The sequence below is a fragment of the Prionailurus viverrinus genome, chromosome A1, assembly GCF_022837055.1.
Source record: "Prionailurus viverrinus isolate Anna chromosome A1, UM_Priviv_1.0, whole genome shotgun sequence".
NCBI classification, from domain to species: Eukaryota; Metazoa; Chordata; class Mammalia; order Carnivora; family Felidae; genus Prionailurus; species Prionailurus viverrinus.
The window spans coordinates 110,464,862-111,587,937 of NC_062561.1; the positions used below are offsets into that span (position 1 = coordinate 110,464,862).

Genomic DNA, 1,123,076 nt, shown 5'->3' on the forward strand with positions numbered 1-1,123,076 from the left:
CAGTGCCAGTAGCTCCCTGGAATCCGGTGAGAGCTGCCTTCCTCAGTTATTCCCAGTTTCCAAGATGGCTTGAAAACTAAATACAGTACTCAAAAGTTGTGTCACATTCTCTTATCTTCAGACAGAGATGCTTGGGCTCCTCACAGTCTTTGGGCCTTGATATAATACTCTGCTGTGACATGGCTTCATGGAGTGCTCATAAAGCTGTGTGATTGTGAGTCCAGGATTTGCTGGTTCCTTCTCTTGTAATTTATTTATTTATTTATTAAAAAAAAATTTTTTTGATGTTTATTTTTGAGAGAGAGAGAGACAGAGAGAGAGAGAGAGAGAGAGAGAGACAGCGTGAGCGGGGGAGGGGCAGAGAGAGACGCAATATCGGACACAAGCTCCAGGCTCTGAGCTGTCAGCATAGAGCCCGATGCTCAGCTGAAACACTGGGACCTGAGATAATGATCTGATGCCCAACCCACTGAGTCACCCAGGCACTCCCTTTCTCTTGTAATTTAAATTTATCTGCTGTAGGGGAAAAGGAAGGTGAGTGACGTGCTGAGAGGAGCAGAGAGGAGAGACAGAAGAATAACTACGCAGACTTTATTGTTTTCTCTTTGGGTTATCAGAGCTTCTATTTAGTAAATCCCTTTTGTGATTAAGAGGCACCATTGATCTCAGGGTCATGAATTTAATCCCCATGTTGGGCGTGGAGCCTACTTAAAAAAAAAAAAAGATTGTTCAAGTTGGGTTTTTGTGTTTTTCCCCCATAGAGTTACTTGACTTTATCACCAGAGTTTGGGTTTATCCCCACTTTACATATGAAGGGACTGAGAGACCCAGGCATCTTCATTTCAAGTCTTGAAGGCAGGGTATTGGGGAAATTTTTCAGTTAGAAACAATTGTGCCTGGGTGGCTCATTTGATTAATTGCCTGACTTCAGGTGGTGATCTTGCTGTTCATGAGTTCGAGCCCTAGTTCCCTCTCTCTGCCCCTCCCTGCTCATGCTGTGTTTTTCTATCTCAAAAATAAATAAACATTAAAAAAAAAAAAGAAATAATTATGCCCCTGTTAAATCTCATTGACTCAATACCGACACTGTGCTAAGCTTCACATGTTTTTGTTAAGTGATTTATCCAAAGCCCCTGGCCCTGAACTTTTTCCATTACATACCTCTCCCGCCCCTCTAGCCAGTTTGGTTTATTTTGGTTTATTCCCTTATATCATTGAGGATTCAACTGTGAGAAATAAAACAAAACTTTGGCTTAATACACAAATAATTTATTGACAGTGTGTTATTAGCTAGATCATAGTATAGAAGGAGAAATTGCACCCCCAGCCTTGAAAGGGTCTTGAACCAAAAAAGTCCAGATCTTGCTAGAGGGAAACTTGTGTTCTACTTCTTTAGCTCATTGCCAGCAAATGATTGGATTCAATCCCCTACAGTGTCTGTGTGCCTCCCGTCTTAGGTCAATAGTAAAGTTCCCTGTAAGAGGTTGCCTGGCTTCTTACTGACATGTGTCCATCCTTCTAGTCAGGGGTGGGGTCCCACAATTAGCAGCCCACCAGAAGGAAGAAGATCAGAGGAACACCTTAAGGAATGAATCCTGAGCAGAAAAAAACCAAAAGATGTACTTTTCCTGTAATAGGACCTTTCGACAAGATCTTTTCTGTAAATTGTTCACAGCTAGACAGAGTGGGAGAGGTCACAGTGTTTTGTGAAGGCCTACAGTGACCTAACATGTAGAGATGACATATAGCAAACCAAAAGGAAATTAGCTGAAATGAAACTCATCATCTCAGCTCTCTTTCTGTCTCCCTTTTCTGGTGATGGTGATAAACTTCTGTACTCTAAATCCAGTCATTTTGATTGACAAGTCAAATATATGGTGAATGTTTTATTAAAGTTCATATGAAATTCAGAATGATGATGCTCTAATATTTCTTCTTGACGTATCCCTATTCACTGAACTTCTCTGGCTTCCCACCCCCTCCACTGCACCTTCCTGACAATGTGGGTCCTGAGACTAAAATGACTTTATTCTAGTTTGAATTTACGAGTCTTGAAACCACTCTTTTTAAAAAATATATATATTTATTTATTTTGAGAGAGAGAGTGAGCTGGAGAGAGGTCCAGAGAGAGAGGGAGAGAGGAAATCCCAAGCAGGCTTCACGCTCAACGTGGATGTGGAGCCCGATGTGGGGCTTGTCAGTGCAGAGCCCAGTGTGAGGCTCGAACCCAGGAACTGTAAGATCATGACCTGATCTGAAATCAAGAGTCAGATGCTTAAATGACTGAGCCACCCCGACACCACCACTCCTTTTTAAACACAAGTAATCCATTGTCATTATGGAAAAACTTGGACAGAGAGATTAAGAAAAAATAATGTGTATTACCTTCCACTATATACAGAAAGAGATGTTTGCAGTTTTCTTTTGGGAAATATAGCTATTTCCTATATCCATAACTGACCCTTAACTAATTGTAACACATTTTATTATTTAAAAAAAATTTTTTTTAATGTTTATTTCTGAGACAGAGAGACAGAGCATGAGTGGGGGAGGGGCAGAGAGAGAGGGACACAGAATCCGAAGCAGGCTCCAGGCTCCGGGCCGTCAGCACAGAGCCTGACGAGGGGCTCGAACTCACAGACTGCGAGATCATGACCTGAGCCGAAGTCGGAAGCTCAACCGACTGAGCCACCCAGGCGCCCCTGTAACACATTTTAAATTGTCACAGACAATATATGTTTGGGGAATTTCAATTTTTTTTAATGTTTATTTATTTTTGAGAGAGAGAGGCAGAGCATGAGCAGGGGAGGGGCAGAAAGAGGAGGATAGAGGATGTGAAGTGGGCTCCGACCTATTAGCAGCAAGACCATTGTGAGGTGGAACTCAGGAACTTGAAGATCATGACCTGAGCTGAAGTCAGATGCTTAACCAACCCACTGAGCCACCCAGGCATTAGCATCTCCAAAAAGTGTCACTTTCCCTGAAGAATGTATTTACTTTTTGAAAAGTTGAGTTTCACATTAGACCTACTTTCTCTATTCAGTGTAGACAAAATTATTTTTTTTAATTAAAAAAATGTATTGATTTATTTTTCGGGGGAGAGACAAAGAGAGCGTGGAGGGGCAGAGAGAGAGGGGGACAGAGGATCCCAAGTGGGCTCTGTGCTGACAGCAGAGAGAAAGCCCCATGTGGGGCTCGAACTCACCAACTGTGAGATTATGGCCTGAGTTGAAGTCAGATGCTTAACCGACTGAGCCACCCAGGTGCCCCTAGACAAAATTATTTCTTAAGTTTTTTACCTTTACAAAGCTTACTTTTGGTGAATGCAAAACAGATAGGAAAACACAGAATTTACCTACAGGTCCTTAGGCATATATGGATTGAACATTTGAAAAATTTATTAATGTTTTTGAATGTAATCTTAAGTTTTAAAAAATGTGAAGCAAGTAATATTTTATTGTATTAAATGCTCTTCTGTGTGATAGATAAAACTTCTGAAATAAGATTTATTTTTTCAAGTTACCAGTGTTAGTAAAAAAACTCACTCTCAAAAATACTTGAAAATAAATGCCTCTAATTCACTTTTCACTCCAATGCTAATCAGAAAAATATCAAATCAAGATTCATTTTATGTGGCATGTCAAGCAGAAAGAAAATAGTAATTATACTTTGTGCTATGAATAAGAATTGTAAGATAGCTTTTCTCCTCAAAAAGCAAATACAACCTAAAAGTCCTTTTTTAATATTGAGAAGCGTTTTGTATAATGTCACTTTAGATTGAGTGCAGAGTCTGGAGTTGTCAGCAGACCCTTGTACTTGCTGTCAGTAAATTTGCTATGAAGACTTTCTTTTTGCACTATCTAGTTTTTATCAGCCTTTTGAGACTTTGGTAAATTGTGAATGATCTTTGGAGATTAAGATTTGCTTCAAATTTCCAAGTATTACCATTTGTAAGTCTTGCCCATTTTAGGTAAGATATCTTTCTGTTCATTGTTAAACCAGGATGATTTTTGTGATAAAACATTCATGCTCTATCTCTGCATTTAAAAAATACTAACTGGGGCGCCTGGATGGCTCAGTTGGTTGAGCGTCCAGCTTCAGCTCAGGTGATGATCTTAGCGGTCGTGAGTTGGAGCCCTGCGTCGGCTCTGTGCTGACAGCTCAGAGCCTGGAGCCTGCTTCAGCTTCTGTGTCCCCCTCTCTCTCTGCCCCACCCCTGCTTGTGCTCTGTCTCTCTCTGTCTTTCAAAAATGAATAAACATAGGGGCGCCTGGGTGGCTCAGTCGGTTAAGCGCCCGACTTCGGCTCAGGTCATGATCTCACACTCCGTGAGTTCAAGCCCCATGTCGGGCTCTGTGCTGAAAGCTCAGAGCCTGGAGCCTGTTTCAGATTCTGTGTCTCCCTCTTTCTCTGACCCTCCTCTTTATGCTCTCTCTCTCTCTCTCTCTCTCTCTCTCTCTCTCTCTCTGTCTCAAAAATAAATAAATGTTAAAATTAAAAAAAAAAGAAAAAAAATGAATAAACATAAAAAAAATTTTTAAAAAGTACTAACCTGTTTCTTTTCCATTCCTTCAGTGAAGTTTCATGAAGCCATTTAAAAATGGATGTCAGGTGCGCCTGGGTGGCTCAGTTGGTTAAGCAGCCAACTCTTGATTTGGGCTCAGGTTATGATCTCCTGGTTTGTGAGTTCAAGACCCACATAGGGCTATGCACTAAGAGTTGGAACATGCTTGGGATTCTCTCTCCCTGTCTTTCCTCTTCCTCCACTCACTCTCTCTCTCTCTCTCTCAAAAGAAATGAATAAACTTAAAAAAATAATAATAAAAATAAAGAATAAAAATGGATATCAGGGGTACCTGGGTGGCTCAGTCAGTTAAGCACCCAACTGTTGATTGCGGCTCAGGTCATGATCTCTCGGTAATGAGGTTGTGAGATTGAGCCTCTAGTTGGGCTCTGCACTGGGTATGGAGGCTGTTTGAGATTCTTTCTCTCCCTGTCCTTCTGCCCCTCCACATGCATGCTTGCTGTCTCTCTCTCTCTCAATCAATCAATCAATCAATAAAATTAAAATAGATGTCAAGCAAGACTTTTTTTATAGTGGAGAGGTATGATTGACATATAACATTTCTTTTAGGTATACAGCATAATGATTCCATATTTATATATACAGAACGTCTCTGACTTACTGTGGTTTGACTTACAATTTTTCAGATTAATGATGGTGTGCAAGAGGTATGCATTCCATAGAAACTGTATTTCAGATTTTGAATTTTGATCTTTTCCCACTTTAGCAATGTACATTATGATATTCTGTCTTAATACTGGGCAGTGACAGTGAGCCACAGCTTCTGGTCAGCCATGTGATCATGTGGGTAACTGACTGATAGGCTTACAATCATTCATACCCATAGAACCGTTGTTTTTCACTTTCAGTACAGTATTCGATAAATTCCGTGATTCATTCAATACTTTATTTTAAATTGTCTCTATATGCTTCGGATTCTTTGTCTCCCTCTCTCTGCCCCTCCCCCACTCGTGCTCTGTCTCTCTCTCTCTCTCTCTCTCTCTCTCTCTGAAAAATAAACATTAAAAAAGTAAAAAAAAAAAAATAGGCTTTATATTAGATGATCTTGTCCAACTCTAGGATAATGTAAGTGTTCTGAACACATTTAAGGTCTGCAAGGCCCAGGTATGATGTTCTGTAGGTTAGGTGTATTCAGTAAATGTTTGACTTACAATATTGTTAACTTACAATGGGTTTATTGGGATGTAGTCTTATAGACGTAACGCTATGATGAGTTGAGGAAGATAGGTATTGCCAAAAGACCACAGTAAGTCTAGTTAACATTCATGTGAAGGGCTTTTTATCACTGATAAATCTTCAAATGAATTTTAATCTCCATTATTCTTATATGAATATACTTACTGCACTTGCAAGGTGAATTTTGAATGTGGTGGATTTATCAGTCAGGGCTATTCAGGTTGGAAGGGACAGAAACAAGAATAAAAAAAAAGAACATTGTAAAAAAGAGGACTTAAGGAATAAATACTGGTAGATGCCAAAGCAGGGAAGCTCTAGGCAGCTAGGCCTTGAACCAGGGATGGGATGCCTTTTATGAGACAAGCTAGTGTCTACCTTTTTTGTTTGTTTGTTTTATTTATTTTGAAGAGAGAGACACAGAGTGAGTGGGGGAGGGGCAGAGTGAGAGGGAGACACAGAATCTGAAGCAGGCTCCAGGCTCTGAGCTGTCAGCACGGAGCCTGATGTGAGGCTCGAACCCACAAACCACGAGATCATGTCCTGAGCCAAAGTCAGATGCTTGACCAGCTGAGCCACCCAGGTGCCCCAAGCTAGTGTCTGCTTTCATCTGAGTAATAGCCTCATTCCCTCAGACCCCTCTCTATGGGTGGGAATGTGGCCACTGGAACTTTGGGAACTTCCTTACAATTCCACAGGCTGTCAAAGACAAATACTGAACAATAAGAAAACTGGATTTATTTAGGCTATTACAATAGGGAGAGCATCCCAGGTCTGAAAATCAGTGCCTCAGCAGGGTAGTTTTGTCTGGAGACTTTTCTAGGGAGGAGTAGGCAACTTCCCAGTGGGGTGATTTTATAGTTGGAATTGTTTTTGTAATCAAGGGGTCTCAGGGAGCTCAACAGGAAATGTTTGTGTCTAGTTAGTTTCAGGGGAACAGACAATTCACATGATCGTTTATGAGACAATGTGAATAGGAATTTGGAGAGTTTTAGTCTGGCCTTATCATAGGTAAACAGGGGGACCACCTGGGGGGCTTATCTAAGTCACATGAGGAAGAGTGGTTCTTTGCCATAAGTTGGAACATGAATCAGGGGAATTTCTTAACCGTTTCTATTTTCTAGGAACACAGGGCTTAGGTAAAGTTCAACATTATCAAGATGGAGAAGAGAGAAACAAAGTTCCCCACCAAGTCTCACACTCATCTGCCTCTCTCTGGTTCAATCTTTGTGGCCCCGTGGGAGGAAGTGCTGTGAATGATTCATCTTGGGTTAGGCCCACCCCTGTTGTCAGAGTGGTAAAGAGAAGGGGTACTGGGCAGAGCAAAAAAATGGCTCCACAGTGGGCAAACGGTGACAGTTTAACTCCAGTGGAACTAAATTTGAGAATTTTTCCTCAAAGCCAAAGAAAACACAACCTTTGTTCAAAATTAAATAGTGGCGCTATAGTAATAGTATTGGTAAATTACCATGAATCCTTTTTCTAGAACTGGAAACAGTTTGTGGCGTCTCAAATGATATCCTATGTTTCCATCCTCAGAAAAATCACCCTTCCCTCTTTTCAATCGATGCTTTAAAACTGAAACCACAAATAGTAAGGAGACTTTAGTAAGATTTCAAGTTACTCATTCTGTGTTTCCTTTTAAAGATTTTATTTTTAAGTAAATTCTGCACCCAATTTGGGGCTCGGACCCACAACCCTGAGATCAGCAGTACCGGCATGGTCCATTGACTGAACCAGCCAGGCGCCTCTACTTACTATTTTCGTTTTTTGCCAATTTTTTCCAAGGTACTTGCCGCTTTCCTATTCTACTTCAAGGCCAAATTGGGCTTAATGTGATTTAGGAATCACAGAATGCTCTGTTTCTACCATTGAGGAGCTGTAAGGCCTCAAGGGTTATGAATGAGCGTAGGGAGAAAACAGCTCACTCTAACAAGGTCCCAGGGAAATTTGACTCCTTGGACCAGCTGTTGCCCAAAGAAGCAAATAGGGACCGGAAATCTTAGAGTCTAAACTACACAAAAGGGTTTTAAAATGCCTCACCTTTCCATTTGACCAGACCAATTGCAGATAGGGAAACCTAGCAGAGAAAAACCCCCTCGTGTGAAGGATCATAATCCCAGCATGTAGTTAGTTGGATTTAATTTAGTCACAAGTGATTTAATCATGCTGCTGTTAGTGAAATCTTCATGGTTTCATTTATTTACTTACTTGCCAGTAAAACTATAACCTTCAGTGCCCTCAGATTGTTTAGTAAACTTGGCTCCAGTATCCTGGCTCTGGGGTAACTCACAGATTACCCTCTGTATTTAACGGTTTGATTCCTCTTAGGCGTCTCTGTCTCTGTTCCTACCCCAGGTCATATTTGGATGTGTGAAGCTGCATTCCCGTTGCAGGTGCCCACCAGAAATCCCATCACACCAAGCATCTTGTGATTTATGGTTGATTTATGGGCTTCAATGGAAGGTGACCCCACTCTCTCTCTCTCTCTGGCAATCACTGACCTCTCTGACTTCATCTCAGATCAAGACCCCTCTGCCCCTTCCAAAACCCACAGTTCTTACACATCACCTTGTGAAACTCCAGAAACTGATGAATAGTAAATGCCCATTCCCCTCTCCACCAATGTAATGTTGGTTTCAAAGCCTACTCAAGCCTGTCTGGATTCCTCAGCTCTCTAGTATTCTGGGGCACAACATTTTCTTACGCTACATCGACACTGTGAGACATCTTTTGGGGTGTCTTTCTACCTCATGGTGATGGTCCTCTGAGACTAGGTGTTAGTGACCCTGTATTCTCAGTTATACTTGACTGAACTAGCTGGACTGATCCAGGCTGAAGCAATTAGGATCTCTCACCTGGAAATTTTATATTAGAACTGAAGGTCTACGGGGCACCTGGCTGGCTCAGTCGGTGGAGCGTGCCACTCTTGATTTCAGGGTTGTGAGTTCAAGCCCCAGTTTGGGTGTGGAGATTACTTAAAAATAAAATATTGGAGGGGTGCCTGGGTGGGTCAGTCAGTTAAGTGTCCAACTCTTGATTTTGGCTCAGGTCATGATCTCATGGTTCCTGAGTTCAAGCCCCTAGTCAGGCTCTGTGCTGTCAGCTTGGGATTCTCCCTCTCCCTCTCTCTGCCCTTCCCATGCTCGCGCTCTCTCTCTCTCTCTCTCTCTCTGAAAATAAATGAACTTAAAAAAATAAAATCTTTAAAAAAAAAAAGAATAGGCGCCTGGGTGGCTCAGTGAGTTAAGCATCTGACTTCAGCTCAGGTCATGATCTCATGGTTTGTGAGTTCAAGCCCTTCATTGGGCTCTCTGCTGTCAGCACAGAGCCTGCTTCAGATCCTATGTCGTCCTCTCTCTCTACCCCTCCCCCACTTGCTTTCTCTCAAAATAAATAAATAAACTTAAAACAAAAATAAAAAGAACTGGGGCACTGGGGTGGTTCAGTCGGTTACGCATTCATCTTCAGCTTAGGTTATGATCTCACAGATCGTGGGTTTGAGCCCTGCGTCGGGCTCTGTGCTGACAGCTTATAGCCTGGAGCCTGCTTTGGATTCTGTATTTTCCTCTTTCTCTGCCCCTCCTTTGCTCACAGTCTGTCTCTCAAATAAGTAAATTAAATAAATAAATAAACATTGAAAAAAAAAAAGAATTGAAGGTCTACAGTTTTCATCCTTGTGTAGGGCTGAGCTTGAAATATGTAAGTTGCAAGTTGAGGGCACCCAGTACATGCTCTGCAGAGGAAGAAGTATATCAAGATACGTTTAGCTGAAAGTCATAGAAATCTCTTCTCAAAAGCTTTCATACTTGCCTGAGTATGTAGTGCTCTTTGTTCACTGTCACTGCTTCTCTAGCGTATGCTGATAAGTGTCTGTGTTAATGCCCAGTGGGTGGCAGGTGTCCAGTATGGGTGTCCTCAGAGGCACCTCCTACTCCAAAGTTCCCCAGTGAGAGAGATCCTAGCTCCAGCCTGACCATTCCTTCTCAACTGTTGCCTCTTGCTTCACGGGTCCCCTCTTGTAGCTAGCCGTCTTCTTGGGTGGGGTCTAATGAGATAGGTCAGGTTCAGCCACCTATTCCATTGTGCAGTAGATCCGGGGAAAATATACATTCCCTTATCATGACACACTGCTTTACTCTCCTGGTACCTTCTGGTAGCTAGCTCTCCCCAGTTTTCTTCTCTTTTGTTCTATTTGTCCCTCCCTTGTTCACAGAAGGAAATTGGCTAGTGCACTGTGTTGGCAGATGGCCAACAGAGGCGTAGAATGGAGATCTCCCTTCTTCACATGCACTTCTCTGTCTCACTTGTCTTTTTCTGAGAGACAGCACATTCCACTTCTCTCCTACTGGCAGGAAATCTCTTCTCACCTTGAAGTGATTCTGTACTCTCCACAAAGCAAATTCCTCATCTCCCTTTCACTCCTCCCCACTTCTACAGAGACTGGAGGGTTGGGGTAGTTGGAATGGGAAGCAGGCTGGCTGTTTCTGCCTACTCTCTTGGGGGAATTGACTGGCTCCATCTTGGCTGGCAATTTTCTTAAGGGTGTGGATTAGTGAGCACTTTGGTTTTCGTCTGTGGGCCCTAATCACCATTTCTGGGACAAGTGAGAAAAATCTCATGCAATATCCTGTTAGAATAACTATCATAACAACAATCCCTAACATTTCTTTTTTATTTCTTAAAGCTTTTTGTTAAAGTTAGTGTTCTTTTTAATTTTTTTAATGCTTTATTTTTGAGAGAGAGAGACAGTGCACAAGTAGGGGGAGAGTCAGAAAGAGAGAGGGAGACACAGAATCCCAAGTAGGCTCCAGGCTCTGAGCTGTGAGCATAGAGCCCCACATGGGGCTCAAACCCACACACTGTGAGATCATGACCTGAGCCAAAGTTGGATGCTTAACCAGCTGAGCCACCCAGGAACCCCCCCCCCACATTTTTTTTTAAAGGAGGTTCCACACCCACTGTGGAGCCCAACATGGGACTTGAACTCACAACCCTGCTGACATCAAGACCCTGAGATGAAGACTCGATGTTTAACTTACATGCTCTTTGTTCATTGTCTCTGCTTCTCTAGCATATGTTGATAAGTGTCTGTGTTAATGCCCAGTGGGTGGCAGGTGTCCAGTATGGGTGTCCTCAGAGGTACCTCCTACTCCAAAGTTCCCCAGTGAGAGAGATCCTAGCTCCAGCTAGGTGGCTAGGGCCACCCAGGTGCTCCTTAAAGATTTTACTTTTAAGTAATCTCTACACCCAACGTGCGGCTCAAACTTACAACTCTGAGATCAAGAGCTGCATGCTATAGGGACTGAGCAAGCCAGGAACCCCTCTAACATTTCTTGATAAATTGCTATGTGTCAGGTAATGCACATTTTATTTATTTATTTATTTATTTATTTATTTATTTATTTATTTATTTATTTTTAAACTTTATTTATTTTGAGAGAGAGTGAGTGAGTGCATGCTCCAAGTGGGAGAGGGGCAGAGAGAGGGAGAGAGAGAGAATCCTAAGTAGGCTCCACCTTGGCAGTGTATAGCCTGATGCAGGGCTTGAACCCATGAAGCTGTGAGATCATGACCTGAGTCGAAATCAAGAATTGGACCCTTGGGGCGCCTGGGTGGCTCAGTCAGTTCAGCATCTCTCTCTTGGTTTCAGATCAGGTAATGATCTCATGGTTCGTGAGTTTGAACCCTGTGTCAGGCTCTGTGCTGACAGTGTAAAGCCTGCTTGGGATCCTGTCTTCCTCTCTCTCTGCCCCTCCTCCACTCACTCTCTCTACCTCTCCCTCTTTCAAAATAAATAAATTTTTAAAAAGCATTTAAAAAAAAAAAGGGTCGAACTCTTAACCAACTGAGCCACTCAGGTGCCCCGAGCAATGCTCATTTTATATTAACTGTCTTGTTTAATCATCACATCAACCCTATGAGGTAGGGCCTATTATTTCCCCCATTTTTCAGGGGAGGAAACTGAGGCTTAGAGACTGTTAAGCTACTTGCCTAAATGTACTCAGGCGATTATGGTGTAAGTGGTACTCAAGCCAAGGTGATAGGGCTGCAGAATCTAAAACAGTCTATTGTACTCCTTCTCTTTCCCTCTACTTTACAAACGTTTATTTATTTTTGAGAGAGAGAGCATGCCAGAGAGGGGCAGAGGGAGAGGGAGAGAGGATCTGAAGGGAGCTCTGCACTGACAGCACGGAACCTGCTTGGGATTCTCTCTCTCCTTCTCTCTCTGACCCTCCCTTGTTCATACACGCACATTCTTTCAAAATAAATAAATAAACATTAAAAAAAAATTATGGATTTGCTTCTCTTCACAGCCCTTGGTAGTCCCTATTTTACTTTTGTGAATTTGCTTCTTTCAGGTACCCTATATATGTGGAATCAGACAATATTTGTTCTTTTGTGTCTGGGTCATTTCCCTTAGCATAAAGCTTTCAAGGTTTATTCATAATGTAGTGTGTCTCAGCATTTCATCCCTGGTTTATGGCTGAATAATATTCCATTATATGTATAGCCTATATTTTGTTTATCTATTCACCTGTTGATGGACACTTGGCTTGTTGCCACATTTTGCTATTGTAAATAATACTGCTATAAAGATTGCTCTACAAATATCTGTTTGATATCCTTGCTTTTAATTCCTTTATGTGTATAAGTAGGAATAGAATTGCTTGATCATTTGGCAGTTTTATGTTTAGCTTTTTCTGGACAAAGTATAGTTTTTGAAAATTTAAGGGGCGCCTGGGTGGCTTGGTCGGTTAAGCGTCCGACTTCGGCTCAGGTCATGATCTCATGGTTCGTGAGTTCGAGCCCCGCGTCGGGCTCTGTGCTTGCTGACAGCTCAGAGCCTGGAGCCTGTTTCAGATTCTGTGTCTCCCTCTCTCTCTGCCCCTCCCCTGCTCACGCTCTGTCTCTCTCTGTCTCAAAAATAAATAAACGTTAAAAAAAATTTAAAAAAAAAATCTTAAAAAAAAAAAAAAGAAAATTTAAAAATGTGTCAATGATATATAGCTCATAAATGAGGGGACCAGTAGGATCGGAAAGCTGATTCATTGAAGAACTCACGAGACTGAAGTGAAGGCAAAAATACTGAGGTCGCATTGCTAAATTAAATACAAAACTTGTCATTATTCCACAGGGAAATAAAAGCATTATCTTTGGAGATATCTTTTCCACTAAACAGAAATCATTTGCCTACCCCCCCCCCCCCCCCCCAAAACACCATTTGCACTTTATCAATCTCCTTTTAAGTTAATGTCTCATTTTACAGTCTGGGCCCTAATCAACAAAAAATGGCAAGTCAAACAAAGTTACATTTTCTCTAGAGAATCATAGATCCCTTAGGTAGGCTCGGTAAACATTGTTTTAAAATGTTACTGAAAGTGCAAGCAGTAATCTTTTGGCCTTATCTCTAAATCTGGGTAACCTTTCTTAATTTTGTATTTATTCACTTTACTTTTGTTTATGGTCTTTTTTGCATTGTGTTTTCTATCTTTGCTTTCACTGTTTTTGTCTTTTGGTGTTCTGCTTACAAAAGTTCACTATATGCGCCTGTGTTTGCGTAAGTGTATATGTTATATAATCACCTTTATTTTCTGGTAAATACATGTTTTTATTTTGAAATTTAACTTATAAACCTTTAAATATTTGACTTATCAGGAATTTGTTCTTATATGTGGTTTGAGGTAGGGATCTAAAATTTTGGGGGCACATGGGTGGCTCAGTCAATTGAGCATCTGACTTTGGCTCAGATCATGATCCCACGGTTTGTGGGTTCGGGTCCCGTGACCAGCTCTGTGCTGACAGTTCGGAGCATGGAGCCTGCTTCGTATTCTATGTCTCCCTCCTCTCTCTGCCCCTTCCCAGCTCACATTCTGTCTCTGTCTCTGTCTCTCAAAAATAAACACTTAAAAAAATAAAATAAAATAAAATTTTGTCCCAAACGGTTAGCTAATGTCTGCAAATCACCTTCCTCACAACTAGTTTGAAATACCATGTGTCTTGTGCTAAATTTTCATACATGGGTTTGTTTCTGGACTTTTATTTCGGTTTATCTTTGTCTTTTCTGGTACAAATATCAGAGTTTTTACTGCTTCATTATATTGTGTTCCCTCTTGCTGTAAAGGTTGCTCTACAAATATCTGTTTGAGTCCTTGCTTTTAATTCCAGTTCTGACAAGATGGATTTGCTACCCAGTAATCACACCTTTAGTGAAGACAGCTACTCTTCACAGATGAGGAGCATGTGGCTACCCCTGCTTCTCACATAGCAGCCACTTTGAAATGTTGCAGTGAAAATGTGTTGCATGCTTTAGAAAATTCCATTGAAAATTCTAGGGCAAGACTCTCACCTAAGCAGTCAGAGTAAATGTGGAATGTTGTGTGTGTGTGTGTGTGTGTGTGTGTGTGTGTGTCCATGTACACATGTGTTTCTGTACACAGGTGCATGTGCATGGGCACACTTGCCTGCCAAGATGGAGGGTGGGGGTGGTGAAGACATTCATGAACTTACCCTCATTTGCGTGGTTATACTTCATGTTCATTTATGTATGGATGCCAGATTGTCACTGTGTTCCCTTGACTTTGGAAGGGCATTTCACTTTTAGAGAAGAAGCTCTAAGCCACTGCTCTTTCTTTAAAAATAAACTTCTGCCTTTAGTGGAAATGACACAAAATATAGCTGTATTTCAGGACTAAATAGTATTCTAAAAGGGCTGGTCATCCAGTTTGAAGAATGACTGGTTAATCACATTTCTATTCTCTGGTGTGTACCTTATTCTTTCAAAGTATTTCAAGAATACACAATTGTCCTTATTATGCTTTTTATTTCATAATATCTCCATAATGGAAGCTTCTTCTGGTCACCTTTCCCAGACTTGTCTTCGTCTTATCTGGAAAGGAAACTCTGATGCTTCTAGTGAGCTCATATCATCTCCACTCTTGTTTTAGCCTGCTGCTGCTGCCTTTGACCATAGGATGGAAGCCTGTGCTGTCGCCAGGAAAACATGTTAGTCATTCTCCTCTGAGTTAGGGCTTGCGCTGCTGGCGTTTAGTGTCAAACTGTAATCGCCTGTGATATATTTAGATTTTGAACTCACATTGCATTGGAACATTAACTACACGTCAACAAGAAAATAAATGGTCCCCCTCTGGTTATGAAGCAATGTATGGGCAGACTGCCACATGAGCTTGTTCCTAGTAACTAATGGTGTTCATAGTAACAGTGATTCCTTTTTTGTTGTTGTTTTTAGTTTTCTTAATGTTTATTTCTTTACTTTTGAGAGAGAGAGAGAGAGAGCACAAGTGAGGGCAGGGTAGAGAGAGGGAGACACAGAATCTGAAGCAGGCTCCAGGCTCTGAGCTGTCAGCACAGAGCCTGACACGGGGCTTGAACTCATGAACCGTGACATCATGACCTGAGCTCAAGTAAGACACTTATCCAACTGAGCCACCCAGGCGCCCCGTAACAGTGATTCTTAATCAAATTATAAGTATTCACACTCTATGCTCCAGATTCCTCTTAAATCAGGAAACCTGAAGAGTGAATTATTATCAGAGGCCACAGGGCCTTTAAAAATCATTTTCTCTGAGTCTTAGTGCAAGAAGCAAAGGGCATCTGTCTTGACAAATGGGTTGTATTCAGCTGAAGGGACACTAGCATAGTATACACTGTGTCCTGATGAATTTGATTGTTAAAATGAAAGATCTTGTTAAGAAAGATTTGTAATTTGTGGAAATGAGATGGTGGCTCTTACTATGGCAAGATAGCTCCCTGGGGTGGGGGTTTGGGGGGGGGGTCCCTCTATGCTCAGGAACAGGAAGGCCCCGTACAGTTGGGCTGTGTGGTCAGAGTCATGTTTCTGCTCTCAGCAGACCAGTTCAACAGGGAGCACTTTGGGGTGGAGCTGGAATGTCAGCTACTAGAAGTGGAAGAAGACTGAATCTGCACTGGTTGAGGAGAGGCTTGAGTCAATGGATAAGGAAGTTGTGAGCCAAGCCAGAAAAATTACTGTTGATTACGGGATCTAGATAAAGGAGTTAAATTTTCATGATCATATCAGCTTGTGTAGCCTGCAGAAATCTGTGCAAAGTTCATCCAGCATTTTGAGTTTATACAGAGGGAAAGGACTGGGATTGATAATGACACTGCAAGCCATATAATAACTGTAATCAGACCAAATAAGGGCAAAAAAGTGGGGATTTGGGGAAGGACTTCGGAATGAGATCATGGTGCTACTATATAAGCAGATGGTTTGATAGAGTGAGGAAGGACCCTAAAATTTCAGACAATTTGGACTTACAAGTGAATTTTAATGGTAGTTTTTATATCAAAAGCACATTAAGATTAGAAAAATGCTTGAGGGGCTGCTTGGGTGGCTCAGTCAGTTGAGCGTCCAACTCTTGGTTTTGGCTCAGGTCATGGTCTTACAGCTCATGAGTCTATGAGTTCATGAGTTTACAGTTCATGAGCCCCTTGTTGGGCTCTGCACTGGCAGCATGGAGCCTGCTTGGGATTTCTCTCTCCTTCTCTGCCCCTCCCTGGCTTGCTCTTTCTTTCTTTAAAAAATATAACTATATATAATTTGTTTATGTATAATATAACAAAAATTTTTTTAAAAAGGGAAAATTCTTGAGGATAAAAGGAGACTAAATTGTGCTCTACTATTCTTTAAATAGTATTTCTTTTTTTTTATTAAAAAATTTTTTTAACGTTTATTTATTTTTGAGACAGAGAGAGACAGAGCATGAACGGGGGAGGGTCAGAGAGAGGGAAGCACAGAATCTGAAACAGGTTCCAGGCTCTGAGCTGTCAGCACAGAGCCTGATTCGGGGCTCAAGCTCACGGACTGCGAGATCACGACCTGAGCTGAAGTCGGCCGCTTAACCAACTGAGCCACCCAGGTGCCCCTAAATAGTATTTCTTATATTTATACTGTATTTGTGATTAAACAAAGTTAAACAGATTTTCTATAGGACTTTCATTGTCTTTAAAGTGGTAATATTTGATGAGGGAGCATAAGGCACGCTGAGAACAAAGCACAAGCTAGCACTTTCACCCACCTCCCCCCACCCCCCCATAACCAGGTGGGATGTGTCTGATATTCCTCAGGCACTCCTGGCTCCCCAAGAACAAAGAAAGGAAAGAAAACAAATGGTTAATTGATAGAGATCACAGTCATGTAGGGCATGAGTCTCCATCAGTTTACAAATATCTGTAAATTACAAGAAAAAGGTAATCTTATCAATAGCCTTATCTCCAGAAACCTATAGACTCAGTTTCCTGGATCCCCAACATCACCCTCCCACATAGTGATATGGAGAACAAAGGCAAGAAGGAAATGGCAGGTAACATTGAATTTCTTTTTTATTTTATTATTTATTTTTGACACAGGGAGAGACAGAGCATGAGCGGGGGAGGGGCAGAGAGAGAGGGAGACACAGAATCTGAAGCAGGATCCAGGCTCCGAGCTCTCAGCACAGAGCCCGATGCGGGGCTCGAATTCACAGACTGTGAGATCATGACCTGAGCCCAAGTCGGGACGCTCAACCGACTGAGCCACCCAGGCGCCCCTGAATTTCTGTATAACCTGCAGTCCATTGACAAATTACAGAGTATAACATTTCTCAAGGAAACCCCTACTGTCCTAATGTTAATGCCTTACTAGAGGAAAAACCACCTTAGCTTGAAAATAGCAAGGCCTCAGGGATCTTAGGAGTCCTCTTTAGCATATCAAAGTCCTTCTGGAGGCCTTCCCTTTGCCTTTTACCTCCCCCAACTCCATAGTATATAACCAGTCATCCCAATGCAGCTCTTTCTGCCCATGGGTCCTGTCCCCGTGCTATAATAAAATCACCTTTTTGCACCAAAGACTTCTTCAAGAATTCTTTCTTGACCGTCAGCCCTGAACCCCCACCACCCCAAAACCCTATCAATATTAATCTATTATCTGATGGAACACTATCCCATGGAACACAGTTTGGGAGAGGCTGGTTAACCTAATGTTAAAAAGGCACAACCCAATTCAACCATCGTATGTAACAAAAATACTGAAAGGAAGAAATGTGTTCTAAAATGTAAACAGTGAATGATACTTGTTGAATCATTTCTCTTACTCTTTTATCTTTTTTCTTACTCTTTTGTGTTTCCATGTTGACTTTAATAAGACTTTACAAAGAACATGTACTGAAAGAAAAGAGTGATATAGTTGTAGGAGACCAATGTTGATGTCAGGAGTTTTGAAAGCTGTGTCACCAGTTCCTTAACCTGGTCTCAGGTCTCAGTTTTCTCATCTATTAAACAGGAAAGTAACATCTACCTAATGGGTAGATCTACCCATCTACCTAACATCCCAGAATAGCCTCTATTCATCTACTATGAAGATTAATTGAATTATGATATCCAAATCACTCAGCACAATGTCTGGCACATGGTGTAGGATCTAGAGATGATGTAATTACCACTATTAGGGAGTTACTAGAATTTTAGAGTTTAAGAAAGGAGTACTGGTTTGGTTAAGGCACTGGTCCACTCACTGTGATATAAAGGGGGCTGGAAAATACCATTATCAGAGCTTGTAGGTTCCTCCTGAAGGAAAGAATTCCAGAAGCTCCCCCAGAGTGTAGGACAGGATTCCGTTAGACACTTGGCAGGGGAGATGATGAATTCCCAACTGAGAACTTCTTGTGTCATGGTGGGCAGTTAATGAACACTGTATATTTAAAACAAACATCTTCTTGATTGCTTAGAACCAAAGTTGATCATCGTACCAGAGAAAAGAATGCAACAACTTCCTTCTTTTAAAATTCTCAAGATGCTTTGCTGAATCAAAGTAACTTGTGCTTCAACCACAATGCCTCCAACAAGAAATGTTTTGGCAACTTCATTCCTTCACAATTGTGATTCTTGGAAACTTGTCATTTTAGATTCTTTGGAATTCTTAAATACCTTTTTTCTGACTTCATTTACTTAAATATCCCAGAATAGCCTCTTGAACTATAAGTTGGATGATCCAGGAAACTATTTATAGCAGGATGAGTACTCTCTGTGACTGATGTTATGTTTTATTTTGAGAAGGACAAATCATTAAAAAGATAGATAGGGCCCATGGTATTTTAAACTGAAAGCAGGGCCAAGGCAAATAAGGTAGGTAGATATGAAGGTGGAACATAAAAAGTTATGGGTGTAGTACTTTTTTGCCAGTTTAGTTAAAGCCCGGGGAGGTCTCCCACAGGAAGGAAGTCAGAGACAGTCCATAACCCAGACCTAGTGATAGTTTAGGTAGAAAATCACTTCAGCCTATGGCAGTCTGGCCTCTGTTTGCCCAGTGCTTACAATCCAGAGCAGACAGGCAGAAGACTTTTTGTCATTACAAAGGCCAATACTGTTCTTGGTGTCACTGATATCCTCCTAGGTAGGAGAAAAATAGAAGAAAAAGGAAGGTCAAAGTCAACCTTTAAAAAAAATTTTTTTTTAAAGGTTTATTCATTTTTTGAGAGATAGCAAGTGGGGGAGGGGCAGAGAGAGAGAGAGAGAGAGAGAGAGAGAGAGAGAGAGACAGAATCTGAGGCAGGCTCCAGGCTCTGAGCTGTCAGCACAGAGCCTGATGCTTGGGCTCAGACTTACAAACTGTGAGATCATGACCTGAGCCAAAGTCAGATGCTTAACTGAGTGAGCCACCCAACCTCCCCAAGGTCAACCTTTTTTTGTTGTTTTTACTTTTTATGGTGGTAAAATACACAAAACATAAAACTAACATTTTAACCATCTTAAAGTATACAAAGTATACAAATATACAAATGCCAAAAAGTAGCATTAAGTATATTTGCATTGTTGTGTGGCTACATCCATCAACAGAACTTTTCACCATCCCAAACTGAAACTTTGTACCCATTAAACAGTAACTCTCCATTTCCCCCCTCATCACAAGCCCTTGCTAACCATTATTCTATTTTGTTTCTATGAATTTGCCTATTTTGGTTTTTGAGGGGTGTCCTGATTGGATTGGGGCCACCAAATGTGGGGCAACCTACTCAGGAAGAGGCCTGTGGCATGGTCGGTGAAAGAATTCACCCAAGGCAGAGCAAAGGAGATAGAAGTTTATTGAATACACTGCAAGGGAAGTGGTGGGCAGGACAGCAAAGCAGAGACTGTCTGCCAAAAGGCAGTGGGGGTGGAGGGCGATAGTTAAAATGGGAAGATAAGGAGGCATGAGAACATGTAGAATTTTCCTTTTCTGGTACTTGTGCCCGGGTATAAGTAACCTATTGGTCAACTAGGGCTTATGGATATTTTGATGTGGGTCCGCTAAAGGACATGTTTGTATTCAGCCCAGGGTCACCGTGGGCCCTTTTACCTTAAGCAGGTTTCCATTGTTCAAGTTGTTTTTCTGAATGCAGCCTCTAGTTTTCTCATATAAATTGAATCATACAAAATTTGTCCTTTACTGTCTGGCTTCTTTTACTTGGCATATCTTTTATTCTATTTTACTTTTCATGGTTATAAAGGGCTGTTTTTATTTTGGAAAATGTTAAAAAAAAAAAGAAGAAAACCATTTACCTATGTATTTTAAGTATACACACAAAAAACTACAGAATGGTTCTTAGATATATAGGAGTTAAACACAAATTCTGACTGAGTAACAACTATGAAGATTTCACCCAACATTTAGAAAACGTGTTCTCTAATGCAGGGGAATAGTAAGTATACCAGTCTCAAGGATTCTTCTCTGATGAAGGAAGCAACTACTGAAAGCTTTTATTCAAAGTACCAGTGGTATAGATGCAAAAAAATCAACAACTCCCCCAATACTACTTCAAAATAAACATACCAAACTTGATTTTCACTAGAATGTTATTTCAACATTCATTCCAATATAAATACATATGAGAAGCAACACAAACAATTATTGAGCTTCATCATCTGGACAAGAATGCCAAGGTAGTCTCTCTTCATAAAAGGCAATTATAATGTGAGGATGCTTCATATTTACCTCTTTTGGCATGTTTATTTTTTTTTTAATTTTTTTCAACGTTTTTATTTTATTTTTGGGACAGAGAGAGAAAGAGCATGAACGGGGAGGGGCAGAGAGAGAGGGAGACACAGAATCGGAAACAGGCTCCAGGCTCCGAGCCATCAGCCCAGAGCCTGACACGGGGCTCGAACTCACGGACCGCGAGATCGTGACCTGGCTGAAGTCGGACGCTTAACCGACTGCGCCACCCAGGTGCCCCGTTTGGCATAATGTTTAAAAAAATTTTTTTTGTTTAACATTTTTATTCTTGAGAGAGAGCACGAGTTGGGGAGGGGCAGAGAGAGAGGGAGACAGAATCTTAAGCAGGCTCCAGGCTCTGAGGTGTCAGCATGGAGCCCGATGCAGGGCTCAAATCCACAAACTGTGAGATCATGACCTGAGCCGAAGTCAGATCCTCAACCGAATGAGCCACCCAGGTGCCCCTGGCATAATGTTTTTTTCAAGTTCATTCATGTTGTAACATGTAATACAGTTTTGTTCCTTTTTACGGCTAAATAATATTCCATTGCATGCATACACCATGTTAAAAATCCATTGTTCCATCAGTGGTTATTTGGTTTGTTTTCACCTTTTGGCTTATTGTGAATAATGCTATGAACGTGGGTGTAGAGTATCTGTTCATCTCTGCTCTTTGTTGAAAGGCTCTTTCTGGGCTGCCTGGGTGGCTCAGGTCATGATCTCACCTTTTGTGGGATCCAGCCATTGGGTTCTGTGCTGACAGTACAGAGCCTGCTTGGGATCCTGTCTCTCCTCTCTGACCCTCCCCTGCTCTCTCTCTCTCTCTCTCTCAAAATAAATAAATAAACTTAAAAAAAAAAAAAAACTTGCTGCTTCTGCTCCCATTACCCACTACTTCAACCTCCCACCCCAGGTAGCACCCAGTACTTTTTATTTTTTAAATTTTTTTTAATGCTCATTTATTTTTGAGAGATAGACTGAGTGTGAGCTGGGGAAGGGGCAGAGAGAGAGGGAAACACAGAATCCGAAGCAGGCTCCAGGTTTCAAGCTGTCAACACAGAGCCCGACGCCAGGCTGGAAGCCACAGGCAGCGAGACCATGACGGGAGCCGAAGTCGGACTCAACCGAGGGAGCCACCCAGGCGCTCCCACAGTACTAGTTTTTAAAGACAAAGCCCATTTGGTTTAGCCAAAACGTAAGAACTGTGCGGCAATTTGCAAGTGTAAAGGCAAACAATCTGGCCTTTGGGCATGGCTCCAGGAGACTGAGGTGTGCGTGTGTGTGGGGTGCAGATTTGAGAAAATGTACTTTCTTCTTGGCTCATTCATTAAATGGTCCAATTGTTCTAGCTTTGAGATTGAGATCTTCTACTCAGGCTAGGTTCCAACAATACAGAAGTTCTTGTAGTTCTCAGCAACCCAGACTCTATTGCTGTTTTTGTTAACAACTTGAAAGCAGACTTTTGCTTTTCTGCAAAGTCCTAGTCTCCACCACTTTGTGCATAACAATTTCCACTTCCATCCCTTTTACTTTTTTTGGTTATCCTTGTGACCAGTTTTGGAGTCAGGTTTGCGGGGGGGCGGTTTGAAAGATTACACACTTAACACCCTTAAGGAAAAGACATGAAATAAATATTGACCAAAAAAAATCACAACACATTACTGAAGACTTGGAGGTCCAGATTCCACTGCTGAGATCTCTTCAATCAATTCATCAGAAATGCTTATTGTACAGGGCTGGTTTCCGATGGCACGCTGGCTTCCCGTCCTCAATCTGATACACTGCGGAAATGAGGGGCTCTAAAGTGAGATTCCTTAGCCTCGACTAATCCTGTCATTTAGTAGCTGGTCTGAACGGACCTAGGTAGCGTGTCATTCATCCGTGTCCCTCGCATTTAGCTCAGGACAGGTGCTTGGAATGTGCTGGAGATTTCAAGATTTAAGTCACGTAGGTTCCTACAGAATGGTGAGGCACGGCTGAGCGAAAAAACCACCGCGGTGGGACTGAGAAGATTCCTGCCCTTCGCCGGACAGGGCGCGGTCCTGGACTTCAACAGAGCCCCTGCCCAAGGCCCTGCTCAGGGCCGCATTTCAAGGGCGTCCGTGTCCTCTATCGACTGACCTACACCGAGGGGAGCTCTCTGGATTTCGAAGATTAGTTTGCGCTCCCATTTGGGGGCGCAACACGTCCCACAACCGGAAGCTTCTTTGATAAAGAAAAACGGCGGAAGTAGACCAACGGCGCCTCCTCTGTATTTTGCCCTATGCTGGCCCTCCTACTTTCTTTTGGAAGGGGAGGTGCCCCAGTGCTCTTTGCCGCCGTGGGGAGTCGCTGCGGCGGGTTCCGTGCGCAGTCTCAATTGGCTTCCCAAGCATCTTTCCGCCGCTCTGTCCCTTCCGAGGTTCTCGTGCCTGGACGTGACGTCCGCTTGTCGCAATTGGGGGCGGAACCTCAGAAGGAAAGGCGTCTGAGCCGGTGTCTCGCGAGAACATTCCTTTCCTTCGCAGTTCTCGCGCTACAGCTTCACTCTCGTCGCGACGAGATCTTTCGAGATCTTCTCCGCCCCCGCTACCGGCGCCCTCCTCTGCGGCCACTGAGCCGGAGCCGGCCTGAGCAGCGCTCTCCGCTGCGGCTTCCTTCCCACATCTAGGCGCTCGCGAGGACACCCTCCCGTCTCCCGCGAGTCCCCATCCCCTGGCCCACGCGGCTCGCTCTCCACGCGCCAGCCCCGCCGGGGTCCGTGTCCTGTTTCGCTGGCCGGACCTGGGCTCGAGCCCGAACTGTAGCCGGCGCCATGTCGGTGGTGGGCATAGACCTGGGCTTCCAGAGCTGCTACGTCGCTGTGGCCCGCGCCGGCGGCATCGAGACGATCGCTAACGAGTACAGCGACCGCTGCACGCCGTGAGTGTGGGCCGGTCCGGCCGCGTGCACGGGGAGGGGGTGGGTGGGAGGTAGCGCCTGCTCTGGTCGGAGACCCTCGCGCCTTGGGAAACGCGGGCCGGGGAATCACCTCCGTTTCGAACCGAGGCCCCGGTGGGTAAGGAACTCCCACTGGGTGTCAGGTCACAGTGGCCGCGGCTCGCCGTGAGTGTCTGCGCCAGCGGCGAGGCCTTTTTCCACTGGCCTGCCGGTTGAGCGAAGGCTGTGAGTGGGTACTCGTACCAGCGGAGGGTATGGGTAGGACCTGGAGGGGAGGCAGGCTTGGGATGTATAGTGGACCGAGTTCTTCCTTTAGAGGGCAGAGGCAGGCCCAGGGCGTAGTAGCGTATCTTGAGCCCACCACAGAGTTCGGAGCTTGGCAAACAGCAGGCGCCTAATAAAAGTTAGTTGAATTGTACGGGATCCGGTGTCTGCCGGCCGTCTGAAGATGGAGTGGCCAGAATCCCACGTGAGTGGGGGCGGGGCAGCACCCGGAAGAGAGGGAGCCGGGGCACCAGAGGCTCGGGCTCTGGTTGGAGCCGCCAGCCGCCAGAAAGTACTTAAAATCAGTGTCTTTTGATGCTTCTACATTCGCAGTGGTTTTTCACTTCGTTTTAGTATATGGAACTATGTTGGGTCATTCTCTTTCATTCTGTGCGCATCCACACCTAACAGCGTTCCACTTTCACAGTTAATGCATTCCAACCAGGGTGTTGGCCGCAATTGTTAATGAATGACTCAGGGGTTCACTTTGACTTTTAGAATCTATAGTAAGTTATGGGACCAGTATAGACACAGCTCTAAAAAATCCTGACTCACTCAGGTCTTTCCTTGGTTAAAGAGCCTGCTTGTTGACCGTAGAGATACTTTTCAATCCATTGTTTTCTTCTGGGACAAAATCTTTTAAGAAGCCTATTATTTTCTAGGTTATCTTATTTGCCAGGTGGCCCTTCGAGGGCTTCTGTTCCAAGGCCGATTTTTCACCCTAACTTTTGTCACCTTTCAGCAGATTGGTAGCCAAACTAGATTGCTCTGTCCACTAGTCTGATCTTTGCTGCCCAGGGGCTCACACTTCCACTTGACCAGTTTCTACCCCTTGTTTTATCTAGACCAGGCACTTGCCTGAAAACCCGTCCCAGGTCCTAAAATGTGGTTTGATGGCCTTTTCTCGATTTGTTGATAGTTTATAACAGCTTTATTGAGATATAACCCACGTATGGTACAGTCAACTCACTTAAAGTGTACAGTTTGATCGTTTTTAGTGTAGTCCCAAAACTGCCGTTGTCCCCACAATCAATTTTAAAACATTTTCATCCCTCCAAAAAGAAATCCTGTATTCATTAGTTGTCAGACTCCTTCCTATTTTTACAGTTTTTAACAGTGGTTTTTATGTTTTAATTTGTCATTCCAGGAAAGATACCGTGTAGTTTTCTTCCCAAGGCATTGAAGTTTTTGTTTTTGACTATTTAAGCATCAGTTTTCTATTTGATACTGTCTTCTCTAGATCCAAGTGTTCTTCATTTGTAAAGATAGTGCACTGAGTCACATTTTTAACTTTTTGGTCCTTTCTTGCCTAGTTTTGAACATGATTTCTCTCCAGGGAGAATTCCCTATATTGGAACGAATAGTGTTCCTGAATTTTCTTTCAGACTGTTATCTTAGGCTTTTTTTTTTTTTTTAATTAAAAAAAAAAAGACAACAGCTACAGCAGTTTTACCATGAATTCCATTGTTTGGAATGAAAAGGGTTGCTTTAAGAAAAAAAAAGATTAAACAAACCGAGGGCTGATGTGGTGTGGATGGGGGGATGGGTTAAATGGGTGATGGGCATTAAGGAGGGCCCTTTTTGGGGTGAGCACTGGGTTATGTGTAAGAGATGAATTCCTGGGTTCTACTCCTGAAGCCAAGACTATAGTGTATGTTAATGAAATTGAGAATAAAAAAACAAAGAAAAAAGATTAGTCTTTCCAAATTGGAATTAATTTTGCCTCAAAGACTAGGTGATGGGTGACCAGATACATCATGTAACTATGATAAAATACTGTGTAGATACTTTTGAGCAATTGAAAAAAAATTTTTTTTTAAAGTTTATTTTTGAGAGTGAGAGAGAGAGTGCAAGCAGGGAGGGGCAGAGAGAGAAGGAGACACAGAATCCAAAGCAGGTTCCAGGCTCTGAACTGTCACTACAGAGCCCGACACGGGGCTCGAACCACAAACTGTGAGATTGTGACCTGAGCCGAAGTTGGATGATTAACAGACTGAGCCACCCAGGCACCCCTTGAGTGATTTTTTTTAAATCTGTTTTCCCCATATTTTATATTTTCCAGGAACTTCTAGGGATATCATACGTTTTGAACTAGGATTTTGCTTAGCTTAAAGTTCTTTCTTGGTGTCCCAAAGTAGAAGGTGGGAGTGGAAAGGTTGATTTTTTTTTTTTTTTTATAGTAGTTATGGAAAAATGGATTTTTGTCTCAGGCACACAGAGAGTATGATGTAGGTTTGCTTTAATGTGATAGTGGAAATGAGATGCAATTTTTGGAGAGTTGGCTATTTTGGAATTACCTCATTTCAAATTGTAGGTGTAACAGTATTTGGAATCAGTTTTGGAGGATCCAGTTAACTTTTGTCCAGAAGAGACTCTTGCTTTTCCACCAAATACAGGCTTTCTAAATTAAAAAAAAAAAAATTGTTTTTTAACATTTATTCATTATTGAGAGACAGAGCACGAGCATGGGAGGGGCAGAGACAGGGGAAGACACAGAATCTGAAGCAGGCTTCAGGCTCCAAGCGGTCAGCACAGAACCTGACGTGGGGCTCGAACCCATGAGCAGTGAGATCATGACCTGAGCCAAAGTCGGACACCCAACCGACTGAGCCACCCAGGTGCCCCAGGTGTTAGCTATTGTGCTAAGCCCTGGAGGTACTCTGGACAAATAAATAGGATCCTGCCGTCTTGGGCATGGGTGATGGGGAAAAAAACAGATGCTAAACAAACAAGTCACTACTAACTGTGGTAAAGGTCTAGATAGGAAAGTATAGAATATGATGATGAGGCCTGGGTGGGGACACCTAATTTAAATTGGATGTGTGGTGGGGATGGAAGATACTCTTAAAGAAGTGCAATGTAAGTTAGGCCCTGGAGGATGAGTAGAAATTTACATGGAGGTGGTGGGTGGGTCTAAGGAAGAACTGATCCAGGAGCTGATCCAGAACAAGTGATGAAGACCTGAAACATTTACAAGAGCTTGGTACACTTGCCTGAGAAGATCATAACTCCTCTTGAGCCGTTTGAGAGAATGTTGTGAGATAGATGGACTGGAGTGAGGCAGGACTTTGTAAATCATGTTAAAGGGTTTTTATTTAGGTGCAGTAGGAGTTGATAGAATTTAAATTTTAAAAGTATGGTTTCCTTTTTTTGTGGAGAATGGATTTATCTGAGAAGGGGAAGAGAAGAAGCAGGGTGTTACTTAGGTTATTGCAATATTATTCCGTGGGGGAGTTGATGTTGCTCTCCACTAGTGTCGTATCATGCGGGGGCAGTGTGGGTGGCTTTGAGATAAATTTTGGAGTTTTAAATTAGGAGCATCCAAGTTGATGTTGATCATAGGCTTTGGAATAAGATGAAAAGCTTATTTTTATATTTAGTGGGATTATTACAGTAGAAAGGGTACAACCTTAAAGCTCTGGAAAGAAAATGTTACTGGAGTGCCAAACATGAAAGAATTGGGCTATACTTTCCAAAAAGAACAGTGTATAGGATAGAAAAATGAATTACTTATGAAATAATTTCTTTGTGTGAATTGTTTATGTGACCCTTTTTGTGGCCCTAGTTCCTAATAAAACATTAGAAATATTAGAAATTTGAAGAGACCAAATTGTCTATTATTAGCTGCCTTTGAGAGAGCAAAAGCTGAAAGTATGTACTTTCTGGTTAACTGGGAGATCAATAATTGATACTTGTGCGAGGAAAGTATTCCTATGAAGTTCTTGTTTTTGCATGTTATGTAGAGCTAATTATAGCAGGTGGATCTTGGATCTTTTGGATTCAAAGAAAAGGCAAGTTATTTTGTTAACTAAAGTTCAGACTGCTTATCCCATTTACCCTCTTATGTTGAATTGCAGAAATCATGAAAATAGTTCCTTAGAATCACTAATGAGCTAAAATACAATTTTGTATACAAAGTGGGTAGACTATTTGACAGGAACTTTATGCCATTAGGTTCTAAATTAAAAAAAAATTTTTTTTTAATGTTTATTTTTGAGAGAGAGGAGCGAGTGGGGGAGGGGCAGAGGGAGACACAGAATCTGAAACAGGCTCCAGGCTCTGAGCTGTCAGCACAGAGCCCAAGGTGGGGCTCGAACCCATGAATTGTGAGATCATGACCTGAGTCGAAGTCAGCACTTAACCAACTGAGCTACCCAGGCACCCCTGAATTGGGTTTTCTACATTAAAACATTTTTTTTCTTTTTTTCTTTTTTTTTTTTTTTTTTTTTTTTTTAATGTTTATTTATTTTTGAGACAGAGAGAGACAGAGCATGAACGGGGGAGGGTCAGAGAGAGGGAGACACAGAATCTGAAACAGGCTCCAGGCTCTGAGCTGTCAGCACAGAGCCCGACGCGGGGCTCGAACTCACGGACCGCGAGATCATGACCTGAGCCGAAGTCGGACGCTTAACCGACCGAGCCACCCAGGCGCCCCTTTTTTTCTTGACTTAACAAGATGCATGTTTGTTGTAACAAAAAAACACTATGTTGCTAAAGTTTCTTGTCCTTCTCATTATTTGTTATTTGTTGTATATCCTTGTATACCTTTTTTCCAGACTTCTGCAAATATACATAGGGGAGTGGGTGTGTTTAAACAAATAGGATCATACTATATTTTGTAAAATTTCTACACATATATTTTAGACATCCATAGATAGGAATCTACCTTCTTAAATGTGTAATTATAAAAAAAAATATTTATTTTGAGAGGGAGAGAGAGAGAGAGAGAGGGTGCTAGTGGGGTAGGGGCAAAGAGAGGGGAGAGAGAATCCCAAGCAGTCTTTGTGTTCTGCGCTGACCTGGACTTTGGGCTCAATGTAACCACCCTCAGATCATGACCTGAGCTGAAATCAACAGTCAGACGCTTAACCAATTGACCCACCCAGGCGCTCCTGTACTTCTATTTCTGTTGGATAGAGTTCCAGATGTGAAATTGCTGGGGCATAGAATATGCAATTGACCCTGTATATCAGTGTGGGGTTCAGGGGTGCTGACTTCTGTGCAGTCGAATATCTGTATGTCAAAAAAGATTCCAATAACTTCACTACTAGTAGCCTACTGTTGACCAGAAGCCTTACTGATAACGTAAATGGTCGATTAACACTTAATTTTGTATATATGTTCTATTTAAAGTAAGTTAGGCAAAAGAAAATCTTACTAAGATCATAGAGGAAATACATTTATACCACTGTATTGTATCAAAAAATCCATGCATAACTGGACCCACACATTTCAAACCTGTGTTCAGGGGTCAGCTGTATATGCTTAAAGTACTGCTGCCAGGATACTTTACACAAATATAAAGGATTAATTTGTAACAGGAAGATAAGTGATATCTCTCACTGGAATTGTGAGGATTGTAATGAGTTAAAACTATGCAACGTTTTTAAGATAAAGCCAGACACAGTAAATATTGCCAAGTATTTTCTAGTATTGCTGTTACTACCTTTTTGTATTTTTTTTATTAATCCTGTTCATTAGTGGATTATGTTAGGATAATAAAATGAAGCTATTGAAGTTTGCCTTAAGGGTTCATAATTTGCAGCTTTTAATGTGCAAATCTTAATGCCTCAAGAATTTGCTGTGTTGGGGGCTCCTGGGTAGCTCAGTAGGTTACTTGTCTGACTCTTGATCTTGCTCAGGTCTTAATCTCAGGCTCATGAGGTTAAGCTCCACTTTGGGCTTCACACTGGGTATGGACTTTACTTAAAAAAGAAAAGGGGTGCCTGGGTGGCTCAGTTGGTTGACTGTTCGACTTCAGCTCAGGTCATAATCTTGCTCAGGTCATGATCTCATGGTGAGTTTGAGCCCTGTATGGGCTCTCTGTCAGCACAGAGCCTCCTTTGGATCCTCTGTCCTTCCTCTCTGCTCCTCCCCTGCTTGAGTTTTCTCTGTCTCTGTCTCTGTCTCTTTCTCTTTCAAAAATAAACTTTAAAAAGTACATTAAGAAAAAGAATTTGATGTGCTTTGAGAGTAGTGTATCGTTTAAGTGTGAGCTGTTTGGTCTGTTAGATGTTAATTTTGGAGGTACTTCCTAGTTCAGGGGTAAGAGGATAAGCAGTAGCAGAGGATAGAAGGATAGTAGCAGAGGATAGATAAGTAAGCAGAGGATAGTCTGATTAATCTCTTCCATGATGCTTTTGCTTAAATCTATTATTTGATAGTCTAAAGACTATTATGGATTCTGTGATAAATTCATTTTCTTATATTGGTTAAGAAAGCGAATTAGAGCAACAGCTGTTTTAATATCCTGAGCAGTTCTACACATTGTTACAAATATGAAACTGCCTTTTAAGGATCTGTGTTGATTGCAGCTGTTCATAACATCCCATTAGAATGTGCATAAATATTTGGTCAGTAGTGTTTCTTACCCAGGAAGGGGAGAATGATGTTATTCTCTGGCCTAAAAAAAGATGATTATTTCTAGGACTTAACTATTAGAACAGGGGAGTCTTGAACTTAATTTGAATTAATTTCATGTAAAGCAACCTGTAATTGGGAGTGGAGGAAAAGTAATGTCAGTCAAGTAGCCAAGTCTCTGTTTTTAGCAGCATTGACTTGGAGTTGTGTGGCATAGAGAGGAAGTACAAGATAAAGATTCCTGCTGCCTAGAGGTGTAACCATTCTAGGTGGAAACACGAATGAGATAAAGCAGTAGTAAATAGCATAAGAGAGTAAGAACAGTTGTGGACAGATTATTAAGTACAGACTTAAGCTATCAATGCAGAGGAGAGGTTGCATGCCTGGGGGATGGAGTGATGAGGAAAGGCAGGGAAGGGGCTTGAGCACATAGGATTAAAAGACATGGAGGAAAGGATTGGGATGGTCTAAGTGAAGGTTTAGAAGTGGGAATAAATTTAAGGGTTTTGGTAGGCAGTATGAGAAGCAGATATATATGGGACTTGGAGCTTGGTGGTACTGATTTTGAATCTTAGATGCTGATATTTACCAGTTATGTTTCAGGGCTCATTAACTTCTTTTATAAAATTGGATCCATAATAGTTCTTTTCTCTGAGTACCTGGGAAAATCAAGTGTAGAATGCTTACTTAGTATACTGCCTGGCATATGAAAGGTGTGGGAGCTTGACCTGTTCGGCTGAAGGAGAGGCTTCCTGCCATAGATAAAGATTGGGTGCAGGCTCTGTGCAAATTTTGGAAGTTCCTGGTGAGTGGGGAGTGGTAGATATGTTTCTTTTTAATAGCTTGTTCTATCCTTGTTCCATGTAAAAATCCTAGTGGGGTGATTCGGCCCCTGAATGTTGTTCAGATGGTGTGTTGAGGAGAAACAAACTGAATTTCAGCTTATGTGTTTTTTAGGACCTATTATATTTATTAGAATTCCGTAGGAGTATTTGATTAAATGCTAATAGTGGCCATTCCTGGTGGGGATGGTGGTTGTGGATTTACAGATGTTTATTTTCTTTGCCATACTTTGTTTTCTAATTTTCTGCAATAAGCTTACACTAATTAGAAAGTAGTGGACTAGGTTCTCGAACAGGCCCTAATATTTGACTTAGTCTCTTGGGGCTTTCTTCACATGTGAATATTAGGTTACTTGGCATAAGCTTTTATTTTTAAAATCCTTCGATTTGTGCTGTTTGGCATATTGACCCCCATTCATTTGTTCTTTTTGAATGGAAGTAGGGCTTTTTATTCCTCCTAGGTAGATGATTTTGAAGATGGCTGACTGGATTTTAATGGATAGCTTGAGAAGGTGAAGCAGAACTTTTATAGCAAATTAGTTTGTATATTTTTAAATGAGACTCAAACCAGGGCTTCACTGGAGTTATAATAATAGCTAATATTATTTATAATGTACCAGCCTCTGATATAAGCCCTTTAAAAGTGGATCACCACATTTAATCTTGGTAACAGGTATGAGGTAGGTGCTGTAATTTTCCCCATTTTATTCATTTTTTTTCCGATCTGCATTCTAATCCCAGGTTTATTCAACACATTCCTTTCACTGTACACAGTAAAGTATAAACACCACAGTGCCCCAAATGCTACAAGTTATAAAACTCAAAAACAAAATTTACAGTACTGGCTGTATAATAAAAGCCAAAAAGTACTGTATATATTGCCAAGGTAACCTGCAAAAGACCCCCCCATGAATAACAGCTGCAATAGAGGGGTCCGTGCAGTTATGACTCTGCAGAGCTGGCTCTCAACTTGTTCACCAATTTCAGAGAGAAATGCAGACCTGGGATGTGGGTGTGTGTGCATGAGTACATGTAAAAATAGAACCATTTTCAGGAACTAACACGGAGTGTTTGACCCTAGACATTGGAAGAGGACTGGAGCAGGGGAGCAGGGCCAGGCTAGCAGGAACAGCAGCTGCTCAAAAGTGCGTTCCTTCCTGAGAGATCCTGCAGACCAATAAGCAAGGGCATGACCAGGCCACCAGATTAGACCTCCGTCATTTGTGGATATGAAAATCATACCCCCAGGCTGGGGCCGCACTGCTACCCTGCTTGTCCTTGATGGCTTTGCCACTGAAGTGACTCTCTCATGAGCTCCTCAAAACTGGAGATCATCTTTATGGGCACAACCCCAAACCAGTAATACTCCTGCAACTGGAACTCTGCTGTCAGAGGAAATGTCTCAGTTGCTGTTGTTTGGGCCAACCTTGAATAAGGAATTTCTTTCCTCCCTACCAATCCTGTTTTGCTTAGAAAATTGACAGAACTGAAGTGGATGGGATAGAAGTCACGGCGCAGAGGTTCGGTGGCCCTATTTATCGGGAGGAGTTGGAGCTGGAGCAGCTCCTGTGGCCACAGCAGCCACGAGGGGAGTGACATCCCTGGCACACGGGGAGGCCTGCGCCTCAGGGAACTCTGTCTTTTTATCTGTGGGGGTGACTGGCACCACATGGTCGGGGGTGGCTGCATTCTTCTGGGAGGGCTGAATCACCTGGGGGCGGCCTAGGCCAGGGAGCCAGCACAGCTGTGCCAGTGATCTCTTGACCATTGATTTGTCCTTTGTCCAACACCTCGTTCGTCTGCATTCTCAGACTCCATAGACGCTTAGCCTGTAGACAGATGGGGGTGCATCCTAGAAAGGATGTAGAGGTTGTAGAAACAAGCACGTTAATCATTTAAGTTTTCCCAGAGGTGGACAATGTCTCCATGATGTGGTCCATGCTCACGTTCCTAGTGAGCCTTCTGATGTGCACTTGGGTTGGTTTAGGGGAAGGACTCTGCTTTTTCCTTTCCTTTGCACCTCTTTTGGGTGGTTTGGATTTCAAGTGGGAGCACCGTCTATTGTCGTGTCGATGCCTAGGACTCTGTGAGCCAGAGGAGCTGCTGGAGCTGGAGCTGGAGCTGCAGGGCACGCTGCAGGGCACTTCCCCAGCAGCTAGATGCTAAAGAGGAGCAAGGGCCTCTGCTCACACCTGTGCTGGTGGTAGAGCTGGACCACGACCTGGTGTTGCTGCCACCAGAGGAAGCATGGAAGCACTGCATCTCTTCCAAGCTTTATTCCTGCGGTGATCATTCTCACTAGACTACTTGGTGGCCCCTTTATCTTTAGAATGATCCTGGGACTTCTCGGCAGAGTGGTCTTTGCTTTTGGTAGGAGAAGGAGTCGTCTTCTGCCACCGTGACCTTCTCCTGCTCTCCTCAGCTGTTAAAGCTGATGCCCTAACTTCCCCATTTTGGAGACGAGCAGATAGAATTTCAGATGTTAAGCGGCAGAGAGGTCATGCAGCTAGAACGGCCGAGAAGGGATTTGGACAGATCCATAATGATTATACGGATTCTAGAGTCTGAACTCTTCTTACTGCGCTTGTATTCAAACCAGTAAAGTTGATGGCAAGGTGGAAAACCTAAGGATTTCTTTCTTTAGTGCAATGGGCTTACTATTAAAGAACTTTGTGGAGTGTAATTTGCTTTGTAGTGATAGGATATTGATTTTCTATGATATGCTAAGGAAAATGTGGACTTTCCACATACTTGCAGGAGTTATGCCTTGTTTGAGGTGTTAGTGCTGTATCATGTGGTGAAGATTGACATTCCAGTAGTGACATTTGATTGTTCTGTAAGAAGTTGTAACAGTAGTGTGTGTATGTATGAGCCAAAAAAGGATGAATACAGCTGACTCTTGAACAGTTTTAGGGGTTAGGGGTGACAATCCTTTGCATAGTCAAAAATCTCCTTGTAACTTGACTAATCAAAAACTTAACTATTAATAGTCTACTGTTGATTGGCAGCATTACTGAAAAACAGTCAACACATTTTATGCATTATATGTCTTATATTCTGTATTCTTAGAACAAAGTAAGCTAGAGAAAAGAATTGTCAGTAAGAAGATAATGAAGAGAAAATACATTTATAGTACTGTACTGTATCACAAAATACCTGTAGTTCAAACCATTGTTGTTCAAGGGTCAGCTGTAATTTGAACTGAGACCAACTTTTATTTAGCTTTTCAAGATGTGCAAAACAGTTTTTTTTCTTTAATTTTCTTTAACATTTATTTTTGAAAGAGAGAGAGAGAGAGAGACCAAGCACAAGCAGAGGAGGGGCAGAGAGAGAGGGAGACACAGAATCCAAAGCAGGCTCCAGGCTCTGAGTTGTCAGCATAGAGCCCTATGCGGGGCTTGAACCCACAAACTGTGAGATCATGACCTGAGGCAAAGTTGGACGCTTAACTGACTGAGCCACCCAGGCACCCCAAAAATTTTAGATCCCTGCCTCAAACCACATACAAGAAAAATTCCTGATTAGTCAAATATTTAAAGGTTTATAAGTTAAATTTCAAAATAAAACCATATATTTACTGTTAAAGCAGATGTAGATTTTAAAAGTAGGTAAAAATGTTAACTGACTTCGAGAACATTACCTACGGCAGCTCTGTATAATAGGACATTCTTTGAGGTGGAGGTGTTCTGTATTGCATAGCCCAAAGTCCAGCAAGTTTTAACCCAATTCTGGTAAGTTTTAAGAGGTAGAAATAAGATTAAGTTTTACTTGAAGGACATTGGGAAGGATTCACAGACAGAGTGGGTGATGCTTCTGGAGAATGAGTGAGATGCATATAGAAGGGCCAAGGCATTGCAGGTGGCAAAAGTGGTATGAGCAAAGCAGAAGGATTGGATGACTAACTTGTGTTGGGTCACTTTGCCTGAGATGCGGGTGGAAAATGGGGTTGGGGTTGGGTTGGTGAGAGGTCTTAAGTTCCACAGTTAAGGAACCTGGGCTTTATTTGTTGGTTATTGATTTTGTTTGGAAGGTAATCACAAGCAAGACCACTTCAGAGTTCTCCAGGTAGAAGGGAAAATTAACCTTCAACAGGATATATAATGAAGTTGAGAAAATTAATGTTTTTTATTGTAAGACCCAGTGCTTGTTTTGAGGAGATGAAGGTTTGAAGAAAGGGCTGCAGGAAACAATGGAAGATAAATAATGTTGCCCTATAATTATGTTGGGATTGAGGTGTTGGTGTGATACACCTTAGAAATTCAGCTCTGGTGACATTTAGAAAAGATGTGAGTTTACCATTGTTAGGCTTAGGCTAGAAGGCCTTTTTGGAGTGGAGAGGGTGAATGGAGTGGATAAGATTATCATTAGCATTTTCTAAAGGGCAATATGGGCTGTGATAGAGATATTTATGTAGTAATGAGGACATTTAAAAAGAAATTTTAGTGGCTAGTGTTATATATATGCAGAAAAGCTAAGCTTGTTTCTAGGAGGCTACATCCAGCACATTGTAGTCCTGCAGAGTTTAGAGTTCAGAGCATATCTGAGGAGATCCTAGGCAATGCCATACTCCTACAGGGCACAGCTACCTTCAACTGCTCTGGGAGATCGGTTCACAGGGGTTCTTAACCTATAGGGTGGAAAGGGCCACCGAGGCACAGAAAGGCCCAGCCTCCTGGCAGATTGCACAGGGCTAGTAAGTTTATTAAAGTAAAAGAATTCTCAATAGGTCATTTAATATAGTCAGATTTGGACCAAGGCAATATGACTCCAGAGCTTAGTTAACTCTAAATTGGAAGAACTAGGGGTCTAGGGCAGATAGAGAGGGTCCAAGGTAGGGTGTAAGGTATGGAGAAAGGATCTAGAGTCTCACTTCATTGCTTTTAAGTTGTGTGACCCCGGATAAGTTTACTTCACCTTTTTGGACTCAGTTTCTTTTCCTATAAGAGAGGGATAAGATGGAACTCTTGAGAATTTAATGAGGTAATAAATGTAAACAGTTTGTATAATCATTGCTACTAAAGTTAACTTTTACTATATATAGGTGGACAGAAGTTCTCCAGGTTTATAGGCTACTTGGTGAGGTTGTAAGCTGTTTGAAAAGGCAAGATGTATTAGTAAGGGGGTACATTACTTTGTGTTGGCATTTTGAGCCCCAGACTTGAAGAATAAGAGAATAGTGGAGATGGGCTGGTCCACCTCTTGGTAGTATTGTGAGACAGATGGTTATCTCATCAGATTTGTGCTTCAAAGTCTAAATGACAGGGCTCCAGATGCCGCCCATTCTCATGGATAGTTGTACTCAATGGAGAGGGCAAAATCAGATTTACTGTGTGCTTTTACAAATGTGGCTTTTTAACCTCACACTCAGAAAACTTGCCTGCTCTGGTGATGTAATCCTGCCTGGACGTAATGTTGCAGTAAGGTTTGATGCTTAAATGTTTTTTCTTCTAGGGCTTGCATTTCTTTTGGTCCTAAGAATCGTTCAATTGGAGCAGCAGCTAAAAGCCAGGTAGAGTTTGTTTTTTTTTTTTTTTTCCTAAAATGACTGACTTCTCTGTTTTGTCCATCTTTTCATTCAGCAGTTATTGGAGTGCCCTTTACGTGCCTAGTATGGCAGTCCCTAAGTGGACAGCTGAGAAAGACAGGTCTGATCTTAGTCTCCTGTGCTTGAGTGAGAAGCAAATAGCTTTTTAAAATGACATAAACGGTATAATCTGTTTAACGTAAGACACTAGGAGGTATTTTGCCCAGATCTTGTTTAAGCAAAGCTCACTTATTCCCATTTATTTTACGTGTTCCTTAAAGTCTGTCTTTTTGGGTCTTCATCTTACTCCTGCTTGGAGTCATTGTTGTTTGTAGATTTGATCTTGTTAATCAGGGTTCTTAAAGAAGGAAAGCATACTTGTAGAAGCACACTTGACATTAGTTTACTTTATTTACTTTACACCTGACATTCTTTGTTGGTTTCTGAGTAACCAGAGTGTCACAACTCCCAGGAGTTCTGTGTTTGAGGGCCTGAAATGACTGTAAAAGAGTTGCATATTTGATCTTTTTTCTGGTTCAGCCTGGAGCACCCTGTCTTTTTTCTGGACTGGGCAGGGCTTCCGATTTAAAAGCCCCTAGCTGGCTTAGTTGGAAGACCATGCAACTCTTGATCTTGGGGTCTTGAGTTTGCGTGCCATGTTGAGTGTAGAGGTTACAAAAAAAAAAAAAAAAAAAAAAAAAAAAAACCACAAACAACAAAAAAAGCCTGAGACAATGGAAATGGTGCTTAGCCAATAGATTTTTAGTCACATATTTAGTCACATTGGGTGTTTTATAATCTGATTTTCAAAAAGTTGAATATATGTTAGGAAGCAGTAGATACCAAGTAGAGAACTAGTTTGGGATGTCTTGCCTTCTGAAATTCCAGTGAGTTCTTTTGTTTTGAAACTTGCTTTCATTATTGAGAATAGTTAACTTGTACTCAACTGCCTGTCTACTTCTAGGATGACATAGTTATTGTGATACTGAGTTTCTGCTTGGCAGCCTACTGAAGTAGGGCCTGGTTTTGGAGGCCTCCTATTGTTTTGTAAAAGGACTTCTGTCTGCCTTTTAACATAGCTGACAAGAGGAGCTCTGCGGTTCTTACAAAAGTAAAAGAAATTTGGAAGTGAAACATAGTATCGTTATCCAGAAATCACTGTTAGTATCTTAATGTATAACCTTTTTTGCTAAGGGTTTAAATGATTCCTTCACTCTAAAAGTGAGATCATACCATATAGATACTTACTTCCAACTTTATAAAATAATGTTACCCACTGTATATGGATACATTTTATTTTTTTAACCCATTGTCCTGTTAATTGACCATCCATGCTGTTTCCAGTTTTCTCCTATTATGAATAATACTTGGTCACTGTCTTGCATTTATTTTTGTGTACTTAATGTTATCTTTTTTTTGTAATCTTAAGTTTCCTTCACTAGAATTTCTGAATTGATATTGCCAAATTGACTCCTGAAAAGTTTGAATCACAGACTATGGTAATTTTTAAAAATTAAAGGTCATTTTATGTAAATGTTGATTAGAAGTTTAAGAATCACAGATACCTTTGTACATGTCTTCATGGAGAAGTAGGACAAGCTGGGCTCTAGTGCCATCCCTGCCACTATGGTCTGTACAGGTCCCTTATTCCTCACTTCACATGTGAGCAGATCATACAGAAAGGTGTAATGCCGAAGAAAATGGAACTCAGAAGGAAACTTTGTGGAGTTAAAATGTTGCTAATTGAGTCTGAGGCTGCTGAATTTTATTTTCAAACTGTATTTTGAGAGAGAGCACAGCACACATTAGTGGGAGCAGAGGAGGGGCAAAGAGAGATGAGAGAGAATCCCAAGCGGTCTCCAAACTGTTAGCACACAGCCTTATGTGGGGCTCGATCCCATGAACTGTGAGATCATGACCTGAGCTGAAATCAAGAGTCAGACTCTTAACTGACAGAGACACCCTGGTATCCCTGAATTTTTTTTTTTTTTTAATTTAATTGCTCCTAGTCTTTTTACGTTTTGACTCTGATATTCCTTCTCTTAGGTGATCTCCAATGCAAAGAACACAGTCCAGGGGTTTAAAAGATTCCATGGCCGAGCATTCTCTGATCCATTTGTGGAGGCAGAAAAATCTAACCTTGCATATGATATTGTGCAGCTGCCCACTGGATTAACTGGTATAAAGGTAAGGTTCTCAAAGTGATGCCTTATGAATACAGTGTTTTATTTGTATCTTTTATTCTGAGTTCAAGTTGTAGTGAAAACGTTAACAAATGTTTAGGAGAAGCTTTTGCTAGTAAAGACCATTTGGCATTTGGCATTTTTTGAATGACCTGGAATTTGATTGGGAGTGATAGGTGGCATTGTTACTATGGGTTGGACTGATGGGTGGTAGTGGTTTGAAGTTAACACTGCCATTGCTGCTTGTCTTGTTTACTGATGGAGCAGTCTTTCCAGTGTGATTTTAGTGAATGACTTTCTGCAATACCAGCAAAGAAATTTACACTTTAAAGTCACTAATGAAATGTATGGTCATACTCTTGACAATAGGACTTAGATTGGAAAGAGGTATTGTTCTTTTAGGGAAAAGGGAGATTAGTTTTTGGTATCTCTGTGACATCCAGAAGACTTTGTGAAGTATTAAGTGAGCTGATCATACAAAAGAGGTGAGAGGCTCAGGGATGGATAGGATGGGCACACTCTTCCCTCTACTCAGAGGTGGTAAGAGGAATCCAGAAGGGTGGATCGACCTTTCCACGCAACTCAGTTTAGCAAGAGGAGATTTGGTGTTTGAGACACCCCAGTTGGAGAAATCATGATCACGGGAATAGGCTCAAATGTAAGAGATGATGAGGATGATATGAAAAAGGTAGTTGTGCTGTTGTAGCTGAGAATTAGGTTGAATTTGGAAGTGAAGAATTCTGATAACCAAAGACTAATCTTAGGACATCTGTGGCAATAATCTCAGAACAGTTTGAATGGGCTGGTAGTGGATAAATCTGGAGCACAGGGGAGGGGAAAAAGGGAAAAAAAGGAGGTGAATAAATGGAGGGTGCTTATGGTTAGGAAAGAAATAGGGATAGGTATTGGCACATTTGGTAATAAATGTTGTAAGAGCCAAAGGAGGAGGAGACTAGGGAAAAGACCTGGGGGACAAGTGGATCCAAGTACAAGAGTGGAGGAATTGACTAAGAATTAAGCAAATGGGGAAGAAGAGGCAGCTTAGAAAGAGGCTTATGGGGAGGGAGGGGTACTTTCCCATCTTTATATGCAATAAAGTGAGATACTCCTAGATGGTGAGCCAGAATATATGAGGAGTGGGTTGGGGAGTGAAGAGGTAAGGAGAAGGTGGGGTGCAGGTTCACTTGGAGCAGTGGAAAGAAGAGAGGTCTGTTTTGTGGTATGGATTGTATTTGGGGGAATATGGGCCTGTGGGATGGGGCTTATCCCAGGCAGTCTTTCGGCATTTAAAGTTTGCAAATCTTATCCAAGTTGCACATTTTTTGCAGCGTAGCGTATCTTGAATTAAATGAATAAATTCTTTAAATTCTTTAATTCAGAAGTACTTATGGGGGTCAGGTCTGTCCTGGGTGTTGGCTATAGCAATGAACAAATGGGACAAAAACTGTGTCCTCCAGTTAGATTGGATCCTAATTTTGGAAATGACCGTAAAGTCACCACAGTAAACAAAGTAAAAAACACGTATTAGTCCATGTGGCAAGAGTTTCCACCACCAGACCCCTTTACAGAGGTGCAATGTGGGTCATGTGATTTATACCAGTTTACGTGTGCACAGGTAATTGTCTTAGGTTTTGTTGGTGGTCACTGTATATTGTTTATGTAATGGTACTTGTCTGCAGGTATTCATGTTTGACAAGCATGTTAAAAAGCTAAAAGTGACTTTAAAGTTATTTTTGCTTCCCTAAATAGTGTTTTGTTCCCTCTTGAGATAATGTTTCTTTGATGATGTGTTAGATATTGCTCATTTTAAGGCTTTTAGGACATGAGAAACTTTAATAAGCCTAGATCCTTTTGTTGTTTTATTGCAGGTAAAATATATGGAGGAAGAGCGAAATTTTACTACAGAGCAAGTGACTGCCATGCTTTTGTCCAAATTGAAGGAGACAGCAGAAAGTGTTCTTAAGAAGCCTGTTGTGGACTGTGTTGTTTCGGTGAGTTTGATCCCGTTGTTTTACTGGGGACTTGAGTGAAGAAGCACAGAAAAGAAACTTGTTAATTGCAAATAAAATTGCTTTTTGCCTTAGGTTGTGATTATTTTAAGAATTTATCAAACTAGGCTACATTTTCTTGATGTTCTTTTCTGTCACATAGTTTTTATTCAGGTCTTCTCTATTCTTTTTTTTTTTTTCTATTATTCTTATTTGAAGGCTTATCTTAAAGCCCACTTCCTCCTGGATTCCTTTTAGCACACAGCATAGTGCCTGGCACACAATAGCTACTCATTTGTTGAATTAGTTGAATACTCTCAGTTATGTTGTCATTTTCTTCATTTCCATTTTGGTATTTTTGCTATTTTGATCTTGTCTTTTCCATATCCCTCTTAGGATGGCAGCCTGGCTCTGTGTAGCTTTGTGCTTGTAGGACAGTGGAGTCCTTAGGAACTGTTGGATTTGGGTGGATGTCTTGGCTTTGCAACTGAATCTCCTTACTCTGCATTTGTTATCTTGGTATCTTAGCTCTGTAGCCTCTTTTGTCTTCATGTTGGTGTATTGGTCCGCAGAGCAAGGACTCTCTTGGGTGACTGTTTTGTCCTGCAGTCTGTTGTCTGGTAGATTCCTTGGTTCTTAGCTATCTAGTAAAGTAGAACTGACATTCGTCAGGAAGAAATAGTTTATTGTTGTGTGCCATATTTTGGTGATGCAAAGAATAAAAGTGCTTCTTCTCATAAGAGCTCAGATTCAGTCCAGGCACTGTGTTTGTGCTTCCTAGATGCTTTCTGCCTTTCACTAACTGTTGTATTTCCACATTTGTCCCTGTTTCCCCCACCTAGTGCCCTAACTTTGGTCTTGAAATATGGTCAGTGTAGAAGTGAAATTTATGTACAGTGGCAGAATGCCTGAGTGGCTTTTCCAGGTTTTGAGATCAAGTTAAGAGGTGATGTATTAAGTCATGTGTTAGGGGTCCTCTAGACTACACTGAGTTTCAGTGACTTGCCAGGAGAATTTGTAGAACTTACCACGTAGCCATACTCAAGCATAGATTTATTACAGTGAAAAGATAACAAAGCACAATCAACAGAGGGGAAAAGTACATGGGCATTGTTTGGAGGAAACCAGGTACAGACTTCCAAGAGTCCGCTTGCAAGGTTCTTGATGTGCTTGATTCTTCCAGCAACATGTTGTGTTAACATGTGACATACTCAACACTAGGGAAGTTCTGCCTGAGCTTAGGAGTTGCGGATTTCCAACTGGAGGTCAGTTATGTAGGTAGTACCTTGTGCCTAACCTGTACCAAAGGTCTAGACTCCCAGAAGGAAGGTAGCTATTTAGCATAAATAATGTTGTATAAGCAGTTTAGGTGTAGTGAGCCACTGTTGTTATTTAGGGAGATTTTTCTTTGAATTTAGTGACCTGTTTCTCAGTTAAGTTACTCTGTGCCAGGACAGGGCTAACCTTTTCATCAGGCCTTTCTAAGGCCTTTCAAAGACAGCAGTCTTTGGCCCCTCTGTGAACCCTTCTGCACAGGTACTGCCCCAGCTCTTGGTATCATGTTATATCTGATAGCTATATAAATAGAGCCTGGGTGTATTTTGCTTTATTTATCAATTGATTATTATTAAAACATAAACTTTAATTTTTTGGAAAGGTAATAGTAGCCCCATTGTTCAGAAATCAAATTGGCCCTTCTGCACCCTCTGCTTACCTAGTAGGAAGTTTTTTCTTCCTAGATGTTATGAGTTTTATTACTTGGTTACAGATCTTTCCAGAGGTTTTTGTGTACCCAAGTAAATAATCCTTTTTCTTAAATGTTTATTTTGAGAGAGCACAAGTTGGGGAGAGGGGCAGAGGGAGAGAGAGAGAGAGAGAGAGAGAGAGAGAGAATCCCAAGCAAGCTCCATGTTCAGCGTGGAACCCGAAACGGGGGTCAGTCCCACAGCCCTGGGATCCTGACATGAGTCAACATCAAGAATCAGACCCAACTGACTGAGCCACCCAGGCGCCCTTGTATATATCTTTTTTTACTTTAATTTTTCTCCCCCCCCACCCCCTTAAAAAAATTTTTTTTTTGATGTTTGTTTGTTTTTGAGAGAGAGACAGAGCGTGAGCAGAGAGGAACAGAGAGAAAGGGAGACACAATCTGAAGCAGCCTCCAGGCTCTGAGGTATCCGCACAGAGCCTGATGTGGGGCTTGAACTCACGGAGTGTGAGATCATGACCTCAGCCGAGAGCAAGAGTCAGATGCCTAACTGACTGAGCCACCCAGGCACATCCAGGTTTTTTTTTAATTGTAAAGAATTTTAAAAAAAGTTACATTGTAGTGAGTAAATTTGAACAGATAGATATTTTTCATGTGTGATGTTTGTTTCTAGGGCTAAATTCCTAGAAGTAAAATTGTTACGACAGAGAGTTTCTCTGTATTTGTAATTTCAACAGCTGTTGTTTCATTGCCCTTTAAAGAATTTTACTAATTTAAACTTCTGCCAGTAGTGTGTGATAGAGCTTGTTTGATATTAGGTGTGCAGTAAGGATGCAACTTGATTTTTTTCTTTCTGTATGACTATCCATTTGTTCTAACAGTACTTACTGAATATTCGAACTTTACTGGTTTGAAATACTTCCTTGATCATATACAGAAAAAATCGCTGTATGTATTTGAGGGCATTTCTGGATTTTACTGTTTGTCTATTTGTTTTTTATTTATTTCTTTTGAGAGAGAACACAGGTGAGCTGAGGTGGGGCAGAAGGAGGGAAAGAGAGAGAATCCCAAGCAGGCTCTGCCCCGTGCAGGACTTGAGCCCAGGTACTGTGAGATGATGACCTGAGCTGAAATCAAGAGTCTGGAAGCTTAACCGACTCAGCCATCCAGACACCCCAGGATTGTACTGTTTTTTTGGCAGGTGTATTTTAAATTTTTTTTTTTTCAACGTTTTTATTTTATTTTTGGGACAGTGAGAGACAGAGCACGAACGGGTGAGGGGCAGAGAGAGAGGGAGACACAGAATCGGAAACAGGCTCCAGGCTCTGAGCCATCAGCCCAGAGCCCGACGCGGGGCTCGAACTCACGGACCACAAGATCGTGACCTGGCTGAAGTCGGACGCTTAACCGACTGCGCCGCCCAGGCGCCCCGTGGCAGGTGTATTTTAAATGAGGACTCTCTCATATAGTAAACTGGCACATTTTTTTTGTAGGTTCCTTGTTTCTATACCGATGCAGAAAGACGATCAGTGATGGATGCAACACAAATTGCTGGTCTTAATTGCTTACGATTAATGAATGAAACTACTGCAGGTAACAGGGACTGTTAACATTCTTGACTTGCTGAATCTGGATGGTTCTGCAATCTTAAAACCCTGGGGTTTCTTGTTCTTCATTTTGCTTGGAGCACTTACTACCTGTGTGCCACAGTGTTTTTGGTTACTGTGTCACGCGTGAAGAATTCATCTGACCGGTGCTTTTTCTTTATCTGCCTAGCACTTACTTTGATATTTAATCACGTTTGTTTGGAAGGCTAGCAGATATTGTGTGTTCAGAGCAGTGCCTAGATTCAAAATCGACCTTTTCTCCACTTCTATTATGAGGTGTGTAAAGCAGCATCCAGAAGGAGATAACGTGGAAATGTTGAGATGGCACAAAGGTAGAAGAAATCCCAGAAAATATGTTTGGAAAACTGGGGGAAGTGGTTTTGGAAAAATTGGCAAAGTCATTGGAATTGGAAATTGGAAACATTAAGGAAGTCTAAGGGAATGTCAGCATTTTATTCTTTGAAGTTAATGTTCCTCATGAATAAATTATACAAAGTATATGAAGAATTTGATTCTTTCTAAAATAGTATGTGTAGTCCTACTATTTACTATACAATTTTTTTTTTTTACTTAATTGAATTTTAAATGTACTACTTAAATGATACATTGAATTTTTTTCTTATGTAGTTGCTCTTGCATATGGAATCTATAAGCAAGATCTTCCTGCCCTAGAAGAGAAACCAAGAAATGTAGTTTTCGTAGACATGGGGCATTCTTCTTATCAAGTTTCTGTATGTGCATTTAATAGAGGGAAACTTAAAGTAAGTATATTATTTTTGGAAAATGTGATTTCAAGTGTGTGGTAATTAGGAATTTATGGGAGACAATTGAAAAAATATATTAAAGCGTTTTGTTTCATCAATGGAAGCTTAGTATGAATGATTTAAACTAGAAACTAGGTACGTAGGGATAGTGTAGAAGTTGTAATTTTTCAGGAGTTGGCGTAGTGTGAAGCAGAGAGTGTGGACCTTGAGGAAGAAGCTCTTAAGATTTCTGATCCTTACTTATCTACAATGTGTGGAAAATAATACTTACCTTAGAGGCTTACTAGGATTCTTTAACATTGAGTCCCTTTGTGTATTTTACACTGAGGATTGAAGAGATGACAAAGGTATCCTCTTCTTGCTCTTAAGGTTTTGAATGTTCTGGGAAAAGAGTATAGGGACTGGAACTTGGATGGCCAAAAAGAAACCAGACTGAGAGAGATAGTCCAGATTTCTGGAAACCTTAGAGCTCTGGAGAGAGTTTTGTACACTGAGAAGTCTAGCAGTATCAAAGACAAAGAGGGCCAGAGAGTATCTGGTCAACATTTGAATTTGCTGGTATATGCTGCTTCCACAGTGGGATATAAAATCAGTTCTGCAGGTGATTTTATCTAGAATTTGCTTAAGAACCAAGGAGTTTTTGAGTGCATTATTTTTTTTTTTTTTTTTTTTTTTTTTAACATTTTTTATTTATTTTTGGGACAGAGAGAGACAGAGCATGAACGGGGGAGGGGCAGAGAGAGAGGGAGACACAGAATCAGAAACAGGCTCCAGGCTCCGAGCCATCAGCCCAGAGCCTGACGCGGGGCTCGAACTCACTGACAGCGAGATCGTGACCTGGCTGATGTCGGACGCTTAACCGACTGCGCCACCCAGGTGCCCCTTGAGTGCATTATTTAATTATTAGGGTTGTGTATCAGGGTTGTTTGTGTCAAGGCCTAAATTGCATTTCTCCCCCAAATTTGTGGATTGTTGGGGAGGGACTGACTGAAAATAAATGTTAAATTTGGGGCGTGTTGAGACTCTGTTACAGTCCTGTTATTTTGAAAACTAGACTTGGTTTCACTTAACATTCTGATTTATATTGTTTTTAGGCCCTCCCCCCCTTTTTTTTTTGTTAAATAAAAAGCAAAATCTTTGGGGTGGTTGGGAAATAACAGGTTCATGATTTTTACAGATATAAATAATGAACCAAGTGTAATTATTAGTACTTAAACTTTTACTCACTAATAAATGGCTTTATTTCTAAAATACATTGTATACTTTCACCTTTTTGAACAGAAGCTACTGGCCATAATTTAGCTTTGGCTTTGGGTCATAGTGATGTGTATTAGTGCCCTTTTTCCCCCCTCCCTAATTATCCTTTATTGCTATTTGTCAGTTTTGGAGTTACAATTAAAATTTACTCATCATGAAAACATCCCCAAACTTGGAAAACATTACATGAAAAGAAAAACATTCACAATTGTACTACTCTGAACAGGTTGTTGTATTTCATTTTAGTTTTTAGAAGAAAACAAAATTGTAATTAGACTATATTCAGTTCTGTGTCCTGTTTTTCTTTTTCTTCACAACATTTCCCCACAACATTTATCATTGAATAGATTGTTTTTATTGATTTTATTTTTTCGTCAAGGCTGTCATCTCTTATTTGGTCTGTCTTCTATTAGTGAATCTAACTAGATTTAGTTTGCTTCTAATCTGCTAAAGATTTGGATAATGGATAACCAAAGCTAATGAAATTTCTACAAGTTGCTGTGAATTAAGCCTTTAGCATGTTTTTTGATAGTAAACTGCATAGAGCTAGGCCTTTGATATTAATCATAGTTCTGTGATGGCAAGAAGACCAGAATTGCAGTGACATGTTACTGCATTTGGCTTTGGATATGTAATTTTAGTTTGCAGTCAGATTGGCCTAGTGGAAAGAGCTTGAATTTTGGAATTGAGGGAATTGAGGGGATTGGGTTTTGGGTTGTACTTCTGCCACTTACTAGCTTTGTGACCTGCAGATGATCTGATTCATCTGGGCCTGTAGCATCATCTGTAAATTGGGGATTACAGTGTCTTTTTTCACAATGTTTGTAACCGTGATTAAATGACATGTGCACATTACTTTGTTTCAAACTTAATGTGTCCCCTTGTTAATTTACCAGTTAAATATATACCATAATAAAAATTTCAATTGATTGGTTAATTTTTGAATTATCTTTTTTTCCTAAGGTTCTGGCCACTGCATTTGACACAACACTGGGAGGCAGAAAATTTGATGAGGTGTTAGTAAATCACTTCTGTGAAGAATTTGGGAAGAAATACAAGCTAGACATAAAATCCAAAATTCGTGCATTATTACGACTGTCTCAGGAGTGTGAGAAACTGAAGAAATTGATGAGTGCAAATGCTTCAGACCTCCCTTTGAGCATCGAATGTTTTATGAATGATGTTGATGTATCTGGGACTATGAATAGGTAATCAGATCACTATTTTAATGTTAAACTCAACTGTGATTTTTTTTTCTCCACTTATATTAGCATTTATTTAGCTAATTGTTGAAATTACCGTGATTGTTGTAAGCTAACTTCTGTAGGTAAAAAGTAGAGACCATTCAGCATCCTGCATTTCCTGAAGTTTGGATTTGATTATTCTAATAATTTAGACTAATCTCTTTTACCTCATTGTTTCAGTCAGTTGGTAGCTCTTGACAGGTGCTGCTGCATGTATTATATGTGAGTTGCCAGTTTTCAAAAAATCAGGGCAAGGTGCTTTAATGCTGAATAATTCTGAATTTGATGTAGTCATTGATTCAGAAATTGGTGTTCTTGAGTAGTTGAGGGTCACTTGTGGGCAGCACCTCTTTTTATACAATGCTGCAAGAATTCTGTGTTACTGATGTTTCATGGCTATCGTCAGAAATACCCAGAATGTTACCGTTGTCTAGTTGGGTTGCTTGGATGATGAGTGGTAAGTTCTTTAGGACGTGAACTCTACTGATAGAAGTCAGGCATGGTTGATGGCTTGTTTGGGGAAAGTGTGGCCTCAATTATCCTCAAAAAATTGAGATCGAATTTGAATTAGATTTACTGTGCCTAGTAACCACATTTGTAATCACCTTTCCTCTCTACTTGAAAGTGATGGTTTTCATTTTTATTAAGCAGCATTGTGTGTATATGTGTTGGGTGGTCTGGGGGGCAAAGGAGTACCAGGGTATCTTTCAGAAATTGTTAGTAGAACGTTTTGTGGTAATTAGAGCCAAGTAGACATTTGTAAGTGGTTTATACTTTCTAAAAACTAAAAACAGTTAATTAACCTATGTGCTTTTTTTTTCAACAGTTGTATTTTATGGACATCGAGTGCAAAGCTGTCATATTCTCTAGTTTATGGTCTTCATTTAGTCTGTAGTGCTCACCAGCAGTCTTTTTTCTTTTTTAACTAATGAAACCAGATAATTTCCGCCATCTAGCATTTCTTCTGATTAACTTTTCAACGTTTATTTATTTTTGGGACAGAGAGAGACAGAGCATGAACGGGGGAGGGGCAGAGAGAGAGGGAGACACAGAATTGGAAACAGGCTCCAGGCTCTGAGCCATCAGCCCAGAGCCTGACGCGGGGCTCGAACTCACGGACCGCGAGATCGTGACCTGGCTGAAGTCGGACGCTTAACCGACTGTGCCACCCAGGCGCCCCTTCTGATTAACTTTTGATGGGGTAAAATCCACGTAACGCTTTAAAATGAACAACTCTGTGCCATTTAGTACATTCACATTGTTGTGCGGTGACCACCTCTGTCTAGTGACAGAATGTTCTCATCGCCCCAAAATAAAACCTCATAGCCATTAAGCAGTTACTTCCCATCTTCCCTTGCCTCTCTTGTGTGGCAAACACTACTTACTTTTTTTTTTTTTTTTTTTTTTTTTTTTTTTAAATCTATGGGTTTACCTATTCTGGGTGTTTCATGTAAATAGAAGTGTGCACTATGTGTTTTGCCATTTTTGTGCCTGACTTTAACACCGTGTTATCTGTGTTCATCATTCATGTTGTAACATGTATTGTTCTTCTATGCTTTTTATGGCAAATAGTATTTTGTTTGTATAGATAACATCACTTTTTTATCCTTTCATCACCTAATGGACCTTTGGGTTGTTTCTACCTTTTAGTTATCGTGAGTGGTGCTTTTGTGACTATTCATGAATACGTGTTTGACTATCGTGTTTTCTGTTCTTTTGGGAATAAATGTAGGAGTGGAATTGCTGAGTCATATGGTAATTCTATGTTTAGTTTTTTGAGGAATTGCCAAACTGTTTTCCTCAGCAGTTGGACCATTTTACATTCTCGCCAGCAGTGTACAAGGGTTTCAGTTTCACCACCTTCTTGCTGACGCTTGTTACTACTACTTTATGTTAATGTCTCTCCATCATTTGAGTTGTTGGAAGGATATTTCCCTGATGAGTTTCTTTTTTTTTTTTAATTTTTTTTTTTTTTAATGTTTACTTATTTTTGAGACACAGAGAGACAGAGCATAAACGGGGGAGGGGCATAGAGAGAGGGAGACACAGAATCGGAAGCAATCTCCAGGCTCTGAGCCATCAGCCCAGAGCTCGACGCGGGGCTTGAACTCATGGACCGCGAGATCATGACCTGAGCTGAAGTCAGACGCTTAACCGACTGAGCCACCCAGGCGCCCCTCCCTGATGAGTTTCTAAAAAATAGCACATGTGAACTCTGATAAGTTCTTGACTGTTGATGACAGTTTTCCATGTCCACCGTTTGGTTGGACAAGTACTTTTCAGTTACTTGTTCTTTTTGTTAGATGCCCCCCACCCCCCATTTAATTGATAATTTACAAATAATTTGGTTTTGTTGCTGGTGGGTTTTGATCTGTTTTTCCCAGGTATGCAGTGTGCATTTTCGGTATATAGTTTCATAGCTATTTAAATATGAGGGTTTTTTTCCTTGAATTACATCATTCAATACTTGTTCTGTTCTTGTGCTTTGATTTTATTCTTTCAGAATTTAATTTTTTTTAGAATGAGAGTGTTGCGTGAGCGGGGAGAAAGGCAGAGGAGGAGAGAGTCGTAAGCAGGCTCCATGCCAGCACGGAGCCTGATGTGGGGCTCAGTATGACCCTGAGATCATGATCTGAGCAGAAATCAAGAGATGAATGCTTAACCGACCGAGCCACCCTGGTGCTCTGGGTGAATTCTATAGTTGTGTGAATTATTTTTCCAAACAAATTTTAAAAAGAATCAAAAAGCCTCTACTGTTGCTTTTGACATCTTTCTAGACTTCTCTCTGCACTTTTTTTTTCATTGTTTTTATGTTGGATATTTTCAAGTATTCAACACAGCAAGAATTTTATAGTGAACATTCTTAAGCTGCCACTTGGGTTCTATTTATAACATTAACAGTGCTTGTTTTGTCATGTACCTATTCATCCTTTTGTCTATCCACCAATTTGTTTTGGTGCATCTCAAAATAGTGCACATCTATCTATATACTTATCCCCAAATACTAAAGTATGCATATTAATCAGAATTCAGTGTTTTATAGTTTTTGGTTTTTTATTTAATGACACACTCAATTTTTAAATGTTCATTTGCTGAGTTTTGACAAGTGCACACATCTTTGTAACTAGTACCCTTATCATGAAATAGACCATCTTGGAAAAGCTTCCTCAGGCCTTCATCCCCAGGGGCAGCCACTTAGGGGATTTTTCATTTTAGGGGCTCATAGATTACAATTCCCTGTTCTAGGACTTTCAAAGTTGTTTTTTTTTTTTTTTTTTTTTTAAGATTTTTGAGTTTATTTATTTTGAGAGAGAGAGAGTGCCCATGTGTGAGCTGGGAAGGGACCTAGAGAGTGAAAGAGAGAGAATGAGAGAAAAGAATCCCAACCAGTCTCTGCACTTTCAGGCAGGAGCTATACCTTACGATTGTGACATCGTGACCTGAACTGAAACCAAGAGTTGGACGCTTAACTCACTGAGCTATGCAGGCGCCCCTAGAACTTCTTATAAATGCAGTCATATAGTATGTAGTTTTGTGTAAGACTTGCTTTGCATAAAACTTGAGTTTGACTTAGTTGTTGCATGTGTCATTTGTTCCTCGTGTGTGCTGACTAGTGTGCCATTATAGGGTTATTGTTTTCTTGATGGACACTGGCTTTTTCCAGTTTTATTGCTATTAGGGAAAAAAAACTCATACAATTTTTTTTGGCGGGGCGTGGCACGCCTGGGTGGCTCAGTTGGTTGAGTGTCTGACTTTGGCTCAGGTCATGTTCTCACAGTTCATGAGTTCAAGCCCCATACTGGGCTCACTGCTGTTAGAGTGGAGCCTGCTTTGGATCTTCTGTCTCCCTCTCTCTTTGCCTCTCCCCTGCTCATGCTCTCTCTCTCAGAGATAAATACCATATTAAAAACATAAAAAATATGGCAGAGAGAGAGGGAAGAGAGAGAATCCTATGCAGGCTCTGCACTGACAGTGAGGCTTCAACTCATGAACCATGACCTTAACCAGAATCAAGAGTTGGACTCTCAACTGCCTGAGCCACCCAGGCGCTCAGGAAAAAACTCATTTTAAACGGTCACCAACACGTAAGGGATTCAGTTGTTTTATGTCCTCATCAGTATTGGCATAGGTGGTCTTAAATTTTGGCTCTTCTGGTGTGTTGTGTATTCTGTACCTCAGAGATACAATTCATAAAAGTCATACTCTTAAAGTGTGTAATCAGTGGGTTTTAATACATTCACAAAATTTGTAGCCATTACCGCAAGGAAGTCGTAGAATATTTTCATCATCTCATAAACCCTGGATGAGCTGTCAAGCTATAAAAAAAACCTGGAGAAACCCTAAATGCATATTTCTAAACAAAAGAAGCCAGTTTGAGAAGGTTCCATGCTGTTTGATTTCAGGGGGAGTGAGCGATGAATAGGTGGAGCATAGGATTTTTAGGGCAGTGAAGCTATTCCATACGCCTTTATCAAGCTGGATACTTACCATCATACATTTGTCAAAGCCTATAGAACCCTAGTTTATATTACTGTATGTGTCTGTATTGGGAAGGTATCACGCTAATGCAAGATGTTAATAGGAGAATTGTGGGGGGCTGGTGAGGGGTATGTGGGAATTCTCTGTACTTTCTGTATATTTCTCTGTAAACCTAAAACTGAAAGTGTTTGAAGGAAAAAAAAAAAAAGGAAAAAAAGAAATTGTACCCATTTTCTGTCTTTCATCATCTGTTTCTCCTACTATAGCCCTAGGCAGCTATTCTTCTGCTTTTTGGATTTGCCCACTCTGAACATTGCATACAAATGGAGTCCTATAATATGTTTTCTTCTTTTTTAAAAAAATTTTTTTTAAGGGCGCTGGGGTGGCTCACTTAAGCGTTTGACTTCTGCTCAGGTCATGATCTCACAGTTTGTGGGTTTGAGCCCCACGTTGGGCTCTTCGCTGACAGCTGAGAGCCTGGAATCTGCTTCAGATTCTGTGTCTCCCTTTCTCTGTCCCTCTCTCTCTCAAAAATAAAAAAATTTTAAATGTTTTTTATTTTTGAGAGAGCACGAGAGAGTGCTCAAGCAGGAGAGAGGCAGAGAGAGAGGGAGACAGAGGATCTGAAGCTGGCTCCGCGCAGTGAGTACAGAGCCCCATGTGGAGCTTGAACTCATGAAACGAACCGTGAGATCATGAACTGAGCCGAAATCAAGAGTAGGCTCTTAATCCACTGAGTCACCTGGGCGCCCCTAATATGTGTTCTTTTTTGATTGGCTTCTTTCACCTCACATAATTTTTTAAAAGTTTAATAACCATCTTTTAACTAATATTAGTCTCTGTTACTGTATTCATTCCTTTTTATTCCTGAATACTGCTTGATGGACATTAGGTTTTTTTCTACTTTTTTGACTGTTGTGAAGAATATTTATGTGCAATTTTTTGTGTGGACTTGTGTTTTCAGTTAGTTTGGTTGTATACCTGGAGTGGAATTGTTGGGTCATACGGTAACACTGTGTTTAATATTTTGAGGAATTGACAAATCCTTTGCCAAAGTAGCTATACCATTTTGCATTCTCACCAGGAATATGTGAAGGGTCCAGTTTCTTTACATTCTTGCCAATACTTGTTATTACCTACCTTTTGATTATAGCCATGTATTCCCCACATAAAAGTGGAATGTGATTTGAACCTATTGCTGTTTTTTTCATAGAGGCAAATTTCTGGAGATGTGCGATGATCTCTTAGCTAGAGTGGAGCCACCACTTCGTAGTGTTTTGGAACAGGCCAGTAAGTATTATTGTGACTGAGTTGTTTGTATAATTCAGGCTCTTTGGAAAATGTCATTTATAACTTTTTGTTGAAGTTATATACATTTTCATTGTATGAACTGCTTTATTGCTGCATGAAGCCTCTTGTTATCTGTATTTTTCCTCTGGAGCACCCCAGCCCCCACCCTTTTGATCATATTGTCCAGTGAAATCTAATACTTTTCTCGAGTTAATTCAGACTCAGGTGGATATAAGCATCTCATTTATTGGTAAAAATTGTCTTTTGCATTGCTGCTTATTCTAGTCTTAAAGCCTTTTCTGTCAGTGAATCTTTTGCTGACTGAGAAATACAGCAAAGGGAGGATGTGATAACCACAAAGCTATTTTAACAGGATGCTTTAATTTTATCTCTAGCTAAAAGTAGAAGTTTGATTTAGGAATGTATCCTTAATTTTTCTAAAACCTTCAACATACTTTTATTTGGAATCCACTGTTGTGTTGGTTGCTGAGTATTTCAGTGTGTTGAGATATACTGTCATCTTGACAAAGGCCCAGCTCTTAAATCAGAGTGACTATGGCACACTGGCATGTACTTTTCCATACTGGGATATCCATTTCTTTAAATAGCCCTTCTCAACATAGTATTTATTGCATAAAATGTGGTGTTAGTATTTTATGAATGACTGAAGACGTTTGATGTGCACCTTCTTTACTTCTTTTATAAGGAGGCCGTACCTGTATTATTAACGTTCTAGATGGAATATTCAGGTGGCTAGACGTGCTTTGAATGCTTTTTTCTTTCATGTCACATCAGGATCACTCAGTATTTCAAGGCTCTCTTATTTTTCCTTTGGCTAGCTTAAGTATTGGTGTTTAAACAATTCTTTGGTACTGTTTCAGAGATTACAGGGCCTGTACACTGCAGGGCATTGAGTATTCCTGGCATTCACGTCTTAAGTTCCAGTATTGTGCCACACTGTCCTTGTTATTTTGTGCATTAAAACATAACATACTTGGGTCACCTGGGTGGCTCAGGAGGTTAAGCGCCCGACTTCGGCTCAGGTCATGATCTCACAGTTCACAGGTTCCAGCCCCACATCAGGCTTTGTGCTGGCTGGCTGTGCAGGCTGAGCCTGCTTGGAATCCCCCCCCCCCCCCCACTGCCCCCCAGAGCGCGCGTGCGTGTGTGTGTGTGTGTGTGTGTGTGTGTGTGTATGTATATGTATGTATGTATGTATGGGTAGTGGTGGTGGTGGCTGTGGGGTGAAGGAGTGGTGCAGTTTTGTTACATTTTAAGTTACTTTGTGTTAAGATGTTACATTGCTCTTTTATTTCAATGCAAAGTACTAATTTATTTTTTTTTTTTTTAATTAAAAAAATTTTTTAAAGATTTTATTTGAGAGAAAGAGAGAACGCATGTGATGCATATATGTGTGTGGGAGGGGCAGAAGGAGGGAGAGAGAGAATCCCAAGCAGGCTCTATGCTGTCAGTGCAGAGGCTGTCATGGGGCTTAGTCTCACAAATTGTGCGATCATGACCTGAGCTGAAATCAAGAGTCAGACACTTAACTGACTGAGCCACCCTGCTGCCCCATAAAGTACTAAAGATTGTTTTAATCTATATCTTCTAATCATCTTAAAATAGAGTTAAAGAAAGAAGATATTTATGCAGTGGAGATAGTTGGTGGTGCGACACGAATCCCTGCAGTGAAAGAGAAGATCAGCAAATTTTTTGGAAAAGAACTTAGTACAACATTAAATGCTGATGAAGCGGTCACTCGAGGCTGTGCGTTGCAGGTGAGCTTTCTTTCATAGGTAGCCAGCCATTTATAGGTTATTGTTCCCAGATGGCTTTGCTTTTCTGTATTCACTAATAATCTGAGGTCACCTCAGGATGATCTGTAGGTGTAAGGTTCTGAAATTTTAGTTTTTAAAATGGATATCACAGGTGGTATTGATAAATGGAATTGTACCCTGTAATACACAGTAAGATAAATTAATTTATTAGAAGCATATGTAAGCCTGAGATATTATGAGAATTTGGCATACTAATCGTCTGTATATGAAGTAATTTTCTACATCAGTTAAATAAAGGTTTAAGTTAATGGGAAAATGGTAAGTAATGGCTGGAAGATAATTTGACAAATGATAACAAGTTTTTAAAACCACTTACTCAGACATCATTAAATAATTAATGTAAATACTTAAAAACCATTGATGGTTTTTTGAAGTTATTATTTATACATCTCATAATAGTTCATAATGTCTGTACTTGTCATATGGAATTTTTAAAAATTATTATTCTAGTGTGCAATCTTATCGCCTGCTTTCAAAGTCAGAGAATTTTCTATAACTGATGTAGTACCATATCCAATATCTCTGAGATGGAATTCTCCAGCTGAAGAAGGGTCAAGGTAATAACATTTATTAATTATTTTTATATTTAAAGTTAACTTAGTGTTAGGTCTGAGTAAAATATTGCCCTCTGTTTCACCTTTTACAAATCCGTAACGTTTTGTCACAGTGCATGAAGCAGAGTCATGCCTTGCTTTAGTCTTGAGAATAAATTTGTGTCCTTATTTAGTTTCCTGTTGATCCGACTGAAATAATTGAAGACTTTTATGTGCTTATTGAAGTATATTCCTTTTCTTAAAATTGATTTTATACGTATGTATAGATAGACATGTCGGTTTTTTATTTTCCTTGGAAGCTCTTCTATCCTGGAAATGATGCCAGATGAGAGCAAGAGAAGAGTAACTAGAGCCATGCTATAATTACTAACATAGCATACATTGGTAAAAGTATTCAGGAATATCTTAAATTGGTGTGTTTTTGTCTTTTTCCTTTATCTAGTGACTGTGAAGTCTTTACAAAAAATCATGCTGCTCCTTTCTCTAAAGTACTCACCTTTTATAGAAAGGAACCTTTCACTCTTGAGGCCTATTATAGCTCTCCGCAGGATTTGCCCTATCCAGATCCTGCTATAGGTAAGTAGAGTTGGGAATTAAAAAAAAAAAGTACTTGGGAGAACTGGGATAGCAGGGCAAATACAATATTCTGAAGTTTAGTTCATACACAAAAAACCTCTGCCAGTCTTTTTACCAGTTCAGTACTAGCAGGATGGTTATTATTTCATTTGGTCTCCTATTATGTGGGCAGTTATTTCTTGGTTAATGAACATAGTGGGTATACCTTGCACATAATATTCCTAGATACTGAAAAAGAGTTAAATTCAGTTTTGACCATAACACAGAGTTATACACAGAAAATCATTAGGAAATTGTTACATCAGTACCCTAGGTCATGGATCCATGTTGGTTAGAGTCTTCAGAGACTCTCAGAAACTCTTACAATCTGGAAATAATACCAGGTAAAGAGAGAGAAATTAGAGTTACATGATAATTACAGAATTAGAATGCATGAGTCAAGTATAGGAATACCGTGAATGATACTTAGAAGCTATGGGAAAGGTAATCTCTGTTTTCCTCATTTATAAACTGAAATAAGAACGATCATTCATATTTTGCAGAGGTTTGTGAATTATAAAACTTAAGTAAAACTCTGGTATACTAACTGACTCCGTATATGGCAGTTTTTTTGGTAAATGCCAGAAGCAGTATGGAATCCCTGGGTTTTTTTTTTTTTTTTTTTAATTTTTTTTTTTTTCAACGTTTATTTATTTTTGGGACAGAGAGAGACAGAGCATGAACGGGGGAGGGGCAGAGAGAGGGAGACACAGAATCGGAAACAGGCTCCAGGCTCCGAGCCATCAGCCCAGAGCCTGACGCGGGGCTCGAACTCCCGGACCACGAGATCATGACCTGGCTGAAGTCGGACGCTTAACCGACTGGGCCACCCAGGCGCCCCCCCTGGATTTGTTTTTTGTTTCAGTAGTGGAGAAGGTGACATCGGTTTAGGAACTTATCTGGCAGTGGCATATAAAGATGAATTGTAGTAAGGGACCAATGGTAAGGGAATGTTTGGAGGGTTAGGAGACGTTTGAATCCTTAATTGGGACAAGGTACTAAGAGTTTGACTATTTGTGAAAGAAGAAGGAGAAATCTGATGATCATGTAAGCTTGTAAGAGTATTTGAAGCATCATGTTACTGACTTATCACTGGGAAATGGGCATAACCTGGCGATATAGGCATATATTCATGTTTGAATTCGTCCTCTCAGGTCATATTTTCTCTTTTGTCTCATATGTCCCTAGCTCAGTTTTTAGTTCAGAAAGTCACTCCTCAGTCTGATGGCTCCAGTTCGAAAGTGAAAGTCAAGGTGCGAGTAAATGTCCATGGCATCTTCAGTGTGTCTAGTGCATCTCTAGTGGAAGTGCTCAAGTTTGAGGAAAATGAGGAACCGATGGAAACAGATCAGAATGCAAAGGAGGAAGAGGTAATTTGGATGTTTTATACTAGAGGTGACTTGGCTAGAAATTCTAGCAAATTTACTGGGTGGCAAAGGAGGAACTTTGTGACAGAGTGCTGAGGGTGAGTTTACAGGTGTTCCCTTATTCAAGCAGATACGTCTTTATACAATCTTTCAGTTGAGTTATTTTTTTTTTTAAATTTTTTTTTCAACATTTATTTATTTTTGGGACAGAGAGAGACAGAGCATGAACGGGGGAGGGGCAGAGAGAGAGGGAGACACAGAATCGGAAACAGGCTCCAGGCTCTGAGCCATCAGCCCAGAGCCCGACGCGGGGCTCAAACTCACGGGCCGCGAGATCGTGACCTGGCTGAAGTCGGACGCTTAACCGACTGCGCCACCCAGGCGCCCCTCAGTTGAGTTATTTTTGATTCTGATTACTGAAGAATGCTTGGAGTCTCAGTTATTTTCACAAGTAGATTGTATTCTCATTGGAATCATGCACTGGGCCTCATCCTTCTTGTGCATCAAAATCAAGGCTTTATGAAACTACTGAGTCTCCAGAGATTTTATTGAGTTGGTCTGGATTAAGGCCCAGGTATCAGTTTTAGAAGCCTCCGAGGTCATTCTAATGTGCTGAAGGCATTGAGAGCCAAGAATTGAGGTCTCCACAAACTTTGTTTTATCATTATTGTCAGCCTTTGTTCTTTTAACAGAATTCTGAAGGTGTTCAGCTCCCCTAATACATGCAGTGGTTGTACTTGGGAGGATGAAAAGACTAATTTAAAAACTTGAAAGTCTCCAGACTTTTGAGAGAAATTTACTCATGAGGAAGCTGGGAGAAACTCCTTTCTCTTCAGAAACATCTGTTAAATATTGCCACACTGCATCAGATGAGTTTACAAAGTAGTAAAGTACACTGCTGTGGTTTACATAGTAGTTCCACAGCCACCCTGGTTTACATAACAACTGTTAACTCCCTTGTGCAGATGTATGAACTGAGATCCAGAGAGGAAGACTTCCCTATTAGAGATAACATATGTCATAGCTGGAATTGGAGTCTAGGTATTCTGAGTGCTGATAATTGAGCAGGAATTACCTACCATGTGATTTTGCCTCTGTGTTAGGAGGGTTGCTTACTCTTTCATTAGTGTTTCCTAGTTTCGGGATTTGATACGACCTGTTTTTCAGAAGATGCAAGTGGATCAGGAGGAACCACATGCTGAAGAGCAGCAGCAGCAGCACACGCCAGCAGAGAATAAGGCAGAGTCTGAAGAAATGGAGGTATAAGTTGTGTGTGTGTGTGTGTGTGTGTGTGTGTGTGTGTGTGTGTGTAATTATTTTTTTTTTGAGATTCGGAGGGCATGAGTGGGGGAGGGGCAGAGAAAGGGTGAGAGAATCCCAAGCAGGTTCCATGGTGTCGGCATGGAGCCCAGCATGGGACTTGTTCCCACAAACTGCAAGATAATGACCTGAGCCGAAATCAAGAGTCAGGTGCTCAACCTACCCAGGTGCCCCATAGTTGTGTTTGTGAATGTGATTTGTAATCTCTTCACATCGATGGTTTGGCTGAGATAGTGCATCTTCGAAGGTAGTTATGCATTTGACCCTTGAATAATGCGCAGGTTAAGGATCCTGACCCCTATGCAGTAAAAAGCCTGTGTATAACGTCTGGCTCCCCCAAAAGTTGACTGGTGGCCTACTGTTGACCAGAAGCCCTACTAGTCACAAAGTAAGTAGTTGATTAACTCCTTTTGTATGTTACATGTATTAAATATTGTATTCTTACAAGAAGATAAGCTAGAGAAAAAATGTTACTAAGAAAGTCATAAAGCAGAGACCATGCACTTGGAGTACTGTACTGTTTCAAAAAGAAATCCATATATGCATGGACCTGTGCGGTTCAAACCTGTATTATTCAAGGGTCAGCTGTGTTAGGAATTCTCCATGTATTTGAAACTTTTAAGCAAGATTTTGTAGTGTGTTTGGAAAGTGTTTGGCTAGAACATTGAACTGTAGTCCATTTGGTATGTGGGAAGAATGTACTCAGAAACTAGTTTTGCTAGGTTGTGATTGGTTCTTGTTGGTTTCTGAATGGCTGTTGCTGTTAGTCATCCTACCTATAATTTATTTTTTACTGATAAATGGGACATAATTTTTTCAAATTTTGTTATCTGACACTTGTCTTTTGTCTAAAGATAGTGTTTTAAATAATAAGGTATATCCTAACTACTTATTTGAAAATATATATGTAACACTGTTGAATCCTTCACGATCCTATTTTTTTAATTTATTTTTTAAAATTATTCTTGAGAGTGAGAATGCGCCCATGTGCGTGGTGGGGGTGGGTGTGGTGCAGGCAGAGAGAGAGGGAGAGAGAGGATCCCACAACAGCTGTCAGCATGGAGCCTGACTTGAGGCTTGATCTCATGAACCACAAGATCATGACCTGAGTGAGCCCAAATCCAGAGTTGAACACTTAACTGACTGAGCCACCCAGGTGCCCCTGTAATCCTGTTCTTTAACTTGGTGACGTCCAAGTTTTCGTGTTTAAATTTGTTGTCAGTATTGAAAACGTGTTTTCTTTCAACTTAGGATATTGCAATGTGTAGTCTAACCTTTATAACCTATTTCTGATTGTTTGGCAGAACCTGTAGATGGCTTAAGTCTGTAAACTCTTTTTTTTTTTTTTAAGTTTTTGTTTTTAAGTTTATTTCTGAGAGAGAGAGAGCAGGGGAGGGGCAGAGAGAGAGGGAGACAGAATTCCAAGCAGGCTCTGTACTGTCAGCACAGAGCCTGATGTGGAGCTCAGACTCACAGAACTGTGAGATCATGACTGGAGCTGAAACCAAGAGTCAGATGCTGAATTGACTGGGCCCCCAGGCGGTGCTGTTAACTCATTTTCACATCAGCTTATTAGTATATTTGAAATTATTGTGAGTGTGCAAATCATAAAAAAGAATAATGGTCAGAGGAAGTGGAAAAGCCTACTTATAGGCCTTTTCCAAGGTAGAAAACCATTCATGGTGAGTGGTTGAGGGCAACAGTCTGAGGGAGTAGTACTTTGTGTGTATATGGAGAACTGTCGAGGAGAAAGGAAAGGTGCTCTGTCCCTTCCCCTCCTAGTGCTGTGGAGCTGTGGGAAATTTCAGTGGGCTGGTTAGGCTTCTTCATTGACGTGGCTTGAGAACTGACACCTTTCCTAGTACGAAATTAAATGCAAATGATAAATTTTAGAAACTGACTTAACTTGGATAGGAGGTGGGGGAAATGGCTTTGAAATTGTGCCTTGTATCATACAGCAAATTGAATTCCAGATAAGTTAGGTAGTTAAAAAAAACAACAACAAAATAACATGAATATTTTTCCAGTCTTTGGATCAGGGAGGGCTTTGAAAGCATGAAAGCAATGAAAGTTATCCCAAAGGAAAAAAAGGGATACATTTAACAATAAAGACTTGTATAGATATATGGACAAATAATACAAAGTTAAAAAAAAGCGGAAAAAGTCAGTTGAGGGAAAAAAAATCACTAAAATGCTAAGAGATGTTGGTTGATAAATGCCAAGGGAATATGAAGAAATAGGTAAGTGTGTGAGATAAGGTGATTTTTTTTTAATAAAGTGTATTTATTTTGAGAGAGAGAGAGAGCAAGAGTGCTCATGTGCAAGTGGGAGAGGAGCAGAGAAAGAGGGAGCAAGAGAGAATCCCAAGCAGGCTCTGCATTGACAGCATGGAGATTTGAGGTTTGAATTCACAAGCCAGGAGTGAGATCATGACCTGAGCTGAAATCAAGACTCGGATACCTAACTGAGCCATCCAGGCACACCAAGGTTATTGACCCAAAGAAAATCATAGATGATGGTGAACAAATTCTTGTTTGTGGCCAGGGTGTGGTGGGTGGATTGTCTGATTCTTTGTGAGAATGTAAATTGGTATAGACGATCTGGAAATCATATTGGTAATAGGTTTCTGAACCGTAAATTCATATCTTTCCCTAATATCATATCCAAATCTGTATGTTTAGATAAGATTGGAAGAAAATTGGAGAAGATTTAATAGTGATTATGTGTTGGGACGTCTGGCTGGCCCAGTCAGTTAAGTGTCCGACTTTGACTCAAGTCATTATCTCACAGCTACAGCTCTTGGGTTTGAGCCTTGCGTCGGGCTGTATGCTGACAGCTCTGAGCCTGGAGCCTGCTTAGGAGACTGTGTCTCCCTTGCCCTCCGCCCCCCCCCCCCCCCCCGGCTTGTGCTCTGTCTCTCTGTCTCTCAAAAATAAAGAAAATGTTAAAACATTAAAAAAAATTGTGATTATGTGTTGATTGTGGGATTATGGGAGGTTTTGTGTGTGTTTATGCAGTTTGGCAGTATTCGGTATATTTACACTGTGATGTAGCCAGTCTTCTAAACGTTTTCATCTTGCCGTTTGGAAACTCTGTGCATATTAAACAGCAACACCCCATTCCCCCATGTCCCTTACCCCCAGCCCCTGGCACCCACCATTACTTCTGTGGCTGTGGATTTGACTACTCACAGTATTTATATTTTTAACTTTGCAGATACTATAAGAAGTAGCCCCAGGTTATTGAGATTAGAATACAAAGTGATTAAAAAGCAAAAAGAACTCTTGAAATGGAAGTTTAAGGTGGCCCATATATGTTTGTTAATAGTGATTTCTTGTTATTTTAGACCTCTCAAGCTGGATCAAAAGACAAAAAGATGGACCAACCACCCCAAGCCAAGAAGGCAAAAGTGAAGACCAGTACTGTGGACCTGCCCATTGAGAATCAGCTGTTATGGCAGATAGACAGAGAGATGCTCAACTTGTACATTGAAAATGAGGTGGTTATTTCCAGCCTCTTAGAACATTCAGCTAACTGATGAATATGGCCATAGAGCTCAAACTCTTTGTCTAGTGACCTTTATGGGGCTTGAGGCAGCAATTTTAGGTTTTTGGGTAATGCAAGGGCAAATCCCATGTAATGTCAAAATTCTTTTACGATTATATGTCTATATTTCTAGAAGCTGTGTTATGAGATCTTTAACATTACGTCTTTGATTTAATGGTGGTATTGTTCATGTTCAGGTGTGTGGGTGTGTTTGTTCACTTGGGAGCTTGGCATGTTTGATGAGGTGGGTCATGGAAGTTGATGGTAGTAGAACTCAAAGCATCAGTGGTAGTGCTATTTTGTTCATTAGTTCCTTTCCCTACTGCTAGTCAATACTGAACTCTTGTTATGGTGAGTGATGCAAGGTTTGGGACCCTGCAGCACAAATTATTGAATTGAATTGTCTGCTGTTAGTTTTTTTTTTGGTTTTTAAATATCGTGTATCCCTTGGATCTTAGGTTTGTTTTATAGAATTATAGCATTTACACTGTGTGAATGATTTGATGTTTTTCTTTGGTATTGTGTAGTAATACTGCAGAGTATACCACCTTGTGACATTGAGCTGATAGTTTCTTAAAGTTCACTTGTCTTAAATTCTCTTCCTTATTTTTGCTTTTGAGTTTCTAAATATTGATAATTTCTATTTTTTATTATAAAAAATTTTTTTTTAACTTTTACTCAGTTTTGAGAGATAAGAATGTGAGCAGGTTAAGGGCAGAGAGGGAGAAGGAGACACAATCTGAATGAAGCAGGTTCCAGACTCCGAGCTGTCAGCACAGAGCCCGACACAGGGCTCGAACTCAGGAGCTGGGAGATCATGACCTGAGCTGAAGTCAGATGCTTAACTGACTGAGCCACGCAGGCGCCCCTATTTTTTTTCTAAGCACACCTACAAAAGTCAGAGTTGATCTTCATAATTTATTGAGGACTCATATTTCCACTTCTCATTCATGGATGATTTGCAGAGCTAAGAGGATTTGGGGAAGAAGGATTCTCTCCTTGTAGGACGACATTAGTTAACATTAAAGAGGACCTAGTCTCAGCTGTCTGAATATCTAATGTGTACTGTTCTCAGGGTAAGATGATCATGCAGGATAAACTGGAGAAAGAGAGGAATGATGCCAAGAATGCTGTGGAAGAGTACGTGTACGAGATGAGGGACAAGCTTAGCGGCGAGTATGAGAAGTTTGTGAGTGAAGCTGTAAGTATGTGCCTGCCTATTCCATGTTTTCTGGGAGTGGCCTCAGCTGTATTAGGTAGAAAGGGAGCTGGCATCTGTAGGTATATGTTCAAATGATTAAAATGTGCTTTTCTGGGGGAAAAGTGTTGTATTTTTTTAGTGCAATGATTCCCAAAGGCTAGTCTTCATCATTTTTTTTTTTGTTGTTTTTGTTGCATCACTTTTTGATACATTTGCATGCTATTATTTACCTTGTATTTAAAAAAAATCAGCTCACTTTTCTTTGAGGCTTACTGTTATTTTATTTCACTTTTAAAAAATTGAGGTGTAATTGATACATAAACATTATGTTAGTTTCAGGAGTACAACATAGTGACATGTGCAAACCTGAAATGATGACCATAAGTCTAGTTAAACATCTGTCACTACACATAGTTACAAAAGTTTTTTTAAGATTTTATTTTTTTATAGCTTACATATTTTCAAATGCTTTTTGTATTTCTGAAAATTTCAAACATCCAAATGTGTCCAAATTTTTAAACCTATCCCTTACGTACCAGAGAGAATTATAAAACTGTCTGCAGGTAACAAGTAAAATAATACTGCCAGTCTTGTCTGTGTCTCCCTACTCCCCCCATATTTTAGAGGGAATTCAGATGCTGTAGTCTGTGCTTCTGACTTCACTGGCCAATTGACTAATTTTTGTCATCACTAATTATATTTTATTCATCTTTAGGATCGTAACAGTTTTACCTTGAAATTAGAAGATACTGAAAACTGGTTGTATGAGGATGGAGAAGACCAGCCAAAGCAAGTTTATGTTGATAAATTGGCAGAATTAAAAGTAAGTGATTTTGGGGGGGCTGGGGAGAGAGAGACAGAGACAGACAGACAGACACCCAGGTGCTCCAGAGCATGCGACTCTTGATCTTGGGAGTTGTGAGTTCATCCCCCATGTTGGACCTAGTGCTTCCTTTTTTTTTCTTTCATTTTTAAATTAAAAAAAAAAAAAAAAAATTTTTTTTTTTTTTAGCATTCATTTTTGAGGGACAAAGTATGAGTGGGGGAGGGGCAGAGAGAGAGAGGGAGATACAGACTCTGCTGCATGCTCCAGGCCCTGAGCTGTCAGCACAGATATCGATGCGGGGCTTAAAGTCAAGAACCATGAGATAGTGACCTGAGCCGAAGTTGGATGCCTAACCGACTGAGCCACCTAGGTGCCCCCATTATCTTTGTTTTAGAACCTTGTAGTAACAAAATTATTTTTCTGAAAATGGAGTTTAGCCTTAAAATGTTTCACTGAAGGAGATTGCATTCTTGATACAGAGGTGGAAAACCTAGCAAAACCTGTCCTAAAGGCAACTGTAATGCAATTGGGGGAGGGTTGTTATGTAACTTTTTTTTTTTTTTTAAGTTTTATTTGTATTTATTTTGAGAGAGAGCGCGAGTCGGATGGGGGGACAGAGAGAAAGAGGGAGAGAGAGAATCTTAAGGAGGCCCCATGCTGCCAGCACAGAGTCCGATGTGGGGCTTGAACTCATGAAGCTGCGAGATCATGATTTGAGCTGAAACCAAGAATCGGATGCTTAACCGACTGAGCCACCCGGGAGCCCCATATAGCTTTGATTTTCAGTAAAGCAAAAACATCTGGTTTTGTATTAAAGAATCTGATCATTAAACTTAGGGTTGAAAGCACAAAAAAATGAAGGGGCTGAAAAAGTTCAGTTGGGAGAATGTTAGGGTGAAGATCTAAAGGCCCTTGGATCATTCCTGGTACACTGAATGTTTTAGTGCATATCCAGGGTCATTGCCTTTTCTGTGAGTTAAGGGCTGCAAATGAATGAGGTGACTGTGTTTGAATAAAACTTTATTTAAAAAAAAATAACAAAAAATGATCTAAGGTTGAGGCCTTTGTTTGCAAAAGGATGCAAATGCACAAGAAGAACTTTTCACCTTTCTGTGGATTACTTTGTTGTCAAACTGGGCCATTGTGACTCCCTTCTGAAATGGAATTGCTCAAGGACCGTGCCTTCAAATTTCCTGTCATTCTGGAAGGATCCTAAGAGCTTCCAGAGAGATCCTTCAGATTGAGTTTTTTGTTTTAGTTTTTATTATGGGCGATGTTCAAACGCAGTAAAGTAGAACAGTAGTTTCAACTTTTGTCAGTTGATGACCAATTTTGTTTCATTTTTGCTCCCTTCCACTCCTAGGTATTTGATGAAAGTCTTTTGTGTTGTATTTAATCTGAAAATATTTCAGTATGTATTTAAAAGAAAATGCAACATTAAACTATATATCATTATTACATTAAAAAATTCTTTCGTATCCCCCCCTACCACCCCCACCCCCCTTTTTAATGTTTATTTAGTTTGAGAGAGAGTGAGCAGGGTAGGGGGAGAGAGGGAGAGGGAGACAGAGAATCCTAAGCAGGTTCCATCCTGGCAGTGCAGAGCCTGAAGTGGGGGCTTGAACTCAAAAACTGTGAGATCATGACCTTAGCCGAAACCAAGAGTCAGATGCTTAACTGGCTGAGCCGCTCAGGCTCCCCTTTATTTTTTTATTTTTTAATTAAAAATTTTTTTTAAATGTTTATTTTTGAGAGGAGGTGGGTAGGGGAGGGACAGAGAGAGAGAGGGAGACACAGAATACGAATCAGGCTCCAGGCTCTGGGCTGTCAGCACAGAGCCCAATGTGGGGCTCAAACCCACAAACTCTGGGACCATAATCTGAGCCGAAGTCGGATGCTTAACCAACTGAGCCACCCAGGCGCTCCTTTAATACCACTTTAATGTTACTGTGTATTTAGTTTTCAAGTTCCAGTTGTTTTATAAAGTATTTTTTAGTTAGTTTGACTCAGGAACCCCATAAGGACCATACATGCTCCTTTGTCTCCTCAATCTGTGTAGTTCTCTTTCTGCCCTCTTAGTTATTAAACACAAAACAAGACAAAAAAACTAGAAAATCTGATCTAGTTTTTTTTGTTTGTTTTTGTGCTTATTACTGTCTAATTTACTTCTGTGGTGTTTATTGCCATCTAATAAATTCATGGTTAGAACTAGAGACTTCAGATTTAATTTACAAACTGTTTTTTTGGCACATGTGCTTCATACTTAGGATTGTGTATCACTATCGGGAGGCACCTATTTTTGGGTTGTCTCCCCACTGTGTTTTGAAAATTAGGACTCCAGTGACAAGTTGAACTGTGGCTCCACATGGAACCAGTATAGAGGTATATTCTCATATTTAGCCTAAGGATATATTTCACTGGGCTGGGGAGCATTATTGGGCTTTTTATATATAGCACATGGAAATGAAATGTATTCCATAGTAGATCTCGGTAATAGTAGAGACAATACTACTTTGATAGTTTAAGCATTCTTTCATCTGTTAAGAATCTAGGTCACCCTATTAAGATGCGATTCCAGGAATCTGAAGAAAGACCAAAATTATTTGAAGAACTAGGGAAACAAATCCAACAGTATATGAAAGTAATCAGCTCTTTCAAAAACAAGGTATCTATTTTTTTGTTGTTGTTGTTGTTCCTTTCCCTACTTTTACTTTGGTAGAGTTAAGTTTTGAGGCATAACAGCTCTTTTCTTTTCTTTTCTTTTCTTTTCTTTTCTTTTCTTTTCTTTTCTTCGTTTCAACTATTGTTCAATAATACTGCTCGGTTTTTTGTTTTGTTTTTTGGATGTTAGTGTAATGTGTATGATATTTTATTGACTCTTACTAAGAACGCTGTGATTTGCTGCTCTGTTTTAACAGGTAGAATCTGGAAGTGAGCAGTATTGTTCAGTTTCCTTTTCTTGCTCTGAAATGCTTATCATTTACTTAATCTGCTCTATCCTGGTCTTTCTGAGAACGATTAGGCATACAGTTTGGTTTGTTATGGAAAATTTTTTAAATGTTTATTTTTGAGAGAGAGACACAGAGTGCAGGTGTGAGAGGGGCAGAGAGAGACAGACACAGAATCCGAAGCAGGCTCCTGGCTTTGAGCTGTCAGCACAGAGCCTGATGTAGGGCTTGAACTCATAAAAGGTTAGATCATGACTTGAGCCGAAGTCGGACACTTAACCAACTGAGCTACCCAGGCACCCCTCCCAAATTATTATTGAAGGGGCTGGGGTTTGGCCTGACGTCTGGCCCCACAAAGTATGGGTTCTTAACCACTCACTATAGTCCAGGTTCTTGATGGTCTGTCAGTGTAAGAAGCTTTGAGTGATAAATTGGGCTTATTTATTGAAAAAGAATTTGCTTCTGAAAGGTCTCCTTTATAAAATTGTTTTTGTTATTGTTCTGGTTCCTCACTAGTATGCCTAAACTTCAGTTCTCCTATCTAATGGCCTGTAATGTCATGTTTGTGAAATTATCTTCATAAGATTGTGTGTCAGGCCTGTGCTTTTTATGCTGTTGAAGTCTTTTAATTGCTATCTTATGTGTATATTTGGCCCTTAAGTCTGTTTCCTTAGTATTTTAAAAATTGGGGTTACTCTTTCTTGAAATTTTTTTTAAGGAATTGAATTTCTATTGAGATTGTGAGGCTAAATATGCTTCATTTTTGAAAAGCCTGTAACTTTCTGAAAGATGGCAGACAACTGGATATTTGGGTGGGTAGAGTATCATCCTTTGACCCTTGTCTGGTTGTCTCCTGGTTGCAGGAGGACCAGTATGACCATTTGGATGCTGCAGACATGATGAAGGTGGAGAAAAGCACAAATGAAGCCATGGAGTGGATGAATAACAAACTGAATCTGCAGAACAAGCAGAGTCTGACCGTGGATCCAGTTGTCAAGGCAAGAGAGATTGAAGCTAAAATTAAGGTAATTTATAGCCTTGATATTTAATTATCTTTTCTTGTCAGCCTTGTTATTAATTGTTAACAATCTTTAAAGTGACACTTAGCTGGGAACTTCGTTACTACATCTTAGTTTCTGGCTTCTGGTTGGGAGACGGTGGGCTTGGGTTCATTTGAGTGGGTCACGTCAAATTTGTTATTTTGTAAGAACCCACGATTTTCTCTTCTGTCGTTCTAGGAGCTGATGAGTATCTGTAGCCCTATAATTTCAAAGCCCAAACCCAAAGTGGAACCTCCAAAAGAGGAGCAAAAAAATGCAGAGCAGAATGGACCAGTGGATGGACAAGGAGACAGCCCAGGCCCTCAGGCTGCCGAGCAGGGTACAGACACAGCTGTGCCTTCGGATTCAGACAAGAAGCTTCCTGAAATGGACATTGATTGATTCCAACAATTGTTTATATTAAAACAGACTATTATAAAGCTTTAAGTTGTCAACTTTGTTCTAAATATCAACTAGAGCAATCAAATACTGGAGATTTCTTAGTCAGTTTTTAGGGGATTTCGGGGGAGGGGATATAGGTAATGTATGGAGCATTTTGACTTCTAAATAGTTAGATACAGAAATTAAGTGCATTGTATCTTTTTCATAATGGTACTATTTAGAAGCCCAGTTAGTCTTACTTACCGAGCTTCTGCTTCACTCCTCTTATGTTTAATCATGCTTACACAAAGATAAGTTTGTTTTGGAAGGCTGAGCTATAGCAAAAGCTCTAACTACCTGTCAAGCAGACTTTTCATTGTGACCTGTGTGGCAGGAACTCTGGAAACTGTGCTTCAGAAATCTGTTGGAGAGATTGCCATGAAGGCTCCCTGCCTGGTGTGGGGATGGGGCTGGGGTCCCCCTCTTTCTGAGGGCTAGAGCATGGCATGGCATGGGTTAATTAACATAGCAGAACATGAGAAGTGTGCTCTCTGAGCTCCTTCCCTGCTGCTTCACTCCACTGGGACACCTCCCCCTCCCCCTCCCCCCGCCCCCAGGAGAGGAGCTCCTCTTACAAATGCTTGTGCTGCTCTTGGGGAAATGGACCCCTTCACCTGCAGCAAGTGGATAACTGAGGATTTTGGACCTGGAAGCTCTTCCTGAGAAAGAATATTCCTGAAAGTACATTCACTATAATGCCCCAAGCATCAAGTCTAAATCATTTTCTCGTTGGGAAGTTAGAATTGGATAGATGTATTGTTGGATATAGGCATGGTAAATTGAACTGAGGAATTGATTCTTGTTAATTATGGTGTAAAGATTTGTATCCTGGCCTGCTCATTCAGGTGAGAGATGTTCTGTGTAAATTTGAAGTATAGCTTGAAGTCCTAGGACAAGAGTTAAAAGTGCTTTTTAGCTCATTCACAGTCACTGTGTGTTAAGTGTTAATACCTGCCACGAACCTGCCAATTTATGTGTTAAACAGCTGACAGATCATACAAAAAAACCCCTAAGATACACTGGATTGTACTGGGTGAGTCTGAAATTAGTGTTAAGTGCGGTGCCTGATTTCACCATCACCGCATTCTTTCTGTGCGGCCAATGTCAGGTGCACCAAAGCATTCCCTGTGACTGCCCTATAGGGCAGTGTTGATAGGGAAGCATTTGGAAACTCCAAGGGAAGCCTGTATTAGAGGCTACAGCTGGTACCTGCCTTAGAAGCTATATTACAAGCTTCATCGGTTACATTTTGGATCTTTGTAATTGTTATCTGTGTGACAGAGTGCCTCTCTGTTAATTTTGGCCTATGCTGTTAGAAATAAGATGCTTTGCCTATTTAGAATAAGTTTCTGTCCCTGTCTGCACTAAAAACTTTCAGAGTGTTGTAAGTTTCTGAAGTGCTCTAGAGAAACAGTGCATAGAGGAGGAAGGTGGAAGTGTATTTATGTTGGTGTGTAAGCACACATGGAAGCCTCTGGCACCAGGACTTGGCCCTGTTCTTAGAGTGTCCTCTATTCATTCTCTACCCGTCATGCTTTGAGTTCCAGCTGGCCTGCGCTGAGGCCAATAGCTAACTTTGGCTTGCTGGCTGCAGGATTAAGCCAATTCTTATGCAACTGACTCGTCCTTTAATGGCCATTTCTTCTAAAAAACCTTTTTGTGTGGGGGAGGGTGCGGGTGTTGGGATGGGGGTAAAACTGAAGTTTAAAGTTTAAACTAGAAATAAGATGATGTGGTCTGCTTGCTCTCTGTTTAGACAGGCCTTAAAACCAATTGGATTAACTTGGAGGCCAGGCCAGAGAGTGTATGGTAATTGAGGACTTGTTTGCAGACAAGCATTTATCCAGGTTGCATTATCCAAATTGGTTTGTTAAAGCTCCGGGTCACGTTCTTACACTAAGATAAACATTAAATAAACAGACAAGTTTAGGAAAAATTAATAAAAGAAACCTGTCTTACACTCAGAGGAATGGTTTCCTTAATTTCCTAATGAAAGGTGTGTGTGTGTGTGCACGCGCACGTGTGTACATTTGTGTGTATGTGTGTTTTCAATAAAAACTCCAGTGGTAGGAGTCCTCTTAACTAAATTCTACTTGTTAACATTGGCCAGAGACCCCATCTGAAGAAAAATTGAGGCACAGTATACTGAGTGGCAAGAAGTTACTCTATTTCTGTACTCCTGTTCTCCCATGTTGAGTCTTGGCCCAGTTCTCTGGTATGTGGGGATCCATCCCTTGTGTTGTCCTTCCTTTGAGGGTTTGGACAGGAGCAGAAGGTGGGTTATGGCCCCGTGGAGGACTGATGCCCTCACCTTTAGTTAACGCTGTGGCCTGGAGTGTGAGAGTGTAACCCTTGCCACCATTGGATATATAGTGTGTGTGAGTACACAGATGTGTGTGTGTGTGAATGTGGGGTGGTAGTGAGTGTGGAAAGGGGATGAAGCCATCTGAAGAGCCCGGACTACATGGTGGGGGGATGGGAGGCCTCACTTCCAGAGTCTTGCTCTGGTTGTGTTAGGAGGAGCTGACCTGCCACAGCCTACCAGTAGGGCCTGTGTCAGCCCCCTTCAGCAGGTGTGTCTGAGGTCAGACTTCAGGACTTCAGCAGAGGTCCGCTTTCCCATGGGTCTCTTGACCTTGGGAAAGGAGTAGGCACGTGATGAAGTGAGTGGGAAGCCTGGAACCAGCTAGCGGTCATCAGAGCAACAGAGGTGTTGGGGTCATGTGGAAAGAGTAACAGTCCTGTGTACCCAGGAGAGGAACCAGTGCCCTGCATGTCACTGAGGAAGAGTGGGTTGGAGGTGAGGCCAAAGCTAGCGTGAAGGTTATGCAGTGTGGCAGCTTCAGCTCAGCGCGAACTTACAAAGCTCCCACCGCATTGGTGAGGATTCTTGCAGAGGCATTAGATCAGTGGCCTTTGAGAATTTTTTAAGCACCTGAAGCGTTTTCATAGAGCTGTTGGAGGTGGCGGGGTTGATTAGGGGGATCTAGTGTGGTTGATTAGGGGGATCTAGTGTGGAGCACTGGGGGCTATTTAGATCTTTTAGCCTGAGAGTGACAGTGTTTTAGGGATGGTCAACTGTGCAGAATGAGATGGGCCTGGGAGAGGTTGGAGCTAGTGGGACTTTAAACATGACGCATGTTTGGGGTGCCTGGGTGACTCAGTCTGGTAAGCGTCTGACTCTTGATCTCAGCCCAGGTCTTGATCTCAGGGTCCTGAGTTCAAGCGCTGCATTGGGCTCTGCACTGGATGTGAAGCCTATTTAAAAAAAAAATCCATGTTTGAAGGAAGGAGCCAAATGAGAAATGGGAAATGGTAGGTCCTAGTACTGAAGAAACAGGAAAGATTGGAAAGTAAGATGGAACTCTGATGTTAGAAGCTGGAAATGTATTTAAGCTTTGTGGCATAATCACATGGCAAAACAATGCAGGTTTCAGGGGCTTCAGGTTTTGTTGATCCGGCTTTTAATGATATTCTTCTCTGTACATTTGATACATTTCAATCATTACTTTTAAAAGTGGCTTTAACAATATTGTATTTTTAAGAATTTTTTAATGTTTATTTTTGAGAAAGAGAGAAAGTGAACGGGGAGGGGCAGAGAGAAAGAGGGAGTACACAATCCAAAGCAGGCTCCAGGCTCTGCACAGAGCCTGACTTGGGGCTCAAACTCACAAAATGTGAGATCATGACCTGAGCCGAAGTCGGATGCTTAACTGACTGAGCCACCTAGTGCCCTCAGAATATTCTATTTTTACTTGAGAAATGTAGGTTATAGAATATGCACACAGCTTCCCATGTTTGAAAAGAACATGAAATGTGTTTGCATAAAATGAGATGGATGTTTCAAAATGAAACAGTTTCTTTCCAAGGTAGAATTGTGGGTGGCTGCTGTTTGTCAGTGTTTGCTTGTTTATATTTTCTAAGATTGGTGTAATGAGCATTTTGGAATTTTGTGATGTTGAGAAAAATTTTAAAGGAATGACTCCACGCTTTCGAACCTAGAGTAGCAGATGTATGTGGTGGAGAAGTGGAGCTTCAAGTCTGTTGGAGTCAGTGGAGATGCTGGTGTCAGTCTGGGGCTTGGGGCGCGTTCTTGGTTTAGGGAATGAAGGCTTGTGTCAGGGAGAGCAATTGGGAGCTCGGGAGGAAACCACCTGCTAGAGGAGAGTGAGGGTGCCTGAGGCAGGCTAGGGAGGAGAGGGGAGTTTGAAAAGTGAGAGGTGGCTATGGCCAGCAGGGTTGGATGCTGTTGGGGGTACTTCCAAAGCGTGGGAGCCAGGCTTCAGGGGCATGCAGTGAGGTTGCAGGTGGAGAGTATTTGGAAGCGTGGCCTACTTGGAATGACATCAGATTGGAGACGACGGAGATGGGGCAGCATCCTGGGTCCACTGTTGGGTGCAAGTGGGGCCTCTTCCCTCCACTTTTCTGCAGACCATGGCTGTCTTGGTGTGGCCAGTGCATTCCTTCTGTGGTGCTTCTCCTTTGCTTCTGACTGGAGCAGACTGGGACATGACCATCAGTGCCTTTGTCCTCTGTGAGCTGGTCACTGCTATCTGGAGTAGGTGTCATATGTGGAGAAGTGAAGGAGGGGACTTCGTTAGCAGGCTTGGAGGCAAAATGGAAACATGGCCATGCTGTCTGTGGGAGGAGTAACTATTGGAGGAGAAAGGATGGAGTAAATTTCTGAGGGCTCAGGGAAGGGGAGCCCTCAGAGGACTGGGAAAGACAGACTGCTTTCCAGATTTGTCCAACAGCCATGGGCAAGTGCCAGGCTAATCCTGACCCTGTCATTCCACTTTTGGCACCTGCTAGAAGGATAGAGAAGGAAAATGGGCGGGTATGTACTTCCAAGTCCTCGGTGGGATTTCCTAGGATCAAGCACAACAAGCAGAAAAATTAAGGATATATAGCGTTGTGTTTGGACATTTTTACTGGATGTGTTGGGATTTATATTCTCCAAAGTCCAGGTGTGCTGTTGGATATGGAGTCCTGGATCAATGGAGGGAGAGAGAGCACCTAAAATCCTTTTCTTACCACAAGTTAGCCGGCCTGTACTCACTACTTCCGTCGTTTTTTTCTACTTGCACTTGAAAATTTTAAATAAATCGGTCTATTCAGTTAAGACTTGGCTAATGCTTGGGGGAAGAGAAAACTGCAAACACTTGGAAAACCATCTCAATGACTCAGCTTCCAAGATGTGAATCTCAGCAGAGCAATTTTGAGGGCAAGCGGCGGAAGTGGGGAGACTTGTAGGACTCAGCTGAGATGGCCGTGAGGACCTGGAGGGCTGTGTGGGCCAGGACTCAGAAGATGTACGGCGCCCCACAGTAGTAAAGGCAGCCCCAGACCAGGCAGGTGGCCTTCCCTTGGACTGGTCCTATTCTGGTCTACTCGACCTCTTGCAACTGAAGGGTGGACCCCGCCTGGGTCACAATGGCCCCCCAGGTGGTATGGGCGCTCGGGGAATGCTTGAACACGGAAGGGTAATATTTCCAGTGAATAACAAGCCCAAAGCATTAGAACTAGACTTCAAACCGTATCCCAAGCCCAAGTCTCCACTTTCTGGATGAGGAAAGGGCTCAAGCAGGAGAAGTGCACAGAGCCGGGAATTCCAACTCCAGCTATTTTGACGAATGTTAATCTTCTGGAAAGTTGTTTAACAAGAATATGGGGCTCTCGCACTCCAAAAATAAATGGCTCCGAATAGAGCATTATTTGGGGTAGCACTGGCTCGCTGAGACTCTGGAGGGCCCCCTGCATCTAGTGCTGATCGATGGAGCTGCAGTGTCGAGGCTGCCACACGGGGGCGGCATCCCTCTTCCTTTGCCTTGGGTCAGCCTCCTTAACGCCATCAGTCCTGAAGTAGTCCCAGAACTTGGAGAACACAGTCAGCCATCTCCTGTCCTTCACAGTAGCTAAAAGCACAATAGGTGTGGTTTAACAGAGGCCTCCGGCCAGAAAGCAGGGGATCTTTTATGGGCTTCTGCTAGTAAGCCCTTCGATTCTTATCACTCAGAGTGCGGCATCGCTAGTTGCAAACGAATGTTGGACGGACCCCAGACCTTGGAGAATTACCCAGCCCAGTACTTGTCACACTCGGCTGGGGATCTTGCTAGAAGGCAGGTTCTGGTTGAGTGGGGCTGGAATGGGGCTTGAGAGCCCACAGGTGTAGCAATCTCCCAGGTGATGCCCATCGTGTAGCTCATATTGACCCTGAAAGACTTAAAGCCTAGGAGCCTCAGTTTCTTCTTCGGTAAAATGGGGACCACACCAGTCCTGTCCGTCACATGAGATGATGGTTGTGGAAGACGTTCATGACAAACAAGAGGGGTAAAAGTGTGATGAACGCCAGGCATGTCATTTGCCTTTTGAAGTCCCACTGGCAGTGCAAAGAATAAGTATTCGCGGGCTGTGGAAGAATCTCCTTTCTTGTCCTTCCTTACCTGCCAAGAACCCAGGCTCCTGAGGAAAATGCTGAAGGGAGGCCAAGGAGCAGAGAGACAATGACCGCCTCCTGGGGGCGGGGCCTCTAGCCCCCGGTTGGGGAGAGAGTGTTGCCTCCCCCACCCCTGAATCCTTCCTACCTGGTGCCAGATGCCCTACCATTCATTTTGACTTGAGCCACTCCTCTTGGCTCTGTGTGATCCCATTATTGGCCCCAGAAGGGGATGAAGCGGGACGAAGAGAGTAGGGGGTCTCCAGAGCTATGGACAGAGATTCCCAGGAAGCAGCTGCGTGATTATCTGAATCCTGGGCATCTGCTGCCAAGGAGCAACGACTGGAGTAAAAAAGGTGAGACACTGGATACCTAATTCAGTCTCTTCTCCTTGCCTCATGGTAGAGACCCCAGTCCTGAGTGGTAGATAAGACGCAAGTCTCCCTTCTATCCCTTGAAAGAGGATTGTTTCCTGTCCTTGACCAGCCTCTATGAGTTCTGTGTTCGTCAGCTTGTTTTCCGGATTTCTCTAATGCCTAATCAGGAGAATGGGTGTGAGAGACTGAACTGAAGTGGCAGGGGAGGGATGGGGTGGGGGACCCTTGCTGTGGATCAGCTTCTGGGCTCCCCCTTGAGGTAAAGAAGTGACTCAAATGTGCCTCTGAATCCCGTGGCAGCTTGTTGAAATACGGGTCATTGGGCCCCATGCTCAGAGGTTTTGATGCAGCACATCTGCAATGGGGGTCCACGCTTTTGCATTTCTTTTTTTTTTTTTTAATTTTTTTTTTTAACGTTTTTATTTATTTTTGGGACAGAGAGAGACAGAGCATGAACGGGGTAGGGGCACAGAGAGAGGGAGACACAGAATCGGAAACAGGCTCCAGGCTCCGAGCCATCAGCCCAGAGCCTGAGGCGGGGCTCGAACTCACGGACCTCGAGATCGTGACCTGGCTGAAGTCGGAAGCTCAACCGACTGCGCCACCCAGGCGCCCCCACGCTTTTGCATTTCTAACAGTTCCCAGGTGATGCTGATGCTTTGTTCTGGGGAAGGAGAGCCTGGGTAATGGGTAAAGGGGAAATAAATGAGGCTGTTGATGGACATAATAAACAGCTGAGGGTGAAGGCCATTGTGGGCAGGAGGTGGAAAGGGAGAGATTCGGGTACAGTTGCAGGAGTAGTAAGAGAGGAAAATGCAAAGTGTTCCTTAAGAAATGCCAAGTCAAAGTTGAAATTCCTTTGAGACTGCGTCTGGTGGCAGGATTTTCTGTCTCTTTGAATATGACATCCAGTTTACACTGGCCCTGGGGGTGATTTGGGCTAAATGATTTGCCCTCACTTGTGATCACTGATGTGCAGGGCCTCCCTTCTCCGGCGGGGGGGGGGGAGGGGGCTGGCCTTTGGCTTGTCTCCTTGGTGCGTCCCCTTGCCCAGGCTTTCACAGAGTCGGTAAGTCTCATTTGTTTCTCTGAGTGTGTCTTTGTCCTGGCTACGTTGAGAGCTTCTCCAGGGTGGAGAAGCGTTTGCTGAGTTGAGTTCCCTTCTCTAATTGGGACCTCGGTCCCCAAAGCCCCTTTTCAGGTATGCACATGTTCTGTCCATCCTCTCCTCAAACTGGAGGGGAGCTCTGTGGCTTGGAAGCGTCCTCACAGTTGAGGGATAAGGCTTTGGTGTATGGATATTCCCAGGTGAGACACACAGTGTCACGCAGTTTCCATTATATCAGACTCAGCTCTTCAGCCTGCTCTGCACAGCTTTTGAGGACCCTTTAAAAATAAGCCCTGAATTGGAATGCACTCATCAACAGCACTGTTAATGAAATTGCTTCCTGTTAATTTGAGTTTACAAACTAAATGGCTCCTGACAAGCTGGCGTCACTATGATGGTGCCCGCTTCTCAGGAAGGGCCAGTAGTGGCCACTGGAGGGCTTTACCTGGGAACCATGGCAAACCATCTGAGGGGCTCTGGTGCTTGCGGGACTTCAGTGGCGGTGGGGGTGGGGGGGAGTCAGAACTTCATTTGTTGGCTTAGTTTCTCCTTCACCTTCTCTGAGCAGTCATGGGACTGTGCCTTGGTCTGGGGATGCACCCATCAGCAGGGCCCACATCTGTCTTTAGGTGGCCCTTAGTCTAGTGGGGCCTGTAGATAAGCACATAATTCACCACGGAGGCGGGGTTGGATGGAGCTATGGAGCGGCTTGAGGGGGTGAGTCAGGGGCTGGGAAGCAAAGATGAGTAGGTGGTGGTTACATAAGCAGTGAAGAGAGAGGGGATGGCTTGACCCCGGGTGAGCAGGGATCGACAGACAGCTCAGGATGGAAAGATCAGGGCAGAGAATCCCCAGAGATAAGGAAAAGCTCAGTGGGTGAAGTTGCATAAAATGTCTCCACACTCCCCTTTGCAGGCTTTATTTATTTATTTTTCAAAGTTTATTTACTTAGAGCACAAGTCGGGGAGGAACAGAGGAAGACAGAATCTAAAGCAGGCTCCACAGGCAGCGCAGAGCCCGATGTGGGGCTCGAACCCACGAACTGTGAGATCATCCCCTGAGCTGAAATCAAGAGTCAGACACTTAACAGACTGAGCCACCTAGGCGCCCTGCAGCCTTTATTTTATAGAGAGGTTTGGGGCCCTTTGAAATTGAGCATGATAAATGCCATCGGAGATGGAGGTCATGGTGAGCAAGGTCACTTTATAAGAAAGACCACGGGCCCCCTGAGAGAGTTAATAAACCCAGGTGGAGTCGGGCTGGGTGATACAGGAGGATGGAGGAATGCATCCTCACCCCTGCCCATGCACCTGGGGGTGTGGGTGGAGGTGGTTGGCCCCCTGCACCTCTGCTGGGGTTCGCTGCTGCCTGACTGTGGCACACTTGAATAGGCATGACAGAGGGTCAGCTAGTGCAGTAGGGGTCTCACGTCTGTGGGGGCCACATGTGGCTACCGGGACCTGTACTGATGGCTGACCCCCTGCAGGACATAGCAGGTAAGTCACCCATGCAAACAGCCCGCTGTACTGGAGGAGAGAATTCCTGGGGCTTGGAACCCTTGTATCTTTGACACAGAGAAAAGGGGGTCTTGCTTTTTTCCCAAGGGTGTTGATAAACCCTGGTAAAAGTTTAAGCTAACACACCACTGGGTCTGATTTGCATTGTAGACAGATCGCGCTGTTTGTGTGGAGGGGAGAGGGGGGCAGGCTGGCTGCAGAGATGGTGGTGTGAAGCTGTGGCAGGCTGGGCTGGCTGTGGGACCCCCTCCCCTCCACAAGTAGAGGCCTGTATCCCTGGGAGATTGTGATCCTGGGGTAGGAGGTTTGCTGTGAAGAATGGTGGTCCGGGATTATGGCCAGGTTTCTGTGGTTAAGTGGGGATCACATTGTTTTGAGTATAATCCAAGGGAATCTGCTTCTGGGAACACACAGTTTTCATGTATTAAAAAAAAGTATGGCAGGGCATCTGGCTGGCTCAGTTGGTGGAGCCTGCGACTCTTGATGTCGGAGTTGTGAGTTCAAGACCCATGCTGGGTGTAGAAGTTACTTTAAAAAAATCTCAAAAAAAAAAAGTGCCTGGGTGTTTCAGTCAGTGAAGCGTCCGACCCTTGATTTCAGCTCAGGTCATGATCTCAGGGTCATGAGATTGAGCCACACTTTGGGCTTTGTGCTGGGCATGGAGTCTACTTGAGATTCTTCCTCTCCTTCTGTCTCTGCCTCACTCGCATGCTATCTCAAAAAAAAAAAAAAATGGCACATATTCAGAGTGGGAATCTTGTGAGCCACAAGCAGAGTAGTAATCCATTTGGGGGACGTCTTTTCTCCACAGCCCCCACCTCCTCCAATTCCTGGCCCTTAGAACAGGGCGAGTTGACAGTGACCAGATAAGGAAGGGGGTGGGGAGTGGTTTGCAGGAGGGACTTTGGTGAGGATGCAGGTGGTTTGGCGTGACCACGGTGCCACGGGGGGCTCCAGCCCCCGTGGTCTCTGTGATCACTCGCTGGAAGACAAGTTGGCCATTTGTTGTCCTTGTTCAACCAGGCTCCCTGATTTCTGACATCCAGCTATAAAACCGTTTTGGCTGAGGTTTCTGTGGAAATACTGGCCCCCACCCATAATTGCAGTGACCAGGCTGTTTGTGGGGTTCCCTGACAAGTGAGTGACCTCCTCTTTGTCTGTCAAGCTGGTGGGAAAGAGGAATATACCTGTTTTGGATCTCCCAGAAGACAGTCCAGTGCTGTGGTGTCAGAGATCACAGGTTTGCCGTTCCTGGTATGAGGACCTGGTATGTCCTGGTATGGACAGTTGTCTTCAGCCACTTGTTTGTGTCTCTTCTGCGTGGCCCTCTCCCTCTCCCTTCCCTTGTGGACCTGTGTTTGCTCTCAGGGGCAGTTTTCTCCTCCTGGTGCAAATGGATGCCCTTACCTTCTCCTCATACTGGGCTCTGGGGCAACATGAAGGAGCCTCTGTGGAGGCTCTGGTGATGCACCCTGCATGCTGTTTTGGGGCCTTTTCCTTCTTAATTCATAGTGTAAATTGGTGGTAATTAAATGTTCTTTTCTTTTCTTTTCAGCCCTGATTGTGGTAAAATAGCCCGGTTCATAATCCCCCCCCTCCCCGCCCCCGCCCCACACACCAAACATGGGACCACGGGGGTGCCCGGGTGGGTCAGTCGGTTAGGTGTCAGACTTCGGCTCAGGTCACGATCTCATGATTCATGGGTTCAAGCCCTGGTTCGGGCTCCGCTGACACCTCAGAGCCTGGAGCCTGCTTCGGTTTCTGTGTGTGTCTCTCTCTCTCTCCCCTTTCCCACTTGTGCTGTCTCTCTCTCTCTCTCTCTCAAAAATAAATAAACATACACACAAAATGAAAAAAACAAAAACATGAGACTATGTGAACACCTTGCTAGTGTCCTTCCTGAGGCCTGGAGGAGGCTTATGTTAGGGTGGCCTGCTTGCGCCCTGAATCTTTGAAGGGCCTTCAGCAAAGCTCTGCACCCTAAAAATGCGAATGGCCCATTTCTGGCTGTGTTGTGTAATGTGGTGTCACAGGGACCGTGGGTGTACGTGTTTTCTGGGGCTGCTATAACACAGTACCTCACGCCAGGGGACTCAAAGCCCTGAATTTCTTCTCTGACAGTTCTGGAGGCCTGTACTCTGAAGTCAGGGTGTTCACAGGGCTGGTCCCTTCTGAGGTCTGTGAGGGAGAAGGCCCCTCTCCTGGCTTCTGGTAGTCCCAAGTGTTCCTTAGCTTGTGGATGGGGTTTTCTCTGTGTCTTCACGTTGTCTTCCCTATGTGTGTGTGTGTTTCTGTGTCCAAACTTCCCCTTTTTATTTTTTAAAAAATGTTTATTTTTGAGAGAGAGAGAGAGCACAAGTTGGGGAGGGACAGAGAGAGAGAGAGAGAGAGAGAGAGAGAGAGAGAATCTGAAGCAGGCTCCAGGCTCCAAGCTGTCAGTGCAGAGCCCGACTTGGGGCTTGAACTCATGAACCACAAGATCATGACCTGAGCCCAAGTCTGACTGCTGCTTAACCGACTGAACCACCCAGGCGCCCCCAAATTTCACCTTGTTATAAAGACAACAGTTCTATTGGATTAAGCACCATTCTCATGACTTCATTGTACCTTGATTAACTCTATAAAATGCTGTTTGCAAATAAGGTCCCATTCTGAGGTACTGGGGGCAAGGACTTGAACATAACTTTTTTCAGGGGAACACAACTCAGCCCATAAAAGGCGCCTTCTTGTGCGGGATTCTCAGGGCCTTCCAGCACACACACCTGCTCAGAGATGGGGCTGGGTTGGCTGAGGGTTTCTGGGATTGTCCTGTGAGCAGGCCCAGGGGCTGGTCTGTTGGGAACGGCTTCTGGCCTTAAGCAAAGATAGCAAGAAACCTTGTCGTTGAGAATTCTGCACAGGGGTGTTCCACCTTCCCAGACTCCCTTTGCTTCATCTTTCCTGCTACCCCTCCCCCCTCCTGTGTGGGCAGTTGTGTGAGAAGGTATGTGAGCAGAGATGGTGGCACAGTTGGCTTCCCGGGGTCCCTGCTGCGGTGGTTCAGGGCGATTCCAGAGAATCAGGTATAACTGTATGTAAATCACACCCAAATGTGTGAGAGCTCCCCTTCCTCTTTGGCCAGTATAAATGTGCCAAGGGCCTGGCCGATTTGGGTTCTGGAAGGGTGGGAGGGGCCCGATCTGCTAGTCCAGGTATGAGTCAACCAAAGTGTAAACTTGGGAGGGCAGGGGCTGGTGACCCCTATTACGTGTCTCCAGGAACAAGGTGGTCAGCGGTGAGCCCTGCATGGCGTGTCCTTGGCTGCCCTTTGTGCCAGTTCTTTCCTGCGTGTTTCTCTTGGAGTTGCAGAGTAATCACCAGGACACCGACTCCATATGTAGCCTTGGCTTCACAAACCTGGGACAAAATGGCAACAACTGAATTTCCAATGTAGATCTCGCCACATTTAATATTTATGAATGGCAATAAAAGGGAAGGTTGGAATTGTATCTGCGGTTCCCAACCACAAGCCATCATTTTGCACACTGAAACATCTGTTTTAAGGTCATAGCAGAGAGTGTCGGGTAATTGGCTCCCTTTTGTCCTGGGCCCATCAGTTAGACCCCATCAACTTGATTATAAATCCTCAGGGATTTATTAGTAAACAACATTTGGGGAGACTGACGCTGTCACACTGCAGCCAGGGAGCTTGGAGTGTCTGAACTTGGGCCCATCACTGCTTCCTGGACAGCCACAGAGTTGATAGTCCCAGGCCGCCCTGCAAGGAGTCCCCTGGGGGGAAGGAGGTAGGGGAGAGAAGGTACGGTTCCTTGGGAAGGAGGCAGTGAGAGGTTCCTGCCACCTGATGGCCCTTGGGCTCTTGGTGCCCCAGAGATGAGGGTGCAGAGATGTTTGGTGCTGCCTGGAGGACTGAGGGAAAAGGGGGAAGGTGTGGAACCGGACAGGCCTGGCTCAGTCCCAGCTGCAGCACACATGAGCTGGGTGACTATGGGCAAGGCACTGGGGTTTTCTGTGCCTCAGTTTCCTCACCTGTCAAATGGAGGTGATAATAATAGTCCTATCTGCTGGGTCTAGTATGAGGATTAACAGGAATGTGTGGGAAGGTCCAGTACCATTCTGGACACCCAGAGAGGTCCCACAAGTAGTCCGTTACTGCTAGGGATGGAGGGGAGAGAACAGAACCAAACGGTTGGGGGCCAGGCGGCTTTCCATAGGAGCACTTGAGGGCCCTGGCATTAGCGAGTAGAAAGAGCTGCTTCACCGAAGTTTCTGTATGGCTTCCTTCCTTACGTGGGCCTGCACGGGAGAGAGGAAGTTGGTGATGACACATTGCTATCGGGGCTGGGAGAGTGGGCAGTGTCCCTATGTTGCATGGCCCCTCACATTGCTGTCGTGTTGTACCCCCAGGCCTCTGGGTCCAACTGCCCTCCCTCAACTCCTATAGGAGCAGAGGTGCTGAGCAAGACCCAGTGTGGGCTGTGGTTGGGCAACGAGGACCCATGGAGGCCCTTTGTTCAGGGGTGAGGTTCTGGCTGAATTTCATCTCTCTGTTTATATGGTGGGGTGTTCCCAGGACACAGGGGTAAATGGGGACCCAGCAGGTCTACAGCCTGCACTCCAGGGTTTGACATACTCTGGAGGAGAGGGGTGCCCTGGCATGGAGCCTCTCTTTTGGGTCCACTGGCCTTGGCATGACTCTTCTGGCTGACTGGCCTGAAAAGCAGAAGGTAGAACCATTCCTTTGGGGAGTTCATATACCAAGTCACCTGCTTTCAGTCTGGCCAGGAGACAGGCTCAGCTTTCCTCATCTTCATGGAAAGCTCCAGGCTGGCCTCCCTGAGGAGTTGGATGAGGTATCCTTGACTCCAATCTGCCCCAGAGCACTCCAGGGTTAAGGGTTTTCAGCAACAAACACATGGCTGATCATGTCGCTCAGACAGCCCTGAGCCCAAAGGCCCGTTCCTGTGTGACCCAGCACTAGAGCCTTTAATTAGCTGCTCTGAGCTCTGCTTCTTGATTTGTAAAATCGAGGTAACTGTAGGACCTCCCTTTGAAGAGGAGACAAGATGGTGTATGTTGAGTGTTTGGCACTGCACCTGGCCCCCAGCAAGCCCTCAGTAAATGTTAACTGTTCTTAGCCATCAGGTTAAATGAGGCCTATTGGCTCAGTGTCAGATAACCCCATCCTGAGTCTCTGCCGTAAGAAGATCGTCTTGGTGAGGCAAAAACAATACAGACTGTGCAGTCAGAAAGGTATAGGTTAAAATCCTGTCTTTGTCACCTTTGTCACCTTGGGAATGTCACTTACCCTCTCTGGGGCTCCATTTTCTTGTCCACAAAATGGGCATAAGAACATTGCCTACCTCCTAGGGATTATTGTGCAGGTTACAGGTAAATGTCTGGCTCAGTGAATGGAAGTTCTTTGGTTATTAATAGGATTATTCACACTCCAGGGAACACAAGTTTCTTCTGAGCCCTGCTCCTCCACCCTTATAGCCTCCTGGCAGTGCACATGGAGGGGGCGAGTGAGGAAAAAAATCTTGGCAGCGTGTGGCACAGGCCATGGGGATGAGTTGAGGCCAAACATTTGCTGCTAGTTTCCCAGTGATCAGTGTAGATCCATATTGGTCATCCTAACACTAAAATGCCATAGAAAACCTTGGCTCTCGGGCAACAGAACTGTGGCAGATCTGGGAGGGAAAAGACTTTTTTTTTTTTTTTTTTTTTGCCTGGAGTGGCAGAGGCTGACCTGGTAAGGAAGGAACTTGGGCTGAACTGTCTGCCAGCTGGATGCAGAGTTGCTGCTAGGGCTGTGACCTCACTCAGGAACTGGGTCTGTACTTCCCATCCCTCACCATGGGGCCCACTGCCTGTGACCCTCCACGTGTTTGGTACCTTCAGAGAGTGCACAAGAACTCTGTTTTCCATCAGGAGTAAGGCTTTATCTTACTGGATGTCCCCAAAGGCCTTAGAATGTGCAAAGACCTCGCTTGTAGATGAGGAAATGGAGGGTCAGTGTCCAAGGTCCTGGCCCCACCCACCTTCCACCAGAGTGAATCAGAGCTTCTCATTCTCTCTGCTCAGGTATCCTCAGGGTTTTTCGTGTACTTTGAATCAAACATTTGCTTTGTTTGTTTGTTTGTTTAATTCCAGGATAGTTAACATACAATATTACATTAGTTTAATGTGTATAATGTAGTGAATCAACAGTTGCATGTATTACTGAATGCTTATCAAGATAATCAAACACTCCCTCTTTGCCAGAAAGATCGGGTCTGGCCTCCTCTCCAGCCTGATTCCCTTCCACTTCTTCCTGCCCTGGACTCCAGCCTCACCAGCCTGGGTTGCATTTCTGGATGACACTCATGCTTGGCTTTGCACCAGGGGCTTTGTGTTGCAGTTTCTGCGGTCTGAAAGGCTGTTCCTCAGGGGTTCCCATGGCTCCATTGCTTGTTTACTTGTGGTCTCTGTCCCTCCTCAGAGATTGTGCCCTCAGTTTCCCTATGTAAAAAGGCTTCTGCCAATTGGTCTTTGCCATCACCCTGTTGTTGTTTCCTTCATAGGTTTTATCACAAGAGGTGCAGTGTGAGGGGGTTGAGAGAGAGAGAGCTTAGAACCACCTGTGCTTGTTCTTGATTTCCCCATTTAGCTGGGTGACCTTGGATGAGTCGGTTAGTCCTTCTATGCCTCATGTGTAAAATGGAGATGATAATCGAACTTTCCTCTTAGGATTAGATGAGTTAATACGTGTAAAATACTGAGAATTATTCCTGTCATAGAGATGAGCTACTTTATTGTATTTATCTTGTTGATTGGTGTCCTTAGCCCCTAGACTATAAATTCCAGGAGGGCAAGGACCATGTGTCACCTGATCATTGATGTAATCCAATGCCTCTGACAAACCCAGGGTGTCATGGGTGCTCAGTAAATGCTTGTTGAATAAACCAGTGGTCCCAAGGCCATTACATGAATGGTAGAGCTGGGCCTCAGTTGAGAGAGAACCATTCTAAGGCCTGAGCTTTGTTCATGCCACACTGACCCTCCTAGGTAAAAGACTTTCCTAGGTAAAAATTACACGAATTATGTTAACTCATCTGTTACATTTCAATTTTATGCCTTCCCTCAGGAAAGTAGTTTATTTATTCATTATTTTAAAAATCTTTTAGGGGCGCCTGGGTGGCGCAGTCGGTTAAGCGTCCGACTTCAGCCAGGTCACGATCTCGCGGTCCGGGAGTTCGAGCCCCGTGTCGGGCTCTGGGCTGATGGCTCGGAGCCTGGAGCCTGTTTCCGATTCTGTGTCTCCCTCTCCCTCTGCCCCTCCCCCGTTCATGCTCTGTCTCTCTCTGTCCCAAAAATAAATAAAAACGTTGAAAAAAAAATTTAAAAAAAAAAAAAAAAAAAAAAAAAATCTTTTAAAAAAAGGTTTGTTTATTTTGAAAGAGAGAGAGCTTAAGAACAGGGGAGGGGCAGAGAGAGAGGGAGAGAGAGAGAATCCCAATCAGGCTCTGCAATGTCAGCACAGAGCCCGACTTGGGGCTTGAACCCATGAACCCCGAGATCATGACCTGAGCTGATATCAAGAGGTAGCCGCTCAACTGACTGAGCCACCCAGGTGCCCGTCTTTAATTTTTTTTTAAGTTTATTTTTTGGGGGACAGAGAAAGAGAGGGAGAGAGGGAGAGAGAGAGCATGTGTGCGTGCACGTGTGAGGGAGGGGCAGAGAGAGAGGGAGAGAGAATCCCAAGCAGGCTCCACACTGTCAGTGCAGAGCCTGTTATGAGGCTTGAACTCATAAACCATGAGACCATGACCTGAGCCAAAGTCAGACGCTTAACCGACTGGAACCCAAAGGCAGTTTATAAAGTGAAATAAAAGGAAACACTCTGGCTTAGCGTTGGCTTTGTTGCAGCAGAAGACTGTCTCCGGCACCCCTGGCACAGATAAGAGGGAGGGTGGGGGCAGAAGACAGGCTTGTCCTTCCCTTCCTGTGATCGGTCCTCACGAGCCCCCTGCAGTGATGCTGGGGAGGAGGCATGGGTGGCCATCGGGCCACTCTACCTTGCTCTTGCCCCTCTGGTGCTAGGATTCCCATGGGGTCCGACAGAGGCCTGGCCTTTTCCTGGCATCCGCTCCAGTGCAAGATGAGTGGGGAGGGGGCGCTTGGGCCAAGAGGGAGGACTCTGGGGAGGTGTTTGTCTGGGAAGTGCCCTCAGGGAGTATCCGGTCCAGGTGGGGGAACATCAGCAGATGTTGGCACCTGCACACTTCCCCCACCCTCCACCCCGCTTCACCCCCAAAGCAGGTGAGACAGGTGGCTCAGCCTTCCCGGCTGCCTTATCTGGGACAGTTCATGAACACTCTGAGAGCCTTAGTGTCAAGTGTAAAATGGATATCGGGATTTTCTTGTCTTCTCCCTTCTCCCCCAACTGCACTTCTAGGCCTGTGGTGGCACTAGGTCCTGTGATTCCACAGTTCAGGAAAAGTCTAGGGGGGTGAGCTGGAGTCTCCCTCTTGGAGGTGCCTCCGTTCCTCATCAGAGCACCCTCTCTCCTCTTCATGTAGGAGGGGATACTCCACAGTCCTTGACCCCTTCGGAGAAACCCCTTTCTGTAACATCCCTGGCCTCCCTTCTCCAGGCAGGAGGGCTGTCAGGATGGACAGGTGAATGGCTTCCTTGGCTGTGTTGTGTTTGGGGTCAGCCCCAACTCCCACACAGGCACTTTCCATCTTCCATCACTCGCTCCTCTTCCCCGGGAGACGGGCCTCCTCTTTTGGGGCTTGATCCCCTCTGTCCCTGGCCTTCCTGGTGCCTTTGTCAGAGCACGCAAGCATGAGACACCTGCCTGTGGTAGCACATCCTGTACCCACAGCATTCACACAGCACCTCCTGTGAGCCAGACTCTGGTTCTGCCTTCCTAAGCCGGAAGCCCAGCGGCAGAGTGTTGGAGCTGGGGCTGGTTGGGGTTGAGTGGCATGAGGCTCAGGATTTCCCCCTTGCCTGTCCCCTGCTCACTCTGTACCAAGTGGCCATGAGACTCAGATGCCGCTCATCTGTGCCTGAGTCTCCCCATTACTAATGGGGCTGCAGCCTCATTCGTCTGATTTATGTCTAATATTCTCCTGGTTTATACCTTTTCTCAGCAGTTTAATAATGACCCATAAACCTGTCTCTCTGGACTTAGCTTTGGAAGGTCTGAGACCTTTTCGATTTTACAAATTCCATACACTAACTGGGGCAGTGAAACAGCCCTCGCTGGCACATACTCACACACATTCCTTAGAAGCTTGGCTTATCAGGAGCCAGTCCCCAGCGTGATTTCCCTAAATCCTTTGTGATTGCTCTGCATGTCCATGAACAAGGGAGCGCAGTGGCATCTGGGGGCCTATTCTCTTCTCCTCCAGGTTTATCTTCAGGGCCCTTGGGCCCAGATGATTCTGGCCCGGCCTCTTGGTTCTGAAGGCAACTGCCCTCTTTACCTGGAGCCACTTTCTTGAGTACTTTGGGTTTGTGTATGTGGCCTTGAGCTCATGCAGAGGCAAAGAGAAGGCACCTGTTCCTTTTTCATGTTTTCTTCATTTGGGGGTACTGCAGCCTGACTTCTGACATCTCAGAGCCCTGCAGTGTTTGTAGGAGAGGGGCCCTTTGGTTTTGATTGACGACTCTCTTCTCGCTTGAACTCAGGTTGAATGCTTGGGGACAGAACGGGTCACATCACCAGGCTTGGTCTCTGGGTCACGTTCACAGTGCTTCTCCTTTTTTCTTTCAGGGCAAGTCCTCTCCTGGGAGATGCCTCAGTGTCTGGGCAGAATGACATCTGGGAGGGAGCAGCAACCTACCATGTTCTTGAGTTTGCAGATCGTGAGCCCAGCGAAGCTCAGCCTGGAATATCTCCCTGTACATGTTTTTCTTGGGGTTTGTTAAGGGTGATGTTTTTCTCTGAAAGATGTTGAGGATATTGAAGATGGGGTGCTGCATGTGTGTGTGTGGGGCACACGATACTGTTCACGGGTGAGTAGAGTGCTTCTCGTTGTGGTGACCCCACATTCTGAGAGAGAAGCGTCTTGCTGCTTGTCTTCTGGTGTCACTGGTGTTCCTCAGAAGGACCTCAAGAGTGTGCCTGGGAAAGCCCCGTTATGTATTTGTCCAAGTGTATAGACAAGTGGCCCTGAACCAACCATATTTTCTCACTCAAGGGAAGAATAAATGAAGGGCCAATGTTAAGAATCAGTTTGCAGTTGTGCTCAAAGGTTGGTCTAGGGCCACAGGGGGCTGACATTTGGGCTGAGTCATATGGAGAGTGTGTCCTTCCTTTAGGAAAAAAAAGATGCTTGGCCCGTGGCATTGAAACCCTGATCTTGTCCTTATTTATTATTCATTGATACAATAACTACTCACTGGAGGTGTGGTGATGAGCCAAATAGACTCTATGGTCTGTGCCCTCATGGAGCTTGGTTTCTACTGGAGCCAGACATTTAACAAGCACATGAGTGAAAGTGAGTGCTGTAAGGAAGAAGTCCATGGTAGGGAAGTCCTATCATGGGGATGTGTGTTTAAGCTGAGACCTGAAGGATAACTGCCAAAACAGGTGAGGTGGGCATGGAGGGCAAAGACCCTGTGATGGGGGGGTGGGTATCTAGGAGAGTGCAAGGGACTGGATGAAGGCTAGTGGCTGGAGCGCAGAGAGAAGGGGCCATGGTGGGAAGGGGGGCACAGACCGCAGCCAGACCACACAGAGCCATGGAGCCATGGAGCCATGAAGGCCTGGGGAGGAAAGATGGCGTTCATCGTAAGAGCAATGGGTAGTGTTGAAGGGTTTAAGCAGAGTGACTTACCTGGCTCCTAGTTGAGAATGGAATGCTCCAGAGCCAGAATGAAAGGAAGCCAACCCCAGCTGGGAGATGGTGGCCTGGGCCAGGGTGGTGGGGGTTGGTGCGCAGAAAAGTGCTCTTACTTGAGAGACACATAAGAAGTGGAATCGCCTGGATTCGGTGAGGGAGCAGGCATGTGCTCCCAGGGAAGGGGAGGTGTGGTGCACACAGGTGTCTGGCTTGCCCAGTGGGATGGCTGGATGGATGTAGGTGCCACTCCCTTATGCGGGAGCATCGGGTTTAGTGCAGAAAATCACTAGCCAGATTTGGATGGTTGAATTGTAAAAGTCTGTAACTTTGCAGTGGTGTTGAAATGTCTGACAGGAACTATCTAGGTGCCAGTTGGCTGCTTTAGTCTGGCACTGGGAGTAGAGAGCTGGCTGGACACAGATACTTGGGAGTCGCATGGTAATATGATCTACAGGGGTGAGAGAGATGGCCCAGGGGGTATCTAAGTGAGGAGAAATCAACCAGCTGAGCAGGTGCCTCGTGTCCAGCTTCCTTCCTGTCTGTCCATCCCAGGCTGTACAGGGTTGCTCAGCTTGGGGTTCTGGAATCCAGACACATAGGTACTGGACCCTGGGGGTTTTCTGGGCCCCAGGAGACAGGTTACTTCAAAGTGGGGACTGTGGAAGAAGATCACTCAGTGGTCTTACCTCTCTCCCTCAGTGACTGGCCAGCCTCTGTATGGCTTGATATCTAGACAGTGTCAGATCCCATTTCTCCCTTGGAACTGGCTCCCTGCCCCATCCAGGAGCCTTTTAGCATAAACACCCCTGGACTCTGAAGGCCAAAGAAGATGACTGGCCCAGTCTGGGGCTCTCTGGCAGTCTATACCAGGAGCAGTGCCATGGGGACTCATCTGGGCTCTTCTGATGAGGGCCATCTAGGCTTTAGCACCAGCAAGTGGACTTGGTGGCTTTCTCTGGGGAGGAGGGAGGATGAAGCAGTTTTCTCATGCACTGTGACCATGGTAACTCCCACTCTTCATTTTAGGTGGGCTGTGTCTACTCTGGAAACGATGTCCAATGTTTTTGCTTATAGGGAAAATCATTAGTGCTTAGAATAAATTTCTTGGCTGGACTAAAGATCTCCTTTTTCCTTTTCTTTATTCATTGTTATGAATTGCAATCAAAGACAGTTTAATGGTGAAATTGCTATAAAACGGTGGAGAAAACATTTCTTTGGGTATTAGTTTTGTTTTAGTGAATTACAAAGTAGTGTTTTAATTTGCTACCTTCAAGATTATTTCTGCCTCTCGGTGGGGTAATATAATCAGCAAGATCTACTATGGCCTTTATTTTCTAGAGAACACAGATAAATAATCTCCCATTATGCTCTTGAGCAAATTAATTACCTGTGACTTTTGACATCTCTCATTGAGAGCCAAGAAGATGTCACTTTGAGTGTATGAGTAGGGAGGGGAGAATTGTACAGTTCCAAAGGGGACAGAGAGGTAATGTGGAAATTGGGAACCCCTGCATCGTCACTCCAGGAGGGACTCCCTGTGTTCACATGTGTGCAGGGGTTTTCCAGTGTCCATGCTGCACTGGGACTGGGGGTTTGACAGGGACCTGGGGTTCCGGAGAAATGGGAGGGGGATGCAACTGAGTGGGGACCCCTGCCTACACATTGGTGACACAGGCTCTCAGTGAGCCATAAGTTTCCCACCTGCTTCTTTAATATACATTTTCTGATTCCTTCCTGTGTGCCGGCTGATGTGCTCATTGGTTGGTGTTTTGGTTACAGGTTCCATATCTGCCCTTCGGGGAGTACAGAGTATGAACAGGCACTGGAACACAAGCACGGACAAGTTATTGCTCATTGGAAAAACTGCATGCAGAGTAGTCATTCTGCCTGGGGCTGTCAGGGAAGGCTTCCTTGAGCTGAGGTATGGCTGAACTTTGAAGGCCGCAAGGACTTTGCCTAGCAGGGAAAGGAAGAGAAGGAAGAACATGGCAGGCAGAAGGAGCGGTGTGGGCAGAGGCACAGAGGTGAGAAGTCCTGCAGCTCGTTGAAGGGAACTTGCAGGCGGGGCTCTCCAGCTGTGCTCTTTCTGGGTGACAGTGTCAGGGGAAGGTGGAACTAGACAGTGAGGCCTCGTCTTCATGGGCCTGCCCTGGGGATGGAATGGCTCCATCGCCTTAGAGGTAACCTTTTGAGACCCTCTCCTTAGCCTAGTCTCCGTGTCTAGAGGGGCTTTCTGTGGGTAAGGATGAGGGGGAAGGGGACAATTGGGGATTGAGTTTGCTACTTCACTTTTACTGATAAACTCTGTGACTTTGTTAGTCACTCAGCCCCTTCGCACCTCAGTTTCTTTATGTCTAGAATGAGGTCATCTTTCCACCTCATTGGTTGCTGGGTAGTCTTCCTGAAGTCACAAGAGCCCAAGTATGCAAGAATTGGGAAGTCTGTGTCCAGTGGATCAATATCTCTATATTTTCCCAGCTTTATCTTCTGTCCTGGGGAAGAAGGAAGATTTAACCTGAGTTGTGATAAAGCTGGTGGAGAGATGAGTTGGCTGGATAGCATCCTGGAGTTCCATCTCCAAGAGGAGCTTACATAGCCCTGAACTTGGAAGAGTTGGGGAAAACCCACATGTCACAATAACCCTTTCTATAGGGGCGCCTGAGTGGGTCAGTCAGTTAAGCGTCGGGGTCTGTGGGCTTAGGTCAAGATTTCTTGAGTTCAGGTCTCACTGTTGGGCTCTGCCCTAACAGCACAGAGCCTGCTTGGGATTCTCTCTCTCTTCCTGTCTTTCTGCACCTCTCCCACTCGCTCTCTCTTTCTCTCAAAATAAATAAATAAACTTAAAAAAAAAGAATAACGCTTCTTGTATATAGTTGGGAGGAATTACCCTTAGGGGCTTGTTTTTTTAAATGTTTGTTTATTTTTGGGAGAGAGAGAGAGAGAAAGTGTGTGTGTGTGTGTGTGTGTGTGTGTGTGTGTGTGTGTGTGTGTGTGTAGGGACAGAGAGAGGAGACACAGAATCTGAAGCTGGCTCCAGGTTCTGAGCTGTCAGCACGGAGACTGACGTGGGGCTGAAACTCACTAACTGAACAGTGAGATCATGACCTGAGATAGGGTTGGAAGTTTAACTGACTGAGCCACCCAGGCGCCCTGGGGGACTTTAAATTTCCTAGGGCAGAGTTAAGCAACCACCAAGGGTGGCTGGCCTTGGTTGGGAGGAGGCCAGTCTGGTGACTGCAGGACCTGGGTTTTGCTGAGAGCTTGTGAAGGTTTGTGGCTGGGCCTTACTTGTTGGGGGCAATGCAGGAGATTTGAGTGTCGTGCAGGGTCCTTTGTCTTCCTGTCTTTCCCGTCCCACTGCTCAGCTGGTCCTCTCATGAACTGCTTAGCAAACACTTGGCAAGTAACTGTCATTTTAAAGAGGCCCCGGATTATTCCGGTGGCCTCATGTCTTGGTCTGGCCTTAAAATGGTGGTCGTGGGCTCTCAAACTGAGCTGTTCTGTATGGTGGGTGCTTGTCATCTGTAGCTATTGAGTTCTTGAAGCGGCTGGTCCGAATTGAGGTGTCCTGTAAATAGAAAATACAAGCTGGATTTTGAACTTTATACAAAAAGTATAAAATACTTTCTTGTTAATTTTTATTCTGAGTACATGTTGAAATGATGATATTTTAGATATATTGAGTTAAGTAAAATATATTAAAGTTAATTTCACCTTAAAAAAATTCTTGTTTAATGTGGTCACCACAAAACCTTAAGTATTTAACTTGCTCGCTTTCTCTCTTTCTTTTCTTTGTTTTCTTTCTTCCTTTTCTTCCTTTCTTTCTTGATTCAACTCCTTGGATTATTTATTCAATCATCCTACAAACACTTTTGAGCCCTTGAATATTTCAGATGTCTCTCTAGATTGAAGACTTGGTTGTGATCAGTACATTCAAAGTCCCTGTCCTCAAAGAGCTTCTATCCAGGTAGGAGAAACCAATATTATACAAGTAAACAAACGACAACAACTAAGAATTGTAAAGATATTTAAGAGAATACTCTGCCAAAGCAACGGGGTAGTGGTTGCTATTTCAGGAGCAGCAATAAAGAAAGGCATATCTGGTGAAGTGAATTTGAACTTAGATCTTAATAATAAGAAATTGGGCTGAGATTTATTTTTTCTGAAGTTGATTTAAGAAATCTCTTTGTTGCCAATTTTTTATTGCCCTTGATGAGATTATTAACATCATGCCAAGGATGCCACCTTTATATATTGTTTTTCCACTTTTTTTTAATTAAAAATTTTTTTAATGTTTATTATTTATTTTTGAGAAAGAGACAGAGCATGAGCAAGGGAGGGACAGAAAGAGAGAGAGTAACACAGCATCCAAAGTGGGATTCTAGGCTCTGAGCTGTCAGCACAGAGCCTGATGCGGGGCCTGAACTCAGGAACTGTGAGATCATGACCTGAGCTGAAGTCAGATGTTCAACTGACTGACCCACCCAGGTGTCCCATCTACATTATTTTATTTTTTTTTTGGTTTAATTCTTTTTTTAAAATTAATTTATTTTAAAATTTACATCCAAGTTAGCATATAGTGCAACAATGATTTCAGGAGTAGATTCCTTAGTGCCCCTTACCCATTTAGCCCATGCCTCCTCCCACAACCCCTCCAGGAACCCTCTGTTTGTTTTCTATATTTAAGAGTCTCTTAGGTTTTTGTCCCCCTCCCTGTTTTTATATTATTTTTGCTTCCCTTCCCTTATGTTCATCTGTTTTGTATCTTAAATTCTTCATATGACTGAAGTCATATGATATTTGTCTTTCTCTGACTAATTTCACTTAGCATAATATCCTCTAGTTCCATCCACGTAGTTGCAAATGGCAAGATGTCATTCTTTTTGATTGCCGAGTAATACTCCTTTGTGTGTGTGTATATATACATACGTGTATATACATACATATATATGTATATATATGTATATATATGTGTGTATATGTATGTATATATATGTATGTATATATATACATATGTATATATATGTATATATGTGTATATATATGTATATACACGTATGTATATATACACACCACATATTCTTTATCCATTCATCCATCGAGGGACATTTGGGCTCTTTCCATACTTTGGCTATTGTTGATAGCCCTGCTATAAACATGGGGGTGCATGTGTCCCTTCGAAACAGCACACCTGTATCCCTTGGATAGATACCTAGTAGTGCAATTGCTGGGTCATAGGGTAGTTCTATTTTTAATTTTTTGAGGAACCTCCATATTGTTTTCCAGAGTGGCTGCACCAGTTTGCATTCCTACCAGCAGTGCAAAAGAGGTCTTCTGTCTCTGAATCCTCTCCAACATCCATTGTTGCGTGAGTTGTTAATGTCAGCCATTCTGACAGGTGTAAGGTGGTATCTCATTGTGGTTTTAATTTGTATTTCCCTGATGATGAGTGATGTTGAGCATTTTTTTATGTGTCGGTTGGCCATCTGGATGTCTTCTTTGGAGAAGTGTCTATTCATGTCTTTTGCCCCTTTCTTCACTGGATTATTTGTTTTTTTGGATGTTGAGTTTGATACCTTCTTCTAGATTTTGGATACTAACCCTTTATCTGATAAGTCATTTTCAAATATCTTCTCCCATTCTGTCGGTTGTCTTTCAGTTTTGCTGATTGTTTCCTTGGCTCTGCAGAAGCTTTTTATTTTTATGAGGTCCCAGTCGTTCATTTTTGCTTTTGTTTCCCTTGCCTCTGGAGACATGTTGAGTAAGAAATTGCAGTGGGCAAGATCAAAGAGGATTTTGATGGCTTCCTGTCTTACATTGAGGTCTTTAATCCATTTTGAGTTTATTTTTGTGTATGGGATAAGAAAGTGGTCCAGGTTCATTCTTGTGCATGTTCCTGTCCAGTTTTCCCAGCACCACTTGCTGAAGAGACCATCTGTATTCCATTGGGTATTCTTTTGTTAGCCTCTTATTTTTAAAATTATTTTAAAAATTATTTTTAATATAATTTATTGTCAAATTGACTACCATACAACACCCAGTGCTCATCCCAGCAAATGCCTTCCTCAATACCCATCACCCACCTTCCCCTCTCCCCGCCGCCATCAACCCTCAGTTTGTTCTCTGTATTTATGAGTCTCTTATGGTTTGTCTCCCTCCCTCTCTGTTTGTAACTCACCCCCCCTTTCCTTCCCCTGTGGTCCTCTGTTAAGTTTTCATTGGATAGTCTTTGTCAAAGATTAGTTAGCCATACATTTGTGGATCCATTTCTGGGTTCTCTATTCTGTTCCATTGATCTGAGTGTCTGTTTTTGTGCCAGTACCATACTGTCTTGATGATTACAGCTTTGTAATACAGCTTGAAGTCCAGGACTGTGATGCCTCGAGCTTTGGTTTTCTTTTTCCAGATTGCTTTGGTTATTCGGGGTCTTTTCTGGTTCCATACAAATTTTGGGATAGTTTTTCTAGCTCTATGAAGAATGCTGGTGTTATTTTGATAGGGATTGTGACTTGCTCTATAATTCTATTGATTGGTGCTGGTCTGGAGGCTGATGAGAAGAAGCCATGTAGATGAGGGGCCCTTTGCAACTATGAAGAACCCTCTCTCCTGCCTGGTCTGGGCACTTGAGTGGCACTGCTCTGGAAAGTGGGTGCTCCTGTCTTGGCAGTGCTGCATGTGATGTTGTCCCTGTCTTCTGTGCCTGCTAGGAGACAGTCCCTGGGTCAGGCTGTGATGGGGCTGGCCAGGTGGAGCTGCTTCAGGATCCCAGACAGAGCACACACTTAGGTCTTCAGAGAAGCTCACTGTATGGGCTTTATTCATAAAGACCTCTTCATTGGGCCGCACTGGACCAAGAGATCTTTATAGAGGGCAGGGAGTAGCTCATACTCATATCTGTAGCCACAGAACTTGGCCATAGGTGTAGCATGCAGTCTGCTGGTTGGATGAATACATGGGTGAATAGATAGGTGACAGAATGGCTTCGTGGAGACATAAATGAACCAAGAGATTGAAAACACGGATGATGGAGGAATGGATGGTTTGATGGAGCTCAGACTAATGTGCAGAGGAGTGTTTGGGTGAAAAAAATGGGTGAATGAAAGTGTGGATGAAAAGAGTGGGTGGTGAATCTCTGGATAAATAGGCAAGAGGAGGTTGTGTGGATGGATGGATGAATGCATAAATAATGGGGCAGGAAAAGGAAGATGGGTGATTAGGTGAAAGGAACATTAGAATGGTGGGTTGATGGAGGATCAAGAAGGGATGAATGAAGGGGGCTCATTCCAACATAAGCATTGGCCAGGGCCAGTTGAGGACATCACTTCTTAGGGTCAGCATGTATCATGTTTCTCTGCCTTTACTCTTGTGCTTTGTCCAGACATGTCTGAGCTTCTCCAGGCTTTCATTGCCTTCCCCAGAGAGGTCTCATTTCTTTGGCTGTGCTAATCAAGTCTCTCCCTCATTAGAGCTGTCAGCTCCCTGGTGGGCCACTTCTGTCATTTTTTTGGGGGCAGGCTGGGACATGTGTATGGGGGTACAGATGATTTTTTTGTTGGAATGTGTATGGGGAATTTGTTATGAAAAGTCAATCATCTTTCTATACAAACCTTGTAGGATTTTGCTAATAATGAAGAAACCAAGAGTGTTACTGAGAGGAAGAGGGAAGAGAAAGTGTCTTAAAGAGATATTAATCAGGACAGAAAATTATTTCTTTTTAAGACACCATTCCTGTGTGTGATAACGACCCTCCTACATGCAGATGTGGACCTGTCAGAAGGTGCTTCCTTGGACCTGGAAGGACCTTCTCCTCTGGGGAAGATAAATTTCAGAGAGAAGAAAGGATGGCATCATACCTCTAGATATGAATCTTCTCTGTGGAGGTGGCAGGAATGGATACTGGGGTGGCAAGTCATTTGTCTCTCTAGTGACAGGTGCCCAGAAGGTGTGGAGCGGAGAATGGAGTTCTACATTCCGATTAGGCTGCGTCACTGCTGGGGGCAGTCAGAGTGGGGGAAGCATGGTAGGTCTGGCCATTTCGAGGTTCTGGGTTTTCTGCATCAGCAAAGGCTTTAATCATGATGATCAGCAGTCATCTCATCACCATTAATTCAGTTACATGTCAAACAGGATTCCTGGAGAGGTTCCATTGCACATGGCACAGACGGATGATGGGAGCCTTTCTATACACTGTAGCCCACTTGGACTCTGGGCACCTGTCAGAAGTACCGTCACCAGCAGCCCTCTCCTTAGAAAATGCATGAACATTTCTGTGGCTCCCTTTCCTCTGATTTTTAGGATTCCAACCACCAAATCCCATCCTCTGTACTCTGAGTAGTCCATGGATTGGTTTTTCTGCTGCACCCCTGCTGCAGTGTGAAATCAGAAAAAACCCTGGACCTTCTTTCATTAAGGCAACCTCAGTACCATTAAACATCTGAAAGAGATGCCTGAGGCTCCAAAAGCCTTGATGAGGGTAATGAACAGCTTTGCTGAAGGTTTTCTTAATGGGACCACCAACCAGGAATTACACAGCAAACTTTGTAAGTATTCTCTTCAACTCATTTTTGTTCTCGTGGGCTGGATCTTTTAGGCACTGTTCACATTGGATTTCTTTTCAAAATGCCCTATCTCTGGACTAGTTTCCTTTCTCCACTGCTCCTTTTGGCTCTGGGCTAGACCTTTAAAGCAACTCCAAGCTCCAAAATTTTTGTTTTTCTTCCAGTAAAGACAAGGCCATTCTTCTTTTTAAAAAAATTTAAAGAAATTTTATTTTAAATGTTTATTTTTGAGAGAGAGAGAGAGACAGAGAATCAGAAGCAGGCTCTGTGCTGACAGTGCAGAGCCTGATGCTGGGTTCAAACCCACGGACCTGAGCCAAAATCAAGAGTCAGACCCTTAACTGACTGAGCCACCCACGTGCCCCAAGTCTGTTCTTAGTAAATGGCTGTGTACTCTATTGCTCATTCTCCCCCTCGTCTGGTCCCCCACCCTGACCGATCCCATGAGTGGAGCTGGGAGCTTGGTGTCACCAGGTTGCTTTGGCTAGACTTGCTTGGGGTGACTTTAGTTTGGCTGTGCAGGCTGAGGTGCAAGGTTTGGCCCCTGGGAAGTTGAGGGTGGGTAGAAAAGAAGTCAGCGGTGCTGAGGGTGAGATGCCCTCAGATTGCCCATGGCATCCTGAGGTTTTACCTTTAGAAATCAAGTAAAATCATCCTTGGTTCTGAGTCACAGAAACCTTCTCAAATTAGTTATTAGCAATAAATTATTTTGAGGGCATAGGAATTTCTCTTGGAACCCAAGGGCAGGAAGGAATCCCAGACTCAGGAACAGGCTAGGAGTAGAACCTAGAGAGATGCTTGCTCCCCCTCTAACCCCCTGCCATCTCCTCTTGTCTCCCCCTCTTTATCCTCCCTGTCTGTTCTTCCTCTCCCAGTCTCTCCCCACCTCCTTTCTCCCAGCCCCTTGCTCTCTCCACCTTTGACTCTCCTTCCTGTCTCCTCCTTGTGTGCCCTGTGTCTTCCTCTCTTTCTCCTTCCTCCTGTCTCCTCCCATCACCCCCCGTCTTTTTTTCCTCCCCTGACTCCACCTCCCCATCTCCCCTTTCCCACCCTCCACTCGTGCTATGCAGGGCAGCGTTTCTCCTTTCTCTGGACGTAAGAAGATGACCATCCTGACCACCTGAGTTCTTACTGGCATTCAGTTCCAGTCACATGAGGAAACTGGGTTATTCTGAATTCAATATCTAGAGAAATTCTCACTGACCCAGCTTGGGTGAGGTAGTCTCCCGAGGTCCAATCAGCTGTGGTCAGGGAGGGAGGACAGTCATGAGGCAAACATGGCTGCTAGGATCCACACTTGTGCTATGAGAAGGCAACTTCTCAGGGAAGATGGAATGAATCATGGACTTTGCAGACACCCCCAAGTTGTTCACCATAGGATGGACTTGTTAGACCAATGAAAGGAATCCTTGACCCAAATGGGAAAATGGTTATGGCACTCTCATCACTATTCATATGGCTATAACCAACTATGTGTAATTTTGTAGTATTGCATTATTTTAGTTTTCCATGTTATTACAAAAATTTTATAGACTTCAAGTGGTTTCATAACACATTTCTTAATAATTTTCTCATTGTGGGACATCTAACTTGTTAAAAAAATTTCCCCACCGTTACAGATAATACAACAGTAGTTACCTTTATGTATAAGGCTCTTTCTGGGTTTTGGATTTTTTTTTTTGGAATAGACTGTGAGAGGTGTAATTATAGGTTCAGGTTCTTGCTTGCAAATGAGAGAATCCACTATTGATATTTAAGGAGAAAGGAATCTTTACACAAGGTATTAAATAGCTCTGGCAGTTGGGGTGGTGATGGAGAGAACTAGGCTTGGATATGACAGCCAGGAACAATGGAGCCAAGATCAGTGCTCCATCCCATCGTGGAACTTGGTAGTGAAACACCGTGGCTGCTTGCTAATGCTTTGTGCTAATGATGCCAGGTTTTGAACTCTAGAAGCTCTGCCACAGATTGTCTAGAAGGACCAGCTGCCATGTACAGCACACTACTAGACAACCGAGCTCCTTGCAGATGGCTTTCATTTCACCTCTCCCTTCTGAGTCCCAGTCCAAGGCTGGGGGGGTGGGGGAAGGGGTCGTCAGATTAGCAGAACCTGGACCCATGTCCTCAATCTAGTGATAAGGAAGTCTGACAAGTGCATGTTCGGATTCCTAGTGCAAGAAGGTAACATTCATATGAAACCAACAAAATATCATGGGATTATTAAAAAGATGTCAGACAGCCATGATGGATGGAGGCCCACTGTGTATTCAGATGCACACTGAGAGAAAAGACTACATGGGCTGGAGCAGTGGCTCAGTGATATCAACCTCTCTCCAGCTCTTTTCTATTTTTCAGGGACAGTGTGTCTCCTCATGGCCCCAAATAGCTGCCACGTCTCTAAGCATCAGGTTGTTGTTTGTTGGAATCCCAAGGAGGAAGGAAAAGGGTAGGAGCAAAAGGTATTTCTCCTTAAGATCTTTCTTTTTAGAGATTGAAGTCTCTAGTACTTTGCTTTACATGGTGTATGTCAAATGCCTAGTCCAAGATCTATTCTTGGCAAAAGGTGACATGACATTGTCATGACATTGTTCCCCAAAGTTGGGATTCTGTTAGGAGGAAAGAAACACGATTAGCTTTTTGGAAAGCAATAGTATCTGCCCTAATAGGTCTTAACTTTAGTTTGTTTCTTTATGAATATTTTAAGATTTCTGATAGAGGCTGCCACATTGTTACCAAAAGGATTTACCAACTTAAATTCTTAGGAATAGCATAGGAATATGTTTATTTCATTATACTACACCTTGCCAGCTAGTGACTACCATGATATGGAACTCTCTTATTCTGATAGGTTTTTAGATGAAATTATCTTGACTTGTGTAGGAATGTAATGTTACCATGAGTGATTGAATGAAAATAATAGTATAGTGTCATTTTTAATAGTTATATTTTTACATGCTGTTTCTTTTTGTATTGCTCAGGCCCTTCTGAACAGTCTTAGCTAACAATGGTGATAATGAGCATCCCTGTCTTATTCCTGACTTTAATGTCAAAACTTAAGTGTCACACTGGTAGGTATGTAAGAGTTATTCATTTGAGATCTATCTTATTTCCTCAAATTAAGATAGTGGTTCTAAGATGCACCAACGTGATGATTGTGTGGAAAAGAGAGGGTAGGAATTACTTAATATTAACTTTGTGCATTGTTTGAAAGACATTATTCAACAATGTGAAAGAAACATGCCTTATAATAACCAAGGATGGTATATGTCTGTTTTCTTGTCATTGATAGTGTCACATAATGAAATAATCATTTGATAGAACCAGTATTCTCATGGAAGAGAAATTCTTTTTTTAAAAAAAAAGGAAACATTTTTTTATAGAGAACTTTCACGGGGGGAGGGGCAGAAAGAGAAGGAGACACAGAATCGGAAACAGGCTCCAGGCTCTGAGCTGTCATCGCAGAGCCCGATGCAGGGCTCATACTCGCAAACCATGAGATCATGACCTCAGCCCGAGTCAGATGCTTTGCTGACTGAGCCACCCAGGTGCCACTCTACTTTTTAAAAAAAGTTTATTTATTTAGGGGCGCCTGGGTGGCTCAGTCGGTTAAGTGTCTGACTTCAGCTCAGGTCATGATTTCCCAGTCTGTGAGTTCGAGCCCCGCGTGGAGCTCTGTGCTGACAGCTCAGAGCCTATAGCCTGTTTCCAATTCTGTGTTTCCCCTCTCTCTGCCCCTCCACCACTCGTGCCCTGCTCTCTCAAAAACTAAATAAACATTAAAAAAAAAGTTTATTTATTTTGAGAGAGAGAGCACACACGTGTGTGTGAATGGGGGGAGGGGCAGAGAGAGAGGGAGAAAGATTCCCAAGCAGGCTCCCTGCTCAGGGCAGAGCCTGACACGGGGCTCCTTCTTATGAACCGTGAGATCATGACCTGATCTGAAACCAAGAATCGGATGTGTGACCGACTGAGCCACTCAGGCATCCCCTCTGCGCGCCCCCCAATGACATCTCTCTTGATGTCTGGCACCTCTCGTCCCCTGGAGAGTGAATAAACTCTGTTCCTATTTCTTGTTCCATTCTTGGTGCATTCTTGGTGCGTCACTGGCCATCCTAACACTTATTTTCACAAGTGAGGATAATGCATGGTTTTTTTGTTTTGTTTTATTTTTTGTACTCTTTTGTCAGATTTTGATGTCTGCATTATGATAGTTTCTTAAATTACATTGCTGGTCAACTTTGTTTTTTGTGGCTGAACAGTTCGTATGACCAGAATTAGCAGTTTCTTGAAAGTTAAATTCAGCATGTGACCTGGAGCCTTTGTGCAAGTAAATATTTGGTGACTTTTTCCTTCATGATTGGTCTTAAAAAATTCTTATCAGGGTTCATTTTGATAATTTACATATTCCTTAGAAAATCTTCCATGTCATTGAGATCTCCAAATTCGTTAGCCAAATTATTTTGCCAGAAATTTGATTGTTTTAATCTGATTTTCCCCAAAGAACAACCTTCAGTGTATTTGTTAACGTTCTTGTATCATTCTTGGATTATTTTGGTTCTTCTCTCTTTCTCTTGGGAACAATAGAATGTTTTCAATCCAAGGCAGTGTTACCTACCTTTAACACAGGTGGTGAAAGTTTGGTTTCCGGTTTGATCTGTGACTGCTTTGCTCCTGAATTTTGGAGTTTTTGAATTACTCCATGAATAAATGATAGAAGGCAGGAATCTCTCCTGTTTTTTTTCTCTAATGTATCCCAAGCATCTAGATCAGTTCCTGGAACGTAGTAGGGGTGTAATATGTATGTGTTAGTCAAATGAAATAATGAATCTGGGGAACTGGGGGGAAGCTGTTGGAAGCCTCCTTTTCTGGGGACAGGAAGCAGGAGGGGACAGGATACAAGGTTGGCTGTAGCTGTGAGCTTTTGCTACCGCTTCTCCCTGCCCACCACCAATCAGCTCCCCATGCTGTACAGAGGAGGTTCCTCTTGGACTGTGTGGTGGCCAGCGTTAGGGACCATCTCTGTCCCCCTTGCCCTTGCCTGTGACCTTTTGAACTCTGTCCCCCAGGCCCTTGCCTGTGACCTTAGGCAGTGAAGTCTCTTGTGGCCACAGCTCGAGATGCTGACAGGAGTGAGAAGGTTGGGAGTGAAGGCTGTCTTCTGGAAGGTGAAGAAGGTGAACACTAGGCAGGAGACAAGTTACCCGGACAGAGGGGCAGGGGCTGAGGCAGTATGACGTGGTTTTTATTTTTTAATGTTTATTTATTTTGACAGAAAGAGCACAATTGGGGGAGGGGCAGAGAGAGAGAGAGAGAGAGAGAGAGAGAGAGAGAGAGAAAGAGAGAATCCCAAGCAGACTCTGTGTTGACAGTGCAGAGTCTGACACGGGGTTCGATCCCATGTGGAGCTCCATCCCACGAACTGTGTGATCTCGAGTCAAGCCAAAGTCAAGAGTTGGACACTTAGTTGGACACTTAGCCTTCCAGGCACCCCATGACATGGTTCTTGGGATGAAAAAGACCTGCCGTAAGGTTTCATTTCTGCCCCTGCACAGCTCTGAGTTTCGAGTCCAGAACACCTGAGCTGTGGCTGCTGAGGAGCTGGATGGCCTTGCTGGCCTCTGCCTTAGCAACGAGGGAGACCACCTGGGCTCGTTGGGCAGGTGCCCTGCAGGGGGACACCTGCCTCCATCTCCATCGCCACTTGCCAGATAACTAGCCAGGTGCCCCTTTAAATTAGGATTTCCGATAAATGGTGAATACTATTTTTAGTACAAGTTGGTTCCATGCATTTAGGGCCTCTTGATGTACCCAAATCCAAGGCAGGAGACTCCCAGAACCTTGGAGGGACAGCCTATAGGGAAAGCTCTAAGGTTCCCTACCCCCCCCCCCCCCACCTCCGATCTTAAGCACACCCTAAGGTACTCCCAACAGAAAGTAAAGTCCTGAGACAGGAAAAAGAAAGGCCCCACATCTCCCACCCGGTCTTGCTGCTTAGATGCAAGCAGGAACGAAGGATGCTCTCTGAACTTTCCTCCACTTGGTAATGGCCTTTTGGACAAGGCAAGTTCTGTCTCACAGGCTTTACTGGACACAGGGATGCGTGGGATGAGGTCTTGCCCTCCAGTAGGTCCCAGTCAGTCAAAGGAAGTGAGGAGTGGGCACAGGAAATAGTTCGGTCAGGCTGGTGGCTTAAATTGGGTGTTGGGGGCTCGGTCAGGAAGGTGGACTGCAGAGGTGAGGTGGGCATGGGGGCCATGCCAAGATGAGGGATGCTAAGGGTAAGCAGCCTGACAGTCACAGAGATGGAGATGTGAGGCTGGTAAGATAAGGAAGATGTCCCCTGCCACGCACTTTCTCAGTGCCATTTGCTTCCAGGCATTCTGAAAAGGCTCAAGGAAGAATCCTAAATTTCTGGACTACAAAACAAGCTTTGGGCAAGAAGTGTCACAGAGGTGATAACCTCTAGGTTTTGTCACAAAGTTTGTGTTAGCCGTAGACTAGCCTCATTTATTTCTGGCAGAAGGTTAAAAAGTATGCAAATAATTTTAATGGGCAGAATTATGTTCTCATCACAAAATAATGTGGCACAGTTCCATAATTACTCAAAAGTGATCATTGTGTGAACAGCTATTAATTAGCGAATAGCTTTGGAAAAAAATTCCCATAGATTTGGGAAGCATTGTTAATAACCCATTATGATATGTCTTGGGGTCAAATCACCATGTTGTGTCAAAGCATAGATTTATGGCTCTGTTTTTAATCATTTCAGAATAATTAAGAATGTGCCGTGCATCTGACTGGGCAGATTTTAGGCGCAAAAACCATATATCTGCATTAGGAAGGGAACGGGTCATTTCCGGCCAAAATGGAGATCAAAGCTCTTTTGACATCCATTTGGCAAGAGCATGCACATTTTATAGCTTCTCAGAAAGCATTAGTGATTTTAGATAAATAGCATCCAGCTTTTCTTTCCCTCCCCTCCATAGTCTTCTCTCAAGCAAGGGAGGAAAATCACAATTATCAGGAACTTCTGACCTTGACTTAGACTTTTGGGGAACCCAGCTATACACTGAGGTTAGGGTGGGGATATTTCTATATTGCTCTCTGCCTTTCTCCAGAGCGGGTCTGAGTGAAGCACTTGGCTCTTACCTCTGAGGGAGACCCTCTTTGTTATGGGAGATGGGGTGCTGCAACCTCATTTAGAACAGCACCCTTCCTGGAACTGGAATACTAGAGCATTTTTAGACTTTGGGAGCAGCCCCACCTCTGGACTTGCCTGGAATCCTGGCTGGGCAGGGGACGGAGGTTGCTGTTTACTGAGCGTCTGTGTGTCCCAGGCGATTTGCTAGTCACTTGGCATAGGTCCGTTATCTTGGCTTTCCAGCGACACAGGTGGTGTTACCCCTGTCTTACCAGCGAGGAAACTGGAGCTCAAAGAAGTGAGGGGACCCTGCAATATTGTTTACCGTGAGAAAGAAGCTAATGGCTGGTCGCAATTTTTAGGTCTAGTATGTCATTTGATGTGTGACTCTCCTTGGGGACTTACTTCTGAAGAGGTCATCTGGCTCAGGGTTCACTTGGTCATGTGGAGGGGTGCTCACCACCCCTCCTGTCTCCTTCAGCATGTGTAATGAGTATAAATGCCCACTGTTTAATCCAAAAATGTATTGAAGAGAGGAGAGCTCCCCCTATGCCCCTTCTAATCCTATTTACTAGAGGAAACCACTCTTAGCAGTGGAGTGTGTATCATTCCAGATATCTTCCTATGAATGTATAAGTATGTAATTTTTTATTGTGAGTAGAATCACATGTACTTCTCTGTGATGTGCTTCTTACTCAACAGTAACTTGTAGGTTTTTTTACATGTGCATGTGCACCTCCTTCATTTTGTTGATTTCCTACCTAGCAGCTCTCCAGCTATCACCTTTTGCCTATTTTTATTTATGTGTCTAGTTGTTTTTATCTTCAAAATAGATCTGACCATTTTTGACTCCTTCTAACTCCCTGTCCATCTCTTGATTGGATTGCTGTCATAGCCTGCCACCAAGAATCCCTGCTTTCACCCTTGGCCAGCCCTGTAGTCTATTATTATTATTTTTTTAAATTTGTTTAAATGTCTTTTTTAAAAAATTGTTTAAATGTTTGTTTATTTTTGAGAGAGGTGGGTGGGAAGGGGCAGAGAAAGAGGGAGACAAAGGGTCTGAAGCCGGCTCCATGCTGTCAGCACAGAGCTTGATGTGGGACTCAAACCCACGAACTGTCAGGTCATGACCTGAGCCAAAATCAAGAGTCAAATGCTTAACTGACTGAGTCACCCAGGTGTCCCCTACCCACCGGAGTCTATTCTTAACCCAGCAGCCAGAACATGACCTTCAAACTGCAGGTTAGGTCATGTCACTAGTTTGCTTACAACCCTACCATTGGGGTAAAAGCCACTACCCTCACATGGCCTTGGGAACTCTTGGTGGTTCACCTCCTCCTTCCAGCCTGCTCCATGTATTTGATTTCATCTCCTATCACTCTGTCACCCTTGTTGGATCTGCTGCTGCTGCTCTGCTGGACTCCCTGCTGTTCTTTGGACTCACCAAATGTCCTACTACCTCAAGGACTTTGGATTTAGTGTTTGTACTGCTTGGAATGTTCTACCCAGGAAGCCATGTGGCTCCCTCTGTTCCTTCCTTTCAGATTTGTGCCTAAGTGCAGCAAAGGCCTTCCTTGACCACCCCTTGATAGATTGACATAATATCTTAAAGTAATATTTAAAAACCACATACATAAACACCCCAAGTCAAAGACAGCATTATACTGACCAATGGAATAATAGAAGCGTTCCAATTTACATGAATAAAAAGACAAACTTGTTTAATTTATTAATCTCTTCAGCTGGTTTTTCTATTCATGCACCTGCACCGCACTGATGGATTGGGCAGAAAGAGAAGGGATGAAGAAATGGAGGTCCTGGAGCTGCCAAAGAATGTGGAGAGGCAGCAAGCTGCAAGGAGAGGGTGTGGTCAGAAGGTGATGTTTGAATTAATGACGTTGATAGCCGAATGCTCTTGGTAGATGACAAGGTTCTGGGTGTGACTCTGGATGGCCAAAAGGGGGTGGAGGGAGGAGGATACTGGAATAAGGTGGTCCAGGAAGTGGAGGTCAGCGTGCAGGATGGGTCCTTTATGTGGACACTGGTCACCTAGGAGCTGAGAAGCAATGAGGGCGGAGGAGAAGATGGTTGCCCTGAGCCTAAGTCTTAGATGAATGAGTTGGTCATCATTGATGGGAGTATTGATGTGACAGCAGAGAGGACTGGAGCTCTACCTCCCATCCCTGAGCATCTGGGGTGTGGGTTGTGGGGTGGCATCTCCACGGAAAGCTAGGTTTGAGAGAAGGCAGAGAGGCTTTTGAGTAGAGGATGATGATCTCAGAGAATTTTTAAATTACGGAGCTATAGTTCTAGAAGACCCTGTGGAGAAGGCTGGAACATGAGGGGAGCTCTGTTTTAGAGAGCTACAAATATTAAAATTGCTTTTTTAATGTTTATTTTATTTTTGGGGGTGGGGAGAGCATGAGTGGGGGAAGGGCAGAGAGAGAGCGAGACACAGAATCTGAAACAGGCTCCAGGCTCTGAGCTGTCAGCACAGATCTCGATGCGGGGCTCAAAGTCAGTAACCATGAGGTCATGACCTGAGCTGAAATTGGATCCTTGACCAACTGAACTACCCAGGTATCCCCAAATTCCTTTTTTCAAAGATTGTATTTTTAAGTAATCTCTACATCTAACCTGGGGCTTGAATTCACAATCCTGAGATCAAGAGTCGTACTTGCCACTGACTGAGCCAGCCAGGTGCCCCCAAATATTAAAATTCCTAATTGAAGATTTCACACATCCTTAATAACATGGTATATTTCTAGCATTTTATGCCCATTTCCCTTCACAGTTTACCAATTTAAATATAATTAGCATCTGACTCAGGCCAAAGAAATTGCTGCTTGCTTTCTATATGCTTAATGATCCCATCATTGTCTCAGCTTGTACATTACATCCCAACTCTGAATGAAAAACACTTTTGGCTTTGTTGGCATCCCCTCTCTCCCTAAGTTCAGACCCAAGTCCATGAGCCCAGCTGGCTAGTTTCCAGCTGGACTCCCCCTGAATTGTATCCTCTGAATACAAGAGCCTTGACATAGACATCAACACTGTCACGGGGCACAACTAAGACTGGGTCAGGGGTCACCTTCCATGGCTTCTTGACTGTGGACATGAATGAGGCTTTCTGAGTCATGAGGTTGCCCTCATGAAACCCCGTTTTTACTCCTAGTTCTGGGGTAATGCCTCTTCCTCTAGGATTACGTGAGAGGAAGCCTGTAAAAATGTCCAGCAGGTTTTTTGGAGCATAGTAGGTTGTTTTTCTGTTAGTCAAAAGGCATTCTGGTGGCAGTGGGGTGTCCATGCCTCTTGTGTAGCTCCCATGTTTTGCTAACGCTCCTGGCTGCGGGCTCCATCCTTCAGTCCGTCACCATCGTGGAGGAAGATGCTGTGGCATAGCCATGAATCACAGTGTGAGAGTTGCTCATAATTGCCTTATATGTGTTTTCACTTCTCAAATTAAAACCATTTACTGCTGGGAACAGATGTTAAATTCAGGACGCTTGTCAACTGTTGGCGCTATACACAAAAAAGATGCTTAAAATTAGCAGCCTGATTGAATTTTAAGTACAGTGATCACAGTGGTTGGAACTAAAATAATAGCAACGGTAAACAGCTTATGGTGGGAGATGGGAGTAAGCTGAGCTTGAATGTGAAAACGTATGATGTCAGCCATTGGGATTCTGCAGTGATTGTAGCGTTAATTAATATTTAATTGTGATAGAAACTCTCTTGTGGTAGTTGAGAAACATTCTCTCATTCATTCATAACTTAGGTGGTCACAGACAACCCATGTGGTTGATAATGGTAAGAATGATAGTTATTATATATTGGGCATCCACTCTGTTCCAGACTCACCTCTAGACCATTGGTTATTCTCCAGGGCTAGGAAGGACTGGCAATTGAGGTGATTCCCTGCTTTGGCCAATAAAAAAAAATTGTAAAATGATGTAACATAAAACTGCCCATTTAAACCATTTTTGTATGCACAACTCAGTGACCTTAAGTACATTCATGATGTTGTGCAACCATTGCTGCCTTCCATTTCTAGCACTTGTTCATCCCAAACAGATACTCTGTACCTATTAAATAGTAACTCACCTTGCCTCCCCAACGTGGGTCCCTGGTAACCCTCTTCTCCTTCCCTGTCTCCATGAATTTGCCTTGGCCAAATTTGTTAAGGCTGATGTCACTTCTGGCTGCCAGCCCCAGGAGGAGGTCTTCAGTTCTCATGGTGGTGACCATGAGGTGGTGATGGGATGCATGGCCATGGGACCCCTGGAGCATCACAAGGCTCAGAGGAGGCTGGGTGTTAACGGTGTTCATCACAGCGGGCTGGGAGCATCTGTTTTGCTGGCCTGTCTGCCCCGCCTGCTGGTTGCTTGTGTGATCATGGGCCCGAGTCTCTCCCCTGCTGCCCCGGGATCAGCCCTTTGCCTAGACACTTGGTAAATAAGCATGGGATGGATGCTCAACACAACTTCCATCCTTGGAGAGAGTGGCAGCATGTGGGCCCTTCTATGCCTGCATGTACCAGCGTCTGTCCTGTGTTTGCCCTGGTTCCTGTGCCCACAGGGCTGCCCCTGGACCCAGGCTGCAGGGGACAGGTGTGTGTGGAGGGCATGAGGAGAAGCGAGAAGCCTGGCCCAGACTCAGCTGCCAGTGTCCTCTGCTCAGGGAACACACCCTGACCCACTCGAGGGAGGAGATGTGTTGTGTGGAAATGGGTGTGTGTTGAAATTCAAGTGAGTCCAGGTCAGGACTCCCTGTTGTGTTGTGAGGTTTGTTCTTCGTCAGGAATTCCTGGCTGCACGTGAGGGCCGTGTGCGTCGCAGGTCTGGTTATTTCCTCTTACCATGCTGGTGGGCTGTAAGCAAAGTAGACGGGTGATTTTCCAAACCCCACAAGTGTTTGAGTTAGAGACAAAATCGAGATAGCTTAGTTCTGTCTGGTTGAGTCCTTTGTGTCAAGATAATATCGTATGGAGTGCCTGGGTGGTTCAGTCTGTTGAACATCCGACTCTCAATCTCAGCTCAGGTCATGATCTCAGGGTGGTGCCATCAAGCCCTGTGTTGGGTTCTGTGCAGAGTGTGGAGCCTGCTTGATACTCTCTTTCTGTCTCTCTCTGCCCCTTTCCCCTGCTTGCTGTCTCTCTCTCTTCAAAAAATATCATTGTGTAAATGCTGGGTTTTAGCCTTGGTTCCTGTATGCACAGCGCTGAGAGTGCCAGTAGTCCTGGGGAAGTCCCTGGGGATGTTGTGTGGTCAGAGATCAAGTCTTAAGCATACGGGCCTTGACGTGCAAGAAGTGTGGCCGACAGTGTCCATCGGTATTAACAGAGGAATAACCTCTAGCTCAGGAAGTTCACGGCCCCCACATCTACTTTCATTTAATGTGTCCTTTCTGTCACCACAGCACATCTTACAGGTGTGTGTATGTAATGTTTTAATTGCTAGAAGGTGCTTAGTGATTCAGACATGGATTTGAATCTAGATTCCTTCATATATTAGCCCTGTGAACTTAGGTATGTCCCTTTCCTTTTTGGGGCTGGGTTTTCTCATCTGTGAATGGGGGTGACAACCCCAGCCTCCCGGGGTGGTGGTGAGAATGAATGACATGGAGCAGGTGCTCACCGCTGGGCTTGGTGCTTCACACACGTTAAATACTGGGTCGCTACGGTATTGGGTCAGTTACTATGTGGAATCCCAAACTTCTCCTGAGTTGGGATTGTGGTCTCTCACATGCTACCAGACAGACTTGGTTTCTATGGTCTCTCTTCTTCGCACAATAGAATCATGAGTGATTCTGATTCTGAGAGTAATTTACTCTGTGGCTCGATAAAAAGACTTGGGGGGGGGGTGTCCCAACCAACTCTGTGCCTCCCTTGCTTCTGATTTCGGGATGTCCCTGCCCAAACTGTGTGACACCATGGCCACGAGAGAGAGACAGATGTTTGCTGTGGCTTAGGGTTCTCTAGGTAGTGGGGGCAGGTGAGGAAGGACTATCTTGTGGCAAGTCTGGATGACCCTGTGCTCTCCTCAGCAGGAAAGGGCCGCTTGTGTTGTGTATCCATGGTGTGTGTGCGAGTGTGCATGTACCTGTGTGCTTCCAAGGAGGCTTCTCTGTGCTTGGTAGGGACCTGGGATTGGCCCCAGCTGTCTAATGTTGACTAGAGCTGTGACAGATGTTCTTTTGTTTAGCGATTCACTTCAGGGTGTGTAGCACAAAAACTTGAGGTAAACAGTTACTGTGCTAAGATTCATACTCCCCATTAAAACCTCTTTATTAGCAATCTGATTTAATGGGCAGATAAGCTGGAGTCCTGGAGATAGTCATCTGCCACCTATTGAACACACTTCATCAGGTAATGGTGTGAGAACTGTTGGGAGGCAGCCCTGCGAGTCTCTCTGAGCTCTGAGGATCCATGTCAGGCTGTTTGTTACCGTGTCTCCCAGTGCCCCCGTCCTGCCCGCCGTCTCAGTCCTGCTGGCCTCGATGGCACCCGAGACAGATGAGAAGAGGCAGAGGCAGAGAGCCGAGGGTGGAAGTTAAGCTCTGCTGTTGGCTTGCAATGTGGCTGCTCCCCCCGTTTTCCTGGTCTCAGGGTCTTGCGAGTACCCCTCGCTGCACGTTATCCAAAGTTCCCTCACCGCCCCTTTGGATGCAGAGAAGTTCTGTGTTCAGGGAGAGAAAGGGTGACCTGCACCATTCTGAATTGCCCACAGTGAAAGTGCTTTTAGCTCCAGAAGCATCTCCCAAAGACCCGGGTTATGGGTCCTGGGAGGAGGCCCCTGCACAAGTGTATCCCCTCTGGGCTCAGGCAACAGTTAGGGGAGGGAAGAGGCAGAGTTGGTCTCACCTCACTCCTGTTTTGTGTTCCAGGGCCTCTTTCACTCTCTGGTGTTGTGTCCTTGGCACGTTCTGGAGAAGTCTGAGGATGGCTGGCTAGTGCAGCTGGAATGCCCATCATTTCCACAAATGTATTCCCTCCTCAGCATGATGGAAACTTTTTTTTTTGTTACTCGTAGAATTATTTTTCTTTTTTAATTTTTGCATCCTCTCAAAAGCTTCAATAGCTAGTTTTCTTAGAACAAGTGAGAAAAAGAAAGATAAAGTGAGCCAAGGTAGGAAAAGTATTGAAGGGTGAGATCTCCACCTGGTTTATCCAGCTCTGTGAAATTATATTTACTTTGACTAATATTTCACCTCATTATTCTTTATGTATTCATACATCAAATCAACACGGTGTGACTTGATCTAGTAAAGTAAAACTGAAGGTCAAGACATTCAGTTGCCCGGTAGCCACAGGGACATTTTTTGTGTAACACCTGACTGGTTAACAAATGGTATTCTGGTTATGGACCCGATCAGGGCCCACAGCGGGCTTCACAATAACTCACAACAGGAGCATGGTTGCTCATCTGTAAAACTCATACCTGCCTTCAGTGGCTCCCTCGGGCATACCCCTAGACTTGAGGAGCTGGTAGCAGATGTGTGTGTCTGGCTTTCTGTTCCCTCGAGTCAGAATCTTCTTCTTGGTGTGAGGAGCTGAGTCTGGGTCCTCAGTGGGAGGAGTGGGGGTGTAGCGTGTAGGGCAGGCTCATTGCGGGTCGTGTTGCCCAAACTCAGAGAGTGCTCTTGGCTTGGAAAGAAGTGTACCCAGTTGTTGGCTTTACCTTTTCACCTGAGCCCGAGTCTGTAGAGATGCTCAGCCCCTCGTGGGGTTTGTAAGGACCCCAGAAAAGTCTTTGGTTGCTAGAAACACTAGCCCCACCAACTTGGATTCATGTTAAATTTCTTAGACCTCTGCCTTTTTTTTGTTGCTGTTAAGTCCAACCCCCCTCCCCCCCACACTGCCTCTTTATCTGTAAAGCTTTGATCACAGCCCTGGAGGGCATTGATGGTCCAGTTTCTTCCTCTATGGTCAGGGCTGGGAGCTGGGGCCAGAAAGGGAGAGGCTCCAAAGCAATACAGAACCTGGGAGCTTTGTTTGGTGTCATACCCTTCATCCTGTCTCCGAGTGAGGCAGGCCTACTGAGCTTGTAAAGAAGGATTGGCCACTGGGGTAAAGGCCTTTCACGGGGCCCTGCCCTCTGAGCCTCTTGACTTGGGCCCTGTGATTGAGTACATTCTGGAATTATAAGAGCTGAAAAGAAAAGTGACAGAAATTTGCCTCTGAACGGTGGCTCTGAGAACTTCTCTTGCACTTCTGGATTCTCCATAGGGTCTTTTCATTTTTTAAAAAGTATATCATTTATTGTCAAATTGGTTTCCCTACAACACCCAGTGCTCATCCCAACAGGTGCCCTCCTCAATGCCTATCACCCACCCTCCCCTCCCTCCCAACCCCCCGGCCTCCTTCAACCCTCAGTTTGTTCTCAGTATTTAAGAATCTCTTATGGTTTGTCTCCTTCCCTCTCTGTAACTCCCCCCCCCTTCCCTTCTCCCCTGGTCTTCTGTTGAATTTCTCAGAATCCACATATGAGTGGAAACATATGGTATCTGTCTTTCTCTGCCTGACTTATTTCACCTAGCATAACACTCACCAGTTCCATCCACATTGCTACAAAAGGCCATATTTCATTCTTTCTCATTGCCAAGTAGTATTCCATTGTATATATAAATCACATCTTCTTTATTCGTCAGTTGATGGACATTTAGGCTCTTTCCATAATTTGGCTATTGTTGAAAGTGCTGCTATCAACATTGGGGCACAAGTGCCCCTATGCATCAGCATCCATAGAGTCTTTTCAGATTGGCTCTGGACTTAGTTGATTTTAGGTATATAAGTCTCAAGTCTGGGAAAACCCTAACTCCAAGGCAAACCAGCATGGTGGTTCAGCCTATCTTGGGGTGACCAGAGAGGGCTGGTCCTCCCTTTCTTAGAAGCCATGTCTGACCCTAGGTTAGGAGATGTGTGCAGACAGCTCTGCTCCCTGTCCCCTTTCTGAGTTTGCTATGCCACTGTCTTTCCCAGTTTCCCTTGAGAAGATAAACCCACTGCCTTGGCCCCTCTCAGTTCGGTGCTCCTATCTTCTTTCTTGCTCTGTACTGGCCTTTGCCAACCTCTTTCCAGTTTCTCTCACTGAAAAAATTGTCACAGGTACATCCGTTTGCCTGTTGTAGGCCCCATTTTTTTTTCTCCTGGGGTTTTCCGGTGGACATCTGGAGCTTCAGGTGTGGCATTTGTATGCAAAGGGGCCAAGCTTTAGGCAGGAGATTGGCTCAGCTGGGAAGGCCTGGTTTTCCCCAGAGTGTCTGTCCTGCTTCAGTGATTAGAGGGGCACCAGTCCTGGGCTCATGAGCCCTGACATAAAGTTGGCACTTCCCGAGCAGGGTTGCTTATGGGGTTGGATTTTTAAAAAAATTTTTAAATGTTTGTTTATTTTTGAGAGAGGGAGAGAGAAAGCATGAGCAGGGTAGGGGAAGAGAAAGAGGGGGACAGAGGGCCTGTGCTGCCAGCACAGAGTCCAATGCAGGGCTGGAACCCAAAAACTGTGAGATCACTATCTGAGCCGAAGTCGAATGCTGAACCGACTGAGCTACCCAGGCACCCCAAAGTTGGATCTTTTTCACCCCAAGCAGCTCTTCTGTGTTGGAGCTCCTAGAGCCCATTCTCATGTTGGTTGTGCAGTGAGCCCCTGCCCTGAGACTACTCCACCTCACACCTCTGTGTTTTACCTCTTTCCAGACTGAGCTCTTCCTGCCTCCCCAGTTTCATGATCCAATCTGGGGCCTGTACTTCCTGCTAGTACTTGGCCACTGACCAGGAGTACACGAAGGTGCCCGGATGGATGGATGATATTTGAGGATAAGGGGAGGGGGACATTTTTTTTAAGAGATAATAAAACTTGATGCGTAGGGAGAAGATTTTCCCATAGCTCCAGAAGCTGAAGACAAGAGGAGCATAAATAATCAGGACATATTCCTTTGGGGCTCATGTCTGAAGTGGGAAATGCAGATTTTTTAATCACATTCCATCAGCATGCCAGCCAGGTCAGCCTCGTGAGCTCCAGAACCAAGACATTGCTCCAGCCTGGAGCCAAACAAGGAAGCATGGAGATTGAGCAAATACCTGTAATGTCCAGAAAAATCAATTTGTGTCACAATCGGAGCGTGGAATTGGAATGAAGGAAGCACCCAAGGAGCTGATGAGTGTCTTCAAAGGGAGCTGGCCTTTTAGGCATGCATTTTTACATTTACCAAAGATGAGCAAAGGAACCCAAGAAATTGGATGTCTCTGGTACTCCTTAAATGTTGCTTCCTGGACTGGGCCCTTGACCTTGGCTGGAAGAGCATGTGTGCAGTGTCATCACTGATGGCTCACATTTGTGGTCAGGCTCCTGGCACCAGGCACTGGCTTGGATGGAGGCCAAGTTCCTTAGGGAAGAAACCTGTTCCTCTGTGTGAGGAATGAGGCTCTCTTTTGACTACCTTCGGGTGGAGTACAGCCATCTTGGAAGGCTCTTTCTTGCCCTTTCTGCCTTGATTCTCAGGCAGGATTGGTGCAAGGTAGTGATTGTTGTGCCTGGGGTGGGGCCACCAGAGTGGGCTGGAAGGCACCACTAGTAGAAGAGGGTGTGAATCTTGTGATTTGGACTGGAGTTCATGGCCTGGGATTTCAGCAAAGACGACAGGAAATGGGCAAGGTGCTGCCGGGTGTTAGTTCCACCTTCAAAACCTCATCTAATTATGTATTTATATTTTTAAATGGGCTACTTTTCTTTTAATATAGGGAGCTGCAGGAAAGAAAAACAATAGGTTATACTCTTTGTATCTGGAAAAATGCCAGCAATATCATAAAAACAAAAACAAAAACCCAAATGAAACAGAGCACCTGGGTGGCTCAGTTGGTTAAGCATCCAGCTTCAGCTCAGGTCATGATCTTGTGATTCGTGGGTTCGAACCCCGCATTGGACTCTGTGCTTGACAGCTCAGAGCCTGGAACCTGCTTTAGATTCTGTATCTCCTCTCTCTGTCTCTTGCTCATGCTCTGGCTCTCTCTCTCTCAAAAATAAACGTTAAAAAAACTAACCAAATGAAACAAATTTTTTTTTTGAGAGTGAGACAATGTGCCCATGTGGGGCAGGGGGTGGGATGGGGGGGGGGAGGCCTAGGGAGAGGGGCAGAGAGAGAGAAAACCCCAAGCAGACTCCATGCTCAGCACAGAGCCCCGCTCAGTGCACCATCCCATGGCCCTGGGGTCAGGACCTGAACTGAATTCAAGAATCTGATACTTAACCAACCGAGCCACCGAGGCTCGGTAGGCTCCCCTACCCTCTCCTCATAGACAGCTATTGTTAGAGTTTCTCATGGATTCCCTCTGGGGAAAATCAGGCATATAGTTGCATATATGAATCCGTACTCAAACAGAGGATTACATTTTTCCACACTTTACTTTTTTTCCCTCTTCGGATAATAATAATTTAGCCTGGAGATTGTTTTTCGTCAGCACATACAGATCTTGCCCATCAGTTTTCATAGCTGCATAGTGGTTCTGGCCTGAATATACTACAGTTTTATCTAATTATTCTCATTGATGGTCACTTTGGTTGGTTCTGTTCTTTTTTTCTTTGCTCTTATTAGCAAAACTGTAATTATTATATATATATTTCTTGGGGAGCCTTTGCAAATAAGTTCAGAGAGTATATCCCTGCAGTGGACATACTATATCAAAGGGAATATGATTTTTAAAAAATTTTTGTAGATACGATCTTGCTGAAACCAGTACAGGCAAAGAGGTAGGAATATAGGCTTGGAAATTGGCCTGTTGTATGTTTTTTTTCACTTAATCTATTCATGTTTACTGTTCTTTTTCCTCTTGAGTTTTTCTCATTGGTTTCTGTGAGTCTTGATAAATGAGTCCTTTGTTGGGTGTGTTGCTGTATACGTTTTCCAGCTTTCTTTTTTCAGGGGCATAGGCAAGTTTTAATGCTTCTGTAGTCAAATTCTTCACTCTTTGTGAAAAATTGTAACATTTGGGTTTTGTGCCACACTTTGAAAAACTTACAGTCAGAATTCTGCTCAGCCTCTGACCAGCTCCATGACCTACAAACCTTGCTATGTAGTGCTCTTGGTGGAAAGAATTCTAGGAAGATGTGTGTATAGGGTGCAGGGGCTTAATACCTGGTTGAGTTAATGCTAGATCCTTACACTGGCCTATTAAAGTGTTCTTTCTCAGGGTTCTGGGGGCTCAGTTGGTTGAGCGTCCAACATCAGCTCAGGTCGTGATCTTGAGGTTTGTGAGTTTAAGCCCTGCATCGGGGCTCTCTGCTGTCAGCTCAGAGCCTGCTTCTGATCCTCTCTTTCCCTCTCTCTCTGCCCCTCCCTCACTCATATTCTCCCTCCCTCTCTCTCTCAAAAATAAATAAACATTAAAAAAATAAAGTGTACTTTCTCATTGAACAGCCTCTTAAGGAAGGCTTTTTGCTTCATCTGTAACTCTGTTGATCTGGAAGGGTGTGAGATTTCCCTTATAAGTGTGTGAGGCTGAGTATAAATGGTCCAAATCAATCTCCTGGGTTGGTGAGGTTGAGAGACAGCAGGGCATTAGGGGTCTGGGATGAGAGGGTGGGGCAAATGGGATACCTTTTGCTGTCACCTTTGTGGTCTGGTATCGCTGACCTTACCTGGTCCTGGGCGTTGTCTTGACTCTTGATCTGCAGCTGCCTTAGTAGAAACCTGTGGGTTATGCTCGGGACCAAGGTCTGGAATTGGAGTCTGTGCAGTAAATGATAATGTGGACTCTTCCTTCTCATGGGTATTAAAGACAATGGGATTTACTGTGGGTCCAGGACCTGGGGAAAATGAAGCTTTCTCTTAACCCTTGTGTGTGTGTGTGTGTGTGTGTGTGTGTGTGTGTGTGTACACGAGGGCCTGGGGTACAGCAACTAACCAGGTGCTCTTGAGCTCCTCCTTAGCCTCTGTGAGTCCATTCTGTACTTGTGATCTCCTCTCTCTGGAGTGGCGTTGGGCTTTCCTTGGCCCATACCCCCTTGGAGTCGTCAGCAGGCCTATGGGCTCATGTGTACTTGTCTCTTCTGGTGGGAAGGTGGCTTTGAGGCAGAGAACTGTAGGTGCTCCTAACATGGCTGTGTTTGACCATGTGGGGGTACAGCCTTGAAAATGAAAGGAGTTTTTCCCTTGGCAGAGGACAGCAGAGGACTTGATCTCATGGCTGATCATTCAGGTCCACTCTTTTTTTTTTTAAATTAAAATTTATTTATTTATTTACTATTTATTTATTTATTATTAAAAAAAATTTTTTTTATTTACTTTTGAGACGGAGAGAGACAGAACATGAGCAGGGGAGGAGCAGAGAGAGAAGGAGACACAGAATCCGAAGCAGGCTCCAGACTCCGAGCTGTCAGCACAGAGCCTGACGCGGGGCTTGAATTCACGGACTGTGAGATCATGACCTGAGCCGAAGTCGGACTCCCAACTGACTGAGCCACCCAGGTCCCTCTAAAATTGTTTAAAAATATATTTATTTTTTGACGGAGAGAGAGAGTGGGTGCGGGAGGGGTAGAGAGAGAGGGAGACACAGAATCCAAGGAAGTCTCTAGGCTCTGAGTTGTCACCACAGAGCCTGATGTGGGACTTGAACTGATGAGCCATGAAATTCTGACCTGAGATGCTTAACCAACTGTGCCACCCAGGTGCCCCATTCAGGCCCACTCTTGAGGTGTCAGGAGGGACCAGAACCACTAAATACCTAGTTTTGGCTGACACCCGTCGGGCAGGGGAGGGCCAAATGTGTTTTTGGAGCTATTTTCCTGGGTTCTTTTTTTCTTTTTTATATGAAATAAAATTTACAAAATTCTCTCTTTAATGAAGAATACAATAAGGAGTCATTCTATGCTTGACTCCTCAGAATAATTGAGTAGCTTGTTAAAAATTTTTGTGTTACTTTTTTTTTAATGCTTGTATTTTTAATTTTTTTTTAAATTTTAGAGAGGTGGGGAGGGGCAGAGAGAGAGGGAGAGAATCCTAAGCAGATTTCCTGCTGAGCATGGAGTACAATGTAGGGCTGGGTCGTGAGATCGTGACCTGAGCTGAAATCAAGAATCAGATGCCTAACTGACTGAGCCACCTGGTTCTCCATAAATTTTTTTTCCATAAACTTTTGTATTATGTTTAAATTATAATTTTAATTACTCCAATAAGGTGTGCATAAATATATTCTCATTTTTGAAAAGGAAAACTATCCTAAATAAGGCTGTAGCTTCCTTTGAGCAGCTCAATCTTGGTTCCATTCCTACCTTCCTAGAGGTTGCTATGGTTCTTCATTTGGTATATATCTTCTAGATCTTTATTCTGTCTGTCTGTCTGTCTGTCTGTCTGTGTATCTATCAATCTATCTATCTATATTTCTGTGCCCATGGAAAATCTGTATTGTTTATTTGTAGGTGTCTATGTGTGTAGTATTGTATGTCTATGTGTTTATATAAAGACACAAGAGGTCATATACCGTATGTCATTCTACGGCTTGCTTCAAAAACATTCATTAACAAATATCTCCATGATCTAGCCCTATCAGTACCGACAGGTCTACCTCATTTTGAAAATTGCTTCATGGTTGTAGCCAGAATAATATCCCTCTATCCCCAAGATGTCAACACCCTAACTCCTGGACCCTCTGAATATGTTCCCTCCCATGGCAAAGGGACTTTGCAGATGTGATTAAGGATAGGGACCTTGAGATGGGGAGATTATTTTGGATCATCCAGGTGGGACCCGTCTCATCACTAGTCCTTAACAGAGGGAGAGGAAGGCAGGATAGGTAAGAGAGATGTGATGTGTCAAGGTCTGCTGTTGCTGGCTTTGAAGATGGAGGAAGGGGGTCATAAACCAAAGGAGGCAGTGATCTCTACAAACTGGGAATGACCCTCAGTCTAGAGCCAGCAAGAAATGGAACCTCTGTGAACAACTTCAAGATCAGGAGATGGGTTCTTCCTGAGAGCCTCCAGAATGGAACCTAGCCTGCAGATGCTTGAGTTTAGTCTGCTGAGACCTGTGTTAGACTTCTGACTTCTGGAAAATACTGTAAAAGAATACATTTGTGTTGTCTCAAGTCACCAAGTTTGTAATAATTTGTGAACGCACCGTGAAAGGATTTTAATCTAAAATAGCACCAGTGGATGGGACATGTGGGTGGCTCAGTCAGTGGAGCATCCAACTTTTGATTTTGGCTCAGGTCATAATCTCCTGGTGTTTGAGTTTGAGCCCCCCATTGGGCTCTGGGCTGACAGTGTGGACCCTGCTTGGGATTCTTTATCTCTTCCTCTCTCTGCCCCTCCTCTGCTCGCTCACACGTGCACGTGCACGCACACACACACACACACACACACACTCTCTCTCTCTCTCTCTGTCTCTCTCTCTTTCTCTCTCTCTGTCTCTCTCTCTCTTAAAATAAATAAATAAACTTAAAGTATACATATAAAAAATAAAATAGACCCAGTGGATAGAAATGGAGAATTTCACACATGTGCCCTCAGAAGAACAGAACTTAACCAAGAGACTGAGTCGTGTAAATGCCTGACCAAAAAACATTTGACAATAATCTCTCCCCATCCTCAAGCCAGTGAACTTACTGCTTGGACTCCAGCTGCACTTTCCCCCATTGGCACTGCTTGCCATAAACACAACGTGCCCCGAACCCTCGGTGGACTGCCTTGACTGCCTGTAGCTTGCCATAGTGTGTGTTTCCCACATTGCAGTTCCTTTGCTATTCTTCTTGAATAGATTCAATTTATGGTAATTCAAGCCTGCCTTGGTTTACCTCTTTATTTACGTTGACAGCAGCCCTAGAAAACAAATCCAGTGGTGTTCTCTGGTGTGACCACACCACATCTCTTTAGCCATTCCCCAGTTGATGATGGATGCTTAAGTTCCCAGTTTCCTCTGTTACCCATGGTCCAGCTGAGAATTCCTTATATATACTTCTTTGTGCCCAATGGAAGATACTATTCTAAGATAGTGTGTTCTCAGTGTATCTTTAGTAATCCCCAGTAAGAAATACATTTTATGTACAGACTCAGTGTACACATCCACATACAAAACTTAAATGAAAATCTCAAGAAATTGTACTTGTTCCTACTACCTGTTTTGCATTCTGATATTTTTTAGGCTACTCTATTCTATTCCATTCATAGCCAGTGCTGGTTGCCAGCCTCTGTCGTTCTCTGTTCACAAATAGATCTCGACCTCTGGTTTGACAAACACTGATCTAGAGGCTGCTAGGTGACTTATGATAACATTCTCCAGTTTCACAGTCAGAAAATCTAGAAATCAGCTCTTCTCTCATTTATGTAAGTTTTATGTTATGGTTTAGTGTTTTTAAAATTATTTTTTATTTTTAATGCTTTTTATTTTGAAAGAGTTAGGGATTCACAGGAAGTTGCTAAGATGGTACCTGAGAGGTCCTGTGTACACCTCTCCCAGTTTCCCTAAGGATTACATCACACATAATTATGGTACAGTGTTAAAATCAGGAAACTGATATTGATACATTAGGTCTCTGTAGTTCTGTCATTTTATCACGTGCAGATTTGTGTCAATACCACTGCATTTGGGATACAGAACTATTCTATTGCTGTAAAAATTTCCCTCTTGCTACTTCTTTGTAGTCAAACCCATTTCCCCTTTCCTCAACCATCCCTAACCTTGGTAATTACTAATCTGTTTCACATCTCCATAATTTGCCATTTTGCGAATGTAATGTCAATGGAATCTCCTAGTAAGTGACATTTTGAGACTGGCTTTTTTTATGCTGTGTCAAGTCCCTGAGATGCATCCAAGTTGTGTGTATCAATAGTTCCTTTATCTTCATGGATGAGTGGTGTTCTATGCTGTGGATGTATCATGGTTTAATTATTTACCTATCGAGGGAGGTCTTGGTTGTTTCCATTTTTTCGTTTTTATAATCTGCTCTGAGCAATCAGATATAAGTGTTGCTTAGATCTCAGTCTTTATCTAGGATTTCTGGGTCGAATGTAATTGCTGGGTCATAGGATTGGTATATTTCTTGTTTGTAGATAGTTGACCCTCAGTGTTAAATTAGTTTCAGGTGTACAACATAGTAATTCGACAACTCCGTGATGCTCACCCCAATGTAGCTAGTATATTTTTAGTTTTTTTTTTTAAAAAAGTAAGTGCCAAACTGCTTTCCAGAGTGTCTGTACCATTTCATGTTCCCACCAGCAATGTGTGAGAGATTGAATTTCTCTCCCTACTGATCAGCATTTGGCAATGTTACTATTTATGTTACTGTTCTAGTAGGTGTAGTGAGCTTATTGTGGTCTTGATATGCGTCTCCCTCATGGCCGATGATGGTGAACATTTTTTTCCTATGCTTCTGTGCCATCTGTATATCCTTCTTGGTAGAATGTCTCTTCACATATTTTTTTTTTTTATTTCAAGAGTTACATATTAGTCTGTGGGGAAGTGTGGTAGGGAGGCACAATATTTTTTGGTGCTTTTTGCTTCTGAATGGATGTTTAGGGTTGAAATTTCTGATCTTAGGCTATTCAGACATGGACCATTTTAACTCTTTAATCACAAAAATAATCTATATCTTATTATTTGTTATCTTTCTTAAAAAAGGAAAGTTACAAGTATGGCTAAAGTCCTTTGCATACCACATATTCCTTGACATGTCATTCCAAAACTTAGCCATTTGCAGCAACCACTATTATCCACGAGTCTACAGATTGGTAGTTCATCTGATAGGGGCTAATCTTGTGATCACCTAGCAGATGGCTGCGGTCTGCTTGATTTGAATGGCCTGCGCTGGACCGACTTTGCTCTCCTCCACTTATTCTTCCATGAGGGTATTCTGGCTATGTTTTCATTGTGAGAGTCCAAGAAAGGAAATGGAAACATGTAAGCCCTTTTTGAAGACTCTGCTTGTAATGTATCCAGCTTGCTGCTGTCTCATTGGCTAAAGCAAATCACATGGATAAGTCCAGACATCATGTGAGAGGGCACTACTAAAAGGTACAGATACAGGGAGACCTGAAGCCCTGGGGCCATTAATGCCATCATTCTACCATCATGCACACTATGGACAGGATTAATCACATGCCTCCCATGTACAAAAGATGATCTCCCCCAGTCCAGTATCCCTAAAAGATTTTCCAATTATGTCATTATGCTTGGAGTCTAGTATCTCATGATCCACATCACATCTTCATGTGGCTTCCTGAATGCAGCATCTCTAGATGTTGGGACCTCTGAACTAAAAATACAAATTACTGCTCCCCCCCTCCCACCACCCTGCAAGAATACCATGGTGAGGCAGGAACAGGACAGCTGCAGTGGACATTCCCATTTAGAAGGGGAAGAACGGGAGGCATATTGCATCACTGTCCACAGCACTACTAAAATCAAGCCAGAAAAATGTTGCTAGGTTTCCCTATTTTTGTCAGGACTTCACTTCTAGGTACCTGCTACTTCAGAGGTGGTGAGTGTCCCTTGGTTAGCACCTAATGCTGCTCGTTTGGAGGGGCCTGCTATTCCATTTTTTTTTCCAAGGCCCTTGACATCACCTTTCTCTCCACTGCCTTCGGCCACTCCTAAAGAAGAAATACGTCCTTTGAGTCATTTCTCAGTCTTTTTCCTGTCCACAGGCCATTTTACATTTTGAATACTTTAAACCCAGTCTGGAGGCACTTAGGACAAAACAACATCCTCAAGAACTTTGTGGCTTGTGTATGCATCTGATGCCATTTAACTCCATTTTCCAAAAGGCACACCCATAATTTTTTAAGAGCTTCTTTTTTTTCTAGGCTTACTTATTGCTACTCATGGCATGTCAGACAATGTTGTTAAGATTCCTAGATTTCCTTCTGTGTAGCTGAGAGGGTCTATAAGGCAACTCCTTAAGTATTCATTCAAGCTTTTGCTTATGTCAAGTTTCTTCCTGCCCCATTGGCCAAAGCAAGCCTCATAGCTAAGACCAAAGTCAGTATGGGCAGGCACTACAAAAGGGTGTGGATTCAGGGAAGTAGGAAAAATTGTATTTATGCAATCCTTCTACCAGAAATGGTAATTTAAAAAAATTTGGGTGTAATTTTGTGTGAGTGAGTGAGTGAGTGTGTGTGTGTGTGTGTGTGTGTGTGTATGCACGCATACATGTGAACATAAACGTTATACTCTATGAGATGATTCTGCAGCTTGCCATTGTCATTTAGTAATACCTGATTTTGTGATCTCTTCTTTTAGCTGCAATACGAGTTTCGTTGTATGAATGTATAGTGTGCATTTTGTTGAGCCATTTTGTGATGGATAAACTTCAGGCTATTTCCAGTTTTTTTTTTTTTTTGCTATTATATTTCATACAGTCTCAGGTATACTTTTTTCCCCTCATTTTAACATCTCTGAAATTCATGATGTCTTACAATTATTTCACATTGCCATTCTTTTATTGGTACACAAAATAATGATTCATCGTGTAATCAGTGTTGTTTTAGATTTGATGAAATGTGGTATCAACACTAATGAACATCCTGCTTGGAATGCTCTCTATCCTTGTCAGTAATTGCTACTTTGTTAGGTTTTCACCAACCAGTAGAAGTGAATGGTATTTCACTGCAATTTTAAATGCCCTTCCCTGATTACTAGTTAGGTTAAATATCATTTCTTGTTTTCATGTCATGTATGTTTCCTTTCTGTGAATTGCCTGTTTCTATCTGTTGCCTATTTTTTATGGTGTTGTCTTTTTCTTCATGATTTTCCGGAAGTTCTTTATACATTGTAGATTCTCATCTTTCATTGGTGCTTTGCAAATACCTTCTTCCAGTCTGAAGTTTATAGCTTCGTTTTGTTGGTAGAGTTCTTTATTGTATAGATAACTTAAATGTTAATGGAGTTGAGTTTATAAAATTATTCTTTTCTTTTTTTTATAGGTTGAGCTTTTTTCATCTTGCTTGAAAAGGTCCTTCAGTATTTTTCTAAATATATATTTTTGTTTGTTTGTTTGTTTGTTTGTTTATTTATTTATTTATTTATTTATTTATTTATTTATATTTTTATTTAAGAGAGAGACAGAGTGCAAGCAGGGGAGAAGGGCAGAGGGAGAGGAAGAGGAAAGAATCCAAAGCAGGCTCCAGGCTCTGAGCTGTCAGCACAGAGCCTGATGTGCAGCCTGAACTCACGGACTGTGAGATCATGACCTGAGCCGAAGATGGAGGCTTAACCAACTGAGCCACCCAGGCACCCCTTCAAGTATTATTTCTGGAGCCGTGCATTGTTCTAAGTGCTTCACATTTATAAATTCATTCAATTATCACAACAACCCTACTGGATAGTTAGGACTAACCTCATTCAACACCAAGGGAACTGGAGTCAGCTGGCCTGTGGTACGTTGTATAATGCCCACTTCCTCCCACAAGACAAGGAATGCCAATAGCCAACATAAGCTGGAACGAGTGTCGGTAACATATTTTCATCCTATTGTCTATGTGGTTTTGCTCTTCAGTCAATTACCTGTCTATCCATTTTTTTCTGTTGGGTTATCTTTTTCCTAGGAGATCTTTACGTAGGCTGGATACTTAGTTAGCTATGTGACAGTTGTACTTTTTAGTACACAGCATGATGCTTCATGCTCTTTTGTTGTTTTTTGCCATTCCTACTTGCAATTTTTATTTAGCCACATGTATCATTTTTTAAAGTTTTTTTATTAAAATTAAAAAATGTTTATTTATTTTTTTGAGAGAGAGAGAGAGAGAGAGAGAGAGAGAGAGACAGAGCACAAGCAGGGGAGAGGCAGAAAGAGCAGGGGACACAGAATCCGAAGCAGTCTCCAGGCTCTGAGCTGTAGCACAGAGCCTGATGTAGGGCTTGAACTCAAGAACCATGAGATCATGGCCTGAGCTGAAGTCGGAAGCTTAACCAACTGAGCCACCTAAGTGCCCCTAAAGTTGATTTATTTTGAGACAGGGTGCTTGCGATCACACATGAGCATGAGGGGGAGGGGCAGAGAGATGGGCATGGGGAGAGGAGAGAATCCCAAGCAGGCTCTGTGCTGTTAGTGCAAAGCCTGACACGGGGCTTGATCCCACGAACAGCGAGATCATGACCTGAGTGGAAACCAAGAGTCAGATGCTTAACCGACTGAGCCACCCACGTGCCCCCAAATGTATCATTTTTAATTTAGGTATATACCTTTTATTTAAGAAGAACTTTCTCTTACTTCAGTTTCTTCCAAAACTTTGACTTTTTAAAAGTACTGTTAAAGTCTTTCATCAAATTTATTTCTGAGAACAGTATATGGGATATGTTTTTATTTTTCCACTAATGGAGAATTACTTGCCTAAATACCATTATGAGGTCCAATTTCCTACCTCTGATTTGAGATGCCTCTTATACACACATAGATCCACTTCTGGACTTGGCTATATTTGCCTGGTCTTACTCTCATACAAACAGTAGTCATTCCTGTAGATATATATGTTGATATTTTTATTAAGAATTTTTAAATGTTTTTTCTTTATTTATTTTTAATTTTTTCAATGTTTATTTATTTTTGAGAGACAGAGGCAGAATATGAGTTGGGGAAGGGCAGAGAGAGAGGGAAACACAGAATCCCGAAGCAGGCTCCAGGCTCTGAGCTGTCAGCACAGAGTCTGACGCGGGGCTCGAACTCACAAACTGTGTGTGAGATCATGACCTGAGCTGAAGTCAATGCTTAACCAACAGAGCCACCCAGGTGCCTCATACATACGTTGATATTTTGATAATCGGTAAGACAAGCTTTTCCTTTGTTCTTTTTCAAATGTGTTTTTGCTGTGCTTGTACACTTAAATTTTTAGCAACTTAAAAATGTTTATTTAGACAATTTTTTATAGCTGTTTAAGTTTCCTAACGAAATTGAGGGGGAGGCGCAGAGATTTCCCACGCACTCCCTGCCCCCACACACGCACAGCCTCCCACCTCATCGGCCTCCCCCAGCAGAGTGGTGCATTTGTAACAGTCAGCACTCGGGTTCACTTTTGGGGTTGTTCATTCTGTGCGTTTGGACAAATGTGTAATGACATACGTCCATCGTGACAGTATCACACTGAGGAGTTGCACTGCCCTAAAAATCCTTTGTGTTCTACATATTTCTCCCACCTTCCCTCCCTAAATCCTGGCAGCCACTGATCTTTGTATTGTCTGCATAGTTTTGCCTTTTCCCGAATGTCACATAGTTTGGAATTACACACTAGGTAACCTTTTCAGATTGGCTTCTTTCACTTAGTGACATGCATTTAAGGTTCCTATTCGTCTTTTCATAGCTTGATAGCTCATTTATTTTTAGCACTAAATAATATTCCATCACCTGGATATATGGCAGTTTATATATCTATATTCCTGCTGAAGGACATCTCGGTTCTTTCCAAGTTTTGGCACTTATGAATGAAGCTGCTATAAACATCCATGGGCAGGTTTTCATGTGAACATAAGTTTTCATCTCCAAAGGGTAAATATCAAGGAACACAATTGCTAAGTCATATGGTAGGAGTATGTTTACTTTTGCAAGAAACCACCAAACTTTCTTCCAAAGTGCTGTCCCTTTTCATATATGTTTTTAAATTTTTTTTTAACATTTATTTGTCTTTGAGAGAGAGAGCGATAGAGTGAGAGTGGGAGAGGGGCACAGAGAGAGGCAGACACGGAATCTGAAGCAGGCTCCAGGCTCTGAGCTGTCGGCACAGAGCCTGATGTGGGGCTCAAACTCAGGAACCATGAGATCCTGACCTGAGCCGAAGTTGGATGCTTAATCAACTGAGCCACCCAGGTGCCCCCTTCATATACACGTTAGAATCATCTTGTGTAATTCCTTGAAAAATCTTGTGGCTGTTAGAAATGGGATTGCTTTGACTTTATAGTTTGTTTGAGAGGACTGATAATTAGAATAAACCTTCTTGTTCTCAAAAACAGTTTCTCTCTCCAGTTAGATCATTTTTGATTATCCTTCAGTTAGTCTTCTAGTTGTACTGTTTCTTGCATGTTCCTTATTAGGTATATCCCAAGATACATTATGGTACTGATGTTTCTTTTCCCTCTCTGTATTGTAATCAGCGCTAGTACACAAGAACTACTGATTTTTTATCCTGTAGAAGTTTGAGTTGGTTGTAGTCACATTCTTTTTTTCTTTAATTGCTTCTGGATTTTGAGTCGGAGTAAGGGCAGTCTTCCCCACTTTATTTCGATTATGCTGGATATTTGCCCTTCTTTTTGTTTTGTTTTGTATTTTTTTGCTGATGATTTGTATCAGTTTTTCCACTGATGATTTGTATGGTTTCAGTTTTTACTTTTAGACCTTTGATCAGCTTGGAATTTATTCGGAGCTTTGGTGTAAGGAGCTGGTCCAGTTTTATATTCTTTTATTTGAGCATCTAGTATACCAACAGCATTTTTAGTGAAGGCCTACCTTATCGCCATCGATTTGAGGCACTGCCTGCAAGCAAGCTAAATTTTCATATTTCTGGATTTTTCTCTTCTATTCCATTGGTCTCTTTAGTCACGCACAGTACCACACTGCTATAATCACAGAGGCTTTATACTGTATTTTCTTATCTGGTAGTGTTGGTGTGTGTGTGAGATTTATTTATTTTAACATTTAGATTTTATTTATTTTAGGTCCTTTCCTTCTGCAGACACATATTTAACTTCACGTTGTGGCAGATGGTTAATGTTTCTTCTTTTTTTCCCCCCTCCTTTCCCTCACCAGTTTTCCTGTGTAGTTTCTATCTTTCTATTCCTTGGTGCCCTGTTCTAGAAGAGTTTCTGGCCCCTGATTCATGCTTTAGATGTGCTTGTTCTCCGACTTAGTTATGGAATCTATTTTATTTTATTAAAAAAAGTTTATTTATTTTGTTAGAGTGTGTGTACAAGTGGAGGAGGGGCAGAAAGAGGAAGAGAGAGAGAATCCCTAGCAGGCTTTGTATTCAGTGCTGAACCTAATGCAGGGCTCAAACCCAAGAACCGTGAGGTCATGGCTTGAGCTGAAACCAAGGGTCAGATGCTTAACTGACTGAGCCACCCAGGCGCCCCTATGGAGTCTTTTTTAATATCAACATGTAAATTTTAATTTTAGTTTTGTGTTTTTACTTTTTTATTTTAGATGGCGCAAGCGGGGGAAGAGGGGCAAAAGGAGAAATGGGAGAGAGAGGGGAAATTTTAAGCAGGCTCCACAGTCAGCACAGAGTCTGATGTGGGGCTCAATCCCCTGACCTTGGGATCATGACCTGAGCCGAAATCAAGAGTCAGAGGCTCAACTGACTGAGCCACTCATGTGCCCTGGGTTTTGCCAATATTTTTATGGATTGGTTGCAAGAGAAGACTGTAGCCTTGATTTAGTTTATCATCTTGAAACTGAAACTTCATTGCTTTTTTTTTTTAATGTTTGTTTATTTTTGAGGAGGTGGGGAGGGAGAACAAGGAAGGGAGGAGCAGAGAGAGAGAGAGGGAGACAGAGGATTCAAAGCAGGCTCTGCGCTGGGAGTAGAGAGCCTGATGTGGGGCTTGAACTCATGAACCATGAGATCGTGACCTGAGCTGAAGTTGGACACTTAACTGAGCCACACAGGTGCCCCCGAAAGTTCATTCTTTTTTATCTTTTCTTGCCTTTTTGGAATTTTGAAATGAATTGTTGATTATTGGAAACAAAAGAGTAGAAAATTATACCTGCCATCCAGAGCCATATTTGTATTAAAGAGCAGATTATTATGACTTATGGTATATATGGGTTTATTTGTGCTTGACATGATAACAAGTATGCAGGTGAATTAATGTTTTAAAAGTGGGAAATACAGTAAAGCATAAAGGATGGCATTCCCTTAAGACTCTCAAATTATTTATAGTCTGGGTCTAACTTTAAAAATGTGTCCATTATATGGGTGCTTGGGTGACTCAGCCAGTTAAAGTGTCTGACTGTTGATTTTAGCTCAGGTCATGATCTCACGGTTCATGGGTTTGAGCCTTGCATTGTGCTCTGTGCTGACAGTGCAGAGCCTGCTTGGGATTCTCTCTCTCTCTCTGCCCCTCCCCTGCGTGTTCTCTCCTCTCTCTCTCAAAATAAGAAAATAAACTTAAAAAAAATGTGTCCATTATATAGAGAAATATGGACAGGGGTGACTGGCTGGCTCAGTTGGTAGAGCACGTGACTCTTGATCTTAGGGTTGTGAGTTAGAGCCTCATGTTGGGTGTAAAGATAAAAAATAAGTAAAAAAAATCCTAAAAAAGGAAAGTATGGACAAGCATACAACAGACACTGATGTACTCTCTTATCCACTACTCTGCTCTGTGAAACATCTGTATCTTGCTCATTTTCTTCAGATTAAACAAATAGGAGAGTACATATGCAGGGATAAGATCTCACCGTTCTCTTCTCCCACTCCTTAGTTAACCACTGCCAGGGATTTTTTTGGTTGTCTTCATCATGTTTTGGTACTATCATTACATATGACTATACAAGCAGCCATTGTGTAGTATATGTTCCACGTTTCTAAAACTTTATATAAATGACATCATCTGTGCATATTTTTACGTGATTTGCTTTTTAATGTTTATTTATTTTTGAGAGACAGAGAGAGACAGATAATGAGCAGGGGAGGGAAGAGAGAGACACACAGAATCCAAAGCAGATTCCAGGCTCCGTGCTGTCAGCACAGAGCCTGACCGGGAGCTGCAACCCCCGAACCCTGAGATCATGACCTGAGCCAAAGTCTGACGGTCAACCGACTGAGCCACCCAGGCGCCCTGTATGTGATTTGCTTTTTAAAGTCAACGTTGTGTTTTTAAGATTCATCCATGTTAGTACTCGCAGCTATGTTTGATTCATGCTCCATTCCCTTCTGTGAGTATCCCACAATTATTTATATGTTCTTTCGCTGATGGTCATTTACATTGTTGCCAGTTTTTCTTTATTACCAACAGCAGTACTGGGAACATTCTTTAAATGTTTCCTTGTGCATATGCATTAGAATTTCTAGACTTCCACATGTAACTGCTGGATTAAAGGATACACACGTCTTTAACTTAATTAGATTTTGCCAACTGCTCTCCAAAGTGGTGGTGCCAATTTGCACTTGGACTAGGAGTGTCTAAAAGGCCCTATTTCCCCTGGAGCTCGTCAGCACTTGGTATTACTGGATTGGTTAATTACTGCCACTCTGATGAGGGTGAAATTGTCTTGCAGTGTAAACTTAAATAGCATTTCCTGATTATTAACAAAATTGAGTAGGCTTTCATTTTTTTATTGGCCTTCATGTTTCACTTCTGTAATTTGCATGTTCAGGTCTTTGCCTACTTTTTACTGGATTGTTTTTCTATTAAGAATTTCTTTATGTAGTCTGGGTACCAATACTTTACTATATGACTATGAACATCTTGCCTCAGATGATGGCTTGTCTTTTCACTTCACTTATGGTCTCTTTTGGGGTTAGTCATTTAAAAAATTTATTTTTTAAATATGTAGTATAGTCATATGGTGAACAATACTATAAATATAAATGAAATGATGGCTTTTACTCCTGTCCCCATCTGTCCAGCCCTTCAGCACTGTTATTCATTTCTTACACATGCTTCCTGAATTTCTTTATGCACATGCAGGCGTGTTCAGATATATATCCCCCTGCGTATAAAATGAAGTCACATGTATTTATCTTTCCCTTTATGGTTTGCATTTTAGTCCTTGTTTAAGCAATCTTTTTACCCAGAGTGTTGAAGATGTTTTATGTTCTCTTTTAAAGGTTTTATAGTTTTGCTCTATCTTCTTTTAATAGGGATAGTTAATTGTCTTAGGACTACTGACTGAATCATGCAGGTTTCCTCCCTGGTTTGTTACCCATGCTGCCTCTTTTGGCAAAGTGTCTCGCTCCCGTGTACACGTGGGTTTGTTTTTGGGCTTCCTGCTCAGTTCCGCCGGTGTATTTGTTCATCCCTGAAGCAATACGAATGCTGTAATTACTATAGCTTTATGAGAAATCTTATTTTAAGATCAACTCTGCCGTTCCTTACTCTCCAGATTGTCTTGGCTATGTTTGTCTTCATTGGAATTGGATTAGATTTGATTGGAATTGCATGAAATGTACAGATTAACTTGGGGGAAAACTTTTATTTTTAGAATATTGGGCCTTCCTAGTCATGGACATAGCATATATCATCATTTATATAAGTCTTTTAAGTGTCTTCTTAAAAAAAAAACATTTTTTTAATGTTTATTTACTTTTGAGAGAGAGACAGAGTGTGAGTGGGGAGGGGCAGAGAGAGAGGGAGACACAGGATCCAAACAGGATTCAGGCTCTGAGCTGTCAGCACAAAGCCTGATGTGGGACTCGACCCCACGAATTGCGAGATCATGACCTGAGTTGAAATCGGGTGCTTAACCAACTGAGCCACCCAGGTGCTCGAGTGTCTTTTATAAACAAAAACTTTTTTTTGGAGAGCGAGAACACGAGAGCCCAAGTGGGGAAGGGCAGAGGAAGAGGGTGAGAAAGAATCTCAAGTAGGCTCCCCACCCAGTGCAGAGCCCAATTCGGGGCTTCATCTCATGCCTGTGAGATCGTGACCTGAACTGAAATCAAGAGTTGAGTGTTAATCAACTGAGCCATCCAGGCACTGCCCACCCCCCCATTGTTTTTTCTAGAAAACACTTACATACATTTTGGTTAGATTTATTCTTTGGTACCTTGGTTTTTTTTGTTTTTTGTTTTTTGTTTTTTTTTGCTATTAGAAATGATGCATTCTTGAAAAATTACATTATCCATTGTTGCTTTTATAGACAATCACAAGTAACTTTTTTATATTGATTGGTAACATCAAACTCTCTTACTTGTGTCTTCAGAAACTCTTGGATTTTCAGCTTATTTACATCTACTGTAAATGATGATATTTTTGTTTTTCCTTCTCAATCTTATGCCTGTTTGCAACGCATTTATTCACCTACCAGCCCATATTTACCAGTCAATCAGACTACTGTACTTGCTAGGGCCTCCAGAAAAGTAGAGGTGACCGTGAACATCTTTGATTCTTTGCTGACTCTAAAGGGAAGGACTGTAACATTTCACCTTAAGTATGATGTGGCTTTTATTTATTTCCATTAGTTAAGATAATATTTGCTGCTCTAACAGGTTTGAAAATCTCAGCATCTGTGGCAAAAGGTAGGTTGATTTCTTGCTCACTTAAATTTCAAATTCCGTGTTTCTCATGGGTGGCCAGTTCTTTAACTGATCACACAAAGGACTCGGGTTCTTTCCAGCATGGCCTCTAGGGCACCTGGAAGAGTGGAGGGAACATGGAGGGTCACACATGCAAGAGTTTTATGGGTCAGGTCTGGAAGTGGTGCACATCACCTTGGCTTTCTTTCCAGTGGCCCAGACTCTGTCATCTGGCTGCACATATAACTTCAGGGGCTGGGTTCTGTGTACCTATGTGTCTGGAAAGAAGAGGAAGTGAGTTTTGTGACCAGCGGGCTAGTTTTTGCCACGGTCAGCCCCCATACTTGCTGAGCGGCTACTTCAGTCTTCCTCACACACATATAACCTCTCCCCAAGGGATACCCACCAGGTCACACCTAGTCACTATCGCAGATTGAATTCCAGGGGATCTTTAGGTGATGTGCAGGCTCTCTCTGACATCCTTGTGTCCTCTGGTGACCTATGAACTCAAAGACAGGTCCCAGCCTTCCTTCCCCCAGCAAATGACTGGTGGTGAAGCAAGTGCAGGATGAAGCCCAATAAGGCTTGCTATTCAGAAAGGGGAAGGAGAACAGATATCCCACTGTCCCTGGTCACCAGCAATGATTAAATGCTGCCTGGCCGACATTTGGAGGTCCCTCTGCCTGCTCACTTTCAAGTACTAATGTTCGAACCCAAAGGGAATTACTGGAGAGAATTCACAAACCTGATTATCCCCAAGAGAGCCTCCTCCTCTTTCTAAATGGCTAGGAGTTTTGTTTTTTTTTTTAAATGTTTATTTTTTTATTTGAGAGAGAGAAAGAGAGAGCGAGCGAGCGAGAGTGAGGGCAAGCAGGGGAGGGGCAGAGAGAGAGGGAGACCAAGAATCCACAGTAGGCTCCATGCTGTCAGCATGAAGCCTGACATGGGGCTCGAACTCACAAACTGTGAGATCATGAACTGAGCTGAAGTCAGACTCTCAACCGACTGAGCCACCCAGGCCCCTCTTATTTATTTATTTTTAAATCATGAATGGGTACTGAATTTTATCAAGTGCTTTTTCAGTATCTACTGAGATGATCAGAGATTTTTCTTTTTTAATGACTTAATGTAGTGAATTACAGGAATAAATTAGAATTTGTCTATGCTTACATTACTGGGATATGCTCTTCTGGGTCACGAGGCATTATCTTTGAAAGTCTGATCTGCTAGCGTTTTATTTAGAATTTTTCTGTTGTTCATAAGTGAAATTGGCCCATAATTTTCATTTCTTTCACTGTTATCATCTGGCATTTGTTTTAAGAGTTTACTAGCCTCATAAAGCGAATGGAGAAGCTTTTCCTTCTCTATTTTCTGAAACATTTTGTAGAAGATAGAATTGCCTCTTTAAACTGTCTGTGCCTCGTGTTTTTGGTTTTGTCTCTGTGAGCAGATTAACTATCGATTTGCTTTCTTTTATAGGTTTGTTCAGGGTTTCCATTTCTTTTTGACTTTGTGTTGGTAATCCATTTTTCTGGGAAATGGTCCATTTCATATCAGTTTTCATATAGATTTCTTAAAGTTGTTCATAGTAATTCATTATGGTTTTTTTTTAATATCTCTGCTGGATCTGTGGTAACTTCATCTTCTTTTCCATTCCTTGTATTGTTTATACTCTGTCCTGATCAGTGTTCCTGTGGGTTTGCTATTTTATTAGTTTTTGGAAAAAAACAAGTTTTTGGTTTTATTAATCCCTTTTTATAATTTCTTTCTCTTAAAAGCGTCTCTGCTCTTCTCTCTTTTTTGCCTCCTATTTTCTTCATGTTTACTGTTCTCTTTGTGATTCCTTGAGTTGAATGCTCACATCTCTGATGTTGAGGCTTTTATTCTTTGCTAATGTAGACATTTATTTTGGACGTTCATATTTCCCTCTCTCTGTTGCTTCTGTGCATCATACAAGTTCTGAGATATCTATATCTATATCTATATCTATATCTATATCTATATCTATATCTATATCTATATCTATATCTATATATATCTTTAAACTATCTCAAGTAATATTTATAGCTATATCTCTAATAACTCAACCTGAAATATTTTCTGATTTCCATTGGGATTTCTTCTTTGACATATGAATTATTTACAAATTTACATTTAACTCTCCAAATGTGTAGAGGTTCTTGTTACTGATTACTGTTTTATTACATGCTGCTCAGAGAACATGTTTTGTGATTTTGGTCCTGTGGTATTGAACATTTTTTGTGGCATTGTATATTGTACATGGTTAGTTTTTCGTATAGTTTGCCGTAAGCTTGAAAAGATTGAATTTTTCTCTAATTGCAGGGTTCTGTATATATCTGTGAATCAAGCGTATTTATTGTATGGTTCAAATCTTAAATATCTTTATCCATTTTTATTTGCTCAAGACAGTTATTGAAAGAGCTATGTCAAAATCTCCTGAAATGATGGTAAATGTGTCTGTTCCTCCTTATAACACTATTACATTTGCTTTATATATTTTGAAGCTATGTTTTAAAAATTTGTTTTATCTGCCTTGTGAATGGCCACTTTTATCATGCAGTAATTGTCTTTATCCTTGATGTTTGTCTTAAGGTCTACTGTCAGGAATTAATATGACCAGAAGAGTTGTAGAACAATTTTTTTTGTGTCTGACTTGTATTCTAATCCATTGTTTAACCTTTTTAAATGTATGTCTTTTTTTATTGAGATGGAATTCATACCATAAAAATCATTTTTAAAGTATATAGTTAAGTGGCTTATAGTATATTCACAGAGTTGTGCAATGACCATCACTACCTATGTCCGGAACATTTTCATCTTCTCCAAAGGAAACACTCCCCATTAGCTGTCAGTCTCCATTTTCCTCCCTCTTAGCCCTTGGAAACCACACATTTACTTTCTATCTTGATGGATTTGCTTTTTCTGGGCATTTCCTGTAAACGGAATCATACAGGATGTACCCTGGTGTGTCTGGTTTCTTTCACTTGGCATGATGTTGTCAAGGTTCATCCAGTACTTCATTCTTTTTTCTAGCTGAATAACGTTCCACCTGTGTGGGGATACTATATATTGTTGGCCCCTTCATCAGCTAATGGACATTTGCTGATGAAGGGGTCAACACTATATAGTGTTTTCCAATCCATTATTTTTATCTCTGTGTATGCTTGTGTCGTACAGGTTTCTCTTACAAACAATGTAAAACAATTATATTCCTAAAACGTAATCTAGTAATCACGTTCAACTGGCAAGCTTCTTCCGTTGTGATTACAGCCTTTAGGATTTATTTTTAGCCTCTTATTTTGTCATTTCTATTTATTATGCTAGTTCTTTGCCACTTGGATCTCCTCCTTTTTTGCTTTCTGTTGGATTGATAGATTTATTTTTTGTGTGACATTAATTCCCTTTGACTCCATCTATTGGTTTGGAAATCTTACAATTCAGTTTCAAAGCAAAAAAAAATCTTTCCTTCTTCTCCTTCTTGTTCTCCTCCTCCTCTTCCTCCTCCTCCTCCTCCTGCTGCTGCTGCTGCTGCTGCTGCTGCTGCTGCTGCTTCTTCTTCTTCTTCTTCTTCTTCTTCTTCTTCTTCTTTTAATGTTTGTTTCTTTTTGACAGAGCTGGAGAGAGACTATGAGAGTTGAAAGGAGCAGAGAGAGAGGGAGACACACCATCCAAAGCAGGTTCCAGGCTCTGAGCTGTCAGCACAGAGCCCGCCCTGGGGCTCAGACTCACAAACTGGGAGATTATGACCTGCCCTGAAGTCAGAGGCTTAGCCGACTTAGCCACTCAGGCACTCCTCTTTCCTTCCTCTGAACAGTGCAAAGACTTCAGGATGTTTAACTTTGGTGACTTCCCTCTATGTTATGTATCATTCCTGTCCAGTGTTTTAATTTCACTTTGCTTTTCTATCTCTCAGGTTGATAATTCTTACTCTTGGACTTCTCTCCATGTATATATCCTCATTGATTAGTTTCTCAAATTTCTTTCCTTCTCAGTGTTATTTCAGTCTTCTGAAAGTAGACACTTGATGGTTGTTCTGGTGATAATTCTAGATTAACCTTTTCCTTTCAGGCATGTTAAGACCTCATCCTGTGATCTTTTGCATTTTCCTATTGCTGTTAAATCTGTCAGTATGGGGGCGCCTGGGTGGCGCAGTCGGTTAAGCGTCCGACTTCAGCCAGGTCACGATCTCGCGGTCCGTGAGTTCGAGCCCCGCGTCGGGCTCTGGGCTGATGGCTCAGAGCCTGGAGCCTGTTTCCGATTCTGTGTCTCCCTCTCTCTCTGCCCCTCCCCCATTCATGCTCTGTCTCTCTCTGTCCCAAAAATAAATAAAAACGTTGAAAAAAAATTAAAAAATAATCTGTCAGTATGACTGCAGTTCTTTCACAGGTGGACTGTCTTCTTTCCTGGGTTGCTTTGAAATTCTTCTCTTTGGTGATCTGTCTTACTACAAGTATGGATTTACTTTCTAAAAATTAAAAAATAATTCATTTACTTAATTTTTTAAACGTTTATTTATTTATTTATTCTTTTTTTTCAACGTTTATTTATTTTTGGGACAGAGAGAGACAGAGCATGAACGGGGGAGGGGCAGAGAGAGAGGGAGACACAGAATCGGAAACAGGCTCCAGGCTCTGAGCCATCAGCCCAGAGCCCGATGCGGGGCTCGAACTCACGGACCGCGAGATCGTGACCTGCCTGAAGTCGGACGCTTAACCGACTGCGCCATCCAGGCGCCCCAACGTTTATTTATTTTTGAGAGAGAGAGCGTGAGTGGCGGAGGAGCAGAGAGAGACACAGAGTCCAAAGCAGGCTTCAGACTCTAAGCTGTCAGCACAGAGCCCGACACAGGGCTCAAACCCATGCACTGGGGGATCATGACCTGAGCCGAAGTCAGATGCCTAACTGACTCAATCATCCAGGTGTCCCTCTGTTTATTTAGATCCAGGATAGTTCCCATCCAGTGTTATATTAGTTTCCGGTGTGCACTGTAGTGATTTCAGCAATCGGGGGATGGCGGAAATAGGTGAAGGGGGTCAAGAGTTTGCTTGTTTTGATAAGCGCTGAATGTGGATTTACCTTTACTTTTCCAGCTCCGCGGAGATTTTCTGAGTTTTTTGGCTCATGGATTCCATCGCCTCTCAGCCATAATTGCTGAACATCACCTATGTCCAAACTCCTAGGTCCTAAGTTGGACTTCTCCATTAGATGGGAGTTGCTATTTTTATTTTGTCTGCTCTATTTTTAACCTCTGTCCTAGACCTGCCATCTCTTGATCTCTTTGTGTTCCATTTGGAGCATTTCTGCTGCTCTTGGTCCCAGCGCTAATGTGCTCTTGACTGTATTTATTGAACTTTGCGTTTCTCTTTCTCTCTTTTTCATTTATAGAAGTTCCCTTTGGCTCTTTTTCATCTGGGCCTGTTCTCCTTTTGCAGCTTTTTATTTTTCTTTTGTGATTTTCAATTCCTTCTTTTGATTTTAATCATTTTAAACATGTTTTCTCTCCAACTATTTTAGTATCTGAAGTTCTTGTGGGTTTTATCCTGCTGTTTCTTATGTCTTTTGCACCTGGTGGGTTTTCCCTCATGTGGTTGAGTCATTTTTTATTTTGAGCTCATATTCAACACAGGTTTATCTTTGAGAATCCTGGATGGCCTGGGTGGAAGGCATGTCCCTTCAGAGTGGTTTTCTATTAGTTTCCATTGTGTGCCTCGCTGGGGCTGCTGGTCCAGCACTAATTGTTAGGCCCGTTTCTCACTTTGGAGATTCCTGAACCACAAGGATGGTATAAATTCGAACTCCAAATCTACATGTTGAGTAGGGCCATGACTACTCATTTTCAAGAGAGGTTTTTTCTCTCACCCAGATGCAGAGTCCGATGTTTTTCCTTGTTTCTCTGAACCAATGGTAAAATTTTCTCTAGGATCCTCTTTCCTTGAGAATGTGTCCTGTTGAATATCTCATATTTATTCCAGAGTTTCAGTTTATAGTTTCTCACTTTGCTTGGTTCCCAGGTTTTATTTCTCTTCCTACTTATGTATCCAAACCCAAACCCCAATTTGCTCATAATTTATCTTCCGATTTATCTTTCTCTGTGTGGTAGCTTTGGTTTCTTTCAGCTCTGCATTTGAGAACATTTGATGTATTTTTTCCAGCATTCCCCAGGTGGGAATAGATTTTTTGTGTTGGGGGAACGTGGTTCCCTGTATTGCTGGGAACAGAAGTCTTTTAAGAAATATTTTAATTTGGGGCGCCTGGGTGGCGCAGTCGGTTAAGCGTCCGACTTCAGCCAGGTCACGATCTCACGGTCCAGGAGTTCGAGCCCCACGTCAGGCTCTGGGCTGATGGCTCAGAGCCTGGACCCTGTTTCCGATGCTGTGTCTCCCTCTCTCTCTGCCCCTCCCCCGTTCATGCTCTGTCTCTCTCTGTCCCAAAAAAAAAAAACGTTGAAAGAAATATTTTAATTTAAGATATAATACAGAAAACTACATATAACACATACTCAATTATTAAAAATAATAATCAGGGTGCCTGGGTGGCTTAGTTACTTGAGTGTCTGAACTCAGGTCATGATCTTGCAGTTCATGGGTTCGAGGCCCTCGTCCGGCTCTGTGCTGACGTCTCAGAGCCTGGAGCCTGCTTCGGATTCTGTGTCTCACTCTCTCTGCCCCTCCCCCACTCATGTGTGCTCTCTCTCTCAAAAATAAATACACATTAAAAAAAAATAATCATCATCACCAGGTCAGGGAATAGAATATTGTCTTTGTGTATCTTCTCAGCAGTAATCTCTTCTCTTCTCTCATTATTCTGACTTTTGTGAAAGTCTTTTTCTATTTGCTTCTCTTCCTAGTTTTGTTACTTCTATGTGTCTCTGACAAAGTACAGTTTAGTTGAGATTTGACTGTTTTTGGACTATACCTATTCTTGTTCAGTGTTAGTTTTCTGACACCTCTAATATTGTGTGTAGCTGCACTTAATTCATTTTCATTGCGGTATTCTCTTACGTGAGTATATCATAATACGTTTGTCATTCTGCCTGTTGAAAGACATTGCAGTTGTTTCCAGTGTTTGCCATTACAGCAAATGCTATGGTGACTCTTGATGAACATGTGTCTTTTTTAAAAAAAAAAACCTTTTTTAACGTTTATTTGTTATTGAGAAACAGAGAGAGAGAGAACATGAGCAGGGAAGGGGCAGAGAGAGGGAGACACAGAATCTAAAGCAGGATCCAGGCTCTGAGCTGTCAGCACAGAGCCCGATGTGGGGCTCCAGCTCACAAACTGTGAGATCATGACCTGAGCCGAAGTCAGATGCTTAACTGACTGGGCTACCCAGGCGCCACTTCATGAACATGTATCTTGCTGCACATGCATGTGGGTCTTTACCGTGCATTTATGTACGAGTGGAATTGCTGGGACATGGGTTACACACATCTAAAACTTGTTAGGATAATGCCTAAAAGTTTTCCAATGCGGATGTGCTGGCATGGGCTCTGCCAGCCATGGGTGAGTGGTCTTGTTGCTCTCTGTGGTCACCATCATTTGTTATTATTAGTCATTTTAATTTTTTCCAGACTAGAATGTATTTGTATCTGAAATACACTGACATTGCTTGATTTTATTTCATTTACTTGATTGCTGATGTGACTGAACATCTTTTTATATGTTGGTTGGCTCACTGGGTTTACTTTTTGTTGTGGAAATGAAGGAATATATATATTCTCCTATAACTTAAAAAAAAAGCTTATTTGTTTTGAGAGGGAGAGAGGGAGCATGAGTAGGGGAGGATCAGAGAGAGAGAGGGAAAGAGAGGATTCCAAGTGCAGAGCCCAATGAGGGGCTTGAGCTCACGAACCATGAGATCGTGATCTGACCTGAAACCAAGGGTCAGATGCTTAACCGCTGAGCCAGCCATGCGTCCCAAGAGCATACCTTTTAAATTTTAATGTCGGTAGGCTTATTCATCTTTTTTTGGGGTATCTTTTCAAAAAATATTTTTCCAACTTTAAAGTCCTAAAGATGTTCTTTATTTTCTTCTAAATGTTACTTTGTAAAATGTACCCAGAAATGATTTTTTTTTTTTTGTATAGGGTGAGACAGGGTCCACTTCTTTCCCCTTAAGGATACCCATTTTCCTTAGTACCATTTATTGAAAGAAGTTCATCTTTTTCTCACCAATATACAATTCTACCCCTGCTATATATAAAATTTCCATGTATTTATATATCTCTTTCTGATTTCTCTATTCACTTCCATTGATCTTTCAAAAAAAATTTTTTAAAAAAAAATTTTTTTTTCAACGTTTTTTATTTATTTTTGGGACAGAGAGAGACAGAGCATGAATGGGGGAGGGACAGAGAGAGAGGGAGACACAGAATCGGAAACAGGCTCCAGGCTCCGAGCCATCAGCCCAGAGCCTGACACGGGGCTCGAACTCACGAACCGCGAGATCGTGACCTGGCTGAAGTCGGACGCTTAACCGACTGCGCCACCCAGGCGCCCCTCAAAAAAATTTTTTTAATGTTTATTTATTTTGAGAGAAAGAGAGTGTGAGGGGGAGAGGGACAGAGAGAGAGGGAGACACAGAATCTGAAGCAGGCTCCAGGCTCTGAGCTGTCAGCACAGAGCCCAATGCGGGGCTCGAACTCAAAAACTGTGAGACCATGACCTGAGCTGAAGTCGGATGCTCAACCGACAGAGCCATGCAGGTGCCCCTACTTCCATTGATCTTTGAGTAATGCTGATCAATTTCACATTGTCTTAATTATCATACTTTTATATTAAGTCTTTTATTTGATAAGGCCAGTCCCTCCAAGCCTTTTTTTAAAAAAAGAATTTCTTAGTTATTTGTGGCCTTTCAGACTTCTTTATAAATTTTAGGATTAGCTTGTCACAATTACCTCTTGAAATTATGATTGAGATTGTAATTATTCTTTAAATCATTTGGGGAAAATTGAACATCATTATATTATTAAATCTTCCAGTTCATCAGCATGGTCTATCTCTCCACTTACTGTCTTCACTGTCTCTCATTTCAAGTTCTCTTCAAAGAGATCTTGTAGATTTTATTGATTTTATTCTTGGGTACTTTTGGAAAAATGCCATTGTAAAGGGTATCTTTCAAAAGAATAATTTTTATTTTAACTCTTTGTCCTGGTATATAGAAATGTAATTGATTTTGTTGTACTCTTGTTTTAATCCAGTAACCTTACTAAACCCTCATAAATTTTAATCATGTATCATATATATATATATATATATATATATATATATTCATTTGAATTTGCTACCCATTTAATCATATAATCTTGTTTCTTTCTTTCAAATCTTTACACCTTCTAATTAATTTCTTGTCTTATTAATCTGGCTAGGACCACAGTGTTCGGGGCTGAATTGGAGTGGCAATAGTGGGATCTTTGTCTTGTTCCCTGTCTGAAAGGGAGCACTTTTTTTTTTCCTGTCACAGGTTTGTTTGTCCAAACAGCACAGGAGGACCCCAGCCCCATGCAGACAGAAGACCCAGGGTCACACCGGTCCTTCTTCCTCAGATTGGTAGATAGAGCCTCTGCATTGGAGCCTTTGTGGTGGCTTGGGCACTTGGGGGAGTCTGAGCTGCAGAAGGAGCTGGAACCTGGGTCTCGGTTTGAGCCTTGGCCTTGGCCTTTGACCCGCAGAGCCTGAGACCTTGACATTGTGGGCATGAACCCATTTCTTGAGCTTGGGGAAAGCAGCATAGGTAGGTCGACTGAGGTTGCAGCTGTCACCCTTTGGGATCTTGGGCTTGGTTCCTTGGGCTTGACGAGGGCCTAGACAGTTTCGGCACGTGCGTGCTCATGGCCTTGGCATTGTTGGTCTGCATCCTCTTCAGGCCTTTTTGGTTGTGCTTCTTGGCAAAGAGTATGTTTCTTAAGAATTTGGGGTCTCCTCATTCTGTCTCCCTCTCTCTCTGCCCCTCCCCCGTTCATGCTCTCTCTCTGTCCCAAAAAAATAAATAAACGTTGAAAAAAAAATTAAAAAAAAGAATTTGGGGTCTCCTCCCTTAAGGGATTCATATCTTTATGACCAGGTTTTCTTGATGCCATTTCTGTGTCATTTTCACGACTGATTGTGTGTGGTGTGGTTTGTGGAACTGGCTGTGCCTGTACTGAAGCCCACCGTTCCTGAAGCACCTCAGTTTGGAAAGCAAAGAAAGGGAACACTTCAAGTGTTTTACCATGAAGAGGGTTTTCTATAGATTTTCATGTCAGTTAAGAAAGATTCTTCATCATCAGGGAAATACAAATCAAAACCACAATGAGATACCACCTCACACCTGTCAGAATGGCTAACACTAACAACTCAGGCAACAACAGATGTTGACGAGGATGCGGAGAAAGAGGCTCTCTTTTGCACTGCTGGTAGGAATGCAAACTGGTGCAGCTGCTCTGGAAAACAATATGGAGTTTCCTCAAAAAGTTAAAAATAGAGCTACCCTATGACCCAGCAATTGCACTACTAGGTATTTATCCATGGGTACAAAAATACAGATTTAAAGGGACACATGCCTGTTTCAAAGGGACATATACACCCCCATGTTTATAGCAGCACTATCAACAATAGCCAAAGTATGGAAAGAGCCCAAATGTCCATCAATGGATGAATGCATAAAGAAGATGTGTGTATGTGTGTGTCTATCTATCTATCTATCTATCTATCTATTTATCTAGATATATACACACACACATACACACACACATACACACACATACATACAAACGTACATACATACATACATACATACATACAATGGAGTATTATTCAGCAATCAAAAAGAATGAAATCTTGCCATTTACAATTACGTGGATGAAACTGGAGTGTATTATGCTAAGTGAAATTAGAGAAAGACAAATATCATATGACTTCACTCATATGAGGACTTTAAGAGACAAAACAGATGAACATAAGGGAAGGGAAACAAAAATAATATAAAAACAGGGAGGGGGACAAAACAGAAGAGACTCATAAATATGGAGAACAAACTGAGGGTTACTGGAGGGGTTGTGGGATGGGGGATGGGCTAAATGGGTAAGGGGCACTAAGGAATCTACTCCTGAAATCGTTGTTGCACTATATGCTAACTAATTTGGATGTAAATTTGAAGAAATAAAAAATAAAACAAGTAAAAAAAAAATAAAGGGGCACATGCACGTTGATAGCAACACTATCAACAATAGCCAAATTATGGAAAGAGCCAAATGTCCATCAACTGATGATACACACACACAAATGCAGATATATACAATAGAATATTACATGATGATCAAAAAGAATGAAATCTTGCCCTTTGCAACAACGTAGATAGAACTAGAGTGTATTATGCTAAGCGAAATAAGTCATTCAAAGAAAGACAAATATCATGTGATTTCACTCATGTGGAATTTAAGAAACAATACAGATGAGCATAGGGGAAGGGAAGGAGAAATGAGATAAAAACGGAGAGGGAGGCAACCCATAAGACTCTCTTAAATACAGAGAACAAACTGAGGATTGCTGGATGGTGTTGGGCGGGGCATGGGCTGAATGGGTGATGGGCATTAAGGAGGGCACTTGTTGGGAGGAGCACTGGGTGTTTTATTTAAGTGATGAATCACTAAATTCTACTCCTGAAACCAATACTACACGATATGTTAACTAACTTGAATGTAAATTAAAAAAAAATTAAGTATCTATAACAAAAGAAAATTTCTTTGTGTTTCTCCTTTGCAAAGAGGAGACCAAGAATGTGAATGAATTTAGTATTTTTTCATTGCTTTTACTACATCTCTTGAAATGCTCATGTTTTTCCTCCTTAAATTGATATTGTAGTAAATTACATCAATCATTTTTTCCTTGTGTTAAATCAACTTTGCATTTCCAGGATTAATCCAACTTGGTCATAATGTGCTATTCTTTTTTTTAAGTGGCTGTATTCCTTTGCTGATATTTTGCTTAGGATTTTGGAATCTATATTATGAGTAACTAGGCTAGTAATTTTCCCACTCTTGGGTTGATCCTGTCGATTTTCATATAAAAAAGTTATTCTAGGATAACAACATGAATAGGGAATTATTTTGATTGCTTTCTTTTCTCAGGATGAGTTTGTATAAATTGGTGTTATATGTTCCTTAAATGTTTGATAGAATTTACTAGTGACACCATCTGGGCTTAGAAGTTTTGAAATTTAAAAAAAATTTTGGGGTAATTGTAGGTTCACATGTAGTTGTAAGAAAGAAATTGTGGTTTATATACACAATGGAATACTACGTGGCAATGAGAAAGAATGAAATATGGCCTTTTGTAGCAACGTGGATGGAACTGGAGAGTGTGATGCTAAGTGAAATAAGTCCTACAGAGAAAGACAGATACCATATGTTTTCACTCTTAGGTGGATCCTGACAAACTTAACAGAAGACCATGGGGGAGGGGAAGGAAAAAAAAAAGAGATTAGCATGGGAGAGAGCCAAAGCATAAGACTCTTAAACACTGAGAACAAACTGAGGGTTGATGGGGGGTGGGAGGGAGGGGAGGGTTGGTGATGGGTATTGAGGAGGGCACCTGTCGGAATGAGCCCTGGGTGTTGTATGGAAACCAATTTGACAATACATTTCTTATTTAAATAAAAAAAAAAGAAATAATACAGAGAGATCCCATGGACTCTTGATCCAGATTGATCCAAAGGTAATATGTTGTAAAACCGCAGTACAATACCATGACTGTGGTATTGACATCGACACAATCAAGACACAGTATTTATATCACCACCAAGATTTCATGTTTTCCTTTAAAAAAAAAACTTTTTTTTTAACATTCATTTTTGGGAGACAGAGACAGAGCATGAGTAGGGGAGGGGCAGAAAGAGAGGGAGACAAATAATCTGAAACAGGCTCCAGGCTCTGAGCTGTCAGCATAGAGACTGACATGGGGCTTGAACTCACAAACCAGGAGACCATGACCTGAGCTGAAGTTGGATGCTTAACTGACTGAGCCACCCAGGTGTCCCTCATGTTTTACTTTTATTATTATTATTATATAAACTCAGAGCACACAAGTGGGAGAGAAGGGCAGAGAGAGAGAGAGAGAGAGAGAGAGAGAGAGAGAGAGAGAGAATCTTAAGCAGGCCCCACTGCAAGGCTCCATCACATGACCCTGGGCTCATGACCTGAGCCAAAATCAAGAATCAGATGCTCAACCGACTGAACCACTCAGGTGCCCTGCACATTGTCCTTTTAAAACTGTTCCCACTTTGCTCCAACCTTCGTACCATTTTTATATCTCTGACAACCATTAATCTTTTCTCCATTTTTGTAATTTTGCCTTTTCAGCAATGTTATATGAATGGAATCATATATGCAGTGCGCAGCCTTTTGATAGTGACCTTTGCACTCAGCATCATTCTCTGGAGACTCCTTCACAGTTGTTGCATGTGTCTGCATGTGTCAGAACTTTCTCCACTATACCACTGGGTAGAGTTCCTGGGTCTGGATGTGTCACAGTTTGTTGAATTGTTCACCCGTTGAAGAACATCTGGGCTACTTCCAGTTTGAAGCTGTTATGAATTAAGGTGCCATTTGTAAATGGGTTTTTGTGTGAAGATCAGTTCTCATTTCTGTGGGATAGATGGCCAGGAGTGTAATCAGTGGGTCATATGGTAGTATGTACTACTGATTGAAAACAGCTGAACTGCTCGGTGGTTTTCCAGAGTAGCTGCACCGTGGTACGTTCCCATCTGCAGTGTGGGAGCTGTCCAGTTCTGTATTCTCAGTAGCATTTGGTGCTGTCACTATTTTTTATTTTAGGAGAGTAGTATTTTAGCAATCCTGGTAGGCATATAGTGAGACTTCACTGTGGCTTCCACTGGCATTTCCCTTTTGGGTAATGATGTTGCACACTTTTTCATGTGTTACTTACCCTGTGTATATCCTCTTTGATGAAATGTTTTTGAATTTTGGAATTCATGACCTCTGTGCATTTTCTAATTGGATTGCTTGCTAGTTTACTGTTGATGTTGAGTGTTCTTTGTGTATTGTAGATACTAGTCTTTTGTTGGGTAGATGGTTTGCAAGTGTCTTCTCCCTCTTTATAGCTTGTGTTTTCATTCTTTTAACAGGATCTTTCACACAGCAAAAGTTTGTAATTTCGATGAATTCTAGTTTGTCAGATTTACCTTTATGGATCATGTTTTTGGCATCAAAAGGTCCTGAAGGGGCCCTAGGTCCTGATGAGTTTCTGCTGTTTTTTTTTTTAAACTTTGTAGTTTTATCTTTTACATTTAAGTTCATGATCTGTTTCGACTTAACCTGAAACTGTTCTACTTCCTCTTCCTCCTCCTCCTCCTTCTCCTCCTCTTTCTTCCTGTAGGAGTCTAATGGCTTTAGGGCCATTTATTGGAAAGGCTGTCTTTCCTCAGTTGAATTGCTTTTCCACCTTTGCAAAATTCAGCAATGAGAGCATTCCCACTCATGTTGCCTCATTCCCAATTACATCATCCAGGGTCCAATCAGGAGGTCAAATCCATACTGTTTGAAGAGCAGAATGTAATATAAATAATTCTTTTTTTTTCAATATATGAAATTTATCGTCAAAGTGGTTTCCATACAACTACCAGTGCTCATCCCAAAAGGTGCCCTCCTCGATACCCATCACCCACCCTCCCCTCCCTCCCATCCCCCATCAACCCTCAGTTTGCTCTCAGTTATTAAGAGTCTCTTATGCTTTGGCTCTCTCCCACTCTGACCTCTTTTTTTTTTCCTTCCCCTCCCCAATGGGTTTCTGTTAAGTTTGTCAGGATCCATCTAAGAGTGAAAACATATGGTATCTGTCTTTCTCTGTAGGACTTATTTCACTTAGCATCACACTCTCCAGTTCCATCCACGTTGCTACAAAGGGCCATATTTCCTTCTTTCTCATTGCCACGTAGTATTCCATTGTGTATATAAACCACAATTTCTTTATCCATTCATCAGTTGATGGACATTTAGGCTCTTTCCATAATTTGGCTATTGTTGAGAGTACTGCTATAAACATTGGGGTACAAGTGCCCCTATGCATCAGTAGCCCTGTATCCCTTGGGTAAATTCCTAGCAGTGCTACTGCTGGGTCATAGGGTAAGTCTATTTTTAATTTTTTGAGGAAACTCCACACTGTTTTCCAGAGTGGCTGCACCAATTTGCATTCCCACCAAGAGTGCAAGAGGGTTCCCATTTCTCCACATCATATCCAGCATCTATAGTCTCCTGATTTGTTCATTTTGGCCAGTCTGACTGGTGTGAGGTGATACTTGAGTGTGGTTTTGATTTGTATTTCCTTGATGAGGAGTGACGTTGAGCATCTTTTCATGTGCCTGTTGGCCATTTGGATGTCTTCTTTAGAGAAGAGTCTACTCATGTTTTCTGCCCATTTCTTCACTGGGTTATTTGTTTTTCGGGTGTGGAGTTTGGTGAGCTCTTTATAGATTTTGGATACTAGCCCTTTGTCCGATATGTCATTTGCAAATATCTTTTCCCATTCTGTTGGTTGCCTTTTAGTTTTGTTGGTTGTTTCCTTTGCTGTGCAGAAGCTTTTTATCTTCATAAGGTCCCAGTAGTTCATTTTTTCTTTTAATTCCCTTGCCTTTGGGGATGTGTCAGGTAAGAAATTGCTATGACTGAGGTCAGAGAGGTCTTTTCCTTCTTTCTCCTCTAGGGTTTTGATGGTTTTCTGTCTCACATTCAGGTCCTTTATCCATTTTGAGTTTATTTTTGTGAATGGTGTGAGAAAGTGGTCTAGTTTCATCCTTCTGCATGTTGCTGTCCAGTTCTCCCAGCACCATTTGTTAAAGAGACTGTCTTTTTTCCATTGGATGTTCTTTCCTGCTTTGTCAAAGATGAGTTGGCCATATGTTTGTGGGTCTAGTTCTGGGGATTCTATTCTATTCCATTGGTCTATGTGTCTGTTTTTGTGCCAATACCATGCTGTCTTGATGATGACAGCTTTGTAGTAGAGGCTAAAGTCTGGGATTGTGATGTCTCCTGCTTTGGTCTTCTTCAAAATTACTTTGGCTATTCGGGGCCTTTTGTGGTACCATATGAATTTTAGGATTGCTTCTTCTAGCTTTGAGAAGAATGCTGGTGCAATTTTGATTGGGATTGCATTGAATGTGTAGATAGCTTTGTGTAGTATTGACATTTTGACAATGTTTCTTTTTCCAATCCATGAGCACGGAATGTTTTTCCATTTCTTTATATCTTCTTCAATTTCCTTCATAAAGTTTCTATAGTTTTCAGCATACAGATCTTTTACATCTTTGGTTAGATTTATCCCTAGGTATTTTATGCTTGTTAGTGCAATTGTGAATGGGATCAGTTTCTTTATTTGTCTTTCTGTTGCTTCATTATTAGTTTATAAGAATGCAACTGATTTCTGTACATTGATTTTGTATTCTGCAATTTTGCTAAATTCATGTATCAGTTCTAGCAGACTTTTGGTGGAGTCTATCGGATTTTCCATGTATAATATCATGTCATCTGCAAAAAGTGAAAGCTTGACTTCCTCTTTGCCAATTTTGATGCCTTTGATTTGATGCCTTGATTTTGTTGTCTGATTGCTGATGCTAGAACTTCCAACACCATGTTAAACAACAGCGGTGAGAGTGGGCATCCCTGTCATGTTCCTGATCTCAGGGAAAAAGCTCTCAGTTTTTCCCCATTGAGGATGGTGTTAGCTGTGGGCTTTTCATAAATGGCTTTTATGATGTTTAAGTATGTTCCTTCTATCCCGACTTTCTCGAGGGTTTTTATTAAAAAACGTTGCTGAATTTTGTCAAATGCCTTTTCTGCATCGATTGACAGGATCATATGGTTCTTATCTTTTCTTTTATTAATGTGATGTATCACGTTGATTGATTTGTGAATGTTGAACCAGACTGCAGCCCAGGAATGAATCCCACTGGATCATGGTGAATAATTCTTTTTATAAGCTGTTGAATTCGATTTGCTAGTATCTTATTGAGAATTTTTGCATCCATATTCATCAGGGATATTGGCCTGTAGTTCTTTTTTTTTACTGGGTCTCTGTCTGGTTTAGGAATCAAAGTAATACTGGCTTCATAGAATGAGTCTGGAAGTTTTCCTTCCCTTTCTATTTTTTGGAATAGCTTGAGAAGGATAGGTATTATCTCTGCTTTAAACATCTGGTAGAACTCCCCTGGGAAGCCATCTGGTCCTGGACTGTTATTTGTTGGGAGATTTTTGATAACTGATTCAATTTCTTCGCTGGTTATGGGTCTGTTCAAGCTTTCTATTTCCTCCTGATTGAGTTTTGGAAGCGTGTGGGTGTTTAGGAATTTGTCCATTTCTTCCAGGTTGTTCAATTTGTTGGCATATAATTTTTCATAGTATTACCTGATAATTGCTTGTATTTCTGAGGGATTGGTTGTAGTAACTCCATTTTCATTCATGATTTTATCCATTTGGGTCTTCTCCCTTTTCTTTTTGAGAAGCCTGGCTACTGGTTTATCAATTTTGTTTATTTTTTAAAAAAAAACAACTCTTGGTTTCATTGATCTGCTCTACAGTTTTTGTAGATTCTATATTGTTTATTTCTGCTCTGATCTTTATTATTTCTCTTCTTCTGCTGGGTTTAGGCTGTCTTTGCTGTTCTGCTTCTATTTCCTTTAGGTGTGCTGTTAGATACTGTATTTGGGATTTTTCTTGTTTCTTGAGATAGGCTTGGATTGCAATGTATTTTCCTCTCAGGACTGCCTTCGCTGCATCCCAAAGTGTTTGGATTGTTGTATTTTCATTTTCGTTTGTTTCCATATATTTTTTAATTTCTTCTCTAATTGCCTGGTTGACCCACTCATTCTCTAGTAGGGTGTTCTTTAACCTCCATGCTTGTGGAGGTTTTCCAGACTTTTTCCTGTGGTTGATTTCAAGCTTCATAGCATTGTGGTCTGAAAGTATGCATGGTATGATCTCAATTCTTGTATACTTATGAAGGGATGTTTTGTGACCCAGTATATGATCTATCTTGGAGAATGTTCCATGTGCACTCAAGAAGAAAGTATATTCTGTTGTTTGGGATGCAGAGTTCTAAATATATCTGTCAGGTCCATCTGATCCAATGTCTCATTCAGGACCCTTGTTTCTTTATTGACCGTGTGTCTAGATGATCTATCCATTTCTGTAAGTGGGGTGTTAAAGTCCCCTGCAATTACCACATTCTTATCAATAAGGTTGCTTGTGTTTGTGAGTAATTGTTTTATATATTTGGGGGCTCCCGTATTCGGCACATAGACATTTAAATTGTTAGCTCTTCCTGATGGATAGACCCTGTAATTATTATATAATGCCCTCTTCATCTCTTGTTACAGCCTTTAATTTAAAGTCTAGTTTGTCTGATATAAGTATGGCTACTCCAGCTTTCTTTTGACTTCCAGTAGCATGATAAATAGTTCTCCATCCCCTCACTCTCAATCTGAAGGTGTCCTCAGGTCTAAAATGAGTCTCTTGTAGGCAGCAAATAGATGGGTCTTGTTTTTTTTATCCATTCTGATACCCTATGTCTTTTGGTTGACACATTTAGTCCATTTACATTCAGTGTTATTATAGAAAGATATGGGTTTAGAGTCATTGTGATGTCTGTATGTTTTATGCTTGTAGCGATGTCTCTGGTACTTTGTCTCACAGGATCCCCCTTAGGATCTTTTGTAGGGCTGGTTTAGTGGTGATGAATTCCTTCAGTTTTTGTTTGTTTGGGAAGACCTTTATCTCTCCTTCTATTCTGAACGACAGACTTGCTGGATAAAGGATTCTCGGCTGCATATTTTTTTCTCTTCATCACATTGAAGATCTCCTGCCATTCCTTTCTGGCCTGCCAAGTTTCAGAAGAGAGATTGGTCACGAGTCTTATAGGTCTCCCTTTATATGTTAGAGCGTGTTTATCTGTAGCTGCTTTCAGAATTTTGTCTTTATCCTTGTATTTTGCCAGTTTGACCATGATATGTCATGCAGAAGATCGATTCAAGTTACGTCTGAAGGGAGTTCTCTGTGCCTCTTGGATTTCAATCCCTTTTTCCTTCTCCAGATCAGGGAAGTTCTCAGCTATGATTTCTTCAAGTACACCTTCAGCACCTTTCCCTCTCTCTTCCTCCTCTGGAATACCAATTATGCATAGATTATTTCTCTTTAGTGCATCATTTAGTTCTCTAATTTTCCCCTCATACTCCTGGATTTTTTTTATCTCTCTTTTTCTCAGCTTCCTCTTTTTCCATAATTTTATCCTCTAGTTCACCTATTCTGTCCTCTGCCTCTTCAATCCGAGCCATGGCCGTTTCCATTTTATTTTGCAGCTCATTTATAGCAGTTTTTAGCTCCTCCTGACTGTTCCTTAGTCCCTTGATCTCTGTAGCAATAGATTCTCTGCTGTCCTCTATACTGTTTTCAAGCCCAGTGATTAATTTTATGACTATTATTCTAAATTCACTTTCTGTTATATTTTTTAAATCCTTTTTGATCAGTTTGTTAGCTGTTGTTATTTCGTGGAGATTCTTTTGAGGGGAATTCTTCTGTTTGGTCATTTTGGATAGTCCCTGGAGTGGTGCAGGACTGCGGGGCACTTCCCCTGTGCTGTCTTGAATAACTTGTGTTGGTGGGCGGGGTCACAGTCAGACCTGATGTCTGCCCCCAGCCCACTGCTGGGGCCACAGTCAGACTGGTGTGTACGTTCTCTTCCCCTCTCCTAGGGGCAAAGAAGTTGTTCACACCCTCGTACAGAGGAAGAGTGGACAGTGAAGGAACAGGGGACCTAGGAAGCCGTGCCCCATCCCTCCATGGAGGCTAGCATTCAAATGCCTTTGAGGAGGGCACGGGTACTCTAGGGACACAGGGCCTTCCTAGTGCTGAAGAAACTTGTCAGAGGCAGTGAGCCACAGCTGGTTTGCCAGGTGGGGAGACAGCTGCCTGAGGGTGTGTCTGGAGCTATAGCAGAAGGGGCTCCTAGGCTGTGGCTGTGTGGGCTGGGACTCCTGCATTCCAGGTGAGAACATGGTGTCCTGCCGTGTCCCTGCCAGTGCAAGGGGGCCTATGTGTGAGGGCTGCTGATGTGAGCACTGATGAGTTGTTCCCACACCAGTCCTCTACTTAGTGAAAATGAAGGGGAAACTGGACTCTGAAGGCAAAGTGCCATCTTGCCACTCCTGACCCCCACTGTCTCCAGAGCTCTGTGGAGATAAATCCTAACGCTGAGGCGGGTGGCACGGAGTTCACTCCGGGATCACAATGCAGGCGAAGAAGGGGGTGGGAAATAATAAACTCTTCACTCTCATACAGTCTTAAGGGAAGGTGTATTACAGTTCTCCAGAGAAACAGAACCACCAGAAGAATGTATGTGTGAATGTGGGTCAGTGGCTATCTCTGTTTTTGTCTGTCTGTCTGAGAGAATTGGCTCACGTGATGGTGGAGGCTGGTGAGTCGAAAATCCGTGGGCAGGTAGGCTGGCAGGCTGGAGAGTGGGAGGCATTTATGCCACAGTTCGAGTCCAAAGGCCGTTTGCTGGCAGAATTCCCTCTCTTTCTAAGGAGGTCACTTCTTTATCTTCCATCCATCCTGCCTTCCTGCCTTCATTAATTAATTAATTAATTAATTCATTATTTTAGAGATAGAGCACAAGTAGAGGAGAGGGGGAGAGAGAGAATCTCAAGCAGACTCCACACTGAGCATGGAGCCTGATGTGGGACCTCCATCCCATGACCTGAGCCAAAATCAAGAGTCAGACCCTCAAGGGACTGAGCCACCCAGGCGCCCCATAAAGAGGTCACTCTTTTTCTATCAAAGCTTTCGGCTGATTGTATGAAGACCACCTACACTGTGAGTAATCTGCTTGTTTCATTCAAGTGATTTAAATGTTAATGTCATGAAAAATAGCTTCATAGAAACATCTAGGATAATGTTTGGGTACCATGACCTAGTCAGGTTGACAATAAAATGAACAGTCACAGAAGGCTCTCAGTCTTTCACCATTAAATGTGGTGTTAGCTGTAAGGTTTTAGCAGGTGCCCTTTATCAGGCTGAGGATGCTTCTTTCTCTTCCTTCTTTGCTAAGAGTTTTTTTGTTTTTGTCATGGTCAAGTGTGGAATTTTATCAAGTTCTTTTTCTGCTTCTTTTGACATGATCACATGCTTTTTCTGTTTTTACTCTGTTAGTATGGTAAATTACATTGATTTTCAAATGAAAATCCAATCTTGCTTTTTGGGATAAGTTCTACTTGCTCATGATATATTATTCTATTTATATATTATTGGATTAAGATTGTTAAAATGTTTGTAAGGAAATTTGTATCTGTATTCTTGTTCTTGAGAGATACTGCTGTGTGTGTGTGTGTGTGTGTGTGTGTGTGTGTGTGTGTGTGTGTTTTCCTTGTAATTTTTTTGGTCTTATTTGGTATCTCGATAATGTTTGCCTCACAGAATCAGTCAGGAAGTGTTGTCCCCTCCCCCGTATTTTTCTGGAAGAATTTTTGTAGAATTGGTACCATTTCTTAAATATTTGGCAGAATGTACCAGTGAAATGATTTGGCCTAGGATTTTCTTTGTGGAATGTTTCCATTTGTGAATTTATTTTCTTCAATAGATGTAGAGTTCTACAGGTAGTCTGTTTCTTCTTGAGTGACCTTTGGTAGTTTGTCCTTTTCAACTTTGATAATTGGAATACTAGAGACGTAAATGTGACTTTATATCAATATTTCCAATCCATATTTATATTATAGGGTTTTTCATGAACTTTTTTGAGATTACATTTGTATCTCTTTTCTTGTGTGTTAACATAAATCCTGTGGTAGTTTTTAACATTGTTCACTGATAAGTTTTCAGCTGCGTGTGGATGTGTGAGACACTGAACTTCCTGACCCTTTTAGTGGGATATGCCCCCTTGACGTAGTTCTGGCCAATGAAGTGTAAGGAGAAACAGCGTATTTTCACTTCCAGGCTAGATCACTTAATGCATGAGTCTGGCTTCCATTCTCTTTTCCCAGCCTCAGCAAGTGTAGAAATGTATTGAGATGGAGTATTTATCAGTCTTGGTCCTTGAGAAACTATAACGAGCAGAGCATTCTGACAGTGTCTCCTTGAATGTATGGCATGTGCAAGAAATAAATCTTGTTGTTTGAGGCCGCTGAGGTGTGAAGTTGATAGTTAGTGCAGCAAAATCTCCTGTCCTGATTGATACTGTTTCTTCTTAGCTTTATCCTGCTTACTACATAACATAGCTTCAGAATAACACTACAAATAACATTAATAATAATATATCATTATTAAATTATATATGATCCACATAGTATTCTAATATTATTAGTGATAACACTACTGGGTGAGGCTTAATATTTTTTTTGCAGTTCATGTAGCTCTTAATATGACCTACTACTACCGAGCCTCGCGAAATGACTGTGTCCCAAGTACCTTGAAATGATCATTGTCTTTCTGGAATTATGTTACCCATTTTGTATATTGCTAAGACATCCTTAAACTGAATTTGAGGCTTAAGGTTTTTTTGAGCCACATGGGTGATTTGAGTTTGGTGTGCAGACTTGATTACCAGCTCTTAGCCCTTCTGCCCACCACCCCAAGCACTAAGGTAACTTCCTCAGAATTCTCTGGGGCTTGGGCAGGAACCAGCCAGTAGACTTCTAGTTCACCCTTAGCTGAGGGTTTAGCCCTTTGAGGCCCTGGCCCCCTGTGAGAGAGTGTTCCCACCAGACTCTCACCTTGGGTAGGTCCTGCCCATGTGCCCCCAAGGCTGTCAGAGTGAAATCTTGACTTGGCTCTGGGAGACCAGTGCTCTCATGACACTGGTAGCCTCAAGGCCCTGCTTCCATCAGTGGGTTCTCACTCTCTTCTCACCTCCTTGGTGTTCAAGAAGGTATTCTCTTGAAAAATTTCTTTCTTTGTATTTTTTTTTAAACAGTGTTTTTAACATTTTTTTAAAAAATTAAATTTATTGTCAGATTGGTTTCCATACAACACCCAGTGCTCATCCCAAAGGTGCCCTCCTCAGTGCCCATCACCCACCCTCCCTTCCCTCCCTCCCACCCCCCATCAACCCTCAGTTTATTCTCAGTTTTTAAGACTCTCTCATAGTTTGGCTCCCTCCCTCTCTAATTGTTTTTTTCCTTCCTTCCCCTCCCCCATGGTCTTCTGTTAAGTTTGTCAGGATCCACATAAAAGTGAAAACATATGGTATCTGTCTTTCTCTGTATGACTTATTTCACTTACCATAACACTCTCCAGTTCCATCCACATTGCTATAAAAGGCCATATTTCCTTCTTTCTCATTGCCACGTAGTACTCCATTGTGTATACAAACCACAATTTCTTTATCCATTCATTAGTTGATAGACATTTAGGCTGTTTCCATAATTTGGCTATTGTTGAGAGTACTGCTATAAACATTGGGGTACAAGTGCCCCTAGGCATCAGCACTCCCATATCCCTTGGGTAAATTCCTAGCAGTGCTATTGCTGGGTCATAGGGTAGGTCTATTTTTAATTTTTTGAGGAAACTCCACACTGTTTCCCAGAGTGGCTGCACCATTTTGCATTCCCACCAAGAGTGCAAGAGGGTTCCCGTTTCTCCACATCCTCACCAGCATCTATAGTCTCCTGATTTGTTCATTTTAGCCACTTTGGCGTGAGGTGGTATCTGAGTGTGGTTTTGATTTGTATTTCCCTGATGAGGAGTGAAGTTGAGGACCTTTTCATGTGCCTGTTGGCCATCTGGATGTCTTCTTTAGAGAAATGTCTATTCGTGTTTTCTGCCTGTTTCCTCACTGGATTATTTGTTTTTTGGGTGTGGAGTTTGGTGGGTTCTTTATAGATTTTGGATACTAGCCCTTTGTCCAGTATGTCATTTGCAAATCTCTTTTCGCATTTTGTTGGTTGCCTTTTAGTTTTGCTGATTGTTTCCATTGCAGTGCAGAAGCTTTTTATCTTCATGAGGTCCCAATAGTTCATTTTTGCTTTTAATTCCCTTGCCTTTGGGGATGTGTCAAGTAGGAAATTGCTGTGGCTGAGGTCAGAGAGGTGTTTTTCCTGCTTTCTCCTCTAGGGTTTTGATGGTTTCCTGTCTCACATTCAGGTCCTTTATCCATTTTGCGTTTATTTTTGTGAATGGTGTAAGAAAGTGGTCTAGTTTCATCCTTCTGCATGTTGCTGTCCAGTTCTCCCAGCACCATTTGTTAAAGAGACTGTCTTTTTTCCATTGGATGTTCTTTCCTGCTTTGTCAAAGATTAGTTAGCCATACTTTTGTGGGTCCAATTCTGGGGTCTCTATTATATCCATTGGTCTATGTGTCTGTTTTTGTGCCAGTACCATGCTGTTATTTATTTTTGAGAGGGAGAGACAGAGTGTGAGTGGGGGTGGGGCAGAGAGAGAGGGAGACACAGAATCTGGAGGCTCCAGGCTTTGAGCTGTCAGCACAGAGCCCGATGTGGGGCTCAAACTTACAAACTGTGAGATCATGACCTGAGATGAAGTCAGTCGCTTAACCAACTGAGCCACCCAGATGCCCTTAAAAAATGTTTTTAATGTTTATTTATTTTGAGAGAGAGAGAGAGAGAAAGAGAGAGAGCGAGCGCATGAGATGGGGAGGGGCAGAGAGAGAGAGAGGGAGACACAGAATCCAAAGCAGGCTCCAGGCTCTGAGCTGTCAGCACAGAGCCTGACTTGGGGCTTGAACTCATGAACCATGAGATCATGACCTGAGCTGAAGTCAGACACTCAACTGACTGAGCTGGCCAGGCGCCCCTATTTTTTTTTGTTGTTGTTGAGAAAGACAGAGTGTGAGCAGGGGAGGGGGCAAGGAGAGAGGGAGAATCTCAAGCAGTCTCTTCACTGTCAGCACAGAGCCTGACGTGGGGCTTGGACTCAAAAACCAAGAGATCACAACCTGAGCCGAAATCAAGACTGGCATGCTTAACTGAATGAGCCACCCAGGCACCCTGCCCCCTCTGTATTTTTAATGTTAGAATTGTTTGGGGTCATTGGCTCCACCATATTCCCAGGGAGGGAAGCCTGACCATTGTTTCTGAGGTAGGGGCTGAGGAGGCATTCCTCTGTGATTCTGTCATCTTCCTGTCACTGTTCTGTGTGGCTTCCTTCCTTCAGGTACTTGGGAAGGAATAGGCACATTCAGCCCTGTCATCATTGCCTATGCCTGGGCGATGAGAGTCTCCTTCACGGGGCCCCTAGTTGCTGAACACATGTGTGCTTCTTGGCCTTGCCTGTCCCCGTACCACCGCCTCTTCCTTGCACATTTGCAGCTCATGAGTGGGTGTCACCATCAGCTTTTTCTTCTCTTTTTTAAAATATTTATTTGTTTTCAGAGAGAGAGCACGCAAGGGAGGGGAGGAAAGAGAGGGAGAGAGAATCCCAAGCAGGCTCTGCACTCTCAGAGTAGTTACCTAGCAGTACGTGAGCAAGGGTTGATTGAGGTCACCCTGGGGCTTTCAGAAAGCTTGATCAGTGGGGCTGTGCCTCCTTTTGAGGTTTCCCCAGGCTCTCTGTGAGTCAGGTTCTCTTTCTTGTGCCCCAGGGTTACTGAAAGTTTCCTCGTTGTAGGTCTGCCTGGGGTGGTGCGTTCTACCCACTGGACACGGTGTGAGTCCTATTGGTTGTCACCTCTCATCTCTTCTTCCTGGGCTGCTCCCAGCTGGTCACTGTGCTGACCAACACCTCTTGTCTGGTAACCGGACTTCACTTGGGCAGGAACCTCTGGCTGGAGAAGATGGGCTTAAGTGGCCAGCGGCCTTGGAGAAGTGGGAACTGAGGATACAAACATGTTTTCTTGGGGCAGATAAGATAACTTTGTGCACATAAAGATGTTATCTGTCTAGACTCGAATATAATGCAGTGTACTATTGATTGCATAAAAAACATTAGTTTTTACAACTTTGTAATGATTTTAGATTCAGGCATAGCCAGGCCAGGCTCTTAGAATTGTGGCTCTGGGATCTTCTGTTAGCTAGCCTCCTTTTTTCTTTCCTGGCCCACCGGCCCCTGCATATTGGGGTATTTGGACCCAAGTCTTCTGAGTGTTCCTTCTCAGCCCCCTGGGGTCTGGGAATGCCCTTTTTCTCAGATCCCTCTCTCATGTATGGATATTCCCCTTCCTCTCAGAAACTCATTCTCCATCCTTGACTGGGTATGTCACCACCCCGCTTTATGCAGACCCAACTTTTTTGGACACCCCTCTTTTACTTGTCTCTGTAGCCCATTATAGAAGCTTATCTCTGGTCCTCAGAATCTCAGGGCTCTGTGCTCATAGGAAAGGATCCGTATGACAGCGATGTTATCAGCCTTTGCCTCCTCTAGGGGCGTCTGCTTTGTCTCTCTCTGCGCTGACAGTCCTTTGTGACTCCCTGTGGACAGCCTTCCCTGGAGCACGGTGATCCCATCTTCGGGCCTCTGGTCCTAGACGCCCCATCACTGTTACTGGTAGCATCTCTCTTTCCTTCTTCCTCTTTAGCCTCGACATTGAGCACCCAGGAGCCCGGCTGGAAAGATGATTTCCGGAGCCCCAAGGATGCTCTCTAAAGGGTGCTCTCTATCTCCGTAACAACACAGTGCCCTCCCAGGCCTCTCCTTCACCTCCGCCTTCTGCGTTCAGTGGCCTCCCTTCATGTGGCTGTCCTGCCCATGCTGCCACTGTGCTGCTCTCTCCTGGGTCAGCGGGCAGGCTCTCACTCCACTGGTCCTCACTCAGACCCCCCACTTGAACCCGTGGCTTCCAATGCAGTGCCTCCAGAAAGCCTCTCTGAACCAAGGCCCCCTGCATGTCCCCTCAAGGATCCCGAGTGCCAGTGTTTATTACTGGATCCATTTGATCGTCCTTACTGTGGGCTCCATGTCGGTCGGCCCTGGGTTCAGAGACAGTTTTGGGAAAATGGTGGTTGAACAGGAGAGTGGATACGTGGTGAAGCTTGGGAAGGTGTGCTAGTTGTGGGCAGAGCTAAGGACCCTGTCCCCCTCCTGTGCCTCCCAAAGCTGGCTGCATGGGGCTGGCCCCACACGTCATGTGTCTCTTGAAGTAGCCTCTGTTCAGGCTGCTGAGGAGGGAACGGGCAGGACACAGTAGAGATGAAAACTTCTGCCACCACCTGTCTGGGGTAGGTCTTGTTGCCGGCTACATCTTTGCTACCCCCCTCTCCTCCAATCCCAGCTCCTGCTATCTTGGGGCTTGTGAGGACAAAAGAGATGACCACAGTGTGTGTGGGGACGAGCCCAGCCACTGCAGGCAGCAAGCAAGCTGACAATTGCAATCTGCTCTCTACCCAGAGTTTTTGGGTTCCAGTGCATTTTCTCTTTCCTGAGGGGACAGGGCAGACCCCAAATATTGAGGGCTCTTCTGGGCAGCTGTCTTTCCTATGGTGGAGGTTAAAGCAGAGCAAACCCCCTACCATATGTGGGCTGTGCCATCAGGGGGTTTGCGAGGTCATGGGCCTGGAGCACCTGTGGCTCTGACTTTTGTGGAGATGGGTACCACAGGTATCCTCGGGTTCAGTGGTTTAGTGGTTGAGAGAGTGTATTTTGGCTTTATAGACTTGAATTTGAATCTGGCTCTTTTGCTCTGAGCTTTCATTTCCTCTTCTATGAGTTGGGGATAACACCAACCCTTGCCTTGTGTGGATAATGGTAACTTTTATAAGTGGTTCTCGGGCACCTGGGTGACTCAGTTGGTTGAGCATCCGAATTTGGCTCAGGTCATGATCTCACGGTTCATGAGTTGGAGCCCCACATTGGGCTCTGTCTGACAGCTCGGAGCCTGGAGTCTGTTCTGGGTTCTGTGTCTCCTGCTCTTCCTTCCCCTCCTGTACTCACTCACTCACTCACCTCTCTCTTTCAAAAATAAAAAAAAAAATTTTAAATTTATAAACAAAACAAAAACTGGTTCTTATTATTGTTTATTGCAGTGTCTGGCACATAGCAAGTTATTCTTCCAAGAGAGAAGATGAGCATCATCACATCGTCTTGTTTATGTCATTGTGATGATTAACTTTATGTGTCAACTTGGCTGGATCATGGTGCCCAGATAGATACTTGGTCAGACACTCTTCTAGGTCCTTCTGTGAAAGTATTTTTTGTCACTAGGTTATCATTTAAAGCAGTATACTTTGAATAAAGCAGGTATCCTCTGTTGTGTGGGTGGGCCTCATGTAATCAGTGAAAGGCCTTAAGGTAGGAGACTGACCTCCCCAGAAGAATTCAGCCAACAAATGGCCTTTGGACTCAAACTACAAGCCTTCCCTGGGTCTCCAGCTGACAGCCTACCCTGCAGATAGATAGATAGATAGATAGATAGATAGATAAATAAAGCTCTCTCTCCTTCTTTCCCCCACCTACATGCATGCGTGCACGTGCGCACACACACACACACACACACACACACACACAAACACACCCCTTATTGGTTCTATTTCTCTGGAGAATCTGTACTAATAGTCATGGGGCAGTGGACACGGAACTCACCAAGGGCAAGAATCATGTCTTCTTTGTCAAGCCCTCTTTCCCCCATACCTAGCACAGTGTTAGCCCATGGCAGGTGCTCTGCCCTGGTAACTTGGTGATTACTGAGCACTTTATATGTTCTACCTCCTAGCTGCAAAGTCTACCTCAATGAGAACCAAGAGTTACTGGAGTCAAGTGTGTGAGTTAGAGGTGGAGACTGTGGCAAGTTGTGCAAGTCTCCCAGGGCAGGTGAAGAGAAGTTTTGATCCAGATGTTGGTTGTACATTTGGAGACCCGAAATTTGAACATGGGGGAAGGGACTACCATGTTCAAGGGCCTGCCTTTGCTCAGCAGCACTTGGGAGCAGGCCAGAGGAGAGGCCGTTTCCCTTGGCCCTTCCAGAACCTGCTGTGGTAATGGGGAATGGGGAGAACCATGTGCGTGGTCCTGCCTTAGCCCCTTCTCGCTTCACCAACTGCACAGAGACTGGCAGCAACAGACGTTAACTTTTCTCAAGTTTTATTGTAAAATCCTCCGAAAAGGAGCGTTTACATTGACAATACTTGATGATAATTTGTGAATCGTCTTTATATCAAGTGGTACTGCAGTTACACGGTGTGTTCAATACTGTGCAATACGTTAAAGTAAACACAAACTTATTTCAAATGCCAGGTACGGTTACTGTGTTGGTACAAAGTTCTAAAGTTGATGTATTAAAAATAATTTATATATATCGTATAAACAAGGAAAAATTCACATGTATTGTAAGTACAGGAGGCCTTTTGAGAAATACTGGTGATTACAGAAAATAGATTTTGGTGTCTACACAACTGCTCAAAATAATATATCTGCCTTGACATAAGAGCTCTGAAAGTTTTCTGAGGCGGGGGAGGAGGAGAATCTTAATGGGACAAAGGGTGTGCATGTGACTTCGTATCTTGAGGGCCATTCAGCTACACTATAGCATGAAACACTGTGTGTGTGACCACTGCAGCAACACTCCATGGCCACTTCTGTTTTGAGGCCATCTCACAGGGCCTTCAGAAAGTGTGAGCAGGAAGGGGAACCGTGGGGGGGTGACGGGGCCAGGCCAGAAATGGGGGCTGCCCAGCCACAGGGGCTGCTGTGGGATATGGGGTGGTGGCTTATGGACCTGTCGTCCTGCACCTCTCTGAAGCAGCTGAAGTATCTTAGCTGACTCTTAAACAGATGGCAGATGTCACGCTGGGCAGAGGACAAGGGTTTGGATTTAGGGAATTTTCTCTAAAAGAGAAAGCACTTGGGCCCCATGATCAGCAGAGACTAGTTGTGCTTCTTTACAAATGAAGCTCTCATCTTGGCAGGCAGCTGTGTTCACTACTGTACCACCAACGACCGCCGTGAAGCTCTGATCTTGGCAGGCGAATGTGGTAACTATGGAAACTCGCTAGGAAGCTCTGATCTTGAAGAGTGTGTCCCCAAAGGGCAGCATTCTCTGATCCTGCCCTGGTGATATGTAGAGAGGCCACCATGCTTGGGGTGGGGGCGAATCAACAGTTTGTGCTTTGTGCAGAGCAGGCTAAGCCTTCTAGAGCCCTCTGGGGCATGGTCCACCTTCTCTAGGGTCACAGGGGAAACAGATGGTCCCATATTGGTCAAGATAAGCTTGGGAAGGGTGTGCGTGTGTGTGTGTGCGTGTGTGTGTGTGTGTGTGTGTGTGTGTGTGTGTGAATTGTGGGTTTGTCCAAGAACAACAAAAAGTACAGGTTCAACACTTTGGTGTCGGCTCAGGAAGCCTCACTCTCAGTTTTGGAGGCCAATTCCTGCTCTTCCCATACTTTCCATAATTTCACACACTGTGTTTGGTTTAATCCCCACTGCTGCCTACAGCTCCAGAGAATGTGTGAGACCATGTTTGCTGGGCTCCTGCTGCTGGCTGTGTGGCTGTGCCTAAAGCCTGCAGTCCTGCATAAGATGCTCAGATTCTCAAGTAACTTGGCAGGTAATCTGGTGAAGAGAGAAGCAGGAAGTGGCCTGTGCTGCATGAGGGATTTGGGGTCCTGTAGTCAGACCTCGAGAATAGGCACCATGTATTTTCTCCTTTGAATCTTTTAAGCCGCTCTCTATTCTGTAATCTCTATGATTTTGGACAGAAGCCATGGCAGCTAGTGACTTTGTGAAACAAAACTCCTCTGCCTCTGTACTCCTGTGGGAGCAAATAGTAGTATGTGGCCCTGGGAGTGACTTCTTACTTGGACTTCCAAAGCTAGCTAGCAGCATGGGCAAAGGCCGTTGTGGGGAGCTGGTGTGACAGTAAGGTCAGTTGTCCCTTGAACTGTAGGAGCTGTGGCACAGCACACGTGCAGGAGACCTGAAGCATAGGAGGGGAGCCAGAAAGGCTGAGAGTAAAGTGGGAAGGAGGGAGGTGTGGCTTGGGCCCTCTAAGGGACGAAGCTTGGCCGAGACATCATGGTCTCTATTCCTGTCTGACAGTTTCTGTTTGACAACAGTTGACTTCTCTGACACCTGTGAGCTTGCTCTGGTCTTGGTTACCTCGTTTGGAAGGTCTGCGAGCTAGGGTGTGGAGGTTGTGATTCTGGGCGGCCAAGGGCTGTGTCCCAGTGGGTTCTGACTGCATGTGGAACAGAACCTGGGGTTCTGGGTGGGCAAGGACAGCAAAGGATTTCATGTCATTGTTGTTGGCCCACGTCACCGTCCAGCTTCCCGGGTGGGGGCAGCTGTCAGAGGAGCTGGGTACAGGGAGGAGAAGGTGAGGTAGACCAGTAGTGCACGGGAGGGAGGGGAAGTGGCCTCAGCAATCCAAGGGGCTTGGTTTTGGAGAGAAGGGCCCAGGACAGGGCTGTGGGATTTGGTGATGAGGGTGGTTCAGCATCCACGGTGTCTGAATGAAACACACAGTGAGAAATGAATTGATGATGTTGCAAGCCCCTGGTAGAAAAATATAGCCAGAATGGATCTGTTGCACATCTCTGTTCTGGATTTTCCTTTAGTTCACAGGTTATTGGTCAACAGAAAAGAAGATGTGGCCACACAAAGCCAACTTCAGGCTGCTCTCCTAAATAGAGCCTCAGCAATTAGGTTCCCTAGGGCAACAGGCAGTTCTCTGCTTTTTTCAGGGTTAAGAGCTGTCCTCGGGAGCCCTCCCTGGAGCTGGAAGCCCTTTTCTGCACAGAGCAGTGGGAAAGACAGCAGGTGGCAGGGGTGAGGTGGGAGGGGGCATGCAGGGGCTGAGCTTCTGTCTCTGTTCATGATGCATCTAGATTCAAGTTCCTGCATCTTGTGGTTGGGGATTAGTGGTTGGCCCCACCCACACTTCACAGGGTCCTTCCAGATACTTCCAGGGGCTTGGGGAAGGTATAGTGAGACGCTTGAATTGACTGGGAGACCTAGGGAAGAAGCCTGGGCCAGCCCCAGGCAGAGTTTGTTGGGCAGGATTGCCGGGGTGGGGATGGTGGCATTTGCCACACAGCACGTGCTCCACACCCAGGCCTCCTGTGCAGATGGTCCGTGTGGCCACCTGCAAGCAGACACTTCCCTCTTACTACTATCCCTCGGTAGAAGGCTGGGTAGGCTTTCAGACCCACTGCCTCCATGCACGGTTTTGCTCACTGGGGCGGAAGGAACACCAGCCCCTCCCTTTCAAATCCTTAATATCAGCAAAGGTGTAGGTTATTTGTGAGTTGTTATGAGAAAACTGTTGAATTTTTGTGAAATTAAATTTTATTTCAAAATTCAGTAAATTTTGAAATAGTTCATTGTGAATATGTCATTGTTAAGATGAAGTGCTTCTTTAATGTGAAGTATTGGTTGGTTGTTAGGCGATCTTGTGTGTTTGTCAGAGGGCTGCAGCTGGGTCGGCAGCAGGGCTCACCTGCTGTGGTAACTTCTTACACCAGTGACTTTGGGACTGTGTTCCTCTGAGCTTCTGGGGCTGGAAGGGGGGTGGGGGGCAGCCTGGCCAGCCTTTCCTCTGCCTCCCACCCAGCAGTTCGGCTAGTTGCTGTGATGAAAAAGCATTTACTCTCTTGCCTTTGTGAATGTGCAGATTGCACTGTTTTCAGGCCTACAAATCCCTGCTCTGATTCAACAGTGTGTGGAACGCTGGCCCCGAGCCCTAAGCTGGCATCTCCAGTTAATTGCACGGTGAGTTAGCCAGAGGCAGAAATGCTTTTCAGACACACTTAGAAACAGAAGGAATGAGGCAAAGGAACGGATGCTGCAGTCTCCCAGATCACAAGGCCTGCTGGGATTGGACTGGTCTTTGACTTAGGAACCCATGACCCTGAGGGGCTGATGTCCTGACCTGGTAGGTGGTAGGCTCTTCCTCAGGTAGGCTCAGACTTTGTCTGCCAGGGGTTGCCATCATCTGGAAGATTTTTCCAAAGGGAGAAGTTGGTGAAAGTGGAGAACTGCAGTGATAAATGTGGAAGTCTGGAAGTGAATGTGTCAAGAGATTGGGGCAGGAAGAAGAAAGGGTGAGAGGTGTCACCCATCCATCCCAGCTCTTGGGAAACTGAGTATGCGGCTTTTGAAGTCCATCCTTTCAACCTGTAGCTACAGCTCAAGTACATGTAACGAAATCTAAAGTATGCATGTACATATCTAGGCACACTCTTGGGAGTTGGAGGGGACAGGCGTTGGATGGACCAAGATACGTGAGACAACAGGACTGGCTGATTTCAGGAAATCAAGTTGGGGTCAGGTAGGTTGGGCATTCGGGTGAGTGTGCAAGGGAGCTGTATTTACAGCAAGGCAGGGTCTGTGTCTTCCTTTCCCTGAAAGCGGCCAGTGATCAGAGCAGGAAAAGCATGGCCATGTTGGTGGGTGAAGCGGTCTGCCCTAGGTGAGGTGTCCATGATGAGACCATCTCTTCCAACTTCACGTGACTTGAAAACCCATCATTCAGGCCAGAAAGCATACAAGTGTGTTTTGGTGAATGAGGCAAGGGAGAAGGAAAGGGGTGTGCTGGGAGCCCCAAAACTGACATTCTCCAACATGAGCTGTCTTCCCGGGGCCAGCTGGATTGTACTTCCTCGATGCCCCCCTGACAGCCCAGCATTGTCTGAGATATTTGGGAATCATGAAGCATTGGCAGCCCACACCCTCCCGCCACTGGCCCCCCCCTTCCCTCCGCCTTCTGATTGTGGGTTTTGCAGTGTATATTATTGGGGACAGAAGGGTCCACGTGTAAGAAAAGACTGAAATGTGCTGTGCAGTGATGATGCAATGACGGGCGTGCTAGAGCTGAGTGCAAGGGCCACGGGCAGAAAAGAAATTGATTTTTGAAAGGGATCGCCTACAGAAGCCACTTGGACCCCACACGTGTCTTTGTGTTGCACCAGGAGGTCACTCTTCTGTAGGCTGCCCCCGTGGCAAGCCCAGTCTGCCCTGAATCTGGGGAACTGGGCCCGGCTCATAAAACATCCCCGTTCAGTGGCAAAAAGCAGGCACACAGGGTTTGTCCTGGTCTCTTTGCATCCCGGCCCAGAACAAAGTCTTTGCCACTGTGGTGGCTAGATCTGTACTCGGGGTGTCTGTGGTATAGAGGACGGTTACTCCTGGATGATCGCTGTTCTTTCTGGGTGTGGGGTGGTGACTCTCAGAGACTTGGCCTAAGGCAGGGACGAACAGAGCGGACCTCGGAGAGCATCTTTCTGCTTACTAGCATTTGAGATTATAAAAAATTATCTTTTAATCAAAATTTCCAAAATAAAGTAAGTGATTTCCCCATCCCCCAAGACGCAAGAAGTCTGGCTGGATCTCCCTCAGGCTTACACCAAGTCACATGGAAAAAAAGCATGAAGCGGCTGCGCAGGAGAAAAGAAGGTCCGGAATGAGGGCAGACGTGGCTCTCATGCCTGGAGCGAAAGCCAGGGCTCGCACTGAGTTTCCAGGCCTGGCTTCGGGGCCGCTCCATCGGGGGGAGGTCGGCTGGACCCGGCTGTGACGGACAATGAGTACATGAAGGCAACCGACACAAGTGTCAGCCTGCAAAGCAGGAGCTCTTGGTTCCGCAGCGTTCCCCAGGAAACATGGCGTGTAGCTGGGCACAGAAATGATTCCTTTACACAGCAGCGTGTGTTCTCACCGTAGCTCAAGGCATAAATCATACTTCCCAACGAAAAACCCCAATCTGGTTAGCAGCGCATACCTTATACTAGGAAACTTGCAAGGAGGCCAGTGTTGAACCACAAAGCAGATACAGGTTTTGTCCGTGAAAATGTACAGGGCGCCTGCTTGGGGCTGCGGTGTGAGGACTCGGCCGTGCTCGGTGGCCCAGGGCTCTGCCCCGGGCTCCTTCATACCTCGCCCACCCACACCACTGTGGTCCCCCGCTTTATGCCCGACACCTCACACCGCAGCGCGTTTTGTCTCCCGTTGACGAGAAACAGCGACTCTTGGGCTGGGATGAGCAGGTACTGTCCGAAGAGCCCGCTGTCCCTCACGATCCTGCGGGGCCCTCCCCAAGGCCATGCGGGCACCGTGGGCGGCTCTTTCAAGTTCTTGAGCATGCCTGTCTTCCCCGTGGACAGCTCCAGGAACAGCAGGTCTGGCTCTGTCTCCAGGGGGGCGTAGATGTAGTACTGATCCCCGTGGGTGAAGGAGTGCTGGAAGGCCACGTCGGAGATGCCCTGGCTTATTTTCAGGCTAGAGAGAGTCTGGATCTCTCCCTGCAGTGTGATCTCCTGCACGTGCAACTGGGGGCTGGTGGCAGCAGTGCTGACCACAAAGCGCCCGTCGGGGGACACGTGTGGGGTGCCAGTCACGTCCCCATTGGGGCCGAGCACGGAGTCCGTGACGCTGTCGAGCAGCAACTGGGGGGCGGCAGAAGCGGGGCCATCCTGTTGGCACTGGATGAAGAAGTAGCCGCCCAGGTGGGTGTGGGCCATGGCCTGTGGCACGCAGCCGTGGCTCTGCAGGCTGATGGTCTTGAGCAGCACCAGTGTTTCCAGGTCAACTTTGTGAACTGCGGGCTCAGACTTGTTGAAGATGAAGCCGAACCTGCGAAGGGAAGAACTGAGGTCAGGAGGGGCTCTGTCATTCCTCTAAAGGATTGCATCCATTCTCTTCCCTTTATCCTAATCCTTCAGTGCGCTAACAGCTTCTTAATTAGATGTACCATCCTGCAGGGCCTGGCTTCTTCAGTCATTCATCTACGAGGTGAAAATGAAGGCAGCCGCATTACAAATGCTCCTCGATTTCTGCTCTCATAACACGCACTCATCTCTAGAAATGGTAAAGGAGGAGCATAAAAGTGCCGTCAATAGCTTCTCCCTTTGGGATGCCTTCACATCAGCTCCCCTGAGGCCTGCTGCCAGCTGGGAAGTGGGGGCCTGTGCCTGGAGGGAAAAGAGCCCCGATCACCTGCCAGGAGGAGGACGGCAGAGGTGGGCTTGCTGCTACTGTCCTCTGGACTAATCAGATTCTGAGCAGACACTGCAAGCCAACTCGCTTCCTCCAGCGCTCCTTCCCCCGGGGGAGAGGAAGGTGGAGGGGCAGCCTCTCCTGTGTCAGTTATGATCCCTGATCCCCTGGGGGAGGAAGCTTGGGCAAGGGGGCTGAGGACAGCTTTTACCTTTGCAGCCAGATGGCCTTGCCGTGGCCCTGCTGCCCTGCCCACTGCAGAGCCTGGTGTGTGGACGGCCTCTTAGAGCCTCTGCTATGCTGAAGAGGGCGGTTCCTTCTGAGGGCTTTTGGGAGGACTGGATCAAAGACGGAGCTTGAGGGGAAGGGCCCAGCAGGCAGTAGCCGCTCACATCTGGGCTTGGTGAAATTCCCCTCTGGGGGTGGGTGGCAAGCTGCCAGAAGGCCTGACCCCAGGCAGGACTTGGCTTTGACGTGAGAGCCTCTGCCTCATTCGCTGACTGAGAGAGGCCTTTTGGTGCCGTGGATGCCTATGGGAAGAAGAGAAACATCTCCTCCACACTTCTCTTTTGAATACCTGAGTCTCTGAGTGGGGGAAATGCCCACTTAAAAGCATCTTTAAAGCATTCTTAAAGAGATCAAGCATGGAAAGAGTATGAAACTCTGGTAAAGAACTTGAATGTAAAACGCCACATCCAGGTGCCTCAGAGCCTCTAAATGTGCTAGACTCCCGCCTGAATTCAGCTTCTTTGGGGGTTTTTCACCCTTGAGCAACCCCCAGAATCTTAGAGGCTTCTCCCAGGTGCTGTCTACAAGGTAGGGTTCATAAAGGAGCTGTTTTCTTTCTTGGGCTTGAATCAGTGGGTGGGCCTAGTTTTACAAGTCCAGCTTCAATATGTAACAATGAGTCCTTTCTTCCTGGAGAAAGGGACTTGATGTCAGACAAAAGAAAGGCATGACCTTCTGGTCTCCGTGACTTTATAAAGGGGCAGGCTGAGTCTTCTGCAGTGGTGACTTTACAGTAGGTGTTAGGGGTTGTCTGAAATGAACAGGCAAGGGGAACAGCCAGGTTGAGCTGAGGTTTGCAGTTGAGACCATAGGCCACCATTTTTAGGCTGTTCTGGATGGTGAAAACCAGACAAGCAGAGGCCTTGTTCCCTGGCTGGCCCTCTCCATGGCTGCTCTGGGGGCTTCTGGAAAACCCATGGGCAGTGGGCAGCAGAGAATAAGGAACTAAAAAGAGACTTGGCCTCGTATTTCAACTGACTCTTCCTGGATGTGTAAACTTGGCCCGTGTTTTAACTTCTCTAATCCTTGGTTTCCACATGTGTAAAAAGGGGTCAAGACCACTTCTACTAGTTTCTTTGTGTCTAACAAGGAGAGGGTGACCCATTAACCACTATTGTTTCCTTTTCTCTATAGTCCTCACCTTGAGGATGAGACTTTCTGTCCTCAGTGGGCCTCTGAGGGCCATAGGAGCTGGGTGCCTTCCTTAACTAAGACACTTAAGGACTATTGATGGGTCCGTTTCTGTCCCCTCATGATGGAGCCCAAGGCCAGCTCAGGATGACTGACAGAGACACAGAAGGAGCAGGTCTCACAGTAGGCAAATGCACCACATGCCCGGCTGAGTTGGATTATGGGGGTTCCTTAGGGCATCGTGGGCCTGTCTCACCTGATATGGTTGATGATGAGGTTTGTTGGAGGAATGAAGAAATCATCCACTCCTGCAAACGGTGTGCGGATAAGGTGCTGGCCCTGGCCGGTGCTGGCTTCTGTGATCACCTATAACACAGAGGGAGGGTCCTTGTGAGGGCCCACCCAGGTAGGGGTGGGAAACCTGGAACCACCCGCACATGCTGATAAGGCCCCTCATCAGACAGGCTACTTCAGAGAGAGATGCCCCCAGTGTGAGAGAGGGGGGCAGGAGCAGAGCAGGGACTCCCCCTTTGGGGGAGAGGGGCAGTACACATATGAATGCTTGAATCACTCCCTCCTGTGCAGGCAGGTCTGACCCAAAACTGGGCCCGCACATCACCAGCCCCTGATGGCACAGTGGGGACCACGTTGGAGCTTCTGAGAGAGGCCCCCAGAAGAGAAAGATCACTCTGCTCAGAGACCACCTCCCCTACAACTGAGAATCCCACCTTCTCAGCACCCAGGGCACCCTGGGAAGACAGGAAGTGAGCTTTTCAGTCATGAAAATGTTAAATGGTGCACGTATTTACTGCTTCCTTATTTTCCTTTGATGCCAGGTGCCTGGGCCCATTTGTTGGGCATCTCTATCATAGACTGCTCACAGAGGTGTTCTATGGGAATTGTGACTCCATGGTTTATTGGAGAAAGCAGGAATCCTGCATAAATGCCATTCAAAGATGCTGCTCAAGCCATTTAGATGCCTTGCAGTTAGAATGCTGGGTATCGGGTGTAGTTGCACAATGGACCTGCTGTGAGAAATCAAGAATCAGGCCCCGTGTTTTGTACACATTGGTAGTGACAGAGCATAGCTGCCTCTGTTTCCCTTTCTTCTTTTGTACCACTTTCTCTGTGGGGTTGGCAGGAGGCAGCCGCAGCCATTCTCTGCTGTGGACAGTTCCTGCTGGGCCTGTGTCAGGGAAGGGCACAGTGGCAGTGCAGAACAGAGCCGAGTGATGCTGGAGATTAGGTGGGAAGAGAGCAGTGTGGAGGTCCGCCGGAAAGCCTGCTGTGGTCAGGCTGAGCACGTGTCTATCAGCTAACACAGCCTTGGGCATGGCCAGGCCAGAGACACCATGCCCAACAGCCTGTGTCCCCTTTCCTTCTTCATGTGCTTGTCAGCCTCCAATTTCTAGGCCATTGCCCTGAAACGTGGGTGGCCCACAGCCAGATGAGGCTGAAGGCCCACAAGGTCAAGCCTAGACCCTCTGAGCAGGGGAGTGTGGGGGGGAGGCTAGACTGTGAACACAGAGCTGAGACACTTTCCCTGATCTTGATAGTATGGCTGTGCTTACATGGTCCAGACTTCTGCAGCCTGAGGCTGAGGACAGTCTCTGTTGTGGCTTCAGTAACTCAGGTGGCTTGGAGTTCTGGATGCTTTTATCTTTTAAGAATAGGACTGCCTTCTGGCTCTTGCTTTTATGGGGAAACAAACAACACCTGGCCTGCCTCCTCAGGCAGGGTTGAAGTTTGAGTCTTTTCTGGATCATGCTTCCTGGGGGGTGGAGGTGGGAGGGGGTAAGCAGAGAGGATGCCCGACAGGAATGAGGAGGGCTGTGATTTTCAGCCTTGGGGCAGCTCTAAAGTTGTCACACTGCATTAGGTTATTTTTCTGTGATTTTTTAAAATGGCCAAATGATACTTCCATGGCAAGTCCATGGGAAAACACTCTTGGTACTGGGTATGAAAATGTCAGCATTAGGAAACTGGATCATGGGAGTGTCTAGGGGAAAATGCCAGAGAATTCCAAGAAGCCATACAATCACTGCTTGATCACAGGCCTGTCATTTTAGCTTCTAATAGAGATGGAAAATTACAGGCTGTCAGCGGTCAGTGTCATTCACGCTTCACCACTCTGACACCCTATATTCAGAGGTTACTTCATCAAAACGCAGTACCACGGGCCATTGAACTGATGTGGGTGTGACTGCCTCATTTGTCTGACGAGTCGTGAGTTCCTTCTTGGCCTTGCATCCTGGCACGTTCCCCTGCATGTTAGTGTCCAAAAGATAATCGTCCAACTCCTTAATTTTGCTGGCTCTGTGGGCTTGCTTCAGGAGCCCACATATGGAGACGTACATATGTGGCTAGATATCAGGAAATGTCACTTGATAGTTCACGCGGAGTCCTGAAGGCTGAGCATCTCTCTAAGAGGGTAGACAAAACCAGCTGAGAAGGGAGGCTCAGCTGGGGGGTCTGGGGGTCTGGGACTGGTGTGCCAAGGAGTGATACGGAGGATTCAAGAAGGTGCCAGCCAACACTGGCTGCTGAGGGAAGGGCTTCATTTATAGAAACACCTTCATGTAGTCCAAACAAAGTTCTGTTTAACCAGTTACTTAGTGTTGGATATTGAGAAACAAAGTTTTTGTCCATACCCATGATCATAGCCTTTGGAAGTCAAGTTGCTGGATTCAAAAAAGCATTGTTTTGAGGCTTTTGGTTCTCCTTTTGTAATTGTGCACCCCAAGGGCTGGGCCAGTTGACATTTCCAGGAGTTTTTGCAAGTAGTGGTTTCTTTAACCCTAGCCCATAGTGACCTAATTCCTGATTGTAATAGTTGTGTTTGGCCATTTAGGCAAACTTTGCTCTTGGTTTTTGGGAAATAGGGTTCATTATATTTAAGAAATTGCCTTTTTGTTCATGTTTTTAAGTATTTCATTGAGAATGTCTGCTGTATTTAATTCAGTGCCTTTTCAGGATTTAGTGAAAATAGTTTTTTTTCCCCCTTTGTGTTAAGAGAATGTTGACTGATTTCCTGAGAGTGAACCATCATCGTATTCTGGGACTTTGTTCCCTGCATTTAGATGCACTGCTGGACTCTGTTTTTAATACCATGTTTAGAATTTTGCTTCTGTATTCCTAAGTGACATTAGCCTACAGCTTTGTTTTTTTTACACAATTTTTAGTCAATTTTCATAATTAAAATTATGCTGGCTATTTAAAACAAAGAAGCTGCACATTATCCTCCCTGTGGTCCGAGATAGTTAAATAATATTAAAAATATATTTTGAAGGTTTGATAAAATTCAACTGTTTTTCTGTGGTAGCTCTTCAATCTTAAAAAAAACCCCTGTAATTATTATTCTATTATGGGCTTCTGTTAGGTCAGTGTTTACTCCTAGCGTGGGGCTTACACTCATGACTCCAAAATCAAGAGTTGCACGCTCTACTGATGGAGCTGGCCAGGTGGCTACATTTTGTAAGCTATCACCCACTTATTTCAGGTTTTAAAATTTGCTGCCCCGGAGTTTCCATGTATTAATTTCCAGTTATTTTTATCCTCCTGTATCTGCAGTAATACTCCTTTTCTCATGCCTCATTTTATATATTCGTTTTTGTTCCTTTACCAGGCTTGTGAAGGATTTCTCTGTTTCTCTTTGTTCTTTGGTTTTGTTTATATTAATTTCATTCTTCTTCTCCTTGTCACTACTCTGTTCTTGTTCTCATTTCTTAACACAAGTACTTCTTCAGGCTTTTAAGACCCAGACACTCCATGTCTACAGCCTTCTCTGTCTCCTGTTGGTCTTGATGTAGAATGATCGCTTTACTATTGCTTTTGAGAGTGTTTCTAATTTCCCTTTTAGCTTCCTTTTTGATCCAGTAGTTATATAGGAGTGTCTTCTTATTAGGTTCTATTTTAATTGTTTCTAATTCATCACCTAATGTTGCCTATAACATCTACTTTTACAAGATTGGTTAATATCCTTTGTGGTTACAGATAAACCTATTCGTATGTGGACGTGTGAAAAAACTGTTCTGCAGATGAAAGGTGTATATTAAACCAAGTTGCATTGTTAATCAGTTTTCCCATGTCATTCATTCATATCCTTTGGACAATTTAAGTGCATGTTAAATTAAGTTCTCCTTGTATTATTTTTTCAAGTAGGTTTCATGTCCAGGGCAGAGCCCAATGTGGGGCTTGAACTCACAACCCTGAGCTTAAGACCTGAGCTGAGATCAAGAATCAGACTCTTAACTGACAAATCTACCCAGGTGCTCCAAGTTCTCCTTGTATTTTTAATTGCTCTTGTTTGAGGCCATTTAGTTAATGTTGCTTGATAACTATAGGCTACTGGAGGCATAGTAGAGACATAGTATCTCTCTGTTTGCTGTTTTTAGTGCTGGTGACCTTAAACCCTACCTTGCCTGATATGCACGAGTGGAAATATTAATATATTCTTGTTCACCTGTCCTCATTCAACCTTTTGTTCTGTTTCATGTGTGTTTTTTAATTTTTTTAAAAATTTATTTATTTTTGAGACCGAGAGAGAGCAGGAACAGGGGAGGGTCAGAGAAAGAGGGAGACCTAGAATCTGAAACAGGCTCCAGGCTCTGAGCTGTCAGCACAGAGCCCGATGCGGGGCTTGAACCCACGGACCGCAAGATCATGACCTGAGCCGAAGTCAGATGCCTAACCGACTGAGCCACCCAGGCGCCCCCATGTGTGTTTCTTATAAACAAGTTAGAGTTTCCTTTGTTCCTAACAAAGTCTGATCATCACAGCTTTTAGGAGAATTCAGTTGATCACATTCGGAATAATGAGATGCTCACTTCCCAACTACTACTTCCAAACAGCATTCTCCACACCTTCTCTTACCCCAATAAGATATTTCTAAGTATTTTTACTCCCTCCACTTTCCTCCACTCCATGCAATTATTTTTACTGAATTAATTTATCTTCGGTTATAGCCTGGCATCAGGATTTCTCTTCCAGCCTGTCTATCCTAATTCAAACATACTTATTTAGAACTTATTGCACATTTGCAGAGAGCCTGTCTTCGTCCATCTTAGTTCCTCCGTGGGTTCGTTCTTTACATCAGTCTCCTCTTGATCTTTCTTCATCTGGTGTTTGTCTGGGATCCTTTCCTCAAATCTGTTGCTTAGAGGGTGCAGGTGAGTGATGCACTCTCTGAATTCTTGCACATACTGTATCTTTCTTTTGTCCTGCCAGGTAAAGGATATCTTAGCTGGGAATAGGATTCTTGGATCTCAGCCATGTAGATGCCATAGTCTGCCAGCTCCTGTTACAGGTGAGAAATCCACTGCCACTCTCATGTTTTCTCTTTTACAGATAACCCGTGAAGCCATGTGTTTTTCAACTCCTCTGCCTTGTTAAATTAGGCAGTCATTTTTGGTTTCAGCAAAAAAAAAGTTTTGGTGACCCCTCCCCCTTGAATTACCTTAGAGGCTTTGTTGGAGCTGCCAGAGGGAGGGCCAGTAAAAATTACAATTTCCCTGGGCTTAGGCTCTGCTCTGAATGACCTTTATTCAGGCTTCTAGACACTGTAATGGATTTTTTTGTCATCTCACTGGGGCCCACGTTGATGGCATCCATCAAATGACAATAGCTTCAATTTATAGGAGATGAAGTAGTGTCTTCCCCCTGGCCCAACCGTACAGAGGTAGGCAGGCAGGTATTCCCCTGGACGAAGCCTCTGTAGACCCAGCTGTCCCTTTGCTCTTACCAGTCTTGAGAACAGGGTGAACTTGACTCCATCTGCAGCCCTTGTCAGCTGGGGTTCTGAGAGAGAATGAAACCCTAATGTGCTGAGGCATCCACTGTATGAAATGAATTAACTTCTGTGCATCTAGAATGGTTCTATGTAGATCTTTGGGACAATGCAGGCATTCAACTCACTTTTTTTTTTTTTTTTTTTTTTTTTTTTAGGGTTTAATTCTGTAATGCATCCCTGGATGAGAAAGGCAGAGCCAGGCACGCTCAACACAGGGGTGATGTTGACCTTCTCTGATGGGTGGAGAGGGGGATCCCACAGAGGTCCTGTGACCAAACTCTTTCAAAGAGGAAGCACAGTGCAGTGGCTGAGTGTTGGGCTGCAGAGCCACACTGTCTGGGTTGGGACATGGGCAAATTAGTGAACTTTGCTGTGTCCTAGCATACTGTAAGCACTTAGTAAATGTGCTTCCACTTATGGACATAACTACTGCTCCTACTTTTCCTTCCTTACAGGCTCACATCTAGCACGTGCTTTGACACTGTTTTCCAGCCTGCCCAGCCGAAGGTGAAGAAAGTCCTGGATCAGGAGAGGTGGGGCCTGGAAGCCACATTCTGGTTGTCCTGACATCAGAATCTTATCCATCATCAGTATTATCTTTTAAAGGTAGGCCTGGCTGAAGACACCTTGTGAATTGCCTGTGAGGGGCTTTGGCCCAAGGTTGTTTCCTACTTCCTACTCTCTCCTCAAACCTTGATGGATAGGTTTTGGATAAATGTGATCAGCTACCTAGGGAAGCAAAAGACATTTATTAGACAGGATAACATCCTCTGTTCCTGTGGGGTGTCAGTCTCTACATGTTCAACATACCTGGAGGCTTGGTTGGGACTTGTGCACATCCCCCCAGCTCAGGACCCACACTTGGTCATGAGACTTGTCATAGGACAGCTTAGCTGGCAGAGGGTCCACACCTATGGACTTGAAAAAAAAATAGGCACAAGTGGGTCATCATTCTTATCAGCTGACACAGTGGTCATTTCTTGGCTTTGTGTAAATGGCCTTCCTGCCCAGGTGAGTGGATAGCTAACCTAGCATCGTTGGCAGTGAGCCTGCTTGGGAAGCCAGGGCACAAAGCCTCTTTCTGGGTTTGTCTTTAGAGGCATAAAACCGTTGTCAGTAATTTAATTCCTTTTATAAACTTTGTGCATGTTTTACTTAAAGGGGACCAAGACATCTTGGCAAAAGTCTAAACCCAGAGGCTTTACGTTTACCACTCAGGAATCAGCTGCAGGACCCTCCGGCCACGGCTCCTAGAAACGTTTTGGAGCCTCTAGAACCTGCAGTGTCTTTGACTGTTCTGTTCTTTGGCTGAGATTCTGGTGAGTTGGCCCTTCCTTCTGTGTCATCTGAGACTGACTTAGAGATCATCCATTATCACCTGTCTTGTCTCTTTGCACAGCCTCTATCTGTACATCCTTTAGCTGGAGGCTCTGGGACCCAGACTGTAGGATTCAGGCAGACATTTTTTTTTTTTAACTGCTGTAACTGAAACTCTATTATCCTTGGAGAACAGAGCTTCCCCCGTGGCCCTCTAAAATGGAGACTGTTTTCTGCTTTTTATAATGTAGTTGTCTAAGTTCCAGAACTCTCCTCCAGGATGCTCATACCGCTAGACTATGACCCCTGCTCTTCTTGTCATTGGTCTCCATCCTGGCCACTCCCTGTTTTCATTAAAGATGTCACCCTTTCGGGGGGAGAAACCCACCTCTACCCCCATTGGTCAAAGCTTCTCTGAAGTACTGGCTGTGGAGTCCATGATCCATTTCTCTTTAATATTCCCATCAAGTTTCTGTCTTCATCACTCCACTGACCTGTTTGAAGACCTTTGTGTCAGATAGATCACTTTGTGATCCTCCTCTTTTTTGACATGTCAGCAAGATTCCACATGGTTAACTACTCCTTTCTAGGAAGCTTCTCTTCTCTCAGCTTCCCATCTCCCTAGCTTCCCTTCCTCATTCTGATTTCAAAATGTTGGCATGTTTCAGGTCTTCATCTTTGACCACCTTCTCTGTGTCTACATCCTTTCTCTGGGTGAGTTCATCTGGTTCTATGGCTTCAGATAACCTGCTGTACTCTGATGACTTTAGAACTCATTCCTCTGTTGATGACATCAACTTAACAACTACAAAACCGAACTCTTAATTTTGTCACTCCATGCTGACCTCAATTTCTTCTCCATTCGTTATCATCTGTGGCGTCCCCTTTCACTCTTTTGGCTCTAATTTAAAGCCCTTGGCCCCTGAAGCCTCTTCCTACATTCAAGTACTGCAGGTCCTTTGTTCATATCTCCACCTGCTCCTTTTTGTTCCCAGAATCTGCTAGCTTCCTGGTTGCTTCTCTTCATTTGCTAAAGGCTCCAGGATCTGGCAGTCTTCCTGTACCCAGAGCTGCTTAACCCACCACCAATAATACCATCTTGACATTGTCTCTAGTTTCTTCAACTCTTTTAAAAACTCTCTTGATTATGCATTCTATTCGAGTTACCCCATTTGTCTGCCTTCTTCACAGCAAAACTTCCCTAGTGTTTGGACTGTAGCTGCCTCTCTCCTTTCTATTTACACTTCTCCAATCACATTCTCATTCTGAGGTGGTGTGGAGTAGCAAGTGGACTAAAGAGCTAAACCAATAATCTCCTAAATTCACAACAGTGTTCTGAAGTCTTAATATGCTGAGGAGCAAAGGTATAGAAGGGAAAAGATACTGAAGAACATACCAGGCTCTTAGTTAAAAATCCTGAAGGGCTAACTTCTAGGTCTAGGAATAAATCAGAAGCAGAGTAAGCCTTAAAAAATTCAGTTCAGGCTTGATTCAACTTAGCACTTGATTAGACTAAAATGATTCATTCTCTACTCTCTCTGCCTAGCAGAGGAAGATGACAACCATCTCAAGTCTTTTTTTTTTTTATATGGAGTGTCTGGCATTTAAAAAATTACTAGACATGACTACACAGACTATGTGATTAAAAACTACATATGAAAGACAATAGAAAGACCCATGGGTGACCCATAGAAATATAATTACAATTTTATATACTTAAGTAGAAATTACAAAAGTGAAAAATGCAATACCTGGAATTAAGATTTCAATAATTAGGTTCTGTTAAATCCGTATTAGACATAGCAGAAGATAGGACTAGTGAATTGAAAGACAAATTGATAGAACATACTCGAAGCACAAAGAGACTAACAAGAATGGAAAAGAGTGAATGAAACAGACATGTGGCATACAGTGGAAAGATCTAACTTTTTTTTTTTTTAACAGTTTCTAAAGAAGAGGTAAGAAAGAATTCCAATCTGATGAAAGGTATCAATCCACACAGTCAAGAACCACTAGAACTCCCAAATCAGAATAAATACAAAGAATACCGTACGTGGGCACATCACAGTGAAACTGCTGAAGACCAAAGAGAAAATCTGAAAAGCAGTCAAAACAAGTGATACACGACCTTCAGAAGGGTGACAATAAGACTGACAGGTGACCTATTAACAAAAACAGTGGAAGACAAAGTAACAGCATCTTAAAATGCTGAGTATAATTTACCAAGGTAGAATTCTATATCCAGTGAAAATAGTTTTTAAAAATAAAAGGCAAAGTTATTTTTAAACAAACAGAAACTCAGGATGTGTTGCCAGCAGATCTGCACTAAAAGAACTATTAAAGAAACTTCTTCATTTACAATGAAAATGATCCCAGACAGAACTGTGTACTTCAGGAATGAATAAGGAGTAGTGAGAAAGTAAATATGGAGGTGAATATAAATGACTATCAACTATACAAAATAATACCAACTCATGTCTTGTGGGGTTAAATTATATACAGAGTTAAAATTCATTCCCACAATAATGCAAAAGGCAGGAGAGGAGTTTAAGGGGTTAGTGTTGTATGGTTCTATCATTATTAGGGAAGTGAAGTAATAGGGAAGGACTATATTGAGGCAAGGATGCATGTTATAATCTCTATGGTGGTAATAATATAACAGAACGAAAATGTTTGACTAATCCAAAAGAAAGTAAAAAGGAGAAAAAAGCAGAACAGTTAGGTCAAATGAGAAAACCAGAAAATGGTAGATTTAACTATATAATTGCATTAAATATAAATGGATCAAATGATCCAAGTCAAAGATGAAGATTGTTATACTACATAAAGGCCGAAACCCAAATACATGGAGTTTGGAAAATTATACCATGTTAACACTAATCAAAGGAAATATGATCTGTCTATACTAGAATTAGGCAAAAATAGACTTTCAGGCAAGAAGTATTGCCAGAGATAGAGATATTTTCTAAGAACAAAGAAGTCTTTGTCCCAGGAAGTTATTACAATTTTAAAGCAAAAGTGGTAGAATTTTACATAAATCTACAATCACAGTGCTGGACTTCAACAACACCTTTCAGCAGCTGACAGACTCCGTGAACAATGAAAAAAATCACTTAGAAGATCTGAACAATGCAATGAAGATACTTGACATAATTGACATATATACAGAAAACTATACCTCCCGTTAGAATACACATTCTTGTAAAGTACATATGCAACATTGACCCCATTGACCATCAGCTGGGTCATAAAGCAAGCCTCAATGAATTTTCAAGGATTGAAATGATTGCGAGTATGCTCTCTGGCCAGAAAAATCAGTAACAGAAAGTCTTCTCCTGTACTGCCTAGGAGAAACCACAACCCTGCTTATATCCAAATTTCTCCCTACAAAGACCCTGCACCTGGGCATTGCTGGAAAGTAAAACACAATCCTGCTCACATTTCGTCCAGCAGTCCTCTAACAGTTCCCTGGTCAGTTCAATCTCACGTGCAACCTTCACCTTTCTCTCCAAACCTCCAGGCTTAGTGATAATTTTCAACCAGAAGAGATGTTCATCCAACTACAACCAAATGTAACTGTCACCTATTTGTAAGCATACCTGAATATTCTCTATTTTTCTCCTGTTACATCAAAGAATGTGCTTTTATCTAAAGCTAGCATCTCTACTTCTCTGCCCTGGATTCCAATGGCTCCTGCGTACTTTAATGATGCAGAACAAAGCCAAGATGTGTGGGAGTTTTTTTTTTTTAATATATTTTTTTAGCATTACATACATACATATATACATAGATACATACATATGCTGTAATGTCAACTAGTCTAAAAAAGTTTCTTTGGCATGTTCTAGCTACTGCCTCATTTGACTCCTTTTACTCATATTTACATCAAAACTCCCCCAAATGGTTGGCTGTATTCACTATCTCTAATACCTCAAGCTTGTATTCCATTTCATTTTATCTGCTCTTGCCAAGGTGATCCACGTGATATCAAATTGAATGGTCAGTGACATGCAAATGGTCTCTGCTATATCTGACACCACTGACCACAAACTTTTCCTTAAGGCATTCTTCTTTTGGGGTGCCTGGGTGGCTCAGTCGGTGAAGCATCTGACTTTGGCTCAGGTCATGATCTCAGAGTTTGTGAGTTTGAGCCCCAAGTCAGGCTTCCTACAGAGCCTGCTTTGGATCCTCTGGCTACTCTCTCTCTGCCCCTCTCCTGCTCGCACAGCTTTCTAACCCTCTCTCTGTCTGAAAAATAAATAAACATTTAAAAAAATTATTCTTTTGGTTTCTGGCATCCTCCCCTTGTCCCCTGCAGCCCCCAATTTTCTTCGTACCTTTCAGGCTACTCCTGCTTGGTTTCCTTGTTGGCTTCTTCTCTCCTTCCTGATCCTTAAGTGTTGGAGTGCTTCAGGGCTCCAACCTTTACCTCTTCTGTATGGATTTAGCAGTTTGTATGGTGATGATACCCACACTGACATCTCTGGCCTAGACCTCACCTTGGACTCCAGACCTGTTTATCCAATCACTTGACATCTCTGCTTACATTTATAACAGAACTCTAAACTTAACAGACCTAAATCCAAATGCCTAATTTTCCTGTCTACCTCTTCCAGGGCATGCACCTCCTACCTGGCCCTAAATCTCTATATGGTGCATTCATTTCCTATTGCTGTGGTAACACCTTACTACAAACTCAGTAGCTTAAAACAACACATATTTGTTTTCTTACAGTTTTGGAGGCAGAAAGTCTGAAATTAATTTCACTGGGCTGAACAAGTATGTCGGCAAGGCAGTGCTCCTTCTAGAGGCTCTGGGAGAGAAAGTGTTTTCTGGAATTTTCCAGCCTTGAGAGTTGCATTTCTTAGCTCACGGCCCCTTCTCTTCAGAGCCAGCAGTGTGCTTTAGTCCTCACATTGCCTTTCTCTGATAAGGATACTTCCACTTGGATTCAGGGCTCCACTGGAGAAATCCATAATGTAATTATATCTGCCAACTACCATTTGCCATATAAGGCGATGTTCCTAGGTTCTGGGGTTTAGGAAGTGGACATCTTGGGGCCATTAGTCATTCCACCACACACCATCCATGGCATCATTGTTCTACAATGTTTTTTTTTTTTTTTTTTACTTTTTAAATATTTATTTTTGAGAGAGGCACAGAGTATGAGTGGGGGAGGGGCAGAGAGAGAGAGAGACGAAGTCACAGAATCGAAGCAGGCTCCAGACTCAGAACTGTCAGAACAGAACCCAAAGCAAGGCTCGAACTCATGAGCTGTGAGATCATGACCTGAGCAGAGGTTGGATGTTTAACCGAGTGAGCCACCCAGGGCCCGTTTACAGTTTCTCAATTAAAAAAACAAAAAACAAAAACCCCAAACAGCCTGCCTCCTGTCTCTGAAAATTTATATTCAACTCAGAAGAAATCTTTCCACATTGAAAATCTATCAAGAATCTGATCATATCTCACCATCTCCAATGCTGTCTGCACCTCTTGCCTGGGTTATTTTAGTAGCCACAACTCTGCTCTGCTTTGCAGTCTGTTCTAACAGAGACTGACTATTTTAAAATCTAAGTTTAAAATTTAAAAATCTCTTTAAAAGACTGACTCTTTAGGGGTGCCTGGGTGGCTCAGTCAGTTAAGCATCTGACTCCTCATTGTGGCTCAGGTAATGATCTCACAGTTGGTGAGATTAAGCCCTGTGTCTGGCTCTGTGCCAACAGCACGGAGCCTGCTTGGGATTCTCTCTCTCTTTCTGTCCCTCCCCTGCTCATGCGGGCTCTCTAAATAAATAAACATTTAAAAAAAGAAAGGACTGATTCTTTAAAAATATAAATCAGAGTAGGTCATTCCCCAGATGAAAACTCTTCATGGCTTGGGCCTTGGTTTACTCCTTATCTTCATAGCACCCCAGTCTCCACCTTCTCACTATACTCTAGCCCCACTGGCCTTCCTTCCCCTCCCAGAATGGAAGTCCCACTTGACATTTATATCAGAATCTATTCATCTCCAGAGTGAGGAGCAGTTTAAAAGAGTCTTGTAGGGTGTATGGGTGACTCAGTCAGTTAAACGTCTGACTTGGGCTCAGGTCATGATCTCACAGCCCCCCAGGATTTTGTGAGTTTGAGCCCCTCGTTGGGCTCTGTGCTGACAACCTGGAGCCTGGAACCTGCTTTGGATTCTGTGTCTCCCTCTCTTTCTGCCCCTCCCCCACTGGTGCTTTGTCTCTCAGAAATAAATGGTAATAAAATTTTAAAAGAGTCGTCCAGTTCCTCTGTCACATTTGACCTGTAAATAGCTTTTAGAATTTATAGCTCTCTAAAATTATGATTTATGGTCTGACAGACTAGAATATAAGTTCTAGGACTTCACTGCTCATTCATGGCTATTTTTCAAGAAACTAGAACAGTGCTTGGTCCATAGTAGGCAATAAATACTGATGAGTAACTGTACAGGAACCTTCTTTGCTCCCCCCTGCCCCTTGCCCCTAGTCTGACTGCCTCTTGTAGGAGCTGGGGAATGTGCAAAAAGCCAAGAGGAATGTGGCCGCTGTGCCCCAGAACCGGAAGCCCCCCTCACTCCCTTAGAGAGACGTACCTGTAGGACTTTCTGGGCTTGCACATCAACCACGAGGACTCTGTTCAGTGCTGGCTGGGCCACGTATATGTACCGGTGCCTGATGTTCACTGCCGATGCCCACTGGCATGACTGGGTGCCATTTCCTTCCACTTGAGGACAGATTTCTTCCTGTGAAGGAGATAGGTTGCCATATATCTTCTTAATCCCTCATTCCCCCCTGCCAGGTGTGGGTTCCCTCTCCCTTAACCCTCCTCTGTCCCTCTCTTAGAATCCACAGACATGGCACATGAGTCCTCTCATGTCACCAGCTTCACTTAACCTTCGATTTTCATCCCCTCCCACATGTGAGGCTGTAACTCCATTTGTTGGGTTTTTCATCCACAGCCTCCAGGCCTGTCTTCTTCTCTCTTGCATGTGAACCTCTCCCTCTCTGCACTCCCATCACAGAGAAAACTTCTTTCAGTGGCCAGACTTCCAAAAGAGTGACCTACTCTTTCTTCTTCCTTAGCACAAAGCCAGCAGGGCTCCCACAGAGCTCTGTACTGACTTCTTGGTTATTAAATTAAGCCTGTGCCATCTTTTTATTTGAAGTTGGGACATCATCTGACAGTGTGCTATTCTGTGCTTCCTTCTCCTCCATCCCACCCCAGTGGGGGATCCTTCTCTGTTGCTGGATCCTGCTCAGTTTGCCCATCCTGAATGTCAGAATGTACAGGGGCCACTGCACCACTTTCCCTCTCTAAAATCCACTCCCTTTGCCAATCTCATCCAAACCTATAGCATCAAATACCATCTACATGCTTACAACTCCCAAATTTCTATATTTAGTTCAACCCTCTTCTCTGAACTCCAGAATTATGCAGGCACCCACCTAGCTCTATTTGGCTGTTTGATGCATACCTCAAACTCATGAGTCCAAAATCAACTCCCAGGTTTACCTCCCAATCCTGCTCATCCCATTAACAAAATGGCAGCTCCACTGTTTTTCTTCCAGAGACCAAAACCCTTGAGGCCACTTCTGACTCCTCTTTTTCTCCGTATACCTCCAGCCCTCATCCAGGTCATACACATTCAGAATTTGACTTTGTCTCATGGATTCCATCTCCATCACCTTGCCTCAAGCCACATTATCTGTTGCCTGAGTAACTGCTGTCACATCCAGGTTGTGTTTCTCGATTCCACTCTTGGTTCCTCCCCCAAATGTTGTCAACACAGAAACTGGGGGGATCACTGTAAGTCCGCCCATCTCACTCTTCCTCTTAACACCCTCTACTCTATTAATATTTCTTCTTGCTCAGAATAAGATCCAAGTCTTTCCTGAAGCCTACAGGGCCCTGCCCACTCTGGCTCCTGCGACTCTCTGAACTTCAGCCTTTCCCTCCCTTACCCACTGTGTGCGCACATGGCACGCTTTTCTTCCCTTGTGTCACCCTCCTGCTCTGGGCCTTGGGCGTTCATTGGCTGTTACCTTTGCTGGGAATGCCTTTCCCCAGATATATGCACACTTTATCCCCTCATATCCTCCAGGTCTCTGTCTATGGGCCACCTTATGGAGAAGTCCTCTCTGACCCTCTAACCTGGTACCACCAGGTTCTTTGCTGCGTTTATCATTTGCTACCTTCATGCATTGATTTGTCTACATCTGTTTGGTCTCTCTTCTTTCACTAGATTGCTCCTTGATAGCAGGCGATTTGTTTGGTTCACTGCTATGTCCTTAGCACCTAGTCAGTGCCTGTCACAGAATGGGTGCCTCAAATACACTTGTTGAATGAATACATGAGTGAAAAGGGGGACCTTGTTTTATATTTCATGATACACATTCTCCTGTTTTTCATCATGACTCTGGTTCTATTCTGTCTCAGTCTTCCTCATGGTCCCTCTTGATCTGCCTGTCCCTTAACTATGACCCTCAGGGTGTTGTTCAGGTGCCCAACTCACACCACTCATACATACCTTTGGTGGTCTGTCTTATCTCCCGCCCTGGCTTTAGCCAGTACCCATATGCCAATGGCTCCAGGTCTGTGTCTTTAGCTCAGAGCCACCTTCTCCAGTTCTGGCTTGGTTCTCCCATGGTCCCCCTCATACTTGGCCATCCACCCCTGAGCAGTTCCTCTACTCCCTACCTGCTCCTCTGCCAGGTCTTTAGCACCAGCTGGCCAGCCAAGACCAAGCATGCTCACTTCTCCTGTGTAGTCTGCCACAAATGAGTCACTAAGAACTATGGGGACGACCTCCTAAATCCTTGAGCTTATCTCCTTTCCAGTTGTTTCCTAAGTGACTGCAATAGCTTTGGAGCAGAGCTCTTTTTGCCTTCTACCCTTGCCACTGCCTGTCATCATGGTCACATTTCATCCTCACAATGATCCCAGTTTACATATGAGAAAACAGAAGCTGGGGAGGTGAGGTAACTTTCCTAAAGCCACTGAGGCCTCCAGTGACACAGGTGGGATCTGAGCCCAAGTGTACCTGGTTCAGAAGTCTCTGTCCTTACCTATTCCACATGCTGCTGCCCACTGGGCAATGGGGACACCTAATCCAACAGAGGGGCCCCAAAGAGGAAGCACCAACCTCCTATTCACTTGGCATTTGTACAAGAGATTTGCTTTACTGCAACCCTCTTGGGAGGTGTTGGGCATTTTCTAGAAGAGCATACTATTATTTGGGACTGTTCCACGGCTTACTGTGGTCTTGTGCTGCCTGATACACCTGAGGACCTCTCTTACCGTGTCTTATCCTAGTTTTTTTGGAAATTTGAGTCATGGTTGGGATCTGAGCAATTTCCGTCAAGCTACAGGTTATATTATTGCAAATATATGAGAAATTAGTGCCAATGTGGCAGGGCGCAATTATTTAAACTTAACTGCCAGAAGTTAACTAGGACCACTCTTTCTAGATGGTTTCATGACCATTACATACAAGGAAAATTCATCAGGGGTAACACTTCTAAAAAATGATTAATTTAAGTGAAATAGCCTGGAAAACAGCTGTTCCAAAGCTACAAATGTGAGAAATGCAACAGCCTGAGACATGCCAACAGCCAGCACAGCAATGCGACAAGGTGGCTGCAGGAACTTGCCTGGGCCCCGCCCACTTACTCCAGGAGCTCCAACCCCATCATGGTCACCAGTTCATTCACTGTAGGTCTTCAAGGGGAGGGCATGGGGGGCTTTAGAAGACTCTTTTTCATTAATGGCATTGTTTTAACCTCAAGTAGCTAGGGTTTGGTGAAAGAGGTCATACCTTACACAAGAAACCACCAACCCAAGGCCAAGTGGGATACCAGTGGGAGAGGCAGAGCTGTGGGGTCAGGTGGGGTGGGGTGAGGTGGGGAAGGACCATCTAGGGGACGCCTGTGGACAGGGTCTTGAGGGCTAGAAGGGCTTTCCTAGACCTGCTGCTGGCAATGATCTCTTGAGCCTCTGTCCATGTTGTACTGCCACTTTGCATTTGGCCTCAAACTTTGTAGTGCCTCTGACACTTGGGGCATTCACATGTTTCTCTCTCTCCCCTGGTTCCTTGGGGGCCACTGAGAACCTCCAAGCTAACCTCCTCTATTGACTCATTGAAGACCCCTTCCTTTTGTAAACTTAGCCTTCCTTAGGTTCTGTGACCCATGTTTTCCCGGCTTTCTTAAAGCTACTTCTTTTGCCTACGAGAGAGCCGAGGGCTCTCCAACTCACCGACGCCATTCCACTCTCCATACCTATCCCTCTGGATGTTTCTATGCTTGTGTCCTGTGGGCATCTCAAATTTAGTGCATCACAGGCCACTGTCATCTGCTTGGCGGGGAGCCTATGTGCCCTGCTTGTGGGGTACCCAGTAGCAGACTGGGAATGTGGCACATGTCTCAGAGAGTGTTAGAGAATAAACTGTATCCCCCCAACCCGCCTCTCCTCCTGAATGAAGAGTACTCTCCTCCTCCCAGCAAGACCCCAGGTTTCCCTCACGGTCTTTGTTGATCTGACCTGTGATAGCATTGAAATCAACTCAATTCCTCCCATTGCCACTGGCACTGGCTCGACTACGTCACCACTGTCTCTCACCTGGATAATCACAACAGCCTCCTCACCTGCTTCTGTGCATCTAGTCCAGTCCTTTCGATCACTACCCTCACTGGGGCTCTGCACCTGCTCTAAAGCAACCTGATCAGGGCCATGCTTCATATCAGGTCCTCCAGAGGTCCCCAGACCTTTGAGGATCCCATTAAAACTCTTCAGCTTTGACCCTTGGCTACTGTCATCCTGATCTTGGGCCTTTCTCACATTCATGCTTCTCTCTAGGCATACGGAGAATTTGCAATTCCCCAGATGTGACCTAACATTTTATGCCTCTATGTGCCGTATACATGACATTTCCTTTAGAAATCACCAGTTCCTGCTTGTTCTTCAAACCTGAGTCCAGGTATCACCTGCTCAGCAGGCTTCTCTAACTTTGCCCTCCCCAGGTCAGGAGAGGCCTCGCTCAAGGTTCCAGTGCACCTGGTACATCTTTCCAGCAGCACCTGTTTGGCTGGCTGTTCACACCACTGTGTCCATCCTTTCCCTTTGAACTTGGGACCAGAAACCCATTTGTATGCCCTGGGCATCACCTCAGGCTCTGTGCACAGAAGGTGCTGCCTGACGAGGGAGTGAGACCTTAAACCCTCCGCCACGTGTTCCTTCCCGAGCCCTGGAACGCGTGTGGAGCCACACCACATCTAGCAAATGGAATTTCAGAAATCAAGGGGCACACTGGTCAAAGACTAGTGTTCAGCATTTGTTTGTGTATGACCTGGAAGTGCCCCCGGCACAGAAACTTACGTAGCTCATGAAGATCTTCTCAGTGGGTTTGAGGTGCCTCTGGATCTCACAGTCCGCGGGGTGCAGGATGATAATGCCATCGTCAGAGAAGACATAGAACATGTTTCCCACACTGAGGCCTGGGAGGAGCAAACACAGCCATGGTTATGCTACCCCACAGCAACTAGCCCCTCGACAGGGTCACATGCCACATTATGCACACATGAAACCTGCGGTTTGGGTGCCTGTGGTAAAGGCATGAAATGCACGTCCTGGGCAAGGTGATGTAAGATAAGCAAGTGGTGTGTGGGGAGCAAGGAGAGAAAGTGCCAGAGGGCTTAAAATCACTACAGCCTATCAAGGGCTCTGCAGGCCCCAGGCTGTCCTTCCGGACACACACCTCTGCCCTAGGGCACCGAGGGTTGGCCACCAGCACAAATTTTCCAATAAATGACAGCTTTGGCTTTGACATGCATTTGCCCTTTCCTTCTGAAATTCAGAGTGTTCCTTGTTTGCTTGTCATCCTCTAGTCAAATCAGGATGGATCAGATCACGCCAGAAAAACAAAAGGCTCCTTATTTTTAAACACATTTACATAGAGCACCACTCCCGGAATGTGGGGTCCTGAGAGTGCTGTGGCTGGTACCCCCTTGTGCCAACTTAGTCCTGCCCTGCCTGTGCCAGAAAACCCCTCCTTCAAGACAGCTTGCTCCCACCTCTCCGCCCCCACCCCCGCCCTTTTTTTTTTTTAATGTTAATTTTGAGAGAGAGAGACAGGGTGAATGGGAGAGGGACAGAGAGAGAGGGAGACACAGAATCCAAAGTAGGCTTCAGGGTCTGAGCTGTCAGTACAGAGCATGATACGGGGCTCGAACCCATGAGCTGTGAGATCATGAATTGAGCCCAAGTCAGATGCTTAACTGAATGAGCCACCCAGGCACTCCTGCCTTACTGGTTTTTTTGTGGCAGCCCTGTGTCGGGCAACAGAGCCTGCCTGGTTGCACCCACCTGCGTGCTCCCATCACCGCCCAGGGCTGTGGTCACTTGGGGAGAAACCCCCTCAGAGCAGCAGAGAAGGGGCCTTGGGAGGAGCTAGTTCAGTCCCCTTATTAAAGACAAAATACCTGAGGTCCAAGGAAGGCAAGGTGCTTGGTTGAGGTTACTTGCATTTATGCCAGAGCTGGGGTTGGATCCTGAGTCCCTGACCTGGGCTCTGTCTCCTCACCGTTCCTCTCCATAAAAGGTAAACAGGGCACAAAGATAGGTGAGGTTTGAATCCCCCTCCCTATCTCTTTCTCCCTTACTTCATTTCTCATGAAGGTAGAATATTAAACAGACTTTCACAAACGCTAAGAAAATTAAATCTATGAAAAACAGGCTTTTTCCTAGCATGCTGAGAAAACCAATGTACTGACTTAATTGAATATCTGGGTAAATTTTTTAGTGTTAGATAACAGTAAATCAGGGGCGCCTGGGTGGCTCAGTCAGTTGAGTGTCTGACTCCCGGTTTTGGCTCAGGTCGTGGTTTCATGGTTTGTGGGTTTGAGCCCCATGTCAGGTTCTGCACTGACAGTGTGTAGCCTGCTTGCAATTCTCTCTCTCTGTCTCTCTCTGCACCTCCCCTGCTCATGCACTCTCTCTCAACAATATAAACATTAAAAAATTTTTCTAAACAAGAAAGAAAACAATATAACAGGCAAATAGGAGCCACCATTCCACTTGCTTCCAGTGGCTCTGTAGGCAGTTTTCTGGGCCTTGAGCTGTTGGTGACCAGGAAGCATCAGAGCCTGTGGTTCCCAGTGTGGACAGAGGTCCCTGACTCCATGGCACAGTCTTAACTGTGCTGAGAGGGGTTCTGGGCAGGAGGGCTCCTGCTACTGGGAGCAGCATTACCCCAGCCTCTCAGAAGCTAGTAGTGCCTGGGAGCACCCTGCACAGGTCCCAGTGGGGAGTCCTGGGGAGCTGGGCAGCCTGTCCCTGAGAGCCAGACCAAGTGGCCCCCATGAGCACCCCATCTCTGCTCTCAGGGCACCCCAGCTTTTGGCACATATTTGCTCTGTTCCCATTTATCTTGCCTCAGCAGGGCCTTCTCTTCTGGACATTCTCACCTGGCAAAATTCTCTTGGTCACACCTAGGGGTCAAAGTCCCTGCAAAAGCACAAACCCCAGAAACAGCCTCCTGGGGCCTCTTGGAAAATCGACAGCTCTCTGACACAGCATCACACTGAAAGTTCAGTGGACTCCATGTGAAGTTTGCAGGTGTAGCTACGTGTGAGGCCAAGCACAGTGCCTTCCTCCCAGTAGGCAATGGAGTGTGGGACTCAACAAACACCTGACTTCCCAGAAGACCAGGCCTCATGACCCAGTCCCCTGAAAGGGTCTGTGTGAGTTTAGCTTGTACTTCGGGGGCTTTCTTTGCTTTTGTGGGCCCTCATCATCCCACATCTTGTGGTGAGACTGGACAGTTCCCCGCAGCCTGTGACCTGTTTGGTTTTGTTTCTGTATGTCCGTCTCCAGCTCTGAACTGTCCAGCCTGGTTGTGCAGGTGGGATGGAATGGATTCAGCACTGCATTGTCTACTAGGAGGGCGGCACCTGCCAGCCCGAAGCCCGAAGGCAGCCGTGGGTCTTAAGTTGGCCTTGAGTGGGGGCCACTAATGGCTGCCTTGCACACATCTTAGGGCCTCCTGCATGCTTTGCCGGTCTCCACTTTTGAAACTTGAGCCCCTTTGTATGAAGCCACCTTAGAAAAATACCACCTCTTAAAGACACACGATTAAAGCTCTCTGTGCATATCGCAGCCTACTAGCTAGGTTCAGGCAGCAGCAAGGGACAACTGTCCATGGTGAGTGGCCTTCGCTACGACTTATTCTTCCAAGGAATCCTAAAGCCTATTGGCAGCAAGTCCTCATTTTCCAGGCCCTGCTTCTGATTTGCTCTCAAGACATACCATGAGCTGCGGTGCCTGACGTTTGGGAAACCGTTCTGAGCATGGGTATGCATGCACACGCTAGAGTCTACCTAACACCATGTGATGTTCATGAGGGAAAAATGAGATGGTAAATATGCTGGTTTTGCAGGAGGGAGATTTAGCGTTTAGCACTGAAATCACACGTTCTGCGTACGTTCTGCGGCTTCTCATACTCCTCCCCCATGCCCTGTCTGCTGAAGTGGAGAATAAGTTACCTCAAGGTGATCTGCACTCTGCTCTGGTGGACGGGCTGCATTGGGCTGAGGTCCACAAATGCACATACACCCCAAGCTGTGACTCAGGCTCTATAGCCCAGCTCTGACACGGGCCTATTTTTTGAAGCACGTGAACTGTCAGTGTTAGACCATTTTCGATGTATAAAAACGACAATATTTTTATGGTCCGATCTATTACCTGAAGATGGTTTAATCAATATAAAATTAAAAAGTCTGTTCATTGGGTGTTGTATGGAAACCAATTTGACAATAAACTTCATATATTGAAAAAGTCTATTCATGTCAAAACTATGCATGTAAACATACATTGACAGAAATCGTGGTGGGTTTTTTCTTTGCCATTGCCTCAAAGTGTGCACTAACTCCCAACACTGGTACTAGCTCCTGGAAAAAAGTTGAAGGCCCATTCTGACCAGGAGCCCCTGCCAAGTAGTCCGCTTCAGTGAGGAGTTTCAAATAGCTTTAGATGGCAACTCTCCACTTTTAAGTTCTAATGGACCGGGGTCCACTAAAGAGACTAGCAGGTTTTGAATCTGCTTCTCAGTGTGTGCCATTTGAGTTCGACATTGACCTCCGCCCCTCCCAGCTAATCTGGCCCGTGGACTCGACTTGTGAGGACTGCTTGGTGTCTGGAAAAGCAGATGGTGGCTCGCGGAAAGATGGCCCATGATGGAAGGCTGAGCACAGGTGATCACAAGCACAACACAGAACAAGTAAGCTTGGTACCTTCCTCTCGCCACAGAATGTTTGCAACTACAGCATCAGAGAATAGGGAAGCAGGAACGTGATTGAGGGAAGGAAAAAAGAAGAAAGAAATGTCAGAGTCTTGACTGTAAGGGTTCTATTCATGGACATACTGCTACCTACTCTGCCACATAGAGAGTCTGCACCGCTTACTGCCCCAGCAACAGCACGCTGACAGGACTCTGAGCCTGGACACACGTTTCCAGGTCTTGGGACTCTTGCAATTTCTACTCAATCTTTGAAATCAGGTCCCAGGATCACAGAAACGAACGGGATCCTCCACTTCTGTGGTTGACAGGAGTGAACAACATCTCTGCCAGAGCTCCTGGATTACTTCCAGAAGCCATGCTGATTTTCAACTAGGATTTTCACAGGAAGACCATCTGAAACACTTGTGATTATCTCGTTAGATGATGAAGACTCAGCTTGGAGTCTCTGAACAAGGGAAAGAGACTAAGTCTATCACCCATGTCTATGAAATCAACCTGCAGAGCCACTTGGTGGCAGTGGCTACAAGGGGGGGCACGGGGGGCATGCTGGGTAGGCTCTATCCCTGGAGTATAAAGGTTATTTGTACATGTGTGCCCAGGCCAGTTCCTGGGCCATGGTGGCATGGCAGCACGTGATACAATTCATGAATTGGTATCTATGTAGTCTATCATGTATGGAGTCTGCACCACTGGCCAGTGGGTGGATAGTATGAAGAATTCTATTGGGGGAGAGGCAGAGGTTCCAGTCATACAGCAAGCGGGAGGCAGAACTGGGACTAGGATATGCGAGCTTCTTTGTGGTCCTGGGCTCTGTCTGCTGTCCAGGGAGTTTCCCTCTCTGGGTTTTGTTTAGGTTTCCAGGGAAGGTCTGCTCACCTTTGGGCACCTCTGCTCCCAGCTTTAAGCACAGAAACATATGGGGCTTCCCCCTGTCTTCAGGGGCTCATGTTGGTGGCTTTGGCTCTGGTCAGTTGGTACCCCTGCACCAGACACCCCCCAACCAGCTCAGTGAGGAGCTTAAAGACGAGAGTGGACTCACGGGTCTTTCTAGCAGAGTCTTCGATGAAAAGTGAGGAGATATCCTCGTCCACACCCACTTCATTTTTGGCAATGCAGGTATACGCCCCCGTGTCTTCATACCGAACACTGCCGATGTGGAGTTCGCTCCCGTTGGCTGGAGGAAGGACAGTGCTCAATGTGGCCTGCTCAGCTGGGTCCCCCCACTCTCCGCGGTGCCCCCCTCCCGTCTCCCTTCTATTCAGTGTTGAGGTTAGAAACACAACCCCTGGGCAGGGCTGAGGGCAGCCAACATCTGTGATACACACCCAGGAAGGGCTGGAAGAGCTGAATAAATTGAAGGTGGCATGAGACCTGACTGCCAGTTTGTCATCATTGTGCTCAAAAAGCCCGCAAGACCTGCGTTGGCCCAGATAGCCGGAAAATTTGGGGAGACATTTGTTCGCTCTCAACACGTCTGGCTTATCTGACTTAGAAACAAATCATGCGTCTCATTTCCATTCCTGGGGAAAGTGTCAGCTGGAACTTGACAGGAATAGCACGGCGACACTGAGGGCAGTTCTTACCTAAAAGGGAGAGTTGTTTCGACATCTGGGTTGAGACGTCCATGCCGTTTTTCAGCCAAGTGATTCTGGGCATAGGAATGCCCTCCGCGTGGCACTTCAGACTGGCTGCCACCCCGGGCTCCTGCGCCTGGGTCTCCGGGTACACACGGATGACTGGCGGGACTGTGGATCAAGTTGGTGCTGGTCAGAGAGAGCCCCGCCTGGCCTCAGGCCTGTGCTCTGGCCCCGAGACCTGCTCCAGAGGGGTGAACCGACAGACAAGTCTGGAGTTGTCTTTGTAACCCGCTTACAATCACCCTGTTCAGCAACGCAAGCCCTAGAAGAAAGGGCTATAAAATGGATTGTAAGCAATAAACATGTCAGCCTTTGTACCCTGTAATTCATGGCTTTCATCATTATTCTAAATATGATCAGAAAGACATCCAACTATTTAATGCTATTCAGCCACTACATGTAAAGAGCAACAGCCGCTGCAAATTTATTTCTAAATGAATAAAATTCAGATATATTATTTCTGTTATGGGAAAGCCATTGGACAGGGGCTTAATTTTTTTGCAGGAAGAGCTTCGCAAAGCACTTCTGGTCACTGACTGGCAGGGCTGCTAATTACATTACCACTCCGGGGAAGTCCATTGATCATTCCACTGGATCACTCTTATTTCTCCACTTCTTACCCCCTGCACTGTGGATGGAAGGCAAGTGTGGCCTGCATAGCTCAGCCATGGGCCCTGGCAGTCAAGTTCGGGGCCAAGGGTGTGACTGTCTCACTCATCAGAAAAATGTGGGTGGGCAAGGTGTCAGCACCCTCCACAGCTTGCTGGCTTTTCTTACTTGAGCCGTCTGTGGGAGAGGCGCCTGGAGGAAATGAAGACTGTTTGGAGGATCCTCCCTCCTACCCGTAGCTTTGGGCCCAGGAAATGAAATAATTATCATTTTAAGTGGACTCGAGGGCTCTTACTTATCCATATACTTTACATACTTCCAAAATGGGTCTGTGAGAGTGTATGTAAAGGCACCTGGATATTAAATTCAACACACACCTTGTGGAAAGGTGGAAGATGGATTCTTCCTGAAGCAGGCCACTACATTTTCCCAGAAGTATTGTCTGAGAAAAGAAAGCATCTCAGTACTTTAGGAGAGAGATTTTTCTTGGGACCAGAGGTAGAACAAGTTGATGCTTATGGAGAAGGAGGCTGCTGGTGACCCCAGAATGTGAGCAAGGTGTCCAGTGACCTGTGCTTGGCTGGGCTGAGGACAAAGGAAAGTCTCCATTGCCCCATGAGACATGGACTGTGCAATTCCCCCTCAAAACTCTTTGGGAGGCTGTTAATAATCTCATTAACTCAGTCTGAGTTTCACGTCTTTTCTCTGGTTCACCTGTGGGGAAAAGCTGGGGGGCTGAGGAGAAAGCCAAATGGACAACCAGCAAAGGGCATGAATCCAGCTTCAGAATATCCCAGAGCTGTTTTCATAACAAGAGCTCAGAGGCACCCTGTGACAACCACATAGAGACTTAACAACAATACAATCTGAGTCATTTCCCAGTTTCTCTTTGTTGGAGGTTCTGGGGGAGAGCTCCAGGATGTGCAGATCAGGCTACTGGGCTGGAGGAGGTAAATGGGGCTCTAGCAAAGGCCTATCTGGAGGGCTGCTTACAGCATGAAAGTGCATCTCCCTTCTCTCTCTCTTGTTCAATGAGGAAAGAAACAGTAATTTATCTAGACAATTTCCTTATGCTGTGAATTTGGGAGAGGGAGGAACAGTGTTCAAGTTGGATATATCATAGAGTTTTGGTCAGGAGGGTGTAATTCAAGAGCATAGAGATAGAACTGGGGGGCTTAGGAGCACTAGACTGGTGGGGAGTTGGAGAAGGTGAGAGAACACCCAGAGTACTACAATGTGTGTGGCCGTGACCTGGGAGTTAATAAACTTGGGCTCTTGCTAGATCACCATTTATTTATACAAGCCTGCCTAGCAGACATAAAGTAAATTTAAAGAAGGCGAGAGAAGAATCAATAGAGAAAGAAGCAGAAATGACTGAATCAATTAGTCAAAAAAGAATAGAACTGATAAATAAATCTAAGACTTGGATGTCTATAAAAATTAGTAAGCCAAATTTCTGGCAAGTTAGATCAGTGAAAAAAATAGAGAAAGAACACAGAGAATTAAAAAATATGAAAATATAGGGGCGCCTGGGTGGCTCAGTCAGTTAAGCATCTTACTTCAGCTCAGGTCATGATCTCACTGTGAGTTCAACCTCCGTGTTGGGCTTGACAGTTCAGAGCCTGGAACCTGCTTCAGATTCTGTGTCTCTGTCTCTCTGTCTCTCTCTGCCCCCTCGCCCAGTTGTGCTCATTCTCTCTCTCTAAAATAAACATTAAAAAATAAAAATAAAAAATATGAAAATACTGTAATCAATTATAGGTAATAAATATGAAAAGCTCAATGAAATGGATCACTTAAAAGGAAGCCTTAATGATAAAAACTCTCAACAAAGTGGGTATACAAAGAATGAACCACAATGTAATAAAGGGTGTATATGACAAGCCCACAGCTAGCATCAGACTCAATGGTGACAAGCTGAGAGCTTTTCCTGTAAGATCAGGAACAAGACAAGTATGTCCACTCTCGCCACTTTTACGCAACATGGTACTGGAAGTTCTAGCCATGGCAGTTAGGCAAGAAAAATAAAATGCAGCCAAATTGGAAAGGAAGAAGAAAACTGTCACTATCTGCAGATGCCATGACACTAAATATGGAAAATCCTAAAGACTCTACAAAAAAACCTGCCAGAACTAATAAATGAATTCAGTAACACTGGAGGATACAAAATCAACAAAAAGAAATTGGTTGCATTTCTATACACTAATAACAAGCTATCATAAAGAGAAATTTAGAAAACAATCCCAGAGTGCCTGGGTGGCTCAGTCAGTTGAGTGCCCGACTCTTGATTTTGGCTCAGGCCATGATCTCATGGTTGTGAGATCAAGCCCCGTGTTGGGCTCTGCGCTGACAGTACAGAGCCTGCTTGAGATTCTTTCTCTCCCTCTCTCTCTCTGCATCTCCCCCTGCTCACACTTTCTCTGTTTCTCAAAAGAAATAAACTTAAAAAAATAACAATCCCATTTACTATTGTATCAAAAAGAATACAATATCTAAGAATAAACTCAACCAAGTAAAAGACTTGGTTTTTTTTTTTAACATTTTTTAAATGTTTCTATTTATTTTTGAGACAGAGCATGAGCAGGGGAGGGGCATAGAGAGAGAGAGACACAGAATCTGAAGCAGGCTCCAGGCTCCAAGCTGTCAGCACAGAGCCCGACACGGGGCTCTAACTCATGGACTGTGAGATCATGACCTGAGCTGAAGTCAAACACTTAACTGACTGAGCCACCCAGGTGCCCCTCAAGTAAAAGACTTGTAGTCTGAAAACCATAAGACTTTGATGAAAGAAACTGAAGATGACATCAACAAATGCAAAGACATTCCATGCTCATGGATTGGAAGAATTTATCACTGTTAAAATGTCCATACTACCTAATCTACAGATTCAGTGCAATCCCCATCAAAATGACAAAGGCATTATTCACAAAATCATGAATAATAAGACCTGAGAGTCCTAAAATCGTATGGGATCACAAAAGACCCAAATAGACAAAGCAATGTTGATAAAGAAGAAGAAAACTGAAGGTTTCACACTCCCTGATTTCAAACTATACTATAAAACTATAGCAATTAAAATAGTCTGCTACTGGCAAAGAAAGAAACAAAGAAAGGAAGGAAGGGAGAAAGGATGGAAGGAAGAAAGAAAGAAAAAAAGAAACACAGATCAAAGGAACAGTACAGAGAGCCCAGGAAAAAAACCCCATGTACATATGGCCACTACAGCTAAGCCAAAGAAGGCAATAATATACAACGGGGAAAAGACAGAATGTTCAATAAATAGTGTTGGGAAAACTGGACAACTACATACCAAAGAACCAAATCGGGCCACTATCTTACACCATATACAAAAATAAGTCCACAATGTATTACACACTTGAATGTAAGACCTGAAACCCAAAACCTCCTAGTAGAAAACATAGGTGGTCAAGCTCTCTGACATCAATATTAGCAATCATTTTTGGACCAGTCTCTTCAGGCAAGGGCAAAAGTTAAAATAAACAAATGGGATTATATCCAACTAAAAAGCTTTTGCACAACAAAGGAAACCATCAATAAATGAAAAGGCAACCTACAGAATGGGAGAAGATATCTGCAAATCCCACATCCGATAAGGAGTTAGTATTCAAAATATATAAAGCACCTATACAACTTAATATAAAAAAATCCACAAACAACCCAATTAAAAATTGGGCAGAGGACTTGATTAGACATTTTTTACGAAGAAGACATCCAGATGGCCGACAGGCATACGAAAAGATGCTCATCATCACTCATCATCAGGGAAGTGCAAATGAAAACCGCAATGAGCTAACACCTCATACCTGTCAGAATGGCTAAGCTCAAAAACTCAATAAACAACAAGTGTTGGCGAGGATGTGGAGAAACAACAACCCCCTGTACACTGTTGGTAGGAATATAAATTCAGGCAGCCACTATGGAAAATAGAATGGAGGTTCGTCAAAAAGTTACAAGTTACCATACGATTCAGCAATTTCACTTCTGGGTATTTATCTGAACAGAACAAACACACCAATGTGAGGAGATACATGCACACTGATGTTCACTGCAGCATTATTTATAATAGCCAAGATAGGGAAGCAACATAAGTGTCCGAATGGATAAGGCAGATGAGGCATATATACAATACAACATTACTCGGCCCTAAAAAAGAATAAAATATTACCATCTGTGACATCAATGAAGGACCTGAAGGGTATTCTAAGTGAAAGGACAGAGTGAAATCTGACAGAGAAAGACACATACCATATGATTTCACTTATACCTAGAATTTAAGAAACAAAACATACCAACAAACAAATCAGAAACAGATTCACAGATACAGGAAAAACTGCTGGTTACCAGAGCAGAGACAGGTTGGGGAGTAGGCAAAATCGGTGAAGGGGATGAAGAGGTGCAAACTTCCAGTTATAAAATAAGTCGAGGGATGTAAGAGACAGCATAGGGAATACAGTCAATAATATTGTAACCACCATTCCTGGTTATTAAGTAGATTAATCATGGGGATCATTTCATAACATACCAAAATATTGAATTCCTATGATGTACTAGTGAAACTAATAGGCTATTGTATGTCAATTATACTTCAAGAAAGAAAAAGAATCTTAAAAGTACCAACACGAATTAGTCAAGAAGAGATTATTTAAAAAACTTTCAAGTGCTACTTTTCACTTATTCTAGATGAATGGGCCCTGGAGACCTTCTGCATACCAAATGGCCTACAAGTCAACAATATTGTACTGTATATTTAAAAATCCATTGAGAGGATAGATCTCAAGTTACACATTTTTACCAGAAACAAAAAACTAAAAAACAAAAACAAAGGGACACAAGGAAACTTTTGGAGGTGATGGCTATGTGTATTACCGGGATCGTGGTGACAGTACCGTGGGTACACACGTATGTGCAAGCTCATCCAACTGTATACATTCAGTACGTGTAGCTTTTTGTATATCAATTATACATCAGTAATGTGGTTGGAAAAAAGTGCTACTAACCCAGAGTCACCCTGACTAGTTTCATAGGAAGGTTCTTTCGTATGTTGAAGGAATGGATCATTCCTATAGCCTATGACAGAGAGGATGTTGCAAATTAGGTCATGAAGCTAGTATAACCTGGACACTAAAACCTGCCAAAGAGCACAAAAAGGATGACTACAGACCTAACTCACTTAGGACTAGATGAACCAAAATCCCAAGGGACATATTAGCAAATCAAGTCTAGCATGGTAATAAAAGCGCATACCATGACCAAGTATAATATGTTTCAGTGGCTAACTATCAGGAAATCTATAATTAATCACCTCCAAAATCACAGGCAGTCAAAATTTGATTCTCTTGCTAGGCACTGAAAGGGCTTTTGAAAAAAATGCAAAATCAATTTCTTGGAGGAAAAAAACCTCAATAAAATAGGAACAGAATCATACTCGCTTCCTACAATGAGGAATATCTCTATAAAAAGAAGAAACAGCACCATTCTTTTCAGATTGGTGAAATATTAAGTTGGAAAAAAAAGAAAAAATGAAAAGGCAGGAAGGCAATATCAGACTCACCATTATAGCAGGTGTGACAGTCAACTGAAGGCAAGAAATGAGAAGCACAAATATTAAAAGGATGGAGAAAAAAATGTATTTTACCTGGATATGCTCCCGATGATGAACCCAAAAGTAGTAAGGTTTAATAAGTGAATGCAATACGGGGGCCAGTACCAAAACATACATAACTAATAGCTTACTTACTGACAGCAACCAGACAGAAAATACGGTGGACCTAAGTGAAAAAAAAAATGGTAAAATCTCACTGAGGACATAAAAAAAGACTTGAGTAATTGTAGAGAGACTTTCTGGGATAGGAAGATGTACTAGGGTTAAGAAAGGAGATACCCCATATTAAACCATACCTTTAATCTAATTGCAATTCAAATCAGTTGGTGAGGTCTTGACAAAAGAATTCTAAAACTTACCCAGAAGAAAAAATGTGCAAGAACAGCTGAGTAAATTTTGAAAAACAACAGCGATGACAGGCACTTTTTCACACCAGATATTACCAAGTAGGACAAGAGCAAACGTTGCAAGGGTGGGGGGCAGGGGACTGTTGAGGGAATCCCCACCTCTGGGTCAGGCACCACATTAATGGTTTGGATTGGTTTTACAAAGCTCGGTCAATTTATTATACGCAGCCAACATTTATTAAATACCACGCAGTGGCCGGCATTAGGACAGAAGAATGAATGAAGATGGGACTGGTCCATATCCCCACAGAGCCTTCTGTCCCGGGGAAGGTGATTAAACAATGAACTCCAAATGTGATAAGCATTACAGGGTGGTGGGGGCTGGGGGAGCTTTTGGGGCACGGGGACAGGGGTCTGGGAAAACTTAAAGAACCCAGTAGGAGCCACTCTCCACCTCACAAAGGAAATACTGACCTTCCATACACCCATGGTGCCCATCCCTCAATTGATGGGAGGTTTGTCTATTGATCTGGTAAATCTAAACCAGTGGTGTGTGGACTGGCTTCTTCAGATAGATGGCCAGTGGTCAGTACCAGCCTTGAAGACAGTCCTTGGCCTCAGCCCTGACCTTTGATACCATCTGTGGACCCATGAAGTTCTGAAACTCAAGCGTGCATCTACATCCCCTGGGGGCCTTGTTAAAACTACACCGGGACCACCGCGCAGGGTCTGGTCTCGGAGGTCTGGGATGGGGCTGGAGGATTTGCTTCTACCTATCAGGTTCCAGGTGAGATCCTGAGTCAGTTCTGACTTGGAAGACGACAATTCAGGGCTGTCAACTGAAATGCATAGCAACATTCTAGAAAAAAGTGAAACGTGACTCAAAGTCAAGGATGTGGAATGAGTCATTCACTTAAAAATACATGACTGTCTACTGCGCAAAGACACCTGCACTGGCAGCGGTTGAAATACTGCTCAGATGTTCTCATGGTGAGAGGCGCCCCCTGCTGGCCATGGGTCTCTGTGAGCCACAATGATCCTGGGGCTAAGACCACGCCTCCTGTGGCCTCCAACCTCTCAGAACTCTGCATGTTCCATCTTCCAAGGCCCACCATTCCCAGTTTGGCCCCAACTATGCAAATAGAGGTGGTTAGGACACTCTTCATCCTGCCCCTTATTCAGGAGCATGTCAGTATTCACAAGAAGTCTGGGCTTCTGGGGCATCCCTCATCCCCAAAACCTTCGGTTGTATCTTCTGGAACTCATGTTCAGCCATCAGCAAAATGTCCTATATCCTCAAACTCTTGTATGAACGTCCTTTCACCTTCTTGCTCAAATGGAAACCTGGCGACTTGGCTTCTCCTGCAGCCTCTTAAGGGGACTTGGCTCTCTCTCTCACCTCTTCCTCCTCTGAAGTGGGCTGGTCCGTGGGGTAGGCATACCCCTTGGTTCTCAGCACCACTGCCAGCCTTCTTCTTCCTTCGTCCCATTCTGAGTCTTACGTCCCCAGACAGCATGCCTCCTCACCCGCTGCAGGACACATTGCTCCAGCACATCCCTCCTACTCCTGCAGCCTTCTCCCCCTTTCTAATGATTCTTCTCATCAGCCCATGAGAAGCATTTAATTTCCACCTTGGGAAAACAAACCCCAAACCTCTTTCCCCCACCTTCACTCCCTGATACTGTCCAATTTTTCTCCTTGGAAGCACCCTGCAGAGATGTCCATATTTGGGGGCTCTAATTTCTCTCCTCCACGGCCTCTTGAGCCAGTCCCATCAGATTTTCCCCACCATGCCACAGAAACGGCTCTTCTCCAACGGCCCCCACATGCCAACCCTGCCCCCAGTGTCCAGTTCTCTGTCCTCATCTGTACTATTTGGCACAGCTGACCGCACCTCCTTGGTCCCGGATGTCCCTTCACCCTCAAGCTCAGAAACCCAACCGGGTGCACAACACCTTAGCATTTATCATGTCTGCATGAGCTCCTGAACTTTCTTCCCCAAACCTGTTCCTCCAACCTTCTCTTGTCTCAGAAAATGGGCACTCCACCCTGCGGCTGCTCAGACCAAGATCCTGTGGAGGGACTGGTGACTTTCCCAGCAAGTTGACAGAGATGTCAGAGATGTCAATTTTTCAGTAAGGCTTTCACTTGCCATCCCCTCTCCCATTTCTACCTTTCATCTGACTTTCCTTATCCTATATGTTTTTCCATTCTCCTCCTGAGTATTTAGCACCCTCTGACTTGCCCCAAGAGGACAGAGATTTTGGCCTGCTCACTGCTGGGTTTCCAACCCACGGCCTGTGAATGGCCTGCAGGAGACTCGTACGTATCTGTGGGATACAGATTATGCTGACACCTGGAGGATCACGAGGGGCTGGCAGCAAAGGAGGGAGAAGCATTGTCAGCCAAGGGAACAATCAGTGCAAATTCATGGGGTGTAGCAGTTGGGGCGGGGTGGGGGCCAAGAGGTAAGGACAGTGGGTGGCAGGACCCAGGTCACCGTGAACACAGACTGCAGGCTCTCGGGGCCAGGAAGCTGCTGGCTCAGGCCTCCCCTCCTTTGTCCTACTGGACTGGCATGGAGGAGACAACAGCAGGACAGCTAGGGACCCTGTGCACAGTCCTAGGCCCCTTGGGTCTTCCTCGCTCACTGCCTTGCACAAGCTCCACTGAGAAGCTCATCGTGCCCTGACCCGACCACTTGCTAACTGGAAAAATGACAGGACAATGTTTAAGAAAAAAAAATATCATCTCATCAGTGGGGTGGGAGCTTACTCACTGCCCTCAGAACCAAACTGTCCTCCTTGTGTGTGGTGACACAGCCATCAATCCTACAGCTGGTGTGGAACAGGCCCAGGGTCTGGATGAAGCCCCTGATCACCTTGGGCAGAACATGCGAATCCTACTAGAGTCAGGGCTCTGGACCCAGCCTCCTACCAGGACAGGAGAGCCCGAGAAGCTGACTGGGCATGGAGGTGTCAAAGACCCTGGTGGCCCTGGCCCCCACTTGGATGGGGCCCAGTCAGAAAAAGTCCTGCATTTTCATTGTGAGAGACTGAGCGGGTGGTGGGGACACACAAATTCCTGCCGGCAACAAAGACCCACCTGTTTTCCGTTGGCCCTCATCTCCCCTCTTCCTTTGTATTAATTCACACACCAAAAAATCATTTGAAATTAATATATTCTGGGTAAACACATTCACTTTCTTTTAAATTTGCAAAACCCTCCAGTGAAAACATTTGAATATGTAACACAAAGGCCCGTTTTCTTTGGGAAGCATGGATCATTTCCAAGGTGAAAGGCAGCATAAACATGTCCTAAGTAAGAGGCACATTCACAAAAGTACCAAGCTGGAGTAATAAACAGATTTGGGAGATTATTATTGTGTTTTGAGAAAGAATCCTTACTTGTCTGAACCGTGGGGGAGTTCGAGTGTGTTTTTATTTTAATGGATTAATCATTTATGTCTGAAGGTCTCCCTCCTTCCTATGAAGGCAATGCAGGAGGTTTGCATGAAGTTATAAATCATGTCAGTGTTTGGGCCTCATCTCTGGGAGGACTGGTCTATGGGGAAGTCATACTAATAATTTGAGAGAGGCCAACCAGGTCAAGGCAGAGCTGTGGATGGAGAAGCCCCAGGAGGTGGTGGCCCAGCCTGTATATGGGGTCCTGCCCCTGCCATCAGGGAGTGGGGCAGCTCCAGAAAGAAGTATTTTATCCCTGGTTTGGCAAGTTTCTCTGGGCCTTGATTTTCCCCTCTGTATAATGGATTGGAGGCTCTCTGAGGGGCCATCAGCTCAGACCATCTGTGTCCAGACCATACAGTGTCCAACTGTAGTGAATTATGGCTGAGACAACCCCTAAATCTCTCCCCTACCTGTGCCACCCTGGACCGTAAACAGGCATTTTCTGAGCATTTTAGATATAGCAGATCTCATCAGGCTGATAAGGCAAGAGGTACTACTGTTATTCCCATTTTACAAGTATGTTCACTTGCCTTCTTTGTATGCCAAAAGCACTTGAACCCAGGTCTCTCTGGCTCAGAGTTCAGCTCTTGACTCTGTGACAGAGTTGTCACCCGATGGGAGCTGCACCGTGCCTAGGGTGGAAAGCCCTACCCAGCTCCTGCCCCCTGGAGTGGGATCTCTGTGCCTTTGCCCCCCAGCCACATGCGAACTCCCCAGCACCTCTGCCCATTGGCTTGGAGTCTTCTGAGCACTCAGAGAAGCAGTTAACTAGGCAGGGCCCTCTGTCCTCCCTTCTTCATCCCCCCAACCCCTTCCCTCTGGTTGAAGAGAAACTATCTGGAGGAATGGACACAGAACATCGCTCCCTGACTGTGTGTCCACACACAGCCTCCACTCAGTAAGCCAAAGACCAGCTTCCGGGCCAAGTGGGGACCGAACCAGACCTCCAGGAGCACTGCTGGGCAACAGCACCAAATCCTACCTAGGCAGCTCAGGATCTTCCGGGTTTTCAATCATGCTTGGGATGAATGACAAAAGGGAACCAATCCCAGGGATGAATTTCCTCCTGCCTTCTCTCCCGCTTCCTCAAGACACTCCTGAGCAAGGCAGCATTCCTGCTGTCGTGAGCACCAAGGGTGCCTCCTCAGCTTCCCAGGGGCTCTGCCAGGAAGCCTCTTGCACCAAGCTGCAGCCTGCAAAGCTCTCTGCGTCTGCTGCCGCTGTGAGCCTTGTACGGCACCCCAGCCTTCTTGGGACCTGAAGCAGCATCGGGAGTCTACACTGTGATGGGCCGAGCCCCAGCTGAGCTGGACAAGCGAGCCACATGGCTTGCCAACCTCAGTCCTGCTGAGGCCCGGCTGGCCCTACATTCCCTGCCATAGCTCCTTCATCACATGCTCAGGCTGCCAGCTGTTTTTGGCCAGGCCTGAGCTCAGCACGAGGGGCAGAGGGACATGAGGCAGGGTGCCTGTCCCCTGTCCTCCACAGTGTGTGGCCCACACCTGCATCCACCATCTGGATTCTTTAATAGCAAGAACATGATGCCCTGGTAAGGAGGAGTAGGGTAAGGCAGGGCAGGGCAGGTGTTAAGAGTCTGGGCTTTGGAGTCAAGATGTGCTTTGCAGTTCCTAACTGCAGGGCTGGGATCCTGAGATCACCGAATCCCTCTGAGCTCCAGTCACCTCCTCTATGAAACGGGGATGGCACACCACAGGTATTCAGCATTTGCTTTCCTAACTGTGTCTTTCACACCATTCTATTTTCAACATCTTCCCGTCTTCCCAGACAAATACAACTTTTTTCCCCCCTCTCAGTCGACACAAAGCTTAACTTCTCTAACACGCGGAAAACCTTGCTTATTTCCAGGTCAGCAGGCAGTGGACTTAGGTCTCTGGGAGGCAACTCCACCTACTTTAGCATGGTGCTTCCATAAGGGAGCTGGCTAGTGGACCCACACGACACCCCCAAGTGCTGGGAGTCAGCCCAACCCAGGAACTTCATGGGCTCCTGCAGCTAGAGGCGCGCCCCCCCCCCCCCCCCAGTGGCCTCACCTGGCTGTCATGGGGCCAAGCACAAAGGGCCAATTTAATGACAAAAAAACCCTGATCACCAAGTACAAGATCCCAGCATGCTCCTGACTACTGATCATGTTTTCGCTGGAAGAGAAGCCTTAAATCTTTCCGCAGTTAGGAAATAGATCTCAAGTGGCCTCTTTTTGTTCTCAGCGGTTGGTTTTGCTTTAAGTAGACTCCCCTGGGCCAAAAGCAGCCTCTTCGGTGGAGACTAGGTCATGGTAGGGCCGGTGGGTGTGGGTGGGAGGTGTTCAGGGAGGGACTGAACAGCTGCATAGCCTACTTCCCACCTGGAGGGAGGGGCTCATTCTCTAGCTGGAGCCGAGGGATACCTCATGGTGCTTGTGGGTTTGGGCTTTGCTCTTGGATTCAGCACTGGGCATGACTAACGGACTCAACCGCATCATGACCTCAGACTCACAAGTCTGGGGAGACGTGGGGCAGAAGGGCATGGACTTGCCCTTAGCACCATGGACGTGGCAGTTAGCATATGAAGTCATCTAAGACCACACAGTCTCTTCCAGAGGCCCAGGGCAAGTTCAGGCTCTCACCTGTGAGGCACTCAGTTTCCCTGGCAGGTGGCTCCCCTCCCCCTCCTCTGAGATTCTTTTGTAAAAAATCAAGGAGAAGAGGTTCAAGCTCTCTAAGCCCCTCGTTCTTGTGAAGTGGGGTCAGGATATAAAAGGCTAATGAATACTGCTTCATTTGCCTTGTCCAGGTTTATCCGAGGACCCGAGGGACCCGGGGTGAGCCATGTCGAGTTGTTTCACAACCAAGCGGTCACCGACATTGTACCACGCCGGGCACTCCTTGCCAGGTTTAGAGGGAAAAGCCCTCTTTCTGTTACAGAGCGCGTGCTCTGCCCTTGGAGCAGCCCCTGGTGCCAGGGAGCCCCAGACACTGCCTGCTGGCTACACTGGACAGTGGCCTCTGAACCTAGTCTGGGTTAACTCACCTAGTTGCAACTAGGAACCCCTGGGTTATTTCTGGAGAAATCCAGTGACTTCATTGTAGGCCTGGATTTAAGCCAGCAAGCACAGCTGCAAACCCCTAAAGAATTAAGTATGTCCCAGGGTAAGGGAAATACTAAGATATGGCCTAGGCATGTATGGCTATAAAAATCCTACAACATCCTGCAGGGTAAATGTAGACACCAGCTGAGCTCACCCCAGTTGTCCTTAAATGGCTTGTTACCCTGATTCCAGAGGTAAGTGAAATGGAGCCTCATTACGTAATCATTCTTAACACCTTGCTCACTTTATCTCAGAGCAGAAGCCCTGGCCACCAGCTGGCACAAAAGATCTAGGGCAGACTTGGAGTTTCCACACCGCCGTGATACTTGAACGCCCTGCTCAGTGGTCGAAGTGGAGCCCCGCTGGGCTTGGCTGGATGTATCTAACTTCTGTGGGGTGCTGACCACGGCATTGTGATGGCCTGCTTGTGTTGATGGCTGAAATGGCCAGGTTGGGGCATCCAGTGGTGTGACACAGAGGTCACTAGGTAAGTGACCTTACCTAGAGATTCATCCATAACGTGGGTTAAAATACACTGACTGGCTAAGTCCACATAACGTGTTAGCACAGGGCTCGGCCAGCTTAAGTGCTCAGAAAACACTGGCTATTTCAGTGGCTTGTGTTGTCATCGGGAGGGGCTTATTCTTCTCAGTTTCTAGGAGTCTTGGCAACATGGGGGGTCTGTGAGAAGCAATAAAAATGTCCCAAGCCTGCTCAGGTTCTTAGCTTGGTCCCAACTGAGGCTTGTTGAGCCTCTTAGGGAGGCATATGGGAAGCAGGCCTTGTTGGAAGAGGTAATGCCTCTCCACTTGACAGGTGATTTGGGTGAACACCACCTGGGAGAGGAATGTTGCGTTGTAGACAGTGTCAGCTACTCAGTGGGTCCAAGAGCACAGCAGCTGGCTGTCGCTGAGGCACCGGTACATTCTATGGGGACCCCACTAGAGCCCCGGCTGCTGAGTGTGACTTGCCTGAGTAGCTCACCCCCTTGCACTGGGATCATCTCATCAAAGAAGGCTTCGGGTGAAGCCATACGGAGAAACTAGTCGGCCGACCGCCCTTTCTCCACTGCTGCCCTTTACTTACTACAGGGACGAGATACTTGGGGCTCAGACAATCTTTAAGATAGAGTACAGGACGGGGAGGAGTGCTGTGAGCAGCATTTAGGGAACGCTTTGAAGGGACGACATGCATGGAGCCATTTACTAACCATTCACCTGCAGGACGTGGGTCTGGAAGAGCTCCTCATGGCCGGAGGCGTGGCAGGTGTAGTTGCCCATGTGGATGGTGGTCACCTTGGTGATGTAGAGGGAGTCATCCTCTCCGAAGTCCTGCACAGGGCGAGGAAGACAAGGAGGTCGGCCTTTGCACTGAGTAGGCCGGGAAGGATAGACAGGTCTCCTACTTTTCCAAGAAAACAGAAACCCTGCTGCGGTAGAGCCCCTCCCTCAAGAATGTGGTGGAGGCCTCCTGAAAACAAAGGCAGGCAACGTGGCCCAATCAACATGACTCTGGAACTTGCGCTGTGTCCAATCAGACGATATGTCACCAAATATGGGACACAAAGAAGTAGAAATTGCATAAAAGGCTACACCCCGATCACTTGAGACTCGGTTTTTTTGGTACGAACCCACTGAGCTCGTGCCGGCAGGACGAATCAAGTTGCTTCCTGGACAGACAAGCCTCGGCATCCCGTCGCTCTGTGTGAGAATCCTGCTACACTGTAGCCGAGCTGCCTGCGAGGCTGTGACGGCCCGGGCAGCAGGGACCCCGTCACTCTTACGTGTTGCTTGCCTCGACCTGATATACTCACTTAACGCCTTATTCAGCCTGTGAGGCCAGGCTTGAATACCTTCCCCACACACCCCCTCAATTTCTAATCACTGGGCTCGTTTGCCCCTCCTACTAATCCTGGGCCTGCTCGGCTGGTTTCCTGGGCTTCTCACCCACCTGCTGAGAAGCTCTGGTGGGCAGCCTTGTTTAGGGCTGGCAAGTATTTCTTACAAAACTCGACACCCCCGAAACAAATAATCCAATTAAAACGGGCAGAGGACACGAACAGACATTTCTCCAGAGAAGACATCCAGATGGCCAACAGGCACATGAAAAGATGCTCAGCATCACTTATCAGGGAAATGTGAACCAAAACTACAATGAGGTATCATCTCACACCCGTGAGGAAAGCTAAAATCAACAACCTAAAAAACAACAGGTGCTGCTGAGGGTGTGGAGGAAAAGGCGCCCTCTTGCACTGCCGATGGGAATGCAACGTGGTACAGCCACGGTGGGCAGTAGCATGGAGCTTCCTCAAAAAGTTCAAAGTACAAGTAGTTTATGATCCAGCAATCGCACGGCGAGGTATTCAGCCAAAGAATACAAGAAGACCGATTCAAAGGGATACACGCACCCTGATATTTAGAGCAGCATTATTTACAACAGCCAAGATAGGGAAACAGCTCCAGTGTTCATCACCTGATGAGTGGATAAAGCAGATGTGGTACACGCGTCTCCAGTGGGATATTATTCAGTCATAAAGAATGAAATCTTGTCATTAGCAAAACTATGGGTAGAGCTAGAGACTATATATACTAAGTGAAACAAGTCAGCGAGAGACAAATACCATATGCTTTCCCTCATATGGGGAATTTAAGAAACAAAATGAACAAGCAAAGGGAAAAAATAAGAGAGAGAGGCAAACCAACAAACAGACTCTTAACCATAGAGAACAAACGGCTGGTTACCAGTGGGGAGGTGGGCAGGGGATGGGTGAAATAGGTGATGGGGGTTAAGGAGGGCACTTGTGATGAGCACTGGTGTGATGTATGGAAGGTTGAATCGCTCTACTATACACCTGAAAGTAATATTACACTGTGCGTTAACTGGAATTAAAAAAAAGAGAAAGTTTTTCTTAAAGGGACAGATAGCAAATCTTTTCGCCCTTGTGGGCCATACTCAACTCTGCCTTGTAGCACAAAGATAATCATGACAGTACATACATTAATGAGCACCACTAAGCTCCAGTGAAATTTTATTTAAAAAAGTAGGGGGGAGGACAGATTTGGCTTGCAGGGAGACTTGGCCTACCCCTGGTTCAAATCCACCTTCCCCAAAGACTTCCAGGCAGCTTACAGAGACCTAGATAACCTGAGAAGGGGAATAGAACCCTGAGGAAAATGAGGGCAGACAAAAAACTAGGGAAGGGACATAAAAGAGAACCAGGAGGGGCTGATGCCAGGGGTTCAGTAAGAAAAAACTCAGTAAGCCCAGACTCTATGACCTCTGCAGCCACACAGCGTGGGATCCTCTAGGCCAGTGTAGAGGGGAGGATGGGCAGGAGGCGGCCTTGGCAGGTCGGAGTCCCTGAGGAGCATCCGATGGGCAAGGAGGGCCTGCCCCAGGGCCTGTCGGGTCAGATGCACTCGCTCTTGCAGGACCAGGCACCGTGTGGGCCTTGGCCAGACACCAAATACAGATACAAGTGGTACTGCCGGGTGTTTCTGGGACACCCCTCATCAGGTCTAGACTTAGCTACTCCGCATCTTTGAGGGGTGGGGCTCAGAAATGACAGGACGGAGGAGGTCCTGGCTTACTGGCGAGAACACGGGGCTGTGCAGTGATCGAAGTCCGGCACCGGGGCTCAGGAGACTCGGATTTTAGTTGAATTCTGTCACTGACCAAATGTCCCCTCATCCCTCTGGGCTCTGGTTTCTCCACCTGCGTGTGCCCTGCCCACCTCCTGGGGTGTTGGGGAGATCTGTCAAGAGAACACACGTGAATACTTCTCCCAGTGTGAGAAGTGTGACGTACGTGGGTTCTTCTTCTTTTTTTAAAGTTTATTGATTTATTTTGAGAGAGAGGGTGAGCACACATGTGGGAGGGGCAGAGAGAGAGGGAGAGAGAGAATTCCATGCAGCCTGTGCACTGTCAGCACAGAGCCCGATGCGGGGCTCGAAATCACAAACTGTGAGATCAAGACCTGAACCGAAATCAAGACTTGAATGTTTAACCGACTGAGCCACCTAGGCGCCTTCTTCATCTTATTAACAGCATATGCAAAACTCCCCTTGACCTCCTAGAGCCAACACCAAACCATCCCTCTTGCCATTCCCTGTGCCCTTTTCCATAGAAGCAATCTGGTGGCAGGAGGGAGGGAAGGCTATCAATCACCGTGGCACAAAGGGTTGTCAGAGGGCAGCCGCAGAGCAGCTCCTGGAAACGCTGACCCTCTGCCTTGCTCACCATCCAGGACGCCCCACCACAACCATCATGAGACCCATCAAGATGTTTTTTGGCTAATTAGCCCAGTGAGGGAGTGCAGGCCCAGAGAGAGGCTTGGGGTAGGGCACAGCAGGGAAGGTGGGTCATGGATGCAGGCAGCCTGCTTTCATTTTCAGGGGGGAAAAAAAAGTACACAACAGCATTCCCGATGGAGTAAAATATTGGAGAGCGCTGCTAGAGCCCAGTGAGTTTTCTCTGAAGCATTGCTCTGCTTAAAAAAGCCCCATTCCTATCACTTCCATAATAAAAATAAAACACCAGATAGCTGATTTGTCCTGTGTCATAACAGAGTCATAAAGGGTTCATACCTGAGTTGCTTATGAAAAGTTAATGGTTAGTCAGTTCTGGGGCTGACATATTTCTAGTCTAAGCTGTTTGTGTGTCAAAACCTAAGTCTGGAGGAAAATAGATTTTGCTTGGAGGCTTGGTGGCAAGATGGCATCTTGAAAAGAGGGCAGGGAAGTAGGGTGTGGTCCCAACCTCAAGAGCCCCTCAATATCTCACCTGCTTGGGTCTAGGGCAGACTCCATCCCAAAGAACAACACCAGAGCTTCTAGCAGGGGGTCTGGTGCTGGGGATCCCCTGGCACTTTCCTTCTCCTGCTTCCCTGAGCCTTTGTACTCACAGCCCTTCCTCACTGGAGGGCCCTTGAAGCCGGGCTCGGGTTGTGGTGCCCCCTTGATGAGGCTGTGTAGTCAATGGGGACGACAGGTTGCTCAGGCTGAGAAGCGCGCCAAGGCCAAGGTTTCCACAGATCAACCGCAAAGTGATGGATTGGTCATAACATCAGCTCACAGTCTTCAAGACCTAGCTCTGTGCTGGGAAGCTTCATACACATTGCCTTGTATAATCCTCAGAAATAAAACTCCCAAACTAAAAATGAAACAAGGGGCATCTGGGTGGCTCAGTCGGATAAGCATCCAACTTCGGCTCAGGTCATGATCTCGGGGTTCTTGGACTCGAGCCCTGCGTTGGGCTCTGTGCTGACAGCTCAGAGCCTGGAGCCTGCTTTGGATCCTCTGTCTCTCTCTCTCTCTCTGACCCTCCCCCATTCATGCTCTGTCTCTCTCTGTCTCAAAAATAAATATTAAATTTTTTTTTTAAATAGAGAATGAAACAAAAGCCCAGTCCCCATAGGGCGAGGAAGCAAGCTCTCCTTCACAAGGTCTGCAGACTCTGATTTTCTCTCACCACCTCCACTGCACCCAGTGGCCCAATGCACCATCTTCTCACCTGGGGGACAGCAGGGACCCCCACTTCTTCCCTTCTGCTCTGTCCTCCACACGTCAGCCAGACCCTCCCCCCTCTCTCCAAGTCACAGCCCTAGAGGGTCTGCAGGGATGGCCTGCCATCCCCACCTTCTTCCACTCCCCCCTGCTCCTTCCACACTGGCACTGTGGCCTCCTGCTCGCACTCCGGGCATCCTGCCCCCTCCTCCCTAAGGCGGTCAGTCTGGTTGGCACCCCCTCCTTGAAGTCTGCTCTAATGTTAACTGCTGAGATAGGGTTGAGAGCCCTCCCTGTAACCCTCACCCCCATCCCTCACTTGCCATTTTCTCTCCCTCTCTCTCTCTCTCTTTCTGGCACTTACTACCACTTAGCATACCATTTGTATGTCTCCCTCCGACTGGGATGTGAGCTCCCCAGGGAGGGCAGGGACTCTGGTGCTGCACGGTGCTCCCTGCTGTGCCCCCAGTGCTTGGCACGGGGCCTGGCGTCTGTTGGGCCCTCAATAGTGATTCAGCAACTGGATTGCACAAGTCGCTGAGCGAGGCTTTCCGCAGGGACTGTATTCTGGTTCTCTGGGTTTGCAAACTGGGGCACCCACCTCTTGCCTTCCCATCCACCTGAGTGTTCAGAGACATGGGGTCAAAATGAGGTGGCTGGCAGGAAGGCAGAGAACTGATCCCAAGCATGGGGGATCAGCATGGGGTGGCCTCTGATTCCCCACCCCATCTCCTTCTCCATGCTGTGTTCCTCAGGCCAGCCACAGAGGCTGGGATTGACCAAAGAGAAGGCTCTACCCAGAGCAGCAGGCAGACACGGAAAAGCCCATGCATGCCATCTCAGGCTTGGCTGATGACCTCTGGTGAGCCCCTAACGACGTCATTTAACCTCTCTGTTTTTCCTCATTTCTGCTGGTAGCAGGGGCACAACTCCTGAGCGATCACTCAGGTGCTGAGGGGTGTGCATCAGTTCTTCAAGGGCATGATGGGATGCTGGATACGTTACGGTTCTCCTTCAAGCACCTAAGTCGTTACCAGCCTGTGACTTAGGCCCTGGGGAGAAGCTGACTGGGCAATAAATAAAATAATGTCTCAGGGCTAAAACAATAGGCATCATATAATCATAGAACGAAATGCATATTGTTTTCTGGAACATGAATACTGGCTACTGAAATCAAATTTACCTCATTGGATGCAAAGAAATTACTTTAAAAATTGATTTATAACAAGCTACATAATACTAAACCTGCAATCCTTCCTCTCCTGAATGTTCTTTGAGATGTGTCTGAATGCTGCTATCAATGCTTGATTGCATCTCTGTAATTGTCTTTTTATGGATGGCTTTTTTTGTTGTTGTTCTGAAGCACAAAAATGTATTAGCAAAATCAAGGTTCCTTCCAGAAATAAACAGATGACAGATTAGACCATTCTTTGTACTGATGCACATCTGTCTTTGGGAAAGAGACAATTTTACTAAAAGGCATAGTTTTTGTCTTTTAAAAAGCTATTTTGTAAGTATCTGCCCTTAATAAAGAAAGTAATTAAATGAGACTTAAGTATTAAACAATATTTAAGCAGAGGGTAGATGGGGCAGGTTGTCATAGTGATACATGTGACTCAGGTCTAAGTAATATGAAAATGAGCCATCAGTACTGAATATTTAGCGACTAGATGTGAAACACAAGGACTCCAGGGTGATTTCAGAGTTTAGGTTAATGATACTGTCAACGCTACAAGTTAAGACTCACTTTAGAACCATTTATTCAGAGCTTTTCCGACCCTGCCTTTCTCAGTAGTGGAGTCCTTCTCAGGAGCCCTCTGCCCTGGCTCTCTTTGGGGAGGAAAGAGTCAAGGAGAGGATCTTTGTCCCATGTTGGTTCGATTTGGCCCCAGAACCACTCACCCCAGTGTCCCTCCTGCATGAACGTTTCAACACAAAGGACGCAAACACTGAACAATACGCAGCCCCTTGGTGGTGACCAGGCTTCAGACATGTCCATTACCCAGACCAAGCAAGGACCAGATGCATCACAGTGGGCACACAGAAACATCCACGTCAACACACAGTACAGATGAGCATGTGCATGTGCCCTCATGTGCCCTCCCACCCCCATGCCTCTGTAGTTGACTTGACCACCCTGACCCACACTGGGGTCTCCGTGCTGGTCACTTCCTTCCAGACCCTTATAGAACATTCTTGCCACTCTGCACGCACCTGCTCAGAGTTCTCTTAAGAAGTCCCTGCATGGGGCGCCTGGGTGGCTCAGTCGGTTGAGCGTCCGACTTCAGCTCAGGTCACGATCTCACGGTTCGTGAGTTCGAGCCCCGCGTCAGGCTCTGGGCTGGTGGCTCAGAGCCTGGAGCCTGCTTCCGATTCTGTGTCTCCCTCTCTCTCTGACCCTCCCCCATTCATGCTCTGTCTCTCTCTGTCTCAAAAATAAATAAACATTAAAAAAAAATTAAAAAAAAAAAAAAGAAGTCCCTGCAACTTAGAGCAATCCCTAAGTAGCTGCTGAACATCTAGGGTAGGGTGCAGCTGCTATGGACAGTCACGTTCAGTGTGAGCAACCCAAAGTTGGTCAGTTCTCTTGCTTATTCCCAGCTCCAGGCCAGTGAGCCACAGGGGTGAGAGGAATCACCGTGGGGAGAGCTCCTGGCTTCCCCGGGATTGCAGGGAGTACGTGGTCACTGGCTGACCTGGCTTTTATTTTCAGGATCCCCCGTGATTGTGACTGCCAAAGCAGAAGCACCTTATCTCTCCGTGTACCACCGTATTGTCCCCAACGTGTGGCTCAGCTGGTGTTTGCTGAACGAATGGAGGTGTGTTAACCACTTGTGCTGGCTCTCAGGGAGCCCTGAGGGGAAGGGTAGTCAAGAAGTAATGTTATCCAGGGGTGCCTGGGTGGCGCAGTCGGTTAAGCGTCCGACTTCAGCCAGGTCACGATCTCGCGGTCCGTGAGTTCGAGCCCCGGGTCACGATCTCGCGGTCCGTGAGTTCGAGCCCCGCGTCAGGCTCTGGGCTGATGGCTTGGAGCCTGGAGCCTGTTTCCGATTCTGTGTCTCCCTCTCTCTCTGCCCCTCCCCCGTTCATGCTCTGTCTCTCTCTGTCCCAAAAATAAATTAAAAAAAAAAATGTTGAAAAAAAGAAGTAATGTTATCCAGAGAGCGGTCTGGCTTTTGTTCGCCTAGGGGCTTTGGCCACTAGACTGCCTACCGATGTGATTTCTGATGGGGGCTCTGGCCATGCAGTACCATCTCTGTCTCCCAGGGGCTAGGAGGTAGAGGTCAGCCACGTGAGCAACACGTGGTCAAGCTCTCACAGAAGCTCTGGACACCAGGCTTGGGTGAGCTTCCCTGGCTGGCGATACCTTGTGCATGCTGTTACATGGCAACGCTGGGAAAAGGACACGTTCGTGACTGCACCGATGGACAATGGAAGCACCGCGTTTGGACCCTCCTGGATTCTGCCTCATGGGCGGTGTTGGCGGAGGGAGGCTTCTTCTCTTCGCTGATTTTTTTTTTTTCTTATAAACCCCAGAAATTCAGGAGTTCAAGACCAAGGTGTTGGCAGATTTGGTGTTTGTTGAGAGCCTGTTTCCTGGCTCTTGGAAGGTTGTTTTTTTCTTTTTTTGCTGTAACCACAGATGGTGGGAGGGGTCAGAACTCTCCCTTTTAATAAGGGCACTAATCCCATTCATGAGGGTCTACCTTCACGACCTATTCACCTCCCACAGGTCCCACCACCAAATACCATTACAGTGGGGAGTAGGTGTGAACACATGAATTTTGCTGGGATATAAACATTCAGTCTATGGTACAGACGAATGCTTCCACACAAGAAACGATGAACAGAGGATAAAGGAGTTCAAATTCTGAGAAACAGATATCAGACTTACACCCAACATAACTCCACAAATAGATTAAATACATGAAGCAACATTTTAACACGCGGTCTCTGATCTTTAAGAAAGGAAAACATGAGATGATGTCCACACTGTCTCCAGCTCTCTGTTTGAGGGCATTTTCCAAACCGTAGCACAGACAACCAGCACTCACAGAACGGCAGCAATGGAAAAAGAGGTCAGAACACAGGTCTCTTGAGATACCTAGAATTTGTGAGCTGGGGTAGCAGAGAGGATGGGGCTTTGAAGGGAATTTCTTAGGGGGGCCCTTGAATCACTGGCTGGACACTAACTTATAGATGCTCAGGGTGAGACTCTGCCAAGCCTTGCAGATCTCATATCCTGGGAGTCTGTGAGGAGTGGAGATCCCAGAAATGGCACACTGTTTAGAACAGTTGGGGTTTGGACCATCCAGAATGGAGACACCTTGCTGAACATGCCAGGTATCCCCGTGGCTGATTTTAATCTATGCTCTTCCACTGTAATAAACCATAACTGCGAGTATAATAGCTCTCAGCGAGTTCTGTGAGAACTTCTGGCAAATTATTCAGCCTGAAGGTCGTTTTGTGTACTCCCCAAACTTGTAATTGAGGTCACAGTGAGGGAGGGCTTGTGTGGATTGCTACCTCTCACTTTGCAGTCGGTTCCAAAATTCAATCAGGGGGATCCTGACCCAGTTGTGTGCATGTCGAGCATTTGGCCTGGGGGCAAACCTGAATGTCCAAGCGCACATGGGTGTCTAGGCACTTGGAACAGGAAGCTCGTGTCAGAGCCTGTGCTCTAAGTATCCAGTGTGTCCATCCCCAGAGCCCAGACGGCAGACACTTGTTGACTCCAGGACTCCAGGGTATCATGTGGATAAGTGGCAGCTTACGGGACCTTCTGGTGGGTTGCAGGCTTTGGGTCCTCACCTGATCAGCCTGGTGTGCCCGGCTGGGGCAGGAGGGGACTCTGGTGATATACCGTACTGCAGCCACGAAGTACTGAAGTTCCACACTGCCTCGAAACTGCACCTGGGAAACCTACAACCCTTCAAGGGAGATGCTCCGTCATGAATCCCCGGTCTGAGAAGGCCTTATCAGCTCCTCTGACCCGAACCACACTCAGAGCCCAGACAGCCGATCGGCATTCTTGCTGTCCTTGAAACACTCCAGGGAGTATTTGATTAAATTTCCTTCCATGGTTCATTTCAGGGACCAGGAAGGCCTGCAATCAGGAATTTTCTCCGGATACACTGTTTTAAAACCGTATACAGGCATATCTCGTTTTATTGCCCTTCACAGATGTTGTATTTCTTTACCAATTGAAGGTTTGTGGCAACTCTGTGTAGAACAAGTCAGTTAGGGCCCTTTTTTTCAATAGTACTCACTCATTTAGTATCTCTGTGTCACATGTAATTCTTCCAGTCTTTCAAACTTTTTCAATATTATATATGTTATGGTGATCCGTGATCAGGGATTGCCAGTCACTGAAAGCTCAGATGATGGTCTGCATTCTTTCAGCAATAAAGTATTTTTAAATTAAGTATATTCTTTTTTTAGACACATGTTATTGCTTACTTAATAGACTGTAGTATAGCGTAAACATAACTTTTATATGTACCGAGACCAAAAAATTCATTTGACTCATTTTACTGTAGTATCTGCTTCATTGGATATTCATGTCATTGCAGTAGTTGGAGCCAAACTCGCCGTATCTGCCTCCAAGGTATGCCTGGAGCAGAGTGTAAACTGGTACAGCTTTTTTGGAGGAAGATTTGGTGAAATCCATCAAACTGAAAACGTGCTCACCCTCAGATATAGTCATTCCACTTCCTTTACTTTTATTTCTTTATATTTTATTATTATTATTATTATTATTATTATTTTATAAAATTTATTGTCACATTGGTTTCCCTACAACACCCAGTGCTCATGCCAACAGGTGCCCTCAATGCCCATCACCCACTTTCCCCTCTCCCTCACCCCCCATCAACCCTCAGTTTGTTCTCAGTATTTAAGAGTCTCTTATGGTTTGCCTCCTTCCCTCTCTGTAACTTTTTCCCTCACCTTACTCTTGCTCATGGTCTTCTGTTAAGTTTCTCAAGATCCACATATAAGTGAAAACATGGTATCTGTCTTTCTCTGCCTGACTTATTTCACTTAGCATAATACCTCCAGTTCTATCCACGTTGCTGCAAATGGCCGGATTTCATTCTTTGTCATTGCCAAGTAGTATTCCATTGTATATATAAACCACATCTTCTTTATCAGTTCATCGGTTGATGGACATTTAGGATCTCTCCATAATTTGGCTGTTGTTATAATGCTGATAATGCTGCTGTTAAACATTGGGGTGCATGTGCCCCTATAAATCAGCACTTCTGTATCCCTTGGGTAAATTCCTAGCAGTGCTATTGCTGGGTCATAGGGTAGGTCTATTTTTAATTTTTTGAGGAGCCTCCACACTGTTTTTCAGAGCGGCCGCACCACTTTGCATTCCCACCAGCAGTGCAAGGGGGTAGTCATTCCACTTCTGAGAACTTATCTTACAGACCTACTTACACCATGTGCAAAGAGGTGTGTAAAAGCTGCTTACTGCAGTACTGCTTGCCCTTAACAAGGCCTGCAAACAGTCTGAGCGTGAGCTCCCCTGAGTAGGGCTGGGGAGGAGAGCCCACATAGGGTAGGTGCTCGGGGCTCTGCACCCAGGGTCCAGAAGCTAGATCAGAACCTCCCTGAGGGACCCGTACCTTTGACATGGAGCCGCGAGTGGTCACTGAACACAAGTGAGGCTCTGAAGTCAGTACTGTGAAGGAAGAGAGGTGACCCTGAAGAGGCCACTGAGACGTCAAAGGCCCAGTAGAGGGAATTGGTGGGGCAGAGGCCCCAGCAAGTTGTACAAGCTGGTGTATCCTGGGTCGGGACCCATCTCTTCAGGAGCCCTAGCCAATACTCCCAGTGGCTTGAGCTCACCCAAAGCTCAAAAGAGCCAGATGATCATTTGCAACTGGGGTTTCTGATACAAGCCAGGAAGAATTGGCCAAATCCTTCGAGGGCTTCAAGTATACTGTTTTCCAAGATTTTAAAACAAAATGTACCCAAGCGTTTAATGAGATTATTTTAATGCAGAACCTATAACCACTGTCTTTCGTGTTGCAAACAGCTCTCCATGCTAATCAAACGCCTCTCATCTTTTTACAATGGATTCATGACTGGTTCATATAAAGACAATAAAAATTAAATGAGTCATGAGCTCCTAAATCATTCTCTTTTGGTCTTTTTAATAACTTACTTCCAAAGCAGATCTGGCTGAGAGCATATGCTTCATTAGAGTTATTTGTTCCTGGTTTTACACCATTTAGGCATGGGAAAAAAAGCGAACCTTTTAACACATCCTTCAAACACTGCCACAAATACTTTCTTCTAATGGGTTTTGTTTTTTTGCTTTTATCACTGTACTCCGCCTACCGACATTTGAAAGCCCCAAATAGCAAGATTCAGTGAAAGAAAAGAGTGGCTCTTTCAAGTCGTTTGAGATATACTGGGTCTGTTATAGCCCCCAACCCCCCCCCCCCCCCCACTGCTTTTTAAAAAGCTGAATACAAGAGAAACATGTTTGCTCCTCCTGAGAGTCTCCTGGCCAAGTAGTTCCGAGTGCCGCACTCAGAGCCTTCCAGCCCCTGCTCTTGCGGGGGCAGAGCCCAGTGGGCTAATGAAACCCTGCAGTGTCGTCCATGTGGGCTCACATCTAGGATGGACACATGCCGCTGGGGCCCCGGGCACCACAGTGGGTACTGCTGGACAGGAGGCAAGGCCAGCCAGCCCCAGAGGGAGGCCTTGGCAAGGCTGGGTGCTGGGTTTGTGTCCCCAGAGCAAGGCTGACTACCAGCCCTGCAAGTGCAGAGCCCTGTTGAGTTGCTTCACCCCATTTCCTTCATGGACTTGGGGCAAAGAGTCAATGAGACCATACTTGTGAAAGGGCCGGCATTAAACCTGGGTCTCCCTGGAAATGGGTCAGGACTCCAGCACTGACCCTAGGAAGGATTCAGCAGTGTGACTTTGCCGATGTCATCTTCCTGCTTCTGCTCCCCTCACCGGCAGGTCTCCTGTCCCTCAGTATCATAAGGGATACTGGGGGGACAGGGAGGAAGACAGTTATGAGGGGAGGACAGGTGATATTGTTGAGGCAGGACATGCAGACTAGCTTTGGGGACATTCACTTCACTTCATGCTGAGCGGTTTGCTGTACAGTCTGGGCAGAAGGCCGAGGCCCGGAATGGCTTTGCACATTCAGTTCTTGCAGAAAGTGAGTCAGCCTTTCCCTCTCCACCCCCAGAATACCTAGGATGGAGGTCAGGGTGGGGGAGCGAGTGCATGGATATGCCTCTGAGATGGGCCCCCAGAGCCTGGCAGTGAGCCCTGAGGAGACAGGGGCTGGGGGGTGGCTCACTGGGGATGGCCTAGGCTCTGTGGCCCAGGTGCAAAAGCCAGGAGCTAGGTGTGGTCAGGGGTGCCCCTGGCTTCTCTGTGGGATTCCCATGACCCACAGATCCCTGTCTTATCACAGGACTGTATGACCACACGCGTCTCCTTGGTCCCATCTGTTTGGATAGCTGCCGTGACAGGCATCTTACCGCTTGAGGACAAGCTTCCCCTGTGGGCTCAGGGTACGGCGCCGGACGAAGGGAGTGCCCTTCCCCTATGTGACAATGTGTTACCTGGGCAGAGCAGAGCCACAGGCCAGGGTGGGCTGACCACAGGCTCACACTGGAAGAGCCTGCGGGATGAGGGCTTGTCCTCTATCACAGCAGCACGGGCACACTCCTGGACGGCGGCTCGGAGTTCAAGCTGGGGCCCAAAGCCAGGACAGGCAGAGCTACTGTGCCTGGACCCACCCCCAAGTCCCTGGTACTGCTGAGGTGGGGCAGTGGGCCATGGATCCTTGAGGGTTGGGACCCAGGTGGGAGACCACAGGGCCAGGTCTGAAGGCACCGGGACTCACAGCTGCCTTACTACACAAACCAGCGGTTGGCCAGGAAGTAAATTTCAGGTGGTTTTTCGTTAGCTCTAGGGAATATGCGCTTCAATAGAAACTAATGATTTCTCATTTGACAAGCAGGAGGAGGCATAAGCCAGAGGCCCCCTTGCCTGGAGGTGCAGCAGAATTCCTGGTGCTGCTGCTCATCTTTGGGGACTTTGCGCCCTTGGTCCCTGTGCTGCCCTCTCCTCGGAGGCGGGGTGGTGGGGAGGTTGTTTTGCCAGGTGCAGCTGAGACAGGATCCTTCATGCCCTGGGCTGCAGTGAAGCTGAGGCCTCCTGCAAAGGGGTGGCTCAGGCAGGGCCAGGGGCGCACCAGGTCCACGCTGACCTTCCCAGCAGCCTTGAGAAGTAGAGGGGACGGCGCTCAGCTGGGAGCCCTGCACAGCCAGGGGTGCTGCTCCCCTAGGGAGGTTACCGAGGAGGAAGACTCCTCCCCGACACCAGCAAGTGGGCTCCTTTTGTTTCTGGGTCCGATGTATTGGGGGTCCTCCTTGGTTGCCTATGTAGTCCGGTCTGCTGCAGGACAGACGTCTGACCATGTCAATACCCGAGTAAAAACCTGTTGTTCCCACAGGCCATGATCCTTTATGTTAATATTCCAAACCTGTCAGGTTCTGGCCCTATCCTGCCACTCTAGACCTCTCCCTTGCTTATCCCTGTCCCCTGAAGCCAGAAATTCTCCTTCCTCGGGCCCCCAGCACTGGCTCCCTCCTCCTAATATAGAACAGGCCATGCTGTGTTGTAATTCTGTGCTTGTGGATACAGCATCCCCCTGGAGGCTGCGGAGAGTGTCCTTGCTCTACACCCTGGTACAGGGCTTGCGAATCGCCAGCGCTTAGTGAATCCAGGGGATGATTCCCCACGTACGCCATCTGGACGGCCATGCACACATCGGGTGACTCGTGAGTGCTCCTGACAGTGACAGTGCTCACGGGGGAATCCAAGAGGCTCCTTCTCACTTGGCTCCAGGCTAGAGGGGTACATTTACTTTCTGATCAAATATTATTCTGATGCTCGAGGCATCCTTGATGTTTGCAAGTCAGAAAAGTTTAATTACATGTGTCATTAGGATGGCATTCTGTAATAGCTCTGTGACTGAATTCATTAACAGAATTCTTAACAGATAAGACAAGACAAATTAATATTTTGTTGCCCATGAAAGGTTCTCATTAAGAGAGTAGTGAAAAAGTGATTAATATTTTGTTGCCAATCAAGATGTCTCATACAAATGACAAAGAAAGGAGGCCCACACCCCTCGGTGCTCTCTCATCTGCCTGCCTTGGGTTTCGCAGGTGCGGCGCTCCGTGCCAGGCGCTAATTACAGCCGGCGATGGCGTTTCATCTCTGGCTGCAGTGGACGGGGGTGGGTGTGGGCATGCCACAGGCTGAGAACTCTAGAATACCTCAATCCCCAATCTTTGTTCCAACGGGGCCGCCCGGCCCCACCCGCCTACCCCAGTGTGTTCTTCCCTGACCAATTCTTGCTTTAAAAATGCCCCGTGAATCCTGATGCCCTGGCTCTATCCATCCCTGGCTTGATTTCCTCGGAGGGCTGCTGTCATCACTGTCCCCAGGTGGGGCTGCCACTTATGAACACCTGCTGTGTACCGGGCACTGGGCTAGGCACTTCACACATACGTTCAGCCTGAAAATGCCCGTCTCAGGCAGACATTGTCATCCTCATTTCTCCACAGGCTCAGAGAAGTTCAACAGCTCACCCAGGGCTGCTCCGGATGTACTGGAGGCAAATGTCACTGTGTCCCAGGCTGACGTGGACACCTCAGGGTCGTATCTCCCTGCCTGGGGAGACTCATTGGGCTACCGTGGGCTGACGTCAGGGACTCGGGCTGCAAGGTGCTGAGAATGTTGTTTGGCAGCAGCAGCAATAATAATAACGATGGTAGCAATATCAGTAATAGTAATAATGGTAAGGACAGTGATCATAGTTAGCATGGGATGCTGCATACGAACACATCACATGTGTCTTTTCATCCTCACTATAACCCTATGAGGCAGGAGCTATTAATTATCCCCATTTAACAGAGGAAGAAACTGAGGCTTTGAGAAGTCAAGTGCCCTTTCCAAGGTCACTCAACTAGTATGTGGTGGAGCTGAGGCTTAAACTGGGGTCCCTTTGACCTTACTGCCTGTGCTATTCACTAGCAGGGCCTGTGCCTCCCTTCCCTCCTGATGTGAAGGGAAGTGTGTGTGTGTGTGTGTGTGTGTGTGTGTGTGTGTGTGTGTGTGGTGGTGTGGCTGCATGCATCGGGTGGGCATCCTTGTGGGGCTGATGTGCCCTGGACCCTCCCGTGGGGGTTTCTGGGCAGCACAGGGCCTTGCCTGTTTGTGGGCTGCTGACTTGACCACAAGCAGCAAGTGTTTCCAGGGAGGTAATAAGAGGCCATTAATCTCCAGTTGCACCCACAATTAACCCAAATTGCTAACCTCACTGTGAAAAGTAGAAATGCAATTGAGTTGATGCTGGAGGCATGTTCGAGGGAGGGGAAAAACACTCAAAGTAATTTAATTAACCGATGGCAAGTGCATTAAGAGGAGTTCTGCCTCCACCTTTATTTCTGGTGTCTTTAAATAGATCATCAAGTAATGCACATGGATGTTCAGACAGACACGGGCAGGCCCGTCCTACTTTGGAATTAATCAACACTGGCCAAACTCAGTTTAAAGCTGATGCCCCACCTTGAGAGATTTTGCACACACAGACCTGTGAACCCCAAAACACCCCCCCCAAATCTTTGTAAACAAGACAGTACCTCTCCTTGCTAAGATCTCAGACAAGGCCTGGGCATCTCAGGCTCGGACGACAAAGGACTCTGCCCACTCAGCCTCTGTCTATCAAGCACCCAGCAGGGTGGTGTTGGTAGCACCGCGGGGAAGCTGCAAGGAAATAATCCTGCCCCATACGACAAGAGTGGGAGAAGGGTGTTCCATGCCAGGCTGTGCCCAAGACAGGACCTCCACGGTGACCGGCCCTCGGCCCATCTGCTTCCCCGTGATCTTCAGGGTGCAGCTAAAGGGCCTAGTGAGTAGCAGAGTCCCAACCTAGTTTCTACAGAATTCTAGGCTGGGCTCTCTCCCCACAAAGCAGTCTCAGAGTTGCAAAGAATCTTCATGGTCATGGGGTTTAGCTGCCCTTGTGTGGCTACCAGCATTGCTGAACACGGCCCTGCTTGAGTTTGCATGCCTCTGGTAATGGGGACCTCACTGCTTCCTTGACGGCTCACTACGTTTTGGGGCCGCTAGGATGGCCGTAATGGTGTTCCATCTCAGCAGTCCAAACTGGTCTCTTTTAGGGGAGCACCCTGGCCCTTTGTGCTTGTTGAGCTCATGGGGTCACACGGCCCAGCCTGGCTCCTGCTGTGTTAGTACCTCCCTCACCACCTCAGCGAAGTTACCCAGAACTCACCACTCAAGACCACAAGGTCTTCCTTCTCTGGGCCAAGCATCCCATTCTGGGCCAGCTCGCCTGTCCTGAGCCTGTCCTGACTGCCCCCTCTTCTGCCTGAAACTTGTATTCCTGTTACTGTAGCTGTCCTGGCAGTGCCCTCCATGGATGACGTCACTGTCTTCTCAATGAACTTCTGGGAAGCCGCCTCACTCCTGGGGCCAAACCTGGGCCCATAAATATACTTGAATTACTCCCTTTGTTCTTCACGTCCAATGGAAGGGAGGTGCTGCTAAGGCTGTTTTTCTAAGAGATAGGATTGGTGTAAGAAGTTGCTCAAAGTCATGAGGCTGGTTTGGGGGTGACACCAGGAGCCCGGCCCAGGTGCATGGGCCCTCACAGTACAGAAGCATCCCTGCAGGTCACGGTAGGCTGTGTGTGCTCAGCTGCTCTCTCTTCTGCTCACCTCATCAAATCCACACACCCACATCCAGCCAATGAGGCCCCCAGGACAGGCCACTCTGGCCTGATGGGGTCCCTGCCCTCCAGCCAACCCAGCCTGGCGGTTCACCTCTGCCCTCCAGAGGGAATCCCCGTTCCCTCTTGCCCCCACCATCTGCATCCTGCTCAGCTGTGGGGTCTCCAGTGTTCCCTGGCTCTTCCAGCCAATTGCCCTCCCCGCACCCTGGCCAAGTGCTTGCTCTGTGGGCCCGTGGTCCTTCCACGCGGTGGGCTCCCTCAGGCAGTCTGCACCTCTCCCCTCCCAATCCCACGCCCGCCGCCCAATTTCGCTGCTGCTGCCTGCACCAAGGCCTCCTGCCCTGCCCACCGTGCCTCCCCAGTCAGTACGCCCCTTTCCTATTGTGGATCTGGCGAGCAGGCTTGTAGTTAACATGCAGTCTATTCTCTGCACGGTGGGACTTGGATTTTTTTGGTCCCTCTGGCTATCAGACAACAGGCTTGAAAGGCATCAAACGTGGGACGTTAAGGAAACCCTCTGGCCGTGCCACTGCCACAGGAAGTTTGCAGGTTACGTCCCTGGGGCAGGTCTGCGTTCAGGGTCGGAGCCTAGCAACTTACATTGATGTCTTCCAAGGCCATGAAGTTGAGGGTAAGCCCATTGCGCTTCCAGACGATAGGTGGTCGCAGGTCTCCGCGGATGGCGCAGGTCAGCACCGTGCTCAGCCCCACGGTCACTGTGGCCACGCTGACCCTATCCTCAGGGGCGAGGGTAAGCTGAACCACCTCTGCAGGGGAAAAGGAGAAAGTCATCAGACGCACAGCCAGTGGGCGGAATTCTCACTCAAGGCAAATGGTTACAGGGATTTCCTGCAGGGCAGCAGCCCGGAGGCTTTGTGGCTCCCTGGAAACTGTCTACATTGTGCTAAGTGTACAGATGGACGCTCCTCGTGGGAGAGAGGCCGTGACTTCTGTGAAATGTTCAAAGGGCTCTGTGAATCAGAAGAAGTCAGGAGCCATAGCTGGTGCAGGGAAACCATTTGGACAACGGATTTGTGAGCTGAGCTGAGCCGAGAACGTGGGCTGTCACGCAGAGACCAGAGAGCCAGATGTGCCGCGGACACCCTGCTCTGTGCTCCTGGGCCTCATGAAGTCTGGGCCTTGCTTAGTGCAGTCAAGGTCTGCTGGCTGAGCTGACAGGTTTCTCATCCATCTGGGGGCAATTTAAAGGTTGCAGTGTCTGAAGTCTGGGGAACGAACTGGCTGACCTTTGAAGGTTTGTTTCTGTCTGAGGATTCTTTGAACTTGGATTTGGATTTCTGTTCAGCAACCATGCACTGTAGTCTTTAATTTTTCGAAGCGCACTTCAGGCCGTACAAATTATTAATCCGTGCCATTTTATACTTGATAACTGGCATTAAGACTGACCATTCTTTAGGCAAATGGGAAGGGCCTAAAATATTTGCTTGCAATCACAGGCTTTTAGAAATTTTCAGGATTTATGAGAAAATTCATCAGACTCAGGCTGTTCACATACCAAAATGGGATCAGGCTTGGAGGGAGAGTCAGCAGCCCACTGACGGGACTGCCTCCTCCCTACTGCTCCCCCAGATCTACAACTCAGGGCACTTGGGGCATCAGCCAGAGGGGGCATGAGCTGAGGGAGGCAGGCTGGCTGGCTCTGGAGAGCCATCTGTGTTTATTCTGGGATGCCAGCAAAAATGTTGGGGCCCTTTGCCAGGTGTGGAGCAAGGCACAGAGCTGGGAGCTGACTCGGTGGGACCCTTTTGAGCTGTGACCAGGCAGCATGTCTGTGCTAGTGCCCTCTTGCCAATGTGTGTGTGGAGGAGAAGGTGGGGCGGTGGGAGTGAAACCCGGGACAGGTGTGATGTCCTGCAAAGCAGGTGAACCGACAGCAAGTGCAGTCAGGGTAGATCGTGAGTAGCAAAGCCCTTTCCCTGCCACAAGCAAGCAGTGGCCCGGCCCTGAGCCCATGAAGATGAGCAAGATATACACTAGGTGCTTAATCAGTGCTTGTTGGATGGATGGATGGATGAAAAATGGAGAAAATGGAAATGGGAAGGAAAGGAGTCAACAGGCCAGTGGAGAGGGGACACCCATGCACAGGAAAAATGTGACTCCCAGGGAAGGAGCTGCACGGGGAAAGATAAGCACCGAGTGATTGATGTAGATGCAACCGGCATAATATTTTACAAACATTAAAGTGATGCATTTCAAGTCCCCTCTTAAATCACGTCCTGTTTGCTGCCCTCCCACCTCGGAGTCATGAGGCTCATTGCTCAGGGCAGGAGAGAGAAGGCACTCGTACTCTATAGCAAGACCCAGACTCTGGAGATTCAGAGGGGACAGAGGGAGAGAGAGGGAAAACTTGCTACACTGGTTTGGCTCCTTCTGGGCTGTGCTGGCCCTCAGGACTCAGAACCCAGAGTTGCCTTGAGTGTAGAAGGAGGTACCTCTCCTCATCGTGTGACCCACGAAGCTCCCTGGCCACGAGGCTCTGTGGAAACAGGAAGGGGTATGGAACGTCCCCTCCTTGTCCCAGGGCATTGTGAGAATAGGGAGCTGGTGAGAAGGGTGTGCCTGTTGGCATGTAGGTGAGGGGGCTCTGGAAGGGGGCTAAAGCCTCCTCCTTTCTACCCCCCACCTCGGGGTGAGCACAACATATGGCACAGAGCCAGAGCCCGGTTTATCTGCCAAAGCCCCTTTGGCTCTCTAGTGGTGTGGAGAGGTCCAAAGGTTCCTGGCCGCATGCTGGCTGGGCCATAAGGAGCTGTGTACCTCTGTGCCTGAAGATTGTGCTGGACTGCCAGACTGAGGCCCTAAGGAAATGTCCCTGGAACCTCCAAGGGTGCGTAGTGCCAGCGGGGCTGCTGGAGGCCAAGCTCTGGGGGGACATCAGACCCCAGACCACGAGGAGAACCTGGGCTGACCTCAGCCAAGAGAACCTGAGACAGGGCAATTGGGAGTCTGCATGGGGGACCGAAGGTGGCCTAGGACAGCGGCATGTTTCTGTCCACAGTCAGAAAGTCAGCTTGGGGTTCAGAAGCAGCTAAGGATGCCGGCTGGGGACTGGAGGCCGGAGGCATTTTTCTTAGAGCATTACTTAATGTGGACTGTTAGAATGGCCCGCTCAGACTAAGCTTTACGACACATTGAACATTCAGTTCTATTTCCTGCCCAATGGCGGTGGGTGGGGCTTGTGAACAAGCTGGGTACGTTACCCAAGGAACCTACAGCTTCTCTGTATGTTGGAATGCTAGTCAAATTACAAGGGAAAGACGAACTGGGCACTCAGGCATCATCCCGTGGAGGAAGCAGGGCCGCCCTGGGCTTCAGGGCTCCTCTTCTCCAGGTGTGGTTCCCCTACCATCGGCATCACATCTGGGGTGCAAATGATAGAAACGCAGATTCCTGCCCCTCCACCCCAGGCTGACAAGACTCTCTGTTGGCAGGTGGGCATTCTGGTTTTAGCAAGCACCCCTGGGGTGTCCGTGGTACCCTGAGGCCTGACAACTGCTGCCTTAAAAGATGGGGGGACTGTCTGGGTGGATGGAAAGGGAGAGTCTGGGGGGGGATGGGGAGGTGAGGTATTCTGGTTGGCTGGGGTCTCATTTGGAATGTAAGACCTATGTGCAATGTAGGATCCTCCGCGTGGCCCCAAAGTCATAGATTTTTTTTTTAAGTTTATTTATTTGTTTTGAGAGAGACAGAGACGGCACAAGGGAGGGACAGAGAGACAGGGAGAGAGAGAATCCCAAGTGGGCCTCATGCTGACAGGCAGAGCTCGACGTGGGGCTCGAACCCACAAAACCGTGAGATCATGATCTGAGCTGAAACCAAGAGTCGGACGCTTAACTGACTGAGCCACCCAGGCGCCCCCAAAAGTCAGACGTCAAACAGTTTAGCACAGGGCTAAAACCAAACAAACAAAAAGCAAAACCCCAAGTGGGACGGCCGCTGGTATGATTGGTTCCGGCATCCTTCCGGAGTGATTTCGCTGATCACTTGTGTGTGTGAAGATGTGTACTTTGTGTAGGAATGGCTCATGCAAAATTAGAATGCGTGAGTACTGACAGAACCATCATAATTCTGCTCCTGTCAGCTACACAAATATTAACCAAACAGCAAATATTTGGATCACTTAAAGTTTAATTAAATGAATGTTTTATTGGATTTAATTCATGTCAATATTCCCTGACTGGTTTAAAAATCCTGAAAAGATTTATTGCAACCAAAGCTCTCCTTCTGCCCTTACTCCCAATTATTTACTGTTCAACACACCCTCCCCGGGCAGGCCCCACGTCCCTGCTAAGCGACCTCCCATGGTCGTTTCCCAGGGGGAAAAATGAGGCATCAATCACGGGCTGGGGCTCGAGTGAGCAGAGCAGATTCTGGACTGTGGCTCTGGACATCTGGCCTTCAGGCCTGGCTCTGCTGGTGACATGCCAAGTAGCCTTGGGCAGGTCCCTTCCTGTCAGTCAGACTCAGATCAGACATCACTAAAATGAGGGCTGGGGCTGGGAGGGTTCTGTGGACCCATCTTGCTTTGAGGTCTGGGGCGCTGAGTACATTGTTCTAAGTGGACGTCCCCCTTCTGTTCTGCCAGGCGCTGTCCGGCTGTGTCTTCCTTGCCCCCCAGGGCCATCTGCCTCTGCTCTTGGCCTACGTGCCCGCAGGGGTACAAGTAACACGAACGGTTGCCAAGCCCAAAGTGGCTTCCCTCAGGATGTCCCCTGAATCCTTGCCTTCCTCTCCACCCCAGATGCCAACAGCCTCCTGTGTGCTCACCCCTCCAGATCTTCCCTGTTCTCATGAGCACAAGGTAGGTCATAGCCCTGCTCAAAAGCCGCCCACAGCCTCCACCACCACAGAAGTCAGAACAGTCCCTGACCCGCCCCCTCCATTCTCTTCCCACGTTACCTACCATGGTGCCCACTGGTGCCTATCCCATTTGTCTATTCTGAGACCCTTGCCCTCTCAGCCCCTAGAGATGACCTTATGGGATGTTTCTGGGATCTTGAGGTTTTATTTATATATTTATTTAGTGTTTATTTATTACTTTTGAGAGAGAGAGAAAGGGTGTGAGCGGGGGTGGAGCATAGAGAGAGGGAGACACAGAATCCGAAGCAGGCTCCAGGCTCTGAGCTGTCAGCACAGAGCCCGATGTGGGGCTTGAATTCATGAACTGTGAGATCATGACCTGAGCCGAAGTCGGACGCTTAACTGACTGAGACACCCAGGTGCCACTTGAAGTTTAATATAAATGGACATTTAGGTATTTGTTGAAGATTGGAAGACACCATCCTGCTGAAATTTATCAGGAAAAAGAAAGGAGGGTGGTCTTGGTTCTCATAACTGGGAAATCTAAGGCAGATGGAGGAGGCAGTAGATATCTGGGGTTCCCAACAAGGCACTCTCCACTTGGCTGCAAGATGCCCAGTGGTGGCCCCACACTCACAGTGTCCCTGTGCATGGGATCCCGGAGAAAGGGACCCAATATTTCCTGAGAGGCCTGGAAACAGGCATCGGAGAGAACTGTGATCGTCAGACTTGCCTCCTGGGTTCTTGCACAAAGTGATCCCCGGGGCCAGGTGGGTGGAGTACTATGCAGTCACAGGACTGACCGACATGCGAGGCCTGCACCCTGTGGCCACCGCAGGACCGGTTGCTGGGTGTGCTGAGGTGGGAACACATGTCCCGACAGAAAGGACATGTGTGTGTTGGGCAGATCGATATCCTATGACCGCTAGAGAGATGCAGAGAGGGCCTCGTCTTGCCTCTACCCCTTCCCGGCCCCCCCCGGAGTCTCGTCATGGTGCACGGTGATGACATTGTGGAGACAGAATCAGCAGAATTCTGCTGCAGCCTGTCCGTGACCCTGCCCTTCTCTGGGAGAGCTATGGGGGGACAGGTTGCTAGTGGTGCCACGGCCCAGCACAGGGGACTCCATGGTCCTCTTGAGCCTCACATTGCGATGGGGACGAGAGGAGGACCAGGCAGCCTGCAATTTGTGGAGCTGGCTCTCGTCTGTGTTCAGTGACCACATACCTACCACTCCTGCCCGGGCACACGTGTACAGGAGGGGACCCAGCTACGCTCAGCCCTGCACTCTGCTCTGTGGAGCCAAGAGTTACGTGAGAGGGAAGTGAAGGAGCCCTCCGGGGCAGCGGCCCGCACGGGGGCCGCCCAGGGATCTTCCCGGCTGCTGGCTGTGGCTCTGCCGCTCCCACACGCCTCACCACCTGCGGTCCCAAGGGCTACTCTTTGGGAAGGTTGCCAAGGTTTCTGGGGGCCCAGGCAACAAGATCTGCCCCGTGCCCAGAGTGTGTGGAGGCAGTGAAGGAGGGCTGGGCTGCGGGTCCGAGGGGCCCAGGGGGAGCTCGTCTGGCACAGCTGGGGAAAGGCACCCAGATGATGTCCCTGCTGTAAGAACTGGCACCCAACAGGCGCCTGAGTGGCTCAGGCGGTTGAGCGTCTGACCCTTGATTTTGGCTTAGGTCACAATCCCAGGGTCATGAGATTGAGCCCTGTGTTAGGCTCTGCGCAGGGCATAGAGGCTGCTTCGGATTCTCTCTCTCTGCTCCTCCCCCACTTGCGCGGGTGCATGTGTGCACTCTCTCTCTCAAAATAAATAAACAGACATAAAAAAAAAAAAAGAGCTGGCCCTGGAGGGCTGGCTGGTAGGGAATCACGGGAGGGGAAGGCAGTGGGGGGTTCCTCACACCCTGGGACATCTACCTCCCTATGGGCCAGGCCTTCTGCTATCCGTGGCTTCCCCTTGTTTTCCCATGGATGAGGTGGCACAGGTCGCGTTGAAATCACCGTCGACACCATCATGGCTTGCTTAGCATAGGACAGACCTTCCCGGTGTACTAACTAGGCGTGTGTCCGGCAGTGTGAACCCAGGGCTGTTTGGTGCCCTGGTGCCTAGCACAGTGCCTGGCACACAGTAGGTGGGCTCGAGGCCAAGTCTGGCTGACAGCAGTCTTCTGGGGAAACACCTGCCTGGCTCTCTAGGTCGTTCCAACCAGAGCAGTAAAACACCTGGCTGCCCAGACACAAGGCGTTGTGGACACCAGCCCTCAGCCTCCTCCCTGCACACAGGCTCTCCCTGTTCCTTGGAGCCTGGAGAGAAGAGAAGGCCGCAGGGGATTAATGGGCCCACCATAAGCAAGGCTAACACCCTTCCCGAAGGCAGGCGGCCATAAAATTTCAGTCTCTGGAGAATTGGGTTTTAGTTCCTATTACAGCTTTTCCTTAATCTCAGGCGCTATTTCTCACACTGACTTGAACTCGATGAGACACTCATAAAACCATCAGCACCCTCTCAAGCAGGATTCTGGTGCTTCACAGCAACAGAAATTAAATTTCTCGAATTATTGTCAAGTCCGTGTTCGTTTTCTTATGTTAGAAATGCACTAATGGAACACATTCCTACCTGGACTTTTGCCATTTTTCAAATAATGCTCTTGGTGGAAAGACTCTGTCAAAAGCTCAATCAACCTGCCTGCATGTCGAAATACCCTCGAAAGGCCAACCCAGGCTCAGGAGCCTACTTGGGAATCAGGATAACCTGGAGAGACCCCCGGCCGGGCGCTTAGACACATCTCTGTAGCTGCAGCTTCTTCTCATCCTGTTCTCCTCGTAAATTAATGTGCTTCTGGTAGGAGCCCCTCAGGTGACCTGGGAGCCACCACAGTAGGTGTGGCACCTGTTTGGCAAACTCTCTTGACCTGGTCTCATTCCTGAGACCAGGGTCACACTGTGAAGTGGGGGGGGGAGGGGGTGGAACAGAAACAAAGGGAGAGCGTGCATACCCCATGTCTCCTGACCGCGTAGGGGAGAGGCAACATCTCAGCACCTCCTGGACCGGATAGCTTCACCAGGCGTGTACAGGGTAGGGCTGTTTTGGCTTGCCCTGTGGGAAGGTGCTCTGGGGTGCTGTGTCCTCCTCTGTTTCCCTCCACCAGAGCCTGCCGCTCGGAGCTCTCTGCCCGAATCTGCTGAAACTGTGCGGCCAGGGGGGCTGGGAGCTGGTTGCCTATTTAGGGCCTTTCATTCTGACATGCACATTTTGAGCAGTGGAGCATGTCTGGCCTGCACAGGTGGCTCTGGACCGACCAGACCTGCATGCGTCCAAAATATCCTGTTTCTTCAGGCATAATCTGATTCAATTTTTCTGTCATTGTCATATTCCCTCCTGCTTGCTTAATTTTGGGGATGGCAATAAACTTGTTAATTACTGGCAGATCTGTGGGTAATTTACTTTTCAATTGACTTACATTGCTTGGTGTTGCTGCAACCACTGTTTACGGTTTAGTTATTAACTCTGCTCTTGGGTGTAAACAAACACCTTTGTAAGCTGCAGACAAAGATCATACCTCTATTATCTCTTGGATCCTCAGAGTGCCTAATATAATCCCTGGCACAAAGAAGGGACTTGATAAGTAGTTTTAAGCAAGTGAACCATTCAGGTGGTGTTTATTGAGCACCTACTATGTGCCAGGATATAGTGGGAACATACCGGCAAGCAGAATAGGCTCAGTGCCCACTAACCTGGAGCTTGTGGTGTAGCAGGGAGCACAAGTGTTAGGAGTGGGGTGGGGAGAGAAGGTACCTGAAGCCTGCCCACAGACACCCATGAAGAGACCTTGGCTCCTGCACAGCGTGACTGCCGTCTCTTGGTAGAGCCCTTCCTGTGTGCCCAGTGCAGGAGACAGACCCATGACTCACTCCCAAGGAGCCCCTGTGTGATGTGACCTTCTCCTTTTGTTTCTTTTTAATTAATGTTTATTTATTTTTGAGAGAGAGGGAGACAGAGTAGAGTGGGGGAGGGGCAGAGAGAGAGGGAGACACAGAATCTGAAGCAGGCCCCAGGCTCTGAGCTGTTAGCACAGAGCCCGACATGGGGCTTGAACTCACGAACTATGAGATCATGACCTGAGCCGAAGTCGGATGCTCAACCAACTGAGCCACCCAGGTGCCCCAAAATGTTTATTTATTTTTGAAGGAGAGAGAGACAGAGCATGAGTGGGGGTGGGGCAGAGAGAGAGGGAGACACAGAATGTGAAGCAGGCTCTAGGCTCCGAGCTGTCAGCACAGAGCCCGACACGAGGCTCGCACTCATGAGGTATGAGCTTATGTGAAGTTGGACACTTAACTGAGCCACCCAGGCACCCCATGGTTCTGACCAGAGGGATGTGAACATGCTTGATCAAGCAACCCCCCAAATCACTGTGATGGCTAACTGTATCACCTGAGTGGGCCATGGGAAACCCAGAGAGTTGGTTAAACATTCTGGGTGTGTCTGTGAGAATGTTTCTGGTTGAAATTAGCATTTGAATCAGTTGACTGACTAAAGCAGACTGCCCTTCCTAAGGTCCATGGGCCTCATCCAATCAAATGAAGACCTAAGTAGAACAAAAAGACTGAGTATTCTTATATTCATTTACTATTACTAGTATTAGTGTTTAGTGTTTTGAGTTCCTTCTCCCTGACTGCCTTCAAGATGGGACATGGGTCTTTTCCTGCCTTTGGACTTGAACTGAAGTATTGTCTTTTCCTGGGTCTCGAGCCTTGTGGCTTTTAGACTGGGCCTTAACGCACCGGCTCTCCTGGGTCTCCAGTTCACCAATTGCAGACGCTGGGATGTTAGCCTCCACAATCTTGTGAGCCAATTCTTTATAATACTGTCTTTCTCCATGCATCCATGCATCCATCCATGCATCCTGTTGGTTTCTGGTTCTCTGGAGCGCTCTGATTCATGCAGTCATTACCCACACTCTCTTCTCTTCTCTCATGGAGATCATGTGGTCGTGCATTTTGTGAAAGCAAATAACACAGCCTCTTTGTTGCTGCCTGAGCCCACCAGATCTGCTGAGCATGAGAAATCGGTCTTCACTCCATCATGCTACTAAGATGTTGGGTCTCTACAGCATTTGGTGTTGAGGACCTAACACACCCCTTCAGAAGACAAAGAAATGTAAGTTAATGTATTTCCACAGAAGAAATTGTCATGAGATCCGGAAGGGGCCTTGGAGAGGTTATCATTCAGGTCAGGAACCCTCAAAATCCTCTGACAGGAGGAGATCTGACTCGTGTTCCAATCCTCGAAACAGCTTCTGTCCAGAGACCTTATTCTCTCCTCCCACAGCTGTTTCTACTGCTTTCGCTATTAGTGTCCAAGGGAGAGGGGTTTCGCGGTAGGCTGGGAGAGAATGTGTAAATAAATGACCCAGGATAATATGTGCTGTGCCTGGGAAGGAAGGATGCCAAGAGAGAGAAGAGCAAGGAGGCCTAATAAGATGTGAGTGGGAGTGGTGGGAGAAGTCTGGGTGGGAGCCATTTCAGTGGATATCCCTGAGAGGAGAAACCAGAGAGACCAAGAATAGGAGAAAGGGCAATGTAGTCGGAGACACAGCTCATGCAAAGGCCCTGAGGTAGGACGGGGCTTACAGTGCTCTGGGAACTGAAGAAGGCCAGTGTGTCTGAAGCACAGGGAACAATGTGGGGGTGTGTGGCACCCCTGCAGTGAGAGAGGCGCTGTGCAGCCAGGCAGAACAGGCAGGGCCATGGTTTCTTAGCGGGAGACCTGAGGATTTTCATTTAAGGCAATGGAAGGTAATTCGAGGACTCTGAGTCAGGGAGGGATGTGATCTGCTTTGCATACTAGAAGGATCACTCCAGGCCAATGGACCGCTTCGGGGGAGGAAAGGATGCAGAGACCCCATTTAGGAAGTTGGGGCTGTAGTTGAGGGAGAGGCAGGTGGTGAGTGTGGGGAAGGAGGGTAGAGGAAGGGACGGGGCTCGGACACCATTCACACGAAGAGCCCCGCGAAAGGGGTGTCACCATTCAGATGAAGAACCCTGCAAAAGGGGTGTCGGCACTGACTCCCTCCTGTGCTTCTCGTTTGACCTCTTGCATAATACAATGATATTTCCTGAGGTGGGGTGGGCTGGAGCCTTGATGTGCTGTTTCTGTCTTGACTGATAACCCTCTAACCCTTCCTCAGGCATTTGCTCTGAAATGTAGATTATGATCATATCCTTGGCCCCTTCAGTGAAAAAGACTTGAAGGGGATTTCTTAACAATTGCATTCCTGTTACTAAAAAGCCTCAGGAAGAGGGACAGACAGGAGTCTCCATCGTCCAGGCTGCTCTCCCTACGGCCCTGAGGGCCGAGGAGTGTTCAGCAGGCAGTCCAAGCGGCTGAAGCCAGACAGAGGTGGGGGGGTGCCCAACCCTGATGTGTGCCTTACCCACCTCCACCCTGCGGTGTGGGCCACGGCCTCTGAGCATAAACCCGGCTTCACATGTGCAACAGGGAGAAGCCATCGGGTCTTGTGAGAGCGTAAATAAGTATAGTGCGTTTTCTGTTTAATTATCCAGTCTCCGGAGAACGCTAAGTCATGGCTGCGTTGGGTAAACAGGCACGGGCAAGCCATTTTGGAGAACAGCTTACATCAGTGTATTTGTTTTGTTTCAATTCCAATCTTGCTGAGTGTGCCACAGCTCTGATGAATTCCTGATTGGGGGGGGGGGGGGGGGGCGGTCCCTGAGCCTGGCCGAGGGCTCTACCGCTCCCAGCACCCATGGAGCTCCTGGCAGTTTCTGCCTTTAAAGGAAATATGACTCGGGGCACCTGGGTGGCTCAGTCGGTTAAGCGTTCGACTTCGGCTCAGGTCAGGATCTCGTGGTTCATGGGTTTGAGCCCTGCGTCAGGTTCTGTGCTGACAGCTCAGAGCCTGGTACCTGCTTCCGATTCTTTGTCTCCCTCTCTCTCTGCCCCTTTCCCACTCATGCATGCTCTCGCTCAAAAATAAATAAAAACATTAACAAAAATTTTTTTTAAAGGAAACATGGCTCACAGCCTCTGTTCCTGACCAGCAGGCCTCCTGAGGACCTTGGCCCACCACTTCCTGGTCCAGGGTGAGCTATAGACAGACTCTGTCCTCCCCCTGGGTAACCCCCTGTGTTCTAGTTTTAAGGCCCATCTGAGAAGCAGCAGCCATAGTTTTGGTCACTGAGTATTAACATGCCAGAGAGCTCAGTGAATCCATCTGTTGGAAGGAAAGGAGGTCAGTGGGGTGGGGGCGTGTTGGCCCCTAGCAGCCTGGTTTGGGCCTTGGCACAGGGGGTGCAGGGCTAGAATTTGGAGGAGCCCTGCCCCTCACTGGATGGTGATGCTACGGGCACAAGCAGGGAAAGGGAAGCACAGAGAGAGGAGGCCTCAGGGGGCAGTGGTATGAGGTGAGGCTGAAGGTCAGGAGCCAGGCCGGCAGGACCTCATGGCAATGGTGGGGACTTTGGGTTTTATTGCACGAGAAGCCCTTGGAGCATCTTAAGCAGGAGACTCAACTGGTCTGATTTATGCTTTCTTTCTTTTTTTTTTTAAGTTTATTTATTTTGAGAGAGAGAGAGAGAGAGAGAGAGAGAGAGAGAAAATGATGCGGGGAGGGGCAGAGAGAGAGGGAGACAGAGGATCTGAAGCAGGCTCTGTGCCCTCAGCACAGAGCCCTATGTGGGGCTCAAACTCACCAACTGTGAGATAGTGACCTAAGCCAAAGTCAGCCACTCAACGGACTGAGCCACCCAGGGCCCTGATGTATGCTTTTAAAGACAATCTGTGCATAGGCTGAGACATCTTCAACTACGTTAACCCTGAGTGGAAATGGGGCTGACTGATAAGGAAAGGCTGTCATCTCCCTAAGGGGGAGGCCCTGGGTAGGTTCATTCGTGTGTCCAGGATGTCATCAGGCCCTCGGGCTCTCTTTCTTCTGCCCCTCAGCCCACAGTGTGCGGCCATACTGGACAGTTCTAGGCATCGCAGGCAGGCACTACATCGTACAGTGGGAGGAGGGCCTCTTCCTGGTGTGTGAGCCGTAAGGACAAGGAAGGCCCCGTGCGGAACTTCCCCTCAGGTTTCATTAGCCAGATTTGAGTCTCGTGCTCACCCCTAGAGCACATACTGGCAAGAAACTGCTGTGACTGGCTGGGGAGGCCTGGTGCTGGGGGAGGAGGTGGGCCAGCTGGGACTCAGGAAGGGGTGGAAGGAGGACAGAACAGGCAGCAGAGGAAGCAGGGAGATCTGTTAGGGGCCTGTGGTCTGGGGGGTTGGTGGCTTGGGTCACAGCAGTGGCCGCAGAGGTGCTGAGAGACAGACGGATTTGGGACACATGTTGGGGGGCAGGGCCAACGGATCTGCCAACTGACTGCATGGAGGGATCGAGGATGATTATTACTGGGGTTTTGGCCTGAAAAACTGGGCGGCTGTTGGTTCCATTTGCTGAAAGGCTGAGGGAGAAAGAGCAGACCTTTTAGGTACAACCCAGGTTCTGTTTTATGGCAGTTGGTAGACGGAGGGGTGGGCAGTTGGCTGCATGAGTCTGGGGCTCAGGAGAGTGGTCTAGCCCAGGGATAAGATGTTGGGATCCATCGATGTCTAAGTGATATTTAAAACCACGGGACCAAGAGAGATCACAGGGGACTATGCGGAGAGAGGAGGGGCCTGAGAAGTAAGGCCTGGGACCCACCAAGGTTTCATGGAGGAGGATGAGCAGAGTCACACAGACCCTGAGCAGGAACCTGTGGGTTCCCTGTGTCTGGTGCTGTCAGGAGCTCTGGTCAGACCAGGACTCAGGTTTGATCACTGGCTGTGGTGACAGGGAGGGCCTTTGGGACCTGGACATTTGGAATCACTAACATTTCATTAGAGCACTAGGGAATAAAGTCATCTCTGGAATGGACTGGGAGCGAACAGGAGTTCTTTACAAGAGTTCTGCCAAGAAGGGGAGCAGAGAAATGGAAAGAATTTTTTTTTTTTCCAGGTGTCTTGTTTGTGAGCCCAGGGGAAGATACAAATGGAGAGGGAGAAATGCATGATGCAGAAGAGAGGAGGGGTGCTTTTAGAAGAAAAGCCTCTGAGTGAGAGCAGGGAGCCCCCAGAGAGTAAGTGGGGGGCCTGGCTTCTGAAAAGGCAGAGACTTTGTGCTTCTGAACAGAAGGGGGATGCAGAAGGAGATGAGAGGAAGTGCTCTTCATGGCAGAAGGACAAGAGAAAGCCCATTTGGCACAGGTTTGCAGTTCTCAACCTAAGGCGATTTTGCAAACCCCGCCCCGGGACATTTGGTAATGTCTGGAGATAATTTTGGTTGTTAGGACTGAGGGAGGTGGTGTTTCTCTGCTGGCGTCTAGTGTGGTTACTAGCTAGGGATGCTACTAAATAAACATCCTACAATGCACAGAATAGTCCCCACAATAAAAAATTATCCGGCCCCATATGTCAAAAGTGGCCCCACATGTCAAAAGTTACGTTAGCAATAACGACGGGATTGGTACAGCCCTCAAATATTTTATCTATTGACAACGCGTGTCTTCCCACTGGCCCGTCCTAGGTAGGGCCTGTAGGCACGTGAGGATACAGCCTTGTCTGAACCCGCACCTGAGTGGTTATACCACGGGATTAGAGGAAGCCCTTCTTCCCTTGCCCTGGCCCGACAAGGCCAAACCTTACACAGGGCCTCGGCCATCATGCTCTCCTGCCAACGCCAGCCTTGGTGGACCTGCCTGCTGCGCCCGGTGGTGGTGGTGGGGTCTTGATGCAGGCAGGTGAGGGGGGAGGGGAAAACCTCAAAAGAGTGGCTGTTATGATCATTGTAGTTGTGACACAGAAACCAACTCATTTGCCTTTGCTGGAACCTTCCTTGTGTCAGGCAAGATGCATGGCACCAAAATATCTGGATGTGAGAAATCTCTTTTCCTTGCATAGGATATTTATCTCTCTCTTTGTCTTGGGTAGGTTCTTTAAATTATCTTTCAGAGAGAACCCTATAATATATGCTTTGTCCAAGGACAGATCTCGGTAAGAAAAATGCTTCTGGTTTCCCCTCCAAAGACTCCTCTGCCATCTGTCAGTTTGGAAATCTCCACATCTTGACCCACGGCAAATTGCTTCTCGCCGCGCCCGACATCGCGCCTGCCTTGCCAGGCACACGCGGAGGCTGCAGGCTGGCTGAGTGAACGGTCCATTTTAGGGATGAATGAGCCAAAATCTCATCCACCTCTCCTCGTCTTTACAGTTACAGCCAAACTGCTCCCGGAGCCCCTCTGCGTCCCCTGCTTTGTCTTTGTCTCCTTCGGGACTGCTTCCACGTAGGACCTCATTGTTGGTGAAAACAGCAGCCTCTTCCCGGGAAAGGTCTCCACGTGCAGGCCCCCTTCCCTCCCACCTGCCTGGCATTTAAGCCCCACCGGCACCTGACTTCCAGCCTTCTCTTCCAGAGCCCACACTTAGCTTGAGCCCAAAGGAACTCCTTGCCGTGCTCCACCAGCGTCCTGGCTTTCTCATGCTTGCCGGCCGTGTTGGCACCACCTCACGGGGGAGCTCAGCCTTAGGCAAATACATCTCTGGCTCCTGAGGGTGAAATGGGTGTGGTCGTTGCCCGGGACCCAGAGGAGGTCCCTGAGAGCCTCGGAGGCAGAGCTGCCTCAGCACACAAACCCTCGAAAATGGAGAGGTTCCAACAAGGAATCACAAGGATAGCAAAGAAACGAAAGGTTTAACATATTACCTTCTTCAACTTAAGGAAAAGCATCGTTCGCTGGGCTGAAATCGGAGAACTGGCCTGCAGTCCCCACGTAGGGGAGCCGTCCCCTGGCAGAAGATGCCTGGAGGGTAAACCACCCAGCATTTCTGCAGGGTGGGCAGCCCTGGGTCTCAGGCCCCTGGCAGAGCTGTCCTCGTGTAAAGGACAGGGAAACCGAGGCCCAGAGACTTAACGGTGGCAGGAATGACACCCCGTAGTTCAGCACACTGCTTTTTACTTCCTGGTGCCCCGTTTTAGTGCACTGGGGTTAGAGAGAGAGAGGGGAGCAGTTATAAATACAAGAAGAAAATCTAGCAGCTAACAGGTCAGAGAAAGGTAATTTAAGAGTTAAAGGTGGGGCCCAAGGGTGGCTCAGTTGGGTTAGCATCTGACTTCGGCTCAGGTCATGATGTTACTCATGGTTCGTGAGTTCGAGCCCGGCTTCAGGCTCTGTGCTGACAGCTCAGAGCCTGGGGCCTGCTTCGGTTCCTCTGCGTCCTCTCTCTCTCTGCTGCCTCCCCTCTAGAGCTCTATCTCTCTCTCTCAAAAATAAATAAACATTAAGAGTTAGTGTCTCTGCACCCTTCTGCGGAGCCCTTCAGCCAGGCTGGGGGAGGTGGGCAAAAGAAGCCTCTGGGATTCGGTCCTGGCACCAGTGTTCCTAGCAGCGGTAGGGACCCCTTGATGTCCGTCTCATGTGTGTTCTGATTGTGGCTACAGCTCCGAATGACTTTACACTTACAACTGAACAGTTTCATGCAGGCTGCAGCTGCTGCAGTGGTCCCTGCACCCCTGGCTCAGGGGTGGGGGGACACTACAGTGGAAGCCAGCATGCTGACACTTGGCTCCCATGTCAGGAGGCCTGCAAGCCCAGTGTGGAGACGTGTTTGGGTTGTCCCTGGGATGCAGCCCATGTCAGGAACCTGCAGCCAAAGCTGTGCAAGGCCAGGCAAGCTTTCTTTTTTGTGCATTGCGAAAACAGGCTCAGGTTCAGGTTCAAAGGTGGAAGTCTTTGGGATAAAATAATCATCTGGGTTCTAGGGAGTCGAGACTGTGTCTCTTATGCCAAACAGATGAACAAACCATGCAGATACCCCAGGACCAGCACTGCCTCGTTGCCACTTCTCCATCTCCAGACACCCCAGTTTCACCCCCCAGGTGTCTTGCTTTATGCTGACATCGGCTGCCTGAAGCACCCCTGTGAGGCAGCCCTTCCTGCCCACTATAACCCCATCTGTAGCAAGATGACCCTGCACAGCCTCACCTCCCACCTCCCCTTCAGCCCATGAGGAAGGGGAGGGTTTGGAGAAACTAGTTCATGCCAAGCAGCTGACAGCAGGTCCTGGTCCCAGCTGTTTCTGGTTGCACCCCTGCTGGTGTGCACCAGAGCCCTCATCTGCAGGGGTCTCGGGAAGGCCGGAGGTGGGGATGTGACCCTGACACCAGGAGGCCTCCACCTGCCCTCAGGCCCACGGACGCCGCACACCACGGTTTCCCTGCAGACCACAGGGACAGCACAGCAGTCCCTGAGAAGCACTGGGAGTCATCGATGGCCACGAGTTCCTTTTGGTAAGCCCACGGTGCTTCAGGAGAGTAGAATTTCTGCCTCAGAACCCAGCTAAGTGCTCAGCTACACCGATATGGTGTGGCTGGAAAGCAAACCTGAATATGGAAATCCATCCACCTCTTCTTATGGTGGCTCACACTAGCCCGCAGCCTCAGTGCCTGTGGGGAGCCAGACCCTGTGCAGCCCCAGGTTGTGGCCTGACCCCTGGCTCTTCCCGGCTGGGGCTAGCCTGAGCTCTTGTGGCCCTGGTACAATGATCACTATGGGACCTCCAGCCTAGATGGCCTAGACCGTCCCTCACCTTCCCTGGCCAGTCCCCCATCCTGGGCCCAACCCTCACTGTCCTTTCTCATTCCTTCAGCCTCTTGTCCCCAGGGTGTGGTCACCTCCTTTTCCTCAAGCCTTTTAGCTCGGCTGTCCCTCCACTCCCCTAGCCACAGGCCAGAGCCATGCCAGAAGCCTGCTCCAGACCCGCGTTGTGGGCACTCACCGACACCTGGGGACAGTCTGGAGCCCCCAGGGGAGCTGACACAGCCCCTTGCCCTTCTGCCTGCCGCACCTGCCTGAAGCTTCCCAGGCTGCCCATGTGGTCATATCCTCTTGCAGCTCATGTTCGAAACAAAGCACGATCGCAAGCCCCATGCCACGTTCTGTGGAGACCAGGTCAACGGGCCCCCACATGCGCCGATGTCAGCTGAGAAGGAGGCACCAATTGGGGTGCGGTGGCGTAGGGGTGAGGGTAGGCAGGTCAGGAGCGGTGGGAACTCTGTCTGCCTGGTTTTCACCTGCATCCCACACAGACCCATCCATCCCAGTAAACTTCAGCTGAGTCAAGAGGTAATGAGCTTGCTGACCAAAGCGGGGCGAAGAGGCAGCCTAGATGCAGAGAGACAGGAGAAGGCTGTGGACCGTGGCCGCCTGGATTTTCCAGGCCCCTGTGCATGGGCCCCACAGGAGGGAGCCCATCCTCAGCTACACACCTGGTAGGGTAGGAGCCTGATCCTGTGGCTCAGAGACCTGAAGGGAATGGCTCAGGGCTGCAGGGCAGCCGAGCTCTGGTTTATCCATGGCAGGACCATGCTGCCCCCGACAGTGAGGTGGAGACACGCTGAGCGGCCTCATTTTGCTGTAGCTCCCTCCCCCTTCATGTTCACTCCTGCAAGGGGGATTGTTGAATGACTCCAGCCAAAATGTGCTCTCCCCAGAGGCTGCCAGCAGCCCTGCCAATCCTGGTCATGCGGCCCCCACCCAGGCCCACAATGAGGCACGTGACCTCTTGTTAAGGGTGTGACTACATAGCACCATGGGCCTGCCGGATGCTGGATGGAACTGTCTGAGCATGTGGCTGGGGGAGGGAGCTTCTGCATGCAAACACAGATTTCACAGACCACAGCGCGTGCGGTCAATGTGGCTGCTGAGCATGGTTTCCAGGGCACTGACTGTGGGGGCTGAAGATGAGTTTCCTTTGTCACGGCAGTACTGCAGATAGGCTGGGAGTCGTGGGCTGAACGGCTTTGTCTTATCCTGAAATAACCCGGTCTAATGAGCTCCTACACACGAGGGGTGGGAACCAGGGAAATGTGCCCATTAAATGTATGTGGTTCAGGAGGAGGCCTGGCCTGCTCCTGGCTAAAGAGCAGCCGAGGCAGCTGCCTGGTGGGCCACGGGCCTGGCTGGCTTGGACAGGGTCCACTTAGCAGCCCGGCCTCAGCCCCCTCCCCCAGAGCTACCCTCCACACTGGCTCCCCTCACAGAGAAGGCAGTGGGCCGGCAATGGTGTCAGCAGAGCCCGGGAAATTCAGTAGGGCCAGGGCTTCAGGACTGTCCTTCTGTGAGAAGGGGGGGTGGGGCCCATCTCTTCTTGGCCCCTCACTGACCAAGAAGTAGGGGGTCCCCGGTGACGGAAAGCAAAGCACACCATCTATCCCTGCCCTTTGCTTGCCTGGGAGCTGGGCATGTTCCCTTCTGGAGCAGGCCCAGGACCCTCGCATGGTCAGCCTGTGGCAGCCGAAGTCGTAGTGGTGGTGGTGGTGGGGGGTCGCTGGTGCAGAGTAATGGCTAGAGGAAGGCCATGACCTTGCTCACCCCCGTAGGAATGAGAAAGGGGTGGGCGTGTCACCTCCCCCAGTGCCCTTGGAGAGCATGGAAGCTGCCATAAGTCCCAAAGGTGAAGGGTCTGATCCGCTGGCTGGGCAGGGTGAGTTCCTGTCCTTGCATTGGCTCTAGCCCTGGGGTCTCTGTGACCCCATTGCAGGACCACTGTCCTTGGAATATGGACAGTAGTAGCAGGAAACCCGGTGATTCTGGTTCAACAGGTCCTGCTAGGGAGGGGCGGGAAAGGAGTGAAAGGCAAGGGGGCAGGTGTGGAGGAGAACAGGCTTAGGTACCCCAGAGCTTAACGGGGTGGCTGACAGGGCCTCTCCCAGGCCAGGCTCCAGAGGGCCACAGGCCAGGTGATAATGCTGCACCGCAGAGCATCTCCACACCCACAGCCACGTCAGCCCCATGAAGGGGCTGGTAGGGAGCACATGCTTATCTCACAGGGGAGGTAGCTCAGGCCAAAAGAGGAGCTGCTACTTGGAAAAGGTTTTAGAGTGGATCCTCTCCCAGATGCTTCAGCCACTCAGCACAAGGGAGGCAGCAGGGCCGCAGCGAGGCCTCGGGCACCTGTGGTCGGGCAGGGCTCTCCTGCCAACAGATGTCTGAGTCTATCACTGAAGGCTCGCTTCATAGTTGAAGTGAGCCTGGGAAAGTAAAGCCTACCATGGCTATCAGTCATTAACACTCAGGATGCTGCTAGATTACTTCTAGCTGGTGGGGGCATGGTTTGCTTGGGGCAGGGGAGGGGGTCCAGAGAACAGAATGGAAGCTTCCAGGAAGGTCACTAGACACAAGAGATGCCTTCCCAAACCTTCAAACTTCACTGGCTTGGCTGGGGTGCGAAGGGCTGGGGCTCCTTAGGGCAAGCACGTGCAACCACGACTCCTGGGGAGGGTAGCTCACACCCCACACTTGTGCCAATGGGCACCTCAAGCCCCGTGAGCCAGGTGTTCCGGGCTGTGGAACCCCAAACGCAGCTCCAAATGATGTCAGGGGTATTTGCTTTTCTAGATTAGGTCCCGGCCTCTCGAAGCTTTGCCTGTATTTCTAAAAGCTATCTTTGTTTGCTGACTGTTGTAAACCACCCAATAGAATGTTTGAATTCAATCAAAACATGCTCTAACCCTCCAGAAAGCACCTGCATGGCTCCAACATGTGTGTCTCAGAGGCTCTCCTTACTGTTGTAAAGGTCACGGTGCACAGTCCTAACTCACTGGCCAGCTCACCTGCCCTCTCTGCAGCCACCCGCAGCTGTGCAAACTGACGGGGCCACACTGAGAGGCCAGGCACTCGAGGCAGGAGACAAAGCTGGCTGGGCCAGGCGAGGCCTTCCCCTCCACTAACCAAACCAGCAGGCCCAACGGTGTGTGTGTGTGTGTGTGTGTGTGTGTGTGTGTGTGTGCGCGCGCGCGTGCGCGTGCTTTTCCTTTAGTCTGAAATTATTTCCTTTCTAACTTACACCGTTTTATGAGGTTTTGGTAATAGTAAAAGCTACTTGTCCTTACTTGGCCAAATGAAAAAGTGGCAACCCTAAAGTAGGTCTCAGGGTTATTTTTTTAATTAAAATAATTGAGAATACATTATTATTTTTTTAATTAAGAAAGTTGGTTTGTGAAACCTGGACTGTAGGTGTTGGTATGACACTGGGACACCAGCATTCACCTCTTGGTCAGCTCACTGTGCCTTCGGTGGCAGGGATGTCCAGTGGTTCAACGTGTGCACCAAACTGCATTGTGTTGAGAAGGCGTCTGGACCACACCCAGGCCCAGAACAAAAGAACAGTGTCAGTGATGTGCTGTGTCTGCCAGCTATGTGGGCGGGGGTGGGGGGGGTGGGGGGGGGGTGGGGAGTGGGGGAGGGGGACTTTTCACTAGGACCAACTGTCTAGTTGAGAGTGAACAAGTTTGCATTAAAAAAAAAAAGCACCAAAATCAGTTCAGTGGACTCAAATCAAATCTTAGTCAATACGCAGCAGTTTCTGACAAATCCAGTTGGTCTTAAGTCAAGTTTTTAAAAAAATTTTTTTTTTTCAACGTTTATTTATTTTTGGGACAGAGAGAGACAGAGCATGAATGGGGGAGGGGCAGAGAGAGGGAGACACAGAATCGGAAACAGGCTCCAGGCTCTGAGCCATCAGCCCAGAGCCTGACGCGGGGCTCGAACTCACGGACCTCGAGATCGTGACCTGGCTGAAGTCGGACGCCTAACCGACTGCGCCACCCAAGCGCCCCTTAAGTCAAGTTTTTTAAAGGGGGCTTTGCTTTGGGAACAGATGCCAGAGACACTGGTATTGATAATCAGGTGATCGGAACAAAAGGGTATTTCAGGAAAAATCCACTCAGTGGGCCTTAGAATGAGCACAGTTTACCAAGAATGGAGGCTGGTTTCACTGTTCCTGGGAGTTTCATCTGCTGTGGCCTGAGCTCTGGGCTGTGAGATCATCAAGCTACAGTGCAGAAAATGGATTTTAAACACAGAGCCGGTCAAAGCTGTGCCTTCCCTACACCACATGGGGGTTTACAATCAGCTGGATGCCCTGGTCCAAGCCGTCCCTAGAAGTCAGGCCTTTGCCCTGATGGACCTCATAACACCATTTGCCTGAGAGCTGCCTTTGGGGTCTGCAGAGTTCTATAAGGCACAGTGGTTCCTCTCCCATCTTGCTAGGCTGCTGGCTGCAGAGGGGGAGTGCAGCTTGGATGTTTATAAATAGTGGCTTGGTGAACACTGTGCTTGTAAAGCTGATGGAGAAAGGAGGCTGCATTTGATGCCATCAGTCACTCACTAGCGACTTCGGGACAGAAATCTCACTGCCCACACACCTGGTCTTCTTCTCTCTCTCCTTCCCTCTCCAAGTCTTTAAATCAGGTCAACCTTCCTTGCAAGCGCCCAACTCAACAGAGCGTGCACGCCTCACATGGCCCTTCCTGCAGGGTTCCACTTCATTATCTCCGTGATCCAACATGGATGTGGGGAGGAAGAACGCGGACACTCTCTGAGTGATTTAACAGGATGCTTTAATGATGTATTGAAAATGAACATTGACCCCAGGTAAGAGGTGCTAAACGGATACTTTAAAAGCCCACCATCCATTTCACTCTGATGGGCTCTCCTCCTTAAATCACTGTGTTGTCATTTTTACGACGCAGACCTAGCTGTGGAGGCTACGGGACTGTGAAATGTCATATAAAAAGCCAATAAGAAAAAAATAAAATTAAGTTGCGGGGAGCGTGCATTAGCATTTCAAAAATGTTCTGTTGCATTATGCTACATTCTTCTCTCTCTGTCAAGGGGCACCAGGATCCTGTCCTCCCCATAAAGAGACTATGCTGCAGAATGTATTAGTGCTCCATTCCTGAAACCGTGTGGCAGCTGAAGGGCATAGTTACGATAATGGCGAAATACATTCTGGACTAAATTTGATAGGACACTGGGGCCGTCTGCCTCCTCTGATGAGAAAGTCTTGATTGCTTCTCTCCTTGTTGGCTCAGGTCCGTAGCTTTCAGAGTTTTGACAAATTAATGTTTTCAGCATTTCTGCCCCGGAGAAAAGTAAGGAATGAAATCTGTTGAGGTGAGGGTGTGACTCTTGCACTTAAGGTGATGATGGGGTCGCCTGGCATTCTGTGAGGCAAGGGCACCACCACCCCAAACTCCCCTGCCTGGCAGCCCGTAAAATACCCCAAATTACCCAATGCCCAGACTACCTGAATGGCTGGATCTGGGATTGGGTAGGTGTGGCCCGCTGTGCCATCTGGAAAGTATGAGTTTAGGAATACACCCTGGGCCTGGGTCTTCAGGGAGCCTCTGGAGAAACTGAAACCCTTAGCACTCTGAGGGGTGTCTTAAATTCTAACTTGGAGTCTGGTTGGCGCTGTTTTGTGAACTGGGCTTTCAGATCTGAGCTGGGCCAGATGGAGGGATGGTGGCTGCAGAGGGAGGAAGCCTTGCCAGTATTGGCCTCGATGAGCCCCCTGGTCTCCCGGGTCGTTATGGGAATGCGATTCCTTTCTAGGGCTCGGAATTTGCCAAATTGGGGAAGATAAATCCAGCGCCCCTAATAGTCGATGACGCTAAAGCCATTGAAACAATTGCAGTGCTTTATCTGGAACTTTTCAGAAAGCTGACTTGTTCGTTAGGAGCCATCCACTTGATAGAATTCCACTGTATTGTTTTCTAGCGCGATGTGCTGCAGAACGGGTTTGGTCAGCACTTTGGTTTGGGGAATATATTTTCATTTGAGAAGATGCTTCTGCTGGGCTTCTTGCAACATTGCATTAGGAAGTACTGGACTCTGAGCCCCACTGAGGGAAGGAGCCTGGGGGATGCTGCCACGGCATTGCAGGGTGTGGGCAAGCACAGAGTGGTATGTTTTCTTCTTTTTTTTTTTTAAAATTTTTTTTTTCAACATTTATTTATTTTTGGGACAGAGAGAGACAGAGCATGAACGGGGGAGGGGCAGAGAGAGAGGGAGACACAGTATCGGAAACAGGCTCCAGGCTCTGAGCCATCAGCCCAGAGCCCGACGCGGGGCTCGAACTCACGGACCGCGAGATCGTGACCTGGCTGAGGTCGGACGCTTAACCGACTGCGCCACCCAGGCGCCCCTATGTTTTCTTCTTCTTCTTCTTCTTCTTCTTCTTCTCCTTCTCCTTCTCCTCCTCCTCCTCCTCCTCCTCCTCCTCCTCCTCCTCCCCCTCCCCCTCCTCTTCCCCCTCCCCCTCCTTCTTCTTTTTTAAAATATATTCATCATCAAGTCCAGCCCATGAGAACCTGATCTGAATTGAATTTTACCCCTAATGAGATGCCATGTCCCTTCTGTTCTCTCAAAAAGAGACCTTGAGAGTTTGTATTAGAGAGCGAAACAAAACTTTTCACTGTTTTCATGTTTCCTAATAACAGCCTGAGTCATAACCTGAATTTTTATGCAACTAATTATGAGTGCGACTCGGGCATGAAAGATTTATATGATCAGAAAAGAAATTACCTGCGTTATCTCTGGGCAGGCGGGGGATGAGTCGAGGAGGTGAGTTAATCAGTTTTCTAGGTCATGCCGAAGGCACCTGCACGGTGCTGGCTGGCCGGTCTGTCCTTTCACCAAGCTGAGTGAGGGAAGGACTGGGAGACATCCTCCTGGGACACTCCCAGAGCTTCCCATTCCCCCTCCAGCCTGGGAACATCCAGCTTTGGCCATGGGGCCTCTGCAATCAGCATTTTCTCCCAATATGACATTTCTATCCTCTGCTTCCTAAGACCAACGTGCCCAACTAACCTAACAGTCCCGGGGAAACAAAATCAAAGCCCAAGAGGGGACTGGCTTAACAGGAAATGAGAGACACGTACAACAGGGAGACGGTCCGGGAGGTTGATTCCTATTATCAGAATGGAAGCTGGAATTCTATCCGTTGTTTGCTCCTTAAAGTTTCATTTCAGTTACAGAGACTGAAAATTAATTACAGGTCCGTACCTTGAAGCATGCGACCAAAGGAATAAGTATTTGCCAAGAAGCAATAGCTCTTACAGCCATCATGCTCACTAAATTACCCACATATTGTTTATCTGTGAAAGGAGCGGCTGGCCCAGCGTGGCGGTAAGGAGTGCATGATGGAGAGCCAGTGCGGGGCGAGCGGGAAGTCATGCGTGTTTAGGGCTGTAATGCGCATTTAGTTACACGGCCATTTGCTGAGGCCCACCACTGATTAATATACACAGGCTTGTTCATTTACTTAGCATTACGTTTAATCATTTAATTTTCGTGAGAGTTTTCGGATCTTTTAATCATCCTAATATTCTTATTGCAACATATTACTAAGCTGTTAGTTCAATTCAATTAAAAAGTGTCATCTCCAAAAGTAATTTATTCCATGTGCATCGTTAAGCGGATACCCCAGATATGTCTGCATTTTAAAGGAATAATAACTCTTCCGATTTATTAGTCTGCAAACCACTGCGCTGCGTTAGCACTAAAGACGATGCCGCGAGTGGTCAATGTCTGTGGGTGCTGGTGGGGTGGTGGCAGATCTGTGACTGTTTCTCCAGATTTTGTACTAAGGCTCAAAAGCGAGTATGAAAGTGTGGGCCACCTGTTAGTAGTCGGGTGGCCCCCGAAAACCCAGTGTGACTTTCTGATACTGATAGTATTTGTAATAGTGTGGCCTCGGAGTTCCCCCTTTGGGGGCCCCTTGGCAGAAGTTTCTATCTCCACCGCCTTTTACTTCAAGCAGGTGCTAAAGGAAGCACCTGCTGTGGGTCTGCTAGGGGAGAGTTTAGTGTCTTCTCTCCTTGTCAGGATTCTGGACCTTCCTGGTTGACTTTTGAGTTACTTCCTCTGTTCTCTCTGGAGCAGCGCTATCCAGGAGAAATGTGAGGCAAGGAAACGCCAGTGTGATACAATGTAATACAAGCCACATACCTGGTTTAAATTTCCTAATAGTCACAGAAAGTAAAAAGAAACAGGTGACACTGATTCTAATAATATACTTTAACTCCACAGATCCAAAATATCATTTCAGCATGTAATCAATGTAAAAGTCAGTCAATGAGATATTTGTACTTTCTTTTATTTTTCCATTGAAGGCGTCCAAATCTAGTGTGCGCATCTCACTCCAGAGTAGCCTCATTTCAGGGGCTCCGTTGCCACACACAGCTACTGGCTACCGCCTTGGATGGGGGCAGCTCCAGTACCCTGAAGCCCGGGCCCTGTGCAACCAGGTTGTAGCTTCCCTGTGCCTGTGGCTCCCCTAAACTGAGGACAGAACTGCTTGGGGTCAGGATTAGCTGGGGGTCTGTCTGCAGAAGTTGGTGATGCTCCCACAGGGGACAGATGCTCTCATAGGGGACAGTAGCCACTGATGACCTCTGAGGCTCATCTTACCCTGAGGTTGCAGGAATCCAGCAGGCCCAGGAAGGGGTGACTGGTGGGAAGAAACAGCTTCCCCTGACCACATGAACTTGTCCCTGGGCCTTTGTGTGGCCAAAGGGAAACCCAGGTTTGTGGGTGGAAGGAAGAGAACCACGTTAGGGCTTGTGGACAGGGAAGGATCCACATCGACTTTTTATCCCCTGTGCCTGGCCAAGCATGAGCCCAGGTGCATACAAGGGGAGCCCCTCCCAGGGGAGTCCCCCTGCCGAAGGAGCAAGCCTTGTCCTCAGCCTGCTGTGTCCCACAGGAGAGATTTACTTTCCCTGGGGAACAAAGTCCTCCATGATGATGCCACTTAGGATATTAATGCCTGCGCTTCAAGGCCTAAGTGTTCCTCTTTCTTTGGCAGACTCCTCACGGCCAGGGCGGTGAACAGGTGCTGATAGAGTGTTGTTTTTGGAGATGTGCTCTGGACAGGCGGGATGTTACTTGAGTCTTGTGACAGCGGTCAAGTGCCATTTCCACATGGTAGAACCTTGAGCAGTTAATCCCCTGGGTCTGTCCCTTATATGAGCCAGCCAAGGAGCCTTGAGAAGTCAGGTACAAATAGAGAGACGGTGCAACATCTTAATGCCCTTTCCTGTTCTTGCAGAATGCTGTGATTATTAATATCTCTCTCTCAGAAAAGGGCTATGTGTGCTGTTTTTTTAGGAGAACAGCAATAAAAAAGGGAAATTAAATTAGCAACTCAGTGTGAACCTCTAATCCATTAAAGTGTCTTCAGCTCCATAACCTGTTACCTTAAACTCTGGCTCCATCCTTAAGTGGTTGCAGGGAAATAGCAGTGTGCTGCCTGGCCCCGTTTTGTACCCGTTATGATAGAAGTGATTGAATGTCAGCAAAGCCTGGGCTTCTGTTCCTGGGCGAGAGGGCTCTGCACGGGGTTGGTATGCTCAGACTGCACGTGACCAAGGATGCAAATGCTCCCTGTCGAGACACCCGTGCCCTCACCCCAGCATGCACACGGAGCTCTGAGAATTAACCAAACACACATACCCCCTGTCTCCAATCTGTACTAAATAATGTGAAGATGAAACTGGCTTTGGAGGAAAATGTCACGAAGAAACTGAACACAGTAACAAGCTCAGGGCACCGATAATAGCAGCTAGCGGGTACTGAGTGCCAACAGTGTGCCTCGTTCTATGCTGTGACGAGGTCCTGCTACATCATTTGGGGGCCCCGTGCGAAATGAAGACGCAGCCCCTTGTTCACAAAAGCACTAAGGATTCCAAGATGGTGATGGCAGGGCATGAAACCAATGCAGCCCTACCGAGCACAGAGGCCTGCCTAGGTCATCTGCCCCCGCGGCCGGACCCGGGCCGTGTGCTGTCTGTATACGAACCGGCAGTAACCTCTCAACAAACACTACTGCTCTCTCCATGCTACAGATGAGCAGACAGAGGCTCAAAGAGGTTTGGAGACTACCAGGACTGACACAGGTTTCGAGGTGGTCTGAAGGGAGGGCTCAGTCATGACCCAGCACATGGTGAAGCAGCAGAAAACACCAGAGAAGGGCAGCAGGCTACCCCAGAATCATGCTGTGAGCGCTGATGTGGTTTCAGGAACACAATGTCATTTGTGCCATTAAATTAATGTAGTTAATTTGAAGTGTATTGGCTTTGCAGTTTGTTTTTATTTCATTTATAAATTTGTTTTGGCTTTATGGTTGTAAAAGAGCCCTACACATAAGGGACGTGTACCTAGTTTTATGTTTGTATGTATTTAACTAACGTTATACTAAACGTAATTTAAGTCAGCAGAGAGAAACCACAACATCTCCCCTCGAAGTGGGGTCTGTGCATCCCTCCAGCAGGGAAACGCATCTCTTGTCCCCCGAGGGAGGAGGCACAGAAGGTGTTCCCAGCCCTGCCCCTTCAGTGCTGCCAACAAAGCCCGTCCAAGATGGATGCTGGACCCCAGGGGACAGGGAGGGGAGGGAAGGCAGGTACAGGGGACAGGAGGGCAGGTGGCACCCACAAGCAGGTAGCTGACTAAAGGCTGGCAGTTGAAGGCCCCAGAGCTCAGTCTGAGCCTGGCTCCCCTCCTGGCTCCTGCTCCACATCCCTTTGCCTGGTTCCCAGAGAACTGTCACATTTAAGATACAGATTCCAGGAGAGTGGCCCTGGCCCCAAGGCAGGGAGAGGCCTGTAGGAACACCAAGGGTCTCCTCAGGGGCCATTGTGTGGGGGTGTGGGAACAGTAATGACCCCTTCAGGCTGTGTCCTGGCTGACCCTGAACAGGTGCCTTGGGCTAAAGCCAGCCTCCCCGCATCTAAGTCCCTAATGTCACAGCAGGAGCACATTTCAGCAGGTCCTTTTAGTTTATGCAGGCAGCAACTTTACACCACGATGTATTTCCAACAGAAGGCATGTCAAAGACTTACACAAGAATGCTCACAGAAGCAGTCTTCCTAATTATCCCAAACCAGAAGCAACCCAGGTATGTCAGCTGTGGCATATTCGTACAATGGAATATTAGATGCCAGTGAAAGGGTAAGATCTCTGTTGTAGGTGAAATTACAATGGAGGAAACTCACCAACAGAGTTTGGAGGAAGTAGACCATTACAAAAGGGTCATGCTAGATGCGTCTACTGATAAAAAGTTAAAAAACAGGCAAAATGGCTTAGGGTGTTAGAAAGACAGGTTAATAGTTACACGTCGGGGGAAGATGTCCGGGCTGTGATGCTCCTTTTGTTTCTGGGAATAGTAGTCAATTGGGCTGTCCATGGCTACTGCACCAAACTTGTGCACTTAGGATTTGTGCACATTCTGTGTGGAGCATGCCAATTACAGTGGGAAAAAAAACCCCGACAGAAACTTTACCACATGAATCAGTAAATATAATATATAAAGAGGAAAAAAATATACTGTTACTCTCTGCCAGCTGCCACCTACCTTCCCCTGGGAAAGTCCTGAGAGGAGCCTGCATGGAGGTGAGGACCCTCCGGTGCCTGACTTGTCCCTTGGGGTGAACTCCAGTGTTCTGGGTAAAGCAGCCCATGAACATGGCTGAGTCCCTGGAGGGTTCTAGAGACTGTGACTGGAGTGAAGCCCTGTTATGAACTGTTACTTGTGGTTTGTACCAAGGACGCTTGGTGCTCTGTGAAGCAAAAGATGGACAGCTAGCCTGGGTAAGGCAGGGCCCTCTTTGCGAAGATGCCAATGTGACAAGAGATTTCATCACCCCCCACTCATCCCCGTGACCAGACCTGTGCACCCCCCTGAGCTCAGTCCCATGGCCAAGACCACATGGCCCTCCACAACAGTGGGAAGGTGTGTCTATTTTACAGACGGGAAAATTCTTTCCAGGGACCTTAAGAGATTTGCGTGGCTCCCCCGGGGCATCCCAGCATATGGGAGGAGACCTGGTCTCACAATCTGTCCAAAGTGCCGCTGGGCTGATGCCATTAGTGCAGTGATGTCCAGAAGCATTGAGAGGTCTCCATCTGCTGGCTACAAGGTGGCAGTCCACCGGAAGGTCGGGCGCACACACCCTGTCCAAAGGTCTTGCCCCCCTGAGCTCCGGGGTCTGACATGTCATGTGTGTTTGGAGCAAAAGGGATTTTGTAACTCTGTGTAACTCTTGCACTGGTTCCCGCCCCCCACCCCGGCTCACCAGGACTTCTGCGATGCCTCAGCAGTAATCTTGGCTCTAGTTCCCAGCCCCACCTGCCTGCCAGCCACATGGGCAGTCTCTCTGTTCGCAGGTGTTCCAGGAGGGCTCTGCCTCTACTGGAACCTTCTTCCCCACATTCCATCAAGGCTGGCACAAGCTTATCCTCCCTGCGTTGTCACAATTCACATGTGTTTTAATGACGCCTTGCCTCCAATACAGTCTAAGGGAAGCCCGGACCTGTTCTCCTGTCTGTCCTAGGAGGCCTTCCAGCAGAGGTGGCATCAGGAGCTGCCTGGGGAACATCAGAAATATGAGGAAGTTCTTAGGAAAAGACTGGGTCCTAAGTGTGGGGCTCAGAGGGGCATGCTGCAGAGGAGTGGCCCTCCCTGGCAGGTGGTTCTGACAGGTCTGTGGGTCACTCTGACCTTGAAAACACAAATGATCCCCTGACAGCTGGGCAAGGGCACTGCTACACTGTAGACCCAGGACCATGAGGGAGGGAAATGCCCTTGAATGCCACCTGGTCCCCTGCTCTTCTGATGGATAAGTAAAACAAGGGATCCTCAGGTATACAGGGCACCAACAGCCTTGCTGAGCCTGAGATTCAGGTCTCTGGGCTCCCAGACCAGGGAGGAGGTGCCGGGCACTGTCTCCTGAAGATGTAGCCATACAAGGGTCTGACCCCCATGGGCCACGAGGCCCTTCAGCAGCTCTGGCCAACCCACTCATACTGTGTGGGTGTAATTCAAGTGCTGCCGTGATCCTGGGGGTTCATGCAGAAAGGTGCTAACTTCTGTGGAGATGTTCTTTAGGGCTGTGTGTTCTCTGGACTTCCAGTATCCTAAACTGTAACCACCACTTGGCTTCCTAAGAGCCTGGTGAGGAGGTGTAGACTGAATGTGGGTAGGTGGCCACATCACACTTCTCCTAGGAAGTCTGGGGGGCCCCTGCATGGACCCAATATGGAGGCAGAGTGGGAGCCACAGAGCATAGGAGTGGTCAGCGGTGAGGCTAGCCTGTATGGCTAGCATGGCTAGCATGTATCTGTGAGGGCCAAACTGGCCCACGGCACGCATCCCACACCAGCTCTCTGCCACGGGCATCGTCCTTGGGGCCAGAGTGGGATGATAGTGTCCTCCCCAAATTCACATCCACTGGAACCTCAGAAGATAACCTTATTTGAGAATTGGATCTTTGCAGATATAATTATACTTGATGATCTCGAGATGACATCATCCTGGATTTAGGGTGGGCTCTAAATCAAGTGACTGGTGTCCTTATAAGAAGAGGACGTGGAAAAAGTAGGAAAAAGGCCGTGCAAAGATGGAGGTAGAGACTGGAGTTCTACTGCTATGATCCAAGGAGCGGCAGGAGGCAGCAGAAGCTGGAAGAGGCAAGAGAGGGTCCTGTCTTCGAGCCTTTACAGAGAGTATGGCCCTCCAGACACCTCGAATGCTGACTTCTGGTCTCCTGGACTATGAGAAAGTAAATTTATATCATCTCGAGCCACATTGCAGGAGTTTGTCATGAGAGTCCTATGAGACTTCTACAGGGCCTGTGTTGAGTTCAGGGGGCAAATCAAGCCGCAACACCTTCCAGGCCTGTATGTAGCCACAGGCTCTGAGCCTTGGCCAATCATTTCCTTGCCCTCTCAGCCTCCGGCGGCCACATGACCTACAGTGGCACAGGTGGGAAGTGGCAAGCGTGCCTGGGGAGAACGCACAGGAAGGAGACCTTGAACTCTCAAGCCACTGGCTCAGTCCAGCCACTCAGTGCAGATGCAGTTAGCTCACAGGTCTCTAGGTTGGAGCCCAGACATGACTATTCATGAGCCACGTTCCTGAAAGCACCCCAAACTCCCAGCCATGGCCCATGCCACTCAGAAGGTGAACTGAGTCCAGTGGTACAAACAAGACATGAAAGTCATCCTCCACCTGCTGTGAAAACTCCAGAAACATTAAAACACATGTGAATTGTGATAAAGCAGGGAGGATAAGCTTGTGCCAGCCTTGATGGTATGTGGGGAAGAAGGTTCCAGTAGAGGCAGAGCCCTCCTGGAACACCTGCGAACAGAAAGACTGCCCATGTGGCTGGCAGGCAGGTGGGGCTGGGAACTAGAGCCAAGATTACAGCCGAGCCCCCAGCCCCCAAGGAGAACTTCAAGACAGTCCCCATTAGGTGGGAGGCTCCCCAGGGCAGGGACCTCAGCTGCCTGGTCTCACAGGGCCTGGCATCTTACACTTCCACTTAATAAGCAGCTGGCCACTGCAGGCGGAGTAAAATCTACCCTCCTTGCTTCCCCGGTGACAGCTCCCCTCAGCACCACATTCCAGCCGCGGGGGCCTGCCTGAGTCTCCCAGAGCGCGGCAAGATTATCCTACCTCTGGGGTCTTCATGAGAGCTGTGTCCTCTCCCCAGGACTCACAGCTGGCTCCTTCCTTCAGCTCTCTTCTCTTATGTTATGCTTTATGGGGGCGCCCCCTCCCCACAACTGCCCCACTTCGAGGGGATCGCCACTGTTTTCCTGTTTCTCTCCTCAAAGACTGTAAGTTCCCTGAGGGCAGGAATCACATATGGTTTTGCTCACCACTGGATCCCAGCAGCCTGCCCTGTGTGTGGCACATGGAATGTGCTGGGAAAACCCTTGGCGGATGAGCAGTGAGGCCTGCACACCAGATACTTCAGGGATGCTCTGAAGGGGGGACATCACTTGCGTCCTGCTTCTTCCACCAGCCCCTCCTGCCCCTCTCCCCCACTCTAAAGCTTTGAGCCAGCCAGTGCTCCCATTTGCCTGGTGTTTGTGAGCTGTGTTCACGGCCCTGAGGGCCACTGAAGGCCATGAGTTCAGTGTCTCCAAACAACCCCTGTTGACTGTTGGGTGGACTCTCCTTTCCAGGAAAACACTCCAAAATAGGTTGGATCCAGGAGGCCAATATTGGTAGTAATAAAAGCTATTATCCCTGAGCGTTCTATCTTGCGCTTGGCTAAGCCCTTCACACACAATTCCCTGACCCCTCAGAACAATCTACCAAGCAGGTGCTCTTATGACTCCCACTGTACAGACAAGAAAACCAAGGCTCAGAGAGGACTGGAAAACCCGCTCCACAGGACTCCCCATCTGAGCTCCCTAAAGGCTGCTGCAGACCCGTTCCAGGGCTCTCCTGAGGATTGAGCTGAATGACTGTAACAACACAATAAGATTGAAGGAGCGTGTTGGGCCTGAAGACTGAGGGGGAAATGGTTAGGGAGGAGTTTTCTTTCTCATGTGAGACTAAGAGCAGTGAGGAAACACAGGCAGGGCATCTGTTCTGTGTACTCAGAGGCTACTTTGAGCAGGGGACAACTGAGCTGAGTCTTAAAGGAGTTTGACCAGAGGATGGGGGAGAGCGGGGCCAGGGGAGGGGTTCCAAGCAGAGGAAACAGTATGTGCAAAGGCCCAGTGCTTTGCTATGAGTGTAGAAGAGCAGTGGCAGGAGCACCAAGCCATGTGCTGAGGTCAAGGTGGACATTCCTTAAATATCTCGGGCCCAAGAGATGTTGCCTGATGCATCCGTGCATGTCCCGGGGCAGGGAACTCGTAGCCGTCAGGAGAGAAGCTGCCATTTCTGATTTTCTGCCAACTCACAGTTGCATTGTCAAGTTCCAATTAACATTCATGGAATAACTGAAATATGTAATTGGAAAACTCATAATGCGTTTTAACCCCATTAGCAGCAGGTGTGTTTTCTCCTCATATGACTCCTCTTGTGAGAGAAGACTGGAGGCTCAGCAGTGGTTCCCAACAGGCGGAAATAGAGCCTTCTAACCAGGTGACATCCCCCCTTCATGCCCCAGGGCTAGGGCAGCCCTGTGGTCCCCCAAGCAGACACCTGGGTCACTTGGCCCATGGGTGCAGCCTGCTGATTCTGCCCGGTCGGCGGGGCCAGCCCTGAACCCTCACCTGGGCTCAGCCTACTGAATCAGGCATCTGTCACACTCACTCAGGTCCTCTGGGGCCCTGAATCTTGCTCTGGAAGGCTCCATACTGATCTAGTTACCACACAGAACAAATAGCCCCTTTGCCAGGAAGATAATTGTCTTTAAATAAACACCACGGTCTTGCCAGGCTCATCTGACATTTGCCTCTTCTCAAAGAGACAGCTGATGACACTCATCAAGTTCTGAGAAGTAATTAGGGAGCAGAGGGGCATGGAATGCCTATTAGCACAAGCTTGGGGCCCTGGGTGGATGAGGTGCACCCCGTCAAAGCAAAGGTGCCATATTCTCACCTGCCACCTGCCTCTGAGGACCGCTCCCCGTCGACAGATGTTGAAGGAGGGGTTAAAAATCCCAAACCGTTTCCCCCCTAAAGGCGTGTCCCACTTGCCTTTCCTGGAGGGCTTTGGACCCTGAGCCCAGCTTGTGGGGTTGTGCGTGTGTATGAGGGAGTTCTTGAAGGCTCTAACAGGGCAATGGGGTGCCCTGAAGATCCAGCTGTGGGGCTGGCCCTTGGCTGTCCTGGTGGTAGACAGCAATGTAGGCTCTGTCTTGGAAAGCTGTGGCCGGCGGGAAGGGATGCATAAGACAGACAAGCCACAGCAGCTCCACGTGAGAGAACCCTACTGTAAACTCCAGATCCAGGCAGGCAGGCTGCCTCCAACTTCCCTCTCCGCTCCTCGCTCAAATGATGTCAGATGTCACGCGGCCCATACAGACCCCGGGTGACAGATGATCGGGCAAGCAAATTCTAGGTGTTACTGGGAGGGAAATGAGAGCAGGCCTTTGAGGTGTTTGGCCAGAGGGTGCAGAGCGGAGCCGGTAGACATTCGTGCAGACTACTGCAGAGACTGTGCACGAGGCAGGGGGGCCGGGGGTGCTGGCTCACAGCACTGTATGAGCACGTCTGTGCGAGTCCCATCTGCACGGCAGTGGCGGAGGCCACGGGTGATGGCCTGTGTCCTACCCTGATCCACTCGCATCCTGGGGGAGACCATCTGCGCCTGCTGCACTTCAAGCACACTTTGGGTCCATGCTCCCAGGTCAGGCCGCTGCTAATCAAAGTGTTGTTTCCTTTAATTAGAACAGACTCAAACAATTAAAAAGACCATTCTTCCATTGTTGGAGTGTGACATTCCCTCTTGATCCTAAGACTTGTATCTCTTGGGGCAGAAGCTGGGGGAAGGATGGGGGGAGTGGGTGCTGTGAGATGAGCAGACCTGCTTTTGGAGGGTGTGGCTGAAGTCCCCGCAGATCTGCAGGGCTGCCCACCCGTTGGACCTCCCCCTGCCACTCTGCCTGGCCTGTGCAGACACAGCACCGGGCACGGTTCTGCCTGGCATGTATGGCTCTATAACCACACAGAGTCGGGGTCCTGACTCTACTTTGGGCACAAGATCTTTTTCTAAGTCCTTGGCCCGTGCTCTTGGAGAAGACTCAGGCATCCAACACCTGGATAAGCCCCCCACCCACCAATCTCCATCCCTCTGCCTGCTTTGAAATGATTAATAAAGTAACACTTAAAATCTGAGAGGATGTCCAGTGTCAGATGCAAGGGAGACAACTAAATCAGACACAGTTCCTTCCGTTGAACAAATAAGCTTTTCTTGGGCGGGTGCCAGAGGGGATGCAAAAAGACCGATGGGAAAGACATAGGCCGAGGAGAGTCAGAGCACTGCGAACAGAGCTGCCTGGGGCATGAGACCCAAGAAGCAGGCAGAGGCGTTCAGACTCAGTGAGGCAGGAAAAAGGGAGCCATTGAAGGCTCTGGAGTGGGTGAGTGCAAAGTGATGGGTGACGCTTGGGGAGCCCTGCCAGGGAGCCGTGGGAGTGTTCAGAGCGCGGCACCTCGATGCTGCCCCCCACCATGCCAACCAGACATGGCGGGACAGGGAGGTCTGCATGGGTTCTTGTGCCCTCTTATTATAAACAGGAAGAGCTCTGAGAGAAGAGAGACAAACCAAGAAACATTTATGAATGAAAGAAAAGAGGAAACAGGGGCACCTGGGTGGCTCAGTTGGTTAAGCATCCGACTTCGGCTCAGGTCATGATCTTGCGGTTTGTTGGTTTGAGCCCTGGGCCAGGTTCTGTGCTGACAGCTTAGAGCCTGGATCCTGCTTCAGATTCTGTGTCTCCCTCTCTGCCTCTGCCCCTCCCTCCCTCCCTCTCTCTCTCTCTCAAAAATAAATAAACAGTAAAAAAAAAAAAAAAAAAAGAAATGAGAAAACAAGAGTGCTCATGATGGAGATGGGATTGAGTTAAATCCTGCAATGGGGAGTATTTCAGTTTTGAACAGTGTCTTGGCAAAATGAGGGGAAATGAGTAAGGTTCAGGTCACGTCCAGCCAGGGGTCAGCCTCCAGCCCTTTCCCCAAAGCTGCCATTAGCACCATGGTCTCTCGCCGACCTGGGCAGGAGAGATGCGCCCCCTTCTCTGGCTGTGAAACGTCATCCTTAGAACTACCACGGGGTGGGGTCTTGAATTCTCCCACTTCCCCCTCCATGGCTCCAAAGGAATCATTTCCCAGTGTCCCCCAAGTCCCAGGGATGCATGTGCTGTCACTGCAGGGAGCCACCCTGACCTCCAGCTCATCTGGTCTCTCTCCTCCAGACAGGGCCTGGCTGGTTGGAGCTCAGCACCACTGGACACAGCTTGGGGCTGGGACGCCCCTGGGGCAGCAGAAACAGGAAGTGACAACAAGCTTTCCACAGACCCTGGGATGGCCTGTGGGTACAGCTACGTCCAAGAACAGACTCTGTGAAGACCTGGCTTGAGTTCTCAGGGCTGACAGCATTGATCACCAGCACAGTGGCTGCATCACCCCAAGCACCAATAAATCCACTCCGCCCCAGACCCTCTCCTGGTGCTAGGGCACACCAGAACGCACCCTGGCCTGCCTACACGGAGCCTGCAGCCTGCGGATGTGTGTGACAAGGTCATTAATGAGGCCAACTGCTGAGTGTCCTAGGGTGTGGGCTCAAGCAGTCCTTTGGAGCCTGAGTTCTAATCTCAGCTCTACCATTTACTGACTCTGCGACCTTGGACGGATTCCTTTACCTCTCTGGCCCTTGATTTCCTCTTCTAAGAAATGGGAATCAGAGTGGGATCTGCCTCAGACATCCTGTGAGGGTTTACCATGTGAAAAGTAGTGAGCATTGTGCCAGGCTCGTGGTGCACACCTGTTAGCTTGTATGACTGTCACAGAGGAACGGCAGACCCTAGAGCTCTGGGAGACCTTCCCAGGTCTCCAAAGTCACGTACGTAAAGACACGTGTTACTGAGGTCCGGTGTTTTCCCAAAGAGATCTTGTTTCTATGAAGCAAATTCTAGATACATATCCACCCACTACCAATTAATCCCCTCTTCAGTCTTGACAGAAAACTTTCTTACCCATAGGTAGGCCATGATTCAAAAGGGCTTTTTAATTTTTTCTACTAAAAAAAAATCAACTCAGAGAAGCTGCTTTTTGTGCGGAAAGAGAAACACAGACTGGTGAGTTATGGCTGCAGGAGGTAAAGCTGTGTGGCTGCTCTGGGGCCTGGAGACAGTGTCCCAGCTCAAGGCCGTGTCATGGCACTGGGGATGAGATCAAAGCAAGGAAGGGCGAGAGAGAGGCCACCGAGGGACATCTCCTTGGAGGATATGACATTTGAGCTGGCCCACGGTGACTGGGCAGATCCTAACGAGCAGGTGGGCCTTCTTGGCTGCTTTGTAGAAGCAATTGTGGTTCTTTTGGTTTTTACTCAAAGTGTCTGTGAGCGTCTGGAAGTTATAAGACACACTAATCACCTTGATGCTGCCCACAGACCACATTCCTCCTCTGGGCTTCAGTGGAGCATTTTTAATCCTATAAAAGGAAAACCTAATTCCAGAAGTATTGATTTTAAATTTCTTTCCATCTCTTTCACTTAAAAACAATCCCTCGACTCTGGGTGGCCCCCACTTTTCCAGGTTGTGTCGACTGGCAATCACATCTTCACATGCACGAGGCCAAACACCAGGGCTTCTCAGTCAGAAACCCTCAGCTTCAAGTGTATGGAGGCTTTACAGAGTAACTGTTTTGCAGAGGAAGGGATCAGTGCTGCAGGGGTTGGAGACTTAACAAACCCAACCACCTTCCTTAAATCAGTGTTGGCTGGGAGATGCTACGGGGGCCCCAGCCTATGACGGGGGAAGCTGTGTGGCTCATTTCCTTTTCTCAGACATGGCACAGGAGGCCACCCGGCTCAGCCCTCACCCCACTTCTCTTCTGCCCAGAGCTTTGGATGGCTTTCCCTGGCCTGGTACTCGAGACCCGTATGCCCTGGCTGACCTCACCGCTATGACTCCCACCGCCCCCTACGGCCTGCATCCTGCACTCCAGGATACGGCAGGGAACGCGTTCTGTGCCCGCTAGCCTCCCTGTCTTTGCTCACGCTGTTCTGCCTGCCATTTACTTCAGTCACACATATCTTCTGGAGCCATTCAAATGCCAAATGGCACCTCTTCCAAGGAGCCTTCCGTGACTGCCACACCACAAGCACTCTGGGTCTCTCCCTGGGAAGCAGAATAGCGTAGTGTAAAGCCCTGTGTTGTGGAGTTGAATTTGCTTAGTTTTAGTGCCACCTCTGCTACAGCCTAACCGCAGTTGCCTCATCTGTAAAATGGGGTTAACAACAGTACCTGTCCGCGGTACGAACAACATAAAACGTATGAAGTATTTAGTGTAGTGCCTGGCACAGAGGAATGGCTCAGTAAAGAAGAGTTATTGCCCTTTTCGAAAATCACTGACATACGTTCAGTATCCCAGCTCCACCTCTCACTGGCTGCATAGCCCTGAGAACAAGTGACTTCGCCTCTCTGAGGCTGGAGCCTTGTGGAGTCTGTGGACCCTAAATGAGAGTCTTGGGGACAGGCACCTCTGGGGAGCTGCACTGCCTGCCCCTCCCAGGGCCCATCTGGGTCTGCCCAGGCCCCACTCCGGCCTACTCCCTATAGAGAGCTGTCCATGGCAATGCTGTTGCTTCTCTGGAAATTGGCCCATTTAGTATTCACAAGACCAAACACAGAAACTGTCCAGCCAGGAGTCGCTTAAAACCTGGCTCAGAGCCCCGTAGCGAGAAACTTAAAACAAAGCAGGCTTTTGGGGCGCCTGTGTGGCTCAGTCAGTTAAGCATCCGACTTCAGCTCAGGTCACGATCTCACGGTTCATGAGTTCGAGCCCCGTGTCGGGCTCTGTGCTGACAGCTGAGAGCCTAGAGCCTGCTTTGGATTCTGTGTCCCCTTCTCTCTCCGCCCCACCCCTGCTTGTGCTCTCTCTCTGTCTTTCAAAAATGAATAAACATAAAAAAAAAAAAGCAGGTTTTTGACAAGCCCCTACCTTGTGCCCTAAGGCCCTGGATGCTGGGACAGAAGCTCCTTGGAGGGTCCCTTGTTCCTGAAGAGCTGAGGTGCACCCAAGGTCTGGTGGTATCTATGGGAAGGACTGTGGCCCAGCTCTGCTGACTTACCCATGCAGCATCCGCATCAGGACAGCTAGACAGCACTGAAGGAGGCATCTGAGGACTGAGGGGCACCCAGCCTCTCTGGGTCTCATTGCCAACTAGCTAATAGCGCCCTGCCTTCCCTCCAAAGACAAATACGAGGTCCTGCAGCAGCTGCTCTCCATGTCTGAGAGGTGGTGTTTTGCCCTCCCCTTCCGTCCCAGAAGCCTGGGCTCAGGGAAGTGCACCAAGGCCTGGAAGAGGCCCTTTGCTCAAGGGAGCTCCAGGTACTATCCCTTTTTGAGGGAGCACCCGACAGGACAATGTCAGCTCAGTGGCACTGGCCTTCCTGCTATTCTGCCAACACGTTGATGGTCCCAGAAGGCCCAGCAGTCAGGCATGGGACACCCAGCTCCCTCTCTGCCCATGGGGCGAGCACACCCTCTGCTACCTTGGGGGCTGGGGTCACAGTGGGGACCTTGGAAGCTGCCAGCTCCGGAGCTCCAGGGTAGAGTAGGGCAGAGATGGAGGCTGGCCCAGCCTGGCCTTGGAGGCCCAGCTCCGAATGTCCCACCACAGAGCTGCCCAGCTTCAGTCTTGCATCACGGAGGCTGGGAACATGGTAAACACTCGATTAACATTCAATATATATTCTTTAACCCTGTCTCCTAATGCCTCCTCTGAACCTTTCTCTCACCTCAAGGAAGAGCCCTTTCCTTCTCTCTCTAGTCACATCTACCTCATCTGCATTCATCAAGCCCATCCTCTTCCAGGAAGTCAGCTGATCTTCAAGATATTCCAAAGCACCTAGCACTCAGACCCCGTGGTTTTGCATTCTACACGCCTGCACTTCCTTCTGCCCTTGGGCCTCATCTCCGCAGCTGGGGTGGGAGGTCCAAAGTGCAGGGCCCTGTACCATCACTTCCTCCCCTCCCAAATGAATGACTGGGCATGGCTCCCTTCCCCAGAATCTCTCCTGGAGGAAAATCCCTCTAAGACTGTGTTTTAGACTCCAGGAATGAGTGAGAGACCACAGGGTGGTGGGGCAGGTGTCCCACAGCTGGGGACACCTGTCTCCTGGCTTTCCCAACTCCTGGGCTATCCAAAAGCCTGTCCTGGTGCACATATAGTCCAAGTCTGCTGTTCCGCTTCCAGAGCTGCCCAAAGCTCAGCACCAGCCATAGGCTGGTAAGGCAACATGACCACAGTACGGTGTGGGGGACTTACTTCACCTGCACGCTGAGCACAGGTTTGTTTATTCCTACACTCCTTGGCCATCAGTTCACTCGATGAGAAACACAAATGGAGCAATGGCTTCTGAAACAAGAAGAATTTTGTCTCCATTGCATTTGTATTCAAATGGGCAAAATAAATTTCAGTGTTTTCCGAGGGTTCCAAGAGCGGGGCCTGCATACCTAGGGGTAATGATGGCGTTCCTTCCCCGAGAGAGCAGCCAGGATGAAAAATGAGGCCTAAAACAAACCTTTGCAGTCGATCTGTTAGCAGTGGCACAGGCGCAGCATTGGCCGGGGGGACCTGTCCTCTGGGCCGGGTGTGCCCCCTCGCAAAGGCAGCTCAGTGATTAATTATCACATGCCCCAGCCCGGAATTGTGAGGAGCAGGGTGAATGAGTAAGACAGAATTTTATCTCTGAACACATGGGGTGGGAAGCCGGTCAAAGTATGTGGTGCTCTAAATGAACAGAATGTTTAGAGCTGCATCAATCAGAGGGCATGTTCTACGCCTACACCTGCCACTTAACTCCTCCTGCACCAGCATCCGGCTGAGCTCCTGCAAAGCCTTTGGGAAGCCTACTGCCTTCTTCTATGTGGAAACAGAAAAAAGCCTCAAGCCTGAATCTTCTCTGAGCCCAACACCCAGGCTTCCTGGCAAGTTGGTAGCCCTGGGAGAGGAGGGCCCGCAAGGGATCTTGATGTGGATATCTGAATTTCAGCAGCAGACATTATGGCTGGGCCTCGGTCACATTGGCTCACTGGGGCGAGGCAAGGCACAAACCACAGGAAGGGTGGCCTGTGGCTTTAAACAGTCCTCCCTGGAGCACTCACAGATGGCTCAGAGAAGCAGGGACCATCACACCTGAGATGGGCAGGCCGTGAGAGGCGCCCACGGCTCCAGGATACGCACCCTTCACCTGTCTTGCTTGCGCCTGGCAAATGCATTCAAGGACTTCTTTTCCTTCAACACGACTCTGTGGAACCCCGTGGAGATGCCAAGACCCTGGCTTGTTGGTTGGCTTCAGCAGCCACCAGGCAGCAGCCGGGCCCAGCAAACCCTGCTTCTCACTCTAGTGCCATGTGTCCCTGCACGTCAGTCTCTCCGCTGGGCCCTCGGTCTCCCCTCCGCCTCCAAACCTTCTCCCACTGACTCACAGTGCAGCCTCTCACAGACCTGGCCAACCCACTCCGCGGCACGTAGCAATCATGTCACAGATGACGTGGGTTTAAGGGAGAAGGTGAGTGTGCGTGAGGAAGAGAGGTGAGGTGGGGGGGCGGTGGGCTTGGAGGAGGACAGAGAGTTTGGGCACACTCAGAGTGTGATGTCCGCAGGGAGTGACCAGGAGGACAAGAGGGCTGCTGAAGCGGGGTCTGGAGGTGTGGCTGGGACAAGACCTCCTGCCCCCCTACCCCCCACTGGGGGGCATGTGACTGAAGAGAGAAGCTCAGGTAAGCGTCTGTGCAAAGTTTTGCTGTAACCTGACCACACTCCTTGGTCTATGGCTGCTTCTACGCCACAATGTCAGCATTCAGCAGTTGGGGGAGAGACTGTAGGTACTGCATGGCTACAATACCTGCTACCTGGCCCTCTACAGAAAAGGTTCAAGGGGCTGGCAGAGCACAGGAGCGCAGGGGGGAGATGGTGAAGAGGTGGCTGAAGAGGGGGAAGGCAAATGAATGTGTCAAGGAGAGGTCAGCAGGGCCTGATGGAGCAGAGAGGCCAAATCTGCTGAAGACTGAGGCATATCCATTGGATATGTCACGGTAACCTTTAGCAGCCTCAGTTTCCTCATCTGTACATGTGTGTGGGGGAAGTGCTGAGGGAACTAGAAAAGCTGCAGGAGAGCCAGGAGTGGGGCCATAGTGTTGATGAGAGAGAGAAGGCCCCTTTAAGGTGATTGGCTGCTTCAGTGAGGAGAGGGGGCCCGCAGGGAGTAGGGTGCCTGGGGCCATCAGCAAACCCTTGTATCTCAGACCCCAGCCTTGAAAACTTCTCCGAAATACCTGAGTCTGCTTTCCTACGTTGGTTACAACGGCCCAGCCCCCTTCCCAGATGCAGCCTTGCCAGGCCTTGTAGTCCCTGCGCAGGCCCGTGGAAATGAGAGATGGAGGGCAGAGCGAGGAGAGAAGCAGACCGAACGAACGCTGCAGGTTCTGCCGTCCTGGCACTTGCTTGGGTCAGCTCGATGCTTCTTTCCCCATCGCTCACCCCTTTTCCACACCAGGACCCAGAAGACAAGTCCACATGGTGGAGGCTTTGCATGCAGGGTTTTCTGACCTGTGGCTCCCATCCTTTCCTCCCAGGGCTGTGCTGGCTTCTGGGTTCTCTGCGTGACCCAGGAGCTTAGCCTGCAGGGCCTCAGCCCAGCTCCCCACCTCTAGCCCTTCCCTCCGAAGGCTGTGCCTGCCTGCACCACATGGGCTCTGGGGTCTCCGGGTGCCTGGCGCAGGAGGGGTCGAGCTGCCTGCCGGCCGTCTAGAACATGCCATCGTGATTCATCACAATGGTGTCACAGCCAGGCCTGGGGGCCAGCGTGTGAATCCAAAAAAAAAAAAAAAAAAAAAAAAGAGAAGAGTGTGAAGTTAAGTAGCAAACTCATCACTGAAACTCTCACGTTTCCCGAGATGAGATGATTCCCATTAACAAAACACCTTCATTTTCAGAGAATCCATGTTCACAGCTTGCTCTGTAGAGCCTGCCCCCACAAGTTATGATTTATATTTTATTACAAGGTGAAAAGAGACAAAAAAAATCCTCACAAGGGGGGGAAAAAAAAAGCCCGCTGACTTTTTACAGCAACTCCCAGGGCATTTGATTTAAAGGGACATTGTCATCTTTAATGTTTTCATCCAGAGGAATTAGAGAGCACCACCACGATAATTTAGAGGCTCCTGATTTAAGGGGCAGCCGCCGTGGTCTGGCTTCACTGTATTTCCCTTTTTATGGTTCCAGAGAGTATTTTCTGAGAGATAATAATGTTGGGTGATATTTCTCCTTTGTCATATGGAGGCCCAAGAAGAAAATTAAAATAGGTCCTTTTGTCCCCTCTCTCTGAGGCCAGGCTGTGGATCCAGGAGGACTGTCACGGGCCACCTACAGCCACTTTATCTTCCCAGGGCTGGGGCCTGCCTTTCGGTGCCCCGGTTGTGGTGACGGGGAAGCGGGAGGCCATGCTGGCCCCGCCGGGAAGCATCTGAGCGATCTTTCACGGGTCAGCCCCTTTGCACCCCGGACACCCTCCCCAGCGAGAGGTCACAGTGGCCTCTCAACAGCAACCCTTTCTGCTCCCAGTCCTGCCTCCTTGTACACTTATTGCCTTGAGAGTTCTCTAGTCTGCAGTCTCCCCTGTGGGCATCCTTCTCAAGCCGGCTTTGATCATGGTCCTCCCTGCCTCCCTAGTTTCCATGACTTCCGTGACAAGCCCAAACTCTAGGGCCTGGATCTGGGGGCCTGTGGCAGGAACTGCTCTGTGTTCACTGAACTGGATTCTTTTCCCAGCTGCAGACATAGCTCAATTACATTTTCCAGCTGGCCCTGCCATCAGGGGTGGCCATGTGACTGAGTTCTGGCCCATGCAAGATGTCAGAAGGAACGCTCACCAATCCTGGCTGTCCCCCCCCCCCAAAAAAAATTCCTACACAATTTGCCCTCTACTCTCTCTGTCCCTCTATATTGATCAGGTACAGGGCATCCAGGAAAAGAATCTGAGGCCCTAGGAGATGACAGAACCACAAAGCTGAAGATGCCTGGGCCCCTGTGTCACTGTGTGGCCTGTGGCCATAGACCGAGCCTCAGCATTCCACCGTTACATGGAAGGGAATAAATCTGTATCATGTTAAGGCCCTGAGATCTGAGGTGTGTCTGTGACTGCATTTAGCCTCCCTGACCAACACACGTCTTTGCTGCTCTGGTTCTAATCTTTCCTTCCAGCATCATCTTCTGCTTCTCTCTTGCTCCTCTGTGACACAAGGGAGAAACTGGCCATGCTAGGTGGCCCGGGGCCTTCCCAGGTCTGGCTGGGATGTCTTTCCCTACTCCCATATCTGCCTATGACAGCTCAGCCAGCCTTCTTGGAAGACTTGTGGCATTTTTGTGATTACAGGTGTTAACACCCTTCTCACTTTCTAAGATAGCTTTTCAGCCTGTCTTTGCACATGTATTCATTTCCCGTAGGAGAGTGAAACCCCCTGGGGCACAGGCCACACCTCACTCATATCCAACCTGCTGACATTGGAGGGTCTGCCATGCGGTGGCCAAGGTGCCAACTCTGGAGGCCCATCCCCTGATTTGAGTTTCAGCTCTACCTCCCTTTACTGACTCTTTGGTACCTCAGTTCCTCGTCCATAAAACAAGGATAAAGACAGGACAGCACCTCAAAGAACCTGCTCCCAGAGAGAGGCGGAAACACCCTTGCATGCTCCATGGACCACCCACTATCCCTCTTTGCTGCAGTCGACTGCCCATTTCAGAGGGCTGTGGCCCCGGGCTGACAATAGCCTATCCGATGCTCCTGTCGTGTTAACACCAGGGGTTGTAAACATCCGAGTTGATTACACCACCAACTCTCCACCTCATCTGCCCTCACTCCCATGACTGTCCTGGAATCTAGACATTGTCCTTACAATAACAGCAGCCTGAAACATCTTATCTTCAGGCACCCTGCTCTCTGATCACTTCCCGCCTCTTCTAGTTTATTCCTTTGGTGTCCAGACTCCAAAAATTTCTCAATTCCACTGGGACCCACAATCTACTGACCAACTGAACTGTCCATCACCCCCTTCCTGATGTCACTTCCTTCTCGCCAGCTTTACTTCCATGGAATTTAAACCACTGGAACCATACATTGCCCACACCCTCAGTTCCCTGCCTGCCCTTGGCACTACCCCAGCCCTGGTTAAACCTATCTGCCTACTTTGTGCTTTGTGCATCCATGTGGGCAAGCATGGCTGGGGAAAGCACGTGTCCTGCTCACTGGTTTCCCTTTAATTCATGACTATGAGCCACAAAGGGGCCTTTCATGTTGCCAGGGGCCATACAACCTTCTCTCCATCTGTTCAGCCTCCCATTGTCCTTGACAATTGTTCCAGGCTTTCCTTCTCCTCAAACCACTTCCCAATGCACTGAGAAAACAGACATCTACACACATTCCCATCACATCCACCTACCTGTACCTGTGCTCACATGCCCAGGCTTTTCTCCTATTAATATGGACCTACCAGCCACTCTCTGAGGCTCCCCTCCACCTGGGCACTAGATTGCACCTGCCCTGCTCACTCAAGAAACCCGATCCAGGCATATCACCTCTTCCTTCCACAGCATCAATATTCCCCTTTCTACTTGATTATTTCCAGCAACATACAAATATGCTGTCACCACCCCTACCTTACTGTTCCTCCAGCTACCACCCTATTCCTCTGTTCTTTGCCACAGCAAAACTCCTCAGAAGAGTGCTCTGTACCTTGTTTCTCCAGTTTCTCTCTTCCCACGTGCTCTTGCAACCTTCCCCCGCCACTCCATGGAGACTGCTCTGCACCAGATCTCCAAACTAACGCAGGTACGCCTCATTTTCTTGTGTTTTGCTTTATTATTTTGTAGATGCTGTATTTTTTTTTGGTACAAACTGAAGATTCGTGGCAACCTGTGCCAAGCAAGCCTACCGGCACCATTTTTCCAACTGCATTTGCTCACTTTGTGTCTCTGGGTTACATATTGGTAATTCTTGCAATGTTTCAAGCTTTTTCATTATTGTATTTGCTCTGGTGATCTCTGAGCAGTGATTATGTCTTGCTGAAAACTCAGATGACTGTTGGCATTTTTTTTTAGCAATAAAGTATTTTTTAATTAAGGTATGTATCTTTTTTGGACACAATGCTATATAGCACATTTAATAGACTACAGTATAGTGTGAACATAACTTTTATATATACTGGGAAACCAAAAAATTGCTTTGATTCACTTTGGTTGTGATAATCTCCTTCCTGTGGTAATCTGGAACCAATCCCCAGTGTCTCCAAGGTATACCTGTTGTCCAGCAAGCTCTTTTTTTTTTTTTTTTAAGTTTGTTTACTTATTTTGAGAGAGACAGAGACAGCAAAAGCCAGGGAGGGGCAAACAGAGAAGGAAAGAAAGAGAATCCCAAGCAGGCTCTGCACTGTGAGCACATAGCCCGATACAGGGCTCAAACCCATGAAGCTGTGAAATCATGACCTGAACCAAAACCAAGAGTCGGACGGATGCTTCATCAACTGAGCCATCCTGGTGCCCCCAGGGATGCATTTGGCACAACCCACCACTTCCTGACTCATTCTTCTCTTGGCTTCTAGGACATCACCTTGCCTGTTTTCCCTCCTCCCTCTCTAGCATCTTCTTACTCTCTTTGGCTAGCTTCCCTGGTCTACTGACCTCTTCACACTGGAGACTCTTTGGGCTTAGTCTTGGATATCCTTCTCCACCTCCCCTTACCCACTCAGTGACCTCATCCAACCTCATGGCTTCCAACACTGTCAACATGCCGAGGACTTCTACGTTTTCATCTCTAGCCTGAACCTCTCCCCTGAACTCAGTCTTGTATGTCTAACTGCCTAGTCAACATCACCACTTGGATGTCTGACAGACACCCCAAACTCGGTATGCTCCCATGTGAACTGCTGCTCTTCCCTGACTAATCCTACATCACCCACAGTTAGTGGCAACCCTAGTCTTCCAGTTCCCATACCAACCCCCCCCCCACCCTTTTTCTCATTAACACTTCCAGCCTCTCAGCAAATATCTTTGTTACGGCCCTTCAAAATATCCCTATAATCCGACCATTCTCACCACTGTCCTGCCCATCACCTCCACCCTAGCCACCGTATCTCCCTCCTGGATTGTTGCAACAGCCTCACTAACCTGTCTGCTTGCTTCTACCCTTGCCCTGCCAGTCTTTTCAAAGAACAGCAGCCAGAGTGATTCTTTTCAAATATAAAGTCACTCTTCAACTTCAACACCCCCCCCCACCAAAGGCTTTCCATTTCACCCAGGTAAAAACAAATCCTTATGCTAGCTTCTGGGGTCCCCCAGGATCTCTGACCTCACTTCCTCCTTCCCATGCCACCCCAGTCTCCAGACCTGTTCTTACCTGGGAGGGGCTAGGATGTGTCTTCTGCAGGTGACCTCATGCTTAGTATCCTCCCCACCCCCTCCCCACCCCCCCAACCCCCGAGTGAGGATTTTTGTGTCTTTTGAAACCTGCAGAATCTGAATGGCCTAGAACAGTGTCTGCTGGGAAGTAGCTATTGTGTGAATGCGCTCTGCCTCTAGGGCTGAGCATTTTTCACCTGCAGGCCAACCTTGGGGGCTAGGGGTGGTGGCGGTGTCATGCCAGCTCAGCTGTAGATTCTTCAGGGGCACCTCTGAGGCCACACGGGTGGGATGAGCCTGCCTGTCTCCACCATGGCAGGCTGCCCTCCTGAATCAGTAATTGCACCCTTTGATGGAAAACATTGTGGAAAAAAAAGGCTCTATACAAGAGACAAGAGTACAAGTTTTCATGCCAAACAGCATCACCAAAAACTGTTTTGCACTAATGTGTCCTATTCCACATGCCAGATCTCAAAAGCATTGTGCAAAATGTCTTAATTGATTTTTATAACATCTCTGCCAGACAGAAGAGAAATCAGTCCCCTGATGAAAGAAAGAAAACTGAGTTTTTGTGGTTAAATTGGGCACAAAGACAGAGCGGGGGAGCCTCAGGTTGCCAGGAGTGGAGTTGGGGACTCAAATCTGTCCTCAAGCCAAAGCGTCAACTCAGGTGCATGCGACTTTTTCAGAGATGTGCTGGTGGGGGGGCTAGAGCCAGAGTGCCTGGTTTTCAATTCCTGACCTACTGACTCCCAGGTGGGTGACTTGAGCTTTCTATGTCTCAGTTTCCTCAGCTCTAAAATGGGGATGAATAGTATTCTTTTCATTAGGACCATTGTCACTAGATACTGATGAACTGATTAACAAGAAATGTTATTAGTAATAACAAATGTCATAGCAGAGCCACTGGTCACAGTTTCTGACCGCCTGCCTCCTACATGTGACTACTGTGTGCCCCAATGGCCCCAGCTCCTTGCCCACTCAGACTCACACAAGCCTGGGACTGGACACATGGAGCCTCAGAAAATGCTTTCCAAATCAGTCCTGGCCCCATTGAGGTTTGGGCCCCTAAAGCCCCACTGCAGTCCTGTGCAGACTCTGCTGGGTAGGGCAGACTCTATAAACAAGGGTGCTTCTCATGGGCTGGCCTTTGTGGGCCGACAGTGTCCCCTTCTCTGGATACACTCCCCCTCTCTAACCACCTGTACATGCAGGGCCAACACTGGCCCAATTTGAGATGCCACAGGGAGTCTGCTGAAGCATATGCTGGGGACCACAAATGCCCCCACAAATGAGTGCCAGGATAGCTTAGTTTGGTTCCTAAAGCCAGACTCCCAGGTTCATATCCTGGATTGCAACTCTCAAGCTCTGACATGCAGGCAAATTACTCCAGCACTTAGTGCCTTTGGGTTTTTTCTGCGAAGAGGGGCTAATGACAGTTCCTCCTCCTAGACTGCTGCAAGGATTAGTGACTTCGCTTAGACGGCACCATGGCACATAGTAAGCACTCAGTACATATCAGCTATTAATGCTCTTATTAGGCAAGATGAATCATGGCTTTAGAAGCAAGCTCTGCCCCACATCGTGGGCCCTGTAATGCTCTGCTTCGAAGCCCCATGCCTCTGCACCACATGCTGGCTGCCATAGCCTGCCCACACATCATGGGTGGCTTCCCTGTCACGAGGCCTCAGCTATTTCCTGAGTAAGCAACTTACAGACAAAGTAAGAGGGCCAGGCCTGTCAGGGTCACCACTGTGTTCCCAGAGTCCATCCCAGAACTCACCTGGAGCAGACACTAGGCATGAACGAAGACCTGAGAGCAAGCATTCGCCTGTTGCTTCAACGTGGGGCATTTCCTTAAACTCACGTTTCCTAAGAGTTTCCCAACCTATTGGTTTTGTGACTTCCAACGCCAGGGCTGTTACATCTGAAAGCTTCCTCCAGTAACCGAAGCCATGGTACTGATGCATGTGACACTTGCTGGGGTGGCTCGGTCCACTCTGGAAGGTTATTGTCCTCTGCAGGGATGGCAGGGGCAGCTAGTTGCCAGGCCACCCACCCTGCAAATGCCCGGGCATTGGAGCTTCTCTGACCGAGCATTAGGAACATGCCTGCTAGGCCATCCCTGTACAGTGGCGAGACTGAGGCCTTGGCCAAGGCCCTCGTGGCTATGCTGTTGTAAGGACCATGCTGCTCTCCTGTGATAAAGGTCACCTCCCACACCCCAGGCACGCTGGCACACATTCTGTTTGCAGACATCACAGGGCCTCTGCTCTTCAAAGGGCCAGGCTTGGTGCAGCCAGTCTAGTCCAACACAAGCCTTTGAAAGTCAAATCACCTAGGCTCTGGGCTTGTGAATATTTCATCTACCCAACTGCCCAGCCAGGGCTGCCCACAGAGGGGCTGGTGCTGCCTTCTGGAGGCCAGGGATCATGGGCTGGGTCTGGGTCTGTGCCCTTCACCCCAAGCAAGATCCAAACCCTCTCCTGACTTCAAAGGAAAACAGGCACACCAGTGCACAGGGATGGGTGGGTCCACATGGTTGGATAAGCCCGGCCCTCCTCCTATGTCCGTTTAACCCTGGGTTCCTCCTCTTCTCTAAAACCACCACTGCCCAGAGCCATTAATCCTCAGCACGTCCAGCTGCTGTGACTGTTCCTTCCTCCTGTCTCTGCTTCCCCTTCTCAAGGGCTGCTTTTGAAATCTAACCAGGAGGTGGCTGGCAGGGGGTAGGCAGGGAGGCTGGGAGGCTGCTGGGAGTCTGGGCATGAATAATCCAAAGTGGACAATCAGCCTCTGAATGATGGAGAGCTGACTCCAGGGGTTTAGGAGCTCTGCTCAGCCCATACCTTCCTTGTTAACTTAAAGTATGCAAGAAACACATCCAAAGTGGATGCACACTGACACGCCCCTCCAATTAGGTGCAGGTGACAACCACTTCTCTGTCCAGCAGAAACTGCCGCTGCCTTGAAGACTATGCCACCAGCACCTGGACGGTCTCCCTGGCCCCTGCCCTGCCTCTCCTGGTGGGGAAGGTGTGTGCACATCCTTGACTGGCAGCCAGGGGAGGGAGGTGGGGCTGGGAAGTTGAGGTCCCAGGAAACGTGAACGGAACTCTGAGCCATGTAGGGCACAGTCAGAACATCTACAGGGCAGATCTTTGCATAGGTTAGGGCATACTGGTTGCCTCCAAGGTTCCTTTTAGGTGTTTCTGCTGCTGCTGTCTTTCCAAACCCCCATCTTCCTTGCAACCACCACCCCCCGCCCCGATGCTGGGGAACATTCCCATTTTCTGCCTCCTTCAGCTGAGCTCCATCAGGAAGTGCTAGCCATCAACTGTGCACTATTCTGCAGGATGAGGATTCTGTATATGCCCCATGCCCTCCATCATCCAGGGCCCCTGGGAGGACAGCTTCAGACATGGTCACAACACGGCAGGATGCCCGATTCAGCCCACATGTCACATGCACCCCATTCTCTCCAAGTGGGGACATGGCACAGGAGACAAGACAACCACCATCTCCATGGAGACTCTGGAGTATCACTGGGTCTACTTGTCCACTCAGCATCTCCAGGTGTCAGGGGTTAGCTTGGGATCTTTCCTGATGCCCTTGTTTGATCTCTGGTTCCTCTGGGTCCAGCTTTCGACCCACTCTCATTTGTCACATCTGAGCTGGCCATGGGTGGCCTCCATGGACCCGTTCAGTTCCCCCCATGCCCCGTGTGCTGAGTGATGGCACCCCCTCCAGGTGGACCGATGTGCCACTGGCCGGAGAGTACTCAGCCTGGAGCTTCCTGCCAGCGGCTCCTTGGCTGTCAGCTTTCCGTGGCCTGTCAGCCGGTTTCCCTGAGCGAGGGGCGGTCTGAACACACACAAAAGGCACCGTGTGACTCCTGTTTCCAAGCCATCCTCTCCCTGACTTTGAACCTGCTGTCAAGTGTCAGCGCATTTCTAAGCACTGTTGCACAGAGGCGGACTTTTGAAGTTGGGACCAACGCTAGGGCTGGATGGGGCTAAAAAGAGGAGTCTCTGGGAGTGCATTTATCTGTGAGAGCTGAGAAGGGATGGGTGTTTGGTGGGCTTTGTGTTTAAGAGGAAAACATCCCTCCATGGGGGACCTGATCACTCAGGGAGCATGGGGATGCCTGTTCTGTGTGACAGGGAGGCTCCTGGGGGTCCTGTTTCCCTGCAGAGCTAAAGCTCACTGGTCCTAAGGGATCTGGGTCAATGTGTCTGAAACACCTGCGGCACACAGGCTTGGATGTGGGGACCCACACTGGGCATGCAGGTGCAGAGACCTTGGCCTCTGTAACAGCACAAGGTGAAGGCTTTCAGAGAGGGTTTTGCCTCAGTGATCCCGCACTCTGCCCTCCCCCTCAGTCACAGATGACTGTGGTCTCTCCGGAACTGGGTCTCTAGGGGAAGAAATGGAGACTCCAAAGGGTCCCGGTTACAGCAGGGTGTGTAGCCAGCACCCTGGAATTGGCAGGCCTCAGTCTCCCTCGGCCTCAGTTTCCTTACCTTTAGGACTCAGGGGATGAGGAGGGAGACCTGCCAGGTGCCTGGTGCAATGTCTGGCATGTGGCCAGCACTCAGCTCAGGAATGACCCTGTCTGGAGGGCTTGAGAGCTTTTGGGAAGACAAGAGAACCCAGAGTAGCTACTCAGAGGAGCCACCTGCCAGCCCGCACTACCCCTCCTGCTACCCATGGAGGGGGCGGAGTCCTTTGGGCCCCATTTCCGTCCCACCCGGATGCGATTTGCAATCCCGACAAGTGTACAAACAGTTGTTGCGCCCGAAGCACCTGTCTGAAGACAAAACGCCCATGCCATCTGGAGAAGAATGGCTCTCCAAGGGCCCAGCTTGCGGGCTGCCTGGGGCAGCTCACACACCAGGCTCCTTCCCACCTTCCCTGGGCAGATCACAAGTGTGGAGCTGGACGAGGAAAGGGACGGTGCCAGATGGCTAGAATCCCGGCCAAAGCTGGACGTGGGAAACCGTGACCAAGTAACCCGTGTTTTAAAGGGTGACAGTAAGGCCTCTTTGTGTGGCAGCCACACGTGGGGGTGGTCCTAGCTCATCCCCCGCCTCAGCCCCACAGGCAACAGAAGCTTTGGGATTCACGGGAGAGTCTGCACAGATGAGAACGAAACTGATTTTCCTTCCCGTGCCCCTGCTGAGTCCAGCCCAAGTTTAACCAACTAGTTATGCATGTTTGCTCGTCCCAGTACCAACCTGGATCCCACCGGGCCAAGGACGGCAGCAGCCTTCCTAAGCAGAGGCCCAAGTCTGCAGCCCCCAGCATCCTACCAAACCCTGTGAGAGCCAGAACAGGAACTTGGGGCTCTGAGCAGATGGCTGTCAGCAGACTTGCCTTCTACCCAGAATCGGAACGTGTCCTCCTTCTTCAGTGGACAACACCTCCTCTGTTCCTGATTTACTGCAAAGAGCATTTAAATCCCAGTCCCTCCTTTGGTCCTGGGACCCCTTACAGTGTCTAGCCTGGGAGCCTCTGGGAGGTATTTGGTGAGGGTTTGTCACATGCCAGAGTTATAAGGGGATCTGAGGGTGGCTTGGCACGGTCAGGGGGAAGGCTAGCTTTTGGGGAGAGACAAGTCCCATCAGGACAGCAGTGAGTGGAAGGGAGCACGAGTGGGGGCCTTCCAGCCTGAGGGAGGGGCTGCAGATCACACAGCATATCTCTTTTCTCTGCCAACCCACCACCACTGTGGAGTCGTGGGCAGCTAACCAGGTGTGGGGGATAGGATGGCCTCTACCACCTGTCTGGGAACTGCTACAACCACTCTGAACCTTTTCTCTTTATTACCAGTAAAACAAACAAACAAACAAATAAATCCATCATAGTCTTTAATTCTTTCCGTGAATGTTTATCAAGCACCTACTATATACCAGGCTGAACATCCACCTTCTGGAAAGCTCCAGGCTCCTCTCTCTCTTGCTCCTGCCTTGTTCTCCAGCTGGAACAAAATGCCTCAGGCAACAACTTCACCTTCACTCAGACACAGCCCTTCCTCTCCTTCCCTCTCTTCTGCCTCCTGGGTTTGTGGCTGTCCTGACCCTCCTGCTGCGATCTTTGCTCGGGAGCTTTTGGTCTTTTGGCGTCTGCCCATATTTCAACTGTCTACCATCTTTCCTGCCCAGAGGGAGAACCTGGGAGGGGCTGGGCCCTGGGCCAGGATGAGGCGCGGTCAGCCTTTGGGGCTGGAGGGTTGATGAGTAACAGTCACCATAAGGTAGGGACCAACAAGCCAGCGGGTGTTGCTGATGCAGAAGAGACCCAAGGTGGGTCACTGGCTGTGGTCTGAGGTCTCCAACTAGCCCCTCGGTTGCCACTTGAAGGCCTGCTTCTGGCAGTCAGCAGCAGCTTGGGCATCTCCTGCCCTTTTTTCCTCTCCCGGAAGAAGACACCTCTCTCTGTCTCTCCAGGTCCTGCCTGTCACCAGGGCCTAACTCTCCAGCTACGTCCTGCCAGGAGCCACCCTGCTGCTGGGGCTTATGAGTAATCCCACGCCCGAGTGTGGGCCACATGCTGCTGACGCACTCAGTCACTATGCACGTGCGAGCAGAGCCCTCATGTGCCCCTCCACTCCCCAGCATGGCTCATGAGCTGGGCCTGCATAGTGGTGGTGATAAAGGGTTTTGAGGAGCATCATCACAGAGCCTGAAAACAGGCGGCTAGAGAGAAGGGAAGCCAGAGGCAGAGGCCAAGGGATTTGTGCTCCAAGTGTACAGCCTTGGGGAGAGCCCTTTTTTCAGAAACACACGGGGTGAGCCTTCTCCACACCTCAGAGCACTAAGGGTCCCTGAGTGTTAAGAGAGCTTACACCTGCCACCCGGGCCACCCCCACACTGAGACTCCAGTGCAGATGGCAGGCCCAGGAGGCAGCAGGCTGGGATGCACCCCTGCATTGGCCTCAGCTTGCTATCTGGGCCCTTGCCTGGAGCCTGGGAAGAGGCCTCGGCATCCAAGGAGCCCCTCTGAGATCCAGGCTCTGGGCGGCTCAGCCATTCACACACATCCCTAGGCTTCTCCACACTCCAGTGCCATGGAGCAAGCTTAGAAATCGGTAATGTGACCTTGAGTGCTTAATTGCATGTTGAAGTCCTTTGAAGTCCTCGCAAATGCTTTGTAGAAACAGTGACATTTATGAGGACGATAGGGTGCTATCCTGGTAAGAAGCTGACATTAAAATTGTTCTCATTCTATATCTTTGTAATGAAATTCTTTGTTTCCTCTGCAGCCATTTCTGAGTATTTACTAACATTCAGAGAACTCTCTGTACCATGCAAAATTTCAGGTTTCTCTGTAGTGCCTAATGTCAGGCTGAGCTGTGTGACAGGAGGCCAGAGCCTGATATGCAGACCTGCTGGGAATTGTTACTCTGGGACATGAGGAACATGTATCCAGCCATCTTGCCCCTGCATCTTTCTCCAAGAGGAGGGTTTTTTTTTTTTTTTTAAAGCACCAAAGTATCATGTTTTAATGAGTTTTCTTTGCAATTTGTATATAATAGATTTTCAATAACAACCTGTAATTAGTTCATTTTCTACTATTCAATTGCTCTGCACTGAGGCCATTGACAGCTTCCAGCTGAGATCTTTAAAAATGGAAAGTGCTTGAAGACTCAGCTCCAGACAATGCGGGAAACTGCAGGCCGACAATGCAACTGGTAGGAGCAAACCTGAGCAAGAGGCGTCTGGGTTCCAAACTCCCAAGAGGCAGAAATTGGCTAGCAAACAGCAGTTCTGATTCAGAGCCGACTCTTCCAGGGCATGATGAGGGCGAGATGGCCCCACCCCAGAGCCCTGGTAGATGTACGGGGGTCCCCATTCCACCAGCCCCGCTCCCCAGGGAGGAGGCGCTCACTGAGCATCATCCCCAGCCCAGCAGCTGCCGATGGCTTTTTGGGCACAGCTGGGGCAGAGGGAGGGCTGCTCATGTGCCCCCTGAGAAGAGGCACCTGGGAGGACAGAGCTCAGGCACTGGGGCAGCTCCTTACACAGCAGCCCTGCTTGCTTTTCTGTCCTGACCATCATTAGTGGAAAGGCTCTAGTGGCCACAGGGGTTTTCCAGGGCTGAGTGCATGGCTCTAGCTGATACTCAGGACCCTCCCTGGGGACTTGCTGGGCCAGCACACCTGCAGGTGCCTCACAGGCCGGGCGCCGGCTCGAAAGGCTTGCACAGATTCAGGCCAGGTGGCCTCTCTTCTGTCCCGGCTCCTGCTTTATTTGCCGTGTGCCAGCCTGTAAGCTCCCTGCGGGCAAGGCCTGCTCACAGCTATGTCGCCTACCAGACAGCAGGCTCTGTGCATGTTTCCCGACCTGATGCTTTCTTCCTCCTTCCCCTTCTGGTCTCTGCTTCTGAACCTCTCCTCATGTGTGGTCTTCCTGCCCTGGCCTGGTGCCCCTGAAATGTTACAGTCAGCTGGCCTGCTCCTTATATGGACACTGCCCTCCAACTGTGCCTGAGCGGAGAGAGTAGGCCTGCACCCCCGGCTCAGGTGCTGTCCCTCCTTTCCTGGAGCCCGGCCCACACCAGCTTCAGGGCACACTTGCCCTGTCTTCCCACAGTGATCCAGTCATAGTATTGCTTCCTTTGATATTTCTGGCATTCACCTGAGTCAGGGAGCTTGGGTGTCTGTGCTCAGGGGTTTTGCTCAAGAGGCCTGCCCTCCTATTCTGCCAGGGCCCAGCTTCGGGGAGGCGGGGTCTCGAGAGGCCAGGGTCTCCAGTTTTCAGGAGGGCATGCTGTGTGGGTGTCGCCTTTGCCATTGTGATGTGGCCTCAGGAGGGAGGGAGGTGGCCCCGGGGGCCCAGCCGGGGCTGAGCTGGCAGGTCCTTCAGGTTCCCAGGAGCTACACTCAGAGGAAGTACAACCCCATGTTGTATGCTGATGAATTAAGTCCCAAGGTACATGGATTCGCACAGAGACGAGAGCCACTCTCCTGGTGGGAATGGCAGGAGCCAGAGGGCCTGTGCCTGGTCCTCTCACAGCCAGGGTGTGAGGGGGGTGGGGGTGGGGGTGTGGGCTGCAGGCTCCTGCCATGGCAGCCCTGAGCGGGAGCCCTTATCTCCACACACAGTTGTCAGAGGTAGAGGTAATTAAGCAGCGGGCAGGTAGCCTAACAGCCTAACAGAACACTTATCCTGAGGAGGGCTGAATGGCCAATTAGTGGCCCCAGGAGCAGGATGGGAGCTTTATGGGACAAGCAGCTTTCGTCTTCATTAAGGAAGCATTAGGCCCATGTGGGCATCAGGGCTCACCTTCTACCCTGGTCACTCATGCAGGTGATCAGAGATGTCTGGGGCTGCTAGGGAAGCCACAGGGGTGCCCTTGCTGGCTGGGTCCAACCTGGCTGGTGCTTCCCCAGTGGAGGTCCTGGCTGTGGGGCTCCAACAAGGTGCTTCCTCTGCTCCCCTGGAGACGTGCAAAGACCCTCTGGGACCTTCAGTGACAGTTACATTGTGTTTGGACCTCTGGCAAGCAGAGAGGTCCGCTTCATCCCCTCACTAAACAAACATGGGCCAAGGGTTTCCTGGGTGCCAGACCCCATGATAGGCATGGAGAGCAAAACAGCCTCTGGCATCCTGGAGCCTATACACTAATTTGGGGCAGGATAATAATGACAACGGCACAGGGTGACAGGGCTGGGAGCAGTGGGGGCTGCGGGGAAAACACGCAAAAATCTTCACGTCCGTCCCTGACCTACTTGGTTCATGATTACTCAGCACTTAGCATTTACTAGTGCTGAGTACACGTCTGTGATGGTCATGAAGCCATTTTACAGACGAGCAACATGAAGCTCAGGTTTAGTTCTGCTAAAGGTCATGTAGCTAGTAAGTGGCGGAAGGAGGATTTGAACCAGCTTTGACACTGAACCATCAGGCCACAGCCTTGTTACTGTGGAGAGGTGAACTCAGGAATGTGAGCACACACAGGAAGATGTGTGGGGCTCTGTGGAAGGAAGAGAAACCGAGGAAGACTTCCTAGAGGAGGGGAGCAGTGAGCTGAGACGTGAAATTTAGGGAAACACGCTGTGGGGACAGTGAGACTCTCGTTACTGGAGAATGCCGAAGAGTCGTAAAGTGTGTGGAAATGCACGAGGAGTTTCTGGAACTAGACATTTGCGTTCAATCATGGTTCTGCTGTGTGACTATGGGTTAGCCACATAAGTTCGCTGAGTTTTTGTCTCTTCATCTGTAAAACTGGGTCATAATACACAGTGCTGACACATGATTAATGTGAGGTGTCATTTTATGGGACTCGATGTTAAGAATCCACTATTAACTCTAGTGTTGTTAACAAGCAAAATCATTCAGATGGCACACTGGCTTTAGCTTCAGGGGCACATAGCAAGCTCACATGGAGGCTGTCTCTCTATGCCTGAGGGGAGGAGAAAGCACCCTCACCTCTGTCCTTGGGAGGGACACCTCTCAGCCCCTCTTGTCTCCCGATTTTCAATTCCTCCTTTGGCGGAGCCAGGTTAGCTACTTTATACCCTTGAGTGCAGGAGGGACCAAGGGCAGTGAATCCGATTTTTTGGACATGTGATTTGCAAGTCCTCTGTGAGGCAACCAGTTTCTCCCTTTGGGGTTAAGGGTGTCATGTCAACCGCGGTCTTGGCCTCCACTGGCACTGAGGCCCGTGCACAGGTATCTCTTGCTCTCTAAAGCCAACAATGAAAGAGATAAAGTTTTGCTCTCTGAAATGTTGGTACTCACTATTGAAAACTCAGGGACCAAACGGAGGAGGGTAAAGTGGCATTCTTACTCTGTGAAGTGAGCCTGCACTCCCTGTACACAGATAAGGAGCCAGATGGATTTGGGTGTTTAGCTTTAGCACCCAGCACGGGCTGGCTTGAGGGCTGCCTGACGTAGCATGTCTGACACGGTGTCTGGCCTGTGCTGGGCATCCCTTTTTCCAGAGGATGAGGGCATGGAAGGTAAAGCTGCACCTTCCTTCCATTTTGTAGCAGTGACAGCAGAAATGCAGCGGTAAATTCGCCAGGTGACCATCTCCTCTGTTTCACAGAGTTGCCCTGGATACAGAGGTAGTGTGGTAATCTGATGAAACCACTGTGTTCCGTCTTGCTTGCCTGGAGTGCAGGGAGGGTGTCCTGCTCCCACACAGGCCTCTCCCTGCAGTTCTCCTCCATGACACGGTGCATCTGTGACCCCAGAACATTAGCATGTGAAGCCCTGCATCCTGCCCGGCTCGCGGCTCAAACCCTTCCTTCCCAGCCGACATGTCGCCCTCACAGGATCAATGAAAAGGACAAGTATCTTTCCAAAAAGCACAAGAAGCTTGTAAAGAATTGAAAGTGAGAGAAAAATCCCCATTTAAACAATGTTTTCCCCACGATCCCAATCTAAACGTTCAGAAAAGTGCAGAAACATGCATTATTGGAAAGCTTTTTAAACGAGCAACTTTGAGATTAATTTATTGTGATGCATGGACATCTTGCTCACCAAGGACCCTGGGGCCTGGGCCTCTGCCTCAAGGAGAGGAGCGGTGGCTCTGTGGCTGGTGTGGCCGGGGAGAGGGAGGGGGTGGTGGTGCTGGGGAGGGTGGAGGGCACGTGGCGAGAGAACACTGTGCCCTTAGTTCCGAGATCAGGCCATGATATGGAAAGCCAAAAGCCACTCGAAGAGAATGTTCAGGTGATAGATGGAGAAAGAGAGGGAGGCCACCCTTATATTTCATGCCCGCCAGTGTACAGAGACGGATGAGCAGGAGATTTAGCTCCATCTGACAGTCAGGCACAGGACTGACTCCCATGGCTGAGGTACCTGGCCTCTGCCCTCCTCCCTGGGAGGGGTCACCTGTTCCGCAGAGACAGGAAGAGGGTGCAGCCCCAGCATGAACCACCTCAGCGGAGCACGGCAGCCGCCAGCCTTGGGGTTCCTGGCAATGCCCCCAGCCAGCTGCAGACAATGGCACACACCGGCCGAGCCTGAGCTAAGCCAGCTGCATGAGAAGACTCAATTTAGGAGACCCCACCCCCCTCCACCAACCCACTGCCCAACACAACACCAAAAACTTAATACAACCCCCTTCTCAGGCAGAGGTCCTCCAGACCCATGCTTTAACAGAGTGACCAAGTCTTGCCAGGAGGTACCCCACAGACCCCCGTCCTGCCTGGTGCCCAAGGACCCTGGCAAAAAAAGAAAAATATAATGTCAAAGTCTCAACCCATGCCAGCCCATTGGCTCCAGTTTTTAAATTAAATCCAAAATGTTGTTGCTGAAGTGTTTGAGATATTACTTTCTTAGTTTTAGTGAGGTTTCTTTAATGTCCATTGATTTCTGGGTAATAAGTTGTACCTATATGTCTCATTTCAATTACCTATTTAACATTCACTGAACCATAAATTCATTCCCACAGCTATGGGAATTTCATATAGAGTCCCTATGACTTTGAAAAACCATTGATGCCTCATGCTCTGAGTGGCCGCGTGTCAGGCCTTTATGGCTGGGTTAACTCATTTTGTGGCTTCCTTAATGGCTGTGAGTTTACATTTTATTGCATATCTATTTTTGGGGCTGGGCTGTGATGAATGGTTTGGCTGCCTGGTTCAAAACAAGTCCAAGGCAACAGCAGATTCTAATTTGCTTTAAAAATGATGATTATAAAGCTTTTCAAATAATAATCCAGGAACGAAGGAAACACATCCCACATTGCTCTGCATGAGACGTATGGCTGGAGGTGAAGTAATGACATCCCTCCTTTTCCACAGGTAGCTCATGTTTATAATGACCTTCATTAGGGAGGCCAGGGAGGCCTTTTTCATCATGGGCAATCAGCATGCTTGCATTTCCTCAAGAGTAAAGCCAGTTTTCTCCTTGGCCCCGACTGATTCTCAGAAACAGAACTCACGGAGCAGAGGCTTCTGCGGTACCAGGTACCAGGATTGTTCTAAGTGGTGCCATTCTCTGGTTGATGATGTCATCGTGGGACATCTCAGTAGTGATGCCTGGTGCATCCTCCAAGTGCTTGAAGTCAAGTCTGGGTACCTGGCTGTATGCATTGACCTCTTCCTTCCTCCCATCTTTTGCAGAGGGGCCGAGCACAGAAAGCATTGCTGGGAATGCCTCAGAGCTGTGCCCAGGACACTGGTTGCTCCTTTCCTGACATGCAGGGATGCTCTCCCTGTCATCTGCCTTGACATCTGCTCTTTTCTTGTTCATGTTCTATGAGATTAGAATCACCAGGGGGTCCCTATGTGGGGAAGGTGGAGAGAATATTGTAGGAGGGGACACTGAGGACAGGAGGGAGGGTCTTGTCCAGTGACGTGCAGGTCAGTGCTTAACAGTTGGCTCTCCAGAGGAAGAAAGTGCCCCCCCCTTTTGTAGCATTTGTGTGGTATGAATTTCTGTGGTGTAGATATTCCCACCTTGGCTGATTTAAAGCTATCAAGTGTTTCCCTGCAAAATTGCTGAAAATCTAGTCATTGGCTCTCATGAGCTAGGTCTAGGGAGTTGCTGATATTGCCACACATTCTAAAATGTAGAGATTTATTTATTAAAAAAGTATTTTAAAAAAAAATTTTTTTTTTCAACGTTTATTTATTTTTGGGACAGAGAGAGACAGAGCATGAACGGGGGAGGGGCAGAGAGAGAGGGAGACACAGAATTGGAAGCAGGCTCCAGGCTCTGAGCCATCAGCCCAGAGTCTGACGCGGGGCTCGAACTCACGGACCGCGAGATGGTGACCTGGCTGAAGTCGGACGCTTAACCGACTGCGCCACCCAGGCGCCCCCAAAAAAGTATTTTTTTAATGTTTATTTATTTTTGAGAGAGACAGACAGAACACGAGCAGGGGAGGAGCAGAGAGAGGGAGACACAGAATCCGAAACAGGCTCTATCCAGGCTCTGAGCTGTCATCACAGAGCCCGACATGGGGCTTGAACTCACAAACCGTGAGATCATGACCTGAGCCGAAGCCAGACGCTCAACCGACTGAGCCACCCAGGTGCCCCTAAAATGTAGAGATTTATTTCAAGGCATAAATTTTTCTACAAGGCAAACACCTCCCACAGCAGGTTAAGCCTACCAGTCATTCACACCTTATTATGAACTACTGTACGTCGATAGGAGTTTCAGTAGTGGGCAGGGAGAAGGACGATGGGTACCTATCACAGTACATCAGGCAGAGCCCTGTAATTGGGGGTTGGATTTTGAGCTTCGGCAACAGGGATGTTGTGAACCGGAAAGGCACCCTTCCCGCCCTCCCTGCCCCCGTGTCAAGTTTATGGACTTTCCACAGGGAAGAGTCCCACTCGTTTCTCTCCTCATGTCATATGAGTACCTCCTCTATCTGCCACAAGAGCCCTTCCTGCCAGTGAATCATGACTGCTTCTCAGGCCTTGTGAATGTTTGCATTAACAGCACGAAATGCCAACACGAAGCAGGAATATTTTTCTGAGAAGCCGAACTCCAGGCAGAGGTTGAGGCTGGGGAGAGGATGTGAGGATCTGTGCTTGAGAGTACTCAATGCACCTTGGCGGTGGGTGGGTGGGGGGGTCTCACACCTATTCCCCAAATTCTAGGGCATGCTGGTAGGAGCAGTGAGCTTGTAGGTCATGTCCAAGGGTGTCCCACACAGGATGCACATATCACCTGCTTTAAGCAGGGGCTGAATGTTTAAGAAACATAAAGGGGTTTCATCTCTTTGAGGCCAAGAATGTTCCCTCTTGTCTCAAGTTTGGGGTCAGCACTGCCCTCCCCTCTCCTCCCTGCTGAATTCTGTGAGCTCTCTACCGGAGCTCATTCCTCCTGCCTGGCCAAGCCTCCAGAACGCTCCTGCAGAATCTGCCTCCTGGAGTCATAGACTCCCTCGGGTATCTGACAGTGCCCTCCCAGCCACACTTAAATCACAGTCCTGGGTTCCTCCAGTGACACCAAGAAGGGCCTTTACCCAAAAGTTACAGAGCGTGCATTCCCTCTTCCCACCCACGCTCTTTTACCCTTTTCTTAAAGCTCAGGCTTGTTGCAAAACAAAGTCAACTGATTTCACGTATGAAAGAAACTAATGATGGAGACAACCGACGACAGACTCCAGAGTCCCGCAAGCGGGAGGCGCAAGCCCGCCTGTGGAAACAAGCCCATTCGCGCATACACCCCTCATTGGGGCTGACTTACGGAAAGCTGTGTAGAGCTCGTGGACGGTCAGGGAGCCATCGTTGTTGTAGTCATCAAATCGGAGGAGGTCACCCGGTGAGCATCCCAGGAAGCCCTCCTCCAGGTCCTGCTCCTTCAGCACGTGCTGTGGGTGAGGAAGGGGATGAGGCCAGAGCAGGGAGTGAGTTCAGGGCTGTGGGCATGGCTGGAGCCAAGAGGGGCTGTGGTCACCACCCAAGGGAGGGGTGAGGACTCCAGTGACAGCTCAGTGGGCCATGGGGAGCACCCAGAGCTCTTTGGTTTTGTCTTGCCTCACCCTCTCATTCTATAGATGAGAAAACTGAGGCTCAGGGAGGGCAGGGACTTTCCCAGGGTCACACAATGGTCGGGTCAGAGTCGGGATGAGGGTTCAGGTGGACAGATCCCAGACGGTCTCAGTTGGGAATGATCTTTGCGGGTCCTGGTCTACCCCTTCATGCTACAGATGGGGAAACACGGGGGAGAAGGGGCCTGATCAGATTAACTCAGCAAAGAAACAGTGGCTGAGTGCAGCCGAGGTCTCTCAGGCTCCTAGTTTCGTAGAGCTGGAAGGTCACTTCTCCATCAGTGCATGCCTGCCTGACCCCCCACACTCCAAAAGCCCTCACGGATCTCAGGGCAGCACCTGCTAGTCACAGCACCCGTCCCCCCAGAAAGGGGAAGCTGCCATTCTACTGACTTGGCCTGAGCTCCATGGCTCTGCCTGCCTCGTTCTGCCAGGGGCATAAACGTCTGCCTTTGGGATTCTGGCATGGTGCTACGGATGGGCCTTTATGAACTTTCCTCTGGCCATGGCCTCGCCAGCATGACCAGCCAGGTGCCAAAAGGTGACTAAGGGTGGAAATTCCAGGCCCCTCACTCAGCTGGAGCCAGAGGCTGGGTTTTCTGGGACTAAAGTCTTGCAAGGAAAATGCTAAGAACGAAATCTCAGAAGAAAGGAAATGATTTCATTTTATTTTGTGGGGAGAGGGGGACAGAGACATTTTCTCTTTATTTAACAGTTTTAGCTTGGCCTGCTACGTTAAAGGCAATTTAATGTGATAACGTTAAAAAAAAATGACCCTTCACCTAGCAAGTAAGTGTTCAATAAAAGGGAGATCAACCAGAACGCCGGAAATCAATCTTCCAAAGATGGAAATTTCCCCTTGTCTATTTCTACATTGGAAATTGATTAACTTTTCATAGGACTGACAAGTTTTTCCCTGACTCCTTTGATTCAGTGTCAAGGAAAGGCCCACTTTAGCTGGGCTCTGCTTGGCAGTTTTATGAAATGGACTTTAAATACATTAAGTTTTAAAGAGGAAATCATAATCCGATTACCATACTTGTTAACGGCTTCAGGTGCCTCGGGGCATGTGCCTGCCAGGTTAGAGCAACCTGCCTAGGAAGGTTCTGTTTACTTCTCAGCCACCTGGGAGCCACATGGGGCTGGGGCGGCGAGCGCTCACAGGCACTTCTGTCTAAGACAAGCCAAATCCACCTGTTCTCAGTGCTCCCTGAATGGCCAGTAGTGCAGGGAACTGCCAGATGGTTGTTCTTGCAAGGTGACTGTAACTGACAGGACCTGGGCTTTTCCCAGAGTGGCTCGGGTCATCTGTGGGTGGCTGGCCCTGCTCCTTGGGGTCTTAGCCATAGCTGGGAGCCGAGTACTCCCGGAGATGGTCACATGATGGTTGGCAGGGCTGGGATGGTGTGTGCCTGGGAGGCTGTGGGCTGCAAGCCTCCTGGGAGGCAGGCTACGTACAGATGGACTGGCACGTGTTGCCCAGGAGAGTGAGCATAGCAGGGTTTTGCAATGCCTTACAATCTGTGCTTCCCAACATACTCTCTGCAAGCAGCCTCTGGACTGGCTGGAGTAGAGGGCCTTGAGAGGTGGACCCTGCGTGGCAAAGCCTCCAGGTGACTGCTCTGTACTTGGATTTTGTGGGCACCTGCTGGCCTCACAGACCTTAGGAGAACAAAGTGGAGCCTTCTTCTGGGAGCCATTCTCCCCCAGGGAGACCCTCATGCTGTGAGGAGAGTAGGTGCATATGCATCAGCCCACCTGGGTTTTCTTTTTTTTTTTTTTTTGAGAGAGAGGGCACAAGTGAGTGAAGGGAAGAGGGAGGGAGAGAGAGAGAGAGAGAGAGAGAGAGAGAGAGAGAGAGAGAGACAGGGAGAGAGAGAATCTCATGAGGGGCGGGAGGGGGGGAGGGAAGCAGGACTCATGCTCACCCAATGAGGGACTTGAACTCACGAACCGTGAGATGATGACCCGAGCTGAAGTCAGATGCTTCACTGACCGGGCCACCCAGCTGCCCCAGCCCACCTGGGTTTTGCCTGAGTTCATCATGTTCTTGACAGTGACCACAACTCAGGCATGTTACTTGATTTCTTGGAACCTTGGTTTCCTCATCTAAAAATATCTGTAGAGTGGGGATAACAGGAGTACCTCCCAGCTTAGAGGATGGCCAAAAGGTTGAAGGGGGAAATGATAATAACAAAGGCAGTGATGATGGCATGGATGTTGAGTACCTATCACCTACCGAGAGGATACCATGTGCTAGGCACCATGTCGAACACTTCACACGCCTTAGCTCCTTTCATCCACCTGCTGACGCTGTGATGGTCATGGACAAGAAACAGAAGCCCAGAGAGGTGAGGTTTTCTCCTAAGAACCACTAGCTAGTAGATACGGGAGGCAAGGCTTGAACTCAGGAAGCTTGACCAGAATGTCTGAGTTCCTAGCTACTACACTGCACATAAAGGGACTCTCTTATGTTTCTTATGTCATTAGTAAAGGGCCTTGCTTAGTGCCATGCACACAGTGGATGCACACAGAGTGCCAGGGCAGTCTGCAGCCCAGTTTTTCCTAGTGACCTGGCTGCAGCTTTGATAAGGTCATTGAGCCGTGTGAAGGATGTCTTTAAAGTGGCATCGAAGGTGGGGACTCATCTATATTGTCTGTCCTCTGGGTGGACACTCTGTGGGCTCTGAGGAACAGCTGCCCCCACCCCACCAGCCTAAACGGAGAGGCTGACCTCACCCTCCTTGCATATCTCTGCACCTGCCCGGTGAGGCTCCAGGCCCTTCGAGGGAGACCAGCAGAGCGGGAGTAGGAACGCAGGCCCTTCTGGCCTACCTGACCTGCCTGTCTGCCACCAGCATCCTAGAGGCCCTCTCGGCAGCTGGCAGGGACTGGTGCTCTGGGTTACTCCTTCACTTTCTGCTGCAGACAATAACTGCCCGGGCACCACCTCGGAGCTGGAGAAAGGGACATGTGTGCTGTGCTTGCGGAGGGAGGCAGGGCTTCCTGCAAAGCAAAGCAGGTCGGGCCCTACAGAATGGCGAGGTCCTGGGGGCGCCCGGGTGGCTCAGTCGGTTAAACATCTGACTCTTGATTTCGCCTCAGGTCATGATCTCACAGCTCCTGGCATCGAGCCCCGTGCCGGGCTTTGCACTGACAGTGTGCAGCCTGCTTGGGATTCTCTCCATTCCTTTCCCTCTGCCCCTCTCCCATTCTCTCTCTCTCTCAAAACAAATTAACAAACTAAAAAATAAAAGCCACTTTTATCCTGTTTAAAAAAAAAAGAGCCCCCAAGCTGCTTGGTGTAAGCAAGACCTACTTCCTTTCAACGTTCCCGCTAAGCAAAGTAGAGGATGCCAAGAAGAAAAGACTTACTTCCTGATGAAAACATTCAAGGCTAGCCCCTCGGAAGTATGTATTTTGCCAGCTAGCTGAGAGCGTTTCGAAGCTTGTTTGTAAATATTGGCTGAAGGTGGCGGGTGGGAAAACACTGAGAGATTCTCAGAGGCACTGAATGCAAGCTCTCTGACTCCCAGGGGAAAGGCTGCTGTTGCAGGAGAGAGGCCTCCGAAGTGTCCCGTTACAAAAGCAGTTATGAACGACTGTGCTCACATGGACCTCCCGGTTCTCTTTATCTGCACACTGCATAGGAAACCGGACTCTTCCGTAATTCGGTTTTTCAGCATATGCTATACCTACCTGAGCCAGTTCCGAGCTGCTAAGGTGGCCGTCGCCATCTGCATCCAAGTCCGCAAATAGAGATTCCACCAGGAGGCGCTTCTGAGAGGCAGGGTCTTGTCGGCTGTCCTCATCTGGGAGTGGCCGCTGGCGGGCCTGGAGCGCCAGAAGGACTTTCTTCAGGCGGGCATAGTCGGCCATGGTGCACGGGTCATCTGGAAGACAGTATCAGGTTACTGCAGCCAGGCTCCTCTGTTGGTCTCGAGAGAATCTTGTCCCTCCCACTCACTGGGGGTCTTGGGCATTTAGCACGGGCAGTGCAGGCCGCACCTGGAGTACATGGGGCCTGTCTGTCCATCGGCCTGCCAATCCATCTCATCGATATACAGGTTCAGTGAAGCACTGAATATATGCTTTGCAAGATACCCATGCTAGAAGGAGCCGGTCTGCTCATCCCACAAATATTTATTGAACACCTATTATATGCCAGACACGGAGCAACCGTGCCAGATACAACAGGGAAGCTGGGCTAGGGCAATTCACAGCAGCAGCCCCACAGCGGATTTAGGAAAACTGGCCCCAGTTCTATTTTGTAATAGCTCGTCTTTGCCTTAATCCTACCTTAAAGGCTGCTTTTGAATACTTGGCCTCATAGATTAGGGAATTTTAGTTAACAGGACTAATAAGCCCCTGCTTAAGTTAATTAGGTACATTCCCAGAGCTGGATTACTTCAGAACAAACATGTGTACACAATCTATGACCAAGAAACAAAAGGGAGCTTTAAGAAATTATAACCGAAGCACACGGCCCATGACTCTTAGGTCTTGCATCTCAGGCATGCTTGCTGAACGGCATCAGAACCACTCGGTGTTCTGGCAAATGAGGCCTGTGATGCACTGTGACAGGATGTAGTTTATCTTGTTGGGGACGGGCCCACTAGGGTGAACACCACGCAGGGCTCAGCCCATAGCTGAGGCGGTGAGGCTGTTCGCGGAGCAGGATGGCTCCTCGCGCTCCCACTTCCCCACCTCCCTGGGGAGGGAGCATTATGGCACTTGGCTTTGCTAAGCCCCGGGGAGTGGGTGTGGGCGTGGGCTCCTCACTGTCTACCCCATCGAAGGCCAGGCCAATGCATGCTGCTCGGAAGGGACTGTTGGGCCTGGGGCTCTTCCCCTCAAGTCTAAGGCCAGTTGAGGGCACCAGGAAACAGCTCAGGGTTGGAGAGTCAATATCAAGCAGTGCTGAAGAGCACTGGTTCCGGAGTCCACTGAGCGTGAGTCCTGGGTTTGCTGCTGCCTAAACATGTGCCTTGTGATTTCATCTGTGGGGTGGGGAGAACAGTGCCTTCCACATGGGGATGCTATGAAGATTAAATAAGATATGCACATGAAGGGCTCAGCACTGGCTTGGCACTGAATAAGGGCTCACAAAATGATAGCTACTGTCCCTTCCTCATGACCAAAACCACATTTGCTGAAGAGCAACAAACAAGGAAGCTACTTGGTGGGGAAAGGCTCACAGGGAAGTCCGTCTGTCTGTCTGTCCGTCTCCCTCCCTCCCTCACTAGACAAGCTTCGATGGCCCCAACCACTTTTTCTCGTGCTTGTTTGCGTTTGTAGATTTTCTTCTAATTTGGGGTCAATTGATTCTCGTCAGAAACAGATGCCTGTTACCATTTTCTCCTGCATGTTTATTTAGAAAAAAATCAATTGCTGTGTTCAATATAATCAAATTTATTTGCTCTCTGGGAGTCTCCATGCTCTGACGAGAATGGCTCTCCCAACCCCCTAACCTGGCTAGTATCTCTCTCTGGTCTGAGAGGAATATCCATTCCTGGGAGCTTTCAGGGCTCCCAGCTGGCAAACCAGATTCTCAAGTCCACAGAAGTGCACGGTGTTGAAATCAGTGGCCTTGTCCCACTACAGAATCACTCCTGCCCAGGGGAAGATGTGGTAGCCTGCTGGGTTCTTCTTCCTGGGCCCAGATAAAAGTCGGTTTTGGGCACAGAGAAGAAGAGTTTGGGCCCAATCTTTTCCCCCCAAACCCCTAGCAGGGTTGAATGGAGCAGAAGTCAGGACACGGGACACGAGCAGCGTGGATGGGAAGGAGGTTGCTGTGTGGACGGTCTGTAGGGACCGTGCACAGCAGGGCCACCTGAGGGATGGGCCAGGCTGAGCAGGATGGGCAGGGGCATCTCATCCTTCTGGGTCCCTCCAACCTTCCTCACAGACCTCGGTGGGGCACAGATCTCCTGAGAGCCACCTGCTGCCCTAGGCAGCCCGTGGCCCCCAGCAGACCAGGGAAACTACTGAGGTGGGGCCCGTCAGGTGGTCCACAGCAGGGTCTCTAGGCCCTGCTCCTCCTCCTCTGGCCGTACAGTTCACTGCGAGTCCAGAGGCTTCTGGCTTTTCCACCTTGGCACTGCCCTGCACACACCTCCTGTTCAGGACGGTAGCTACGTGTCTAGAAATGAACCTGGCATAAGGGGTGGGGAAAGGTCCACTCCCGGGGCCCCCGGGCTTGCCCCCTGCCAGGGCCCACACAGGCCATGCCCCTCCCACCCTTTGTTGGCATTTATTTGCAAAGTCTGTGCCAGATGCCGCTGGCATGCTGGGACACAACGGGGCTTCCAGTCCTGGGTGTCAGAGGTGCCCTCAGATGGAGAGCTCACGGGGCTAGGGTGAAGGCAGCCTCCCTTGGGGAGGGATCTGCAGGATGAGCCCTGGAGGAGGAAGGACAGAAAGGAAGACCATGCCAGGCAGCAGGGAACACAGGGCAGGGGCAAGTATCCGGAGGAAGCTGGTGTGGGGGCCGAGTGAACAGCAAGGAGGGAGGGAAGCGTGGGCTGAGGCAGGATGCCAGGTACTCCTTTGTCCTTCTGTCCTTACTGAGAGCCCTCACTGTGCCCGGGCTGTGGGGGACCGGGCTCTCAAGATGAAGTGGTGTGCTGCTGGGAGAGAATCTTATCCTCCTTTACCCCAGAAGCAGTCGTCCTTGACATGAGTCTTAGCCTCAGATAACGAAACCATTGGCCCAATGTTCCCGAGCTCCTCTAGTGTCCCTAGAACTTTGAGGAGTTGTGAGAACCAGAGGGAAGATGCCCAATGGTGCCATTTTTGCACCCATGGAGATGGTCATTTTAGTTGAAGTCCAAGCCCTCTCACCAGGATGCCCTCTGACCCTCTATCTCCAGCAAGGACGGCCCCCTGGCAAGCTCCCCCCACCTCGGCAGGCCTTGCTTTCCAGAATGCAGAGGCTAGCAAGGTCGGCAGGAGTGACAGCTTACCAAGTCCCAGTTGTATTTGTTTTTCTTCCTGCCCCTGGTGTCACCATGGGAGCAGACAGGAGTGGCTCACAGGGGGAGCCCCGGGCATTTGTGGATCTGCCAGACCTGGCCTGTAGCTAAAGGCTCCCCACCCTGCTGCTGGTTTTGAACAATTATCTTATTAGAAAAGAAATCATGTGTCCATCAAAGAACGTCTGGAAAGTGCAGATGAATATAAAGAAAGGAAAGACATCCTCCAAATCTCCCTCCCAAGGGTTGGCAGGAGGTCAAGCAGGGCCCTCTGCAAAGGAGATGCTGAGCCCCGGGCTGGCCCACCTCTGCCTCACGGGGACCCCGAGGGCCTGGCCCACACAGCCTCTGTTTTCTGACTTTCCTCTTCCTCTTACTCAGTTTGGACAAGAGAGGGCCAGTACTCAAGGGTTGGGTTCTTCTTCTCTTCAGCTGGGTCACCCCCGACCCCACCCAGCAAACCCACGCAGGGGACATGAAGCAGTGGGGGTGTGGAGGGCGAGGACTGGACCCTACAGTGTGCTCCTGCCCGGGGCTCGGCATTCACCGCCCCCTCCATCTGGAATGCTCTTGACCCAAATCTCCATGTGGCTTACTCTTCATTCAGGGCCCTGCAGAGACATCACTGAGTCTAAACTAGCATCCCTGCCCCTATTTGGAGGGGGCCTGGGTCTCAGGGGGAGAGAGGGATCACCTGCCCAGGCTTTATCTTTGGCCCCCTGGACGCTCGGCCCTTTGGAGAGAAGGTCTGTGGAGGGGGCGTGGCTGAGGCCTGGGGACCACAACCCCCCTCTCTGGGTCCCTATGGGTGCTGGCCATGATGATGGTGAGAATGGCAATGGTCAGCCCTTCCTGGGAGCCTCGAATCAGGGCTTGTGTGACTCAGCCCCGAGTAAAGTGAAGCTTCCTCACTAACAGATCCACGGCTGGTGGGATTTCCACTGAGAACTCTGGAGAGTGGGATGCTTGCACAGCCCGAGACAAGGATCTAGGGTGAGGAGTATGTTTGGAGATGGCCCCAAGAACTGAGGGGAAGGAAGAGGGAGGTGAGCCTGGGGTGGGGAAAAGCCAATAAAGGGGGGGTGGCCACTGTGGGCAACCGGGGCACAGTCCCACGGAACCTTGGAGAGACTACGTCCAGCAGGCCTCAGAGTCGCTCCGCTTAGGTCAGAGGGTGCGGGACACTCTTCCACCAACTTCCGTCCCTTGTTGGCTGAGGGTTGCTTTTGGGGGCATTAACTACTGCCCTGTCTGGCACTTCTGGACTTCCCAAATGAGGACTGAGCACACTCCTGAGGCCCGAAAGTGCCCTCAGGCTGATGATGCGGGTCCCCGAGGTTGGAGGCTATCGGCCAGCGTTATGGGCAATGGTCCACCAAAGCTTCACACGACCTGTAGGGTTGAATGAGGGAATCTGGATGGGGTGTTAAGCATCTGCCATATCCCCTCCATGGGATGGCAAGTTCCAGGCAGGTGGGACCGGACTGGACACTTACACAGGCAACACTACAGTGCGAAATGCGTGGGGAATGAGTTACTTAGGGAATATGGCTGAGTACTGAGTCTTGTGGCTCCAGGGTAGACTGTCTCATAGAGAAGCCAGGGGTGATGGGACCACCCTGTAACAACCCTGCCCATGACTTCATCACAGGCTGCTGTGTCTACCTGATACCAACCCCTGTTAATGATAATCACCACAAGACTCGACGGAGCACCGGACAGGGAGCCAGGAGACCATCTGGTTCTGCCTTGATGAGCTGTGAGACCCCAGGAAAGGCATTCATTCCCTTGCCCTTCCAGCCTCCACTTCCTACCTTAGAATGGGGGCAATGACAATCCCTCACTAGCTTCTGTGGCCCTGAGAGTTGCAAAGTCCCAAGGAGTCAGCCAGGCCTGAGGGCTTCTCTGGATGAAGTAGGGCTGATGCCCCAAGCGAGCCGGGCCGTGGCTCGTTTGTCATCATCCCCTTCCAACGCCCAGTGCCTGGCACAGGTGGCCATGAACTTGGTATTTGTAGATAAACCTCCCTCCCTTTCCACTGCCCACAGACACTCCCACTCTGGGGCCTCTCAGGGAGGGAGGCTCATGTCCTGGTTGGCCCGACACAGACGAACATCCTGACAGGCCGTTGGAAGGACCCAGCTACCTTCCTGCCAGCCTGGGTGCCCTCTGTGCGCAGTGGCCACCTGGGCACCGGTCTCGGGCTTCCTGCCAGCACATGTGTACGGGGCTCCTCCTGCTGCTTTGGCAGATAAAATATTGATCAGCCTGCTGAGGAGCCCGGAGTGTGATCCTATTTTCATGTCAGAACTTGGTAATGAACTACATTTATCAAGCCCATTCTCCATGAGAAAGGTCAGCCACAGATCTAGCTAAGTTGTTATGACACCTCATTAATCTAGTTCCCTCAATAATTGTCCCTCTGTGAAGATTCTAATGTTCTCCCATCCCAGCCGCGCTCCCTCCACGCCGAGGGACATTATTATAGCAGGAGCACGGGCACATCCGCATTTAATTTTTTGAGCAAAGAGAGATAGGAAGCAGGTAGCAGCCTCTGGAATTAAATGTCCATCAAAGGAACACTTTCTAGTGCAAAACAAAGGGAAGCAAGGGAGACATTGTGAATATTCCATTAGCCACACGTGCCCCTGCCGGACTGGGCCTCAAAGGATCCGTCTTCACTCTGAGGCAGGTGAGGCTTCACGTTCCAGATGTGGGTAGGGCTGGCGGCCCCCGAGAGGCAAGAGAGGGGGGTTTGTATAGGAGGGCAGGGCGGAGATGCCATCTGGGCAGCGGGGAGCTCAGATTCTAATGGAGTGTGAGGCCGTGCATGGTCAAGACCCCTGCAGGAAGCCCAGGTTCTGGATACAGGAGGCACCTGCAGGTGGGCGAGGGGTGGGCTGGAGATACCAGGCACAGGGAAGGGTGGGTGGTGAGGGGCCATCCCGGGCTGTCTCTCCTTCTCCCTCACCCTCAGCCATCTCTTCACCGAGTCCTTTGGTCTGTCTCCCCAACACGCCGATCTGGGTATAGAGGTGCCCCACGGGCTGGTCCCCTTTCCCTACTGCTACACTTTGCCAGCCTCACTCTCTGCTCCTATTCGCTCCCTGCTGACTGCCAGGTGGCCCTGTGGGACTGAAGGCCCCCCAAGGCCAGGGGCGGGCCTTGGTGCAGGTCCGGCATGTAGAAGGCACTGGCTGAATGTCTGCTCACTGGACAGCTGTGGAATCCTAGGTGGAGAGGGCAGCAGATGGGCTCAGATGAAGGCTGTAGCCCTGCCCAAAGGAGGGGACAATCTCAGCTACTTTGAGCCACAGTGACCAAGGTCTGGAACTCTGGAGGGGGCTGGGAGGTGTGTCCTGACTCACGCCAGCTCCTGTGGAAGGACCGCGTGTGTGATGTGGGTGTGGCATGGGCAGCTCCAGCGTATGGCATGTGGGGTCACTGGGGGGCGTGGACCCTATCTCATCCACTGGGGTCCCCCCAAACCTGCAATGGTGGCCCCACAGAACGGAGTCTGGCATGGCCAGCCTTGGGGTGGGTGGTCAGGTGGTGAGCCACAGGGGGTTGTTGCCCCTCTGGACACTAGGTTGCATAGATGTGGCTCCTCTGAGTCCCCTCTGGTGGGCACACACAGCTCCCTAGATACTGCCTCCGGAGAGGAGGAAAATGTGAGCGTCTGCCCTCTTGTTCTGCCACTGCTGGTCAGGACGGGCCTGGACAGCCCTGTGAAGAGGCCAGCAGGGCGGGGGAACCCATGCTTTGGAGCAGCAGCTCAGGTGGGGAGGCCTGGGGGTGAATTCAGCCACAGCAGACTTTGGGAAGGATCCAATTCCACACTAGGGTTCTGGTCAGCAAATGAACACAAAGCTGACACTGGGGACCCCGGTGGCTTGGCGGGTAGTGGTAGGTGGGGGCAATCCCAAGGCCACCATGAAGACCCCAATCCCTGATGGCCATCCCGCACGGTGGCAGCCCTGTACTCTGGGAGTCCCCAACAAAGCCCAAGTTTACTAGACAGGGGACTGCAGGACACAGATTACTCGACATGAAGGCCACTGCTCTGCCGCTGGCAGGAGCAATCCCTTTGGGGACGGGTGTGGGTTAAGGGACAGGGAGATGGGAAGGAAGCACTGGGGAGGGGCCTGGTGGGTCGTGCTCAGAGATGCCAGCGTGTGGGCTGTGACGTCTCCCTTCCAAAACCACACCTAGACCATCCCTTTAGAAACTGCGTGGCAGTCAGTCATGCCCTTGAGCCACACCCACTGGACTCCAGCCCTTCCCCGACCTGGCAGGGTGCCCCAGACCCTAGGCTCAGATCCTGACACCCTCACCCAGGAACCCCCCGAGGGGCCCAAGGGAGAGATTGGATGTGCCCACAAGCTCTTGGCCGCTGTTGGGTCTGCTCATGGGCAGACTCTCCCCCACCCCCAATGCAAACATTAGCAGCCCTAGTTCTCACACTGTCCCCATCCCGCCTGATAAGTAATGTCACTGCTGTCCGATAAAGCTGCAATCTTTACCACCAAAGCAAAAACCTGGCTTAATCGTCTGGCACCGACATCACAGCTGAACGTGGTTGTGTGACACGGGCCTCAGTTGCAATGTGTCATTCTGAGGTCTATTTGGAAACCACTAAGCTGTGCAAAGAGCAGGAAGCATTTTACTCCCAGATCTAATTTATGAGCTGCCATAACTTTACTGGAGTTTAGCTTAAGAGGAACAGATGTTTAACTTGATGTAAATTCATGAACATTAACAATCTTTCTGCTGCCGTTTCTGAGAAAACTCAATTAACAATAAATGCCAAAATCAATGGGTTTATCTTCAGGACACTTTTTTGCTAACACGATGTAGTTTTGCTTTGACCAAGCCACAAAGCTCTGGAAAGTCTAGCAGACTGTGAAGCACACATGATACAGTCTCCTCACAATCCCCAACATGAACAGGTGTGCTCTAAGTCATGCCATGTGCTGACCCCCTCCTGGCTGTGACTGCTGAGCACATGGGTCACGGTCACCCGCACCCTAGCACCCTGGGGAGATCCTTCCACCATGACCTAAGCTACAGCTGCTGGCAACTCCCCTACCTTCCAGAAGCAGGCCTGCAGACTTTGCTCCCACGTACCCCCTTCCTGAAAAGCCCTTTCTCTAAATTTGGCTTTTCTGCCAAAGCCCACCCCTAAGGGGCTGCTTTTGTTTCTGCCCCAAGCCACACACTCTCGCCGTGTCCTTGTCCCCAGTCTGCCTCCTCCTTAGACGGCATTCCAGTGCCTCTGTGTCTTTTGGATGAACGTCACTGTCTTAGAGAGCATGGCCATGGCACCCCGTGGTGGGCATGATCACTGGGCACGAGCTCACTGGTGAGCTGCCTGCTCGTGGTTTGGAGGCGCTCTGCAGGCCTCCTGTCCCTTTCATCACCCCAAACTTCACCTGGGTCTCCTCCTCACCCACTAGTCCCAACTCCAGAATCAGCAACGGGCTTACCACATTCATAGCAACCCCTCATCCTTTCAGGCCTTAAAGGGGGCCTGGCATCACATTGGCCAACGGTCCTTGGTCAATATCCTCTCCTTTTCTCTGGAGTGCCCTATTAGTCATCCCAACTGCCTTTGAACATCATGGGTTCAAGGTACACGGCCCACTTTGGGTCCACAAACAGAATCTGCAGGTCTGAGACTGCCAATGGCCTTGGCCCTGCCTGAGCTCGACCTACACACCATGCAGACCATGGGGTTCCTTCCCCGGCTGCTGCAGCAGCACAGACCAAGCCCTCTCCAGCGCTAGGGAAGTACCCACCTCCATGCATGCCTGAATTGTGGACAAAGCCTCATCTCAATTTTCACCCCAGAATCAGGTAATTTAAATTAACAAAACCACCCAGACCTTTGTTAGATAAATGGTACATTTCCTCATGAATGCCCGGTTCAATTGATGTTGCCATACAATCTGCTATTTGGCATTTACAATCCTCTCTTCTATTCCTATTAAAGAAAGCAAAATTGGTTGGATTCCTGGGAGAGGGATCCACAGGCACTTTCTATGGCTGACTGGCACATCTATCAGGTGGCCCAGGAGTGAAAGTGTAACGTTTGAAAACTTGAATAAACGCTGAAGCCCTTCTGGCATGAAGAGCTTGAGTTTTTACTCTTGGGTTAGTGAGAAACCCACACCCAACCTGGATCCTTAACAAGTCACCAATTCCTTCTGGAAGGACGACAATGACTCCCGACAGGCTCCAGGTCCCCTACAGCCCTGTCCAGAGCTCAGCGCCTGTGCACTCCCACCCCACCCCTCACGTGCACCTAGAGGAGAAGCAGGACAGCTGAATGAGGCCACGGCCACCAGGCCGGAAATCTGGAGTGGACGAGGAGGAAGAGAGTGGGCATCACCCTTGGCCTGGGACAATTCCATTTATTTGTTCCTGAGACTCCATCCCCCCAAACACCTAACCAAAGGGAAGGGTCCTGCTGTTGGGATGGCGAAAATGTAGCTTCTCTGGAGTCAGTGATGTCCAGGAATGTTGCTGCTTTGAGCTTTGAGATGCTATGGCCTTTGAGGGGTTACCAAGCTGAGGGGGACCTCAGCCCGGGACACGGCAGGGCCTGAGGCTGTCTCTGGCTCTCTCACTGGCCAGGACTAGGGCTGCATGCCACAGAAGGAGTACTTTGCTCTCATGTGGACTCACAACGCATGCAGGGGGCTCCATCAGACATCTCAAGAGGGGCAGTGCTGTCCCTGGGAGGTGAGCTGGACTCTTGTAGGGAGCATCTTTGTTTTCACAATGACTGGGGGGCCTAAACGGCCCTTAATGAGTGGGGCCAGGGACCCTAGGGATCCTATCTATCATTTGGAGCAGAGTCCTGTACAACAAACTTCTGCGGGCCTGGCATCTCCTACATGTTTTCAAACGTCTCAGTGGACAGTCACTGAAGTGAGATATTCTATTACTAGAGGCCTAGAGTCTAAGGCAATGCTATTTATACAAACATTGCATATATTTATTGTATATAAAGTATTTTGCCCCCTGGGTTTGCAAGGATTTTCCAAGGAGGCAGCTAGGCTGGGTATTGTAAACTCTGTTTACAACTGTGTCAAGAAGTATTCACCATTTTGGAGAATTACACCTCCAAAAGCAACATCACTTAAGTATTCAAAGTGTTAACATAACATGCCCGTCACAGGGTCTGTCTGTAGCTGTTCACAGGATCCGTGGGTGGGTGCTGACATCTGACCACTATGACTCAGTATACGCAGCTGGTGTCCAAACATTTACATACTGAAAGCCAGACTTTATTGCTACTACTTCTCTTATATTTCTCCTTTACATCCCAGTTTGAATAAGACACATATTCATTTCAAAATTATATGGGGGTTCTACAAAATATTTGCTATGAAAAGGTGGCTTTGGGTCTGACAGGATTAAAATAAAGCCATCTATGTGACAACTAGAATCTGTGGCCTTCTTTTTTACCCATTTAGTTTTATCATGGTCAAATACACATAGTGTAAAATTTACTATCTTAACCATTAAATTTTTTTTCAGTGTTTGTTTATTTTTGAGAGAGAGAGAGAGAGAGCGAGTGTGAGTGGGGGAGGGGCAGAGAGAGAGGGAGACAAGAATCCAAAGCAGGTTCCAGGCTCTGAGCTGTCAGCACAGAGCCCGACATGGGGCTCGAACCTGTGAATCATGAGATCATGACCTGAGCCGAAGTCGGACGCTTAACCGACTGAGCCACCTAGGCACCCCTCTACCTTAGGCATTTTTTTAAGTACACACTTCAGTGGCATTAAATATATTCATAATTTGGTGCAACTATCACCACTATTCATCGCGATAACTCTTTCCATCTTGTAAAAGTGAAACTCTGTACCCATGAAACAACAGCCCTATTCTCTCCATCCACTGCCGGCAGCCACCACTGCACTTTTGGTCTCTATGATTTTGACTACTCTAAGTATCTCATGCAAGTGGAGTCCTGCAGGATCTTTCTGTGAGTGGTTTATTTCACTCAGCAGGATGGCTTCAGAGTTCAACCATGTTGTCACCTGTCGGAATTTCCTTCTTCTTTAAGCCTGAATAATATCTCCCTGTATGCATATACCACATTTTGCTTATTCATCCATTGGTCCATAGACCCCTGATGCTTCCAGGTTTTTAGCTATGACGAAGAACGCTGCTATAAACACGTGTGTACAAATATCTCCTGGAGATCCAGCTTTCGTTTTTTTTTGGGGGGGGGGTCTATATCTAGAAGTAGAACTGCTGGCTCATGTGGCAATTCTATTTTTATTTAATTATTTATTTTTTTGAGGAACCACCAAAGCATTTGCCACAGTGGCCTGTACCATTTTACATGTGCACCAACAAGGTACAAAGGTTCAAATTTTTTTCATGTCTTGGTCGGCATTTATTATTTTCTGACAGGGTCCACCCTGGTGGGTGTAATAAAGTAGTGGTCTTCTTTTGAGTCTCCTCAGTCCCGGGAGTTTTAAGACACTGGGAATAGTATGGGGGTGCACCTGGGCATATGTGGCCCTGTGGATATGCTTTGTACACGTGCATACCTGCGTGCAAGCCCAGCCTTTGAAGGCTAAGCATGGGGAGGCAGAAGGCCCAGAGACACACCCTTGGGCTCTAGAGCCCGCCTGGCCCCAGGAAGGCAGCTGGCGGCAGCCCCTGAGGAAGATGGCGGACGCCCCAATGAAGGAGACAGGGGCTAGGACATGTGTCCCTCCCCCCTTCTGCAGAACTGGGCTCTTTTCTGTATCTATTCTTTCAGGACACCCCTGGACAGGGTATGAGAGCTCTGGGCCGGCAGGTGAGGAGACCGGGGCAAGGGAGCATTCTGATCCCCTGTCTCACATGCCTGGTGAGGCCTGTGGTGTTTCTCTCACCGTGGTGTTGTCTCAGGGGTGTTTGCTCAGCCCCTGAGGCAAGCCAAAGAGCCACGGGGTTTTAGAGGCAGCAAGCGCAGATGGTCCTCTTCTGTAAGAGGGGCGTGTGGACTGCAAATCAATACCACCGAGCGAAGGTCTCCAGGAAAGAACTGCTCAAATGTTAACACACTCCACATCTCTACCTGTAGAAGCTTCGCTGGGCTCGAGGGGACATTTACTTTAGAAGGAAAAGTATTACAGGAAAACTGCCTGAGAACGGTCTCAGAAAACAGGGTCTGCTCTAAGCCAGGGATTCGTGCCTTTACACAGGCTTGGCAGGAAATGGCATTTCAGAGAAGAATTGCCTGACCAGAGATTTTGAGACCTGAGATGACTCAGAGAAGTTTTCTGACATTTGAAGATTTACCTGAACCCCTCTGACTAGTATGATTGGCAGTAAATCCCAGGTCAACACGAAACAAAACACAACAACTCTGAAGGAAAAGCACAGTCTTTGGGGTGGGGGGGAGTGTTTTGGATTATTTCCAGAGCTTGAGCTGCTGGGAGGAGAATGGGACGGCTCTTCCCTGCATCTGGTTCAGGGGATTAACCACACTGGAAACTTATCAAAATTCAGGCGCTCCCTGTGGAGGGAACAGCAGAAACTCATCTTGATGAAAGCTGGCCCCAGGCTGGCTGAGTCTGAGCCGATGCGCGGCGGCCCTGGATCCGTGTCCGGATCCGTGTCCGGAACCCAGAGCCCGGCAATGAGAGGAGCCAGGTGGGCGATGGACCCTAAGGGGAGACCAGGGTGTGGCCCTCAGAACACTCAGAAGGCCCCTCTGCCCGCAGCAAACTGACTCACTGCAGACACAGTTGAGCCTCACGGCTGGTGGTTGAGCTCAGTCTGCAGCATGCCGAGAGATGGGAATCTGTGGAGGTGCTGCATCTCATTAGATGCCCACTCTGGGAGATCGCTACGTCCTCTGTGCCCTCCTTATTCTTAAGTTCTCGGATCCCAGGAATGGCCTTGGCATTGCCTCGTCTGCCATGAAAATGGATTCACGTGCTTTCAGAGGGTTTGGGACCCACAGGGTATGGGAGCGATAGGAATCTCCCAAGGAGATTGTATACAGCTGAGAGCACACCTGAGGGCAGGCAGGTGGGGCCAGAGGCCCACAGCTTGAGGCTCTCCGCCCTGAGACCTGAGCCCGGCTGTCACCTGCCTGGCATGTTGTGCTCACACTCTTTGGGTGCCTTTCTTGCTCCTGCTCTGGCTCCCTTCTCTTCAAATTCTAGCCTTCCACTCTCGCAAAGAGCCCCCACAAGCCGTATTCATGGAAAGAACAGGCTATTCTATAATATGCCCAGACATGAGGGCCTCTTCCTGCCAGAAGCCTTGCCTAGAGACCCAGGGTCTGAGCTGATCCTCTCACCCAGTGCCGGGAAAAATAGGCAAGCCACAAAGATGGGGATTTCCGGGGACTCCAGCTGAGAGGGGTGACCGGCAGTCACTTCCCAGGGCCAGCATCCCTTCAGGAGGACCACAGCCACGCTCAGTAAGGGCATTTCCATGTGACCCAAAGCTGACCTAGGTCAGGAGGGGGCTGGTGCCTAAGCGTGATAGGAAAGAAAATCTAGAAAGATCTCATTGCAAGATTCTCTTCAGGACTCTCAGACACAGAGCTACCAGAGTCCAGCCGCTCTCAGGGAGGGCAGAGCGGCTGGACCCTGGCCTGAGGCAGCCCCACCTCTGACCTCTGGGGCAGAAAGAAGCCTGAAGGCCGATAGATCTTTATTTTCTACTCCACTAACAATTTCTACCGCTTTCATTCCAAAGCCTCTTCTCCTTTCTGTGCAGAGTCTAGAAATGGTCCAAGCTCCAAGCTGACGTTGCAACCATACCCTTCAGTTCTTAGAGAGTGGCTTTGTGCTCCAAGTGCTGGGCTCACATGCCAGTTGGCCTGTGCCTGCCACACCGACAAGGTCATTTCCTTCTACGCTCACGTGGAGCTTTTCTTAACCCGCTGGTCTCCTCTCTCTTCTTCCAAAGTGTCCTCCCTCTTCTTGGGGCCTCCTGTAAGTGACCGTGCTGGCTCTCGCCACCTCTCTGATTTGACACAACCTCTCCTCTTCCAAAAGGCAACTTGAACAGCAGTTACGCTTGCGTGGGGACTTGAGTGGGGCCGAGTGCGTGACACTCCCGGGTGCTGGTAAGATTCTCTTTCTTGCCCTGGGAGCCGGTCACAAGATGCGTTCTCTCCGGAAATGCACTGAGCTATACTCTTGTGATTTATTCATTTTCTGTGTGTGTTATACTTCAATAATATGTTTATTTAAAAGAGGCAGCCTGGTGCTTCTCAGCATCTGAAAGATATTAGTTGCTATGGGTAGGAGCTTCGTCCTTGGCCAGGCCCAGGGCTGGGCACGCGGAAGAGGGACTGGAGGGGCTGGCAGTTCACAGGCGGGGGTCACTGACCTGGAGCAGCAGCGTGTCTGGTCTCTGGTCAAATCGCCCTGGACTGGGCATCCCTTTGGCCAGGCACCAAGTCATCTATCTTCCCTGGGGATGCTGCTTGTTAGCTCAGACCTGGGTTGCTGGGGAGGAGGATGGGTGTAGGGTGTGCTTTGCTGAGCAGCTTGAGGAGAAGGAATGAAAGAGGCTGAGGGTCAGGGGGTCCTCGCTGGCCTGGGGTGTCTTGCCTCCCCTTCACACTCAGCTCCCGCGAGGTGTGTGATGCATGCTGAGTCCAGAGCTAAGGTGCCCTCCTAGAAATGCCCTCCCATGGAACACTGCCCCATGTTGCAGGCCTGGCTCGCAATGGGTGACTCTTGGCAAAGAGGTATTGGTGTGGAGGTAGCTGGCCAGTCGATGTGTTCTCGGTGAGAGTGTGCCATGGGCCCTGGCACCCAGGGGACCTCTGTGTAGCCCCAGGTATCGTGGCCTGGGAGTAAGGTCCTAGAACCTCTCACGGACCATGCCCTGGCCTGTTCTGCCTCAGTTTTCTCTTCCTGCTCTCCCAAGGTTGTGAGGACTGAAATGAGGGCTCAGGCCCAGGTGCAATTCAGACTCCATGGCCCTGGCTGCTTGGCTTGTGTGGCCCAGAAATGAGCATCAAGGGTCATGTGCTCAGAGGGGACAAGATGGACCCTTCTGCAGCCACACCTCATGCTCCAGTGATGCCTGACTGGCCAGCCAGGACAGACGGCAAAGTTGAGCCTGCAGGCCTTGCGGCCCATAACTCTGAACCGAAGCAGTGTCCTGGCCTATCCTTCTGGGCACAGCTCAATCGTGCACTCCTAGAAAGCCGTCCGCCTTTCTGTGGCAATTAGGGTCCAGACTCCGCACTTGATTTTCAATATTAACTGCCCTGTGGTGCTAACTTGCTTTCCAACATGTGGTACACGCCCGCCAAACAGAGGGGCCCTAATGTGCCAACAATAGGAGCCTCAGGGACAGGAAGCATGTGGACCTTTCCTGTGGTCACTACACCTGCCACGACCGCATTGTTACCCACACTGGGTGCCTGGGGATGGACTAATTGATCCTAGGCGACCTGACTTTCGGATAACACACGGAAGGAGCGGAGGGCGTTTTACTCCAAGGCAGGAGATAATTTATAACCAGTCTGAACACCTGGCTTGGCAGAGATGGGAGACTCTGAAGCTCACCCCTGCTCTGTGAACTCACAAGCGCATGAATTACTGCCAGGCTTACCGTAACTGTAGATCGCAGGATGAACACAGGCCAAAGAGGCAGGGGGTGAAGAACTCCATCATCTGGAGGCTCCACAAAACACACTTACAACCTCCCCAGCAAAGCTGGGCTGTCCAGCTGAGGGAGGAGGTGGGAATGGGGGGAGGGGGGAATGAGCACAGCCAGCCCCGAATGGTGCTTGGGTCCTATCCCCATTCACTCAGAAGAGGCGCGCTAACACCTGATGTACTTGGGGGCGCAGGTGCAACAAGCCCTGGGCCAGGCATTGGGGCACAGAGCGGACAAGAGGCCAATCCTCCCAGGCATGAGAATGCGGGCACTGCTAGGCTGTGTCCTTCCTTCCCTCTTGCAGCTGGAGCAGGCTTGCACTCAGGGAGGTGTGGGTTGGGGGGGCTCCAGGCCCACATTGCTCAGCTCTGGGAAGCGTCCTTCCCAGTATGTCCTAGAGCCTCCAGCCCACCCTTACTCGACTGTGAGGCTGGGATGGGCACACTGGGCTGTGTCTCTGGACTAGCTGTGCATGCTTATCAAGCAGACCATCAAGGGAAATCAGGCTTGCATCCTTAGGTGGGGGCTTCTGTCCCCGTGAGCCAAACAACAGAGCCAAATTTACATCTCCCAACTAAGAAGCAGGCTGTAAAGAATCCCCTGCAACTAAAGTGGGCACACTCTACACCTCGATTTCAAAAGGAGAAGGTAAAACAGGATGCAGGCAGCTGTGCTGGTGTGGCTGGGGGGCACTGACGCTGAATCAAAGCCCATGGCGAATTCACGGAGTGGGTCTGGGTCCACTTATCAGGATCAAATCCCCCGGAGCAAATGGCCGTGATTATGGCTTTCAAATAACGTGGAAGAGCTAATGGATCACAGAAAATGGTGTGGGACTAAAAGTAAATACAAAATGAGGGAGTCTGCTGGCTTGGAGGTGGGGCTGCTGCATGGGAACACCGGCAGTAATTACATTCAAAACGCCACTCAAGTCTTAGGAGATTCTTCTCCCAGCTCAGGTCTTTAGTTTTCAGACCGCATGTTACACACTGGAGACTGTCCACCTCTCAGAGCTTTAAATACACACCACCAGCGAAGGATCATCATCCCATTTATCAGAAAGCAAACCTAAGAGCCGGAGAAGAGTCCTTTTCCAGATCACCTGGCTCGGTGGAGTTGATTTAACGTCTAAGTGACATGTACTAAACATCCTGGGGGTTTGAAGCAACAGAGATTGTTGAAAACAGTCATGGCGCTTGTCTAGAAGTCATTCATACCTGTATGGCCCTAGAGAGTGTTTGGGTGGTTAGCATGTGTGTGGAGGGCGTTTGGCAGGGGAGGGTGTTTATGTATCACAGGCTGTGTATGAGTGCGAGACTGTATCCCTGGTGTGTCTGCCTCCTGGGTCACCCCTGGGGAAATGTCTGGCTGGCAGGTGAGCTCCACGGGGGTCTGGGCTGAATGGAGCCGGGGACTTCTGGTGTCCCTGCCTGCGTTGGGCATGGCACGATGGAGTGCCGGGCGAGCCATACTTCCACAGGGGTCTGGTTTACGCTTTCTGCCTCTGTTGCCCCAGCCCACCCCACCACGTACGCTCTGAAAAGTGCCAACTGCCCAGGGATGGGGCACCTCACTGGCTCTGCCTGTGAGTGGCCCTCAGATGGAGGCCGAGGTGCTCTCTCGGGAGCAGCTCCTGTGGGGTGGGACATGAGCGGGACCCCCAGGATGGCCTCTGTGCCATGCTCCATCTTCCTGCTCTGGCATCCACAGGCACTGTCACATCTCATCACTGATGACAGTATCTGGCTGCTCCTCCTGCCACTGCCTTTCTGGCTTTCTAGAGCCTCTGGTTCTTTGGTTAAAGGGGAGACAGAAGCTGGATGGAGCGGATGGAGCTTCTGGCTGCTCCCCGTAGCATCTCCTGTCAATCAAGGGCTGGAGCAGGGGAAGACTGGAGAGGTGTCCATGCACTGCCCAGTCCAGACCCTCTCCTAAGCTCCAGACCTCATACCCCAATGCTGGCCTGACATCTCCCCACATTGTCCCGCAGGAACCCCAGACTCAACGTGGCCCACACTGAACCTACCAGCGAGATTGCCTCTTCTTTTACATCCCGACCCAGCCAGTGGCCCTACACCAAAGCCCTCAGCTGTCCAAACCACACATCACACATTGCCCCTGAAATCCCACCCATCCCTGTCCCATTGATCCTGGCTCAGGCCATTTCTGCCTCTTGAGTGTTTCCTGACGGCTCCAGTTGCCCTCACTGCTACCGACTCTATTTCAGTTCAAGGAAACCATTGACACTACTTGGATGATTATTTCACCATGGTTAGCCCTCAGACTTGAGTCTTGTCCCAGTCGAATCCCCTCTACTCAGCACCTGGAGGAATCTTTGGGGGACTCCCAACTGCCCTCAGGGTAAAGTCAAGCTGCTCCCTTTGGCCTGCAGCTCTCCGGCCTCACCTGGCCTCTCTCCACTCACAAACCTGAGCCCCCTTCATCATCTCGAACTGGCCTGGCATCACCTCTGGGCCTTGGCACCACAGTCCTACCTCTTGGCAAATTCCTTATCATCTCTGGGTCTCAGGTGGCACACTCCTTCCCTGTACCTCCCTTCCCCACTGCTCCTGGTTGGGTTCACGTGCCGATGTGTCCTCACAGTGCCCTGGGCACCCTCTTCCCAACATTTATCATTTCTGCTTCCTCTCCCTGTCCACCACACCCTTCTTGTCATGGCCTGGGAGCCAGCAGGCACTGTGGCAGGTGATTAGCACACAGCCAGCATATGACAGACAAAGGAAGGACCAAATGGACGAACATGTGACTTTTGTCCACAGTTGCTTCTATTGAGACATACATATGTTTCCTTCTGACCCCAGGTCCAGGATGCCATAGAACAACCACTGGGTCAGTCCCTGAGATGGCTGGGTTAAATGAATATAGATATTCCATGCCTTCTGCCTCTACCTGGAACCTTCTCTAGTCAAACCCAACTTCTTGACATAAGTGGGGGCAAGAGGAGAGAATCAGTATGACTAACGAGGTCCATGCATGAGATGCTCAGACCTTCTCTCCCTGAGCCCCATTTCCTCATCCGGGCAAAGGGGATCTCTGTCCTCGGGGCTCTTGCAGGGGTCAGTGGCCCAGGACAGCATCTCACCTGACACAGAGGAGAAGCACCCTGGATGGCAGGGAAATCTTCTTTCCATTTTTCATGGGTAAGATTCCTGAGACCTGTGCAGTGTGGGGTGAGTGTGGGATCCATGGAAGGTTCTGGAATGTGACTTCTTTCCAAAGAAAACACCTCCAGGGCAACATCCCTTTCCCTTATGGCACTGAGGAGGGCACCCATGAAATGACTGTAATGGAAATATAAACTGTCCTACTTCAAAGCACTTTGATATTTTATAACGACCATTATAAACCTGTTCTCTGCATATCACATAAATACCTCAGCCCTGCACCACATTTCCTGGTATCTCTAAAGACACCAGGAGAAAAGCAGGGGAGCTATAAAAGAAACATAAAAAATACAGTTGCAGATGAGCCTAAAACTCATTTCTTTGAAGCTTAATTGATGGGAAAAGCTTCTGGCCCCAGAGAACTTAAAGGCCCATCACGCAGATATGTGATTAAGTGTCCCCGTATCACGGACCACACTAAACTGGAAGTCATTACCCGGTAATTGCAAATACATTAATAAAATGATGATGTGGGTTTGCTCAGGACATAAAGAAAGAATGAAATAATTCACTCAGATAACTCGACAAAAATGTAGGGTCAGTCCCTGAGACGGCTGGAAACAAGGGCTGTTTGGGTCTCAGTCTGACCAGCCCTCTGGAGAGGGGGCCCAGGCCTCTGTTTAGAGGAGCTCTCAGGTCGATGGAAACAAAGTCAGCCTTTGGACCCACTGTGAGGCTTCCTGAAGGTTCATGTGTGACATGTGAAGGTCCTCTGAAATTACTGTCCAGGGGACCTCCAGCCACTGATGTCACACAGCCAGAAAGGGAGGCTTAGGGCTCTTCCAACAGGGCTCCCTGGGCAGCTTCTCCAGCCCCTGTCCTAAACAACCAGAGGAGAAAAACAAAAACAAAAACAAAAACCCACACATGTGCGGGAATTCAGACGCATTTGCTTTCAGTGCCCACAGTCTGAGACGAAGCCTAGAGGACCATCCTGCACTGACAGCCAGCTTCCCAGTGGACACTAGCCGGGTTCAGCCTCTGGCTCTCAGACCTCAGAGCACAGCCAAAGTTCACCAGCCTCTTCCAGCACTTCACATACACGTGGACTCCCTGCCAAGCCCCCGTGAGGGTGGGTGTGTGTGAGTATGGGGGAAGAGGAGGAGAAGTGGGTGAGGCAGGTGTCATGGAGGGCTTTCAGCGGGAACCTCCTTCCTCTCTCCCCTCTTCTTATCAGCAGGTGGAGCACACCCACCTCCCAACACTTTAGAACCAACTTCAGATCCCATTACCTCCCTGCACCTCTACCCCAGGCCCTACTCTCTGCTCATCTGTGATGCTTGTGTCCTGCCAGCACCCACTGTGAAACATTGTTCCTCTAAGAAACCCTAGCTACGAACCCTGGATGTACCACCTACAAGCTGTGTGATCTCAGGTAAGTTGCCTAACCTCTCTGAAGGCCATCCATAATGCAAGAACAGTAAGAGTACTTATCTTACTGACATATCAGAAGTCTTTAGCATATTGCAGTCAACCTCCACCCCCAGGTCTACCAAAGTGCAGGTACTTGGACCAGGTACATGAGAGGGCCTAGGAGCTGCTCCAGCACAGGCACCCACGGCTTCCCATGTGACCTTCCCAGCACCTGAGCTGCCTGTCCACAGCGCTGTCCCAGAGAGGGCCCATCAGATCCCAGGAACCGATGGGGAGCTGGGACCGGACATTGAGCAGACAGGAAGGACTACTGGCAGGGACTGCCCCAGGGGAGGCGGGTCTGGAGAGTCTGAGGCAGGATCGCTTGAAGCTCAAGGAACAGCAGGCTTAGAACCAGGAGGAAAGAAGTTACCAGGCCCTCACGTGACCAGAGAGATTGGCAGGAGCGGGAATGTGAGGAGAGGCCTGTGAGGGTCAGAGAGTGCAGGGAAGGGGATGGAACAAAGACAGCTTGGAGCCAGAGGAACCTCACGGTGCCATCACCGAGCAAAGCACACTGTCAGGAAAAGCGTGGCATCTTGCATAACTCATCCCTGAGCGAGCAGCATCCTTCGTCTTTCACTTACACTACCCCAGGAAGGAGGCAAGCTGTCGACTTGCTCATTTGCTATATTATCACTCCACACACCCAAGGAGGAAAAACATTGGGAGTTGGCTCCTGCTTGTGGGCTCTGGCAGGGGCGGTGTGTGTGGGATCAGGCACACGGGAGAACCCTGACTGGGAGCCGCCTGTGACTTTCTCAACAAGATGCTGCTGGAGGGCTGGGGCACCGCAGGCCTCTGGGCTTCCACAGCACGCACGTGCACACACACACACATGCATACATATGCAAGCACACGCACACACATGCATGTACACACACATGAATACGCACATGCAAACACCACACATGTGCACACCCATGCACACACATACACACACAATGCACGCACACATACATGAAAGCACGCACATACACATATGCACACACATGCATACTCACATGCAAACACCACATACATGTGCACACCCATGCACACCCATGCATGCACACCCACATGCACGCACACATACATGCAAACACAAACATGCACACACGTGCACACACACATACACACATACACATGCAGGTGCACACACGTACACACAGAACAAGAAGAGGGCAGTGATACAGGGATAACATGTGGGCACGGGCTGGTGGGCACAGGAAGGGGTGGGATTATTCTTCTGTGGCCTTCACACCTGCAGCGGCTAGAATAGATGGGACATCAGGCAGAGCTACTCAGGGCCCGGGATGGGGTGGCTGATGGGCCCCAAGGAGACCTGTACCTTCATGGATGCCTACCTTGTGTCTGCTGGTAGCCCCCTACTGAATTGAAAATGTCCTGGGGCACCTGGGTGGCTCAGTCAGTTAAGCATCTGACTCTTGGTTTTGCCTCAGGTCATGACCTCATGGTTTATGAGTTCAGCCCTGTGTTGGGCTCTACTCTGACTGTGTGAAGCCTGCTTGGGATTCTCTCTTTGCCCCTCCCACATGCTCTCTCTCTCAAAAATTAAAAAAATTTATTAAAAAAAATGGAAGTGTCCCTGGCATAGCTCACTGTTGGAGACAAAAGAGTGAAAGGGTCCTTTTTGCTGAGCCTGTTGGTAGTGGGGGTATTTTCCCCTGATGGAGAAGGGAAGAGAAGGGTGGGGAAAGGAAGGGAAGGGCGGGGAAAGGAAGGGAAGGGAAGGGAAGGGAAGGGAAGGGAAGGGAAGGGAAGGGAAGGGAAGGGAAGGGAAGGGAAGGAAGGGAAGGGAACGGAAGGGAAGGAAGGGAAGGGAAGAAGGGTTCAAACCCAGGCAATGGGGCTGAATCTCATCCCTGTGCTGCACTGTGGCTCATTTAGTTATAAAATTAGAAAGAGCCCAAGGTGCCAGGCAAACGTCTATTAAAGTCGAACAACTAAATCATAGCCCTCAAAGTTGTTGCTTCATGAGGATCATGAGACAATATGGAAAAAGGAAAAAATAATCATCAGAAATTCTCAAACCTCAAACCACAAGGCCATCTCTATCCCTTCAGTCCTTTGCCTTCAAGCTGCATGTTTTTGTGTCACAGCAATCACGGCACGCAAAGCACCCCAAATTCTGCTTTTTTAACTGTCTCCCAGAAGACTCTTGTTTCTGGGTGCTCACAGATCCTGACCTTCCAAGGAGAGCTGGGAGAGCTCTTCCAAGGAAAAGCCCAGTGTCTATCATCATCCTAATGACCATGAGGGTTGGGGCCTTTCCTTCGTTCTGAGGAAAAACAGTCCGAGGAGCACCCTGCCAGCCCTTCAGGATGGCGGCTATATCATGAGATATATGAGTTATAATGAAGGCTCAGACCATAAGGTCCTGGAAAAGTCTGTTGCATTTCAATTAGCAAGAAGCAAAGCAGAAGGCATAGATTTTTCTAGCAACTCTGGAAAAACACAGAGGGTTTATGGATGTACCCTGCGAGTCCTCTGTGAGCAGGACAGAGGGACAGTTGAAGCTGGCTCTGATGGGGAATGTCTTCTCTGGGCCACTAGCTGTGCCACCAGAGGACTGGGGGCTGGGCACAGACGTGGAGGCCACACGAGGCTGGCCAGCATCTGGGCTCCCTTCGAGGTTGGCTCAGAGCCACCTCTCTGTCCGAGGAACACGTGAGCAGGCCCAGAGTGTCCCACAGAACATGGAATATAGAGAACTTTTCCAATATGCTCTCATCTTTCTGAATCCTGGGGTCTGAGAATTTCAGATCTTCTAAAACCACAGGTGTCAAAAAATACACGTTTTGGTCAAACTGCTTAGCACAATTGAAAGACAAACTCTGACCCTATAGTTGAAATATAAAGTGTTTATCACTGGGGGCCACAGTTTGGTGATATTTGTTTTGATGTGTTCAAGGCAGTAAGAGATATTTTTATTAGGGGTACAGTTTCCATTTACTGGGCTTCTATTTACTCTACGAGACCTAATTCTGTATTGTTATTCTGAAAGCAACACCACTTGAATTCAATCGCTAGGTTGTGAATTTCCTCCAGCAACTTCTATTTAGTCAAGGCCAGAATCTCAGTGGGTGGTAATAAATATCAAAGTACAAGATGGTTGAAGGAAGCAAAGTAAAAAAACCTAAATCAAATATGATTATTGATCAACACTGAACTGCCTTAATCATCTCTATGCTAATTCCAGATATATACATACATATTGGCATTTTTATTACAGAAATACATTGACATTTTCAGCTGAGAAACTATATCGAGCCATTCAAAATTACAATCTTCGGAGAACAGCAAATAAATAAAAATACAGTAAAAGGCACAGAACAGAAAATGCAGTGAATTCTTACAGGCATGAGATAGCCTGTGAAAATTAGCTGGAATGAAACTTTTCAGATGTGTAATGCGGCATGACTTTTCACAAAGGTTTGAAAGCAATGTATGCATATCATAAAAACAAGACGCCCAAACCTTAGATCAATTAGGCAGTCTTTCTTGCCCCTTTCCTGAGGGAGAAATCCAACCCTAGATCCCTTCCTGTTATTTCTGACCTAAATGATCTATAACATTAATTTTTACCTTGTTGCATTCTGTAACTATAGGTAATAAGCCTAAGTTTCTATACACTGACACTCAAAATGCAAAAGAATACAGAGATTACCAATACTCTGATGACGTAACCATCCTCCACAGGAAGACACAGCGAACCACACCTCAGGGAGGGAAGGAAAGCCCAGGGGACCCACCTGTGCTGCCTGAAGGAGACTGTGCTATAGGCTTCATGGGCATAGTTCTCTTGTTTCCCTTTCCTCCGATAATGCAACATTGTGACACATCTTAGATTGCCATATATTTATCCAGGCCTTTCTTGTTGGCAATTTGATTTTCCCAGAATTTTGAACTGCCTTGAAAAATGTATAAAGATTCATTTTTTTTTTAATCACATCACTAAGGTCTTTTAGAGCTACTTAACCTTATTTCTGTGAAATGGATTCCGTTTTCTGGTTGAGGACTGTGTTCTCAGGACCTTGTGCCTTCCTCTTCTTACGTGCTGATGTGCCTCCGTATCCTAGGTGGTTGGCCCACCTGTCCTAGCTGGGATTTCCTTTCATGACACATGTGAATTAATTCTGTGGTTTCTTGGACCAGCTCTTCTTTTCAGATTACTTTTCTGTTTTACTACATTATGCTCCCCTGCCCCACCCCATCCCTGCTCTTTGTCAGTCAAGAGGAAGGTAATTTTTGATGTCCTTCTTGTCTGAGAATGTCTTTATGTGGTATAGGATTCTAGGGAGAAACTGTTTTCCCTCAGAAATTGGAAGGCAATCGCTCCACTGCTTTCTAGTGTCGACAAGGCCTATGTGATAACAGTGGTTCTTGAGTATTTGTGGATGACATGTCTTTTCTCTCTGGAAGCCTTTAGAATCTTCTCTCCATCCTTGATGTTCTTAGATTTCAAGGAGATACGCAGCTGTGGATCTTCTTTTTTTAAAATTTTATTTGTTTAAGGGTGCCTGGGTGGCTTAGTTGGTTGAGCCTCTCTGGCTTTGGCTCAGGTCACAATCTCGCGGTCCATGGGTTTGAGCCCCACATTGGGCTCTGTGCCGACAGCTCAGAGCCTGGAGCGTGCCTCGGATTCTGTGTCTTCCTCTCTCTCTCTGCCCCTCTTCTGCTCTTTCTCTCTCTCAAAAATAAATAAAAAATTAAAAAAAATAAAGTTTATTTATTTTTGACATGGGGGGAGAGGCAGAGGGAGAGGGAGAGAGAGAGAATCCCAGGCAGCCTCCATGCTTAGCTTGGAGCCCCATGTGTGGCTCAAGTCCATGACCGTGAGATTATGACCTAAGCCGATATCAAGAGTCGGATGCTTCAATGACTGAGCCACCCAAGTGGTCCTCGGACTTCTTTCATTCCCTCTGCTCGGTTCTCAGTGGGTCTTTCCATCTGAAGGTCTATGTCAGTTCAGCTCTCGGGACTTTTCTTCTGTTATTCTTTCCCTAATTTTCCCCCTCAAGTCTCTCTGTGACTAGTCTGACTGATTCCATGGATATTGGTGCCCTTGGCTTGACTGTCCATATCTCTCAGTTTTTCTGTCTCCTTCTCTTTTAAAATGTGTATTATGTGATACTTCCTTTGACTTTTTCTTTGACTCCTTCTACTGAAGTTTAGATTTTAGCAACTGTATTTTAATTTCCAAAATTTATTTCTTGTTCTAGTCTTCTTTTTCCTAGCAGCACTTTCTCATTTTATAGAAACATTATCTTCTAAAGTCTAAGGGTTTATTAGATTAACCTATTTTGGGGCGCCTGGGTGGCTCAGTTAGTAAAGCGTTTGACCTTGGCTCAGGTCATGATTTCGTGGTTTCTGAGTTCAAGCCCTGCGTCAGGCTCTGTGCTGACAGCTCAGAGCCTGGAGGCTGCTTCTGATTCTGTGTCTTCCTCTCTCTCTCTGCCCCTCCCATGCTCATGCTCTGTCTCTATCTGTCAATAATAAACATTAAAAAAATTAAAAAGAAAAAGATTAATCTATTTTGCTTTTGTTCCATATCCCCCATGGATTTTTTTTTTAAGTTTATTTATTTATTTTGAGAGAGAGAGAGGAGAGAGGGAGAGAGAGAATCTCAAGAAGGCTCTGTACTTTCAATGTGGAGCCTAATGCAGGGCTTGAACTCATGGACCTCAAGGTCATGACCTGAGCTGAAACCAAGAGTCAGTCACTTAACTGAGCCCCCAGGAGCCCTGCCCCAGAGTGAGTTGTTTCATTCACCTTGGCTCTTCTCTTTTATGCTCTTGGTTTTCCCCACATGTCTCATGATCCCTGTTGGCCTGTTCCATCTGCACATGACTAGGCTGACTGGCACAGCCGGCTGGAACTGGTCTCCCTGTGGCCGGGCAGGCCTCTTTCCTGAGGAGGGCTGGCCGTGAACTCTGTGCGCGTGGCCAGGGCTCACTTTAGGATGCACAGGGAGGGTGGAGGCAGTGCAGGCTACCTGGCACAACCCTCCCGGACTCTCACTTCCTGGAGGGCAGGTCAGCCCCATGCAGTTTCCTCTTCTTACTCCTCAAGAGGATCTTGAATGAGACAATGATTAACTAATAAAGATGGAACCGCCTCTGCTGTTCATTGAGGGCTTACTCTGAGCCAGGAATTTTACAGCTGCCTTATTTCCATTTATCATCTTACTTCATTCCCCACACAGCTCTATTCTCCCTTTGAGAGATGAGGAAATACTCATAATGTAAGACACCTGCCCAAATTAATACACGTGGGATGTGGCAGAGACGAAGAACCCCGTTCTTGGCAGCCCCAGAGCCTTGTTCCTTCCAGCACGCTGAACCCCTGTCTGGGCCCACACAGGCCAACCATGATAACTTCCAGGCATCTACAGTCATACAAACCGCCTCCTCACATTATCACTTCTAAGCTGTGCATTTTATAAATTCAGAGCATAGAGAATTATATGCAATAGAATCACCAGGTCTGATCTTGAACAGAAATAGCCTCCTTTTTGGAAGTGTAGCCCTGTGGCAAAGCCTCCCTACATCATGGCCAGGGAGAGGGTGCACTGATTAACCCCATACTCTTCTGGTTAGCCAAGAGCTCCCAAGGTTGGCCTTATTAGAAAGAACTGAGACTCCATCCATGGGCCGCTCACAAACAGGACTCGAGGCTTCAGAGCCAGGAGCTATCTGCAGACACGCTGGCTCTGAGAGGCTGGTCAGCCAGTATCCTAGAGCACTGAGCCTGATTGTGCCCTTTGGTCAAAGGCCCTGGAGCTCCTGGAGCAAATAGGCCATTCGAGGCTAAAACGTATCCAGCACGGTAGGCCCCCACCCCTACCGGGGAAAAAGCCTGCAGACCCCATCTCTGTTGTGAAACTTGCAGGAGGTGGTTCCGGCAACTTCCTGCTCAGCAACAAAGAGCACCTTGTAGACCAAGGAATTAATTCGGAAAACAAAAGAAGGCTTAGCAGGCTTTCTCACGCATACAGAGCTATCTACATATAGAGAGCTATATATCAGTTCATGCATGGATTTACTGAGAATCACAGCAGCCTCGGGAGGCAAAGAGAGCATGAGGCATTACCCCCATCTTATAGATAAGCAAAGCGAGGCTTGGAAGTGAGTATATTAGTCAAATTCTTCCAAGGGCATTAAAGGGTAGCTTAGAAAACTAATTTCCTTTACTAATTCAGTTTTTAAATTTAAATTACACTTTGATCCAGAAAGTTGCCCTAGGCGGCATCAGAAGCGTAATGGCTGTTTGAGAGAAAAAAAACCTTGTTTCAGAAAAGATCTGAGATGCCTTCAGCTCCCTTAAAATGTGCTGTGACTTGAGTTGAACCCGGTCAAACTTCCTAGCTCCTCTTTGCTGGTCCCAGCCCTTCCCTACCACTGTCTTGGCACCCAGGGCTCCAGGCCTCTTCCCAGCACTGTGCTCACAGTACTTGGGGCCCCTTCAGAAGGCCTCCCTCTGATCAGTCCCAAAAACTGAGGATACATGGAGGCAGGCAGACGAGGGCAAAGGTGCAGACCAGGCTTCAGGTTCAAAATTCCCTTTGCTTTCAAAACTCTATGAATGGGAAGCCACCCCCTCCCCCACCCCTCCCCCACAGGTCTGAGGAAATCCCTCTGAGGGTTTTGCCAGGATAAAGCAGGCAAGAGCAGACCCTGGTGTTAGGCAGTGGGAAGTGAATGGCAGGTTCCCAGTGTTGTGCCCACGATTCTCCCTGAGCCCACCCCATCGTCCTGCCCCCACCCCATCATACACCGCTCCCTCGTCCACCGTCCACCATATTTTATGAATGCATGGAATGTGAAATCCCTGATTTCGAGGAGATGGAAGATGGAATGTGTTAGCTGCAGCCAGAGACAGCAATGAATTCCACAAATAGCTTTCTAGAAGCCCTCATTCAAGTTCACAAATCAGGCCCCAAACAACCCCAATTTCTACATCCTCGCAGATTGAGACGGCCGGCTTCTCATTTCAGGCAAAACCATTTGTCTTGTGCCCAATCTTGTTCGGGAGGTGTGGAAGCTCAGAATGATCCTGGATTTCCCAAATTGCCTCAAATTGCAGGACAGACAGACCCTTCCTCACAAATGTCCATTTCGAAAGGACTCCACCAATATCCTGCTGGAACGCCAGAGTCACGGGTAGCCGCAGCTGGTGAGGACCGAGGGACGGTGGCATTACCTCCTGACTCAAAAGACAAGGACACCAAGGCCCTGTCTTATCCAAAGCCATCGCCAGGGGAACAGGAGAGTATTTCAAAAATGACAGCGAGTGGTTTTTCATTTTCAGCAAAGTATTTTTTCTCCTAAGTTCTTCCGCCATTAAAACTAGACGTGAGGCTGAGTGTTAGGGCCTCAGGGGAGAGTATGGTGCACTGAACACAGAGGGGTAAAATTCTTGGCTTTTAAAACTCACAGCAGAGACAATTTTCTGGAAAGAAGGCTTTCAATTTGCAGAAGACAGGCTTTTTGAAAAATAATTTATTTCTAAAGCTCTAAAATCTTGGTTTTAATAGCAAGAAATAAAGCCATGGAGTCCATAAACTTTAGGGCATCAGCAGTGGAGCTCGGGAGAAAGGATGGGATTTAAGAGCTTGTTCCCTCTGTACCCTGCCCCCAGCACCCCCGCCCCCGCCCCCCCCCCCCCCCAAGTAGGAGATCAAGTCATGTGGCTGGGAGAGGAGGGGAGTGGAACAGAGAACAGTGAAGGCAATAGCTAGTGCCCTTTTCCAGATGGGACCCTACAGCCACTTTCCTAAAGGAGGTGATCAAAGCCCCACAAAAGTTGGTGGGGGCCCCAGAAGAGAGGAGACGTGTGCCATAGGAGAGGGGCTGTAAACCTCTAGTTTAGGGGGACCCTAAGTCTAAGTCTGGGAGCCAGAGGGCAGAAAGGGCTATGGGGTCTCTCAGAGGGTCTGTGGGAAGAAGCAGGACAGCTGTGGCCCTGTGTCCTCACCTGGCCTTCCAGGACTTTGGAGTCCCATAGATCAGAACTCACCCAGGGTCTGCCTCCTCCACTTCCTTGTGGAGGGACAGTGGACTAGTTACTTGTCAGTGTCCCCATCTGAAAAACTGGGATAATGGGAGAGCTTGCCTCATGGGGCAATCATGAGGATTAAGTGGGATGACGCATGGAAGTCCTTAGCGTGGAGCTTGCCACAGGGAAACTGTCTGAATGATTGGGCTCCTATCATCGCTGCTAATGACGACACGCTGGCTTTGAAATCAACTCACTCAAATGAGCAGAACCACGGTACTCCTACACACAGGCTAATTAAAACATCTAAGTCATCATCATCTTTTCAATAACTGCCAGTTAGAGTTAGGACACGAGGGCTTGTGGGGTTTGTAATTGTATTCGGTGAAATCTTAGAAGACTTCTCTCAAGTCCAGAGGCCAAAAGAATGAAACACATCCTGGGACAACCTCACTATGTAGAGGGAAGGTTGGGGTGCAGGCCCCTGCCTCTGTGGGAGGCTCACACACCCAGGGAGGAGCAGCCTGTGGTCCTGAAGGGAAAAGAAACACAGGCTCTTGTGATTGCTACAAAATCAACTGCAAGGCTGCTCCCCTTCTTGGGAGCCTGTGTGTGTGTGTGTGTGTGTGTGTGTGTGTGTGTGTGTGTCTCCTCCTCCCTGCAGCCCCCCACTCTCTAAGGAGCTTCAAACAGTCAAAAACCACTGACCTGTAGGGACACAACCCCACTGTGCCAAAGACGCTAAGAACATAGCCAGCTCACCTCAGCTCTTTGACAACTCTAAATTGTCATGCGGTAAAGAACCCACAGGGTGGTCTCTGCCTGCTCCTGGAGAGGGTGTCACGCAACTACCAAGGGTGATGGTTATTAGAGGCCTTGAGGTAGGACCCTCTGGGGGGGGGGGTGTCTCCCACTGCGCCCTGCCCTGTGAGAACTCTCTGTAGCAGGAAGGGTCCACACTCTGCACACAGGCAGGTCCTCCCTCCCGCCCAGGCTCTCAGGCCTGAGCACCTGCCTTTGTTCCTCCCCATCTCCTCCTTCTCAAGGTCTCTCTCAAGTCTGGGTTCCTGTTTTGTTTCTGCAGTTAAAAGCTCTTCAGCATCAGGTAAGATTAAATTTGCAGTAACAGGCAGTCCCCAAAGGGTGACTTTAACAAATTCTAAGTTTTTGCTATCTTTTCATGTAAAAGAATCCAGAGGGAAGAAATTCAGAGCTGGCATGGTGTCTCTACCAACTTGTCATAGACCCGGGGTCAACCAATTCCCCATTCTGCCATTTCCTAGATCCAAGATGGAGCTACAGCACCAGCCAAAATATCCTCCTTCCAGGCGGCAATATGGAGGAAAGGAAGAAGTAGGGCAGTAAGATGGCTTCCTAGAAATTTCTTGTAACAGTTCTGTTTCATCTCACTTGGCAGATTTATCTGCAAGGCCAACTTAGTAATACTGAAGTCTAGGGAATGTGGTCTTTTGTCAGAATGTCAATGTGTCCAGGGGGCACCTGGGTGGCTCAGTTGGTTAAGCGTCCAACTTCAGCTCAGGTCATGATCTCATAATTCGTGGGGTTGAGCCCTGTGTCAGTGACAGCTCAGAGGCTTGGAGCCTGCTTCTGATTCTGTGTCTCCCTGTCTCTCTGCCTCTCCCCACTCACACTCTGTCTCTCTCAGAAATGAATAAACATTAAAAAGTTAAAAGAAAAAAAGAATGGCAATGTGTCCAGATAACTTCGAGATTTTGTTACTTAAGGGGGTGGGGAGATGGATATTAGAGGCAACTACCAGTACCTGCCCTATGTCAATCTTTTATTTTATTGTGTACAGTTCTCTCTACGGCCCCCCCTCCCCCTGCATTTCTCCTCCCTACATCTGAGGCCACTTGCAGTTTCCAGTATTATTCCACTGTGTTTCAGTATTGCCTAGCTGGCTGTTGTTTTCTGTCAGTCTAACCGTTGTCTCTTTGTAGGTAATATGTTTGGTTGCTTTCAAACTTTTCTCATTGTCTTTGATGTTCAACAGTTTTGCTGTTATTTGTTTAATCGTGGGTCTGCTTATATCAGGTTTCCTGGAACTTACTATACTTTCTCAATCTGAAGACTAACATATTTCTTTAGTCCTGGACAACTCCCAGGTGTTGTCTTCAAACACTGCCCTCTTGCATTCTTGTGACTGTCACCTTCTTTAACTCCTACTGAATGTTGGATCCTCTTGTTATGGCATCCATCGTTTAGCTGCCCTTCCCTAGTTTCCTTTTCTTTCTCTCTCTATGCTGCTCTCCGGGTTAGTTCTTTAGCTGTCTTCCAAATCGTGGATTCTCTCTTCAGCTAATCTGTATTTTGAATTCTTATCATGGCAATTAATTGTTTTCTGTAAGTTCCATTTTACTCTTTTTTAAAAGAGTATTTAGTTCTTTCAGGATGATTTTTACTCTTCTATCTTTAAACTTTTAAGAGACTTCAAAAAGTTATGTGTTTTATTGGAAATATTTTTTTTTAATTTAACTTTATTTGAGAGAGAGAGAAAAAGAGAGCACAAGCAGGGGAAGAATAGAAAGAAAGGGAGAGGGAATCCCAAGCAGACTCTGCCCTGCCTGTGCAGAGCCTGATGTGGGGCTTGAACTCACAAACCATGAGATCATGGCCTGAGCTGATATCAAGAGTTGGCTGCTTAACCCACTGAGCTACCCAGGCACCCTTTAAAAAGTTATATTTTAAACAAACCTACATTAGCTCATAACTTAAGTTTGTTTGTTTGTTTGTTTGTTTGTTTCGAGAGACAGCAGGAGAGAGGCAGAGAGAGAGAGGGAGAGGGGGAGTCCCAAGCAGGCTCCGTGCTGTCAGTGCATAGCCCAATGTGAGGCTCGAACCCCATGAACTGTGAGATCATGACCTGAGCTGAAATCAAGAGTTGGATGCTTAACTGACTGAGTCACCCAGGTGCCTCCATAAGCTCATAATTTTAAGACTTTTTATAAAAAATGGCAAGACTTTCCTCCCTTACTCCCATTTCTATTCCCTGGAGGCAATCTCTCTCACTATTTCTACTTGATTATTTCTGAATTTACCTAAAAAGCATTCTACTTCCTGTTTCTTTGGAGTGAGGCTTTATCTACGAACTTCCCAGTGGAGGGAAGAATTCAGCTCTCTCTTACACAATCCCTCCCTGCCTCCCCACTGCAAACAGGCACCCTCCTGTCCACCGCAGTGGAAATATAATGCATTTCGGTTAGCTCAGTGTTTGAAGTTTATGTTTCTAGGCTTCATAAATGCTCTTCACAGCCAAGCCAAGGGGGGGCAGAATGTTTGCACTCTGGTCTGTGGGAGGAAGCATAGGGAACTCTTCTGGAACATCATTTTTTCAGTTTGGAGGTAATTTGGGGGATAAACAACCCCTCTGCAGAGGAGAAAGCAAAGGTCTTCAGGTGGGCTGGAGCCGGACTGTCTCCCCAGTCTGGGGAGTGGGCACGACGGGTCCCTTCCACACCCAGAAGGGGGCAAAGCTCTGTCCCACCCTCTCCAGGGTCTGGTGAGAGTGTCTGGAGGGGGGCATCACTCCTTAAATGGCGATAGGCTGGAATGGAGTGGGGGCAGCCAAAGCCACAAAATGATATATCGAGCCTTTCTGGAAGGGTTTCCTTAGCAATTTGCCACCTGACAGGGTTACAGTGGAGGCTGTGAGGAGCTGTACTCACAAACACTCACACATGCAGATGCGCACGTGCACACACACACACACATGTCTGAAATAACAATTTCAGATGCAGGAAGGGAGCTTGCTGCCTGCAGAGACTTTGCTCACCACAGGGCCTCAGGGTTTACACTGTCAGACTTCACTCTTTTGAGCAGTGGCAGGAACCCCAAGCATGCTGGGAAGTGTGGGGGGCACCATCCTTCTTGGCTGTCCTCCTGCTGAGGATCAGCCAGGACCAGAGCTACTGAGTGACAGGGGCAGAGGCCAAGGCGTGGACTTTGGAGAACAGGGAGTTGATGCTATTCTGTGCTGTGGGCAGGCTCAGCAGCCTGGGTCTGGTCTGGGCCCCACTCCTGCTGGGTGCCCTCATGCCGGTCATGTAGCCTTTCAGAGCCAGGCTTTATTGGGCCATCTGTAAATGACCCCAATTATGTAGGGCTGTCCTAATGAATGAGAAAAATGATACTGAGGCATGGCAGGGGGGAGTTGGGGGGAACATGGCAAGTACCCTGGATTGGGTGGGCGGCCCTTACTAGGGTAGAAAGGAAGGAGTTAGAACAACATATCCACAAGTGGGCCTCGCTTAGCTCTGGAACAAAGAAGAGTAAAACTCTTGTTGGTGAAACGGAAACACGATCAACTGTTGCTCAAAAGGGTTCCCGTGAATGTTTTCAGAGTAGGATGGATTCTGTAGAATAGACCTGGGCGTCCCACCTTAGCCCTCCTGGCTGAGTGTGTGTCAATGTTTTGAAATGGAGAGGACATCATGGAGAGCCTTAGTGACCCAGGCGGTGGTCTCTCTGCCTTCTGCCCCCAGTAGCTCTGTGGTCACTTAGCAACGGGCCCTCCCGGGTACCACTGTGTGTGGATCCTCTTCCCCTTCCCACCGAGACCACACAAACCCCCTGTGCACAGAGGCCGGACTCATCCCTTCTGGGGTCCAGGATGGAGCCCTGGAGAATGGGCCAGCAAAGGGCTGGGCACTGGGCAGCTAACCAAGGGGACCACTTAGACGTAGCGGGGATGGCACCAGCTTCCCGACTGATGGCTTTGTGACACTCTTGTAATCCAAAGGCCCTGGCTGTGCCCATGCAGACCTCTTGTCTCTGCAGCCCCAGGAGCGCTATTTTTCCACCCCATGGTGAACAGACTGACGGCAGCCAAGTGATGGCAGCAATGCGTGTGCCTGCACAGGTGTGGGAAATGTCACTGCCCATGCTGGCACATGCCTCATGCCTGCCCGGTGCCTGCTGGCTCCTGTCAGGCTGACGTGGGCTCTGTTGGCTGCTAATTGAATTTAGGAAGCCCCAGCTGCCAGCAGCAGTCCCTGGTCCTGAGCAGCTGTTAGTGAGAGTCCAAATACGAGAAGACTGGAAATACAGAATGCATAGTCACAGGTGGGAACAGCCTGCTCTAGATGTGTATCCAGAACAGTGGAGGGAGCAGTGCTCCAGATGCCCGAGCATTCCAGTTAACCAACAGCTGACTTACCAAGGTTTGAAGACGGAAAACAAATGGGCAATACTTAGCATGGAACTAAATTGAATATGACCGACTTTACCTCAGGAGGCACACCAAGCTCTCGTGGAAACTGAGAACCAGCACTTGGCAAAGCCAAATTTCACTGTAAAGAAGGTCACAGATAAACCCTCTAGCTATTCTGGCTTTAATGGCCAAGAAAGGGTTTCTCATCCTTTATGTTAGACTCAGCATTCGCTTTTTTGTGCTGGTCTGAGATCCCCTTTGCATTCCCGAGACCCTGAAACCAGCACGCGCGGCTGTGCCTGGGTCTGCGGGAGGAAGCGTTGGGAGCCCTTTGATACTCAGTGAGGGAGATGTCCGGGCCTCTTCAGCAACCCTAGTGTGGGTGGCATTTTATCTTTTAAGACGGGGGATTTCAAGGCCTTTCACAGAGGCACGGGGGGCTGCGTCTCAAGGTGACTTCATGTCATGAAGGGCAGTTAAGACTCACTCTCCAGATCCTCACTGCCGCCAAGAAGTGAGGTGGCCCTGCTATGAGTGGTCTTCAATTAAAAGGCAGTTTTGCAAAGCAGACATGTGGGGGAGGACTATTTACCTTGCAAAATAATTCTTACCGAGCACAAACACGTACTGAGTGCCTACTCTGTGCTGGGCCCTGGGAACACAGTTGGGTCATCACCAGCCACAGCCCCTCTGGGTGCTCTGGCAATGCCCAGGTGGGGAACAGGACCTGGATTTGGGATAAGTTACGATTTAGAGGAAGAAGCATGTTATGGAGAGTCTTGGTGACCAAGGCCAGGCCCCTGACCTGAGGTTCAGCCACTTCTGGTGGGGAGAGACTAGGCCAGAGAGGACAGGAGGGAGGCCCCTTGGCAATTTCAGGAGACTTCCCGATCATCTCCAGGTGGGAACAGGTGCCAGAGAGGCCAACGGGGGAACCTGTTGATGGGTCGCTGGTGGTAACTAGGCAGCAGGAGACCAGAAAACACTTTGTGAGCAGCAAGCATAGGGCGGCCCTGACTCTGCCTTCCATGCTGCCTTGCAGGGATCCTTGGGCTCATGCAGCCTTTAGGACTTCTGCGAGGAGGCTGGGCATGCAAATGATACCATGCAGGCACGTCGCAGAGCCCCCTGTCTCTAGCAGTCCATCCTCAAGTACACTCACAGCTGCATGAATAAAAAGGGGCAATTAGTCGCCCTTTTCAATTTCAGGTCAGCTTTACAGTCCAGGGCAAGGCTACAGCTGCATTAGCCCCAGAGTCCGGGAAGCCCACCGGGCCGGAGTGTGGCATTGCGGTGCACCAGGAACCGGCAAACAGACCTTGGGCAGGGGCCTGCCGGCCAGCTGCTGGTCAGTGTGGCCAGATCAGATCACGGGCGAGTCAGGGAAGAAAGAGAGCATATGTGATGTTGGCATCATTAGCCTCCGAACAGGGCAAAGCAGAGCAAATGTGATGATCTGGCAGTTTCTCACTCACTTCCAGTTCGTGCTCTCGGGGCCCCGCCCTCCCCCTCTGAGAGTCCCCTGCTTGCTCGGCCCCTCCAGGCTGGGCACCCCTGGGGCAGCGCCATGTGTCCTCCCCTCTCTTGGCTGGATCCTCAATGCCTGTTCCCAAGACATACCAATGAGTAAGTATACAAACGACAAACCGGCAGTAAATAAAAAAGGCACATGGACCTGGTTGGGAGTCAGGAAATGGATTTCTAGCTATGTGTGGCCTTCCGCTATTTTACAAAATGCAGTTTAGAAGGTGCTGATTTCAGCTAAGGCTTCAAAGCCTGACATCACCCGCTGTTAAGCAAAAAGGAATTCTTCCTTCAGACTTGCCTTCCCAGGCAACCACCCAGTAAGAACTGCTCCTCCCTCCCCCTGCAACCACAGTGCCTTCACACTGCTTCGTCCAGGCTTCACAGACTCAACTGCCATCCCGGGGCTTCCTGCCTGGCTCATTTCTGAAGACCAGCCTCCTGGGGCCTCACTCGCTCGCACCTGCTTCCCAGGACACGGCAGAGGGGGTGACTTGGGCACGGAGGCCCTCACACTGAGGTCCCCAAAGAAGAAGTGTGCCGGGACCGCACCTTGCCCCTGGGCTTTACGGAGGATGTTTCTACTGCCACTGTCTCCCTGCTGCTGGCCGCGTGTGGGCAGAGGCAGCACACCCAGGGCCAGCTCCCAGGCAGGGAGACCAGTCATCCCTGACTCCGGCCTTGGCTGGGCACAGTGTGCCGCTGACCCAGAATCACCTCCTGTCTGCCTGGCCTGCCACATCCCCCCCACAGGACATGACCTTGCCCTGCTGCTCTTGGCCATGTCCTCCCTCAGGGTGACGTGGCCACCTGTAGTAGCTTCCTGCGGCTGCCTGGAGAGACTGGCACACACTAAGTGGCTTAAAACAATGCAGACTTATTATCTGACAGATCTGGGGTCAGAAGTCCAAAATGGGCCTTACTGGGCCACAATTAAGGCGCAGGTACTTCTCTCCACCTCTTTCACTTGGAAGCACCTTTGTGAGGAGACTGGGCCCACCTGGAGAGTCTCCCCATCTCAAAAGGCTGAACTTAATCACAACGACAAAGTTCTCGTTGGCATGTAAGGTGATAGAGTCACAGGTTTGGGGAGGGGACTCATTCTGCCTACCACACGGCCCAATCCAACCCATCAGCTCCAACATTAACCAGGGAAGGCCGATTAGAGCAGTCACTCTGCACACGTCATCTCCCCACAGGATCACACGGCAGGGGCTGGACTCTGAGAGCAAGGAGGCCGCACAAGGGAGGGGCTATGTTGGAGGACGAGGGTGCCCCAGGCTGGCCGTGCCGAGGGCCCTGTCCCCTCCACCTCTGTCCCTCATCCCCTCCAGACACCTTGGGATCACTCTGGTGACGGTGCCTGTCCTGCTGGGTTGCATCCCTTGTCAGGGCTTGGCCTCACCTGGCTCGCCTTCTCTGAGAAGAAGCCTACAGCTGGGGGCTGGATTTGCAAATACTCTCAAGGCCGCCCCCCCCACCCCACCTTTTTTTTCCAGATGAGAGAATTTTCCCTGAACAATTCTTTTTAATGAGATGTTACAAAATAACACACCCCTTGAAGACAAGTTGGAATGTGAAGAAAAGCACTGAAAAGGAAATACGTCTCCTGAGCTTCTGATACCCAGAGCGAGTGTCCAGCTCTGGGTTACATACTGGAAATTCTTCTGGGCGGGGGACCATCCTATCCATGCTGTTCCATAACCTTTCTGCTCTTAACCTACTGTCAACATTTCCTTGTGTGATCAGATGCTCTTCTGTGTAGAACATGGTCTGTAACAACGCAGTAGGATTCTGTCCTTTCTTTGCTGTAGAATACTTAGTCCGTGGTTCTGTTCTGTAAGCTTTTATCACCGATGTAAGTAGCACTACACTACCAGCTGAGCCTTTTAACAGTGCTGTGATGGTTTGGAACAGATTCCTGGCTGTGGAAAAGCTGGGTCAGAAAGTGCACAGTAAACTCCAAGGAGACAGGGACATGTCTATCTGTTTCATGGTGTGGCCACAGTGTGAAATACTATGGTTATCTAATGACTGACAGACCAGGGCACTGATGAATACATGTTCTGATGAATCTTAAAAATGTTCAGCTGAGTACAAGAGGCCAGCTAGGTGTAGAGGATCAGTGTGTGTGTGTGTGTGTGTGTGTGTGTGTGTGTATAAATATATATATATATATATATGTATATATATATATACATATGTATATATCGGTGATAAAAGCTTACAGAACATATGATTATGCTTAGGAGTTTTAAGTTAACAAAAATTTTTTTTTTAGTTTTTATTTATTTTTGAGAGAGAGAGAGAGAGAGAGAGACAGGGTGGGAGTGGGGGAGGGACAGAGAGAAAGAGAGAAAGAGAGATTGAGGGAGACGCAGAATCCAAAGCAGGCTCCAGCCTGAGCTGTCAGGATAGAGCCTGATGCTGGGCTCCAACTCAGGAACCATGAGATCATGACCTGAGCCGACGCTGGATGCTTAACCTACTGAGCCACCCAGTCATCCCAGAAGGAATTTAGAATAGGCAAAACTAAACTATGAAATCAGATTAGCAACTGCCCTGGTGGGTAAGGCGACAGACTTGGAAAGGCCCCTGGGGGCGGCGGCAACGTTCTCAGTCTTAACTAGTGTGGTAGCTTTATAGGTGTGATGCATATTTGAAAATTCCCTGAATTTAGCCACTTATTAATAGCAATATTCACGTTTTTACTCTTAGAGATTCTGAGTACATTTCAGTTAACCACTCCCCACTCTGTCCCCTAGTTGGCTTTTTCTAGCATCTTTACTGTTCTTTTGTTTGATTAAAACTCCTTTTTTTAAGTTTTTATTTAATTTTGAGAGAGAGAGAGAGAGAGAAAGCATGCACATGTGAGAGGGCAAGAGGCAGAGAGAGAGGGAAAGGGAGAATCTCAAGCAGGCTCCCTGAGTGAGCACAGAGCCCAACGAGGGGCTCGATTTCACCAACCGCACTGGGAGATCATGACCTGAGCTGAAATCAAGAGTCGGACGCTTAAACGACTGAGCCACCCAGGTGCCCGGCTTGATTAAAACTTCTTTTTCTGGGACCTTTTCCTCTCTGCTCCTCTGCTGGCTGTGGCCTCAGGATCCTTCACAGAAGCACTTCTGAAGAACTGGAGAAGGCAGGACAGGTATAGAGGAACTCTCCCGGACCCTCCTGGCTGCTGGGTCTTACATTCAAAACTGCTCCCAACAGAGAGACAGCCAGGTGTCTAGGGCTCCAGCGGGAGCCCTGTGCTCTCTAGACCTCAGGAGGCAGGTTGCAAGATCAGATTTCCTGCAGCGCTCATAGGAAACAACCAGTCCTAATGGCGGATGAAGGTTCTGGGGCTTCCCTCTTCTATGAGGTCCAGGGGATTAGGGCACCACACACTCCTCCCTCCTTTTTATCCCTTGTCACTTACCTACATCATACCCTCAAAGCAAAATGGTCTCTTAACTCCTTTTTTTAAAATATGAAGGAGAGCTTTGGGTGATTTCCCCACTATGAGCACCTAGCTGTTCCCTGACCTTTTAAAACTGGTTTTATGGCGAGAAAGAAAGACTCCATTGTTTATTTCAAAGCTGGCTCCAAGACCTGACCTTAACACATGGAAATGGGTTTTGGTCCAGTGATCATTTTGCAGAATCTGAATCTGAAAATATTCTCGCTTCTGATCTCAAGTTAAAAAGCATAAACATTACTATTAGTGTCTCTTAGAGTTTGTTTTTCAGGCAATAAAAACTTTCTGCAATAAAGCAGCTTTCATTCTTTGTGAACAATCTTTAAACTCACTAAGTTTGATAGGTTGGAAAAGGAAACCAGACAAGGCAATAAAATCCCAATAGGAAAGTCCCCACTGATGTGATTACAGCTTGAGGGAAATAAGAGATGGCATATTTAAAAAGTAAACTTCTCTTTACATCATCCAATTATGCTCAGGAAAAATAAAACTAAGCCCAGAGAAGAGGACATGTTTTCAAAATCTGCTCTAATTTCAGGCAGTTAAGAGCAGCAATGCGTTTACCCTTCAAACCTAATAAATAAAGTTCCAGAGTAATTGAAGACACTCTTTGTTGTGAGATGACATATCCCATTCTCTGTCATGTTTCCCAATTATCACCGTGAGTAATACTCCCTAACCAGGGGTTTAACTGCCGTTGTACCTTGTGTGGCATTTTTTTTTTCCTAAAGCAAAATTTGGGGAATTAAATCTTTGAGAATAAAACTGCTCAATCACGGTAACACAATTGTGTATTAACTTTTTTTCTCTCCTTGGAGTTTATAAACCTCAAAATTCTGCTCTGAGCAAGAAACCAATTTTAGAAATGAGTTAAATGACTCAGAGTAAGACGAACATCAGATTAACTTTTCCTGCGCCCTTCCAGCTGAGACGGAGTCTGAAACAAAACTCCTGACCTCTTCTTGCTCTAATAAATTTTCTAAGGAGGGGTTCAGATTCCAACCGCGCAGTGCTGGCTTCCTTCCAGAGCTTTCCAATAACTAGATGAAAGCCATGCTGGGGGTGGGGGCCCCTCACCTCCAACCCTTTATCTGTCACCTGAGATTTTATGGTTGATTACAGTAATCCTTGCTATTTATTTACAACCCTAATGGAGAAGTATCCTCTTTTCTGTCATCTGCTGTTCCTGTCTACAACAGCAGCAAGCTCTCTCAGTGAGTCCTTTGCTCCTCCTTGAGCTCGAATATTTTCCCTCTCCTCCAGTCTTCTGTCTCCATGAGGCTCATTTCACTCTTCTCTGCCCAGCAACCAACACAGTGCCCCAGAGCGTGAGACTTGTTCACCTTGGCCCAAACCCCCAGGTTTCTCTTGCTCCTACACGTCCTCCTCCACCACAAAGATGTTCCATGCAATTTCCAAGCATTGGAATGTGTACCCAGATGGCCCTGAGAAGATCCAAGGGGGCTGTCGAATACCTTCTTGTTGGGCCAAGTTTCTCCAACACGATGATTCCAGGTCAGGCAGAACTGCCTCCTAGGGGTTGTCCTGGAAATTACTGGAGTATTTTGGGCTTTCACCATGACCGGGGGTGTGGTGGGTGGGGAAGGTTGCTGTTAGTACTGAACAGGCGGGCAGGGACCAGGGATGCCAGATATTCTGTATTGTGTAGGCTAGTTTATTTTTATTTTTATTTTTATAATGAATTATCATACGTCCCTATTTGGGGGGAATGTCTTAATAGATATTCAAGTAGGTAAAATTTTATTACGTGAGCCTAGACCTAACTCTGGTTATGCACAAATGCAAGGTATCTTGTGCATGGTTTTAACATATTTGGGATTTTCCTGGATACAACTACTATCTCTCTCCAAGGGGAGAGTGTGCATCGTTTTGTTTAGAACTTCATCAAGAGCTGTTCGCCAATGGCAACACATTGTTTATGGTATGAGTTGCCAGTTCAGTACACCTGCATCAGCTGCATTTGTTAGGGTTGCTTTGAAGCCAGCATCTGGATACCTCGTTATAAATTCTGTTGTGGTCTTGCATGAGCACCCACATGTTGAAATACATAGTATTTTACTACAAATTACTTGCTTTGTATTTCCCATTTATATTTCAATTAGGGCATCCTACTTTGAAATTATATGTGTAAGTAGATGATATTATCTATAATTTCCAGTTCAGGGCAATAAATGGGGAATTACAAATAATTTGCTATAAAAAGGGGGCACTGGATCTGCAAGAGTTGAGAACACGCACGGGGAAGCCTTTGTTTGTTCATTTGCCGTGTATTTGTTTACCGGTTCTCACTCACCCAGCACACCCCACTCCAGTGCCTTCTAGGTGGGGCCGAGGGGCATTTCTGTGACGGGCCCTGGTGCTGAGGCCTCTGGGCCTGATGTATGCCTGCATGTGCTGGAAGGACAGCCCTCTCCCACCGAAAATGAAACACGCTGCCCCTCAAGTGTGGTGGAAAAGGATGGGCTGCGGGCAGGGGGCTGTGCACAGGAGGTGGTCCCAGGGCTCTGAGACCTCCTGCTCAGGCTCTCCCACCTGGATACTTGTAGCAGCCTCCGTCTTTCTGTTAGCAGCTGTTTCTTAACCATTGGTACTTTATATTGTAAAGTATTGTGTTGTAAAATCTGTATTTCATATTTTTAACCTCACTGATTTCTAAGTTATTAACCTAACTCCTCTTTTAATACCTAGTTTTGATACAGGGTGGGGGTGGTCTGAGAAGCCCTGGACCTCCAGCTCCAGCCATGTTTCTCCTTTGGGGCATATGAAGCACTTGGAGTGATCCACTGCACCCCCTGAATGCTTGCTTTCTTTCCCCCAGTCACCCTGGAAACCCCCACCAGAGATGATTTCCCTCTTCCAGTTGGCCCTAGCCATGCATCCCCCAAGGGAAGTCAGCCACAGGAAGGTGCCCAGTCTTCCATTCTTATGGCCAGCCACAACTGAAGCCTTTAACTACATTCTCTCTCTTTTCATGTTCCCTCCCTTGTGGTTTCTTTTAAAGCAACAGCATTTAGCAACCATGTAAGAGGTCCCAGGTGAGGTAGTTCCTGGACATCCAGTGTGCGTGGTGTTACGGTCAGGATGACGGCTGTGGGGCTAGGGGCATCTGAGAAGGGGTTGTGTACCACAGGGATGAGCTCCCACTCACTAGCTTGGCCCACCTGCAATTTCACACACCGAGGTGGCCTGAAACGAGGGCTGTCCCCACCCTGCTCTGCACCTCACTCTTCCATTGGTGTTCACAGCTTTGTGCAGGCTTCTCACCAGTGAGACAGCCTCACACTGAGCTAACCACAGTTTTCTCATGGCAGGTTTAATTCATAGACAGTGGTACGGAGGGCATTAAATTAACGCTCACCACCTGGCAATAACTCATGTACCTTCCTGCTGATTTTAGCCCACCTCTGGGCTTTAAATTTACTGTTAGAAACAGACCTCTTTTATTTTATTTTTTAAAATGTTTATTTATTTACTTATTTTGAGAGACAGAGAGACCATGCAAGCAGGGGAGGGGTAGAGAGAGGGAGGGAGAGAATCCTGACCAGGCCACGCGTTATCAGCACCTAGCCTGACGTGGGGCTCGATCCCATGAACCGAGATCATGACGTGAGCCGAAATCCAGAGTTGGTTGCTTAATGGACTGAGCCACCTGGGTGCCCTTTAAATAACTTCTACTGACTGACCAGGGCAGCCTGGCCACACACACCACATTCCAGCACCGGCAGGCAGAGTGACAGCTCAGAAATATGGAACCAAGTGTACCTATGGGGTGGATGACATGATCACTGCCCAGTGATAGTCAAAGTATGTGTTGAGCTAGGCTCTGTCGCTGAGAGTTCAAGGGCCCACAGTGCTGTTGACCTCTAAAGCCGGGTTCTATTGGAGGGGTGGGTGGCCGGTGGTCACCAGTGACGTCTGCTGTCTCAAGGCCTGTGACCCCAGAGGGAACAGCACATGTGCTTCGAGTGGACAGGGAACCTGCGTATTTAGGTGGCAGAAGGGTGGCGAAGGGAAGAATCTGCAGGGGGTGCCCTGTGCCGGTGGGAGGGGGGGTGGGGGCCTCCAGCTCCTGTTGAGTCCTGATTTAAGGTCCTATAACCAAGACTCCACGGCTCTTCTGCACTAGTCACCCCTCCTGACACACATTAGCAGACAGCATTTGGGAAATTGTGTGGTTATGAGGCAGGTGCTTAAATGAATCCTGAAGGAGATGGGACCTTTTTTTTTAGCCACTTAATTGAATCTGTGGCAGTAAATCTTTTAGTCTTCTCTTAGCATTTACAATTTCAATTTACTCCATGGATTTTTGTGCTCAACTCCCAGTGAAAATGAGCATTTGTGCCAAAAAGCTTTTAATCAACCGTTCTCAAAATGTCAGTCCCCCTTATCTCCAAAGCCCAATGAAATCTTTGTGTCTATGGTTTTAAAAATATATTCTGTGTATCCTGTTTCTCCTTTTAGTTTCTAGCATCCTTTATCATGGTCTAATCAGAGTCATTTTTGATGTTCATCCCTCTCTTAATCTTCTTAGATTTCTTTTTAAGGTGAGCTTTCCACTTTAGTCTGGCTTCCCTGGTCTATTAAGATTCTCCGCGGCCACTGCCTCCAAGATGAAGATATGCTTCTGTGGAAAGCCTTCGCAGAGCCCTCTATTTTAGCACACAGAAGGTTAATTGCCCGGTCTTTAATTAAGCCAGTCATTTTTCTTTAACGTTGTTTGTGGAACTCCATAATAAATGAAACCATAAACCTGTCTTCATTTTATGAGGGGTTTGAGTTTTGAGTGTTCTTGCTTACTCTCTTTCACAGGCTGGTCTTGGGAAAAGCTAATTTCTACAAAAATCCTTAATGGAAAAAAAAAAAAACCTTTAGGGATTTTAATGGCAAGGATTCTATTTTGTGTGGTTTAGGGAAAGGTGCTTCTCAATACTTTTGTGACAAAGTAGAAAAAACCTTCAGCTAATCTGGAAACCCCCCAAGACAGGACCTCCCTCCCTGAGGGCAGGATAGGTACCAGCCTCCCCTGGGCCTTCCAGCTCAGCTCTGGACACTGCTGTCATTTGAGCAGCCACCAGGGGGCAGCATGCCCCCCACGACTACTGATTCACTAATCAGCACCCCTGCTGCCCTGACCCCCTGCACAGGGCAGTGCCGTTCTCCCATCGATTTCTCCCTGGCCCTCTGATTTCCGATGAGCCTAATCAGCTGTGCAGTCTTCAGCCCTTGCTCCCTGATTTGTCAGGAGGATGAGTTATCTGAGCGGACGCTCTCTGTGATTTGTAGGTTGGAGGACTCAGCTGTACTGCTGTGACCTTTTCAATATTCTGTTATTAGATGGGTTGGCCATTTCAACTTCCTCCTGAACAAAGTGTCTTCTACATGTGCTGAAGAGGGAGAATGGCCAGTTAATCAGAACACCCAATGCTGAAAAGGTCGAACCAGGGCTGTGGGTATTAACATCCACTGTCTGCATTAGCATCCCGCAGCCTGCAGGTTCCAATGGCACGAAATATGTGGATGACATGTAGCCCTCAGACCCCAGCACAGAAGGGCTACTCCTCCCACTCTTACCATCTTCATGGGCAACCCAGAGTCTTTACCATGGTCTACAAGACCCCATCCATTTGGGCTCCTGGTGTCTCCCTAGCCTTCATCTTCTGCCCCCCTTTACTTCAGTTCCAATGCTCCAGCCATGGGTGGCCTTTCTGTCCTTGAGTATGCCAAGCTCCCTCCCATCTCAGGACCTTTGCACATGCTGAGCCTTGGCTTGGATCGCTCTTTCCCCAGATTTTTGCATGACTGCCTCCTTCTCAGCATTCAGCTCTCAACTCAATGTCATCTCCTCAGGGAGGTCTTCCCCAGGATACCCTAGCCACGAAACTCCTCATTAGAACATTGCCCTGTGTTTCTTAAGAATCTTTATCATTTACCATTTTCATCAGTTCATGTGTCTCACTCTACTCATATATAAACAACTCAAGGGCAAGGACACTGTCTATCATGGTCACCACTGCATCCCCAGTGCTCGGCACAGTTACAGGTACACAGCAGGTCCTCAATAAATGTTCATTGACTATGACAGACTGAATGTTCGTGACTGCCCAAAATTCATATGTTGAAGTCCTAACCCCCCAGTGTGATGGAATTTGGAGGTGAGGGCTTTGGGGAGGCCAACTAGGTCATGAGGGTGGAGCCCTCATGAATGAGATAGCTGCCCTTCTAAGAACAGGCACAAAAGCTTGCTTCCTCTCTCTGTTTGTCACCATTTGAGAATACAACGAGAAGATGGCCATCTATAAACCAGGAAGCATGCTCTCACAGATATAGGATCTGCTGGCATTCTGACCTGGGATTTCTCAGCCTCTAGAACCATAAGAAATAAAGCTCTGGTTTAACACTTAGTCTCTGGTAATCTGTGCTAAAACAGAAGGAAAGTAACAGTGCAGTTTATTAAAAATTAATCCCAGGGGCACCCGGGGGGCTCAGTTGGTTACGTATCTGACTTCGGCTGAGGTCATGATCTCACAGTTCGTGGGTTCAAGCCCGGTGTTGGGCTCTGTGCCGACAGCTCAAAGCCTGGAGCCTGCTTTGGATTGTGTGTCTCCTCTCTCTCTGCCTCTCCCCCACTCATGCTGTCTCTCTGTCTCTCAAAAATAAACAAACATTTAAAAAAATAATCCCAGAATTTAGACTCCTCAATGGTCACTGAATAATTTTTTCTGCCTGCTTCCCCAAGCCCCCCACCTCACCCCTTTTTGGGAAGTCACACAAAGCATGCTCTTGTGACATGAAAGCCAGGTGAGTCCCAGCACCCAGAATTTTAACTCACTGCAGCTGTTCAAAGTTATCAGCAAGTGCCTAATCTAAAATAGAAATTTCTTAAACAAGCACAAGGCAGCAGCAGCATCTGCACCAATGAAACCATTTTCAAGATCCAAGTTTTGAACTTAGGCCTACTTAAAATACACATTCTAGCGCGAAACCTCCCTCCCACCGCCAAAGAAATCCTACAAGTTCTTTTTGCTTAATTTTTTGGTGAAGGGCCTTCTAATGCTGTTCAATGATACATTTAAAATTGGATTTGTAATGAAATGCTGAAGCCAAAGAGTACCAGGAGGAGAGGAAACCACTCTGGTCATTCAACACCCGGCCCTTGAAGGCCTGTCCTGAGGGTGACTCTGTTTGATTCTTTGGGCAGACTCTGGTAGAGCACAGACATCCCACTTTTCTGGAAGAGCTCAGCTCAAGGCTGGCGAGGGATGAACAAACCTCCTTGCACACCTGCGTAAGACAGCATGGGAAGAGCAGGCGCCAAGATGCCCAGAATCAGGTGCCCTATGGCGAGTGTAGACTCAATCTGGCACACATCGCCAGTTCCAACAGCCTGAGATACGTGTCTCGATCCCCGCAGGGTGCAGTGAGACTGTTTTTAACACCACCTAAAAATGTGTAAGTTGGAAGTGTTGTCTCTGAAACAATGTGGAAGCTTTTGGCCCGGAATGTCTCCCTTCAGCCCTCGGGTAAACAAAGAAACAGTCACACAGTGTGTTTTATTCTTAGAAGTTTTTTTTTTTTCTTTTTTTTTAAGGAATCCAACCAAAGCATCTCAGAAAGGCTGGTGCTGTTTTAATTCCACCGAAATCAGATGTGGGTTTTCAGGAGTGTACTGTGAAGGGGCTCGGCCGCCCGGCACGTTGCATCTCTCTGTGAGCACCGTGCACGCACGAACATCTGAACGGCCACAGCTCGGCCATCTTTCGCCTCCCAGCTCCCCCTTGCTATAGGATGAAAGACGTAATGAAGGGCAAGGAATCAGGCTTCCCTGCCACTGCGGGGTTTTCTGCACTGGGACACACCAGGAGTTTAGCATCTAAGATCGGGAGAGCAGAAAAGGAAATTAAAGCTAATGGTTTTAAAGGGCCCGCCAGCTCTGATGCTTGGGAGAGAACAAATCAAACGCAATTCCACAGGTGCCATGGGAGGTACCTGAACAGAAACCTAACACAATCTCACATTGCATTCGGCTGGTTGGCTGGACTTTGTTCTCCAGGATCTGCTGTAGATAAACCTGGGCACGCAGGCAGGATTAAGACCCCAAATCTGAGACCCCAAAGGAGCCATGAAACCCCTCATTGAGCAGCTGGAAACTGCAGTCAAGGATTAACCTTGTCTTGAGGAGAGTCTGGCCTTTGCCTCCTGGCTTCTGGGAGGTGATCTCTAAGCCCTTGCAACGTCCTGCCTGATAAATACCTTTGTGGACCTGAGAGCTTTGGGCCACATCAGATAGTCTATACTGGCAATAGGATTCAAGGTGAGGCAGGAAGGGGGAGGGTAGCTAAACATCTATCAGTTCAGCCCGTGAAAAGGCTGGAGACCAAGGTCAGCCGTGTGGGCAGTCAACCATGCGTATGTGACCAAGCCCCAATAAAAAATTGTTGGGTACCGAGGCTCATCAGGTGTTCTCTCCTGGTGGCAATATTCGATGTGTCTCTTCACACAGCACAGCTGGGAGAAGCAAGCACCACGTACACAAGTCCCCTGCAAGAGGGCAGTTGGGAGTTCTGTAGCTGGAGCTCTCCTGTGCCCCTGCTCTACACACCTCTTCCCTCTGCTGATTTCAGTATGTATCTTTCTGCTGTAATAAACCACAACTGTGAGCATAATGTTTTTTTTTCTGAGTTCTAGGAGGCCTTGCAGCAAATTATCAAACAATGAGGGTGGTCTTGGGGACTCCTAAACTTGCAGTTGGTGTCAGAAGTTAGGGAGGTCGTGAGGACTACCTAACTCTGTAGAAATTAGGGTCCAGGGAGCAAAAGGGAGTGTGAGGGGAGAACTCAGGCCTTCCGATGCCCAGGCCAGTTCCCCAGGGTGTGGATCACATGCAGATACCCGAGCCAGAAAGCAAACACACTCTACTACAGAGCCATGGCCGGGAGTCCCTATAATCTGGCCCTGTGGGCAGCTATGCCCTGGCCTTGCCGTCACATGTACCTGGACCCTCTAAGCCAAAGTCCCCTAGATCCATTCCTTGTGCCCCAACTGTGGTTGCATTGTTGGGGCTCATCACCCGGCCCATTGTAATCATTTTATTTCGCTGAGTGAGGATCAGTTGGCAGGCCAGGATTTTTCCTGGCGCCAACTGGCTTTTTCTGTAAAAGGGGATTTTCTGGCAGACGGTGCTTTAGCAATCGAGTTGTTCTCTAGCAGGGAAAGCAATCTTGAACCAAATATAGGTAATCACCCCAATAGATGGAGAAGCTGAGGACACTGGCTTCCAGGCTCACTTAGGCTCCACATGGGGATCTGGCAAGCACACCTGTGTGTGACCTGCCAAACACCACCAGCCTCCAAGCTCCCCAAGTCTGTCCTTTCCTCGTTAATGTTAATCTCATTATATTTTCCCAAGCTCAGTGCTCACCTGGCATTTGAGGATTGGCTCAAGGAAACCATGCCTCTTTAAAAAAAAAAAAAAACCAGAAGCCAAATATGCAAGTTGTTGCCTATGGCAGTGGCATCTTGCTCATGTGGAGTGAGAACCAGTGCTCTGTCGGCCGCCTCCCTGGCGCTCAGGGCCCCCGGGCTCCTCAGCAGGACCTGGTTGAGACCCACACTGAGATGTCAAATGCCACTCACAGCAGAGTCACAGAAGGTCACAGAGGGAAGCAGATGCACCAGACAGGACAGTCTCTCATTGCACAGGAGAAAGTGACACCACATGCCAGGAGAAGGGTGGGCGACCAGGTTTGTTCAAAATCACGACCCTGTGAGGTGAGAACGTCAAGCCTCAGTCTCTAGCCTAGCTCAGCACTTCCCACCATCCTGGAGCCTGATTTCTTATTCTCCACAAAAACCTCAGCCTAGGTGCTCCCATTCTGACAGGTGTGTGCCTCCTGCGTGACAAGATTTTGGAGACTCTCATCAACACACTGGGCCTGAAATGGCACCATGAGATGGTACTCATGCCATGAGATTTCCTCTCTCTCAGTCACCAGGTTACTTGACATCAGCAAGGCTTTGTGAACCCATTAGATACATGTGATTGACCGAACACCCCCCCCAACTTCCTGATCCCCAGAGAGTCTCAGAGCTGAGGCAGAGCTGCAGCAGTGAGGGCACAGGACACCTAACTTTTGAGACGTGGAAGAATACTGCTTCTATTTCCAGGTGACAGTGAGGCCCTGCTGGTCAGTCCCCTTTGTTGAGGCTGGTCCTGCCAGGACCATCCTGCTGGGTTCCAACCCCAGCTCCTTGGGGCAGCTTCCCTAGACCTCCCAGTGCTCACTGTTCCATATCCTTTGAACTCTCTCTGTATGTATGGTCAGTGCCCTACAACCCTCTCTTGGAAAGTATCATCTTGATTCACGCCTTAATTATTTTCTGTCTGCCCCAGTGAGACTCTGAGCTCTTTGTGCAGAGGAGGAAACTGGTTTCTGCCAAAAGTTCTCAGCTTGAGGCCAAGGGAATGACAAGATAACTTGGCCAATGCAGCTGTGGTTGGCAGTTAGGGCAGTGGGCAGCCGGACAGGGCTGAGGCTAACTTTCCCAGCCCAGCCACTTTGCCAGAGACTGCCCTATCACTTGGCATCTGACCCCCACACCAGTCCCACTAGACGGAACAATCCGGATGATTTAAGGAGCCTACACCTGGGATGGAGTTTTCATTTTTTGGAACATTAGCTATGGGCCTCACAGGAAGCCTCCTGGAGGACACCCAAAGGAAAACAGGGTGTGTCCTAGCCCTGGAGAGAGACAGGAGAGGTCTGTGTCCTGGACAACTTGGGGTAGTCAAGACTTTGCCTGGTCCGGCTTCCCAGGCAAGGGTGTATGAGGACAGGCTGGGGAGGGAGTCTCATGGGCCCAGGAAGCCTGGTCTGTAGGCAGCGTCAGGGTTTGGATCGTGTAGTTTCACTAGCTCCAGATGGGGGAATGTGAAATAAGGGGTGCCGGGGGAGGCTGGAGAGACTGGAGGTGGGCACGTGCTGAGGCAGGGAGCCAGAGAGGGGCTCCGAGCTAGCCTTGGCCCTCAGAGATGGTGGGGGTGGCTCTTGGAAAGAGCAGAGGAGAGAATGCCAGAGGGTTCAAAGGAAGACCCATCAAAGTCTTAAGTGACTAGCTCTATACGGTGATAGGGAGGGACATGTGAGGAGTGGCTGAGAGGAGGCTAAGTCAACCCGGCAGTAAGAGGCTGCTCTCTAAGCTGACATGACTGGGTGCAAACTGGGAGCCCAGCATGGAGGATGCTTCCCTGGCCCAGCACCACACCAGCCCCTCAGAACTCCTGGGTAGCCTCAGGCAACGTTAGCAGGCTGGGCCCTTGGAGGAATGGGGCAGTGGCTTGAGCATTCTGAGGCACTCAGAAGAGTGCCTCTCCCTAATCTGTCAATATGGCCTAGCGCTGGGGGACCTAGTGAGGTGAGCCCACCAGGCCTGGGCCTCTGCACCTACTGACCGGGTAAACCCTGCCCATTTCAGGGCTTCCCACAAGCTGGCTATGCTTTCCCTCTGCCCTCACAGCAGGTGGCGCTCTTGGCATTGAACACATCTGCTCTGGGAAACCCGTCATGGAGTTCTCATGGAATTTAAAGCCAGGGCTCATTAGTGTCCTGAAAGCCCCATGACCAAAAAAAAAAAAACCAGTTCGACTGAACAGGGCCTCAGGTCTGGGGAGGGAACAGGAATCTCGGTGGCAGGGTGAGGCCCGCCTGGGAGGGGAGAAGCTGCCCAGGTGTTCCAGTGGCCCTGGGGGAGGGGAGAAGACTCCTGCCCATTGGAGGAGCTGCGGGATAATACAGAAGGTGGCCGCTGATTCATGTGCATGAACAGCAGGGTAAGACAAGGGAGTGTCCTCTTCCTCTTTGTTCCCAGACCCCTTTGAAGTGCAAGGGGAAAAGATGGTCACACCTGACACCAGAGTTTTGTTTTCTTTTGTGGAGCACAGTTTCAATAGACTAATTTGGGCTTAAGAAACAGTGAGATCCAGCAGTGCCTGTGTGAGCAGACACCTGTGCACTAGGCTTGTGGCCACTCCAGGCGACACTGGCAGCCCTTCTTCCTGGGCCAGAAATCCTTCCCCTCCCTCCCTGACAGGTGCAGCCTCGCAGCCTCCACTGGAGCCTTCCCAGGGACGGGAGGCCCATTCCTGTTGCACAGTGAGCCTCAGCTGTTGGAAGGCTCACCATTTTATGGTGGAAAACTGCTTCCAGGGAGTAAGAGAGGAGATTCATGGTACTGACAAACAGGGCATTTGAAATGTGCCTCCCTGCCACCACCCACAGGTCCAAGGTCTGCCTACCAGGGGCCCAACACCCTGCACCAAACTTCCAGGTGAAGGCCCTTCACACTTGGAGACAGTTTTGTTTCTCCTATGGGGGAGGCCGTGCTTCCTGCTGAGGTTCTGGGGACTATTGGGGAAACTATAGTGCTGCTTTTACTGTCCCGTGGGATGAGGTTTCTAGAATGCATGCTATCCTAGTCTTCCCTACTGGAGGCCACCTACTTGGCAGAATCCTCCTAGACATGAGTCTCACCTGGCCCAGCTGGCACTCAGTGGGGTGTCCCTGCCTTCCCTCGAGGTCCCCATGAAGAGGGGGTCATTGTCAGGCTTCCTAGTTAGCATCGGCCAGGTGTTCCAACAACCTCTCCTGGAGCCAGCAGGAACCTAACCTCCAGGCTTCCATGGAGGGACTTTGAGAGGTGTGAAAAAGCCAAGGGCAATTATAGAAATGCCACTTTACTTTGGATCTGTTCCAAGTAACACAGTGGGAATAATAAACTAGCCAGGATGAAAGTCAGGTGTTGTAGCATTAACATCACTTACACTAATGGATGGGGGAGCCTCCCCAGACCTCTGGACGGTTCCAGGAATCTGCGTTTCAAATGTGATGTGTTTTGGCGGGAACTGGGCTTCTAGTGGGGGGAAATGAAAATTCATGACAATGACAAGTGGGGCACTGTCTCTAATCGTGTCCAAAGGGAGGGTGAGTCCTTGCTTCACATTCTCCCACAGCTGCCCCCTCATGGAAGCAGTGTGGCTGGCCTTCCAAGAAGGGACGCAGGTTGTAGAAGAGCCACTGGGGCTCTGAGACCAGCGACTGCCTTGCTGCATTTACAAGGTCATGCAGGGGGTTCTCTGCACCTTAAGTTCTGGGTCTTGGGACGTTATGGGGAAAGAGAGGATTTGTTCCAGTGGATAACTTGTCCCTGAATCACATCTTAAATGATAATATGATGTCCACAATTAACAGTGCCATGCAGGTGGGTTCTATGATGAGCTGTCTGTAGAATAAGAGACCTACTGTGTGTACACACAGCCAGGAACCAGCATGAACAAGCAGCAGCAGCAATGTGAGAAGGGGTGAGCTGGAAGAGTCTGCTACTGCGGTCAAGCCAATTTACACAGTAACACCCCACTGCACTGGCTTTCCTGCTGTGTCTCCACACAGCAGAAACCAAGACGTCTGAGTGTCTGAGTATTACACAAAGACCAATACCACCTGGTCTTAATGACTTTGCTCATGAGCAGGCAAGAGTCTGTGAGGTCGGCCCCATGCTGGGGACCATTTGGGGCAGACTGCATGACTACCATGCTCTCTGCTTGAGGAGCCCTGGTCACAACCTATGCCATGCCATCGGGGATGGGGACAGTGCCCCTCAGTCCCCGTGGAGGTGGGGGACGCCAAGCCAGGTGGCCAGCACCTGAGCCACAGATGGTCCCCAAAACATCAGCATTAAGTTTCACCTGGCTCTGCCTACAATGCAATATTCTTCTCCATGTTGGCTTAAATAAGGCTGTTCATAGAGCTTCAGAATGATCCCTCACCCTTTGGGAAACTTGAGAAGTCTCTCCCCAGCAAATATATCAGCAGCACAGACAGAAGGGGCTGACTCCTCTGCCAGACCTGACTTGGAGGTCCTCAGACAAGGGAACCCTGAACCTACCCCTGGGTGGTAACTTGGGATATTTCACAGGTGCTGGGAAGGTCCTCTTGCCCTCTCCCCTGCCCCCAATTGTCCCACACTCAGGCTTACCAGCCTGGGCACAAAGGACTTTATCTTATAATTAAAGGCAGTTGTGCAAATTTCTCCCACTCAGTCATTACAGAGACCATTTATTCACACTAAATCCTCTGTGGAGGAAAGTTCCTATAAGCAGGAGAGCTGAAGCGAGGCATCCAGGGCACACAGACAATTTACCAGAGACGAACTCTGAATCAACAACTCCTCTCTATAGACATGAGTTGTGCAGAGGGAATGGCCTTTTAGTATTTTCCCTTCCAGATGGAAATAGTGACAGCACCACCATCCTGGTTAAATATGAAACTTTCCAATCATGTTATTGGTGCAAATTTAAATAAAAGATCCTCATTTCAACTATTCAGGCCTGCGGCAGGGCTGGGTGGCACGGTGCCAGATATTTTAGATTCAGAAGAAACTCAGAGGCTATGAGAGTCACAAGTCAATCATCAAAAAAATGAGTAGGATAAGTTTCATGAGTGAGCTGGCACATAACCTAACTAAGCACATTTTAAAATGTTTATATGGGGGGCGCCTGGGTGGCTCAGTCGGTTAAGCTTTCGACCTTGGCTCAGGTCACGATCTCACAGCTCGTGGATTCGAGCCCCATGTTGCACTCTTGCTCATGTGCTCTCTCTCTCTCTCTCTCTCTCAAAATAAATAAACTTAAATAAAATTTTTTAATGTTTTTTTTTTCTTTTTCTTTTGAGAGACAGAGGCAGAGCATGAGCCGGGTAGGGGAAGACAGAGGGGGAGACACAAAATCCAAAGCAGGCTCCTGGCATTGAGCTGTCAGCACAGAGCCCAACACGGGGCTCGAACTCACGAACCTCTAGATCATGACCTGAGCCAAAGTCGGATGCTTAACCAGCTGAGCCACCCAGGTGCCCCCTTAAAGTTTTGTTTTAAAAATTAAATGTTTATATGAAGCAGAACTTCAGGGATGTTTTGATTTCAGCATCTCTGCCTCTTCTGAATGAATTCTCTGTTTACTTAACTTGCAGTGAACTCCTCCATATCACGCCCTGCCCTGCCTGGGCTAGGAGCCCTTTCCCAAGAAAGTGATGGCTTGACTTATTGTTGAGTCAAGAGATCAGGTTACAAAGTACTGTCCTAGAAAGAAAAAGTGTGTGCATATATACACATACACAAAGAAAAAGCTGTAAAGTTATATACCAAAATATTATCCATGATCCTCTCTTGTGGTAAACACATTTTATTTTTCTCTTTTGTACTTTTATTTCTTAAATTTTCTGCAAATAATACATAATACCTTTGTAATCAGAAAAACAATGATAAAATGAAAGCAATAATGGTTACTTAACAAAACAAAACCCAATCAAGGTTCCCCTGTCTTGATTGAAAGAGCAAAGCCTCAAGCTATTTCCCTATTGTCAGAAATAGCTGGATTATTGGTGAAAGCATGAAAGGAAACAAACTGGTTAATAAAAAGTGGCAGAGGAGCTTCAAAGTAGATGCTCCCCTGTGGCAAAAATGTACCTTTTTCTATTCTTGCTCCTGTTGGGTAGAGTTGATCCATTAGAAACAACTACCAGAAACATCTAGCTGTCTGGAAATGTGGCTTGTTGTCACTTCTGGATCAATAATAGACTCTAAGGTTAATTTCTTTCTCTCACATTGACACAATTTAAAGTTGAGATCAACCCTGGTGAGAAGGGAGTGGAGACAGTAGAAAAGTCACAAGTTTCTGAGAGATCCATGGCCTGGGGAATGGAGTACTACTCATGTCAATTGATATTCAGACCTAAACAACTGGAGAGAGATAACGATTTGGGCACATTAAAAGATATAGTTGTGTAGAGATACCAGTTCACCCCAAACTGATGCACAGATTCAAGGCAGTGCAAATCAAATTTCCAACAGAGTGTGTGCAAGCGTCTTTATGTGTATGCACACAGTAGGCACACACTTGATAAGTCCATTACACAATTTATATATAGGTGCAAGGGCCGAGGACACCCAAAACGCTCTTGAAGAGGATGAACAGGGGCTTTCCCTATGAGGCACCAAAACTTACTATAAAGCCCCAGTAATTAAGGCAGTGGTTATTAGTTTAGGACTAGCACAAATGAACATAAGAAAGGGCTCCACAATAGGCTCCTTAAAATACGAGCATTTGCCATAGGAAAATGTTATTGTAGATCCCTGGGGTAATACATCAATCTTTTAATAAATGATACTAGCACAAGTTGGGATCCACGTGGATAAAAAAAAAAAAGGCTTGTGCTTTACACCATTCACCAAAAAATGACTTCCAAGTAGATTAAAAAAATAAATAAATAAACAGGATTCTACTTCTGGAAGGACAGCATAAGGAGATATGTAGACATGCTTCCCAGAGAAACAACCATAACTGGTAAAGAGATTAAAAAACCCAAACACCAGCCATTTAGAGTGTCTGGAAACTGTCCTATAAGGCATACAATACATGAAGAAACTTATTTTTTTCAAGACTATCCACTAAAACTCAGTAAGAACAGTGAGAATTTTACTTGAGCCATGACTTGCATACCCTCCCCTCCCTACTGTGGATGGGAGACAGAGCTCCTGCGCTCCTAGCTCTCAGTGACGGTCTAGACGATCTCCCTGGGAGGGCAGGACATGAGCATTTCTCATCCCTCCTGGGTTCATGTTGCATAGGCTACATTCCAAGAAAAGGCAGCTAAAGAATCTGGGGGTCTCTGTTTATATCCAGCCCCAACTGAGGATAGAAGCTTGACTGCTGGCATGGCAGAGGCTGGAGGTACTGGGGCCTCAGCTGCCTTCACTCTAGCTCACTTGTAGGACAGAGGTTTCAGTCCTGGAGAGGCAAGCTAAGCAAATCAGAAGCTGCCATCCCTACCTACTACTCTGCTCATAAACCGGGGATATCACTCTGAGACAACTGGGTCACAGTCTCTGCCCCAAGCTCCGGAGCAGTGGTTCAGAGATTTTGTGCAAGGGAGAGGCAAGCCATAAAGATGAAGAGCTCTGACTGAGAGGAACTGACTTTATTTGGAACAATATGGAGGAGTTCAAGCCTATTATAACAATGGATACCGTGGTGGTAAGTGATTAAAAGGAGACTCATAGCTCTACAAAGGTGACAAGCTAGACTGTAGACCAGCCAGCTTACCGGGGGGAGAGCATAAACAAAATGAAAATGAACAAAGCCTCAGAGAAATATGGAATAGCACTAAGAAGAATGCATATAATGGGAATACCCAGAAGCAAGAAACAGAGAAGGAAGAGAAACAATATTTAAAGAACTAATGACTGAAAACTTCCCAAACTGGGTGAAAAACATCAATCTACACATCCAAGAAACTCAACAAATTTCAAATAAGGTAAGTGCAAAGAGATCCACAGTTGGACACATCAGAGTCAAAATGCCGAAAGACAAAGAGAAAAATTTGAAGGCATCAAGAAAAAATAACTGGTCAGTCACAACAGAACCCTAAATACGATGAACAGCTGACTTCTCATCAGAAGTAATGGAGGCCAGAAGGTAGTGGGGGTGACATGTTCAAAGTGCTAAAACAAAAAAGAAACCATCAACAAAGAATGTTAAAGCCAACAAAATCATTTTTCAAAAATGAAGGGAAAGTAAGGACGTTCCTAGATAAACAAAAATTGACATAACTTGTCGCTAGTACATCTACCTTACAATGAGTACTAAAGTGAACTCTTCAGGCTGAAAGCAAGTGACCATAGATGGGAATCTGAATGCACACAAAAAGCAAAGAGCACTGATGAGAGTAATCATGTTATTATACAAGACAGTATAAATGTATATTGCCTCTCCTTTCTGGTCTTAGTGGATTTTAAAAGCAACTGTATGAAACAACATGTATATAATTGTATCATTGGGCCTATACCACATAGAAATTTAATATATTTGACAACAATAGCACAAGGGGGGTAGGTGGGTGTAAAACTTTATAGGAGTAAGTAAAGAATACTGAATGGTAACTTGAATCCATACAAACAATGAAGAGAATGAGAAATGACAAAAGGTTTATGTAACAAGTTCTATGAATATATACTTGCTCTCCTTTTTTTCCTCTCAGTTTATTTAAATGAAAAAATTATATAAAGTAACAATTATGACAATGTATTGTTGGGTTTGTAGCATACATAGAAGTAATATGTACAACAATAACAGAAAAATCGGAAGAGGAAATAGAGGTATATAGGAGTAATGTTTCTGTATCTTACTAGAATTTAGTATAAATCTCAAGTATATTCAGATAAATTAAGATACATACAGTTAACCCTAGAACAACCAGTACGACAGTAGCTACAGAAAAATAGTAACATTTAATTAAAGAACTTAAAATATTACACTAGAATATTCACTTAATGCAAAAGAAAGCAATAAGAGATGAAGAGAGGAACAAAATGATATGAGACATACAGAAAGCAAAGTAAAATGGTAGATGTATATATATAAATGATAATATTAGATGTCATGGATTAAACAATTCAATCAAAAGCAGCACTTGTTAGAATGTATGAAAAAAACAAGATCCAAATATATGTTGCCTACAGGAGACATTTTTTAGCATTAAATACATGAATAGGTTGAAAGAAGAAGGATGGAAAAAGAAACTATAAGAAAGGCAAGTGGTTATATGAATATCAGAGAAAATAAACTCTAAAACAAAAAAGTGTTACTAGAGATAAAGAAGGACATTTCATAACGATAAAAGGACCGATTCATTTGTAAGCTTTAAGAGTTGTAAACATATGCACCTAACAACAGAGTCCCCAAATACAAGAAGCAAAAACTGACAGAACTGAAGGGGGAATTCACCAATAACAGTCGGTGGCTTCAAAATTCACTTTTAATAATGCATGGAGCCATAAGGAAAAAGACACACAAAGAAATAGAACACGTGGACAACATTGTAAACCAATTAGACCCATGAGAGCTCTATAAAACATTCCATCCCAAACCAGCAGAATACATATTTTTCTCAAGTGGATATGGACATTCTAGGGGAGACCACATTCTAGACCATAAAAAAAGGCTTAATACAGTTAAAATGACTGAAATAATATATCTTCTCCCACCACAACAGAATGTAATTACACATTGATATAAAAAATGAAATTTGGGAAAGTCACAGGTATGTAAAAATTAAATAACACACTCATGAATAACCAACAGGTCACAGAAGAAATCATGGAGGAAAACCAGAAAATACTCTGAGATGAATGAAAATGAAGATACAACATAACAAAACTTGTGAATGCAGCGAACAGAGAGCTTAGAGGGGAAGGACTTCACAACTGTGAGTGTCCATGTTGGAAGAGAAATGAATCTCAAATTAATAGCTTAACCTTCTAGCTCAACACAGTGGAAAAAGAAAAGCCAATGGAACCTAAAGCAAGTGGGGAAGGAAATAGTCAAGATGAAAGCAGAAATTAGTGGAAAAAAGAAGAGAAATAGAGAAAATCAACAAAACCAAAAGTTGTTTCCTAAAAAACAATCAACAAAACTGACAAAACTTTTAGCTAGACTGATGAGAAATAATACAGAAGTCTCCAATTACTAAAAACAGGAATAAAAGAGGGGACACTTCTACAGACTCTACTGAATACAAAGAATAATGAGGTAATAATATGAACGTCTGTATGCCATCAAACTAGGTAACTCTGATGGATTGGATAAATTTGTACAAAAACACAAACTACTAAAACTAGCTTAAGGAGAAATAGAAAATCTATACAAAATATTTGATTATTTTAAAAAATTCCCTCAAAGCAATGCACAGGTTCACATGGATTCACTGGTGAAATCCACCAACATTTAAGAAGAACTGATATGAATTCTTCATAAACTCATTCACACAAAAGAAGAGAAGACACTTTCCAACTCATTGTGTGAAACCAGTGTCACCCTGACGCCCAAACTAGACACAAGAAAACAAAATTATTGACCAATATCTCTTATAATTAATAGACACAAAAAACTTCAACAAAATATTAATAGATCAAATCCAGCAACATGTAGGGATTATACATCATGACCACACACATACCAAGGAATTTAACAGTGGTTTAATATATGAAAATCAATTAATGTAATATACAGTATCAGTAGATAAAAAAACAAAAACAGGGGCGCCTGGGTGGCTCAGTCAGTTAAGCCTCTGACTTCGGCTCAGGTCATGATCTTGCACTCTGTGAGTTTGAGCCCCACATCGGGCTCTGTGTTGACAGCTCAGAGCCTGGAGCCTGCTTCGGATTCTGTGTCTCCTTCTCTATCTGCCCCTCTGCCTCTCATGCTCTCTCTCTCTCTCTCTCTCTCTCTCTCTCTCACTCACTCAAAAATAAATAAACATTAAAAATTAAAAAAAAATAAGGGGCGCCTGGGTGGCGCAGTCGGTTAAGCGTCCGACTTCAGCCAGGTCACGATCTTGCGGTCCGTGAGTTCGAGCCCCGCGTCGGGCTCTGGGCTGATGGCTCAGAGCCTGGAGCCTGTTTCCGATTCTGTGTCTCCCTCTCTCTCTGCCCCTCCCCCGTTCATGCTCTGTCTCTCTCTGTCCCAAAAATAAATAAACGTTGAAAAAAAAAATAAAACAACAAAAACAGGGGTGCCTGGGTGGCTCAGCCAGTGAGGCTTCTGACTCTTTATTTCAGGTCAGGTCATGATCTCACAGTGGTGAGACTGAGCCCTGCATACGGCTCAGAGCTGAGTATGGAGCCTGCTTAGCAGTCTCTCTCTGGCCTTCCTCAGCATGAGCGCTCTCTTTTTCTCTTGTGTTCTCTCTCTCTCTCTCTCTCTCTCTCTCTCTCAAAAAAAAAAAAATACCCAAAAACCATATGATCATCTCAACAGTTGCAGAAAAAGTAGTTGATAAAATGTAACATTCCCTTTTGATAAATACACAAAACAAAGTAGAAGAGAGCTTCTCAACCGGATAAAGGGCATCTATGGATAACTCAGGGCTAACATCATATAAGTGGTAGAAGACTGAATGAATGCTTTCCCCTGAGATCAGGAACAAGACAAGTATGTCTGTTTTTGTCACTGTACTGGAGGTTCTGGCCAGGGCAGTTAGGTAAGAAAATGAAATATATGCCATTCAGATTAAGGAAGAAGTAAATCTATCTCTACTTATACCTGCATTATCTTTATATAATCATAAATTATCTAATACAAAAAGCTATATTAGAACTAAGAAATGAATTTAGCAAGGTTGAAAGGTACAAGTTCAGGGTATAAAAATTAATTATATTTCTATACCTTGGCAATAAGCATCCTGGAAATGAAAATATGAAAACAATTCCACTTACAACAAATTCAAAATAAATGAAATATTTAGGGATGAATTTAACCAAAGAAGCGTAAAAGTTATACTGCCAAAACTATAAAAAAAAATGTTCAAAGAAATGAAAGAAGGCCAAAATAAATGGAAGGACATCCCACGGTCATGGATCAGAGGACTTAATACTGTTTAGATAGCAACACTTCCCAAAGTAATCTATTTAGTCAGAGCAATGCCTATCAGAATCTCAGCTGGCTTCTTTGCAGAAATTAACAAGCTGATCCAAAAATCCATATGGAAACAAAGGACAGAGAAGAGCCTAAACAGTGCTGCAGAGGATCCACAAAGTTGGAGGACACATTTCCCGAGGGCAAAACTTGTTACAATGCTACACTAATCAAGAAAGTGCGGTACCAGCATATGGATAGACATATAGATCGATGGAGTAGGATTGAGAGTTTAGCAATAAACCTTTACAATTATGGTTAATTTATTTTCAACAGGTGTGCCAAAATAATTCAAAGGGGGGAAGAGTAGTCTTTAAAATAAATGGTGCTGGGACAACTGGATATTCACATGTAAAAGCAGGACACTGGGGCCTTCTATCACATCACATGCAAAAATTAACTCAATGATTTAAGTGTATGTAAGATCTAAATGTAAATGCTAAAACTATAAGCCTCTTAGAAAAAAAAAATAGGAGTAATCTTTGTGATCTCAGGTTAGGTAAAGCCTTCTTAAATATGACACCAAAAACACAAGTGACAAATGAAAAAACAGATACGTTGTGCTTCATCAAAATTAAAACTTTTGTGCTTTTTAAAGTATAACATAGAGTGAAGAGAACCCATAGAATGGCAGAAAATATTTGCAAAGTGTATACATAAGAGACTTGTGTTCAGAATATATAATGAGCTCTTACAACTCAATGAGAAGAAGACAAATTGTCCAATTAAAAAATGGGTAAAGGTGACAAATAGACAGTTTTCAGAAGAAGATATACAAATGACCAATAATCACGTGAGAAGATGTTCACTCAACATCATTATCCACCTAGGAAATGTAAATAAATCAAAACCATATGAGATACTATTTCATATCTGTTTGGATGACTAAAAAGACAGATAATAACAACTGCTGGCAAAGATACGGAGAAGTTGTAACCCTCATATACTGCTAGTGGGAATGTAAAATGGTACACCTGCTTTGGAAAACAGTTCTTCAAAAGGTTGAACACAGAGTTAACATATGACTCAGCAACACTACTCCTATATAAATAGCCAAGAGAAATGATGATATATATCCACACAAAAACTTGTACACAAATGTTTATAGCACCATATTCATAACAGCCCAAAGTGGAAATTTTGGCTGAAATGTCCCTCAACTGATGAATGGATAAAATTTGGTACGTCTATGCAAAAGAGTCTTATTTTGTAAATAAGAATGAGGTACTGATATATGCTAAACATGGATGAATCTTGAAAACATTATGGTAAGTGAAAGAAGTCAATCACAAAAGACTCCATATTGCCTGAAATTTCTAGTATAGGCAAATGTATAGGAACAGAAGGTAAATTAGTGCTCGCTAGGGCTGTGGGGCTGTAGTTGGGGATGACAAATGAATGAGGAATTGTCTGTTAATGTGTGCAGGGTTTCTTTTTGTAGGTAAAGAAGAGGTTTTAAAATTGTTCATCATGGTGGTGGCAAAACTCTCTGGATGTACTAAAAGACTTGAATTGTACATTTTAGATGGGTGAACTGAATGGTATGTGAGTGATATCTCAAAAAAGCTATTATGTTAAAGAAAATCCAATGTGAAAAGCAACACTGTAGAGTAGAAGATGATGTAGAATAATGTTGGGCTTTGGAAGCAGGGAAGATTTTCTTTAAAAGGGAGCAAAATTGGGGCACCTGGGTGGCTCAGTCAGTTAAGCCTCCAATTCTTGACTTCAGTTCAGGTCATAATCTCATGGTTTGTGGGGTCGAGCCCCACGCTGGGCTCTGTACTGGCAGTGTGGAGCCTGCTTGGGATTCTCTCTCTCTCCCTCTCTCTGCCCCTCCCCAGCTTGTGTGCTCACTGTCTCTCTCTCAAAATAAATAAACTTAAAAATAAATAAATAAACCAAAAGGGGCAAAATCCACTAACCATAAGAGAGGTGTTTTTTAAATTGAGATAGAGTTGACATAGAACATTGTGTAAGGTCAAGGTGTACAACATGTTGATTTTATATTTATATATTTAATACAAAGGAAAATTTTGATAAATCCAACGATATCAAAATTTAGAACTTCTATCCTTAAAAAGAAACCAAGACAGAGTGAAAAGTTGAGCCACCGTTGGAAAAATATATTTCTAATAAATGTAATCAACAAAGAATAAGTATCCTGAATATATAAAGAACTCCTACAAATGAAGTAAAAAAAGACAAACAATTGAATAGGAAAAAGTACAAAAGACCTGGGAAGGTACCTCAGAGAAGGGGAAATCAAAATGGTCAATAAACCAATGAAATGATGCTTAGTCTCAGTATGCAGGAAAATACCAATGAAAACTGCAAAAGGATACCATATCATAGTCAATTGACTAGCAAAACTTAAAAATGTTTAGCTGTCGCAAGTGTTACTAATGCGAACTGCAGGAGCTCTAATACACTGCTGCTTTCAGGGTAAACTGGCCGACAATTTTGGAAAACAGTATGCTGATATCGATTAAGGCTAAAGTGGCATGCTGCCCAGGGACATAAACCAGAGAAACAGTTGCATGTGTACAGCAGAAGACATCTAGGAAAATGATTCTAGCGGCATCACTTGGAATAGCCCCAAATGGGAACTGATGCTGGCTGTCAGAAGTAGAACGGATACAGTGTGGTATATTCACACAAGGGGATTTTCGGCAACACAAACCAACAAGCTACAGTTATAGCCTCTATGGATGAGTCTCCCAAATATGCAAGCAGCGAATCAGAAAAGAACATCTACCGGCACAATTCCGTTTAATATGACTTTCAAAACTAGGGAAAAAATCAACCATGTTTCAACATGTATTTAGGTGAGACAACTATAAAGAAAAGCCAGAACATAATGATTGGAGAAGTCAGAGAAGACAGTGGTCACCTCCAGGGCAGGAGGGAGAGAGTGTTTCTAAAGCACAGCCTAATTCCTAAAACACGGTTCTTCTCTTAATGGTTATTCTTCTCACTGCACATATACATTTTGTATTCCCTTCTGTCGGTACGTCATCTTTTCTAATTAAAAAAATGAAGAAAAAGGCGGTTTTCAACAGGTGGCTTCCTTTCCTTGGAATGTGCTTGTGGGTCAGCCCTGCAGGCGGGCACACCTCCATACAGGCAATCGCGGAGACTCACAGAGCCCCATCTTGGAGGAAGAGCTGAACATAGGTGGGGAATACTTCCATGACACCCGGGCACCTCCTGCTGAGGGGATGCTGCATGTGAGCAACAGAGCCAAGCCCACCCCTTAGGGTCTTCTCCGTCCCTTCTGGGCTCTGCATCGTCGACTGCTTTCTGTTCTGCAGACGCAGGTGACAACCAGGCTTGCTTACATCCAGTCCTTTCCCTGCTCTCCCTCCCTCTCCTAAGCAAGTGTTTATTGCATTCTTACTCCACATGAAGCCCAGGCTACTGCAGTGAGCAAGGCAGCCCTGGTCCCTACAGTTCACTGCAGGGATGATGTTACCTATCATCTCCCAATTAATGGATTACTGTTGTGCCAAGGGGACAACACAGGCTTCTGCACACTCACACTTGTGGAACCAGGCCCATACCCAGGCCCAGCGCAGAAACCTTGGAAACCAATGCATTCCTTTTAGTCTTGTCCATAAAATATTAATTCTGTGGATATTCTTAAACACTTGGAGGCCTCAGGATGCAAAATAGGGTTGTTAGGAAGCAATCTGTGTATGATTGACATAACTGCTTTTGTTATGCTAAAAATTTCAAATTGCTCTGATGGAAACTTTAAAAGAACTGCTTCTTTGTGTGACTTCTTCATTCCTGTTTGCGTATACAGGATACCTGGTAGGCAAAAAGTTAAATGTACATACGATAACCAGGAGGTACTGAAATGATATGAAAGGAGATGGTTTTCTTCTGAAGTACAGAGAGAGATGTGGAATTGTAGCCTTAAACTCATTAGCTCTTAGAGTTTGTTTTCAGGACTTCCAGACTCCATAGGAATTTTTCTTTTCTTTTTTAAAAATAGTTTATTTACTTATTTTGAGAGACAGAGAAAGCGAGCAGGAGAGGGGCAGAGAGAGAGGGATGGAGAGAATCCCAAGTAGACTCCGCATCATCAGTGCCAAGTCTGATGTAGGGTTTGAACTTCACAGACCAAGAGATCATGACGCGAGCCAAAATCAGGAGTTTGAGGCCCAGCCAACTGACCCACCCAGGCATCCCCATGGGAATTTTTCTTAGCCTGAGAGAAGGACCTTGATGGAAAATGTGTTTTGATGAAGCACGCATGTCTGTTTGCGGACGTGACCTTACGTGTGACTTTGACGGACGTGTGAGTGGGAACCGCAGAGCACCACACAGCACGGCACAGGGGTACTCGCTCACCACCCCTTCCCGTCAGCGATGGTGGTGAAGAGCAGTGTCCAAGTGGCAAAGTGGGTGTCTGTGAGCCACCGAGCTGAGGGGCTACAGACCCACACTGGACGGTAGCGTGAGGGAGAAGTCTACCCTTAGTGGGTCACTGAGAGTTTGCTCTCACCGCACAACCAAGGCGCTTCTGGGGCCTCGGCCTCCTCCTCATGGACGGAGGAAGAGTTCCCTCCTACTGCCCGAGGACTGCTAGTTCTCATCACCCCCTCCTCCTCCCACTTTGAATGGGAGGCAAGAACACAGAGAACTAGCTCTTTGTGAGTCAGTCATTGAATTCAAGATCCAGACTTGTGAGTGAAACAGCGGGGAAAGCGATTCCCGTAACCCAGGACAACCTCGCGGGCTAAGAGAATGGACACGGTTCACACAGCCTTGAAGAGTCGGAGCGGAGGGGGTTCTGTCCCCTGCCTCACACCAGGGACGATGCCCAGGGCACCATGGACAATTACTATTTCAACCGAGTCTAACATTAGAGAAACTGGTTAAGTCGTTAAAAAGTCAAAACTAGGGGCGCCTGGGTGGCTCAGTCTGTTAAGCGTCTGACTCTTGCTTTCAGCTCAGGTCATAATCTCACGGTTCCTGAGTTTGAGCCCCATGACAGGCTCTGTGCTGTTAGCATTTGGGATCCTCTGTCTTTCTCTCTCTCTCTCTCTGCCCCTCCCCTACTGGTGCTGTCTCTGTGTCTCTCAAAATAAATAAATAAACTTAAAAAAATAAAGCAAAACTAGTGGGGTGTGCCACTCCAGGTTCACTGAGAAACATGTTACTTTCCAGCCACTTGTTTCAGATACTTGCGGGCACACTCCAGGCAGGCGTCCTGGGGATAGCAGACAGGGAAGGGGATGGGGGGAGGAGAGCAGCCAGGGAGGGGGCAGCAGGAAGGAGAGAGACTGGGGTGTATGCAGTTGGATATGCAGTCAGCTTTCCACACTCTTACCTAGGCTCCTGTTCCCGCTAGATGAGGCTGAGGGAGCCCCACATGGGCTGTGCTGACACATTACCCTCTGTCCCCTTCAAAAAACGACCCTTACTGTTAGCGCAACCACCTCCTCCATCGGAGCAAGCCCAGCCCACCTTGACTTTGCCCTACCCTGGGCTTCCCATGGCCCCCAGTCACAGCCTCTCTTGTGGCCCGCATCCTATATTCCTTCCTAATCAGCCCTGGATTCCAGGTCCTGCAGGCTCCTAGTTTGGCTCAACAGACACCATGGGGAAGGGAAAAAGAGCCACCTTCTTCTGGACTGTGGACGAGGCTTGACCGATACAGCTCCTCCTGCCAAAATTCTCCTGGGTCCTCAGATTCCGACTTGCCCTTTGGCTCTGAGGTACCCTGGGAAAAACCCCACCTGCAGAGGGGTGGGAAGCAGAGAGGACATGTCCTTTCTTGGGACGGATACTTGTCAAAAGCAAACCTTGGTCCCTTTAAATGACAAGCCAGTCCCCACTTCCCTGGAAGGAGCTTTTCTGCAATTAACTTAAGTCATGTACCTGCCTGTCTGAATGACCAGCGCCTGGGGGCTCTGGGAGAAGACCAGATATCACATCCCTTGGCGGGGACACCTCAAACATTTGCTCTGTTAATTGGCCTCTGCCTTATTAGGAGGCAGGTCTCCTGCTGGAGTCTCTGTTACCAATTTCCAGGAGGAACCACACGTGTCCTGTTCTCTCTCCCCCACGCTCCAGTCAGCCAAGGCTGCTGATCAAATACTCCAATTCCTGTCTCTCTGAACCACTGGAAGCGTGCAGCTCCCAGACAAAGGTTTCCTAGGAACGGAGCTGCCTTAGGATCTAATCAGCAGCCTCTGTGCCCTGCCACCATCTCCTGCCATTTGTGTATCTTTCTTGTGTCCTGAGTAATCTCATGTCTTGGTTCTGCTTTGATCTTTTCCCCCTCCAGTTTGCATCTTCTATCATTTGAGTGTTTAAGTATAATTTCAAGCAGTTACTGTTTAAACTATTAGGCTTGAGGAAGAAAACAACTTTACTGGAAAACAGCCATTGGCAGAAAGCCACCTCTAAGGCTGCTGGGTGAGGCAGGTGGGGGTTTCTGGGGTCAGGAGTTGCTCCTCCCACCCTCCTGTGTAACTCCTGGGTGCTAGGTGGGGGATTGGGTTTGGTGGTTTGCGATTCAGGGCAGGCAGGGGTGATGACGTCAAGAGCCCCCCTCCCCCCACATACAGCCCAGGGACACAGACTGAAGGAACCCCAGTGTGAAGGATGCACACCTCCATCCAACTGGACATCCAAGCACTTCCCTTCTGGGTCAGCATCCTGCCCTCTAGATGGGGTAGGAGTGGGAGCCCCCTGACAAAGCGGAGTTAGACGGGGCCTGGCCGAGGACTAAGCAAGGCATTCAGAGCAATCCTGGGGTAAGGAGGTGTCAACCTGCTAGGCCACCAGTGCCTAGATATGTGCTCAAATATTATTCTGCGTGTTTTATGTGATAGTGTTTTAGATGCAATTAACATCTAAGTGGGTGGACTCTGAATAAAGCAGACTGCCTTCCAGGATACGGGTGGGCCTCATCTGGGCAGTTTCAGGTCTGAATAGAACAAAAAAACCAATCCTCCCTCAACTAAGAATTCTCCAGTAGATGGTCTCCAGACTCAAACAGGAACATTGGTCCCTCCTGGGTCTCCAGCCTGCTGGCCTACCTGCAGATTTAGGACTTCCTAGCCAACATTAGCACGTGAGCCAATCCTTATAATAAATCTCCTTACACAGAATACACACCCCCTTCCCCTACTGGTTCTGCTTTTCTGGAGAACCCTTACTCATACAACAGGGGTAGGAGGCAGGGCTGAGTTGCCAAACCAAAGTATTTGAAAACCTCTTTAGGTAGGAATGTCTGGGGTCTAGAGGTATAGGCTCTTTAGACAAAGCTAACTCCTCTCTACCAGATGTCCCACAGAGCCTCGGACCCTCACCTCTAAAATCGAGGGCAAATCCTAACTTTTCCCACCAACCTCTAGACTCTCATTCCTGGGTCTCCACCTTAGTGAGAAAGGCACCCATATCCATCCAGACCAGGAGCCTGGACATCCCCTGACCCCAATCTCCTCCCTTTCCTCCTTCCCAGTCAGTTCCTTATCCTGTCAAATTTACTCTTCCTGAATAGTTCTCAACTTTGTCCACTCCCCTAGTTCTGGCTTCCATATCTCTCTGCTGAATGCCTGGAACACCTCCTTGTTGGGCTCCCTGACTCCAGGGTTACACCACCACTAGCCACTCCCATGCTGGCGACACTGTGTGATCTTTGTAAAGACCAGCCAGACTGTTGCAAACCCTAGAGTCCTGCCCACAGGACAGAGCCTGTGCTCCATAACCTAACTTTCGAGGTCTAGCCCTGGTTTGGCCAAAGATCCTTCTCAAACTCAGCTCTTGCTGAATTTCCCTGCCTCAAGCTCCATGTTGGGCAAAGCAGTTGTTGGCTTGGGCTCCCCATTTTGGATTCATACCCTAACCCTTGGCCCAGAAGGCCCTTCCCCTTACTCTTTGCCTAACCCATTCTACTTATCATTTAATACTCAGCCAGGATGGTGCCTCCCCCAGGAGGCCTCCCTGGTTCCTTCTGTAATGGACTCATCACCCTGGTTTACATGCTCCCTCTCCTTACAAGCTCTTTATGAGCTTCCCAAGCGTAGGGACCACATCACACTCTTCTTGAATCCCCAGCCCCTGAAATAAGACTGGCACACAGTAGGTGCTCAGTGGTATTTCTCAAATAAATGAAAGGCTCTGTTAAAACTGGCCAAGTTTTATGAATAGCCCAGACATAAGAATCCCAGGTTTGTCTAACAAACCCTGAAACATAACCCTGATGCACAAAATGCTGAGGACAGGACCTCCACTTTACTTGCCCTGGGAATGTGAACAAACAGGTAGAGGGTATCAGGACATACCTTGGTGTTGGCTCACGGGTTCCTGACTGAGAGGCCCTGTCTCCGATCACACCAGTCTGAGCCCTTTCTCTAGGGCTCCCCTTTTGGGCTGCCCCACAGGCTCCCAGACCCCCCAGAACCCAACCGGTCATAGGGTGAGACTATCTGTCCCCTGGCTCCTCTGAGGTGAGCCACACACAGTTCCCAGCCAAGCCCGACCAACACGGAGACCAGGTGCTGCTTACTGTGAGGTCTCTCGCCTTTTTTACTTAGAAGGCATGGCATAGAATGAGCAAAGGCAACAAAAGAACAAAGGTTTCCAGAAAACACCACCATTCTTTTGTTGAGGCAAGAGTGGCCAAAAGCAAGGTGACCATCAGCTGCACGTACAAAAATGTTGCCTTCATAAAAGAAATGTGAACACAGACACAATCTGCCAGACTGCTGAACAACAATCATGGAGCGCTTTCACAATCAGATGATTTCCAAGGCTTGCTTTCATCTATTAATTACACAAATCATGATACACACGAGAGATGTAACAGAGCAGGAGAAGCAAAGAGCACATGTTAAATAAGGCAGGCGTGAATGTGAGTGACAGCTCTCCCCTTCTTGTTCCTGGGCAAGTCGCTAAACCTCTCTGATCTTGGTGTCCACCTCTGCCATGGTGGGATAATAAAAGTCCTTGTTCTGAAAGGCTGCCGTACGACTGAATGGGATCCAGTGTATACAGTACCCAGCACTGGGCCTGGCAGGTAGCATGGGCTTTTTTTTTTTTTTTAGTGTTTATTTCTGAGAGGCAGAGAGAGACAGAGCACAAGCAGGGGAGGGGCAGAGAGAGGGAGACACAGAATCCGAAGCAGGCTGTGAGCTGTGAGCACAGAGCCTGAAGTGGGATTCAAACTTACAAACTGCGAGATCATGACCTGAGCTGAAGTTGGACGCTTAACTGACTGAGCCACCCAGGCGCCTCTAGCATGGGTGTTTAACATGAGTTCTTACCCTATTCTCTGTTTCCATCTGATCTCTGGTCTCTGAAAAAGGGTGACATGCATAACATCACAATAAATGCTGCAAATACTGAATTATAATCGTAGCCAACTGAGTCCCTGTGAAGCTATACCCAAAGGAAGCCTGGAGGTGCCCCTGCGTGGGGGTTATTTTTTCCCCAATCTTCTAGACAGACTCGTTCAAGGGTGCGTCTTGCTTCCTGTTAACTGTTTCTCTAAATTAGTGTGTGCTCTCCTGCTGGCATTTCTCATAGGAGAGAAACCCCATTTCCCTGCCGTGGGCCTTGTCCGCGTTTTTTAGAGATCCCTCTCTTCATTAGGTCTTCCTGAAACCCACAAAGGTTTTGCCCTGAGATCCACAAGACTTTTTAAAATGGAACGTTTGTTCCTTTAAAATTGAGAGGAGTGTTTCTTGAGACAAGCCTGGCGTGTAAATAAGGTCTTTGTGCAGCTAAAATGCGGCAGGGGATGGGGTGGGGACACTAGTAAGAAGGAACAGAAATGGAGGTAGAGACACAGAATGGAGCAATCAGGAAGCATGGCAGGTTGCCTGTCCCCGCCTGTCCCTTGGCGGGGAGTGGGCACTCCCTTTGTGGGGCGGTCACCTCCCACATCCACGTGGTGCCGGTCACCGGGGTTTACAGACTGAATGTGTGTGAATATGATTCACTTCATTAAAAGGACTGGCCGTGACAGTCTTTGATGTCTGTGGGAAAGTGACATTCTATCCTTTTCCTTTTAGGGGAAGATCACTTTTACACACGCATTGTCTGGTGGTCGCATGTGGCGAGTGTGAGGAGAGGAGGAAGGAGCGCAGCCGCTAACAGTGAAGCTGCATTAAGTCTTTCCACCTGCTGCTGCCCTCCCCCACACCTTGTTGGCCGAGTCTCGCGCATACTGCCAACTTCACATCAAGCCCTCTGCCCCCCAGAGAGGCCCTTCCACCTGCAGGAGGGGCCGCTGGCTCACAGTGACAGAGGAAGGCAGGTCACAGGTCTCATTTAGCAGCTCGGTAACGGGGCAAGTTATTTGGCCTCTCTTTGCCCCTGAATGAAACGCCAACTGAGAGAATTATAGGAGTTAATGCCCATAAAGCATCTGGTATGTGCTAGGAGACTGGCAGGCACTCAATGAATGGTGGCCACCATAATCGTGACCCCACCCTGATTGCCTCTCCCTTGCTCCTGTGCATGGCTACATCATGGTAGCCCCGCCTGTCTTAGGGGTCCAATCTCTACTTCTACCTACCAACAGGCAGACCTTTTGCCTTCTTGGCCTTTTTCTGTCAATGTGGCTCAGCTCTTATCCAGTCCTTGCTTGTCAAGCAACCACATATTTCGATCAGGACCTCAGAATCAACAGTCCAGGCCACATCACTGGCACAGTGACATGTGCCATTAGTAAGAGCATCGCTGCTCGAGGAGGACACCCTATAACACGTTGGAGTTTTCTTCTATTCCAGTTACAAACCCAAGAAAGCTTCCTGGAAGCGGGGGGCACACTTCACCCACCATGATGAAGGCACGGGAGGCCCAATCTTAGGGTAGGTCACCTCACTCAAGGCTGATCCTACCCACAGTCTCTGGACAAAATAGCAAAGGCAGAGGAACAAAGGCTCCCAGGTGTGGCTGGCAACAACCTGGGACACTTGTTTGGGGCCAGCACTGGGTTCGTTCCAGGCAAGAAGGATGGAGTTAATGGAAAATTTCCTAGTTGAGCTGATGTATGCTTTTTAACACACTAAGGCAAGAATTATGCAGGATCTGTTGAAGTCTCCACAAGGGAGTCAAAGAAATTAGCTGCATTTAACTTCTTTTCTCTTTGCCATTTTGGGTAACCATGTTTGAAACAACCATTTAGACAACTTTTCATGTGAGGAGTCACCTCTAGGCTGTGAGTACCATGACTTTCCTCTTTCCCAAATTTGATTTGTCCCTAGATTACTGGGGATTCATCTTTCAGTATGTTTTTTTCCAGCCAAGAATACATGGGTGGTATGTTATCTGAGCCTCTGCCCATCAGAGAATCCTTTCTGTTCTTTCCACACAGAGATCATTATTTGAAGAGTGTAGAATTATCACCTCATAACTCTACAGATGTTCTCCATTGCCTTCTTGCTTCTTAATGTTGCAGAAAAGCCTAAGACCAGTTGGTTTTCTTTTTTCATTTATAGAAGACCAGCTTTTCCTCTCTGCCGGATCACTTCAAATATCTTTGAAAAATTTTTTGAAATCCTGAAATTTTAGCAGTTTCATTTGGGCTTATTTTAGGAATCTTTCGGCTCAGGGCAATTTAAAAAACAATCTTTCCTCACTTACTGTGTCCCTTTGATTTGCTCTGGGGTCTTTAAGATGACCGATGACCAAGAGCTAAACTTTTATCCCTGCCCTACCTATCTATCATCTTTTCTCACATTATTATTATTATTATTCTTTATTTTTTTCTTTCCTTTTTCTATGCATTCTGAGAGAGGTTTTCAAGTTTGTGCTCTCCCTGTGGGGAACAACTGTTTGATTTCTGCATTGTTAATCCTCCCCTTCACTGCATGAAACATAGGGGCGCTTCAGCTCCAGCATTCCAGATGCCATATAGTCTTTCCTTACCTCCTCCAGCTTCCATTTCATTTTTGGCTGTGGCTCAGCCAATTTATAATCCCATTTTTCATCCCATTTCAGGGTTCATGTTTTCTTGAATTGAGAGAACACAGTTGCTGTCTCCTGGGCTTTTGTTTTGTTTTGTTTTGTTTTTTGTAATAATTTCCCTTTCCTTGCATCCTGAGAGAGCTATTCCTCTCCTGTGTTCTCTTTCGTTCTTGTTCAGGCAGGTCTGTCCAGCTTCACCTCCCTTCCCTCTTGCCTCAGCTTTGGAAAGACTGCCCAGGTTGTTCACGGTCATTGCTGCAAAGTGTCGGCACTGGGGGACTGGGGGCTGGTCACCATTTCCCTGTAACCAGCTCTTGTGGCTAAACAGTTGAGAGAGAGACTCCCTTGAAAGTCTGGAGTTTTGAGTGGAAAGGACAACTAACAAACTCTGCATGTAACTGGGATGATGTGTTGCTGATCATTCTGGCTACTGTGCCTGCTGCTGCCCCGTGTCCTGGCATGTCCCCTTTCAATTATTTTCCTCACTCTGGTGTATTCCTCCTTCTACAGCTTTGAACAGACCTCTTCCTCACGTCCCGTTTTCCTGATCGCCACCCCCATCAGGAAAGATTCAGCCAGCAGACACACCATACCTTCCCCCATGTGCCTCTCATTTAGGCTTCCTGAAATCCCTGGATAGGCTCGGAAGGGGACAGGCTAGGCTACAAGGGTGCACACAGAACTGGGTATAAGTGAAGTGCTTTGTAAAACCCCACGAAAAAGACCTCAGTTTGTTATATTTCAATGGAAACATGAATCACTGGGTGAGCCACATAGCATGGTCAGCAGAATGAGTGGGCAGGCTTGGGCTCACAGAGGCACTTGCTGGGCCACTGGGGACCAGGTCTGCTGGTCACACCTCTGCAATCAAAATGGGTGGGAATGGGGTGCCTGGGTGGCTCAGTTGGTTGAGCGTCCGACTTCAGCTCAGATCATGACCTCATGGTTTGTGGGTTTGAGCCCCACATCAGGCTCTGTGCTGACAGCTCAGAGCCTGGAGCCTGCTTCGAATTCTGTGTCTCCCTGTCTCTTGGCCTCTCCACCACTCATGCTCTTTATCTCTCTCTTTCTCAAAAATAAATAAGCACTAAATTAATTTTTAAAAATGGGTGGGAATGGACTAAAAGACAAGCAGTAGAGGAGGAAACAGAAGTTCCCTAAGGAAGACAAGTAGACAGATGTGCCTCCCAGGTCACTGGATGCACCCCTCCTTCAGCTACAAAGAGAAAGGCACCGTTCTGACCCCCTGCTTCTAATAAGTGGGCAGAGTTCATTGTGTCTGGTAATTTTAATTTCCCGCAAGCAAAGCAATTTTACTAGTTTCATTTAGAGAAGCTTTTCCAAAGTAGTTTCATTGTGATTACCTTCATTAATGAGGGATCAAAATGCTTCAAAGCAGAAGAGAACACGAGAAGAAGAGAGGCACAGGACAGGACTTACCAGGACAAAGGTGCCCAAACGCTGTCATTGCGAAGCTCTGTCTTCCTTCACTAGCTACCCTCATTAGTGTTCTAGACACGGCTCTCCCGTGACATCTGGCAAAGGGCTGGGCACCAGTCCACTCGCGATAGGAACCATGGGTGGCTCCCCAGCCCCAGGATGTGGCAGAGGGATGGGCCTCAGCTTTCTGTAGCTACATCCCTTGGCTCTCCTGGCTGAGGACTCAACTCCACCGGAGTGTTGGGTCATTGGTGTGGGCATGCATTCGGTGACGTGATTCCCATTCTCTCGCTTGGGGACCTCTAAGCGGTTGCATTCATGCACACACTCTGTGCTGATGGAGATCAGCAGTCACCTACCTCTTCCTGGGTCACTGTGTACACCTGCCCCCCAACCCCTTGATTTATTTCAGTTAATGTGATACAATGGCAAATGCTCTTCCCTCTCTGTGGAGAAAAAAAATGGTCCAATTTGGGGCAATGCCTCCCTCTTCAGAAGAGCAGGCAGAGAGGCTGGACGTGCATGACAGCTGCAGGGGCCAGGGGGGAGGCAGGGAAGGTTGAGAACTGAGAGGGACTGACCCCAGGCCTCTGCTCAACTCTTACACCATCCTCCCCAGCACTGGCTCCCTCAGCAACTTCCATCATCGGGCAAGAGAAGAACCTGAAAGGGATTCCACATGCACAGAAGAGTGCATAAGCCCTTCCCTTCAGCCTGTTAGTAAGCAGAAAACACTTGCAGCCGGGAGGCCCAGAGTCAACATATTTGAGTTGTGGCTGGTGTGACAGCTGCTGAGTTTGTCACACAGATAATTAGATAAACTGCTTGAGCACAGAGATTCAATATGCAGTGTCATTTAGCGGCTGCTACACAGGGTCTTGATCTTAATTGAAGGTGCAATAGGCGAGACCCTTAAAGAAGTCCCAAATCAACTTCTTCTTGCTCCAGTAATTAAACATTTGACTCCTGATCATCATCCAGAGCCTCCCCAGTGTTGGCCATGGGCTCCATTACGTGGTTCTAAGCAGCTAGAGAGCCAAAGGCACCTCTTCTCTCTATGCAAGGCCTTCCCCAAGCAGCCTGCTGGAGAGAAGCTTGGGGGAAGAGGAGGTTCCATGTCACCCCCTCCTCTGCCTCCTTCTGTGCCCTTCTTTCCTTGTGTTCCTTCAACACCCTTGGTGCTCCACCCCCCACCACAGAGAATCCAATCTGTCTTTGGGCATGTAAATAAATCCAGCTTTTCCTTTGCTGGGATCCTCTGATGCATATGGCACAGAAGACCTCTAATGGGGCTTCCCATTCTCTCACTTGGGGACCTCTAAGGGATTGCATATATCCTATTTAACACATAATCATCAATTTGTGTGCTCATCCAAAAAAAATGAATGGAACATCTCCAAGTGTTAGGGCTAAAAGTATAAATCATATTTCCTCACTCATAAGGATACTCAGTAGAGTGGGAAGATGGGCAGGCTGACAAGAAGTTACAAGAGAGGGAGGCCTCTACTCTTGGAAGAAGTTCTGATGGCACCTTGGTCAGCTTGGGGCTCACAGGAAATCCCCAGGCCCTGTGGGTTTAACTCAGGTAAAGAAGGAACTTGGAGATGTTTGGCAGCCCCTGGGCAGGTTGCCTCTTCCAGCCACAGCACAAACCACACAGCTTTCCAGGGTGGTGGTGAACAGGATGGTGCCCTCCAGGCCACCCACTAATGGATATGGCAAAATAATGAGAAAGGAAACAGAGAACAGCGGTTAAGAGCTTAGGCTTCCAATGGCCAATGAGGCTCCTTCGACTTCCGCTTAGATCTCTCTCGCCTTCCTCACTCTGCTCCAGTTACCCTGACCTCCTTGTTGATCCCCAAATATGCTGGGTGAGCTCTTGCCTCAGGGTCTTTGCACTGGCCACCTCTTCCCCCAGATTTTCAAACAGCTCACTCCCTAACCTCCCAATTTCCTTCAGGGATCTGCTCAGATGTCTCTTCTCATATTAGAAGCTCTCACCAATCCCTGTGCATGCTTTATTCTCCTCCAGAGCACTTGTTATGGCTTGAAACTCTTCATCTCTTAGGACAAGAGACCACTTGTGCCATCAGGGCAGGAATCATGTGCATTTTTTGCACTACTGTATCCCCAGTGCCTGGAATACACCTGACTCACAAGGGGTGTATGTTTGCTAAATGAATGGATGGAAAGGTGAAGGTAGGGGAGGGCCATGGTCAAAGTCACCTCTTGGAAAGCTCACTGTTAAAGCCATATAGAAGGTGGGCAAGAAGAAGGAGGTGGCTAGGAGCTGGGAGAACAGCTAGGGGATCCCAGAGGTTGTGCAGGTGGGGATAGGTATGTGTGGCAGCAGAAGAGGTAGAGACTAAGGGGCAGAGCTAAGAAATTATAGAGAAGTTGGGGTACCTGCGTGGCTCAGTCGGTTAAACACCTGACTCTTGATCTCAGCTCGGGTCACGATCTCGCAGTTTGTGGGATTAAGCCCCATGTCAGGCTCTGTGATGATAGTGTGGAGCCTGGTTGGGATTCTTTCTCTGCCTCTCTCTCTGCTCCTCCCCCACTCCCTCTCTCTCAAAATAAATAAACAACATAAAAAGAGAAATTATAAAGAAGTAAGCTTGGTGGGGTTTTATGGTGTGGGGATTCAGCTGCAAGGAGGCAGCAGTCTCTTGGGGTCCAGTCCCCTGGAAAGTGAAGAGGTTGTCGCTATCACTGAGAGAGATGCTCTGTGAGGAATGGGAATGTCAGGGGCGGAGGGAGCAGAGAGGGATGGGGAGTTCATTCAGGACACACTGAACTGGAGGTGAAATGTGGAGGAGAGGTCAGGGGTGAAGATACAGCTGGGTCTTACTGGCATGGGAGGCATGGCAAGAACAGTGAGGGGGTGAAAAGGAAAGAGGAGAGCACTGAGGGGGGCGCAGAGAGAACCCACATGTGGAAAGCTAGTGTGGGGGGCAGGAGCCTGCTGGGAATGGCAGGAGCAAGAGTTGGGGCCACCTGAACACTGATGCCACTGCGGGACAGACGCAGTAAGAGCAGGCCTGGAAAGTGCCATCTGGACGTGGCGTCTAGGACATGCTGATCTTAATGGGGATGGGAGTCAGTGTGGACCCTGCCAGGCACAGTGTGGGGCAGCTGGGGCAGTGGAGGCACCCACCCAGTGAGGGCAGCATCTTGGGTGAGTGGGAGGGAAGGGAGGAGGGGGAACATGAACTGGTGCCCAGAGGGAGGCCGGGATAGGAGGAGACACCCAGAGCTGGCCGAGGTGACCGAGGAGGGGTTGGACATATGAGGAGGGGTGTCAGGAAAGGGCAAGAAACAGTGCGAGGGCCTCAGAGGCTGCGGCTTGTTTCCATAAGCGAAATCCACGTGGTGCGAGACTTTCTCAGCTCAGTAACTTATTAGCAATTTTTAATTACTGGAATGTAATTAATTCATCGAAAGCACAGCGGTTTTGTGAAGCACACAGCACATGCTGCATTGATAACATTCTTGCACATTTGTGGGGTGCACACACCAAGTCGTTTTCTTGCATAAAACCTAGAGGAAATCTCCCGAGAACATACTCGTTTGTGTGAAGTTGTGTTTCTTGATGGTGGAAGCAGATAGGAGAAACGGATGACTGAGCTCCAACGGCCGCTGCCCTGGGGAAGGGCCACAGTGAATCTGCAGCTCAGTCACCCCCAGGTGCTTGAACCGGTGAGGACAGAATCTACGGGGGAGGATCCGAAACAGGGGACAGTCCATGAAGATCCCTACTTGTCCTCGATGTCTTGGGTGGGGGGGTCTCTGGCTAGAGCGGCCCCCATATACTGGCCCCGAGAATGCTGGGGATTGGAGGTGGACCCCTCTTTTGGCTGTCAATTCCACAAGGTCAGACCTGGAGTCCTGATCATACAGGTGTCCTCAGGTCCAGCACAGCCTGGCACCCAGCAGACACTCGATAACGCCTGTGAAGCTGGGTGGCTTGGCAGGGAATGGCCACACTCTCCTGTGTGGAGCTCAAAGCGAAGGCCAGGAAGGGCACTGGGTGCACGGAGATTGCTCTGCAGGGTTGGAGGAGCAGCGGCGGCCTCTGGGCACAATGTGGGTGGGGCCAGGAGTGGAAGTGCAACTTGAAGAAATTGGAAACAGGAAAGAGGCTTTGGAGAGAAAGTGGAGGCCAGTGCCAAAAAGCCAGGAAGGGCCTTCAGGTTGGGGTTAGAGGCTTTGCTGGTTTGTCCTGGGGCTCCTTCCAGCAGCCTCTGGGTGATCCTGAGTTCCTAACCCTTCTTCTCAGGGGACAGAGTGGTCTGGTGCTGTGATGTCAGAGGCCCCACGAGTTTGGCATGACTGAACCAGCTTTCCCGGGGCAGCTCCCACCTGGGCTTCTTGATAACCTGGGCAGTAGGCCTCAGTCCAGTAGCACCCAGGCCTTCCCCATGGACCAAGGCTCCTGAGCCCTCCACCTCTGCACCAGGAGGTCTCTCGGGGAAAAGGATAAAGCAAGTGCGTGTGCTGTGAACGTGCCTTGCTGGGACAAACGGTGCAGAAGCTGTGGGCACTTCTGAAGTGCGGGCTGCAGAGGTGAGGCAGAGCCCATGTCACCCCGGCCCTCTCTGGGCCTCAGCATCCCTGTCTGGGGAATGGGCAAGTTGGACTGGCTCAACAGACACGCAGTCCGCTTGGGCGCAAACTGCCTGGCCTAGTGCGAGGGCCTTTCTCAGTGCACCTTCCTCACGTGCCTGCCTTTATCCGGCGTGGACCTGTGCTCCCCAGAATCTGCATTTCAGTCCCTTCCTCTTCTCTCAGTCTACAGGTACCCTCCTGCCTGTACCCCTAGGATGCCCTCGCGCCCTCAATCACCCTTGGAGACGCACCTCACTGTCTCTTCCCTAGATGTGCCCCTTCTCACCCTCAGCTGGCAGTTCCCAAAAGCCTTTCCAGAAACTTCCTCTAGACCCAGAATCAGGGACTATTGGATCTTCTTTTGCATCTCTAACTCTCTAGGTGAACTTTAAGGATTCATGACATTTCTTTCTAGAACAGCAAGGCAGCTGGAGAAGCTGAGTTTAGTGTGGATATTTGGAGATCAAATTCTAGCCACTCATTAAATAAATATGGAGAACCAATGATCTTCTCTCTCCTCATTGACAGAAGCACCCACCTCCTGGAGCTCTCAGCTCATACACAGCACTGCATGAGGGCGGCACCAGCCCCTCAGTTGTATCCCGAAGTTTGCAACAGCATCCTCATCATCCTGACGCTGCTTAGAGAAGAGAGTGCGCTATGGGTCAGGCACTGCTGCTTTCTTGCTCACGGCACTGTGTGAGGTAGGTGCTATGGGCATTCACGTTTGACAGATGCGGTAAGTGAGGCACAGAGAGCTCACCTGCCTTGTCCAGCGAGGTATGGTATGGCCCCATGACTGATCTCAGGACAGTACCTTTGAGCCTGTGCCACACTGCCCCCCAGCCTGGGCCTCCCTGGGATGCTGTCACCATGCTCTTGCTCAGGCCTTAGCATGTCCCTGGCTGCAGGGGCCTGCTCCAACAGAGTGAGACCAAAGGCTGGGCCCCCACGTGGGAATGTGAGTAGCTCTCCCTGGCGGGGCAGAAAAGACTTGCAAAAAGTATGGAAACGGCCTCGAGGTAGTGAGACCTAATTTAAGTTCCTAAGGCAACAACATTCAAAGTAACAGCAATAACGCAACAAGAAGAAGAAAAGAAGAAGAAAGTCCTTTGGTAGCACGACCTATCTGCTGTGCCTTGCAACAAAAGGGTGGGTTTTTATGGCCCTGTTGTGTAGTAACACTTAAAGATTTGTTAGTGACCCTGTTTAAATTTACACATGTTTAGATGTTTGGTTAAAATTTTTGGTTACATTTTTAAATTTAAAAATTAAAAGTTTTTAAATGTATGTTTACATTTTGGGTTAAAAATGGAAATCATTTCCTCCGATTTCACCAGCCTGGAACTCTCCTCTGAAGCACCAAAATGCACCTAAAACACCATACGGGATGAGGAATCTCAAGATCCATTTAGAACTGTAGCCCTAACAGGCTTCTTTCTTCCATAATTTCATGGTTTGTTTGGAAAACTGCCCAACTATGACACTGTATCATCTGGGATAATACAACCCTGGTGTAGTGAGTGACGGCTGAAAGGCAAGCTTGTCTTCTGGAAGAATACGAGAGATACAGCGTGCATTCAAATCTGAGACAGAAAAACAATTTTAAAAGTGCCAACGGGTACACAATACCATGTCACAAGGTAACTTTTAAAACACAAAGTCTAAAGAAGTTAAAGTTACAGAGAATTCCACCCGCTATCTTGGTGTTCTCTGGTGGTATTTGGGGCTGATGACAAATGTGACTCTGATTTTGCCACCAGAAGAAAGAGAGAGGACATCCTATATCCCACTGTCCCCCTGATTTTTGGCGACAGAGACCCTGCCTGGGATGTCCAGAAAGCTGGTATCAAAAGCTACAAATATGAGCTGAAGCGATGCTTTTGAGTTCAGTTTTGCTTTTCTCAAATGCTAATGATCTCTAAAATGATGTTATATTTCATTTCACATTCACAAGGAATTCTATTGCCATAGCAACCGGAATGTGATACCACAAGTTTTCTTGAAAATGGGGCTTAGAATATCGCCTCTCCTCCCCTGCAGGGCAGAAGGGCCATGGTACCCATGCAGTGCTCAGGAGAACCTACCCCCACCCACTCCCTTCCCCACCTCCTTCCCCACCAAGGGCACAAGGGCCTGGCTGTGGAGGGTGCGCTCTAAACTGAGGCCCCTTGGAACCCACCACCATGTTCCCTTTCTCTCCACACTCCGGCCCCACAAGGAGCATCCTAAGAGAGACTCTGGGGCGCAAATCAAACTGGGAAATGAAGTCAGAACTTCTTTTTGTAAAGACTGGTAGAAAAAGAGAATGGAACATGGATGAATTTAGAATTTTTGTTTGCATGAAAAAAGAAGGTGTTTTTCAGTTTCCTCTATCAATAACTCCCTGGAAATTAGGGACAAAAGACAAATTGTCATCGGTGGGGCTGAAGATGCCATTACATATTCTGCTCTCTTGAGGTGGGGTTGTACTATAGTGTCCTTTACCCCCTCTCCTTTCTTCTAAGACCCTACCCCCAAGCCCTCTGTCACTCTGTTTCTTCCTGCTCCCCGTTGGAACCATGGCTCTGGTGAAGGTGGAGAGGTGCTCACCCAAAGCTCCCTCCCTAGGGCTGGCCTGCCTTCCATCCCTGCCAAGGCCCTGTGGTCGGTGAATAGGTCCTCACTGTTTGCTGGGCACTCCCTGTGGGAATACTGGAGGAAAGAGTCGGGCTGGCCTTCCCAGTGCCTAGGACTTGAGCTGACCTGAGCAGGAAGCAGAGAAGGCTCCTCCATGGGATCCAGACCCACCGGGCTAGGTCTGCAAAAAGGGGAGTCCTGGTTCCAGTTAGACATCTCCAGGATCTCACAGGACCTGACCCTCAACACCTTACTCCCCAATTCCACCCACCAGCAAGCCATGGAGGCCCTATTCCTGCTAGGCAGGGCCCTTGTTCCTGCCTCTGTGGTCCCTGCATGATCTCCTCTCCTCCCTGCTCTACATCTGAGGCTACGTTAAAGATGAGTACAGGTGTCATTAATACACAACACTTGCGACGTGCCTGCCACATGCTAGGTGGTTTCTGTGTGGCATCTCATTTACTTTTCTCCACAGAGCAAGTCGCACTGCCAATAAGCCCCGTTTTACAGCAAAGGGAAAGGCCCAGAGAAGCGGAGTGATGTGCCCAAAATCACACAGCTGGAAAGTGGCAGAGCCGGGCTGCCCCAAGTCTCTCTGGGAGCTTGTGGGTACTGCTGTTCAGTAGGTGGGCATTCACAAAATCTGTATAAAACCTCAATGAATCAGAAGGATTCGGTGGATAAATTCAATCAGCATGAAGCAGAACTGAGCCCTAATCTGCTTGCACCAGCAGCCCCCATCCTCTCCAGCTCTCCCCCATCATCCCTCACCGAGGCAGGTTTCACGGTGGTGGTTTTTCCCTGGCCTGACATGAGAAATGCTGTTTGAATAACCGATGGTGAGGGAGGCTGGGCACACTCTGATGCAGAAATAAAAACCTTTAGAAAGATGCAATTTGGGGGATATTGGAAACTGGAGAACGGAACATCAGTCTATAAAATTCAACATGGCCAATAAAGCTGGAGCAAGTGGTCAAGTGTTTTAGTGCTCACAGGGCTGGGGAATCAGCAGGCATGAGGCTGGGCAGAGCTTTCAGACCAGGGACATTTTTCCTGGACTCATTTTGGCCTCATTTCCATAATGTGCCTCATGATTTCTGAAGCACCTCAGCATTAGCGTCATAAGCACAGCCATGAAAGTGTCCAAGACTATTCCCATCACAGGAGAAACTCAACCTAGCAGAGCACTGTCGGTTCTAGGACACGTCCCTCCCGTGCTCCCGCTGCCACAGCCCACGCGTGGAAGTGGGAAAGTGGCCCTTCATGGGGCAGCAGGCAGCACTGGTAGTGGCTGCTTCAGGTCAACAGACCTGCGCTTTGCTGCTGAGAATGCCCTGATGTCCTGGTCACACCACTGTGGCCTGGGGGCCTGTAGGGAGGGCCAGAACTCTGTCCCTCCCCTCTGGATGCCCGGGAGACTCAGCAGCCCATTTTCTGTCTCCACTGTAGGCCCATGCTGGGTTTTCTCCTGAGCATTCTCTTCCCCTCCCTGCCCTATCCCAAAGGTCTGCCTAGATTCTGTTCTCCAAGGAGCCCCCTCTAAAGGCCAGGGATCTCTGGAGGTGGACACACATAAAACATGCATCGCTGAAATGCTGCTGCTGCTATCCTTTGGCTAAAGATCCAGCCTTCCTCTTTCTCTCTTGCCTTTACACATTCAACCTGCAGACTCAGCACCCAGGCCATTTGTCAAAAGGGCATTAGAAGATCCATCCTCAAATCCAAAAGCAAAGAGGCAAGGAGGCATCCTCCTACCTTTAAGGAAGCAGTCCTTGCTGCGGACGATGATGATCTTCCTCCCCAGCAAGCAAGCAGCACGGTGGAGCTCACAATGGTTCTCATAAAACCTCCCATCGGAGCCACACACAGGCATGTAGCTGGGCCTGCATGCTTCCAGGCACCGGCATTCGGGCTCCCCCGTCTCTCTGCTGAGCATGCACCTGCTCCCACGGCTGCAGAACTTCTTCCCACAGGATGCTGGCAGCCTGTCGTGGCCAGAAAGTCCTGCCAAACACACAGACACAGAGAGTCAGCTGTGAGCATTCAGTGGTGGGGGTCATGGGCTTCCTTTGTGGTTGCATTTGCCAGTGAAGCCAAGGCCTGGGGGCTCAGGGTGTCCAAAAAAGTCTGTGCCCTACTGACAGCAGGTGACCATGGATGCCAAGAGCAGTACCCTGCTGTACAGCATTCAGGTTTTATGGCTGGCTCACACCTAGCATCTCAGGCACCACCCCTGCCCACCCTGGGAGGGAAGAGTCAACAGGGGACCACATGGCGATAGCGAAGTGCCAGTGGACCCTGCCAACTGAGAGTAGGATGGTTTGCCAAAAGGCAGAGGCTCGAGTCACAGCTCCCATAACCACAGGGCAGGGACAGACCTGATGTGAGGAGGAGTTTTGTACAGGGGTGGGGTGGGGAGGGGAAGGATGCCAAGGTGTGATTCTGGGAGACATAGAATACCAAGCCATGGAAGTTTGGTCAGGTATGTTAGGCACTGGGGAGCTATCGCAGAGGTCAGGGAGTCAGCGTGGAGTAAGAAAGGAGAAAGTGCTACTCTAAGTGTTCGGGATGGGGGGCAGCCAAAGCAGAGAGGCTGGAGGTTGACCTTTCTCTCTAAGGAGAATGTGGTTCTCTAGGATACACATCACCAGCGGTGGGACCAGCAGCCTTTCTCTACTGCCCATCCCTTTCTAGCACCAAGCACAAAGCTGCAGCCAGGACAGGAAGGCTGAGACCCTGGGCATGGCTGCTGCCATGCTGCTAGGCATCTGCTGCACCCAACATATGAGCACAGTGACGTGAGGCACTGGTGCCGGAGCCCACATGCCCAAGTCGGCAGGGCAGCTGGTAGAGCATCTTATTGCTGGAAGGGTCCGCTTAGGCTAACGGCCAGGCAAGTGCCCCAAAACATCATTCCATTCCACTAGAGGAGCCCAGAAAATGAGATGATTGCCATGTAGCATTAATGGCAGCAAGCAGAAATTGAGAATAAGAAAGGGATATCAAAATAAAAATAAAACATAAATTCTGATTTTGTGGCCACAGAAGCTTTTGCTTTTAAGTTTTAGAGAAATCTTCAGAATACTCTGTGAGACAGATTGGCCCCAGAGGTCAACACTGAACCTTTGGTCCCAACTCTGATACCAGGAGATTAAAATGTCTGAGGGAAAAACAACCTTCTTTTTCTTGTTTTTGGTTAAGCCTGCTTTTCATCATTCTAGATTTGAAAGGAAAAAAAAATCAGTTATCAATAGATTAGCTGCTTGATTCAATAATTCATTTAAATTCTTCCAGCCTTGGCAAGCTAAGAATTATTGACTTTTTCTTGAATCATAATAAACTAGAAGGTCAAAATATCTCTGAGCAGTGTAAAAGTGTGGATCCTAAGCAGGCACGTGAATCTCCTTTATCCACTTGGCTGATGTTTGCATGTCACGGTGGAGGCTCGGCGGCATTCATCAGCTCCCGCGTACATCTTTCTGTCAAGGTTGACAGGCAGAGGGGAGCTGAGGGTGCGTGGCAGTGGGAGGCCAGGGGCTGGAGGCCCTCCACCTACCGTGTTGATGGCTGCTTTGCCACAGAGTGCGTTTGATTAACACGACTCTCCTGGGTGGCTGCAAAATGGGTTACCCTGGAAAATGCTGGCGGCTATTAGAAGAAACTAATACGGCTCTAAAAATACCAGCCTTTGTTTCTTTCCCAAGACAGCCAGGGCACAAATCCGTGCTGTTGTATCACTGTTTTAATAAACTTCCCCATGTGACGGGAAGGGCACTCACTAATCACCCCAGTTTGAAGAAGCACAGCCAATGTTTCTGAGTGTCTGACCTCTCAGTTCCTGCTTTAGGGCATTTGCCCTGGCTCTACTGCCCACCCAGGCTGCACTCACTTTCCAGCTAACTCAGCTCCAACTACTCACCCCTGGGGTCCGGGGCCTCTCTGAGGTGCTTCCTGACAGTGCAAGTCTGAGCACTCCTTCTCTGGATTCCCTTCTTGAAAATGCCTGTGCCACTGTGTGGATGAGGGAGGCCCTACAGGTATGGGACCTTTGTCCTCATGCAGCCCCAGACACTTGGGCTTTAAGAAACACAGTAGTTTTATTTTTATTTTTATACTTTTTTAATGTGTATTTATTTTTGAAAGACTGTGAGCAGGAGAGGGGCAGAGAGAGAGAGAGAGAGAGAGAGAGAGAGAGACAGAGACAGAGAGACAGAGAGAGACAAGAGAGACAGAGGATGTGGAACAGCCTCTACACTGACAGCAGAGAGCCCAGCCTGATGTGGGGCTTGAATTCATGAACTGTGAGATCACGACCTGAGCCAAAGTCTGGTGCTCAACCTGCTGAGCCACCCAGGAGCCCCAGAAAGAGTAGTTTTCAAAGGTGACCTCCTTAATTCTGACTTGGTGGCATGGCTCAAACCTCAGGTTAGATGTTGAGATAGGGAGGGTAGTGGGGGCCCCATGTCCCTGAGGGGGGACCTTTTAAGGGATGCATCTCCTCTTGCCTCCTCCAGGAGGGCAGGAGGGAAGGCGGAAGGAGGGAGACACAAAGGGGAGACAAAAGTCCAGGGAGGTGGGCCTTGTGGGGTAAAGGAGACTAGAATCTGGAGTGACTGAGCAAGAAGGGACTCAGAGACCACCTAATTCAGCCTAGACAGTTAAAGCCAGCCCACAGTGGACGGCAGGGTAGAGGATGAGCAGAACCCCCTCCTCCTGATCCTTTCTTCTCTGAAACAATGGCAGGCCCAGATCACAGTGAGTGCCTCTGAATACCAGCAATGGACATTGTGCCCTCCAGTGCCCATGTAGGAGTTATGACTGAGGCCTCCCCCATAGGCTGTGCTCTCAAGAGTTAGTGTTAAGAAAACACGTGCCAACTTGTGCTCACAGAGGTCATCAAGAACACTCAGATTCTCTCTGACACAGAAATTGGTGGTCGGCAAATATTTGATTACTAATTATTTGCAATTAAGGCAGAAAGAGCTGTACAGCCATGTACCTGCCTTTCCCAATCTGTAGCCAGCAGGCCCCTCAAAGAGCTGGGAACACCCTGCACAGAGGTGGGCCTGGAATCCCATCCTTGGCCAAAGAGACACAGACCAAGCAGTGGGTTGTGCACTAAACAAGCCCCTTGTTACCACTTCCTCCTTGTTATTAAAACAGAATGAATTCCCCAGTCCTAGCGGGACTATGATAAAACAGTAATGGGAAAGGTAACCAAGTGAGACCGTCAGCAACTGCCTACAGTATTTATGAGGACGACCATGATGCATGAAAAAGATATAATGTGCTTAATTTATAGTCATAAAGAAAGTCGTTTACCCAGGTTAGAAACCGATCATCTTACCAAATAAGCTGCTTTTAGACACTAATTAAATTTACTGAACACAGTTAGAAATGGAAATTGTTACATGAAAGTTATGGCGGCAGAGAAACAAGCCCATTTGTACCAGTTGGTACTAGAGACCCCCCTCTGTGACTTGGACCAGGAGTCTTGATTTGAACTCACAGACTTGGGACTGCCATCATCCCCAGCAAAGGTTAAGTTGTGCAGCTTAGGGACAGAGGAAGCCGAGGCCATGGGACCCCCACCCAGGGATCAGACAGAGGAGGTGGGTCCTTCCTCATTCACCTGTTGCAGGGGGCCCCTCCCTTGTTTTCTCACCATTGACCACCCCACACGGCGCCAAAAATTCAGTGATTTTGTTTCCCAACTCTGACTCAGTCTCTAACTGGTTTCCTGGCACAAAGTACATCAGTGAGTGCTTCCCTCTCAGGGATGGTGTCCAGTGGCATGTGAGGGGAAAGAAGCTAGTCTTCTACTTTGGGATGCTAACTGCCTCAGGCAAGACCCCCCAGTGCAGCACTTCTGTCTCGGAACTTGTCCCAGAGAGTGCCCTCTCCATTACGCTGTCTTAGGAGGTTCACTCCTTGCCCAGCAAAAGAATAGGGCTGAAATCCTCACTACCTTATCCCACCCTGCCGTAAAGTCACAGTAAGGTCAGACGTTGGCTCTCCCACCCACGCTGTGGGGCCCAAAGCAGGCCAAGAAGAGTGAAATGTGGCTGCAGAAGGCATGTACAGGGCCATAACCCAGCGGCCCTGCAGTGACAGCCTCACTGCTGCCTGCCATGAGCCCAGCCTCGCGCAGCAGTCTCCAGCTTCTGCAGACAACAGGTCTTTGTACAGGAACTAAGTTCCACCTGTCAGCAGACATAGCCCTTTAGAGATGCATTATACGCTTCCTTTTCTTTTCTTTTTAAAAAGTAATTTATTTTGAGAGATAGAAGAGAGCCAGTGGGCATGCTGGGGGAGGGGCAGAGAGATAGGGAGAGAACCTCAAGCAGGCTCCATGCTGTCAGTGCAGACCCAGATGCGGGGCTTGATCCCCCAAACCATGAGATCATAAACTGAGCTGAAATGAAGAGTCGGATGCTTAACTGACCGAGGCACCCAGGTGCCCCCAAATGCTTTATTTCCTGAGCATCCGTACACTCACCAGGGAGCTGCAGCACATGGCCAGGGTCATGGTCGGGTTTTTTAAGGACCTAGAGCTGAGAACTTGCCTTTGGGAGAGTGCTGTGTGTACAGAGGTGTGCAGCTATACATGGTGTGCCATCCAGGAGCTGGAGATAATGGTCCCAGGTCTCCCCACCTCCACCCTCCCAAGAAAACTTACATACTCAGACATGCCCAAGGTGGTCGGGAGACAGAGTGGTGAACTTTGACTCCTTCATTGCAGAGAACACACAAGGGCCATGTACATGGCTGCAGAACTTGAGGCTGTGTGAGACCCAGCAGAGACCCAGCTCCCCCAGTCAGTGTGGTTCCTATGTCCCACATGGGTGGTAACATGGGGTGCTTCAGGAGTGCATGCCTGCCAGTTCTCCATTCACCTCTACAGCCATAATAGTTCTGGAGCACCTCCTATGTGCCAGACCCTATTCTAGCTGTGGGGATACAAGGGAGACCAGGACACTGTCCTCGGGGCAGTACATAGCAGTGTAGGGAGACACACAACTATGTGAACAGGCAAACGACAACCAGATGTGGGCAAACAACAAACAAATGCTAGGAAGGAAACAGGGCACCACAGTGGGCCAACGCCATTGGAGTCAGAGGAGCCTCGTTGAGGGGGTGAGATTTGCCCGGAGACCTGAAAGTGAAGGGGCAGAGCCCTGGGGCCAGGGAGAGGGAGCAGCCTGTGGGCCCTGGAGCTCAGTGAGCACAGCAAGGGGCAGACACAGGAAGAAGCCCACTCACAATGAGGCAAACCTTGCCTGGCAGACCCAGTCTGCAGGCAGCTGTGAGTGCAGGTGCAAAGATGCCACCTTGCCCAAGTGTACCCTTGCAAAAGTGGGGTGACTCTGGCTCTCTGGAAGTGTTTCTCAGCCCCTGAGTAATGAGTGTTGGAGACAGGCCTAATTGCCCTTATGTTCAGCACCCCAGCTCTACTCCTGCCTGAAAGGGGCCCATCCTCAAACACTCCCACCGGCCAGCCAGAAGGCTCTTTGTACCTTCTAGAGCCCTTCTGGCTCTCACCATGAGCCACCTTGGTGGGAACTGACATACCCTTGGGTGCCCTGGGTGCTAGGGTTTCAGGTCCATCTCTGCCCTGGAAAGTCTTATTCCTACTCAAGTGATGGGAAGAGAATCTGTAGTTCCCCCTAGAGAGGTGTGTGTTTCCAGTATCCAGGCTGAGAGGGCAATGTATGAAGTAACTACTGTTTACTGAGGCCTGTCCTGCTTAACACTTAGAACACGTGAGCTCATCTAATTCTCCTTTAGTCCTTATAAAAGCCCTACGAAAGAGACACACAGGCTTCGTTCTGAGTGTGTATGTACATAGACACATGCCCATGCTACAGATGAGGAAATACAAGTCAAGAAGTGATTTGCCTATGGTCAGACAACAAATGGGCTGTAGGTAGTAGAGTCCAGATTTCAATTAGTCTCACTCCAGATCATGAGATAATCTTCTCAGCTGGGGATGTGGAATTCATGCCAGGAGGGTACACAGTCTGAGCCACTCCATCAGCAGGACACCTCCAAACATCAGCATGACTGGCCTACGGGATCTCTGCTGCTCATGCACCAAGAGCATGCGGCTCGAAGGGCCATTTAACACCTTCTCTAAGGGCTGGATGTTTACAGAGCTATAGGAGGAAGCCCTGCTTGGGTCTCTGAACATCACAGGGCCAAACCCACTCCTCGTCATGCATTGACCCTTGGCCAGCGGCCCCATCTCTCCATCGGGAGGGATGCTTCTCAGCTGTAGCACCTTCCTACCCCTGTCCCCAGCCCCAGCCTTTTTTTTTTCTGGAGATTGTTGAGGTCACCCCTGGGCAGATGCGATTTCCTCTCAGGGACCCCAAAGGAGAGCCTAAGCTGAGGCAATCATATGCTTCTTAAAAGCAGAGTTTTGACTAGCTCTGAAAGACGTGACCTGATTTTCTAGGTCCCGTCACTTAACAGAAATATCTGGTTATCCATTTCTGGGAGTTGATGCAGCTTGTCACATGCACTGCTCACAGATAGTAAACCGAGGTTTGACAAACTGGCTTCAAAACAAACCATGACTCCAAAGTCAGAAATGCCTGGAACAAAGGGGAGGGAAGACCTTCAACCTTCAGCGGGCTCTCAGTTCTGGCCAAGGAGTCTGTATCTAACCCACCACTGGGGGCTACATACTATGCAATGTTTCCTGCCAAGGCCTTTGGAGGTGGTTATTTCTAACCACAGGTGAACACTGTACCAAAGCATACTTTCCCCAAACTTAAAAACATGCCTCTCATGAGAATATAAAGTGAGCACAAGTTGATCATGTATGAAGGGACCACAGGAGTGAGAAGCTGGTTCAGGGGAGAAATGGAAGGGGTATATGAATGGGGGCTGAGAGGGCCAGGTGAGGCACACAGCTGGTGAATGACATACAGGACAAGAATACACAACTCTGGGGCCATTTTTTCCACCAAGAAGAAACAGTCCACCTTTATACTGGGCACAAATCTATGAGTTAGCAGCTAACTGCAGAGTAAGGGCCTGAAGACAGTAGTACCTAGTGAGATGAACAGAGTTTCAGCCTCTCATCCAGATCATAAACAGCCCTTGGGTGAGCCTGTTAAATGCTGCTGCAGCATGACCTGGGAGGATGTGTCACCTGCCTTTTGCCTTATTTCCAAATTTTCAGGATTTCCCCCAGTACCACGGAGTACCTACAGCTATAGATGTCATTTGAAAAGGCCGTCATGGAGTTTCACCTTTCCCCCCTACACTGGGCATCTCCTGTCCTTGGAGCCCCCAGCCTCAGAGAGACCCCAGAAGGGAGGACACAGAGCCCCCAACCACTGAGCTCAGCTTTGCTGTCACAGCCGAGAACTCCCAGGTGGGAAGGGCACCTGGTGGTGCAGAGCAAGAGTGAGCTGGGGCAGGGGTGCGTCACCAGACTCAGGGTTAAGCCTCAGCATTGACACAGCCCTGAATTCCTACCCTTGTCAGCCATGTGACCCCTGCCAAGTTCCCAACCCACTTTTCCCTCTGATTTTTTTAACAAGTTTTATTTATTTTTATTTTTGAGAGACAGAGACAGAGCATGAGCGGGAGAGGAACAGAGAGACAGGGAGACACAGAACCCGAAGCAGGCTCCAGGCTCTGAGCTGTCAGCACAGAGCCCGATGTGGGGCTCGAACTCATGACCCAGGAGATCATGAGCTGAGCTGAAGTTGAACGCTTAAACCGACTGAGCCACACAGGAGCCCCACCTACCTTAAAAAAGAAGACAACGATGGTTTGATGCTTACAGGATTGTTTTGAGGACTAATTGAGATAATTCATAGAGAGAACTTGGCACATCATAAGTGTTCAATTCAAACACTCAGTGACAGAGTGAACAGTACCGAAAGCTATGAAGCCATTTGGTTTTACTGACGCAAGTGGACACAAGTGTGGGCTAGTGACGGTCTTCAGGAGGCCTGCCTTAATGAAAAGGAGAGCATAATTACACTGAGAAATAAGTTGTACTGACTGGCTCGAAAAGGCAGACTCGAAACAGCAAGCTTCAGCATGTCTCAAGGACATGCTTCCCTTTGCAATTTCGCCCTGGGGATTCGCTCGCACCGTGTAAACTCTGCCCAGCCTCCAAGGTGAGGGAGCCTGAAATCACACATTCTGAGGGCAGAGAACTGAATGGCTGCCCCAACCTCTGTGGGCTCCACTCACTATCTCAGGGCCTCTACCCTGCCAGGAGAGTCTGGAGCTCAGCTTCAAAGACAGCCCGTGGCCCGGGGCCTGCTTACCACGCTCAGGTCCTGGTGTGTTTCCTTTCTTTCTGGGAGCCCTTCATGCCGTGATGCCACCTTGATCTCTACTTTGTGTGACAACGGTGAACTGGCTTGATTCACGATTTTTAGAGCTTTCTCCCCGAGGCCTCCCATAGGCATACTCCATCTAAGATGGGCTCCCGGGCTGCTGGCCAGCACACAGCACTTTGCACAGCACAGGTGGGGACCTCCTGCTTCTCTGGATCTTCAGACAGAACAGCGGGTCCTGGGGCAGGGCCCTCAGCAGCTGGACTTCACAGTCATTTGATGCTCTTGGGCCAGGGATGGCAGTGTCTCTCTGGTTTCAGGGCAAGAGTCAGGTTCTCCTTCTTATGTTTAGAGTGCAATAACGGGCCTGACACAGAGTGGCTGTGGGAAGTGCCAGGGGAAAGACTGAATTTGATTAAGCTTGCCGGTCAGAGATCCAAGTCCTCAGAAATCAGTGGTTTTAAAGAAGCAGACACAGTGAGTAGCAGAAAGAATGGGCACCGTGGAAAGCACAGGGCGGGCAAGTCTCCTTCCTGTGTGAGCCTCAGTTTCCTCAACAGGATCATGAGGGGCTTCTACAGAGATCCCGTGAGACAGGAAAAACAACCTCATGCCAGTGAATTTAGGAATATAAAAGCCCGTGTCCTACCTCGCCTGTCTTTGGCTATAATAAAACCATCTCTTCTTTGCCTTCGTGTCTCCGTTTGCCCTTATCAAGCTATCTCAACGGGCTTCTGAAGGGTTATTTCACAGACCTTCTTAAAAAGAAAAGCTGCATGAAAATGGGAACCACAATGGAATTTTTGCCCTTGGGAGAGTTTCTTTTGCAAAATGGTTTTGTTTTAGAGCACTTCCTCCAAATGTATTCCTGTCCCCAAGTTCCCGTTCTTTGCCTAAAGCCTCTTCAGTTTGCATCTGTCTTATTCTCTACCACCAGACCTCTCATTTTCCCTCCTGGTTCCAAGCTCTCCTGTCACTTTCTCTGGCTCCTCAGGGCTCCCTGAATCTTCGAGCCGAGGGGGCCAGATGTTGCCGCTCTCGATGGGTCTCTACTCTCCTGCTGACACCTCATTATGTGGGTTCTTTCCTGCTTCTCTACCAACTAATGATTCAAGGCCATGACACCGTGGGCTGCTTCCAATTATTTCAAGGCTTATTGCGGAGACTCTCAGCATGAGGCACCGTGGTGCTCCCCAACATTTATACTCCAGACTTACGAGCATGGAGGGGAGGCTACTTTCTTCTAGGGCCCTTTACCTGCTGTACAAGAGCTGCCCCCATGTCAACATCTTGCCTTGGTAGATCACTTATCACAGATGTGTGTCACAACTAGACAGAACAGCATGATCATCTCCTTGATTATTCTGTTATTTTTTAAAAAATGGAGCTCAATTAGAATATCTACTATTCATGTAGAAAAAAATCAGTACTTTCTAATCAGAAGGGTGTCAATTTCTCAAAGATGTGCCCTTTTCTCTCAATGGGATCAGCAGCCATATTATCAAAACAAAGCTTAGTAACAGTATCAAATAGATAATATCATTTCTTCTCTTGTCAGCTCCCACCCTCTGACTTTCCTGAGCCAATCAGCTGTTGAGGCCTCGGACAGGTGGGTGCAAGGGCTCATGGGAGGCTGGCTGCTTTCCCAGCTCCATGGGTAGTCTGTGTGCTCTACCCCTGAGACCAAGGGAGCCCTACAACCTGTCTACTCCCACATGGAGAACCCTAAAGTCTGCCACCCACTCCCAACCAGGCACTATTTATGAGACCACTACTGCCTTAAGGTCCTTCAGCATGTGAACCTGCACCCCAGTGAGCAGGCAGTGGGAAATAACCATTTACAGGAGGGGTCTGGTCTCCAAAAAGGGAAGAATGACCAGAACTAGACCTGCGAGAGGAGGAGGATGACAAATCGATAGAGACAATATAGTACAAGAACTCTAGGAGACTTCAGCACAGTGCAGAGAGGGGTTTTAAAGAGAGCTATGATTTTTTTTAAGTTATTTATTTATTTTGACAGAGCATGTATGAGCAGTGGAGGGCAGAGAAACAGGGAAAGAGAGAATCCCAAGCAGGCTCCACACTGTCAGCACAGAGACCAATGTGAGGCTCGAACTCATGAACCATGAGATCATGACCTGAGCTGAAATCAAGAGTTGGACGCTTAACTGACTGAACCACCCAGGTGCCCCAAGACAGCTATGATTTTTGAGCCAAAAAGAAAATCAGAGGAATGTAAGGGCAGATGGTCACTATTGAGACTCAGATTAGTGGACTCCATGGTCAAGGATGTATCTCAAAGTCCAGTGCAAAAATAAAAATAGGGTGCCTGGGTGGCACAGATTACGTGTCAGACTCCTGATTTTGGCTCAGGTCATGATTTCATGGTTTGTGGGTTCGAGCCCTGCACTGAATTCCCCACTAGCAGTGCAAAGCCTGATTGGGATTCTCTGCCTCTCTCTCTGTTCCTTTCCTGCTTGAGCTTGCTCTCGCTCTCTCAAAATAAATAAATAAACATTAAAAAGAAATAAAAGTCCTAAACTATAGTAGTCATTCTAAATAAAAACTCTAAGGAAAAAGGAATAGAGGAAAACTCCTTAAATATGGCATCTTACATGGCCAACCACTGTTTCAGTTAAAAGCAGGAGCCAGACAGGGATACCTGTCTTCAGCATTTGTATTCAAAAAGGAAGTATAATAAGATAAGAAAATGAAATAATCAGTAAAAATTTGGAAAAGGCAATCGACAACTATATCTTTTTGGTGACTGTATCTGTATACTTAGAAGACAAAGAGACTCCTGTGACAATATTAAAATTGCAAGAGAATTAGGATGAGGTAGTTGAACAGATGATAAATATGCCAAAATCAATCATTCTTCTCTTCATTAGCAATAAATAATTAGAAATGGAAAAGGGAAAAATAGTCCACTCATAATAATGGTAAAAACCATAAAATATTTACGAATAAATTTAACAAGAAAGCCATAAGACCAATATGAAATGACCATAAAATCTTATTGAAGGTCATAAAATAAGATTTGAACAAATGCAAAGGCATTTATTATTCTTAGGTGGAAAGACATTATCATAAATTTACAAATTTAATGCAATCCTTTTAGAATTGGATAAAATGATCTTAAGAAGTTCATTTGGAAGAATAAGTGCCCCCAGATAACCAAGAAAAATAAAAAACAAAAGAAAGAGAGAGAAAGGATTGTTGCCTTAACCACCATCAGAACTTGAAACCAGAACGTCACCACTGCTATGATCAAATCGATGGTACTGACCAAGGGAGAGACAAAGCAATGACTGCAGAAGTGGCAATGAAATAGAAGAGAGGATCCAGGGGCACCTGGGTGGCTCAGTCGGGTAAGCGTCTGGTTCTGGGTTTCAGCTCAGGGCATGATCTCACGGTTCGTGGGTTCAAGCTCTGTGTCGGGCTCTGCACGGACAGTGCGGAGCCTACTTGGGATTCTGTCTCCCTCTCTTTCTGCCCCTCTCCCTCCCTCTCTCTCTCTCTCAAGATAAATAAACTTAAAGAAAAATGAAGAGAAAATCCAGAAATAAATCCCAGTGTATATATATGAATATTTTGTGTATGACAGGAGCGACCACTGCACTGGGAACATGAGGGTCATTTATGTGACAGATGATGCTGAGTGAGGTATGTACCTCTTCACCTGGAATAAAATCACACTGGGACCCTATTTCACACCACATAACCATCAAATTCAAATAGCTAAATGTTTAAATTATTTATATTAAATAATGACTAGCTATGAAAGAACATTTACACACTTTGTGGACAGCATCGGGATTACAATAGAGTGAACAATTATGTACTCATCGACCCATTTCAAGGAAAGGAACTGTTTTTTGAGTTTTGAATTTCTTGGCATTGCTCTCATTTCTACTCAGAGGTAAACGTTACCCTCAATTTTGTGTTTACTATTGCTTTGCTCCTGCTTTGTCATTTGACCTCACTCTTTCCAATACATTGCTTGTTCTACATGTTTCTGAATTTTATATAAATGAGTCATTACCTGAGACACAATCCTTCTGCTCCTACACTGTGGGGCTTCACCTCCATCTCTGCATAAGGCTGCAATTCATGTATTTTCCCTTACAGTGCCTGATGTATACACATACCATTAACCACTGGGATAGTCTAGTTAGGTTCTTTATTGCCTTTCCCTACGTCCCTCTTTCACTCTTTGGTCTCTTTATTTCACCTGTCATTTTCTTCCTTCTACTCACACCAAAACTAAATACCCTTCATATAAAGAACCTTCAGAACATATGAACGCCAAACACTCCTTTCCTGACCTGAATACATGACAAGAGCACCTTACTTCTATCTTTATTTCTCATCATTCCCTTTTCTGCCTCAACTTTTCATAGTTATGTGTCTAAAATATCCCTGTTATCCTCATTTGGAAGAATTATTCATGCTGGATAATTAATTCTATGTTTACTGGTTTTTTTCTCTCGATTCAATTGCATTGAATCTTCCTCTCCTCTTAGGCTTTCACTGTTGTTAAGATGTCAGCTGACAGTCTTTTAAGTCCTGTGTAGGTAATTTCAGGATCCCTTTGGCTTTCTGCGGCTTCTCTGTGACGTAAGCATGCATGTTTCTCTGTGTTTATTCTGTTGGTAATTCATTGGATGTCCTGGAAGTAAGGATTCTTGTCTTTCATCAGTTTGTGATAACTCACAGGCATCTACCTTTAAAGATGATCTCTGCTCCCTTGCTCCTCTCCTTTTTCTTTTCTTTGGGTATTCTGATTAGATCTGGGCTGTAAATTCTCTTTCTGTCTCAATCTCTCCTCTCTTGTTCACACTTCCCATGTGGAGTTCTCCTGTGCTGCACTGGAGGAATTTTTCCAAATTCACCTTCTGGCTCCTGAATTTCCTCTTCAGCTTTTTCTAATCTGCTCTTACACTTTCCCACCAAGTCAGTAAATTGAAATTTTATTTTGAGAGATTCTATTTAGTCCTGCACAGGGTGATTGGTCATTTGTTTAACCTCTTGATTTTTTAACCTTGTTTTCAATCTTTTAAAGATATTAACCAGACATATTTTATATTCTGTGTCCTTTTGTTCTTGATGCTGATTCCTCATGGTGCTTTAGCCCATGGTGTTAAACATTTTTTTTAAATGAGCTCCCATTTCCTGAAGGTTTATCTGTGAAAGTTTTTGAGGCACAGTTTGAAGACAGGCTCATCCTGATTGTGCCAGGTACCCAAGGATTCCATCATTCTGGGTTAAAGTAAATTTATGCTTGAGATCTTTCAGGTGCTTTTCATCTGTACTATAATTCCATGTGGAGATCAGCACGTGACTGTGCATTATCAGGCACTTTCTCCGGCTCTATCCCCTTGCTGCTTTCTAATCTCGTGCCGAGATTTGAGACAAGCACATATTCTTGTAGTTTCTTGGACAGGGTGGGTTTCTTTCTCATTCACCCTTCCACTGTAGATGTAACTCTTTGGTTTCCCACATGTATATTTTCCAAACATGTCCCCCTTGGAAGTCTCCTGGGATGTGTCCTTGGTACCCTGAATTCTGCGAGGTGTGCAAATGAAAGCTAAAACTCACCCATATGGGCAAAAGCCCTCAAGGCAAAGCCAGCTGCATGGCTACTTTACCTCTCTGGGTTCCTGATTTCACTTGGTTTTTCAGCCTCTGAGTTATTTTTATTTTCTCATCAGCACAACAATGCTTCAAAGGATTTACCAAATATTTATCTGCCATATTGCCAGAGGCAAAAGCCAGATTATAATTTTTTAAAATAGAATGCAACAATTAAACACTGTGATAAATACAAAAATATTATATTCAACACACCACCATTCAGCACTTTGGAGAGCAGATGAGAACAGGTTCTGTGGCAGAAAAGGCTCAGGAAAGGCTGGGGTCACTGACACATAGCCTATTTTAATTTTCCTGAGTCTACCTGCCTGTTTAAAGCAAATTTAAACTCTTCCATCAGGAGGAACTTGAGCAATAAAGAAAAGCCCATTACAAGGTACTGTGGAGAATAAAAGGACACAGGTATCACCAATAACCTGTACCCCTATCTTCTACAGTGAAATCCTGACTAGGAGTCTCTCAGTACTTACCATAACATACAGATGTGCCTGGTGACAAATACAATGTCAGTGACTGATCCCTTTTGGACCACTTCTGTTTTTTTTTTAATGTTTATTTATTTTTAAGGGCTAGAGAGAGCGCGAATGCGAGAGAGGCAGAGAGAGGGAGATATGGAGACACAGAATCCAAGACAGGCTCCAGGCTCTGAGTTGTCAGCACAGAGCCCGAAGCGCTCAAACTCACGAAGTGAGATCATGACCTGAGCTGAAGTTGGATGCTTAACCGACTGAGGCCACCCAGGTGCCCCTTGGACCACTTCTGATAAAATAGCAAAGACTGAGCTGAGTTTGAAATATCTTCTAAGTAATCAAGGCTTTGCTTCAGACAGTCCCAGCACAATGTGGGTCTCTGGCCTAAAATGCCATTTGATCTCTAGTTTATATTGACCAGAAGAAGCTTGTCTTTGGTCCTAGTCTCCTGAGGCAGCAGCATCAGAAAGTGGGGCTTTACTCTTGCTGATGTGTTTCTACCTAAAGCTTGGGAAGAAATCACTCTGTAATAATAGTAGCTCAATGTTATTTATAAGTGGCAGAATCACAAAGAATTAAAAATCAAAATATCCTTCTAAGTAGGTCATATTAACCAAGACGAAATTATTTTTCATTCATGACATAAAGTACACTTACCATCTCAACTCTAAACATGCCGGAATGACTTTTAATTTTTTATTCCAAGGAGAGTAAATTCTAAAGATAGTTTATAGTTTCAGAAATTCACAGTTCAGAGGAAGGCAGCAGAATACAGTGGTGACCAAGTCAGGCCCTCCCAAGGAAAGGGAACAAAAAGATGTGGCCTAGTGGGTTCTGACAGGCATCTCATCTAGGTTGTGGCAAGATGGGTCTAGGGCCCAGACAGGAAGGTGGATGAGTGAGGCAGCAACCTGATGGGAGTCAGGAGATAAGTTTATGTATAGGCAGATCTGGCAATAAATAAATACACTGGGGATAGTGGGAGCCAGATTCCCTGCTGAAGAAGAGAGTTCCAAAAAACAGAAAGAGGGGAAGCTAGGATAAGGTCTATGGATGGACTGGCACTCAAGGTACTTATGTGATGGGTCATGGCTTTTGGGACACAGGTGTATATGTATATACAGTACATACATGTCCTATGTCTCTTCTCTGAGAGTTTCTGGGAGCAGCAAAACCCCAGTGGTAAAGAGCACATTTAACTCTCATGTCTTGGTTTCTAAATGCAATTTACCACTAAAGGGAACCAAGGCTCTTTGAAGAAATGGTTTGTGCCAGGGAATGGGCAGGGAAAATATAAAAAGAGTGCAAATATCTTTTTGAGCCAGAAACTAAAGAAGGCACTTAAAAAATCATGAGACATATCAAAAAGACACAGAAGCCAGTTTGAGGAAGCTCTCACTGGCCAAGCCTATAACACTCTGACCAAAAAATAATGATAGTAACAGATAATATCCTATTGAATAAACAGAATTTACAAACTTACATTGATTTTTAAAAAGCAAGTGAATGGGGAAAAAGAAAATTCTTTCTTATAGAATTTCAATTAATAAATGCAGAAGAAATGACGGAATTAGAAAATTTCAGGGGCGCCTGGGTGGCGCAGTCGGTTAAGCGTCCGACTTCAGCCAGGTCACGATCTCGCGGTCCGTGAGTTCGAGCCCCGCGTCGGGCTCTGGGCTGATGGCTCAGAGCCTGGAGCCTGTTTTCGATTCTGTGTCTCCCTCTCTCTCGGCCCCTCCCCCGTTCATGCTCTGTCTCTCTCTGTCCCAAAAATAAATAAACGTTAAAAAAAAAATTTTTTTTTAAAAAAAAGAAAATTTCAGGCAAACAAAATCAGTAAATGCTAAAACTCATGGGTGAAAGGGGATTAACAAGATATTTACAATTTCAAAATATCTCATTACAAAGCATTTAGTAGTTTTAAAGGAAAATAGAGCAACTCTACAATGGAGAAAGCTGGAAAATTTCACCTCATTCAAATGATCAGTTAACATTAGCTGTCATGGGACAAGCTGCCATCAGTTTCTACTTAATGGGATACAGGGGAAGAAAGCCTGTCATCAGTTATATTTTTGCCTCAAATTTATAACCTCAATGTAGTCATGAGGAAACATCAGACAAAGCCAAATTGATGGACATTATTAAATGACTGGCCTAAAATCTTTAAAAATTTTTTAAATGTTTATTTATTTTTGAGACAGACACACAGAGCATGAGTGGGGGAGGGGCAGAGAGAGAAGGAGACATGGAATCCAAAGCAGGCTCCAGGCTCTGAGCTGTCAGCACAGAGCCTGACGTGGGGCTTGAACCCATAAACCATGAGATCATGTCCTGAGCCGAAATCAGACACTTAACCGACTGAGCCACCCACATGCCCCTGGTCTATAATCTTTAAAAACATTAAGGATATGAAGAATAGGGAAGGAATGAAGCAAGCAGCCTGAGGACAGATAACAACTAAGTGTCATGGGTGATCTGGTTTCAATTCCCTTACTAAAAAAAACATGATTAGGACAGATGGCAAAATGTGAATGCACTCTTTGGGTGAATATAGGAGAATTTTTGCACTGTCCTGAAAATTTCCAGTAATATGGGAAATATTGGGGAAAAATAGGGCATCTGAAATTTCATAGAATTCTACTTCTGTCTAGGATACAGACATTTGCAGAAGATTGTTGTTCCCATTATAACAATAAAAAAACACCCAGTAAACTAAAATTCATACCTTTTTTTTAAGTCATGGGGTAATAAACAAGGAATATATGTTTAAGTGAACTAAACTCAAGAAGAACACGTCTTTTATAAAAACTGAAATTCACAATATCTGAAATAAAGGATTTATTAAATAGACTTTATTAAGAATAAGTTGAATGGACACAGTGGAAAATGGATGAATAAATTAAGATAAGTCAATAATAGAAAAACCTGGATTGAAACACAGACAAAAACTATTCAACAGATCATTAGAGAACTGTGGAAATAGGACTAACATACATGTTAATTGGAGTTTTACAAGGAGAAGAGAGAATAAGGTGGAAGGAATATTTGAAAAGATACTGATTAAAGTTCTACAAAACTTAAATATATCAGGCCAACATCCAAGAAGGTAAGTGAACCCCAAGTAAAATAAACACAAAGGAAACCACAAAGGCAAATCATCCAACTACTAAAAATCAAAGATAACAAGAAAATGTAACAAGCAGCCAGAGGAAAAAAGATCTATTACCTTCAAGAAAATGACAATAACAATGATGTTTCACTTCTCATCAGAAATAATGGAACTCAAAAGACAATGAACTAAGGTTGCAGTTCAAGAAGAAAGAAGAAAGAATACCAAAAAGAAGTAAAAGGAGGAAAATAAATGTAAGAAAAAAAAAACCCACAATAGTAAACCTTCCCACCAGTAGTATATGAATATTCTGGCCCCCCACATCCTTGTCAACACTTGCTATAATCAGTCTTAAATTTTAGCCATTTGAATAGATTGCGATCTATTACAATAGATTGTAATAGTATATCGTTGTGTTTTTAACTGGCATTTCCCAATGACTAATAAGGTTGAACACCTTTTAATGTGTCTATTTGCCTTCCATAGTATTTATTTACTAAGGGCAATGAAAGCCTATGTCCACAAAAGGACATAAATACAAAACATTCCTAGAAGCTTTTAAAAAAAATTTAACGTTTATTTATTATTGAGAGACAGAGAGACAGAGCATGAACATGGAAGGTGCAAAGAGACAGGGAGACAGAGAATCCGAAGCAGGCTCCAGGCTCCGAGCTGTCAGCACAGAGCCCAATGCGGGGCTCGAACTCACAAACCATGAGATCATGACCTGAGCCGAAGTCGGACACTCAAGTGATTGAGCCACCCAGGTGCCCCTAAAACATTCCTAGAAGCTTTATTCTTAATAGTCCTCAAATGAAAACAAACTTCATGTGCATCAACAGGAATGACTACGTACACTGTGATATAGTCATCCAATGAAATACTACTCAGCAATAAAAAGGAAGAAACTAATTTACCAACGATGTGGAGAAGACTCTGAAATATTACATTGAGTGAAAGAAGCCAGAGCCACAAGATCCCTTCTGCATAGTTCCACTTACATGAAGTCCAGGAACATGAGAACTAATTTACCTATGGTGGTTGGAATTGGAACAGTGATGACCTCTGTATCGAAGGGTTGGCTGGAAAGGGATCTGAGATTACTTGGCAGGAAGATAGAAAGTTTCATGTCTTGAGTTGAGTGATGGTGTATACATTTGTCAAATAATTGTGTATTATTTGACAAATATGCAAATGTGTATACATTTGTATATCATTCACAAAGATATAGGCATCTCATTGCATGTATATTATACCTCAATTTAAAAAAAAATCCATATTCAGATTGTACTTTTTTTCTAGGACAACAATTGAGATTAAATTATCACAAGTAGAGATTTAAGAAATCTTTGGGGCGCCTGGGTGGCTCAGTCAGTTCAGTGTCCGACCTCGGCTCAGGTCATGATCTCACAGTTTGTGAGTTCGAACCCTGCGTCGGGCTCTGTGCTGACAGCTTAGAGTCTGGAGCCTGCTTCGGATTCTGTCTCCCTCTCTCTCTCTGCACCTCCTCTGCTTGTGCTCTATCTCTCAAAAATAAATAAAAATGCTAAAAAAAATTTAAAAAATCTTTATATTAAAAATTTTTTTGATATTGCATCCAAATCGCACCCAGTAATCCAGGGCTTCTCACCAGGTCCAGTTGGATAGAGGGGCCCTGGTCCACTCCAGGCTGTGGGAGGATGGTGGGGTGGGGGGTGGGGCTCAGACAGGGCTGCTGGGCAAATGCCTCGGTAGAAATGTGTGACTGCAAGTGACAGTACTGCCACAGCAGCAGGAAGTCGACAGGAGCCTGGCAGTCCCCAGAGGTGCTTACACCCCAGAGTCACCTGGGCTGGCCTGTGGTTGCAGCACGACACACAGAGCTGACTTCACGGGTGTGTGACTAGTGCGGTAATGCAGGTCTCTGCACTTGGAGGGACGCGGTGCCTGGCATTAAATGCTCTGAAGTTGCTGTCCTGAAATACGGAACAATTACGCCAAAGTGTGTGTTCTGTAAGAAAAGGCCAACAGGAAGGCAGAGGATGTGTCATGTGTGTTCCTCACTCACCCTGTCTCCTCGCCTCCACTGGATGGCTCTCTGCGGTCAGCTCCTTAGGCCTGGTGCCCTCCCTCGGGGGCCTTCCTCTATGTAACTTCGGGTGTTGTCCTCCACCTTTGGTGGTGAAGGGGTCATGTTGGGGGAGGGGGTCCGTATTGTTTTTTGCCCTCCACCTCTGGCAGGGGCTTGGGTGGGCATGTGGGCAGGGGATTGTTTGGACGCACACCACTGAGCATCTCAGGGTGGCCGTGAGGGCGGCTATCCCTGACCCGGGCTGACAGCACCGTGGTACCAACACTGGGGGCCTCAGGGCTCAGCTTCAACTAAGGTTCTGATCATCCCCTGGTACAGAGGTTGTAAGCCCTTGGGGGAGGTCCATCTGCAGTGGGGGTGGGTCAGTGGGCCTAGGGCGAGGTGAAGCTGGGGCCCCACAGTTTCATTTTGCAGTGCCTACAAATTCTGTCGTCCGTCCTGGCCACCCCTGCCTGCTCTCGGTGCATTTCCTCCTGCACCACACAGGCCTGGGGTGCGTGTAGCTGTCTAGTCTGTTTGCTGAGCTCTTCATCTGCTTTCTTGGTATACAACACACGAGATGGTCATGACCCTGACTCTCGGGGACACTGGAAAGTTGGCCCCAGAAGCGGAGTCATTTCTGACACCTTGGCACTCTCTTCAGAAATGGTTCCTAAATGCTATTCTTGGGAGAATCACAAGGGAGCCTATCTTGTCATCTTGAATGACTGCTCACAGGACACAGAACCAGGTAGAAAGGGGCTGCAAACTGGGGTGGGCATTCTTCTTTCTCATTCATTCATTCATTCATTCATTCATTCATTCATTCTGTATTGAGCACTACTGTATGCCAAGCTCTCTTCTACATACTGGAGATACAGCAGTGGCCAAAACATAGAAAATCATTGCCTTTATGGAGCTTCAATTTGAAAGGAGGTGACAGACAGGAAGTGACACTGCTATGAAAGAAAAAGAAGCAGGAAAGGGGATAAGGAGCTAAAGGTGAAGGGATATTTGGATAAGGTGGTCAGGGAAGGCCTCTTGGAGGAGGTGGCCTTTCAGCAGGCACTTGCATGGAATGAGGGAACAAGTCAGAGAGGCTCTGAGGACAGACCAAGTGCCAAGCCCCAAGGCAGGGATGAATTTGGTGTTTTGAAGGAAGAGCAGGAAGGGGGGCTGAAGAAGAGGCCAGGGTGGGACAGAGCCTGCAGGGCGTGTGGGGAGCTCTGACTGCACCCTACTGTGCGAAAAGCCGCTGGAAGATTATGAGCAGGATGGTCATACGGTATGATTTCTGTTTTTTTTTTTTAATTCATTTATCTTTTTTTTTTGAGAGAGAAACAGAGAGTGTGTGAGTGGGGGAGGGTAAGAGAGAGAGGGAGAATCTCAAGCAGGCTCTATAGTGTCAGCACAGAGACTGATGTGGGGCTCGAACTCATGACACCATGAGATCGTGACCTGAGCCGAAACCAAGAGTCAGACGCTTAACCGGATGAGCCTCCCAGATGCCCCCAGTATCATTTCTGTTTTTAAGATGGACTGTGGCTGCTGCATGGGGGGTTCACTGGGACGATGGCACAAGGAAAGGGAAGGGGAGCGGTTCAGGAGGTGACTGTGCTTGTTGAAGCAAGAGATGTGGGTGGCCTGGGCCAGCGGTTTATGCGCTATTTCAGGTGGGGCTGCTGATCCGGGGATGGTGCCGTGAGCGAAAGACAGGGGTCACGAATGGCAGCGTGGGCTTTTACCTGAATAACCAGGTGTTGTCCCTGAGATGGCAGAACAGGGGGATGATTAGGTTTGGGCATAAAATCAAGAATGGGTTCCAAGTGCACCAGGATGGAGAGGTCTATTAAGGGTCCCAGGGGAGAAAAGCGAGGGGCTTTGTGAGCCCGGGGCTGGGGAAAAGGTGTGGCAGAGGGAGGCAGGGACTCGAGATTCTAAAATCACAGGACTGGATGACATCACCCTGGGCATGGCGGGGATAAAGAAGAAAAGAGTGTTTACCCGAAATAAGTGATTCTTAGGCAATTCTCAAGTGTAGACATTTGTGAAACCAAGTGATCCCCCTTCTGCAATAGGAGCTTGGTGTTTAATTTGAAGATGATGCATTTAATTAGGTCATTCAGCCTAACCTTAAACTCTTGCCACACATTTTATTGTTTCTTCAGGTGCCTCCAGTGGTTACAGCTCAGAAAGAGCACCCACACTCCTGGGGCCGGAGGTTATTGTTCTAATGAACGAGGCCTTCAGTCTCCAGCTCCGAGAGCACGAAGCTGGAGGGACAGAGAGCACAGAGGAGACACACTGGCTCCCCACAGCCTTAGCTCCAGGTTTGAAGTTTCCTTTGTACAGTTGCTGCTCAGGGACAATGGAGAAGAAAGAAAAGATCCCCCGGTATTTCTGTCACAACAGGTTGGAGCCTGGCACACTGGCTTTGTTCTCAGACTGAACAAATTAACGGGAATCTTGTTTCCCGGTCGGCGCCTCCGATTCCTCTGTGACTACTCAGCACTGCTCACCTTGATGCAGGCGGCAGCCCGGACCTGCATTCGTCTACATCAGCAGAAACTTCAGTGCTAAACCCATCCAGGCGGTGCCTCCGGCTGTCCTGTTTGCATGGCAGGAGCTCAAGCATGAAGATCTTCCTTCCTGGGGGGAGCTCCCCCCACCCCCCGTCTTGCTACCTTAGTTATCTCTATACCTGTACCAAGGCACTGTGCGCAGTGCTCCCTTCAGAGGAGATGCTCCACACATCTGTCCTGGAACTTTGGAGGCAGGGGTGCTGCCCGATTCTGCTACCACACAAGGAACTGAGCCCCTGCCACATGCAAACAGGAGTTTGCTGGAAAGAGTGGTGACGGTCGGGAGAGGGGCAGGTGGAAGGAGAGACTGAATGGGGATGGAATGGGAAGAGGGGGGTGGGGTGAGGGTAGTGGCAGAGTGGTGAAGTCAAGTTGGCTGTGGTGACTGAGCCATGACAGAATGATGGTGGTGGCCCATGGTGGTGGGGGAGGGGATGGTGGGCGTGAGGTAAAAGGGGTTAGAAACACAGCCCATTTTCCTCCCCTCTAACAATGAGGCCACCCTAATGAGTTATGACGGAGACCATGTGTGCCCTGCACAGAGCAGGAAGAAGACAGATGTGACTGAGCATAAACCTTTCATAATAGAACACTGAACATGTACAGAAAGGCTGGGCGTCCACAAGCTGGCACAAGAGCCCCCCTGGGCACACAGCCCAGAGGCTACTGCTGAGGGTGGTGGTGAAGAATAACGCTGTGGCTCCACTGCTAACCAACTCACCAGCAGACGTCGCGCCGGGCAAAGGACCATGCCTGCCCTGTGGGGCCAGGAGGGCTCACCATGGAACAAGTGACAACATCAGAAAGAGTGCCTGTCTCCCATTTCAGGGGGAACCTGAGTCGAGCAGCAGCCCTGGGGCAGGTGGCAGCGCTGAACTTTTGTGGTAAAAAGTCACTGCAGAGGGATTCCATCATGTGACTTCTAGGGGCGACCCGGGGGCAGTGCAGGAGTGCAGGTGAGGAAATATCACGTCAGATGACGAAAGCACTCTCCTGGGACTGGGTGACAATTCAGGAAGTTCACTGAGAATTGAAGAACACACAGCCTGACATGACTGTGGGAAGAGAAGACAGGGAATGAAACGTGGTATCTTTATCCTACACATTAGACATAAGGAAATGGCGTATTTTGAGGAGTTTTCCCAGCAGGCACTCGGGTTATGCTATCTAGAACATCCAGGGGCACCTGGGCTCCCTACAACTCCCCTCGGTTTGCGGGCTCATGTGGTCTCCCTGTTGGGTGATGCTGACATACTACTAATGGCTAGGTGACCGTGTCCCGTGATGGGCACCACTGCTCTTCACAGCCCGGAGGAGGGCTGGGCTGCACAGGGAAGCTGGCAGTGACTGTGTGCCCACCACTGATCATGTGGGTGCAGGGTTTACTATAGAGCATTCCCGTCGCTGGGCTCACTGCTAAACACCACAGAAAGGAAAGAACACTTTAGAGTCAGACAATCTTGAGCTCCATGGCTGGAAAATGGGAGAATAAACTGTGCCTTAAGGCCGATGCGGTGCATACATTCAGGAATGAACACAAGACACCTAGCAGTCTCTGCCCAAGTGGGTCCAGGAAAATGCTAGCTGTGTCCTCTGTTCCCAATAAAAACAGGATTTAGCTTTTTAAAAAATTAAACTGAATTTAAATTTAATTTAGTTGTAATTAAAAGGAAATCTGTAAAAACGAAACAAAAGATCTTTTCTATAGCAAAGTTCGAAGTTTTTCTCCTGTATCAGACTGTGTCCGGATTTTAGATTGTGGATTAACCTATTTCAAGAGAATATTGATATGAAAGGCCTATGGGCTCTCATTTCTTGAGCAGTTATTATGCCCCAGACACTGTAGTGCTTGATGTATAGTCTTTGTGGGCGACGTTATCAATTTTAAAAAACACTTTACTACTTAGTTTTTAGTTTGTGCATCTTTTTAATATTAAGAGCTCATTGAAAGAAGAGCCTAGGTGGCTCAGTTGGTTGAGCGTCCGACTTCAGCTCAGGTCATGATCTCCCAGTTCGTGGGTTCGAGCCCTGTGTCAGGCTCTGTGCCGACAGTGCAGAGCCTGGAGCCTGCTTTAGATTCTGTGTCTCCCTGTCTCTCTGCCCCTCCTCGACTCGCGCTCTGTTTCTCTTTCTCTCAAAAATAAATAAACTTAAAAAAAAAAAAGAGCTCAGTCAAGTGACCAAAAAGCCAAGATTTATCCCAGAAGCTATTCTTAAGCTATTCAGATGGCCTGTCTCAAAGTCGTCTTCTACTTTAGCAGGAGCCCAGAGCAAGGCATCTTAACTCTGGCACACTCAAGGCCCTTCCCAGGTGGCAAAGTCATTCAACCACCAGGTTTAACAACTGTCCAGAGCAGGACTTGTGCTGAGATATTAAGAAACAGATATAGGGGAAAACAATTTTGAATGAGTTTAGATTGTTCAGCAGAAAACCTGGAAAAGTAATCAGCAGACTCCTATAAGGAAAAATTTAAAAATTAAAGATTCATTTCTTTGAATAGCTTTTCTGTGTTCCTCTCTGAAAAAGTACAAATCTTAACTTTAAAAAGAAGCATTAATTAATGAATCTGCTCACTGGATAATTCTGTGTACCTACTATGTGCTAAGTCCTAAGTCCTGGGGATACAGCAGAGAATAAGACAGACACAGACACTGCCCTCAAGACTTATGGTCCATTTCATGGCTGCTGTATACAGCTATGCAGTCTGTATACTGTACAAGTCCAGTGGGGAACAGAACCCAGTCCACACTCAGCTTGCCCCACTATGTTCCCTAGCAGGGGGCTGAATTTGTCTGGATGAAGGGACATCATTTTCTTTGTACAGAGATGCCATCTGTTTGCCAAGCCAAGAACCTACAAGGCTGTTTGCCCACTGGGTGCTTTTATTCTGATTTACACAAAGGCTGTCGAGCTGGCAATGGTCCTGGGGAAATGGAGCTGAACACAGTCACAGGGCAATGACTGTCTCATCAACACCTCCACAGCCTGCTGGTGCAGTGGTGATCTCCTCCTGGCCAGAGATGACGACGCCTTGGCAGAGGGCGGGCTTCAAAAGGAGGACAGACATACGGAAAAGAGTCTGTGATTGGGGCGCCTGTGTGGTTCAGGTGGTTGAGCATCCGACTCTGGCTCAGGTCATGATCTTGTGTCTGTGGGTTTGAGTCCCATGTCGGGCTCTGTGCTGACAGCTCAGAGCCTGGAACCTGCTTTGGATTCTGTGTCTCCCTCTGTCTCTGCCCTTCCCCTGCTTGTGCTCTGTCTCTATCTCGCAAGAAGTAAAAAAAGTAATAACAAAAACTTTTTAAAAATTCTGTGATTGAAGTAGTGGTGAGGGGAAGGGAACCAGGACCAAATCAGCTGGGCTCTAGTCCCCCTGTCTAGTGCTGAGGAGCACCTCCAGGCATGACCCTGCTCTCCCTGGCCTTGGCCCCCTGCTCTTCTGTAAGGAGAAGATAGAACTGGACTGGTTTTGATTTCCCCTGTAGCTCTCATCTTCCCTGATTGGTTCAATGTTCATAAGAGGGTCTGCTGATTTCCAAAAAAGCCATCTTTCCCAGGTAGAAATTCTTAAAACCCAGACTGTGCCACCAGAATAGCAAGTGGTGTCCTTTATGCCTGACCAAAGGGAGGTCTCCCCCATGAAGGGAAGGAGCAAAGAGTAGCCGGGAGCCTGCGGATGAGAGAGAGAGAGGTCCTGCTTCCCACCCCTCAGGGCCGTGGACTTGTGTCTCCCGCATAATGAGCCCGTCACCGCGTGGGGGCTCCGGGCAGACAAGCAGCGCCGCCTGGCTGGCTCTGCCGCTCCCTAATTACAGCATGTCCTGAAGGGGGTCTCCTGACAGAGATCATTAGGCTTGCAATTCTGATTACTCAGAACACAGCTCCCACAGCCAATTAGCAGCAGAGAAACTGGGCTGCACCGTGGGTCGGGGGGTGATCAATCCTGGCTTTTTGCTCTGGACGGGGCAGGTCAGCAGGTGGCTGGGGAGTGGAGGCAAAGCTGCCAGAAGCAGTGACCATGGTGGTACCGCGGGTGTGTGTGTGTGTGTGTGTGCCCCACTCTGCTGCTCCCCAGCCCCCCCAGAGAATGGCTCTCCGTTCCTTGCTTTAACAACGTATCGGCAGAACCTCCAAGTCCCTTTTCTAGTTTAGCAAACCCCACTGTCACGGTAAAGATCCCAAAGCCAGGCTAAAACGTTTCCTTCCAAAAGTCAGCGCAAGTTTTGGAAAAAGTAAGCAGAGATTTCAAGTTCTAAAGCAACTTCTGAGTCTCAGGCTGTCTAGTCACATTCTAACTCACACATCCCAGAAGATCCCAGCAGCAACACCACAGAAGTCAGCCAGTCCAAGGTTACCACCCTACTTCTGCTCTTGCCAGCTGTGTGGCCTTGGACCAGTCACATAACCTCTCTGGGCCTCAGTCTACAGCTACAGAGTACAGATAACAACCAGTACCTAGTCAAAGGAGGAGAGAGGGCTTATGAGCCGTACTTAGCGCAGTGTGGGGCCACCAGAAGGTTCTGAGTCCTTGGAAGGGTGCCTTGTCTTATCAGTTTTGGCAGCCACAGCCCATTCTCAAGGAATAGACACAGAAGCTGGAGAAAATGGAGACACTTCTGGTAGGGGCTTGTCTTCCCCATCAGCAGGGCTACTGCCTTCTCCAGGCCTCCCCAAGCCCTGGGAGACACTGCACTCCTCTCGGTGGGAACGTCCTGGTGAGCTCTCTTCACCAGGGCCTGTGGCTGTGAACGCGCATAACTGGGGATGAAGAGAGAACTGGGAGTAGGACTGCAGATCCCCGGACTCGGCATCCAGTCATTCTGATGTAGTCGTTCTTTGGCAGGGCCTGGGGATGTGCCTTTTTCACTGGCAACCTGGCTGAGCTTAGGTCACAAAGCTGGGCCACACGTTGAGAAGCCCTCGGGGCCATAGCTGCTGCATCCAGGAAAGACACGGCTTTGGGTTCTGACAGATCCAGGCCTCTCCTTCCACTTGGGGATCAGCCCTGCTGGTTCAGAGGGTAATACATCCTTCTCAGGGGCTTCATCTGGCCACCTGGCACCAGAGAAGGGTGCATGCCTAGGGCTCTCTGGGGAGGTGGACAGGACAATTGCTTTGGGTGCTGGATCCTTCTGGAAAAGTTAGGTGTGCAGAAAAAGGTGAGGGATAGAGCTGGGGAGGTGGCGATTTCAAGGACTCTCCCGAAGTCCCTAATGGGGGAAGAATCACCGTCTAAGACCAGATGTCAACTTCCGTCACTCGTGAAGTTGCAAGTAACGTGTGAATAACAATACCTGAGGTGTGCCAAATTGGGAATAAGCTACTCTGAAGATAATGAATTTTGAGTGGATTTAAATTTATCCCTATGCTAATTTCATTTTCACACACCCACACCCTGATAGACTATGGTGTACATAAAAAGCAACATGTATGCAACTGGGCAGGACTTCCGGTCTCTTGTATCTGGGTGTGCTAAACCTACGCTGTGACTTGTCACATGTGTCATGGCGGAACAAGGGCTAGCTGCACCATCTGGACTGGGATCTGTGGCTCTGTGGCTTGTCCCAGGGAGCCTGAGCTGGAACCTTGCTGACCTCATCCCACTACCACCTGTGACTGGGCCCCAGGGAGGAGCACTCCACCCAGAGACAACAAAATGGGAATGACAGAAGAAGAGGGGGTGGGGCAGGCTTGTTCTGGGTCCCAAGGTCCACACACAGTGAGGCCAGGCCAAGGACATCCTGGTGTGGGAGACGTGTAGACTGAGGACGTTGAGCCCGTGTTTGGCTTGGCAGTAGCCACAGGATGCCAAGCACCAGGGGCCTTGCACAGACAGGAAGTGAGTACCTGGGGATCAGGGTGCCTGAGGCAGAGGCTCCTAGCTGTCCCCTCTACTAGACCAGCCGTGCCTGTGACTCCGAACCCTGGATGCCCCTTTTTCCTTGGCCATTTGCCTTAACATGACTCGTTTAAAAAAAAAAATTTTAACATTTATTTATTTTTGAGAGACAGAGCACGAGTGGGGGAGGGGCAGAGAGAGAGCAAGACACAGAATCTGAAGCAGGCTCCAGGCTCCAAGCTGTCAGCACAGAGCCCAACGTGGGGCTCGAACCCACAGACTGCGAGATCATGACCTGAGTCAAAGGTGCATGCTTCACTGACTGAGCCACCCAGGCGCCCTACCTTAACGTGACTCAAAAAGGTGTTGTCTTTTCTTTCCTCTATTAATTCCTAAGTCCCCAGGGTAGGTCTGGCATGCAGTGGGAACACAACAGGAGCTGTCCCTGCCCTTGGACTTAACTAAGTGGTTAAGAGAGTAAACTGAGAGACAGGCACCAGCTCTGTCACTCTGTGAAATGCAAACACCATCATTATAGGCAGCCTCCTTAGGTCTCAGCTGTGGTTTCTAGAAACAAGTGAGCAACCTCTTGCCCACATGTAGAGGTTTCAATCCTCTTGTTCTTGCTTTGAGGTGGGCTTCTAAGGATACCCACAAATGGGGAAGGGTGGGGGTGGAGAAGCAAACATTAAAGGTTTCATAGCACATAGTCTTGTGAAAATCTCTTCTCTGGAGTGGCCTAACTTGGGTCCTGGATGTGGTTTAACTGGTGTGCCCCTTGGTGGCCCACATCAGTGGAGATGTGCTCCCAGGAAGCCCTAATGCTGAGGGCTGTCCCCTTCATCCTCAACTCAGACAATGGTGAGGAAGACAGCAGTGAGGGTGATGATGATGAAGGCAATGATGTGGGCTGTGCTCTTTTAGCGAAGCCCAGAGAAGATATTAAGGATGGGGGCTGAGTCCAAGCTCCTTCTTCTATAACCTGCCCTGCTCAAAGTTAGGCCTGCCCTTTGAGCAGGCACCTCCAAGATCCTAAGCTTAAAGACATTTTAGGCCACCCGGGTTCACTGCATTATGGATTTCTGTACTCCCTGGTCTCCTTCAGGAGGGAAGACAGAGCATGGTAAGCTTAGGATCCATCCCCTATGAGGCATCCTCCCTCAGCATGAGGTCAGGGTCCCCTAGTGGTCTTCCAGAACCCACTGCACACCCTGCACCATGATGTAACACAAAGCCCCTTCTCTCCTATTTCAGGTTAACTGGGTCTATACCATAGTTGACGCATTCTTGTTTTTGGATCTCTGATTGTTGATTAATGGCAAGTCATTGGTTACAGACGTACAGGGCACACCAGCAGCACTTGAGACGTGAGGTGTAAATAAATGCTCATAATTAGTGGTTGAGAAGGACTGGACGGCCACAAGATACACAAAGCGCTCAGGAAATACAAGGTGCAATTTCCCCTTGTTCAGGCAATTTCCACACTCTACATGTAAAGCTGTCGGGGGTGGGGTGGGTGGAACGTTAGTTGAAAGTGAGATTTTCACACTAGGGGCAAACTTTACAGGAGAAGACACAATTGCAGAAAAACCAATTTAGTTAATTGTCTTTGTTTCACCTGCTGTTCGTAAATCCATGGAGCCAGACATTATCTGCTGAAGCCTGGGCTTGCTACCACCACAGTGGCCTGTGGGATGGGTCTCGCGGCTTCTGCATACATTCTGTTATCTCCCAGGGATTGGGTATAATGGAAAAGTGGCATGTGCAAAGGTTTCGGGGAGTGGCCCTAGGACAGTGATGTTTGTTGCCATGGAAATGAATATAAAGTCTCCAGTTCATCACTGGCAACTCAGCAGGGCCCAGGAGAAGAATGGACAAGTCAGAGCCCTCACAAGTTTGGTTACAGATGCATTCATGAGCCAGCAAAAGAAGTGGAGGAATAACTGTTCAGGCATGCCTGACCTCACTGTGTGTGTGGCTTTAGCCGAACTCATCATATCAGAATCTTACTCTCCAGCACAAAGAGTGAAATGTGGCCCTCCAAAATAATAAGCAGGTTGGCTTCCCTTCCTCCTTCCCTCCTTCCTTACTTCCTCTCTCCCTCCTTCCTTCCTTCCTCCCTTCTTCCCTTCTTCCCTCCCTCCCTTCCTTCCTCCCTCCCTTCTTCCCTCCCTCCTTTCTTCTTCCCTCCCCCCTCCTTTCTCCCTCCCTCCCTTCTTCCCTCCCTCTCTCCCTCCTTCCTTCCTCCTTCCCTTCTTCCCTCCCTCCTTCCTCCCCCCTTTCTTCCTTCCTCCCTCCCTCCTTCCTTCCTTTCTTCCTCCCTCCCTCTTTCTCTCCCTCCTTCCTTCCTCCCTCCATCCTTCCCTCCCTCCTTTCTTCTTCCCTTCCTTCCTTCCTTCCTTCCTTCCTACCTTCCTTCCTTCCTTCCTTCCACAAATTCCTGATATGCATTTCAATGTGAGTCTACTTAGTAGAGTTAGAGGTAACAAAATCATTTGCATTTTTCGCTATTTATTGAAGGGCACACCCATAATTAGACATGCCTAGCTGGCCTTGCTCAACTCTGACTTGACACAACTAGAAAGAATGGCCAGCAATGTCTTCAGAAAGGGCTCCAAGGACAAGACTCAGAGAAAAGGGCAGCTGATAAAGACACGAGACCCCAGCACAGATCTAAGGTGTCACCCTAGTGGCAGAGTGGGGGTGAACAATAAAATATCCTATAAAATTCTCTGGTGGACAATAGTTCAACGCAATCAGAATGAGCTGTTGATGGGAAGAAAACAGGGTAAGAGAGAGGAAGAAAGTCCTAAGGCAGGATGGCCAACATGGGGCACTCATGTCCCACTCTCAGGGCGCACAGTGGGAATCCCCCCACTCTTCCCCACTGAGCCCAGGTGTGGCCTTCTCATTTTCTCTCCCATCACCCCAGGCAGACACTGCCAGGTCAGAGTTACCACCTGGGGTAGATGAAAGATGGCAACAAATTCTCTGGGGCCTCTGAAGGCAGTCTAATTTTCTTCCCCTTGAATCTGGTCTGGCTTTAGTGACCTGCTTGACCAAAAGAATGTGACAGACCTAACTAGGACTTCTGAGGCTAAGGAGCCCTGCATCTCACACAAGGGCATCTTGGAACACTGGCTTTTGGAGCCCTGGGCCACCACATAAAATGTCTATCTTGCAGTACAGATGGTGTGGGAATGCTCTAAGGTGACATGGGGGGAGAAAGGGGTCCGGCTGAGCCAGCCTTCCAGCTGACCCTGCCAAGGTGGCAGACAAGTGAGTGACACTGGCTAGGACCCTCAATTACAGCCCAGCTGGTAGCTGAACACCAACGAATGACCCCAATGAACGCCACCTAAAGCAGAAAAATCACCCAGCTGAACCTGGTCCAAATGCCTTACAAAACTGTGAGATCTAATACAAAAGCTATTTTAAGCTGCTGAGTTCTGGAGTAATTTGTACACCGCCTGAATAACCCGAGTACCAAATAACCTGAATACCAAAGTGACACTCACTGGCCACCTTATGTATAGACAAAAATTGTGTCCAGGGCCCAGAAGAAGTGCCTGGGGGTTCTTATGATAATGTAACGGTAATACTAATATTTATTGAGTAATTACCATGTGCAAGACACTTCAACATTTTATATGGAATAACTCATTGATATGCAAAATCTCTCCAAGCACCTAAGGACACCAAACCCCCAAGAATGGGGCCAAAGACTGACAGACCGATCTCAGGTGAGCGTTAACTAACATTTCAACCTAAGAAAGCATCTGCTAGTAATCCAATCATATCTTTTCTCTCACTAGTGCCTCACTATACCAGGTATAAGCTGGGCAAGGTTGGTTTTATCATCTTTTTAAATGTTTTTAATCAAAATTTTTAAAACACTTATTCATTTTTGAGAGACATAGAGTGAGTGGGGGAGGGGCAGACAGAGAGGGAGACACAGAATCTGAAGCAGGCTCCAGGCTCCGAGCTGTCGGCACAGAGCCCGATGCGGAGCTCAAACTCATGGACCCTGAGTGGATGCTCAACCGACTGAGCCACCCAGGTGCCTCACATCTTTTTTATTTTTTTCAACGTTTATTTATTTTTGGGACAGAGAGTGACAGAGCATGAACAGGGGAGGGGCAGAGAGAGAGGGAGACACAGAATCGGAAACAGGCTCCAGGCTCTGAGCCATCAGCCCAGAGCCTGACGTGGGGCTCGAACTCACGGACCGCGAGATTGTGACCTGGCTGAAGTCGGACGCTTAACCGACCGCGCCACCCAGGCGCCCCTTTTAACAGATGAGGAAACTGAGGCTCAGATAGGTTGTGACTTGTGCAGATTCATACTGGTTAGTAAAGGAGACGAAATTTGAACCCAGAGACAACAACTCCCTGGCCACTGGTTTTTCTGTACATTGCAGTGCCTCTCTAAATACGTTAGCTCATAGAGACAGGTCCTCCTCACCTTGATATTCCTGCTTCTCCCATAGTATCAACTCAATACTGCAAGGATCAGACAAAATCCTTGCAGAGGAAACTAACCTTCAAATGGACACACACTGCATGCATGATTCATGGGGGTGGTAGGAGCTCATGTTGCTGTGAAAATGGAGCCAGGTGAGACACACACAGTGAGTGCTCATTAAGTGAGGGCACATGTTATCACTCAGTCATTAACTCATGTGACAACTGTTAAGCATCTGCTAGATGCATGTGCTGTTTTAGGCACCAGAGATTCAGCAGGGGACAAAACATGCAAAATCTGTCTCTTACAGATCTTATACTCCCGTGTGAAGCGGAAACCTCTGTGAGATGGGATGCTGGGAGGCTGCCCAGGTCCACTCACTAGCTAAGTGATCTGTTTCCACACAGCACCTTTGCATCACACTCATTTCAAATTTATGCCACAGTACATAACAAATGTTACTTTGTGTCCTTTGGGGACCTTTATAGCAGGGTCAAAACCACAAACAATCTGGCAACTTTGTGATATGCTCTCTTGCATGCAGGGTGAGGTCACGGCTGAGTTCTGGTAAGCAGTCCTAGGAGGGGCAAGCAAAGAGGGGAGAATGCTTCTTGGGGCCCATCTCACTTAAAGGCACCTTCCCCTACTCTACTCTCTACCTCTGGCTTCTCAGGGTGCTGCAGGGGGAAAGAGAAATTATTGGAGTTAGGAGGCAAACACACACACACACACACACACACACACACACACACACACACACACACAGCTCTCTTTCAGTGAGCTAGAAGCCAGACCTAAAATCTTGCATGTTTAAAACTGGAGCTCATTGGAATTCACCAAAACCTGGATGAATTCCCCCAGAGACCTGCAAAACCCTAATAGTGCTATTTGTTTCCAAAGCAGGGGACACTACAAATCCATTCCACCTGCCCATTGACATTAATGTCATTTTCTGGTCTGGGAGGTTAGAGAGGGAAGGGATTACCCGCTCTCTGGCAATGGGGCATCCACATGAGGTGGGACACGCCTTCAAACCTGCAGATTTTCCAGAGTGTTTTATTTTCTGAAGATTGTTGGCCAGGCAGGCTGCAATGATTTAACTTCTCCAGTTTTGATGAAACATGTTTGGTTTCATTTTCTAGTTCATGCATTCAGCTAGCATTTATTGCCTACTAAGACAGGGTTCTAAGTGAATGCAGCAGGCTGTGATGGAGTTTATATTCTAGTGGGGGAAGTTTAGACAATACACAAAGAAAAAAACACATAAGGAAAAAAATCAGATGGTAATGAGTGCTATGCAGAGAATTAAAATACAGTGGTGGGATCAGGAGGTCTCTCGGAGGAGGCGACGTGTAAGCTGAGACCCAACTGGAAGGAAGTGGCTAAGTAAAGGGCAGAGGGGAGCATCCCAGGCAGAGAGAGAGAGAGCTAGGTGCCGAGCCCAGGTGGGGCAGGTGAGGAGAGAGAAGGGACCAGAGAGGCCGCAGCACAGGGGGAGGGGGGTGTGGTTGCGGATGAGGTCAGACAGGAAGGCTGGGTGGGATCTTGAGGGGCCTGAGGGCCCTGGCAAGGGAAAGAGCTTTGGATTTTATTCAAGGTGGGATGGAAAAGTCCTGGAGGGTTTTAAGTGGGAGGTAATGTGATCTGATCACATTGCAAATAGATAAGTGTGGCTATTGCACAGAGCTTGGCCTTGTAACAGGGCAAATGAGGAGGGAGGGAGGCCAATGAGAGGCTTCTGTATTTGTCAAGGTCAAAGATGGTGGTGGCTCTGACTAGGGCACAGGAGTGGGGAAGGAGAAAAGTCAGCAAGACTCAGGGCATGCTGTGGGCATGGAGATGGTAAGACTTGGTTGATGGATGACATGTGGAGGTATGGAGGATGGTTATAAAGTAAGTGGAACATTTTTCAGAGAGAATAACATTTTCGTAGATTCTACCCTAGTCTCTTCCAGTTACATAAGCCAACATGTATATATTTATAAAATCGGAATCTAGATGTAGTTTTACATCATGCTTTTAAACTTAACATTCTTTTTGTGAATATTTCTATGAGTTATAATTTTTAATGACTACATAATATCTCATCGTATAGGGCCTATCATAATTTCTTTAACCAATCACTGGTTGACATTTGGGCTGCTTCCAATATTTCTGCTACTGTAAACAAAGCTATAGTAAATGTCCCTGCACATAAATCTTGAGGCAATCTATGCTTTTTTTTCTTTGCGATAAATTGCCTAAAGTGGAATTACTGAATCAAAGGCATTTTTAAAAGAGACTTGATAAATAGGTACTGTTAAATTACTGGCAGGAGAGGTGGTACCATTTTATATTCCCATTGACTGCATTTGATAGTTCCCATTTCACTTTATTTTGCTCAAACTGAATTTTATCATTAAAAATGGCCAATTCAAGAGCTAAAAAAATGTATCATGCTACCATTTTCACTTGCCTTATTTTGATTATTAGTGAAATAAGCATCTAATATTTAGTGATCAGGAATATTTCATGGAGGAAAGTGTGAGTTTTTGCATGTATGCACTCTCCTTTCATGCTCCTCACCAACTTCTCTATTTGGATGGCAATTTTCTGTTATTGATTACTAAGAGCTCTTTACATAGTGAAGTCATTCCTAACTCCAACTACTTTCCCCCCTCCCTGTTTTTCATTTGCTTTATGATATTCAGAAGACTAAAGATTTTCTGTCATCAACTACATCAACCATTTCCTTAATTGTGTCTTCCTTTTCTCTTTGGCTTAGGAGAGCCTCACTCACCTGCATACAAGTATATAAATATCTGTGTATATTTATTTAAGGTCTTTCATAATCTTTACTTAAAAATTTTTTTTCTATGTTTATTCATTTTTGAGAGACAGAGAGAAACAGAGTTTGAGTAGGGAAGGGGCAGAGAAAGAGGGAGACACAGAATACAAAGCAGGTTTCAGGCTCTAAGATGTCAGCACAAAACCTGATGTGGGGCTCAAACCCACAAACCAGGAGATCATGACCTGAGCTGAAGTCGGAAGCTTAACTGAACCACCCAGGCGCCCCTACACTCTTTACTTTTGAAGCTACCATTTCCCAAATGATTTCTGCAGAATATATAAAACATTAGTCTTGGGATATTCTGTGGTCCAGTAATTCTGGGAACAAGATATACTACAGTTCTCTCATTATCTACTAGACAGTCCCAACAAAGACTTTTAAATGTCTGCAGTAAAGAAATCCACTTACCCTGGCTTACCATAGTGTTCCCAAAACTTACTTAACTACAGAACGCTTTCCCTGTTGTGGTTATTAATGTCCAATAAGAATGTTTTGGAACAAGCACTTTAGAAGAGCTGTTTTATCCAACTGGAGTCATGGTGCAATCCCACTTTTTCTTAAAAATTTTTTTTCTTTTTAACATTTATTTTATTTTTGAGAGACAGACAGACAGGGTAAGCAGGGAAGGGGCAGAGAGAGAGGGAGACACAGAATCTGTAGCAGGCTCCAGGCTCTGAGCTGTCAGCACAGAGCCCAATGCTGGGCTCAAACCCAAGAGCCGCGAGATCGTGATGCAAGCCAAAGTCAGACGCTCAACCGACTGAGCCACCCAGGCACTCCAATCCCACTTTTTCTAAACAAACACTTAATCAATTGTCTCAGTACCATCTGAAAATAATCTAGCCCTTTCTCACAGATCTGAAATACTGTCTTCCTGTTAGCATTCTGTGTCCTGAGCTTTGCTTCTGGCCTATTTCCATTGGTGTGTTCAATCCTCAGACAAACCCTGTGCTCCTAGCTTCTCTTCTGTTTCTAACAGTAATGGCTGATGTTATGTGGTATATAAAGCTCCTTGACCATTGCATCTTCTTTATGGATTTTATCACCATAAAACAACCTCCTTATTTCTCATTTAATGTTTTTACCTTGAATTGTACTTTGCCTCTAAAATGGCGACCTTTGGTGTGTGTGTGTGTGTGTGTGTGTGTGTGTGTGTGTGTTAACTCATAGATCTTTGCCCACTCTTTTTTTCCTTTACCATTCCCATGCCATTTGATATGAAGCATCGGTCTTTTCATCATCTCATTCACCAGAAATATACAGAGTACTTTGTATGTACCAAGTGTTAGGCATTGGGGAAAACAATGGCAATCATAAAACAAATATGGTGCTCGCCCTCCTAGAAATGAGTGTAGTATGAAAGGCAGACATGAATTGATAATTTCCTAAGCATACATAAAATGGGAATGGTGGTATATATTTTATGGTATATGGCATTATGAGCTAGTAAGGGCTACAAACATTTATAATGGAATGACTTCATTCAGTTTGGGGCAGCGATCAGGAAAGGCTTTCTTGAGGATAAGACATTCTCTAAAGGACGTGTTTGTTAACCAGATGGTGGTGGTAGGCCCTGGGAGTACCCCAGAGGATGACCTTGTGGCCAGAAGGAACTTGATGCCAGAGGCAGGGGGAGGATGGGGTGGGGGTAGGGGTGGAGTGGGGGGTGGTGCTAGGAGCAGAGAACAAATAGAATACACTAGGAGTTGAGGTTGGAAAGGTTCAGTGGGATTAGAGCATACAGCAGCACCTTTTAGGTATCCTTCTGAGGATTTGGACCTTGATTCTACAAGCATGAAAAGTCAATAAGGGTTTTTAAGCAGAAGTTTGTGAACGATGTGTCAAAGACTTGTGCACACAAGAGCAAAACTGTACACATCTCTTCTCAATTCTGTGTGGAGAGACATCACTGAATTGGTCACCCGAAATCACCCATAGTGGGAGTGTGCACACCATGAAAATTGGCAAATGCCAACTTATCATAGCTTTCCTTCCTGGAGAACCAGTTGTTTATTTATTTTTGACACACACACACACACACACACACACACACACACACACACACACACAGAATGTAAGCGGGGGAGGAATAGAGAGAGAGGGAGACACGGAATCCAAAGCAGGCTCCAGGCTCTGAGCTGTCAGCACAGAGCCCGATGCAGGGCTTTAACTCATAAACTATGAGATCATGACCTGAGCTGAAGTCAGTTGCTTAATCTACTGAGCCACCCAGGCACCCCCTGGAGAACCGGTTGTTAAACATTTACTTGCATATCACTGATTGACATCATCACCAACTGCATTTTGAAAAGAAATCATTCTGGTAGCTGGGTGGAAAAGAGACTCTTGGAGAGCAAGAGGGCATATAGGGAGATTGATTAGGATATGATTACAAGAGTCTGGTTGAGAGGTAATTGTACCTTGAATGAGGATGGTTGTAGTGGAGATGAAGAGATGTGGATGTGTCTGAGGCAAAAAGACGTGGTGATGGGTTGGACTGAGCAGCCACAAGAGAAACTGGAGATGAAGAAGGTTCCCAGATCTCTGGCTCATGTAAATGCATGGATGGTGGGATCACTGACTGAGACACAGATGTTGGCTGAGGAGTGCTCAGTATTTGTTTTTGTTTTGGAAGGAGGGTTGGTGATGGAGAAAGACCATTAGGTTGGGTTTGGATATTATGAGTTTGAGTTGCCTGTGAGACAGTCAAGTCCAAGTACCAAGAAGGAAGTTGAACTTCATGGTCATAGATATCAAAGCAGAGGTCTAAGTAGGAGCTATAAATGAGACTTGCAGCAGCTGGGTGGTGCTTGAAACTGTGGGTCTGGATGAGGTGATGCGAGAACACAGAGTCAGAAGAGAAGACTGTCTAAGGTGAGATGTCTAAGATTAGCACTTGAGGGAAGAATATTTACTACCCAACATTCAATGCAAATATTAAATAGGTCATTATTGTTTTTTTAAACTGTTTGAGTGAGAGAGAGAGCACACGAGCAAGTGTGGCACAGAGGGGCAGAGAGAGTGGAGAGAATCCCAAGCAGGCTACACACTGTCAGCACAGAGCCTGGTGCAGGGCTCGAACTCACAAACCAAAGGGTGAGATCATGACCTGAGTGGAAATCAAGAGTTGGATGGTTAACCGACTGAGCCACCAGTCATTATTGTTTTTCAGCCCATTTGGGAGTCTTTGCCTTTTCATTGGGAAGTTGTTCCTTTAACTTTCTTTTTAAAATTTTTTCATTATTTCTATCACTAATGTTTCCTTGCTTTGTCCTTTTCCTTTATTATTTTTTCATCTTCTGCTCTATGGGCCAAGTTTTCCACTTTCTCTATTACTAATAAAATTTAATATATTACTCTAATTATACATACTTAATTCTGTAGTTAACTTATTTGAATCTCATGACCAATTCTTTTATGACACAATTTCTCTAAGCTATTTGTTTTGACTCATTTATCAATGGGGTGGAGTATGACTTAATGTACATTTTCTAAAATAAGAAAAAGGATGATGTCGTATACATTTGAAGGCTTATATATCTGAGAATGTCTTTCTCTTGCCTTCACACATGAGTACCACCTAGGCAGAACACAACATTGGTGGACCATGATCTTTAGTTCTCAAAACTCTCTAACTACTGTTCCAATGTCTTCTGGCATTCAATATTTACAGGAAAGAAGTCATGAATTGATTTGATTTTACTTCCAGGATGCTCGAATTCTGGTGTATGTGTGAATTTCAAAACCGTTTGCAGGATGTGTCTATGGATTGGACAGTACTGATCAGAAGGAGAATACACTGCCTTAGTGGAAAGACATGTGCTAGGGGTTGCGGATAGAAATCTGTGAAGTCCTCGAAGTCACAGACACATGTACAGGTCACTAACATGCTGTGGAGAAACAGACAAGCGAGTGGGAGAAAGAGGATGGCGTGGAGAATCTTTGCATTCATGTGATCACAAACGTGAGCGGGGTGAGGAACAGAGAGGGAGTCTGACTGAGAAAACGTTTCAGTGGAGGCGGGTCTGCAAATCCATCATCCTGACTATCCCGAGAATGAGGCATTCTGAGAATGTCCTCTCACTTCATGAGAATGACATTAGGATGAGGAAAAACCACAAGCCAATTAAATGCATTAGATGTGGGGGATGAACAGAAGTGGTCTAGTTAGCTCTGCCTTTGGGGAAGTATTTAGGCTGCAGGCAAAGAAGAGAGTTTTTTGAGAAACAACTTATACTAAATACAAAAGGGTCAGGATGAGCTTGGATGCTCAAAGACGGCTGGGACCCCACATGGCTCTCTCAGCTCTCCTGCTCACTCTGCAGGAGGTCAGCGGAGGTAACAGATCATGTACCTGTAAGGTCACATTGTCTCTCTTTTTCCACTGACTGGTAGCACAGCCTAGAAGGAAACTTAAAGGGAGAAATGCTAGCCTGTGATGAGAAGGACAAGGAGACAGACTCTCCTCCCAAGCTTTCCTACTGTCGGTTTGGCCACCCAAGGGTGTGGTGGGGTTGGGTGGGGACAGACGAGCAGGGACTAGAAGTGCTTTTTTCCCTTTTTCTAGCACTTTGTAAGCCCTTTCAATCTATCCGTTATTGAATAAGGCATTTTTAAAAAGAAACCTTTGGACACGACCAGGCCCAGATCTGTCATTATTCGGGTACTCTTGGGGCCATGACTTTCTACTTTCAATCAGCACAAATGTTATTTCAGGCCACAGGTGGGACTGAAGATTGATACCATATGTTACAGTTTTCATCCTGTTGCTGTCAGGGGGGAGGCTGACCGTCCTTTCTACCACCAAAAATAGTTCAGGACAGGAGTAGTTACAAAAGTTAGAGTAAGGGCCACCTGGGTGGTTCAGTTTGTTAAGTGTCCGACTTCGGCTCAGGTCATGATCTCGCAGTTCGTGAGTTCAAGTCCTGGGTTCGAAACCTGTGTCGGGCTCTATGCTGACAGCTCAGAGCCTGCGGCCTGCTTTGGATTCTGTGTCTCCCTCTCTCTCTGCCCCTCCCCTGTTCATGCTCTTTCTCTCTCAAAAATAAACATTAAAAATTAAAAAAGAAAAGAAAAGTTCAAGTAAGAACACCTTCTTCCTCCAGCTTCAAGAATCTCCAAGTGCTGACTCATGGGACACCTGGGGGACATCCCTTTCCTCCTGGGGCAAGAGGTCCCTTGTCTCTGCAGCAAGGACGTGGGATGACGGCTGTTCTAAGCTCTGGTGCAGGTATCTATGACAGCAGAGATGGTGTCACTGTCCAAGGATGGTCTGTGCCCGATGGTATGGCAGGCTGGGAGGTGTGCATCTCAGAGCAGCCATACCACGTGGAGGGCTCTGCTAAAGGGGGACGGGGACAAGGGTGTTCATGTGTGTGGCCCACCCCGACCCAGCCCTAAGCCCGGCACCATACACGGTAGAGATCCTTACACTGGGAATTCAGTACCTCAGCTGCAGGGACTGTTCTTACCAGGGTGCAGACACCTGGAAGGAGTTACATGTTGATCCATCTGTTCTAAGTAGATGTGACTTGTTCAGTCACTCTAAGGGCCAACAGTTCTGGAGAGCAGAGCTCTGCAGATGGGGAACGAGCTAGGTGGCAAAGGGGGGAAAGGAAGGGCAATCTTGTAGTGCAGGCCCTGGCCAAGGGAGAATGGCACGTCCAGCTGGATACAGGAGGCTGCTCTGGACAGGTGGGGGCCTGCCTATTGGCTGAATAACTCCTGGGTTCTGGCAAGGGAGAAGGGCTCCAGGAGTGAGGTGGAGGGTGCAGAAGTAGGGTCTGTCCATTTCAGTGATGGTGGGCACTCACAGATGCCTGCAAGAAGTCTTGCCAGCCCATTCAATGGAGATATTTGGACTTTGAGGCACCTACTTATGGAAAGGATCATAGTCTGCCTGAGGCTGCTCCACAGGCCTAGGTGAAACCCTAATCAACCAACCCACGGTGGGGCTGCACTCAGCACTTCCACCTGCCTGGTTGACAAAGCTTCTCAGGACAACGTCAGGCTTGCTCAACACGGCAACTTCCTCTGGGAACCTGTTGGCTTTGGCATCAGCTTGCTGTCTGCAGAGCAGTGGTGCCCAGGGTGGCCACGCCAAGGGGCGTAATGGTTCTCCAAGTGGTGGGGTCACCTCCTTAGAGGCATAGCATCAGGGTGGTGGCCTGGGTCAGACCACTAGCAGACACAACCTCTGTGAGGGCAGGGAAAGCAGAGAAGGGTGGAAAGGACAGTGCGAATGGCAGAGAGCCCAGCAGCATGGAAGGGGGCTTCCTGCACGGTCTCAAAACCACATCTGGCCCTCACTCCTCAGTTCCCCACAGGTCTGCTGGCTCCAGCCTGGCACCACAGATGGGAGGCATGTTTCCTAGTGGCTCTGCATATATACAGGTGAACACTCCCTTTTGGCCCTCCTGTCTCTGAGACAAGGTCAGCCCTCTTCCTGGAGATGGTGAGAAAAAGGAAGAAAACAGTCTCAGTGCCAAGCCCGGTGTAGCACAGAGTCCAGCTTTGGGTAACCAGTGTCTGTCCTGGTGTGGTTTCTAGAAGTCCCTGAATCAAGGACATGAGTGCAAGTAGTTTAATGGGAGGTGATCCCAGGAAGCACTGGTAGAGGATGGGGAGACAAAACAAGCAAGAGATGAAGGCTGACAGAGAGGAGATGAATGAACAGGTTATCGCCATGGCCAACTGGGGCTCAAACATGCCGCGCAGGCACCTTGCAGGGATGGACGTAGAGCATGCCTCTGGGTTCCACCCCAGGGGTGCAGAGCTGCTACTTATCTATCACCTCAGGTTCACTGTTGGCTAAGGGCTGCTCCTGGGGACATTAACTCCCCAGCACCTCCTGGTCTGCCCTGTGATCAGACCAAGCATGCCCAGCATCCAGGGAAAGGCAAAGGGAGAGGCAGCACTAGATGCCTTTGGTGTGTAGGAACGGGTGAGAGCCAGGTGTCAAGGGCAGGGCACTGTTGGCGTCTGCTATAGTGGCCCAAAACTGTTTAGTAACGATATGCAATTTCAGAGAGGGAGGGTCACAGGTCGATAATCCATCCCCAGAGAGGGCAGGGCAAGGGGCAGACTGTTGAGCAGGAGACCTGGGGCAAGAATCTGTGACAGAAAGGGCTATTGGACCCTGGACAAGGTCCAGGACCGGGGAACCCAAATCTGCCGACTTTGAGCTCGTGACGCTGTCTCATATCCAGCCATACATAGCTCACAGGCTGGTTGATACCGTTCCACCCACCAACAGCACGGTCAGTTAAGGTCTCTGTCTCCCAGGCGAGCACAGCTTCTCTCTTGCATGGATTTCAGGCCAGGTTGGCAGGTCCTTGGACACAGGAATGCTCAAGGATAAAACATCATGTCTCTGAGTGGGTATGGGCAGCCTGTCGGTCAACGAGTGAGCTGCTGGCATTGTACCCCTGACGGTGAGCTGGGCTCATGGGGACAGGGACCTGCTTCCCATCTGTCATGCAGAGCCTAGAAGAGTCCCATTCCCTAAGTTTAAAATTCCAACAAGTGCTCTAGCCATGCCCATCAGAGGCAGGGCCATGAAGGATCCTCCATGAAGAAAAAGAAGGCACCTCCATGCAACAGCCTCATTTGAAGATCTGAGGTGTGAATAACTTCCCAACAGCCAAGTGGCCAAGGACAGCTATATGTCCGTGCCAGGGGGTAACGGGATCATAGCTATCTCTCCCCCTCTGGTTACAAGAAGAAGCAACAAGACCACAAAATGATAGCCCACATATCCATTTCAACTCCCTATCGCTTCTCTCTGTTGCTACTTGCACAGTTGTGATATCTTGCCAGTAAGTCATTAGAATGAAAGATGCTAAAATAAGTCCATGCTAGCACAAAGTCAGGTCCATGTTTATTGATCATCCTCTTCTGCAGCTTTTCTTGAGAGATGTGATGTTGATGTTTTTTTTTTTCACCTACTTCTATTTATCAAGATTAAAGGGAAAAATCATCATCTGTTTTTGACCAGAGTCAATAAAAGCATGTTCAGCAAAACCAATGCAATATAGCCTGGGTGTCGCTCTTTGATTTATTTTTTTAAAAAACTCCCATGCGCTGGTACATCATCTTGAACTCTGGTAGAAGGGAGAAGAAAAAACAAACACACATCTGTGCTGTGACCTTCATAATCACAGGGCCCCAAAACTCATGTCCTCCCACTCCTGAGTCAGAGAGGCTCAATCAAGCTTTCAGAGTCACCAAGACAAAAACCACCCACTGAGTCCTATTACACCAGGGACCTAACACCACCAACATCTCCAGAGTGCACACACTACCTCACTCTTTTGCTGTACACAGTTGCATACTTTTCTTAAGCCAACATCAGTTATCTTGTATGTTATTCAATGTGAACAAAGTGCATGAAGTCATATCTGATAGTTTTTAGAGAGTATTGCTGAAGATGCAACTTATCAGAAAATTGTTACCTCTAAACACACCTGTGGAAATATTCTTGTTCCATATGACCACACTTTATTTCCACCCATCCCCAAACTCCTCTGCAGAAAGTCTTCAGCACGATGGCTTGTGTTCTTAAGGGAAGTGTGACTTTCTAATTAGAAATCAAACATGGGTGGTAGTGTCTAAATGTGGAATTTAAATTCACATAAGGTCCAAAAATATACAACCATTCCTATCTGAGATTCTTCCAGGTGCAAGAAAGTGATAAGGGGAGTTTGATTCTTCTAATGGGCCTTAAAGAAGAAATGACAACATTTAAGGATTTCCATCTGGGAAAGGAAAGGAAAAGCCCAAATGTTCTAAACATCTACCTTTGAGCAGAATTCTCTCACTGTCTGATGTTGGGGCAAGGGAGGGCCCAGCAGCATGAAAGGGAGCTTTCTGCATGGTCTCAGAACCACATCTGGCCCTCACTCGTCAGTTCCCCACATGTCTGCTGGCTCCAGCCCGGTACCACAGATGGGAGGCACGTTTCCTAGTGGCTCTGCATATATACAGGTGAACACTCCCTTTTGGCCCGGGCCTCCTGTCTCTGAGACAAGGTCAGCCCTCTTCCTGGAGATGGTGAGAAAAAGGAAGAAAACAGTCTCAGTGTCAAGCCCCGTGCAGCACAGAGTCCAGCTGTGGGTAACCGGTGTCTGTCCTGGTGTGGTTTCTAGAAGTCTCTGAATCAAGGACATGAGTGCAAGTAGGGAGGAAGGCCAAATGCCTGACTGCTTTCATCTCTGTTCAACCTCCACTGTCTCCCAGTGCTGCCACTGACCTTGGGGCATAGCTGCAGAGCAGGAGAGGCGGCCCAGACCTGGGGCCAGAAAGAGAGCAAGAAAGCAAAGTCCCAGCCCCAATTCTGAGCCCCTCTCAAACAGCCCGGTCTGAAGGCCCAGCAATCCAGATCTGGCTCTGATCCCATTTAGCTTCTACATCCACATTAAAGAGCAAGTCTGTTTTCTTCTGACATGGGAGCACCGTCTACCTTTAACGAGCAGAGAAAGGGAGGGGCAGCTGCGAGCAGCACGGTCTTGCTGGGTAAGGACCACCCTGTGGGGACATCCATATATGTGACATGCACTTGCCATCAGATTACCACCCTGGAGCAGCTCAGGCCATGGGTGCAGGTGCAGTCTTGTCCCTCCCAGGTACCTACAGCCAGGCTGCCACCCCACTGGCTCTGCCTGTTCTGATGCCTGACATGGTCTCAGCCAGGCCCTTCTGTCCAGGGGACTCCTGGGGAAAAACGCATCACCTAGAGGCCAGGTGCCCCCCCCTCCCCCGCCGCCTGCCAAAGCTTTAAGACACCAGCTAGGGCAGACTGATCTCTCCAAGTGTAGACCAGAATGGGGGTCAGCTGGGACTTTCTTCCCCCAGAGTGTATGGGCCTTCCTGGTCCCCTGGACCTGCCTGTTTGCCTGCCAGAGCTGTGACAGTTTTAAAACAGAGGGAATTTCTTGGGGATTATTTAATTGAGTTTCAAATTTATGCCTCAGTTTTGAAGGAGAGGAAAAAAAAAGACAACCCCCTTTAAACAACTTCCATGAAAGGTTATAAAACACAGATAATTTACATGCGGGAGCAGATGGCAGGCTGGGTGCTGTTCTAGGCAAACCATGTGTCCCCTGGCAGTTCTCTGTAATGGATACTACAAGTTTATGTGTGGTTTATAAACTCAAGGGCTAGCGATTTCCCCGAGGGATTGATTGTAGGGCATAAAAGTGCTTACGGTCGTGACCTTCATTTCTCCACCACAGGAGACTCTCCTCCTACCCACCCCTATTCCGGGGGTGGGGAACTCAGAGCAACATGAGCCCCATCTGGGCTCATCCACAGGCTACTTGCCCTCTTCTGTTCCTGAACCTGCTGGCGAGCATGTGCTTCAGCTCCAGATCTACATCCCTCCTCCCAAGTTGCTTCATTCTTTTGAACAACTCCACTCCCACTCTGTCTCCCCCTATCAGCAGAGTCTGACCCTGACACGCCACGCGGGGCCTCTCCCTCCCAGGACCCCCCACACATGGGAGCTGGAGCTGGTCCTCTCCCAGGCAGCCTTCCCACGGCTCAGCCCCACCCAGTGTCCTTCAAGAAGTTTCTTGTCTCAGAGCATGCCCCTGGGGGATATGCCTGCTCACTATGGACCCCTCCTTCTGGCTGGGTCTAGGCTCCAAGCTGGTCCTCACTGGCTGTGTGTCCCAGCACATCTATCCTGTCCCCTCCCTGGCCCTTAGTGTCTAGGCACTCAGACCACCGGCGATTAGGGGTGGAGCAGCAGAGGCAGGTTGGGAAGCATGAGGTGGAAAGTTCTGGTCTAGAGCCTTGGGATCATGGCAGAGGTATAGCAGGAAGAGCAGTGATGGCCAACGTGCAAGAAGGACTTGTGTGCTAGGCATGTGACAAGCTTTACCTGTGAGGTCAGCGTCATTACCAGCCCATGTTATAGCTAGGGAGGCCGAGGCAAGGGCTTACAGGGCCACCTGGTACCCAAGATTCCCTCTCAGCCATTGTGCTATTCTGCCTATTCTCAAGGCAAACCTTCACTTGGTAAACCAAAGCGGTATATAATGCATCTTCCAGAAATTTCCAAACGTTATGCTTGAGAGAATGCCCCCCAGGGGCAAGGCCAACATGCTTGACAGGATCCAGGTTCAGGTTCCCAGGGCTCAGATTCCATAAAGCTCACAGAAACGCACAAGGAATAACAATGTGCCCAGGACTATTATTCTTAAAATACCATTTCAGCGTGAGCTACATAATCCCGCCATTCTGGTGGAAACTTCCTAATTTTTCAACAGAACTTTCCGTTTGTTGGTTTTTTTTTTTTTCTTCCTTGGAACAGATGGCATGATTTTTATCTCAAATAGCTTCAATGAGGACATTGTTATTTCTACCCTTTGTCGGCTTGTGCAAGCACACCCCGTTTCATACATTAGCATGAAAGGAGCTGTGTGTAGTCTTTGCTCGGTCTTGAGATGCCAGGAAGACACTATCAGTGAGCAGTGGTCCTGAAGGAGCGGGAAGAGAACAATGTACTCATCTGCCCCTGCTGGAGTGGTGCTCCTCTCTCTGCCCCGCCCCCCTCTCCCCGACACCTGGGGCTGCCCCGCAGAAGGGTTTCTGGGGACTATAACAGTGGTTCAAGTGCTTTCTCTGCACGCTCTGTCTTCCCCAGGCCTGGCCACCTTCCTCAGGGACCTGGAAGGGCGCCCGGGGCCCAGCACCCACCCTGCCTGGTGTGGTTGCCAGCTCCGTTGCCCGGAGGACAGGTGTACAGATGGCTGTGGGCCGCCGGACCCTCAGGCAACACTCCTGTCCCCCCAGGGCTGTGCCCGGCACTGTGGGGCTCATACGCCTTCACGCATGGCCTCACAACACGCATGGCACGCGGCAGGCACTCCCCATTCCTGTGGCTCACAGTGGGGCCACACGCAAGGTAACGGCTGTTCCTCCATCACATTTCCCCTTGCTTGTGGTAGTCTCCTCCCGTGACAGTGTGGGGAGCTCTTTAACACGCCTGCTTTAGAGGCAGAGACAGAGGCTCAGAGAGACTGCTGACAACTTCAAGGTTAGAGGCTTGTCAGAGCTTCTCAGAGGGAGGCCCAGCCTCCTGCTGTATTTGCTAAATAATGACCTGGAGATTCAGGATCCCAGGACAGGATGGGGGTGGGGGGGGGGCTCTAGCTGCCATGTCTTTGGAGCAAAGTCCCCAAGTGCACGATATAACCTGCCATCCGCTAAATTAGGTAAGATAGGGATTTAAATGCACATTCCCACATACAGGACTCTTTTTAAAACCACAGCTGCCACCAATGTTTCAGGTAATCGACTAATTCACACCCAGATGTTTAATGGCCGATCAACTAATTTATACTGGGAGGGAATTCTGACGATGGTTTAACAGGTTTTCCCTTCTAGATAACACTTACGTTTCACGGTGGCCTCTAGGCATAGAGACAAATGTTGAGAAGGGGAGGGGAGCATCTCTGAAGAGCCGGGTCCCCTGACACCCCAGCGGGTGTGTGTCCTGCAGCATGTATATGCATGGCACCACCTCATCAGAGCCCACAGCAGTCATGCGGGGCAGGGCAGTTGTGCCTTTGCTATACTCTGTTCCTCAGCGCTTCTCCTGACATCAGCCCTGTCAGATGGACTGTTAGCACTTAGATGACCCCCTACCACGCTCGGCCGAGCATTGGCCCCGAGGCTGTGTTCGAAGCATCCCAATAGCTGGCAGAGTTCCATGGAATCAGGGACCCCGTGGAAGCCTTCTGAGTTGGAGGAAGACAGCAGAGGCAAGGGCACATGTTGCCAAACAGTCTAGGCCATGTGGGCTTTCTTTATAGTCATGAGTCGTGGGTTGTGTCCTGGGAGAGGCAGTTTTTAGGGCTGGTTTAGGGCAATGGGGTTAGGAACCCAATAAAGTATCCAGGAGTGATCTCTGCATGGGGAAAACGTGGGAAACACCTTGGAAAGGTGAGGTCCGGAGAGACCCTTCCATAAACACGCACCCCAGGGGATGTCTGGGGTGAGCAGTGACCCCCCACTTCAAGGTCCACATGAACAGTCCCCACACTGCTTCCTGAGATGGCTCATTTACCCAGTGATTTACCTACTTCTCATCCCCTCCCTGCAATGTCACTGTGCAACTCACTTTGCCTGTAGGTCTTGTAAGTATTGGCAAATGTAGGAAAGTCAAGGAAAAGGAAATGGAGGCAAACTGGATTTCATCTCCAGGAAAAGGGATCCATCCATAGCAATCACCCCTTGGCCCTGTGCTCTTAGGGTGCCACTAGGCCTTTACTGGGGACACGTTGCAGTCAGCTGTCCAGCTGAAGTTACAATACAGATTCCCGTGCCTGCGTTTAGGTCAGGTGAAAGGGTTTTTTTCTGCTGGAAAGACACCATGCAAGTGGCTGTGGAACAGCCACTTGCCAGTGGACTTTGAAAGAAGAGTTCTTTCTGCTTAGAGCCTTGCCCAGTTTCTTCGCCAAACACCAAGACCGGCCTTTCCTCGATTTCTACGCTCTGGGGAAAAAATGCAGGAAGCAAACCCACAGCCACTGAGCTAGTTCCTATCAGGGGACACTTGTACAAGTAGGACAGCTGTAGGACCCATCCTCTTTACGACACATGGTCTGGATCTCCCCAAGAGGCAGCAGCAGCAGAGGTCACCTGAGGGTGAACCTACTGAGCTCAAGGAATGGGGTCCTTAGAGCTGGGGGGCTTTGCCAGGACCGAGACTTCATGCTCAGGGGAGGCCTGGGCTCCAGCTCTGCCACCTCCTCTTAACCACGGGCACGCACCCCAGCAGGGGCTCCTCAGCACTCTGACAACCCAAGGGCCCCAGGGAGCCCTGAGAACCATCACCAGTCTTGTCCATCTTCCATAATTCAGGAGAATCAGGGTTAAAAAAAGTGCATGAGCAATGGACATAATTTATATGCTGCAAGTGGACGAGCTGGCAGCCTCTCGCATCATAAAGTTTAAATAACGGTGGTTTAACACCAGATGTAAGTGCAGCTGTCCTGAGCGGAACGCCATTAGCTCCATTAAGACGGGAGATGGTGCTTTTCCCAGTTCGGCATCCCCAGGAAAACATCACACCTGTCATCTCCGCGCCGCAAGCAGCTGACTTGATGCGGGAACCTACCAGCGCCTTTTCAGATCATATCTGTCAAGGCATTCACAGAGGAGGGGAAAGGGGACTGCAGACTAACCAAGACAGGGGGCCCACCATGCCCACCCTGACCATGAGGACAAGACCTTGGCTCCAGGTACTCCCAGGTGGTCTGGCTCTTCATGCCCCAGGGAGGGCTTGGGGTGAGTGGAGGGAGAGAGTGGGCAAATGGGGGAAGAAGGGACAGGTGGGAAAGAAAGGGAGGGACAGGGAGAAGAGAGGATGAAGGGAGGAGGAGGAAAGGGAGGGATGGGGACCTAAAAGGGGAGAGAGAGCAACCGAAGAAGGAAGTCTTCTCCCAGTTTTGCAAAGTCTCTGGAGGGCAGGGTGAACTGATCTAGGCAGGTAGGGAGTGCGATTTAGGTCAACCTGCATGGGCTAGTGGCCAAGGCTTCCATTTCAATCAAGAAGTATTTTGAGGGGCTGCTATGTACAAAAGGAGAGCCTGAGAAGGTCAACAGCAGCGACAGGGAACCAGGGCTGAGACACGGCCACAAACACACCTGCAGACAGACCCGGCAGCCAGCGTCCAGGGAGCACTGTGCTGGGCACAGAGCAGCAGCATCTTAGAGGTGACAAACTGAGATGCAGAGGGGGAAGGGATTTCTTCACGGCCCCTGGGGAAATTCAGAAGGAAGGAGAACTGTCGGAGTCAGGCAGGAGTTTCTGTTTTTCTGACGAGATGACTATAACTCTTTGCCGAGGAAAGAGAACATGAGGAGCACCATGAGCAACAAATACCAAGGTGGCCAGAGGCAAGAACCCATCTGTCCTGCTGTCTGCCTGCCACGTGGTTTTTCCCCGTGTCAGGAAGGGGTTGGTCAAACCAGCCAAGTGCCTGTGGCTGCCATAAATAAGCTCCATGCACAGGCTACAGGAACACAGAGGATGGAGCCCCCCTGACCTTGCGGAGGAGGGGGTGGTGGCCGTAGAAGTCCAAGTTGGGTCTAGGTTGCAGGGGCCAGGCCATTCTCCTCCTATCAGCCCTCCTGGGAGCCACGGCACACCCCTGGGCGACGGCTGCCCCGGTGCAGCCCAGGGAGTATGCAAAACACTGGGCTCAGGAGCCACGGCTGGGACCCTGGCTGCAGGAGCCACAGGAGCTGCATCACCTTTGCACACCAAGGCCACCAGGAGATGGAGATGGTGGCAGTCCACAGGATGGCCGCTTGGCCCAGCGCCTCCTAGACTCGTAACTGCAGGTGTGCTGCCGAGTGTCACTCTTGCCTGACTGCTCAGGAGGAAGCTCGTCTAAGACGCAGACTGTCGTTGTTCCATCATCCTCTGCTCCTATCTCTCAAGCACCAAACCAAAGAAGTGAATTGCTAAAAGATGACAAAGGTGTTCATGTCGCACTGAGCAACGAGAGGAAAACAACACGGATACACTTAGCGAGATCCGCAGCTGGGGAAATTTTCCTGAGCTAAGAGATTTCTGTGCCGGCAATTTCTGTAGACATTTCTCATTTGAATGGAAATTCCTCCTGAAACGCTAAACAACAACAGCTAACCCATCCAGGGCTTCCCTGGTGCTGGGTACTGTTCCAAGAGGTTGGTGTGCATGAACTCATTTTGGTCCTCACAATCACCTCATAAGGTATGTACTCTTATTAGCTGTGCTTTACAGAGGAGGGAATTGAGGCTCTGAGAGGGTAAGTGATTAGCCCGAGATCACTCAGCTTGAAAGCAGCAGAGCCAGGATTTGAACCCAGGCACTCTGAGCCCAGAATCCATGAGCTTAACTCTGAAGGTGTCATGAATGATAGTCTAGTGCAAGCATTACATGGACTTTCATAAGAACGGCTCACAATTCCAGTGACTTCTGCCGCTGGTTGGGGGGGGGGGTTATTTAGTTAGTTTTAATAGACCTGGACATAATTAGCTGTGGACAAAAATTCCAAAAGGGACTTTTCCAACAGGGAAGGATGGAAATGCTTTGCCACTCTGAGCCTTCTGAGTCCCTCTGCCACAGAAGGAAAGGATGAGTTGTCTTTTCTGGAAGGCAGGGCTGCAGGCAGCTGAGTGGGGGGTACTGGTGGTACTCCTGCCTGGGGAGACACACACAACACAGCTCTGCTGTCCTCAGACCTCATCTGCAAACCACAGTCATGACAGTGACAAGAGCCTTCTTCACCATGGGCTCACTCTGTGCTGAGTCCCACCAGTCATCCAATGTTCCCAGTACCCCTGTGAGGCAATCAAGGCAGTGACTTGTGCCTTGTGAACTTGAATGTAGAGGAGTGCCTCAAAAACGAATGAATGGTTGAACGGACGAACGAACGAATGAATGAATAAACGAGTGAATGAACGGACGAACGAATGAACCAATGAATCCTGATCCAAGACCAGGCATCATCTAAGGGTGCTACACTGTATCTCCTATGTGCCTCTCCTCCATCCAATGACAACATAGGCTGTCAGGAGGCAGAAGAGGACCACCTCTCTTGCAGGGCCACCTCCACGGAAGGGAGGGACCTCAGTGGGGTGAGACTTACTCATGCCACCCTCTCTAGAAGTCTGAATCTACCACCATCACCATTCCCACGGCCATCACGGGACAATGTTGTGAGTACACCGGCAGCACTACAGCTTTCCAAGTTTTTGTGCCGAGACCAGACGGACTCTTGAACGTACTCCCAGGCACTCGCATCCCCGGGAGCCGTACCCTGCTGCACCTGGCAGTTGCACCTGCACCTGGCACAGAACCCTCCCACAGGAGACTGTGCTTCTGCCCCTCTTGGCCGTGTCAAGACGAGGCCCTCCTGGGCCCAGGTCTGATGGCAGGAGATGGGCACCTGACCTGGGGCAGGCCCTGGGGCTGGCCCTGACTCCTGCCCAGCCCAGGCTGCCAACTGAGGAAGGAGATGGGAGAGAAGGAACAGGCTACCTTCTCAGAACCCGTGGCTGGGACCCCAGCACACTCCCAGACTCCCCGCTCCACCATGTGGAGCATGCGGTTCACGCTCAGCAAGGAACCGAAGCTATCGCAGGGCTACACGGGAAGAGTGGCCAGGGTGAGGAGCTGCAGGCTTAGGGGTGTGGGGGTGGCCAGCTGCAAAGGCAGGGCTCTCACAGCTCTGAAAGCCACTGTGCATTTCTATCTGGAGCGGACATGCCTCAGCTGGGTCGGGATGAGGCATCCCAGCCCCACAGTAGCTGTTGGAAGAGAAGCACGAACCATTCTCAGTAATAGAAATATCACATTTCTCCCTCAATCAGCGGGTTTTAATTTATTTATCTAGCCGAGGCATGATGGATATAGTTTGCCCAAATATATTACAAGGGGATAATGCAATCTCTTATCCAGAAAACCACCATATTATAGATACCATCAAGCTACTTCCTCAAAAGTGTTTGGTACCCTAGCAACCAAAAAAGACAAAAAAAAAAAAAAAAAAAAAGAAAGAAAGAAAGAAAAGAAACAACAACAAAGACATAAAAATTACACTGCATCTGCAATACTTTGTTGAAATTAGTTTTGCAATAAAGCATATATTGTAAAAACAAAGGTTTAATGATATATCAGTTTGGCAAAAATCTGATTACAAAGCAAAAACACATACATCTAAGTAAAGTTGCAGAGCTTTTAAAAATGAAACTTGGCAAGGCAGTCCTGGGCAAGCTCTATCGGAAAAGGTGCTGGTTTTTTTTTTCCCCCTCCTTAATGATAAGTCGGTGCCAACGAAGGAGCCCTTCCTCCAGACCCAACTCAGCGACGCCAACCTCCATCCTGACTCTGAATGTTCAGCAGCGAGTGCTAGAGTTCATGAGCTTACACAGATGGCAGACGCCTGCCTGGACATACAAACCATTTGTCACAAGTAAAATATCTCTTCCCCCCGAACCGGTATGTATGCTTCTCACTGTGGAATTATTCGCAGGCTGGGAACACGGGGAGGCCCTGGCAAGACGGCTGCTACACCCTGCTGTGAGCAGCTCTCTGCACTGTTGCCCTGGAACTGGTGGGTAGGGAGGCCACAAGGCAGCCACCCGTCACCGGCTGGGGTGTGGAGGCTTAGCTCGGTGCGGAGCCCCTCAGCAGCCAGGATGAGCCTGTAATTACTGAGCCCCAGAGACGTGTGGGCTCCCCAGGCACTGTCCCAACCCAGAGACATGTGGGCTCCCCAGGCACTGTCCCATCGGCCGGGCTCTCCTCCCGGTATTTTGTTCTATACTATTCTTTGCTGCCAATCTCTTCCCCAGGCTGGAGTGCCTCGGGGGCAAGTCCATGTGTTATACGACTGGTCCAGTGGGTGAGCCGCAGGCTCCACACGGAGGGAGGGGGGCAGAAAGATGATCAACACACACGCCACTTCCTGGAGCGGCTTGCATCGTGGGCAGGGCTGGGGGGGGATGGGAGAGAGGGGAGAGAAAGGTGTGCACGGAATATTCCACAACCCCCGTGCTGGGCCTGCCTTCCTTTTCATTCCTTTACCTTCCCAGGCTTCTCACCTTGGTCCTTCCTTGTTTTCCTGCTACGATAAACCCATCACATTAAAATGTCAGGCGTATTATCTTCAGAGGTATTTTCATTTCCCAAGAAAATACTAGGCAGGAAATGCCTAACCCAGAAGAAGAAATGGGAGACTGTCAGACGTGGTGGCCTGTGGTCGGAGGTGACACACTGTAGCGGCTGCTGCTAATACAGCAAAAGAGGAAAGGAATCTGTTTTTAAAACATGTATGTGCATGTATCTTACTGATTACATTTCTTAACCTACACTGATTGCCTTTTCAAATAAATTTGGCCTTTTACAAAGGGTCAGGCGTGCAGACTTCACCAGCAGAGGCTGAGGGCAGAGGGTCGTTGAAGGAGGCCTGCCAGAAGGAAGAGTCTCCAGGGGGAGGATGGAGGAAAATCTCAGGGGAGGCTTTATGTCAGGTAGAAACCAGATACTCATGTTCGTGTGATAGAAGTGAAATGGCAAAGGCAGATTGTTGGTGATGAGGAACTATGAACAGGACTCCTGACCCGGTGCCTGACAGGGGCTCCTTGGTGGGGAGGCCCCACTCGGTGAAAAACTGTCCTGACCCCTGTTCCTGGGGTAGGAAGGGAGTGCCTTGAGACTGAATGTGCAGGGAGGCCCTTGGAGGGCTTACTGATCCCTGGGTCTCCCCAGAACCATAGCCCTCCTGGCATCCTGCCACCAGCAAATTGCACAGGTGCTGTTCTGGACAGGAGGGGTCATTCTTCTGGGGACAGTGGATGTTTCCTAGAAAGAGCCTCAGCCACATAGAACAGGCTTTTGGAGATAACTTCCTGATTCCATTATGACTCCAGAGGCCTTAGGAGGCGTTCCTCAGGGACTCTGTGTAACTTTGATTTCTGTGTCACAGCTTGAGCAGATCATTCACATGCATGCACACGCACACACATACACACACGTGCACACACACCAGACTAAAATTCTCAGTGGGTAGAAAGGAAGCCCAGCAGCTGTGAGTAAAGTCCAGGCCACAAATGTGGACAACAAGCTGATCCTCTGCCTCCTGCCCACACTGCCTGAGATCCAGACATAGGCCTTTCCTACTCAGGCTGTCCACAATGGGTGGTCAATGAGACTTTGGGTTAGGACCCAAGAGTAGGAAGCTTTCCTTTTTGCTTCCCTGGAAAGACTTGTCAATGCTCAAGGTACAAGCTCACCCCAAGTTTTGCTTTAAAAAATAAACAAAGACCCTGCATCACAAGTTGACAAGCCATGTAAAGCCTGATATCTGCCTCCCTGTGGCTTTGGCCAGCATAGGAAACAAGGCCCAATTGTGTCCAAATTGAGACAGGAGAGATTCTAAAGTGGGATGTGCCTGTACCGTGCACACGTTGGCCTGCTCACAGAGGTGGGAGAATGCCCTAGACCCCGGTGAGCGTGCTCTTACCAACTCTGGCTCTGCTGCTACCCTGGCGACTTCGTATTCTTGCCCTTCAGATCTCTGCACAGTGTGGGAACTCGCTGACAGGCCTCATGAAATATGACTGGGGAGATTCCATTCCACAGACCCTTAGCAAGTCTCCAGCTAAATGCACTGGGTGGAATTTACAACCTACAATTTTCTGTAACATTGTTCCCAGGGTATTTTCATTGTGGGGAGGAAGAAATGGAACAAAAAGAAAAAAAAAAAAAGAAAGAAAAAGAAAAGGAAAAAACAAAAAAAGAAAGCCAAGAGAAGGCAATATAATTTCAAACTCATTCATGATTTATCTCTTCCCTCCCCATGGATGCAGGGGATTCTAACTCTGCAAGATAGCCTGGCTGTGCCCATGCCACATGCCATGGAGATGCAAACAGTTTGGGCAACCTTAACCCTTCCTTTGCTGGTTGCGTCCAGCCCTCACAAATGGCTGCTACCTGCCTGGCATCTGGCGGATCTCAGCAACTGGGCAGGACATCACTGGCCTCCTGGGGCACGCAGGTGGGTACACCTGGCTCACAGAAAGACACCCCCTCATCCTCCACACAAACAAGATTCTCTGGAGCCAAAATGGAACGGATCATGTTTGAAATCTGTGTTCTTTCCACTTCTGCAGGGCTCTCCTTTATCCAGTGCCTTCCCTTTGAAATGCTGTAAAGCCCTGAAGGGAGGCGAGTGAGCAGTGAGAAGGAGCCTTTCAGAAAGGTCAGTTTCCCCGTTGGTAAGCCCAGGCAGCAGGGCCAATCAGCCCTCCGCAGCCGCCCGCACCGATTGCACCTATGGGCTCCATCTACAAAGGAATCATCAGCATCCCAAGCCTGCAATGCCCCACACGGTTCATAAAAGCCCTTCCTGATACATTTCCCCATTCAATCCACTTCTCACCATGTAATCAAGGATTTTTAACTTCCTGAAGAAAAGGGGACACAGCAACCTTGGAAGGAGTGGATGAGGCCATTAATCAATGGTCTCCTCATGAGTGTGAGAAAAAGCCAATTGGTACAGCTGAGCATCAGATTCCAATTAGTGCACGAGACAGGATGAAGGGGTTAATGCCGATGTCGCCGAGCAAAAGAAACACTGGGGAAATTCATTCCCACAGTCTGGCCTTCGACAAGCATCCATCTATCTATACGTTCGGCTCAGCCTTCCCTTCCCATGCTGCACAGTGAACAGTCATTGTTTAAAAATGTCACGATAATGATCAGCTTTTGCGGCAAAGATATGAAAAATGTATTGCAAGATCAAAAGGATGATATTGTCTTCCAGCAGATTACACATTCCGCCCACAGAAAGGGCTAATCTGATGTCCTCAGAGAGGAAATAGGTAAACATTTTCAACATTATCGCCATCTGTGTTTCATTTCTTTGGGCCTGCTCAAGAAAACAGTTATTTATGTATAAATAAAAAAGAATGATTTTTGTCCTTAAGAAAATAGTAATCGAGGCCTTGAAATATCTGCCCAGGGTTTTACAGTGCCAGCTGGTACCCAGGGGAGGAAACACACGCCACCACCCTACCCTGAGGTAGAAACAGCCACACTCATCCCATTTCTGTTCCATCTCCACACCAGCTGGGAGTTAGTTTGGGAACTGGCCAAGGCAGTGTCCCACCTGACGTGTTTCACGAGGGGAGAAGGGCTCTCCTTGATGGGAACTCCAGAGAGGCGCCCTGAGGTCAGGGTCTCAGCCCCTCCACACTGGCATGACATTTGTCCTCAAGTCTATACCCCAGCTATAAAATAGGGATGACCAGGCCTCAGAGATGTACCCCCAGAAGGATCAGCAAATGTTAGCCAGTGAGTGTCTTCACAGACAGGAGGGGCTGATGTGACTGTTGTTATCAGTAGGAGGAGTATTATTACACATGAAGAGAAGGCTGGCCACTGAGAAGTCCAATGCTTCGAAATTCCAACTTTTTAGATGATTACAGCAAATGTTTCCTGAACGCCCTGCTGTGTGCTTAAGCCTTGGCCAGCCCTCTGGGAAGGAGACACTGGCATGGAGCTCCAGACCATCAGAGGGTGGAGGACAGGTTCCCACACTGCCACATTCTAGAAGAGGTGAGAGAGTCACAAGAGAAATTAGGCATCCCAGCCTCTGCTGCCTGCAGATTGGGCTGATGCTGGTAGACAGTTCAGATCTCTGCCTTCTTCAGAATGGGTGCACTGTCATCTCCTCCCTTCTTGAAGGACCCCAACCACCTCTGAGGGGGTGGTACAGGGGCTGAACCCTCCAGGGGACCTTTCAGCCAGCAGACTTCCAGAAACTGATGGGATTTTGCTGTTTTCTCCTGTTTCCTCAGCCTGACAGGTACCAAGGGCATGCAAGTTTATTGTGAAGCCAAAAACAAAGAGCAATGCAAACCCACAAACTGTTCTGGAGGCTTTCCCACAGCCCTGGATCCAGGGAAGGGGTGGGAACAGGGGCCACCTATCAGTAACCACACCCCCCCCCCCCACCAAGAGCTGGCAGGTGCAATTAATACCAGAGGGAGAGTCACTCAATACTTGGGGCAACCAAACGTGATTAGGATTAGACCCTTAAATTCTGGATTTTGTTTTATTATTTTAAATATTTATTTACCTTTGAGAGAGAGAGAAAGAAAGAGGCAGAGAGTGAGAGGGAGAGAGAATCCCTAACAGGCTCTGCACCATCAGCGGAGAGCCTGATGTGAGGCTCAAACTCACATGAGATCATGATCTGAGCTGAAATCAAGAGTCAGACACTTAAATAAGACACCACCCAGGTGCCCCTAAGTTCTAGATTTTAAAGAAACATTTATCTAGATGTTCAAGAATAAATTTTAAATTGTTATTTAAAAATTTTTTTTTCAACGTTTATTTATTTATTTGGGACAGAGAGAGACAGAGCATGAACGAGGGAGGGGCAGAGAGAGAGGGAGACACAGAATCGGAAACAGGCTCCAGGCTCTGAGCCATCAGCCCAGAGCCTGACGCGGGGCTCGAACTCACAGACCGCGAGATCGTGACCTGGCTGAAGTCGGACGCTTAACCGACTGCGCCACCCAGGCGCCCCTAAATTGTTATTTTAAAAACACTGGTTTGCTCTCAGAAATCTGCTGTAAACTTGAGTAAATCCAATCAATAGATATTGTCTAATATCTGCTTGAGGGGACCGTAGAGAATTAAAGACCAAACGGCCCTTGGCCTCAAGCAGCGTGTAGTCTGATGCGATGGGTCACATAGGACAGGAAAGAGACGGGTGGGTTCCTGGTGCCCGAGGCTGCCTATCCGACAGAGGAGGCCACAGTGAGGCCATGAGTGGGCCATGCTCAGGTGAAGGCCGGCTTAGGCTTGTTGACATGAAATACTTTGGTTTTTATTTCTTGTTGTTGCCCCTATGTGCTCTTCACTTGACAATGAAGTATGTTTCTGGGTGACCATGTCCTCTTTCCTTTGTCTGGGACCCATGGGACACTCTCCCGTTCCCCGGCACGGACACGTGAGCCTCTGTGCCACACTGTTCTTTCCTACAAGAGCAGCAACAAAGCTGTGTGGGGCTGACAGTGCCACCTGCTGGGGAGATGGGTCTATCCTCTGTCCTCCCTGGAGGCAATGCCCTCTGCTCCTTGGGAGACCCGACTCCTCCTCGGTCTCAATTCCTGGACTCTTCTGTTGCCACTCAGTTTCACCTCACTGTTGTTCCTCACACGAACACACATTTCATCTCTTTCCATTCTGTCTGTGAGCTCCAGGGTGCGTTCCTACAGGAGGCTATTAGTAGTTGTAGGCCCATCTCATTTCAAAATGAAGGAACAGGACATACTGATAGTGAATCTGGGAAAAACAGATACCCACTGGGGCCCAACACAACCTGAAGGACCCTGAACATATCTGGTAGTTTCTCTGGGAACTTCTCAAAGGTGTTATGCACTGGGTCAGGGCAGGCCCTCGGCTCTAGTCAAATGGCTGGCTGTGTAACCTGAGGCCAAACACTGCACCTCTCTGAACCTAAGCTTCTTCATTTGACAAATATGGGCTTGAGGCCAACTACAGCTCAAATTCTTTGCAATCTTGCATGCTATGAGGTTAGCTTCTCACCTTCCTTCAGATTGCACTGACCAAGAGGGGGGAAAAACCCTAATTTCCTCTTTAATGTTACTGTTTTATTTATAATCCTGACTTTCCAGATATTAACCACATATGCACAGTAATTTTAACTGCATTAAGGGTTAAATAAAGCTTTGGAGACTCATTTAGAAATCAACCCACATTCCAGGGTATATGCCTGTGGGGGGGGAAAATGCATTTTCTTTTCCAAAGTCCAAACAACGGCGTGAAGGCAGACGACAGACTGTCGGGAACAAAACCCTCTTGTGAATTGCGGACTGCTTGCACAAATCACTTACTCAAATTCCATCTGTCGACACTGCTCTGCTATTAAAATTTCCAATCTAAAGGGAAAATGCCATAACTAGTGTGGGTTTCAATCCCGTGTCTCAATATTGGGACCTGCCATCCATCCTCCTCTGTCATAACAGACTGATTGCCTCCAGAAGTGGTTCTTCAGGAACAACGAGGTGATTCTCACATTCTCAGCAGTTTGGGCTCTTGCAAGGGACTTAATTCAATTCCTAAGTAGTTCATTGGGGCATTTACACATTTCCTTGTTCCCTATCCCAACTCCACAGTGTAATCACCCGGTTTTAGCTCGGCAAAGTCTGTGGCTGCAAATCTGTACTTGAAACATCTCGGGATAAGTGCAGATTTGATGTTTTTCTCCCATACCAAAAGTATTCCAAATTTCCAGGAAAATTCTATTGCAGTTACAGACCATGGAGCCTGCTGGAGCCTGAGCAGACAAGTCTGGGGGTTTGCGTATTTCACACCAGTGCCCTTGGAGAAGGGTTTGGTGCTCAGTGCTATTTGTTATTAAGCTATTCTTATCTAAGCATTTTATACGATTTAGATAACTTACTATGCCATCTGATCAGCCTGGGTAATAAGTCTCATGAATTTCCTTCATTTGAGATCTCCACCACCCCCAACACATTTAAAAAGGTCACGGATGCCTGGGTGGCTCAGTCGGTTAAGCATCTGACTCTTGATTTCAGCGGAGGTCATGATCTCATGGTTCGTGAGATTGAGTCCCACATTGGGTTCTGTGCTGAAAGCACAGAGCCTGGTTGGGATTCTCTCTCTCTTTCTCTCTCTCTTCCCCTCCTCTCTTGCATGCATGTTCTCTCTCTCCGTCTCAAAATAAACAAAGTTAAAAAAAAAAAAAGATCAAAAGACCCAGGATGCTCAAATAAGAAAAGAAGCACACATTCCCATAACCATACTTCAGACGCCTCCAGCGCTCAGCCGCCATGAGACAAGTTGCTCCAGGCCCACGCGGGCTCGGAGGCAGAGCCCGCCAAGCACATAAGCCCCTCTGGCAGCCACAGTGTGAGAAGTACGATGTACTTCACAGTGACGGCAATGTCAGGCAACAAGTGGGCCATCTACTTTCACAAACCATCTGGCCTCATTCTGAGTCATTCAGAGACGTCATCCACGTAGGGGCCGTGGGCACGGGGAAACACAGACGTAGCTCCTCACAGCCCGCCGCATCCTCAGCGGGGGCTGAGAGCCAGTGACATGTGCTTCCACGACATGCTCTCCCATCCCTGGGGCTCTGATGGCAGACGGAACCTCAGAGAGAAAGCTGGCCGGGTGAGGGGCTCGCGGCGTGCTCACAAGCCTGGGACCTCGGCACTCTCTTCTCTCCATCACCCTGGAGGCTCCCTAGGGAGCAGTGCCAAGCTCTGTATCTCGTTGATGCCAGGACTCTCTTGCTCTCTCTCACTCATTCCAACAGGTAGAAAACACCTTCCTTATCTTCCAGCCTATTAACACTCCACGCTGTGGCTCAGAATTCCATTCACCTCCGTGGGCTCAGTGTGGCACAGGTGACGATGTGACAGTTGACTGTGCAACTTCCATTTCCCCCACAAAAGACGAAAGACACTCCCCAAATCCATTCCCATGCCAGTGATTAGTTTGGAAAAGGGCACACATCCCACCCTGGCCAATGAATGTGAGGGGCAGTCTTCCAGGCACTGAAGAAAGAGGAAGAAGAGAGAGTCTTTTCTTTCCCTGGATATTGTTTTGTTCACAGGGGACTCAAGCAGAGGGCCAGATGCAGGGCACAGCCAGCCTGCAGGGGATGGCAAGGTGAGGAGCCTGGGCCTTGATGATATCACTGATGGTTTGTAGCCTGGGGTTTGGAGCCCTAGGACTTCACAGGGAGTAGGAAAATAACTTGCCCTACTGTTGGAGCTAGTCTGAGTAGAGCCTTCTGTAACCTGAGACAATGGATAAACTGTCCCTGGGCAAAGCCCTGGGGTCTCAGGGATGGGAGACATGTTCCAGTGACCCTTTGCTCACCTGGAGCTCACAAGCAAACAGGGTTTTGCCTTGACTTGCATAGAGAGCCTGGCTGAGGACCACCATGTGAGGTCTGTTTTAGGCCTCAGGAATTAAACCATCTTTCCTATGCATGGGGCACCTGTAAGGAATCACAACAGCCAGCGGCCGTTCCAGCATCCTTAGCCACAATGTGCTAGGCCTTCTGGGTGACCCTCCACCGTGTGAACATCTGGTGACAAAGACATGACCCAATTTTGGTCAGTCTCCTTTGAGCCCTCTTCTCCATTAGGCTCTGCCCTTGTCCTAAGCAAAGAATCCTACTAAGCAGACTTGGCCAGAATCTCCCCACTCCCATTATTCTCTCAAGCTTCTCTTCCCACTCCCGACATTTAATCAAACTCCTCTTTTTCCATACCCTTGACATGTAACCAGATTCTCCTCAGTAATCTTCCACCCCCTCCATCACTCTGCCTGCTGGCTATAAATCAGTCCCTACTCATCCCTCCTGGTTTATAGTTGAGCTCAATCTCTCTCTCCTATTGCAATAGTCTTAAATAAAATCTTCCTTCCATTATTTAAGAAGTGTTAGAATAATTTCTCCTTAATGCTGGCCATTCATTGCCCCTCAGCATCCATGCTCTGTTTTTCTTTCTGATGGCTTAGGCCCAGGTAGCAATGCTAGGGAAAAGGTCTGTTACCCAAAGTGTCCCCTCTTTTCTCACCTGATCTTGGCTCCTCAACCTCTTGGTACAGAATCATTATATCAATACGGGATAGAGCTTTCCACCACAAGGAGGATTAAGGTTTATTTTTATTTTTTTTAAGTTTATTATTTGTTTTAAGAGAGAAAGAGCAGGGGCAGGGACAGGGCCAAGAGAAAAGGAGAGAGAGAGAATCTCAAGAAGGCTCTGTGCTGTGAGTGTGGATCCTGATACAGGGCTCAACCTCGTGAACTGCGAGACTGTAACCTGAGCTAAAACCAAGAGTGGGACACTTAACTGACTGAGCCACCCAGGCACCCCTGGGAGAATTAAGGTTTAAAGTGCAAATATCTCATCTTAAGGAGTTTGACTCTAATATACAGTGAGGTGTAAATGGTAGATGCCCTCTCCTGACAGTAGATGATGGCAGAGAGGACAAATACAAATGAATGTGCACATGACTAAATTTATAAATCAAGGTGTTGAGCACCTGAAGGCAGGTAAAAGGATAGAAGGGACCAGAAAAGACAGGCAGGGGCAGGCAGGCAAGTGAGGACTGACTTCACCTGCCTCACCCACTTGCTTCAGCAGGGCAGCCCTGAGCCTTCGTGTGCCCCAGATTGCACCAGGTTTGCATCGGTTCATTGTTCTGAATTCAGGTCCCCTCTCCTCCCAACAAGACAGTCACCATCCCTGCAGTATGTGTTCACTGACACATCACAGCTGCCCCTTGTCTCCAAGGCCTCCCGCATGTCCTCCCTGGAAGCTGTGCTCTGGACACATGTGGCACAGTTGAATCGGGGCTGCTGAAGCACCACCCCTCCTGCCTCCATGCAAAATACCCACAGCACAGAACCTGCCTCTGCTGTGAGCACGGATTGATCACACTAGGGACAAGGCCCCCAAAGAGCCCAGGTGACTGACTTCAAGGCAGCTACATTTCTCCAACGGCAAAGCCATTCTTCTTGGTTGACTCTGTTTGCAGGTTTTTCTGGTTAAATAATGAGACAGTCCCAACTCCACCACCAAATACCCTAAACAAAACTATAATCCAGAATTCAAAAGTTCAAGTTGTTCGGGATGCCTGGGTGGTTCAGCCGGTTAAGCGTCCGACTTCAGCTCAGTTCATGATCTTGTGGTTTGTGAGTTCGAGCCCCACATTGGGCTCTGTGCTGACAGCTCAGAGTCTGGAGTCTGATTCGGATTCTGTGTCTCCTTCTCTCTCTGCACCTCCCCCACTCATGTTCTGTCTGTCTCTCTCTCAAAAATAATAGACATTAAAAAAATTTAAATTTTCAAGTTGTTCAAAGGAGTTTGCTCTTTCACAGAAGAAAGACATTGACCAGTTTCACAACAAAGCTTTACCAGAGGGACTAGCCTGTAGGGGCAAGTGCATCTGACTGCTGTCTGCAGCTCCAGGGACGCTCCCTGCCCTGCTCTAGCCAGCAGCCCCCACACTTCCACAGTGGAGTATCAGCCATGCATGCGTCAGCTGTGAAAAAGGAAGAGAAGTTTCTGTGTAGGAAGGCAGGGGATGGTGACTTTGTGGCCAGGAGCCAGAGAAAAGGTGAATCTGACTGCCAAATGCGATGGGAGAATTCTCAAAGGCTATGTGAAGGAGGAGGCCATTTTCTTACATTTTATGCTTTTTCTACAAAATGTAGCTGAGTGAACTAGTAATTTAAACTGAACCTTTCTATGACCTGCCTTAATTTGGATAGTCTGGGAACTAAAACATACTTCTAGGCCTTTCCCCTCCCTCAGGAGAAATGATAATTTGCCCAGAGGGCACTATGACTTCTCACTGCTAGTCCCTGAAAGGAGCCACCAGCTCAGGTGCTGAGCTCTCCTGGCTTCTGCCCATGCCACGCTGGTTACCTCATTGGCCTGTCACTACCTCCAGCAGAAGCGTCCACACCACTTCTTCCCTTCAAAGTCTTGCTCAAGTTCTGACTGCCTCTTAAAGCCCTACCTACCTGGCTCAGCCCACAACTGTCTCCTCTGAGCTTCCTGAGGCCATACAACTGTTCCACACAAATGTGGAAGGCACCCTGTGCTGTTCTGTATTACTCACTGTTACTTCCTGTTTCCCCCCCCCCCCCACCCCAAACAGAGAGTGAGCTTTCTGAGGGTAGGCCCCATGCCCCTTGTCTGGTGAAGCCCCCAGCAGGGTGCTGAGCCCACAGTGGGGGACTTAGAGGAAAGGCAGACTAGCAAGGACAGAGAGCCTTACTGCCCAGGTGCATGTGACATAGAACCAGTCCTCCCTCCTCTGGGAAGGAGTGGGGAAATAATATCCACTGGCCCAGCCCTCTCAGGGGAACGCGGGGTGGCCCAGCTGTTTTGTGGACAGTGCCCTCTGCCACTCAAGGGACACGCTATTTCCAGTCGGGCCTCAGCATGGGTTCTGAGAAACAAGCCGAACAGGGTGAACTAACGGACAACGCCGTCCGCTGAAGGTGGGAAAAAAGAGCATTGATGGTGAGTCTGACAGAGCTGCAGGCAGACAAGCAGGACTTAAATAGATTCTAACTGGGATACTGTACTTCCAAGTAATTAATATCGATGGTGAAAACAGAAGGTAGTTTTGAGGATGTGGGGGGCAGGATGTGTCTCTGTAGAGGCAGGGGACGTGTCTCAGAGAGAAGGGGAGAAGGCTGCTGACCTCACTGGATGGGTCTCCAACAGGCCTGGGCTGGGGCCCGGAGAGGACAGAGGATGTACGGGATTCAAGCTTGTGTCATTTGAGATTCTTCTCCAACTACCACTGGAATCTCTCAGGCAATGAGTCTAAACCTTCCCTTGCAGAAGAATCTCCAGGGATGCTAGTTTAAAATACCCATCCTGGATCCCATCCCAGAGATTCTGATTCAGCAGGACTGGGCTGGGGCCCCAGAAGCTGATTTTCAAGGAATGCTCCCGGTACTTCTGGTGAAGGTGGTCTGTGTTCCAGATCTGACAGCCATGTGAGCCCTGAGAACAGAACTCCTGGCAGGTTCTGGCACCTAAGGGCCACCAGCCTCTGGCACCTAAGGGTGAGGCTGAGCTGGGGTTTGCAGCTGTTCTAGCAGAGGAGCAGGACAAAGTCTCATTAGTGGACCTCACTCGGTTCTGAGAGGAAGGAAACAGGACACAGCCTCTGTCATCCAACGGCTCACCCACTCGGAACAAGTTGCTCACCACGTTCTGCTTCCCACATAGGAAAGGCTGGTGCAGGGTGGAAAAGAGAGCCCCCAAGTGAGTCACTCAATCTGTGTCTCTTATCCGGGGCTGGGGTGGGGGGGGGGTAGTTCCTGATTTGGGGCAGAGTTCACGTGGATGGATTGCTTGGGACAAGAGGATTTATCAGTCTTCAGGGCTACTCATTCATTCACCGGCCATCCATCCACTCCTCTATGCAACAGGTGCTAAATTCTCTTGGAGGGAGAGATCTTTCGCCACCTGCCAGGAGCATAAAATGAACAAGGCGAGGCCCTTCCCCTCTCAGTTGCTCACAGTCAGGTGAGGGCAAGAGAGAGACAATGAATACCGCACAACATACATGTGAGAGAAGCCTAGGTCTAGGGAACACCAAGGTGGAAATACCCAACTCTTTCCACTATGATAGGGAAGGTTTCACAAGGCAAGGGGGGCTGGTCTGAAGGCTGAGGCGTGGGCAGCGGTCTAGGGTCAGAGAGCATGGGTGTGCGTACGTGTGCCCATCACACGCCACTGGGACAAAGCCCAGCAGCAAGAAGCACAGAGCAAAAGCACAAGGAAACTAGAAGGTTTTCCAGGGCCTGCGTGCAGGCAGGCTGGGCCTGCAGGTGGAGGCTGGCTCCTGAGCTCCCTGGTGCTAAGGATCGTCTGGTAGTTTACAAGAAGCCACAGAGCTGTTTAAAGTAGCAGATTAGGAATGAATCTGCTTGTGTTTCGGGTAGCCCCCAGTGTTGGCTGTGAGGAGGGCAGCTGGGAGGGAGAAGGGGAGCTGAGTTGGTGGCTGGTCTACCAATCCCAGCCACAAACGGTGTTGAGGGGGAGGAGCAAAGGGACACAGAATCCACAGACCTAGCAGGCAGGGGGAGGGAGGGCAGGAGTCCAGGGTGGCTCCCCGGCTTCAGCAGGACCAAAAGCAGAGTCCTTCCCTGACCCTGATCCCCATGGGCAGACTGCTCACCTCATCAAGGTCCCACCTCCTGGGAACCCTGTCCCTTATGCATCCCTTTTGCCTGCTTTCTGGACATGTGTTCAGACCCTCCTGGCTGTGAGCTAAACGCTCCTGAAATGTTCCTTACACATTGCAGGCGTTTTTCTGCCCTGAAACACTCGGGTGGTTTAATTTGTTTTCTGAAATAACAAAAGTAATTAGACTAATTGTCTTCGGAATGGGGCACTCACAGGGAACAGCCTCAGTACCGCACAGGAGGCGTCTGGCAGACTCCTTCCAGGTTCATCATTTATGCAGCAATCTGCCTGTCCTGTCACAGGCAGGTGTCTCGGCAAGAGAAAGGTGTGCTGGGTGCCAAGCACCTCACTTCGCAGCCCCTTAGCGGCTCCTCTGGCTGGGAAGGTAGAAGTAAGAGACAGTTACTTCCCACCATGGGTGAGCCAGGAGCGTCAGCTACCGCTAGCAGGCCTTGCCTCAGTGCCACGTGGGTGTTAGTGCCTAGGGGGGTCACTCACATATTGGAGAAGGCTCCAACTTGTTGAGCTAGACAGAGCCCCAGGGCCCAGCAGGCCAGGACAGCTGGGAATGACCGTCTGGACTTGGCTCACGACTGTGAGAGTTTTGGTTCACTCCGCAGTCAGTCGATAAGCAGTACAAGGGAGAGCTAGGAGTCAGGGATGGACGAGGGTGAACGTGGCTCCATCACCTCCTTTCTCATGGAGGCACACCTGCAGCTTCTCAGATAGGCTTGCTCAGGCTGCCTGCTGAGCCTGAGGGGGCACTGAGTCATGGAATCGCTGCTCACTACCTCCCTAGCCACACTAGCCCCGGCCCCGAGATTCTGTGTATGCCAACAGGGGGCAAACTCCCCACATCTGCTCCCGAGCTGCCCCGTCCACCAAAGGGCTCTCGGTGGGCAATCAGCTACAATCCCCTTTACCTCTCGGGTCTTACAGCTTAGTAGGGGAAACACAGTCACCCAGCCAAGGCCCGGGTACAGGGCAAGGTGACCTATGAGCTCCAACAAGATGCACAAAGAAAGGGCTGAGGGTACGTGGGAAGCAAAGGTACCCCTACGGAGCAGGGATATGCGAGGACCTCTGGAGGAGGTAGCAGTTTGTCCAGTCCTAAAAGAGGGGCAGGCTTGGCAAGGCAGGTACGGCAGAAAGAGCATCTCCAGGTGAATAAATGCAGAGAGCTGGTGGCACAGAAGATGTGAGGGAGACTGGTGGCATCCCTAGGTCAGAGGGCAGGGGCAAGGGCAGCAGAGGGTATGAGCTGGTAAAACAGCATGGGCTCAGAATGCGAGAAGGCTGAAGGGCAACGCAGGCAGCTAGATTCTCCTCTGTGCACTGGGATAGACAACACCTCCAGTTCTGAAGACCGTCAGCTGCACCTGCTGGGCATGCAGGAGAGGCAGAAGACCTGCCAGAAAGGTCCACCCGAGGGGAAGACAACAGCCCGGGAGCCCAGGACCCAAATGCTGGGTTGAGACCCACCCACGCTCAGTATCTGCTGCCTGCCCCCCACCTCATCCACCCATGAAGCCTTTCCTGAGCACAGCTGCCCTGGGCACCATGCAGGGGCTGAGGACATACCTGAGAAGAACTCCAATACGATTCCTGCCCTCTGGGTACTACGAGCACAGGGCACCACCCAACAATAAATGGGTGAGAAAACCCATCACGATACAAACGGTGTGCATGTGAACACAAATTGGGAGAAGGGCCGTGAAGGAAATGAGTCGGCGTGATGATAAGAAAACAGTGGCTCAGAGGTAACCAACTGAGAGGTAGTTGACTTAAAACAGGGCATGAGGGTGAGAAAGAGGGTGCTGTGTGGTGCTACAAGAGGCGGCCAGGGTGGCAGGCACCCAGAGAGGACATGCAGATACTCAGGAGGTTGGTAGCTTGGTAGGATGGAGGAGGGCTAGATCGTGCACAAGGGCCCAGCAGGGATTTGGATTTTGCTGAAAAGGCCGTTGGGGGAGATGAGAGGGAATCAGCTGTCAGGTCCACCACTCTGCTACGCAAGAATGGGTTATGGGGGACCAGTGGAAGGGGGCTGGTCTTTCATGTGGGATGGGGGCAGTGTGTCTAGGCTGGTAGCAATGAGGGTGGAGAGGTGGACAGATCTGAGATACAAATATAGCAGGTGGTGCCAAGTGGACTTGATGCCGGAGGCGGGCAAGGAAGGGATGACAGACAGATGACTCAGTTTTCCAATTTAAGCAGGTGGGTGGATTTTAGTGCCATTCCCTAGAAGTGGGGATGACTGAGGGAGACACAGATACTTCTGGGAGCTGGCAGAGGGGACAGAACAGCTTTGCTTTGGGCATGTTAAGCTTGAAACGCCAAGTGCTGATACTGGAAGACCACATCTTCCAAACAGGTTAGAAACAAAAGAGGATGATGGTTCACAACAACGGTGTAAGCGCGTGCACTGATTTCCTTCTCCTATTGAGATTCAAGTAACATGACCTTAAAAGACTGACTCACAGAAATAAAGAGAAAGGGAGAGGGATACTCAATGAGCAAGGGATTTAAGACATTTCTGGAAGGATCTTACTGGTGGACAAGGCAAAGGACACCACAGCCTAGAATGTGTGCACAAGAGGTGGCAGCTACAGACACCTTCCCCAGAGGCACAGATGGGGACAATGAAATCCAAACTCCCTTTAGACAGAAAAACGCATGGAGGGTTCTTCTCTCAAGAAATGGAATAAACTGGAGTGCCTGGGTGGCTCAGTCAGTTCAGCATCCGACTACAGCTCAGGTCATGATCTCACAGTTAGTGAGTTTGAGCTCCACATCCGGCTCTGTGCTGACAGCTCAGAGCCTGGAGCCTGCTTCAGATTCTGTGGCTCCCTCTCTCTGCCCCTCCCTTGCTTGTGTGCTCTCTCTCTCTCTCTCCCTCCTTCCCTCCCTCCCTCAAAAATAAATAAACATTAAAAAAAAAACAGAAATGGAGTAAGTCGTCCAAGGAAAACCATGGTGGTTAATGTGGGTGTTAGTGCCTTCCTTACCCTGGCACATAAGGGCTACCAGCTCACAGGCTGCTCATCCTAGAGTGGAAGCCACCCACTGGCAAGCCATGTCCCGAAACAAGTGCCTCCAGAGAACATTTGTACCGTCTTTATTCTCCCATTCAAATGGTCAACCGAGAATCTCCAGACCCACAACATAAAATAGAGCAAGACTGCAAACTACAAATGGATAAACAAAAACTTGCAATGGAAGAAAACCATGCACAAATATAATCCACATGACAAAGGAAAAGGAAAAGCAAAAAGCAAATAGAAAACCCTCACACCTGTCAGAATGGCTAACATGAACAACTCAGGCGACAACAGACGTCGGTGAGGATGTGGAGAAAGGGGAACCCTCTTGCACTGCTGGTGGAAACGCAAACTGGTGCAGCCATTCTGGAAAACAGTATGGAGGTTCCTAAAAAAATTAAAAATAAAACTACCCTACCATCCAGCAATTGCATTACTAGGAATTTATCCAAGGGATACAGGTATGCTGTTTTGAAGAAGCACATGCACCCCATGTTTATAGCAGCACTATTAACAATAGCCAAAGTATGGAATGAGCCCAAATATCCATGGATGGATGAATGGATAAAGAAGATGTGGTATGTGCGTGTGTATATACACACACCACACACCCCCCCCACACACACATACACATTGGAATATTACTCGGCAATCAAAAAGAATGAAATCTTGCCATTTGCAACAACGTGGCTGGAACTAGAGTGTATTATGCTAAGTGAAATAAGTCAGTCAGATAAGACAGATATCCTATGATTCCACTTGTATGTGGAATTTGAAAAACGCAACAGATTAACTTAGGGGAAGGGAAGGAAAAATAAAATAAGATAAAAACAGAGACGGAGGCAAACTGTAAGAGACTCATAAATACAGAGAACAAACAGGGCTGCTGGAGGGGAGGTGGATGGGGGGAGAAGGGAAAATGGGTAATGGGCATTAAGGAGGGCACTTGTTGGGATGAGGACTGGGTGTTCTTTGTAAGAGATGGATTACTGGTTTTTACTCTTGAAGCCAAGACTACACTGTATGTTAACTAACTCGAATTTAAATAAATAAGTAAAACAAAAAATTACTAACTAGTATCCTCAAACAGTTTCAACAAGATGTTACTTTTAGAAATTGGAGAATGAGAAAGTATGCTTGGAAGTTAGAGGCAGGATTATTGGAATAAAAAGTCTGATACTCAGGTGGGATGGCAAAGCCATGAGAATTTTCCCAAATTAAGTACATGGAAACAGAGACTTTGAGAGAAAAGGCGAGGCAGATGATATTGATCCGGGAAGTTACATATCCAATTAAGACCTCGAGAAAGACAGGAGAGATAAATCAGAAAAAGGGAATTGTTTAAAAAAAAAAAAAACCTGCAATGATTATAATTGCTTTGGTTTGAGGAGGAGACATATCCTTAGATTGAGGAGCCCACAGAAGGGGCCACAAAGCCAGAAATATCCCTGCAAAATTTCCTTACACCAAGGTTATTATTATTTTGTTCTTCATGGATTTTTTTATAACTTTTATTTTGTAAAATATTGCATTATAATATCATTTCTCTTGATTACCAGAGGGTTTTGGCTGGCAGACAAAGGCCTCAATGCCCCCGCCTAATCCCAGCCGTGTTACACACACAGGTGCTCCACTAGTTAAACCAAGTCCCTGCTCTTGTGGACCTTCAAGGACATAAGGAGATGATCCTAACAGCTTCCAGATGGATTAAAACAGGTCACCCACAGGAAGAGAAATCACTCTCGCATGGGCCTTTTATCAGAGATGCTGCTTCCTTGAAGATGAGGCTTTGCCCAATATGATGATGTGGTTGTCCCTTCCTGAATACACAAAGGATACTTCCTAATGCCTTGTCTAGACAGGGTCATCTGACCAGCTCTCACCGAAGGAAGGTGAGTAGGACCATCCATCGCTTCTGAGCTGGGTCAGGCGAGCGCCGGTGGGCCTCTCTCTCATCTTACCCACGGTGACTTGAACACCACAACACACAAAGTGTCTGTAGAGGCCCTTGAATTATTGTCTAGAGCAGAAAACTTCCACATCCCACTATTGCAGAGGATTTCACAGCCGCCATGTGAGCGCACAACAAAGTCTGTTATGCCGCTGATATGTGAGCTACCCCACCCTGACAACTAAAAGAAAAATTTCCATCTTGGAATTCTACATCCAGCTAAGCTGTCAAGTACAAAGAGCAAAACCACTTTCGGACATTTGAGGAACAGAAAGGTGACCTCCTGTGCACACTTTCTCAGGAAATCACATAGGGTGCACTCCAGCAAAAGAAAATGGAAGCCAGGAATGGAAAAGTCAAGACAACCTGGGAAGAGTGGTACAACCCAAAAGAACATTCTAGGTTGGCGCACGAAAGAGGGGCTCCAGAAGGAGAACTCTGGGCAAAAAAACTAAGCCAAACCAAACTGATGACGACAGAGATGATATGAACGAATGTGAGGATATGTGAGAGGCAACAGTCGGAGGGTGCAAAGCCGGACTCTGTCTGGACCTGAGGCCAGTGACTGACACAAGGGGTCCATGTGCTGGATGTACAAAGAACAGTATGAAATACTAGTACATGATGTGACTCTCCAGGCTCATACTAACATTAGATGCAATTTATTTGTTTTCAGCTTTGAGAATCGGCTTACAGACCGATGAGGAGAGCCCATCCAGATGCTATCCCTGGTGGGAACAGATCTTGGCCAGGGAGTGCAACCCCAGCCTTTAAGATGAGCTCATCAGAGGGGCACCTGGGTGGCTCAGTCGGTTAAGCGTCCGACTTCGGCTCAGGTCATGATCTTGCGGTCCGTGAGTTCGAGCCCTGTGTCGGGCTCTGTGCAGACAGCTCAGAACCTGGAGCCTATTTCAGATTCTGTGTCTCCCTCTCTCTCTGCTCACGCTCTGTCTCTCTGTCTCAGAAATAAATAAACGTTAAAAAATTAAAAAAAAAAAAGATGAGCTCATCAGATCTCGCACAGGAAGGCGATATTCCCCTGGTCACTCAGGCTGTAGCAAGGACTGGAGGAAAACGACCGCGGCTCCTGTATTCCGGCCCTTTGCGCCCTCTCTCTCACATCGCTCACCTTGCCTGCATTCACCACTAACAAGCTGTGGCAGGTGGACCTTCTTCCCCTGACCCTGCTTTCTCAGTGAAGGCTGGTGTGACTTTGCAGAGTTTATATCACCCAGCTCCGGTTCTGACAAGCCCCCCGTTGCCCTGTTTCTTACACACTTTTCCTCCCAGGAGGGGCAGCTGTCGATTTCCCTCCCCGGAGAAGAAAACCTTGCCTGTCCACTATGTTCCAATCTAGGGCTCTGTGCCTGTACTTTCTGGATGCTACTGGGCAGGCTCTGATTTGAAAAGAAAAAAAAAAAATCAATGGTGTGCTACGTAGAAGTGACACAGCATGTGAGCTTGTGGCGATCTGCCAGGTAAGCATCCCTGCAACTCATGGTCTACGGAGAGCTTGCAACGGAGGGCACTGCGTGGCCTGTCAGTCAGGACAGGACAAAGTGGCTCCTAGCTGGGTGCAAGGTGTCCCTCTTAGGGCCTCTGTGAGTCAGAGATCAGGACTGACCTGTCCTGCTTGGGGGGAAAGCCATCTTTGGCAGCCTGAGGTGATCGTTGCCCAAGTGGTTAAGGGGTCAAGAGTCAGTGAAGCCAGCCCTCTGCCTCCAGGCCAATGCCACTGCCTAGAGATGCGTCCGTAGAGGTGTCTTCCACATTTGGGAACTTAGGGAGGAGTGACAACCGAGTGAGAATTTCTGGAGAACTCTCGTCACAGAGGTGACATGATCTACTCTACAATAAAGGAAACAGGCCTCTGGTTTGACCTCGATTCTTCCCGCTCTACTTTCTTCTAGGCTTCTTTCTTCTTCTTCTACTTTGTTCTAGGCTCAGGGAGGCTGAAGGGGAGCTAGTCCCCCTCTTCAGTGCTACCTGCTGCACCAGGAAACTGAGACATGGGGAGTGTGGCATCAAGAGGTGACTCTTGACCCCTTAGCCACTTGGGCAGCCATCACCTCAGGCTGCCAAAGATGGCTTTCTCCCCAAACATGATCGGTCAGTCCTGATCTCTGACTCACAGAGGCCCTAAGAGGGACACCCTGCACCCAGCTAGGAGCCACTTTGTCCTTTCCTGACTCTTTGTGCATCAGTGGTGATAATAACAAGGAAATGGGGCAGACACCCACACAGCGTCTCTGTGCCCCCGTTTTCGGCCCCTGGACCCCTCACCCCCCGCATGTCCAGCAGTTCGACTCATTCTGCCTGGGGAGACAGGGCAGAAGGGAGAGGGAGCCAATATTTGCTAAGAAGTAGCAGGTGCTCAGGGCTCAGCTAGACAACAGGGCAGCTCAGTAGATAGGTTCAGACTTCCTGTGTCCGGGAAGTGCACAGGCCAGCAGGAAATGCCAGGATTTGCTTATCTGAGTTAATAAGTCTATTCTGCAGCTGTCATCAAGGGCATTCTGTGCTCAGGGATGAGAAAACCTCCATGGCTTTTATGACTTATAGGCAGGCATTGCAACATTAAGCAGCTATTTGTCAAGAAGGGCCTTCATTTTCTGCTTCCTTACCCTGGCATTAATAAGGAAAGCACACCTAATTGCCAAGAATGGTTGATGCAATGAGAGAAAATGGAGAGCCAGGGTCAGTGGGAAGGGCTGGCACAGCAGTGATTACTCTTAAATTATCTTTCCTCCGTCTTAGCAGCTTCCTATAAGCGCAATAAACAAACAGCAATTTCCTCGTAGCTTTGACTGGTAACTGTCTCACTGAACACTGACTAGTCCTGTAATTTTAATTGCTGGTACTCACTCCTACCACCTATAGGAGGAATCATCCCATGGTCCTAAATCGTTCTCATATTCAGTTCCCAGAACCTGTTCCCAATAGGGAGAGACTGGGAAGGAATGCTTGTACGTGTCAAGGGGGCTATGAGGCTGTGCTCCCAGGACCTGGCCTTCGCAGACATTCATGTCAGAGACCGTTGGGAGTGCTCTTAATTAAGAACGAAGGAAACGAGACTGAGCTTAACATCCTGAGAAGCGTGCTCAGTCTAGACACCAACTGCATCGATTTTCCCAGCTAACTACCAACAGGTGGAAGAGAAGAGCACACAACAAAATGTCATTTATAATTTAAAATTCATTATTGAAAAAGGCTCAACAGTAATAGTCAGACCTCAGTCATTTCAAAGATGCCTTCGCAGAGGAGGTGCCCGCATCTGGGAACGGGAACTTGTGTGGGTTTTCCAGGGCTACTTTCCTTGCCCCCCTTCACCGGGCCTCACCTCTCCCCTGGCCACAACCCTCCTGTCAGAAAACTACTTTATCTCTGGTGAAGTTTTATGCCAGGGATATATGACCGGAATACATGAAGGTCTTTTAAATTTATTTTCAATAGCCCTGCTCTTCTCTTCTCTATGAAATATTTAGCATTTAACTCGTTATTTCTACTGCTGGCAAAGTCTCAGGTGCAGGTGGCTTTGTCGAGATGGCAGAATATCACACCAAGGTAATTGTTTCTCTTTATTTCCTCTAGATAAAGAATAAGTAATAGGCAAGTCTGAATTATCAGGCGGTGCTTCCATCACGGGCTCCAGCGATAACATAAAGCAGGAGATTGAATTTGGAGTGGTCTGCATAATCAGCTCTCCCCCCTCACTGCAAAAATTTGCCTGAGAATCAATCTGCATTTGCGAGCCATTTCTGCTACCCTGTTCCTGCCTGCGTGTGATAGTTCCTGCTTTCTAGGAACTCTGAGCAGTAGAAATGCCTTTCAATATCCACCCTCAAGAAGGGTCTGGGCAAGCAGGGGGGATCTTCCCTGCAGGGTGCAGGCGGCAGGAGGGTGCTGCATGGGGAGGCAGGAACCCAGTTCAGGGAGGAGGAAGGAGCTTGAAAGAAGACGAAAGGAGGAGACGCTTTCGCTTCCTGGGGGAAAGCAAAGAGCACAGCACCCAGACAAGGGTCTTTGTGAGGGCCTGAACCAAATGGAATTGGTCTCCAAAACCCTCTCAAGTTCTGCCACGTAGCTTTAAGTACATCATGTTCAGCTCCATACAAAACGATGAAGGAAGCAGATAGCCAGTGACTGATACATCTTGGGCACTGTACTTATGCCCCCTAAATTTCCTTATCTGGTGTAGACCTTATTATAATTCAGTGTTAATACCAAGCAGGCGTGAGTTTTAAATGAGTGTTGGTCTAAGCACTTGGTTTAGCAATACGTTGTTACCATCTTATACCAATGCCTTTATACCTCTCAGAAAAATTTGAGACTGAGAACAAAGTTTTCTTTTTCCCCCCTCCAAGCATTTTAAGCAGACAAGGCATAAATATTCATGAGTGATCGGAAAGCTAGCTACAGAGTTGTGGTGGAGAAAACGATTCTGTGAAAATTTTATAGCCCAGCCTCTGTGGTAAAGTCTAACTCTGAAAAAAGTACATCACATATCAGATTTGCCATCCTCACCAATGGATGTCCCATGGATGTTTCCACCAGATTCTCCTGAGCCCTCTTTCCCCACCTCATCAAATTCTTCTGTTCAGGAGCCAGGGGCTTCCCTTTCTATGGAGAGTGGACCTCACTGATCCAACGTCAGTGGGACACTCACTGAGTGACCTTTAGATTTACATACATATATTATAATTATCATTGGGAGACTGATTGGTAAGTGTCTTCTTGGGCCACAGTGTGAATCTCAGGAAATGGCTGGATGAGGTCAGGGAACAAGATAAGCCTGGGTCAAGGATACTCAGTCCCTGGCTGGCATCATGGGATCCTCCAGATAGATCAGCATAAACCCAAATGACCCTCCTGAAGGTTACATCCATGACTTTGACCTCATTGGAAAAATGTTTTAACACCTGGGGCTGTGCCTGGCACCTAGCATGTACTTAGTAAGTCACTTTATTATTGAAGACTTCTGCATGTTCTGTTATCACCATTCTGCTCAAGAAGCCAACAGACTAATACCATTGATATGCAGGTGTTTACCCACTAGGTATAACATTCGGTTTAAAGTGCCTGTCCGACTGACACACTAATTGTCACTGAGGGGAAAAAATAAATCTAAGAAGGAAGAAAGGAAGGAAGGGAGGGACAGTGTTAAACACACTCCTCAAATCCGCTAGTAGCTTAGTTGGTCTATAAGAATATTGCTCTGATTTGTCAGGGGAAAGAGTCAAATTTTCCATAACCATCAATAAACAGTTCTACCATTTTTTCTTATTCTCTCCGCTATTTTGACAATTTCTGTTCCTTCCATGTCTTTCCAATAGATTGCCATTATGCCGAGCAATTACTTTATGATGGTTACTCTGCTCTGTGATTCTCATACTCTCATTGAATCCTCCCAGCAAACCCATGGAGTTAAGGGCTTATGATGCCACCCCTCTTGGAGATGAGGAAACTGAGGCTGGAGAGCAGAGGTGGCTTGTCCAAGGTCACAGAACTGGTTAGTGCCAGAGCTGGGAATCAAACTGCTTGTGTGGCTCCCAAACCTTTGCTCTTAGCCAATTCCTGGTATTTCCCTTTTCAGGAAGATACAGGGCGACAGACATGACGCTTTACGGTTTTGTCTGCTTCTCTTCTCTGAGAGAACTTGCTGAAATTTTAATTGGCTTGAGTGACAGCTTTTCTGAAATCTTCTTCAAACTTTACCTTTCAAAATCGGCAAAATCCCCCCCCCCTTTTCTTCCCCTTTTATTCCTGAGAATCACCAGTTTTCCAGAGAATTCAGACAGAAGTTTGCCCAGACAATTGATAAATCTGTTTGCAGGTACTGAAGTACATACCTCTCATTGGGGGACATTTCATATTACTCTATGCTTCAAATACTGAAAAGTCCCCACCGTCTGGCTTGTGTGGCCTCAATAGTGATGGTGTCTGAGGCAGACGCCAACCCGTTAATACCAGTGGCACAATTTTCCCTTTCTGAATCTCAATTTGGTACATATTACTGTAGGAGCGAGTTTCATTAGGAAGCAAATTATGTTCTCCCATCGAAGGTCCCCCTTGAACCAAAAACCACTCTTGATGTTCCTCCAAGATTTTCCTAATGAAAGATATGTGGGGATGAACTGCCTAACCCATCCCACGATCTCTTTCCCTTAATAAAATGTATGCTGTGGAAAGCCCACATTGTGGCCCCAATTGGATTTAGGCTCACGCAGCTACCTTCATCCTCACGATTTATGATGTGACTGTACACACAAGCACTCTAAAAATATCTTGACTGCTCATCTGAAATTCTAACTTTACTGGTGAGCTACAAGTCGTCTGACTCTGGTCCGCCTCTAAAACTGACTCGGGTTCAAACCACAGGAAGGAGCATCTGTAACTGTGGTAACAGGCAGGGGATAAATAATGCATTTTCAGGAGAGAGAGACTTATTTTGCTGCAGTTTGAGAATGCATTCCCAATATTCCAAGCTTGCAAATGTAATCTTAATTTCTTCTGTGATTTTGTCTTTATGATTCTCCATTGATCCCCTGAGTCAAGGAAATGCGTCGTTGATCATCCTCTTGATCAACAGTGGCTGAGTTCACCCAAGTTGCCTCATCTGTTCCCTTCCATAAGATCAGGACAAGATTTTAAATTTTCATGAAGAGCAAAACCGTAGCTTTCTACATGGCCAGATAACTGGGGTAATTTGTTCACACACACTAATGCAGTTTCAGCTGGAGGCTCCTGAGCTGCCCCAGACTGTAGAATGGAAAGGAGGCCACCTCGTCAGGTGGTTGTGGGGGTGGAGTGTGGGAAAACCTGGTGTGGGGGGTGTTGCGCATGGACCCCACCACCTGTGGAGACAAGCCACACCCCACCCACAAGGCAGCCCATGGGTGTGTCCCCAAAGGATCCAGATAAAAATAATTTCTTCTTTCTCAAACTTTTAAACATTTTCCATGTAAAGTGAAATTATTTGCATAATTCTTTACGTAAAATAGACATTTCAAGCGCCAGAAAGAAAATCTAGAGGAGTTTAAAATAAAAATGCTGAAAAAGTGCGAAATGCCTTGTTACGTGCTCTCATGTTACTCTCTTCATGGCACTCACCACTAGCTAATGGTCTGATAAGTTTGTTTACTTGCTGTCTCCCCCACTTAAATGGGGGTCCCAGGAAAGTAGGGGCCACGGTGTCTTGCGCATGGCAGGGCTCCCACGACTTAGCCTAGTACCAGGCACACAGAAGGAGCTATATAAGGGCTTAGAACAGTGAATGAACCAGGAGTCACTCCTGAGTCTAGCCCGACTCCACTGATGACATAACTGTGACGAGGGCACAAGATTCTTGAGACCTAGTTTCTCGTTCCATCCGGAGAAGATGATACAATAGGTAAAAAGTGGAAGCATGAGCCCATTTACACGACACATCCCAAGAGGTAATCTATATAGACAGAAAGTGAATCATGGTTACTTTGGGCTGTGGTGGGACATGCCTGTAAATGAACACAAGGGCTCTTTTGGGGGTAATGGAAACCTTCTGAAATTAGAGTGTAGTCATAGGTGCACAGTTCTGTAAATATACTAAAAGTCATGGAATATTTATTAATAAACTAAAAAAATGAATGCATTATAAAGTATGTAAATTCTATCTCAATGAAGTTGTTTAAAAATGAAGTATTGTTTTTTTAAATGTTTATTTATTTTTGAGAGAGAGAGAGAGAGAGAGAGAGAGAGAGAGAGAGTGAGTCCAAAGCAGGCTCTGCACTAACAGTGCAGAGCCTGACATGGGGCTCGAACTCACAAACCGCGAGATCATGACCTGACTTGAAGTCGGACACTTAACTGAAGGAGCTACCCAGGCACCCAAAAATGAACTATTATGTTAATCCCATGAGTTTTTTCTGGGGTCTTTGGGAAATGCAGTGGGATGTAACTAATATGTCTTCCATCTGCTTAAACAAAATGAATTGCATACAAAACTCAAAAAAATTTGTTTAAAGACAGTAACAGTATCCCATCCCTCTCCATGAGGATCAAAGGAGATGGTGTTTGTGAAAGCACGGAACACATAAAGCAAGAGGGAAAAGCTTCCACGGATCTCAGGTAATGTAGACTCTTTGGCCATACCCACCCCTGCACACCGACAGCAAGCACACTGGGAGGGGCACAGACGCTAGAGCCACAGGCCTGGATTTGCATCTAAGCTCTGCCACCTACTGGTTCATGACCTTGGGCAAATGATGTTAGCTCTGTAAGCCTCAGTTTCCTTGACTATATAAAATGGAGATTTTAGTATCAACATCACTGTCCTCAGATCTGAACCTGGAGCAGAGTAGGCCCAATATAAACTTTTGCCATTACTACTATTCGAGTTTTTCACCGAATCTCAAGAGCTAAAATGCCACCAAAGTGCTCACATGGTCATCCTCCTGCATCAAGGGTGAAAGGCATTGCTGGAACAGCATGGAACTTTCAAAATCACAAAGTGCTTTGGGAAGCACTCTCTGATTTCACCTGAGCCACCCCTTGCCCTGGCCATGCCTGGCTTCAGTTAAGGTTAAGCCCATGTCTGCCTGTGGCTGCAGCTCTTGGAAGGTAGGTGATAGAGCCCTGACAGAGCCAGATAGAGCTCCTCTATCCCTGTGCGTTCCCCAGTGATGCCTCTCTGCAGTGCCCTGAGAATCCCTTACCTAATGCTTAAACCTCTGCTAACAAATGGTCTTCCATATGACCCTGAGGAAATGCTTCAGCACATGATGGGGCTCTGGTTTCCTGGGAAGAGAAACTCGACTTTTAAATGAGATTTCTCCCCCCTGAATCTTTGCCCATGTCTTAGCAATACTTCCAAAGAGGAGAAGGGCCCCTGACCAAGAAGTAGGCCATGCACACTGCATGGGAGGCCCGTGTATGCATCTGTGTTGGAGGAGGGGTGATGGGCCAGCCTCTGACATGGACATAGTCTTGCAATTCCAGTGTCTCCAGAGTCAAGGCTAGAGGGGACAGTGCTGTTGGCCAAACACGCCTCATAAGCTAGCCCACCAGTGGCTGGGGACCTCGCTGTTTGCTGAGGACTTCTGAGGGCAAGCATGTGTCTGGTGCCCCCACAAGCTGTGAGGCTGTGGTCCAAGTCTCTCTGGCCTTGACATGTTTAGCCCTCGCTTGGGGTTTGGGCTCTAAGCTTTCTTTCTCAACCTAATCATTCACGAGCTACCAATCTTACTGTGGAAAAATTCATCACAGGTGGTTAGCCACACAGCTCCAAAGAACATTTTATCTTTCCATTCAATGAACAAGTGTTTACTGAGTGCTCACTATGGGCCAGGTTCCATGGCACCACCTGGGTTCACAACCATGACAAGTGAGATGCAGTCCCCACCAGGAGGGAGTGATAGAATCGACCGACCCTCAAGAGGCAAAGTTCTGCTCCTGGAGAAGGCAGTCTAGCGCAGGGATAATGTAGGGGCTGTAAATCATCTAAGAGGGCACCCCTGCAATAAAAACCCATGAGAACAGGCAAAGAGAACTGGGTCCTGGCTCGCAGGGATGATTTGTCCTGAGAAGAAGGGGATGGGGGGAAGGGAAGGCAGCCAACTCCAGGTAGAAAAGAAAAACATCTGAAAAAGATGAGCAGGACTACAGTCAGGCACTGTCTGCCTGCAGACTCAGCCCCAGTTTCTCTAAAAGCTAACGCTAATTGATGCAAAAGGGAAGAAAATGCCATGCACGTGTTTGTTTGAAAAAGAACAAGGAAGCCAGACTGCAATGCCAAGAGACACCAAATCCAATACAGGCTCCTGCCTGGCATAATGCTGCAGAGCAGCACTGACCCCGTGCAAGTGAGAACAACGTCAGAATTTGTTGAAAATGGCCAGGCTCCTGGGAAGCATTACTAGCAAGGGTGGGGGCTGCCCAGAGGTCAGTCTGGGTTACTCCTGCTTTTCACAGACACTCATGAAGCCACAGAAATGCCTGCTTCCAGAGAATGCTGCAGGACGGACAGAGGCTGGCCCCAAGCCTTACCCATCGACACCCATCACTTCCTGCCAGAGAACAAGGGGGTTACCCACAGCAGTGCCTCACGGCTCGTCCTCCGTCCAAGCGTGAACACAGGTCCTACAGGCCCCAGCTATCACGAGAGTGAGCAGGTACAAGGGGGCTTTCCCATCGCAGCACGTGGCTTGCAGGGCAGGGAGAAGAGAGCAAGATGTTGGGGTACATGAGGGTGGGGGTCCCAAGGCCTCCCTTGAAGGGCAAGGGTATGGGGGATCCTTCAGCCAGTACAAGGATCAGTTGCAATTTGACAAGACGGGGGAGGCTCAGAGCAAGCCCACAGAGGGCTCTGTGTCCCCCCCGGAAATGACAACCCTCTGCCCCATGGGGGTAATCTAAAGGGGCCACACGGGGGCGCTGGACAGAATCCTGCAGGCACTCTGGGAACAAAGCCATCTTGAGAGAGACAAAGAGCACAAGCACCCAGAAAATGGCATGCGCTCTTGTACACATGCCCCTCCCCAAGTGCACGTTACGATGAGCCCATCCAGGCCCAGTGTCCACCCCAGAACAAGGGCTGAGATATGCTGCCTGGGGCTGGAACTGGACTCTAAACGCTAGACCTTCCAAGGCCATTCAAGTCCCCTATGAATGAGCTAGCTACCATCTGTTCTTTCACCACCGACCAGTCCTTGACCCTGGCCTCAGACTGGCCTCATTATTTATCCTGGAGGCGAAGGCCCGTGTGCTTTTGGTGCCGCTGTTTTACAGAGTCTCCCACTAGTGATTTTTGTGGTTTTGCAAGGTGCATGTGGGGCCTGGCAGCGGGAGGCACCAGTGGGTCTGGGGCAGGTGGGAGAGCCTGTGGGCAGGGCAGACAGGGGCTCGGCAGAAGACTAAATCCATCCATGCTGTCTGTCCTGCCACACAGCACACAAGAAGCCCCCTTAGCCTTTCCCCCAGACAAGTCCCCCCAGCGCTCTGTACCAGAGGTGCTGGCTACAGCTTCCACTGCCCCCAGTTCCTCCCCGCAGCCTGCCAGGGCACCAAGGAGGAGCGCCCACTCCCATCTCCTTTCTCTGCACCCTTCCTTCCAAAACCCCACCCTCCACCAGTTATCAGGCTCCATGACCTGGCTCCAGACCCAGGGCTGCCTTTCAGTGCCCCCAAACTGGGCTCTGCCATCCCCTGCCCCCGTCCACCCTCTCCCAGATGCCCCTCTGCTCAGTAGCAGGCCCACGCAGCTCCCCTGTCCCCTGGGTGTGGTACCTTCTCCACTGCGCTGCAAACTGGGCAATTTCTTCATCTCCCAGGCACAGGCCCTAGAAGCAAATGGAAGGCGGCACCAGAAGTGGTACTATCACCATCTCCAAGCCCCCACTTTTCAGAAAATTGAAATGTAGAAAGAAGAAAGCTTTTTGAGTAGGATGTTTCCACTCAAAGTCCTCTTGGATAAAACTTTGAAGAGGACACTAGAAGAAAGGCCGCTTACACAAATAGGAGATAACTTATTTTTTTAAAGAAATAGCAAGACTTAAAATCCCTGTTTTCTTCATGAGCCAAGAAGGAAGAGTAGAAGACACTCACTAGCTTGTATGTAAGAAGAACTATATTCTCCCATGTTCATAAGAGTCATCATGTGTCAAAGAAAACATGCTCTCATGTAAAGTTGAAAACAGCCTGCCTGTAAGTTCTCAACCTGCTTGTGCCTAACCAGAAAGACAACCTCCTCTACTTTCTAGGGTCTCCATTAGTTTACCTGCACTTGGCCATGGCACTTCCTACATGCTGCTCAGCAACACTACTTTTTTTTTTTTTAATGTTTATTTCTGAGAGAGAGACACACACAGAGCATGAATGGGGGAGGGGCAGAGAGACAGGGAGACACAGAATCCGAAGCAGGCTCCACTCTCTGAGCTGTCAGCACAGAGCCCGATGCGGGGCTTGAACTCCTGAACTGTGAGATCATGACCTGAGTTGAAGTTGGACGCTTAACCGACTGAGCCGCCCAGGCGCCCCTCATCTACTGTCTCTTAACTGACAACATCATGCGGTGATAAGAGCCTGTGGTCAGCATTCAGGGCACTTCAGAGCTAGCCCCACATCTGCAAATGATGTCAGCATGAAGGCCTCAGTGTCCCTTTCTGTAAAATGGGGATGGCTTCCTTCTTATGTTGTGTGGTCGTCATAAGGATAAACCGAGATCACGAATGTGGCAGTTAGAGCTATCTAAATGTAGGCACCTTTTGTTTATTTCCTAAGTAACCATTCTTACTACAGCTGCAGGAATGATGCTATGCAATTCAGGCTATACCTCAATTTGGGCCTGATCTGGAGGGTAACCCCCCCCCCCCCCCCAGAGAGCTTTCCTAGCTCTTCTATTGTTTTCATCTCTTTGTCAAAGATTTCAATACATTTATATTACCCTTGACAGTAACTGTGAATTTTGGTTTAAAAATGAAATGTGACTGCCCTGGGTGGTGCCATTCCTTTACCCAGAAAAAAAAGAATTTATAAAATACTGCAGAGCCCCAAGAGTTTCTCCTGGCGACCACAGAGAGGACCCTGCAGCAGCCCCCGCTGTAGAAACACTGGTTCTAGCAGCATGTGCTCTGGAACAGGTAAGGAGGCAGAGTTCACGTTCACGGTTGGCTCTTGGGAACAGATGCTAAGGAAATATCTGCCTGGAGACTCATAGAGAAAGCAGGAGGGAGCCCTGATGGGCAGGTAATGGTGCTGCTTCCCACACAGGCAAGCCTTGCCCATTGAAGCTAATTGGGAGGATGGCTGGCTTGTGTTACCGGTGGCTGAATTTGGGAACATTCAAAGTGAAATCTAATTTAACTTTAGTTTCTCAGCAATTCAAACTAGAAAGTATAACCAGGACTCGCTGCTCTGCAGCAGTCCTCTGACCCTGCTTTAGAAGAGATAAATGAGGGGCGCCTGGGTGGCGCAGTCAGTTAAGCATCCGACTTCAGCCAGGTCACCATCTCGCGGTCCGTGAGTTCGAGCCCCGCGTCGGGCTCTGGGCAGATGGCTCAGAGCCTGGAGCCTGTTTCCGATTCTGTGTCTCCCTCTCTCTCACCCTCCCCTGTTCATACTCTGTCTCTCTCTGTCCCAAAAATAAATAAACGTTGAAAGAAGAGATAAATGATTTACAATCAGCACATTTGAAGCAAATATGGAAACGGAAGGAACCAGGGAGGCTACAAACAAGCCGTGGGCCTGAGTGACTTGGCCAGCCAGGCCCCACACAGGCTCTGCTTCATCTGTGTGCCTGCTGACCCAGCTCGGGTTCTCGGCAAATGCCCCATCCCTGCACAACTCAGCCAGTTTCCGGCTGTCAGGGCCTGTGGATGATGCAAGCTGAACTGTCGAAGTCCACTGTGCATGGGCACAACTTGGCTGAGCGACGGTTAACTGAGGGAGTGCATCCTTCTTACCCCAACCAATTAGTTGTCACAATGGGCTTCTCGCAGAAGAAAAACTGTCCTTCAAGCGGCAATGGACTACATTCTCCAGTTCTGGGCTACGTTGACTGTCTTCCTACTGGTAAACGGACATATTCCCACGGAGAACAGGAAATGCTTGGCACCAGGGAAAGCAGCAGTCACAGCAGCTTTAGTGCGCGCCTGTGACCACATAATCTCCACGTTACCGTTAGTAAAACATGGGCTCACAGACAAGAGACAGACTGAGCAAGGGATGTGTGCATGCACGTGTGTGTCTGTGTGTGTGAGGGGGGCTGAGAGATACAGCGAGACACAGAGAGGAAGGGAGGGAGGGACAGAAAGGTAGGAGAAAGGGACCCTGAGAGAGAGACTAGGAACAAGAGAAGCAGACCGTGAAATTATGAGAAAGACACATCAAGGAGCAGAGAGGGGCATGGGGAGAGAACAGGCAACATGAAAGACCTCGAGGAAACCTGGAGAGAGAGACAGAGAGGGCGAGTGAGAGAAGGAAGGAGAGATGGGAGTGGGCAGATGGGAGAAAGAGGTGGACTTCTCCAGGGAACAGGAGAAGGGGACATAATTCTAGCAAGCATTCCCTCCCCTGTTCTGTCCTTCAGTTTCTTTAAAACTAGCTCAGTGGTCAACAATGTCTGAAAATGCTTGGCAGGAGAGAAGTTGAAGAAAAATGTGTTTCCCTACAAAGAAGCCATCGCCCAATGCACATTACTTTCACTGGCTTGCACCAAGAAAGCAAGAACAACACCCAGGTGACCCTTCAAAGCTGACTGGTGCGTTACCAGAAGGGTCTAGAGAGCCCCCGGCCTCAGCTCCTGGCCTGCAGAGAGGGCTAAAGCCCACAGCCAGGGAAGGCACTGGAAGGGCCTCGGGGGCTGGGAGCTGGGCTGGCCGTGGGCACATGCAGGGGAGGGTGGGGGAGGGAGGAGCCCCGGACCACACTGGTGGGCAGTGGGCACTGCCTCCACACTGGAGCTCCACAAAAGCCCACAAACTAATAGGTTCTCCATGGAAAATGATGCGGAAGTGGAGGCCCAGGCAGGGTGACTTGCTGGGAAAGGACAGAACTGTGCCCGGGCGGGGACTTCAATACATTTACAGCACCTACGTGTGTGCGGCGGTGTGCAAGGGGAGTGGGGCTGACACACACCATACACATCCTCCACGCCTTTCAAAAGCGCCCTGTGCGCTCACGAGGGTGCTGCGCTTCGGGCAGTTTATCATGTGAGCAAAGGGAGGCCTCACAAACTCGTGTCTCCCTGCGCTTGGCACCCAGCAGGCACCACCGCCAGGGCTGCCACACTTGGGGTGATCACGCACCATGGACAGGTGCCCACGGTTGGTGGCTGCTGCCTGTTTGCTATTCTCTTCCCTGCGCAATCCGAGCTGTCACCGTTTGTCCTTGCAGATGATGGAACACGAGCCACTCTGAGGTGAGGCATCACACACAGGGGCCCCGGGAACATGATGGCAGGGTCCCTGTCTGCGGGAACTATTCTGCTGTCAGCCTATCTCTGGAACTTCGGGTGTGCAAATGCCTCTGGACCTGGGGTTTTCACTATTAAACGTCAAAGCCCTACCTTATCAGGTGGTTGCAAGTGTGTCCTGAGCTGGTGATGGAAATATTTTAGCGCAGTGCCCGGTAGATGACAAATCCTCACTTTGGTAAAGGGGAGTCAGCCACGAGGAGGCTATTTCCTCCTCTGCAGGTACCCCAACATGCAGTCAGACCCTCGCGTGCCACTGGCCAGCCCCAGTGCTTAGCTTGGCTGAGCCCTCCGTGGAGTCATGCATGGGGCTAGCGCCTCAGACCGTTTCTGACCCCAAGAAAATGCCAGGACCCCTGGATCTGCCTCCAACTCCACTGCTGTGGGGCTCGGACTGTCTGTTGTTATGACCCAGTTACAGAACGTGAGGTCCAAAAGCAATGGACCAGTCTAGCACTATCATTTTACAGATGGGAAGTCTGGTGTTCCAAGAGACAAGGGTCGTGCCTCACACAGGGACAGTTAAGGAACTCAAATTCAGATCTCTGTGCACACAACTGTGTTTTAAAGAACTGGTAGCTAGAGTATCTATGTATATATATAAATTTTTTAATATCAAATTTATTGTTAAATTGGTTTCCATACAACACCCAGTGCTCATCCCAAAAGGTGCCCTCCTCAACACCCATCACCCACCCTCCCCTCCCTCCCACCCCCCATCAACCCTCAGTTTGTTCTCAGTTTTTAGGAGTCTCTTATGCTTTGGCTGTCTTCCACTCTAACCTCTTTTTTTTTTTCCTTCCCCTCCCCCATGGGTTTCTGTTAAGTTTCTCAGGATCCACATAAGAGTGAAACCATATGGTATCTGTCTTTCTCTGTATGACTTATTTCACTTAGCATAACACTCTCCAGTTCCATCGACATTGCTACAAAGGGCCATATTTCATTCTTTCTTATTGCCACATAGTATTCCATTGTGTTATATATAATTTTTTTAACTGGTGTTTTATAATTTTGATTTTGTTGATATAATTATCTCATGTTATTTAGGATTTTTAAAAAGGGCAGAGAAATGAGATGGTCACTGTGGGAGGCCTGTCTTTTAGGTAAGAAAGCCATAAGTTTTGGTGATGGAGCATTTCCCTTCATGTGTAGGGTAGAGATGATGTGTTTACCTCTGGGTGAGAAAGGTTATTAAAAATGTAAATTTGGAAGAAAAACTCCCAAACCATTGCCAATTTCATTCTTTTTAAAGTTTATTAATTTATTTTGAGAGAGAGAGAAAGATAGCATGTGTGCACGTGAGCAGGGGAGGGGCAGAGAGAGAGGGACAGAGAATCCCAAGTAGGCTCTGTGCTCAGCCTGATGAGGGGTGTGAACCCATGAACCTTGAGATCATGACCTGAACTGAAACCAAGAGTGAGATGCTTAACTGACTAAGCCTCCCAGGTGCCCCACCAATTTCATTCTTAAGGAAAAGGAAAACACTGAAGCAAAAACCTCCTTGGGGCATGGGGGTGGGAGCTAGGCTTTGAACAAACTTGGTGTGCTTCCAGGGTCCGCTTCACCCTGATCTCACACGCTCCAGGATGTCCCCCACTTCCAAGCCAACCACCTCACTCCACCCGCTGATTCTGGACCCCAACCTTGCACCTCTGGTGTCTGGTATGCCTTCTGGAGATGGCCCATCTGAGACGCCCAGAGCCCAGGAACCTGGGAGCTCCTGCTGTAGGACCTGTCCCTAAGGCCAGCTCACCAAGCCCTCACTGGGAAGAGTGTCAGATCACAGGCAGGGGCCTACAGTAGGCATTTAATGAACACAACTGGTGTCACTACAAGCTTGAGCCCTCCTTCCTTTGAATCCTGTCCTGACACTGGGGGCTAGGGATCTAGCCCAGCACTGTCCAGTACTCTTAAGACAAACATTAAATTCTAGACCTCAGAAATGAAGGAGTGGGTCCTCAGGGGAGTACCCTTTTAAGCTTACCTCTGGGGAACATTTACCCGGCCTAGTCCACTGTGGAAACCTAGTTCTGAAGTGGAAATTCTCATTGCAGTGAGTGTTGGAAGGCCAAGTACTGTGTGCAGTGAGGGAGAAGTGTACCTGATCATGTAATAATCATATATATGCACATGGCTGTTTATGTGTATGCAAGGGGCTTTCACTGCGACGAACTCAGGTGGCATGGAGGGAGGCCTCCAGTCTCCAAGTAAGGAACTGTTGAGTGTCCCTGAGGTCCCATCCAGAGGCTCTGGGTCATCTCTGTGCCCCTCGTTGGGCTGAGACTCTTGAGACATTCTCAACAGACCAACAGGAGCTTTCTCTGCCCCCCCTCCTTTCCCCTTTATTAATGAGTTAGGATACACAAAACCCAATAAAACACATACAAAGGCATACTAGCATCCTTTATATCTTTTCCCTATCTTAAAAACTGGCATTTATATTAAAATGAAAATTTGTTAGCAAAAGAATTTTACTGTAAAACTATACAACCTACCTTTCACAGTTGTTACGAGAATCAAAGGAGATAACGTAGATGAAAGTATTTCAAACACTATGGTTTATATGTGTAAAATAGAGGAGATTGGCCACGAGTTGATAATGGAAGCGAGGCGAGATTCTGGGGAGAAAGCTTTCCTTTTAGTGCACAAACTGTGTCTTGCCAATGGATATACGATGTATCACTCCCAAAACAACCTCTAGCTCCTCAGCTCCCTGTTGTCCAAGGGGGACTCCCTGACTCTGCCTGCATGGCCCGGAGGCTCTCAGTGGTGGGTGATGAAGGACAAGAAGCCATTCATTGCTGACACCTGAATGGGTGCTCATGCACATAAGCCAGGTCAGCAGCTTCCCTCTGCTCTGAGAGTGAGACTCCAGCCTGTTGCTGCAGCCAATGACATCATCTCCTACAGCTCATCCCTCCTGCCAGGAAATGGCCTTTTCCAGGCTAACCTTGAGTGCCGGGAGCCATCATCTCATTCCACAAGACATCTCCCTCCTTGTCAAATTTGTCTTTTCTCTTTTTTTTTTTTTTTTTTTTTTTAAATTTTTTTATTTTTGGGACAGAGAGAGACAGAGCATGAACGGGGGAGGGGCAGAGAGAGAGGGAGACACAGAATCGGAAACAGGCTCCAGGCTCCAAGCCATCAGCCCAGAGCCTGACGCGGGGCTCGAACTCACGGACCGCGAGATCGTGACCTGGCTGAAGTCGGACGCTTAACCGACTGCGCCACCCAGGCGCCCCTGTCTTTTCTCTTTTTAAGCTGCATTTGACCTGCCTTGGTTTATGTATATTTCCTAAGTCACCTCTCACCCTTTTTGCCTCATTCATGTCTGTTGTTGGTTTTTATTTTTGGCTTAAAATTTTTATATGGTGCCTTAAAAAAAAAAAATGAAGGACAGTCCTACGATGGAAGTGTTGTGCACTCGTCCCAGTAGTTGGTGAAATATTAAATGGATCTTCCTCTTGGGTTGTTCTGACTTTTAAGGGAATTAAAAATAAGGCACACAGAGGGGTGCCTAGCTGGCTCAGTCAGTAGAGCATGCCACTCTTGATCTCGGGGTTGAAAGTTCGAGCCCCACGTTGGGTGTAGAGATTACTTAGAAAGTCTTAAAGCAAAAAAAAAAATAATAATAATAAGGCACAAAGAAGTCTTTGGCACAGGAGCATTACTATTATTAGTCTTACCAGAGCTTAACATAATTTATTAGTTTTTTTTTTTTTCAGGAGGCCAGATTTTTGTTATGGATCATCACTACTGTTTATTTTTTAATCAATTTCTGCTCTTTATTATTTTCAAAGTTCTTAAGTTAAACTCTTGGTTCTTTAATTTTCAACTTTTCTAACTTTATAACATGACATTGGAGGCCACAGCTTTCCCTCCAAGTATCATTTTAGCATCACCCTATAATCTTGGATACATAATAAACACATTATTGTTCAATTCTAAACATTCAGTAATTTTCATTATTACATCTTCTCTGACCCTCACATTATTCAGAAGTATATTTTCAGTTTCTAAATGTATGGATTTGTGGTGGGCTTCTTGCTAGTGATTTATAATTTTACTACATATTGGTCAAAGACTATGGTTTATCAATTAGTATGGGCGGAAGTTTTTTCTCTGGCCTAGAATGTGGTAAGTTTTTTAAATTGTATATGTGAAGGATGTATACGAGGTGCATAGTCTTACATATATAGTGATTGGATTAAGCTTATTATTTATCTTTATTAATAATTTCCAAATATATATTTTTATGAATTTTTGTCTGCTTGGGTTATTTTATGAAATACAAGTTAAAATGTCCCATCATGATGGTGCATTTGTCAATTTTCTCCTGTAAGTCTCTAGGCTTTGCTTTATGTCTATTTAGCACCTATGTTAAGTGCAGGCAGGTTCATAATGGTAATGTCTTCTGAGTGAGTTGTTTCTTTTGTCAGTGTGTAAAAAGCCCAATACAGGGTCGCTTAAAGTATATAGTTGGCTTTTGTACTGCGTGGGTCTACTTATACGCATATTTTTTACAGTATGTGTATAAGCTGTATACACGGCTACTATTTTCTCTTCCTTATGATTTTTGTTAACATTTTTTCCATCAAGCTTACTTTATTTTAAGAATATGGTATATAATACATATAACATAAAAGATAGTTGTTAATTTACTATGTTATTGGTAAGGCTTCTGGGCAACAGGTTACTAGTAGTTAAGTTTTGCGGGGAGTCAAAAGTTACACATGAATTTGTGACTGTGTGCAGGGTTGGTGCCCCTAACTTCTGAGTCATTCAAAGGTCAGCTGTACTTTGATATTAATGCTACCACAAAGCATTTTCTCGTATTTATGTGTTACTATACCTTTCCCCATTCATTTCATTTCAAATTTTGTGTCATCATGTTTAGATATGATGGGTAAATAGGACATCTCTATATTTCAAAAATTCAATCTGAAGAGATTCTTAAGGACTGAGAACAAACTGAGGGTTGATAGGGGAGAGGGGAAAGTGGGCGATGGGCATGGAGGAGGGCACTTGTTAGAATGAGCATTGGGTGTTGTATGGAAACCAGTATGACAATAAATTATATTTAAAAAAAATAAAAAGCATAAAACATTTAAAAAATTCAATCTGAGAATTGTGGTTGACTAACAGGTAAGTCCAACCCATTAATAACTATTACTGATGTATTCAGACTTATTTTTGCCATCTTGTTTTATTTATGTATTATTTTATTACTCTATATTACTACATCTTCCCTTTTCCTTTGCTTCACTTTGTCAACTTTCCTGCCTTCCAATGAATTGATTGTGATTTGCCCAATTGCCCTTTCCCACTCTTGTGTGTCAGAAGTGATATTCTGTTTCTTTTCTTTTACAAGTCACCTGTAAATTTTTATTATGCATTTTTACTTAAAATCTGAAGTTTATTAAAGTCTGTTATCTTCTCAAATGCTTTCCTTACCACCTCCCATATCACAGTTAAACACTCCCAAACTATTCATCTTATTGATACTTTTCTACAAAAATATTTTTCTATTTCCAAATACTCCTTATTTTTCTAGAAGTCAATGCTTATTTATATTTACCCCTATGTTTGCCTCCTCGTCTTTCTTTCTAGTGATATTTGTATTCCATTATTATGGAACGCAGAACTACTAAAAGTATACGTTTTAGCAGTTCTTTCGGAGAGGGTTTATGAATGGTAATCTCTCACATCTCTGACAGGAGATACTTTTGCCCTAATTATTAAACAGAATTCTGATTATTTTCCTTCATAATTAGAAGATATTGTTCAGTTCCCTTCTGGCCACCACTGTTGCCAATGAAAAGTTTGGAATCCGTAATTGCTCCTTTGTAGTTAATCTTTTTTTCCTCTTTGGTTTTAATCTTTGGTATTCTGTATTTTACTTTGATATAGTAAGTATTTATCCTGTTCAGAATTTGGTGTGCTCTCTTAGTTTAGGAATTTATTTCTTCTTTTAATTCTAAAAAATTCTTAGTCTTTATCTCATCTAATGTTTCCTCTCTTTGTCTTAAAATTCTTTCTCAATATCTGTTTTATATTTTCCATCTTTGGGTCTCTCTGAGTTCTTTTCTTACAATTTCCACCAGAGCTACCTTCCAGCTAAAAAATTCTCTTTTTAGTTATGTCTAACATGCTTTTTAACTCATTCATTATCAATTTTAATAACTTTAATTTCTAGAAACTCTACTTTTCTAAATTTACCTGTTTTTTTCCCTCTACAATTTCTTTATTTAAAATTCCCCTCTGGGGGTGCCTGGGTGGCTCAGTCGGTTGGGCATCTGACTTCAGCTCAGGTCATGATCTCACAGTCCGTGAGTTCGAGCCCCATATCAGGCTCTCTGCTGACAGCTCAGAACTGGGAGCCCGCTTCAGATTCTGTGTCCCCCTCTCTTTCTGCCCCACCCCTGCTCATGCTCTGTCTCTCTCTGTCTCAAAAATAAATAAAAACATTAAAAAATTTAAAAAAAATTCCCCTCTGTGTTTTTACTATTGTATTCATTCCAAACATGAATTATTAAATAGCAACTTTTATAATGTTTTATTATCTAAAGATTCTGGGGAAGCTAACCCTCCAGTGTGTTGAGCCTAGTAACTCTCCCTCATGGGAAATTACCTCCTTATGATCTGAAAAACATTTTTTTTAATTTATTCATTCATTTTTGAGAGAGACCAAGACAGCATGAGTGGGGTAGGGGCAGAGAGAGAGAGAGGGAGAGAGAGAATCCCAAGCAGGCTCCATGCTGTCAGCACAGAGCCCGATGTGGGGCTCAAACTCACCAAACTGCAAGGTCATGACCTGAACTGAAACCAGGAGTCAGAGGCTTAACCGACTGAGCCACTCAGGTGCCTGCTTATTTTATGAAATCTTATACTTTAACTTCAGGTTTTCTTTTTCTTATGGGCAGCCCATAAATTCTGGTGTGGAAGTATTCCTTTAAACTAGATCTTCAGGGGCACCTGGGTGGCTCACTTGGTTGAGTGTACAATTTTGGTTCAGGTCATGATCGAACGGTTCTTGAGTTCAAGCCCCTCATTGGGCTCTCTGCTGTCCACGCAGAGCCTGCTTCTGATCCTCTGTTCCCCCTCTCTCTCTGCCCCTCCCCCCTAGCTCTCTCAAAAATAAATTAAAAAAAAAACAACCAACATTTCAATCCATAAAAAGTATAAAATGGATTTGCCATGTGTTTCTTGCAGGATCCCTCATGGTTCTACTGATCTGGGACCTGCCTTAAAGTTAATTCTAGGTTTGGAATTTCAGCCCTAAGTAAGCAGTGTAAATCCAGACCCCTACAATGACGTGGGGAGCAAATTCTAGCAGCTCACAGATTACATGCCGCTCTTTTGGTTCAGTAGGTAAAATTTTCTTAGTTGCTTGCAGTCCCTGAGATTTTGGTCTTAGATAGGGGCTTTTGGTAGCAATACCACACTTGCCATCTTGGCATGGGTGTTAAAGCCCCTGGTACCAACCCTGATGGCTTATATCCAGACCTGACGTTGCAGCCTGAAACTGCAGGGTATCATGACACTGGTTTTCACTCACTCATCACTGCCTCTGAGAGTTCTCTGTTCATTTGGCATCTAGGAATTTCCCTCACCTTCGAGTTAATCCGTCTATTTAGAAAACAAACAATTTTTTCATATTAATATTTTACCCAGCATTTACATATGTTTAGAGTAGGAAGAGTGGAGCAGTTTGGTGTCAACTCACATCACCCTCCTGTCACGAATGGAATCATCCAGCCCCTTCTTCCCAGTATTTCTTTTCTTCTGAGGTAAAAAGTAGCCCTCAGCTAGGTGTTGCTTCAAACCGTGCAAAGTTAAAAGAAAGACCATTCCAGCAGTGAAGGACATGGCTCTAGCATCTGTAATAACAGCAGCGGACCTACTATGCTCTGGGCACTGTTCTAAGCACATTAGCCACACTATGACATTTTATCTTCCCAACAGCCTTATGAGGTAAGTCCCGTTGGCTATTTGACGGTCAAGGAATCTGAGGAACAGAGAGGTAAAACGCAGGCAGCTGCTATGTGTTTAACAACAGGTAGCAACAGCAGAAAAGAGAAAAGGAAGAAATTTCCACTTCCCTAGAGTTCAGATGGTGGAGGATTTCATACATGGCAGGAGGGTAACTTTTACCTGCCACCCAGGCCTTCATGCCAGGGTTGTCCTGCCTCAGGTGATAACTGGTAGTGATGCCTTTTTTGCAACCTTGTGTCACACAAATGCATCATTTAACTTCCTTGAAAGCTTTCCAAGGCCAGCATCACAGGGGCAGTAGGTTCACTGAATCACTGGTGCCGTTACCAATGCCCCAGCAGACATCCGCACACACAGAATGTCACACTCAGAATATATTTACAGACTTTTCTCGATACTCTGACAACACAGAATACACAGAGAGGTAGTGGTTTTTGAAGATAAAATGTTCAACAACTGCGTCCTCAGACCTGATGGGATTCCTAGCGTAGATTTAGATCAACTTAGTCTGAATTCCGTGGGGCTAAACCGTATCTGAAAAGTGTGAAATCCTGATGTCCTTTGAAGAGCATCGTCTGGTTTATGCACACATTTATTTCCGTTACAACATGTAGAAGAAGGAGGCGGGCCGCCCGTGCCTGGAGAAAAAGGGGCTGGCGCGTGCCCTCCACGGGAGCACACGGTCCCAAGCACAGACAGGCACGGGACTTGCATGCAAATGCTTTGATCAACCTGCAAAGTGAACCGTGTTTTTTTCATCCTCTCGGGCCTGGAGCTGCAGGTTACTCTTAGTAAATACTTTGACTGGTGAGGCTAGAAGCAACTGTCTCCATTCTGAGGCAGAAAACCAAACATATCCGTGTTGAGCAAACAATGCGGATGGGATGATTCCTGCCTCAGCCCAGAGCGTCCTGACAGGAATCAGTCTGGGCAACAAGCAGCCAGAATCATTGATGAGAAAGGCCCATACAAGTGCTGGCTTGCTTACAAACTGGCTGGGATGGAGGGATCACAGCCGAGACGAGACATGGCAGACACACTACCAAGCAAGGTGGGGACCTGACCTGGGCCCTGTGGGGAGGGCAATGTTGGGAGGGCAAAGCTGGGGTGTGGTGGTGGGGGTCATCCTGAGCTCTAGGAAACTCTGCTGCTACTTCTCCCGTGACTATAGGGGCAAGAGCAAGGATCTGCCTGAGGGGTCACACCTAGAAGCTGTGCTCCCAGCACTGAGGGGAATGATACGAATGGCAATAGTGATGCTGGGAAGTCAGTGCTACAAATCGCATCCTACAACTGGCACATGTGAAAATCTCTAAGGAGACAGCAAATAATCCAGACGATGGAGCTTAAGACCTTTGCAAGCAAAACTTGCTTCATTTTTTTTTTTTGTATTAAAAAAATTTTTTTTTTTTTATAATTTTTTTTTTCAACATTTATTTATTTTTGGGACAGAGAGAGACAGAGCATGAACGGGGGAGGGGCAGATAGAGAGGGAGACACAGAATCGGAAACAGGCTCCAGGCTCTGAGCCATCAGCCCAGAGCCTGACACGGGGCTCAAACTCGCGGACCACGAGATCGTGACCTGGCTGAAGTCGGACGCTTAACCGACTGCGCCACCCAGGCGCCCCTTAAAAAAATTTTTTTAATGCTTATTTGTTTTGGAGAAAGACAGAGGGTGCGTGGGGGGAGGGGCAGAGAGCAAGGGAGACACAGAATCTGAAGCAGGCTCCAGGCTCTGAGCTGTCGGCATGGATCCCAATGCAGGGCTCAAACTCACGAACCATGAGGTCATGACCTGAGCTGAAGTTGGATGCTTATCTGACTAAACAACCCAGGCGCCCCAAACTTGTTTCATTCTAAATGTAATCATTTTGGACAGGACCCCTTCTCTAGGGCATTACGCATTCCAGCACCTTTACAGAGAGAGATTGAGTACTCTCTCAGGGTAGATGGAGAAGTGAGATCATGACGGTGAACAGCAACGATCAGCCCAAGGTCTGCTGCCAGGACCACCCCAGGGGCGAATAAAGTATTGTTGGGAGGTCTGAGCCAACTCTGCATAAACAAGTGACCTTCTGTCCACTTCTGCAGTTTGCCTTTGGGCTGCCATCTGTCTCCTGCACTGTGGCCAGAATTTGCCTCTGGCAGCTCCATTCCTCCAGCTAACTGCTCATAGCCTGTGAAACCAGATCATCGAGGAGGTTAGAATTATGTTGAAAGCAGGAGTTACTGGACCCTGAGTGAGGTTTCTCTTCCCAAGTAATCATGAGCATTTGCACAGACTGGCCTCAGGAAGGGAAGCTTGGGGGTCTTCTGGGTTGCTCTGGGTTCCATGATGTTCAGGGGCAGTGGAGGGGCAGATGTGCTGTGTGGCTGCTCTGCTGCTGGGGACAGAAGGACTGATGCTGCCCAGAGTATCCAACTTGGGATGCTACCCTCCTGGGCACCCATGCCAATCTGCACCGTCATACAAGTTCTGCAACATACGCCCCCAAATCCAAAACCATCTATACTTAATTAAATAGAAGGCATACAATTGTATGAAATAAGGTGGGTGGGTGTAGTACACTTTCTACATTTAAATAAACAAAGCAATCTTGCGGGTAAAATGCACATTGCTTTCTAGGATACTAACCTAGAAAGACAGAAAGCACTGTTCATTCCCGTGGTCTGACACTTGGTGCAATCTCTCAGGCTAAACCTCTCCAGAGCCCGGGTCTATAGAAGTCTAAGCTCTAAGGCTTCAGATGTTTTGGCTTCTCTTCCAAACCTGGCCAATGGCTCTCCAATCAAGGGAATCTTAGTGAGACCTGAGACCTGTGTCATAGGCAAAGATCCACATTTGCTGAGAGAGATGATGTATTAATCCAGGATAAGGAATAAGCCTCCTTACCTTCTCTCACATGATTTCTCTGGCCACCATATCCACATAGATGCCCATGATGGAAGTGATGAGAAGTCCTCCATAGGAAATGCATACACAAGGCTGGGCAGCAGGGAGAGTCCTATACCATCTCTTCTGGCCTCTGCATGACTTCAGACTGGCAGTGTTCTAGAGGAGGCGAGGGTTCCAAGGAAACTAAAACCACCTTCAGCTGGGTTCCACACTGCCAGCTTCTTCCACTCCCAGTGAGCACATGGCACCGTTCCACCCGTTCCTATCCACTGCATATGGGACCGGCCAGAATCGACCCCCAGCCCCACCATTGGTGCCAGCCACCCTGACCCCTCCTTGCCACTTCTCACATACCCTCCAGCTGCCCACCTTCTGGTACTGGGGAGTTCTTTTTTTTTTTTTAATTTTTTTTTCAACGTTTATTTATTTTTGGGACAGAAAGATACAGAGCATGAACGGGGGAGGGGCAGAGAGAGAGGGAGACACAGAATCAGAAACAGGCTCCAGGCTCTGAGCCATCAGCCCAGAGCCCGACGCGGGGCTCGAACTCACGGACCGTGAGATCGTGACCTGGCTGAAGTCGGACGCTTAACCGACTGTGCCACCCAGGCGCCCCAGGTACTGGGGAGTTCTAAACTAACCCTCTCCTCACACCTGTCTCTCAGGGACTGGCTCCCACCTCCTCCTCCAGAGGGCTTTCCCTGATCACCTCAGCCACGGTGTCTCCTGCTGCCCATCTCCTTCTGGACTACCCTCCAAGTTCTGTACTGGTTCCCAAGAGCCTCCCTCAAGTCAGTGGCTAGATTTGCTTCTACTCCTGTCTCTAGTTCTGCCAGGGCAGCATCTCACACAAGACAGACCTAGCAGGTGCTCACTAAAAGGTAGGTGAATTGGCATGGATCGAGGAAGCAGGGAGGGATGAATAATGGCCATTTATGGAATTGGAAAAAGACCCTGGAAAGTTGGAAAGGGCCTTAAAAGACATGGTATATTACTTTTAAAAGGACAACTTTGATGCACAGACTCTGTAATAATTTCAGTTCTCTTTTTTTTTTTTAATTTTTTTTTTTTCAACGTTTATTTATTTTTGGGACAGAGAGAGACAGAGCATGAACGGGGGAGGGGCAGAGAGAGAGGGAGACACAGAATCGGAAACAGGCTCCAGGCTCTGAGCCATCAGCCCAGAGCCCGACGCGGGGCTCGAACTCACGGACCGCGAGATCATGACCTGGCTGAAGTCGGACGCTTAACCGACTGCGCCACCCAGGCGCCCCTCAGTTCTCTTAATTAAAAAATTTTTTTAATGTTTATTTATTTTTGTGGGAGAGAGACAGAGCACAAACTGGGGAGGGGCAGAGAGAGAGGGAGACAGAGAATCTGAAGCAGGCTTCCAGCTCTGAGCTGTCAGTACAGAGCCTGATGTGGGGCTCGAACCCACGAACCAGGAGATCATGACCTGAGCTGAAGTCAGACGCTTAACCAACTGAGCCACCCAGGTGCACCATGTAATAATTTCAGCTCTTATCAATCTCTGTGGCAATTCTTACTAAGCAAGACCACAAATAGGGTGTCTTAGGGACAGAAAACTTTCTCATACCTTACTTCACTGAAGAAAGAGGTGAGGGAATGTGGGATAAACCCCAGTGGTAGTCTAGAGGCTCTAAGGATGGGGAATTGGGTGGCAGTGGCCCTGGAGATAGGGGAGGCACCTGAGGATTCCTCTTGAAGCCCTGATGCACAGCACACTTGCTGCTCTAATTGTACATTTTTGAGGGAGGTGCTAGAGGCTCTCACAGGAGAGCTGCAAGCAGCCTCCCTCCCCAGCTACCTCTAGGTGCCATGAGTGTGTAGGTTGGGTGCCGTGCCTAGAAACAGACCCAACAAGTCACAGAAAAGCCTGGTGCACAGACCACTTAGCACGGGCTCAGCAGAAGTACCTTTTGGGTAAATTCTTTCATGCAAACCTCCTTCCTCCTAAACTTGCTCTAAATCCTGGCTTTCTTGGGACCATCTCCTACTTGAAAAAATAAGTTGTATAACCATGTTCTATTCTGTCTTCCATTTAAACAACATGGAAAAAAAAAGTCAGGGGCAGGATGGGCAGACCATGGATGCCCCTGGGAACACGTGCATATGTCTCATTCTGAATCATGTTCTGGGTTTATCAGAAATGCCAGAAGTCAATGCCCTATAGACCCGAGCTCCCTGATGACAGGCCAGAGGCTGTGGGCTCCAACACCCTGGCTGCCTACCTTCTTGGGCACATGACACCACAGATTTGGGGCCTGACAGAGATGGAGCCTGCCTTTTCCTTGGATTGAGGGGACTATGTGCCCCAGGACTGGATATAAGGGGGAAGAAGCCTGATAAATGGGGATAAGGAAACAACTCAGGACTCCCTAGGCTCAGGCTGAGGTTTCTCCCAAGGCCCATCAGGCAAACGACAATAATAATAATAGCAGCAGCCATAGCTACCATTTATTGAGTGTGTACTATCATTTAGGCAGTGATCCAAGGGCCTTCCATTTATTATTATGATTCCCATTATTATGAGATTAGCTTTATTATGTCCATCTGACAGGGAGCAAAGTCAAGGAAGGTGAGCCCTTCAAGGTCTCACAGCCACTTAAGTGGCAGAATGAGGATTGGAACTCAGTTCCATTGGAGTCTAGAGTTTTCTAGGGAAAGCTCCTCCTTCGTGGGCCAATGAGGTCTTGGAGAGTTCGGTGATGGGCAGATTCCCTCAGAGAGCTGGGCTCAGGGGCAGTGCCTGTGAGGGCTGAGTTCAGGGGAAAAACTGCCAGCTCTTCTGCCAATATGTGTCTTCCTTGTTTAGCGGAAATGCCTACATGATCATTGTACATGGATGTCTAACAGGGAATATAGGAATTCCTCGAATCCCCAAAGCCCAGCAGGTTTGCAGCATTAACAAACCACACCACACCACACACACACCACACACACACACACACAAACACACACACACACACACACACACACACACACACACACACACACTACCTGTACCCACAGGTAATTTTCCAAACACTGAGCTAGTGTGACATGAGCAGTGACCAGTCAGAATGGATCCCAGCCATCAGTGCCTAGTTCAGCTAAATGACTGCAGACTGGTTCAAGAGCAGCCTTTCTCATGGCCAGGCCGTGTTTAAAAAACTGCACACGGCACATATGCCAAGCAGCTCTCTTTACATCGCTGTCTAACCTGGTCCTACAATGGCTGGTTTAAAGCTAAGAAAAGAGCTCCAAGATTGATCGCAGGCCAAGCTTTTGCCAAACTCTCCGGAGGGATCCTACCACTTGACAGGGGCTTCTCAGCATTACACATGCTTCTGGGTCCCGAAAGGGCCTGGGATGTGTGGTAGGGCCCTCTGGTAACACAGGTGGAAGGGTCATTTTGTTGTGGATCCTGGCAAAAGTCAGATTTCCTCAATTAGGGATATGAGAGTGGAGCTTCCAGTACAAACCACAATTGCCAACTGTTTCCCCCAAATTCAAACTCCAAGGGTTTCATTTCGGCTTAAAATTTGCTTTTCGTAACAGCGACAATTTATATTTGCTTCAGTGAAGCACACTCTTACAGGATTTTAAATTCCTTCTATGACTGAGCACTGGCTCAACAGATTAATCCCGTGGTGGGGAGCTGGGGTCTCTGACATGCTGCGAAGACCATGCCACCCCATGCCTCTCTCTCATCCCTTTGAAGTCCTCGAGGAGGTAATGATCTCTGCCCATCCCTGCCTCCCACAGCACACATTTTAGCTTGATTATGGGATTCTGGAAAGACAGGACCTAAATTCTGCCTTCTCCCGTTTTGTTTGACATTCGCTGATTCAATCAACCAATATGTATTTAGTGCCTACTCTGTACAAGCCTGATCTTTACAACTAGACCAGAGGGGCTGCAGACCACGTTGCCTGTTTCCTTTTATCACCTCTCATGGGCCGGCAAAAGGCTATAGATGAAGAGGGCATCATAAACACTTAGAGCATTGAATAATCTTTGTTCTGCTACAGGAACAGGAAAGGAGTTCCAAGGAGCCTTTTGTGGACTCCATTTTAAACGGAAGGATCTGGCATCCCACGGCTCTGGCTCTCCAGCCTCCTCCTCCCCGCCTTCCTTACACTTTCACTTTGACAAACTCCTGTGACTCTCCCAAAGTCCACGCATGAGAACCTGAGCCCTCACTTTGCAGAGAAAGACACAATGGCCATGGCAGTTGGCTGATGTCCCCGTTTTGTACACCAATGAGCCTCAGAGTTGACACTTTGTTCACACTTACCAAGCCCTGGTCATCATACTACATGACTCTGCCATTGAACAAAGGGTTCAGGAGACCAGGGTGTGGGTTCAATTCCCTTCTTAGAAGCAGCCGTCCCTCATCCTGTCTTCACAGAATGACCCACAAAGGGTCATCCTAAGGGATCCCAGTCAGAGCACACACGCCTGCAACTTTGCCTCAGCAGCAAGAAGTCCCAGCCTCCTGACTCTGGGGGTGCCAAGATCAGCACGCAGAAACACAAAATCACGATGGCGTTAATTTTTCAGGCTCACGCTCCGAGGCTATTTCACAAAATAGCCATCTTAAAAAAAATGTAACTGATTAACATGTTAACCTTTGAAGATATAAAAGCTGATAAAATAACCAAACCCATTTCCAAAAAGGATTTCCTAATGACGAATTCTCCTCTCTAACCTTTCTGGATAGAGCCCATGATCATATGATAAGCTGGTGTAATTAAATTCTCCAGAGGAAATTGCCCAGAAGAGAACAAACTGGACACGCCGTGGGAAGCCACTCAGCTTTCAACATCCCTGTAAAACACAGATCCCCGTAAGACTCGGGTTTGCTTCAGAAAAACGTGTGCTCTAACTTCTGAATTTGCTTGACATCTAGAGGAGGGGGAGATAAAAGGGAGCCTTGCGGTACCATGTAATTTTGGCCATCCCTCACAGTGGGAGATGTGTTCCTAGGGAAGATAAAAAGAGTGTGGAGACCGCAAATGGTTGGGGATGGGTAGGGGGAGCAGGGACGACTCCAGCCTGCACAAATGCACCACCACACGAGCTGCAGAGTGGGGTGCTATGGGCAGCCAGGAAAGGAAAATGTCCTCCTGCCAAAGTCATATGAGGGAAAATGGGGAGCAATGTGTTACACACTTCACAGTCTTAAAAAAAATTTAAGGGGCGTCTGGGTGGCTCAGTCGGTTGAGCGTCTGACTTCAGCTCAGGTCATGATCTTACGGTCTGTGGGTTCGAGTCCCGTGTCAGGCTCTGTGCTGACAGCTCAGAGCCTGGAGCCTGTTTCAGATTCTGTGTCTCCCTCTCTCTCTGACCCTCCCCCATTCATGCTCTGTCTCTCTCTGTCTCAAAAATAAATAAACGTTAAAAAAAAATTTTTTTTTTTAATTAAAAAAAACAGGCGTAAACTCCCTTTGCTGATGACTGGAGCACAAAATTGGTCATATTTGAAGGATGGGAGAATTACTTCTTATTACTAGATCTTGTATCAAGCAGCTTAATCAGCTCGGGCAGGAAGTTTCTACTGATCCTGCCCCTCCCCCACCCGGCCAGGAGAGAGAAAAGTATAGGCTAAGAGACAGTCCTGTGGGATAGGCAGACAATGCATTCAAGGTTGGAGGAGGGAGGAACAGGTGTGAAATGATGCCATCCAGGGAAGGACCCTGCACAGTAAGGGATCTATTTTTAGGCAAGTCAGCAGATGAGCCAGTTCCTTAAAGGGCATCTTAGGAGACTGTGGAAAGCAGATTGCTAACTCATGTCCCACCTCCCAAATGGTCTATGCCCTAACCCCTGGAACCTGTCAATATGATGAGATGCCATTTCCATGACTGTGTTACATTACATAGCACTGCTATGGGTTGAGTTGGGTCCCTCAAATAGAGAATGGTGAAGTCCTAACCCCTGGTGCCTGTGAATGTAACTTTATTGGGGAACAGGGTGTTTGTAGATGTAATCAAGCTAAGATGAGGTCATGAGGGTAGGCCCTAATCCAATGTGACTGGCACCCTTGTAAGACATGGAGAATTTAGACAGACACACACACAGAGGAAAACACAGAGAGGGAAGACCGTCACATGTACATGGATGCAGAGATGCCCCTCGTGATGCTGCTATAAGGACTGTCTAGGGCTGACAGAAGCAGGATAAGGCCAGGAAGAGTCCTCCCCTAGAGGCTTCAGAGGGAGAACATCCCTGCTGACACCTTGATTTTGGACTTCTAACATCTAGAATTGTGAGAATGAATATCCAATGTTTTAAGCTACCCAGTTTCTGGTACTTTATTATGACAACCCTAGGAAATTAAGACAGGGACAATTAACCTTGAGATAGGGAGATTATCTGAGTGGGACTGATCTAATGACAGGAGGCCTTCAAGGCAGAGATTTCCTATGGCTGGTGGCAGAGAAGTCAGAGATTTGGAAGCGTGAGAAATACTCGATATTCTGCTGCTGGCCTGAAGATGGGGGGACCATGTGAGAAGAAATAAAGGCATGTGAAGAAATCGGGGATCTCACTCCTACTTTCCCAAGGAACTGAATCCTGACAACAGCCTGAAGGAGCTTAGAAGTGGATTTTTTTCCAGAGCTTCCAAAGACAAGAGCTCAGACCAACTGACACCCTAGACTTTGGCCTTCTGAGACCCTAAGCAGACAACCCAGCTAAGCCCGCATGGATTACTAACCTAAGAACCTTGAGATAACAAATTTGTGTTGTTTCAAGTTTCTAACTTTGTGGTAAATTATTACAGCAGCAATATAAAATTGATACGGACTGAGAAAGTTCACAGTCTCAACAAGCCACTTTTTTTTTTTTTTTTTTTTTTTTTAGCAGAAAGGGCTGGTAATTTAGAAAAAAATCAGAGACTTTCAAGACAGATATGTAAGAGATCACAGATAACTCTCCTTCTCAGATTCCAATGGAAAAAACTCACAAAATAGCACTAGAAACAAAGATGGACGTTGGTTACAAGCAGTGGTGTGCTGGTAAATGGTTAAAAACCAGCTCTCTGGAAAGAGAGAGAGGCCCTAATGTGTAGCATTTGCTAATGTCTATGGTGTGAGTGCTCCTACAGTGGCCAATTTTAAACAACTGGCTCACAAAATTCCTGAAAATGTGAGAAAAGTTTCCTTGAGGCAGTACAAGCTGACTTCAGCATTCCACCGGAAGCCACAAAGCAGAACTAAGAGAAGTTATCTTGAAGGAATGCAGATGCACTTGGCCTGAAAGAGCCGGGGGGGGCAGCCCTAATGCATCCACTCTCCCATGGAGAAGTTCGAAGGCTCAGGCCTGATGGCCCTGTCCTAGGCCTTCTTCTTCTCACCCCATCCTCAAGCCCCAGACAATCTCAGCCACTCGGGGCTTCTTTTGCTGCCCACGTGCTGATGACTCCCAGATGTGTATCTTCAGCCCAGGGCCCTCTGCTATATTCCCATCCCACCTAGCAAATAGCCCGCAGACTGCCTCCTCTACCATAGCACACCCAATGTGGCACATGTGGACCAGGGCCCTGTAGCTCCCGCCCCCAAAGTCCTGGTCCTCCCCCAGGGTTCTGCACCTCAGCATCCAGGGCCTCTACCCAGCCACAAAAGGCAGTGATCCAGGAAGCATCCTCAATGCCTCTTTCTTTCTCACTTGCCATATACCACAAGTTATCGTTGGTGGTCAAAGTGCTCCTTAGACACAGTAAAGAAATAGTAGGGGCCACCCATTTACTCCATGCCTACCACCATGCCATTCCAGATCACTGGCTGGGCCCTTCTAGGTTATTGTAGTAACTCCACTTCCCACAGCTCCATTCTTTATAGCACGACAATCCTTCCTAACAAGTCACATCCCTGAGTGAAACCACTGATGGCTTACCACCACCCTTGGGATAAACCTAGCACACTTAATAGAGGCTCTGAGTGGTAGTGTCCCTGCCTACATATCCTGTGTCATCCTGTGCCACCCACTCAGCACTGTCTAAGCCACACTGGCTGCTCTCAGCTCCCCCCAGAGTTCCTGTCCTCATCCTTCTTCTCTTCCCCAGGCCTTCACTTAGACAACAACCCTTATTCCACTATCAGCAATTAGCCATCACGTTGCTTCCTCAGGGAAGCCTTCCTGATATCTAGACTAGGTCAGGTGCCCACAGGCTAGTGTTCTGCTCCATCATAGCTCTTACTATAGTTGTAATCAAATGATTATTGGTGTAATTATTTGTTTAACGCTGACTCTTTGCCCTTGAATGAGCACACAATGAGGACAAGGTCTTTGTGGATGTAGTCATGGCTTTATCCTCATGATACCACATTGGTCTCTTCATGCAGAGATACAGTATATACATATATGATATGTGTGTGTGTGTATGATTTATTTTGAGGGACGGGCAGAGAGAGAGGGAGAGAGAGAATCCCAAGCAAGCTCCACACTGTCAGCACAGAGACCAACGCATGGCTCCAAGTGATGAACCACATGCTCATGACTGAGCCGAAACTAAGGGCTAAATGTTTAACCGAATGAGGCACCCAGGGGCCCCTAGAATATGTTTTTTAAAATAAGAATAAATGAAAAATGCAGTGTCGAATTTAAGAAATCAGCCTATGGAATAGAATGTACAGGAAAATCCTGGTTTTGTGGAAACAACATAAATGTTTTAAGAGAGAAAAGACTAGGTATAAATCAGAATGATAACAAAGGCTGTCTCTGGGTGGTGGGATTACAAGTAATTTTTGCCTTCCTCTCTACATATATTTATATATTCCATTTTTTAAAACAAAGGACATGTTTTGTTTTTATAATCAGAAAAAAAACCCCATGAATGTTACTGTTTTTAAATATAATGACACAGCAGAAGGGGCATCTTGTCTGAAGTTAAAGAACAGAGGAGGGTCCTGCCTTTTTCCTCCTGGCCGGGGGTCAGCAGGCCGGCGAATCAGTGAATGCCCTCAGAGCCCACCTTTGGCAAGCAGATTCTCAAAGGCCAATCTCTGTGTCCCAGAAGGCACCTGCCCCAGTAAGGATCAAAGACAAGATATCCTTCCTGAGGTTAGATGAGCACAAAGGACTAATGGTAAGAGAAGACATGCCCATCTCTGCAGTTCCTTTTTAATCAAAGCCCAGGGGGAGATTCCTGGCCATTAAGCAGGATTTTTATTTCTGTTGGGATGAAGGTATTTTAAAGTGAATTTTGAAAAGAGGGGATGCACTCCCTATAGCTGCCAATTTTTTTTTTTACGAGTGAATGAAAAACTGCAACTCTAACATCTATGTGATAAATTAAGGTTCCTACCAGCAGATGAAGCAATGGAGGGTTGTTTATAACGTTAATACTCCCGAGGCCTGAAATCACAGCATCAGGGCTGCATATCAACGTCTGGCAGAAACAAATCAGGTGCAAGATAAAATCCAATAAACTACATCTCTCCTCAATCCCCATCAAAAATACCCATCCCACTTGCTTGGAAATACATTCTTCAAGTAGGTTCATTTAAGACAAGACAACTGCAGGATCCCAAATGGTGAGCAAAGGGCTGCCTGCCAATTCCAACAAGATGGGGGTCTCCCTGGAGCTGAGGGAGGGTCTTTCACTTCAGGAAGTCCCCATGGAATGAAAGATCATCAAAGCTGTCACCCAAGCCCACCTCTTAGAGAAAATACTGACGATTATTTTACCAAAAATAAAAGCTGTGTCAATGCATTTGACTTCCTGGGGATTTGTGACATGGCAGAAATAGGCTTATACCTAGTCACAAAGTTTGTCCCAGATGTAACTACGACTCTAGCTAACATAAGAGTCTTTGAGGCCAAAGATGAGAGATGTACTTGACAAGCTGCTGACCCTGAGCCAGGGTAAAAGCAAAGACACAGAAGGGTAACAAAGAACCAGTATTAGCTGCCTACGCAGAGGCACAGAGGAGGTGATCCTATCAACGTGTCACCCTGAGAAGTCGATGGCTCAGCTCTGGAGGAACAAAAGAAGGGACAGATAAGAGGTGATGAGCAGAGGAGGGAAAGAAGTAAGGCTGAAAGCTCAACTGGGTGGGCAGGAGGGACAGAGGACAAGAATGAAAATTCTAGTTTCTGATTTACCACTTACTGTGATAGTTATGTAACTACTCCTCACTCAGGCTGCTTCCTCACTTGCCCCACCTTTCGGTGAGAGTAGACATGACAGAAATATCCATGGACTTGAGAGTGGGGATGGGCACAGAGGTGAAAATTGAAATCACCTCTGTTCCCGGGACTCAAAACAGTACCTGGCACATAAGTGGTCATTCAATAAACATTTGTTAGATACATGTTTGCTGGAGGAATAGCAGTCTGAATAAATAAACAGCAAGCATTTCTGCAAGGCTCATCTGATATAAATTAGGCTGGGCCTTCAAAAAGCGGGTGATATGAAAATTCGTTTTGTTTTGTTTGGATAAGAATGAGCGAGGCAGCATGTGGCACCAGCTCTTTACAGTTTTCCCAACCAGGCTGCAAAGAGCTGGGGCGCATGAGGTCATCCTTGCAGGTCAACCAGAAGGCTGCTTTGGAATTAGCTCAGAAGCTGCCTTCACCAGTTCAATGATCCAAGGCCCTCTTTTGAAAGTAACTACAACACATGTGGGGCATCTAGGTGGCTCAGTCAGTTAAGTGTCTGACTTCAGCTCAGATCATGGTCTTGTGGTTCATGAGACTGAGCCCCACATCAAGCTCCCTGCTGCCCACACAGACACCACTTCAGATCCCCTGTCACCCTCTCTCTCTTCATCTCCTCTGCTTGCATTCTCTCTCTCTCAAAAACAAATAAACATTTAAAAAAAAAAAGTAAGTAAGTAACTACAACACATGAGAACAAAAGATCTGGCAATGATTTCCAAAATGCGTGCATGAGCCTCCTTCAAACCATGGCCAAGCTGCTCCCTGCAGTGGTGGGGGAGCCCTCCTCCTGCAGTTATGCCCATGGCCACAGGGCTGCCCACCCCGCAAACATCATCTCCCCTGAGCTTCTGGACTCTTCTGGGACAAAGCCCTCTCTTCCTTACCACACACAGCAAAGACTTGGCCAACCTTCTCATTGCCTCATTTCCATGTTCTGTTCAGATTTTTACTTTTCCTAATTTATTTATCAGAGAGGAGGCTTTGCCATCCCAGTGCCTGCCTCCTCTTCACTCATTAGAGCCAGCACCCTAAATGCCCGTACAGAGAAGTGAATCACTCAGCAGGTACCAATTTATCCCAAGAAAACCTTTTAAGGGGCTGGGACCACCAAGGGCTCCCTCTTGCTATTCAAATGGTTATTGCTCTCAGCCTAGGAACATGGCTATTGGAGCTTTCACTTGTGTTCTTCTGGAAATGATTCATTTTATAACAACAGAGTCCTTCAGCGAAGGACTGCAATAGCATCTGGGTTGCTAAACACACTGAGTGTTTCATTACGGATAATGGGCCTAATACAATAACATATGTAAGCAACCAGAAAAAAGAAAAGACACAAAGACAGCTGTGAAACAGCACCATGTGTCAGCCCTTCTTCTCCTGCTGCCCTGGGCAGTGCCACTGGCTGAGCGCCTTGACCTTGCAGCACCCCGGGCATGCTCTGACCCCTGGCGTGGACCTCAGAGACTATGCACATGTTGAAAGCCTACCTGGCTCTGGGGACAGATGTCTGGCACAAGTCCCGGATGTCACGATTCATACATGGAGGGCAGGCAAAACATCTGGTCCACTCACCCATATTTAATAATGGTAGCTAATATCTGAATGCCCACTGAATGCCAGGCCCTGCACCAAAATATTTATATATCTTACGTCCTTTAGTTTTGACAATAACCCTATGAGGCAGGCACCAATACTAGCCCCATTTCACAGCTGGAGGAATTGAGGTTCAGTGTCTAAGGTCACAGAGGTATTAAGTGGCCTGGCCAGGCTATGGAGCCTAGTTTGTCTGACACCCAGTGCTGGGCTCCTAACCAATAAGCTAGAGCCTATAACAACATCCCATATACAATAGTTCTCTACAAAACAACCTGTAGGCATCATATATTGACAAAAGCCACTGACCCCAAAAGATCAGGTGGTAAGTCAAATGAGATTATGCCTACCTGTGTATAAAAAATTAACATGCAAGCCCCAACGATTGTGCATAATATTCCTAGGTTGGGCTACAAGCTCTGGTTGCCCAGGTGGTAGCTTCCTGCCAGCTGCCCATGATTAATTTATGATTCCAGGGTTTATTATTGTATCTACCCAGCAAATGTCCCCAGCCATTCCCTAGAACAGGCCATACAGGCTTTCAGCAAAATCAATTTTCCCAGCAGAAGGAAAAACCACAGACTCAGCTCCCTACCCAGATTTTATCTCTTGTTCTGAGAGAAGTAGGGGAAAAAAAACCCAAAACATTTTAAAGGCAAACAGGAACAGAATTTAGTGTGTGTGTTACTGAGGGTGCTGTTTTTGTTCAGTCCTAGGGAAACCTTTCTGGAATGTGGGAAACTCTGTGCTCTGTCTTCCTGTTTCTGCTGGTGACTCACAGAACTGATCGAAGAGCAGTAAACCAAACCTGCATCCCATTATATCAGGCTTCTGACACACATCTCTTCTGGCCTTGGGATCCATCTGTGAAATGGAAACAGGAACGCCAGCTATCCGTGCAAGAAGGTTTCTATATAGCTCTTGGGTGGTGCCCTTTGTAGGAGTCATTCTTACAATGCCTCTGTAGCAACTGGTACTTCTATTGCTTGGTAAACCCTCAGGTTCATCTCTAGGAGGTTTGGTAAACTCAGTTAAGTAGGCCTGGGATGTAATCCCTGAGTTCCATCAAGGTCAGAGAGAGTGATGTCAAGGACATCACAACCACAGCCAAGCCCACTGAGGGCCTCTGGACAGCCGATGACCTAGGGTGGCATCCCTCGGCAGCACAGGTGGTCTACAATGGGCCTGAAAGCCTGACAGAGGACATGATCAGAAGCCTGAGATATCCAGCATCAGTCACTGATGAAGCCACATGTGATTTTTTTCTTTCCAACCAAATCCTTAAGAACAAGAATGCAGATGATTGCATACTATGCCACAGCCCCCGCCCTCCTAGAGGCTGCCTCAATTACACCAATCCTGTCACTCACTATTCTCAGTACACTCACAGCCTCTTCTAAGGAAAACTGTCTCAACCAAAGACCCAGCTAAAAGGGTACCTCTAGGCACCCATGCTTTGTATGCCATGACTTCCCTTGACCACAGCTAATTGGATCCAGGAGCACATATGACCCAAAGGCAGCAAATCCAAAGACTCTTCAGTGATATACTCAAGAAGTGAGCGGGATCAATTGGATTTTCTATTTTAGGAATGCATAACTGAGAAAAATACCAAGTGCATGATGCAGTTTGACCCAGATCTGAGACTTAAAGGAAGCATCAGGACAGGTCTTGAGGGAGCCTGGGGAACCAGAAGGGCTAGAGTAGACCTCAGTTGTGAGGACATAGGAGCCATGAGACACAGAAAAGATACAGGGGAGTAGGGGACATACATAGCAAGAGGATACAGCAGGAGAAGTGGAGGTGGAGTCCTGCTGCACAGGTCCCAGGAGCCAAGCATTCCTGGTGCAGCTCCAGTTTCTGGGTCTCCACTAAGCTCAGAGTTTTTAGAATTCTGCAAGATCCTTGCCTCCTTCTCCCCTCATATAACCTCACAGCAATATCATTCTTCAAGCTTAACTAAGAAAGACCCTGATCTTAGAGCCAGGATGCCCACAAGACTAGCTATGAAGTCCTACACCTGGCAGGGGTGCTAATAGCTCGTCTGAAGTCCCAAGCCCATGATGCTTGCTTTGCCCCATCAAGGGCTCACCCCTGTCTGGATGCCACGGGCTTCTTACCTGTGTGTCCCCTTCGGCTCTGTCTCTGTCATACACAGTCAACACATAGCCAACACTCACCTCTGACCACACAGACTTCCCCCAGCTCATAGGTCTCCATTCCAGGCATCCCCTAAACACTGCAGATTGGCAAATGACATTGGTAGTGAACAATCACCTATGAAGAAAGACCTGTGGTCTTCCTAAGAAGATTTGGATCTCAAATAGATTGGAGATGTGGAATTTGAAATGAGCGACTATCCATAATTTTTTTTCTATTTATTTTTTTAACAGAGAGATCGGACACAAAATAACAGGGGTGCTTCTTCCAAGAGTTTTACACATTAGACTTTTATAGTACATATCATCCCACTATATTTTTACATATCCAGAACAACACTTTAGGCAACACGCATGTGCTTTTTAATCCCTTTTTACTCTGTATCATAAATAATGTATTATGTGCTATAAAAAGATAAATATGTACATTTACATATATGTATATACTTAGGTACCTTTATACTCAGAAATAAAACCAATGTGTTTTGCATAGAATGCCGCAACAACCTTAGTTACCAACAGAGAGGTAGGACTGGACTGAAGAAGCGATACCTAGGAACTGGATCATATTTTCCACAACCTCACAGATCCGCTTCACAGAGCTGTACCTTCTGCTAATCCTATTTTGTACTGGGCATTTTACTTTGATGATGCCTAATCCTACACTTTAAGCACGCGCGCACACACACATATATATGTACACACTCACATCATGTATATTCTAAACAGGGCAAAACTGTTACTCTCCTCAAAGAAACATCATTTATTCATTATTCTACGGCACAGAGGTTACTGCATCCTTTGGTCAGAGAGAACGCTGCTTACTGTGAATGTAAGCAGTGACATCACGAACGCACCTAGACACAGGGGGTGGGGGCAGAGACCCCAGCAGCAGTACCCTCTGTGACTACAGTTCGTCCCTCCCCCATCCACATGGGTGCCACCCATCCAGATGGAGGCCATGCTGTACATGGCAGAGAAGCGCCCAGCAGGGCTAGAAGATACACTTGGTGCTGAGTTCTTCCTATAACCTGCTGGTGAGATTGGGTTCTAATGCACCTGTCTCCAGCCACACACCTAGACAGCCAACAAGGATAAGGGCATCTAAGCACTCTGTCTATTAGCAAACAATGAATGAGAATTCATTCTCCTGCTCCTCTTTCAGGGATGAGTGAAAGACTGAAACCCAACAGGAGGCCTGAGGCAAAGGAGTGGAGGTGGGTATAGGGATGTAATTGGCACCTCAAGGGAGTATCATCCTTAAGAGTCACATCTGAAAATGATCTATTTTAGGATTTAGAAGAAAATTTAACAAAATGTATGCTTCTCAATAACACTCAAGAAGTCATGGTTTCTGAAAGAAAGCAGAAATCCACAGAGCAGAAGAATAGATAAAAAGACAAGAAAACAAATTAAAAACACAATAGAAGAGGATGAAGGGACTATGTGAGGATATCCTAAGTGGGGTGGCTTAAAAAAGGGGAGATTTTAAGAAGCAGAGAATGAATCTGCACAATTAACACCCACATAGGAGACAGTGAAGAGCAGAACTGAAATGGTACGGAACTCAATCAGGGAAACGGAAAACAAACTTTAGAAGCTTTCCCAAAGCACAGAGAAGAAAGAAAACAGAGGTGGAGGGCAGGCGAGGAATAGCTCATCCACACAGATAATTTCAGAAGGCAAAACAACACAGTTGAGGAAAATTTTCCTTAAGACCAAAGCATAGATTAGAAGTGTTCATCAGGTTCCAGAGGACAAAAATAAGCAATATATGCCTACACAAAGAAAACATTTGAGTAACAAACAGGAGTACAAGTGGTTCTAGTGTTGCAGCAAGAAAACAAAAGAAGAAGAACACAGATTTTCTGCAAGGAAATAAAATCAGGCCTCCTTCAGGCTTTTATTCTAGAACACAAAATACTGGAAGATGGGATACAGCAATGTCTATATAGTTGTAAGAGAAAATAAGTTAAGAAATACAGCTGGGAAAGTTGTGTTTCATGTACAAAATGATTATACTCTTGGATATGTAACATATCAGACAATATGACACTCACATACCCTTCATTGAAAAGCAGTGTTTGAAAATGTAATATTAATACAATCAACCCCAGAGAAGATTTCTTAAAACTATAAAAGAATCCTCAATAAGCCAGACCACTAAATAAATAATAGATAAATCTAAATAAATGCTATTATGTTGGTTGATAGGCTGAAAAACTGTCAACTTTTTTTTTTTTTTAAGGAAAGACTCAAAAATTTGTAAAAACTGATTTGGCTCCAAATCCCTAATAATAGTAAGGATTAAAAAGCAGTAGAGGACTGGAGAGAAAAAGTAGAAACAGAAAGGAGGTTAAAAATTCATTAAAATGAATTAATACTCAAATTCAAAAGACATTGTTTCAATGGACTTCAGAATGAGAGGAAGATCGATTTAAAGTGCCTTAAAAAATTTTAAGGTTGCCTGTAGGAGATTTAACAACAGGGAACTTATCTGTTGTGGAGAAAAGGGAACCCCTGTGCACTGTTGGTGGGAATGTAAATGGGTATAGTCACTGTGGAAAACGGTATGGAGCTTCCTTAGAAAATTAAAAATAGAGCTACCTTGTGATCCCACAATTCCATTTCTGGGTATATCTCCAAAGGAATTGAAATCAGGATCTCACAGAGATATCTGTACTTATTACGTTCATTACAGTGTTATTCACAACAGCCAAGATATGGAAATAACCTAAGTATCCATCAAGGGATAAAGAAGACGTGGCATATGTACCCGATGGAATACTTTTCAGTCATGAGAAAAGGAAATTCTGCCGTTTGCAACAACTTGGAGAAATCTTGAGGACATTATGCTAAGTGATCTAAGTCAGACAAAGAAAGGCAAATGCGGTATGATATAACTTATATATGGGATCTTAGAGAGCCCAACTCAGAGAAACAGAGTAGAGTGATAGTTATCAGGGACAGGAAATGAGGGTGGGGGGGCGGGGGGAATAGGGAGATGATGATCAAAGGGTACAAACTTCCAGTTAGAAGATTAACAAGTTCGAGTGATCATTAATGTACAACACAGTGATGACAGTTAATATTGTATCATATAACTGAAGGTTGCTAAGAGAGCAGATCTTAAATGTTCTCGTCACACAAAAGAAAAGGCAACTGTATATAATGAGATAGTGGTGTTCGCTAATACTACACTGATAATCATTTTATAATATGTAAATGTATCGAATCAACACATTTAAAGTGTAAAGTAGGAATATGGTGCTTGCTTTATGTGATAAATACTATCTACCTCAAAATAAAAAACATATTATTTTTTTTTTTTTTTTAATTTTTTAACGTTTATTTTTTATTTTTGAGACAGAGAGAGACAAAGCATGAATGGGGGAGGGTCAGAGAGAGGGAGACACAGAATCCGAAACAGGCTCCAGGCTCCGAGCCGTCAGCACAGAGCCCGACGCGGGGCTCGAACTCATGGACTGAGAGATCATGACCTGAGCCGAAGTCAGCCACCCAACCGACTGAGCCACCCAGGCGCCCCAAAAAACATATTATTTTTAACCATGACTCACCAAGTAAGGGGCGCTACTTTTACTTTTAGCATTAAGACAAAGATGCCCACAGGGGCGCCTAGGTGGCTCAGTCGGTTGAGCGTCCGACTTCGCTCAGGTCACGATCTCATGGTCCGTGAGTTCGAGCCCCGCATCAGGCTCTGTGCTGACAGCTCAGAGCCTGGAGCCTGCTTCAGATTCTGTGTCTCCCTCTCTCTGACCCTCCCCCGTTCATGCTCTGTCTCTCTCTGTCTCAAAAGTAAATAAATGTTAAAAAAAAAAAATTAAAAAAAAAAACACAAAGATGCTCGCATACTGTATACCATGACTTTGTTTTCTGTAAAGTCCAGTCATTGCAATTAGACAAGAAAACAAAGTGGTAGTCAAAATACATCAGAGGAAGAGAAAAAGAATCCTCTCTTCTGGACAAAATCCACAACTTACAAAATTACTCTTAGAATTTATTAAGGACTCAGTAAGGCAACTGACTAAAACATAAAGTAACGGAAGAGCAGATAAAATGGCAAAAAAAAAAAAATCCAGTTTACGACAGCAAACCCAAAATATAACATGTCTATGAAACATACAAAACACATATGAAGAACATTACAAGTCTATTGAGAAAAATAGGATACTTGACCGAATGGAGGGACCCTATGTCTCTGAATGGAAACATTCAAGATTGTAAAAATGTCAATTTTCTCTCTCCATAACCTCTAACAACACAATTCCAGTAAATGTCTAACAGGGGTTCTTTTCGGAATATAACAAATACTATTCAAACTCATGCAAAAACAATTTCCCAGAAAATATTTGGGAAAGGCAGTATGGGGTATTGACTTATCCTACATGAAAATCTGTGGTAGAGCGAGGGGGGCAGTGCGGCGCGCAAGGGGGAACAGACAGATCAAAACAAGAGGAGAAAGCCATGAAGAAATGTGTGCAAATGATAAAGGTGCTGTTTCAAAGCAAAGAAGAAAGGATATGTCATTCAATTTATGGTGTTGGGACAACAAGTTAACCACATGGGAGATAATTAAATTAGATCTCTGCCTTACAGCACACATTACATTCTCAACAAACTAAAAAATGTAACAACTGATACCGTAAGAGTATGAGAAGAAAGTATAGATAAATATTTATATCATTCTTGGTTTGGAAAGAACTTTCTAAGCCTACAAGATACTAAAAAGAAAAAAAAATGGAAGAATTTGCCTAAATAAGCATGGAAAAAACCTTCTGTATGTTAAGCTTATCACAAAATTAAAAGGCAAATGACAAATTGGGGAAACATCTGCAAAATCTATGCTGAAAAGTGAATGTCTTTAATATACTAAATTGTTACTTTACACATCAGTGAGAAAAAGATGAGATACACCAACAGAAAAAAAGTAAAAGGAACAGTCATGCCATGCAGAAATCAATACGAGTGCCCAACAAACAGACCAAAACATGTTTGTCATCACTGATGATCAAAGTAAGGCACATTAATACAGGGAAATACCATTTCAGAATATAACATTAGCAAAGATTTTTTTTTTAATTTTTTTTTTTAACATTATTCATTTTTGAGACAGAGAGAGACAGAATGAACGGGGGAGTGGCAGAGAGAGAGGGAGACACCGAATCTGAAACAGGCTCCAGGCTCTGAGCTGTCAGCACAGAGCCCGACGCGGGGCTCGAACTCACAGACCACGAGCTCATGACCTGAGCCGAAGTCGGCCGCTTAACCGACTGAGCCACCCAGGTGCCCCAACATTAGCAAAGATTTTAAGGACTATTAACATCCAGCAAAGGACTAGTGAGGAGAAAATGGCATCATCTTGAATTTCTAGTAGAGATGTGAATCAAAATAACCTTTCAAAATGGCAGCTTGACACTACGTCTCTAAAGATCTAAAACTCTGGATATGTTCTCCAAATCCCAACAATTTCCCTACTCAAACTTGATGTTAAGAAAGGGATTAGGAATATGTATTTGAGGCCATGAGTACAAACGTACGAAAAGCTTGTTACTTTTACGTGTGTGTAAGGAAAAAAACCTAGATGGGACATATGTGCAAATAGTAATGCTGTTTAATGCCTGCATGGTAGTTGAAAGATATTTTTTGTGCATTTTGTTGTGTTTTCAAAATTGACTAAAATACACATATGTCAGTCTGGAAACTGAAAACAAATGAAAAAGCTCTCTCAAAACCTCAATACCAAGGCTATTACTCCCTGGCCACTACAGCACGGAACAAAATTAACAATAATCTTTGTATGTGGTTAGTCCTCGTAGGCTTTCATCACGCCGGCCAGAGAATAAACACTATAGTCGGCACCACGTTACAGATCAAAGTGCCGAGACCCAGAAAGAAGAAAAAACTTTTGAGAAACCAAGTTCTGGGTTCCAGGGCTTACTTGTCCCATGGGTACCAGGGTCCTCCAAGCAAAGATGGGGTGTCCCTGTCACCTCTAACTCCTCGTGGTGTTCTATCGCTTGTCCTGTCAATGTTCTTTACAGCACTTTCTAAAAAGTGTTTCCCTTCTATGAGCCAGGACATGCCCACTGCTCCCTGCACACACGATGACTAAGGGGCCAGGGACAGCTGCCCACAGAGCTGGGTGCCACATGGATGTGCAAGCCCTGAGTGAGGGGCCCATGCCCCGTCTGTTCCTACTCCAGCACCCAGCACTTGGCACACGCAAGGTGCTTCCCTGGCCTCAAAAAGTGTGTGCTGGGCAGTGCCACCACCACCAAAGGGCATGTTTCTTGCAGTCTGCTCTCCCCAAAGCGGCAACGCCAAGGAGAGCTCCGACAGCCACCAGCCATTCTGAGACGGCTGGGCGGATGCATGCCTTTCAGAGAAGGGCAATAGTGGTAACAATGTTGCCTGTGCCTCTGGCGTTTTTCCTGCATTAACTGGCTGTACTTTTCCAACCAGATATTACCCCTCCTTGCGCAGCAAGTTGCCTTTCATAGAGAATTTTGTTGTTTAGCAAGAATCATTTCTGCTCCAACAGGCGCAGTCGGGAACAAGAATTCAAAATAAGTCATCTTTAAGATCTTCTAATCAGAAGGAGAGGGCACCAGGCCTTCGACCCCATAAGTCACATGCATCCATTCTGGGTCTAATTACAATACTCAAGCAGGAGATGTAGGTGTTAGCCCCAGCAAGGAGAGCTACAGATGATTGAGAGTAAATTTTGTATAGGAAAAAATTACATGAAATTACTTGTGATAAACAAGCAGCTAAATTAGACTGTGGGCACCACTGTGTTAAAAAAGTAGCAATATAAAACAGATGCACATGAAAAGAACCTGAAAGGAAATAAACCAAAGTGGCAACAGGGAATAGGTTTCCAGATTTCTTTTCTCAATTTTTCTTCTCCTCTTTCTCTTACTCTTTTCCTTTTCCTCTTCCCTCTTCCTCCCTCTCTCCTTCCTTCTTCTTTTTTTCCTTTTACAACGTGGTTGAATTACTTAGGTACATAAAAACAAAACAAAACAAAACAAAACAAAACAAAACCAGGGGTTGAAGGGGGAAGAGAACAGAAAGGGAGATGGGCTGAGAATATCTCAGAGAATGTAACCAGACACCAAAACAAAGAATCCTGAGCAGTGGTGAGGGACCTGTGCCTGCTTCTGTCCGTGCAATCCTGCACAACTTTGTGTGGCCTCAGGGAAGCAATTCCAGTCATCTATGACCCACTGAGTGCGGACTACACACTGCAGGATGTTGGGGAGCACTCCAGAGCAACCTCAGGGCTGCCCCTTGAGATGCTCCATGTTGGGGGCAGAGGTGGGGATGGGCATATGCCAAGGTACCAAGTGACAGGCAGAGCTTCCACAGGGCACAAGCCACTCTCAGGAGGAACACAGTACTCCCAGAGGAGAAAACGGCATATTCCATATTCAGCAAACAGCCCTGCATACCTACTGTGTGTCCCGCATGGTGCCAAGTGCTTAAACTGGGGAGCCGCTTGGTTCCTGCTGTTAGAAAGTGTAGGGCTGAGCTCAGGCACTGGTAGGAAGGAGTGGAGGGTGGAAAGTATTCAATGCAGGGAGTTTTATAAACAGTGTTGTTTTTCAAAATTAAACCATTGGGGCTACACCAAAACAAAAAGCTTCTGTATAGCAAAGGAAACCATCAACAAATGAAAAGGCGACCTAGTGAATGGGAGAAGATACTAGCAAATGATATATCTGAAAAGGGGTCACCATCCAAAATATACAAAGAACTCATACAACTCAACACACACTAAAAACAATCCGATTAAAAAACAGGGAGAGGACTTGAATAGACATTTTTCCAGAGGACATCCAGATAGCCAACATACACACCAAAAGATGCTCAACATCACTTATCATCAGGGAAGTGCAAATCAAAACCATAAGAGATACCATCTCATACCAGTTCGGATGGCATCAAAAAGACAAGAAACAACAAGTGTTGACGAGGATGTGGGGAAAATGGAGCCCTTGTATACTGTTGGTGGGAATGTAAATTGGTATAATCACTGTGGAAAACAGTATGGAGTTTCCCCCCAAAATTAAAAATAGAAATATCACATGATCCAGTAATTCTACATTGGGTATTTACCCAAAGAATACAAAAACGCTAATTCGGAAAGATACACCCACCCCTGTGTTTACAGCAACATTATTTACAATAGCCAAGATATGGAAGCAACCCAGCATCCATCCATCCATGATATATGTATGTATATATTTATATATTAATATTTGTATATTTATATACTTATATGCATATATATTTAGATTTATACATAACATTATATATATATATATATATATGATAGAATATTACTCAGCCATTAAAAAGAATGATCTTGCCGTGTGCAACAACATGGATGGATGTAGAGGGTGTTATGCTACATGAAAACAGAGAAAGATAAATGCCATATGATTTTACTTATATGTGGAATATAAAAAAACAAAACAAAACAAAAAACCCAAACAGACTCTTAAATATAGAGAATAAGCTGGTGCTTGCCTGAGGGGAGAAGGGTCAAAGCAGGGGTGAGATAGATGAAGGAGATTAAGAGGTACAAACTTCCACTGATGGAATAAAAAAAGTCATGGTGTTGAGAAGTATAGCATAGGGAATATAGTCAGTAGTGGTGTAACAATAATGTGGTATGGTTTCAGGCGGCAACTACACTTATCATGGTGAGCAAAGAATAATGCATAAAATTGTCAAATCAATAGGTTGTATACCTGAAACTAACATAACACTATGCAAATTATACTTAACAATGAATGAAAAGTAGGGTTGTTCTCATGTCAAGTCTTACGTGTGTATATTATATATGTATATCTTTATTATATATAACACACAATTACACACCATTTTGGAAGACAAAGAGCTAGGCACTGGAGGATGAGACATGGGCAAGACAAGTTCCAATGGGATGAAAGGGTGAAGGTGTTTCTGTAACATCTAGAAGAACGGACAGGGACCAAAGAAGACTGTTCTGCCAGGGTACTAGGTAAACACTGAGCACAGGGCAGGGAAAGACAAGAGGGGTTCAACATCGAATTCTGCTCCTTATTGTGACCAAGTGGATCATTTAAGGTTTGTGGAGCTCGTTTCTTCCTCTGAGAACGATATAGTGGGAACTAAGTGCCCTCTTCCTCCCTTTCCCCCCATCAATCATCCTGAACCTGCTTTAGAGTAACCATCCAGCTCTAGTCCTTGGGCTGTGCTGACCTCATCCTCAGCACCAGTGGGAAAACATGGTCTCCACTTGAACTGAGGTGTGATCTTTCCTTTTCTCCCATAAGAGGTGTTCAAGGATGGGCCCAAGACCCAAGGTGGCCCAGGGAGAGGTCCTCCCAGCAGGGAAGGGGCCATCTCTTGCTTCCCCACTAAGCTCTGAATGCAGTCACATCTGTATCCAGTTGTCACTGGCCTTTCCACTTACACATCCCTTTCGCCTTGCTTAAGACAATTTCAGGGGCGCCTGGGTGGCGCAGTCGGTTAAGCGTCCAACTTCAGCCAGTTCACAATCTCGCGGTCCGGGAATTCGAGCCCCGCGTCGGGCTCTGGGCTGATGGCTCAGGGCCTGGAGCCTGTTTCCGATTCTGTGTTCCCTCTCTCTCTGCCCCTCCCCCGTTCATGCTCTGTCTCTCTCTGTCCCAAAAATAAATAAAAAAGTTGAAAAAAAATTTAAAAAAAAAAGACAATTTCGCCTATATTTCTGTTGCTTGCAACTGTAAATCTTAATTGATGTGGAATTGCAAGCTCCGCGAGGTAGGAACTCTGTACCACTTGCCACCCTCTCCTCAGCACCCATAAGAATGCCTGGCATCTAGCTGGCTCCCAAAAGCCTGTGGAATCCCTGGATGGATGATGCAAGTGGAGACAACAGTAGCTCCTTTGTAAATCTGCTCTTTTTAAGAGAAAAATGATTCTCAATAAACATTTCCTTTTTCATTTTGTTGCCCATTATCCCATAAACTCTCTCTAAATTAACTCCCTGAGAGAGACCCTATTAACTCTTTATGGCCATTAATTCTTAGTGAGAATTTTTATTAAATTCCCGTTCATGGAGAGGCAGAGTGGACAACCACCCACTGCACCCACTGTTAAGTTTTAAGCAAGAAAATCACTAGCTGTTTTGGCCACAAAGAGGCTTTACAGGTCATCTGGTTTAATCTCTTGCCTCCACATCGATGGATTTATAAACTGCAGGGTTGTCCCAAGAGCACAGTGATGCAAGTGAGGACAGATGCCAGGAGGCCCAGTTAGATGATGTAAATAAAGCTCCGTTTGGGACAAAGATGTGAAAATTTCAGAAGACACTGCAGAAGGCGAGATAGGCATACAAGTCCAGGTCCCTAGAGGTCCCCACAGGGACATACACTGGTAGAGGAAATTATTCATGAGCAACGACAGAGGCCCAGGTCTACTTACACAGTAACCACCCGAAACAAATAGCTGTCAGGGCAGGGCCACAGCTAGTGCAATTCTCCTGCTCATCCAAGTCAGCATTTAATCACACTAAAAATCTAAATGATTACTTCTCTGCCTCCTCCACCTTTCTTCTGCTGAACTTGAGCCCATGACTCCTATTAAATTCTCCAAGAAAATGTTAAACAGCTGGTCAGCATTCTTCCCTGAACCACCCTGGAAGACAATAAATTACCTATTTGTCATAATCTCTTGGGCATTGGGATTTAAAAAATAAAAAACACAGCTCTTGTCTCTTTCCTTCATAGCATCATTTTCTGTCCCTTGATTCACCCTTATTGTGCATTTCTGGACCCTTTCCAGCTTTTTCACATTCTGCCTAAATTTTGGAGGCCAAAGCATGACATAATGCCGATGCAGACATCCCTCTGATGTGACTTGCAGCCTGAACAATTTTCAGCAGTATGTTTCACATTTAGTATTTCATTGGCCGCCACAGTTAACATTAAGTTAATCGATTACCCAAGTGACACATTCTCTGCATGTGTGTGCCCTAGTGGCCCCTCACAGTCCAGGGGCTTCAACAGTGGCTTCCACAATTCATTCTTAAAGCCCATAATCATTAACAGAACGCACCATTCAGTTATTTGAGCACCTGCAACTCTACGTTCCTTGAGGGCAGGGACCACATATCTCAATGTTTTGTTCTGAGACACTGGGAAGTAATCAGCTGGGTACAGCTAAGGAATTGGAAAATGCTGGTATATGGACTGATTTGTGTTCCCTGCCTCTCAAATTCACATGTTGAGTCCTAAGCCTCCATGTGACTGTATTTGGAGGAAGGAACTTTAAGAAGGTAAGGCCAGGTGAGCCAGGAGTGTTCGACTGCAAAGTGGACAACACAGAAAGTTATCCACTTGTTCTTTAAAGATAGTACATGGGTCTCCAGACCAGAGAGACCTGGGTTTGAATCCTAGCTATTATGTTTACTACAAAAGCGACAGTGAATTTAACCAACATGAATCTTGTTTTTCTCATGTGTCAAGCAAGGGTAATAGCACCATCACGTGGTATTGGTATGATGATTAAATGTATTAGCCTGACAGGTAATAGCTACCCAGTAAACAGCAGTTATTGTCATTCAATTATCCATTCATCCGATAGTATTTTAGGCACCTGAAATATAGTGGTAACCAACTCTGACAGGACATTTTTCTCTTGGAGCTTACATTCTAGTTCACTGGACAGACGTAAGCTATAAATAAGATAACGCTAGGTAACAGCTGCTGTGAAGGAGGTAAAGACCGTAATGGTGGTGGAAGGCAATGGGGGCCTCCTTGTGATGAGAAAGTCAGTAGTGGCCCTTCCCGGGAGTTCACACCTGAGGGGATCGCAAGGGTGGGAGGGCAGCAGCCATGAAATACCTGAGGGGAGACATTCTAGGCAGAGGAAGTAGCACGTGCAAATGCAAAGGGTGGAATCAAGTTTGTTCTACTTGAGGGGCAGAAGGAAGGTATGTCATTGCATCTGGAGCACAGGGAGTGGGAGGGAGGTCAGGAGGAGATGACTGGGGAGAGGCAGACAGGGTGAGATCATACAGGGTCTTGCAGGCTCTGGGAAGAAATTGGATTTTATCCTCAGCATAATGGGAGGCCATTGGAAGGCTTATGGAGATAAATTATTATCATTACTCTAGGTTTTCCAAAGTCTGACAAGACAAAGGGAAAAGAGTTTATGATGACTGAAGGGTAAAAAACCAGAGTCACAGCCTCTGGCAGTGTAAGACAGAAGGGTCAGAGCACTGTCAACCCCAAGGAGTTGATGAGGAACACGTACCACTTGTCACCTTGTCTTGTCATAGATGGCCAGAGTTCGGGAAATAGAGGTGGAGAGCCGACTGGCCTAGATAAGCCTGCTGCAGACAGAGCTCCATAGAACTTGAGCTTTCTCCAAACCACACCACTTTGGACCAGCACTACCACAATATCTGGCACAAAGAAGACCCTCCAGAAAAGCTCACCAAGTGGGTTATGTGATACCGCAGTGATTCAAAGGCAGAGTTGAACTCGAGAAGGTCACATCCAACATAAGCCCTCCAGGGTCTCTCACCTGTGCTGCCTACTTCATGGAGGATGCCATCCACTCAGATCTGCTGAACGTAAGACTTCAGAACTGAATTTGACCTTACTCTACTCAGTAAAGCCCTTCAGAGCCACCTAATGTTGCTAACTTGTCTGCAAATGCTTTAAAGAATCCTTGACCACTCTATGTCACAATAACCTCACAGATCAAACAGACCTGTGAGACTTCACCTTTTAAACCCTGCTATGTGGGGTCTTCCCAAAAGAGTGCCATTGCAGCCTTTCTGCTCTTCTGGAAAAACAGGCCCAGGGTCGATAAGTCCAATTACGCTTGATGTCTAGAGGATTTCTATTAATTATGTATCTCTTCAGTTAAAAATGCAAATTATCCTTGGCAGCCATTTGGATCTCCATGTGAATTAGCTTATCACACACATCCCAACCCTAAACCAAGCTGTCCAAGTGGGATGTCTGATGAGGCCTAGGCTCCCAGGAGCTGGATTCCTTCTCCCCACCACTGTCTGTGTCCATATCTGGTCAGCCTATCCTGGCTTCCCCTTCATGGAAATGCAGAGGCCCCACTTGAAGGCAGCTCCTTTATTTCACAGTGTGAATGCACAGATGCTTAGGGAAGAATTAGAGCTGGCTAAATTAGGTGGATTCAAAACATCCTACCCATGAATGTCCCCAGCTCTGCATCTATAGTTGTCTCATTTGATGGTGGATGGGGGGAAATTTTATTCATCTTAAGCAAGCTCCTCACAGTCTCTGATCTCCTGAGACTGGTAAACGGTCATCAGTAACAGTACTGGCCTTGGCAATGATGCTATCCTCACTAATAAGCGATGTCTCAGCTGCGTAATTGCCAGCAAAAGAGCACCTCGCCCAAATTAACCTCTTCAGGGAATGAAAACAAGAGCATCAAGAATTTCGGAGTTCACAGGACTTGTGCACAACCCCTTGTCATACAGATAAGGAAACTGTGTCAGAGGATCATTAGGGCCCAGGGTCCCACAGCCAATTATAGGGTGCCAGGACTAGAATCTGGATCCCTAGCCAAACAACTAGAGCACTGGGTCACTCCACCAGCCAGTGAGAGTTGTTGATATTCTCACATAATCTCTTCAGATATGTTGAGTGATGAAAGCTAGGTGATGTATGGAAGTGATAAATCACTATGTTGTACACCTGAAGCTAATAAAACATTGTAGGTTACCTAAATGGAATTATAATAAAAACTTAAAGAAATTGTCAAAGATTTATTAGTTGAGCATGTATTATGTGCTCTGTACCATGTCAGGCACTAGGGTCCTGGGGAAGACATACTGGCTTGTTCCTTCTTTCAATAACTATCCATTGAGCACCTATTAGGTAGCATACACAGTGAGGGCACAGGTTAAAAGCACAGGTAAACAGCTTTGATTCCTGGCAGTATGATTTTACTAACTGAAATGAGACACTGATATTCACCACACAGTTACTGAGTGTATTTATTTGAGGAAGGCTGGACCCAATCTTTGGCCCATAGTAAGCAATCAACACACCCCAACTATTTTTATTCTCATTAAATAGCTGGGGAGATGAGGCACTTCATGAAACCAAGGGGTTAGTCTCATCACCAAGCACTGACCAATGAGGGGTGGGTGTGGGGTGGAGAGGAAAAGAGAGATAAACAGAGATGAACAGAGAGCAGCTGAGAGGAGACTCTAGCCTGATCTTGGGAGGAAACAGAAATTTTCCACCAAGAGAGGAAGCCAGAATGCAGAGCCAGAACAAAGGAACTATGCTAGAGCAGGGTGGGGCTTGTCAATGGAGAGGTAGATGAAGACACACCAAGGATGGCCTCAAAATGTGGGCAGAAGAGCAGGCAGGATTCCCCGCAAGCTCCATGCGACAGCCACTTAGGTCTCCATGTGAATTAGCTAATCCCACACGCTCTGACCTTACACCAGGCTGGTCAAGTGTGCAAAAACAATGTGGATAAGTAGTGGAGTGGTGCCAGGTGGCAGTCTGGGGGCAGAGGAGCTGTTGCAGGGAACCAGGGATGACAGCAAGCAGAGGAGGGATGGATCCAAAGAGGAGTAGAAAGAGCAAAATATGGCGGCCAACCTGGAGATAGGAGACGCAGGGCCAAGGGGGAGCTTGTGGGCATGCTGGGGTTTTGAGCTCAGGGGGGATGCTGTTGCCAGTGGACTCCCCTCATCTTCCAAGGTCTCTGAGGAGGTGTTTCCCAGTCCCTTGCCTTCCACCCAAAAGAAGGACGGGGGGTGGGGGCAGCAAGCCGCTCTAAGTCTGTGAAGCCACAACCCATGTGGACCAAGAGGAATCCCGAGCTCTGTCCAGAGCACCTCACCAAGCCCATGCAGCCCTCTCCAAAAGACTGCTAACATGCTGCTTCTCAGTCACTGCATGCTCCCACTGGCTCTTGTTTTGTTTCTCCACTGCTGGAAAATGAGAGGTTTCGGTGGAAGATGAAAAATTATCCTTTATTTTGTTTCTGTGTTTGAATACCTTCCACTTCTCTGTAAATTGAAGGGTGTATTTTTGTACTCCATCTAATGCTTGGCTAACAGAACCAGAGAATCAAAAATTAGTCAAGGTTCCAGGAAGACTGATGCAGCTTGATGCCTCATCGAGACACATCACTCTCATCCAAACTGTTTCATTCCTCTTGAAAACCAGGGTTCACCCCAAACCCAGGTGGGCCAACCAGTGCCCATTCTCCCCTCCCCCCATCAGTTGTAATCCCCACCTCTCTCACCATGTGTGTGTTTGTGTGTGTGCGTGTGAGTGTTCACTGCAATACTGACCAATGTTATAAGCATTCCAGACACACACTGCAGTTAAACAACCAGGAATCATTTCTGGAAATGCAGGCCAGAACTGATCCTGTAAGAGCTGTCAACTGAATAGCTGAGGGACCTGGGAGTAGCAAGAGTCATTCACATTTTGATTTCCCCCTTCTTTTTTCTCCTTGTTTGGAAACTTTCAGGTGCAACATAAACAGAAGCATGAACACAGTGAGTGGACGGTGAAGCGAGGACCAGCAGGGCTCATCACCCTGAGAGGCAGGTGCAGCTCTGGGCCCAGGCAAGGGGTTCCTGGTGATGCCCGATGGCCAGGGCGCAGCCACATGGTAATTCAGCCTCAGCCTTGCTCGGCCTCAGCTCCCAACACCCAGGAGCACTGGGCACCTACCTGCAAGTCTGTGAAAACACAGATCTCATGAAGTTAGTCTATGCTGAGAGTGAGGGTGACCCCTGGTCATCAGGTTCCATCCAAGCACCACAATACAAGCTTGATAAATGTTTGCCAATTCACCTCAGGGAGGTGGTTAACTGTGTCCACCTTGGACAGGCAGAAGGTGATTCTAGAATAATGGCTGCAAGTGAAACACCATCTGCTTACATGCAGTTTCAGCAATGATTCTTAGGACATACCATGGTGGCTCCAAGAAATAAGCCACAGTGAACAAAGGGGCACTTCCCTTAGGAAGATGAGCTGCCTGTGAGGCTTAACTGTGGCCTGCAAAACTTTGCACTGCCCATGACCCGGTCTGGTCTCTTGGCTTTTCCTTCCCGACCTGAGATCTGGCCACACTGAGTCTCAGTTCCTCACTCGAGCTGCACTCTTATCCTCTCGGGGCTTTGCTCCTGGGATTCTCTCTGTTCCAGACACCCTCCCCCCACCCGGCCCTGCCTTCCCTGACCCTGCCAGGTCAACCCCTTCTGTTGTCCTCCAGTAGACGTCCCATCCTTGGGAAAGGTGTCTTGACTGTCTTGTCTGAACTGGATGCCCCATGTGTATTCTAACGGTGTGTGTCACACTGCACTGAGATTCTGTATCATATATGCTCTTTGTCATATGGCCACTCTGTTCCCAGCACCTAGGCCTGGGCCTGGTGCACATTTCTCTGTCAACATTTGTTGGTGTGATTTCATCAGGGGATGACGCAGGGGTGGTGCTGAGATGCGGGCTAAACTACTCCCACCTTGCTCTCTGGCAAGCCAAGGCCACCACGTCCTAGGCAACAGCTCCTTTTGACCACTTGGCTCGTTTCAACTCAGGTGATGTGACACCCAACAACCGGGCAAGTCAGCCCAGCGGGGAACATCACCTTCCACCTTAAAAATCAGCAAATGGATATGTCTAGAGAACACCTGTTCTCTTTCTTTGAACATAGAGCAGGATGATCTATCCCACCCATCCTTGCCATTAGATGTGGTAAGTCCTCTCAGTCAGAATGTGCACGGCAGTGAGCGTGCTACCCCCAGGTCTGGCTGGCGAGAACCCCCCGAGCCATGCCTCCATTGTTGCTGCTGGGGCTGGCTGGGCCGCCAACACCCAAGGCGATCTTGGAAGCGGCTGTCAGCCCGAGCCCCTGAATGACCACATGGAGGACAGCTGCTTTGACAATCTGAACACGTGCCCAGAACCATTCCTGGAGCAAGAAGTAAACTTCTGTGGTGTTGAGGCACTGAAATGTTGGAGCCCATTTGTGACTATAACCCAGCATACCCTAATAAATACGCTGAGGCTTGGAAAAGATAAACAACTTGTCCAAAATATTAACAAACAAAGCCAGAACCAGAATCTATGTTTTAATTAACGAATCTTCACACAAGACTGTGCTGAACTAGCGTTCATCCCAGGGTATTTCACTCAGTGGTCTTTTTGCCTTTTCCACTAGACATTGGCTACCAGGAACCTGCCTAGCGTCAAACCTGGTACACAGTAGGCTGTCAATATTTTATTTATCACACACTTCTATAATGCTTACTATGTGCCAGGGTCACATCAAAGGTTTATATTTATTTTTTATTTTTCAGAGACAGAGCACTAGTGGGGGAGGAGCAGAGAGAGAGAGAAAGAGAGAGAGAGAGACTCCAAAGCAGGTTCCAGGCTCTGAGCCATCCACACAGAGACCGACACGGGGCTCGAACTTATGAACTGCTAGATCATGATCTGAGCTGAAGTTTGATGCTTACCCGACTGAGCCACCCATCTGAGGTGCCCCATCTAAGGTTTAATTCTCTTAACTTCATGCGATCCATATTATCATCATCTCCATTGTACAGATGAGAAAACCGAGGCACCACTGCCTCCCTAAGTGCCCAGCCAAGCATTGGGAAACCCTGAAACCCAATCAGAGCATCTCCAGTGCTGAACCCACAGCCAAGCCCCCAGAAACCCAGCAAACAGCAAAGCGTTGCTTCACTAGAGATTCACTTCAGAGTTGCTGGTTCAGATCTCTGCTGAATGCTTTTTTTGTACAACACTATTCATCTATAATAACATTCATTTTCTATAGAAAAGGCACAGAAAGCAGTAAAGTGGGTTTTTTGTGCAGCAGTGCCCCAAACATGGATCCAACCCATGACGAGGAGACACGAGCTTTCTGTAACCGTTTCTCTTTTCTAAGGCAGCAACTCCAACCTTTGGAGCGTGACACCCAATTTGCTGGTTTGGATTTTGTGGCACTTTCTTCCTCCCCTCCTCCAAACTCAGCTAAAACTGCTGTGTTCTGCATTTTTGTTTTTCGTTTGAAGCAGATGGTTTGAGAATTCTGTGCCAGCCTTTGAGACAACCGGAGGCACCCTGGGGTGCTGTAAAACCAAGGGTGGGAATCACTGATCTAACGAAGAAAAAACGTTCAGGGAAAACTAGCGTATCAGCATAGTTTTAGCGTATCCCCAAATTTAGCATAGCCCCAAACTGCAGCATGATCCACAGAGCACTGCCACCCAAGTATTGTCGCTGCTCACACTGGTTTCAAGGTTAGAGCAGGTTAAAAACACCTTGCAGGACTCCCAGCCCCCTCCTCTGCTCCCTTCTCCTCGCTGGCTGTTCTAAGACAGCTCCCACAGCAGTTCTCAGGGCCACCTGTAATCCGGAGTCACACAACATGTATTTTTGTACTAGCAACAGCACCTTCAAGAGAAAGGTAGGTAAGCAAGCACAAGTTAAGCAAAAATATCATCCCTGGCTTCAAGGAGATGGCGGTCTAGGCAAGAAGATAAGACGCACACATTGTATGCTCTCGTGTGTCACGGAGAAGATCCAAGTGTATTCTAGAAATAGAATCCCGTCTTCGCCTCTTAGAACTTGCTGTGTGTCTAGGCTGCTATTAGGTGGACCAACAGTTAGGGACCCTACCTCGACCACAGGGACCCCTTAAGCCCCCAGATACACAAGACATCTTGGCAGAGAAAGGCCAAGTAACAGCTGAACCCAGGCCCGCACCCTAGCGTGGAGATCTGGCAAGATAAGCTGGTCTAAGTGGGGTCTGTGAGTTGCAGACACAAACACCCACAAACTCTGGTCCGGAATCTTGCCACACTTACTCGGGCTGCAAACAGCAAGGACACAAAAGCAGGGCTTGCCCCAGTCCCCAGTGTCGCCGGGAACTGCAGCAGGCAGCATCCAGACCTGGGACACAAACCTAGAGACAGCACTGCACCCTGAGGGGTGCTGACAGCTTCTTCACCGGAGTGCTAATCCCAAAAAAGGATGGGCCGCCTCCATCCCAACTGACCCCCCTCCTAGGGTCTTTCTGGGGACCACTGATGTGACTCTGTCTTCACATTGCTGCTTTTAACATCTATCCATCAAAATCTTAACAACCTTCTGACACATTTCCATACACCAGGTGTTACAAGGTACCACTTTTGGAGAAAGTGCAGTCCCCTGCTCCCCGGTACCACAAGAGAAGCATGAAAGGAGAGGTGGGTGGGGTGGCTGGGGTGTGGACCTCGGTGATTACACGGCAGGAGAGGGAGCCCTGTCACAAGCCTGAGATTTATTGCTGCCATTCACTCACTCAGGAGGCTTTGAGCTTCCTGCTTGTGCTGCTGAAGATCGGCTGGGAAGAACCCGGGCTTAGCAGGTGTGGTGTGGACCTCCCTGTATAGAAACCTAGCCCCTCCAGGCTGAACTAGTTACCTAGAGGGACGTGGTTCCAAGCAGGTCTCTCAAATCTGGGGAATGTGTGCTGACGGAATGAGCATCAAATGATTTTACAGCAGCCCCCCGTTATCCGTGGTCTCACTTTCCCTGATTTCAGTCTCCCGCAGTCAACTGTGTCTGGAAGCACACGATCTTCCTTATGACTTATGATCAGAAGGCAACAGCAGGTTGAGGCCACATCACACACTGGCATCATTCACCCAACTCCATCTCATCACTGGAGGCATTTTAACACCTCACATGATCACAAGAAGGGCGAGTGCAGCACAATAAGGTATTCTGGGAGAGAGAAACTATATTCACATAACTGACGACTGTATATTGTTACAACTATTCTGTTTTACTCTTAGTTACTATGTTAATCTCTTACTGTGACTAATCTATATATTAAACTTTATCACAGGTATGTATGTACAGGTTACACATAGTATACATAGGGGTTCGGTACTGTCTGTGGTTCCAGGCATCCACTGGGTGTCTTGGAACACATCCCCCACAGATAAGGGGGAGGGACTATTGTATTTGCTAAGATTCTGAGCTATGACCTGAAATAAATCTGTGTGAAATGAGAAAATAGAAAGGTGATCCTTTTCAACTTGCCAGTCAAGATTTAGTTTATAAAATCACAGGTTAGTGATAGGAATGGCAATCAGGAGGCTCCTTCCTACAGTCATATTCCCAAACAAATGATATTAAAAACCATTCTAGTGAGCTCATTGCTGGCAGCCATCACTACAATACGTAACACTTCAATAATCTGTATCTTTTTATCATGGCAAGAAAAACCAAGAACACACCAGGGTACAGAATACACTTTCAATGGAAAGTGGCCCACAATCCGGCTCTGTGGCAGACAGACAACTGCCCTCAAAGATGTACACACCTAATTCCCAGGACCTGTGTACACATTCCCTTACGTGGCAAAGGGGACTTTGCAGATGTGATTAAGTTAAGGGGCTTGGGAACAATTACCCAGGTGGGGCCAATGTCATCACCATGGTCCTCATAAGGAGGAGGCAGGAGGGTCAGAGTCAGGAGATATTACAAGGGAAACAGAGGTCAGAGTGATGTAGGGCCACAAGCCAAGAAAGCAAGTAGCCTCAAAAACTAGCAAATGCAAGGAAACATATTCTCCCCTAGAGCTTCCAGAAGGAATCCCTGTCTTGCTCTTGTCTGAGGCCACACAGACCAACCATTTTAACTTCCAGGAATCTGCAGTCACTACAAACCGCTCCACACAGTACCACCTCCATGCTTCGTGTTTTAGGAATTCATAGCATAGAGAATCCTATGCAATATAATCTCCAGGCCTGATCTTGAGCAGCAACATGGTGTCATGTGGCAAAGCATCCACTATAACGTGGCCAGGGAGGTGGGTGTTCTAGTTAACCCAATGTTCTGCTTAGTAAAGAGCTCCCAAGGAAGACCTTACTAGAAAGAACTGGGACCCCTATCACCACTGCATGAACCACTCATAAACAGGACTCCAGGCTTCAGAGGGAGGGCTCTGAGACTCAGCCTTATCTGTCTCCTAGGGATTTCTGATTCTCTCAACACAAGAGGGCAAAAATACACATTGCATGGCAAACACAGCTGGTCTTGCTCTGACGACCAAGGTCAGAGCTTTCATTAACAACGCTGAAAGTGGCAATATGATCTGCAGACACGCTGGCTCCAGAGAGGCTGGTCAGCCAGCCTCCTAGGGCACCAAACTTGACTGTGCCTTTTGGTCAGAGGCCCTGGAGTTCCTGGAGCAAACAGGCCATTCGAGGCTGAAACGTACCCAGCACGGTCGGCCCCCACCCCTACTGGCGACAAAGCCGGCAGACCCCATCTCTGTTGTGAAACTTGCAGGAGGTGGTTCCGGGAACTTCTTGCTCAGCAGGCACCTGTGGACCAAGGAGTTAATGCAGGAAACAAGAGAGCCTAGAAAGCCTCATCATGAAATTAAAGTGGTCACAATGAGGCTTGACACTTTCATGTTACTCCACGAAACTGATTTTAGACTTCTAATTTCCAGAACTTTCACAATAAATGTATGTTATTCTAAGCCACCCAGTTGATGGCAATTTGTTACAGCAGCAATAGGAAACGAACACACACACACAATTTCCTCCAGCCTCCTGTGGGCAGGACAGACATGCAGCAAAGCCCCCTGAGGAGCCACTGACCTACACCCTCACCTTCATGTCACACCAGAGACACGTCTCCCAGAGCATCCACCCCAGAGGAGACGGACTGAGATCCTCAGTTAGGAAGAGGGGGTGGCAGATTCAGCCCCTGTCTGCATCATCTCTCTCTCCTGCTCCCTGGCTTCTCTGTCTACTGGCTGCCCCCCAGCCCCACCAGTCCTCTCCTCCTGCTGCAGACAGAGCAGCCTGTGGTAACAGAGCTGCGTCGCCTCACCCACACTTCTTTAATGAGACCACAGGCCAGAACAAACCACCTTGAAGGATGAACTGTTTGTGAAAAACAAAAAAAAAATTAAAAATGAAAACCTCCTATAAAATAGGAGTCTACATGTTAAAGAAATCATCCTGAACGCAAATTATTTTTATATCACCTGAGTTTTACAAAAGGTCAGTCGGTAAGCCCTTTGCCACTTCCTTCAGCCAAGTCCTGCTCTACTGTCTGCAATTTAGTCCTAACTGAAACAGGTCCAGGCAGCGGGAAGGACAAAGCCCCAGGATAAATTGCAAGGAAAATTTATTGTTGATCTTGTCTAACACACTTAACTACAGTAACAAGTTCCTCATATGCTGGTCAATTTCTTCTCCTTGGCATATTGCTCTTATTCCTAGTGACAGAGTTCTGGAGAACTCTCACCCTCTGCGTATTGCTAACTACTATTCTTGTGTAGCTATTAAACCCAAACGCATAAGGTCCAGCTTTGGAAGAATAATGTGGTTGAAGAAAAGCGGCCCCAAGGTCAAAAATAATTTTAACAAATAACACAACTGCTTTACTGCCTTTTTTCTAAAATAGTTACGGAGACACAAATTTGCAACTTACGGTAACATTTGCTCACATCCGTTTTTGCTTCCGCCTCCCTTCCCTCTCACCTCCAGCCGTCCCAGGTGCCACTCCCTACTGTAGTCTTAAGCTCTGCACTCCCAGCTGCCCTGGCTTTTCTTCCATGCCACCTGCTCTTCATCCCTCAAGTACGTGGATCAGCCCACTTCTTAATGAGCAAGCAAAGAGAGCCGAGAGGATAGAAATTGGGTTGGAAAGGGATACAGGAGTGCTGATGCATAGGCACACTTGTATCCCAATGTTGGTAGCAGCACTTTCAACAATAGCCAAATTATGGAAAGAGCCTAAATATCCATCAGCTGACAAATGGATAAAGAAATTGTGGTTTATATACACAATGGAATACTACGTGGCAATGAGAAAGAATGAAATCTGGCCCTTTGTAGCAACGTGGATGGAACCGGAGAGTATTATGCTAAGTGAAATAAGCCATACAGAGAAAGACAGATACCATATGTTTTCACTCTTACGTGAATCCTGAGAAACTTAACAGAAGACCATGGGGGAGGGGAAGGAAAAAAAAAAAGAGATTAGAGTGGGAGAGAGCCAAAACATAAGACTCTTAAAAACTCAGAACAAACTGAGGGTTGATGGGGGGTGGGAGGGAGGGGAGGGGAGGGTGGGTGATGGGTATTGAGGAGGGCACCTTTTGGGATGAGCACTGGGTGTTGTATGGAAACCAATTTGACAATAAATTTCATATATTGAAAAAAAAAAAGAAGTTGGGTTGGAAATTACAGGACTTTGGCTGACTGAAAGAAGCGAAGAACAGTGAACCCTCTTGTATTCATGAGAGTGTTGTAACAGTTCATCTGACACGACATTATTATTTATACACAGACTGTGCTCCTCCAGGGCTGGGACATGCCTTGCTCATCTTTCTTTCCTAGGACCAGGCGGAGGGCTTCACACAGACAATAGGTGCTTGGTACGTTATGGCATGGATGTACCATGAATATTTTGGTCAAGATTATTTGCTGTGGTAAATATTTTACATTTATTTAAAATAATTCAAAATTAACTTCTGGGGTGCCTGGGTGGCTCCGTTGGTTAAGCATCCAACTCTTGATTTCAGCTCAGGTCATGATCTCAGGGTCAAGAGACCAAGCCCCAGGTCGGGTTCTGTGCTGGGTGTGGAGCCTGCTTGAGATTCTCCCTCTTCCTGTCCCTCCTCAGATCCTGCACCTGTTCATTCTAAGAAAATAAAATTAGGGGCACCTGGGTGGCTCAGTCGGTTAAACGACCAACTCTGGATTTTGGCTCAGGTCATGATCTCATGGTTCTGAGTTCAAGCCCCGCATCGGGCTCTGCACTGACAGTGTAGAGCCTGCTTAGGATTCTTTCTCTCTCCCTATTACTCTCCCACTTGTCTGAGTGCTCTCTCTCTCACTCTCTCTCGCTCTCAAAATAAATAAATTTTAAGAAAAGAAAGTTAACTTTTGAATAGAAACAAAATATTTATAAAATTTAAGTAGCATATAACAATACAATGATCATCCATGTAAATCAGTTTTTACTTACATACAAAGACATTTTTTGTAACTTGCTTCTTTTTGCTTACCTTCCTGAGAATATAACAGCAATGTTATCACATGTAAATGTAATTCATTCACTTCCCATGTGATACAGTATTCTAGATCCACTGTATCTATATCTACTCCCTACCTACCTATCTACTGTCTGTCTGTCTAACCACACATCTAGGTATCTTCTACATATCACTAGAAAATAGATCACTATGGTATCATAATAGACTCCATAGCAATCACTATAGACTATACTGCAATTTACTTACACATTCTTCTGTTACTAGACCTTTAAATTCTGGTTTTAAGCTATTACAAAGCTTCTAGAACTTTCCTGTTCATGTCTCCCAGTAGAAATGTACAAGGATATATAGACTCTTTAAGAATATATACCTGGGAGTGGAATGTCTGGGTCCTGGCATATGAGCACTATCAGCCACATTAAATAATACCCAACTATTTTTCAAAGGAATCATACCACATGTGTTCTCGCTGGTAGTATATTAGAACCCTCATTTTTCTTCAAGATGGCCATTGCTCTTTCTGGTTCTTTGTTTTCTACCTACATTTAAGAAGGAGCTTGTTAAATTACATACACATGTACACACACACCTGATAAAAAGTTAATATACTTGTCATTTGGGGTGACAATAAACTGTAATATTAAGCTTTCTTATCCATTAATTTGATCTTTAATAAATTGTCACTATTTTCTGTGGACGTCTTACATATTTTAATTGTATTGATTCTTGGAAGTTTTCTTTTCGATTCCAGTGAGTTTAATATCTTTACAATTTCTCTTTGTTGCTGTTATATATAAACCCAATTGGATTTTGTATTTTAATTTTGAGCTATTTAAATATATGAGCTAATCCTAGTAATTTGTTCACAAAGCTTTTGGCTTTTCTGTAAAACCCCATAATTTGTGAATAATCAGAGTTTTGTTTCTTCCTTTCCGGTCTTGATACTGTTTATTTCTTTTCCTTAGCTTACTTGCCTTTTCTAGGACCTCCAGCATACTGTTCAGCAGAAGAGGCAGGTACCCTTATCTTACTCATCATCTCAAAGGGAATGGAGTCAATACATATCCATGCTTTTATGGGAACCATCTGAGAACAAATGAAAAGCACCACATGGCTTTAATCCCAAAGCATTTATTTCCTAAGATCAAAACCTCCTTCTATAGTACAACTGTAAAAATCAGTATTGCTACAATACTATCACCTATTCCACAGTCTATATTAAAATCTTGTCAATTGTCCCAATAGTGTTCTTTAGAGCTACTGTTCTCTCCTAGTACAAGAATCAACCCATGATCACAGATGGCACTTGGTTGTTATGTTTCCTTAGTCTCCTTCTATCTGAAACAGTTCCTCAGCCTTTCTGTGTGTTTCTTGATCTTCATATTTTTCAAGAGTATAGCCAAGTTATTTTGTACAATATCCCTCAACCCAGATTCGACTGCTGTTTCCTCATGGTAAGACTCAAGAATGTTACACATTTTTCACAAAATACCACAGAGTTGATATTTTGTCCCTCTCAGTACATCATATCAAGAGGCACATGATGCTGGATTGTCCCAGTATTGGCGGTTAGCTTTCATTTTTTTTTTAATGTTTGTTTATTTGGGTGGGGGAAGAGACAGCACATGAGGAGGGGAAGGGCAGAGAAAGAGGGGGACACAGAATCTGGAGCAGGCTCTGGCTCTGAGCTGTCAGCACAGATCCTGACGTGAGGCTTGAACTCCTGAACTGAGAGATCATGACCTGAGCTGAAGCTGGACGCTTAACTGACTGAGCCACCCAGGCTCCCTGCAATGCTAGCTTTAATCTTGTGTTTAAGCTGGTATCCAGCAAGTGACTCCAATGTAGAGGTAGATTTTCCCTTTGTAATTAAAAACTCATTGGTGAAGAAGTACCGTCAGAATATGTCAATATTCTGTTCTTCATCAAATTCTGACTATTGCTTGTCAATAGCCACTGATGACTATTTTAACACCATAATCTCTTCTATATTTCTTATTTGGCATTGTAAACAGGTTTCCTTTATCGCCACTTACCCATTTATGTAAGGATGGACTCATGGATCCCTATTTTATTCAATGTGCTCTAATCCTGTTCCAGTTACCTTTTTGGCTCCACCAATCGTTCAAAAATCTAGTTGGCTGAGGCAACAACACTTACTTTATTATCACCCACAGTTTCTGTGGGCTAAGAGTCTGGGAAGGACTAACTCTGACTCAAGGACCCATGTGTGGCTGAAGTCAGGTTAACAGCTAGAGTTGTAGGAGTGAGGAACCAGCCATCTGAGGGCTTGCTGAGTCTCTCTCTCTCTCTCTCTCATCATGTAGTCTCAGAGACTCTCCATGTGGTCTTCCCATACTGGCTCATTTGGGTTCCCTCACAAGATGGTGACTTCCAGGCAGTCAGACTGTTTACACATCAGTTCAGGGCTTCAGTGTGAGTGATCCAGCCAGCAAGGTTAAAGATTTGTCACTTTTCATGACAAAGCCTTAGAAGCTATATAGCATCACTTCCGTCATAGTCACAAAGCTACTCGGATTCAAGGTGAGGGAAATAGATCCCATTGATGGAAGGAAACTCAAAGTCCCATTGTGAGAAGATGTGTAATGAGAGATACTCTTGTGGTCATGTTTAAAAAATACAATCTGCTACGTTCCTCTGAGCATATGAACTCACATCCTTTCCATAGACACACATGCAATCTTCTTCCTAGCATTCCCCAGGACGTTAGGGCACCAGCACTAAACCCAGGATCGTGTTCCCTGAATTAAGTCCAGGTTCAGATAAGGCTCCTAGGGTAAGACTCCTTGGGTTCAGTCCCTTGAGTCCACATATCCTTCCTCTTTATTGGAAGATGTGCAAACAAAGGAAATACATACTCTGCTCCCCACGTACACCAATTTATAATGGTGGGGTAGGTGGAGAATTATATGTACAGGGATTTCCATTTTAAAAAGGTACAAAACGTGAGGCACATTTCAACTGATGATCCACAGCAGTTCTGAAATCCAACAGGTACTTGGTTCCCAGTTCCCCGATTAGGACTCAAGTCTACTGCACAGGAATAACTCTCCATGGCTCTCGGCCCCACCCTCTGAACCATCCTTCTTTTTCATAAAAACTAGCCTAAATCTATAGTTAAAAGTTCTCTCAGCCTGCTTCCTACCCATGGACATTAGGGCATTCAGGGATCTCTTCATTTTATACCACCCCTGTCCCTTTCATTCCAAACTTATACATTTCTTTTAAAAAAAAATTCACTTGTGAGTTTTTAATGTATCAGTTTATGTGTATCTACCTGGCTGAGTCACTACAGTGACCAGGTAGTGGGTCAAACATTTTTCTAGATGTTTCTGTGAAGGTGTTTTTTGAATGGGATTAACATTTAAATTGCTGAACTTCAAGAAAAGCAGACTATCCTGTAAGTGTGGGTGGGTCTCATCCAATCAGCTGAAGGTCTGACTAGCACAAAAACTCATCTCCCCCGAGAAAGAAGGAATCCTGTGAGCAGACTCAAACTGCAATTCCTTCCTGTATCTCCAGCCAGCTAGACTACTTAATCAGATTTTGGACTTGCCAGACTCCATAATCATGTGATTCAATTCCTTAAATCTCCTTCAACATAAACACAGTCTGTTGGTTCTGCTTATGTAGAGAGGCCTGAGGAATACGTACTCTTGCAGACAAAAGCCAACCCCAAAAACCTCTTTAGGATAAACTCTGCTGGATCTTGGGCCCCCTGTGAAGTTGCTAGAGGGCCATCCTCTTAAGATACTTGAAGCCCTATTGCTCAGCAGAAAGGCACACACCTGAGACCTTTAAAAGACCTTTTTTCTCTCCTGGTAGGAAAGGTCTTGTTACCTTAAAATTTTCTCAAGTTTTAAAAAAGAATCTTACAAATCCTTCATGGATTTGATCTTTGCCCTGAAATCTTTTCTTAATGTGACCACTTTTTGCCATTTTGAGAAGTTACGAATGAGAAGCAGTTTTATTTTCAAAGGTGGTGAGCCCTGACTCCTCTGTATTTAACAGCTTTGCACCTTTGCTCCCCTCTCATGTTTCATCACAGGTAAGAAGCAACCTGGTGCAGGGGCGGGGGTGGGGGGGGGACTTTCAGTATTCTGTCTGATCATCTGCTGAGTTGGATCACTGAGTTTATTTGGTGTATTTCCTGCTATTTTATTATTTTATGTATTTATTTTTAAATATTTATTTTTCAGAGAGAGAAAGAATGTGTGCATGAGTGAGCGAGGAGTGGGGGGGGGGGGGAAGAGGATCCAAAGAGGGAGACACAGAAAGAATCTGAAGCAGGCTCCAGGCTCGGGGCTGACAGCAGGGAGCCCGAAGTGGGGCTTGAACTCACGAACTGTGAGACCATGACCTGAGCTGAAGTCAGAAGCTCAACCGACAGAGCCACCCAGGCACCCCTCTCGGTATTTTATTATGACAGGTCACAATACTGCCCAACTATTCACTACCCCAGTCAAGGGTCCTCTTCTACCTGACTCTTAGTAACATTTTCCTTTACTGTCTTCAAGCTCTCACTGACAACCACCTCAGGGTTTTTTGGGTTTCTGCTTACACTCTCACACAGACCCTTCAAGCTCTTACCCGTAATCTTTTCAAAGCCCTTTCTGCTTCCTCCTACCTTCCAAAGCCACCGTTACATGCTTTGATTTTTTGTTACGGTGCCAACCCATACCCAGGTCCTAAAATCTACTGTGATTATCTATTGCTATGCAACAAATCATAACAAAACACAGTGGCTTCTACCAACAAGCATTTTACTATTTCTCCGTATTTCTGTAGGCCAGAAATTTGGCAAAGGAGCAGCTGGGTGGTTTTAACTGAGGGGCTCTAAGGTAATGGTAGTCAGAGGGCAGCTGAAGCAGCATTATTCTTTGGTCACATGTTCACAGGGTCCCTCCACATGGACTAGTTGGGCTTCCTGATAACAGAGTTGCCTCAGGACAGTTAGTTTATATGTTAGCTCAGGGCGCCAGCATAAGGTAGACGCTACCCTGACTTTATGATGTGGCCTCAGAAGTCCCGTAGCATCGCTTGCATACCCGTACGCCCACCCAGGTTCAGGGAGATGGGACATAAACCATACCTATCAGCGTGAAGGGTGTCCAAAGCACATAGGAAGAATATGTACAACGGGAAATACCACCATAACTGTCTTTGGAAAATACAGTCTGCCACAAATCCACTACTATTTCTTTTTTCTTTCTTTAGACTCAAATTGTCCAGATGTGGCTCCTTGGAGCCCTTTCAAGCTGGCTATTACATCCTTTTGACAAGCCACCATGATCGTTTGAGCACTGCCTTACTTTCTGGAACAAAATAATGTTTCAGATTCACCCTGTACTTTTTCTGCTCCAGCAGTGGAATTAACCATTTCACCAAGAAGCCTTGGTTCCTTTTAGTGGAGAATCCAGGGGCTACAAGTTTTCACTGCTGTTGGAGTATCATGCTTCTGACCCGTCTCAGCAGACAAAGCTAGGAAAGGTTATACATGCACACACACACTATGAGTTCTTACTAATACTTCTATTTCCAGTCCAACAACAAAGGGTACATCCCAGACCTCCCTCATTCTGTATTTATAATGCCCTTCCCTAAGGGAGTTATTATATTCAATACGTTGACTCGTGTCTGCTACTGGGTTTTTTAAGTTATGTTTTACTCAGTTAAATTAATTCCCCTCTATGCTGGTGTTCCTTTTCTAATAATTTTCTGAAAGAATGAATATTAGATTTTTCAAATTCTTTCCCTACATCTAGTGCTAGGATCATCTGACTTCTCCACTTAAGACGGTTCCTGTGGTAAAATACATCAGGACAATTCTAGTGGCGATCAAACTTCTGTTTTCGGGAAAAACCCAAAATACTGTAGTTCATTATCTTTTATTAATACACTACTAAATCAAGTTTGCTGGTTTTTTTCCTTAGGACTTTCACAACTATGTTTAAAACCTGCCTGTCTTTCATACCATTCTTGCCGCATTTGGGTATCAGGGATATTCTAGTCTCATACATACACCCCCTTTTCTATACCCTGGAATTGTTGATGGGGAATTGAAATTGTTAGTCCTTGAATGTGTGTTAATACCCAGGGGTATCTGGATCTGGTATCATCTTTAGGGGAATATTTCTACTTAATCTACTTCTTTAATGATTATAAGGTTACTTGGGTTTTTAATTTCTACTCAAGTTTTGGCAAATTTTATCTTACTTTTTTTTTAGGAATTGGACTGTTGGAACTTTCAAATTTATTGTCAAAGATTCTATTATTTTAATGTCTGTAGCTTCAATGATTATATCGTTTTATTCCTCATAGTATGCATTTATTCTCTATCCTACCCCGTCTCTCTCCCTCCCTCCATCTCTACCCTCTCGCAGAGTTTTGTCAGTTTTATTAGTCCTTTCAAAGAACGAGCGTTGTTTATCCTTTCTGCGTGCTTGTTGTTTTAATTTCACCCATTTCTTTTTAATGTTGTTCTTTAGTATTTACTTTCTGCTGCTTTATCTTGGTTTACTCCACTAGTCTTTACCTACCTTTGAGAGTTGTATGTTTAATTCATTAACTTTGGGCCTTTCTTCCATGTTAATGGAAATACTTAAGATGATGGATTTCGCTCTAATTTCCACTCTAGCTGCATTCCACAAATTGTAATATGTAGCATTTGTTGTTGTTAAGTTAGATTTTTCTCATTTTCTTACCTTCCGCTCATGTATTATGTAGACAAGTATTTAATCTTCAAACATAGGAGAGTATTTCTGGTCCTCTTTAAAAAATTTTTTTACTTGACTGCATCAAGGGCAGTAACTTTGTAACAATTGCTTTATGGGTTAGCTTGCAGCAATCTTCTTCAACTTTCTTTGTGCACCTGAGGAACGTGTGTATTCACCCTGTGTTGTATGCATTCAGGGTTTTTTCCACTCCTCCAAGTTCTTCTCATTTATATCTCATTTGCTCTTAAATCTATCCACTGATTTTTCAATTTTTGATTACAATTTGAATATACAATTACATTTGTATATACAATTGTATATACAATTGAATAAGATACAATTGTATATACAATTGAATAAGATACAATTGTATATACAATTGAATAAGATACAATTGTATATACAATTGAATAAGAAATTACACTTGGTTGGGGTGCCTGGGTGCTCAGTACGTTAAACGTCAGACTTTGGCTCAGGTCATGATCTCACAGCTCGTGAGTTCGAGCCCTGATCAAACCTGTGCTCACAGCTCAGAGCCTAGAACCTGCTTTGGATTCTGTGCCTCCCTCTCTCTCTGCCCCTCCCATGCTCACACTCTGTCTTGTCCTCAAAAATAAAAAGTCATTAAAAAAAAATAAAAAGAAATTACACTTGGTTATTTTCCAAATAATCAAGGTGATTTGTAATAGTCTTACTCTTTGTTTCTACTCTCAGCTCCGTTTTTTATATCTTTTTTTTAAGGTTTATTTTTGAGAGAGAGTGTGAGCGGGGGAGGGGCAGAGAGAGGGAGGCACAGAATCCCAAGCAGGCTCCAGGCTCTGAGCTGTTAGCACAGAGTCCGATGAGAGGCTCGAACCCACAAACAAAGGGATCATGATCTGAGCCAAAGTTGATCGCTTAACCAACTGAGCCACCCAGGTGCCCCATCATTTTTTATATCTTATATTACACATTGTCATTTTTTTCTTTATCTGTTAATATCTGAAGTTCTGCTTCTGCTGGTTTTCACTTTTGTGTCTTTTTAGTTTTGTTATTTTGTTTATTTTTGACTATGAGCTCATGTTCTATGGATGGCAATCTGTCAAAATTATTTAAGACCTCTATTGAAGAAGGATTCTTCTGGACAGGACTTGTATTGGCTTTACTATGTGTCTCGAAGGGCTACCAACCAGGACTTCTTTTAACTAAATTCTGGGCTTGAGGTTTTCTCAGACCAGCCTGTTTATCAATGCAGCTGAAAACCCAGCTAGTGACTATAGTTCTGAAAGGAGAGATTTTGACCAAAGCTTGAGGGAGGAAATTTTCTTCACTCATCCCTGAGGGGAGACAGGGAACATTTATTTCTAGTCCACCCTTATACTAAAAATGTAGCCGCTTGCAGTCTCAGTGTAGGTGAAGGGGGTTTCCCAAAACAACAACACATCCTAGGATTGGCTCCTGTCCACTATCTCTCTTGAGGTCATAAGAATCAAAGATCAAGGTCACTCACATTGGGCAAACACATTCAAAGCAAAAGGCAGCTTCAGAGTCTTGACTTTCAGCTTTCATGGAGTTTTCGGGCTCTTAGGAAATCTTCACTTTCCTGTCTTCTCAATCAAGTCACTAAAAGATTATTTCAATGTTTTATCCATCATTTCAAATTGCTTTAAGTGAGAGAGTCAGCCAAGGTAACTAGTCTCCCATACAACCAGAAACAAAAGCCTGCTCAAATAGTTCTCAAGCTTCAATTGTATTATTGCCCACCCTTCACAAGGTAGCAGGTCATTCTAATTACTTAAGTGTGAAGAAAGAAAGTAACTTGGTCCACTAAATCCATGGATTTCTAATCCAATTCATTTCACTGAAGATCTCCTAGTTCTTGGTACTACACCCCCACTCACTGAGAAGACACAATCCCAGCCAATCCCAACCCCAACGTGGGTGAATAACCACTCACAATGATGGCTAACACGGGGTCTGCTTAGAAGGTTGGCCAGTACTCTGCTAAGCTTTTTTATGTGTATTTAATTAATACAACAGCCATATAAGATACAATTATTACTACCATTTTAGAGGTAAGAAAACCAAAGCACAGAAGTAACGTGCCCAGAGTAACACAGCTGGTAAGTTAGATCACACTCACGAGGCCTGTCTCCGTCAATTTGCAACAGCACACAGAGATTAGAGGTTAGAGAACACAATCGTAGGTCATGTGCGAGTCTACGAGGAAGGCAAGTAGGATCAAGTCCTCAGGTAATATGGCAGCTGGAAACGTTACAGAGCAGCCGACTTAAACGTGGAACGGTCTGTGGGTTTCTTTGCATGATACAGTGATGATTTCCTTGCCCTTTTCTCCAGTGCCCCACATTATGTGGTCATTGCACACTTATGATGCCTCTCCTGCACTGGATGGGCACATCTTCTCCTCTCTACAAACAGGGAGCTCACCGTCCTCATGCAGATCCTATTGGCCCTGCTTGCTCTCTGTTACTAATGATGTTTTTCAAATAAGTCTCCCAGATTTCACACAGTCCTTCACAGCAGAGCAGCCAACAAGTTGGGAATCACTGCTCCTGAAGGCAAGGGGCAAGCCACAAGGTGTTGCTTCTGGCTCCAGCTCCATTAGGAACAAGCTGCCTGCCCACCTCTTGCCTCTGTGGATGACACGTGGGCGAAAGCAAGTGTGGGAGGGACGATAGATCACAAGACGGTCTTTATAAAATGACTCATAAAGAAATAATGAGAACCCAATAACTACCAATTACAGAAGCAAGAGAAATAATAAAAATAATAAAGCAGAAAATGTACAAAGCAAACAATTAAGACTATTTTATTAAAACAATACTTGCTATTCAGCAAGCATTCATTCTCCCCGCACCAGGGCAGTAACTGTGTATCATCTGAATTTTGCACATTAAGAACATGACACAGAGAGAGTTAAGAAGCTCCTCCGGGATCCAGGACACTTCAGAGCCCAGATTAAAAGTTAGCCATGCTTACTCTTGGGCTGAAATGTCATCTCTCATTAAATTCAAAACCAGCTCTGAGAACACACCATGTTTATTATCTTTTTAATACCATGTGGCTGGTTCTGGAGGAGCCAAGAGAATCTTGGAATCTTTGGAATAAATACACTGATTAAAAAGATACTTTAGGGGCGCCTGGGTGGTGCAGTCGGTTAAGCGTCCGACTTCAGCCAGGTCACGATCTCGCGGTCCGTGAGTTCGAGCCCCGCGTCAGGCTCTGGGCTGATGGCTCAGAGCCTGGAGCCTGTTTCCGATTCTGTGTCTCCCTCTCTCTCTGCCCCTCCCCCGTTCATACTCTGTCTCTCTCTGTCCCAAAAATAAATAAACGTTGAAAAAAAAAGATACTTTAAAAATCTCTCTGTTTGGAGCGCCTGGCTGGCTCAGTTGGTTACGCGACCGAGTTCGGCTCAGATCACGATCTCACAGTTTGTGAGTTCGAGCCCCACGTTGGGCTCTGTGCTGACAACTCAGAGCCTGGAGCCTGGTTCAGATTCTGTGTCTCCCCCTCTCTCTGTCCTCTCCCCTGCTCACACTCTGTGTCTGTCTCTTAATAATAAATAAACATTAAAAAAATTTTTTTTAAATCTCTTTTTTTTTTTTTTTTAAGCTCAGTGGACCAAAATATATAAATCAGAACTATTCTGGTCTAGTGAGTACTGTAAATGTATATTTAGATGTAACAAATATCAGTGGGAAATATCTGTGGAAATTAATTACTTTATAATATATGTGGAATGTCTTTTAAATACTTAAAGCAACTGATCCATTTTAAAGACCTAACTTACAGAAAGAGGCACAAATGTTAATTAGCAAGCTGGAAACTTACTTGCACACTTAATAGCCTAAAGTGAACATGTACAGATCAAGGCATAAATATCAGAAAAGTAGATATTTTAATGGAACACTTAACCGCCTGAACCAAAGGACCCACTGCTAACACCAGAGATTCTCAAGGAGGGCTGAGTCTGGAAGGATTACTTCAGCCTTCATACTAAATTCCTCCCTTTGTCACTGTCCCCACCTGTGACATCTAGCTCTACTGTGCTGTAATTAACAATAAATCTGAGTGCAAAATGAGCTGGAAACTCAAATGCCTATGAAGGCCACTAAGGTAATTACGAAGCATGTTTCTTCTGGGATTTCACCTTGATCTTATTTATTTTTCAAAACTCCATCTGACACTTAGTCTCAGGATCAAGGAGGCACGAGGGAGTAGTGTAGACTGTGGCAAACAGAAGAGCATGTGCACATTCTAAGGACACGATTGCTCACTCCAGCCTACTGTTGACATGAAGCCATGTGGGCCCAGGGTTACCAAAGCATTTCACTCTGTCCTTTATTTTATTTTATTTTTTAATTTGTATTATTTTTTTTAATTTAAACTCAAATTAGTTGACATAGTGTAGTAATGGTTTCAGGAGAATTTGGTGATTCATCACTTACATATAACACCCAGTGCTCATCATAACAAGTGCCCTCCTTAATGTCCCTCACCCATTTAACCCATCCCCCCAGTAACCTCCCCCTCTAGAAACCCTCAGTTTGTTCTCTGTATCTCAGAGTCTCTTATGGTTTGTTTGCCTCCTGCTCTGTTATCTTATTTTTCCTTCTCTTACCCTATGTTCATCTGTTTCTTAAATTCCATATAGGAACGAAATCATGTGATATCTGTCTTTCTGACTGACTCATTTTGCTTAGCATAATACACTCTAGTTCCATCCACATTGTTACAAACGGCAAGATTTCATTCTTTTTGATTGCTGAGTAATATTCCACTGTATGTACATGTGTGTGTATATATAGATTATTCAACTGAAAATGTAAAAACAAAAAAACCTTATGAAGACCAACATTGTATAAGTCCAGTATGACCACAGGATGAATGTGGCCCATGGACCACCAGTTTGAAACTTATCATACAAAACAAATACAGAACAGACCCTGGGCTCCAGGGTCTCAGGAAAAGCCTTAGAAAGAAGCAGATAGGCTTGGTGAGTTGCCCAGGTAGGGTAGGAAGTGGCTTGGTGGGAGTTCTGGGACTCCTTTAGGATCCAAAATGACTCTGGGGGGTGCTTATGTGGAAAAGGGGTTTGAATCAGTAATGGTGGGTTTAGACACAAGCCAGCAGGCAGGAGAGGCAGGTGTGGGCCAAAGTCCTTCCCAGAGCCGTAAACACAGGAGCAGAACACAGAGTTCCCAGCATTCACAGGGTGCAGGGTGAGGCAGCCTATGGGCACAGTTTCCGGCTCCCATCATTCCCTGGACAGCAGCCACAGTGGCCATTTAGTCTCTGCCATCAGGTTTCCCGGCCCACAAGACGGACTCTCTCTCTGAACGCCACGGGAATGCGGGGCCGGACGAAGCTGGCACTGCCTATAGCTCACTGTCTGTATCAGGAGTCGGGACCAGCACCCTCACCTCTGTTCCAAGGCATGGCCCCAGCTTCACAGTATGTGGCTTCTGATGTATACTTTCCAAGTCCTCCAATCCTTCCCGCTGCCCCCACTCCCATAACAAACAGCCACGGAGGCACCTGCTCTTGCTTAGCTTCTCAAGAGCAGACAGTTCAGAAAAGGCCTTAGAGATTTGCCTTATTGCTGAGACTCCTGGGGACAAGGGTCCTCGGGAAACCACAGTGGTGAGACACAGAAGACTCTATTTCATTACAGTGGCTACTGGAAGGGCTGCCCGCTAAGTGAAGCACCCAACCAGCCATGCCACTGATCCTTCCAAAGCGCGGGTTTCCTCCTCTATAAACAGAAGATCACACTCGCTGGCCATGCTGGACGATGGAGAGGGTTGAAGGAAGTTAACTCAGAGAAGCTTATGAGAGCTTTAATGATGACATTTGTCTCCATGTACCCCGTCCTGTTTTGTCCTTTCCCCACAACAGGAAAACAATATATGGAGAAATATTTTCAATACAAGTCAAAGCCAAGAATTTAACTACAAAACTCAGCCAGAAGGTCCATCACTAAGAAATGACGGATGAGCATCTGGGGCATCCTAGCCACTGTGCCCCTCTGTAGAGAAAGGAAAACATGCCCCCAAGGGTAGGGCAAAAGGGAAGGTACTGAAACCCAGCCATGGAGAGACCTGAGGTTTATGAACCCCAGCTCAGTCCTCACATCCTACCTCTGCTACCCCCTAGCCATGGGGCTTGACACTGGTCACTTCACCTGTTCAAGCCTGTGTCCTCACCTGGGAATATAAGGAGTGATCCTGCAGGGCCCTTCCAGACCTGCAGGGGGATCACGAGGCAGATTCCATGAATGGCAGGGCCAAGATGCAAGTCGGACTTCTCAAGGAGGGCATGAGCATCAGCAGGCAGAGCATTCAGGCAGGCTGCTCGGTGGGAGGGGCACAGCCAGGAAGGCTGGCTGGGGGACTGGCCCTGGGAACCAGAGCACGAGGTGCAGAGATGGGTCGGGGCCCGGACCAGAGTGCTGGGCACATCCAGAGAGTTCTTAGATCATCTCAATGGGGCTCGGCCAGCGGCAGCCCGGCTCTCACTACATTCCAAGTGTCTCTGATCCGTGACACTGGCATCCTAATGGATCTGGCTGTCAGCAATGGATAAGCATTGAACTAATAGATGTCAAACAGCATTTGCATTTCTGAGATGGCTTCATCTGCTGCCTCTCCTGGGACTCTCCAAACTGAAATCTGAAATGTGGACAGACGGGTCTGCTCTTGGACAGCTCCTCTTCCAGAAATCTCACAGGAAAGAAACAATTATTTAATTATTTTCTGCGCCTATTAAACAACTAGCGCAAACCACAACCAGAAGCTGCTTCTCAGCCTTCTCCTCTCAGGAAGGCATGCAACGCCCTCAGAGACACATACCCCTTGTAGTCTAAATAGCTTTCATTCATTCATTCGGAGCCCACTTCACAGCGAATTGTCTTGTTCATTAGCAGTGCTGCAGAAGACCATGAGAGATTTGGATCTGGGAGGGCATTGAGGAGGTGATCATCTGGAAGATGGTGCAAAAAGCAAACCGCACTAGGAGAGTTTGCCCATGCTCCCCCTGGGCAATGACAACAGGGTCAGAATGGAGTTCTTGGTTTGGATTTCAGTTCCTGGGACATCTGTAGCTAACAGAAAATGCCACAGAATCATCTGTCTGGGGGGGGGGGACATCTACATTTGGGGGTGACTCTGACACAGCACCCGACACCCGGTAATGAAGGTATTTTCTGGCTTTCTCTGGCTCTATTTTAAACTGTCATCATCTTAAACTGTGAAATATGTCAAGTGATAATTAAACCTCGCCACAGACAGGTACCGTGAAAATGATTAACTTTTACCATTTTCCCCACACATTTTGAATACTCTGAATCCCCACGGTACAGAATCATTACATTGACAGATGAGGAAAGTTGTCTTTAAAATAATTTGTTTTTAAAAGAGCCCAAACAGGGCTAAAATCCTGTACTTTTCCATTGGGTTTGAATTTGAAAAGCCCTGCAATAAACTCCCACTGAAAGAGGAAGCCAGGTGGGAGGAGCTCCCAACTGACTGTCCTCATCTCCCGCCAGGTCCCAAATGGCTGTGGGCCCTGGGACGAGACCCTGGCCACCTCTGGACATCAGTTTCCTCATCTGTCAGACACCAATGCTAACATCCTCCCTCTACCTAACACAAAGGTTCTCATCAATGATGAGATGAGATGACAAATGAGAAAGCTCTTTGAGAGCAAAAAGCAGCCTGGTGACACCATCCAAGTATAAGGTGCTATTATTCCAAATTCTGTATACAGGGGGGAAGCGATTTGCTAGCACAGCTTTACCGAACTGTGGTCTCAAAAAAAAAAAAAAAAAATCAACTCATATTATTTTCACCTGAAGTTTCTAAGTGTGAGATTAGATCTGACCCTATCAGATGAACGTCCTCTCTTAGCCACAGGACTCTCATTTTGTGTCCAAATAGGCAGGGACTTACACAAATGATAAAAATTCAAATGCTGTAGCCGAACAGCTGGATGGGAGTGCTGCTTCCAGAAAAAAAGAGAGAGAGAGAGAGAGAGAGAGAGAGAGAGAGAACGCAAATAACTGCTAAAATTAGTAAAACAAACAGACTGAAATGTATTTTTACTCTGACAACTCATTTTCCCAGACCTGTGATTTTCTGTCTTTAAAGCACATTTCTTCAGAACGTGGAGGTCCCTGTTTCTTCCTGGCAGCAGCACACATGGGGTCCCGCGACCCCAACCCTGCTTGTACTTCAACTGCGGAATGACAAGTTCCTGTTTGTGAATATGAACAATTTCCATCAGAACTGTACCAACAGTGCTGAATTTCCATCGAGAATGTGCCTTCTTGCCAGATTTCAGTTAAGCCCACTTAAATTCTTTGATCGGTTTCCTGTAGAGTTCAAAGGGTCTCCCACATTTTTCTATTGACAAAATAAAATTGCAATGCCTGTATCAGAGGGTGTTCATGAGAATTAAGTAAAGGACTGAAGTTAAAACGTTTCCATCAAGAACTCTTCAATTCTAAGGAATTTATAGGAAAGCAGTGAAGCGACGCTTTGACCCTAAGTCGAGGCATGGATAATCGAGAAGGTGCCTAGTAAAAGGTGGCTCCTGAACAAGAGCTCTGGTTGTCTGTGAAGCCCAAGTCCCCCATCTCCATCTGTGCCCCCACCTGGCCTGCTGCCATCTAGAAGCATCCAGTACAGTAAGCCCCCCCAACCTATCTCCCCGCCCCCCCACAAAAGAACAGTATCTCTAATGGAAAATGGAAAAGAAAGCTTCTGAGAAGCCTCCTGGCTGCAAGCACTGAAGTCACCATCAGGGGAGAATATGAACTTTAGCTTTTGATCCTTATGCCCTTTGGTTGGAAGGCTAAAGAAAGGAGGATATGTTGGGGATCTGAAGGAATGCTAAGGCTCCCCCAATTTGGGCCAGTGGATTCTTGATGCATCCCTACTAAGTCACTGCATCTGTCACTATGGAAGGGAGTGAAAGAGCCTCCCATCGTTGGAGGCAGCTGTGTTTCACAAAATGCAAACATGCCCTGTCATCAGGAAGCTGAGTTCCAACTCACACTCCCTCCCCCAAGCTCCTGTGACCTCTGGTCAGCAGGGCCTTAGTCTTGGTTTCCTTCTCCAGAAGTTGAGAGACATGCCTTCCCGCACAAATGCTGGATGAATGCTGGCTAAGCTCACCTTACCTCCAGGCACTCCAAATCCCCTGGGAGTGGAGAACATGGTAGACACCCAGATGTGGCATAACTCAGTAGACGCTAATATGCATAGTGGACTTTTTTACCTTCCTGCATCCATAGGTCTTATCTGGACAAAGGTTCAGTTGTCCTTTGGGGATCCACCTTCCCCCCACTCCTCTCTCATGCCATCTTGACTACAGGGGCTCATGCCGGGACCTGTGTGGAGCCTAGCAACACATAGCAGCACACTAGGTCATTCCAGATTCAGGTGGGGGCACACGACCCCAGCCTGTCCCACCTGAGGGGATCTTAACATTTCTTTGAGAACTGTCCAACCAGAGGCTTTCTCTCTCTCCTCCACAGGACATTGAGTCGTAAGTGGGGACGTTGACACTTATCATGAAGAGGAGTCAACTATTAAGGGGGTGAAAAGAGAAACCAGCATACCTGAATCCTATACCTTGCATCCTATACCAAGCATACGTGAAGCCAGCACCCTCACCCCTCCACTCCTTTCCCGACTGTCCAGTTACATAAGCCAATAAGGTTCTCTATTTGGTCAAGATGGCTGAGTTTTGTGATTTGCAACATGTCCCCACTGATAGGGTGTATGACTAAGAGTCAAAAGGAGACTATCTGTCAATATAACCATCCTTTGGAGAAAAGACCCTGAGACTTCACCTCTACCAAAATATTCAGCAAGTTGTTCTCTAGGGCCCCCATGTTGGTCTACACTGAGCAAATAATTTCACACTTGGTTGTTGGCCCATATGTGAGATGCCTGGCCACGTGGCAGGCACACCCAGGTGGCCTTTCTGTCTACTGGACACTCGTACATCTCATCAACTGATACATTCATTCATGGAAAAGCTCTGTAAGGTCAGGGAACACACCCTGTCTTCACTGCACGCCATGCAAACTCCAACCCACCCAAGGAAAGTTCCATTAGCACCCAGTAAACCCTCAAGAAATCCTAAGAGTGGGACTTTCCACAGGAGCTGTTTCTCCTTTAGAAGTAGTATTGTCATGCTAGGCTCCCAGACACTGCTTTAGAAACACTGCCGTGATGAGACAGGAGCTGAGAGGCTAAGAACTCCCCAGCAGTTTCCAGAGAATAAGACAGGTGGGCAATGTCTGGCCTGGATGCCCTGTTGAACAGCACCAGGCACCACTGGACTACACTCAGACCTCCCTCTGCTGACTGCACCTGTCCCCAAAGGCTTCAGGTCACTGTCAACACCCTGCAGAGCCAGAAGCCAGGCAGAACCTGCTCATTTCTGTGGCATGTGTTCTCTGACTTTCTAGAGAGCACAAGGCAAGCTAATCTTCTTTCATGAAATATTCAACATTTTGCATGAAGTTTTCTACATGCAGACCGTATTTCTTGGAATCCAATGACAGCCCTGGCCAAGAAGAAGTATGAGGGAAACCGTGTGCAGAGAACCACTGGGTGGGTTGCCGTGCACAGGATCTCTCTATCTTGCTTAACCTGATCTGCAAGAGCCCTCCCTGGGCATTGTGGCTCATTCACCAAGCACAGCATGTGCACAAAAGGACACACCAGGAAGCCCTCACCACGGCCACCCAAGACAAATGGGCCAACATGTGGGCGGCAGGGAGCTCCTAAAAGTGAGCGGGGCCAGGAGACAGAGCGCTAGTAGGCCGCACTCATTTCGATGACATGTCTCACCTTGCAGTTTATTTTTAGTCTTGGCTCTGCTCCCACTGAAGTGGGGAGATTAAACATTTGTTAAGAGACAACACAATCTGAAAATAGGAAGGAAGGGTTGTTGTTTTTTTAAGACTTTTAAAAAGATGAATTAATTATGATGACAAGAAAAGAATTAGAATATAATGGTCAGTTGGACTTTGTACCTCATTTCCTATTAAACAAAGAGTACTGAGCAGCAATGAGACAAAAGAGACAGAAACAAATGATTTTGAAGTCACAGATAATTAACCCCAGAGGCTTGCCAGTGGCACATTAATATTGCTAGGGCAAATGGCTTAACAAGTTTGAAGAGAGCTTCAGTGTTTATATGGAGAAGACAATTTCAAGGGTTCCTGAAAAGCAGAAAATCTCCTTCTGTGTTGTGGGCCAGGCAAGGGGTGAACACAGCAAATGTCAACCTTCCCTGTGGGATCTCAAAGAGAGGCGAGCCTCCAGGGCAGGGATGGGCCTCAGCAGGCCTAAGAGGAGTGCCATTATTCCCTCTCTTCAGGCCTTGGTGGGCAAGTTCAGCATGTTTCCGGCTGTGCGATCTCGTGAAGGCCTCACCCCATTGTCCCGATACATCAGCTGTGATTCATATCCTTTGGGGGTTATGACTTCATAGAGAACACAACTCTTCCTCCTTACATTCCAGATAGGGACCTATGTTCAAAGTGTATAGTCACAACCCCCGAGGAGACTCCTTTGAGAAGCACAGCTCACTGCACAGGAGTTCACTGCCCTGTCCAGACCTACCAAGGCCCTACAGCTTGCCATCACAACCACAGAGATTTGCCTCACTCGCACCAGCAGCTTGTAAGTACCTGTTAACAGAGGGACCCACAAGTCCTCAGAAAGAGCACAGTAGCTCTCTGAGGATGCTATTTAAGGAGAGCAAGGCTTCCAAGGGTGCTGGTGAGAAGAGGAAGTGCAGCAGGGAGGGCAAAGGCGTCCTGAAGCTGTGGGATCCACAGCCAAACAACCAGGAAGCCCCTATACCTGTGATTTTGCCTTATAAGTGCAGATATGACATAGAACCCAGTCAGCCCTGGAATGTGCTGGACGTCTGACACTTTTTCAGCGCTTGCTGTGTGAGAGGCAGGAGAGGCCAGAAAGAAGAGTCACGATCCATGCTCTCCCAGGGCTCATCCTGCACAGCAGCACAAGAGCTGCCCACCCTCCACCACCCCCTGCTCTGAGCACAGACCATATCCACCCATGCTGTGTCCTATGGTGCTGAAGCCCCGGGCAAGGAGTCACACAAGTGCAATTCAAACAGCAGCACGAATAGCTGCCATCATCAGTCCTGAGCTGTACCCAGCGAGGTCCTGCTTCTTCTAAATCACTGCAGAGAGGGGCGCCTAGGTGGCTCCGTCGGTTAAGCATCTGACTTCCGCTCAGGTCATGGTCTCATAGTTTATGAGTTCAAGCCCTGCATCGGGCTCTGTGCTGACAGCTCAGAGCCTGGAGCCTGCTTTGGATTCTGTGTCTTCCTCTCTCTCTCTGCCCCTCCCCCACTGCTGCTCTGTCTCTGTCTCTCAAAAGTAAATAATTTTTTTTAAATCACTGCAGAGAGCTGAAATGGCCCAGGGCTAGGATGAAATAGCCACAAACCCAGAGCCTTGCAGACCTCTGATCAAGGAATATCCTATATAGGGACAGGAGTGAGAACTCAGGCTCACTCAGGCTGTCTTAGTCCACTGCTAATCTTTCCAGGCCCAGGCACTTAGAATTATCTCGGGGAAGCTCAGGAACAGAAGCTTGGGGTGACCCACAGCCTGACATTCCTCTAGCTAAAGCTGTGCATGACCCTTGGGAAAGGCCCCTAACTTCAATCCCTGAGCTTTCCTCTGAAGCATTAATTGAAAGGAAATAGAAAGGGTTGGTGACTGTGATGCTCAAGGACAATTTCTAACCCCAGTGGCCAGAGAACCTTAATCTGGGGAGAGGAATTTTAGGTGGGTTGTCCTTAAGTTCTTAAAGGCAATAGGAGAAGAGAGTTGTTTGGTTCTTCTGATTGCGGAATCAAGAAATTTGAACAAAATGTTAAAGACTCTGACAGAGGATAGAATGGACATGGGCTAAGTTGTGCCACATGTGCCATCTACTTCCCACTTGAGCTGGGGCAAGCGGGTACAATACAGTTTCCCAGCAGCTGAAAAAGGGCAGCCCTGCCCAGAAAGAGCCAATTTCTGTGGGTTTAGAAGCTAAAAGAGATAGATGTCACTCAACTTTCTGAGGTCCCCTGACTGTAGGAGAGAGCTAGCAAGCTCCCCTGTATGTGAGCAAGGGTAGAATGGTAAAGGAAACTTCATCTCTTTGCCCAGATGGCAATCTTAATTTGAAAAGGACCTACTACTCCAGTCAAATTTGGATAGCTCCCTTCTCGAATCCCTACATCTGCAGCCATTAAAGAAGTTACCTCAAAAGAAGCTAGGAGTTTATTAATCTGTTTTATAGAAGAGAGTTAGCCAGTTCACATTATACCAAGACAGATTATGCAGGCAACTGAGAGATCCAGAAAACATCTGCTAAACAAAATCAAAATTAATGGTAAACAGAATGCAACTCTTGATAGCTGAAGTTCACCCAGATGCAGAGAACTATAAGGGGGCTATTAGAAGCAGCTGCCAATTAGGGACTAATTCCAAGAATTTTCAGAAAGGGAGGCTCTAGTCACACAGTGGGAACTGGCAGGTTATGTTTATTTAGGCGATTTGCATTGCTAAGGAGTCAGAGGCACTGGGCTGTGTGACTGTCACTCCTCTCTTTTTCTTTTCTGGGAAGACAGCAGCATCCCTGCTCTCAAGTCTCCCTCACAGCCCTGCTGGAAGCGAGGCCAGGCTGATCTGGACTAGAACATGTAAGTGATCCATCACTGGGAGGGTGGATAATGCAGTATGACACTGGTGCCCACCCCAAAACTCATAGCCTCTAATCACAACACAATCACAGACATCTGGGATAGTTTATAGATCACCCATGTTCCTAAGAGATGGCTGACAAGGGCTGAATTATCCTGGCCACTTGCTCAGCTCACTCAAGTGTTCTCTCATGGTGTAATTCAACATGATGGAGTCAGTTAGAGAAAAGTACTGGTTTGAGTAGATGAATTCGGGCAGACACAATCAGCACTGGCCCTCACAATGGACACAGGAGTGTCTTGGAGTGGTGAAGTCGGCACCTTTGGTTGAAGCCTTAGACGAAGTTGAAATTAAATTGTGGATGCCTAGAGGGGGGGTAAGAACACCTGCAGTGGAAAGCAGATGAAGATGCAGGCATGTCTTCTCGCGGTGAGCACAGGTGGGTCCTGGGAAACTAGGGTGATACAGGACTGCCCTGAAGGAGGAAGGGCTGAGTCAGCTGGGGTGAGCATATGCCCTTCCCAAAAGACATCCTACAAGTCTTGCAGTCCTGCCACACCTCCTGATACTATATATTTCCCTTCAGGTTCCCCTGAGAGCCCTTACCACAAATCCAACTTGGAAAAAAGTGACCCCTAGACAGTTTTCTTCCAAGAGTCCCTCTTAGCTCTCTAGGCTTGGCAGTGGGCACAAACGAACAGAAGAGAGGATCAGTGCATTAAAGGGACATTGGTCCAGAGGGAGCCCTAGTTCCCACAAATAAGCATGGAAAACAAGGAAGGAGTCTCATGTGTAAGATGCTCTCCTCTCTCCTCTGTCATGGGTTGCTGAGGGTCACAAGACAGAAAGACTAATGTAAAAGCTCTCTGAAAACTTGAGAACTGATAAGTTATTATTATTACTATGCCACTATTCTGTTCATGCAATGCACATGGAAAGCACATGAGCCAAGTCATGTGCTCATCCTGGGCAATGAGGAAGCAAGCACTCTTTCTGCCTGAACTTCCTAGAGTAGACCTTCAAAGGACATTGCATGGAATGACAGCCCTGAGATGGTCAAAACCAACAAAATTAAGGCACCATGGGAAACTAAGTTTGAGAAATGCTGCATATTATACCCACTTGTGAGTCATATTTAACATCTTAAAGGTCTAATAGGTTCTGCAGTCAAAGTAGGAACAACCAGCGCAATGTTGAGTCCAGCATTGGCCAAGTGCATTATTTTCCTAGGGCTGCTACAACAAAGCTCCACAATGTGGCTGTTTTTAAACAAGAGACATTTGTTTTCTCACATTTCTGGAGGCCAGAAGTCAGAAAACAAGGTTTTGTCAGAGCCACATGCCTTCTGAAAGCTTTAGATGATTCTCCCTTGCTTCTTCATAGCTTGTGGTACTTGCCAGCAATCTCTGAAATTTCCTGGTTTCTAGTCCTCCCTCCTATCTCTACTCCATCATCACAGGATGCTCTCCCAGCATTTCCCTCTTCTAATAAGGGTATTACTGATTGGATCAGGGCCCCCTCCTAAACCAGTACAATCTAATCTTAATTTGATTACATACTTGCCAAGAAAACTATTTCCAAATAAGGTCACATCCACAGGTTCTGAGTTAAGATATTAACTATCTATTCTGAGGACACAATTCAACCCATAACACAAAGCTTATCTGAACGTGAAACACTTTGATCAATTAAGAATATCCAATGTATATCCACAGAACACTCCTTAAAACGTTCCGTTCTCAAACCAAAGCACTCAGTGCCTCACTTGTGTGTCACTGGAACAGAATCAGAGTGAAAAGACAATACACATTTAGCAATGGGTGGTTTGCACTTAATTCAGAAAACAATTGTTGAGCAACTAGATCCCTGGACTGGGGCCATGAAGAATCTGCGATGAATGAGGTGAGGGTCTCTATTCTTAGAAAATGACATGATAGGATCCCTTAACTCCAAGATAAAGTAGAGTAAGTTAAACACTTTAAAAAAGACAGTTGGAGATATGAGGGAGAGGTGGCATTTCACAAAGATTAGGGACCAAGAGCATTCAGGGTGCAGGAACAGTGTGATCAAAGCTAGAAGCAAGTAAGTGGGCCACAATCTGAGAACCCTAACAGCACGGGATCTAAGGCTGAGAGGAGTGCAGAAGGAAATTAGGCAGACAGCATGTCTAAGGCACACAGTACATTTGAGTCACCTTAATGATATCCAACCCCACTGCGATTTAGCCTAGACTCCATTCCCACTGCTAATTCTCTCTCAGTTCTCACTTCACAGCCTTGGTCTGTCACCAGCAGTTTCGAAAAGTCACGTAGTATGAAGCTGTGGTTCATCATCCATGTGTACCACTGAACCTGGGATGGAGATGTAGTATTAAAACAAAAAATGGGAGGGGCACCAGGGTGGCTCAGTCTGTTGAGCATCCAACTCTTGATGTCAGTTCAGGTCATGATCCCAGTGTTGTGGGACTGAGCCCCATTTCAAGCTTTGCTTTGAACATGGGGCCTGCTTGAGATTCTCTCTCTCTCTCTCTCTCTCTCTCTCTCTCCCCTCCCTCCTTCCCTCCCTCCCCCTCTCTGCCTCCCTGCCCCTCTCCTCTGCTTGCACATGCTCTCTCTCTTTTGCTCTAAAATAAAATTTAAAAATTAAAAAAAATTTTTTAAATGGGATAATATCTTGGATTTTGTGACCCAGAAGCTATCTCCTCCAGAGCTCTCCAAAATCTCCTGGGCCTGGTAAACTAGGTAGAAAAATTCAGTGTTACTTAATTGTTGCTCTTTCAATTTTAGCTGTGAAATAACCCTAAGTGGTTGTTACGAGACAATAATGTCTTTTTTTTTTTAATGTTTTATTTATTTATTTTGAGAGAGAGAGGGGAAGGGACAGAGAGAAAGGTAGAGAGAGAATCCCAAGCAGGCTCCACACTGTCAGTGAAGAGTCGGGTTTGATCTCATGAACTGTGATGTCATGACCTGAGCCTAAATCAAAAGTCGGGCACTTAAACAACTGAGCCACCCAGGCACTCCAATAATGTCTTAGTTTTGTCTGTAGAAATAATCATTTATTGAAATATTTGTAGTACGTTTATTATTTTTATACTTGTACCACTCTTCTGAAGATTAACAGCCCCACCATTCAACCAAGTGAATTCTCAGGACTTAAAATACTTGGAATCAATCTGTAAGGTCCCACTCTTCCTTCCTTCCTTCCTGTCAGGTTATATGCGTTGGCATTCAGGCAGTATGCTATTTCAGGGACTCTCAAACACTCAACTTTGACAAAAACAAGCAAGAAAGACATCAGTTCACAACGGGAGAAAATAAGTTTATGTGATGTCAGGACAAATTTGCCAGTACAAACCCAAAGTATATGTTCCCAGTCAGCCAGTTGTAAGAGCTGCTGCTTTCAAAGAGGAGTTATGAATGAATAGAGCACAGCCCAACCACACCTTTGCTCATACTCTAACAATGTCAGTGTTCAGTGGATTTGGAGCCTGAGGTCTCATCAAGCCTTTTAATGCCTCTAAGCAAAAATACACATGATTTCCTTATATCCCAACCTTACCATTAAACACATTTCACACTGCGAACACAAGGACAGTGAAATTCCAGAACAGTCAGGTTTATATGCGATTCCATAATGCAAATTAATTCCAAAAATTCATACTCAGGGCTATTAACATGAATTAAATAGTATTCAAAACCAAATTTCATGCTGACTTCTCTGCTTAAGGCTATTTTCTTTCCAATTTACATGGTCATCAATAAGAAACATGTCCTCACAGCCCCACCCATATCCATCCAATTTCATTTAGTTTTGATATCCACACAATGCAGTTTACCCTACAGATGCAGTTCAGAGGGTTTTGAGCCCAAAACAAGAGATGATGCCAAATGGGAATGGACGCCACAAAGTTCATCCTATGGCCACATTACCCAGATCCTTTGAATCCAGGGTTCCAGCACCATGAATAACAGGAATCAACAGGTTGGACTCGTTTACCATACAGATAGTAGGGAAGGCTTAGGTTTCCAAGCTCTAGAAACATAATTTGATAACATGAAATTCTATGTCTTTCATACTGGTGCTTAAAATAAGAACTAATCATGAGCCAAGGATATATTTAATTTAGAAGTAAATAAGAAACTTGCTCACATTTTTTTCGATTGCCACTCTTTTTAGAGACAGGGCTACAGAGAAGTTTGTGGTTAAAACGAAAACCCATGGTCAGACCCTAGATCAAGAAGTCACTTTGATTTCTGACTTCATCTTTCTATCCCTGCAATAAAGAGATGATTGGCAAAGATTCCACAAGTCATACAAAAGACATCTTCTTATAGACAGAAGGTATTGCTGCAAATGAGTAAGGGAAACTTCAATTTCCACTAAGACTTTTCAGAAATCACCACCCATATACACTTACCTCAGAGACCAGAAAACAAATGTGCTAGAGAAACTGGTAGGGAAAATGAACATCATGGAATTGTTTCAAAAGGGAAAATAATTGGCTATTTCTATTTCAGCTTAGCTAAAGCTGTAAAAATCTAATCAGAAATATTTTTCACAATGCCATCTTCTCCCAGATATTGAAATATTTCAAATCATAAATGATTTTTTTATTGTTGATGTTGTTTTCGCTTCATGAAATCAAATAATTACTTCAAACTTCACTCAAAAATGAGGCTACTCTCAAGACTGCAAACATGATCATGAATAAGCCAGTTCCCTAGACCTCACCTATGATGCTTGAAGGTAGAGGACTTCATTTTCACAAGCAAACATGGCTTTCAGTTCTTACAGTCCTCAGAGACAAGTACCAGTCAGCACCCAGAAAAGGCCACATGAAATTTCAAAGAACAAGCTTCCCATAGGTGGAAGTTCATCTTAGCTTCAACAGACTACTTCCAAAATGTCAGCACTGAGAAGGAAATGGGTATGCATGCATTTTCCCTACCTTCTCTTCTTGTGATTTCAAAGCTTCTGGACTCCTGCAAGAAAAGAAAGATTTTGTATTTCTGAAGAATAATTCATAGGTACAGATACTTGCAAAGATCTCACCTTTGTTACTCATTCACTTATTCACAAAAAGGTGAACAATCTCATAAGAACATGACATTCAGCAATGCTGGGTCTACTAAACTCTCAACACACACACACACACACACACACACACACACACACACACACCTGTAAATGTAAACAACTTGTTGCTTTGGGGGCTTAGCCAACAAATATATTGTTAATCAATCAGTTTTTAAGGAACAGAGCCAGTTCTCATGGTCTTCCTTATGTGGAACCCGGGCTGGTACCAAGTGTTAAGGAAGACCTTGTCACAGACTGATACCACATCTTCCACCTAGACTGTAGGTTCTGTAGGGCTTGGGGAAAACATAAGTAGACCAGGACCAGAATTATCCGACCTGCAGTAGGTTGTGATTTGTGGTGCCATAATGAAGACCCCCCAGTGCTCCTGTGTGGGTCAATGGCATGATGCAGCAATGGACTATGCTCAACTCAGTAGTTTCCAAAGGATGAAATCCTAAAGACAATTTGGACATCCAGTCTGTGCCACTGAACTAAATTAAGCCCTTGATTTGTTTTGTTTTATTTTTTAATTCAATCCCATCTTCCTGCTATGTGTAGGTGAATAAGCAAAGTGCTTGAGAAGTTACATAAGTGAAGCAGACAGAATTCTGCATTGAAAACATTCACAGTTGAACAGAAGGCTACAGAACAAATACAAATTACGGAGAAGTAAAGGGGTGGTTTTACCTTGAAAAAAATACCAGTGTATTCATATTCAGGTGGAAACATAAAGAAAAGCCTTTTTAAAAGAGCCTTTGAAAATAGCACTGCAGAATGGGCAGGCTTTCAGACAAGAGTAAGGGAGGAGGGTACACTGGGAAGTGAGAAAGGCTTAAGAAAAGGCAGGGTATGCTCAGGAAGCAGGAAGAGGCCCAGTGAGAAGTAATGGGGAGAAAGGCTGGGAACATATACTGTGGTTTCACAACTAACAAAAAGTACCCACAATTCAGCACAAATAACAGGTTTAGGATAAAAAGTTTAATGTTGAGAGTAAGTTGAAAAGCCATGCTAGCAACCAAAGAAGAGAAAATAAAGTATCAAACTTACTCCAACTTCTCACCATCATAACCAAGAACACCATTCAGTACCAGCACTTTTTAAGCAAACAACATGTTTTTCACAACTTAGCATTCTTGTCTAGCAATCTTTTGGGGTCAGAAGGCAGAGGCAGTAAGAGAGATGAAACTGAGGAGGCAGAGTTTGTTCCCCATCCCCAAATTACATTCTTAGACTGCCACCTCTGTAATGAGCCAAAAACCTAAGTGGAGACCAATGGAAAATATATGCTATAGGCCAGCAGCCCATCAGCACAGCACAGTTAAACAAATGAGCTTCCGGGATGCTAGTTCCTGGAGGGGCACTCACCAGCTCAGGGTTCAGAAGAGGGAACACAGAGAATGGTAAGTGTTATGACAGATATGTAAGCTGCAAGGCACGTCATACACAGAGCTAACCCAGCCCCTCTGATACTGCTCCTCAGCTCTCTGCTCCAGGGGCTGGCACCACATCCCTGGAAATAACTAGTATTTTTGGAAGAGGAGAAATGCATAAACAATGTGTACACCTCAAGAAGAATTTATGGATGTTTTATTGCAATTGCACAAAAGTGATAAATTAAGGAAAGCTGACATCTGCATAATGCTGTATCTTCTTTTTTTTTAAATAAAAAGAAGTAGTTTTAGTATTTCCTTTTTTTTTTAGTTTATTTATTTTGAGAAAGTGCAAGCAGGGAACGAGCAGAGAGAAAGGGATAGAGAGAGAGAATCCCAAGCAGGCTCTGCACTGCCAGCTGAGGAGCTTGACATGGGGCTTAAACTCAGGAAATGTGAGGTCATGACCTGAGCTGAAATCAAGATTTGGTCATGTAACTGACTGAGTCACCCAGATGCCCCAATGTTGTACCTTCTTATGTAACAACATGGTATCTTTAATAATTTGTTCAAGTCTACTATCATTTCTTTCAAGAGTATGTTATAATTTTCCTGTATGTATTCTAAATATTACTTTTTTGCATATCATTTGTTATCACAAATAGAATTTCTCTTTGATTATATTTTCTAACTGCTTTTTGTTTGCAAGATTGTAATTAATTTTTATACATGGATTTTTAACCAGCCACTTGACTAAATTTCTTATTGCTTGAAATAGTTATTCCATGGCTTCTTTTGGGGTTTCCATTTATATATTTATATAATCTTCAAATACCTAAGATTTTATCTCTTTCTTTGCGATTCTTAGGTCTCTTGTGTCTTTCTTGTCTTATTGCTTTAGCTAATTCCTCAATCTAATGTTACATGCTGTGAACATCATGGGCCTACTGGTTTGGTTTCTGACTTTAAGAAGAAAATCTTTACTGTTTCCCTATTAAGGGAAACAAAATGGTGGCTTTTGGCCCAAGGCATGTTTATCCTATTAATGAAATACATGCACATTTTATTGAGTCTTTGAAATAAATGTATGTTCTGGCTTGTCCTTTTACTTGTTTATTTATTGACTGTTTCCCTCCCCTGGAATGACAGTTGGGATGGCGCCAGTATCTTTTTCATTCTTGTATCCTCAGGGCTATAATGGAGCAGATGCTCACTATTTGTTGAACAAAAAATTAAAAATGTGTGTTGAGTTTTAGCAAATATTTTTTTCTGGATTTATGGAGGTTATCATGGGATTCTTTTTCTCCCTTGTACTATTAATATGATGACTTACCTAATAGACTTCATGGTATTCACCTGTCTCTGTGTTTCTGGAATAAGCATTTCTTAAACATGATGCACTTTTTAAAATATATTACTGGATTCTGTTATTATGGTAAATGTATTTGCATTAATATTCATAAATGAAATTGGTATATTATTTTTAGGTGCCATTTTTCTCAGATTTAGAAATTAAAATGATACCAGCTTCATATAATGAATTCAGAATTTTTCCTTAAACTCTGCTCTGAAATAGTTTAAGTAAATGGGATTATCAGATCTTGAAAAGTTTCTTCAACTTCATTTCTCAGGTATTAATTAAAAGGGGAGGAAGTAAAGGGTCAGAGAGGTTACACTTGTCCAACGTCTCACATTTTGGTCAGTGGCCTGCTGGGATTTAAATTTCAAACCTTATCCACTTAACAGAGCTTATGCACATCTCCACTTAATTTATAGAGGTAGTGTGAAATCAGATGACAGATATTTTCAATTCAGGCTATGAAAGAAGAGCTTGCAAAGTTGGATTTAAAAAAAAAAGTTTGTAAGGCATGGGAGAAAAACAAAGGCAGCCAGAACTTAAATAGTCAATATTCAGAGAGAATAAAAGTCCTTTGAGGTGCTACATTTTCCTCTTAGGGTACTGTTTTGCATAAAGGCTGGGGGGAAAAAAAGTGATGGTTTAGGGCTTAAAGAAGTCTGAGTTGAGAGATACCAGAGTTGTGGCTATCAAAGTAGCTAGAACTTGAGGGTCTGAAATCCTGGAAAGGAGAACCAGAAGGAAGTGAGCCCAATAATCTGCACCCAGCTTCCTGTTGAGTTGTAAGATTATGTCTGAGCTGCACATATAAAGGCAAGAGGATGACAAACAAGCAAAAATTAGTCTCAAACAAGCTAAAAAACTAAGACTTTTTCCAAGAAAAAGTGACCCTGATAAATGCAGCTGACTTTTAGTTGAGATCATAAACTATCAAAGAATTTCTATTCCTAGTAGATCAAGATGATCTGCCAGTATTCTAGGTCTAAAAAACAAAAGTAAGGGGCACTGGGGTGGCTCAGTTGGTTAAGCATCCTACTCTTGATTTCAGCTCAGGTCATAATCTTGCAGTTCATGAATAAGGACCTGCATTGGGCTCTGTGCTGACAGAGTGGAGCCTGCTTGGGATTCTCTCTCTCTCCTTCTATCACTGCCCTTTCTCCCCTCACAAAGTAAGTAAATAAACTTTAAAAAAGAAGAAATAAAAAGAAAAGTAAATCCTCTCTGGAAGACAAAATTATCCACAGGCTTTACAATTTTTCATACATAATTTCCAACACTCAATCCAAAATTACGGTATGGCAGGAAATGAGATCAAATGACTAAAATCCAATAAAAATATACAGCAAAGATAGACTCATACTTTATCCAGATTCCAGAATTATCACACACAAGCTCTAGAATGATTATAACTAATCTTCTCAGGAAAATAGAAGAAAAGATGCTGAATTTCATCATAAAATCGCAATCCATTAAAAAGGAATCAAGTGAAAATTCTAGAACTAAAAGTTAAACACCAAAGAATTCAACAGATGGATTTAACACAAGATTAAACACAACTAAGAGTAAGCTAGAAGCTAGAGCAGCAGAAAATAATCAGATTGAAGATCTTAAGGGAGAAAATAAAGAAGGAAAAATTTTAAAAAGAGTTTAAGAGACATTAAGGACATGGGAAAAGGTTCAACAAGCATGTAATTAACAAATTTGACCTACGTCTATCGCAAAAGAAAGAAAGAAAGAAAGAAAGAAAGAAAGAAAGAAAGGGTGGAAGGGAGGGAGAGGGAAAGAGGGAGGGAAGAAGGAAGCATGGAAGGAAAGAATTTGAAATTGAGCAGGAAACCACACACATCCAATTTTGGGGTTGATAACAAAGATGTACATGAAACACTGTAACCAACAACTGCATACTACTTATTCACCTCAATTGTCCATTCAACATTTATAAAAACTGACCATATGCTGAGCCATCAAGAAGTTTCAGCAAGTTTCAAATTACTAAAATCATATAGAAAACAAATACAGTTTTGTGACTATAGTGAAATTAAATTACAGGTCAATAACAGTTGGGTATGGAGAAAAATCTCAAAATACTGACCCATGGATTTATAAGTATGTCGCATAATTTCAAAAAGAAAATCACAAAAGAAGTAAGGCATTTTGAACTGAATGACAATTGAATTGTGGCATTTAAGAAAGTGTGGGATGTGGATAAAGCAGAGCTTTGAGGGAAATATAACCTTAAACGCATATGTTAGGAAACAGTAAAGGATAGAAATCGATGACCTAAGCATCTATCTCTGAAAGCTGGGAAAAGGACAATTTAAGTCCACAAAAAGTAGTAAGAAACAAATATGACAGGAGCAGAAATCAATAAAATGAGGGGAAATATATACCATAAAAATTTAAAGCCAAAAGTTGGTTCTGTGAAAAGATTAATAAACTTGATGGATCCCTCCCTAAGAAGGAGAAGGGAGGGAGGGAGGGAGGAAGGAAACAGAATTTGAAATTGAGCAGAAAACCATACATATGCAGCTTCTGGGTTGATGACAAAAGTGTCAATGCAATACAATGGGAAAAGGATGGCTTTTTTCTTTTTTTTTATTGTTTTAAATATTTTATTTTATTTATTTTTTTTTAAATATATGAAATTTATTGTCAAATTGGTTTCCATACAACACCCAGTGCTCATAGGATGGCTTTTTTCAACAGATGGTGGGAGATCAACTGGATATCCATGTGGAAAAAAAAAGAACCTCTTATAACAAACATAAAAAGTATTTCAAGGTGAACTGTAGATCTCAACGTGAAAGAAAAAACAATTATGTTCCCACAAGATACCTTAATAGAGGATCTTCACCACCATTAAGCAAGTGAAAATTTCTTAAATGGGATGTGAAAGGTAGCACCATAAAGGAAAAACATGATACACTGGACTTTATTAAATGAAGATTTGTGTTCATTCTAAGACAGGATTAAGACAGTGAAAAGTCAAGCCATTAAGGGTAATATATTTGCAATACACATACCTGTACACAAAGTACTCATGCAGAATATAGAAAATAGTTTTGCAAATAAACAAATACAAATCACGTAACTAAAAAATGAGCAAACGCCTTGGAAAGGAAATTCCCAAATTAAAACCACAGCAGGACACTGCTATACACAAACAGAGAAAAAACAAAATCAAAAACAGTGACATCAAATGCTCACAAGGATACGGAGCAACTCTAATTCTACTCCTGAGGAATCAGCACTGGCAGGAGTCTCCTCACTGGTCTGAGTGTCAGTTCGACAGGGCTCCTCCCTGCAGACCAAAGCTGCTCCCTGCTGCCAGTGCTGTTAGATATCTAAGGGGTTCCTTTTTTTGGCCTTTTTAATCCTTTAATACCTGTTCAACCAATTCCCTATATTAAATTCTATTAAAAGAAAAACAGTGTGAGTTCCATTTTCCCAACTCAACGGTTCCTCCCCTGGGTAAGTTCCCAACATAAGCTGGTCTGCAAGAGCATCAAACAGGGCAGGTAACTGCCCATTACAGTGCAACACATAATAGCCAAGAACCATCCAGATGCCCACCAAAAGAAGGCGGCGTAGATAAATGTTGGCATATCCATACAATGGAAAACTTCATGGCTATGCCAGAGAACAGATACAATACGCAATAACTGAAATCAACCTCACAGACAGGATTTCAACTTTGACGTCAAGCAAAAGAAAGCAGACACAGAAGAGCACAATTTGTAGGATTTTATTTCTCTAAAGTTCAGAAGCAAAGAAAAGCAATTCCTGGTGACAGATTAGTGGTCACCTTTGAGAAGATTATAACTGAGGGGACATTTAGGTGGTTTCTGGGGTGTTGAGAATGTTCTAAATTGTGATCTTGATGGCGGTCACATGGGTGTGTCCACTTTGTAAAAATTCATTGAGCTCTTACATTTAGGATATGTACAATTTGCTCTATATAGGATATGCTTCCATTAAAATTTAAAAATGAGGGGCACCTGGGTGGCTCTGTAGGTTAAGCGTCCGACTCTTGATTTTGGCTCAGGTCATGATCTCACGGTTCTTGAGCTCGATCCCCATGTCGGGCTCTGTGCTGATAGCCCGGGACCTTGTCTTCCTCTCTCTCTGCTTTATTTCCCTCTCACTCTCTCTGCTCCTCCCCTGCATGCACACACACTCTCTCTCAAAAATAAACATTAAAAAAAATAATAATAAAAGATGAAATAGAACAAAGTACCCAACAGCACAAATCAGGAGTCTGTTGAATAGAGGGAATAAATAATTTACATATGAGGAAGGTTCTATTGAGGGAAAAGGTGTGGTGTGCTCACCATCACATGAGTAGTAAGTAAATGGCCCAGTCAGGGCTACACTTCAGTCTCAGAAATCCCACCCCCACACTCTGCCATCTCAAAGCAAATCTCAGCCAGTATTCAGGAGACATATGACAGGGATTAAACGTTGAGACTCTGAGTTGGAGGATCTGGGCTGGATCCTGACTTATTCCTGCCAGCTGTGCACCTGCCATCTTTGGTGAACTCTTTCATCTTCCTAAACCTCAGCATGTTCATCTGTAAAATAAGGCAGGCATGGTAACTTCCTGTCAGAATAGCTGTGGTGATTAAGAGAAGTCATAATAAGCCGACACCATGCTTAGCATGGTGGGTGGCATATAGGTGTCCTCAAATGGTGGCCATCGTCATTGTTATCACCATTAATGAAGACAACTAAGGCAGAGAGGTGATGGGCTCATTTGGGGAGGCAAATGACTTCAACAGCTCCATCAATTATTGAAGCTAAATAAGAACATGCCTTTCTAGTACTTGAAAAAGCAACCCCCCGAAAGCTGTAGCAGAATGATATAGAATAAAATTCATTGGCATAAATGACACCACAGCCCTGGATGCATTGCCTAAGGAACAAATTATTTGCTACAGAAGCTTCAAACCAGATGGTTATAAATGAGAGTTAGCGCATGGGCATTACTTAATGACTAAATTTCTTTAACTAAAAATCTAATTTTATTATGGTATAAATCACACTTTCTTGAAGTAGGGAATTAATTTTAGATTTTTCATTCACTGTTCATAACCTTTCCATGAATTTGACAGCCAAATCATTTTAAATGTCATTTAACCAATACAATACAACAGCTTTATTCCTCATTGTACCCTTCCTGAATCCATTATCTTCCACTATAATGTAGGAGAACTTAAGTAAAAAATTACCATTCCATAAAGCTGTATTTTACTGTGCAGTTGAACTGCATAATCTTTATTTTTGAATCAATATAATGTGAGTGCTGAGTAATATTTTTCATAATCCAAAAATCTATTACAGAGTCTCAGCTACCGAAGAGTATAAATGAGGATCCTCAGATTTCATCCTTGGATCCTTGTCACGTCCACCTTAGGCGATGCTCAGGCTTTCAGTCGTGTGTCAGGCTCGGGTAAAGGGAGGTGGAGCATGGCCACAGACCGAAGGCACAGCTCCTCATCCACACGTCCAGCCATCCTCGGTTAGAGGGAAAGTCTCAGTCTGTCACTCAGAATATTAATGGGATTTGGTGGCTTCTGGGAAAATGCTGGCTCTGTGGGTTAGGAAGACAGGGATCAAAAGCACCCAATACCAAGAAGAAAATGATAGGAAAGCACCAAGCTGAGGGGAGGTGAACATGGCCAGGTCTCCACTCACAAAGTAGATGTGAATCTGGTGCAGATATGGCACAGGCTACTGAGGTCACCAGCTGCCAGCCCTCTGCCCACACCAGTGTCCTGACAATGAGCCCAGGACACACAGTGTCTCAGCCCAGCACCAGAAGAGCAGAAGAAGCCCCTGCTTCAGAGATCCCCGGCCCCCAATGCCTGAGGAAGCTATACAACAAAGTCCACAAGCTCTATTTATAGACCATTTGGTCCTGTTGAGATCAAAGCTTTGCTAACAGAACTAATCATTATTGAAATTCTGACAACTAAATTCTAAGTTTTTCAGAGCTGAGATGCTCTTAAAACTAATGCTTCTTTAACAACCTTTCTTACAGTTTTTCATTTATTCATTTGAATTTTAAAAACTTTAACCACTCTCATTTTTGCTAGCAAGACACCACTCTGCAATTAAAGTCTTCACTCGGACTGACAAAATACAGCTAAATAAAGGGATGCCTTCTGTAGCTGTATTCCTTTACTGACTCCCATATACTGAGCACAAACCAGCCATTCTGTACACTTTATCTCATTTATATGGTTCAGTTCAAGACAGGAGGAAAACTGCCTCATTGTTAGATTTCCCAGCACATCCTGTCTGGGTCTTCAAAGCCAGATGACAAGAGGATTAGGGGATTAACCCTAAACTCAAGTGCTAGCTTAAAAGCCAAGCTGAATTATCCAGCAAACAACAGGATTTGGGGGGGGGGGGGCGCGGGGAGGGTAGAATCTGAACATCCCCTCTGCCTCCTGCGGTCCTGTGGAGCCTGTGGCAAGTGCTCAAGGGCATCTCCAAAAAAGGAGATGTGGGCTCTTGAGAAATACCACCTAGTCCAAGGGTCAGCGGTCATCCTTGAAGCTCGCATAGAACAGAGGAGCCATATAGGGTAAAAGGATGTGTGTCCTCTCTGGTACACTGCCTTAATGCCTCTGAGGTGTGTGAAAGGAGGCAGAGTCACAGCACTGCACCTCAATGTGCCTTGGAAGGTGGACACAGGGCCGGGTCCTTCCACCTTCAGCCAGCAGAGCCCACATGCTGCCTCATCAGGGGAAGCACACCTGTGCTTCTCAAGAGACCAAGAAAGAGAAGGGTGGGGCTGGGCATGGGCCACACACAGGCAAAGGAAGTGACCTTCTCCAACACTTTGGGGCTGAACCACAAAGGTACACTTAGCCAACTCTGTGTCCCTTCTATGTCCTAGCTAACAATAAATCGATCTGTGTAAGGGAAGTGCTGCTTACACAGGAACAGAGAGTTTAAAAGGTAGAAGGAAAAGACCATGTATGAACGATTTTGAAAAAATACCAAAGAAATCTCTGTACCATTAAGGTATAAGGCATTTATTAAAAAAAAAAATCATCATTATGAACCTGCAAATACTGTCCCTATAGCATACTTGTGAGGGACATTAGTTTTATCATGTCCATAAGGGACAATGCGAAACAAGACCCTCACAGCCTCCAGAAGGTCTGAACAATCTGACCTCATGAGTGACTGCTCCACCAGCTACAGCCTTGAGGGAACCACCCAGATACTCCCACTTTAGTTTACCCATCTGTAAAATGGGAGACCAGACAAGCCAGTCAGGATGAATTAGGTGACAGCTCAGAAACATGGACTGTGTCTCCCAGGCAACTCTTCACAGTGCTTTCTGATGGGGAGCACAGAGTGACCAGTTATCGGAGAAAGCTATGATATTCTGAAGAGAAAAGGTATTAATAGTGATTATAAGACACCAGATAGGAAATAAAGTATGGGGATATTTCCCAGGCCTTCAGAAATTGAGATAATCTGGATGATAATTTTCTTGATTTTATAAGTAAAGAATGAATAGAGGGGCGCCTGGGTGGCGCAGTCGGTTAAGCGTCCGACTTCAGCCAGGTCATGATCTCGCAGTCCGTGAGTTCGAGCCCCGCGTCAGGCTCTGGGCTGATGGCTCAGAGCCTGGAGCCTGTTTCCGATTCTGTGTCTCCCTCTCTCTCTGCCCCTCCCCCATTCATGCTCTGTCTCTCTTTGTCCCAAAAATAAATAAACGTTGAAAAAAAAATTAAAAAAAAAAAAAAAAAAAAAAAGAATGAATAGAATATTTTATGAGGATTTAGGGATTTTAGATTTTAGGTATTATTTAAAGCTATGTGTTAAAGGTTATTCACGACATTAAAAACAAGAAGGTGGCTCTGAATTTAAGGCCATCTTCTGTGGCAAACCTACCCAAGTGACAGTACAAGTAAACACAAAATCACATCTGAGGAATTAAATGTCAATGACTCATTGATCAGTTTAACACCACTGCCTGCACACAGTCAGATTGAGAGACAAAGGAGGAAAGAGGGACACTTTCCAGCTTTCTCTGACAACCCAACAAATTAAAAACTAATTAACTTTTTGATTTAGAAGGTAATGCACATCTCTGCCTCAGAACAAGCCATCACGGTGTGCAGGGCCATCCTAACCGTTAGCAGCATGGGGCTCTAACTCGGCACTCTAGGGCATGGTTTTAACAAATGTCCTCAATCTCCAGGGACACCAGTCAGCTTCCCATTATGTGCAGAGCTAGGTGACCACAGCAAGCGACAGGCACACTGGATTGCCATTACTAGAGTGGCATCTGTCTCCCCCGCAGTGCACACTCATTCATCTCTTACCCCAGCACAGAGCCTGGCCTATTGCAGGCCCTCAGAATATTTCAAGATCTCCTGGCGAGAATAGGGGGTACAAATGAGGTTCTCCGTGAGAGTCATGGAGCACACTGGTTGTCATGGAAGCCTGACTTCCTATACGTTCTCTTTTTTAGGTAAGTTTCCACAGAAACTTCTTCCTTCTCTTCCTCATTCTGGGAGGCTTCATGTCCATTAGTTGTCCTACCAAATAAGCATCTCTCCCGTGCTGGCTCTGTTCCAGCAGACCATGTACCATTAGAAAATCAAGAGCACTTTGTGGGTGTTCAGGAGAAGACAGATGGCCTCTAGGAGGAAAGGGGACAGAAGTTCACATTTTAATTATTCATTATACCCTCCAGGTACCATCCAATAGATGATATAACTCAGCATCAACCTGTTCAAGATGATCTTCAAATCTGCCACATTTTTTTCTCTGTTCCAACTGTAAGACCAAGATGAGGTTTAGAATAACCAATACCTAAGCCAACTTACACCTCAAGGAGCTAGAAAAAGAAAAACAAACAAAACCCTAAACCAGCAGAAGGAAAGAAAAAATAAAGATTAGAGCAGAAATAAATGAGACACTAATTTAAAAAACAATAGAACAGATCAATGAAACCAGGAGTTAGTTCTTTGAAAATATCAACAAAATTCATAAACCCTTAGCCAGACTCCGCAAAAGAGAGAAAGAACTCAAATAAACAAAATCAGAAATCAAAGAGGAGAAATAACAACCAACACGACAGAAATAGAAAAGATTATAAGGAAATATTATGAAAAATTATATGTCAACAAATTGTACAACCTAGAAGAAAGTGATAAATTCCAAAAAACATATAACCTTTCAAAGGTGAATCAGGAAGAAATAGGCAATTTGAACAGAGCAATTACTAGCAATGAAATTGAATCAGTAATTGAAAACTCCCAACAAACAGAAGTTCAGGACCAGATGGCTTCACAGGTGAATTCTACAAAACATTTAAAGAAGAGTTAATACCTATTCTTCTCAAACTATTCCAAAAAGCAGGACAGGAAGGAAAATTTCCAAATTAATTCTATGAGGCCAGCAATACCTTGATACCAAAAACAAATCAAGACATCACAAACGAAAGAGAGCGAGAGAAAGAGGGAGAGAGAGAGAGAACTACAGGCCAATATCCCTGATGAACATAGATGTGTAAATCCTCAACAAAACATTAGCAAACAGAATCCAACAACATATTTAAAAAATTGTTCGTCAAAATCAAGTGGGATTTACTTCTGGGTTGCAAGGATGGTTCATTAATCACAAATCAATGCATGTGATATATCACATCAATAAGAGAAAGGGTAAGAACCATAGGAGCACTGGAGCACTTCAACAGATACAGAAAAAGCATTTGACAAAATACAACATCCATTCATGATAAAAAAACCCTCAACCAAGTAGGTTTAGAGGAAACATACCTCAACCAAATAAAGGCCTTACATGAAAAGCCCACAACTAACATCATATTCAATGGGGGAAAACTGAGAAGTTTCCCCCGAAGGGCAAGAACGAGACAGGGATGTCCACTCTCACCACTGTTGTTCAACAGAGTCCTGGAATCTCAGCCACAGAAATCAGAAAAGAAGAAATAAAAGGCATCCAAATTGGAAAAGGAGAAGTAAAAATTTCACTCTTTGCACACAATAGGATAACTCTATGTAAGAAATCCTGAAGACTCCACCCAAAAACTGCTGGAACAGATACACGAATTCAGGAAAATCACAGTATACAAAATCCATGTACAGATATCGGTTGCATTTCTCTACACCAGGAATGAAGCAGAAGAAAGAGAAATAAGGAAAACAATCCCGAGTACAATCAAACTAAACAGGATACCTAGGAATAAACTTAACCAAGGAAGGGGCAGACCTGCACTCTGAAAACTATTAAAAAAGTAAATAACCTAGGTCTAGAAAATAAAAAGATAAAGCAGGAAAAAAGGCTGCCCCCTCGCCCAAGCATAGTCCTCAAGTGTGAATTTCTAGTTCATTCTTTTTTTGACATGGAGCGTGGGGGGAGGGGTGTCACAGATATGATCTGACATAACGATGCTAAAAGTTCCAGATCCGCACATGGTAGGGCTGGAGGTAGGTGACACAGGGTGGGATAGGGGCCAAGTGGGAAAAGGGGGCCTGGTGACAAGCCTGAAGGGCACCTGATGGGAATACGGATGAATACCCCACAAGCGGCAGATGTCTAAGGACAGGCAAACTTCACGCCCCCAAAGAGAGACAGGCAAGCCTCCTCCATTTCTGCATCCTCACCAGATTCTCTCCTCTTGCCCAGAAACAGGCACCTCCCCTCCCACCCTCCGGCCTGGCCTGTGGCCCCTCCAGCCTCCTGGCCATCTCCTGAACTTTCTCTTCACCTCTCTTTCCTCACTCCCAGACTCCTAGGGAGGACCACCTGCTCTGCCCACCACAGTGATTCCCCACAAGACATGCAGCTCTGCACCCAAGGCTCTTGGCAGTGCTCCTGACTGGTCTCATGACATTTATTCACCCCTTCATTCCTTCATGTATTCATTCAATAAATATTTGCTGCCCTGGGAAGACAGCAGTGCCAAGACAGCCACAGTCTCTGTGTCCATGAAGCTTATGATGTGACGTGAAGAGACAGACAACAAGCAAATGAAATTTACAGAACGTGTCAGGGTAAGAAGCAGCAGGGTCACAAATAAAACAGGGGACGGGGCAGAATCATGAAGGGGAAAGGACCTGCTATTTTAAAGATTTTTTTAATGTGTATTCTATTTTTGAGAGACAGAAAGAGCACGTACAAGAGCGGGGGCAACAGAGAGAGAGGGAGGACCCAAAGCTGGCTCTGTGCTGAGAGCAGAGAAGCCTACACGGGACTTGATCCCAGGAACTGTGAGATCATGACCTGAGCCAAAGTTGGACGCTCAACTGACTGAGCCACCCAGGTGCCCCAAGGCTTGCTACTTTAACTGGGTGGTCAGGGAGGGCCCCTCCAGGGGGCTGTGACTACAGTTGAGACCAGTCCCTAAGCCTGATCTTCCCCTGTTCAGTCATCCCTTATGTCCAAGAAGCCAGCCCCACTCTGCATGCTCTTCCCCCTCCATGGCTGAGGCACAAGCATTGAGAAACGAGAGGGGAAGCATTTGTCCCAGAAACGGCAGGGACCATCACAATGGCAGCTTGCGTGTGCTGACTTGCCTCCTTCAACCTTCAGTGCCCCCCGCCCCGCCCCCAGCAAGGAACCTCACTGATGCCTTCTCACTCCTGCGAGCCTCCACCACCGTGCGCTCCACTCAGTACTTGCTGATTTTTGATTGCTGTCTGTATAAATAATTGGCTGGGCCTCCTGGGGGTACCCGCTTTTGTACAGGGAGATAAATCTCCAAACACACTTTGATTAGAAGGCACTTTCATTGTACCACTATAAAACTTATATTAAAAATGGAACTTAGAGTAGTTTAAATTAAATGAGTTATATATAATTAAAAAGCCTTTAAGGCACAATAAGGCTCTTTTTCAATTTTCGCTTATAACAGAGTCAAAAAGGAAGAAAGGCACCCGTGGTCAGCATAGCTGGATTGCTATTCACCTAGTAACTAGACCGTCTGAGAGTTCCAGGTAAAACCAACAGTGTTTTCACCTGCTTCTTAGGTGAGCAGCTCCAGGAGCTCAGCTTCAAGACTCGAGGCAGTGCCTGTGAGATGGTTGTGAGAACAGAACAGGGCTGTTCCAACAACAATGAACACCACTCCTCGGCTAGAGAAATGCCTGCCTACATCTGCCAGTTCAGAAGCCAGGTCAGCCTGAGTCACCCACACCTCCCAGAAGGGGCTCTGGCTTAGGGCAAGGGCACATACAAGATGTGTCCCCAAGAGCCTGAGTCCTCTCTCTCCCTGAAGGACAGATGCTTAGAAGGACAGGGAGGAGAGAAGTAGTTGTTTTGCCTGCATTTCTTCCACGGGCAAGCCCAGGGGGTTCCAAATGGCGATCTTTACACAATCCAGAGCCCAAGCTGTGTCCCACACCAATTAAATGACAATCTCTGAGGTTGGGACCCAGGCCGGTATCAGTATATTTTTAAATATACACAGGTGACGCCAATGTGAAGACGTGTTTGAGAACCATTGGGCAAACTAAATATCTTACAAACTCTCCCCCAAATTAGGCTCACACTCCCCACGTCACTATGGTTTATGGTGGTGCTGGACAGCCTCTGAGGGACCACCAGGGCTTCCATGGGGGCTGGCAGGGCTGTACCAAGAAAAGATGGTGTCACTGGCACAGGACCTACACACCATGGCACAGTTTTCTCTTTCCAGAAAGATTTAAGCAAAGCCAGAGAGATGGTGTGGGCAGGCCGTGCTCTTTCCACAGGGAGCAATGCCACCTCTCCATCCAGGGCTCAGCAGATCTCAATAGCCACTGGGGGTCACTGGGGAGGGCAGGCCCAGCACCCAGAACTCAAAGTCTCTCCAAAGACAGGGAGAGTGGGGTAACTGGCCTGGAGCACACGAGCTGATTTTGTGCAGCCACAAAGCTCCCGGCACATGCGGTAAGTGGCTACAAGGTGCTGGCCTCTGGGAGTTTCAGTTTCCTTGGCCGTCAGAGCAGACTCTGGGTGGTGGCTAGGAGATGGTCGTGAGAAGTGAGAAAGGAGGGAAGCCAATAGCACCCCATGTCAGGCAGCTGCTGTAGCTCACCAGTGCCCACCCGCAGACAGCACCCTGGGTACGTCAGGCGTCACCGTGCCCCAGCACGGAGTACAGCACCCAGGATGCTCGGCAATGTCTCAGGGCCTCTGGAGTGGAGGAGGGGGCAGGAGTTCACCGAGGCAAGTGGGCAATGACACGGAAGGGCAGGGTGGTACGTAGGCTCCAGTGGTTGGTACAGTGTCAACCATAACCCATCAGCACGTGGCTGTACGGGCCCCTTCACACCTCTTCTTACACCAACCCTAGGCTATCACACCTGAGTTTCTCTCACCCTCCGGGCTGCCTAGTGGCTCCAGGACAATTCAATGCCAGGACTCCTTTTCCTGTATCCTTCATGTGTCCTGCCTGGCCTACAGAGCTGACCTTCTCTCCCTGTTCACAGGTGGCTGTGACCACTTGCCTGCCACGGGGTGGGGGCTGCAACCTCCGGGGGTATATACACCCACCTAGATGAGGTAGGCATAGCTCTAAAGAAGCACCTCCCACTACCACAGCTTGACCAGGCTTCATGCCCCATGTCCCTGGGGCTGCCCTCCCACTCCCACCACTGGTGGGGGCAAACGCCTTCTTCCATGATGACCCCTCCAGAGCAGGCACAGAGCTTGCCTCTGGCTATAACCCAGTGCTGACCCCCTTGCTCACTGGGTGTTGTGACCCTCCAAAACTTTTATCTGACAGTAATCTCTTTGTTCACCCGAGTGGGGAACTTTGCCTCCTTCCTCAGGCCCCAGAGCCCAGCTTCAGAAAGGGAGAAAGCTTTCATCATCCCTTAGGAACTTCCCAAGGCCAACTCTTAGAAGCAGAAACAGACACCACCACCCATCATCATGCTTAGGTCTCCATCCAGAGCCTAGACACCCACGGTGCCATATGCATGAGCACAGCAGTGAGCCTAGCCAGGCCCTGCCCTGCAAGAGGGCAGATGCTCAGGGACACACCGGACAATGGCTGCAAAGTCCCACCAGACCCCCTTGTAGAACTGGAAGGAAATGGTCATGCTCATTCTGCTGGGATCCATGGCTGCCCTAGAAACCCTTTCCCGCAGTAGGAGAACTAAGCAAAAGGTGCATAGGTTGGGGAGCCAGGGGCTGAGTAAGGGCAGGACCTGCTCTGCCACTCTCCACAGGGAACTTCAAGAAACTGCCCACTGCCGAGTTCCAGGAGGCTGCCTCAAGCTCCATTGTCCTCTGGGAGGCAGGGACACCTTACCTGATTGATAGGTTCTGTTTTGGCCTTTCAAGCTCAGTGTCATCAAATGTCCTTTTCTTACCCTCAAAAATACATGTAGTATTTTTCAGGCCAAGAAAAGCCTCAAACACCATGCTGTGGTGGTTAGGAGCCTAAGTGTGACCATTAGAATGCTAGGTGCAAACCCCAGCTCCACCATGTCATATTTGAGAGACTGCAAACAGCTCACCTAAATCTGAAGCCTCAGTCTCCAGATGTTTAAAATAAGCAAGTTAATGGGGCACCTGGGTAGCTCAGTCGGTTAAGCATCCAACTTCAGCTCAGGTCATGATCTGACAACTACTGGGTTCAAGCCCCATGTCAGGCTCTGTGCTGACAGCTCAGGGCCTGGATCCTGCTTCAGATTCTGTGTCTCCCTCTCTATCACTCCCCTGCTCATGCTCTGTTTCTCTCTCTCTCTCTTTCTCTCCCTCAAAAATAGACATTAAAAAAAAAATTTTTTTTAAAGAATTTTTTTTTCAACGTTTATTTATTTTTGGGACAGAGAGAGAGCATGAACGGGGGAGGGGCAGAGAGAGAGGGAGACACAGAATCGGAAACAGGCTCCAGGCTCTGAGCCATCAGCCCAGAGCCTGATGCGGGGCTCGAACTCACGGACCGCGAGATCGTGACCTGGCTGAAGTCGGACGCTTAACCGACTGCACCACCCAGGCGCCCCTAAAAAAATTTTTTTACTAAGTTAACAGAACTTCACAAAATCTTTTTAAGAAGTCAGTGAAGTAATGCACTTAAAGCTTTGACAAAATGGTAGTTGCTTATTAACTTTGTCATGAATAACTACGGAATTCAAGGGATTCTGTATCAGGAGCCAGAATTCCTATCGAGAACTTCCTCATTTTGTAAGGAAAGGATAACAAGAGTCATTCAGACCCCCGGAGGCCACCTTCCCTGTCATCGCCTTCCGTGAGGTGTCTCCAGTTCTCTAATACTCCATAATTTCTGGTTACACAGAAACAGACATCATTTTTATAAAAACGTTGCTAATTCAATAAGACTTTGCACCTGGCTGGGAGCAAAGCTCAGCCCCACAACTGGGAGATCATTGACTGTATCTTGCCTTCCATGATGACTGGCCCAATTATCCCACAACAGCTCAAATGTGATGTTGCTCACTGGATTCTACAGGGCGGCAGACTTTCTTAGAAGAGACATCTGGAAAAGGTAGGACTCTTCCCCCCATGGAGCTCTTCTTTCTTCCCAAAACAATTCCAGCTAAGCCTCAGAGGAAGTGTACTAAGGAGCTCCCTGCAGCCATAGGCGACGTGACTGTGGAGTCACGGGGCCATGTCCAACCCAGAGCCTGCTCGGTGGGCAGGCCGTGAACCCAGGCCCTGGGTGTCAGGAGCACAGGCCCCAGGAGGGAGAAGAGGGTTGGGGTGGTGACTGGCGAGAGGTGAGGCAGCCCCTGGAGGTCAGCCATTCTTTCTACAACCTGTCTGTGGGGCTAATCTAGGGATGGGTAGGCTGGGCTTTTGAACTGTTTCGCACACACAGGCCAGGTTGGTGTGGCGAGGCTGGGGGGAGGGCACCGATGAGTCAGACATCAGTGACAGTGAGGCTGGCAAAGCACAAGAGCAAAGAATTAAGACCACATGGGCACGGCGCTCGAGACCACAAAGCTCAACTCCATAAACTGCCTACACTTCTAACAATCTGCATCTATGTTCCTCAGAGCACCGAGAGGGTGCAGGTGGGCTCCTCAGCCTTGCCACCTCGTCCCCCACTTTAACCCGCTTTCCTACTCCTTCACTAGAGCCTCCCAGGCCTGCCCCACACCCCTGCTCAGAGCTCCCAAATGTCCACTCACATGTGGGGACTTGTCCCCTGGCTTCTCGGAGGGGAGGCACCAGGTTCTCAGCGACTAGACCTGGGCTGCGTGGCCCAGGGCCCTGGAGCCGTAGGTTCACGGGGGGGCAGGGACATGGGGCTGGCAGCAGAGGGTGAAGGCGCAGGAAGGGGTTTGCAGCTCCATGGGAAGGCCAGCCCCCACAGACATCAGGGAGGGGAAAAGGAAGCAGAAGCGGGAGATGGTGCGGCTGGAAGAAGCAAGGTGACAGGCGGCCTGCAGTGGGGCCCAGGACATCTCTGGGGCCTCAGAATGACCTTTCTCTAGATGTGAGCTCTGGAAGGAGATTCTGCTCCAGGCTCTCAGAGTCCTTGATCTATCACTCCAATAGCGGGCCTGGATGTCCACCCCTGCATTTCTTCTCTGTCCCTTCCCACCAGATAGGGTCTTATTCTACCCTCATCTCTACTCGAGGGCTCCTCCTCCTAACATACTTGAGTCCTCCACCCACACATATCACCACCATCCCCTTCAAGGCCCTCCCACCTCCATGAGTTTCTTCCCAACCTCCCCTCCTCCCAGCACCTCTGCACTCGAAACCCTCCTGTCACCCACGGTTTGGCCCCTACTGCTCACGGAACGTGACTTGTACTCTGTTAATTGCTCAGCATACTGCAAGTATACAGGTGATTTCTTACAAGTGCTCTTTGTGCTTATTCTTTCTCCCTTCTCATAATCCCACCGTGAGACACCATCCCACGTACAGGAATTTCCTATAGAATGCAGCTCAGGACCATCTTTTCTGGTAGCACAAGAGCAGTCACTTTGAATGAGATTAGGTTTACATTTTGTTATACATCTTCATCTAGAATGCATCATGAATCGCCGATAATCTGGTTCTAGTGAGCATGGCCCCAGAAGGGTCTTCATTACTAAAAGTTACCAAGCCAATTGGTACAACCAGTTGGACGAGAATGGACATGTGGCTCAAGGTGGGGCCCTAGTGTGACAGCTAAGTCTTCTGGACTAACAGTTCTGGCTCTGGGGTGGAAATGCCACATGCTGTGGTGCCCCAAGGTAGAGGACACACAGCAACAGTGAGCAGCCACCCCCACCACGCATCCAGGCTCGTCGTCCAGGTGGGATCTAGGAGGCACGGAGCCAGAAAGTACATGGCCATGTCAGGTAAGACCACCTTAGGAGAGGGTATAGAGGCTCGGTTTTAGGGAACAAGTTTTGGAAGCTTGCAGGGCTGGGGGTGCTCGGGTTGAAATTCTGAGCCCTGGACACCACGCGGCTACTGCAGTCAACATAATGTCCAGTCTATGTAGGGGACACTCTGGCACTCCAGCCTCTTCCAGCCTCCAACCCACCCTCTGAGGGCTCCAGAGCACCAAATCATGGGTCAGGACCAACCTGTGACACTAGATCTGCCATCGGTCACACCCCGAGGTGAGGAATGTGTGGACTAACAGAACAAGCATCCTGCTCTGAGACCAGGGATGTAGCAGTGGGACCAGAGAAGGCAGCAGCTACTTTCTCCTTTATTACTCAACAAACGTACCTAATTTCCTTTAGGCTACAGTTGAGAAATTAACTTAATCACTACACACAGGTAATAAAAGATCAACAACTGACAGAGGTGTTTAATTCCATCTGCTAATGCAGATTCCGTTCAGCAACAGCAGACTGCTCCATCCCCCTCCCAGTCCCCGAGCCCATCCTGGGCCCACGGGTCCTCAAGCCCCAAGAACAGACTCATAGATGTCATCTCTCTTCAACCACCTGGCTCTCGGACAGAGCCAAGCACACAGCTGGGTGCTCAGTGGATACTGATTACTAAGATTTAAGATCACCAGATGCCCCAGGTGACCCAGACAGCCCAGGGCCCAGGGACCCATACTAGGTAGGAGCTACATAGCATCCTGAGAAGGTCAAGCAGGAAGTTGTGCTTTGGGACGCAAGGATATACTCCTAAGCCCTACTGCCAGGGGATGAACACCCAAGCATGAGGCAGAGAATCCCATTCTTCACAGCCAAATGCTCAAGGGAAAACAACAGCGTATGTAAAAACTAAACAGAAGACAGTGGAGGAGGAGGAGGAACAGTGGGGCAGATTCTAGAAGCACTCCAATTAGAACATCTACCTGGCAGGCCTCTCCCATTTGACATCTCCCAGTGTGCCCACATCAAAGCCTGTTTCACCGGAATGGACGCACAAAGTGTGCCATCAGCAGAACCTGAAGTCTTTACCATAGAGGAAGAAACTGAGCAGGTTTTAAATGCAAGCTCGAAAAAGAAATGAATGGGGAAAGAGTGATTTTCTTTCTTTAGAGAGCAAAATGTGAATGATAGAATAGCTTTAAAAAGTTTTTATTCCAATAGTCCTAAGACAAGCATCAAGAAAAGCCATCGAGAGTCTTGCACCTATGAAATGACACCTCCAAAGACAACTTTGTTCCCACTGCCCTCAATCCCTTCCTCTCTTTGTAGGGACATTTAGCAGCTCCCCTCCCCCGAGGCACAGGCTATTTCTGCTGACCCTGAAAATTCTGAGCACAAAGAGAACATCCTGTGTTTGCTTGAGCTTACATTTCATTCTCTGGGCTCCCACTTGGGGACGAGGTTGTGATGTGCCTGCCACACTGATGCTGGCTTCCTAACAGAAGGGACAGCCAGGGCCAGGCAGGCCCCAGAAAACATTGCAGGAAGGGGACAGCAAGTGAGTCGGGGGTTCACCCCCTCCCACACTCACAGCCCACAGGACTCTAAGGATGTTGGAAATTGTGACAGGATTCTACGCTAAAACAAAACCAAACAGAGTCCAGTCTCTCCTGGGGCTTCTTCTGTAAGGAGTCCTAGAAACTCGAGTCACCTTGTCCAAATTCCGACATGCCGCCAAAATGAGTAAGAGATCACAGACTCACTCACTCCCTTAAAAATGTCTGAATATGCCGGGTGCCTGGGTGGCTCAGTCAGTTGAGCATCCAATTCTTGATCTCTGTTCAGGTCATGACCCCAGGGTCATGGGATCAAGCCCCATGTCAGGCTCTGTGCGGAGCATGGAGCCTGCTGAAGATTCTCAATCTCCTTCTCTCTCTCTCTCTCTCTCTCTCTCTCTCTCTCTCTCCACCACCTCCCTCCCTCTGCCCCACCCCGTTTGTGCACACTCTCTCAATTAAAAAGAAAAAGAAAATCTGAACATGTTACTGTGTACCAGGCTGTGCTGGCCGCTGACACCTCTGGGGCTCCAGACCCAAGGGTACTTACCTTCCACCAGAAAGAGGACCCCCGGGGGTCTCAACACTGAGCAGCAAGTACTACAGCCGAGACAGGCATGCCAGGCCGTGGTGAGGGAGAGGTGCACAGTCCTCCTGATGGACTTAGTGGGACACAAAACCGCAGCTCTGACTGCCGCGTTCTGCACCAGGTATTACACGCACCGTCCTACCACACAACTCCCACATCAGCCCTGTTATCATATGCATTTTACTCACTGCTAACCTCGAGGTCAGAAAGACTAAGTGACTTTCTTAGCTAGATTTGAGCCACTGAGCCCTCTGACTTGAGGAGCCCCGGAGGCAAAGTTAGCACTGGAGACACTAGAGGTACACATCACGCAAGTGATCCGGCCTCAGCAGGAAAAACCAACTGTGGGGTTTTAAAATAACCATCCTGGAGGAGAAAGGGGGAAGGGAAAACATATGGAGTTGGGTCAGCAAAGTAGGGCAGTTGGGGTTTGGGAAGGGGTGGGGGGCAACAGCCGTTTCTCTCCAGGGCCCAGGGAGCTGCCCGCAGCAGGAGCCGGCCCCACTGCCAGCCAAGCTACCAAGAGCACAGAGAAGGACTCAACCTGAGCAGGAAGACACGTGGTGTCAGAAAAGGAGGCCATGCTTCAGAAGCCCAGGCCGCTGGCCGAGGCGGAAATAGGGGTTGTCAGGTTGGCACCTCTCACCTCTGTTGCTGGGCCAGGCTGCCAATACCCTCGCGGATGAGTAGGTGGCCAGCAGAGGTGGTTTCTTAAGCCACTGAGTAGTCCACGAGAGACTCACTGGTGATCAGGGGTGTTCTCTGGCCAGGATTTCTGTGAGAAATAGGGGGATCACTTCCTTTCTCAACACTTGTTATTATTATTATTTTATTTTTTATATATTTAAAAATTTTTTTAATGTTTATTTATTTTTGAGAGAAAGAGAGACAGAGCATGAGCAGGGGAGGGAGAGAGGGAGACACAGAATCCAAAGCAGGTTGCAGGCTCTGAGCTGTCAGCACAGAGCCCAAACTCATGAACCACAAGATCATGACCTGAGCCGAAATGGGACACCTAACCGACTGAGCCACCCAGGTGCCTCTCCTTCACAACTCTTAAAAATACACACACACACACACACACACACACACACACACACACACACACACACCCTTTCTGAGTATAACTGAAAACTCAAACTTTATAGTATTTTAACAAAAGTAACACTGGCAGCTTTTCTTTTCAGCTAAGACATCCAGAGAGATTTCAACTTGGACTCAATGCTATGTTGGAACAGTGAGGAGAGGGGAAAACAAAGGACTTGGTTTCCAGATGAACCAGCAAGCACTTGCACAAATACCTTCTTGGCATTTCTTACAGATGGGGGAAGCCAGTGATCTCTAAGGTGATTCCCTGTTGGTCAACACCAGTCCCCCACCAGCAGCAGCTTCTCCTCATCCTTGCCCCAGGCACAGTTGAGCTCAGAGGACCCCTTTGATTGAGGGAATATCTGAACCCCACAGGCCACATATCTTCCATTCTCCATTTCATCTCTGGTAGGAAAAAAAATAAAACTGCCTTTTACCAGAAGAGATCATCAACCAACTAGCAGTGTTGTGCCATTTTTCACGAGCTGATTAAAGAGATAGTGAAGAAACTTTAAAGACCATGATCAAGAAACCCTGCACCCCACTCTTCCTTTAATTTTTTTTAACGTTTATTTTATTTTTGAGACAGGAAGAGACAGCATGAATGGGGGAGGGCCAGAGAGAGAGGGAGACACAGAATCGGAAACAGGCTCCAGGCTCTGAGCGGTCAGCACAGAGCCCGACGCGGGGCTTGAACTCACGGACCGCGAGATCATGACCTGAGCCGAAGTCGGACGCTTAACTGACTGAGCCACCCAGGCGCCCCCCCACTCTTCCTTTAAAATCCAGCTGCACCTGTCACTCCAACATAGAGGAGTGCTTGTGTGTGACACATACACCTGCAAGTTGACTCCCCCCGCCTATGCATGGGCACAAGGACCTCTTTCTGGGATAAACACCCATCTTCCCTATCTTGGAGCTACATCTTTCTAGCCATGAAATTCAGACAGATACCGCAGAGAACAACACTGGATCTACATCTGAAGACCTAGTATCTCCATGCGCCAGGAGAAGGCTACTGTGGGGCACACCCCCCTTTGTGTGTAAGTCTGGCCTTTTACTTCCTTTATAGATAAAAAAGTATAAATAGAAGTGTAAATGAGGAGATGATAGGAATTGTACATAGTAGCTTCATCTTTAAAAATAAGGTTTTCATTTTTCTGCTCTGCAAAATCACCAAGTCCAGGACCACTTCTGTAGGGCAGAGTCCCCAGCTCACAGCCAATATTTAGCCCTGTTACACAAGGAGTGAGAGAGGCCATTCAAGTTCCTCTCTCCAGATCAGTATTCTGAGAACTTCCTCCTTCTCTCAGGGACACCCACAGGGCGCTGGAGTATATACCATCCACGCACACTGTAGTCAAGACTCAGGTCTGTGTGCAGCGACAGGAAAGCAATGCTGGTCAGAGAGATCCCAAATGGTCACCATGCCCCTCCCCCCATCACGTGACAGGGAACTCCTCACTGCTATACCCTTCCCAAAGGGGGACACACAACAGGACTTGAGACAAACAAGGATGGGCCACACCTTTACATTTTCCGGGTGTTGTACGGCCATACAAGAATACAAGAGGTAGAACTGCATCTGACAGGACACTTAAAACATTCATCACACAGTTTAAAGGGGCCCAGTCAGCAGCCATAGAATTAAGACTTATAGACAAACCGAAAGGGATCTGAGTTGGCATCCTGGCCACCCTCTCACTTTCCACATGAAGAAACTGAGGGTGGAGAAGAGAAGGGAGTGACTCAAGTCCATGGACCTAGTTTGTGCCAGGCTAGACCTGGAATAAATGAGATCCTGTGTTCTTACCCAGACATCAGCAGCCTTAGGCAGACTGCACTTCTGAGTTAGAAGATTTCTACTGTGCTTAAGGGGCTCTGCTTGGTTCTCCCCAGTGGGTCATCTTTCAAGTTTTGGAAGTGAGTGAAAGGGCTAATCGGCTTTACTCTGGACCGCAGAGAGAAGTCCAGCCCAGATAACACAGGTGGATCACTAGCATTTGGGACATGCCTGATGTTGTCCTCAGCTCCAGTGCCAGAGCTGGGAACTTCTACTCGCTTACTGACCCAAAAAACATACTTCAGAGCTCTCTGCCTCCACCCTCCCCTCCCATCCCCACCACCCCCCTCCACATCTGTCAGATCTCACTACAACACAGATACTTCCCCTGGGGACTGCTTCCTCCAAAGCATTAGAGTATGACACCATCCCTTGGAGAAGAGGAAGAAACCCCAGGTAAACCACTAGCTGCCCCTCCCCCCACACCCCCACCAGAATTCTGTTCCCCTCTCTATCCTGCAGGGGTCTATTCCCAGCTGGAGTCTGTGATACCACTCTGTACTAAGCCCAGAAGTGCTGTCAGACAAACAGACTAAAATTAAACTAAAGCGAAGTTAATTTTATTTTATGAATTTCATGACACTCCTTGAAACATCCAAGCACAGCACGGGGCTAGGATCTACTCATCTCCAGGGTCAGCTAGTGGCTCCATCAAGACCAAGTATTAAATGGGGCGCCTGGGTGGCGCCGTCGGTTAAGCGTCCGACTTCAGCCAGGTCACAATCTCACGGTCTGTGGGTTCGAGCCCTGCATCGGGCTCTGAACTGATGGCTCAGAGCCTGGAGCCTGTTTCCAATTCTGTGTCTCCCTCTCTCTCTGCCCCTCCCCCGTTCATGCTCTGTCTCGCTCTGTCCCCAAAATAAATAAAAAACGTTGAAAAAAAGATTAAAAAAAAAAAGACCAAGTATTAAATGAGAATATCCAGGTTTTACTTTTTAAAATACCTCTTAGTAGTAGGATGAAGATCCCATTAAGAAGGAGACTGGGTTTCTCTTGGTCCATGCCTTTCCAACTCAAGGGAAGGCCTAAGGCCAAAAAGCAAATACGTGTGGCCACCCATCAGGAGAGAGGCAAAGCTGAATGGACAAATGGCTTCTTGGCCACAGGGGCATGCCTCCTCCTCCAAACACCAGTGTATCTGGGTCTCACTGCAGTTTGCTCAGGTGTCACTTGCTCAGAGTATAGGGCCTATCTCATCCGATCCTCTTCATCTCTGGGACCAGTGACCTCCACCTACCCGGTGGCTGCAGATAATACAAGGCCCAGAAGACTCGTAGCAGAAACCACAGTGGTCAAAGCAGAAGGACAATGACCCTGGTTTGGCAGGACAGAAGAGTAGAGCCCACTCACAGGGTGCCTGTTAGAGCCTGTCTGACACCATCATGGCATTTACTTCGGTCTAAATGGTAAACAAGAGAGATAACCCGCAAGTCATAGAGAATAAATCACGCAGATGATTGAGGCCTGGCAGATTTGATGCTGCCAACTCCCCGAAAAATGGAAATCAGAACCCCATTTATAACGCATGGCCTGATGTCCTGATTACAAGGGTGTAAAGTTTCCTAGAGAAGCATAGATTATTTAGCAGCAGAGGCATAAAAAGAAGTAGATGAGTAAATGCTAAATTAAGAGGAAGAAGAATAATGGTTTTCTGTGAACTCATAAATGTTCATTTTCCTGGGTCACAGAACTTTTCAGAGCCAATTAAAACTCTATTAACTACGATCTCAAAATACACAAGGGGCACACAGCACACTGACTGGTACAGGCTAGGAGGCTTGCCGGGAGCAGTCAGAGAGGAGGAATATGCAACACAAAGACAAACACAGTGACTTTCCCTGTCCAAGGGTAAAAATAAAAACAAGACCCTCAAACACAGCACCAACCTGGTGAGTGCGTCCCCAAACCAGAGGCCCTGGGGACAGGTACCCGGCAGGACACCAGCATGGGTGACATGGAGACAGTGACAGGTGGGAGCACAGGAGTGTGGGCTGACCCTCGGGATTTAAGTCACCTGCACAAAAGCCAGTGAGGAACCTTGGGTGCAGAGATCAAAGTTTACCTGTCCACCTGATCATTTCTAAATAAGTGAAAAAGACTCTCAAACCCAGGCTATTTCAATTCACTGTTCCACTCGCCTCCCTACCCCCAGGCCCATCTAGTGTCAAGCTATTTCCCAGCATGACTGCAACCTGTAAGTTTCTCTCCTTTTGCTAACTACAGTCAGTTTCATCATAGTGACAAACACTAAGGAAAAAAAAAAAAGCTAGTGTTAATCACTAAATAGAATCTCTTTCTTGGATGTGTACAGAGTGGATAGGGGGACTCCTCTAGAGCTTTTCCACCCAGCGACCCCTGGGAGCAGAAGTATCAGCATCACCTGGAGCTGATGAGGAATGCAGACTCTGGGGCCCTATCCTAGATGTACTACATGAGTATTTGATCAGGACACCCTGGCCCTTTGCAAGCACACTCAAGTTCAAGAGATGCTGCTGTAGGCCATAGCCCACACCAACTCCAGAGGTGGCAACTGGCTCATCCAACTCCCACAAGAACTTGAGGTACTTGCCACCCTTCTTCACCTACAATGGGTTTACTCACACATCTGCAGATGGGAGGCTGTGCTCTCTCCCCAGTGTGACCTGAGAAACTAAAATCCACACCTGCTGACAGAGAATAATCATAAGACAGCCATGGCAGGAGTTCTGAGGTGGCTCAGATGGTTAAGCACCCAACTTCAGCTCAGGTCATGATCTCATGGTTCATGAGTTCGAGCCCTGTGTTGGGCTCTGTGCTGACAGCTCAGAGCCTGGAGCCTGCTTTGGATTCTGTGTTCCCTCACTCTCTGCCCCTCCCCATTTGCACTGTGTGTGTGTGTGTGTGTGTGTGTGTGTGTGTGTGTGTATGTCTCGAAAATAAACACTAAAAAATTAAAAAATTAAAAAAAGAAGACAGTCATGGCTGAATATTCAATAACCAGAGAAGAGACTACCCCTGAACCCCCATGCCCACTCCACAGCTGCAACAGAGGTCTTGGACCTCCAAGAGAATGCATAGTCCCAATGTTCCACACCCTGAGGAAAAGCCCACTTGGGCCTCTTTCTGAGACAGTTGACCAAGAATCTCATCTCAGCAAGCCAGTTGAATGCTGGAACTAGCACCATGAGTGTTTGGGAATAGGGACTCCACAGAAAACATCCATAAGAGATGCATGCAGGCCAGCAGATGAGGTTCAGAAAATGCCAGCCGGGCTTGGATGTTCAAAGGGAAGAGAGAGGTGGTTTCCCCACACCCACAGTCTGAGGGCCAAGAGTAAGGAGAGGTGACTAACAGACACCTTGCAGCCTGCAGAAGATCAGCTACTCTTCCCCAGTCACCAGTCAGAAAGAAGAGTGGGGCATGGTTTGTGGATGGGGAGGAGACCATGACTAGAAGGGCCGGGGAGCGTTGTCTTAAATTCAGTCAACTGTGTAAGAACAAGGACAAGGATTAGAGAAAAGAAGTATTTTTTTAAAACTTATTGCCCAGTCTCGCAGCCCACATCTTCTTGAATGTGCGGCCAATGCAAAAGGGAGTCAGGGCACTCCAGGTGTCTGTGTTAGAAGCCACATCTACCCAGGGACAGGAGCGCCCCTGAGAGCAGTCAGCAACGCCAAGGACCAACACTTGCAAGAAGAGCAAAGAGCCGTTCTGTGCTTTCTTAGGCTGACCCCTGGGGTTAGAAAGGTGGGTGACCACTCTGATACCTGATACCACTGATACCACCAACACATTTATTCCTGGAAGACTTCCCTGTGAGATCTTCTATACATTGAGAACACCTGGTGTTTGACTTCAAAGCCTTTCTCTAGTCTGTAAGCACAGGGGCATATGAAGCTGCCCATTGTAAAAGGAACCCAGTTTATAGTTATTTAGGGCAGGACTAGAAACTGCAGGTCAGAGCAATTTAGAGAAAGGACAGTAGAACACAAGAAGGATATTAAGGGCTGTGTGATGGCCACCAGCCAATCCCAGAGCCCAGCCAATGGTGGGAACACAACATCCAGGGCCCAAAAAGTTAAGGGGGGACGCTCCCACAAATGACTGCCCCTCGGGAGGGGGCACATCCCTGGGGCTGCCACTTCTCAATTTCCTGGTCTCCCCAGATACAAAATTCTACCAATACTGATTTTAGTACTGTATTTATCTCAGCCAGAGTGTAGGGAAAGGGGGGAAGTTTTAATTCTTTTAGAATTTCATGAAGTTCTATCTCAGAATTGTTTCCCTTGAATTCAGAATTCCATTAGTATTCTAGGCCACATTCTGCCACTCAGCTCTTATTAAAGAGGCACTCCACCCAGCTACATTTCTTTCATCTACATTTGTAAAATGATAAACTCCCTGAAGCTATTTCAACTGCACCTCTGTACATAAAACAATAATTTAACAAAATTTACATTTGCTATCATTGCTTTAAAAATGTGCGAACACACATACACACTGGTCATTTAATCCTTATTTACCTTTAGGACACTCCAGTAATTGCTGAAATACCTTTAAAGGCGAGTCAAATCTTATTAATTCTTTCCCAGTACTTAAAACTCTGAAGTCAATGAATGTTTTGTTAAGTACTAATATCAGAAAGGAAACATACACAGAAACATTTTACCATTTAGCTCCTGAAAAGGTTTTCTCATTTATTTACTGAGTCCCAAAAAAGTCTACTGGTTAGGATTCTTCCACAAAGTAAGACTCTGAAGAACCTGCCAGAGGAGTTAGGTATCGTTTGGTCAGTTATGGATATATTAATAGCTCTAACTCCAACAAGAAACTGCCCAGAATCTCTAATACAAAAAGAAAACCCTGGTTGTTGATGAGATCCCAGCCTGGTCTGGCCTGCAAGCTGCTTACAGGTTTGTTGGGGAGACCACTCAGCTCCCCACTGGCACACATTTCAATGATTGGGTGTCCCATCTGGACTTTAAAACCACGAGAGTGACCTCATGACTAGTAACAAATGTTGAATACCAATTGGCTCAAAAACACAATGAGTCTCTACTTGGATCTGAAAACTATTAGACGTTGTAAGGAAGAGAAACATAAGTAAGTTAGGCTTCATTTGCATGCTAAAAATAAAGAGTTAAAAAAAAAAAAACCAAGAATAACAAAGACTAGTTCAGAATGAGACATCAAATGTGACCAAGAGTGCCCAAAGAAGGATCTAGAGAAAAGGCAAGAACCAGAGCAGGGCCTCGCAGGAGGAGGAAGATTCAGACATGTGTAAAGAAGGGACGGCATCCCAGACATGAGGACCCTAGTGAGTTAATGGCATGAAGAGGCTATGCATAAAGCATGCTAGAGATCAGCAAACAAAAGAGTTCCATATAAATGTTCTGCTCTATCTGAACATTTACTGTCCTGTATCCTAGGCCCATGCGCACTGTCATCATCTCATTTAATCATTGATGAAAGCAGACTCAGTGAGTAGAAGTTATTATAGTTTGCGAAAATTCCATCTATAGCCACAAGAACTGGATCGATAAAGCAGCTGTTCCTGCATTTGGGAGTCTGCTGAGGCATCGCTTCCTGTTTCAGAAGCAACCACATGCCTGGACCCAGGAGACAAGTGCATCCCCTGGCCTCTGTCCCAATGGGAGGAGAAAATCAACACCCCGATCTAACCAACAAAAAGCCTTACTTCCTCAGCCTGAGCAGTATCTATGCTTTCTTGATGGTGCACAAAGTATTACGGTGTTAAGAGCAGAGATAAAGATGTCCTAGGCTGATATTAACTTACCTTCACTTTGCCTCGAGCTAAATCCCACCTTAATTGGCTTGACTTAATTGAAATAAGTGATTTACAACAGTGGGCCACGGAGCCCCAATAGTAAGGAGACTAAATAAGCTTATCTGTGTGTTTGCCTGTTTGCTTTGTTATTAAATATTCAACAATGTGTTTGTAGGGCTGAAGTGATCATTTTCCTTTGGTGTAGATAGGAGTCCAATGACTAAGCCACTCCCATATGGGAAATGCCGCGCTAGCCAGTTAGTCAGCCTCCAGGCTCTTTCCGAAGAGCATTAAGTCAAGTCCTTCGTGGACTGTGACAAGAGAGGTACTGCTGCTCTTCAAATCATCTGTGCACCACAGAAGGAAGCCACACAAACTTCAACAGCAAACATGAGCATTCAGCTACTTCCAAAGCTCCCCTAAAACTAAGGTTTGTAGGCTTGGGATTGCATTACAATTAAGTGGTAATGAGAAAGGAATCGTATCTCTTGATCAAATAATGCATTAATCCTACTGTCCATATACTGTGTGTCGTTATGCACTCTCTGGTAATATTGACTTTTGGAGGTAATTCTTCTTGCTCCTTCCATAAGATAGGAAACAAGCACAGAGAAAAGAGAAAGGGCGTGCGTCAAAGAGGACAGTGGAAGCTGAAATGCCCTGAGAAGCTCAAGTTAGAATTTCTTATTTACCACATCATCAAAGAAATCCCAGGTACTATTTTTTAACTGTCTTTTTTAATGTTTATTTATTTTTGAGAGAGCGCGAGAGACAGCACAAGCACAGGTACACGAGCAAGCGGGGGAGGGGCAGAGAGCAAGGGAGACATAGCATGTGAAGCAGGTTTCAGGCTCTGAGCTGTCAGCACAGAGCCCAATGGGGGGCTCAAACTCATGAACCGTGAGATCATGATCCAAGCCGAAGTTGGACGCTTAACCAACTGAGCCAGCCAGGCGCCCCCCAAAAAATCCCAGGTAGTTTTAATGAAAGGCTGTGGTTCTTTCTTACAGTTAGTCACACAAAGCATTTTCTGCAGAAAAACTCCCCCCCCGCCCAGAGCCCCAAATTCATCAGGCCTACTACCTGAGCAGGGCTAGGTTGCAATTGATGATGAATCCTCTTCAGTACTTAAGACCAAGTTCACTAAGCAATTAGCAGTGTATGGAGACTCTCCAGGGAAGCATTGGAGAATAAGTTTTTCAAGCACTTTAGAAGCATTTATATATACCTAACATGCCATTAATCATTCTTATCTGTTCATTAAGACAGTCTCCCTTAGGACCCCTACTTGCCAGTTCTTTCTCAGCCTGGTTCTTTTTATCTGTATACGTGAAAAGGAGTCTCTCTCTCTTAAAACACATTTTATAATTAAAAGACTTCATTAATTCACATGGGTGTGCTCCACCACTGAGTCTGCATTTTCAGAGTTTTATTAAATATACAAAAAGGCTCTTCTCTTGAGGGTCTTTGTGGAAGACAAGCCATACAACAGAAGCTTGGTTGCGGAGCACAGTCTTAGCATTGGAGAGATTTTAGACTATTACAGTGTGATATAAGCCTCCTGTCTATATCAACACATGTTGTTTCCTTCTGTCCCCTACCAAAAACAGGGAACAATTTTAATTCACACTGCAATTTAACTGGTATAAACTCAAGGTAGGGAAGAAATCAGATATGGTAACACTGAAAAGCAGCCAGTTTTGAATGTCATATCATCTGTTACGTAACTATACCTCTGCCTGTGAGTCACCCACACCCATGTTCAGGCCTTTGCTGGTTCCTGGGTCCATCCACCCCAGTGCAGCTGGCAAGGAAACCCCAAGCAGCATGAGATGCAGCCATAAGTGTCCTGGTTTCATTTCGTTCAGTCTGTTGAGAAAATGACAAATGATCAGAATTAAGTATTGCAAAATATAGTCATATTGACCTAAGTTTAAACTCTACCACCAACCCTTCTGTTCTATTGTAAGAGAAGTTCTAATACTTGTGAGGCTTAGTTTATTCACTTCCAAAATGGGCTCAGTGAGATGTGTACTTTATAGGGTTGCTATGAGGGCCAAAGAGGTCAGCGTTGACACACAGTGGTGACACTATAAATGCTAGTTGTTACGTGCAAACCCATCCAACATGCCAGCTACCATTCCATCTCCAAGAACGAACTAGAGTGTACAAGATGTGTCACCTCTGTTCAGTTACCACATATCCAGGCTTCAGTCTTTTCAGGAAGCCTTTGGGACTAGGCATACAATTAGTGCTTAGTAAATGCTGAGGACGAATGATATTAAGTGTACTGCACCCTGTTTGTAGCTGCTATCTCAGTTTACAAGATAGTGAGTTTCAAAACGGCACTGTAAGGCTCAGTATTTTCATTTCAAGACTGTTCCTTCTTGGAGAGGAGTCCAAGCACCCAATGGATAATGGAATTTCAGTAACCTTTAAGTTTCCTGAGGCCCATGGCCTAAGGATCAGCTACAACAGATACTCAACTCCCACCATGTGCCAGCTATGGTGCAAATGGGACAAGGACACAGGCTAGTAGACTTGTCCAATTAGCTATACTCTTTCTTTCTTTCTTTCTTTCTTTCTTTCTTTCTTTCTTTCTGTCTGTCTGTCTTTCTGTCTGTCTGTCTTTCTGTCTGTCTTTCTGTCTGTCTGTCTTTCTGTCTGTCTGTCTTTCTGTCTGTCTGTCTTTCTGTCTGTCTTTCTGTCTGTCTGTCTTTCTGTCTGTCTGTCTTTCTGTCTGTCTGTCTGTCTTTCTGTCTGTCTGTCTGTCTTTCTGTCTGTCTGTCTGTCTTTCTGTCTGTCTGTCTGTCTTTCTGTCTGCCTGTCTTTCTGTCTGCCTGTCTTTCTGTCTGCCTGTCTTTCTGTCTGCCTGTCTTTCTGTCTGTCTTTCTGTCTTTAAGGTTTCCACCGTAACCATTCCAACCTTAATTTTGGTATCTCTAAGAAACATAGCCAGGTAGATAGAACTCATCACAGACTATTTACGACTTGTACTCAAGAAAACTGGAGGGGTTATTGATTTCTGTGAGCGCTACACAATTTAGTGCTTAATTGCATGTGGTGCAGCCGGCATCCTGATTATGGCTGGGAGATGAAGACACAGAGCTCTGTGGAAGCCAATTCCCCATGTGATCTGGCTTCAAGCTGGTCCAGAGCAGGTACCCAGTCGGAAAGGAGGAGCGGCTTGAGGGAAATTAGAGGCTGATGGAGGAGTCCACCCCTGTTCGCCCCCACAGCAACAGCTTTGAAGGATGCCTACTTCAAACAGGAAGGGTCAGAGGTATCCCACAAATCACTAGCGCTCATGCCAGGGTCACCCAACAAAGTGACTCCCAAGTTTCTTCTGGCTGCCTGTGCAGATATGCTTTATGTCCCTCGCTAGAGACAGAAATGCCCACAGGGAGGAGAAATCAGACTAAAACTTATGGCATAACGGTGGCCTGTGAAAAGCAAGTTTCTACATTAGGACTGTCTTTGAAGAGAATGTGTCTCTTGTCTTACAAACAGTCCATGGGCTCCCACTCCTGTATCTGTTTCTTCTTCCTTGACATCTGTTGGCAAAGCTGGAACTACTGGGCAAAGAGTCTGCGTGGCCAGCAAATACAGTGTGAAGGTCACGGTCTCATCACCATCAGCATCTGCTCCTCTGAAGAAGGCACAGCTGTGTGGAAGGGTGCCACTTCGTCTACTACTGGAGAGGGGAGTGGAGCACTCCCAGCAGCCCCGCAACCCCACACGCCCGACCTGGGGCTCTGGCTCCAGTGTGTGAGTTCTTTATAGTGACTGGGGATCAGGTAGAAAATCACATTCAGAACTAAAAGAAAATAAAAAGGTCTTTCCCTACATGCAACCGGTTTTTCTGAAAATAAATGGGCTAACTCCCTACTCTCCATAAATTATTCTCTTCTGAACACAGAGCCACGTCCCAAGAACTGCAGAAAGCAGTTAGCAGGCTTTTTGGAATTAAAAAAAAAAGTACCAATAGTCACTCAGGCTAGAACTAGAAAGACATTACTTTCTACTTTGTTTTTGGTAATTCTTCCCTACTTCTCCACTTTCAAACAGTGCTCGTGAGGTAAGCACACATACAAAAGGTCTTCTTTTCTCCCTTTTCATGCTTTTCAGCCCAAATAAACTAAAACCAGCAAAATAATCAAAACTTACTCTACTTAACATACAAATGTCAACATCCGGAATTATGAAATATTCAAGCCACGCAATCTAGTACTTAGTTTTCAATTTGCCTAGTAATCGAAGACCAATTATATTTGGTGTTCTATTATTAATGGAACAGCATAAAAATAAAATCCACTCATTTCAGTTGTTATTTTGGCAAGTTCCAAAACTATTCTAGAGGGTGCATCCAGACTTCTGGCACTAAACCAGCTGTTTGAATTGTGTTTTAGCAAGTGTGGGCTCCAGCCACGCAGCACGTGGGTGGTCTCTGGTCTTTTCAGGTTTGTGTTGAGGTTCCCCTAAGATTTTGTTTAAAGACCAGCAAACCCAAGAGTCAGACCAACTACTCAAATATTCCTAGGCAGCTTCTTTGTAACATTTTGCTCAGCTCGGCCGCCACCAGATTGGACTTCATTTGCACGTGGATGAATGTTCACTGTCATTTTATACCCACCATGATTGACAACTCATTTTATCTATAGCAGAGACAGCCTAAAAATTTACAACTCAAGTTTTATGATGGTTTTTGGTTCATTAAAAAAAAAAAAGAATATTGGGTCTCAATCAATTTTGATGATGTCTAATAACCAGCTAGAGGCTAGCACTTAACATAGCCATTATTACGTGACAGGCACTGTCCTAAATGCTTTACAGGTATTAACCCATAATCCTCACTTCTACTCCATGCGGAGGGCAGTAATTACCCCCCCCCCATCAGATGACACAGCAGACAGGCCGCAGAGAGGCTAAGTACCCTGCCAGAGCCGTGTAGCAAATAAATGGCAGAGCTGAGACTCCAAGCTGGGCAGGTGAACTCTGGGTGTGTGCTCTTAACATCCACCCTCTGCTGCCTCTCCATACTTGGCAATACTTTCTTTCAATAAAACGCTGCTTTACTAAGACGGGGAAAGCCTAGAAAGAGCAAGACAGGAAACCCCGAGTGTCTCCTTTGCTCTGACAGCTGCCAAGAGCTGCACCCTTCTGGAGGAGCAGAACGCGAAGAAAGAACTGAGCTGCTCCTCTCTGCACCCCTCCGCAGAATGGGGCCACTTGGCACACTGTCCTCAGTGCTCATAGTCGCTGTCTTTATTGGCCAAGAAGAAATACAGTTGCGAAAAGGAACGATGAGGAGATGTACAGAATGCCAGGCAGCAAGGAAGCCTCTCAACTGACGGGCAATGCCAGCATGGTGAAGAAAGGCACTTGGAGGGAAGTAGAGCCGTTGACTCATTACTCCTCACCTTCAAATAGCCCTGTTGGCCTTCAGACAGAAGAAAATAGAAGAATCTCCTCATTACAGGAATAAGAAGCTACCATCTGTAATATCACAAACCCTCTTTTTCAACCTAGAGTTCCTTTTGAGATCAATTTAGGTTTATAAGCTTCATTCAATCCATGTTAGAGTCCAAAGACTGGCTATAAATCTATCGGAGATCGTTCTCCTAAAAGAGCTGGGACTGCCTTTTCTTTCAAACAACTCATAAAGCACAATCACTTGATATTTAAGACCCGCTTCCTCTGAGGTTTTCCACCCAGGCCTCACTTTCCCCAAGCTCAAGACAAATGAGTTGCTAACTTGGCTGCTGCTTCACAGACAGGACACCACAGGCCTGGAAGGTCAGAGAAGTGATGCACTGTGTCAGCCAGGTCAGTGGCCAAACGTAGATTGAAATCTAGGCATCCTGAGCCCTAGACAACGGCTTTGTTCCCCATATGATCACAAACACTTAAGAATACATGTGCATTCTGCTTAGAGAAGACAAACTGGGCTTTTCTTGGGGCTGGATGGGGCCTACCAGGTCATCTGCCTGCTGCTCTGGTGTAAAGCACAGGATTTTCTGGTCTCATAATAGAAGCCAATACCTGTGCCATTACTTGTATTTAAAATTATAGAGGTGCTACAGATTTTGTATGATGTGATATGCTGAAAACTGACTTGCTTTTTCAAGAAAGTTGAAAAAATGTGACCTGAGAATATAAATGGTTAGGGGGAAACAGGTAGGAATATGGTGATTGCAAATCTGCCCCACCAGAGAAGACACACCAGCATGCAAGCTGTCAGGGTCAGAGGCCAGGGTCAGAGGCCAGAGAGAAGCATGGACACTAACCTGGCAGTGGTTCTAATACAAACTTCCCTTCTCCTCTGGGAACCTACCTTGTTGGGGAAAAGCAGGGAGTCAGACCCCCAGAGCTTTTGCAGAGAGAATTCTTGAATACTCTCTTCCAGCAACTCTCCCAGAATATGGCAACATTACCCAACTAGACATTATGGATTAGCCACATGGAAATGGCTTCTCTTTGTAACCAACAAGACCACAAATTACAAACATGGCTTGGCAGAACTAACCAATACCACCCTAGCCTTGAAGACAACAGTAAGTTTTGTGGCCCTGAGGCACCTGAGCTTCCAACTCACCAAGTGTATGCCCTAGCCAATTACCTTAGGTTCACTGCATTTTCCACGTGGGGTATTGGCTATCAACAGATGGAAACCACCTGGAGAGCAGTGCAGCCCCCTGTAGGTCTGCCCAAAGTTAAAAAGAAAAAAAAAAAAAGCCACATCGACTCTAACCTAAAAACCCAAAACCTACATATTCATTTCTTCTCAAAGGCTTAGAACCCTAGTTTTGATATGCGAGTATTTTAAGAAAAAAACAAGGGGTTCAAACTTCCAAAGATAGTTCCTCAAACAGCAACCCAAAGGAAATTAGGCACAGAAATAGACCAGGCTAACCCTGCAGCAAGCCATAATGAAGTTACACTGCATTTCCCATTAATTATCTGCTCTTATCTTTCATAAATTGTTCCAACATTCGATAAATTGAATGTCTAAGTTAGTCTGTGTGCAGTGTATAAATCTTTGACACCCCTATTTACCATGAAGTTTAACCCACGCACCTATGAACTCCAGGAACTCTCACAGTCTCAACATTTAAATTGTACCATGTTTGTGCAACTGTAGTTCTATTTCACTTGAAGTCCTAGGCCTTGTGTTACACATTAAGAGAAAGAAAACGTAAGAAAAGATGTGCTCTTGAAAGAACTTTCAAATTTCGCAAAGTTAGTAAGCACAGAATTGACCACACATAAGCAACACAAGCAAGTTGAACGGGCCGGGAAATACCAAGACAGGTAAAGTAGGAATTCAAGTAGATTTTATGAAATCCTGACTCTTCAATGCCAGTTTCTGGAATATGGTATTGTCAAACAAAAGATCACAACATGAAGATGACTTAAAAAAAAAAATCCTGCAGCTCTGAGAAAGACAAGAGAAGAATCCTAAGCAACTAATGGGTCAAGGTTACAAAATCCTACCTACCCCTCCCTCACCTACCTCCAGGACACAGCTGAGGGGAAAAAAAAGTTCTCCCAAGGCCCAGGAGAATAGGCTGGAATAAAAATAGCTTTCCTGAAACTAACAAAAAATTGAAAATGATCAAAGATTTCTACCACACAAAAAACCACTGGAACAATACATTACAGTACACATAAAGTAGCCTATCATCCCGAACGACCTTTGGCCCAGCCTAAAGTCTTGGGAGAGGGGGTGTCTGTTTTCCTAGGATGGGAAGAAAGCTAACATTCAGCTTAAGTGTCTAAACAGAAATGGTGTAGTAATGCTGCAGTACCTTCCCACAAAACCAGGAAGGAAATCAGAGATGAGCCCTGTGGGGCACCGGCTCACGGCTTCCCTTTGAGCTACTGCCTTAGGGTTACTAGGGCTCTGGTGTCCTAGAAGCACTATCATTCACCACCACCACCCCCACCCCCGACCATTTACTCGCCAGTTGAGACCTTTACCTGACCACTACCCAGTCCTGAGCCTGTCCTGAGAGCCAGAAGGGGCAAGCACAGAAACCCACCCACTCCAAGATTGACAGGACACTGTTAAAAGTCACGTCTGACTTTCCTCTAAGCCTGGTGGTGGGAAAATAACTTGGGACTTGAGTTTCGAGAAACATCTGAATTTCTTCCCGATGCCTCAGAGACTGCGATATAGGCCCATTCCCGGTGCACGTTTGGTTAAGAGTTACCGTGCCACCTCCGAATGAAATTCTGTTTATGTTTGGCCCAGAGAACGTCGACGAATGTTTGTATCTCGGGGACCCACCGAGTACAATTCCCGGTGCACAGGCTTGCAACAAATTTAGGAAGGGAACCGACCAAAGCTACTGGCGCTGTTTTTCACTCGCGGGAAACCTCGGAGGAAGCGACACCTAGAGGAGAGCGGAGGAGAGCTGCGGGAGCGCGATTCATCATCGTCGGCGACAGTTATGTGGAGCGGGGTCGTCCGGACCGCGCAGGGGGACTGACTAGCCGGGCGAGATACAGACCTAGCAGGGTCCGACTCCGCGGGGCCCCGGGAACTTCAGCACACGGGCGCGCTGCACGGGCTGCTCGCCACGTCCCGGGCGCTGTGAGAAATCCTGCTGCTTCCAGCGGGGTTCTGCCCTTGCCGGAGTGGCGGGCGCCGAAGTCCTCAGGTGGCAGGCCGCGGGCGAGTGAGCCGGCGAAGCCGGTTGGTCAGCTCAGGGGGCCCGCAAGGCTCGCGCTGCGCTCGGCCGCCAACTCAGGGCGACGGGCGCCCAAAGCGCAGCGCTCTGTCTGCATCGCTTAGGTGCCCCCCAAACTTGAAATGGGTCTCCTTTGCTGGCGCATAGAGGGGCGGAGATCATCCACCGCACAAGCTCTCTCAGAATCAAGCTCTCTGCCCGAATGTCCCCCAAACAAACTGCTCCCTAGTGACTCCCCAGAAGGGAACGGCAGCCGCTCTCTCTAAACAGAGACCAGCCGGGCAAATCCCGGGCAGCGGGCTTCGCGGAAGGGGCTGTGCCCGGGTCCCTGCTCCTCAGCCTCCGCGGAGCCCCAACGTGCAGACGCGGCGGACCTCGGGGGAGCGACCGCCAGGCGGGGCGCAGCGGGCCCTCCCGGCTGCAGCGCGGACGCGCAAGTTTCCCCGCAAAGCTGGAGGGAGGAGGCAGCGAGGACGCCCGCTCCGCACCCCAGCCCGGGCCAAGGGCACAGAGCCGAGCGGAGGGGCTGCGTTCGCCTCGCTCGCCGAGGCGGCTCGGGGGCCGAAGCCCGAGAGCGGCGCCTGCGGGGTCTCGGAGCCCGCGCGGGCTGCGGGCTCGGCGCGAGCTATTCTGCTCCGCGCGCCGGCCGGGTCACTCCGGTGCCTACTGCAGACCCGGGCCAGCAGCCTCGGCGCTCGAGCCTTTCTTTCCCCCCGAGTCCTGGCCGGGGCCGGGTAGCCCTACCGAGCCAGAGTCCCGTGGTCCCGTGCCCGCCGCCCGGGCAAACTTGGCTCTCTCGGCGCGGATGGTGAGGACAAGCAAGCGCCCGCGCCGGGCCCTGCAGGGAGACGCGGAGCCGCGGGCGCCGGGACCCCAGAGGGGCGCAGCGGGACCGGATGGTGGCGGCGGCGGCTTGGCACCCTCCCCGCGCCCGCGTACCTGAGGTGGCCGGGGCCGAAGGAAGACCAGGTGTGCGAAGGCGGACGGGCGCGATCCGCGGCGGCGGTGGCGGCGACCGGGCCCCGCGTCCTTCGGTCGGTGTCTCCGGCTGTCGGCGGGTCCCGGGCGCGCTGGAGGCTGTCTCGGCTCCAGCTCTGTGAGCCGCCGCTGTCGTACCACCGCCGCCGCGGCTGCCCTATTTCTGCCGCCGGGACCGGAGCCCGTGACGTCACCCTCCGGGCCCCGCCTGCCCAATCGCGGCCACCTGTGCGCGCGACTCGCCCGCCCGCTGCTCAGACCCGAGCGGGGCCAGCGGCAGGTGCGCGGAGCAGCCGGGCGCGCACGCGGGGCGCGAGGACTCCCAGCGCTCCAGGGCGATCTCTGCACCCGCGGGGGGAGGGGGTGCGCTTCCGCCCCAGGCTCAAGCGCACCAGGCTCTCGTAAAGCCGGCAGGCTACAACCCCCTCCCACTCCTCAACACACCCCCTTCTTCCTCTCCTCCGGCTCCTTCCCGGGCCGAGTTCCCCAGCCTGTGCTCTCAAGATGCACAACTGGTCTTAATCAGCCGCCATAGCTGTGGAGCCCAGGAGGGCCAGTACACCTTACCTGTTTACGTGTCCCCAGAGGCAAAGTCAAGTGGCACTACCCTCCCCTCATCCCCCAGCCAACAACCTGAGAAACAGCAAAGTTTTTATTTCTCTCTTCTGTATCTGCTCTCTCCCAGCAGGATCATCTTACAAAATCCTGGGCATACAGGGGCAGTCCCAGGTGATGTTGACTTAGCCCGTCCAAGCTGCCATGAGAGGGTCCCCTATTCTCCCTTAGAAGGAGACGTTTTTGCTGCCCTGACCTCATCCCCACGCCTAAACCTTTCTGAATCCCTATTCAACTTCCAGAGCTTTTGGAGACCCCAACCCAGCTGTCATGTGCTTTCATTAATTGACCTAGAGATCAGTCTTGGTGCCCAAATAAACTGTAAATGTCTTTGTAGCAACTAGCACCCCTCTCCCCCACCAATGGTCTGTCTGTAGCCCAAGTCTGGCATCGATTTGTGAGTGAGACCCTAGCCAGGCCAGACTGGTGATGAGCAGCAATCTTTCAGAGGGACTGCCTCCTGCTCAGGCTGGGTGGGCACCAGATAACTTGGTGGTATAGTGGAACAGTGCCTTGTCTGTGCCCCTGTGACCTCTTCTGGCCTGGAGGAGGGGAGAGGAGATTTTCTTAAGTTTAGTTAAACGTCAAGAGAAGAAGAAAAAGAAAACACTGACATGGAGGAAAAGGTATTACATTTGCTCTTTCCTTCAACACATATTTACTGGGCCCCTGCTATGTACCAGGCCCGTGCTATGTTCTGGGGAGACATCAGTGAATGAGCCAGCCTGGTCCCTGCCCTCACACACACTTTGGTCTGGGATCTGGCTCTCCCTCCTACACAGCCAGGCTGTAACCCAGGCCAGTCATATCTCTGCCATAGGTGTCAGTTTCCCCATTTGCAAAATGAGGAGTGCTTGAGACCTGGGTAACTTCCAGGTCTCAGTTGCTGTGACTTCCCACGTGGAAACTGTGATTTGGGCTCAAAAGGACAAAAGCCATTCCATCCTCAGTGCCCCAGGGCCTTGGCAGGAATGATGCTCTCTCAGATTTGACCATGAGTCTTTGCCAAGGCCACCCATGACTGAACCCCCAAAGCTGGCTTGAGGCCAGATTCTCTACAGCTGGACTGGGGAAAGGATGGCACTTTCCATCCTGGGAGAAAGAGAAGAAGAACTGGACGTGAAAGGAAGCAAGGAAGTTTGGAAACGTGCTATGCCTCCCTCTGAAATTTAATTCTAAGTCCGTGGACAAGATGGAGCCCCACAGCTCAGAGACTGGGTTTAGCTCCCCTCCCACACTTTGAGGTGTTTGAAAAAGCAGATTTCTGTTCTCAGCTCTCAGCACAAAGTCCCTGAGTCAGCCTAGTGGCCCTATTACATAACCAAGGCAGGCCTTGGGGTATGTCTTTTTAATAACTCTGGGTCATATGTAAGACAAGGTCTGTAGATTGACCAAGATCCAAAATAGCTCTGTTTAGTGCAGTGAACATGGACTGGACTTCCAACAGACTTCCTTTGCTTCCCGAGTAAGGGGGGAATGTAGCCGCTACAAACCAGATGTACAGAATGCCCCTTGGAGATAATGCTAACATCTGAAGTGAGCTGTTGTGGCTACTGTGCATAAAATAAGCGTGGAATTAAAGTCACCTTGGAATAAAAAAGGTGAAGTGTGAATGACGAAATAAAACAAGCCTTCAGGGAAGCGGCATCAGATGCCAGTAGACCTTGACACCTCTCTGCATTGCTCTATGCTTTGACCTCTCAGGGAAATTCTTGCTTTAAAAATACTCCCCTGACATGCAAGGGAGGCTAACTCCCACACAAAGCATTTGGAATTGGCCTGAAACCCTGTTTCAGAACTTGCAAGCATAGTGATGATTCTCAGTAGCCAACAGGGATGGTTGGCCAAAAAAAAAAAAAAAAAAACAAAAAAAAAAACCAAAAACCAAAAACAACAACAACAAAAGGTTACATTTTGAATTCATACACTTCAGTAAATTTGGAAAAGAGAAGTTAAAAGGAAACATGAGTCTAGATTACTGCCCCAGCCCCTAGTCTGGGTGATTGGTGACTGATGTCGCAAGGCAGACTCACACACATGCAACAGAAAGTTACCGATGTATTTTTGCAAGACCAAGAAGTTTAACAATCTGCTATAGATATTTACTTTACCAGTTTTAAAACATTTTCTCTAGCTCTACTCTTACCAAAAACGCAACAAACAATGGGCCTCCTGGAGGTCATTTTGGCTTGCAGCTGCACATCAGACCACCCAGAGGTGACACAGAAGCATGGGATCAGGAAGAAGCAGGGGACCTCCTCCAGACTGTACCACAGTGTTTCCCTGTCACTAGCTATGGGTCAGGTCCCCCTGGGCTGGTCAGACAGTGCCCAGAAACACTATGGGAAGGGAGGTCATGTGAGAAGGTGGGGAAAGGCAGGGGAAATGGTCTTCCTGCTCTTTCTGTGATTTAACACTTGCTGCCTGTCCAAAAACTGCCTCTCACTGGGTGAGCCTTTCCAGCCCTCATTTCTTCATGTCTCAAGTGGGAGCTGGAGGTGGACGGGGTGGGAGGCGGTCATACTCAATGAACTTCTGAGGCCGTTTCCAACTCTGCAAGTCTATGCCTTATTTCGCTAGGATGTATGGAAGTTAGGGCCACTCTGATCTAAAAAGAGCTGTGATGTTAAGGATTTCTTAAACATTTCTTAAATGATGGTCCTTTTAGTCATCTAGAAATAAAGGGAATGGAGGCAATAAATTAAAAATTCTAGACCTAAAATCACACTCAGAAATAATTGTTAACTTTAGGGGTGCCTGGGTGGCTGAATCAGTTAAGTGTCTGACTTCGGCTCAGGTCACGATCTTGCGTTGGGCTCTGTGCGGGCAGCTCAGAGCTTGGAGCCTGCTTTCATATTCTGTATCTCCCTCTCTCTCTCTGCCCCTCCCCTGCTCATGCTTTGTCTCTCTCTGTCTCTTAAAAATGAATAAACCGGGGCACCTGGGTGGCACAGTCGGTTAAGCGTCCGGCTTCAGCCAGGTCACGATTTCGCTGTCTGTGAGTTTGAGCCCCGCGTCGGGCTCTGGGCTGATGGCTCAGAGCCTGGAGCCTGTTCTGATTCTGTGTCTCCCTCTCTCTCTGCCCCTCCCCCGTTCATGTTCTGTCTCTCTCTGTCCCAAAAATAAATAAACGTTGAAAAAAAAATTTTAAAAAAATGAATAAACCTTAAAAATAAAAGGTAAAGAAATAATTGTTAACTTTGGTTTAGGGAGAAGAGTAGACTGCGTGGAAATAAGTAAGTGTTCCTTCAAGAGGTTAAGTGTGATTTGGGAAATTTCTCAAGGCAATGAAGAAGGAGGGATGAGTGGAAATTTTAATTAAGAAGCTGGGATGAATGAAAAGCTACAGTGAGGGGAAGGGAACTATGAATGGTAAAAGTGGAGGGGTTGGAAAATAAGCCCCTTCACGGTGGTGTTAGTCCCAAGACAAACACCGCATCCCCACTCCCAGGACCCAGGCTGATGGTCACAGGCCCTGAGAAAGATCCCAAAATAGGAGGAAATGAAACTCAGCCCCTCATGGAACTCCATGTGCACAGGGAGAATTTGGGTTGAGGAGGCCAGGCCTCCAAGCCACTAAGTACCACATCCTACTGGGGACAGGGGAGAGAGGTGAAGCGGGAAGGAAGATAGGAGGAGAGCAAAGAGAGGGGCCAACCTCCTTTACTCAACCTTACTTATTCAGACTCACAAATATTTGCCATGACCCTGTTTTCCAACTCATCAAAGAATGGTAGATAACATGCCAATCTACAAAAAAAAAAAGATCATTCAGGAAGATGAGTGCCTACCTTATGGACACTCCATTCCTGTGATTATATGCTCCATTCAAACACGTATGCAGTATTGTGGTGGGTCACCTTAATTTTTGTGAAGAGCACTAAGCCAGACAGGGATCTGTAAGATGGTGCTGGACTTAGCTTACATACCACCCCAAATCTGAGTAGCCACACCGACCTCTCTGCCCCCACCCCCACACCTTCTCTTCGCCCCTACCCCCACCCCCACTTGCCCTGCTTCCTGGTCACAGGGGCCCTATTAACTGGTCTGAGGTGTTCCCACAGCCACAGAGATAGATTCCTCTGCTGTTACTGCCACTACCTCAAACCAAATAGCCCCCCTGCACAGGGCACCAACTGACAAGGAGACACTGGCCTGTGCACTGGTCAGGCTGGACCCCTGGGGGTTCTGGCTTCCCCAGAGGCTGCTGTGGGGGCGGGAGCTGCTCCACACAAGCCAAAGGGGTGGGGGAGCTCATGACAGAGGGGAGGACTCAACCAGTGGGAGACAGGGTACAGGAGGAAGCCAGCAGGTACATTCTCCCTTCCTTCCCTGGGTGGTCTGTACTGACATGCACCGTGCCCTGGGTCCTGTCTGAGGACCAAGAGACCAAGTACTGAGTACTGCCGACAGAGCTGGACCTTCCATATCTGCTCTCTCTTCTTCATTGTTCCTGCTTCCTGAGATTGGACTTCTAAGGTGTAACGCTTTTGCCTCGTGCTCTGTTTTCCAGAGAATGCAGACTAAGAAAGTTGACTGTCTTAGCGGTGTCTGGGTGGCTCAGTCCATTAAGTACGTGACTCTTAGTTTCAACTCAGGTCATGATCGCATGGTTTCATGAGTTTGAGCCCTGCTTCAGATTCTGCACTGACAGTATGTAGCCTGCTTGGGATTCTCTCTCTCTCTGTTCCTTCCCCATTCATGCTGTCTCTGTCTCTCTCAAAATAAATAAATAAAAACTTTTTAAAAAATGAGTGGTGACTGTTTTAAAGACGGCAGATGAAGAAATTCTGAGGATGAGGAGGCACTTAGAGCAGAGACGTGAAGAAATGAGGGGACAAGATATGACAAGATCTGGTGGGCAGAATATGCAGGCAGACGGCTCAACAGGCATGAAGATCTGGCTGGATGTGACCCAGGCTGACGTTGCTAAACACAGGGACCAGGTGGACAGTTGTGGAAGAAGACGGCACGGACAAGGGCCAGATCACAAAGGTCCTGCAGGCTCTGATAAACAAGGACTTCACATCTGATTTGACGTGTGATGGGAGTCATTGGAGAGTTTAGGGCAGGAGACAGTCGTAATCTACTGTATGTCGTCAACATCCCTCAGCTGCTGTATGGAGAATTGACTGGGTGGAGGGCAGAGAGACTGGGGGAGTGAAAGCAGCTGTTCAGCTGTTGAGAGGTAAAGCTGTGTTTAGCTCATTATCATCGCTGGCACCACGCCAGCACCTTACGTTTATTGATTGCTAACTATGAATTGGGCACTGGGCCTAACCCTTTGTATGTGTTGTATCACCTAATTCTCACAGCTCCATAAGGTCCCCATTTGATAAGTTAAGCTCAGAGAAGTTACACAATTTATCTAAGGCAATTTGTCTGGCAAACGGCAGAGCCAGGATTTGACTCAGCCTGCCCTCATAATCGTACGCCATTCTGCATCAGTTACACACAGTGTATACATATGTGGCACCTAATACATATCTCAAAATACATGTCCTATGACCAGGTGCCTAGAGAAGCTTCTTTTCTGAACCTGTTGGCATATTTACTTAATAGTCCTCACCTGATCCCTTGTCATATCAAAACCCAACATGTGGTCTTTCTCTCTTCCCTTCCTACAGGATGTCCATTCTGTCCAGCATGGTCTAAGCCAATAATGGGGCTCCCATTCTCTTTGCTAGGAACTGGCTAAGGCGAGACCAGGGGGCCTAGTTCTGGCCAGGGACGGGCGACAGAAAGCATAAAGAGATGCACGGGGAAGAGATGGTGCCTCTTTTCCCTCTTGATACTATCATTAACTACAAGGAACCCCTACACCCATGGTCACCATCTTCCCGAAGAGCAGCCAAGGTGACCCATGAAAGATGGCAGAATAGGGAAAGAGCCAAAGACCTTAATGATGTCACTGAGCCTCTAAAATAACCAATTCTGAAGCTGCCTTAGCTCGGGTTTCTATTTTCCTCATGACTTAAATCAGTTGAGTTTGGAGTTTTTGTTACTTGAAGCAGAAAACATAGCAAATGAGAAAGAAGCCAAAATGTAAACAAAAACCTGATCCGTTATTTGACTGCCTTTACACACACAACATGAAAGATTAACATTGTCATCGTCCCACTTTATTTATCTAAGAAACCCAGGCTAGTCAAAGACTGAAGACTCTGGATTCCAATCCAGTGCTCATATTTAGAGAGTAATTTTCAGTTGTGGAGAACATTTAATTAAGCAGGAACCTCCATTTCCTAATTGCCCTAGATGAAAGGCAGTGGACACATAACAAGTGACATGTGTACAGGATGCTTTAAAGTTGACAAATGCATGCACACATGTCAGTTATCACTGCATAGCCATATGTGACTTGCAAACACTTTTCACTACAACCATCCTTGAAAAAACTTAAACTGGCTTTGCCATTTTTGTGTGATATGTGACAAATGAGTGATTTGAAATCTTAAACAAATTAAGAGTATTGTATTAAATACTGTATTCAAGTTTGTTTTAATGCAATAATTAATAATATTCATAATACACAATCATTACAAAAAACCCTTCACTTTATATCATTTAATGACGAATGGACAATGTTTAATTTTTGTTAAATCATAAAAGAGAAAACATAATTTTCTGATAAATATGCTAAAAAATGATATGTCATATCTGGTTTGGGGACTGAATGTATACTAAAAAGTACTTTGGGGTTTTACTCCATAATACAGCATCAAGTACAGGCAGAAACTGGTTTCCAAGAATTGGATGTATGAAATTCTGGAATTTCATGCTTAAAAAAACTATGGTTTTATTTTTACAATTTCCATGTTTTGTTTGTAAATGACAGGAGGGGAAAGATTTCAGGCCGCTATTTGCAACCACTCTGCAAATAGCACATTGTGGGTGTGGATAGAGCCTTTGTTCTCAATAAATGAAAAGCTAAATTGGACATAATTGTCACTCTATTTTCTCTCCTTAACACTGTTTTTGAAGTACCAAAGACATCTTGATGTTCCATAGAAGAGTTTTTATCAGATGAATGTGATTTACAGATTGGCGAAGGTGATTCTGAAGTAAGATTGTAGTCTTCCCATTTTTTGCTCTTAATTATCTTGTATTTCATCATCAGGTTCCTTATGTTTCTAGTCTTTAAACACAATCTATTATGAGCATAAATCAAACATATGTCTAAGAAGAAAAACAATTTGAAATATAACAGTCTCAACCATTCTTGCAGTCAGTGCTGTTCAGCCAAGAAATAGACCGAGTGATGGAGCCATGACTGTCCTCATTTAAACTCTACCTAACCACTGTGTGTGCTCACTTGTTATACACTGACAAGCTCTCTGTCTTTTCTTACAAATGTAAAAGAAAATTAAATAATGTATCACTTACTGATTTTTAATTAAACCTTTCATTTTGAAATAATTACAGATTCCCATACAGTTGTAAGAAAGAGCAGTCATCAAAAACAGAGTAAATACTGTTTACCCAGTGTCCTCCTATTTTTTTGTTTTTTACATCTTGTAAAACCACAGTGTAATAGCACAACCAGAATATTGACATTGATATAGTCCAAGTACAGAATCTTTCATTCACCACAAGGATCCCTCCTATGGCCCTTTTACAGCCACCATGTGTCTTCCTTCCCTCTGCCCCTCCCTCCTCATCCCTAACCCCTGGTGATCATGAAACTGTCCTCATTTCTATAATGTTGTCGTCTCAAGAATACTATATCGGGGGAATGACACAACATGCAGTCTTTGGAGACTGGCTTTTTTCACTCAGCATAATGACCTCAAGGCTTGTTCAAGTTGTTTCCCCTATCAGTAGTTTATCCCTTTCTGTTACAGAGTAGTATTTCACAGTATGGAAGTACATCTGTTTAACCACCTGGGTTATGTCCATTTGAGACTATATACAAATAAAGTTCCTGTAAACATTTCTATACAGGTTTTTTATGAATATAATTTTTCATTTCTCTAGGATAAATACCCACGAGGGCAACTGCTGGTTTGTATGATGGTCACATGTTTAGTTTTTACAGAAATAGTCAAACTACTTTTCAGGGTACCTGTACCATTTTACATTCCCACCAACAATGCATAAGCAATTGTGTTTTTCTGCATTCTTGCCTGCATTTGCTGGTGTCACTATTTTTTATTTTTAGTAATTCTGATAGGTGTGTAGTAATATCTCATTGTGATTTTAATTTGCATTTCCCTAATGGCTAATGATGTTGAACATCTTTTTACATGCTTATTTGTTATGTGTATAGTCTCTTTGGTGAAATGTCTCTTTGTGTCTCTTGGCCACTACCTAATTTGATTGCTTGGGGTTTCTTTTTTGTATGTTTGTTTTTCTTCTGTTGAGTTTTGAGAGTTCTTTGTACCTTCTAGATACTAGTTTTTTGTGGATATGTGGTTTGCAACTATTTTCTTTCAGTCTACTTGTCATCCTCTTAATAGGATATCTTCTAGAACAAAGTTTTTAATTTTGATATAGTCAAATTTATCTATTTTTCCTTTTATAGATCTTACTTTGGTATCAAATCTAAATCCATGATCCCAGGTATTTTTTGAAATAAAAGCTTAAGAGTTTTATATTTTACCTTTAAGTCTGTCACCTCTTTTGAGCGAATTCTTGTATGAGGTCTGAGACTTAAGGTTCACTTTTGTTTTTTTCCTTAGAATGTTCAATTGCCCCACATCCTTTCTGAAAAGGCTATCTTTTCTCCACTGAATTGCTTTGTTCCTTTGTCAAAACTCAGTTTGGCAGGAACTGCAAAGGTCCTAAAAACCAAAACAGTCTTTAAAAAGAAGAGAAAAATGAAGGACTCACACCTCCTGATTTCAAAACTCACCACAAAACTACAATAATCAAAACAGTGTGGTACTGGCATAAGGATAGACATATAGACCAATGGAATGGAACTGAGATTCCAGAAATATGTCTCTATCACCAATTGATTTTCAAAATGGAGCCATAACTATTCAACACAAAAAGAATTGTCTCTTGAACAAGTAACACCGGATCAACTGCATACCCACATGTAAAATAATTAATTTGGACCCCTATCTCACACCATTTATAAAAATTAACTCAAAACTGATCAAAAACCTAAATATAAGAAATAAAACTATAAACTCTTAGAAGAAAACACATGGGTAAACTTTCTTGACCTTGGCTTTGGCGATGAATTTTTAGATATGACACCAAAAGCATGAGCAACAACAAAAAATAAATAAATAGGATTTTATCAAAAATTGACATTTTTATGCATTCAATGCAAAAACATTATCAAGAAAATAAATAAATAGGATTTTATCAAAAATTGACATTTTTATGCATTCAATGCAAAAACATTATCAAGAAAATGGAAAGGCAACTTACAGAATGGGAGACAATACTTGCAAATCATGTATCTGATAAGTGATTAATATACTGCATATATAAATAACTCTTAAAACTCAACAACAAAAACACAAACAACCCAATTAAAAAGTAGACAATTAAAAGAGACAAAGGACTTGAATAGATGCTTCTCCAGACAAGATACTACAAATGTCCCAAAAGCACATGAAAAGATGCTCAGTAGCTCAATATTCTTAGTCATTAGGGAAATGCAAATCACAACCATAATGAAATACCACTTTATACCCACTAGGATGGCTATAAAAGTTTGTTGTTTTTTTTTTTAAAGGAGAGGGGTGCCTGGGTGGCTCAGTTGGTTGAGCATCTGACTTCCACTCAGGTCATGATCTCACAGTTTGTGAGTTCAAGCCCCACATTGGGTCTCGCTGCTGTCAGCACAAAGCTTATTTCAGATCCTCTGTCTCCCTCTCTCTCCGTCCCTCCTCTTCTTGTTCTCTCTCTCTGTCTCTGTCTCTCTCTGTCTCTCTCTCAAAAATAAACAAATGTTTAAAAAAAATAAAAGGAGAATAACCAGTTTTGGCAAGGACATGGCTAATTGAAAACCTTGTACACTGCTGGTGGAAATGCAAAAAGGTTTAGATGCTGTGAAGACCAGTGTAGTCATTCTTCAAAAAGTTAAACATTGAATGACCATATGACCCCAAATTTCCACTCCTAGTTATATACTCCAAAAAAGTGAAAACAGGCTCTCAAAGAAAGACCTGCATATAAATGTTCATAGCAGCACTACTGACAAGAGTCAGAAGTTAGAAACAACACATATGTCCATCAATGGATGGGGGGATAAAAAATTTGTGGCAAATACATACAACTGAATATTATTCAGCCATAAAGAGGAATGAAGTATTGATACACGTTAAAACATGGATAAACCTTACAAATAATATGTTAAGTGAAAGCAGCCAAACACAAAAGATCACACATTGTGTGATTCCATTTATATAAAATACTAAGAATAGGTAACTCACAGAAATAAAAACTATTAATGGTTATGGGGTTTTATTTGTGAATGATGAAAATGTTTGGAATTAGATAAAGGTGGTATTTGCATAACACTGTGAATATACTAAATGCCACTTATTTGTTCATTTTTAAATGGTTAATTTTATGTTATATGAATTTCACGTCAATAAAATACAATAAAATAATCAGGCATATTTTCTAAGTCTATTTCTAGGTTCTCCATTCTATTCTATTGATTTATGTGTCAAATCCTCTACCAATATTTTATAGTCTTGGTCACAATAGCTATGAAAGTCTTAAAATTATGTATTTGTATTGGATAATTGGATAATGAACTTGTATATACCTACAAAAATACCTGCTTGGATTTTGATAGGAACTGTGTCAAATCTGCCTTTCAATGTGGAGAGAATTGACATCTTTACTATGCTGAGCATGCCTCTCCATTTATTTAGATCTGCTTTTATTTCTTTCAGCTCTGATTTCTTTTATGAGTGCTTTGTAGTCTTCTATCTCTTGTTTTGTTTTGTTTTTGAGAGAGAGAGAGAGAACAAGCAAGTGAGGGAGAGGCAGAGGGAAAAAGAGAATCTTAAGTATGCTCCATGCCTTCATGGAGCCCATGGAGGCTTGATCTCATGACTGTGAGATCATGACCTGAGCTGAAATCAAGAGTTGTTCGCTTAACTGGCTGAGCCACCTAGGTGCCCCCCCCTTTTTGGAATTATAAATGGTACTGTATTTTTAATTGTGGTGTTCATGTGGTAATTTTAGGTATATAGAGATACTATTGAGTTTGGTATGTTATCTTGTATCCTATAATTTTTCTGAACTCACTTATTATTTCTGTGAATTTTTTTGTACATTACTTGGAATTCTTTATGTAGATAATCATGTCACCTTCAAATAGGGCCATCTTACTTATGATATATTTGTCTCTTATTTCCTTTTCCTGCCTTATTGCATGGGATAAAACTGCTGGCACTGTTGTTGAATAGGAGTAGTGATAGCAGACATCCTTGTCTTATTCCTGATCTTAGAGAGAAAGTGTTCATTTTTTTGTTATTGTGTGTAAGGTTAACAGTAGATATTTTGTAGATGATCTTTATCAAGTTCAAGAGGTTCCTCTGTATTCCAATTTTTTAAAGGTTTTTATTATGAATAGATTGAATTTTGTCAAATGCTTTTTCTGAATTCATGGTTTGATCATGTGATTTTTCTTCTTTAGCCTGTTACTATGGTAGATTACATCAATTTTTTAAAAAATACTGAACTAGTTTCACATCTCTGTAATAAACCCTGCTTGGTCATGGTATATAATCCTTTTCATACTTTGCTGAGCTTTCTGTTAATACTTTGTTAATGATTTTTGTGTCTATATTTATGAGGAAATTTGATCTTTAGTTTTCTTTCTTTTTTTTTTTTTGTAGTGTTCTGTCTGGTTTTGGTATCAGGGTAACATTATAAAATGAGTTAATATATGTTCCCTTCTCTTCTATTTTCTGGAAGAGATTGCATAGATTTGGTGGTAATTTGGGGTGAGTTGTAATAGTTTGTGTTTTTTGACAAAATGGTCCATTTCCTCCAAGCTGTAAAATTTAGTCATGTAGCATTGTTTAGGGTATGCAGTGATATCCCTTATTTTATTCCAAACATTGGTAATTTGTGTTTTCTCCCTTTGTTTCCTTCTTAGCTTTGATAAAGACTTGTCAATTTTATTAATTGATCTTTTCAAAAAGCCATCTCTTTGTTTCATTGATTATTCTCTATTGGTTTCTCTTTTCAGTTTCTATTGTTACTTTTATTATTTACTTCCTTTTGCTTCCTTTGTGTTTATTTTACTCTTCTTTTTCTGAGTTCTCAAGGTATAAAATTAGATTATTTTTTAATGTTTATTTGCTTATTTTGGGGGAGAGAGACAGGGAGAGGGAGAGGGAGAGGGAGAGGGAGAGGGAGAGAGAGAGAGAGAGAGAGAGAGGAAGAAGGAGAGGCAGAGAGAAAGGGAGAGAGAGAATTCCAAGCAGGCTTCACACTCTCAGCATGGAGCCCAATGCAGGGTTCAATCCCACAAACCATGATATCATGACCCGACCTAAAATCAAGAGTTGGACACTTGGGGCGCCTGGGTGGCGCAGTCGGTTAAGCGTCCGACTTCAGCCAGGTCACGATCTCGCGGTCCAGGAGTTCGAGCCCCGCGTCAGGCTCTGGGCTGATGGCTCAGAGCCTGGAGCCTGTTTCCGATTCTTTGTCTCCCTCTCTCTCTGCCCCTCCTCCGTTCATGCTCTGTCTCTCTCTGTCCCAAAAATAAATAAAAATTGAAAAAAATAATTAAAAAAAAAAAAAAAAAAAGAGTTGGACACTTAACTGACTGAGTCACCCAGGTGTTCCTAAACTTAGATTACTTCAGACTCTTTCTCTTTTCTAATGTATGTATTTAGTACTATAAATTTCTTTCTCACCACTGCTTTGTGTCCCACAAATTTTGATATGCTGTTTTTTTTCATTCAGTTTAATATATATTTTTACTTCCCTGAGAGTTCCCCTTTGACCATGGTTTTTTAGGAATATGTTATTTTGTTTCCAAGTGTTGAAAATTTTCCTGTTAACTTTCTGTAATGGATTTCTAGTATGATTCCACTGTGGTTGCAGAACACACAATGCGTGATTTAAATTCTTTTAAATGTGCTGAGGTCTGTTTTTGGCCCAGGATATGGTCTACCTTAGTTCATGTTCTTGAAAAGAATGTGTATTCTGTTATTGTTGGGAAGAGTGTCCTATAAATGTTGATTAGATTCTGTTGGTTGATGGTGCTGCTGAGTTTTCTATACCCTTGCTGATTTTCTATCTAATTATTCTATCATTTGTTGAGAGAGAGGCATTGAAATCTCCAACTATAATTGTGAAGTTGTCTGTTTTCCTTTCTGTTCTCTCAGTTTCTGTTTCACATATTTTGCACCTCTGTTGTTTGGTGCATACACATTCAGGATTGCTATGTGTTCTTGGCGAACTGAACCTGTTATCATTATATGATGACTCTCTCAGATTTTCTTTGCTCTGAAATCTATATTATCTGCTATTAATATAACCAGTCTGACTTTCTTTCAATAATGTTTGCATCCTTTTACATTCAACCTCCCTATATCATTATATTTGAAGCGAGTTTCTTAAAGATGGCATATAGTAGATCATTTTTAATCTACTCAGAATATCTGTTTTGTAATTGGCATATTTAGACTATTGAAATTTAATTGATATGTTAATGTTTAAGCCTATCATTTTATTTTTTGTGGTGTATTCCATTTTCCATGTCCCTTTTTTTTCCAGCCTTCTTGTGAGGAAAACATTTTTTTAAAGTTCCATTTTGATTTATCTGTGTTTCGGAGTATATCTCTTTATACAGATTTTTAGTGGTTGCTATATTACATCATCTATACATAATCTATATAGTTTATTGGTATAGCAATTTTATCAGTTCAAGTACAGGAACTTTACTTTCCTTTACATCTCTTTACATTCTCATTCATAATTGTTTTAAATATTTTCTCTACATACACTTAGAACTACATCAGACATTGTAACAATCTTTGCTTCAAACATGAAAAATAATTTAGAAAATTTGAGAAGGAAAATCTATTGTATTTACCCACACTTTTGCTCACATGTTCTTTCCTCCTTGTTGATATTTCAAGATTACTTTTTTATTAATTGTTTACCTTTTAGAAAAATTTCTTTAGATTTTTTAAGAGCAGTTCCACTGGAGGCAAAGTTTCTTTGCCTTTTCCTGAGATATTTTTCCTTTTCCTGAGAATGTCTTCATTATCTCTTCATTCCTGAAAGGATATTTTCTCTGGTTATAGGATTCTGGGTCAACAGGTTTCTTTCACTGGTCCAAAATGTTGTGCCACTTCCTTCTGGCCTCTTTAACCTCTGATAGGAAATCCTCTGTCATTCATATTGTTTTGACATATAAAGTATAATTTTTCTTGCTGTTTTTAAGATTTTTTGTTTTTAGTTTTCAGAAGTTTGACTGATGATGTGTCTTGGTGTGCATTTTTTTGGATTTATCATCTTTGTCGTTGCTAACCTTGTTGAATCTATAAATTAACTCTTTTACTCCATTTGGGATGTTTTCCATCATTATTTCTTTGGGCATTTTTTTTTAAGCCTTGACCACTTTCTGCTCTCCTTCCAGGACTCTGATAATACAAATGTTAGAGTTCTTTTTCATAGTCCCACAGTTTCCTGAGACTCTGTTAACTTCAGTCTATTTTCTGTATATTGTTTAGATGGAGGATTCCATTGTTCTGTCTTCATCATTTCTTCTGTCCACTCCATAATGTGCTGAGCCCATCCATTAAAATTTTTATTTCAGTTATTATATTTTTAAGTTTTAACATTTTCATTTGGTTCTTCTTTGTATCTTCTACTCATTTGTTGAGGTTTTTTGTTTCTCCTTGTTTCAAGTATGTTCATAATTGCTCACTGAAATGTTATGATGATTGTTTTAAAATCTTTTTAGATAATTCTAATATTTCCATTATGACAGTATCGGCATCTGTGAGTTTTTTTCACTGTTTGAGGTCTTCCTGGTTCTTTGTATGATTAATGATTTTGGAATGAAACCTGTACATTTTGGATGTTATGTTTTGAGACTGTGCATCTTACTTGTTTTCACCCTTATTGAAGTATAACTGACAAACAGAATATTCTATTTCTTAAAGTACAATGTGATTATTTGACATAGGTAAACTTCGTGAAGTGACTACCATAGTCAGGTTAATCAACACTCCTCAATCTTACTGAAATTTATTTTAGCTGGCTTCTTCTGACATTGGTCCAGTAAAAGAAGGGGGAGGGGTGTCATAGATGTCAAGTGGGTGTAGAAGTCCAGGCTCCCTATTCAGCTTCTACCAACACCTTAGCGGAGGAGGACTCCTTATTACTGATGAGGAGGGGTGGCAATTCCACTTCCCACTTAGGCTTCCCTGGCAGAGAGGGAATGGAGTGCCACATTACTGCCCACCCATGCTTACTACTGACATCATGGGGTGAGGAGAGGTGGAAAGAGAGTGACCTTGTCACCAAGGGAGAGACAGAGGTGGTAAGTCCTGACTCCACTAGACCTCCTCTGACACCATCTCAGCAAGAAAGGAGTTCCTTGTTCCTGCCAGGTAGAGTGGAAGCCCAGACTCCCTACTTAGCCTTCTCTGACACCATTCTGGTAGGGGAACTGTGGCACCTTTCAAAATCTGGGTTCCCCTACTTAAACTTTATTGGTGTGAACAGGGATGGGGTGGGGCTAATAGGCTTTTTTCTATGGTACTTGCCTGGAGTAGAATGTTTAGTGTCTAAAAGTTTTCTGTTTTGTTAGGCTGTCTCCTTTCCTGGTTCTATGCTATAGAGAGCTGGCTTTTGTTGGGGTTTTTTAGTCATACCTGCTGGCATTTCCAGGTTGTTAGCTTCTTCAGTTCCAAGTCTGGGATACATGAGGCAAAAAGAAAACCCAGAGAACTCACCACTGTGATGTTCCTTCAGTCCTGGAGTACTATGTGTCTGCCTTCTTCTCTTCACCTTCCAGAGTCTGCTTATGTTTGTTTCATATATATCCTCCAAGGTTACTAAGTTGTGTTTAGAGGAAAGAGTAGAGAAAAAAATCTGTCTTCTCTATCTTCCCAGAAGTGGAAATCCACTCATTGATTATTTTGAATTGTTATGGATCCTCTGGAATACCATCAGTCAAGAGGTACTGACACAGATGATATTGGCTGAGATTAGTGATATGTCAGACATGTTATTAAGAAAATAACTGTACAGTGGTGTCCTCATGTCCTGTACCTCTACATTTATTTGTCTGTCTTCCTGCAGAAAGGGCCTTCATATTCTATAGCAAGCAGCCTGAAAATAGATTTCCCGCAGGCCAAATGGATTATAGAGCATTGTCTTCTTCACCAAGAACTTAGCTTTTTATACTTTTTTTAAATTTTTATTTATTTTTGAGAGAGAGAGACAGAGCATGATCAGGGGAGGGAAGACACAGAATCTGAAACAGGCTCCAGGCTCTGAGCTGTCAGCACAGAGCCCAATGTGGGGCTTGAACTCAGGAACAGCAAGATCATGACCTAGGCCAAAGTCAGACTCTTAACCAACTGAGCCACCCAGGCACCCCAAGAACTTAGCGTTATATATACATATACACATGAATATACATGGTTTATATATAATCAATATGTAATATATATTACATATATTGCCTCTACTTGGTATTTTATTGATCTATTTTATTCTTTTAAAAAAAACATAGGAAGGAGATCATGGACATCTTACTGCCATCCCATGTGTTCTTTAGGTCAAAATTGGAGTGGAAAGCAGCCCCCTGCTATTTCACATATGAAGGTAGTTAAGAAGTAAGAATACATTGGTTTTAGGAGGCCTCAATGATAAGTCATAGGCATGATGTACTCTGAGGATCAGAATTCCGCAAGGGGATGAAATAACTAAAACTCAACAGGACTCCTACGGTCAGAGAGGACAAGATGATCTCTAGACAGTACTGTGTTTGTATGCTTGATAATGGTGATTTTTAAGTGAAATAATCCAACTGTTTCCACAACAAATCTGGAAAAGACACATCCCTGTTGTTCATATATGGAAACGTGTGGATTTGGAATTCTACCAGCTCCTTAAAATTTCCTTGACTCCTCCCTCCTAAATTTGCAAAACCAGTGAAAGTACCACCATTCCTTATTCCCCCAACAAAATCCAAGGGAGTACAATTGAAGTTACATGGTGAGAGAAGAAAAAGCCCTACTGTGGGCATGAATGACCGTGTGTGAGGGTAGGAGGCAGTAAACTCCTGCAGTCCAGTGCCAGCTCTTAGTGCATGGCACCATGTGGGCAGGGCCTCTCTCTTGTCCACCACTGAGTCCCCAGGACCCACATTAGCACTTGGCTCATCACAGTTCCTCAATAAATAAGTGTTGAATGAATGAATGAATGAATGAATGAATAAACAACTTAGACTGTTGGTACAAATGACCACTTTATAGAAGATATTTACTGAGTCCTGGTGATATGCAAGATAAGATTCAGACCCTAAGACTCAGAAGCCCCAGAACAGAAACCGAAGCTCAAATTGCTTACCCGGTAAAACATCAGGGGAACGCTCAGCAGCCTGAGCACTCCATGAATGGGACAGGCCATAAGGGTTGTGGGAGTTCAAAAGATATGCCTTGGCCCTAAGTGGTCAGGAAGGCGAAGCTGTGGGCTCCTCAAGGACACAGACAAAGTCTTTACATTTCTAAACTCCCAATGTCCAGTGCAGGGTCTGGTTCAAAGCAATCACTCAGTAAAGGCTTACTGAATGGCAAAAAGAATGAAACCACCTGGCTCTTCTACTGGCAAGCTATGCAACCTGAGACAAGGCATCTAACTACGCTGTGCCTCAGTTTCCTTTTCTACAGAACAAGAACAATAGGAGAACCTACCATTTAGGATTGCTCTGAGAATTAAATGAATTCATATATGTATTCATTTAGTGCAAAGCAAGCACTATGTAAGTATTGGCTGCTACCACTATTATTATTACTATGCAGAAATGAATGCACAGTCTTGAATAGGATCTTGGAGAGGATGGTGATAGATGGACTATGGGGGGACTGGAACCAGCAAAAGCAAATATGCAAAAACAGGAATAAAAATTTCTGTTATTTATTGAATACCAACTGAATACCAGCACTTAATTCCCTTAACAGCTGCATGAGGAAAATACTGTAATTATCCAGAAACTGAGGCTTAGAGAGAGGCTAAGCGACTTGCTCACAGTTGCACAGCTGGTAATGAGTACAGCTGGATCTACTGTTCAACTGGAATGGAAGCGTGAGTAGAAAGGCAGCAAAAAGCAAAGGCTAGAAGATGGATAGCAGCTGGAGTGTGGCAGGGGAGTTTGGGCTTTATGCTATAGAAGAGCAGCAGTGACAAGATGAAAGCCAGCCCTTGGAAGATGGCCCCATTAATGATGTGACAGGTCAGAATGGACTTGACGTCTTACCTCCTCCAGCTACAAGCTCGTTTCTCGATTCTCTGTCCCATGCCTGCACTGGCCCCAAACAGTCTTTTGATCCTCATTACTCCTCTGAAACTGCTCATGTACGGTCACGCACAACCTCCAAGTGGCCACATCTAGGGGAAAATTCTCCATCCTCATCTTATCTGACTTGCTTATTCACTCAACAATGTTCTTTTGTGAGCAGCTGCTAGGGGCCAGGTCCTACTTCAGGGGCTGGAGATCAAGCATAGAATAGAACATAATAAGGTCCCTGTGCACATGAACTTGCAGTCCAGTGATCAGCCTATCGCTTCCTGTGTTAGCAATGTTTCCTCCACCCACCTTCTGAGATATCACTCTCCCTGGGCTTCTTTCTCCCTGGTACCCTGGTCATTCCTGCTCAGTCTGCTATGCTGGTTCCTGTTATATCTCCTTCCCCTAAATGTTGACAAACTCTGGCTCCTAGATCTGGGATCTCTTCTCTGTCTTCACTCACTATGTTGTTGTAGAGTGCTTTCACTCCATGGCCTTCATCCCCTGGTATGAGATGAAAGCTCAGACTTGTGTCTCCAGCCCAGACTTCTCTCCTGAGCTGCAGCATCCAACTTCCCTGAGCATCTCCTCCTGAAGAGCTAACAGGCATCTCAGACTTAGGGGGTTCAAGCCTGAATTCCTGGCCTGGATACCCCCAAAGCTGCACCACATAATATTTTTCAGATCAGCTGGTGAAGAGAAGCTCCATCTTTCCAGTGGCTCAGTCCAAGCCCTAATGCCATCCTCACTCTTCCCTTCCCTCACATCTCAATCCAATCTACCAGCCAATCTTCTCAGCTCCTCTTACCCCAAACCAGACAGCTTGTCACTGCCTTTGCAGCCATGCCCCCATTGTTGCCAGCCACCATCAACGCAGCTGCATCACTGAGCTCCTGCTCCATCCACCCACCCAGGACTATTCTCATAACAGAATTCAGAGTTGTCCTCTCCAACATCACTTGGACTATGTCATTCCCCTTCCTCACCCCTCTCCTGGAGACTTCTAATTTCACCCCAAGGAAAATCCCAAGTCCTCACAAGGGTCTATAAGACCCTCCACAATGAAGCTTTACATTGCTCTGACTTGTGGCCTCCTCTCTCCCCCTTCCATACTCTGTTATAGCCACACTGGCCTCATGGTGACTCCTGCAGGCTCCAGACCCCTCCTGCCTGAGAATGCTCTTCCCTCAGACACCCACTGAGTTAACTCCATTCTCTGCAAAGCTCTGCCACTCCACAAGGCCTTTCCTGACAAGCCTACTTAAAACCTCCACTCCTCCCCATCCTACTATGGCCTGTCTCCTTTCCCTACTTTATTCTTTTCCCATGATACTTATTTTCTTCCAACCATCTCTATAGTTTGCTTTTGTTGATCTCTTCCAGCTGGAATATAAGCTCCATTAAAGCTGGACTTTTATATATTTAGTTGATTACTGTGTCCTCAATCCTGATGTGAGTGTGGCAATAGATCCATAAGTATATATTGATTGGATAATTTAATACATGAATGAGGACATTCAGATTCAGAGAGGGGAGGGTCTGTGGATAGCCCATCAGGTTCTCCCCAACCCCAAGTGAACAGAAAAGATGCATGAAGCTCATAGGGTAACCCGGGAGGACACTGGAAGGTCGCAACAACCCTAGCCCCTTCCGTGAGAGGGGTCCTCACCCTGTCCTCAGAGCCTGCCTTGCTTCCAAAGCAAACTCAGAGCTCTAAGGCAAGTTGGAGAGTTCCAGGCAGGGCAGCATCTCTTGGAGAAGGGGAGGGCCTCTTAAGGGCAGGGAAGGGCAATGCACAGGAGGAGCCCACATGGAATGGAACTTGCAGCCAGGCCTTTCTTAGGGGGAGTTCCTTCTCCCTCTACACTACCTCTCACAGCTCAGCCTCAGGTGGGCCCACAACAAGGGGAACACACAAGCTTTCATCTACTATCCCTGTGCTACAAGTCCAGGACCGAGCCTGGGTGGGAGACAAATGGCCATCCCCAGCCACAGTTATTTCCCAGAAATGCAGAAGGATCAGCACCAGGGACAGGGACATTCCCCAGCCCCATTCTCCTTGCCCAGACTCTGTGAACCAGTGTAAAGAGTAGAACTGACTTTTTCGAAGAAGGACTCTGCACTCATTCTGATTAACATTAAAATGCAAGCCCCATTCACATCCACCACAGGTACGTTAAGCAAACACAAAAGTGACAACAGGCACAGCACAATGACAGAGGAGCCTATGGTTTTCATGGTGACAAGGTGCGCCTTGCCCACATGCCATCGTTAAGGCTTTTCACTCTGATGATGCGTGAAATTATCCACCCTGACGGAGCGGCGCCTACTTTCATGCCAACTAGCAACATGGCATCCTTTCATTATCCCCTTGGTCACACACCCACCTGGAGGGGTGTGATTAATGCGAATCTCATAAAACCTGGGGGAACAGGCCATCCCTGGTGCCCTATAAGAGTGAAATTGCCATTCATATCCACATAAATCACCATGTGTCAATCCCTGCTTCCTCACTGTCACACCTTGGTGAGCCACCCCATGGTCTCCAAGATGTGACACGGTTTCTAGGACAGCAGAATCTGCTGCTCTCAGGGACACCTTATACCTAACTTCAAGGCAAGGTCAGAGTTTAGCTATGATTATCCCAGCGCCCTCCTGGCTCTGGGACTTCCTAACACGGCACGGAAAGGAGTGGGGTGTTTACAACAGAGGAAATGCTAAACGTGGAGAGCAATGGCCTGACTCATTTCACAGCTGTAGTCTTTTCTGATTTGTTCGTAACTTTCTACACTACTGCTTCCAATTTGATACTGTCTGGACCGAGGATGACAATAAGAATGGGATAACAGATGACGAGCTCAAAATACGGAGCACAATATAGTCACCCTGCACGTATGTACAATCAATATGTCACTTGCAAGAAGGAGCCATTGGCCGCTGGGCAAAGTTGGGAATGTAAAATGTCACAGAATTCAAGATGCATTTCTTATGTACTTAGGAGCCGTCACCTTAGCTGCCTTGCTGCTCTGGAAGGGAAACAGGCTTAATGTTTCATAATCAGTTACCGTAGACAAATGAATTAAAAGTCCACAAAGAGTGCTGGAAGGACTCTTCCAAGTGACTCCTTGTGCTTTGCATGGCAGAGGTGCTCTGTACTGTGTGGTACCCGTTGTGCACTGCACAACTCCATGGGCACAATTTCCCTAGAGAACAGTGTGAAAAAGCACCTCCTGGAGCCATGGGATCATTACTGTACAACCATAAGCAATAACCCTGTGGTCTTTGAGCAACCTGGAGTCAATATTCCTAAGAGCTTATGGGAGCATCACAGAGATGGATCACAAAGACCCCACACACAGTGCTCTTTTTGACAGACTGGAAAATCCATGCATAGACCTATGAATTGCTAGTACAGTTAACTTTCCGTTACCAGCCTTAGAAGGGCAAGGGGCCACTCCATTTATTCAAAACATTCTGGTTATAATAACTAACAATTATAATAATATCTAACTTCTACTATATAAAAATATGCAGGTTTTAATCATTTTATTATTTGATTATCATTAAAACCCCCCAAACTTGACAACTCCTCTAAATATGACCTATCTGTGTTGAGAGCCACTTCAATAAGCTTTTAGGAAGACAGTGTTATACAGTATATCAAAAAATAAGATTTTAAATATCCTGTGACCGGGGCTTCTAAACCTGAGAATTAACCCTATAAAAATAAGTCAAAGTATAAAAATACACTTGCGTGTGTGTGTGTGTGTGTGTGTGTGTGTGTGTAGGTACACACATATATACAAAGATGTTTATTGTAGTATGGCTTTTAATTTTTAAATTTTTAGAATTTTATTTATTTTTGAGAGAGACAGAGCATAAGTGGGGGAGGAGCGAGAGAAAGGGAGACCCAGAATCCAAAGCCGGCTCCAGGCTCTGACCTGTCAGCACACAGTCCGATGCAGGGGTCAAACCCACAGACCATGAGATCGTGGCTTGAGCTGAAGTCGGACACTTAACTGACTGAGCCACCCAGGTGTCCCTGGCTTTTAATTTTCAATAGCAAGATAAAGGAAATTATTTGAATGTATGTTAAGGGGGTTGCTGAATGAATTATAGTATATGCATAAAATGAAATACCATGAAGCATTTAAAATCATGCACAACAGCTACGAGTACTTATAGAAGCCTCTCTCTCTCTCTCTCTCTCTCTCTCTCTCAATCTCTCTCTCTCTCTCTCTCTCTTTCTCTCTCTCTCTCTGCATTCACAGCTGCTTCCCATCCTACTAATGTTTGGGGAATTAACTGTGTTAGGATACCCTCTCCCCAGGATAGTAGCCAGAAGTCCCACCTCCCAGCCTCCTTTGCAGCCAGGACTCAGGTATGTAACCTGTTCTGCCAATGAGCTGCAACACACAACAGTTCAAGAAGGAAATGCGGAAGCAGGCTCAGAGATGGGCAGCATTTTACTGGTGAGGAGCATGGTGGAGCTGGCCTGCCTTAGAACCTGTAAGGTTGAGTTTCTGACATAAAAGTAGTATCATGGCTAGTGGCAGGGATGATTCCAGCTAGGATGCAGTCCCAGGAGGGCCAACTGCAGCACCTAGGGCTTCCTGGAGGCATTTTCTTATCAGGGCAGTTGTGCAGCGTGGGTCTGGCTGTAGTTCCTCGAAGCAGAGCTCCGAACACAGTTCTTTGACCCCAACATGTCTGCAAGATGCCTGATCTGCTTCCATTAAGCTCCTTTCTTCTTAAGGAGCAGAATTAGCCCGCACTGACTGGAAAGACATCTAGGATATAGGTATCCTTGACTTCACAATTTCAACTTGCGAACAGACCACACTTCTGAATACCACACATGGGGACCCCGTAAGTCGCCACTCTGGTGCTGCATTTGGGCCTTCAGAACTCAACAGAAGGAGGTACACTCAAGGGCTGCAGGGTGGCACTGACTGCCAGCCCTCAATCCAGGTTAAAGAGCATGGCCAGGCAGGTTTGTACAATTATCCTTTAATGTTTTATCACATCATGCCCTTGTTGCCTTATAAAAGTGAATAGGAAGAGAAATTAAAATGTTGATATTTACAACAAGAAGACAAGGTTTTAGAGGCTTAATAAAATTGAAACAAATCACTGGGGCACTACAAGGAGAAAGTCTTTAGCCTTGATTTGTTACTCATCGGACTTATGCTTGTGGACTTTGCGCTCACCTGCAAAGTAGAAGAACAAATAGTGAAAATATGAACAAGATGGCAGAATAATTGAGAGCTGTGAGATACCAATCACCTTAGAAAATGTATGTCAATTATTCACTTTTGCATATTTAACTTGTGAGCATCATTTCAGAAATGTATTCTGAAAAAATATGTAAAAGCAAGAGACGGTTCATACATTCTAAGGTAGAATAAGTAGGATACAGGAAGGTAGCTGTAGGTTTGACCCCAGCTTTCAAGCATACATATATGTGTGTATGTGATGCAGATATTAAAAACTTTGGACGTGGGGGGTGCCTGGGTAGCTCACTCAGTTAAGTGTCTGACTCTTGGTTTTGGCTCAGGTCATGATTTTATGGTTCATGACCTTGAGCCCCAGGTCAGGCTCTGCGCTGACAGTACAGAGCCTGCTTGGGATTCATTCTCTCTCTCTCTCTCTCTCTCTCTCTCTCTCTCTCTCTCTCTCTCAAAAACAATTTTTAAAAAATTTTTTAAAAATTAGGGGCGCCTGGGTGGCACAGTCGGTTGGGCGTCCGACTTCAGCCAGGTCACGATCTCGCGGTCTGTGAGTTCGAGCCCCGCGTCAGGCTCTGGGCTGATGGCTCGGATCCTGGAGTCTGCTTCCGATTCTGTGTCTCCCTCTCTCTCTGCCCCTCCCCCATTCATGCTCTGTCTCTCTCTGTCCCCCAAAAAATAAATAAACGTTGAAAAAAAAATTAAAAAAAAAAATTGGACATACACTCTGCCAGTGCTGAAAAGCCAGCTCTGTGGGTTGAGATGGTAAAGGAATCTCATTGACTATTCCACATAGCCTTGAATTGTTTGAAATTCAAACAATTCTTGTTTCAATGAGAAGTTTTACTTACTATTATAACCACCAAACTTTAAAGGTATTTCTACGATCAAGAAAAAGTATGATGGTTCTTCAGAGCTTTTCTGGACCTGGGGCCATTGTGTCTTAATCAGGAGACCTCTGTTCTGTCCTGGACGTTCCTTCAGGCCTTGTGTTCACCAGGCCACCCTTGTGGGGCTTCTGTCTTGACTCCCCAAACTGGGGGCTTGGCACACACTATCACGGTGGCCCTCTGGAGTTCTTTACAATGGACAGAGGGCTCAACCCACAATCCGGGGCAGAGCGGCTTGCCCGGTGGAAGGCGTCCCTCCCAGAGCTGTCAATAGACACAAGAACTACGCCCTGTCTTAAGAGAAACTGCTCGATGATGTAGTACAGCATGAACAAGACTAATTGATTGTCCTGTTTAATAAAGTGAGATCCTACCCCAGAGGCAGCACAGGCCACAGAGCTCACAAGGATCAGAGAGAAAACAGAGTGAAGCTGGCCTTACCTCATGCTTAGCAGGAGGGAGGCGAGAGCCTGGCAGGCAATTCAGGAAGACACAAAACAGCATGCAGAGAAGACCCAAGGACACAACAAAGCTTTTCTAACTCTAGCACTTTACGGGGAGACAACTCATCCTTTCTCACATTTCCAATGCTCATTTTATTCTGCCAGTAAATAAAAAAAAAAAAAGAAATTCCTTAAATGCAACTTATCAAACTGAAAGGACAGTGGGAGAAAGGGCAAGGGTGTCGTACTTTGTCAATTGTGTCACTCCCAGGGCCACAGGGATGTTCTTTGCTAGGAGATGGAGCGTGCATTCGGCTCGGTGCCAGGCTGTTCCGGGGAGACACCTCATCTATGCTTTCAGCTGGAGTGGCTCTTTGGTCACTCAAGTTCTGGCTCGCTGAGAAAGATCATTCTAGTTCTCATCCTCTCCTTTGCTCCAAGATGCAAGTTAAAAGTTACGGTTTTCTCTTTCTTTATAATCCTGTAGCAGGGACAGGGATTGACCCGATGAAACCCACAGTGGAATGAAAATTCCTGCCTGCCTACTAGTGGAATGAAGCCCCCTGCCTGCCTACTAGTATCGCCTCGGTGGGCTTCAGCCCCTGCTCTCCACAAGCCTCTCCCTCTGCCACTGTTCAGCATCTGCATCCTCCAGAGCCTTTGCAAAGCTGGCTTGGTGGCTGGGCTTTTCCTATCCCCAACATTCAAAGGGAAGACAACAGTAGTGCCACTGTTAGAACCACTGAGGTAGACTCCCTGCCTACATGGAAGTGGCAATAGGAGGGGAAGGAGGAAAGGAGAGATCAACCCCACATTTCTTATTTACTGCTCACTTGTATTAGAGCAGGTGACAGCCCCTTCTTCCCCCTGCTTCTCTGATCCCAGACTTGTTACTGGTGACCTGCTTTATTTGTTATTTTCCACTTGCTTCTCACCCAGGCCCAGGCCCTGTCTTCTTCCCAGCTCTGTGCCCCAGGAGGCTGACCTCTATGAGCCATGGGCAGCACCTACCAGTTCCCTTGTCCTCTGGCTCTGGTTGGGTTCTGCCCATGCAAAGCACCAGTAGAGAGAGGTTGGGTCTTTCTCTACTCCCTCCCTGCTTTTACATCATCTCTCCACGACCATAGCTCCTCCTCCATAGCTTAGCTCTCATGGGGCTCTGTCAACATTACATCCTCCCCCTTTCCCTTTGGTCCTAAAGGTGGTAATAGCTTCCCACTGGTGACCTCACCACCCCTGTTTCTCCCCTTCACCTTTTCCATGCCAATATCAGTAGTCTTCTCATTAAAACCTCTTCTTTTGATCCATCTGGGTGAAATCTGTTTCCTTTCAAGATCCTAACTGATATATCGGCTTTCTTTTTGCATTAGGGAGTCTGTTTTTTCCTCCTCCATGGGAGATGCAGAGGGTCTCTGAACAAAGAGAAGGCCAGAGAGATACCACTGGTGCTGGGATGATGGGCGAAACACACACCTGAGGTGTGGGCAAATGCTAATGCAGCAGGCTGAGCACCCACTTGGAAAGGACACCTTTTGCCTTTAGGCAAATATGTCGAATCACAGGTGAGGGTCGATGAGGCAAACTGGCTCGCTTCTCTGATCACAGAAGCCCTGGCTGTTATGATTTATTCATTCATTCAACATTTTTTGGAGCACCTACCAGGTACCAGGCACTTCACTAGGTACAGTGAGCTGACTTGCGGCCAATGAAAAGATAACTCCACGTCCAAATCCCCAAAACTTGTCAATATGACTTTAAAAGGCAAAAGAGGTGACTAACAATTTTGAGAGGAGGAGTTTATCCTGAATGATCTGGGTGGGTTTTAAATACAATAATAAGTGTCTGTAAAAGAGTGAGGGACAGGGGAGATTTGACAGAAAGAAGAGGGGAAAGTAATGTGACCGTGGGGGCAGAGCCTGGATACAGGTACAAGCCAACGAGTGCCTGGAGCCACCAAAAGCTGGATGAGGCAAGGAAGGATCCTCACTAGAGCCCTGGAAGGGAGCCTGGCCCTGCTGACATCTTGATTTTGGACTTAAGATCTTCAGAGCTGTGTGAAGACAAATTCCTGCTGTTTTAAGCCACCCAGTTTACAGTACTTTGTCATGGCAGCTCTAGGAAACTCATACACTAGGTTCTGAGGATGCAGCAGTAATCAACACATACATAGTCCCTATACTTTGACTATATAGTCTAGGGGAACAAACAGGTAATGAAAAACTAAACAAAGAGAAATCATTACAAACTGTAATGTGTTCAGTCATGTACTTAGAGGAAAATGTACAGTACCTTATTTAGATTGGTGGTCAGGGCAAGCATCTTTGAGAGGTGACCTTTGAGCTTAGACTTGAAGGATGAGAGGTAGCCAGACAAAGTAAGCTCTCAGGGAAGAGTGTCCAGGCAGAGGAGACAAACGAACGGCCCAGAGGTGGGGAATAGACTCGCATGTTCTAGAAAAACAAAGAAGTCAAGTGTCACTGGAATGAGGTCAGAGGGGTAAGGAGGGCCAGGACACACAGACTTAGGGGCCATAGTAAGGTCTTGGCATTTTATTCTGTGGTGAAAAGGCATCTGGTGGTTGAGGCTGGAAAGCTGTGAGACAATTTAAGGTTCTATGTCAATCCCGTCTGTTATTGGTGAGAAATAGCTTGGAGGGGGATCTAGGAAGACCAGGGTAGCCAGTTAATAGACCACTGCGGTCTTCTAGATAAGCAATGAAGATGGGCTATGGTGACCCTTCAGAGATGGAGAGAAAAAGATGGACTGAACACATTTGGGAGATAGAACTGTGGAGAATCGATGGATGTGGTGTATGAGAGAAAGACATTAGTGAATGACAATGCCAAGATATTGAGTAACCAGGTGGATGCAGTACCATTTACTGAGATGAGAAGATGGACATGGTGAGGAAGACAATAGCACAGAGAGGAATCTGGAAATGTCCTCCTACATCCTTTATCATGTCAATAAAGTCTTTCCAGATATGGAAACCTAACCCAATTTCAGTTGTTTTAGGGACCCAAGGAAAAGTACTCCAGCTCCTACGAATGGGGTAGTGGAACCACTGGACACCTAGATCTAACCCCCAACACCACACACACCATTACACAACAATGCACACAGAAAACCTGCAGAAGCAGGGAAGGGGGTCTTCTAAAGGAGATGCTTGTCCTGTAGCTCATGTGGCATCAAGAGTCTCCTGTAATTGGAGGCTTCCACTGAGTGGGATCTAATTTGTTAACATCTATACCCCACCCAGTTGGCTCTACCATCTGCTCACCATGGGCTTAACTCTGGTGGAGGCACCATGAGAAGGTATGGGGGAGACAGTGTTTGAGAAACAGATCCTGAATACCTGAACAATCCGCTACTTACCAAACAGTCTATGTTTTATGACAATGCCACCTCAGTATGTTGAGTTCTGCAGGTTAACTACCACTCCCAACATCCCTCACCCCATAAGTATTCTGAGAAAGTGACCCCAGAAAAGGGTAGAATGTCCACTGGTCTAAACATTCCTCAACTACTTATTTACCTTCCAGGGAGCAGAGATAAAGAAACCTGTGATAACCGAGCACACACAGGACCTATAAGACAAGTGAAGGCTTATGTTGAAATCCTAGATGGTTGTCTTTCTGGAGAAGATTTCTGAAAAATCACCTCCTACATCCATAGGTCATTTCTTTATTCCTTTCTAGGTTATAGCACAAAGCTAAGAACCAAGAAGAGGCAAACATGCATGCATAGCCTTGTGCCAAAGGTCAAACTTTTATGCACATTTCTCTTCAGAAATCCTGAAATCCATTTACTCTAGCCTCATTCTGCCCTCTTTAGTGTTTATTTAATCTCTTATTTTAAGGCCATATCCAATTCTAACATTCTTGATAATCTGATTTTCCAATTCATAAGAAATAGGCAGCAGTAGCCATGAAGGAATGAGGGGTAATTCTAGAACCGGGTACATGCCAATGAGTGGCAGCTAAAAGCAAGAGAGTAAAGGAGATGGTAAGTAGAAATTAAAAAAGAATAAATAAGAATTGAAAAACTTGGGGGCCAAGGAGTGCCAGGGCAAACATTCCCATGTAATTCAGTAGCCCTAGGGAGTTGCTGTGTGGTTTAATAATTGGTGGTCCCCACTTCTGGGCAAAACATTGTCAGGACCCAACTTTTCCAAGGTGATCAATTCCTTTCTGGGCTAACACCCTCCCCCCATCCCTCCAAAAGAAGGATCACATATCAACTCAATAAAGTAGGTACTGATCTACCACATATGGTATATCCAGTACAATTCTTTTTTTTTTTTTAAGTAGTTCTTTTTTCCTTTTTTTTTAATGTTTATTTTTGAGAGAGAGAGAGAGACAGAATATGACTGGGGGAGGGACAGAGAGAGAGGGAGACAGAGAATGCAAAGCAGGCTCCAGGCTCTGAGCTGTCAGCACAGACCCTGACGCAGGGCTTGAACCCACTAACCATGAGATCATGACCTGAGCCAAAGTCGGATGCTTAATCGACTGAGTCACCCAGGTGCCCCCCTCCCAGTACAATTCTAAGGAAGAAGCTAAGCACGGTTGCCTCCTGAGTCACAGGATTCTCATTAGCCTCATGTCCTCTGGCCTCAAAGGGTTTGCTAGGCACTAACATTGTAGGCCACAGAAAGGAACTCAGCACTCACTTTTAAAAATTAGAAACAAAAATCCCCACTCTGGCTATTTAACACTGATAATCAGACTGTATTCCAATCAATACATTAGATAAACTCAAATGTGACAAAGACACGACCAATTAGAAGACGTGCCCACAGGGGTGCCTGGGTGGCTCAGTCGGTTAAGCGGCTGACTTCGGCTCAGGTCATAATCTCGCAGTCCGTGAGTTCGAGCCCTGCTTCGGGCTCTGTGCTGACAGCTCAGAGCCTGGAGCCTGTTTCGGATTCTGTGTCTCCCTCTCTCTGACCCTCCCCTGTTCATGCTCTGTCTCTCCCTGTCTCAAAAATAAATAAAAACGTTAAAAAAATTAAAAAAAAAAAGAAGACGTGCCCACAGCTATCATGGCAAGAATGGGCACCTTGCCCACATCTCATCTTTTAGGTGTTTCATTTTGATTATAAAATTATCCACAGTCCACGCCTGGAGTGGGTTCATATATCCAGAAATTACCCTGTACATACATGCTCACTCCCTGTGAGTGTCAAGTACGCTGCCTTAGGCTTTACCCAAAACAAGACGCCCCCATACACATGCACGGTCATACCCCCAAGCATATGAGGGTTGAGTCAAGGCGTGGGTTGTTAGTGCAAAAGGGCCTTTAGCGGTGATGGAGCTCAGCCTCCTCCTTCTGTGGGTGGGAAACTAAGGTGAAGGGAGTGACAGGAATTCTAAAATCCCCTCCAGTTCAAACATCTCATCATCCTGACTCACAGACTTCTATAGATCACACAGTGTTTTGTCCCTGTGACCCTGTCTGTTCAGTAGACAGACTTTCTGAGGGGAAGCTCACGCAGCAAGGCAGCCCAGCCAAGTCGGAAGTCTCCACAGAAACCCAAACTCTTTGGGTTATAAGCCCACACCCCTGTTTGAACAGTGGCCTGGGAAACTCTCTTTCTCAGGAAAGGATCCCTCCCTGCTCCAACTCAGGCCCCTGCCTAGAATCTTCTCTCTCCTGCTGAGGATTAACTGTTCTGCATCTTGGGCAGGAAATGAGTTCTTCGCTGTTTATTGTGGTCAAATCCTAAAATGAAGTCGATACAGCAGTAAAGGCTGAATACGTTGATGTCTCTTTACTAATTCATGAGACACTTTACAGTCCCCCACTGTCTGCGCTAAGATGGATGGAAACTGAAAAAGAAGCCCAAGTTAAATTATGTCTTTGATAACTTCTGCTTAACTGGCCTGTCAAGGGACCAAGAAGATTAAACATTTGTGATTTATTCCCATGTTAATCTCAACAGGCGCCAGCACGGCGCATGCACACCCACGCACACGCATGCAACTGATGAGAGACCTCCCCAGACCTCATTTCAGATGCGACCCCCACACTCAGCAGCGGCGTGAAATCGGAGAAAGGTCAGTGCTGATAGGCCATAACCGAAGGCTCATTATTTCTTGTTTACTCCTTCATGCCTTCATTCACGTGCTCATTCAACCTCTCCTCATCTGCTTCTGCACTTGCGAAAAAGAGTCTTGCCTGGGCAGGAAGAAGGTTGGGGTGGGGGGCGGGGGAGCTCAACTGACTCGTTTCTAGGCAAACAGTCGATTCCTAACAGCCCCCACTGCTCTGCCTCTCCCAGGCCAAGTGGCCTTACCCAGCCTGTTCCTAACTCTAGGCTCTCTTTCCCTTTGAGTAAACGGTGTGCTTGATAATCATAGCAGCCACCAGTGACTGAGACTTACAACATAGTGAATCCTTTAGGGCCCTTAACTTATTTAATCCTCACGACAGCCCTCTGGAGTACAATTCTTTTGCTTTTTTTACATACTAGAATTGGGAGGCTCAAAGAAGTTACCTACCAGAAGACACCAGGCTACAAAATAGAGATTTGAAGTCAAGGTGGCCAGACTTCAGCGCTCATATCCTGAACCACCACCACCACCCCCCAACCCCTGGGGACAGTCCTCATGCACTGGCACCCTGGCCAGTGATTCTACCTGTCTCTGGACTGCTCTGGGTCACCAGTGGTCACAGCCTATATCCCCAGAGGTTTTCCAAGGTTGGTGCTTCTGAGTGAAGTCTTCTTGCTCTCTTTCCTCCTGGACCTCTGCAGATGGGGCTGGTCCTATGAAAGGGATTTCCCCTAACCTGCCTTGCAGGCCTCCCAGAGCTGAGTGCAGAGCCATGGGGATTCCAGGCAAAGGACAGAAAAGAAGAGAAAAATGGCAAACACCCTGAGGCAGAGTTCCTAGGACTAGTGCAAAGGAAGGCACAGAGAAGGCAGGTCTCAGGCCCTTCCCAGGGGGTACACAGTCCTCAGGGCTGCCCTGGCCCCATCTAGATCTTCAGAAAGAACCGTCTGGTGTTCTCTCTAGAGGGAGAAGTCCAGAAGGCTTCTCTCTGGACACATGGTGATCCCACTCCCTTCCACTGCTTCAACCTCTTCCATGCCATAACAGACCCACAAATTTACATCTCTACATGTCACCTCAGTCTTAAGCTGCAGACCGTATTTCTTCCCTCACCAGGTGACCCACAGACTTCAAAGCCAACACAGTTCCAACTAGATTCAGCATCTCTTTCCCACACCCGTTTCCTCCTATGTGTGTTATGGATCTACATGTAATCTAGAAGCAGGCTTCAGACCCCAGAATCTCCCTTCTTTCCTCCCTCAACTATCAGGCCCACCTCTTCCTCCCAACAACTGCTACCTGTGTTCAGGAATCAGCATTTCCTTTATCTTCACCTCTAATCTGACTTAGACTAAGGCTGAGCCTCCAACAGGACTCCTGTCTCCACACATACAGCCGAAGTCAAGCCCACAATGCCCACCCCTACTCACAGCACATGATGCTTTTAAAAGCAATTTTCAAACCATTCCATCTTGTTGTCCAGTGAGAGGTACACAGCGGGGGACCCTTCAAGGTCCTTTTAAGAATGGTGTTGATTAAGAGTCACTTACTGCACAAATGTGCCTTGAGTGTCTGCTGTGAGCAGTGTACTAGGAGCTAGGCATAAAGTGGTCAGCTACACAGTGAGTCCCTATGCTTGTGGACTGAGGGCCCTATTGAGGGAGACAGTCACCAAAGAGTGAACAAAGTGAATGGAATATAGTATCAGATAGCAATGTGTTGCTATGAGGATCAAAAGCATTAATCAGCGTGTTTCACGTAGAACATAGCCTGGCATGTAGTAAACACTCAATAAATGGTATCTTGTAAACCCTGAACACCCCAATTGAAATAGCTCTGATCACTTCTCATTTGACAGATGAGAAAATAGAACACAAGAGCCCAAGTTCACCAAGTGAGTAAGCAGAAGGGCCAGGCTTTTAAGCCCCGGCAATCTGATCCCAGGATCCACTCTTCTAACCACTGTGCGATGTCGCTTCTCTAGGAGACCTGTTGGAGTTGGTGCTGTGTTGGTCTGGGTTCTCCCAGAAGCAGAACTGAAACAAAGATTCATGGGCAGACAGTTTAAGAGGTAGTTCCAGGGGCACCAGGATGGCTCAGTCGGTCAAGCATCCGACTTCGGCTCAGGTCATGATCTCATAGTCTATGAGTTCAAGCCCCGCGTCAGGCTCTGTGCTGACAGCTCAGAGCCTGTAGCCTGCTTCAGATTCTGTGTCTCCCTCTCTCTGACCCTCCCCGTTCATGCTGTGTCTCTGTCTCAAAAATAAATAAACATAAAAATTTTTTTTTTTTTAAAAAGAGGCAGTTACAGGAAGGCCTGGTGGGGGGTGGGGGGTAGGAAAGTGAAACAGAGAAGGGAAGGGAGCTTCGCATGGGTGCGTCATCAAGTCAGTTAGCCCTGTGGGTAGATGGAACCTCATCCTGCTGGGGCCTCTGGGATCCAGTGTAAAACACATGCCTCCAAATCTCCTTCCACCCAAAGGGCTGCCAGAGCTACAGTATTCATACACCAACTCCCCTGTCATTGTTGGAGGACTGCTTTCATGGGGGAATTCATTCTCTGGCACGTCTGACTCACCATTTGCACAAGCAGAGGAGAAACCTGTTCTGAGAGAAACTGCCCAGGTAATGAAAGGCAGCTGCTGGCAGGTTGAAGTCAGGCTGTGTGCACAGAAGTGTGGAGGCCCAAGGGGATGTGGCGAAGGCACCAATGGCAGCTGCGAGAGCATTCCAGGGAGAGGGGACACCTGTGTGAAGGCCGCCGGGCAAGAGCCGACTTGGTGTGTGCAAGCAGCAAAGCCATGGAGAGGACTCATCCGGACTGTGTGGTGGGAATAGCAGCCAGAGGGGATGCCATTGGCTAGACCACATAGGGCTGCATAGGTCGTGAAAAGGAGCTGGCATTTTAATCCAAATATGATGGGGATGCCATGGAAGTTTTCATGCAAGAGAGTAAGTTTATGTCTTTAAAAGATCATTCTGGTCACTGGGTGGAAAATAGACGGAGGGCACAAGAACAAAAGAAGGGAGACCAATTAGGAGGCCATGACAGTAGTTCAGATGACAGACAAGTTGGCTTGGACTAGGGTGGCATATTTGTGTGTGTGTGTGTGTGTGTGTGTGTGTGTGTGTGTGTGTACCATAGTATTGTTTTTTTTTTTTTTAATTCTAGTATGGTTAACATACAGTGTTGTATTAGTTCCAGGTGTGCAATATAGTGATTCAAAACTTACATACCACACCCAGCGCTCATCTCAGCATGTGCCCTCCTTCATCTCTATCCCCTGTTTCAACCATCCCCCACCCACCTCCCCTCTGGTAACCATCAGTTTGTTCTCTAGTTTGTCTCTCTTTTTTCCCTATGCTCATTTGTTTTGTTTCTTAAATTCCACATATGAGAGAAATCATATGGTATTTGTCTCTCTCTGACTTATGTCACTTATCAATATACTGTCACAGGGTGGCGTTTTAATCGTGGTTGGATTTGGGCTACAGAGTGAATTTACACTTGATAAGAATTAACAATGGCATGATCGTGGGGTCTGAGTGAAAGAGAAGAGTCATTTATTGAGATGGAAGGGTTAGGGGAGTCACAAGTGCAGAGCAGCAGGTGGAGAATCCAGAAGTCACTTTTGGACATTTAATATTTGAAGCATCTGGGGCGCCTGGGTGGCTCAGTCGGTTAAGCGTCCAACTTCCCTTAGGTCATGATCTCGCGGTCTGTGAGTTCAAGGCCCGTGTCGGGCTCTGTGCTGACAACTCAGAGCCTGGAGCCTGCTTCGGATTCTGTGCCTCCCTCTTTTTCTGCCCCTCCCGGGCTGGCTGGCCCTCTCTCTCTCTCTCTCTCTTTCCCTCCCTCCCTCAGTCTCAAAAATAAAAACGTTAAAAAAATAATAAAAATTTTTGAGGTGTCTGTCACTGGACTGTTGGCCACACGAGTCTGGAGCTCAATGGGGAGTTTGGTTGTTTCAATGTTGTGACCACCCACCTTCCTTTGCCTCTCCACTGCTCCAGGCCTCCGGGAGAGCCCTTCCCGGACACCTTGGGCAGGGTCCGGCATGTATGTGGCCTGAAGGGCTGGCCCGGCCTGGAAGAGGATGGTGGATGCAGAAACACTGTGGGCAGCTGGAACATAGCAAGATAGGAAACTCTGAGCCCAGGTGGTCATGAGAAAAGTTAGCCCCAAGGAGATACTGGGGTGTACCCAGGTTACCACCTTCAATGAATAGACAGGAGTTTTAAATATTTTCTTCTGGTCCTGAGTGCACAAAGTTGAATGAGTCACACAGTTCAGTTCAATCATACAGTTCACACGCTTCACTGTGCAGACTCGTTTCTGGTTTTATTTTTTGATCCTCTCCCCTCGCCTCATATTTCCATATCTCTTCTGCCCTGTGCGTAGGTACGATCTCTAACATATTCATTAATGCCACTAGACATGGGGGTATCCAACAAAACTATATAATGTTGTTTTATATATGTTTGTTGTGATAATTCAAAATGTTACTTCCTTCTCCTTTCCTCAACACTGTGCTAAGCTCTATTTGCACGACCACATAAAAACCTGGTTTATTTTTACCAATTATTGTGTAGTGGGTTTTTTTTAAGAAATAAATGTATAGACTACATTTTCTTATCCATTCTCCTAAAGCAACACTCTTGGGCTGCCTGAAACAACTCCTTCACAAACTATGCTGTAAGAAATACATTAAAAAAATAATAAGTTTTTAGTAGATAGCCTTTAAGATTGGAAATTTTCCTTTTATTCAGATTTTCTCAGATGATGTTATTTTTTTTTCATGAAGAGATGTTGAACTGTCTCAAATGCTTCCCATGCGTCTACTAAAGTGACACGATTTTTCTCCTTTATTCCATTAATACATTAAATCACATTAATAGATTTTCTAAAGCTTTAACTTTCTAGAATTCCTTGGATAAATTTAATTTAAACCATTACCTCTAATTAGCTCACATATTTAGGATTTTCACACCTATGTTTATAGTGCAATTGGCCCATAATTTCTTTTTCCTGAATTGCTTTTATCCAGTTTTGGAATCAAGGTCACAATAATCGGATAAAATTATGTGAACAGTTTTCTCTCTATTCCTATTTTTTTATAGCAACTTTGTAAGAATGGGATTATCTCTTCCTTGAAAGACTGAACATAGCTGTAAAACTATTGGGAGCTGGGGCTTTTTTTGGAAAGGGTGATGAAGATTCCACTTCGGTTTCTTCAAGGGTTACAGTTCTAAGATCTCAGGCCACTTTTAGCATTTTTACATTTTTCTGCAATATTATGTAGCTCATCAGAGCATCCAATTTATTAGCACATAGCTATACACACTTTCACTTATATTTTGTTTATTCACATTTTCTTCCTCCTCTCCCTCTCCTACCAGTCTTGCCGGAGGCTTATCTATTTCATTAGTCTTCCTAAAGAACACTTTGAGTTTTGCTCATTTCCCATTTGTTTTTGTTCTCTAGATTTATTTATTTCTGCCTGCATTCTTATTTAGGTCCTTCCTTCTTGTTTATTTGGTTTTACCTTGTTTCTCTCTTGAATGTGCTAAGTTGAAAGCCCTATTCTGTTTTTGTATTCTTTCCTAACTTCTGCAGTATTTAAAGCTATAAATTTACTTCCAAGTAAATTTTAATATGACCCACAAAATATGATGTGTGGTGTTTTCATTGCCATTCACCTCTAAGTATTTAATAGTTTCTCTTTGATTACTTTTATAGCCCAACGATATTTGGCTGTATTCTTCCTATGTCTAGAGATATAGGACTTTTTCAATTTAGTTGCATCATTGTCAGGAACATTGTGTTGTGTATATGATGTTGATTCCTTTACATTTACTAAAGTAGACTAGGATGTAATCTGTGTCTGTTCCCTGTATATATGAAAGTACTTTTTTCCTTGGGGACAGACTGGATAAACTACATTACTATGATCATCTATCTTTGCCTATTTCTATATGCTTCAACTACTATCATTGGAGAGGATGTATTTAAAATCTTCAACTATGCTTTGGATTTATTCTCATCCTAGATCTATCAGTTGTTGCTTTATGTTTTTTGACCTTATACTGTATAGGACATATATGTTCATGTTCACTGTATTTTTTGATATATTATTTGTTTTATCAATATATAATACCTTTATTTTTCCCCTTGTAATATCTAATGTCTTAAATTATTACTTTGATATTATAATCTTTATCTGGACTTATTTTGGGTAAATTTTTTCTATCCTTTCTGTATATTTTTGGTTTTATCTATCTTATAGCAATATATTGCTTGATTTTATCTTTTTAATTCAATTAGAGAGTCTATACTTTGGTTAATAAGTTTTAACTATTTACATTTATTATAATTTTAACTATATTATATTTATTACAAATATTATAATATTTATTTCTGCCTTTTTTATGCTTCCAATTTTACATACCTGCTTTTTTTCTCCCTTACTTTGTGTATATTCTGCTGGGTGGATGTAATTTTCTTCAGCTGGTGTGAAAATTATACATTTTGTTTTTATTGTCCTAGTAGTTGTTCCTAAGTTGTTAAGAACAATAGCTTCATCCCTTATCAATTTCTTAAGCTATCAGTATGTATGTTTATACTCCAGAAAAAGAATTTCAGAGAAATAGACAAAATCAAACCAAAGACACAGAGAGATCGAAGGGTAAAAGGAAGGGAAGAAATGAAGGAGTAAGAGGTTAGCAAGGAACAGGGAAAAAAAAAAGAGAGAGAGAGAGAGAAACAGATAAAATCCATAAAAAGAATGAGGGTCTGAGGGAATAAAGCCAGGAGTCCTACATACCCAATATGTTCAAATTGAGAGAGCAAGAGAAGCTCCAGGTTTCATTTGTTCCTTGTAAATGAAATGTCTCCAGAACATTTATTTCTTCCCTTGCTTGGGAAAACATTACAGATTATTTCATGATTATTAACTAAGAAGTTACACTGTTCTAGGCCCTCTTTTTTGTTTTAAGTTTACTTATTTATTTTGAGAGAGACAGAATGCAGGAGGGGCAGAGAGAGGGAAAGGGAGAGAATCCCAAGCAGGCTCCACACTGTCAGCGCAGAGACTGATATGGGGCTCAAACTCACAAACTGTGAGATCATGACCTGAGCTGGAACCAAGAGTCAGAGGCTTAACACACTGAGACACCGAGGTGCCCCTAGGCCCTCTTTTATGCTTGAATACAAAGCTGTGAACAAGCAGATGGTCTCCTTGCCCTCCTAGAACTCACAGTCAACATAGATGGTTTAAAGAGTAATGACAAGAGAGCAGGGGAAGACAGAGCACCTCAGGAAAATCCAGCAAGCCAAATCCTTCCATATGAAGTGATGTCTAAGCTGAGGTTGGAAGGATTGAACTCCTTTGCCAGTGGGTGCCAAGAGCAGAGGCTGGCCTTCACTGCTGCCATGCTGCTGGCCACTGGTCTTCTGCATCCTGTGCGTCGAGGTGTGGTCAAGGCCACAGGGCTTGCATTGGCATGGAGCCACTTGCAACAGCCCATTTTCTCAGTACACAAACCCAAAATTCACAAGGTCCCCACCCTGTCCCATCTCCCCAGGCTGTGTCAGTGGGTAAGGGCAAACTGATGTCAATGTGACCACTTGGGTCCCGAGGCCCTCCTACTTCTCCGCTTCACCTGCCTCCATACCTGCTTGCGATCTTAATTTTCTTTATCCCCAATCGCACTCACTAATTTAGACTGATCAAAGGAGGAGTCTGAGGGGGTAAATCTTTGATGGAAAAGAAGGAGCTATTATTGTTTCCGAGGAGCTAAAGCAAATCCAGTGAGGCCCACCTCAAATGCAATCCACACTGGCGTCACTGAACAAACAGGAGCAGAAAAGAATAGGAATGGTAGAGGAGGGTATGAGATGCTGCTTTGGAGATGAGCACCTGTATGCAAACCCTGATTTCATCCTTTACTGTCACTGTGACCTGGGGAACAGCCCTGAAGTTGGCACTATTATTCAAGCCCAACTTGGACATACCAACAAAAAAGGTAGCATCACTGTTTTCTCTGGTGAGAAAACATGCAAAGTGGCTTCCAGCGGATTCCGAACACCTAACCCATACTACTTACTAATCATTTTCTGAAAATCGGTTTGAACAAAATACAAAAAGCTCTAGTTCATAAAGATAACTTTGTGATTAAGTATGTGGATCACAACACATTCTTTAAGGACTCCCGCGTTATCCTGAAGTTGCCATCGCTTGCCTCATTTAAAAATCCAAGATATCTAGTCGCATTCTTATTAACTTGTCCTTGTGTATTCATTCATTTGTTCAACAAATATTTATTGGATGCCTAGCAGACAGGCATTTCACAAAGTAGGCATTCAGTAAATGTTTGTTGAATTTAAAAAATAATTGTATCTCCAGAATCTATGTTGTTTGTTTGATCATATACATATGTTTGATCATATCTATAAAATGCCTTGATTTTTACTTTGATTCACCTATGAAACACATTAGCTGATCTATAGCCAAGAAATATGTACTTTTTGAGGACTGCTTTAGAAAATTTGCATTCCATTAAACTTGCCAGATTTCTCAAAAGGTGGGGAAAAACAAATTCTTCGTAGAGTGCAATGCTATAAACAGATAAGCTCACTAAACAATTATTTACATTCCTAAAACATGAGCATTTCTCTTTTCTATCTAATCCTCAATTTTTACACACCTTACTTTTTCATCTACACTGGGAACACTCAGCAGTGATATTATTTGCCAAATCGTTTCGTGTATTTTTACTCTAAGGCTAATCACTTCTGAGTTTAACAAAGTCAGGTTAGAAACTGAATTTGTACAACTTTTCTCTAGATCAGACAATTTTAGAATACAGACCACCTTTGAAGGCATGTACCATGGAGTTAGAAATATGACAGCCCATTGTCCCTGCTAAAATGCTTCCCTGAAAAAAACGTATAGGTTGACAAGTTTAATTACTCTTGATTTTTATGCCTGCCTTTTTAAAATACTGAAATGTTCGGGCCATGAACACCGTTACCGTTTTAAAGGACAGAGACAGTAGAGAGAGGCAGAAGTTTGGGTTATGTCATTCACTGTCCCAGAGCCCAGGGGAACCCTGCAAGGCCCAGCCAGGAGAGCCTCATGGGATCACCCAGCTCATGCTACCAATGCTCAAGGTACCGGCTGTAGGGGCACGAGGCACTCTCCCACTCTCAACTCAATGGCTTATTTATTTAACTGTATACACTGAGGCGGCCTTGTCACATTGTGCAAAACAAGAATATGAAACCAGACAATTCTTTATGATCATGAGTACATGTAAGCAAAAGATACCCATGGGCATTATGCCGAGTAGGGAAAAAAAGGCAATCTCAAAGGCTTACATACCCTATGATTTCACTGACATAGCACTCTCAAAGTGACAGAATTATGGTGATAGAGACCAGATCAGAGGTTGCCAGGGGTTAGGGTTGGGGGAAGGATGTGACTTCTAGGGGGTAATGTGAGAGCTTCTTTGGTGTGCGGAACAGTGTTGTGCCTGGTTGTGGTAAGTTATTCAATCTACACATGTGATAAAACATGACAGAACTACACACACACACACACACACACACACACACACACACACACACATACATACAGGATTGCCAGTAAAATCCCGGGAAGGTCTGTAACTGAGTTATAAAGGCCAATACCATTTTTCTGGTTTTGACATTGCAGAATGGTAGCATAATTATCACTGGAGGAAGCTGCATGAAGGATGCATGTGAGATATATGCATTAGTTTTACAAATTCTTGTGAGACTTAAACTATTAAAAAAATATTTTTAAAGATATTGATATCCTTGGGGTGCCTGTGTCGCCCAGTTGGCTAAGCATCTGACTCGGTTTCTGCTCAGGTCATGATCTCACAGTTCGTGGGTTCAGGCTCCATGACAGTGGAGCTTGCTTGGGATTCTCTCTCTTTCTTTTGTTCTCTCTCCCTACCTCTCTCAAAATAAGTAAGTAAATGAAAAAAAAAGATATCAATATCCTTCACCAATACCCTTCCATTGGGCCAAGAGAACAGCTTTCCTCACTTGAGAACAGAAATGTTAACACAGGCCTTAGCTGTATTACTGGCAGGAGGAAAGTGGGCTTAGCTGTCACACAGGTGGTGTTAATAGCATGGCCTGCCTTTCTGTCATGCTTGAACAATGGAGAAGTTAGTTCAGAAAGGGGAGTTTGCCAGGAGCTTCACTCTGCAATAGAGAAGTTTAAGCAGTAAAACTGTTCAAGCCTCAAGTACTCTAGCACCTGCTGTGGGTGACAGTCAGCAGGGCAACCAAGGTAAATGTAAGCAGCAGTACTCCCACCAGGGCCTCTAACAGCCCACACAAGCCAGAGAGGCCATCAGAGCTGAGGGGTCTGAAAGCTAGGTTGCATTTCTGAATAAAGCTGGGAGCTCAGCCCGGAGAGAAGGTGTGTGGAGTCATGTGTATGCGTGGGGAGACATAGCCTGGTTGCTGGGAGCAAATATCTGCAGGACTGTTGTGTGGGAAATAGATTAGACTCGCACTATATTAATCCTGAGGGCAGGTCTTATATCTGTAGGTAGAAGTTAGATGAAAGCAGTTTTCAACTCAATATAAAGAATTGTCCAACACACCTGCTTTGACAGGCAATAAGTTCCCAGACACTGGAAATATGTGAGCATAGATCAAATGACCATCTGTTGAGAATCTGTAAGGGGTCCCAATCAAGAGTCCCCCATCCCACTCCGAGAAGATGATACCGACAATGAGGACACTGGAGGTGGGTGACCCTGATCTTTTCATTGAAGTGCAGCTCCCTTTTAATTTTTTAACTTCATTAGTATGTCTCTGCTTTGCTGAGCCCATTAACCCTTCTGTGGTTCATTGTGTCTCCAAATAAATGTCACCTCCCCAGCAGATCTACAGGCATCCTGTTAAGAGAGATACAGCCTCCTCTTTTCCCTCGGCCCCACAGAGCCTGGGACGAGGTGGATGCAAAAGGAATGCTCTGTAAACATGTGAAGCCTGGTGAATAATGGCTGTGGCATGCCCAAGGCAAGAAGCCAGCCCGGGTGCCTGCTTGAAGTCCTCTCACACTGAGAGTCCATATATTTTATGACCTCAGAGTGCTTCCTGGCACAGACTCCCCCCAGTGGGGATCCATTTCTCCTTTGCAGGTTTGTCAGTGTTTGGGTTTTCTACTTAGTTCTCAATGAACTAGCTATCATAGTTATAGCTCCCTAGGAAATGCCATCCAGTAACTCTGTCAGAGTTTTTATTTGCTTGGACAGATCGTTTTATTTCAGCAAGGTATTTTATTAGCTTAGAGAGTCATGAATCACTTCAAAGGTAGATGAAAGATGGCCCAAAACACACAATTTTGTATGAGATGTTGTTCTTTCTATGGAAGATCATGTCTCCTTGATTAGGGATTGAGACCACTTCAATTCCATGCAAAGGATGAAAACTGAATCCCATCAGCATATCCATGCACCCACCTGGCCAGAGCGAAGAGGCTGACTCTAACATCCATCTGGTAACCACCACTCAGGAAATCTTGCCATCAACAGTGTTGCGATGGCCCAAACGGAGTCATAGGAGGCCCCTGTCTGAAGCATACGCTCTCTTGGAACCAGACCACCCCACTGCCTAAGACTCCACAAAGTGTGAGAATAGCTTTGAGAAAAGAATTGTATTAGTTAGGATAGGCTCTGCTATGCTGCAGTAATACCTAAACCCTTAAATCTCAGCGGCTGAACCCAACAAAAATTTATTTCTCATTCACATCAGGGTTCCAATGAGGTGGGTCAGGCCACATTTCATGGTGACTCAGAAATCAACCCTATCCCCTTTTATCTTGTCATAGCAGGAAGAGGAGAAGGAATAAAGAATTCCTCCTTCCTTGTCTTCTTCTCTTCACTCCTTCCTTTCTTCTCCCTTCCGTCCTTTTTTTTTAAGACTTTATTTTTTCATGATATTTTTAGGTTCAGAGCCAAAGTGAAGGGAAGATAGAGATTTCCCATTGTAACCTTTGTTACAATTGATGAACCCACATTGATACATCATGATCACCCCAAGTGCAAAGCTCACATTAGGGCTCACTCTTGATGTTGTACATCCTATGGGTTTGGACAAATGTATCGTGACTATATCCATCATTATGGTATCACACAAAGTATTCTCATTGCCCTTAAAAATCCTCTGTGTTCCACTTACTGGTTTCCCCCCTGCTCCTGGCAGCCAATGATCTATAGTTTTGCCTTTTTTAGAATGTCATGTAGTTGGGATCATGCAGGTGTAATCTTTTCATATTTCAGTAATATGTATTTCAGATTCCTCCATGTCTTTTTATGGCCCGATAGTTCATTTCTTTTTAGTGCTGAGTAATCTTCTGTTGCCTGGACATACCATGGTTAATATATTCGTTCACCTGCTGAAGGACATCTTGGTTTCTTTCATTCACATTTTACTAATTCTGGTTAAAGCTTCTGCAAACATTTGTGTGCAGATTTTTGTGTGGACATAAGTTTTCAACTCGTTTGGGCAACTAGTAAGGAGTGTGGTTGCTGGATTATATGGCAAGACTATGTTTGGTTTTATAAGAAACCATTCTACATGTTGTATTTCTCACCAATTAAAAAAAAAGATAAATCACTAAAGGAATAGCTTGTAAGATGCAGCAGAGTCTTATCTGCAAGCGAACCAGTCAAGCTGCTCAGATATTATATTACACTATTATAAAACTCACGTTACAGTATCTTCAATGTAAAGAATCCTATCAGCGAGCAAAACACTTTTCTTTCCAAATCCTGTTTAATTAGGAAATTGATGGAAAATATAGACTTGTGTCCCCATAACTACTTTTAAAAAATGTATTTGGGAGCCTTCAAAATAATGAATTATAAAAGAAAGTGAACTCTGACATTTTCCCTTCTATTTTATTGTTCTCTATTCCCTGAAAAGCTTCCAACACTCTATTTCTATAGCTCAGAATAAGATGTATTTTCCCCTTAAAACCTGTAGGTATTATATGTAAATCACTTCACAGAAATAAATATCCATGGTTAAGGGATATTTAAAATGTTAAAAGCTTCTTCTCAACTGTTCAGTTTGAGAAAAAAAAAGTTATTTCCAGAACCCTGGTAGCTCTAAGCACCATTTCCCCCTTTCGTACCTGCACAGAAGAGCCTTCTCCTGCAATCCCTGTTTTCCTGGGCTGTTCTCTCTGAAACACCTCAGGTGGGGATCACAGTTTGAATTGGATTTTGAAGCAATTCCATGCTAATCCTTCCCTAACAGTGAAAACTTTTTTCCCTTGTATTCAGAATGAAAACACACAGCTGAACAAAGAAACAGAACACAATTTAAGAGAGTTGTTCCCATCCTGAAAACCATTTCTTTTTTTTTTTAAGTTTTACTTATTTATTTTGAGAGCGACAGCACAAGTTGGGGAGGGGCAGGGAGAGAGGGAGAGAGAGAATCCCAAGCAGGCTTAGTGCTGTCAGCACAGAGCCTAACTCAAGGCTGGATCCCACACACCATGACATCATGACCTGAGCCAAAACCACGAGTCAGACGCTTAACTGACCGAGCCACCCAGGCACTCCTGAAAAGCATTTCTTTAGTGCTTCCCTTTCCTTGCTGAAAACATGGGTAGAATTGTATTTTTAAAAAATCATTATTTCCCTGGGATCTGAATTCTAATCTATTGTGGTCCCTGGCCATGAAGACCATCAAAGTGCTAAAGATTCCCAAATGCCCATCTCCACCCCTGAGTTCTCCACTGACATAGCCAATTGCCTATTTAGTATCTGTGCTAGGTTATCTCCTAGGCATTGCAAACTGAGCATGTCCAAAACCTAGTTCCTGAGGGGCTGCAACCCTGCTCCTCCCCCCACTCCTCCATCTCAGTGAAGGGCAGCACTGTGATTCTGGTTTCTCAGGGCAAAAGCCTTGCAGTCACCCTTGATTCTGCTCTTACTCTCACATTCCACTTTCAACCCATCAGGTAAGCTCTGTGGGCCCTACCTTCAAAAGTATGTCCAGAATGTAACCTTTTGTTACCACTTCCATCATTATTACCCTAGTCCAAGCCACCATCATCACCTGCCTAAATTTTTGTGATGGACTTCTTTCTCCCTGAGTCTGACCTTGTCCTCCTACAGTCTCGTTTTAACACCACAGCCAGAATGGTCCTATTAAAACATAGAGAGGATCATGTCTCCTCAGTGCTCTAACGCTCCTATGGCTTCTGACGTCACCCAGCATCAAAGCAAAGTCCTTACAATGGCCCATAAAATTCTCTACAACCTCATCCCCTATAGGTCTCCTCAACTCAGCTCAGATGAGCAAGTTTGCTCCTCCAGCTCACCAGGCCTATTTCCACCTCAGGACGTTTGCACTGGCTGTTCCTCTCCTTGGAGTGCTCTTGCCCAGTTATCTTCAAGGTTCTCTTTCCTCACAACGTCTCTGTTCCAATGTCATCCTGACTACTTCTAGGTCCAACATCCTCGTTCCCAGCCCTCCTCCCTTCCCCACTGCATCTTTCTTCATATTACTCATCATCATCTGACACGCTTTATATTGCACATGTTTCTTATTTTTCCTTCTAGAATATAACCTCCCCACACACAGGGGAGGGCAGAGATTTTTATCTTTTTTGCTCACTTCTATGTGCACTCACTTAGAAGAGTGCCTGTAACACAGTAGATACTTAATAAATATTTGTTGAATGAATGAACAAAATTCTATTCAGTTGTGAATCAATATGTCCAGATTAATCAGGGCCTCATTTCACCTTTCATGCCTGACAGCTCATCTCACTTTCATATTTGTGTTGAGTGAACCAGTGAGTGGCCAAGAGGCTCTGTGTGTCAGCACTAGGCAAAGCTGTCCTAACTTGATCTAACTTTAAGGAATATTTTCAACATGTGAATGTATTTATGGGCTGTGTGCTACATCGTGGAATTTGCTCCTGAGCCGGGCTCACTGCACAGGGTCAGTCACTGCAGGCACCTTCATTCATTGGGGGAGGGATCAGCACAAGCCTGTCACATCAGGGACTGAGGGACTCCCTGCAAGACCACTTATCCTGTGGGAACAAAGAGCTGCAAATGTCAGAGGGTAGGAGTGATTCTGTACAGAGACGTGTGGATACCATGGAAATCAGACCCTTCTCCAACTCCTTTGTCTGACCAGGAGAGGGCTGTAACTAAAGATGTAGATTTGTTTCACTAAGTGCTGGCACACCTGTTCCTGCAGACGGGTGCATGAAGAAGACAGAAGCAGCTTCTCTCCTCTGCTGTAAATGCCACGCAACTCCGTCTCCTTCAGGCTCAGCAAGCTGCAGGCGTGAACCGGTCTGGAAGTCCATGAGGTACGCCCAGGGACCTGCCGAAACATGCAGGAAAGGCCTGAGTGGCTAGGGCTGTGCAAGCCCTTCTAACATACAGGTCTGGCTAACATGGCCTCATGAGCAACTGAAGACCGGATGGGCCTGGAGACGTTTGGGTCCCCTCTTGGCTGACATCCAGCTCTGCCTATGGCATCATCACGCTGGAGATGAGGCTGTGACTGTTGGGGGTGGCGTCAGCTGACACCAAAACAAATGAACATGAGCCCATCAGGCAGGCTGCCCTCAGACAAGACCCCCTAAATTCCAAGATGGAATGAAGTCTTACTAAATATGTTTCCAACAGAAAGGGCAAGAAATATTTCCAAGTTTCATTCACTCTTAGGAAATGACATCTAGAAAGAAAATGAATCAGATGAAAAGCAAAGACAAATTATGACATTAAGAATTCATTTCCATTTAACAAATTTGCTATTAGCATCACAATTCAGGATATTTTAATAATTAGAGAGTCATATAGGTGGCATAACTGGATGCTTTCCCGATAGGATTTAAAGAGCACCAAAAAAATCTCTTTTCTAAAAGGGCTTCTTCAATAGCCTAAGGTCACCCACTAGGGCTAGACACTGCTGACCCTTCTCTGGCTCCTCTTCTAAATACCCATTCCTGGGGAGGAGTGTTGGCCACTTGGTTCTTTCTGGCAAGTGTTGGGGGAGACAAGAGGGGGCCCCAAATCAGAGGCTGAGTATGGGAAGTGAGACTCCAGGCAGCCAACCTGCACCCAAGATTCTCATCCTCTCTGAAGTCTTCTTCACAGCCCTGGCCTGTTTCTACTGAAAACCAAAGTACTCAGGAGGACTATGCTTTTGTGATTTCACAGGAGGGATGTGACAGTCTGCAGTGGTATGGCATCAGGAAGGGCTACAGCATGTCTTGCCCTCTGAGCAGCTCCAGCCTGGGGCACAGAGGAGGACCCACTTGGTTCCCCTGCCTCTCTTCAGCCGGGTTCCTACAGGGCCTCGGGAAGATGTAAAGGTTCCTGTTATTGTGTTATCTCAAGTACCCACCCTCACACTTTGACAATACCAAGACAAGTCCGAAAGAGATCATCTCCAGATCAAGCAATAATTCTGAGGATCTGATTTCACCAGCCTGTGTCAGAGAAAGCCTAGGTATTCCTGGGACTAGAACCCCATCCACTCCATGCCCCAGGCTGATCTCCCCATTACACACAGAGGGACTCTGAAGTACTGGGCTGAGCTTCTCTGCTCTGAGTTAACAGTCAAAAAAAGCTTCCCATTCACCTCCCTGATAAAGGCTCACTTGCGGGCCTGATATACCTAGTTGCACAAGACCTAGGTCCGGCCCACTTTCAGGCCCCCTCCCTGCCCCAGCCCACAAGGTCCCTGTGTTCCAGCTAAACATACAGCCCCAAGGTGCCCAAGTATGGAGGAAGGACCTGGGTGCTCTCTTCGGCCAGGCACCCAGTCTCCATCTAAGGTCACTAGTAACTGAAGTTAGGGCTTCAGTCCTGCTTCTGAGGGTTGGGATGGAAACAGAAGAAGAAGGAGATGGGGATAGAGTAAGTTAAAATGCAGTAAAGGCTATTATTTACTGAGATTTGGCTGTTCTTCTTTAATAAATACGCCTCATATCGCTCCAAGCCTTTGGCTGCTTTTCAGAGTTCAGAAAGAGTTAATTTTGACAATTTTTACCAGCATTCTCATGGCTTTTGTGGAGGAGTAGATCTCCAGAAGTCCTTGTCAAGAAGTGCTCTTGCCAGTGAATTGATTTTTGACAATAGTGCAAAAGCAATTCATCGGGGGAGGGGTAGTCTGTGTGCAAATGAAATCGAGCAATTGGATATCACGTGACATTATTCAACCAATAAAAATAAAAAGAACTTTGGTCCATACCTTGCACCGTATAGAAAAATTTAAGCCAGGTGCATAGCAGACCTATAAATATAAAACCTAAAGCTACAAAATTTCTAGTAGAAATCACAGCACAAAATCTCCATGACCTTGGGTAAAGATCATAGATACAATGGTAAACATATGACTCTTAAAAGAACAAACTGACAAAAATTGGATTCCTTCAAAATTAAGAGTTTCTGTTCTTCTAAAACACTATTAAAAGACAAGTCACAGACTGGGAGGGAACATGGAAATCATGTATCTTACAAAGAACTTGTATCCACAATATATAAAGAATTCTCAGTACAAACTCTCAAACAATTTAACTTTAAAATGGGCACAAATCTGACCCGACATCATCTGGAAGACGATACAGGCATGGCAATTAAGCATTTGAAAAAAAATATTTAACATCTTGAGCCATTAGGGAAATGCAAATGAAAACCACAGTGAGATACATTACACACGTGTACCATGACTATAATTTACAAGACTGCCATACTGAGGGCCAGGGAGGATGGAGAGCCACTGGAACTCTTAGCTACAGTGAAAAATGTTAACTTATACAGCTCTTTTGGAAAAAGAGCTGGAAGTTTGGAAGTTTTTTAAAAATTCAGGGGTGTCTGAGTGGCTCAGTCAGTTAAACGTCTGACTCTTGATTTCAGCTCAGGTCATGACTCCAGGGTCATGGAATCAATCCCTGCATCAGGCTCCACATTGACAACACGGAGCCTGCTTAAGATTCTCTTTCTCCCTCCCTCTGTCCCTCCTCCACTTGTACATATGCTGGTGCACTATCTCTCTAAAAATCAAAAACAAAGAAATTTAAAAATATACCTATCATGTGTCCCAGCCACACCACTCCTAGGCATTTAGCCAGGAGAAATAAAAGACTTGTACTTCAATATTCACTGCAGCTCTATAGGTAATGGTCCCAACCTGGACCCAACCAAAATATTTGTCAATAGTTGATCGAATGAACAAATTTTGCTATATCCATGCAATGGAATACCATTCAGCAATAAAAAGGAATAAAGAATTGATAAATGCAGCAATATGGATGATCCCAAAATAAATATGCTAAAGCAAAAGAATCTAAACAAAACAAAAAGTTCTATGAACTATATGATTCTGTTTGAAATGGAAAGCCTAGGAAATGCAACTGTATGCTATTTGCTCAACACAAACCTCAGGGGCAGAGAGCAGAAAGTATTTGCATAGGATGGGGCAGGGGGTTGACAGGAAGGTAATACAAATGGTCCCCAAAAAAGTTTTTGGGTCATGCATACATTCATTATCATCATTGGTGTAATGATGTCACAGGCATACACATATGTCAAAACTTACGTTTTTAAATATGTGCACTTTACTGTATGTCAAGTGTTCCTCAATAAAGCCGTTAAAAATAATGAAGCTTGGGGCCATAGGTCAAATCAGTGTGCGGCTATAAGATCTTTTGTTACAACATGTGAAAGAATAAGCACACATCCCAGTAGAGTTTTCCAGATGAACAAATGGGCTCTAGGAAGCTTAACGGCAAGATCCTACAGAAGCCTAATCTCAACACAGCAGTAACTCTAGAAAGAGAGGTATACACTGAGATAATTATGAGTGTGGCTCTTCAGTGTGAAGATTGCTATCATAAAATATATAGATACTCCATAATGTTGTTAACATGAGCTGTACCACTAAAGTGCTGTGAGCCTGGGCCAATAGGAAGTAAGGCTATTCCAAATGCAAAAAGTCTTCTGTATCCCTGACCTTCACTGCCCAGGACACAGGCTAAGGAAACTTCTGAGCTACCAACACAGACCTTTTTGGAGTGTGATAGAAAAGAAAGCATGCCTCAGAGAGCATAGCCATGGGTCCAAATGCTAAAGCCAAGAGCTATGGAAAACAATGAACTGGGGCAACATTTTCACAGAGCAAAGAATCATGGTCAAATCAAGGAACACTCCCTGCCCCAGATTGGAGAACCCAGGCAACTTTACTGCCCAACTTTACTTTCAGAATTATTGTGGATTAGTAGCTACTCTGTTTTGGATGGGAACATTAATGGCCATTATGCCATCCTGTTATGCTGTCCCTGCTCTATCACTGTACGTTGGGGGTGTGAGAGAAAGATCACTTGTCTTTTTTGTTCATTAGGTCTCCATATGTAAAGTGTAATATCTGGGGTTTATGTAGATTATAAGATCCTGGATTTTGAGCATTATGACCTAACTAGATAACAAAGGGAATGAGTCTATTTTGCATGTAAAAAGGATGTGAGTAATTTTGACCAGAGGGCAGACTTTGGTAGACTGATTGCACGAATGGCCCCAACTCTGTCTCCACAAGCTTTTTAGTGTGGGTTTACAGCTCTGTCCAAGATGTGGCACCCATATCCACACCCTTTCATTCTGGGTCAATTTTGTGAACGTGCATTGCTGGCTGATAAGATGTAGAAGACGTGATTGGCGTGCTAGTTCCAAGCCTTGGCTTCAAGACTCCTTCTTTTCTTTTGCTCTCTTTCTTGGTTGCCTGAATGCACCAGGAAAATAAACCTGGGCTAGCCTGCTGAAGAATGAAATACCTCATGAAAGATGGCTGGGGACCCCCAGCTGACAGTCAGACAACCTCCAGAAACAGTCACCAGGATGACCTACAGTTAATCACACAAACTGGAGACAGTCAAACTAAGACCTGAAAAACTGTCTAGATGAACCCTGTCTGGATTGTTAAACTGTGAGCTAAATAAGTGCTTGTTTAAGCCACCACTGTTTGTTACACAGCACTAGGTAACTGATACACATGCATCATCTTTTGAAGTCCTCACAACAACCTAGGAGATGGGTGCTGTTATTATCCCTATTTTAGGGAAGACTAAAATACTAACACAAACAACACTAAGGTTTAGAGCAAGTTTCATAGCTATCTAAGCTCATACAGGTATTGCAAATGGCTTTTTAGCCATCTGTTTTCCTGTTCCCATCCTCTTTCTAAGCACTTCGTGGGACTGAAATCTTGGGACCTGATTTGGACAACAAAACTCAGGTGGAGGGGTGCCTGGGTGGCTCAGTCAAGCATCTGACCTTGGCTCAGGTCATGATCTCATGGTTTGTGAGTTCGAGCCTGACATCGGTCTCTGGGCTGACAGCTCAGAACCTGGAGCCGGCTTCAGATTCTGTCTCCCTCTCTCTCTGCCCCTCCCCTGCTCATGCTCTCTCTCCTTCAAAAATAAATAAACAATAAAAATAATAATACATAAATAAATGCTCAGGTGGAAGCAATGTGTGTCCGTTCCAGGAGAGAGAACATAAGAGAAAGGTACGATGTGCTACATTCCCTCCCTCTTGCCACAGAACTCAGCTATGCACCCAGCAGAGAATGCTGCTAGGCAAAGCATCTAGGCAGAGTGGAGGAGAGCTGGGCTTCTGCCTCCCGTCTGAAGGTGTCTGGCAGAACGGGCTCAGAGCAGACCCTACCAGCCTGGCCATAAGCGTGGGGCAGTGGGCGGGGTGGGGGGGGGGTAGGGGAGAGGCAGTGGAGGGGTCCCTCCAGCATCTTCTGTCTGTGCTTCAGGAGGCTCAACAAGGCACTGGGAAGCTAAGCAGTCCTGGACTGTTCATGCAACCGGGGGTCCCTCCCATGGTTGGGGTGTCTCCTCCCACCTCAGCCACCCTAGTGTCTGCACACAGCTGGGTCTTCCTCCTCTAAAATTAGCACAGCTTCTCAGCATTCCTGCCACTTGAGCCTCTTCAACTCAAGTCACCAAGATCACCTGATTAACCAACAGAGGCCCTTAATTTGACATCTCAAGAGGTCCATCAGCCACTGGGAATTCAAATTCAACTCATCAACCTCCACGCTGAATTCTCCAATTTAAGTGAATTTCCAGATACCAAACTTTAATTCCATGCAAATCAACAAATGCTTATCTAAGGCCTATTATGTGCACAGAGCTATGGCCAGGAAATAAATAAAACATCCTCTCTGCCTCCAGGACTTGCAATCTAGTAAGAGAGGAAGATATAAGTAAAAGGGGCCGTAATTCAAGGCCAAGTTTGATAAGGGCTGGAAGAGAGGGACAAAGGCAGTAACAAAACAGGGTGGGTGAGATTCAAACTCCCAAGTTCCTCTCCGTGCCAGAACTTTCTGGTCTATTTGTGCTTTCACTATAATTTTTCTACCATGCAGTTCTTGCTTTTGTCTCAATAACAGCGTTAGGAACCTAATAAAACTTTTATAATCACTATAGCAGTAATAACAGTGCAAGACAGTGATACAGCAACAACAGATGGGTGTTGTTGGGGGATGGGTGGTGATGGCCCCAGAGCTCCCGGTGGCTCTACCGTGAGGGCCTTCCAGCTGTCTCTGTGAGTGAAAGGCTTGCACATTGATGTCCATGGACTCCTGCTTCTATCCTACTACCTTCCAGCACACACACTGTCCTGATACTCAGGAATGTTCTGCCTTGCCACTAAGTAAATGCATCAGCTGCATAATGATAATTTGTCCTCCATGAGATATTTTCCCTCGCGCACTTCAAAGCTTTCAACTATCTTTTTAATGGTGGAGGTCACTGCAGTTCTGGCCTTCAGATAAAAGGGTGCCATAGTGTTATCATTTCTACTACCACTGGCAACTCTAAGGACCCACCTCACACATAAAGTAAGGAAAAAGTCCTGCATATACTGCAATAAATAAGGAGAGCAAACCTCTACTAATACAGATCCCATTAACACAAGAGAAATCTTGACAAAACACATGGAGAAGGAAGCAGTAAAGACCAAGGAGCTTCGTGGGTGTGAAATAGCAGAGACCTTTCTCCTTCAGCTGCCTGGAGGTCACAGATGGTATACACCAGAATGCCAAGTCTGGCACACGGTGCTCAACAAGTGCAAACTGAACACACTTAGAGCAATTACATGAGTCGTGTGGGTAAAGAACAGGGAATGTGCTCATAGGCATCAGGGGAGAAAAGGGAATATTCTTCTGGACATGAGCTGGTGGATTTCTCATTAGAATCACATATTCATTAATTTAGCCAAGAAATCTAGTCAATACACATTTATTGAGCCCGTGGCATGCTTCAGGCACTAGTCTAGGTAGCTGGCTTACTGCAGTGAGCAAGCCCTTCTGGAGGCTGCGTTCTGGTCTGACACAGACAGTGAGGCCGCAAACCTAAAACTCAGGCTGCGAGGGGCGCCTGGGTGGCTTGGTCGGTTAAGTGTCCAACTTCAGCTCAGGTCACGGTTTCACGGTTTGGGAGTTTGAGCTCCACATCAGGCTCTGTGTTGACAGCTGGGAGCCTGGAACCTGCTTCAGATTCTGTGTCTCCCTCTTTCTCTGCCCATCTCCCACTCATGCGCTCACTCTCTCTCTCTCAAAAATAAAAACACATTAAAACATGTTTTTTAAAAAATCAGGCTGTGAGTCCTATGAAAAAAATCAAACAGGGATGTGATGGTACCTGGGGGAGTAGGTCTGACTAGGGGGTCCAGGAAAGCCTCTCCAAGCAATGACACTGAAGTAGAGACCTGAATGATTAGCAGGTTCTTTCCATGAGTTCTAAAGGAAAAGCATTAGGGCAGAAGGAACCGCTTGCACAAAAGCTCTAATGTGACAAAGGGCTTAGAATGAAAAGAGCAACATGGAATAATTTAAAATGGAAAAAGGATGATTTTAAATTGACAGACACTCAAAGGTGTTATTTGTGTCAGCGTCTCCCAATCACTACATGAAGGAGTGAACAGAAGTCACCATTCTAAAGCCTCTCATTCCCTGAAACCCAGATGGCGGTGACAGCATGTGGGTCAGAAAAGACTGGGCCTCCTGCTCATGCTGGACCTCAGGCAAGTTGCTCACCTCTCCATCCCGTGTTTCCATCTGAAGAAGGCTAATGCCATTGCCCCACAGGGGTGTTGCTAAAGATCATATGAGATGATTTGTTGTATCAACATTAGAGCTGTTTGCTGTCAGTGTCCAGCCCTATGCAGAGCCTGGTGACAGGAAGAAGAGGGTCTCAGCTACCTCCTTTGCTGGGCCAATAGAGAGCCCTTTGTCACGTTCATCCCCAGGACCTGAGACGTGACCCTTAGAGGCTGGTTTGCAAAAGAAGCCCATCACCCTCACCCTAAATTGGCCGGGACTGGGAATGCATAAAAACAAGAAATACACAAAAATTGAGTGGGGGTGTCAGTGAAAAGACACTCCTGATCTAAGTGAATCTCAGTGAGCATCTCAACTGGCAGCAGAGGGGCGGAAGGAGCCACCCACATTTGCCAACAGCCTCCACAGTGGGGAGCCCTGCTGTCTGGCCTCAAGGCCTGGCAAAACCCCAGCGTAAGCCCCAGGAAGTCTGACAGGCTCTGGGACCAGCTGGGATGGCTGAAGCCCCAGCCACCCGTGGTGACTTCCCCATCCAGACACAGCCCCTTCCAGGCCCAGATTCCATGACCGGGCCCCAGGGGAATGGGGGGCCCCTCAAATGTATGAATGGATTAATCATCATGTTTAATGTCTACTTGTCCACAGTATATGAGGCAGGTGGGGACCACAGCAAAATACAATAATAGGGGAGGGCATCAATATCCTTTCATCTTCTTTGTTTTCCAAGAAGTATCTTCTCCTAAGGATGTCTGAGAGATATTCTAACACCGAAATTCATATGAATAAAACAAGGTTTACATTTTTTTTTTTTTTTTTTTTTTTGCTATCTTATAACCCCATGGACTAACACCGCCTTTGGGATTTTTCTGGATACTCTTCAATCACTTTCAGACAGATAGAGAAACCTTATAACAATGCCTTTTGTTAAAAACACTTTAAACTGCATGTATTCTTAGCTCTCCAAAAGTAATCCCGCTTTTAACAGGACTTTTTTATTAATTAGTTTCTCCTTTCAAGATTCCAGCTCTTCAAAAATGCTTTGAAATGTAACTATTCTCCCCACATTTTTCTTTTTTCTTAGGAAAACCTTCTCCTCAGCCTTAGAAAGAGTTGGATAATAAGCAATTTGGAGCCTAACAGCAAAAAACATTAGTATTAATATTGCCAATTTTCTATTACATGAAGATTCAAGAACACCATGAGGTTTGGATTTTGACTCAATCTACAGGCTCAGATGTTTAAAAGACAGATTGTTCTTTTGGGCTGCTTCCGATAAAACTGAGTCAAGTTTGTGTCAACCTGAAAATTAAATTGTGATTATTGCCATAATGGGAATTTCTTATACTCGTAAGCCAGTCCATTATCAGAATCTGGAAAGGGGGTTGGGAGTTTGTATCCCTTTACTTCTCCTGTCTAATTCTGTATTCTGTTTAGACTTCTGATGTTAATAGTTTAAATTACTCAGAGTACTTTTCCACCACGAGGGCTTCAGTCCTGCCTCCAAACATCTACAGACATAATGATGTGCTTTCCCAAATGCCATGAGAAGTTTTATGAACTCTTTTAAAACCCTTCCCCGGAGAAGGTGCATTTCATAGAGGAAAATGTCATGTTTCATTAGTACATTCGTGCTCACACAAATTTAGACTTCGGAAAAGATAGTGCTTGTAAAAGTAAAACCAAAATTGACAAATTGTGCCTCTGTTGAAAAGCTGAAACCCTCCAATGGAGAATCATTCTCACACACGTCAGCCTGAATTTATAAAACATTTACTTTGCCCTCAAATAAAAATTCTTCTGCTGAGATTCTTTTCCAGGGAGGCAATCTAGACACCCACGTCCTGAGGCCTGGAGGTCATTGAGCTGAATTCCTTAGGACCTGAGCAGCTTTATCTACAACTTGAGCTGTGCACCAGGGACATGGATATGGAATCAGGAATGCCCTCTGCCCTGGCAGCCCACAGGACTGCATACTCATAACATCCAAGGTCTCTGCCACACAGGGCCCTCAGAGGGAGCGGCCCATTTAGAAACCAGAGGAGTCTACTGTGGAAATGCCAGTAGCTAAAGAGCGAGGTGGATCCCACCCAGTGGAGACACCAACCACAGGCTTGTGAAATGTATCCTGCCAGTAAACAAAATAAAGCTTCATAAATAGAGATTTACATCCTTCATTTCTGATCCTAGGGAAGTATCCTCTTTGGGCCCAAGCAGACTGGGAATAAATACAGATGAGGAATGGTCTACCAGAGCATTAAGACCTATAACTTTGGACTCCAAAGACAATTCGAATCCTGAATCTGCTACTTAATACTTCAGAGAATTCGGTCAAGTTACTTAATCACTCAGAGGGTCATTGTGAGGACTGAAGAAGATGTTGCGTTTATTCACTTATTTCGTAGACAAATAACTACTGAAAACCTACAACAGGGCAGAGAGTATTCTAGATGCTGCCAAGACAGCAGTGAACAGAGCAATACTCTCCTGGAGCTTACGTTCTAATGCAAGGAGACAATTTATTTTTTTTTTTATTTTTTTTTTCCCGATTCTGTGCCTTTTATTTACTATTCAACCTTCCATATGTACACCCCCCCACTCAAATTTCTTTTTTTTTTTTTTTTTTTATCATTCCAAATATTTTTATTCAAATACATTTTTTTTTCATTTTTTTTTCTGAAATTTATTGACAAATTGGTTTCCATACAACACCCAGTGCTCATCCCAAAAGGTGCCCTCCACAATACCCATCACCCACCCTCTCCTCCCTCCCACCCCCCATCAACCCTCAGTTTGTTCTCAGTTTTTAACAGTCTCTTATGCTTTGGCTCTCAAGGAGACAATTTAATGTGACAAACAAATGAACATAGATTATGTTGGGTGGGGACAAGTACAAGGAAGAAGCATTTTTAAAGGATCACTCTGGCTGTTGTGTCGAGAACAAACGCTTGACAGGCAGGGGTGGGAGACCAGTTCAGGGGCTGTTGTAATAAATGATTCAAACAAAAGAAATGATGCCTTGCAGGGGTGGAGGGTAACAGCAGAGGACTAAGAGCTAGTCAGACTCTGGATTTATTTTGAAGATGATGATGATAGCACTTGCTGAGGGCTTGGAGGTGGACTATAAGAAAAGCAAGGATAATCCCAAGATTATAGATCTGAGCACAAAGGCATATGACCATCTATACCAGTAACTCACATGGAGAAGCCCGGGGGAGGGGCAGGGCTGTGCATCAGCACATGGAGGGGGAGGGGGAGGGGGGATCCAGAGCTCAGTTTTGGACGTGTTCATTTTGAGAAGCCTATCTGAAATCCAAGTGGAGCTCTTGAGTAGAGGGTTGGTTATGTCTATCAGTGTGGATTTCAGGGTGAGAAGGCAGGGATGGAGATAAAAATTTGGGAATCCTCCCTGTATATAAGGTATTTAAAGCCCTGAGACTAAGGAGATCACCTGGAGATAGAGGGAAGCTATGGAAGAAAAGGGAACCAGGGAATAAGGCCTACATGAGTCAACATTCAGAGGCTGGTGAGAAGAGAAGGAGCCAGCAAAAGAGGCCGTGAAGAAATAGCAGGGTAGGATCAGGATAGGGGGAGCGAGTGGAAAACTAAGAGTTAGGGCATTTGTTAAGACAATGCCCAGAAAGGCTGGGATTCTGACTTACAGGGAGCGGTATGTAGTGTGGATCAGTAACCAATACATGATATTATTTCCCCCACAGCCAGAATATATGGGTCTGGAATCAAAGGGTAGAAATGAAGTGGCTCTTCTCATTACACTGAATAATTCATTCAAAAAATTTCTCTTTCTACCCTTGTAGATTTGATCTCTGCTGTTCAGAAGTCATAGAACTCAAGGGAAGAATGTCCACCACAGTCGCAACGATGATGCCGCTGAACCAGAAGGTGAGGCAGCTCCTTGGCAAACGAGGCTCTCCTAGAACTAATAGAACACTGGTGGGCTGGGATTATCGATCCTGTTGGCTGAGGGGAAAGTGTGTCCTAACTCCACAGAAGGGTAGGAAATTCTATCTGGAATCAGGGGATTCTCTGCAGCACTTCTTGGTACTTCCACGTCTGCCCCAAGGTAACGGAAAACTACTATAACCGAAAAAGACAGGACCCTTGCGGATTAACACCTTCAGGAATTAGGATTTGGAACACCCATCCGTAAAAAAGCCCAACTAGTTGAAGGCAAGGGAATATGGGAAAGACAGCAAGAGAAAAGCACTATATTTATCGGGTGCCTGGGTGGCTCCATTGTTAAGCATCTGACTTTGGCTCAGGTCATGATCTTACAGTTTGTGAGTTTGAGTCCCATGTAGGGTAAGCTTGAGCCCTGCTTCAAGTGAGCCCTGCTTCTCTCTCTGCCCCTCCTGGGATTCTTTCTCTCTCTCTCTCTGCCTCTCACTCATTTATGTTTGCTCTCTCTGCCTCTTGCTCACTTATGCTCTCAAAAAAAAAAAAAAAAAAAAAAAAAAAAAAAAAAAAAAAGGAAGAATTGTATTTATCAATTGTGGAGTTGTGACCGGTTACTGAAACACAAACTAGAGCAGCTGTGCTTATTTTCCTTCCTGCCTCTTTATATGTATACATAATAACTACTTTCATCTTTCTTTGCTCTTCCTTCCCATATTTTAAAAGCAGAATTACTAGTGGTCATTAACTTCAAAATTTAGCCTTTACAGCATGGATAGGTGAAATCATAACTGAATTAAAAGACTAATCAGTTTTGCCAGGTATGGATACAGCAACTGTTAAGCTTCTGAGTCTCCCCCTTCTGGGGAGAGAGCACAGTCATTTGTACCGAGGACAATTGCAACTTGTTAGGGGAGCACACAAGTCATGCAGAAGTTCACAAATGTGTACGTGAATTTGTGTGTGTGTGCGCGCACATGCGTGTATAAGTGTGTGTGTATGCTGCATTACCAAAGGGGTGGACTGCACCAAAGGGGTGCCAGCGCTTGGATGGGAGACTACAGTGCCCCTGTGCCTCATGGATTCCTGCTAGGTTTTACCAGTGGAGGCGCTAAGGAGAAATGAGAAGGCTGGAGGAGGAAATTTCTTGTTCAGGGCAGCCTGACCTGGTAATAGCCTTCACCTTGGCAGTGGCCATTGATTCCAATACCATTTGAGCAGTGTCCCTCCTCAGATACCTGAGCCCCAGCCCCACAAAGCCTACTCCAAGCCACCAGGTTCTCACAGCCTCATTTTGTCTCCTATGGTCCCCAGCCATGGGGATCCCAGTGCCTTCTGCCATTACAATCAGTAGAAACACAGCAAGCACAACACCCTACTATGGTCTCAGTCTCCCTGACGGGATCCTAACTGGACTCTGATGAGAGGAAGCCACGGTCAAGTTTATCAAATGTTGCTAGAGGGCAGAGCCTCCACTACTGGATCTGGAATTCTGGGGCCAAAAAGCCTTTCCCTAGAAAAGTGCCAATAAATGGTAGCTGCCACTAGTGCTATTATCATTGTTGTTATTATTACTTTCATCCTTGAGATAAGCTTTGCCTGGTCTCACCTCATAGTGCCATCAGACTGGCCTTTAGTGATCAGCCCCCATCAAGCAGGATGGGCCGTCATGGCATGTGTGGCCCAGGTGAAGAGAAGAGGGTACAGACAGGACTGCAGGCAGGCCTCTTATCCTCAGACCCACGTAGCCCAGCAGAAGGAGAAGCTGGTGGTGGCAGGGCCGCAGGACCCTGTTCAGAGATTTACTAGAATACTCAGCGCAGAGCTGTGCTCAGAGCTAAGATTCATGACGACGGGATGGTAACGATATACTGCTGGATCCCACGGGGGAAAGACACAGGCAGAGTCTGGAGGAATCCTTGTGCAGACTTTCTATGAGTTCTCCCTCCCACCAGGCTCACCAAGAGCTTAATCTTTCCCCACTGAGGAAGATGAGTATCCTGTGTGATGTCTCTGCTCTAGGAATCTTATTGAGAGCAAGGTTTTTAGCGGGGACTGGTCACACAGACTCCTTCTGTCTAGCCTGTACCAAAATTCCACATTCCTGGGAGGAACCCAAGTGTTCATCACAAACCACACTGGCACAAACACCCCAGGCACAGTAAGCCTCCTTCATCATTTAAGGAAAGTTCCAGATCAGTGTGAGGAAGTGTTGACCAGCCAAGTTCCCAGGTACCACCCAAGTACAAAAATACAAGCTGGGCTTTCTAAGGATAGCAGGGTTGGGCCTGCCGTGTTAACTCCTTTCTGCAGTGGGAAGTGTGATGCCTTGAACATGAGGACTAGACCATGTTCTTGAAGTGGTTCTCAGCAACCTGGGCACCCAAGTTCTTGAAAAGCCCTGAAAGAAAGGCTTGTCCCTTGTGCAGCTGGAAGGGGCCTCCGGGGCACAGGCCCAGAGATATAAAAGGGACTCGATTAACTCCAGGCCTCACATGAGAATCCCTGGAAGTCAACTCTGAGAGTGCCTGTAGGAGGATCCCAGTCAGTCACCTATTTGCAGAACAGGTATCCGCTCAGGTCCTCAGTGGGTGGGAGCTGCCCTTCCCCACAGGAGCTCTCTGCATGTAGGCCCCTGCCTGCCTCTTAGCCCCAGTGACCCCCTCAAGCCCCAGGCCCATCCAGATTCTAGGCCCCACTTTCCTGGACAACGGTGATAGCCCTTCATCTCTACCCTGGGCACCCTGCCTCCCTCATCCTCAAACCACATAGTTTCCTGCCTCTACCTTCCCAAGGGTCTGCCCTGGGGGGCAGGGGAGGAATCCTTGTGCAGGAGAATCCTTGAGCTCTCCCTCCCAACCAGGTAAGATACATGCATGGTCATGGATAAGACTCAAGAGAGCTCAGAAAAAAAGTCATGATGGTGACCTGAGCTGGAATGTCAGAGTAACAGGTAGGAGTCCCGTTTTATTTTGATTCCATTAATCATAAGTCTGATCACTTTGAAAAACTTTTCTTTGCTGGCTCACCACAATCAAAGAATCCCAGAATGCATTCCACAAAAAGAATCCCAGAATGCATTCCACAAAAATGGCACAGATTTTCAGGCCTTCTCGCCCATCCACCCACCCACCCATCCATCCATCCATCCATCCATCCATCCATTCACATTTTCATTCATTTATTCAACACCTCTCCCCACCCCCACCTGGGAAACAAGGATATCTAGCAGGTACGTAACACCTGAGCATAAGGGCAGTAAGTACAGCTCCAAACACAGGATCCTCTCCAAGGAGGTGGCCCTCATCCTTCCAGCCCCACTTCCTCCAGGCAGACTTCTGTGGATGTCTCTCAACGTAAGTGAGCACATCCTACCCAGAGTTCCCCTGACACACGGTCCCACTTCTTAGAGGATTACCGGATCTCATTCTCTGATCTTTTTTCATCCAAGGTCTCACTAAGGACAAGAAACAACTGATGATTATAGGCAAGCTTGATTCCCAGTGAGTCCTCAATACACAACAAAGGAAATCCTCTTACCAGCCCCACAGGAGAAGTCCCCACCCTTGTCCCACATTCTGAGAGGAACGGTGGACACCAAGTGACGCTGTGATCTGCTTACAGCAGAATAAATACTGCCATCACAACGCCCACCTTTGCAAGGACTCACAGAGTTCTAGTCCCTCCGCTGATAATGGCATGTGCATTAGTTCCTGTTATCCTCATAAAAGATACTGTTTGTCACCCCTATTTTAAGCCGAGGAAACTGAAGCTCAGTGAAGGCAATGATTTGCTCAAGGTGACATAGCTGGTCGTGGGCAGAGTCAGAAGTGAACCCGGATCTGTGGGACTCGAGCTAGAGTCCTTCCTTTCGGGCTGTGGCCTCTCTAGAGAGGCCCGGATGTCTGGAGGAGGCAGGGGCAGCCAGGGCAGCTGAGGTGAGCTCAGCACAGGCATACCCCAAATGAGTGTGAGTCTAAGGTAATTTTCATATGCCTCTGGGGTACAGCACCAGTCATCCGGAGCAGGGCAAATGCGGGATGGCCAGGCAGCAGGCGTGTGCACCAGCCGCAACCTCAGCCTCCTTCTAGCTTTGGCTCCAGCTGTCAATCTGTCCAGGGACGGCAGACCCCAACCAGGCCGTGACAAGTGGTCGCCTATCCCCTGCTTTTCGGAGTAGCCCCTGAATGACGGGACGCTTGGGCCAGGAGGGGTAACAAAAGCAGAGCCAGGCTCCGGCCACACAGACAAATGTTGGCCAACCTCAGTGGAATAAAAGGTGACTATTGCACCCCTTCCTGACTCCAACAGCCCCGAGTCAGATGTTTCCCATATGGAGCCAAGGGGGAGGATTCGGCTATGGCCCCACCTGGAGTCTGTGATGGTTCCCGGACACGTTAATGTGTACTAAAACCAAATGTAAGAGTGATCTACTCTTTGAAAATCAAAGGGGAAGCTGTCTGATCATCCTGTTACTGAGGGAAATGAAGAAAAGTCTTGACATGACAATTGTCATTGATAACATGTGGTACTTGACTCAGTGTCCCTGGGGTTGATTATTACAAAGTGTGATTTTGGAAATGCTACTAATCAGAAGGAGGAAGTGGCCCCCCTGAGAGAGGAGCAAGGCAGGGTAAAGTTCCCGGAGCCGGTAGCTACTGTGTTAGAAAATGACCAGTTTCACCAATGACCCGTGACCTGCCGCAGGGTGGCCTGAGTCTCTGAAGAATCCAGCATTCTAAACTCAGACTTGGGTCCCTCTCATGTAAGAGAGACTACAGGGAGCTGCTCCTTGGCCCCGGTGGAGGCCAAGGCCAGGACTACCTCTAGAGCTGCCCTTGAATCAGACTCAGGGGGTGAGATCAGCATACCATGCACAGGAAATCAATTCTCAGCATGGAAAAGGAGACTTTTGCTAATGGGTCCATGGAAGAGAGGGCTTAGCCCTGCTTGCAGAGGAGACAGTGGGCATGTGAGACTGTATTTTATGGTATAATGAAAGGATCCCCACCCCTGACACACACACACACACACACACACACACACACACACACACACACACACTCCTCCTACCCTAACTACCATACTCTGCACAAAGAAGGCCCACCCATAGTTTTCTGTCTGGGAATGAAGGGATATGGCAATTCAGCCCTTATACCAACATGACCCTCATAATGGCTCTAAGAAACTCTCAATGCAGTGAAAACCCTTCAGGGGAAGAAGTGTGAGTTCAGCTACCCAATCAGCGGTCAGCCTCCCAAATACGAACAAGTATGCCCCCCTTCTAGCTCCCAACTCCCTAGTCTGGCCCTAATCACAGCACCCGACACACTGCATTTGTCATGGACTATTTTGCTCTTTGGGGGCAGGGACTGCCTCAAATTAATGGCTAAATATAGCATAAGCCCACGAAGAACCTAAGTCCTTACAGCCAGACACCAGTGCTGGCAATGTGTGCAACCGTCCACCTAAAGAAAGCCTTTAGGGGCGCCTGGGTGGCGCAGTCGGTTAAGCGTCCGACTTCAGCCAGGTCACGATCTTGCAGTCCGTGAGTTCGAGCCCCGCGTCAGGCTCTGGGCTAATGGCTCGGAGCCTGGAGCCTGTTTCCGATTCTGTGTCTTCCTCTCTCTCTGCCCCTCCCCCGTTCATGCTCTGTCTCTCTCTGTTCCCCAAAAAATAAATAAACGTTGAAAAAAAAATTTTTTTAAAAGAAAGCCTTTAGAGTAACTACGCTGTCCCGTTCCACGTGTCTGGGTGATGACAAACAGTGGCTGGCTGTCCCATGGACAGAACTTCTGAGAACAACACAACTGGAGCACCACTGGTCACTGCAGCCATGTGACTGGAGCCCTGAGTTTCATGTGCCTCAAGAAGCACCGCGTCCTGACTGCCCACGACTGCCCTATCGCCTGCAAAACCTGCGCCCAGCCAGGAAAAGTAGGCTGGTGGGGTGGCCTCCTGCAGAAAGAGAATGGGGAAATGCAAAGTCCTAGGTTTAACCAGAAATGCTGGTGCCCTGATAGAGAGATCGGGAGACAGCCTCCCTTCCCTACCATCCATGTACTGATGTTGAAGCCACCAACCCTTCCACCTGAGTAGCTAATATCAAGATAACCTTTGAAGAAAGGTTTATTTAGCCTTTGGAATGTGGTTGAAGTCTTTGCACAGCACAGAGAAGTAGAGAAACGAGATTTGACAGGGTCCATATTTCCCAAGTATTTTCTAGGCGTGTCTGCTGAGGTTGGTTAGAAGCACCAGGTACAGAAACATGGCCAAGGTTTGCAGATCTTGAGACCAGGCATGGGAGGACCCTAATGAGAAAAGATGAATGTTATATTTGCTGTGCAGGGAGGGCACCGGTGGACAGTTACATCTGCCATCCCCTAAATTAGAGCTATTTGTTCTCATAGAATTAATTGCAGAGATAAATAAAATTTATCTTCAACATTTGGCATGTGATCTCAAAAATTAGAATTCACGAGCTCACATTTTCGATAACTCACATATAAATATAGACAAACGGATGTTTTAATGCAAATTTAATATACAGTAGTTAAATTAATGATTTTTCTCGGTTCATTTTTAATTGGGAACAAAACCTCACAGCCACACCATATAAATCAAACTCGCCCAGCGCGTTTGCATGACAGAGAAGTCCGCACGTTCACGGGCCATGCATCAAGATCCGATCTGCTTAAAATAAATGGCTCCCGCCTCCAGCGCCAAATGCAGCATCATGTTAATGCATATTCATAACTGGGCATTTCTCTCCTTTTTTTTTTTTTCTCTATTGTGTTTTATAGTTTCTGGAGTGAAAACATAACCGAGGATGTGCGTTCCCAGGGCACCCCCCCCCCCAACCCCGGGTAAGGAATGCTGTGTTTGATCGGATTAAAGACGTGAGGAAGCATCTTCCACTGCCCCGAACACAGACAGGGAACAGAGAAGTGCTCACCTGAGGACCTAACTCGGGCTGCCGGATTCCAGGGTGGGAGTCCTCCCCGTCGGGCAGGGCAGTGGGTACATGCAAGGAGACCTTGAAGGACAGCACCCAGGACATGGGCTCCCCTAATTGCTCCTGCGCATAGCTCATCTCGCATCGTCTGCGGTGATTGCCTCTTGATTTCATGCTGGATGGCTATACTGCTACCAGGAGCCTCTTGGTGAGTTTGTGGACCATGCCAAAAAGGCATTTTTATCACCAGTTTAATGCCCCATGGCTGACAGGGAACAGGCGCGAGTGAGAAGTGATGCTACAGCTCCAGCATTAAAGGGATCATTAAGCTGCACATTAGGGAAAGGTCTTGTTTTCAGTTACATGCCAAACGCGGGGCTGAAAGTGACGGGTAAGCAAAAGACAGCGGGGCAGGGGTGGGGGGAGTGCTCACCTTGCCTGGCTAGCTACTGCCCGGCACCCCCACCTCCGGTCCTCCCCAACACTCCCCATCCACCCAGAGTGTTGCAGAGAGGGGAGCATCAGCGGGGAGCCCGGGCTTGCACCCCAATGCCACTGACTGGTGGCATGCCTCTGGGAAGTGATTCAACTCCACACCCTTTCCTGGCTTGTTGCTTCTCAGCCACCCTGAGCTCCCCAAGCTCAGAGAGACAACTGGCACTGACCTTCTCCTTCACCCAGGTGGCTGCTCCAACAGAGCCTTTAAAATTCTCTCCCCCATGTACCCAGTGAAGCCTTTCATTGATGCCTGGCAGAGAGAGGCATGTACTCTCTCTGTCAAGACTAATCTCTGGTCTTTCTTTCTGCCTCTCAGCATCCAGGGACTCATCATTGAGATGTAGAGTTTGTGGAACATAAGCATTCAGCCAAGGGACTTGAAGCATTTAAGAAATGGGAAACTGCCCTCATGGTACAATTAGCTGGTGTGTGGATATCACCCACAGTGATGGCAGTCTGGAGAGATGACTCCATGGAAGGAAGAAATCAAGCCTAATTGAGGGCTGCATAATTCACGAATGACCTGGGGCAGCTGTAAATAATGAACATCCCCGAATTGTTATTCATTGTTTTATTAGGCATCCTGTTTCTTCCCAAAGAGAAGCTCCAGGGACTGAGATGTATTTGTGACAAGATTTAAATGGCAGCCACATCACGTTACTCTACACCCGGAGGACTTGTTTGAAGAGCCTATAAATTGTTCTCTAACAGACAGTGGGCAGCAGTGAACCCCTGACCAAGCGTGCAGTGCCAGTCCAGCCCTGGGAAGGTCAGTCAACCAGCACCCACAGAAAAACACGGGTCTAATTGTCAAAGGACAACAACCTGCCCCAGGGACTCGGCACCTCGCCACCGGGCTTCTGGATAGCAGTATTGTTTCTTCTGCTAGAAAAATGGGATGGAGATGATAAACCCTAACCCTTCCCCACTCAGTTAGAAGTTCATGGGCTTTCAATATGGTACCTCAAAAGGAACACGGCACCTTACCCTGGGGCAAAGTACTTGGCTGGCTGAGTTTGGAAGCCAACTTTTAGCGGAAGCTAAAATGGCCCAAAGAATAAAACTTCTGACCAACAGCATTGGCCACCAAGGGCCCAGCACAGGCTGTGTCCACACAAAGCAAATAAATCCAAGGTGTTCAGTGTGGGAGAGGATACCAGGGATGTGCGCATACTTGGAAACCGTGAAACGCTGTGCACTCGGAAGGGGGACCAGTATGCTTTGCTGTTGCCACGACGTAGCAAAGCCAGGACATTCGTGCTGCTTGCTGGTGCTTTCTCTCATGCACAGACCACTCAGTGGGATCACCCAAGCCCTATGAGGCGTTCAAGGCAGTCATGACAGTAATGGAAGTTTGGACCAATCAGCCAGGTATGAGACAGAGGAGGCAGGCTCACGGCCAGTGCTGCAAGAGGCAGCCGGCTGCAATTCCCTGGTGATGGATGCGTGTGAAACCAGTTCCCATGGCTGTGCCAAGCAACTGCTTTTAAAAAGCCCGTCCTCACTGTGTTCCAGCCAGGCCCCTGAGGCTTATCAGCTCTGACATACTCCCGACTCATTTATTTTTCTTATTCTCCCCGCAACCACTTCTAGAGGGGCATAATTTCCCGGGCAAATGGCATAGTTGTCAGACCACCTGATTAAGAGGTCTGCATTTATTACTGTGAAATCGCCCGGAGCCACATCTGTAGGGAGCCCCCTGGACAGCATGAGGGACTCAGTCTAGGAGTTTCCGTTCTCTCCTGTGATGTCACAATTGTGACCATCCTTCACATGTGCCATGACACCGCTGCCAGCCCCACGGCCCTTGTAGGCTGTGGAAAGCTGGTTGGTAAAAAGGTTAACAGCCTGGACTGCACAGCATGACTGACTGCCTGTATTTAGACTCAGTTCCTTTCCTCACTACCTCTGCCTCAAGCAATGGGTGCAACCTGCCCTCAGTTTCCCCCATCTGTAAAATGGGGATAAGAGAAGATCCCACCTCAGAGAGTGGCAGATAGGATCACATGAGATAATGTAAAATGTTTCAGCTGTGTGTGACACACAATAAGTGCTTCTAAGTGTTTCTACAAATAAATGCGGCCCACCCTCTGGGTGATTCAGTGTCAGAGCTGATGTTGGATGTGGCTCAGAAGCCATCACAGCTTAGAGAACTGTGTATGTCCACACCATGCAGAAGAGGACACTTAGCCATGCATGTTCCTCACTACTTACACAGGCCACATGAGATGGTCAAAAGGACTATTAGTAACCCCATTTCACACACAAAGAAACTGAAGCCAGGAGGATAAGGGAGGTGATTTAGTCGAGATTACAAGAAGAGAATAAAACCAGAGTCCCTTTACTCATCGATTATGTTCACTGATGTCTACTGTGATTCAGGGGCCAGGAACTGAGGATAAGGAAACCTGGGTCTGGCTCTCAGGCAGCCATGGTGACAGATGGGCAGAGTCCAAGGAATGACTTCAAAGGAAGACAGTTTTCTGATGGAAATGCACCTGTGTTATGGGCAGCAAGGGAGAGGGAGGGCCAGCTCTGCAGGACAGTGGTGGGTGATGAAAAGCCACCAAGGGCCCAGCAGTGGAGGATGAGAAGTTGCCTGGAGGGGAAGAGCTGGCAGTGCAAGAACAGGGGGGCACCCACACAGGTAGGGGTGCAAGAAAGGGCACCCCACCCTGTGAGCTGCAATTCTTACCAGCGACCAAGCCAGTAGCCCCAGGGCACACACAGCAGGAACTGGGATCCATGAGTCATAACTCAAGGAGTGTAGAATCTACCAGAGAAACCAGGCAAAAACCTCTTTGACATCGGCTACAACTTCTTACTCAACACGTCTCCAGAGGCAAGGGAAACCAAAGCAAAAATGAACTATTGGGACCTCATCAAGATAAAAAGCTTCTGCACAGCAAAGGAAACAATCAGCAAAACTAGAAGGCAATGGACAGAATGGGAGAAGATATTTGCAAAAGACATATCAGACAAAGGGTTAGTATCCAAAATCTATAAAGAACGTATCAAACTCAACACCCCAAAAAAACAAATAATCCAGTGAAGAAATGTGCAAAAGACATGAATAGACACTTCTCCAAAGACATCCAGATGGCCTACCGACACACGAAAAAATGCTCTACATCACGCATCATCAGGGAAATAACAAGTCAAAACCACAATGAGATACCACCTCACACCTGTCAGAATGGCTAACATTAACAACTCAGGCAACAACAGATGTTGGCAAGGATGCAGACAAAGAAGATCTCTTTTGCATTGTTGGTGGGAATGCAAGCTGGTGCAGCCACTCTGCAAAAACAGTATGGATGTTCCTCAAAAAACTAAAAATAGAACCACCCTATGACCCAGAAATTACACTACTAGGTATTTATCCGAGGGATACAGGTGTGCTGTTTCGAAAGGACACAGGCACCCCCATGTTTATAGCAGCACTATCAAGAAGAGCCAAAGTATGGAAAGAGCCCAAATGTCCATCGATGGGTGAATGGAAAAAGAAGATGTGGTATATCTATACAATGGAGTATTACTCAGTAATCAAAAAGAATAACATCTTGCCATTTCCAACTACATGGATGAAACTAGAGGGTATTATGCTAAGCAAAATTACTCAGAGAAAGACAAAAATCATATGACTTCACTCATATGAAGAGTTTAAGATACCAAACAGATGAACATAAGGGAAGGGAAGCAAAAGTAATATAAAAACAGGGAGGGGGACAAAACATAAGAGACTCTTAAATATAGAAAACAAACAGAGGGTTCCTGGAGGGGTTGTGGGAGGGGGGAATGGTCTAAATGGGTAAGGGGCATTAAGGAATTTACTCTTGAAATCATTGTTGCACTATATGCTAACTAACTTGGATGTAAATGAAACAATACATATTAAAAAAAAGAAAAAGGAGTATAGACTCTACCATGCAGGGAGCCAATGACAGATTAGGGCAAGAACAGCAGTGGGTGGTAAGATCTGCAGGATATTAAGATTAAGGAAAATGGCTCTGGGTAGAACAGACAGAGGGGAAGAGAGCCATTTTAGCCCAGAGGCTGAGAGACAAAATTTGAGTTCTGTGTATACTAATTCAGTCAGCATTTCTTGACCATCTATTATCTGCAAGGTGCTCTCTGTGGGGTGGAGATAAGCCATGAACAAAGAGCCCTGTCCTCCTGGAGTTTACATTTCAATCCAGCAAGAGATGACAGGCCAGGGCAGTGATAGCCAGAGGTAGACAGTGGACTAAGATCAGCCCATAATCAAGGTGCTTCCTGGGATGTTGAGCTTCCAAAACTCACCGGAAACCAGGGCTTTAGAAAACCTTTCACTTTAGGGCACCCGGGTGGCTCAGTCAGTTAAGCGGCTGACTTTGGCTCAGGTTGTGATCTCATGGTTTGTGAGCTTGAGCCCTGTGTTGAGCCCTGTGCTGACAGTGCAGAGCCTTCTTGGGATCCTCTCCCTCTCTCTGCCTCTCCCCTACTCTCTTTCTCTCTCTCTCTCTCAAAAATAAATGAGCAAGTTGTAAAAACAAAAAGAAAGAAAAGAAAAGAAAAGAAAAGAAAAGAAAAGAAAAGAAAAGAAAAGAAAAGAAAAGAAAATCCAAACAGTTTTGAGTTGCCAAAACCTCGAGGTGGTTTGTTTATGTACTATTATTATTGTCCAGCTGTATATATTCAATTTTCAAATAAAAGAATTATAAAGGAGAATCTAGGCTAATGGTGCCAGGCTCTTACATGCTCACTCACAAAGGGATCTTGCTGTGAATAGAGATCCAAACGTAACAGGAGCATCAATAGGGAGACATCTGTTTTCCTTTGAACCACTATTTGGTCCTTATCAGCCCAGGATGGCACAGTGGCTTCACAGTGTTGGGGACCCACACTCCTTCTATGTGACTGCCCCCTCACCCCCACTGCTCAGGTCTTGGACAGCTCACCCCACCATGCCTGCACTCCAGACAAAAAGGGAAGGGGAAAAGGAGGAAATAGAAGGCACCTGCTTTAAGGCCACATCCAGGGAGACACTCACATCAACTGGGCTCACATCCCACAGTCCAGCACTTAGTAAATGGCCAGGGGTAGCTGGCACAAAAGCTGGGAAAAGGGGCTGTGGGCTCAAGCTGAAAACTGATGGTTCCAGAAAGGAGGAGAATGTATGTTGGGAGACAACTTGTTCTCTCTGGGAAAAAAAAAAGATTCCTGGGCTTTGTCATTGACTTGAAAATGCTTTATGACTTCACCTGAAAACAGTGGTTGTTCATTTTTCTCATCCCTCCCATTCCGAGGACAGAACAAAGATTCTGTCGACAGAGCTCACACAAAAGCCAGACAACTGGATTTAACCTTCAAGGGGAATAAATAGGTCTGACTTGAGACTCGTTTTTACAAAATTAAATTACTCTGACTTTCTCAGTAAACATGTGACTTTGATGGAAAATATTACAGGGTCACAGTTGTGATGGTCCTCAGGGTGGAAACCTGTACTTGGCCGCTCATTTCCCTTGACTTTCCGTGCTGTCCCCCGAGGGGCCTCAGTAGCCCCAAGCCAGGTCCACAACGTGGCGCTGAGATGCGTGGGGTGGGTGAAGGGCAACCAAAGTACACAAAGCCTGGAAAACAAAATCCTGCGGGTCCATCACACTGCTCGGTCCTTTAGCTCCTGGTGTGGATGGCAGGAGCCCCAGCTGGAGGAAGATGCCACCCAGAAATAGAAGGGGTGCTGATATGCTGGTCCCCCTGAGCAGAGCACTACAGCCAATGCCCCTGCCATCTGCCTCTCCCCCTGGTCCTTCACATCTTCCCTGCTGTCCACCCCACCCCTCCAGCCCCTCACACCCCACTCTCTCGCAAGTGGCCCTCTTGGCCAGTCTCCTCTCTCCAACTCCTCCAACCTGCCCTGGACCTGGCTCTAGAACCCCGACACCCTGACAGCCCACCTTGTCCAAACACCTGAGGCAGCGCTGCCCCATGTTGAGGCCAGACAAACTCCTCCACTGAGAGTAATTACATAGGTTTGGAAAACCGTGCTGAAGACAATTCATAGTAGCAAACAGCTAGTCCAAACCTAGTGAATCTTTTCAGTAAAATTCCATTCTTTTCACAACAGCTTCCGTGGACTCAAGTACATGTGTGGGAACATGTGTCAACACTATTATTTATTCCATCTGCAGACAGTCCTATGATTATGGTGGGGAGGGATCCCCCGCACAAACTGAGCCAGCTCTAGGGCCACAGTCCCCTGAATATAGGGAAAGCTTTTTTGAGGGGTTTGGGTCCCTGTCCATCTGTCCCCACCCCATATAGTCCAGCTTACCATTCCTTATTCCCCCAAGTTCAACCACAGCCATCGTGAGGCTAGTGGGGTCAGCGCTCTTACCTCCCCCTGGACATTTCACTTCCTATCTGTGCCCTGCTGTGAATGTGCCCATCTTCTTCCTCTAACATAAAGGGTCCCCTCCTCCCATTCATTATCTTATATTCCATTCATAAGATCAGGTATGGATCCAGTTCTCCAAGTCCAAAAGACCAGCCTCCCCTGGTTTTCTCATACAACCAAAAAGGACCTCCATGGTTAGGACCAGAGAGAGAACCAAATGTGAATTATGCCATGTTAACTGATTCTGTCTTTCCAACAAGATGGCACTTAAGAAAGGGATCATGACATATGTCTCTCTTACCGTGCATACGCCTAGCATAAGAGATCAATAACTACCTGATGGGTGATGACAGCTCCTGAAAACCTGGCAGGTTATTATAGTTATTAGAAAAAGAATAAATCATTTTCAATTCCTGCTTGTGTGCCTACAGCTGGCCCCATGTAGTGAATATGAAGCATCTGGGGGAATGATAAATTCTAATGATGATCCAGATGTTTCCAAACATAAAGATGCAGGGCAAACCATGGCGGGACAAACTGAATTTTCGACTTTCCATATTCATGTTTTGGGGCTACGCGTGGACAACTGACAATCCTTTTTGCAAACCTTTGCCCAAAGCGATGGCCATTTGCACATCAACCTCTCCAGCAATTTCCAACTCTAACCCTCATATCTGCTTCTTCTAATAACCCTCCTCTTAACACCTATGTGCTACTCCATTACAGTGGGATGACTCAGAAAGAACAAGCCATTCTTTGCTGTCACGTTTCCTCCACCCCAACAGGGCCGCTCAGAATGTATGCCTGTGAAAGAGAGCTCTGTGAAAGATGAGCTAACTAGCCAGAAGTGTTGTGAGAATCAGGGAAGCTATGAGCCCCCAGGTCTCTTGAGCTTGCCAGTCCTAACCATGCCATGCTTGGATCGGATACCTCCGGTCTAGATCGTCCTTCCCCTTAACCACGTTGCTTTTCCACAGTTTTTGTGGAAAATCAATTTGGAAAGGCATTTCTGGGGAAAAGCAAATAAAATTTTGTTACTGAATTTTATTTAGAGAAAAATGTAGTCCTTTCCATAAAAATGCAATTTGATTATATTACTATTTCTTTCCTAATCTGTATTTCCTATGCCAAAGCATTCTTTAATGGATCAGAAATACATAATTGCCAGCCATATACTCTGTTGCAGCCTCCAGAAACAATGTGTCTCTAATGTCTCTCCCAGGGGGCTGCATTGCTGGCAACACTTGGGCCAGACTCTGCCAGATGGATGGCCCGTCCAGCTGGCCTTGTCCCGCCAGCAAGTCAGCGGTGACCATGCAGGTGGCTCTGCCTCACATCTAAGTTCTGAGATGGCCAGAGCAGACAGCCTGGGGGCATGGACCTCTCATGTCATTTTCCTACTTATTTTTGAATTCCTCACTTCTGTCCCAGAGAGGATTCAAGGCTGAGCCACCAATGACCTCCCTGCAGGTTCAAGTCTCCCACCGAAACTTGCTCATATCCATCCATCCCTGTGTGGATGAACTCTTGGGGCTACGGTCATTGCAGGGAGAGCTGTCTGTGCCCCAGACTGACTCACCCCTCAAGCAAAGAAATGCTCCACAGACGATGTCAACAGAAAGAATCTGTGGAGGGATGAGGGGCTCTGCTAAACTTCCCAGAGAGGGGGAGGAGGCAGGACACAGCCACCCTGAGCTATAACTTCATCACTCATTCATTTGCCAAGCACGTACCATGTGACAGGTATTGTGTAGACATTGAAGACATTCTATGTTGCGAATCAGACAGACATGTGCTTGATCTCACAGAAATGAGAAGCCAGAATGGGAAAACCAATACTAAACAACCATCTATGGCAAAGGGCAGCGGAGACCTAGATCAAGGAGCTGGAAAGGAGCTATGGCAGTTGTCATGGGAGGTCTCCCGGAGGAGGTGACTTTAAGCTAGGAAGTGGAGGATGGGAAGGAATTTGCCAGGTGAATGGGGGGTACCAGGGAGACACTGTTCCAGGGAGAGTAAATGGCATGTGCAAAGTCCCTGAGGATGGGAGAGCTGACACATCCCCCAGTCTGAGACAAGTTGGGTGTGTGGAGTGGGCAGAACAGAGGCCCTGAGACTGAGGAGCTCTAAGGCTGGCAGGACTGCATCTGGTGGTGGTGGGAGGCTATTGTGCAGTTTGAGCAGGGCCATAATGTGATCACGTTTGTCCTACAAGAACATCTCTTTGGCTGTGCAACATAGTGAAGAGGCAGTTGTAAAATCCAAGTTGGCTCTGATAAGAGATGGTGGCCCAGACTGATACAGCAAGAGCTTGATTTGGCCCCCAGAGCCATGGCTCCATGCAAAGCAGAAGAACTGAACAAACTCAGAAATTTCCTTTTGGAAGACACTGATGGAAGAGGAGATCTTTGCTGCTCTGGCCACAGCTTGGGAGAGGAGGAAAAACTGGTGTCTTCCACAAGTCTCAGAAGAGAAGAGGTCAGGCTCCCTCCCACCTCATGCTGCTCCCTGAGCTTAGAGGGCTTCCATGATCCTTTTTTCAGTTAACTCCTACTCATTCTTCACAGCTCAAGTATCACTTCCTCAGGGGGCCCCCTCTGAGCTTCCTGACCAGATCGTGTCCACCATCACCTGCTTTTTTTTCACTGTGTACCTCATATCACAGCTACAAGGTCACGTTCCTTAGCATGGTTATATTGATTCATGTCTTGTCCACGCTCACATGGGGAATGCCACGTTGGGACACCTACAACCGTGCCTGGCACACAGCAAGGGCTCAGTCAATGTTTGCTTCATGCATACGGAACCAAGTCAGCCACTTTGGACTCTGTTTCACGTGATAACATTTCTGGCAGATATGGAAACATTTCCAATTATGAGAACGTTCTCTCGTTCTTGGCCCATCCTCCTGGGTGATGGGGCTGGAGGCTAGACAGGGCCATTTCCTCTTTGTCAGGAAGATGTGGACCCACTGAAAAGCATATGCCAGCTAGCAGAATCCAAACTTGACACTGACTCTCATAAAAAAGTTTTTTAAAAAATGTAAGGACACCTGAGTGGCTCAGTCATTTAAGCGCCCGACTTTGGCTCAGGTCATGATCTCACTGTTCGTGGATTCAAGCCCCACGTCAGGCTCTGTGCTGAGAGCTCAGAGCCCGGAGTCTGCTTCAGATTCTGTGTCTCCCTCTCTCTCTGCCCCTGCCCCACTCATGCTCTGTCTCTGTCTCTCCAAAATGAAGTTAAAAATTTTTTTCTTAATGTAAAAATAAAAAAAAAAAAACTTTTAATGAGGGACCATTCTGGAGCCCAGAAAACATCCTTTCATAATTAGAAGATTAGGGAGCCTTTTTATGAGAACACAAGTATAATCATCACACTTTATTACAAGGAATTATATACATATTATACAATTATAAAAAAAAATGTTAAGTCCTCCCAAATTACAATACCCTACGCATCTCCTGAGGGAAATTGCATCTGTTTCTACCCAGAGGGAGGAGGGGATTCTGATTTGATAGTTTGAAGGGGATCAGGAGGGGTTAATGTCAGTAGCCACGTTTTACTGATAAATGGATTGACTTGGTTGCTCTTGTTCTGTCCTCCCAAGTGCTGTGACGGCCACCATGCTGTAAATAAATGCCTCCTGGGCCAAGCATCATGAGCCCCAGCAGAGTTCTGTGTGGAGGCTTGAAGACTCCAAATCCCAGATGTGAGCCCCCTCTGATCCTGTGCAAAGCCATGAAAAGCATCAAGTCCTATGTGCTAGGGTGCTCTGTGGGTCTAGTGCAGGGGAGTGTGTAGGAAAGGAGACACAGGACCTGCCTTCCAAGGGGTGTCACATCCATGACTCACTGTCCCCTGGGCCCCCGGCGAGTCTCATCTGTGAGCACTACAAAGGTCCGGATGCACCTCAGAACCTAAGGCTGTCTGTGGCCTCAGTGACCTGCAGATCCCTTTGCACCACCATCCCTACCTTGTGGGAACTCGCTGGTCTCCTCTCCTCACTCAACACTCATTCACAAGACACTCACTCAGCATGTGCTATGGACCAAGCACCACCCTAGTGCTGGGTGCACCGTGGAGAAGGAAACGCCTGGCTCCCGCCCTCTTGGGGCCCAGCAGGGGCAGCAGGTGCCAATCCGTGTTCTCTCCCATGGCTATGGACTCAGGAGCCCTATGCAGGGGAGGCACCCAGGGCCCCCCTCTTGCTCCATGTCCCCACTTCTCCTCCAACATCTGTTACCATTCGTCTTGTTTTGAGCCACCTGTGTTGTGGTGTCAGGTGACTGCTGGGATCCCCAGGTCCCTCCCATCAGTAGAGGGAAGTAAACACAGCAGCCTGGCTGTGACGTTGCAGTTGGCCGACCGCGGGCCTCTTCAGTCAGCCTATTGAGGATTCCTGTGAGGATCACCATGAACGTCGTCATAGCTACCCGCTCCTGAGCACCCACTAGCAACATAGCCTGGTGAGCACATTCTCATCTTGCCCTCTGACTTCCAACCTCTTACCACAGCACCTAGCAGGCTCTGGCGCCTCGCACCACAGCCAGCACCCTCACCATGCTGCAAGTTCAAAGCACAGGGAGGCATAGCCCCTGCTGTCACATGTCAGAGGGAAAGGTGGGCTGCCCAGATATCAAAGCAGGTAGAACTTGTATTTGCCTGAAGCCATCACTTTCTTCAAGGGACTTGTACATAAACGTAGCTCCCACCTAGGTGGCCCTCCCTGCTAAGATCAAGGAGCTCAGAGGCCCCATGCCAACAACCCAGAATTTACAGGGCAGTGGCCACAGTAGGGACGGGGCTGAGGGCCACCACACCTGACACTCAGGTCAGACACCCACCTCGGCCACACTCTCCTCTGCACCTGTCATGGGCAAGAGCCTCAAGCACAGCTCTGTTGCAGGACACCGCCAGGACAGCCAAGACCACAGACATCCATCTCTGTACACCAGGAGTGAGCAAAGAATGTGGGAAAGGCAACGTGGGAGGCAAGGCTGTGAGCGGCCTCCACGGAGGTCAGCTTCGGAGGGGTTGTCCCTCCTACAGAATAAAGCCTGCAGTCCAGGGCTTGTTTTGGGTGGCAACATCCGTGATCTGACCCAGGGTTCCTGCTCCCATCCATTCCCCTCGGAGATAAGACCTCAACCAGAGCTCCATCTCTACTGAAATACCATGGCAGTCTGTGCCCTGAGTTTTACATTTAGTATCTAATTTAATCTTTGTGCTCACAGCTGCGGTGAAGTGGCTCTTACCCTCACTATGAGGACACAGAGACACAGCTAGCACGTGGGGAGGACGACTGAGGTCTGTCTGCCTCCAAAAGCTCTTGACTTTCACACTGTCCTTCCCCCCCTCCCCACATGCTTCGCTCACTCCTGGTTGTAGGGGCTGTAAGGGAGGGGACATTTTTGGTCTTTGGCCATCCTGACTCTGTCCTGGCTCTGAGCTATGCCTTAGGTCCTGCTGATGCCCTGGTGGCTGTCCTTCTGGGGCTCTGCTCACAGGACCGTGAACAGGCCCAGTTGCTGCCCCTTTCCTAGAATTCTCTGGCCTCACCTCGGCCCCTGCAGGTGCTCCCCTCTCCTCTAGGCCCCACAGTCCCTGGTCTGCACTCGCCTTTTAGCTGCACTCATTTTAATTACTCATGTCCAGCTCCTCTGTCAGAAAGTCCACTGTGACCGCTGTGACCGCTGTGTTGTACATATCCCTGAAATGTGACCAGCCTCAAAAGAGTATGTGTTGAGTGAAATATCTGTTGCGTATCTGCATGTGCGTGCGAGTGCAAACAGATGGGCAGATGGACAGCTTCCCCACACGGCTGCAATTCATCTGGATTAGGCAAGAAGGGCCACAGGGAGGGAGGAGAAGGAGACCCCAGCTGGGCAGCCCCCTGAGGGACGAGTACCTCCCCAACTGTTGGTGCACTAGGTGCATGTGTGTGGGTGTGCTTGCACATGTACATACAAGGCTGAGAGCCCTTTCTGAGTCATAGCCTGGAGTCCCAAAGCCTAAATTGACCCCAAACCTGCCTCAGAGGGCCCTCTGTGGGAAAGGACTTCTGACATCCTAGCGTGAGGCTCCGGGGCTCGACAACACACACCTCAGCTGCAATGCTCAAAACACAGGACAATTAGGAGGACTTAGTAGAGGGCAGTGAGGGGGGCTTAGCAACTGCCATGGCAACTGTGGGCACATCTTTTGTGTGGCACTCTTCTTTGTCCCTGCCAGTGAATAGCAAAGGCATTACATAAGCAGCAAATGCGCTCCCTGGCATACTGATCCTGCATCACTGGCGGGCCAAGGGCCAGGAGGGACCGCCCAAGAATCCTATTCTCCCCATCCACCACCATGTGGAGGGCCTCAGGGAGCCTGAGCCAAGATCCACTCTGGCAAGCCTGGGGAAAAGCCAGCCTGCCCAGTTAGGCACCCCCTCCCCAGAGCAACCTCTTGGCCATCCACAGTGGACAGTCTAGTGCCTCGCCCCTGCCCCAGACCATGCTGGTGTCTCTCCCCCAGAACATGCACATTCAACCCCTGTGCTCAGAAGCTATGGGAAAGATGGTTCCCACTCCCCTCCCCTCCCCTGATCACATGAATTTATCAAGAAAACCCAAGACACATCAACAGCTAATGAGGAGTGAAAACTGAAGCCCCACTTGTCAGAATCTCTTTCTTTTCAACAGGCTGAATTTATAAACTCAATTGGAAACAGACCCCCTCCGGGATGACACAGAGTTCCTCGGCCAGCGCTGTTGTGCCTGGCCCTTGGAGGCTTGAGAAAGTGAAAGCCAGCTGCCTGTGGCCCCAGGGAGGGTCACCATGCTCCAGACCACGTGGAGGCCATGCACCAGCACAGCCTCGTGAAGTCACCAAGACGCCAGAACGAGCCAAGATACACCACAGCTCCTTCCCTGCTTGAGAACAAGTGGCTCATCACACCCTCCCAGCGTCTGTCCCTGTCACCGGGGGAAGAAAAGTTTTTCAAAAAGGACAACTCCAAGCCTTTCCCTTCAGTGTAAAGCTGGAGTTCTATCACTTTCTTGAAAACAATCTCTTTCCTTTCCTGTCCGCTTATCTCAGTGGGCACTTATTAAGCACCCACTTGTACATGGTTCCACAGAAGAAACCAAACAGGGGGGAACAGTATGTAACCCCAGACTGTCAAAGTCAAAGCCACAGAGAGGAAGCAATAACTTCATACCTTTACTATAACTCACACCCTCCTTGCTTCCAGGAAGTGTTCAGGCAGTATTAAGGAGAACATCAAGGGAATGAAAGACACACTGTTCCAGAAATGAGAAACTTCCAGAGAGAGCAGAGAGCATCCATACTGAAGGGCTGGATCCTACCTAATCGATGTCAGGGAAAGAAAGAGGGACAGATGCAGACAATCAATGAAGAATAAGGTGTAAAGTCACACACCTTCCTCCAAATCTCAGCTCTGCCACTTACCAGCTGGGTGACCCTGGCCAAGGCACTTAGCCTCTCTTAGCCTCCTTTCTTTCTTCTGTAAAACAGTCATAAAAACATTACTACATGATGGAGGGGCTGTGACTGTCACAAGCGATCATGCCTATAGCCTGTGTGGCCTAACACTCACAGAGTCAGTATGTGGAAAGTAGCTTCATTAGAAGCTATTAGGAAGGAGAGAAAGTCCCAGGTCTGTCCTCAAAAGCTCCTGGAGAACCCTCAGCTCTAGATCTACTCAAGAGGATGTCCAAAGTTCCCTCCTCAGCTGGAGGGGTGACCAATGCCAACAAGGTAGACTGAAGCTCAGGGAGGCCAGGCTGTGTTTTCATGAGATCCGGTGCGTCTCCCTCAAAGGAGACAAATCCACAGCCTGAACGCACAGAGGGAGGCTTCTCTTCAGAGGGAGAGATTTATTCCTGGGGCCATGGCATTAATGGCTCTGACTTCTCCTTTCCTGGGTACTGGTGACGAGATCAGTGCCTCAAGGGACAGAATCTTAACTCAGAAGAAAGGCAGCTAGTGGTGTCCCAGAGACCTGAGACCTAGTGGGACCCAGGATCCCAGAGCTCAGCCTCTGGATCAGCCTTTTCCTCTCTGAGGGGGAAGGGCAGGACATATAGAACAACTAAGAGAAAAGGAAAAGGACTCACCATGATGTCACTCAGGCTCACCAGAGTCCCAGGCAAGGCCCGAAGAATCCATGTTGGATTCCACTTGCTCCAGCAAGTGTATTGAGTACAAGTGGGTGCTTAATAAGTGTCCCAGGCCCACTGGGGGCTGGGAGGCTGGGAGGGAACCAAATCGATTGGAATCAGCCTCTACTCCTAAGTCAGGGATCCCCCTCTGCTACCAACAGCGTTAGCATCAAAATCTGCCCTGAGGAAAACTTTACCCACACAGAAAACAAAACTCTGAGTGATTATTATATGCCAGGAACTGAACTATGCTTCTTTCATCTGATCCTCCCTACTACTCCGCAAGGTTGCTATTCGTGCTTCTATTTGTTTCACAAAGAAATGGAGGCGCCAAAGAGTTATTTGCCCAAGGACGCTGTGCTAGTCTGTTCCTACTGAATAACAGATAACTTCAAAAAATCTCAGGGCCTTATAAGAATAAAGATTTATTTTTTCAGTCTGCAGGTTGGCTACAATTTGGCTCATCTAGTCCAGACTCGGCCACACCAGACTGGACTCCAGACTCCCGGTCAGATTTGCATCTGCCTGTGTGGGTTTTCATTCTGTGGTCTATGCTTAAGGACCAGCATCCTCCGAGGGAGCTTTCCAAATGTCAGATCACGTAGCACAGGAGAGCAAGCCGACTGAAAGCAGCACACTGAAAGCTTTTGCTCACATTATGTTCACTAACAGGGTGACGGCCAAGCCAAGTATCCCTAACGGTGGTCAGGGAAGTGGGTACTCTGCCTTGCCAAGGACACGGATATATAATTCTATCCCAGGCTGGAGGGCAGATCCCAGACAATACCTCAGTCTATGGTGGTCACAGCTCCCAAGGGGCAGAGACAAGAGGCGAACCCAGGAAGCTCATTCTCCTCACTGATCTGCTATTGCAGTGACCATGTGACCTCCATGAAGTCACTTCACCTCTCAGGGCCTCAGTTTTCTCATCCACACGCTGGGTACGGCATGACCTACGCTGCTGGGCTTTATAAGGATCCAAACGAAGTGGTGTGTGAAGATTCCTTGAAGGCATCCAGTGGTACAGTAGGAAGAACTCCGAGCCCTCGTTTGGAAATTTCATGGGATCATGACTCTCCTCCAGACATAGACGGTGTCAGAATGACAAAATGGCAGAGCTGCCTCACAACCTTGAGAAGGATGGTCTTCTCTTGACAGTTTAGACACAGAGTGGTCCTTAGGCACATTTCGTGTCAATGAGAAATGCCCATGTCTCTGTCATGATTACGACTACTGTCAGGGCTCGGCTTTACGGAGGACACTCAGGACTGATTGTGAAAGCCAGGTAAGCGCCTGGTCAGAGAAGCACACACTTCTTCAGTTTCTCTTCAGTTCTCCCGCGCACATCCTCTGATTAGTACATTTTGACATTCTGTTGCCCGATCAAAATAATAGCAGGGATCAAACACATAAGTGGGAACAAAAGCAGAATTGCAAAAAGCACCGAATCGGTCACCAAGCACACACAGCAGAACACGTTTGCATGTTTTTCCCGGCAGAACGCCTGAGCTCACCCCCACTCCATTCCACAGACAATGGCTAGGAGCACAGGTTCTATGGCATCAGTGTCTGGGTTCAAGGGCAGCCTCCCTCTCTTACTAGTTTAACCACTCTGAGCCTCAGTGTCCTTATCTATAAAAGGGGAGCAATCACAGAACCTACATCACAGACATTGTGAGGATTCGACAGGGATGTCTATGTCAAGCGCTTACCACATGACCCGGCATGCAAGAAAGGCTCAGGAAACTCGGCCTTTGTCCTTAGTACCCCTCCACCCCTTGACAGGCATCCCCACACCATCCCTCCCAGGGACTCTTCACTAACTCTTGTGGAGGTTCTAGGAAACAGATACCCACATGTCCCTGAGGAGCATTTTAGTACTGAGCACATATCACTGCAAACTGATTTTAGGCATCGCTGTGTAAACATATGACCCTTTAATTCTATTTCAATTCAATTATGCAAATCCAATCACACATTCAGCATTAAACCATTCCTCTTTCCTCTCAAAACCTACCCACCGATGGCCAACTGAACCTGCGACTACCAATTCTGTGCTCAGAGGGAGCAGCACCCTAGCATCTTAAGTGTGAGAACTGGAAGATGAAATCACTCTCCAGCATAAGCCCAAAGCCAGGCCGGGAGCAGGTACTGAACACTCATGTTGATGGCCTGGCGGCTCAGAACGTCAGGGCAGATGACAGCGACAACGCTCTCCCAGGCCCCTTCACCTCTGTTCCATGCGGCCCCAAGAGGCCAGAAGGGCCTCCAGGGCCTCTCTGTGTGGGGAAGCAAGAGGGGGTCACAAGAAATGGGCACAAGTATGGGACCTCATTCTCCATTTATCCCCCAACACAGCTCACCAGTTGCCTGTTCTATATACTCGGGTTCCATGGAAATCTTAGTGTGGAAGCAAGGGTGCTTGGTGCCTTTATTTATTTAAGCAGGTAGTTTACTCTATGCTACAATCCTTGCTCTAGAAGTGGGAAAATAGAGGTCCAAGGAGGGAAAGCAGTTAGGTAAGAATCTCAGAAAGACTGGGAGCCAGAGCCACAAGGGGAATCTAGAGCCTGGCTCCCACTCCAGGAGAGCTGGGTTACCAGAGCTTCCTCCGAAGGACACAAACAGGGAAATGACACGCCAAGGCTCCGTGCTCTGTCTACATGGGGACAGGGACAGTAAGGGCTGTGGACAGAGCAGCCAAGGCAGAACCAAGATGGAGCCGTGTCACTCCTGCTCCCACAGCAGAGAGGCCCCGTGGGCAGGAGAGCCAGGCCGGCGGTGAGCACAGGAGGCCTGCAGTCTTAATATGACCTGTCTTAGCTTATTAACAGGAGATGGATAATATCTGACAAATGACGGGAGATAAATTGTTAAGCAATATGCAAATATGCCTGCAGCAGAAATGGAAAATTACTATACAGTAAAAGCTTTTATGGCTGCAAGAAAATTCAGAGGTAATTTGTCTCTGCGTCTCCTCCAATTCCAATCTTGCTGTTAGCCGCGGCAGAATGCTACATCCGTTACCATTCCAATTAGATCATTATAAAGGGGCTCCCGCATAGACATCAACTTTGAGGTGCCAGGGAAGAAAAGACATTTACCAGGCCACGGTCAGGCCCAGCCACAGCCTCCCAGGGCTCTGTCCTTCTGTCTCTGCACTATCATTTAGACAAGAGTCAAGATACCACACCCAGGCCCACCTCTGCCAATCACACCCCCTTCCATTTACGATCATCCAGCAGGCTCTGCTGGCTGTGTTCTTCCCCAGACACTTCTGTTTGACAAGGAGTGCAAAAGACCACAGTCGGCCCCAGCCAGACCCGGGGGCCAGCAGGATGGAGGAGGAGTTGGTACCTGGGGAAACCTGCAGACAGGAGATGGACCCGGACGTGAAAGAAGATCTCAGGGCCCCTGTGGGACCCTCACACACAGCCTCAAAGTACAGAAAATGAGACGTGAGGCTCTGCAGAATCAGGGCACGAAAAGAAGGGCAGGAAGTCGGTGAGGGCCCTTGGCTTGCAAGCCTGGTGGACTTCCTGAGAGGGAGGCCCCACAGAGGAATGGATACAGGGAGGGCAAGGGAAGCTGCCTGGGGCCCAGCAGAGCCGCTGCTTCCTCAGATCACACAACTAGCACAAGGGCAAGATCTTCTCTTTCCTCCATTCAGGCTCCTTGCTCTTCCGCTGAAAGACGACAGAGGAACAAAGTACCAAGGCAAATCACTTTGTTTGAAACACACTTGTAGGCAGCCGCTGCCTACAACAGAGATGGCGGCTGGGCTGTCCCAGGGGGAGGGCAGGGCACAGAGGTTCTCCACCACCACCAGAGCAGAGCCCTTGATGAGCAGAGGAAGGGGCCTCTCTGCCTCTCCAGACCACCTGCAGGCACACCACGCTGGAGGGGGGGCAGGCGACAGGTGGGAGCTGCAGGGCCCACCCAGGCCCGTTCAGCGGGACAGGAAAATGACCCTGAGAGAAGAGAACAGACCCTGGGCTGAGGCCGGCAGCACTGCCTGAGTGTGGCAAAGCCAGGCAAAACACACAGATGAGCCTCATTAATGGAAGTGTGAGGAGAGCTCAGGAAAAAGCTGCATCTGCATGATGAAGGGGAAAACAGGGGCATTCAATCCCATAACTAACTTATTTGAAGGTATTCGTTCGTTCATTCATGCATTCATTTGATTTTTTTGGCTTACCATGCCAAGAAATTGATTTAACCAACAGTGTCAACTGGCAATTCTGAGATCCTGTAGGCACAGCCCTCTGATGCAGAGCAGGGTCAGTGGAGAACCAGGAGACCAAGCTCATGAGACTCCTGTATCTCTCTACAAGTCAAGGCTGGGCAAGGGGTGCAGCATGCCGGTCCTGAATCCTGGATGCCCACCAAAAGGGCAACAGGAACAAGGCTGTTCCTGACCCATAGCAAGAAGCATCCGGGCAACACCCACATGCAGCCAGGGGCATCTCATGATCCAAATTCACAGCAGCTTGGGGCGCCCTTCCTCCAGGAAGCACGCCAGCTTGGCATGGTCACACACTGTCACCAATGCCACAATCACCGCCTGCCAGGCATGATGTCAGGCTGGTGGCATGCTGGATCTGAGTGACATACCCATCAGGGTTTATCTGTGAGCCATGAACACAAAAAGGTATCTGCTCACTCCCTGGGAGTTATAACTTCAGGTGACAATGCATTCTTTCTGTGGGACTAAATTGCACAGGCACCCAGATACTTGCTAACGCACCAGAGGCCCGAGGTGGGATGTGAAGGTTAGTGGAATGTGTGTTTCACACATGAACTCTAGCCATGTTTGCAGAAATGACAAAGAGGCTGCCTACAGGCTCCACACACCTCCTTCTCCAACAGGGGCCTTGCCTCCCACACGCCCTGGCCACCACCAGGCTTCTATGTGGGTCCCATTCTCCTCCTGGCCCTGGAGCTGCCTTGGTTGGGTCACAAGTACCCCTCATAGGATCCGGGCTGATCCTGCAGGGCTCCTGCTGGAAGGTTCATCAGGAGCAAGCCAGGTATGTGGGGTTGCAGCTACAGAAACCAATCCCTGCCTGAGGAACAGCCTCTGTCTTTTCTCTATACCTGCTATCAGTCCTCTGAGCCCCACCAGAGCCTTCACCCATGTCGTCACCATCTCCCTTGCACTTTTCAGGGTCCCAATCAAGTTTCCCCTCTTTCAGAAACTTGACTCAGACACATGCACACACCCACACACCAGGTAGCTCTGGCACTTCTAGCTATTTGAATCGTCCACATGGTGAGGAACCTCAAGTGCAGTGTTTCTGTTTCCTTTCTCCTCTGTGTGCTCCTATCTTGCATGTGACCTCAAGGCAGGGCCTGGGCCCCCTTCAATCATGCTCATGACATCTACCAACAGAGTAGGTGTCCAATAACACTGCACCAGGAAGGCTGCGTGCATAACAGTTAAAAGCACAGAATTTGGAGACGCCCTTCCTGTGTGATCGTGGATGCGTTAATCTCCCCGAACCTCATCTGCTAAACAGGAATAATCGTACCTATATAGTAGGATTGTTGCGATGATTAATGAAATACATCCAAAGTATTTAGCACATAGGGCCTGCTTTACATGTAGCATTCAAGAAATGGTATCTATCACTGTGCTTATAATTACTTGTGTATCATCATTACCATCAATAATGGAAAGTTGATTATATGGGGCACAGTCAGGAAAAGAGTGTTCTGGTTATCATCTTGGTTAAAAGAAAGTTATCAAAGTGGCCACACTAGAATTACTAATTTTTCAAGGACTAGAGTAACATCTACAACACACACGTTGATGAATCTGAAGGCATTTAGGACTCTCCTAAGGCTTTTGGTCACCTCTTATGCTGGGAAGTTTCACAAATGTCACCCAATAGAGCTTTCTGACTGCTGGAAGATTTCACCCAACCTTCGCTGTGTGAATTACAGACTGGTACATACATAAATACTCACGAACACGTACTTCCAGCCAGCCCCCTTCTGCGTGGTTTTTCTACCTGCACAGCAGCAATGGGGTGGCTTAACCCCTCCCTCCTGGGGTGCCACAACCCTCAAGTTTGGAAACCATGGTGTGCTGCTCAGGGGAAGGAGGACACGAAGCAGTGCAGAGAATCCTCCAGCCAAAAAGCAAACGCCCTGATGCTCTGGTACCTACCAGGTCTCCCTCAAGCCCCTGGGAAGCCACAGCCCACCTTGGAGAGCCAATTTCCCCCATCCAGGTGAGAAGGTGCAGGGTGGCCTGGGAGCAGCAAACAGGGAAAGGCACAGTCTCACAATGCATCATTATCAGCTCATAAACACACTGTCATTCCCTCCAGCATGAGCTAAGCCTCCGTGACTGTCCCAAAGTTTAGGTGTATTTCCCTTTTCACAGAGAAGGGTGTCAGGACTAGATGAGCGCCCATTCAGTAGCAGATCTGGGCAATCTGCTGACTCACTCTCTTTCCTGCCGCCGCCCTCCTGTTCCCTAACCCTATCCTGATTTGTTTCAATGACAGGGATGATTTGGTGCCCCTGTTCCTCCAGCATCCTGCCCGTGAGCAGTTGCCTCACTCCCTGGCCTGCTGGAAGCTCCCTTCTCGCTGACGCCCTGCCCATCACAGATAGGAGAGGTTTGCTCATATGGCCCAAGAGGCGAGGGCTAATGAAGCCCACAAAATCCCCTAGAGCTGGGGAGCTGCCGCTGACATTTCAAAAGGTCAATCAATCACGCTACTTCATGGAACGTAATCATCTCCCAGGACCTAAATGCAACAATAAAACCAAATAATGCCAAACACTCGGGGAAAATGAATGATGCTCACGCAGGAGGAAGTCTACATATAGTTGGCTTGTAAAACGTCCCCAGCCTGGTCCAGGCTGAAGGGCCCTGGAGCCAAGAGCTCGGGACTTGAACCCTGCCTCTGCTGTCAGCAGAGAGGACACCTTTCCTCCCTCTGCACCTGAAGAAGTGACCTGGATTTGGGATACATACTATAAGGACTCACCAGAAGTTTCTCTAGAAGAGGAAGCAAGAGAGGTCAGAAGGAATGCCACAGAAGTCACAGCACACCCCGGAAAGGTGGGTCCGAGCTGTCCACACTGCGGAAAGGTGGGTCCGAGGACAGCTCTCGGGATTGCAGCTCACTGTGGGGCGGGGAACAGCCTCAGACCAAGTGAGGAACCATTAAGCCTTGCTTTCCATGAAGCTGTGAGAGCCAAGGAACATGGCCTCCCAGGCAGATGAAAGACAATCGTTTACTTCAGAAAATACGACCCGCCCCCCACAGCCCCTGCCCATTCCTCCTTCTTTCTGGGCTTTTATGGAGACAGAAACTACACCTTGGACCGTACCTCTGAAACTCTGCACAGCGGCCTCCCTCCTGGGAATCCGCAACAAGCCGGGTGGGGGGTCTCCAGCAAGGGCCTGCCCTACCTGGTGCCTGACACCAAGCTGAATGTGCCTGGCCGTTCTTCAGGACCCTGCCTTGGCTCACCAGAGATCCTCGCCGTCTCCTGGCCACAACTGCCCCTCCCCTTCCTCACCTCCCCCTCTACCTCCTTCCTAACCGTACCCAGAGCCTGTGGGACTCTCTTCATTGTACCCCCTCCTGCCCATACAGCGCCCTCACCTGGCAGCTCTCCTCTTCCTCCTCTTGCACTGACTGTTGGCTTCCCCACCCCCCACTGGAACTCTGTTCTCTCCCTGAAACTCACATAAACCTGCCCCCTACTCTGACCAATGGCTGTCACCTGGGCAGCTCATTAGACTCACCAGAGGAGCTTTTAAAACTCAGTGCACAGGCCACATCCCAGACCAATTACAGCAACCTCTCCAGGTGGAGCCAGGCATCCATCCGTTGTAAAACTCCACAGGGGGGGCATAGCCAGCCCAGCAGCTCCCAGCGTGGGCTCAGCCAGCGGTAAGGTTACAAAATAGGCCCCACTCCCTTCCTCCTGAGAGCTTTGACTGCAGAACCCTCCCCTGGTCCAGGCTTCAGCCCCTACCCCCCCACCCCCCGCCTGCCCTCAGAGGAGGCGTCCCTGCTTAGAGCTCTTCATTCCCAGCTTGCCCCATCTTTGCTCCCATAAGGCTTGTTTGATTGTCGGGTTAGAAACCTGTCTGTGGGTTCCTTGACAGCTAGAAATGTGTATCCTCAATGCACAGAACAGAGCCTGGTGTGCAATATGTCCATAAATAGCTATGGGGTAGAAAGAAAAGAGGGAAGGAAGGGGGAAGGAGAGCAAGAAATTCAGTTCTTTAAAGACATGGAGGTGATGTCCAGGTGATTTCACTCCTCTCTAAAATAGGTGGTTTGCATTTATTTGCACCTTGGTCACAGACCCTTCCAGGGAGGTTTTCTGGCAATGCCCTTCTCACCTCCTCAGTGCCCTGCTCTGGCACCCCTCCACCTGTGGGTAGGTCTCTGCTCTATTTCCAAGGGTGAGGGGCTATAGTAGGGGCCACATCCCCTGCAGCCTGTCTTTGGATATTTGCCCTGATTACCCAAGAGCCACATCATTGCTGGACTGACACTGAAGCAGACCTATGGGCCTGACCACTACCCCTCCTGGCCCCGGCCACTGTCCTGCTCCCCTGTACAGGCCTTGCACCACAGCCCGCTAGCTGTACCTGGCCCATAGGACAGGCCACGAGACCGCAGAACAGTGACTGGGCATGACCCCGCTTTCATGCTCCCCAAGCACAGAGCTCTGTGTCCTGCATCATCGCCTTTGGTTATTCTTACCTTTTACAACTTGGGAACTCACCCATCTGGCCCAAACATGGGGCGGGGGGTGGGGGGTGGTGGGGAAGGGTTCGCCTTCGTCTGGGTTTCTCTGAGATGGGATTTGTGGAAAACTGGAGTCAGCCTTAATTTCCAGAAGAAGAAAAGCTGGCAAAGGTTCTCTGCTTCAAAGGAAAACCAGTGCCATGAGAACACGGTCTGAGGGGTGGTGCTCACCATTACATTTGCCCCCAGCAGCCCCTGGCACACTATAGGCACTCAATATATATTACCTATCATTATTGATGATAGTATCAATCCATAACAAACTTCCCAGAGCATTAAAAAGGAATACAACAGGAGCACCTGGGTGGCTCAGTCAGTTGAGCATACAGCTCTCGGTTTCGGTCCAGGTCATGATCCCACGGTTCATGGGACAGAGCCCCGCACTGGGCTCTGTGCTGACAGCATGGAGCCTACTTAGGACTCTCTCGCTCTTCTTCCCTCTCTGCCTCTCTCCTGCTCACGTGCTCTCTATCTCTCAAAATAAATAAACATTTAAGAATAAATAAAAATTAAAAAGGGATACAACTTACAAATCACTCTACACACAAAATTTTAGATGCATGGTCAATATCAAAGTGAAATAGAGCTGTTACAAATGGGCAGGAAGGAAATCTTTCCAGATTACAGACCACCCATGTCAAACTCATTCTGACCACTTTAGGAGGAGCTGAGACGACAGGGGAGGAAATGAGGGTTTTTTCAGTGATTGAACCAAACGTTCCCCCCAAAGAATGGCCCATTTATTCACTAGAATCTGCTCCAATCTCGAGATGCCAGCTGGCAGTTTTGTCAGAAAAAAGTCTCTTGCTTGTGTACAAGCTCCACATTTGACTTCTACTTGAGATAGAACCTCTACAGGGACCGGCTTCACTTATCCTAAAAACACTGGCTCCTTTAGTATATTTTCCTCAGTATATTTTTCCTGCCTTGGCAGCAGGAAGGGCACTTTCAGACATGTTTCTTCTCCCCAGTGCAGCATCGCGAGGCAGCCGTCAGCCACAGCTGGTATCGCCAAGTGATGGCTTGTGCCACACTGTGTCCGCCTTCCTGGGACAGTGACTTGCCCTGATCATGCTGTCCCTTCATTCTGCTCCTTCCTCACTGCCCAGAGGCCCCATCCCAAGCCACCTGGAAGGCCAGAGACCCCACTGTGAAAAGGTTCTGGACACAACAGCCTCATCCATAATGCTCATGCCCCCAGCCGGCTTGAAAGGACCCATCTGAGAGAATGGCCGTCTAGTCACTTTTATGTGGGCCATCAATTTTATTTTTATTGGCTTGGAGATGAAGGGGCTGTGACACATCTCGGTAAATTTGTGGAAGCGATGTGCTCTCCCTGGGGCACTCTTGGCAGGAGGACCAGAAAGACGCTGAGTTTAAGAAACAACCCTGCCGAGTCTGGGGACTTTTCTTAAAATGCTCTGTAGCCTGGGAAGATCTGCATCCCGGGCTCTGGGTCAGAAGTGAGGTGGACACGGAGGGCCCCGGGAGGAGTACCCAGAAGCAGGGGTTAGTTAGCGCTCCAGCCCCACACTCAGAAAGGCAGTGCTCATGTCAAATGTCAGCCACCAGCCCTCTCAGATGCCTGTTCCTTGCAAAAAGAGAAGAGCAGATCCCCCAAAAGCTCACCTTTAGGACAGTTGGCTGCATCTGCCCAAACCAGGCCTTCCTGGGAAACTGCGATCTGAACACCAAATGCTGCCCTCCGCCGGGCTCAGCCCAGTCTCCTCTCTTCACAAAGCCATCCTTCACCTCTCAGCTTGACATGATGGTGAGGCCAGATGTCCCAGTTTGCTGGAGCCCATCCTGGTTTACATCTCCCATCCACAGTATTTATTAATAGTGCCCCTGCCACTCAAGTGTCCCGATCTGGATAAAATATATAGATACCACTTCTCTCATTCTTCTTAACCCTGACCTTTATGGGCACCCATCACATACAAACTTCCTTACTGCTCAGGGGGCGCAAATCCACCTTCCCGGGGTGGTGCCCACACCTTCTCCTTTCTCAACTACTAGTCTGTACCCCAGCCTTCCACCCCAGCCTGACCATGCAGGGGATGCCCAGAGAGCTGGTTAAAAAGCATGACTCGGACCTGGACACCTGGCTTGTCCAAAACATGGTAAGTGTACAAGCAAACAGAAAAAGAACCAGGCTTTAAGGACCAGCTTCCAGACGGCTGAGTGGCTCAGGGCAATCTGGTATACAGTGAGAGCAGACTAACATCCAAGTTTTCACACCTCACTTCTTTCCCCAAACTTCAAGTAAATACTGTTAGGAACAATAAAACTTGCAAAATGAATGAATGAATAAATAAAGACAGGTACAAATGAGCAAGTGAACAGAAGAAATCCTTGCCTCTCGCTGCACTGGGTGCACACAGAGCCCATTTCTCCTCTGACCTGGACAGGCTCTCCAGATCTGGACAGCACGTACAGCTGGCCATTCTCCCAGCCAGAGGAGCTAGGTACCAAAGGGCAGCATAACCTTTCTTGGGTCCCCGGCACTGAAAGGAAAATGTACAGAAGTAAAGGGAGTGGTCACGTTTGCTGGGCTCAGGGCTTTGACTCTTCTGGAAGCAGCACACCAAGGTCTTCACTTCATGCGACAGGTGGGGAAAACTGAGGACAGCTCAGAGAGGTGATGTAACTTACCCAAAGTCACACAGCTACAAAACATCCAACCTGGTGCTTTGACACTCTTCTCCCCAAACCTGGAGCTTCTCCAGGAAACTACCAAGTGAGATACAAGGGAATACATGATAGCCAGAGAGGGTGAGCATTCCGATTCAGAGCTGGCAGTTAAAATGCATCGAGGGCAGCTCAGAGCCCTAACTCCCCATTGCCATTCGTGATTTATGCAGACGTTCCCCATTAGCTCTAATGGATGTGGGGAGCATAAATCTCGGGGCACAGCTCCAGACAGGCTCTTGTGATCTAAATGCCACTAAAATCAATGACATGGTCCCAGTATTGATATAGCAATTGTAGCACTTCATACCCAGGCCTGGTGGGGTTGGAAAGAGGAGCAGAGTCTGAATGGCATAGCCTGTCCTCGATGCTCCCGCAGTGGGCACGGTGCCCCGAGAGTGAGCCAAAGTCCAGACTCCAGAGCCAGATACTGGATCCAGAGCCCAGCCCCCCACCTCACCAGCTGTGTGACCTGGGAAGCACCTCAGGAGAAGTACCCTGAGGCTCAGTTTCAATGTCTGTAAAATGGGGGTCAAGTTACCGTGCAAAAAGCTCTGACCAGGAGGTAAAGCTGCCGGGAGGTAAAGCTGCGCTTTACTGAGAAGCACAAAGGCCTGTGAAGACCATTTAGGAGGGAACCACCTCCTTTGCTACAAAGACAAGCTGAACCTACAAGTCATTAGGTTTGTCTTGGATTTGTCCGGGGGACCTTCCATGCAGATTGCGACACCAAGGCCCAGCCAGCATGAGGGTTGCAATTCCAACAAGGCCACTTGGAAGGCCAATGCCCAAGAGGCGATGCAGGTGCCCGGGAAGCTGGGGGGAAGGCTGGACCCCGGCAGCAGTGGGCGGCCAAGCTCCAAGCCAGGCAGAGCACGGCTGCCCTCAAGTCAACATAGGCACAGGACACACCCCTGCAGGAGGCCCCATGGCTTATGCATGGTTCTAGAAGCTGCTTCACCTCTTTCTCTCTCCCTGGCTCAGAACAGATGAGCATAGAACTGGTGTCTGAGACTCGCTGGAAGGCTGGAATTATGTCCTACTCAAAACATCAATATTTCAATCCACCAGGAGGTACCTGCTCTCCAAGGATAACAGGTACCGGCCACAAAAGACCACTTTGAATACACTGCTGAAAACAGGGACAAAATAGATTGGGGCTCGAAGAAAGCTTTTATTGAGACTTTATCTTGAAAATTAAAACTAAAACCTATAAAGATATATTGATCTTTAGCTTATCTGTGTAAATTTATGTGATAATTTCAAATCTGTTAATTATGAGAATGAACAGATAATAAATTGTGTGTTGGCATAATCATTCCAGCATTCGCTTTGGACAAACCCAGAAAAAAACAAAGCAAAGTGCATTATCTGATGGGAAGGTAATGGCTCGGGACCCTCCTCCCTCGCCTGACTTCAGCTGCCCTAAGCCTGCCAGGCTACACCACCCTGCAGGTCCAGAGATGCTCCCTTTGCACTGTCAAAAGCAAGTACACAAACGGTGACAAAGTGAACCTGGGATTAAAAGAGTAAATAAATGAATAGGCAACAAAGAGCCCACAGAATTCCCAGGAAAGCAGGATAGGTACACTGAATCCAGGAACCATGAGCTCAAGCGAACTACTAGACAGCTTCTGGAATCCCTCCATCTTCCCAGGATGCCTCCTGTTTGGACCAGTCCAACCCCCTGCCTGCTGGGTCCTAGATTGAAGGAAGGGGTGGGAGGAGGGAGGGAGTCAAGGCCTTGTTCTCCCTCCTTGAGTAAGATCTGAAGACCCCAGACAAGAGAAACCACCAAATTAAGAGCAAGGGGATGTTTGTTTTCTTCCAGGACTGAAATCAGAGAAGTGGCCAGGATGAAGCCACATGAGCCCTCGCTACTCGATTGTGGTGGACAGTGCCCACCCACAGCATGCTACCCCACAGGCCAGCCTGCAGAGGGGGCCTGGCTGCTGACTCACCTTGACAGAGAGAACCCTGGAGACCCACAGAGAGTGGCTGCCACAGTGCCCCACAGTAACCAGGCACTCGTCAGGAGGGGCCCGCTCACCCCAGGTGAGCTCCAGGTTTGAACCACACAATAATAGTATGATCCGAGGCAGCTCCACAAGGACCACCCACCTGCTCAGCCCTGACATGGGAGACACCCAAAACAACAGGCATGGCTCTTTTCCAACGGACATGCTCCCTCCTCCCTGGGAACATGGAGTAACCATTACTTAATCAAGTCCTGTACACCTGTTGGGCACTGAGCTCCACCATCCCATTTAATCCCCAGACAACTCCATGACTTGGTTACTCAATTTACACACAGGAGAGCCAAGATGCATGCCTGAGAAGTGGTGTAGACTGGGTTCTAACTCAGGCTCTCCTAACCTGGAAGGCCATGATCCGAAGGCCAGACTGGGCAGCTCTCCAACAATCTCACTGGGAAGCCGAGAGCTCTGCATATCTGGTGGCTGGAACAGTGTGGGGCATGCGCTGCTGCTCAAAAAATATCTAATATTGGAGCACCTGGGTGGCTCAGTTGGTTGAGCGTCTGGCTTCAGCTCAGGTCATGATCTCACAGTTTGTGAGTTCGAGCCCTTAATGGGACTCTCTGCTGACAGCTCAGAGCCTGTTTCAGATTCTGTGTCTCCCTCTCTCTCTGCTCCTTCCCCACTCATGCTCTGTCTCTCTCTGTCTCTCTCAAAAATAAATAAAGATTTAAAAAATCTAATATTTCTAGTTAGGCTGCATCTTTGCAAGTTATTCGTGATAATCTGGAGAAGCAGAAAAACCAAGCAGATAATTTGAGCTTCATGAAGCTGCTGCCAAGCCATGATTACATGAGTAAATCTTGACTACGAGCTTCTGAAGGCAGGAACTTAGATCCTTGCCTCACTCTCCCAGAGAACCATTGCTCTCCTCCTTTGCATTTCAACTTACGGTCATATGATTCATTGAGTAGGGTATGTGCTCCCCAGTATCATCTCCATGACTAGCAAACAGCAGGTACACAGTGGATATTCCTGGAAGGAAGAGCCAGATAGCCAGCAAAGAGGTTGGCACAGCTAACCCATGGCCAGTAAGAGAGCATAAGGTGGGCTGGGAAGGGCACTCCAGAAATGAGGCCTCCACAGCAACAGGGAACCCCCAGCACATCCAAGGCTTCCCTCTGACTCTGAAGTTTCCTGTCCCCTCTAGGATCTCCACAGGGTTCAGTGTAGCCATAGCCCCCGGTTCAACGCCTTCAGCATAGGCTGTACTCAGTCACAACCTCAAAGTGTTTCTCAGTCATTTGAAATATGGAAATTTTGTCCTGAATAGAAGAAAATGCTCAGAAAAATTATGTTTTGCTTTTCAAATGAGCAGATATTCCCTGAATTTTGAAAGTAAACAAATTAGAGTAGAAGATGTCCAAATAATCGCGTAAACTCCAATTTCCTATGTTTTAACATAAACATCAAAATAATGAACTCAGGCTTATAGGAGGGGGGAAAAAATCCTGCCTGATGCTGTTGCATTCTTTAGAAGCTGAATCCTAAACGACTAAATTGGCAGTTTATTAACAGGAAAATTATGCTAAGTAGCTTCATGTTGATGTCAAGAATTTTATGCAGCCAGTTATGGTGCGGTACCCTGAGTGCCTCATTTGCATTTTCTCATTTAGAGAGAACAATGGCTCCAAATGAGTGCAGCATGTTCACATTACACACCCAAGAACATTTGCACAGACAGGAAGGAATATCTTGATACCAGAGTGATTAAGCCTTTTGTTCATTCTGCTCCAGCCTAGACTTAGGGGACAGGGGGCAGATTAATGTCACATAGAATGGTAATGAAGGGACCCAAGGCCAGAGCTCTTAAATGTCTCAGAGGACAAACAGCCATAGCCCACAGGACTCTTTATTCTTCTGACCTCACCAGGTTTGCTTTGGTTCAGTGAGAACTGGAGGGTGTATGACAGATAAATAAATACCCCCTCCACGTCGCATCATGGAAGGCCTTGTGACATCTGCCCCAAGAGTTTTGGAAGAATGGCAAGGAGCCCTGTGTACAGCCCACCCCTGCTAAATGTGGGCTGCTCCCCTGGCTCAGCAACTCAGAGCAGAGGCTGCCCATCTTTATTACACCAAGGTCTGCTGAAAACATGAATTTACTGAGTATCCACCTTGTGCTTAGTCCTCTGCTGGATAAGGGAGTGAGGTGAAGAAAGAAAGGATCATGCCAGCTCTCTAGGAGCTTACGGACTAATTGAGAAGACCGTCCTTAGAAACCAAGGGATTAATTAAAACCAAGCGCTGGATCCAGCGTAGTTAATCATGGCCTTGGACCAGGAATGGATCGCTGGAAGGAGTGACTCTTAAGTGTCTAAGAATGGACCAGAATTCTAGCATATCCAACAAGAAAATGGACAGCATTCCACATGGAAAGAACTGCACCAGCTAAAGTATATATATATATATATATATATATATATATATATATATATTTTTTTTTTTTTTTTAATTTTTTGAGAGAGAGAGCACAAGATGGGGAGAGGGAGAGAGGGAGAGAGAGAGAGAGAGAGAGAGAGAGAATCTTAAGCAGAGCTCAATCCCATGACCCTGAGATGTGACCTGAGCGGAAATCAAGAGTCTGATGCTCAAACCAACTGAGCCACCCAGGCACCCTGCACCAGCTAAAGTATAAAAGCACTAGTGAGCATGGCATCTGATAAAGACCAGCAGAAAGACTTGCATTCTTTTCATGCAAGTCTCACTTTTCCAAAAAGCCTCAGGCCATCAACAGAGGCTTGCCTTAAGATGTAAATGTAACCCAGTCTAGACTTAATACAGCAGACATAATGCTGTGTGTTCACCAGATCTCATTTCATATCCCTCCTTTTCCGGGAACCTGGAAAACTGTGTTTCCCAGCCCCTTGTAGTCAGGCTGGACCATGTAACTAGTTCCATGCAAAAGATAAACTTTTGTCTCAGTCACACCGAGCTTCGGGGGGTGTTTACTACTGCAGCCCAACCTATTTTATCTTCACTAATGCATTGGATAAATTGATTCATTACTGAATCCTGACTTTGTATACTCATGCAATCATTTATGGAATATTTATTAAAGGCCCATGAGGTACTAGGCACTCCATTCAGCACAAAGAATACAGTAGTAAGCAAGAACAACAAAGTCTCTTCTCATGAGGCTTATCATCAAAAAGAAATCAATCCCAAATATTAACTATTAGGAATCGCAAAATCTAATTCCTTTTTTTAAAGGGAAACTAAATTGAAATAAGATCCTTTAATCCAGTATTTCATTCAGTCTGTGTCTATCACTTGGCCAGTTGGCTCTTTGGCAAATCCCCCGACCTGATCCCTGAAAATCAGAGTCTGTCCTCAGTCAGAGTCACCCTACAGCATCTGCCCTGTGTCTATAAATGGTTTTCTCTGACTCCCATCTGGAGAGCAAGCCCTGGGGACTCATTATCACAGACCACACTTCTGATAGGGCTCTGACTTCAGAAGTACCAAAGAAGTCTATAAGAGAAACAGCTTCTCATCTTCAGGATAATACTATTGTTTTGATAGAATGACAAAAACACACTGATTTTTTTAATGTGCTTTGTACTATACAATTTTTTCAAAATTAACTTTACTGGGCATAACTTACATATAATAAAATGTAACCATTTTACACATAACTTGTATAAATTTGTGTAACCAACTACAATAAAAATATAGAAAGTTTCCATTACAGTGAAAAGTTCCCAAGTGCCCTGTCCCAGTCAATGCCACCAAGCCCAGGCAGACACTGATAAGCTTTCTGTGACCAGAGATTACATTTGTTTTTTTCTAGAGTTTCAATTAAACAATATCATACAATATGTATTCTTTGCATCTTGGCCAACTTCACCCAACATAATGTTTCTGAGCACCATTCATGTTGTTACATGTATCAGTAATACATTCCTTTTTATTGCTGAGTAGTATTCCATTATGTGGATATACCACAATTTGTTTATCCATTCACCGATTGGACATTTGGATTGTTTCCAGCCCTGAGCTATTATGAATAAAGCCGCCATCACCTTTCAGGCACAAGTTTTAGAATGAATGAGCCTTCATTTCACATCAGTAAATACTCAGAAATAGAAGCAATGGGTCTCATGATCAGTGTATCTCTAACTTTATAAGAAACTGCCAAAGTATTTTACAAAGTAGTTGTACCCTTGTACATTCGAGGAAGTGTAAGGGTCCAATTGATCCATACCCTCCACAACTCTTAATTGTAGCCATTCCAAAGTGCATGTAGGAGTATCTCCCTCCTTGTGGTTTTCATTTCTACTTCCCTAGTGACAAAAAATGTGAAACATCTTTTCATGTGTTTATTGGCCATGCATATTTGTGAGTGTGTGAAGTATCTGTGCAAATCTGTTGTCCTTTTAAAAATTAGGTTGTCTTTGTACTGTTGACTTGCTGGTATTCTTTATACATTCTGGATACTATATCTTCATCAGAAACATATATCGAAAATATTCTCTCTCCGTCTGAACCTGGACTTTTCATTTCATTAAGTGTCTTCAAAAGAGCAGAATATTTCACTTTTGATGGAATCAAATTTATCAATTCTACCTTCTCAAGTCTGTGCTTTTTATATCCTACAAATCTTTGCCTATCCTGAGCTCATGAAGATTTTTCTTTCATTTTTTTCCAGAGGTTTTATACTTCCAGCATTTACATTTAGGTTTGTGACCCACGTTGAGTTAATTTTTATGTACAACAAGGTTGAGGATCACTTTTTTTTTTTGCATATGCGTATCCAGGTGTTTCAGCACCATTTGATGAAAAGACTATCATTTCTCCAGCAAATTACCATGGCAAATTTATTGCAAATCAATTCACCACCTATGTGAGGGACTACTTCCGGCCCCTATTCTATTTCCCTGATCTCTATGTCTATAATTATTGCCAATTCCACACCGTCTTGATTACTGTAACTTCATGGTAAGTCTTAGAGTCAGGCAGTGTACATCCTCCAATGTTGTTCTTCTCTTTATAAATTGTTTTAGCTATTCTAGGTCATTTCCACATTCATATAAAATTTAGAACGCCGTCTTTGAAGGGTACTTCGAAGTATAGTAAGTTTCACTTGTGTTGGCTTTGCCAGAAAAAAAGCTCAAACCAGATCCAGAGATGAAAGTGAGATGCAGGTTGGAGGTTGGTTAGTTCTGTGCAGCGATGGGGAAAATGGCCTATTACTGGGGTGCAGCACTAGGCTGTCAGTAAATGACTGTTCTACCCAGAGATGTGTTCTCCATGAGCCACCCACTCCTCAGATATGTGATTTGTTTTGTTTTGGAGAGGGATATCTTTAAGGCACACATGCCATGGGTTTAAACTGTTAATCCTAGAGACAATCAACCTTCAAAATCCTGCCTCACTCCCTCCTTTTACCAAATCCTGGCTAACAGCTTGGGTTTACTGGTTGGAGTCTTCTGAATTCGGGTTGAGTTGGCCTGGACCACACACCGGCGCTCACAGGAGTGTGAATGGTGATCATAAAACACCGTGATATATGTGGAGAGTTGGAAAAGATTGAAGCTGTGCACCACTGTAAGGGGTTGTTATTAATGGCACCCTTCATAAGATTTGAGAGAGGGTGACCGGATGTGTAGGACTGAAGCTGTCTTCAGGACTCCGAAACTGCAGTCAATCACCTGAAAAAGGGCAATCTCACTTTGGTTGGGTGTCAGAGCGACCTCCATTTGTTGACACTGGGGAGACCAGTTTGAGAAAAACAAGAGGGCGGGGTCTAGATCGGGAATTTGGTCAGTGCCTACATCATTAAGGAGATAAAACTTTAAAAGACAGTCACTCCCCACCCCATCATCTCTCTCCCTTGGTCTTTGCTCTGAAACCCAGAACCCAGATCAAACCAGATAAATACATGTTATCAGCAGGCAATCCTTATACTTTTTTACCTTCTCTAATAGACTGAGTGACTCTACTCACTGTTAGCTGGGAAAATATCAGGGAGTAGCTAATGCTACCTCCCCCATGTGGAATTCATACCCCTAGGAGTGAGTCAGTATCCTGTGCTAGATCCCCGGGCCTGAGCCCACCTCACCCACACATACAAGGAGGAAGCCGGACTAAGGGTGATTGCATGAGCCACCGAGGCTAAGCATTCAGTCACCAACACCTAACTGAGAACCCCCAAAGTGCCGGCCCTCCTGGACACTGGTATACTTGGTGTCCAGAGACGGCATCCACTCCTGAGCACAGCATAGCTGATAATGCCTGAAAACAATCTTTCAGCAAAGGTGTTCCTGAAGCTAGGGGGTCCCCATTCATAGGGAAAGTCAGCTTCTCATCCATGGCCCTTGTGGGGAACTCTACCTCTCCAAGGCATGGCGATTCTCACTCTCCCCCAGGAAATGTTCCTGCTATGGAAACTATCCCAATTTCCCTTATCCCCATAGATAAGCCAAAAGGGTGTGTGTGTGTGTGTGTGTGTGTGTGTGTGTGTGTGTGAGAGAGAGAGAGAGAGACAGAGACAGAGACAGAGACAGAGAGACAGAGACAGACAGAGAGAGAGAGACAGAGAGAAAGAGAGAGATATTCTAGGAGCATTTCTTTCAGTTGTGGGGTTTAACATATTTTAGCATTGTGTGCTCTGGAAATAATGAAGGGATAGATTCAAGAGGGCCAGGGAAGTCAGCTCCAAATAGAGCTCCTTGTGCAGGAAGAGTGTCCCAGATGAATAATGCACTTTCAGCTTCAAAAAAAGTTTGAAGGGATTCAATTTGTAAAACCAATCAGACTTCAAATATTGAAAATAAAGCCAGTTTGAACAATTCTTTCTCTTACTCCCAGCCTTTGCTGAATGAAATTAAGAAAGGCATATCACCACTTCACATGCAAGATAAAGCACTGTTTCATATAAAAGCTGTTTCATTTTTTTTTCAAAGCTTGGAGCTGCCAGTGTTAATGTTTGAATTATTACCGAGCTGCAAATGGGAGCCAGCGGCCTGTCGGTGTGTTAACTATACACTCCAAAGCCGGGTGGCAGGTGGGGGACCATAGCGTTATCCTCAATCATGTTTTCACATTATATAAACCACATCCCACATCCAGCGCTAACTATGCCCCAGACAAAGAGAAGATACAAGGACCCACAGAGCCATCAACTTTCAGAATGACAGAGAATGAAAGGGAAGAGTTCCAATGAGCAGCAAACTTGGCAACCACAAAAAGCATTTTAATGACTATAAAGAGTTTAAGCTTGACCCTCATGGAAGCTGAAATAGAGATGGCTACTCCCTCAGGGGTTAAGAAATTGTGGCAGACAGATTGGAACGTTAGTTTAAAGTGAATAAAAGCCACCGTGACCTCCTCTTCTGTGCCTGGAGCAGTGGTCTTGCTGGGGTAAGTGTATCCCCATCGTCCAGAGGAGAAAGTCGTTCACATTTTACCCAGCTCCCTACCGGACAGACCTGGGCAGCAGTCACCCAGGGCTGTGGGATAAGGGTAGCTGTAAAGGGACAGTCTGGTGGATGCTCTCTTGAAGAGCCCAGGGACCAGGAGAGGCTGTCCTACGAGGTGGAGGCAGGAGGAGGAGGCCTCGCTGGGGCCAGAGAGGTGAAGACCAGCCAACACCTTAGCTTCTGAGGCCAGGAAGAAAACTGCATGGCAGGACATAAACTTCTTCCCCAAATCAGGCCCTGGAACCATTCCACACTAGTTTTAAAAGGGCAGGTGCATCCTGCTGAAATAAACCCTTGGAACACAGCACCTACGAGACAGTGAGGAGCCTGCAGACAGGAAGAGGCTGAAGTGGTGGTTAGAGGATTCCAAGACAGCATTAGGGGAACCAAAAGGATGGGACAGGTACAGGCCTGAGGGAACCCAGTGCCACCCCCGGAAACCCCTGGAAATCGGGAACTAAGGGTCTGGCCGGAAAAGCATGAGAAAAGAGGAGCGTCGGTAACCCACAGGCAGGTTTTGCTGGCCCTTCGTGCACACAAAGGAAGAGCGGGAAGGGGAAGAGGCCCGAGGTGAGGATGGCAGGTTCCACAGCTCTGGGGGGTTCTGTCCACAGCCTGGATGTGGGTGCAGAGGGGGCCTGCAGAGGAGAGGGCTTTCCGGCCTGGCAAAGGGAGCCTCACCATTCGCTCAACAGACTGGTATTGTTCCAAGCCTGGCAGAGCCACGTGAGATAGAAGAATGGATAAGAAGGACTCCTCTCCAGCACTTAGCAGATCATAAGTGTTCAGCAAACAACTGCTGCAGAGCCAAATGGCCCTCGTTGCTCAAGGATCTCAGGATGAGAGCCAATGGAAGCAAAATTCTCCCAGATGCAGGTTCAGAGCCCCCGGGTGTCCTAGCCAGAGCCGGAATGCCTAGGATGCCTGGGGATCCATACACCTTCAATCAGGACACCTTCCCAGAAGAGACACAGAATGCCATGTGATTTGGGGCTGAGGTAAGTAAGCTACCCCCAACTGTATCACTGGAAGCAGCCCCTCGTGCTCCCCCAGAAGAAAGACACCTCTAGACAGTGAGGGATAGGATTGAGAAGATGCAACAAAAAAGAGGTCCTTTTCCTTGAAGGAAAACTCCTTTGTGAAAGAGAACTGGAAACAGCCTACAAGACATACCACTGTCCTTGATGAGGTCATCTTCCTCTTAGGAGGTGCAACATGGTAAAGAGTGACTGAGAGACGGGATGGTCTGCAACCAGACTGAACCAGTAAGAAAGGAAGAAACAAAAAAAGTGGTTTAAGTATCACATAGGGTTTTTTAGCTATAAGCAATTCCTATCAGGAGGCAGCAAGCAAGGAAGGAAGGGAATAAGAGAGAGGAAGAGAAAAGAAAGAAGAGAAAAGACGAGGAAAGGCTTTGAGGAAATACAAAAGATAAAAAAGAAAGAGGCATTTATCAGAAGGATAAAGGGAAGCTCAGAGAATCCAAGATCCTGGGAAGGATAGGAATCCAATCGGCCTCGGTGGTGTCCTGGGTAGCATGAGCTCCTGGGCTACCTCCTCAGGGCACGATGCCAACAACTCCACTCGGGATTCAACGTCCATGGGAGAGCGTCCACGCATGTGCCCGCTGTGCCTAGTGCTATGAGCAACAAACCCTGAAATCAGGTAGAGGAAGCTCCCCCAAATACAAGAGGGGTGCTTACCAAATGAGTAAAGGAGATGCCAAGTGCCTGAAATAAAAGAGGCCATTGCCTACAATCACTCAGCTGCCTAGCACATGCACGTGTAGATTCAGGAACACTGGTACACACACACACACACATACACACACTGTCCAGACAGTCATACAACATTGGGCTTTGGAGCCAAGCCATCAGTTTGAATCCTGGCTTGACCAATGTATAACTGTGGCAGAGATATTTAAACCTTCTGTGACTAGGTGTGCTTGGGGGGCTCAGTCAGTTAAGCATCTGACTTTAGCTCAGGTCATGATCTCACAGTTTGTAAGTTCAAGCCCCATGTCAGGCTCTATGCTGACAGCTCGCAGCCTGGAGCCTGCTTCGGATTCTGTGTCTCCCTCTCTCTCTGCCCTCCCCTCCTTGTACTCCATCCCTCTCTCTCTCCCTCTCTTGAAAATAAATAAACACTAAAAAAAAATTTAAATAAACTTCCTGTGAGTATTTCCTCATTCATAAAAGAGGGATAATATCCCTATCAATGCTCTCTCTGGGAGGACTAAATAAATAACGCACGTGAACTTTTCACATAGTGCCTGGCACCCAGTAAATGCTCAGTAAGTATTAATTATGGAGTTTCCTCATGTATACACCAAAAAATGCCCCCATCTAACATGGTACTACCACCTCATCCTTTTGCAACAGGAAACAGCCTAGAGTCCATCTAGTTACCACATCCAACTTCAAGCCCTAGACTTCTGGGTAACATTCATTTCTCCCATCTCCATATTCTACTGCCTACAGACTAAACTAACTGCATACATAACTACATAACTACAGTTATGTCAATGTGCCCACCATAACTGACACATCTTACTACATCATGAAGTAGGGAAGAAGAAAAAAAAGAACATTTCAAGATGATATGACCACAAATCAAGGAGATAGAGAAAGACTCCTATTCTTTATATGACCCCTTTCCCTAAGCCAGAGGGATGGATATCAGATTCCAACAAAGACCTGTCCCTGGCTATTAGGAGGGATCTCAGGAGCAGAGAAATGAAATTGGTGGTACGGTCTCTCAACACCGAACACTCCTAGCTCTTATTCTGGGCTTGCTGGACAGCCTTCTGATGATTAGAACAGTCCCATAGCCTCTCAGAGCCTCCACCAGAACAACATGACCAACTGGTCATCTGGTAGACCTCTTGTCCACTTACAATTAGGAAATTAAATTTTATAGCACAAATCTAAAGTTCATGTGACGTTAACCTGACTGATGCAACCTCTTTTAGGACTTGATTCTCCTTTATATGAACCAACTGAGGCCCTGGGGCATGCAACTAAAGAACAGCTATTTATTAAAGTGGTATGGGAATATACATTTTTATCCCTGTCTTATTTCTAAGGAAGTGGCTGGAAAGTTCCAAAGTAGAGAGAGTAAGAGATCACATCTGTCAACCGTGCTCTTCTCAGGGCACGTATGTGACTCAGTTAGGTATCTGACTTTGGCTCAGATCATGATCTTATGGTTCATGAGTTCTAGCCCTGCATTAGGCTCTCTGCTATCAGTACAAAGCCCACTTTGGATCCTCTGTCCCCCTCTCGCTCTTCCCCTCCCTTCTCCCTCTCTCTCTCTCTCTCTCTCTCTCTTCCTCTCCCTCTCTCTCTCTCAAAAATAAACATTAAAAAAAACATGCTCTCCTCACCAACTCCCTTAATGAAGATCATTCGTTCCTTCTTCCAAAAAGATCTTATTAAGCCACTTCTCTGTGTCAGGCCCCATGATGTAAAAGAACGGGAGCTAAACCAGAAGCCAGGAGACCTAGCTTTTATTCCCAGCTGTGTGATCCAGGGCAGCGTGTTGCCCTCCAGGTCTGCAGGTCCCACAGTCACACAATGGACGCATGATGTGGGACAGAATGATCTGGCATGTCTTACTCAGCCTGAATCACCCCCAATTCTACACAAGTTGGAGGGACTCACAATCCAGCTGGTCATCTCTGGCCAACAGTGTACTTTGCCAAGTCCAGCAAAGCTGCTAGACACCTTCTGGAGCAAGGTATGGCCAGGCCCAGATGGCTTATTAAAACAGGAAGTTCTTGTGACAGCAAACTAGCCATTGAGAAGAGGCGTGCAAGTTAACTGAAACATCTGAGCCTCCCATTTACTTTGGATGATTTTTAAATTTCATTTTGGCTAAAGAAATCAGCCCATCTGTCTGGCTTCTGGAACAATTAGAGAACAGGGTAGAACTTAAAAAGCAAAAAATGAAACAAACAAACAACAAAATATGGGAAATACAACCAAGAAAGAGACGCTTAAGGCCTTGGATGTGTCCCAGAGAAGAAGAGAGGTGGAAACTAGATCAAAGGATTAGATGTGCGGATGCTGGGCTTGAGTGGAACATTTTCAAACCAGGGGCTGCTCTGCCCCTATCTGCCTTGGGACCCCCAGGTAGTGTACGTGAGGGAGCAGGGCAAAGGGATGACCCAGTTTCCCTCCATGTAAGCAGCAGAGAGAAGGGCTAAAAAAAAAAAAAAAACACAATAGCACAATGTCACGTTCCTTGCCTGACACAGGGGCCCACCCGGGAAATTCTCAGGGAGGTTGAGACCAAGTCATCTGTATCCAAGGTCTTCCAACAACAGCCCGTTCACACTTTGGTCTGGTCCAGGCTGGACCGGATGAGCCCTGGCCTGAAAACATTAATGGACACAAAGCAAGCCATCCACACTTTGGAGAAGATTCAAAACACTGTCAATCAGCACTGCTGCACACAGCACAGGAGAAAGAGCAGGCTGAAGATGAGAACATCCCAGGAAACCAAAGAGGTCAAGAGATGCCCCAAGGCCACACAGCAAACAGAAACACTCTAAGACCTGGTCCAATCTCATTTCAAACGGCATCTAGAAAGTGGAAGGGAAGTTTCTCAGAGAGCTGATCGGCTGGGAGTTTACACATATGCAGGGGGGAAAAAACAACCAACAGACCTGGGATTTGGAGTTTGACTAGAGTGGCAGGCCAAGGGAGTTACAGAGTCACAGTCATTTTTACACTACCTCCTGAAAGGAGCAATAAGAAAAAAAAGGGACTGAGATAAAGCAAGACAAAAGGAACACTGGCAGGCAGTGGGGGAGAGCATCCCCCGAAGGGGCATGAAGAAGCTCACCCAGAGAGAAAGCAAAGGCACCACCTGTGAGCGTTCTGGCCCCTTTCTTTATGTCCCATCAGAGATTCACTCTCAGAGAAAGCAGGGTACTCTCTAATTATCTCTAGGGGTGCCCTGTCTTCTCCCTCAATCTGTGATCCTGGCTTCTCTAAAGCTCCCCCTAGCCCCGTTCCCAGAGGACAAGATGGTTCCCAGTTCAGGCATTATCTGATGAGCTCCCTTCCCCTGCTGCTGAGGGGGGTACCCAAGGATTCATGAGCAACCAACCATGTGCTCCCCAAGGGGCCATCTGGGGCTGGTGGCTCAGACCCAGTGGTGTAATCCCCTATTGTCAATGCAGAGCCAGTTGCTGGAGGAGCAGGAAATCTGTCAGGCAGCTCGTGACCCCCCCAGGGCTCTCCTGGGCCTGTTCACTAATCTAAGAAGGCAACAGCACTTGTGGGAGAGCCTGCAACCAGGGCCTGATGCATTGTGGGGGCAGTACTGGGGGCCCTTAGGAAGACAGCCCTGCGGGGCATTTAACTTCACCATCAGAGGGCCCTACAGCTCCTGACAGAAAAGATATCAGGCAGATAAAGAGGGCACGGGGGGGGGGGGGGGCATTGCTACTGCTACCTGTACATCTATATGGCCTGTCTGTTCCACAGCTTTTTTATTGTCCTTTCCCATCCCTAGCCCAGCCCCAGGACCAGGGCTGGAAATTTCTAGAAAGCCCAGCCATCTGCCAATCAGTAGGCTCTGTCCTCCACCAGCACAGCATACACACTTCCCTTTGCACACCTTCCTCCAGGGCTCCCCTTCCTGCCCACTTGGGGTCGGCCCCTCACTTCTTGCTGCCTGTCCAACTCTGAACACTGTGCTCTCCCACAGTGATGCTCTTTCTTTTTCTACCCGTCCAGGTCCTCAAACAGTACTGTTCACAGCCCAGGCTTCCCCCAGCTCTCCAGCCTCACTCACCATCACATACCCTTGAAGGTGGAGATCCCCTGAACTGGCTGTGCACAGCAGCCAGAACAGGACAGTTTCCAGGCACATGGATGGTGATTGCTTGAAGGTCTCACTGGGGGTCACTGGTTCAGGCTCACCATGTGACCCTCATCTCATACACAGCTTCTCTATGCTCAAGTCCTTAACTTCATTCCTTCCTGGACAGTTCAAGTTCTAGCCCTTATGTAAGCACATGTGACATTCTGAAAAATTTGTTGAATTAACACATTCAGGAATAGATGACATACATCCTCAAGGTATTCTTCCCCCAACAAGTCTCTGTGGTTGGTATGTATTTTTGAACTTTTCCCTATCAGAATCAGTCATTCTGCATGAGCTTGGGGACTCCTGAGTGGCTCAGTCAGTTAAACATCCGACTACTGATCTTAGCTCAGTTCTTGATCTCAGGGTCGTGAGTTCAAGCCCGACATTTGGGCTCCATGCTGGGCATGAAGCCTACTTTTTTAAAAAGGTAATAAAAACACCCAGTTTGGTTGGTTATAAAATTCTTAAGGGGCACCTGGGGCTCAGTGGGTTAAGGGTCCGACTTTGGCTCAGGTCATGATCTCATGGCTTGTGAGTTCAAGCCCCGCATCAGCTCTGTGCTGACAGCTCAGAGCCTGGAGCTTATTTCAGATTCTCTGTCTCCCTCTCTCTCTCTGCCCCTCCCCTGTTCATGCTCTGTCTCCCTCTGTCCCTCAAAAAATGAATAAATGTTAAAAAAAAAATTTTTTTAATTAAAAAAAACATTCTTAAATTCCAACCATGTCCCATGGGTGGAAACCGAGTTTTTCCAACTACCTGCTTCCATACAGGACCTCTCCCTTCTGTCCTTGAAGTTGAAAAATGTTGCCAGACCTTCTGAACTTCGGGTCAGTCTTCACACCACTAAGTGTGATGTACCCAGACCTGGGGACTTGCTGACACTCATCATTTCGTGCACAAACCACCACGTGTGAAATATTCTTGTCAAAAATAGTGACCCAAAATTAAGGTTCTGGAAGTAACTTCTATTTGCAGGAAACGCAGAGGACAGAAGAACAAGTCAAATGATGAAGTTAACAGACCAACCCAGATGATGGGACATTCTGTAAAACAACTGATTCAGTTTCTATATCATGGAAAAAAAAAGATATTTTTTTAAAAAGGGGGCCTGCTCTACCTTAAAACAGACTTTTAAACATTGCAACTCTTCCTTCTCTGTCATTGTATGACAAATGACCCCACAATTGTGTGGCTTCAGACAATGATAAACATTTACTATCTCAAAATGTTTGTGGATCAGGGACTGGGAAGTATACTAGGTATGTGGTGGGAGCTCAGAGTGTCTCATGAGGATTCAGGCAGGATGGGAGCTGAGGACGTGGACTGACCTGAAGGTCTGTCTGGAAGCAAGGAGGCACCTCTGAGTCTGCTCGCTCACATGGCTGGGAAGCATATAGTCCATGTTGGTAGGAGGCCTCAGTGCCTCCCCACATGGCCCTTTCCACAGGCTGTTGAGCGTCCTCAAGACATGACACGTGGCTTCCTCATGGTGAACACCATCCAAGAGAGCACAAGGTGAAAGATCCACAGTCGTGTATGGCCCAGCCTCGGAAGTCATACATTGTTACTTGTGCCACATTCCTTATTAAAAGCAAAGCACTGAATCCAGCCCACATGCAAGGCAAGGGGAATGAGTGTCCACCTTTTCAAAAAATGGTGTGTGAAAAAATTTGAGGACATAGCTTAAAAACACCAGAGCAAAGATGGCGTACAGACTTGGGTTTTGGAATGTGATAAAGACAAACCAACAGTAAAGACATTTTATAAACACTCAGGGAAATTTTATTATGGATGGGTGTTAGACGATACCAAGGGTTATTGTTAATTTTAGTAGGTATGATCATCTCATTGTAGCTATGAGAGAAAATATCCATGTTTTTACTTTTTTTTTTAATTTTTTAACGTTTATTTATTTTTGAGAGAGAGACAGACAGATAGAGACAGAGCATGAGCAGGGGAGGGGAAGAGAGAGAGGAAGACAGAAGATCCAAAGCAGGCTCCATGCTGTCAGCACAGAGCCCGCCTTAGGGCTCAAACCCACAAACCCCGAGATCACAACTTGAGCCAAAGTCGGACGCTTAACCAACTGAGCCATCCAGGCACCCCCTCTCTGCATATTTAGGATACATCTCTAAAAACATGGATATTTTCTGTGGGGTGCTCGGGTGGCTCAGTCAGTTAAGTGTCCAACTTCAGCTCAGATCATGATCTCGAGGTTCATGAGTTTGAGCCCTGTGTCCAGCTCTGTGCTGACAGCTCAGAGCCTGGAGCCTGCTTCAGATTCTGTGACTCCCTCTCTCTCTGCCCCTCCTCTCTTTCCCTCCTTCTAAATAAATAAATAAATAAATAAATAAATAAATAAATAAACAAACAAACAAACATTTTTTTAAAAAGAGAGTAAATCTTAAAAGTTCTCATCACAAGAAAAGAAATTCACAACTATGTATGGTGACAGATGTCAAATATATTTATTGTAGTGACTGCTTTGCAGTTCACACAAATATCAAATCACTATGTTGTACACCTGAAACTAATAATAACGTTATGTGCCAACTATACCTCAGTAAAAAAAAATAAAATACTTCAGTGAGAAATTAGAAGAAAGGAAACAAAATGAAAGAGGGAAAAAGAACAAGATTTAAAAACAAGGCAAATGGGACAAATTTTCATGACTGTCATAATCTGGGTGGCAGTTTCCTAAGGGAATTTACTGTTAACTGTGTATGTTTGAAATTTTCATAATAAAAATTTGCTTTCAACTGCTACCAGGCTATATTTAGCGGTAGATCTCACTTCACTTATGCTGTCTGGAGAACGGTGAGTTCTTTCAATGTGCACATATGTGTCTTCTCCTGCTCAGTGTTTTCTTCTATAATATCTTTATTCCTTCCATTTCATCTGCTCTGCTCACTTCTCCAAAAGCCCCGGAACTTCACTCTCTGCCTTCCAGGTCTCTCATCTTTTCCCTGTTTGGATTCCTTTGCATCTTGTGTGTGTAATCAGCAGCAGCCTAGGTAAACCAGGCAGAGAGTGTGACACTAAGTGGGTGCAGGACCTTGAAAAGCACGGGCTCCCTGTGGGGCTGTCAGAAGCAGCTTCTTTTTTTTTTAATTTTTTTTTAACGTTTATTTATTTTTGAGACAGAGAGAGACAGAGCATGAACAGGGGAGGGGCAGAGAGAGAGGGAGACACAGAATCCGAAACAGGCTCCAGGCTCTGAGCTGTCAGCACATAGCCCGACGCGGGGCTCGAACTCATGGACCGTGAGATTGTGACCTGAGCCAAAGTCAGCCGCTTAACCGACTGAGCCACCCAGGCGCCCCAGAAGCAGCTTCTTATCAAGAAGTGCCCCTCAGGAACTCCCTCTCCTCCTGACAGCCCTCACAGTGTCCAAGGAGTCCCTTGTCACCAGCATCCATCAGAAGTGAGTCCCCTGGCAGAGCCCCAGAGGCACCTTGCACCTGACTCCCCCCCACAATCAAAAGGAGTTCAGAAAGGAAAGGCCACAGCACATTCTACGCTGGCTTATTTTATTTTATTCTATTATTTTCATTTTATTTCTTTTTTTTGTCCTTTCCATCCCCAAACAACCTTTGCCATTTTTAATCTCTGCTTCTCCCTTCCTGCCTGTGAGTCACAGTCTGTTAACAAGGGTCTGAAATTTTCTTTGCAACTGCAGCAGTAGAAAAGCATATTTGCCAACCTGCCAGTGTAGGTCTGTTTCGTCATGAGCGAACCAGTGCCTCTGCAAACTGAGGAAGCACTGCACGTCTTCATAATGGAGAACACTGAATTTTTACTACCCCTCATTTTATAAGGTCCTAAGCATCGGGGATGTGTTTTGTGAAGACCTGCGTGAGTGCCCCAGCTCACGTGATAGAGGGAGAGAGAAAATAAAGCTAAGTCATGACAGGACCACCAAAGCTAGCATTCACTTCACCACCAATTTTTGGACTCTTTAAGGTAGGACATCAGTCTCTGGGGCTGGAAATGCAGAGAAATAAATGGTGGGTAGAAATGCCTGTTTATCCAGACCCCACCATCCTTCACCTTAACGCTAACAGGGGCCATGAAGACAGCCCTGGACTGTGCCTGGGGTTTGCAGGACTGGAATCCCTCACACAGCGTCTAGCAGGCCATGTCAGGGAGGCTTCTGGGGAGGGTGGGCTTTACCCTTTGGGAAAGAAAATCATGGAGGACATGCTCAGTTGCATTCTAGAAAAATTCTTTCTGTCCACAATGTGGAGGATGAATTGGAAGAGGTAAGAATGAAGGCAAGAAGGCCTCTTAGGCCTTGTTGTTTTGAAGACCAGACACCAGTTATTAATTTAATTCCAGCAGTGTTTGTATACCCGACCCACTTCTTTTTTTATTTAATTTTTTTAATTTTATTTTAGAGAGAGACGGAGTATGCACAAGCAGGAGAGAGGGGTTGAAGGAGAGAGAGAGAGAGAGAATGAATCCCAAGCAGGCTTCATGCTCAGTGCAGAGCCCAATATGGGGCTTGAACTCACAAGCCTGGGATCATGACCTGAGCCAAAATCGAGTCAGAGGCTCAACCGACTGAGCTGCCCATGTGCCCCAGGCTGATCCACTTCCGTGGGCATTTCTGGACCACAGGTTCTGACCTGTCAGGATCTGACCACAGGTCATGATCTCAGAGTTGTGGGATTGAGCCCCACCTCAGGCTCTGTGCTGAACAGGGAGCCTGCTTGGGATTCTCTCTCTGTTTCTCTCTCTCTCTCTCTCTCTCTCTCTCTCTCTCTCTCCTTCTGCCCCTCCCCTGCTTGCGTGCTCTCTCTTTCTTGAGAGAGAGAGAGAGAGAGGGAAGGAAGGAAGGAAGGAAGGAAGGAAGGGGTAGAAAGAAAAAGAAAGAAGGAAAGAAAGAAAGAGAGAGAGAAAGAGAGGGAGGGAGGGAGAAAACAACAGCAGAAGGAAAGTGAGATTTAAAGCAACAACCTTGAATCTGCCAGGTGAGAAAAAAGTAAATTATTTTGGAACTTTGGTCTTTAGCTATTTATCCATTGTATCACCTGTAACCCCTCTCATCATTCACCTGGATGCACAGTGAATGGGCAACAGCATCACAGGCCAGACAAGAGATGCCAGGAGTGTGTGAGCCAGGAAAGTGCTGATGGAGAGGGAAAGTAGGGAACAGACAGGCCACAAGGGAAGTAGAACCAAAGCCCTTGGTCCTCCTGCTTTTGCTGAGCAGTCTCTTGACTGCATGTGCAACTTGCTGCTGTCCAAGCTGCGGGGTAGCACACAGATTTCAGATGGAGTCCAGCCTTGCCAGTGGGAAACAGGGATCCCACAAAGTGAGACAATGATTCTGGGAGAAGTCGGCATCCCTCCACTGGTAATATGCCTACGATGATGTGGAGAGGGGTAGAGTTTTACTGTGATTGGAAAGGAGGGGTTGAGGATGTGCTTGAGGCCTTCCTAGGCAGTGTCTACATTTCTCAGGGCTCAGGGTAACCAGACAGCTCTAGAATGTGCTCACCTCTTCTATGGTTCACTGGCTGGGAGCATTCCATCAATGTCCTGACCAGGCTGCCTCACCAAGCCAAACGGAAAGAGTCACTGGGCTTCTGCCTCCCAGCCTGCCCTGCTTGCTCACACTTGCTCACTCGCTCTCTCGCTCTCTCTCTCTCTCTCTCTCTCTCTCCCTTTCTCTCTGATACACAGTCCCAGAGCACAGAGACTTATTGGATTACAGGCTTCCTAATTAGATTTCCTTGGAGGTTTCTCTCTGAAGAGTTTAGTCTCTGAACTGTGAACTTACTAGAGTTTGCTTGTTTGTGGGTTTTCTTGTAAGACAAAGAACATTTCAAATTGCAGGCTGTGGACTCCACCTGTGAAGGGTATGGGATGTGGATGTGGTCTGACTCCTTCTGTGACCTGGGCAGGGCCACCGTTGTGATCCGAGTGCCTGAGGATGTATCACATGGATGAGGATTTGTGAGCCTGGCAAGACTGCCAGTTCCCTCTTCTCCCTGCACCACCCAGATGTGCTTGGCCATGGTGATGGAGATGAGAGTAGCTATCACTATCCAAGAACTTACCTTGCTTCTCCTGATACCACATTATAGCTATTCCTTACCCACCACTTCCTTTCTTCTGGAAGAGCTAACACACTTGTCCAAGAACAGATAAGTTTCTCCAGTGGGAGATGAAGCTATTTTTGATTACAGGGAGTAAGTGTCCACAATGTGGACAGTTGAAGATATCCCAGAGTTGCGAGCCTGGCATATAGGAGTCATGGTTGCCACCCCAGGCCCAAGGCTACTGATACAAATGGAGCTTTTACATCAATGAGGTGACAGAGCCTAGACTAGGGCCCCACAGCTCTTACCCCTCTTCCTTCTCACTGCCCAGAAGTTTGCAGGGGTCCTCAGCTGGGGACTTGCAGCAGCCTCCATGCAAAGAAAAGTTGCTGTCATGGAACTCACTGTGTTGGAGCTCACTGATCAATTGCCTTCCCCAGCACCATCCCATTATGGAGGCAGCTGTGCCTCTCAGACTCCAATGCCAGGCAGGAGGAGGGCCACACCATTGCCGACAAAACACCTCCCGTTACTTTTATACACCCACCATTAGGAGATGTGAGGTTCCACCAGACTGGGTCTCTTGGAAGAGCTCACATGTTTATCTTGCCCACTCATGGCAGGAGCCAAATCCAAAGACAAATGAACAAATACAAGGATATGAATTAAATAAATAGACAAAAAGAATTTCTGAGAAGAGCAGAAATCGTGCTTCTAGGTCTTTACCCATCATTAAACCAGCCATCCCACAATCTGATCTAGGAACTCCTGTAAATTTCCAAGAGTCCAAAGGAAAGACAAATGCCCTTCAGGAGAGACAGCTCACATTTACTGAGCATCAAGGGTGGGCTAGGTGCTGTGCTAAACACTTAGCATACATGATCGCCTTTGATCCCCACAACAGCTCCATGAGGAAGGTACAATTATCAGCCCCATTTTGCAAATGAGAAAACTGAGAATCAGAGAGGATAAGCAGTCTGCTAAAGGGCACTCAACTAATAAGGAGAAGAACAGAGATTTGCATCAAAATGTAAGCTCCTAAATGTTGAGCAATACCACCTTTCAAAGGTAGAAGAGAGTTGTTTCAATCTGCTTATACAAGAAATTGACACATGTCCAAACTCCAAAGTAGGAGAGGCATACTCTCTTGTAAGCACATGCTTCAAGTCCGGCCCCTGCCCTGCATTAATCCATAAAGCAACCCAGATCCATTTTGTTAATACCTCAATCTTGATATTAAAATACTTGTGACATTCAAACCTATATCCTCAGCCTGGTCCAGACAGTGTGTGTCAACCCACCCCCATTTCCCACCTCCACCCCTCACCAAATCCCACCGCAGGCCATGCAATGTTCACCCACTGATTGAAATAATGCAATTAGGGGATATAGAAAATCCATTCCACATGGTGCCATCTGCATTCTCCTCTGACAGCTAATTTGATTGGCGCTCTCTAATCAATAAAGAACTCACGCAGCAGCCGGATAATTCACCTCGATTTTTCCTACACCATTTATAAGTGAAAAACACCCCTTATCCTGCTTCTGCCAGTGACCCAGGGCCAGGTGGTGAGCATCTAAGATAAAAGGCTTGTGAAATGGTATAGAATGTACTAAAGGTAGTCGTGTTGGGTTCACACGGCCAGTTCCACCTTATGGATGGGTGCTGTTCTTGGCTGGAAGCAACGGTACCTGTCCTTGTGTTTCCCAGCCCTACTCATTCTCTAGAGGAATAGAAAGGAAGCCCAGTCTAGGTGACATAGGTGGCCCAAGCAGTCTCCATCTGGGAAGAACGTGAATCCTGATCTTTTTACCCTACTGGACAGTTTGAAGGTCAGGATGGCTGGATGAGCAGACAGATGGACAGAAGGGTAGATGGATGAGTGGATGGGTGGGTAGGCAAATATACAGGCAGGCATATGAAACAGCAAAGGAAGGATAAAGAGAGAAAGGGTTGGGGAGATAAAGAAGGAGAAGCTGGCATGACTAACATAAATGGAGGACGCTGCCCTATTAATCCTGTGCTGATGACACAATCCTGGTCAATGGCGACCAGGTAACTTAGGTCAGATTCCCTAGAAACAAGAACTAAGACAGTATTTGGGTCTATGTGATCTACGGAGCAACTATTCTCAGGAATATTTATTAGACTCAACAAATAGCATTGGGAAGAGTAAGGGAGCAGGACAAGGCAGAGGAAGGAGCAAGCGAGGATGTGGGTGCAGCTGCAGTCTGACCTCACCTGGGCACTGTGCTACCAACTGCCCCCACAAAGTTGGTCTCACCTTGAGTCAAGTGGGCTGATCTTTTGTACCCCTTTGTCTGTCAGCCACTGGCCCGGGAGGAAGCAGAGCGGGTAAAACATCTTGGGAGAAGGTAGCTCCCAGTTGGCAGAGCACAATTCCTAGAGAACTCACAACACACAGCAGCCAGGGAATGGGAACTCTGGTAGGAAAGGTAGTCAGGACGGGCACCAAGAGCAACCACCACATCATTTCATACACTGCAAGAGCCAGAGAGCCCAAAGAGTCACAGAGCCCTACGCCCGCCCCCCCTCCCCCCAGGTAAGATGCTCAGGCTGTCGCAACACATGACAGGTGGTATCAATACCCCCCTGCTCTATTGAGTGGTCTCAAGCATTCCTTTTTCCACAGGTCATTCTTTAAAAAGCCAACCCAGTGGCTCAGTCAGTTGAGTGTCCAACTTCAGCTCAGGTCATGATATGTTCGTGGGTTTGAGGCCTGCTTCAGGCCCTGTGCTGGCAGCTCAGAGCCTGATGCCTACTTTGGTTTTTGTGTCCCCTCTCTCTCTGCCCCTCCCCTGCTTACGCTCTACCCCTCTTTGTCTCTCAAAAAATAAAATAAAAAATGTCACAGAAAAATTTTTAAAGCTAATCCAAAATGGCACAGTGGGTCAGTGTGACCTCTCTCTGAGCCCTTGTGAATGAGGGTGGATATAAGATGTGGCTTAGGAGATGTTTCTGTCTTTACATAAACATTCAGGACTTTGCAACTCGTCATTGGCTTCTAAAATCTTTGGAAGACTCCAGCACTATCTATCCCAAGAACCATCACCTCTCCAGGACCAAAAGTCCCATATCATGGTAGACCACATCCCATTAACTGCTGCTTCTGGACACTGAAGAAGGGAAGCGTGAACATGGTATTTTGCCCACATAGCCGTCTCTCATGGGGGTCATGACATCAGTGCTGTGGACACCTGCACCCTCTAACCTCAGGTCAGTCTACATGGTGAGAAAGCAGCTCATTAATCTGAACACAAATACAGTCATTCATCTTGGTGCTTGGCCCACATGATGCCAAGGGATAAGCAAGGCTGCCCTGTGGGATGGAATGAGCACACAGGCATTGGGGCAGGATACATCCAGCCATCATCACAAACGCCCTCCGTGCTCACAAACCTCAGCTCCCCAAAGTCTGTTGGCTCAAAAACACTGGCTGAGCACAAGAGCACCACCCCAAAAGAAGAAAAGTCAAGGTGCAAAAAAAAAGGGTCATGATATACAAAGAAATAAAAGCTGTCTTCAAGGTGACAAAGATACCTACACAGTGATGGGTAGGGAAATCTCAGCTAGAACTACTGTCAGGCAGACCTTTATACAAAGTTGGTACACACAGAGGAGCAGCAGACCCACTTATGGGGGCAGAGCAGACCCACTCATGGGAGCACATAGTATGCCTGGATAATGAGAGTCTCTCAGTCCTCAGAGGGGTGGCCCTAAGGAGACAGAGATGTGGAAAGGACATTATGAAGGGAAAACCAAATGAAAGTCTCGATGAGCTACTGGAAATTAAATTGTTTCCTCCTCTGGGGACTCATGGCTCTTCCATTTGGACCCTGTGAATTAGACGTCCATGTGGGCTCTGCAGTCTCCCTGGGGCAACGATGTGCAAACCAGGTGGGAGATCAGGGTGTCCAGGCAGATAGCTGGCTAACTGACCCCAGGAGCATGCACAGTGGAGATCAAAGTCCATAGGCTGAAATGTGATGTGTCTCACACAGATTTATCATCATCCCCCTGGAAATTCATCTGTGGGTATGATTTATTTGCTACTTTTAGATTCAATGGGATTAGCAAAGAAAATATTTGAGTATTCTTTTTATCTGAAAAAAACAAGAGCCTGATATGGGAATCATCTCTCCCAAGAATAAGTATACCAGATGTAGGGAGAATCCCTCCTAATGCCCAAGAGCAAAATTCACCCAAGTACAACTCAGATGCAGAGAACCCTGGCTGTCTGAGTTAGAAATGATTGCAAAAGTGGGGCGCCTGGGTGGCTTAGTTGGTTAAGTGTCTGACTTTGGCTCAGGTCATGATCTTGTGGATTGTGAGTTTGAGCCCTGTGTCAGGCTCTGTGCTGACAGCCTGGAGCTTGGAGCCTGCTTCGGATTCTGTGTGTGTGTGTGTGTGTGTGTGTGTGTGTGTGTGTCTCTCAAAAATAAATAAACTAAAAAAAGAGAAAGAAATGATTGCAAAACCATAGAATACAAGCTCTCATTTTCACAAGTGAGGTGGTTCAGGCTCAAGCGAAGGCAGAGACACAAGGTCTTAGGGCAGGTTAGTGGTAAGAACAGCCCCAGACCACAGCAATCTGGAGAACACTTCTCTGGAAAGGGCAGAGGATCTAGAAAAAGGCTCAAACCTTCTGTTGAGTAGTAAATCCCTACCCTGTGATATTCATGACACAGTGCTTCGTGCTTCTGGCATACTGCCTTCAAATGCATGGACTTCAGAGTCACAGACCTGAGTTCAAAGCCTATCTCTACAACTTACTGCCTTTGTGACCTTGGAAAAATTACTTCACTTCTCTGTACCGTGGTTTCCCCACCTGTACAAAAGGACTGATTATCATGCATGATCACAATCTCAGGGATTTGTATAAGGATTAAATGAAGCAATTCAGATGAAGTGCTCAGCAAATTAAATTCTTTTAGATCTAATAGTATATTCCCAAATAAATGGTAGCTGCTGACGTTTAGGAATCAAAGTTATTTATCATTATCTGTAAACAGATACTAGGAGGCAAGGGTAGGAGTAAATTCAAGTCATGTCCTTTGTGAAACTGTGGTAAACATTTATTGTTTGCCTTCTGGAATTTACCCCCCTCAAAAAGCTCCTCATTTCCATTCGGTCCTCTTAAAGCTGGCTGTGTACCCCAAGGGTAGGTCTTGTGAGCTCCTTCTGTCCACCAGCAATTGGTTCAGGAGCAGTCACGTAAGCCAAGCTAGTCCGATGAGGGTGAATCTCAGGGATTGCCAGAAAAGTGGATACTAAGATGTTTCTAATTCCTGCTTGATGTGGATGAGGAAGCCTGTAGCCCCGGTACCTGCTGGCAGCCATCTTGGGCCCATTTAGGGAGGCACCCAAAAGTAAGTGCAGAAAAATGGAAAGAAGTTGCGTCCCTGGTGACATTATTGAGTTCCTGGATCAATCCTTACCTGAAGTTATATCTGGACTTTTCTATTAACTGAACCAGGAGATTTTCTTCATGGTTTGAGCCAGTTTGATTGTTTCTTTTTTTTTTCTTTCCTTTCTTTTCTTTTTTTTTTTTGTCACTTGCAATGCAAATATTAATAATCATTAAAATGATCTTAAATGTCAAATCCCACCTTCCACTTTTCTAAGTTGGAACTTACCTAAACACAGTTGGAACTATCCTCTTCTTCAGAATAAGTGGTAAGGGGGGTTGGGCGGGGGCGCCTGGGTGGCTCAGTCCATTAAGCATCTGACTTCAGCTCAGATCACGATCTTGCAGTTAGTGAGTTCAGGCCCCACGTGAGGCTCTGCTGATAGCTCAGAGCCTGGAGCCTGCTTCAGATTCTGTGTCTCCCTCTCTCTCTCTGCCCCTCCCCTACTCATACTCTGCCTCTCACTCTCTCAAAAATAAATAAAAATTTAAAAAAAGAAGAAAAACTGGCATGGGGGACTCGGGGGGCTCAGTTGGGAAAGCAACTTTGGCTTTACCAGAGAGCAACTTTGACTCTTAACTTTGGCTCAGGTCATGATCTCACAGTTTGTGAGTTTGAGCCCCACATTGGGCTCTGGGCTGACAGCGCAGAGCGTGCTTGGGATTCTCTCCCTGCCGCTCTCTCTTTCTCTAAATAAATAAATAAATAAACAAACAAACAAACTTAAAAAAAAAAAAAAGAATAAATGGCATGATATTCTCTGGTTTTTCTAAGACCCCTGTCAGGACCTTGACTCTGTAGTTTCTAGCCCTGTGTCAGACACAAGCCCTGCTCTCCCTATGTGACAAGTGCCTCACATAATTGAGGCTTTGATCTTTGAAAGCCTATGGCCTCTGCTGTGCTGCAAGGCCCACAGATGAGGCCATCACCAGGTACCAAGACATCCCTCTATAGGTCCTGCCCTGATGCAGAGCATGTGGGCGATGACACTATCAAGCAGAGGCAGCTGTAACTGAACTCAGCTCTTTGCTCCAACAGAAATCAAAGCCCTGGCTCCTCACCCCTCTTCCCTGGGAGTCCAGCATTACACCACCAGGGACAAAAAGCCATATTATCAGCTGACACATTTTCCTCCATCTGTCTCCCCTTTCTGCTGTCTGGGCTAAATGCAAGCATTCAGCCAGGCCTGGGCTGGACCAAGATGCACCTTCCTGTCCACTAAAGAATGGATGCATGTGGGAACTGAATGGTTCCCCCAGAGGATTTTAAAACATTCCACTTGGGTTTCCATGGTAATTGTACAGAGCCGGCACTCAATAAGTGTTTGTTAAATTGAATTTATTGAAGAGTAAAGTGCATTGGATATTCCTATACTTGGACTGCATTGCCACAGAAAATTTTCTGGCCTGAAAAAGGGACAATCTGAGAGTTAGTGGCAGGGAAATTCTACCATCCTTGGGATCAAGGCTGTTGATTCTCATGGATGAGGACTCAGCTCTGGCCTGCTTCCTCCATGTGTACCAGGAAGATGGAATTCTTTAAGAAACCAGGGTTGTTTAGGTACAAAAGAAACACTCAGTTTTCAAAAGAGACACTCACTTCTGGCCCATTCTGCATGACCAGAAAGGTTTGCAGAGTGAAGATATTTGCTCATCAGGGCAGGCTTAGCCCTTCCCAAGGATATACCCCACAGGCCCACTATGGATCTATCTCCCCTTCCAACTACATGATCCCCAAGCTTTGTCTTTATTGGAAAACGTTTTAGACCTGGATTAGAATTTAACAGGCAAAATTGCTGAATAAGAACAAAAAGTAAAAAGTCACCAGCCCCAACAGGGAATCAATAGTATGCAAGTCGATAAACACATAAGAATAACAAGCCATGGAGGCTCTTGGTGGGAAAGGGGGGGATGGTTACAATTTTTAAGTTTTTATTTATTTTTTAGTAATCTCTACACCCAACATGGAGCTCGAACTCATAATCCTGAGATCAAGAGTCGCATGCTCTTCTGACTGAGTCAGCCAGGCACCCCAGGTTGCAATTTTTAAATTCACATAGAGAATATACACAGATTGACGTTCCTTTCGCCAGCAGTCCAAACAAATATAAACACCACCTTCCCCAAGCCTGTGACAGCTGGGCTGCGTTGCTAATAAGTCATCTCCTTGGCAGAAATGTAGAATTAAACATCAATTTCAAGGTGCCCTGTCCTTTGACCCCTCAGGCTCATGAGACTTGCCCACAAAAACTTTGCTTGGGGCCGAAGCTGCCTGGCAGATTCATCCACAAACCTACTCCCATCCCATTCGCTGAAACTGCCACTAGTCAGCTTTGTTAAAACTACCAACTGTCATTTTGTCAATAGGGACAGCCCATTTCTGAGGTCAAATCGATTCCACAACAAAGTTTTGAGTGACAACATTACCCCTGGAGGGGTTCCAGAAGCCTCTGCTTCTGCATCCCCCTCACATTAATGACAAACAAGTTCCCCATGATGGATATACCCGCAATTAATATCGAAGGGACAGTTAATGATTTCAAGGCACCGCTATACAGGCCTCATATTTCAAATTTAAAACTCTCCTTTCAAAGTAGGATTGGTTTTCAAAGCCTACAAATGAATGCTAATATATTAGGCAAAACAAGTTTTTTGACGCCTCAAAAAATAAAGCAAAGAAAATTAATAGTAAGAACTCCACTCAGTTGAAACAACCCCATTATCCTTGAAACACTCATAGTAAGGCTCTGTACTAGAGGCCTGTCTTATCACTCCTTGTTTCAAAGGATTTTAGATCTACAAATCAGGGATTCTAAAGTGTAGACATACATCATTCTGAGGAGCACAATGGTTAGCAAACAGGCCTTAAACGTGTATGTGATTGTCATTCTTTCTCATTTATAGGCCACTGGAGATGATTATAAATGAAAGTTCATGAACATGGCTCTGTCCTTTCAGACAGATACATGCACATAGTTATTCATATATTTCTTCTGAAGGAAAATTAGAAATTTACAATGCTGGGGCACCTGGGTGGCGCAGTCGGTTAAGCGTCCGACTTCAGCCAGGTCACGATCTCACGGTCCGTGAGTTCAAGCCCCGCGTCGGGCTCTGGGCTGATGGCTCAGAGCCTGGAGCCTGTTTCTGATTCTGTGTCTCCCTCTCTCTCTGCCCCTCCCCTGTTCATGCTTTGTCTCTCTCTGTCCCAAAAATAAATAAACGTTGAAAAAAAAAATTTACAAAGCAAAAAAAAAAATTTTTTTTCCATTTAATTTCTGAATCACAAAATCAGTTTGGCTCCTGAATCTGGGAAGATTGCTTTCTAAATATAGTGACTTTTTCCCCTAGGCAGAAAAAAAAATAATTTCTGGCCCAAAAAGCCAAACAAACTGCTAGCAGTGATCAAATGAAACACCAATTCCACCCTAAATGAATAAGAACCAGAGCAGAAGGAAGAAGGGTATTGCAAAGAGACATCGACAGTTTGCAAAGAGCTGTGTTCCAAGAAAAAAAAGAGAGAGAGAGAAGTGGAATAGACATTTAGGTAATAAAATGACCAAATTAGCCATTGAAAATAACAATGGCAGACCATCGGCAACCGCTATACTGTCTAGCCCAGCTGTGAGAATAAAAAGCGGAAGAAACAGTCTCTGCCCCAGGCTGAGGGCTGGAGGAAATGCTCCAGTAAGTCCTCCTGGCCACCAGGGGTGCTGTGAAGAGAGATGAGAAGCTTCTCTTTGACCATGAAAGCACATGGCTGACAGGCCATACCTTAACCCTGCCAGGTTTTCCCCATCGTTCATCGTGCCTGATGTGGGCCCTCTTCCACAGGTGTCCTCTGGGGACTGAGGCCTCCTGCCATCTACTGCAGTGACAGCAGAGAAAGCAAGACCTAGGAGGCTGGGGCACAGGGCTAGTCCAGTGTACTAAACGTGCCACCCCTGTTATTCTATAAAAATAAAAGATTTCCCCTCTCCAACTTTCTTTAGCTAGCTCTGGCAGGCCCATAGCTAAGGGACACAGAACCCAACCTCAATGATTCTATCAGAGCAGTTGGCACCTGGTAATTTAGTGGCCCTTTACTGCAACACTGATCAATCCTGATTGCAATTCTCACAACACAAAGCAACCACTGTTAGTAACAACCTCTCGTTTGTGCAGAGACCTCTGGTTCTCCCAGAATTATGCTTACAGCAAAGTGCCTCAATCGGCCCACCCCAGCCAGATGTATGAGTCCAACATGAGGCTCTTAAGCTCTATTGTTACCAATTAAAAAAAAAAAAAGGTTAAGAGAGAATATAAACCAAGATAGATTATGTAACCAGGCTCTAATAAGATCTACTGATTAGAGAATGAATGTAGGTTAATTTTCTTTTTGTTTTTATTAGCACCTAAAGAGCTGCTGGCAAACTTCTGTATGCCCTTGATTGTGTTCCTGTCCCCTGCTCCTCGGCCACCGCCAACTTCTTCCTGGCCTCAGACCTTGCCTGGGTCCTGGGGTAAATTGGGAGTGAGGCTAGAGGATGACTTAGGTCACATTGGTGGGAATGGATAGGGAGTCCCAAGGGGCAATTAAAAGGCTGAGCTACTCAGTTTTGAGCCCCTAAACCCTGCCTTCAACCAATGACACCCCCCCCCCGCCCCATCCCTATGGAGTCGCTGGGGGGAAATTATGCATACAAGACAAAAGGAAGTTTCTAAATTGCTAACTGGGGATTTGCATGCTATCCCAGAGAGATGCTCAGGTTGTTGGGCAGATGGGCCAGATGGAAAGGCCCTTTGCTCTGGGCCAAAGGCAGCAGAGTTAGCCAAGTGCTCCTCCTTAAATACAGACAAACCCAACATCATGGCCCAATCAGGCCTTCCAACTGTGAGGGTAGCAGCACCAGGCCCTGCCTGCTCAGCCATGTGGGTAACAGGCAGAAGGAGGCAGGGAGAGAGAGCTGGGACCACAGGTAAGAAATTTTTCAAGAGCTGCTCTCTTGTGATAGAGCTGGGGGAGCAAACTTGGAGGCCACGGTGGAGGGCAGACATGAGACTGTAGGAACCCACAGGCATCTCAAGGTGCTAGCACCAGGTCTTGGGGCAGGAGGAGGTGTGGGTCAGAGGTGAAGGAACCTCTGGGGGCAGTGGGTTGCTTATGGGTAGATAATGAGTCACAGGAGCTCATCCTGAACACTCAGCACCTCCCAGCAGAGGCCATCAGCTGGGCTCCCGGCCCTTCAGGGATGCAGTGACAATGGACTTCAGACAATTTGCATGGGCAACCAGGGGACAGGCATAACGCTGGGGGCAGGTGGGCAAATGAGAACCAGAGTGCATGGACTCAGGCATAGGTGCCCTGTCAGGATTCACAAGGTAAGGACTTCTGAGTGACCAGTCCCTGCTCTGAGACCAGCCTGAGGGTTCTTAGCCAGTGCCACCACCAGCCTATTCTTTTGTATGAATCAGAAAATGTGCCACCACCCTTGGCAGACATAACCCACCACACAGGTTGGTATCACAGTGTATACCAGATTTTAGACCCCATTTGCTCCCTCAGCTGAACACCTTTGAGCAGTGCACAGCTTGCTCCAGTGTCCAGCTGTTAAGTGAAATAACAGCTGAAATTGAAGGGCAGAGGCCCATCCACATGATGCTGATACCTAATAACGTGTTCACATCTTGCCCTTCCCAAAGCTGCCACCCCCTATCTTGTGTGGAGAGGATAAAGCAGGGATCACCAGCCTATTTAACTGATGAGGGGCCAGAACTGGGAGCCAGGCTTGCATGGCTCCCTCCCACAAGCCCTGCCACCCTTCTCAGCTCTGTCCTAAGGTGGAAGTATCAAAAATAAAAGTATCACTAAATCACTAATCACCCTGAGCCTTAGAAATGACTTGAATAGAGATTAGGGTAGAAATATTTAAGGCTGGCATTATAACAGCTCAAGAGACATGTTAAAAATCCCTTAACAAAGGTTATTTAATCCACCTTCGCCTTAAGTTAAATGTGTGCTGCGAAAGGAAATAGGTCACAAAATCCTATTCTCTCTGGGAGTTCCCAATCCAGGTCTGTAGGGATTCGCTCAACCACAGGGTGAGCTGACCAAGATTACTGGGAGGTGTGGGGAATCAGAATAGAATCTTACTTTGACCCAAGAAGCAAGTTGAAGCCAGGTGGGTTCTTCACAAAGTGTTGCCAGGAAAACATGGTACCCAGAGGGATCCTAAAAAATCCTCTTTTCTGGTAGGTGCCTGACCTACTAATTACCTAAAAAATCCAGGGCAGGTGTTTGCTTCACCAATTAATTATTCAAAAAAGCCTAAAGCAGTGGGGAATTGAAGCAAAATGTTGGCAGAAAGTGCTTTTTTGGAAAATCTCTGCACACTCCTCTGTGCCCATTTCTCACCGCTTCAATCTCAGAGGATATCTGCGATTTCATGAGGAAAAAAGGAGATTTTCTGACTCCAGATTTCACTTCCTCCCATCACAGCCCAGGCATCTGATGTGTAGTCCCAGAAGGACAGGCAGGGGACAGCATGAACAGGAACAGCATGGGCAGGCGAGGGTGGCTGTGCCTCTCTGGGTCACAGGGCCAGTCATGGCTCATGGGAAGAGAGAAGCATGAAGGAAAACAAGTCTCTAGAATGGGAGCAAGAACCCCACCCCAGAGGGCTCCAAGAAGCATGGCCACCTCACTATCCCAGGCTCCCATCATGTCAATTGGCCTTACAACATGTTGAGCCAGGGCCCAGGACAAAAGTGTGCCTGAATAATGGTGGTCTTGTTAGTCCCTGTCTCTGGGATCCTTCCCTCCGCAGCCACAGAGCTGAGATGGGAGGCATATCTTCCCTCTGCTTGCACACATGACCATGACCTATCTATCCCAGCCATGGGCAGAAGACCACAGCCCTGAGAGTCATCCGCAGTCCTCTCCCTATCCACAGAGCTGCTCCCTCCGTGCAGGCCCTCAACTGACCACCTTTCACCTTCAGCTGTAGGAAATAGAATACCTTCATGTCCCTGTCCCTGCAACTCCCTACTTACCAAGGGCATTCCCATCCTTCACTGCCCTAAGGGTACCTTATCTCTATATGAAGATTATTCTGACCCAAGACCCCCCCCCCAGCCCCCAGGGATCTCCCTCCCTCAGTGCTCATACCTACCACTCATGCCTGACCCAGGGGACCTCACCCAAGAGCTCTCTGCTCCAATCCAAGAAGGCCCCAGCGACAGGACTCAGGCCCTTGCTTCTCACTAAGACGTCTGCAGGCCCTTCAGGCTGTGAACAAGACACTATGGAAGAATTCCATCTCACAGAAGGCAGTGCATCAATGTCAATACACAGTGTATTTTAGAACCATTTGTCATTCTAGTGGCCTGGTTATCAACTTCCCGTCTTGTAAATATATTCCTCCAGGAGTAAGAACTGTTTCTTTTTGTTATCAAAGGAAATTGTGAAATACCAGTGTTCAATGGAACAGTTGTCAAATCTGGCTTTGGAGTGCCCCATATAGTAGAAATTAAATGTTTTCTTCATCTAGCCATATTGAATAGCCGAGATTGCCATGGCCGGTCATTAGAGAGACAGATGCTCCCACGTTCTGTGGGGCGGCTGCAGCAAGAGGCACAAGCTCAGGAGGCAGATGGAGGGGAGGACGCGGGGATAATCATAAACAAACTGGAATTATTGACTGTCTGAGAGGTGTCGGGCAAAATAGACTGTACCTACAATAAATAGTCCTTTTACAAAATGCTTTTGGGAGATACAACAGCAATTTCTTCTTTCTCCACCCAGAGCTATCTGCAAGAGGAATGCAGACCAACTGTTTCTGCTGAAAGCTGTTCGGAGTGCAGGTGGGTTTTGGAATCTTTATCTCCCCAAGTCTAATAGGTTGGCTGCTAATGGAGTTAAAAACAAAGGAAGACTCACCGGCAGGTCAGTGATGTGAGACTTCCTCCTCGGCTCTGCTGCTAACGGAGCCTGGGGTCTCCAGGGTGGCACAGGCTGCTGGGAGGCTGGCGGATGGTGTGCACACTCCTGAGACAGCCGGTTACCTGAGATGCCAAGCCAGGGAAAAGTCCACGTGGTCCCCAGAAAGGATGACAAAGAAGGCAGACCAGCAAAAAAGGGCTCGGGGTTACCTTTGCCTGACAGGCTAAAAACAGTCTGTCGGAACATGGTGCTTGGATGTGGGGCCTCATTTTGGGTGAACTATTAGAGCCATAAGGAGCATGTCCAGCTTCAGAGAGTCACGTCATCACCTTATGATTAACTTAGCAGCATTGCAGGCTCCTAGCCAGACTCCCAGGGGGCAGAGGAAGGGCAGGAAAGGCAAGGACGCCCAGGCTGACCGCACAAGTTCTCTTAGTGACCTTCCAGCTACATCCCGCCTCTCACAACCAGCTTGCCCTCCTAGCACTAGTGGAAAATATCTGAGATGCAGAGTTTTGAAAACACTGTTCCCTTGCATATACAACTGTGACCATTTGTCACAGCTCAGGGATTGTGGGGGACAGTGGGATTGGGGGTCAGAGCTGTCAGCACAGATACCCCAGAATTCCACATGGAGAAAAGCCACCCCAGCCTGTTACCAGCCAGTCAATTTCCTCTCCATCTAATTAGGTCAAGTGTGCAGTAATTTTCTCATGCTCTGAGCCCCACGCTTCCTTTCTTTGTGCAAATGTGGGCTTTCAAGAAAGAAAGGAAAAAATAAGACCTCTCTCTCATCCATATACTGTTATGATTCTGCTTAGGATGGTCCTTATGAAATAGGAAAACTGTCCTACAAGAAAAGAAAGGCTTCTTTTCTTGTAGGAAAGAAAAAGGCTTCTCTGTGATTGCTTCAACACCAGAAGTCCCGGAGTGCATTATTCACTCAGTGGACCTCAGTGGAGGTGGGAAATGCAACTGATGTATGTCCCTGGGCCCCCAAACTAAAGCGGCAGCCTTCTCCCCTGTTCCCTGCTTGACATCCCATAAACGGGGATAGAGGTCTGGAGGCCCCACTCAGCTCCTTCTAATGAACAAGTCAGACCCTAGGAAGGCCATGTGACAACTGACAGACATAGTCACTTCTAGCCAATGATTTAACTGCCCCCATCATTGGGGCATTTTCTCCCAACTTCCCTGACAAAAAGGAAATTGGGATCCAAGAATCCCCAGCCTCAGGCTGCTCACACTGCCTGCCTCCCTCATCACATTGGCTATGCAGTGAACTGGAGAAGATTCAAAGACACTTGTGCAGAAAGCTGAGCTAAGCGGAGCGGCAACCACCACCAGAGGCTAGCACTGGGGGTGTTGGAAACCTAGGCTGTAGCCAGTTGTGCCACCCAATAGCTGTTTGACCCTGGGCTCCTCCCTTCTCTCCCCTGGGCCTTTGTGTCTACGTTTGGAGTAAGTGAGTGCATGTGTGTGGGTGTGGGTGTGTGTGGGTGTGTGTGTAAAACAATATCGAGGATCTGGATCAGATATTCTCTGGCCATGACCCACTCCCAACTCCCTGCACAAATAGCACCAGAAAGTAAGTGAGTGCCCACTAAGCAGTGAGATACCACATAATCCAATGGTTTCAGGAGTGGACTTTTTGGATTCAGGCAAACCTTAGTTCCAATTCCAGTTATGCCTCTTAACTTCTCTATGCCGCAGTTTGTCCCTCTATAAAATAGGATAAGAATGAAGAAGTGGGTGAGATGTCTGTGAAGTGTTAGCATAATGCCTGCAGAGTGAGCGCTCAATGCTAGAGAGTGCTGTGGAGCGGAGGCAGGAAGTCCCGCCCCCTGTGAGGACCCTCAGGGTGTCCTTACTTCCTGCTCTCAATACGGGAGCCATTTACACAGCACACAGAGTAATCAGATGCACCTACCATTCAATCACCAAATCCTAGACAAGACAGCAAACTGGCACCGTCTCACAGGCCTACTCATAATTTTGTAATAAATTAATGAAGAGGTAAATATAAACTATCAACCTTGTATTCTGGTCATAATGAATTGTATTAAAAGAAATAATCTCCTCCAAATAGAACTGCTAATGGTTAAAATTTCACACTGAAAAATTTGTTAGAGATTATGTATATATATAAAGACCAAAATGTCTTGTTAAAATTTAGATCGGCAAATATTTGTCCAGGAAAGTTGGTTTTGATAGAAACAGTGGTCACAGACACAGAAATTCAGAATGTCAGAAGTTATCATGGATACAATTTGATAGGTGTATTAAATCTTTCCTGTGTAATTTACACAAAACAGAATTAAACTCTGAAAATAATTTTATTAAAATTAAAATAAAAGTAAAAATTATTAGAAACAGTTTTACTGGACAGGTAAAGAAGGTGATCAAGGCATTCAATGGGCTTAATGGAATGCACTTCAGAAAATTCATGACACCTGCATTCATAAACATGGAGTTCTTGAACCATAGTCAAAACATCTATGTGAACAGCCAGCTTCACATTCTGGGGACCAAATGCCCAGCGCCTACTAGAGAATAGTATCTTGAACCCAAAAGAATTTGCACATGCATGGAGATAGTTTGTCTGATCCTGCTCTAATTCCAGAGCTTACCATTTAAGATAGCCATACCTGGACACCATCCACTTTTCCAGCCATCCTTCCTAACTTCCCCACTCTCCAGTCAAACCAGATGGCTTCTTCAGCTTCGCTTACATTATCCCCCCCTTCCTGGCAGGCATTCCCATGCCCTGATTCCTACCTTTCCTTCAAGACTTAGTCCAGCTCCTCTTCCCATGCATTTTTCATGCCCCTACAACTCATACCTGGCCCCTCCTCATACGCTTCTTGCTGAAGTCACTGGTGACTTCAATGTTGCCAAATCCAGCAGAAACTCTCACTCCCATCCTTCTGGAAACCATTTCTTCCAAGTTTCCATGACTCCTTGGGCAATGAAGCTCCTTTGAGCCAAGGGAAGAAAAGGATGCAGTTGTGGACAATTATCAACCTACACCCAGGTCAGCTGAGGGAATGAGGGCCTCCGTCCTGAGGAAGGGAGCTGGGCACTGTCCACCACATGCCTCAAATAAAACAGGCCCCATACCAAGCTCATTTGGTCCCGATGATTCTACTTTGAAAATCTGTCTTAATTGTCACTGTCCTGGTTTGAGTTATCATTGCCTCCTCACCAGATTAGTGTGCCAGCCCCTTTCCTGGTCAGCTTGGTCCATTCCACCCAGCCTCACAGAGTCATCAGTTAGCTAGCTTTTTAAAAAAAACATATCAGATTATATTATTCCAGGCTGGAAGGAAGGAGGGGAGGAGGGAAGGAAGAAGGAAAGAAGTTACAAGACTCCATAATATCTTAGATCAGGTTTTAATGGTTCTAACTCCCTAACATATGTGGTGCTTGTGGTCAGGTAGAACAGCCTTCTTCAGGTGGCCGGCTCTTGAGCCATACTCCCAAATAGTCCTCCTTGCTTTATCCATACTCCACCATGGATAAGATGGTGCATTCAAGTTACCTCCAGGTGTGTATATAATTGGCAAATTTTACCAGTAATGCTAGTATAATGCAAAAGATAATAAGGCTTTAAGCTCATTCCACCAATGAGAAGGGAAAATAAGGCCAATCACCCATCATGGACAGAGGGGAACTGATGAACCACTATTCCTACATGACTCCACATTTGCAGTAGGAGGAGGGAAGCTGCACACAAGAGCAGGAGGGCATCCCTGTGTGGTGTGACAGGGGAGAAAATGCCAAGCCCTTCAACTGTACATGTATCCCAAAATACACCACCAAACTCATAGTACCTCAACCTTCAGGATTTTGGGGGTGGGGGAGTGGATCTTCAAGGTTGGGAGTCTGCTAAAATTTACTAAAATACACGTTTTAAAAATTACCACAAACTCACTGGTTTAAACAATACAACTTTATTTTCTTAATAGTTCTGAAGGTCAGAAGAAATACATCTTAGCTAAACTCTCTAAGGGCTGGTTGAATCAACAGGATTGGTTCCTTCCAGAAGCTCCAGGGGAAAATCCACTTCCGTGCCAGCCTCTAGAGGTTGACTGCACTCCTTGGCTGGTGGCTACTTCCTCCATCTTTAAAACCAGCAAAAGACTTGTTCTCTCTCCAGCTCTGCTCTGTCACCACATGGTCATGCAGCCTCCTCTCTGACTCCTGCCTCCTCTTATAAAGGTCCCTGTGGACTTTAACACCCCACTTACAGAAATGGATAGATCATCTAGACACACGGTCAATAAAGAAACAAGGGCCCTGAATGAGACATTGGATCAGATGGACTTGACAGATATATTTAGAACTCTGCATCCCAAAGCAACAGAATATACTTTCTTCTTGAGTGCACATGGAACATTCTCCAAGATAGATCATATACTGGGTCACAAAACAGCCCTTCATAAGTTTACAAGAATTGCAATTATACCATGCATACTTTCAGACCACAATGCTATGAAGCTTGAAATCAACCACAGAAAAAAGTCTGGAAAACCTCCACAAGCATGGAGGTTAAAGAACACCCTACTAGAGAATGAGTGGGCCAACCAGACAATTAGAGAAGAAATTAAAAAATATATGGAAACAAATGAAAATGAAAATACAACAATCCAAACGCTTTGGGACGCAGCGAAGGCAGTCCTGAGAGGAAAATACATTGCAATCCAGGCCTATCTCAAGAGACAAGAAAAATCCCAAATACAAAATCTAACAGCACACCTAAAGGAACTAGAAGCAGAACAGCAAAGGCAGCCTAAACCCAGCAGAAGAAGAGAAATAATAAAGATCAGAGCAGAAATAAACAATATAGAATCTAAAAAAACTGTAGAGCAGATCAACGAAACCAAGAGTTGGTTTTTTGAAAAAATAAACAAAATTGACAAACCTCTAGCCAGGCTTCTCAAAAAGAAAAGGGAGATGACCCAAATAGATAAAATCATGAATGAAAATGGAATTATTACAACCAATCCCTCAGAAATACAAACAATTATCAGGGAATACTATGAAAAATTATATGCCAACAAATTGGACAACCTGGAAGAAATGGACAAATTCCTAAACACCCACACACTTCCAAAACTCAACCAGGAGGAAATAGAAAGCTTGAACAGACCCATAACCAGCGAAGAAATTGAATCGGTTATCAAAAATCTCCCAACAAATAAGAGTCCAGGACCAGATGGCTTCCCAGGGGAGTTCTACCAGATGTTTAAAGCAGAGATAATACCTATCCTTCTCAAGCTATTCCAAGAAATAGAAAGGGAAGGAAAACTTCCAGACTCATTCTATGAAGCCAGTATTACTTTGATTCCTAAACCAGACAGAGACCCAGTAATAAAAGAGAACTACAGGCCAATATCCCTGATGAATATGGATGCAAAAATTCTCAATAAGATACTAGCAAATCGAATTCAACAGCATATAAAAAGAATTATCCACCATGATCAAGTGGGATTCATTCCTGGGATGCAGGGCTGGTTCAACATTCGCAAATCAATCAACGTGATACATCACATTAACAAAAACAAAGATAAGAACCATATGATCCTGTCAATCGATGCAGAAAAGGCCTTTGACAAAATCCAGCACCCTTTCTTAATAAAAACCCTTGAGAAAGTCAGGATAGAGGGAACATACTTAAAGATCATAAAAGCCATTTATGAAAAGCCCACAGCTAACATCATCCTCAATGGGGAAAAACTGAGAGCTTTTTCCCTGAGATCAGGAACACGACAGGGATGCCCACTCTCACCGCTGTTGTTTAACATAGTGCTGGAAGTTCTAGCATCAGCAATCAGACAACAAAAGGAAATCAAAGGCATCAAAATTGGCAAAGATGAAGTCAAGCTTTCGCTTTTTGCAGATGACATGATATTATACATGGAAAATCTGATAGACTCCAGCAAAAGTCTGCTAGAACTGATACATGAATTCAGCAAAGTTGCAGGATACAAAATCAATGTACAGAAATCAGTTGCATTCTTATACACTAACAATGAAGCAACAGAAAGACAAATAAAGAAACTGATCCCATTCACAATTGCACCAAGAAGCATAAAATACCTAGGAATAAATCTAACCAAAGATGTAAAGGATCTGTATGCTGAAAACTATAGAAAGCTTATGAAGGTAATTGAAGAAGATTTAAAGAAATGGAAAGACATTCCCTGCTCATGGATTGGAAAAATAAATATTGTCAAAATGTCAATACTACCCAAAGCTATCTACACATCCAATGCAATCCCAATCAAAATTGCACCAGCATTCTTCTCGAAACTAGAACAAGCAATCCTAAAATTCATATGGAACCACAAAAGGCCCCGAATAGCCAAAGGAATTTTGAAGAAGAAGACCAAAGCAGGAGGCATCACAATCCCAGACTTTAGCCTCTACTACAAAGCTGTCATCATCAAGACAGCATGGTATTGGCACAAAAACAGACACACAGACCAATGGAATAGAATAGAAACCCCAGAACTAGACCCACAAACGTATGGCCAACTCATCTTTGACAAAGCAGGAAAGAACATCCAATGGAAAAAAGACAGCCTCTTTAACAAATGGTGCTGGGAGAACTGGACAGCAACATGCAGAAGGTTGAAACTAGACCACTTTCTCACACCATTCACAAAAATAAACTCAAAATGGATAAAGGACCTAAATGTGAGACAGGAAACCATCAAAACCTTAGAGGAGAAAGCAGGAAAAGACCTCTCTGACCTCAGCCGTAGCAATCTCTTACTCGACACATCCCCAAAGGCAAGGGAATTAAAAGCAAAAGTGAATTACTGGGACCTTATGAAGATAAAAAGCTTCTGCACAGCAAAGGAAACAACCAACAAAACTAACAGGCAACCAAAGGAATGGGAAAAGATATTTGCAAATGACATATCGGACAAAGGGCTAGTATCTAAAATCTATAAAGAGCTCACCAAACTCCACACCCGAAAAACAAATAACCCAGTGAAAAAATGGGCAGAAAACATGAATAGACACTTCTCTAAAGAAGATATCCAGATGGCCAACAGGCACATGAAAAGATGTTCAGCGTCGCTCCTTATCAGGGAAATACAAATCAAAACCACACTCAGGTATCACCTCACGCCAGTCAGAGTGGCCAAAATGAACAAATCAGGAGACTATAGATGCTGGAGAGGATGTGGAGAAACGGGAACCCTCTTGCACTGTTGGTGGGAATGCAAATTGGTGCAGCCGCTCTGGAAAGCAGTGTGGAGGTTCCTCAGAAAATTAAAAATAGACCTACCCTATGACCCAGCAATAGCACTGCTAGGAATTTATCCAAGGGATACAGGAGTACTGATGCATAGGGCCACTTGTACCCCAATGTTCATAGCAGCACTCTCAACAATAGCCAAATTATGGAAAGAGCCTAAATGTACATCAACTGATGAATGGATAAAGAAATTGTGGTTTATATACACAATGGAATACTATGTGGCAATGAGAAAAAATGAAATATGGCCTTTTGTAGCAACGTGGATGGAACTGGAGAGTGTGATGCTAAGTGAAATAAGCCATACAGAGAAAGACAGATACCATATGGTTTCACTCTTATGTGGATCCTGAGAAACTTCACAGGAACCCATGGGGGAGGGGAAGGAAAAAAAAAAAAAGAGGTTAGAGTGGGAGAGAGCCAAAGCATAAGAGACTGTTAAAAACTGAGAACAAACTGAGGGTTGATGGGGGTGGGAGGGAGGGGAGGGTGGGTGATGGGTATTGAGGAGGGCACCTTTTGGGATGAGCACTGGGTGTTGTATGGAAACCAATTTGTCAATAAATTTCATATATATATAAAAATAAATAAATAGCACAAAAAAAATAAAGGTCCCTGTGATTATATCAGGCTCACCAAGGTAATCCAGGATCCTGTCTCCACATTTCAAGATCCTCACCTTAATCCCACCTGCAAAGTCCCCTTTGCCAGGTGACACAGCATATTCACAAGTTCCAGGGATTAGGACAAGGACAAGTTTGGGAATCGCTTGTTCAGCCTAGTTTAGTCTCCGAGAAAGAGACTAAGGCATTTGCTAATGTCTGAGACAAGACCCCTAATGTTTAAACTTGGTGATCCTTTCTCCGTGCTGCAGCCTGTGGTAATTTGGCCATTAGTTTCCTCCCCTCCAATTTGGGCAAAGTATACTTCCCTGCCTCTGGGGTGCTGGGCTTGGTCATGTGACTTGCTTCTCCCAAGAGAAGATTAGCAGAAATGACCTGAGCAGAGGTTTTAAATAGATGAATGAAGCTTAGCTTGATTCATGTTGTTCATAAGCCACTAGAAGAGCCCACTCTGGGTGACTGCTGTTCTCTGAGCTTGGGCCCCAGGAGAAACACACATGGAATAGAGATTAATCTAATGGAGTGCCCTCAGCCCCACCTAGCCGTGTGCAGTCTACATGAAGTGAACCACATTCAACCTGAATATTTTTGAGCCTGAGAGGGCTTGTTGTCGCCAAGCACTGAGGTTGCTGAAGTTTCGTTATAAAGCTTTATTATGGCAACAGCTAACTAACACTCAGCCCAATCTCCTCATTTTCCTTCATCCATATTGAGAAAGGTGCCACAAGAATACCACCCTCTCCAAATAGAATTAATATATTAATAAGAGTGTTAGGTGCCTGCCACCAATGAGAACCTGAATACAAGGAAGAGCCAATCACCTACGGCGTCGGCCAGTGAGAGGTCATGGCCGCCACGACTCTCACAGGTGCATCATCAAGCCACAACACAGCCATGAAAACATCTTACCACATCCCCTAGTGGGACCTCCATTCAGTGCTGAACTGTGATTACAGGTCTTTGTTCCTGGGAATGGAGTGTCGTCACCAGATTAGCGCCCTGCCTCTGTCCCAGTTGGCTATAAATATCATTTTTATTCCCTCTAAACATTCTAATGACCAAGAGCTGGTCCTGTGACAACAGAAGCAGCAATGAGCCTGCCCCTCCACCTGCTAAACCCTGGATGCTCTTGTTATCTGCTTCACCAGCTCTTTGGACTCAGAAATGGCCCTGAACCCAACTCAGCAAAATACAAGCCTTCTTCCATCAGACCCCATGTCCTCTCCTCCCCTCCCTGCCTGCCTCTCACACACTCTACACTCCACCCCATATCTCAGCATACCTTAAATCTGAGCACACATCCCTGACTAAAATGTGGACTCCCTTTCTCCTGCCTGATGGGTCTCTACTTGCTTCTTCAAACTCCAGCCCCTACATCACTTCCCAAAGCTCCCTTCCCATCCTGGGTCATAGTTCTTACTGCTTTACATGTTGACAGGGTCCTGAGCACCTTCAGGGCTCAGACCGCCTTTCCGAGATGCTTTGGACCCCACAAGGAGCATGTAACAGGGTGCAAGCATATAACAATCTTCTTGCTCATGAGGCTTCCTTTAATCATTTCTGCGTTCAGTCCACCTTTCCTGCCCCAGGAGGAAACCTCTGGCAAATCTTGTAGCTGTTTGTTGGCCACCATTCATCTGCTCACAAATATTACTGAACACCTACTAAGTCCCACATTGCATCAATGCAGCAATGAACAAAACAGGCAGCAAAACACAACAAAACAACCTTGCTGCCCTCTCACAGTTTACATGCCAGGGGTTAGAAAGGCAATACACAGTGAAACAACAACATGCAATCTGGGGGTGGGAAAGGCAGCTGGGAAAGTGGGGTTATCTTCAGTCAGGTTGGGAGAGCCGTGTTTGAGTCAAGACAGAAAAGAAGCAGGTTGTGCAGCTACATCAGGTAAGAGCATTCCAGGCAGAGCCAGGGCAGGTGCATGGTGCTGGGCTGAGCATGAGCCTGGACACCAGGGAGCCTGTGCGCTAGCCTTAGGGTGGGAGGGACGGCAGTAGAGAGCGTGGTAAAGAAGGGTTGTGGGGGCTGGCTCATGTGGAGCTCCGGAGACTGTCAGAGAACTATGGCTTTTACTCATAGTGAGAGGGAAGCTTCTGGAGCAGTCTGAGCAGAGGAGGGACTTGATTCAACCCACATATTAGCAGGTTCACTCCAGCCACTGAGTTAAGACATGGACAGGATAATAAGTGAATAGGGTTTTTTGCCAGGTTTACAAAAAGAAAAAAACAAAACACAACAAAAAACCAGTGTGATAATAAAAACCTAAACTCATCCAATTCAAGGGCTCCCCTTTATCTAGCCCTGGTCTGCCGTGGGAAAGGGGTTAACAGGGCCTTCTCCATACTCCAACTTGCTCCCCTCACATACCCAGCAGACACAAAGGCCCTCCAGGTTTGAGGGGGAACAGGGGAATATAAGTTAGAGGCAGAAAAGGCACACCGTGACTTATCTCTGGTGCTGTCTGGATGAAGCAGGTCCTAAATGCTAAGTTCTTCTGTGGGGGGCAGAGTTACTTTTCTTTTTCAAAAATACCTTTGCCTATCACTGGACAGAGAAAGGATCTGTTACCTGCAGTCCTCTGGTATAACCAGTGCTTCCTCCTGCTGTCCACTTCCAGCCCCTCCCCAAGCAAGGAGTTTCTGGGAGTCTAGCCATAGGGCTGGGGTTCAGCTCACCTCTCTCAGAGAGTGCTCTTCCATGGGGCCCTCTCACACGCCCCCATCTGACTCCCTTCCTATTATGGGCAACCTCTGCCCCAACAATCTCCAGAAGCTCCAGCCCCTCCTCCAGGCAATCCCCTCCTTGACAAGTCCTGAACAGATGGTCTAACACAGTGCTGTTCACAAGAAATATAATGTGGGCCTTGCATACAATTTAAAATTTTCTAACAGCCACCTTCAAAATGTAAAAAGAAACAGGTGAAACTAATTTTAATAATTTATTTTATGTACCTAGCTCCATAGAGCTAAGATACCATTTCAATGTGTAATCAATATAAAAATTTCTAGTAGGATCATTTATAGCCATTTTTCTCATACTAAGGTTCCAGAACCCAGTGTATTTTACACTCATGGTGCCTGTCAGTTTGGACTAATTGTATTCAGTGTTCAGCAGCCACATTCGCTGGATGGCTACCATACTGGATGGTGCAGGTCTAACCCTGGCTTCAGAACATGAGGTTGGCACTAAGGTTTTTATTCTCCACCTCTGGCAGCCTTAACTAAACCCAGAGAAAAGATGAAAACACACCTTGTGCGACACATCTTTGCTGAGCTAACTGAGCCCGGTGGCCCCACCCTTGGGAAGCACCCAGAACAGTGGGGAGGATGGTTGAGGGTGCCCTGAGCCTTCCCTGAGTTGAAGGAATTGGTAAACACAGAACATGGTGTGCAAGGCAGTAGAGACCTCAGACAGAGATGCCCAGGGCTCTAGTTGATTCAGGGAAGCATCATTTGCATGATTTTCACATACATCTGAATGTTGAAGTCAAGAGGTGGTAACTCCACATGTGTACAATTTAAAATAAAGCTAACTAATTTGTACAGCATACAAGGGATTTCAAATCCAAGGGCTTGACACATCAGAAAGGCAGATGAATCTCACTGTTACGGAATGAGGGCATCCGGGAGCTCTGTCAGAGCTGATAAAGCATCTCATTAGGTGGACTGTAGGCATATCCTCTTAAAACACAGTTTGGTTACTCCAAGTCAAAGAAGTCAATAAAGATGATGCTTGGCTTTATTTTCTCCTTTGATTATTAGTAAAAACAAAAGCTATAAATATTATGACATGCTTACCATATATCAGGCACTGCACTGAACTCTACATGGATTCTCTGATTCCATCCTCATAACCCACCCACTGAGGCATGTACTATTATTATCCCCATTTTGCAGACAAGGCTGCTGAGATTCAGAGAATTTAACCCAGGCAGGCTAAGAATCAGTGTATCACTGACTTCACCCATTTTTAGTTACTGTTAAAGTAGTCTTATCATCAACAATCAGGTAGAAAGGAATGAGCATGTGCTACATTTGTAAATATCACATATTACTGGACTCTATTGTTGGACTTTTTTTAATTAACCCAATAAAACTAAGATACTACCATCTCAATGTGTGAGCAATATAAAAATTTGCCAATGAGATATTTTACAACTGGTTTCCTCATACTACATCTCTGGAATCCAGTGTGCATTTTAAACTTATACTTGATACAGTGTCTCTCAGATTGGACTAGTCACATTCACTGCTCAGGAGCCATGTGTGGCTGGTGGCTATTGTACTAGACAACACAGGTCTAAACCCTGGCTTTAGAATATGAGGTACTTGGCAGCTAAGGTATATTCTCCACCTCTAGGGCCTTACCTAAACTCCTCTCCCATGACAGTGCAGTTAAGTGTCAACCAGGACTGTGGTCACCTGAAGACTTGGCTGCGGCTGGAGGACCCATTTCCAAGATGGCTACCTCATGTGTCTGGCAAGTTGATGGTGCCTTTAGATAGGAGACCTCAGTTCCTCTCCATGTGGTTTTCACTACTTATTCAGAAGGCTGCTGGTATGTCCTCATAACATGGCAGCTAACTTTCCCAGGAGCAAACCATTTCAGAGAGTAAAAATTTCAATGTCTTTTCTGGTCAAGAGTTGGAAGGCACATGTCATCACCTGTTACTTCTGCCATTCTGTTCTTTACCAGTGAATCACTAAGTTCAGCCTACATTTAAGAGGTTGGGACTCAGCCTCCACCTTTTGGGGAAAAAGAAGTGACAAAGAATGTGCAGGTATAGTTTATTTTATTTTATTTTTATTTTTAGTTATTTATTTTTCACTTCCAAGATTTTATTTAAATTCAAGTTAGTTACCATGTAGTGTAGTACTGGTTTCAGGAGTAGAATTTAGTGATTCGTGACTTGTATACAACACCCAGTGCTCATCACAAGGCCCTCCTTGATGCCCATCACCCATTTAGCCCATCCCCCCACCCTCCTCCCCTCTAGAAACCCTCAGTTTGTTCTCTATAATTACGAGTCTCTTATGGTTTGTCTCCCTCTGTTTTCATCTTATTTTATTTTTCCTTCCCTTCCCCTATCTTCCTTTGCTTTGTTTCTTAAATTCCACATATGAGTGAAATCATATGGAATTTGTCCTTCTCTAACTTATTTCACTGAACATAAAACATTCTAGCTTCATCCACATTGTTGCAAGTGGTAAGATTTCATTCTTTTGATGGCTGGGTAATATTCCATTGGATGTGTATTTGGGCTCTTTCCATAACTTGGCTATTGTCGACAGTGCTGTGCAGGTATATTTTAAAACCATGGCATACTCTAATAGGAAAATGAGTGAAAGAAACAGAAAATTCAGAAAAGACTAACACCCATACAAAAAAGCTCAAGCCTCCTCATAACCCAAGAAACACAAATTAACAAGCTGTTGCCTTCAGACCCAGACTGGCAAAGATGAAAAAGAATGATACATAAGTGTTGGTGAGAATATGGAAAATAGGCCCTCCTGTACATACATAGTGTGAATATAAATTGACACAAACTTATCAGAGAAATGTGGTGATTCACTATAAAGAACTTATCAAACTCAACACCTAAAAAAACAAATAATCCAGTGAAGAAATGGGCAAAAGACATGAATAGACCTCCAAAGACATCCAGATGGCCAACCAACACATGAAAAAATGTGCAACATCACTCATCATCAGGGAAATGCAAATCAAAACCACAATGAGATACCACCTCACACCTGTCAGAATGGCTAACATTAACAACTCAGGCCACAACAGATGTTGGCTAGGATGAGTAGAAAGAGGATCTCTTTTGCACTGCTGGTAGGAATGCAAACTGACGCAGCCCTCTGGAAAACAGTATGGAGGTTCCTCAAAAAAATAAAAATTGAACTACCCTATGACCCAGCAATTGTACTACTAGATATCTATCCAAGGGGTACAGGTGTGCTGTTTCAAAGGAACACATGCACCCCAATGTTTATAGCAGCACTGTCAACAAAACTATGGAAAGAGCCCAAATGTCCATCGATGGATGAATGGATAAAAAAGATGTGGTGTATATATATACAAAGGAGTATTACTCGGCAATTAAAAAGAATGACATCTTGCCATTTGCAACTACGTGGATGTAACTAGAGGGTATTACGCTAAGTGAAATTAGTCAGAGAAAGACAAATATCATATTACTTCATTCATATAAGGACTTTAAGACACAGAACAGATGAACCCAAGGGCAGGGAAGCAAAAATAATATAAAAACAGGAAGGGGGACAAAACATAAGAGACTCTTAAATGTGGAGAACAAACAGGATTACTGGAGAGGTTGTGGGAGGGGGGATGGGCTAAATAGGTAAGGGGCATTAAAGAATCTACTCCTGAAATCATTGTTGTACTATATGCTAACTAACTTGGATATAAATTTGAAAAAATAGAAAATAAATTTAAAAAAAAAGAAATGTGGTGATTCACATAAACAGCTCTAAATGTGTGATTATTGTTGACCTAGCCACCCCAATCCAGGAATTAATGCTGCAAAAAAAATCAGAAATGTGCTGAAAGATTAACCTACAAAGTATATATTGTAGCAATATTTGTAATAGAGAAAAGTTGTTAATGGCCTCAAAGTCCAACAATAGGGTCAAGCCATATGTGGTACACACAAATATAGCACCATGCAATTATTCAAAAAGTTTCAAAAAATATACAGAACTTTCATGTAATAGAATCCTATTATTAAGATTCTCAAACTGTGCACTAAGGCACCCCCAAGGTGCTGCAGCACACTGATAGAATCCCACAGGATGTTTCAAAATTTTTTCAAGTTTATTTATTTCTTTGGAGGCAAGGAGAGAGAGAGAGAGAGAGAGAGAGAGAGAGAGAGAGAGAATCCCAAGCAGGCTCCACACTGTCCGCATGAAGCCCAATGCAGGGCTTGAACTCATGAACCATGAGATCGCGACCTGAGCCAAAATCAAGAGTCGGATGCTTAACCAACTGAGGCTACCCAGGTGCCCCAGGATGTTTTAAATTTTTGAGAGAAACACAATGATCCTCAACATTGTTAGATATCCTGTGAACTACTAGTTCACTGTTTGAGCACTAGATCACTCTATGTTCTTCTGTAGAGGACATGAGGGTATGATTTTTGCGTTTCCCATTATGCTTCTCTGGTTAATAAGCACAACAGGAAAAACACCACTGAATGTTGTATTTGCAAGAACCAGACAGGCTGAGCACTCTTTCCACCCTCCCGCTTCATCCTCATCCCTGCTTCCCTGGAGCTTGCTGAAAATCAGTGAATGACAGAGGCTGCTCCTGGAGACTACAGGGGCTGGCAGAGGTGGGCTCTCCCAAGGAAGGAGCGATTGGACCAAGGATACCAGAATGGCCAGCCTTGGCCACAGCGCCTTCAGTGGTAAATGTAAGTCACAGAGTCACTAGCCATCAAGTGTCCAGAGGGTCATTCTGGATCTCCTGCTCTCCCAGGCCCACCAGAATCACTGACTAGCCATGGACTTCATCACCTCCTCTGTCTGGCACAGTTGCTGCTCTCTGCCTACTCAATGCCATCACGGAGGGATGTGGGACCCTGAGGCTGCAGCACCACTCTATAGACACATCATATCTGTGACTTTTCACCTGCCCTCAGGCACCCAGACAGGGAAATCTCCACTTAAAGGTGATGGGTAGAATTCCTCTTGCCTCCCCCATGCACTCTGCCTTTTTTGCTAAAACCCTATCTTGCACCATGTGCTCTGGGTTTTAGAAAAGAAAGGCCAACAAGTCATGAAAGCAATGTCTGCTCACAGCCTGGCCATGCAGTTCCACAGAGACAACAGAGCCCCAAGCTTGCTACCTCTTGAATGGGAAGAAGATATGGAATAGAGGAAAATGGGCAAGAAAACTGAGTGTCTCAAAATATATTTCAACCCACAGGCAGTATTTGTACAGCCGTGATGACTTAATGTGTTAGCAAACCAGAGCCACAGTGAGAGGTATTTCATCCACCGGCCTCCAGATTCAAGTCACCCCATAAAACAGGGAAGAGCATGGCTGGCTCCAGGCAGAGGGATGTGGAGAAGTGACCTTCAGGCTCAGCATGGTAGAAGCTCCTTGCACACTGGCTTCAGCCCGTTAGAGCTGAGCTATAATTGATCACCGCAGCAAATCAATGTGAGTGAGGTTCTTTCCAAAGCTCTGTACAAACTGACTTCATAATGAAATATGAGCTTGTGAAGTTTCTCATTTTGTACTATTCTGACATTTCTTGCAATGTGATTAAAATATAATAAGATCAAATAGAAAATACTATTTGCTCAATCACTTCCAAACCCAACACAGTCAATAGTCCAATTCCATCCAGGAAGAAAAGTCATTTTCAGGACTCCATAAAGAAGCCTACATTTAAATTTCATGTTCTCTGCTGTTACTGTGAAAAATTACATGTTTTAAATATAGGACAAATACAGGGCAGGCCAATTCTTGTTATAATAAATTTTATTCCAACATTCTCAGTAAATAAAATCTCCAAGCTCTAGCCAATGAATGGCTGCTTCAAGGTTCATTCGATAATACATAATTCCAGTCCAAATAGTAATTTGCTCAATTCCTTTGAAGTCTAATTCAAGCCCCATTTCCCCTGAGAAAGCCCAGATCTCAACAATTGTTTCCTTCTTCCAGACTTCTGAGAACACATACAGCCACAAAGTGTGTCTGGCTGTTGGGTATGTGTGCCTTCTCTTTCTCGCTTGGCCAGGCAGCTCCTCAAGGTCAAGGGACGCTTTCCTCCTTCACCATCATCCAGCATGCCTGGATTCTGTATCCCCAGCCCAGTGTTAGGAAGGCTGAGGATGCTTGCCAGCATTTCCTGATTGAAAGAGCCTGTAATGATGGCATTTAACCCATGGCAGGCTTCCTATCCATCCATCTCCTGCGTTACTAGCCCACAACACACCAGTCATTTCTAGTGAAGACATTATGTTATCCTCTGAGACCTCGACACACATGATCATTTTACACACTGTCAGCTGCATCTATTAATTTTTTTACTGTCAGAGACAGTTAAGGAAGCCTTTGTGGAAACGTCTGAGGATTTGTAAAACAGAAGCCTGTTTGTTTCACTTCCTCTGACATACGGGCTTAGGAACTGTGCAATTTTAAGTACCAGAGTGAGCTCTAAGACTTACGGATAATTGACTCCGGGAGGTAAGAACACAACTTAGAAGAGATCATTTTCTCAATTCACTAGTAGTTTCCAATCCACAGACCATTTAAAGAACAAATGTAAATTTTCAGGTTGGATTCTCCTAGAGCTAGACCATCTCCAGCCCCCAACAAACCACAGGCTAGACCAGCCTCTAGACCCCAGTGTCCAAACAATGTAAAGAGCATCTCTCCAAGCTTTTAGAGATATCTTTGATGACTGGATCAAAGAGGTGCCAGCACAACTCAGCTTCCAGCATTCTAACCCCTAACACAAAGCCTCAGTGTCCAAGAAGAACATTAGTCACACATGCTCATTTCTACCTGCTTTTGGCTCTAACCCAGGAAATTAAACTATAAAGTCAAATCACTGACTTCTAGGATTGAGAAGATACTGAGGAACCAACATGTTCATATATGTCAGTTAGAAAGCACTCAATGCAAGAGTCTGAAAGCCAACTCTAATTGACTTGAATGATAAAGGAGCTTTATTGATTCATGTCTCTGGGAAGTCCAGCTCCATTTCTTTGTGATCCTATGTGCTCTGCTGCCCTCCATGTATTAATTTTGTCTTCAGATCAGCTTTCCTCATAATCACAAAATGGCTGCCAATAACAACAAGGACCTCACACTTCAGTTTTCACATCCAAAGAGAAAGAGAGTGCCATTTCTCAGACCACTGAACTAAAGCCCTAAACTTCACTCTGATGGAATCATTTCTCCATCTATTTCTTGAGCAAGGTAGGGAGTGGGTTTTCCCTGACTGACTTGGACCAGTCAGAGTCCCCCAAACCATGAGGCTGCTATGCCTGGGGGAAGGTGGGATGGGTGCTGGTGAGCAATCACAATGTCTATCTAGCAGGATGGTTCTAAACATCCAAGTCAGCGGGGCCTCATCCCATTCCTAATGGTGCTGCCCTCCCCCTTGGAAACAGCTTCAGGGTTCAGGAGCACTATTTACAGTGTCATTCAGTCTAAACCAAGCCTCAAGATGCTGAGAATTACTCATTTCCCTCCCAGGATTCTGAATCAGGCAATTCCCAGCTACTTTGGGCACAAATTCTTCTATGAACTGGAATATGTCCACAACTCTGTAACGGGCCACTGGCCACATTCACCCTTGAGAAGAGTTAGCACCTGCTCTGTCATCATGAGTGGGCTAAGCCAGTCTTGCTCAGCTCAGCATTTTGGAATTAATTAAGTGGCTCTAGTAACTAACTCTTATTCTCTAAAAAGGGCCAGATCTTGGGGCGCCTGGGTGGCTCAGTCGGTTAAGCATCCGACTTCAGCTCAGGTCACGATCTCGCGGTCTGTGAGTTCGAGCCCCGCGTCAGGCTCTGGGCTGATGGCTCAGAGCCTGGGGCCTGCTTCCGATTCTGTGTCTCCCTCTCTCTCTGCCCCTCCCCTGTTCATGCTCTGTCTCTCTCTGTCTCAAAAATAAATAAACGTTAAAAAAAAATTAGAAAAAGGGCCAGATCATCAGCTGTGGGCACAGATGGAGCCCTAGGTCCATTCACCTGAGTAACCAATGAGTCTCTCATGACAGCACCACGTCCCCTCTGAGCCCCCTTCACGCATTCCCAGACTCCTGCCAACTTTGACCTGCATGCTCTTCTCACACAGCCCATGCTCACCAGGAGCATCTGCTTGACCAGCTGACTACAATGTCTGACTACACTGACCCAGGCCCCAGACAGGAGGACCCCTGCCCAGCACATGTAGCTGGTTTCCTGTTTCCCCAGGCACCTTCTGGCTTCTGCAGTTTATGGTTTATAAAACCCAGTCACAACTCCTGCACACCTCCCCCAACTAACCCTGGGAAGAATAAAAACAGACACTGCTAACTCTTCTATAAAAGAAGAGACTGAAATCCAGAGGGGGAAGCAGGTGATCCAAGGTGTTCCATGAGCCAGAGTCAAACCTGGAAGCCAGGCCCTGTGACCCTTGGTTCTGGGCGTCTTCTACCTCAACAGACTGCCTCCTTCAGTGCCCAAGGTAGCCCTTGGCAGTGCTCACTTCTGGAACAGAAGCACATGGCATCAGCCTGGCCCAGGCTCTCCTCACCAGAGTCAGAGCCCAAACCAGCCTGAGGCAGATGCTTTTCAGCACAGTTGCCTCAGAAGTAAGTAACCTTCTTAGGTTCCCTGCCGCCGGCATCAGGGCTGGCCAAAGCTCAACTTTTCCCAGGCTCAGAGGGAACTGCTCAGAGAGAGAGAGCTTCAGAAAATCCAATTTGTCTTTCCTCTTGCAGTCTTTGCTTTCATTATTGCTTTGAGATTTCTTGTGAGGCAGTTTGGGTCTTTGATTCACACTTTGAGTCTTTGGTGGATATAGCCTTTCCTCTCTCCTCTGTGCACAGCCCCCAGCCCAGCCTTCCTGGAAATCCAAAGTAGCCTCTTTCCTTTGGAAGGAATACCTGCCAGAGTGCTCTAAAATCACAGAGCAGCCGAGGTTCACGTTCTGGTGCTGCTAATTAATTCATTCACATATTGAAGCTCTCAACACACACATGTGCACAGAGCACTGACTAGGCACCAAGCACTGTTCCAGGAACTGGGACCCCGCAGAGAACAAGCCAAAAGAACATGGCCACATCGTGAAGCATGTCCTCTCCTGAGACTGTGCCACAGTTTTTCTTAGGGTCTCAAATCCTTTACAAATCCAAAGAAAGTCGTAGACTCTCCCTGAAAGAATGCACATAAACACAGGCACTTGAAAGAGCATGCCTTCTTAGATGGCTGGTGGGTCCCTGAAGCACAGAGGTGGACCTCTTGGGGTCTGAGAACACCAGGTTAGGAACCTCTGAGCAAAGGGAAATCTGATGCAAGGCCTTCTTCAGTGGGTAGAGCACTCGAAAAGGTCTGTTCACATATCATAGTGAAACTGGCAAAATACAAGGATAAAGAGAAAATTCTGAAGGCAGCAAGGGGTAAACGTGCCCTCACATATAAAGGGAGACCTATAAGACTCGTGACTGATCTCTCTTTTGAAACTTGGCAGGCCAGAAAGAATTGGCACGAGATTTTCAGGGTGCTAGACAGAAAAAATATGCAGCCGAGAATCCTTTATCCAGCAAGTCTGTCATTTAGAATAGAAGGAGAGATAAAGGTCTTCCCAAACAAACAAAAACTGAAGGAATTTGTCACCACTAAACCAGCCCTACAAGAGATCCTAAGGGGGACCCTGTGAGACAAAGTCCCAGAGACATCACTACAAGCATAAAACATACAGACATCACAATGACTCTAAACCCGTATCTTTCTATAATAACACTGAATGTAAATGGATTAAATGCGCCAACCAAAAGACATAGGGTATCAGAATGGATAAAAAAACAAGACCCATCTATTTGCTATCTACAAGAGACTCATTTTAGACCTGAGGACACCTTTAGATTGAGAGTGAGGGGATGGAGAACTATTTATCATGCGACTGGAAGCCAAAAGAAAGCTGGAGTAGCCATACTTATATCAGACAAACTAGACTTTAAATTAAAGGCTGTAACAAGAGATGAAGAAGGACATTATATAATAGTTACAGGGTCTATCCATCAGGAAGAGCTAACAATTATAAATGTCTATGCACCGAATACCGGAGCCCCCAAATATATAAAACAATTACTCATAAACATAAGCAACCTTATTGATAAGAATGTGGTAATTGCAGGGGACTTTAATACACCACTTACAGAAATGGATAGATCATCTAGACACACGGTCAATAAAGAAACAAAGGCCCTGAATGAGACATTGGATCAGATGGACTTGACAGATATATTTAGAACTCTGCATCCCAAAGCAACAGAATATACTTTCTTCTCGAGTGCACATGGAACATTCTCCAAGATAGATCATATACTGGGTCACAAAACAGCCCTTCATAAGTTTACAAGAATTGAAATTATACCATGCTTACTTTCAGACCACAATGCTATGAAGCTTGAAATCAACCACAGAAAAAAGTCTGGAAAACCTCCAAAAGCATGGAGGTTAAAGAACACCCTACTAACGAATGAGTGGGTCAACCAGGCAATTAGAGAAGAAATTAAAAAATATATGGAAACAAATGAAAATGAAAATACAACAATCCAAACGCTTTGGGACGCAGCAAAGGCAGTCCTGAGAGGAAAATACATTGCAATCCAGGCCTATCTCAAGAAACAAGAAAAATCCCAAATACAAAATCTAACAGCACACCTAAAGGAACTAGAAGCAGAACAGCAAAGGCAGCCTAAGCCCAGCAGAAGAAGAGAAATAATAAAGATCAGGGCAGAAATAAACAATATAGAAACTAAAAAAACTGTAGAGCAGATCAACGAAACCAAGAGTTGGTTTTTTGAAAAAATAAACAAAATTGACAAACCTCTGGCCAGGCTTCTCAAAAAGAAAAGGGAGATGACCCAAATAGATAAAATCATGAATGAAAATGGAATTATTACAACCAATCCCTCAGAGATACAAACAATTATCAGGGAATACTATGAAAAATTATATGCCAACAAACTGGACAACCTGGAAGAAATGGACAAATTCCTGAACAACCACACTCTTCCAAAACTCAATCAGGAGGAAGTAGAAAGCTTGAACAGACCCATAACCAGCGAAGAAATTGAATCGGTTATCAAAAATCTCCCAACAAATAAGAGTCCAGGACCAGATGGCTTCCCAGGGGAGTTCTACCAGACGTTTAAAGCAGAGATAATACCTATCCTTCTCAAGCTATTCCAAGAAATAGAAAGGGAAGGAAAACTTCCAGACTCATTCTATGAAGCCAGTATTACTTTGATTCCTAAACCAGACAGAGACCCAGTAAAAAAAGAGAACTACAGGCCAATATCCCTGATGAATATGGATGCAAAAATTCTCAATAAGGTACTAGCAAATCGAATTCAACGGCATATAAAAAGAATTATTCACCATGATCAAGTGGGATTCATTCCTGGGATGCAGGGCTGGTTCAACATTCGCAAATCAATCAACGTGATACATCACATTAACAAAAAAAAAGAGAAGAACCATATGATCCTGTCAATCGATGCAGAAAAGGCCTTCGACAAAATCCAGCACCCTTTCTTAATAAAAACCCTTGAGAAAGTCGGGATAGAAGGAACATACTTAAAGATCATAAAAGCCATTTATGAAAAGCCCACAGCTAACATCATCCTCAACGGGGAAAAACTGAGAGCTTTTTCCCTGAGATCAGGAACACGACAAGGATGCCCACTCTCACCGCTGCTGTTTAACATAGTGCTGGAAGTTCTAGCATCAGCAATCAGACAACAAAAGGAAATCAAAGGCATCAAAATTGGCAAAGATGAAGTCAAGCTTTCGCTTTTTGCAGATGACATGATATTATACATGGAAAATCCGATAGACTCCACCAAAAGTCTGCTAGAACTGATACAGGAATTCAGCAAAGTTGCAGGATACAAAATCAATGTACAGAAATCAGTTGCATTCTTATACACTAACAATGAAGCAACAGAAAGACAAATAAAGAAACTGATCCCATTCACAATTGCACCAAGAAGCATAAAATACCTAGGAATAAATCTAACCAAAGATGTAAAGGATCTGTATGCTGAAAATTATAGAAAGCTTATGAAGGAAATTGAAGAAGATTTAAAGAAATGGAAAGACATTCCCTGCTCATGGATTGGAAAAATACATATTGTCAAAATGTCAATACTACCCAAAGCTATCTACACATTCAATGCAATCCCAATCAAAATTGCACCAGCATTCTTCTCGAAACTAGAACAAGCAATCCTAAAATTCATATGGAACCACAAAAGGCCCCGAATAGCCAAAGGAATTTTGAAGAAGAAGACCAAAGCAGGAGGCATCACAATCCCAGACTTTAGCCTCTACTACAAAGCTGTCATCATCAAGACAGCATGGTATTGGCACCAAAACAGACACATAGACCAATGGAATAGAATAGAAACCCCAGAACTAGACCCACAAACGTATGGCCAACTCATCTTTGACAAAGCAGGAAAGAACATCCAATGGAAAAAAGACAGCCTCTTTAACAAATGGTGCTGGGAGAACTGGACAGCAACATGCAGAAGGTTGAAACTAGACCACTTTCTCACACCATTCACAAAAATAAACTCAAAATGGATAAAGGACCTAAATGTGAGACAGGAAACCATCAAAACCTTAGAGGAGAAAGCAGGAAAAGACCTCTCTGACCTCAGCCGTAGCAATCTCTTACTGGACACATCCCCAAAGGCAAGGGAATTAAAAGCAAAAGTGAATTACTGGGACCTTATGAAGATAAAAAGCTTCTGCACAGCCAAGGAAACAACCAACAAAACTAAAAGGCAACCAACGGAATGGGAAAAGATATTCGCAAATGACATATCGGACAAAGGGCTAGTATCCAAAATCTATAAAGAGCTCACCAAACTCCACACCCGAAAAACAAATAACCCAGTGAAGAAATGGGCAGAAAACATGAATAGACACTTCTCTAAAGAAGACATCCGGATGGCCAACAGGCACATGAAAAGATGTTCAGCGTCGCTCCTTATCAGGGAAATACAAATCAAAACCACACTCAGGTATCACCTCACGCCAGTTAGAGTGGCCAAAATGAACAAATCAGGAGACTATAGATGCTGGAGAGGATGTGGAGAAACGGGAACCCTCTTGCACTGTTGGTGGGAATGCAAATTGGTGCAGCCGCTCTGGAAAGCAGTGTGGAGGTTCCTCAGAAAATTAAAAATAGACCTACCCTATGACCCAGCAATAGCACTGCTAGGAATTTATCCAAGGGATACAGGAGCACTGATGCATAGGGCCACGTGTACCCCAATGTTCATAGCAGCACTCTCAACAATAGCCAAATTATGGAAAGAGCCTAAATGTCCATCAACTGATGAATGGATAAAGAAATTGTGGTTTATATACACAATGGAATATTACGTGGCAATGAGAAAAAATGAAATATGGCCTTTCGTAGCAACGTGGATGGAACTGGAGAGTGTGATGCTAAGTGAAATAAGCCATACAGAGAAAGACAGATACCATATGGTTTCACTCTTATGTGGATCCTGAGAAACTTCACAGGAACCCATGGGGGAGGGGAAGGAAAAAAAAAAAAAAAAGAGGTTAGAATGGGAGAGAGCCAAAGCATAAGAGACTTAAAAACTGAGAACAAACTGAGGGTTGATGGGGGGTGGGAGGGAGGAGAGGGTGGGTGATGGGTATTGAGGAGGGCACCTTTTGGGATGTGCACTGGGTGTTGTATGGAAACCAATTTGTCAATAAATTTCATAAAAAAAAAAAAAAAAAAAAAAAAAAAAAAAAAAAAAAAAAAAAAAAAGAAAAGGTCTGTTCAAAAACCATCATGATCTGCTGAATTCCTTCAATGGATCATAAATCGCATTCAACCCAAAGCCTCAGATCTTGACTTTCCTGCATTCCAAAGACAGATTCCTACAGGTGAGCTTCTTAAGATAAAAGAATAGGAGAAATCTGCATTCTGGAATGTGAACGAACTGCCCTGTGGGATTTGGGGGTAGAATATCCACATCAGACTTGCAAATGATTTTTTCCTTACACATGTGGGGTAACAATTTTCTCCAGGTGAGCATGAATATGCTGCATTTTATGCACTCCCTGTGCTTCTGAAAAGTTATACCTGAATCAAAATCTTGCAAATAAAAACCACTTAAAATGCACTAAAGGAGCTCACTACTTTATAAAAGCTGGCAATGAATTAATTCTCTGGCAAACCAAGGGAAACTTTGGGATGTGCAAATTAATTTCTCCTCTTTGTGAGAGTGGATTTCTGTAGAATGGGTAACTAAGTGAAGAAAGCCAAGAGGTGGGGTGGATTTAAGTCAGAAGGTTTCTACTTAGTCATGCATCTGTGCCTCTAAGAAGGTTTTTTTGAAGAAAATGTTATCTTCCATTACCTATTTCGAAGACCAAATGAACCCGTGCGTGACTCAATCCTTGGAGGTGAAGAGGGCAAGGACACCCAGGGATCTAGTGTATCACAAAGGCACCCACCATGGTGGATAGTACAGGGCAGGGCTCCAATATTCAGGGAACTTTGAGTCCAAAATAGCGCTGGGTTGCAATCAATGAATGGACACATCATCAGTCACTGAGCAGCTGTAAGCCCAGGCTGACATCTGGGCCTGTGACACTGCAGAGCCCTGGGTGTCCTGACAGGCAGGAAAGGAGGGGCAGAGGTGGAGAACACTGGATGAGAAAGGAAGTAACAACAGGAGGAACACATGTAGCGAATGTGGCCAGGAAGAGGTGAAGGACTGGGGCCTGTTAGGGAGTTAATACAGAATCAATCTCTAAAGTAGAAGCAGAGATAAGATTACACGATTACACAGAAAATACAGTCAGATGGCACAGCCCTTTATGAACGAAGGGACCGCTGACCTCCAGCTGAAAGTAAAATCTCACTCGAGTTGAGCAGGCCATGCAGCTAGAAATTGGCCATGCAGAAAAAGAACAGGGATGGTGCAGGAAAGGAGGTCCTCCCTGAGTTGTCCCCAGCCTGCGGCCATGGTCGGCACCAACTCATTTCAGCTTCGTGGGGATCTTTCCAACCCTGCCAGGAATGTACCCAGGCTCAGAGGGGACGCGTCAGAAGGCATAACTTTGCCAAAAAGGGCCCAGGCACAGAGTAGGCGCTCAATAAATGCTGCCTGCATGAGTCACTGAACTATGCAGGGCTCAACCCACAGCCTGTTTGTGCACTGCCTGAGAACTAAGAATGGTTCTTAAATGTTTAAGGAGTCGTAAGGAAGAAGGAGGAAGAGGGGAGGAGGAGGAGGCAGGAGAGTAGAAGAAGAAGAGACAGAGACCCTATGTGTCCCACAAAGGTCAGGCTATTTACTTTCTGACCCTTTACAGAAAATGTCTGCCAACTCCTGGACTAAGGAGTTTAAGTAACCATTTTGAATTTAAGACTCACCCTTGTGCTTTCCTATCATCCCCTCAGCGCCTACACCTAATGCATAGTTCGCTGTCTGAATATACTGGTTGCCTCTAGTTTGGAGGTTAATTCAGAAGGGAAGACTTAACTTGCCTCCAAGTTAAGAAAAGATGCAGGGCACCCGTCTAGGAGTCTCAGAATCTAAGTCTCAGAATGTAAAGTAAGGAGGTCACAATGATTTGGGGCACCTGAGGGAGCTTAATTCAACAAGCACTTTTTGAAGGTCCAAATGCCAGGCTCTGGGTGAATAAAAACACGTTTTTAAAAGGGCTTATGCCTCCAGAGAAGACAGACCCCAAATCCAATAAACAACAGTGTAATGAAGAGAAGGAAGTCAGCAGTAAGTGTGGTGGGAGTGCTAGCTGGAGTCCTTGGGAAGGCTTCCCAGAAGACACCACCTTTTAAGTGAAGCTAAAAAATGGTAAGATTCCAGAAGGCAGAGGCGGGAACACAGCCCAGGTGGAGGACCTGACCCGAGCAAAAATACAAGACAAATGGAACTAAACCATGGACAGGGAATGGCAGAGCCTTTGTGAGGCGGTAGTTAGTAAAAGGTCAGTTGGTGACTTAATTTGGGTCCCGCCCCCACCCCTGCCACTGAAGCAGACCTTGAAATAAGCACCTGAGTGTAAGGAGGATATTTGGAACATTCCAGGGAACACCAGAGCCCTGAAGGCTGCTGGAACTCAGCTCTGTTGCCAACTCTGGGATCCAGTGCAGAACATGCCTCTCAGAGTTATCCCACCCAAGGGACATGGAAGGTGGGGTATTTACATGTCAACTCCCTTTGGTCATTTTTTTAAATGTTTTTTTTTTTTTTGAGAGAGAGACAGAGCATGCGTGGGGGAGGGGCAGAGAGAGAGGGAGAGAGAATCCCAAGCAGGCTCCAAGCTATCAGCACAATGCCCAATGAAGGGCTCAAACCCATGAACCACAAGATCATGACCTGAGCCGAAGTCGGATGCTCAACCGACTGAGCCATCCAGGTGCCCCAATCTCTTTGGTCATTCCAGTGTTGAGGATTGCTCTGGGGGGTGAGGGAGGCATTAGCTCCCTGGCACCTCTGGCCTACCCTCTTCCCTGGCAGAGTGGGTTCTGCTGCCAGAGCCACTATTTACACATCCATGCAGTGGGTGCTGAGACACAGAGATGCACATACTGGCAGGCAGAGGGCAGGGCATGTGATGATATACTGAGACATAAGGTATATGACCACGGGTCCACTGCATCTGCTAAGGCGGGTCCTGATCCTGGGGAGCCCTGAGTGTACCTTTGCTAGGGTCCTCCTGGTCTACAGGGACTGGGGCACAAAGAAGGTTTAGAAGCCTGGAGGAGGTAGCAGGGCCACAATTCAGAATAGGATTCCAAGGATAAGTCAGCTAAGAGGAGCACAGAAGAATTCTGTAACTTTCCAGAGGGTGACAGTGGGGTGGGAACCAGGCCATGATACTGGGACAGAGAGAAGGGAACACACACACACACACACACACACACACATACACACACACACACACACAGGCAGGGCGGCCCAGGAGGCCATTGGGGTGACTCCCTTGGCTCCTGAGGGCCATGAGGAGGGAGAAGCAATGCAGAGAAAGGACAGGGCAGGTGGGCTACAAAACGGGTGGGGGCTTGGGAGGTAAGATGGGTTTAAGAGGCATCTTCACAGCAAGTGGAAATAGTGTGAAGCTCAAGAGAGAACGTGGGACTGAAAACACACTGGGAAGTCAATAACAAAAAGGAGAAGATATAGAGAGGGGGGACAAAGTCCACCACTAGAACTGTGAAAAATACTTGTGTTGATGAAAGAGGAGGAAGAATATGAGTCAGTGAAACAGAAGAAAAGTTGGGAGCCCAAAAAAAGAAATGCCAAGTAGAGGATTTTTAACAGCCAGATCTTCTCAACATAAGGCAATCCTCCACAGGGGGCCCACATCCGGCCGTGCCACCCTCCGTCCATCCGAAGGCAGCTGGTAGCGGCCTACTTCTGGGGGTGGGTCCGACCCTGTGCTACTGTGGATGTCATCAACCTAAGTGTATAGATTTCCATTTGTCTTGTATTTTTGCTAGGGTCAGGTCCACCGAGCCCCATGGCCAAAGTGTTCACAGAACCCCGTGCGCCCGTGCAGTGAGCATTTTGTGGAGGAGATATTCCATGACTTTCCATGACTCCCAAAGGGCTCTGTGAACCCACAAAGGGCAGGAACCACCAGTGAAACAGCAGCCACCCTGAGCTCACATTCAGCCTGAGCCTGAGCTGGGAGAGCAAGAGAGAGACCAGAGACCTCCCTGAATGAGTAGAAGTGGAATTTTCCCTAAACTTTGCAGAAGAAAACCATCAGAACCAAAACATTTGACCCGCCACTGCTAGGGGCACAAGTGCAGAGAGAGTTTCATCCTTGTGCAAAGTTTTCTTTACGCCTGCCCCACCACCGCAGGCCTGGCTTATCTGCTATGCAGGGTTGCAGACAGAGCCACCCGCCAGCAGAAAGATTACCCTGAATCTTTCCTCCGAGAACAGAGAGCCTTCTGTTATGGAAAAAAGGGAAAAGAGAATAAAGATCCAATTTAAAAGGCTTTGAAAAGTGTTTCAATGCAAGGAAGTTAGCTCCACCACTGCTGGGGCACCTTGACGCTGGAGAAAGACAGCCATTGTGGCCTGCATTCAAGGTTCTCTGGGTCTGTCCTCTGTGGATGACAAAGATTGTTGTGTGGAGAGCCACACTGCTTCTCCAAATAGGACAGAGTTTGTTCATGTCAGTTTTTTCTTGCTGGCCTTACCAGCAGCTCCTGGCTGCAAAGAAGGTTCCTTGAGTGTTGCCGTCTAAATCCACAGGAGAACCCCATGTACCTAAATCTGCTCAACAGGCCCCAGGTGCACATCAGAGGTGAGGATTTGAAATCACTCTTGGACTCCGGAGATAAATGCCCACCTTTGCCATCCACCCAGCCTCGGCCGACCTCATGGCACAACTGACCCAGACAGCCATCATGCCTGACACAGGAAATGAGCATGTGAGATCCCCAGGGGAGGTGGAAAATGTATGAAACAGCAAACATCACAGCTCTGACACCTAAATCTCTGGGATTGCTTCCTCCTCAGAATAGAATATCTAAGGCCTAGAGACCCTATGACTCCAGCGCCTCTTCCAGCTCTGGCAGGCTGGACACTGGCCTCTGGGGAGCTGCCTCCCTACTCTGCGGCACTGCAGCATCCCTGCCCTGCCTCCTGCAAAGCTAGTATGTGGTCCACAGCATCTTCTGCGGCAAAACCAGAGCAGGCCCAAAGGCACCCCTGTGCAGCCTTACACAAATAGCCACCTACAAACCTTTTGGGGGTTACAGATGGTAGCAAGGGCTCATGTTCATAAACAAGGATTCCACTTCAATTTAAAATAATACATAAAATAATTCCTCAGGGCACCAGGGTGGCTTAGTCAGGTAAGTGTCCAACTCTTTTTTTTTCATCTTTATTTTTGAGAGAGAGAGAGAGAGAGAGAGAGAGAGAGAGAGAGAGAGAGAGAGAGAGAGAGAATGCGAGCAGGAGAGGAAGAGAGAGAGGGAGACACAGAATATGAAGCAGGCTGCAGGCTCCGAGCTGTCACCACAGAGTCTGACACAGGGCTCAAACCCACAAACTGCAAGATCATGACCTGGGCCAAAATCAGACACCTAACCAACTAAACAACGCAGGTGCCCCTAGTGTCCAACTCTTGATTTCGGCTCAGGCCATGATCTCACAGTTTATGCATTCAATCCCCACATCAGGCTCTGGACTAGCAGTACGGAGTCTGCTTGAGATTCTGTCTCTCTCCCTCTCTCTCTGCTCCTCCCCTGCTTATGCTCTCTCTCTCTCCCTCAAAATAAATTAATTAATTAAAAAAATAATTTCTTAAAATTTAAAGAGCTCCTTAATGTGCACTGAGGAACAAGAATGGCCCATAGCAGAGGTCAGATGAATCTGCTAACAAATCAGTTTCTCCATCGATTTGTAACTTAGCTGAAAAAGTGCTAATTGCCACAGTGGGTTCGATCATTATACTCTTTTTAAATGTCCTATTCTGAGTCATACATTATTTCATTATACTCATAATGGGCCATTGGTTAAAGTCAGGAAGCATAGGAAACACTGATGTTAAAATACAACAAATTAATGAAGACTGTAAAAAACTATAATAATTCTGCAAAATCACCATAGGATGGTTTTTTGCCAGGTAAGTAAGTTGCAGCCATCTGATCAGAAACCACATATAGTACATCTAGCTATCTTTAGTCCTTCAAAATTTGAATGTTTGAAAAGAAAATGTAGTGACAATTATATCCAGTTTGGCTTTTCACTTGTTGAGAATAACTACCCATACACACAGTATGTTATTAGTGGCCAAGTGCTTGCATATAACAGCATGATGCCGTCTCTCCTATCTTTTCATTTAACACATAATACAAACATTGCTGAAATAAATCACTGGGTTGTTTGTTTAGTGCAAAATATGGGAATCCAAAACACCAGGTCATGGAAGTGGCTTTTGTCTGTTGGATTTCGAACCACATAGTTAAATTGCAGTCTGCACTTTAATGTATATTCAGTCCCAAACAAACATGACCAATGTCATAATTTATTTGTTGGCAAAGCATACTTTTTCTTAGCTAATTTAAAAATTAAGAGGCGCCTGGGTGGCTCAGTCAGTTAAGCAGCCAACTTTGGCTCAGGTCATGATCTCACAGTTTGTGGGTTCGAGCCCACCTTGGGCTCTGTGCTGATGGCTCAGAGCCTGGAGTCTGCTTCCGATTCTGTGTCTCCCTCTTTCTTTCTGCCCATCCCCTACTCTCACTTTGTCTGTCTCTCTCAAAAAATAAACATTAAAAAAATTTTAATTAAATTAATTAAAGCCAGCGAAGTACTTACTATGACACCTAATACATAGAAAGCACAAAATAAATGTTAGCTATTATTATTATTATTATTATTATTATTATTAAATTATTATCAGTTGTTAAATGGGGGAAAAAGCTTAAATCTCTAATAGGTAATTAATATCGATAAATTCTAGTTGTGGAATAAAATTGATATAAACTTTAATAATACTGGTCGCATTTTTGAAGTTAAAATTATGTCCTTATTACATACCAGTCAAAAATGATTAAGTAACTTTTAAAATTCTTTTGGGGGCTGCAAGATTAAATTAGTGCAAAAAATGTTCATATTATAGAGAGAAGAGATTGATGATTGGGCAAAATGGCTGAAGGAAAGAAGGAGATATAGTCTTTCCAGTTATGGAACAAATAAGTCATGGGAATAAAAGGTACAGCATAGGGAATACTGTCAGAGATATTGTAACAGTGTTGTACGGTAACAGATGGTAGCTACAATTGTGGTGAGCATAGCATCACATCTAAATTTGTCAAATCACTATGCTGTACAGCTGAAATCAAGGTAACATCGTGTGTCAATTCTACTCAAATAAAAAAATTTTTTAGGGGGTCCTGGGTGGCTCAGTCGGTTAGGCTTCCGACTTCAGCTCAGGTCATGATCTCGCGTTCATGGGTTCACCTTTCCTTAACCACTCTTTACTCACTTTTTTGAGTCTGCCATTTTTCACTTACTTGGTTCTGGAAGTGGCCCCAGGAAATAGACCCTAAAAATGGGATATGGGGATTGCACTACTCACCAATTTGATGAAAGCATGGGTAAGCTTCTTTGTAAGGGTAGATGGGAGAGAAATAATCTGTGGTAAGCAATGCCATTACAATTATTCAAATCACCGGGATGACACATGATGGACCGCAGGTGGAAGAGAGTGCCGGGAGCGAGGTGACTCTGGTACTCTGTCATCAAGTAACAGTGGTGATCGCAAAAACCCTGAGATGAGCCAAATGCTTTTTTTTTTTTTTAGAAAGAGAGAGGGAGAGAGTGCGCGCACATGCACAAGTGGGGGAGGGGCAGAGAGAGAGAGAGTGAGACACAGAATCTGAAGCCGGCTCCAGACTCTGAGCTGTCAGTCAAGAGCCAGATGTGAGGCTCAAACTCCTGGACTGTGAGATCATGACCTGAGCCGAAGTCGGACGCTTAAACAACTGAGCCACCCAGGTGCCCCCAAATGCTTCTGACTGCTGTAGGGAGAATTCACGCAGAGAAGGACAAAATGAAAACCTTGAATCCCTGAGTAAAAGAACAGGTAGAAAATCAGGAAGACTTCACAGCAGGTTTTGACAGAGCATCTCATTATCTATGTTGCAAAGCAGATATGGCTGAGGGTCAGGCATAAAGCCTAAGTATAAGCATTACAGAGTTCAGTACCAATTAAGAGGTATCACTGCCAGGTCACTTATGCTAAGGCAGTGGTTCTCACCTGGGAGCAATCTGCCTCCCAGGATACATTTGGTAGTATCTGGAGACATTTTGCATCGTCACAACTGTGGCCAGTACTGATGATATCTAGTGGAAAGAGACTACAGATGCCGTAAATATCCCACAATGCACAAAATAGCCACTCTCCCACTCCCACCCCCACCCTTCCCACACACACACACACACAATTATTTAGCCCAAAATCTCAATAGTGTTGAGGTTGTAAAACACTGTGCTAGGGTAAAGGCAACTGGCAGAGACCATATAAGACCCTGGAACATGGGATGGGGAGATGAGAACTTTGAACCCCTGTATCCTCTTAAAATTTCCACACTGGTTGAAGCAGATCCTAATCTTCATAAAAGGGGACCAGAGTTCCCTTGCATAGAAGTCTGGTGTGCAGTTACTATGTAGCTAACCCTAGTATATTAAAAAAAAAAAAATCAGAAGCCATTTGCTTTTACATGGCAGGGTTAGCAGTATGTTCTTACAATCTTATCCTAAAGTTCTGCCAGCTCTCCCGTTCTGTTACAATAGTCTGTTCTCTGTCACAATTTAGTCTCAATTTATGTCTTGTTATACCATAGAAAATCACAATAGTCTATTATATCTGTATAATTATGTTAATTGGACCTGTTGAGAAGGAATGAGTAAGCACCATGCATATTTTAGCAAGGCATATGCATGCCAGAAAACAAGTGATAAACTCTGCAAAAATTTAGGAACCTGACACATAAGTGAAATTTCTAAGGGTATAGCAGTTTAGAACATCTAGGTACATCCCCTCTAAAATGACAAAAATGCTGCTTTTTCCTTCCACCATTCACCATAAAGAAGAGCAAAACACTTGAGTGGGACACTCTGGATTGTAGAGGAAACACATAACACATTTGGGCATCTTGCTCTGACCTCTTGCTTGATAACTGGTAACTCTTACAGTTTTGAGAGAGGTCTGGATCAAGAGAAGTTTCTAGAGAAGTTCCTGGCTATAAGCTTCCCTGGTGTTCTGTTATTTGGTGGCCCAGCACATTCAATTCTGTGGCACACAAAGATGTCATATAGAGTCTTTACCAAGCCCTAATAGGAAAACTACAGCACAGGCCCCAGGGTTTTAGAATAATAATTCTGCTAATAATAGTACTCCATGTGTAAAGCAGCTTCTGGCTTCCTATGGAAGCCATGGAAAAGACTCAACACCAGACCACAGATACCACGTAACTCTGTGTCACAAACACCCTTCATGAACTGAGTGCTATATGATATGCTGAACCATAAAATTAGAAGTACACAGCAGAATTCCACTGTCAAATGGAAATGGTGTATAGATCAAGATATAAGATCAAGCTGAGCAGGTCCAGAAGGTAAGAGTAGATTATACAGCAGATAGCTCAGATTCTCAGGGAACTTAATCCTACTGCTTCACTATGCCTGCCTCAACCCACACCTACGCCTCAGAGGGAGTGCTCTATAACCAATAAAGAGTGGGGTGGGGGCGAGTATGGCCTGGTTTGTTGGTGACTTACACAGTATGCTGAAACAAGTCAGAAGTAAATGGAGAATATACTGCAATTCCACTCAAGGGTGACCCTGAAAGATAATGGTGAGAGGAAATCTTCCCTGTTCAGAAACTCAAGAAATGCATGTAAGTGTCCATATCACATGGAAGGAGAAAAAGCCTATTACATCTATACTGATTAGTCAGTCACTAGTAGGTAGATAGCTAGTCAGAAACAAAGGAAGACTAAGATTGAAATATTGTTGACAAAGAATGAGTCACTCAGAGTGAGTTTAGAGTATATGTGAAGACATCCATGTCCCACAGATATCCTTACCAAAGGGCATTCATGGCACAAAAGGCTTTCAGTAATCAGATGGATGAAATGACCTGTCTTTATGTATGCCAATCACTGATTTTTCCAAACACCCCACACTTGATTAATAGGCCCATGTAAAAAGTAGCCATGGTACCAGGAACAAAGGCTTCTCATTCATGTACTCAACATTATCTTGATCCTATGTGAAAAAAGGTTGTAGGTCACATGACCAAGTTAAAAACATGTAAGCCAACCAGCCAAGGTGTCAGCAGAAATCAATGACACATGGAATGGATGGTGAACAACCAAAGCTTTGATTATCATCTTATTCCTCATAACCAGCTACAGAGTAGACTATAACACCTATGTTTTGGGTTGTTTATTTTTTTTCCCACTACCTTAGATAAAGGGCACCAGTAGATGGTGACATTTTCATTAGATTCCTGTCAGGAGTATAATGCAATTGACCTCATCACACTAAGATCCAGTAGCCAATGAAACTTTGTGTTTCCATGGTGTTAGGCCCATGGGTTTTCCCTGACAAGGGAGTAGAACAGGGGCTGAATGTGCTAGATATTTTCCATTTTTCCTCCAGATCTGCTCTCCACCCTTCTCCACCTTGCTCTGGGCCCCGGGTCACTGGCCAGGGGGCAGTGTTGCCTCTGGCTCTTAATTGGGTTTGCCAAGGGGCATAACAGCAGGAGACTGGGAAATGGGAGGAAAGAGAGGCTTTCAGGTTTATTTCCCCCAGCTCCTTCTATGACAAATCTCAGTTTATAATCACAGTTTATGGCCAGATTCTATCCAGCAGCTTCTCCTTGGGTTCCTAACAGCCTCTTCCCCATCTCTTTCAAGCCCAGGATACTAATGGTTTCTGAGTCATGGGTGCATCACCATACCTTACTACTCATGTCATTGTAAACAATCACTTCTTGAACCTCTCTTGCATTGCCCTTTTGGGTTTTCTGTACCTTTCCTGCTGAGATCCTAATTGACATAGGCAACTTCATTTCTCAGAGTGGAAAAACTAAGGTCTAGAGGCAGGAAGGGCATGGCTCTGCTCCTTGCCTGCCCACAGGGGGCCCCTCTGGGGAGCAAACCACAGAGTTCTGCATGGAACTGATCATCTAAAGAACACACCTCCAGAAACTTCCTTTTCTGTATTCAGATCATAAAATGGTTTGCAGGCTGGTACAAAGGTTTTCCAGAGAGGAGGACAGAAGTGGTACTGAGATAGGTCTCCAATCCAGGATTCTAGGGTCCCACTACATAATACTTCTATGCCATCGACTGTCAATTATTTCACAAAAGACACTTGTGCATCCAAAAGGTGCCACTGACCTGAATCACCAGACTTTGGCTTGAATGTGAGGTTCAGACTCTTATGCCTCAATTACCCCAGGAGAGCCATGACTAGTGCACCTCTAGGACAGTGACTCAGCCTCCCCACACACGTATGCATGCACTGATTGCATTTCATGTACCAGAGAAACTATTTTAGGTGTCTCACAAGACTGGTGGAAGATTTCCTAGGTAAGGAAAAGTGGGAAATGGCTAAATATACACAATGGAAACTTATGCAGCTATTAAAGGTATTTATAGAAAGTTTGAAACAGGACAGAAAGTGTTTATGACAAAATACTACAAGGGAAAAGCAGGGTACAAAATCATATGCATTTATATAAATATACACCCAATATGCTTAACACCATGTAAAAATGCATAAGGGAAAAACAGATTGGACGATAGTGTACCAAAATGCTAATAGTGGGACACAGGGTATTTCTCTGTATTTAAAATTTTCTTATAATCAGCATCAATTACCTTATGTCCTGTTATAACCTATTCAATTATACAAGTAGTTTTGAAAAATATTCTCATTTTAAAAATACTCAAACTGTAGGTATAAAACGCAAGTCCCCCTTGAGGATGCCATCCCCAATCCCAGGTCCCTCCCAAGAGAATCACTGTCTTCGGCTGGCTTCTTGTGTATGTAGAGAAATGAAGTTATCATATAAGGGAGGTTTTTAACATAAAGGGTACATTACACAAATTATTCTGTGAATTACTTTCTCCACTGAGTAATAAAGCGTGGGGGTCTTTCTACAACATTGTAAACACATCTAGCTTAAGGATCTTCAACTTTAAATAGCAGGTCCTAATATGGCTATTTCACAGTTTATTTAATATTCAGGACATTTAGGGTTGTTTCTATTTTGTCCCTGTTAGAACCAAAATGCACTTAACAGTTGCATAAATGACTCTGCACACATTAGGACTATGTTTCTAAACTAGACACAAAAGAAGTGGAATTTCTGGTTGGAGGTTTGGATATTCTAATTTTAGAAGTTCCCATAGACAGATTAGATCTCCCCAGACACCACTGATGACTTCTGGGGAAACTGGGGATCTTTGCCGGCCAGAGGGTTCTAGAGGTTCTTGAGGTTGAGTTTCCTGGCCTCCCTGGGATCTTGGAGATCTCTGAGTGGAGAGATCCTAGCACCCAGGAACACAGCCTCTCCATGTCTGCCCACCAGATGTGTCCTGAGAACTAAGCCATAGACCTGGCAGCATCCTATTTATATTCAGATCATGAAAAGATGTGTAGCCTGGGGAAAAAGGTTTCTCAAAGACAGCCCACCTCCCACTGAAACTCACCAAAGACCTCTATGTCTCATGCAGTAAAGAGTTTGTTTGCTTTTTTTTCCTAAGGAACTGTCCCCTGGGACCTGAAAGTCAGAGCGAAGTATTTTAACATTCCAGAGACTTAATTTCTGAAAGAAGAGAACTGAGAACAACTGTTTTGCTTTCTGTGGAAATGGTGTCTCTACTTGAAGAAGCAAAATGGATTCCAATGCAACCCAATCTCAGCTGACATGGGCTCTGTCTGGCCTTTGCTCTCAGAGGAGTGTCCCCTAGGAAGGCCACAGGGTCTCCACGTCTGTGGGAGGCTGAGCTACATGCTAGATCCACTCTATCCATCTTACTGAGGCTGGGTCTCAGCAGGCGCCTCTGTGAGAGAAGAAGCCCTCTGCCTTTCACACCCTAGGCAAGGTGTCTCCGAAACATCCCTTTGAAAAGCCCCTGAACTGGCCTCCGTGGGGCCTCAGCACTCCCACCTCTGACTCCCTTCAGCCCAAGGCAAGGAGACAGGCCCAGGGAGAGGCCAGATCTGCCCAAGTCCTCACATCCTGCCCCAAGGCCTTTCCACATGACCCCTCCTCAAAGTCCCGCAGGCAGGGCCCAGCGGCTGGGACAGGGTAGAAAGTAATGCCCTAGAAAGGCTCCAACAGGGTCTCCAGGGCTCAGGGGGAGGGAGCAGCCTTTGCTTGTGTCTGTGGTGGGGTTGGGGAAGGATCCATGGAGCAGGACCACCACGAGACCACAACAGGCCCACAGCCCTCATTTCAAAATCTTTAACCTGCTATGACTTTGGGAAAACACATGCGTCTAAACATGACAGTCATTGATCACCTACCGATCCTCAGAACAAATCCCAAATCCGTCCCCTTGGCCACCCTCCTAGTTGGCACCCACCGTCTCTCCCAGGTGACCACTGCAGCCTGCTAGGTCTCCCCACTTCCGCTCCTGTCCCTAATGATCTACTCTACAAAGTAGCCAGAGAGGTCCTTTCTTATAAAACAAATTACATAACAGACTCCCCCACCTAGAAATTTCCAATAAGCTCCCATTGCTCTTGGAAAAACTCAAATCTATCACAGCCAACAGGGCCCTAGGGACCCAGCCCTGCCCACCTCTCCAGCTTCCCCTGCATTCAACCTCTCCCTACCGTCAGCCCTTTTTTCCTGTTGCCCTTCACCATGTCACACTCACTTCTGACTCAGGGTCTATCTTAGGTTCCCAGAAGCAGAAACCAATAGGAGGTTCATGTGAAAGGGACTTATTAGGGAAGCATTCCCACAAAACACCAGTGGAAAAAGTGAGCAAGAAGGAGCAGAAGGGGACAAGGCCAGGGGATCGCGAGCACCATCTAGCAAAATCCCACCAAGGGTGACTGGGACACGATACTTCTGGGGAGCCCTGGAAAGTATGGGCCACCCTGCACCAGAACAAAGGAAGTGGTGAGCACACCCCTGGAGCCTTCTGCTATCAGTTAGGGCTGCCCCCCTGGAAGTCCCCAGGTACCTCCTTGATCTCCATGTGGAGGGAAAGCAGTTCCAGGAGCTTAAGGTCAGTTTGCCAACACAGAGCCACAGGCACAAGCGATTGGGAGGGAACACGCAAGAGAAGTGAGCAGAGCACAGGAAGGGACATGCAGGCACACGGGCAGAGAAGCCCCAGCATCAGTGAAGGGTCTCTGCCCCTGCTTTTCTTCTGCTTCCTGCCAGGACTCCCTCCTGCCTTTCATTTGGGTGTCCATTCAAATGTCACTGGGTCCAACTACCAAAAACAACCTTCCCTCCTACCCCATCACTCTTTACCACCTCACCCTGATTTAGTGATAGTTTTCTCTGTGACACAAACCACCGTCTGTAACCATCTGGTTCATTTGCTGGTCTTGTGCCTCCCACGGGATTGTGTGGCTCATTCACACCTTGTGGCCCCAGCACCAGCATAGTGGGTATTTTGAGCACTTGGTGAGTACTGCCTAGCACATCTCAGCCAACTTATATAACTTTTTATTCACAGTAATCCCCCCTTATCCACAGGGGATGTGTTGTTCCAAGACCCCCAGGGGATGCCTGAAACTGTCATTAGTACTGAATCCCATATATATCATTTTTTCCCACACATACATAACTATGATAAGGCTTGATTTATAAATTAGGCACAGTAAGAGATTAACAACAGTAACTAATAATAAAATAGAATAATTATAACAATATACTGTAATAAAAGCTATGTGTGGTCTCTCTCTCTGAAAATATCTTACTGCACTGTACTCCCCCTCCTTCTTGTGATGATATGAGCAGATAAAATGCCTGCATGGTGAGGCAAAAAGGGGAGAACAATGTAGGTATTGTGATGTGGCATTAGGCTACCCCTGACCTTCTGATGATTTCTCAGAAAGAGGATCATCTGTTTTTCAGCCCGCAGTTGACCACAAATAACTGACATGGTAGATAAAGGGGGGGATTACTGGATTTCCATTTGATGAGCACTCGTGTGCTATTCACTACTCAAAATTCCTTACCGCTCACTTAATCCTCCAAATAACCCAATGAGGTACATACTGGTAGTGTTCTCATGTTACATGTTAGGAAGCTGAGGCTCAGAGGTGAATCAACTTGTCACAGTTGCACAGCAGGGCAGAGGTGTGGTCAGGGAGTCAGGCCAGCTGAGTGGCTCCAGATGACCTCACCTCACCATGATATCCCACCTCAAGGTGCCTACCAAAGAAGTGCCAAGGCTTTTCCAAAGCCCCAGAACTGGAAGGAAGTGAGTCTGGGATTCTGACCCCAAAGCCAGTTCCCCACTGTGAGGCGCCCCTATACGCCCAGAGCCCCATAGTGAGGCGACACTATACGCAGCCACCCACGGGTAGCGTGAGTGGTCCCTCCTCCTGTGGCTCCCCACTGCACGTTCTTAACTCCCCTACTGGTCCTGGGTGGCTGTTTCTAGCCCACTTCCCAAGAAGGAGGGAAATGCTGTCCCATGGCTGAGGAAGCCTCTCAGGAGGGACTGTCACTGAGCCATTGAGCCCCAGGGCCAATCCCCTCTTTCTCCACCCACAAGTTCTGTAAGCCATTGAGTGGCCAGAGCTGGGATGCTAGTGTGACTCAGACATTTTACAGCCAGGGTCCCTTGCTGCAACAAGTCCAAGCACCCTCTCTAGAAGCAGAGCAAAACTCTCAAAAAGAAACCATTCTGAACAAAGCCAGTAATGGTTAAACAGTTGTGTGTGTGGGGGGGGGGGGGGGGGAGGGAAGGGAGACACATGCACATAGGCAGATAGATGAGGCAGTGATCTATGTCCCACTTCTCAGGCTGGAAACCTCCCGTCATTCAGAGTAAAACCTCATTAACCCAAATACCACATGACTGGAGACAGGAGGGCACAGTACTGACCGCCGTGCCTCCCCCAGGCAAGACAGCACAGCTGAGGGGAGCACCCCAATTCAGCAGTGATTCCTGCCACACTGCACTTACCCTGCTCATCAACTAGGCTTTGATACGGACACACACCCCAGCCAGCATGCCCATAATTATGGCAATCCCCAAACTGTTATAGACAACTCACTGGGGGGTTACCCAGTACCTTCTAATTAGTGTTAAACACTGATTATCCGAGGCTATTGATATTGGCCTTAATCAGTAATTACAATCCTCACATAAAATATTTAATAAGCATTCATAATACAAGAAATTTGATTAAGAGGAGAGTATTTTTCTTGCATTTCCACATTGGTCTCCCGAAGGCTTAGATGGGTTTGTGCTAAGCAGGAGTAAATACAGCTGACGCAATTACCCACCAAAGACGGCAGAAAATAGCAAACTCGGATTCACCCACCCCTACTCTGAAATACTCAGCTATAGAAAAGGGCCACAGATGGGTGATGCACAAAAGATATGCAAATGTCCAAAAAAAATCTGTGGGAAAATGTTGAGCCTCACTAGTAATCAGGAAATACACATTTAAATCAAACACTGTCCCTTCGATCAGTCAGCAAAACGTACAACTATCACCGTGTGCTGTTGATAAAAGTGTGTGCTGGCCCACCACACCCTCCTGGGATACATCCCTCCCTCTTCTGGAAAGTGCACCCTCCTGCAAGGAGCCACTTCTCCGCTCTGCAGCCACGGGAAGTGGAGCTGCTGTGTTCTGTCTTTCCGTCATTCCCAGCTACTGCACATGGTGAGAACTACAGCTCTGTCCTGAGCTGGGCCCCTCGCAGTTCCCCGTGCTGCCCTCAGTGCTTGGTCAGAGACAGGCCAATAAGACACTTCCCTGTGGGACTCCAATCTGGGACAGAAAGGACCGCTTCAGTCCCTCTCTAGTGGCAAAGATGGAGGAGGCAAGCCAGAAAACCAGCAGTGACCGTACTGCGTCAAACTCTCGGTGACGCTTACACATGGGTTCGCACAACCAAAGACCTAGCTCAAGATACAGCTGGTTAGGGTTGTTGTCACAAGAGCAAACAGGTGCCTGAGCCACAGCAACCAGCCCTGCCTTTTGCTCTTAGAAACAATGGGAACTTGCCTGAGTTCTCATCTCAGGCTGAGTCAGAAGGACCACTCCTGAGCCCGAAGCGAGCTTGGAATCAGGCCCTCACACTGCTCTTTGGGTAGCATGCAGGGTGGTGGGAGAAGCCTGTGTCCTTAGGGAGCTGAGAAAGACCTCAGAGCTGCCGGGCAACTCCCCTCCGTGAGAATTCCATTACTGCTTTGCACCATTGGTGCCCGGCACTGGCACCACCACCACCACCACACACACACAGACACACACACAAACACACACACACACACACACACACACACGAGTACAAAGTTTATGGTGATAAGTGATCTCCAAACCTCTAGCAAACCCCCTGTAGGTGGAAAACCCAAGCACAAAAACTCCTAAATGCTCATGCTGCATGGACCCCCCAGGCCTTGGAAGAAACTTCGGCTTTCTTCTGCCTAGATGCTTTCTCTGCCTTTTAATGGCCCACCTCAGAGTAGCTAAGTGATGTGCCACATGACTTCTAAACAGGCACACAACTCAAACCAGACAAAAGGGGTCCTGCTCATCAGAGACCAGAGGGCTGCTTTAATAAATAAATAGCAATAATCTGCAACTGTGCCCAAGGACAGTCTTAGTTTAATGCCTACTATCTCAACACAATTATCAATAACACCTTTCCCTCTCAAAGGCAGTAAATGAGCATCATCTATATAGAAATCTGTAAACCACCCATGCCAGCCCCACAAACACAGACCTTCATGCATCTCCTTGCTTCCTTCAACATGGCAGTTCTCCTGCCTTGTTGGGACTCCATGCAAAATCTCTTAAATTTCCCTTCACTGTGCAAAATGCCTAAGGAGCAAAATCTAAAATTCTTTTTCAGCCATCAGCTCACAGAATGGCTGAGGCAGCCCTGTGCCCTTCCTCTCATGTGTGTGCTGGGCCACCTTGTCCTTTCCAGCATGTCGTCATCCTTTAGTGGTTTGGGGAAGCATTTCTCTCTCTAGACTGGTTGTTAGTTCAAAGCAAGTTACAGAAAGTTGACTGATGATGGACTCCAAGAGAAAATGAATTCACCTTCACGGGGCTCCTTCAGCCATGTCTGGAGAAAACAGTAGAAATTCCTTCCTGCCAGCCCCCCACCCCCTACCACAGGCTACCCCATTCTAGAATGGTGTGCTACAGACAGGACTTGGGAAATCTCCTCCTGGGCAGGCCTGTCTGTTATTTCTCTGCCCTAGAGAGGGACTCCCAGGTTCAAATCCCACCTCCAGCACTGACTAGTTCTGTGAGCTTGGGCACATTACTTAACACCTCTAGCCTTCAGCTGCCTGTCTACCGAGTTCCAAGGTTAAATAAAAGAAAGCAGGCAGAACATTTAGCCTGGTGCAAAGAAGCTCTAGACAAATGTTAGCTATTGTAGGTAATAATAGTAGTTCGTGACCTAGTGGTGCAAGTTGACTGGCTGATATTTAAGGAAATCTGACAACTTACTAAGTCTAGCGTAAGGATGGGTAGACTTAGGCCAGGAAGACCAAGTGCCCACCACCAAACCCCGATCTCTAAAAGGCCAATCAAGGCCAAAGGTCCCACACCCACCTTTCTACCTGCAGAGAACACACTACTCCTCCAAGAGCACCCAACTGAGAATTCAATTCGCAAGCACTATAAGCAACAGGCACCATTGTATCCCCATTCTGCAGTTGAGAATACTGAGACTAACTTATCCAAGGCCACCCAACCTGCAAGTGGTAGCACAGGGCTGCCATCTTAGGAGCCTGGGGTAGTAGTGAGCACTGCCCATCACTGCCTCCTGTGCTCCAAGAAAAAGTTTGTGTTCTTGCCCAGCATCAAGGCAGAAATAAGCAGGACTCAGTGAAATGGTGATTTTGTGGAGGAAGGACTAGAGGCCCCAGGGAACAGGATCACGGGGGAGATGAGAACATATTCCCGCACCTGTGAACTCTAGCAGGAACAGATCATCACTGGGTAGCACAGGTGGACAGCACAGGGCACACCCGCCTCCCACTCTGTCTCCCCTCACAAAGCGCTCCTCCACTCTGCTGCATACTCACTCAGCAAACCATGCTCAGGTCTCCCACGAAGGGCATACTGCCGGAGGCTGCAAGTATTGCAACCACCACCATTTCCACTTTGCCTTGTCCTTCTAATGGCTGTCACTAGCTATGCTCCAAGGGACCAGCATAGAAATACACCCTGATTCCAAAAGACACCAAATGGCCGAGAGTGACCCACCATAGGAAGGCAGGCCTGGGAATGTTTGCCATGATACCTTCACCTGGTAACAAACCCTCACACCACAACAGGCTCAACTGGGACGCCACGTGTCCAGCCCAACACCCACAGGAGTGAGAAAAGGAAGAAGCACAGCACACCATCATGGAAACCATGTGTGGGGCCAGCCATGGTTTTGCCAAAGCTTCGGGGAGAAAGAAGATGTGGACAGCGTGTTCACGGGATCATGATCACCTGCCCCTTCTCCCTGGATGCCCATATTCTCCAGCAGACTCCAGGCCCAGAGAATTTGGCAGGTGGCAGCCCACTGAGAGTCAGGTCTGCACTGCTATTGGGCAGGAGATAGGACAAACATGACAGCTTCGGGGGACTTTTGAGGACCAGGACTCAAGGTGTCTAACAACTCCACCATGATACTCTGGTGTGCACATTCTACCCTGGATTAAGAGAGCCAGGAGAGCCTTTCAGCCAGGCCCTCAGCTGGCCCCACGTGGTCCTGGAGCCCCAGGACTCCTCCACCTCAAAAAGTCCAGCACCAGTTTTCTCTTCCTCCCAAGTGACCTTTTACTCCTCAGACGCCCACAGGCAAAGGAGGTCATCATGTGGTCTACAATCCCTCCTTGGGCAAAACGGCGACCTCACCAGCCCACTTCTCTCAAGTAGGAAGCAAGGAATATTTTCTACTTTAATGGCAGCCATTAAATGTTTCGTGGGCCAAAACTAAGGCCAGATCACTTTATAATCATTCTTCTGGCTCCTGCATAATTGATGTCCCTTATGCACTTTTCATGATCTAATTTATCTACCTCCTAAAATATTTTGTAAAACCTGAGTCCCATCTGTAATGATCTATGTCCCATTATAAAGTGTACTGAAGGATTTGCTACCCAAGCCACACGTGTGGGCAGAAACTTAGCCGTACCAGGTGGAGGCATGGCAGCAGGGACAGAGATCTGACAGGTCTCAGGAAACCAAGGCTGCCTCACTTAGAAAATACACTCAGGGGACAGGAAAAGAAAGGCAGGAGTCGAGGGAACAGAGGATTTTTGGGGGGGCAGCTAGAGAGCACCTGCTTTTTGCCCCATAGGGTAACAAAAGCAAAAACAAAAATGATAGTAACAATAGTAATGGTGCCTTTCACTCTGTCAAGACTTTCAAGTGCCAGGTACTATGCTAGCAAGGCATTATCTCACTTATTTCTGACGCATGACATAGGGACTATCACTGTTCCCATTTCACAGATAAGAAAACAGAGGCTTGGACAGGTAAATAACTTGCTCAAGGCCCCATGGTTAGTAAATGAGAACCTGACAGTCTTATTCAGAACGTAGGCTCCTAATCTCTGCTCCATTCTATACTTCTTGGTGCATCTAATTCCTAAAACTGTGTGTGTTCCATGAACCTAGAAATCCTTGAGCTTCAATAACTAATCAGCAAGCCTTTTAGGGTTGAGTTGTCAGATTTAGTTTAAAAAAATGGATACCCAGGGGAGCCTGGGTGGCTCAGTCAGTTGAGCGTCTGACTTCGGTTCAGGTCATGATCTCACAGTCCGTGAGTTCGAGCCCCACATCGGGCTCTGTGCTGACGGCTCAGAGCCTGGAGCCTGCTTCAGATTCTGTGTCCCCCTCTCTCTGCTCCTCCCCCACTCATGCTCTGTCTCAGAGTGGCTGTCTCAAAAATAAATAAATGTTAAAAAGAAAAAGGGAGCTATCCCCACCAGCACACCTATGCACCACCCCCAGCACTAGAGGCCCATATTTCAGCTCCTGGGTACAGCCAAAAAAGGACTCCAGACTGGAGTCCAATGGCCAGAGCGACAAGCTCCAGAGGACTGAGATTGCCCCACCCCACAGGTGACATTGACCAGAGTGGCCCACCTGCTGTCTGGTTATCTGACACACACTCATACCCGGGGCCTTGGCTTGCTCTGCCTCTCCCACATGGAAGCTGCCCATCTGTTCAAACCCTGCCTTCCTTGAGGGTCCAGCTCAGCCCTACCCCTCCAGGAAGCCTCCACCTACCCCCACCCACCCACCAATTTCCCCCGTTCTGGGCCAACCTTCAAACTTTTCCTTTGCACCAAACACTTGCCCATTATTACTTACTGAGCACCAAGCATAGAACCTGGCACATAGCAGGTGTTCATCAAATGCTTATTGAATGAATGGATGAGTGAATGGATGAGTGACAATTACCATGGTTTTGTTCTACACTGCCTTCTATGTGCACAAGTCCCAGCAGAGGGAAGAGAGCACACCAGAGGAGGCAAAATAAAAACCCTTGCATGCTGAAGCATCTTCCCACAATCTGGTACCCAGCCCAGCTCCAGCCATGGAGCAGATTCAGTAACTGTTCAGAGAGGTGGAATTAAATGGGAAGGAAGGAAACGTAGGAGGTACCACTCAGGCTAGGTCCTGAGAACCACTGGCTGTACTCCAGCCTCCAATAACGGCTTGCTGGAGGACTTGGGCAAGTCACAAATGCCCCTTTGCTTCAGTTTCCTTAGCTAGAAAACAGGGAGCAGACACATTGCTTCAAATGCCCCATGGCTTAGTGCCAGAATTATGAGATCGCCATGATTTTTAAAAAATTTTTTTACTGTTTATTTATTTTTGAGAGAGAAAGAGACAGAGTGTGAGTAGGGAGGAGCAGAGAGAGGGAGATAAAGAATCCGAAGCAGGCTTCAGGCTCTGAGCTGTCAGCACAGAGTCTGACGCGGGGCTCAAACCTGTGAACGGTGAGATCACAATCTGAGCAAAAGTCGGACGCTCAACGAACTGAACCACTTATGCGCCCGAGATCACCGTGACTTTAGCATCTCCCATCATGCAAGGCACGCAGGAGGTCTGGAAGCTTGGTGGGTTCAAGGTGCTGGTCCTTGGCAAGTTTCTCTCCCACTGGCCGACTCTCGAGTCCAGGCTTGCCATGGCCCCTGACAGTGATAAACTCCCCTCATGAGCCTAGCCACGAGCCCTGCTCACAGCCAACACTTCTCCAAGTCCAGCCTCTGAGCAGAGGCCAAATAAAGATGGATATTCTCTCTCCCACCGTAAACACAGCCCTCTGTCAATCTCTTGGCACATGAACCGCATCCACTGTTCTAGCACAGAATTCCACAGATGCTTATAAACACTTCCATTACTTCTGAAGTTTTATTTATGGTTTTTGTGAAACCTTTACTCTGAAATTTGCCATTTTAAACACTCCCTGACTGAGTAAGATTTATACAGGTTCTTCACACAGAAGCTACCTGTAATGGACAGAGTCAAAATCAATTTATAGGGCCTCAAGAGCAGTTGACAACTCATTTTTTTTAAGAAAGGGTTTTCTCAGGAAAAGGAGAGAAAACATTAAGATCCCAGAAATATCCACTTCCCAAGATGCTGACCACACTGAGGTGCACCCACCTCTCTGCACCTTCTTTAAAAGTAGCTCAATCAAACAGCATGAGACCAGAGTACCCTTCAGACCAGGGATGGAAGCAACCACCCCAGCCTTCCCAGAAGGGGTTCCTGCCCCTCAGTGACCTTGGAATGCTCAGGGACGCACAAGCCATAACTGAACATGCAGATTCAGTGGAAGCCAAGAGCGAGAACGTGGCAAGGGTAGTGGGGAGTCAGCCATCTTGCAAATTTATTCAATGTTCTAAATTCCCATCTAAAGCATTAGGAAATTTCCCAGTTGCAGGATATAAGGAACCAACACACCATTTGTTGGCACTGGGGTGACTTTATAGGAAATTGGGCCCTGGATTGTGGTTACCCTGTGGTTATTAGCCAAAATGCCTACTCAACCAATCTAGTCTATTGGGAAAAGAAATCAAAACTGACCTCCTATACTACAGGAGTTCCAGAAAAGTGAAGTATGTTTGCCTTGTGGTGGGAACTTCTTGATAGCTTTCTTCTCCCATCTATAGTAAAATCTGTCAAAGCTTTTCTTACTCCTAAAATAGTTTCCCCAAACAGTATGTCACTTTGACTTTTTTTTTTAACCCAATATTCTGGAAGGTAAAAGGAAGCAGATGTGGTACCTCTAGGGTTCTGGCTCAGGGACACACCTTCCCCCCTACGCACACACAATATTTCTACAGGGCGAGGTTTTGGATCCCCTGATGTTTCCACCCTTCTGCTTAGACTATGTGCCCAGAAACCTGGGCTGATCTTTCTGTAATCCTGAACTCCTGGGCCACTGAAGAGTAACATGGCTTCTCTGGACACAGAGATGGAATCCATAAGCAGGGTCTTTTATAGCCTTTAAGAGAAGAAAATGAAATTATTTCATCTTTGGACTTTTCAATTCTAGTGGAATGACTTTTTTCTTTTCTCAACAGTGAAAATGTTATAAAAGTATCTTTTTTGTTTTTTGTTTGCATCTCTCCCCCACATGCTGGTATTTTCAAATGGAAAAAAAAACTATACCAATTTTTATACCAAAAAAATGCTTAAAAGATTTTTAAAAAATTAAATAAAATCCCCATCTGAAAGGAGCGTCACCCATATTTTTTCAGGCCTTGTCAAATAAATTAGGAAATCTCTTCCTTTGAAGATCAGTGGTGTAGAGATGACTTTGAACTCTTAATATCAGGCATTAGCAAGATAATGTTAGGTTTTATTAAGAATGAAAAGAATTTACCAATTTTCTTCCAACAATTCTCTCTAGACTCCACAAGGAAGCTAATCAGCAGATAATTGTTCAATAAGTCTTCCGGCCCATTCAAATCCACTGAATTGTTTAGTGGGGGTGGGAGGAAGAAGTCCTTTAAGAAACCAGTTACCACACTGCTAGGCCCTGCAGCCTGGTAAGAAGCACACAGCTCTGGAAAAAGCCAGACTACCAAAGGGTCTGGGTGTATTTGCCTGTTCAGGCCATAACACAGCACCACGGACTGGGAGGCAGCAGACACTTACTTCTCACGGTTCTGGAGGCTGGGAAGCCCAAAATCAAGCTTCTAGCCAACTGAGTCTCTGGTGAGAGGTCTCCTCCAGGCTTACAGATGGCCTCCTCCTCATGAGGTCCTTTTCTCAGTGTGTGAACACAGAGAAAGAGCACGTACCTGAGCTTTCTGGCGTCGCTTTGTGTAAGGACACTAACCATATCAGACAGGGACCCATCCTAATTACCTCATCTAACCTTAGTTATTTTCTTGGTTTGCCATAGTGGACGTTAGGGCTTCAACATATGAATTTCAGGGGGACACATTCAGTTCATAATACTGGGTTTGCCACAACTTGGCTCTCCCCTCCAGGAAATCCATCCTCCAGGCCCCTTTTTAAACTCCCACCATGTGGTCTAAACCTTCTCTATACTCATTTCCTGGTCTCCACCTCTCCACCTCCTCTCCCCAGTACATTGTTCAGGAGCCCCCCAGGTTCCAGATGCATCTTCCTAGCTAGCCCACAGCTTTGAGTCCCTTCTCTGTTCAAAAACCACAGTGGGGGAAAAAAATACCTCAGTAGATTGCCCACCAAGCACAGAATTAGGTCTATAATTTAGAGGGCCAATAAGTACAATGATTAAAAAAATAACTTGGAATCAGACAGATCTACATGTAAATTCTAGCTCTGACTTTAAAAAAAAAAATTTATGTTTATTTTTGAGAGAAAGAGTGCGGGTGGGAGAAAGGGAGAGAGAGAGAGGGAGACACAGAATCTGAAGTGGGATCCAGACTCTGAGCTGTCAGCACAGAGCCCGATGTAGGGCTTGAACTCACAGACCGTGAGATCATGACCTGAGCCAAAGTCAGACACTCAACTGACTGAGCCACCCAGGTACCCGTAGCTCTGACCTTTAGGAGCTGTGTGATCTTAAGTCATTTACTTAACCCTTCTGATCCTCAGGTTCCTCTTCACTAAATGGGGAAAATAATAGCTGCTATTTCATCAGGTTGTGGTGGAGACAAAGACAGGGATGCTGGGAAGTGCTTAACAGAATGTGTGGCTCTTAAAACTAAATAACATGGTAGCCTCTCTCTATAATCCCAACTCATCTCATGGTCTCATCCTATCTCATGGCTTTAACACCATCTAAAAGCCAACAGCCTCTAAGTTCATGTCTCTAGCCCCACCCTCTTTCCAGAACTCTAGATGAGGAAAGCCAGCTACCCCACACACACATATCCCCATGCAGATGCAAGACAGGTATCTCCAGCCCATCAAATCAGCTCTGATCCAACTCCAGTGTGCTCCACCCAAAGCCTGGCCAGGCCCAGCTGCTGAGGCTGAAGCCCGGGCAGATCTTAGACTCCCCCATCTCACACACTCACATTCAGTCTGTTAAGAAATCTATGTCCCAAATGGAACCACTTCTCACCACTTCCACGACACCACTATAGCCCAGGCCGCCATCACCTCTCACCTAGAGGCCACAGCAGCCTCCCAGCTGGCCTCTCTGCCTCCACCCTTGCCCCCCAAAAGGTCAGGTTTTCACACATCACACAGAATAATGCCTTTAAAACAGAAGCTACAGTGGTGCCCGGGTGGCTCAGCTGGTTGAGCGTCCAACTTTGGCTCAGGTCATGATTTCAGGGTGTGAGCTCGAGCCCCACATCAGGCTGTGTGCTGACAGCTCAGAGCCTGGAGCCTGCTTCGGATTCTGTGTCTCCCTCTCTCTCTCTGCTCCTCCCTGGATCTCTCTCTCTCTCTCTCTCTCTCTCAAAAATAAACATTAAAAAAAAACAGAAGGTACATCATCTCTCTCTTCCAGTCAAAATCCCCCAGAGGCTCCCCACATCCCTGAGGGTGAAGTCCAAACCCTATGCTGACCTTCAAGGCCCCCAGGGGCTCTCTGGCCTTCCCTGTTACCACTGCCTCCTTGTTCACCCTGCTACAGCCACACCGGCCTCTGCTGCTCCTTGAGTACACCAGGCACACTCCTGTATCAGACTCTCACACACTTGCTATTCTCTCTGCCTGAAAGGCTCTTCCCCCAAATATGCATCTAGATCATTCCTTGCATCCTTCTCCAGCTGCTAAAATGTCACCCTGTCAAAGAGGCCTACCCTGCTATCCTGGTCAAAACTGCAGTCTCTGCCCAAACATACATGTATACCCCTGATGCTCCCATCCCCCTACCTGGTGCTGCTCACTCTTTTCCCCTTATACTTACTTAGGTCTTCCTAACATGCTGCGTATATTATTTATGTGTTATGTTTACTTGTGTGCTATATTCTCCTGCTACAATATAAACTCACAAGAGAGTGATATTTACCTGTTTATAGCTGCATACCCAGCCCCTAGCAAAGTGTTCAGCACATAGTAGTCATTCAGTAAATATGTGTCAGAGAAGTGAAGGCTCATCCATTGATTCACATACCTCTTCAACAAATACCCTCTTGAGCATCTGCAAATGCTCAGGGTGTCACCTCTTCCAGCCACTTTCCCAGGACCCCCCTCCACAAAACCTCTTAACAAATAGCCCTTGTCTCTCTGTATACACACCTGTTTGGGGCAGACCATTCCCTGAAGACTTGACCATCCCCTCTTCTCCTATGGAAATGAAGTGTGCCCTCTAAAGGCCAGCTCACCTGCCAGGCCCCCATGGAGACTATGCATCCTATGTAGGAGTGCCTACCCTTGACTTTCCCCATACCTTTCTTCCACCCATTTTCCCATCCTCCTGAGTACTGTCACAGGTGTGGTCTGTCCCATATTCCTGCTAATCTGGGAGATCTTCAGGGTTCAGAGCCATGTTTGTTCCCCTCAGTCTTGCCCACTGTGCCAGGCACACCTCAGCTGTTCCAGAAAAAATTTAAGAGTGAACTAGTATCCATCTGCATCAGACTGTAAATTAAAAAGTCAAAAGTAAACCCTAGTTTTGGAGAGTCAGCTAATTTGGCCCCTTGAGACAAGAGTGACATGAAATGATATAATTACCTTCCTCCTGCCTGGCTCACAGCCCCGTCAACGGCCCCAGAAGGAATATGCTGCCCGTCCTCGAGATGCAACTCTATGATGCAGCCAAGTGCAGCCTCTCACCTGAGGCAGCTGTTGTGTGCCCCTCCCCTCCCTCAGCCCCCCTTTGTGGGGGCATGCAAAGACTGCTCCTCCAAAGTCCTGGAAAGAAGCCCAAACAGGACTCTGTGCACTTAGGAAAATAAAAATGATACACACGGCACAAACATGAGGGTATACATGGTCCCACACACCAGTCTGACTAGATTTTATCCTTGAAGTAATGACTTAGGTTGTTCAGTTTTTTGCTCCAGGGAAGGAATGGGGCAACCTCATGCCTATGATCAAACATATCCACTAGCCCTGCTCGTTCTGTGGGAAACCAACTGACACACCACTCATGACACCCCAGAGCTCATGAGTCTCCAAAGGTCCTCATCCCTGCATGTCTGTGTCCATGTGGGAATCCACATACAACAAAATCTGTGTTTCCAACACTCCGTCTGACTCTTGTCCCACCTCACCCCCACCCAGCAACAGACTGACAGCACCAAGGAGAGGAGAGGAAGGCAAGGCCTATGCTTTAACCACATTTCCACTCCTTTTGCTCATCTTCCCAGAGGAGAATACAGTGGAAGTCATGGAAAGTCGAAGGAGCAGGATTATGTTAAATTAGATGTCCCTCCCCAAGTCAGCAGTGATCCCATGGCCCAAAGCAGCAATCCAAGTTTTATTTGCTCATAAACATTAATGGGACCAAATCTCAGGGAAAGGAACAAGAGAAAGCAAATGCCAGAGAGCAAGCAGCACACCATAAAACATGGGTGCAGGGCAGGATGGGGAAGGTCAGGGCTTGGGGGAAAGGGACCCCAAATTCTCCTGCCACAGAGAGACTGCCTTTGCCCACCTAGGGGAATGGATCCAGTAGCTATTCTAATGCCTGAGAATTCTATCAACACTTTTCTTGAGGAGGAAGAAAACACTTAAAGTAAGAAATGTGTTCTTAGTGGCCCAATCTCTGCCAAAAAGCAGGGACAACAGAGCACACCCCCCACCTTGACCAGTGTCTTCTTCATCCGAGACCACCTGACACCTGGGCAGGGACCCCCATCTAGACATCTGTCCTACTGCAAAACTGAAAGACCCCAATCCCAGCTCTGTTTTATCAGTAACAGCCCACATGATTTTAGGAAAACTCATCCAACCTCGGGCTCCGTTCTGTCATTGCTAACACAGAGCACATCTCCTCTGACTATTGGGGTCCTGGGGGTCATGTGATTGATGAGAGTGTGCTATAATCCAAGCCAGGCCCTGTGCTAAACATGTCATATGCATGCACTCATTTGATCCTTTCAATAGCCCTGTGAGACAGATATTACAAGCCCATTTTACAGACTGAGAACCTGGAGCTCAGACAGCCTAAGCTCCTGGATCAAGGTCTCGCAGCTGGAACAGACAGAGCCAGAACTAGAACCTAGATCTGTGCCAAGAGTCTGTGCTTTTTAAGCCATACATGATGGGACCTGATCCCATGCTAGGTCAAGCTCAGGCCCAGTGCACAGCAGTTGCTTAAGCAAAGCCTGTTCAATTGAATTGGGGCTACCTTCCTCGGACTCACATCTCCCTGCAGTAGCCCTTTGGAGGCCTCTTTGCCAGAGTGAGTTAGAAGCAGCCCCAGGTCTGTTCTTCTTCCTCTGATAGGGAGGGGAGCCATGGGAGAGTGGAAGCTATTTCTGATCCCTCCAGCTCTGCATTCAGATTTTAACTGAGAGAGGGGAAGAGCATATTTTCTTTTCCAATTTCTTCTCTCATTTGAATATTGGATTTCCACATGTGGATTTATAGAAGCCTGGTTCCCCAGAGGAATTCCTAGAGAAGCCATCTGCCTGTGTGCTTCTGAGACTCCTTGGCAAAGGGAAATGTAGGATGTTAATCAATCATCCGAGGGGGAGCTGCTCACCCCTTCCCTGGGAGATGGGCATGCACGTGCCCTTGAACATGGAGAGGCTGCATCACCAGAGAGGCACAGATTCGGGCTCTGCAGACGCTCTGGCCATTCCAGGGTCACCTCTGACTTGGGTCAGGTCAGGTCTGCCCAGGCCAGGAGCCAGGGCAGTGGAGAAGCAGGACAGAGGGCCAAACAAAGTCTTGAAGAGGCTGGCACTTTGTATTACAAATGCTATGTCCTGCCAGGAGCAGACCCCATCCCTGACACAGTCAGGGTTGCAGACATAACACTGTGAGGACACCCAAAATAAGTCAAGTCATAGAGCTATCCCCAGAAGGTCAGCACACAAATGTAGCACCACAATGACCCTTACATGTAGCTGCCCCATCCCTGTGGGCAGGAAAGCCAGGTCTGTGTGAGCCACTGCAGGTGACAATTGGGTGAGCCTTCTAGGTACAGCCCTCCCTTCCAGGATAGCCACTGGATTCAATTCATCTCCTTGGGAATAGAGGCAGCATTGGTAACAAACCAATGTAAACAGACAAACCAGCTTCCAAATGGAATTCTGGAGCCCCAGAGAGCATCTGGACTAACATGTGGTCTTATCAGTGGAGAAACCCAATCTCTGAGAGAGACAACTACTTCTCAGGGACACACTATAAGCCTCCCAGGCCAGGACTCCATCCCAGCACTCAGGAGAACCATGTCCACTCAGGCTCCAGGTCAGTGGCACCCATGTTGCATGGCCATCAGGGGGAAGATGGGAGAAGACGGCCACCCCTGAACCATTCCTGACCCCTCTGGTGGAAGCCCCAACCTCTGAAGTGGTTCCTTCTTCCTCTATGTCCCTCTGCTCCTCTCTCCAAGCTTCAGGGATTTCTGTCACATGTTCAGGCTGCCCCTGGTGCCTTGACTAAAAGGTTTTCAAAATGAGAAGAATTTCCTTAAATATTTCATTGCTATATGCAAAACAAGGCAGTCAGAACAGCCTGGGGCCTGGGCTGCTGCAGTAGGGAGAGGAGATTGGACAGATGGAGTGTTTCTGCTCACGTCCTGTTCTCTGTGGAGCTTTCTGGGCTGAGGTGAGCCTCATCTGGCCATGAAGGTGAACATACACACTGGCCATTGGGCCAGCTGCTCTGGATGAACCAGGAAGCAACTGGCCTGCAAGCTGCAGCTGAGTTGTGCTGCTTGAACAGATGCGTCTGTGCCCTGGCTCTCGCAGGACCGTCACAAGCTCAGGGGAAGCCACTGCAGGCCCGATGATAAATGCCCTGCCTAACTTCCACCATGGGAGAGGAAATTCAGAGCTTGGGAGTTCAAAGTGTAGTTAGCAGGAGAGGAGGGAGTAATCAAGCCCTCCAAGATGCATATGTTGGGGGAGGAGACTGGCATAGGGTTTTCATAGGCTTTCTGTAACAAAAGGGATCTGTGGTCAAATATGTTTGGGAAACACTAGGTGGAAGAAAGTTTAACAGGGGCACATGGGTGGCTCAGTTGCATAAGCACCTGACTCTTGATTTTGGTTCAGGCCACGATCTCATGGGATTGTGAGTTCAAGCCCTGCATCAGGCTCTGTGCTGACAGTGCAGAGCCTGCTTGAGATTCTCTCTCCCTCTCTCTCTGCCTCTCCCCCACTTGTGCATGTGCTCTCTTTCTCTCTCTCAAAATCAATAAATAAACATTTTTTTAAAAAGTGGGGGCGCACCCGGGTGGCTCAGTCGGTTGAGCGTCCGACTTCGGCTCAGGTCATGATCTTGCAATCTGTGAACTCAAGCCCCGTGTTGGGCTCTGTGTTGACAGCTCAGAGCCTGGAGTCTGCTTTGGATTCTGTGTCTCCCTCTCTCTCTGCCCCTCCCCTGCTCATGCTCTCTCTCTCTCTCTCTCTGTCAAAAATAAATAAACATTAAAAAATTTTTAAAAGAAAGAAAGGTTAACAGATTTCTTTTACAGAAGGACTTCCCAGATCCCGTGATACACTGATGGTCACTAAGAATGTCCAAGACGGGAGCAGAGAATATGTCATTTCCCAGTATCATTCAGAGGGCCACAGGCAGCTTTGAAAGAGCATCTCCCAAGACTTACACCCAACAGGACCCTCTGAATGGAGTGAAATGGTATCTAGAGGAAGTTCAGGAGAGAGATACAAACATTCACAGGAGCCAAGTCTCTGTGAGGTCTTGGGAAACAGGCCCCCTTTTCTATGAGGCTTAAATTCCCTACCCAGAATGACCACCAGTGAGTAAGGAAAATGCAGTACCCAAGCTAGTATTCACATGGACAGGTGGTTTGGGAATGTAGATATGTCATGGCGGGAGGGGAGTCTCCTGGAGTACTCTGGGAATCACGGTGGCTCCCAAGCACTTAAGATGCTGACACCCCCTGAGACCCTCCAGACCCTGCCCCATGCACCCCCTTTTCTCCCTGCTCTCCTCCACCCCTGCTTACCAGTGATTCTCCACCCCAACCACTTTCCAAATTGTCCCTGACACAGCTGTCTCTCAGATAAGCACAAAAGTGTGTTTTGTAACCACAGAGAAACAAATCCGTGCTATCAGATTAACAAACAAAACCAAGAAGCTTCAAAATGAACAGTGCCCATCCCTAACTCTACTGAAGACCAGACCGTGTTGAGTCCAGGACTTCTCATCCTCCTCATGGCCCCTCTTCCTCTTAGTCCTTCTTAGGGGTCACTCTCAACCATGTCTGTCCCCAGGGTGGCAGCAGCTCATGTCCATCTCCCCTGGCTATATCTGAGCTCCTTCTCTCTGATCCAGAGGTCCACCTCAGGGCGGCATTTCCTCCCCCAGATATACCCTCAGGTCAAACAGTCCACAAACACCCAGCAAAGCTCTGGAACCCAGCATACAGAAGCCCAAACATTCCACACTTTTCCCTATCCCTTGCTCCTCACCCAAGGACCACATGGCCCAAAAGCACTTCCTTCATGTGGAGACCCCACAACACCTATAGCCAAATCAACACAGCCCCCCATCTAACCTAACCAGGCCCCACTCACCCTCAGATGCAGGCTTGCTCCCACACAGCTGCTCGGCCTGGTTTCTCCCTGTGGGCTGCTGTGCCCCTTCACAGGCTTCCCCTCAACAGGCTGAAAAGAAGTAAAAATAACATTTTGATTCATGCGCTTTGAGAATCCAAAAAAGTGTTTTCTAGAAGTTCAGAATGTCATCATCTTTGAAATTCAGCTAACCCAGCTGCCTCATTTCCCAGGGGAGCTGGGAGAGAGAGCTGAGGGAAGCCAGTTCTGAGAGGACGTGTCTGCCCAGGAAAGTGTCTAAAAATACCAGATTTCATTATTGTGAACACATGAACCCTTCTCGTGTATGTGGTTCCTGGACATGGCTTTAGGTCAGCTCAACAATGAGACATTGAGAGAGAGAAAACTTACAAACCTGCATTTACAAGAGGACCACAAAACAAAAACTATAAACACAGGGGCACATATCAGGTCTCCCCTCCATTCCTGCTCAACCACCCTCACTAAAGCCTGTGATGGCTGTACCCAGTCCTACCAGGGAAGGTCCCGGGATGACTGAGATCCCAGGAAGCCTCTTGTCCCTCCAGATCAATGGGCTCCTACAGCCCCATGCTCTGCAAAAGTGGCACCCTTCACACAGACCACGTAACTGTCTGGTTCCTGTCTGTCTCCCCCCACTCAAGGGCATGGACCTTAGCCATTGTATCCTCAGCCTAGAGGCCTAGAGTGGATGGTTGGACAGATGGACAGGCAGAAAGGAGAGGGAGAAAGGAAGAAAGGGAGAGAGGGAGGAAGAGGATGTAGGTGGCTGTGGCCTCACCTGACCCACTGGTCCCCCTTCCCCTCAGAACGGAGCTAGGACTAAATGACCACAAGTCTTGTGACACTGTGACTTACACAGACCCCTGTGGGCACCAGCCTCACAGTTCCAACACCTAGGAGCCAACACTGGGTCCTTTGGCGTCTTCACAAAGTCTGGGTTTGAGCTGTCTCTGAGGATCTCTCTAGTCTGAAACTCTAGAAATTGGCTGCAGTATCCAATGCCACTCAAGCTATCTTCAGCAGAGAAGAACTCATGAGGTCTCTAAAGCACTCCACTGTGCTCCATGGTGGGGGCTCAAGGAGATTCCAGGCCTGAAAGCCAGTGTCCATAGGCACCGCTTCTCTGTACCTCTCTAGAGCTCCTAGCAGGGGAGCAGCTCTGTCTTCCCAGAAGCCTGCCCAGGTGGCTGCAATGCCACCCTGAGCACAAGGCTCTGAGGCAGGTCCTGGGATCCCACTGGGACCCGGAGACACCTGGTCCCCAGCTGGAGGTAGTTGTGTGCTTATAGGCAAACTCTGAATGATCTCTCAATCCCATGGGGTTCTGCTGGGCAGTCCTCTCCTGGCCAGCTTGTCTAGCTTTCCTGATGTTGACAACCATAGAAAAGCCAAGCACGTGCACGAACACACATACACACACACACACACACACACACACACACACACACACAAACACATCCTGCCTGTGTTTGCTGGTGCAGCCCCATGTGGGAGTAACAAGGCCCCGGACAGAGACAAGATGCATGCCAAGTACCAGCAACCTCACAGCATCTTGACCCCTTGGCAAGGAGAAAAGCATCCAGTGAGGTTCTGTGGAGTTCACCCACACCCCTATGGCCTTCTCTCTCAGCACATACCACAGCCTGCTAGTGGAAAACCAGAGGTACGCACTGGAGAGCAGCAGTAGGGTGACTGACATGTGGCAGTCATACAGAGGTCATGGGCCCCCAGATGTCAGCGAAGGCTATTAGGAGCCAGGAAGATTGGGGAAAAGGAGTCCGCAAAATGGGTTAACTTTGGAGAGGATGGTGTTGAGAAGTGGTCATTCCAAATGGGGTAACAGTGGCAGCAAGGGTGGGGCAGAAGTATGCACAGGGAGTGCAGAGAGCTGGAGGAGCCACCCTGTGGGCCTGGCACCCTGGTGTGAGCGACTTGGGGCCTCCCGCTTCCTCCTCCCACTGCCCATTGCACCTGCACGCTCCACAGCGGGCATTTCCTCCTCCCTCCCCCCACCACACACACAAAATATTTCCCTTTCTCAAAATGACTACTTTGCAGCACTTTCTTGAGGGGCTTTTAGTGGCTTTTGAAATATAAGCCTGGAGCTGCAAACGCCACCTCGCCAATTTGCCAGAACACTCCACCTCCCCAGAAATTTCTTCGAAAATGACTTCTTCCACCACAAACAGAGCAATGGGCCTTTTAATCCACAATTATAACAAGTTTTAAAAGTCACTTTTAAAAGGCTGTCACGATGAGCCTACTCAGCTATTTTCTCTCTTCCCGAGGGACTACCTGGTGGTGGCAGGAAGTAGGCGCCGGAGGGAGGTGGGTGGGTGGGAGCAGCCTTCATCCATCACCCAGCGACAGGCCCCTGGTGCCTGGGGGGTCCTCAGAGTGCACATCTGCAGCCTGGGCAGCGCTGGCATGATTTATCACAGGCAGGTTGTCGCCTTTGCCCAGTTGGGTTTACCCGTTTGCTGACTGCTTCTCCTCTCACTGACCTCCAAACGCTTCACCTCCTGGGGACCCAGTCCTGGTCTCCCCCAACTCCACACACAGGTGCCGATGGCTTCCCTCACCATCTCTGGGCCAAGAGCTCCCATGCTTGTGTCTCTAGGCCCAGATCCATATACCCAGCTGCTTCCCTGGCATCTCTTCAAACACGAAATGTCCAAGATACAACACGTGCATCTGTGGGTATTTCCTCCAGAGAAGCTTCCTCCCAGCCTTATGCACCTCAGCGAATGGCACCGCCATCACCGGGCTGCAGCCTTGTAATCACCCTTGTTCTCCTTCTCCTTACCACCACACCCCTCCAACTCCATCCATGAGGCCAGCAGCTTTACCTCCAAACCACATCCTGCCTACTCACCCAGCCCCTTCCAGGCAGCAGCTCCTATTTCCCTACACAGACCCCTGGCATCAAACACACTCTCCCCGTCCCCACCCCTTTCCCCTCATCAAGATCCAAAACTCAGCCACCCTTCAGCTCTCAGCTCAAGTCTCCTTCTCAAAGAAGCCCCCCTGCCCCATGAGCAAGTCAGTCCTGAATGGCCTGAACACCCCATGCTGCCCCTTTGGAGCACATATCCAAGAGCCACTGAGTAATGCACTCACCAATGGGGTGATGGTGTTGTTTTCATTGACTATCTGACCTCTCTGCTGGTCTTTGAGGCCAGGACTGGTTTGTTTGCTTTGAGGCTGATCCCAGGGCCTTTCTTACAATAGGTTCTCAGTAAATATTGATAAAGTAAATGCATAATTTTGCAAATCTTAAGTAGGAAGTTGCCAGGAGCCAAGGAATCAGGAAGAAAGGAAAAAGGAGACAGAAAATTTGGATCCTTCCTGAACAGGGTACATTTCACCATAAAACCCATGCAGCTGAGAAGTCTAGTTCTCCTCAAACACAAGATCCTGGGAGAGGCCAAATATGGCATTTAAAAATAAGTTTATGGCAAATGCAACATAACTGGGGGCAGCAAGAAGCTTTGTAATGCTCCAGGGAAATGTCTAGCTGCTCCCATCTCAGTTACAACTGCTGGACACTGGTCAGCCTTCACAGAGCTGAGGGAGGACATGGCTGGATGCCTGGGTACATATGAGATGAAGCTGACCAAGATGAGGGCTCTCACATGTCATTTCTTCTCAGCCTTGGGTCACCATGATCCTAGCCCAAGCCTCTTCCTGTTCTTTTGGGCTCCGGAAATAGGCTGCTCTTGCTGCAACTTCGATTCCTTTGGGGAACCATCCATCCTGCTCTCCATACAGTTCTGTGGGGCTATCCATCGTAGTGCCCCAGTCTCAGCCTCTGGCCACAGCGGTGTGCCAAGCTGAAAAAATTACAGTACCTCATCTCCTCAAACATAGTGATTGGTCCATGTGGACACTTGACCCAGCAAGGGCAATCATTTCCATGCTTAGATACTCATATATGGAGAGGAGGCTTGCTTTCCACTGATTGGCCAAGCTAGGATTGTGTGAGCCTGGAGCTGCTAGCAGCCATCTTCCCCAACTGTGTCAAAGAAGCCCACCTGCACTAAGAGAAAATGAGATCCAGACTCGAATGAACATCAGAGTGAGCAGGGGCAAGAGAAGGAGAAACTGAGAGAAAGGGCATTATTTACATTGCTAGATCCAGCTTTGCCTGAAGGCAGCCACTCCTGAATTTCTCAGCTACATGAATTAGTATACATCCTTTTTGGCTCCAGTGGGTTTGCCTGTTATTTATAATTGGGAGCCCAGATAAATATACCCCTTATGGTCAGGAGCTCCCAAGAATGACCCCTGTGTCTGTGCGTAAACTTCTTCTTCCAACTCTATGCCAAGTGTCTAAGATTACAGTCTGAGTGTGAGACCTGGCCATGCCACAGTAATACAGAAGAAGAAAAATCTCAGTTGTGTCCAGTGCCTACACCTCAACACAATCTCCAGAGATACACTTCCCCCATAGGCCTTGTGTTTGTACGCTCAGGACTCAGGAAGGTCTGAACACAAGAGCTACAGTGTCCATCTCCCAGGTTCGGGAGCACTTTCTGGAGTTCCAGCTGCCCTCTCCTTCTAAATGGGGATAAATTCATTGGAAGTACACTACTCACTCCTTCTCAGAGATGGGCAGAAACATGTTTTCCCTGGGTAGAATAGAAATGTCCCTCTCAGGAGCATCTGGGTAGCTCAGTGGGTCAAGCATTTGACTCTTGTTTTCAGCTCAGGTCATGAGCTCACGGTTTGTGGGATCAAGCTCCACATTGAGCTCTGCACTGACAGAGCGGAGCCTGTTTGGGATTCTCTGTCTCTCCACCCCCCGCGCCCCTCCCCCACTTGCTCTTATTCTCAAAATAAATAAATAAATAAACACTTAAGAAAAATAAATACCCCTCTGAGAGGTGCCCCCACCCATTCCATCCTCCACAAGTTATACAGCCTAATGGAATTTGCTGGGATCCCCCAACCAATATTGATAACTCCTCTTATCTTGTTCTAAAAAGCTGTCAAACTCATCATGTCTGCCCCACAAAAATAATTTATTTTTTGAGTCATGTAAGAAAAAACTGAAGTTGAAATGCTGTGAGGGTAGAGGCTTTTGTATTGGTGTCAGGCGTCTGTGAAATCTAATGGAGTCATTCTTTGACAACATTATCTATGTTTGGCTAATTTGGTGAAGCAGACAATGTCCTCTATTGAGCAGGAAAAATAGAATGCACAGTCCTAGAAAAGCAGAGAGTTGTCCCATCATGGATAATTTCCTTCCACTATTCATCTGGCAGATAGGCACTCAATTATAGAGACGTTCACAGGTAAATTTCCATTCATTCTTTTATCACCTCCACACATTCATTTTATCAATGAAATAGTCATTTTTAAAATAGCTTGAAGCAGAGATGCATGTCAGTCAACAAAAGGACAGCCTTCCTTATCACAGTATATTTTACCCTGATTGTTTAGTCTTCTACCCCTCAGAAAGCTCTGTGACTAATTCACCCTCTTGGTCCCTTCTTGCTAACTTTTTTCCTATTAATGCAGCCTGGGCTGGCTCTCTGATGAGCCACAGCAGTAAACCTTTCATGAGCTGCACGTTCAGGGGTCCGGTCCCAGGGCTGAGGCTAGCCGGAAGGGATAGAATGTGCCCCTCACCCTTAGGAAAATAATCAGATCAGAGGCAGACAGCCCAAGCAACAGGAGCGCAAAACCCACAGATGGTCTTCCAAGGGTGGCCATGCAGGACAGGGACTGGTGGCCTGATGGCAGCAGGCAGACATGGCTCACTGCCTAGAGGCATGGGCACCTCAAAGTCCCACAACCATAAAGAGAACTTCTCACAGAGCTGCTCCTGCCAGAGTCATCCCAGAGTATTTACTAAGCTCTTCCTTGGTACAAACTCTGGTACTAGGTACTGAAGGTGCAAGCATGCATCAGCCAAGACCCTAGCCTCCAAGAAGGTGTCATACAGGAAGAAAACAAGGTGAGGGAACATCACCTCTGCTACGAACTCAGGGTAAAACTGGAAGCTCCAACCACGGAAGGTGTTTCTTCCAGGATGAAACACAACTGAAAAGATCTATGCCAAGAAGCTGGTTCTGGAAACACCTGTCAAGCTCAGTTACCAGCAGCACATAGTAACACCCCAGGGTCAGAACAAGTCTCGGACATCAAGTGTCAGGGAAGACAAGTGTGATGGTTAAATTGATGTGACTTGACTAGGCCACAGTACCCAGATATTTGGTCAAACACTATTCTAGATGTTTCTGTGACTGTACCTTTTAGAGGACACTAACATTTAAATCAGGGGGCCATAGGGGGCACCTGGCTGGCTCAAAAGGTAGAGCATGTGACTCTTGATCTGGGGGTCAAGCTCCACACTGGGTGCAGAGATTACTTAAAAGTAAAATCTTTAGGAGCACCTGAGTGGCTCAGTTGATTGAGTATCCAACTTTGGCTCAGATTATGATCTCACAGTTCATGATTTCAAGCCCCACAAGGGGCTCTCTGCTGTCAACAGAGGGATCCTCTGTTCCCCCCCACCTCTCTCTCTGCACCTCCCCCACTTGCACTCTCTCTCTCAAAAGTAAAAATAAATAAAAAATAAATAAATAAAATCTTTTTAAAAAAATCAATCACTCAGGGGACTTTGAGTAAAACAGATTACTCTCCATGATGTGGTGGGCCTTATCCAATCAGCTGAAGACCTGACAGAAAAAGACTGAGCTCCCCTGAGAAGAGGCAATTCTGTCAGCAGTAGCTGGTGGACTCGACTGTACTGTCTACTCTTCCCTGGGTCTCCAGCCTGCCAGCCCACCCTGCAGATTTTGGACTAGCTATCCCCCACCATCATGTGAACCAATTCCTTAAAATAAACATCTAGAGAGTTGAGCTCTCTCCTTGAATACAAAATTTCATTGAAAGAGCTCCTTGAATAAATAAAATCTGTCTTATCATCCATAAATACATAAGAATAAATATATACACTTTTTATATATAATATATTATAATTTTTATTTTTCATTGCAAAACTGGTTTATTTCCATGTACAACAAGGAGGATTAGAGTACCAGATGAAAAGAAAGGCAGCCTTCCGGCAAACGGAGAAGATCAAGATTCTTAAGTCACTGGCTTTGGGACCTACTACAATCGAAGACTGCTGTGTTGCTTAGAGATGTTAAGCCTCTTTACCTGATGCTGTAGCAGGCTTTTTGAACAAGCCTTCCTGCTGGGCCAACTTATCTAATTCCTTCTGATAGCCAGGCTGATATTCCAGATAGCCTAAATTCCTCTTGTATTTATCCAGTAACTTTCTCAGGAAGAACATATTCTGTGTTATTCTGTGTGCGTGTATACATATACATGTATATATATGCATATATATGCATATATATACATATATATACATATATATGCATATATGCACATATATATGTGTGTGTATATATATATGTGTGTGTATATATATATACACATATATATGTGTATATATATATATATTTCTGTTTCTCTGGAGAACCCTGACCAATATATCAAGTGGCAGAACTCCACACATTCTGTGGCATGTGTGGAACCGCCTACCCTACCCACTTTAGGACATGCAGGAGATTCAGAGCTCACTCAGAAAGTGCTGAGGTTTTGGGTCACCTAGGTGTCTCAGTCAGTTCAGTGTCCAACTCTTGATTTCAGCTCAGGTCATGATCTCACAGTTGTGTGCTTCAGGCTCTGTGCTGGGAATGGAGTCTGCTTGAGATTCTCTCTCTCTCCCCCTCTGCCCTTCTCCCCTGCTTGCAGTCTCTCTCTCTCTCTCTGTCTCTCTCTCTCTCTCTCTCTCTCTCTCTCTCTCTCTCTCTCCCTCCCTCCCTCTCTAAAATAAAACTTAAAGAAAGTGCTGAGGTTTCAAACATGAGGGAACAGAGAGTGGAAGCTGCCCGTGAAACCAACACTCAAGAAGAACAGATGCTCCATGGTTTCAGAGGCCTCCACAACAGCTACATCCTCCTGTCACCTCCAACTAGGGGCTATGGGCAGGATCTGGACCACTGAGTAGCTTCATTCTCAGGCCTCAGAGCTGCTTGGAGAAAAAGGAAATGGAATTATCTTGAGCCGAAAGCTTGGGTACCTGGAAGGCATATAGCTTGCCTTCGACCCCAAATTAGAAGAAATACCTAGTGAGGAAAGCACAGGTGCCCACCTGCAGAGCACCAGCCTTCTCACCTCCTCCTCTCTTGTGACCCAGAGAGAAACTGGCCCCTGGGTGCTGCTAGGCTGGCCACACCAGTTATGCCATCACCAGTTATGCCACCATCACCAGTTATGCCACCCACAGCTGGGGAGGCACGGGGGGAAATGTTTATTTTCCCTAGGCAGGACTCGGAACAACCTGGATGAAGGAAGGCATCTACTGGGCATAAATGGAAAGACAAGTACCCCAGGTGGTCCTCCAGGCAGCTGTAACCTGAAGGAGCCCAGTCCTTATAGAAGCCATCTGGGTGGGGGCAGACACCCACGCTCAAGGCTGAGAGGCCTTTTGAAGGTTCTCCAGGAAACATTTCAGGTGTAAGCTGTCAATCACACTCTCACTTCATGAATATGTATAAGTTCCATGGATATTCATGAGCATTCCATCAACCTAGCATCAAAAACAGGATTCCTTTTGTTGTTAAACAGCCTCTTAACATCAAGCAGCGTGGTGGGTCAGGAGAGGAGGCTGGCAAGAATGTGCACAACTCCTCTCTCTGTTCCTTGGTCTCCCAACAGGAAGATGGGGGCTAATATTTATTATTACAGCTAAAATGCACCATGCCTTCTGGGGGAGGCTGCTGTGTTCCAAATGCAAGCATGACCCACGAGTGCCACTCACCTCCCCACTTGCCTCCCCCTCCTGTATAGATGGAGACTGTGTTCAAATTGCACTTCTGTAAATAGAATTCTACTTCAGAGAGTTGTTCTTAAAACATTTCTTTTATGACTGGCTTGTATGGGGTCAAGAGGGATCCTCACACTTTAAATGGAGGACAATCGCAATAATCAAAGAGGATGTTCTGCAAACAGAAGCTTAACCGAACAAGGCAATGTTCAAAATTTACAGAAGCTGGTCATGCTGCTTCTCTCCCTTGGAAGTGTGTTCCCTCTCTTTCCACTGGCTGACTGTCACCTCTGAAAGCCAGTGAGAATGCTCTGTAGCCAGGAAAGAGCTATAGATCCCTGGTCAGTTGAAGCAACACAGTGGAAACCAGAGGCCTTCAGTAAATAGGTGAAGAGGGAAAGAGGACCACAGGGCTGCCTCTTGATGCTTCCAGGGACACAGTGTCATGTCCTCTCATGGCAAAATCCAGACAAAACTAAGGGAGGCATAGTCATACACTGAGACAGCATCTGCTCACGTATAAGCCCATCTTGTCCCTCGATGGTAAGATGGTGTCTTTTTGTCATGCTCCAGATGGCACCTTCTGGGAGAAATGTTGCAGTCTCCACCCTGAATCCTGCTCACCCCCAGCTCCACCCCCAGACTTCCTGCACTCAGCTTCTTCAAATACTGCATTCGCACCTCTGATTTCCCCACCCCCGCTTCTCCACCCACCAGACATTATGAACTCCTTGAAAGTAGGGGTTTCCCCACCACACAGCCTCAAATATATCCTTGCCAGTTACACATTGAACTTCATTTTTAAGACATAAAATATGAAATCCTCAACTGAGATTTTATTTTTTAACACAATCAAATATTTAACTCTTGTGTCAGATTTTAAACTTCTATAAATCTTTCCACTCCAAACTGGAACACAAGATTCTGCCATCTTTAAGGCTTAGCACATTTCCTGTAACACACCATGCAGCTTTCCTAAATAGCCAGGGTGCTGAAGGCACATGGGACCCACAGGACGAAATTCAGGGAAGATGGACAGAAAGAAGGAGCACCTCCAGGACAGAACAGGCTCAAGTGGACTGAAGTCACATCACTTGATCTGGGATACACGTGGTGAAGTACAGTCTCCAGTCCTGATAATCCAAGCCAGTTAACTGCTACCAGACATGACTCTTATCATCTTGGCCTCAAAGCCATCCAGGCTTGAGGGCCAGTGTGGGGCTGGGAACCAAGGAGAACACCTGCAGCTGGAAGACCAGATGTTAAGAGACCTCAGTGTAAACTTTGCAGTATTAAAAAAAATAAAATAAAAAACTAAAGAGAAAAGTTAAGCATGCTATGTTGGCTGGTATCCTTCAGAGTGACTTTGAAAGCCTGATGGTGAAACAGAGCCTTCTGGAATTTTTTTCCCTTATGCCTCCTCCAAAGTCATTGAAAGAAGATGTCAAGGAAAAAGCTGGATTGGACTCAGCTGTCCTCTCTGTGCTTGTGCACTGGGGGGAAAAGACAGAGAGCCCGGAGCCTCAGGACAACTCAAACTTCACCAAAGGCAAGTCTGCCCTTCACTCCTTAGCCTCCCCCCATCCCATGCACATGAAACCTAACAGAACCTGGAAAATGGAATGGAAAAAGTGAATTCAGTGAAACCACCAGGATTATTTGGTCTGCAGGAGGCATAGTAACTTGGCTGTCAGTCTGCTGGTCAAGAGCATTTGTTTAGAATGGGTGGCATCAGTGCAAGTACAAAGATCGGAGGCAAGAAAGACCATTTCTTAGCAGAATGTAAAGCAGCCTGGGAGGGTAATGTGGGCGCTGCTGTCAGTGTTGGGGGATGAGGGGAGGGAGGGCAGGAGTGTTTCTTGCTAACCACAGGTGCTGTTTGGTGGGTTCTAACAACCCCTCCTGGGTCTGCATTCTGCTTTCAGTAGAATTTGTCTGAACAAGATCTGGGGTTTCACAAGCTCAAAGTAGCAATGCCCACCCCTAAGTCAGGGTGACCCCAAAACACTTTTATTTTTAAAAATACTATAAAAAATAAATCCCAAACTACCGTATAGCCAGATGAGACCCAATTGTAGCCCAGGAAAAGATGGGAGAAGGAGCCTGAGAACTCTACTCCCCGTGGACATTCTGTGACAGTTAAGAGCTAAGCACGGAAAGCATTACCCTCTTCTCTCCCTTCCTTCCCATATGGAGCTGCCTGCAACATGGAAGGTAGGGCTCACTGCTATGTATAAGGGTCTTCCCAGGCCTGACAGTCCAGACCTAGAGGGCACCACTGGTTTCCACTCATAGACATTAATTGAGCACCTGTTACTTGCCAAACCCAGTGCTAGGGTCTGGGCATACCATGATGCACACAGGCTGGGGTGCCCTCATGGCAGTCTGGCTGGAATGGTGATAGAGACATTCTATAAATAATTACACGAAAAATCTCAATACACTCACAGTTGTGACAGGTGCTATAAAGGGTGCCATGTGTGGTCACTTTCCCTCCACAGAGCCAATTCTTGAGAGCAAAGAGAGCATGGGAATCACACCTCAGGACTTCGTCTATACAGAGCTGACCGTGCAGGGCTTCTGGTTTCCAAGGATCTGAATCCTGGAACCACCTGACACCTGAGGCCATCATTCTCTCCCACAGAGGACACCTGGCGGTTGGTCCAGAACTTCAAGGCTAATCAGATCCTGTGGCCAACCTGGAACAACCTGTTTGATGCCTTGTCTCCAGCCCTACAGATCTCTCCTAGACACGATGGCTACAATACTTGCATTTCAAAAATTCTCTTACCTTTCCCCTTGCCCCATGCCAGATTAATCAGCCTCAAATACCACCTTTATGTCATCATTCCACTCCTCAAAAGTGCTACAGTATTTCTACACAGGTACCAACCTATCCAGCCATATTTCCCTTACACACCCACATAAAACCACTACTTTTGGAAAAAAAGATGTTAATGAGCTCTGATATAGGCACTTACCAACTTGTCTCATTTACCTAAATTAGACCTCTTCGTAAGTCCCTTTTCTCCCCATCCCTCCTACCCACACATCCACACACCCACCCACACACACCCACACACACACACCCACACACACACGCCATGTTGACTCCTGCCTCTAATTTTGGTTTCCTACCTACGAGGCCCTCTCCAATTTTTTTTTTAGTTTTTTGAATGTTTATTTATTTTTGAGAGAGAGAACATGGGCAGGGGAGAGGCAGAGAGAGAGAGGGAGACACAGAATGAAGATCAGGCTCCAGACTCTGAGCTGTCAGCACAGAGCCTGACATAGGGCTTGAACTCACAAACCGTGAGATCATGACATGAGCTGAAGTTGGATGCTTAACGGACTAAGCCACCCAGGTGCCCTGAGGCCCTTTCCAATCTTAAACCTCCCTGCCCTTCAAGGCTTATTCAGGGCTTGCCTCTTCCATGAAGCTTTCCTATACTGGTCTCAAAAAGGGAGACCTGGCTGAAATCCTATCCTGAACAAAAGCTGTTTCCACAGCATCTGAAGAGCACCCTGGGATGCAGAGACCGTAAGAGAGCTGCCTGTGGCATCCCCACAGCCATGGCCTCTTCTCCGCCCAAGAATAAGGCCTCCCTAGGAACTCCTCAAACACACAAAATAAAGGGCCAGAACCTGAGAGCTCATACCTGGAGACAACATGACAGAGGCTTTGGCTTCTGCACCTTTAATCAAATTTGCCTTCCTTTGTGCTTGTACCTCTTCCCCTGCTCCACCTCTATGTGCTCCACCAGACCCTGGGGATCCTGGCCAGATCTGTGCCTTTAAATGCAGGTACCCATGGCACCGTGTTCCACATCACAGGCCCAGAACTTCCCCTGAGCTCTACCCAGGGTCACAGACCCAAGATCCTCCTCAGCATGTCCACAAAGAACATCTAAAACAATCTTTATCTTGACATGTCTGAAAGTGCATTCCTGATCCTCTCTTAATTCCCACCTTTTGCAAAACTCATCCCTTCTGAGGCTCCTCTACTTCAGTAGAGATAGAGAAGGATGCCACCATCCATCTAAACAGTGGCTCAGGAAAAAAATCTAAGCATCAGCCATGATGTCTCTCTTTCCCTCACCTTCCATAGCCAAACAATTGGCTGCTCCGGGCAGCTCTACGTCCAAAATAACTCTTGAATCCAACCCACCTCCTTCCACCTCCACCGCATCATTTGGTTCACTCACTAGCATGTCTTGCCTGGAAACACCTCCTCCACTGTTCTTCGTTCTTCCAAGCATGTCTATCGTCCATCCTCAAAAAAGGAACCAGAGTGATGGTCTCAACACCCTACCTGAAATCCTCCAGAGGCTCCCAGAGTCTCTTACACTAAACCCCGAATGACTTCATGTGGCCACAGGCCCTATGCAATCTGTCCCTGATACTTCTTCAGCCTCAGTTTCTATCACACCGCTCCTGGTTAGTCTCCCAGTCCTGAAACACACCAAGCTAGGTCAAGTCTTGGGGTCTTTTCACTAGCTGATTCTTCTGCCAAGAGCATTCAGCCTTCACATCTCCATGTGATGGGCTCCTTCTTGTCATTCAGATCTCAACTTGGAAGACACACTCTCAGATCACCCAACTTAAAATAGCTCTCCACATCCCCCTCCATAATTTTTTACTCAATGTCCATGTTTTATCCTACCTCCAGGCAGCTATAACTCCCTAAAGGCATCTTATTCATTTACTTAGGTACTTGGCTTATTATCTGGTCTCACCACTGGAGTATAAGATCCAAGAGGGCTGAAGCTTATCCACTATGTTCACCGCTGCATCCCAGCGCCCAACACAGTAACTTGCACTTAGCAGGAGCTTAATAGAGGTCTTTTGGTATTTTCTGGACTCTGTGGCATGATCACAAGGCTGGGTCCTGCAAGGTAATACCTCTGGTCTGAACAAAGGGAAAGCACAGGCTGGGCTGGGGCTTCCAGAAAAAAATTGATGGGCGATGCTTCCCCATGGGCCATCTCATCAACCTTCTGGGCACTGGCCTTCCAGGAAGAGCAGACTCTTCATGAGCAAAGGAGAGGCCAAATCAGCTAGGGAGAATCTCAACCACAGAGCCATCCCCACCTCTGGGAGAAGTCATCAGCCTCCTGTCTGACAGGTAGACAGCTCACTTCCACACTATCCAAGAGGAACATAATACAAGCCCAAATGGAGCCAAAGAGGTAAGTGAATTGTCCAGTGGCCATATTTTAAAAAGGAAAAAAGAAAAATATGAAATTTTAATAATGTAGCTTATGTAACCTAATCTATCAAATTATCATTTGAATCAATATGAAAAATTAATCGGCTATTTCACATATTTTCTTTCTATCAAGTCTTCAAACTCAAGTATATATTTTACACTTACAGAACATCTCAATTTGGACTAGCCAAATCTCAAGTGCCATTGTATTGGACAGTGTAGGTCTAGAATAACCTAGCTTCACCTGCAGTAGACTGAGAAAAGCATTATGTCAAATCTGGAATGCATTTTGTTCTCATGTGTCGAATCTTTTAACATGATGGTTTTCCTGCATTAGATTAAAACATAGAGTCTGCATTGATTTTTCTTTTCCCTCAATTTCTGTGACAGACCCTTTGCAGCGCCTTGACTTTTCTGCATGTATAGGAGTCACCCCATGTCTGCCAAAAAACAGAAGCAGCATTTCCCCTATGACATTGTTGTTATCAGGCTCCTGTATTCCCGGCTCCAGGCCCACCAAGAGACTATCACAGTTTATTAACTGACTTTAATAGGGATCTGTTTCTAATAGCAGAATTAATGAGTCCTATAAACCAGTTGCAAAGGGAGAGAACAATTCCAAAGAGAGAAGAGGCTTATTTGGAAATCTCAGGGTATTCCAGAATCGCACACCTTCACATTAACAGTTCCTATCCCTGGATCATCAAAATCTCCTACAACAAGCTTTTTGTCCTGGGGTAAACACCCAACAACAGAGAGTGTGAAACTAGGGGGTGTCACCAGCAAGGACAGAGACAGCCTGTTGAAGTGAGGACATACAACCTGGACACTAATATTCCTCATGTTTGTCTCTTAGAGTGAGCCCAGTGGGAGAAGAGAAAGAAATTCAACTGGATTTAATACAGTAAGTGTTTCGTGAGGCCGGCTGGGTCTTAGTACAAGGCTCAGGGACAGAAAGGAGCAAGTGGGAGCACAGACAAGATGTGCATCCTCCCCTTGGAGATCGTAAGGAAGCCACACTTGATTTTAACATTTTTTTAAATACAATTTACTGTCAGGTTAGCTAACATACAGTATATATGATGTGCTCGTGGCTTCAGGAGTAGATTTAGGAGTAGATTCATTGCTTATATACAACACCCAGGGCTCATCCCAACAAGTGCCCTCTCCAATGCCCATCACCCATTTTCCCCTCTCCACTGCCCCCCAACATCAACCCTCAGTTTGTTCTCTGTATTTAAAAGTCTCTTATGGTTTGCCTCCCTCTCTGTTTGAAAATATTTTTCCCCTTCCCTTCCCCCATGGTCTTCTGTTAAGTTTCTCAAATTCCACATATGAGTGAAAACATATTATATCTATCTTTCTCTGACTGACTTATTTCACTTAGCATAATACTCTCCAGTTCCATCCATGTTGTTGCAAATGGAAAGACTTCATTCCTTCTCATTGCCAAGTAGTATTCCATTGTATATATAAACCACATATTCTTTATCCATTCATCAGATGATGGACATTTAGGCTCTTTCCATAATTTGACTATTGTTGAGAGCACTGCTATAAACATTGGGGTACATGTGCCCCTATGAATCAGCATTCTTATATCCTTCAGATAAATTCCTAGTAGTGCTACTGCTGAGTCATAGGGTAATTCTATTATTAATCTTTTGAGGACTTCTACACTGTTTTCTAGAGCAGCTATGCCAGTTTGCATTCCCACCAACAGTACAGGAGGGCTCCCCTTTCTCCACATCCTCACCAATATCTGTTTTTGCCTGAGTTATTCATTTTAGCCTCTCTGAACAGTGTGAGGTGATATTTCAATGTAGTTTTGATTTGTATTTCCCTGATGATGAGCGATGTTGAGCATCTTTTCACGTGTCTATTGGCCATGTGATGTTTTCTTTAGGGAACTGTATATTCATATCTTCTGCCCATTTCTTCACTGGATTATTTGGTTTTTGGGTGTGGAGTTTGGTAAGTTTTTATAAATTTTGGATACTAACCCTTTATCCAATACGTCATTTGCAAATATCTTCTACTAGTCCGTCGGGTGCCTTTAAGTTTTGTTGATTGTTTCTTTTGCTGTGCAGAAGATTTTATCTTGATGAGGTCCCAATAGTTTATTTTTCCTTTTGTTTCCCTTGCCTCCGGAGACATGGTGAGTAAAAAGTTGCTGCAGCTGAGGTCAAAGAGGTTGTTGCCTCTTTTCTCATCTAGGGTTTTCATGGTTTCCTGTCTCACATTTAGGTCTTTCATCCATTTTGAATTTATTTTTGTGTATGATGTGAGAAAGTGGTCCAGTTTCATTCTTCTGCATGTTGCTGTCCAGTTCTCCCAGCACCATTTGCTAAAGAGACTCTCTTTCTTCCATTGGATATTCTTACCTGCTTTGTCAGAGATTAGTTGGCCATACATTTTGTGGGTCCAATTCTGAGTTCTCTATTCTATTCCATTGGTCCATGTGTCTGTTTTTGTGCCAATACCATACTGTCTTGATGATTACAGCTTTGTAATAGAGGCTAAAGTCCATAACTGTGATGTCTCCCACTTAGGTTTTCTTTTTCAATATTATATTAGCTATTCAAGGTCTTTTGTGGTTCCATACAAATTTTAGGATTGTTTGTTCTAGCTCTGAGAAGAATGCCAGTGCAATTTTGATTGGGATTGCATTGAATGTATAGATTGCTGTGTGTAGTATTGACATTTTAACAGCATTTGTTCTTCCAATCCATGAGCATGGAATGTTTTTCCATGTCTTTGTGTCTTCTTCAATATCATTCCTAAGTTTTCTATAGTTTTCAGCATACAAATCTTTTACATCTTTGATTAGATTTATTCCTAGGTATATATTCTTATGGTTCTTGGTGCAATTGTAAATGGGATCAATTTCTCGATTTCTCTTTCTGTTGCTTCATTATTGGTGTATAGAAATGCAACTGATTTTTGTACATTGATTTTATATCCTGCATCTTTGCTGAATTCATGTATCAGTTCTAGAAGCTTTTTGGTGGAGGCTTTTGGGTTTTCCATGTAAAGTATCATGCCATCTGCAAAAAGTGAAAGTTTCACTTCTTCTTTGCCAATTTGGATGCATTTTATTTCATTCTGTTGTCTGACTGCTGAGGCCAAGACTTCCAACACTATGTTAAACAACAGTGGTAAGAATGGACATCCCTGTCACGTTCCTGATCTCAGGGGGAAAGCTCTCAGTTTTCCCCTATTGAGGATGATATTAGCTGTGGGTATGTTCCTTCTATCACAACTTTCTTAAAAGTTTGTATTAAGAAAGGATGCTGTATTTTGTCAAATGCTTTTTCTGCATTGAGTGACAGGATCATATGGTTCTTATCCTTTCTTCTATTAATGTGATGTATCACATTGATTGATTTGTCAATATTGAATCATCCCTGCAGCCCGGGAATGAATCTCATTTGATCATGGTGAATAATTCTTTTTATATACTTGTTGAGAATTTTTGTATCCATGTTCATCAGGGATATTGGTCTGTAATTCTCCTTTTTAGTGGGGTCTTTGGTTTGGGAATCAAGGTAATGCTCACTTCATAGAATGAGTCCAGAAGGTTTCCTTCCGTTTCTGTTTTGGAACAGTTTGAGAGGAATAGGTATTAACTCTGCTTTAGATGTCTGGTAGAATTCCCCTGGGAAGCCATCTGGCCCAGGACTCTTATATGTTGGGAGACTTTTGATAACTGATTCAACTTCTTCACTGGTTACAGGTCTGTTCAAATTTTCTATTTCTTCCCATTTGAGTTTTGGTAGTGTGTGGATGTCTAGCAATTTGTCCATTTCTTTCAGGTTGTCCAGTTTGTTGGCATATAATTTTTCACAGTATTCTCTAATAATTGCTTATATTTCTGTGGTGTTGGTTGTGATCTCTCCTCTTTCATTCATGATTTTATCTATTTGCATTCTCTCTACTTTCTTTTTAAGTCTGGCTATGAATTTTGTTCATTCTTTCAAAATCCCAGCTCCTAGATTCATTGATCTGGGGTTTTTTTTTAATTCTGTTGTTTATTTCTGCTCTAATCTTTATTATTTCTCTTTTTCTTCTTTGGGCTTTCTTTGCTGTTCTGCTTCTAGTTCCTTTAGGTATGAGGTTAGGTTTTGTATTTTAGATTTTTCTTATTTCTTGAGATAGGCCTGAATTGCAAAGCATTTTCCTGTTAGAACTGCCTTTGCCACATCCAAAAGGGTTTGGACTGTCGTGTTTTCATTTTCATTTGCTTCCATATATTTTTTAATTTCTTCTTTAAGTGCCTGGTTGACCCATTCATTCTTTAGTAGGATGTTCTTTAACATCCCTGCATTTAGAGGCTTTCTAAATTTTTTCTTGTGGTTGATTTCAAGTTTCATAGCATTGTGATCTGAAAATATGCATGGTATGATCTCAATTCTTTTATATTTATTGAGGGCTGTTTTGTGATCCAGTATGTGATCTATCTTGGAGAATGGTCCATGTGCACTCGAGAAGAACATGTATTCTACTGCTTTTGAATGAAAAGTTCTGAATATATCTGTCAAATCCATCTGGTCCAGTGTATCAATGGCCATTCAAGGTCATTGTTTCTTTACTGATTTTCTGTCTAGATAATCTGTCCATTTCTGTAAGTGGAGTATTAAAGTCCCCTGCAATTACCATATTCTTATCAATATGATTGCTTATATTTGTGATTAAGTGATTTATATATTTAGGTGTTTCAAGTTGGGGGCATAAACATTTACAATTGTTAACTTTTTCTTGATGGATAGACCCCATTGATTATGATATAATGCCCTTCTTAATCTCTTGATACAGCCTTTAGTTTAAAATCTAGTTTGTCTGATATGTATGGCTACTTCAGCTTTCATTTGACTTCCAATAGAATGACAGATGGTTCTCCAACCCCTCACTTTCAATCTGAAGGTGTCCTTAAGTCTAAAATGAGTCTCTTGTAGATAGCATATAGATGGATCTTTTTTATCCATTCTGATACTCTATGTCTTTTGATTGGAGCATTTAGTCCATTTACATTCAGAGTGATTACTGAAAGATAATAGATTTAGTGTCATTGTGTTATTTGTAGGTTTCATGCTTGTGTTAATGTCTCTGGTTCTTTGTAGTCTTTGCAGCATTCCACTCACAGAGTCCCCCTTAGGATCTCTTGCAGGGCTGGTTTAGTGGTCATGAACTTCTTCAGTTTTTGTCTGGAAAAGCCCTTATCTCTCCTTCTATTCTGAATGACAGCCTTGCTGAACAAAGGATTTTTGGATGCATATTTTTTCCTATTCAGCACATTGAATATTTCCTGCAACTCCCTTCTGGGCTGCCAAATTTCAGTGGACAAGTCTTCTACTACCCTTATGTGTCTACCCTTGTAGGTTAAGGCCCGTGTGTCCCTAGCTGCTTTCAGAATTCTCTCTTTATCTTAGTATTTTGCCAGTTTCACTACAATATGCCGCTATGAAGACCTATTCTGACTGAATCTGAAGGGACTTCTCTGTGCCTCCTGGATTTTTATTCCTGCTTCCTTCCCCAGATTAGGGAAATTCCCAGCTATAATTTGTTCTAGTAAACCTTTTGTCCCTTTCTCTCTCTTCTTCTTCTTCTTCTGGAACTCCTATAATATGGGTATTATTATGTTTCATTGAATCACTTAGTTCTCTAATTCTCCCCCTCGTAGTCTAGTATTTTCTTATCTTTCTTTTTCTTGTCTTCATCATTTTCCATAATTTTATCTTCTATTTCACCTATTCTCCCCTCTGCTTCCTCCTTCCTTCCTGTCACTGCATCTAGTTTACTTTGCACCCCATTTACAACATTTCTTAATTTGTCGTGACTATTTCTTAGTTCTTTGATCTCTAGCAATAGATTCTCTGCTGTCTTCTATGCTTTTTTCAAGCCCAGCTATTAATCTTATGACTATTATTCTAAATTCTTGATCAGATATATTGTTTATATCTATTTTGAGCAGTTCTCTATCTGTCATTTCTTCCTGGAATTTCTTTTGAGGAAAATCTTCTGTTTCATCATTTTGGCTAGTTTTCTGTCCTTTACATGTTTTAATAGCTTGTTATGTGTCCTGCACCTGTGAGCACTACTATATTAAAAAGGGTCATATCTTGTCCAGGGCCTAGTCCTTCAGGAGGTGTTTTTGGAGTGTGTTGCATGCTCTCTGTTGTTGCAACTCTGGTTGTTTTATCTCCCCATTTGTAGTGGTGGTTTGGACCTTCCACCAGGTATGCTTTGATTTGTTCATTGAAATAACCATGGAAAAAATTTAAAAAGGGGGTTGTGGTGGTGGTGGAAGGAGATTCATCCCATACAAAAAGAGAAATTACAGGGGCAGGGGAAAAGAAAAGAAAAAGAAAAAGAAATTGACCAGGCAGAGAATCAAAGAAACTATATGGCTTAATCCAGAGACAGAGAGTAAAATAAAGAGAAGGACATACAGAAGAGGTACAAAAAGAACAGACTTAAATGTCTGCTAAACAAACCAACAAACAGAATAGAGAAGGGAAGAAATAAGAGGAAGAAAAGAAAGAAAAAAATTATATATATATATATGTACATATATACACATATATACATATATATATATGTACATATATACATATATATATGGACCGATATCTGACAGTGCCTTGGAACTGGTGGCTATGCTGGTCTGGAGTTGGGGTTGTCTGGTCTGTTCAGTGTCAATCTTGCTCCAGGAGGTAGCAGTTACCAGGCATGGAGAGGCGTGGTTTGGTGTAGGGGGGACCCGCCTCCACTACGGCCTGTTTTCCATTCCCTGAAGCTCCAACTTGTTGGTGATGGGGTGAAAAATGGCGACATCCCAGTCTCTTCTCCCCAGACCGAATGTCCCAGACCACTCTGTTCAGGCCATCCTCACAGTGCCGTGGGGGCGTGAGCAGGCCATTTTGTCCCACTCCACAGTCTCCTGTGCCTTCCAGGTGCTTGGCTGGGATTCAAACCCTGATGTCTTAAAGGATCCTCTCCACATGCCCCACCACGGTAGTGCCACTCTGCCCAGCTGACAAAGGGCCTCTGGCTGGCAGGCATCCGCAAGGACTTTTGTCCTTGGAGGGACTATATACCTTCTTCCCACAACACTCAAGGTAGGAGACTGCTCTCTTTTACTACACCTCTGAGCTCACTACCAAGCCCAGGGCCAGCTCCTCCTCCCCTCACCCCCAGGCATGTGTACAGGATGGCAGGCCCCAGTCCAGAAAAAGCCCCACAACCTTGGATCTTGTTAGAGATTGGTTCTTTCTCCGTTTTTTCAGTTCCCTGGTCCATGGTCTGGAGAGGTTTTTCTCTTGTCCAAATACAGTCCTACATTTCCATAGCCTCTCTTTCTCTTCCTTTTGTCTCTCCAAAGAAGGGGATCCCTCCCCTCAATGCCTATGCCACCCATTTTCTCTCTCTCAATTCACAATCATGTACCTATGGCCTGCCAAGCTGTTCCCGTGGGCCCCTGGAGATGTCTCTGTCACTCTGTAGCCCGGATTCCTAGAATTTCAGTCTTCTGGCCTCAATACTGCTGTGTTTGAGGGAAAAGGGAACTTCAGGCCCCTCTACTTCTCCACCATGTTGACTCCTCCCTCCAAGCCACACCTGATTAAGAAAGCAAAATCTTCCAAAGTTTGGCATAAAGAACATGTCCCTCTTTTGGAAGCCAAATTGCACAGGAGTTGGGAGTGGAGGAAATAATGGATTAACAGATCTTTATTCCATGCCAGGGACCCTCTCACACTGAGGATGATACCAGCCAGCTCAGGAATATATCAGTTTAGAAAGGGGATAGTGAAACTAAACAAATTATGGCCACAGACTTGCCTCTTTCTTACTTTTCTTTGTGATGTTCTGGAGAGAGGACACTCAGATAACTTGGAGGACCAGAAAATTAAACTTTCCGTCATAAAAAAATTAGGGCCAGAAGGAGCTCAGACAGGGAAAAGTAGAGGTAGGGGAAAGCAGTAGCCAAAGTAAGAAGGTCAACAGCAGAGGTCAGGGAGGTCAGCAAGCAGGAGGGAGGGGGGCACGTTCACCATCAGTGTCATTTTGAAACATAAAATGCTAAGAGAAAGTTTCAAATTACCTGGAAAACTGTATACAGTACCTCAGTGATGAGGAATAATGAGAGTTTAGTAAAGCAAGTTCTGAACCGTACCTAAGGGCTCACTTTTTCTTAAATTTCACTCCTATTTATCTCCCATTGTACTTCACAGATGCATGTGAGAACATGGCTAGTTCCAGGTGCTCTCAATTCCAGGTTCCCATCGGAACCAAGACCAGGGCCTCACCCAGACCGCCTGAATCAGAATCTCAAGGCAAAAGGCCTGGATATCCATATGTAGCTCCAACGTGCAGCCAGGGTTGAAAACCACTGCTCACAGAGACTAACATAAGATTGGTGGCTGAAGGGGACGGACAGAAAAGGGTCTAGCAAGTCAGGCACAGTATAACCGTGGGCTCCTCCTGACTGAATCATGTAGAGGAGATTCTTGAACTACTCTTTGCTAAATCCTACATTCCAAGAGAATTAGCAATCAAAAGCTTCATGATTAAATCGTTTCAATGGGAAGGTGCCCATTTCCCATTTCCTAACTCAGGACTTGAAGCCTGGAGGACATCTGCTACCTTATTCATGTTTGAGAAGCAGCCCAAGACATTCACTTTGGCTAACAAAACCTGGAGGGTTCTGGACTATTTCAGTGGCTTATGGGAGAAATGGAACAGAATACTTGAAAAAAGACTATTCCCCAAAATGCAGATTGCAGCATAGTTGTAAGGCTGATTGGCCAACTCATGTGGACATCAGAATTAGCTGGCAATCTGACTTGAAAACATACACTCACAGGCCCTGTCTCCAGGTTTACTAAAACAGAATGTTTAGGGGTGAAGTCTAGAAACTGTATTTTTAAACGTTTTCCCAGGCATTTCTGGCACAAAGCCAGATTAGGAAATCGTTGGTCTGTGCTGCTTCCTACCCACAAGCAGAGAAAGACTAGCGATTATCTCACAGAGCAATATCCTGAAAACCCCTTCTTTCTGGAAAGAGTACCCAGAATTGTATCCTAGGCACCAAGGGGAAACCCACACCCCTATAAGAGCCAGTCATGCAATCCCAAGCATCACAGAAGCCAACAGAGACTCCAGCCTGACATTTGCAAAGACCTGGAAAATCATGTCAGGCAAAACCTAATGAAGTATTTGTTACACAATATAGAAGAAGCAGCAAGGAGGGAAGTCAATAGGTGTCTGAACACCCAGGAAAAGTTCCCAAGAGCCTTAAAGAATATTAGGATATGCATTCATGGGGAGTGCATAGCCAGCAAGGTGGATGGTGTGGAGAAGGCTGGGGGCACAGATGTACCCCAAGAACTGGCCTGTCCAAGGGAGAGGTGTTTTCCAGGCAGGTGCGTCCCCATGGGGACAGCAGGTAGTAGGGGAGGACCTTGCACTCTGGGCCTCCAGAGCTCTTCTGAACACACGGTCCCTGCTCCAGCTCTCCAGGACCACCCTGGAGAAAGACAGAGCCCAACAGGGTGTAGTCAGGTGGGGCCACATTACTGCTTAGGATGCAAATCGTCTCAACTCTGCTGATTCAGATTCTTGCAAGGTTTGCCAAGTCTCTGACTGTTCATCATGACCCCCCCTCCCTGAGATAAAAAGCCCAGGAAAAGCCATTTACAAAGGGGATGCTGACCCAGCACTCCAGGGAGGCTGAGGGATGGCCCATTGATTGGCTCCCTGGCCCTGCAATTCTCAGATAACCCCAGGGTGGGGCCAGTTCCCCCCCAGGGTAGGGGGGGGGTGCAGGGGGAGGGGGGTTCCTGAGCAAGCAAGTGCTAGGAAATCTGGCCATTGAGCAGCAGATAAAATATTCCAGCCCTCCAAACCCCATGGGTGTCATTCTGAGCAGAAAATAACATTATAGGCTGATGTTAGGTCATTGGATAATTAGGTAAAATGAATGACTAAGTAGACTTTAAAAGCCAGCTACCAGCGATGCCCTAGGCTGAGGCACTGACCCATCCTCACTTATCCAAGCCCTGGAGATTTAGAGAAGAGGCCATAGCACTTATGGTGACCTCCTCCTAGAGTGGCCCCAGGGAGGGCCTGGCCCTTGATGCTTAGCTGTAGTTCTAAGCTAAACTTGGAGAGGACATTAAGACTGCTCCAGCAGGGGCGCCTGGGTGGTTCAGTTGGTTGCACATCAGACTCTTGATTTCAGTTCAGGTCATTATCTCATGGTTCGTGAGATAGAATTCCACACTGGGCTCTGCACTGACAGTGCAGAGCCAGCGTGGGAATCTCTCTCTGCCCCTACCCCACCCGTGTGCTCACTCTCTCTCTCTCTCAAAAAAAGTAAACTTTAAAAAAATAAAAATAAAAAGATTGCTCCAGTCTCTTTCCACAAGGCCCTCCAGGCCCCACACAGCTCCCTGCTGCCCACGAATACCCGGGCCCAAGCCTACCCCTCACATGCCTTTTCCAGCAGCACACTCCCTGGGCCAACCTGGGGAAGTAACAAACACTTCTAGAAACATACCCTCTTGTGTGACTGTCCACTCCCACAACATGTGGTGCTTTTACTTCTATTGTTCTCTCATTAAATGTTCCCAGTGGGGTCTGTTATCATCTCCATTCTACACAGGCACATGTGGAGGCTCAAGTCACACCGTGAGGAAGGGGTGGAGCCTCGATATTTGAACCTTGCCCTGTCTGATTCCAAGACCATGCTCTTGTCATAATTAATGGGGGTTCCACTGTATCCATCAGAGTCCAGTTAGGGATGGAGAAACCATGGCAGGTCCTTCACACAGAGATTTAACACAGCAAATCACTCACACGGGTGCTGGGACAGCAAGAAGGAGAAGGTAAGGTGACCCGGAGATCAGGAAATGCAAGGAGCCAATACCTTCCCAGGGGCTGGGGTCACAAAGAGAGGAGATGATGTTACCCGGAGCAGAGAGGAGGGGCTTCAGCCCTGAAAGCTGGGAACAGGGAGGAAGACCACCAGCACAGGAGCTGCCCAACCCCAGAGACACCACTGGAAGAAGAAGGGAGTGAGGAAAACCTGGGCTTCCCTAGCCTTCCTGCCTCCTGGGCCTCCTATACACAGAACCCAACAAGAAGTCACCAGCACAGAAGCCTGGGAAACACAGTCCATGGACTCAGGGTCCAGAAATACATACAGATGGAGGGCCGAGCTGAGAGACAAAAGTGGAAAAGCAGCAGAGTTCTATGGCACCCAGCATCGTACCGAGTGTTTTCTATACCGGCCATCATATTCGTTCCAGCAACCCTGTGCTGGTGGCATCATTACTGTCCTATTTGAGAGATATGGTAAATGAAACTTGAGGGGCCACATAACATGCTCAAGGTCATCCAGGAGAATTCATATTCCAACCCACATCTGCCATGCTCCTAACCCCGGGTACACCCAGAACCAGGTGTAGACATGGCAACCTTGCCCTAGGAGCTGCGACCCAAGGACCTCACGACGTGTGGCCTACTGGAACGGGTCACCATCCCCACGGTGCCACCCACTCACTCCTTCAGGGACAGTGAGTGCGGGGCTGACTCACACCTCACCATCCACAGCAGCAGCCAGAGCCAACCAGGGGCAATGGCATTAGTAGCACTCACCCTGCCAGAACCCGCAGCAAGTCCGTATGGGGCTGCTGGCCAGGGAAGCAGCTTTGCAGCAGAGCCCAGCCCCAGGCCAGTGTCTGAAGGCCCAGGGCTCTTCCACTCTGGGTCCGTCCCAATTTCATTGATTGGCTCCCAGGCCCTGCAACTCTCAGATAACCCCAGCGTGGGGCCAGTAACCCAGTAGCTCTGCATACAGCAGATCCGGCTCCAGAAGAGGGGAGCCAGCTATGTCCCTGGGGAATGCAACATGGCTAATTCCTCTGAAACCTCCATTAACTTTACTACGTCTCTGTAAGTGCTTCATTGTAAATAATGATTCCGCACCTCTGAAACACACTGCTGGAATCTCCCAGCGAACATAAAATTAAATTCCGCTCCCATGGCCCACTCGTGAAGCGTACTGTGCGAGCTACATCATCATCGTCCAGGCCACAAAGGCCCGCAAATGTGTTCTATCAATTCCAGGGCAGCCTTGAGCGTCATCTGCCTTACAAAACAGGTCAGTGCACCCTGCCCCTTCTTGGTGCCCCACACCAAATTCCCTCTCTCTCCACACTCCTTTTCTGGAAGGAGGAATTAGACCTCATTTGTTGGTACAAAGAGTTCCCCACTCATCTCCGAGGCGGAGTCGGCTTAGAGCCCCCTACCCAGCCCTCCCCTTGCAAAAAATTCCAAGAAAAAGATGTTTCTGAAAACAAAACACACACACACACACACACACACACACACACACACACACAATTTCCAGGAAGATCAACAGGACTTCTTGAAGTAAGCAGGTGTGTCCAGCCCTCCACCCACATGCCCACCCCTCACACACAGCTTCCTAGATCCTGTCCCAATGTTTCATTCCCTACCTGCAGCTTCCCTGTCTCACGTACTCAGTGAACACCTCCCTTAACTTTGAGGAGAGACACCATAGTTCAGCTAAAATAAGAACTGCCTGGAACAAGAGACTGAAGTCAACTTCTCTTTGAAAAGAAACACACACGCACAGTCTCCCACCAGCTGGGAAGGCACAAAAATGGCTTGTGGGTGCAAGGCCGCTGGGGAGACACCTTGCCCTGGACCGTTTATAGGCAACAGGTTCTAGTGATGCCCAGAGCTCTCTGCTGGAACCCTCCTTCTTCACTCTGCTCGGCAGGGGCTGAGAAGCACAAGGTATCACTGCTGAGCTGGCAGGACCCTCTGTTTGGCCTTCTGGAATGCCCTCTTCCCCTCTCCGCAGGCTGAAGAGCAGCCTTGAGAGGCCCCTGGATCCACAGGCTTTAATGGACATGTCTGTGTCTTTGGGCTCCTTACTTGCGAAACTCATGGCAGTGCTCAAATTGCAGACAGGTTTAGGTGAACCGAGAAATTCATGGCACATCCAAAGATCAAGATGAAACTAGGCTGCCCACACACATTATTCTAGATGAGACGCCCTGTTTCCAACATCAAGTTGCCACCTCAGATTGAGGGGGGAAAAAAGGGTCTGTTTTTCAAAAACTAAAAGCCTAAATAAAGCCTTGAGCAGGAAGTATATTCAGGCTGGGGGACCCAATATTAACTTCCCCTGGCCAGCACCTTCTTGATCATCAACTGACAGTGTGACAGCCACACTTCCTGCACTTGGAGCGGGGACTGCATTTAATCCCCAGAGCAGCCTGAGCAGGCATTCAGCTCCACTTTCAGATGAGGTAAAGTCGACTGGTGTGCATGGTGACTCACACATGGTCACACAACTGTCGGAAATGGCAGAAGTAAGACTCAAACTCCATTCTTCTTGCTCCAAAACCTCTGCCCAGCCCGCAGGAGCTCCTATTCTGCAGGAGCCTGAGGTCAGCATGCTGGCAGTTGCTAAGTCATATCTACTCCAGGGTGGCTTCCCACTGAGCATCCCCTCCCCCACAGAGCCGCCCCAGGGAGAACCCAGCTGTCACACCGCATTGCTCTGCTTTCATTTCCACTTCCCTTGTGACCTCAGCCTCACCAAGATGTTCCCTCAAATTAGATCCCAGAAGGAACTTCAAGGCAAATTCTTTCTTTTGTGACGTTTATGGAACTTGTCATTGTTTATGCTATTATAGTGCCATCAGATGCTGCTGAACATTCCTCCTGGTTATGCTGGAAGCTGGTTTTCTTCCCCCTCAGGCAGGGAGCACCCTCAGGACACTATCTTGGTTGTCTGCTGCTGGTGTTACCTCCTCACCTCCTACCCTACTTAATGGCTATTTGTTTCCTGTGGAACACAACCGACTGGTCTTTCAGCATCAACCATTCCCAGGGTCGGATGTTTACGTTACAGAGTCTGTCAGCCTCCGTGCAACAGAGAAGACAGAGAGTGACTTTGCAGGGACAACCATATGCCAGAGGTCGCCAACTCCACAACACTCCACCAAACCAAAAAGCACACACAGCTCGAGCTTTTATGAGTTGAGTATTCAGGCTTCACAGTTGACTTTTCCAGGCAACTGAAAAGCAAGCATTTCACCAATCTTGGGGTCATCCCTGAGCTGGGGATGAAGGAGAAACCGAGTCACATAATATCTCCTTGCTCACCAGGGACTTCTCAACTTGTTAGAGAGAAAAACACATATAAACTATTACAGAACAAGGCAAGGTGTATTACAAATAAATAGCATATCCTAACAAAAAAGTTCTATGTTCCGAGAAGGCATTAATTGGTAAAGTTTCAGATCTGCAAGGAAGTTGGAAGAGAAGCCACTCTTCTATTTGAAAGCTATCTGTTCTGAAAACTTGTTTTAAGGCTTTCCTCTAAAACTTGAATACCAACTATGTTACAGGCTGTTGTCAAACTTTGGAGAATCCACGAGGAAGGGGGCAAAGAAAGAAAAAAGGTGTGAAAATACTAATTAAAGGGAAAAAGCCTCTCTTAAAAGAACTTTCTTCTGTGGGGCGCCTGGGTAGCTCAGTCAGTTAAGCGTCCAACTTCCACTCAGGTCATGATCTTACGGTTCATGAGTCCGAGCCCTGCATCAGGCTCTGGGCTGACAGCTCAGAGCCTGGAGCCTGTTTCAGATTCTGTGTCTCCCCTTCTCTCTCTCTACCCTCCCCCGCTTGCACTCTGTCTGTCTCTCCCAAAAATAAATTAAAACAAAATCTTTTTAAGGAACTTTCTTCTGAGTAGGAACGGAATTTCCTGAGGGATGCCTGATGACATTCTGACTTTTCACAAAAAGGTTATAATCTCTTTTTCATCTGGTCCTTGCCAAGCCTCAGCTGGAAAGAGACCCTGCCTAGGACACAGGGACACCAAGGGACAGAATGAGAGCTTCACTCTCCAAGGCTGTGACAAAGGACAGTGGACAGGGATATTAGCACCATGAGTTTCCATATGTGATTGCATATATGAAAGCCAGGCTCTAAAGAAGGAAAAGCAAACCAACTGTCCATGCAAATGTGAGCTCCCTCTGCCACGAGGCAGAAGGGTCCCTGGGAAGTGGCCACCCAGCAAGGGAATCCATTCCCAGCCCTGTCTGCATCCAGAACTGGCCATGTGACTAATTCTCAAAAACAGACTAAGAAAACATGAGCATTCTTCCCTTGTAGGTAAGAAGGAGGTGTGCATTCTCCACTCTCTCTTCTTGCCAGCTAGACACCAAGAACAACATGGCCCTCAGGAACAGAGGAGTCCAGATGAGCAGAATCTGGGGCCTTGAACACCATGGGGAAAAGCTACCTGCTAACGAAGAACATCAACAACAACAAAGCTTCTATTGAAGTAAAACCACTGAGATCTGGAAGTTGATTTTTCACAGCAGCTAGTGTTGCCACAACAAATACAAGACTACAGTGAGTTGTTCTACCAAGTCCAATATAACCAAGCAGAGATTTATAATAGCTGAAGATGTGCAAGGAGGTACTGAAGCATTTCTATTTCTACAAAATTTTGCCCAGATTGTATAGCATACTTTTATGTAAAACAGCCAGCACTTGTTATAATTTTTTCAACAACAACAAATATTTAATTACTATTATTTTCTTAATGTAATTTATTTTTGAGAGGGGGGAGAAACAGAGTGTGAGTGGGGGAGGGGCAGAGAGACAGAGACAGAATCTGAAGCAGGCTCCAGGCTCCGAGCTGTTAGCACAGAGCCCGACGCGGGACTCAAATTCACGAACCGTGAGATCATGACCTGAGCTGAAGTCAGAGGCTTAACCGACTGAGCCACCCAGGCACCACACTGTTTATTTATTATTTGTAAGCAAATCATTCTAGTAGATTTAAGCAGAAAAGAAATGTCTCTAAAGAACACTGACTAGACAATGATGATCAATGGATGCTAAAATATTCAAAAAATTAGAGAACTGGATAGTCAGAGGGTGCAAAATTAGTGTCCAAAGATTACCTGCTGTTGTAAGGAGTAAAGTCCAATTTTGTGATGAAGGATTCAGGCTGCCACAACTGAATCCACCAATCATACCAGTAGCCATAAAAGTAGGGACACAAACACCGTGACACAGCATCACTACCAAATATTCTTACCAAAACAGTTAAACCTGAATCTAACCTAGTCTCTTCATCAATTTTTTTTCCTTTACAGGAGGGGCCAGGGACAGTGGAACAAGCAGAGACACCACCACCAGGAAATAATCAGATGAATCTAGAACGTGAGACCTTCTACAGGACAGCCGAGCTGGTTTCTTCAGGAAAACAAGTCGGTGACATGACATGATTCTACTGTGAAAGAGACCTCTGAGACAGAAAACTATATGCACAGTGTGGACCCTGGGTGGATCCAGACTTAAACTCAACTATAAAAAGGCATCTTGAGACAATCAGGGGAATATAGACTGGATACTAAGTGAGATTGAAGAATTACTGTTAATCATGCTAAGTAAGATGAAAAGTGAGGTTATGTAAAAAAAAAAAAGTCTTTACTTTTTATAAATTCATGCTGAAGTATTAGGAATGAGATATTCTTAAAATTCTTTAGGCAGAAAGAGATAAAAAAGCGGGGGGGGGGTGATAGAAAAAAAGGGGGAGTGGTGGACAAAGTTTAAATAATTGTTGAATCTGCAGTGCCGAGGTGGCTCAGTCGGTTAAGCATCTGACTTCGGCTTAGGTCATGATCTCGTGGTTCGAGGGTTTGAGCTCCGCATCAGGCTCTGTGCTACCAGCTCAGAGCCTGGAGCCTGCTCTTGCTTCTGTGTCTCCCTCTCTCTCTGCCTCTCTTTCTCTCTCAAAAATAAATAAACATTTAAAAATTAGTATTGCTTAAAAAAAATAATAATTGTTGAATCTGCCCAGTGAGTATGTAGGGGCTCAGGTTTATTATGTGATTTTCTTTTCTCTAACATTTGTTATGGTTAACATTTAAAAAAATTTTTTTTCAGTTTATTTATTTATTTTAAGAGAGAAACAAAGAGAGCAAGTGTGGAAGGGGCAGAGAGAAAGGGAGAGAGAGAATCCCAAGCAGCCTCCCCACTGTCAGTGAAGAGCCCAACGCAGGGCTCAAACTCACAAACTGTGAGATCATGACCTAAGCCAAAACCAAGAGTCGGGCTCGTAATGGACTGAGCCACCCAGGCGCCCCCGGTTAACATTTTTTATAATAAAGAATGCTAAATCGCTCCCACAGTCCCCAAGAAGGCCAGAGAACCAGCCTGGGAGGCACACTACCAGGAACAGATCTTCACATCTGCTCCAGAACTAGGCCCCAAAATTCATCACTGGTGCCCCAGGGCCAGGCTCAAACACCTGGCTGGAGCCCAATACAAGGCATTGCCACAATTAGGACCACTGCCCATGGTCATGGCTGGTGCTGTCACCAGGATAGAGTCCAGATGGTCTCTTCCTGCACCCTGGTCGCCGGGGAAGCCAGAAAGTAAGTACCGGGCATCTTCAACTGTATAGAGTAAGAGAGGCTCTGCCTTAAAATGTGGAAATGCCCCTAAGAATAAGGAGGCGCACAAACTGGAAAGCCAAAAAGAATAACAAATGACCATAATACAGATGTGAATGAAAACACCTGAGTGACCTTCTGTGCCCGTACCTGTGGCTCCATTCTTGGTACTAACAGGAAGGGACTCTCCCTGCTGCAAAATCCATGCTCCTATTCTGCGTACCACCACTCACATCCCAGGAGGCGCTCAGACAGTAAGCACAGTGCTAAGGCGAACAAAGCGTCTCTGCCATGGAGGCTTATATTTACAACTTAGAAACACCAACGACCGAGAGAAGCTTCCTAGAAGTGAGCCATCAAGGCCAGGGAAGATCTGAGCTGAACTTAGTTGGGGCATGGAGGCCGGGGCGGGGGTGGGGGGGGGGGGGGTGGGTGTGGAAAGGAGATGAAAAGTGAAGAGAATAAGGAGAGGACATAGCTCAGGTGACGCTTGTCCTAGTTTCCTGGGACCACCCAACTTATACCCATTGTCCCAGCATAATTATTAACAATGACCCCTTTCATTATCAAAACAGCCCTGGTTTGAACAATAAATACTATGGGCCACCATGAAATAGTGGGAGCAAAATTTCGGGGGCAGGAACTAGCAGAAGGGTGAGGGCATGGTGGGAGCACTATGAAGAGCCAGCCCAGCAGGCAACTGAGCGCATCCGGGGAAAGAGGAGAGGGAGCTGTGAAGGAAGTGCAGGACTGCATCAAAGGGGGCCTGGAAGCCATGGAGGAGATCCTGCTTCTTCCCCGGGGGCACTGAGGAGCCACTGATGATTCTGGAGTGAGACAACTACAGGCCACGTAGTCACACAGGATGGGGAGTGAGACAATGGCAGCAAGGAGACCAGCCAGAAATCCAGGTACAGGAGCATGTGTGCAGGGGGAGGAGTACAAAAGGCAGGGTGTCAGCTGCCAAGGACCTTACAGGAGTCTGAAGGGTACGTTGAGAAGGAATGAGTGAAGGCCAGTGACCGTGAGGGCCACCCATGCAGATTTCTGAATCAAACCTGCCGCCCTGCTTGAGTGATGGGGATGACTTTCCTCCCAGACTTTGCGCTAACACAAAGAAAGAGAAAAGCTGATGTGACAAAACACGAAGAATTATGTCTTTGATGTATGAACACTCCTTGCCCCTTCAGACCCTTATAAACAAGAGTTCACTCCACACTCCCCGGATGTGTCCAAGGTGCACCTCTTCAATAACAAGAGGTCTCTGAAGGTAGATTTCCTCTCACAATTGAGGGACTATTTCCATTTTGCGGGGCTGAGAGATGCTTCCGATTAATTGTTAATTTAGCCTTTTGAGACCTCAATTTATATGCAGCATTGACCAGTGTCTGCAAACAATCTGAGCAAAGCAAGGAAGAGGTCCTTAGGAAATTAATGTAATAGTTTCAGCTCATTACTAGAAGAGCTTATTCTTAGAGCCCAGGAATTTCATTCATTCGTTCAAAACCGCTCTAAAATCCAATTAAAATCGGAGGTCACAAACAGCAGCGGTGTTTATTTCCTCATTACTGAGAGGTGAGAGCGGACTTCAAAACTGCAGAAGCCTAAGGAGGTGAGAGAGAAGATGCATGAAATAACACAGGTCCGCCATGAAGCAGGGGAGCTGCTCCAAGGACCACCACGAAAACACAGATCTGTCTGGGGAAGGCATTGTTTCAAAAAGAATATGGATCCCATCTTTAAGAAACAGTTTTCTATTCCTTCAGCTTATATTAATACCCTTTCTTGGGACCTACAAACTTTAACTCCATCTAAAAGGAAGCCAAAAAAAGAAAAGAAAAAGCAAATAATTAACCTCACAGAGAAAGGCCAAATGGTCTGCGCCATTGGGAGAATTACTGGGCACCAGGTCCTTAGGCATCAGACCTGCATCCCAGCAGGGCTGAGAACGGCATGCAGAGAGGCAGTGTGGTGTCACAAACAGAATACCCACCCCTGCACTCCCCTCTGCCAAGCTGGAAGCCAAGAGTGTCCTGCTTGGCAAGGAGCCCATGGGACACTCAGGCCAATCCACTCCCCTCTCTGAGTCTTGAGTCTGTCTTCTTTAACATCAGGAGGCTGATCTTATCACTGGGTGGTTTTCTGAAAGGTGAGCATTCCCCTCTGGGACTGGGGTGGGGACTGAAATCCTCCCGTTCCCTCAGAGGGCAGTCTGCCCCTGGGGAGGGGAAACTGTAGGCCCACTGCCAAGCAGCACCCCCCACCCTTTTATTTTTTGTCTTATTTACTGAATTTCCTCGCAAGGCTTCATTTTTTAATGGTTGTGCTGCTAGACAGATGTTTGAAAGCCACTTCTAGAGTTTGGTGGTGAATATTTAAATACATTTTCCCAGCATTAAACAAGAAGTGATCCGTGGCTCAGCTCCATCAGGGAAGTCAAAGAGTCAAGGCATAGAAGACCCTGTGCCTTTCTCTGACAAGCAGGAGGTAACGGCTTGCACACCAGCCCCTCACCAAGATGCTCACTGCCAAACTAGCCAAGCCCAGCTTCTCATGTCCAACGCATGCAGACACTGAAGGCCAGGGAGAGGCAGACCTGGGCACCTGCAAGGGATAAACCAGGACACTTCCTGCCAGACTACAGAGTGCTTTCACCTGTCACGGTTACAGCAGTAGGTGAGTCCAGGAGTACCACCAAAGACAAAACCCCAACTTCAAGGGGGCACTGAGTATCTGACAACAGAGGATCAGCCCTCCCGTCATCCCCAGAATCACTCATCACAACTACAGGGTCGGAGTGTGGGGTGGCAGACACGGAGCAGCCTGGCACACTGATCCCATCTCCTCGTTTCACGGACAGAGAGGATGAGGGCACACAAGGACTCAGGGGCTCTCAAACCAGACCTCAGCCCTCCCGCCTCCCTGGCTCTTCTGCTGCTTTGGAGGACACATGCTCCAGCCACCAGCTCGCTCGCTGTTCAAGGCTACATAGTGAAGAAACAAGCCCAGATCATCCTTTGCTTAAAACATCCCAAGGCTGAGATGAAGGTCTCACAGGTGGTACCACCCTTTGGTCTAGAATCACGAATTCATCTCAAAGCCCTTCTCAAGATGGTCCTTGCATAAATTTCGCCTTAGCACAAAGTGGATTCTCATTTTAATTCCTCCTGCCACCACAGCCATTTACGACTGCATTGACCTTTGCTTCTAGGTTAATTATAAATAGTTTTGTCTATTGGAGAAATTGAACTGAATTAGCTTAGTTTTAATCTCTCATCAATAATTCAAATGACCATTTCTCACAAATGAAAAAGAAAACTGTCCAGGATGGATGGGGCAGACCCCCCCCCCCCACACTCCCAGAGAGGCTTCACCAGGCAGCAGAAGGGGCAGATTCTCTGCAAGCATGTCCGCAGTCTCACTCAGAGGCCCCATGCTTGATTTCCCTTGGTCTGGACTGGACCAGGGCCAAGGAGCACGGAGGATGTCCCAGGCCGGTCCGGCCCTGTCTGACAGCCCATTAGCCCCAGCTGTCGGAGACATCTGCCTGCTCTGATTACCGTCAGAGATGAGGAGAGGCAACAGCCCCCAGCATCCCGCTGTCTCCCCCTGCACTGAACTGTCATCAAGTGATTGTGCTTCCACTTCGAGGCACTCAGAAGCCATCCCTAGCTGCTATTTATAACCTCCCTGTGAGGTCACCTGCCAGTGAAGCTTGAGGGGGAGTGGGCCACTCTGGGGCAAAAGGCCCAAAACAGCACCAACTTCCTGCTGCTGCCTCCAGGCAAGAAATAAGCAACCTCGGAGCTGAGCAAAATCCACTCATAAAACATAGATGCAACATCAGGTCAGCTTTCGCTGTGTTCTGGGGCTGGGGACTCCAGGGGACAGGAGAAGGACACTGAAACTATGGAAGTTTGTGACATCATGGATGTCCTCAGAGGCCTGGAGGCATGTCTCCACACCCAGGCCACACCGTGGACAGGACTGCCCCGAAATCCAAAAAAGATGCCTCTTGGATTGCAAAGGAGGAGTTGAAAATACCTAGCTTCTAAGACGAACCGAGCCATTCTGCACCAGTGTCCTGGGACTGCCATAAGAAATCAGCACAAACTGAGTGGGTTCCAACCACAGAAATGTAGCCTCTCTCAGTGCTGGGCCCCAGCAGTCTGCAATCTGGCAGGGCCATACTCCTCCAGGGGGCTCTAAGGGACAATCTGTTCCTTGCCCCTTCCAGCTTCTGGTGGTTCCATGTTCCTTGACTTGGGGCCACATCACTCCTGTCTCTGCCTCAGTGGTCACACTGCCTCATCCTGTCCTGTCTGTGTCTTCTCTTCTTTGTCCCAACTCTCCCTCTGCCTTTCTCTTAGAAGGACACTTGTCATTGGCATTAGGGCTCACCAGGATAACACAGGATACTCACCCCATCTCAGGATCTTTAACTTAACTATATCTGTGGGGTGCCTGGGTGGCTCGGTCGGTTGAGCGTCCAACCTTGGCTCAGGTCATGATCTCGCGGTTTGTGAGTTAAAGCCCCATGTCGGGCTCTGTGCTGACAGCTCAGAGCCTGGAGCCTCTTCAGATTCTGTGTCTCCCTCTCTCTCTGCCCCTCCCCTGCTCATGCTCTGTCTCTGTCTCAAAAATAAATAAAACATTAAAAAAAAATTTTTAACTTAACTACATCTGCAAAGACACTTTTTCCAAATAAGATCACATTGATAGGCTCCAGGTATGTGGACATAACTTTTGGAGGACCACCCACACAATACATTACACACCAACAAGAGAATGCCATTGGGATCACAATGCTCTGGGTTTGAATCCCACCTCTGCTACTAACTGAATAACTAAAATTCAATCCTTTCTTAGGATATCACCAACACCCAGTTTGATTCCAATAAAGGGCCCAGCAGGGCTGTGATCTGAGAACAGACCTGATCCTCCTTCTCTCTCACCACAGAAGGTCCAACTACAGGCTCAGTGACAGTCCCACCCCAGGCCCAGATGGGGATGAGAGCTTCATGCGCCTTGAAAGATGGCCTGCACTGGACCCATTTGCTTCCCCCATTCTGAGGTCCCAGCATTCTATCTGTCACCTCTCATGACACCTCGTCTTCCTGGGCTTCAGAAACTGGCTGCCTGCCCACATGTTTCTGCCTCAGTGCCCCCAGCAACACCAATAGGTCTCCATCCCAGCTTTGTTTGCTTTTAATTACTAAGCCAACTAAACAAGCCCCCAGTGCAGCCATGTGCACACACACCTGGCTGCCTCTGACAGGTAATGAATCGCTCAGCCACGTTCAAGGGCAGGCCTTCCTGACGGCAGGGGGACAATCGACTGAACAAAGTCAGGGTGAGCTTGGAGGTCAAAGAATATTGAACAGGGAGTGTGGTGCCCCACCCGGCAAGCGCCTGTCTCCCTCACGCTGTCCCTGAGCTCAGCTGATATTGACATATGTATAGTCTCGGAACTATGTGTTTCTGACAAGGAGGATTGATTTCTCTAGGAAAATGGAAGGTGGACACTGAGCAAATACTCTCTTATATATCAGCAGAAAGACAGAGATTCTTTAACATCACTTGTGAGTGGATTGTAAAAGAAAAGGCAAGTTTTTCCTAAAGCCAGGAGGAAGATATATGAGTCTATAGACTCCTCTAGCATCATTTTCTACCCTGAGATGAAAAGGCCCACAGAACCATGGGTTTCTTCCACACCACACCACCCCAGATTCTGAACCCTGCATGCAAGGCTGGTCACACACCTCCCTGGGGTCATCCTCAAGCAGGAGAAGGTCATCTTCAATGATCCAGGGGTGATAAAGGGCGGAGCAGGATGTACAGACACAACTGGGGGCCCTGCGGGGCTCAAGGATCAGGATTCAACACAAAGCCTTAGAGATCAGCCACACAGGGACACATCAATGTCCACCCCAGCACCCTTGGCAAGGAAGAGCTACCAAAAGGCTCAGAACAGCTTCAGAAGCCATCAAGAGAAGCCAGAGGGTACTCAGTCTCAAACCCTGTCTCATTTGGATCCCCCCATAGGCAGAGAGTATTAGGTATTGGTGACACATAGTCAGCTTTTAGTCACCCTGCTGTATGTTAACTGGAACAGATGCCCAAGAAGAGGGTAATGGCCAAGAAGAAGGCAGGCTTTGTGTGAACTGACAGGTCAGGCAGCTTCCTGGGGAACCAAAGACACCATGGCTGTGAGGATAAAAGGCAAACATACTTTTGATCCCATTCTTGTAACAATTTTAAGTACATACGTAGAAGTATAGATTCACACTCACACACGCAGGCACACATGCTTGGAAGCACCTCTAGAAGGCTGCCCACGGAAGCCTTAGTATCTCATCCTCAGGGCTGGGATGTGGGATTTGTTCTTCACTGGGCTTTGTCTCTCTATTTATATACGGTACATAATATTTTCTATAATGTACATCATATTATTTTTATAACATGGAAAAGTGCTATTTTTTAAACTGTACAAATGCAAAGAATTGGCAATTTTAATAATTCTCATCTCCCTGCATCTACTCTGTAAGAACGAAGTGTTGGTAACAGCCTGTGCCTAATTAGATTATAGGGAAAACTCAGCCACCATGCATGGGTACCACAATCCTCCCAGACCAGGGTGGGGGCACTGGACTCGCAGTTCTCCCCCCTGCAAACACTGGAGCCCTAGTGATGCTGTTTATCCCATTTAAGAATAACCAAAAGAACCAAATAGATTTCACAAATCACTTAAGTCTTTATAGTTTTCTCCTCGAGGATACTCGTGCAGACTTCCAGCAAAGATGACGCAAAATAACAAGACAGATGTAGTAACTAATACAAAGTGCTTGGTTCACTAAACAAAGAGCTTTTGATGTAGTAACTCAATTTATGTTAGCGTAATAAGATCTGAGCAGGCTAAGAGGAGCCATATACAAGGGGCAGGCAGGCCTGACACCAAAGGGAGAGCGGAGGGCAGTGAGGCTTCTCAAGCCCACTCCCCTCCCAAACCACCCACCTGAGACCTCAGAAAGGTGCTATCTCCTTAGGTGAGACTCAGAGGGAGTTTTTCACTTTGCTCCAGGAAAAGACTCGAACATTCTTTGGTTGTTTCTGATACCAAAGACCAAAAATCCTTCCTCTGAGTGCTGCCCTAACTCATTCATTTAATCAGTACCTACTGTGTACTGAGCACCTACTGTGTGGCCAAGGTGAGTCCTCCAAGGGGGAGGACTCTGACACAGTGGCCAATGCTCAGGAGTTCACAAGCTGAGGGATACTTTCCTGGTGCTGTCAAAGGAGTTGGGTCTGGGGTCTGGGGGCTCCACTCTCCCTGCTGACCCTGGAGTAATAGGAAGGAGCCCAAACTGCTGCTTCCCAAAGGCCCAGCCTGGGGAATGACAGAAGAACCTGATGACTGCTCTTTGTACAAAGTCTGGTCTTCCCTAAGAGGCCATTTCCAGAGCTCCGCTGCTAGGCCAAAGAAAGGCGGCTTTTCCAGAGACTCTGCCCTGGAGTCTGCTGCAGGGCAGGGGTGGGGAGCCGTCATCTTTCCTCCCCCTTCACAGCCATGGTCCCTCTGCCACTGGGCCTGTGGGTCCAGCAAAGCTCCCAGAGAGGCCTTGGACAAGACTCCTACCCATTATGAGGGGCAGAGTTCCCAATGTCATAACCCAGGCGGCCTGGATGGAGACAAGGGATTGACCCAGATCTGCCCTCAGACACCCTCCAAAGAATTTCCTGACATGACCCCCTTAAAGGGGGTTCCAGTGGTAAGATCAACAAGCATGTGTCCACTTCTGTGGGACAGATGGGCTGATGAGACTATCACAGCAACCGATAGCATTCCCTTGTGCTCAGGCCTGCATGCCCAAGTTGAGGTCAAGGCTCAGGGGTAGGGGGTGGGGAGCTGGAGCAGCATGGTGATGAGCTAATCCTCAACTCAGCAGGCTTCTTGACCATGAATCAGGAGGATGGGTCAGAGTCAGTCTCAGATGAGCTGGCCAAATGCCACTCTGCTCCCCAGGGTGCCCACTCGGCAGGAACAGAAGCAGCTGCCAGGGGCCTGGGCTGGGAACGCTGCCACATGGAGGAAGTGGAGGGCCACCACTAGCCACCGAATGGACAGGGCCTTAGGAAAGGGACCCTGCCATCTGATCTCACACTCCCCCTCTGTCCCCACTCAGACTTGACAGGGAGGGAGGGGAGCACAGAAGCCCAAAGCACTTTCCCACCAAGCCTAGGATGGGATTCCCACAAGCGCAAGGGAGACCATCAGATGGAATGTCATCCACACTTCGCTGAGGAGGAAACTGAGGCTCAGCCAGGGCCAGACTCGAAAGGGTCAGAGCAAGCACCTAACGCTGACCTCCTGCCTCCAGTCCCAGGGCTCCCGCCTCTGTGTTGCTCTGCCACCTCTGTGAGAGTCCTCCTCAGTTAGGTGAACATCTGGGATCCTGAGGCATGGCAGAATCACTGTTGGTCTGGCCCTGGAACTTGCTCAAGGACTCTCCTCTCTACTCCCATCCACTCATTCAGAAACTGGGCCTGGTAACTGTTCCACACCCTGTCCCTCACTGTGTGGGGCCCTGGCAAAACAGATCACTGCTCTGAGCCTTAGTTTCCCCATCTATAAAGTGACCTGCTAGACTAAATGTCATCTGAGGGCATCTCCAGGGGCATCTGGGAGGTATAAGGACCAGGCAGAGTGCTGAAAGGCACGGAGCTGGGATCTCAAAGGAGGGTACTTATTTCTTCCTCTGAGCTATAAGAGATACCAAATGGGAAACATGGCTCCCATCTCAAAGATCCCACACTCTTGCTGGGAAGATGAGATAGCCCGTGAGCCAAGATTGTCCACGACAAAGGGTGGAATAATTCTCCGAGTGCTTCCTGGAAGTGGTAGCAAGAGAACCAGGCCCCATGAAAGGAAAGAGGTGTGTCTGGATGGACCAGTGGGCAGGAATAACAGACAGAAGGACATCAGCAAAGACCTGGAGAGAGCAAAGAGCAGCATGGGTCCAGGGCCACTGGAATCTGTGCACGTGGAGACCTGCCCTGTGCCACTAACTCAAGGAAGAACAGGGCCCCCACACTTTGAAGTTACCAAATTCCTTTTAATGACTCTTAAGTGCTTCCTTACAACTTTCTATAAATCTACCAGCTCATTCCTGTCCCAGAACTCCACACGCAACCTCATTAGGAGGCAGTAAGTGGTGGGAAATATTGATACTTCTGGCTAATAGTGTTATTAATACCATTACCATTCATATCACCTCGTAAACAACTCTTATAGGACATTTAGCATGGCTAAGTCCAAATGAAGATAATACTATTGCTAATTATATCTCTATAAACTTATTTTATGGCAGGGAATAAGGGCTCTTATATCCTCTGATTACTCAGTTGCCAGAACCATAAGGAAGTAGGCAAGACTTCATGAAGACGTGCCCTCTGGGGATGATTCATTACGAATAATTGTGGTTTGCAAAAGCACAAGAGCTTTCAGATTTTTAAAAAGAAAGGAATTGTAATTTGTAGGAGAGAGGACAGGGAGGAAACATCTTCAGCAAGCCATTAATGAGTGAGGCCGACTCAGTGGCCTCAGTTGTTCTGGAACCGCCTAGGCAGGGAGCTCAGTCTTGCTCTCTGTTGTGTCTGAGGGACAGAAAGTGGCCTGGGTAGGGCATGCCTAAGCCACTTGTTTGTGGTGTAAATACATAAGTGTCAGTGAACACAGAGTTCCAGGGAGAAAATGTGTCTGCATCTCATGGCAAGTAAGAAGGTGTCTAAATCCAGCAGCTCTGAGATCACTTTTTTAAATTACATTTCTCGTTTACTTAATAGTTTACTTAGCATTGATAGACTTATCTGAAGCAGGTGGAGGGGCTTATTCTGTCTCAGGAAGTAGGGCCTGCCTGGATAGTTCCCCTCCTGCGTTGTTTGGGAAACAGCATTCCCGGATAAGGGTCCAAACCGCTTACTCTAAAGGAGTCTGTGAATAAGAAAATAGATGCTTTTCTTTTTCCCTTTCTAGCTGAGCTCAGACAATTTACAGTATTAAATGTCCCCTTGTACTCCGGAGAACTGGAATTGATTTTTTTCTTAAAAGTGCTCATTGGGTTGCTTATAAATTTCTCTAGCTGTTGTTATCAAGCTGTAAATTGCAGTTATGAGAATAATCACAGATCGATTGCAGTGATTCTGAGGGAGGGCAGGGTCTGCACGAACATAGGCAATTTGGGCTTTTGACAGACATTTATAGTAAATTATCTTTAGTTCAGATTCAATTAATTAAGAATTGGTGAGTTCTCAGCACGATGCCAGGGAGAAGGTTACGTTCCCTCTGTCTGTGGGGTAGTTGTTAGTACTATTGACCAAATATTTCCAGAGTACCCCCTTATGTTCATTTTTTCCTCTCTTTCAAAGTTAGGCAAGACCAAGGGATTTCTTTTGGCTAATGAAATGTGAAGGTGAGTATCATGTATTAGTTTCTGGTAGGTGCTTTTAAACAAGGGTTAGCAAACTTCTCCCACAAAATGTCCAATAGTATATATCTCACGCTTTGTGGATCGTATGATAAATATCACAACTACTCAACTCTGCTGTCGTAACAGGAAAGCAGGCATAGATAATATGTAATCAAATGGGTATGCCTATGTTCCAATAAAGTTTTATTCATGGACAACGAAATTTGAATTTCACATAATTTTGGGGTGTCATGAAATATGATTCTTCTTTTGATTTTTTTTAACCATTTGAAAATATAAAAATATAAAAAATATTCCCACATTGCAGAATGTACAAAAACAGGCAACAGGTCAGATGTGACCCAAAGGTCCTAGTTGGCCAACCCCTGGCAACCCCCAGTGATCTGGGGACCTGGGTGACTCAGTAGGTTAAGCATCAGACTCTTAATTTCAGCTCAGGTCATGATCTCACGGTTCTGTCAGCGCAGAGTCTGCTTGGGATTCTCTCTCCCCTCTCTTTCTCTGCCCCTCCTCACCTCAAAATAAACAAACTTTTTTTTTTTAAATCAGTGGTTTGCTGCACCTCCTGCCCTTGCCAAGATGAACACAGAAACATGTGTGGAGATAGAGCCTCCATCAGCCCAGGCCCATGAGTGCCTATGATCAGTGTCCACTGGACACGTAGAGCAAACAAGAAATATACCTTGTTGTTTAAGCCGTTGATATTGTTGGCTATTTGTTACTGCAGCAAACCTAGCCTATCCTTTCTGAAACTGTGTACAAAGGATGTTTCTAAATGAATTAGAGAAACAGACAAAAGTGCAATATTAAAGTATTATTAAGAAAAATGATTTTTCAAAAATACTTTAAACATACTTTATACTACCTATTTTCATTAAAATCACAAATTATACATAAATTATTTTAATCTGTTCATTAAAGCAAACCCCAAATATTCTGAAACTTGACAACATCTTCTAAGTCTAATTAGAATCACAATGAATTTTTAGGGTCACTTACTTTTCAAGGAGATTGACATTCAAACTAGACTTTCTCCTATTGTGTCCTATTCAATGAGATTGACAGTTAGGGAATCTTAGCCTCATACCCGGTATTTCCATCTATAGCCCAAGTGACAGGTGGCAAATAGCAGATGTTTCCAGACAGAATGAATCATTCCAAGCATCACATTTTAATAACACATGATTGAGAAAGAAAGAGGCACATAGAAGTAGAGAAGTATGCCATGTGACTTTGGGCAATGCTCCTTTTCCTCTCTGGGTCTTAATCTTCCCATCTATAAAGCCAGGAGATGAAAAAAGGTCCTCCATGAGCTCTTTCAATTCAGATATTCTAAAACCAGATATAATTTGAAACCCAGACAATTTAGAACAAACCCTTTTGGATCTAACAAACAAAAAAGAAAAGAACTTTGAACACAATTCAATCTAGACTTTTGATAAAAGCCTTCACCTAAAGAGGTCAGTCATGTCCCTATACTGAGCTCACAGAATTGGCCTAGAATGTCCAGGAAATTAACAAAAAAAGAATACAAACAAACAATGCACATATAAGAAAATGTTCAACATCACTAGAGATCAAAATATACCTATGTAAAGATCAAGATTCCATATTCCATCTACTAACTTTGTAAAGACTCATAAGGAAAACCATGACCCATATTGGGAAGAATAAGGAGTAAAGAGGCCCCGTGCTAATAGGGATGTAAGTTATCGTGACTGTTCTAAAAGGCAATGTGGCAATATAAATTGAAAAACACAAATGTGGGCATGCCCTTTGACCAAACAATTAAACTGCAAGAATTTTTTTCTAGAAAAAAACTAGATAAGCACCACAAGATATAGATGACCCAACTGATTAATGCAGCATTGTTTCCAACAGCAAAAAAAAAGAAAAAGAAAAAAAGAAATATTAGAAATAAGTAAATGACCAAAAGTGAGGAAATATAACATAGCACATTGATACAATGGAATACTATTCTGCTATTAAAAGTAAGGCTGCCATGCATAATGAGCCTAGTTTTGTTTGGGACAGGGAAAAAAAGGGAAAAATTATATATGTACATGAAAAAAAACACTGGAAATTTTCACAAAAAAATAGAAGTAGTAATCTCTAGAGATGTCAATTTTCTTAATTATCCTTTATTTGTGGGCACCTGGCTGGTTCAGTCAGTAGAGCATGCGACTCTTGATCTCAAGGTCGCGATTTCAAGCCCCTTATTGTGCAGGGAGCCTACTTTAAAAAAAAATAAAAATAAAAAAAATAAGACCAATGTTTCCTGTGCTGTAAAAAGCTCTGTACTGATGTGAAGAATAATAATAGTAACAATAGGTGCAGAACATTGAAAGTTACTGTGTCAAGCGCTGTGCTAAGCATTTAGCATTGACCTTCTCATTTAAATAAAAAATTATCTTTTTTTCTGTATTTTCCATATTATTATAGAATAAGAAAAAAACATTAAACGGTACTAAAAATTAAAAAGTATAATCTATATTTGTTGACTTTAAAAGGTATTTTTGATATATTTAAAAAAATTTTTTTAAGTAAACCACCAAATAATATGTAGTTAGAGCCTGTTTTGGAAAATAGGGAAAGACTGGAATGAAATACCATAAAAATTACCTCTGGGGGAAGGATTATGAGTGATTCTTTTTCTTTTGACTTGTCATTTTTTCTGATTTTTCTATACTGAACATAAATTATTTATGTAAAAATACAAAACAACTTGCAAAAAACAAAAAAGTGAATTGAGAAGGATCCAGGTGGTTCAGGCAGGTTTGCTCTTACTACCAAATAAAAGTCACCTAGACTAGCTCCTGACCTTCTGAAAAGAAATAAACACCTCAACATTACATAGCATTGCTGCCTGCAAGAACACACTGCCTGGATCCCAGGACTCCATGATGACCAGGGACACACCTTTAACACATATGATATTCATACTACAATGTGATATAAATATCCAATGTGATGGTATCTGGAGGTGGGATCTTACAGAGGTAATTAGGTTTAGATGAGGTCATGGGGAGTGGAGCCCCCGTGATATAATTAGTGTCTTTATACAAACAGGAAACAAAACACCAGGACTCCCTTTCTTTCCACAGTGTTTGAACACAGCAAGAAGGCAGCCATCTGCAAGATAGGAAGAGAGTCCTAACCAGAAACCAAATCTATCAGCACCTTGATCTTTGACTTCCCAGCCACCAGAACTATGAAAAAAATATGTCTGTTGTTTAAGCCTCACAGTTTATGGTATTTTGTTCTAGCATCCCAGGTTGACTAACACAGAGGTAATTTTCTTTCACCATGAATAACATCATTCACTGCCTTCAAGTTTCCATCCTCTCCTTGGAAACCAGTATCATGCTCAGTGTTGCTCTGCGAAGGTCCTTTTTCCCTCTGAACGCTTCACTTCTCACGTCCAACAGTTTCCAAAAGATTCCCTTTTCACTTCCAACAGTTTCACTGCAATACACCTAAGTGTATGCCTTTCAATTTATTGTACCTAGGGTTCATAATGCTTCTTGAGTCTGTGGCTGGATGTTTCTGTCAGTTTGGAGAAATTCTTGTCCATTATCTTTCCAAATACTACTTCTACTCCCTGCTCTCCTCTTTCTGGGACTCCATGACAAATGTCAGACCATTTCATTATATCCCATGTCTGTTATGCTCTTTTCTGTATTTTCTATCATTTTTTCCTATCCTTCAAATGAGAAATTTTCTACCCATCATTCTTCCAGTGTGCCAATCTGCTCTTCCACTATATCTAATATGCAGTTAAATCTCTCTCTTAAAGTCTCAGTTATTGGTTTCACAATTCCCAAATTGCCATGTGACTATTTTACAGTTTCCAATTCTTGGGAGGAATTCTCTCTGTTGCCATTAAATTCTTGAATATATTAATGACAGTTGGTTAAAGTCCATGTCCGATCATTTCAGTTGCCAGACTCCCTTCAAGTCTATTTTATCATATATTTTTTCTTGGCTTTTAGTCAGCTCTTGTCTTGTATACACCTAGTTATTTTTTTTAAGTTTATCTATTTTGAGAGAGGGAGAGATAAAGCATGTGTGCATGTGCCAGTGGAGGAGGGGCAGAGAGAGAGGGAGAGACGGAATCCCAAGCAGGCTCCACGCTGTCAGTGCAGAGCCCAACTCAAGGCTCAAATCCATGTACCATGAGATCATGCCCTGGGGCCGAGATCGAGTTGGACGCTTAACCGACTGAGCCACCCAGGTTCCCCTACACCTAGTTATTTTTTAGTAAATTCCAGATAGTGTAGAGATAATATGAGTTTCCAGATCATGTTGCCTTGCTGAAAAGGAAATTCATTTTTGTTTCTGATAACAGACACAGTAGGGACAGATAACCTTACCCCAGTCAGTGGCTGAGCTGATTTAAAGGCAGGCTTCAGCTGGTCTGAGGGCTGACATTTTTTAGGTTCACCTTTACTATTATTCAGGAACTACAGCTCAAAGTTTGGGGATTTTACCAGGGCTCTTCCTACTTGGCGGGACCTGAACTGCAAATTTTCCCTCAGAGACCCTGAAAATTCTAAAAGCTATGCTCAACTTCTCAGCTATTCAGCAGCCACTTTCTGCTCCACCCCTCGGCATCTGAGTTCACAACTAACCTGAGGGTAAATGTAGCACCAAAGGTCTGGCTCTCCTTTTGGAGTTTCCCTTCTTTCAAGAATACTGGCTCCCTTGAGCCAAGACTTTGTTGTTGTGCTAGCTTTCCAAAGCCTTCAACAGGTTGCATTAATTTTGTGGAGCTGTATTCTAGTAATTATGACTGCGTAACAAATTCCCCCAAAATTCAGTGGCTTCAAATAAAGAACAAGCACTTATTATCTCTCACAGTGACTATGGTCAGGAATTCAGAAACAGTTCAGCTGGGCGATTCTGGCCTGCCCATATAAGGCTGCAGTGATATGGTGTCTTTGGCTAGGCTCCTTCACTCACATGCCTGGTACCTAGTCTGGAAAGACTGAAATAGCCAGGCATTTGGCTCCTCAGGCGTCTCTCACTCCATGTAGTCTCTCCGTGTGACTGCTACAACATGGAGGCTTCAGGTTAGTTAGACTTCTAAGTCACACCAGGGCTCCCATGGCAAGAGAGAAAAGGAGAGGCAGTGGAAGCTTTTATGACGTAGTGTCAGAAGTCACACAGCTTCACTTATACCACATTCTATTCATCCAGACTATTACAAAGGTCCATCCATGTTCAAGGGAAAGAAACATAAAACCCACCTCTCAGTGCAGGAGTGTCAATGCCATGTGGTAAGAAGATATAACATGTGTGGGCATGCAGTGTGGAATAGATGTTGATATGGCCATCTGGAAAATATAATCTACCACAGCTTCTCTACTTGTTGTTGATAGCAGGTTGGTCCAAAAGAAACTAGAATATCATTTCCAAACATAGTAATTCCTTCTCTATTAACTTGGAGTTGTCTTTAATTAAGGTAGGACTGCCATGACTATGTTTTGGTGAAGGACATCTCTGGTTTGGGAGTTCTTCCTTTAGTTCAGATAAACCCACCTTCCAGTAGGCACCACTTATCAGATCAGTATTGGGCAAATCTTCTCAGAGACCCAGTGAGAGTTCAGGCACCATTTTCGCAAGGCTTTGGCCACTCTAACTGACACAACCTGACTCTCCTGCTACTCTCCTGACTCACACTCACTCCTATGACTGGTTTCTCCAACCCAACATAGTAAAGAAAATCCAAACTGCTTCTCCATGATCTTGTCTATCCTTGCTTTATTCCCTCAGCTCAGTACTTCCCACAGACTGTCCTGTAAAAACTCTGATCCCACATGATGTGAATTCTGTTAAAAAATATATATATACAGAGAACTGTACATATTATTTCTCCCCTCTTCCAGATTCTTAATGCATATTAACATACAGCCTCTGAAAAGTGCTGCAGCAAAGGTATTTGTTTAATTTTTTTTCATCCTTGTCTTGTGAATTTATTTAATCATGGAAAATGGATTTGGGGGAAGTTATTCTTTTATTAGCAGGATGCCAATTAACACCCCATAAACATTATATAGAACATATCAACATCGTATAGAACATCCACAGACTTCTGATTCCATCTCTGCTCTTGTGGGACTGTGGAACCAAGCTATTTATAATAAAATATTCTGTCTCAAATTGCCTAGTGGGAGCGAGGTCATGGCTGATCACTCTTTTGCTCAGTGGGATGCATTTCTGGGTGTTTGGAAGCAAAAAGATGGGCCGTGTACCATTTTCCAAATTAGGCTGATGAATGCATCAACCTTTTCCACCTGCCAGTAACACAACAAGAAGTTTTTAAAAGGCTTGTGTTTAGTGTTTGCCAATACACATGGGGCCATTAGCCAGTTGGCAGGCTTTGTGCAAGCTTCTTTTCTGCCAGCTTGTAGGGAGCTGCCCACTCCCTAGCTGAGAGCCACGATCAATGCCTCTTCAGTGCTCAAGGACTGCAGGGGTGAGGGGTGGAGGAGCAAATAGGTTTGATGAGGGAGTGAGAAGCAAGGAGAAAGGGACAAAGCCTTCCTTCTAACCTCTGCTGGGAAGAGTTCTCCCACTCGAAGCCTCATTCCAGGCAGCGCTGCCTATCTGTTCTCCCAATCTCTTGATAATTTAGATGTGCTTCCCATTGAGAGCTGAGTTGTTTAATAAAGCAAAGACAATCGACTCTTCCTCAGTGTTATAATAGCCTCTCTGTGTGTTTACTTGAGAACAAATGCTGTTATAATTTCTTCAGGGAATCAATATCTTCCAGCGCATATGCACTGCCCTATTGGAGGTTCAGATTGTGTAAGGAGAGAAGGGGAAATTTATTGCCTTGTAAATGCTGGCAGAAGGTGGGAGGTTTAGTGAGAGCTGTAATTAAAGTTTTGCTGATAATAAAAAATGGAGGCAATAAACAATCACACAGATTTTCCAGTCCTCAGCTCTAGAATGGCTAAACCATCACGGGGTTCTGGACACTTGCTAGTCTCCGCCTCTGAAAGTGAAGGTCGATGGGGCCCCAGGGGCTGCCAGCTCCTGGACCCTTGAGATGCCCTCCACATGCTCACAGGCCCGGCAAGCCACAGTCACTCACTTTTCGTTCTGCTCTCTTCAACTTCAGGGCAGCAGGCAGCAGGCCAACCTTTGTTTTATGGACTACTTCCAAGGCTGGCTATTCAAGCCCGAACACTGCCAGGCTGGCAGTCTACACAGGATTTGAGATCAGGACACACAACCTGGAGGCAAGGATGTGAACTCCAAAAATAACTGAAGTGTAAAGGTAAGTGAATCATTTCCTATCAACCATCCTGAAAGGGCCCCTCTCTCCAGAAACCCTGCTCACGTTCCCCAGAGGAGCACATGAGGATTTCCCCAAAATGACTGCTTATCTCTCCGTTCTCAACTGAGCACTGGCTGTGCAGTTTTGTGTCTGCTCTGGGTTAGACAGAGGCAGGGGAACTGCATGGTTGGGGGGGCCATGGGGGAACAGAGACCTCCTAGTACCCACAGGAGGCTAAGCTAATGCTGTCTATGTCCACAAGTTTCCACTGACCTCCTGCCACTGGGCTGAGGTCTGCACTGCCTTTTCCAAGCAGGATACAATCACAGTCACCTCTCCCCAAAATCTCTGGTCAAAAGCATGTCAGGATACAGAGGAATAAGGAAGGCAGTTTCTCGGGCTCATAGTGATGGAGACATCATCGAGGCTTCCTTGGTAATGGGCACCAAATAAGATCAAATGGCCAGAGGAAAACCAGAAAATATCTGCACTCACAAGCACAAGCACAAGCACAACCCCTCCTCCCAGGCTGAGTCCCCAAAGAGGAGGAACTTTGTCTATAACCTCTGTCTCCATCCCCTCAATAAATACTCACTGAGCCCCTGCTACCTGTCACACATGGTATCACCAACCCCAGAACCACACACTTGCAGAAAGAACAAACAAGTTAGCAAATTAACCTCAATATCAGCCAGGAGGTTCCCCTGAGAATACAAGAGTCTGAATCCTTCTAGAAGTAACAATATTCTGCAGAATAAGCACCTGCTATGTGCCAGACAGTATACAAAGTCCTTTACAGATGTTCATTTTCTCTTTTGGTCCTTAAAACCAGCTCCTGGGAGGTAGAGGTGGTAGTCGTCTCTGGGAGCTGAGGGCAGTAAGACTCGAAGAAATCAATGCCTCTGGGGTCAATGTCACCCAGGAAGCACAGTGCAGGGTCGGGTATAAACCCATGGCACTTATGCTCCAAAGCCCATGTTCTTTCTCTCATGCCATGCTCCCTGTCACCGGTGCAACAGGGAGTCTCTCACCTATCCCCACGTGTCTTCTACTTCCCAGGGTCTGCTGTAGTGGGGGCAAGAAGGGGTGGTAGAAGGCACAAAGAGAGGGTCAGATGAGGGTCCCTGAGAAGGCTTGGAAGAAAGAAGGGCTGACCCTTCAGACGAGAGCCACAGAGAAGCAGGGAAGGGAGCAGGACCGGAGCTCAAGAAAAGCAGGTTTGCAGGGCTTATGTGTTCATAGGAAACAGACCTGGCTGGACTACAGCTCCTGGAAGCTCTATACTTTTGTCTCCTGTCTAGTGTTGTGTCCTCTAGCCCTCCTCTCCAGCATTCCAAAGCCTAAGAACTCACTGGGGGCTTCAGTGCAGTCACCTTCCCAGAATGCATGCTCCCCCGCTGGAGTGGCCACAGCCCAAACTCTTCCATCCCAGGGACTAGGGCTCCGCCAGCCAGTACCAGGCACACCTATCCTTTCCAAGGCTGAGCCATTGGCAGCAGACTCAGCTAAGCACAGAGGGACAGAGCACAGGGTGAGGCACAAAGTCTGGCTGTCTCCAGCTGCACAGCCCTCTGCTGGGTGCACCTGTTCTGATGCCCTCCCTGCAATCCTTCTCTTCAGATGCCTCAGAACTTGCCCTGACCTCATGTTGCTCATCTCCAAATGGGTGAGGCACTCTCCCTGTCTTGTGTGGGCTGCTCAGGATCTGCCCACAGGTAGCTACAGGCTGGGTCCTGCCTGCACACCTGCAGGCCCAGGAGGAAGTCCCAAGAAAGTGCCCACATTTGCAACCTCCCAGCCCCGTGGCTCCTCCAAAGAATCCAGTGGACCTAGATAAGGGTTCCAGAGCTGAGGCTATGGTGGAGTGGGGACCCTGGGCTGCTGATTATCCAATAAAATTACTGGCAGGCATTAAATCTATTCTCAGTTAACCCAGTGTCTTTAATAATAAAAAAGATTTTGCACTGGGGATAAATACCATGTCTCATTTCCTCACTCTCACTGGTCTCCTGTCACTGTGCACTTATTAATACGATGGCTAATATATGACTCCCAATCAGCCACTAAAATGCTGCTGTTATTCCTACTAATTCGACAATAAAATGTGGCTGTACCAGGCCATAAAAAGTGGGTCGCCATGTGACCGGGCCCTCTATGGGAAGTGATCCATGAGGCCCAAGGGTCTAGAACTGGCCACCAAACCAAGCCACCATGGCCACAATGCAAACCATACCCAAGCCACAGCCCCTGTAGGCCCTAACTGCCAAGGGCCCAGATGCCACCCTCAACCCAGACACAGCATTCCTGCTATATTTGTTTCCTACTGCTGCATAACAAATGAATGACCACAAACTTAGCAGCTGAAACAACACCCATTAACTACCTCACAGTTCTGTAGTCAGAAGTCCAGGCACGGATCTGATAAATTCTCTGCTCAGGGCCTCACAAGGCCAAGATCAAGATGGCACTTGAACTTTAGGACTGAGTTCCCCATTTTCTTCCTGGCTATCAACCAGGGGTCACACGCAGGAGTTGGCCTCAGGTCCTAGCCACCTGGCCCTCCCCACCTTAGGGCAGCTTACTCCTTCAAAGCCAGTAGAAGACCCTCTCTCCAGCATGCTCCTCCGGGGAATCACACAATGTAACACAATCACTGGAGTGCCATCCATCATATTTACAAGTCCTACTAACACTCAAGGGGAGAGAGTTATACAGCATGTGTACACAGCGGGTGCACTCTCAGGGCCACCTTGGAATGCCCTCATCACACCTCCGTGTGAAAACTATCTACTTTGTGTATAAACAGAGGATCCAACCCCACACCCCTTCTCTCACACGCCCTGGAGGGTCTGCTGGCTCTTCCCTAGACCAAGCCTCCAGTCCTGGCCAAGCAGAGAAGTGGGTCAGGAAGCAGCTGGCTTGGGCACTGAGGTATGTGCCAGGGAGGGAAGAACAGGAGAGCAGCCCCTCAGGGGTTAGCACAGCATGGAAGAAGTATTTTCAAAAGCTGAGGGGCAGTGATTCATACCGAAGCAAAAGGATGCCTTTCCTCAAACCTTTTTTTTCAGCTTCTCCTCAAAAGCTCCCGTCCCTTTATTCTAACCTCCCCCAATTACCAGGAAAAAGCAAACCCCACTACCCAGTGAGTTACTACCTGACCCTGGTTCTGGACACTCAGGAGCAGCTAGGAGGGAGGGAACACCACATCGGAAGTGGGCCAGTAGGTGATGGGAACATGCAGATGCCCAGGGCTCCCCTCTAGAACTCAGTGGACTCAGCATGGGATCTGCCTCGGTGAAGCTCCCAGCCCAGAGCTACTGCCCAGGGGCCCTGGGGTATAAGTCACCAGGGCCCCCAGCTGCTTTCAAGGCCCAGAGGGGAATTCAACAAACTGGCTTTTGGTGTTAAGGGTACCATCTACATGGAAATAGACCCATCAGAATTAAGCCACACAGCTGTGAATGAGTTGCCTCCCCTACCAGACAACACCCACTCTCCTGCCAGCTGCCTTCCAGGGCCCACGTGGTGCCTCTCAGCCCCCACCCCCACCCCACCAGTATTCTCCACTCCACCAAGCTCCCTCCCAAGCCTTTGCTCTCAGGGTACTCTCAGCCAGGAACACCCCTCCTCTTTCTCTTCTTATCTTATCTCTGCTTATCTTCTTACTTATCCTTCCACTTATCCTCTCATCCTGGGTTTGTGGGAAGCATCTGCAAATTCCTTGACACCCCCCATAGAGAAGTGGGGTCACATTCCCCTCCCTCTGAACATGAGCTGGTCTCAGTGACTCACTCCTAGTGAAACAGTCCAGCAGAAGTGACACTGAATTGCTCCCAAGGCTAAGTCAGAAAAGACAATGCAGCTTGGCCTGACTCCCTGGGGCCACCCTTCTCCCCACTCAGCTGACATGCATGGGGAAGCCCTGGTTACATGGAGAGGCTACCACAGCCCCTGCTGAGGTCCTTGCCAGCAGCCAGCCTCTGTCACCAGACAGGTGAGTGAGGAAGCCTGCAGGGATGAACTCTGTCCCAGCCACCAACCAACTGCAACCACACAAGAGTCCCTGAACAAGAGCCCACAAATGAGCCCGGTCTAACCCCCAGCCCCCTGAACCAGGAGAAATGATAATAGTAAATGACTGTGGTTTGACAGCATGGGGTGTAGGTGGTTGGTTATTGGTAACCAGAACAGGGCTCAAGTAGACTTCCAGTAACACCTCTTTCTCTCCTTCACGCTCACCCCTTGGCTGGGTTGCCCACCTTCCTCTGTGCTCCTAGAGTGTTATGCATAGCACAGTAGTTAAGAGTACAGCCTCAGGAATCACACGCTTGAGATCAACATCCTGCTCCATCACCTACTGGCTGTGTGACCTTGGGCAAGTTTCTTTTATTCTCTGAACCTCAGTTTCCTCATCTATAAAACATAAAGGATAACTAAACAGCCTTGCCCTGCATGCCCATGAGGCCAGTGGCTGCTGACCCCGTGGACCCAACAGTTACAAGGTAAGGCCATGTCCCTGGCAAAGGCAGGAGGGAGGCTAACAAGGCCCTTCCAGCTGGAGGATGCCAGGTCATGGCATTCAGGGGAAGGCTGTCCCTCCCCACAGAAGGGAGACAGAATGGGGTCTTTGACACCAGGCCCTAAATGACAGACCAAGCCACCTTGAAATAATAGTCACCGGCATATGGTCAAGCTCCGTGTAGACACATAAAAAGCAAGATGAATTATTTATGCCTGGGCTGAGGAAATAGGCTTGAGTCTCACCATATTTCTCTTTCCATTATATGCTCATCTTATAGAAATCATCAGTGGGAACAAGACCTGAGCAGTGAGAAGAAAATGTGTATTTCCTCCAGACTTGTTGGCCAATGAATTCTCATCTACTAGTCATGGCAGCTGTCAGTGGCCACGTCCACCAGATAGGAGTCTGCCTGGGTATCCCACACTGGCTAGGGAACCCAAATTTAGAATGGGATCCTCACCCCAGCGGTCACCACACCCAGTGCCAGCCTCTGTGCAACCTACTTCACACCCCAATATTAGGGTCATTACCTGAGTCATTACCACACTCCTGTCCAGCAGGACTGGCCTTCTCTCAAGACCCTTTCCTTCCCTCCATCCACTACACCACAGGGCCTAGAGGCATGACCAGCCCCCTTCAAAATTCAGTCCAACTGCAGCCACAAAACATTAAGCAAACTTGCTGTATGCAGTGGGAGTCCCAACTGGAAACCTCAGCTCTTCTATTTGCCAACAACATAACCTGAAACAAGCTATTTCACTTCCCTGCAAAACAGAAAACTGGAGAGAATCTTCAAGCAAGAATGCCCAGCTCCCTGGTGTGGGGCCAGAGCCTTCCACAGGGCTCCAACAGGGGCATCTCTATACTCACACGGAGTGTCCGGGGGCCCGGCAGGAGAGCAGAGGCTCTACCCCCACTCCAAAACCACCAAGAAGGATCTGGCCCTATCAGGGAAGGGCTTTTTGCTGTCATTGTGAATCGAGCAAATGTCAGTAGATAAATTAGTGCTGCCCACCCATCCCAATCTCTCAGAGGAGCTATTCTGAGGTGCTTGCTGTAGGGTTCATCTTCAAGTCCTTTGCTCTGACTTTTTCCAGTGCTTCAAGAGCAGAGTCACCAGAGAGGCAGACCTTAGTGGGTATTCTGGATACTGAATCTCTGAGGTTCGGTAGGGATTTGGGGGAGGGGGACTTTGCAGAATGCAGGGGCACAACAGGGGCACAAGATCTGAAATACCATCCGATGCTGGCAAAGCACTAAATGGCACATATACTATCAGTTACCCACATTTGAAGATGACAAAACTGAGGGAGGAGAAGAAGAAACAGGCAAAGCCAAGCTATGTGACCTGACAGTATAACCCAGTGAATCCCTAAGCCAGGTCCTGGACTTTCCAATACCTGGTCCTATGATGCTGCCACAATAAGAGACACCATGAGCCGACCACTCACCCCTGGCTTCCCCTCTGGGCACTAAAGGGCAGTGCCTGGCCCAGGCACACACAGAGCTCAAGGGCCTGGCCTTCTCAGGGGGCAGTGAACCCACTACCAGTGCCCCAGTGGCTTCCAGACACCAGGCCAAGGCCATCTGTCTTGTCTCAGTCATACTCCACAGAGCCCAGGCAAGGGGTCCTCACAGTCTCCACATTCCTGAGAAGGTCCCCAGAAAAGACATCTTCCAAACCCCAGCCAGGAATCAAGCACCCCCAGACACTGGAAGGGGCCACTGTGAGGTCAAACAAAAGCAAGAAGAGCCTTTCGCACGAGGGGAAAGGGAAGCTAGTTCTGATGACCATGCCATCTCCCCCCAAATCCTGGCTACAGACCTGAGACCTGTCATCACAGCCCAAATTATCCCCCAATGAGGATCCCCACAGGAAAGACCATTTGAGGTCCCTGGTGGCCCCCCTACCTCACCTCTTGGTTGAGTCCTCCTTGCTGGGGGATAACTACTGTTTGTTTCCAAACTATTCTGTCCAGTAATTAGTTGCAAGGGTCTAAGGATAAGGACCACCCTCAGTCTCCCCTCCGCAGCCTGAGACAACCCCATCACTCCAAGCAGACTCTGATGCCAGCAGCCCCTCGCCATCACCTACACAGTCCTTTGAGCTGCATGGGTTTGGGCACATTCCCGCCTTACAAAGTAGGCCCATGGCAGACTTTATGCCCCATGCTTCACTGCTGGAGGAGACAAGCATCATCAGGACAACCTCTATTCATCCTTTAGAGCTCAATTTACATACCGCCTCCTCCAGGAAGCCCTCCCCAGTTTGGCCAGGTGCCTCTCCTCTGAACTCCCCCAACATCCCATGTTTCCCATATCCTAGGACTTACCACCCCACCAAGCTGGGGAGTGACTTGGCATCTCCATGTGGCCTGTAACTGGCACAGTGGGTGCTCCACAAAGTGTGGCTCCTGAAATGAGTGAGGTTCTTAACAAATCCAGCCAACCAGATGGCCTGGGGCACTCACATGCACAACCGATCACAGACTCCGTAAACATACCCTCCTGAGTCATTACCACAAAGATCCTGCTGAGAGCTTCTTTGAAGTTCAGAGAAATGCTAGGCCCAGTTCTTCAGGCCTTGATGGGGGCCAAGAGGCAGAGACAGACCCCCTGCTGGTGCCATTGCCTTACCCTCCCTACATGCCCAAGAAACCTACCTTTTATGAGGAAAACAAGCCAACAAAGACAGCAGCTGCCTCCCTAGACAGCCAGACCCCCAGAGAGTTTAAATGGAATTAAAATAATCTCACTTTGTTGCCCTAACCACAGATAGACAGTCAGAAGAGAGCAGCCCGCTAACTGCTTCTTTGAAGAGGCAAAGACTCTTGTACCCAAAAGCTATTTGTCCTCCATAAATGGGATTTCAGAAACAGAGCTGAAAGGGGAGACGATGGCCTCAAGAGCCTAAGCTTGTATTATACATTAGACAGATATTTAAAAATAAATAGCGATTAAAAGGAAAGCCACGAATGACGGCAGAGAGCTCCAGACCCTCCAAGGCCTTCATGCAAATGTCTCGCTGCTCTCTCAGCATTGGGAATCTGGGCCAAACTGTACTCACTTCTCTGATTTTTAAAAACCGTTGCCACCCGGCTGCTTTGAGAGTCTATGCGGGGTTCTAGGTGATATGGGTGTATCTGAGGAGGGGAGGCCTCTGAGCAGGTCCCGGGCCCCAGCACACTCTCCCAGAGGCCCATGCACATGCTCACGGCTGCCAGGCTCAGGACCAGGCAGGGGGTTCCCCCTCTGCCAGCCATCCTCCCGCTAGGGCTAGGGCAGTGCTCCCTTCCACAACACTCATCACACCCCCTGTGGAGGCCTGTCTCCTCACCAGGTTGTGACTTCTGGAGGTCAGTCAGGGGGTCAGGAAGCCCTGCCCCATGCTGGGTAAGCTGTCAGTAAACTTTCCTGATGGGCCTTCACCCTGAGAAACATAGAGCCCAAGGCAACAGATATCTGAGTTAGCAAGCTTGTTAGTTACTGTTGCTATTATTATTGTTATGGTAGTTCTCATTGTGAGCATTAACGTCAGTGGTGGCTGGAATCCCAGCTCTCAGCTGAAGACTTCAACCTCTGTGAATACCTCCACCCCCAGTCCAGTCCCCCATCCCCAGCAAAAGTCCTATATTCGTCTTTTCCCAGGTGCTCTTTTTCAGAAAAATGGGCTTAGAGCCTTTTTTCCTTTGTTTTTTCTTATGTTTATTTATTTATTTTGAGAGAAAGAGAGCAAGCAGGGCAGAGAGAGAGGGAGAGAGAAAATCTCAAGGAGGCTCCACGCTGCCAGCACAGAGCCTCATGTGGGGCTCCAACTCACCAACCATGAGATCATGACCGGTACTGAAATTAAGAGTCGGCACTTAACTGAGCCACCCAGGCATCCCCTTAGAGCCTTTTTTTTCCTTAAGTGAAGTCCATACTTGACTCAGATTTTATTGGTTTTCATCCAATGTCCTTCTCCTACTCTGGAATCACATCTAGATATCACATTACAGCTAGTCCTTTCCTTAGTCTCTTGGCTGTGAGCTTCTCTGACTTTCCTGGTTATTAGCAGCCTTGAGCCTTGACTGTTTTGAGGGGTAGTGGTCAGGTATTTTGCAGGATGGATGCCATACTACTGGAATATATCTGATGTTTTTCTCATGTTTAGACTGAGGTGATGGGGCTTAGGGAGGGAAAGTGCCCTTCACATATCCAGGGTACACACCATCAACCTGATTTATAACCAGTGATGTCACCATGGTCACCTGGCTGATATAGTGTTTTTCAGGTGTCTCTAGATCTCTCCAATGAAATCCTCCTTGCTCCCTAAAAGACCGTGTCAAAAGTCACCTCCTCCTAGAAGCCTCCCCAGATTACATGCACACACTGAGTTCCTCTCAGTAATTAGCATGCCTCCAAGTATTCCAAGTGTCCATGAATCTGCCTCCTCATTTTCACTGAAGGCTCTGTGGGACTGTGACCTGATGCCCAGTGGCATCTAGTCCATAATAAAAAGAAGGAAAAAAACCCACTTATTTAGTGGTTACTGAGTGCCAGCTCCACACCTAGCACCCCACGGGGTTCTCTGGCCATAACCCAATAAGGGAGTATCTCTTGCGACTGCCATTTTGCAGGTGAAGAAGGGCTCAGAAACTACACCACCAAGCAACTGGCAGAGTTGGGATCCTGCTGCTTGACTCTGCAGTCTGTCCCTTTATTCCTCAGCTCTAGCCCCACCATGTGAGTGTCCCAGGACTTTCAGTGTGCCCCAACACCTGGTCAAGCACCAGCTGCTACAGTGAAGATGGAAACATCAGGTGACCTGAGTGGAGGTCTGAGATCTTCAACAACAGCACCAAGGGCATGACACTGGCCCGGCCTGAGCTGGGCCCAGCTCAGTCCCACTGCCAGCCCTAGCAAGTGTGGGCCATACCACCAGCCTGCCCTCCACCCCACGAGGCCTCTGTAACCACCAAACCTACCATTTTTGATGTCCAGAGACAGGGAGGCACAGCTGTGCACCCAACATGCTGCATCAGCAAGAAGCCAAATGATGTATGTGGAGCTGGAACATCTCCCCATAATTTTTTTTTTATTAAATTTTAAACTTGAATAAAACAATGACACATTTCAAGTGCCAGCCCTGGGCTCCCCCATCCCCACCACCCCACCATCCTCAGGTTCACCAAGAACCCTCTCTCTGGCAGGGTCTTTAGAGCACCAAACGTTTTCTTGGGATGTTGACATCTGACACTCAGGGCCCTGAACAGGGGAAGCAGAAGACAAGGGCCAGAGAAGGGGTGGATGGCTTTAGCAGTTCCAGGCCTGGACCCAGGGAGATATGCAGGCAACCAATCAAGAGGTTTCTTGTCCTCCAAGACAAGAGAGGAGCCTGCAGTGAGGCTCCAGTCGCTCAGGGTCCAGAGTTAACAGTGGAGTTAAGGACTGAGGCCCCTAGGCCCCAAGCTAAGACTCCAGACAATAGAGTCAGGGCACTAGGGACATATGTGGCTGATTTACCACTGGCCATGCCATCCATGGTGATGCTCAGGGCACTCATTCTCCAAGAAGCTTCCAAGGTACTTCTCTCAGCCCACACCCTCTCACTTCACTGCCAGCCCCAGACCCAGCGGGCAGTCTATCAAATGAGCTATATCTTGGAGCTATCTCTAATCAAGGCACTCACAAACTCACAAGCCTCCCAAGGGTCCCCTCTTCCTTGGTCTGATGACAAATCTCCTTACAATGGTACTCAAGGCTCCCTATCATCCTTCCAGGGTACCCATCAGATGACCCAACTTTATCTCTGCCCTTCGCTCCCCTGCTCCAGCAGTGAATCTCTCCCTGCTCCTGCACCCCCTACCACATCCAAGGGTTCTCCCTTGCTAGCCCCGCAACGTGGAACACCTTCTGAAGATGACCCTGTCAGATCCTACAGAATCCAGGAGAAGGGCTTCCTCAACCTTCAAACCTTCCCTGACTCCAAGTTCCTGTATGTCACAGAAGCCCCCTCCTGAGACCCTCCTCACCTTCTGCTGGGAGCCTGCTTAGTCCTGGACATCTTTGCTAAGAGCCACTCCTAGCCATTAGGGACAGTCTCCTCATCTGTGTAACACGGATGCCCAGGTGGTACAATGCACCAGGAACAAGTGACAGGGGTGGGGAGACAGGTCCCAGGGAGCAAAGGTCAGCTTTCATGAGCAGGGCCTGAAGTCAGATGACAGCGACAGGACCCTTGTCTCCACCAGCCACAACAGAATAGCAGACCCTTCCTCCTGAGCCCCTCCTCCCCATCTTCCTTCACGTCCAAATAAAAGGCAACAAAGTAATTGAAGACCCCAAACCCACTTGGTAGAGATGATCCAAGCTTTACTTCTAACTTTGCCACATTCAATTGGGCTGTGGTCTGGGGAGATGTCACATGAGTAACACCAGCTCTTTGCAGCAAAAGGAGGGAGTGGAGGAGTCTCCACTCAGGAAGGGAAGAGCAACCTCCCAGTTCCCCTCCCACACGCAGTGCTGGCCTCAAGAACCCCTCACCCTACTGCCCAAACCCACCCCTCCCCACTCCCTGGATTGTGCAGCTTCTGAAATAGGACTTCTGCAGAAATGCTGTGGGAGGAACACTACAAAGCAAACCTGTGACCACAAGTGCAATCTCAGCACACTGCCCCATATGCCCCGGCCCCTGGCCAACGCTTTAGCTGAAACCCCTGCAGGCTTCTGCTAAGGGAAACCCCAATTCTCCACACCCCTCGAGGAAAAGTGTTTCCTTCAAATGAAGAAAAGTTTTCTCTACTGTTTCCTGCACCAAAGGGCAGGAATGCTGAGCACTGAGGAGAGGTCTCCGGCAAATGGTTTAATTCCTTTGAAGACAAAAGCCCGCCAAACTGTCTCTTTCATAATTGAAAGTAATGAACTTTAATAAAATAAATAGCACTGCCCCTACAGCAGCAGATGAGATGTCACAGAAACTCATTTGAGTGCTGTCTTTCAAGGTTCCTTCCACAGGGCATTGCGATGAGTGAGAGCCCAAGCGAAGGAGAGGTTAATAGCCCTGATTCCCTCCTGATCAGCCTCATCTGGAAGAGGAGTCTGGGCTCAGACACCTGCCGGCCCGCCACAGTGTTCTCCAGGATCTCTGCAGCCCTAATGAGGGCTGGCCTCCATGCTCCCCCCATCAGCACACACACACATGTGCATACGCACACATATACACACACACGCACACACGTATACGCACTCACGGCAGGCCTAAGAGTTTGTTGCACTGGCTGCAGAGCCCCTCCCTACCAGCACTTTCTCTGAGCCAGTCAGGGTCCTTCGATCCACTGACAGGAGGTCCATGGCCCTCTCTCAGCCTTAGAATGCCCTGGCTGGCCCCTGACCTCCCGGGAATTTCAAGAAGAAAAATTCATAAATTCACTCCTTCAATCCTGACCTGCATCTCAGTCTAAGAACCCAAGGAGCCATCACATCAGCAAAACTAAAAAAGAACCTTCCAGCATCTTCTGCCCAAGTCGACTACTCCTCCTGACTTCCCTTGTCTTCTTTTCAGTTTTTTTATTACAAAAGTAATGGATGCTCATTATGGAAAATTCAGAAAATATAGATAAGCAATAAGAAGAAAATGAAAATATCTCATCACATCAACACTCAGAAATTACATTAACATTTTGGTTTATAGCCTTCCACACATTTTTCTGTGCATAGAAAGAACGGTATTGTCTTTTAGGGTGTATTCCCCAAGCAAAACTAGAATCAGATGTCTTCCTACTACAGTGTGTTGTTGCTCACACAGACTCTGAATCTCTGCCTCCCCTCACCCCAAAACTGACTCTGGAGACTCACTGAAATCGTGGCAACCGTCCCTTTCTCTTCACTGTCATGGCCGTGTCCAGGCCTCCATGCCTGTACTTTCACGAGCCTCCTCACCAGTCCTACCCTCCAAGCCCAGAGGGACAGGGACTTGAAGAAATTCACCGTCTACATTGTAACTTTATGTAAGCAGAGTTCACAGCCAACATCAGTGGATGAGTCAGCCCAGGAACCGGTCAGTTAAGGTACATCCCAACAACGGAGTGCTATGGGGAGTCATGCCATGGATAAGTGTTTAGGACATGCAGAAATGCTTAAAGAGCAGAATACGAAACAATATTTACAGTAAAACTGCAACTTTACTAAATGTTATGTTTATGAATACACACATAATCCCATAACAATGAGGTGACCCACACCAGTAAGTTAATACTAAACTCTCGGTAATTGTAGACGTCCTATTGCTTTCCTGGGTTTTCCAACACATTCACATATTGAAGATTTTTCACTTTGGGTAAGTCCTATTTTAAGAACTCTAAAAGCTTTGAAAGGATTTATAAGGGCCTGGAGTTGCCTCTTGGATTCTATCATGTGTCAGTATCACCTGGAGGGCTTGTTAAGACAGACTCCTGGGTCCCAGACTCAAGAAACCCCAGAGTTTCTTATTCAGAAGGTATAGTGTGGAAAGGCTGAAAAGTAATGCTGTTATTGGTCCAGGGACCATACCTTGAGAACTACTGGCCTAGAAGTTCCCAACGGCTGGCATGAAGGAAGAAGGCACCAAGGCTTCAGTGTGCTAAGTCAATGAGGAAGAAGTCTCCTCCCTAGTGAAGTCCCCTCCCTCTCTTCTAGATCCTTCTAGCTGTGACCTTCCAGGGATCCCTGAGCTTCGTCCCTCTTTCACCCGTCCCCGCAAAAGGAAGGGGGAAGGAGGCACGTGAGATGTATAATAAATACCACTTCGCAGACTTGTATCCTCTCCCTTGAGAGAATGATCCCTCCAAGGCCCATTAACCCCTAGACATTGCCCCCTCCTCCCACTGTGCTGAGGTGCCCACAGAGATAGTGTCAGAGAGACAAAGGTCTGGTAGACCAAGCTGCCAAGGGGCAAGCTTCTGAGGCTACAGGAAAACCTCACACAGAGAGCCCACCAAACAGAAACATATGCCCCCCCCAATCACAGAAAAACCCTTCATCCTGCAGCCCCATGTTGCTGGGACGCCCTTCTCTCTTTGAGTCTGTCTTTTCATTCTTCATTCATTCATTCATTCATTCATGCAAAAACGCATCCACCTTGCACTCGGCTCCCCACTCCTTCCAGCAGGACAGACAGACAATAAACCAAACACAGCAGTGCCCAGTGGTCCATGCTAGGTCTGAGGTGTACTTGAGGGCCATGGGCACCACCCCAAGGAGAGACCTCTAGTCTCTCCTTCAAGGTCTAAAGGTGGCGGGAGTGCTTAAAGACCCAGGAAGGAGTATTTAAATACACGGACTTCATAAAAGCACGACAGCTTGATGGTTAAGAACATGGGCTCTGAGCTCACCCAGAGCTGGATTCCAATTCTAGCTCTAGTTCTTACTAGCTGAACATCTCTGGAGTTCAGTTATCCCATCTGTAAAGTGGGTGTGGTAGGCAGTTTCTAAGATGGTTTTCAATGCTCTCCACCTCCTGTTTTCACGCCCCTGTGTGATCCCCTCTCCTTGAGTGTGGCTGAATCTAGCTTCTCAAGAATAGAATATGGTGGAAATGATAGAATGTCACTTCTAAGACTAAGTGATAGAAGGACTATGGCTTCCTTCTTGAGTTCTTTCTCTTCTCTCTCTCTCCCCCTGCCCCACTTCCTTCCCTCTCCCACCCTCCCATTCTCTCAAGCTGCCATGCTGTAAGCAGCCCTGTGGAGAAGGAACTGAAGCCTCCAGCCCACAACAGAGAGCCTGGAGGCTGCCAGCCACCATGTGAATGAGCTGGGAAGTGGCCCCACTGCCAGCCAAGCCTTGAGACGACCCCAGCAGACACCTTGACGGCAGGTAACAGCAGTTTCATGAGAGATCCTGAGCCAGAACAACCAAGCTAAGCTTTTCCCAGAATCCTGATTCACAAAAAATATGAGACAATAAATGTTTGGGCTTTTTAATTGTACTTTGTTAGGCAGCAATGGATAATTAACATGGTGTGGATAGCAGTAGCCTTGACACCATGGGCTTGACACGAGCACTAAATAGGCTAATGTAAGAAGAGCTTTTTATTTTTTGATGTTTATTTATTTTTGAGAGAGAGAGAATGCAAGCGGTGGAGGGAGCAGAGAGAGGGGTACAGAGGATCCAAAGTGGGCTCCTCATTGACAGTAGGAAGCCTGATGTGGGTTCGAACTCATGAATGGTGAGATTGTGACCTTAGCCAAAGTTGAACATTTAACCAACTGAGCCATCCAGGTGCACCCAAGTAGAGCTCTTAATATAATACAGAGCATGGCACATAATAAGTGCTTACAGATATTACTAACTACCATTATGATAACGAATACCTGCTTCCAACAGGTGCCCCCACAAGAATGGGTCCGGTGGTGTTATTTTAGACACATAGCAAGCTGCCCAGAGATTCAAAGGTGCGTGTATCAGTTTCCAATTGCTGCTGTAACAAATTACCATAAATTTAGTGGCTTAAAACAGCACAAATTACCTTACAGTTCAGAAAGTCAGAAGTCCAAAATGAATCATACAAGACTAAAAGCAAAGTGTCAGCACAACTGTGTTCCTTCCAGAGACCCTAGAGAACGATTTCTTGCTTATTCCAGCTTCTGGAGGATGTACACATTCCTTGGATCACAGTAGCATCACCCCAAACTCTGCTTCTGTTATCACACCTCCTTCCCAGACTCTTAAAGTCCTGCTCTCTCTTAAAGGACCTTCGTGATTTCCTTGGGCTCACCCAGATAATCCATGCTGACCTCCCCAACTCAGGGCCAGCTTCACTACTCCTGCAAAGTCCCTTGCCAGGTAACAGAACGTGGTCACAGGCTCCGGGGATTAGAATAAGGACATCTTGGGGAGGGGCATGCTTCAGCCTACTACATGGTTGTTCCCGCTTGTTCTTGGAGTCTCCCCGTCTCCAGGCAAAGCATCTCGCATCCCGGCAGCTGTTGCTCCCACTAAGGGCTCCACCACCCCCTCCTCTCAATGCCTTCCATGTCGCCATCACCTGACTCTTTGAAAATCAGGTTGAGATGGAAAATCGTGACACCGTATTCCTGCAGGACTGAATTTAATAAGTGAAAACTTTGGTCCTCACACATTTCACAACACTTCAGGAAAACAAACAATATTTCCTCCCCTCCCCTGCTAACACCGTTATCAGCATGAAAACTCCTGCCTTCCATTCCAGTTGCTGCAAAGTTGCTCACATGAGAAAAGGTGAATTATTCAGTGCGGCGTTTAAGTGGCATTTAATATTTGATCAATTAGTATTCTTTGATCCGTGTCCTAACAGTAGGATGTCCCTGGCTCTGTAGCTTGCTCTTTCGAGGTGTGTGTGTGGGTGTGTGTGTCTGTGTGTGTGTGCATGTGCACGCACACACAGGGGGCAAAGAGGCTCACACACATGACCCACATCTAAAACACATCAGAAATACAAGCAGCCTGTGCAGCAGGAAGAGGGGGAAGCATGGGTGAGACGTACAGGAGGTCACAAGTTAGCCAAACGGACATCGCCCTGTGAACACCCTGCCAGCTAGGCGCCCACGGGACTACAGGTGCCCCTGATCATCTTCTATCACAGTCACCCCCAAGTGACTCTGGGCAGCCCATGCCTAGCACACAGCACAGAAGCAACATATGTTCAAAGCCACACAGGATCCAAACTTGGGGGCTTCAGTGGAACCTCCCCTTCCAGATCCCCTGCAGGATCTGGACCTTGCCCTCCACCTCCAGCCAAGCAGGGAGTGTGGAAGAGTTTAAGACGGTGAGTAAGTGCTCTTTGTCCTCAAAGGGGAGTTAATTAATCACCCTCACATGCACGTTCTTCCACTTTGCCAATTTATCACTGGCAGAAACTGAACTCTGAGATTTTTTAATTTTGGAGTGGAAATACTGCAAACGAAGAAATGCTGGCCCCTGACCCATGAGGGAGAATCCTGGACACAACACAGACACATACCTACACACGCAGAAACACGCATATGTATATACACATGCACACACACCTACACACACTTGAGGCATCTCTCCAGCCAAGCACAGCCCATGGGGGGAGCTGAGGGCTGCTACCTGGCCTGCACCTGCAGCTTCCCTTCAAGGCTCCTGGGTGGGGAGAGAGGAATACTGGGAAGGGTGGGGCTCTGACCAGATGCAGCTTGAGGCCCAATCATATGGCAGCCCCTCCCCCTCCCCTAATTTCTGAATACTGCAGGCCAGGTGTGCTGCTTAAAAAAGCCAGGAGCAGTACTTTCACACCAGAATGAGACTTAAAGTTTCCGCACCTCTCCCACTGTGGTTTTCATGGCTCCCTTCGGCTGTCCCAAACTGTGAATGAACAGAGGCTTTTGTTGGTTGGGTTTTATTAACCACAATCATCAGCTACCTCCTGCATCCATCATTGATTGAGATAAATGACACTATTTTTTCTTCACACACACAAAAAATCTACGCCTAATGAAGTCTCTTTCATGCCACTGTCTTAGCAGTAAAGATAAATGAGAAACAATTTCTGAGTATCCATTATTTTAAATTACAGATATCAACCCTGATGCTGTTTTCCGGGTTTATTGAATTTTCATAGATGATCATCAGCTTCTACATTCTACACGTGTCACAGAAACCCGAACCCAAAGAGGTTGTATGGGCTCCTTTGAAAGCCTCAAGGGGAAGTGTCCCATTCCCCAGCCTCCCCAAGAACCCTTCCAGAAAGTTCCAATCTCTCTTGGCCAGACCCGGACAGACAAGGGGAGGGAGAAGAGAAATTGGCAGAAGGAAAGTGAGAGAATAGGAGGAGAGGGAACACCAACAGGAGCTCATGGCCACATGGCTGCTTTCCTCAGCTGAACTGGGAGCCCCCCAGCTCCCTGGCACAGAAGCGTGTTCCGTCTATGAGTACAATAAAAAGATGGATGGGTGAATGGGCTAGGAAGGTCATTCTGAAGATTGCTATTTTTAGGGAGAGAGGAGGACAAAGGCTGAGCTCAGGACATTAGAGAGCTTGTGTGTGATATGTGAGGAAGCCCAGGCTGGGAGGCTGGCCATGGCCAGAATTTGTGCATCCTTCTAAGTGTGATCAGAGTCTGCTGGTGGATTTTAGTAGAGTGACCATAAAGGGATAATACCCACAAAGGTATAAACTGAATGGAAGATAAACAGCATCACAATTTGAGAAGTTAGAAACCAGATAGTGACTGACCAGAGAAAACCAGGTCTAAGCCAGCGACAGGAAAAGGCTTAGAGCAACGCATTTGCACCTCCTCAATCCCACATGGGCCCTGGAGTCAGAGGCCTCAGGCCCCTCTGACACTAGGGTTGCAGGGGGCATTCAAAAATTCAAAATAGAAATACTACTTGAAAATCTATATAAAAAGCATCAGAGGGTACCTGAGTGGCTCAGTCAGCTAAGGGTCCTACTTTAGCTCAGGTCATGATCTCACAAACCATGAGTTAGAGCCCTGCATTGGGCTCTAGGCTGACAGCTCAGAGCCTGGAGCCTGCTTCAGATTCTGTGTCCTCTTTCTCTCTCTCTCTCCGCCCCTCCCGCGCTCACACTCTGTCTCTCTCTCAAAAATAAATATTAAAAAAAAAAGCATTGGGGCGCCTGGGTGGCTCAGTCGGTTGAGCGTCCGACTTCGGCTCAGGTCATGATCTTGCGGTTCATGAGTTCAAGCCCCGCATCAGGCTCTGTGCCTGGACTCTGCTCTTCCCTGCTTCACCCCAGGAACATGAGAAAGGAAGACCTCCAAAACAACTTATGCCCACTTTCCTGCCCCCTTCCCTCCCCTATAGCCATGAGCCCTCGGAGCCCAGCTAATCATGGCAGCCCCCCCATTAAGTGCCATCCCTCCCCATCATGTGTTCCAGGGCACAGCCCTCCAACAAGTCTGAGCACCTAGATCCTGGCAGGTGCCGTAGAAGGATGTGGAAGCTATGCCCCAAAGCTCAGCCCTTGGGATCCAAGGGGACTTTTGGGGGCCTGCAGTGTCTATCCCTACCCCGTAAGTTAACCACGATGCCCTCCCTCCCCTCCACACCCTCTCTGGGCCCTGGGGGAAGAGGAAAGGTGGCAGAGACTTGGAGAAATCCACAGCACCCAGAGCCCAGGGTCAAAGTCACAGTGTAGGGACCTCACAGAGCTAGGTGATTCCCTCCAACTCAGTGTCTGTGTATGGATGGAGAAACGGAGGCCAAGACAGACAACAGGGCTTGCATACATTTACAACACACCAAGTTCAATCAGTCATTCATTTAGCCACCAAGCGTTTATTGATCTCCTACTGACTCCTGTTTGTCAAGTCCTAAACTAGACTGTGATGATATAGGGCTGGGGAGAAAAAATATATGCCCTCAAACAGCCCCAGTGTTACCATAAGAGAGGAGAATGTCAAGCAGCTGCAAGCCACACAGAACCTCCAGAGAACTTGTGTTTCTGCACTGTGCACTCACACTTTGTGCCAGGACCCCTGCCCTGCCCCCACTACCTGCACAGCACCGCTGCTGGCTATGTCACCCCCAAATTGTCACAATTTATCCCCTCCCACCTCATTCATTCATACCCCAAGCATCATCGCAGACCCCAGGCAAGACCTGGAGCTAAAGAGACAAAAACATGTTAGGGCCGCCTTGGTGGCTCAGTCTGTTAAGCATCAGACATCAGCTCAGGTCATGATCTCACAGCCCATGAGTTCAGCCCGGTTTAGGGCTCTATGCTGACAGCTCAGAGCCTGGAGCCTGCTTTGGATTCTGTGTATCCCTCTCTCTCTGCTCCTCCCCTGCTCATTCTCTCCCTCTCTCTCTCTCTCTCTCTCTCTCTCTCTCTCTCTCTCTCAAAAATAAACGTCGAAAAATTAAAAAAAAAATGATAGTCCCAAACCCCAGAGACCCAACCATCATGCAGTGTCCCCACAGGGGACAGGGTGAGCTCTGGGTCCAGAAGGAACCATCAGAACTCCTCTGCTCTGGAGAGCCAGCCTGACCAAGCCAGTGGGGGTCTGGGAAAGTCAGAGCAGCCACTTGGGGTGAGGGGAGGAGAGAGGAGTGACCAGAACCAGAACCAGAAGGGCCTTGAGTGGGGAGTTTGCGATGCTGTCACTCAGACAAAAACTGGCTGTTCCCAGTTTTGTTCTCATGCTCCAAAGCTGATTAGTGACCATTACTCTCTCCCGCTTTACCAACTCCCTTGCTCCACTGGAGCTCCTTCCCCATTCCCTTGCTTGGTAAAAGGTGGTTATTTTTCTTTGTTCTTTCCCTGAGCAATCATCCCATCCTGGATGCTTCCCTGACTTCAGCACCAGGAGGTAAGTTACCTGTGGTGGCACTGAAGAGAGGCAGGGCGTTCAGCCTCGTATTTGTAAGCAAAGAACAGAGCTGGATCATTGATTTCCCACCCCTGCCCTCAGAACACTTCACACTGCACACAGGGTGGGCTGGCAGGGTCTGGAGCCTGCTTGCGGCCTGAAGGGCCCTTTCTCAGGGCCTACCCCTGACCAGCCCTGTAGTTCTGGGCATCCAGAACATCTTCTGCAGCAGACTCCAGAGTGTTTGCAGAGCCTGAGGGAGAACACTCAGGCAGATACAGTGGCGCAGCGTAGAGTTACCTGGGCCAAGAGGCGGCCAGATCCTACGCTCCTCCCAGAGAGCCAGAGCTCCTTCCCCGACCAACCAAGGGGCGTGATGCCCCACAAGCAGCCCCTGGCCCTGCAGGAGACTGACATTAGACCACCACGTATTGTTCCTCCTTCCAGAATAAGGTTTGGGGTCCCGGTCATGGTCTGCAAGCCTGCAAGGCCAGGCAGCCTCAGGCTGGAGCCCTTTGTCCCCCAAGCAGTTCTTAGGCCCGCCCAGGAAGCCAAGAGGGGGGTAGCTGCATCCTCGGGGGTCTCTGTTGCTCCAGCCTCAGGATGCCACCCCATCTAAGCACATCTTACTTAGGTCCCCAAGCAGAAAAGCAGAGGAGAAGCACGTACAGACACATCACTCTGGCATCCAGGCCCTCGTGATAGGGCCCCAAAGGCAATGCCCCCACTCCTGCAGCCCAGGCATCCAACAGCCTGGGTACCCCTGACATGGCTGCATTTTCCACCGCCAAGTCTTTAGCACTTGCTGCTGCACTCCCCTAGCACACCTTTCCCCTCCTATTTATCAACCCTCTGCCTACCTGAAGCATGAAGTGGCTCAGCTCCAGCCCCCACCCGTGGTTCATGAAGGCCTCAGGACCCTTCAGCTCGCCAAGATCAGGACTCACTGTGGCCCAGGCTCTGCACTTCACCAGGGGACTCAGAAATGGACAGCTAAGCCTCCTATGTGAACCGCAACACCCCACGTGGTGATTCTGTTTCCTCACTGGACTGTGAGCCCCTGGGGGCAGGCCTCCGCCCGACCAGCACACCTGCAGAGGAGGCACGCTCTGCAGGTAAAACGTGTTCACAGAACCACTATCAGCTGGCAATGCAGTCTGAGGAGACATTCCTCATTTCATCCCCCACTCTGCAGGTGGAGAACGGCCCTTTCAGAATTGGAAAGGGGTCTGTGCACAGAGAAAAGCCCTAAGTGCTCATCCAAGGACAAAAAGAATGGAAAATGGGTCTTGGGCTAGGTGCACCTGGGGTTTGGAAGCCTGGGAACGTGTCAAGCCTGCCCTGCCCTGCCCTGCCCCTTGGCCTACATACACCCCTTGCCTCATGCCTGCTTCAATTCTTGCTTATGCCCTTGCCCTCCCCAGAAACCTTTCCCTGCCTCACCACCAGCATCCTCAGGCCAAGGACATCTCCTCCTCCTCTGTCCTGCCCTCAGATGAGCCTGAACCTGGGTTCCTTCCTGCCCCTGGCTTTAAGAGGTGGCCCCAGGCACACAGAAAAGGGCTTTCTGGGCCCCTGAGTGGTATCTAGTCTAGCCACGCCACTCTGCCCATTTCTCCTGTAGTTTCAACACTTGGGTCATCCAGAAATGCGAAGGCTCTGAGGTGTACCAAGCACCACACTGGTACTGAGGCAACAGCAGGAACTGGCAATGCAGTGGCCAGTCCAGGGAGGAATATGGCCATTGAGCAGGACCAGGCCAGATGGCTTGCTTACAGCCATCCTCACTCTGTCTGTCCTGCGGAAGGAGATGCCACTTCTACCCCAACAGACTCCGCCAGCTCCCCCAGCTTCCCCTACGTGCAAGAGAAGATGCCCCAGGACACAGCAGACCACAGTCCCACCCCCAGCCGCAGGCCCCCTCACAAACCTGGGCTCTGGCAACTGTGTGTGTGCAGGGCCTCTGTTTTCAAGAATTTCTTTCAACTTTGCAAAATAATGACATCTCTAACATAAAAAATAGAGAGCCCTTCCGCTGCAATCTGCTATTATATTTTTACTAGGACCCTCTGTTGAGCCAGAGTATAATCTGTAAGGTAATATAAGTGCTAATAATATTTTCCAGAGAAGCATTTCTCACTGTTACAAACACAAACTGCTATTAGGGGTATATTTGTTAGCATTGATGAGACAAAGATTACCCGGCTTCTGCAACAAGATGAGAACAGGTTGATTTTTTTTCCCCCTCTAAGCTGTTCAGCTTCTGGGGCAAAAAAAAAATTAACATAATGGGCTGAAAGTTCTACACAATTCCAAGTTAGCCTTAAAAATTCTTTTGCGATTCCTCTCCCGTTAAAGACTTTAAATACCTTTATTCTCTTTTAATAGAGCAATTCATCAATGTATTCCTCTAAAAGGTAAGTAATACAGATAGATTAGTCAGGGGGATGTGTTACACAAAGAGGAATGCTCCCTTCAGAATTAACATGCTAATACCATACCTGGCACTTAGTAGGGGCTTCATAAATGGACATTTTCTGAATTGATTGATTGCAATTCCCTAACATTTATGATATAAGACTTTTCAATATTAACTCCAAGAGTTAAAAAATTAAAAATGCTTAATCATCATTTTCTGTTTAATTTTAAAGTTGGGTGAATTCTGAAGCTCTCGCGAATGCCTTTCCTCCCAGACATCGATCGCAGACTTTGACAGAGCGCCACCTACTGCCCGAGCCCCACCACCTCGGCTCACCAGTTCCCATACCACCTAGAAGCACCTCAAGGAAACCCAGAAAAGGTGCGTTTCATCCTCAAGCACTCAGCCAGACTTCATCATGTCCCTACTATGTATGTGGAAGATCCTGGGGAGACAGACCAGCTAGACCATATCCTTGCTCTGAGGTGTTCAGTCTACAGGAAAAATGACCAGAGAGGCAGCACTAAACGGGGTAACAGCACCCCAGGAAGGGTCACAGGAGCCCTGCAGCCACCCCCCACCAAAAGCCCTTCCGATAAGGTGACTCTCCCTCATCCACTTGGACACCTTCACACACACCCAGTACAGTCACCAGGTCTCTCAGGGTCCTGACCTCTGCCAGGACAGTGCTGATGGCTGGTCACTCAGGTCTTGGGAACTGTCCATTGAAGCAGCACCATGAGGGAAACTCACAAGAAGCACACAGAAGCTTCAGCAAATTTTCTTTTTTTTTTTAATTTTTTTTCAACGTTTATTTATTTTTGGGACAGAGAGAGACAGAGCATGAACAGGGGAGGGGCAGAGAGAGAGGGAGACACAGAATCAGAAACAGGCTCCAGGCTCTGAGCCATCAGCCCAGAGCCTGACGCGGGGCTCGAACTCACAGACCGCGAGATCATGACCTGGCTGAAGTCGGACGCTTAACCAACTGCGCCACCCAGGCGCCCCCTTTTTTTTTTTTTAATTTTTTTTCAACGTTTATTTATTTTTGGGACAGAGAGAGGGAAGCTTCAGCAAATTTTCAACTCAGGGCTGTGCTCTACATGACACGCAGGTTGTATACTTGTGTCTGCAGAGACACAATTAAGCCATTGATCCTCGTGCAAAATGGGCATTGATAAATCAATATGGAGCTGATGGTGTAGATAAACAGTGCACGTCATCGGAAGGCACAGCATGTGTAAGTGATTCAATGCAGATTGGTATCAAGGGAAATTTTGCCTCAATGTGGCCGAAAAGCCAAATACTGTCAGGATATGTAGCAGCAGCTTTTGCACTAATTTATCGCTGTTCTCTGATTCATTCAACAAGCATAGATCAAGCACCTTTTTTGAGGTTCTGGCTGAGCCTGGGGACATGGACAATTGAGCTCAAGACCCAAGGCCACAGCTGCTAGAATATTCTTTCCTGCCTTCTGGGAGACAGGAGACCTGTCCTCTGCTGAATAGCCTAGGCTCTGGGCTAGGCACATGATATACATACTTCTCAACCTCCCTATAGCCACTATAGTAGAAGTTCCCAGCCCAGGTTTACAACTGAGAAAACTGAGGCTCAGAGAGGCTCTTTGAACCCAGGGCTGCCAATTCTAAAGCCTAGATGCTTCTCTGACCTGGCTTATGCAATCAATATATTGGATCTGATCAGAGATCAGGCTATTTCCACAACCACAGAGCATCCCCCTACCCCAGGCAGCCAAGCAGCTTTGAGCACATGAGAATGAGGATTCCTAGAAGCAGCCTTGACTGACCTTGGAGGCACAGGTATGAGGCCAAGCTCTCTAGCAGGAGGGTGCACCAGGAAAATGGCCCCACACACTGCTGGATGCTACCAATAGCATTGGCAGCATCTCCCTTGCTAACAGAACCCAGTATCATCCAGACACCCATACAGTAGGAAGGCTGGCCCCTGTCCCAGCCCCACCACAGGATGTTAATCTGGATTAACCTTAAACCAATTAGTCATTTCATTCCTTTTGCTGACAACCAGTTTAGGAAGAGGCACATTACAAAGTTCTGATCAAGGAGACATTGCTCAGGAGAACAAATGTGCCAGAGAAGCTCCCGGGAATGATTTCTTAGCTCTTAAATAGAGACACAGGACCATTTTTCACCTATTTGATGGGCAAGAATCCAAAAAGCTGAGAACATACTCGGTTGCTGTATGAGAAACAGGCCCTTTGTACACGGCTGGTGGGATAAACTGGTATAAACCCCAGGAAGGGCAATTGGCAACATCTGTCAGGGTCACAAATACATATGCCTTTTGCCCCAGCAGCTCTAATTCTGGGAATTTATCCTGGAGGAAAACTAACAAATTTGTAGAAGGTATTATAATAGCAAATATGGAAACCACTGAAATGTCTATCAAGAGATGACTAGTTCAACAAATTAGATTACATGCATATAACACAATATGACACAGCTATAAAATATTAAGGATGTACCTTGTATACCAAAATATTTCACTAGGTGGAAAAAAAAAAGCAGTATCCAAAAATTTTTAGGGTACGCTACCATTTGGGAAAAAAAATGGACGTGAGGTAGATAAAACCACACATTCATATTCGCTTTAATATGCCTCATTATATAAAAAGATTCTGGAAGAGGGAGCCTAGCTGGTAGAGCTCAGTCAGTAGAGCACAAGACTCTGGATTTGGGGGTTGTTAGCTTGAGTCCCACATTGGATGTAAAGATTACTTTAAAAGAATCTTTTTGGGGCACCTGAGTGGCTCAGTCTATTAAGTGTCCAACTCTTGATTTTGGCTTGTGTTGTGATCTGTAAGATCAAGACCCGTGTTGGGCTCTGTGTTGAGCGTAGAGCCTGCTTAGGATTCTCCCTCTGTCTCTCTCTCTCTCTCTCTGCTCCCCTCCCCTACTCATGCATGCTCTCTCTCTAAAAAAAAAAAAAAAAAAAAAAAAGGATAAATAAATAAAATCTTTTTTTAAAAAGATTCTGGAAGAATAAACAAGAAAGTCCTATTAGTAAGTAGATAGGAGTAATAGAGAGACTTTTTATTGTATACCTTTTAAGTGTTTTAGATTTGCCAGGTTGTGTAACATATATTCAAACAATCTGCTATAATCTGAATGCTTGTGTTTCCCCAAAATTCCTGTGATGGAATCCTAACCCGTAAGGTGATGGTATTTGGGCAGTGGGACTTTGGGGAGATAATTAGATCATAAGGACAGAGCCCAGGATTAGTGCCCTTATAAAAGAGTCCCTGCCTAGCCAAGTGAGACTCACTTCAGCCAAGTGAGGAAACAATGAAAAGACAGCCACCTATGAACCAGAAAACCCTCACCAAATACAGAATCTTCTGGTGCCATGATTCCAGACACACCAGCCTCCAGAACTGTGAGGAATACCTGCTTGCTGTTTCTAAGCTGCCCTCCTCCCAGGGTATGGTATTTTGTTACAGCAGCTTGCACAGACTAGAAAATGATTACGCATTTTTTAAAAAGAGAATAAAACAATGAAAGGATGCTTTCTGCCTGCACACATTGTTATACAAGGACATGAAGGACGGGTGGATACACAGCAGCCATTTTGTGACCAGGAGAGCCAGTAGTGTGGAGGGGGGGGGGGGGGGGGCGGAATAGAAAGAATATGTGCCCTCAGTAACACTGTTACCAAACCTGGAGCTGCCCCACCTCAGACAGTCTCATTAAATGAGATGAATCCCTTTACTGTGTAAGCCATTCGAGCTGGGTTTTCTGTTACTAACATACAACAGCATGCCGCAAGGAAATAGTAACAGCCATTCTTGTGAGGACACATAACAGATGAGCTGTGCCTCTACTCATGCTTCCATTATAGAGAAGAAATGAGATCTTCAGGGTAAATAGAGAGGACTAAACATAGACCTTTATCTCTGCCTCCTACCCCTCAAAAAACTCCTCTAAAGTAGCAGTGAAGGTCTAAAGTGACAGAAACCCACCAGGACTAAGAAAAGAGAAGATGACGAATGACAAATATAATAACAACAGTTTGGAAGCTGGAAAGCAGATGCCAACTGGCTTTGCAGATGAGAGAAAACTGAAACATAAGCCTGAGTTTGGGTGAACAAGCCCATTCAGAACCCGGAAAAAGCCCCGGACTTGCAGCAGCAGCAAATACCTCTGAGGCATAGATAGGGCTAAACACAGGAGGACTCATGGAAAGTCTAGATGAGAACTAGGAATCCTACTCACACCTCCTAACAAGATGACCACCCTCCCCAAAGATGGCAGGTCAACTCTCTGGAGATTTGAGCTCAAAGAGGTTCTGGACCAAAGGATGGCAGACAGAGCTGAGCACAGGAGTGAAGGACCGTATTAAAAACAGAGGGAATAAGGCTAAGTCTGTACACTGAATGGTAAAGACTTGTGCCACCTTCTCTCACTAAACTTCTGGAAAGTTCTCAGCCAAACCTATGCTCTTCCTCCAGGCAGGGAAGAGAAGGATTTCTCTCTTGAGAAAATGACCACCCCAAGAGAAAAGAACTAAAGATACTGATACCAGGGAATCCCATATGAAAATAGCCAAGTCTACCCACCCTGTCACCCTGTACGGAGTCTCACTCATCATCAAGCCTCAACCAAGCACAAGTTTCTTCCAGCAGGCACCTGGTGCCTCTCTCTTAGATATGTGTGGAGAGCCAGAGAGCACCAGACATTGGAGAAAAGTCTCTAACTGAAAGTCACATGACAGCAAACAGGAAATAAAAGAATTCCAAAGAAAATACAGAGATGGCAGGAAAGAGAAGAAAAAATATATAATGTATGTATTTTAATACCCACAGAAAAATTAGAAGTTACTGCATTTCATAAAATAAGAACAAGGGGACTATAAAGTGAGCATTTGGGAAAAAAGTCTTCGAAATTAAAAATGATAGCAGAAATTTTTTTCACCAGTGGAATATTTGAAAAAGTAGAAAAAAAATCTCCATTTAAAATAGAGGGACGCCTGGGTGGCTCAGTCGGTTGAGTGTCCGACTTGGGCTCAGGTCATGATCTCGCCGTTTGTGAGTTTGAGCCCCACGTCGGGCTCTGTGTTGACAGCTCAGAACCTGAAGCCTGCTTTAGATTCTGTGTCTCCCTCTCGCTATGCTTCTCCCCTGCTTACACCCTGTCTCTTTCTCAAGAATAAAGACGAAAATTTTTTTTTTAAAAAATAGAAAAAAAAGGGGCTCCTGGCTGGCTCATCAGTGAGGCATGCAACACTTGACCCTTGAGGTTGTGGGTTTGAGCCCTACAATGGGTTTTAAGATTACTTAAAAATTTTAAACAGTCTTCAGGGACATGTGAGTGGCTTAGTCCATTGAGTGTCCAACTCTTGATTTTGGCTCAGGTCATGATCCCAGGATCATGGGATCGAGCCCTGCATTGGGTTCCACACTGAGCACGGAGACTGCTTAAGATTCTCCCTCCCTCTGCCCCTCTCTCCTGCTCATGCACATACACACATACACACATTATATATATATATATATATATATATATATATATATATATATATGTTTATATATAATATTTTTAAACCTTCAACAAATAGAAAAAAAGTAGAAAATAAGAAAGATAAGAAAATTCAAGAATTACTCTAACAAGCTTATCCTTCAACTAATAGAAGTTACTAAAAAAGAAAATAAAGGTAACAGAGAAGATGCAGTTATCAAACACTAACACAAGATATTGCTCCAGAACTGAAAGAAATGTGTTCCAAGACTTAACAGATCCTCCGAGTGTATGGTACCATGAATTAACCTTTGAAAGTCAATTTAAAACTTTTTAATTTTTTAAACCATTCCAAGGAATATCACCATGAAATGTAGAACAAAGAACTGGAGAGAAATCCTAAAATCTTCCAAAGTAAATAAACAGGTCACATACAAACCCCAGGATCTGAAACATGTCTGATGTCTCAACAACAATGGAAGCCAGGAGACAATAGAACAATGCTGTCAAACTCTGAAGGGAAATGATTTCCAATCCAGAGTCAGCCACTGTATCAGTCAAATGTGAGGCTACAATAAAGACATTTTCAGATAAGCAACGTCTTCAAAAACTTACCTCCTAGTCACCCTTTCTCAGGCAGTTACTGAAGACAAGAAGAGAAAATTCCAACAAAGAGGAAGAAGTGGGATCCAGGGTGCAGGGGATGCTATAGAAACAGGAGATAGGTAAGAATCTGGGTGCTACATACAGAGAACTGTCTGGACAAGACCTGCAGGCCGGAGGTTCACAAGGGCTGTGTGAAAAATACACAGATTGGGGCACCTGGGTGGTGCAATCTGTTAAGCCCCCAGCTTCGGCTCAGTTCATGATCTCATGGTTCCCGAATTCAAGCCCCGCGTTGGACTCTGTGCTGACAGCTCAGAGCCTGGAGCCTCCTTCAGATTCTGTGTTTCTGTCTCTCTCTGCCCCTCCCCTGCTCACACTCACTTGCTCTCTTTCTCTCTGTCTCTCTCAAAAATAAGAAAATAAATAAATAACCTAAAAAAAAAAAAGAAAAATACACAAATAAATAAAACAAGTCCATCACTGGATAGGTTGGAAATATTCAGAGATGTTCATTTCTGTCACAGAGTTTGGGAAATCATTTGTAATTGGTTCATATAAGCAAAACAAAGAAAAATGGAGGCAATCATTCTGAGAAAATTTGAAATGGTACAAGAAACAATAATCGTCATACTACATATGGTTCTCTGTGAATAACAGCTACATAGTGATAATAATGTAAACATTGAATACTGACTTAACCCAAAATTAAGACTTAACATTCTCAGAGGGGCAGGAGAAGGGGAAGCTGGGGGGCAGGGGTGGGGGCAGAGGGTAGCAGGAGAGGGTGCTGTGTACATTATAAAATTACAAATCCCCCCCTTCCACAAAAGAAAATCAAAGGATCATATCTAAAATTTTTTACAAAACCAAGAAATTGCAGTTAAGTCAACTAGTATAGAAATATGGAGAAAATACATGAAATAGAAGAAAAACTCAGTTAAACACTGAAAGCTGTTGGTTCCCCAGGAGCTGGGTGCAGAGAACAGGGGGGCAGGGCACTACCATCATTCTCTGTAAGCCCAGTGCCTCTATTTGGGTTCTGAAACTTGCACTCCAAACCGGGACTTAAAAAGTTTAAAAAGCCAAAAAACAGAAATTGTCTGCTGATCTCCTGGCATCAAAGCTGGTCTGTACCCACTTCCAGGGGAGTCTGTGCACCACCCGAGGACCCAGCATCTGACCCGGGGAGCTTACGATCCAGCCAAGACAAAAGAGCAGAAAAGACAGCAGGTTGTTTTCAGTGTTACACTGTTACCAGCAGTGCTGTGGGGACATCACTAGACATGCCTCCTTGCTGACGTATGCCCACGTGTCTCTAGATTAGAGACATAGAAGCTAGGTGCCAAGACCAAAGGGCACCAGTTTAAATTTTCACAGACACTGCCAAATTGTCCTCTGAGAGGGCTGCCCAGGGTATGCTGTCAACAGCAGTGGGAAAGTCTCCCTCACTCTGCTGACACTTAATGGCAGCAATCCTTCTCATGTTTGCCAAACTGCCAGGTGACAAAGCTATATCTCCTTTTCTAAACTTACATCTTCATAATTACTAGTTGTTTTATTCTGTTCAGGCTGCTATAACAGAATTACCCCAGACTGTGTGGCTTACCAACAACAGACATTTATTTATCTCTCAGATGTAGAGGCTGGAAGTCCAAGATCGAGGTGCTCACAGATTTGGTGTCTGGTGAGGGCCCGCTTCCTGGTTGATAGACAGCTGACCTAGGTCATCACATGGTGAAAGGCCAAGGGAGCTCTCTGAGTCTCATGTATAAGGGCACTAATCTCATTCGCGTGAGGTCCCCACCCTTGTGGGCCCAAAGGCCCCACCTCCTAACGCTATCACCTTAGAGACTAGGTTTCAACATTTAAATTTTGGGGAGACAAACATTCAGTCTATGGCACTGGAATATATTCAAATATAAATAAACTTAGGAATACACTGCAACATTTAAAAAGTAAGGTGTTGGCATGTGTTGGCATGAAAATATCTCCAAGATGTATTGTTCAGTGGTGGAAGCAATTTGCAAACAATAAATACCAAATGATACTATTTTTTTTTAATTTTTAACTGTTTATTTATTTATTTTGGAGAGAGAAAGAGAGAGAGCACACAAGCAGGGGAGAGGCAGAGAGAGAGAGGGAGACACAGGATCCAAAGCAGGCTCTGAACTGTCAGCACAGAGCCTGACACAGGCTCGAACTCACCAGCTGGGAGATCATGACTTGAGCCAAAGTCAGACCCTCAACACCTGAGCCACCCAGGTGCCCCCACATGATACTATTTATGTTCATAAACACACGCACAAAAATTCTGTGTATGTGGGTGTGCCTGGGTGGCTCAGTCGGTTGAGCATCCGACTCTCGATTTTGGCTCAGGTCATGATCCCAGGGCTGTGGGATCAAACCTCATGTTTGATGGTGAGTGTGGAGCCTGCTTAAGATTCTCTTTCTCCCTCTGCCCCTTCCCTGTATGTGCACATGCTCGCTGTCTCTCTCTCTCTCTCTCTCTCTCTCTCTCTCTCTCTCTCTAATAAAAAAGAAAAAAAATTCTGTGTATGTGTAAATTCATGAGAATGGTTTGAAAGAAAACATACCCAAGAGTGACTGTGGTGGGAAAGTATCCTCAGGACTTCTTTCTCCATAAGCACAGCAGACAAATATGAAGGCTCTGGACCAGGCAACCAGGTGCTAAGCCCAGCTATGTAGCCCTCCATTTTCTCTTCTGTAAACTGGGGATAATACTTACCTCATAGGGTCGCATAAAGATTACGTGTCACATACACATGTATACAAACACACCCACACACATCTGAATTCAGTGCTGTGTTCACTGTTGTCATCCGTAATGTTTGCTTGCTTAACAAGAAATCAACGTATATTTCATGTATTCATTGTTTAACTTCTTCTTTAAAGAAGGAAATGGGGTGGCGGGAGAGTAAAGCCAAGGTGGGGCAAAGGTAACAAAGCGCTTATGCAAAACGAGAGCCAGGGCACACAGGAGCAACCCCAGGAAGACCTCGCCTGGCATGGCCACCATCACCAGATGCCAGAGAGGTCCAAGGTGAAAGGCACAGCACCCTGGAGCTGGGGGCCAGAACCCGGCCCTACCACCTACCAGCTCACCTGCGCCTCCCCCTCCGAGCCTCAGTTTCCACACCTGTACTGTGTGGGGGTAGGGAAGCAGAGGGAAAGGAACCAGACTTAGAAGAGGGGGCAGCCCCAGCTCCTCTCAGGCTGCATCCCCACTGGTTCAGGTCCAAGAGCCCTGTCGCCTGAACATGGGGGTCCAGGATGCCCAGTCCGGAGACGGCTGGGGACCCGGGTCCTGCCATCCCAGGCCCTCCCTGAGCCTACCCCTCTGTGACTACGTCCCCTCCTACTGCCATCAGGAGGCCCTGAGGCCCCGTCATCCCCCAGCCCAGACAGAGCCCCCTGTCTCCCACCAGGGCTGGGCTTTCCTTCCCAAACGTGGAGAGATGCAAGGCATCTGTTTCAACAGGCCCACATATTCACAACAATGCTCCTCTGCGGAGTCCCAGCCAGGCCTGAGCCCTCACGGGAGCTCCCCCTCTGCCCACATTGCTCAAGGGCCACATCTGGAGCCTGGGCCAATGGGGCAACTGCCACACTCTGACCAGATATCCCCGCTTCTCCCCACCCACTCTCTGAGAACCAGGCTTCCGGTCCTGGCCACGGCTGGAGCTGCATTGCAGAGCCCACAGGTGCCCACTCACAGACTCCCTTTCTTTAAAACACTCCACACAAAGGCGCTTTTTATCTGGTTCAAAAACATGCTTTAAAAGCTTTAAAAGTCTTTGCAGTGGTTTCCCATGTTCTAGTCTCTTTCAGATGATAATAGTTTTAATTATAACAATCATTATAACATAATACCTTCAATTTAGGCAATCAGCTCCATTCAGAATATTCAAATGGCGGAATGGTGACTGGCCAAACCAGGATTTCCTGGCACTTGGTTTCAGAAAGAAATTCCCTGGGGCCAGCAGGTGCTTGCTGCGACCTAGGGCAGGAGACCCACTCCTTGGCAGGTTGTCAGACTTCCCAAGGGCAGGCCCAGAGGGAGCCCACAGGGATTCTGGCATAGGAATCCCCAAGCCTCCCCAGAAGAAACTCTGCAGCTCTAGAGACTTACCGTGGCTCCCTATTGCCCAGAGAGTAAGGCTCCAATTCATCAGTCCTCTCCTATACAACTCCAGGCTCATCCTGCACAAAATCCCTGTAAATGCCACCTTTACCTGCCCATGTACTTTTCCCACACACAAGACACAACTGCCACCATCTATCAGGCACCGACCCTGCACCAGGCACCATGTTAGCCCTAGGTGACCAGTCATTCCAGTTTGTCCAAGACTGTCCCCATTATTGTAGCTCTAAAAATCCATTCAACCCAGCACAGGAATGAACTCAATAAATGCCAACTGAGGTTCATGAAAATCTGCTGGGAGTCCCAAGGCTGGAGGAATAAGAAAGCTTCATTGACTCATTCCACAAATATTCCCTGAGTGCCTACCACATGCCAGACCCTGTTCTACGTGCTAGGAGCTTGTCAGGGAATGCAACCAGGAATCCCTGCACTCACGGGCCTCATAGTGAGTGGAAGGAAAAAGTCCTGCCAGTAGCTAGGATTTGGACAAAGAATATAGGTTGCTCTATGTCAAGAACAGCCCGTGGTGGCTTGAAAATTGTGCCTGTCTGTGTCCTTGGTCGTGGAACAGAAGAGAGGGCTGGCGTTGGGAACATCCCTCAGCCCAGCAACAGCCTCAGAGCAGCAGCCCCTTAGAACAGTAGTGGAGCCAAAGGGTGGGTGTGGAGGGTCTTTAGGAACCCCTAAGTAAGCTCCATCATTGCCCCTACTTTTGATGAGCCACTTGACCATGTTTCCCTTGATGTGAAGCGCCACACAAATACAGCTAGTCTCTGTCCTGCTCCTCCACAGACCCCTGCCCCTAAGCCTCTCCATCTGCACAGGAACTCCAGAGCCTACAGGTGGGGACAGCGGCCCCACAACTTAGTGGGCAGAATGAGGGGTCTGGACTTGGTCCAGAGGGCTGCCATCTGAACTTGACTCATTGGAACCCCATGAGAATCTAACACAAGTAGGATGTTTCCCCAGAGCTAGGCCTCTGCTCTGCTGGGGCTTTCAGGATCACTGTCCTGAAAGTCCCAGAGTCCAGCTCAAAAACTGCCTCCTCCAGGAAGCACTCCCAGACTTCTATCTTCTTACACCTGGAGAGTTCACTTCCTCTCACCTCTTATACTGTATAAGAGTATATACATCTCTATACACATATAAAGGTACAGATATATCTCTCTTTTTTCTAAGTATGTTGTACATTCTCAGCTTTCCACCCACTCTGGTCACTGCCTCACACCCTGGCCTGGTCACTGAGCTTGACAAAAGTATGCACTAACAGAAATCTCCCCACCAAAGAGCCCACTTTAAGGCAGAATGAGATGCTTCCACAATCCCCATCTCCACCTGAGTTTCAGTGCATGGCAGCCAGCAAGATGTGCATTGTAGTCTTTTTAATTGTTTTAATTACATTTTTTAACTTCTTTTTAAATTATTTCTCAGAGAGAGACAGAAACAGAGACACAGTACTAGTGGGGGAGAGGCAGAGAGACAGGAAGACACAGAATCTGAAACAGGCTCCAGGCTCTGAGCTGTCAGCACAGGGCGCGAGACGGGGCTCGAACTTGTGAACTGCCAGATCATGACCTGAGCCCATGTCAGATGCTTAACTGACTGAGTCACCTAGGTGCCCCAGCTTTTCATTTTTAACATGAAAGACCCTTCCTTCTATGATACAAATAGAATCGTTTCCCTCTAAGAGGCAGGAGTCCTCGGACTCAAAAACCAGAGATTAATGGTAACCAATGTGTTTCTTTCAAATAAGCCATAGCCAGCCACAATTCCCTCGCAGATAAATGTGCATGCCGGTGCCTAACGTGTTCACAGACTGTCCTGTATCAGAAGGCATCACACACACACCCCTTCCAGAGCTGACTGGCCTCTCACCCTCCTGCCACACTAGTGCTGTGCCACCTTGAGCGTGATGTAACCCGGCTCTCCCCTCCCTTTTCAAAGTCTAGAAATAGACTCTGTCCAAGCTGACAGATGCCTGTTCTGCACCCAGTCTGCCCTTGGCTTAGATGCTCTACCCATGAACCAAATGCCAACTCACCAAAATGACTTGCGATCCAGGGAAGGAAGAACCTTACCTCCTTCCTGTGGAATTATTTATTTAGGGAAAGACTGATTCTTGAACTCCCCTGCTTAAACCCCTGACTTCATGTGGATAAGAACTACCAGCTCACCAGTCTCAGAGGCCTTGTCATTGACCTTCCCCCGGCTGGCCAGCTCTCTCAGCCTCATCCAGGGATGCTAGTAGCTCCCGGAAGGCTCCAAGCTCTTCCCTTTCCCAGGGCTTTCCAACACTCTGGCTTTCTACCTGGCCAGCTCACTTTTCAGGGCCAGTTTAAAACGGGTTTCCTCTGAGAAGTCTTCCCTACCTCCTGTGTAATCGAAATGTACTCTCTCTCTTTTAAGAAGCAATAAATACAGTGCTTAGCAGCAGGGAATTTGGAGTCCGAATTCCTGGTTCAAATCCCAGGTCTGGGGGCGCCTGGGTGGCGCAGTCGGTTAAGCGTCCGACTTCAGCCAGGTCACGATCTCGCGGTCTGTGAGTTTGAGCTCCGCGTCAGGCTCTGGGCTGATGGCTCAGAGCCTGGAGCCTGTTTCCGATTCTGTGTCTCCCTCTCTCTCTGCCCCTCCCCCGTTCATGCTCTGTCTCTCTCTGTCTGAAAAATAAATAAACGTTGAAAAAAAAAAAAAAAATCCCAGGTCTGCCGCTGACTAGCTTTGTGACTGTGGGCAAGTTACTTAACCTTTCTGTGCCTCCACTTCCTCATCTGTAAAATGGAGCTAATTCACAGAATTTGGGGGCTAATAAGAGGATGTCATCCACCTAAAGTGCTTGGAACCATGTGAATCACGTAGTAAATAATCAGTGTCAGCTGTTACTATTATTGCCATCATCCTATACCTCCCATGGCCTTTGCTTTGCCTCCCTAGCCCTTCTTGCAGTTGGTAGCTGCATGTCTGCTTGGTGGTGATTTGCTGGCTGCTTAGAGTCCGCTCCGTAAGAGCAACCTCAAAGCCTGGTACGGTGCCTGGCATGCATAGGCACTCAGTAATTAACACTTGATTAAAGAATAATCATTGCTGGCTCTTTCTGCCTTGAGGTGGGAGGGGCTCTCAGAGGAGGGAGGTGGTCAGGATAGATGTGGCATGACTCACGGAGGCTGCCACCAGGACCAGGACCAAGGTGGACCCCCCAGGAAACCAGGGGGCCTACCTGGGGAACAGCTGGTGAAGAGCCAGAGCTCACAGTCAGGCTTCCCAGCCCCAAGGCTCAGCTCCGCCTCGGACCCCCGTGTGGCCTTGGACAGGGCTTCTTAAACTCTCTTTGTCAAACTCCAGTGGGAAACCTTCCACAACAAGTGAAGGTGGTAACCCCAAAGGGACGAGCAAAGCAAGCCCCCGCTCCCCGTTCCTGCTGGCCTGAGCTGGCTCCTGACTGGACCCTGCATCTGCATTGCCATCTGTAGAGTATGTAAATCCACACAATTAATATTCTCATAATCTTACTGCAGCCATTTTTCTTCACGAATGTTTGGTCTCCAAGAACGCTGCATGTTCTGGAGGCACATTTACATTTCATTATCTCTAAAAGCTTAACTACCGTAACTAATGCTAGATTAATAAGTAGCCCCATCGAACAACTACTTTAAGCAACACCGCTTACACAGTCTCGCTGGTGGTGGAAAAGAGTGCTTTCAAACAGAGGCTATGGCTAAGAAGGGGTCAGTCGAGTTAAGTAGGCCTAATTTCTGTATCTCCCACGAGAGACTCTACATATCATTCTACAGGAGCAATTCAATCTCAGCCGAAGTCATCCGTTTCCCAGGCCCCTGTAAGCCCGGGACTGGAACAAGAAGCCGGTTAGATCCTTGTGGGCCACGTGGAGTGTTCCCCATCCCCACACCCAACAGGGCCCTGCCTGGGCTCTGAGCAGGACACCTGACTAGACAACACTAAGTTAATATGCATTTCCCACTGGAAGCCTCATGTACAGCCTTGATGAAAAAGAAAACAAGCAGCCCAGTTTAGAGACATCAACATCAGACTCTGGCTGGAGGCCATGGGGCCACCTCCCAAGAGACAGCGCATGAGGCATGCCCTGACAGCAGCCACAGGTTCCAGGCTCTCTCTCTGGGCCTTCACTAGCTCTCAGAGCCCCCGGGAAGCACGTGATGTGTAAATCCCAGCCGTTTGCCTTTGGGGAAGTGGATATGATTATCACATTTTTGCAACACAGGCGAGATCACAGTTTCCCAGGGAACTATTGATGCAGGTGAAGTGTATGTTCCAGAAATTCCCTTCCCACAGTTTTCATCCCACCTCACTCTTCTCGAGGTGCCCCAACATGTCTGCTCAAGCTATTGTCTAGCCTTCAGCTATTGTGATGTCTCTTCAATGCAGCGTCGAGCGTTCATAAAAGGCCCTTCTCCCGCAAGGGTCTGCTCTTCTCTGAGAACTTGATCATGGAGTAATGCACAGGTGCCTTCACCCGAGGGGCTGGGCTGTCCCCTGATGACCCTCTAAGCTAAGTTCTCCTGCCCAGTAGGCTCCAGGCCCTTCCTGGGCTCTGGAAAACAGCAATGGTGCCCAGGATGACTGAGTGTTCAGGGGCACCTATAGTCTGCAAGCTCTGGGGGCATTCCCCATCCCCCTGGCAAGTTGGAAAAAGCAAGACAGGCCACAGCACCTATGGAATCTTGCCCAAGTTCCATGAGGTGGCCTCTTCACCCCTGCCATCAGGAATTGTCCTGGGTCCTTTGTATATAGCTTAGAAGTCAACCTCAAGTTCTCCAGGAAGCTGACACATCTACTCACTAAGATCCTCCTTCCAGGTGTCCCACCAAAAGCCTCCATTTCCCAGGAAGGGGCTACGAGTCTTAGCCACTTCATAGGGAGTGAGAATTTGCCATCATGCAAGCTGACAGCTAGCTAACAGAGCCTAAGACTGACGGTCACATGGACAGGCAGGGTGCAGCCAGAGGAAGCAGGAGGTCCCATCCTTTCCCCTCTCCCTGGTGACCCTTGTAGAACTCCTGAGCTCGGCAGCCGGCCCGGCCAGCTAGATTCCCTCCACAGCCGCTCAGCCAGAAACAGGGAGGTTAATAAAACACACCACGAGGGTCCCCCGAGGGACAGCTCTTGGCCGCCTCTGAAGTTTACAAAAGCAGCGTTTCTGATGCCTCAAAGGCTGCCTGCCACGGCTCCCTGTGAATTATTACACTGCAGGTTTCCAGGACATTCTGTCTGCAATGCCTTGGGAATTAGAGTAATTGTATTTTATCTGTTTGCCAAGAGTTTTCAGTAAACTCCTTTAATGTACTTTAAAACTCACAGCCCCAAATAGCAATGCATGCCTCCTAGCTTATGCACCAGGCACTGAATAAACACAGGGTGATGTATGGAGCTGGAGAGGACACTATTCATATATTTACACCCTTTACCAAAACACACATTCATCTTAATGACATTACTTACCACACAGCCCCACAAAAGGAGCACTGTGAAGGTCACAGACACAGGCCTTCCTCCGAGATGGTCCCCTCAGCTCACATAAGGCCCTCAAGATAGTCTCTGTCCCAAGGGTTCCCCAACATAGGCAGCCGGGTCCCCCTGCCCTATCGCTGGGAGCCAAAAACAAGGACAGGAGCAGCATCACTCCTCTCCTCCTTGTCCCCACAACCCGGCCCAGGCAGCTTGCAGTCACCTCATGCTACCCCCACACAGACTCCGGCAATGGGCTGCCCCCAAATCAACTCCACTGTGTCCTTCAGCCAGGACAAGGGGGAGGAGCAACCAGAGGGGGAGGAGAGGATGAGGAGGAGGAGCCTGATGAAGAGGAAGGTGAAGGTGGCTGGAGTTGAGGGAGGGGGAGGGTGGCATGGTGGAGCAGGAGGTGCTGGGGTGGGGTCTGGGGCACAGGGGACGGCTGTGCCAGCTCACAGTTCTTTACTGGAAGCTGGGTGCTGCAAAATATGAGAAGGATCCAGAATTAGAAAAGATCTGAAAAGCGAAAAGGGCTCCTGGATGGACCTAATAACCGTATGCAAAGATAAACTCCCAAATTATGAAGAAAAGATTAAGACATTCTTTGAGCAGCATTTGCACCTGGATGATGAGATCCACTACCTGTTGGACCAGGTGGCAGTGGGTACTATGAAGTGAGAGATAAAGAGGACAAGTGGGTCCACATTTTCATAAAAAAGGAAACATAATAACTCTTCCTGCAGGGATTTATCACCGCTTCACCCTGGAGGAAAGAACCACACGAAGGCCATGCGGCTATCTGTGGGAGAATGGGTGTGGACAGCGTGTTGAGGCTCGGGGGCGGGGGGGGGGGGGGGGGGCAATATGTGGAATTCTGGGTGCAGACAGTGTAGCAGCTGTCCCAGAGCCTAGCTCACCCTTCACCCTTGTGAATGTCCTGAACATGATCACAGCAGAGAACCTGTCCTCTCTCCTTTGCTTCGATATGGTAGACTTGGGGCCACGTGAGCTTTCCTTTGCCCGATTATTTGATCAGAGTATGTTTTAATGAAGTGAACTTTATTATAAAAATGATTTTTAGGGGCACTTGGGTGGCTCAGTCGGCTGAGTGTCGAAGTCTTGGTTTCGGCTCAGGTCATGATCCTAGGGTCGTGGGACAGAGCCCCTGCATCTGGCTCTGCACTGAGCATGGAGCCTACTTAAGATTCTCTCTCTCTCTCTCTCTCTCTCTCTCTCTTTGTCTGTCCCTCTCCTCAACTCTCATATGTTCTCTCTCTAAAATTAAAACAAAAAAGGTTTTTATAGGAAAGCAACGGTGGGAATGTGAACAAACCACATTCATTTTACCTACTTCAAGATCAGCAGTCGGTGGCCCTGTGTCTCCACACACATTCAACTTTAACTTGAGTGAGAGCATCTCCCCAAATCTAAGGGCTAAAATGCCCCATTCAGACCTGGTTCTTTGACTGGAAGCAGATGTCAGTTGGTGCCATGCCTGCCTTAAAAGAAGGTGTCATAGTAGATGACAGGACTGGCCACACAGAAGATACTTCCCTTCCAAAACTAAGTGGGGAGTCCTGTTGGGTGTGAGCTCTCATATCAGCAGGGTAGTACTCAGGGTTGTTTACCCCATTTGCTTATTCAAAATAAAGTAGGTGCCCTAATTAAACACACACACACACACACACACACACACACACACACACACACACATTCAGAAGCCTTTAATCTGACCCAGAGTAAAAACAACATCCTTACAAAGGCCATGATGTGGGCCCTTCTCTGCTCTCTGACCTCACCTCCCCCTGCTCTCCTCCATGCTCCCTGGCCTCCTGCTGCTCTTCACACACACCAGGTGCACTTCTGCCCCAGGACCTTTGAATGTGCAGTTCCCTCTGCCTCTCAGGCTATCCACAGACTTCTGTGAGGTTGCTTCTCTCCCACCATCCCTTCAGGTCTCTGAGCGGTGTTAATCATTACAAAGAGTCCCCATGCTTCTCCACATACAGATGTAAGCATTTCCTCTGAGCACTCCCCTTCTCTCTCCCTATTTCATTTTCCTTCTCAATGGTTGCTAAGGACTGAATGTTTGTGTCTCTCCACAAATTCATCTGTTGAAACCTAACCCTCAATGTGATGGCATTAGGAGGTGGGGCCTTTAGGATGTAATTAGGTCTTGAGGGTGGACCTTTCATGAATGGGATTAGTGTTCTTTTAGAAAAGGTCCCAAGGGCGCCTGGGTGGCTCAGTCAGTGGAGTGCTGGACTCTTGATCTTGGCTCCGGTCACGATCTCACAGTTGGTGAGTTCGAGCCCTGCATCAGGCCCCATGCTGACAGTGCAGAGCCTGCTTGGAATCCTCTGTCACCCTCTCTCTCTACTCCTCTCCCACCCGTGTGCACTTTATCTCTCTCTCTAAATAAATAAATAAATAAATACACTTTAAAAAAACAATACGTAAAAATATAAATAAAAGAGGCCCCAGGGTGCTACCTCGACCCTCCCATCCCATGAGGTTATAGTGAGAAGCTGGCCAGTCATCAAAAGACACTGAATCAGTTGGTGCCTTAACCTTGGACTTGCCAGCCTCCAGAACGGTGAGAGAGAAATTCCTATGTTTAAAAGCACCCAGTCTATGGTATTTTGTTACACCAGCCTAAGACAATATTCATCACTACCAATAAACGTTTATGGTCTCTTTCTAGGCATCTTCTCCCTAACTAAAAAGTAAAATCCATAAAAGCAGGGGTTTTGTCTATTTTTTGTTGTTGTTTTTTTTACTGCTCTATTTATTCCCAGATTTTAGAGCAGGGCCTCACATGCAGCCAGTGCTTTGAAGTATTTGTTGAAGAGTGAATGACCTTGCTCCTGGTCTCACAGAGAAACAGTATTGTGGGAGAGAAGAGAGCTGTGTGAGAGCAGCTCTCTGTTCACAGGGCCACACCCCCAGCAAGGCTGTCTCTGAACCCTTTCCAGCCTGTGTGAGGAACCACTGGAGGCCCCGGACCCGGCTCCGTGGCCACACCCACCCTGCCCTGAGCATGGTCGTCTGGAGAGGAAACAGCGTGTGCAAAGGACTAGCCCCAACATTCACCCCACCACCAGCTGTCTCGGTCCCCTGGGAAAGGCAACTAGGGAATATGGGTTATCTGCCCTTCCAGATGCTGAGACCATTCCCATCTCATCTGCTGCCCCTCCCACATGCCCACCTAGCACAGGCCTTAGACTTACACTGTCCAATAGGGAATCACTAGCCACATGTTTGGCTACTGAGCCAATATTGGTAACTAGACCATATTTATGTGTAGACATAAAATACATGGAAGGGGCGCCTGGGTGACTCAGTCAGTTAAGTGTCCGACTTCGGCTCAGGTCATGATCTCATGGCTCATCAGTTCGAGCCCCACATCGGGCTCTGTGCTAACAGGTCAGAGCCTGGAGCCTTCTTCGGATTTTGTGTCTCCCTCTCTCTCTGCCCCTCCCCTGCTAGTGCTTTCTCTGTTTCTGTCTGTCTCTCTCTCTCTCAAAAATAAAAAAAAAAAAACATTAAAAAAATTTTTAAGAAATAAAAAAATACATGGGAGATTTCAAAGGCTTTGTACAAAGGAAGCAGACTATCACATTAACAGTTTTGTATATTACAGATTGAAATGATAGCATTTTGGATAGATTGGGTTAAATAAAATGTATTATTCAAATTACTGTTACCTGTTCCTTTCTACCTTTTTTAATGTGACTACGAGAAATGTTTAAATTACCTACATGGCTCACTATTAGATCTGTGTAGGGCAGTGCTGATCTGGAGGAAAAAATCATCTGAGAAGCAGTTCTGACCAGAAGCAGGGAAACCTTTACTCCCCAGCTCCAAACTCCTTGCTTATTCCTGTGCATCTGAGCAAGCAAGAGGGCTGTGTCCTCCTCCGGAGCCAGGAAGTGTGGACTCCAGTCTGTGCTGATGGAGCTCAGTCCCTGGGGGCCTGGGCCTTGGACACTGACCACAGGGGTCCTCCATGCGTGCTTCATGTGGGACCCCCTCCGCCAGGTGTGGTCTTCATGCTCAAAGGGCCCCGAACATCATCATGCCCTTGAGTGAGCCTCAAGTGAAATGCACCCAAGCTGGAAGGAGAAGTGGCTTCGACGAGAAGCCTTGCCTCTTCACACAGGGATCTCTGTCCCAGGTGGAACAGTGAAGACGTGGAACCCACCCAACACGGGCATCCCACAAGGATGATTTCTGACCGTGTCCCCAGCCCTCAGCACACACCAGGGGTGTGGCTGTTTGAGGACGTGGCCTGAGGTGTAGGCTGGAGCATCTGGAGATGTGGCACTTGGTTTTTAAAAATAAGATGAGACCCACATTTCTGGCACTAATGACTCTCCGATCCTATCACCCTTAAAAATATCCCACAAAGACGGCTGTTGTCACTGCATTTTTAGCGCATTCTGACTACTTCCAAGACTGCAAACATTCCAGGACGTGCTGGGGTGTAGACTGCAGATGTGTGAGTCTGTGGAGGAAGCAGCAGAGGTGGGACCTCCTGGTGCAGGCAGGCTCAGGGGCTGCACGTGCTGCTGTGGAGGGTGGGTAGCAAGACAGGGCTGCCCAGCTCAGACCTCTTGGGTGATCTTCCCTAGGGAGCTCAGTGACCAGCCATCAGCCTCCTCCAAATCCACCTCTCACCTCCCCGCATTCACAGAGGCTAGAGGTCTCCTAGACACACAGTAAGGCAGACACTGAACGCATCTGAGAGTTCCAAAGCCCTGGGTGTCTCACTCAGGATGAAGAGTTTGATGAGGGGAGATCAAAATGCCAAAGTTCAAGTGGATCATGTTTTGGTCCCCTGGGAGATTCAGAGAGGTCAAAAGAGAATAACAAGAATTGAGAAACTGACACGAACAGCCCAGCATTAAATCACAGGAATTCCTTTTCACTCCCCATGAGTTTCTAAGCTTTCCAGAGCTTGCCCAAAGTTTCAGAGCTGTCAGGGACACCGTCTCTCCCGAGTGTGGATTATCTGAAATAACATTTAACTTGCATTCTGGTTTCTGTGTCTCTCTGGCCCTTATCAGTGTCTGGCGATTCAGAGAAGGGAAACTTACATGGGTGTTCACCAGCTATAAAAAATGGCAATGGATATCCTGGGTGTATCCCAAAGCCACCCTCTGTGTCTGCAGTGGTAGCATCAGTGACTGTTCTGGATAATCTGTGGCAAGAGTCTTAGGCCATGGTCCAGGGGGCTGAGCTAGGGGAGACGGCTTGAAGAGGGGCCAGGGAAGACATACACCCACACCTGCCCTCTGGAACTGTGTGTAGACATATACTCTGGAGGCCAGACTACAGGCAGATTGAACCCCTTCCCGGCCTTTGGACTCCTCTTTGGTCTCTGAGGATGGCAGGAACTGGAGTTCAAGTGCTGATGGAGTATGGGGTGCTCACAGAGGGACAAGCCTGAAGGGGTAGTGTCACTGAGCCAGGCCCCACCTCTGGCCTACTGGCCTTTCACTCGCCAGGCCACTGACCTTGAGAGCCAGATGAACTTGATGGACATCCTCTTCCCTCTGAGTAGGTCTGGCTGGGGTGGAGAAGGGACTCAAAGAATACAAGCTCAGGGTCAGAGCATAGAACCATCAATTTGGTGACTTATTTCTGAGCTGCTCACCCTTCTCCCATGCTGCTTGGTTTATGGGCTCTTAGGGGCACCCCCTCATGTCCCATGAAGATCAGGATAAATATTTTTGGCTAAGTTCAAAATTCCAGTCCAGAGAAGGCCAGGCAAGGACTTGCACCCACGGCTTCTATTAATAGAGCATATTTCAGAAAAGGCCTCTTAAATTGTGAAGGCTCCAGGGTAGAAGCTGTAGGGGTGATGGATGCACTCACTCTTATGGCTGGACAGGAGCTGGAAATCAAAGTGAGGGCTGAGTGTGCAGTGCTGGGTTCGTAGAAGAGTACCTTTCTGTCCAGGCCCCTGTCACTGGCAGCCACGAGCTGCTCAGACCATGCCAGCTGAACTGAACAGTCCTGAAGGGCAGTGATATGTGGGGCCCTCTCTCTCGTGTCAGAGCCACAGCTTCTTCAAGGCAGGGGTGTGAGAGACATGAGATCATGAGGCAATGTTCTCCAAAGACGCCTTGTCTCCTCAGGGGCCTTCCTTGCTCCAGAGGAGCCGGATTTTTCAGGGGATTCCAAGCCATGATGACAGGGGAGACTTGGGAGATCCCATTTACTGTAGAGGTGAGAACAGAGGATGATATGAACCCTGAGCCCTGAGGGCAGAGACCATGGATCAGACAGGAGTGGACTTTAGATGTAAAGATGCTAGAAAGAAGAATGCAAGCTCCCCACTGCACTAATTGCACCTCAGCCAAGTTAGTTCTGATCCACTGGACAGGAGCAAGGATGTCACCTGTTAAGCCTCTAGCTACAAGAAAACAATGCTTCTCTAAATATCCTCAAAGATCCCAAGCACTTCCTTTTCTCTTCCCTTTTCTTGCCCCTCTTCCTTTCTCCTGCCCTCCTGTTTTTTCATCCTGCTTTTCTCCACTGCTCATGCTCTCTTTACTGGCAGTGGCAGAGTATTCCATCCCTGTTTGAGTTCTAACACGAAATGCAGATGAGCTGACCTCTCTCTACTTAAAGAAGAGCCACCACTGGCAGAATTTCCTTGGATTGTGAGGTCTGGGAGGGCAAAGCTAGGAACTCAGGGTCATCTCCAAGTCCCTACTGCCAATCCTGTGTGTACACATAATACCTTCTGGGTAAGCCATCCTTGAGAAAGTTCATGAATAATTCTAAAGCAAAATAAACATGCAGTTCTACCAAAAGAAAGATTAACAAAACCCTTACCAAACCCTAACCCTAAATACTAAATGCTAAAATATTGTCCTAATATTTACTGTCTATGAAAAAAAAAACAAGTTACATTATAGCAGATAAAGTAGATTTGGTAGCAAAGAATTTTATGAAATACACAAGGTTACAATAGTATTTTTTTTCAATGAATCAACAATGGTGACCCAACACAAACATGGGGCTCACAAAGGCCACAAAATAGATGCAAGAAAGATGCACAGAAATACCCCCTGACTGTACATTCTGCACCCCCCCAAGTGACAGATCAAGAAGGCTAATAAACTAAAGACCATAGAAACATGACCTGCGTGGTCCAGTAGCTGACACGTTGAAGGAATGCATCTGTATTAGGTTCCTGCGGCTGCTATAACAAATTGAGTGGCTACAGCAGAAATTTATTCCCTCATGGTTCTGAAAGCCACAGGCCACAAGCAAGGTGTCAGCAGGGCCATGCTCCCTCGGACACTCTGGGTAGAACCCATCCTTTTCTCTTCCTAGCCTCTGATGGGGCTGTCAGTCCTCCGTGTTCTTGGCTCACAGCTGGATCTCTCCCATCTCTGCCCCCATCATCGTAGGCGCTCTCCCCATGTGTCTGTGCTCACATCTCCCCTCTTCTCATAAGGCTATCAGTCATCCTGAATGGGGCCCACACTAATGACTTCATCTTTGCTTGATTATATCAACAAAGGCTTTATTTCCAAGTACTGTCATAATTCCCACACACCAGGGTTAGGAATTCAACATATTTGGAGGGACGGGTCGGCAGGGGAGGGGAGGGTCAGGGTAGAGGACACAATTCAAGCCCTGAGAGAACTCAGTGACAAAGAAGATGCATTTTCTTTGCAAGTATGCCAGTGGCATTAGGTGCTGTACTCTGGGCTTTTTGGAGATATACATCCATACCATCTATTTATTCATATAAATAAAACTGGTATTCTCCCAAGATCCTACAAATGTCTTTCATATTATTGGTTGCATCTCATGCTCTATTTCTGGTTTTATTTGTTTACATATTTCTGCTTTCTTTGATCAGTTTATGACTAATGGCTTTGCAGATTTTCTCAAAGGCCTAATTATTGGTTCTGTCCATCAATACTCATTTCTCCTGCCTTGTTTATCCAGAGTTATTATTGCTTGCTTTCCGAATTTTCTCAGCCTCTTTCTTACATCCTGAAAATCTTTAATCTGGAGATGCAACTCGCTGTGTCTGTGGTTTTTGTTTTTCTTTTTAATCTTTCCTGGTGACACAGGGATTTAGAATTGGGCAGCTTTTCTAAATGTCTTATTTTGGCAACATCCCGTAAGTTTTGATAGTTTGTGCTTTTTTTTTTAATTATTCCAATTTTTTCTGGGTTTTCTTCTTGATTTAGGCATCCCTTAAGACAACATTTTTAAATCTCATTTGGTGGAATACCCCGAGATTACTTTTCATGTATTTCTAACCCCCTTGTGCTATGGTTGGGAATGTGGTCGATGGAATTTCACCTACAGCCCAGCATGCTCTAGGGAAAATGGCACAGTTTGGGGTGCATGGGTACGAGTGTTGGCTGAACATGTGTGTGACCATGGACCTGCCTTACCTCTCAGGCCAGGTGCCCTCACATGTAAACCATGTAGACTTGGCCTGACTCCTGAGCCAGTCTGGGGATAACTTTGCTTTCCAAAAAGTACCAGCCCAAAAAATTAAATATGATTGCCAAGCAAGCTAAACCCTTAGGTCCAAAGGGAGAACCCTTCCTAACGCAAAGCAAAAATTCTTAAAATCTTTTTTTTTCTACCTTTCACTCTGTCTGCACGCTGCCTACCTGCAGCCGGGTCCACCCCTAAATATTCTCCCATCCAGGTCCTGCAGGCCCCTGATCTCCTCTGCCTCTCCTCCTGACACCAGTCTTTCTGCTTTCAACTTGCAGTTCTCTGGCAGGGAAAAGCTCCCTATTGGCCTTACCATACAAAGGCTGAGTCCTCCAGCCAGGGAGGACTCACCAGGGAGCAGGGTGAGATTAAGAGGATTTGTACGCTTTCATCCCTGTCACACCTGTGAAAAGGACACCTGCTCTCCCCATCTGAAGCTAGTGGCTGGGTGCAAATCTGTCAGTTAACAATGGAGAGACCTGGAGACCTCCCTCTGAGTGCCACACAGACGAGGATGTGGAATGGCTTGGCTCCCTACCCATCTCCAGTGACTTCCAGGAGACTAAGCCACCTGCTTCAGAACACCCAACCCAACTCCAAAAGTGACGCCCCCTGCTGTCTGATCCAGGCCCAAGCCTCCTGAGATCTTCCCCACTCTGCCCTCACCAGCTACTAGGGGAGGTCCTGCTGCTTGGAGCACTCTGCCTTTGGCCAGTTCTGACACACATCCTTCAAACTGCAGCTCAATAGGTAGAGATTTGAGCACATACCAAGTGCCAGGCACTGTGCTAAACGCCTGACACATATTTTTTCATTATATCACTCCAGAAACCAGAGGAGATAGATATTATTACCTCCATTTCATAGAAGATGACACCAAGGCTCAGAAAGTTTAATCCACTGGTCCATAGTCCCTCACCTTGAAGAACTGGGGCTTAAATCCAGAGCCACCTAAGCTCAAAGCTCCCTCTCTCAAACACCCATTCTTCTGGCCTAGACATCACTGGTTCTAGAAGTTTTCTCTGTCCCCTCCCCTCTGCTCCTTCACCAACCACCCTACCTGGGTCTGCACCTTCTCTGTCTCCCACAGTCTTCTGACATACTGTATGGTAATTGCTTGTTTGCCTCTCTGCCCTTGCCACTCAACAAGGAGCTTTTTGAGGGCAAGAAATGGATTTGGGATGTTAGGTGCTCTATTCCCAACACTTAGCAAAGGGCTTAAAACCCATTAAGATCTTAATAAATATTAGTTAGATTCATGGATGGATGGATGGATGGATGGGTGTATGGATGCTAAGTGCTGGGACGTGGAGATTGACAAGTACACTTGTCCTTGGGGAATGCTCAGCATGGAGGAGGGATTCACTGACTGCCAGTGACTAGAGCATGTGACAACTGGTAGCACCAGTCTGCCAGTGGCTGGTTCATGGGGCCCATGCTCAGTGAACTCCCCTCAGACAAAAGCAGTCAAAGGTAGAAACGAAGATCTGTCAAAGTTCATCAAGCCAAGTGTGCAGGGAACTTCCTTCCTCCATTTGTATCTTATAAGATTCAGAACAGTCTCTAAACTGGGATGTACATTTAGCACGTGCTCTAAACCTGAGAAACAGAAGTAGCTAGAGTCACTACCTTCCGCCTGGTTCATTTCATACACTGTCAAGTGGGATTACATTTGGCTGAGGGCAAGTGGGCCAGTGAAAGCACTCACACCCATGCCACAGCAGCAGCATGGAGTCGGGAAATACATTCATGCGCAGGGTGCCGTGGCTGGTGGGGGCAGACAAGCAGAGGCTAGGGAGGTTGGAGGGCTGTAAAGCTATTTTGGGTCCTGATGATGATTTCCAGAAAAAGGAATTCAGGCTTTGTTCCATAAGCAACAGGGTAACACTGATGTTGCTAGAACAGGGGGTGGAATGTTTAAAGCTGTGTCTTAGAATTGGCACCTCTGGATGGTGATGGGTGCACGAGATGCCTGAGTGGGGTGGGGGGAGCCTCTCAGGACGTGGGCATATCAAGGGCTCTAGGTCACAAGGAAGCCACTCTTTCCACCTGGAGGGTCAGGTGCCCACAGCATGCTAAGAGTCAAGAACTGAATTCCCAGGGAGCTGCTCCACTCCCGGCCAAGTCTGTAGAAGCCCAGAGATATTTGTGGGAACTAGGTAGAGGGTGGGGGGCAAGGAGGATGGTGGAATGGACTGAAAATTACAAGCTGTGAGAGAAGTTTTCTGCCTAGTTACACTTTACCAATTTGGATCTCCAACACTAATTTGAATATTAATCATTTTGAAAAAATATACACAGGCAAATATTTTTCCTTTTAAACACCTGTCACCAAGATCTTGATAAATGGCTTGCTCAGCAGCCCTGCAAGCATCCAGAATCTCAGCCGAGCTTTCCCCCTTTTCTGCAAAGCCACGCAGACCCCTCCTTCCTGGGCTGGTCTGCTCTCCTGACTCTGTCCTGGAGCCTCCTAAAAGAGAGGACACCCCAGGACATCTTCCATCGGCCCCAGTTTGTCCAGCACCGGGCACCTCAGTAGACGATCTAAATTAGCTAAATTTGCCTAGGACCTCTAAGGATACAGAGACTCCACACCCCTGGGGGCATCTGAGCTGAGAACAAGCTGAGGCAAAGATTGGAGTCAACAAGAAGGTTCTGGACTCCCAGGCTCTGGGTTGTGGGACACACGACGTTGACCTGCAGCCACAGGAGGAGTCTTGAGAGGGGCAGCCTCGTGCACATCCCATTCCCATGGCTGGCCGCCAGGTGAAACTCTGCCGTTTGGGCAGCAGAGAAGCACCTCGAAACTAATGATGATCATAAGAAAAGGTACAAGGATGAGGGGAGTAGTGGTAGTTGATGCTTACTGAGCACCCATATATGCCAGGCACTGTGCTGACTGTTATCAGGGCGTTATCTCTTAGAACAAATGCCCAGTGTGCAGAGATGAGTGCCATCCACTTTACCGAAAAGGAAGCCTAGAGAAGCCACAGCTCTTGTCCACTGGTGACACTAGGACTGACCCAAGAGCCTGTGTCATAAACTTCTGGGCCATGCTGCCCTTGACCATTTCCCCTCCCCTCACTGTCCTTGGCACTCAGCGTGGTCCCCACAGCCCCGGCCCCGGTCCTGTCTCCTGTCCCTCCTGGCTGCTGCCCCTGAAGCCTCCTTCCTCACCTCCCCCAAGGGAACCCCAGACCTCCATCTACCCTCAGCCAGCTGCCCTGACCACAACTGACCTCACCCCTCCCCTGCCCGCACCCAGGCCCAGGCCGAGCTGTTCCCCACCCTCTCACTCCAGCTGCACTTCAGCAGGAACCCAGCAAGTGGCCCAGGTTCCCCCAACAGCATTGAGGGACTTGTCATTCTTTCATCAGGCATCCAATGAGCCCCTGCTCTTGCCAACATCGTGCCAGACTCATGCCAGACACAAGCAGAAGTGCCACCAGGCCACACCTTCTCTCTCTCTCTCTCTCTCTCTCTCTCTCTCTCTCTCTTCCTTTTTTTCATTTTTTATTTATTTTTTTTATTATTATTATTATTTTTGCCTCTAATGCTCAGGCCGCTCCCTGATAGGGGCTATGGCATCTTACTCTTCTGAGAATCTCAGACAGAAGGTTACACCAGAGCCAGCTCGGTCCCCAGGGCCAGAAGCTTTGCTGCTTCTGGCACAGATGACCAATTGTCCCACCCAGGGGTGTTCCTGAGAATGGCATCCCAAGGATGCAAGGACAGAGTCAGAGACAGGTCCTGGCCCGTGGCCAGTGATCGCTCCATAAACAGGGAACTGGGTAGGTTCTCAAACCCCAGAATGGGTTTTGGGGAGAAGGCTAGAATTGCCTTTTCTTGGGTATTTGAGGAGGGACACGGAGATGTCCTTGTCCTGAAGGAGGCAGGTACACAGTAACCTTTATATCCCTGCAGCCCTCTGTAGTCTGCAAAGTTTTTGCACACCCATTACTTCGTTTCAGTCTCTGACAAAAATTCAGTGGGCTAAGGCATCCTAGGAAGAGTGTGCTCACTTTACAGATAAAGAAACTGAGGCTCAGAGAAGGGAAGCAAATTCCCAAATATAACACATTTAAGAAGGGGATGGAACCAGGTCACTCCTCTTAGCTGAATTAAAAAAAAAAAATCAAGTAGATTTCTATCTGGGCCCACCTTCCTGAACAATGAGGCTGGGGGAATTTTTCTGTCTGATTACCTGCTGCTTCACACATGCAAGATGGACACTGTTGTGCATTTCTGAGCTGGAAAAGGACAGGGCTGTACCACCCAGGGCTTATTAAGCAACCACACACATCTCCAACCAAACGGGGGTGGAGGGGACAGATGGCCATCTGTGACTGACCCATTCTCACTGAGCAGCAACCAAGCTCCTCTGTGACAAATTACGATGCCTATTATCCCCTCGTCCCCGGGGCAGACCTGGCCTCTTGAAGCCCAGTTCTGAGTGTTACACTGGTCTGGGCTAGACCCCCTGCTGCATGGCCAGCACCTCCTCTCCATGCCCCATGGGATGGAGAAACTAATTTATTCAGATGTGTGACAGCTAACAGGCTTATCTAACTACAGTAAAATAATTTTCTGAATTATTCATGTGATATTTGAAATCATGATTGTAGGAACAAATTAGCTACCCAAAAACTGGAAATGAAGTCTGCCTCATTAATAATGCATTGGGCAGAGCAGACTGGAGGGCAGAAGCACAGAGGTCTGAGCATCCAGATGGGAGAACCCCGTTCCCTGGGGCCCTTGTGGGATGGGCAGTGCACTGGCGAGGACTGCCAGAAGTCTGCACCAATACATGCCTGTGTTTCCTCTTTGGGGAAGGGTATGCTCCAGCCTCCAGGGTCCCTGCTTCTCTTCAGGTGTCCCCAAGTCTTGCCTTCCACATTGGGCCAGGACCATTCTATCTGCCCCTCTGACCCTTCAGTCCCATCTGGGTCATGAACCAACAGAACGAGGAAGCCCAGACACTGGCTTCTTCTCCTCAGAGCTGGAGAGGGTCTGGTTGTGGGGCCATCACATTCACTGTTAGGCGATACGGTCCTCCTCTTGTCCAGGGAAGTGTGTGTGGGGCCAGAGACTACATATGACTCCAAAAGTCACTCCACCTCTCAGGTGAGATCTTGAAGCGGTTCTGCTAGAGAAGAGCCACTCCACCACCTGTCTCATTCTGCGACTTTGATAACGGGAGACACAGAGGGAAGAGAGAAAGTACCTCCCTGACTGTGTTAGATCGGCTTCTCCGGATGAACAACAGAGGACATGGGTACAGGCGCGCAGTGCATTAGGGTTTCACAGCTCGGCCAGGAAGGGACGAGAAAATGAGCTAGTCAAGCAGCCTCTCTGGCCTGTTTCTCTTTTGCCAAATAGGATTATAGTACCTATATATCATAGTACCCTATAAAACCATAGTGTCCTATGGCATATAGGATCCTGTTAGAGGGAAGTAAATGACAGCCCAATTGGGGAAGCTCTTTGCAAAGTATAAATTTAACATGATAAAACCAATGTTATGCAATTCATTTATTTACCTAATTATAATCTAACTGTTCCTGAAAGGGAACACTAGTATCAGTAATGATCTCTTTAATGCCCCCTAACGCCAGGGTTTGGCCCTTCTAGATCTACAAACCCCTTCTGGTTCCCATCCTAGGTTTTCCAGGGGTCCTGCAAGGGCAGAATTCAGGAGGGCTTCTCCCTCCGGGGAGGCTGCCTGGCTAAGGGCGGTATGGAAGGCTGGGTGTTTCCACAAACAGGCTGCGTGCAGCCTTGGAAATGACAAGAGGGGTGGTGAGGCCAGTCCCAGCGCGGATAGGCTGTAGGATGCCTCAGAATGCGCACCACAGTGAGGTCCCTCCCCAACTAAGCACTGCGTGCTGCGGTTACGGCGTGGAATGAGAGGAGGCATCTATGCTGGACTGACAGCTGGCCTTGCAGACGGACACGTGGGTTCTTTGTGTGGCCTTGGGCGACTTCATCTTATCGCAGTCCCCCACCCACAATGTACAGGACCACCTCCAGAGGGTTCTGCCACATGGCAACACCAAGGAGCCAAGCACCTTCCTCCTGGAGCCATGTCAGGCCAGCCCTGGCACAGAGAGCACGCTGGCCACGGCCTGGACAACAGAGCTATGTGACCACATGCTGATGTGCAGGCAGCTAGATCAACCAGGAGGCAGCAGGCAGAAAAAAATTCAAATTCTCAGGTCCAACTTCTAAACATGCCACATAGGAGGGCATCCCTACTCCCAAAGTGAGCACTCTCCTCACGGTTTTGTGGTTTGGCCAGGAAAACAAAGATCTTCCTTTTTTTAATGAACATCAAGAGTATATTAGAAATTCACAGGAGGAACAGAGACAATCCTGGGCATTTGCCCCCACTTTTGCCAACCTCAACCAAACAGGCGATTCCAAGCTACATGGTGGCCTCAGAGAAGCTACATAACCCTTGAGAACTCAAGAAGGTTACTAAAAAAATGAACTGTTCTTTTCTTTTTTAATGTTTATTTTTTAGAGACAGAATGTGAGAGGGGGAGGGGCAGAAAGAGAGAGGAAGACACAGAATCCAAAGCAGGCTCCAGGCTAGAGCTGTCAGCACAGAGCCCAGTGCGGGGCTCGAAGCCACAAACCACAAGATCATGATCTGAGCTCAAGTCAGAAGCTCAACTGACTGAGTCACCCAGGTGCCCCCAAAAATGAACTATTCTTGAATTCAGCCCAGCAAGAATGCTGCACACCCACAACGTGTCTCAGGCTGCTGGACGCAGGGGTACTGAAGGAGCAGGGTCAGAAGACACGGCCCTGGGCACAGGTCCTTACACAGAGGGTGGGAGCCACACACAGCTATGGTTAGGTGGCCCCATGCAGGACCTCGGCTGACCTACCATGCTCTGATCCATAGCCCGTTTCTTGGTTCTTATCCCCAACCTGGCTCATTCCTCCTCATCTTTAAGCTTGGTATCTTCATCACTTCCTCCGAGGAGCCATCCCTGTCTTCAGTGACTAGGGCAAACCTCCCCACGCCATGCCATGTGTGTGCCTCCCTTTCCCCCCATGGACCCCTGTCATGTCTGTGTGTGTGTGTGTGTGTGTGTGTGTGTGTGTGTGTACCTATCCATCTCTCTGTCTATATAGGTTGATGAAGATATTTAACACTTGTTGAAAGAATGTGTAAAGAGCAGATGGTTCTGTGTGTCCTCGGGCTCTGGACCCAGGGGAGGCTCTGAGGCAGGAGGTCTCTCACAGTAGACCATAGATACTAGAGTAATGGGAACAAGGACAACAGAGCCCCAACCTACAGGGACCTCGGCACCAGGCACAGTGAAGGGAAGAGATCAAATGCCTGGAAGTCTTCATTCCTCACTCCAGGGGACCACCACCCTGGTGGCAGAGACAGGAAGGACACCCAAGAACCCTCCTGGTCAGATGCCCAAAGGACCTGTGCTCTTTGGGTCCACCTTGCTGTGTGGACCCAAAACTGGGCCTGCTGTGGCATTAAGCCAAAAAACACCACACTGGTTAGGGGCTTCTAGCTTTAGGAAGAGCCATGAGCCAGAGACCATGGGGTTATCAGGAATTTCAAAACACAATGAGGGCCTAGATGTTGCCCCCATCAATTTAGTGTCAGTCCACGTGGTAAAAGTAGGTCACTCACTCCCTGGTGCCGAGGTGCTGTATATTTTTGTAACTAGGTTTGAACACCATCAGGTGATGAGCTTATAACATTGTTGTCCCCTAGGGCATGGCCTCAATTTATGAGCCTTATTTTTAACTGGAGGAGAACGGTGCTGGATCAAATGCCACTGATATGTTAAGATCCCCCGGGAGGATCAGTATACAGCACACGATAAACAGATAAAGGCTCAAGGTGGATGGCCTGGCCACGGAAGGCAGGGCGGTGCCTAATGAGCCATATTAATTGGCTACCTGGGCATCCTAGGGGCAGGGTGTCCACAGCCTTTCTGTGGGGCATGCCCAGCTATGACCTATCTTCACTTCCTCTTCCTGCTTCCTCCTCCCTTCTGTTTGTCTGGGCACCTTTACTTGCTCCCCTGACAACTCTGACAGGCAGGCTGGGTTCATCAGGTACTGGAGCCATGAGGGGTACAAGGCCTCACCTGCATCCACCTGCATATATTCAGGGCAGGAGCCCAGCCCAACCCCGGCCTTTACCACTCAGGGCCCCTGATCCTGCCAAGGCACCAGGCCCACAGCCAGGGGCTCACCCAGCCTGAGAGACACCCCAGGAAGCATCAGGAAGACACACGAGCTGAGACTGCAGCTGGCCCCCACGTAACCAAGCCAGGCCTTATGGTAGAGAACCGTACGCTCACCAAAACTTGTGTTCCACCCCAACTGAGCCTTCTGCTGAATGGCATTTCTCAACTGCCCCTGTGGTTAGATGTGGCCACGCATTTGAGTCCTGACCAAAAGACAGTGGGCACAAGTGACATGTCCCCTTACAAGCCTGGGAGAATCACCCTGCTGCTTTCCCTTCTGCCTACAGTGGTGATGGCCACTTCGTGACTGTGGATCAGTAAAGTCAACTGAGTCACGACGTGGAGGGAGCCTGGGTCCCTGAATCACTGAGTCAGCTACCTGACCAGGTTACCCCTAATGGACTGGGCATGAGTAAGAAATCAACTTTAAGGCATTACTCATTTAACACACTGACATGTCAAGGATGTTCTGTCTCGGTAGGAAGTGTTTGCCCTGAGCAATCCCAGGTACCCCCAAGGGCTATGACCAATACTTTCTGGCCCCCTCTTCCAGCTCCACAGGCTCCAGAGGCAGGTGCAGAGTGACAGTTACAAGATCAGGGATCTAATGAGGAGCAAACAGCAGCCCCTCAAAAAAGGAAATGGAGACCTGGTAGACTCAGTCCTGGCCAGAATTTTCCATGGGCAGACACACCTGGGCTCCAGGTGGGGCCTGCCAGGCCTCACACACATCTCACCACAGTGGAAGGCAGGAGGGTGTGGTGGGAGAAACACTGCCCTCAGGACCCCGACTCCCACCGTGGGCTCTGCATGCTCCCTGGTCACAGATCCCTCACCTACAAAAAGAGAAGCACTAACACCTGCTAAAGATGCTGCCAGGTGAGCTCACTAATAGGCCAAAGGTGAGACTGCTTTGAAAAGTAAGTGAGGTACTTTGGCTTTTTCTACAAGGCCAACTTCCGCCTGGAGAACTGGACTGCACTGTGCCCCCCACCCTTGGCCGGAGTAGACTCACTGCAAGTGATGGCCATTGTGAAAATGAAATGAGTCCAAGCAGTCCTCACAGAAACCACAGCAGCCTGGGACGCTTCTGGGCTGGAAGAGAGAAGCAGGAGCTCCAGAGGGCAGTGCTGGCTGTGGATCCCAGGTCCAGCCACAAAGGGAGAACAAGGGCTTGGGGGTGGGTCGGGAATGAAATCAGGTGCCATGTGTAAAGTGCTTTGCACACCATAAGCCTTACTAAAAGTTGGAGGATATTCTTTGAGGGAAGAGGGGGAGTTCTGGGGGCTCTGGCTGAGCTGTGGAAGCCCCTGAGCCTCTGCTTTCTTCCACCTGCCAAGCCCCAGGGCCGAGCACCCAGACTAAACCTGGCAGAGAGGATGGCCACCCAGCCTCTGACTGCCCAGCTTTGAGCAGTCGTGCCCGCGCAGGGAAGCATCCTCACCTTAGGCCACCAGCTCTGGTCTCCACGAGGCTCCAAACCTCCAAGAACAGTCCAGCCATGTGTAGCCAGGCAGATGGACTAGGAAGCCTGTTCTCAGGGTAGGCCAGGGGACCGCAAGGTGAGACACTGTCGTGAGAGCTCCAAACAGCTTCACAGGCCGGAGCAGCCAGGAATACCAGGCATAAGCCAGCTGGAAGGTTGCAAAGCCCAGGCCTAAGCTTGGGGCAGGCGCAGCACATACAGGCAGGACCCAGAGCACTTCCGCCTGCCCCTGCCGGCTGGCCATGGCCTCCAGCAATACACTAACCGGAGGGAGGCCAGGCCCACAAGAGATGCATAAGATTATCTTCAGAATGCCGTGTGGAGATGCCCTGCAGGGACCACCTGCTCCCTGGCCACCCTCTCAGTAAGCCCCAGCATGGGCTCCTCTGGGGCTCAGGAGCCCAGCCCAGAACCTCACTGCAGCTTCTCCTTTGTCCCAGGGCTCTCCTTAGGTCTGTGGACCTAAGAAGGCACCCTCCTCCCTGCCTTGAGCCTTCTGCTCCTCATACTCTCTTCCCCCACCTTAGTTCATTCAGGAAATATTTGATGGAGCCCACATTCAAGGGCCAGTAGATAACAGCCCCCTCATCTGAGTGAACCCTGAACCAATTGATACAGGAGATACTAAAGCGAGGGAGAGACCAAAAGGTCACCTTTATTTCTAAACAGGCTGAATTGGGGACCATGACTTATATCTGATGGCAAGTGGCTCTCTGAAACTCCACCTCAAAATGGGTAGGCTCTCCCAGCCTGTCAGGTGGGGACACAACCACAGGACTGAGAGAAGACAGGAGCACATGCTGTCTGGGGGCACAATGCCTCCCTGGACCAAGAGAATGGAGAGGAGCAGGGCATACACACCCCCTTCCTCTCCTGAATCTGTCAGCCAGGAGCAGGGGCTGGGACAAGGGGTCAGAGGCTAGGGAGGGGGGAGGAGGGGGGGCAACCACTGGTATGAAGAAGTGGTGTTTTCCCCCCAACAGCATGGCGACAGAAAACATTAGCTAGGGGAACAAGGTGCAGGAGAAGAGTGGTTAGGAGCACAGGTTTTTGGAGCCAGACCTGGCTCTGACTTTTGTCCCCACAACTTACTAGCTGTGTGACACTCAGTAAAGTTCTTGGCCTCTCTGAGCCTCCATTTGCTTCTCCATAAAATGGGAATAGTGACATACCTACCTCGGGGGGAGATGGGCACAATAAATGAGATCATCCAGATCAAGCACTCAGCCCAATGCCCGGCACCTGATGGTGGTGGCCATCACAGTGCCTGCAAAACCTATCCTAGCCTTTCCCTCAAAGCCTCACGATCCCCACCAGGCAGGTGTTCCACAGAACAGCAAGCCACAGGAGTGGGGCTGGGCTGCAGGGCCAGCAGAGAGGGCTCTGACAGTGGGTATGCTCCGGGGAAGCAGGGTAGGAGGAAGCATTTGGGAGGAAGTGACATTCCAACTGGGCCTTGAAGGATGGACAGGAGCCGGAGGAGCGGGGTTGGGGCAGTGGTGCCGGAGGTGACAGGGAGAGGGGGAATGGGAGGGAATTCCAGGCTGGTGAACAGCATGTGCGAGGTGAGGGGGGTTGAGGGACAGGCAGCGGGAATGGTGTAAAAGGACCAGGAAGCATTTGGCAAATGGCAGGTATGTGTTGGGTGGGATGGAATAACCAATGGAAAAAAAGACCAAAAAGGCAGTTTGGGCTCAGCTTGAGAGGGTGCAGTCTAGGGTTCTGAAAACCAGGGGGACTAAGATGGGTTTGAGGCAACAAGCAGAGACATTCCATGGCATTCCAGAGGCATGCCAAGTACTCATTGAGTTAAGTACAGGGACACAGTGAACACACAGATAAAACCCCTGCTTCGTGGCGCCTACACTCTAGTGGGACAGATGACAATAAGCAAGATATGTTAGTTATACATGAAAAAAAAGGCAAAGCAGGGAAATGGAACGGGGAGTGTGTGGGAGGGGTACAATTTAAACTAGGGCATGCATGGAAGGGTTTGCTAAAAGCCTGGCATCTGAATAAGGACATAACCAAATTTGTGTGCTCAGAATGGGATGGGGGTGACACATGGAGACTGGAGGGGAAGGGAGAGAGACTGCAGCCTGGAGTCACGGTCAGGCTCACTCTGGCAGGGTGGAGTAGACCTATGCCCTCTTCTCTCTTGGTCACACACACACCCTGAGCTGAGCTGGGAGGGTTAATTCCAGCAGGGCCTAGAATTGGCCTGAGCCACCTTACTGAAATAAGAGGTGTACCTACACATTGCTGACCCCGTGATCAGTGCAGAAAACACTGATTAATGGCGTTGCTTTGCAACCATGGGTCAGAGGAGTTTCAGGGCATTATGTACCAGCTTGACGGCATCATTTATTGATAACAACAAGATTAATGATTTGCAGTTGGTCTCAATGAGCTCCCCTCCCCCCCCCCCCCACCTCTGTCAAAGCCTCTACCATTAGGCCCGTACCACAGCAAGAAATATGCCTGCGTGACCAGCAGGGCCTAAGAAGCCATGGCCAAGGCTCCATTCCAGACTTCCCAGTTCTGAAGTGTTCTGTGCACACGTTGAAGATTCTTGGTCCAAGAGATAAAGTGCATCCAGAATGACCTTTCACAAAGAGGATAATTGGAGCTCAGGCCTGGACTCTCCAGACGGTAGTGCCTGGTGCCGTGAGGCAGCCTTTGGCAGTGATACATTTCCTTTTGATAATGCCATTGCTGTGTTGCACCCTTGCCCCTCAATAAACCATAGATCCCTGTGGGTCCTTTGAGTCTTTAGCAATGGAACTCGTTCTGACTGCCACATGAGTGCTCCCCCTGGTGCTCCTGCTGTTTCAAGGTGGTGCGCAGGGTTTCTTGGCCGTTCTAAATTGGATCTTAGAAGCAGGTCACCACTGCCACCGCTTTCAAATGTCTCACTCTGGGGCACCTGGGTGGTTCAGTCAATTAAGCGTCTGCCTTTGGCTCAGGTCATGATCTCACGGTTTGTGGGTTCAAGCCCCACATTGGGCTCTCTGCTGTCAGCACAGAACCCATTTTGAATCCTCTGTCTCCCTCTCTCTCTACCTCTCTCTCTCTCTCTCTCTCTCTCTCAAAAAAACAAATAAACGTTAAAAAAAATTTAAGGGGCCCCCGGGTGGCTCATCGGTTGAGTGTCCAACTTTGGCTTGGGTCATGATATCACAGTTCATGGGTTCAAGACCCTTGTCGGGCTCTGTGCTGACAGCTAGCTCAGAGCCTGGAATCTGTCTTCAGATTCTGTGTCTCCCTCTCTCTCTGTCCCTCCCCTGCTCACGCTGTCTATCTCTCAAAAATAAACAAAACATTTTAAAAAATTAAAAATTAAAATTTTGATGTCTCACTCTGTACTCCAAAACCAGTCCCTGCTGGTGGGAAGGGGCTCAAAATTTGGAAATGTTTCCACTTCATTTAAAAAAAAAAAAAGTTTTTCTGAATTAAACTTGCAGTCATGAAAACTTGAATTTAAAATCAGATTTTCTAACTGGGGGCACCTGTATGGCTCAGTCTGTTGGGCATCTGACTCTTGATGTCAGCTTGGGTCACGGTTTCATGGTCATGGGACTGAGAGCTGAGTCGGGCTCCATGCTGGGTGTGGAACCCGTTTGGGATTCTCTCTCTCCCTCTCTCTCTGCCCCTTCACCACTTGTGCTATCTTTCTCTAAAATAAAATAAATAAACTTTAAAATCAGATTTTCTAACTGAATTGAAGGCTATGCAATTAAGCAAATGAGTGACTAATGAAATGATTATAAAGCACTTTGTAGAAATGTTATGTAAATGCAAGCAGAGAATAACAAAATGTGATGACAGTCGCATAGCTCTGGCTTCTGATTTGGGAGAGCACAGTTCTGAGACTTCCTGCAGGGACACCGGGGCAACAGTATTCAAAATCACTTCATTGTCTTGACAGCTCTGAAGCCAGGCCCCCTTTGGGAGAAGTTAGGTATCCCAAGTGCGGGGGCGGGGGGGGGGGGTGTCTGGGATTTGTCTGTAAGCTTAGGTGCCCATTGCGTCCCATTTGGCAGGCAATTGGGGCGGCCTCAGGCAGGGCAGCTAGATGGAATTCTGCAGTATGTCAGAAAATGGTCCCTCACAGACCCCCTTACCCAGCAAAGCAACCTGTGACCACATGGATTTATAACTTCTTTGGAGGCTCAAGAACATCTGCACTTACACCTCAGCCGAGGGGGAGCAAGGACTCTGTTGTCCATGTCCTAGTTGGTCCATATTCATTCAGATACGGCTAAGGCCCATGGGGTCACAGAGCATACAGCCTTCTGGAACTGGAACTTCCTGTGAGCAGCTGTCCAGAACAGCACAGCTGCTCACAGCTGTTCCCGGTTCCTCTAAGCAGACGTGGAGAGCCCAGGAGGGACTGTCTGACCTAGAGCCAGCCGAGCACCTTGAAGGGGCCACTTCTGGGGAAAGGTGGGGGAATCGGCAGGCCTCGTGAGAAAGGCTGAGGATCAATGTCCCTGCCCACCCTGCTTGTTTCCAAGTGCAAGGTCACATAACTTCATTTCACATTCCCCTTGCCGCTAGGATGCCTGACATCTCCATTCTCTGAAGTGGGCTGGGACTCCATCTCCACCACAAAAGACGGTCCTCTCCTCTTCGGTGGCAGTGTCCACGCACTATGCAGCCATAGAGTCAGTGCAGAAGCAACTTGTGGGCTCCCCCATCTTATCTCCTTCTGCTCCAGAATTTTCTGTGCTTGAGGGTATCTGGGAGCAAGCAGCCATTTCATAGACTAACGATCAAGCCAAGCATCAACTGTTCTTTCTAGACTGTAGTCACAATTTGTCTATAAATAAAATGTAAATTTTAATTAAGTTTGCTTTCCGAGGGGAGAAAAGCACCCAGAGTCAAACAGCATGGATGGAACCCAATGCTTCTTCACAAAGTCTCTTGGATAACATGGAGCTCCCTTCCTTAGGAAGTGTCCACTCCGAGGGGGCCCTGGCCTTGCTCTTGGAGCCTTCGTAGATCTGAGTGGGCATGAAAATGGAGAAGGTCTTTGGCGAGGCTGAGGAAGAGATAAGGAGGGTAACAGATGCTGCAGAGGCCATGCTTGGCTGCAGGCTGCAGAGATCTTCATCCCGATTGGAACAGTAATTGCTTCATTGGGTCATCGCTTTGAAAAATAATGTGGCAGGGGGAGTAAAGGCAACTGGCTGTGAATTCCAAGCAGGGGCACTCAGAACTGCTCTTCAGAGAGAGGAGTGAGGGCCTTCTAGAGCCAGAGGCCATTTGCCTCAGCAGGAGCACACTCCAAGAAGGAGTCTCCTCTCCTGATCTGGAATCGGAAGCTACATGTGGCCCCGGGCCAGGCACCTGCTGCTGCTGGCCTGCCAAGCTTCCCTGTAGGGAAGGAGGCTAAATCCATCCTAAGTCTGGGAACACTGGATCAAGGCTGGCTGGTACCCAGTCCCTCTCTGGCTGGGCTTTGGCTTCAACCCTCAAAGAAGAGTCCTGGACTCTTTTGGGGGGACCTCTGCCCCACACTCAGCCTCAGACCTGCTTGGTGACCTTTACTGGGAAGCTCAGTTTCTTATGCTTTGCTGGAGGTAACCCTGGTCACGCTGACTCGCCCTTGCTAGGATTCCCGGGTGTGGCTAATTAACGATGTAAAGCACTTAGAGACATAACTGCTCTGTGACTGAAGCCCATAAATTACCAGGCATGCAGCCCTGGGTGTTATGAGGCTTCACTTGTGCTTGTTCTCAGTAATAAACAATTATCTTCTCAGACCCACAGCCAAATTCCACATCCAAACATCTTCCCCCACAAGGCTGGAGGAGTCATTGACCCTGGCTTCTGGGCTTTTCATAAGGTCATGGGAAACAACAAAATGCAGTGCTTGATCTTTGATTGGTCACTAGTCTGAAGAATGTTTGGGGAATATGAATATAGACAAGGTATTAGATCAGGGGACTGTTAATTTTGTTAGGCAAAATAATGGCCAAGATGGTTAATCTTATGTGTCCAGTTGACTGGGCCATGGGGTGCTCAGACATTTGCTCAAATCTTATTCTGAGTGTGTCTTTGAGAGTTTTTTGGATGAGACTAACACCTGAATAGAGTAAAGCAAATTACCCTCTCTCACATGGGTGGGCCTTGTCTGATCAGTTGAAGGAATGAATAGACTAAAAAGGCTGACACACACACACACACACACACACACACACACACCCCGCTAATAAGGGGTAATGCTTCCTGTCTGACTGGAACATTGGACTGGAACATTGGAACAGGGGAGAAGGAAACATTGGTTCCTTCTTGGTCTTGAGCCTGCTGGCTTTCAGACTGGAAATATACCATCAGCTCTCCTGAGTCTCCAGCTTGCCAACTGCAACTCTTGAGATTCTCAGTCTCCATAACTGCATGATCCACTTCCTTACGATAAATCTCCTTCTGTGCATCTACATATATTCTGTTGGTTCTGTTTCTCTGGAGAACCTTAACTAACACAATGGCATTATGGTTATATATGAGTATCTCCTTAGTTTTTGGAAGTGCAAATTGAAATCGTTATGGGTGAAATGTAGGGATATCTGTAATTTATTTTTAAACACTTCAGAAATAAAGAGAAGATGCAACTATGTCAGAATGTAAACAGTAGTTAAAGATAGGTGGTAGGCCTAAGGGTGTCTGTTATACTAGAACTATATACACTATACTATATATGTTCATTATACTATTCCCTCTACTTTTCTGTATATGTATTTCTATAATGTAAAGTTTCAAAATAAATAAGCAATCCATGGCGATTTCTGCAACCGGCTCGGCAAGGGCACAATTCTCCCTCATAAGCAAAAGACTGAGGGAAATGAGCAAGTCTCTAAGAAAGCCGAGCCTGGCAGGGGCCAGAACAAAATCCATCAAGCATTAGGAATAGAGGTGGTCTCTCTGGCAGGAGGGTTTTGGGGGTGCTTACGGGGACTGGGGAGCTAAATGGGCTGTTCGTTACACTTCTTGTTGGTAGTTATATGTTGTCTCTGTGCTCACTTCTTCAGAATCTACTCTTGCCCAAGACTATGACCTCCATGCTGGCAAAGCCCTATCTGTCCTAGGCCACACTGTGTCCACAAGGCCCTGGGCAGACCTTGGCCTGTCCCACGTGTTCAGAGACTGAACGCATGAGTGAATGAACACTGCCCATGGGACAGTGAGCAACTGTCTGCACCATGAGGCTGCCCAAGGGGAGAAGTATCCCCTACATGTGTGTCCACTCTGCCTGGAACTAAATTTTATTTCCAACCTGAACGTCCTATGTTTGCTCTTTAATTCAATATTTACTGTGTTCCACCAAGGGACCTCAAGAGGCCTGTAATTTTCCTTCTCCAATAAAGCAAACTCTTAACTTGTCTTAAATGACCTCATTTGCTTCACAGTGGTCCCATCCAGGTGCCCCACACATTCCTCCACTTCTTTGCCCCCTCAGAATCAGTGGCCTGATGTTGTACCCCTCCATGTCTTCAGAGAAAATACAGGGGATTTCCCTGGCATTAACTAAGGGGCGAGGGTGAGCAAGCATGTCTGGAGCTCCTCCAGGGGCCCCTGCTGCTTCCAGGTCTCCTCCAGGAGACATTAGACCCGACCATGAGCTGCTCATCTGCTTTCTCATCCCCTAGAAAGCAAATGTTGGAACATTGATATGTTTGGGAATCATTTTTTACTTTAATTAGAAAACTCAGATTCAAACAACATCAAACATTAACGAGACTTGCAGTGGGGCTGTTTACAAAGAAACTTATTTAATTAAAGAGTGGCTGAGCCCTCTCTGCACCACCTGGCTGTTGTCCCCAACCCCTCTGGGCTGGTCAGTGAGAAAACCACACCGCAACCGCGTTAAACAGGGCCAGCCTCCAGACCATCCCCTGCCGATGGCTTTGCCACTGGGCCAGGGACTTAAAAGCCTCTTTCCACCCTGACAATGGACTTTCTTTGCTGTCCATTTATCCTCATATTGATTTTGCTATAAACCCACACGGCACTCCCCTCCCAGGCCAGATGGAGAAACCTCCATTGATTATATTGGAAGAAGGTTTGTTGTAAAAAAAAGCGAAATGTCTAAAACATTGAAATGAAGTAAGCTTTTTGAGGGTCCATAAATCACCCAGGGTAATGCTGCAAATGAACAGGGCTTCTTAAACACCCGGAAAATACGACACCGTAAAGTAGTTCTGACAAGAAATCACAGCCCCTCTCTCTCTGTAGCTGCTGTTTGAAAAGCACCATCAATAATGGTCACTGCTGTTTGGTAAGCAAAAGAGGGAAGTTGTGTCAGCCTCCTTTAGAAAGTTCCCTCAAAGTCACTTTGTCCCAATGGCAGCGTGGTGTTTTTCACGCAGTAAATACATCCCAATTATGAGCATGTCATGTTAGCTTTTACAGTTCACTAATCACAAACTTTTTTGTATGTCATTGCCAACCAGCATCTTTTTCTAATCGGAATTTATGGTTCTGTTTGGCCGTTAGTGGAGATCAGGCGGGTCATAGCAGTGTCACTATTTCAGAGCTGGGCACAAGGTCATTTCCCCCTGACCTCCTCTAGTCTAAAGGCCCATGTTCTGCATACCCTAGGGGTGGGGGGGTGGGAGGCTTCTGCAGAAAACACTCCTCTGGAGTTCCCTCATGCCCATGGCCCGGACCACAAGGCCGGACACAGGTGCCCCGACCTGGTTCAGTTTGGAAGACCCACCTTCTCAAAAGCCCCAAAACACTCAGGGGGCGAAAACACTCAGCAGAGCCTGAGGTCACACATGACTCTACCTGAAATTAACCCTGACTCTTCTCAGAGAAACATGGCGCTCACAAGAGCCATCCCTCCCCTGAGTCAGACCAGACGATCACCGGGATGGGTTGGCTACAAGCCCGCCTTCTCAACCCTTTGGGGCTTAGCACCACACCCTCCGGCAGACCCCCTCACCACATTAGATCAGGTGCACCGAGCCACCGAGCCCCACCACACCAGCTTTCCATCAGATGCCTTCTAGCCCTCCGGCTCCCACCTAGCTTTGCTGTGGGACCCCAAACCTGCGCTGTGGGGGCTGCTACCAGTGGCTCCAGATCAGCACATTGGCATCACCTTAGTTTTGTCCCCTAGGCCACAACCCTTCTGTGTTGCCTCTCCATTTATGTGGCCCTGCGCGCACAGACCAGGGAATCAGAGATGCAGTCAGCCACTCGGCCTTCTGCACTGGGGGGGGCTGTCGGGCTGGGCTGTCAGCTACCTGATAGAGGCGGCCCCTCAGATGCCTGGATGCAGGGCCCAGAGCAGGCTGTCCCTCTATTTGGGGGTACTCTGTCAGCCATTCTGCTGGCCATGGCAAACACCACAGAGCCACAGCCATAGCACCAGCCACCAGGATCATGGGGGCAGAGCTGAGTCAAGACCTTAGAGGATCTGAGCAGTGATTTCAGGTAAAAACAATACTACAGTGGAAACATACGGAGGTCTGACACCATTGTGATTTCCTCTATGTTAACTACCTTGATGCTTTTCAGGCAAATTTTGTTTTCTTGGTGCCAGTGTGACCTTCCTGGGCCTGCCTTCACAAAACACCCAAACTGGGTAGCTTAAAACGACAGAAATTTCTTCTCTCACAGTCCTGGAATCCAGACGTCCAAAATCAAGTTGTTCACAGGGCCAGACTTCCTCTGAAAGCTCTAGGAGAGAATTCCTTGTCCCTTCCAGCTTCTGGTGACTCTAGGCACTCCTTGGATTGCAGCTGCAGGCACTAATCTCTGGATAACCGTAGATTCTGGTAACATCTTTACATGGCCTTCTCCTCAGTGTCTGTACCTGCCTTCTCTCTCATAAGGATCCAAATCATTGGATTTAGGACCTGGGTAGTCCTGGGTAGACCTGGGTAGATGCTCTCCTCATAAGAACTTCAACCTAATTATATCTACAAAGATCCTTTTTTCCAAAAAGGTCATATTCACAGGTCTGATAATATGAATATGGAAATATCTTCTGGGGGGCACTGCTCAACCCACTCAGTACCTTGGTTTATGGGTAACCGAGCTCATGCTTAGCATTCTAGTTGGTCATTTGTTACTGCCCAAAGGTCATCTCCATTTGTCACAACTATCATCACCACAGATATCACCTTCAAATAGTGATTTAAGATCTATATTACAGATCTCTCTGAGAGGCCCATTCTATAAGAAATAGGTATATTCTCTATATCCAGCTTGTGAGGAGACCAAAGGGGAAAAAAACTAGGGCTTCTTTGGAAAAGCAGCTAGCTAGTTCTGAGCAAAGAGAGTACAAAGTGAACCTGGAATCTCTTGGACCAGAAAGCAAGGGACTTATCAAAGGCTTAATGGGGTCATGTTTCAAAGACACAAGAACCGGGGTTACTGGGTTGGTGGCTCAGTCAGTTAGGTGGCTGACTCTTGATTTTGGCTCGGTCATGATCTCACAGTCATGGGAATGAAGCACTTGTCAGGCTCTACACTCAACCTGGAGCCTACTTGAGATTCTCTCTCTCCCTGTCTCTGCCCCTCTCCCATGCATGTGCTTGCTCTCTCTCTCGCTCTCTCTCTCTCTCTCAAAATAATATATATAAACATTTTAAAAAAGACACAGAATTTGGGACAAAGTTAGCATCAAAAAGAATAATGATGGGGTGCCTGTCTGGCTCAGTCAGTAGAGCATGCAACTATTGATCTCCTGGTCAGAAGTTTGAGCCCCATGCTGGGCAGAGAGGTTACTGATGAAGAAGAAGAAGGAGAAGAAGGAGAAGAAGGAGAAGAAGGAGAAGAAGGAGAAGGAGAAGAAGAAGAAGAAGAAGAAGAAGAAGAGGAGAAGGAAGAAGAAGAGGAGGAGGGGGGAGAAGGAGGAAAGAGGAAGGAGAAGAAGAATGATAATTGTGGAGATTCTAGTACATTTAATGGGGGAGGTGGTGGGGGGGAATCTATGAGTCCACAGTGATACTCCAAAAAAGAGGGCCAGGCAAGGAAGAAAGGAGAGAAAAAAAGAAAAATCTCTCATAAGAGAATCCCAACTAATAAATGTAGAAGAGACGACAGAACTAGAAATATTAGGTCAGTTAAGAATCATGAAAACTGGGGCGCCTGGGTGGCGCAGTCGGTTAAGCGTCCGACTTCAGCCAGGTCACAATCTCGCGGTCTGTGAGTTCGAGCCCCATGTCAGGCTCTGGGCTGATGGCTCAGAGCCTGGAGCCTGTTTCTGATTCTGTGTCTCCCTCTCTCTCTGCCCCTCCCCCGTTCATCCTCTGTCTCTCTCTGTCCCAAAAATAAAATAAACGTTGAAAAAAAAAATTTTAAGAATCATGAAAACTAGCGGAAATAAGCCTATCATGGGGAAAAGGGTATCACTCAACCTCAGCGTGTGGTGGGTCCTGAGCCCTTCAGGAGGGAGAACAGTGAGTTCACAGTGGAGTGATGGGGCAACCTCCAAACTAACCAGGAGGCTGGCTGCACTTCCACAAGAGAAGTCCAACCAGGCACCAGCCCCCTGCCTGTGGGCAGTGGGAGGCACCTACATGGTTAGTGTTTCTGACAGAGCTGTCTGGCTTGAATCTAACCACAAGGAAGGAGTCGGACAAATTCGGATTGTGAGACCTTACACAGACCACCATTCTAGACTCTGCAAAGAGCCAACTTTCTGCCTGCCCTCAACTGAGGAGCACTACAGCAATTTTGCAGCCTCAATGCCCATTGAGACTCTGAATTAGATCTGTGCTCTTGAGAATCCTATGCATCGAGGAGTCAAGTGTCACAAATGTCCCAGCCCATTTCTGGACGATTTGGTAAAAGTAAATGGTGTCTGTATATAAAGGGAGAAAAGTGGAGTGGGTAAGGCAACCGATTAACAGGAGAACACAGTTCTTCCAACTTTTCTATGGGGTTAACATCTTCCAAAAAAAAAAAGGAAGAAATGTTTTAAAAGAAAAGAAAGCACGGGACCACCTGGTTCAAACCCATTAGATATGTAGTTTACATGTTGTATGACTTTGAGCAACTTCCTTTGCATCCTTTGCCCTCTGCACGATGGAATGACCTGGTTTCAATCTCCTGACCTCTTCGAGAAGATTAGAGGCTAAGGACTATGAAGAATTCATAGGGCTATTAATATTAGCAAGACAACCACACAGAACCAGAAAGTCAGGGGGGACCAGCCCTCCAGTTGCCCATAGCGGGACAAGTCCATGAGGGCTGGACTGACTGGAGAAGGTGCTCTGGAGGAATAGGGATGGGCACTACCAGCACTGAGGAGAGGGATCCCAGGGGAGGGATTTCCAGCAGCCGCTGCCCCTGTCTGACCAACCTGTGAACTTGGTGTGAGTGACAAGGGAGATGCATGTATTCCACTAAAGCCAAGGCTATACTGGGAAAAAGTGAATGAACGGGGGGGGGGGGGGGTGGGGGGTGGGGGGGGGGGGTGGAATCTATCTGGAACCAGTAACTGGAGCAAGAGTAAGGCCCAGGGTAAGGGCTTCATCAGAGGTGGGGTCCGAACAGGTCTGTAACCAGAGCTGGGGCTCATCCTGGGGTCGGGTGCAGGCAGGAGCCAGTCAGTGGTTAGACCTGGGACCCAGGTATGGTCTGGAACAGTACTAAGTCACAGGCCCACAGCAGGGATGCACTTGCAGCTTTAACCTCCCTGCACAGCACTGGGTCCTAGCGGGCAGAGCTGTGACTCAGCAGCCCCTGGCTCGCTCCAGCACTTCCTACAGGGCCACAAAACTGCTTCAGGACTGACAGGTTTTCCTTACCAGGTCTAGATGCTTAGGCAACTCATTCAGGGGCTAGAAGTATTGGTTATCTCTGGTCTTCAATGCAAAGAAGTTATTCTTTGCAGCACGGTTTTCCTTAAAAAGGCACAAAGCACAAGTCCTATTCTGGACCAGGAGAGAAGGTATGGGGGGAGGGGGGGGTGGTTGGAACTGGAGCACTTACAGCAGCTCCCCCACTGCCCACCCTGTCCTCTCCTCCCAGGGCCGCCTCACCTCATCTTGGGCTTTTCTCCTCCTCTGCCCTCTTGGGCACAGGCTCTCCTCTACCTGTGGGGCATAGAGACAGCCATCTGTCCCTCTTGAGCCTCTGAGAGGACCAGGTGCAGACTGTGTGAGGTCTGGGTCAGGAGTGACACTAGGTACAAGAGTGGGATGTGGCTGTCCTCAGGTGCAGTTTTTTCTGCCTCTTTTAATACTGTCTCAGGGCTTAAGACTGGTTCTGCCTCGTTCAGCCCTCAGGGCATGCAGAGCTCTTGAGTTTGGTAATTACTGCAATCTTCCCAGCCTCAGACGAAGGGAGCTGTTGCTACGTGAAATGGGCTCTGGATGGTGATCATTTGTGACTTGTATTAATATTTACAACAATAACATTTTTCATGGGTAGAGTTTTGGGGGGGTTTTGTCACTGCAGGAAATGAAATGCAAATTAACAACTGTAAAGATTATAACATAATGAAATAGGACATAAATGATGAAGAACTAATGAATTAAGTAGCTTCAAAGCATGGAGGGAAAATGTCCCTCAAAAGCAAACGTGTGGACACAGCAAGAGATTGCCAGTATGGGGAGGGGGCTGCAAGGGCCCAGGCCTGGACTGGGCCCTCTGGGCCTTCCCAGGGGCTGGTCCCTTTCAACCCTTGCTCTGACTCAGTGGCTTTCCACGGTCCACCCACGTGCTGCAGACAAAACAGAAACAAAACAAAACAGAAAACAAAAAAACAAAAAACAAAAACAGGAGTTCTCCTTGACTCCATCTCCCCCCCAACCCTTCAGGTCAATATGCCATGACTCCAAGATTTCTACTTCTCTTGAACCCATCACTCTGCCTATTCCTGAGTTTAGGAGCTCACCGGCCTGGGAGCCTCAGCTTCTCAAGTTCACCTCTGTCACAGCCCTTGGGGCGGAAACTACTGGTATGGTCCTGTCATCTGCTTCTCTAAAAATAAATAAGTAAATAAAGCAAATAATAATAAAAATAATAAACATTATAAAGTGAATAAAAAAATAAAGAATAATGCATTTTAAAAATAATTTTTAAAAGCCAATAATGAGGGGCGCCTGGGTGGCGCAGTCGGTTAAGCGTCCGACTTCAGCCAGGTCACGATCTCGCGGTCCGTGAGTTTGAGCCCCGCGTCAGGCTCTGGGCTGATGGCTCAGAGCCTGGAGCCTGTTTCCAATTCTGTGTCTCCCTCTCTCTCTGCCCCTCCCCCGTTCATGCTCTGTCTCTCTCTGTCCCAAAAATAAATAAACGTTGAAAAAAAAAATTAAAAAAAAAAAAAGCCAATAATGAACCACCAAACAAACAAAAAATCCTCCTCAATCATTCTCCATGACTTTCTCTTCATTCTCCCTTTGCTCAGTCCCAAATAAAGGTTGACTACTGTAATATGTCCCTGTGGAAAGAGGAGCAATGCCACACGGGAAAGGGGTTCAACTTGGGGGAGGGGGGAGCCTCAAAATAGGGGGGGAGGGTGAGGTGGTTTTCCACATGAATGATATCAGAATAGGGGCACACCTCACTGCTTTGGTCAGAAGTCTTTGGTTGCAAATGACAGAAATCCAGTTCAAACTGATTTCAGCAAAACTGGGAAACTATAACTCCAGGATTTTCTATCAGATGATGTCTATCAGAACTGTGTTTCCTTCTTTGTCTGTGATTTTGATTCTGCGCTGGCTATTCACTCCAGTGGCTAAAACGGCTACCAACAACTCCAGTCAGAGCCCCCAACTAAGCACCATGAAGTGGAAGAAAGCTTTGTATTCCTTAGGATTCCAATAAAAGCCATGAATATACTCTATTTAGACTCACGTGGGTCATGTGCCTGAACCGAGCACTGTTGCCCGAGGAATGAAAAACACAACTCTTAGCTTCCAGCAAGCACATCCTCCTGGTTTTCTCCCCCTTCTCCCCCACTGTTTTTTTTTTTAATGTTTATTTATTTTTGACAGAGAGAGAGACAGAGCATGAGCGGGTGGAGGGGAAGAGAGAGAGGGAAACACAGAATCCGAAGCAGGCTCCAGGCCCTGAGATGTCAGCACAGAGCCCGACGCGAGGCTCGAACCCACAGACCATAGGATCACGACCTGAGATGAAGTCATACGCTCAACTGACTGAGCCACCCAGGCGCCCCCTCCCCCGCTGTTTAATACTGACCAGCTCAGGATACTCACAAGCTCTGGGCATCTTCTCTTTGGCGACAATCACCCACTTGTGGTATCTTCTACTCTCATGACCTTCAATGCCCTCCCTGTGCTGACCTTCTCCACTGTATGTCTCCAGCCCAGGCTCACCCCTGAGCTCTGGGATCACTTGCCAGCCTCACTTGGATTTCAAATGGATGCTGAAAACCTTAATTGCCCAGATGGAAATCCTGTCTTTTTGCCGCAAGCCTGTTCTTCCTACATCCATCTACCTCTCAGGTAGTGGAAATCCATCCTTCCATTTGCTTATGCCAAAAGCATCCTCACTTCCTCTCTCTCATTCCACATCCAAATGGTCGGCAAATATTTCAAATTCTGACTCCTTCAACTACCTCTCGCTGGTCCAGGCCTCCTGCTGCCATCTCTCACCTGGACTGCACTACAGCAGCCTCCCAATATGCCTCCCTGCTTCCACATTTGTCCCCTACTGCCCACTCTCAGCAGAGTGCTCCTGTCAAACACAGTGAGGTATCATCACTTGTCTGCTCAGAGCCCCCCAGCACCTTCCCATCTCCCCCTGAGTAAAACCAAAATCCTCCCCCATCCCCACCTCCAAATCCTTTCTCCCTCGCCTCCACTCACTGCAGGTGCCAGGCCATTCTTCAAAAGCACCCACGTGCTGCTGCCCCAGGGACATTGCACCTCCTGTGCCCTCTGTCAGTTGCTCTCCACCAGACTTCTGCAGGGCTCTTCTCTCGCTTCCTGCAAGTCTTCACTCAAATGTCCCCTTCTCTGACTGTCATCACAATTCAGTTCCCTCTTCATTACACCCCATTCACCCTGCTCACCTTTATTTTTCTCCCAACCATCCCTACTCTTCTAACACAGTCGATGTTTCACTTACTGATTTTGTTTATTGTCTTTCTTCCTCCACAAGAATGCTTACCCCAAAGAGGCAAGGACGTTTGCCTATTTTCTTCACTGCTGTATCCCCAGCCCCTAAAGAGCAAGTGCCACGTAGTAGGTGCTCAGCAGGCATTTGCTGAGGTGGCCAGGCCAGGGCTAATGCACTCTGGGAGGTGAAATTGGAGGGGGGGCGGGAACCATGCAGACTGAGAATGGAGGGGAGGAGGTTCCCCGAGGCAGGCCTGCTCTGAACCAGACACAGAGTGTGCCCCCATCATCAGAGTGGACAATCCCCCATTCCCACCCTCGAGGTGCCTCTCCCCATCCTGGCGCTCCTTGGAATTCTCTGTGGCTTGCAATTTCCTGACCAAGACCCACGGGTGCAAGGCAAGGAGTTTGGAGTTTGGGGCTAGAAAATGTGGCCTGTGTGACCTGGAAGAGATAGACCTCTTCCATCTGCCAGCTGCACTTTCCTGTCACCTCAGATGGCTCAGACTACTGTCCCAGAATGCCACAGACTCAGAGACTTAATCAGCAGACACTTCTCACAGCTCTGGAGGCTAAAAGTCTGAGATCAGTCTGCCAGCATGGTCAGGGTCTCATGGGGGCTGTCCTCCTGGTTTACAGATGAATCCTTCTCACTGTGTCCTCACCTGGTAGACAGAGGAAGCTGTGTTGTCTCTTTCTCTTCTTACAAGGGCACTGATCTTATTGTGGGGCCCCACTCTCTGGGCCTCATCTAAACCTAATTACCTCCCAAAGGCCCCACCTCCAAATACTATCACATTGCAGGGTCAGGGCTTCAATATGCGAGTTTGGGGGAAACACGGACTTCCAGTCCATAACACCCCATCCCGAAAACACCAAACAGAGGTAAAGATGCTTTGAAAACGCTAATGTTCCATGCTCACAAGGATGGCAGCAATGATGCACTCACTGTTGACTTGCATCAGGCTGGGGCCTGTGCTGGCTCCCACCCAGTCCCTGACACTCTCTTGGTGTGTTTTCAGTGGCTCATCTGTAACTTTAGCAGCCTGTTTATAATCATTTGGCCCTAGGACTCTCCACTGGCCTTCCCTGGCCCCTCAGTCTGGCTCTGCTGTCCAGCCAAGCACTCCACAATGCAGCCCGCAGCCCACAAGGCCCAGGTCTGGACATATGCTTGGAGACAGAGTGACGTTGTTTCAATGTTGAAGCAGATGCTACTGTGGCCCAGGGAGCCCCACTCAGGCCATAAATCCCGGCCCGATGGCGTCCCCCTCTCTCAGAGGCCAGAGAAGTCTCACGCGGGGAACTGCAGAGCTGCGTGGGTGGGTGCTGGGCTGCGCAGATTGCCCCCCAGCGCCTCCTCACCCTGCAGCCTGAGCAGATGAGCCCTTACAAACGCAGACTCCATTTTCATACAAATGTCTGTGGTCGTGGCAAATACACGACAGGGAGACAGAAATATGACATGAAAGCCAAGTCAATCCTGCGGAAGATGCCTCCTGGTGTTCTGGGGGCTTCAGAGAGCCGTGTTAGCCACCTGTCAGAAATGGTGTGGGAACCAGATGGAGCTCTTTGGAGAAGCATCAAACAAGTTCGAGATGAATCTGCATGGAGAGGGTAGTGCGATCCGGCCCAGGGAGCCGCAGGTTGGCGTAGGCAGTGCTATCCAGGAGAAGCAAATAATTAACTACAGACTGCTCCACTGGACTCCAGGAAGGCAGCTGCCACGAAGGGAGTGGGCTCTTTCTCTCACTGCCCAGGATCCCAGCTATGCCTGAGACACCCGCCTTCCTGGGGAGCAGGAAGATCACCAAGTCCAAGAGCCTGGGAGGACTGGCCTCGTCTGGGGCTCTAACCATGAGGTTTCTGCCCTGTGCCCTCCTCCCCTTCACGAGATCGTCTGAAAATGGCAAATAATAGCATTTCTTGTGAGGAAGAAACCAAAGAATTGACAGCGTGCAAGGTATCTGCTGCAGAATGTTTATTTATTACTAGAAATGAAAGGAAAGAGGAGGGAGCCAGGGAAGTTTCTAAGGCCCAAAATCATAGGGCAACACAGCGCTCAAAGAGGTTAAATGGGCCCCTTAGGGCAGGACTTGTCAGAGATTCTGACAGATAAATGTGACACATTCTCTTATATTCTCTATGAGACAGACCAGAGTTTGCTGACCCACAAAGCTTTGGGAGGACTCAAAGTTCTTAGAACAGATTTCAGAAAATGCTGAAGGAGCCAACTGTTTTCTTTTTCAATGTCAAAGTCAATAGCACTGTTTTAACACTCCTCACTGACCCAGGCTACCAGACCCAGCCTCCAGCGGAGAGATCCGGCTCCCTGTCCCAGTCCTGCCCAGACCTGTGTCCTCATCGTTCTGTCGTTTCACTGCACACAGCCTCAGTTTCCCCATCAGTGACATGGTGATCATAACACCCTCTTTACCCACATTGCACCTATGAAGGTGCTTTGAAGAAGTTAAAGGCACTCTAAGTATATGGTATTGATGATTGTTCTTATTCAGAGAAAAGGGTTTGTGTCCTCCCTGTTGCCTTCCACATGGATTTGAGCTCACAGTTAGTATGCATTTCTGTAAAGCAACAATCTTTTTCTAAGTTATTGGCTCGATAAATATTTCCTGATCACCTATATGTGCCAGGCATGTTCTAGGCACTGGAGACACAGCCTGCCTTCCTGGGACCTACAGTTCAGAGTAGCCGGACACAATAAAAACCCTGCATATAAGCAAATGGTGGGTCAGTGCCAATAAGGTCCAAAATCTAAAGGGGATGAAGGATATTCAAACGCTGACAAATCACAAAAGAAGGAAGAGAAAGATGAGAACTTTACCCTGATCCACATCATCTGAGTTGTGGGCTGGCTTCAGAAAGGGGAAAGTTCTGCCCCCACTGTGTTATGCTTTAACGCTCACTCTGGCCTAAGCTGGGCTTGACCCAGGGTTCTTCCCCATTGGTACAAATATCCAGGGATTCCCTCCCTGGCCAGCAGTTCCCAGAGAAAGAAAAGAATAGGAGAATCAGGTAGTTCCCCCATTCAACTATGATGATGAATTAACTATTTTAACTTTCTGGTGAAAAGAGACAAAGATGGGGAAGGGGGGCAGTAGAGAGTGATATAGAGTCCCTTGTACTGATAAACAAACTTAAAATTCTTTTTCTATGATTTTTTTAAAGTTTATTTTTATTTAGGGGCACCTGGGTGGCTCAGTCAGTTGAGTGTCTGACTTCAGCTCAGGTCAGGATCTCACAGTCTGTGAGTTCGAGCCCCACGTCAGGCTCTGTGCTGACAGCTCAGAGCCTGGAGCCTGCTTCGGATTCTGTGCCACCCTCTCCTTCTGCCCCTCGCCCACTTGTGCTCTGTCTCTCTCTGTCTCTCAAAAATGAATAAAGGTAAAAAAAAAAAATTTTTTTAGGTTTATTTTTATTCATTTTGAGAGAGATAGAGAGAGCAGGGGGTAGGGGGGAGACAGAGAGGGAGAGGGAGAGAATCCCAAGCAGGCTCCAAGCAGTCAGCACAGAGCCCAATGCAGAGCTCGAACTCACAAACCCTGAGAGCATTACCCAAGCTGAAATAGGGGGTCAGCCACTTAATCAACTGATTCACCCAAACGCCCCAACAAATTTAAAATTCTAATCAGAAACTTTTTAAGGTGATTTAAAGAAAATTCCTTTATACCCTCAGGTTTGGACATACAAAGTCCAATCTCAGTATTGATCCTGTCACATACAAAAACTCCTCTGCCAGACTAATCCTTGGTCATCAGGTGTGCACCAGCAGGCCCAGTGCACCTTGGAGACTCTGAAGAGATGGGGAGACTCCCAGGAGGGAACAGTAAGATTGCCAAGAGGCTGAGTTCAGGTGCCATGCTCTAAAAACACTTCTCTCCTCTCTTATGGACACCTTTACAGCCTCCAGGAGCAGGAATGCCTCAGAGGGGTCAGCACCCCAATTCACCCTCTGTATTAGTGTCCCAGAGCTGCCATGACAAATGACCGCAAACAAGGTGGCTCAAAACAATAGGAATTTAGGGGCGCCTGGGTGGCTCAGTCAGTTAAGCATCTGGCTTTGACTCAGGTCATGATCTCGGGGTTTCTAAGTTCAAGCCCTGACTCAGGCTCTGTTCTGACACCTCAGAGCTTGGAGCCTGCTTCAGATTCTGTGTCTCCCTCTTTCTCTGCCCTTTCCCAACTCCCTCTCTGTCTCGGTCTCTGTCTCTCTCTCTCTCTCAGAAATAAACTTAAAAAAAAAAAAAACACAGGGGCGCCTGGGTGGCTCAGTCGGTTAAGCATCCGACTTCGGCTCAGGTCATGATCTCACGGTCCGTGGGTTCGAGCCCCGCGTCGGGCTCTGTGCTGACAGCTCAGAGCCTGGAGCCTGCTTCAGATTCTGTGTCTCCCTCTCTCTCTGACCGTCCCCCATTCATGCTCTGTCTCTCTCTGTCTCGAAAATAAATAAACATTAAAAAAATTAAAAAAAAAAAAAAAACACAAAAAAACACAAAAAAACAGGTATTTGTTCTCTCACTCTTCCAGAGGCTGGACATCCAAAGTCAAGGCATTGGCAGGGCCACGCTCCTTCCAGAGTGTCTAGGGCACGATCCTTCCTTGCCTTGCCCTAGCTTCTGGCCATTGCCAGCAATCTGTGGCAGTCATTGGTTCACAGCTACATCACTCCAGCCTCTCCCTCACCACACAGACATCTTCTCCATGTGTCTTCACGTGGCCTCCTTATCCTCACGTGGTCTTTGGCTTTAGGGCCCACCCTAATCCAGTATTACTTCATCTTGACTAACTATATCTGCAGATTATTTCCAAATAACATCACATTCTGGAGTACCAGGGGTTAGGATTTAACATATCTTTTGGGGATCACAATTCAACCCACAGCACTTCCCATGCACTCTGCTTTTTCTTCGTCAGCTTCTTAGGCTTTGATGGGAAGAAAATTCTGGAAAGATGGCCCAGGAGCTTTGCAGGATCCTGGGCTTGGGGAGAGTGCAGGGTGTGTGGTGGCCACTGAGGATGCCCGAAGTATGGATCCCTCTCCTCTGAGCACCTATGGAGGAAGCTGTGGAGGTCTGGGGTGTCCTCTCTTCTGGGAGTGGGTCGGGAAAGATCTCAGCCTCACAAAGCTCCTCTGGCCACAACGACCCCTTCGCCCAGAGGAACATTGCCAGAGGCTCCGAGCCCAACAGTGAGTCACATGGGTCCCGCACTGGAAAGCGTGACGTTCCTGCTCCAGTAGCATTTTCAAGTTTCCTTCTCACAGCTTCAGATGTGGTAGGTGGAGGTGGACAGCAGTTTTGAGCTACATGAATGCAGAGGAAGTGTCAGGCTCAACAGTCCTGAGTTGGGAGCGTTCTGAACACCCACCGGAAAGATGGGGTGTGTGAAACACAGCAGAGAAAATGCAGCAGGAGGGGCCGGATGGGTACGGGAGCCAGCCTACCGGAGACCATATGATCTGCATTCAGATCAGAGCCCCTCTCTGCACTATGTGGGAGGCAGGGGAAGGGGTGATTTGTTTGTCTTGTTTTTATGTTCCAGCAATGCCATTTACTCACTTTGTGGCCTTGGGCAACTAATCAGCCTCTGTCTGGTGCCTCAGTTTTCTCATCTGTCAACTGGGGGCAAGAAAAGCATCCACCTTAAAAGCTTTTGGGGGAGGCTAGGGAATGCTACCAGAATGGTTTTCCATTCACCCCCAATGTCTGTCTCCTGTCCCTTCTCCCTTCAAGGTCTCCAAAGCTCTTTTCAGGTTAGGCATAGCTAGCTTCCAGTTTAGTGATGGAGAACTAAAAGGAGGTGGGGTGAAGTGGAATGAGGTGAGGTTAGGGCTGCCAGATAAGAGGGATTCCTACTTGCTACACCAGCCCCAAGAAAGGGAAACTTTTGACCACTAAAAAAAAAAAAAAAAACCACAACGTTGTGGGGAAGATTTCTGGAAATAGGCACATGCCTCTGCCTTTGGACCTCTAGGTCAGGAGATCCCCTTTACTCCCAAGTGGTGGTCTTTGCAGGGTGTCATTTGACAAATCACTTGATTGGCAACATACCTAAAAATTGACATGCTGGGATATTTACTGCAGCATTACTAATAATAGCAAAAAAAAAAAATCTGGAAACAACCCAAATAACCTAAAATAGGGGAAGTGGTTATGTGATTACAGATCCACAGAGTAGAATATGGTGCAGCTGTTAACTCAAAGTAAGCAAGCAAAACCCTCCCCATGGATTCCCCATACTGTGACCTGGACATGTCCACATCTAAATGCTCATGAGGTATGGGCTCTTCTGACTTCGGCTCAGGTCATGATCTCACAGCTCGCGGGCTTGAGCCCCATGTCAGACTCTGTGTGACTCAGAGCTTGGAGCCCTGCTTCAAATTCTGTGTCTTTCTGTCTTTGTCTTTCCCCTGTTCACTCTCTCTCTTTCTCTCTCTCTCTCTCTCTCTCTCTCTCTCTCTCTCTCTCAAATTAATAAGCATATTTAAACATTTTTAAAAATATATATATGTGTATGAATGAATATATATATATATACATATATATATAAATGCGCATCAAGTATGACTGGAGGGAGAGGTCCAAGAACAGCAACAATGCTTCCCTCTGTGCAGTGGAGTTCTGGGGAGGATGGTTGTTTTTGTACTTTTCTACAATTTCCAAAGTTTCTAAGACAAATTACTTTTTTTTTTTCACAAGCATGCCACTCACCAACATTGATGAGAAACGCAGCATCTGTTCGGTTTAGGGAGGTCTCTTTACTTCCCTAGAGTCATGCCATATTCTTGGGGGGTCCTGCACAGAGCAGAAGGTTCAGGAAGGATCCTAACATCTTCTGTCTTCCCTGATTACTCCAATTTGGCATTTAGAGTGGATATCAGCCAAACCAACCATGCAGCCATTCTCCCTGGGTCCTGTTCTTAGGCGGCACCTAGGCCTGGGGCCCTGGTTTCTGCTACTTGTAAAACCTTCAGGCCAAACCGCCAGCCCCTTCCCAGGTTTAGGAAAAGTTCCCTAAGCTTTTCGGTGAAAGCAAAACAGATTCACGTCCTAAGAAACTGTCCCTGCACTGTGTGTTTTTACACACACTTCAGGAAGGTATAACAAGGACAAGAGACTTTGCAGGGAAGATGCTCCAGTGCCGGAGGAATTGGGAAAGGCTGGCAGAAGAGTCTTAGCATGAGTTCCGGGAAGACACAAGGGAGTCTGTGCATCCTGCACAGGGCGGAGACAAGCAGCGAGGCATGGGGTGGGCGGTGTGGAGGCTGCTAGGGTGATGGGTGCACTGGGAGGAGCTGACTTATCAGAGTCAACAGCAGCCAAGACAGCAATCCAGATCACAGGGCAGAACCATGGACACATGCAGTGTGTGACCCTGAGGCCACATCTCTCCACCCGGCCCCTGGCCCCCAAAGCCATCCTGTGAGCCTGGATCCAGAGTTGCAGGGCAGAAGGAACAGGGGGGAGAAAGAACACTGTGTGGGGCTTCCTGCCTCCCAGCAGCCTGAACTTGCACTTACTAGGGTCAGTCACCATCCTGATGGCTGGGCTTCTAGCCTTCAGACCCTGGCCCAAGGATACCCCAACATATGTGCTCTCCATTAGGCCAGAAAAATGGGGCAGTCCTCTACTGGGAATAAGTTTGACTTGGTTCAAATACAGCAGGAACAGCCTCAAGAAGTACCCATAGGAACATAACCAGCAAGAGGAGAACTTTCATTTGTCTTCCTAGGTGACCTCCTGGGCCCTGGCAGCTTCCAGAAGCCCCTCCCAAGCTCCCACTGAGCTCCCAGAACACATGGCTATCTGCTCAGTCTTGGCCTGTGTCCTTCGTCCTGCCCTCAAGGCAGGCCTAATCTTACATGCTGCCTGACATGTGAGTAGCAGGTGTCAGTTCCTTGCCAGTCCACTGAATTATTCAAACAAGGCAATCACATCTTCCCATGGAAGCAGGAGGCCACCTCATCATCTTGATGCTATAAAGCCTGCCTCTCACAAACCCTGGTTGTGTACTCTGTTCCCACATGCAACCCCCAAGTGGCCCTGTATGGTGTGCTGTGTCTTCCCTCCCCAGGCTTTGTGTCTGTATGACTGACACCTGTCCAGTGTCAGGTGCTGTGGGTTTGGCCAGCATCCTAGGGTGGGAATCCCTCTGTCACCAACAGGGTGAGTAAGAGGCAGTGAAAACTCAAGAGGGAGGCTGGGGGGCTGGATAGAGCTAAACCCAAGAGGTGAGACACCAGGCAACTGTGTGCAAGGCAGGACTGGGTCCAGGGCTCCCATGGCCAAGGCTCTGTCCCTGAGCAAGGCCCTCTGAGCCAGGCTGCCCACAGCCAGTGGGTCTGTCTGGATCACTTCCACTGTTTCTGGGCCTCTGGTAGATGGAAGACCAAAGACATGCCAAGATGGAGCTATAAAACCTCTGGCATGTTTCAAATGCTTACACTTAACAAATTACTGCTTTTAACATTAAAACCTCACTTGGAATAATTCCTCAAGTCTAAATGTGAAGAGGTGATTGTGAATGTGAGGCTTAGGCCAGAGGGCTCCCTGCCCTGGCTCCAGGCAGGGCCCTGCCTCTCCAAGAGCAGGGTTGGGGCCACATGTGCCTGACAGGGCCTGTCCCAGTGACCCCAAGGTCAGGGTGCCCCTCCCCCTCCTCCTTCTCCCCACCACCCACCCTCCTCCTCTCCAACATTGGAGCCCCGTAAGCTGTGGAGACCTGCGGCCCTGGGTGGACCAGCTGTTCCCTGCTGGCTAAACTTCCTTGCCCCTGGGACTTGCTGGGTCGTGGCTTGCCCAGGGGTGCCAGACTTCCAGCTCTCTAGCAGAGGATCTACATCACCATGTCATCACGCTGCCAACATAATCAGCAAAGCCTGGACTCATCAGGCAAGGCTCCGTATGTGAGAACTGAGGCCCATCTTTGCATCTCCTGACACGCCCCAGAGCTTCGCACATCCCCCCTCTGAAGCCTGGATGGCCTACACTGCACAGGTGCCCCTCCCCAGGAGCTCACCCCCAGACACACACAGCCTGCCTTGCAGGTAGAGGGCGGTCTCCCTGTCCCCTTTGGGACCACATGGATGGCAGACACAATGGCACCAACCATGAGCCGGTGGTGCATCCACTGCCCTCACTGGCCAAGACTTCACCCTGGAGCACCCAGCTCTGTGTCTTCAGAACTTGCTGGCCTCAGTGGGGTCCAGCGGGCCCTTTCCATTCCCTTCAGCTGGACTCATTGGGTGAGGTTGCCAGATGTTTCCAGGGAGGTGGAAAGAGGTCTCAGCTGTGGGGTATGGGTGCTTCTGGTTCTAGAGAAGTGTGAGTTTCACTAGTTATTCTTTCTTCCATTCATTGCACACTGACTGCACACCCACCACATGCCAAGCCCTGTGCTAGGAGGGAGGGGTCCCTAGGAGGGATCCAGGGAGGGGCAAGCCACATACAGCCTGCCCTCACAGAGCTCCTGGTCTTGCAAAGGTAGCAAACATTCAGCCAGCAGCACACCAAGGAGTACTTCATAACTACTGCAATCTGAGGCACCAGTGCCTCTCAAGCATGCGCCAGGGGTCCTGCCCTCAGCCAGGGCAGGGGTGCAGTGGTCAGGGAAAGAATTTACGTTGGGATGTGGAGGAAGCAAGAAGAGGAGAGGGCTCTGGTCAGGGAGAGGCACACCATGTGGATCCTGGGCTTGTTGCTTGTGAGGTCCCCAAAGAAGCGCCTGTGGCCACAGTGTGGAAAGGACAGTAGTGGGGGGGGGGGGGGGGGTACTTGAGAACAGGGTGGAGCCAGACCCCCCCAGACCTGAGATGCAACCCACTTCCCAGGACTGAAATGCTCAGCTGGAATGCTCTGGGCAGGTCCCAGGCCTGACCCTGGAAGCTGGCTTCTCCCCAAACAGCCCCATCTGTGGCCTCTGCTATCTCATGGTCTCTGAGAAGAAGCCATTCAAGACAAAGAACCCCAGGGTGTCTCTCTGATCAGAAGAGTGATGGGGTACTAGGTAGGCCTGCTCCTGGTGGGTCCCCACCTCACTCCTTCAGGCCAGTCCTGCTGGAAATGCTCAGGATGGGGGGGGGGGGGGGGGGGGGCAGGGAACCTGAAGGCAGGGCTGACTGGCCACACTTCAGATCCTCTGCCCTCCCTGCACCGCCAGCACCACTAGTCACACCCCAGATGGTACTTACTTACAGCTCTGCCACTGGGTCAGTAAGCTCCGGGGGTGCTATATTTAAGTTTTTTCAACACAGCTATTTAGAAAATGCTGCTTCTCAGGCATGGATTGGAAGGGCAAGGGGAGTTGGGGGGTGCTCCTCCAAAAGTTGAGAGCCTCTAGAGGCCTGGGCTCAGGGCGCAGAGGCTGGAGGAAATGTGGATGTTCGCCAAGGGGCACATGGCCCAAGGACACACAACCGGCAACTGGAGGGGAGGAGGCCCATGCACATGCTGAGGCTGGCCATCACTCACACTTCACTCGGCCTCAAGTCCCCTTCATCCCCTCCCATCTCCCAACTATTCAAACCCCAGTATCCTTCCATGTTTGACTCAGATGCCCGCCCCCCTTCTCCCAAGCTTCTTTTTGTGCCTGCCCCTTCCTCCCCCTGATGCTATCATGGCCCTGCAGCTGGCTTTGCTCCTGGCTTAAAGAAAGGCCTCTGCGGGGCGCCTGGGTGGCGCAGTCGGTTGAGCGGCCGACTTCAGCCAGGTCATGATCTCGCGGTCCGTGAGTTCGAGCCCCGCGTCAGGCTCTGGGCTGATGGCTCAGAGCCTGGAGCCTGTTTCCGATTCTGTGTCTCCCTCTCTCTCTGCCCCTCTCCCGTTCATGCTCTGTCTCTCTCTGTCCCAAAAATAAATAAACGTTGAAAAAAAAAAAAATTTAAAAAAAAGAAAGGCCTCTGCTCCACAGAGACAAATGGACAGCAGCTTTAGTTTTAATTTTTCTCTCACTCCCACCTGCATACACACTCCCTTGGCTCTCCTTTCCTGTCGCTTAGAGCCCTCTGGGGCAAATCCCTTAACTTTTGGAATGATTTCTCACTGTGAGGATGATCTCATCTTCAGGTAGTAAAAAGTCCTATCGAGTCCAATCTTAATCAGAACTTTAGACAACAGTGTGAATATACTTAACACTACCGCACTTACACTTAAAAATAGTCAAGATGGTAAAGTTCATGTTATATGTATTTCACCACAATTAAAAACAATTTTTTAAAACCTTTACTCTCACAACCAATTTTGGCCTTCTCATAACCCCAAGCTCAGGCCTGTGCCCCAGCTCAAGGACCAGCAGGCGGGGCATGTCCTGTAACTACATTCCAGGAGGAAATGGTTATATTAGAGTTCTCCAGAGAAACAGAACCAATAGGAGATATAAATAGAGAGAGAGAAGTTTATCATAAGGAATTGGCTCACATGAGTATAGAGTCTGGCAAGTCCAAAATCTGTAGAGTCGATTTTTCCAGTTCAAAGGTCATCAGGCAGGAGAATTCTTTCACTCAGGGGAAGCCAGGCTTTGTTCCAATCAGTCCTGCAAAGGATTGGATGAGGTCCATCCACATTAGGGACTGCGATCTGCTTTACTCAGTCTGCTGATTCAAATGTTAATCTCACCTAAATGTACCTTCACAGAAACCCAAAGTAATGTTGGACCCAATATCTGGGCACCCATGGCCCAGTTAAGTTGCAACATAAACTTAACCACCCCAGGGGCATCTGGGAGGCTCAGTTGGTGAAGCGTCTGACACTTGATCTTGGCTCAGGTCATGATCTCACAGTTTGTGGGTTCGAGCCCCACATCGGGCTCTGTACTGATGGCACAAAGCCTGCTTGGGATTCCGTCTCCCTCTTTCTGACCCTCCCCAGCTTGTGCTCACTCGTGCTCTCTCTCTCAAAATAAATAAATAAACTTAAAAAAAAAAAAAAACTTAACCACCCCAGTGTAAAGAGCAAAGACGCTATATAGGAGCAAGTCAGGAGGCCCAGCCTCCAACCTGCTTCCTGCCCTCACTACTGGCTGACCTCTCCTGACCTCAGTTTCCCATCTCATCAGGTGAGATAAGGCCTACGAATCACTCATCAGCTGTAAAGTGCTCTACAGCTGTGGGCTTTGGTGGTGGTGGTTGTGGTGGTGGTTATGATTACTTTAGCTGCTCTTAGTAAATGACCGGAAGGTTGCCGAGGGCCTTGGCAAGATTCCCACACACAGCTGGAGTGAAGGTGGGGGTGGGATCATTGCCAGATACCTTCCTGGCATGTTGATTTCCAGAGGAGATTTATGGGCCCTGGTAGTCATTATTTCAGGGTGACTTATCCAAAAAAAGTGCCTACGGCCTCATCATAAGCACTTATTCCACAGGAAAGTTGTTTGCAAAACACAACAGACATCAATAATGATGTTCACGGAGTTGTAAATCTTCTAAGCCTGCCTTCCCTTCCTGGGGACTAAAGCACTTGATTTGGTTCTCCAGGAGCTCAGAAGTTTCCAAATAGATAACAGAATCCCAAAGTCCATTAAGCAAGGTAATTTACAATAGTGGCAGGCCAAATTCAGGGAAATACATTAGAGCATTTTCCCATTTGGCTTCTAGGAAAGACATTATTCTAAGCACGCACACAATGAATGCTGTTTGGTGACAACGAGGACATCAGCTAGCTCCCCTAATGAGTTTATTCATCCCCTAAACCACGCAATGCGTTAATTTTGAGTAAAAGTTGTGCCACCAGATAAGATTCTCAAAGCCCTGACATGGACATGTGGGACCTCATTTCTGGCCCATTAATGGCAACACTGGACATTGTAACAAGGCAAAGAGGGGTAAAATGTCAACTTCTTTTAGAGCTCTGACTCAGACCTTAAGCTATTGCTTGCAAAGGTGTGAAATAAAGAAGCAATTCCAAATTTTGTACTGCAGAAGCTTCTGGAGGCCTTGCTGAGTGCTCTGGGAGAGGAATAAAACATAAATTGCTATTTGTGAAATTGCTACATTTTTCTCATTTCTCATGTTTTAAATGAGAACCGAAAGTTTGGCTTCCTTCTCTGCTGCTTTCTCCAGGTGGCACGGTCATCCCACCTGCCTTTCCAGGTGTGGTCAAGAAAGGAGGCTCCCACCAAGAGAGAAAAAAAAAAAAGATTTACCTAAGGTATCCTGTGGCCCAACTATGGAGCAACCCAAAGAGATTGAAGAGAAACTAATTTATGACTCAGTACTTAATGAGAACTCCTGCAGTATACGTTTATTGCAAAGGACAGAAAACCAACTCCAAGTGACTTAAGCAGAACAAAGAATTTATTGGTAACTGGGATCCATCCTCCCAACCAGGATAGTAAACTCCTTCTTCACCTGTTGGCTCAGCTTCTTGAGGAGCCCAAAATGGCCAGGTGGCAGTCTCAAGTTCCAGTTACACGTTATCATTGTTTTGTTTGCTGCTGGAAGCATTCCTCCCTCAGAAATCAAGACTACAAAACAAGCTAAGCCCAAAGTTGCAGGGCCATGAAGCAAAAACCATTCCGGAAGAGTGCTGGGCAGAGTAGCGAAGGGAGCTGTTCCCGCATTCACCTCTTGATTTTCAGATCCCTGGATTCTGAGAATCCAGCATGGTTGGTCCTTGATTCAAACCAAACACTGCATCTAATAAAGATAGATTCCCATTTTTTCAGGATGTTGTCTCCCAATTGGCGCTAATCATGAATATTCAAAAGGCTATTCCACTATTACACTGAGTTGAATCATCGAAATCACTGATTTTATAAGTCAAAAACAATTGAACATTAGCAATTTCACATGGTTCAACCTCTTATCAGGCCAACTACTTCTGGGTAATGGGGCACATGATGAGACCAGTGAATTCCTTGGGCATGCACCCATTGCAGTGCTTCTTTTACAGTGTTGAAGTGAGTTCCTTAGTGGGAAGCAATGTTGCAGGAGTACCTTAGTGGTACTTGGAAGTGGTACTTAGTGGTACTAGTGGTACTTAGAAGGCATTCCATATCCCAAATTGTGATCCCCACCATGGTGGAAGGAGTCAAATATCCCAAGGAATGATGCTATATCAGGGACTTAGCACTGGTCTCTGTTGCTGGTAGGTTAAGCACTTAGCAGCGGTGGTGATAACCAGATCAGCCTTGAAGAAGACAAGTTCAGGTTTGGAGTCTCTGTGCTGTCTCCGTTCCTTCCATCACAGGTTCTCACTGGGGAAAGAGGTGGACAGCTTCTATACAGAACATGTCATCATGTCCACCTGACTACTGAAAGCCTCCTTGTAGTGGATGCAACTTGGTAAGCACCCACATGAGACACAAAAGTCTTCATGCTCAGTGCCCTTCCTGAGAGATCTATGCATGTACCTCTTATCCAGATTGCCACCAATTTCTGACCCTATTCTTTCCAAGTCCTGGATCATCCACCCTACCTATTAGCCATTACCCATGAATTAGAGTAGATTCACACTTCAGGCCACCTTTGAGTCCAGAACAACCTCTGAGTCCTTTTTCTGAAGTTCTGTCCACTTAGAGAATTTCTTTTCACCACTTTCTTTCAGAAATATTCCTTATTACAGTTTCTGCTGCAGCAATCCTCTTCCAGAATGTGCCAGCATACCTTCCTGAGTCCTCTGTAAACTACGCCCAATTTTTTTTTCCCTCAGTCAACTATACGTTATAAGAAAGTCCCCATTTGGCCACAGGTGCGGATTGAGGAAAAGGAGGGAATGCAGTAAGAGTATGTACTCACTCTTGCCTTACTTATTCATGCAATTATGTGTACTCTCCACTTCTTTTCAGGGAGAGTCCCTATTTGAGGGACTGTTACTGTGAAAGCCCGACTTAGGAGTGATGGTCAAATAATACCCAGTGCATGACGGGCAGCTCACACTGACTATTCAAGCATCTAGTCTATCAGGGGTAGGAAGCCAGGGGCTATTTCTCAAGTCCTAGAGAATAGTTATTCACATAAGAAAGAACAGCTTTTCTTCAAAACCCTAACAGTAGATGCCCTGATTCCCCAAGTCGGGCTTACTAGAGTCTCCCCACAGCATCCTTATTTACCATAGACAACCTCAAGTTCATTTGATCTGCTGGGTCCTAAAGCTTCATGTCAGAGCTTCCTGTACTGCTGCCTGGACCTCCTGCAGAGTCTTCTCTTGCTCTGGACTCTACGCAAAACTTTAAGCCTTATAAATTAATAAATAGGTCAGAGCAGCATCCTAGCATGTAGTACATATTGCTTCCAAAATCCAAAAAGGCCCCAAGGCACTGTGCCTCTTTAAAGGTCAGGGATGAAAATGGAGCAACTTCTCTTCCACTTTGGAGGGAATATCCCCATATTCTCCAAACTACTGGACTCCAAAAAACTTAAGAGAATTTTCACGGGATTACTCTCTCACCCTCTGGCTTGTATGTGTCTTGAAGCTTTCTAAGATGCTATGTGCTGCTCATCAGGCCCAACCAGCAAGCTCTCATCAGGGCAGTGGATCCGTGTGATGTTCTGTAGCATGTGAAGATGGCCACGACCCTTACAGTCCACATTACAGTCTGAGATGACACCACCAAGGTGCCCTGTCAACAGGGTTTCTGACAAGTAAAGTATGTGTCAGATTGAAAACCTACATACCAGGTGCCAGGGTTTGTGTTGATCTGTGCCCATAAAGTTACCACAACTAGAAAAGTGGCCACAATTGGAATCACCAACTAATTTAGGTTTACAATAATGTATAGTAATTTTCTAAGACCCACCATCTTTCTGCACTGCCCAAATAGATGAGTTAGGTAGATATATGACAGTAACCACTATCCCTACACCCTTCAGGACCTTTCATGTTAATCTCTGAAATCCTCCCCCTATCCCCAACTCCTGTCAAAAATTCAGTATTTTTTTTGGCTTACTATCCTTGTAGGAAGGGGAGAGCTCATAACAGTTCTTACTCACAGGTCAGGATGCTACGTGATGATTCTACCAGTTACAGAACGTGTCTCTGCCCACTATACATTTGGAGACTAAGGTAATATCACAGAGTAAGGCCATGGACTCAACGTGAGATGAAGTTTGTTCAAAACTTCATTCATCACCTGACCACCATAAATCTTTTCTTTGACTGGTAGGCTACAGTGCCATTTTGAGTCCCCAGGATTTAGTAAAAATTAAGATTCCATGTCGAGTGGCCCCAAAAAGGACCGTATATTTCCTTAGTCTACACTCCCCCTGGTAAATGGCAATGGACCCCACTGGGGAAGGAGTATGTTTACAGGACACACTTAAACATGCTGTGGCATTGTTGTAGATTTCTTCCTCAATGGGTCCAAGAACCCCCTTCAACCATGTGGTTTGTGCTGATGTGAACTGGCTTAAGTCTGGGCAACCTCATGAGAGACCACGGCTCTCCACCGTGGGGACTGAAGCTTAGCTTCTGGCCACTGGATCTAGGCTGTGCTATAATTACCAAGCCCCATGTGGCTCCACATCAGCTAGCTGGGGTGGAGACAGATCTGAAGCTTGTTTCTGACTCCTATGCCTGCCTTCTCTGGGCCTTTTCCCCAGCTGGTGCCTCAGAAACTGTCTCCCTGAAAGACCTTCCAGTTAAACTCTCCACACTTCAGTTTCCACCTTATATAATGGAGACCTTGAAGCAAGTAGATAAGATATATTTTAATATATATATTTAATGTATCTATACATAATATTATCTATAGTAAATATAGCAGGTGCATCCTAGGGCTCCTGTGAAAATTAAAGTGGGTAATCCATGTGATGCAAGTAGTGTTAAAGTGCTCAAAACTGCCAGACATCAATATCATCATTATTATTGCCATTATTCTTACTACTTTAAACCAGGTCCCAACCCATCTACCAGGTCAGGAATCAGGGAATATGTCCTCCTAAGCTGCTACTCAGGCACTGAATGGCAAATCTCTCAAAAAGGACTTGGGTTGAGCATGTGTACAGACACATAGCTTCCTGAAATTCGAGAACTTTGTGCAGCGAAGGCCAGTCCGAGGTGAGGCCTGGTGGTGGGAACCAAAAGGCCCAGAACGTGGGCATCACTTTGACCTTGCAGATGTTTGACAGTTGGTACACTTTCTGATTGCTCTTTTCCTACTGGCTACCAGTAGGCCGATAGCTGGAGAGGGGAAGGGAGTTAGCACTCTGCGATAGATTAGCACTTTCTTTTCACAGGGGCCTAGAAAATAGGAGTGGAATTCGGAGAAGCTATAAAGATAATTTGGGGCCACTTTGAACATCTGAACCCAAAGCACTTCTACAACCCAGAGGTTGGGCAGCCCCATCAATCTGCAAGTCCATCGGAGTTAGAGCCTCAAATGTGGGCTGAATGGAGGCACCCAGCACCTGAACCCTCATGGAAGTTAATCCAGGAGGTCTCCTAGCCCCACCCTTGCTGGGCACAGACACAGAAAATTCCTCCTCAAAGTAGAAAGTCAGCCTTCAGAGTCCTGAGCCGGCCCTGGTATCATAAGAAATGTCTGTGGAGTCATTCCTGCGACGCTCCTGCCTGTTCCCCAAAAGCACGAGACCACAGAGACAGCTGGGTCAACAGAAACTGCCCAGAGTGAGAGCCAGCTCTCACCTCACCTTCTCACCTTGGCCCTCCACAGGCAAGAGAGGTCAGAGCTGACCCAACCATGTTGCATAGTCATCTCATCCCTTCCCCTTTGGGAATGACACCATGGTTGCAATTGGCTCCCAGGCTGTGGGGACAACAGGACTTTTTCACAGGCCTCTGACTAAGAAGCTCTAGACAGCCTAGGGATTTACCTACCATCCCAAATGGCCAACCAATCTTCCAACTGTATGCCTTCCACTGACGTATATAACACATCTGGGCATCGGGGCACCCCCAATCTCTAATTCCTACTAAGTGGCTCTCTGGTTTGGGAACCTGTGTATCTCTAAGGAAGCAAGGTAACAAGTGCTTGCCATAGAATCTGCATTGCCAACAGAGGCCAAAGCTCTTTCTCCAAGCTTATGCCCTTTGGCCTCTATGGAATCAGAGGAAACTGGGAACTGAACACAGAATGACGTGACTTTGTTACTGACAGACCCCAAGTGCCCCAGCCTGGGGGACAGGCAGGAATGTAGCTGTGAATCATTTCACCCTGTTGCCTGAGGGAGCCTCGGACTCCCCTGTTAGAGTCGGAAGCCTTCTTTCAGGACCTGCAGAAGCTCCGAAGTTTCACTTTCTCGGACAACATCAGTAGAGGGTAGCCCCTTTATAGTGTAGTCACACTACCCCCTGCTGGACAGAAGGCAGCATGACAATGAGTGCCATGGCCAGCACTTGTGGACATGTGCCAAGAGCCTGCTGTGGGCAAGGCACCAGGGGTCAGTGTGAGTCAGAGAAGAAGAGATCTAACACACCCCACGTGAGGGGGACTTAGAGAAACAGAAGGGGGATGATGGTCAGAGCAGAGCTGGGACACATCAGGAGAGGCACAAATAAGCCCTGTACTTCCTGACTGCCCCAGCTGTCTCTCACAGCTGCTCAAAGTGGTCCTGTGCACAGGCCCCTTCCTCAAGGTTGGAGGGGCAAAAGCCACAGGTAACCTCCATCATGTGCAAGAGCCCCTCCCCCTTCCTCAGGTCTGGCCCCAACCACCCCAAAACAAGCACCTTTGGGTGCCGAGACCTCTCAGCCCAGACTCCACTAACACCCTGCGCAAGCCCGCTTCGTCCCTGCTCTGCAAACATTTGCTGAGTCGTCCCAGCTTAATTTAAGCTTGTAGCGGACCAAACCCTCAAGTGAGCTAACATGACCTCGCTGTTTTCATTTTCATCAAGATAAGAAAATGCCAAGATAAGTAATTGTCAGAGTTAATAATTTAACAATGCAATAGACCTTGTAATTAAAAATAAGCTGAAGGAGGCCACAAAGTGATTGTAATAATGTTTCAAGGGCCAATTATACAAAATCCTCCTCTCACTGTGCCAGGAGAGCCAGAAGGGAGGGATCAGACTCATTAGGGCTTAGAGTGCTTCATGCATCATGAAAACCCTTTCCTCAAAGTCTGGCCTTTCAGAATGCTTTGAATACATTCGGCCAATACTGGCTCACATCTCAATATTTTATTTATTTATTTATTTATTTATTTATTTACTTATTTACTTTATTTATTTATTGGGGTGGGTGCAACTCTTTGGGGGGAGGTACGTTGTTGTTTTTTACTTGAGTCAGAAGCAATTGTAAATTCCCCCTTTCTCTCCCTCCCTCTCCCCTTCTGGGGCATTCCTGGAGAGTCCAAAGCATCTTTTCTTTTCTTTTCATTCCTTTTCTTTCCTTTTCAGTTTATTTATTTTGAGAGAGAGAGAGAGAGAGAGAGAGAGAGAGGGAAAATCCCAAGCAGGTTCTACACAGTCAGCACAGAGCCCAACATGGGGCTCAAACTTACCAACTGTGAGATCATGACCTGAGCTAAAATCAAGACTTGATGCTTAACCAAATGAGCCGCCCAGGCGCCCCGCCTCCTGCCAAGCACTTTTTCTAAGCCTGGGCTCATTACTCCCTGATGAGCCTTGGTTAGCATTACCAAGTGGTTTACTTGTTTGGTACAACAGAGCAGGTTGATAGAAGTATCCCTTTTGTGACAAGGATTCACACCCACTCTCCCAAGAGGAGGTTTGTAACCAGCACTTGGGAATGTCACAGCTCATGTTTCTGCCAACCTTTAATGATGGTGATTCAGTTCTTTCTGCTTCTCAGGGAAGGTTCTGGCCTTCTGATTCAACAATCCCATTCCAACTACAAGACACAGCATAGCATGCAGACCACATATTTCCACTTAGAGAACTTCTTCTAAGATATATTTTCCAGACTGAATTATTTCATCTTTAAAAATTTTTTAATGTTTTATTATTTTTTTAATGTTTTATTTTTGAGAGAGAGAGAGAGACAGAGTGCAAGCTGGGGAGGGGCAGTAAGAGGGAGACACAGAATCTGAAGCAGGCTCCAGGCTCTGATCTGTCAGCACAGAGCCCAACATGGGACTCAAACTCACGAACCGTGAGATCATGACCTGAGCCAAAATGGGACGCTCAACCGACTGAGCCTCCCAGGCACCCCTATTTCATCTCTAAATCAACAAATTTCCATCATAGTTAATTCTGACAATGAGACAAAATCTATGACAATGGATTTTCCTCAGCCCCCAAAAAACAATCTGTGTTTCCTCAAAACTCTGTGCCTGCCCATGGAAGAGCACTGTATATGTGAGCATCATCATGCCAGGGACAGTGGATACAAGTAAAAAAGAGCTATGGAACCTAGGGGAAGGGTCAGAGAGAGAGGATGGGAAAACCAGGACAAGGAATGGTCAAGGGCATTGTACAAGCATGTGGTCCAGAACTGGAGGCTTTATCTACCAATGTGGCCAAGAGAACCCAAAAATGACACCCAGCAGAAAAGACAGCCCTGCCTGACTTCCCTTATTCTATGACTCCAGGCCCCCAAGCCAGAGGGCTCACAGGAACATGACAGAAAAGAAGTCAGAGATATATTTGTAAACCTACTTTTTAAAATGTCCATGGGCACCTGGCTGACTCAGTGGGTTAAGCCTCCAACTTCAGCTCATGATCTCATGGTTTGTGGGTTCGAGTCCCATGGGCTCTGTGCTGACAGCTCAGAGCCTGGAGCCTGCTTTAGATTCCCTCTCTCTCTCTCTCTCTCTCTCTCTCTCTCTCTGCCCTTCCCCTGCTTGTGCTCACACTCTCTATCTTTCTCAAAAATAAACATTTTTTTAAAAAAATTTTATGTGCAGAAATCATCTTTGGAAACCTAGGAACTCTCTGGAGTCTTGGGACCATTAGGACCATTAGGTCCTGCAAAGACTTTGCTTCAAAAGAAACTGCATTTTCAGAGAAAACACCAAGACTTTACTTGAGGGTGGTGGGTTCACTTATCCAAAGGACCTCTATATCTGCAATGTTCATGCTGGCCAGCAGTGTCCCCACTCTAGAGGGAGGTTCATGGCATCTATAATAGAAATGTCCCTTTTCTGCCTATGAGAAACCCAACCACAAACCAAAGGTGAAAGGAGGGCAAGAAGAGACGGCCCCATCCGACGAGTAACTCAGGGAAGGAGTTCAAAGGTCCACACCTGACCTTACAACATGGGATGAGCATCTCAACCTTAAACATCTACCTCTTGGAGAAAGAAAGAGTCCTCAGCACTCCAGAAAGGCCAGATCATGTTCATGTCTTTAGCCATGGAAACATAACCAGGCATGAGCTCTTGAGAGGGCCTGTTCTAAGAGTATATGGGTAGGTTAAACAAGGTTAGAGGTCCACCTCAAAACAGTGCTTCACTCCAAAATGAAATCTTTGGGTACTTTTCTAGAAAATACATTCAGTTTGTATGTTCTTTTATTCAAATAGAAACGTGGGAAAGATGAGCTTATTGCAATGTTTTTCCTCAGTTTTCCTTGGAACCAAGATTTGACCCCAGAAGCCAACTCCAGCATCATGTCTTTGATGAATCTTCCCCTCATCCTGTACATACAGAACCCAATACAGGGCCTGGCTCAGTATAGGCAATCATTAAGTGTCTCTTCAATGAATGAGGTGCCTGTGGGCTCTTGGAGCTTGGTGAGATGCCAAGCTTCATGTTCCTCTGTAGATACAGCATGTCTCAGAGTAACTTCTCTGTTTTGGTGTTTGACTTGGCTGTGCCTCCTTTCTAATGGGCTGAAAGACATCCCTTGTGTGTCCTTCTCTGCTGGAACATGGTTTATTATATGGCTTTTTGCCTGCGGGCCCAAGGCCAGGGGTCTGGTCCATGTGCTAGTCACAGCAGCAAAGAAGCCAAAGAGACCGTTATGAAAATGTTATGCTACCATCCACCCTCAACCAAGCAATAGGGCAACCTTAACTTCCTTGCTGCAAAAGGGCAATACAGGCAGAACTAAGTTTTTAATGAGAAATGAACATATTATTTGTCAACAACAATAAGGGGAATGGCTTCCAGGTTCCAAGAGAATTTTGCCACCAGTGCTTATGTAGTATACATCTCTTCATTTGGAGTATGCTAAGGATATTGGAGGTGTAAGACATATATCTGTGTACTTGAAGAGCCTAACAAGTGATCACCCTATTGTCCATAGGAACCTGAAAAAGGCAAAGGGTCAGAGAAAGTGACTGGCTCTGCCTGACATCTGTCTCAATATCTTTGCCAACACATGATCCACTTCATCAAGAAAAAAAGAGGAAAACTTCTGCCTGTAACTATGATGGAGTAGCTAACAGCACTCTATCCCTCCCACCATAAACAACTATAAACCTAGAATATATATATGATTCTAGGCAGGGACATATATAAATATGTATGATTCAGGCAGGGACAGCAGGAAGTTTAAGACTGATCCCTGATAGGCACACCTGAGTGGCTCAGTCAGTTAAGTGTCCTACTTTGGCTCGGGTCATGATCTCATGGTTCGTGATTTTGAGCCCCACATTAGGCAGCCTAAAGCCTGCTTCAGATTCTGTGTCTCCCTCTCTCTCTGCCCCTCCCCCACTCATGGTCTGTCTCTTGCTCTCTCTCTCAAAATATATATATACATTAAAATAATAATAATAAACACTGATCCTTGAGAGAGGGAAAACTCATAAGGTCAGCTGCACAATCACTCAACCATCCAGCTGTCTGACTGAGGCCAATTGCCCAATCATGTTTCAAACAGCTAAAGTCTAAGTAGAGCATGGTAGTACCACTAAGATGAGGAGGAAAAGATCATAGTTTAGAGCAGCTAATGGAGCTATCATCTGAAAATTAGGTCTTTGGAGAGAATAGAGCTGTATACATATGGAGCCCAGTTGGTCAATGGAGGGGTTCCTTGGTAATCTGGGGTTGACAGCTAGGCTATACATGTGTAGAAGAGGACTGCCCGAGGCTTGCCAGAAAGTAGCTGCTACTGGGTTGAGAGCAAAAGTGCTAAGGGAAATTGGTGCTATGGCACTGCCAAAGTGAAAAAAAATCTCATTAACACATGTTAATACCATATTAACACTCCTGGAAGTCTGCTGAGACATCCAGAAATTCATGAACTAAAATAACTGAAATTCACTATGGGAGTTCAACAGCAGATTTGGGTAGGCAGAAATAAAATCAGCAAACTTAAAGATAGGAACACTGAGAGGCACCTGGGTGGCTCAGTCAGCTAAGCATCCGACTTTGGCTCAGGTTATGATTTCACAATTCATGGGTTTGAGCCCCACATCAGGTTCTGTGCAGACAGCTCAGAGCCTAGAGCCTGCTTCTGATTTTGTGTCTCCCTCTCACTCTGCCCCTCCCCAACTTGTGCTCTGTCTCTCTAACTCAAAAATAGGACCACTGAAATTATCAAGTCTAGAGAGCAGGAAAAAAACAAACAAACAAACAAATAAATAGCACCTAAGAGACGTGTGAGACACCATCAAGCACAGCAACATTGTGAGGATCCTAGAAGGAGAAGAGAGAGAATGAAGCAGAAAGGCTATTTGAAGAAAAAACAGCTAAAAGCTTTCCCAATTTGATGAAAAACATGAATCTACAAATCCAAAAATCCAAGACGCTCAAGGAACTCCAAGTAGGAGAAACTCAAAGAGATCCACACTGAAAACACATTAGAATTGAATTGCTGAAAAACAAAGACAAAGACAGAATCTTGTAAATAGCAAAAGACAAGCAACACATCACATACAAGAGACCTTCAATAAGATTAACAGTTAATTTCTTATCAGAGACCAATGGAGCCAGAGACAATGGGATGACATATTTAAACTGTTGAAATTTAAATTTTTCAACCAATAATTCTACATCCAACAAAACTGTCCTTCAAAAATAAGAGATAAACCAAAACATTCCCATATAAACAAAAGCTGAGAGACCTCAGTACTATTAGACCTGCTCTACAAGAATGTCAAGAGGATTCTTTCAGATTGAAATGACAGGACACTAGACAGTAACAAGAATCTAGATAAAGAAATAAAGATGCCTAGTAAGATAAATATATAGACAAATAAAAAGCTACCATTATATTTTTCATGTATAACTCCACTTGTTATTTCCTACAGGATTTAAAAGACAAATACATAAAAAATAATTATAAATCTATGTAACTGGGCACACAATTTATATAGATGGTATTTGTGACACAACAAAATAAAGGAGGGAGGACAGAGCTATATAAGGGCAGAGCTTTAAAATAGATTGTTACAAATTCAGGATCATAAATATAATCACATTGTAATCATAAAGAAAATATACATACATACAATGAGAATAGATTCAAAGCAGTTCACTACAAAAAAAAATCAACTGAACACAAAAGAAGGCAGTAAATGGAAGAATGAAGGACAAAAAAAAGTATAAGACATACAGAAAACAAATACAAAATAACAGAAGTCTTTCCTAATCGGCAATTTTTTTTAAGTTTAATTATATTGAGAGAGTGTGTGTGCACACACACAGAAGAGGGGCAGAGAGAAAGGGAGCGAGAAAATCCCAAGCAGTCTCTGCACTATCAGATTGATGTGGGGCTCAATCTCACAAATCACAAGACCATGATCCAAGCCAAAACCTACAGTCGGATCCTCAACCAAATGAACCACCCAGGTGCCCCATTATCAGCAATTATTTTAAATGTTAATGGATCAAACTTTCCAAGTGAAAAGGCAGAGATTGGTAGGATGGATGTTTTATTTTAAAGCTTTATCCAAATACATGCTGTATAAACAAGAGGTTCACTTTAGATCCAAAGACACCAATATGTTGAATGTGAAAAGACAGAAAAAGACATTCCTTGCACACAGTAACCAAAAGAGAGCTGGGATACTTATAGTGATATCCAAAATACATCCAGTTAAAATTTGTTGAAAGAAACAAAGAAAGGTATTATGTATTGAGAAAAGGGCCAGTTTGGCAAGAAGATATAAGAATTATAAACATATATAAACCAAACAACAGAACCTCAAAACATACATAGCAAACAACAGAATTGAAAGGAGAAATTGACAGCTCTTCAATAACAACCACTTTCAGTAATGTATAGAGGGGCACCTGCCTGGCTCAGTCAGTAGAGCATGCAACTCCTGATCTTGAGGTCATGAATTCAAGCCCCATACCCAACCATAGAGATTACCGAAAAACACATACGTACATAAAAATAATGGATAGTCAGACAGAAGATCAATAAGGACTTGAACAACACTGTAAACCAATAAAGTTTAACAGACATATATAGAACACTCTATCCATCAGCAGCACACACATTCTTCCCAAGTATACATGGAGTATTATCCAGGAAAGACCAAATATTAGGTCACAAAACAAGTCTCGATCAACTTTTTAATTGAATTTAAACAAACTATTTTCCCAACCACAATGGAATTAAGCTAGAAATAAATAATTCAAAAAAGAAACTGAAAAAATCACAAATATGGAGAAATTTTAAAATATACAACACCAATGGGTCAAACAAGAAAGTACAAGATAAATTAGAAAAGACATAAAAATGAATGAAAATGACAAACAACATACTACAACATATGGGATGCAGAGGAGGCCATGTTCAGAGAGAAAAGTATAGATGTAAATGCTTGCATTAAAAAAGAAGAAAAATTTCAACTTTATACCTTGAAGAACAAAAGGAAGAAGAAGAAGAAGAAGAGAAGGTAGAGGAGGTGGAGAAGGAGGAGAAGGGGAGGAGGAGGAGGGGAGGAAGAGGAGGGGAGGAGGAAGAGGAAGGAGAAGGGAAAGGGGAAGAGGAGGGGGAGAAGGAAAAGGAGAAGAAGGAAAAGAAGGAGGAAGAGGAAGAGGAGGAAGGAGAAGGGGAGGGGAAAGAGAAAGGGGAAGAGGAGGGGGAGGAGGAGAGAAGAAAGAGAAGAAGAAAAAGGAGGAGGAGGAGGGAGAAGAAAGCAAATTAAACCCAAAGCCAGCAAAGGGGGGTGCCTGGCTGGCTTAGTCAGTACAGCATCTGACTCTTGATCCCAGGGTCATGAATTCAAGCCCCATGCTGAGGGCAGAGATTGCTTAAGAAAAAAAAAAGCTAGCATAAGGAAGAAAATAAAGATTTAAAAAGAGGTAAAGAAGAGAAAAATAATAGAATAAATGAAATTAAAATTCCATTCTTTGAAAAGATCACAAAATTGACAAAACTTTAGCTACACTGACAAAGAGAAAAGAGATAAGATACAAGTAACTAAAATCAGAAATTAGGGAGGGGGAGTTAAGACGGTGGAGTAGTAGGGGGACCGTAGTCTTGCCTCACCCCTAGAACACAGATAACTATCAAAACATTCCAAACATCCAAGTCTGAATGGTGAGAGAACAAACTGCAGAACTAGAGAGAGAAAAGAAGCTACATCATGGAAAGGTAGGAGGTAGGGAGTCGTGATTCCAGGAAGAAAAGAATCGAGGGTGCTGCAGAGGGGAGGGAGCCTTGATCTTGGAGAGAGGAGAGAGACAGAGACAGAGAGAGATAAAGAGAAGGCAGCATGCAGGGAACTGCATCAGAGAAACACTTACCTAAAACCATTGACTGGGAAGACTAGGGCAGCTGAGGATTACAAATGTTTACAACACTGGAGCCCATAATCTGAAGTTTTTGAAGTCTGCACCACTGCTGGGTTCAGTCTGACAGGCAAAGTGGTGCTCCTATGGGGAGGGAGGACAGAGGCCCAGAAGCAGACAGCATACTTCAAAGATCCCCTGGGTCTCAGAGGGAGAAACAGTTCCCCTTTTTGGAGTGCATTTGGTAGAGGTGGCAAGGCCTCTCAGGAGACAAAAGAGTTGACAGGTGCCAACTTGTGGCCCCACTTATTAGCTTAAGAACAGAGACATCAGGGGCACCTGGGTGGCTCAGTCAGTTAAGCATCCGACTTCGGCTCAAGTCATAATCTCACAGCTTGTGGGTTTGAGCCCCGCGTCGGGCTCTGTGCTGACAGCTCGGAGCCTGGAGCCTGCTTTGGATTCTGTGTCTCCCTCTTCTCTCTGCCCCTCCCCTGCTTAGTCTCTGTCTCTGTCTCTGTCTCTCTCTCAAAAATAAATAAACAAATAAGATTTTTTTTAATTAAAAAAAAACGACATCTGCTGGGGGCAGTAAACCTTGGTGCCAGCTTTTTGCTCCACTTTACCATAAACTCCCACTGCTGCACAGTCATGCAAACTGGCACCAGCCACAACATGGTAAGACCCTCTCCCACAGGATCAGCATGGGTCTGCATGTGCCAGTTCCTTAAAACTTGGAGTCTGGAGTTTTGAAACCCAGCTGGATGCCCAAGATAAAACACAGCACTGTGCTTCCTGACAGACAGCTCAGACACAGACAGGGTGAAGTCAGGGATCTGACTGAAGCCAGGACAGAAGAGGGATGAATGTTTGCTCTTCTATGAAGGCTTCCTGAAGAGTGGCAGGGTGCAAATTCCCCACTCCAAGGAGGAGAGAACAGGCCACACCATTCCTCCCACCCCGTAATCCCCTATCAGCACTGACCAACTTCAGTGTGCATCACAGCACCACCCAGTATATGCCTGAGGTGCTTACCCCAAGCCCCATCCCCCTGCACCCTGCAGGTGCATCTCCACAGAGCAAGCCCACCCAAGAACCAGAGCACCAGGCCCCTCCCGCAGAAGACCAGCACAAACTCCTCTTACACACACCTAGTCTACTGATCATAGAGTTCTACAAAGCTTTAGCTCTAGAGGAAATAGGATCTAGCTTCTTTTTTTTTTTCTTCTATTTTTGTTACTGTTTTGCTTTGACCTCTTGTCAATATAGCCATTACTCTCAGGAGAAGGAATATAACAGGCTTTCCCTAAAAATCACACACACACACAAAACAATGACTTAGGGGCTCTTGGGTGACTCAGTCGGTTGAGTGTCCACTTTGGCTCAGGTCATGATCTCCTGGTTAGTGAGTTAGAGCCCCATATCAGGCTGTCTGCTGTCAGTACAGAGCCTGCTTCAGATCTTCTGTCCCCCCCCCCTGCCATTTGCTTGCTTGCTCACTCTCTCAAAAATAAATTAACATTAAAAAAATAGTGACTTAGACAAAATGACAAGACCAAGGAATTCATCACAAAAGAAAGAACAGGAAGAAGTCACAGACAGAGGTTTAATAAAAACAGATATTAAGTAAGATGTCTGAACCAGAATGTAAAACAACAATTATAAGGATACAAGCCAGGCTTGAGAAAAACACAAAAGGCACTAGAGAATCCCTTATCCCTTACTGCAGAGTTAAAAAGAACTAAAAATTAGCCAGGCTGAAATTAAAAGTGCTATAACTAAGATGCAACCCAACTGGATGCCATGACAATGAGGATGAACAAAGCAGAGGAAAAAATCAGTGATACAGAAGATAAAATTACGGAAAATAATGAAGCTGAAAAGAAGAGGCAAACAAAGGTAATGGATCACAAATACAGACTTAGGGAACTCAGTGATACCTTAAAGCATGTAACATTCATATCAGCAGTCCCAAAAGAAAAAGAGAGAGAAAATGGGGCAGAAGGTCTATTTGAGCAAATGATAGCTGAAAACTCCCCTAATCTGGCAAGGAAACAGACACTGAAATCCACGAAGCACAGAGAACTCCCATTAAATTCAACAAAAGCCAGCCATCACCAAGACATATCAGAGTCAAATTCATGACATACACAGACAAGGAAAGAATCCTGAAAGCAGAGAGGGAAAAAATGTCCTAAACCTACAAGAGAAGACAGGTTCACGGCAGATCTGTCCACAGAAACTTGGCAGGCCAGAAGGGAGTGCCATGATATATTCAACATGCTGAATGGGAAAAATATGCAGCCAAGAATACTTTATCCAGCAAGGCTGTCATTTAGAATAGAAGGAGAGATAAAGAGCTTCTCAGACAAACCAAAGGCATTTCATGACCACTAAACCATCCCTGCAAGAAATATTAAAGGGGACTCTTTGAGTGAGGAAAAAAGACCAAAAGCAACAAAGAGTAGAAAGGAACAGAGAACATCACCAGAAACACCAACTTTACAGGTAAAACAATGGCACTAAATTCATATCTAACAAATAACTCTGAATGTAAATGGGCTAAATGGTCCAATCAAAAGACATAGAATATCAGAATGGATTTTTTAAAAAGACCCATCTGTATGCTGCCTACAAGAGACTTATTTTAGACCTAGAGACACCTGCAGATTGAGGGGATAGAGAACAATCTATCATGTTAATGGACATCAAAAGAAAGCCAGAGTAGCCATAATTATATCAGACAAACTAGATTTTTTTAACTTTATTTATTTATTTATTTTGAGGGAGAAAGTGCACTCAAGCAAGGAAGTGGCAGAGAGAGAAGGAAAGAGATAATCCCAAGCAGGCTCTGCACTGTCAGCGCAGAGCCCAACACAAGGCTTGATCTCACAAATGATCGTGACCTGAGCCAAAATCAAAAGTCAGACACTCAACCAATTGAGCCACCCAGGCACCCCTATATTTTAAAACAAAGACTGTAATAAGAGATGAAGAAGGGCACCATATCATAATTAATGGGTCTATCTATCAAGAAGATCTAACAAAGAAGGGTGTTCAGTCAGTGAACTGGGTGGCTCAGTCAGTGAAGAGTCTAACTTCAGGTCATGATCTCATGGTTCATGGATTCAAGCCCCACACTGGGTTCTGTGCTGACAGCTCGGAGCCTGGAGCTTGCTTTGGATTCTGTGTCTCCTGTTCTCCCTACCCACTCTGCCTCTCTTTCTCTCTCAAACAAATAAACATTTTTTAAAAATCTAACAACTGTAGGGGCACCTGGGTGGCTCAGTCAGTTAAGCGTCTGACTTCGGCTCAGGTCATGATCTCATGGTTTGTGGGTTCGAGCCCCGCGTCGGGCTCTGTGCTGACAGCTCAGAGCCTGGGGCCTGTTTCAGATTCTGTGTCTCCCTCTCTCTCTCTCTGACCCTCCTCTGTTCATGCTCTGTCTCTCTCTGTCTCAAAAGTAAAAATCTAACAACTGTAAATGTTTATGCCCCCAACTTGAAATAACTCAAATATATAAATCAATTGATAACAAACATAAAGAAACTCATTGATAATAATACAATAATAGGAGGGGACTTTAACACCCCACTTACAACAATGGAAAGATCATCTAAGCAGAAAATCAATAAGGAAACAAAGGCTTTGAATGACACACTGGACTGGAGGCACTTAACAGATATATTCAGAACATTCTATCCTAAAACAGCAGAATACACATGCTTTTTGAGTGCACATGGAACACTCTCCAGAATAGATCACATACTGGGTCACAAATCAGCCCTCAACAAGTATAAAAAGATTGAGATCATACCGTACATATTTTCAGACCACAATGCTATGAAACTTGAGGTCAACCACAAGAAAAAATCTGGAAAGACCACAAATACATAGATGTTAAAGAACGACTAATTAAAGAATGAATGGGTTAGCCAGGAAATTAAAGAAGAAATTTAAAAATACATAGAAACAAATGAAAATGAAAACACAAAAGTCCAAAACTTATGGGATGCAGCAAAGGCAGTCCTAAGAGGGAAGTATATTGCAACACAGGGCTACTTCAAGAAGCAAAAAAAGTCTCAAATACACAACCTAACCTTACAACTAAAGGCACTAGAAAAGGAACAGCAAATAAAGCCGAAGCCAGCGGAAGAAGGGAAATAATAAAGACTGGAGCAGAAATAAGCAGTATAGAAACAAACAAAGAAAACAAAACAAAACAAAAAACAATAGAACAGATCAACAAAACTAAGTGCTGGTTCTTTGAAAGAATAAACAAAATTGATACACCCCCTAGCCAGACTTATCAAAAAGAAAAGATAAAGGACCCAAATAGATAAAATCATGAATGAAAGAGGAGAGGTCACAACCAACACCACAGAAACACAATTATAAGAGAATATTATGAAAAATTATATGCCAACAAACTGAGTAATCTGGAAGAAATGGACAAATTTCTAGAAACATACAAACTACCATAACTAAAGCCGGCAGAAACAGAAAATTTGAACAGACCCATAACCAGCAAAGAAATTGAATTGGTGATCAAAAATCTCCCAACAAACCAAAGTCCAGGGCCAGGTGGCTTCCCGGGAGAATTCTACCAGACATTTAAAGAAGAGTTAATACCTATTCTTTTCAAACTGTCCCCAAAAAGAGAAATCGAAGGAAAACTCCCAAGCTCATTCTACAAGGCCCACATTACCTTGATTCGAAAACCAAAGAACCCACTATAAAGGAGAATCATTGGCCAATATCCCTAATGAACATGGATGCAAATATCCTCAACAAGATACTAACACATCGAATCCAACAGTATATTAAAAGAATCATTCACCACAATTAAGTAGGATTTATTGCTGGGCTGCAGGGGTGGTTCAATATTCACAAATCAATCAATGTGATACACCATATTAATAAGAGAAAGGATAAGAACCAGATGATCCTCTCAACAGAGGCAGAAAAATACAGCAGCCATTCTAGATTAAAAAAAAACCCTCAACAAAGCGGGATAAATGAAACAGACCTCAACATCATAAAGGCCATATACAAAAGACCCACAGCTAATATCATCCTCAATGGGGAAAAACTGAGAGATTTTCATCTACGGTCAGGAACAAGACAGGGATGTCCACTCTCACCATTGTTATTTAACATAGTCCTGCAAGTCTTAGCCTTAGCAATCAGACAACAAAAAGAAATCAAAGGCATTCAAATTGGCAAGGAAGAAGTCAAACTTTCACTATTTACAGATGACATAATACTCTATGTAGAAACTCTGAAAGACCACCAAAAAATTCCCAGAACTAATACATGAATTAAGCAGTTTCAGGATATAAAATCAATGTACAGAAATCTGTTGCATTTCTATACACCATTAACAAAGCAGCGGAAAAGGAAATCAAGGAATCAATCCCATGTACAACTGCACCAAAACCAGTAAGATACCTAGGAATAAACCTAACCAATGAGATAAAAGATCTGTACTCTGGGGGTGCCTAGATGGCTCAGTTGGTTAAGTGTCCGACTCTTGGTTTAGGCTCAGGTCATGACCCATGGTTTTGAGCCCCGCATCCGCCTCTATGCTGGCAGCTTAGATTCTGTTTGGGATTCTCAATCTCTCCCCTACTTGTGCTGTCTCTGTTTCTCTCAAAATAAATAAATAGACTTAAAAAAAAAAAAGATCTGTACTCTGAAAACTATAGAACACTTATGAAAGAAATTGAAGAGGACACAAAGAAATGGAAAAGCATTCCACGCTCATAGATTGTGAGAACAAACATTGTCAAAATGTCTATACTACCCAAAGCAATCTACACATTTAATGCAATCCTTCTCAAAACACCACCAGCATTCTTCACAGAGCTTGAACAAACAAAAGACCCTAAATAGCCAAAGCAATCTTGAAAAAGAAAAGCAAAGCTGGAGGCACCATGATTCCAGACTTCAAGCTATATTGCAAAGCTATAGTCATCAAGATAGTATGGTACTGGCACAAAAAAAAAGACACATAAATCAATGGAACAGAATAGAAAACCGAGAAATGGACCAACAACTATATAGCCAACTCATCTTCGACAAAGCAGGAAAGAATATCCAATGGAAAAAGACAGTCTCTTCAACAAATGGTGCTAGGAAAACTGGATGGCAACATGAAGAATGAAACTGGACCACTTTCTTATACTATATACAAAAATAAATTCCAAATGGATGAAAGACTTAATCTGAGACAGGAAACCATCAAAATCCTAGAAGAGAACACAGGCATCAACCTCTTTGGCCTCTGCAGGAGCAACTTCTTACTACATACATTGCTGGAGGCAAGAGAAACAAAAGCAAAAATCAACTACTGGGACTTCATCAAGATAAAAACCTTCTGCACAGTGAAGGAAATAATCAACAAAATTAAAACACAGCTTATGGTTTGGGAGAAGATATTTGCAGATGACATATCTGATAAAGGGTTAGTACCCAAAATTTACAAAGAATTCATCAAACACCAAAAAAAAAAAAAATCATCCAGTAAAGAAATGGGCAGAAGACATGAATAGACATCTTTCCAAAGAAGACATCCAGATGGCTAACAGACATATGAAAAGATGCCCAACATCACTCATCATCAAGGAAATACAAATCAAAACCACAATGGAGGGGCGCCTGGGTGGCTTGGTCAGTTAAGCGTCTGACTTCGGCTCAGGTCATGATCTCACGGTCCATGAGTTCGAGCCCTGAGTCAGGCTCTGTGCTGACAGCTCAGAGCCTGGAGCCTGTTTCAGATTCTGTGTCTCCCTCTCTCTCTGCCCCTCCCCTGTTCATGCTCTGTCTCTCTCTGTCTCAAAAATAAATAAACGTTAAAAAAAAAAAAACCACAATGGGATATCACCTCATACCTGTCAGAATGGCTAAAATTAACAATACAGGAAAAAACAGATGTTGGCGAAGATGCAGAGAAAGGGGAATTCTCTTGCACTTTTGGTGGCAATACAAACAGGTGCAGCCACTCTGCAAAACAGTATGGAAGTTTCTCAAAAAGTTAAAAATAGAGAGCACCTGGATGGCTCAGTCGGTTAAGCATCTGACTTCAGCTCAGATCATGATCTCACAGCTGGTGAGTTCGAGTCCTGCATTGGGTGAGCTTGAGCCCTGCTTTGGATGAGCATAAGCCCCACTTCAGGTGAACACAAGCCCCACTCCAGGTGAACACAAGCCCTACTTTAGGTGAGCCCCACTTCTCTCTCTCTCTTTCTCTCTCTGTCTCCCCCCACCACTCCCCTCCTCCCACCCCTCTGCCCCTCATGGGATTCCCTCTCTTTCTGCCCCTGGCTCATTTGTGCCCTCTCTCTCAAAAAAAAAAAAAAAAAGTTAAAAATAGAACTACCCTACTACCCAGTAATTGTACTACTTGGTACTTACATACAAAAACACAGACTCAAAGGGGTACATGCACCCTGATGTTTATAGCAGCACTATCAATAATAGCCAAACTATGGAAAGAGCCTAAATGTCCATCAACTGATGAATGGATAAAGAAGATATGGTATATATCCACACTGGAATATTACTCTTCCATTAAAAAGAATGAAACCTTGCCATTTGCAAAGACATGGATGGAGCTAGAGTATATTATGCTAAGTGAAATAAGTCAGTCAGAGAAAGACAAATACCATATGATTTCACTCATATGTGGAATTTAACAAACAAAACAGATGAACATAGCAGAAGGAAAAAAGAGACAGGGAAGTAAACCATAAGAGACTCTTAACTATAGAGAACAAACTGAGGGGTGATGGAGAGTGGTTGGGGGTGGGCTAAAAGGGTGATGAGTATTAAGGAGGACACTTATTATGACGAGCAGTGGGTATTATATGTAAGTGATGAATCACAAAATTCTACTCCTGAAGCCAAGATTACACTATATGTTAACTAACTAGAATTTAAATAAAAATTTAAAGCAACTTTATTTACTTACTTAGTTACTTACTTACGACTATTAAAATGTAGTTTTTAAGCTCAATAGACTTGGGGCAAACAGGTATTTTGAATAATCAACACCTCTGAGACCATATGCCAAGTTTAAATGGCAAAATTGGCTCATTTATTGTGGGCACAGAGATGACCTTGTAACCACTGGATGCAGTATGCGTGTATGTGGAATGCGCCATACCCAGATGGTTGATACCTATTCTGTTTACTAAACTGTAAAGATCTGAAAATTCCTCTTATTACTTTGCCGTGACAAAATTACTTTTTATTCTTTTATTCATAAAAGTTGCTTCTATCATACATTAATAGACAGGTATCAATTGAATGGATATTCTATCACTCCATAGCTTTACTATAAATAAAACAAGCTTCTCTATTTATAAAACGCACTATTTGACTCATTTGAGGTTTTTGTATATTTTTTTCTTTTTCCCTAATTGTGACAGCAGAGTCTTTTTTTTTTTTAAATACTCTTTCTAAATAACCACAAACAAAAAGTAACGCGTTTACCTGAGTCAAACCCATGGCTTTGTATTTATTAGGAATAAACTAGCTGAACTAAATATATTAAGACACGCACAATATGTATACAATATAAATACAATTAGATAGATAGATATGATTGTCAATATGTCTGCTAAATCTCTTTTATTCTGTTAAGATCATCCTTATCAGAAAAATAAAATAAATGACTAAATTCAAAAATTCATTCCTCTGATACACATTCTACCCCTAAATCCAGGAGGGGGGTGGGAACTAACATTTTTTATTCAATGTTTTTAAAAGTTTCAAATTTAACTCTGGACAAATCATTTTAAAATAAAACTATGTAACACCAAAATAAATAAATAAACAAACCAACAAAACAAATGTTCACAAAGATGTGGAGTTGGAACCCTCATACACTGGCTGTGGAAAAATGGGGCAGCTGTTATGGTAGTTTGGCAGTTCTTCAAAATGCTAAATATAACATTACCATATGACACAGCAATTTCACTCCTAGGTATATACCGAAAAGAACTGAAAACAAGGACCCAAATAGATATTTGTATGCCAATGTTAATTGCAGCAATATTCAAAAGAGCTGTAAGGTGATATCAAGCTAAGTGTCCGCCAACAAATGAATGGGTACACAAAACGTGGTATATACATACAGTGGAATATTACTCATCTATAAATAAGAATGAAGTTCTGACACATGCTACAACATGAAAACATTATGCTAAGTGAAATAAGCTAGACACGAAAGAATAAATATTGTATGGTTCCGTTTGTGAAATATCTAAGTAGGCAAACTCATTGAGACATAAAGTAGATTAGAGATAATCAGGGGTAGTGGGGAGCAGTTATCGCTTAATGATGGCAGAGTTTCTGTTGGGATGATGAAAAAGTTTGGGAAACAATTAGTGGTGATGGTTGCACAACAGTGTGAATGTAATTAATGCCACTGAATTGTATCCTTAATGGCTAAAATGATAAATTTTCTATTTTGCCATAGTTAAAAAGTTTGTCAAAAAAATGAGAGCAAAAAGTAAATAATCCAATTATAATATAGGCAAAAGACTGTATAGAATGTAGGCATTTCACCTAAAAGGATATACAGATGACAAGTACATGAAAAGGTGTTCAACATTATTATCTATTAAGTAAATACTAATTAAAACCATAATAAGATATTACTACAGGGGTGCCTGGGAGGCTCAGTCAGTTGACCATCTGACTCTTGATTTAGGCTCAGGTCATGATTCCACGGTCGTGAAATTGAGCCCTGTGTTGGGCTCCATGCTGTGCTTGGCTCACACTTGTGCTTTCTCTCAAAACAATAAATAAATAAATAAATAAATAAATAAATAAATAAATAAATAAATGTTATCGAGGGAAATTGAGTAAAGGATACACAGAATATGAGCTTGGCTCACATTCATGCTCACTCTCTCTCTCTCTCAAAAAAACGTTATCAAGGGAAATTAGGTAAAGGAAACACAGGATCTCTATATTACTTCTTACATGCATATTAATCTACAATTATCTCAATATTTAAAGTTTAGCATTATATATATTTACATTGTATATTTAATATATTAATTATTAAGTATCAGTAAGTTATTAAAATACATCATTCATATATTTAATATCTGTAGAATATATATTAAATCCAGATACAGATATATGAGTATATATCTAGAAACAATACAAATGTCCATCAGTAAGAGAATGAATGAACAAATTGTGACCTAGTCATTCAACAAATACTACTCAGCAATAAAAAGCAATGGACTGCTGATAATGCCACAAAAGGGGTGGATCTCAAGATACAAAAAAAGCATTATGTTGCCCAAAAGAAGTCAGACACAAGACAATGCATACTTCTTTTCCACCTATATGAAATTCTAGAACAAGCAGAACCATTCTGTGGTGATCAAAATCAGAATGTGGTTAGCTCTATTAAATGGGTAAAGAAGGGTATGGATAGAGGCACTAGAGCACTTTCTGGGGTGATGGAAATACCGTATATGTTATTTGGGGTGGCAGTTACTCATATATACACAATCGCCAAACGATTAAACTGAACATTTAAAATCTGTGAATTTATGTATGTAAAGTATACAAATAAAACAGCTATAATTTCCTCAAAAAACTTTAAGAACTTCTGTTCATCAAAAGACACCCTTAAGAGACTGCCAAGGCAAGCCAGACATAGAGTAAGAAAATGGATTTGAATAACCAACTAAGGGCTCATATCCAGAATAGAGAACTCCCACAAAACAGGAAAAAAGATGGATACTCCAATAGAAAAATAAGCAAGAGGGGTGCCTGGGTAACTCAGTCGCTTAGGCGCCCGACTCTTGATTTTGGCTCAGGTCTTGATCTCATGGTTCTTGAGATGAAGCCCCGTGTCAGGCTCTGCGCTGACAGTACAGAGCCTGCTTGCGCTTCTCTTTCTCTCTCTCTCTCTCTCTCTTTCTCTCTGTCCCACTGCCCACTCTCGAGCTCTCCCTCCCTCTCTCCCTCCCTCAAAATAAATAAACATTTTTTTTTTAATGAAAAAGAAGAGACTTGAATAAGCACTTCATAAAACAGAACGTTCCAGGGGCACCTGAGTGACTCAGTTGGTTAAGTGTCCAACTTCGGCTCTGGTCATGATCTCACCATTTGTGAGTTCAAGCCCCGCGTCGGGCTCTGTGCTGACAGCTTGGAGCCTGGAGCCTGCTCTCAAAAATGAACATTAAAAAAATAATAATAATAACATTCCAATAAACACATGAAAAAATTATTAATAAGACTAATCATTAGAAAAATCCAAAGTCGGGGCGCCCGGGTGGCACAGTCGGTTAAGCGTCCGACTTCAGCCAGGTCACGATCTCACGGTCCGTGAGTTTGAGCCCCGAGTCAGGCTCTGGGCTGATGGCTCGGAGCCTGGAGCCTGTTTCTGATTCTGTGTCTCCCTCTCTCTCTCTCTGCCCCTCCCCCGTTCATGCTCTGTCTCTCTCTGTCCCAAAAATAAAATAAACGTTGAAAAAAAAATTTTTTTTAAAAAAAAGAAAAATCCAAAGTCAAACCACAATGCGATACCACTACACATATCCACAGAATAGTTTAAATTAAGGACACTAACAACGCCAAGTGCTAGCAAGGATGTAGAGCAACAGGAAGACTTACACACTGCTAGGAGGAGTATAAATTGGTTCAATCACTCGAGAAAATTGTTTGGCATTAGCTGTTCATGTTGAAAATGTGCATCCAGCAAGTCAACTCCTAGGTATATCCCCATCAGAAACGCACACACTGCTGCAAGCAACAAAAGACACATATGTGTACAAGAACATGGCTAACAGTGTCATCTGTAACAGTCTGAAAGTGGAAATAACTCAACCATCCATCGACAGTAGACTAGAAAAATATATTGCAGTATACTTCACAATAGAATACCATGCAGCAATGAAAATGAATGAACTAACATGATCAATCTCACCATCAGAACACAGGATGAAAGAAATCAGTCCAAAAGAATATATACAATGTATGCTATGGGATTCCAATTATATAAAAATCCAAAACTGCCTAAATTATGGTGTTAAGGCATATGTACTTAGGTGATGAATCCAAAAAGAAAAGCAAGGTAGTGATTGCCACAAAGGTCAAAATAATAGTTCCCTATGGGGACAGGAAAAGGATAGTTATGAGGAAGGGAGCGTGGGAGCTGGCAAAGGTTTATTTCTCTGTCTGGGCGATTAGCTACACAAGCATTTGCTTTGTAATAATTGGTTAAGCTGCACATCTGCCTGATGCATTTTCCTGTGGTATATTCTGTTATATTCATAATAAAAGCAATTTTAAATGAAAGAAAAAGAGAATACACCTAAATGTTTAGGGCCTAAGGGGACAGAAACTCTGGATACTTTTTCTTCTTACTTCTCTGTAGCTGTCTGTTTTTCTCTAACAACAGGCAAATTAGTGATAAAGAACAAGGAGTCTGGAGTGTGACTTTATCTAAATTCAAATCCCAGCTCTCCCTTATCAGCTACAGGACCTCAGGCAAATCACTTAACTCTGTAGGCTTCTGTTTCCTTATCTGTGAAATGGGGGTAATAACAGTAAGTACCTTATTGGGCTGGTGTGCACACACAGAACGAAGAGTGCCTGGCCCACCAGGCTGCTAGTACAGTGCTAAGTCTAAAGTGAAGAAACACAAGTGAAATCCAGTTTTTGGTGTGTAATACTTTACTGCAATTTCTTAATTCTTCTCTTCTCTGACAGTGAGCACCATGGGTATAGAGACGGTGTCTGTCTAGACCTACTGCCATCCCCAGGGGGCAGCACAGGGACCCCGTGAGAAGAGCCCAGGTATTTTGCTTTTAACACAATGCTCTGGTAATGGCATTATGTGGACGCCTGACAGCAAACCCTGGCACCCAAGCCCTGCCTCTGTCCTTGCTCCCCCGGGGGAGGATCAAGCCCCCTTAGCTCAGGCATACTAAGTGGCCTAAGAGTAGTTCTCTCCGGGGTCCTGGGTCCCACTGCCTCTAAGCAAAAGTTCTTGGGAACAGCCAGAGCATGGTGAGAAGGACCCTTTGGCCTTGATTCAGGAAAAGGATGAGGATAGGGAACAGGGAATGGGGTTGGGAAACTCCAAGGAAGCACCAAATGTCACCTAGCAAACTGAACATGCCTGGATGATTTGGGGTATACCCAGCTCTGATAAGCTGCATGCCTCAAGGGAGCTGGGAAGGCAGTCCCAGGACTGTGGGCAACTCCTGAGCAGCTCCATCAAGCTCTTGTTCCTTGATGGGCCCAAGCCTTGAACTGGCTCTTTTGGGGTTGACATGTTGGAAACTCCTCCCTCTACACAAAGTCCTTTCTCAAATATAAATCCATTTTCTCTTCCTGACAAACCTGTGAGCTACTCAACTGTCTATTTTACAAGGTAGGAGGTTGATATAAACACAAAGAGCTCAGACCAAGGTCATCTAGACTTGACCTCATCCTACACTCCTCTTTCCCTTCTTCCATTTCTCCCCAGGTCCTCCTAGAAAGGCAGGTAGGTGCAACATGGGCCAGGACATCTTAGCCCCAGCAAAGCCTAGGGCATTCCACTTAGCCCTCAAGACCCTACACCGTTTCTCACATCCAAATGTTTCAAGAAATGTGTTTGGCGTCTCCTTCGAGGCTACAAAATAGGGAGGACACAGCAGAGAGGTCAGGCCCAGACTGTTAATTCAACCCAGACCAGTCTGATTCCAGGACCCACCAGGGATAGGCCCTTTAGAAGGGTCCCACATGGGAGTGCTGTCCAACCCATATGCCAAAGGGCGGCCTGGCACAAAAGCACAAAGGACCCTATGAGAAGAATATGCAGGAAGTAAAGGATTCCCAGAACATGCCGTCATCACCCAGCAGAGAAATGAAGCAGCTTGGGGGCTGTGAGAAAAAGAAGCATAGGGTTTTAAAGCAAAGATATTAGGGTGTCAGGTGGAGAAACGCCACCTAAGGAGCAGGAATTTTAAACCTGGAGCTTCATCAATAGTGGCAGAAGGGCCTGGGTCTCTTTAGGAGGGAGCTGGAAGAAAGGTGGACTTGGAGCTTACGGGGTAGAAGTGCTGCCTACTACTCCAGAATCAGGCTCCCTGAGGCACATCATCCAGACAGCAGGTCACTACCTCAGGGCTATTGAGATGGGGGGTGGAGGTCAGAAATGACCCCAGGTCCATTTCCAGAATCTATCCCGGCAACTTCCTCACGTCGAAATTAAAAACCCAGGAGACCACGAGCACTGGGTGTTACATGGAAGTGATGAATCCCTGGGTTCCACTTCTGAAACCAATACTACACTCTTGGTTAACAGCTTGAATTTAAATTTTAAAAAAGTAACTATAAACCCACAGGTGAACAGAATCCTGTTCACAGACTGGACTTCACACCTCGGGACAGCCTCCTTTTCCATTCCCTTGGAAGACACCTAGCCCTCAGAATCCTTCCAACCTCTTGTACTTCTGCTGGGAAGGATGGAACTGCTCACCGCTGGGCCCAGAAGGGAGGCAAACTGTTGCACCAGCAGACCAGGTTGAGAGGTCAAAGGGCAAAGTCAGCCAGAGAGAGAGAAAGACCTGGACACTGTGGGCAACTGCACTATCCCAGTAACCTTCTCCATCCCCTTTGCTTCCATGGGCAGCAGCTACTCTGATCAGAACCTGGGATTTGCAGGGAGGGCTGAGATCTCTCACAATTAATGTGGACTTTAGCTCCAAGTAGAAATGTGGTCGGTCCAACAAAGTGGACACACTACATCTTGGTTCTCCCCCACTGCATGGAGTTCTGGGTCTCAGATGTCAATATTAGCCCATATGCCAACTACATGCGCCAGAGCTGAGCCTGATTTGACTGGATTTTCTCTTGATCTAATTTCACAAAGACGTCACTGTACAATTTCCAGGGGCCTAGTAGGAGACAGGCAGTGCTGAATATGCAGCCAGAGATGAGTAACAGCCAGTCCTCTGTTTTCAAGCTTCCATTCTGGGGTAAACTATAGAGAGAGCCACCTCTGCACACTTTCTACAAGAGACTGCACTCACCCACGTGACATCACATCTAAAATCAAATCCCCGGGGTGCCTTGGGTGGCTCAGTCAGTTAAGCATCCATCCAGCTCTTGATTTCAGTTCAGGCCACAAGCTCATGGTTTGTGGAACCAGGCCCCATGTCAGGCTCTGCACTGACAGTGTGGAGCCTGCTTGGGATTCTCTCTCTCCCTCCCTCCCTGTGACCTTCCCCAGCTCATGCTCTCTCTCTCAAAATAAATATTTAAAAAATGATAAAATTTTAAAAAATCAAAATCCCAGTTACGACATGCCTGCCTGCCTGCCTGCCTGCTTGCACAAATTCAAAATGTCTGGTCTGTTTCCATCTGTCTCACAAATTTCAAAACATTCCTTTTCAGGTAAGACACAGAAACAGAAGCTAAAGGGTAACCTATTATGCTATTATTTCCAACATTCGGCGCAGAGCACCTAGTCTGCCCAGACTGTGATGTGGAGAGAAGAAAGCAGACAGCACACGTTAAGTAGGCTATTCTGGTGCTTTCAGACTCAAATGTGGGTCTTGTTTGCACCATCCAGTTCTATTTGTGCCTCCTTTGCCTCATACAATCCAACAAATTGATTCCAATACAGAAAAGTTCATCACATTATTTCTGAATCAAAAATTGGAAACCATCGAAACAGGAAAAGAGCTAACTAAATTATATAACTACTAGAGGTTTTTAAAGAATATTAATGATATGAAAAATGTTCATTTGTTAGGTAACGAGCAAGACACAAAACCCTAGAGGAGATCAAATTCACTTAAAAGTTGTAACATACACCTGTATGTCTGAATTATATACATATTTATAGCCCAGCAGCTCAGGTGCCTAAGACTTGGACAGCATTTTCTTTTTTTAAGATTTTTTATGTTTTTAAAGTAATCTTCACGTGGGACTCAAATTCACAACCCTAAGATCAAGAGTCGGGTGCTCTACCAGCTGAACCCGCGAGGCATCCTACTGGCAGCATTTTTGATCGATGTATGATGCGACGCTCCAAACATCAAAGACTACTTGACTGCAGCACACTGGGGCTTAGAACGCAGAGACTGTGCTAAGAGGAAGAGCACAAGAACACTAGATCCACTAAGGGAGGATGAGCCTCCTGATAGGGGAGCCTTCGACAGGGAAACAGGAAGGCCAGGATGCCAGAAAGTACACACTGATTTAGCTGCTTTACTTTTCTTTGCAATCTTACTTTACCACATTTTCAATAATCTTCACTACTCAGCAGAATATTGGGCCTAAAGTAGGATTTAGAAATCTAAGGGGAATTCATAGAGTACTACTACTAAAAGGAACAAAACCAAGCTAGCTTCCTCCCAAACAAAGCACTACCCCTCTGTCATCACCCATATGAAGGGCTCCATCATGCCATCACTAAAATGAAACACACTTATAAAATCATAGATTTATATTTTTGCTATTTATTTTTAAAATCTTATTCAAAATATTAAATAATACAATTTCAGATATGAAAAATTACTGCCATAAAACAGTTCAGGTATATTTCCATTGTGCTGCCCTTCCTCATCAGGACAGTAAATTGTCCACCTGAGAGAAATGGTGGACTGCCCCGCTTCTTCCATCTTTACACAATGCTCATGCCCACTGGCTCACCCGGACTTTCTGAGTGGGTGTTTAACATATATTAGGGGTTATGTTTTCTACAAAGTTGCAGTGACACTTGTAAGTCAACCATGGTTCAAATCACATATGTACATATTGATCAATTCTTTATTATAGAAAGACAGGGTAAAACAAATTACAGTAAATAATTTCCAGTTGCTGTGAAAAACAAAACAGAAGAAAATAAAACAAGTACAGGGGGAGAAAAAGTCAGTGCACACATATACCCTCTATGTATACAAACAACTTCATTCAGGTATAATTTTAATTTGAAAGGCCTAGATACAGAATTACTTAAGTGATAATGACCCCTAAAATTTGTTCAAACTTACTATAAAGTAATAGACAACATGAAAAAATCTGATAGAATTTTAAACTCTGCTCCTTGCTTGGAAGCTTGGAGGAACCCGTGCTACAATCAATTGCTGACTGAAAGCAACTGTATGTGTATTTAATATTTTGCCACAATTTCTACCTCTAAATTTAATTCAGTAATTTAAGCCAAAATATGGTATCTCTATAACATTTCATCTATATCCACTGCAAACTGCAGAGTCTCTCTATTACCAGAATTTCTAGAGACATTTATTAATATGTTACCTAAAACTGTGGTCAGATTGAGCATTATCATTATCTTAAGTTACGTTTAAATCATCCAAAAATATCCAAAGCGATTTTCCTGGAAGAAAAAATGTTACTTATATGCCAAGCGCTATTATACGCATCCTTGTACATTAACAGTTTGGGATCACAAAATGTGTGCTTATAAAACAGTATTTGGATGGCAGAAAGAGAATCGGAGCCAGCAGTACCAGATATGTTAGGATTTAGTTACAAGGTTGGGATCTTGTAAAACTAGTATTACTAACACTTCCAGAAGAAGAACAATAAAGAAATCTAAAACAAAACTAATAATAATGCTTAGCTCCACATTCTGGACACCTGATTGAATTTACCTCTAAATGTGTAGATAAAAAATTATATACTCCTTGTTTGTGACATTTCATTTCGAAAGCACCAAGGCAAAATAAAGAGAGACCCACCTCTCATTTAAGTACCAACTGCCTATGGCAAACATCTGCACAATATTATATAAAAAAGTCAAGCAAATAAAATTACATAATAAGCAAACTCAAATCACAGTGCTTTAAAAAATATAATCATTGGTAATCTTCAGCGAAGGCATTGCCTCATTAACATTCTGGTCTAGACGATGATATTCCACTGTTTTGGAACAAAGACCATCACGCCATTTCCTACTCTGAACCAGAAGGAAAATCTGGAAAAGAACAAAATAAATTAGATGTGGAAAAAACAAAATGGAGGATATGCTAAAAATATGTATAACAAGTGCACTGTCCCTCTCTCCTAGTTTCCTAAATATGGAAAATAAAATAACAACAAAAGGACTGTATTTTTCATCTTGTAAACAAAGTTAAACAGTGCTTCTCAAATTTTATGTACAGAGTGCTTGCTGAAGACTGATTCCTGGGTTCTATCTGCAGAGATGAGTTAGTAGATCACAGTGGAGCCCAGGAGCCCACTTGTTGGCCCAACATTCAACACTGGGTTAGAGTATCACTGGCACTCAAAATAAACATGTAGGGGTGCCTGGGTGGCTCAGTCAGTTAAGCCTCTGACTTTGGCTCAAGTCATGATCTCACAGTTCACGGGTTCAAGCCCCACATCGGGCTCTGTGCTGACAGCTCAGAGCCTGGAGCCTGCTTCGGATTCTGTCTCCCTCACTCTCTGCCCATCTCCCACTTGCTCTTGCTCTCTCTCTCTCTCTCTCTCTCAACAATAAACAAATATTTTTAAAATGATAATAATAAAATAAACATGTAATACCTTTATAACAAGGAAAAAGTTATTAAAATATCATTAAGTTCAATGCTTAATTAAAAGTATTAACAATCTTTCTCCACATGTATTCCCACTGAAGTAGCAACGCTAACTTAAGACCTAGGTGGTTTTTTTTTTTTTTTAAAAACCACTGGGCTTTGGATTTGTTCATTAAAAAACAATTTGACTTCTTTTTCAGAAGCATACAAGGTAAAGCATTCTAATTTGTAAAAATACACCAGAGATTTATATTGATTAGACATCTTGATATTTTACCATCAATTTAAACTTGACTAAAAAAGAAAAAAATTCTGAATCATCAAAAATATTCATAAGAAATATAATGGAGGGGCGCCTGGGTGGCGCAGTCGGTTAAGCATCCGACTTCAGCCAGGTCACGATCTCGCAGTCCGTGAGTTCGAGCCCCGCATCGGGCTCTGGGCTGATGGCTCAGAGCCTGGAGCCTGTTTCCGATTCTGTGTCTCCCTCTCTCTCTGCCCCTTCCCCGTTCATGCTCTCTCTCTGTCCCAAAAATAAATAAATAAATAAATAAATAAATAAATAAATAAATAAATAAATAAAGTTGAAAAAAAAGAAATCTAATGGAGATAATAAAGGACAAATAGAGGGGATGAAAACACCAAACTTACCTTCCTTTTGTTGTGATATGTAATGTAAACAACAGCAATACAAAAAGCAAAAATAATAAGATGAAAAAAGAAATGGCTATCTTCCTCTTCAATATTTGAGGATGGGGTCTTAAAAGATCTCACTGACTGTTCAATTTCCATGTAGTTCCTGTTTTCTTCCAGAGCTTCACTGGACTCATCGTCCCTGGGGCTGGTGGTCCAGTCATAGTCTGGTTCTCCATAGTCTCCATTGTCCAGAGTGTCTTTGGCGGTAGATGGAGAACTATTGAGCGTAAGAAGATCCTCCTCCTCTATGCTGGGATCTCCATTGTTATCTGCCTCCTCTTGAGACAGGGAAGTAGTAGGTGAGGGATGAGGGGCCATAGATGCCCCTCCACCTTTCTCTGTACTAGTTGTGGGACGGAGAGTGGCGCTGATTTGGGAGACAGAAAGTTTGGTTTGGTTTTCATGTGTTAAAGCACTCATATTTAGAGCAGAGACATCTGGCTGGAGTACAGTTTGGCTCAGCAAATCAGTCTCTGGTACAGCTAAAATGGTGAATAAAAAACATTAAACTGAAATCTCCAACTTTATCTCCATCAAGCTAGAAGCATATTTGCCTAAATTTTTTGCTAAGCATTTTTTTGCCAAATCCCTCTTTCTCTTAAGAATTTGTTAATAAGTCTCAACAGCCAGCCATCAGTCACATTTCTTCTTAGTCAATTATTCATCAGATAATAACTCTTTAGCCAGAAAGTAACAACTACATTACACAGCCTGTCACAGAAATAAAAAGAATAGAGAGGGATGACTTTAGGTCACCATGGTGAAATCCACACAAAGTTGTTATGCATCCCCTGTTTTCATTTCACAAAGAGGTTGGACTTCAGTAATCCTTGCCTAGACTGCACCTCATCCCCAGAACAGAAAGATCGGTGGCTGATCCTAGCTCAAGTAGGTCACAAACCAGATATGGAATGTGAGCCTAAATATTTCCAATACAACAAATTTAAGAGAAGCTATAAGCAAGCTGTAGGTAGCATTTCTAAATGATACTAGAACCAGAACACTTCCTCTCCCAATTTTTTTTTTTTAAGTATTCTTAGGAAGGACTAAGGGAAAACTCCTAAAAGGGAAGAAATGAAAATTGGAAACCTGAAAACTAAGTGTGAACTAGACTTTCCACGATTGGGGAAGGCAATCCAGGTATGGGAATAACACCAAATACATACAAGCTCTTATTTCCCTGTACTCCTACCCACTCAGTGTGGTTTACTTAAGTAGTTTAAATTATTTAGAGAAGTAACTCTACACAGCAAAAGTTTAGAAGAATCCCTGCTGGGGGCGCCTGGGTGGCTCAGTCAGTTAAGCGTCCGACTTCAGCTCAGGTCACGATCTCGCGGTATGTGAGTTCGAGCCCCGCGTCGGGCTCTGCGCTGACTGCTCAGAGCCTGGAGCCTGTTTCAGATTCTTTGTCTCCCTCTCTCTCTGACCCTCCCCCGTTCATGCTCTGTCTCTCTCTGTCTCAAAAATAAATAAATGTTTAAAAAAAAAATTAAAAAAAAAAAAAGAAGAATCCCTGCTGAAATTTAACAGTGTCTCTAATATATAAGCTAATGTAATATCTGTTAAAGAACTTCAAGAATATCCATTATACTTGTAAAAAAGAAAAAAATTGTGGGGGGGCGCCTGGGTGGCTCAGTCGGTTAAGTGTACAACTTCAGCTCAGGTCACGGTCTCGTGGTTTGTGAATTCGAGCCCTGCGTCAGGCTCTGTGCTGACAGCTCAGAGCCTGGAGCCTGTTTCAGATTGTGTGTCTCCTCCTGTCTCTGCCCCTCCCATGCTCATACTCTGTCTCTATCTCTCAGTAATAAAATAAATGTTAAAAAAATTAAAAAAAAAAAAAGAATGGTCACGTGAGATCTAAAAATACACAGATACTATTTTAACATCTATCAAATTATAGTAAAATATTTTATAGGGGTAAAATTAAACCAAATAATTCCTGGGCTTTCACAAACATGTGCATGCACATAAATTAAGAATCTAACAGACCACTCTCTGTTCGAACATGTAATACATGAATACATGAATACACTCTGGTTTGTGTATCATAGATGACACCTATTTTGTATAGAAAAAATAAATAGCTAGTGTCAACTGGACTGAATGGAATCTCTTAGAAAAAAAAATTTAAGGGGCGCCTGGGTGGCTCAGTTGGTTAAGTGGCCGACTTCAGCTCAGGTCATGATCTCGCGGTCCGTGAGTTCGAGCCCCGCGTCGGGCTCTGTGCTGACAGCTCAGAGCCTGGAGCCTGTTTCAGATTCTGTGTTTCCCTCTCTCTGACCCTCCCCTGTTCATGCTCTGTCTCTCTCTGTCTCAAAAATAAATAAACGTTAAAAAAAAAAAATTTTTTAAAAAGGAAAAAAAAATTTAATGAATTGGTAAAAAAAATTAGTAAATTAGTAACACTCTCTTAAATATTTTCAACAATTGATTCCTTGAAACTTTCCATTGGAAGAAAGAAACAGGGCCTATAAGTGAGTACATTATTCAGAAAATTATTAACAGGAATTTGTTAAAATAATTTTTACATTTGTCACTTCAAATAAGTTATGACTCAGACATTTACAAATTATTATTTCTCTGGTATATTTAAATTTCCTGCCAAAGTTGGTGAAAATATGATTTAAAATATAATTTTTTTTAAGTTGAGAGCAAACTAACTAACTAACTAACTAACCTTAACCATCACTTCAGCAGCACATATACTAATATAGAATTATGTATATCTAAAGGACACAAGCTGATAAGGGTGGCAGTGATTATAATTCTCCCCACCTCCTACCCATCTCCACGTCTAGAAACCCATCCACTGTGCACTCTAGAATTCAGTCAAGTATCAGCAAATCCCTTCCTTTATCCTTCACTTTGTTGTGATAACTGAAACCTGGCTCTCCCTTAAAGATACACTTTCCCTGAAGCCCTTTTAATTAATAGCTGTTTTTTCACCCACATCCTTGCACCAGTGAGCTTAGAAAAGGGGGGAAACTGTTCTGGGGTGGGACATGGGGTGTGTGGGGGCGGGGGAACCTTCCAGACTATTCTCCCTTTCCCCTCCCTAAATGCACCAGCCTTGATTCTCCTATCATCAGCTATCACCCACTAACCTTTGTCCACCAACTCCCGGTCACAGTTCCTATTCTTCTGGCTCTAGAATTCATGCTACCCAGGTGCTCCTGTCTTGATTTCAAATCCTTGCCCCCTCTTCTGATGACCAGTCCTCCCCCTTACCTTAACCTGTCACACCATGGTCACTATCATCACAACTCTTCCATAATCTCAATTTCATGCATCCTCCTACTTGCTGACATAACCACCTATCCTTCTAATTCATTCCCTGGTATCCTGAATCTATCAGGACCTACAGTTCCGATTCTACCATCTTTTCAGTCCCTCATGGCCACCATCCCACCCTTGCCCAATATCTTTGCCCTCCCTCTTTACCCAGATTCAATTTTATAGTCAGCATTATGCATCCCTTACATACACCTCTAATCCCCATCCCCTTGCTCACTTTGTTCCACTCACTTGGCAAGGCTACATCCCAAGTAAAATCAAACTCTCTGACCACTCCCTGTTGCACCAACTGGCTGAACTTGGCTGGAAATAAATACAAAACCATGTCACCATTTTTATTTCATTTTAAATTCAATGCCAAAAATTCAAGTGTATGTGTAATGCTACTGGCAATTATACTGTATTTTTCTAGTCCATTCACCCTCCTGCTCCCTTAGGAGACCATTCACAAGTTCCTCCGTTCTCCCAACACCTTCTCTGTTGTCCTCGTTTTCACTGGCATCACTTCCTAACTTCTCAGAGAAAAAGGAAGCCATGAGAAGAGAACTTCCATGAATTACCAGAACTCTAGACTCATAAATCCACTGCTACTTGACATCTCCTCTTGATGTCTGACATTCAAATTAACATATTCAAAATGAATTCTTACTTTGGCTTCTAGGAAGATGGAGTAGAAAACTTTTCCCTATTTCTCCAGTGAAAAAACTAACTCTGCCTATTATATGTAAAATAGCTTAAGAAGACTGAAAGGTGGAGAGAATACAGCAGAATGGTTAGAGACCTCAAGATTTGAGAAACAACCTAGTAGTGACTTTCCTGGATTTTCTTTTTACCTCATATATTCTAGACTTGTACCTGAAGAAGACAACAACCTGGAAACGGCAAGGAGTATGAACAAAAACATGCCATCCCCTCTGCCCAAAAAAGCTCTCTCTCTAAAAGATTAGGACAGACGCAGCCTCTTAAGAAAGAAAACTTCTAGACAATGACTGCTCTACTCGAGGCAAACACCCACAAAAAAACAAAAAACAAAAAAACAAAAAAAACTGTGGCTCTGCTCACATCCACACCAACAAAGGCCAAGTAGAAAGCCTAGATTTCCACCCTCAGCAGGCTGTAATAAGGTGCCTCTTCCCCTCCACAATAATGTTGTCAGAAGAGGCCTAATGGAGAGTCAAGACTTTAACCATCACCCAATAGTAATGAGGCCACTCCCACCACTATGTAAGTACAGGCCATCAGTGGAGACAGAACTCCCATTCTTGTCTAGAAGTAACAAGAAGACTACCACTCTTTGGGTGACAACAGAGATCAAATGGAGACTCCAGATTCCTACCTCTACCTGACAATAATGTGCAGTAATTCCCTCCTCCCCTGCCAGAGTTATGTCATAAAAAGCTAACCAAAAGAGAAAGTTTAAAAAAGACCAGAGTCTTGAAAATACAAACTACTACAACTCACTCAGTATGAAATACATCATTTGAATACCCCAATTATCATTAAGGAAACTGAATCCTTAATTTTAAAATTCCCAAAAAATTAATCTCCAGGCTCAGATGGTTTCATTGCAAATCCTACCAAATGTTTAAAGAAGAATTCTCACCAATTCTACAGAATCTCCTCCAGAGAATAGGAGGGAACATTGTTCAATTCATTTTATGAAGCTAGTATTATTATCCTGATACCAAAACCAAAAACCCACAGAAAAAGAAAACTACAGACTGGTATTTTTCATGAAAATAGCTGCAAAAGTCCTTAGGAAAATATTAGCAAATAGAAACCAGTAATACATAAAAAGAATGATATTCCATGAACAGTGAGGGTTATTCCAGCAATGCAAAACTGATTCAATATTCAAAAATGAATCAATGCAATCCATCATATTAAGCTAAATGAACCTTCATATAAGTCTCATATCTTCTACAAAACTTAACTAAAAATGGAACATGGGGGAACCTGGTGGCTCAGTCAATGAAGCATGTGACTCTTGAAGTCGGGGTCATATATTCAAGCCCCACAGTGGGTGTACAGATTACTTAAAAAATAATAATAGTAATAATTACTAAATAAATAAAAATAAAAGTGGATCACAAATTTAAATGTAAAATGCAAAACTATACAACTTGTAGAAAAAGACAAAGGAAAATATCTATGGAATGCAGGACTAAGCACAAATTTGTAGACCTGACACCAAAAACACAATACATAAAAGAAAAAAAACCCATAAATTGGATTCTATCAAAATGAAAAACTTTTGCTCCATGGAAAGACTTTCATGGGAGGATGAAAAGATAAGCTACACAATGGGAGAAATATTTGTAAGGCCCAACCCAACAAAGGAAGAGTATCCAGAACACATAAAGAAATCTGAAAACTCGAGGTGCCTGGGTGGCTCAGTTGGTTAAGTGTCCGACTTCAGCTCAGGTCATAATCTCTCAGTTTGTGAGTTCCAGCCCTGCCTCGGGCTCTGTGCTGACAGCTCAGAGCCTGGAGCTTGCTTCGGATTCTGTGTCTCCCCCTCTCTCTTCCCCTCCCTTGCTCCCACTCTGTCTCTCTCATTCTCTCTCTCTCAAAAATAAATAAACATTAAAAAATTAAAAAAAAAAGAAATCTGAAAGCTCAAAAATGAAAAAGGAAACAATCCAATTAGAAAACAGGCAACAGACACAAAGGCACATTTCACTGAAGAGAATATACAGATGGCAAATAAGCACATGAAAAGGTATTAGCCACTAAGGAAACACAAATTAAAACCACAATAAAGATATCACTACACAACTATCAGAATGACAGTAAAATAAAAAGTAATGACAACACCAAATATTGGCAAAGATGCAGGGAAGCTAGATCATTTCTATGTTGCTGGTGGTAACACAAAATAGGACAACTATGCCAGAAAACACGTTGGCAGTTTCTTTTTTTTTTTTAATGTTTTTATTTATTTTTGAGACAGAGACAGCATGAGCAGGGGAGGGGCAGAGAGAGAGGGAAACACAAAATCCAAAGCAGGCTCCAGGCTCTGAGCTGTCAGCACAGAGCCCAACGTGGGGCTCGAACTCACAAGCTGTGAGATCATGACCTGAGCCGAAGTCGGACACTCAACCAACTGAGCCACCCAGGTGTCCCAGTTTGACATTTTCTTAAAAAACTAAGTATCTAACTACCACATGACCCAGCAATTGCACGCCTGAACATTTATCCCAAAGAAATGAAATCTTAGGATCATACAAAAAATCTGTACATCAATGTTTACTTCGTATTAATCATAACACTCAAAAACTGGAAACAACCTAGACATCCTTCAAAGGATGAATGGTTAAACAAAGTGTAGTGTGGCTACATGATAATGGAATATTACTCAGCAATTAAAAAAAAAAAAACTATTGACACATGAAACAACTTGATGAATCTCCAGAGAATTATGCTAGGTAAAAAAAGCCAAGTCCAAAAAGTTATATACCATATGATTTCATTTATATCACATTCTCAAAATGACAAAATTAAAGAAATAAATAACAGATTAGTGGTTGCCAGGATTTCAGGAGGGAGTAGGGAAAGGAAGGACATGGGAGTGACTATAAAAGGGCAACATGAGAGGTTGATGGAAATGCTCTTTATCTTGACCAGCAATGTCAGTGTCCTGACTATGATACTGTACTACAGTTTCTTAAGATGTAACCACTAGGGAAAATGAGTAAAGGGTATACAGGATCTGTATTATTTCTTACAATTGCAAGTAAATCTACAATTATTTCAAAATAAAGAGTTTTAAGAAATGAATTTTACTTCCCACACAAAAAGAAAAAAAAAAAAACTTGCTCTACCTCCAGTCCATATTTCAGTTAGTGGCAATTCCTTTTTTCTAGTTACTGAAGAAAAAACCCTGTAATCATTATGTTCTTAATATCCCACAACAAATCTGTTACCCTACCTTCAAAGTGTATTAAAATTTAAAGACTTTTCACCTTGTAACTGGTACTGCCTAGTCCAAGCCACTATCATCTTACCTGGCGTATTACAGTAGCCTTCTAACTAATCTGCCTGCTTCTACCCTAACTCCTACTGTCCACTCTCAACACAACAGCTCGAGTCATCATCACATTTGAGAATGTGATATAAGTTCAATGTGATTAAGTTTGACGTTGCTCCTCTGCTTAAAACCCTCTGAGAGCTCTCCATCTCTCAAAAGTGAAATTCCAAGTCTTTGTAATAGCCTACAAGATCCTACAGGATCTGGAGCCTCAATCTTATCTCTTACTTATCTCCCAAACTCCTCTATCCCTGTTGCCTACTTAACAGATAGCAATCAATGTTTATAGAATATGCTTTTGACCCAATTCTCACTACAAGCCCTACACCACTTCTCAAGTAGGATCTCTGCACCTATCACACCCTCTGAAAAGCCTTTCCCATAGTTTCAGCCAGGAAAAACCCACTCATTCTTCTAAGGGTATCGTCAGTGTTAACCCATTTGTTGTTGTAACTCCAAAACCTAGCACCAAGTAGGAGCAGAATTAGTAAGTATTGCTCAAAGAGTAAAAACTTGGAAGTAATACACAGAAAACAAATGAAAAATTCATCTGAAACATTTGATGCAAATTAGATCAACCTCCTAGACCTCCACTCCTACAAATCAGAGAATATGATCTAGTCAGAAATGAAGGGTATGCAGAACAAAGTGAGAACTCTGACTTTATGGATTTAATTGTTGAGCTTCTACAATCATATACAGTACTGTAGACTTCTAAATGTTCCATTTCTGTCCTTTCCTATTTGATATTACCTCCCTCATTAAAACAACATTTAAAAAATAACTTTCTACATTTAATTCTCTTCTATGGGTCCTTTTAAAAAACTGTCTTAATGGCCTGGCAAGACTTAATCAGAAGGTGATCATCTAGTGATCCAAAATAATGCTTATATTAATTTTTTTAGATTTTGTCAAAATAAAAATGTAGAACTTTAAAATCCTTACAGATTGCCAAGAATATACCTGAGAACTGAAATTTTAAGAAGCCTAATATGGAACAAGTTTAAATACATCTATTGGAGTAACTTCCTAACTTTCTATGCTTATTTGAAGTTTGGGACTCAACATCTCCTATCTAGACTATAAGTTTCATATTACAAGAGTAATTACTTTGAAATCACACTACTCCAAGGCATGCTTACAAAAAACACTTACACTACCCAAACCTTTACAAATGCTATGCTGTACTAAAATGTAGCTGCTTCCCCCTTAGAAGCATATATGTTAGTTTACATTTAAATTATTTTCAGTAGGGAATAATATGAATTTTAAATTGACATAAAGACTTAATAAAAAAGATTACCTAAAATGTCCCAGTATGGTTGGAGCAATATTTATGAGGGTCAAAAAGTAAAAACAAAGACAAGAAGACACCTTAATACTCCAAACTACCCCCTCACTTGCCCCTCTCCACAAGATTTCCAACCATCTCTTAAAGGGAAAAGTTCTTCCTGCAACTACAGTTACCAGCTACATATCCCCCAGGCTGTATGTCTTTAGCATTTCAGTAAGAAATATAAATGTTTAAATGTTAGCTGTTTTCTTAAATGATTAAATAACCAAAACAATTATGCTACATAAGTACTTTAGGAACAGGAATATCTGCACCGATCAGAGAAATCCTAGTTATATTTTAGTCATTATTAAAGAGCTTTGGGAAAATGGACCTCAGTTCTTCCCCACAGACTTACAAATGCTTCTGGGACAGTGAATGCCCCACCCTCAGTGCTGCTGAGGAAACCTAAGGAAGTAACCAGAGCACTATAGCAGAGAAACGTGTAGCTAGACAGCCCCTGTTGGCAAATAAGAAAATTGCTATCCCATTCACCATGTTTTTCATCTGAAAACTCAAAAAAGGTTTAAGGAAAAAAGCAGGACCGTGTCTTGGCCTGAAAGAAAAAAGAGATTACTAAATAAAATATTGCTTAATCATTACAAATTCTTATTAATAGATTTGTTCCCCCGAAGTCTCAAGCCCTAGTTTACAGATTTATTTCCTGATAAAGGCTTCAATATCTTCATTCACAATGTAACATTTCTAAGAAAAGAAATATTTAATCATGCAGCATTATTTACAAAAGCCAAGATATGGGGACTCCTGGATGGGTCAGTCGGATGAGCATCCAACCCTTGATTTCAACTCAGGTCATGATCCCAGGGTCAAGGGATAGAGTCCCACATCGAGCTCTACACTGAGCATGATGCCAGTTTAAGATTCTCTCTCTCCCTCTTCCCCTCTGCCCCACTCATGCTCTCTCTCTCTCTCTAAAAATAATCATAGCCAAGATATGGAAACAACCTAAATGCCCATGGATAGATGAACACATAAAGAATATGTGGTGTATATATATATACAAGAGAATATTACTCAGCCACACACACCCAAAATGAAATTTTGTGACAACATGGGTGGACCGTGAAGGCATTATGCTAAGTGAAATAAGTCAGAGAAAGACAAATATCATATGATTTCACTTATATGTGGGGTCCAGAAAAAATCAAAACAAAACAAACAAGCAAACAAACAAGCCATACTCATAGATATAGAGAAGAGACGGGTGGTTGCCAGAGGGGAGTAGATAGGAGGTTGGCGAAATGGATGAAGAGCATCAAAAGGTACAAACTTCCAGTTACAAAATAAGTAAGTCATGACGATGTAATATAAAGCTTGGTGACTACAGTCAATACTACAGTAATGCATATTTGGAAGTGGCTAAGAGAGTAAATCTTAACAGCTGTCATTACAAGAAAAAAAAATCTGTAACTCTGTATGGTAAATGGCAGAGTTGCAGTGGTGATCAGTTCCCAGTGTATACAAATACTGAACCATTATGCTGTACACCTAGGACTAACATAACGTAATATGCCAATCATACCTCAATAAATAAAAACTTTCAAATAAAAAATTTTTAATTTTAAATCTTTTTTTTATTTTAAATAGAAGTTTTTAAATGTTTTAAATGAAATAATCAAATCCTACGACTCTATTAAAAATGAAGCAGTCTTGCCCAGCTAACCCAGGACACAGGGAACCATGTTTACAAAGAATCTCCCTTGTTGCATTCTCCCTCTCCTCGTAAACCCCTCAGGAGCCCAAAGCCCCAGTATTCTGGCTCTTTACCAAGCAGCAGAACCTCCCAGATCTGAGAGATGAAGCACTACCTTAAGATAGCGTTTTCCCCTTCACTTTTGCTCTCCGAAATATTCCATCAGCTCAGTCTGGTCCCTGCCCCTGCCCACCTCGATCTTTACCACTTACCGGCCCGTTCTGGAAAAGCCCCACACTCCCCTGGCCCTGCCAGACCGGTGGGTATCTCCCCCCCCCCCCCCCCCACCTAGGGAACGTCTCTAGACACCACACCTCCTAACCACGGCCATCTCCTCAGCATCTGTTCCCTCTGCCCCCTCATAACTCCTCCCTCCAAGCAATTTTGGAGACCCCCCACCACCGCCACTCCCTGTGCAACGCATTCTTCAAGACACTGTAGACAACACCACCACTCCTCCCTCACGCCCATCTCCATACTCTGCTGCCCGGATTCCCACATCTCTCAACCCCGCATCTCGGGCCTCTCAGAAACCCCACCTCCTTAGACTCCATCAGACAGCCCACCCTCCCTCCTCGGCGCCTAGAGACCCTGCCCCATCTGGACATCGCCATCTGCTCAGGACACTCGGAAGCGCCCTTTCCCTGGCCGGGCCTGTCTCTCCGCCCGCGCGGCCCTCCCGCGCCCGCCCTGCCGCCGCGCCCACTTTACCACTGGACAAGGTGGCGGACGCAAGCAGGAGCGCCAGGACGAGCGGCTGCGCCAACCCTCCCGGGACCTGGAGGCCGGGCGAGTACCGCAGTTTCGCTTGCACGGTTCCCCTCATCCTCCTCAAGACAGCAGCGGCCATAACGGACTCCGCCGGGAGCCTGCGTTGTTGCTAGGCTCTACGTCATGACATCAGACACTGCGTAAGGCACCACAGCTCGTACGTCCCAACGTGATGACGTCGCAGCCCAGAGGGGCGCTCCGGAAACCGAGTTAAAGAGGAAGGGTAGTGGGAGTTTCAGCGAAGGGCAGGTCTTGCCCCAGCCCCTTTCGGGTCGAGGTTGTAAAGTGAAAGATGTAGAGAGGTTCAGAGTGAGCCTCTCTCTGCCTGCCACGTGATGGGATACTATTACAGCTCATGAAAGTATTTTAAAACATTGAGGGGTTTTTGTTTTGTTTGTTCGTTTAAAGATTTTATTTGGGGGGCTCCTGGGGGGCTCAGTCGGTTAAGCCTCCGACTTCCAAGGGAGCCATGATCTCAGAGGTCGTGAGTTCCAGCCCTCCATCTGGCTGTCTGCTGTCAGCACAGAGCCCACTTTGGATCCTCTGTCTACTTTTCTCTCTGCCACTCCCTACCCCCACCCCGTCTCTCACAAAAATAAACTTTTTTTTAATTTTTATTTTTTAAGTAATCTCTACACCCAAAGTGGGGCTCGAACTCACAACCCTGAGATTAAGAGTTGCGTGGTCTACACACTGAGCCAATCAGAGGCCCCTAAAATATTGTTAAAAGGAAGATCCAACTGGGTAATAGACTGGTCTGGAAGAGGAAGTAACCGCCTTGGCTCTCCCAAAGGCAACGGAAACACAGATGTTCACATTTGCCATATCTGGGTGGTGGAATTATAGGTAATGTTTTACTTTTTATCTTTTTCCTAACCATTTATTCCTTCAACAAATACTTAGCACCCTTTCATATTTCATTGTACAGCTGTTAACAATACAAACCACATACCTTTGTGGAGTTTATTTTCTTGTGAAGAAGAGGATAGTGTAAGATATACACTATACCATGGGAAAGGTGTTATGGAGAAAAAGCAGGAAAGCGGGGTAGGAAGTAGGGTGCAAACAGCTTCCAGATTTCCTACAATAAGCTTCTGTTACTTTTTAAATTTAATCTTTAAAACCCCCAGCATAAGAAAATGCAGATTTAGGAAGTTCCCTTATGGCCTTGGCACATGCTTTGGTCTGTATGTTCTGCAAATGTTTCTTAAATAAATGTCAGTAGGCTTAAAACCATGGAAGTTCCTTCCACTTGATTGATTTCCAGGAAAATCATTGTGGCATGAAGCAAGATACTTGTTGTACCCACAGTTTCACCACTCTGATCTCCATGATTCCCACAGAAGATTGCTGCTATCTTCCAGAGACAAAGCTGAGCTGCCCCCCTAAAGAGAGAAGGGCCCCTGTTCTCCTGAATCTTATTTCCCTTAACATTCATCTGGCCCCAGTGACAGCTCAGAAACACACAAACTCTGTGTTGTTAAGAAAACTAAGAGGTCATTCATGTCCATTTCCCTAAGCCCACCACAAGCCCAGAGAGACTGAATGGTGCCCTTATTGCAAACCTCCCAGGGTATCCAGGATACAAAGTCTTCCCAAATTCCCTTGGAGCTTTCCCTTCTGTGAGTACAGAAACCATCACTCAGTTTAATGAATAAGCCTCTCGATTCTAGCTTCTGCTTGTTGGCAGATCCAGGCATACGCCTTTTTTCTGTAATAAACACACCTTCAATCCTCTCTTCTTTGTTCCCTTTCTTCCTTTGTCCTCACACCAGAGTGTTTCAGTCCTCTTACTGGTGAGATATCATGAACCCAAGGCAGTTGCACAATATTCTGACATGCTGCATAGGCAGATAATATGTGAGGAGGGAAATATACCCTCAATATTCAGAGGGCCCTGTGTACATTTCAAAATAGCAGTATGTATCTGGCATCTGACTGGATGTACCTAACAACCATTATGTGCCAAAGTCTCTGGACAAATTCAAAAGTTCACTTTGAAACATACAGATCCTCATAAACCTGATGAAGACAGTATGACAAATGCTGAGGCAAGCAAGTTTTGGGTAATCAGTTACACAAAATGTTCAAGTAAATGTGATACTTGTTTGGCATGGTCGCTTCCAAACACACATAAAAAGGAATTCTACCTTGGGACATCTGGCTGGTTCAGTCGGAAGAGCATGCGACTCTTAATCTTGGAGTCATAAATTCATGCCCCACATTGGGCATGGAGCCTACCTAAAAAAAAAAAAAAAAAAAAAAAAAGGAAAAAAAAAAGGAACTCTGCCTAAAAACATACATATTATTGGGACACTTGGGTGGCTCAGTCATTTGGGATCCAACTTCAGCTCAGGTCATGGTCTCGCTCTTCCCGAGTTCAAGCCCCACATTGGGCTCTGTGCGGACAGTTCAGAACCTGGAGCCTGTTTCAGATTCTGTGTTTCCCCTTCTCTCTCTCTCTGCCCGCCCCCAGTCACTCTCTCAAAAATTAACATTAAAAAAAATGTGTATTATTGAATAGAAAAATGTTCATTTATTGAAGCTTGATAATGTAAGAGTTTACTCTTCTACTTTGTAAATGTTTGAAATTGACACATTGTCATTTTTAAAAACTAAACATATTGCAGAATTCTAGAACGAACCCCAATGATCCGTGCCGTTGTATGATCCCCTGCCCTTGAGTGTGGGAGGAACCTGTAAAAATGATGGGCTGCCACTGCTGTGGTTACGTTATTAAATGGCACAGTTGACTTTAAGAAGATTTTTTTCAGGGCACCTGGGTAGCTCAGTCGGTTGAGCGTCCAACTTCGGCTCAGGTCATAATCTTGAGATTTGTGAGTTTGAGCCCTGTGTCAGGCTCTGAGCCGACAGCTCAGAGCCTAGAGCCTACTTCTGAGTCTGTGTCTCCCTCCCTCTGCCCCTCCCCTGCTCGCTCGCGCTCTCTCTCTGTCAAATAAATAAACATTAAAAAATAAATTTAAAAAAAAATGGGAGATTTTCCTCAGAGGGCCTGACCTCATCAGTTGAGTCCTTAAAAGGATTGGGACACTTATAAAATGAGTAAGTGCTGGGGATGTCATGTACAGCATGGTAACTAGAGTTAATAATACTGTGTATTGTATATTTGAAAGCTGCTAAGAGAGTAGATCTTAGAAGTTCTTATCACATGGAAACCAATTTGACAACAAATTTCATATATTGAAAAAAATAAAATAAAATAAAGAAAAAAATAAATAAAAAATAAAAAAATAAAAATTAAAAAAAAGTTCTTATCACAAGGAAAAAGACATTGTAACTGTGTGGTGATGGATGCTAACTAGCCTTATTGTAGTGATCATTTCATAATATATACAAATATTAAACCATGTTGGGCATCTAATACAATTTTTTATGTCAATTATAACTCAGTAAATACAATTAAAACTTTTAAAAGGGGAAAAGTATAGCTGAGGCTCTTCTGGAGGAGATTTCAACTGTGAGAGGGATCTGACAGTAATGGAATTACTCCATTCCAGCTGTGAAGATGGGAGGGGGCCATGCAGCAAGGAAGGCAGGTGGTCTCTATTTGCAGAGAGGAGCCCCTAGCTGATGGCCAGCAAGGAAATAGGGGCCACTATCCTACAACTGAAAGGAGCTGAATTCTGCCACAACCATGTGACCTAGGAAGGGGACCTCAAGCTCCAGACGGGAACACAGTCTGGCAGACATCCTAATTTCAGCATTATGAGAATTTTAACAGAAAATCCAGCCATACCATGCTGGAATTCTGACCTAGAGACCTGTGAAATAAATACTGAGTGTTGTTCTAAGCAACTGTATTTGGGTCATTTGTTATGCAACAACAGAAAACTAAAAATCCCCCTCTCATACACACACAACATACACACATACAGTGCAAACACAAATGCCAAATGCCCTGTTTATTCACACTTTTATTAATATAATAAAAACAACAGAAGGATGAGGTTTCAATATTTTATTCAAGTTTTACTTTAAGTGATGTTAATTACAGCATTTGAAGGGGAGGATCTAATTCCACACAAAATGGAAGACTCTAAAATGTACCCATTAAACTGCTAAAAAATAAACTGAGTGGCGAGAATATAACAGAAGTCCAATTTAGATTCCGAATGTTGTCACCATGTGATTACAGTCACAGAGACTCTTCCCAGCTTGCAGCTGGGACTCTTAGAAGCTATTTCATACTCTGGTGCAAGGGCAAAAAAAACACAACATGAGAGGGAATTAAGTCCTGAATTATTGGCTTCATCACATCCACCTTCTCCACCCCAAATGGCACAAAAGAAACAGCTACCACGCCCTGCAGACTACTTTTGGTGTAAAAGAGGTGATGGACTGGGGTGGAAACAGGTCATGAAAATCTGTCTAAAAAAGTCTCTTTCAGATGATTTTGTACACACCATCAGTGAGTCTCTCCTTCATTAGGGTAGGAAACCAAAGTTAATTCTCAGGAAGTCATAATTTCATCCATTTACTCAATACCAGTTTACAAAGTGCCTACGAAGTCTCAGCTTCCACTTGCAGCCATTTCTAGATAAAAAAGAAACCTGACAATTCTAGAGGGCCACCAAGGTCCCCCAAAGTCTACAGCTGAAAGGACTTTTCTTGGAATTGGGTTTCTTCTGTACCTCTGAAAGGGTAACACCTTAAAGCTGAATCATCTTTAACCTGGAGGTCTAACATGATATTTAGCAATACTCGCATCCCAGACATACGACATTAAAAGGTACACTAAATTCTGAAGGTAGCTATGCTCAAAATAGTTTAAAATTAAACGATTGTACAGTATTTGTTTATGCCTGAAATTCCAGTCCTAGACCAAGCTTGTGGCCACCAGCATTGACATTCTTGCCATCCAGCAAAGCTGAGAGCGTCAGTTTGATACCTGCAAGGGGAATAACCAGGGACAAGGAAAGGGGAGGGATGGAGGAGAGAAACAAAAAGAAAGGTCAAAACAGAGCAGAAAGGTTAACACAAGGAGGAGTACCTAAGCACAATGGCAAGACAACACCAGATTCAAAACCTGCTTCAGCTGTGTGTTATCAGCAGGCAAAAAAACCACACGACCCATCAGTCCCTGTTACTGAACACCCATCTGATTAATTCCACAGGCTTTCCAAATCCACTTTAGGGAGTCCACTTTCCTTTGTCCTGTCATTGCCCCCTGCTACAATCATCTCTCTTCTAGTGGCACCATGCAGTAAGCTTCTTCAGCAAAAGTGCCTTGAAAGGAAGTCCAACCATAAATCAGACTCTGAGATCTCACTCTCGGCATGGACACAAACACACACACATGCACGCGACTAATTGGTATTTTCCCTACCAAAGTTTGATTCTTTCATCATGTAATCTCAGATTTGTAGAGTTCAAAGACCCAACTTGACCAAACCAATCCCAAAGTGGTATTATCTCCCGTAGTTCTAACATACCATGGACCGGACTAGCCACCTGTGCAGAGGAAATCGGCACAACAGTTTTACAATGAGGATGACTTATGGGCTAGTTTTAAGAATCTGCTAGAAATAAGTATCAGACACTACGTACACAATGGAAAAACAGATGGAAGAAAATAACCAAAAGTGTAACACTCTAGCCTTGGCCTTTTTCTCTCCTACTTACTACTTCTATGCTCCAAATGTTTTATAACAATTCTGCACACTTTTATAAACATTTAATTATAAAACTTTCTCTCCACTCGTTTATAATGTACTATTCAGGCATTATATAAGCAGTAACATAAAGCAGCAAACCAGCACAATTTTTCTTTAAGGCAAAGAAACAATTTTACTAACTTTCAAAGCAACACTTACCTGGCTTTAGGGTCTGAGTGTATCCTAAACCTATCAGGCTGGAGTTGTTCACTTTAGCCTAGTCAAGGAAAAGATAAGACAGTGAAATTGTTAAGTACTTTATGTTTTCATCTCCAAAATGAGTAAGAGCTTTGGAACCAACCAACTCAGGCCTTCAGAATCAACTTCTCTTTTTTCATGACCACTTTGATTATGAGATTCATTAAATTCAACATGAAATATATCAAATTTCAGAGCAAAGTCTCAGAAAAGAAACTTAAAGAGTCAACACAACTGTCAGTTAAAGGAAAGTTATGGGGTGCCCAGGTGGCTCAGTCAGTTAAGAGTCTCACTTCGGCTCAGGTCATGATCTCACAGTCCATGGGTTCAAGCTCTCCATCAGGCTCTGTGCTGACAGCTCAGAGCCTGGAGCCTGCTTCAGATTCTGTGTCTCCCTCTCTCTCTGCCACTTCCCCGCTCATACTCTGTCTCTCAAAAATAAATAAAACATTAAAGTAAAATAAAATCATACTGGAGCAAAAGAATGACCTAGCCAGTCACTTAAATTTCAGCATTTTGTGAATGATAATTAATAATTAAGTTCAATAAAGAAGTTGAGTCAATGTTACCCTCATTCCTCTGCCTGAGTTGTAGGAAAATCTGGGCCTCCCCCTTAACCCCCTTTCTAGTGAAACAAGGAGAGGTCAGGAGCAGAGAAGGCTCACGTCATGAGAACACCAAGTCCTGGCAAAAGCTAAGGCTGCCAAGGTACGTTTTCCTGCTTGAATGCTGTTTTCAGACCTGACAACTTCCATAAGAAAGAACAAAGCAGGGGGAAAGATTTCCTGGCAGTAAGGGCCCCATCTGGCTGTTCCTTTTTGCTTATACCATCTAATTAATAAGGCCCCTCTTCCTTTGTTTTTAACTGCGTAACTTTAAGGGAGCCAAATTCAGTTCCCGTTTCAAATGAGCTGTTTGTAAATTACACAATAACCATCCTGCAACATGAGACTTCCGCATTCCACCCCAAAGGGAAGCAGCCAGCAGTGCCCTGTGACAACAGAGAGGAGTTCAACAGGATTTAATGCAAAAATCGTGCAGCAACTCAACCGCGAGCAATGCCACCGAGTCTGCAAGATTAGATGCCAACTACTAAGTGCCAGGGTCTGGTTTCTTAATATCCAATACAAGAGCTGGCAAGAGGATGAAAAATGAGAAGCATTAAATGAACATGAATCCTGAGGGTCCTCTCTCTCTCAAAAAAAATAATAATAGTAATAATTTTTTTAAGCCGGGGGGGAGATGCCTTGGTGGCCAGTCAGTTAAACAGCCAACTTTAGCACAGGTTATGACCTCTCAGTTCATGAGTTCGAGCCCACACCAGGCTCTCCCCTGTCAGCGCGGAGCCTGCTTCGGATTCTCTGTCTCCCTCGCTCTCTGCCCCTCCCCTGACTGCCCTATCTCTCGAAAATAAACATTAAAACAATAAAAATAAAAAAATAAAACCTTAGGATTCAAGGTGACCCCCCTTTAGCGTCTGCAGCATGGAACATGGGCTGATAAGGGCAGGCTCCAGAGCAAACCAGTGTGGGTCAAGTCCAGGCCCAGCACCCCAGCACTTACCAGATGTCTGCTCCATCTGCCCTCAGCCTCTCTGAATTTCCAGTTCCTCATTTGTGCAAACAGGGTTGGAATCATATTTCTTTTTTTTTAAAGGCACCTGCCTCAAATAGGTTGTGTAAGAATTAAAGACAGTAACCCACACATAATGGGCTCCGCACAGTGGCTGGCATCTACAGTAAGAGCTATTACTATTATCACTTTCCTCATTTCAAACTCTTTGCATAGAGAAAAAAAATCTCTAGCTCCAGCATGGAACTCCGGCAATCCAGAAGGATTCCATCCTAAGCTTCAAGTGGAGCCTGGGTGATGCGTGATTCCACAGGTACTCACCGAGAAGCAGGCGTCAGGATCGATCTGATACTTGGCCGCTATTCCAAAGCGAGTGTTACTATTTCCTGCTGTCCAGGCCAGATTAACAGCGGTCTCTAACTTCTTGTTCACCTTCTGATAAATGGAGCCACCAAACTCTGTCCCATCGTTTCTGCAAACAATCAGAGCACAGGTGCCCATCCACCCCTGAAGGCAGGCTGGAGCTGGGCACAGTGGTCCAAGTCTGACAGAGGGCAGGGCTGCTGTCAATGGACCAAAATGATCACAAAACGAGTACCAAAGTAGGGAAAAGCCTGATAGGAATGGAACAGACACCAGCTTTGGGAAGGTTCAAAGGGAGAGGCTAGTTTTCAACCACCATTGGGAACACCCAAAGGCAGGAAGCTGAGGCTGCATGGAATTTGAAATCTGCTTCCAAAATATTCTTTAAAATAGAAGCAGCAACTAAGAAAATGGAATTCTGGGTGATTTTATTTATTTATTTTTTTTTTGCTGCTGCTGCTAATATTACCTCTTTTGTCAATGCATCTATCATAACAGTGGTAAGGGAGTAGAAGCAAATGAGAAGAGAACACAACCAAAAATGGTAAGAAAGGCTGGGCCACCCGTGTTCTTCAGAAGGCAGGTTACAGCCCTTAGCAACACCAGCTGCAGCCACTGCTGGGCGGGCACAGCCAAAACCCACCTAGCCCCCTAGGGTGGCAGCAATTACAGAAGAACTTGACCTGCAATTCAGACTTTTCCACCTGTGCAATACTCTTGGCCCAAACTGCAAAATCTCTACAGTTCTGATGGGATGAAAAGGAGACACTTGGTGCATTACAAAATGTTCCCGTCTTTCAAAAATGGAATGAAACCGAACTGGACAAACTCCTTCATCTCTTCCAAACACACCACAGTGACTCCAGCCTTTGGAAATATCCCTTTCCCCTCCTTTCCATTTTTAACACAAAACAATGTCAAAGTTCTGCCTCGTCATTTTGGGTGCTTCAAGTAGAAATGTCATCAGAAACTAGTAAGGCAGAGCCCACGTACTCCGGAATTCAGCAAAGAGCTTAGAACTCACTAATCCAGGGACAAACTGCTGATTCACTGCAAACTCCACTCCTCACTAATATACTCTCCCTAAAGTAGATGCTCATTAAATACATTCTAAATGCTCAAGTTTTCCCCTGAAATTCAGTGATACAGACCTTGTACTTCCAGAAAGTACAAGGCCAGGACAGGCACCCCCTGATTTGCAGGGAACCAGAAAGTCCACAGAACAGCAGCTTGCCACAGACAAAACTAAAGTTTTTGATTAACTTTAGTATAACTGAAATCGGGAAATTTTCTTGGGCTCACATGTGTATCTAAAAAATGTCAGATTTTTCATTATATTCTAAAACCAGCAACACTGCCTTCCTGTTGGGAGCTCTCAAAACCATAAACAGAGGGAAGTCATTGTTCAAATTCATCTACATGAAGCACAGAGCACAACTATGACCCTTGGGCCTCTGCAAGCCCTAGGACAACCCAGATGGCTGTGTCAGCAGTTGCCACGCCAGCTAAAAATAAACCGTGTCCACTTAATAAAATCAGGTATGTGAGGCTCAGGTATGTGGGGAAAACAGTAACGGCCATTGCTATTCCTAGAATTGGTGCCAATTTCCAATTCGACACCAAGGAAGGACTTTCCATTTCAGTCATAACTCCAACTTAAAAAACACTTCTATTGATTGTGCCCTTTTTCCTGTGACATTTTTGTAAATTGCTTTTTTTGAATTTATATACCTTTTTTGACTTTTTTTTGGGGGGGGTGTACATTTCTATGAATTTTAACACATGTGCAAGATTTGTGTGACCACCACCACAATCAGGATACAGAACAGCTCCACCACCCCCAAATCTCCTCACACCACCCCTGGGCAGTCACACTCTCCCCCACTCCCACTCCAGAAACCACTGGACTATCCATCACTCTGGTTTTCCTGTGACTTTTTAGCTTCAAAAAACTCAAAACTGGGGTGCCTGGGTGGCTTAGTTGGTTGGGCGTCCAGCTTTTGACTTCGGCTCAGGTCATGATCTCGCTGCTGTCAGCTAAGCCTGCTTTGGATCTTCTGTCCCCACCCCCCCTCTCTTTCTGCCCCTCCCCCCCTCTCAAAAATAAACCTTAAAAATAAATAAATAAATAGGAGTGCCTGGGCGGCTGAGTCAGTTAAGCTTCTGACTTTGGCTCAGGTCATGATCTTGCAGTTCATGGGTTCAAGCCTCGCATTGGGCTCTGTGCTGACGGCTCAGCTCAGAGCCTGGAGCCTGCTTCAGATTCTGTGTCTCCCTCTCTCTCTGCCCCTCCCCCACTCACGCTGTTTCTCTCCCTCTCAAAAATAAATAAACATTGAAAAAATAAACTCAATGGGGCGCCTGGGTGGCGCAGTCGGTTAAGCGTCCAACTTCAGCCAGGTCACGACCTCGCGGTCCGTGAGTTCGAGCCCCGCGTCAAGCTCTGGGCTGATGGCTCAGAGCCTGGAGCCTGTTTCCGATTCTGTGTCTCCCTCTCTCTCTGCCCCTCCCCTGTTCATGCTCTGTCTCTCTCTGGCCCAAAAATAAATAAACGTTGGAAAAAAAAAAAAAAGAAAGAAAAAATAAACTCAAGATTTATTATAATAATAGATCTGTTATATCATATTAATTCTGTTATGTTAACAAAAATAAATAAACTCAAAACTTAAAATAGATCTGTTATATTAATTCTGTTATGTTAAAATAAATAAATATAAATAAACTCAAAATAACAGATCTGTTATATTAATTCTGTTATGTTAATTATACTAATTACAGTAGCCCTTCCTTATCTGTAGGGGATCCGTTCCAAGACCCCCAGGGGATGCCTGAAACCACAGACAGTACCAAACCCTACATATATGCTACATTTTCTCCTACACATCCATACCTATGACAAAATTTATAGAGTAGACGCAGTAAGAGATCAGCAACAATAACTTTTATGATTTTAATAGAACAATGATAACAACATACTGTAATATAAGTTATATGAATGTGCTCTCTGTCTCAAAATACCTTATTGTACTATGTATGGCCTTGTTATGATGATGTGAGATGATAAAATGACTACATGATGAGATGAAGTGAGGTGAGTGACACAGGCCTGTGACGTACATCGGACTACTGCTGACCTTCCAAAAATACATCAGAAGGGGGATCATCCACTTCTGGACCGTGGTTGACTGGGTAAGTGACATCGCAAAAAGTGAAATGGCAGTTACGGGGGAACTACTGTATAAAAATTTTTCAAAAAACTTTGTAAGTGGAAATGTTATTAAATACTATACATGTACCACTTAACTTAACTTTAAGAAGTCACTCCTTTAGTGACCTCTAGTGGAAAGAAAGAAATCCGAAAAAGTTGTCCCCCAATTGTGGCATCGGGATTTTAGAGATGAAACATCCGTTTCCCTTCACCTACATCAGCACTCCACTGCACTCCAATTCCCAAGCTTAACTACAAGGGGCTCTCTAAGTCAGTCTGCACTTTTCTCTTCCCTTCACTGTACTATCTGGTAGTTAGTCAACTTTTGCATGCTCTGCCATGAGAAGACACTGTATGGAACTGAGATCATCATCCCCTAACCTGGTGTCTCAGATCTATGTTTCATTAAGCATGGCAGGCTGACCTCAGGCTTCCTACAGAGAAAGAGGGACAGCCACACCTTTCCCCACTATTTTGTTACTAACAATGAAAGGAGTTCCAATGTCCACAAAGGGAAGGGACACTCCACTGGACTGACGTCATGCCCTTGCTGTAACTGATCAGTCATTCTGTGTGTACCAGTGACAGCTCCGACCGTCTCTAGAACACAAAGAGCCTAAACCACTTCCAGAATTGGACAGGTGGGAAACAGAAAAAGACCAGCAGGCCATGTGGCTCATGTGATGTCAAAACACTCACTTTAAAGTGATTAAAATGTGAGCTTGAAAAGCAATCCCCCTCCTGCACACACTTACACACGACACTCACGTACACTTACACATTAGTGTGGAGCTGGAATTCGTCAGTCTTGTAGCCAACTGCAAAGTTGCTCTGGGTCACTCGAGACTTTGCAGTCTCAAAATTCATCTGGTAGCCAGCCAGCCAGCCCTCATAGCCCAGCACCAGAGCGCCCCGGATCGAAGGGCCGGCGATGTCGAAATCCACGTCACAGCCCAGGTTGATGTGCTCCCGCTTATACCCTGTCTTGATTTTAGCATTTTTTTTCCTGAAGGAAAAGAAATTGTATTAAAGTCATAAGCTTACTCACCTTGTGACAACCATACCAAAAGAAGGCAAAAAAAAAAAAAAAAAAAAAAAGTTTTAAAGCTCAGGTTATATACAGGGATGGAGGGCAAAGTCAGCACACCCCAGATCTCCCTTAAGCAGCTGCTGTGCCCCAATGGAAGACCACAACCTCTCTTCAACCACAAACCCATCTGCAGAAATGCCACAATAATCAAGTGAGAACACAGGCAAGGGGGGCACTAAGTAATTTTCCTTTACTAACCTCTCCCTATGCCTAATGTAATGGCCTACACAGGCATTTATTAGGTAGAGCGCTCATGTAATTATGAAACAGATGTATCTTTGCTATTCTTCAAGTCTATGAAAAAGACACAGTGTATCTGTCATGAAGGCATCTATCTAAACAGAAGCTTTTTTTTTCAAGCTTTTATTTCAAAAGATACAGAGAGAGCATAAGTGGGGGAGGGGCAGAGAGAGAGGGAGCCTGAAAATCCCAAGCAGGCTCCACACTGTCAGCATGGAGCCTCATGTGGGGATTGAACTCACAACACCCTGAGATCAGGACCTGAGCCGAAACCAAGAGTCGGACGCTTAACCAACTGAGCCACCCAAGGGCTCCTAAACAGCAGCTTTTAAGGAGATGGTTGCTTTCTTACTTTGTGGTTCACTTAGTAAATAAACAAATACTAGGCATCCCTCCTAAGTAAATATGACAGATAGCTTTTAACTCGGTATTCATGAGATCCCAATGAGCATGTATTTCAGAGACCTGGGTACAGATGTAGAACCCGGGACCCTGCAGTCATGGGAGCTGGGAAACCTCAGAGCCTGGAGCCTACTTCAGATTCTGTGTCTCCCTCTCTCTCTCTCTGCCCCCGCCCCTGCTCGAATTCTGTCTCTGTCTCTCAAAAATGAATAAACATTAAAAAATTTGGAAAAAAAAAATACTGGCAATGGATTGAAACACATCAAATATGTTTAAATCTATGAATTCATTCATACTGACACTTAAAACACAGACATTGGGCATCTTTAGAGACTAGAGAACCGATGTGTTACTTTGAAACAGTAAATAAAAAGGAAGCAAATGTTTATTCCACCTTTCCTACACTATCTCAGAGTAACCAACAGTTTAGAAGTTTCTTTTTATCATAAGAGACTCTTAAAAACTGAGAACAAACTGAGGGTTGATGGGGGGGGGAGGGAGGGGAGGGTGGGTGATGGGTATTGAGGAGGGCACCTTTTGGGATGAGCACTGGGTGTTGTATGGAAACCAATTTGACAATAAATTTCATATATTGAAAAAAAAAAGAAGTTTCTTTTTATCGAAATATTCTACCTAACAAATGAAGAATGAATGATTAAAGTGGAATTCTCACCAGTCTGTAACCCCTGAGTGAACTGTGAATAGCACTAATGTACAAAGAAAAAACCCAGCCTTATATGCACATCCAATGGAAGCATATGTCACCACTTTTATTCTACCCTCTCCCCTCCCCAATGGAATCTAAATGCAATGAAGCCTGTAGACTTACCAATTCACAGTAAATATGAGGGACAGGGTAACAAGTTAAATGACCAACCATAGAGAGGGGCGCCTGGGTGGCTCAGTCGGTTAAGTGTCTGACTTCAGCTCAAGTCATGATCTCACAGTCTGTGAGTTTGAGCCCCGCATTGGGCTCTGTGCTGAGAGCTCAGAGCCTGGAGCCTGCTTCGGATTCTGTGTCTCCCTCTCTTTCTGCCCCTCCCCTGCTGATGCTCTGTCTCTCTCTGTCTCAAAAATATATAAAAACATTTTTAAAAAAATTTTTTAATGACCATAGAGATACACACAGCATAGTTTAGTCTATGTGTAATCTTATGGGACAAATGACCTACTTTCAACAAATAAGTTAGAAGGGGGGGGAAAAAAGGCAGAGGAGAATCTAAAAATTAAAGAGATTTAAGGAGGCAAATGACCCAATTTTCACAATTTTGCACGGACAATTTTTGATTCTGTAAATTAAAAATGAAATCATGTAGGAGCACCTGGGTGACTCTGTCGGTTAAGTGTCTGACTTCAGCTCAGGTCATGATCTCACAGCTCAGGAGTTTGAGTCCCACATCAGGCTCTGTGCTGATAGCTCAGAGCCTGGAACCTATTTCAGATTCTGTGTCTCCCTCTCTCCCTGTCCCTCCTCCACTTGTGCGCTCTCTCTCTCTTTCTCTCTCTCTCAGAAATAAATAAACATTAAAAAAAGTTTTTTTATGAAATTATGTAAATTTGATCAGACTAGAGATTTAACAATATTAAAGAAAGATGATTAATTTTTTACAATGTAATCATATTGTGACTAAACTTTTTTTAAAAAATGTGTGCCTCAGCAGCACATGTATTAAAACTGAAACGATACAGGGAAGATTAACATGGCCCCTGCAAAAGGGCAACATACAAATTCGTGAAACGTTGCAAATCTTTAACTACAGAGAACAAGCTGACAGCTACCAGATGGGAGGGGGCCAGGGGTTGGGTGAAATAGGTGATGGGCTTAAGGAGTGCACTTGTCATGATCAGCACCAGGTAATGTATGGAATTGTTGAATCACTATATTGTACACCTGAAACTAATACACAAGACTGTTAACTACCAGAATTAAAATAAAAACAAGTGGCAGCTGGGTGACTCAGTTCATCTGACTCTTGATCTCGGCTCAGGTCATGATCTCACAGTTCACGGGTTCAAGCCCCATGTCAACCTCTGCACTTATGGCTCAGAGCCTGCTTAGAATTCTCTCTCCCTCTCTCTCTGCCCCTACCCCACTTGTACTCTCAGAATAAACTAAAAAAAAAAAAAAAAAAAAAAAAAAAAATCATCATTTAAAGATACATATTGGGGTGCCTGGGTGGCTCAGTCAGTTAAGTGTCCGACTTCAGCTCAGATCATGATCTCACAGTTTGTGAGTTCGAGCCCCATGTTGGGCTCTGCTGACAGCTCAGAGCCTGGAGCCTGCTTTGGATTCTGTGTCTTCTCCTGTCTCTGCCCCTCTCATGCTCATGCTCTGTCTCTCTCTCTTTCTCTCAATAAAAAATAAACATTAAAAACAATTTTTCAAAGATATATATTAAAACATTTACAGATGAAATTATGCAATAACTGTTATTCAAAATAATCTGAGGGTGGAAGAGACTGATTGTGAGTGCATAAATAAAACATAATTAGCTATGGGTTGATAATTATTAAAGCTGGGTGATGGTAACATGATGAAGGTATTTTTTTTTTTTAATGTTTATTTTTGAGAGAGAGACAGAGAGAGAGACAGAGAGCAAACAGGGGAGAGGCAGAGAGAGAGGGAGACACAGAATTCAAACCAGGCTCCGCGCTCTGAGCTGTCAGCACAGAGCTCAAGGCAGCGCTTGAACCCAAGGACCGCGAGATCATGACCTGAACTGAAGTCGAGGCTTAACTGAGCTACCCAGGCGCCCCCCTGATGAGTGTTTAATATACTAGTCTTTAGTATGTTTGAAATTTTCTATAACAAAAAATTTAAGGTTAAACATTCCAAGTCATCAAGGAGATGAGACTTTCCGAGATCATGGTTGAAAATAAAGCCAACACCCTTCACAAGTGACAATGATGCTTACAACTTTTGTTCAAGTTGCTTTGGTACATTTTCACAAGCTTTGAAGGAAAGGAATAACAACCAAATTATCTGACAATAAGAAAAACTCAAAATAGGGGCACCTGGTGTCATGATCTCATGGTTCATCAGATCAAGCCCTGTGTAGAGCTCCAAGCTAACAGTACAGAGCCTGGTTGGGATTCTCTCTCTCCCTGTCTCTCCCTGCCCCTCCTCTGCTCATGCGTGCTCTCTCTCTCTCTTTCTCTCAAAATAAAATCAACCTCTTCTGGTCTGCCTACCCTTTGGAGGAAGCAACCTGGGTTTTGGCTTATCCAACTGGCAGCATGCTAGTGGGGTGATTGATGAAAGGCAGCTGCTCGGAGGCTGACATTTAGGAAGGGAGGGAGACCAGCACTGTAAAAATCAGGCATCTTATAACCACTGGGTAAAAAGCTGCTGCTGACCAAAGCGTGCTGCTTGTGGCAGGGCCTCTCACCAGTGGTGTGGACCAGCCATCCCAGACCACTTACATGGTGCCTCCTTACCCTGTCTCAATGAATTCTGGCCAGGAGCACAAAGTCCCCAGAGAATAGGCAGTGCTCGGGCAGTGACTCAGGTTTCTCTCCAGGCTTCTGCTCTAATGCAACACTCCACGTCTTTGGAGTTTTCCCTCTTTCAAGTATTACTGGGATTTTTTTTTTTAAGCTACTTAAACAATAGCACTAACTTGACAAGCACCTGAGAGAGGCATGACTCTGATATCCAGTTAATGATCTGGTTTTTCTGTGGTAGGTACTCAATGTGGGGGCTGGTCCCTAGAGGAGTTTGCAGCCTCATCCTTATGTAGTCTACACTCAGCTCCTTCAGAAGCCACAATGCTTTCCCAGGCTATCCACCTCAGTAGGTTTGGAAAGCCAGCTTCCACTTCCAATCTCCATAAACCATCAAAACCTGCCTCAAATACCCAGGAGCAATACGGACACACTGTGCCCACAATCTTGGTTTCTATATGCCATTCTTCAATAAAAGGAACTGAAGCTCCTTGCAGAAATGCCTGATGGCAGGACTAGAGCAGATGAGCCTGCTATATCTTCCCAAGTAGAGCTCAAAAGAAGTGACAGGGGATTATCAAAAGCACACTTGGAGACACGCCCAATGGCCATGTCTGAAACAAATGAGTAATCAAATATATTGTGGTAATAGGTTATAACCCACAGAATAAAATGTCTGTGGATCCATATCAACATAAATAAATGATTCAATAAATAAATGGAAAAGGAAGAGCTCCTCCTTAGAGTAGAATCCCAATTAATAAATGCAGAAGGCATGATGGGAAGAGAAAATCTTTACCAAACATACTAGTTGCAGGCAAGAATCACTATGGATACTAATTTTGTTTTTCAAAAAGTAAGAAACAGAATACTTACATAGTCTCACAGTATCTCCCGACATACCCATTTACAAAGAGAAAAGTAACTTCATAGAGAAACCTGGCAAAGACCACTTTAATCAAGTGATCAAAGTTAGTATCACCAGTAAAGAATACTGACATATACATCCTGATATCACGCACAAGACAGACCAAACATCACTTCTGTGGCTGTATAACAGAAGTGTTATAAGATAATAAAATAAATAATGTAACAATAATATAACATAATATAATAAAAATGCATAACCTGAGTTTGACCATGAGGAAACATCAGATAAATCCAAACTGAAGGATTCCACAAAATAATTCATCAATCCTATTTAACAGTGTCCAGGTCATGAAAGACAAAGAAAGACTACATTCTAGATTAGAGGAGACCAAAGAGATTTGAGGACTAAATGCAATCTAGTATCCTGAAATGGGTCATGGACCAGAACTAAGACATCAGTAGGACAACAGATTAGTTAACTGTATGACAGCCATATAAATTTCCTGGTTCTGATAATTACATCATAGTTATGTAAGATGTTAACATTAGGAGAAGCTGGGTGTAGGATGTAAGGGAACCCGACATGCTATTTGTGCAACATGTGTCCCATCTATTCACTTTGAAAAGCACCAGGGGCTGAGGCAACCAACACATGGTCTTGCCTCCTGATGAGCCCAAGAACAGTGAAGCATAATTGGTTTGTGGCTGGGGGACATGGGGCAAAAAGTGCAGCCTCAGGAGCCATGCTGCACTTAAAACCCATCCTCTCTCAGTGCTCCTATGTAGAAAACTGGGGAAAGGGCCCTCCCAGCCTGAAAACTGGGGCTGGCAACAATGATCGCTCAGACACTGCTTCCCAACATCGCCGGCTGCCTACAGCCTTGGCCGCTTACATTCCCAGCAGCCTCACTCACATGAAACACAGCATTACTGGACCACACAAATCCTGTAACCCTCCACAGATGAAGCCAGGATGGCCACAACACGCAGCACAGAATCTCACTATAAAACACTGTTAGGGGTGCCTGGGTGGCTCAGTCGGTTAAGCGTCCAACTTTGGCTCAGGTCATGATCTCACAGTTCATGAGTTTGAGCCCCACATCAGGCTCTGTGCTGCTCAGAGCCTGGAGCCTGATTTGGATTCTATGTCTCCCTCTCTCTCTGCCCCTCCCATGCTCATGTGCACTCTCTCTCTCTCTCTCTCTCTCTCTCAAAAATAAACATTAAAAAAAAATTTAAGGGGCGCCTGGGTGGCTCAGTCGGTTGAGCATCCGACTTCGGCTCAGGTCATGATCTCTCGGTCCGTGGGTTCGAGCCCCACGTCGGGCTCTGCGCTGACCGCTCAGAGTCTGGAGCCTGTTTCAGATTCTGTGTCTCCTTCTCTCTCTGACCCTCCCCCGTTCATGCTCTGTCTCTCCCTGTCTCAAAAATAAATAAAACATTAAAAAAAAATTTTAAAAACAAACAGAAAAAACACTGTTAAACGTCCTTGCTAAGAAAACACGTGAGATTCTTACCCTGTGTTTGGTGAGAAGGATGAATCAAAGGTCAGCTTCAGTCCACGTGCAAGCTGAACAGAAAAGAAACGTGCCAGGTTTAGTCAAAGGCAGGGCAGCAGAATAAAACCGTGTCTCTTCGCAGTGACCACCATTACCTGATCCTCCACAGTAATCTCTGTGCCTAATGTGTTGTCAGTGTTCCATTTCTCCGTAAACGTCAGACCGTATTCAGTCCATCTGTACTTGGTTTCCAGACTGCCCGTCACTTTGGTGGTCTCAGTGTTGGCAGAACCTGAGCTAGTAAATTCCTGTAAAGCAGAGAGAGGGTCACGGCCTGTTCCCCAGGGCTCCACTGAAGCATCCTAAATGGAACGGACTTTCCTCTATACAAGAGGTGAGACCTGAATGTGTGGAGGCAAAGGCTACTTCTACAATCCAATTCAATATTTAAATACAGATGGGATTAAAGAGCCCTGTTAGTTAAAAGACTCTTATGGGGAATTCTCTGTCAGGAAACAGCTTCCTTCCGCCCTGGTAATACATCAGTCTGGACAGGAAGACAATCCCACTTCCACAATACTTCCAGCCAAATACACACCAAAAACGCTGAGCTCAAGATGACACTGGAGTACATCAACCCCAAAACGTCCTCCTTCCAACAATCCTCACACACACAGTCTAAAAGGGATTACTAATTTCTTTTTTTTTTTTTTTTTTTTTTTTGATAATCAGGTGGCATTGAAAACAGCTCAATTTTAAAAAGAAACATGGAGGGGCGCCTGGGTGGCTCAGTCAGTTGAGCGTCTGACTTCGGCTCAGGTCACGATCTCACGGTCCGTGGGTTTGAGCCCCGCGTTGGGCTCTGGGTTGATGGCTCAGAGCCTGGAGCCTGCTTCTGATTCTGTGTCTCCCTCTCTCTCTCTGCCCCTCTCCCGTTCATGCTCTGTCTCTCTCTGTCTCAAAATGAATAAACGTTAAAAAAAAAAAATTTTTTTTTAAAGAAACAAGGAAAAATAAAACAGAGTTTATTAACTCAGTGAGTATTAACAGCTGCTAAACTAGGGACCTATCAGCAGCATGCCCCTGGACCACCCATCCCATACAGGATGCAATGAATGTGACAACCACAAACTGCCACAATCAAAAAGGTCCTTTCAGGGCACCTGGGGGGCTCAGTCAGTTAAGCGTCCAACTCTTGATTTGAGCTCAGGTCATGATCTCACGGCCGTGACATTGAGCCCCATGTCAGGCTCCTTGCTGAGCATAGAGCCTGTTTAACATTCTCTCCTTCTCTCTCCCTCTGCCCCTTCCCGACTTATGTGCACACTCTCTCTCTCTCTCAAAAAAATAAAAAATTTAATTTATAAAAAGAAAAGGTCCTTTCATTGGACTCTGCCACCCAGGACACGGTAGTCATCCTCTCCACTGATGTACAATAAACCCCCATGCTCCGTGTCGATCAGACAACTTACCAGTCCATTCTCAGATTTTGTCTTCAAATCGAGTTTGATTAAGCCAAATCCTAAAGAAAGAACATGGGAACTGTTAATAGGCTAAATAACTAGCTCGAGAGCAGCATCTCTGCCTCCCTTCTCCTGTTTCAAGATGCCGTGAGTGTGCAGGGTGCCTGTCTCCACTGCTGCCTGCCTACCTGTGGAACTTTGGCTACCGAACAGTGGCTGTGCGCTCCCAGCAGAATGACAGGAAAAGGTACGGGACAGTGTGAGCACAGGCCTAAGGATGGGCAACACTTAGAAACTGCACTCCATGACCACGGCACACACAGAGCTGCTCCCACCTGTGGGAGAGGAAACCAGGGCGTCCACTTGTCTGCAGCGATTCGTCAGCCTGCCCTTACCAGGTGTACAAACCAACACTGCTTTATTAGGCATAGTAGGCTTGTCTTTTTTCCCCCCGACATCAAAGTTCTGAGAGTTGACCCACCCAGGTCTCCCGAACTGTGATGGGTAAAATCCCAAACATGCCAACCCAGCCCATTAGCTCCGAAACACTCACCATAACCCTTGGTGAAGACATCCCTGGCACATTTGCCAAGATCAGCATACGTGGGAGGCACAGCCATCTTCTGCTACAATAAAAGAATCACCAGAAGACACGCATCAGTAATTAGGGAAATTAGTTTTCCATCAATAAAAATTATTAGCTATAATTAACCACCAATAAAAATCATCAGCACAGAGTCCCAGGCACTTTATTCTCCCAGGTGTGCACAGAGAAGCCTTGCTCTCTCGTGCCTCCTCATGTCGAGAGGTGGAGACACCCAGGTAAGTTCTGTCGACAGCAGACCAGCCTGCCCTTAGACCTCTTCTTCCTTAGCACCCCCAGGACTGAGCACAAGTGCAGAATATAGCAGCAGTTGGTAAACATTTGCTGAATGAATTAACTGTCAAAGACAAATTCCCACGAGCCAGCTACTTTACTGAATCGCAGGACTCTTGCCAATAAAACATATCTTCTTACAAAATGTCGGCTGCTATGGCATTCAGTGTACTGAATAGAAATCAGAGCTTTTCAGGCCATCCTATTTTCCATATGGTTCTGATTTCATCCATTCCAACAAAATACTTACAGAGTACCTACTATGTGCCAGAATAAATGCAACTTTTCAAAAAACTTTGTATTTCAGGGAACCCCATTTTTTTGAGTATCAGATTCCTCACAGAGAATACAGTAAAACCTAAAAATTAGGCAACTCTTCACATGGAAGGAGATATAACCACATCCCCTCGCCCCGCCAAAAAAAATTAATTCAAACAAACATTTATTGAACTACAATGTGACTTTATTTTTTAAAGTACTACTTGAAATTGTTGCATATCACTAAGTCAACAAGCATTTATTAAACACCTCAGGGTTCAAGGAAGGCAAGTAATTCAGAGTCCTTTCCCTAAGGCCACACTGTGTCCCTGAGAGGCTGTATTCTGACGCATTACATACACAGAATTAAAATCCTAATCCAGGACAGCGCGAGCACACACGCACATGCACACACACACACACACACACACACACACACACACAGTGTGCTCCATCCAGGAGGAAAGGAGTCATGAGAAAGCACCATGATCTGCATCTTCTCCATTTCCCAAATCATCAGCCCTAATTAGCAGGAATCCAATTAACCCAAGGATGGTTCCATTAATTTTTAAAATATAGTATACCTAAATTGCCAAACTGAGCCTGCATATATCCCACCTGAAGTCACCGACATATGCACTCACACAAGCAAACACCTGCACGGCATGTTCCTGGTAAGTGGGAACCCAATGAAAAATGTCTCAATCGGGGCGCCTGGATGGCTCCGTCGGTTAAGAAAAATAGTTCAATCGGTCCCAGGGGGAACAGCATCACCACAGGAAGCTGCATTCCTGACATAAGCTTTAACATCCTAGATGCTGCAAGGAGCCCACAGAAGCAATGAGTACGCTATAAAACAAACAACGACAAACTTCCACCACTTGAAGTAATAAAATTGTGGTCCAGGTCCTATGGTACTTTTTTCAGAGGTTCTGCTAATTCCGCCTCCATTCACTTTTTTGTCAGAGCAGAGTGGAGCAGCCCAGCGAGCTGTTTACGATCCTCTTTGTTGCTCTTGTTATCTCTTGCACGTGATCAGGCTGGAACCATGGACAGCTCAGTCCACATTAGGATCAGGGCACAAAGAGCCTGGGGGAAGATCCATTTCAGGCTGTCCCCATTGGCTGTTTCAAGTCTGGGGACCCCCCCCCTCTCGACTTGTCCCCCTTCCACCCCAAGCGAACCTCACAGGCACATCCACTCCAGGGACAGCCAAAGAAACCATCCACCAGGTCATGCAGAATACCCCCAGCCTAAGGCGTGGATATGTCTCAGCCACAGATGGCCCTGGCCCCTCCCAGAAGCAAGGAAACAAACCTGCGTCAAAGGCTGAGGTGATGGAGCCCTGAGGAAACTTGCAGAACATCTCAGCAAAAGATCCAGAACATTCTCTACAGCCACCAGTGCCAACAGGTATCAGTGGACTGAGCACCCCTCTTCAGCGCTGCCCTTCCCCAGCTGGACTGCAAACTCAGCCCCAGGGTGAGGAAAGAGCAGTACAGTGGCAACCTCTCTGGGTCAGCCAAGACCTCCCTGTACCTCAGGGGCCAGGGCGTTCCAAAAAGTACCCTCTGCTGTGGCTCTAGGACCCACCTCACCAGACACGAACAGCTTTCGCATCAGGGAAAAGCAGATCACTCATCATTTAATGTTCCCCAAATGCTCTCACTCATCACTAATCCCCCAAAAAAAGAACCAGCAAAACCACCTGTCAAAAAACACTCCACCACCGCCAAACATCACCCTAAAGTACATGGCCACTAAGGAGATTACCATCCAAACACAAGGGAGCTGGGAGGGCAGAGGGAGCTTGGATGAGGCCAGGTTCTCCTTGCAGCACCAGCTCGGTACCTGGCAGGGAAGAAGCACAGGAACCCCCAGCTGAGCGGAGCCAAACCCACTCCTGGACCTGAAGAAACACCCACCCAGAAGCCAAGACGCTCCCTTCACCACAGGCCCACACCTGCTGTGCAACTGTAGCTTCCCCTAGGCTTTTGCTGCAGTCTTCTCTTTCCCCACCCAGTCGCCTCCTGCATTTATCTGACAGGACTGAGGCAAGGCCTGAGGCAGTGTGCCTCTGAAAAGCTCTGCTTTCTTACAACTGCCAACAGCGCCTAGAAAATGCCCATTTTTACACAGTTCTCAGCACCCGCTGCAAAAATCATCTTCTTGTAGAAATGATTTCCATTCATGTTTTCTCAGGCCGGGACCAGGGGGTGTGAAAGAGACCTCAGCAACCTGCTTTCGCATTTAACACGCTGCCTGTGCTGATTCTAAGGCTGAACCCTGACCCCCTGGCCCCTACCTCCGCCTAGATCAGCTCCAAATAGCTCCAAATCGCTCACCATCTGTCTTGGTGGCATCCGCCCCATGTGCCTTCAGAAGCCCAGCCTCTAGAGTCCGAGCGTGAGGCGGGGCACTTTGACACAGGAAAGCAGCCGGCCCTGGACAGATGGGAATCAGAAGCCGGTCTGGGTGAAGGCTTCAATGCAGAGCCTGCGAGCATGGTTCCCAAGGATAAGTGGAACATGAGGGACGGACAGGACTGGACTGAGCAGACCTTCCCACAGTCACTGATGACTTTGAGAAGGACCAGTAAGTCACAGTGGGAGACAGGAGTCCCTTGTTTCCCTCCACTGCCTGTTCGCCTACCTACCCAACCATTCCCTGGCTGACCTTGAACAGATTATGCAAGCTCCACTCCAGCCGAGGAATGAAAATCCAGCCCATACTGGAAACTCAGAGGGGAGAGATAGTATATCGCCCAGAACAGTCTACATAACACTTACATAACCTCCACCTTGGGGGGACATATCTTCCTTGACTCATCAGTTGCCTGTCAGTGACAGCTGCTCTGCTTCCAGCGCCCCCACCACACCCACAAGTGCACACCTACCCCCAACTCACACCCTTGAACTCAAAGCAGCCCGGAGCCTGTCATGCATAAATTTATCCAAAATATGTAAAAAGCTATGTGTCAAAGATGACAAGCCCTGGCAAGTAGCAGGTATTCAATATAAAGGTCTGTTTAATGAGAAAATGTGCAAGGAGCATGAAAGTATGTTTATAGTAGAAGGAAAAAAATAGAAACTTAGTATCTGACAAGAATCTAAGCAAACGGCGATGTAACCAAGCAGCAGGAGCGCCCTCTACAGGGAGGCTGCAGCACCACCAGGAATGGGGGGTGGAGACAGCCACAACTAGTACCCTCTCCACCCGCCTTGGCCTAAGGAGAACTCAACTCAGGCTGAGGAGACCAGCGGGCTTCAGAAGGGAGCAGGGCCACTTACTACCTCAGAACAAGGTGTGGACTTTAAGGGCCTCAGGGAGCCACTGTAGAGTTTATGACACACCTGTGTTTGAAAGGCTCACTCAACAAACAAATCAGCAAAAATGCAAATGAAAATATCCACTGTTGGTGTGGAAAATGGTCACCCCTGTTCACGCCAGCATAGGACAGCCCCTTTGGAGACAACTACTGGCCAATGCGTAAGTGGGCATGCATTAACCTAGAGACAATTCGACTGCTAGGAACCCAGCCAAGGTCCCCAGAGAGGAGCACAAGAGGATGCTCACTGCAGCATTAGTTCTGTAACACAAGCCAGAAGAAATCTAAATGTCCACCAATGGGGAAATGAATGAAAATTAAGGTACTTACAAAAACTAAAGAGCACCATGTGGTAATCAAAAAGAATGAGGTGGATTTATGCAAGGTGCCATAGAAAGCTATCTTTGACATATGGCTAACCCTTGAAAAACAAAGATTTGAACTTCACAAGTCTACTTATATGTTGGATCTTTTTCAATAAATACAATACTGTAAATGTATTTTCTCTTCCTTATGACTTCGTTAGTAGTATTTTTTCTCTAGGGGCGCCTGGGTGACTCAGTCAGTTAAGCGTCCAGGTTCAGCAGTTTGTGAGTTCAAGTCCCGCATCAAGCTCTGTGCTGACAGCTCGCAGTCTGGAGCCTGCTTCGGATTCTGTGTCTCTCTCCTTTCTGCCCCTCCCCTGCTCATGCTCTCTCTCTGTCTCTCAAAAATAAATAAACATTAAAAAAAAATTTTTTAAGAGTTCTTTTCAAAAGTAGTAATATTTTTACCTAGCTTACTCTATTGTAAGAATACAATATATAATATATATGTATATATAACATACAAAATATGTGTTAATTGACTGTATAATATCAATAAAACTTGAGGTGAACAGTAGTAGTTAAATTGGAGGGAGTCAAAAATTAGAGAAGGATTTTCAACTGCATGAGGAGTAAGCACCCCTAACCCCCACAGTGCTCAAGGGCCAACTGTAGTTCAATGCACAAAGCAAGTCACAGAAAATGTATAATTCTGCATTATTAGAGGAAAACCCTTTCACATACACGTTTATGCGCTCACACATTTGTGAATGATGGGAAAGCATGTAGGAAGGCTACAAGCCCATCTGTACATTGTGGCTGACTGGGAGCTGCTTCTGGAAACGAGGGGGGTTTAGGAAAGGAGGAGAGTTAAAATAGGATTTTCATTTCTTATTCCACTTTATTAAAGTTGTTTGCACATACTGATAACTTTTTTAAGGACATAAAACTTAAAAACCCAACCAACGTGTCTGAAACTGAGCTACGCTGCCTTCCCGATGCCACAATAAGCCACATTCTAAAAGACTGCTGCAATAGAGGTGCCAGAAGGAAAAGGCCACGTGGGAAGTATCTATCCGGGTTCCAAGAACAGAGTCCAACTACACTGAGATGGCAGGGTTAACAGGCAGGGCCTGCAGGGGGAACATTCTACCCCCAGATGACCACCTGTGGCTCTGGCCACCCTGCCCAGGAGGCAGGAGTAGGGCAGGGCTCCCTAACTTTAATGTGCATGAGAAGGGCCTGAAGCACTTGTTCAAAAGCCTCCTTCCCCCCCTCTTAGCCTTTCACAGCCTAAGAAACAGGCAGGACAGCACTTCTGTCGGCAGAGGTAGAATCCTGGCACAGGAGCCGTGGTACCCTCAAAGAGCTAACAACCACTGCGGTGGGGGACACAGGGAGCAGGGTGGCCTTAAGTTCCCAAGACTCAGTCTTGTGAGCAAGGTGACACCTAATGGATTAAGAGACACCATCTTCAAGGGCAAGGGTACAACAGCACTAGGACCCAGACACCAGGAGCCACCCTGCCACGGCATGTCACAGCCCAACTGGGTGCCCAGGCAGCAAGGCACAGTGACTATGAGAAGGAGCTATGAGCCTGGCAGAGGATTTACCAGCACCAGCCTTTACTAGCTGTGTAACTTTGGACAAGCCACTGATAACTTACACTCCCAGGGTCTCATTTTGCTCACCTATAAAATGGGGCTAACACTAGTGCCTTTCTACCAGAGCTACTGCAAAGATTAAGTAAGTTAGGTAGGCAGAGCACGTAGGAGTATCTGGCACACGGTGAGGGCTCCATAAATGGCAGTGCTAATCACAGTCCATTATTCTGGATATTCTCTGTCCCTTCAGATCCATTTTTCTCCTCCATCCTGCTCTGTGACCCAAGAGCTGATCACTATGGACTGCTATCAAAGGCTATGTATCGTTGGTTTTGGCCAACAGGAGGCACCAGCAGAAGATGGGAGAGAGAGGCTGGAGTACTCATTTCCCAAGCTCCCTCCCTGCTGGGCCTCAGGTGGGCAGTGACTGCTTTCCAAGGCCACAGCTCCTGCCAAGGAGCTCCACACTCTGCTCATACCTTTGCAAATGGCCCCTTCATTATGCTTTCTTTTATCACCCCATGTAAGTGTGCCACTGATTCGTGCAAGGCCCCTGACCAAGAGGGCAGTCACCTTCACCACCATCACCATCACCATGACCATCGTGGATTTCCCTTAGAAAGGGAAAATTGTAGGAAAGCCTTTGGTTCTGCTGTTTCTCTAACATCATTTGAGGTGGTTTGTCTGAGCAGAACTGGGCCAGCACATAGGAGGAGCACCAGACCAGCCAGGGATTAGAACAAAAGCACCTCCCCCTAACTCTGGGGACCAGGAAAAGCAACTTCCCCAGCAGGAGGTTAGCCCAGCTCTGAAAACCAATATATCAAGCCAACACCATCAGAAGCCTCCTCACACCCCTATCCCTATCTCACGGAAAAGGCAGCCCCTGGTTATGTCTACCGGATGCTGGCAAAGCCGGTGACCTGTGCTCTGAAGCAAGTCTGTGCTCCCAGTACAGCTGCCCTCCCCTCCTACTCCACGAGAGGCTCACACCGGGGAGCCCGGCTTCCTAGGCATTGCTTCTATTTTAAAACACTCTGGGAGCTAGGCCACCACCAGCACAGCCTTCCATAAGAAGCCACAAGGGAATGTAACTGACTTGGGGGCAGCCTGCAGGCCCACCCACCCATCAAGGGAAGAAAAGCCTGGGCTGGCAGGCAGCATGGCAAGGTCTGGGTCCCAGGTGCAACCAGGGCTCCTGTCTGACCTCAGACACCTCACATTTCCTGGAACCTCGCTGCCTGGCTTGACCCAGTGGGGTTTAAATAGACACTGCTTGGGCAAGTAGATTTGAGAGTCAAGCAGCCCTGAGTTCCAATACCACTACACGACTCTCCAGATATGGGACCCAGGGCAAGTCACAATGTATATGCATCTCACGTTTCTTCAGCTCGAATATGGGGAAAGAGTATCTGTCTCAGCATCACCGTGAGGACTGCTAATATGAAATACTTAATACAGTGACTGGTACGTGGTAAGTACACAATGACCAGAGAGAGGATTTTATTACAGGTTTACATTTTATAGATTTCTTAGTATAATTACTGCTGCTGTGCAGGTTATCAAAAGGCCACCCTCAATCACAAGGTCCAGAGTCCTCCCTGACCACATGAGGTACTCTTGAGCTCAATATTGTCCAGGTAAGTCCTGGAAGAATGTCTCCTACCTCATCCCAGTAAAAACTGACCTTTCTCCTGATAGACACCCAGTGTCACTATCCTTGCAACAAAGAGGAGTGACTCCACTGATTACAATCCACTGCCAGGCAGCCTACACACAGCCATACACACGTTGACTCTGCTCAGCGTGAAAGGAGAACAGTTCCCCTCTGAACAGCAAATTCGACCTTTCAAATGCGTCCACATCTATTAGCTGGTGGCAATGGCCCCTTGCCGTGGCAACTTCAGTGTGGAATTACCAGCACTAGAACTAGCCAGACCAGGTCCCGAATCCCAACTCTGGGCTCCAGCCTCCAGACCCATGAACAAGAGTGCCTCTCTCCCAGGGTTTGCAGGATGGTAGATTCAACGTCACACATACGTTAAGCCCCCACAGAAGGGTGCTGAGCAGGCCCTCAATGAAGACTGACTGTGACGATGATGATGATGGTCACACTTTTATAAAGGAGACACTGAGGAACAAGACAGTGAGTTGACCTGTACTCAATCCTGTGGCTCTTGTCAGAGCTGTGTTGTGAGCTCAATCTGCTCCCCAGGACTCTTTCCAGGACAGTTCTGGATAAAGGGCTTAGAAGCCCACTCACCCTCACCTCCCTGAGAGCAGAGGACCCCATTGCTCACTTTCCCTCAGTGGATACCAGAGGAGTCTATGGGGAGCCCAAGGCCACAGACTCTCTGAGTTCCCTGAGGGGCTGCCTGCAGGTTTGGGCTGGCTCTCTCTCTCTCTCTCTCTCTCTCTCTCACACACACACACACACACACACACACACACACACACATCTCCCCCAGTCACCACCAACAACGATGTCAGGCCATTAAAATTCCATCAAGGGCAAAGTGAACTTCAGTGCCTTGGGAGCATCTCATCAGTAAAGATGGGGGAGGGGGGGGTGTCAATGTCCCTCATTACCACCAGCTTGAAGGTTACTGTCCACATCTGCCCAGGGTCCAGCAGGACCGGCAGCCCACGGGCAACTCCTCACTATATGGTCTCCGGAGCCCCTGTGTTTGTGTCTACAGACAGCCCTTGCCTCTACCTAATAGAATAAAAATATAGAAATAAAACTAAGCATTCAACTGAGAGCAGTACCCCCCTCCCCAAGGTCAAGCATTTTATTCAGAACAACTCCAGCGGAAGTTATCGACCCACCCACCACCCACCATCAGAGAAGGGAAAAGCACTTAGGAGAATCCCATTCACCCTGGTCGCCCTCCCCTGCAGGCCCAGAAACACCAGTTCTACAACTTTCCCACAGGACCTGGAAAGTCACAGAATGAAGATAGCACGTTTAAAGCAGTTATGTCAAATTGGGAAGCAGTTTTGCGTCTCAGTGCTCTAGGGCTGTACTTTCCGCAGGAGCTCTTTAAACAGACGTGACCCTCTGCTAAGCAAGACTATTTTCTGGAAGTGAGATAGATGTGTGTGTCCCTCAGAAAGGATGTCCAAGATCAAGAGAATATGGTCTGGGGCCGCAGCCACTACATATGCCCATTCAATAACTTCACAAATACTTAATGAGCAACTACTACAAGACATATGCTGCAATGGCAAAAAACAAAAAACAAAAAAACAAAAACCACAACTATCCTCCTATCAGTAAGGGTAAGTTGACTCTTGGATAAAAAGGAAGAGCACATTTACCCCCACAGACCCTTCTCAAGTACCTACTGTGTGCCAAATGGCACCACCCCAGGCAATGAAAACAAAGCTGCAAAGGGCTTAAGCCTAACCCTGTAGAACTCATTCCAGAGCTGGGGTGGAGAAACAAGGCAAGCCCTGGGCAGCCTGCCCTGGCCTTGCCAACAGCACATTAGGCAAAGTAGGGGCCCATTCTCTACCTCCTCTGCGGAGGTAAGGCTGGTCAGGGTGATGGAGACCTCAGGTGAAACCTTCCCTCAGGTCTGCACGCACTTCCTACTTCAACCTGACCTTGTCCATAAACTTAAAGAATTTTTCATTAATGTTCATGGAAGTTACTCAATGCCTGGCACACAAGTGTTTACTAATAACGTTTAAAATAACAGGGGCTGTATTTATTAAACGTTTTCCAGAACACCAAGTGGAGTAGAATGGTCTACAGAGGATGGGCTATATCCTCCCCAAAAGCCTCAAGTGTCAAGGTTTCTACTGAAGGTTTGGCGTTCATCAACTCATATCATTCTTCCCAAAGATGAATGGCCGCTACAAGGAAGGCTACAATTGCTCCTATTGTACAGATGAGAAAACTTAGGCTTCGTATCGCCCCGGCTGTGTGACCTTGGGCAAGTCACTAGGATTGCAGCCCTGAAATCCAAGGGCTCCAACCAGTTTCGTGAAGGCACAGACGCACTCGGTGAATGAATGAGCAACCGAACCAGGATCTCTCCTAAGGCCAAGGAGGCCACATCCGCTCCCCGCAGGGCGTCCTTTCCCAAGGCCGAGCCTACTGCACAGGCTCCTGCGGCCTAAGTCGACTCTCAGCCTCTCGTTCCGCCCGGTAGGGAGCTGGCACGCGCGGAACAGCGCCGGGCGCCAGCTTCTCCGGGCGTGGACCAGACAGGCCGGACAGGGCGTGTGGGGCTGGGAGCGAGGGACCGCGGTCGTCACAGGAACTCATGCCGGCGGCGACAGCGTGGCCCGCACAGATCCGTGCGCCCAGCCCGGTGAGTGTGGGGGCAGGCGGTTCCCCGCCCGACCCGCGTGGCGGGATCGAGGGCCAGAGGGCGCCGCCGGGAAAGGTCACCTAGACCTGCAGCCGGCCTGGCCTTCACGCGGCGGCCCGTGCCCTTCCGCCCGCAGGTCCCCGAAGGATCGAGTTCCAGCCGCAGGCGCCCCCGGATGTCCGGCCTCCCGCTCCCGCGCCCCGGCCCGCTTGCCGCCCGCCTGTGCGGCCTGCTCTGCGCGGGGAGCTCCCGCTCGGCCCCTGGGGCCCGGTCCTCAACCCCTCGCCCACGCCCGCTCCTCCCCCCACCTCCTGCTCAGCTCCCCAGGGCAGGGCCCGCGACCCCAGGCGCCGGCAGATCGCGGGCCCATGTCCGCAGCGCCTACCTCGGGGGCGGTGGCGGCGGGCTCGGCGGCTGCTACCGCGGGGGCTGCAGCGCGAGGAACGGAGAGCAGCGGCGGGGCCGAGGGCGGGACAGCGCGGACGGCGGCGGCGCGGACCCGCCCCGACCCTGCGCGCCCGGCCTGGCGAGCTCCGCCCCTGGGCCCGCCCCGGACACCGCCCAGGCCTGGGCCCGGGTCCCCAACCAGCTCCCGGCCAGAACCATTACCTTCCTGCGACCTCAGTGCCCACCGCGGACGCGTGTGCCCGCGGGCGTGTGCGGGCACGCGTGGGTGCTGCGTGCGCCCGGACACGGGGCCGGGGAGGCGTGGGGCTGACGTGTACAAGATGTGTGCGTGCGCGGGGACACGCGTGCCAGCCGCCCACGGGAGCCAGTTTGGGCTGGAAATGCGCCAGGTTGAAGCCCGCGTTGGGAGGGGGGGGGGGGCTTCCGGTTCTCTTAGCCGTGGCCCGGGGCCTCCTGCGCTAATGGAAGACGCACGGGATCCTGGGCCCCCAACCGGTTCTCGGGGCTGGGAGACAACGGCCCACCCCCAAGTGATGATGTGGCGTGTGGTGCCGGACCAGGACCTAGCCCGGTTCGACTAGTTGATCCCCGGAACCCCCACCTCGACAAAGCCCGCGCGGGTTGTTAAATCGGGCTCCGAGCCCCCGGGGGCGGTCCCTGGAGCGGAAGGTGGGAGGGACTGGGCGCTGGAGGCGCCGCGGACACGGCGGAGCAGCCCACGACTGTCACCACCCCCCGCTCCCGGCCCTGGGCTCCCAACCCAGTGTTTCCCGCGCCCCCGACACTTCCTCGCGCCTCTCCAGGCTCGCCGGAACCCTGCGGCCGCCGTGGGCGAAGCGCTGGGAAAACTCCCCTGTGCGCGGAGTTTGCGCTCCACATTAGCAGTTTTCCCCTGCAGCGAAGCAGCTAGTAGCCATTTTCGGAGCATTTGAGAAGTGAAAAAAGTAAACTGCGTTTTGCCAGAATGTCCCCTGCTGGGTCTGACAGCGCGCAGACGTGACGCAGGTTCCGGCCAGTGGAGGGCCCCTGGGGGAACCCGGGGCCTGCCTCCCCGCGGAGCTCGGTGAAAGCGTGTGTCGTCTCCGCGTTAGGCCTTAAGTGGGTGGTTTCCTTCACCAAGAATTACCACTGAGTGTCCCCAGGTATTAAACAATTCGTGGCTGGATGAAGCTTCTGCACCTCTTTCGCCGCAGCCAACAGACGTGAGGCGTCTAGGGGCCCCGTGGAGGAGGCGCAGGGCTACAAAATCGGGACACTCGCTCCCAATCAGACGTAGCACAAATTCAAGGAGTAGGCAACTGGGGCGTGGGCAGAGGCAGTCAGGACAGGCTGCTGGAAAGAGATGGCAGCTTAAATAGGAAAGGGCACCTGTCCCAGTGGGGGCGGGATGTTGAGGAAGAGGGGAGCTTGGGCGGGGGGGGGGGGGGGGGGGGGGATGTTGCAGACAAGGCGCACTGGGCTCTGTAGAGGTCCCTAGTCTAACTGGCAACGTGAGCAGGCACAGCTAAACCCCTGAGCTCATTTAGCGTGGAGGACCGATGCTAGAACTCTCCCCCGGCCCCCTGAGCTGCTCTATGGCCAACTGGGAACTCGGAGCTTTCCAACCTGGTCATTCCCACTCTTGCACACAAAGGCCTCAGCACACTCCGGGAGAGGGTGGGGCAAGGAAAGCCAGTGAGTCATCCATGAGTGCGCTAAAGCAGAGTTTGGGAGGGCAGATCCTCAGGGAGGCAGGGCAGAGCCAGATGGCTCTGCCGGAAGATGGAGCTCCAGAAACCGCACATGAGCTAGGAGTCTTGCCCTGGGTCAGTGAAGTCCAGATGTGATGCTTGGCCCAAATGTCCAAGGTGCTCCCTCCCCTCCAGCACCTCCTTGCCAAACCCCCTTTCAGGACCCTCAACCCCCATCCCCCATCTGCTCTGGGTCCCTTCTGGGGCTCCCCTCCGGGCTGCTTTCAGATTAATCACCAGAGTGCCATTTGAGTCACTAGCTGTGTGACTCTGGGCAACAGACCTAACTGCTCAGCTGCAACTTCAGAGAGTTGTGGCAAGTCTAAAATGGGAGGCAAAAGGAGTAAGCACTCAGGAAACAGTGAAGGAATCTGGTGGGACATGGAATCAGGCCCTACTGTTGACCCTCCCCACCATAGCCCCAACAGAAGAGCTGTACAAGGCAGCCTGTTATGCCAGGCTTAGCACCCCCACCCCCAGCCCCACCTCCACTCTGTCTTCCAGGGCTTTGGGCTGGGGGTGGGCACCTGACCCAAGACTGATTGGCTAATCAGGTCCTCTCTTGCAATTATGAACAAATACACCCAGGTCAGGTCTAACAGTTTTTCTTTGGGGGTAATAACCACTTTCCCCTCCTCCTGTCAGTCCATAAGCTTTGATGGAGCTGACTCCACTCCAGGGACTTTCTTGGATCAATCAAAGCACTGCACTCGTAGGGATGGACCAAAGACCCCGGTCAGACTTCCTGGGCCTTTTGAAAGGCAGACCTGCCCTAAGAATGAAGCCAGCCCACAAAAGACAGACATAGACAAGATTCTGAGAACATCCCAATAAAAATTTTTTTCTCCTGCATATCCAGAAACATAAGGTGACCTAGATCTAAAACAGTTCCAAGATGTTCCAACATAATATCCATGGTTTTTAAAAATTATATATACGTACACAGAGAAATATTGGAAAGAAATTTATTAAGCATTAGTGAAAGTTATGTTTCAATTTATGGGACTATGTGACTCTTGATCTCAGGGTTGTGAGTTCAAGCCCTGTGTTGGGTATACAGATTACTAACAATAAATAAATAAACTTAAAAAAAATCATTTTATGGAACTATGAGTGTTTTTTTTTCCTTTGCCCCTTTCTGTATTTCCCACATATTCTGTAATGAGATATAACACCTTTACTATAAAATGAGATAACTTTTTCTTAAGAAAGTCAAATGAGGGGAGGACGCCTGGGTGGCTCAGTCAGTTAAGTGGACTTCGGTTCAAGTCATGATCTCACAGTTTGTGGGTTTGAGCCCCACATCAGGCTCTGTGTTGACAGCTCAGAGCCTGGAACCTGCTTTGAATTCCGTGTCTCCTTCTTTCTCTGACCCTCCTCTGCTCGCTCACGCTTGCTCTCTCTTTTTCTCAAAAATAAGCATTAAAAAAATAAATAAGTAAATTCATAAATAAATAAGAAAGCCAAATGAGAGGACACCTGGGTGACTTAATTGGTTGAACGTCCAACTCTTGGTTTTGGCTCAGGTCATGATCTCATGGCTCGTGGGTTCAAGACCCTCATGAGACTCCGCACTGTCAGCGAGGGGCCTGCTTGGGATTCTCTCCTTCTCTCTCTGCCTCTCCCCCACTTGCACACTTTCTCTCAAAATAAATAAATAAACAAACAAACAAAAAAAAAAAACAGGGTGCCTTGTGGCTCAGTTGGTTAAGCATCCAACTCTTGATTTCAGCTCAGGTCATGATCTCCCAGTTCGTGAGTTCAAGCCCTGCATCACACTCAGTGCTGACAGTGCAGAGCCTGCTTGGGATTCTCTCTCTCTCCCTGTCTCTCTCTGCCCCTCCCTGGCTCTCTCTCTCTCTCTCTCTCTCTCTCTCTCTCAAAATAAATAAAATTAAAAATTTTTTAAAAAATAGGCCAAATGAGGTTGATTAGGAGAGGTAGTATAAACTGATACAATCCTGGAAAGCAATTAGACAATATGGAATAAGAATCATAAACCCACTCCTTTGATCTGTTCCTGGGAACCTATGTTAAAGCAATCCCAAGTATTGGGAATACTAGCTTCAGGAAGATGTGTTGCAGCCCAGAATGGAATAGTGCCTGGTTTCTAGCTTGAGCAAATTGAAGCTTATACCCTCTACGGATCATTCACAGCCTTGAGGAAAGAAGGTTACAAAGACTTCCTGTGGGGAAATATTTCTGTTACAATGCTAATTGAAGGCAATCATGTATTACTATTACTGCAACCACAACATTAAAAACTGTAGAGACAGGGGAGCCTGGGTAATTCAGGTCGTGATCTTGAGGTTCATGGGTTTGAGCCCCACGTCGGACTGCTTGCTGCTGTCATCACAGAGCCCCTTTCAGATCCCTCTGCCTCTCCCCCAAATGCACTCTCTCAGAAATAAATAAACATTTTTTTTTAAATGTAGAGGGGCACCTGGGTGGCTCAGTCAGTTAAGCATACAACTTCAGTTCAGGTCATGATCTCACGGTTTGTGGGTTTGAGCCCTACATTGGGCTCTGCACTGACAGCTCAGAGCCCAGAGCCTGCTTCAGATTCTGTGTCTCCCTCTCTCTCTACCCCTCCCCAGCTCGTTCTTCCTCTCTCTCTCTCAAATATTAGTAAACATTAAGAAAAAAAAAACTGTAGAGATAAACAGTGGTAGACTGTTTTTCATTATCAGAATTTCATTATCAGAATAATGACCCCCCCCCAAAGATGTCCACATCCTAATCACCTGAACCTATAAATATGTTACCTTGCTTGTCAGAAGGAACTTAACAGATGTGATTATGTCAAGGGTCTTGAAATGGAGACATTAACCTAGACTGTCCAGGTGGGCCCAATGTAATCACAAGGGTGTTATGAAGGAAGGCAAGAGACTCAGAGCAAGAGAAGGTGATGTAACAACAGAAGCAGAGACTGGAGAGAAAGATTGGAAGATGCTTCACTCCTGACTTTGAAGGGGGCAGAATGGGCCATGAGCTACGTGATACAAGAAGCCTCCAGAAGCTGAAAAAGACAAGGAAACAGACTCTCCCCTCAAAAACTTCTAGAAGGAACCAGCCCTTGCTGACACCTGAACTTTTGCCCATTGAGACTAATTTTGGACTTCTGACCTCCTGAACTGTAAAATAATAAATCTAAATTGTTTTAAGCCACTAAGTCTATGGTTTTTATAATACCTGAGGAAACTAGTGCACAAACCTGCAGGAGACGATACTATAAATGATTTGTTAGAACGGTGTCTTAGCTCAGAATGCTGTAACAGAAAACCACAGACTGGGGGGCTTAAACAACAGGCATTAGTTTCTCACCGTCTGGAGGCTACAAAGTCTGAGACCAGGGTGCCAGCATGGTCGGGCTCTTGCTGAGAGCCCCGCCTCCGGGCTATGTCCTCACGTGGCCTTCCTTTGAAGGAGGAAAGAGAGAGAGAGAGAGACAGGGAGACCCCACCTCCTTTTATAAGGGCATTATTCACAACATGGAGGCCCCATCTAACCCTAATGACCTCCCAAAGGCCCTGCCCCCTAACACCATCCTGTTGGAGGGGGGCGGGGGTACGATTTCAACATTTGAATTTGGGGGAAGACACAAGCATGCAGTCCACAATAAATGGCAAGTTTCTAAGTGGTGGGTGTTTGTTTTTTGTTGTTTTTTTTTTTAATTTTCTCTGAGTTCCATCTTTTTTAAATAGCTTTCTTTTTAAATCTTTATATTTTTGAAAGAGCACATATGGGGGAAGGGGCAGAGAGATGGGGACAGAAGAGTTGCAGCGGGCTCCGTGCTGACAGGCTGACAGACTGACAGCAGCGAGTCCCATGTGGGGCTCGAATTCAGCAACTGCGAGACCATGACCTGAGCTGAAGTCAGATGCTCAACTGACTGAGCCACCCAGGCACCCACTACGTTCCGACTTTTAAGCACTGTGGTAAACAAATTGAACTCAATCATGAAAACAGGCAGGGAACCCTGCCTGCCGTACAAAACTACCTGTGATTTGGAATCCGAATCTACTATTATCGTATGGCAAACCTGGGCCTCAATCCAGGTCCAACTCTGGTACTTATAAAGACCCCTGAAAGGGACATCAATGTGTGCTCATGTGCACATGGGTGTGGGTGTGGGTAGGTGGGTTTCACGGTGCTAAGTACAATTGACTTGGGATGGAATCCTACCAGAGACTGCTAAGCTAAAAGAAGGCAAGAGTTTCCCCAGTGCTCATCGTATACTGGGTCCCGCAAAAGATGAAGAAAGCCAGGAGAAAAATCACGTAGGATTCCCTTTTATTGCAAGGAACAGGGAACCCCTTTTCTGGAGCCCACCAGTAAACGGATGCATGCAGTTTGCCCTGAAGACAGAAATAGAAATGCCTCTTGCCCTTAACTTGCACACACTGCTCAAGGATCTGAGACTTGAAGAATTTCCCAATTTCTGCACCATGGCCTCTGCTAACAGGCAAAATATTATTTGAAATGTGGACGAAGTCAGATGGAATTAAAATGGCCTGTACCTGGTACGAACCTGGTAGGACTGCCCAGGGGTGTTGCTTCCAGATGTTGTCTGTCCAAGGCTGCCATGTTGAGTCATGTGGCCTACACACTGCACCAGCACAGGCCAAGGGGATGTGTGGGACTGAGGTCCTGTCTCCACACAGCTTATGAAGCCCTGGGTCCTGACAACACTGTTGTCAGCCACAAGGAAGCAACTATGTTTCTGCTTCCAGGTGCCTTTCACAATCTGTGTGGGGGCATCAGCTGGCAGCTGAGGCCCACTGCCCTGCACCAGACATGCTCCTTCTGCTGGCTTTTCCCACAGCTGGTTCCTTTCTCATTCTCCGCTAACATGGGACCTTCTCAAAGCTGCCTTTTCCTGCTTTGCAGTTAAAAAGCAGATTCTTTTCTCCTCTCTGTCTGTATTCTGAGATCAGTCCTTTGTTTATTTTATAGCATGAGCACACTTTAAAATTATTTAACCATGGGTTTGCTCTTTATTCTGTGTCTCCCTCCTTAGAATGCTGTTCACGTAGCAGGTGTTCAGTAAATGGGGAGTAAACAAATTTCTAAATAGATGGTGAGTGGCACACAGTGTAAAGGAGGTAACTGACTTGAAGTGGCTTACTCTCACCTCTATGCAGGTGACAGCTGCATCGGGGACAGCTATTCTCAGTCCTACTGTCCAGACAGCTAGGAATCGTGCCTGTGAGATGTCAATCATCCAGGAAGAATGGGATGACAGCCTTGTTGTTGGCTGGGGGCTGTTTACTCTGCCTTTGTAATAAAGAATTTAACCAGGGGTGCCTGTGTGGCTCAGGCGGTTAAGCAGGTTATGATCTCACAGTTCATGGGTTAGAGCCCTGGATCCCTGCTTGGGATTCTCTATCTCCCTTTCTCCCTGCCCCTCCCCTACTTGTGCTTTATCTCTCTTTCTCAAAATAAATAAATAAACGTAAAAAAAAAAAAAAAAAAGAAAAGAAGAAAGAAAAAAGAATTGAACCACACCTCATCCAAAGAGAGATCTGGAACTTGTCCTTAGCTTCTGGAAAATAATCTCTGAGCCCTTGCAACGTCATGCCAGATAGGGTGAGGGCTGGCCACACAGGATAAAGTAACAATGTGATTTAGGGTGTGGACCAGCTACTAGATAAAGTAACAATGTGATTTAGGGTGGGGGCTTTGAGTCACACAGTATCAGCTGGACCTCCAGAGGGACTGGAAACTGATGTCACCTCCGTGGACAGTTGACCACGGAGCCCCCAATAAATTTCTGGTCACCAAAGCTCGAGTGAACTTTCCTGCTTGGCAATATTCCATAACCTTAGTTGTGAGTACAATGGTCCTCGGTGAGTTCTATGAGTCTTTCTAGTAAATCGTTACATGTAAAGGTGACCTTGGAAACCCTGAAACTTGCAACTGATGTCAGTGGGGATGGTTTGGGGGACTGTGCTCCCTCTCATGTTGCTTGTCCCTTAAGCCACCCCCCACCCCACTCACAAACACATGTACAAACAGATAGACTCTAAAGGAGGAGGACTGGCTTCTCCTGGTTTCTCCTGGCTGACTTAGGTCTGCTGTCAGACCAGGCATCTGCCCCAACTGAGACCACACTGCCTACTGCTCTTATTCCCAAAGGCGTCCTCCAGGTGCTCCAGGACAATAGTTGTTTCCTCCCTGGCCCCACCAGCAGCACTTCCCCCTGTGTCCGCGCTGCTGGGGGGGACTTCCCTGATGATGTGGGCAGTGACCGGTAGGTAGGCAGGCAATAAACCAGGTGGGCTACTGACCCCAAGTGCCCCTGCCATTGTCCCCACCCCAGCCTCTCATGCCCCACCCCCACCCACCGCCTACTAAAGTCTTTGCTGGAGGAGACATTGTGGGGGTTGGGCTGACCATCAGGGTATTCTCTGGAAATGCCACAGCTTTCCTAAAACTAGTTAGGTGTCTCCTTCCTCTAATGCCCACCATCTCCCCCAGCTGCCCAGGTGGAGACCATGGGGCCAGAGACAGCCCTTCTGGCCAGGGCCAACACAGTCCAAGGGAGCAGCAGCCCAGATGCCTCTCGAAGTTTAGAAGTTTCAGGTTCAAATCTAAACTTAGCAGCCCTGCTGCCCTGGGATTACAAAACAAGTTCTTCATGACTCTTACATAAGAAGATTAGGCCCTTTATCCCTCCCTTTCTCTCCCCAGTTCCTCCTCACCCCTGGGGAAATGCTGGCTTCCCATTAACTGTGCCAAGGACCTCCCCACATCAAGGACCCCACCCCTTCTCTCTCTAAGCACCAGGCACAAACCTCATAATTTCACACAGAGTAAATCTACAGAAGGAGAGACCCAGTTTTCAGCCTCCTTTCTGCTTCTTGTGGTTTAAGCATGATCCTGCCCAACCACAGGGGATTGGAACATATGACCTCTCCATGACCCTAAGCATCAGCCTCCTCAAAAAGTAAGCAAACATGCCTCATTTTCCAGGGATTAGGGAACAGACTGCTTGTTCACAAATCCTTCTGAGGGAAATAAATAAATAAAGCTACCAAGGACTCAAGAAACACAAGTGGTCTACAAGAAAACCCAGCTCCCCCAAAAGCCCAAACATCGAAAACAGAAATGGAAAGCAGTATTTCTGAAAACACGGTACACATGAGAATCACCTGGAGGGCTGCTGGTACATGCAGGTGGTGGGGCCTCCCCCACTCAGGGTTCTCCATTAATATTTTTGTGGTGCGGCCAGCATCTGCATTTTTCCCAAGCACCGCTAGTGGTCCTGGAACAGCAGGATCAGAGAGATGCTGTGACCTTCCATACCTCACAGAAAGAAATTCAAGGTGTGGCTGCTCTGAACACCAACACCCTGAGGGGGTTAAAGAATATCAAGTCAGAACATTTTTTTTTAATGTTTTTTTTTAAATGTTTATTTATTTTTGAGAGAGAGAGACAGAGCATGAGCAGAGGAGGTGCAGAGAAAGAGGGAGACACAGAATCTGAAGGCTCTGAGCTGAGCTGTTAGCACTGAGCCTGACACAGGGCTCAAACCCACAAGCTGTGAGATCATGACCCAAGCTGAAGTCAGACCCTTAACGGACTGAGCCACCCAGGAGCCCCTCAAGTCGAAATATCTTTTAATGTTTGTTTTTGAGAGACAGATAGAGACAGAGAATGGGGGGTGGGGGGCAGAGAGAGAGGGAGACACAGAATCTGTCTGTACAGAGCTCGTCGCAGGGCTTGAACCCATGAACCGCGAGATCGTGACCTGAGCTGAAGTCGGTTGCTTAACCACCAAGCCGCCCAGGCACCCCAAGTCAGAACATTTTTATTTACAGCCCTCTTCTTCAAGATCCAGGGTCCGTGTGCTATAAAGAGGAATGACTCCATGGGAAGATACTTCACTTTTTGCCCTGAATCCTGCCCCTCCACTCAGGGTTCATTCATTCAGCCAAGCCTCATGGCAGGTTGCTAGTTTCCAGACACTGCCCCCAGAACTGGCAATTTAACCTAATGGTGAATATAAACATACACTGTTCCTTTCTTTGTGGAAAAGACAGACTTTGCTCAAATCTCTATACAAATAAACACACAACGATGAACTTTGGTAACTCTTATGGAAGAAAGTTTCTTAGAAACATTCATTCAGGGGCATGTGGGCAGCTTAGTCAATTAAGGGTCTGACTTCAGCTCAGGTCATGATCTTGCTGTAGGTGAGTTTCAGCCTCGTATCAGGCTCTGTGCTGACAGCTCAGAGCCTGGAGCCTGTTTCAGATTCTGTGTCTCCCTCTCTCTCTGCTCCTCCCCCACTCGTACTCTGTCTCTCTGTCTCTCAAAAATAAATATTAAAAAACTTTTTTAAAAATTAAAAAAAAGATAAAAAGAAACATTCATTCATCTGACAAACATGTATTGAGTTCCTACAATGAGCCAGGTATTCTTCTAGATGTTGAGGGCTCAGCACTGAACTCAACAGACACAATCCCTCCCCTCTTGGGGCTCATTGTCAAGTGGGCAAGACTAAAAGTTAGTCAATAAAGATGAACTATAATGTCAAGTGCCGGAAAGTGTCCTGTAGAAAATTAAGGCAGTGTAGGGACAGAAACCAATGGGGAGAGAGTCCACACAGGACAGTCCGGGAAGGCCTCTCCAAGGAGGTGACTTTTAAACAGAAATGAATGAAGTGAGAAAGTGAATCTTCAATGGAGAGGCTGACCTGACCTGAGGGAGGTGGGCTTGGTAGGTTGTCTGCAAAGATGGTGGCCAATTCCTCCCAACCACGTCTCTCATCAAGAGCTAGAGTCTTCTCCTTCTTTTTAAACTTGGCTGGGGGCACCTGGGTGACTCAGTTCGTTGAGCATTCAACTCTTGATTTTGGCTCAGATCACAATCCCAGGATCATGGGATCAAGCCCCACATCTGGCTCTATGCTGAGCATGGAGCCTGCTTGAGATTCTCTCTCTCTCTCTCTCTCTCTCTCTCTCTCTCTCTCTCTCTCTGTCTCTCTCCCTCTGCCCCTCTCCCTGCTTGTACCCTTCCCCTCCCCCATAAAAAAATAATAATAATTTAAAAATTAAAACTTGGGGGCACCTAAGTGGCTCAATCGGTTAAACACCCAACTCTTGGTTTCAGCTTAGGTCATGATCTCACAATTTCGTGGGTTCAAGCCCAGCATGGGGCTCTGCACTGACAGTGTGGAGCCTGCTTAGCATTCTCCTTCTCTCTCTCTGCCCCTCCCCAGCTCACTCTGTCTCTGTCTCTCTCAAAATAAATAAATAAACTTAAAAAAAAAATTAAAACTTGTCTGGCCTTCGGGCTCTGCTCTGACCAACAAGATGTGGTGGAAAGAACACTATGCGAGTTCCAGGCCCAGACTTCAGAGGTCAAGCAGCTTCCCTTCTCTGTCTTTTGTAGCCCCAGTCCCCCAAATAAGAAGTTCAACTACCCTGCAGGAGAGGGAGACTGGCCTGCTTTCCCACACCCACCCTCAGGCCCAGGTACCAGATATGTGAGTGTAGCCATTTAGAACATCCCAGCCGTGGCCAAGCTTCCAGCTAAATGCAGCCACAAGTGTGACCTCAGACAACACTAGATGCATCACAACAGTCCAGCTGAGCCACTGCACTGGGATGAGCGGGGCTCAGACAGTGACGAGAACAACAGTGGGGAGGCAGGAGAGTGGGTGAAGTAGACTGATAGTGGAAGTAGAACCTGTAGGAGTCAGTGATGGAGGGGGTGTTTCTCGCTGTGTAACTAGGGCTAGTACTGTCCCTATTGAGCTGGGAGCACAGGAAAGGGGCAGGTGTAGCAGAAGATGGTAAGTTTGGGTTTGGCCATTGGAGATGCCAAACTCCTGCCTTCCCCCCAACCAACCCCTCTCCCCTAATCCTCCCCCAGTCCCTCCTACCCCCACAAGGGCAGCCTGTGGGAATGGGCTATCTCTGGGATGACCAGCAATCTGGCCAAGGGAAGTGATTGAGGAGCAAGAAGCTGGGCATGACTCCATCTCAAAGTGTCCCTGCCCTGACTGAAACCCTTGAGGGCCAGGCCCAAATCAGAGAATTTCAAAAGAGGAGGGATCATAGTGTCTTCAAGGAAAAAGGAAGAAAGAAAGAATACGTTGGCTTGATTTTTTTTTTTTTTTTGACAAGTACATCATGAAACATTTGACCAAAATGATAGGAAAATGTCCTGTTCCCACTGGCTATTCTTGTTGCTGCACACCCTGGCTGGCCTTATTGGGGGCTTCCCTGGCCCATTCTTAAGGAGAGGCCCTTAATGGCCAGCCCCACTGCCCCCACCTGCCAGGCAAGTTTGTGTTGTCGTGGGTGCACTCCCAACAATCCACCAATAGGTGGCAGCACAGGCTGTGCCTGTCACCCAGCCGGTTCTGAATCAAATTCTCCAGAGAGCAGTTCCCACGTAAGACAGGCATTAGCGTCCCTCTTTTACATCCCCAGCTCATCTTCATGCAAAGATTTCAGGCCCACTAGGATGCGGGACAGGTTTTCTGACACAACTCCATGGGCAATCCCCAGGGTGCATTTGGCAGCCTTCGGAGATATTTTTAATTGTCACAACAGGGTATTGGCCTCTACTGGACAGAGCCCTGGGATGGTGCTACACATCCTACACAAGACAACCCCCCACAACAAAGAATTATCTAGCCCAAAACATCAACAGTGCCAAGGCTGAGAAACACTGATGTAATCAGATGTTCAAGTGCTGGCCCATGAAGACTTAGACATCCCTGGATCAGAGCCCATTGAACTAGGCTGATCCCAGCCTCCCCACCCCCAACCAGCTGCAAGATGCCACCTGCAGCATCTCCCTCCTCCTTCCTTCATATCTCACCTCACTCAGGCCTCAGTTAACAATTCCTGGGCAGCAAGCATGTCCAAGGCACTGTGCTGGCCCTAGAGAGACCATGGGGGACAAAAGCAGACAGTCCCTTCCTCTCTTCAAGGAGCTCTCAAGCTGCAGGGAGAAACAGATTTGCAAATGTGACAAGGGCTATATGGGCACAAACAAAGCACTAAAATACCAAATAATTCAGAGGAGACCAGGAGTGCCTGAGTGGCTCAGTCGTGGCTCAGTCGGTTGTGTTCCACTCTTGATTTCAGCTCAGGTCATGATCTCACGGTTCATCAGATCGAGCCCCAAGTTGGCTCTGTACTGACAGAGGAAACTGCTTGGGATTCTCTCTCTCCTCTCTCTTTGCCCCTCCCCCACTTTCAAGCCCTCTCTCTCTCTCTCTATCTCTCTCTCTCTCTCTCTCTCAAAATAAATAAATAAATTTAAAAAATAGTACAGAGAAGACCAGCTTTAGCCAAGAAATTTGGAAAGGTCTCAAAAAAGGTGACAGGGGAGCTAAGGTCTGAGGGAGGAATGACCCTCTTTTATTGAAAAGACAACAGAATAGACAGTAATATGCATTTCTTTAAATTATTCACTGTCCAGTCCTGACCCACCTGCCATAACTGCAGTTGTGTTCTTTTTTGTATAATAAATGCATCTCCAGACCTTGTCCATGTATTGCTACAGCATTTCAGCCATTCCTCAAGTGTGTGTGTGTGTGTGTGTGTGGTAGCATATCTTCCCCCATTTTGCTATATGGTTTGGGGATGATCGTTTGTAACAGGGTTCAATGATGCAGTGCAGTGAGGATTTTCTAAGTGGTTCCCGGTTGTTGTTCATTTACACCACAGTATGGGACATCCATACAATCTAATAAAGCTTCAGGAATCATGCTCAGTTCACCGGTTCTGCTGGCCTGGAGTCACCCTCCCTCGTCTTGCCTCCTGTGAGTGTCTACGGAAATAGATGAGATGACCACCATCTCATGGTGGGAAGGGACTTTGAGGCCAGGCAAGCCACTGATAGGCACACCAGGGGTCATCAGGAAATCTTGATAAAGTACGGATTCCCAGGCCCTGCTCCCTTTGCCCCACCAGGATCTCAGGTGTAGACCATTGTGGACAGTTTCCAATATGTCCACCTATCCCTTCACAACCCTGCCTTTAAAAAGGTGGATCCTATGGGGGCGCCTGGGTGGCGCAGTCGGTTAAGCGTCTGACTTCAGCCAGGTCACGATCTCGCGGTCCGGGAGTTCGAGCCCCGCGTCGGGCTCTGGGCTGATGGCTCAGAGCCTGGAGCCTGTTTCCGATTCTGTGTCTCCCTCTCTCTCTGCCCCTCCCCCGTTCATGCTCTGTCTCTCTCTGTCCCAAAAATAAATAAAAGTTGAAAAAAAAAATTTTTAAAAAAAGGTGGATCCTAATCCCCCTATCCTCCAATGTGGACCAGAGTTTTCAGGGACTTGCTTCTAATGACAAAACGCAGCAGAAGTGATGCTGTGTGGCCTCCAAGGCAGGTCTGAAAAGACACTGGAGCTTCTACCTTGTTCTCTCTAAGATTACTGGCTCTGAGAGAAGCTGACGGCCATGTCACAGGACAGGCCACTAGAACAGCCCTGTAAGAGGCCCACGTTGGGAGTCCTCCCATCAACAACTGTTCCCATTTGTCTCAGACAGCCCCACTTTTCACAGCCAAGTCCCACAATTCAGGCAACCTCTTAGTCTAGTCCTGCGTAAATGGAGACAACTGGTAACCCTAACAGCCAGCACTCATTTGCCAGCCACGTGAGGATCCACCTTGGAGGGGGCGCTCCTCCAGCCCAGCCATGCCTTCAGATGACTACAGCCCTAGCCAATATTTTATTTTATTTTATTTTATTTTATTTTATTTTATTTTATTTTAGAGAGAGAGAGCACGCATGCAAATGGGAGAGAGAAGCAGAGGGGCAGAGGGAGAGAAAATCTGCAGCGGGCTTCATGCTCAGCGCAGAGCCCGATGTGGGGCTTGATCCCATGACCCTGGGATCAAGACCTGAGATGAAATCAAGAGTCCAACACAACCAACTGAGCCACCCAGGCACCCCTGCCCTAGCCAACACTTTACTGCTACTTCATGAGAGACTCTGAACTCAATAACACAGCTGAATCACTCCTGAACCCTGACCAATAGAAAATATGCAACATCATAAAGGTTGTTTTAAGCCACAACCTTTAGGGATAGTTTATTATTATGTACTAATAGGTAAGTAGTATACTCAGGACTCTATTTCATCACATTCCTGGGTGATTTGTCTATGAATCAGCATTTGTGAATCACGGATCTGGTCTTATTCCCTAAAGTAGCCCTTTCCAATAGAACTTTCTACAATATTAGGACAGTCATATATCCGTGCTGTCCACTGACTGTCACTGGCCACCTGTGGCTACTAAGCATTAGAAATGTGGCTAGTATGACTAAGGAACGAATTTAAATTTTGATTTAATTTTAATGAATTAAACTTTAAATAGCACATGTGGGGGCTCCTGGGTAGCTCAGCTGGTTGAGCGTCTGACTCTGGATCGGCTCGAGTCATGATCTCACAGTTCATGGGATAGAGCCCCACATCGGGCTCTGCGGTGACTCTGTGGAGCCTGCTTGGTATTCTCTCTCTCCGTGTCCCTCCCCCACTACTTCTCTCTCTCTCTCAAAATAAATAAACATTTTTAAAATAAAAATAAAAAATAGGGGTGCCTGGGTGGCTCAGTCAGTTAAGCATCCGACTTCAGCTCAGGTCATGATCTTGCAGTTCCTAAGTTCGAGTCTCACGTCAGGCTCTGGGCTAACAGCTCAGAGCCTGAGACTGATTTAGATTCTGCGCCTCCCTCTCTCTCTGCCCCTCCCCTGCTCACACTTTGTCTCCCTCTCTCTCTCTCTAAGAAATAAATAATCATTGAAAATTTTTTAATAAAAATAAAAATATAAACTAATACATAAATAGCACATGTGTGTGATTCCACTAATGTAACATTCTCAAAATGATAACATAATGGAGATGGGAAACAGTAGTGGTTACCAGGGACTAAGGGTGGGTGGTGGGAGAAAGGGTGGTAGGTGACTTTAAGGGGTGGCACGTGGGAGAGCTCTGTGGTGATGGAGTAGTTCTATATCTCCATTATGGTGGTGGTTACCCAAGTCTATACATGTAGTAAAATCACATAGGATAATGCACACGTTGTAGCAATGTAACGTTCCTGGTTTTGATATTGTACTACAGGAATATAAAATGTAACCATTGAGGGCAACTGGGGGAAGGGTACATGAGACTTCTCTGTACTATTTTTGCAATAATCTACAACTACTTCACAATAAAAAGTTTTTAAAAATGTAAAAATGACATAAGCATAAAGCATCAATTAGCACATGTGGCTAGTACCCACCATGTCGGACAGTGAGGGCCTAAATAATGTACAGGTTCCCCTAGAAGTATCTCCTGGTCCTTTAGCGTCTGTTCAGAACTTCTTGTGACAGGAAACTCACTGCCTCATAAGGTTCTATTTGGCAGCTCTAATAATAATAACGTTCAGACTATCAGGTCTCAGGGTAGAAAAGTTTTCCCCTCAGTTCTTTGTTTGTACTGGAATCATGAATTAGGCCCAAATTTGCTGAAGCAGGACCTCTTCCCTAGGGAGCCCAAGGACCCAAAAGAAGATGCTCCAGGGGCACCCGGAGCCCTCTCTTTGAAAAAGAGAGAGAGAGAGAGAGAGTGTGTGTGTGTGTGTGTGAGAGAGAGAGAGAGAGAGAGAGAGAGAGAGCAGGGGAGGAACAGGCAAAGAGGGAGACACAGAATCTGAAGGAGGCTCCAGGCTCTAAGCTGCCAGCACAGAGCCCAACCAGGGTTCAAACTCATGGACCACCAGATCATGACCTGAGCCAAAGTCGAATGTTTAACCAACTGAGCCACCCAGGCGCCCCAAACAAACTTTAAAATAATGAAAACTTGCAGTAAATCTATAGGGATTACATTCAACCTAGTTCCAAAAAGCATTCATTACCTATGGTGAACTGAATAATGTCCCCAAAGATATCGAGGATCCAATCCCTGCCATCTGTGAATTTTACAGATTCCTTTTATATAGCAAAAGGGACTTTGCAGATGTGTTTCAATTAAGGACCTTGAGATAAAAAGATTATCCTGGATTATCCAGATGGATCCTGAAGGCCATTCAGGTGTTCTTATAAAAGAGAGTCAGAGCAGCGTTCTTTACAGGAGGAGGCCATGTGACAGTGACAGTAACATGCTGCCTGCTGGCGTTGTTGATGAAGGAAGAAGCCTGAAGCCAAAGAACACAGCTCCAGACCCTGGATAAGACCAGGAAACAGATTCTGTGCTAGAGTCTTGGAGGGAGCATGGCCTTGACAACCTTCGTTTGGGCTCAGTGACACCATTTCAGAGTTCAGGTCCCCAGAACCAGAAGATAATCAACTTGTGCCATTTTAAGCCACTAGATTTGTGATGATTTCTTACATAGCAGCCTTAACAAACCAATGGGTTACCTCACAAACCTACATCTGCGCTCACCTTTTGACCCAACAACCAACTTCCAGGAATTTACTCTGAAGACCAAGCTTCAACAACACAAATATGCATGCATGAGGCTATTCATTGCAGAATTATTTGTAGTGGCACAATACTGGAAACCACCTAAATGTCCATGAGCGGGAGAGTGGCTGCATAAACTATGCTAGGACCACATAGTGCAGCAGCTTGCAGCCAGAAAGAAAAATAAGGAACATAATTCAAATAGATTCCCAAGAGATATTAAGTGAAAACAAGAAAAATGCAAGAGTACCTATGGCATGCTACTTTTCATGTGAGAAAGAAGGGAAGTGAGTATAAGAAAATATGTAAAAACATCTGCTCATGGTGCAAAGAGAAATTGAGGAAGGAGAAACTGCCAATTCATGAGACTGGTAACCTATAGGAGAGAGTGGAAACAGTGGTGATAGGAAGGGAATGACAGCAGGCAGGAGTAAAGATGGCGGAGTGCTACTTCTTTGAGCCAATCTTTTTGCCTAGTTCTTTTTTTTTTTTTTTTTAGTGTTTATTTATTATTTTTGAGAGAGAGAGAGAGAGAGAGAGGAGGAGCAGGGGAGGGACAGAGAAAGCAGAACAAAAGATCTGAAGTGGGTTCTGTGCTGACAGCAGTGAGCCCCAATGTAGGGCTCAACCTCAGGAACTGCAAGATCTTGACCAGAGCCAAAGTCAACCAACTGAGCCACCCAGGAGGCCCTGTCTAGATCTAAGTCTTAAACCCACGGTAATACTTCACATACCAAAAAATAATAGTGATAATCATTCACATCAACCAGGATGCAGGGGAACCCCAAATGGAATAAAGATAGTAAGAAATGAATTTAATTCTATTAGAAATAAATAACAAAGCCAACCACACCAGAGGAGTGGGGAAGAAAAAAGCTGGTCCAAGTAACTTTGGAAAGCATGATTGTGATAACACATGGTAAGACCAAAGACAAAAAAGAATAGGCACCCATATTTTAGCAAGTGAATTGGTTCTTCAGAATATTATGTGCCATTCTAAAACCATTTAATATGTGGGGTGCCTAGTTGGCTCAGTCAGAAGAGCATGCAACTCTTACAGCAGATGTTGGCGAGGATGCAGAGAAAGAGGATCTCTTTTGCACTGCTGGTGGGAATGCAAACTGGTGCAGCCACTCTGGAAAACAGTATGGAGGTTCCTCAAAAAATTAAAAATAGAACTACCCTACCACCCAGCAATTGCACTACTAGGTATTTATCCAAGGTATGCAGGTGTGCTGTTTCGAAGGGGCGCATGCACCCCAATGTTTATAGTAGCACTATCAACAATAGCCAAAGTATGGAAAGAGCCCAAATGTCCATGGATGGATGAATGGATAAAGAAGATGTGGTATATCTATACAATGAAGTATTACTCGGCAATCAAAAAGAATGACATCTTGCCATTTGCAACTATGTAGATGGAACTAAAGGGTATTATGCTAAGTGAAATTAGTCAGAGAAAGACAAATGTCATATGACTTCAGTCATATGAAGAATTTAAGATACAAAACAGATGAACATAAGGGAAGGGAAGCAAAAATAATATAAAAACAGGGAGGGGGACAAAAACATGAGACACATAAATATGGAGAACAAATAGAGGGCTGCTGGAGGGGTTGTGGGAGGGGGGATAGGCTAAATGGGTAAAGGGAACTAAGGAATCTACTCCTGAAATCATTGCTGCACTACATGTTAACTAACTTGGATGTAAAATTTTTAAAAATAAATAAATAGAAAAAAAAGAAAAAGCAGAGCATGCGACTCTTGATCTCTGAGGCAGTGAGTCTGAGCTACACGTTGGGGGCAGAGTGTACTTAAAAATAAACAAACAAACAAATAAAAAGTATTTTTTAATTAAAACAAAATAAAACTACTTTATGTGTGTAGGAGATTGAGTTGTGTCCCCCAAAAGGATATATCTGAGTCCTAATCCCCAGCGCCTATGAATGTGGCTTTATTTGGAAAGGGGGGTCTTTGCAGGTGTGATTAAGTTAAAGATATTGAGATGAGATTGGGCCCTGAATCCAATGATTGGCATTCTAATAAGACAAAGGAGAGGGATATTTGACACACGGGGAGAAAACCATCTGAAAACAGGGCAGAGATTGGAGTTGTACATGTCCATGCCAAGGAATACCAAGGGTTGCTTCAGTCACCAGCAGCCAGGAGAGGCATAGGATGGTTTCTCCCTCAGAGCCTCTAGAAGCAATCACCAACTCTGCTGACACCTTGACTTTGGACTGCTGGCCTCCAGAACTATACAACTCCAGAAAACACAATTCTGTGTTAAGCCACCCAGCTTGTGGCAATTTGTTGCACTAACCTTAGGAAACAAACACAACGTATATACACTGAGATTGAGCACATGGGCTAATATATGTGGATAAGGAGGGCCAGGTTTCTCACTTTTGAAGAAAAGAGTTACAAATAAGGAAAGGGGAAACGTTAACATAAACCCATGGATACTGAACTGGGATCAGAGGTATGAGTATAAATTCATGATTTTTTAAGAAAGAGAGAGAAAAAGAAAGAAAGAGAGTGGAAGGAAGGAAGGAAGGAAGGAAGGGAAAGAGAGAGGGAAGGAGGGATTTGGCAGTCTACATGGACGTGTATTTCCCAGCTCTGTCCATGGAGAGGACCTAGAAGCAATGATGCTTCAGTAACAGTGAGTCCGCTTAGGAACCAGATCTTGGTTTCTACACACCATGCTCCAATAGACGAATCAGGGCTCCTTGAAAAAATGGCTGGCCCCAGAGCTGAGGCAGAGAAATTACAAGATGAGCCTGGTATATTTTATAGTTCCAGAAATTACAATTTTGCAAAGGAAAAAAAAAGGAGTGGGGGATAGGTGTGCACGGAACCAGCCTGAAACAGCACCCAATTGCCAAACGTGGAACAATTAGAGCAACAAAATGCTTAATGATATTAATAGATTATAACCCACAGAATAAAAAAAATATCCATGAATCCATACTGATATAAATAAATATTTAAAAAAATACATGGGGGAGAAGGGACAGCTCTTCCTTACATTAGAATCTCCAAAAATAAGTTAATCATGGAAACAGAAAATCACCACTTCCAAGGGCACCTGGCTGGCCCAGTAGGTAGAGCATATGACTCTTGATCTTGGGGTTGTGAGTTTGAGCCCCAGGTTGGGCATAGAACTTCCTTTAAACAAAAAAAAGAGTAATATTAAATCATATCTATGTGTCAGGGACTGTGCCAGAGATTGGAGGCATTGTAGGAAATGCTAGACATGGCCTCTACCCTCAAGGAGTTACAATGCATGGGGTTCACAACCCCAATAAATGATACATTTCAAATAGTGAGGAGTGCAATGGAGAACACAAAATGAGGAGAATCAGGGGAGGGTCCTAATTTACTTAGGACAGTCAGGAAAGGCCAGAGATGAGGTCTGAAAGGACTCAGAGAACACACCATGTAAATATCTGGGACAAGAGTGGTCCAAGCAAAACAAACAGCAGGTGCAAAGACCCTGAGGTGGGAACAAGTCAGACATGTTTGAGAAGCAGCAAAAAGTTGAGTATATGTACAGTGAAGCCAGGAAGGGTGAAGTGGTAAGAAAGGAGATTTGAAGGAAGGCAAAGTGAGAGCCTACAGGGGTTTACCTGCCATGGTCAGGAGTAGTCACTTTATTTCTTGTCCAAATGCCTGTGACTTCTCCTCCCCATCCCACACAACATTCACCATGTGAACACATATAGGACAGCATGGGGCAGGTGATTATGAATTCAAAATAACTACAGTTTAGTTCTGAAAACATGAAAGGATTTTTGAAAAGCTATCTCAATTCTCCCAAACCCTTTCTTGGTTCAAACTGCTATAAAACTTTCATTTGCAGAATGTTCTGGAATGTTCTCTGAGCTTTCACCTGATTCAAACACACTCTGCACCAATTAAGTTCTTTCACTCTTTGCTAATTACCCCACAACAACTAAAGTAGTTCTGTTTGGCATAAACATGATAGTAAGTTCCAAATCGACCTTGGATACCAAAACCTTGGGAGGGAGAGTTAGTTAATCGTCATCCAGGTAATGCAAGGTGTGTCTATGTTGACTTTTGAAAATTTTCACCGAGATAAGACACAAAATGAGCAAATGATCATAGAAACCCTGTGGACCTCAATGAAATGTCCACAGACACTAAGGCTCAATCCCAGACAGAGTTCTTTATTCACAACATTCGCCATTGTGGTGATCATGACTCACTGGTCTTCCTGTCTCGGAGTTTTCAGAGCACTGAAGCGGGTCCGCACAAAGGGAGTGAAGCACGTTCTTCAGAAAATCTCTGGAATTTCGCCCACCCTACCCATCCTTCCTCACAGGTTAGCACAGGACCGGGGAAACAACCAACTCGTGCTACCGATTATTCCTAACCGAGGCTTCACTTTGGTATTATCTGGAGAGCTCTAAAAAACACTTATGCCGGCCCCACCCCCAGAGATGACGATTTAATTGTCCTAGGATGCCCCCAACAGGAGCATTGTGAAAAGCTCCCTCTGGGTGATTCCACGTAGCAGGGTTGAGAACCTTCTGCAGCCAGGGGCAGACCTGGTTGCTATGAGAGAATAAGCCACCAGGTGGCGCTAGAAGCCGACCAAAGAAGTTTGATTGGGTTAGCACCTGCACCACCACCACCACCCCCTCCCCCCCCCCCCCCCCCCCCCCGCCCAAATCAGAGTCTCTGGGAGGAGGCTGAATCTTCAGAACTAGAGACGTCCGCACTAGCCTCTGGCCACTGAGGTTTTATTCACCCTAACAGTGTGGGATGTCAGCCCAGAGGCGTTTCCCCTAGATTTCTAAGCTGTTCCTGGTGGAGGCTCAGTGGGGGCTGCAAGGGGTCCCAGAAGCAGTACCCCCAGTGCATGCATAGCAAATTCCCAATCATCTAGGATCTGGTCAACTAAGAAAACAAAAGGGGCGGGGTCCCTGGCTGGCTTCGTGGATAGAGCATACCACTCTTGATTTCAAGGTTATGAGTTGGAGCCCCATGTTGGGTATAGAGATTACTTAAAAGCAAACTTAAAGCAAGTAACTTTGTTACTTAAAAACAAAAAGTTTGGTGAAGGAACACCAAAATAGACCCCTCTCAGGGCCTAGGGGTCAGGGCCTCCTTTCCTTGGGTCCACAGGAAAGTTACCTCCCCTTTTGGACACCAAGAGAGAGACTTCTAAGCAGGCACCACACATCTTAAAAGAAACAACTGGTTCTACATGTCTCTAAAATGCCCTTTGAAAAAAAACCCAATTACCCCAAATGAGAAAAGGGGCACCTGAGGAAGCCATTTCTCCCTGAATTACCTCAGCTTCCTAAAAGCTCAGCTTGAAGGTGTGTGAACCGCTTTAAATCTGGTGCAAAATTCTATGTGCATGGTTTTTTTTCCCCTTTTCTTTCTTTTTTTTTAAGTTGATTTCTTTATTTTGAGATCGAGAGAGAGCAGGGGGAGAGGCAGAGAGAAAGAGACAGAGAGAGAAAGAATCCCAAGAAGGTTCCACACTGTCAGTGCAGAGTCAAATGCTGGGCTCGAACTCACCAACTGTGAGATTATGACCTGGGCTGAAGTCGGACGCTTAACCAACTGAGCCACCCAGGTGCCCCAATGTGCGTGGTTTTTTTCTCCAAAAAGAGAGCCTATAGGTTTCACAAGAAAGATAAAAACACAAAAGATTAAGAACTTTACAAACAGATGGAATTTTAACACAGAAATTTAAAACACTTAGGATCCAGTTAATTTATTCTGGAATAAATGTGCTCACTTTGTTCGTCTCACTGCCAGAGGCCCCATGGGAGGGGAAACTCTACACCCCCTTCCCTTAGTGGTTCAAGGACTTGGCCAGCCTAGGACCCCCTTCTGAACATCTCCAGTCACCTGCAGGCTCTAGACATGGAGCTCATCTTGCACAGGTGACTTCTTTCCTTGGGAGATGTTAGAAAAGAGACTTCTCTGCCTGTGGGCTGAAACTCGGACTAATCTTTTGTTTCAGGAACCTGCACACCCTACTGGAGGGGTCACTGGCCTAGTGGGGCACATCCATGGATCATAGACCCCAGACAGGGTGGGGGCCTCTACCAGACCAGAGGGAAGATGGTGAAAGGGAGCCTGGGCTGGAGGAGAGCAGATCTGATGGCCAAGGTCCCAGCAGATGTAAAGTGCTTTCCAGTGGGCCTAGGACTAGCTACTCCGGGTGGACCCTGGAAGTCGGCATCATGAGTGTGTCCGAATCAGTGGTGCCTCCCCTGCCCCCCACTAGGACCGACACAGGGTGGAACAGAGCCTCACGGCTCATTTTACTAGGGAGGAAGCTGAAGTTCAGAGAGGGGCAGGCCTTGCCTAATGTCACACAGTGAGGGCACTCAGAGCCGTGACTCTGACCTAGGCCCCCTCCCTTCAATGTGGGGTCCTTCTGCTGGCCCCAGGGGGAATCTCCAGCTCCCAGTATCCCTGTTGATGGGGGAACTCCATGGGGCAGAGTCCACCTGGGGTGGGCTGGCCAGCCTGCCCTTCGAGGGACAGGGACACCACCCCAGCCACCACCCACCCCTCCCTATACACCCCCACATTCCCTGACCGACCTGGCCACCCTCGAAGCTCCTGGTGTGACCCATTTCCCTCACTTTCCTCTCAGCTTCAAAACAAACCAAGATGCAGACCAACATCCTTTGTTTGTTTTGGGGGATCAGAGAAAGGGGAAAGCAGCTCTGTGGGTTTGTACTTAAAAACAAAACTGCTCTGAGCTGCCCAAGCAGAAACCAAACCAAAGGTGAATTCAGAGGCCAGAAACCCTCATGGCAATGCTGTCTCAGAATGAGTCAAAGAGGGTGTGGCAGGCTCGGAAACAGGGCCGCCCAATGACCCAGCGCTAATGACTCGGGGTCAGATGGCTGCCAAAGTGGGCCCAAGGCCACAGCGACCCCGTGCTCACCCTGAGCGCTGTGGACTTGGCAGAGGACCAGGCCCTGTTAGCACCGAGAGGGGAGGAGATGGGGCATGTCAAGGAAAACCAAGCCCAGTGAGTCTGAGCCTCACAGCCCCCACCTACCCCCATCTTAGCATCCCGTCAGCCCACGAGCTGGTGCTGAGTGTCCGGGACCAGGTGAAGTGAACCTAGGCCCTGCTGGGTGGGAATTCCTGGCCAGCAGGTGAGACAGTGCAGGCCCACCCAGCACTCAGCACTCAAAGGGGGATGGCCAGACACTGCCTCACCGCCTTGAACTTGTGTTTCCTGATGAAGCTGGACTCCCCCCCCCCCCCCCCGCCTCCATCTCCGGGAGGGAGTACGCCACAGGCCAGAAACCAGGCTGCTCCAGGCAGCTGAGGCTCTCCTGTCTCGGTACCCAACGTGTGCAGGCCCTGAGAGACAGGCCTAGGGCAGGGAGGGAGGCATTCCGCTTAGGCCTCTTTCTGAGTTTGGATGAGGGAATGGGAGTCTCAGAAGGCCGACCCACAGAGGCCCAGCTGGTGCTGTCAGATCCTGTCAAGAGCCCCGATGAGCACCTATGAGCCAGTGTGAGATGACAGGAGGACAGTGGTCACAGAGAGACTCAGGGGGCAAACGGTGGGTCAGCTGACCTAGCAGAGTGGGATCATCATTATCTCATGTCCAAGAATGGCCAGAGATGTGCCCAGCTGAGTGAGAATTCCTTGCTTCTTCTGAGAGTTTCAGACACACAGTCTCATTTGAGCTTCACAACTCCCCAGGCTGGAGATGATGAGGCAAATGGGGTTCAGAAAGGCAAAGCTATTTACTCAAGGTCAGCCAGCAAACCTCACCAGGTCAACATGGGTTATACCCCTCCCAGAACCAACCCTCTTAGAGCAGGATTCTAGACTGTGAGACTGACTGGGGGGAATCAGGAGAGGACTGGAGAGGACTCCTCACCTACGCCCTGGTTATTCTGATCTAGGATGGGGTGAGTGCCCTTGGGTCAAGTGCCTCTATTTTCCTGAGCTACCATTTTTTAGCTGCTTGGCAATGAGCTGCTTGACTCTCATTCCTTCACCTAATCCTCCCTCAGCCCTGACAAGTAGGTACTTTCATTAGTCCACTTCAGAGATGATGAAGCTGTCTTTTCTGTTCACTACCTGCCTCCCTTCCCTATCTACCCCTTTACAAGTGGGATTTTAGCTTGCACCTCCTCCTTTCTAGGATAATTGCCCCCAAAGTTGGGCCTCCTCCAGGATCCCCATGAGTCGTGATTCAGGATCTAAACTTCAGAGGCTCGTCTCCCCATGCAGGGAGGCAAACTCAGACATCTGTGCAGGGCCCCCAGTCCCCTCTCCATCCCTAGCTCCCACTGTATGCAGGTGTGTGTACCCACCAACGGCAGCCAGCATCTGGCTACCCACCTTCTATCAGTGGGGGATCTGCCCCATCCTTCCTGCCTGGGTCCTCCTCAGCTGCTGGGCCCCACAAGGAAGCCTCCAGTGACCATGGATGTATTAAAACTGACAAGGCTCTGCTAAGCGACCTGGCATTTCAACTCCCTCCATGGGACAGGGCCCTGTCTTCCTTCAGATCGGGGCTCAGCACCACGTGTGTGCACACCTCTGTGCTGTGTGCACGTTCCTGTCTGAGCATGCATTTGTGTGTGCGCTTGTATGCAGGTGCAGGTCTAGGTATGTGTGTGGGTATAGAAATGACTCTGATGTGCCCGGGCCGTGTGTGTCTCTGAATCATTCATTCATTCAACAGACATTTCTTGAGCACCTGCTTTGTGTAAGGTGCTGTGCCGGTGCTGGGAACACAGAAGAGAAGAGGACCACATGGAGCTCAGAGCCCTCATGGAGGCACCCTCAACCCCAGGCATTCTGGGGAAGGGAGGCTGTAATTCTGCTCGGGAGCCAGAGGGCAGCTGGGGCCTTTTGAGGGGGGGAGTCTCAAGACAAGGCCCAACGCAAGGACCCAGCAACCCCCAACCACGCCTGCTCAGCAAAGCCATACTGTTTTCCTCCCCTGTGGGGTTTGGCCTCCTGAATCACAGGCCACAAGACACAAAACAACAGTTCCTTCCACAGAGGATAAAGAACAGTCAGGGATCGAGACTCCTAAACAAAGTCCACAAAATCGTCAAAACAACCCCAGGCCCTGTGGCTGGGACTTGCAAGGCCTATGGAAAAAAGCACAGTGTGTACGTGGCCATCTGGCCAGCCACTCCACTTGTTTATAGAGGGGACAGCTGAAGCCCAGTATATTCATTTCCTGTTACTGCTGTAACTAATTACCACAAACTTAGTGATTCAAAACAACACAAATTTATCATCTTACAGATCTGGAGGTCAGAAGTCCTAAAATCCAGGTGTCAGCAGGCCTGCATTTCTTATGGAGGCTCGAGGAGAGAATAATGTCCTTGCCTTTTCCAGCTTCTAGAAGCTGACTGCATTCCTTGGCTGGTGACTCATCCACCATCTCTAACACCTGCAGCAATGCCAGCACGTTCTCATCTCTCTTAAACCTCTCCTTTTCTTGTCCCATCTCTTCTGACTGACCCTCCTACCTCCCCCTTGAAGGAGCTTTGAGATTACCCTGGCCTCACCTGGATAGTCCAAGATGCTCTCACCAGCTCAAGGTCCTTAACTCATCACATCTGTGAGGTCTCTTCCATGTAAGGGAACATATTCACAGATTTTAGGGATTAGGACACAGACATTTTAGGATGGTGGGGAACATTATTCTGCCTTCCACAGCCAGAAATGGAAGGACCTACACAAGGTCTGAGGGGGGTGAGGCAAGGCCAGAACTCAAGCCGCAGCTCCCCAGTTCTGTGTCCTTTGGGGCAGCCCCTCGAACTAGAGGAAAAGAGGCCTCTCCCAAAATCCAAGCTGGTCTCCAAAAATACGCTATGCAGAGTGGTCAGAAGCACCAGTTGTTCTTTTCATCCCGACTCCACCACCTTCCTACTGGACGATCTTGGGGATGGAGCATAATGTCTCTGGACCTTGGTTTTCTGATCTGCGAAGCGGGGATGATGATAAGGAGCCACATTGCCTGATTTGAGGGTGCACTGAGCCTGTGTTGTGGCTGCGCTGTTAGGGCTGGGTCAGTGACCTCAGCCACCCCTTTCCCCAACACACCCATTTGGAAATGAGGGAAGTAAGTGCCCTGAGAAGGAAAGGACACACGCATGTGTACCCAGCTGGGCTGGGAACCAAGACCTTGACCCTTAAAGCCCTTCTCCTGCCCCTCCCCAGAGCAGTGGGGCTGCTGCTTTCCTGAAAACTCCCCAGGGAATGAAGATTTTGATACCTAAGTAGGTCATAGAAAGGGAACAAAGGGATGCTTTTTGCCTGCAGAGCCACCTGCTGGGGCAGGGTAGAAACCTTGGTTAATAAAGGAGCGGAGTGTTGCGTGACTGCAGACACACAGGCGGGAGGTCCGTGCGGTGCCCCAGGGACAGGACCCACTGAGAGGCAACAGAGGTTTGTAGGTGTCCCCACAGCTTGAAGGGAGAGGCAAGGTCAGACAGGGGTGCTGCCAAGGTCTCTCCAAACAGGAGGTTGGGATGGGGTGAGGAGAGGTTCCCCCGGGGGACCAACCGACAAGGCTTCCAGGACTGGGACATGAGCAGGGCCTCTGAGGACCATACCTGTAGGAGAGAGAAAAGATGCGCTCTCCATCTGTCTCCACAGAGTCTCCATTCCACCCCCACAGGGGGAAACTCAGGGCCAGCAGGGGCTACGGGGCCTCCTGATGGCCCCATGATGCTGCCTCCTGGCTGTCATATGGCCAAGAAGTATTTTATCAGCTCATGGCAGAGCCCGCCATCAGCTACAATTCTTTGGAGTGTTTACTTTTTGCCTTGCTGTTTTCTGTTTTGATTCTGCACACTTTTTGTGCAATGTAAATATATTCAAAGCAAATCAACACAAGTGGTGTCGTTCCCTCATGGGGCAGTAAGGCTGGCTTGACAGTGCTGGGGGATGTGTGGGGGGCAGGTCTCAGAGGCACATCTCAGCATGGTGCCCTGCCTTTCACAACATCCACATCACAGCATGATATTGGGCCATAAAAGGCTAATGAACATACACCAGCATTTTCCTCTTTTTTCAATACATAGGAACTTCATTACTACTCATAAAAGAAATTCATACTCATTAATGAAAATTGGGTAGTAAGGACCAATCACCCAATGGCCTCACTACCCAAAGACAATTAGAACTAATATCTTGGTATATTTCCTTCTAGTCTTTTTTTCCCCAGGCATCTTTTTATTTTTAACACAGCTGTGCTCAAGATGCATGCACACTTTCTGTTTCTTTCATTTAGCATTAACTCATTTACTATTGTAGCTCCGTACTTGGCACAAATATGACCTCAATAAATATTTGCTGAATGAATGAGTGAATGAATGAGCACGGATAATTGTCTACCTTATACAAAAGAATAATAATCATAACATGTGACAACTGAGGGCTTCCTTAGTGCTGACTACTTTATATATATTATCTCATATCATACAATATCCCTATGAAGTAGGTACTCTTATTGTCCCCATTTTGTAGATGTATACACTGAAATGTAGACAGAGATTAAGTCCCAAGTTTATACAGGTAGCCCCTGATTTCTATGCCAGGTCTGGCTTAGATCAAACCTATATTTCTGTTGCTATATGTCACTACCTCTCAGTGAACATTTTTATTATTTTTTAAGTTTATTTTTAATAATCTCTACACCCAACGTGGGGCTTGAACCCACAGCCTCAAGATTAAGAGTTACACATGCTTCAGGCTAAGCTAGCCAGGTGCCCCAAACAGTTTAGAAACATCATTTGAAATGATTTCAGGGGCGCCTGGCTGGCTCAGTTGGTAGAACATGTGACTGTTGAATGCGGGGCCGTGGGTTCAAGCCCCACGTTGGGTGTGGAGATTGCTAAAAATAAAATCTTTAAAAAACTCAAAAATTCAGGGGCACCGAGGTGGCTCAGTCGGTTAAGCACCAGACTTCGGCTCAGGTCATGATCTCACAGCTCGTGAGTATGAGCCCCGCGTCGGGCTCTGCGCTGAGAGCTCTGAGCCTACAGCCTGCTTCAGATTCTGTGTCTCCCTCTTTCTCTGCTCCTCCCCCACTCGTGCTCTCTCTCTCTCAAAAATAAACATTAAAAATTAAAAAAAAATGCAAACATTAATAAAATAAAATGACTTCATAACATTCTTTTAAATGGACCTAGCCATTCCTCAATCACTGCATATGTAGGCTATTTTCTGTTTTTCTTCCCCCTGCTGTCATAAATAATTCTACAATGAACAACTTTAGGTCTAACTCAACTCCATATTTAAGCGCTATTCATTAGCAGAGACTCACTGTAAGTTGAACTACTGGTTCAAACAGTGCAAACATTTTTAAAGCTTTTGAGGCATGTTTCTCCCTCAATTATGTTTTGTTTTGCTTTGTTTTGTTTTGTTTTGTTTTGTTTTTACACATGGAAATTTAGACGAATTAAATCTGCTACCTTCTCTTTTATAATGTCATCCACCGTTTCCAGCTTTGATACACCTTCCCTTTCGAGACAAGTTAATAATTCTATTTTCTAGTGATCATACGGTTTGCTTTTAAATTATTCAACCCTTCAGTTCTTCCGGCATCCTTTGGGGGATGCGCTGCAGAGAAACCCCATTCACACTTCCAAGCCCCCCCACCCTACCCCATTCCTCTGGGCAGGGGCAAAGATAAAAAAGAATGTGAAATAAGGAGAGTGTGAAATACAGAGGCTGCTGTTTTCCTAATTACAGGGGAATGATTGCCCTTCTTCTACACATGAATGACTTTCTCCCAAGGTCTTTCATTTCTTCTTAGAAGCTTCTAAAAAGCTCTTTTGGTTGACCTGGAGCTTAGGCAGAACTGTCCTTTTTTTTTTTTTTTTTTTAAATGTTTTTTTTCAACTTTTATTTATTTTTGGGACAGAGAGAGACAGAGCATGAACGGGGGAAGGGCAGAGAGAGAGGGAGACACAGAATCGGAAACAGGCTCCAGGCTCTGAGCCATCAGCCCAGAGCCCGACGCGGGGCTCGAACTCCCGGACCGCGAGATCGTGACCTGGCTGAAGTCGGACGCTTAACCGACTACGCCACCCAGGCGCCCCTTAGGCAGAACTGTCCTGATGAGAACTGACTTAAGAATCCTCTGGAAAAACTCAAAGGATGCAAAATTTCCCTCAATAGAATATTAGAAATAAGTCAAATTGGGAGTGGGGATGTTGCTGGGTATATTGATTTTGGTGAATGGGCTTTGGGCATGTGGGTGGTGCAGTCAGGATAAGGAAGGAGGCTGTGACCCAGATGGATAAAGACTTCCTCCCACCCCAAGCAAAAACTCCATGGGAACATCTGAAGGATCAGGGAAGCCAACCCACACCCACCCACATCCCTCCGTGAACGAGGCCTGTGATGGGATGTACAGTCCTGGCTCAGGAATAGTGGTGACCCACATGTATGGTCTCTGGGTGATGCCCTGCATGAGGGCACATGGTCAAGGGAGTCGTGAGGCTGAAATCCAGCCAAGAGCCTCCAGCTGGGAGGATAGGGCACCTTCTTCCAGTTCTCTCAAAGGTGCCTAGGGGGCTAGTGGCTGTCCGGGCTGTAGCAGTGAACTCTACAAGGAGCACTGGACCAGGAGCCAGGAGGCTGGGCCCTGACTCCAACTCGGCCATAGCTCTCCAGATGGGAGCCCGAATCACCCACTCTGTGCCTCGGGTTCCCCAACTGTCTAGCCAGTTCCACTGGTCCCAACAGTTCTGATGCTAAGAGACCATAAGCAGCTCTTGAGTGTGCTCAGCTGCCTCTAGAAGGAAGACCCACAGTGTGCTACCACAGGATAGGGTGACCAGGACAACCCACACTTTCCAGCACAGACTGTTGCAAAGTAACTTGCATTTTGGGTCTGGGGTCAGAGCTCCCCACGTTGCCTTTCCTGTCGGGCTCCTTTTCAGGGGTTTGATGATTTGTGAGAACTCATTGATAAAGTCAGCGGGTGCCCTTTGCTCACCGTCTGGATGTGGCACCATCTGTTCCAATTTCTATTTCCCCTTCCTCTAAACCCAGTTGAAATATCATTGACAACCAATACCAATCAGTTTACTGAGCACTGCCCATGTGCCAGTCATTGTGCTGGCTGTTTTATGAGCCGGCTCCTGGAAGCCCTGACCTCTGCGCCCTGAGGCCCACTCCCCATTCTGCAAGGTTAAGGAAGAGAGGCCCCCAAATCCGACAATATATAACCAAGCAGGATTCAAACTCAATCACTCTGCCTCCAAACACAGGCCCTCATAACACTTGAACTGCTTTCCGAGTTAAAGGAAACAGAAGCAAGGAGTGGCTGTGCCCCTTCCCCAGTTCAGGCAGCAGGCCAGCAAAAAGATACCTTCACTTCCCTCCCTAAGACCCTTCAATGCCCCCTCTGAAGCCTGGGAGGTTCTCACGTTTTGTTAGTTTCCTCTGGATCAACAGACCTGCTGCCCAGCCCTGCACCAATCTCTAGGCTCCTCCCACCAGCCATTCCAGGGCCAGGTGCTCAGGGGAGAAGACCTGGCAACCATCCTGTACAAAGACCGGCTCAGGATTCCTGCACGGAGTCAGTCCGCAGGAGCTGGGTAGGGAGGAAGCGCTGTGGGGCGGGGTGGGTGGGAAAGAGATCAGGTCGTGCATACTTTATCCTGCCAGCCACAGGGCACATTCCCAGAGAGCCTTGCCCAGGCCACCCAACACTGCACGGTGGTTCTCTCCAAAATCCACTTAGCTGGGCAACTTGGGGGAGTCCTTCAACATCTCTGTGCTACCCTGAGGCCCCAGCCCACCCACAGCGGCAGATACTCAACCAATGCCTGTCACAGCCTCACCTGGGAACGATGCGTTTTTTCTAAACCCCTTGTCAACCAGTCAGAAACAGGACTTCTTCCCATTCTTAATCTTTATGGTGGATTCCTCCCAGAGCTGGCATGTACTCATACGTATTAAAACTGCAAAGAAAAGAAGTACAACAGAGAAGTTATGACTTCCTGTGCATTAGGGAGCCAAGAGAAGGGAACAATTAGCTCCTTTGTTGCCAGGATTCCTGTTTGTCACTAACAATGGCATTCTTCAGGAATTATGATATTAAAGACTTAATAACCATTTGATACATGCAGTAAATCATTTCAATGACGGCGTTTCTAGAAAGTGCTGTCCTCATCTATTACAGGAATTTACCAAGTTTCTTTTAATTAAGTCGGTTATAAATGAGACATGTCCTCGGTGAGGTAATTTTGTGAATGAAGCTACCCTGAAGTACTAATTAGTTTGTTTTTAATGCTTCGTTTACCCAGCCGACGACGTGGTGGTTAGGGCGGGGCTGTCCCGCTCGGACTGATGAGGTCCCGCAGGCAGGTAGAATATGCAGCAGGCAGGGGTGGGGGAAGGGGCTCTCCCGGCTGGAGAGAGGGTGGTATTGCATTTCGGGCTGTGAAGCTTCACAACTGCCTGCTGAACTGACCACAGACTTTACATTTACCTGGGAAACACTGGAGCCACGGCCCCTCCCCATGATGAACGCAGGCAGCCGCTTACTCTGCATAGGAAGGGCCAGAGAGCTGCCTTGGACAGCAGTGGCTGCCTCGTCCCTGTGGGTGTCGGCAGAGGCATCTGGGCATTAGAGGGGAAAGTGGGCTGAGTGATGGCAGGGGTCCCTTCCCCCAGCATCCCTCTGCTGGCTGCTTTATTATTCATTCTTATATCACTCACCACGCACTTACTGAGGCCCCTCTCTGTGCATATGAATGAAAAGCAAAGAGGGGCAGAATCCCACCTTAGCTGGTGCTGTGTGGGAGTGCAGTAGGGGGTAACCAGTGTGAAATGGCCACAAAGGAGATAGGCAGGGTGTTCTGGGAACACAGGGTGGGGGTACGCCCCCCCCACTCCCCACCAAGGAAGCTACAGGGAGCGTTGGAAGGTGGAAAAGGGAAGCTGTTTAGGAACGGTAGTTACACTTGGTTGTGGCACCCACTGGGTGATCTGACCTGAGGGAGGATGGGCTCTGGGAAGAGTTTTCAGCCCTGGGGGAGGCAGGAGGAATCTGGAATCCTTCCCCTATCTCGCATGTATGTACATGTACCTACCCACACTCACATTTGGGTCTTCGTCATGCGTGTAAGGACAACTGTTCATTTTGTGTTCAATTGTTTTCTTTTTATTTATTTTTCTTTTTATTTTGTGTCGCAAAAATGTAACAATAGGGGAATATAAAGATTACAAAGTGAAAGTCTCCCATTATCTCAATCATCAAACTGTTCCCAGGGAAAACCACCATTAGCAGCCTTCCAGACCTTTTCCTATGTGGATTTGTAATGCATGCACACGCACACACACGTGTGCATACATGGGTTTTGCTTGTTTTACAGGAACATATTCCACACATGGTTTTGGGAGTTGTTTTTCACTTTATATCATAAACATCCTTTCTTAACAGTCAGTACATACAGATCTACCTTGTTCTTTTTAACAGCTGTGAGTATGCAAAAGTAGAGTCTAGTTTATTCATACATCACTCAATTAATGGTCATTAACTGTTGCTTTTTTTTTTTTTACAATTGCAAGCAAGAATACAGTGAGCATTCTTGAACATAAGCTCTTGTGTTATACACGCCTACAGAGCTACTTGGAATTGCAAAATGTTTTTGTCTCATTTTCTAAGTTTTTTTTTTTAAATGTTTGTTTTTATTTTCGAAGGAGACACAGAGTGAGCGGGGGAGGGGAAGAGATACACAGAATCACAAGCAGGCTCCAGGCTCTGAGCTGTCAGCACAGAGCCCAACGTGGGGCTCGAACTCACGAACCATGAGATCATGACCTGAGCTGTAGTCAGATGCTTAACTGACTAAGCCACACAGGCACCCCAAGTGTATGTGTCTTTTAAACATTAGCAGGTACTACCAAGTGGCCCTCCTAAATAGGCTCCTCACTCCCTGCCATTTTCATATACCAACACCACCTGTTTCCCTACATTCTTTTCAACACTGGGCATCATTAGTCCTTTTAAATGTTTTGCCAATCTGATGAGCAGAAAAAATTAAAAGGTGCTCCTCACTGTTTTCACTTCTGTCCTTATTTTCTAAGTGAATAATGAAGGAAGGTCAAGGGAGTGGCTGGGGGACCCAGGTCAGCAGCCTTGCTGTCCTTGGCTGACCCAGCATCCAGACTCTTAGGACCCTGGGCAGACTGGCCCAGCGCACCAGCCTTGATGATGGGGGGTATGTTCCAGTCAGGGCTGATGGGGAGCACAGTCCCAGGGACAGAGTGGACCCAAGATGACACAGCAGCACTGGCCTGGCTTCACACTTCTTCAAAGGGCTGTGGCCGTAGCAGGCGGGCTCTGCCCCCCATGAGCTGAGGCCAGCTCCACCCAGCAGTGAAGAGTGGGCTTCCGCCGCCCCTGCCAGTGCCTTTGGAGGGGGCTGCCCCACCCCTGGCACTCCTCGACAGAACAGGCAAGCCCCAGTGACTCAGCACTGCCCGTGGTCAGAGACGGGCCATTACCAGCCTTCTGCCCAAGCAGGCTTTGCCAGCCAGTGAGGCGGCAATGCTTGGCAGGGAGCGACAGAGCTCTAGGCTTGGGGCAGCAGGGAAAGAGAGGCCGGCAGTCTTACGGCTTCCATACCTGCCAGCCAACATGAGGCTCTTGGGCTCTCGGGCCGCAGAGCCAAGGGTGTTTCAGGGATGCACGCCTGGGTGGAAGGCTTGGGCATGCTTGGACTCAGGTCTTCCTTGGCTCTAGACCAGGAGGAAACCAGCTGGCACCAAGGCCTGGTGGAGTTTCAAAGACGGCATCTTCCAACCGAAAGGGAGAGTTTAATGCCAGGGCGCCTGCCCCGTGCAGTGGGTATTGGGTCCCAGGAGGCAGGCACTGCCTTGCCCTCCAAGACAGGCCCCACACCCAGGGCCTAGAGCAGCCTTGCACACAGTGCCAGGAGGCTAGCTTCAAAAGCTCCCCACTAATGGGAGCTGCAACCTCAAGCCTTCTGAGCGTTGGCACATCCTCCGGCCATTTTAGCATGGAAGGGCTTCCAGAACTTTCAGAGAACCGGATGATTCTTTTGTGCTCGAACAATGAAGCCAGACACACCCACACTGCCACCCCCCTCCGATCCTGTCCCACACAAAATTCTTTTAGTTCCAAAACAGTTTCTCAGCAACAGCAAACCTAAATGCCACCCAGGTTTGACGTCTTGCTCATTTTCTTGTGTTACCCATATTTGATTATGTGGCTAAAGGTGATGGAGAGAAGCACAAATGGCAAGAAATGAGAGCCAAAGCCAGGCCTGGGCAGAGGCCCTGGGGACTCTGTGTCTACTTCAGGAGCAATCACACCCCCGCCAGGGCTCCATCCTTCATCCCTGGATCCACGAAATCTATGGGTCTCCCTGTACCCTACATACTCTCCGGTGCCAGGGCTGCTCCACTCAGGGCCTCTGTTGGTGATGACTCATTTACACGCCAGGCCGTGTGGAACAGGCTCAGCACACACTCTAATGAACACGTGCTGGGAACAATAAGCCAAGGGCAGCTAATGAGAGACTGACTCTTTATCTTGGAAGCTGAAAACCTTGTGCCATTTCTCAGAGCCAGGAATAATGATGGTCACCCGTGCTGCAGCCACCATGCTTCACACACATTATCCCAGCCAACGCCCCCCTACCCACTCTGACACTAGGAGTCTGATCCTCCAGATCCAGCACAAAGCCTAGCACCAGGGAGGTGCTCGCTGAGGAAGTATTGTCCAATGAATAGTTAAGTGGTACAGATAAGGAAATGAAAGCTCTTCCCAGTACTCTTTCCAAAGAACCCCTTTTTTTAAAGTTTTATTATGGGGCACCTGGGTGGCTCAGACGGTTAAGCGTCCAACTTCGGCTCAGGTCATGATCTCGTGGTTGGTGAGTTCGAGCCCTGCATCTGGCTCTGTGCTGACAGCTCAGAGCTGGTAGCCTAGAACCTGCTTCAGGTTCTGTGTCTCCCTCTTTCTCTGGCCCTTCCCCTCTCCAGCTCTGTCTCTGTCTCTCTCTCTCAAAAATAAACATTAAAAAAAAATTTAAGTTTTATCATCATCATCATCATCATCATCATCATGTTTTTTGGTAATCTCTACACCCAACATGGGGCTCAAACTCACAACCCCAAGATCAAGAGTCGCATGGTCTTCCAACGGAGCCAGCCAGGTGCCCTTCCAAAAATGCTTCTGAAGAATTATTTTTGAAAATCACTTTTCTTTGGAAGATTTTCACAAGACACCTTTGGCAATATTAATTGCCTTTTAATTTTGAAGCATTTCAAACACATGGAAAAGTATAAAAACTAATATGATAGATCAAACTCCATTTTAAAAAAGTAAAGAATTTATGGGGCATCTGGATGGCTCAGTCAGTTAAACATATGACTCTTGATTTAGGCTCCGGTCATGATCTCACATTTTATGAGTTCAAGCCCCGCATCAGGCTCTGCACAGACAGCATGGAGCCTGCTTAGGATTCTCTCTCCCCCTCTCTCTTTTCTGCCCTTCCTCTGCTCTCTCTCTCTCTCAAAATAAATAAATAAACTTAAAAAAATTTAAAGTAAAGAATTTATAAAGGCAACATTCAGAATAGGGCTTACTTTTGCACTAAGAGACAAGGAATAAGGAAGGAGAACACAGGTAGTAAAATGGTGTTGGTAAAATTCTAGTTTTTCAGTTAGATGGAGGTGTGGTAGGGCTCATTTTTAAGTTATACTTCATAAATAGCATATATGTTGCATAAGTCATTGAATGTGTGTTATGTATATTACATAGAATGGTTTTTAAAAGAAAACAATGTAACATACTTGTAGCCATCATCCAGATTTAACAAACGAGACTATTTGTTTTGGATCTCCTCCATCTTTCTTTCTTTTAAGAAACAAACTTTATACATCTCAGGGCTCCTAGGTGGCTCAGTCAGTTGAGCATCTGACTTCGGCTCAGGTCATGATCTCACAGTTTGTGAGTTCAAGCCCCACGTCAGGCTCTGTGTCTGACAGCTCAGAGCCTGGAGCCTGCTTCTGTGTCTCCCCCTCTCTCTGCCCCTCCCCTGCTCATGCTCCGTATCTCTGTCTATATAATAAATAAACGTTAAAACAAACAAACAAACTTTATACATCTGGCTAAAGACCATCCTTCACCCCATTCCCTATCTTCCCTCTGGGAAACAATTAAATGTTTTATATCACATTTTTTTTTATATAAGCCTTATATGCAGCCATTACTGAGTGCTTCTTAGTTCAGTTCACCTGTAGATTTCCTTGAATATTTTATGTAGGTAATCATGTCATCTGCACATAAAATTGCAATTTTTTTCTTCCATTGTAATTTGTATTCTTTTCATTTCTTGTGTTACTGTGCTAGTGCTGATACCGTATGTTAAAGGAAATACTTCTGATATTGTACCATTAAGGATATCCATTGCTGTAGGTATCTGATGGCTATTTTGTCTCAGGTTCAGGAAGTTTCCTTCAATTCTGAGTTGGTCAAGAGTTTTTACAATGAGTGATGTTAAATTTTTAACAAATGCTATTTCTGTTTGTATCTATTAAGATGATTATATGGGTTTTCTTTTTTACTATGTTAATATGATAAGTTACTTGGGATTTTCTAATTTTAAACTATTTTTGTATCCCTGCTGTATCAATTATATATATATATTCAGTTTGCTAATATTTAGGATGAAGTAAGTGAGATTGGTGTATAATTCTTTTTTCATATTGTCCTTGACCACCTTGCATATTAAGATTATATTAACCTCATAAAGTTAATTAGGAAGCATTACTTCTTTTTCAATTTTCTAGAACAATTTATTATTTTTTTAAGTTTATTTATCTATTTTTGAGAGAAAGAGAGAGAGTGAGTGTAGGAGGGGCAGAGAGAGAGAAAATCCCAAGCAGGCTCTGCACTGTCAGCGCAGAGCCTGATTTGGGGCTCAAACTCACAAACCATGAGATCATGATCTGAGCCAAAAACCAAGAGTTGGTTGCTTAACTGACTGAGCTACCCAGGAACCGCTAGAACAATTTATTTAATTTTTAAATAATTCTTTTTAAAAATAATTTTATAATTTTTTTATTGTTAATTTATTTTTGAGAGAGACAGAATGTGAGTGGGAGACGGGCAGAGAGAGAGAGAGAGAGAGAGACACAGAATCTGAAACAGGCTCCAGGCTCTGAACTGTCAGCCCAGAGCCCAATGTGGGGCTCAAACCCAGGCACTAAGAGATGATAACCTGACCCAAATTTGGATGCTCAACCAACTGAGCCACTCAGATGCCTCCAGAACAGTTTAAGTAAAAGAGGAATATCTATTCCTTGAATTATTTGACAAAAGTCACCTGTAAAAAGATTTGCCCAGCTGTTTTTCCAGTATGTTGCAGGACTGCTAGTTGTTTAAAATACACTTTTAATTTTGAAATAACTTTGATTTACAGTAACATTGTGCAAAGATTGTTAACAGGTTATCTATCACCTAGCTTCCCTTAATATTAATAGTACATAGGAGGGGCACCTGGGTGGCTCAGTTGGTTAAGCGCTCTACTCTTGATTTAAGCTCAGGTCATGATCTCAAGGTTGTGAGATCGGAGCCCCATGTATGGCTCTGTGCTGACAGTGCAGAGCCTGCTTGGGATTCTCTCTCTCCCTGTGTCTCTGCCCCTCCTGCATTTGTGCACGGGCTCTCACTCTTTCTCTCCCTCAAAATAAACAAACATTTTTAAAACATCTCTACAGGATTGGGGTGCCTGGGTGCCTCCCTCTCTGCCCCTCCCCCATGTGCACATGCTCATGCAGGCTCTCTCTCTCTCAAAAATAAATAAACATTTTTAACCTCTATAGGATCTTTTATTACATTCACTTTTTAATTATTTTAAATTAATTCAATTTGTAAATTAATGTAGTAAATTAATCAATCTAGTATTATTTATTCCTTTTCTCTTTTTTGGTTGGTCCATCTTGCTGGAGGTTTGTCTTCATCTTTTCAAAGAACTAACTTTTGCTCTTATCTGTCTGCTGCTTCTTTGTTTTTATTTTGCTTCCATTCTTATTTCCCTTTCTCTACTTTCTTCAGATTTTTCTGTTGTTCTTTTTCTAGTTCCTGTGTTGAACTTATTGTACTGAGCTTATTAATTTTTTAGTCTTTCTCAAATATATTTTTAAGGGATACAAATTTCTCTCTAATCATTGTTCTAGCTGACATTCCACAACACAAATTTTCTTATGTGATGTTTCCATATCCTCCACTTCCAAATAATTTGTAATTTCCTTTATGATTTCTTCTTTTCCATGTGAATTATTTGGATGTGTTTCCAAATGTAATGGGGTTATTTGGACTATTTCTTTTATTTTAATTTCTAATCTTATTTTGTTAAGATCAGAGAATGTGGTATGATCATTATTTTTTGATATGCCTTATGACATGTGGGGCTCATCTGGAATGGGGGAAAGCACCAGATGTGGGGTGCTCCAATCAGGTGATGGCCAGTGGGGTGGGGGTGGTGCTGGTGAAAGGATTCACCCAAGGCAGAACAAAAGAGATAGAATTTTTAAAAAAATTTTTTTTAACGTTTATTTATTTTTGAGACAGAGAGAGACAGAGCATGAATGGGGGAGGGTCAGAGAGAGAGGGAGACACAGAATCTGAAACAGGCTCCAGGCTCTGAGCAGTCAGCACAGAGCCCGATGCGGGGCTTGAACTCACGGACCGCGAGATCACGACCTGAGCCGAAGTCGGCCGCTTAACCGACTGAGCCACCCAGGCGCCCCAAAAGATATAGAAATTTATTGAATACACCCCAAGGGTTTAGCGGGCAGGACAGCAAAGGAGAAGCTGTCCTGCGAGGAGGCAGGGCGGGAATGGGGGAGGAAGGTGGGGGCAGGCACAGTTATAGGGCAGAATGGGGAGGTATGGGAACGTATGGAATTTTCCCTTTTTCTGGTCACTATGTCTGGTTGTAAGTAGCCCATTGAGTAGGTAGAGCCTATGGCTACAGGTCTCTTCATGAGCCTGTTTGCATTCAGCCCGGGGGTCACCGTGGGCCCTTTTTCCTTCTTCAGGCATTGCTCAAGCCTCTTGCCTAAAGGGCAGCCTCTACATGACCTAGTTCAAGGGTCATCAAACTTTTTCCGTAAAGGACAATGTAGTAATTATTTTTCACTTTGCAGGCCATACAGTCTCGGTTGCAACTATTCAATCCTGGTAATACACTGTGAATATACATAACAAGCAAATGTGACTGTGTTTATTTCAGTTTTGTTTTATTCTGACCTGAAAATCATTGTCTTTTAACTGGTGAGTCTAATTCATTCACTTTTACTGTACTTTCTCACATACCTGCATTTACACTTAGTAAATTAGTAAATTGATTCAGCTGCTTTTGCTAAGGTGTCAAATTTAAAATGGCTTAAACAACATGGAAATTTTTTTACCTTTTTTTAATGTTTATTTTATTTTTGAGAGAGAGAGAGAGAGACAGAGCATGAGCAGAGGAGGAACATAGAGAGGGAGACACAGAATCTGAAGCAGGTTCCAGGCTCTGAGCTGTCAGCAGAGAGCCTGACACGGGGCTCGAACTCACAAACTTTCAGATCATGACCTGAGCCAAAGTCGGATGTTCAACCAGCTGAGCCACCCAGGTGCCCCATAATCTCCCTTCCTTTCAAATGGCAACCTACAAGTTGCAACATCACTTCTGGTCACTTGCCATCAGCCATGCCTATAATTAAAGAAGGATGAGAGATGTAGGTTTTAAATTCACTTGGTTAAAAATTCTGTTAGCAAAAAAAACTATTTTTAACTATATGTGGTGATGGATGTTAGCTAGACTGTGATCAGCATTTTGCAATATATACATATGCTGAATCATTATGTTGTACACCTGCAACTAATAGAAGGTTGTATGCCAATTACATCTCAATAAAAAAAAACCTTATTATCACGTGACAATTGGGGAATCTTTTTTTTTTCCCTACCAGGTAGAAGTTATGCATTTTGTTCCTTATACTTTCAGGAGGTCATCTTTATGTTTTTTAAAACTTATACAACTCTTCTAATAAAATCATAAATAGAAAACATTAACCCTGGGGTGCCTGGGTACCTCAGTTGGTTAAGCGTCCAACTTCTGCTCAGGTCATGGTCTCACGGTTCGTGGGGTTCAAGCCCCACATTGGTTTTTCTGCTGTCAGCACAGAGCCTGGAGCTTGCTTCAGATCCTTGGTCTCCCTCACTCTCTCTCTTAAAAATAAAAATAAAAAATAAACATTAAAAAAAAAGAAGAAAAAGAGAACATTAACACTACCCCAGAGGCAGGTCTAGGTCTTATGGAACCTAAGACTTATTTAACTTGGGAGACTTCTTTAGGAAAAAAGAGTACACAGGCACCTGGGTTAGGCATCTGACTCCTGATTTGGGCTCAGGTCATGATCTTGTGGGCATGGGTCCTAGCCCCATGTTGGGCTCCTTATGGAGCTTGCTTGGAATTCCCTTTCTCTCCCTCTCTCTCTCTCTCTGCCTCTCAGCCCTCTCAAAATAAATATATAAACGTTAAAAAAGAGAGAGAGAAAAGAGTACAAAGAATCGGCCTGCAGCTTATGCTCTCTTAGCATCATGATAAATTCACTTTCTGTTCTACCCTCTTCCAAAACAACCAAAGAATCTTAGAATGCTTTACACCAATGACCCTGTCCCATTCTTTTTGGTTTTTTTGAAGATTTTATTTTCAAGTAATCTCTATACCCAACATGAGGCTCGAACTCAAAAATAAGAGTCACGGGTTCCACCGATGGAGCCGGACAGGCACCTGCCCTGTCGCATCTTCGTCATTATTGTTGCCTAGTACTTGATCCTTTCTTGTTTTTAAATGCTCCACAGTTAGTTGCCAGTTTTATTATTGCTGCTTTTTAGATACAGGCTTACTTCGATTTATCCACATGCATGCTTTTTCTCTGTGTTGCTTTTTCCCTTCAATTCCTTACTTCAAGGATTAATTCCTTTCTTTCAGAGGAATATACTTTAGCAGATCTTTCCATGAGGGCGTGTAAGAGATCACTGGTTTTTGGCAGTTTTTTTTTTGGTCTGAAATATCTTTATTTTGCCCTCATTCTTTTTTTTTTTCCATCCAAGATTTTATTCAAATTCAAGTTAGTTTAACATATAGCGTAGTGTTGGTTTCAAGAGTAGAATTTAGTGATTCATCACTTACGTACAACACCTGTTGCTCATCCCAACAAGTGCCTTCCTTAATACCTATCTAGCCCACCTCCTACCCTCCTCCACTGCCCTCATTCTGTTTTTTTTCTATAAATGTTTATTTATTCAGTTTTGAGAGAGAGTTTGAGTGGGGAAGAGGCAGAGAGAGAGAGAGGGAGAGATTAAATCTCAAGCAGGCTCCGCGCCATCATCTCAGACCCAGATGCAGGGCTCGAACTCACAAACCTGCGAAATCATAACCTGAGCTGAAATTGAGAGTCAGATGCTTAGCCGGCTGAGCCACCCAAGGCGGGCCCCTGCCCTCATTCTTGAATAACAGGTAGTTTAGCATAAAATTTTAGCATACAAGGGCACTTATTTCCCTCAGCACTTTGAAAATTGCATTCTTGTCTCTCATTGCTGATAAGAAGTCTGTTTCACGATCATTTCTTTGTAGGGAATGTTTCTTCTTTCTGTGGTCTTCTTTATGGATCTTCTCATGGTCTCTGGTGTCATGACCTTTCACTACAATGTGGCTGAGTATAGAGAGATTCCATTTTTTCTGCTCAGAAATCCTTGTGCCTCTTCCATCTAAGGACTGAGGTATAAGCGAACTTAGAACAGAGAAAAGTTCTCCGGGAGGTGATTTTGTGTGTTTGAGTAAAAGCGAATTTTACTTAGTAGCAGTACCCTCTGGGGGCCCCAGCAAAACTCCCGCCCACACAGACACCCCCCAGATTTTACTGTGCTTTCAGAGGAACGCAAAGATGAATGTTAAAGAACTCAGAGGCATAGAATGACTTATGAACTGCCAAGTTAGAAACAAGAACATCAAAAGATCACCAAAGCTAACTAGAGAAAAGGGAAATTTTTTTTAGTGTTCTCTAAACCTTATGATGAAGACTGAGGGGCCCATTTCAATGCCTGTAGCCATTTCACTGGGGCTCAAACCCTCTGAATACATCCCAAGACAACAGACCTCTCCTCCACACTTGTCCCCCCACCAACCGTCCCCTGTTCTTAAAGTGGATGAGAGAGACCAGCCATAATGGATGGGGGGAGGGGGAGGGGATGATGCCCTCACTGAGGTGGAGGGACTCTCCCACAGCTAACTAATTTTTTTTTTTAAGCAAGCTCCACATCCAACGTGGAGCTTGAACTCATGACCAGAGATCAAGAGTCATATGCTCTACGGACTGAGCCAGCCAGGCACCCCAATAGCTAGCTAATTTTTTAGGAAGAAAACTGACTAAAAAAAAAAACACCAAAAAACAAAAGAGGGGAGGGGGGAAAGGAAGAAAGCTGAATGTTTGACAAGTCCCAGTCTGGTGGAAGCTCCCTCCATCACCCTAAGGTCCCCTGAGTAGCGTCGGACCATACCCAGGACATCTGAGAGACTGGACCATGGTCTGGGACTCAAGTTCCTGTGCTTTAACACTATCTAATAATTCTCTTCATTTCACCATTGTTGCAGATTCGGTTGCAGTGGGGTGGTTTGCATGCTGAAGGTGGTAGGGAAGCCAAGAATGCTTGGGTCCTGGCCACACCCTGATGGGGCATCTGGCCTGCGGCTCTGGTCTGCACCCCACCCCTCCCCATTTCCACTCCATGACTCCACGTGTGCTCTGCCAGCTGGAAGGAGTTTTGTGCTGTGGAAGAACACCAGGTCTGGCCCTGCGCTGCCCTATACCTATAAGCTACCCATTACCTCCCAAGGCAACAGTCTTTCCTTCTGTGAAATGGGAATAATAATCGCCCACCCATCCCACAGACTGAATGCCTGTTTTGAAAAGAGAAAAATAGGGGTGCCTGGGTGGCTCAGTTGGTTAAGCATCTGACTTCAGCTCAGGCCATGATCTCACGGTTTATAGGTTTGAGCCCCATGTCAGGCTCTCTACCTGCTGTCTACAAAGAGCTTGCTTCGGATCCTCTGTTGCCTCTCTGTCTGCCCTTCTCCTGTTCATGTTCTCTCCCTCAAAAGTAAATAAACATTAAAAAAGAAGAAGAAGAAGAAAAGATGGGGCGCCTGGGTGGCTCAGCTCAGGTCATGATCTCACGGTTGGTGAGTTCCAGCCCCGTGTCAGGCTCTGTGTTGACAACCCTGAGCCTGGAGCCTGCTTCTAATTCTGTGTCTTCCTGTCTCTCTGCCCCTCCCCCACTCATGCTCAGTCTCTGTCTCAGAAATAAATAAACATTAAAAAAAAATTTTTTTTAAGAAAAGGAATTACTGAGAAGTCTGGTAAATTTTTGTTTTATAATCTTAAAACAGGAGTTTTATTTAAATAAAAATTATCTTAAAATACATGATTATGGCATGAAGCATAAAGAATCTCAGGAAAGCCTACAACAGTAATAGTCTCCTGTATCTCAGCATCCAGAGAAAACTAATAAGCTGGTATCCTATATTCTCCAGTCTTTTTTCCATACAGGGATATAGTGTTATTGCTTTAATTTAATATCAAGAGCATTTTTGGGGTAGTAAATATATCATCACTGCTAATGATTTGAAGTGGATTTTTCCAACGGTGTATGACCAGTGGTAAACTAATTAAGAGAATATAACCAATCTCTACTGCTAGATATTTCCACGGTTTCCCAGTTCTAACATCTTTGCACACATCTATGGTTGTTTTCATAGCAATGGACTTGCTAGATCAAAGGTCTGCACTGGTACAAGTAGGTTGCCAAAAGGGCCTGTTGGATTTTCCGTTGAAAACTAGTTCCCGCATACCCCACAGCCCGCCCCATTTCCTCCAGAGGAGCCACTGAGGAACTCTCAAAGTCCCGCCCTAAGTCGGGAGGAGGTATTGAATCATGAAAGAAGCATGAGGGGGCTAACTGTACACACCTCGACCTCGGGACCCCGCAGGCGATCCCCCCTCCCCACCCCACCCCCGGAGCGGCCCCAGGGCTGGGCCTCCCCGGGGATGAATTTACAAAGAGTGCCCAGCGGGTGCCAAGGGCGCATTTCCATGCAAAGCACTCGGCCACTGCCAAGGTGCGGGCACAGCGGGGGCGGCGCCGCGAGGGGGAAGGGGGCTGAGAGCGCGGCCACTTCAAAGCGCTCCGTTTGGGGCGGGCGGAGGAAGGGGCCGGACTCGGAGGCCCACAAAGGGAAGCCTCCTAGGGCTGCCCCTTCCCCACCGAGCAGGCGAGGGGCACGCGTGGCCGAGCAGGCGTGCAGGCTCCGCGCAGTTGGGGACATCCTGCTCTCCCAGCCTCGGGGGACACCCTCCAAGTCCTCGATTCAGTCCCACTCGGGACCCCGACCTGCAGACTCTCAACGCCGTTCGCCCGGGGCGCCTCGGATCTGAGATGCGAGCTGCACAGGACCAGCCAGACCCAGAACAAAAGTAACACTCTGAGCTTTTCCACTGTGCAGAATTCCCCCAGCCTCGGCTTTCGTTTTTTGGGTTAGGAGCGGGTGTCTTGAAAGAAATGAGAAGTTAAGATTTGAGTCTGAAAGGATTAAAATTCTCTCCCTCCCAACCCCCCAGTTCCAGTATTACTGCAGAGTTAGCAAGTTAAGGCCGGTGGCTGATGGGATACTGGACAGAGCATGGCCATGACTGGAGCTCACGCTGCCAGAATAGGGCTCCCGCTGAGAGCCACTCTACCCCCTCCGTGGTGTCCCCTCTCCCACTCCCCCCTGTGGTTAGGCCTGTTCCAGGGTAACCCCTGCACAGGCCACAGAGGTTGCCCAGGGCTCCTTTCACATCTGAGGTTGTGCAGTGGTTGTTCCTGCTGTGGGACTCAGACCTCCAACAGCTGCAGGGGTGCAGAGAGGGCCTCAAACAGCTTCGTAGCTGGCTCTACCGTCTAGCCCCCATATCCAGGGATTGAGCAGCCTGAGCCCATCCTGCAGACACCTTCTAAGTATTATTTTACGTTCATTATTCACCCATTCAACAGGCTGTGTTAGGCACTTACTATGTGCCAAGTGCTGGGAAGACAACCATGAACCCATCAGAGAAGGTATTCAAGATTTTAGACATCACCCCCTGGGGGCACCTGGGTGGCTCAGAGGGTTAATCATCTGACTCTTGATTTCAGCTCGGGTCATGATCTCAGGGTCATGATCTCAGGGTCGTGAGATCAAGCGCCATGTCAGGCTGTGTGTTGACTGTGTGGAGGCTGCTTGGGATTCTCTCTCTCCCCCTCTCTCTCTACTCCTCGCCCACTCATTCTCTCTCTCTCTCTCTCTCTGTCTCTCTCTCTCTCTCTCTCCCTCTCGCATTTTGTCTGTCTCTCTTTCCCCCCAAGAGAGAGTCACAAAGGCACACCAGCCTGCCTCAAACAACATTTCTGCACTGGATTAGAGTTGGATCCAAACTTTGCCCCCACCAGAGAGGGGCCCGGAGCAGCTCTCCTGAGCTCCAAAGGAGCTCCCATCCCTCCCACCAGATGTGTGGCACAGTGGCTAGGGCTTCTTCTCTTCTGCCTTCTGGTAACTGCAACAGACAAAGAAGCCAGGAGTCTAGAGGAAGCTTCTTTCTGACGATCAAGGTTGCTGATGTTCATGAACAATATCCCAGGGGTCAAAGGGCAAGGAGACTGGTGGGCTGCGGCGTGTCCAAACTCAGCTCTAGCCAGAGGCACTGGCCAAATGCCCACTGAGGTCTGACCCTCAGCCTACAACTTGACCATCCTCAGGTGCAGTCGTGTCCCTCTCAAAGTCACCATGAAGGCCCAGGAAAAAGGGATGTTGTTAGTTCCAAGGGTCAGGGCTCCAGGTTCCCACACCCCCACCCAGTGATGCTTCCTCCCAAACCCCAGGGTGACCTCATGTAGTGCAGCAGGGAACAAAGAGTGCCTGGATGTCCTGAAACCTCAATGCCTTTAGAAGACCCTCTCTGGAGATGTGGTCTCCTGTCCTTTCAGAGCACTTCCTCACCAGCCTCAGCCTTTCCTTAGGCTCCAGAGGGGAGAATGGGGTGAGGTGCAGGGGTGGGGGGTGGTGCCCAGAAAGGGCTGGCCTCGAAGGCTGTATCTAGAGATAAGAGGCTCTAGGCTTCCAGAACCAGCCAGAACATCTGCAGGGACAGCCTTGCTAGACAGATCTCTGGACCTACTACCAGTACTCTGAAGGGCCCTGCCACCCAGAGGGGGAAGCCAGTTGGAACACTCACTTCTCAGTAGAGTGAGAAGCCCAGAGTGAATTCTCCGTGAACATTGTCTCCCTAGGGTAATATGACTCTTTAAGCAAGTGGAAGCCAAGCAGCCAACACCTTGAAGGCAGTGATTCTCAAAATAAGTTCCCTGACCCAGCAGCCTCACCTGGGAACTAGTTAGAAATGCATATTCGCAGGCCAGCCCAGACCTCCTAACCCAGAAACTCCAGAGGTCTGGCTCAGCAATTGGTAGCTCAGAAAGCTTTCCAGGTAATTCTCATGTACAATAAATTTTGAGCATCACTGTTCAGTGGTGGGGAAGGCATATCATTTCACCTTTTACTTGAATACCTCCCCTAACAGACATCTCATCACCAAACAAGACAGCTATCCTCAAGTTGAGCTAGGCTGAGAGTCATATACAAGTATGTTTGTCACAGTGTTGCTTGTGATGGTAACAATCCAGAAACAGTATAAATGAATATTCATCAGTGAGAGAATAGTTAATTAACCTATGGGAGTACACACTTGGGAAGACTGTGCTGTCATTATAAAAGAATGAGGTGGGGGGCACCTGGCTGGCTCAGTCGGTTGAGGGTCTGACTTCGGCTCAGGTCATGATCTCGCGGTTTGTGAGTTCCAGCTCTGTTCAGGCTCCGTGCTGACAGCTCAGAGCTTGGAGCCTGCTTCCAATACTGTGTCTCCCTCTCTCTCTGTCTCTCTCTCTTTCTCTCTCTCTCTCAAAAATAAAATAAACATAAAAAAAATTATTTAAAAAAAAGAATGAGGTGGGTTTACATACAATGATGTGCAATGATGCTGTTACAAAGATCTTCAAGATGTACTGTTAAGTGGAAAAAGAAGTTGCTTAATAATACACAGAACTCAGATTCATGTTAAAAAAAAAAGTATACCAAACAAACTATCTATCCTCATTATCTGTATACATATAAATGAAAAATGCGTTGAAAAGACTGGAAGAAGACCCACCCAGCGGGTAACTGCCAGGCTGGGTACTGGGATGGGAGAACCTTCACTTTAACCATGTTTCCCCCAGCCCTCAATGTCTGTATTACTTACATCAGTAAAAGTCAATTTTAAAGAATCAATACAAACTTTGAGGGGCACCTGGCTGGCTCCATCAGTATAGCATGTGACTCTTGATCTCGGGGTTGTGAGTTCAAGCCCCATGTTGGGGCATAAAGCTACTTTAAACAAATTTTTTTTTAACTTTGAAATTAAATCTGATTTGAAAAAGGAAGTCAAACCGAGAAGCAAGCATGCAGGGGTGGGGGTGTCCTGCAACCCGAAGTCAGGCAGAGAACTTGGGTGGGAGTCAGGTGCCAGAGTTCTGACGCCAGCTCAGGAACGCCAGGTCATTCTGAGAAGAGAGAAGTGCTGAGTAGTGTGAGTGGAAGGCAGGACATTTTGTTGCCTGAGGGGCTGCTGGTCAGGCCAAATCAGTTTCACCTAGAAGGTGATTGTAGCAGCCTTACCCCTTCAGCTCCTGGTTCCCCCAAACCCACCTCCATCACTCCGTGGTGGGAAGACTGTTAGTTCCCTTTTCCGAAGAGCACTTGGAGTTTAAAAAAGAAATTAGGGAAGAAGGATGTTTACCCCACCCTGCAACGAATCATGTGATAATGGAGGGAACTCCAAGCAGGTAAGCGGAGATCTGGTATTTGATCATTCTCACATAAGCTGTGAAAACATCCACCAGGAAGCCTTGTTTTCCATGCAAAGCTAGATGGAGCAAACAGAACAGTCATGGATGTTGTGGTGACTGTCCCCAGAGGCCAGACCAAGCCCTTGCCCTCTTCTCCAGATCACCTGTCACCTTGCACTATTGACAGTGCAACTCCTCCAGCTTTCCTTCCTTTCAACAGACCTCAGAACCTTTACACACACTGTGTCCTTGGCCTGCAATGCTTTCTCCCCAAACTCCCATTCACCAAGATAACTCCTTTGTAGGCTTTAGATCTCTGCTGAACGGTCACTTCTTGCGAAGTCCTTCCTGAGTCCCCAAGACGAGGTCATTTCATTTCCTGCTGAAGTCAGCACTTACTTTAGCCTTTTTTTTTGTGTGTGTGTGTGACCTCTAAGCCCAATGTGGGGCTCAAACTCATGATCCTGAGCTCAAGAGCCTCATGTTCTACTGACTAAGCCAGCCAGGCACCCAGCCTTCATTTTAGTCTTGGAAATCTCTTTTGTTTGTAGCACATGTTGCAATGATACGTTTATGTGTGCCTCATATTTGTTCTATGTGCATTTCCCCATTTTCCCTACTTGGTCCTGAGCCTTGGGCAGGCAAGGCTGAATCAGCTTTGCTCATCGCTCTCTCCCCAGCACCCAGAACAGACTGCTACCTGGTGGATTCTACTCCAAGGAAGATCCATGGTGTATGGGAGGGACTCCATGCCCAGGCTGAGAATTCTTACACTATGGCAGCCTTCACAGGACTCATGACATGCCCTTCTTTCCATGTTGGCGGTGTGCCTCTAGTTGTGTGGCAGAGAGCTGAACCAAATAGCCTCTAGGGGCGTCATCTCATCTAAGGACACAAGGCCATTAGGTACCAGAGGCTAAAGAAGAAGCAGGAAAGACAAGAGAAATCAGGTTGTCTTAAAGAAATGTCAATCTGCCCACTCTTAGCCCAATCGGGGCCTATGGGGTTACCTAACTGTTCTGGGGGGAGGTCTGACTTGATGGCCAGATAATAATTATTACTGATTAGCACTCCCCTTATAAATAAGCACTTGAAGTCTTTCTTCTTTCAAGAGATTAAACCTCCTTAGTCTCCCATTTGCCCGGGAAAGCCTCCCTTCTCTGGCATAGGAGGAAAACCTCAGCTTGGTCCGAAAAAATCAAAAACTCTAAATCCTTTCAATACACTCTTACTGAGTATCTACCATGTGCCAGACGCAGCCTTTACCCCCCTCACAGAGTTGATTCCTCATGAGGCAGGGATCTATGGCTCAGCCCCCTGTCCTGCCCTCCCTGCATCATGACTGTACATCTCCTACCATGCTGGAATGCCCATAGGCCTTTGCCTTCATCGTCGTCATCATCATCATCAAGACTAACATACAGCAGTAACCAACTAACTAGCGCTAACTAGCACTAACTAATGCTAACTAGCACTAACAAAAAGCATTTACTGTGTGTGCACCTCTGCTTAAGAGCTTACACGTATTCCCTCATTTGTGAGGCAGATACTCCCCATTGCACAGATGAGAAAACTGAGGAGAGAGAAGCCTCCCCTTTGCCTTCCCAGGTCCCATACAGCTGAGGACGGGGGCACCTGTTTCTCCAGGTTTCTCTAGAAATACTTTCTTTGGAGGTTGGCAAAAATGGAATTTGGGTTGTCTGAGTGTTCCAGCATTGGCCACAGGTCAGATGTGCAGCTAAAGCTGGAGAAGGACATAAAAGGCATTCAGTGTCCGCAGAAAGTCCCCTGGAAAGAGACCCTTCCTCTTTGGCCCTGGCCCCTAATTATCAATGCCACAGGATGTGTTCCTTATAAAGCGAGCTGCATCAGGGAGTCTGGGAAACAAGGGAGAGGTAGGGAGCCGCTGTCACATGTCAGCTGTTTCCAGACCTGTCAGATCCCCTGAGGTTATGAAAGGCACAGAAGTGGCAGTCCAGCACATAGCTGCCAAGCCCTCAGTCTGTGCTACACCCTCCTTGATGAGACAAGGCTGGGCTGGCCTGCAGACACAGGGCTAAATCAGAGCCCTGCCCTCAGAGGCTGGAGATATACACGGGTAGCACATGCAAAACCGAGCCATATGCACATGTACAGCAGGGAAATCGACTCGCTCTCCCTCAGGAAAGGCAAAGGACTAGGGGAGTGGAGCAGGGCTCTGGGGTGACAGCTTTTGCAGTGGAACGTCCAGGACAGGCAGAGACCTACTCAGAGCATGATGCAAAGCCTGGGGGGCCAGGCAGACTGAGGCTTGTTTAGGGAACCCCACATGAAGTGGCAGGGTAGCCTCAGCACACAGAGATCACTCTGGGGGCAAAAATGAGTCCTGAGAGATGGGAGGCCACCTTGGGCCTTGCAGGCCACAGTAGGGACTTGCGATTTACCACACAGGGTGTGCAAGATAGTAAGCAAAGAAAGTCCATTTGTGATGTGGTCCGTCAAGCATCTAGGAAGGATGGCTCTGGCCACTGTGTGGTCTGTGGGTGGAATGGGGCCAGGTAAGACAGAGAAGAGAGTGACAGCAACAGGCAAAGGGGGCCAGGAATCTGGATTCAAACCATCACGGAAAGGATGGGGAGGAGGGGACGGAGTTTGGAAACACCAAAGAGGACGGACTTAGTGTCCACCTGAGGTGGGGAACGAGGGGGCAGAAAGCCAGAAAGCTGCCTGCAGTGTGTCTGCAGGTGAGCAGGGAGACGTGGTATTTGCTGGGTCAGGGACCTAGAAGGAGCTGCATTTGTTTGGGGACCTAGATCAGCTGAAGGCCCACTGTGTGCCTGACCAGACGTTCCCTTTGTTTACAAAGCCATACATGAACTAGGTCATTTTATCCCAGACTTTCCCAGGTGAGTAGCTCCTGGCCAAGGAATCTGCTGCTGGGGCCCCAAGAGCCACTGACACCCCAGATTTTCACCCCAAGAAACCTCCACAAGAGAGCCCAAAGGCCAGAAAAGAAAGAGAGAAATAAAGGCTGTTGTTGACATGAGAGGAAAAACCAGGCTTCCTGTTTGAACTCAGGCAGGTACTGGAAGCTGTGAGTAATGTCGAATCTTGGCCTGCTCCGAAGGCGGTCTGCGGTGGGGGCTTCTCACACTTGCTGTAGAGTGGCTTTGAATCACCCACTTGCAGGAGACCTGGGGCCCGGCCGAGGCAGGCGGTGTGTCAGGACTGCTGCATCCACACGGGCAGGCCGCAAGGGAGGCAACATCAACTTGCACTGCTTGCTACGGTCAGTTGTCCTGAATAAGGACCCAACACCAAATGCTGAGGGCTTCTCACATCTCAGTCCCCAGTGGCCTTGGTTCCTGCCGGCCACACACCATTCCCAGGTCCTTAGAGGCTGGGATGGGCCCCTTTGCCCCACCTGAGGTTAGACCAGTGCAAGATGCCATGGGGCCTGGGGTTCACTCTGGACCAGGAAAGCTGGCCTGCACTGCACAAACTCACCGCAGGACCTAGGGCAGAGTCCTTGGCCTCTTCCACCCCTGGCCCCTGTCTGTACAGGGACCTCATATGGAAGTAAAATGTGCAAGCCATCTACAGAGGTAAAATACCAGACGCTGGGCTAATGCCTTATGTCATGTGAGCCTCACAACAGCATTCCTGGGTCACAGACAAGCAAATCTTTCTATTCTAAAATGTACATATTTTTCAGTGTCGATGAGGTATAGCTGAAGTATACGAAACTGTAGATATTTAAAGTATACAATTAAGTTCTGACATGTTTACACCCATGCAATCGTTACCACAATCATCATAACAAACGGTCCCATCTCCCTCCAAGTTTCCCATGCCTGTCTGTAATCTATTCCTCCTTCCTTCCAACCCAGTCCCAGGCAACCTGTCCTGCTTGCTGACAATATAGATTCCTTTACATTTCCTACAGTTTTCTATAAATCCAGTCATAGAGCATGTACTCTCTTGTCTGCATTTTCTCATTCAACAGAAAGGTTGTGAGATTTAGCCACATTGTTACCTGTATCAACATTTAACTCCTTTTTTTTAATGTTTGTTTATTTTTGAGAGAGAGAGACAGAACATGAGTCCGGGAGAAACAGAGAAAGAGAGACACAGAATTTAAAGCAAGCTCCAGGCTCTGAGCTGTCCGCACAGAGCCCGATGGTAGGCTCATGGACAGAACTGTGAGATCATGACTTGAGCTGCAGTCGGACGCTTAACCAACTGAGCCACCCAGGTGCCCCTACTTAACACCTTTGACTTGCTGAGTAGGATTCCATTGTATGGATGCACCACAATTTGTTTATCCACTCACTTATTGGTGGACATTCGGGTTGTTTCCAGTTTCTAGTTGTTACAAAATAAATCACTATAAGCATTTGAGTATACGTTATTGTGTGCATATGTTTTCACTTCTCTTTCATTTCTCTTGTAAAAGTGGTTTTACAGTCCCATCAACAGTACAGTTGATTCACATCCCCAGCAACACCCGACATGGTTAGTGTTGGGGTGTGTGTTTTTTTTCAGCCATTCTGATGGATATGGTAGTGGTATCTCACTGTGGTTATAATTTGCATTTCCCTAGTGACTAATGATGCTGAGCATTTTTTTCACGTGCTTACCAGCCGTTTGTATATTTTCTTTTGTGAAGGGCCTTTATAAACCTTAACATCTTTGAAACTGAGATGCATCTTACAGTTGATGGCTTACTATCCTTTAACTGGCGGTGAACATTTTTTCTTAGTTGTTAGGACATAAAATACGGTGCACCTTATGATAGATGGAGCCTTAGATTGATAAAATACATGAAGTCACTTGCCCTGGGTCACACAGTGGATGTGGGACAGAATATCTAACCCTGACCCTGTGCTTTAAAACAGCACATTATTCTACCCAGTTAGAAGAATCAGGACCAAGTGAGTGGTCAACGTGAGAAAAGCAAAATGGGTTATGCCCTGCACTACTATGCTGTAAGTGCTAGGCCCCAGAGCCCTGGGACAGTCAGTGTCCTGGCCTCGTGGGACCCACTGGAAAGAGAAGCAGCCCCCAGGTGTAGGCCCCGGCTGGCCTTGGCACCTCTCAGCACCACAATTCCTCACCATCTGAGCCTTCAACTGACAAGGGGTTACCAAGACTCACCATGTGCCAGGCAGGTGTGTAGAGTAGATGGCACCTGCAGGCCTCAGGGCCCAGAGAGGGAGTCAAGAGAGATTCACGGAACACACACTGTGCAGACGTTCAAAGTGCTAAGATGGAGGGGTGGTCCCCAGCTGCCTTGTGAACGGGATAAAATCAGTGTTGTATGGTACCTTAGGGTCCGGAATGGGTCTTTTAAGTCATAAGGTTCAATTCCTGGCTCCAGCCCTTACTAGCTGTGTGACCTCAGGCATGTGGCTTAACCTTCTGTGCCTCAGTTTCCTCCTCTGCAAAATAAGGGATAAATGATATGACCATGGGTCTTTCTATTCCTTTTACAAATAAATAAACAGGATTAAATAAGTAAGTGTATGTAGAGTGTTTGGCTCAAAGGAGGGCTCTTTGGTCTAGGCTTTAAGGATAGCTAGGAATTCAAGAACAAAGAGAAACGAGGGAATCAATCCCTGGATGGGAAACCTGTTTGATCCAAGGCAGGGCACGTGGACACATAAGAAAAGGACTGAGGTGGGAAGAGTCAGCTGGAGCAGGGATTCCTCTGCCTCTGCCTTGGAAAGACCCTACCAGCTGCCTCAGAGAGCATAGCCTGAAATGCTGTCAGGTGTTCAGTGGGTGGCTGAGGGTCTGGCAGTAGAGACGCACATTGCAAGGACGCACAGAGGGCCAGGCACTCAAAGGCAGATCCAGAAGCACACTGGCCTGCCTCTTAGTTCCTCCAGGGATCCCTTACCAAAGTGCTGCACCTCAATTTCTCCATCTCTCAAATAGTGATATAAAAATATGGCATGCCCACCTGCCCACCACACAGGGCTGTGGCTGAGATCAAATGAGTTGCTGAAAGACATGTGAAAGTGCCTCGAAGCCGGGAAGATGCTGTGCTTATGCAAATCCAGGGCAAGTCACAGAATCACAACGACAACTGCCATGCGGTGGGGCAGGGACCCTAGAGAGCTTTTCCTAGGACACCCGTGCTTTCCTGACCAGGAAAGTGAGGCCCAGAGAGGTAAAGTAACTCACCTAAAGTCACACAGCTGGTAAGCCAGATTCGAGCCTCAGTTTGATCCAAGCCAGGCCGAATCCCTCTGGCTCCCAAGCCAGGTGTCTCTGTGATCTCTGGGATCCCTGGGCACAAGGCAAAGCTAAAAATGAAATTGAGACGGGGCACCTGGGTGGCTCAGTCGGTTAAGTGTCCAACTATAGCTCAGGTCGTGGTCTTATAGTTTGTGAGTTCAAGCCCGGCAACAGGCTCTCTGCTGTTAGCACTGGGCCCACTTCGGATCCTCCGTCACCCTCTCTCTGCACCTTCCCTGCTCTCTCTCTGTTTCTCAAATAAAAATAAACATAAAAAAATAAAAACAAAAATGAAGTTGAGAGCCAAGATGGTCTCTCCTAAGAGACTTGGGAAGCCACTGATTCCTCACAAAGTTTAGAGGTCTTGAAAATGCCTGTTCTTTGCAGACACAATCACGAGACCTCCACTGAAAAGCCCCTCCTTTGGCCTTGGGGTATTTTCTGCATTTGCCTCCCTAGTCACGCTTGCTTCATCTGTAAAATGGGCACAGTATGACACTTACTGTGGTTTGTGCTTGCCGCCATGTTGATATCAACCTTCTTCACCGGGAGAGGAGATAAGGGATATGAAGTTGCTTTGAAAAACCAACCAAGGCTTACACAACACAAGGGTCTGTTTCTATCGTGATGTAATGACTCCAGGTGTGGGCAGTCCTTGGTAGATGCCAAATATTGATAAACTAACAGAAGAAGTCAAGTTGAATGGCAGGAGACACCGTGGCTGATGAATCCAGAACCTCAGGACCTCCCCAGGAGCATGCAGACATTCCCAAACCCTCTGGGCCACTTAACACAGCCTCACGGAATCTTTGCAATTAAGGAAAATTGATGGGCATGAATGTGCAGATTCTTGGCAACTTTTGTAGAGGGAAATAGCTCTTTCTAGGACTTGCCCCCCGCCATTTCTCCTCTCATAAAACCCCCTTCTGATCAGTGCCTGATTCTTTTTTCTTTCCTCTCTTCCCTCCTTCCATCTTTCCTTCTTTCTTTCTTTCTTTCTTTCTTTCTGCATAATCTCCAATACATGCAGCAGAGAGAAGAATTCATACTCAGCACATTCCTATCCCACTTCTCATAAGTTCAGGCACCTGATTTTCCCTTGTGACGCGCATCCTAATGGTGAGCACGAGGTACAGTGAGTGGTTTTGAAGGCAGCTCCTTATCATGGAGCGTTATCTGAGCCATCAAAGTACACTTTAAGAAAAAAAGCAGTTTCACCATCAAACTTGAAGGTTTGACTGTTAAAAGGAAGAGCCGGGACAAAGCGACCACAGCTTTTATCGCACATTTACGAGGGCGGCATGCGGTGGGAATACTATATATTTTGGGCCTGCTGCTGAGAATACCTCCATGGGCTTTGAACAAAAAACAAACCATGCTATGGAAATTGCCGGTAATTGTCTTTACCTACAGTTTCAGAGGGCGCACACCCGGCCTTGCGGTTGTGGGCGCCGTTTCATGCTGGGGTTCGCGTCCCCAGCTCTGCTTGGCACAAAGAGAGTGGAACAGATCAGGGCCTCAGATCTATGCGCACCTGTGGTCGCTGCAAGGAGGCGAGGCGGACTGCCGCTAGATAAGGCAACAATGGAAAGTTTCTCACCTGAAAGGTCCGAGGAAGAGCCCGGAGGCCTGGGTGCTTTGGGGAGAGTCATCTGCCCCCAGAAACAAGGAAGAGGAGGAAGCCAGCTCCCAGAGCCCAGCCCCCTCCCTCCCAGGAACCACCCCCCACACACAGAATTTATTTTCTTACATGGTTTCTTCAACACCAACATTGAGGGATTCCTTTTACCTTTGAAAGGCAATACCTGCCTTCATCTATCAATAGTTCTCCTTGAAGAAAATAAACAGAGTGAACAGATCTTTGAAGATCAGAGATTTGTTTTTCAAAAAGCATGCATGCTCTATAGATCTGCCCTTCATTAACAGTGAAGGTACTCCAGGGTGTCCCTCAGAGACAGCTGATACTGTCAGGGCGGATTGCTGCCAGAAGCTACTGGATGGCCATCCCCAGAGGTCCTCTGGTCCATTTACTCGGCCTGCAGGCACTTCCAGAGTGGCCCGGGGACCCCACAGAAGGGGCCCCACAACTCCTGACCTTCCGGGCTCTCTGAGGGTCAGGCAGCCTCCCTGGCCTGAGACCCCAGGGGTGCCAAGGAAGGTCTGCGCCTGAGCCAGTCTGGGTGGGACACTGCGGAGGGGGCTGACCACAGGCACGGGGACCCTTGGAGAAAAGTGTGTTGGAGAGAAGAGGCAACCTGGGGAAGGCAGTGAGGGCTATGCTCCGTCATTTCATTCGCTCTGCTTTTGTTGTCTTGACCTTTTTTATTGTGATAACACATTCAGAAAAGGACACAAAGCATAAATGTACAGCATAAGGAGTTTGGGTGAACACTCCAGTAGCCCCTCTAGGATCAAGAACTAGCAGATGGCCTGCCCTGGGAATCACGCCCCTTGCCCCGCCTGACCCCGTCCCCTCTCTCCTCAGCAAAGCTCACCACTCTATCCCAGATTTTAGGGCAAACCCTTCCAACTTTACTTTTATCCCCCAAGCATACCTCCTGTAACATTGGAGAAGAGTTCATTTTGCCTGGTTTTGAACTTTATGTGAATGGAATCAATCATACGTATTCTTTCAGTTTGTCTCGATTGACACCACGTGTTTGAGACCCATCCATGTTGTTGCACGCAGCTTGGGCTCATCATCATCGCTGCAGCCTACCTCCTGGCCTGCTCTGGTGCACTGCCTCCCGATTTGCAAGAAGCAATGCATGGGGGAGCCCAGAGGCACCGCTCCCTTGAACTAGCCTGTGGCGCCAGCCTATTGGGAGTTTGCCCAGATTCAGTCGTCTCCAGCTGGCTTCGCTCTGTGGGGACAGGCAAGGACAAAGAGCAGTGTGCTCCCCACTTCCTCCGCAGAGCTTCGCATGGAGGCACACCGGAGGCTGTGAAGACTCACAACAGAGGTCCGCCCCGGCCTCGGCACAGACGCCTGGCAAGGGCAGTGATCCACGGCTGGCCTGCCACCTCTGAAACCCAGCTGGGCACGGGAAACCAACAATAAACCAAAGCACATCCCAAATGAGAAGCAGGTGGCTTCCTGGGACCAGATTGCTTAACATTCCGTCCTCTTGGTTTACCCCTTCTCCAATGTGGTTCCCATTTGAAGGAGTCTGAGCCTTTGGAGCCCAGAACCCATATGAAAAATGATATAAATTATAGCTCACCATCCCAGCCTGGCTGTTTGGGAGTTTGGCATAAACATTAAGGAAAGGGCCACCCTGATTATAAGGTAGAGGCACTGGGGAGGGTGGGGAGGGCCGGGCAGCCCCCCAGTGTGCGTTTCTCTGTTCCCCTCTCAGTGCAGGGCTTAGCCAGTTTACCTCTCCCAGGCGCCTTTGAAAATGAGGTTCAGTAGGAGTTGGTGAGGCCGGCTCCGAAGTGCTGGGAGCACGGGCAGGTCGCCTCCTGTCTCCTGCCCTGCCTCCCCAAATACCCCTCATTCAGGCCCAGCTGGTTTCTACCTCTCGGCCTTTGCCCAAGCAGTCCTCCCACCTACCCAAGTTTAACCCTTCCCATGCCCCGGGAGCTATTCTCATTCTCCACAGACTATTCCTGGACACTTGGTGCAGAGAGCCACTGAGTCCTGCTCCCAAATGCCTGGCATCACTCCTCCCCCTTCCCTGAACCGCACCAATTAGCTCTGATTGCAGAATACATGCATTGTTCTCTAACGGTTCCGTGTGTGCACATCCTAAACCCCCAGATGGGAGTGGAGGTGGGGTGGACATTGGCCAAGCCCCTGCTCCTCTCTGGGCCTCAGCGTTCCTGACTCTGAAAGGAGGAGATGGAACCAGAGGTCTCACAGCCCCCAGCCTGCACACCCCCCTCCCTGTCCCCCCCCCCCCCCCGCAACTATATGGCCTGGGGGCTCTGGTCTTTAGGACAGCTACGCCTGCCACCCTTAGCCTCCACCTTCGGGTCTGCCACCCTTAGCCTCCACCTTCGGGTCCTCCGCCAGGAGACCCATTCCCACTGAGCCTCAGCTCAAGGTGGGAGCTCAAGGTGGGAGCCCTGGGCCTCCACTCCCAGCCACACCCCCTGCCACTGAAAGGCAGTGCTGGGGCAAACATCCTAAACCACTGAGTACTTCTAAAAATACGGTGTTTTTGTCAGAGAGCAACCTTCCACTTCCTTCAGACTTTGATCCCCATGCAACCCACAGAGGAGAAGACACACTTACAATAACAGTTTCCAGCTTTCATCTTCCTTCGGGGGCTACCTCTCAAGGGCTTTGAACCCCCAACTGCATGGTGGTACCCCGTGGCCCTTCTGAGCATGCTCAGATGCATCTGCCCTTGGCTGGGGGATGGGAGACTAACACTTCTGTTCCCTAGGTGGGTCTGTGCTCAGGGAGAAAAGTCCAGGTCAGAGAGGTTGCCGGGGGAACAAACTGGCCATGGAACCTTATGCAAGTTTACAAGGCCCTTTACTGTCTAAAATCTGGAGAGAAAATTAATGCTAGGACAGGGTGGAATAAATAAGGGCTCAAGTACAGACATGGGATAGAAAAAAAGAATGGAGGGGTTGACGCTAGCACTGTGCTCGGAAAGAAGTAGGCACTCAATAAATAGTTGTCAGACCTTTCAGTGAATGTTTCTGACTGGTGAGATCAGGAAAGCTCTTCTCCCAATCTTACACCCTGCGGCTTGGAAGGATGCTGATAGGTGGAGACGGAGAAGTAAGGATTTCCTGGCTAGGAACAGCCTGGGCGAAGGCTCAGCCACCTGTTGAACAAGCAAAGTGCAAATTCACACCATATTTGGCTGAAACAGAGTCATGCAGACTCTTCCACTAGCTCTGTAGTCACATGAGCAGTTGCCACCCTGCAGAAAACACAGGTACAGGCAGAAAGAAGAGAATAAAAGCAAGGAACAGTGGCAAAAAGGGTCATCTATGAGCACCAACTGTAAGCCAGGCACCGTTCTGAGCCCTGAACACGGAGGTCTCTGAAATAGACCTGTACTGTCGTTATCCCCATTTAGTTTTCCTTCAGGGAAACAGCCCCAGGGAGGAAAAGTCCTTTGGCCCCAGGTCAGCAACAAAGGTGGATTTGAAGCCAGGCAGCCCAGCTCCTGACTGATAAGGGCAAGCAGACTCTGCCTGAGGCCTCAGTGATTCTGGCTGGTTCTCTGCTTACTGAGCAAGACCCTAGCCTTCCTGCTCAATCAAGTGGCCAGCGAATGACCCCAGTGCCCATTTACTCACGCCTCCTAGAGGCCACTGGCTTTCTGCTTCTGACTTTATTTTGTCCCCACCAACCTTTGAACTAAGTGCAGCTGTTAGTTACTAAAACCAGGTGAGGAAACTGAGGTTCAGACAAGTTTACTCACACAGTTAGCAAGTGACAGAGTGGAGGCTTGAACTCAGATCCATCTGACTCCAAAATCTGTGTCCCCCAACTTCTCTGCAGCCTCTCTGGGTTTCACCCCCTGCCTGAGAATTCCAGACTGTGAGTAATTCAAACATGTCTGAAAAAGTCAAAATCACTATAATTTCCTAAAGACTTTAATGGAGGCCGAACATCTCACTTCAAAACAAAGAATTTATCAGCAAAACTGCCACGGAGGCCTCTGAGTCACTGTCTTGGGCTTCTCTCTGTTTTGGAGAGGGAGCTGTGTGTAGAAGCTCCAGCAGGGGGGCCAGGCTCAGAAAACCAACGTTGGGATTTGCCCCTCAAATGCCGTTCAGTCCTGGGGTAATGTCTTGAGTTTTCCGGCTCCGTGTCCTCATCTAGAAGATGCACAGGTCTCTTGGGGTGATCTCTGGCACTGACTCTAGACCTCACAGCTCATGCCTGTTCCCCTCACTCATCTCCACTGCTCCCCTGCCACAGAACAGTGGTGCTGTACCTATAGCACGGACGTATGCTTCAGTACATTCACTCCCGGGCCTCAGGTTATCAGGGATTTTCATTCGAACCTTCTTTCCTGGTTGCAGCCTTTGCCTCTTCTCAGGAACCAGCAGAACTGCTGGAATTTCCCTGTCGGACGGTTCACAGATTTGACCAGGGTTTGCCAGAGACACCTGCAGCAAAGGTCTCTTTCTAGCTCCCGCGCAATCATCCTTCCAGAGGATAAAGGTGATTTATGGATTCCCCGTCCTGAGTCATAAATCTGCTAGCGAACTGCTGTGTTTGGGAATGGCAGTTGCCCTGGCCCCTGGCAAACCTGAAGGCACGTGAGTCATCGGAGCACAGGTGCACCTCACTGGATCAGCTGCAAAGTTAGATGTAAATGGAACCTGCTTCAACTGCCCTGGGGGAAGCCATTTACTTCTCCTGTGGGTAAGATCACTGCCTAGTCTTTATCAGGCTGGACTACCACATATCGGGAGTACTGACGTAGAGTGAGGAAGGTGTGCACCGTGACGAGACCGACACATGTGCATGGGTGTGTGTCCTCTGCACGGCCACATGTGTCCCCTGTGAGCAGTACCCACAGAACTGCCACGATCCCCCTGCGTGTATGCAGTGTGTCCACAGGAAAACAGGCCAGGCAGAGGGACTCCAGGCTGGGCCAGGTTGGTGCTACACAAGGCAGAGCTGAGAATTCCATCTAGTCCCAAGCCCTACAGACCTGTAATTGCCCAGAGGGCCTGACCAGGTCTCCTGGATGTGACTTTAGACTTTCCAAAGTCAGCCACAGGAAGCGTTCCAGAGTTCCCACTAATGTCCTTCATATCAGGCTCAGAGTAGTAGGGTGGGCAGGAGAGAATAGGTCTCCGTGCAAGGCAGAGACCTACACGCACACAGTTCTAGGTGGAGTAGGGGTGAGGGCACTCTCACCTCTGCCAAGAGGGGGATAGAAACCTCCAGAGAGGGACAGAAAGTGGCCACAGCAGCCCCTCTCCTGTTGGCCATCCCCTATTCTGGGAAACACTGTGGGAAACCTTTGATCGTGCCCCCAGCTGGAATCCCCTGCCTCATTTGAGAGTAACTGTTACTTTCCGGTAGTCCCAAGCTCCAGGCCCACTGAGGTGTCCCATAGATGAGGGCTGTGTGATCCCAGACCACGGGGGCCAGTGGAGATGTGGGTGGGCTACTGCCACCTTGCTGCTTGGTTTAAAGCACAATCAACAGGGCTGGGCACCACCTCATCCCAACAAGAACGAATCATCTCCAGCAGGAGCTCGTGGACCCTCCTTGCAGGGACATACGGATTTAAGTCCCAGTCTGTTCTGGGCCTCGACCTCCAAACTGCCTATCTGGGCAAAAGGCGTGAGCACTTGACATACGCCTTGCCTGCTTCTCCTCTTTTCTCATCGTGGTCCAAACAGCACAGACACTGGGACAACGATAGAGCTTCTCCTAGTCCAACCTCCTTGGTCAAAGCCGTAGGAATGAAAAGACATGAGATGGGGTGGTTGCCTCTGTGCTTCCCACAAGAGAGGCCCATGTCCCCACACTCTAAGGCAGGTGAACAGAGTGGGAAGGAGCTGCCCCTGGCCCCATAGCTGCCATGTCCAGGGCAGAGCGCACAGTGATGGGGCCTCTCAAGGCCACTGCTGGGTTCCTGGCCAGACCGGGAAGGGCTGTGACAACCCAGAGAAATGTTTTCAATTTTAACCAAGACCTCTGGCATTTCCTACACACAGGTGCAGGAACCAGGGGTAGCCCCATTTGGGAACACTAGTTTCTCTTGGAGTCTAGCCCCTTCCCCAGCATTTCAAAAGCGTTCAACAGATGTGTCTTATAACAATGTACTGCAGTAAAAAAAAAAAAAAAAAAAAAAAAAAAAAATATATATATATATATATATATATATATACTATAGTCAAATACATTTGGAAAATTGGAGCTTAAATAAAACCAAATGAGCTTCTCCTGAACAGAATATCTCAGAGCTTTTATTTAATGTGCTAATATGCATCTCAAAAATCTAAGAGGTTGGAGTAGGCTGTTTCCTGGATTGCTTCTGACCTTTTTCTCATGGAGTTTTTCACAAGACTGGGGTTTATTGAAATCACCAGGGGACCTGCTTCTATACCTAATGCGGCCATCCCCTCCCATTCTCCCAGGGCCCCAGTGTGCTGGGAGAGGCTGATGAGGCACAGGGACCAGAGCTGTGCTTCTCTGAGTAGTAGCCACTAGCCATGTGCAGCTCTTTTCACTTCAATTCATTAAAATTAAACCTAATTTAAAACGCACTCCCTCAGTCACACCAGCCCCATTCTAACTGATCAGAAGGCACATGTGGCTGATGGCTACCATACTGGATGGCACAGAGAACATTTCCATCGCTGCAGAAACTTCTATCGGACAGTGCTGATGAGAGTCTCAGAGAGCCCAAGATATAAGGCCAGAGCCACACAGTAATTCCAAGAAAGAGCCAGAGCAGCTCTGGCCTTCTGCCCTGGCCAGGGAATCTGACCACCACCCTCCCTTGAGCCCTAAGCAGCCATCGGACACTAGTTACCGAGTCAGACTCTACCCAAATGGAACAAAGGCTTGTCACTGGAGCTTCAGTGAGGGGCACGCTTCCTCTGGAGACGGCCTGACTCCCACACTGACTCTGGTTCCTTCTCAGGGCCTTCCCTGCCAGGCCCAGGGTGCCCTCACTCTTCATGCCAGGTGACCAGGCACCTAAAATGTTGCCTCTGCCTCCAGCCCAGGCCCCAGGTCTACAGCTTGACTGAGCAGAGTTAGCTTTGGGATTTGAGGCAGGTTCCAGAAGCCACCTCTGCCAAGGCTCTCAGCATTATGAAATCCCTAGTCTGGGGGCTGGGCAGGGGTGTGGAAGGAGTGTGGGAGGGGGTTGTGGGCCATTTGTCTCCCATTCATGCAATCAAGGATACTCTGTTTTCATTGCCACAGGCTTTCCACCCCACCCTCCCATGCTGGCTTTTTCGGGAACAGAGAAAAGGGGTTTTGGCTTCCCTAGGGAGTTCCACACCCTTTGCTGCCCAGGGCAGTGCTGCTCTGAGACTGGCAGGCCAGGTGGATGGGGAGCCGGTCTGGAGGTTAGCCTCTAGCAAGGCAGCGAAAGACCCCCTGCCCATTGTTCTCTCTGCGCATCTGGCAACAGGTCCAGGCATCACTGGGCTTCTGCTGAGGGATACTCTGGACCCCAGGACTGGACAAGCTGCCCCTACTTGTCAGCTCTCTATGGACTTGAGCCACACACAAGGCCCGGAGCAGCCATCAGATCTACTGAGGTCTCCCCTACCCCCGCCCTTTCTGCCAGTTCTCAGATCTCAAGGCTTCCCTAAGGCGTCTGTCCTGCCTCAGGAAAAAGGATCGGGGGCACTCCCTTCCAGGTGAACTGGCAAGGCTGGGAAGCTAATCTCTGCAGGAAGCCAAGCCCACAACAACATAGACACCCCATGTGGCTGTCTTGTTCTGCCAAGATGTAGGTCAAGGCACCCATGAATATGAACTTACCCTGGCTGGAAGTAGGTCCTCAGGAAGTGACATGTCCTGCCCAGTCACAAGAAAGCAGAGACCAGTTCTAGCTGCCCATAGCTTGCTCCACTTGGGCCCAATAGGGCCACTGTGTCACATAACTCCAGGGGGCACCATTCACATTACAGTCTATGTAAATGACACTCCTGGAATTGTGCCTCCTACAACAGCTTGGAACCAGGCTTGCTGTCTGTATTGCACGATGGCTAGTTTGACTTTTCTCCCTAGGAGTGGCTGTTTCAACCCAGGGTCCAGCCCTAAAGCAGGCAGTCCCAGGGCTTCCTCTCAGGGCCTCACCCAGTTCCTCATTGGGCCCTTAGCAGAGGTCTTCAGTAGAGGATGAGGGGCAGGGCACAGGCTGGAAACTCATGCCCTGTGGCTCTTTCTCTAAAAAAGCATTTCAATCATAGGCATATTCCTGTATTTCAATAAGCACTCTTACAAACTCATAAGAAGTCTGCCAACCGCCCCCAAAATGGGCAAAGGATACGGGGGGCGGGGTGATTCACAGATAAGGAATTAAAAAATGGTTCTTAAACATACGAGAAGATTCTTACCTTTGGTACATGAGAGAAATGTAAATATAGCACAACGCTATCTTTCTCCTGTCAGAACCGAAATGACCAAAACATGTTATAAAAGTAAGCGTTGGTGAGGCAGTGGGGAGCCGGGACCATCCTAAGGGGGAACTGCCCATCTGGAGGCAACTTGACCATTGCCATTACAGTCAGAAGCACTCAACTGCTGGGGTGCCTGCGTGGCTCAGTCAGTTAAGCGTCCGACTTCAGCTCAGGTCATGATCTCAGGGTTTGTGGGTTTGAGCCCCGTGTCGGGCTCTGGGCTGACAGCATGGAGCCTGGAGCCTCCTTCAGATTGTCTCCGTCTCTCGGCCCCTCCTGTGCTTGTGCTCTGTCTCCCTCTCAAAAAAAAATAAATAAACATTAAAAAAAAAATTTTTTTTTAAAGGAAGAAGGAGGAGGAGGAGGAGGCGAAGCACACAGTCTCTGTGACCCGGCATTTCCACAGCTGGGAATTCATCTCCAGATATACTTGCATGTGTGGGAAGGTGCTGAGTGGACAACACGATCCACGGCCAGCACTGCTTGTCACCACAAATATGGAAACAACCTACATGATGATCCAAAGAGTCCTGAGTCATTAACGGAAAGTTCACGGACACAACGGAATGCTCCGCCACTCCTGGAGCAGATCGACTGTCGCCTCTGCAGACTGATAAGGGCATGATCTCCACGATGTGTTGTTAAGTGAAAAAAAAACCAAAGTGCGGGACAGTATGTTTAATACGCTATTTGTGGCAGGAAAAGAAGATTGCACACAATGCAAACGCATATGCTTGTAGGTGCATGAACTATCTCTGAAAAGATATACAGGAAAGCAGAAAGAGCGGCGGCCTCAGGGAAGAGGTGGGGCGGGGGTGAGGGGTAGAAAGGAAATAATTTTCACTGCATAATTGTTTGTACCTTCTTTTTTGTACCTTTTGAAGTTTGTCCCTTACCTATGTCGCCTTCTTGTAAGATAAATGAAATAAAATGCAAGAAAAACTCCTTTGAGGCACACATTTCCCATTTTCCAGCCCCCAGGCTGGTCCAAGCTCCACCTTCTCATAGATTCCCCCAGACTGTTTCTTTTCATTTTGTTTGTTTGGTTTTTTTTTTTATGTTTATTTATTTTTGAGAGAGAGAGAGAGAGAGCAGGGAGGGTCAGAGAGAGGGAGACATAGAATCTGACTGATGCAGGCTCCAGGCTCCGAGTTGTCAGCACAGAGCCTGACGTGGGACCTGAACTCAGGAACCATGAGATCATGACCTGAGCCAAAGTCAGACGCTTAACCAACTGAGCCACCCCGGTGCCCCCCAGGCTGTCTGTTTCTGTCTGGTCCCTGGAAGACCCTTGCCAGTGACTTGGAACATCGGTCTTTCCACAGCACCTGGACACCCTGCAAGGCACCGGGTGGGGGGGTCAGGTGGAGGAGTGTGTGTGGTGTTACCCAACTTCAGGAAAAAGAGGCCGGGCCAGAGCCAAAAGCATCCTTTTTTCTTCTCTTGCAGCTTTCAGACCTCCATAATTGACTGTTTTCTCTTCACATTATTTTTTATTGTGGTTAAAAAAAAAAAAAAGCATAGCATACTGGGGTGCTTAGGTGGCTCAGTCGGTTGAGCCTCTGACTTTGGTTCAGGTCATGATCTCACAGTCCGTGAGTTCGATGAGTTCGAACCCCACATCAGGCTCACTGCTGTCAGCATGGAGCCTGCTTCAGATCTTCTGACCCCCTCTCTCTGCCCCTCCCTCACTTGTGCACTCTCTCTCAAAAACAAAAACAAAACACACACACACACACACACACACACAAAAACAACTTTAAAAAACCCCACATAACACAAAATTGACTATATTAAGCATTTTAATTGTACAGGTCAGAAGTGTTCGGTATATTCACATCATTGTGCATCAGATCTCTAGGGCTTTCTCATCTTTCCACACTGAAACTCTATGCCCACAAAACACTGATTCCCCTCCTCATTCCTCTAGCCCTTGGCATCCACCTTCTTCCATTGGGCTTCTGTGCCAGAAGCACTCTCGATCCCGGCTGGGAAGATGGGCCCAGGACCAAAGGTCCCAGGGGGTCCTCGCAGAGTATGCACCCGTCCTTCACACACAGGCAAACCCACCCTGCCCTCCTTTAGAGACAGCATAGCTTCGGGGTTGAGAGTGTGCACATTCCGGCTTTCCACTCACAAGGCTGTATGTCCTTGGGCAAGTCTCAGCCTGTTTCCAGCCCAGTAAAATGGCAACTCGATCAGATAATGGTACCTTTCTCTCCATCGGGTTGGGTGATGCAGAGCACGGTAGGTGAGTAGCCCAGCCCATAGTACAGGACCAGCCAGGGCGGGCTTTGTTCAGCATTCTCATGCTAGAAGCTCAGCTCTCAGTCCCACTTCTCAGGATGCAGGCATCTGGCACCCATCCTCTACTGACGTTGCTGTATTGTGAGGGAGGCACTGTCCTATGTGAGGTCAGAGCCTTCCCAGGGTCTTGACAGATATTCCTGGAAGAGAGAGGGTAAGACTCTAGGTCACCACAAGTCCCCAGGAAAATCCCTGCCCTCTGAAGTTCCTAACTTGGGGTCTGTGGAATTGCACGCACAGCTGGGCAGATGTGGGTGTTTTCCCTGAGAAAGGCTCCTGCCTCCATGAGACACTCGGAGGGCCCGAACCCATCGCATGGTCAGAGCCCTCCTTCCCCTGCTACCTGGCACCTGAGAGCTCCTGGCTGCCTTGGCCCACCCTGCACCCCCTCCTTGTGACGTGGGCTCTCTGCCAGGCCTGACCAGCAAAACCCAAGGCCATGCGGAGCACAGCCAGGGCTCTGGGCCAGGTGGAAACGGAGCTGGGGCGATGTGATTGTAAGCAGCGCACTAGTGTGTATACGTGTCACTCCCCGGAGATCAGCTCTGGGTGATCACACCGGTCCTTGGACCCTTAAAGCTTACAGTGAGATCCCACTGACCTCTGTACCACCCTTCCAGGCCCCCCAGCCAGCCGTTACTGAAGAGGGGAGCTTTCAACAGAGCTTGAAAAGAAGGTGCAGCAAGGAAGCTCTGGCAATGAGGAGAGCTATCCACCGCGTAGCCTGTGCCTTGGCAAGTTAGAAAACAGCACACTCTGTGGCCTCAGTTTCACAAAAAGGCAAAAACACATACATGTGTGGAAGAGAAAGTCTGGAAAGAAGTACGCCAAAATCTTAACAGGGGTCAACTCTGGATACTGGAATTACAGATTACGTCTATCTTAGTTTCGACAATAAATACATATTATTATTATTTTTTAAGCTTATTTATTTTTGAGAGAGAGAGAGAGGCAGAGTGTGAGCAGGGGAGGAGCAGAGAGAGGGAGGGAGCAGGCTCTAGGCTGTGAGCTGTCGGCACAGAGCCCAACACGGCGCTCAAACCTACGGACCGTGAGATCATGACCTGAGCTGAAGTCGGACGCTTCACCGACTGACCCACCCAGGTGCCCCTAAATATGTATCATTTTTTAACTCAGTGGTTCTTAACTGGGGGTACATCTGTCCCCAAAGGGACATTTGACAACATGTGGAGATAGTTTGGGTATCACAACAGTGAGGGAAGGGGTACATGTGTGCTACTGGCATCTAGTGGGTACAGGTCAGTAATGTTGCTAAACATCCTACAACCACAGGCCTGTCCCCACAACAAAGGATTATCTGGCCAAAAATGTCAATAGTGCCAAGATTGAGAAACCCTGGGAAAAACAGAACTTACCCTGACGGACAAACAGAGCTGGAGAAGCAAGAAGCCGTCAAGTGATTTAGCCCATCCGACTGCCTAAGCAGCCAGCTTCTCATCCACCTCACCTTGTTTGGTTAGACGTTTCATGGGCTCTCCAGCAGGCAAACCGAGGCCTGGCAAAGGGGCTGGCAGCCCCCTGTCAGGAAGCTGTGAATCTCCTGGGGCCTCGCCCATAGCTGGAAGGTCACGGCCCCCCAGCACCCCTTCCCCAAAGCATCTCGAGTTTCACCTCCTCCCAGAGCTCATCCCTGTCTAATAAAAAGATGTCAGCACACATTAGTACTGACTGCCAGGACCCTTAACATCATCGCAATCAATGAAACCCCCAAGTTCTCAAACATCCTGTTCCCAACATTTTGACAATGACATCCTGTTTTCTTTGGGAAGGAAACCCAGGTTGGATTGATTAACAAATACAATCATTATTTAACCTCAGAACTTGGTTTTGAAATTAATTTACAATAAAAGAAAACGTCCATGCTAAATAATCTCTCTAATTATATGTTAAGGGCTCAGAAATGGAAAACATTCAGGAACACAAAAAGGCCCAATCGAGCTCATTAACTTTGCTTTGCCTCTAAAGTATCTCTATGGTAACTCACAGAGAGGGGGGGGGGGCGCTGGGGGGGCGGGGGGGGGGTGGGAGAGGAAGGCTTTTAAATTCAGATCACCAAGAACTTCACCCAGAACAGCCACAACACAAAACTCTTTTAAATAAATCTTCAAATGATGAAATGGTGAGGGTGTGTTTCCAGTTGCAGCTGGGCACAGGCATAGGGAAGCCGCCTCTTCCTAGAAGCCCTCTAAGGTGCACCCTGGAGAGGTCAGTCCAGTGGCTGCTCTTTACACCCACATCTATGGTGGAGAGGTTGACAGCGATTGGGCCTCAAGGTGCTCCTCAGGGCTGAGGGAGAGGACAGGAGCAACAGTGTGTTTGTCCAGAATGAGGCCAACAGCCTCTGGAGATGATAGCTGCATTTTCCCTGCAACTGTGGTCCAGGGTCCTAGGGACTTTCCCAAGGGGACCCGAACAGGACAGGTCTGGCCAACCCCAGCATTCCTTTCTCTTAGACCAATCCTTTGCCAGCTTCTGCCAGCACTCCCCTTTCACCCTCCAGCCCTCTGTGCCTGGACAGATGGTGATGCCCTGTGTGGGCCTGACCACGAGCCCCATCCTCGTCACAAAATGATCCTTGGCTCCAGGCTCCTGAAGCTTTCTGCATGAGCTTGGCCTGACTGTGTCATCCGAGCTGTCTGCAGCCAGCACGAGTAGCGGGTTGAGGTCATGATAACCAGCGCCAGCCCGGTGCCCACCCTAACCCCTGGAAGTTCAAATAGACTGGGGCACTGGGGAGGAGGCAAAGTCCAAAAGGGGCACGTTTTAGTCCATAAGGGGCAGGAGAATAATCCAGCCAGGTTGGAAGTAAAAACTGCCCTCTGGGGCACCTGGGTGGCGCAGTCGGTTAAGTGTCCGACTTCAGCCAGGTCACGATCTCGCGGTCCGTGAGTTCGAGCCCCGCGTCGGGCTCTGGGCTGATGGCTCAGAGCCTGGAGCCTGTTTCCGATTCTGTGTCTCCCTGTCTCTCTGCCCCTCCCCCGTTCATGCTCTGTCTCTCTTTGTCCCAAAAATAAATAAACGTTGAAAAAAAAAATTAAAAAAAAAAAAAAAAAAAAGGAAGTAAAAACTGCCCTGGATTTAAAGTTGTGATGTTGGTGTCTATGCAGCAGGAGTGAGCAGGCCAGGCTGGACCCTAGGCTCTGATCCTGCAGCCTGATAAATAAACAAGGTCAGGCGCTCTGGGGCTGCCTGAGTTGGAGCAGCAAGGCAGGGTGGCGGTGGGGGTGGGGGTAGGGTGGGGAACTCTGAGGCAGGAGAAACAGACCCTTGTGGAGAGAAGATGGTGGGAAGGAAGAGAAAGGAGGAGGGGAGAAGCAGACAGGTAGGAAAGACAGAACTCCTTGAAACTCACCAGCTCAGGGCTGAATGTGCTTCAAGTAGAGACCAGACTCTGAGAGGGAAAGCTGTTTGGAGGAATAAAATTTGGGCCACTAGAAAAAGCCAATATCTGGCTGGGCCTGGTTTGGGGGACGGACTATATTTTGACCTGCCCTTTGGTTGCCACAGAATTACCCTTTGATAAGACCTGCTCCTTAACTTCCCAGAAGTTAAAACTTGTCTGGTTCTCTGGGCCCCGAAGGTCCCCTTCAGATATATGGTGAGGAGGCCAGGGCCCAGGGGTCTTTGTCACCCCCTTCTTCTCCACATTCCCTATTGGCTTATCTTCCCTGCACTGCCCACCCCACCACCCCCGTCTGAACAACCTGGGACAGCCTTGGTAGAGCAGGATATCATGTGCGGGGAGTTTGCTGGGTCTCTGCCAGCTGCTAGACAGCCCCCATACCCCCTCCCTGGAGTCAGCTTTTCCCAGCCTCCTTCCTTGTCTCACCAGAATCTGTGGGTCCAGTCCAGGGTTTGAGGCTGCATGGGAAGAGGGCCATCCCTTGCCCCAAGCCTTGCTGGGACATCCTGGTCCTTTGGCTGGCCCTGTCCATCCAGTAGGCCCTGTGTGCCCAGCCCTGTGCATAGGCCACAAGTGGAGAAAACAGAAGCATCAGGATCCTTTTTATTTGGTCATTTAGACTTTAAGCCCTACTTACTTCTCATAAAGATTTGAGGCCCCTGGAGAGTACTGAGTGCCCAGGGGTGCAGACTCAGGCAGGTTTCCTGCAGGAGGAGGAGTAGGTGGCAGTGGATAGGCCAGAGGCTGTGGCTCTCCCTGCAGGCAAGTGGACGGAGCGTTTTCTGGAAGGCACAGGCTAACCAGACTCACATCCCCTTCACATCTGACCCAGCAGAAGGGCTTCTAGGGCATAGGCTCATTGCTATGTCATTTGCATTCTGCTTTCATGTAATGCATAGGATGGAAAATCCCCCTCAGCACTGGGCCCAAAAATTATCGTCCCTAATGCCTTCCTCCCATAGCTGCAGCACTGGCTGGCAGACGGGGAGTCCTGCCCATTCTCTGGGCCTCCTGCCTTGAGGTGGCAGCTGCTGTGAAGGTGGTGGCAGCAGCAGACACAGGTCTCGCAAAACAAGAGACTTTCACATGTGACTCACACTCCCTAGGACCAGAAGCAAAATGACGTGTGAAAACCAGAGCCGCCTGAGTCTTCTCAGGGGAATCCCCTCAAGTTTCCTCCCCATTTCACTCCTTTAAAAAACCCTGGCATGGCCCAGCACTCAAACCCTCCAGGAAAGTGCCACATTCTCCCAACTATACTGGGCAGGGGCCATGCCATCCAGGCTGGCTTCCTCGACGTTCTCCCCCAGGGTTCTAAGGTCTTGGGAAATACGTGGAAACAGAGAAATAGTGGGAAGTGGATGGATCCCCAGGGGGGAGCCCAGATGGGACCTCCTGAGCAATTCTGCCTTGGAAGTCCCAGGCAGGGCTGCTGCATCACATTCCCAGCCTGGCTTCCTCCTTATAATCCATTCTGTGAGCCATCCCTTATCCTTGCAGTAAACTGCACTTCTGCAGGGGATTTCTGTTGCTTGCGCACAGTCATCTCATGGCTCATGAATGCAGGATGCTCCAAAGCTGTTAGCAAAGGCCACCTTCAGCTCCTGACATACCTGAGGCTTTTCTGCCACCCCCAGTAGACCAGCCTGGCCCAAACCCTGCTCCTGTCAGCAGACAGTGGCCTGACCTTGGGGAGGCCCTTCCTCCCTCTGAGTCCCTGGTTCCCTCACCTGTAAAGAAGCTGGTCATGAAGAAACGGTAAAGATTAAATGAGATGATAGACAGCTGACATATCAGTGGGAACGCAGCATTTGATTTAAATGTCATATCTCTTTTTTTTTATTAAAAAAATGTGTAATGTTTCTTTCTGAGAGAGAGAGAGAGAGAGAGAGAGGCAGAGTAGGAGCAGAGGAGGGGCAGAGAGACAGAGGGAGACACAGAATCCGAAGCAGCTTCCAGGCTCTGAGCTGTCAGCACAGAGCCCAACACATGGCCCAAACTCACGAACCGTGAGAGCATGACCCAAGCCAAAGTTGGGCGCTCACCCAACTAAGCCACCCAGGTGCCCCACTAGTGATTTTTCTGATAGTGTCCTCTCATTATTATTTTCATTGTTATCGCTAGAAGCAAGAACAACATGGTTTCCTCATGCATTATCCCGTGAAGTAGCAATGCAGCCCTTATTATTCCCCACTTCACAGGGAGGGAAACTAAGATCCAGAGAGAGTGGGTTAGTGGTGGGCTCCCAAGTCAGGCTCCCTGGGTTCAAATCTCATCCCCATCACCGTGAAGCTGTGTAACCTTGGACCAAGGTACTTGTCCCCCCAGAGTCTCTGTTTCCTCCTCCATGAAAGGGGGGCAATAAGACTGCCCACATCACGGGCCACGCATTAGAATAACACCAAGGAATTATCATTCACTTTTTGAGGAAGTGATAATGGCTTTGTGGTTATGTAAGAAAGTGTTCATATTTTTAGAAATATATACTGAAGAACACAAGGGTGAAATGACATGATGTCTGGGATTTGTTTTGATGTATTTAACTAAAAAAAAATTTTTTTAATGTTCATTCATTTTTGAGAGACAGTGTGAGTGAGCAGGGGTGAGGCAGAGAGAGGGAGACACAGAATCCACAGCAGGCTCCAGGCTCTGAGCTTTCAGCACAGAGCCCGACGCGGAGCTTGAACTCAGGTACTGCGAGATCATGACCTGAGCTGAACTTGGATGCTTAACCGACCCAGCCACCCAGGTGCCCCTTTAATATACTTAATTTAAAAGAAAGAAATGAGCCAAACACATGTGGGAAAATCTTGACAGTTGTGCAGTTGGGATGATGTGATGTATGTGGATCTGTTCTCTCTGCCTGTGAGATTCTTCGTTAACAACAAAAAAAGACGGCCTGCCTCACGGAGCTGTGGTGAGGCCTCCCCGGTGCTGGCCCCAGGAAGCACCTAGCAAACGTGAGCTACCTTTGTGGCTACCGTTATCCTTGTCACTGTCCTGCCAGCCTGAGAAGGTGAGCCAGAGTACAGTCAGTGCTCCTGAACCCCGTCACTCCCAATGACACCTCGCCCTGCCTGTCACTATGGAGCCTCACCAGCTGTGTGCCAGGGCTCTGTCACCAACACTGAAGGTGGGGCTCAATCATGAGGTGTTACCCCCCTATGCCCCGTTTGAGCAACTCTGTTCTAAAAGACCCCCTTCGGGGGGAGCCTGGGTGACTCAGTTGCTTCAGCGTCTGACTTAATTTTAGCTCAGGTCATGGTCTCCCAGTTCGTGAGTTCGAGCCCCGAGTAGGGCTCTGCACTGACAACGGCATGGAGCCCGCGTGGGATGTTCTCTTTCTCTCTCTCTCTCTCTCAAAATAAATAAATAAACTTAAAAACATTTTTTAAATAAAATAAATAAAGACCCCCTTTGGCGACTCACTTGAACCAGAACATCTGGTCACCAGGCCTCCTCCAGAGCCCAGATGAGAACCCTGTCACAGCTCCTTCATGAGGAAGATGAATTCTGCCAGTCAATCCAGTGCCATCCTCTGTGCAGTGGTGACAGCTGTGGGGGAGGCAGGGGCCCGGTGTTCAACTGTCAGCCTCCTTACTTTCCTGCCCTGCAGTTCAGACACAGCCTCTTCAGAGCTAGCCACCAGGGGGTGCTCTCCAGCGGAATCACCATCTCCCGGGGTTCCAGAGCCCTAGAGGCTGTGGAAGGAGCCACCTGGTAACACTGGGCCGAGGCAGCGAGCAAGTGAACTGCTTGTGATGGAGCGAGTCCCAAGCCCCCACCCTACCCCTAACGTTTTAATTTCCACCAGCATTTTTAAATAACATTATGTATTTTGGGCGTTTTTTGTTTGTTTTTGTTTTTGTTTCCAATAAAAGTAACTAATGCTTAACATGCTAAATGGGTTTCGAATTTTTGTCTTGTGTTGCTGCATGTTTGAAGATTTCCTGAGCTTAGGGCAGATGGCTCCTAAATTCTTGGGCTATGAAGCAGAGGAAGGGGAGCTCCAGCGGCCTGTGAGACCCAGGCAGATCCCTGGCCCCTCTAGGCCTCAGTTTCCCCTGTCTGCACGTTTGGGGGTGCTGGCTCACATTTCTCTGAGCTCTAGCAGGCCGGCCTTCCTCAGTGTTCAGGGCTGGTCTGGGAAAGGTGGGACAGGGGAGGCTCACCCCTCAACCTTTCTCTACAAGGCCCCCAACTATCTGCCTCCCAACTCACTTCCTCTTCGTTGTGCAGTTCTGGCCCTTCCTTGGGGGACCCTCCTGACCATTCTGGGCTGTGCTGTTCTTCTCCCCTCTGAGGGGCTGCACGACCTTGACTCTGCCATCCGGGGCACCTTGTCCATACGGTATAATCTCTAACTTCCCACAGATGCCTGTTCATTCTCTGGGAGTTCTGGCCCCAGAAGTGAACAAGACAGGTCTAGCCTCGCCTGCGCAGGCATCAGAGCCCAGCTCCCTGACTAGCATTGCGAGCTGGCGCCCAGGGTACTTTTGGTACTTTCTACGGGTGCAAAGGAAAGGTCAAGACAGCATTTTCCATGCCGGGGTGCAGGCATGCCATGGCTTTGTCTCGTGTACAAGTCCCAGCAACCAAAGGGGTTTTAAGAGCTTTCCCCCAGCAAACCTAGCCGGAAGCCGGAGTAGTTCAGGGACAAGCCAGGCCCCACCCCTACCATTGTGTAGGAGCAGGATCAAAAAGCTTTGGGACCACACTTTGGGGTCCTGGGTACAGGGCTTAGCAGGAGGCAGGGAGCATTTCTTTGACTCCAAGGCCAACGTAGACTGGTAGTTCTCAGGTCTGCAGGCCTGGACTCCCAGAAACCAACTGCCAAGCACTAGCCCCACAGTCAGGAGGGAAAAGCTGTCTCAGCCCCTGGCCTATACCTAGAAATCTATTGCATCAGGTCTGTTGCTGTGGCCCAACCTGCTGCAACTGAAGAAACCCCCACTCAAACCAGAGGGGCTGTGAATTCCAGAAGGGGAGTTTTTGGCCACAGACCTAGTCCTACTCTGAATCAGGATGAGAAGAGCCCCGTGAAAGCCTTTTCTTATCCCCCAGTTTGTCATGTGCCCTTTTTCCCAGGGCACTATAAACCCCAAGAAGCAAGGTGACTTGTTTGGTCAGCGGGCTCAGCTGTGCCAGAAACTTCTCCAAGCAGGGAGGGCAGCCCTGAGAGGGAAGAATGTTGGAAAGAGAATGAATGGGTCAGGGCACAATGCGGGCTAGAGGTACCAGAACTCCCACTCAGAAAAGGAAAAAGAGTCCCCAGTTCAAAGAGCAGGGTCCATCCTGGGGGCCCGTTAGGTCTGCTAGTAGCAGGGGCAAGGAGATGAGGGCTATAAGAGTAAGTTGCTTTGGAACCAGCACCCCTGGGGTACCTGGGGGGCTCAGTCGGTTGAGCATCCAACTCAATTTTGGCTCGGGTCATGATCTTAGGGCTGTGGGATCTAGCCCTGTGCTGGGCTCTGTGCTGAGCTTAGAGCCTGCTTAAAATTCTCTCTCTCTCTCTCTCTCTCTCTCTCTCTCTCTCTTTCTCTCCCCCCCCCCACACACCATTGCACTCTGTCTCTCAAAAAATAAAATAAATCTTTAAAAATAAATAAATAAAATAACCCAGCCCCCCCACCTACCTCCTGCTTCAGCATCTTCCAAAACCATGGGCTAAGAAGAGAAAGAAAAGAGGGAGAAGAGAGAAGTTCTCAAATGGTAAGAACAAAGACCAAGCTTGACCAGAAGGGGAAACCCTTTAAAAGATGTCAGTAATAATAGAGCGTCAAACAAAAAGTAAAAACAGCAAAGCTGACAAGGAAAACCGCAGTAGTCAGCAGAGGCCCACCAGTGACCCAAAGGTGAAGAGAGGCACTTTCACCCCTGCAGAATGGAGACAGACTTCGGGAGCCACCCTCAGGTCCTAGCACAGCTCCAGCGGCCAGAAGCACGAGAAGGGGGATCCCAAAAGGTTCTCTGGTGCTCTGTCTCCAGAGAGACAGGTGCTCCACCTTTGGGACAGTGACTTGGACCCACCTCCCTGATAGAAAGCCTGAGGGCATGGACCTGTCTGTCCTGGCACCCAGGAGAGGCTAGGGAAGACTGTGGTACATGAGAAAATGACCCCGGGCTACCTGAGCAGCGCCCTCCCCCTCCTGAAGCCCTGGAGGCTGTGACTCTGTCCCCTTGGTAGCCATTTCCCATTTCTGAAGAGTCTTCTGAAGGAGCCAACACCAACTTGGGGTTCCTTCTGTCCCGTCACTGTCTTCACACAAGGAAGGGGAAGACATCTCTGTGCGTTGCAGAGCTAAAGTTAATTTGGAGCCCCGAGACCGAGACAAGGGTTTGAGCTATGCGACCTTGGGCGAGTCACTTCCTCTCTGGGAGCCGCAGTTTCCTCATCTGTAAAATGGGGTTAAAAGACCTACCTCTCAGGGCTGTTGTGAGGATCAGATGAGATAACAGATAGGAAAGAGTTCTGTAAACAGTAGAGTGCCATGCAAATGTATGGAGACATTCTTGGGTCTAAAGCATATTTATTGGACATCTGCTTTCTGCCAGATCCTGGCTCAGCCCACCGGATGTGGTCTTGAGTAAGACAGAGGGGTCCTACTAATACAGCAGAGAGAATGGGAGTGAGCAGGATACCCTAGAACCATAGCCTCACCCACACCCAGAGAGATTGTATAGGGAACCCAGGCCTCCCAGCTCCTGTCCCTGTGTCTGAAGGCTGTCTGGGGTGGTCCATCTCCCCTCAGCAAGGTCATCGCCAAAGCAAACACCACCAGTCTGGAGTTCCAGCGGCTTCCAGAACCCCAAGATGGAGATTACTCAGCTGGAGGAAGCAGGGTTGCAATTTGTAATTAGAGTCACCCAGCAATGTTGCCACAAATTAGTCTGAGAAATCTCTCCTGGGCAGCAGCAAGGAGAGGGGACTTCCCACCTAAGAAGGGGCAGGGGGCTTCTCTGACCCCCTCCTGCCAGCCGATATGTTGACCTGCTCCGGAGGTCATTAAACCTACCTTAGAATGGCTACAAATCCTTGGTGCAGTTGAGCTGAGTGGTTGAGAGTCCAGGTCCAGGAGTCAGACCATCCTGACTTTAAATCTTAGCTTTGCTTCTCACTAGCTATGTGACCTTGGGCGAAGAACTTGACCTACTCAGATTTACTTTCCCTAATAATAGTATTTTCAACTTCATTAGCATTTTGTAAAGGCTAAACAAGACGATTGCTGTAAATCTCCGTGCATATAACTAGGCTAGGCATACATGAGTTGCTCAATTAAGTTTTACCTGTTTAACAAATATTTATATGGTACTTAATATGGACCACAAACTATTTCAAGTACTTTACAAACAATAACTCTCTTAATCTTTACAAGAACCTAGTGAGATAGGTATTATTATCATTCCATCTTACAGATAAGAAAACTGAAGTGTGCTCACAGGCACACACATGAAAACTGAAGCACAGAGAGGTTAAGTGACTCCCCCAAAATCACAGAGCTAGCTAGTGGCAGAGCGGAAACTGAAACCCAGGCTCTCCTCTCCTCTGCTTCTTCCCATCTTTCTCCTTCCAGCCCATGGTTGGAGCAAGTGAGGGAAAACTTATTTAAGAACAAGCCCCCTCCTCATCACCAATCTCTGTCCTCCTAGACCTCAGTAGGCCTAGGGGGAGCCTGGGCACAGATTGGGCTCAGGCTCCGTGCTGTCAGCCACTAGATTTAAGTTGCCTCCCGCAAAAGGTGATGTTGTTATTACCCTCCCTTGAGATCAGCCCCCTACAACAACACTCCCCTGCAGCCTCCAGCCTCCAGCCTCCAGCCCCAATTTGGAGCCGGAGATGTCCAAGCTCTGCTCTCACATTCGCCTCAGAGGCTGCCATAGCTTGGATGCCAGCTGTGGGCTCCACCGAGCCAAGTGAGGAGCAAAGCTGCATGGAAGTATAAGGGACTAACCACAGCCTCGGAGGAGCCTCAAGGGTAGAAACCCTCCTCAGCAGCTTCTCTCCCTTGGGAACTCCCAGCCTCTGCTCACACACCTCTGGTGACGGGGAGCTCACTGCCTCTGTTGGCAGCCTGGGCAGGCCACGGTTGGCCAGCTGTGACTGGTAGACGTGTTTCCTCAAGCTGAGATGAAATCTCTCCATGTAATTTCCTCCCATTAGTCCTGTCTCTGCCCTCAGGCCGCGCAGGCCAGCCGGCTCCCTCCAGCCTGTAGACATCTGGAGATGGCCATCTTTTGGCAGGAGGAGCCTCCTCTGGAACTGAACACTAGGCAGCTTCAGGCTGGCCTCAGAAGGCAGGGTTCCTGGTGCCTTCCCCCACCCTGGTCCCCACTTTCTCACACATAGCAAGACTGTAGGGTTGAGGGACATCCCCTTCTAAGGGTCTGGTCCTGAGCACAGCACTTCTGGGTGGGAGCGATAATAATAAATGACATTGGACACCACTTAGCAAGTACCTACTCTTCACTAGATCCTGTGCTGAGTACTCTGCAAGCAAGAACTCATCCCATCTTCCCGGCACTTTGACTCAAGTATTATTATTGCCCCCACTGAACAGATGAGCAAACAAGGGCTCTAAGAGGGAGGTGACTGGCTCAAGTTCCCAACCACAATGAGAAGGTGGAGGATCCCAAGCTTACACACAGGCTGTGAGCCTCAAGTCCAGCTCTTGACTACCAGACGACAAAGACAGATAGCAGTGGAAAAACAGGAGACTCACTCCCAGGAAACAGAGACAGAAAAACTCAAGAGAAGTTGAAAGACTCCAATTCTAAAGACGATGGGACTCTGGAAGGGATAGAGATCCCTGTGGACAGGAGCAGGTGGGAAAGTTTCCCAAATGAGGGAGAGACCAGAAACGAGCCCTGAAAAAATGAAGCATCCAGCCCCTTTGGAATTCCCAAAGAACAAACCAATAGGAATAGCCACCTCCCCCTGCCAGCCGCCTCCCCTTCCCCACCCCCCGCCCCCCCCCCAGCTTGAGGAACCAAGTTGGGTTGGACCTTTCCACAACAGCTCCACCTCATGGGCAGCAAGCATTTATTAAGCACCACTGTATGCTTGGTCCATGTGAGCCGTCAGCAAGGACACAGATGAAGGGTTCATGATCCCAAGAAGCTGAAAATGAACCCAGTAGGGCAGGAGTGAAGCCCGGTTAGAGTGTGATGACCAGTGTGGGACTCCACTACGGCTAATTTCTTCCATATCAGGGACATAAGTTGGAGTCTGTTTTGGATAGGGAGTGCTCTTCCCTGCCTTCTGAAACCAGGGATACCAGCATTCCCCAAAAGACTTCCAGAGGAGGGGGGCACATGGGTGGCTCAGTTGGTTAAGCATCCCACTCTTGATCTCGGCTCAGGTCATGGTCTCACTGTTCATGGAATTGAGCCCCACGTTGGGCTTTGTGCTGACAGCATGGAGCCTACTTGGGATTCTCTCTATTCTCTCTCTCTCTCTCTCTGCCCCTCCCCCCACTCTCAAAATAAATTTAAAAACTTAAAATATATACATTTTTAAAAAGACTTCCAGAGGAATTAAGTTCTTGGGAAAATTATACATCAAAAAATACTTTTATGGTTAAATCAGTTTGGGAGACACTTGGCTAAAGGAGGCTAGACAGGACATTGCTGGTGCATGGCCTCTCAGAGTCTTTATTGGCTGTGCACATTGGGACTGGCAGTGACTGAGGATCTGGCGTAGGCTCTCCTCAAGTCCTCCATGCCCACCGTGTCCCGTCGGTCTTTCTAGCAACACCCCAGCTGCTAGGAATAAAAGGGGGTACTCTCCAAGTGGAAGATGGCAGATTATGCTCCCAGGAGTGTGTTCTACGAGAGAGGACAACCAAGGAGAGCTAGTGTCTGGTGAGGGGCTACTTGGGAAGAATTGTCCAAGGTGGCAGGGGTGGGGAGACTATGAGACCTGGGACATGAAGATGTGACATTCTGGGTAAGGCGCCAATAGATGGCCAAACTCTCCCCCAGAATCCTGGCTCACCTAAGCTCCAGAGACCCTATGGAGTCAAAGTCCATCATAACCCAGCATATGCTACTGCCTTGCTTTATCAAGGCTATGTCCTCTTTTTTTTTTTTTTTTAAGTAGGCTCTACACCCAATATGGGGCCTGAATTTACAACCCCCAGATCAAGAGTCACAGGCTCCACCAACTGAACCAGCCAGGTACCCTAGCCCTGTTCTCTTTAATTCTACTTGCCTCCTAGCTTGACCTTCCTCCTCCAGGAAGCCCTCCCTGACTGCCAGGTATGTGGCAAGACATATACACAATAGCCATAATTCTGAGCCCCTGGCTCCTAGAAACTCTATCTGGCTTGATGTCTCCCACAAGAATTCCTTGAAAGCAGGTACTCAGCCTAGTACCTCCTCTCTGGATTTTAAGTGATCATTGCTGTGAATGATTCAACCATCTATCCATCCATCCATCCATCCATCCAGTCCAAAAGTTTCTAAGCACTGCAATTTGTCAGCTCTGTAACAGGCCCTGGGAATAAGCAACAAAGCCCTTACAACCCTGTCTCAAAACTAGATATCTAATGGTATTTTCCTAGTAAGACATTCCTATGTCAGTGTGGCTAGGGCTGTTCCTACAATCCAAACACAAGTTAATATGGATACATTCCTCTGTGAAACTGCAGGCAACTCCCACATGGACACTGGGCCTCAGTGTCCCCCACTTCCTGCTGCCTTTGTGAGACTGCTTTTCTTGCCTCTGGTCTGATTGTTGTGGACTCCTCACTGCATCCCTGAAACTAGGTAAGGGGCACTGAGCCCAGAGAAGGCAGAGGACTTACCAGAGTTCACCCAGCAGGTTAGGGGTGGTACAGTGACCAGGACACAGACCTCCCACTACCAAGCTCTTTGAAGACCCATTCACTCTGATGGCACAGAGCCTGGCATATGACAGCCACTCCTGGCTTGCCTTTGCTGCTGACACATTGGCGCCTCTGAGTCCAGACCCTTTCCTGTGGAAACCCAGGATGATTTATTCCTCCTGGTGAGCGAATACCATCGCCACTCACTGGGAACAGTGGCTGGCACACTGTGGGACATTAGCCTGCAGGAAACTGCCGTAACAAGCCCTCTAAAGCTGAGGGGCAGCTCTCTATAATCGCACCACCACCCCTCAAGCCAATGTCACCAAACTTCCCTGGGGTGTCATCAGGATTAGCTAATATCCAGGTTTATCATTAAATTTTTTTCATTCAATTTTTATTTTAAGAGCAATTCTCAGTTATTGCATAAAGTCTAGGGATTGGGGTGGGGGGAGAACCCAGGGAAGGTTATAAAGAAGGAAGAAATGACCCCAAACCCTTCTTGCTTCATTTTATTTTATTTTTAAAAATGATTTTTATTTTATTTTTAAAAATTTATTTATTTAAGTAATCTCTCTACCCAACGTGGGGCTTGAACTCAAGATCCCAAGATAAAGAGTCGCATGCTCTACCAACTAAGGCAGCCGGGTGCCCCCTTGCTTAATTTTCTTTTCTTTTTCTTTCTCTCTCTCTTTTTTTTTAAGATTTTATTTTTACATAACCTCTGCACCCAACGTGGGGCTCCCACTTACAACCCTGAGATCCAAAGTTGCAGGCTCTACCAACTGAGCCAGCAAGATACCCCCTTGCTTCATTTTAAAGGCAGCTGCCTAGTACCTGATCCAGAGCAGTCGCACCACAGAATTGTGTGTTTTTGCCATTCTGCAGGCCACAGCCACCTACCTGAGAACACACACACACACACACACACACACACACACAAACACAAACACACAGTGAAACTACACAGTTTCCAGAGAGCAAACTGTGTTTCTAGTAACAAACCACAGTCTGCCTCTAGGACGTGTGGCCAGGCTTTGCCCTGAGAGAGGAGGCTTGCGCGGAAAGTGTTCCTGCCCAGAGCCAGCAGCCAGGCCTCCAGGCTGCACTCGGTAAGCCCCAGCAGGATGCCAGGAGGGCAGGCAGGCAGGAAGACATGCTGCTCCGAACCTCTCCCCGTTGTAATTGACCAAACCCATCTGGGGCTCCTTTGAGTTGTTTTCTGGAAACACCACATTTCAAGGGTCTCCCCGTTAGAAAAGGTCATAGAGTTCACACAGGCCTTTCATGTGAAGGAACTTAAAAGAAAAGGAAAGGAAAAGTACATTTTTAGCCTTAGCTGTGATGAGGTGGGCCCGGGCCATGAGAACACTTAGATGACTTACATGACGTTACACGAAGAGCCAATTAGCCTAACAACTTCCGAAAACTGTCTAGCTCAAGAGCACCCATTTATTAGAGCGCATGGAATGTGCCCGGCCTTGTACTCAGCTCTTTTCCAGGGTGCGGAAATCATCTCAATCTCACTCAGTGCGCGGCAGCCTTGGATGTGATACTCATTTTACCCAGGAGGAAGCTGAGGCCCAGAGAAGGTCAGTGATTTGTCTGGAATCCCCCAGCTGGTAAAGAGTAGGGCAGGGAAACTCAGATAGGCCTGCCTAAATCCAAGCTGGTGCTCTTGTACTCAGACCCTCAACCCTTGTGAGCTCTGACTTTGTCCTATCTCCAGCCTCTGAGGAGAACACACGTCCACCTGGTTTGTTTGCATGAAGATGAAGACTCATGCTATCTTCAGCTCTGACCTGAACATCATGAGTCCAGAAGAGTCTGGGTCCTCCCTGCAGAAGACTCTGGCCCTCATCCGGAAACTCCCTGGTCACCCCCAGAGGGGCAGCCGCAGCAGAGCTCACCCACCATTCTGTGGAAGAAGCCCATAGTCACTGTGTGTGGGCCCAGAGGAGAGATGGTACAGACTGAAGTGTGATTCAAGGGAGATGCTCTGGGCCCTCCTGCCTAGCAAAGGGCTTGAGCCATCTTATATGGACCAAGCAGGGAGATTCCCCAATCCTCACGCACCATAAGCCACCCAGAAAGCCAGGACTCTATTAGTAGCAGCTCATTCATCAGCATTTGCAGAAACCACAGAGCAGATAAGAACCGCACCCCCCCCCCCCCAACGGGACTTCAGAGGTCATGACGGAACACTAGAGTGTGGTAGTTAGAATGTGGGCTCAAGATCCCGCCACTGTCAAGGTTTGGAATTCTGATACTCTCACTTCCAAGCTCTGAGATCCTAGGTGGCTTATTCAACCTGTCTGAGCTTTGCTTTCCTTGTTCATGAATGAGGATAATAGCTCCTATGTCATAGGATTTGTATGATGATTAAATGAGATAATGTGTGTGAAGCTCTTGACATGATGCCTGACACACAGCACTCAGTAAGATGAAGTCATTGAGAAGATGATAATAATGACGATGATGATGCAATCAGTGCCAACCAGAGAAGGGGCTGCTGAGGGCCACACCTGCCTTCTGCCCTTTGTGGACAAGCATGAACTCCTTTAACTCTCTACCGCTCTGAGCCCTAGAGAGCTTTCCAGGTCCAGATGAAGTATGCCTCCTCCAGGAAGCCCACCTCACCACCCCAGCCACATTGATTTCACCATATCTGAGCTCCTTCTGCCCATGGTCTGTGTAGATAAATCACCAACAAGCTTGGCTCTCATAACTTCTCAGCTTCTCAAGCAGTGACCCCTGGAGAACAGGACCCCCTCCACTGTCTCTCCCCTCTCCACAGCTTGAGTCCGGATTAGGTACACACACAGTCGATTCTCCCTAGAAGTTATTCAAGCTAATTTCAGTGTAGCTGTAGATGTCTGATACTCAGCTGGTTTGTCCTTGCCTTACTTCTCCTCCTCACTTCCCTATTCTCCCCGCTCACCTGCCTCCTCCCCTGGTTCCACACCGCAGGGCAAGAGGTTAAAGCCATGACCTTGTACAGCAGTGGTTCCCAGACTTTGGGATTTCACAGCTCTATAAAATGTCCAAAGAGTTCTGGGGTGGGGGAGCGAATAGAACGGCCAAGTATTTCTTTTGCCAAATAAGAACATTTTAAAAAATCAATTTTCACCATTATTTTAGCAAAGAAAAGCTGTTTTTTACACCAAGAAAGCAGAAAATCCATAATCTCTGATTAAAAGTTAATACTTTAAGCTGAAAAAATTCAGCCTTATTGAGAAAAACAAACCACCTCACTGTTGCCCTGACTTCTCTCCTTTCTCCATGGACTGGAGATAACAACCCCCACTGTTCTATGTTCACTCATGGGTCTGGGGACCTTTTTGTCCTGGAGGAGGCTCCTGCTAAGCTGGGATCACTCTCAAACGCAAGAGGACCCCCAAAGCCTTTGAGTTGGGCAGATTCATCTTCCCATACAGCTTTCCCAAAGGAGGCTCATCCAAGCCAGATCCTATAACCTCAGAAGCTGAAGTGGGGGAGGGGGGGCATGGGCCCCTCCTCCTGTACCCTTTCCCCTCCCTACTGGGCTAAGACTTGCTGGAGCCTCCCCCCAACCCCCACCGCCCAATGGGGATAACGTGAGACAGTAGCAAGCTCACATCCAGAAAAGGAGACTGGGGGAACATAATGGGCAGGACCTTCTCCACATCTCCGTCGCCAAACTGAGCACTAGTAACCCCCAGCCCCCAACTCCCGGAAGGGAGGAAAAGTGGGCACTCCAGTCGTGAGGTAGGAGGCCGAGCCGCCCCGCTGAGCGGGCGCAGATAGAATCTGAACGCCGAGAAGGACGGCCCTGGCTCTTTGATCCGCAGCCAGCCAGGCTGGGCCTGGACCGGGAGGGGCGGGGCGGCCCTCTTCCGGCCCCGCTTTGCGCTGCTGCCAGGGGTCCTGCGGGGCTCTGAGCGGGAGAGGCGTCCAAGACACCCTCCCTCCCTAATACTCTCTGCCCCTGTGCCCTCGGGAGAGGTGGGAAAGTCTACACTGAATCCAACTCAGAAACCTGCTGGGGGCTGCGGTTCACTGCACAACGATCCTAAAGGATCTATGTTTTAACCAGATACAGTGGCCGAGCCAAGGCCAAGCGTCCTGTGGAGGCCCGAGTGGACATGACCCCGGGTGCCTTGTAGATGCGATGGAAGCCGGCACACGTTCCCGCGCTCCTCTGGCTCTAATAGAGCCTGCTGCTTGGATCTTGCGAGAGTCCGCCTGCGTCAGGCTCAGGGTCAATTGGCCCCATGGGAATGCGACTTCCCGTGTTGAGTTGCTTCGGACGACCCACCCCTCGTCGGAATCCCGCGGCCCACGTGGCTGCCCAATGCCTCGCATCCCTGAGCTGCAGATTCTAGGCGTGGAACTTAGTTTGGAGGGAGGGAGGAGTGGGGGGCTGAAAGATCGGCACCGGGTTTGGGGGATCCTTCCTCCTCGTCCTCTTGGCTGTTCCACGCCTCAGGGCTGAGAAGCACGTCACAGGGTGTAATGCATTAGTACCGCATGCAACAGGCGCTCAGTAAATGTGTGAGGGGCATAATGTTTGTGTTCGCACTGTATGTGGGCAGCCTGGAAGGAAGTCCCAGATTGGTTTAGGGTTGCAGAATAGGGCAGAGAATGGGACTTTGAGGAACCTTAACCCTGCCAGCCGGTGTTGGAGAACAGCTTCGAACAGCCTTCAACCTCTAGAAGTCCCCATTTTCAAGCCTTTGACGTACTGGCCGACGCAATTCACACCTTGGCTTGCGTTCCAGGTCACCCCCACGGCCTAGGTGGATAAACCTGGGCGCAGAGCGGGGAATCCCATATTGTAGGTGAGAAAGCAGGGTCAAGAGTCTCGTTCAGGGTCCCCGCGTTTCAGAAGGGTGAAGCCTGTCGGACGCTTCACAGCTACGCGGGCGAGAGCTAGCCCTTTAAGATTGCGCGCGCGGGTCGCGTCCCGGCCTCTCCGAGGAGAGGAGGGGCGGGGCGGTTGGCCACGCCCCCGGTCCGCCCCGCCCCCGGCGTCCCCGCCCCGCCCCCCGCACTGAGCCGGCGGCGCCTTTGATGTTCGGACCCGCCAGCTCCCGGAGCCGCTCAGCCTGGCGCCCGCGCCCCGCGCCCGCAGCCCGCCCAGGCGGAGTCAGCCCGCGCTCCGCCCGCCGCGCTTCGGGCTCGGAGGTCCGGACTCCGGGCTCGCCGCCTGCCGGGCCGGCTCCGCGCCCCGCACTCCCGCGCGCCGCGTCCCCGCGGGCGGAGCGCACCATGCCGCAGCTGGACTCGGGCGGGGGCGGCGCGGGCGGGGGCGACGACCTCGGCGCGCCTGACGAGCTGCTGGCCTTCCAGGACGAGGGCGAGGAGCAGGACGACAAGAGCCGCGACAGCGCCGCGGGCCCCGAGCGCGACCTGGCCGAGCTCAAGTCGTCGCTGGTCAATGAGTCCGAGGGCGCGGCGGGCGGCGCGGGGGTCCCTGGGGCCGGTGCCGGGGCCCGCGGCGAGGCGGAGGTCGGGGCCGAGGTGAGCGCCGGCCCTAACCCTGCGCCTCTCGCTCGCCCGCCGCCCCCTGTGCCCGGCTGGCCCCGCCCCGCCCTCCCGGTCCCCTGGGGTACCCATCCCTCAGACCCCTCCTGCCCCGGGCCGCGAGCCCCGCGCCCCTCACGCCCCCTCTGGATCTCCCCGCAGGCTCTCGGGCGGGAACACGCTTCGCAGAGACTTTTCCCCGACAAACTTCCAGAGTCTCTGGAAGACGGTGAGTTACCGCCCGGTTCCCCTCCAGCCGCTAAGGCCCCGGTGGGAAAGGGGGTGGCACGGAGGACGGGGTGGCGGGGGGGTGCACCCCGCTCGGCAACTAAAGGAGGCGGCAAAACCCGGGGGTGGGGTGGGGGCGGGTTTCCCGGGCGCCGCCGGGCTCGAGTCACTTCCGGTGCCCTGACCTTTATAGGAGTAAACAGACCCCCGCCATCTCCGCCTCCCCTCCTGCCCAGGTGACTGACTAATCCCCAGTCTTGAGGAGAAAACGTTGGCCCAGGTTCCTTGGCCGGCGGGCGGGCTGGGGGTCAAGTAGGGGCCGCCCAGGGGAGGCCTGGACGCTGGGTCCTTCGTCGGAACTCGGTAGCGAGGCACTCCCGGCGCTTTTTTTCTCAAGTCCCACTTGAACGGGACCCCTCGGCAATTCTTACTCTGGAGAGCAGACCCCTCCGGCCCTGACAGCCCGGGCGGGCGCGTCTGACCCAGCTGTGGTTTTTCCAGGCCTGAAGGCCCCGGAGTGCGCCAGCGGCATGTACAAAGATACCGTCTACTCGGCCTTCAATCTGCTTATGCACTACCCACCCCCTTCGGGAGCAGGGCAGCACCCCCAGCCGCAGCCCCCACTGGTAAGTGGCCCCCGCATCCCGCAGGCCTTGTGCCTGCTACCTCCTTGACCAGGTAGGTGAGGCATGGGCAACAAGTGTCTTGTGCCTAGAACAAAATAGATAAGTGAGAACTCTTTTCTGGTGTCTTTTCCCATATACACCCAGTGGGATGGGAAGCAGGAGAACTTTGCTGAAGGAAGGAGAGACCGCCCTAGGCACCCCCTTCCCTCCAGCTGTTGGCCTTTGTCCTCCCAGCTTGCTCACAAGCAGGTGCAGGCCCTGTCCTGATGCTAGGTAATGCCAGGGTAGAGTCTTTTCCGAGAATTTTTGAGCTGACACCATTCCCTCCCCTCCTGAGGTGCTGGTGTTCTGGTGTGGTCTGAACTGTGAGCTTTGCAGTTGGCCTTTTCCCGGAGCCTGAGCCCCAAGCCTGGGTGTTTGGAGGAATGGGCAGAAATGCTGGTGTGCTTTAGAGCTCCCGGCTGTGCAGGAGAAACAGACTCGACTCGCTCTGTCCTTCTTGCCATGAATGCACCCTTGCCAGAGAAAGACCACAAATGCAGTGTGTAGAAAGTAGGTTTTTATGAGGCTGGTTTGCTTTCCTATGCACCAGGAAGGGCCTGCAGAGGTGTTTCAAATCAGTGGTGTGGGTAAGGGACCTGTTGAATGATTTTGCTAATTAAATATATTTAAGTGCTTTGAAAGATTCAATGATCGTTACAAACCATGCTTTTCTGCTTCATTGGTACAGATGACCTGAAAGGTAGAAGAGCCTATTCTGAGTGCATTGGAGCAGTACAGCTGCACTTAAAAAAAAAAAAAAAAATTGAGATCAGTGTTTCAGACTGTCCTCAGCTGGCCTAAATCAGGGGTGAGATTAGAGGTCCTACAGTACACTAAATGTTTGGGGGCTTGGGGCTGCAAGTGGAGGCCTCGTGCAGGAGGGGCCGGCAGGTAGGAGGCTCACATGGCTAGTGGAGGTCACCCTGAGGGAGGAGGGTGACTGCTGGGCCATTTCAGATCAGAAGTGAGGAGAGTTGGTTCTGAAAGCTGTTTTGATGCCGAAGCCGGTGGGAGGTGAGAAGACAGATTCTTCTCCCCAGAAACCCAGAATGGAAAACCTGGTAAACTGTTGACTCTAGAAATGAGCTCCTTGGCCCTTGGACTCCCCATTTTCTCAAATGCAGAAGGAGCGTGATGGTTGAATGGTCTCTCTGCTCTAGAGTGGCTCCAGTCTCTGAGGTGTTTGCTTCCTTCACGTCTGTGAGAGAGGCGGTTGCCCTTTGACCTCACCATCTCAGGCAACACCTCTTCCTAGAGACCTCCACCCTGCACCAGCAGATGCTTAACATAGATTCTTTTTGGGTCTCCTACAACGGGTAAACTCTTAGGTTTTGGGGTCAAGTTGACATAACACAGCACTGCCAAACCACCGGCAGGTGAATTGCTTGGACAGGGCGCTGTGGTCACTGTGACAACCATGACTAGACAAAAGACCTAAGACCAGGAACAGTCCTAGGAGGGCAGGCTGCCCTCCAGCCTCTTGTGATTTCACAGTGCTTCAGGAAGGCGGTTGGATTTCTGTGATCCTTTCATGGCCTGCGTGAGTGCGAGAGAGCCCAGAGTGGGAGGGCCCCCTTCTCTGTAAGGGTGTGGTGATGGGACCATTTGGTCTCCTTTAGCTCACACTGGTCAGAGTGTAGGCGGACGGATGGCCAACTCCAGCAGTCAGGATTCTTGTTGGGGGGAGCGGGGAGCGGGGAGAGGGGGTTGCTGAAGCAGGCACATCACTCTTCCCCTAGCCTGGGTCATTTGTTTTTTCAACCTCGGCATCTTTCTCAAGCTACAGCAGATGCTTTTCTGTGTGTTATACCCTCTCCTGTAGAGGTAAGTCCCCTTGTCCTCCTCCCCACCCAGCTCAGCCTCCCACTGCCTGGCTTCCGGGAACACGGGAGGAGGAAGACAAGGTCTGGAGTTGACTTTCTATGTGCTGGTATCAGCTGTTCCATGGGGCTGGGAACAAGGACAGAGGCATGGGCCTAAGTTGGGGTCACACTGGGTGAGGAAGATGTACATGAATACAAGGGAGGAGCCTCTTTTAAGCAAACCTGATAGTTAAAAATGAATAGCAAAGAGAAGTAATTGTTGGTGTTACCCAAAAAGTTGTTGGACATTTAAATTAGGGCTGGTTTTAAAAGCAAAATTGATTGACTCCGTGTTTTGGGAACACATTTATCAGAAAAGATACCCTTACAGTGGGGCAGGAGTCCATTGTAGGGGCCCTGAGGAAGAACTGCCTTGGGAGGTTTCTTCCCAAGCTCTGCTTTCCTGAGCCCATGGGACAGATGACACGCTGCCCAGCCCCTGCCCTTGAGCCTTAGAACTAGGCCCCCTCCCCGCTTGGCCCCCTCTGAGGGAATCCAAGTGGTCACCAGTTGTGCCGAAGAGCTTTTAAGGCCAGTTGCTTAACCTCCCCAGACAGTGGGGAGAGCCCATGCTGGGGTTGTCCTCTGCGCATGAGTGAGTAGCTACCATGTGGGATGCCTCAAAGCATGCAGACTCAAACCTTGCCAGGAGCGATGGACCAAATGACCACCTCACAGCCAACTGCCAGTGGGGAGAGGGGGATCTTTTACCTAAAAGGGTGCTTCTTTTTAATACATGGCTTCTTGTGAATTCTTGTGAATTCTCCTTTTGGGAAAGGAGAATTGGTCAAAGTTTATTTCATGGCTGATGCTTGGCAGGCTTCTAATGTAAGCTTGTAGACAGTTCCTGGCCTAGACCAGTAGCCACGGCTTGTTTTTTGTTTTGTTGGCTTTGTTCTGCTCTGAGATTGGGAGGGGGAAGTGGGAGGGCCAACTTTGGGCCTGGCTTTAAGGGAATTCTGGGATGAGTAAGGCTTCGCTCCCTAGGGAAACTCAGATTCTTGGATGTGCGTGACTGCCAGTCTGGTGCAAATCCTCTTCTCAAAAAGGATAGGAAGCCCCGTTGTTCTTGTGGCCCCTTCCATGGCTCCACTTGGAGTCTTGGGCCTGGAAGATTGCTGAGCCTTTTGCCATTTAGATGAAGTGTCCAGAATAGGCAAATCTTTAGAGATGGAACATAGATGAGTGGTTGCTAGGGACTGAGGAAAGGGGGGAATGGGGAGTGGCTGCTAATGGCTATAGCGTTTCTCTTTGAGGTAATGAATGTGTTCTGGTATTAGATAGTGGTGCAAGTTATACAACCTTGTGAATATGCTAAAAGCCACTGAACTGTATACTTTAAAACGCTGAATTTTATGATATACAAACTGGATGTCAATTGAAAAAACAAAAAAACAGCTGAGCCTTTTGGCTCTTGCAGGGACTGGGGTCTGTTCCCCTGTGCCTGACCTCCACGGCCATCCTGGTGTCTGTGCATGCCCCAAGCCAGGGGTCAGGCATCCGTTCCAATGTTGGGGAGCCCAGTGGAGGCAGTGGACTCTTGCTTGGACTCCTGACCATGGAGCTCACATTTCTGGACTCCAGGGTCTGGGGTTAGATGAAAGCTGTGCTAATGAGCCCTGGGGGGATTAGGAGGTACAGGTTTGAGCAAGACTTGAGCAGGGGAAGGAAGTGCTGCTGACCCATGGCCACTATGTCCAGTGAAGCTCTACAGAGATACACTCAGCCAGCCCTCTATAGCCTCAGAGAGAGGGAGCCAGTGGGCCTTGCTGGGGAGGGTTAGTGATGGTTGATCACCAGCCCTGATTGGAGTGAAGCCTGTTAGGAGGAGTCTGGCACCAGGCTGGACACCACATAGGTCACAGCCAGCCTTTCTGTCTCTGGGAATGCCTCGCTGAGTAGAAGAGACAGATGAACAGACTGGAACCAGGCCCTGGTCAGAGGAGTGCTGTCTCAGAAGGCCCTGCTGGGGCATCTTGGGTGGAGCCGGCCCTGACGTGGGTGGTGGGCTGTGGAGAAGGATCTGCCGGGCAGCTTTCTGAAGGTGCAGAGTTGGCCACCAGATAAGGACAGGGTACTTGGGCTCCCTTCCAAACATGCCATATCTCCCACTTCTCTACCTCAGTTGCCACCCTAAAGCCCACACTGTCGCCGTCACTCACCCAGAAGGTGGTAATGGCTGCTTCCAGCCTCTCTCTGCCTCGACCTCGGCCCCCACCTGAACCCATGCCCTCACCCCCAGTCCAGGTTCCACATAGCAGCCAGGCATCAATCAGATCGCATTTCTTGCCTGATGAGACCCTGTAGTGGCTTCCCATTGCTCTCAGAGTAAAATCCAAACCTCACACCACAGCCTGAGTGCCTGGGTGGTCAGCCTCTGCTGACAGCCCCTCCTTCTCATCGCCATACTCTATCTCCATAGATAGGTTTAGTGTCCTGGCCTGTTTTATACCCGTCAGGTTCTTTCCCACCTCAGGACCTTTGCACTTGTTACCTCAGCTTGGAACTCTCTTCCCTAGCTCTCATGTAGCTGCCACCTTCTCATTCCTCATTTGGGGCTTAATTCAAATATCACTTTACCAGAGACACCCCCTGTGAATATCCAAGTGGGACCTCTGTCATCCTCCCAGGCATCAGCTGCCTTACCCACCTTGGCAGTTCTTCAGGCCGTGGTGGTTGGCATTGCTTTATGATGTACTCGCTAGTTATGCTTAGACCAAAGGCAGCCCATCTGCCAAAAGTATCTCTCAGCTTTTGTTTCCTCATTTGCACAATGGGGGTGGCGAGTCCTCTTCCCAGAGTTGGAGTGTAGACTGGAGGCAGCAGTGCCAGGGAAGTGCCCATGAAGGTGCCAGTGTGCCCTGGGCTTGAGAGGTAGCGGTTTGGTTGTGAGCGGTCCCTTCTTGCTCTCCTGGCTCCTCTGGGTTAGTGGTGGCTCACTGGTAGGCCGGACATAGACTCATGTCTGGAGGACCGTATCTCTACTTTGGGCCTCAAAGCTCCTGGAGTCTGAACCCTGGGGGCCGGCTCTGGGGCGGGGACTTAGGTATACAGACCCATTGCTTGCTGCCCTACCTCATCTAGGGATTCTTAGGAGGGGAAGTACCATTCTTGGAGCCGGGATGGGAGCTCTCACTATTCACTCTGTCCTGAGGTCCTCTCCTGCTACCTCTAGAGATTTATCTGAAAGAGGTCCCGCCTCCCACAGCCATGTGAAAGCCCTTTATGTAAGATGTCTGGGGCTTAAGCTGTTTTGTCAGAAAAATAGGGAAAAGACCCATTTGTTTCTTAGCCTCCATGCCTCGCTCAGACCTTTTCTCACACGGTCAGCCCTGCATGCACCCCCTCATGTCTTGACCCAGTGTTTCCCTTTCCCCTGGTGTGGGGGTGCATTTTTGCAGGCCCTCAGATGGTGCCCAGATATAGCATCTGTGTCATCCCTCCTGTAGCTTCTAGTTTGCTCAGAGCTTGCCTTCATTACAGCAGGAACGATGATGTGTACAAATCATTTCTTAGTTATTTTTTGATTTTTTTTCCTGGAGCAGTACATTTCAAGAGAGTTATGGGGTCAAAAAGGAGGAGGAATCAGGGGCACCTGGCTGGCTCAGTTGGTAAAGCATGCAACTCTTGATCTCGGGGTTGTGAGTTCGAGTCCCACCCTGGGGGTAGAGATTACATAAAAAAATAAAATCTTAAAAAAAAAAATGTAGCTGGGGCGCCTGGGTGGCTCAGTCGGTTAAGCGTCCGACTTCAGCTCAGGTCACAGTCTCGCGGTCCGTGAGTTCGAGCCCCGCGTTGGGCTCTGGGCTGATGGCTCAGAGCCTGGAGCCTGCTTCCGATTCTGTGTCTCCCTCTCTCTCTGCCCCTCCCCCGTTCATGCTGTGTCTCTCTCTGTCTCAAAAATAAATAAAACGTTTTAAAAAAAAATGTAGCAAGAACCATAGCATTTTGCTCCTCTGTGACCCCAGTTTGCAGCTTGTTCCTTGCAGTGCCTAAGTGTGCAAACCCCAACATGGAGTTTCTTCTTTGTTGTTGTTCGTTTAATAGGTTCATGGTGGGCAGTGGGACTTCAGAGTTCTTTTGACTTGCATTCCTTCCTGACTTGGAAGGCTGTGTGGTATTGGCTGTGGTGTTTGGAAAATCTGCAGTCGCACCCAAGGTGCAACTACCTTCAGGGCGCCCTTTCGCTGCCTTTCAGGTCCAAGACAGCAGCACCAAGGAGGTTCATCCCAGAGACTCTCGCCCCACTCTATCCCCAGGGGCTGGAGTTAGAAGACTGCCTGCCCACTCCTCTAGCTCGGCGGGGCGTGGGGACTGACCCAACCCTAGGTGACCAACCTAGGCCCAGGAATTCTTCATCCCACTGTACCTGGGTCTCACCACGCCAGTTTCCATAGCCAACAAATGGGGATGTTCCTACCAGCTCTGCCTACCTCCCCACGTGCCCTAAGACAGGTGTGAGTGGGGTTGAAGAGGGGAGGGCTTGGTGGTACCTTCCCCGAGACTAGCAGCTCGTGGCCTCTTGGTTTCACGAGACCATACCCCACCCCTTGCCCGTGCAGGAAAAGTGGTTTAGCTGAGCTCTGAGAAGGGGCTGCAGGGGCCCTGGTTGCAAGTCAAATGCCTGCTGAGGTCAGGCTGGATTAGGGTGGGTACAGCTGCATGAAGGGATAGGGGGATGCCACCGCCTCCCTGTGAGCCTCCTCAGGCAGCTGTGATCCTGAAGCCATAGTCACACTCTCTCATGCCTTGTGACTGGCTGCTTCCTGCCGCTGTGTACAAACAAGACTCTGGTGGAGGAAACAGGTGTTTTATCAGGTCACAGGGCTCCCCCTTCCCCAACAGTATAGTGCACAGATCTTTGGGTTACTATCCTCCTTCTACTGGTGGGGACAGGAAGGCCAGGTCAGGGAAGAGATCTACCCAAGGCCCCTTAGAGACATGGAGAGGGAGGGCATTGTCTGGAAGTTCCACCCTCGAACACTGTATCTGCCACTCTTTGGCCAAGAGGCCCTGAATAAGTTACTTAACCGCCGGGAGGCTGAGTTTCCCCATCTAGAAATGAGGAGAATGTGGGTTCTGACCTCCTTGGGTTCCTGGGGCATGGAAGGAGGCACTCACTGTATGTGGGTTCCTGCTATGTGGCAGATGTTGTCAGTGCAAGCACTGGAGTGAACAGCTCTTGCAGAGGGTGCTGTGCCGGGTGGGTGGAGCACTTCTGAAGCCCCCACGTTTGCTCTTCCTCAGCTCAGCAGCCAGCCCCCCTGCAGCAACGTGGAGCATAGCTGTCCAGCCTGTCTGGCCTCATGGCCTCAGCTGGCCAGTGACAGAGTGCCTGCAGTATCTAGAACCCTGGTTCCAGACCCCAACTGGAGTTTCTGGGCCCCTGCATGCTTGGCCTTGGCTTAGCAAGAGGGGTGGCAGTCTCTACCCTCCCAGAAGATCTCAGTCCCAATGAGATAGAGATGCCCTCCGGGGCATTCACAGCTGGCTTTGAGGTTCTGCCCAAATTGGATGAAGGGCAGTGAGGAGGGAGAGGCCAGTGGTGGGCAACCCGGAAGGCTTTTTGAGAGGTCATGGTTGCAGCTGGCTGGGACCTGCATAGGTGAAGTGAGAGAACGCTCTGCGGGGCAGGGTCAGAGCAGAGCAGATCAGGAATTAGTATGTTCTTGGTCATTGGAAGGGTGGCCCAAAGCCCAGGGTCTGTGAAGACTACAAGGTGAGGCTGGAGAAGAGCCAGCAGGGAGGACCCAGCAGGTGACCTTGATATGCAGGCAGCTCTGGTCCCAGAGCCTAGGAGTGGCTGGTAGGCACATGCGTGTGTTGGCAGAATGAAGAGCCAGGTGGTGACCATTGGCGCATGGTTTGAGTTGGGCATGGAGGGGGAGGCAGGCAGAGCCAGCAGCTGGGGCAGTGTGGATGCTGGGAGGCCCAGAGCTGATAGGCGGAGTGCGAGCAAGGCCAAGGCAGGGGGTGGGCTTTGGGCAAGGGAGACCCAGCATGCTGGCACATGCAAGGCAACAGAGACTCAGGGGTGGAAGTTTCCATTTTCATGTCATTTCATTTGTCTTTCAGTCTCTCTCTAGAGTCGTGGGTCCAGGGTCTTGGTCCCCTGTTTACTGAGAGGAATTGAACCCTAGAGGTCAGGTCCCTCAGCACATTGGTGATGTAGCCACGATGTAGAGAGCGCCTCTTACCAGCATCCTCTTAAAAAAAATTTTTTTTAACGTTTATTTATTTTTGAGACCGAGAGAGACAGAGCATGAATGGGGGAGGGTCAGAAAGAGAGGGAGACACAGAATCTGAAACAGGCTCCAGGCTCTGAGCTGTCAGCCCAGAGCCCGATGCGGGGCTCGAACTCACAGACTGTGAGATCATGACCTGAGCCGAAGTCGGACGCTTAACCGACCAAGCCACCCAGGCGCCCCGACCAGCATCGTCTTTAGCAAGACTGTGAGGCCCCAGCAGTCTAGGGAGGGTCTCTGAGAATCCAGGACATTGTTAGCTTCTTCCTTCAGGCAGTTTGATGCCTGTTTACGGGTCCACGAAGCCTGGGGTTTGGACCTGTCATCACCTCCCTCCCTTAAAAAGATGTGGCCCACACCAGCCTTAGCATACACAAAGTCTCTGAGCTGCAGCCTGGGTGGGTTTGTCGTGGTCATAGCGTTGTTTCCTGGTGCTGCTAGAACCTTGGGCTCCCCTTGGCACAGTCCCCTCATATGTGAGGGATGGTCCCTGCTGGGTAGGGGTCATGGCCAGGTGCAGAGCCAAGATGGGTGTGAGTCTGGCCCTCTCCTGTGGGGAAGCTGCCCATGGGAGTTTGTCCCACGGAGGTCGACTGCCTGGGCTTAGGCAGTACACTCGGCTTTACCGCCCTGAGGAAGATGGGCACCACGGCCGATCCACAGCCAGAGTTCTCTGCAGGGCAGAGGAAGCAGACGTTCTGCCAAGTAAGCTTGCCTTACCCCTCACCCCTCCCATTAAAACAACCAGTTGTTTCTCTGTCCAGAGACAGGAAAGTTGTCTGGGCCCTACACTATCTTCTTCTCAATGACGAGTGTGTGGCTGAGGCGTGGACAGGCAGGACGTGGCCTGCCCCAAGAACAGTGAGCTTTGGGGGTTTGCGTAGTTAAGCTGCCCCAGCCCACCATATCCGGGAGGGCCCACGTGAGGCTGACAGATTCCCCCCTCCCAGAAAGCCCAATTACCCCGTGAGGGCAGGGAACTGTGATGGGCAGGGAAGCCAGAAGGCAGGCCCAACTTTTCTCCTTGCTGTGTGATCTCCAACAAATCTGTTAATCTCTCTAGGTCTCAGTTTCCTTCTCTCAGTCAGGAGTGGGGATCCCTGGCCATGAAGGATTGCTGACATTCAGATAAGTGTTGGCTGGAGACAATTGCAGCTCAGGTGGGCGTCAGGTGGGGCTTGCTGGGCATTGCCAGGACTGCTCCAGGGCCAGCTTCCCCATCAGGCAAGAAGGTTGGGAGGGACAGAGGGACAGGTGATGGGAGTTCAGGCTGAAGGCATTCTGACTAACTCTGACCTGGCTCTGGTGGCAGAGGCCCAGCCTCCCGATCTGCTGGGCCGCCATCTGAAACGCATTACCGATGCTTTGTAAACTCTACATCATTTGGCCACATGAAAGCCTAGGATCTAAAAATAGCCACTCCCAGAGGACGCCCCGCATTGGTGGGGCTCAGCTGACCTCCGCACGCACACCCACCACCGGGCTGTCTTCCTTGCCAGGGAGCCCCGACTGGCAGGGCCACACCCACCCACCCTCCCAGTGTGGGCTGCTACTGCCTGGGGCCACTTTATCTGGGCACAGATCTGATCCAGCTGGTCAAAGCTTCAGGCCTAGAGGCTTTACCCGGGGCAGAATGTCTGGAGGAGCCAGGAGGGAGGCAGCTGAGGTTGTGTTCGTGGCCCCGGGACCCCTTTCCCAGCCCTGTCACATGCCTGGAATGGCTGTGGGAGGCTCATTGGGAAGCCAGCAGAACCGTCTTACAGATGAGAACACTGGGCCCCATGCAGGGGGAACATGGGAAGGCGGACTTGGCCACTGTTAGGTGGTGGACAGGAGGGCTGCTGGCTGATGTGCTGGCATTTTGGAGGTCAGGGGCCTACCCAGGGCCCTGTAGTGTCTGTGGAGAGCCAACCCCAGCAGGAAGGCAGGATGGCTGTGGATCTCCAGGCTGCTATGGTTGACTCTTTGCCCTGCTTTCTGTGGGTTCCCTCTCCTTATGGTCTCTATGACCAACTGCAAACCACTCTTTTCCCTAAAAATAAACATGCTTATGGGATTGGGGGAAGCTTTGTAGCTATCAAAGGAAATAATAGGGTGTTTAAGAAAATTACATTGCGTTTTAAATAACCAGCATGAAAGTCATTAAGTTTGAAGTTTCATTCAAATCAGATGGCTCTGTGGCTGGCCCAGTGGCCAGGCAGGCAGAGGGTGGGTGGGCCCTCAGGGATGCAGAGAGGCAGCCTGTGGAGAGATTTGTGCCAGCAGCAATGAGGTCTCTGTTGGGTATAGCCGGGGTCCAGGCAGGGCGGCTGCTTCGTGTGTGCCAGGCTGCGGCAGCCTCCCCACAGCGTGCTGGCCGGCTTTAAGCATTGTGCGGGTGGGAGCCGCCCAGCTGTGGTGGGCAGCCCCATGGGTGGGGCTTGGGGGGACCGTAGTCCACAGGGTGTAGGGACAGACGATGCTGGGATTGCCGAGCCCACAAGGGGTGATGGCCATGTTGAGGTGGGGTTTCAGGGACGGTGGTTTGGATCAGAAAGGGCTGGGGAAGATGTACTGGGCCAGGCCCATATCTGGCCTCCTCGCTGCGGGGATCTCAGTGCCCCACACAGGGTGTGACACAGAGTAGGTGCTCAGTAAATAGTTGTTGGGAGAATAACAACGGCGACAATTGTGTATGTGTTGAGAACTTCCCGAGTGCCAGGTCTGTGCCTGGGGCTTTCAATCCCAGTATCAAAGTCCTTGCATGAAGCTGAGAAAGTAGATGCTATTACTGCTCTCATTTTACAGATGGGGGATTTGAGGCTCAGCGAGGTTAAGAACATGCTAGTGCCTGGTATCAGGGCTTGCACTTAGTCTGTTTTACCTCAAAGCCCATGTTGCCCATTGCTGTGCTCCTTTGCTCTCAAGTGTGTGGTGATGGGGGCACTTCAGGCCTCCAAGCTGAGTGGTACTCCCACTCCTGTTGTGTTCAGGAGCTGAATCCAGCTGGATTCTCTGACCCCAAGGACAGACTTGGCCCTCAGTGCCCCTCCTGGGCATGACGTCACAGCTCTGGGCCTGGTCAGGGATGGATACTTCCCTCCTTGGATGTTTGACAAGGCAGGGCTTTTAGGACCAAAAGGGTTGTGTTTCTTGGTTGGAAGCAGGAGCCCAGGGTTTCCAGAATAAACATTGCCCTGGAAAATGTTTCCACATAACAGTTAAGATTGATCAGGTTTGATGCCTGGCAAAAGGATGCGGGATGACGCTTAACTGTCCATTGGTGGACCCCCTGTTCCATTGCTGGTCCTAGCTTAGGATGGAGCTCACTGTTGGGTGTGTCTGTATCAGGTGCCCTCCTCTCTGTGACGTGGGGTTGGGCTGGAGGGTGTCCTAGGCCCTGAGTCACTGGGAATGGGCTGACTGAGGAAGCTGAGGTGTCCCTGGGGGTGTGTTGTGTCTGTTGTCATTGTGTCGTCTCACACCGCACCATGGGCAAGCCCTCCCGGGGCATTTTGAGAGCAGTTTTTTCTTGGATTGCCGCCCTTCTTTGCCTCCAGTCCCCTGGCTCTGGTCACTGAAGGCCGGTCAGGAGCTCAGCAGTCTGGCCTGATAGCAATCAGGCAGGAGTCCAAAGGAAGTCAAGGACCGCGGCCCCAGCCTGGCACAAAGTTTGGCTTTCCTGAAAAGCCTTGGTTTTTTTTTCTTTTATTTTGTTCCTTATTAATTTAATCCCAACATCAACCCCGTGAGATGTGGACGGCCTGCAGATGGGGAGCCAAGGCATGGGGAGACGTGCACCTTAGGAGTGCTGGTGGAGTGATTTGAACCCAGGCATGTGTTTCCTGCCCTTACCTCCAAGCTCCCTTGCCTCTTAGACAACATATCTGTGCACTCCTTTTTGAAAAAAATGGGTTTTATAGCTCCACCTGGGTCCCCTTGGCTGCCCCTATCCCCTCCCTCCCCACTCCTCACCCCCTCGGAATTTGGTATTTCCCTGTCTCCCATGTATTTTTATTCTGTTACACCCAGGTGAGTATCTGTAAGAACTGTTTGGTGTGGTTTTTGGAACCCCCTAACTAATCTCATTAGGGGGCTCCGCCTTCAGAGGGCCGCTGTGGCAGGTGGAGCAGCCCTGCCCCCCTCCCTGTGCGGACCCTGGGCCTGCAGGGCTTGGGTGTGAGCAGCGAAGCCTGCAGCAGCTCCTTTCCGCTCTGTGCCTTGTTTCCCTTTGGATAAACCGCTGGATTCGGTCCAGGCAGAGCCCCAAGGGTCTTAATTGGCAGTAGCTGTAAAAGTTAGACCCAAATGAGCTTCCTGACCATGGCCCCAGGGCAGGACTGTCCTCCTGGGGCTGGTACAGAGAGCTAGTACAGACCAGAGACCTCATCTTGTCTTTGCTCCTCAGAAGCTGGTTTGAATTCATCAGAGTCAGAAATGCAGGGCTGAGGCTGGGGACAAGATTTCCAGGTCTCCACCCCCGCCTGCCTAGGAGGTACCATCGCCCTCCGCCTTTCTGGGCTCTGCCTAGGCTCTCCCGCCTCTCCCTCCTGGGCAGTGCCAGGCCCTCGTGAGAGCCACCTCAGTTGCCAGCAGCTATCCTTACCCCCTGCTTTCGCATGTGGAGGGATGAGCACAGGCCAGACCCTGTGGGGAAATGACCTCTCTCATTTCCTTTAGTCATTGATGACTGAGAAACTGAGTCACCTCCTGTAAGGACAGGGTGAAGACATCCTTCATACAGGCTAGGTGGAGGTCACAGCCATACCGCTAGTCGTTTTGTGCCAAGAAAGTTTCTTGGCAGGGTGTTAACTGGCAAAGTCAGAGATCCCAGGTCCCTATGGGCTGGAGGTCTGCGTGGGGAGACCGAGTGGGGGAAAGGGAATCTGGGGACCACTGGGTTCACATGTGCGGTCTCCATGCTGGCACACTACCCCTGGACTGTGAGGCCTCTCACAGAGTGGTGAAGATCTCTGGCCAGGAACCCCAAAGGGCTGGATTCCAATCCAGATCTGTCGCTACTTGCCATGAGGCCTTGGGCAAGTCGTTTAACCTCTCTGGGCTTCCCTTTCCCCATCTGCAAGACCTGCACGTGTCTTAAAGTGACAAGGAAGACTGGTCAGACTCTGGTCAGGGAGAAGAACTCGGTGTGCTGGGCATACAGCAGGCTGTTCCTAGTGAGGGCTGCCATCTCTAAATCCGCATCTCTGCTCTTTTCTTCCTGCCTTTCCTACACAGCCTGTTGGTTTTGCTCCTATGGGGAAAAACATCCTTGAACTCCTCTAGTGCCCCTTCTGCAGAGCCTTGCTTTCCCTACTGCCTGAGCTCTGAGATTGTCCTGGCCTGCCTTGGCCCACGGTGGGCTCCTGAACAGCTGGGCACTGAAGAGGAGCTGGCTAAGAGACCTCCCCGGGCTGGGAGGGCCGAGGGGGCAGGGATGCCCAGCCCCAGGGCTGCTGTAGAGTCCCCACATACGGTGTGTCAGTAGCATCAACTAGCAGCTCAGCTGCAGCAGCTCCCGGAAGCTTATATTTTCCTCTAAAAACATCCTGTCCTGAGGGGCGTTCACCTCAAAGAGGAAGAAGGAAAGCGCAAGTAAACGAATGCATAGAAACCACTGGAGGCTGTGGGCCAGGCCACTCAGCTCGGTGAGGTTCAGCTAGCTCTGAGGGTGCCTTGGGGCCAGGCTAGGTCTAGAGCAGGCCTGTGGTTTGCCAAGGCCTCATGCAGGGACTCCGGTCCTCACCTCTGCTGTGGCAAGGCCCTGTTATCTGATGTTGAGGCCGGGCGACTGGTAGACTGGCCACACGCACCTGGCAGGGCTCTGTGCAACCATGGCAACACACCGTGCTGGCAGGTGGGACCCAAGCCTCCTGGCCCCCAAGGGTGTGGCCCAGCCACCCCCCAGGCCTCCAGCTCAGCTGACCAAACGGCCACAGCTCTGTGCTCTGCGGCGGGTGTCTGGCACAAGGCGTCCAGCACGCTGTGGGTGGGGAGCTCGCCGGCCGTCCTCTGGAGAGCACCATGTCCTGGGCAGTAGGGCCCAGAGCGGGGGCTGGGGATAAAACGGCATGAGCCCTGCTGGGGTGTATCTGTAGAGGGAGGGTCTGCAGGAATCCACAAATCCGGGCCCAGTTGATACGTAGACAGGTCTCCTCTGGAAAGTCTTGGGGGGTTTGCTTTCTTCTGGGACACTCATCTTCCAGGTCCCAGGCCTTGAGGGAGCTTCCCACCAGCAACTGGCCAGACTCCTTGGGACTTAAGCAACCACTGGTGCTGGACAGTGGGTCCTAGCTCCACACACAGGTCTGAGGGAGCTGTGGGGCTACCTGGTGGGCCCTAGAGCTGGGAGAGGAACCAGGAGGAACTGATTGAGGTCAGAGTGTATGCTCAGGGCCAGGCCCTAGCTGGAGCCTGGCTCTTGACAGTGTGAGGGAGAGAAGGGAGAGCTAAAGGGGGCTCTGAGCACGGCCAGTGTGTGGAATTGTGCAGGGCCGCTGGGCCACGGAACTGAAGCCCAGGCTATACTGTATCAGTAGCCCACCTTTCTGTCCAGTCAGCTTCTGCCCAGGAACGAGCATGAGGCTTGAGGTGTGGATCTGCCACTCCTGTGGGCTCGTCCCCACTGGCCTCTCTCCAGCTCCAACACAGGCATAGGGAACAAGGAGCCAGGAACTGGGTGACTGCAGTCGGCTCCCTGGCAGATGAGTGGGTGGGGCACGCAGAGGTTCTGGAGCACCAGGGACTCGAGAGGCCTTCCCTCTGCCGAGTACGGAACCTGGACAGGTGGAGATGACTAACAAGCCAGTGCTGCCCTCCGGCACCCCCAGGCCCACCTCTGCACCATGTGGGCACCTCTGCCTTCTGGGCTGTGGATCCCCGGTGAGTCGTTTGCAAGGAAGTGACCCTTAAACTGAGGTCAGAATGAGCAGTGAGGCTCACAAGGAGCCGGAAGAAGCATGGAAAGTCATGAGGGGAGGAGGAGGGGTGGGTAAAGGCGCTGAGGCAGAGATGAGCTAGGCACCAGGGTGGGAGAAGGGCAAGCCAGCGTGGCTGGATGGTGGCTGGTCGAGGATGAGTGGGGCGCACGTGCACTAAGGCCGGGGAGCCATGTCCAGCTATTGCCACCAGGCAGGCTCTTGGTTGCCAGCAGCCCTGGCAGGAAGTAGGCAGGTGGTGTGGCCAGAACTCCAATCCCAGGGGTCCCGGAACCCACTGAAGCATTTTTAGGGAGGCACTGGTTCAGGGAACTCTGACCAACCAGGCTGGAGAAAGGAAACTGGGGTGAGGACTGGCACGCCGTCCCCTGTACCCCACGTTTTGTCCATGACCAACCATAAGGCCTTTGTAGCACACTAGGTAGAATCCCAGCTCTGCCACTTATTGTGTGATCTTGGGCAAGCTGTGTGACCTCTCAGTGCCTCAGTTTCCTCATCTACCAAATGGGTATAATACACCTATATCCTAGGTTTGTTTAAAAGCATAGGAGTTAAACTCTGTAAGGTGTTCAGAACTGTGCCTGAGACATGGTAACCACTCACTTATCATTGGAAAATGCTTTTCTCTCAGCCTGAAACATTTTTTTGGCTGGCACACAGGCACTCAGTGATGAAAGCGGACTGAATGTGTCTGCCAGTCGTAATCAACAGAGAATCTGTGTGTGTGTGTGTGTGTGTGTGTGTGTGTGTCGGTGGGTGGGGGAACAGGAGGGCGGGAACTTCTGGCACCGTCTCTGCCACAGGGAGGCTTCCTGGAGGTGGCGGGGCGGGGGTGGGGGGGGTGGGGGGGTGGGGGGGGTGGGGGAGGCACTCAGACCTCACACACTCCCCCACCCCCAGGCGTGAGGCCCGAGGAAGCAGCAACTTTCTTCACTGGGAAAGTGTTGTGGGGCTCAAGCATTTGGGGGTTTTCAGAGTCAACCGTCAGAGGCGAGGGAGTTTCTCTGCTGGTGGTGGCAAGGGCTCTCAGGGTGCACACAGCCTGTGAGCAGACCGCTGCGGTCTGCAGGGAAAATGCCGACTGTGTTTATTTTTCACCTGAGCCTGCAGGAAGTAGGGGGGCGAGGGGGTGAGGCAGGGCAGCCCAGCTGGGCCCAAGCTCAACCTCAGGGCAGAAGAGACCTATCCCGGAGTCCCTTATTTCTCCCTCCTCCTGTCCCACCCTACCTTTGGACCCCCCCTTTCCTGGTTCCTGCCTACTCAGCGAGAGGAATTTCTAGCCATAGGCTAATGAGAATGTCCCGGAAGGCTGAGAGCCACCTTTGGGACACAGATTGGGAGTTGGAGTGGCTAGGAGCAGTCAAAGCAATGCAATAGCAGGAGGAATAGCAGACACAGCCTCCCAGCCCTAGGGTCTCCGGGTCCTGGCCCCGCTCTGTAGTGCTGCAGTCTGGCTATGTGTTTCGGGGGGGCAGGGTGCAGACACAGGCAAAGAAGGGGATCCTGGAGTGTCCTCACCAAGGATTATGGGCTGCTGTCGAGTCTTTGATTTGCTGATGCATTCCACCATGCTGCGAATACTTCCTGAGTGCCCAGGTCTATCCTTGGCCCTCTGCCCTCACATAAGAGAGGTGAGGTTGTGTAGTCGAGATGCTCAGGGCCTCATGGGGACAGTCAACCCAGGCCTGCCAGGCAGGTATCATCAGAGGGAGGACAGGAGAGGAGCTCCAGTCATCAGGTTCCTCATGCACATGCTAGTCCCCAGGCAACCCCACCTTGTCTGGGCAGCCTGGCCCCGGGACAGCCTTGTGCTGAGGCCGTGGAGCGGGACGTTCCACTGGCTGAGGGGGGTGTGGGGCACCGGGCCCTATGCCTGACATTCCCCCTGGCTACCACCACAGACACAGGGGGCCGGGGAGTGTGAGGCTGGGGGGCAGCATGCATAAACGTGGGAAGGACTGGCCGGGCCCTCAGTGCCCTCCCCTGGATCCCTGGCCACCTCAGGGCCTCTAGCTGCTGGCATGTTCTCTGCCCCACCCCTGCCTACCTGGCATCTCTCCTGGGGTTTGGCTGCAGACTCTTGTTTAATTAGAGGCTTTTCCCCAGTTCCCAGGGAAGGCTGGTGGACAGGATAAGCCCTCTGACCATCAGGCAACGCCTCCTACCTCCCACCCCCTCCATACCCGTTGTCCACCTGCATCCCAGGCCAGAGACCGTAGGCTGAGCTGGATTCTGAGATTTCCAAGCCTGGCTGTGCAGCCTGGCCAAGGAGAGTCAGCTCTGGTCCTCCCTCAGGTGAGGGGGCTCTCCATGGTTTCTTGGCCAAAGTTAGCCCTCCCCAAGAAGGGTGGTTTGCTGAGAAACGTACTGTGGAGCTACCCTCTCCTGCCTGGAAGCAGACTTTCCCCCCGCCCCCCTCCCCCCCCCCGCCCTTTTCCTGGGCAGAGTGGGACTGTCTTCCTGTAGCTGGCACCTTGGACCCCAGCCTCTGGTTCTAATACTTCCTTCCCAGGGTCCCACTCCCCAGCCAGGCTTACATTCCTGGGGGCCAAAGAGCCAGAACCGGGACTTAGATGGCAAGGCCTTCTCTGAAGCAGGAGCTTACACTCAAAAGCCCCCAGGCCGGAGGGATCTTTGGAGGAAGTTCATTCCAACTAATGGGCCAGGGCTCCAGTCGTGGCAAATGGTGGAATGCCTTCTACCAGAGTCCCAGGTTCTTGAGGGAACGGTCTCTGACCTGTCTCCCTGTCTCAAGGCCTGGTCAGGGCTGATGCTGTCTGGCTACTACTGTCCTGGTTGCCTATCAGGATAAATTGGTCCCAGAGGCTTCCAGGAAGCTTCCTAGGCCTTCGGCTGCTGCTCCCCAAAATTCTAACATAGTTTTTGCATCTGTGATCAGTGAGGTAATCAGGGCTGATTTTCTCATTGCTTTTCAAGGGGCATAATGACCCAGGATTCTGTAGTGAAGAAGTTGATGTAAAGGTCAGGGATCCTTAGAGCTAGGCTTCCCAGCCCACTTCATTGTGACTCACTTAAAAATTATCACTAGACTGGGGTGCCTGGGTGGCTCCGTTGAGCATCCGACTCTTGGTTTGGGCTCAGGTCATGATCCCAGGGTCGTTGGATTGAGCCCCACATCAGGCTCCATGCTGAGCCTGGAGCTTGCTTAAGATTAATTCATTCTCGTTCTGTCTCTCCCTCCCTGCCTCCCTTCCTCTCTCACCCTCCCCCTCTCACCCTCCCCCTCTCTCTCACCCTCCCTCCCTTCTCTCCCACCCCGCCCCTCTCCCCCCACTTGCATGTGCATGTGTTCTCTAATAAAAAAATTAAAAATATGTATCCTTACACTAACTGGAGAAGGAGGCTGGAGGCTGAAGCACACATGGGAAATGCTGGGCATAGTGAGCAGGGAAGAGAGGGAGGCAGTGGGGTTAGGGAGAGAGCGGGCCTCACCACACACAGCTTTGTAGGTCATCTAAGTCTGTTTCTTGCTCTGGGCAGGGGAATGGTGTGATCTGAGGCACGGGTTTGCTGGATGGAAGAATGGCGGAGGGCAAGAAGCTACTGGAGTTGTCTGAGTGGGAAGCGACTGGGGCTTGGACTGAGTTGGGGATAGGGAGGAAGAAGTGGTGGGCTCTCAATTATCTTGAAAGTAGAGCCATTAGGATTGCCTGACAAATTGGAGACGTGTGTGAGAGAAGAGAGTCCAGGATTACTCCAAGGTGTCTGAGCATCTGGAAGGAGAGCATTGCTAGTAATTGGGGAAGACGGAGAGGAGCATTTGGTGCAGCACACCAGAGGCTCTGCTTTGGCCATACTGGGTTTGGGCAGCATTTCTGACTTTTGGGTAGACTTGGTGAGTATGCATTCGGGGAGTGGTGTTCCCTAGGGGAAGTAGAGGCTGAGATAGAAATGTCAGTAATCAGATGAGGACATTTGAAGCTACCACCCTGGATGAGAACACTCTGGAAAGGATGGTAAATGGAAAGCCAAGGGCACATCTTGGGTGGGATCAGGAAGATGAGGAGCCAGAAATTAGCCCAAGAAAGAATGGCCTCTGAGCTTGGAAGAAAATAGGTCAGTGTGGCATTCTGGAAGCCAAGCAAAGAAAATCTTTCAAGGAGGAGGGAGAAATCGGTTGTGTCCAGTGCTGCTAAGAGGTCAGGTAGGAGGAAGACTGAGAACTGACCATTGAGTTCAGGCAGCGTGGCAGTCACTGGGGACCTTGACAAGCGCCATTTGGTGAAGTGATGGGGCAGGGGATTGGCTAGGCTGACAGGAGCACAAGACTAAGAACAGGAAGCTGAGGATGGCGATGGCTCTCCAGAGGTTTGCAACAAAAGGGAGCAAGACATGAGGTGGTGGCTGAGGAAGATTTACAGATGGGAGAAATGGCAGCCTGTTGGTACCCTAGTGGGAATGAGCCGGGGCTTGCAAAGTGCTTGGCACAGTACCTCACAGGTTGCAGGCAGTCAACACGTGAAGGATTCCACAGGTATCCACATACCCCACAGCCTTTCGAACCCACTCTTGCCAGCCCGAGGATCCTACTTTCTACCTTCAATTCCTACACATACTCTGACTCTGACTCTGCAGTCACTTCTGGGGATAAAGAAGGCCGGAGTGTGGCATGAACCTCTCAGCTTGCTCAGGAAACCTTAGAACACAAGCAGTAAAGTCCCAGCACTCAGGGCCTGGAGACACCATGGCCTCCCCGGGTGATGTTGCCAAGTAGGCCACCAGGTGGGTCTTCTGTCCCCAGGCAAATCCCCTCCGGTGAATTCAGACCAAAACCGTCTGGCCCATGTGAGGCTAGCACCACAGGGCCAGGGAAGGACTGTGAGTAGCATTTCTTTGTGCAGGTAAGGGGCTTCCTGAACATCCCTTCCTCATGACTCTACAGCTGGGTAATAGAGCTCTTGGGTATCTTGTGGCTTTACTCTTACAACAACCCTATGATCATCTCCATTTGACAAGAAAACAGATGCTCAGGTATTATAGTAAGTTCTTAAAGGCCACACACGTTAGAACCAGGATCTAAACGTGGTCAGCTGACTCCTCCTCAGGCCCACAGTGGGGAGTCCTTCCTAGGCTGCTCCAGGAAGCGAAGAGAAGGCTCCAGAGAGAGGTGCTCAGGAAGGGGTTGTGGTGCCACACATCCATGCCCACCACAAAGAAGCCACTGCTTTTGGGACACCAACCCCTGTCTGCCTGAGGACAGAAGGTCCTGGTATGTAAGGTTCTCAGTGGGCAGATGAACAAGCTCGGGATTGAACAGGTGGGTGGTGTCGGTAATTTCCCCAAGCCCTGATGGGAGGGGTGCTGCAGCTTGGAACCCAGCCTCAAGCTCCCCTGGAGGCAGGAATGTGGGGAAGAGGGCAGCCAGGGCAGTTGCCGGGAAGTGTGGGAGCCTGTGTCCCCCTGAAGCCTCACACCTTGGCTGAGTCACAATTCATACCTGGTCTTTTCTCACCTCACCCTGGACCACAGACTGCCAAACCCAAGGGACCTGTGCCTCACCATAAGCTACCCTAAGCTTCCCCAAACCTAGTGATGCAGGGAGCATGAACCCCATCCATTACACAAGAGAGGAAACTGAAGCCCAGAGATGTTAAGGAGTCTGGCTAAATTCACCCACAGGATGGGCAGCAGCCCAGGCCACAACCTCTCATGGCTGTCGTGCTCCAAAGCTGTCCCGTTTCTTCTGTGCCAGGAGTCAAAAGACACTTATCTGTGCTCCTAGCCAGCAGAATCCCCCCAGGTGAGCTTTTCCAAGTGGAAGCTGAGCCTCAATTGTAGATGATGTTTCCAGGGTCCTGGACTGTGCAGATGTGTACTGGGGATGTGCAGAGCTGTGCCTTGGCCCCAAGCAGCACCTCCCCGTGGCTGGGTCGTACAGGGAGCCCCCTTCCCAGCATGAGTCATCTCCTGACAGATCCATGTGACTAGTGAGAAAAGTAAGAGTCCTGTATTGCTGAGGAGACAGGAAGTGTGGGGGCTGGGTGGGTGGCCCTGGAGGAAGCCTGTCCCCACCTGACCCACCTGCTCTGAGTTAGAGTGCTGATGGGAACCTTCCTTGTGCCCACAAATCCTGTTAAGCTTGAGGTGGAACAGAGGGTCAGACTTAGGACCCCCAAGTCTGGGGGTGGAGAAGTAGGAAAAAGAACTCCAGGCTGTCTTGGGGTAAGCCAGGTCTTCAGACCATTACCTGGTGTCTGGGGCTGGAGGGTATGAGAAGCCCCCCATACAAGCTACAGGGCCTCAGAGAAATGGTGGCGGGGGTGGGCGGTGGTCTCAGACCTAGAGGCAGGAAATTTCCTGGACAGGAGAGGTGCACCTCCTGGAACTGAGTATACAGAAACCAAGAGACTCTGCAGGTGATGGGACTGCTTGAGCAAAGTCTGGGGGGCTGTGGGCAGGGCCACTAGACATAGGATGTCTTGAGTGGTGCCCCTTCTCCTGAGGCCTGTGGTTTTAACCACCCCCACTTTCCTTTGACATTTGGGCTACCCACACAGCTAAAAGGGGCTCTGTTTATATGTATGCCCCCAGCCCTGTGCCTTCCTCCTTCGGGTCTCCCACATTCACACCCTCCCTCCTCATTTTTCAGCACAACAAGGCCAGTCAGCCAGCCCACAGCGTCCCACAGCTCTCTCCTCTCTATGAACATTTCAGCAGCCCACACCCTACACCTGCACCAGCCGACATCAGCCAGAAGCAAGGTATGGATCTGGGAAGGGGAGGGGCCTGCCGGTCCCAGAGCCTAGGGGCCAAGTCCTAGGCTTCTGGGTCCAGGGGGTTAGCCCCTTTTTAACAACTGGAAAGCCTGGCGCTGGGCAAACTCAAAACCCCAAGAAAAATGCCAGAAAGATGGCCTGGGAGCCTGAGAGCAGGTGGTACTAGGTCAAACTTGGAAGGTTTCAGGTTGAGGTAGGAACCCACATCCTGAATGACCTCCCAGTGCCAGTATATGGGAGCAGGAATCTGTGTAAAACAGAAGACTGTAAAACCTGTATCCTTCCCTCCCTGCCCACCCCCCCTCAATGAGAAAATGGAAAGTGGTGGTTGTGATGGCTGATTCACCTCAGCCTCAGGGAAAGTCATTCTGAAATCAGCCATTGTCGGCTGTGGGAAACCTGCTGACTCAACCCTGGGAAGCCAAAGGGGGCGGGTGGAACCCTGGCTGTCCAGGCCAGGGGGCCTGCCTCCTGCCCAGAAAGCCAGGCCAGAGCCCCCAGCTTAGAGGCCCCAGCTGAAGACCAGCAGCGGGCCGGGGCATGATGAGGCCCAGCCATCCCACTCCTGAGTGACTCCAGCTCTCCCACTGGCAGCCTGTATCCTTAGGCTAGTCACCCTGCCACTCTGCCCTTGCTTCCCTAGCCTATAAACGGGGTACCATTATCACACTGGAACAGTCCTCAACAAACCAGTATGTCTGGTCCTCTAGCTAATGGGAGGTGGGAGAGGCCCCACAGGAAGGCCTAGGAGGCAGTAACTAGCAGAAGTGGCTTCCAGGTCAGGATAGATCACTTACTTGGCCCCTCTCCACTGTAGGAGTTCACAGGCCTCTGCAGACCCCTGACCTCTCTGGCTTCTACTCTCTGACCTCAGGCAGCATGGGACAGCTTCCCCACACTGTGAGCTGGTGAGTGTGAACCCAGTGGGCGGAGGGCACCTTGGCGCTGGGGAAACCCGTACCTGCCGTTTCCTTTTCCTTCTCCGTCCTTCTCACAGCACCCAGCTGCCAGGTCTTGTGTCTGTACCAGGAGCTGCCCGGCAGCTCTGTTCATTGCCCATGTAGCCCAGCACGCTGCCCTTGGCTCCTGCCCTCCTCCTGCATTCGACATCTGCCTCAATGTCTGAGAGACTTGGTAGGGGTGGGGAGCACCAAGCCACTCAGGGTTAGGAGAGTATGTAAGGAAGGCAGGCAGGCCCACCTGAGCAGGGAGGGACAATATGAATGGCTCCAAGAGGCTGTTGCCTCTCAGCCACCTGGTGGGCAGGGGGGATACTACACTCATCCCAGTGCCTACTGGGGACTGGTCCCTTGGCTGAGCTTCCTGAGGAACAGTGTTTTTTGCCCCCTCTGGTGCCTGCCTGATTCCAAGCCCCTGGCCAGCTCCTTGAAAAGCTTGCTTGGAGGGTCTGTGAAGGCTGGGCCAGCAAAAGCCAGCCTGAACCTCGAGTCAGTAGACCTAGTTGTGGGCCAGAGGGCTGGTCTGGAGCTGGAGCCAGGTCTTGGCAGGCTGGTTGGTCCTTTGCTCATCAACCACAGTGTGTTCTGGATGCGTCTCTAGCCTCTCCAGGCTGGGGCAGCACCCCACAGCAGGAAATCTTGGTTTCTCGGGAAGGTAGGGAAGCCCAGAGGTCCAACCTGAGGCCCACCTGCCCTTTTCCACTTGCTGTTTATCCATATTCAGCTCACTCTTCTATTCCCAGATTCTCCTTGGATAGTGCTCCATCCTCAGTACCAGTCAGGAGTATACCCACAGATACTCCCAGGATTGGGGTTTGCCAATCCTTGGGTGTACTACCCAGGTCAGGGACCCAACAATTACAGGGCAGTATTAGTAGTGCTTTTATTGGGGACTGTAAGAGCCCAGAGGGGTGCCTCATCCAGCCTGGGATTTCCAGGGCTTTTAGGAAAAAAAGTCATTTAGCCAAGCAAGAGCTGAACAAAGACCAGGAGTTGAAAGGGGACAAAGCGGGCAGAACAGTCAGTGTCAACAGTGACTGCAAAAGCCCTAGGACAGGTATCAGTGCTGTGCTGATGAGGAAATTTTAGGAAGTAAGGCTGGAGGTGAGCTGGGGGGCGGGGAAGTGGTCGACTGAGCTGGGTCCCAGGAGAATACTGCCATTTCTGCCCTTTAAGCACCAGTACAAGTCTGTAGAGGGAAGCAGGTACAGCACAGGTTGCCCTCTGGTGGCAGATGCTTCATATACATGCTGGAGGAGTCCTAGTGGAGGCCAAATTGCCGTACCCTATGGGTCAAGCAAGGTGGGGAAGTCTTTCCCTACATCTGGCCAGTAGCCAGACTGCTAACAGCTGTCTCTCCCAACCACAGGCCCAGCCCTCCTCTCTACCCCCTGTCCCCTTCCTGCGGATATAGACAGCACTTCCCTGCCCCCACTGCAGCCCCTGGCGCCCCCTACCCCAGGTGAGTCCCATACCCTGCAGCCAGGCTCCTGCTTCCTGTTGCCCAGGCTTCAGAGCCCACATGAGGCCGTGCCCAGGCCCGTGCTTGCCCTGTGCTAGTTGTCTGTCCATCCGTCCGTCTGTCATTCTGCAGCCCCCTGCTGCCCTGTGCCTGAGAATGAAGCCGGTGGGAGAGCCAGAGGCCTCAGCCCAGGTCAGACCATGCAGCCGAGCACCCTAGAGCAGCCAGGGCCAGTGAGTGCACACCCGTGCTTGTGCTGCTGCCTCTGCACGCGTGAATCAGCCCATGTGCAGGTGTGTGTGCACTCACCTGTGTTGTGCATCCCTGCTGAAGGGCGGGACAAGCCAACTCTCCTGGGCATTCCGTGAGCCCTGCCCAAGCTGAGGCATCACCTTTTACATGGGTCTGCGACAGTAGGCCCTTGGGGACTGCCTGCTCAGAGAAAGGAGCAAGGGCAGGGTGGTTTCCACAAAACAACAGAAAAGTGAAGTAAAAGGTATGTGTGTATACGTTTGTGTCCCTTCACTTTGCACACTCCCTCAGTAAGACTCAGACCTGGTGTGGAATAAGGAACTCAACAGTTTCAGCCCTATTGGAATTTACAGCCCAGGGTGGGAGGTATGGACCTAGCACTGACAGCTGAATGGGCTATCTGGGAGACGGGAAAACCCTAACCAGACCCCAGCCAGGGCAGGGACACAAATTGGAAGAACTTCATGATATGTGAGCACAGGGGACAAAGGGAACAGCACTAGTTGGGGATGGCTAGGAATGGAAAGTGATGGAAAACAGGGGAAAAGATGGAGCTAAGAAGTGTCAGCAGAGACGTTCATTCAAGGCAGGGTGGGTCCTGCGGAGGAGCCTGGGTTTTATTCTGTGAGCAACGGGGGGGGTTTCAGCAGGAGGGGCCAAGAGCACTCAAGTGTTTAAAAGGTCACTCTGGGAGTTGTGTGGAGAGGCCTGCAGGGCTCAAGCAGGAGAGTAAGGAAGCTCACGGGGTAGCTACAGGTTCAGGAGGCTGAGCTGGTGAAAGCACAAGGTAAGGGAACAGATTCAAAGCTATTTAGGACTTAGTAACCACCTGAATGACATGTATACAGATTTCTGCGGTGTCTGTAACATTCTGGAAGCAGGTGTTTGTGTTGGTGTGTATCTGTGTACTCGTGTGCCAGCCACTGGAGGTGGGGTGTCTGTTCATCTGTCGTCGTGTACTGTGCAGGCGGCTCCCTGTGTCCAAAGCTCTGGACTCTACATTCCTGGCTCAGTTTTAACTCTCTTTCTGCCTTTAGGTTCACCCACCCATCCCTGATGCTAGGCTCCGGTGTGCCTGGTCATCCTGCAGCCATCCCCCACCCGGCTATCGTACCTCCCTCAGGCAAGCAGGAGCTGCAGCCATATGACCGTAGCCTGTGAGTGAAAAGGCCCACGGTGTGGAAGAGGGAGGGGAACACGCGAGCAGATCTTAGGCTCCCATCTGTTGATCTGCCAGGGAAAACATTCCTCCCGCCAGGCTCCATGCCTGCTGCCTAGAAACTCCAGGGACTGCCACAGGGGGCCTCTGGTCAAGCCATCTTGTTCTTGCCACTGACCAGAATTTTATTTTGTTTCAGTTTATTTATTTAAGCATCTCTACACCCATTGTGGGGCTTGAACTCACAACCCTGAGATCGAGAGTCACACACTCCTCCGACTGAGCCAACCGGGTGCCCCTGACCAGTGTTTTTTGATCCTTAGAAGCAGGAGGGAATGGATGGGGTGTGGAACAAAGATTTAGTTTGAGCCAACAGAGGAGGGGTTGTGAAGTCCTTAAACAGGTTTTTCTTACTTAGGTGCAGTATTTCTGTAAGGAAGTTACTTAGTTCTGATCACCCACTTTGGAGTAACTAACAAAGATACCATTTACAAAACCCTAGTTTCTATGCACTGGCACACATGCTGGACACATGCTAGAAGAAGGTAGTAGCTTTAGCTGGATACTGGGGGTTCCTGTGTGATCTGGACTTGTGCCTCTCAGGAAGACACAGGCAGAATCCAAGGCAGAGAAAGAGGCCAAGAAGCCAACCATCAAGAAGCCACTCAACGCCTTCATGCTGTACATGAAGGAGATGAGAGCCAAGGTCATTGCAGAGTGTACACTCAAGGAGAGTGCTGCCATCAACCAGATCCTGGGCCGCAGGGTGAGGCCACGGGCAGGTGGGCTGGCAGGGTTGTCCCCTGGTGCCACCTGTTGACTCCCTGATGCACCACCATCTCTACCCCTCCTTTTCCGCTGCAGTGGCACGCGCTGTCTCGGGAAGAGCAGGCCAAGTATTATGAGCTGGCCCGAAAAGAGAGGCAGCTGCACATGCAGCTCTACCCAGGCTGGTCGGCGCGGGACAACTATGTGAGTGTCCGGTGACAGACAGGGATGGGTAGGGGAACCTTCAAGATGCCATGCCCCGGGCCACAGTCTCAACGGGGAAAGGCAGACCACCGTCCTGAAGGCACAGATACAGAGGGCAGGTGCAGTATAGGGCTCAAGGCCTCACCTGGCCAGCTCCGAAGCCAGCTAAACAAGGGAAGCTGCCCTAAAAGGCAGGCCCATGCCCTCTTTTCCACCTAGGACATACTCCCCCTCAGGGCTGTTGCGCAGCATTTGGTCACAAAGGCAGGAGGGGCGTATGGGGCCCTCTAAGTCTTCTCCATTCAAAATGGAGACCAGCATGGGAGAGGGAGGAGTCGTCTCTAACTCCCATGGTACCCTGGTAAAAATTGCAGTCAAATACTAGGCCTTCCATGTAGAAGGGATCATGTACCCAGAATCTCAGCAACAGGCAAGCAAGGCTGCAGCTCTTCCAACCACTCACTCGATGGAGTTATAAAGGGGACCACCTGCCAGATCCAAGCATCCCTCCCTTTATTCCCTGCAGGGGAAGAAAAAGAGGCGGTCACGAGAAAAGCACCAGGAGTCCAACACAGGTAAGGCTTTCCCTCAGCAGTGCACACTCCCTTCCAGGCCCACATTTCATGAGCACCCTGCTCTGGCCCAGAGGGAGGGACAGAGTACTGAGCCACATACCTTCAAAGGCCTGGGCCCTTTGGAAACAAGGCCCACTTCTCGTAAGTCAAAAACCCTTGTGAAGAATAGCTGTACCGAGTTCTTTGACCAGAGTTAACACTGGTGTACTGCCTCGCCACACGTCTCCTACCTTTGCTAGCGCTGCTAGGAGAAATGGATTCTACGATTCTGCCACAATGGGCAGCAGTCTGTATGGGTGGAGGTGCAGCCATGTCTAGGTCCAGAAGTCACACAGCTTTAGTTACCATCTGAAAATGTGTGTAGACTAGGTTTAAGCTACAGCAGGAGGGGGATGTGGGTCAGGCAGATTGCGCAGGGAGTTGGGGGAGGGGGGCAGTGAGGCAGGATCACCATGGGCCTCCCTGGGCTCCTCTCCCACTGCTCCTGTGCTGCAACCTGAGAGGAGCCAACATGATAGGATCCCCTCCTTCCCCCACCTCCACCATTCTTCCCACTGCCTCTACTGCCTAGCTAGGTGTCCACCTTTCCTGATACCTTGGCTCTGGGTCCTGGGACTCCCACCGGGGCTGGCTGTGCCATGGCGAGGCCCTGTGCCCATGGGACCTATGGGGTATCTGTGACTGGCTGACACTGATGTTACCTCTTCTTTCTGGGCCCTGCTCTGCCCTGCTGCCTGCCTGCTCGCCCTCTGCCCTGCTCTGCCCCTCTGGCATGGCTGTGAGCAGACCCTGGCTCGCCTAAGAAATGCCGTGCTCGCTTTGGCCTCAACCAGCAGACGGATTGGTGTGGTCCGTGCAGGTGGGTTTGTCCCCACCACCATCCTCCCTTTGCTTCAAGCTGCTTCCCTGATTCTGCACATGTTCTGCTAGGCCTGTAGCCCTCATTTGGTACCCCATCCCATCGCATACCACACACTGGGGAGCACCTGCCCTCCGAAGAATGAGGTGGAGAGACAGATTCAAGAAGGTAGTTCTGGTGCCTAGTGCCTGGAATCCTCTGTTAATGATGGTGTGACGCTAAGCTTAGCATATCCACAGTAAGCCTTATCATCCACCTCATTCAGGTGACCTAAGCCCCTGCTACCAGGCCTAGAACTCACCATGGTCCACCAGTTCCCTCACTTCTTCAAATTGGGATTCCTGCTTGTATTATCCAGAACCCTTAAATCTAAGAAAATCAAGGTGACTATAGTAGAGAACCACCTGGCTTGTACCTGAGACCAAAGGATGGGAGAGGCAGGGAGACAGGAACAGGGGTACACCTGGGCTGTCCTATCAAAAGGGCCATACCAGGCTCTGGGGCACTAAATGTGTGTTTTGCCATACAAGAGAGAAATGCCTGTGTGAAAAGAAGGTATGCTTACCACATGGCAAAAGTTTGCCTGGTTGAGGCCAGGCCTGGTAGTTCCTCATGGACTCTACGAAATATTGTCAGTCCCTCAAAGTGCCTACATGCTCCTCTCCGAGGGCAAAAAGGAATTTGGGGGGTATGTGTGTATATGTACACGTCGGGAGGCTATTTGTGTTGCTCTGCCTGAGCACCATTATGAGCACTGCATTCCTTTGCCTTAAAGCAGCTATGAGCCCCACAAACCCGTGAAGCAGGGGCTCAAAGGCCCAAACTAGGAGATGGCTCCCCTGGAAAACATGAGGCAGCCCACAGGGCTAGCCTACAGAAGGTTCCTGGGCCACCTTGTGGCTGCGCTGGGAACTGCACCTGTTCCAGGTTTGGGCCAGGCCCAGCAGAATCATAGCGCTAGGTGTGAAGGCAGAGGCACATCACCCAAGTCCTGGGGAGAGGGGACAAGAGGTCAGTTAGGCCTGTGCAAAGACAGCATTTTCTGGTTGTGGTGTATGACTATGAATTCACCCTCTGTTTACAGATAACTCTCTTCACTATTCCTAGGAGGAAAAAGAAATGCATTCGGTACTTACCCGGAGAAGGCCGCTGCCCCAGCCCAGTTCCTTCCGATGACAGTGCTCTAGGCTGCCCCGGGTCCCCAGCCCCCCAGGACTCGCCCTCATACCTCCCGCTACCCCACTTTCCCACAGAACTGCTTGCTAGCCCTGCGGAGCCGGCGCCTACATCACCAGGTCTCTCGGCTGCTCTCAGCCTCCCAGCCCCCTGGACCCCAACAGGCCCCCCACAGCGTCCTGCAGAGTACACAGCTGCAACGACAGGAATCTCAGAGACGGGCAGCCTAGCATGTACAGGACACCTGGCCGCCTCCAGGGGCTCATCCTCTGAGAGGAAGCGACAGAGCCCCAAAGCACGTGGGAACTGGCCAGGGGCCCCGTTACCTCCCTCTCAGGGACCGGGCCCAGGAGACTTGCGAGGCTGCACAACTTCTGCCTGAACCCGGGGCCATCAGTTCAAACTACGCCAAATGGTGGGAATCAGATCTGCATTGTGTCATCTAATTAAGGGCATCCCTTGTGCCTACAGCAGCCTGCATCTGTTCCTTTTACCCTCTATCTTGCTGGCCAGATGCCCCTGCCTCCCTTGCTTTTCTACTATAGGTCACAGATAGGCTGGACTAAGCCCAGCTGCTTTCCCCACCCTACACCTCCTTGGCCCCATCACTGCCACGCCCTCCCCATACCACACACTTCAAGGACCAAGAATGAGCTGGTTTACAAAACCACATGTGAGCATGGTCACAACCACATGCTCAAGACAATAATGCTTCTCTTAACCTGGAGAAGCCCTGTTGACAGAAAAGGAGTTATTCATAAACTGGACCAGAGTAAGCCTTTTGCTGTGTCCTCAAGAGCTTACAAGACTAGGAGGAAATGGAACAGGTTAAGTTTAGGCCTATTACCACAGGCAGTAGGAATAACCTGACACTACCTTATCAGGCAAGTATGGGCAGTGAGAGGTATCTGGCTCTAGTTCATATTACTTGGGTATGTTTCCAAGAGAAACTCAACCTCCCAAGAAGCTCTGATACCAAGGTCCCATGCCTGTTACTAGTGACTGAACTCAAAAGAAATTATGGCCCCAAATCCAGCATGCATCCCTCCCTACACCAAGAGCCTCTGTCACAGTTCTAGCTCCTGCTTGTCCAGGTCAGTCTAGCCAGCTCTTGGGCAGTTTTAAGAGGGCAAACCAAACCTCATGACCCCCAATGCTCACCTTACAGCACTGAAATCGCTTCAGTTTCAGTTTCCCGAAGGGGCTGCAGGAAGGAGGACCATCAGCATCCAAGCAAGGAGCCCAGAGAACCTCTAGTGGTGGTCAGTGGGTTTTCACCACCGCCTAGTTTAACCCATTTCTGAGCCAAGCTTCAAGCCTGAGCCTTAAAAAACAAACTTTTAATTTAACTTTTTTTGTCTCCTCCTCAACTGTATATAGCCTGAACCCAAAGAAAAGGGGCTGTTCCTATACCCACACACCCCTCAACAAAAGCCTTCATAGTTCCTACTTTAGCCACTGGCTTCTCAGAATCCAAAGATCATATATTCTAGTGTAGTGTTGCAAGAAGTCTTGAGAAAAAGAAAAGGACTATTGTAGTGTTCAAAATATTTTTGTATTGTTAATGCATCATCATACAAAAACTTTTTTTAACATGAGAATAAAGATACTTTTTACTGGGTTTCTTTTTCAAAGTTGACCCTGAGGAATATGCTGTTTCAGTAACAGAGCATACAGACTACTTTTCTTCCCCACAGCCATAAAACTTGGGGTTTACTCTCTATAATGGTACACACATTCTAAAGACTTTCAGTCCACCTCACCTCCCTGCTGCAACCCTGAGAGCTAAGCTCATTCTAGGTGTAAACTACTATTCCAAGCCTTGGTCCTAACTCCCCAATCCTCGGACCTCACAAGTGATGCAGGTGCAGGCTAGCCTGCACACGACATTGCGCTGGAAACTGCCACCACGGACCCACATGACCACCAGGCTCCATCTTCCCCTCCATTTTCCTTCCACACAAAGACTGAACACAAGTATACATCCTATTTCAAGGAAAACCAGACCAGGAGTCTTCTATAATTTGGGATCAGAAATTTCAAAAGGGCATTTTAACAGCACCCTTTCTTCCCCAAAACTATTAAGGTGCTTGAGATATCTTCGTATTTTTACAGAAAGCCTCTCCAGTTTGATAAATCTTCAGACTACTTTTATACAGCAGTGTCCATCATGTTTAAGAATACAGCTAACTCCTAAAACCCAACATGAATGTAAAAGGTGTCATAAAGCCACCTCAATAGGTCAATCAACTGTTAGATACAAATGCTGGACAAGAATATCACAACAGCCAGCCACTGGGCCACCGATCATGCACTGTACTTTTCACTGAGTTCTATTTTTGGGATTTTATGTTTGAAAATATTTATAAATAAAGTCATCTTCCAGAGTAGTGTCTATTTAAAGTAGGCCACTGGAAGCTGTAATCCCAGATGGGCTTTTTTCTCCAAAGAGTTAGAAGAGACCATTCTCTCGACATCTGTCCCATTTAAAGAATTCCACTCTGGCTAATGGCCTAGTTGTTTCAAAAACTACATTTTAAGGCTTATGCAAGACTGGGTTGCTGCATCTGATTTGGTGTCTTATTTAGAGCACACTGGGTACAGGAACAATGCACCCTTTGTGTATGCGAGGGTGAAGAGGGGAGGCATTGGCAACTTTGTTACAATCAAACCAGCCTTTTAAAAGAAGTGATTTCAAAGAGGAAACAAATCCTCCCAGATCACACCAGCAAATTCCTGAGGCCACAGGTGACTTGAGAGTGAAGCCCTAAATTCAACTTCAAATAGCACACCAGTTCCATCTCACTGCCAGCCAAGAACTAGCCATTTTTAAGACCTCAGACAAGATACCTCAACCGCCCTTACACATTTCCCAGAAAACAAGCAAACGGGCTTGGCATACAGATCTTGACCCTTCCCATGTTTCAGCTGCCCCTCCTGTGCTCACAATACGGTGAAGGCTCAGCTCAGCAAGCTGGCAAGACCTGCCCAAGTCTCTCCGTTTGAACATGTTTCCCCTTTTTATAGAGAAAGCCCTGTGGCTATACTCTTCTAGCTGTGTGTTTTGAATGTCCCCAAAGCACTACTGCCCTGCTCTATGCAGTGTACAGGAAGTCTGGCTAGGAAAGCCACAAGTCCCGGGCAGCAGACTGATTCTGTGCATTATTCCAAAGACGAAATAAAATTGGTTCCTGCATGCATTTCTAGAAAAAAAAAAAAAAGCATAGAAAGGGCAAAGGTAACAAAGACCTGCCAGGTCTATATATCAAGGAAGACTTGAGACCAAAAACTAATTCCTTAATAAAGCTGACTGGCTTTTGTTTCAAGTTAGAAAGGCTGCTTTATCAGTACTTTCTCAGGTCTACTCAGAGCTCACCACCCAAGGAGACCCTGATTCCCAGGAACTCCCCCAGATCTCTAACTCTTGGGCTCTCTATTGGCCCAGGGCAGCTAATGGACCTTCACTGGTCTACCTGTACACAATGGGCAGGAGGGGTCTGAGAGGAGCCCTAACTGATGTAATTAAGACAGTGGAGAGCCGTTAGAAGGGGATATTCCCATAGTCAGTTTGCTAGAATAAAAGCCTAGCTCAAGGCAGGACAGATTATGAAATTAACGCTAGTGTAGGCACAGAAGTAACTGGAAAAAGCAAATTCTGTGCTAGGGGTAGGAACTATCCTATCTCTAGCGGTTGTCAAGAATTCAGTCACTGGCAATACAAGGTAAGAGGTATCTCATCAGCTATGAATTCTATAGCAAATAGTTACTAGTTCAAGTTGACACATTTTTCAAGTTCACCTGGGGCTCGGGACCAGGTCTTTCTTCTCCATTCAGATGTTCTTTCATTTCTTTATCTGAAGACTTGTTCTTTTGAGCATGTACAGTCAATCTCTGGGGTATGGGTGAGGGAAAGGGAGAAATGTGGAGGGGGAGTAAAGAGTAGGAAATGAAGGAAGAGAAGGAAAGGCAGGCCACTCTGGAAACTCCTCTTAAATACAGTTTTGTGACAGTGTAGCTCTCTGTATTCCCACCCATCCTAACAGCCTCCTGGGACACAATTATCTGCAAAGCAACTGAAATAAGTAAAAGAAGTTGTAGAAAAGCACACTCAGCACAGAAAGGTGCTCAGTAAGTACTTCTGAAATTTTTAAGTTAAGCAGTGTCAAAAAGTCATGGGAACCACAGAATGTAGAAATAGATACTGCTGTAAGCAACTATATTCTATATTCTTCCCACAAGATGCCTCTCGGTTTTGGGACACAGATCAGATGTAGCCAAGGTGTGAAATACTACAGGGCAACAAGTATACCATCCAGGAGTTACATAAACTATCGCTCAAATCAAGTCCCACACTGGAATTCCATCCAATGAGAGCATCCTAACCAACTCTTTTATGCCACCAATAAGGCTCCTATCCACTGACAGCTCAACAGTAAGGACAGCATTCAGTCTATACTGCTTAGATGTCCAAAAGGCTCTATGTTGGGCCAAGGATTTTATGTTCTAAACTTCCCACACCATCAGTCTTGATATGCACATCTCGTTCTCACTCTGCCTTGCAAAGAGTCGTTTTTAACAGTAAACAAAACATCAAATAGGACTGTCAAACTCCCAATTTCACAATCCTTTAGTACAATACTAAAAAAATGTTTTTGTTCAAATACTCAAGAACTGCACTGCCCGACATGGGTCTAATTACTACTCTTCCCAGAGTATCACAAAATTCTGTCAGCTCTCATGTCTCTTTTCAGCCTATGTTCTCCAGCAGACCTACTGACACCCAAATTTTTGCTGGTAGTTCCACACTGAACACTGCCTTCCCCTCACCTTGGCATCGCTCCACTCCCAACCAAAACAACTTCTGAAACCAAATTAGTTTCTCTCACAGCACTTTCGTAGACTCTTCCAGCCCTGGGGCCCCCATTTACTCATTAATCTTGTTCTGTACAGGAACATTTTTAATAGTTACTCATCCCCTCCTAGCAGTATTTATGCCTTGCCTCATGAGCTACGCCAAAAGCTCCCAAAAGGGCAACCATCTCTTACACTTCCTACAAAAGAGAAGCCAGAGACTACACTTTAGGGATTCAATCATTTCATACATTTTCCCTTTACTTGCAGTCTTCTCCCTTACTCTCTTCTGTCCTAGCGTAAAATCAGTTTTCATACAAACCAGATAACTGAAGATTACCATCTTTATAAAGCTCAAGTAACTTCTAGGGAGAACATTTGTTTGATTCCATTCCATTTAAATGTATAATGAGCTTTAGAACAAGAAAGACCAGAAAGATCTTCAAATGGAAGTGGTGGCACAAGTTAAGCTTGGAAAGATGAAAGCTTCTTAGGCCATGGATATGATAAAGGGTACTGCTGTTCTCTCAGTTCTTTCCTCATGCAAGCCACTTCCTATCCCTGTATAAACTGCCCTAGTAAGAGTCTAGGCAACCTATACCTCATTTCATTTTTTTTCAGATACGGTATATATTCTTTTTTAAGTTTGAGGGAGGGAGAGAGAGAGAAGGAGGGAAGGGGAGGGAGGGAGGGAGAGAGAGAGAGAGAATGAACATATCCCAAACAGGCTCCACACTGGGTGTGGAGGGGCTCAATCCCACAACCAGGAGACCATGACCTGAATCAAAACCAAGAGTTGGATGCTTAACCGACTGAGCCACCCCGGCACCCCCTAATTTCTTAATTTACCTTGGATCAGCCAGCTATAGGATTGGCCAGTTTCTAAGTAAGCTAAGAGACCATGTGGTTTGGAATATCTGCCCGCTCTGAGTCACATGTTCACAGGAATTCATTGTTACTCTTCTTCTCCTACAGCTAGTTCCAGTCTAAGCTCAGCATTACCATTAACTTCATATTACAGGGCTGCAGTCCTAACAGTGCACCAAATTACAGTATAAATCTTAATTCCAGGAGCTGATGTGTTCAAACAGTTGCAGAATAAACAAATCACAGCTATAATGCCAATCAAGAATCTGTAACATGTTAGGATGTCTCTGTGCATCTTTGGAAAAACATAAAAACTGCAAAGCAGTACCTACCTTTCGTATTAAAGATAGATTTATGAAGGCAAGCTAATAAAATATAGCAGCACTTCAAATGACATAACTTGCTTCTACAATACAATTATTAGAATCTGTTTGAGGGGGCATATCCTTAATCCATGGCTATGTCAGGGAAAAAGGAGTAAGCGAACATTGAGAAGTAGTTTGGTTTACTCTCAATCCTAAGTAACACAGTCAATGAAAAGCTGAGAAGCCAAAGAAATTACCATTTCGAACTTACCTAAGGACAGGTAGGCACTAAGAGGCAGAAACGGGGTCTGGCCTCACAGTATGACTTCATTCCACAGTTTTAGTTTAGAAAAGCCGGGAGAATGGGAAAGAGTGTATCTCTGAAGATAGGTTTGGTTACTGTGGATAAGGAGAAAGGGCTACTTACCTTCCCTGCATAAGGTAAGGGCATAGAAACTCTTAGTAGGCATATTAAAGAAATATTGAGTGGACAGCAGGTTAGAAGGAATAAGGTAGGCCGAGTGCTGCAGCCAGCCTGAAGTGCCTCTGAACACCATACCTATGACTTCTGTGGGCACGCAATGTCCACAAGTGGCCTATTTTCTATTGGATGAGCTGTCAGACTTCTATTAAACCTGAGAGTTTAACATCAGGATATTTTGTTTAAAGCCTAGGGCCATAATCTACAAAAAATCATGAAGGGGGCAAAAATCTTTACTATATTGTCTACTCAAGTCTTACCTATTCAGAAAGATCCTAGTGTCCTTTAAATATGGGTAGTGGTATTATTTAGTCCTGTAATTCCAACAATTCTTGGGGGTTATACAGACTGAGAACAGGTTTTGTTTCCCAGAAGCGGGTATGTTTCCTTCCCAAACTAAACATGGCACATGTGCTAACAATCCTGAACTTTCAAGAGTTTTGTTTTTCATAATCTTGCTAGGGATAGAATGGGGGGTGGGATTAAGCTTTTTACAAGAACTGACAGGCAGGAATTAGCAGAGGAGACACTGCAGCTAGGGTTGAATTCTGCCACCTTCCCAATTAAAACTAGGACAAATGGAAAACAAGTTTGATCCCTGGAATGAAAGGAGCCAGGGAGCCAGAAGTAGTCACAAAGGTTGGCAAACTTTTTCTCTCAAGGGCCAGAGAATAAACTTTTTAGGCTTTTTGGTCAAATACAGTCTCCTATATTGATTTTTTAACAATACTCTAAAAACATAAAAACCATTTTCAACTCAAAGACTGCAAAAACAGGCTGTGGGATGGGTTTCACCCACACATGGGCTGTAGCTTGCAATCTCTGGTACAAGCAACGAACAGGAATTCATGTAACACAGCATACGGGACTTTATTAAATAAGACAGACTTGGGGCAATGAGAGGTGAAGTATAAGGGCAAATTACTGTCAACAAATAATCTGAGCCACAAAAGCTCACAGTAAACATGAAGAGAATGCAGGAAGATTACATGTGAATACAGGTGATGCTAAATGGGAAAGGAAGAAAAAAGGGAGCACATGGGAGGAAAGAAAAAAGATGATAAAACAATTTGTGAGCCATCTCAAGCCATCAAGAAAACATTCTACTGTAGGGCAGAGGCTGGCAACAAGATCAGGACATGCAGTCCTGTGTGGTCATGTACACAGATTAAGAACTAAAGCACTGGCAAAAAATAAAATAAAAAATAAAGCATTGGCTCTAGCAAACCCTGTCACTGGCAGTCAGAAAAGACACAAGCCTACCAGAACCCAATTGTTTTGTCAGCAGCCTCCAGTGAGTCAAGACACAAACTGACTATAAGCTGTCTCCAGCTACAAAACCATTCGTATATTTAACTCATTTAATAACAAGTGAAGAGACACAGTTAAGTACACAAAAGCAAACCATTTACCACCTACTATGTAACTTACTTTTTATTGAAAGTATCTTGCATTCATGATGGATACCTTCTAGGTTTTGCCAGACATTTTAATGTTAAAGGTTAAATTATTTTTACATGCAAGTAGTGTGACGTTTCCCCCACATGGGATCACTGATTATAAAAAGATGACATATCACACAGGTTATTTGTCCTTTTTAATTGAAAAGCTAACAGACCATCTAGTTATATTTCCCCCAAAACCACACACTGAGGAGTAACTGACTCTCTAGCCAACATAGTCAAAGCTGAGGATTAAAAATGCAAAAACAAGTCCTTAGATCCAATTAAAGGAGCCCTGCTACATACAGGTTCATCAATACCAGTGGCACTCTTTGATTCCAGGAAGCTGGGAGACATCCTAATAATCCCACTCAAAACATTTACCTCAAGTAGCCTTTTTCCAGTTTCCAACTCATGAATAAAGATAATACGTTGTTAATTCTAGTTCAGAAAACTTTTTGCAACTTGTTTTATTTACAATGCCAACTTTTAAAAGGTTATTAAACTAACGTTAACTGACAATAAACTAGGTGGAAAACATTTTACAGAGAGGGAAATCCCAAAATGCCACCTTCTATAGCGAACCCACAGTTGAGTTTTATTCAGAGTGAAGAAACAAAAACTTTTGATCATACTGGAAGAAACTCAGCCATAAGTTTGGAATCTGTACTCAAACTACACATGCAAGGACAATATTCTGCTAAAACAACTGATTTGCTGCTGCGTTTGTCTACGGTTTGTCTAATATTAACAATTATAAACAGAGCAGTGCAACTAGTATTTGGAACAATCCTTACAGTGTTACAGTGTCAGGCATAACATTTCACTTCTCTTCACACCACTGGTTCTCTTTGCGTACCTAGAAGAGACAGATATAAGGAAGCACCTTAAGAAGTCTTTCCTCAGACTACTACCTAATGATTCATCAACAGACTATGAAGAGGATCAGACAGGGACAGACAAAAAACTGGAAAAATACCAGGTTACAAGTACACTTCCTGGTTATCCTTCTTTGCCTCCCCAGGTTTTTATTCTACCCTGCTGAAATTATCGAAAAAGCAAAGGCAATGGGCATTAAAGCTTCAGTCACTAGGGGCGCCTGGGTGACGCAGTCGGTTAAGCGTCCGACTTCAGCCAGGTCACGATCTCGCGGTCCGGGAGTTCGAGCCCTGCGTCAGGCTCTGGGCTGATGGCTCAGAGCCTGGAGCCTGTTTCCGATTCTGTGTCTCCCTCTCTCTCTGCCCCTCCCCCATTCATGCTCTGTCTCTCTCTGTCCCAAAAATAAATAAACCTTGAAAAAAAAAAATTAAAAAAAAAAAAAAAGCTTCAGTCACCAGACATGGCAACAAATTCAAACAGTTCATGCACATTATTTCAGTTTGTAGCTGTGTCAACATTCTGATCTTTTCATTCATTTCTTCCCCCACTCACTAAGATGCTCATAAGTGTCCTGGCATAACACCATCCACAGGGGTTGCTTTTCTGAAGTCAAATATTTATGGCTTGCTTACATTTAAGGTCCCAGGTGCCAAAACCAGTAACTGCAAAGGAGTAAATATCAAAGAGTACCTATGATTGAAAACTAATCGTTCTTATGCTTAGGCAAGAGTGGTATTGTGCAAGTGTTTAGACTTAACAGACCACTCTCAAAACGAGTATTTTTATAACACAGAAGGTGCCTACTAACCCTCAAGTAAAAGTCAAGATTCCCTGATAGAGACAACACATCTTTTCTGAGCATGTTTGCATTTCATTCTTTTTTAAAAAGTGTGTGATCAAGAACAAGCTGTGAGCAACCTACCTGGGCTTCCTCTTCTTCAGTAAAATCATTTTTGATATTGAAGGTCTTGCGAATCTCCTCAGGAGTTTTCCCCTTGATCATATTGGCAACAGTCTTGCATGTAACATCAAGCAAACCTTTAATGTCTAAGTAGTTTGCAGCCTGTAAAGTGATTGTTTTCATTAAAGAATTATTTGAGGTTGTAACCTAAATCTAAAGGTAGTGATTGCCAATCCATATCTAATTAACTAAACTAAAATGCTAGTTAATTTTATGAAATTAAAGGGAAAATAAATCAGATTCTTCTGTGAAATATTTTTTATGTCCTTCTGCTATACCTTCTATAATATGGAGTCCTGCTGCTGCCTTAAGCGAACTACACTACCTCTAATGGTAGAGAAGAGCCGCTACTTATGGGCGTGCATGTTTGTGCTCATGGGTGCACAAGCATATGTCAAATCTTGACAAAAATATATAAAGAGGCAAAAGCAGTAATAGCATTACATTTTATACATTTTACTGATCTCAAACAATTTCTTTGGTTTCTTTGGTTTTCTCTATTTTCTACTCTTACCTTCAATATTCTCTTTGGCTTTATTTTCATCTTTCATTAGTTTAAGGTAAAAGCTTAGATCAGTGATCTTCTTTTCCAATACAGGTGGTTTAGTGCTATCAACTTTTCTCTGAATACTACTTTAGCTGCATCTGCGATTTTTGTGTGTTGGGTTTTATTTCCATTCAGATCAAAATACTTTCTGGCATACAATTTTTAATTCTTTTCTAATTTTTCTTTTGATTTCTTCTTTGACTCATGGGTTACTAAGAAGTGTTAAGTTTTCAAACATTTAGATTTTCCAGATAGCTTTGTTACAGACTTCTCATTTAATTTCACTGTGATCAGATCACACAGTGTATGTGCCTTGACTCCTTTCAAATATTGGGACTTTTTTCCTACCATTAACAGGTCTATCTTAGTAGTATACTTTTGAGAAGAGTATGTATTCTGCTGTCATTATATTTAACATTCTATAAATGTCCATCAGGATAAGTCAGTCAATAGTGTCATTCATGGCTTCTACATCCTTACTGATTCTACTTGTTTTATCAATGAAGTAGAGACACGTGTTAAAATCACTAGGACTGTGGATCTGTCTATCCATCCTTTGAGTTCTACTGGTTTTTGTTTCACTTTTTGGAAATTCTTTTAGGCAATAAACACTTAGGACTATAATGCCCTAATAATGAACTGATCCCTTCATCATTATGCAGCAACCCTCTTTAATCCTGGTGATATTCTTTGCTCTGAAATCTACTTTAATATAGTCACTGCAGTTTTCTTTTGATTACTGTTATCATAATTTAATCTTTTTCCACCCTTTAAATCTGTCTCTTTAAAGTGGGTGTTTTGGACACAGCATAGCTGAATTTTGCTTTTTAAAAATTCAAAATGTGACCATCTCCACCCTCTGTTGCATTTACATTTGATCACTTATTTAATATGGTTCTTAATATATAAATTCAAATATAGCACTGCACTGGAGTTTATAGAGAATTAAAATTCAGTATCAATTAATTTAACAAATTTAACTATTAGAAGTGCTAGAAATATCTTAAAGAATGTATTAAGAACATACCAGAATAAGTTCAAAAAGTGTTCCTTGGTCAACTTTCAGGAATTCTTGGTCCCAAACAGGGATATCATCTGTTCGCTTTTCTTTGTTCTCATCATCCTCAGGAGGAGGGGGGTCATCCTTGTGGTGGGTGCACCATTGAATGACCTGCAAAAATGAAAGTTTATTCCTCTGTGGCATTACATCACAAGGTACTCATTCCACTACTGGGGCAAAGTTGTTTTTACACTGGGCTAAGAACTAGCTAGAAGTTGACTTGAATAACCAAGTTAGTAGTCAAACTTGAAAAGCAAAACTGAAGCTTGAGGAATCTTCATAACCCTAGGGGTCAGACGATCTTAAAAGCAAACATGCAGATAGATAATTATACTTGACCACACTAAAAAGCTCCTGTGCAAAAAATACATAAAGTCAGACAGGACAATGACTAAAAACTACATGCAACATGAGCAACCAGCAATGGATTACCCTCTAGGATATAAATCTTAAAAATCACTACAAAGTGGGGCGCCTGGCTAGCTCAGTCAGTAGAGTATGTGTCTCTCTCTTGATCTCCGAATAGTGAGTTTGAGCCCCACACGGGGGACAGAGCTTACTTGAAAAAAAAAAAAAAAAAAAAAACCACTAAAGAAATGAGCTACAGATATGAACAGGCTATTCACAAAAGAAATCTCAGGAGAAAATGCTCAGTTTTATTAGACGCAAAAACCAATATTACAGTTACTACTTGAGGCTGACAAAAAAAAAAAAAAAAAAAACCCTCAGGATTTTGATACTAATCTCTGGCAATAGTGTGAGGATAACATGAACCTTTATACTGGAGAGTGAGGAGGTAATAACCCCATTGAGGGGTGCCTGGGTGGCTCAGTCAGTTAAGCATCTGACTTCGGCTCAGGTCATGATCTCATCGCTTGTCTCTATGCTGACAGCTCAGAGCCTGGAGCCTGCTTCAGATTCTCTGTTTCCCTTTCTCTCTGCCCCGCCCCCACGTGTGTTCTGTCTCAGTCTCTCAAAATTAAATAAACGTCAAAAAAAAAGTTAAAAAAAAATAACCCCTTTGGAAAGTAATCTATCAAATACTAGTGAGGGTGAGGATGTGCATACATTATCACCAAGAAATTCTAAACATCCGTGACATGCGCACAAGAATACTGGGCATAAGAACAAAGCAAGAAAAGCCCACATGTTCCCTTAGAAGGGGAATAAACACACATAAAGTTTCAGAGAGTTGGTTAGACTCTATGTACCATCATAAAGACCAAAATCAACACTGAAAGAGTTATAGGCTATAGAATCTAGGTGGTAAGTGGGTGTTTGCTGTATAGTTTCACTTTTCTGTATGATTAAAATTTATTCAGTATAATACTGGAGGAATAAGCAATGCTGAGAAAAAATGGCAGAACTGACAAACTATACTGCCAGGATGTAAGAAAAGGAAAGAACTATTTCCAGAAGGGAAAGTCAAGCTATGGAGTTTTAATGAAATAAACAATAGTTTTTTAAGTATTCCAGTTGTATAAGAAAACAACAGCAGTATTTGCTTATGTAAGCATTAAAAAAACTGGTAAGTATATCTAAGAAACTAATGTTGACTAGTATTACTTGAGGGGGTTGCAGGCTAGACAGAGCCAAGGATGAGAGGTTTTACCATATACTTTTTTGCAGTTTTGGATCATGCAGTTATTCAGTATGTAAGTTCAAATATTCCTAACAATAGGCTTAAAAAACTTATTCTCTGAAGTGGCCCCGTATCACCCAGACCATTAACTCTGATCTTCTGTACTAACTCCTTGCTTGTTCATTATGCTCTAGTCACCACACTTGCTGCCTTCCCACCTTTCCTCAGAGTAGAACATGCTCTTGTCTTAGGGTCACTGCACTTGCTCCCCATGCCCAGAACTCTATTCCCCCACATAATCATGTCTTTGTTCAACGATCGACTTCTCAGTAAGGCATTTCCTAATCACCTTTATTTTAAAAATAGCTAACTCTCCATCGATCAACCCAGTTATGCTCCACAGCTTTCTCATCTGACTTATTTATCTTGTATGTTTCCCCCACACCTTTAGGATGTTAATTCCCTAAGGGCAGACATTTGGTCTCTGGTTACTGCTATAACTCCAACACCTAAAAAACGGCATTTGAATAAAGTCCTTTTAGATGCATTTTACATTAGGATAAAACAGAATGTTTATTGCAAGACAATACCCAGAAGAAAAAAATCTAACTAGATAAAATATAAAGCTTCTAAACTATAAAATACTATTAACTGACTTAAGTCAATGCAAAGTGATAGAAACACCATATAAACAACTCCTGTAAAAAGTCCACTAGATTACAAGATGGATGAATCTTGAAAACATTATGCAAAGCCAGACACAAAAAGACAAATATTGTATAATCCCATTTATATGAGGTGCCCACAACAGTCCAATTCACAGACACAGAAAATAGTGGTTAACAGGGGCTGGAAGGGGTTATTGAGGAGTTATTGTTTAAGGAGTACTGAGTTTCAGTTTGGAATGAGGAAAAATTCCTAGAGATGGTGAGTCATGGTGGCTGTACAACAGTGCAAATGTATTTAATGCCACTGAGGTGTACAGTTAAAAAAGTTAAAATGGCAATTTTTAAAAAGAAATTTTAATGTTTATTTTTCAAAGAGAGAGAGAGCAAGCAAGCATGAGTGGGGGAGGGGCAAAGAGAGATGAAGACACAAAATTCGAAGCAGGCTCCAGGCTCTGAGCTGTCAGCACAGAGTCTGACACGGGGCTCAAACTCATGCATGAACCGTGAGATTATGACCTGAGCCGAAGTTGGACGCTTAACCGACTAAGTCACCCAGGTGCCCCTGTTTATTTATTCTTGAGAGAGAACAAGTGGGAGAGGGGCAGGGGGAGAGGGAGAAACAGAATCTGAAGCAGGCTCCAGGCTCTGAGCTGTCAGCAAAGAATCCAACACAGGGCTCAAACTCACCAAATGCGAGATTATGACCTGACCCAAAATCAGACACTTAACCAACTGAGCCACCCAGGCATCCAAAAATGGTAATTTTTATGTTATGTGTATTTCATAACAATTTTAAGTTTATTTTGAGCGAGGGAGAGCACATGCAAGTATGCTAGCAGGGGAGGGAGGGAGGGAGGGACAGAGAGACAGAGAGACAGAGAAGAGAGAATCCCAACCAGGCTCCGTGCTGGTAGTGCAAAACCCAACACAGGGCTACATCCCATGAACCATGAGATCATGACCTGGGCCAAAATCAAGTCAGACACTTAACCAACTGAGCCACCTAGGTGCTCCTACAACTATTTTTAAAAAGCCCACCAGAAAGACACGCAAAGGAAAACAGACCAAGCAGAAAATACAAATGGCCAATAATACATGCCAAGAAATGTTCAGGCTTAGAGAATCACTTTTTACCCAGTCTAGGGCAATTAAAAGAAATGCTAATAGCTAACTGTGGTAGGATATGGAAAAATACGCAGCACAGCTGTATCTCACACCAGGATCAAGAGAAAGCATTAAGATGAAACTGCATATAGCCAATGACCTTTGAAAATCTCTGAGCAAAAGGCCAACTGGAACCAACCATTCTCATCTCTAAGCCTAACTAGTTTCCTCCACTTTATAAAAACTCGGTGCTATTTCTTCAGATGAGCATCCAATTAAATGGCTGGCTCTGTTAAGGAGCCATGTACCCTGAAATGCTAAAATTCTATTCAACGTGAAGAGCCTTTTATGCTTAGACACAAGGTAAGGTGGTCAATGGTGTGGGTATATTTATTCTCAAGCTCCCCTTGCAGCGTATCTATCAAATAATCACAGGACCTAGTTAAATAAACATAACAAATATTCAGAGTCATAATCAGTCGATGTAAGGAAGCGATCTATGTAGCAGTACAATAAGATCACAAGGATGTTCAATGAAAAAACAAAAGTATATATACAAATACATAGTTTGTTACCTTACCTTTTTTAATATTGCTGCATTAACATTTGGTAGAGGAACTGGGTCATCATCTCCTTCGTCATCCATTCCCAAATCTAAGAAAACCAGAAGAGAGTTGCCATTATTCCCATTATTTATACCAAGGAGGCTATGTCTCAAATGAGTAATTTGCAAGACACTGTCTACGACTATGACAAGTATTCTACTAAAAATAGTTCTCTTATGAGCATTTAAAGTTAGTGGTTCCCAACAGGTCCATAAACCACCAAAAACTATAAAAAGTTGTGGGAGTAGACAATTTTAGGATTATTACACAAAAAGGATCCTTAATAAGAAAGAAAAGTCACTTAATAAGTGGGACTGAGATGACTGGTCAGCCATTTAGTAAAAAATTAAAGCCAGACCCTTAGCCTTACTCTTAATACCAAACTCTCTAGATGGGCTGCATTTAGAAAGACAGAGGAAAAAGTATTCAAGTAACAGAATCTCAATCTATTAAAATCTGAAGCCCAAAGATGTATATATACACACACAAATCATGCAACCACTGACAAAAATAAGGCAGGCAGCTCCTTATGTACTGGTATGATCTCAGGATTAAAGTTTTTAAAAGCCAGGTATAAGAAAATAAGTGTTATCTGAATAAAAATGGGCATATACTTAGATATTTAGATTTAAAATAACTTCACAGGAATACAGAAGTATTAATAATATTCTGTGTAGGGAAATTAACAAGAATGTGGGTTGAGGGACTCAGTTTCAGTGTATACCTGTTAAGAGTTATTCATCACGTACATATTACCTACAATTTTGAATCTACAGGTTGTCCTGGTAAACACACCTAACTTTCAGATTCTCAAAGTGATGGTGAACTCCACGGAAAAACCTTAAAAATAAAATCCCTACGTTAAAGATTCTAAATAAGAGTATTTTTCATGCCAAATGGGTCCACCCTTCAGTTTCTACATGACTAAAAGAACGGCCAAAGTTATTTACTAGTTAGCAAGTACCAAGATTAGTGTCCCAAAGTTACTTCAGCACTATACTGGTTGTAGCAAAGAATCAGTTATGCTGACATGGCCAGTGCTGAATCAAATCATTTCAGTTCCTGATAAGTTAACAGGCGTCCTAGGCAATGGATAGTCAGCAATGAACACAGGAGGATGCAAAGAATTGCTGCAATTTTAGATAGAACTGCTCAAACATGTCTTATTTAAAAGATGGCATCTGAGTAAAACCCTAAAGGAGACAGAACACCTAAGCAGAGAAAATGGCAAAGGTCTTCTGATAGGAAGGTCTGGCATGTTCTAATAATACAGAAGGGATCCAATATTACTAGAGCAGGATTAGCAAGGGTGAAAGCAGATGAGACCAACAACAGAGGACCTGATAGTAACTGGGTACTGTGCATTTTGGCTACTGTACTGGGAATAGGTGGCAGAGAGCAGGAGAAAGAAGGAAAACAACTATGAGCCTGATGGCTTGTACAGGTTTACAGCTATGGAAGAATGATCCAATTCTGTATGTATTTTGATGGTAGAGGCAAAAAGGTTTGCCAACAGATGGGAAGTAGAGTTAAGAGTCAAGGAAGACAAAGGTTTATGACATGAGGAACTGGATGGATGAAAGTGCCACTGGAGTTACCATTAACTGATATGAGCAGACAAGTGTTCTCTGATATGTCAGAGAAGTGTTATTCTGAAGGGCAGGGAATTAAGAATAAGAACAATCTAGTTAGTTGTCTAACTAACTAGACAAAGTTAGTCTAGTTCCCTAACTTTGAGGTACCAATTAGATCTCCAAGGGTAGACAAACCAGTTAAATATGTCAAGTGTAAAAATTAAAAGAGATCAGAATCATAGGTACTTTGGGGAACTGGTGTACAGACGGCACATAACATTATGAGACTAGATGAGATGACCAAGGGAATCAAGGAGTACATACATTATGAAAAGATCCAATGATTAAGCCAGCCTTGAGGAACTACAGACTTTAAAAATGGGAAGACAGGAGGGTGCCTAGGTGGCTCAGTTAGTTAAGCATCCAACTCTTGGTTTCAGCTCAGGTCATGATCTCAGTTTCTTAAGTTCGAGCCCCACACATCAGGCTCTGTGCAGTCACCAGGCAGAGCCTGCTTAGGATTCTCTCTCCCTCTCCCCCACTTATGCTGTCTCAACCAACCAACCAATCAATCAATCAATCAATATTTAAAAATGAGAGGATAGAAAGCCATGAGGTAAGTACTAAGTAAAGTATCCTGCAAGTCAAATGTAGAAGGGGATGATCAAATGCTGTCAACAGGTCTAGATGAGAAATAAAACAGATCACGCACTTGACAACATGGAAGTCACTGAGCTTAACAAGCAGTTCCAGTGGAGTGGTAAAGATGAGAGTAGACTGAAAAATTATCTTAGTTTCCTGTACAGATGGATCAATCCTGTCCCCTCTCCTCCTTTCTACCAATGTCATTCCCTGATCCCATCTCAACCTAGAGTAAAAGTACAAAAATGACTATCTCAATTTGCATTAAGCCACTTTTGCTTTTCGTGTTCTAGTATGAAGTATTTTTTAAATTAATTAATTTATTTAGGGGCACCTGGATGGCTCAGTCTGTTAAGTGTCAGACTTCAGCTCAGATCATGATCTCATAGTTCAACAGTTAAAGTCCAGCATCAGGCTCTCTACTAACAGGGAAGAACCTGCTCTGGATCCTGTGTGTCTCTCTCTCTCTGATTCTCCCCAGGTGCTTTGGCACAGGCTCTCTCAAAAATAAACATTGGAAAAAAAAGGAAAGAAACTTAATGCCTTTTTAAAAATTTATTTATTTACTTACTTAGTTACTTACTTATTTATTTAAAGTAGGCTCCATGCCCAATGTGAGGCTTGAAATCATGACCCTGAGACCAAAAGTCACATACTCTACTGAATGAGCTAGCCAGGTGCCCCTAGTGTGAAGTATTTTTAATCAGAAGGGAGAAAAGGAAGTTACAATATATAAAATACTTGAGGAACCATAATACAGAACACCAACTTGTTTAGATCCAAATGTTATCAGGAAGAAGGTTTAAGCCCTGTTAAAAACAAGGGCCTTATTGGGGCACCTGAGTGGCCTCTGGCTTTTGACTTCAGCTCAGGTCATGATCTCACAGATCGGTTTGTGGCATTGAGTCCCACATCAGGCTCTGCGTTGAAAGTGTGGAACACGCCTGGGATTCTCTCTCCCACTCCCTCTGCTCCTCCCCATCTTGTGCGTGCGCAGGTGCTTGCTCGCTCTCTCTCTCAAAATAAATAAAGCAGTTATCAAGGATCACCTCCCTAGCATTTAAACTAAGGATGTACAATGTCTTTTCCACTTTTAGACTGACTTCACAAGTAGCAACAGTCATTCCTTTAAGCTATTTAGTTTCAAGGACTTCTGAAAGACACCTGTATCCTGATACCACATCCTGAACCTGAACAAATCAGTGTGTCCACACATGCCAAGATTTTCAGTTCTGATTATACTGTGATTAGGTTTTATTTTTGTCTTCTAAGTCACAAAAAACCCATAATCAGAGATACTGCAGATGCAAAACAAAGAAAGCAGTAAGCTGCCAAATCCAATGGACTCCAATCCTGATGAGGCTAGAATTTTATATAAACGACTGGTACTTAAGATAAAAACCATTCACCTATGATGCCCAAAGGCTATGAAGGCAAAGAATCATTTAACTGTTGCTATCACTCCACTTGCTTCAGTGATCAAAAGAGGCATGGATAACCTTCACGGAGCCCTATGTTCTTATATGGGCAAATGCTTTTTGAAGCAGCACAGGACAGATTAGTGTGCAAGACACTACTAAGATGAAATAAAGAACACTTTCATCGCCAAAGCAAGTATTCAGGCAGCAGTTTTGGTATCAGTTCTACATCTTTTAGATAAAGCCTTACTCACCTGCCTTTAGGGAACTTGGAATGCTTTCACACTCTTTATTAGTGACCATACCATAGTTCTTCATTCAACAGGTACTTGATGAACAGTGACTGTGGGATGTACCAAGGGGTTTACAACTTAATAGAAGTGATCTATGTATGTATGTACCAGGATACAGGACCGTAAGTGCCACATGATTGGTACCAATTACCAAAAAGAATTACATGTTCAGCATTTATCAGCAAACAGAAATTACCAGCTTAGAAAACAGAAGACACACCCTCTGTAATTTAGCTTTTGCCTCTACCGAACTTAATATGTGCAGGAAGAAATCCTCTTACTATGAAATTCCAAATAACCAGTCTGTAGATGAATGTGATAATCACTCTGGTCACCTCAAAATGCCTCCCTTGACTTCCACAAATCTTATTCCACTAATTCCCCACTTCTGACTTCTACTCTCTTAACTCCACCTGTCTCCCATTCCAATATGGCTGACTGCCAACCTCAATTTACTCCCACAGATAAATACTCCTACAACCCACCACACAAAGTCTATGTATCCCTAGTAGTCTACAGCTCAGGGATCAATCCACACACTCAACTGTCTAGTAGACTGTTACAAAACTCTTCTGGGCGTGGGGTGGGGAGGGGACCAAACATACATAACATGTTCAAGCTCCAAAGTCACATTCTTTCCATTTTTCTCAAGCCCATTCTTCAGCTCTACCAACTAGAGTATCACAAGCTCACCCCACACCAATAAACCCCAACTAAAAATTTCAATTTTACTTTTCTCTAACACACCTTGTCCACTTTACCTCAGAATAACCTCCCAAAACATCCTAATTTTACTAAATTTGAAATATCACCTCACTAGTACCACCCACTATAGTCTCTACCCAAGCCTGAAAAATAACATCAGCCAAGATATTTCCCCAGCACCTCTTGGCACATTTTATCAATGCACTAATTATACCATGTGACAGTGTGTCTTGTTTGGTGTCTTTCTTCCCAGTTTATAAATCCTTCAAGGGCAAAGACGGTTTCTCACTTAGCTTCCTTTCCCCAGCATACAGCTAGTGCTTGGCATGTAACTTTTCTCTTAGCTGAAGCATAAGCTACATAAAAACCTTTGATATTTGAATACTGAACAACATTCTTCTTACTATTAATTTTTTTTCACCAATGTAAGAAATTGATTTGCATTGTCTCCATGTACTATTAATTAATGTCTACCAACCCACTGGAATAGTAAGAAAAGATTCAAGTGAACTAGTAAAAGTTTCAAAATGTTTCAGGACCTGTTTTGTAACCTTACTTCTTTAATGTGCGGGGTCTATGCTTTGCAGCAGTTTCAAAGGAACGACAAAAAAGACAAAAAGGAAAACGTGGTTTAAAAAAAAAAAAGACCGACATCTCAATTTACCATCTACTCAGCTTACTCCCCTGCTGAAACAAAGTACTCTATTTAGCTACCATATAGGGAGGTATCTCTTTTTCCGGAGGCTTTTATTTTTCTCATTACAAACAGCGAACCCAAATTTACTTCAAAAAGAATTGGGCCATTATTGTCTGATGCTGGGAAATCACTTCAGTATTAGTTTATGGCCTTACCTATTTAGCAATTGGGGGGGGGGGGGGTGAAACAACCTCATTAATTCAGACAATACAGCAAGGATGTCCTGTATCAGAAAACTGTAGTTTTTAATTTAAAAAATGTAAACTTTATTTACCCCTCATACTCTTGCGCACTTAATGACAAATCATGCCTTGTATAAATTCAGTGTTCACAGGTTATCTCCACCTAAATATTACTTCTACTTTTCCTTTACCCAGGTTTTCTAATAAACTTACCTTCCAACATGGTCTTGATAGTCACAGACTGTTTGGCAATTTCAACATCAACTTCAAATATCTCTCCATCAGAACTCTGCAACTTAATTGAAGGCATCTAAAAAAAAAAGGTATTATATTGAACTTGAAATTTAAGAGAGATTAGTTCTATACATTTGGTCAACTATAGTCTGTTAGAAGACCTCTATCTTACTAACTACAAAATCCTAAGCACCCGTACTATGTAAAACCCCCATTAAACACTTCAAGTGGTTATTCACAGGCTAGTATAGAAGTGTTGACAGAAAATTTTTTCAAAGTTTCAAATTTTTTATAACTCATAGGAACACAAGCTTTTAAGGCCTGCCCTAATGAAATTATTACTGGAATAAATTTAAGAGTTACATTCTACACTTCTAATGCAAAATATATTTCAAATAAACTTGTTTATTTTGTCTTTGCCTGCTTTTCTGCTTTTACTAAGTACTGATTACTCTCATCTGAATAGATAACTGCCACAAAAAACTGCAAACCTGAGGGTGGTGAGTCCTAAACAAACAAAGCTAATAACGTACTCATTTTCCAATAGTGAAACTTCAGTGAAAAATGAGTTCAAATCCAAGGAGTATATGAGAATATACTTACATATGTTTGCATCAATATAAAATATGCAAGATAATGAAATATTTAAGGATAAACAAATAATCTAATTTACAAAACCAAATAAGGTGCCTAAATTTAACAGTACTTCTTAGCTTTCATTAAGACTGTCCAGGTTTCCAAGTTTGAGTTCTGCTAAAATCCTCAAAGAAATAACCCATTACTTGCTCCAAAAATGTATTTATTACCTCAGATAAATTATGAGTCATTGGGGAAAAGACACTTCTTAGATAAAAATTAAGCAATTAACTACAAAGGACTTGAGTTCTGACAAAAAAAAAAAACCCAAACACTTCTTTAAAATTAAAAGTTCTAAGCCATCAATTTCTTATTTTCAGATTGTTGGCAGAGGCACTTGGGGGAGGACTCTCAAGATTAATCCATGATGTCTTCAAGTTTCTTTTTTTTTTTAATTTTTTTTTTTCAACATTTATTTTTGGGACAGAGACAGAGCATGAACGGGGGAGGGGAAGAGAGAGAAGGAGACACAGAATCGGAAACAGGCTCCAGGCTCTGAGCCATCAGCCCAGAGCCTGACGAGGGGCTCGAACTCAAAACCGCCAGATCGTGACCTGGCTGAAGTCGGACGCTTAACCGACTGTGCCACCCAGGCGCCCCTCTCTTCAAGTTTCAAGTACAGAATTTAAAGGCCCTTGCTTCTGAGTATTCATAATCCTGCAATGTCACTATTAAGTTGAAATCACAGAGTTTGGCATTTAAAACATTCACTTCGGGGCGCCTGAGTGGCTCAGCTGGTTAAACGCCCAACTCCTGATTTCAGCTCAGGTCATGATTTCATGGTTTGTGAGTTCAAGCCCTACACAGGGCTCTGTGCTGACATGGAGACCCTACTTGGGATTCTCTCTCTCTCTCAAACACTAAAAAAATTTCAACCATTCACTGCACCTATTTTAGGATCAAAGACTTCAAACCCATGAAATCAGTTAAAATATTCATTCGCCTTTTCCCAATTATCTCCATTCCTCCAAAAAAACAAAAGAAAGGAAGCAAAAATGTAAAGCTATGTTTTAAAACCAGCCACTGAAATATCCTGCTCTCACTCATCAATGGTTAGAGAGAATCTCATTTCACTTTTCAGTTCACAAAGATGTCTGTTCCTCCATGATGCTTAATGCTTGCCAATAATGCAGTTGTTCTGTTCAACAGAGAAGGGCCCAGTGCAAAGAACCTTCCCTGTGACAGGGCAGTAACAAAAGGTAATCCCAAAGGAAATACTTCAACGTGAACTCAATTTTTTTTTTTTTTTTTTTTTACAAAACACTCTACATTCTTTTTACATTCGATAGTACTGGAATGAACACTAAAGAATGACAAGTCTGGGACTTCAGTTGATAAAATTAGTTTTAAGGAAGGTGACCATTTCGTATTTCTCTCAAATAACTCTTGGCAAATAATTAGATCTGCTTAGTCATAGTCAAATTCCTGTATTAGGTTACTCTTAAGGGAGTTGAGATCTTATTAAATAAGCAGGGAGGCAATCTGTTAATCTGTAATCGGATGCGCTTTGTGATGCCAAACTTAATACTTAAAGGGAACTTTTTTTTAATGTCTTAGAGCTAGAATTCGGTGCAAAACTGCAATAATAATGGATGAGATTTTGATTTGACAGGTTTTCAAGCAATTCTTTAAGCTCCTCATCTTGAAAAGTAAATCCCCCGCCATGACTGGAATGAAGCAGGTTCTGTCAATAACATAAAGAAAAAGCTGTTTTAAGGGACCCGAATTCTAGCACCTCCTTTTAGAGAGGAGAGCGAAGTCTGCGTTGCTCTGTGACAGACACATTCTATTGTGACGCTCTGATACATTCACTATCCCAAAACCCAAACGTGAGGTCCTATCCAGGTGAACATTCTAACCCTGTAAAACATGACCCAAAGCGTCTAGCTTTTAATGAGTTAGGCCTCCCTACAAGTCACACCACCATGACGAGGGCATCTGCTATTTCAACAGTTGTTTCAGCAACTCCAAGCTGTGGCAAAAAAATGGCGAGAAATATTCTGAAAGAGCAAGCGGCTATCTGCAAGCATGCGGCCCAAACGCAGCCAGGACCCGGGACTAGTGAGGGCAGATACAAGGGAGAGAAGGAACGCGAGCCAAAAATCCAGCGCTCCCAAACTCCCACCGGCCACGCTCCCTCCCGACACCAAAACAACAAACACGCACACCACGCCCACGCCCGCCCAAAGACCTGCACTGAAAGCCCCGCCGCCACCCCCGCCCAAGAGAAGCCCAGGGCCGCAGCCTGGGCCTCGCAGACGAGCTCTGCGCAGACTGACGCTCGCCCCGTGCGAGGAAGGACCAATCCTGGGCCCAGCTCGCACCTTCTCCCGCCCGCCGGCCTGGGCGCCCACGAGAGGCCTCGCCGTCGGGGGGGGATGGGAAGGGAGGGGGAAGTGGGGCGGGAGAACGGGACCCAGCGACAGGTTCCACTGGGCCTGAGGGACGCAAGGCCCAAGTGCCTCCCGCCTCCGGCAGGCCAAAGCACAGCGGTGCGGACACCCAGCTCGCAATCCACGGCGCTACCGCCCCATTCCGCTCGGCCTGCGTCTACTCACGGTGCTCGGTCTCAAGGAGACTGCGGGCCGGAGGGTGACAAAAACAGGGCAGGGCAGCCTCCGCTACGAGAAGAGAAAGGCAGAGAACAAGGCCACTACGGCGGCGCGGCGCGGCGTCGGCCTTTATAGAAGCGGGCGCAGGCGCCGAGGACCCCGGAGCCCGAGGCGTCACAGAGCCGGCGGGGCTGGCCGCCGAGATCGCCTGACTCAGGCCAAGGACGGTGGGGCGGAGAGGCGGCGGGCGCGAGGCGCGGGGGCGGGGTTTCGTCCTTACCCTCTCACTCCACCCCACCCCACCCCACCCCACCCCCGCGAGCGCGGCTCGCTGTCCTGAAAGCAAGAGAGCGGACCTGGCTGGGGTACTCCGCAGCCAGCCAGGGTCCTTCAGGCAGGGGCTGGCCTAAGCCGAATTAAAGACCCCAGTCCTGAAAAACCTAGAAACTGCTAGTGGGTGTGTGGAGGGGGGGAGGGGAGGGTTAGTGTTCGGGAGGCTTTCTGGCTCCCCTTTCCTGAAGGGGAAAGAAGGCTCAGGCGAAGAATGGCAGATGGGCGTTGCAGTCACCGCCCTGAGATACCGCTGGGTGCCTGGCGTCATCCCCTGTGCCCAGCATGCGTTAGTTCTCTCTCCATAACAACCCATGAAGTGAAGTTCTGTTACCTTTTCCCCTGCTGTATACCTGAGAACAAATTCAGAACGACACAGTTTAGTGTCCCTAAGCGTTGTTTCCTACTTGTTTTCTGAAAAGGCCTCCAGGCCAAAAATAACCATCGATGCAGGGAAACCGCAAGTCCAGGCCCCTCCCGCAAACGTGTATTGAGCAAAATGTGCATGAAGCGGTGCTGGGGGATTCTGGGGTGAACCAGGCAGTCAGGGCGCAGCCTGCGCAGAACTCTCGTCTGGGTCCATAGGATGGAACCAACGCTACAGGAAAGGGGTTAGAGCTTGGCAAAGCACTGCGCCCCAACCCCATGCCACCCAGTCAGGGCCTTTTCTGGGCTCCACCCTTTTGCTGCTTCGTGAACCTTGCCACCCCTCCCTAGGAGACTAAGGCGCCTGGCTCACCTAACCACCAGGCATGTGATGGGATTCCTGACGCCAGGGAGACAAAAGAAACTTCCAAACAGGGCCCCCTAAAGAAATCCGAGGCCTACAGCTCTTCTGGGATGGGACTGGGCAGGGAGGCCAAGCAACTTCTTGGGTTACCAGGCTTTTGTCTACAAGCTGTGGTATCCAGTGTCTGCCAGGTGCCACAGCTGATGGCAGGGAGATGAAAGGACCTACAGCCCTCATACTTTTTTTCCGAAACACAGCCCTGCCCTCCGCACCTCCAGCCTCAGGTTCCCTAGGCGAGTCCCACTGGAGCTCCTTTGCCCCCTTGCCCATGGCACACAAGGTGGAACCTTGTAAACTCTTGTTAAGCATCCTAAGCGGGACTGAGCAATGCCGGGTCGCACATCTAGCCTGAGGACCCAGCATGAAGTACGTGTATGTTTTTCCAGATATGTCTAGGGACCCCCAATATTAGAATCATCAACATATGCTTGTTTTTAAAACGCAGATTTCAGTGGTGCCTGGGTGGCTCAGTCTGTTAAGCTTCCGACTTCCACTCGGATCATGATCTCCTGGTTCGTGGGTTCGAGCCCCGCGTCTGGCTCTGTGCTGACAGCTCAGAGCCTGGGGCCTGTTTCATATTGCGTGTCTCCCTCTCTCTGCCCCTCCCCTGCTCATGCTCTGCCTCTCTCTCTCAAAAATAAATAAACGTTAAAAAATTAATAAAAACAAAATAAAACCTAGATTTCATGTATTCATATATACTCTATTATATTCATAGATTATGTCAGGAAACATACACAAGAAATTGCCTTGTTGGGAGGGGAACTAGGTGACTGGGGGACAGGGGTTGGGGTGATTTGTTCACTTTATAACCTCTATCTTTTGAATTTCAATTCATATGAATATGTTACATATTCAAAAATGTTTTACTTCAAAAAATAAGTTGGCATCAAGTCAAGAAAAACAAAGATTCCTGGGTCCACTCTTGATCTAATGACTCCGATTCCCTGACGGCAGGTTTTTCTGCCTTTTAAACAAGTTTTCCAAGTGATTCTTAAGCCCAGGCTAAGTTGAGAAATCTCTGTATTAGGGTCTCAGTGATGAAGGACTGCTAAGAAGGGGCCAGCAGTATCTGTCAATGGTGACTCATTCAGCTCCACACTTTCTGAATCAACCCTACCCTCCTTCAAACTGTCCTCTCAGGATCGACAGGGCAGCTGCAGGACCTTGGGGTCCAGGCTGGTGATCCTTCATCCCCTCTCATTTACACATAATCACAAGCCCGGGTCAGAAAGGACTGGCCCCCACATATTCCCTGTGGCAAGTAAGAATGCGAGGAGAAGGAGATTCCTCTGGCTTCAAAGCTGGCCCTGAGACAGCTGCGGTCTTGTCCTAAGTTCGGTTACTCCACATACCATGTAATCAAAGCTCCTTGTTCTACAGATGAAGGAAATGAAAGAGAAGAGACTTTTCTGCTGTCATACAGCCACTGCAGAGCAAGGTTGATGCTTCAGCCCCAGCTATGCTTCTGCCACCAAAGCGCAGGTATTGAATTTTAGCTACATCCCCCAAATGCCAGGAATATTTTCTAATTTACGGTTACAGGGAAGCTAAATGGCCCGCATTCAAGTCCAGATAGGAAAATGTGCCTTTAAAAGAAAATTTTTTTATGTTTATTTTTGAGAGGACAGGGGAGGGGCAGAGAGAGGGAAACAGAATCTGAAGCAGTTGTCAATGTAAAGCCGGTCATGGGGCTGGAACTCACAAACCCCAAGATCATGACCTGAGCCAAAGTCGGACACTTAACGAACTGAGCCACCCAGGCGGCCCTGCTGCTTTTTTTTTTTTTTAATATTTATTTATTTATTTATTTATTTATTTATTTATTTATTTATTTTTGAGAGAGCAAGCATGCACACGTGCAAGTGGAGGAAGGGCAAAGAGAGGGGGACAGACAATCCAAGACAGCCCAGTGCTGACAGCAGCGAGGTGGGGCTTGAACTCTTGAGAACCATGAGATCATGACCCCAGCCCAAATCAAGAGTCAGACACTTAACCGACTGAGCCACTCAGGCACCCCTGGAAAAGCTGCTTTTTATAGTGAATTCATTTCCAGAGATGATCTCCCTTTGTAAATCAAGTTTCATGGCTATAAAGTGTTCATAGGAGAATTCCTATGAGGACCAGCTCCCTCAGTGCATCTAAAATGGGACTCTGCTGCCCAGAATTCAGTTCACACTCCCTTTGTCAGGCAACAACCCATGGGATAGACTCTGAACTCTGGATGTGTGTTCCAGCCTATAGGACAGCATGTAAGCTAAGAAATAATCCAGTCCCCAGGAGATCTCTGGCCTTCATTCTATCTTTTTCCAAACTCCAAGTCTTCTGTCTAAAAATCAGACTACCTTATTATTCCAGAAGAGAGAATGCTGAATGCAAAGAAAAAACTCAAATTCTTGGATCTTGATTTGCAAAGTGAACCCTTAGAATAAATGGACTTTTTAGTGCAAGATTTTTTTGAGCACTGAAAGCCCAAGAGGCTGAAGGACTGAAATCTTAAATTTTATACTAGCAACAGCACAGTTAGGAAACATAATATGTGATAATGCCAGAACCAATTTTCCAAAATGATAAGGGTGGGGAAAAAATTGAAGCAAAGGAAGTATTACAGTCAGCTACTGGGGTGGGTGTCTGAGAAAGGACTCTCTCCCACTCTTTCCCCTGATCCTCTCTGCACAGGGATAGGGAGAGATTAGGACCCGCAAAAAGGTTTGCAGGCTCTGAAAGTAGAGAGAATCTATGCCTCGATCTGTGAGAAAGGTCTCAAGTCTTCCATGAAGAGAAAATATGGGATCAGTCAAGTAGAAATGGCAGGTGGGTGTGCCTAGGCACGTGGACCTGGAAGTGCCCACGCCTGAGGTTCATGTGTGTGGATCCCAGAGAGCATCTAAATATGTCCTGAAGCCCTAAAGCAGCATGGAAGTTGCTTGAAGAGGGATAGATGATCAGGAGGAGGCTTGTGGGATGTAATCAAGAGAACCTACATGAACCTAGGTGAACCTACACCGACCAAGTCAGAAGCTATGGCACAAATTCAGCCATCTGTGGGCACAGCAGAAATCAAGGATGACACCTCACCACCGGCGGGGGTAGGATGTGCCTGCCTCCTTGAGCAGTAGAGAAGACAGATGAAGACCAATGACCAGACAACCTCCAGCCCCCTCACCTCTCACTCCGTGCTATGACCACATCAACTCTGCAGAATGAAGCTCTGACCCTAGATCGCAGAAGAGGGTCAGTCCCCTCCATTTGACTGAGTGTGTATCCCTGAAATGACTGAATGACCATATACTCACCTGACTTACCATGCCAGGAAGTGACCAGATTACATTTCTGCTACAAAATGGAATAGATAGACAGAAAATAAGAAAATGAAAGACCTATCATTTAGGCACACCCATGTTTTCTGACTTTTAAATCCCATCTGGCCACCAGTGCACAGGGATCGTGCAGATCTGCTGCTGCCCACCTGCTGCTGCCCACCTGCTGCTCACATCCTGTATTATCTGAGCAGGATAGGTGGTGTCCCCTTTCTAGCCTCAGTCTTCTTGTCTATAGAATGGGGTTTATAGTGGTACCTACCTCATAGGATTTTTGCGGTCATGAATTATTTGAGTCACCAGAGGGGTCAAACTGAATACAGTGACAATACCAAGTGGAACAACTGGAACTCTCACATATTGCTGGTGAGTGTCCAAATTGGTACACCAGGAAGTTGGCAGGATCTACTAAAGCTAAACATACATATACCAAGTGGCTCAGCAATTCCAATTATGGACAAATACCCAACAGGAATAAATTCTGTCCACCCAAAAGTATGTTTAAGAATGTTCACGGCGGGGGCACTTGGGTGGCTCAGTCAGTTAAGCGTCCAACTTCGGCTCAGGTCTGATCTCACCTCGTGAGTTCGAGCCCGTGTCAGGCTCTGTGCTGACAGCTCAGAGCCTAGAACCTGCTTTGGATTCTGTGTCTCCCTCTCTCTCTGCCCCTCCCCTGCTCACACTCTGTCTCTCTCTTTCTCTCAAAAATAAATAAACATTAAAAATTTTAAAAAAGAACGTTCACAACAACTTTGAGCAAAGCAAAAAAATAACAAACCCACCAAATGTAAATGAAGAAACAACCTCGTATATTCACAAAATGGAATGATCGTAAACAGCAATGAAAAAGAAACTATCGATGTCAACAACAGCACGGATGAATCTCACAGACATAACGAGCAAAAGAAGCAAGACACGGGAGTATGTACTGTATGAGTCCACTGAAATGAAGACCAAAACAGGCCCAAAACACCCTAATTTAGAGAAGACAACATAATAGTTACCTTCACCAGATAAGGGAAGCTTCTGGGATGCTAGAAACTCTCTATCTTGATCCAGGTGGTAGTTTCATGAGTGTGTGCATATATAAAAATTCACTGAGCTGGGGCACCTGGGTGGCTCAATCGGTTAAGCGTCTGGCTTCGGCTCAGGTCATGATCTCACAGTTCATGGGTTCGAGCCCCACATCGGGCTCTGTGTTGACAACTCAGAGCCTGGAACCTGCTTCATATTCTGTGTCTCCCTCTCTCTTTGCCCCTCCTCTGCTCATGCTCTGTCACGTGCTCTCTCTCTCAAGAATAAACAAACATTAAAAAATTTTTTTTAATTCACTGAGCTATAATCATATTTGTGTACTACATACAAGTAATATCTCAAGTTTTAAAAAAATGGGGGGAGGGGTATAAAATGTGACAGTGTGTGTTGCATGCTTAGCATGGTGCCACTGTCAATTCCCCAAAGATCTTTGAGCCACTGTAGCCTCTCCTTGCACATGGTTGCCCTTCACAGTCAAGGTTGGAGGAGTAAAGGAAGATGCTGGGAAGGTGGTGGGAGATTGTTGTAAGGCCCCTGTGCCCAGGGAGGACTTATCTGCCCAGGACCCTAGAGTCCAACTGAGTCCTTGGACAAAGCTGAAGAAAAGGCCACTCATCAGCTTCCTTGCTTCTCCCTCAGGCAGCCAGTGCAGTGCCTCCACTGGAAGGCTATGGACCCATCCTCAGGAGGAAGCTGCTGTGGAAGCTCCAGGCAGAAGTGGCATCCACACCTAAATGGAAGAGGAGAGAACTTCCTGACTCCTATCTGTGCCCGACACCGTCAGACCTCATGAGCCTACGCTGGATTGAATGGTTATCACACAGGGGGGGATTGAAATGTTATCACCCCAGGCCACATGGCAGGGAGGTGGGCACTGAACCTAGGTCTGTATGATTCACCACAAGGTGAGTCCATGGATTACCCTCTATTCCAGCCTCTCCAAGAGAGAAAGTCTATGGTGATATGTGGGTACCCTCTGTGGGCTCAGAGTGGCTACACAGGGCCCAAAGAAGGCAGGGACAGGGATGGATTGCTCTACAGTGTAGTTCTGGCCAATCCCTAAGCACTGATTGGCTCTGGCCAGCAGGTAGTGCCAGAGGGCCAGACAGCCATCCAAAGAGCATTTCACTAAACCTGCTCCCTCACAGAGATGCCTTCAGAAGCTGCCTTCTCTCTTCACCAGGACCAAGAGTCCTGTCCATATCCCTGGTATGACCATCAGAGACTGAATGCCAGTACAGCTTGACCACATGCACACAGTGTGACCTTGGAAGTAGCCTTCAGCCCTGTGGGCCACAGCATCCCTCCGTGAAATCAAATTCATGCACAAGTCCTGGCAACAGGGGCCGGGTAGGCTCACTCAAAAGTAGGGCAGCGCAGGCCCTCGCTTTTATAGATGACATAATCATGACAGGCATGGCCTACTATCTCCCACTATATCCTCCTATGAGAACCCAAGGACACCAGCACCAGTATGGCATCTGGAGCCAGCACACTGGAGCAAAGACCACGAGACGGCAATCTGTCTGAAAGGTCCATAGCCCACCCTGCCAGCTGACTGCCCAGGGATCTCCAGGCCAGGACCTGAGACGCTGAACATTCCAAAAGCCAGACTCTGGGCAACATCAATGAGGTGAAGGCAAGTGTGACTTTCTCTTACAAATCAAGTGCTAATTTCTGACTGCTGAATGCCTAGTTAGGAAGGGATGTCTTCCAAGGGGCCACTGATTGGCAAGGACATCCCCAGGAGAATCTCTTGAGTACAGGCCCAACCCATGACCTACTAACTGGCCCAGAAAGCTGCCAGTCAATCCATTATTGAATATTTACCTAGTATTAGCCTCTCCACCCACCATGTCATAGGCAGCGATAAACAAGACAGAAAAAGGACTTGAGTATCAGGGGGTAAGAGATGAGAAGCACATACAGAAAATGGTACGTAGATAAGTATTGTGAAGAAGATAAAAATTAACCTAGAAAGTGAAGTGAGGGAAGGCAGGGGCACCAATACATGTAAGCAGAAACCTGCTGAAGAAGGCACCAGCCATGGAGAAGTGGGACAGCTATTCAAGTAGCCTAAGTACAAAGGCTCTAAGATAAGAATGACCTTCATATGTTCCAGGAACAGCAAGGCCAGCATCGTCAGTGCTTAATGGGCGGAGAGTGAAAGGCAGTGAAGGTAGAGGAACAGGCAAGGACCAAAGCATGAAGAGCTTTGCAGGGAAGACATCATAAGCAAGTTGGATTTTATTTTATTTGCATTTAGCAACCTCAGGGGATAGAGGGTAAACATCAAGTGGCCTGATCTGATCCACAGTTTAGAAAGATCACTCCATGGGGCACCTGGGTGACTCAGTCAAACATCCAACTTCGGCTCAGGTCATGATCTCGCAGTCTAGGAGTTCAAGCCCCATGTTGGGCTCTGTGCTGACAGCTCAGAGCCTGGAACCTGCTTCAGATTCTGTGTCTCCCTCTCTCTCTCTTCCTCTAAAAAATAAACATTAAAAAAAAAAAAAGTATTCTGTGACTGTGTGGAGAACGTAATTGCTGGGAAAAAGGGAAGTAGTAAGATCCTTCAGGAGGCTTGAACCAGGGCAGTGGCAGTGAAGGTGAGCAGAAAGATATATTTGGAGGTATAGCTAATGGCTTACCTGTGGAAAATAACTGCATTCATTTATTTACTAAGACAGGGAGCCCCAGGAGTTTGGGTGAGAGGAGATCAGGAATTCAGTTTGAGATGCATGTTAGATATCTGAGTCATGTCAAGGTGGCAGCTGGATATAGAACTCTGAAGTTCAGGGGAGAAAATGGGTTAAAGGTATAAACTTGGGATTCTTCAGCATACAGGTGGAACTAGATGAGATCACTTAGGTAGAAGAGAGATAGAGACCTAAACATTGGGTCACTCTCCTATTTATCAAAAAACTTGGGAAGTAGCAGTCAAAAACATAGGGCAACAAGCACATCTAGTGTCATGGTAGACAAAAAAAAAAGAAATTATTTCCAGGAAGTTGTTTTGGTCAATTGCTTCCAATGCTAAAAACTGGATTTTTTTTTGAAAGTAGGCTTTATGCCCAGCGTGGGGTTGAACTCCCGACCCCAAGATCAAGAGCTGCATACTGTACCAACTGAGCCACCCAGGTGCCCCTGAAAACTGGAATTTATTATAGTCAGAAAAACGTCAGGGTGCCTGGGTGGCTCAGTCGGTTAAGTGTCCAACTTCGGCTCAGGTCACGATCTGCAGTTGGTGGGTTTGAGCCCCACGTCGGGCTCTGTGCTCACAGTTCAGAGCCTGGAGCCTGCTTCGGATTCTCTCTCTCTCTCTCTCTCTCTCTCTCTCTCTCTCAAAAAGAAACATTAAAATAAAAAAGAAAAATGTCTACTATACTTGGCAATGTAAAAATAACCTTGATAAAGCCTGTTATTTAAGTGGAGTGATGTTTCAGGAAGACAATGTAAGAGGAGATAGAGAGTACCTAACAGTTCTTTAAAGTTTGACTAAGAAGAGGAACACAGAAAAGGGGCAGACACTTAAGGGAGACTGTGAGGTCAAAAGAATTTGTTTTCAGGATTGAAGATACTGGAGCCATGCTTGTATGCTGTTGGGAATATTCCAGTTGAGGTCAACATTACATATACAGCTGCAGAAAGGTTGGTGGAGGTGGTGACAGGAAGAAGAAAGTATAAATTGGCAAGGTCATCAGAGTTCTGGAGTTTAGGAGAGGAGATGCTGGCAATCTGAGAAGAGACCATGTGAATCAGTCCTCTTAAAGTCTGAGAAGGAATCTCAGGAAGCAGAGGGGATTGTCTGGCACTAACTACGATCACTTTGACATTTGTATAAATGAGTCCCTACCAGTACAGTTGCATCCATTTCTCTAGCCATGTCCTGTTGCTCAGGGACAGGTGTCAGACTCTGGACATAAAATCCTAGCCTGGGCTACAACAGGTTCCCATCTCGCAGCTTCCCTTTTGATGCCCTTGATCTCCTGCCCCCTGCAGGTGAAAGCAGAAATCTCTGGAGATGTCAGGTGACGACCAGTTTTGGTCTACAAACTATACTCGTTTTATTTTTTTAAATGTTTATTTACTTTGAGAAGGGGGATGTGGAGGAACAGAGAAAGAGAGACACAGAATTCAAAGCAGACTCCAGGCTCTGAGCTGTCAGCACAGAGCCCAACATAGGGCTCAAACTCACAGACAGCGAGATCATGACCTGAGCTGAAGTATGACGTTTGACTGAGGCACCCAGGGGCCCCTCTACTTAAGAAGCATGGTATGAGGCTCCTTGGTGGCTCAGTCATTTACGCATCTGATTCTTGGTTTTGGCTAAGGTCATGATCTCATCGTGATCTCAGGTTTGTGAGTTTGAGCCTGGCATGGGGGTCTGCACTGCCCAGGAGCAGCGTGCTTGAGATTCTCTCCCTGCATCTCCCGGCTCTCTCTTTCAAAATAAATAACTTTAAAAAAAGAAAATAAGGGTGATGTTGTGATAAATAGTGTCTAATACAGCCTGGTGAGAAATAGCTCCTTTTCATCCTTTGGGTCTGAGCTCAGTGTCATTTCCTCAGAGACCACCAGCCTCATTACTAGCCTGATCAGTGCATTGTTAAATGTTTGACATTTCCAGTAACTTTCACAGAACCTTGCTCTCTGGTCGGGTCTTCAAAGCAAGCACTCTTAACTCCCTTTTCCATCACAATTCTAGTCTTTGACTTCCACAAATGGGCACTGAACTTCCTGGCAGCTATAGCTTACCATTGAATTAGGAAACATCTGCTAATCATCTCT

At 46.7% G+C, this 1,123,076-nt stretch overlaps 6 protein-coding genes, 1 non-coding gene and 1 pseudogene across 16 annotated transcripts; 3 read left to right on the forward strand and 5 right to left on the reverse strand.

Annotated features, from left to right (window-relative positions):
• Positions 1-23,286: 23,286 nt before the first annotated feature.
• On the forward strand, positions 23,287-68,878 carry HSPA4 (heat shock protein family A (Hsp70) member 4). 2 transcript variants are annotated; one of them, XM_047864128.1, is made up of 19 exons: positions 23,287-23,648; positions 36,584-36,641; positions 38,703-38,843; positions 40,708-40,830; positions 44,029-44,128; positions 44,770-44,903; positions 47,127-47,371; positions 53,100-53,176; positions 54,803-54,954; positions 55,465-55,571; positions 56,011-56,144; positions 57,372-57,553; positions 58,718-58,810; positions 62,217-62,369; positions 63,492-63,617; positions 64,333-64,440; positions 66,989-67,108; positions 68,255-68,416; positions 68,630-68,878. In XM_047864128.1, exons 1-19 carry the CDS (start codon positions 23,542-23,544, stop codon positions 68,831-68,833), a joined length of 2,526 nt encoding a protein of 841 aa, XP_047720084.1. In that variant the 5' UTR covers positions 23,287-23,541; the 3' UTR covers positions 68,834-68,878. The 2 variants fall into 2 exon arrangements, with proteins under 2 accessions (XP_047720084.1, XP_047720095.1); XM_047864139.1 differs by lacking the exon at positions 36,584-36,641 and having other exon boundaries at positions 23,289-23,648.
• Positions 23,806-34,799, reverse strand: LOC125170657 (RNA-binding protein with serine-rich domain 1-like; annotated as a pseudogene).
• A 98,349-nt stretch (positions 68,879-167,227) lies between the features above and the next one.
• Positions 167,228-818,667, reverse strand: FSTL4 (follistatin like 4). 6 transcript variants are annotated; one of them, XM_047857180.1, is made up of 18 exons: positions 818,576-818,667; positions 761,354-761,443; positions 624,831-624,971; positions 605,805-605,965; positions 569,939-570,074; positions 537,225-537,258; positions 376,080-376,328; positions 292,511-292,704; positions 288,508-288,631; positions 226,367-226,533; positions 208,668-208,788; positions 194,272-194,433; positions 193,728-193,862; positions 188,770-188,888; positions 183,989-184,138; positions 176,885-176,992; positions 170,543-170,652; positions 167,228-168,504 (listed from the first exon to the last, which is right to left on the reverse strand). In XM_047857180.1, the coding sequence occupies exons 5-18, from the start codon at positions 570,062-570,064 to the stop codon at positions 167,802-167,804; spliced, it is 2,502 nt and encodes an 833-aa protein (XP_047713136.1). In that variant the 5' UTR covers positions 570,065-570,074; positions 605,805-605,965; positions 624,831-624,971; positions 761,354-761,443; positions 818,576-818,667; the 3' UTR covers positions 167,228-167,801. The 6 variants fall into 6 exon arrangements, with proteins under 6 accessions (XP_047713136.1, XP_047713655.1, XP_047715132.1 ...); XM_047857699.1 differs by lacking the exon at positions 605,805-605,965; XM_047859176.1 differs by lacking the exons at positions 761,354-761,443; positions 818,576-818,667 and adding an exon at positions 664,808-664,858.
• Positions 818,668-925,916: 107,249 nt separating this feature from the next.
• On the reverse strand, positions 925,917-939,947 carry CA1H5orf15 (chromosome A1 C5orf15 homolog). Its single transcript, XM_047870033.1, has 3 exons — positions 939,758-939,947; positions 928,631-929,157; positions 925,917-927,417 (listed from the first exon to the last, which is right to left on the reverse strand). The coding sequence occupies exons 1-3, from the start codon at positions 939,894-939,896 to the stop codon at positions 927,286-927,288; spliced, it is 798 nt and encodes a 265-aa protein (XP_047725989.1). The 5' UTR covers positions 939,897-939,947; the 3' UTR covers positions 925,917-927,285.
• A 3,834-nt stretch (positions 939,948-943,781) lies between these two features.
• Positions 943,782-971,301, reverse strand: VDAC1 (voltage dependent anion channel 1). 2 transcript variants are annotated; one of them, XM_047867729.1, is made up of 9 exons: positions 971,145-971,301; positions 960,395-960,467; positions 959,851-959,900; positions 958,534-958,686; positions 958,397-958,449; positions 951,612-951,839; positions 947,584-947,734; positions 945,652-945,709; positions 943,782-944,726 (listed from the first exon to the last, which is right to left on the reverse strand). In XM_047867729.1, exons 2-9 carry the CDS (start codon positions 960,459-960,461, stop codon positions 944,635-944,637), a joined length of 852 nt encoding a protein of 283 aa, XP_047723685.1. In that variant the 5' UTR covers positions 960,462-960,467; positions 971,145-971,301; the 3' UTR covers positions 943,782-944,634. The 2 variants fall into 2 exon arrangements, with proteins under 2 accessions (XP_047723685.1, XP_047723675.1); XM_047867719.1 differs by lacking the exon at positions 971,145-971,301 and adding an exon at positions 970,921-971,044.
• LOC125147060 (U6 spliceosomal RNA) lies at positions 954,215-954,317 on the forward strand. The gene has a single exon (XR_007144991.1). It is a non-coding gene; the product is annotated as a U6 spliceosomal RNA (small nuclear RNA).
• An 86,715-nt stretch (positions 971,302-1,058,016) lies between the features above and the next one.
• TCF7 (transcription factor 7) lies at positions 1,058,017-1,090,949 on the forward strand. 3 transcript variants are annotated; one of them, XM_047838266.1, is made up of 11 exons: positions 1,058,017-1,058,451; positions 1,058,617-1,058,683; positions 1,059,184-1,059,308; positions 1,080,985-1,081,096; positions 1,081,929-1,082,019; positions 1,083,440-1,083,532; positions 1,084,822-1,084,941; positions 1,085,547-1,085,709; positions 1,085,808-1,085,915; positions 1,086,442-1,086,490; positions 1,088,434-1,090,949. In XM_047838266.1, the coding sequence occupies exons 1-11, from the start codon at positions 1,058,200-1,058,202 to the stop codon at positions 1,088,454-1,088,456; spliced, it is 1,203 nt and encodes a 400-aa protein (XP_047694222.1). In that variant the 5' UTR covers positions 1,058,017-1,058,199; the 3' UTR covers positions 1,088,457-1,090,949. The 3 variants fall into 3 exon arrangements, with proteins under 3 accessions (XP_047694222.1, XP_047694128.1, XP_047694312.1); XM_047838172.1 differs by having other exon boundaries at positions 1,088,457-1,090,949; XM_047838356.1 differs by lacking the exon at positions 1,083,440-1,083,532 and having other exon boundaries at positions 1,088,457-1,090,949.
• Positions 1,090,950-1,096,445: 5,496 nt separating this feature from the next.
• On the reverse strand, positions 1,096,446-1,112,986 carry SKP1 (S-phase kinase associated protein 1). The gene is made up of 6 exons (XM_047838486.1): positions 1,112,817-1,112,986; positions 1,109,602-1,109,698; positions 1,103,853-1,103,926; positions 1,099,886-1,100,029; positions 1,098,273-1,098,413; positions 1,096,446-1,097,330 (listed from the first exon to the last, which is right to left on the reverse strand). The coding sequence occupies exons 2-6, from the start codon at positions 1,109,696-1,109,698 to the stop codon at positions 1,097,295-1,097,297; spliced, it is 492 nt and encodes a 163-aa protein (XP_047694442.1). The 5' UTR covers positions 1,112,817-1,112,986; the 3' UTR covers positions 1,096,446-1,097,294.
• Between the last annotated feature and the right edge of the window lie 10,090 nt (positions 1,112,987-1,123,076).

Coding starts and splice junctions, on each gene's coding strand:
- VDAC1 (XM_047867729.1), bottom strand. CDS start 960,461: ATGGCTGTGCCTCCCACGTATGCTGATCTTGGCAAATGTGCCAGGGAT. Junction 951,840..958,396: donor TCCTTCTCACCAAACACAGG/GTAAGAATCTCA, acceptor CTTTTCCTTCAG/GAAAAAAAATGCTAAAATCA. Junction 945,710..947,583: donor ATCCTGACGCCTGCTTCTCG/GTGAGTACCTGT, acceptor TTCCTTGACTAG/GCTAAAGTGAACAACTCCAG.
- HSPA4 (XM_047864128.1), top strand. CDS start 23,542: ATGTCGGTGGTGGGCATAGACCTGGGCTTCCAGAGCTGCTACGTCGCT. Junction 38,844..40,707: donor CTGGATTAACTGGTATAAAG/GTAAGGTTCTCA, acceptor GTTTTATTGCAG/GTAAAATATATGGAGGAAGA. Junction 56,145..57,371: donor CTATCCAGATCCTGCTATAG/GTAAGTAGAGTT, acceptor ATATGTCCCTAG/CTCAGTTTTTAGTTCAGAAA.
- CA1H5orf15 (XM_047870033.1), bottom strand. CDS start 939,896: ATGGCCGCTGCTGTCTTGAGGAGGATGAGGGGAACCGTGCAAGCGAAA. Junction 929,158..939,757: donor GTCCGCCACCTTGTCCAGTG/GTAAAGTGGGCG, acceptor TCACCATTTTAG/CTGTACCAGAGACTGATTTG. Junction 927,418..928,630: donor CATATCACAACAAAAGGAAG/GTAAGTTTGGTG, acceptor GTTCTTTTCCAG/ATTTTCCTTCTGGTTCAGAG.
- TCF7 (XM_047838172.1), top strand. CDS start 1,058,200: ATGCCGCAGCTGGACTCGGGCGGGGGCGGCGCGGGCGGGGGCGACGAC. Junction 1,058,684..1,059,183: donor TCCAGAGTCTCTGGAAGACG/GTGAGTTACCGC, acceptor TGGTTTTTCCAG/GCCTGAAGGCCCCGGAGTGC. Junction 1,082,020..1,083,439: donor CTTCCCCACACTGTGAGCTG/GTGAGTGTGAAC, acceptor TCCCAACCACAG/GCCCAGCCCTCCTCTCTACC.
- FSTL4 (XM_047859957.1), bottom strand. CDS start 570,064: ATGAAACCAGGACACTTATGGCTGCATCTCATGCTGCTTGGGGTTTCC. Junction 226,534..288,507: donor CGAGCTCTACACAGCTTTCC/GTAAGTCAGCCC, acceptor TTTCCCCTGCAG/AGGTGGTTCAGCTTACCCTC. Junction 168,505..170,542: donor CTCATCATCAACCATATCAG/GTGAGACAGGCC, acceptor TTCCCTTCGCAG/GTTCGGCTTCATCTTCAACA.
- SKP1 (XM_047838486.1), bottom strand. CDS start 1,109,698: ATGCCTTCAATTAAGTTGCAGAGTTCTGATGGAGAGATATTTGAAGTT. Junction 1,103,927..1,109,601: donor TATCAAGACCATGTTGGAAG/GTAAGTTTATTA, acceptor TGGTTTTCTTAG/ATTTGGGAATGGATGACGAA. Junction 1,098,414..1,099,885: donor CACTTTTTGAACTTATTCTG/GTATGTTCTTAA, acceptor ATCACTTTACAG/GCTGCAAACTACTTAGACAT.